General features: G+C 47.0%; 14 protein-coding genes and 4 pseudogenes across 60 annotated transcripts; 7 read left to right on the plus strand and 11 right to left on the minus strand.

Moving 5' to 3' along the window:
* Positions 1–51569: 51569 nt before the first annotated feature.
* IARS1 (isoleucyl-tRNA synthetase 1) lies at positions 51570–161288 on the minus strand. Of its 2 annotated transcripts, none has more exons than XM_080670826.1 (34): positions 161199–161288; positions 154199–154270; positions 149070–149226; positions 147310–147429; positions 144639–144721; positions 140196–140313; positions 125442–125589; positions 116159–116246; positions 115797–115857; positions 112401–112496; positions 106455–106577; positions 105838–105929; positions 103932–104030; positions 101886–102012; positions 99925–99998; positions 99137–99331; positions 97481–97567; positions 95804–95887; positions 94767–94911; positions 93227–93347; positions 85751–85842; positions 84822–84899; positions 77559–77680; positions 76865–76967; positions 76528–76611; positions 72525–72699; positions 68892–69004; positions 67326–67421; positions 66335–66511; positions 65539–65644; positions 57983–58108; positions 56431–56574; positions 55646–55798; positions 51570–52025 (listed from the first exon to the last, which is right to left on the minus strand). In XM_080670826.1, the coding sequence occupies exons 4-34, from the start codon at positions 147373–147375 to the stop codon at positions 51943–51945; spliced, it is 3459 nt and encodes a 1152-aa protein (XP_080526952.1). In that variant the 5' UTR covers positions 147376–147429; positions 149070–149226; positions 154199–154270; positions 161199–161288; the 3' UTR covers positions 51570–51942. The 2 variants fall into 2 exon arrangements, with proteins under 2 accessions (XP_080526952.1, XP_080526953.1); XM_080670827.1 differs by having other exon boundaries at positions 154145–154270; positions 161199–161279.
* LOC308249539 (small ribosomal subunit protein eS8-like) lies at positions 62419–63849 on the plus strand (annotated as a pseudogene). Its single transcript has 2 exons — positions 62419–63001; positions 63796–63849. The product of its transcript is annotated as a small ribosomal subunit protein eS8-like (transcript).
* An 8511-nt stretch (positions 161289–169799) lies between the features above and the next one.
* On the minus strand, positions 169800–222806 carry NOL8 (nucleolar protein 8). Of its 2 annotated transcripts, none has more exons than XM_080671026.1 (17): positions 222630–222806; positions 221357–221521; positions 220764–220826; positions 218240–218318; positions 216123–216258; positions 203038–203106; positions 199365–201224; positions 197503–197616; positions 195133–195252; positions 194763–194853; positions 191414–191552; positions 190195–190272; positions 184378–184643; positions 181697–181823; positions 180786–180856; positions 171126–171202; positions 169800–170424 (listed from the first exon to the last, which is right to left on the minus strand). In XM_080671026.1, the coding sequence occupies exons 1-17, from the start codon at positions 222652–222654 to the stop codon at positions 170374–170376; spliced, it is 3531 nt and encodes a 1176-aa protein (XP_080527152.1). In that variant the 5' UTR covers positions 222655–222806; the 3' UTR covers positions 169800–170373. The 2 variants fall into 2 exon arrangements, with proteins under 2 accessions (XP_080527152.1, XP_080527153.1); XM_080671027.1 differs by having other exon boundaries at positions 199365–201221; positions 203035–203106.
* Positions 177920–178605, minus strand: LOC308249468 (receptor-binding cancer antigen expressed on SiSo cells-like; annotated as a pseudogene). The gene has a single exon. The product of its transcript is annotated as a receptor-binding cancer antigen expressed on SiSo cells-like (transcript).
* Positions 222807–223144: 338 nt separating the features above from the next.
* Positions 223145–498986, plus strand: CENPP (centromere protein P). The gene is made up of 8 exons (XM_080668820.1): positions 223145–223275; positions 253928–254109; positions 255686–255774; positions 265271–265359; positions 303264–303360; positions 496601–496680; positions 497900–497991; positions 498309–498986. Exons 1-8 carry the CDS (start codon positions 223169–223171, stop codon positions 498479–498481), a joined length of 909 nt encoding a protein of 302 aa, XP_080524946.1. The 5' UTR covers positions 223145–223168; the 3' UTR covers positions 498482–498986.
* Positions 310280–332766, minus strand: OGN (osteoglycin). Of its 3 annotated transcripts, XM_080668821.1 has the most exons (6): positions 332496–332762; positions 330341–330434; positions 317944–318102; positions 315228–315430; positions 311800–311895; positions 310280–311045 (listed from the first exon to the last, which is right to left on the minus strand). In XM_080668821.1, exons 1-6 carry the CDS (start codon positions 332643–332645, stop codon positions 310875–310877), a joined length of 873 nt encoding a protein of 290 aa, XP_080524947.1. In that variant the 5' UTR covers positions 332646–332762; the 3' UTR covers positions 310280–310874. The 3 variants fall into 3 exon arrangements, with proteins under 3 accessions (XP_080524947.1, XP_080524949.1, XP_080524948.1); XM_080668823.1 differs by lacking the exon at positions 317944–318102 and having other exon boundaries at positions 332496–332766; XM_080668822.1 differs by lacking the exon at positions 311800–311895.
* OMD (osteomodulin) lies at positions 340696–352341 on the minus strand. Of its 2 annotated transcripts, none has more exons than XM_080668818.1 (4): positions 352042–352341; positions 344967–345920; positions 343991–344319; positions 340696–341188 (listed from the first exon to the last, which is right to left on the minus strand). In XM_080668818.1, the coding sequence occupies exons 2-3, from the start codon at positions 345904–345906 to the stop codon at positions 343991–343993; spliced, it is 1269 nt and encodes a 422-aa protein (XP_080524944.1). In that variant the 5' UTR covers positions 345907–345920; positions 352042–352341; the 3' UTR covers positions 340696–341188. The 2 variants fall into 2 exon arrangements, with proteins under 2 accessions (XP_080524944.1, XP_080524943.1); XM_080668817.1 differs by having other exon boundaries at positions 340696–341170; positions 352042–352329.
* ASPN (asporin) lies at positions 380018–402550 on the minus strand. Its single transcript, XM_080668819.1, has 8 exons — positions 402331–402550; positions 397381–397659; positions 395521–395633; positions 391267–391480; positions 390180–390290; positions 385143–385236; positions 383439–383577; positions 380018–381351 (listed from the first exon to the last, which is right to left on the minus strand). The coding sequence occupies exons 2-8, from the start codon at positions 397628–397630 to the stop codon at positions 381154–381156; spliced, it is 1119 nt and encodes a 372-aa protein (XP_080524945.1). The 5' UTR covers positions 397631–397659; positions 402331–402550; the 3' UTR covers positions 380018–381153.
* ECM2 (extracellular matrix protein 2) lies at positions 416375–472916 on the minus strand. Of its 2 annotated transcripts, none has more exons than XM_080668816.1 (10): positions 472873–472916; positions 456183–456480; positions 447920–448108; positions 445741–446247; positions 443160–443275; positions 441417–441552; positions 426825–426982; positions 424826–424965; positions 423541–423867; positions 416375–417345 (listed from the first exon to the last, which is right to left on the minus strand). In XM_080668816.1, exons 2-10 carry the CDS (start codon positions 456454–456456, stop codon positions 417177–417179), a joined length of 2016 nt encoding a protein of 671 aa, XP_080524942.1. In that variant the 5' UTR covers positions 456457–456480; positions 472873–472916; the 3' UTR covers positions 416375–417176. The 2 variants fall into 2 exon arrangements, with proteins under 2 accessions (XP_080524942.1, XP_080524941.1); XM_080668815.1 differs by lacking the exon at positions 472873–472916 and having other exon boundaries at positions 456183–456316; positions 456444–456479.
* Positions 498981–642335, minus strand: BICD2 (BICD cargo adaptor 2). 5 transcript variants are annotated; one of them, XM_080668809.1, is made up of 19 exons: positions 641836–642192; positions 597582–597794; positions 586969–587121; positions 585147–585581; positions 583399–584394; positions 582988–583139; positions 581600–581810; positions 560181–560228; positions 558500–558595; positions 554901–554967; positions 552768–552889; positions 551345–551434; positions 532462–532520; positions 532084–532156; positions 528690–528969; positions 527527–527677; positions 526804–526906; positions 502317–502396; positions 498981–500134 (listed from the first exon to the last, which is right to left on the minus strand). In XM_080668809.1, the coding sequence occupies exons 1-19, from the start codon at positions 642073–642075 to the stop codon at positions 499909–499911; spliced, it is 3795 nt and encodes a 1264-aa protein (XP_080524935.1). In that variant the 5' UTR covers positions 642076–642192; the 3' UTR covers positions 498981–499908. The 5 variants fall into 5 exon arrangements, with proteins under 5 accessions (XP_080524935.1, XP_080524937.1, XP_080524936.1 ...); XM_080668811.1 differs by lacking the exon at positions 502317–502396; XM_080668810.1 differs by lacking the exons at positions 532084–532156; positions 532462–532520.
* Positions 572245–573512, minus strand: LOC308248922 (ras-related protein Rab-15-like; annotated as a pseudogene). Its single transcript has one exon. The product of its transcript is annotated as a ras-related protein Rab-15-like (transcript).
* A 91417-nt stretch (positions 642336–733752) lies between the features above and the next one.
* Positions 733753–788257, plus strand: FGD3 (FYVE, RhoGEF and PH domain containing 3). Its single transcript, XM_080668727.1, has 16 exons — positions 733753–733795; positions 736758–737269; positions 757849–757938; positions 758842–758978; positions 760384–760540; positions 764056–764194; positions 764689–764747; positions 768519–768665; positions 768761–768853; positions 769951–770030; positions 771116–771146; positions 772145–772252; positions 772538–772600; positions 778967–779089; positions 784440–784580; positions 787426–788257. Exons 2-16 carry the CDS (start codon positions 736811–736813, stop codon positions 787468–787470), a joined length of 1872 nt encoding a protein of 623 aa, XP_080524853.1. The 5' UTR covers positions 733753–733795; positions 736758–736810; the 3' UTR covers positions 787471–788257.
* Positions 788258–798872: 10615 nt separating this feature from the next.
* On the minus strand, positions 798873–799678 carry LOC308248009 (small ribosomal subunit protein eS6-like; annotated as a pseudogene). Its single transcript has one exon. The product of its transcript is annotated as a small ribosomal subunit protein eS6-like (transcript).
* Positions 799679–802506: 2828 nt separating this feature from the next.
* Positions 802507–823490, plus strand: SUSD3 (sushi domain containing 3). Of its 2 annotated transcripts, none has more exons than XM_080671428.1 (5): positions 802507–802634; positions 815475–815663; positions 816730–816877; positions 818547–818696; positions 822920–823490. In XM_080671428.1, exons 1-5 carry the CDS (start codon positions 802547–802549, stop codon positions 823185–823187), a joined length of 843 nt encoding a protein of 280 aa, XP_080527554.1. In that variant the 5' UTR covers positions 802507–802546; the 3' UTR covers positions 823188–823490. The 2 variants fall into 2 exon arrangements, with proteins under 2 accessions (XP_080527554.1, XP_080527555.1); XM_080671429.1 differs by having other exon boundaries at positions 802540–802634; positions 816730–816841; positions 822920–823289.
* Positions 823491–833056: 9566 nt separating this feature from the next.
* On the plus strand, positions 833057–833755 carry LOC308248583 (ectodysplasin-A receptor-associated adapter protein-like; the record flags this gene model as incomplete). Its single annotated transcript, XM_080668701.1, is given in 3 exon segments — positions 833057–833291; positions 833374–833676; positions 833679–833755. Coding segments are annotated over 3 exon segments (615 nt in total).
* An 11076-nt stretch (positions 833756–844831) lies between these two features.
* Positions 844832–864163, plus strand: CARD19 (caspase recruitment domain family member 19). 13 transcript variants are annotated; one of them, XM_080670765.1, is made up of 7 exons: positions 844832–845021; positions 853090–853149; positions 853868–854010; positions 855580–855733; positions 856661–856720; positions 856947–857018; positions 857533–859079. In XM_080670765.1, the coding sequence occupies exons 1-7, from the start codon at positions 845015–845017 to the stop codon at positions 857646–857648; spliced, it is 612 nt and encodes a 203-aa protein (XP_080526891.1). In that variant the 5' UTR covers positions 844832–845014; the 3' UTR covers positions 857649–859079. The 13 variants fall into 13 exon arrangements, with proteins under 13 accessions (XP_080526891.1, XP_080526896.1, XP_080526894.1 ...); XM_080670767.1 differs by lacking the exon at positions 857533–859079 and adding an exon at positions 860756–860980 and having other exon boundaries at positions 844892–845021; XM_080670769.1 differs by having other exon boundaries at positions 844917–845021; positions 853090–853145; positions 857533–859076.
* Positions 864164–867980: 3817 nt separating this feature from the next.
* NINJ1 (ninjurin 1) lies at positions 867981–876767 on the minus strand. Its single transcript, XM_080667794.1, has 4 exons — positions 876590–876767; positions 870592–870817; positions 869813–869973; positions 867981–869018 (listed from the first exon to the last, which is right to left on the minus strand). The coding sequence occupies exons 1-3, from the start codon at positions 876662–876664 to the stop codon at positions 869819–869821; spliced, it is 456 nt and encodes a 151-aa protein (XP_080523920.1). The 5' UTR covers positions 876665–876767; the 3' UTR covers positions 867981–869018; positions 869813–869818.
* Positions 876768–934280: 57513 nt separating this feature from the next.
* Positions 934281–1051180, plus strand: WNK2 (WNK lysine deficient protein kinase 2). 20 transcript variants are annotated; one of them, XM_080669838.1, is made up of 31 exons: positions 934281–934444; positions 934825–935477; positions 975402–975574; positions 975797–976017; positions 977815–977972; positions 980210–980298; positions 982060–982279; positions 989328–989610; positions 992084–992292; positions 994372–994503; positions 994848–995033; positions 996256–996804; positions 998480–998770; positions 999191–999237; positions 999992–1000160; positions 1001468–1001584; positions 1001957–1002127; positions 1002386–1002431; positions 1002870–1002989; positions 1021204–1022027; positions 1022384–1022453; positions 1024202–1024281; positions 1024384–1025036; positions 1026463–1026677; positions 1027521–1027709; positions 1028382–1028480; positions 1033430–1033474; positions 1034798–1035057; positions 1048365–1048476; positions 1049050–1049107; positions 1050976–1051180. In XM_080669838.1, exons 2-30 carry the CDS (start codon positions 934827–934829, stop codon positions 1049100–1049102), a joined length of 6432 nt encoding a protein of 2143 aa, XP_080525964.1. In that variant the 5' UTR covers positions 934281–934444; positions 934825–934826; the 3' UTR covers positions 1049103–1049107; positions 1050976–1051180. The 20 variants fall into 20 exon arrangements, with proteins under 20 accessions (XP_080525964.1, XP_080525966.1, XP_080525949.1 ...); XM_080669840.1 differs by having other exon boundaries at positions 1024205–1024281; XM_080669823.1 differs by lacking the exon at positions 1049050–1049107.
* Positions 1051181–1153433: the final 102253 nt, after the last annotated feature.

The following is a 1153433-nucleotide window of genomic DNA, read 5'->3' on the forward strand; positions in this document are numbered from 1 at the left end:
TTTTCTTTGGTGCGAAAAACAAGTAGAACGGAGAACTGGGAAGGGGAGGGCCAGAAGAGACTACAACAAGCCCTCCAGCACTGTTTGCAGCGGCCCTGCATGTTCCCAGGTAAGCCATATGCTAGACACCTGTATTATCAAGGAAATTACTCAGCAGTGGATGTAAAGCCCTAGGCTTGGCTAAAGTAAAGTTCCATCCTCCCTACATGGGTCCCTCATTACTCACAGACTAGGGAGATCAGAATGAAGAAGATAGATCATTTGATAGCAAGGGTACACATAGGAATGAGGCCAGAGCTGTTGTACTCGCCCCGGGTCTCTGGGTGGTGGCCAGTCCAGAGCTCTGGGTATTGGCTGAACTCTTGGAGCCCTCGGCCTAGAGTCACTTCCCTTTAAACTCCCCTAGGAAACTTGATGGGAACTTCAGAAACATTGGAACCATCTCAGACACTTTCAATCAGGGACACTGGTTAGCCCAGGCTTCCCCACATCTGGAGCAGGATGGGTGCTTGGTAGGCCCACGCGGGTTCGTGCGCACAGCCCAGGGGGTCAGGGGCGCACACTGACAGGCTTCCTCGCCCTGGATCTCGCTGGGAAGTGCGACTAGTCCAGCAGATCCTCTTCTGTGGTTGCACACAAAGAGGCACTCATCTCACGTCACTTACCCAGGAGGGGGACACCCCAAACAGAGAAGGGAAGATCACTGAGGATGCTGGACAACCTCTCGTGTGCTTGCTTACAGATGAGACGCGCTTCCTCCACACCCCGCGCAGACAGCCCTTCGGGCTGTATTCTTAAACGTTGGGATGCTTTCGATCCTCAGACCCTAATGAAGAAACGCCTGATTTTCTTTTGTACCCAAACCTGGCCTCAATATCAACTGGTAGATAGAGAGACATAGCCCCTGGAGGGAAGTATTAACTACAATACCATCTTACAATTAATTTTTTTTCTATATGAGGGAAGGGAAGTAGTAATGCTCTCATATATCCAGGCTTTCTTTAAGTAACAATAAAAAATTATGTCAGCAATGCAATATTGAACCCTAACTCTTGACAGCCTTTGACCCAGAGAGTCAAAAACCCCTAAGCAGGAGCTGGGACCTAGTGGCCCACAGAATACACCTAAGCCATCTTGTCCTCCTTATTATACAAAATCCTGGAAGGGCAAGTCCCACCAAGGGTCTCAGCCATCCAGGCCCCAACTACTACCTGCCCTCTCCAGGCAATGGCAGGGGGTAGTTTTGCCCACCCAGGTCCAGGTATCTTTTTCCATACAGGACTTAAAACAAATTAAAGAAATAACCCCATCCCTAAGAGGCTGATTGGTCCTTCTTATCAGCCCTTTGTTTAGCTATTTCTGTTGCTTATCTTTGGCCTTTGCTTATTAAATCTCCTAATACATTTTATTCAACCTAGTCCTGGAAGTCCACTTAATACATTTTGTTTCTTCTCCCATAGAGGCTATAAAACTCCAAATGCAGCCCCAGATGGAGGTGACTGCCTTTTCCCCTGGACCCCTAGACCGGCCTCCTCCAATGGGACCCAACGACTGCTCCCCATTACGCCACTGTCAGCAGGAAGTAGCCAGAGTGGTTGTCGCCCCTGCTCCCAGTAGCAGTTGGGGTCTCCTAATCGGAGGGGGGACTGAAAGGATTAACTTGAAATGCAGGCAGATAGTGCAGGGGTCGAGTGGGAAACAAAGGCGGGTGGAACATAGGCAGGGCAGACATGGCAGGTTGAGCAGCCTAATCACAGGAACTAACCAAGCAGAAATACCCATGTTTCCCCGAAAATAAGACAGTGTCTTATATTAATCTTTGCCCTCAAAGACACGCTAGGTCTTATTTTCAGGGGATGTCTTATTTTTCCATGAAGAAGAATACAGTACACATTTATTGTTAAATGAAAATAAAGGAAATTTATTACCTGTATACGGTACGGTAGTACGGTAGTTGTCAACACAAACCAGACAAACTGTGAATCCTACAGTATCAAGAATTTACTCATTTATTCAATGACAATCATGTCATCATCTTCTGGAACATCATCATAACAATCCAATTCCTGAATTTCCTGGTGAATTTCTTGTGACTCCATTTCTTTCAGAATCAGTGGACCAAATCTCTCATGTTTAGCAATAGCACTGTCTTTAAATGAGTACTTCTTGTCAAGGTAGCCTGCTCACAGTGCATTTGCAATGCAACTGTCAGTGATTTTCTCCCATGAATTCTTCACCCAAGTCACAACTTCTTGCAGTTTAGGTTTCACAAAGTTTCCACGCTGATTTCTCTCCATTCTATTTTCAATGTAGTCATTAATTTCCATGCGCAAATTGTCTTTGAATGGCTTGTTTATTGCAATGTCAAGAGTCTGGAGATAGGCCATCATTCCTGCGGGAATCATTATCTGATCTATTTTTCTTTCTTGAAGAAATGTCTTCATGTCTTTAGCGCGGTGAGTGCTGGCTGCATCCCAGACTAGCAGACCTCTTTGGATCCCTCGCATAACAAGTGGCAGCATTAAATTGACCCACTTCCTTATAACTGCTTGTGTGGCCCAGGCTTTTTCAGTTTCAGGAATAAAAACGCCCAAAACACGTTCAATCTTTTCCTTCTTGCCCTTAGAAATGATTAAAGGTGGGATTTTAGTGCCATCCAGATGAATTGCCAAAATACAGGAAACACGTGCACTTTCATAAGCAGTGGAGGGAATGTACGCCAAGGAGGCACCCCGCTGTTCAATTATTGTTTGAGATGATTGGCCCATAAACACTGCAGTTTCATCCATAGCAATCATGTTGGAAAGATTGTATTTAGAGAAGTCAGCATCATCAATAAAGGACTTGAATGCAAGTGCTCGCTTAATAACTTGAGTATCTTCCAACCTAAACAATGTTGTAGATCTTCTTCAAGACAGTTCACTTCACTGAAGGAAATTATCCAGCCAGTGTTGTGATGCTTTGAAGTCTTCGGGGGCTATGTCAAACTGTGGTGCCATTGCAAGGGCAAATTCTTGAATCTGAGCCCTATTCACAACCAAAGCCTTTGCTCTCCTGTCAACAACCCATTCACAGATCAGGTCTTCCAGCTCGGAAAATAATGGTTGCCGACCTGATACACACTTGCGCTTTTTAGCATTTCCCTTGTCCACTTGTTCAATGAGGTTACCATACTCTGCTCGCCATTTTCGGACCAATCGGATACTCAACATCTTCTCTTTGCAGAAAGCAGTAAGATTTTGGCCCCAAGAGTCTTCCACGATTCCTTTCTTGTACTCCATGGAGTAACTTTTCCTTTTTGCACTCATTTCTACTGTAGAGGTAAAAAAAAAAAAAAGGAATTGGGGTATCAAGGTTAGGGGAGGGGGATCACTCAAAATGACACAGGGGGGATCAGAAGGGGGAATCAAAATGGCACAGGAGAATCAGAGGGGGGATTACCATTTTAGTAACCCCTTTTGATCCTCCTGTGTCATTTTGATTGCCCCCTCTGATCCTCCTGTGTCATTTTAAGTGATTCCCCTCCCCCCACCCCTGTGCCACTGAACACCTTCACCAGACATCCCCCCTACCCCTTTATCAGACATTTACCCCCTGGGGCCTGCCTGGGGACTGTCACTTGGCTTGCTGGGGCCTGGATCTGGGCTGGAGAAGGGTCTGCCACTGACTGAGAACCTTCAGTCATCATGAAGGCGGCTGCAAGCATCAGGTAGTGTCACCAGAGACAGACCAGCACTCACCACCTTTGCCGCGTCCCGTCCGCTCTAATCCTCCTGTTCTTCTACACGCATCTGCAAAAGTCTCCTCCTCTCTCCCGCCCCACGCTCACCGCTCACTCCGACCTCCACTCTGCCTCCACACAGCAGTGACGTCAGGACTCCGTGTAATGTCACTGGTTGCTAGACACCAGTCGGGGCGGCCCTAGCGACTAGTTTACAGTAAATTAATTTTCATTCTGAGACAGAGCCTGGGGTCTTATTTTCGGGAAAACACGGTAGTAAAATGTTTCTGGACTCAGAGCGGGAGGCATGGGAAACCAAGGAAGGGCCTACAGCAACAAGGTGTAATGACACATAGAAACAGAAAAAGTTCAGCATAGGAACAGAGAAAGAACAGGTGAGGACATGGGTAGATATAGAAGCAGGCTTGTAGCAAATATATATCCCTGGACTACAAGGCTTCATAGGGCAGCCCATTATTGGGCCCCCTTCCCTGTGAGGGGAGTCTAAATCTGCTTATAATAAAATTTCCACACTTTTCCTTAAATCTTCTGGTCTGTGGAGCTTATTCCCACTACCCTGGGGAAAAAAACCTTGGCTCGCTGTCACATGGACAATGCATATCTACACTAATAAAAGCCTAGGTGGCCCTCACGCCCTTGCGCGATGCCCTCATGTCATCACAAGATGGCCACCACAAGATGGCTGCCACCAGATGGCTACCACAAGATGGCTGGCAGGGGAGGGCAGTTGGGAGTGACCAGGCCTGCAGGGGAGGGTAGTTAGGGGCGACCAGGCCTGCAGGGGAGGGCAGGTGGGGGCAATTGGGCCGGCAAGGGAGCAGTTAGGCATCAATCAGGCCAACATGGGAGCGGTTAGGGGGCAATCAGGCAGGCAGGCAGGCGAGTGGTTAGGAGCCAGCAGTCCTATGTTGTGAGAGGGATGTCCACTGACAGTTTAGGCCCTGAGGGGTCCCAGATTGGAGAGGCTGCAGGCTGGGCTGAGGGACACTCCCCCTCCCTGCCCCCACCCCCCCATGCACCAATTTCATGCACTGGGACACTGATATTTGTACACCCATGTTGATTAGCAGCATTATTCACACTAGACAAAAGATGGAAGCAACCCAAGTATCCATTGTTGGGTGAATGAATCAAGAAAATGTCCAATGTGGAATTTACTCGGCCTTAGAAAGGAAGGGAATCTGATACATGCTACATACAACATGAATGAACATGGAAGACATTATGCTAAAGGAACTAAGCCAGTCACAAGAGGACAAGTACTGTATGATTCCACTCTTATGAAATATCTAATCAAATTCATGGAGACACAAAGTAGAAGAGTGGTTGCCAGGACTAGGAGGAGTGGGAAGTTATTTAATAGGCAGAGTTTCAGTTTTGTAAGATGAGAAAAGTTCTGAAAATGGATGGTGAGGATGGTTGCACAATATTGTGAATGTATTTAATACCACAGAACTACTTAAAAATAATTAAAATGTATAGTTTTCCAGTATTTTTAAAATACTCTCATAACATCATTTTTCTTTACCACTGTTTATCAAAATTGGAGTTTCTTTACCCAGTATAACAAACGGCATTTTTTGGTGTACACAATTAGGTAGGTTCTTAAAATTGAGATAAAATTCACCATTTTAACCATTTCAAAGTGTACTATTCATTAGTTTTTTAGCTTATCCATATGGTTGTGCATCTAATATCACTATCTGACTCCAGAACATTTCTATCATTTCAAAAAAGGAACCCCATAACCATTAGCAATCACTATTAATTCCTCCTTTCCCTATCCCCTGGCAATCAATAATATACTTTCTGTCTGTGTATTTGCCTATTTTGGACATTTCATATAAATGGAATCATTTAGTGTGTGACCTTTTTTATCTAGCTTCTTTCAACATAGTGTGTTTTCAAGGCTCATCTATGTTGCAGCATGTGTCAAATTTTCTGCCCTTTAAAATTTATTTTTAATCCTGACCTGAAGATATTTTTTTCCATTGCTTTTTCAGAGATAATGGAGGGAGTGAGGGAGAGAGAGAGAGAAACATTGATGTGAGAGAACCATATCGAACCACATGGACTGTTTGCCTCCCACACATGCCCTGACAAGAGTGGGGGGAACAAACGCACAACCCAGGTACGTGCCCTTGACCAGGAATTGAACCTGTGACCATTTGGTGCACAAGCTGACACTGTAACCATTGAGCCACGCTGGCCAGGGCACATTTTTTTCCTTTTTAAAGTTGAATAATATTCCATTGTATGTATACACCACACATTTTCTTTATTCATTTATCAATTGATAACTTATCGTTCAAATGTCAGTGGACATTTGAGCTGTTTCCACTTTTAGACTATCATTAATAATGCTGCTGTGAACCTTCTTGTCCTGAGTCTTTGCGGGAACATCTTTTTAGGTCTTCCTCGGTGTGTACCTGTGACTGGAAATGCTGGGTTAGTGTGAACTCTGTGTTTAACCATTTGAGGGACTGTCAACTACTTTCTCACAGTGACTGCACATTTTACATTCCATCGATAATGTAGAAGGGCTTCAGTTTCTCCATCTCCTTGCCAACACTTTGTTATTTCTGTTTTGTTGTTGATGTTTATAGACAGTCCAGTAGGTTTAAAGTGATATATCATTGTGGTTTTGACTTGCATTTTCCTAGTGACTAATGATGTTGAGTATTTTTTAATGTGCTTGTTTGCCATTTGTATATTTTCTTTGAAAAAAAAAAGTCTCTTTAAGTCTTTAGCCCATTTTTGATTAGGATGTTTGTTGTTGAGTTGTAAGAGTTTTTTATTCAGAATACTAGACTCTTATCAGATATATGGTTTGCAAATATTTTCTCTCCATTCTATAGCTTGTCTTTCTACTTTCTTGATAGTGTTTTTTTGTGAACAAAAGTTTTAATTTTTATGAAATAAGTTTAATTTTTTTAATTATTTGTGCATTTGATGTCATATCTAAGAATCCATTACCAAATTCAAAGTTTGAAGATTTACCCATATCTTTTCTTCTAATAGTTTTATAATTTTACCTTTTACATTTAGGTTTTTGACCCAGTTTTTTTTTTTAAATATATTTTATTGGTTTCTACAGAGAAGAAGGGAGAGGGATAGAGAGTCAGAAACATCGATGGGAGAGAAACATCGATCAGCTGCTTCCTGCACACCTCCCACTAGGGATGTGCCCGTAACCAAGGTACATGCCCTTGACCAGAATCGAACCTGGGACCCTTGAGTCCACAGGCTGACGCTCTATCCACTGAGCCAAACCGGTTAGGGCTTGACCCAGCTTTCATTAATTTTTATATATAGTGTCAGGTAGAATTGCAATGTCATTCTTTTGCATGTGAATATGTATTTAGTGATTTCAGCACCACTTGTTGAAGAGATTATTTTCCCCCATTGGCACCCCTGTCAAAATCTGGTTATCAGTCATTGTGTGGGTTTATTTCTGTACTTAAAATTTTTTTTAAATATATTTTTATTGATTTCAGAGAGGAATGGAGAGGAAGAGATAGAAACATCGATGATGAGAGAGAATCATTGGTAGGCTGCCTACTGGCGATCGAACCCGCAACCCGAGCATGTGCCCTTGACTGGAATCAAACCCCGGATCCTTCAGTCTGAGGGGCCAACGCTCTATCCACTGAGCCAAACCAGCTTGGTCTATTTCTGTACTTTTAATGTATTTTATTGGTCTACATGTCTATGCTTAGGCCAGTAACACATGGTTTTTATTACTGTAGCTTTGCAATACTAAGATTTCAGAAATCAGAAGATGTTTTAAAGATTGTTTTGACTGTTTCCTAGTGACTATATAAATTGATATTCCATATAAATTTTAATATCAGCTTTCTCATTTTGGTAGGTATAGCACTGAATCTGTAGATCACTTTGGTTGGTACTACCATCTTAACAATATTAAGCTCTCCTATCCATGAATGTGGAATGTCTTTTATTTTATTTTCAGATTGTTCATTCCTAGTGTATGGAAACACTGATTTTTATGTTGGTTTTTTATGTTGATCATGTATCTTGCAACTTTGTTGAATTTATTAGCTCCAGAAATTTGTGTGCGTGTGTGTGTGTGTGTGTGCGTGCGTGTGTGCATGCGTGCATGTGTACTCATTAGGATTTTCTATATATTTTTCTTGCCTAATTTTCTGGCTAGAACTTCCGGTAAAATGTTGAATAGCAGTGGCAAAAGCAAGGAGAGCTTTCAGCTTTTTACCACCGAGCATAATGTGAACTGTAGGTTTTTCATAATAGATGTCCTTTATTATGTGATAGGAAGTCCCCCTATATTTCTGGTTTGTTGAGTGGATTGTTTTAAATCATGAAAGTGTGTTTGATTGTATCAAGTGCTTTTTCTGCATCAATTTAGATGATTGTGGTTTTTTTCCCCTTCATTTTATTAATATGGTGTATAATTCTATCACAATGGTTGATTTTTATATGGTGATTCTCCCTTGCATTTCCGGGGTAAACACTTCTTAGTCATGGTGTATGATCCTCTTAATATGCTGCTGGATTCAGTACACTAATTCTTTTTAGGATTTTTGCATCTGTATTCATAAGGGATACTGGTCTTGTGATGTTTTTCTCTGGCTTTGGTCATGCTGACCTCACAAAGTACATTGGGAAATGTTCCCTTCTCTGTTTTGGGATTGATGTTGATACGTCTTTAAATATTTGATAGAATTCTACTAGATTGGTCAGGTGTCCCACACCAGTAATTTAAAGAAATACTTTAATATAAAGACTTGCGAACTATGCTGTTAACTAGATAACTGAAAGAGTGAAGCGAGAACTCCAAGGCAGTGAGCACTGGGTCTCAAGCCTCAACACGCATCAGGGTCAGCGGGAGGCTAGTTAACACAGCTGCCAGGTCACATGGTCAGAGTTGCTGACTCGGAAGGCTGGGTGGAGCTTGAGTATCTGTATTTCTAACAAGTCCCAGAAGATGCCGATGCTGCTGGTCCTGGTACCACAGCTGAGAACTATTCCAAGGTACCATGAGGCTAAGAAGTCGTTTCCCTGGATGATGGGAACAAAGGGTACAAGTTTAAATCATTATAACATAGAATTTAGGGAAGGGTCATAAAATCTGTGGTTGGGCCTCAGACTTCTGAAGAAGGCCTGCCAGCTGGCCAGTGTGGTGCTTCTAGGCGTGGAGAGAAGGTCCTGGGCATGGTGGCAGGGGCTGGCACAAAGCACCTGGGTGTGCACGTGTTGGAAACACTGCAAGCAGGTTTAGCTGCTGCCATGGTGGGGAACAGGCACCACCAGGGTGAAGAAGTATCGCTGGAATGAAGCTGTGAGAAAAGAGAAGGCAGCCAGGAGTCTGTCAGTCCCTCTCTTCCTCTTCAGCTTGCAGTTCTCTTCTAGCATCCTTTCTGGCAGAGCTCAGACACAGCCAGCTGGCAACGCAGAATGGGTGTGCCAACCAAAGAGCAGGTTGCAACTGAGAGACAATACTGAGTCACTGACACCAGTATTGTGAGCTTCTGTGCAACCAGCAACCAACTCTATTTTTTCTCTAATGAGATGTGAGGCCCGGTGCATGAAATTCATGCACAGGGTGGGGGGTGTCCCTCAGCCCAGCCTGTACCCTCTCCAATCTGGGATATCCCTCTCACAATCCAGGACTGCTGGCTCCCAAATGCTCGCCTGCCTGCCTGCCTGATTGCCCCTAACCACTTCTGCCTGCCAGCCTGATCACCCCCTAACCCAGGGGTGGGCAAACTTTTTGACTCGAGGGCCACAATGAGTTCTTAAACTGGACCGGAGGGCCAGAACAAAAGCACGGATGGAGTGTTTGTGTGAACTAATATAAATTCAAAGTAAAGGAGCGGAGGGGAGAGCAAGAGAACCCTCCGTTCTTTCGGCTCTGCGGGCCGGATAGAACAGCTGAACGGGCCGGATCCGGCCCGTGGGCCGTAGTTTGCCCACGGCTGCCCTAACCCCACCCCTGCCAGACTGATCGATATCTAACTGCTCCCATGCCGGCCCGATTGCCCCTAACTGTTCTCCTGGTCACCCCTAACTGCCCTCCCCTGACAACCTTGTCCCCCCTAACTGTCCTCCCCTGCAGGCCTGGTCCCCCCCAATTGCCCTCTTCTGCCGGCCTGGGTTTCGCCCAACTGCCCTGCCCTGTAGGCCTGGGTCCCTCCCAACTACCCTCCCCTACAGGCCTGGTTTCCCGCAACTTCCCTCCCCTGCTGGCCCAGTCACCCCTAATTGCCCTCTCCTGCTGGCCATCTTGTGGCAGCCATCTCTTGTCCACATGGGGGTGGCCATCTTGTGTGTTGGAGTGATAGTCAGTTTGCATATTACCTCTTTATTATATAGGATGATCCTCCCACTCTCTCTGCAAAATTAGGGGATGCAAAATTTTAGCAGTCAGGTATCTATTACTAGATATTGATTACTCCTCCCAAGTCAGTCATAGTCCCATCGGAAAATTCTCTTACAAACAGGTAAAATTAGTCTCCAGTGAAACTTGTATAAAGCGAGGAAGAAAAAAAGATAAGGCTTAATCTGTACACTTACACACCAACAGCAAGAAGGAGGAGATGCTGCGTGCAACTGGCTGTCCTCTTTCCTGTGACGGTAGCAGCTGGGGTTTTCTGCCTGGTGGGCGATGTAGATCTTCATCCTAATGGCTGAATCCTCAGCAGCCCTGCCCTTTTCTGATAGCTGTAATTTTCCACTAACTGTTCCACTGGGCATAGCACTACTAAGAGGTTCCTCAGAGAATCCAGCGAGCTCCAGGTGCTAGCCCTCCTTCCCCACTGAGGGCAGTGCCCATGTGCCTCCTGCCTTAGTTCCCTAAGGAGCCCAAGTGGAGTGGAACCATGTCTGTTTCTCCGTGTGGCAGCGTTAGCCACACGCCTCCCACTGGAAGCTGTCGAGTTGCAGAGGGGTTAGCAGGTGTGACGGTGGAGGAGCCTCCACTCCTTCCCCTGGAGCCCTGAGCCTTGTGTTCTGGCTCTGAGGCCACGCTATAGATGGCACTGCGCCCTGTTAGAGCCCCTCCTTTAAGGGTTTAGGTTTTCGCTAGTTTTGAATTCTTTACTTTGTCTTGATTAAAATCCTTTGTATTAAATTTATTTTTATTGTATAAAATATCTCAAATAGCTAAACTTTAAAAGCTTATAAAATTTTCAAACAATGAGGTAATGCTTACATTAAGATTCATGAACATCAAGGTGTACAGTTTGAATATATATATGTTTTATGTCAATGACTAGAGGCCCAGTGCACGAAATTTGTGCACTCGGGGTGGGGGAGTCCTCAGCCCGGCCTGCACCCTCTCACAGTCTGGGAGCCCTCGGGGGATGTCCAATTGCCACAGAGGTGGGAGAGGATCCCACCACCGCCGCTGCGCTCGCCAGCACACTGACCACCAGGGGGCAGCTCCTGCATTGAGAAGGATTGGATGAAAACCAGATCTCCAACATCCCCTGAGAGGTCCTGGATTGAGAGAGGGTGCAGGATGAGGGACCCCAGTGATGCATGATCAGAGCTGGGGAGGGATATGGGAGGTTGACCAGCCAGGGAGGAACTGCAGGAGGACTCCAGGGCGTTTCTGGCCCATCTCACTCAGCCCTGATTGGCCGGACCCCAACAGCAAGCTAACCTACCGGTCGGAGCATCTGCCCCCTGGTAGTCAGTGCACGTTATAGCGAGCAGTTGAGCAGCCTTAGCATATCATTAGCATATTACACTTTGATTGGTTAAATGGACAACTGGACACTTAGCATGTTAGGCTTTTATTAGATAGGATAATAAAGCTGTTTTTAAAGACTCATGGCACAGTTGTGTCTTTTCTGTGTATTCTCCACACAGTAACTTGAGGAATCCTCACCGAGTGTCTGATCTTGTTCATCCCCGGCCCAGAGCCTCCAGGTGTCCTCCACACTCTGCTGCCCCTCCACTTTGGCCCCAGTGTCCCACCGGCTAGCTTCTGCACCAGGCATTTCCACGATGCTCTCCTTCCTCCAGATCCCTACCAGGGTGTTTTCTTCATCTTCCGATTTTTATTCATCTTTCATGATGCCTTCCCTAATTATCCTATTGAAAATCACGACCATTCAGTCCCAGCACAACCTCTGCTACTTGGAGCTTTCTGAGCCCAGGACTGTGCTGATCTGAAGAAGACTCCTGTGGAAATGCATTTTGCTCTGCCAGAGGTTAATGTTTTCCTTCTCTCAGTTGCAACACAGAAACAGCAATCAACCTGTCTGTGAAGATTCATCCTGCAAAGGGCTGTGTGTTGTCACCTTCATTTTGTGTTTGTGTAAGTTCAGAGTAGGGTCTGCCCACGTCCCCATGAGACCGGGTGGTTTGATCTCTGCCTTAGCTTCTTCCCTGGAGGGGCTGCAGGGGAGGTCCTTGAAGTGCACTCACTCATGGGCTAAGCTCTGGGTTAAGAGCCAGGAGCAGCCAGAAGCCTGGTCTCTTAGCAATAACGTGGAGGACAGGTCCAGGAGAGCGTCACAGCATAAGACACCAAAGGGGTCAGAGACAAAGATGTTCTTCTTTGTCTCTGACTGAATTTCCCACAATGCAGTTTCAGGCCACTGTCCTTTGCTGGCTGGGACTCATGGCCCCTGGTTCTTTTTAAATGAGAAACATGCCTCTGCACTTAGCACATACTTTTTTGTTGTTTTGTTTTTATTGATTTCGAGAGAGATAGAAACATCAATGATGAGAGAGAATCACCGATCGGCTGCCTCTTGCACGTCCCCTACTGGGAATCGAGCCTGCAACCTGGGCACGTGCCCCTGATCAGAATCAAACCTGGGACCCTTCAGACCATAGTTTGACGCTCTATCCACTGAGCAACACCAGCTTGGGCTTAGCACATTCTTTTTTAAACGATCTGAATATGTGGCTGTTGTATTTACCATGGAGTTTTGTCATATGTTTGTGTCATTTCTGTCTGTGTCCCTGTCTGTGATTTGTAGGGTGTCTGCTGTCCTCCAGCCTCATAGTCTCAGGTCCTCTCTCTCAGTGCACTGTTCTTATTAGAGGTCCAGGCCCAGAGCTGGTTGGGGCTCCTGAGTCAGATGCCCCAACAGGTGGCTGCAGTTTGGGGAGAACCCATTCTGAGTCTTCTACTCCCAAGAACAGTTCCTCCTCTGAGATCCAGTACCTAGCCGGCTTGAGCTCCAGCCTCTTCAGTTTCTGATTCTTCTCTCTCTCATGTCCAGGACAGTTGGCTTCTTTTAACCTAGCTACGAAGTCTGTATTATATTTTCATTTTGATTTTTGTTTTTTTCATTCTGGATTGATGCACAGGGAGTGGGCCTCTTTTTTAAAATATATTTTTACTGATTTCAGAGAGGAAGGGAGAGGAGGATAGAAACATCAATGATGAGAGAGAATCATTGATTGGCTGCCTCTTGCATGCCCCCCACTGGGGCTCAAGCCCGCAACCTGGGCATGTGCCCTTGACTGGAATCAAACTTGAGACCCTTCAGTCCCCAGGCTGATGCTCTATCCAGTGAGCCAAACTGCCTAGGGTGGGAGTGGGCCTCTTGACTAGGTCACCCTTTCTCTCTTTCTGGATTGGTGTGTTCAACAGCTTTCTTTATTCCTTTTTAAATTTTAAGACAAGTGTTTAATAGTTTGCCTGACCTTCCTGATGCCAGGCCCAGAAATCTATTGTACAACTCGTTCCTAACATCAGTGCGGCTCCACTGCAGTGGCTGCCACGGGGCCTCGTGTGCCTCCTGGGAATAAGTGCACTCACAGGTCTTCGTAAGACTAAGAGACATGAATCGCAAATGCTGACTTTTGTTATTTTAGTTCCAACATGATTTCATATCTTTGTCATTAGGGATAAGGATAATAAAAAGCCTTGCATTTTCTAAAATCTGTAAAAAAAGAACATAACTTAAAAAAAAAGTCATGAAAGGTAGATTAAAAAATGCCAGTGGAGTAACTGGAAGCTATACTGACACTCTCCCAGGACCAAACTGGAAATACAACTAAAATACAGGAAAACCACCCTGACAAATCAACTGAGGACTTGCTGGAAACAAACCCAATACCAAGGATGGGAGGTGGAGACCGCATAGAGATTGGTAGAAAGAGCGGAGGCATGAAAGGGGTGGCCAGGGTCCCACAGACAGAAGCTGAAGGTCCAGAGGGGGTTTCCCACTGAGAATTCTGGGGTCTAGACCCAAGCTGGGCCCCCCAGCTTAGAGCATCAGAACTGAGAAGGGTATCCACATAACATCTGGCTGTGAAAAGCAGCAGGGTTGCTGTCTGCCAGCGAGAGACAGCGGGAAACGCAGGCACCTCCTTAAAGGGCCAATGCACAAAATTTTGAGTGCAGCCACTAATCTTGGGCTCCAGCAGAGGGAGGGCAGAGTGGACTGGAGCTTTGTGAGGAGAGTCCAGTGTTGGGGGCCCTGGGTTTAGAGTTCTGAGGGCAGCCACTCCAGTTTCCTTTGCTGAGTCATTTCCTTATGCTGTGGAGAACATCTTTCTCCAATGGACCTTTTGCCATCCAGGCTGTTTTGACCTGGGGGAAAGGCAGTTGCCACACCCTGTGGAAGACCTCTCTCCCCATCCAGTGGTCGATAGCCTGAGGCCATTCAAGGCTGATGACAATCAGACTGCAGGAAGAGGTGAATCTCTGGAGGCTTTGAGTCTTTGCCTGATCTCCTTCTGGGCCCAGGGCATGGAAAAGCAGACCTTGGTGCACACCTTGGTCCTTTCCAAAGGCACCCCGCCGCAGCAGAGGGAGCCACAAGCTGTAGATTGCTGATAGCTCCAAACAGGGGACTCAGGGCCAGTCAGAAACAGCGTCTGACACTGTCTACACTAGAGATTGGGAGGCATAGCAGGTCTACCTAATACATAGTCACAAGCCCAAACAGGCAGCCAAAATGGGGAGACAAAAAAAAGACAACCCTCCCAAACAAAACAAGAGAATTCTCCAGAAGAAGAGCTAATGAAATGGAGATAAGAAATTTATCTGATACAGAGTTCAGAATAATGATGGTAAAGATGCTCAACAGCATGAAAAAAGATGAGTTGGAAATAAAGAATGACATAGCACTAATAAAGAACACATTGGAAGGAATACACATCAGATTAGGAGAAGCCAAAGATCAGATTAGTGAATTAGAAGACAAGGTAGAAAAAAATCACTTAACTAGAGAACCAAAAAGAAAAAACAATTTTAAAAAAGGACAGCGTAAGGGAGCTGTGGGACAACATGAAACATAACAATATTAGAATAATTGGAGTGCCAGAAGGAGAAGAAAGTGAGCAAGGGATAGAGAATGATTTGAAGAAATAATGGCAGAAAACTTCCCTAACCTGGTGAAGGAAAAGGTCACACAAGTCCAGGAGGTACAGAGAATCCCAAGCAAGAAGAACCCAAGCAGGCCCATACCCAGACACATCATAATTAAAATGCCCAAAATTAAAGACAAAGAATCTTAAAGGCAGCAAGAGAAAAGCAATTTGTTACCTACAAAATAGCTCCCATAAGGCTGTCAGCTGATTTCTCATCAGAAACTCTACAGACCAGCTAAAACCGGTTTGGCTCAGTGGATAGAGCGTTGGCCTGCGGACTGAAGGGTCCCAGGTTCGATTCCGGTCAAGGGCATGTACCTTGGTTGCGGGCACATCCCCAGTAGGAGGTGTGCAGGAGGCAGCTGATCGATGTTTCTCTCTCATAGATGTTTCTGACTCTCTATCCCTCTCCCTTCCTCTCTGTAAAATATCAATAAAATATATTAAAAAAAAAAAGAAACTCTACAGCCCAGAAGGGAATGGCATAAAGTATTCAAGGCAACAAAAAGCAAAGATCTGAAACCAAGATTACTATAGCCAGTAAGGCTGTGATTCAAAATTGAATGTGAAATAAAGAGCTTCCCAGACCAAAAAAGAAAAAAAAAAGGCTAAAGGAGTTTATCACCACCAATTAAGCACTGCAAGAAATGCTAAAGGGACTGCTGTAATGAGAAAAAGAAATAGACACAGAGAGAAACATACAGAATTAAAATGACAATAAATAAGTCCCTATCAATAATAACCTTAAATGTAAATGGATTAAATGCTCCAATGAAAAGACATAGCATAGCTGAGTGGATACAAAACATGACCCAACTATATGCTGTCTACAAGATACCCACCTCAGAACAAAAGACTCACACAGGATGAGAATGAAGGGATGGGAAAAATTTTTCCATGCTAATGGAAAATAAAAAAAGCTGGAATAGCAAAATATCTAACAAAATAGACTTCAAAATGAAGACAATCACAAGAGACAACAAAGGTCACAAAATAATATTAAAGGGATCGATCCAACAAGGGTAGGAAACAGTGACTCTAAAGGACACACTGGATCAGATGGGTTTAACTGACATTTATAGAACATTTCACCACAAAGCTGCAGAATATACATTCCTCTCAAGTACACATGGATGATTCTTAAAGATAGATCACAGCTCTAGCCATTTTGGCTCAGTGGATAGAGTATTGGCCTGTGGACCAAAGGGTCCCAGGTTCAATTCCAGTCAAGGGCACGTACCTTGGTTGCAGGCTCCTCCCTGGCCCAGGTCGGGGCACATGCAGAAGGCAATCAATGGATGTATTTTTCTCACATTGATTTTTCTCTCTATCTTTCTCTCTCTCTCTCCCACTCTCCCTAAAAACCAATGGAAAAATATCCTCAGGTGAGGATTAACAACAACAACAACAAAAAGACCACTTGGTTAGGACAGAAAACAAGTCTCTACAAGTTCAAGAAGATTGAAATCACATCGAGCATCATAGGGAGTGACGTCAACATCAAGATGGTGTGAGACATCCCAAGTCGGACAAATGTAATTCAACAAATAATTCCCTGCTCCACGTGCACAGGCCTGAAAGATCCTCACATTTCAACCTCTAGAGCAAGCATGACAAACTCGCAGCCGGCAGGCCACATGTAGCCCACAATGAATATTTTTGCGGCCCAGCTGATATAACGGTATGTAAGAAATGCTTTAATAAAAATTTCATAACTTAATTTTTATAATATCCTGTTATACATAATCCTACATAATAAAAGCCTGATATGTTAAGTGTCTGGTTGTCTGGTCGTCCATTCAACCAATCAAAGTGTAATATGCTAATGATATGCTAAGGCCACTCAACTGCTCACTATGATGTGCACTGACCACCAGGGGGCAGACTCTCTGACCGGTAGGGTAGCTTGATGCTGGGGGACTGAGTGAGATGGGCCGGACATGCCCTGGAGCCCTCCTGCTGTTCTTCCCCAGCTGGCCAACCTCCCCTGTCCCTCCCCACCCTGATCCTGCACCCTCTCGCAATCAGGGCTGAGGGGACCCCCCCCCCCGTGCATGAATTTAGTGCACTGGGCCTCTAGTTATTAATAACGAACTGCAATGTTCGCTAATGACTGATTACTAGAATCAGGTTGCATTCATTTCCCTTATGCGCAGGCGCACTATTTCTCTCCACTAATACTAGCAGTGAATATTTTAGCAGCCAATAGCCACATCATTAATCTTGTGCTGACTTGTGCTGACAACAGAAAATATTTTGCTTTTGGAGAACAAGAAAAATAGGTTTATTTGTGTTACACTTATTAATTTGTGCAGTTATTCAGTGTCTGGTAAGTTAATATTCAAGTAAAATATTAATTTTTATTAAAATGTTCTATTATTTTATGTTCATGATGACTCATGTATTTCAGCCATTTGTATTCAGCATGTCTCTATTGAAATAAACCTACGTTTCTATGAAAATTGAAGCTTTTGCTTTTTGCGGCCCACTTGAACTTAAACCTTGTTTATTTGGCCCGGGTTCTTTTTTAGTTTGACATGCTTGGTCTAGAGGTAGGATATGTGAACAAACAGGGAAGGAGGGGCACAGCCCAGAGCTCAACTGCCCTGGCGCCCCACAGGACTGGGGAGCAGGCACGGAGGCCAGGGAGGCGCACTCCGCAGCCCTCAGGGCAGATGGCAACACCGACACTTCTGCCTGAGGGCAGAGACATGGCAGGAGGGGCTGCCTGTGGCCCAGCCCCGTGCACCGCAGAGGACAAAGGAGAGGCTCGGGGCGCTGTGGCTGCAGCAGCCCCAAGGGCTGAGGGCAGAACTGGGTCTTATTCTTTTTATTTTATTTTATTTTATTGTTTAAAGTATTACAAATAGTAGTACATAGGTCTCCTTTTTTTCCCCATTGACCTTCCCCCAGCCTCCCCTACCCCCTGTCACATGCCCTCATCCCACCGCCCCCCCGCCAGTATCTTGTGTCCATTGGTGTGCTTATATGCATGCATACAAGTCCTTCAGTTGATCTCTTTCCTCCTCTCCCCAACACTCCCCAGCCTTCCTGCTGTAATTTGACAGTGTGTTCGATGCTTCTCTGCCTCTGTATCTTTTTGTTCATCAGGTTATAATGTTCTTTATTTTCCATTAATGAGTGAGATCATGTGGTATTTTTCTTTCATTGCCTGGCTTATTTCACTTAGCATAATGCTCTCCAGGTCCATTCATGCTGCTGCAAATGGTAAGAATTCCTTCTTTTTTATAGCAGCGTAGTATTCCATTGTGTAGATGTACCACAGTTTTCTAATCCACTCATCTGCTGATGGGCATTTAGGCTGTTTCCAAATCTTAGCTATGGTGAATTGTGCTGCTATGAACATAGGGGTGCATATATTCTTTCTGATTGGTGTTTCTAGTTTCTTGGGATATATTCCTAGAAGTGGGATTACTGGGTCAAATGGGAGTTCCATTTTTAGTTTTTAGAGGAAACTCCATACTGTCTTCCACAGTGGCTGCACCAGTCTGCATTCCCACCAGCAGTGCACGAGGGTTCCTTTTTCTCCACATCCTCGCCAACACTTGTCATTTGTTGATTTGTTGATGATAGCCATTCTGACAGGTGTGAGATGGTATCGCATTGTCGTTTTGATTTGCATCTCTGGGATAATTAGTGACTTTGAGCATGTTTTCATATGTACCTTGGCCTTCCTTCTGTCTTCTTTCGAAAAGTATCTATTTAGGTCCGTTGCCCACTTTTTTATTGGATCATTTATCTTCCTTTTATTAAGTTGTGTAAGTTCCCTGTAAATGTTGGAGATTAAACCTTTATCAGTGATACCATTTGCAAATATGTTCTCCCATGCAGTGGGCTTTCTTGTTGTTTTGTTGATGGTTTCTTTTGCTGTGCAAAAGCTTTTTATTTTGATGTAGTCCCTTTGTTTATTTTCTCTTTAGTTTCCATTGCCCTAGGAGTGGTATCGGTGAAGAAATTGATTTGGCATATGTCTAAGATTTTGCTGCCTGTGGATTCCTCTAGTATTTTATGGTTTCCTGTCTTTTTTTTTTAATTTAATAAATCTTTATTGTTCAGATTATTACAGTTGTTCCTCTTTTTCTCCCCCCATAGCTCCCCTCTACCCGGTTCTCACCCCACCCCAGCCTCTGCCCTTACCCCCACGATTTTTGTCCAGACTCTTCCCCCACACCCCTTTCCCCCCCGAGGATTGTCAGTCAACTCCCTTTCCATGCCCTTGATTCTATTATATTCACCAGATGATTCTGTTCATCAGATTTTTTATTCACTTGATTTTTAGATTCACTTGTTGATAGATATGTATTTGTTGTTCATAATTTTTATCTTTACCTTTTTCTTCTTCTTCCTCTTCTTAAAGAATACCTTTCAGCATTTCATATAATACTGGTTTGGTGGTGATGAACTCCTTTAGCTTTTTCTTATCTGTGAAGCTCTTTATCTGACCTTCCATTCTGAATGATAGCTTTGCTGGGTAGAGTAATCTTGGTTGTAGGTTCTTGCTCTTCATCACTTTGAATAGTTCTTGCCAATCCCTCTGGCCTGCATGGTTTCTGTTGAGAAATCAAATGACAGTTGTATGTGTGCTCCTTTGTAGGTAACTAACTGTTTTTGTCTTGCTGCTTTTAATATTCTCTGTCTTTTGCTCTTGGCATTTTAATTATGATGTGTCTTGGTGTGGTCCTCTTTGGATTCCTTTTGTTTGGGGTTCTGTGCACTTCCTAGACTTGTAAGTCTATTTCTTTCACCAGGTGGGGGAAGTTTTCTGTCATTATTTCTTCAAATAGGTTTTCAGTATCTTGCTCTCTCTCTCCTTCTGGCACCCCAATAATTCACATGTTTGTATGCTTGAAGTTCTCCCAGAGGCTCCTTACACTATCTTCAACCTTTTGGATTCTTTTTTCTTTTTGCTTTTCCGGTTGAGTGTTATTTGCTTCTTTGTATTTCAAATCTTTGACTTGATTCTTGCGATCCTCTAGTCTGCTGGTGGATCTCTGTATATTATTTTTTATTTCAGTCAGTGTATGCTTAATTTCTAGTTGGTCCTTTTTCATATCCTCGAGGGTCTCGCTAAATTTATCGCCTTTTCTAGAAAATTCTTGAAAAACCTTATAACCGTGGTTTTGAACTCTATATCCAGTAGTTTGCTTTCCTCCATTTCTTTCATTTGTGATCTGTTTCTTTGTCTCTGCATTTTGGCTGCTTCCCTGAGTTGATAGAGTGGCTTTGTGTGCTAGGTGTCCTGTAGGGCCCAGTGGCTCAGCCTCCCCAGTTACATGTGGTGTACACTCTGGGTGTACCCCTTTGTGGGTTGTGTGCACAGTCTTGTTGTAGTTAAGCCTTGATTGTTGTTGGTATCACTGGGAGAAATTGACCTCCAGGCCAATTGGCTGTGAGGATCAGTTGTGTCTATGATGGGAGAACTTCTGTGCTGGAGACACCCTTATGGGGCAAGACTTGCTTCTGTGGGGCTTTGGTGCTCACTGAGTCTTCCCCCTGAGTGTGTCTCTTATGGATCTGAGGAGTTGTAATCTGGATGGTCCTACTCTGAACCCTGGGTACACTGGCTCTTGGATCTCCAAGGAGGTGCTAATTTAGCCTCTGCCTGAGGCCACCCAACAGGAGCTATGGAGAGATCTGTAGATTCCTCTTCTTTGTTTGGGGTTTGGAGGTGCCCAGATGAGGCCCAGCTGTGAAGCAATGCAAGCTGCTGTGGGGCCTTGAGCCTTCTTTTGGATGTTCTGGGTCTCTCTGACTCAGCTGCAGTTTGATAGGTAAGTTTAGAATTCAAAGGATCAGGCCATTCATATGCAAAAGCCTCTGTGCACAGCTTGGATGGGGCGGAGTCTCAGGGCGGAGCAAACAGCAATGGTTTCCCATCAGCCCTGCCCTAAGAGGACCCCGGGTCTCAGTGTCCTATGGTAATCGCTGCAAGCACCTCTGAGAGATAGCTGTCCTCAAGTTCCACCCACTTCCAGACAGTCCACTTTCTCCCCTTATGAGTCTGGGTCCCCAGAGTCTTGCCTGGAACTGGAGTTTAGAGCAGTCGGGAGCTTGTGTCTCCCTCCGGCTTGAAAAAGCCAGTCGCATACTCAGTTGCCAGCCCTCTTCACACGCACGCCTCCGCACCTCCTCTGAGTCTCAGTGTGCTTTTCTCTTTCCTTCTAGTTGTAGAATTCCACTCAGCCAGCCTTCCTGTGGTTCTGGATGATGTCTGTTTTGTCTTTTAGTTGTAGTTTTGAAGTTGTTGTGTGAGGCAGCAAGTTCAGTTGTTTACCTATGCCCATCTTGGTTTCTCCTGATTAAGTTTTGAGAGATTGTATTTTCCTAGGAATTTGTCCATTTCATCCACGTTGTCCAGCTTATTGGCATTTAATTGTTCATAGTATTTTCTTTTTCTTTTTAAAAAAAATATATTTTATTGATTTTTTACAGAGAGGAAGGGAGAGGGGGAGAGAGATTAGAAACATTGATGAGAGAGAAACATCGATCAGCTGCCTCCTGCACACCCCCTACTGGGGATGTGCCCACAACCAAGGTACATGCCCTCGACCAGAATCAAACCAGGGACCCTTGAGTCTGCAGGCCGACGCTCTATCCACTGAGCAAAACCAGTTAGGGCTCATAGTATTTTCTTACAATCATTTGTATTTCTGTGGTATCAGTTGTTGCTTTTCCACTTTTGTTTCTGTTTTAATATATTTGGGTCCTCTCTCTGTTTCTTGGGAGTCTGGCTGGGGTGCAACAATCTGTTTATCCTTTCAAAGAACCAGCTTTTGGTTTCAATGATTTTTTTTTTTTTTTTAGCCTCTATGTCATTTATTCCTGCTCTAATCTTTATTATTTCCTTCCTTCTACATACTCTGGACTTTTCTTGTTTTTCTCTTTCTAATTTTTAAAGATGTAGCACTAAATAGTTTATTATTAATTTTACTTGTTTTTTTGAGGTAGGCATGTAATGCTATGAACTTCCCTCTCAGGACTGCTTTTGCTGTGTCCCAGAGATTTTGGGTTGTTGTGTGTTCATTTTCATTTGTTTCCAGAAAGTTTTTTTTATTTCTTTCTTGATCTCATTGTGAACTCATTCATTGTTAAATAACATGTTATTTAGTCTCCATGTTTTTGTATTTTTTTCAGTGTTTTTACTGTAGTTGACTTCTAATTTCATTCCATTGTGATCTGAGAAGATGTTTGATATTATTTCAATCTTATTGAACTTGTGACTTGTTTTGTTTCCTAACGTGTGGTCTATCTTTGTGAATGATCCACGTGCACCTGAGAAGAATGTATATTCTTCAGATTTGGGGTGAAATGTTCTATAAAGGTTCATTAAATGCATCTGATTCAGTGTCTTCTTTAGAGTCACTGTTTCCTTGTTAATTTTTTGTCCTGAAGATCTATCCAGTGAAGTCAGCAGGGTGTTAAATTCCACTACTATGACTGTATTGTTGTCAAACTCTCCCTAAAAGTCCTCTAGAAGTTGTTGTTTTTTATATTTAGGTGCTCTTGTATTAGATGTATATATGTTTACCAGTGTTATATCCTCTTGTTAGATGGATCCCCTTTAGTATTATGTAGTGACTTCTGTTGTCTCTCTCTCTCTTTTTTTAAATAAATCTTTATTGTTCAGATTATTACAATTGTTCCTCTTCCCCCCCCCCCAGAGCTCCCCTTCACCCGGTTCCCACCCTACCCTCTGCCCTTACCCCCACCACTGTCCTCATCCATAGGTGTATGATTTTTGTCCAGTCTCTTTCTGCACCCCCCACACCCCTTTCCCCATGAGAATTGTCAGTCCACCCCCTTTCTATGCCCCTGATTCTATTATATTCACCAGTTTATTCTGTTCATCAGATTTTTTATTCACTTGATTTTTATTTATTTATTTTTAATATATTTTATTGATTCTTTACAGAGAGGAAGGGAGAGGGATAGAGAGTCAGAAACATCGATGAGAGAGAAACATCGATCAGCTGCCTCCTGCACACCCCCCACTGGGGATGTGCCTGCAACCAAGGTACATGCCCTTGACCGGAATCGAACCTGGGACCCTTCAGTCCACAGGCCAACGCTCTATCCACTGAGCCAAACCGGTTAGGGCTCACTTGATTTTTAGATTCACTTGTTGATAGATATGTATTTGTTGTTCATAATTTTTATCTTTACCTTTTTCTTCTTCTTCCTCTTCTTAAAGAATACCTTTCAGCATTTCATATAATACTGGTTTGGTGGTGATGAACTCCTTTAGCTTTTTCTTATCTGTGAAGCTCTTTATCTGACCTTCCATTCTGAATGATAGCTTTGTTGGGTAGAGTAATCTTGGTTGTAGGTTCTTGCTTTTCATCACTTTGAATATTTCTTGTCACTCCTGTCTAGTCTGCATAGTTTCTGTTGAGAAATCAGCTGACAGTCGTATGTGTGCTCCCTTGTAGGTAACTAACTGTTTTTGTCTTGCTGCTTTTAATATTCTCTCTTTGTTTTTTGCTCTTGGCATTTTAATTATGATGTGTCTTGGTGTGGTCCTCTTTGGATTCCTTTTGTTTGGGGTTCTGTGCACTTCCTGGACTTGTAAGTCTATTTCTTTCACCAGGTGGGGGAAGTTTTCTGTCATTATTTCTTCAGATAGGTTTTCAGTATCTTGCTCTCTCTCTTCTTCTGGCACCCCAATAATTCACATGTTTGTATGCTTGAAGTTCTCCCAGAGGCTCCTTACACTATCTTCAACCTTTTGGATTCTTTTTTCTTTTTGCTTTTCCGGTTGAGTGTTATTTGCTTCTTTGTATTTCAAATCTTTGACTTGATTCTTGCGATCCTCTAGTCTGCTGGTGGATCTCTGTATATTATTTTTTATTTCAGTCAGTGTATGCTTAATTTCTAGTTGGTCCTTTTTCATATCCTCGAGGGTCTCGCTAAATTTATCGCCTTTTCTAGAAAATTCTTGAAAAACCTTATAACCGTGGTTTTGAACTCTATATCCAGTAGTTTGCTTTCCTCCATTTCTTTCATTTGTGATCTGTTTCTTTGTCTCTGCATTTTGGCTGCTTCCCTGAGTTGATAGAGTGGCTTTGTGTGCTAGGTGTCCTGTAGGGCCCAGTGGCTCAGCCTCGCCAGATTCCTGAGGTGGACACTTGATGCACCCCTTTGTGGGTTGTGTGCACAGTCTTGTTGTAGTTAAGCCTTGATTGTTGTTGATATCACTGGGAGAAATTGACCTCCAGGCCAATTGGCTCTGAGGATCAGTTGTGTCTACGATGGGAGAACTTCTGTGCTGGAGACACTCTTATGAGACAAGACTTGCAAAAGCCTCTGTGCTCAGCTTGGATGAGGCAGAGTCATAGGGCAGAGCAGACAGCAATGGCTTCCCTGTCAGCCCTGCCCTAAGAGGCACCTGGGTCTCAGTATCCTGCGTGAATCGCTGCAAGCACTTCTGAGAGAAAGCAGCCCTCAAGTTTCACCCGTTACCAGACAGTCTAGTTTCTCCCCAAATGAATCTGGGTCCCCAGAGTCTTGCCTGGAACTGGAGTTCAGAGCTGTCAGGAGTTTTTGTCTCCCTCCCAATTGAGAAAACCAGCTGCGTACTCAGTTGCCAGCCCACTCCGCACGTGCGCCTCTGTACCTCTGCCTTCCGCACCTCCTCTGAGTCTCAGTGTGCTTTTCTCTTTCCTTCTAGTTGTAGAATTTCCACTCAGTCAGCCTTCCTGTGGTTCTGGATGATGTCCATTTTGTCTTTTAGTTGTAATTTTGAAATTGTTGTGTGATGCTGCAGTTTAGGAGTTTACCTATGCCACCATCTTGGTTTCTCTCCATCCATTCATTTTAATTCCTCTGTTGTCTCTTTTGATGGTCTTCATTTTGAAGCCTATTTTGTCAGATATGAGTATAGCTACCCCAGCTTTTTGTTTCATTTCCATTTGCATGAATATTTTTTCCATCCTTTCACTCTCATCCTGTGTGAGTCTTTTGTTCTGAGGTGGGTCTCTTGTAGACAGCATATAGTTGGTCATGTTTTTGTATCATTCAGCTACCTTATGCCTTTTTATTGAAGTATTTAATCCATTTACATTTAAGGTTATTATTGATAGATACTTAGTTTTTGCCATTTTAAGTCTGTATGCCTATGTCTCTATCTCTCTGTTTCTTCTTCTCATTGCATAGACCCTTTAGCATTTCTTGCAGTGCTGATTTGGTAGTGACCAACTCCATTAGCCTTTTATTTTGGTCTGGGAAGCTCTTTATTTCACCATCTATTTTGAATGATAGTGTTGCTATTGAGTACCTTTGTCATCATTATTCTGTACTCTACGTCTGATAAATTTCTTATCTCCCTTTCATTTATCTCTTCTTCTGGAGAATTCTCTTGTTTTTTCATTTGGGGGTTGTTTCTTTGCCTTCTCATTTTGGCTGCCTATTTGGGTTTGTGACTATGTATTAGGTATATCTGCTATGCCTCCCAATCTCTCTCCCTTACTCTCTCTCTTCCACAGGCCAGGCCGAGGGACCCCACTGGTGCATGAATCCATGCACTGGGCCTCCAGTTGGTGTATAAAAATGCAACTGGTTTCTAAATATTTATTTTGTATTCCGCTATTTTACTGAATTGATCAGACCTATTAGTTTTTTGGTAAAATCTTTAGGGTTCTCTATATACAGTACCATGTCATCTGCAAATAATGACAATTTTACTTATTTCTTTCCAATTTGGATGCCTTTTATTTCTTCCTCTTGTATAATTTCTGTGACTAGGACTTCCATTCTATGTTGAATAAGAGTGGTGACAGTGGACAACCCTGTCTTGTTCCTGATGTTAAGGAAAATTTTTAATTATTCCCCAAGGAATATGATGTTAGCTGTGGGTTTGTCATATATGGCCTTCATTATATTGACATGTGTTCCATCTATTCTCACATTGTAGAGAGGTTTATTTTTTGTTGTTTTTTTTTAGAGAAAGGGTGAGAGGGAGAGAGTGAGGGGGGTAGCGAGAGAGAGAGAGAAAGAAAGAGAAAAAGAGAGAGATTGATGTGAGAGAGACACATGGATTGGTTGCCTCCTGCATAAGCCCCAACTTGGGCCAGGGATCAAACCTGAAATTCAGGTAAGTGCCCTTGACCAAAAATCATACCCAAGACCCTTCTGTGCACTGGCTGATGCTCTAACCACTGAAGAACATTGGTCAGGACACATTGTAGAGTTTTTACCATAAAAAGGTACTGAGTTTTTTCTGCATCTATTGATTTTTATATTTTATTTTGTTTATGTGGTGTATCATGTTAATTATTTTGCAAATATAATTGCAACTTGGCATCCCAGGAATAAATTCCACTTTCTGGCTGAACCTCCTTGACAGCCTTAGCTTGGCGGGCAGGGACACCTAGAGTCAGGGTGAAGGGCCTGGTGGATCTCCCACTGAGTGGCATCTTCAGTCATGCTTTTCGGAAAGGGGAAGAATGGGCCCTGTTTCAGAATCACACAACTCAGTCTCCACACAGGGACCCCGGCAGCTGACTCTTCTGCAGACTATGACCTTGGCAGGGCAGGGCCACAGTGAATCAGGAGGGTGGGGCAATTGCATTTCCCCAGAGTGATGCCCTATGGAGGAGAGTGCTCAGCACAGTAAGGGCAAGGGACTCAGCACAGGGATCCTGGTCAGTTGTTTCTTCAGCTCTCTCTCTGGAGCCACATCATCCAGTTCCTCCTCGCACAACTCTAGTCCACCTTGAGCTGCCCTCCCTCTGTTGGATCCCAAGGTGAGTGTCTGAGAACAAAATTTTGTGCATTGGCCCCCTAAGAGGATGCCTGGGTTTTTAGCAGACTTTTGTCTATCATTTGTGGACAGAATCCCAACTGATTATTAGTCAGATGTCATTCAGGCTCCTCTTTTTGGCTCTGGTGCTCTGGGCTGGGAGCCTGGTATGGGGTTGAGACCCTATACTACTCAGGGGGATATTTTGCAGCTGAGGTATCCCTCTGGATTCCCAACCACTACACATAGGGGTGGGGCCAGTCTTCTTCATGACCTACCCTTTCTACCCGTCTCCATGTGGCTTCTTCTGTAAATCCTGGGTTATAAGACTTCTGCTTAGCTAATCTTCATTAGGTTATTCAAGTTCATTGTTGTATATTTTAGTTGTAATTCCAGCTTGGTCCTGGAAGCAGGTGAGTGTAACTTCCACCTACTTTGCTGCTACATCTTGGATCCTCGCGAGATGTCAACTGCTATATGAATTCGTGTATGGGAATTGTGTTACATTATTTCCCATGTGGAGCTGAATGAGTTATGAGCATTCAGAAGCCACATGGCAGCTTCACTTAAGACAATGGACAAAAATACCTGCCTGCCTTGTATTCCTTCCCCAAACTCCTTTATTCAGACAATATTTGTTGTGCACCTACATGTACCAGGGAAAGATATTCATGTTATGGTGGAAGTGACAGGCAGTATGTAAAAATACAAAGAGTTGAGGAAGGTTATTTCATGTAATGTTAAATGCAGTGAGGAAAATGGTCTAACAGAGTGTGACTGAGAGCAGCCACTAGAGAATATTAAAGTAGGGGAGTAAAGAGATCTCTTTCAGTTTTAAAGTCTACTCTGGGTGCCAGGGAGGGGGGAGTGTAAAAAAGTCATGAGGGGGTGGACCAAGATGGCTGCATAAGTAAACACCTGTACTTGCTGCCTCCCACAACCACATCAAAAATACAAGTAAAATACAGAACAATTACCATTCAGAACCATGGGAAAGCTGGCTGAATGGAAGTACTATAACTAGATAGGTAAAGAAGAAAGCACACTGAGACTGGTACGAGGTGCGGAGGCGCAGAATAGACTGGTTCAGCACCCCGGTGAGCTGCTTTTTTAATCGGGAGGGAGATCGCCTCTTTGGAGGGCCACCTGGAGGAGCAAGGAGTCCCAGTCCCATACCAGACCCCCAGCCCAGGCTCCCAGAGCTGAGAAAGAAGTCCCTACAGGCAGTAAGAACTACGGACTGTAAAAACCAGTGTGGATTGGGGCTGAGTGACACGCAGGCTGCTGGAAACCCAGGTGCTCCTCTTAAAAGGCCAGCACCACAAACTGAATTTATAAGCTCCCACTTCCTCTCAGCTCCAGTGCTGAGCGAGGCTCTGGGGGACCCAGGCAGATACAGGGAGAAACTGGACTATCTGGCATAGGGGCAGGACTCAGCGGTGGCTTTCTTCCAGATGGAGGTGCTCGCAGTGGTCATTGTTCCCATGCTGGGACCTCCCCGGTTGCAGGGCTGACTGGCAGCCATTTCTGTTTGCTCTGCCCTGGAGATTTCCTAAGACCCCCACCCCACCCAATTTACCATCCCACCCAAGCTGTGCACAGTGGCTTTTGCATATGAATGGCCTGTCTTTTCTCAGCCTAAAACCTGTCAAACAAGCTGCAGCTGGCTCAGGGAGCCCCAAAGCTATCAATAAAAGGCTCAAGGCTGGCACCAGCACCAGCCTGCCTTGCTTCACAGCTGGGCCTTGTCTGGACACTTCCAAACCTGATACAAAGAGGAGGAATCTAGAGATCTCTCTGTAGCTCCTGCTGGGTGGCCCCAAGCAGTGGCTGACTTTGCACCTCCTTGGAGATCCAAGAGCCACTGTACCCAGTGGTCAATGTGAGACCATACCAGATTACAACTCTATACATCCACAAGCAACACAATCAAGGGGCAGACTCAGTGAGCACCAAAGCCCCTCTAAAGCAAGTCCTGCCCCATAAGGGTGTCTCCTTCACAGCAACTCTCCCACTGTAGTCACAGCTCGTCCTCAGAGCCAATTGGCCTGGAGGTTGATTTGTCCCAGTGACACCAACAGCAATCAAGGCTCAACTACAACAAGACTGTGCACACAGCCCACAAAGGGGTGCACCAAGAGTGTCCACCTCAGGTGATTGCGAAGGCTGAGCCACTGGGCCCTATAGGACACCTACCACACAAGGCCACTCTATCAACTCAAGTAGACTTAGCAGCTACCTAATACATAGAAATAAACACAGGGAAGCAGCCAAAATTCAGAGACAAATAAACGTGTCACAAATGAAAGAAATGGAAGAAAGCAAACTACTGGATATAGAGTTCAAAACCACAGTTATAATGTTACTCAAGAATCTTCTAGAAACCTCCAAGTAACTTAGGGAGACTTTCAAAAATCTTAGTTAGCATGCCAAACACATGGAAAAGGACCAATCATAAATTAAGCATATACTGACTAAAATAAAGAATAATATACAGGGATTCAATAGTAGACTAGAGGATCCCAAGAATCAAGTCAATGATTTGAAATACGAGATAGCAAAAAACACCCAACCAGAATAGCGAAGAGAAAAAAGAATAAAAAAATATGAAGATAGTGTAAGGAGCCTCTGGGACAACTTCAAGCATACCAACATTTGAATTATGGTGTGCCAGAAAAAGAGAGAGAGCAAGATATTGAAAACCTATTTGAAGAAATAATGACAGAAAACTTCTCCTACCTGGTGAAAGAAATAGACTTACAAGTCCAGGAAGCCCACAGAACCCCAAACAAAAGGAATCCAAAGAGGACCATACCAAGATACATCATAATTAAAATGCTAAGGGTAAAAGACAAAGAGAGAATCTGAAAAGCAGCAAGAGAAAAGCAGTTAGTTACCTACAAGGGAGCTCCCACACGACTGTCATCTGATTTCTCTACAGAAACTATGCAGGCCAAAGGGAGTGGCAAGAAATTTTCAAAGTGATGAATAGCAAGAACCTACAACCAAGATTACTCTACCCAGCAAAGTTATTATTCAGAATGGAAGGTCAGATAAAGAGCTTCACAGATAAGAAAAAGCTAAAGGAGTTCATCACGACCAAACCAGTATTATATGAAACTAGTGGCCCGGTGCATGAAATTCGTGCACATTAAAAGGAGATTAATTAGAGGAAATATTTTTTTAAAAAATATATTTTATTGATATTTCACAGAGAGGAAGGGAGAGGGATAGAGAGCTAGAAACATCGATGAGATAGAAACATCGATCAGCTGCCTCCTGCACACCTCCCACTGAGGATGTGCCCGCAACCAAGGTACATGCCCTTGACCGGAATCGAACCTGGGACCCTTCAGTCCCCAGGCTGATGCTCTATCCACTGAGCCAAACCGGCTTCGGCTAATAGAAGTGTTGGAGATGAAAGAAAATTAGTAAAATATATATGAAAATCTCCCTCCTGTCAGAGTCTGGGGTGCATCACGGGACCCAGAGTCAAGTCCCCTCCCACCCATGTGTGCCTCAAAATCGTGCGAGACCCAGACCCGGCTGACTCTCCCCTATTGGGCTAAATCCAGTCCCGGCCAGTCCCACCCTTGTCAAGCCCCTCCAGGTGGGGGGACGCAGCCTCAGGTCCCTGCTGATGGCTCTTTAAGGCTCGTTACAGGAACTGGGCCTCCGCTGTGGGTGCCGCCATCTTTGTGGCAGAGTGATGGTCAATTTGCATATTCCCTCTTTATTATATAGGATGCTGAGGTGTATTCTTTAAGAAGAGGAAGAAGAAGAAAAAGGTAAAGAAAAAAAAATTATGAACAACAAATACATATCTATCAACAAGTGAATCTAAAAATCAAATGAATAAAAAATCTGATGAACAGAATAAACTGGTAAATATAATAGAATCAGGGGCATGGAAATGGAACAGACTGACGATTCTCAGAGGGAAGGGAGTGGAGGGGGTTCAGGAAGAGATTAGACAAAGATCTTATATGCATGTATGCAGTACCTATGGACACAGACAATAGGGTGGCGAGGGTCTGGGGTGGGGTGGGAACCAAGTGGTGGGAGCTATTGGCGGGGGGGGGGGGGAGGGACATCTGTAATAATCTCAACAATAAAGATTTTAAAAAAAGTCATGGCCTATGTGTAAAACCAGTTTTAAAGAATAACATGAGCCGAAACCGGTTTGGCTCAGTGGAAAGAGCGTCGGCCTGCGGACTGAAGGGTCCCGGGTTCGATTCCGGTCAAGGGCATGTACCTTGGTTGTGGGCACATCTCCAGTGGGAGGTGTGCAGGAGGCAGCTGATCGATGTTTCTCTCTCATCGATGTTTCTAGCTCTCTATCCCTCTCCCTTCCTCTCTGTAAAATATCAATAAAATATATTTTAGAAAAAAAAAAGAATAACATGAAGGTCATTGTAGGGGGAAATGCATAAGAGCTAAAGCAGGAAAACCTTGCTGGGGTCATGGGGTAGAATGTCTACAAAGTTACCAGGGCAGTTTCACCTCCTATCTGGGTGTGGTTGTTGTTTTAACTGGGGAAGCGGCATGGAATCATAGCAGGCGGCTTCAGGGCACAGAGCCCTGTATCTTCAGGGCTCCAAACCCCAGGAGTTTACTGAGGTTTGGGAGCCCCTGGGGTTTGGTAAAGTAGAATTCTGGGCCAGGTCATTGTTTCTTTTTCTGAGTCTGGAGACATGTTTCAACAGTAAAAATGTGCGTTTCATTGGGTCCCCTACATGCCCCACTTGTGGGAAGCTGGGTTCATGTGTATGCCCTGCACATGCGGTGGCAGTGTGGGCAGGCCCACCTGGGGCAGGGCGGGATTTTGTTTTCATTGGAAGAGGCTGCAGTTGCTTAAATAGGAGCGTGGAGTGTCGAGGAGTACTGATTGCATGTGAAGTTATGTGAGTTACCCGTGACACTGACAATTTCTAAGTCAGGCTGTTTTGGGATTAAATAAGGTGCATCAGACCCCAGTGGGAAGTGGCTGCACTGGGGGCCTCACAAACTCTTATTCCTGTCCTCCTGGCCAGTAGGTCCATGCCTTCTGTCCTGTCTTAAATTCCATCTGCCTGAGTCAAGAGTTGTTTTAGTGGTGCTTTTCCTGGGCAGTGACCTGCAGCCTCCCTGCCTCCCTGTCTCTGCTCTGCCTCTGCTCCTGCAGAGCCCCACCAGCATCTTCTTAGATTCCCAGGGTCTCAAATTTGTCTCAGGGTCCATGGGAGAGAATCAGATATGATCCAGACCAAGAACTCAGGAAGGCTCCTGCGTCCATAGGTCAGGACAGCGAGGCCAGGATGCCTACCATCCTTTCAGATTGCAGAGCGTGACACAGGCCCGGGTGAGTGAGGCTTTGTGTTTACATGTGCACAGCTACCATGCAATGCTGGCCAAAAGATTGCAGGAAGTTTTTGCAATTCTATGCAATGAAACACACACAAAAAACAGGAGGCCTTGAGATGAGGTAGTAAGTGGTACAAAAAGAGTATTTAGAGGACATTCACTCAAGGGAAAGATCAAAATCTAGGAAATTGCTTGGCCAGGTGATTCAGTTGGTTGGAGCATCCTCCCATACACCTCCCGCCTTGGACTCAAACTACAACCTTTTGTTGTGCAGGAGGCAGTGGATCCAAGTTTCTCTCTCACATCATGTTCTCTCTCTCTCTCTCTCTCTCTCTCTCTCTCTCTCTCTCTCTCTCTCTCTCTCTTCTCTCATCTATCTCTCCTCTCCCTCTTTCTAAAATCAATAAGCATGTCCTCAATAAGCATAAGGAATAAAAATATATAAAAAATCTAGGAAATTATGAGGGAAAATGTCTTTTGAGACATGATTTAAAAAAATCAACTGGAGATAATGAAACTAAGTTTACCTTTCAGAATAAAATCTGATTGCATTTGGCACCAATTCTTGGAAAGGGCAGAGAATGTTGAGACCTGACTGCTCTTGATCTTTGTAATAAAACATTTGAAACATACAAAAGTGCAACAATAACAGAAACTTCCAGGCATAATCATACAGCTTTAACCACTGACAATTTGTGTAATTGTTCTTTTTTTAAAATATATTTTATTGAGCCGAAACCGGTTTGGCTCAGTGGATAGAGCGTCGGCCTGCGGACTGAGGGGTCCCAGGTTCGATTCCGGTCGAGGGCATGTACCTTGGTTGCGGGCAAATCCCCAGCGGGGGTTGTGCAGGAGGCGGCTGATCGATGTTTCTCTCTCATCGATGTTTCTAACTCTCTGTCCCTCTCCCTTCCTCTCTGTAAAATATCAATAAAATATATTTAAAAATATATATATATATTTTATTGATTTTTTACAGAGAGGAAGGGAGAGGATAAAGAGTTAGAAACATTGATGAGAGAGAAACATCGATCAGCTGCCTCCTGCACACCCCCTGCTGGGAATGTGCCCGCAACCAAGGTACATGCCCTTGACCAGAATCAAACCTGGGACCGCAGGCTGACGCTCTATTCACTAAGCCAAACTGGTCAGGGCTGTAATTGTTCTTTATTGGAAACAATTTTTACAACAAAATTAGATAACTAGTGTCTGCAGAAGGCACACTCAATGGTGTACATTGTTGGCACTTTCAAGCAGTGAACTTCACATACATGGTCAGGGAGCAACTGGATGTTAGGGTTGGTGCTGGCTGTAGGATTACTGGATTGAAGTGTTTTCAACATGCTGATAGATATAGCTGTTAGGACAAGAAAAAGGCCTCTTTTTCCTTACTGTAACCTTTCATAAGCTATGAGAAGTACCTGGCAATTAAACCCCATGGTTGTTAGCTCCTCTGATTCAAACGGCCCCTCTGTTCAAACTGCAAGACACCATAAGCTACTTTCAAGGTAACATTCTCACATCCACCTCCTTCCTGCTGTTTTTACAACTCTGGGGTAATTTGCACCAAGGAGTCTCTAGTTAGTAGAAAGTCCCCCCCAACCCCCACCCCTTCAAACAAGCCTCTTTAGACTTCTTCATAATTTTTGCTCTAAGCACGTTTTACATGCTTTGGAAAAAATACTTGACAAGACACCTCCTCAGGACATCTGCCTGGACTGTCTCCTGAAAAATAAACTCAACTTGAGCCCGAAATCCACTCACCCTTTCAAAGGAGAAGCTGCTTTTTTTTTTTTTTTTCCTTGCCTTTGTATTCTTTAGCCCTTTCTCTTCGGGAAAGTAAAATAAATTCCTTCTCTCTGCAGCTACCTCTTCTCTAGTTGTGAATTCTTTCACAGCCCACATCACCGGCCAAACTCTAACAATAGCCAACCCGATTTCCATGAACAGTCTGAGAAACTGTGCCTCGGATGCTAGCCATCATGCTGAAAGGAGTCTATTCACACATCCTTCTATATACTTGGGTTGTCCCTGTCAGGACACATATGAGTTAACCTAAAAGTAAAAGACCAAAGACAGGCAACAAGCATTTATTTGAGATTGAAAACAAAACAACTAAAACAGCTGTTTGGGAAGCACTGATTCAGGCAGAGCCCAAAGCACAAACTGTTCCAAACAGAAGACAAAGGGAAAAGGAGCGATTATATTACCAGAATGAGGGTGTGACTAAGGTCCAGATAGATAACATAATGATTACTAATTCTAAAAAGTGTTTGTAATTTTCAATTTGGAATCATCAAACCAGTAGTCACAATACCTGCTCTTGTAAATAGTTCTTTGGAACACAATGTTGCTTTAGGCCCAGTGCAAAGGGTATTTTGCTCTTTTCACATTCTCCTGGTTACTGACGAAGTTGAGCATCACGTGATGAGCCTATTGGACATTTGTATATTTTTATACGTGAGTCCATTCAAATCTTTTATACATTTTTTTGGATTGTCATTTATATTATTTCTGACTTAAAGCTATCCATTCTAGTCTGGATACAAATTCTTTGTCAAATGTATGCATTGAAAATATTTTCCTCCAGTCTGCAATTTTCATTTTTATTTAATTAACATTGTATTTTGATGAACAAAAGCTTTTAATTTTGAGGAAGGCCTTTATCCAAGCCTCTTTATCCAATCATTTATCGAAGGACACTTTGGTTGTTTCCATGTGTTGGCCACAGAGAATAATGCTGCAATAAACATAGGGGTGCATATATCTTTGCAAAAAAATGTTTTCAAAATTTTCAGGTCATATGGTAGCCCTATTCTTAACTTTTTAAAGAGCCTCCATACTGCTTTCCATAGTGGCTGCACCAGTTTACACTTCCACAAGCAGAGAATGAGAATGAGGGTCTCTTTTTCCCCACAACCTCTCCAATACTTGTCATTACCTATCGTATTGATAATAGCATTCTAACAGGTGTGAGGGGATATCCCATTATAGTTTTGATTTGCATTTTCTAATAGATAGTGAAGTTAAGCATCTGTTCATACATCTGTTGGCCATTTGTATGTCTTCTTGGGAGAAGTGTCTGTTCAGGTCCTCTGCCCACTTTTAAATTGGATTGTTTGTTTGGTGTTGAGTTGTATGAGTTCTTTATATATTTTAGATATTAACCCCTTGTCGGAGCTGTTATTTGCAAATATCTTTTCCCATTTGGTTTTTTGTTGTTGTTGGTTTGTTTGTTTGTTTTGACAGTTTCTTTAACTGTGCAGAAGCTTTTTAGTTTTATATATAATAGTTCCATTCACGCCCCGACCAGTTTGGCTAAGTGGATAGAGCGTCAGCCTGCGGACTGAAAGGTCCCGGGTTCGATTCCGGTCAAGGGCATGTACCTTGGTTGCGGGCACATCCCCAGTAGGGGGTGTGCAGGAGGCAGCTGATCGATGTTTCTCTCTCATCGATGTTTCTAACTCTCTATCCCTCTCCCTTCCTCTCTGTAAAAAATCAATAAAATATATTTAAAAAAATAGTTCCATTCATTTATTTTTGCTTTTACTTCTCTTGCCTTTGGGGTCAAATTCTCTAAGACCAAGGTTCAGAAGTTTAGTATCTATGATTTCTTTTATGTAATTTATTGTTTCAGATCTTATATTTAGGTCTTTGATCCATTTTGAGTTTATTTTTGTACCTGGGGACAAACATTAATCTAGTTTCATTCTTTTGCATTTGTCTTTTAAATTTCCCCAGCACCATTTATCAAAGAGGTTTTATTTTCTCCATTATATGGTTTTGGTTCCTTTGTCAAAAATTATTTTCACATATACATGTGGGTTTATTTCTGGGCTCTCAATTCTGTTCCATTGGTCTGTGTGTCCGTTTTTCATGCTGTTTTTTAAAAAAATATATTTTTATTGATTACAGAGAGGAAGGGAAAGAGAGAGAGAGATAGAAACATCAATGATGAGAGAGAATCATTGATCGGCTGACTCCTGCACTCCCCCTACTGGGGATTGAGCCCACAACCTGGGCATGTGCTCTTGACTGGAATCAAACCTCCAGGCCAACGCTCTATCCACTGAGCCAAACCGGCCAGGGCACCATGCTGTTTTGATTATCGTGGCTTTGTAATGTATTTTGAAGTAAAGGAGTGTGAAACCTCTGGCTTCATTTTTTCCGCTCAGGATTGCTTTAGCTATTCAGGGTCTTTTGTGGTTCTATCCATACAAATCTGATTATTTTTGTGCTATTTCTTTAAAAAATGTCATTGGAATTTTGCTGGGGATTGTATTAAATCTGTATACTGCTTTGAGTATTATGGACGTTGATTCTTCCAACCACTTAGGCTCTACAGCAGTGGTTCTCAACCTGTGGGTCACAATCCACAGGTTGAGAACCGCTAGCAGGGTCGCCTAAGACCATCGGAAAACACAGATATTTACATTACGATTTATAACAGTAGCAAAATTACAGTTATGAAGTAGCATCGAAAATAATTTATTTTTATTTTTATTTTTTTTATTTTTTTAAATAAATCTTTATTCAGATTATTACAATTATTTCTCCCTTTTCCCCCCATAGCTCCCCTCCACCCAGTTCCCACCCCACCTTCTGCCCTTACCACCCCCCCACTGTCCTCATCCATAGGTGTATGATTTTTGTCCATTCTCTTCATGAACCCCCCATACCCCTTTCCCCCTGAGAATTATCAGTCCACTCCCTTTCTATGCCCCTGATTCTATTATATTCACCAGATTATTCTGTTCCTCAGGTTTTTTAATTCATTTGATTTTTAGGTTCGCTTGTTGATAGATATGTATTTGTTGTTCATAATTTTTCTCTTTACTTTTTTCTTCTTCCTCTTCTTTAAGAATACCTTTCAGCATTTCATATAATACTGGTTTGGTGGTGATGAACTCCTTCAGCTTTTTCTTATCTGTGAAGCTCTTTATCTGCCCTTCAATTCTGAATGATAGCTTTGCTGGGTAGAGTAATCTTGGTTGTAGGTTCTTGCTATTCATCACATTGAAAATTTCTTGCCACTCCCGTCTGGCCTGCATAGTTTCTGTTGAGAAGTCAGCTGACAGTCGTATGGGTGCTCCCTTGTAGGTAATTAACTGTTTTTCTCTTGCTGCTTTTAATATTCTCTCTTTGTCTTTTGCTCTTGGCATTTTAATTATGATGTGTCTTGGTGTGGTCCTCTTTGGATTCCTTTTGTTTGGGGTTCTGTGGGCTTCCTGGACTTGTAAGTCTATTTCTTTCACCAGGTGGGGGAAGTTTTCGGTCATTATTTCTTCAAATAGGTTTTCAGTATCTTGCTCTCTCTCTCTTCTTCTGGCACCCCCATAATTCTGATGTTGGTACGCTTGAAGTTGTCCCAGAGTCTTCTTACATTATCTTCAACTTTTTGGATTTTTTTTTTTTTTTTTTTGCTTTTTGCTTTTTCGGTTGAGTGTTTTTTGCTTCTTTGTATTTCAATTCTTTGACTTGATTCTTGTGTTCCTCTATTCTGTTTCTGGGTCTCTGTATAATATTTTTTATTTCAGTCAGTGTATGTTTAATTTCTAGTTGGTCCTTTTTCATATCTTCGAGGGTCTCGTTATATTTATCGGCCTTTTCTAGGATATTCTTAAAAAGTCTTATAATCGTGGTTTTGAATTCTATATCCAGTCGTTTGTTTTCCTCCATTTCTTTTGTTTGTGATCTGATTCTTTGACCCCGCATTTTCATTGATTCCCTGAGTTGGTAAGGTAGATATTTGTGCTAGGTTTCCAATATGGCCCAGTGGGTCTGCTTCCCCAGTTAACCTGAGGTGGACACTCTTGGTGCACCCCTTTGTGGACTGTGTGTACAGCCTTGTTGTAATTAAGTCTTTATTGTTGTTGGTATCACTGGGAAGAATTGACCTCCGGGCCAGTTGGCTGTAAGGATCAGCTGTGTCTATGCTGGGAGAAGTTCGGTGCTGGAGACAGCCTTATAGGATTAGACTTGCCAAATTGCAATAGCCTCTGTGCTCAGCTTGGATGGGGTGGAGTCTCAGTCTTGGCTTCCTGTCAGCCTTGCCCTTGCGCACATGTGCGCTTTCAGTCCTCCGCCTTCCCCAGCTCGAGTCTCCGCCTGAGAGTCCAGACTCCCCCCACAAGAGTGTGGGTCCCCAGGGGCTCGCCTGGAACTGGGGTTCACTGCAGTCAGAACTGGGGCTCAGTGCTGTCAGGAGCCTCTGACTCCCTTCCACTAGGGAAAGCCTGTGGCAACCTCCGCAGCCTTTGTGCGCACTGGCACGCGCGCACGTGCGCACTTTCAGTCCTCCGCCTTCCCCAGCTCCCGAGTCCCCACCCAAGAGTCCAGACTCCCCCCACAAGAGCGTGGGTCCCCAGGGGCTCGCCTGGAACTGGGGTTCACTGCAGTCAGAACTGGGGCTCAGTGCAGTCAGGATCCTCTGACTCCCTTCCACTAGGGAAAGCCTGTGGCAACCTCCGCAGCCTTTGTGCGCACTGGCCCGCGTGCGCCTTCAGACTTCTGCCTTTCCCAGCTCGAGTCTCCGCCCGAGAGTCCAGACTCCCCCCGTAAGAGCGTGGGTCCCCAGGGGTTCGCCCGGAACTGGGGTTCAGTGCAGTCAGAACTGGGGTTCAGTGCGGTCGGAGGCTTCCTTCCCCCTTCCGCCAGAGAAAGTCAGCCAGGCTCTCAGCCACCCTTCCTCTCTGCGCGCACAAAGCCCCTTTGCCGTACCTCCAATTCTCTGTGAGCTTTTCTCTTTCCTTCTAGTTGTAGAATTTTCACTCAGCCAGCTTTCCTGTGGTTCTGGATGGTGTCCGTTCTGTCTTTTAGTTGTAGTTTTGAAATTGTTGTGCGAGGCAGCAGTTTAGGTGTTTACCTATGCCACCATCTTGGTTTCTCCATCGAAAATAATTTTATGGTTGGGGGTCACCACAACATGAGGAACTGTATTAAAGGGTCACGGCATTAAAAAGGTTGAGAACCACTGCCCTAGAGGGAATTTTGAGAGCCAGTTTCAGCCCACTCCCTGCAGGCCAGGTTGACGGACCCCACCAGTGCATGAATCCATGCACCGGGCCTCTAGTCTTGAATAAGAGTGGTGAGAGTGGACATCCTTGTCTTGTTCCTCTGAGCTTAATGGAAAAGCTTTCAGTTTTTCACCATTGACTATGATATTATTTGAGGGCTTGTCATATATGGCCTTTATTATGCTGAGGTGTTGTAACTTATAAATGGTTGTTGTAACTTATCAAATGGTTTTCTGCATCTACACTAATAAGAGAAATATGCAAATTGACCGTCACTTTATGACACCCACCAGCCAATCAGGAGCGAGTATGCAAATTAACCCAACAAATATGGCAGCGGCCCCGCCCCCCCCCCAGCCGCTCCGGGCCTCTGGGCAGCACGCATGTAGGCGCAGAGCGGCTGGGCAGGGTGGGACACCTGCTATAAGGTGGAGGGCGGGGGACGGAGGGAGCTATAGGAGCGGCGCTCTGGCCGGAGCGAAGATTGAAGGCTCTGGCTGGCCTGGGTTCCAGGTGCCAGAGGAAAACTGGTGCTGGCAGCCAGGGGAAGGAAGGCCTATTGCACGAATCTTTGTGCAACGGGCCTCTAATCTATTAATAAAATCATATGATTTTATCCTTTGTTTTAATATGGTATATTACAGTGATTGATTTGCAAATGTTGAACCTCCTTGTTCCCCTGGAATGAGCCCCATTTGATTGTGATGTATTATTTTTTTAATGTGCTGTTGTATTTGATTTCCTAGTATTTTGTTTATGATTTTTGCATCTCTATTCATCAAAGATATTGGTTTGCAATTTTCCTTTTTGTATGTTAATCTTGCCAGGTTTTGGTATCAGGGTTATGTTGGCCTCATAAAATGTATTAGAAAGTATTCTCTCTTATTCAATTTTTTTGTAAGAGTTTGATAAGGTTAAGTACCACATTTTTTTGTATGTTTAGTAGAATTCACTAGTGAAGACTCTGGTCCTGGATTTTTACTGTTTGGGAGTTTTTTTATGGATATTTCAATTTCTTCATTGTTGATTGATCTATTTAGGTTTTTCAGTTCTTCATGATTCAGTCTAGAAAGGTTATATATTTCTAGGAACTTATCCACTTCTTCTAGGTGGCATAGATTCTTGATGAAATTTGATGGCATATTCTTGGTAGAATTTGATGACATATAATCTTTCATGGCATTCTAGTATGGTACTGTGATGTCTATGGTGACTTCTCTTTTTTTCTGATTTTGTCAACTTAATTTTTTTTTAAAAAAAGACTCTTTGTTGTATTTTTTTGTATACTTTTTCTCTAATTCAATTCAGCTCTAACATTTATTATTTCCTTTCTTCTACTGCTTTTCTTTTTTTTTTTAGTTCAAGATATAATGTTAGATTATTTACTTGAGATTTTTTTCGAGATAGGTTTGTAATGTAAACTCCCCCTCATTACTACTTTAGCTGCATCCCAGAAGTTTTGATATGTCATATTCTCATTCTCATTAGTCTCTCCATATCTTTTGATCTCACCTTTTATTTCTCATTTGACCCGGTCATTTTTTTAGTAGTTGTGTAATATATGTATTTTATTATTTTTGAGTTCAAATTTCAAAGCACTGGTCGGAGAATATACTTGATATAATTTTAATCTTCTTAAATTTGTTGAGATTAGTTTTGAGTCCCAACGTATGGTCTTTTCTTGAAAATGTTCCAAGTGCACTGGAGAAGTATATACAATCTGATATTTTGGGATGTCAATAATGTCTATTTGGTCTAATGTGTCATTTAAGGCCAATATTTCTTTATTGATTTTCTGTTTCAATGATTCATCTAAATCTGTCAATAGAATATTTAGGTACTGTACTATGATTATTTTTGTCTGTTTTTTCTCTTTACTTCTGTTAGCAATTGCTATATATATTTTGGTTCTCTATGATTGGGTGCATATATATTGAGAAGTGTTATATCTTCTTGATGTAGTTTTCCTTTTATCGTTATAAAATGTCCATCTTTGTCTCTTGTTACCTTTGTTCTCTTTACTATTTTGTTAGATATACATATGGCTATACCTGCTTTTCTTTTTTTTTTAATATATTTTATTGATTTTTTACAGAGAGGAAGGGAGAGGGATAGAGAGTTAGAAACATCGATGAGAGAGAAACATCGATCAGCTGCCTCCTGCACACCTCCCACTGGGGATGTGCCCGCAACCAAGGTACATGCCCTTGACCAGAATCGAACCTGGGACTCTTCAGTCTGCAGGCCGACGCTCTATCCACTGAGCCAAACCAGCTAGGGCTATACCTGCTTTTCTATGGATATTATTTTCTTGGAGAATCATCTTGCACCCTTTCACTTTGAGTCCATATATGTCTTTGCAGCTTAGATGTGTCATCAGAAGACAGCATATGGTTGATTTTTAAAATATATATTTTTGTATTGATTTCAGAGAGGAAGGGAGAGGGAGAGATAGAAACATCTATGAGGAGAGAGAATCATTGACCAGCTGCCTCATACACACCCCCTAGTAGGGATCAAGCTTGCAACCTGGGCATGTGCCCTGACCAGGAATAAGATAATCATTTCCTGATTCATAGGCTGGCTTTCAACCACTGAGTGACACTGGCCAAGCTTGGGTTTTACTTTTTTATCATATCTGCTACTGTGCCATTCCATTGGTGAATTTAGTCCACTTACAATTGTGTTAATTCATGTATAATGATCCCCTATAGCCACTTTATCTCTTCCATCCTTTCTTTCTTTTTCTTTCTTTTTCCCTTCCTTCCTTCCTTCCTTCCTTCCTTCCTTCCTTCCTTCCTTCCTTCCTTCCTTCCTTCCTTCCTTCCTTCCTTCCTTCCTTTTCTTCTTTCTTTCTTTCTTTCTTTCTTTCTTTCTTTCTTTCTTTCTTTCTTTCTTTTCTTATTCTTTAAAAATATTTTAATTAAATCTTTATTATTGAAATTATTACATATGTCCCCTTTTTTCCTCCATTGACCCCTTCTAGCCCACCACCATCCCCAGTCCCAGGCCTTCACCACCTAATTGTCTGTGTCCATGGGTTATGCACATATGCATACAAGTTCTTTGATTGATCACTTCCCACACTTCCCCACCTTCTCCACCTTCCCACTGAGATTCTGCAGTCTGTTCGATGCTTCTATGTCTCTGGATCTATTTTTATCAGTTTATTTGTACATTAGATTCCACATATGAGCGAGATCATGAGATACTTGCCTTTCTCTGATTGGATTATTTCATTTAGCATAATACTCTCCAGGTCCCTCCATGCTGTCTCAAAGGGTTATAAGTCCTTTTTTTGCTGCTGTATAGTATTCCATGGTATAAATGTACAAGAGCTTTTTTATTCACACATCTACTGATGGGCACTTGGGCTGTTTCCAGATCTTAGCTATTGTAAAGTGTGCTGGTATGAACATAGGGGTGCATACATTCTTTCTGATTGGTGTTTGGATTTCTTATGATATATTGCAAGATGTGGAATTGCGGGATGAAATGGGAGTTCCATATTTAATTTTTTGAGGAAGCTCCATACTGTTTTCCATAATGGCTGTACCAGTCTGCATTCCCACCAGCAGTGCACTAGGGTTCCCTTTCCCCACATCCTCACCAGCACTTGTCATTTGTTGATTTGTTGATGGTAGCCATTCTGACAGGTGTGAGGTGATACCTCATTGTTGTTTTAATTTGCATCTCTCTTATGATCAGTAGCTTTGAGCATTTTTTCATCTGTCCAGTGGTCATCTTTAGGTCCACTTAGGAGAAGTGTCTATTTAGGTCCTTTGCCCATTTTTTAATTGAATTGTGTGGCTTCCTTTTGTTAAGTTGTGTGAGTTTCTTATATATTTAAGATATTAACCCTTTATCAGATGTATCATTGCCAAATATGTTTTCCCATACAGGGGGCTCCCTTTTCATTTTGTTGATGGTTTCTTTTTCTGTGTAGCTTGTTATTTTGATGTAGTCCCATTTGTTTATTTTCTCCTTAATTTCCTTTGCCCTAGGAGATGTATCTGTAACCATATTGCTATGAGAGATGTCTGAGATTTTGTTACCTATAGTTTTTTGTAGGATTTTTATGGTTTTATTGCATACATTTAAGTCTTTTATCCATTTTGAGTTTACTCTTGTATGTGGTCTAAGTTTGTGGTCTAGTTTCATTCTTTTATATGTGTCTGCCCAATTTTCCCAACACCATTTATTGAAGAGACTGTCTTGACTCCATTGTATGCTCTTGCCTCCTTTGTCAAATATTAATTGAGCGTAATGGCTTGGGGTCTCTGTTCTGTTTCATTGATCTATATGCCTGTTTTTGTGCCAGTACCAGGTTGTTTTGATTATGGTGGCTTTGTAGTATAACTTGATATCTGGTATTGTGATTCCTCAAATTTTGTTCTTCTTTCTCAAGATTGCTGCAGATATTAGGGGTCTTTTGGTACCATATAAATTTTTGGAGTATTTGTTCTAGATCTGTGAAATATGCAGTTAGTATTTTAATAGGGATTGCATGGAATCTGCAGATTATCTTGGGTAGTATGGACATTTTGATGATGAATATGGAATACTCTTCCACTTGTTTATATCTTCCTTTACCATTTTTTTTTCAATGTACTGTATCTTCCCAAGTACAAGTCTTTTACTTCCTTGGTTTATTCTTAGTATCTTAATTTTTTTTTTGTTGCAATGATAAATAGGATTGTCTCCGTTTCTCTCTCTTTTTTTTTTAAATAAATCTTTATTCAGATTATTATAATTATTTCTCCTTTTCCCCCCCATAGCTCCCCTCCACCCATTTCCCACCCCACCTTCTACCCTTACCACCCCCCCACTGTCCTCATCCATAGGTGTATGATTTTTGTCCATTCTCTTCATGAACCCCCCATACCCCTTTCCCCCTGAGAATTATCAGTCCACTCCCTTTCTATGCCCCTGATTCTATTATATTCACCAGATTATTCTGTTCCTCAGGTTTTTAATTCACTTGATTTTTAGGTTCGCTTGTTGATAGATATGTATTTGTTGTTCATAATTTTTCTCTTTACTTTTTTCTTTTTCCTCTTCTTTAAGAATACCTTTCAGCATTTCATATAATACTGGTTTGGTGGTGATGAACTCCTTCAGCTTTTTCTTATCTGTGAAGCTCTTTATCTGCCCTTCAATTCTGAATGATAGCTTTGCTGGGTAGAGTAATCTTGGTTGTAGGTTCTTGCTATTCATCACATTGAAAATTTCTTGCCACTCCCGTCTGGCCTGCATAGTTTCTGTTGAGAAGTCAGCTGACAGTCGTATGGGTGCTCCCTTGTAGGTAATTAACTGTTTTTCTCTTGCTGCTTTTAATATTCTCTCTTTGTCTTTTGCTCTTGGCATTTTAATTATGATGTGTCTTGGTGTGGTCCTCTTTGGATTCCTTTTGTTTGGGGTTCTGTGGGCTTCCTGGACTTGTAAGTCTATTTCTTTCACCAGGTGGGGGAAGTTTTCGGTCATTATTTCTTCAAATAGGTTTTCAGTATCTTGCTCTCTCTCTTCTTCTGGCACCCCCATAATTCTGATGTTGGTACGCTTGAAGTTGTCCCAGAGTCTTCTTACATTATCTTCAACTTTTTGGATTTTTTTTTTTTTTTGCTTTTTGCTTTTTTGGTTGAGTGTTTTTTGCTTCTTTGTATTTCAATTCTTTGACTTGATTCTTGTGTTCCTCTATTCTGTTTCTGGGTCTCTGTATAATATTTTTTATTTCAGTCAGTGTATGTTTAATTTCTAGTTGGTCCTTTTTCATATCTTCGAGGGTCTCGTTATATTTATCGGCCTTTTCTAGGATATTCTTAAAAAGTCTTATAATCGTGGTTTTGAATTCTATATCCAGTCGTTTGTTTTCCTCCATTTCTTTTGTTTGTGATCTGATTCTTTGACCCCGCATTTTCACTGATTCCCTGAGTTGGTAAGGTAGATATTTGTGCTAGGTTTCCAATATGGCCCAGTGGGTCTGCTTCCCCAGTTAACCTGAGGTGGACACTCTTGGTGCACCCCTTTGTGGACTGTGTGTACAGCCTTGTTGTAATTAAGTCTTTATTGTTGTTGGTATCACTGGGAAGAATTGACCTCCGGGCCAGTTGGCTGTAAGGATCAGCTGTGTCTATGCTGGGAGAAGTTCGGTGCTGGAGACAGCCTTATAGGATTAGACTTGCCAAATTGCAATAGCCTCTGTGCTCAGCTTGGATGGGGTGGAGTCTCAGTCTTGGCTTCCTGTCAGCCTTGCCCTTGCGCACATGTGCGCTTTCAGTCCTCCGCCTTCCCCAGCTCGAGTCTCCGCCTGAGAGTCCAGACTCCCCCCACAAGAGTGTGGGTCCCCAGGGGCTCGCCTGGAACTGGGGTTCACTGCAGTCAGAACTGGGGCTCAGTGCAGTCAGGATCCTCTGACTCCCTTCCACTAGGGAAAGCCTGTGGCAACCTCCGCAGCCTTTGTGCGCACTGGCCCGCGTGCGCCTTCAGACTTCTGCCTTTCCCAGCTCGAGTTTCCGCCCGAGAGTCCAGACTCCCCCCGTAAGAGCATGGGTCCCCAGGGGTTCGCCCGGAACTGGGGTTCAGTGCAGTCAGAACTGGGGTTCAGTGCGGTCGGAGGCTTCCTTCCCCCTTCCGCCAGAGAAAGTCAGCCAGGCTCTCAGCCGCCCTTCCTCTCTGCGCGCACAAAGCCCCTTTGCCGTACCTCCAATTCTCTGTGAGCTTTTCTCCTTCCTTCTAGTTGTAGAATTTTCACTCAGCCAGCTTTCCTGTGGTTCTGGATGGTGTCCGTTCTGTCTTTTAGTTGTAGTTTTGAAATTGTTGTGCGAGGCAGCAGTTTAGGTGTTTACCTATGCTGCCATCTTGGTTTTTCTCCTCCGTTTCTCTTTTTGAGAATTCATTATTTATGTATAAAAAAGCTACTGATGCCTGTCTGGTGTGGCTTAGTGGTTGAGGGAGGTCATGGTTCAATTCCCAGTCACGGCACATGCCCAAGTTTTGGGGTTGATTCCCAGTATGGGGTATGCAAGAGGCAGCCAATCAATGATTCTCCCTCATCATTGATGTTTTTATCTCTCTCTTCCTCTCTGAAATTAATAAAAATATATTATAAAAAGAGCCATTCATTTCTGGGTGTTAGTTTGTTATCCTGCTATATTGTTGAAATCTAGTTTTTTGATGGAGTCTGTAGGGTTTTCTAAGTGCAATATCATATCATTTGCTAATAATGACAGTTTTATTTCCTCCTTTCCAATTTGGATGCCTTTTACTTCTTCTTTTTGTCTGATCGCTGTGGCCAGGACTTCCAGGACTAGGTTGAATAAAAGTGGTGAAAATAGCCCTGACCAGTTTGGCTCAGTGGATAGAGCGTCAGCCTGCAGACTGAAGGGTCCCGGGTTTGATTCCAGTTAGGGGCATGTACCTTGGTTGTGGGCATATCCGCAGTAGGAGGTGTGCAGGAGGCAGCTGATCTGTGTTTCTCTCTGTCCCTCTCTCTTCCTCTCTGTAAAAAATCAATAAAAAAAAAAGTGGTGAAAATATTCCTGTCTTGTTCCTGTTCTTGGGTGAAATGGTTTTAGTTTTGCCCACTGAGTATGATGTTCACTATAGGTTTGTCATATATGGCCTTTATCACGTTGAGATATGCTCTCTCTCTTCCCACTATGCTGAGAGTTTTTATCAAAAATGGGTGTTGGATTTTGTCAAATGCTTTTTCTGCATTTATTGATATGATTATGTGCTTTTTGTCTTTAAATTTCTTTTTTTAAAAAAATATATTTTATTGATTTTTACAGAGAGGAAGGGAGAGGGACAGAGAGTCAGAAACATCGATCAGCCGCCTCCTGCATACCCCCTAATGGGGATGTGCCCACAACCAAGGTACATGCCCTTGACCAGATTCGATCCTTGGACCTTTCAGTCCACAGGCCGACGCTCTATCCACTGAGCTAAACCAGTTAGGGCTGTCTTTAAATTTCTTTATGTGATGTGTCATATTTGTTGATTTGCAAATATTGTATCAACCTTGCATCCATGGAATACCACTTGGTCATGGTGTGTAATTTTTAAATATATTGCTGGATCCAATTTGCGAATCCTTACCCCCATGCAAAAACTCACTGGATGGCAGTTTTTGCCTGAGAAAGATAACCTCCACAGCGTGAGGGAATGGCTCAACATAGGAAACCGGTGTGTCTGCTTCTGAGCTCTAACCTCAGAGCCTCTAACCCTGGCTTCTACTTACACAGCTCCAGTCCACTCTGCCCTCCCTCTGCCGGAGCACAATATAAGTGGCTGCACACATGATGTTCGCATTGGCCCTTTAAGAGGGTGTCTAAATTTTCTGCCGTCCCTCCCTGACAGACAGCAGCCTTGCTGCTTTTCACAGCCAGAGGTTATGTGGGCACCTTTCTCAGTTCTGGTGGTCTCTGCTGGGGTGGGTGGGGGAGCAGCTTAGGGTTTAGATCTGAGTTCTCAGTGGTACCCCGACCCCAGCTGAAATCTCTCTCCAGAACTTCAGGTGCTGTGTGTGGGAGCTTGGCCAGCCCTTTTGCACCTCCACCCCTCCAACCAGTCTCTGTGTGGTCTCCACTTCCCGTGCTTGGTTATCAGGGTTCTCTCCAGCTGGTCTTCAGTTGATTACTCAGGATGTTTTTTTGTATTTTAGTTGTAATTCCAGTTTAGTCCTGGAAGCATATCAGTATAGCATCCCCTTACTCCATTGCCACTTGTAATCTCTAAAAATGTATTTTTATTGATTTCAGAGAGGGATAGGGAGATAGAAATATCAATGATGAGAATCATTGATCAGTTGATTCCTATAAAACCCACACTGGAGATCAAGCCCATGACCTGAGCATGTGCTCTTACTAGAAGTTGAACCGTGACCTCCTGGTTCATAGATTCTCAACCACTGAACCACACTTCCTGGGCTAGCCACTCTCTTTTGTTTTCTCTTGGCTCTGTGCCTCCATTGATTTTTTTCCCTTAGTGTTTCTATTAAGTGGTATTCCATACATTTTCCGATTCATTATGTGTCTCTCCTTTGGGGTTGTGTGTGGTTACCATTAGGTTTATGCAAAAAAAGTTTGATATATAGTGGTATTTTTTAAATGCATGTAATCTTCACTTTTGCAAGCTCAGAACTTTATCTCCCCCTTTTGTTTTGTCAGAAATTAACCCTAATTATGCTGTATGTTTGTAAACCTCCTTGAAAGCATTCCCTGAAATGGAGGTCTTCTGGTGGTGAATTCCCTAAGTGTCTGTATGTCTAGAGAAGTCTTTATTTCTCCTTAATATCTAAAGTATAACTTTGCTGGATATCTTATTCCTAGTTGGTAATCTTTCAGTAGTTTGAATATTTGGTCCCACTCTCTTCTAGCTTGTAGGGTTTCTGCTGAGAAGTCTAGAGATAACCTAATGGGATTTATTTTATAGGTTACTTCTTTTTCCTGGCAGCCTTGAGAATTTTTGTCATGAATCTATTTTAAGTTTATTTGATTTGAGAGAGGAAGGGGGGGGGAGAAGGAGATATCGATTTGTTGTTCCACTTATCTATGCACTTACTGGTATGTGCCCTGATTGGAGATCAAACCCACAAACTTGGTATATCAGGACAACTCTCTAACCAACTGAACAACCTGGCCAGGGGCCTCATCATTGGTGCAGTATTAATACAATGTGCCTTGGAGAAGGCCTTTTAAACTGAGGTAACTAGGTGTTCTGTTTGCTTCTCGGATTCAAGGACCTAGCTCTTTCCATAGGGTTGGGAAGTTCTCAACTGTTTCAAAATCTCCATTCCCTTCTCCCTCTCTTCTGCTGGTATGACTATTCTTACATTGCTTTCTGACAGAGTCATGGTTCTTGTAGTTATTTTATGCCCATTCCTCTCCCTTCTTCCCTCTGCATCAATTCTAGATTTCCAACTTTGATATGACTAATTCATTTCTGCATTGGTCAGCTCTATTTCCTATGCCTACTAGTTCATTTTTCTCTTTTATTTAACCCTTCATCTCCAGAATCTGTTTGGTAAAGTACTAATTTAGTTGACTTTGAGTTCATTAAATTGCCTGTTTTCTTGTATCTTGTTTCTGAGAACTGAAATCTTGAATTCTGTCATTTAAATCAGTGGTCGCCAACCAGTGGTCTATGAGGTCCGAAAGGTTGTCGACCACTGACTTAAATCACATAATTCCATTTTATTTTTGGGATAATTTTTGTTTTCTTTCTGGGCTGCCATGTTACCTTGGTCTCAGAAAACAAATCCCCCAGGGGAATGTAGTGGCCACTGGGGTTCCAAATCTGTGAAATGCCAGTGCTGTCCACTTCAGCCAGACACTGTTGACAGAGAAGCTGTGATGCTGGTGTGGGGTGAACTGGGAGCATTTGGTCACTTCCTTTGTTGCTTTGCTTTCCCAGTAATGTTGACTGGCAGACATCTGTGGCATCACCTCCATGTCTCCACCCTTCCCTGGGATTAGTCACATTGTGCCTGTCACTCAGGGAAAAAATTTTAGATAATGTGCCAACCCTCACTGCTACAGCTTCTTCTGGGGCCTGCTGATGGCTCTGGGAGGGTGAGGAGAGGCAGTCAGGCTCCATTGCTTTCTCTGGAATGCTGTCAAAATACTGGCCACACCTCTGTCCTTCATCCCTGCCTAGGCCACTGGGCTCAAGAACCAGCAACCTCTCAGTGCACAGGCCAATGCCCAATCACACTCACCAGGGCTAAGTCCATGCTTTTAAGTATCATTGATTGGAATATCAGATGTTATAAATCGAAGAAAAGGGTAATCCATTGTATTTGCCATATTTCTGCTCTTTCTGTTGGTATTTCAAGGTTTTTTTCCTTTTGTATTTCAATAACTTCCTCTAGCCAATTTTTAACAGTAGGTCTTCCAGTGACAAATTATTTTAGTTCCAACTGTCTGAAAATATATTTTTTTACTCCTTATTGAAGTACAGGGAATTTATAGTTCATAGTTTTGTTTTGTTTTTTTTTTCCCCTTACAAAATATTGTGCCACTAGTTTCTGGCCTCTAATGGGCAGGTAGCGTCTAACACGTGGATGGATATTCCGAACAAAGGGATGATTCACATACCAGCAAGGATGGAGAACAGCTCAAGATTCATCACCTACTCAGACTATGTGCAATTTACAACTGATTTTTTAAAAAAAAATTTTTTTTAATTACAGCTGACATACAATATTATATTAGTTTCAGGTGTACAACACAGTGATTAGACATTTATGTAAGTTAAAAAGTGATCCCCGTAAGTCTAGTACCCATCTGGCACGTTATTGCATTATTGACTATTCCCTATGCTGTACTTTACATCCCTGTGACTCTTCTGTAACTACCGAATTATACTTTTTACCCACTCCTGTCCCCCTCCCAAAGGGCAACCATCAAAATGTCCTATTTCTGATTATTTTAGATTCCATATACAAGTGAAATCATATACCTGTCTCGCTCTGATTTCACTTAGCACAGTGTGTGGTAGGGCCATCCATGGTGTAGCAGATGGCAAGATCTGATCAGAACCTATGGCCCTGGTCCATGTGGCTCAGCCTCATGTCTGTGCATCATCACACATTGCGGGTCACTGATTGGATTACAGGTTGCAGACTCAATCCCCAGTAGGGGCATGCAGAAGGCAGTTGATCGATGTTTTCCTCTCCCTTAGTTCAATAAAAAGGTATTTTAAAAACAAAAATCTTATGAATTATTTTTGAACCACTGTTGACTGTGTAACTGAGACCATAAACAAACAAACCCGTAGATAAGGCAGACAGGGGGAGAATAGCTACCCAAATCTGGACTCTTTATTTTGGAATCTTTGCCTACGTACTCTTGATTAGCCTGATCAAGGTTTTCTGAGAGTTGCAATGCAGTCTCAACTTTCTCTAATCAATCTTCCTTCTTTCTTCTTAAATCTTCATAGGTGTCAAACCTAAATTGTAGCCTGAAGGTTCCCTCTACCTATGTTTTACCCACTCCCCCTTTATCCTTTATGTATGTTTCCCCCAATAAATCTTACACATCTAATTCTGTCTGGGTATCTGTAAACATAGGGTTTGGGGAAGATGTAAAGTGAGATATTTATTTAGTACATTATTTTTTTAAAAAAATCTTTTAGAAAAGACTTTTAAGAGAGAGAGGAAAGGAAGGAGAGACTTGTTGTTCCACTTATCTATGCATTTATTGGTTGATTCTTTTATGTGCCCTGATGAGGAATCAAACTTGCAACCTTGGCCTACTGGGATGATGCTCTAACCAACTGATTTAATGGCCAGGGCTTAGTCCACGTCTTAATACAGAAGTCACTATTAAGCTTTTGTGTTTTTTGAAGGTTATAAATTTCAAGTTTCAATAAACAATGGGAGAATGAATTACTTTTAACATATTTATTATCTGAGAAAGCTTGTTTATTTTTCTTGCTTTAATGGAACATATTCCATCAAATTATCCAAGGAAATCCAGATAATTATCAATGTCTTCAAGGTTTTAAATATGTTTTAAAAGACCATAAAAGGATAAACATTATGCCACTTTAATAACTTTCTCCCTCTATACGTAAAGAATTCAAGTACAGAAATAAACTCTAGTGCTGAGGTAACATTGCAATCTTCTCCCAACATGATTACATAGGTGCTTAAGGTTATGTGAGGATTTAAGCTACTAGATGAACCAATACCACGTATAAGAGTGTGTGTGTGTGTGTGTGTGTGTAAAGGTTGACTGAACCACACTGGTAACAGGAAGTTAGAAGTCAGCTGTTGTTGGAAATACAGAAACATACACAGTCTTCGTGTTCAAAGTCTTCAGGGGAATTTCTTCTGTAATTTCTAGAGCGAAAAGAGATGAAAATAATAAATTTTCTTCCTATTCTGCATACCACAAAAATGTCAGCAGCCTGAGTAAGCAATAAATTTGGCCTCACCCCAAGAGAGGTTTGACCTTTCACCTGATAATTTATGCAAGGGAGACAGCTAACTCGGGGGGAGGAAGCCACACCAGAAAGACCAACCATATAATTCAAGGTAAAAGTTAAGTTCAACCATGTGGGCAAGGACTCAATCATGCCTATGTAATAAAGCCTCAATACAAGGCACCAAGGGTGAGCTTCTGTGTGGGAACCCTGTACACTGGCATACACCAGGGTCAGGAGAAGGAAACCCTGTCCATGACTCCTGGGAGAGGGCAGCTTAAGCTCTGCGTCTGCACAGCTCTCATATTTGGCCCTACACATTTATTTATTCCTTTCCCTGGAGTAAATGTAGTCATGAATGCAAACGCTTCCAGTGAGTCCTGTGAAACCTGCTAACATATTATCAAACCCGAGAATAGTTGCAGTTGGTGCCAGAAGTGACAGAGGCCTTGTATGAAGCCCTCCCTCCACGTTTGTAGTTGGACCCTGACTGCTTATAGCTGAGGGTACATTCTTTGTTTAACTTATGAAGGACTGTGCTTCAACTAAAGTAATGCTGGCCATTGCCCCAAATGTCCTCATACCACTCCCTCCATATCACACCACAGGCAATTCCTATATACACAGAAAAGGCCTAGAACAAAACCAAGCCAGTAGCCCAGATTTGTGGTTTCTAAATATTAACTTCCAGTAATGGGAAGAACAGCTATTTCCAGGTCTGGGGGAATAAGAGTATGTGGTAAACCTAGGAAATGCCAGAAAACAAGAACTGGTTTTGTTGAATCACACTGATAACAGGAACTTTTCTAAAACTGAAGGGCTCATGTCAAAGAATATAGGACCCAATATGCCCAAAGATAAAAAATTCCAGTATCCAAAGTATAACACAAATGCAATTAACACCGAATATATAAAAACTCAGAGTGACAAAAGAAAAATTTACAAAGCTCATTGCCTATTCTGGTGCATTTTGCTTCTACCCAGATCTGAATTCAAAGAAATCAACTTTCTCTAAAAATGGCTCTTGTCATTAAAAATGGCTCTGTCCAAGCAGGAATCCTGAATGTAAAAATACTTTCAAAGCTGCCTCCTTAAAAGACAGTAACTCCAGGATCTGGAGATGACATTTAGAATCTAGTGGAACAAGCAAGAAGGCATCAGTGAGTTTTTAAAACTGTGAGCATTACGAGATCCTTCTACTTACCAAATGAACAATTATAGCTTTCAAAATCAGAAATAGCCCTAGCCAATTTGGCTCAGTGGATAGAGTGTCAGCCTGTGGACTGAAGGGTCTCAGGTTTGACCCTGGTCAAGGGTACACGCCTGGTTGCAAGCTCGATCCCCAGTAGGGGGCGTGTAGGAGGCAGCCAATCAAGGATTCTCTCTCATTACTGATGTTTCGATCCTCTCTCCTCGCCCTTCTTTAACCTGAAATCAAGTAAAAAACAAAACAAAACAGAAATAGCACACCCTGGGAAGGGGGAGAGCCTAATATTCAAATGTCCAATTTTCAATATCAAAAATATCACAAGGCATACAAAGAAGCAGAAAAGTTATGGCACAGTCAGAGGAAAAGCTAAATTGACAGAATCTGTCCTTTAGGAAGCGCAAATATTTGAACTTACACTCTATAGTAACTCTCTTAAATGGAAAACCACAAACCAATGGAAAGGCCAATGGAAGCCACAAATAATTAAATCCAAGAAAGCAATGTATCAACAAATTAAGAATATCAATAGAGAAAGTATAAAAGAAACCAAGTAGAGATTATGGGGCGGAAAAGGAAAACAACTGAAATAAGTTCACAAGAGGGGCTACTAGTAAATAGCCTATTTGAGCAGGCAGAAAAATCAGTGATCTTGAAATAGAACATTTGAAATAATACAGTTCAAATGGACTAACATATACATTATGAGAGTTTTGCAAGGAGAAGAAAAGGTAGAAAGAACATTTGAAGAAATAGTGACCAAATCTTGAAAGCAACAAAAGAGAAGCCATATGACAGGGATATAATGAATAGCCAATTTCCAATCAGAAGCCATGGAAGCCAAAGGTAGTGTGGAATAACATATTTAAAATACTGAAAAACTATCAACATGAAATCTCTATCTGGCAAAACTGTTCTTCAAAATTAAGAAGTTATTAAAGCACTAGAGGCCCGATGCATGAAGATTTGTGCAAGAATGGGCCTTCCTTACCCTGGCTGTGGCACCACCTTCGCTCAGGCCGCCTTTCCGCCTTCCCACACTGCCCAGAGGCCTGGAGCGGCTAAGGTGGTGCAGAACGCCTGCGTCCTGCCCCGCCCCCTTGACGCCTGCATATGCAAATTAACCCACCATCTTTGTTGGGTTAATTTGCATACTCGCTCCTGATTGGCTGGTGGGCATTGCAAAGGTACAGTCAATTTGCATCTTACTCTTTTATTAGTGTAGATTCCCCAAAAAAGAAAAGTTAAGGGAGTTCATTTCCACTAAACGTGGTAAAGGGAGTCCTTCAGGTTGAAAAGCAAGTGTGCTAGGCAGTCACTCACAGTTATGTCAGTTATATAACTTTCCACTGTTATTTTACAACTAGAGGCCAGGTGCACGAAATTCATGCACTGGGGGGAGGGAACTGGAGGGGGAGGGTGTGTCCCTCAGCCCAGATTGCGAGAGGGCGCAGGTCAGGCTGAGGGACCCCACCGGTGCAAGACTGGGGCCAGGGAGGGACGCGGGACGTTGGCCAGCCAGGGAGGGACCGCGGGAGTGCTCCAGGGCGTGTCCGGCCCATCTCAGTCCCAATTGGCCAAACCCCAGCAGCAAGCTAACCTACCAGTCGGAGCATCTGCCCCCTGGTGGTCAGTGCATGTCATAGCAAGCAGTTGAGCAGCTTTAGCATATCATTAGCATATTACGCTTTGATTGGTTGAATGGCCGACTGGATGACCGGACATTTAGCATATTAGGCTTTTTAAAAAATATGTATTTTATTGGTTTTTTACAGAGAGGAAGGGAGAGGGATAGAGAGTTAGAAACATCGATAGAGGGATAGAGAGAGAAACATCGATCAGCTGCCTCCTGCACACCCCCTACTGGGGATGTGCCTGCAACCAAGGTACATGCCCTTGACCAGAATCGAACCTGGGAACCTCCAGTCTGCAGGACGACGTTCTATCCACTGAGCCAAACCAGTCAGGGCAGCATATTAGGCTTTTATTATATAAGACTAGAGGCCCAGTGCACGAAATTCATGCATGGGGTAGGTTGGCTGGTGATCAGGGCCTTCCTTTGTTTTGCACCACCCCCTGATGGTCAATGCACGTCATAGTAAGCGATCGAACTTCCAAGGGAACATTTTGCATATTAGTCTTTTATATATATAGATACTGGGATCATTTTGATCCTGGGGAAGAGAACAATTTAGAATCAGCAAATTTAGAACATGCTAATTTTTCTAGAAGCATATTCAGGGTGGGGCAAAAGTAGGTCTACAGTTGTTCATATAGAAAATAATGCAACAAAAGAAAAAACAAAAATTTAGCATGTTCTACAATCTCACCATCCATTTGAGACTCATTCAGAAACAGCTTTAGCTTCCTGCTGCGAAGGCCAAACATCTTAGCTGCTTCACACAGAAGACCTTCATAGGTGAGTCCATTCTGCCCAAGTGGATTTTCCAGCAGGAGGGTGCCCACTGTTCCCATTAAACACTCTACAGAAGAAAGAACAGACTAGATTAAACCCTGAGAGTCCACACCATCAAGGTACAGCCTCCCTAAGGAGGGGGAGACTACTGCAAGCTTGGAAAGGCAGCCGTGAGTGCAGGGCACCAGTGGGACAGCTGTATAGTTTGCAGAAAAGTCTCAAACATCTCCCAGAGGGAAAGGGAAAGAAGAAAAGGAAAACCGATCAGTATAAAAAGCCCTGCAGCTTGGAGAAGAGGCATTTAGCAAAACCATCATGAAGAGCCTAAAGGCTTCAGTAATAAATGTGCACAATGAGAATGCCAAACAACTGGAAAAACTAAGTTTTCAAAACATTTCCCAAGAAGAAAAAATAAGGCTGAATTAAAATGTGTTGGCATTGAAACAATTCAGCTTCATTTAGCTGTAACTTTTACCTATTCAATTTATCTCATTTCCTTTCCGTATCAGATGGATGAGTGTGTTTCTACATAAATAAAGCAAAAGAAACAAGCCTGTGTGTGTTCACTTAAATTACTACATTAAAGCCAATGTGAAAAATCCACAGAAGTCACAGAGGTTGAATATTAAAGGAAACCTTACCATCCAACACCCCACCACTCACCTGCTGAAGATGTTTACAACTAGGGAAGGCAAGTACCTTGTGGGTTTGCATTCAGGAGCTGTAAGTTGATATACTGACAGAGAAGAGTACTAGGACTGTCAATCACAGAGGGAGCTGGTCCTGCAGTCACACCCAGCATCTTTCCACTAAGACTCAGTAAGTTGGTTTGGTTTTGTATTTCTACAAATAACAAAAAATAGTAATAAGACATCATTCTTTCAGGGGCAGATAGTTTATAGACCCAAAGTCATTCACTTTTCCATATTTATTAAACTACCATATGTATATCTTTACAGTGATACTTTCAACTTGTTTATGAAAGGACATTGCCTTTTCTATAAAATCACATGCAATTAGTAGGAAATGTTATTGGTGCAAAATAAATGGCATAATATTCACAACCTAAAATGCAAACTATTTTGTTTCCCTTTAGTTTTTTCCCTGTATAGTTGACTCTTGAAAATGGGTAGGACTGCAGATTTTTTCAATAAACACAGTTGGCCCTTTCTATACACAGGTTTTGCATCCAAGGATCAGAAACAGTATTTTCGCATTCTCAACTTCAGATGGAAAATACTGCTTTATCTGGAAGTCAGATGTGGTTTACAGAGCCATGTATAGATGCCTAAATCACAGGGGGTGAATGGTGGAAATTTAACTCTGCTTACTTAGCTAAGCTAAAGTTTCCCAGAACTTTCTGACTGTCCTGGATTGGGTTAGGGCTGACCAGAGAAAGGTGCATAGGATTTTATTTACAGCCACTGTTTCCAAAAGTCAATGGCCTCACCCCAAGATGCCTTTAGGACAGCCGTGGGCAAACTACGGCCCGCGGGCCGGATCCGGCTGTTCTATCCGGTTCTCTTGCTCTCCCCTCTGCTCCTTTACTTTGAATTTATATTAGTTCACACAAACACTCCATCCATGCTTGTGTTCCGGCCCTCCGGTCCAGTTTAAGAACCCATTGTGGCCCTCGAGTCAAAAAGTTTGCCCACCCCTGCTTTAGGGGAACCCTTCCCTTTCTCCCAGCTTTACAAGTCCCTAGCAATCCTTGCTGTTTCGTGGCTTGGACCTGCACAATTCCAATCTAGGCCTGACATCACACAAGGTCTGTGTCTTCACCGTCTTCCCACAAGGACACCAGTCATATGTAATAGGGCCCACCGCACCTCATCCAACTACCTCTGCAACGACCCTATTTGCAAAGAAGGCCCATGGTACTGTGGGTAAAGACTTCAATGTATCTTTTTACTTTCTTTTTTGGTGGATTGGTCTCACATTTCAACCTGTGACAGTGGGAGAGAATGTACATACATCTTTTAAAAATTCTATTTAGGCTTATCTTACCGAAAATCTGGATTTAGCAAGATGCAGACACTATGTTTAAGAAAGTTCAAACACCCCAGCGAAGTCTGTGAAGCTCAGAATCCTGCACCTGGCTAAGAAGTGAGAGAATAGGGGGAGTTTCATCTCCTGATAAGGATGGTGTTCTTTTTGCTATAGGCACAGGCAGGCACTGCTGAAGAGGCGGACTGATTCACACACTCCACCTGTGTCAAAAGCCATGGATAGCTTTCCCCTTTCTGCACACCTGTTTCCCCAAGGAAGAACGCCAGCTCTGAATTCTTCACACCAAAAATGCTAGTAACAACACTCTTCAGCTTTAGGAGGTCTAACTGATTATCGCCTTTTGGATTTTCCAGAAGCAGTACTCCACCTAAAAAGCCAAAAATATAAGTAAATCTGAAGAAAAAGGTAAATTTGAATGTAAAGTGAAGGGCACAGTGTTCAGCTGGCCTTTCTTTTTGAGCACGTACACCATGCGCTCTCAGGATGTCCTGGGTGGGTCTGTTCCGGGGTTGTGGGGGGAACTCCTTCAAGAAATCCTTTTCTAGATACAAACTTTTGTCTTTATGACCCTATTTGATGTTGCAGCATTTATGAATCCCTAGGGCTCAGAGTGGTAAAAATACTATCTAATTTAAACACAATAGCCTCAAATGGTCCTTCATATTGATTAATCTATACCTGAAATTTAACTACTTACTTTATTGACCTGTTTTATGTATTTTGAGATAATTAAAGAATAATTAAACTGGGCCCTTTAACCAGTCAGTTTATCACCGTTAACATAAAACTATCATACAATATCATACTCAGGGACTGACATTAACACAGTCAAAACACAACAGTTCAGCCCAACCGGTGTGGCTCAGTGGTTGAGCATTGACCTATGAACCAGGAGGTCACGGTTTGATTCCCAGTCAGGTCAGGGCACATGCCCGGGTTTCGCGCTTGATCCCCAGTGTGGGGTGTGCAGGAGGCAGCCAATCAATGATTCTCTCTCGTCATTGATGTTTCTATCTCCCGCTCACTCCCTTCCTCTCTGAAATCAATAAAACTATATTTAAAAAAGCAACACCCAAAAACACAGAACAGTTCAATCACCACGAGAACCCATTGTATTGCCCTTTAAAATCTACATCTGCCCTGGCCAAGTGGCTCAGTGGGTTGGAGCTTTGTCCTGTACACCAAAATGTGAGGGTTTGATTTCCAGTCAGGGCACACACCCAAGTTGCAAATTCAATCCCTGATCAGGGCCCATGTAGGAGGCACCAACAGCAGTTTCTCTCTCAAAAGTCCATTAAAAAAAGTCTACCCCTAGTTCCCTCAACTCCCTATCTAATAACTGCTAGTAAACAATCTACTGTCTATTTCTGTAATTGTATCATTTCAGGAATGCAGTATAAATAGAATCACACAGTATGTACTCTTTTGCGATGGACTTTTTACACTCGGCACAGATCTCTGAAGATTTACCCAGATTGTTGTGCTGATCAATAGTTTACTCCTTTTTGTTGCTGAGTCAAATGCCATGGTGTGAATGCACCAGTTTGTTCAGCCAGCACCTGTGAAGAACATCTGGGCTGCTGCCAGTTTGGGCTATTATGAATGCAGCCCCTATAAAATATTTGGGCAGTGGTTTTCTGGCCAAAAACTTTCATTCCTTTGGACTGAATATCCAAGAGTGCAGCCGCTGGATCACTGTGGAAAGCACATGCTAAATGTCTCCCATTTTACATTTATAATGGCACTACAGGAGAGCCCAGTTGCTCTACAGCTTAACCAGCATTTGGCATTGTTACTATTTTTTATTTTAGCCATTTGATATGTGTGTAGTGATAACTCATTGTAATTTAAATTTGTCTTTCCCTATTGATGCTACACATCTTCACCTGTCATCTGTAGTCTCCTTGGTAAATGTCTATTCATGTGTTTTCTGATTTTCTAACTGGATACTTTTTAAACTGTTGAGTTTTAAGAGTTCTTTATATATTCTAGATCAGCCGTGGGCAAACTACGGCCTGCGGGCCGGATACGGCCCGCTCGGCTGTTCTATCCGGCCCACGGAGCCGAAAGAGCGGAGGGTTCTCTTGCTCTCCCCTCCGCTCCTTTACTTTGAATTTATATTAGTTCACACAAACACTCCATCCATGCTTTTGTTCCGGCCCTCCGGTCCAGTTTAAGAACCCATTGTGGCCCTCGAGTCAAAAAGTTTGCCCACCCCTGTTCTAGATGCTTCCTTTGTTGAATGTGTGATTTGGGAAAATATTCTTCCTGTCTGTAACTTGTTTCTTTCATCCTTTACAGGATTTTTAATTTTGGTGAAGTTCAATTTATCAATTTTTCCTTTTATGAAACGGGCTTTTGGTGTCAAGTCCTAAAAATTCTTTGCCTAGCCCTAAATCCAAAAGACAGTTTAACATTTTGCATCTTAAGTCTGTCTGTGATCGATTTTGAGCTAATTTCTGTGTAAGATGTAAGACTGAGGTCAGGATGTTTTTTTGTGTAGGAAGAGCTCATTGCATGAAAAGATTCAATTGAATTGCTTTTTCTTCTTTCTCAAGAAGCCTTTGGCCATCTGCCGTCTTTGGAGAAGTGTTTATTCATTTATTCAGGTCCTTTGCCCAATTTTAAATTGGACTGTTTGACATATAAAAAAATGCTCCATGTCACTATCATCAGAGAAATGCAACTTGTGTAAGGGTCCTGACCAGGAATCAAGCTGCCACCTTTTGGCGTACGGGAAGGTGCCCAGGACTGCCAGGTGTTTCTGTATGGATCTCCTGGGATAGGCTTTTTTAGTGGATGCACTAGGTGGTACATAATACATAGCAACAAATTATTTTCCTTTTCCTTCATTTGAGAATGTCTTGATTTACTCTTCTTCGTTAAAGATATTTTTGCTTGATATACATCCTGGGTAGAAAGTATACATCTTTTAACATTTGAGAAATGTCCTTAAACCTTCGGGCCTTCATGGGTTCTGATGAAAACTCCAGTATTATTCAAATCCCCCCACTCTAAGTTAGGTGTTGCATATCCCTCTGCTTTTAAGATGTTTTCTTAACCATAAATTCTCTTAAGTTTGACTACACTCTCTTGATGAAGATTCTTTTGGGTTTTTCGTATATGAAGTTTCCTCAACTTCTTGAATTTGTAGCTTATGAGTTTTACCAAATTTAGGAAGTTTTTCGCCATGTCTTTTAAGTATTTTCTTAGTCTTGTCCTTTCTTCACTTTCTCCCAGAATTCATGGACAAGAAGATTGAACTTTTACTACCCTACAGGTGCTTGAGGCTCTGTTCGTGAAGCACTGTCCCACACCCCAAAAGGCTGCAGGTTCAATTCCCGGTACGGCACACACCTAGGTGGTGGGCTCCATCCCCAGTCAGAGTGTCATAGATGTTTCCCCTCTCTCCCCCCGCTTACTCTAAAAAGTGGATCTATTCTCTGGTGAGGATTACACAAACAAACTTGCATTCTGGGGTTTATAATCCACTCTCCTTCCAGAGACCATGGTGTGATGTATTTAACATAAGTGGGATGAGCCAGAGGCAGCACAGGGGCATTTCCTCACATGTCCTGTGGGAATTATGGAATAACAGAGTGCCACACAGCCGGAGACAGAATCTCTTTCTTACAATGTCTTTTTAAAAAGCCTTTTAAATTTATTATTGTATCATTTTTAATCCTCACCTGAGGATGATTTTTATTTAAAAAGAGAGAAAATGGAAAGAGAAATATTGATCTGTTGCCTCCCATAGGCACCCAAACTGGGGATTGAACCCATAACCTGGGTTATATGGCCTGACTGGGAATTGAACCCGGGACCCTTTGGTGCACGGGATAACACTAACCAACTGAGCCACATGGCCAGGGCTGCATTTTTTTTTTAAACATTCACTGATTTCAGAGAGGAAGGGATAGGGAGAGACAGACAGAAACATCAATGAGAGGGAATCATGGATCGGCTCCTCCTGCACGCCCCCTACTGGGGATTGAGCCCACATGTGCCCTTGACCAGAATCGAAAGGACCCTTCAGTCTGCAGGCTGACGCTCTATCCACTGAGCCAAACTGGCTAGGGCCATTTAAAAAATATATATATATTTTATTGATTTTTTTACAAGGAGAAAGGATAGAGAGTTAGAAACATCAATGACAAAGAAACATCAATCAGCTGCCTCCTGCACACCACCTACTGGGTATGTGCCCGCAACCAAGGTACATGCCCTTGACCGAAATCAAACCTGGGACCCTTGAGTCCACAGGCCGACGCTCTATCCACTGAGCCAAACGGGTTAGGGAGCCATTTTTTTTTTTAAAACCAAATTTTACTGTCTGTGGGTCAGAATAGGTAATTTCTATTAGTCTATCCTCCAGTCCACGGATTCTTTCCCATCTCCTTTAAACTTTTGTTTAGCTCATCCACTGACTTTTTGTACTTTAGTAATATTTTTCAGTTCTAAAGTTTTCGTTTGATTTTTCATTTCTTTGCTGAGACTCTACTTTCATTTTTTCCTATTGTGTTTGTAATTATTTTGGGAAGCATTTTTATTATGGCTGCTTTATATTGTTGAATAATTTTAACATTTCTGTTATCTTAATGTTCATTCACATATATTGCTTTTTTTCATTTAGTTTGAGATCTTCTTGATTCTTCTCTTTCCAGCTGGCAACAAGCCATGGGTATCTCTCGGGACAACTGGCACAAGCGCTGCAAGACCGGGGGCAAGAGAAAGCCCTACCACAAGAAGCGAAAATATGAGCTGGGACACCCTGCTGCCAACACTAAGATTGGACCCCGCCGCATACACAGTCCGAGTGCTGGGAGGCTGGATGTGGGCAACTTCTCCTGGGGCTCGCAAAACAAGGGTTACTGATGTTGTCCACAATGCACCCAACAGCAAACTGGTCCATACCAAACCCCTGGTAAAGAACTGCACCGTGCTTCTTGACAGCACACCGTACCGACAGTGGTACGAATCCCACTGGGCACTGCCCCTGGGCCGTAAGAAGGGGGCCAAGCTGACTCCTGAAGAGGAAGAGTTTTTAAACCAAAAATGATCACAGAAAATTCAGAAGAAATATGATGGAAAGAAAAAGAATCCACAAGCAGCAGTTTTCTCGAGGAGCATTGCTCGCAGGCGAGCTTCTTGCCTGCATTGCTCCAGACCAGGCAGGTGTGGCCGCGCAAAGGGCTGTGTGCTCGAGGGCAGGGAGCTGCAGTTCTACCAGGAAAATCACTTCCCACCCATCTTAGCTCAGGTAATCAAAGTGTTTATTCTAAAAAAAAAAAAAAAAAAAAAGATCTTCTCAGTTCTTGGTATGATGCATAAATTTCAGTTAAAACCTGGACATGGTAGGTTTTGAGACCGGCTCTTAATTAAATCCATTTTAGCTGACCTTGTCTGACATAGCAATGTCAGGGGAAAGGTGATACTGCTTCATTGCTGCTTAGTGACAGGATAAGTCCAGGTTTCCGATCACTGACACTCCTTGTCACTGCTGGGGTACCGGCACAGTGACGGTGACAAGGGAGTTCCCACTTTTCTCTTGGCATTCAGTGATAAGCCTTCCTGGCTACAAAGAATTGAATGGCCTCCTCACTGCTCCCCAAATGGCCTTCAATGATAGCTTGTCAGGATGTATGTGGCCTCATTACCACTGGGGAAGAGATGCCTTAGTACACATGCGTGGGCAGAGGGCTAGCTGGCAATCAGGTAGGATGGAAGTCTGAGCTGCCCACTTGGTCTTCTCTGACACCACCATGGCGGTGGGGCTGGGAGCTCCTCAGCTTGGCAGAGGCAGGAGTCTAGGCTCCCCACTTGGCCTTCGTTAGTATGAGTAGTAAGGTTACAAAATGTTCCATTATGTTCGTGGTAAGAGAACAATTGTCTAAAAGTTTTCTGACTCGCTGGGTTGCAGGATTTTGCCGGTGTTTCTGTTCGTGCTCACTGGAAATTCCAGACTGCTGGCTTCTTCCACTCCAAGTCTGGAATACACACGAGGCAAAAAGAAAACCCAGAGAATACAGCGCTATTTTGTTGCTTGGTCCCTAGGTCCTTGGCTGGTGTGCCTTCTTCCCTGCACTTGTAAGGGTCTTGGAAATGTAAGCTGCACTTTTTCTTGTTTGTAATGCAAGTGCCTGACTTAAGCTTTGTTTGCCTAGGAGTCTATTTCAAAGACAGCTGCGTCCAACACACACATCGCCAGCCACTTGACTGGACAAAGCCAGACTGAGTTCCTGCACTGCGGGTCCCTTGTTTTAGGGACCATGGTTGATTTCAAAAACTGACATTTGAGCTACTTGTTTTCTTTCCCAATGCTTTACATCCCCACTCTTATGTTTTAAGTTCACCAATAACCCAGGCCCGTGCATGTGTGTGCTTGCCCCAGCCCCCACAACCTTACCGGGCAGTCCCATGTGTGCCATGTAATTTCTAGGTTTTGTTAGTGAGAAATCTGTATATTCCCAGTTTCCTGATGGTTATTGCTGAAGGGTGTCTTAATCATAGTAAGAATCAAAAGGCTGGTCTACCAATATCTTTGGTTACTGATAGGCTGAGACAGTACAAAACAGTCTTATCATGTTGATTTTTATATGTGATGTGTGTTTATAGCTGTCCTTTGTTGGAGGAATAGGGAAAAGTACATCTACTCCAGCATCCTAGTGGTGCAAGTCTAAAAATTTACTCTTGTGGGTTCATTTTTAAAAAATGTTTTTATTGATATTTTAGAGACAGGAAGGGAGAGGGAGATAGAAACATGGATCAACTGCATCCTGTACATTCCCTACTGGGGACCAAGCCTGCAAACTGGGCATGTGCCCTGATGGGGAATTGAACCAGTGACCTGTTGGTGCATGGGACAAAGTTCAACTAACTGAGCTACATCACCGGGCTTTTATGAGTTCATATATATATTTTTATTGATTTCAGAGAGGAAAGGAGAGGTAGAAACATCAAAATCATGAGAGAGAATCATTGATTGGCTGCCTCCTGCCCACCCCACACTGAAAATCCAGCCTGCAACTGGGGCATGTGCCCTGACTGGGAATCAAACTGTGACCTCCTGGTTCATAGGTCAATGCTCAACCACTGAGCCACACTGGCCAGGCTGTGGGTTCATTTTGATGATTAAAAAGAAAAAATTATAGTTTTACCAACCCTATTTAATAAAGAGCTAATATGCAAATGGTCACGCCCTCGCGCCAGAACTGCTCAGACACTCAACAATGGGAAGAGAGGAATGGGGACCAGCCAGGCACAAATGAGCTCATGAGAGAGGAATGGGGACCAGCCAGGCACAAATGAGCTCACTAGAGAGGAATGAGGACAAGTCAGGCTGTGCTCCAGGAGAGGGACAAGCTGTCCACTCCGCCATCCGGGGTGCAGCTTCCCGCCCACGGTCCCCTGCAGCTGCAGCCTGCCCGGGTCCTGGGTGCCTGCAGCCGGCCGGAAGGAATCCTGGGTCCCGAGTGCAGGGCAAGGCAGAGGCAATTAGGGGCAATGAAGCCAGCAGGGGAGCAATTAGGCAGGCAGGCAGAGGTGGTTAGTGGCGATCAGGCAGGCAGGCAGGCAGGCAGCGAGCAGTTAGGAGGCAGTGGTCCTGGATTGTGAAAGGCAGTCGGACATCCCCTGAGGGGTCCAGGATTGGAGAGGGTGGCCGGGCTGAGGGACCCCCCCCCACCCCCGTGCACAAATTTCATGCACCGGGCCTCTAGTTCTATTATAATAGCTTCAAAGATATTCATATGTTTAAGTAAAAAATAAAATACAAACCATGGAATTATTTACTCTTACCTTGCTCACTGCCATTTGCACAAATGTGAAGATTGACATATGCGCAAGCAGGGCTAGGTATGGAGGATCCCCTGGTGAGTGTAATTTCCAGGTCTGACCCCTTTAACTGAACAACAAAGAGGTGATTGCATAACTGCAGCATCTGTCCACGGGGTCACAAATAACGCAGCAACCATTTCTTTTAAGAGCAAGAACTTTCTACAATTCTGAGAGCATATTCAATGTCATCAATAAAACAGTCAAGGGCTACATTCCCCCCTTTTTCTTTTTACCTTGTTTAAAATATACAAAACAGACAATGAAACCATCTTGTAAACTGCCCCCACTGAAAAGACAGTCATTTTCAGCCCATACCTGTCTATCTTATTTGTCCTATACCACGTAGGAACAAGATAGGAAACAAACGATTAAATAAATTACTGATAGATTTTCTTCCCCTGTTATAAACGACCAACTTCTGGCCGTGCCTTGTTATCAGATTTCCATAGTCACCTCTAAAATGTACCAACAGGAAATTAAATTTTAGTTTTATGTATAAGCTACTACCTTAAAAGTTAATTGCAGTTTAACAATAATTCTCAAAACCCACGACACTGACTTCTGTAGTTTTAGACACAACTGTAACTCCTGGCTGCCTTCCTTCCCCTCTCCTGTTCTGGATGGACATCATCTCTCTGACCCTCCTGACTTTTGGCCAGAGCCATTGCTACTGGGAAGACTGAATTATCAAGATGTGAGCACATAAACGTAACATAAAATTTAAAACTAAATCTCTTAATAGTTTCACAGAACTCACCTGCATTTTTTCTTGAATAAGGATTTTATCTGATGTAGGGACTGGATACGGTTTCAAGGGAGCCTTTATGGTGGCAAATATGAACTCCATGTGGCTTTCAATAATGGTGCTCAGATAATTTCCTTCAGACTTTGCTGTGTAATAAACTGTTATTTCGTCAGTGGGAACCAGATTGCACTGAAAGCACATACAGAAAAAGTAAAACGAGAAGCACTTGATTAGTCAGCAGGTAAGGTGCTGTTGAACAAGGGCTGACAATTCCATGCTGAGTCATCATGGGAGGGCCCAGTCTCTGTCCTGCCCTCCTCGGAAACTAAGGCGAAGGCGTGGCGCAGTGAGAGCCACTCCCAGAGCTCTGCGCTAGCCCAGAGTTCCAAGCGCCTGTTTCTCTGCTGGAAGTGGCCCCCTCACACCCTGAACTACAGATTTCAAACCTGACCTCACGAGGAGGGCCCGTGGGTGCCCTCCTAGGGATAGCAGCTCCCTGGCTCTCTCACCTGGTGAGGGCAGACAATGGGCTCGGCCCCCCTGTCCTGGCTCCCAGCTCCTGAATAAGGAAGAATCAATCCTTCTGTCCAGATACAACACTATCTCCCCTGAACCAGAAACCATTTGACGCTGACTTGACTGCATCTCTCCCCTTCTCAGACACTAACAGTCCTCTGACGGCCTTCTGTACCCGTCGGGAGGGCTATGAATCCAGAAGATGATTTTGTAGAAGCCCAGGGAAGTGGAAATGGAAGGAAAAGGGGCACAGGCTGTCTGAAAGTTCCTAGTCAGAGAAACAAAACACCCGCATCCAGCTTGGGAGTGAATAAGCAGGGGTCCCACTATCCTGTGCGATCTGAACGAACTAATTTTCATTAATTCATTACCTACCTCTGGTAATATTGGTTTATATTACCTACCTCTCCCATCTTCCCCAACAAATTAAGACAAAAAAAACCCAAAAACACCTCCAAATCAGCAGCTTACTCTCAATGTAACAAACCTTTTTGCGAAGTTTCTGGATGCGATTGATGACTTCCCGAGCCACCCCTTGATCCACCATCGCCTGGTCAGGGGAGACATCTAAGAGAACCAAAGCCTGCAGGAATTAACAGAGCATACCATGACAATCAAATAGAGAAAGACAGTTCTTTCAAACTCAGCAAAATGCGATTTCAAACTAAATTCTGGGAAGTCTAATACGCAGCACTATTTATTCACAAAACTAAGCAAAGGACACAATCTAGTTTCTTTCTAGTTCGGTTCCTGTTTGTAACCAGTGATCCTTCAGATCTGGAGAGAGGGCAGCTTTCCCTTTTTCTTCTGCAGGGTGTGCTCACAGGAGACCATGAGACTGGTCTGCTAGTCTCTCAACTCTGCTTTTCTGGCCTGTTTAATAAATAGTGTCAACTCTTCTAATAAAAATATCAGTAGTCATAAAGCCTATAGAACAGCTTTTCAAATGGATTTACCACAAACAAATGAATTAAAGGCCGTACCTGCTACTTTCTTAAGCCATGACCCCTTTTTATCCTTTGGTTGATTAGTGGGATTCAAGAAACAAGTTCTACAATGGACACAGTTGTTTTTATATGAGTTTAAATTGCCACCTTCTTGTCAACTTTTCTCTCTCATCTATTCTGAAGGCTGTCGATGATGTACCAATGTAAGTATCACTTCTATTAGAGGGGAATATACTTGTAAAGTAGGTAAGATCACCATTCACCAATCAGAGAAGTTAAACTTTGTAAAGGTGCAGAAACCAGTACTGGAAATGGATGAGGAGTTGGGCAGGGCGCTGGGCCCACACTGACCACTTCAGGCCCTCCCTCCCACTGGCTGGAGCCCAGAAGGACTGCGCCCACTGTGTTCACAATCCTTCCTGCCCTTCCGGGTCCCTCGCCTTTGGCTCTGTACCAGTCTGCCTACATGTTGTCTACATCTAGCTTAAGCCCGGTGCAAAGGCTTGAGGAGACTGGCCAACGTACTCCTCCCCTACCTTCATCTGGCATGTTAGCCACAGAGGACCTCCATCAAGCCCCCACTCTCACAGTGGAGCCCCAACAACCTATCGACCCCAAGAAGTCTGATCAGGAGTGAAAGGAGATGCTGTGCTCCATCACAATAAAAATGTCGACCTCAGAATCCAAAACTGCCCGCACTCCCTAGCCATCTTCCCACACTGGCTAGGAGCTCTTCCCTGTACTTATTTCTACCAAATCATTTATCAGGCAGAATAACATGTGGCTCACTCTTCTGTCTCCATGACTGGCTTATTCATTAAAGAGTGGGATAACATCTGACTCATTTTAGTATGACCCAACACTTAGGACAAGTACTCCCATGTAGAAGTCACAAAATATTTATTTATGCACTGGTTAAAAGGCATCAATTTCCCCAACAGAGCATATCATAGAGGAGTTTAATAAGCCAATTTAAAATGAATAATTTGTTTATTTAACACCACCACAAACTGTGAACACTTTCAGGAAAGGCACAGGTACAGTATAATTTCTCCACTGTGGTCTTATCCTTTGATCGCGAAATGCTCTAGGGAACAGAAAAATACCTGAGCATCCGAGTGTGCTTCAAACTGCGCTGTCTCAACTGTTGCTTGATCAAAAGTGTACAAGAGGCGAATGTCATCTTCATGCAATTCATGGCCTTCCACAACAATGGTCCCTAGTAGAGATGCAATTGCCACTGTTAATCAGTCCCTCTTCCTCCACAAAATGCCCTGCTACAAGTACATTGTGCCACTTTTTGATAAAATATTCGTAGCAGCCCTAAACGGTTTGGCTCAGTGGATAGACGTCGGCCCTGCGGACTGAAAGGTCCCAGGTTCGATTCCGGTCAAGGGCATGTACCTTGTTTGCAGGCACATCCCCAGTAGGAGGTGTGCAGGAGGCAGCTGATCGATGTTTCTCATCGATGTTTCTAACTCTCTATCCCTCTCCCTGTAAAAAAATCAATAAAATATATTAAAAAAGTATTCGTAGCATTAATCTATAGAGGCTTCATAATAACAACTCCTCCTAACCCAATGTCTACAGCTGTATATAAACTCCCAGGTCCAAAGACATGCCAGGAGGCCATGAATCCCCACCATAAATACAGACTTCAGAATGTAATTAAGGATGCAGTCTTTAGAGTCAAATCAAACTTAGGCCCAGCCCTCAATGATGGGAGGGCCTCGGTCCCATTGTGTGCCGAGCAGTGTGCCATCAGGTAGGTTACATGAGGTGAACAGTGTGATATTCTCAGTGTCATCCCTGCCAGCCCAAGCAGAGGAACCACCACGGCTGGCAATGCCTATCTTCAGGAAGCCGTGTGGTTACCATCATGATCTTGGTCTCTGAGCACTGGGCTACCATTCTCACTTCCTGTCACTGGGATCTCCAAACTATTTTGCTTCCCATCAGTGCAGATCAGTCTATTCAGAAACTACAGTTTAAAAATGGCTGCCTTTTGGTTTCAAATACGATGTATTTCAAAAATTTTTGACATTTTGGCTATCTACAACTTAGATCTGTAACTGGAAAGTTGATCAAAGATTTTATTAATTTAACTAGAGGCCTGGTGCATGAAATTTGTGCAAGGGGGGGGGTGTCCCTCAGCCCAGCCTGTACCCTCTCCAATATGGGATATCCCTCTCACAATCCAGAACTGCTGGCTCCCAACTGCTCGCCTGCCTGCCTTCCTGATTGCCCCTAACCGCTTCTGCCTGCCAGCCTGATCACCCCCTAACCACTCCCCTGCCAGCGGGATTGATGCCTAACTGCTCCCCTGCCAGCCTGATTGCCCCTAACTGCCCTCCCCTGCAGGCCTGGTCACCCCCAACTGCCCTCCCTTGCAGGCCTGGTCCCTCCCAACTACCATTCCCTGCTGGCCTGATTGCCCCCAACTGCCCTCCCTTGCAGACCTGGTTCCTCCCAACTGCCCTCCCCTGCTGGCCATCTTGTGTCCACATGGGGGCAGGATCTTTGACCACATGGGGGCAGCCATCTTGTGTGTTGGAGTGATGGTCAATCTGCATATTACTCTTTTATTAGATAGGATAGAGGCCTGGTGCACGGGTGGGGGCCAGCTGGTTTGCCCTGAAGGGTGTACCGGATCAGGGTGGGGGTTCCCTTGGGGTGTGGGGCAGCCCGGGAAAGTGGCCTGTGGTGGTTTGCAGGCCAGCCATGCCCCCCGGCGACCCAAGCAGAGACCCTGGGATCTGGGATTTATTTATCTTCTACAATTGAAACTTTGTAGCCTGGAGTGGAGCCAAGCCTTCTGCTCGCTCTGTGGCAGCAGCCATTTCTGTTGGGATTTATGTATCTTTTATAATTGAAACTTTGTAGCCTTAAGCTGAGGCCAAAGCAGGCCAGGGCTGCAGAAGCTTGGCTTCCTCCATCGCCGCAGGCAACCGTAGCCTCCTGCTCTCTTCAGCTCCGTGGCTGCCGCCATTTCTGTTTGGGTTTATGTATCTTCTATCATTGAAACTTTGTAGCATTCAGTGGAGGCCTGGGCTGGTAAGGGCAGGCGGAAAGCTTGGCTTCCTCCATTGTCAGGGAAACCCAAGCCTCCCTCCTGCTCTCCGTGGCTGCAGCCATCTTGGTTGGGTTTATTTGCATATTCCCTCCTGACTGGCTGCTGGGCGTGGCTTGTGGGTGTAGCAGAGGTACAGTCAATTTGCCTATTACTCTTTTATTATATACTAGAGGCCCGGTGCATGAAATTCATGCACAGGAAGGGCGGGGGGTGTCCCTCAGCCCAGCCTGTACTCTCTCCAATCGGGCCTAAATGGGCAGTCGGACATCCCTCTCACAATCCAGGACTGCTGGCTCCCTTCCTGATTGCCCCTAACCGCTTCTGCCTGCCAGCCTGATCACCCCCTCACCACTCCCCTGCCAGCGGGATTGATGCCTAACTGCTCCCCTGCCAGCCTGTATGCTCCCAACTTCCCTCCTCTGCCAGCCTGGTCACCCCTAACATCCCTCCCCTGCAGGATTGATCGCCCCCATCTGCCCTCCCTTGCAGGCCTGGTCCCTCCCAACTGCCCTCCCCTGCTGGCCATCTTGTAGTGGCCATCTTGTGTCCACATGGGGGCAGCCACATTTGACCACATGGGGGCAGCCATCTTGTGTGTTGGAGTGATGGTCAATTTCCATATTATTCTTTTATTAGATAGGATTAGATAGGATATAGCAAGTTAAATTAGTTATGACTCAACTTTTAGTTCCTACCTTCTCATGTAAGATCTCCAGATAAATTTTATCAAACAATTTGAGGAATCCTAAGGACACTTCCATCAATTTCCATAATCACTCATTTGAGCTGAGTCTAAATATCTTTTCATGTCACTTCTGTGCTTATGATTTTCAACTTTCGAGGGAGCCCTTAACTTCCAACACCTTGCGTCCCAGGACAGCTGCTGATGCTAAGCAGCTGTAAGAAGGCCAGTCATGATTCTAATCACGGCAGAGCCAATAACTTCTGAACCCATGGATAGGAGAGGAGACAGAGCTGACTCCTTTCCTAACCTCCTCACAATGTCCCACAGGTTTCTATCCCAGCACTTATCAGAACAACTATTACCTCCATAAGTCTTCCACGTCCACCAGCACGATGAGGGTGAGGACAACGTCTGTCTTATTATTATTAAACTCTATGCTGCCAGTGCTACCCAAACAGAAGGGCTTTAAAAAATATTTGCTGAGTATAAACAAGGGGGGGACACCCCCCCCCCTTGCACAAATAGCCTTGAGTATAAACAGCCTTGGCCAATTAAGAGACCAGTATGTGGATTCTAGAAATTTTAGAGAAACTGTGACAGGTTTTGACTTAAGTCATCATCTTCCCCCACTCCTCCCAACAGCACCCTCAAGGGTTCTGCTTTCTCTTCGACGAGGGCAGATTATCTGGGCCCACATTAACATTTGTAGAATTCAATGGTAACCATCTGATTCTGTAATTTCTATCTAGAAATTTAGTCCAAAGAAATCAATTTAATATTCACATGAAAACATTCATTGAAATATAACAAAGTATTAAAAAGAATGAAAAAAAACCATAAGGCACCCATAATAAAAGACTAATTAAAACCATTATCAGGTATCCATATGAAGGCAAATTAGAAGGTATTGAAATAGCATTTTATGACAGTGAATGCCAACTAGAAGCCTCCCTGAGCCGAGGCTCCATCAGCGACACTCACCACGCTTCTGGAACTGCTCCAGCTCCTCACTGCTCAGCTGCTTGATGGATGTCATCACTGCCTTGAAGGCTCCCTTCAGCCGCTTCCCCAGGATCATGTGATCTGGCTCTGCCCTTAGGCGAATACCATACTTGTTTTTATCTGTAGACAGTGTAACCTTTCGAACATTCAACTCCTATAGTTGGTAGACAAGATGAAAAAACAAGTGAAATAACACAAATGTTGACAAAAAAGTGCGCACAAATGTTGATAGTAACATTATTCACAATAAACAAAAAGTGGACAACCTCAAATGTCCATCAACTGTGAACACAGCGTAGAAAATGTCTATCCAGTCTGAGCTGGTGGATAGAACATCAAACTGCAAACTGAAGGGTCCCGGGTTCGATTATGGTCAAGGGTATGTACCTTAATTGCAGGTTCCCCGGCCCTGGTCAGAGTATGTGCAGGAGGCAACCAGTCGATGTGTCTCTCTCACATCGATGTTTCTCTCTCTCTCTCTCTCTCTCTCTCTCTCTCTCTCTCTCTCTCGCACGCGCTCTCTCTCCCTCCCTACCTCTCCCTTCTACTCTCCCTAAAAATCAATGGAAAAATATCCTCAGATGAGGATTAACAACAACAAAAAAGACAAAGAAACAAATGTTCACAGCAATAAAATTGTTCACTAAACAAAAAGCGGACAACCTCAAATGTCCATCAACTGTGAACACAGATAAAAAATGTCATCTATCCAGCCTGAGCTGGTTTGGCTCAGTGGATAGAGTGTCAACCTGCAGACTAAAGGGCTCTGGGTTCAATTCTGGTCAAGGGCACATGCCCGGTTGTACGCACAATCCCCAATAGGGGACATGCAAGAAGCAGCCAATCAATGATTCTCTCTCATCACTGATGCTTCTATCTCTCTCTCCATTACCTTCTCTTTCTGAAATCAATAAAGATATATATATATATATTTAATGTGGTCTATCCATATAATGGATTCTTATTAAACAATATAAAGAAATGAAGCAAATTCATGCTAAACATGAATAAAGTGGAAGATGTCAGATACAAAAGACATCTTCATATGATTCTATTTATAGGGTATGTCCAGGGACAAAAAACAGGTGTGTGGTTGACAGGGATGGTGGGATATTGAGGAGAAATGGTGCATTAATATAAAGGATACAGGACTTCTCTATGTGGTGATGAAAATGTTATAAAATTGTGGTGATTAGTTGCACAACTCTTAAATTCATACTAGAAACCATTGAAATGAAAGGTATGAAAAAACGTTTCCTGTCCTGCTCAGTCAAAATAGTTTAGCATAAAATCAACTAAAAACAACTCTAGAAAAAGGTTCTATCTCTCAAGGGTAGGTAATCTTTGCTCAAGCCATTTCAGAGAACCACAGGTTAACCAACAAGAAAAATCAGTTAACCAAAACATTTCATGCCTCCATCATGCAATTAAACATCACTAATGAAACAGGAGCTGATGACAGCACAGGAAATGTGACCAAAGCAAATTGTAAGGAAGTGTCTAGTTTTCCCATTACACATAACTGTGTTACATGACCTTATTATAGTGATTAAGATGTTCTATTTAAATATATTCTATTTTTATCCACATCTGCAAGCATTACTTACAAAATTTATAAATCTTCACTTTCTAATATTTTCTGTAATTCTCTAGCAATTAAAAACCTATCTTATCTAATAAGAGTAATATGCAAATTAACCATCACTCCACGACAAAATGGCGGCACCTATAGCCACAAGATGGTGGCGCCCAGTCCTCTCAGCCCCACCAGAGTCCTCCAGTCTCAGGGAGGGCTGCCTCTGAGAGCCTGCAGAGTAAGCGGCCTGGCGGAATGCTGCGCAGAGGCCCTCCTGACCCTTTATAAAAAAACAAAGACAAATTCACTGCCCACGGCCCGATCCCTTGCCAGCAGCAGCAGCCTGGCTGGGGTCTCAGCCTGGCAGGGTGTGCACCCCCATGGCGTGATCCCGTGCAAGCAGCGGCAGCCTGGGCTGGGGTCTCAGCCTGGCAGGGACGCGCACCCCCACGGTGCGATCCCCTGCCAGCAGCGGCAGCCTGGGCTGGGGTCTCAGCCTGGCAGGGTGTGCACCCCCATGGCGTGATCCCGTGCAAGCAGCGGCAGCCTGGGCTGGGGTCTCAGCCTGGCAGGGACGCGCACCCCCACGGTGCGATCCCCTGCCAGCAGCGGCAGCCTGGGCTGGGGTCTCAGCCTGGCAGGGGCGTGCACCCCCATGGTGGGATCCACTGCCAGCGGCGGCAGCCTGGAGTCTCAACCACTGAGTCACACCAGCCAGGCAGATATGGAGGAATCTTAAATGTTTCTTTTTTTAAAAAATATATTTTATTGATTTTTTACAGAAAGGAAGGGAAAGGGATAGAGAGCTTAGAAACATCTATGAGAGAGAAACATCGATCAGCTGCCTCATGCACACTCCCCACTGGGTATGTGCCCCCAACCAAGGTACATGCCCTTGACTGGAATCGAACCTGGGACCCTTGAGTCTGCAGGCCGATACTCCATCCACCTAGCCAAACCTTTTAGGGCTGTCCAATATGTTAAAAGAAAAAACCCTATCTAATAAAGAGGGAATATCCAGGGGAGGGCATTTGGGGGTGACCGGGTTGTCAGGGGAGGGCAGTTGGGGACGATCTGGCTGGAAGGGGAGCAGTTAGGCATCGATCAGGCTGTCAGGGCAGTGGTTACGGGGTGATCAGGCTGGCAGGCAGAAGCGGTTAGGGGCAATGAGGCAGGCAGGCAAGCAGTTGAGAGCCAGCAGTCCTGGATTGTGAAAGGGATGGCCGACTGCCTGTTTAGGCCCGATCCTTGGGCCTAAACAGGTAGTCGGACATCCCCCAAGGGGTCTCCAATTGGAGAGGGTGCAGGTTGGGCTGAGGGACAACCCCCCCCCCCGTGCACGAATTTTGTGCACTGGGCCTCTAGTAAATGTTGTATTTTCTACAATATGATATATATTTTTTAAATCATCATGGAATAAAACTTTTTTGTAGGATAACTGACACCATTTTAAACACTTGACCTCAAATCTTCCCTTCCAGGAATCTATCCAAGGTCCATACTCTGACACAGGCACAAAGATATACACAAACCTTTTGTTTGTAATGAGAAACCTAAATTTACAACAATAGGAGAGAAAGTAATTATGATACAGCCAGAAAGTGAACATGATGCAGCTGTAAAAAGAAGAAAGTACATCTGTATGTTTTAACCTGAGATGCACTTTAATGTGTGAATAGGTGTATAAAATGCTAGGAACAACCTGGGCAGAAGACAGCCTAGCGAGCATGCTTAGGAGGGGGTGAGATTCCAGGGAGCAAATGGGATGGGAAGGACTATGCTAGAGCTTGAACTGTTTACAACTAACATGTTCACTTGTACATATATAATCTGAAGGAACAAAGTTTTTTTGTTAATCAGAAAGTACGTTCCGGAAGAGAAGTGGCTAAAGTATAAATGATCCAATTAAGGCAAGGAAATTAATTGACCTTGAAATCTTTTTGTGTGTCTGTGAATCCTTACCTAGGAAATTTTTTTCCATTGCTTTTCAGAGACGTGGAGGGAGGGAGAGAGGGAATGAGAGAAACATCGATGCAAGAGACACATTAACTAGTTGCCTCCCATATACAACCTGACCAGGAGTGGGGCGTGAACCCACAATCCAGGTATGTGCCCTTGACCTGGAATGGGGATTTGAACCCACAACCATTCAGTGCGAGGGCTGATGCTCTAATCACTGAACTGCCAGGACAACCTTGAAATAATGTATAGAGAATTAAAATAACAGTATGAAAATTGATGATGATTCTTAGCAGCAAGGAAAATTTCAGAGTTAAGTTATGTATATAAAAAATAAATAAGGATAAATTATACACTCAAAGTGTAGTTTATTGGAGAGTCCTAATCAAAATAATCTTCTCAATGAAAGAAGTCTGTTTAGACCCAGAGACAAATCACATGCCTTACCTCAATAATATACTTCTCCAAAGATCTGATACTATCAAGGGCTTCCGGATCTTGATGGATAACAACTATTTCTTTCAAAGGATACTAGGAGGAAAAGATAAGAACGAGTTCACTAAGCAGCCAGTCCTCACAACCAGAGAAAAATGGAACATTAAGTATTTTAACCTAATGTCAGGTTCCAAGAATAACTAGGCTCAACTTGTATTAAGTCATTAATACCCTTACTGTAGAAATGAATAAACACTTACGCCATTGCTGGAAGCTCTCTATACAAAGAAAATACTCAAAGACATAATTATTTAGGTCTGTGCAATGTAAAGTAAATAAAATTTCAAACCTTTATTGGAATAGTTTTGCGGTCACGAATCACTCGCCCAAGTTCAATCACAGACTGCATTCTAGATACTGCACTCTCGGTTTTCTTGTCAATCAATTCCTCTCTGATTAGAAGAAGCAGGGAAATAAAAGGTATTAAATTTAAAGGGAAAAATCCCAAACAATAGGCATGCCTACATAAGAAAGAAGCTAGAGTCTCCTGGTCAGTACCCAGCAGCTCCCCAAGGTGACTCCAACAACCTGCTCACAGCACACATGCTGCAGCGCTGTAAGTGGTTTCACGCTGAGCATCCACACTTCTACCTATTCTGTACCCTTAGGAGCAGCTCAGGCAGGGAACCAAGGGGCCAGCTAGGGCCCCCACACCAGTGTATCTTTGGCAACTTCCCTTCCCATGGTCCTGGTGAGGTTTACATATATTTGATTCTTCTGTTTTTTTCTTGTTAATCTTCAACCGAGGATATTTTTCACTTTGCTTTTTAGAGAGTGTGAGGAAGGGAGAGGCAGTGGAGAGAGGGAGAGAGAAACAGATACAGAGAGAAACATCACAACGTGAGAGATGTTGCCTCCTGCACGTACCCCAACAGGGGCCGGGAATCAAACCTGGAATCCAGGAATTAAACCCATGACCCTTTGGTGTGTCAACTTATGCTCTGACCACTGAGTAACTGGCCAGGGCTATATTAGATTCTTACCGAACACGGGGCAGCATGAGGTAGTGGATGCTGAGTGTGTCCTTGTCCTGGACAGAAACAGGGTCAATCAGCATCTTAAGATTCTGGTACATCAATTCAGTGAGAAAAGGTGTATAAGGGGCCTATGTAAGGACAGAGAACATCATGTCATTCATATGCAACCATCATTAGCTGACCTCAGTGGAAAATGGGAACTAAACATTTTCGAGAAAGACAGATATCTGCACAGAAGTGGACATGAGGTAAATAAACATGTACTATGCAACAGAAAGGACCTCATTTTGACTTTGGAGAGAGGAACTTCCTGTGAAGCACAGTGGAGTACAGCCAGGACACAAAGCATCCTGGAGGATTTCTGCAATAAAAAGAAGAGTGACTGTCCTATGTCTAGACAGGAAAGAAAAATCCCAAGTAAACAACACTAGTCCTAAAGATCTAGAAAAAACAAAAAACAAAAGTAGCCCAAGTTCCAGAAGAAAATAAAAATTAGAGCAGAATAAAATGAAGTGGAGATTAGTTCACTACACAAAAAAAATTAATGCAACAAAGAGCTGCCTCTTATATAAAAAGATTAACAAAATTGACAAATTCTGGCTACGACTCATTACAGAAAAAAAAGAGAAATAAGCAAGATGAGAAATGAAAGAGAAGTTACTACAAACATCACAGAGGATCACACTAAAATAGACCACCAAATTCAATAACTTGAAAGAAATGAACAAGTTCCTAGAGATATAAAAGCTTCTTAGACTGAATCTCAAAGAACTGGAAAAATCTAAATAGACTAACTGTGAGGAAATGGAAAGAACCATCAAAAATCTCCTAGTGTCAGGTAGTTGTGGCTCAGTGGTTGAGCACTGACTCATGAACCAAGAGGTCCCTGGTTTGATTCCTGATCAGGAGACATGCCTGGGTTGCGCGGGCTCTAACCCCAGTAGGGGGCGTGCAGAAGGCAGCCAATTGTTGCTTCTCTCTCAGCAATGTTTCTATCTATCTAAAAATCAATAAAAAACAGAATATTCGAAGAGTGAACCAAGATGGTGACGCAGGTAAATGCCAGTACTTGTTGCCTCCCACAACCACATCAAAATTATAACTAAAGCCCTAGCCGGTTTTGCTCAATGGTTAGAGCATTGGCCTGGGGACTGAAGGATCCCGGGTTCGATTCCAGTCAAGGGCATATGCCTGGGTTGCGGGCTCGATCCCCAGTAGGGGGTGTGCAGGAGGCAGCCGATCAATGATTCTCTCTCATCATTGATGTTTCTATTTCCCTCTCCCTTCTATGAAATCAATAAAAAAAAATTTAAAAAAAGGGATAATAAAAATGATTTTACACACACACACACACACACACACACACACACACACACACACACATATATAAAATACAGAACAACCATCATTCAGACCCAGTTGAGATCTGGCTGAATGGAAGTCCTACAACTAGAGAAGTAAATAAGAAAGCACATGCCACACACCAGACCCCTCAGTCCAGGTTTCCAGTACTGGGAAGAGAAGTCCCCACAACTTCAGGCTATAAAAACCAGCAGAGATTGAGGTTGAGTGACATGGAGTCCCAGCAGTTCCTCTTAAAGGTATGATACACAGACTTACTCCCTCTTAGCTCCAGTGCTGGGGCAGTGGCCTGGGGGGACATACGGGAAGGAACTGGATTGTCTGGCAGCAGAGCAAGAAATAGAATGTGGCTTTCTTCCAGAAAGGGGTGCTCACAGGATTCATCGTTCCTATGCTGAGACCTCCCCTCGAACCCCTCCCGTCCCAGAGCTGACTGACAGGTGTCATATCTGAGTCTCCATCAACCTTGCTCACACTGCTCCATCCTGGTGATTCTAAAACTCCGCCCCACCCAAGCTGTAGTGGCTTTTCCGTATGAATGGCCTGTCCTTGCTCAGGCTTCAGTCTTTCCTAAAATAGCTAAAACAAGCAGAAGCTGGCATCAGCATGCTCCATACCTCTTAATAAGAAGCCTAACACCCAGCACTAGCAGCAGCCTGCCTTGCTTCACAGCTGGGCCTCGCCCGGGCACCTCCAAGCCCAATACAAATAGCAGCCATCTGCAGATCACTCTGTAGCTCCTGCCAGTGCACTCAGTGGACAGCTTCAGACCACACCGTATTACAACTCTACACATACACAAGTAACACATGCAAGGAATCTAATGAACAAAATAAACTAATGAATAAAATAGAACCAGAGGCATGGAATCATGAAACAGACTGATGAATCTCAGAGGGAGGAGGGGAGAGGGTGGTTGGGACATCTGTAATACTCTCAACAATAAAGATTAAAAAATAATTAAGTAAATAAACAACAGGTTTGAATATTTTTTTAAAAAAAATCAATGAAAACATAAAAAACAAACAAGTCATAGCCAGTATGGCTCATAGGGTAGAGCACCGGCCCACAGATTGAAGGGTCCTGGGTTTGATTCTGGCAAAGGGCAAGTACTTCAGTTGCAGGCTCAATCCAGGGCTCTGACTGGGACATGTTTAGGAGGCAACCAATTGATGTGTCTCTCTCACATTGATGTTTCTCACTCTCTCCCACTCCCTTCCACTATCTCTAAAAATATAAAAATCAATGTAAAAAAAAAATCTTGGGTGAAGATTAACAAAAACAAAACAAAAATGAACCAAACTAAACAACTCCCCACAACAACAAAATAAACCTCCTAAAAGCCAAAAGTGCAGGACCAGAAGGCTTCACCAGTGAATTCTACCAAAAATTCAAAGATCCTGCTCAAACTCTTCTAAAAAACTGAAAAGCCAATACTTCCTAATACATCTTATGAGGCCAACATAACCCTGATACCAAAACCTGGCACAGATAACACAGAAAAATAAAATTACAGACCAATACCTCTGATGAATACAGATGCAAAAACCCTAAATAAAATACTAGCAAATTGAATACAATAGTACATTAAAAAATAATACACCATGATCAAGGGTTCATTCCAGGGGTACAAGGATGGTTCAACATACACAAATCAACTTAGCCTTTTATATATACAGAATAAACTTAATTAGACCTCTTTCTGATGTAGCTAAACTTTTTCCAGCCCAGTGAAGCACCCCAACTTCTCTTTCAGGTAATTGTCAACAACACAGCAGTAAATATAAACACAAAGCAGATTATTATCGTAGATCACACAGGGAGAACAAAGGGTAAAATATTTAACTGCAGCAGTGTTTGACTATATTCTACACAGTGAAAAAACCTGAAATCATTTTCAAGATCCACCATTTCTTCCTTCTCTTCAGTCGGGTTTCTAAACATTCTAAATCTTTGTTTTCCGGCTAATGAAAAGAAAATAGAATCCCACCAAGTCTACTATTTACCTACTCCAGGACTTCTGTGAAGATCAAATAAGATGAGGCATGGGAAAACGCTTCACAGACATTCAGTTAAAGTGTGAAATGTTTGCACCAGGCTATAAAGCAAGCCGTGTTCCTGAGCTGAAGAAACTGCAAGGAGGCTAGTCATCACTAGGGAGAGAAGCCAGGCGTTGCTACGTGATGTCATTACCCAGTGCCCACATCAACCATTTCTGGGCTGGGCTGGGCTGTGGGCTGCATTTTGCACCATGGAGTCTCGGCGGCATCAGTGTGATTTGGTGGGCTGTTGCTCTGAGGTGGTGGTGTGGCCTGTGTCCCACTTGGGAGAAGCCAAGTGTTGCTTTGTGGGCACCAGGTCCACAGTGCCATTTCTCTGTAAATGGCCAGTGCATTGAGCATCTGCCCTCTGGTGGTCAGTGCGCTTCATAGCGACCGGTCAGACACTTAGCATAAAAGCTTAATATGCTAAGTGTCCAGTCGTCCATTTAACCAATTAAAGAAGGCCGCTCAACTGCTCGCTATGACATGCACTGATCACCAGGGGGGCAGACAGTCAACTGGTCGACCAGTCGCTATGATGTGCACTGACCACCAGAGGTCAGACACTCTGACCGGTAGGTTAGTTTGCTGCTGGGGTCTAGCTGATCGGGACTGAGCAAGACGGCCGGAAATGCCCTGGAGCCCTTCCATGATCCCTCCCTGGCTGGCCAACCTCCCACGTCCCTACCCAGCCCTGATCGTGCACCAGTGGGGTCCCTCGGCCTGGCCTGCACCCTCTCGTAATCCGGGGCCCCTAGGGGGATGTCGAAGAGTCAGTTACAGCATGATTCCTCAGGCATAAAAGGCTAATATGCAAACTGACCAGTCGCTATGATGCACACTGACCACCAGGGAGCAGACACTCAATGCAGGAGCTGTTCCCTGGTGGTCAGTGCACTCCCACAGGGGGAGAACTGCTTGGCCAGAAGCTGGGCTCATGGCTGGCGAGTGAAACAGCAGTGGTGGGAGCCTCTCCCACCTCTGTGGCAATTGGACATCCCCGAGGGCACCCGGATTGCAAAGAGGGCACAGGCCAGGCTGAGGGAACCCAAGTGCATGAATTTCGTGCACTAGACCTCTAGTATAAAATAGTAATGGAAGTCCTAGCCAGAGTAATCAGGCAAGAGAAAGAAATAAAAGGCATCCAATTTGGGAATGAAGAAGTAAAAGTGCCACCGTTTGCAGATGACATGATTCTTTATACAGAAAACTCTAAAGACACCACCAAAAAAACTATTAGAAACAATGAACAAATACAGTAAGTGGCAGGATACAAAATTAATATACAAAAATACACTGCTCTGCTTTCCTATATACTAACAATGAAATTTCAAAAACAAACTAAAAAAAGAACAAAAAATCCTTTTGCAATTGCAACAAAAATGGTAAAATACCTGGGACTAAACTGAACAAAGGATGTGAAGAACCTGTATACTGAAAATTGCAAGATATTATTAAAAGAGTTTGAAAAAGACACAATAAATTGGAAAGGTATTCCATATTTATGAATTGGAAGAATCACAATAGTTACAATAGATATATTATTCAAAGCAATATACAGATTTAATGCAATCACTCATCAAAATCCCAATGGCACTTAAAAAAGAAATAGAACGCAATATCATCACATTTGTATTGAACCACAAAAGACCCCGAACACCCAAAACAATCCTGAGGAAAAAGAACAAAACTGAAGGTATCACACTCCCTGACTTCAAATTATGCAAAGCAACAATAATGAAAACAGCATGGTATCAGCAGAAAAACAGACACAAAATTCAAGGAAACAGAATTAAGAGCTGAGCCCAGAAACAAACCTACATGTATGTGGGCAAATGTTTTTTGACAAAGGAGCCCAAAACATACAATGGAAAAAAGGAAAACTTTTTAATAAATGGTGCTGGGGACATTAGAAAGCCACATGCAAAAGAAGCAAACTAGTGTTTATCCATATATATTAGAACTTAAGTACTAAATTTTATGAACCTTGGTCTTACAGAGAATTCTATGAATTTGATCCCAAAGGTAAGGGAAGTAAAAGCAAAAATAAATGAATAGGACTGTATCAAACTAAAAAACTTCTGAACAGCAAGACACCATGAACAACAAAAACAAACAAACAAACAAACAAAAAACCAAACGAATGGGAGAAAATATTTGCAAACAATAGCTCTGACAAGCAGTTAATATCCAAAATAGATCAGGAACACAACACTGAAGAAATAATCCAATTACAAAAGGGGCAGAAAACCTGGACACTTCTCCCAAGAAGACATAGAAATGGCCAACAGATCTATGAAAAGATGCTCAACTGCATCAGCTATTAGGAAAATGCGAATCAAAACTAGAATGAGATACCACCTCACACTTCTTAGAATGTTATTATCAATAAGAAAGCAGTAATAACAAGTGTTGGAGAGGTTATGAAAAAACAAAAGATTCATCATTCATTGTTGATGGGAATGTAAACTGTTACAGCAAATATGAAAAACAGAAACAGTATGGAGGTTCTTCAAATTTGTTAGGAATAGTTACTATATAATCAACAACCCCTCTTCTGGTATCCAGTGGAAAAATTTGAAAACATTTATTTGCAAAGATATATGTATCCCTAGTTCTGTGTAGCAGATTCATGGTGGACAAGACATTAAAACAACCAAAGTGTCCTTCGATCGATGACTGGATCAAGAAGATGTGGTACATATATAAAATGGAATACTACTCAGCTAGAAGATGAAACACCGTCATTTGCAACAACATGGATGGACCTTGAGAATATCATGGAAGCAAAATTAAGTCAGACAGAAAAATCTAAGAACCATATGATTTCACTCATATGTGGGATATAAAATTGAAAACAACAAATGAACAAACAAGAAAAACAAACAAACAAAAACTCACAGACACAGGTAACTACATAGTTGTTACTGGAGGGAAGGGGGTGAGAAGGGAGGTATCAAATAAATGGTGACAGAAGATTTGACTGGGTGGTGGGCACACAGTGCATTATACAGATAGGATGTGTCAGAATTATACACTTGAAATCTACATGATTTTAATAATCAATGTCACCCCCGTAAATTAACCAAAGAAAAAAGGAGTCACTGACCAGGTGTCAGCAAAGGCAATATAAAAAGGACTCAATGTCCCCAAAAGTTAGAACCTCATCTTCAACCTGGGGAATACAACCTGCTTCATAGGGTAAAAATGAATGAGAACAGAGGCGAGGAACCAGGCAGGAGACCTCACACAAAGCAGGCTCTCATTCTGTGTATGTTTAGGAAATATACAGAAGGCTTATAATTGACAATGGAGTAGCTGAAATAAGATATGAGGAATTAAAACAAGTACAAGTATACTGTATATTATTTAATTAATATTTTAATTGGTAGGAATATGTTTGGCGAGATATTAGTTCAAGAACTTCACTGTTACAATGATAGTGAAGAAGAGGTCTGATGTTTAGGGGAACTTTGGCAATTCAATCTAGATGCAAGAACCATGACCTGAAACATACTGCCAGTGGTGAAAAGAAAAAAGAAAAATCCAAATTGTTTTATAGTATTAACTTTTCACCACCTTTACTTTATTTAATTTTCCCATCACCATTTATCCCCCTTATATCCTTCTTCCACCTTCCCATCACTCTCCCCCTGTAATCACCACAAAAATCCAACTTTTGAAACTTGCTTAGTCCTTACTTGACACGAAAGATTTCTGAAAAGGAACTAGAGATTTAAGTTGCTTTAAAACTCCATTTCTATTTCCGGTGGACCAAATACAGAATACAGACAGAGGACACTGAAGCAACAGGGCGCAGTGAGCAGCCCCCAGGACCAGTATAGAATGGGGCCAAGAATCTTACCATCAGTCTGCACAGAGAAAGCAGAACACTGAACAAGGTTTCCAGGGCCCTAACACAATCCTCCATCCCGTTTTCGCCCTAGTGAATAAAAAAGAAACACATACTGAACTGTTAAAACCAAGTAAGAAATTTATTAAAAAGAGACAATCCAGCCCTAGCTGCTTTGGCTCAGTGGATAGAGCATCGGTCTGTGGACTGAAGGGTCCTGGATTCACTTTGGTCAAGGGCACATATACACTTATCGAAATCCGGGACCCCTCAGGGGATGTCAGAGAGCCGGTTTTGGCCTGATCCCTACAGGCCAGGTCTAGGGACCCTACCAGTGCATGAATCCATGCACTGGGCCTCTAGTATGCATATAAAATATTTGGTTAATCTCTTCCCACCCTCCTCCTCCTCCCCTCTGAGATTCATCAGTCTGTTCCATGTTTCCATGCCTGTGCATTGAGCGTCTGCCCCTAGTGGTCAGTGCATGTCATAGCTACCGGGTGAACAGTCACTTACGCTTTTATATATATAGATAGAAGATTGTTTATGAATGGCTTAAGTCTTGAGACAGGACTTATTCTTCACTCATTAAAAGTCCCCAACATGCTCAAGGAAGTTTTATCAATCACTGACCCTCTGAAGATCACAGTTGTATATGACATTTGAAAATATTGGCAAAACTTGCTTTGGGTTTTAAGAGGTATGCTTAGTTTACTCCTCCATGGCCCTGAGCCTCCCTCCAATACGGCATGTCCATAACTGTGTTCTGAAAATATGCACCATGGCTTTTAAAATTTATAGGTCCCTATCCATCAAATGGCGATGGAGTTAATATGCAATGTAAAAAGAAAAAAATTGCTTCAAAACATTACGGCATTGGGCTGTACTCATTTTCACACTTCCTACAATTTCTGCTCTTCTGAAGAACAGCCTGGACTTACCTTTAATCTTCGGCGGTTCATCCTGACATACCAATTGGTCAGAACATCGACAAACTTGACCAGGCGGGGCACCACAGTATAGAGCCTATAAGCTAAAAGTAAGACCAATCAATCAGGAACTGAGAATAGACTAAGCATTTGGGGTACTTGGGGAACACAAGAAAAGAACGAGTAGCTCTGTCATCCAAGGGTCCCATGCTTGTTGAGACAGAAAGAACCAAAGGGAAGCAATCACACTGGCTCATGCACTGAGGACATATTCAATGACCATAAAGTGTCTTGTGGTGCACAAAACTGCCCTGTGAGCCACTGTCAGTGAGAGAAATGGATATCCTGTATGTGTGGCCAAGAGGCCAACACTGCCCATCACACGACGCCAGGAGGCAGGTTTACCTGGAGCTGTGCTGCTCTGTACATCAACTAAGACTGACACACAGAAAGTCCTAATTAGATGTTAAAGGGCACAGCATAAGTCAGCATTTCTCAACCAGAGCAACTCTGTCCCACAGGGGACACTGGCAATGCCTGGAGACATCCTTGTCATAACTGAACATGTGGGTGCTCCATGCATCTGGCAAAGGGACCCCAGTGAAACCTGCTGCTCAACATCATATAACACACAGCCCAGCCCCACCAGAGAACCCACAAGTCCAAGCTATCCTTCATGAGGCCACTGAGAAATTTAGCAAGAACCATGAATAAAATAGAATAGGCTTTCTGAAGACCAAAATATGAACATACCTCATTTTACTGTACTTGTTTTATTGCATTTCAGAATTTTTAAAATACAAACCGAAGGATTCTGGCAATCCTGCAAGTTAATTAGCACCATTTTTTCCAATATCATTTGCTTGCTTTGTGTCTGGCCTGATTCTTTCAATATTTCAAACTATTTCATTACTATATTTGTTATGATGATCTTTGGTCAGTGGTCGCTGATGTTATTATTACAAGTGTTTTGGGGTATCACGAACTATCCCCACAAAGCATTTCAAACTTAATCGATATGTGTTGTGTGTTCCAATTGCTCTACTGACTGGCCATTCCCTTATCTCTCTCCCGCTCCTCAGGCCTCTCCACTCCCTGAGATACAACAACATTGAAATTAGGGCAATTAATAAAACTACAATGGCTTCCAAGTGCTCAAGTGAAAGAAGAGCTGCACAATTACTCCTGGTGAAGATACTGTGAAGCCTGTTGAAATGACAACAAAGGATTTAGAATATTACATAAACTTAGTTGGTGAAGTAGAAACAGGGTCTGAAACTGACTCTAATTTTGAAAGAATGTCTACTGTGGGTAAAATACTATCAAACAGCATCCCATGCTATAGAGAAACTGTTCATGAAAGGAAAAGTCAACTGATGCAGCAAACTTCATTGTTGGCCAATTAAAAAAAAAAATTGACACAGCCACCACCACCTTGATCACTGAACAGGCATCAAGATGAAGGAAAGAAACCTGGCCGGGTAGCTCATTTGGCTTGAGTGTCGTCCCAATATGCCAAGGTTGAGGGTTCGATCCCCGGTCAGGGCATATACAAGAATCAAACAAATGCATAAATAAGTGGAACAACAAATCAATTTCTTTCACTCTCTCCCCCATCCTCTCTCTCTAAAATCAATCAATAAATCCTATATAATAAAAGCCTAATATGCTAAGTGTCCGGTCATCTGGTGACTGGTTGACCGTTCAACCAATCAAAGTGTAATATGCTAATGATATGCTAAGGCCACTCAAACACTTGCTATGATGTGCATTGACCACCAGGGGGCGATGCTCTAGGTTAGCTTGCTGCTGGGGTCTGGCCAGAGTGAGACAGTTTGGACATGCCCTAGGGTCCTCCTGCAGTCCCTCCCCAGCCCTGATCGTGCACTGGTGGGGTCCCTTGGCCTGGCCTTGCGCCCTCTTGCAATCTGGGACCCCTCAGGGGATGTCAGAGGGACAGTTTTGGCTCAATCCTGCAGGCCACTTCCCTTGGGAGGGCGCCAGACACAGGGCTCACGACTGGCGAGTGCCGTGGTGGTGGCCTGAGCCTCTTCCGATTGCGCGTGATTGGGCGCGAGCCCGTGGCAGGCGCAGTGGGGTCAGGATGCCCAGGAGCGACAGGTAGGAGTTGTAGGTGGTGTTGGACTGTGGGTTTCGGCAAGATCCTCATAGGCCACCCAGAGGGACCCCATCCATGCACAAATTTGTGCACTGGGCCTCTAGTAAATAAATAAAAGGAGGACAGAACCCACACCATCAAAAAGGTTCCTACTGAAGGCTCAGATGATGGCTAACATTTCTTAGCAGCATTTTTTGTTGTTGTTAATCCTCACCCAAGTATATTTTTTCCCATTGCTTTTTAGAGGGTGGAAGGGAGGCGGGAGGAAGAGGAGGAGAGAGAGACATCAACTGGATACCTGCCACACGTGCCCCAACCAGGGGCAGGGAGTAAAGCTCAAACCAGGTACATGTCCTTAACTGAAATTTGAACCAGTGACCATTCTGTGTACAGGTCTATGCTCTAACCACTGAACACATCAGCCACGACAAGCAGTAAACTATTTTTTTTTTAATAAACTTTTTTAAATTAAGGTGTGTACATTGTTTTTGACACAATGCTATTACACACTTAATACTATAAGCACAACTTATATATTCACTGGGAATCAAAAAACTTCACATCACTTGCTTTACTGCATATTCTCTTTATTGGATACTAGTGGCCTGGTGCACAAAATTCATGCATGGGTGGGGGGGGGGTTCCCTCAGCCCAGCCTGCACCCTCTCTAATCAGGGACCCTTTTGGGGATGTCCGACCGCCAGTTTAGGTCCCTAAACCGGCAGTCGGACATCCCTCTCGCAATCTGGGACCGCTGGCTACTAACCGCTCACCTGCCTGATCGCCCCTAACTGCCCTCCCCTGCTGGCCTGATCTTGTCCGCAATTGCTCTCCCTTGCCGTCCTGGTTGCCCGCAACTGCCCTCCCCTACCGGCCTGGTTGCCCCCAACTGCCCTCCCCTGCTAGCCTGATCTCGCCCCTAACTGTTCTCCCCTGCTGACCTGATCGCCACTAACTGCCTCTGCCCGCCTGCCTGATCATCCCTAACTGCCCTCTCTTCCTCGGCCCCCACCACCATGACTTTGTCCGGAAGGGAGTTGGATGTACAGAAGATGGCGGGTCGACCTGGTCTAATTAGCATATTACCCTTTTATTAGTATAGATTACATAGGATAGGATTCCTTAAATGGGGGGGGGGGGAGGGGAATCCTTTTTCAGCAGGAGGAGTTGCTCTTGGCAGACAAAAATACATAATCCCACCCTAACCGGTTTGGCTCAGTGGATAGAGCGTCGGCCTGTGGACTGAAAAGGTCCCAGGTTCGATTCCAGTCAAGAGCATGTACCTTGGCTGTGGTCACATCCCCAGTAGGATGTGTGCAGGAGGCAGCTGATCGATGTTTCTAACTCTCTGTCCCTCTCCCTTCCTCTCTGTAAAAAATCAATAAAATATATTTAAAAAAATACATAATCCCTATATCTGGACTGATAGCCAGCCATATGCACTATGCTGTCTAACCAGTCATTAAAAAATTGAACCGCTTTCTTACACCTTACAACAGCTATTGCCCTTAAAAGCCCTCCTCAGCCCCCACCTTAGGTTCTGCCTTCACAGTTCACCCAGATTAGGTTCTGACTGGTCAGTTCCTATGCCAGTCAGCGTCAAAAGCTTCACCTCCTAGACAGCCATTGGCTCCTCACACTTGACCCAGATTTGTTTCTGATTGGCAATTTCTATGCCAGTCAGTGACAAAAACTCTGCCTCCTAGGCAGCCATTGGCTCCTGACAGTTTACCCAGATTTGGTTCTGATTGGTCCGTTTCTATACCAATCAGCATCTCCGGTCCTATCTCTGGGCCTGATCAGAGAGGTGGGGCTGATCAGCAGCCCCTGCGGCTGCTGACGAGGCCGAGAGAGAAAGAAAAGCAAGGGTTGATCAACAGCTGCCACGGAGGCTGCGGATCAGACCCTGCTTCTCTTTCTAGGCCTCTCTCCAGGCCTGATCTGCAGCCCCCTCGGCAGTCAGTCCTGGGTCGTCACAGCAACCTAGCACTGACTGCAATACTGACTTCCCGTTGGTCGAGCCTTCGGTCATTACAGACCCTGGATTTTTATATATTAGGATTTGCTTCATTGTGGTGGTCTGAAACTGAACCCACAATATCTCTATGCCATGCCTACAGTCAAAGAAGGAAAGCTAAAGGGGGTAGTGAAAGGCAAGAAAATCTGTAAAGCATTAGAAAGACTGGAAGTCTCCTGTGAGGAACTCGAGGGCCAGCAAGAAAGTAAGGGTGTCTAGCCCATCTTGTTTGAGGCACAGGCTTATTTTAGGGATTTTCCCACTCATGTCCCCTTTCTCTGTCGTTCAAACAACACAATTTATTTTAATGTTCAGTGACTGTTAATAATGCTGCTAGTCTAAGCCAACATGGTGAGAAATTGCCAAGGGCAGAGCTGCTCTCTGCTGTGGTTCACAAAGAGCAGAAAGAGGTGCTGCAGGCCTACCCCCTGGCCAGTCCCTGGCTGTTTGCACATTCCCAGACAGGTGATGTCTGTGATTAGAGGCCTACTCTGTAAAGCAAGCATGTCAAACTCTCGGCCCGTGGTCTGCATGCAGCCCACAAAGAATGTATTTGCAGCCCAGCCAATTTAACCGTATATAAGAAACGTTTTAATGAAAATTTCATAACTTAATTTTTACAATATCCTATGTAATTATTAATAACGAACTACAACGTTCGCTAATGGCTGATTACTATATGGTGTTGCATTCATTTCCCTTACATGCCTACGTGTACCATTTCTCTACACTAATACCAGCAGTGAATATTTTAGCAGCTGATAGTTCACATTAGTCTTGAACTGACTTGTTTGGTGTGCGCAACAGTAAATATTTCACTTTCAGAGAACAAGAAAAATAGGTTTATTTGTGTTATGCTAATTAATTTGTGGAGTTATTCAGTGTCTGGTACGTTAATGTTCAAGAAAAAATACTATTAAAATGTTCAGTTATTTTATAATAACGAAGACTCATTTATTTCAGCCCTTTGTATTCAGCATGTCTCTATCAAAATAAATCTATGTTTCTATGAAAATTGAAGCTTTTGTTTTTTTGCGGCCTACATACACTTAAACCTTGTTTATTTGGTCCATGGTAGCCTTTGAGTTTGACATGCTTGCTGTAAAGAAAGAGGCCTGCCCTAGATGGTTTGGCTCAGTGGATAGAGTGTCAGCCTGTGGCCTGAAGGATCCTGAGTTCGATTCTGGTTAGGGGCACATGTCCAGGTTGTGGGCTCAATCCCCAGTAGGGGGCATGCAGGAGGCAGCCAATCAATGATTTTCTCTCATCACAGATGTCTCTCTCTCTCTCCCCCTTTCCCTTCCTCTCTAAAGTCAATAAAAATATATTAAAAAAAGAAAAGAAGGAGGCCTAAGTTATTCTTAGTGTTCATTACACTTTTCATCTTCTAGGAAGCCATCATAACCTACTTCCTATATTCAGGTTTCAGTTTAGAGAGACGAAGCCCATGGGTAATGAGCACACAATAAACAGAAGCAGTAGCAAATATCGCTGAGATCACTATAAAAGTGTCACGCTTCAAGGAAGCTACTTCAAACTCTGTTGACAAGGGAGCTGAGGGCACAAGCTGTATCACGCAGCCTGTGTGGAGCACACCTGGCCTCTCACATCTGGCTCTTCCTTACCACTAAGCTGATGTGCATAAGCTGCCTAACCTCTAGCACCCAGTCAGACTGGGCACACTCTTCAGGAGGGCACAGCTGCCTAAAGATGCAGGAGCCCCAAGCAATAAGCCCCAGCATGGTTTTCCTCCCATTCACATCACTCAGGAGGAAGTGAGCATGGCTGTGAGCCCGTGTCCTGGGAGCCTGGTGAAATCCCACTCAGTAGTCTGCTTCCCACACTCATTTCCATCATCACTTCTGTCCAACAGATTGGCAGCCATATGATCCTTATGTTTAAAGGGGTGGACATAGTCCGTCAGGATGACTGGTGAGCATGTGGAAATTCCTGGGCTCACTGTCCTTTGTGCCAGGATCAAAGGCACCTACTCCAGTAGAAGCCATGCACCACCTGAGGACGGCAGGCCCCTGTCTGCACCAAAGGGTGGCTCTGCTCCTCGAATGCACGAGCACTGCACCTGCACGGCAGCCCCTGGCACCCACAGGTGCTGAGGGAGGCAGGTCAACCTTGCTAAGGTGTGCAGCACTGGGAAGCCCACCTACTTTATCAGACCCACCCATCTCAAGTATCTGAGTTAATGCTTTCTAGAATTTTCCACCCTGACTTCTGGTTGCTCCATCTCCAACCTCGAGGAAACCATCATAACCTACTTTCCAACCTCTGTATAAACCAAATTCATTGCTGTAGGTAACAGAAATATAGGAAAATGTCTACTTCATTACTGCTTTTCTGTATTTCCTAATTTTTCTAGACTGAATAAGGACACTTATTTAATAAAGTAGACTTGACAATAAATAAAAATTTTAAAAATCTATATAAAAGGCTGAGCAACCATCCAACCGGTAGCTATGATGCAGATGCACAGTGAACACCAGGGGCAGACACTCCGACCGGTAGCTATGACGGGCACTGACCACCAGCAGGTAGCCGCTCAACACAGGAGCTGCTGAGCCGCAGTGACTTGGCAGCGGGGTTCTCGGGTGATGCACCCTGGAACCAGAGAGGAGGTAGCCCGATTCTGGGGTGCATCATCTGAGAACCGCTCTCTTGCAATCTTGGATCCCTCAGGGGATGTCTGAGAGCTGGTTTTGGCTCAATCCCCACAGGCCAGACTGAGGGACCCTACCTGCCAGAGAAACCCCACTCACTACGCAGACTCCCTCTGAGCCACGGGTGCCACCCCAAGTGTGGTCGGCCAAGGAGGGACTGCTGGAGGTTGGCTCCAAGGCGTATCCAGCCTGTTTAGCCCAGTCCTGCCTTGCCGGCCATCTTCTAATTAATTTCCTTTCAATGTGCATGAATCTGTGCACCGGAGCACTAGTAACAAAATAAAGGACCTACTAACAAGTACTACTTAGTGAGTACCTACTACCTACCAGCTACTTGATGTACACAATCTCTATCAGAGCCTTAGAATAACTCTAACCAGGTGTTTTTCACAGAAAGAAACTGAGGTTCCCAGACTAGGGAACAGCACTGAGTCTGTGAAGGGATGAAGCCACTGGGCATCCTTGGAGACGATTCCCCAGGCCTTGGAACAGCATCTTCTATAACTAGCCTTGACAAAATTATATTTGAGTGCTGAAAGAAATAACTATTTATCTACTATTTATCTCTTAAAATTTTTATAAAATCTCCTTTGTTTATAAATAAAAAGTTAAATATATAAAGAGCAATCATGAAGATTAAGAGTCCTTAGTCCTGGGAGGAGGGCCAAAGAGAGACACACCTGCCATTTCGGTCTCAAAGAATGCAATGAGCGACTGCATGAAGGACAGGATCCACCGGTCTGTGATGTTGGCACTTTCTTTAACCATGTTCTCATTGTAGAGGAATTCCATTTCTTCCTCCTAGGAATGAATTGACAATTATTGAAATATTCTGTTTGCTTGGGGAAATTGATGTGAAGAAATGAGCTGTTTAAAGCACTTAAACTGAAATAGCCAATACCATGTCCCGCCTCCCCCGATCCAGGCCCACTGGCAATCTAAATTTCTAATTTTCAGTAATATTTTCAGGATAAGCTTATGCTTGGGATATTAAGTCCTCAATTAGTGAATTACGTTTTTGAGAGGAGAATTTAGGGAAAAAATTATTCTTCTGCACCAAAGTATGATTATGAATTGAGAAACATTCTAAAATATTGTCAATAACTATAGGGTATAGTTACTTTAAATCTGAGGGAGGAAAGACAGTCTGGATGACTGTCTACAAATTGAAAATGAGCACTAGGAATTAATGTCTCAGCTTATATTATTCATTTTACCCAGAATGCTTTATTTCACCTGTTCTCCCTTTGCAAAATCTTCCTCAATTGTGAAGGGCCACCTCATCTGTCCCTGCACACACAGCATCACCACCAGTGGCAGAACAGTGGTCATGCTAATCCTTGCCCAAATTCATGGGCCTGATGGTAGAGCCAGTGTCTTGCTGCCATGCCCAGACCAGGCTCCACACTGGCAGAGGCTGCAACGTGGCCCTGCCTAAGAACTGTGGGCCCAAAAAAGTGGTTAGAATAATAAGCCAGGAGCACTAGGGACCTGTGGAAAATGCCCCCTGGGAAGCTTTATTCAGACCTAGACAAGCCAGAGGCAGAAGTTACAAGTGACCGGACTGCTGGAGTGTGATGTTCAAAGCTCAGCTTTCCAACCCATTTCTCAGGAAGGAATAACATCCCATGTTTAGTCAACAGTAATTTACTAAGCAATTCTACTTGTAAGATGCTGGAGGTAAAAAGATCAGTGGTACCAGGCCCTAACCCCAATGGAGTCCTGAAAGCACAGACATGAGCCTACTTCATGGAGCAGGAGAGGCAGCTTCTCAAGAATGCTCATGGGCAGCAGGGCACTGCTCGGAAGGCACTTTCATATACATCACAATCATTAATTTAGGTCCTAAGACCCCAATGAGAATTTCTCTCAATCACAACGAGTATCAGCCCAAAGGCACCCAATGCGGGCCTTGACTCTGAGACAGTATATGACCCTTCACTGGCTCTGCCATGCCCCACCCCCACTGGTTCCATGAAGAGAGGGGAACTGGCTGACTAAATGAATATCCAATGCAACTCTTCTACAGGTGAGGCTGCTGTCTGCACAGGTGAGCTTGCCGAGGAGCCCCGGTCCCATGCTACTGGCCCAACAAGGGCCCCAGATAACTTCACCAATGGCCTCCCAAGTGTCTCTGACCCTCCACATCACAGGGACTGTGCAAACCCAGCTCAACACAGCTGGGAAGGCAGAGTTCAACCACAGCACCACAGTCCACACCTTCTGCAGCCTCAGGACATTCTGGATGAAGAAGCGATAGGCATTGTACCAAGGGAGTAGCACGTCCTTCAGAACATCACGAACACCTTCCTCCTTAAAGCGGAGGTTTTCTGCTCTCACCACAGGGGAGTTAATCAGATACAATCTGGAAGAGAAAAATCACACCGAAAAGGAACGTAGACAGTCAACAATGATTACGTGACATTTGACAGGGCAACACCAAAATTATCATTTCTTCTACAAAAGGGATAATTATGAATACTCTTCTCATGGTCTATTTTAAACTGACAAAGCTCTTACTGTTACATGCATGAGGCCAAGCACATTATAAAAGGAGATGTAAGCCCAGTGCAGGCCACTGGTGGTGGGTACATCAGAACCCAAAGGCGGCAGCCAGGCCCTCCTCCCAGAATGCAGGCACCAAAGACTCACCAGGAGCAGCTGTGTGTGCTCTGCTAGGGCAGAGGGCTGGGGGGCTTTTAATTTGAACACTCTATGATCTCTAGATTTGAAAATGTCATCATTATTTTAAAAACCACTTTGGGGGGTTTGAGTCAAAATCATACAAATTTAGCTCCCCCTGTAGCAAAGATACATTTTTTGAAAAGCAAATTCTAAACCACATCTAAGGAACATGACTAACAGAATGAGAAATGCTTACATAAAAACAACAAACACACCCTAGCCGGTCTGGCTCAGTGAATAGAGAGCATCAGCCTGTGGACCAAAGGGTCCCGGGTTTGATTCCGGTCAAGGGCATGTACCTTGGTTGCAGGCTCCTCCCTGGCCCCGACCCTGGTCAGGGCTCCTGCAGGAGGCAACCAATCGATGGTTTCTCTCACATCGATGTTTCTCTCAGTCTCTCCCTCTCTCTTCCATTCTCTCTAAAAAATCAATGGAAATATATCCGCAGGTGAGGACTAACAAAAACAAACAAACAAAAATAAATAAAGGTGATTAAATGTAAAAAAAAAAAAAAAAAAAAGAAAGAAAGAAAAAGACGACAAACACACACAGGGCAAATCATGGGCGTTTACCTGAGGGCGTCAGCACCATACTTATGGATGATGGAAAGTGGATCTGGATAATTCTTTTTTCGTTTGCTCATTTTCTGGCCATCACTTGAAAAACAAAAGTCAATGTCACAGTTTATCTTTATATATGGTTACAGCTATTTTCAACTGGAACACATAAATGCAAAGGGCATACAGCCAATGTTAAAGTACAACAATAAAGCTGTCTGTCAGTATCTGTAAGCTTCTTTTTAAATACTGTGTTGAGTCAACAGAGAAGTTTCAGAAGAGATGAAGGAAGACATTATAGTGTAACAGTTAAAAATACAGATGAGGCATTTACCTTACAGAAATGAAAATCTATAGTGACACAAACCTTACAACAAAGTTGACAGCTTTATTCATTGTCAGCAAACACTGGAAACAGCTCACTTGAGCAGGTGAAGAGTCAAACTCTGGGTCACCCATATGCTCATCAAAGAAAAGGAAGGAACCACAGATACACAAGCCCCCCAGGACCCTCCAGGGAGTAATACTGAGCAAGAAAAGCCAATCTCAAAAAGTTACACATGGTAGAATTCTATTTACATAACAGACTTGAAATGACACCATTTCAGAGATGGAGAACTGATCAGTGGTTGAGGAGGAGGCTGAAAGGGCAGAAGGATGTGGGTGTAGTTATAAAAAGGCAACAGAGGGACCTGAGATGTTCTAAGGGTTGAATATCTTGACTGTGCTGGTGGATATAGGAATCTACATGTGATAAAGCTATATGCAACTAAACACACACACAAATCAGTACACATAAAACGGGGAAACCTGACTAGGATTGGTGTATTGATTGCATCAACATCCTGGATGTGATCATGTATTATAGTTTTGAAAAATGTGACCACTAGGGGAAGGAAACTGGGAAAACTCAAAAGGGGCCTCTGTTATTTTTCACAATTGCATGCAAATCTACAATTCAATAAAATTTCAATTTAAAATGTGAAAAAGCAGAGCCAGTACAGCCAGACTGCCTGAGTACTTGAATTTACCACTTATTTATTGTGTGTCTTTGGGCAAGTTACTTACTTTTCCTGAACTTCAGTTCCTCAAATGTCAAAAGAACTCTGGGGATTAAGTGTGTGAAGATGTGTAATAACTCACAACAGGGCCTACTGCCATTCCCCTCACTGCACATAAAGCTGGGTACCTATGTGAACATGCTTAGTTTCTTATTTTTATTTATGTTTTACTTTTAATAACTTGAGGAAGTACAGGGAAAAGAAGAATAAGACTCCTATGCAATACTAGAAACCTCTATAACCCATTAATTTCCTCATGTTAAAAAGAAGACAACAAAAATCTATATTAAAGGACCAGTATACAGATTAAATATGAGCTATAAGCAAAAGAACTTCATGGAATTCTAAAAACACACACACGTTATCACTAGACGATCCCAGAAAAGACCTCCCATTCCATTAGGTTGAGCTCTCAACCCAGCCCTGCTTCCTAAGACAAAGGGGAGTGGGTGGGAGACAGAACGCAAAAGATGGACAAGTACACAGGACAGGAGTTGGATGAAAAGTGCAGAAAAATATAAAAAACAGAGAAGAAATAGTAGGAACAGAGTTGGGGCATTCCTGAATTCCTCTATTCACAAAGGATGGTTAAGGAACGGAGAACCTTGTCATTACACAGGAGTGCACCTGCCTTGCAAGGACGAGCCCATTCACAATCACATTCCTGAAAGGTGGTTGTCCAAAGAGAGCTGTGGCCAGCACCAGCAGTGTGTAAAACCTAGAAAAAATATCACAAAGAAAGAGTTAAGAAACAAAGCAAGAACCAGAAAAGAAATCAGCATAGAGAAAAGCTATGTTTACTTGTTGAACTGAATTTCTGTTTTGGATCTGTTACACTTCTTGATAACCACATAAAGCAAAGGTTCTTAATTTTGGTGACTTATTAAATCATGTCAGGATCACTGAAAAAAATTATACCCAGGACCCACTGCAGAACAGCTCCTGATCAGAAAATGAACTGTGTTACTGAAAGCGAATAAAGGCCTGGAGCCAGGTGCTGGCCCAGTTGAGGACACACCATCACTCTCCTCAGGAAGCCAGCTGGACAGCTAAAAAGCAGAGAAGGTCAGAGAGGAGCGGTCTCTCAGGACCTCCCCAAAATACAAAACTGAAAATCAAGAGATATCACCTTTAGCACAGGGCCATATGAGACAGTCTTATGACAAAAAACCAACAAACCAACCCTAAAACAACATATCTCTCATTCAAAAGTCAAAAGATAGACGACAGGAGCAGAGGCAGTTTTTATTCTGTCAGTCAGATATCAAATATGTTGTTTATTTTGCTTGCTAGCTTGTTTCCTAAAAGGACTGCATCACATCCCTGTAAGCTGTCCCAATAAGTGAGGCTCTTGTCACCTCTAACCTGATTTGCACTCCAAGAAGATCCCAGGACATGAGCAGATGAGGTTGGAGACCAGACCCCATGGCTACATGAGCACCTGAAAAGACATCCCATTCCCTAAGGACTGCTAATAGTTGCCAGATGGCACCACTCCTCTGAGAAACTCCCTGGGAAGAGGAGTTTGTGCCTGGTACAGTTTCTACAGGTAAATGGATTGGAAGCTGAAAATAGCACATCTCGAATCATTAGGCTGGAATTTAATCAATTTGTGATGACTACTGCAATTTGTAAAAGCAGAAAACACCACCAAAATAACTTAAACACTCCTGTAAAAACATTATTAATGAAAATATAATTAGAACCTCGACCAACCAAGATCATCCACAAAAAGTAGGTAACTTAACTTTTTTATAATTAAGAGGGCAAGGGTATGGCTTTAAATAAGGCACCAGGTAAAACCAATAGCCAAATCCTCTCCCCATGATCTTTTAAAATCTAGATGTTTTAGAATGTTAATTTTTGTAAAGCTAGTCTAACATCTAAGCACATTTCCAAGCACCCCTTTTTGCATTTGTAGTACCCCACTCTTTATCCTGTATTTACTAGAAAATACTCATTACACATTTGAGTAAATGATTTGAAGTACACAAGCTATGATCATCACACATTAAGTGTTTCTTATCATTTACATTTCCAGTGAAACAAATCTCTATACTCCAAGATATCAGTGAAATAACTGAAACTCTAAAACTACAGCCTACCATAGGAAGAGACACCTACTTAAGACACTAACGAGTTACTTGGTATAAGGAGCAGTGGGCAGAAGAGCCTATCTCCCTGACACAGTCTTCCATGCACACAGCTGATAAAGACCACATGCTAAGTAAAGTAGCTGCTAAATAAAATGAAATCAACAAAACACTTAAAAGAACAAAAAACATACCATCCTCTGGTTTGATCAATGCCTTCAGCAATGAAGTCTGCAGGAAATGCATCTTCAAACTCCTTCTTATTTTCAAATGGGTAATGAACTTGAGCATAGGGCATGCTGCCACTCTCAAACCAACAGTCAAACACTTCAGAGATGCGACGCAGCAATCCCTTCCCACAGCGTGAAGGAATGGTCAGATGGTCAACGCTAATAAACAAAAATGTGTTAAGCACAATAGAACTTGCAGTTTAATTGCCAGTAGGAAACACAATCTCCTGAAAGCTCTTCATATGAACAGAAATACCGGCAATTCTCACAGGCTTTCAGAGAGCACCAAGAGTGCTCGACCTAGGTTATATACCAGAGGCCCCTGCCATCTACCTCAAGGACAGAAGCCACCCTTCCTCATTATGACACAAGTTATCAACAATGTAATTCAGCAAACTAGTTTGATTTCTATATGCAGCTCCAGGATCTGCTAGAGACCCCACATCTTAACACATTGCGGACAGATCACGAGAATTCTCGCTTCATATTACACAGTGCTTTACAAAGTATCATACTTTAAAAAGATATTAGCTTGTAAGAATATGTGATAAGTAACTTCAAAATGCAATGGGCATTTAATTTTAAAGTGTGCCTTCATTTATGTAAAATGTTTTTTGTACTCGTTCAATAGAAACTTATCTGGCCATGAAGCTAGCAATAAAATTACTGGTCTGCAATGTGTTAATAGGCTAAACCTAGGCCAAAAGCTCTGAATGACAGAACTGACATGAATCACACACTTAGAAACTGACCTCTCTCTGTGGAGATCTGAGATCTTTGTTCCCGACAGTTCTTCAAGTTCTGCCATTGACCCAATGCATACTATCTGTCAAAACAAAGTTAAAAAGCAAGAGTGCCACAGAAGCAAGGATCACAGAGTTTATTTCTGTAACATTCATGTTTAGTTTTAGAGACCACTGATCTTCAGGACAGTTACCACCAACATGGCTAACCCTCAGAAAAGACAGGTCACCGTCTGAAGAAGCGAGATTTCCCTTCCTTGCTACTGACCCCATATCAGAGGAGGCTCTACATAGAGATTTTAAACATTCACGGCCATCATCTCAACAAGCATTTTTTTTTTAAAGGGGAGGCCTAGATTTAAATATATATTTTTTATTGATATTGTACAGAGAGGAAGGGAGGGGGATAGAAAGCTAGAAACAGCGATGAGAAACATCGATCAGCTGCCTCCTACACACCTCCCACTGGGGATGTGCCCGCAACCAAGGTACGTGCCCTTGACCGGAATCGAACCCAGGACCCTTCAGTCCGCAAGCCGACGTTCTATCCACTGAGCCAAACCGGTTTTGGCACAACAAGCATTTTTTGAGGGTTTACTGTGTCCAAATCTCTGCAAAAATGACCAGCAGACTTGAAATGCCTAGACCAGTGGTCAGCAAACTCATTAGTCAACAGAGCCAAATATCAACAGTACAACGTTTGAAATTTCTTTTGAGAGCCAAATTTTTTAAACTTAAACTTCTTCTAATGCCACTTCTTTAAAATAGACTCGCCCAGGCCATGGTATTTTTTTTAAAAAATATATTTTATTGATTTTTTACAGAGAGGAAGGGAGAGGGATAGAGAGTTAGAAACATCGATGAGAGAGAAACATCGATCAGCTGCCTCCTGCACACTCCCTACTAGGTATGTGCCTGCAACCACAGTACATGCCCTTGACCGGAATCGAACCTGGGACCCTTGAGTCCGCAGGCCGACGCTCTATCCACTGAGCCAAACTGGTTAGGGCCAGGCCATGGTATTTTGTGGAAGAGCCACACTCAAGGGGCCAAAGAGCCGCATGTGGCTCGCGAGCTGCGGTTTGCCGACCACGAGCCTAGACTGTTCTCTAAGGCATCGTAGTTTCTTCCTGGCACTTGAATTTGACTCTTTAAAGCTGGAATCTTCTGAAGTGAACGCTAGAAGTAAATTACTGTGCTGAGTCAAAAATAGTCCTATTGCAAGAGGTTAGAATTATGTCTGGGTAAGGAGGCTGAGATGGGCCCTCCGAGGCACTCCCAAAGGAAGCCATCTGACAGGGGCTGCTGGGGCTTCTCCGCTACCTGGAAGCACCCTGGTCTCTTTCCCCGCCCATCCTGACTGGTCCTGAAAGCCTTGACTCAGCCACACTGGAAATTTACTGAGGTCCCTGGACTGCTGTGGTTCATGACGGCTCTAATGCTCTCAGCTTTCAGTGATGGACAGAAAGCCCCATCAAGGGAATACATCTAAAGTCCTACATATAACATTTACATAGACCTACACCCATATACAATAACTTGGTTTTGTAGGTTAAAGGTCTGCAATGCTTGGGTAATTTTTTTTCAGTCTTCCTTTTCCATCACTATACGTTGGGCTTAACATGCTATGACTTAGTGCAGAGGTTCTGTTCATAAATAACTCACAAGAAGAAATAGAGATATGAGCAACACAAACAATTTAATGTGTGGCTTCCCTGAGAAAAATGCAAATTACATTCACTTTTACACAAAGGGAAATTGTTAAAAACTGCATTAGAATCAAAATAAAGTTAAAGCTCTAAAAACATTCTTATTTACGTCATTATTATAGGAAGAAATGAGAAAAAGATGAAATAAGGGGCAAAAAAGGAAAAGGAGGAAGCCATATTCTTTTACCCCATATTCAGATGGAACGAATGCATAAAGGGACTCAATAAAAAATCAACACATGAAAACACCACCAGCCTCACCTCCTCGAAGTCCTCGCTGACCCACAGTGGGATGGGGGTGCCCCAGTATCTGTTTCTGGAAATTGCCCAGTCACGCGCATCTTTCAGCCAATTTCCAAACCGCTTTTCTCTCACAAACTCCGGGACCCTGGATGAGCAGGTCAGATACCAGATCACCTGAGAACATTACTGAGTAAATCTGTGAAGGACACCTGCATAGGCCTTGGCATAGGCTTTGTGGACCAGACACCCTGGAAATGCTGAGCTCCCTCCTGAGAGGTGGTTTTCCACATGGGCAGCATCTGCTATGAATTCATCCCAGTGAAGATGCTCTTTAGTGGGAAATATCACCGCACCCAGGCCTCCCTACCCTGGTTTCCCTTGGGGGACGGCCACAGTCCTCTGAACAGTCACCACGTGCTGGCTAGCCTGGCCCCGCTCCTATTTAGTTTCTGGGTCATCTACACAACAGCACTTTAATTGTAACTCACTGGCGTGGGCTCCCAATCACCTAAATGACAGTGGTCGGCAAACTCATTAGTCAACAGAGCCAAATATCAACAGTACGATTGAAATTTCTTTTGAGAGCCAAATTTTTTAAACTTAAACTTCTTCTAATGCCACTTCTTCAAAATAGACTCGCCCAGGCTGTGGTATTTTGTGGAAGAGCCACACTCAAGGGGCCAAAGAGCTGCACGTGGCTCGCGAGCTGCAGTTTGCCGACCACGGACCTAGAAAATAAGAGTCCGAACAGGTAGGGTATTGGTAGCTGGATGGTAGATGCCTCCCCAGGCTCACCGGCACATTGTACATTAGGCTCCAGCAATGAGGCAAGTTCCTTAAATGCGTTTCTCACCTCAATGCCTTCGCTAGTACTAGCCCTCCTCTGTGATAACCTTCACCTGGCAGAACTTAGATCAGCAACTCCTCCCCCCAATTTTTCTTGTCTCAGATTGATAAATGGCACCTATCCTTTGAGGTTCAGCTTTGCAGAAAAACTTAACAAGTTTAAGACCAACTTAGGGTCCCCTAGTCCTGTATCATAAATGGCAGTTTATCGGCCAGCACCTCCCACAGGACTACGAATATTCCATACCCAGCACATTACACATTAGGAGAACTAGAACGTTCTAGGTATAAAAATGAAAGAACAGCTTTTACTTGAGAAATCAGAGTCACTTTGCTGGAAAAAAATAGAGAGCTATAGCCACTTCCTTTTACTGCCCTGAGATGCTCCCATTCTTCCAAAATCAAATGCAGTCTTTAAGTTCTTATTGGGAGTAAAAATAGTGATTATCTTCTAAACTCTCAGTGAAAAACATACTTTTGCAATACATAGATCCAGTCTTACTTCATTCTTGTAACAAGTCGAGTAACACTTCTTTACAATCAGATATTAGCTAAGAGTTTTTGTCCCCTCAGTGCAGCCAGCCTGAACAAGACCATCACAGTCTGGGAACTCAACAACTATCAATAGTAGTACAGCTAATCCTTGAACATGTGTGTGAACTACAAGAGTCCAATTATATGCCAATTTTCTCAAGTGACCCACGCAGTTCAAACCTGGGTTGTTTAGGGTAAATGCCAAGGCTGGGAAATCACAGATGTGGAGAGCCGACTGTTATACATGGATTTTTGACTAGGTAGAGATTCGTGCCTCTAACTCCACTGTTTTCTAAGGGCCAACTGTCATCATAAATGGCTTTTGTGGATATATCCAAAAACAAATGTTTACCCTGAAAATGACTATTATTTAAGGCTAATTAACACTGAGAGTACAGCCAGATGTTTTTCAGTCATCCAATTCTGTAAAATGAACAAACAGCAGTTTCTCATTTCCATTTGGCTTTTTTAAAAAAGGTAAAAATACTCTATATGCCTTATAATAAAAAAATGGTACTTTGTTATATCTTAAATTGTTTTGTGTTCCTAAAAAGAAATAAAAATAGATGTTACTACAATATATAACAAATGATGGCTATTAAAATTATTATGATTTGGGGGAGTGTAAACCAATACTAACTATATGACAAAGAACATTCTGAAGATAAGTATCTTACTGCTCACCAGTAACACAGGTCATTGTTCCTCATTAGCTGGTCCACCATGTGCTCAACCCGCACAAACCAGCTGGGCACCGCTTTGTAAATGAGGGGAGTATCTGACCTAGGAAAGCAGAAATGGAGGTGCGGCTGGTCAGAAGGTGTGCAGGCACCCAGGACAACCACCTTTAGTATCTCACTGATGTCACCACCACCTACTTGGCCTTCTGCAAAACTAATGTCTACATCCTCAGTATTGGTCACCACCCTCCACAAAACCCAGAAAGGCAAGCTAGTAAAAGAATACAAGAAAAATATATAGTTCTCCTGGTTTGGGACAGCTGTCCAGAAAAGATATCATATTCATCCAGTTTGTGTGGCTCAGTGGGTGAGCATCAATCCATGTACTAAGAGGTTACGAATTCAATTCCTGGTTTTGGGCTTGATCCCCAGTGGAGCCTAGAGGAGCAGCTGATCCGATGTTTCTCTCATCAATGTCTCTCTCTCTCTCTCTCTCTCTCTCTCCTTTCCTCTCTCAAATTTATAAAAACATTAAAAAACAGATATCACACTCAGCAAAAATGAGGACTGAGAACATTAACATACCACGGAAGATTCCATTTCACCCAAATCTTTATAATCTTGTATTAAAACTTATTATCACATACATCTCACTTGATTCCGTTAGAAAATTTTAGAGATGTTTCTCACCCTAAACAAATGTGACCCCCACCACAAAATTTATTTGTCCCTGTAGGATGATAGAAAATATGCACATGTCTTTGCCCCTGGATCCTGGCACAGAGCTCCTGAAACCCTTCTAATTTCCTGGGTGACAGGAGTGTCTTTTGTTCTAATGAGGTGGTTCTGTGTGGGCCCCTGGATGGGGGTTGGTCACTGGAAAGACGAAGCCATGATAGCTTGAAATTCCAGCCCTGTCTCCATCCTGCTGAGGAGGAGAAGGGCTGACAACAGAGCTAATGGTTGATCATGCCTTTGTGGTGAAGCCTAAAATCTTACAGTACAGGGGTTGAGCGGTTTCCAGGTTGATGAATGCATCCATGGGAGGGTGACACACCTCAACTCCATGTGACACATGCTAATGCCCACAGGACCCTCCCAGACCTCTCCATAAGGCTGTTCACCTGCATCCTTCAATAAATGTGTTTCCTGGAATTCTGAGCCTGACTAGCAAATGAATTGAACCGACCCATAGAGGGGACAGAGGGAACCTCTGAACTGAAGCCGATCTATCTATCAGGGATTAATCCTTGGGACCTGATGATACCTCTAGGTAGATGGTGTCGAATTGAATTAAACTGTAGGACACCCAGCTAGTGTCACAGAGAATTGATTGGTGTGGGGAAAAACATCTACAATACTGGGGACTGAAAAATGTCAGAAGTGAAGTGTTTTATGTAAGTTGTAAAGAAGATCACAGGATAAAGAAACAAGTAGGGCCCGGTCAGCATGGCTCAGTGGTTGAGTGTTGACCTATGAACCAGGAGATCACGGTTTGATTCCTGCTCAGGGCACATGCCGGGTTGCGGGCTCGATCCCCAGTGTGTGGTGTGCAGAAGGCAGCTGATCAATGATTCTTTCTCATCATCAATGTTTCTATCTCTCTCTCCCTCTTCCTTCCTCTCTGAAATAAATAAAAATATATTTTAAAAACAAACAAAAAAACCCCAAGAAACAAAATAGGGAAGAACTAGTTTTTTTCTTTACAGTCTGTGTCTGTATTTCTAACACAACTCCTGAGAAAAGAAATAATTGTATGCATTCATAACATTCTCCTTGGAGCAAGAAGGTAGTATCCAAACACAAGCTCTAAGAATACAAATGAGATGGAAACCACCAACTGATGGAGTGGCACAAAAATAAGTGTACGCACAAATCGAAAGCTCTGGCTAAAACAGTCCCCTCCTCACCTCCAGCAGAAAGGGTAGCTATGAGTGAAGGTGCTGGCAACAAGAAGTCGGCCTTGTTCCTTCAGCATCCTGATGATATTTTTGTCAGCATCCTGTTAAAAAATTAAAATGTAGCTACTGAAATATCCTCCAGTATTTAGTAACATAATATAATTGAGTATTTATTACTAAAATCTGGTATTTGGATACCTTTACTATGAGTAAAAGGCACAAATAACAAATGTATTATAAATGATGCATCTGTATTTTAGCCACCGTGTAACTGCACGCACTTTTAAAATACGTGCCATATCATTAAGGTAGTGCAGTTTTCAATCAGCAATGACTACCCCAAGGTCACAACATTGCTACATGAGTCACCAGTCAGAGTCCATTTTTCCCAACTCCTTGAAACTACAGCCTGCTTCCTCTGAAGATACTAGACCCTAGAATGCAGCTGATAATAACTGTCTACCTTTACTGATTTTATGTGCTGAAGCCAAACAAAACAGAAGCAGCTTCCTAAAAAAAAAAAAAAAAAAAAAAAAAATCCCAGATGTGGAAGCTTTTTGATAAAAACTGATGAATAAAAACAGCCGGATGAAACCGACACCTTTCTATGCCTTACAGTCACAGACCTTCACATACTGTCCCATGAAATCTGTCACTTCCGCTGTGAAACAGCCTGAAGCATCCACAGGGCACACAGGGACAGAATCTTTCTGAATGATGCTGAAGTCCATACAGACCCGATAGTCATCCTGGGGGGAAAGGGGATAAGAATAAAACAGTTCAAGTATATGAGGAGGCAGTGCAGTTTTCAATCAGCAATGACTCCCCCAAGGTCACCAAGTTGCTTCATGAGTCACCAGTCAGAGCCCAGTATGAGAAGGGAGGTGTACAGGAATAATTTTCTGTATTCTGATACAAACCTCTCATCACTGTAATTATCTCCCAACTAAAGTTAATTCAAAGACTGCACAGAGAATAACAGAGCATCATAGTTGTAGAGGATTATCATCTCGCCTCATCTAACCAGCCATTATTTCACAGACCCCTAAATATATGAGAGTATCTATCACTAAGTGAGAAGATGACATACAAGTATATTAAAACAAATTAGATTTATAACACCAACATGTATGCACATACAAGTATCACCAAAACAGAAGCACATACAGGTGTAAGGCATGACCTATTCAGTCCTGCATGATACTTGATATGCATATGGATTTGCACCCTGTTGAGGGGCAACTGAGAGGTTGCAACACTGAGTATCGCTCACCTAGATTACCCACAATGCTTCAGGAATACATTTTGAGCAGTGAGAATTACAGCAAACTTCTATATAATGCTGGGTCACACAGTGCTCTGACATTTTACTACTTAGCTCATTTAAGTTTCACCTCTGTGAAGAGGACTGACTGGCGCAGTTTAACCAGATGTTCCCCTTGCAAAAACCAGCAACTATCTCCACTCAACAGAGGAGGAAGCTGTGGCAATGCTCCCATTCAAAACCAAACAGCCTGGCTCCAGAGTCCAAAGTCTTTATTGTGCTTTGTTGCCCAAATCTAAAAGAGATTGTCTTAGGGTTAGATGGAGAAACCATACTGTTTGAATCCAAAACAAGATGGAAAGCCAGCGTGTTCCCACCTGGCCCTGTGTTCTGAGGGTTCCCTAGTGATGAAACATGTGGGTACCTGCCCATAAAGGGAAGACCTGAAGCCCGGCAATTTGAAATATTTAACATCTACTTTGAGTAGCGAAGAGCACCATTCCCGAGTGGAGCCACAAAGACAGGTCATGGTCATGCAGAAGTATGACTCTGCAGAAGTCACACAGTTTATCACCTGGCAAAATGCCACAAGGGAGGGCTCTCAGAAAATCTCTACCAAAAGGGGTTTAGAGGCTGCAGTTCAGAGATCTGATAGTCTATAACATTAATCTGCCTGGCATTCAGGGCAGATATATAAGGCACAGTATTACTACAGTAAATAACAAACAGTCATATGTACAGTTAATGTAGATTATTATATTAATATCAGGTGTACACTCAGTGATGAGACATGACATAACTAAGACCTGATAAATCTCCCACCCATCTGACACCATACACAGTTATTCAAGTATTGTGGACTACATATTCCCTATGCTGTACATTGCACGCCCAGGACTATTCTGTAATGACCAATTTGTACATTATTTAAAAAATATATTTTTATTGATTTCAGAGAGGAAGGGAGAGGGAGAGATAGAAACATCGATGAGAGAAACATATCGATCAGCTGCCTCCTGCACGCCCAACACAGGATCAAGCTTGCAATTTGGGCTATGCCCTGACCAGGAATCGAACCTGGGACCTCTTGGTCCATGGGATGATGCTCAATCCACTGAGCCACTGCAGCCGGGCCAATTTGTACTTAATCCTTTCACCTTTTCCACCCATTCCCCCAACCTTCTCCCATCTGGCAACCAACAAAATGTTCTCTGTATTTATGAGACTGTTTCTGTTCTGCCTGTTGGGTTTTTTAGATTCAATTGTTGATATGGATTTATTGCCATTTTATTGTTCATAGTTTTTTATCTTTTATTTCCTTAATTTTCTTAAAGACCCTTTAACATTTCATGTAATACTGATTTTGGTGGTGATGAACTCCTTTAGCTTTTTCTTGTCTATTAAGCTCTTTTATCTATCCTTCAATTGTAAATGACAGCTTTGCTGGGTAGAGTAATCTTGGTTGTAGGTTCTTGCTATTCATGACTTTGAATATTTCTTGCCACTCTTTCTGGCCTGCCAAATTTCTGTAGAGAAATCAGATGACAGTTGTGTGGGAGCTCCCTTGTAGTTAACCAACTGCTTTTCTCTTGCTGGTTTTCAGATTCTGTCTTTGACCTTTCGTGTTTTAATTATGATGTATCTTGGTGAGGGCCTCTTGTGTTCATCTTGTCTGAGACTGCACTTCCTGGACTTGTATGTGTATTTCCTTCACCAGATTAGGGAAGTTTCCTGTCATTTTTTTTTTAAATAAGTTTTCAATTTGTTGCTCTCTCTCTTCTTCCGGCACCCCAATGAAGCGAACATTTGATACACTTGAAGTTGTCCCACTCTCCTTACACTATCTTCATAATTTTGCATTTTTTTCTTTTTGCTGTTCTGATTGGGAGTTTTTTGCTTCCTTCTATTCCAAATCACTGATTTGATTCTGGGCTTCATCTACTTTACTTTTGATCCCATTACTTATTCTTTTTTTAAAAATATATTTTTATTTTTTCATTTGTTTCAGAGAGGGAGAGGGAGAGAGAGATAGAAACATCAATGATGAGAGAGAATCACTGATCAGCTGCCTCCTGCACGCTAACTGTGGATGGAGCCCACAACCCGGGCATGCGCCCCTGACTGGAATCGAACCCGGGACCCTTCAGTCCACAGGCCAACGCTCTATCCATTGAGCCAAACTGGTTAGGGCATGTTACTTATTCTTCATTTCAGTTGGTGTTGTCTTCTGACTGGTCCTTTTTTATGCTGATGAGGTTCTTACTAAGTTCACGAAATATCCTTATAGCCAGTGTTAGAACTCTGCATCTAGATTGCTTGTCACTCCTTTGTCTACTACTTTTTCTGAAGTTTTGTTCTGATCTTTCCTTTGGGACATGTTTGTCTCCTCTTTTTGGCTGTCTCCCTGTGTTTGTTTTTATGTGTTAAACAGGGCTGCTATGTCTCTCAAGCTTGGCAGAGTGGCCTCATGTAGTAGGGGTTTTGCAGGATCCAGCAACACAGCTTCCCCCATCACCCAGGCTGGGCCCACGAGGTGTACCCTGCCCCTGCTGTGGGGATGTGCCACCATCCTCTTGTAGTTGAACCTTGATTGCTGTTGGCATGTCAATGGGAAGGATTTATCCCCAGGCTGATCAGCTGCAAAGACTGGCTGTGACCACAGACCAACAACCTCCAACTACTGCAGGATCAGCTGTGTAGGATACCACCCCAAAGAGCAGGACTTACTTCAGTGTGGCTCTGGTGTATGCTGAGTCTACCCCTTGAGTGTTGCTTGTGGAGGTGGTTGGGTGATGGTGCTTCGACATGGTCTGAAGGTGACCACTGGGTGTGCTGGCTCTGAGGCCTCCCAGGAGGTACAGGCTAAGGTCAGCCATTGCCTGTGTTCTACTTGGGACCACCCCGTATGAGGTATAAGGTTATCTGCAGTTGGCTGCTACTTGTGCTGGGCTTAGACATGCCCAGGTGAAGTTAAGCTGCTGGAAATCAAGGCTGACTACTGCTAGTGCTGGGGCTTGGGGCCACTTCGTGAAAGGTATGGGGCACACTGAAGTAAGATGCTGCTTGAGAAATCTTAGGAAATTCTTAAGCATGAGCCAACATAGGCTTTTGGTATGAATAAGCCACTGGAAACCACTTGGGTAGGCCTGGAAAATCACCAGGTCTGGGGAAACGGTGATAGCCAGGTTGATGGAGTCTCAGATATGATGCCTGCAAGGCTCTGTGCCGGGAAGGCTCATCAAAGGAGCACTGGCCTCCGCCAGCGCTTCTGTCTTGAAAAAAGCTGCCCCCACAGCTCTCACACTGATGCCAGGCCCATGTGTTTCTGCTGTCTTTTAAACTGCTGCCTCAGTGCTGGAGATCACAGAGAGTGAATCTGAGTAGGTCCACGCATGGGCCCTTTAAGAGTAATAGCTGGGGGTCTAGCTGCCTTAGTCTCCCTTAATTCCAGCTGGTTTTCAGAGCCAGAAGTTATGAGGACTGGCACTAGAACCCTAGGCTGTGAAGTCTGGTGAGTGGTTGAGAACTCCTCAAGGCAGGACCTCTGCAGATGAGATATCCTTCCGAATTTTTATCTGACACATGGGGAATGGGACCAGCTGGCCTGCAGCTCCACCCCTCCTACTATCTGGGTGTAGCTTCTACTCTAGTTGTAGGACTCCCATACAGCTAGACTTCAGGTGGTTCTGAAGTTTAGTTGTAATTTTGGTGTGATTGTGGCAGGAGATGAATAGAGCTCCCACCCATTTTGAATAGTGAACAGGTTGTAGGTGATTTAAAAAATCATTCATTTTATTGGGTTCAACATTGGCATGGTGGTTATAATAAAAATAAAACGTCTTGTGCTGGAGTGTATACCAAAGGTTGTGGGTTCAATTCCCAATCAGGATGTATGCAGGAGGCAATTGATCGGTTTTTCTCTTTCCCTTCCCCTCTCTCTAAAAAATCAATAAAAACATGTCTTTGGGTGAGGTTTAGAAAAAATAAATAAATAAAAATAGAAAAATAAAATTTCTTATCAATCAGAGATGTGTACAGAAGTATTTGTAGACAAAGACATGATATTCAGGATCTGCTCCAAAACTGTCTAAATTAAAAGCATGAGGGAAGGTGAGGGATTAAGATAGATAAAACAGAATTCCCAAAATGTTGATAATCTAGCTGGGTGATGTAAACATAAGGACTTATTATATTATCTTTACTTTTCTCACCCCATCACAGACAAAATAATCAAGCTGAGAGGAGTCTATAGGGCCCAGTGCGTGTGGCATTCGCAGCAGTGCGTACACTCTTCGAACGTCACAAACTATAGAAACATTCTCTATAGAAAGATTCCATTTAATCCTTCCAAGTCTCCAGACAGGCAGGTAGTAACACCCTGTTACAGTAAAGGAAAAGAAAATCTAGACAGGTCAACTAATTTATTGCAGAGCTTTGACTTAACATGAGGTCTGATTTGCTCTAAAACATGTGCCCTTAATCCCTATACTCTTTTATCCATATACAAATTACATTAAAAGAATTACATTTTGAAAAAAGAAAAAAAAAAGGAAAGAAAAAGAAGGAAAAGAAAAAGAAAAAGAAAAATTAAAGAAAAAAGGATTACATTTTCATAAAAATTACTTTGGGCAAAATTTAAAATTCAGCACACTCTCCCACCTTAAAAAGAGAGGTCAAATTATCCCTTCTGAACATGCAGCATTTAGCGAACAGCACAGCAGAGGTGATGGGAACCTTGATTTATCAAGTGACTGTGTGACTGCATTCCCTCATCAAAACTCAAAGAATTGCACATCATAAAGAGCAAAGTGTCGCCCTAGCCAGTTTGGCTCGGTTTGGCTCAAGTGGACAGAGCGTCGGCCTGCGGACTCAAGGGTCCCAGGTTCGATTCTGGTCAAGGGCATGTACCTTGGTTGCGGGCACATACCCAGTAGGGGGTGTGCAGGAGGCAGATGATTGATGTTTCTCTCTCATCAGTGTTTCTAACTCTCTATCCCTCTCCCTCTCTGTAAAAAAATCAATAAAATATATTTTTTAAAAAATAGAGCAAAGTGTCATGTAAATCAAATATGAATGAATCAAAACACAGCATGCCTTTGAAGACCAAATGTCCTTAGCCCACCATTTTCAGAAATCAGCTCAGGGTGAAAAGACATTGCAGATACAAGTTTTATAAGCTTGAAAAGATGTTGACTCCATGGCTTAACCAAGAGTGGTGAGCAACACAAAAAATGCACACACACAGGCAAACACACATACACAAGACATTTCTTTTTTATAACATTGGTAAGATATATATACTACTCACAGCACCAAAGTAAGGAGCTTGATGCACCACCCCAGTGCCTTCTTCCTCCCTCACGTAGCAGTCAACAAGCACTGTAAAAGCGCCATGCTCTTTCCACTGGAAAAGAAATGATGGCAGGATTAAAAGATGAAACAATATCATATCATAATATAATTTGATAACCATTTTTAGAGCCCGAAAAAACTTTTGACATGAAATTATTTTCAGCGATGGAAATGACAATAATTCAGACTGGAAAGAAACATGCTAATTCTATACATCACGTCATGAATAATGCATCCCTAATAAATGAAATAATTATCTGAAGTGGCAGGAAAAAATATCCAACTTTTTAGTGCAAAAACTGGGGCTTTTCATTATTTCTCCTGGACTGAATCCCTCCCCCCACAGCATGCTGTTTATCATAGTCTCAGAAAACATACTCCTCAAATTATTCCCTTCCTGGTACATAGTTAACCCTTGAACAATGGAGGGCTTAGGGGCACCGATCCCCATACAGTGGAAACTTGAGTGTAACTTTTGACGCTAAAGTTGGCCCTTCCCATCCTTGAATTCAACCAACCATAAATTGAAAACTGTTATCTATACATGGTTGGTTAAATAAAATCCATGTATAAGTGAACCGGGGCCTTATTGAAGAGTCAAGTGTATTTTCAATCACTGCATCCACTTTGCTTCTCTTTCTCCTTCCAGTCCAGCTCAAGTGATTCAGCAGTAAAAGGCAAACCTTGAAAGAAATGGGGGGAGGGCTGAGAGCCACAAGTTCTATGTTCTATTTGCAGACATTGTAACCTCAGAGGGGAAATGTTTCCAATGTGACTTCATTTCTAACAACAATAAAACATGTGCCCTTAATCCCTATAGGTTAGTACATATAAAGCTACAGACTTACTTCTCCTACTTGCATCTCTTAATATTTCTTTTCTGATGCCCTTTGTTTTAGCCCAACTAAAACCCCTTTGTTTTCTTACCTTTCTGCGTTTGCAAAAAGTATGTTCAGAAATGATTTTCACAATTAAACCTACACTGTGAAAAATGTATTAGTATTTCCATGTTTTAAAAATATTCTGGTTGCATTTGCATTTCACGGTGAACCCAGAACAAAGTTGATGAAATGGTTTGCCTAAATCACACACCAGCAATGATAAAGCCGGGTCCTGAAACGAGGCCTTCTGGTTCAAAATACAGCACAAAGACCTCACAGCTCTTAAACTGTTGGCACTTGCTTAAAAATAAACATGACAAATAACTATAGATTTTCAACTGCTGTAACCTGAATCACCTGGAAATGTTTATGGTGTGGTGTGACAGGTACTGAGAGGTGTGTCTTCAATGATTTAAACATGGAGAGAACATGTTTGTCCTCAGAATCAGATGTAGGAATAGGAAACACAAAGGTATCTTGCTACTTATAACTGTATACCAAGAAACCCCACAATGCATTCCCATCTCTCCGGGTGCAGCTCTGGATCAAGCCCTGCTGCGGCTGGCCAGCAGTCAGCACAGAGCACTAGAGTGCTGCCCCCACATACTCTCACAGCTCCCAATTAATATTTCAGAGCATGTGTATTTTAGATATACATCAGATGATTTTGTCCTAAGTCAAGGAATTTGTAGTTTTGTCTAAAATTCACAGAAGGTCCCAGAAATTTCAGGAAGCTAACTGAATGAATGGGATAGATCTTATTTATCATCTATGTAATGAGTGCATATTTCACTGACTTAACCCAAAGCTCCTATCTAGAGTGTCCATGTGCATTTTCTGAGAGGGCTCAGCTTTCCACAGGCTCTCAATAGGGCCTGTAGTTCAGAAAGTTGACAAGTCATTGACCTAGTGGCAGATTTTTAAGACAAACAAAAACACACGAAATATGTTAAGATACATGAGAAAAGAATGCAATAATGGCATTATTCCGAGGAAGACAACTAAGAGACACTTCAGAAAACACAGAGGGCATCCAATACAGGCCATTTCAGAAAGGTGAAGCAAATTTAAAAAGAAGGAGAATGTAATGAAAAGAAAGGCAGAAAGCGGGGGGGGGGGGGGGGGGAAGGGGCAGTTTGAGGCAAAAGATAGGTTAGGGGATGTGACTAGGAAGCAGGTCTGCCTCATGCCAAGTGGAGAGCACCTGGTGAGGAATGTGTTGGCAAACAAAACGACTACAGGCTCACAGGAAGGGACCAGACCAGGCAAAGTGTAGGGATAACCACCAGCTGCAACATGTAATGAGGAAAAGGGCCCCTAGTTAGGAGACAAAAAACATGGGGAAGCACACAAGGAAAGAACATGTGAGCAATATTGTGGAAAGAGTCCACATGGCTGAGGTCATCTAACTAACCAAACTCAACCCCTAAATTGAAAACAGAGATAAGCAAATGTTTTATCCTGGGCTGCAATGCAAGTTTTTTTATGGCTAATGCTATGCCAAGATGAATATATTTCTTACATAATATACAAAGCTAGGTCAGTTCTGAGGGTGTTGCTCATCATTTTATTCTAAGACAAGCATGTCAAATCATTTATTGGATGACCAGTAGCCAGTGGGCCGCATGCCTCGTTTAAATAAAAGACATGCTTGCTCTAAGACCTATGAATAAGTATCAATTCCTGCTGACCCTGTTGTTTTGTTGGTGGTTAGGTTTGCAACTATAGCTGCAAATTCTCTGTTGTCAGAAAATGAAAACCACATAAAACAGCTTTATGAGCCCTAACCAGTTTGGCTCAGTGGATAGAGCGTCAGCCTGTGGACTGAAAGGTCCCAGGTTTGATTCCGGTCAAGGGCATGTACCTTGGTTGCGGGCACATCCCCAGTGGGAGGTGTGCAGGAGGCAGCTGATAGATGTTTCTAACTCTCTATCCCTCTCCCTTCCTCTCGGTAAAAAATCAATAAAATGTATTAAAAACAAAACAAACAAACAAACAAAAAAACAGCTTTATGATTCCTAAGAGAACTAAGTTCCTAATTGTGTGAGGTTTGCTGTGGTGCCTAGATTTAAAGGACTCACCTAATCCATTTATTGGAAATAAATTGTTTACTTTTACACACAGTTTTATTCTGAGCACTATCCTAAATTTGTAAAATAGCCAGAAACAATCCCTCATATTCCTTGGCAATATGCAGACCATAAACAATAAATATATACACAATGAATCTTATGAAATGTGACTTCTTACGCAATTTGAGAAAAGTCTTTTTAAAATTATTAGTACACGAAGGCAATACAAACAAAATTGAATCCTGTTAACACTAAAGTAGACTTTGCTTCAGGCACATTCATGGAAACAGCAGAACAATCAGGCCATGTGAAGCCCACACCGGCTACCATTACATTGGTCCAGTGATCAATACTACAGAGGGTGGTGGAGAGCACTGTGGTAGAGCTCCCTAAGCTCACCTTCACAAAATAGTCAAACAGGGGCCTGTATTTCTTGCCTTGGAGAGAGGAACCTGGAAATCTAGGGAAAAAAGGAGGAACGCAAACTCACAATTAGATTCAAATTATCAATGAAATTAGGTTGCACCCACATGAAGTCACCACTGCCTTCTAGTTTACTTGTTCCTTAGTCATTAATGCTGGCACAGGTTGCTAAACATACTAGTACTTAAAATAGTACTTATGTACTTAGTATTTAAAATGGTAATATACTTAAAGCTAAACTTGAATAATATAACTTTTGGGTAATAAAGTGTCTTTTTTTTTTTTTTTTTTTTATAACTAAAGACACACACGCATAAATCAGTGATTTGTATATTTACCTTTCAAGGATCTCATAGTCACTGTCCAATTTGTAGAGGGCCGGTAATCTGGCTTCCATTAAAATGAATGATTTTCCTCTGACAACATCTACAAGAGCAACAGAAAAAGAGGACTTCAGTGACAGCCAGATTGTGGCTTACTCTAAAGGCTCACCTCAGCTCTACCGCAGGCCACCCGGGCCAGCGTGCCCAGCACTCAGAGCAGCACTGCCAATAGGGCTAGGACACACTGCCTTCTACATACATGACAAAGCATAAAAAGCAGCAGGCAGCTCAATTGTCGTTAATTGCACCTCTATCCATTTAAAGTGAATTAATCTTTATTTTCTCCTACCAAAGTTAATATATGTGAATGATTCAAAGTCCTAACATTAACAAACTGAGAAGCTCACAAATACAAGTCCCCATAATCATATCTATCCTCAGGCACTATCATTTGAGTGCCTATTCCTCCAGGGACTTTCCTATGCATATAGTAATGTATATATAGTGTGAATGGGTATTTTTTTAAAATATCCTCATCCAAGGATATGTTAATTGATTTTAGAGAGAGAGAGTAATGGAGAGAAACATTTATGTGAGAAACATCTATTGGTTGCCTCCCGCTTGTCCCTCCTACTGGGGATTGAACCCAAAATCTAGGGATGTGCCCTGACCAGGAATGGAACCCAAATCTACTGGTGTACAGGATGAAACTCCAGCCAACTGATCAACCCAGCCAGGCTGAATGAAAATATTTTTTTAAATTGTGGGATAAGACTAATATAGTTTTACATTTGTGTTCACATAATACATTGTGAACATCTCAGATATTAGCATACATATCTTTCTTACTCTTTAAGATAGCTCAATAGTACTTCATTTTACTGGAGTACAAGTTATTTTTACCACATCAACTAATAAGAGACTAGAAGTTGATTTCAAATCATTGCTACTATGAACATTGAGGAAATAGTATCCTGTTCACACCTTTGCACCCTTATTGAAAATGAATTATATAACCCGAGAAATAGAAAAGCTGAACAATTACGTAAACATTTAAAATCTGATACTGGCAAATTGCCTTACAAAAACTTAGGCTAACTTAAACTCCCATCTATGAAGTATGACATATCCAAGAATTTTACTAGAGCCGTGGTCGGCAAACTGCGGCTCGCGAGCCACATGCGGCTCTTTGGCCCCTTGAGTGTGGCTCTTCCACAAAATACCATGGCCTGGGCGAGTCTATTTTGAAGAAGTGGCGTTAGAAGTTTAAAAAATTTGGCTCTCAAAAGAAATTTCAATTGTCGTACTGTTGATATTTGACTCTGTTGACTAATGAGTTTGCCAACTATGTTATATACTAGAGCATATAACATACATACAGTACAGTTCACTGTAAGAAAAATGAGAATCTATGAATCATTGTGAAGGCCCCTGCAATTCATTAAAAACTGCTATAATTAGCCCCCAGTGGTCGGCAAACCGCGACTCGCGAGCCACATGCGGCACTTTGGCCCCTTGAGTGTTCTAACGCCACTTCTTCAAAATAGACTCGCCCCAGGCCGAAAACTGACTTCTGCGCATGGGCCACGAAGTTTCAATCGCAATGTACTTGTGTGCCCACACATGGTACGTTGTGGAAGAGCCATACTTAAGGGGCCAAAGAGCCGCATGTGGCTCGCGAGCCGCGGTTTGCCTACCACTGCCCTAGCCGGTTTGGCTCAGAGGATAGAGCATCAGCCTGCAGACTGAAGAGTCCTGGTTTGATTCTGGTCAAGGGCATAACCCCGGGGGTGTGGGCTTGATCCAGTGTGGGACGTGCAGAAAACAACCAATCAATGATTCTCATCATCGATGTTTCTATCTCTCTCTTCCTCTCTCTAAAACCAATAATATATGTATATTCAAAAACTGCTGTAATTAATTCTGATACTCACCAACTCTGATATCACAGGAATTTCAATATAAGTGGAGTATACATTTCTGAAAAAAACTCAGGACACATGTTCTACCAAGTACAAGAGGCGTATAAAGGCAGAGGAGTGACATGATTGAACTCTCGGCCAGATGGCCCCTAAGGTTGTCAGGCTCACTACAGAATGGCCATTATCACAGGCGACACCGGAGAAGCATCTCCTTACACCTGAGCCAGGCTCTGCACGAAAAACAGCTCTTTTCCAGCAGGTATCCTAGGAAACAACACTAGGTCCTATCCACTCCCAAGGCACAGCTAAATAATAATAAAAAACTACCTGTTTTCTGACCAACAACCTCTCCCATTCCTTTATCAAAATACTGCTCTTGCCAGCAAAAGCTATTTAAAAAAATTTTTATTGTTATTAGTGATGATCCCTTTCCTCCTCACTGCTCCCAACTCAACACCACACCACCCTCCTGTCTGTTGCCATAGGTAATGCATATCTATATATATAAAAGGCTAATATGGAGTGACCCCTCGGAAGTTCAATTGCTCACTATGACGTGCGCCTACGACCAGGGGGGCAGTGCGGAATGAAGGAAGGCCCCAGCAGCTGGGGAAGGGAGGCCCCGGCTGACAGCCAGAAGGCCCCGATCAGCCCTGATCACCAGCCAAGCCTACAGACCCAAATAAGATCTTTGGTTAATCTCTCTCCGCCCCCTCTCCCCACTTCCCTAAGATTCATCAGTCTGTTCCATAACTATGGTTCTAATGTATTCATTAGTTTATTTTGTTCATTAGATTCCTTGTTCATTTATTTTGATTTTTAGATTCAATTTTCAAGAGATAAGTATTCATTACCATTATTCATGTTTTTTTATTTTTTCCCCCTTCTTTTTCCTCTTCTTAAAGAATACTCCAACATTTCATGTACCCGTGCTTCCCCCAAAATAAGACAGTGTCTTATATTAATTTTTGCTCCCAAAGATGCGCTAGGTCTTATTTTCAGGGGATGTCTTATTTTTCCATGAAGAAGAATACGGTACACATTTATTGTTAAATGAAAATAAAGGAAATTTATTACCTCTATACAGTACGGTAGTATGGTAGTTGTCAACACAAACCAGACAAACTGTGAATCCTACAGTATCAAGAATTTACTCATTTATTCAATGACAATCATGTCATCATCTTCTGGAACATCATCATAACAATCCAATTCCTGAATTTCCTGGTGAATTTCTTGTGACTCCCATTTCTTTCAGAATCAGTGGACCAAATCTCTGATGTTTAGCAATAGCACTGTCTTTAAATGAGTACTTCTTGTCAAGGTAGCCTGCTCACAGTGCGTTTGCAATGCAACTGTCAGTGATTTTCTCCCATGAATTCTTCACCCAAGTCACAACTTCTTGCAGTTTAGGTTTCACAAAGTTTCCACGCTGATTTCTCTCCATTCTATTTTCAATGTAGTCATTAATTTCCATGCGCAAATTGTCTTTGAATGCCTTGTTTATTGCAATGTCAAGAGTCTGGAGATAGGCCGTCATTCCTACGGGAATCATTATCTGATCTATTTTTCTTTCGTGAAGAAATGCCTTCATGTCTTTAGCGCGGTGAGTGCTGGCTGCATCCCAGACTAGCAGACCTCTCTGGCTCCCTCGCATAACAAGCGGCAGCATTAAATTGACCCACTTCCTTATAACTGCTTGTGTGGCCCAGGCTTTTTCAGTTTCAGGAATAAAAACGCCCAAAACACGTTCAATCTTTTCCTTCTTGCCCTTAGAAATGATTAAAGATGGGATTTTAGTGCCATCCAGACGAATTGCCAAAATACAGGAAACACGTGCACTTTCATAAGCAGTGGAGGGAATGTACGCCAAGGAGGCACCCCGCTGTTCTATTATTGTTTGAGATGATTGGCCCATAAACACTGCAGTTTCATCCATAGCAATCATGTGGGAAAGATTGTATTTAGAGAAGTCAGCATCATCAATAAAGGACTTGAATGCAAGTGCTCGCTTAATAACTTGAGTATCTTCCAACCTAAACAATGTTGTAGATCTTCTTAAAGACAGTTCACTTCGCTGAAGGAAATTATCCAGCCAGTGTTGTGATGCTTTGAAGTCTTTGGGGGCTATGTCAAACTGTGGTGCCATTGCAAGGGCAAATTCTTGAATCTGAGCCCTATTCACAACCAAAGCCTTTGCTCTCCTGTCAACAACCCATTCACAGATCAGGTCTTCCAGCTCGGAAAATAATGGTTGCCGACCTGATCCACACTTGCGCTTTTTAGCATTTCCCTTGTCCACTTGTTCAATGAGGTTACCATACTCTGCTCGCCATTTTTGGACCAATCGGATACTCAACATCTTCTCTTTGCAGAAAGCAGTTAGGTTTTGGCCCCAAGAGTCTTCCACTATTCCCTTTTTTTTTTTTTTTTTAAATATATTTTATTGGTATTTTACAGAGAGGGATAGAGAGTTAGAAACATTGATGAGAGAGAAACATCGATCAGCTGCCTCCTGCACACCCCCTCTACTGGGGATGTGCCCGCAACCAAGGTACATGCCCTTGACCGGAATCGAACCCGGGACCCTTCAGTCCGCAGGCCGACGCTCTATCCACTGAGCCAAACCGGTTTTGGCAACTATTCCTTTCTTGTACTCCACGGAGTAGCTTTTTCTTTTTGCGCTCATTTCTACCGTAGGGGTAAAAAAAAAGGAATTGGGGTATCAAGGTGGGGGGAGGGGGATCACTCAAAATGACACAGGGGGGATCAAAGGGGGGAATCAAAATGGCACAGGAGAATCAGAGGGGGGATTACCATTTTAGTAACCCCGTTTGATCCTCCTGTGTCATTTTGATTGTCCCCTCTGATCCTCCTGTGTCATTTTGATTGTCCCCTCTGATCCTCCTGTGTCATTTTAAGTGATCCCCCTCCCCCCACCCCTGTGCCACTGAACACCTTCACCAGACATCCCCCCTACCCCTTTATCAGACATTTACCCCCTGGGGCCTGCCTGGGGACTGTCACTGGGCTTGCTGGGGCCTGGATCTGGGCTGGAGAAGGGTCTGCCACTGACTGAGAACCTTCAGTCATCATGAAGGTGGCAGCGAGCATCAGGTAGTGTCACCAGAGACAGACCAGCACTCACCACCTTCACTGCGTCCTGTCCGCTCTAATCCTCCTGTTCTTCTACACGCATATGCGAAAGTCTCCTCCTCTCTCCCGCCCCTCGCTCACCGCTCACTCCGAACTCTGCTCCGCCTCCACACAGCAGTGACGTCAGGACTCCGCGTAACGTCACTGGTTGCTAGACGCCAGTCGGGGCAGCCCTAGTGACCAGTTTACGGTACATTAATTTTCATTCTGAGACAGAGCCTGGGGCCTTATTTTCGGGGGGTGCCTTATATTTCACTCAGAAGGAAACCTGTAAGTAGGTCTTATTTTCGGAGGATGTTTTATTTTCGGGAAAACACGGTAACAGTGGTTTGGCTTTTTCTTGTCTGTGAAGCTCTTTATCTGACCTTCAATTCTAAATGATAGTTTTGCTGGGTAGAGTAATCTTGGTTGTAGGTTCTTGCTATTCATCACTTTGAATATTTCTTGCCACTCCCTCCTGGCCTGCGAAGTTGCTGTTGAGAAATCAGCTGACAGTCATATGGGCACTCCCTTGTAGGTAATTAACCTATTTTCTCTTGCTGCTTTTAAGATTCTGTCTTTAACCCTTGGCATTTTAATTATGATGTGTCTTGGTGTGGGCCTCTTTGGGTTCCTCTTGTTTGTGACTTTGTGCTTCCTGGATTTGTAAGTCTACTTCTTTCACCAGGTAGGGGACGTTTTGTCATTATTTTTATTTTTTAAAATATATTTTATTGATTTTTCTAGAAGAAGGGAGAGGGATAGAGAGTTAGAAACATTGATCAGCCCTAACCGCTTTGGCTCAGTGGATAGAGCATCGGCCTGAGAACTGAAAGGTCCCAGGTTCGATTCCGGTCAAGGGCATGTACCTTGGTTGCGGGCACATCCCCAGTAGGAGGTGTGCAGGAGGCAGCTGATGGTTGTTTCTCTCTCATCGATGTTTCTAACTCTCTATCCCTTCCCCTTTCTCTCTGTAAAAAAACCAATAAAATATATTTAAAAAGAAAGAAAGAAAGAAAGAAAGAAAGAAAGAAACATTGATCAGCTGCCTCCTGTGCACACCCCTTACTGGGGATGTGCCCACAACCAAAGTACATGCCCTTGACCGGAATCAAACTTGGGACCCTTCAGTCCACAGGCTGATGCTCTATCCACTGAGCCAAACCAGTTAGGGCTTGTTGTTATTTTTTCAAATAGGTTTTCAGTATCTTACTCGCTCTCTTCTCCTTCTGGTACCCACATGCGAATGTTGGTACGCTTGAAGTTGTCCCACAGGCTCCTTACATTTTCTTCATATTTTTGGATTCTTTTTTCTTTTTGCTCTTCTAATTGGGTCTTTTTGCTTCCTCATATTCTAAATCGCTGATTTGATTCTAGGCATCCTCTATTCTACTGTTGAATCCCTGTAAATTATTCTTTACTTCAGTGAGTGTATGCTTCATTTCTGACTGGTCTTTCATGTCTTTGAAATTCTCACCAAGATCCTTGAAAGTCTCACTAAGTCCCTTGAAGCTTAATATTCTTGAACAACCTTATATCCATTGTTTTGAACTTTGTATCCAGTAGTTTATTTGCTTCCATTTCACTTAGGTGTTTTTCTGGAGACTTTTTTTTTCTTTTCTTTCATTTGTGACATGTTTCTTTGTCTCCACATTTTGGCTGCTTCCCTGTGTTTGTTTCTATGTATTGGGTAGAGCTGCTGTGTCTCCTGGAATTGGTAGAGTGGCCTTGTGTACTAGGTTTCCTGTAGGGCCCAGTGGCTCAGCCTCCCCAGTCACCTGAGCTGGACACCCTAGCTGTGCCCCTGTGTGAGTTGTGTGCACAGTCTTGTAGCTGAGCCTTAATTGTTGTTGGCATCACTGGCAGGAGTTGACTTCCAAGCCTGTGAGGACCAGCTGGGACTACTGAAGGAGAGCTGCTGTACAGGAGACACCCCTATGGAGCAGGATTTGCTTCAATGGGGCTTTGGTGTTCACTGAGTCTTACCCTTGAGTGTGTAGCTCATGGATGTGTAGGGCTTTAATCTGGTGTGGTGTGAAGCTGGCCACTGGGCACATTGGCTCTGGGGCCACCTGGCAGGATCTACAGATGGCTGCTACTTGTATTGGGCTTGGAAGTGCCCAGGAGAGGCCCAGTGTGAAGCAAAGCAGGCTGATAGTGGCAGGTCTCACTATGGCTTATTTGAGAGATTTTGGGAAAGTCTGAAGTGTGAGCCAGGACAGGCCATTCATATGAAAAAGCCGCTGCAAACAGTTTGAGTGGGGCTGCAAATTGGAATGGGTGGTGTCTTAGGAAATCACCAGGGCTGAGCCAGGAAATAACAGTGTGAGCAGGGCTGAGGGAAACTTTGATATGGCTGCCAGCTCTGAGATAGGAGAATTCTCAGCATAGGAACAACGACCCCTGCCAGTATGTCTGTCTGGGAAAGCTGCCCCCAAGTTCTGGCTCTGAGGACAGACAATTCAATTCCTCCCTGTATGTCCCTGGGTACCCCCAAGCCGCTGCCCCAAGGGCTTGGATTTGGAGGAAGCGGGACCATGTAAGTTCATATGCCGGCCCTTTAAGAGGGACTGCCGGGGTCTGCAGCAGCCTCCAGGTCACCCAGCCACAGTCCCCACTAGTTTTTAAAGCCCAAAGTTATGGGGACACATCTTCCCAGCTCTGAAACCCTGGGCTGGAGTTCTGGGACCCCTTGCTCCTCATGGGAGGCCTCCACAGCCAAGATTTCCCTTCCAGTTATAAAAACAGCACATGTGAGTATTGGACCTGCCCGAGTAAAAGCTATTCTGGACCAAGTTGACTGTCATAAAATGTGGAATTTTTTTTTTCTGGCCTTGAGTTTTTCTTTTCTTTCCCTGTCTTCTTCCTTCCACTCTTAGAATTTCCTAAGTGTTGAGAGCCATGTAGCCCACCCAAGTTCCATGGGAAAAGAAGCTGTGCTTGGGACTCTTGTAGACATCACCCTATGAACTTCTTTATCTGGCTGTTTATGTGTAGCCTTTACAATACCCTTTTGTAACAAACTGGTAATCTAGTATGTACAATGTTTCTCTGCATTCTGTGAGCTGCTTCAGCAAATTAATAGCATCTGAGGAGGAGGTCCTGGGTTAGCCAGAAATCTATGTGACAACCTGGACTTGCAATTGGAGTCTAAAGTGGGGGCTGGTGGTGGGGGCAGTCTTATCCAATTGAGCCCTTAACCTTCAAGATCTGACGCTAACTCCAGACAGCTAGTATATGAATTGGGTAAACTGCTTGGTGGTGTTTAAAAAACACACATCAGAGCCCTAGCTGAGTGGCTCATTTGGGGGAGCGTAGTCCCTTACATCAAAAGGTTGTTGGTTCCATCCCCAGTTGGGTGCATATGGGAGGCAACTGATCAATTTCTCTCTATTTCTCTCTCTCTCTTCTGATCTCTAACACATCCTCAGTGGAGATTAAAAAGCAAACAACCCACACACATCAGAGATTCCTACGAATGATGAGATGCCAGCTCTCTGAACCTTCAATACTTCATCTATAATGGGGGCATGATGTGCAAAGTATGCTAAAATCGAAAAATTATAAAGGAATATTTACTTTTATATCTGCACTATTTTACTTTTTGGTATGCTATATTTTTAATCTGCCAAAGAGAAAAGCACAGAGCCAAAATGGCCTCATTCATGCTAAAAGCCCATGATACCAAACCCAGGTTTATTATTTGATCTAATTGTTGTCTCAACCTCTCCCAAAAACAATCTTAATCAACAAGTCTGGAATTTTCTGGTCAACCCAATGAGGTAATCTGTGGCATAGACTCTGACCATATCCACCCCAAAGGAAAAGGAAGCAATCTGAATAACAAAAAAACAAACAAACAAAAACCTTTGCTATTAGCTTCCTCAAAAAATACACACATACCAAACAGATGTCCCAGTCTAAAAATAATCCTTTCTTTTCTTTCCCTAATAGCTCTCCTTGCCCCACCCCTCTTCCTATAAAAATGCATCATTTTGTACTATCCTTAGCAGCAACCTTCTACTTACTAGATGGGATGTTGCCCACTTATCAAAGCCAATTTAGACCTTCAAATTTAGTTGGCTGAATATTGTTCTTTAACAGATTAGAAATGAAAACAAAACAAAACTCTTTTACAGATTATTGTTTACTCCACACAAAAAATTTAATGTTTACTCTTTCCCAAAATGTTAACAATTACCATATCAATATTAATCATAAGTCATCAGGCTCACACTTACCTTTAATCTTTACATACTGCATATCTGGATTAACACAGAGGGCAAGGTTACTAGGCAGAGTCCAGGGAGTAGTTGTCCAAGCAACCAAAGATATATTTTCATCTTCCTCCAAAGGAAAGGTAACAAATATTGAAGGATCTTGAACATCCTCAAATAAAATGAGACAAAGTATTTTTTTACAAAATCCATAACAGACATTGAAGAAAAAGAAAATAATCCTAAAGAAGAAATAGATTTTCAGAGTAAACTGAGCTTTTAAAAAACCATATGCCACATTTATAAAAAAAAATACAAATCAAGAAATTCCAAATATATTTTTTAGTATACTTTAAAAGTTTTAACAATTATACATTGTATAATGACATTATGGTCAATGGACTATAGATATGGTGGTGATCCCTTAAGATTACAATGGAGCTGAAAAATTGCTATAGACTAGGCTAATGATGCCATAGGTTTCCTAAGGTCACAAGGCAATGTATTACACAAGCACTTATGTTAGGGGCAAAAATAGAATATTGGGGACTAGCTCTGGTTATGGAAAATATTAATCATGCTCTGTTAACCATGACTGCCTTGTGTTGGTTAAAGAAAGGACTTTCAGACCTGGCTGGGAGTTGTATGCCCCTAGGCCCAGGGAGTCAACCTTGGAACCATTCTCATTCAAGAACTGCCTATCATCATGGAAAGATTAACAAGATAACGGCCTTGTTGCCCAAACAATGGAGTCCCACCCCAGCCTCCTACTTCCCCAGGCCTGTAATCCCTACTTCCCCATGTAATCCTTGTCCTACCCTATATAAGCAGCAGGCATATGGGGGAGAGGGGGCTGCAGAACAGATTTTTGTGGATGACCTGCTGCTCTCCCTTACTGCTGGCAGTATTGGAATAAATGCTCATATATGATTCAACCCTGTCTCTGCTTAATTGGCTCAAGTAGTGACAGGCAGCATGGACCCACTGATTGCCCGGTTATACTTAGTAGCATTGCCTTACAATTGTCTACAATGTTCAGTATAGTAACATGCAGTGTATACAGCATGTAGCCTAGGAATTGTAGGGAAACAGAATTTGTCAATTAACAAAGGAAACAGCAGATATGGGAGAAGCTCTGAAAACCAAGAAGTTAGCCTTTTTTAAAAGACATTTACATTTGTAAGAGAAAACATCACTTGCAAGGGTGTCTCTACTCCATATACCAGGAAGAGGAAGAACTTATCATTGGAAACTTTTATCAATGCAGAAAACTATGTAAATCCACTTAGCAACCTTACTTTGTTTGCTGTGATTTTCCTGGTAACCTCCCACAACTGATTACCCCACCCCCCCACCCCACAACATCTCTTGCCTTCAGCTGAAAACAGTTACTCAGTTTTCCTAGGTATCTACCATGTATATAGGAGGTATACATGCTATTTAACTCTTTTGTTTTTCTCCTGTTAATCTGTCTTTTATTACAGAGTATTTGAGCCAAGAACCCAGGAGGGTAGAGGGAAATTATTTTCCTACCCCCAAAGAGCAATAAGCTATACCATGTAGCCTAGGTGTGTAGTAGGTTGTACTGAAAGGGCGGGGAGACTCCATGTTCCTTTTGTTCCATGACTTCCACCTCGTGGAGTCAGGTTCCTGCCCTAGAACCTCTCCAAGAGCCCAACCCACACCTTTGAATTAGCCAATAGAAATGCAAGGGAAAGTAAGCCTCGCCCTGCCCCCATGTGCAACCTGACCCCGACCAATCAGCGGAGGCCACACTACCTCACCCCTCCTACCTCTCCCAGGCCCCCTATAAATCAGCGCGTTTGGGGTCTGGGGCCTCTCTCTCTCTCTCTCCACCTCGCTGCTGCGCTGGGTTGTGTGTGTGTGTGTGTGTGGGGGGGGGACTGGGCTCGAGCTAGCTCGATTAAAGGCTCTTTGCTTTTGCATCGGACTTGGCTCCCTCGTGGTCTTTGGGAATCACGAAATCTGGGCATAACAGTACCATCTAGGTCTGTGTGCATGCACCCTGATCTTCTTGCAAGGACAAATGGACCTAATGGAACCTTAAGCAGCCATGCCTGTAGTCACAGATCAAACATTTTAAGTGTATCAATATGGATATATAATGCAGGTTTCACTATTACAATGATCTATCATAAAGTGGTACACAACAAAATAACTGTTTAGGAAAAGTTATTCTTTATTCAAAAATCTAAGTATGAGTCATTATGAAACACCATATACATGAACTTATAACACACCAAAATTTTAACAGAGTGAAATGCTTGGTCTCTCTGACTCCATCTTGTTTAAGCCTGCTTTGTTCCCAGGGCCTTACAGCTTCTACTTAGTTTTGCAAATAGACATGCTAGTCATTGGGAAATTCTGCTCCGGGCTCCCAAGGAGATAAAGGAAGTATATACAAAAGTGATTATCTACGATTTGAATGGACTCACATAAATTAGAGTAAACACATCAGAACAAGGAAGTTTTACAAGTTTCCTTGGACCCCTGCTGGCGTTGGAATGCCTGCAGCTTTAATCACCTCTTTGCCTCCTGTCTTCCTCTTCCCTTGACACAAAAGGCTGAATTCTATACTTTCTGGAGATGGTTTTTTAGGATGCTAGCGGCTAGCTAGCCTGTCATCTTGTTGGCTGCTGGCTATCTGAATAAAGTCACTTTCCTTGCTCTATTACCTTATCACTCAACTCACTGGCTGTAGTGCAGTAAGGAGTAGGAACTTGAACTCATTAACAATAATTCAGTTCATCCAAGAAAAACAATACAAAACAAACCTAGAGGCAACCAACACACAATCATAGAATGGCGAAAGTGAAAAAATAAAATGCTAAGTGTTGGCAGGATGCAGAGTAATCAGAACTGTCTAGTGGGAGTATACATCAGTATAACCACTTTGAAGCACTCTATTCAAGTATCAATTAGAATGGAAGGCAGCAAACCAGAGCTCACAAGCCAAATTTGGTGTGTCCTGTTTTCATACAGCCCAAGAGCTAAGAATGGTTTTGACAGAGTTGAGTACTTGATTCAGAAACCATTTGGCTCACAAAGCCTAAAATATTATGTGGCCCTTTACAGAGTTTGCCAACTTGTATATTGGAGCTAAATGTAACAACTGACTCAACCATTCCAGTCCAACAGAAATGTGTACAGTATATGCCCCAAGACAAGTTCTAGAAAGTTCACAGAAGCACTACTGATAAGAAACAAACTGAAAATTAGTGAAATGCCCATCAACAGTAGTATAAATAAATTAAATATCAGGTAGTAATGAAAATAGTGACCTACAGACACACAAAATGGACGACTTTAAACGTAATCTTGAGCAAGAGAAGTCAGACACAAAAAAGAACACATTGTACAATTCCATTTATACGTAATTTAGAATCAGCAAACAACTCAATGCAGTTGAAAGTAGGGGTGAGGTGTGTTTAACCTGAAGGGACCATTAGATGGGAGAGCTACTGACAGGCTGATAAGGTTCTTTAATCTGGCTGCTGGCTTCAGAGATGTATTCATTTTGTGTAACTACATGGAGTAGAGCAAGAAAAGGAGCAAAAAAAGTCTTATCATTAAAACAGGGAATAGGCACTAAGATGTAAACATTAATTTAGTATGTATAGAAATGACAGTTCAAAAATAAGCTTAAAAAACCCCTTTAATTGGAATCCTAAATAAAACACTAACTAGTATTGTTTTGCTCCTTCTATATATCTTCTAATGGTTTCCATATATTTCACAATGAAGATGAAGTTCCTAACAAGTATTTTTCTATACCCAAAGCTGGCCTTCCCTTTGAAACAGTTGGAGGGACTTTCTCCTGAAACTCAATTTACTTCTGCACAGCTTGCTCTTTCCAAAAAATAAAAGGTATTTGTTTACTTATGGAAGAGAATAACCTTTGAAAATTCTAGGCACTCACAAGCTATTATGGAGATCTAACATGTAAAAATTTAGTTGCCAAAGGAAACCCAGCATTTACATTTTCATAGTAACATTGTTACGATGAAAAAGGAAGTTACACCTTTCAAAACCACTCAAATATCTATTAAAAGAATGACATTGACCCTGACTGGTTTGGCTCAGTGGATAGAGCGTCGGCCTGCGGACTCAAGGGTCCCAGGTTCAATTCCGGTCAACGGCATGTACCTTGGTTGCGGGCATATGCCCAGTAGGGGGGTGTGAAGAGGCAGCTGATTGATATTTCTCTCTCATCGATGTTTCTAACTCTCTCTCCTTCTCCCTTCCTCTCTGTAAAAAAATCAATAAAATATATTAAAAAAAGAAAAGAAAAGAATGACATTGTAACCTATTTGCTGTACGAAACACTATATAACAGTTAAAAATAAATTTAGCCCGGCCAGCGTGACCCAGTGGTTGTGTGTTGAACCAGGAGGTCACGGTTTAATTCACAGTCGGGGCACATGCCTAGGTTGCAGGCTCAATCCCAGCGTGGGGCGTGCAGGAGGCAGGTGATCAACGATTCTCTGGCATCATTGATGTTTCTCTCTCTCTCTCTCCATCTCCCTTCCTCACTGAAACCAATTAAAAAATTTTTTTTAAATAAACAAACTTAGAAAATTCCAGGATGGCTGCAGAGTAGCTGGAAGCTGTAGTTCCCACCCCCAAAATAGGTTTACAGCTAAATTATAGAACAATCAACCTGAAAATCTAATTGGACCCTAGCTGTTCTGAAATACTATAACCAAGGAGTACAGAATAAACCACTTAAGAGACTGGTAAGAAGGGTGGAGAAGAGGCAAACCAGAGGGATACTGCGATTGTGGAACTTCCTCCTCCTAGGATTGTGGGTTATCAATCCCAAGTGGGGATCCCAAAACCAGGGAAAAAGAGTGGGGAAGAGGAGCCCCAATGATGTCTGGTGGGAGTGTGTGGGGATTCCGTCTACCTGCGAGGCTTGGACAGCACCATCTCAGGGCAAGAGCACTCTTTAAAGTTACAGCACCAGTCTGTGGAGTTTACTAGACTCCTACTGCTGGAGAGGCTGTGGAGGGTTCTGCCGACCACACCCATCAGAGACTTAGTGGCAGCGGGGGGTAGATGGGTGGGTGTCCAGGAAGCCATGCAGAGCTGGGATTTCTGGACTGTATCGCCCAGGGGCCAGATGGGCGAGGGCTGGGCTGGGCATTGCAGGGAGACAAGCCCAGGCTCCCCTGCAGGTTCAGCACTATATTAGCCTGGGAAGGATAAGTGCCCACCCCCAAATGGAGACTGATTGGATCAGCCCTGCCAAGTCCTAGATAACCTTGTTGGGTGCAGGCTCTATGGGGGAGGGGAGAGTAGCTCAGAGCAGAGACATTCAAAGCATGAGACCCTCGGAGGCTATTGGCTAGGGTGGGATGAAGTGCTTAGCCACGTGTGAGCTGGACCAACATCCTCCTCAATGAAGACTCTTGATCTATCCTCCTGACCCCAATGGAGCTGAGCTTAGTCTCACAGTGGAGATGGCTGGTTGTACCCAACCTGAACCTGCAACAAGCCCCCTTAGGGGGAACTAGAGTTGAAGACTCTGGCAGAGAAAGGGGTTTGGCTTTGAAGAAGGGGCTAATTTCCCCTCATTGAGTGCCTTACAGTGTGGTCCCCCAGTAGGGGACCTACTAGCCCTATCTTGGTTAGCCTGGACTCATCCTACAGTCTCTCCGAGGCAGACCTTGGAATCTGATGGGGCAGCAGAATAGCTGACAAGTGAAGGTGGACCTTGGGGAGCCTTAGTACTTTTACAGATCTGTGATCAACTCTGAGCTGGAAGAAGCCAGCCCTTTTACATGGATTGGCCCCTCCCATGCACACTCAGGTCCAGTAGACACATACACAAAAATTGATCCGCGTGGTAGCTACAGACAGGTAGCCCAAAGCTGTTTACACACAATGTCTGAAAGCAACCTGCAACTGAATCCCACCCAAGTGGACCCAAGAACCAACACAACCAATGGTAGGCTTCAGACCTCACCAGAACTCAACCCTATTAGCCACAGGGAGATGATACGGGCAGGCACCAGACCCTGCCAGAAAAATCCCACCTTGGACACAATGTCTCAAGGTGATTGAGGTTTATCCTTATACTAGAGGCCTGGTGTACGATATAAGTGCACAGGTAGGGTCCCTAGGCCCGGCCGGCGATCAGGGCCTTCCGGCTGCTGGCCAGGGTCTTCCTTCGTTCCACGCTGCCCCTTGTGGTTAGCGCATGTCATAGCGAGAAATCGGTCTCCTGGTCAAACTCCTGTGGGGACAATTTACATATTAAGCATATATATATATATATATATATATATATATATATTCGTCCAACCTGAAGGGTTAACTCCACCCACAAAAGGGCATTCACCCCCAACTAAAATAGGGGGTGCACATAACTCACAGAAACATTTCTGGAACATGGAGCTCAGGTGATCTGGGAGATTGTGCTATTGAGCTCAACAAGACATCTCAATATGACACCTGCACAGCAGTTTGCACACTATAGTCTGGATTTATCCCCAGCCAGCCAGCCCTGGGTTTACCAAACCCACAAACAGTCCAATAGCAATCAAGACCCAAGTAAAACAGGAGGGCCCCACAAGGGACATTCGTAAAACAGAGATTGCACCGGTGGGTCTGGCAGAGAAAGTTCACAAGTTCAGGAAGCACAGAGACCCATCAAGATGAACCCAATAACTTTACATAAGGTCACCATACCAAGGCTGGGTGTTATAACAGATCTATTTATATATGCAAAGTGTCCCCTTGGGAGTTCAACCAGCAGACCAGGAGTTCAATCGCTCACTATGACGTGCACTGACCACCAGGGGGTGGCGCGGAACGAAGGAAGGCTCCAGCCGGAAGCTAGGAAAGGAAGGCCCTGGCCAGTAGCCAGCAGCCAGGGAAGGCAGGCCGCAGTGGGCAGCTGGAAGGAAGGCTCCGGCTGTCAGCCAGAAGGCCCCCACTGGCCCTTATCACTGGGCAGGCCTAGGGACCCTACCTGTGCATGTGTTTTGTGTACCGGGCCTCTAGTTTAATACATAGAAACAATCACAAACAGCGAAAATGGGGAGACAAAGAAAGAGACCTCAAATGAAGGAACAGGAGGAATATAGAGAAAAAAGGTAAACAATAGGGAGGCAAGCAATGTACTGGTTATAGGGATGCTCAACTAACTTAGTGAGAACTACAACAGCATGAAAAATGACATAATAAAAACCACGAGAAAGAACCAGTCAGAAACAAAGAATATGATGTCCAGCATCAAGAATACACTGAAAAAGCTCTAGCTGGTTTGGCTCAGTGGATAGAGCATGAGCCTGTGGACTGAAGGGTCCCGGGTTCAATTTCACTCAAGGGCACATACCCATGTTGCAGGCTCTTCAAGGGCACATACCCATGATGCAGGCTCGATCCCCAGGAGGGGGCATGCAGGAAGAAGCCGATCAATGATTCTTTCTCATCATTGTTGTTTCTATCTCTCTCTCCCTCTCCCTTCCTCTCTGAAAAAAAACAACAAAGAATACACTGAAAGAGAAAACGGTAAGTTGGATAAAGCTGAGAATTGAATCAGCAATTTTGCAAACAAGGTAGAAAAGAATACCCAATGCCGAAACCGGTTTGGCTCAGTGGATAGAGCGTTGGCCTGCAGACTGAAAGGTCCCAGGTTCGATTCCAGTCAAGGGCATGTACCTTGGTTGCGGGTACATCCTCACTGGGAGGTGTGCAGGAGGCAGCTGATCGATGTTTCTCTCTCATTGATGTTTCTAGCTCTCTATCCCTTTCCCTTCCTCTCTGTAAAAAATCAATAAATGTTTAAAAAAAGAAAAAAAGAATACCCAATTAGAACTGCAAAAAGAAAAAAGTATTAAAAAGCATGAAGACAACCCAGCCAGTATGGCTCAGTGGTTGAGTGTCAACCTATGAACCAGGTCACTGTTGGATTCTTGGTCAGGGCATATGCCCAGGTGGTGGGCTTGATCTCCAATGTGGGTCATGCAGAAGGCAGCCGATCAATGATTCTCTCTCATCATTGATGTTTCTATCGTTCTCTCCCTCTCCCTTCCTCTCTGAAATCAATAAAAATATATTGGAGAAAAAAAAAAAAAAAAGCATGAGGATAGTTTAACACATTAAGCGCCATGTCAGTCACCGGTGACTGACACTATACTTTCTGTTTGGATCTCATTAGTCTCCGGCCGCCAGCATATGAGTGAAATCAGATATCGTGGGCTAAACAGAAAGGTAGACAAAACAGGCTTGGCGCTTAACGTGTTAAGGGCACTTTGGGACAACATGAAATGTAAGGACATGCACACCATAGAGGCCGCATAAGGAGAAGAATGTGAGCAAGGGATGGAGAACCTGTTTGAAGAAATCAAGAAAGAAAACTTCCTTAACCCAGTGAAGAAAAAAATTACACAAGTTCAGGAAGCACAGAAACCCATCAAGATGAATTCAAAGACACATCATAATTAAAAATGGAATAGGTTAAAGAAAAAGAAAGAATGATAAAGGCAGCGAGAGAAAGACAGTGACCTTATAAGGAAGTTCTCATAAGGCTATCAATTGATTTGGCACCAGAAACATTACAGGCCAGAAGGGAATAGCATGAAGTATTCAAAATAATGAAAAGCAAAGACCTCCAACCAAGACCATTTTGCCCAGCAAGGGCTATAATCTAAAATAGAAGGTGAGAGACACAGACACACACATACTGAGTTCATTACCACCAAACCAGCATTGCAAGAAATGTTAAAGGGACTGCTTTAAAAAGATTAGAGAGGACATAAGTATAAAGAAAAAATGGCAATAAATAACTACCTATGAACAATAACCTCAAATGTAAATGAATTAAATGCTCGATTCAAAAGCTGAACAGATAAGAAAAACATGACCCATATATATGATGTATACAAGATTCCCACCTCAGGAAAAAAGATTTATGGAGGCTGAAAGTGAAGGGATGCAAAAAAAATATTCTCCGTAAATTAAAAAACAAAAAGCAGGAGTAGTAATACTTATATCTGACAATAGACTTCAAAACAAAGGCCATAAAATGAGACCCAAAAAGGTAACTACATAATACTAAGAGGAAATAACCCTTGTAAACATATATGCACTCAATATAGGAGCACCTAAATATAACAAGAAAATCTTGGCGTATTTTAAGAAAGAGATTGACAGCCCTAGCTGGTTTGGCTCAGTGGATAGAGCGTCGGCCTGGGGACTGAAGGGTCCCAGGTTCGATTCCGGTCAAGGGCATGTACCTTGGTTGCGGGCACATCCCCAGTGGGAGGTGTGCAGGAGGCAGCTGATCGATGCTTCTCTCTCATCGATATTTCTAGCTCTCTATCCCTCTCCTTTCCGCTCTGTAAAAAATCAATAAAATATATTTAAAAAAAAAAAAAAAAAAAAAAGAGATTGACAGCAACCTAGTTATAGTGATTGCAACACCACACTGGCATTACTGGATAGATCTTCCAGACAAAATATCAACAAGGAAAGAGCCACCTTAAATGACACACTAGATCAGATAGATTTAATTGATATTTACAGAATAATATAAACAAAGATTTGAACATTCTCAAAGATAGACCACGTGCTAGGACACAAAATTAAGTCGTAACAAATTTAAGAGTGAAATCATATCAAGCATCTTCTCAGGTCACAATGGCATGATACTAAATATAAACTATAATTAAAAAAAATTAAAAATTTTGAAATACATGGGAGGCCATATAGCATATTATTCAGCAATGAATGGGCTACATTGAGGCCAAGGAAGAAATGAAAAATTGCCAGGAAAAAAAGAAAATGAACACACAATCTGTGGGACAGAACGAAAGCAGTCCTGAGAAGGAAGTTCATAGCAATACAAAAGATCTATGAACCAAGAGTTGGTTCTTTGAAAAGATTAACAAGATTGATGAACCTTCAGCCACACTATTCAAGACACAAAGAGTAAAATCGGAAATGAAAGAGGTGAAGTATAAACCAACATCAGAAATACAATGGAGTGTAAGAAAATACTATAAACAACTTGGACAACATGGACAAAATGGACAAATACCTAGAAACATACAATCTTCCAAAACTGAATCAGGAAGAATCAGAGAACCTGAATAGACCAATTGCAACTAATGACACTGGAAAGTAATTTTTTAAAATCTCAGAAAACAGAGAGGAGAAACCAAGATAAACATAGGTAAACACCTAAACTGCTGCCTCGCACAACAATTTCAAAACTACAACTAAAAGACAAAACGGACATCATCCAGAACCACAGGAAGGCTGGCTGAATGGAAATTCTACAACTAGAAGAAAAGAGAAAAGCACACTGAGATTCATAGGAACTGCGGAAGGCAGAGGTACGGAGACTCACGTGTGGAGAGGGCTGGCAACTGAGTACGCGGCTGACTGGCTTTCTCAATCAGGAGGGAGACAAAAGCTCCAGACTACTCTGAACTCCACTTCCGGGCGAGAGTCTGGGGACCCAGACTCTTTTGGGGAGAAACTGCACTGTCTGGCAGTGGGTGAAACTAAAGGGCGGCTTTCTCTCAGAGTTGCTTGCAGCGATTACCGTGGCACACTGAGAACCAGGGGCCTCTTAGGGCAGGGCTGATGGGAAGCCATCGCTGTTTGCTCTGCCCTGAGATCCCGCCCCACGAAGCCATGGCTGATTGTTCCGCCCCATCCATGCTGAGCACAGAAGCTTTTGCAAGTCTTATCTCATAAGGGTGTCTCCAACACAGAAGTTCTCCCAGCGTAGACACAGCTGATCCTCACAGCCAATTGGCCTGGTGGTCAATTCCTCCCAGTGATACCAACAACAATCAAGGCTTAACTACAACAGAACTGTGCACACAGCCCACAAAGGAGTGCACCAAGAGTGTCCACCTCAGGTTAACTGGGGAGGCTGAGCCACTGGGCCCTATAGGACACCTAGCACACAAAGCCACTCTATCAACACAGGGAAGCAACCAAAATGCAGAGACAAAGAAACAGGTCACAAATGAAAGAAATGGAGGAAAGCAAACGACTGGATATAGAGTTCAATATAAGGTTTTTTAAGAATTTTCTAGAAAAGGCCGATAAATTTAGTGAGACCCTCGAGGATATGAAAAAGGACCAACTAGAAATTAAGCATACACTGACTGAAATAAAAAATAATATACAGAGATCCACCAGCAGACTAGAGGGTCACAAGAATCAAGTCAAAGATTTGAAATACAAAGAAGCAAAAAACACTCAACCGGAAAAGCAAAAAGAAAAAAAAATCCAAAAAGTTGAAGATAGTGTAAGGAGCCTCTGGGACAACTTCAAGTGTACCAACATCAGAATTATGGGGGTGCCAGAAGAAGAGAGAGAGCAAGATACTGAAAACCTATTTGAAGAAATAATGACAGAAAACTTCCCCCACCTGGTGAAAGAAATAGATTTACAAGTCCAGGAAGCACACAGAACCCCAAACAAAAGGAATCCAAAGAGGACCACACCAAGACACATCATAATTAAAATGCCAAGAGCAAAAGACAAAGAGAGAATATTAAAAGCAGCAAGACAAAAACAGTTAGTTACCTACAAGGGAGCACACATACGACTGTCAGCTGATTTCTCAACAGAAACTGTGCAGGCCAGATGGGAGTGGCAAGAAATATTCAAAGTGATGAAAAGCAAGAACCTACAACCAAGATTACTCTACCCTGCAAAGCTATCATTCAGAATTGAACGTCAGATAAAGAAGTTCACAGATAAGAAAAAGCTAAAGGAGTTCATCACCACCAAACCAGTATTATATGAAATGCTGAAAGGTATTCTTTAAGAAGAGGAAGAAGAAGAAAAAGGTAAAGATAAAAATTATGAACAACAAATACGTATCTATCAACAAGTGAATCTAAAAATCAAGTGAATAAAAAAATCTGATGGACAGAATAAACTGATGAATATAACAGAATCAGCGGCATAGAAAGGGAGTGGACTGACAATTCTCGGGGGGAAAGGGGTATGGGGGGTGCGGGAAGAGTCTGGACAAAAATCGTATACCTATGGATGAGGACAGTGGGGGGGGGTAAGGGCAGAGGTGGGGTGGGAACCAGGTAAAGGGGAGCTATGGGGGGAAAAAAAGAGGGACAACTGTAATAATCTGAACAATAAAGACTTATTTTAAAAAAATCTCAGAAAACAAAACTCCAGGAACAGGTGGCTCCACAAGCAAATTATTTTTAAATCTTTGTATTGGTTTCAGAGAGGAAAGAAGATAGAGAGATAGGAACATCAATGAGAGAGAATCATTGATTGGCTGCCTCCTCCATGCCCCACCCTGGGCACTGAGCCCGCAACTGGGGCATGTGCCCTGACTGGGAATAGAACCACAACCACTGAACCATGCTGGCCAGGCTCCACAGAAAAATTTTACCAAACATTCAAAGAAGAACTAACACCTATCTTCCACAAACTATTGCAAAAAAAATTAAAGAGGAGGGAAGACTTCTAAGCTCTTTTTACAAGGGCAGCATTGTCCTAAATACAAATGCAGATAAACATCACATAAAAGGAAAATTATAGGCCAACATATTAATACAGATGGTAAAATCCTCAACAAAATATTAGCATATTGGATCCAGCAATACATTAAAAAAAATTATACACCATGATCAAGTGGGATTTATTCTTAGGGTAAAAGCCTGGTACAATATTCACAATTCAATAAATGTGATATATCACATAAATAAAAGAAAATATAAAGCTCACATGATCATATCAATAGATATAGAAAATAATTCAAGCCTGGTTGTTGTGGCTCAGTGGTTGAGCATGGACCTATGAACCAGGAGGTCACGGATTGATCCCCAGTGTGAGGCATGCAGGGAGCAGCCAATCAACAATACTTTCTTCCTTTTTCAAATATTTTATTGATTTTTTAGAGAGGAAGGGAAAGGGATAGAGATTTAGAAACATTGATGAGAGAGAAACATCGATCAGCTGCCTCCTGCACACCTCCTACTGGGGATGTGCCCGCAACCAAGGTATATGCCCTTGACTGGAGTCGAACCCTTCAGTCTGCAGGCCGATGCTCTTATCCACTGAGCCAAACTGTTCAGGGCCTCAATGATTCTTTCTAATCACTGATCTCTCTCTCTGAGATCAATAAAAACATATTTTAAAAAAATTAAATAGAACCCAGCACCCAGTTATGATAAAAACTCTTAGCAAAGAGGGATTAGGGAGATCATTCCTCAACATAATAACGGCCTTTTATGAAAAACCTAAAGCCAACATTATACGTGACACGCAAAAATTAAAAGCATTTCCCTTAAGATCAGGAACAGGATGGCGATGTCAGTCTTTACCACTCTTAAGGAATCAGACAAAAAAAAGAAATGAAAGGATTCCAAATTGGAAAAGAAATAAAACTATTATTATTCACAGATAACATGATATTGTACATAGAAATCCCTAAACACTCCATCAAAAAACTATTAGGTCTAATAAATGAATTTGTCAAAGTAGCAGGATACAAAATTAATATTAAAAAATCAATGGCATTTTTATATACCAATAATAAACTCTCAGGAAAGGAAAGTAAGAAAACAATCCCATTTACTATTGTCATTGCAGCATATTTTGGAGACAACAGAAATCATGTCCATCTCAGTAGAATTTGCAAGGATTAAATTGAATGTATGAAAAGCATTCTATAAGATGCCAAGTGCTTTCAGAATGCAAGTTTTAATATTTTCAAATTTGAGCTATGAAGTAAGAATTCCCCCCTAAAATCAATGTCCTTTAAAAACAAAGAGGGTTAGATAAATTTTTAGAAATGAAGTCACCTCTTAGATATACACACATGAGAACATATAGGTCACAGATAGTTTCAGAAGACTTACTGCTTTTACTATCTGTCTAGATAAGGTAAAGGAGTATCCTATAGAATAAGAGCATAATTGCTATGCAACCAATCAAAGAATAATATGTTAATGATATGCTAAGGCTACTCAACCACTCGCTATGACATGCACTGACCACCAGGGGGCAGACAGTTGACTGGTCGACCAGTCCCTATGACATGCACTAACCATCGGGGGCAGACAGTCGACCAGTTGCTATGATATGCACTGACCACCAGGGGACAGATGCTCCAACTTGTAGGTTAGCTTGCTGCTAGGGTCCAACCGATTGGGACTGAGCGAGACGGGCTGGACATGCCCTGGAGCCCTCCCACAGTTCCTCCATGGTTGGTCAACCTCCCGCGGCCCTCCCCGACGCCGATCGTGCACCGGGCCTCTAGTACTTTATAAACGCCAGGCATGTCTAAACTCTTCTATCATACCGACAGGAAATTCCATTCATTACAGAAAAGCTCATAATTCTATGCACCAATCCCTAATCAGAATTTTTCCCAAATAAATGAACTATGAGATCCCAGATGAGGGATAAAAATCACCAAAACCAACAACCCTTGTGAAACAGTGATTGGAGGGAAACAGGGCAGAGATGAACTTGTAAACCTAAGAGAAGCACGAACATGGTCAAAACAAGCAAAACCTATCACAGTAAGACACATCATTAACAAATCTCATGGGGTGCGGGGGGAGATCCCTTGTTTTTAAATTTCGAAGAGCCTTGGTTCAGTGACTGACAACATTACCAACATGAAGGATGAATGATCAAATTAACAAGCCTCCCTAGGCTGACACTCTACATTGGGACTATTACTTTGGTCACCACACCATTTACCTTCCATGTATGTAACTTAATGCCCAAGGATCTTTTACATACCTTGTAATTCTGGTGAGATTCAAAGTTGGAAAGCGGAGTGTTGCATGCAGTGGAAAAAGGCATGACTTTCATTCCTCTATAAACAAGGCCTTTATCATAAAGTTGTTTGAAGACCCACCTATCAAGTAAAGAGACATTTTAGAATCCTATCTAATAAAGAGGGAATGTGCAAATTGACGGTCACACTGTCACAAAGATGGTGGTGGCCAGTTCCCTCAGCCCCACCAGAGTCCTCCAATTCTTTCAGCCCTGCCAGGGGGGTGGCAGGCACCCAGTGTGGCCGGACACACCACTCCTTGCGCATGCCGCGGAGTCCCACAGTCCTTTCAGCCCAGCCGGAGGGGGGCGGGAGGGGGGGAAAGTGGCAGGCACATGGTGTGGCCAGACCCGCCCTCAGCCCCCCAGCCACCCAGGGCCGGCCTGAGGCACAGGCAAGCCTTGGATGTCAGCTGCCCAGCTGACGCCTGAGGTGCAAGCAAGCCTTGGATGTTGGATGCCCAGCCACCTAGGGCCGGCCCAAGGCACAGGCAAGCCTCAGATGGTGGCTGCCCAGCCGCCCAGGTTCGCCCGAGGCTTGCACTGCCGGCAGTGGTAGCAGCAGAAGTGTGACGGGGACATGGCCTTCCTCTGATTGCCAGGTCGCCTCCCGCCCAAGGGCTCCCGGACTGTGAGAGGGGGCAGGCCGGGCTGAGGGCCCCTCCATCCCCCAGTGCATGAATGTTGTGCACCGGGCCTCTAGTAATTATATAACCAAAATTCTGTTTCCCCAAAGACAAATATTTATGCCAGGTTTTATTTATACACTTTGTGTTAACCAAAGACATGAAAACACAATGTCTCTCAACTGAAGATTCACTGGTAAATTACAACAGATCAGAATGAGACTTTATGTAGACATGAAAGTGCTAATATCTGTTGACATGGAAACATGTGCATAACTTAATGTTGACTGAAAAAAGTTACTGGCACCATAATGTACAGTAAGGTACCAATTATGCAAAACTGCACATTTCAGTACAGGCAGTCCTTGGGTTACATCAGACTCAACGGATGTCGTTTCATGGTTACGTCGCCATCTCCCATTTAAAAAAAAAGTTCCGTCATTTCGACATATGTATACATGTGCTTCATGTTTTTTATTATTTATTTACCACAAGTAAACGTCAGGAATTGTTATCTTTTTTAAAATTTTTTTTTCTTTTTTACTGTTTCACTTCATTACTGCTGTGTATGTGTTCCATGTGAGTGATGTCGGTGCTTATGTAGGTGGGTTCTGACTTACAGCAAAAATCACGTTATGCCACACTGTAGGAAAGGATCTCTGACGTAACCTGAGGACCTACTGTATACATATTTACATTTTTCAGGAGTGCTGAAAAAATAGATTTCCAATAATATCTTAACTATGGCTGGCATTTCATTTTTTGTTTTTCAATAGTTTTCTGGTATATTGCTTAAATTTCACTATAATGGGCAGTTTTATTCCACTGGGATTAAAATTACTATCTCTCCTACAACTAGACAAAAACTTTTATTGAACACTTAATCATGTTGTTTTAAGTTAAATGTACTAATAGGACTGCAAACATCCATAAGAGTCATCCTAGATTTTCCTGTGGCCTGGGGTTATCGGGCCAAAACCAGCAGGCCAACATCCCCTGAGGGATGTAGTAGTGCGCGAAGTGTCAGGTGGCCAGGGAGGAGCCCAAGCCCGCCAGGATGCTGCTCCTGCTCATCCCAGCCCCGCTGCGTCTGCCGCCACCACTACTTGGTAGGCTTGTTGCCGCTCTGCAGAGGTCTCTGCACACCCGTCCTAGGGTGACACTGGCACGCCCATGACCGAGAAGCAGCTGCGGGCTCGCGCCCAGTCAGTCCTGACACGAATCCCGATCCAAATGGGGGAGGGGCGCGCAGGGGGAGTGTCCGCGGGAGAGACACACGCTGTCACAGCAGCGCTTGCCAGCCAGGCCATCTGAGTGGCACTGGGTCCCAACAGTCAGCTGGAGCCCTCCCACAGTTCACTGTGGGAATGCACTGACCACCAGGGGGCAGCTCCTATGTTGAGCGCCTGCCTCCTGGTGGCCAGTGAGCATAATAGCGACCAGCTTAGGCTTTTATATAGAGATAGATAAGTAAAACCCAGCTTAGGCTTTTATATAGAGATAGATAAGTTATGGCATAGAACTACACTTAACTTTTCTCCCAGTATAAAACTCAAGTATATAGTCTCTTAGACTTAATTCCTCAAAAAAACAAACTTCAGAAGCTAGTTTCCCTAAATGTTATACCAATAAATTTGGCAAATATCTTTAACTGATATTTCTTTTAAATTTATTTTCAATTACAGTTGACATATTATTTTATTAGTTTCAGGTGTACAGCATGGTGATAAGACATTTCTATAATTTATGAAGTGATCTCCCAACCTAAGTCTAGTGCCCATTCTGCACTAGTTGTTGTAATATTATTGACTATATTCCCTATACTGTACTTTACACTGCTATTTTGTTAACTAACAAATAATCTCTTCACCCTTTCACCCAGCCTCCTATTCACCTTCCCATCTAGCAACCACCGGTTTGTTCTGTTTATCTATGAGTTTGTTGACTTATTTTGTCCTTTAAATTCCACATATAAGTGAAATCATATGGTAAATTTCTTTCTCTGATTTATTTCACTTAGCATAATGTCTTCTAGTTCCATCCATGTTGTCAAAATGGTAAGATCTTATTTGTTTTTCTCAATGGCTGAGAAATGTCATTGTACATAAGGATCAAATCTTCTATGCCCACTTGTCTATTAATGGACAGTCAGGTTGCTTCTATACTTTCGCTATCCTACATAATAAAACCCTAATATGCAAATTGACTGAACGGTGGAATGACCGTCGCTATGACATGCACTGACTACTAGTGAGCAGATGCTCAATGCAAGAGCTGTGTCCTGGTGGTCAGTGCGCTCCCAAAGGGGGAGCGTCGCTCAGCCAGAAGCTGGGCTCATGGCTGGCAAGTGCAGCGGCGGTGGCAGGAGACCTGCCTCTGAGGCAGCGCTAAGGAGCAAGCTCAGCTTCTGGCTGAGCTGTGCTACACTCAGCCAGAAACCGGGCTCACAGCTGGCGAGTGCAGCGGTGGTGGCAGGAGCCTCTCCCACCTCTGCTGCAGGTGGGTGGTAAGGAGAGAGGGGTCCCGGACTACAAGAGGGCGCAGGCCGGGCTGAGGGAACCCCCACTCCCCAGTGCACAAAATTTCATGCACCAGGCCTCTAGTTGCAAATAATGCTGTAATGAATAGAGGCATGCATGTATTTTCTAAAATTAGTGTTTTGGATTTCTTCGGCTAAATATCCACAAGGGGAATTGCTGGGTCATTAAGATAGTTCTATCTTCAATTTTTTAGGAACCTCCATACTGCTTTCCACAGTGGCTGCACCAATTTCCAATCCCACCAACAATACATAAGGCTTCCCTTTCTCTACATCTTTACCCAAAGTCCATAGTTTACTTTAGCATTCACTCTTTTTGAATATTCTATGCTTTGGAGTAAATGTATAATGACATGCATCTATCATTCTAGTGTCCCTTAGAGGTTAGTTTTGAATTTAGTTAATTTTGGATTCTTGATAGTAAGATACCTATGTATTTTGTCATATACAGTGGCCACAGAAGATTGTGCAGCAAGCAGTAATCAAATACACTGGTATTTCTGCATCAGTGCATACAACTGCTTACACTAAGTGAAATAAAAAATATAAATGGTCTGTTATCAAACTGGGGCTCAAAGACAAATCTCTATAGGATACTAAAATGATACATATATGTCATTACACATTTACACCAAACCATAGAATGTTCAAATAGAGTGAAAGCTAAAGTACATTATGGACTTTGGGTGATTATTATGTCAATGAAGGTTCAATTGTAACAAACATACTGTTCTATATTAACAAACATAATAATGGGAAGGCAATGTGTGTGGGGGCACAGGGCATACGGGAAATGTCTGTACCGTGCTCTTAGTTTTGCTCTGAACCTAAAAATGTCATAAAAAAATTAAAAGTTTTAAATCTTTAAACACCAAAACAAACCCATCATTACTCTACTATGTAATACAGGGGTGGGCAAAAGTAGGTTTATAGTTACAAGTATGTCAAAATACAGTTCATACTTGTATTATTTAATTATTGTATTTTCTTTTTTCCTATTTTCTAAAATTTATTGAATTGAGAAAGATTGATCAATCCGTTGCTTCACTCATTCAGGCATTCATTGGTTAATACTTGTATGTGCTCTGACCAAGATCAAACCTGATAGGACACCGCTCTAACCAACTAACCTACACAGCCAAGGCTAATTATTATATTCTATATGAAAAACTGTAGAGCTATTTTTGTCCACTCTGGAATGACAAGAATATTCATTATATTTACAATTTCAAATAAACTTACCAGACAGATTCCATGAATTCTGGATAGAGTGTTTTATAGTCATTGTCAAAGTCAATCCATCGGCCAAGTCTGGTAACAGTAGACTTAAAAATATAAATATTAGTTGTTAGAGAATATTTGTTATTGTAAATCAATGTGTTTTACTTCTTTATCAGCCCATGCAATGATTTTGGGAAAACAGAACAATCAATGATTGAGGTAAATCTATATTGCTATCAACATACTATGTAAGATTAAGCACCAGATTCTTCTGGCATTCATCCCATTAAAAAAAATTATTTGCAAGTTATTAATATGCCCTTAAAGTCTACCAAAGTTACCATTCGACAAAAGCTATAGCTATAACTGTTGCTGGCAAGAATCATTAATGGATACTAAAACTACTGAGTTAAAGTATGAGAAACAGGATATTTGCAAAGAATCTCCCCACAGAATATTAATGAGAAAGGAAAAACTACAACTTTACAATAAAGAAACCTGACACAGATCACCTTAGTAACCAAAGTTAACATACTTAACGAGACTTATCAGTATCACAGGCCTCCTGATGACAGACTAAGGGTATGATGTCACTTTTGAGACATTTTTTCCAAAAATGTAAATCCTAAACTGAATCATGAAAAAACAGTAGATATTGAGGGAATTTTTAAAAAATAACTGGTTTGTACTATTTAAAAGTGATAAGGGCCCCAGCCGGTTTGGCTCAGTGGATAGAGCATCGGCCTGCAGACTGAAGGGTCCCAGGTTCGATTCCGGCCGGGGGCACGTGCCTTGGTTGCGGGCACATCCCCAGAATGGGGTGTGCAGGAGGCAGCTGATCGATGTTTCTCTCTCATCGATGTTTCTAACTCTCTATCCCTCTCCCTTCCTCTCTGTAAAAAATCAATAAAATATATTAAAAAAAAAAAAAAGTGATAAGGGCAAGCCCTAGGTGGATAGTTCATTTGGTTAGAGCATCATCATCGGATACACAAAGGCTTTGGGTTCAGAACACATTCAAAAACCAACCAATGAATGCATGAATAAATGGTTAAGAAAATTGCTGTTCTCCGCTTTCTAAAATATAAATTTAAAAATTTTTAAAAGATTTAAAAAAAGTGACAAGGTCATAAATGACAAAAAAGATTGAGGTCATGTTCCAGATTAAAGGAGACTACGGAGGTATGAAACTAAATGCAGTGTCTGCTTCTAAACTGTATTTTGGATCAGAAATAAAAATTAGTGGAATTTGTTAAATTTGAAAAAGGTCTAATGTATCAATGTTCATTTCATTTTGATAATTTGCTTTTGTTAATTGTTCTATAGTTATTGAAGGTGTTAGCTAATAAGTAAAGGATAAAAGAAAACGCTTGATACAACTCTGCAATTTTTAATAATCTGAAATTATTTCACAATGAACAATTTAAAAATAAGGGGGGTGGGGGAAGACCTACATACATATTATAATCAGGATTTTTCCCTACTGGTAACCAGGCAAGGAATGTTAAATTAAAGAAAGTTAGGAGAAAATTTAGAAGCTTTGATATTTTAGGTCCATAAAATAAAATTTTATTCACCAATGAAGAGAAGTTACTCAATGCTTTGAGCAGAGAAGAGCAAGATGAGCAGAGTCCTGTGGGAGAGGAGAGAGAACTTCACAGGCTAAGGTGAAAAAGCATGAGCAAGAGACCAATTAGGAGATTGTTACCGAAATGAAGAGGCAAGAAACCAGGGAAAGGTTGTTGGAATGAAAATAAATGACTAGCCCTAACCGGATTGGCTCAGTGGATAGAGCGTCGGCCTGCGGACTGAAGGGTCCCAGGTTCGATTCTGGTCAAGGACATGTACCTTGGTTGTAGGCACATCTCCAGTAGCGGGTGTGCAAGAGGCAGCTGATCAATGTTTCTCTCTCATTGATATTTCTAACTCTCTACCCCTCTCTCTTCCACTCTGTAAAAAACGCAATAAAATTTTTTTTAAAAAGGAAAGAAAATAAATGACTAAATAAGAGATGGTAAGACTTGATAGAATTTGACAGTAGATTTGATTAATGTTTAAAGCCTGAGTCCACTGGCAGAATAGTGAGTTCTGAAGAAAAGCAAATTTAGGAAACCAAAGTAGTAAGATGGAGAAGATAAAAAAATAAAATAAAACAAAGCTGTTAAGTGGCACAAGCTAACTAATCAAAAGGCCAGGGAGAAAATAAGGAGCTGAGAACCTGTGTTCCTAAGCCCTTAAGAAAGAGAGGGCAGAGCTCTGACAGCACTGGAGAGTTAGGTACAGGTACCAGCTGTGGGAGCACCACTTCTAGTTCATGTAACAATGAGTCCAAATTAGAACTGATTTTAACATTTGATTTTCTTTTTCTTTTTTACAATATTCAAGTTAACCTATTTGCTAGGTCTGCCTGATTCCTGTCATATACTGTAGGCAGGTAAAAGATTAAATATAAAAGATTAACCAAGCACATAGAAATAACAGAGGCTTCAGTTTAAGCTAGTCTATGCACTAAGGTTGGAGGTGGAAGCAAAACACTCCTTTAAAAAGGAATGGCTGACACCTTAAGTTACAACTTTACATGGACAGCCATACTTTGGGGAGCATCATAAAATGCACAAAGGACCATAAGCCACTTCAACATCCACTTAAACTAGAAGTTTTTGTCAAGTCTACTGAAAATAACTGAACCTACCTTCCATTCAGTAGAATATCTCATCACAATTGCTCGGCACTGATTGTTGTACTCCACAATCCCCATTTTGGCTACATCTTCTGGTCCTCTGATTCCTAGTATCTTATCTATTTCATATTCCTGAAAATTTATAATAACATTGTTAACAACCCTGCCCTATAAAATAAAATGCAATTGAACTCTAGAAAATAAAACATTTAAAAATAAGTTCTTAAAAAATCTAGAGAAAATGAACTATAAATGTTATAGAAATGAAGAAAAAGTCTGATTATCCTATCTAATAAAAGAGTAATTTGCAAATTAACCCTCACTCTGTCATACCCACAAGCCACGCCCACAAGCCAAGCAGGAGAGAATATGCAAATAAACCAAACCAAGATGGCTATGGCCACAGAGAGCAGGAAGGCTTGGGTTGCCCTGGCAATGTAGGAAGCCAAGCTTTCCACCTGCCCTTGCCGGCCTAGGCCTCCACTCAAGGCTACAAAGTTTCAATGATAGAAGCTACATAAAACCCAAACAGAAATGGCGGCAGCCACGGAGCTGGAAAGAGCAGGAGGCTAGGGTTGCCCGCGGCAATGGAGGAAGCCAAGATTCTGCAGCCCTGACTGACCCAGGCCTCCGATAAAGGCTACAAAGTTTCAATTATAGAAGACACATAAATCCCAACAGAAATGGTTGCTGCCACAGAGCAAGCAGAAGGCTTGGCTCTGCTCCAGGCTACAAAGTTTCAATTGTATAAGATAAATAAACCCCAGATACCAGGGCCTCCACTTGGGTCACCAGGGGGCGTGGCTGGCCTGCAAACCACCATAGGTCCCTCCCCCAGGACACCCCACGCCCCAAGGGAACCCCCACCCTGATCCGGGACACCCTTCAGGGCAAACCAGCTGGCCCCCACCCGTGCACCAGGCCTCTATCCTAACAATAAAAGAGTAATATACGGATTGACCATCACTCCAACACACAAGATGGCTGCCCCATGTGGTCAAAGATCCTGCCCCCATGTGGACACAAGATGGCCACCACAAGATGGCCAGCAAGGGAGGGTAGTTGGGAGGGACCCGGTCTGCAAGGGAGGGCACTTGTGGGCGATCAAGCCTGCAGAGGAGGGCAGTTAGGAGTGACCAAGCCGGCAGAGGAGGGAAGTTGGGGGCGACCAGGCCTGCAGGGGAGGGCAGTTAGGGGTGACCAGGCCTGCAGGGGAGGGCAGTTGGGGGGGAACCAGGCCTGCAGGGGAGAGCAGTTGGGGGTGACCAGGCCTGCAGGGGAGGGCAGTTAGGGGTGACCATGCCTGCAGGGGAGGGCAGTTAGGGGTGACCAGGCCTGCAGGGGAGGGCAGTTAGAGGAAAACAGGCTGGCAGGGGAGCAGTTAGACATGAATCAGGCTGGCAGAGGAGTGGTTAGGGGGTGATCAGGCTGGCAGGCAGAAGTGGTTAGGGGCAATCAGGAAGGCAGGCAGGCGAGCAGTTGGGAGCCAGCAGTCCTGGATTGGGAGAGGGATGTCCGACTTCCCATGTAGGCCCTGTTCCCGGTGGTGGGATCGGGCCTAAATGGGCAGTCGTACATCCCTCGAGGGGTCCCAGATTGGAGAGGGTGCATGCTGGGCTGAGAGACCCCCAACCCCCACCCCCCCACCCCCGTGCACAAATTTCGTGCACCGGGCCTCTAGTAGTAAATATTCATCATACTAATATAGATTATATGATGAAATCTAATGCTTATTAAAAAATCAAAACATAAGCCTGGTGAATCAAACATACCACTGGTAAGCCATGACAATCCCATCCAAATCTTCTGTCAACACGAAACCCACTCTGGTGAGCATATCTTGTAACTATATCTTTAATTGTCCCTGCAAGTATATGTCCATAGTGAGGCAGTCCAGTTGCAAAAGGAGGTCCATCATAGAAAGTAAATCTAACAAAAAGAATACAAATATGTGATTACTTTAAAATAAAAATGTAGGACACTGTTTAATAGATGGCAACTGTCTCAGTGGAGTATTCAGAAAGAAAAGCGGGTAATGCCTGGCTGGTGTGGCTCAGCTGTTGAGCGTGGACCTATGAATCAGGAGGGCACGGTTTAATTCCCGGTCAGGGCACATGACCAGGTTGCGGGCTCCATACCCCGGGTGGGGCATGCACGAGGCAGCCCATCGAAGATTCTCTCTCATCACTGATGTTTCTATCTATCTATCCCTCACCTTTTCTCTCTGAAATCAATAAAAATATATTTAAATATATATATTAAAAAAATAAAAAGTGTGACTAAAATCTGTTTTATTTTTTTAAAATTTTTATTGATTTCAGATAAATACATGAAATTGGCAATGTAGCAGAATACAAAATCAAAACCAAACATCTGCCCTGACTGGTTTGGCTCAGTGGATAGAGCGTCGGCCTACGGACTGAAGGGTCCCGGGTTCGATTCCAGTCAAAGGCATGTACCTGGGTTGCGGGCACATCCCCAGTAGGAGGTGTGCAGAAGGCAGCTGATCGATGTTTCTCTCTCATCGATGTTTCTAACTCTCTATCCCTCTCCCTTCCTCTCTGTAAAAAATCAATAAAATATATTAAAAAAAAAAAAAAAACAAAAACCAAACGTCTATGGCTTTTTTATACACCAATAATGAATTCTCAGAAAGAGGAACTAAACAAAACATTCCCATTTACCACTACAACAAAAAAATTAAGATAACTAAAGAATAAACCAAGGAGGCAAAAGACTTGTACTTGGAAAGATACAGAACATTGAAAAAAAAAGATAAAGAGAAATATAAACAAGTGGAAGAGTATTCCATGTTCATGGATTGGTAGAATTAACATTAAAATGTCCATATTACCCCAGGCAATCTACAGATTCAATGCAATTCCAATTAAAACACAAAATGCATATTTCACAGATCTAGAACAAATACTCCAAAAATTTATATGGAACCAAAAAGACTCCAAATATTCGCAGCAATCTTGAGAAAGAAGAACAAAGTTGGAGGAATCACAATACCAGATATCAAGTTATACTGCAAAGTCACCATATTCAAAACAGGCAGATACTGGCACAAGAACAGGCATATAGATCAATGGAACAGAAAAGAGACCCCAGAAACCAACCCAAGCCATTACGCTCAATTAATATTTGACAAAGGAGTCAAGAGAATACAATGGAGTCAAGACAGTCTTTTCGATAAATGGTGTTGGGAAAATTATAAAGATACATGCAAAAAAATGAAACTAGACCACCAAGTAACACCATACTCGAGAGTAAACTCAAAATGGATAAAAGACTTAAATGTATTTAGTGAAACCATAAAAATCCTATAAGAAAACATAGGCAGCAAAATCTCTAACATCTCTCGTAGCAATATGGTTATGGATACATCTCTCGGGCAAAGGAAACTAGGAGAAAATAAACAAATGGGACTACATCAAAATAAAAAGCTTATGCACAGCAAAAGAAACCACTGATAAAATGAAAAGGGAGCCCACTGTATGGGAGAACATATTTGGCAATGATACATCTGATAATGGGTTAATATCTAAAATATATAAGGAACTCACAAAACTAACAAAAGGAAGACAAACAATGCAATTAAAAAATGGACAAAGGACCTAAATAGACATTTCTCCAAAGTGGACATACAGATGGCCAAAGAGATATATGAAAAAATGCTCTAAATCTGATCATCAGAGAGATGCAAATTAAAATGACAATGAGGTATCACCTCACACCTGTGAGAATGGCTACCATCAACAAATGACAAGTGCTGGTGAGGATGTGGAGAAAAGGGAACCCTTGTGCACTGCTGATGGGAATGCAGACTAGTGCAGCCATTATGGAAAACAGTATGGAGTTTCCTCAAAAAATTAAATATGGAACTCCCATTTGACCCAGTGACCCACTTCTAGGAATATATCGTAAGAAACCTGAAGCACCAATCAGAAAGAATGGATGCACCCCTATGTTCATAGCAGCACAACAGCTAAGATCTGGAAACTGGCTAAGTGCCCATCAGTAGATGAGTGGATAAATTCAGATAAATGATTAGATATTTATTGCAGGTCCTGCCTTCCAAAAAGCTAGTTATGGGTAGCTGAAGAGGCCTCCATTGGGCCACCCATTCTTCACTGGTTATTCATCCTGATGCTAAAAGATAAAGCTATTCATCGGTGAAATAGGACACCAAATGCCTATCTCATAAAGGTTTTGAGCAGCAGACACATGGTTAAAAACAAAACAAAACTGGTCATTAGGTGAAGGGAGACTATAGGCAGGAGGCACCCTAACAGAAGGCTAGTGTAATTAATGAGGTCGTAATAAGAAAAGTGGAAAGAGGAGAGAAACTAAGATGGTGGCATAGGTAAGCACCTAAACTGCTGCCTCGCACAACAATTTCAAAACTACAACTAAAAGACAGAACGGACATCATTCATAACCACAGGAAGGCTGGCTGAGTGGAAATTCTACAATTAGAAGGAAAGAGGAAAGCTCATGGAGAATCAGAGGAGGGGCAAAGGGCTGAGATACGGAGACGCACTCAGAGAGAAAGGGCGGCTGAGTGCCTGGCTGACTTTCTCTGGCGGGAGGGGGAAGGAAGCCCCCGACGGCACTGAACCCAGTTCCGACTGCACTGAAACCCAGTTCCAGGCGAAAACCTGTGGACCCAGGCTCATACAGGGGGAGACTGGACTGTCAGGTAGAGAGAAAGGCACACCAAGACTCGGAGACCCGGGGGAGCCGCAGTGGGTCTGGTTGCCCGCGCGCGCATGCGAGTGCTCGCAGAGAAAGCTGAATGTGGACGTTGCCGCAGGCATTCCCTAGCAGAAGGGAGTCAGAATCTCCTGACTGCACTGAACCCTAGTTCCGACTGCACTGAACCCCAGTTCCGGGCGAGCCCCTGGGGACCCACGCTCTTACAGGGTGAATCTGGACTGTCAGGCGGAAACTCAGCGGAGTCGCGGAAGGCAGAGGTCTGGAAGCGCGCGTGCAAGGGCAGGGCTGACGGGAAGCTAAGACTGTCTGATCCGCCCTGAGACTCCGCCCCATCCAAGCTGAGCACAGAGGCTTTTACAATCTGGCAAGTCTAATCCTATAAAGCTGTTTCCAGCACCGAACTTCTCCCAGCGTAGACACAGCTGATCCTTACAACCAACTGGCCTGGAGGTCTATTCCTCCCAGTGATACCAACAACAATCAAGACTTAACTACAACAAGGCTGTACACACAGTCCACAAAAGGGTGCACCAAGAGTGTCCACCTCAGGTTAACTGGGGAGGCTGAGCCACTGGGCCATACAGGAAACCTAGCACACAAAGCTACCCTACCAACCCAGGGAAGCAACAAAAATGCGGAGAAAAAGAAACAGATCACAAACGAAAGAAATGGAGGAAAGCAAACGACTGGATATAGAATTCAAAACCACGGTTATAAGGTTTTTCAAGAATATCCTAAAAAAGGCCGAGAAATTTAGTGAGACTCTCCAAGATAAAAGGACCAACTAGAAATTAAACATAAACTGACTGAAATAAAAAATATTATACAGAGACCCAACAGCAGCCTAGAGGAATGCAAGAATCAAGTCAAAGATTTGAAATACAAAGAAGCAAAAAACACTCAACCGGAAAAGCAAAAAGAAAAAAGAATCCAAAAAAAAGTTGAAGATAGTGTAAGAAGCCTCTGGGACAACTTCAAGGGTACCAACATCAGAATTATGGGGGTGCCAGAAGAAGACAAGAGAGCAAGATACTGAAAACCTATATGAAGAAATAATGACCGAAAACTTACCCCACCTGGTGAAAGAAATAGACTTACAAGTCCAGGAGGCGCACAGAACCCCAAACAAGAGGAATCCAAAGAGGACCACACCAAGACACATCATAATTAAAATGCCAAGAGCAAAAGACAAAGAGATATTATTAAAAGCAGCAAGAGAAAAACAGTTAATTACTACAAGGGAGCACCCATATGATTGTCAGCTGATTTCTCAACAGAAACTATGCAGGCCAGATGGGAGTGGCAAGAAATATTCAAAGAGATGAAATGCAAGAACCTACAACCAAGATTACTCTACCCAGCAAAGTTATCATTCAGAATGGAAGGTCAGATAAAGAGCTTCACAGATAAGAAAAAGCTAAAGGAGTTCATCACCACCAAACCAGTATTATATGAAATGCTGAAAGGTACTCTTTAAGAAGAGGAAGAAGAAAAAAGTAAAGATAAAAATTATGAACAACAAATACATTATCTATCAACAAGTTAACCTAAAAATCAAGTGAATTAAAAATCTGAGGAACAGAATAAACTGGTGAATATAATAGAATTAGGGGCATAGAAAGGGACTGGACTGATAATTCTCAGGGGGAAAAGGGTGTGGGGGGTGCAGGAAGAGACTGGACAAAAATGGTACACCTATGGATGAGGACAGTGGTGGGAGGTAAGGGCAGAGGGTGAGGTGGGAACCGGGGGAGGGGAACTATGGGGAGGGGGGGAAAGGACAAACCATTGTAATAATCTGAACAATAAAGATTTATTAAAAAAAAAGTGGAAAGAAGAGTGTGATATATAAACTCTATTCAATAGTGGTCCAAATTTAAATAGCGTTTCACATCTGAATTTCATTAGACCATTCAAGATAATCTATTCAGAACTCTTAAACTGATTCTAATATAATCATTAAGAATTCATTCATTCAATGTATAGTTACAACTGAGAGTACCTACTATACAGAGCTAGGAGACTCTGGTACTACAAGGTGAATAAAAAGTTCCTGCCTTAATTGAACACAGTTTAAGAAATGACTAGTCTTAAGGACTCTATCTTTTCCAAGAAATCGACATACTTTGGCCTATGTTTTGACTGCTTTAGGCATTCTTGAAAACAATTAAATTCGGACCAGAATTGCAAGATTTTCTCTTCTTCAGCAGGAAAATTGATGTTTTCTGGAACTTGTTGAACCATTTTGTTGCTGCAAGAGAAATCAAAATTATTATCCTCAAAGAGAAGTCTACTCTAGAAATAATTACCATACATTAACATGAGTATACATATTACTACCCATGACACTACGTTACTTTAAAAATAATTATGTTTTTTAGGTAAATTTCACACAGTACCAAGTTCATCCTTTGAAACTGTACAATTCAGTGACTTTTAGTATATTCACAAAGTTGTGCAACTGTCACTATGCTAATTCCAGAACTTTTTCATCAATGCTCCCTCCCCATCCTCTAAAAGCCTGTACACATTAGCAGTCACTCCCCATTCCCTTTTTTCCAGCCCCCTGACAACCATAATTCTACTGCTCCTATAGATTTTCCTGATCTGGACATTTCATATAAATGGAATCATGTATGTACAGCCCATTTTGTCTGGCTTCTTTTATTTAGAATTGTGTGTTCAAGGTTCATCAATGTTGTAATATATATATCACTAGAGGCCCGGTGCACGAAATTTGTGCACGGGGGCTGGGGGTCTCTCAGCCCAGCCTGCACCCTCTCCAATCTGGGACCCCTCGAGGGATGTACGACTGCTCGTTTAGGCCCGATCCCACCACCGGGAACAGGGCCTACATGGGAAGTCGGACATCCCTCTCCCAATCCAGGACTGCTGGCTCCCAACTGCTCGCCTGCCTGCCTTCCTGATTGCCCCTAACCACTTCTGCCTGCCAGCCTGATCACCCCCTAACCACTCCTCTGCCAGCCTGATTCATGTCTAACTGCTCCCCTGCCAGCCTGTTTTCCTCTAACTGCCCTCCCCTGCAGGCCTGGTCACCCCCAACTGCTCTCCCCTGCAGGCATGGTCACCCCTAACTGCCCTCCCCTGCAGGCCTGGTCACCCCTAACTGCCCTCCCCTGCAGGCCTGAGTCCCTCCCAACTGCCTTTCCCTGCAGGCCTGGTCACCCCCAACTTCCCTCCTCTGCCGGCTTGGTCACCCCTAACTGCCCTCCCCTGCAGGCTTGATCGCCCACAAGTGCCCTCCCTTGCAGACCTGGTCCCTCCCAACTACCCTCCCTTGCTGGCCATCTTGTGGTGGCCATCTTGTGTCCACATGGGTGCAGGATCTTTGACCACATGGGGCAGCCATCTTGTGTGTTGGAGTGATGGTCAATCCGCATATTACTCTTTTATTGTTAGGATAGAGGCCTGGTGCACGGGTGGGGTCAGCTGGTTTGCCCTGAAGGGTGTCCCGGATCAAGGTGGGGGTTCCCTTGGGGCATGGGGCGGCCTGGGGGAGGGGCCTGTGGTGGTTTGCAGAGCGGCCACGCCCCCTGGTGACCCAAGTGGAGGCCTTGGTATCTGGGGTCTATTTATCTTCTACAATTGAAACTTTGTAGCCTGGAGTGGAGCCAAGCCTTCTGCTTGGTCTGTGACAGCAGCCTTTTTTTTTTTGGATTTATGTATCTTCTATAATTGAAACTTTGTAGCTTTAAGCTGAGGCCTGGGCCGGCCAGGGCGTGCAGAAAGTTTGGCTTCCTCCATTGCCGCGGGCAACCCTAGCCTCCTGCTCTTTCCAGCTCTGTGGCTGCCACCATTTCTGTTTGTTTTTATGTATCTTCTATCATTGAAACTTTGTAGCCTTCAGTGGAGGCCTGGGCCGGCAAGGGCAGGTGGAAAGCTTGGCTTCCTCCATTGCCAGGGCAACCCAAGCCTCCCTCCTGCTCTCTGTGGCTATAACCATCTTGGTTGGGTTTATTTGCATACCCGCTCCTGATTGGCTGGTGGGCGTGGCCCGTGGGTGTAGCAGAGTGAGGGTTAACTTGCATATTACTGTTTTATTAGATACGATTATTTTTTACCAGTGGCCTGGTGCATGAAATTCGTGCACATTAAAAGGGGATTAATTAGAGGAAATAATTTAATATTGATATTTGCCATTTGTTTATAATAGAAGTGTCAGAGATAAAAGAAAATTAGTAAAATGTATATGAAAACCTTTCTCCTGTCAGAGTCTGGGCGCACCACGGGACCCAGAGTCAAGTCCCTGCCCACCCACATGTGCCTCAAAACCGCTTGAGACCCAGACCCAGCCGGCCACCGCCCACATTGGCTCGATCCAGACCTGGCCAGTCCCACCCTTTTCAATCCCTGCCGGGCAGGGGACATAGCCTCAGGTCCCCTGTCCCAGCTCCAGGATGGGGGCCGTGGCCTGAGGCCCCCAGCCCAGACCAGGGCGCGTGCCTTGAGGTCCCCCGTCAAGCCCTGCCAGGTGGGGGACATGGCCTGAGATCCCGTCAAGCACCGCGGGGTGGAGGGCATGGCCTGAGGTCCCTGTCAAATCCTGCTGGGCAGGGGGCGTGGCCTGAGTTCCCCCGACCCAGCACTGGGGGTGCACCTTAAGGTCCCCCATCAATCCCCGCTGGGTGGGGAGCACAGCCTGAGGTACCCTGTCAAGCTCCGCTAGGCAGCCTCAGGTCCTGTGGTCTGATGCTGGGGCGGGGGGGTGTGGACTGAGGTCCCCCGGCCTGGTGCCAGGATGGGGAGCGCGGCCTGAGGTCCCCCAGCCTGGCACTGGGGCAGGGGGAGCAGCTTGAGGTCCCCTAGCCCAGCATCAGGACAGGAAGCACACCTTGAGGTCCCCCGTCAAGCCCTGCCGGGCGGGGGGCATGGCCTGAGATCCCCTGTGAAGCCCTGCCGGGTGGGGGATGCAGTCTGAGGTCCCCTGTTAAGCCCCATGGGTGGCGGGGGAGGGCATAGCCTCAGTTCCCTGCTGATTGCTCGTTAAGGCTCCTTATGGGAACTTGGCTTCAGCTGTGGGTGCAACCATCTTTGTGATGGAGTGATGGTCAATTAGCATATTCCCTCTTTATTAGATAGGAAGGATACTGAATATTTCATTGTATCAACATGCCATGTTTTGGTTACCCACTCATTAGGACTCTTTCCACTTTCTGGCTATTATGAAGAATGCTATGAATATGAATGTATGTTCTTGTGTGGACCTAATGTTTTCAGTTGTCTTGGGTATATATCTAGGAGTGAAACTGCCAGGTCATATCGTAATTGTGTTTAACTTTTTGAGAAACTGCCTAAATTTTTTCCATAGCTGTTGCCTCATTTTCTATTATTCTAGCAGTGAATGAGGATTCCAGTTTCTCTAAGCCCTCAATCCTTATTACTATTATTGAATTATAGGAAATGCTAGTGAACAGGAAGTAGTAACTCATTGTGGTTTAATTTGCATTTTCCTAATTATTAGTTATGTGAAGCATGTGTTTAATGGGCATTTTTTATATTTCCTTAGAAAGCTGTCTATTCATCTTTTGCCCAATGTATAATTGTCTTTTTTATTGTTGAGTTGAAAGATATATATTTTTTTTAATATATTTTATTGATTTTTTACAGAGAGGAAGGGAGAGGGATAGAGAGCCAGAAACATCGATGAGAGAGAAACATCCATCAGCTGCCTCCTGCACACCTCCCACTGGGGATGTGCCCGCAACCACGGTACATGCCCTTGACCGGAATCGAACCCGGGACCCTTCAGTCCGCAGGCCGACGCTCTATCCACTGAGCCAAACCGGTTTCGGCGAAAGATATTCTTTATATATTCCACATACAAGCTCCTTCTATTATATAATTTGCAAAGATTTCTCCCATTCTGTGGACTTTTTATTTTCTTCATGTTATCCGAAACACATACTTTTAATTCTAGTGAAGTCCAGTTTATCCATTTTTTGTTATGTTACTTGAGCTTTAGATGTCATGTCTAAGAAACCACTACCTTCCCGCCAGTGTGGTCCAGTAGTTGAGCATCTATCCATGCACCCAGAGGTCCCAGGTTCAATTCCCAGTAGGGGGGGCATGGAGGAGGCAGCCCATAGGTGTTTCTGTCTCATCAATATTCCTATCTCTCTCTCCATCTCCCTTCCTCTTTGAAAATCAATAAAAACATATTAATAGAAAAATAAAAAAAGAAAAAAACCACTACCTTAAATAAAGTTGTGAATTTTTAGCTCCTATATTTAGGTCATTGATCCAGTTCAGTTATTTGTATATACAGTGTAGAATAGGGATACATGGTCTTTTTATTTTTATTTATTTATTAGAGGCCCAGTCCACAAAATTCATGCCCTCTCACAGTCCGGGAGCCCTCAGGGGATGTCCGACTGATGGCTTAGGCCCGCTCCCCCCAGTTGGACATCCTTAGTGCAGATGTGGAGGTGGGGAGGCTCCCGCCATGGCTGCTGTGCTCACCAACCCCGCTCCTGCAGCGAGCATCTGGCCCCTGGTGGTCAGTGTGCATCTTAGCAACCAGTCATTAAGCCATTTAGTCAATTTGCATATTAGCCTTTTATTATATAGGACTTTTTAAAACAAGTTAGAGTCAAGTTTTATTTCGGAGAAGAAATAAATATGACTGGGGGTAGGATAAGAATGTTGAGTTTGTTGTTTTCATTTCTTGGGGATGGTGATATATGGTATTTTTAAATTATTGCAAAACTTGTGTCCAAATCACATTCTTTACCAGCTTTTCATCTACAATGTAACATTTAGTAACTGTAGACAATATGCTTCTAAAAGTAAACAAAAAAATCTTGGGAATTCTATCTAATGATAATATAAATTCAATAATAATTTTTAAAATCTCAAAATAGGTAAGAATTAGCCTTAGCAGGTTTGGCTCAGGGATAGAGCATCAGCCTGTGGACTGAAGGGTTCCAGGTTTGAATCTGTTCAAGGGCACATGTCTGGATTGCGGTCCCCAGCAGGCGGAGCCGATCAATGATTCTCTCTCATTGATGTTTCATTCTCTCTCTTCCTTCCTCTCTAAAATCAATAAAAATATATTTAAAAAAAAATAGTAAGAATTAGTACCTACAATCACAAGACAGAAAGCACCTCTTTTGAAATAACCTCATCTCTTTAACCTCATTTGTTAAACTTCAATCACAGTAACTTGCTATTGAGGAATGAGACCTAAAAATTTTTAAAGCTAAAAAGATGAGAATCTCACATTCAAATAATTACCAGCTCATTCCAATTTTCTATTTTATCCTTTTTATTGCTTATTTGTGGCTTTCAGATAGGACAAACCTTATAATTACTGATTCAGTCTCTAGTGAGAGGTCTTAAAAGTGTTCTTATAAGAATTTTGCTGCCGAAACCGGTTTGGCTCAGCGGATAGAGCGTCGGGCTGTGGACTGAAGGGTCCCAGGTTCGATTCCGGTCAAGGGCATGTACCTTGGTTGCGGGCACATCCCCAGTTGGGGGTGTGCAGGAGGCAGCTGATCGTTGTTTCTCTCTCATAGATGTTTCTAGCTCTCTATCCCTCTCACTTCCTCTCTGTAAAAAATCAATAAAATATATTTTTTAAAAAAACCAAAAAACACAAGAATTTTGCTAATAATCTCATGCAGAAACACTTGACCATCCCAGGGCTTAACTATCTGGTTGAGTATCCTCACGTCCATTACCCCACAAGGCCCATGTAGTCTTACTTTATAATCCTAACTAGGTTGGTGACCAGATTTCCAAGCCAATAGCAGATTAGAAGGGGACAGGATAGCTGATAATGAGAAAACAACAGAGAAGATGGAAAACCTTAACAACTCAATAACTATAAGTCTGGGGTTTCTGACTAGAAATTCTGAAAACATCAAAGCCTAATCACAGAGATTGAGCCATGTAATCAAAACAAAAAGTTTTTTACAAGGGATTTTTTTCTTTCCATTATTTTTGAGATGCAACAGTTTTATATAGGGAAAAAAGAAGTACAAGTGGCTTTTAACTTACTATCCATTTCTGAGTAGAGTGTGCCATTAAACGGTTTTAAACAGAAGTTAATGGCATTTTGGATCTCCCGCTCTTGTTCCAACCTCCAGTCTTTCAGGGCTCTACTAGTTCAGTACCTTATTTCAGTATAAGTTAAGGGATCGCATTGGAAGACAAGATCTTTAGCTATCAACACATTTATTTCAGTCACTTCCAATGCCCCCAAGGCTGGTCCTGATTGCCTGGTCTGTGGGAGCTATTAGAGTAGCCTGGCCAGCCCCGCCCCACTCTGAATGGGGAGTCAGCACCTACATTAACAAGACCTCAGGGGATTAGCATGTACATGAAAGTGTGAGCGCCAATGCTCTGCAGATGTTCTACCACAGTCAGGAATATGTAGCTGAACTTTTTTTTTTTTCTTAAATCCTCGCCCGAGGATATTTTTCCACTGATTTCTAGAGAAAGTGGAAGGGAGGGAAAGAGAGAGGGAAACATGGGCACCCCAGCCGGGGCGGGGTAGGAACTGCAACCGAGGTAAGAGCCCTTGAACACGAGTGTCAACGCGCAACCCTTAGGTCCCCGGGCCGATGCTGTAACCATTGGCCCACCGGCCAGGGCTTATCTTTTTTTTTTTTTTTTCCTTTTTTTTTGAGAAAACGAGACTTATGTTAACACTTTTCAGGGAGCTACTACTGCCCAAAAGATTAAAAATCACTGCATTATTATGCCAAATACCAAGACCTCAACTCCTATCGATTAGTTCAAGGCCGCCGCCTCCTCCCACCTCCAACCCCAGGGAAGGTCCGCCCGCGCAGGGCGCCGTCAGAGCCGAGGAGAAGCGGGGTTCACTTCCCGCTCCCCGGCCCCGCCCGCACGCCGCTCGAGGTGCTTATGGAGACCTCGATTTCCCAGTAATTTCTAACCTCGCCGCCTCCTGCTCCTCTGCGGCAAGCTCCATCCCACCAAGGCGGCCCCCCATCCCGCGTTACGGGTTACCGCCACGCGGCTTTGAAGGGGAGCTCCCAGGGCTGCAACCTCGGCCCGGTTCCCAGTTCTTCAGCCCCGCTGACCCCTTCCAATCTTCTCCTTGGAACTAGATATGCGCGCAACTAAGCGGCAGCCCAGGAAACATTTAAAAATCCCCACCAAACCGTGTTCATTATGTTCCCGACGCGCCATACCTGAGAGCCCGCCGGGAGCCTGGGAAAAACCGCACACTAAGCGCCCGGCATCCGAGGTGATGCAAGGCGGGATCGCGAGCTGAGGACGTCACCGCACCGGCCAACCAGCGCGTGACGGCGGGCACCAGCCAATAAACCCAACGCCGATTGGATGCTCTGGGCGCTGTTCAGGCCCCGCGGTGCGTGCTGGGAAGACAGCTGGGCGATTCCGGACTGGGGACTGGCTGTGACAGTCATGCAGTGGAGTTCAAGTGCTGCATCCAGCCTGGGAGTCGTCGCTCAGGTCTTCGCGGTTGTCAGTGCTCACCTCCCCGTGCAGGGGACCAGTTAAGCCCCCCGACAGTAGCCTCGGTAATTGTACTGTGGGGCTGTGAGCACCAATCCCCAAAGCAGCCTGAGCTCCAGGGCTGTTTTTCAGTATAGTGCAGACCTTCACCAAATTACCCAGGAGTTGGCGAAAATGCAGAGGCCCGGAATACATAGTAGGCCTGCTGGAACTGTCTCTGGAGGTGGCTTACAAAAAGCAGCATTTTTGCCCTGTCCGGGTACTCAGTTTGATTAGAGTCTCATCCCCATAAACCAACATTACAGGTTTCATCCCTGGTCAGGGCACAGACAAGAATCAACCAATAAATGCATAGATAAGTGGAATAATAAATCAATGTTTCTGTCTCTAAAATGAGTAATTTAAAAATCGACCTTTAAAAAAAGCTGCACTTTAACAGGCACCTGGACAATTCTGGTGCACACTACAATTCCTGACTCGCGGATCTGAAGAGACCCTGCTGTTTCTCAGAAAAAGGTGGAGGCCACTTGTGCAGTGCCAGCACAGCCAAGGGTTTGGCAAGCCTGAGGGAGGGCGGCGAAGGATTAAAGAAAAGACGGACAGAATAAGATGGGTCTAGCCTAGGTGGATCTCCTGTGCCTGGATGAGGCCACAGACACAGATCCAGAAGGCAAGCTGAGCCTTTATTTTATAGTCAGAGGTAAACAAGGTAGTGGTCACCATAGTTACAATGTCCTTGTGAGTTTCACTTTTGGCAGCACTTGCTGCACCTCCCACAGCCCATTAGCTACCCAGGAAGGATCTAGGGAGGTCATAAAGGGCTCTACCCTCCAAGCTGGGACTTGTTTGTGGCTCTGCCACAGGTCAGTCCCAGGCTTAGCCCTATAGCCGCTCCCTACAGCCACTATGCTATGTCTGGAAAGAGCCGGAGTAGGGTGGTCAGTGGTGTTCCAGGGAAGCTTCCCCTTTTGTGTTCTTCAGTGCCACCTCCAGAGTGTTAGCTTTGATCAAATAATTAAATGGATACCCCCTCCCCTGACCTTTACACCAACATTCTCTTTTGCTCAGCACTTGATAAGACCACATTCCACTTGCTAAGACCAATATTTTTCCCCTTAGGACCCTCCCAGAGAATTTTCTGCCCAGAAAAAGCCTGCCTAGAGTCCTTTAAAACCTTGGAATCCTCGCCCCTGGGGGCTGGCACCATTTTGGGGCTTAGCCCATCTGGGTTTCCAGATGACCTAATAAATTCATAATTCTTTACCCCTTTTGGCCTCGTGTGTTCCTCCTTCGGCGACCCTAACATTTGGTGCCAAAACCCAGGAGAGTTCCATGGGGAAGAGGAGCCATCGCCCCAGCTTGGATCACCCTGAGTTTACTCAAAGAGCAATAGGCAGTGGCAGCTCAGCCTGGGCTTACCTCCAAATCCGACTTGGGTGACATGATTGCCAGCCTCAATTAGGCCTCCCTCCCCTATGGGCCCTCCCCAACCAGCCAAGGAAGATGCCAGATTGGGGACCACTCCTTCCCATTGCTGACCCCCCCACTCAACACTGCTCCATTTCATCTCTGGGAGGTGATAATTGGATCACACCTCCGGATTTCTGATTTGCTGTCATCTCAGACAAAAGACCTAGCTCTAGGCCAGAAATCCTCTTCAGTTTGGCTTCGCCCTGGGACCAGGTCCCACTGTCTTCCTTGTCACAAGGGATGTCTGCCACATGGATTAGACTGTCCTCCTCTCTCCGGAGCCTGACAAGATGGTGGGGATGCCCTCCCTCTAGTCTTGCTCCCCGGATCTCCCTTTGTTGCTTACCTCCTCTTCCTAATTTACACCACAGGGAATTTTTTTCCATTCCCCAAAAAACACTCCTCTGGGATGTCTCCTCCATAATCTGAACACACTCAGCCTTTCCATGGAGGTCCAGACAAAGCACCTTATCCAAAAGATAAGTTAGACCATGATTCACACTGGCCAGAGATTTTTAACATTCTCCAGGACTTAATTTCTGTCACTGCAATGGGAAGTTGTCAGAGATCCCCTACACCCAGGCCTTCTTTAAACTCTGCAATTACCCGTCTCTCTCCTCCTTACCAAGCCCCCTCTTACTTGTTCCTAGACAGCCCAGTCTCCCGCCCCCCGTCCTGCCCTTCTGAGAGGTGACCAGGGCCGAGAGTATTGTCCAAGTACACATCCCATTTTCCATGTCCAACCTCTCACAGATTGAGAGGCATCTTAGGTATTTTTCCACCGACCCCACCACCTTTACTAAGGAATCTGAGTACATGACCCAGTACATGACCTAATCTGGCATGACATCTGTGTCATCCTGTCCTCTCTCACCCCAGAGGAGAAGGAGCACATCTGGCTAGCAGCTCATGACCATGCCAATGCCCTCCATAGAGATGATGCTGACATGGTCTCCCAAACTGACATGAGATTGGACTATTAGGTTAATTCTTCAGGGCACTGGCTCTGTACCCATAGAATCACCTGCCTCATTGCCAGACCCCACCTCCCCAGAGAAAATCCTTCTTCTGAACACCCATTTTATATCCCAATAAGCCCCCAACATATGCCGCAAATTTCAAACATAGACACAGGTCCATCCACAAAACCCTCAAAAAGACCTTGTTAACCTGCCCTTTAAGGTCTTTAATAATAGAGAGGAGGAGACCCAAATCCAAAAACAAAAGCAAGATCAGGCCAAAGCTAAAGTCCAAAAGGAGGCCACAGAGAGCATTTGTGGAAGTTGTAAGAAGGTTTGCGAAAGTTATAGAAGGTTTGTAGGGAGAAATGTTAAAAAGTTATGTAAATGACACGGGCCAGTAAGCCAGGACAAGCAGAACAGGGAAACTGAGATAGTAAAAGGCAGTTTGCAACCATCTAGAAAATCCAGATGCTAAGCAGTCTGCACCCATATAGTAAAGTCTATCTTCCTAAACCAAGGATAATTGAAACTAAGAGAATAAACCTCATTTTGGTATATTAGACTACAACCCTTCTAAACTAATGTTTCTTTCCTTCCACCAAACCATAATTCTTGTTCTTCTAGCTTTTGTCTCAATAATACTAAAATTTATAAAACAATTTGTCTCTACCAGGTTAGGCAGCTTAGACCCCTGATCTTTTTCCTCCCTAAAGATAACATCTAGGCCTCAGTTGTATTTCAGCTCCAGGCCCAGAAAAGCAGCAAAACCAGACAAGTGACGCTGTGGCAGCCTCAGAACCAGCTTTTACTACCCAGTCACTCAACAGGACACTCTCCAGCCTTCACCAACCAGTCTCTTGGGGAAATCATGCTACTGCAACCCGTCGTCCAGCCGACTACTATTAAAGTCCATACCCCTGCCCTAGCCGGTTTGGCTTGGTGGATAGAGTGTTGGTCTGTGGACTGAAGGGTCCCAGGTTTGATTCCGGTGAAGGGCACATGCTTGGTTGCAGGCTCATTTCCCGTTTCCCAGTAAGGGGCTTGCAGGAGGCAGCCAATCAGTGATTCTCATCATTGATGTTTCTATCTCTTTCTCCCTTCCTCTCTGAAATCAATAAAAATATATTTTAAACAAGTCCATCCCCCTGTGATCTTAACATCCCCACTCAGCAGGAAATAATTATGAAAAGGCTAGAGGCCCAGTGCACGAAACTTATGCACCGGGGCGGGGGGCCGTCCCTCAGCCCAGCCTGCCCCCTCTCACAGACTGGGAGCCTTCAGGCGATGTCCTACTGGTGGCTTAGGCCCGCTCCCCAGGGGGAGCGGGCCTAAGCAACATTCTGGCCTCCCTCTGCAGGAGGTGACCGGGCTGATTGGGGGAAGCCGCTGGCCCCATCACCCCGCTGCTGCTGCCACTGCCGCAGCCACCAAGGTGTTTTCATCAACATGGACTCCAGTCCCTTCACCACGAAAAAATGACAACTTTCTTTAGTCATTTTCAAGATGTGTCTTTCATAGGATATGACATTTCTTTTTTTTTTTTATCCTCACCTGAGGATATGTTTCCATTGATTTTTAGAGTGTGTGGAAGAGAGAGGGAGAGACAGAGAGAAACATCAATGTGAGAGGGACACTTCAATTGGCTGCCTCCTGCATGAGCCCTGACCTGGGCCCTGGCCAAGGAGGAGCCTGTAAACTAGGTACATGCCCTTGATCAGAATCGAACCTGGACCCTGCGGTCGGCAGGCTTAGGCTCTATCCACTGAGCCAAACTGGCTGGGGCAGGATATGACATTTCTTAGCCCCTCAAGCAGCGGACCTTCGTTTTTTCTTCCAGGAGTGAGGTGGAAAACCCTAGATCACCTTCCTGGATTCTTATTACCCAAGTTACCAAGAACAGTGTGAGTGGCGGCGTACAGGGAGCTTAGCCAATAAGCTGTCAGAAAAGGTGTTTTTCCTCTGAAGCTCATGCGCAGAGGAACCCCTGCGTTGTGTCCGCTGGGCTTCTGTCCCCTGGGCTGGGGGTGTGCCTCAAGCTGTGCGGTGTTGCCTCAGAGCATGCCCCAGCCCGTGTTCTGTCAGCCGGGCTGGGGGTGTGCCCCGAGCCGCGTGGCAACAGCCCAGGGTACACCCCAGGATGGCAGCCTCACATAGTGTCCGCCAGGCTGGGGGAGTGCCACGAGCTGCGCAGCGGCGGCCCAGGGCACGCCCACAGCCCTGCAGCCCCGCGATGTGTCTACTGGGCTTCTGTCCACTGGGCTGGGGCAGCCCCGCGTTGTGTCCACAGCCCTCCCTCTCTCCGCGGCCGGGGCACTATGGGCGCTGCCATCTTTGTTGAGGAGTGGACACAACGCGGGGCTGCCCCAGCCCAGTGGACAGAAGATTAGATATGCCTTTTGACCCTATTCCATAAAACAAAAAACCTGGAATGTTAGGTTTGATCAAATAATTGAATGGATACCCCTACCCTGGCAACTAACCTTCACAACCAACATTCCCTTTTGCTCAGCACTTGGCTAAGACCACAGTCCACTTGCTAAGACCATTATCTTTCTCCTTAGTACTCGCACAGAGAATTCTCTTCCCAGAAAAAGACACCTAGAATCCTTTAAAATCTCTGACTCCCTGTCCCTGGGTGCTAGCACCACTTTGGGGCTCAACCAATTTGGTTTCCAGATGACCTAATATAGTCATAATTCTTTACCCCTTTTGGCCTAGGGCATTCCTCCTTTAGCGACCCTAACACAGAGTGCATAAATTATGGCAAATGGCCATATGGAGAGATAAAAAGAAATGTCTGATAACCAGCCTTAAAATATTTCCCATTATGAAAAAATTTTTTTTTGCTTATTTATCTGCTCACTTATTGGTTGTGCTGCATGTCTCCCTGGCACCTTTAGATCTGCTGGTTTGCATTGTGGGTTCAACCTCCAATAGAAGGCATGCAGGAGGTAGCCAATCTCCCTTTCTCTAAAATCAATAAAACATACATTTAAAAAAATAGGAGAGAATCTGGATCCATGCAAAGGTTAGTAGACCTCAGGCTTTGGCACCAGAGACTATAAAGGAAATTCTAGGCCTCGACAAATTGAGAATAATTTTGCAAGTAACTGCTTACTGTACACATTAACAGTGACAAAAAACAAATTGATCTGGCCAAGAATATGTAGAAAGCACAACCTTCAGTTTAAGAACATTTTGATAATCTGTGTAACATTCATTCAAGTCAATTAGGGTCTAAGAAAACCCTACGAAGTATCAGGGATTAGAATAAGGCAGGATTCATGTCCTTCCTCAAAGGGGTAACTTGCGACTCAATAACTTAACTTGCTTGAAAACACACATTTAGTAGTTGTGTGTCTTCAGCTTATTAACTAGAAGAACTTGGGAGTGTATTTTAAGTCTTTGCATTCCTTAAGTTGCTACCTTGTCCAGTTCATTTTTATCATCCGGACAGTCCAGATTAGAACAGGGCAGAGGGCTCTTAGACTGATGAGACCAGGGAAAAAGGGGGAGGTGGATGAGTCTGATTACTTAAAAATTATACTCAGACACATTTTATGGTATTGTTGGGAAACATGGGAGGACTAAATATAGAAAAAGTTGAGCAAGTGAAAAAAAGATTCTAGGACAAGGTTAAATGTGGTCAAAATATACTACTTGGATTACAGTTAAATCCTTATTAAACTTTTTTCTTTTATAGTAATCTTTTAAAAAAATATTTTATTGATTTTTTACAGAGAGGAAAGGAGAGGGAGAGAGAGCTAGAAACATCAATGAGAGAGAAACATCTATCAGCTACCTCCTGCACACTCCCTACTGGGTATGTGTCCGCAACTAAGGTACATGCCCTTGACTGGAATCAAACCTGGGACCCCTGAGTCTGCAGGCCGACGCTCTATCTACTGAGCCAAACTGGTTAGGGTTAAACTTTTTTTTCTTATTTAAAAAATTGATTTTAGAGATAGGAAGGGAGAGGAAGAGAAACATCAAGAGGCTGCCTCCTTCACGCTCCCTACTGGGGATTGAGCCCACAACCTGGGTATGTGCCCTGACTAGGAAATGAAACGGCAACTTTTGTTGCACAGGACAATGCTCAAGAAACTGAGGCACACCGGCCAGAGGTAAATCTTCATTTTTCAAAGTAGGACGTCAATAGGTAATGTCTAAAATGGAAAAATCACAGCATACGCATATTAGGTAGAAATATAAAGATAAATTCAGAGGAAACATTAAACTGTTTAAGGTGGTTGTATTTGGGGAGCAGGAATTGGGGGTGGGCAAAGCTAGATATCACTTTTGCTTTGGATACTTAAACATGGTCACAAATGAAAACTCCTCCCACTGGGTGTATGTCCACAGCCATTGAGCCCAGGTGGGTTTAGTGTTCTGTTCCTAGTGGAAATGACTGAGGCATTTCTAAGCGAGGCCTTAAGAGACCGCTGGCAGGAAACTCATGATAGGCACTGAGTGGGCCATCCTAGAAATGGACTCATTGGTTGCAGCAGAGCCACGCCAATGACACCATAAGGAGATGAACAGTCCCCAAGGAGTCTGACCAAATTGGTTTTTGTAAGAATAAATGATTGTTAGGGAGATAGCTTGTTATGCAGCAATAGATAAGAATGTGTAAATGAAATATACATCAACACAAGGTGGACATTTGGATTATTTATCCTGCTGAGTGGTTGTTTCCATTCTTTGTGAATTTTGAAGTTTTGGAAACACAGGATTGACTCTTAGGCTACTTAGTTCCTTGGACCCTGCTTATTAAAAAATTATGTGCTGAGCCCTAACTGGTTTGGCTCAGTGGATAGAGCGTCGGCCTGCGGACTGAAGGGTCCCAGGTTCGATTCCGGTCAAGGGCATGTACCTGGGTTGCGGGCACATCCCCAGAAGGGGGCGTGCAGGAGGCAGCTGATCGATGTCTCTCTCATCGATGTTTCTAACTTTCTATCCCTCTCTCTTCCTCTCTGTAAAAAATCAATAAAAAAATATATTTAAAAAAAATACATTAAAAAAAAAAATTATGTGCTGAGCACCCACTATGTGCTAGACATGATTCTAGTCTAGGCAGTGGGGCCATAACGAACAAAGACAACATTTCATCCCTCATTAAGTTTATATTCAATCAAGATGTAAATCAATAAATGCTTAATTTCAGATATACACATTATATTTCAATGATAACCCCTTGGGATTTATACAACACAATTTTTTAATGTTTTATTTTTAATTGATTTTTAGAGACAGAAAGGGAGAGGGAGAAACATTGGTGTGAGGGAGACATCAATTGGTTGCCTCCTTCATAGATCCTGACCGAGGATCGAACCTATAATGTGGGTATGTGCCCTGACAGGGAATCAAATGGAGACCTTTTGGTGCATGAGACCACGTTCAAGCAACTAAGCCACACAGGCCAAGGCTAACATACTTTTGTACAGAGCCAAGTTTGATAGGATTGTCTTCATTCTAGCCCAGTTGATTTAATAAGGTATTAAATCTGCCTCCCTATAGGGATTTAGGGTCCTGACTCCTGTGATTACATACCTTTCGAACACTTGGATTTTCCATAAGCCTCTCCTCTAACTAGAATTGTGGGATTGATGGGCTTGCCTCTATCAATTCCTGGAGGCAAAGGATAGGAAAACTCTATTTGCTGTCCTTTTCTGGTCTTAGAATTCTCCTAGAACGTTGGTCTGGAATGTCCTGCATTTCAGTTCACTACTTACTAGAAAGCAAGTACAAAACTCAAGTTTGACTCATGTTCAATCTCGTAAAACAAAAAACATAGAATGGAGGTAAAGTGTACTTGGTACAATCAGAAATAAATAATCAAGTAGCCAAAATTCACACAAAACCTAACGTGAAAAACACAAGTGCCCTGATCCATATATTTTATCATTAAAAAAATTTTTTTTTATTTTATTTCAGAGAGGAAGGGAGAGGGAGAGACAGACAGAAACATCAATGATGAGAGGGAATCATTGATTGGCCACCTCCTGCACACCCCACACTGGGGATCGAGCTCGCATGTGCCCTTACCGGGAATCCAAACCGTGACCTCCTGGTTCATAGGTTGACGCTCAACCACTGAGCCACACTGGCCAGGCTGACCCATATATATTATAAAAGGCTTTATGTAAACCTTGCATCAGAAGATGCCCATTTGTCATTTGAGGATGGAGGGCAACGAGATTACATACAAAAACTTTTCTTCTTTTTGAGGGACTATCTTGTGCTTCATTAAAAAAAAGTTCAGTTGAATTTTTTTGAAGTACTTAGGTAGAAAGAGAGAAAATCCACAGAAAAACATAGCAATAACAAACAGAAGGGAATCCATTAGCCAGATTTTGAATATTCCTTCACTCTTGTTAGCTAAAATTATTTTCTAGTTCACCCAATTTCCACAGGTGAATCTTGTTCACAATCAGTATCAAAGCCATAATGACACTTTTTATTTTGGTTTCACTCTCCTTTTAGCATCTTTATGTTTCTTCCGACAATCCTATAAAAACATAAAAACATAAAAGCCTTTGTTAAAAGTAAATGTAAGTTATTTTCAGGGAGTTCAGTAACCATAAAGTAAAAGTTAGGGTCATGGTTGTGGAGACCACTGTGGAAGTGCTCACCTGGAATGAACAAGGACGATTCAAATTGTGGGTGCTAAGTGTTTATAACGGAAACTCACTCGGTCTTTCAGAAGTCTCTTGACTTCCTGTTACTTAATGAAGCATGCCTGGAACTCGGACCAGTGACTGGATTAGGACGGTCTTGTCTCTTCACTTGTACCATGTGTGTTGCATCAAAAAACCTCAAAGTTCCCTTCCAACATTGTAATTCTAAGTGTTTAAATCATGTTCTCAGTTGTCATTCTTTCTGTCTTAAGTTTCATACCTTATGCCATTATTCTTTTTTTTTAAAAAAATATATATTTTATTGATTTTTTACAGAGAGGAAGGGATAGGGATGTAGAGTTAGAAACATCAATCAGCTGCCTCCTGCACACCACCTATTGGGGATGTGTTCGCAACCAAGGCACATGCCCTTGACTGCAATCGAACCTGGAACCTTCAGTCCGCAGGCCGAAGCTCTATCCACTGAGCCAAACCGGTTATGGCATGCCAGTATTCTTACAAAAGGCATATATTAATACAAAGATAACAAAGTATCTATTTATGGAGACAATACGAACATACAAATACTCACCATACGCAGGTTGTTTGTTCTGGCCTCCCAAGAATTCCTACTATTACTTCCCATTCCTCTCCAGAATAAGTCAGAACCTACTCGGGGAAGATGAAACAAGATAAGAAAACAAATTACTATAAAAAAGGATACTATTCTACTGCTGACATTATTAAGGTCTTTAATTCTAGTTAGACCTACAGAAACAACCATCAATTTATGCTAATTTTTAAAGTTTTGTTATTATTTTTAAGTCATTTTTAATTTTTCAATTACACTTCACATACATTATATTAGTTTCAAGTGTATACACCAGTGATTAGACCAGCCGTGGGCAAACTACGGCCCGCGGGCCGGATCCGGCCTTTCTATCCGGTTCTCTTGCTCTCCCCTCCGCTCCTTTACTTTGAATTTATATTAGTTCACACAAACACTCCATCCATGCTTTTGTTCCGGCCCTCCGGTCCAGTTTAAGAACCCATTGTGGCCCTCGAGTCAAAAAGTTTGCCCACCCCTGGATTAGACCTATAACTTCTTAAGTGACCATCCTGATAAAACTAGTACCCATTTGACACCAACGTTATTAGTGTCAAATACATTACATCCCAGTGACTATTTTGTAACACATATTTCACCCATCGCCCCAACATCCATCCCATCTAGCAACTATCAAAATGTTTTCTGCATCTATGAGTCTGTTTCTTTTTTTTCTTTCTTTCTCTTTCTTTCTTTCTTTCTTTCTTTCTTTCTTTCTTTCTTTCTTTCTTTCTTTCTTTCTTTTTCTTCCTTCCTTCCTTTCTTTCTCCTTCCTTCCTTCCTTCCTTCCTTCCTTCCTTCCTTCCTTCCTTCCTTCTTTTTTTTTTGCCTCTGGTAAAAGCGGGAAGACCTGCTGGACAAATTGAAAGAGTTGTAAGCACTTATGAGTCTGTTTCTGTTCTGCTTGTTCGTTTGTTTTTCAGATTCAATTAATTGTTGGTATTTTATTGTTCATATTTTTATTTTTAAATTTTCTCTTCTTAAAGAAGCCCTTTAACATTTTATGTAATACTGGTCTTGTTTGGGAAGCTCTTTATCTGTCCTTCAAGTCTAAATGATAGTTTTGCTGGATAGAGTATCTTGGTTGTAGGATCTTTTTGGTGTTATGGAGCATATTACAGATGTCCCCCTTTTTCTCAACTTTCCCCCCTCAAACCTGCCCCAGCCCCATTCCAGGCAATCACCACACTACTAAATGTGTCCGTGGGCCATCTATATAGTCATATACATTATTTGGTTAAACTCTTCCCTTACCTCTGAGATTCATCACTCTGTTCGATGCTTCCATGTCTCTGGACCTATTTTGTTTGTTAGTATATTTTGTTCATTACATTCCACATATAAGTGAGATCACATACTTGTCTTTCTCTGACTGGCTTATTTCGCTTAGCATAATACTCTCCAGGTCCATTCATGTTATTGCAAAGGATAGGAGATTTGTGTTTATTTACAACTGCTTAATATTCCATTGTGTAAATGTACCATAGCTATTTTGTCCACTCATCTACTGATGGGCACTTGGGCTGTTTCCAGATTTTAGCTATTGTAAATAACACTGCTATGAACATAGGGATGCATATATTCATTGATTCCTGTTTCAGGATTCTTAAGACATAGTCCCAGCAGTGGTTTGCTGGATCAAATGTCTGTTCCATTTTTTTTTTAAAGGAAATTTCATACTGTTTTCCACTACGGCTGTCCCAGTCTGCATTCCCACCAGCAATGGACTAAGTTTCGCTTTTCCCCACATCCTCCCCAGTACTTGTTACTTTTTGCAACCTGTTGCAAGTGTGAGGTGATACCTCACTGTCATTTTCATTTGCATCTCTCTGTTGACTAGTGATGTTGAGCATTTTCTCACATTTCTTGGCCATCCATATGTCCACTTTGGAGAGTTTATATTCAGATTCTTTACCATTTTTTAACCGTTCCACCTTCCTTTTGTTGAATTGTATAAGTTCTTTATGTATTTTGGGAATTAATCTACTATCAGCTGTATCATTGACAAATATGTTCTCCCATACATTTGGTTCCCTTTGCATTTTGAGGATGGTTTCTTTTGCCAGGCAGCAGTTTTGTTTGATATAGTCTATTACTTTTTTCCTTTGTTTCTCTTGCCTTAGGAGATGTATCAGTGAAAATTCTGGTACATGAGATGTCTGAGATTTTACTGCCTATGTTTGCTTCTAAGATTTTTATGGTTTTGTGTCTTACATTTCAGTGTTTCACCCATTATGAGTTTATATTCTTGTGTATGGTTTAAGTTGGTGGTGCCTTATTTTTTTGTTGTTGTTACATGTACCTGTCCGATTTTCCAACACCATTTATTAAACAGATAATCTTTACTCCATTGTATGCTCTTGCCTCCTTTGTACAATATAACTAGACCAAAAAGACATGGGTTTAGACCTAGCCATGTTGGCCTATGGACTGAATGGTCCTGGGTTTGATTCCAGCCAAGGGCACATGCCAGGGTTGCAGGCTCAATCCCCAGTAGGGGGCTTTGCAAGAGGCAGCTGATCAGTGAATCAGTAATTCTCCCACATCATTAATATTTCTCTCTTCCTCTCTGAAATCAATAAAAAAAAATATATATATAAAAGACATGGGTTTATTTCTAGGCTCTCTGTTCGGCTTCATTGATCTGTGTTTGTTCTTGTGCCAGTACCAGCTGTTTTGATCACAATGACTCTGTAGTATAGTTTGATTGCTGCGGCTATTCTGGGTCTTCTTTGGTTCCATATAAATTTTTGGAATACTTGTTCCATATCTGAGATATACGCCAATGGTATTTCAATAGGAATTGCATTGAATCTAGATTCCTTTGGGTAATATGGACATTTTAACGTTCATTCTTCCAATTCATGAACACAGTGTATGCTTCAATTCATTTGTATCTTCCTCTATTTCTTTAATGTTCTTTAGTTTTCCAAGTATAGGTCTTTTGCCTCCTTGGTTAAGTTTATTCCTAGGTATCTTATTTTTGTTGTTGCAATAATAAATGGGATTTAAAAAATATATATATTTTATTGATTTTTTTACAGAGAGGAAGGTATAGGGATAGAGAGTTAGAAACATCAATCAGCTGCCTCCTATACACCCCCTACTGGGGATGTGTCCGCAACCAAGGTACATGCCCTTGACTGAAATTGAACCTGAGACCCTTCAGTCCACAGGCTGACGCTCTATCTATTGAGCCAAACCATTTAGGGCTGGGATTTTTTTTAGTTTATATTTTTTGTTAGTTCATTATTGGTGTGTAAAAATGCCCTAGACACCAGCCATTGTGTCTAGTGGTTGAGTGTGAACCTAGGAACTAGAAGTCATGGTTCGATTCCTGGTCAGGGCACGTGCCTGGGTTTCGCCACGCAGTGGTGGTGGTGGTGGTGGTGGTGGTGGGGGAGGGGCGCAAGGAAGGAGACTTGTAGGAAGCAGCCAATCAATAATCCTCTCTGATCATTGTTTCTCTCTATCCCTCTCCCTTCCTCTTTTCCCAAAATCAACAAAATCAATAAAAGCAAAATTTAAAAATGACATAGATTTTCAGATGTTTATTTTATACCCGGCCACTTTGTCAAACATTTGGAAAAGCTCGTTGTTTTATCATGGTTGTGTGTTTTCTATGTACCAGGTGTATCAGTTAATGTGGATTTTTTTCAATAGATGGATTTATACATATATTCATAAATATGCAATTTGATATGTATGCTATTTTGTTGTATTGACAGCAAGCTTCAAAACTTCGTATGTCAAATTTTCTGAAGGTGTTAACATCATAGATATTTTTACACTTAAAAATGTTGAATTTCGTGCCAAAAAAAGAGCATTTGCAGGAAGTTTTAATTCATTATTTTGAAGAAAAGTACTGCTGAATACTTTGGGAAGCTTATGGTGAATATGCTCCATCTCAAGATACGTGTGAATGCTGGTTTAAACGCTTTAAGAGTGATGATTTTGATGTGAAAGACAAAGAACATCCAGGTCAATGGAAAAAGCTTGAAGACCAACAATTACAAGTATTATTGGATGAATATGCGTGTCAAACTCAAAAACAGCTTGCAGAAAGATTAAACGTTGCTCAGCAAACAATTTTTGATAGTTTACAAGCAATGGGAAAGATTTTAAAGGAAGGAAAATGGGTGCCACATCAACGGAATGAAAGACAAATGGAAAACCGAAAAGTCATCAGTAAAATGTTGCTTCAACGGCACAGAAAGACTTTTTTTGCATTGAGCTGTGACTAGCAATGAAAAGTGGATTTATTTTGAGAATCTCAAACGCACAAAATCATGGGTTGATCCAGGTTAACCATCAACATCGATGCAAGGCCAAATTGCTTTGGAAAGAAGACAATGCTCTGTTTTTGGTGGGATCAGGAAGGTGTGGTGTATTATGAGCTTCTAAAACCAGGCGAAACCGTTAATACTGATCGCTACCAACAACAAATAATCAATATGAACCATGCTTTGATTGTGACATGACCAGAATGAGCCAGAAGACATATCAAAGTAATTTTGCTTCATGATAACACACCATCATACACTTCATAACCAGTTAAAGACACTTTAAAAGATCATGCCTGGGAAGTATTAATCCACCTGCTGTATTCACCAGACCTTGCTCCTTCAGATTACCACTTGTCCCGATCGATGGCACACGCACTTTCTGAGCAGCACTTCAAAATGTACTAAGAAGTGGAAAATTTGGTCTCTGAATGGTTTGACTCAAAACAAGAAAAGTTCTATTGGGACAGTATCCACAAATTACCTGAAAGATGGGGGAAATGTGCAACTAGCAATGGACATTACTTTGAATAAAGCATTTTGAAGTTTCTCTTAAAATTATCGTGTTTTGATTACAAAATCCGCATTATTAGCCGGTACACCTGGTACAATATTACGTCATCTGTGAATAATGAGTTTTACTTCCTCCTTTCCAATTCAGGTGCCTTTTTATTTTTTTGTCTGATCACTGTCTAGGACTTCCAGTACAACGTTGAATAAGAGTGGTGAAAGCAAAAATCCCTGTGTTGTTCCTGACCTTAAGGGAAATGGTTTTAGTTTTTACCCATTGAGTATGTTGGCTGTAGGTCTGTCATATACATGGCCTTTATTATATTGAGATATGCTCCCTCTATTTCCACTTTGCTGAGTTTTTATCAAAAATGGGTGTTGGATTTTGTCAAATGCTTTTTCTGCATCTATTGATATTATTATGTGGTTTTTATTTCTTTATGTGATGTATTACATTTATTGATTTGTGAATATTGTACCAACCTTGCATCCCTGGAATGAAACAAATTTGGTCATGATATATGGTTATTGTTGTATCTGATTTGCTAATATTTTATTGATGATTTTAGCATTTATGTTCATCAGGGATACTGGACTGTAATTCTCTTTCTTTGTAGTGTCTTTATCTGGTTTTGAAATTAGGGTAATATTAGTCTCATAAAAAGAGGTTGGAAGTGTTCCTTACACTTGGATTTTTGTAATAGTTTTGGAGGATAGGTGTTAATTCTTCTTTGAATGTTTGGTAAACTCCTTTGTGAAGCAATCTGTTCCCGGACTTGGGTTTGCTGGGAGTTTTTTTGGAAATGGTTCAATTTCATTAGTTGTCATTTATCTATTCAGGTTTTCTGATTCTTCATGGTTGAGTTTTGATAGATTGTATGCTTCTAGGAAGTTGTCCATTTTGCCTAGGTTTTCTGGTTTGCAAAACTTCTGTGGAGAAAACAGCTGATAGTCTTATGGGCGCTCCCTTGTAGGTAGCTAAGTGTTTTTCTCTTGCTCTTTAAAAAAAATATATTTTATTGCTTTTTTTACAATAAAAAAAAGAGGGAGAGGGATAGAGAGTTAGAAACATTGATCAGCTGCCTCCTGCACACCTCCTACTGGGGATGTGCCCACAATCAAGGTACATGCCCTTGACCGGAATTAAACCTGGGACCTTTCAGTCCACAGGCCAATGCTCTATCCACTGAGCCAAACTGGTTAGGGCTCTCTTGCTGCTTTTAAGATTCTCTCTTGTCCTCACTTTGGCAGCACATATACTAAAAGTGGAATGATACAGAGATTAGCATGGCCCCTGCGCAAGGATGATACACAAATTCGTGAAGCGTTCCATATTTTAAAAAGATTCTTTCTCTCTGATCTTTTGCATTTTAATTATGTCTTGGTGTGGGCCACTTTGGGTTCATCTTGTTTGGAACTCTCTGCACTTCATGGACTTCTATTTCCTTCTCCAGGTGAGGCAAGTTTTCTGTCATTTTTTAAAATAGTTTTTCAATTTCTTTCTCTCCTTCTGGCACCTCCATGATGCCAATGTTGGTGGACTTGAAATTGTCTTTGAGGCTTATACTATGCTCATTTTTAAAATTTGTTTTCTTTAAATTATTTATTATGCACAATGAAGAATATTATAGACAACAGAGTTCTTCCCACCACAAAATTATTTATACTCATTTATTCAGCTAAAAACACCAGTATGAAGAGGTAGTGGTATATTCCATATGTAATAATTTGCTTACAGCAAACAACTATCTTATAACGGAACATATTGAAGAAAATATTGTCTCATAAGTCTTTTTTGTTCTTTTTAGTCTCAATCACTACAAGTTCAAGGTACTTTGACAGAATCAGTGTCCTAAATGGCCTGATGAATGCATTAAATCAAACAGAGTTTGTATTTGGGAAATACTCTTAGATCCATACAAATGTTGCTTGGGTTGTGGATTTCATATTTCTCCCACTGACACGATGACATTTGAAGAACATTTATTATGGAAGTTTCACACCAATTTGGTTTTGCTCCTTTTTCATTAGCCGCTGTGCCTCCTTTTCCCTTTTTTCTGCAGTTCCACTGCTCTCTTTTCTCTGCCTGCTATCTTCTGCTGCCTCAGAACTTCTGCTTGCCAGGCTGCATCTTCCTCTTCTTCCCATGCATTGGTATTTTTCTGCCAGGTATCCAAGTCACCTAATTCAGGTGATTGATGAATAAATGGTATATCTTATGTAGATGCTAATCTACTCGAGAAACCTGTACTACCATCTGGGATGCCAAAATTTAATGGTTCTCTCCTCTTCATAATGATTTTCTGAGTTTTCCTTATAGTTGGTGTCATGTCCTTAAAATAGTTAGGTTCCAGTTATTCCAAAGCATTTTGTTGTGTTGCCACATTCCCATTCACTTCTTCAATCTTTATACTTGTGGCAGCATCTTCTAAAGTCCCAGGAAGTCCACTCTTCAACATCTGTCTGTTTTGGAACTGATGAATAATCAACTGTAGTTGGCAAGGTTATTTGGTCTCTACTTAATTTCCAATCTCTGTCAGATCTGCATATTAATCTCTTTAGCAATGAGAATAATGTCACTAAGCAGGTACAAACTTTAAATAACCGAAACTGTGTGATAGCCATGATGGAAATCAAAACCTGCCCCTTCTCCCACCCGGTGGAGGCTCTGAGCTGCTGTGGGCACTGCTGGTCACCTCTTCACTTGAGCTTGTGCTCTGCCGGTTCAGTCTCAGCCTCGCTCATGCTCATTCAAAACCAGGCGTCGTTGCTACCACGCAGCTGCCATGGCCACCGCCTCCTCCCTCTACCTACATTTGTTTCTTTTGCTGTTTTGATTGGATATTTTTTGCTCCTTTTACAGTACAAATTGCTGTTTTGATTCTCAGCTTCATATACTTTACTGTTATTATTGTTATTTCAGTTAATGTATCCTTCATCTCTGGCTGGTTCCTTTTTATGTTTGGTATTTTTTGTTTTATGCTGTTGAAGTTCTAAGTTGATCTACTCTTCCACTTAGTTCAAGGAGTATCCTTATAACCAGTGTTTTGAACTTAACATTTCATAGTCCCAGTGGCACTGCCCCCCATGTGGGCTGTGTACACTCTTCTATTGTAGTTGACCCTCGATTGCTGTTGGCACGTCAATGGGAGGGATTTATTGCCAGGCCAATCAGCTGCAATGTGTGGCTGTAACCAACATGGGGGATAGGTTGTGAAGGGCCCACTCCATGGAGCAGGACTTAACTTCACCAGGGCTCTGGTGCCTGCTGCATCCACCCCTTGAGTGTGTTACTTGTGGATGGTGGTTGAGTAGTGCTTCCATGTGGTCTGAAGCTGTCCACTGAGTGTGCTGGCTCTGGGGCCTCCTGTGGCATCCAGGCCAAGGTCAATTGCTGCCTGTGCGAGGGATTAGCTCATACTTCAGAATTTCCTAAAATTTGTGGAAATTTCCTAAAATTTCCTCATTTAGGCGATCTGCAGATGGCTGCTCTTTGTGCTGGTGCCCAGGTGCGGTCAAGCTGTGAACCAAGGCCAGTTGCGGCTAGTGCCAGGACAGGGGCTACTTAACAAGAGGTCCAGGGCACCCTGGGGCCAGATGCTGTTTGTTTGAGGGATTTTAGGAAATTCTGAAGCATGAGCTAAGACAGGCCATTGGTATGCAAAAGCCACTGGAGTTATGTTGTGTGGGATTTCAGAGAATTACCAGGCTGGGCAAACAGTGATAGCCAACTTGATGGAAACTCAAATGTAGTGCCAGCTTTTGGTCTGTGTGTGGGAGGGCTCATCAAAGGAACAATGGCCTCTGCCAGCACTTCTGTTTGCAAGAAAGGTGCCCCTCCAGGTCTTGCCCTGATGCCAGCAGTCTAGTTCCTCCACATATGTCCCTGGTACCTTTCAAGCTGCAGCCTAAGAGGAGGATTAGTAAGTCTGAGTATGGGCCTATCTGGAACTCCAGCAGCCTCTGTCTCCCTCAGCCTCAATCCCCACTGGTTCTTAAAGGCTGAAGTTATGGGGACTTCTTTTTCGAGCACTGGAACCCTGGGCTGAGGGGTCTGATGCAGGCCTGTGACCCCTCGCTCCAAAGGGAGGACCTCCACAGCTACAATATTCCTCTAGATTTTTATCCACAAGTGGGTGTGGGACCAGCCAATTCTATGTCTCCACCCCTCCCACCAGTATTGATGTGGCTTCTTTATATCCTTAGTTGTAGGACTTCTGTTCAGCTAAATTTCAGGTGGTTCTGAATGATGGCTATTCTGTAGTACAGTTGTATTTTTGATGTGGCTATCAGAAGATGTGAGTACCTATGCCACTAACTTGGATCAAAATAATAGGTGTGATTCGGGTCTCCCTTCAGGGCAGCTACTGCACTCCCAGAGGTGCCTGGAATCCCTGGGCACAGACTTCCCCGCTGTAGCTGGAAGAATTTGAGCTATTTAAAAAAAATATTTTGTTCTTTTTTTACAAAATGAAAATGTAGAATTGTAAGGATTTTATTGTTTGTATACCATTTACTATTATGTAACTTTTATGGTTTATATTTGTGCTAGGCTTTAAGAAATGAGGTTTCACATGAACTTTTAGGTAATAAAATCATAGGAGTGCTGTGTCTAGCATCTTCCCAAGTCCTTGAAACTAAAAAAGCTCTTGTTGATGATAATAAATGAGGGAGGTGGTGAAAGGAAACTCTCAGCCCTGTAGAACTTTAATGTCAACATGCATCAGTCTAACAAGAGAGGGCTAAGCCACATGACACTGCAAAGGGTCAAGATTTTTGCCGAAGAGTTCTTGCCTGGATGCATGTTATTGTATCAGAATGTGCAGTGGTGATTTTAAAAAAATTGACTTACCGAGAAGTCTTTCATCACTATTAGAGAAAAAAAAAAATCTAGTGGTCTCTTTTGCAGGTAATGATACTTCTCTGGAGAGAGAGAGAGAGAGAGAGAGAGAGAGAGAGAGAGAGAGACAGACATAGACATATATTGGTTAATTTCTATATTTAAGAAGAAATATTTACACTGAAAACATAAATTAACTGTTCCTTAAATATATTTGCTTTGTGTTTTGCTTGTTTTGCTGAGGTAAAGTAACCCAGTGCTCTTTCTAGTCAACATTCTTCTCTTCTACTGAAAGCTTTGATGATGAAGACTGTGTAAGCATACCATGCTCTACCTTCCCCACACTGGATGCTGATCCTTTCACCCTACCATTGCTACCTCATTTATCAATGTTTCCCATGCGTTGGCAGCCAGCCAGCTGTAATATCTTCTTTCCAGACTAGGGACATCAGTGTTAGGCTCCCTTGCCTGTGCATAGCATAATCCCCACACAGTACTATCCATATTTCAAGAAAAGAAAATATGCTCATTACAAAAAGGCTACAGACGCCAAAACCGGTTTGGCTCAGTGGATAGAGCGTCGGCCTGCGGACTGGGGGGGTCCCGGGTTCGATTCCGGTCAAGGGCACGTAACTTGGTAGCGGGCGCATCCCCAGTGGGGGGTGTGCAGGAGGCAGCTGATGGATGTTTCTCTCTCATCGATGTTTCTAGCTCTCTATCCCTCTTCCTTCCTCTCTGTAAAAAATCAATAAAATATATTAAAAAAAAAAAAAAAGGCTACAGAGCTCTCTAAATAAGCTGAGAGGAGAAAATTAAGTTGTCTTGAAAAAATAAGCTTCTATTTTTCTAAAATATTTCTAAAGCATGTCAAACACATGTTTTATGAATTATGAAATATACCTGTTCAGAAACAATTTGCTTACCTGGGGCTGGACTTCCTGTCATCTGTTTCTTCAGTAACATCTTCTTCTTCAGAACTGCTGTCTTGGAAACGAGGGGCTACATGCCAGGCAGTCTTACCAGGTTTCACTGTCTCAACTCTATAGGTCTCTATATCGTCATGACCATAAAAGATAACAGGACTGTAATGAATAACCAAGTATTTCTGAACATATTCATTTCATTATTTTCACCATGTTAGCATATGTCTACACTTATAATATCTTAATCATTAAGAATAGGTAGTATCTTTTGAGATATTTAAATAGTAACAGAGAAGGTACTATCATTTTTTTGGCATTGCTAGGGTAAATTGATAATGAACATAGCACTATTATAAAAAGATATAAAAACTAAAAGTTTATGAATGGGCATCATAGTTTAAAAAACAAACAAGGTAAGTGTGGTGCCTGTGCTAGCATGAGAAGCCTTAAATAGAATGCACTGTAGTGAAACCAGATTTCCTTCCTGGTTATTCATAAACTAGAGGCCCGGTACATGAAATTCGTGCATGGGGGTGGGGGGACCCCTCAGCCCAGCCTGCACCCTCTCCAATCTGGGACCCCTTGGGGTATGTCCGACTGCCGGTTTGGGCCCAATCCCGGGGATTGGGCCTAAACTGGCATCGGACATCCCTCTCACAATCCTGGACTGCTGGCTCCAAATCGCTCACCTACCTGCCTGTCTTGTCCCCCTTACTGCCCCCCCCCTGCTGGCCTAGTCACCCCTATTGTCCCCCCCCCCTGACAGCCTGGTCACCCCCAACTGCCCCCCCTGCCAGCCTAGTCGCCCCCAACTGCACCCCCTGCCAGCCTGGTTGCCCCTCCCTGCGTCCCCACCGGCCCGGTCACCACATGCAGCCTGCTGTTCAGTCGTTTGGTCGTTCCTCACTAACCCCCCTGCCGGCCTGGTTGCCCCACGCAGCCTGCTGTTCAGTTGTTTGGTCGTCCCTCACTAACCCCCGCTGCCAGCCTGGTCACCCCACACAGCCTGCTGTTCAGTCGCTTGGTTGTCCCTCACTAACCCCCCTGCAAGTCACCCCACACTGCCTGCTTGTTCAGTCGTTTAGTTGTCCCTCACTAACCCCTCTGATGGCCTGGTTGTAGGCAGCCATCTTGTGAGGGTGTGAGGGTTAATTTGCATATTACTTCTTTATTATATAGGATGAGGAAAGAGACATATGTGTACACTTTCAATTTCCGAAACCTCTTTCTAGAACTGCTGAAAAAGCTACTGCTATAAGCTGTGAACATTCACTGCATGACCCCAAAACATTCCAAGTACTTAAAGCACATCTCCCAGGTTGCTGAGGTGTCTTAGTACTTATTTTAAGACCTTTTTCTCACAATTGGCTCTCATAATTAGAATGAGATATGCAGGACATATACAATATTGTGTCTTATTTAAAACAATATTTGAAAAACTACTAGATTGTATCTCCTGTTTGAATACCACAGAGCTGGCATTTAATATTTAACAGCTAAATACATGGATGCTATTTTAACTGCTGATCTTTTAAGTAGAATCCATTGTAGTTAGGTGTGGATGGATTCTCCTCTATCCTACTTTTCACAATGAAGTTCCAGAAAAGCTGCACTTCCAATCTGAACACTAGGTAAAGAGCAGCCGTAAGGAACAGGGTTGTTTTATTGTATTTTATTTATATATATTTTTTATACATTTCAGATAGGGAGGAAGAAGGAGAAAGAGACTGAAACATCAATGATGAGAGAGAATCACTGATTGGCTGCCTCCTGCACACATCCCACTGGGGATCGAGCCTGCAACCCAAGCATGTGCCCTTGACCAGAATCGAACCTGGGACCCTTTAGTTCCAAGGTGGACAGTCTAAACACTAAGCCAAACCGGCTAGGGCAAAGTAATAGGGGTTTTAACTTTTTTACCATGTTGGCCTTCAGCAGTAACCTCCTGAAGTGGAATATCAATACTGGTACTGGTATTTTTCTCTAGGTTCTGGCAAATCTTCAAGGATAAAGTTTGAAACAACTGGGATATCCATGAAATAGCACATTTGCATAAAGCCAAGGTTACCTATTTCTTCCTTTCTCCTACCATATAGTACTGAATTCTGTAAATAAGTCATGGCTTCTCCAACTGCATTTAAGATATGAAACTATTTATTTATTAAAAATTTTTTTAAAATTGATTTCAGGGAGGAAGGGAGAAGGAGATAAAAACATTGATGATGAGAGAGGATCATTGATCCACTGCCTTCTGCATGCCCCACACTGGGGATCGAACTCACAACCCGGGCACGTGCCCTTAACAGGAATTGAACCTGGGACCCTTCAGTATACAGGCCGATGCTCTATCCATTGAGCCAAACCGGCTAGGTCAAGATATGAAATTATTTAAATATATGACTTAGTATACCTCTTCAACAGAAGGTATGCTGCACATTATTCTTTAGTTTCCCTTCATATGCTAGAAGTTTGCTCTCTTAAAGCAGAAACAATGTTCTACTGTGTTAAACACAGCTCCAGGAACATTGCATTTATGGTCATGTGATATAGAACCTATTGTTTATCTAGGTGCAAGAAAGAATAGTTTCTTCAGCTAATGTTAAATCATTACACTTAATGTAGACTCAGTCAGTTAAATTTAAACTGCCTAGAATGAAATAGTAAAAAAAGAAAAAAAATACCTTCTTTTACATCTTTTGTGTCTGAATCAAAAAAGGAAAATGTGAACCCGCTGGGATGCTCGGCCCCCGTCATTGGAGCTGCAGGGTCATGGACTTCCTTTTCTTTCTCTTCATCACAGTCCACGTAGGGCATGTCTTTCTTTTCATTGTTATCTTTTGTGGTTTGGAATATTTCTTTTAAGTCCATAGTGATGTTATAATACATCTCTTTCGACACTGTAGGTAGCTTCTCAGCTTCCTCTCTTTTCTTCTTTCGCTTTGCTTTACTGCATTGACATAGACATGTGCACCACAATGAAACAGTCAGTTTTTGGACAGTCTCCAGGAGTCAAGAAAGTAAAACAACATGGATTACTTTATTTCCATCCTTTCAAAAACCAGTAGGACCCACATAAAGCTGCTGTAACATAAAACTCTACTTATAACAGCACAGTCATAGTCTACCTCTTAAACTGTGAACTACGATTTAGAAATTACACCTAAGATTAGCTTTGAGTAAGAAAACTCATTTAATGTGCCTCAGTTATCTCATCTGTAAAATGAACATGTTAAATCAGGTGACTTCTAAGGCTTTTCCCAGTTCTAAAATTCTGTAACTTTTACAAAACTGGTGTAAAACAATTTAGGTATAATTCTGTTTTAAAAATGAATTATAAATATGCTAAGTCTAGTTTGTTTCAGGATGAAATTTGTATATTACATAGACCTGCTCTATACTTAGGAATGTGTTTTTCTCTTTGATCTTAGATAAAAAGTTACATGGCAGTTTCCAATATCAACTTCTTAGCTAATAATAAGATTAAAATCGCTGAAACCAGCCGAAACCGGTTTGGCTCAGTGGGTAGTGCGTCAGCCTGCGGACTGAAGGGTCCTGGGTTCGATTACGGTCAAGGGCATGTACCTTGGCTGTGGGCACATCCCCAGTGGGGGGTGTGCAGGAGGCAGCTGATCGATGTTTCTCTCTCATCGATGTTTCTAGCTTTCTATCCCTCTCCCTTCCTCTCTGCAAAAATATCAATAAAATATATTTTAAAAAAAAGATTAAAATCCTTCTTCCTATTAGAGCTGACTCTATATAAAAGGAGTAATATAGAGCCAAAAATTTTATTATATTACTAAAATAGTAAGTGAACAAGATGTCTTAAATGATCATCTTATTGGTGGATTATCTCATAGTAAGAAATTTTTAATACTTCCAATCTAGCTACAATTTAAGACAGCTATGCCTCCTATGAAAGCAAACTCTATAAAAAATGGCATCCTTAAGACAGTCCTAAGTGATTATCATTGAGCTATGATGGAGTGGTTTTCAAGTGTTCCAAAGATCCTTTGTTACTTCTTTCTCTAAGAGGTGGGATGAATTCCCCCATTCCTTGAGTGTGGGCTGTACTCCACCTCTTTACCTAATGGAATAAGGCGGATGTGATGGTGTGTGACTACTGATACTAGGGTCATAGAAGGCTCTTTGATTTCCTCCTTGCTCTTTCCCTTTTCTGGTCACTGCATTTGGGGAACAGCTGCCATGTTGTGAGGGAACTCAAATAGCTAAGTAGAGAGGCCAGCGAGGCAAAGAAGTGAGGCTTCCTGCCAACAGCCATGTGCCTGATCCATCTTGCAAGGAGATCTCAAGCCTTCAGATACTATAGCCCTAGCTGACATCTTGACTCCAACCTCTTGAGAACCCTGAGCCAGAACTACGTAGTGAAGCACTCTCAAATTCCTGACCCAGAGAAATTAGAACCTAATATATGCTTGAGGTTTCAAGCTGTTGAGTTTTGAGGTAATTTTTTAAAAAATATATATTTTATTGATTTTTTACAGAGAGGAAGGGAGAGGGATAGAAAGTTAGAAACATCGATGAGAGAGACACCGATTCAGCCGCCCTCTGTACACCTCCTACTGGGGATGTACCTGCAACCAAGGTACATGCCCTTGACCGGAATCGAACCTGGGACCCTTCAGTCTGCAGGCCAACGCTCTATCCACTGAGCCAAACCAGTTAGGGCATTGAGGCAATTTTTAATACAGCAATACATAACTGATACAATTTGGGGACCTAGAAATAGGATGCTGCTGTAACATAAAGCTAAAACGTAGAAGTGGCTTCAGAGCCCAAGTAATGGGCAGAAATTGGTAGGTCAGTGAGGGTGTTATCAAAAGCCTGAAGAGCCTTAAGAAGACTGTTACTAGGAACTACATGGGCACTGAAGGTCGTGCTGAAAAGTGAGTTTATTGGAAATGCAGGAAAGGGGATCCTCCTATGCAACAGAAAGGTTAGTAACACTGTCACCTTTATTAACACGGGAAGTAGAAATGTATTTAATGAACAGGTAATCTAGCTAAGGAGATATCCAGGAAGGTGATGAAGTCATTTGCTGGTTTCTGCTTGCTGTTTACCATAAAATCTGAGCAGAGACAGTGAAACTAGAGGAAAAAAAAATTGTCAGGAACCAGGATCTCATGTTTTTGAAGACTCTTGATCTCAAGAAAATGACATGAAATTTAATAAATGGCTTCTAAGCAAAGATCAGAAAAAGATAGTCTAAAGCAGGTGTTGGCAAACTATGGCACACGGGCTAAATCCAGGTTGCTGTCTATTTATATAAGTACCACAAGTTAAGAATATTTTTTATAGTTTAAAATGGTTGGAAAAAGAACTAAAAGATGATTTTGTGACATTCATAAATTATATGTAACAGATGTGTCTTTCTCATTGTTTTACTGAAACACAGGCTCCCTCATTTGCTACAAAGGCAGAGTGAATTTACTGCAGCAGACCATTTGACCCTTAGCAGAAAAGTATGCACACTCCATTCTACATATAAGACATTTGTCTTATAGCCCACAAACTTCAACTTCACATAGCCCAGAAACTTCAACTGTACCGATAATAAGCCTTGAAAGGAGTTTAAAGATGATGTCTCTTAGCAGAAGGCCACAGTAAAGAAAAAAAAGCTGACCTCAAAATGATTTCTCATGTGGCTTTTATCCAACGGGATGAACCCCAAGAATATTCACAGGATACTCACGAATATTTTAAGAGGATTATATTAAAATAAACACTTCTAGCTAGAACGGCTAAGTACAAAGACAGTCAACAACATAGAGGCTTTCAGACTCCCATATTTCTGCAAGCACCATGAAGGCTGAGACAATTACTCAGCCCTGGCCATGTAGTTCTGTTGGTTAGGATATTGTCTGGATATGCCAAGGTTGCGGGTTCAATGTCCAGTCAGGGCACATACAAAAATCAACCAATGAAAGCATAATTAAGTGGAACAATAAATTGATGTCTCTCTCAAATCAATATATATAAAAGGATGACACAAAAGGCAGAGTCAAGAACTATGGAGAATTATTCTAATAAAAGATCTCGCAACATTTGGCTGCCTAGATTTCAGAGCTCCTATGGACCAGTGACTCTTTCTGCCTCCTGTTTTCTCCGCTGAATAGTAGTGCTTACATTAGACTGGTTAATCTATGCTCATCCCACCATGACATGTTCCCAGGTCTTCTAATCAAAAGGCCTCACTCAAGGTGTTGTACTAATAACAGGTAAGCCTGATCTGCACTTAGATCTTATTTGGAGGACAACATCCTGGATTTTAAACTAATAATGTAAAGAGCTGAGACTTCTGGGGGAGTCTAGAGAGAAGGAGAAAATATTCCGCATGTGGTAGGAATGTAAACAATTTGTGGCCAGAGGGTGGATTGTCCTGGTTTTAAATATGTCCACAAATTCCTCAATACTTCTCTCTTCAAGAGATGGCACTTAAACTCCCCATGAAAGTATCGGTTGACAGTGATTTCGTTCAAGAAGATTAAATAAGCCCTAGCCGGTTTGGCTCAGTGGATAGAGCGTCAATCTGCAGACTGAAGGGTCCCAGGTTCGATTTCGATAAAGGGCATATGCCCAGGTTGCGGGCTTGATCCCAAGTGTAGGGTTTGCAGGAGGCAGCCGATCAATGATTCTCATCATCAATGTTTCTATCTCTCTCTCCTTCTCCCTCCCTCTCTGAAATCAATAAATATATATATGTATGTATGTATGTTAAAAAAAAGAAGATGTGTCAGTGTGTGACTTCTAAGACTAGGTAATAAAATACACTATGGCTTCCTCCTTCTCTGTTTTCAGTCACGTGGTCTGGGGAAGCCAGCTGTCATGTTACGAGGGCACTTAAGCTGTCTAATAAAAAGAGCAACGAAGTAAGGAATTGGCAAACAGCCATGTGAATGAGCCATCTTGGAAGCAGACCCCCTAAGACTTTCAGAGACCGAGGCCTCAGGCAATGTTTTGATTGTAACCTCCTTTTAAAAACGTTTTTATTAATTTTTAGAGCAAGAGGAAGGGAAAAGGAGAGAAATATCGATGTGAGAAAAAAATGTCGATTGGCTGCTTCGCACACGTACCCCGACCAGAGATTAAGCCTGCAACCTGGACATGTGCCCTGACCAGAAACCGAACTGGCAACCTTTGGTGTATGGGATGACGCTAAAACAACTGAGTGACACCAGCCAGGGTTTGACTGCAACCTCTTGAGAAACCCTGGCCAGAACCACTTAAAGAAGCTGCTCCCAAATTCTGGACATAGAGAAACTTTGAGATAATAAATGTTTCTGGTGTAAAGGTGCTAAGTTTTGGCCAATTTGTTATGCATCAATAGATAAGCCTATATGTAAATAAAAACTAATATATTATACAAAATATCCCCTACTTATATACCATTGTGATAACCTTAAATAACATACCAAATTTTTATATTGCAGGGAATATTTATGTTGGTTCTACTTTGATCTGATATGTGATTCTTTTTATAAGTAACCTTTAATTTTAGAACAATTTCGGATTTACAAAACATTTGAAAAGAAAGTAGTGTTCACCTAGTTTCTTCTCAGAGTATCACCTTATATAACTATAGTATAATTACCAAAACTAAAAGGTTAACGTTGTTGCATTATTATCATTTCACCAGTTTCTCTACAAATGCCATTTTTGTTCCAGGATTTAATTCAGGATACCACATGTCTTTAGTGGTAAGGCAGGGGAAGTTACTGTTTGCCTCATGTATTTGGCACATTTAACAAACTGAAAGCATATTTATAGGAAAGCGAAGCTCCTACCACACTAGAGTAGTGGACTGAATGGTTGTTCCCCAGAAGACATGTCCAGGCCCTAAACCCTGGAAACTGTATTATCTTCATTGGAAAAAGGACTTGGTAGAGTAGTTAAGGACCATGTAACAAAGAGACTACCTAGGATTATCCAGGTCAGCCCTAAATGCAATCACAAGCATCTGTATAATAAGGCACAAAGATGACATACACACAGAAAAGAGGAGGAGGCAATGTGAGGGTGGAGGCAAAGGATGAAGCAATGTAACCATAAGCCAAGGCATACCATGGACTGCTGGCAGGCACCTGAGGCTGAGAAAGAGATGTGAAACGATTTTACCCTGAATCTTCAGAAGGAATGCAGCCCTGCCAATAACCGTGACTTCAGAATCCTAGCCTTCAGAACTGTGAGGAAACAATTTCAGTGGTTGTAAGCTACCAAGTTTGCGGTAATCTGTTATAGCAGCTACAAGAAACTAACGTGCATAGGAAGCACCATGCTAGAGCAGGAGACACTTTATCCTTCACATGCATGACATTCCTGTGTCCAAGGTAAGGCTCTTTCCACCACACCTATAACTCCACTCCTTTTTCTCCCCTGGTGGAGACCAAAGGGTGGAATATTGATTACTATTGACTTTTCTCATTGTTTGCAGTGAGATTAATTCACCTAATCCTGCTACTAAAAGAAGGAGCTTGACTTACCTTTCTTTTGGTTTATCATCTCTCTTTTTTTCATAATTGGCATGGTCATGCCTTGTTGGATCATAGTGTATGATATCCCTATGTAAAAAAAAAGGAGTGATAAATTGGAAGAGATAAATCAGAAAACAAACACAAAAAGTTAATAGCAAATTATAATTCAACATCAGAGCCATTCCAATTGTTGAGCAAGACAATGCTATACAATATCAAAGAAAAATCTCATTAGAAATAATATTTTAAATTATCTACTTTTAAGTTTCCCTGGACCTTTTTGTTAATATTAAAAATTATTTTATTTTATGTTTATTTTTTATATATTTTATTGATTTTTTACAGAAAGGAAGGGAGAGGGAGAGAGAGTTAGAAACGTCGATGAGAGAGAAACATCGATCAGCTACCTCCTGCACACCTCCTGTTGGGGATGTGCCCGCAACCAAGGTACATGCCCTTGACCAGAATCGAACCTGGGAACTTTCAGTCCGCAGGCCGACGCTCTAGCCACTGAGCCAAACTGGTTAGGGCTTAAAAATTATTTTAAACATACTAAAATATATAGAGATAAAATGATACACTATTGGAGTCTGCATAAAGTATTTCAGTGGGTAAAGCAAGGGAAAGTGAGTAAAGGTAGAGAAAAGAAAGCTGGTCATATGTTGGTAATATAGAGGCTGGTGTACAAGGATTTCATTACACTAGTTTCTCTAAATTACATGTTTAAAATTGTCCATAATAAAGAATTGTATTGATAACACTTAATGGAAGCAATGCTGCCATGATATCTAAGAGCATAGGCTATAAATTATTTTAGATTAATTTCTTAAAATTGAATCACTGGTCAAAGGCAGGTATACATACATACATATATATATATTTTTTTAATATTTTTACAGCAAGGAAGGGAGAGGGATAGAGAATTAGAAACATTGATGAGAGAGAAACATCAATCAGCTGCCTCCTGCACGCCCCCCACTGGGGATCAAGCCTGCAACCAAGGTACATGCCCTTGACCGGAATCGAACCTGGGACCTTTCAGTCCATAGCCCGATGCTCTATCCAGTGAGCCAAATGGGTCAGGGCAGGCAGGTATATTTTTAAGAGTCTGATACATACTGCCATAGGCCACCGCAGCAAGTTTAAAATGGCCCAATTTTAACCTGAGTTCAGGAAGGCATTTATGGCAAAGAAAAAAATGTGGAATGGGACAGGACATAAACCATACTTAAATTTCTTAGCAGCTACTGATCCTTTGCTTGCAGAATTGCTTAAGTTGGTTTGCAAAATACTCTGCACAATATTCAAGGCTTTAAACTTTTCTGCAGCGAGCTCTTCTTTCTCAGTAGTTTTCTTTTTGTTTACCTCTTAAAGGGAAAACGATAATTAGTGATCTCTTGGCAAATATAACTTGAGGCGTCTCAATCATCAAATACTTATCAATCACCTAAACACATTAAGATAGGCAGAAAAAAAGTGAAACCTCATTTTGCTAATGATCTCCCTATCCCCAAGACCCTCAACACCACAGTGTACCCTGAGATGCATGGCCAACAAACAAAAATTCTCATTTTTATTTGTAATTATAAAAATTAAATCTGGATTTAATAGTTTTCATTGGCACATTTAACAGTTTTTAAGGTAAAAACTGACAAATGTATAGAAAGATAGCAATTACAAAACTAAAGTTATTCCAGACTGAGTTATTAACATTTTAAAATGTAATGTAAATTACATCTAGAAGTGAAATATGGCCATTCTACTGATGAATATATGTTAGTAGACAGCGGTGTCAGCTTTTGATACAGTCATCAATATTGCAAGAAGAGAGCACAGGGCATCATGGAAGGAGATAGCTGTTACCCTCCATTATAGAAAAAGACAAGTACCAGGGAGGAAAGATAAACAGCTACTTTGGATTACAGATATAAGCCTTAAAGACCCTTTCAACTTTTTACAGGATATAAACCAAAAAACAGAATCTAAAACAAAACACAGATTTGAAAAAGTTATCAACAGAGATGTCCCAAAACTTTCTAAGGGTTCCACGGAGGTATAGATCATGTTAAAATAAATCAATAAATGCTTTATAAACCAGGCAAAGTGTAAGGACAGACACAGTGATGGGAGGAGCACGTGGCAGGTAGGTGAAGACAAAATAAACACATATTTTTAAAAGTACAAAGAATTTTATGCTGCATTAGATTGAACCATATGAAACTACTAATTCAACCACTTTTTTTTTTCCCAATATATTTTTATTTATTTTAGAGAGGAAGGAACAGGGAGAGAGAGAGAGATAGAAACATCAATGATGAGAGAGAATTATTGATTGGCTGCCTCCTGCATGCCCCCCACTGGGGATAGAGCCCACAACCAGGGCATATGCCCTTCACCGGAATCGAACCTGTGACCCTTCAGTCTGCAGGCTGACGCTCTATCCACTGAGCCAAGCCAGCTAGGACTTCAACAACTTTTGACTTGGAAAATGGCAATTTCAATTTTAACCTAATAATGACCACTAGACAGTAGAACACAAAAGAGTGTTTGTAGGCTGGCCGTGCTGCCTACTTGCAAACAGTATTTGCAATTCACTTGAAATGAGCCTCAAGAGCAGGGAAGAAAAAAAAACAAGGACATGAGAACATTATGCTAAGTGAAATAAGCCAGTCAATGAAAGAAAAATACCACATGATCTCACTCATTTGGGGATAATGAAAAACATTATAAACTGATGAACAAAAAGATAGATACAGAGGCAGTAAAGCATCAAACAGACTGTCAAATTACAGCGGTAAGGTTAGGGAGAGGTGAGGGAAATAAGAGATCAACTGAAGGACTTATATGCATGCATATAAGAGTAACCAACGGATGCAAAACATTGGGGGGTGAGGGCATGTATGGGAGTGGGGTGGGGGGGCAATGGTAAGATATGTACACATATAATACCTTAATAAAAAAACAACATAAAATAATAAAAAAAATCAAGGACATGTGTCTGCATGCCTTAAGAATGGAATTGCCATCAACAGAAACAGAAGGGTTTGGAGGAGCTGAGAGAGAAACTGAAGTTGGGCCTTTAATTTTAACATGGGCCCAGGAATGCCTGTGAGAATTATCCATCAGGCACCGAGAAAAGAAGGAATAGGACTCCGTTGAGCAGTCAGAATCAAAGATGACCTAAATTTGGAAATTACCCGTATAAGAGAAGGCTAAAGCAACAAGAACTTACAGAAACCTGGGAAGAGCCTACACCTGGAGGTGAAGGGAAAATTAGACACCAAGGAAAGAAGAACACCAGAAGTTGTGGTATAATGGAGAGCAAAGCAAAGAGAACATTTCACCAGTGACAAATGCTGTAGGTCGGCTGAAGAGGCTGAAGCTAGAGAAAATGCCACTACATTTGGTGAACTGGTAATTCACAGCGTTTGAGGGAGCACTTAACAGAAGAGCTGTAAAGAGACAGACCAAAGTGGCGGGAGTTAAGGAAGTAACCTCTCTGTGCAGCTTCTAAATGTAGGCTACTCCCAAGGTTCTGTCCATTCCTGTGTTCAACATGGGATTTTGAGTGAGAAGCTCTGAAGCATAACTTGTGTGGACCCTGGAGAATTTAATCTTTGAACTCTGGTTCCTGGTAATGTACATCACATAACAATCACCTCAAAGAATTGAAGTGTTACTCAAATCAGACTGTTTTTTCACTAATCAACTGGTTCTACATCAGATGTAATTTTTTTCAAGTTTAGAACTAAAATCTTGGGAGTGGCAGCTCGAAAATTGGCAGGGTTGAAGGAATGGCTTCTTGGACCTATGAGAGCTTTTTCTGTAGAAAGAGGAATGGAGCTACAAGAAAGGGAAGATGAAGAAGTCTGTGAGGAAGGGGGTGGCGGGATGTATGAATGAGGGATTAAGATGCAGTTTAGGTTAACTCAAGAAGGAAAGAAAAGGGAAGGTGTAAAGAAAGAAGTTCTGTGACTACAGAGGGAGCAGGGAGCTCACTCGAGAACAGGAGTAGGTCTAGAGAAAGCTTAGAACCACTGCTATGGAAGATGCTAAAGAAGTAAAAGAGTAGAATTTGGGTGCTTCTGATAGCATCATTATGGTTAGATATACCCAAATAAAGACACATCCAAATATAATGGCATTCAATAGCACGTTCCTTTTTAAAATACCAGCACCCAGCATACACACAGCAGGGAAGATGAATACTTTCTTTCAGAGTCAAGTGTGACTTAACTGTCTTTCATGGCCTCCCCTGGACCTCCAATTCTACTGCCAGACAGGGACCTCACCTCTTCTCTTGTGCCAGAGATGGCACAGAGAGAGACGGTGCCTCTGGTGGATGCCATCTATTCCTCTCTTTTCTGTCAGCTTCAAGTAATTTAAATTTTCTAAATAAACTAATATGTGCAAATGAACTCAAGGACCACTGAACAAGCTGTGCATTGGATAATAAGCTTCATAAGTCACTGTCTTGGGATGTAGAGCTTCTCCAGTGTTAAGCAAAAGCTAGACTGGATGACTTCTCAGGGGGCCCAACTCTGACATCAGCACGGTTTGGACAATGAGGCATTTACCTTCCTGTTCCTCTTCACTGTCACTTTCTAGAAATCGGGAGTCCATGCGGAATCTGTCATCAGTGCCAAAGTGAGACTGCAAATTCATGAGCTACCAAGACAAAACACATACACAACTATGGCCATAGTCCCAAGAAATCGCTTCTAAAGAAGACTTTGCAGGTGCCCTCCCCCACCCTGAAATGACACTGTATGTTTCATAGCCTCACCTACCCATGAGCCAGTTGGAATGGCTGTAGGGGATTTACTCCCAAAACAAAGCTAAAAACTGGAGTGTGGGTCAAAGTCTTCTTGCATTTGCCTAGATTTAAGGACTATGTCAAAAAATAAGGACATGTTGCAAGTTTTAGCATTTTCATTCTTTACTAACCTTCTGCCCAGCTCTGCCCTCGAACTGAGGCTTAATTCTGAAACTATTCCTGTCCTCTTCAGGGTCTGACTCCTCCTCACTGCTGCCAAACAGTGTCCCGGATGCTCGGCTCAGGAACTCCTGTGACATGGATGACGGCAGAAACATGCATTAAAAGCGAAGGCAGAGACACAGCTGATCCTCATAGTCAACTGGCCTGGACGTCAATTCCTCCCAGTGATACCAACAACAATCAAGACTTAACTACAACAAGGCTGTACACACAGTCCACAAAGGGGTGCACCAAGAGTGTCCACCTCAGGTTAACTGGGGAGGCCGACCCACTGGGCCATATAGGAAACCTAGCACAAAACTCAGGGAAGCAGTGAAAAATGGGGAGACGAAGAAACAGATCATAAACGAGAGAAATGGAGGAAAACAAACGACTGGATATAGAATTCAAAACCACGGTTATAAGGTTTTTCAAGAATATCCTAGAAAAGGCCGAGAAATTTAGTGAGACCCTCGAGGATATGAAAAAGGACCAACTAGAAATTAAGCATACACTGACTGAAATAAAAAATATTATACAGAGACCCAACAGCAGCCTAGAGGAACGCAAGAATCAAGTCAAAGATTTGAAATACAAAGAAGCAAAAAACAACCGGAAAAGCAAAAAGAAAAAAGAATCCAAAAAGTTGAAGATAGTGTAAGAAGCCTCTGGGACAACTTCAAGCGTACCAACATCAGAATTATGGGGGTGCCAGAAGAAGAGAGAGAGCAAGATACTGAAAACCTATTTGAAGAAATAATGACTGAAAACTTCCTCCACCTGGTGAAAGAAAGAGACTTACAAGTCCAGGAAGCGCACAGAACTCCAAGCAAAAGGAATCCAAAGAGGACCACACCAAGACACATCATAATTAAAATGCCAAGAGCAAAAGACAAAGAGAGAATATTAAAAGCAGCAAGAGAAAAACAGTTAATTACCTACAAGGGAGCACCCATATGATTGTCAGCTGATTTCTCAACAGAAACTATGCAGGCCAGATGGGAGTCGCAAGAAATATTCAAAGAGATGAATAGCAAGAAACTACAACCAAGATTACTCTACCCAGCGAAGTTATCATTCAGAATGGAAGGTCAGACAAAGAGCTTCACAGATAAGAAAAAGCTAAAGGAGTTCATCACCACCAAACCAGTATTATATGAAATGCTGAAAGGTACTCTTTAAGATGATGAAGAAGAAGAAAGTAAAGATAAAAATTATGAACAACAAATACATATCTATCAACAAGTGAACCTAAAAATCAAGTGAATTAAAAATCTGAGGAACAGAATAAACTGGTGAATATAATAGAATCAGGGGCATAGAAAGGGAGTGGACTGATAATACTCAGGGGGAAAGGGGTACGGGGTGGGGGTGGGCAGGAAGAGACTGGACAAAAATCGTACACCTATGGATGAGGACAGTGGTGGAGAGGTAAGGGCAGAGGGTGGGGTGGGAACCAGGTGGAGGGGAGCTATGGGGGGGAAAAAGGAGAAACAATTGTAATAATCTGAACAATAAAAATTTATTAAAAAAAATAAAAAGGCGAAGGCAATCAGTGCTTCCTTCATTATGCAATCGTCCCTCACATTTAAGAACCAACAACCCAGATGGCTCTCCCAGGAAAGGGTGGTGATGGTTAGAATGGGAACTCCTGACTCAGGCCAAGCAGAGGCTCCCCATGCAGCCCAAATGGAGGGTGAGGGCAGGGAAGGGGGGAGGATCCAGTTGTTATAAATGCAAGAATAATTTCTATGGGGTTTCACTAATATTGATGCCACTGTGGAGGTAACATGAAGGTGAGGTTCACGGGAGAAAATCACCAAGGTTCCTGTAGTCCAGTGGTTCTCAACCTTTCTAATGCCGCGACCCTTTAATACAGTTCCTCATGTTGTGGTGACCCCCAACCATAAAATTATTTTCGTTGCTACTTCATAACTAATTTTCCTACTGTTATGAATCGTAATGTAAATATCTGTGTTTTCCGATGGTCTTAGGTGACCCTGCTAGTGGTTCTCAACCTGTGGGTCGCCTAAGACCATTGGAAAACACAGATATTTACATTACGATTCATAACAGTAGCAAAATTAGTTATGAAGTAGCAACGAAAATAATTTTATGGTTGGGGGTCACCACAACATGAGGAACTGTATTAAAGGGTCGCGGCATTAGAAAGGTTGAGAACCACTGCTGTAGTCTGTGTGTGGTGACTAGGGAGCCCTGGCTTTCACTGTGGCTCCCAGAGGACTTTATGTTGAGCCTGGCAGTTGTTTGAAGGTCTTGGTGTGCAAATGGATCTGCAGAAATAGAGGAGTGCCCACAACGACACCCTAAACTCTTACTTTTATTGGTTTCTCTACCAGCTGGCTCTGCTCCCGAATGGACGTCTCCTCTGTTTCAATCTCACTGTCAGAACCAAAGATGATGTGTGTTGGCTTGTCCTCTGGAGGACCATCCTAGAGTGGTCATCAAAGGCATTATAAGACAAGCTCTCATCTCCATTCCCGGCCAAGTCTACCTCCCATCCCTTTTTCTTGTCTAGTGAATGCCATCATCCAATTATTTTCCCAAGATGGACACTTACGACTTCTCTTTGCATATCCAGCTGATCCAAGTCCCATCAATTGGACCTTCTTGGTATCTTTTAAATCTATTCCCATTGTTACTGCCTTGGTTCTGGCTCACGACCTTCCCAAGGGCTGTCCCTGGTTCCAGATGTGCCATTTGATTTCTTGATCATCATGGCCTAAATAACTTTCCCCAAACTGAGTTTGGCAAACTATTTCTGTAAAGGGGCACAAAGGATCTGTGGTCTGTCCTTTAATCTTTCTTAAAAAAAGTTTGAAAAATGTAAAAACCTTTCTTAGCTTGGAGGCTGTATCAAGATAGGCTGTGGGCTGCATAGCCTGTGAGCTATAGTTTGCCAATTCCTGTTCCAATATAAACACAATGAATCTTCATCCCTTTGTTTAAAGTTATTCAGTCTTTTCACAGCCTTAAGAATAAAGTCCAGCCCTAACCCGTTTGGCTCAGTGGATAGAGCGTTGGTCTGTAGACTCAAGGGTCCCAGGTTCGATTCCGGTCAAGGGCATGTACCTTGGTTGCAGGCACATCCCCAGTAGGAGGTGTGCAGGAGGCAGCAGATTGATGTTTCTCTCTCATCGATGTTTCTAACTCTCTATCCCTCTCCCTTCCTCTCTGTAAAAAATCAATAAAATAATATAAAATAAATAAAAAGAATAAAGTCCAGCCCGGCCGGTCAGTGGTCAAGCGTTGACCTATGAACCAGGAGGTCACTGTTGATTCCCGGTCAGGGCACATGCCCGGATTGCAGGATTGATCCCCAGTGTGGGGGTGTGCAGGAGGCAGCCGATCCATGATTCTCTCTCATCATTGATGTTTCTACCTCTCTCCCCCTTCCTCTCTGAAATAAAATTTAAAAAAAGTCCAAGCCCTGTAGACTCTTCACTGTCCCTATTTACCTCTCTGGTCTTTCTTCTTGCCACCTCATACTTTAAACATTTCAGTCACACATATTCCCTTTTGTATAAATTGCTCCCTCTTCATGAAATGCCTTTCCTCTCTCTTCCCACCTTTACCTCTGCCCAATTAGTGTATACTGTTCTCACTAGCCTGTTAAGGCTGAGGAAACCCCCTATTCCCATTCCCCTGACCCACTTGGTGCCTCCCAGTGCTGCCAGGGCACATGGGCATCCTCTCTCTGGACTGTGAAGTTCAAATGTCACCTTCTGCATACCACACTAAGAGCCAATACCTGAGGCAGGAACCATGTTTCTTGACCTCATTCTATAAATCTAGTACTTACAGTGAAGGCCTAGAACTTCATAGGTACTTAACACATGTTGGAAGAATGAATATAGGTTAATTACAGTAAATCTTGGCAAGATATAAATCACTTGGGAGGTGATTTATATGTAAATTGGAATATTACTTAACTATACCAGTTCTAATTTAATAGGAAACTATGAAAAAAATAGATAAAAACAAATTAAAAGGGGTTTTCATAAATATTAACCTCACTTCTGTTGGAATATACTAAATATACATGGTGATAAAAGCTTCCAACTCAAGGACAAAAAAAATGAAACTGGTGAGTGTCAAGACACTGACCTCTAAAGGGGCATGCCTACCTTCATGGGAAGAAAAGGATGCAATTTTAGAGTTCTTGTTAAACCAGACTCACCAAATTGGCCAGGGCATTATGAACCAGCTTCTTTTGTACTTCTTTTGCTTTCTGCCTTGCCTCTAAGGCTGACAAACGCTTCTGATTATCTTCAGCATGCTTATCCTTAGCAAAAACATCGGGTGAACTATTAAGAGAAAGTGGGAAGTCAGTTTTGCTTCCCTGAGTGTTCATCCTGGAGACCTCTGGGGAATTCTTAGGAACCATGTGGCTGGTTAGGTCAGGCCTCTTTTCAGAGTCCTCTCCTGTCTTTGTGGTCTCATGGCAACAGTCTTCATCAAAGCCTCTCAGGGAGGTTTCTGCACCAAGCCTTACTGCATTATCTTTTAATGGCAACAGACTAGAAATAGGATTTCTACTTCCCTTTTCTGAACTGCTAGGGGACCGCACTTTGTGATTCTGGGTCTTAAAAGTAAACTGTCTCTTTTGAGGTTGGATACAGTTTGGGTCATCTGCTTTCTTTGAACCTTGGAAAGGAGTCAGTTTGCCTGACGAGCCATTCGAATATGGGAAGCCCTTTTCCATGGACATGCTAGTGGGATCCTCAAGTTTCAAGGAGTGCTCATTTTTATGAACATTGCTAGAGGCAACATTTTCTTTCAAGGATTTTTTCACTGGCTGCTTTCCATAGAGACAGCCTATTCCCTTGAATGCCTGGAATTTTAGCTTTAAGTTGTTTTCCTTTGGTTTCTGCTTTCCAGGAGTATTCTCTTCTTCTTCTAAAAGGGAAGCCACAATCTCTTCAGGATAAATACACTGTCGACTTCTGTGGAGGCCACCAGAAGTCCCATGGTTCTTGGAGGCTCTGTCACACTTGGAGGTGGTTTCCCAGCCATGGCTCTCGGAATCTTCTTTTGGAGCCTTCAGGTCACTGCCAGCCAAATGTCCCAAATCAGCTAAAGAGAGAGTCACCTGGAAACAGTTTTCCATCATGGCATTATACTCACCTTCCTCAGACTCGGCTGATTCCGACCGAGAAGCAGCATCTTCACTGCTACTGGAGTTAGACAGAGACTTAGAGCTAAGATGCTTAACTCCATGACTTATGGATAGCTCCACATTGGTTTTGCTTTTTTGTACTTTGGTACAATGATCAGAAAGCTCACACTCTTTTCTATTTTTCGAAGAACTTTTCTTGTATACAGACTTTTCCATTTGTGAAAATTCTGTACTCTTTTTTACCTTACCAACATTTTTATTCACTGCAGTGTCATCTGCATCTCCTGAATCATCGTTGCAATCACCTCCCACATTATCTTCACTATCAAAACAAGAGACATTATTTTTGTTGCCTAAACCTGTTAAAGAACAAAGTTTGTGAACATCTGATTTGAAATCATCCCTTACAATTTCAAAGGAATCATATTCATTTATTGAGGACCATGTAGTTTTCTCTAAGTTTTCCTCTCTTGCGATCATTAGTCTTAATTCATCTTCAGAATCGATATCATCCTTAGACATGCTATTTTTGTTCCCAGTGTTTTCCAAGCCAGAAGTCTGAAAAAACACACTTTTAAGTTTCTGACTATCAGAATCAGGTACATGGGGTGATTTAAGAGTAACAGGATCATTAGGTATTTCTTGTGTGATCTGTTGCTGTGGTAAGTGTGGATTCTCCATTATTACCCTGCTGGGTCTTGGTCTCATAGTCAGAGACAAAGTGGAACTCTGATTCTTCTGCACTTTTATTATCTTCTTGGGAGGGCTGAAAAAGTCAGAAAATTTTCCTTGCCGTTTCTTACTCATAGGCTCATTCCCTCCTTCCAATTCCCAAGTGAGATTGGATATAGGAATGGCATTTGTAAAATCCTCCCCTATTTTTTTTAAGTTGTGGCAGTATTTTGATGGATCATACTTTATGTTTCCATAAGTCAAGGAACAAAACAAAGGCCTAGGTTTTAGGAAAACCTGTCAATCTGGTGAAGCAAAAGGAATAATGTTTAATCTTTTTTAAAAATTATTTTTATTGTTGAGGATATTACAGATGTCCCCCATTTCTCCCCCACCCTTTGATCCTCTCCACCCGGCTCCTGCCCCATCCCTGGCCTTCACCACACAATACTGTTTAATCTTACCCTCAGTTTCCTATCCAAAAAAATGAGGATTTCACTAGGCAACCTCAGGTTCCCTGAAATTGAGAGTTCTATCCAGAATTATAAAAAGCACCATTAATATTAATCAGCAGAATATATACTTGTATGTAGACACCATAGCAAAGTCATTCAAATTAGATTCTAGATAGAGTCCCAAAGACTGTTTTCTGTAAATCCGAGATGCCCATCTACGGAGCTGATGCTATAAAGCAGAGAACAGAGGAGCATCCCAAGGGGCACAGCTAGACACCATGTGTCCTCGGGTCTCAAATCCCTTTGGCTCTCCTGCCTCCTCAGGACTAGCTCTGATTCTAGCTATCCGAGCTCTGACCCTCTCAACTCAATAATCTCCACTTATATCTTTTTTCTCTGCAGGGCATTTTGTAGGTCTTTATCAGAAAGATAACTCTTTACCAGGATGTGTTTTGTGGCTAACATTATCAAGAAGGATTCTAGTTAATGTCAACATGCTATGATGACACTTGGCATTTGCCAACTTCCTAAAACATATGAACAGGCAATAATAAGTTGCTTTAAGTTATTACCCCTGAAAAGTTTCTTTGTTCATTTAGTAACTACTGAACACATACCAAGTATGTGAGGCCTTCTATAAAGTGTCCATGGTCTCTCAGCTTCACAGTTCCCTTTAAGATCTTCCTCTTTGCTGTTAGTGGCTACCATTGGTAGGAAGCAAGAAGGGAAAGAGGAAGGAAGGACCCACCATTTCTCTGAGTTTAGTGCCACTGGCAGGGAAGGCTCCAGAGGCCTCAGTAGCACAGTAGCCTCAAACAATAAGGACATGCCTTGCTGTTCTCTAACCCCAGGGTGGCAGCGGTTTCTTAGTAATCTCTGGGCAACCTGACTGTTAGTTCCCAGCTCCTCCAGCACGTTTTAAGGCACTGGATGAATTACATCCCCTATGAATGAAAGACATGGAACTGCTTCTGCTTCTCTGACTCACATTATAACAGGTAAGGATACACAAGTGCACCTCTGCCCAGCAGTTCTTAACACTAGAAATTCAAAGTCTTAACAATCTGACCTCATTTCCTCAAAGGAACAGGCGCATCCGAATTTTTGCATTCTGGGCCCCACACTACTTCTCCACCCACCATTCTTACTTATCTACGCATTTCCATAAACTATTTTCCTCTTTCCTGGACTCTCCTTGCCATCACGTTTCCAGGATGTGAAACCGCCTGCACTTCCTCTAAAGCCTTCTTTCACAATGGCCCCATGTCTACTGCCCCACTTTAGATCTTTCAGCAATGGTTCTGAATCCATGTCAAGTGAGAGAAAGGCATATAAATTAATAAGTGAAAAGGCTTCTTTGACAATCATCATTTGTATCACTTACTCATATAAAACCTCATTATATTCTCTAATTATTATCTTAATTATTTTATTCATGCAGGTAGTAAGCTCTTACCTTGCCTAGAAGTTGGGAACATAAAACTGTTAAACATCTAAAGATTTCTTGACAGAGGTAGTGAAATTCTAAAGATAGGAAGTAAACTTTGGTAATTAGCCAAAACTGTGCTAAATAATAATTACTGTGGAAACCCAATTGCAAAGGATATTTTACGTTTATGTTGATTCTTTAGATGAAGAACAGGTAAGACTCTTCCAAATTTACTTACAACCCAATTCTGAAAAACAAAACAAAACATGTATTTATTATATATGTCACAAATGAAAAAGATTAACCACATTTCACAAATATAACTTTTTTTAAATTTTGTTTTATTGTTTAAAGTATTACACATAGTAGTACATATATCTCCTTTTTTCCCCCCATTGACCTACCCGGAGTCTCCCCTACCCCGTCGCATGCCCTCATCCCACCCCCCAGTGTCTTGTGTCCATTGGTTGTGCTTATATGCATGCATACAAGTCCTTCGGTTGACAAATTTAACTTTTTAAAAATCCTCACATGAAGATATGTTTATTGATTTTAGAGAGAGGGGGAGGGAGGAAGGAAAAGAACGAGAAAGAGGGGGAAAGAGAAACATGGATCGGTTGTCTCCGGTATGTGCCCTGACTAGGAATCAAACCTGCAACCTTTTGATGTATGGGATGACACTCCAACCGAGCCACCCAACTAGGGCCACAAATATAACTTTTAAAAAAAATTAAAGTCACGGTCTGCCATGATTACAGTTGGGTTTAGTTTTCTGATAATGAAACGAATTCACACACACAAAAAAAGTATGTGAAGAGAGAAAAACGAAAGGACAATTGGGGTATGTAGGATGCTACACAAAATACACCAGTTGTTAGTGACACCAGCAGCATGGCAACATGAGAGGACTTCTTGAAGTTACAAGAAGTTGGACAGCTATAATTCAAAACAGGATTCCCTGTTTAACACACAAACAGCTCCCAGGGATCCACGCACTGAGACATCTAAAGGTGGGCATGTCAGAGTGAGTAGGGAGAGGGAAGAGGGGTGAAGGACAGCACAATGGACATGACAGCCGTGAAGGGTTGGGGTAAATATAGAGGCATGGGAGAAGGTAGGAAAACAACTTTGAGATCATTATATAGCTGAAGGTCCAGAGGAAATGCCTGACTCTACTTTCAGTCTGTGGTCCCTGATTCGGGACTGCCTAGAGCCCGCTCCAGAAAGGGAGTGGATGAATGTGGCAGGGGAATCAAGACAGATGGGAGAAGGCTGCCAGAGACTTCCAACTCCACCACTGGCGACTCCGCTGCCTCCTCCAGTCCCTGGGGCTACAGATCCTGTGGGAGAGAGCCCTCCGGACGATGTGCTTCCTCCTAAATATGAGAGAGGATTGGAGGAACCAAGGGAACAGCGCCGGCGGGTCTGGGATGATGGGGGTCTGATGCAAACATTTGGAGAGTTTACTATTGCTCATAAGCCTCTCCTTTTACCCCCTAAACAAGCAGAAAAAAGAATGGTGCCTTTGTCTCTACTCCAGCAGACTCTGTATGAGGCCAGGCAGGCTGGGGAAGATACATCAGGATTCAGTTTATATCCTAAATTTGAGCAGCCTGATCCTCAGAATCCAGGTCAGATGCTCCGTGGTCATCAGTCTATACCTTTTAAAACTTTGAAGGAGTTGAAGACTTCTTGTTCTATGTATGGACCAACTTCCCCCTTTGTGCTGGGGTTACTAGATACAATATCTGAGGAAGCTATGGCTCCTAGTGACTGGAATACTGTCTCGAAGGCTTTTCTACCACCTGGAGATTACTTATTATGGAAATCTAATTGGGCAGAGCTTAGTGCGGAGCAGGATAACAGAAACCAAGCTCATGGGGTACCCATTACAATTAATATGCTCATGGGCACCGGACCTCATGGGGCTTTGCAGGCTCAGTTAGCATACCCCATGCAAGCTTATCAGCAAATAAATGTATGTGCCACCAAAGCCTGGAGGCAGCTGCCAACAAAAGGGGGAAGTCTTTAGACATAAGCAAAATTAGGCAAGGCCCTGAGGAGCCATATCAGGATGTTATGGCTTGCTTGCTGTAGGCAGGGTTGTGGCTGACCCTGAGGTTGGAATGATACTCGAGAAACAATTAGCTGTTGAAAATGCAAATGGAGTATGTCAAGAGGCTTTAGTCCCTACAGGAAGAATGGTACTGTACATGATTTCATCCGTTTGTGCTGACATTGGACCAGCCTATGTTCAAGGAGCAGTATTAGCTGCCACATTAAAGAAGATGTTGTTCGCTGATCAGCAGAAAAGGAAAGGGGGCTGCTTTAACTGTGGCAGACTAGGGTATTTTGTTAAATACTGTAATGCTACAAATAGAAGTCAAAGGGCTACCGGGAGTGGAAACAAGCAGTCCAGACTATGTCCAAGATGCATTGGGTAAGTGAATGCCACTCCAAGACTGATGTTGATGGTAATTTAATACCCCCTAGGCAGGGAAACTTCAAGAGGGGCCAGCCCCGGCCCCACCAAACAGTAGGGGCCTTATCCTTAACCCCACCGCAATCTTTCAAGCCTGCTCGGTCCCAAAACCAACCATTCGAAACCTCTACCATGCCACCCCGGGAAGCCCAGGATTGGACCTCAGTCCCACCTCCTGATAGGTACTAACCCCAGAGATGGGGCCTCAGGCCATTGCAACGGAGTGTATGGCGGAGTGTATGGCCCCCTTCCCGCAGGCATGATGGGACTAATTTTAGGGAGGAGCAGTTTAACATTGAAAGGGTTTCAAGTTTTGCCTGGGGTAATAGATCAGGACTATACTGGAGAAATTAAAGTAATGGCACAAACAATTAATACTATAATTCAGGTCTTACCAGAAACAAAAATAGCACAAATTCTTCTGCCCTACTATCCAGAAGGGCGGCCTTTAACCGGACAGCCACATGGTGCAGCAGGCTTTGGGTCCAGCGACGCAGTATACTGGGCAAGAATAGTTAAGCAGGGCCGCCTGAGTTAGAACTAAGGGTTAATTGGAAGCCTTTTAAAGGGGTTATAGATACTGGAGCTGATGTGTCAATCATTGCTTTCAGACACTGGCTGCAGGAATGGCCTTTAAACCCCACGGCTTCTGAATTGCAAGGAGTGGGGCATGTTACTCAACCCTAGCAGAGTGCGCAACTCCTTCGATGGGAAGATCCAGATGGAAATACAGGCTATTTTCAACCTTATGTATTGCAACATTTGCCTGTTAACTTGTGGGGTTGAGATATGCTAGAGCAGATGGGGGTTTTAATAACAAGTCCCAGTTCCATTGTGATGTCTCAAATGCTTACTCAAGGATTTCACCCCCTAAGAGGAGCAGGAAAGAATCAGCAAGGGAGGCATTTATCTATCCCAATGTCCACTCAAAAGGAGAGGCATGGATTAGGTTACCAGAATTTCCAACAGGGGCCTTGTCTCTCCGACCCAGCGTACAGCAGCTACAATTACCTGGCTTGCAGATACCCGTCTGGGTTGATCAATGGCCCCATTAGAAGAGAAGTTAAAAGCTGCACAAGAATTGGTTAGAGTACAGCTTGAGGCAGGGTATATTGAGCCCACTCACAATTCATGGAACACGCCCATATTTGTAATAAAGAAAAAGTCTGGTAAATGGAGACTATTGCAAGACCTAAGAGCAATTAATAAAACCATGGAGATTATGGGGCCCCTTCAGTAGTGGTTACCATCCCCAACAGGTATCCTATTGAAATATCATTTATTGGTCTTAGATCTTAAGGACTGTTTTTTTACTATTCCTCTCCATCCTGAGGATTGCAAAAGATTTGCATTTAGTGTCCCTGCAATAAATTTTAAGGAACCCATAAAGAGGTATCAATGTAAAGTATTGCCTCAGGGCATGGCCAATAGTCCTACCTTATGTCAGGATTTTGTGGCTGCAGCCATACATCCTATAAGGAAAAAATATCCCGAGGCTTATATTATTCATTATATGCATGACATTCTCTTAGCTCATGAAAATGAAACACATCTAAATAATAATATCTATATAGATTTGCAGGATTCCCTGCATTGTGCTGGATTATGCATAGCACCCGAAAAAGTTCAAAGGACATTTCCTTTTTCTTATCTTGGCAGCATTATTGAGGGAAAAATAAGACCTCAGAAAATTCAAATTCGGACTGACACTTTACTTACATTAAATGACTTCCAAAAATTATTAGGAGATAATAACTGGGTTTGACCTGATTAAAATTAACCACTGCTTACTTAAGCCCTTTATTTCATAAACTAAGGGGAGATTCATCTCCGTCATCCCCATGCTGCTTGACAGAGGAAGCCAGGACAGCCTTACATAAAGTTAAGGATGCCTTAACTTCAGCACAAATTGCTAGAATTGATTACACCCTTCCCTTACAGGTTTTAATTTTCCCTACGACACATACACCCACTGGGGTCATTTGGCAAGCTCCTGGAGTTGTTGAATGGCTATATTTGGCTCATTCTCCAACTAAGGTATTAATTCCTTTCCATGATTCGGTTTCCCAGCTAATAGCTCAAGCCTGCCTTCGAAGAGGCCAGTTAGTGGGCCAAGACCCTGGACTTACTGTAGTACCATTTACAGCTATTCAGCAAGACTGGCTCTGGCAATGATCAACAAGTTGGCAAGTTGCACTTGCTAATTTCTCCGGACAGGCTGGTAACCATTATCCAGCAAATAAGGATTTACAATTTCTCTGTTACTACCTTTACCTTCCCAAAGACAGTGAAGTCACAACCTATACCTCAGGCACTAACCATTTTTACAGATGGATCCAGTTCTGGAAAGGCTGGATGTACTGCAGCAGAGGAGCAAAGGTCTTTCAAACCCCTTATATTTCAGCACAACGGGTAGAAATATAAGCTCTTATTTATGCCTTGACAGACCTTGCTACAGAGCCCATCAACCTATATAGTGATAGTGCCTATGTGGTAAGTATGGCCAAACTAATTGAAACGGCTACTATAGGGCACACTAATTCGGAGGAACTCTTTCGTTTATTTTTCAACCTTCAAAAAGACATTAGAGAACGGCAATTTCCCTGCTTTATTGGTCATATCCGATCTCATTCAGGTCTCCCTGGTCCGTTAGCCTTAGGCAATGATGCTACTGATCGACTCATTGCTGTAATGCAAGAGGCTACCCCATTTTCTCTTGCTCAGTCTTCCCATGCTTTGCATCCTCAAAATGGTGCTGCCTTACCCAAACAATTCCGTATTTCTTGGGAGCAAGCTCGTCAAATTGTTAAGCAGTGCCCTCAGTGTGTAATTCATTGCCCTGTGCAATCGTTGGGGGTTAATCCTAGGGGTCTTAAACCTAATCAAATCTGGCAAATGGATGTCACCCATGTCCCGGAGTTTAGTAAGCATAGATGGGTATATGTTAATATAGAAAGCTGCTCCCGCTTTATCTTTGCGACTCCCCAAACGGGAGTAATTAATCATTGCCTAGCTGCCTTTGCGGTACTAGGTCCTCTTTTAGAGCTAAAGACAGACAATGGACCCACATACACTACTTCTGCTTTTCAACATTTTTCTCAGCAATATCAAATTTGTCATAAAACTGGTATCCCTTACAACCCTCAAGGTCAAGCAATAGTGGAAAGAGCAAATCGTACTCTTAAAATGCAATTACTAAAACAGAAAGGAGGAGATGGATGCTATGTGTCACCTCAAAACAAACTCAGTCATGCTCTTTATACTTTAAATTTTTTAATTGCGATGCAGAGGGTCATACAGCAGCCGAAAGGCTTCGGATCTCCTGTACAATAGCCTCCACGAGGTTAGCCTGGTGGAAGGATGCACAAACTGGACAATAGTTTGGACCAGATCCAGTAATGATGTGGGGAAGAGGTTGTGTTTGTATCTTTCCAGAAGGAGCAGCGTAGCCAGTTTGGGTGCCAGAGCGTTATGTGCATCACCACAATGGACCCAGAGAAGCTCCTTGTCCCATTGTTCAAAAGACTGAGAGTTGCCCCGATGACAGTAAAGCGGAAAAGGAAGATGACGAAGGCTACGCAAGAGACCGAGGTGCCAACATGGGGTCAGCTGAAGAAGTTAACAACTGAGGCCCAGCAGATGGTAGAAAAGCAGGAAGTGGAAGCTACTTTCAACCATGTTTCTGGCCATGCTAGCATTGGTTAGCTGCCAGTCTTCTATAAAGTCTTGCGCAGCCAAGTCTGAGGATTCTTGAGTAAATCAGCAAAAGAAACTTTCATTTAGTAGAAAAATGTTATTGTAGTTTGATTTCTCTATTATTGTGTTGCATTGGCATTGTTTTGTCAATAGCCAGAGTTTTGTTCTTGATGTTTAAGTTTTAAAATGTTAACATGTCTATAGTTTGGGTTTTGCATTGGGATTGTTTTGTTACTGTTTTAATAGCCAGAGTTTTGTTCCTGATGCTTAAGTTTTACTTTCATTATGGTAGCTTAAAAATAAAAAAAGGGTGAGATGTAGGGAGCGGCTATAGGGTTCGCCTCGGACTGACCTGTTGGCAAAGCCACAAACAAGTCCCAGCTTGGAGGGCACAGTCCTCTAAGCATAATTAAGCTTGATCTTGTGACTGCTCCCTAGATCTTTCCTGGGTAGCTAATGGGCTGTGGGAGGTACAGCAAGTGCTGCCAAAACAAGTGAAACTTACAAGAACTTTGTAAATTACCTTGTTTACCTCTGATTGTAAAATAAAGGCTCAGCATACAGTCTGGATCTTTTCTGTGGTCTCAGCCAGGCACAGAAGATCCACTGACCCAGCTTATTTTCTTTGTCTTTTCTTAATCCTTCACTGGCCCCCCTCAGGCTTGCCAAACCCTTGGCTGTGCTGGCGCAGCACAAAAAGTATTCACTCAGATATATGCAAATTCAAAAAAAAAAATGCAACTAGCATAGGAATAGAATCAATGAATAAAAGGAGTACTTTATCAAAAAAATTGAAACTTTAAACAAGAACCAAACAGAAATTTTGGATTTGAAGAATAGAAGAGATGAAGAATGAACTAGCAAACATAGGAAAGAGAGCAGACTAGATGGTAGAAAGAATTAGTGATACCGAAGACAGAAATTTAGAAATGACTCTGGTGGAAGAAGAGAGAATTGAGAGTAGAAAGATTAAAGACTCCATGAAAACTGACTCCACTAGAGCAATGTAAGAATAATGGGTTTGCCTGGCTGGTGTTGCTCAGTGGTTGAACCAGGAGGTTATAGTTTGATTCCCAGTCAGGGCACTTGCCCAGATTGCAGGCTTGATCCCCAATGCAGGACGTGCAGGAGGAAGTTGATCAATGATTCTCTCACATCATTGATGTTTCTATTTCTCCCTGTCCCTTCCATTCTAAAATCAATTAAAAAAAAAAAGAGAGAGAAGGGGAGAAGGTAACAGAGAGTTTATTCAAACAAAATGTTGATGAGAAGTTTTCATACATAAGGAAAGAGCTGGATACTTGATCTAAGAAGCTTACACCTAGAGATAGCACCTACTTATATCAACCCAAAAAGTTCTTCTGAAAGGCACATTATATTAAAGCTGTCAAAAATTGCCCTGGCTGGTGTGGAGTGTTGTCCCGTACACTCCGAAAAGTGGTGGGTTCGATTCCAAGTCAGGGCACATGCCCAGGCTGTGGCTTTGATGCTGTTGGGGTATGTACAGGAGACAACCAATTGATGTTTCGCTCTCATGTCAACGTTTCTCTCTTTCTCTTTCTCTCTCTCTCTCTCCCCCTCTCTCTCAAATCAATAAAAAAAAAAAACCCTCAAAAATTAATGAAAAAGGAAAAATCCTCAAGGTTGTCAGGGAAAAGAAGACAGTAATTTATGAAATAAAGCCCATTAGATTACCATCATATTTTTCAGCAGGAACACTATAAGCTAGGAGAGAGTGGAATCCAATATTCAAAAAATGTAAAAAGAGACATCACTATTAAGAACAATATATTCAGCTTATTATAGTGTTGCTGCTGAAAAAATCAATCAAAACATGTCCTTGTGTGAGGATTAAAAAGGAAGTAAATAAACAAGTCAAATTGGAAATTGCAATTGGAAATGAACACACAGCATAAAATGGGATAATGTGAGACAACAAAAATGTAAAGCAGGAGGGGGGAAGGACCGAACTTGTACAGGTGAATGAAGATAAGGTGCAATCACAAGGAAAAAAAACACGAAAAATGACTTTTTTTGCATAAACCTAATGGTACCCACAAAACAAAAATCTAGAAGAGACACACACACACACACACACACACACAACCAAAGGAAAAATATAGAATACCAACAATGTAAAATAACAGACAGAAACACAGAGGAAAAGCAACAGCGAAGACACAGAGCTACAAAAAACCCCCCAAAAACAAAAACACAAAAAAGCTATAGGAAATCCTCATACATCAATAATCATCCTAACTGAACTCACCAATAAAATGACAGAGAGGAACTAGATAGATTAATAAACAAAACCCAACTATTCGCTGCCTTCAGCAGACAAACACAGTGAAGGAGTGAAAGTAGCATCTCCAAGCAAGAGGCATCCAGAGAAAAGCCAGGCAGGCATAGTTAAAAAATAGATTTCAAGATAAAAAAGGTAACAAGAGATAATGATGGACATTTTACAGTGATAAAGGAGGCAATACATCACGAAGACATAACACTTATCAACATATATGCATCCAACCTAGGAGCATCAAAATGTATACAGCAATAGCTAGGCAGGCATGGCTCAATGGTTGAGCGTTGACCTATGAACCAGGAGGTCATGGTTTGATTCCCCGTCAGGGCACATGCCTGGTATATGGGCTTGATCCCTAGTGCGGTGTGTGTAGGAGCAACTGATCAATGATTCTCATTACTGATGTTTCTTTCTCTCTCTCTCTCTCTCTCTCTCTCTCTCTCTCTCTCTCTCTCTCTCTCTCTCTCCCCTCCTTCCTCTCTGAAATAAATATATATTAAAAATATACATATTTGGCAATTATTAACAGAAATAAAGGGAGACACTGACAAAAATACAATTATAGTAGAGAACATAAATACCCATTGGCAGCAATGCATAGATCATCCAAAAAGAAAATCAGGAATGAAATATCAGCCTTAAATGACACATTAGATCAAATGGACATGATCAGTATTTACAGAGCTGTCACATTAAATACCAGATTATACATTCTTTTCTAGTGCACATGGAACATTCTCAAGGATAGTCCATATGATGGGGCACAAACCAGCCTCAACAAATCAACTTTATAGCATTACGCCCACTTCAATATACAAGAAAAATCTCAGATAGATTACCTAACATTTCTCCTTAAAGAACTAGGAAAAAAAAAAAAAGGTCAGCAGAAGAAAGGAAATAATAAAATTGTAGCAGAATTAAATAAAATAGAGAACAATAACAACAAACAAAAACCAGAAAAAATTAATACAAGAAAGAGCTGGTTGTTAGAAAAGATAAATAAAGTTGACAAACCTCTTGCCAGATGCACTAAAATAAACACAGAGAAAACTCAAACAAAATCAGAAATGAAAGTGGTAAGTTACAATGCACACAAAGTACAATGGATAAGTTATGTCACCAAATTCGATAACCTAGAAGAAATTAACAAGTTCTTAGAAATATATATAACCATCCTAGACTGAACAAGAAGGATTGGAAGAAACCTAAATAGCGAGATCAATAGAAAGGAAATTGAAAACCTCCCAAAAAATAAACAGTCCAGGACCAGATGTCTTCATTAGTGAATTCTACCAAATATTCAAATATTTAATACCTATCCTTCTCAAACTCTTCCAAAAAACTGAGGAAGAGGCAATACTTCCTAACACATTTTCTGTGACCATCATAACTGATACCAAAACCTGGCATGGATAACACAAGAAAAGAAAACTACAGACCAATATCTCTGATGAATAGAGATGCAAAAGTCCTAAACAAGATACCAGAAAACAAGATAGAATACAACAATACAATAAAAAGATATCACAATCAAATGGGATTCATTGCAGGGGCACAAGGATGGTTCAACATATGCAAATTGATCAATGTACTACACCACATTAACAAAATGAAGGATAAAAAAATCATATGATCATATCAATAAATGCAAAAAAAGCATTTGACAAGTTACAACATCCATTTATGAGTAATACACTATAGAAGGAAAGTAACTCAATAAAATAAAGGCCAAAACCCTTAGCTAATATCATACTGAAGAGTGAAAAACTGAAAGCTTTTCATGTAAGATCAAGAACAAGACCTAGCTGGTTTGGCTCAGTGGATAGAGCATTGGCCTGTGGACTGAGGGGTCCTAGGTTCGATTCCAGTCAAGGGCACATGCCCAGGTTGCAGGCTCAATCCCCAGTAGGGTACATGCAGGAGGCAACTAATTAGTGATTCTCTCTCATCTCTCTCTTTTTCCTCTGAAATCAATTAAAAAAAAAAAAAAAAAAAAGAAAGAACAAGGTAAGGATGCCCACTCTTATTCAACATATGACTGAGAATCCAAGCCAGAGCAATTGGGCAAGAGAAAGTCATGATTACATATATAGATAACTCTAAAAACTCCACTGAAAGATATTAAAAACTGTAAACAAATACTGTAAAGTTGCAGGATATGAAATCAGTGTAGGAAAATCCACTGTGTTCCTATATACTACGGTAACAATGAAATATCCTACATAATAAAAGCCTAGGTGGCATCACGCCCTCGCATGACGTTGCCACTGGCAGTGAGACATCCCCCGAGGGGTCCCAGATTGGAGAGAGTGCAGGCTGGGCTGAGGGACAACCCCCTCCTGTGCACGAATTTCATGCACCAGGCCTCTAGTCATTAAAATAAATGAAAAACAAAAACCAAAAACACGAGAAAAAGAAAACAATTTCATTTGAATTTACAAAACGATAGAATAAAACACTTAGAAATAAACTCAACAAAAGAAATGAAGGAACTATTCACTGAAAACTATAAAACATTGGTGAAAGAAATTAAAGACAAATGCTTGAACTAGCCCTATAAAGCATTATACAAATTTAATGCAATCCCCATCAAAATCCCAAAGTCATTTTTCAAATGGAACAAAAAAATCATCGAGGTGTGTTCTCCCTTCTGTCTCTTCTTCCCCCACAGGCATCTCTTAAAAGTCGAAGGGACTGCACAAGACTTGCAACCAGGGGAGCAATGAGCAGTGGCAGGTCTTCCAAAGCTAACCTCCTGAACTTGTTTCTAAGGGCCCCTCTTCTCCAAATCCCAGTGAGCTAATGCAGCCCTGCCCTGGCTCATTTTTGTTATAACATTTCTAGGAAGCCACAGCCGTCCCACCTAGGCTCTCTCTTGTTGCTTCTTCTATCCTAAGCTCTGCTTTGCTTCCCTGTCCCCAGCTTTCATAATCGTAATCTCAAAAAACAAACAAACAAACACATAAACAAAAAACATCAAATATTTATGGAACCACAAAAAAAATGGGAATAGCGAAAGCAATCCTGAGAAAAAAGAACAAAGCTGGCCCAAACTGGTTTGGCTCAGTGGATAGAGTGTCGGCTTGCGGACTGAAAGGTCCCAGGTTTGATTCTGATCAAGGGCATGCACCTTGGTTGTGGGCACATCCCCAGTAGGAGGTGTGCAGGAGGCAGCTGATCGATGTTTCTCTCTCATTGATGTTTCTAACTCTCTATCCCTCTCCCTTACTCTCTGTAACAAATAAATAAAAAAATGTTAAAAAACAAAAAAAGAACAAAGCTGGCTGTATCATTCTCACTGACTTCAAATTATACTGTGAAGCTGCTATCATCAAAACAATATGGTATTGGCAAAACCCAGACACACAAGCTAATGGAACAGAATTGAGAACCCAGAAATTAACCCACATATTTATGGGTAAATAGTTTTGAAAAAACAGCCAAAAACACACAAGGAGAAAAGAAAGTGTCTTGAGTAAATGGTGCTGGGAAAATTGGAATGTCATATGCAAATGAATGAAACTAGATTGCTGTTTGTCCCCATACACAAACACTGACTCAAAATGGCTCAAAGGCCTAAATGTAAGATCTGAAAAAATAAATTACATTAAAAAAAACCCCCAAAACAAAAAAAACCGATAGATATTAAACTTATCGACTTGGTCTCAGAATTTGACCCCAAAGGCAAGGGAAGTAAAGTAAAAGCAAAAAGGAATGAATTGGACTATATCATACTTAAACACTTCTGCACAGCAGAAAAACCATCAACAAAAGGCAACCAACAGAATGAGGGAAAATATTTGCAACAATATATAGAGATAAGGAGTTCATATTTAAAATATAAATGAACTCATACAACTCAACAAAAAACTAACAAACAATCCAATTAAAAAATGGGCAGAGGATCTAAATAGGCACTGTTTTTAAGGCATACAAATGGCCAACGGATTTATGAAAAGATGCTCACCTTCACCAGCTATTAGGGAAATACAAATCACAGCTACAATGAGTTACAACTCCACGCCTGTTAGAATGACTATTATCAACAAAACAAATAAGTGTTGGAGAGGTTGTGGAGAGAATGTAAACTGGTACAGCCACTATAAAAAACAGTATCACAGTTCCTCAAAACATTAGAAATAGAGCTATCTTATGACTCTACAATCCCACTTCTGGGTACTTCCCGGAAAAAATGGAAAATGTGTTTATAAATATGTATGTACCCTTATGTTCACTGCAGTATTATTCATGGTTGCCAAGACATGGAAACGATCTAAGTATCCTTCGATGGTTGACTAGATAAAGATGATGTATATACATACAATGGAATACTGTTCAGCCAAAAGAAAGAATGAAATACTGCCATTTGGAACAACATGGATACATCAAGAACTGTATGATTTCATTCATATACAGGGCATAAAAAGCAACAAACAGATAAACTCATAGGTTATCAGAGGGGAAGAAGGGTGGTGGAGGGTGAAGAGGGAAAAGGGGGTCAAATATATGGTGATAGAGGGAGACTAGACTTTGGGTGGTGAGCACAGAATGCCATGTATGGATAGTGGAGACCTGTGTCCACTTGTTTCGATTTTTGTCTCTATAAAATGGAGGAGAAATGTGCTTGCCCAAGAGTTGTATAAGCACTTTGAAACCATAAAGGACTATGTTCAAAGTACTATCTACTAGTATGTTAAAAAGCAACTGCTTTAGACATGATACCCAGGTCAAGTGGTCCCAGGATTAGATTCTTGGGCTAGTCAGGCTACAAGAAAAGACTTACTTTGTGCCCTGGTACTTCTGTCCCTGGCACAGCTTTCATATGGAAATCCACCATTCCAATCTTTTCTAACAAGTTGGTGTTGCCTATTATTGATTTTTTGTTCTTTGATTGTGCTTCTTCTCTCTCTCGGGCCAATCTGAATCAAAGAGAAAATATAAATAAATCAACCATGCTATTAATGGCGCTTCTGTTTTATTTTATTTTTAAAATATAATGCTGTTTAACTTTATAGTAATCATTTAGAGTCTCTCAATTTTCCCTTTCAACTTAAGCACTTTTGCATTTTGTCCCTTCTCAATGCCATCTTCCTCACGAGGAAGAGGTGTCTTTCAGAGCCCAGTCAGCCAAGTCGTGATTATTCCTATCCTCATAATGAAGAGAATGCTGATTCAAACTCCTCATCTTATTTAGGCCTGAACTACTGTGCTAACCATCATTGCTGGACTCTCTGCCTCTGGCCTGTTTTCTAACATCCCACCTTCAAGAGCAACTGTCAGATTTATGCTCCTGAGGCACATCTGCAGGCACTTCAGGGCAGCGGGCACTGAGTGCTTGCCTTGCTCAGGACTGGGGCATCAGTTCCTGTACACAGTAAGCACTAAAATGCTACTGAATAAAAGTCTCACCACTACCCTGTTCACAGCTGAAGATATTCCCAGCTGAAGAACAAAATCAAATTCTCACCTGTCCCTTCAGACCACTCCCTCAAAACATGTCTCCTGCCTGCCACTTGCCTTAGTCCAGGGGTGGGCAAACTTTTTGACTCGAGGGCCACAATGGGTTCTTAAACTGGACCAGAGGGCCGGAACAAAGGCATGGATGGAGTGTTTGTGTGAACTAATATAAATTCAAAGTAAAGGAGCGGAGGGGAGAGCAAGAGAACCCTCCGCTCTTTCGGCTCCGCGGGCCGGATAGAATAGCCGAACGGGCCGGATCCGGCCTGCGGGCCGTAGTTTGCCCACGGCTGCCTTAGACCTATTTTTCCTTGATCAAGAACAAGCTTATCAATAACATTGGTTGCTCCATCTGTATATTACTAAAATGTTTTCTTTTTTGAAAGTTCCCAAACTTACACAATCTTTCCTCCCTGAGAATACCTTCGAAATCATAAAATACTCAAATAGCTGTTACAATGCCTTGTACTTAATCACTTACCAAACTAATCTTATGCCTTTCACACAGGAATTTCCTATTACCTTTATGACACTAGCATTAACAGTCAAAAATAACATAAGCAACTTAGTACCGTCTATTCAAATTTTAAATGTATATAACTCCAGCAACTCTTCTGGCTGACACAAACTCCAGAGGAAGCCTTGCATTATGCAGGAGCCATCCATACAGGGTCTAAATGTCCATCAGTGAGGTATAGCCAAATACACTGTGGGTCAGCTATTTGCCGAAATGGTACTAAACAGAAGTTACAGAAAACTAGGAAGATCTACATCACTGCAGAAGGTTGTATTAAAAAGATAACATAGGCATATATTTTGATAGCTTAAAATATGCACATGTAAATGCATTGCATTATCTTTACTGGTGGAGTTGGGGTTGTGAGGAGAAAGAGTTGAGAGTGAATTTGCTAATACCATCTATAATAATGAAAGTATAACATGCAAATTGACCGAACAGCTGACAGCGGAACGATGGGACCACCTTCTGGATGAAGCCGGGGCTGCGAGGGCTGAGATCCTTGCACAAATTTCGTGCATCAGGCCTCTAGTCTATATAAATAAAAGCCTAAGCCACCAGCCAACTGTCCATTAGCTATGATGTGCAAAGACCACCAGGGGGCAGATGCTTAACGCAGGAGCTGTCCAGCTGTGGTGACTTGGCAGCTGTGGTTCTTGGGTTATGCATCCGGAACCAGAGAGGATGGAGCCAGATTCTGGGGTGTGTCACCTGAGAACCATCCTCTCGTAATCCGGGACCCCTTGGGGGATGTCAGAGAGCCAGTTTCGGCCCAATCCCCGCAGGCCAGGCTGAGGGACCCCACCGGTGGGTCTCTAGTAATAAATATAATTACTCAATAGTTTTAAATCAATTAAGTGAATATACAAAATCATTTACAAAATAAAAAATACTGTTTAAATTCACATAGAACAAATCTTACCTACCTGTGCAAAAAACTTTCTTTTGCTATTTGAATTTGTAGTGTTCCACCTTTCCATTTTGTGTTATTTAAAACAGACATACCTATAGAGTAAAGAATTATTACCCAATTACATCACAATGCAAAAATACATTTCAGAATGTGCCTCTTCTAATTATTTAATAACAAGAAAAGTAGACTTGTTAATCATGAAGAGATACAGAGAAAACAGAACAAGGAATTTTATTTTTATTTTTATCTTTTCTTTTTTGAGCCACACTGGCCGGGCCCCAACACACTTTCAATTCCTTATTAAGACAAGTTGTTTCTGAAATTCGGGATCCGATCCCTGGTAATTTTTTAAAATCACGCAAATAAAAGTTAATGCCTTAAACAAAAATAAATTCACAAGAGCATATTTTAAGGCTGACACTTCCGAGGGTACGATCTGTCTACCTTTATACAACTATGAGCAAGCAACCCCAGCTCATCAACTTTTTGGAGCAGTAACCGAAAACTGACCACAAAATTGGTCTTTACCATCCAATGCCACGAAGGCTTATCAACTTTCCAGGTTCCCCAATACTTTTTTTTAAAAAAAAATATTTTATTGATTTTTTACAGAGAAGAAGGGAGAGGGATAGAGTTAGAAACATCGATCAGCTGCCTCCTGCACACTCCCTACTGGGTATGGGCCTGCAACCAAGGTACATGCCCTTGACCGGAATCGAACCTGGGATCCTTGAGTCCGCAGGCCAACGCTCTATCCACTGAGCCAAACAGGTTAGGGCTCCCCAATACTTTCTTAAGAGCCTCAGTCTCCCTACAAAGCCCTTGATGGGAAGTCACACTGGGCTTCCGAGCTCGGTCACTGCTCAGCACGCATGTGCGCAGCCCTGGTGCCGGGCTCCACCAGGCTGTGATCCTGAGCCGCCCAACACACCTGAAGACCAGGTCCCCAATGAGCTGCCTGGAGAGCCCTAAGAGAACAAGGAGTGAAAGGGCTTAGATCAGGGGTGGGCAAACTTTTTGACTCGAGAGCCACAATGGGTTCTTAAACTGGACCGGAGGGCCAGAACAAAAGCATGGATGGAGTGTTTGTGTGAACTAATATAAATTCAAAGTAAAGGAGCGGAGGGGAGAGCAAGAGAACAGGATAGAACAGCCGGATCCGACCCGCGGGCCGTAGTTTACCCACGGCTGGCTTAGATCCTGGTCTTACCTAGACCACTTACCAGTGCAGCCCTTACATTCCCTACCTCCCAGTGTGACTGGAAGATACGAATGAGGCAAATGTGTAAACTATAAAGCAACACTTGTTTGCTATTTGTTTATAAAGTAATGCCAGAAATCTCTGGTGAATGAGTGACATTTCTTTACTTCCCACACTAAAACTATAAAATGTCAATGTGATTTTCCCAAGGCGAACCAGAGGACACTGGAATTATGTAGCTCCTCACTTTCATTTTTCACTTCATGCTAGTTACCTCTGTGTAACTTCCAAACAAATTAGCTGCAAGTGACTGAACTATACTATGCCCTAATAGTTGCTTTTTCTCAATATTTGCTATCAGATTCCTTAATAATAACCATTAACAGAGGGAAGACTGTATTGGTAGATACTATTTTAAATACAAAGATCCTATTCAATTTAATCTTCGCAGTAAATTGTAAGGCAAACAATATCTTTGCTATACATTGGATAAGCAAACTGGAGCTTAGAAGTTTAAGTAACATGCCACAGGTTACATGTTAGAGCTGCTGTGTTCTTAACCACAACTCGACAAGGGTCATGGCCCCCTTTCCCTATTAACAATAAGAACCTCTTGACTTTTCAGCTTCTAAATAACTAGAATTCATTACCGCATCAGTGGCAACATGGATTATCTTCCCTTTCTTCTTCAATGAAGAACACAGTTTTACTAATTTCCCTCTCTCTCTCTATATATATACACATACGTATATGTTTTTTTAATTAACTTTTTAAAGTGAGAGAGGAAGGGAGAGGGATAAAGAAATGGAAACATCAGTGAGAAACATAATCTATCGCCTGCCTCCTGTATGCCCCCCACAACCCAGACATGTGCTCTGACCAGGAAATGAACTTGTGACCTCCTGGTTTCTTGGTTGATGCTCAACCACTGAGCCGCACTAGCCGAGTGTGGTGTTTTGTTTTTTTTTTTAAATATATACTAAACTTCTTATTGAGATTCTATAATTTTAAGAATACAGTCTTACCTCCCTAAGAAATGAACTCACAAGGAAAGGGGTATGGCATAGTGGGATATGTGTAACAGGCAATTTCTATGAAAGTTTTGTTTCTTGTCCAAAATATTTTAGAATACCATTGTTGAGCAATACCATTAGCAATGTGCTACCACATGTCTGCTGACGCCAAATGGTATGAAACCTGCTGAGTTACAGGATATTGGAATTCTCTTGATCATAGTTGTCCCTCTGGATGACTTAAAAATTGGCTGTTAAGATTTAGAACGAAGTTATTCCTAGTTACACAGACATAAACTGGCAAGTCATATGGAATATCTTACATTTTTTCAGGTCTGATTCTGCTACTCTGATGTTGATATATGCAAAGACTTTCTGTGGGTTTCCTAAAAAACAGAAAAATACATTTATTTAAACTCTTATCTAAGAAACAATATAAAATGATTACATTTATAAATTTAAAAAATGAGCTCTTGGAAACAAGCTCTTTCAAAGAAAAAACTTGTATATTTTTCACTGGACTCAAAGATTGAAATTTTCTAAGTATGATTATTAAAATATTAAAAAAACAAATAAAAAATGTCAAATGGTCAGTTGATTATGTTATGACGTTATGTTGTTATATGATTTTATGTTAGTGACATTCTTCTTAATAGGACACTTAATGAGTATTAGAATTTTAGCTCTAAAAACTGAAAGTTACATGTTTCAGAAATCAGGTGTTTTAGAATGTAGAATATTTTTGAACTCAGGAATGTAATTCTGGGCAAGTTCCACATCATGAATTACACCTCCAGGGCATGGCGTGGGTATACAATGATACACAGGGGCTAACATTAATCTCTGCGGTTCCTTTATTTTGTGATAACTAACTTGAGTTAGACCTGCCTTTTCCCATGAAAGACTATAAACTTACCTCGGTCATCTTTCCGAGTGATGATCTCCACATCAGAAACTTCTCCAAATCTGCTGAACTGGTTTTGTAGGTCCACCTCAGAAATGCTCTGGCCAAGGCCACCCACAAAAAGGCGCTTTGTTCCTCGGTTGGCTTCCATAAAGGCTGGGGTACACTCAGTGTGTTCTGGTAGGGAAAATAATTTGAGTTCTTTCCATTAGTTCTTCTCAAACCTAAAAAAACAACCAAAACAACCCCAACTCACCTTGAACCTCTGATGCCAAATTGGTTGCCTAAACTTTCACTATTATATTGTTTCTAAATTTTATCCCTGGAGATTCTGGTCAAACCCTACACCCACTTCCTCTATGAACCCACTTTGGAACAGCACCTCTGCACATAGACAGAGGCACAGGGAGATGCTTTCCCACAGATGAGCACCAAAGTGTGCTCCATTCCTCCTCAGTTACTTATCCACCTCATCAGGCATTTTGCTTTCATTCATTTATACATTCCTTTATTCACTTTTAACGAATGCTGACAGAAATGAGGTGTGGCAGGTCAACATGCTAAAGGATAAAAGAGACAGCTCCTGTCACAAGAGATGACTGTAAGGCGAAGACAGCAATGATACCATACTAATACAGGCTTGTTCTGCTTTTGTTTTTAATTTAAGTATGTGTCAGCTTTGTATGGCATTGTTTGCGTGCATCTCATTTTTCAGATGAGCAAGAGAGATATTAAGTCTCTTTCCCAATGTCATTCAGAGAATTAATGAGGCCAGAATTATAAACCAGGTCTAATTTCAGAACCTGTAATGCATAATTATACTAGGAAAGTTGTTATATTTGAAGGGGCTCGGGAAAACTCTCGGAGGTACTAGGCTGAGGCCCTCTGTGAGCTCTCTAATCCCGGTAGTACCCAGGGGCTCGGCGGCCACACTCGCCTTTTCCCAAGAGCTGACACACCCCTCCCACTTTAGTCTCCAAAGCAGCGTCAGAACCCAACCTATGGCTCGTGTTCTGGGCGTGAGGCACGACCTACGTCTTCCCGGTAGACTCCCTGCCCCCATCTGCGCACCCAGGTTTTTTGCCCCTGAAGACCCAAGACCCAAGAGAAGGGACAGTGGAGGCAAAATGGCCCGGTCTCTTTCCACGGCACAGACCCACTCCTACCGCGTTGTCTCCACAGCCAGCGCCGCGGAGGTCCCTAACTCCTAGTCACGTGTTCCACGAGGCAGAGTCGCTATTCCTTCCTACTCGACTTCCCAACCAGCCTCCTAAGGTTTCGTTACCATACTCAGTTCTCGTGCTCTGCATTTCGTTCCCCGTCGTCTGGGATACCGCGATGCCTCCGCCACCCGTCCCTCAACGTCCTCAAAACTCTCGAATCGTAATTATATGATTCTTACTTAGGAGGGTTATCGCCTCGTGTTTATCCACGCCTGGATTAGCTATCGGCGGAAGTGAGAGCGGAAGGAAAATAAGGAGACGCTCCCTTTCACAACGTCCGGAAGCTACTCTTCAGTGACGCACGCATCTGGTTGCTCCAAACTCCGCTAGCGCGGGTGGGATAGCTCGGTCCTGGGGCTTCGGGTTGGAGCGAACCAACTCTCTCCAAGCGTGCGGACCGTTAGGGAGCAGCGAATGCAGCATGCCCGAGCGACAGAGCGCCCGGGGCTGCGTGCCAGCGCGGGCGTCCCGCAGGGCGTCGCGCAATGCTCTCGCCACCCCCCTGCGAGTAGCCCCGGATGGTCCGCGCCAGGAGCGCGCGAGGCTTGAATCGCCGGGCGAGGCGCGGGTCCGTCTGGCTGCTTTCCGCGAGCGCCGCGCTATGGACGCGGAGCAGGCCGAGGTCCGCGTCTTGGAAGCCGAGGTCAAGGCCCTGAAACGGGCGTTGGAAGAGCTGCCGGCGCCCGGAGAAGACACCGCCCGAGTCCAGTAGGTGGCCCTCCTCGGGCCCCGTGGGGCGGCCGGAAGTGTCTCCTCTCGGCTGTGCGCACCTCCCCGAGGACGTTGCTGAAGCACCGAACGTGCGCGGGACGCAGAGAGTGCTGTCAGCCGCTCTAGGAGGAGGAGTGGGCGCGCGGAGGGAAGGAAGGGGGAACTGGCCGCCTCGGTCCGTGCAGCCGTGCGCACTGACCCGCAGCCTCGCGGGGTAGCGCTGTCTGCCGCGGAGCGGCGGCGCGTTCCAGTCTCTGTTACTAGTAATTGGCGTAGTCTGTCGAGGACTTACTAAGTGCCAGACCTTTCTTCATGGGCGTCATCTCTTTTAGTACCTGTGACACTTTGGAGAAGTAGGTGCTGTTTTTAACACGGTTTTGAAGTTAAGGAACCTGAGGCTCGGAAAGTTGAGTTGCTTGCCCAAGGTCTCAAGTGTCAGGTCTGGATTGGAGCCCTAGAGGCTAACGGTAAAGCCAGGCACTTTGCTGAGGGAGGAAGGGGAGAAAGGGTCTATGCGGTGTGTAATAGTGTGTACCTATCGTCTCAAACTGGTAAGCTGCTCGGAAGCGGAAACTATCTTCATTTTTTCAGTCGAGACTATTTGACACGGGTGCAGAGAGAATGAGGTTCTCCTGAGCTGACATGGTCAAGAAAACAGGGAGGAGGTGACAGCTGATGTTTGCATGCATGTTGGGATCATGAAGGCAGAGGAAGCTGTGAATGATGGAAGGGAGAGGGGAAGCAGGCCACGGGGAGCAAGTGCCCCCCAACACTGCAGGCGCTACTCCAGGTATCCACAGATGGGAAACAATAGCATTACTCGGAGTTGGATAGAAATACAGATGTTGGCCTCACCCTGACCTACTGTGTCAGAATCTGCTCTTTATAACAAGACCCTACACTATTCTATGCACACTTGAAAGTTTGAGAAGTGCCAGATCATTCTGTGGAGGAAAATCATTTCTCTACTGTCCACAGGATGTTATTGTTGGCCAGGATAGTATGCAGACTATTAATGCAGTCAGGCCCTCAGTGATCAAGTTGGGGAAGTCAGAAGAGTCCTGGGTGTTTGGTTTAATGTGAACTTTCTTTTCACTATGGTGGAGAAGGAAGATTGGGATCTGTGTACCAAAATTTTTGGTGTATGTGTTTTTTGTTTTCATTCCAGTTATAAAGTACACAGAAGCCAATTTATTATATTCCAAAAATTAATATTCATTTTAAAAACTATAGAATCCAGCATGAAAATTGGTATGCTAGTCTACCTACTTCATGAATATAAAGCAATGTGTTTGCCAAATTCTGATGTTAGTTATAGCATTAGTAACATTCCAAACGACTGAACAGAAGCTACAGGGGCCTGAAGGGCTGACCTGGGAGAGGAAGAGGGTTAGATGCATTGCTATAACACAGAGAAGAAAAGTGAGGGAGCGATGCCGAAACCGGTTTGGCTCAGTGGATAGAGCGTCGGCCTGCGGACTGAAGGGTCCCGGGTTTGATTCTGGTCAAGGGCATGTACCTTGGTTGCAGGAACATCCCCAGTGGGAGGTGTGCAGGAGGCAGCTGATCGATGTTTCTCTCTCATCAATGTATCTAGCTCTCTATCCCTCTCCCTTCCTCTCTGTAAAAATATCAATAAAATATATTAAAAAAAAAAAAAAAGAGAGAGGGAGCGATGAAAACAGTGATGAGAGGTCAGCCAGGTGCTTTCTCACATTTTCTGCAGTGTAAAGCTTCCCACCACTATAAAAGCCTCTGATATTCAGTAAATTTTGAGCTGTGGGTACAGGCTCTTGCGCATGCTATAAATTTGTAAGGTTTCTCTTCAGAATGAAGTCTCATTACAGTAATACAAGAATGGCTTTTAAGGGCTTTTCTACATTTTTCACGTTCATAAGGCTTCTTCCCAGTCAGAATTCTGTGATGTTCAGTAAGTTCTCACTGCTGGTCAAGGACTTATGACACTCATATCTGTAATATTTCTCTCAAGTATGAACTCTCTGCTGTACAATTCAGCAGGAACACTGATTAAAGGCTTTGTTACTTTTTCTACATTTATAAGGCTCCTCTCCAGTATGACCTCTCTGACGTGCAGTAAGGTTGAGGAGCTGCCAACTCATGTGGCTTCTCTTCAGAGTTCTGATGCTCAGTCAAGTTTGAGGACTTGCTAAAGGCTTTGCCACATTCTCTACATCAGTGGTCGGCAAACTGCGGCTTGTGAGCCACATGCGGCTCTTTGGCCCCTTGAGTGTGGCTCTTCCACAAAATACCACGGCCTGGGCAAGTCTATTTTGAAGAAGTGGCGTTAGAAGAAGTTTAAGTTTAAAAAATTTGGCTCTCAAAAGAAATTTCAATTGTTTTACTCTTGATATTTGGCTCTGTTGACTAATGAGTTTGCTGACCACTGCTCTACATTCATGAGGATTCTCTCTAGTATGAGTTATCTGATGGAAAGTAAGGCCTGTGGCTTTGCCACATTCTCTTGATTTATAGGGCTTCTCTCAGTCTGAATTTTCTGTTGATGAGTTAGGGTTGATAATGCACTGAAGAGTGTGTGTGTGTGTGTGTGTCTGTGTGTGTGTGTGTGTGTTATTTTATTGTGGTGAAATACCATAAATTTTACCATCTTAACCATTTTTAAGTATGCAGATCAGTGATACATACATTCATAATGTTGTGCAATTGTCATCACCATCCATCTCTATAATTTTTCATCTTGTAAAACTGAAACTCTACACCCAACTATATATATAAAAAGCCAGCCACCAGAAAGCTGTAACAGCCCTAACTGGTTTGGCTCAGTGGATAGTGTCGGCCTGCGGACTGAAAGGTCCCAGGTTCGATTCTGGTCAAGAGCATGTACCTTGGTTGTGGGCACATTCCCCATTAGGAGGTGTGCAGAAGGCAGCTGATCGGTGTTTCTCATCGTTTCTTTTTTTTTTTTAATTTAAAGTATTACATATAGCAGTACATATATCTCCTTTTTTTCCCCCATTGACCTTCCCCCAGCCTCCCCTACCCCCTGTCACATGCCCTCATCCTACCGCCCCCCGAGTGTCTTGTGTCCATTGGTTGTGCTTATATGCATGCATACAAGTCCTTCAGTTGATCTCTTTCCCCCTCTCCCCAACACTCCCCAGCCTTCCCGCTGTAATTTGATAGTCTGTTCGGTGCTTTACTGCCTCTGTATCTATCTTTTTGTTCATCAGGTTATAATGTTCTTTATTTTCCGTAAATGAGTGAGATCATGTGGTATTTTTCTTTCATTGCCTGGCTTATTTCACTTAGCATAATGCTCTCCAGGTCCATCCATGCTGCTGCAAATGGTAAGAGTTCCTTCTTTTTTATAGCAGTGTAGTATTCCATTGTGTAGGTCAGGGGTCCTCAAACTATGGCCCGCGGGCCACATGTGGCCCGCCAAGGACATTTATCCGGCCTGCCGGGTGCCGCTGCCTGTCCTGCTTAGCAGCCGACTCGTCCTGGGTCCGCAGTGTGCATAGGAATTTGTTCATAGTTTGTTTTTTTTAAACTACAGTCCGGCCCTCCAACGGTCTGAGGGACAGTGAGCTGGCACCCTGTTTAAAAAGTTTGAGGACCTCTGGTGTAGATGTACCTCAGTTTTCTAATCCATTCATCTGCTGATGGGCATTTAGGCTGTTTCCAAATCTTAGCTATGGTGAATTGTGCTGCTATGAACATAGGGGTGCATATATCCTTTCTGATTGGTGTTTTTAGTTTCTTGGGATATATTCCTAGAAGTGGGATCACTGGGTCAAATGGGAGTTCCATTTTTAGTTTTTTAAGGAAACTCCATACTGTTCTCCACAGTGGCTGCACCAGTCTGCATTCCCACCAGCAGTGCACGAGGGTTCCTTTTTCTCTGCATCCTCGCCAGCACTTGTCATTTATTGATTTGTTGATGATTGCCATTCTGACAGGTGTGAGTTGGTACTGCATTGTCGTTTTGATTTGCATCTCTCGGATAATTAGTGACTTTGAGCATGTTCATATGTCTCTTGGCCTTCCTTCTGTCTTCTTTCGAAACAATTCTATTTAGGTCCGTTGCCCATTTTTTTATTGGATCATTTATCTTCCTTTTATTAAGTTGTATAAGTTCCCTGTAGATGTTGAAGATTAAACCTTTATCACTAATAACATTTACAATTATGTTCTCCCACACAGTGGGCTTTCTTGTTGTTTTGTTGATGGTTTCTTTTGCTGTGCAAAAGCTTTTTATTTTGATGTACTACCATTTGTTTATTTTCTCTTTAGTTTCCATTGCCCTAGGAGCGGTATCGGTGAAGAAATTGCTTAGGCATATGTCTGAGATTTCTCTGCCTGTGGATTCCTCTAGTATTTTGATGGTTTCCCATCTTATGTTTAAGTCCTTTATCCATTTTGAGTTTATTTTTGTGTATGGTGTAAGTTGGTGATCTAGTTTCATATTTTTGCATGTATCTGTCCAATTTTTCCAACACCATTTATTGAAGAGACTGTCTTGACTCCATTGTATGTTCATGCCTTCTTTGTCAAATATTAATTGAGCATAGTGGCTTGGGTCAATTTCTGGGTTCTCTATTCTATTCCATTGGTCTATATGTCTGTTCTTGTGGTAGTACCAGGCTGTTTTGAGAACAGTGGCCTTGTAATACAGCTTGAAATCTGGTATTGTTATTTTTCCTCAGGATTGCTGTGGCTCTTCGGGGTCTTTTTTTATTCCAGATGAATTTTTGGAGAGTTCTTTCTAGGTCTGTGAAATATGCCGTTGGTATTTTAATGGGAAGTGCATTGAATTTATAGATTGCTTTGGGTAGTATGGACATTTTGATGATGTTGATTCTACCAATCTATGAACACGGTATATTCTTCCATCTGTTTATGTCTTCCTCTATCTCTTTTTTCAGTGTGGTGTAGTTTTCCGCATATAGGTCTTTTACCTCCTTAGTTAAGTTTATTCCTAGGTATCTTAATTTTTTTGGTGCGATGGATTGCTTTTTTAGTCTCTCTTTCTGTAAGTTCACTATTGGTGTATAGAAATGCCATAGATTTCTTGGCATTAATTTTGTATCCTGCTACATTGCCAAATTCATTTATTAAGTCTAATAATTTTTTGATGGAGTCTTTCGGTTTTTTATGTAGAATATCATGACATCTGCAAATAAGGAGAGCTTCACTTCTTCTTTTCCAATTTGGATGCCTTTTATTTCTTCTACTAGTCTAATTGCAATGGCTAGTACTTCAGCACTATGTCGAACAGGAGTGGTGAGAGTGGGCATCCCTGTCTTGTTCCTGTTCTTAGGGGAAATGGTTTTAGTTTTTGCACATTGAGTACGATGTTGACTGTGTGTTTATCATATATGGCTTTTATTATGTTGAGGTATGATCCTTCTATTCCTACCTTGTTGAGAGTTTTTATCAAGAAAGGGTGTTGGATTTTGTCAAATGCTTTTTCTGCATCAATTGATATGACTATGTGATTTTTATCTCTCAATTTGTTTATGTGATGTATCACGTTTATTGATTTGCGGATATTGTACCATCCTTGCATCCCTGTGATAAATCCTACTTGGTCGTGGTGTATGATCTTTCTGATGTACTGCTGGATCCGATTTGCTAGAATTTTGTTGAGGATTTTGGCATCTATGTTCATGAGTGATATTGGCCTACAATTCTCTTTCATTGTTTTGTCTTTATCTGGTTTTGGTATTAGGGTGATGCTGGCTTCATAGAATGAGCTTGGAAGTGTTCCTTCCTCTAGAATTTTTTGGAATACTCTGAGGAGGATAGGTTTTAGTTCTTCCTTGAATGTTTGGTAAAACTCCCCTGTGAAGCTGTCTGGCCCTGGGCTTTTGTTTGCTGGAAGCTTTTTGATGACTGCTTCAATTTCTTCCATAGTTATTGGCCTATTGAGATTTCTAGATTCCTCCTGATTGAGTTTTGGAAGGTTGTATTTTTCTAGGAATATGTCCATTTTCTCTAGGTTGTCCAGTTTGTTGGAATAGTTCATAGTATTTTTGAACAATCCTTTGTATTTCTTTGGGATCTGTTGTTATTTCTCCTCTTTCATTTCTGATTTTGTTTATTTGGGTCCTCTCTCTTTGCTTCTTGGTGGGCCTGGCTAGAGGTTCATCAATCTTGTTTATCCTTTCAAAGAACCAGCTCTTGGTTTTGTTGATCTTTTGTATTGTTTTTTTGGTCTCTATGTCATTCATTTCTGCTCATGACCAATGTGCACTTGAGAAGAATGTATATTCTGTGGCTTTGTGTGAAATGTTCTGAAGATGTCAATTAATTCCATCTGGTCTAGTGAGTCATTTAGGATTAATGTTTCTTTGCTGATTTTTTGTTTAGAGGATTTATCCAATGGTGATAGTTGAGTATTAAAGTCTCCCACTATAATTGTATTGCTGTCAATCTCTCCCTTGATATCTTCTAGGAGTTTTTTGTTTTTTTTTTTAATGTATTTGGATGCTTCTGTATTGGGTGTGTATATGTTTACCAGAGTTATTTCTTCTTGTTGGATTGCTCCCTTTAGTATTATGAAGTGGCCTTCCTTATCTCTTTTTATGTCCTTCACTTTGAGATCTAATTTGTCAGATATAAGAATTGCTACCCCCTCTTTTTTTTCATTTCCATTCGCCTGAAAAACCTTTTTCCATCCCTTCACCCTCAGTCTGTGTGCGTCTTTTTTTGTGAGGTGGGTTTCTTGCAGACAGCAGATATATTGGTAATGTTTTCTTATCCAATCCATTACCCTATGTCTTTTGATTGGGACATTTAAACCATTTACATTTAAACTTATTATTGATAGATACTTGTTTGTCGCCATTTTTATTCTTTACCCCTCTGTCCCTTCTTTGCTTCCTATTTCTTTTTTTATAGCGGACCCTTTAGCATTTCTTGCATTGCTGGTTTGGTGGTAATAAACTCCCTTAGTCCTTTCTTGTCTGTGAAGCTCCTGATTTCGCCTTCAATTTTGATTGATAGCCTTGCTGGGTACAGTATTCTTGGATTCAGACCCTTCATTTGCATGACTTTGTATATTTCATTCCATTCTCTTCTGGCCTGATGTGTTTCTGTTGAAAAATCAGTCACTAGTCTGATGAGTGATCCTTTGTAGGTAACTTTCTGTCTCTCTCTGCCTGCTTTTAAGATTCTTACTTTGTTGTTGGTGTTTGCCATTTTAATTATAATGTGCCTTGGCATCTGTCTTTTCGGGTTCATTTTGCTTGGGACTCTGTGAGCTTCTTGGATTTGTGTTGGTTTTTTCTTCCCTATATCAGGGAAGTTCTCTGTTATTATTTCTTCAAACAGGTTTTCTATTCCTTGTTCAGTTTCCTCTCCATCTGGCACCCCTATTATGCGGATGTTTTTTTGTTTTGTGTTGTCCCAAAGTTCCCTTAGGCTCTCCTCCTGCTTTTTAATTTTTTTTTCTAGAAGCTGCTCTACTTGGGTGCGATCCTACCTTTTTTCTAGCTCACTGATGTGGTCCTCTGCTTCTTCTAGTCTACTGTTGATGCTTTCTATTGAGTTTTTTACAGCAGCGATGTCATTTTTCATTTCTTCTTGATTCTTCTTCATTTCCTCTTGGTTCTTACACATATTGTTGAATTTGTCTTACATTCTTTTTATCCACCTTAGGACCATTTCTGTGAATTCTTTCTCTGACAGGTTGCTTGCCTCCATTTCGTTTACTTCCTTTTCTGGTGATGCCTGCTTTTCTTTCATATGCGGGCTGTTTCTTTGTCTCCCCATGGTCTCTCTTCTCCGGGTGTCTGGTTATGTAGTTCTCTGTCTCCTGCATTGATTTAAAGGCACAAAATACAACACAACAAGGCACAACGCACAAGGTACTGAACACAAATGTATTCACGATGTTAATAACCCCAAATAAAGGTGACCACCAGAGAAAGGCGAATTACAGGATAAGAAAGAAAGAAGAAGAGAAAAAAAAAAAGGAGTGCAAAGATGAAATTGGGAAAAGGAAAAAAAATAAGAGAGAATAAGAAAGAAGAGGGGAAAAAACTATATATATGGGGAAGAAAAAGCGAAACATTTCACAAACAAGCATAAAAAAATCGATATAATCAACAATCAAGCAAACTACAACAAAAGGACAGAGAGAAAAAAACATTTGTATAGTGAAGAAAGAGAAGAGAGAGGTGTATATGGACTTGGAGCAGGGGAATGGAAATTAGATATATAAGTAGGGTGAAATTTTAACAGGGTTAAAAGAAGGAATAGGGGAAATCTAAAGCAGGAATAGGGTAAGAGAAACAGGACAACAAAAGCGGAAAAGTTAGGAAGAGAGTGATGGCATAAAGGTAAAGTTGAGATAGAGTAAAATGATGCTAAAGGAAAGATGAAAATAAAATGTAGAACACTAATCCCAAAGTAAAATGAAGAGAAAATAAAATGACACTTTTTTTTAAAAAAAAAAGGTCAAATAGTAGTAGTAATAATACTGGTTGAAAATAAAAATGTAGTAATTAAAAAGGTAAAATCAAGCGAGGAAAAAAGAAAAAAAAACTTAGTTACTGAAGTAAAAGATGAAAAAAATAAAAATAAAATGTGCAGTAGTGAAGGTCATTCACTTCCTCTACTGTTCTGTTTGGCATGCCTGTTTCCCAGACAGGACAGTATTACAGTTCCCTGCGTTCCACTGCTCCTCAGTGTTGTAAGCCAGTCCTGATTTTTAAGCAGGCAGTGTGTCTTAATTTCTTGTATTCCTTTATTTGTGATTACACACGAGTCAATTTGTGATTCAATCCCTGGGTAGCAGTGTTTTTGGTTTGACCTCCAGCTCTATAGTTCCTCTATAGCTAGTGTTTAGAATTTGTTTTCCCTGTGGCACTTAATACCAGTTTGGGGTTGTGGGTTGCCCCAGAGCTGGTTTTCTGATAGTTATTCCCCACTCTGATCTCCAGGTTCCAGAAAAACATCTTTCCCTTGCAGTCTCTTAGAGTGTCCCCAATTGGGTGATCCTATTTATTGAGCTTAGTAATCAGAAGCAAGGATTTAAAGAGGAAAAAAAAAAAAGAGCCAGAGTTAACTGTGCGAACTCCGGGGCTGCACGCAAGTCTGTGCAGTCTTTTTCCCCCTTGGGTCTAAGCAGCTGGCACACTTTAAAAATTTTTAGGCTGTCCTTTTGCGCCCAGATCAAAATGGGTTGCTTTTTAGATTTCCCCTCTGTTAGCAGCTCTGTGGATCCCTTTCCACATTCACGGATCACGCCAGCCCCAACAGCCACGGATTTTTTAGGCACAGACTTCCCCAGGTCTCCAGCTCCCGTGTGCGTGTTTCTATCTCCTGCCGGGACCACAGACCTCACTATCCCAGGCGAAATCTGTTCTTTCCGTGGTGGAGTGTAGAGCTCCTCTGAATCTGCGTGCTTGCGCCAATTGGGGACCGGTGTTCTAGGGTTCACAGCTGTTTGGTGGGTGCCGTAGTTGTAGATTCCCTGGGCTTTTCAGGCTCCCGATAACATCTGTTTTCCCCTTCAAGATGGCGCGGTCTCCGTGTCCGAGCCAGTTGCTCCGTGAGGGAACCCAGTAGCAGTGGGGGCTGCCCAGTCAGGGGAGCCCCGTCCGACAGTCCCCCATAGTCTCCTGGAGTATAGCTGTCCCTCAACTCACCAACAAACACTGCCTGTGTGACTACACATTCTCCCTTTGTTTTCTCACTCACACACTATCTTGCAGTCTGCCTTCCAGTTGGCAGCCATCTGCCGTCTAGGTCTCATCAATGTTTCTAACTCTCTATCCCTCTCTCTTCCTCTCTGTAAAAAATCAATAAAATATATTAAAAACAAAACAAAAAAAACCAATAAAATATATTAAAAACAAAACAAAAAAAAAACCTAGAAAGCTGTAACAACCAGAATGACTGGTCGCTATGACGCCCACTGCAACCAGCCAACTGGCCAGATCTGGAGGTGTGGAGCCCCTCCCCCCACCCAGCCCCACCCAGATTGGCCCCCCACCCTGATCGGGGCATGGTTGGCAGGCCAACTGCCTGTGGCCCCTCCCCCCAGCCAGCTCCGCCCCCTATAGCCCCCCGCCCCCCGCAACAGTCGGGGGTGGGGCTGGCCGGCCAACCTCCCACCGCCCCTCTCCCGGCCGCTGACCCCCAATCAGCTCCCCCACCCCAATCGGGGGCGGGGCCCACCGGCCAATCACCTGCAGCCCCTCTCCTCAGCCAGCCTGGCCCTGATTGGCCCTGAACAGGGTGGACTGCCTGACAAACTTTCAGTTAAATCATAACTTTCCATTCCCCATTTCCCTTAGCCTCTGGTAACCATGATTCTCCTTTCTCTGAATTTGACTTCTCTATGTAGCTCATATAATGGTATCACATGGCTTTTTATACTTAGATTATCCTCTAGGATCAACCATATTGTAGCATATTGCAGAATTTCCTCCCCTTTTCAAGCTGAACAACTCATTGTATGTATATACATTTTGCTTATCCATTAATCTGTCGATGAATTCTTGGGTTGCTCTCATGTTGTTATTGTGAATAGTGTTGGAATGAATGTGGTATACAAATATCTCTGAGACCCTGCTTTTAATTCTTTTTTGTTATACACCAAGAAGTGGAATTGCTGGATCATATGGTAATTCTAGTCTGAACTTTTTGAGGAATGCTTCTCCCCCATACTGTTTTCCAAGGTGGTGTCCCATGTTACAGTCTCATCAGCAGTCCAAAAAGGTTATAGATTCTCCACATCCTCCCCAACACTTGTTTCCTGTTGCGCGTGTGTGTGTTTTATAGCAGTTTTAATGGGTGTGGGGTTGTAGCTTACTGTAGGTTTTTTTCACGTCCCTAATGTTTATTGATGTTGAGCATTTTTTCATGCGCTTATCAGCCACTCTTATATCTTCTTTGGAGAAATGTCTATTCAAATCCTTTGCCTATTTCTGAGTCAGGTTGTTGGTTTTTTGTTGTTGAGTTTTGGAATTCTCTATATATTTTCAGTATTAATCACTTAACAGATATGTGGTTAGCAAACATTTCTTCCTTTCTGTGGGTTGCCTTTTTATTCTGTTCATATTGTCTTTTGATGTGTGATTTTTTTTCTTGAAGCCCCATTTTTTTGTTCATTTTTTCTTTTTCTTTTAAAAATATTTATACTTTTATTGATTATTGAGAGAGAGGGTAACATTGATCAGCTACCACCTGTAAGCCCCCTACTGGGATTGAGCTTGCAACCCCGGCATATGCCCTGACTCAGAATCGAACGGAGACCTCTTGGCTCATGGGTCAACACTCAACCACTGAGTCCACCAGCTGGGCTGTTCATTTTTTCCTTTTGTTACCTGTGCATTTTGTCTCACATCCAAGAAATTGTTGTCAAATCCAACATTACAAAGTTTTTGTCCTGTGTTTTAATCCAAGAATTTTATCGTTTTAGTCTTACATTTAGACCTTTGATCCAGTTTGCATTTACATTCATTAGAGATATTAGCATGTAATTTTCATTTTTTGTAATGCCCATGTCTGTTTTTGCGTTCATTTTCTGTTTTGGAAGTTTGAGAAGGTTTAGTATTAATTCTTATTCAAATGTTTGGTGGAATTCACCATTTAAGCCATTTAGTTATGGACTTCTGTTTGTAGGTAGGTTTTTGTTTAGTGTTTTAATGTAATGTCATTACTAGTAATTGGTTCAGTCATATATTTTACTTCTTTATTTTTTAGTCTTGGTAGTTGTATCTAGGAATTTTTCCATTTCTTCTAGTTTGTCCAAATTTTTGGCATATAATTTTTTAGAGTAGTTTCTGATGACTTGTATTTCTTTGGTGTTAGTGGTAACATTTCCTCTTTAAGTTCTGATTTTATTTGAATTCTCCCTTTTTTTCTTGGTGAGTCTAAAGTTTAGTTTGTTTTGTTTATCTTTTCAAATAGCCAGTTCTCTGTTTCATTGAAATTTTTTTTTTATTACCTTTTTAGTTTGTATTTCATTTTCTCCCCCACTCTGATCTTTGTTATTTCCCTCCTCTTACTAACTTTGGGCTTCATTTGTTCTTCTTCTTCTGGTTCCTTGAGGTATAAATTTAGGGAAATGCAAATCAAAACTATAATGAGATACTACCTTACACCTGTTATGGTGGCCCTTATCAACAACTTTTATTTGCAATATCTCCTGGTTCTTAAGGTAGGCAATTATTACAATCAACTGCTCTCTTTTAACAACATTTCTGCTGCAGCCAATAAGTTTGATATACTACATAGTAAAGAGGTAACATGCAAATTGACCACCACGCCATAACGCCATCACAAGATGGCAGTGCACACAGCAGGGGCGGGGCTGGTGGCCGCTCTGCGCAGCTTCCACTGGGGTACCTGCAGCCCCGTGGGGACGCGGGGGTCCCGGCATCCGCTTCACACTACTTCTGCCGGGGTTTCTGCGGCCCAGCGCGCTCCCGCTGCAGGGGGCCCGGTGGCCGCTCCACACAGCCCGGAGGTGGGGCATTGGGGTGGCACTCCAGGACTCGGGACTGTCCCGTGGCGCGCCAGCCACGTGGGCAAGACTTCAGGACTCAGAGCGGTCCCGTGGCACGGAGGGGGGCAGGAGGGGAGCTCGGGGGGGTCCCAGGTCTCGCGCAATTTCACGCGATGGGTCACTAGTATAGTATATTTTCATTTGTTACAAAGTATTGTTTGATTTCTCTTTTGATATCTTCTTTGATCCATTGACTGTTTAGTAGCAAATTGTTTACCCTTTACATATTTGTGAATTTTTCAATTTTCTTCTTGTAATTGATTTCTAGTTTCATACTATAGTGGTTGTGTAAAAGGTACTTAATATTACTTTAATCTTCTTAAATTTGGTAAGACTTGTTTTGTAGCCCAGCATGTATTCCATGTGCTCATGTGAAGAATGTATATTCTGTTGCTTTTCATCTAGTCTAAAGTGTCCTTTAAGACCAATGTTTCCTATTGATTTTCTCTTTTTATGGTCTATCCATTGATGATAGTGTTGTATTAAAATTCCCTACCATTATTGTGATATATGGTTTTACTCCTTTTAGGTTTGTTAATATTTGCTTTGTGTATTTTGGTGCTCTTATATTGGGTGTATAAATATTGTATTTTCTTATTGGATTGACCCCTTTATCATTATATAATGATGTATTTATTCTAATAAAATCTTTGTCTTAAAGTCTATTTTTGATATAAGTATAGGTATCCCACCTTACCTTTGGTACTCATTTGCATGAAATATCTTTTTCCATGCCTTCACTTTCAGTGTTTATGTATCCTTATGTCTTAAATGAGTCTCTTCTAAGCAGCATATACATGGGTCTTGTGTTATCCCCATTCAACCAATCTGTGTATTTTGAGTGGAAAATTACTTGATTTACATTAAAAGTATTGATAGGTATATACTTATTGCCATTTGATTGTTTTCTAGTTATTTTGTAATTCCCTGTTCCTTTCTTTCCTGTGCTCTTCTTTTGTGATTTCATGATTTTTTTGTGGTGATATGTTTGGATTCCTTTCTCTTTCTCTTTTGTATATCTACTATAGATTTTTGCTCTGCTGTTGTCATGAGGGTTACATAAGATATATTTATAATCATCTACTTTAAATTTATAACAATTTAACATTTGAATACATTGTAAAGCTTTACATTTTTACAGCCCCACCCCACATTTTATGTTTTATATGTCATAGTTTATATCTTTTTATCTTGTGTATTCCATAACAAATTATATCATACAGATTCTGCCAGTATAATTGTTGTCTTGGTAGGCAGACAGATTCCTGGTGCTTCCTTACTACACCATCTTCCCAGAATGCTAACTCATTAACTTTTTTTTTTTTTTAAATATATTTTGTTGATTTTTTACAGAGAGGAAGGGAGAGGGATAGAGAGTTAGAAACATCGATCAGCTGCCTCCTGTACACCCCCTATTGGGGATGTGCCCGCAACCAAGGTACATGCCCTTGACTGGAATCGAACCTGGGACCCTTCAGTCTGCAGGCCGACACTCCATCCACTGAGCCAAACCGGTTAGGGCCTCATTAACTTTTAAAAATAAATATTTATTACATTGATTGGGGTGTCATTTGTCAACATGAACATACAGGTTTCAGGTGTTGGTTTCTATGTTACAAGATCTGTATATTGTGCCGTGTGCCCAACCCCCAAAGTCAAATTTTTTCCTGTCACCTTGTATTAGGACTCACTTCTCCTTCTATCCCTTCCCTCTGGCAACCACCACACTGCTGTTTATGTATATGAGTTTTACTTCTATATCCCGCATATGAGTGAAATCATACAGTTCTTAGCTTTTCCTGACTGATTTATTTCACTCAGCATAAGGTTGTCATGGTTCAATCCATGTTGTTGCGAACGACACTATTTCATCTTTTCTTATGGCTGAGTAGTATTCCATTGTGTATATGTACTATATCTTGTCCTCTTTCGTGGGAAATTTTGGATGTTTCTAAGTCTTGGCCACCGTGAATAATGCTACAATGAACATAGGGATGCATACTGTGTATCTTTGCAAATAAATACATGGCTTCGTATTTTTTGGGTATATACCCAGGAGAGGAATTGCTGGGTTGTATGTTCTTAAGTTTTTGATGAATCACCAGATTGCTTTTTATAGTGGTTGTACCAGTCTACATTCCCATCAGCAGTGAATGAGGGTTCCCTTTTTTCCACAACCTCTCCAACACTTGTAATTGCTTGTCTTGTTGATAAGGGCCATGCTAGAGGTGTAAGGTAGTTTCTCATCGTAGTTTTGATTTGCATTTCCTAATTGCCAATGAGGTTGAATATCTTTTCATGTATCTACTAGAGGCCCGATGCACGAAATTTGAGCAAGAGTAGGCCTTCCTTACCCAGCTGCCAGCACTGGCTTTCCTCTGGCACCAGGACCCAGGCTTCTCTCTCCGGCCACCAGCAGGCACCCAGGATCTGGGCTTCCCTCACAGCCCTGGCTTTGTCCAGAAGGTCGTCCGGAAGGATGTCCCATCTAATTAGTATATTACGCTATTATTATTATAGATTGGCTGTTCATATGCCTTCTTGGGATAGGTGTATTTTCAGGACCTCAGCCCACTTTTTGATTGAGTGGGTTGTTTGGTGTTCAGTTTTATGAGTTCTTTATTTATTTTGGAAATTAAACCTTTGTCAGAGCTAATGTTTGCAAATATCATCTCCCATCTGGTTGGCTGCCTCCTTGTTTTGTTGGCAGTTTCTTGTGTGAAATGTTCTTTTTAAAAATATATTTTGTTGATTTTTTACAGAGAGGAAGAGAGAGGGAGAGAGAGTTAGAAACATCGATGAGAGAGAAACATCAATCAGCTGCCTCCTCCATCCCCTATTGGGGATGTGCCCACAACCAAGGTACATGCCCTTGACCGAAATCGAACCCGGGATCCTTGAGTTCGCAGGCCGACGCTCTATCCACTGAGCAAAAACATTTTTGGTTTGATATAGTCCCATTCATTTATTTTTGTCTTTACTTCCCTTGCCTTTGGGATCAAGTTTATAAAATGTTCTTTATAACCAAAGTCCCTAAGTTTGGTACCTATATTTCCTTATATGTGATTTATTGTTTTGGTCTTCGATCCATTTTGAATTAATTATTGATGTAATGTTTCATTTATCATTATAAAGTGTCTGTCTTTGTCTTGTTATCTTGAAATCCATTTTGTCATATATAAGTATACCTAAACATGCTTTTCTGTGGATGTTATTTGCTTGGACACACTGTAATCCAATTTCATTCATTTGCATGTGGCTTTCCAGTTTTCCCAGCACCATCTATTGAAGAGACTATCATTACTCCATTGTGTGTTTCTGACTCGTTTGCCGAAAATTATCTGTCCATATACATTTAGTTTTATAATGGTTGGGTTCTCTATTATGTTTAATTGATATGTATGTCTGTTTCTTTGCCAGCACTAAGCTGTTTTGATTATTGTAGCTCTGCAGTATAATTTAAAGTCAGGTAGTGTGATACCTCCAGATTCATTTCTCAGGATTGCTTTGGCTATTTGGGGTCTTTTGTGGTTCCATACAAATCTGGTTTCTCGTTCTATTTCTTTAAAAAATGACATTGGAATTTGATGGGGATTGCATTAAATCTGTATCTTGCTTTGGGTAATTTGGTCATTTTAACTATGTTGATTCTTCCAATTCATGAACATGGGATAATTTTCCATTTTGTTGTCTTTTTCAATCTTTTTTAGTAATGGTTTATAATTTTCAGTATATAGGTCTTTAATGTTCTGTGTTAAATTTATTCCCAGGTATTTTATTCTTTTGGTTGTATTGAAAAAGGAATTGTGTTTTTGTTTTTTTTTCCATTTCTTTTTCTTAAGTTTTATTGTTAGAATACAGGAAGGCAATGGATTTTCGCACATTGATTTTGTATCCTGCAAATTGACCATATTTGCTTATCATTTCTAATAATTTTTTGGTGGAATGTTTAGGGTTTTCTATAACAGAACCATGTCATCTGCAAAAAGTGACAGATTGACTTCTTCCTTCCCTATTTGGATGCCTTTTATTTATTTTATTTATTTTTTAAATTTCTTTATTGATTAAGGTATTACATATGTGTCCTTATTCCCCCATTACCCCCCACCTCCCATTCATGCCCACCCACCTGTTGTCTGTGTCCATAGATTAGGCTTATATGCATGCATATAAGTCCTTTGGTTGATCTCTCCCCTTACCCCCACCGTCCCCTACCTTCCCTGATGTTTGACGTTCTGATAGATGTTTCTTTGTCTCTGGATCTATTTTTATTCATCGGATTATGTTGTTCATTATATTACACAAATGAGTGAGATCATGTGATATTTATCCTTCTCTGCCTGGCTTATTTCACTTAGCATAATGCTCTCCATCTCCATCCATGTTGTTGCAAATGGTAAGAACTCCTTTTTTACCGCAGCGTAGTATTCCATTGATGTACAACAGTTTTTTAATCCACTCATCTGCTGATGGACACTTAGGCTGTTTCTAAATCTTAGCTATGGTGAATTGTGCTGCTATGAACATAGGGGTGCATATATCCTTTCTGATTCGTGTTTCGAGTTTCTTGGGATATATTCAAAGAAGTGGGATCACTGGGTCAAATGGGAGTTCCATTTTTAGTTTTTTGAGGAAACTCCATACTGTTCTCCATAGTGGCTGCACCAGTCTGCATTCCCGCCAGCAGTGCACGAGGGTTCCTTTTTCTCCGCATCCTCGCCAGCACTTGTCATTTGTTGACTTGTTGATAATAGCCATTCTGACAGGTGTGAGATGGTACCTCATTGTTGTTTTGATTTGAATCTCTCTGATGATTAGTGACTTTGAGCATGTTTTCATATTCTCTTGGCCTTCCTTTTGTCTTCTTTGGAAAAGTGTCTATTTAGATCAGTTGCCTATTTTTTGATTGGGTTGTTTATCTTCTTTTTGTTAAGCTGCATGAGTTCCCTGTAGATGTTGGAGATTAAACCCTTATCCTTGATATCATTGGCAAATATGTTCACCCATGCAGTGGGCTTTCTTGTTGTTTTATTGATGGTTTCCTTTGCTGTGCAAAAGCTTTTTATTTTGATGTACTACTATTTGTTTATTTTCTCTTTAGATTCCATTGCCCTAGGAGCAGTATCAGTGAAGAAATTGCTTTGGCATATGTCTGAGATTTTTCTGCCTATGCATTCCTTTAGTATTTTTATGGTTTCCCATCGTATGTTTAAGTCCTTTATCCATTTTGAGTTTATTTTTGTGTATGGTGTAAGTTGGTGGTCTAGTTTCATTTTTTTGCATGTATCTGTCCAATTTTCCCAACACTATTTATTGAAGAGACTGTCTTGACTCTGTTGTATGTTCATGCCTCCTTTGTCAAATATTAATTGAGCATAGTGATTTGGGTCTATTCTGGGTTCTCTATTCTATTCCATTGATCTATATGTCTGTTCTTGTGCCAGTACCAGGCTGTTTTTAGAACAGTGGCTTTGTAATACAGCTTGATATCTGGTATTGAGATCCCACCTACTTTGTTCTTCTTTCTCAGGATTGCTGTGGCTATTCGGGGTCTTTTTTATTCCAGATGAATTTTTGGAAAGTTCGTTCTAGGTCTGTGAAATATGCCGTTGGTATTTTAATGGGAAGTGCATTGAATTTATAGATTGCTTTGGGTAGTATGGACATTTTGATGATGTTCATTCTACCAATCCATGAACATGGTATGTTCTTCCATCTGTTTATGTCTTCCTCTGTCTCTTTTTTCAGTGTGGTGTAGTTTTCTGCATATAGGTCTTTTACCTCCTTAGTTAAGTTTATTCCTAGGTATCTTAATTTTTTTGGTGCGATGGTAAATGGGATTGCTTTTATAGTCTCTGTTTCTGTAAGTTCACTATTGGTGTATAGAAATGCCATAGATTTCTTGGCATTAATTTTGTATCCTGCTACATTGCCGAATTCATTTATTAAGTCTAATAATTTTTTGATGGAGTCTTTAGGGTTTTCTATGTACAATATCATGTCATCTGCAAATAAGGACTTTTTTACTTCTTCTTTTCCAATTTGGATGCGTTTTATTTCTTTTTCTTGTCTGATTGCAATGGCTAGTACTTCAGCACTATGTCGAACAGGAGTGATGAGAGTGGGCATCCCTGTCTTGTTCCTGTTCTTAGGGGAAATGGTTTTAGTTTTTGCACATTGAGTATGATGTTGTCTGTGTGTTTATCATATATGGCTTTTATTATGTTGAGGTATGATCCTTCTATTCCGACCTTGCTGAGTTTCATCAAGAAAGGGTGTTGGATTTTGTCAAATGCTTTTTCTGCATCAATTGATATGACTATGTGATTTTTATCTCTCAGTTTGTTTATGTGATGTATCACGTTTATTGATTTGCGAATATCGTACCATCCTTGCATCCCCAGGATAAATCCTACTTGGTCATGGTGTATGATCTTTTTGATGTACTGCTGGATCCGATTTGCTAGAATTTTGTTGAGGATTTTGGCATCTATGTTTATCAAGGATATTGGTCTGTAATTCTCTTTCATTATGTTATCTTTATCTGGTTTTGGTATTAGGGTGATGCTGGCTTCATAGAATGAGCTTGGAAGTGTTCCTTCCTCTTGAATTTTCTGGAATAGTCTGAGGAGGATAGGTTTTAGTTCTTCCTTGAATGTTTGGTAAAACTCCCTTGTGGAGCCATCTGGCCCCGGGCTTTTGTTTGCTGGAAGCTTTTTGATGACTGCTTCAATTTCTTCCATAGTTATCAGCCTGTTAAGATTTTTAGTATCTTCCTGAGTAAGTTTTGGAAAGTTGTATTTTTCTAGGAATGTGTCCATTTCCTCCAGGTTGCCTAGTTTGTTAGAATAGAGTTGTTAATAGTATTTTTTAATAATCATTTGTATTTCTGCAGGGTCTGTTGTTATTTCTCCTCTTTCATTTCTGATTTTGTTTATTTGGGTCCTCTCTCTTTGTTTCTTGGTTAGCCTGGCTAGAGGTTCATCAATCTTTTGGTTTATCCTTTCAAAGAACCAGCTCTTGGTTTTGTTGATCTTTTGTATTGTTTTTTTGGTCTCTATGTCATTCATTTCTGCTCTGATCTTTAATATTTCCTTCCTTCTGCTCACTGTGGGCTTTTCTTGTTGCTCTCTTTCTAATTCTTTGAGTTATTGAGTTAGATGATTTATTACCATTTTTTCTTGTTTTTTGAGGTAGGCCTGTAGAGTCATAAACTTCTCTCTCAGGACTGCATTCATTGTGTCCCATAGTATTTCCATTGTTGTGTTTTTATTGTCATTAGTCTCCAGGATGTTTTTAATTTCTTCTTTGATCTCATTGATAACCCAATCATTGTTTAATAGCATGCTATTCAACTTCCAAGTGTTTGAATTTTTTGGAATTTTTTATTGTAGTTTATTTCTAATATTATGCCATTGTGGTCTGAGAAAATGCTTGATATGATTTCAATCTTTTTGAATTTGGGGAGACTTGGTTTGTGACCCAATATGTGGTCTATTTTTGAAAATGTCCCATGTGCACTTGAGAAGAGCGTATATTCCGTGGCTTTGGGGTGAAATGCTCTGAAGATGTCAATTAGGTCCATCTGGTCTAGTGAGTCATTTAGAATTGCTCTTTCTTTGCTGATTTTTTGTCTAGAGGACTTATCCAGTGATGTCAGTGGTGTATTAGAGTCCCCTTCTATGATTGTATTGTTGTCGACCTCTCCCTTGATATCTTCCAGGAATTTTTTTTATGTATTTGGGTGCTCCTGCTTTGGGTGCATATATCTTTATCAGGGTTATATCCTCTTGTTGTATCGATCCCTTTATTATTATGAAGTGGCCTTCCTGATCTCTTGTTATGGCATTTACATTGAGGTCTATTTTGTCAGAAATAAGTACTGCTACCCCAGTTTTTTTTCATTTCCATTTCCCTGAAAGATGTTTTTCCATCCCTTCACTTTCAGTCTGAATGAGTCCCTTTTTCTGAGGTGAGTCTCTTGTAGACAGCATATATATAAGTCGTGTTTTTTTATCCATTCAGCCACTTGATGTCTTTTGATTGGAGCATTTAGTCCATTTACGATTAAAGTTATTATTGAAAGGAACTTATTTGTAGCCATTTTTATTTTTTGTGTCTCTGTTCCTTCTTACCTTTTTATTTCTTCTTTTTACACCATTCTCTTTGGCATTTCTTGCATTTCTGGCTTGGTAGTGATAAACTCCCTTAGCATTTTTTTTTTGTCTGTGAAGCTCCTTATTTCCCCTTAAATTTTGAATGATAACCTTGCTGGATAGAGTATTCTTGGATTCAGTCTCTTGGTTTGCATCACTTTGTAAATTTCCTTCCATTCTTTTCTGGCCTGATGCGTTTCTGTTGAGAAATCATTTGGTAATCTAATGGGAGCTCCCTTGTATGTAACTTTCTGTCTCTCTCTTGCAGCCTTTAAGATTCTCTGTCCTGATTATTTGCCATCGCAATTATGATGTGTCTTGGTGTGGATCTTTTCGGGTTCATCCTGTTTGGGACTCTCTGTGCTTGTGTGACTTTTTCTTTGGCACATCAGGTAAGTTTTCTGACATTATTTCTTCAAATAGGTCTTCTGACCCTTGGTCCTCTTCCTGTTGTTCTGGCACCCCTATTATTCGTATGTTGCTTCGTTTCATGTTGTCCCATAGTTCCCTTAGGCTCTCCTCCTGTCTTTTAATTTTTTTCTCCAGTTGCAATTCAGTTGGGCTCGGTTTTGCTTCCTTGTCTTCTAGTTCACTAATTCGGTCCTCTACTTCTACAAGTCTACTGTTGAAACTTTCCATGCTGTTTTTTATTGCAGCTATATGACTCTTCATTTCTTCTTGATTCTTACATAAGTTGTTGATTTTTTTTCATCCATTTCTTCTTGATTTTTAATAAGGTGTTGATTTTTTCTTCCATCTGGTTTATGAACTCTATGATCCTTAGTCTTAATTCTTTTTCTAACATATTGCATGCCTCTGTTTCACTTAGCTGCTTTTCTGGTGATTCCTCCTTTTCTTTCCTTTGGGGGTATCTTTTATACCCATTTTTGGTCTCACCGACTGATCTAGATGTCGAGCTGTGCAGGGGCTGCTCTTTGGGTGGCAGTGGCTTCTCTGGTGTGGTTGCTCCTCGGATGGTCATGGTAGCAGCTGCTTCTCAGTTGGCAGCGGCTCCTCTGGTGGGTGCTGTTTGCAGCAGTGGTGCTTTCTCTGCCTGGTTGGGGAGGCTGCTCGTATAGCTGCTGTTCCTTGGTTGGGGGTGGGCTGATTATGAGGTTGCTCCTCCTCAGATGGGGATGGGTTGCTCGTGCCTGCTGCTCCTTGGACAGGGGCCAGCTGCTCACGTGGCTGCTGCTCCTCGGACAGGGGCGGACTGCTCGTGTGGCTGCTGTTTTTCATATGGGGGCTGGCTGCATGCTGCTGCTGTACCTCATATGGGATGGGCTACTCGTGATGCCGCCGCTTCTTGGACAGGGGCAGGTTGCTTGCATGGCTGCTGCTCCTTGTATGGGTGTGGGTTGCTCGTGCAGCTGCTTCTCGGGCGGGCGGCGGTCTGTTCATGGGGCTGCTGCTCCTCACGTGGGAGTGAGCTGTTCGTGCTGTTGATGCTCCTCGGACAGGGACGGGCCGCTCACCCGGCTCCTTCTCATCAGACAGGTGCAGGCTGCGTGTGGGTGCTGTACCTCGGACCAGTGCTGACTGCACAGGGCAGCTGCTCCTTCGACGTGGGTGGTCTGCTTATGTGGCTGCTGCTTCTCAGATGAGGGGAGGCTGCTCGTGTGGCTGCTGCTCCTCAGAATGGGGTGGGCTGCTCACACAGGTGCTGCTTCTCGGATGGTGGTAGGCGGCTCACACAACTGCTTCTCCTAGGATGGGGGCAGGTGGTTCGTGGGGCTGCTGCTCCTCAGAAAGGGATGGTGTACTCACACAGCTGCTGTTCCTTGGAATGGGGTGGGCTGCTTGCACAGCTGCTGCTCCTTGGAAGGCGGCTGGCCGCTTGTGCGGCACAGCTGCTGCTCTTTGGACAAGTGCAGGGTATGGGCTGCGTGCAGCTGCTGCTCCTCAGATGGGGGCCGGCTGCGTGGAGCTGCCTCTCCTCAGTAGTTGGTGGGCTGCTCAAGTGGCTGCTGTTCCTCGGTTGGGGCGAGCTGCTTGTTTGGTTGCTGCTCCTCAGATGGGGGAACTTGCTGCTCACACAGCTGCTGCTCCTTGGACAGGGGCAGGCCACGTGAAGCTGAGTCCCAGGTGTTAACTGAGGGCACTCTGGGTGGAGTTGAGGCTGGGAACCCAGTTACAGCAGCTCTCTCCTTCAAAAAGGCTAGGCCTCTAAGGACAAGCTGGCCTCCTGGTACTGTTTGCAGTGGTAGCAGAAGCTGTCTGGTTGGTGAGCCTGATTAGCCTGCCCCTGAAGGTACTCCCTCACCCACTCATGCTCTTTCCCTCACTGCCGCATTCTTCCCGCCTCTATAGTTGGGTCTGGGGTGTTACTGACCCGTTCACGGATGGAGTTTCCTCTCTAGGTGTTTGGTTATGTGGCTTGCTCTCAAGCCCCTTGACCAGACAGGATAAAATTCACCTCAACAAGACACAACACAGAGGGAACTAAGCACAAATGTACACACAACACCAATAACCCCAATATAAGTGACCACCTGAGTAAAGAGAGTTAGGGCAGAGAAAAGAGCACAAATGCTATCAAAGAGAGAGAAAAAGATAATGGATAAAAGACAAAGGAATAAAAAGGAGAATATATATATGTATGTGGGGGTAAGACACCACCCTGAATCAATAGATAAACCAAAAAAAACCCCAAAAAACAAAATACAAACACCACACACCCAGGAAAGAAGATTGGGGCAGAATCTGTAGAGGCTGAACTTATATAGTGAAAAGAAGATTAAGAATTGGATGAATATGGGGAGGACCTCAATTTAGTATTGAGGAAGTAGAAAGGGAATAAGTGGATGAGAAGAAAGAGAATGAGAAGAAAAAATAATAAATTTACCAACAAAAATTGATTTCAAAAATGGCATAAAAAATTAAAAATAGCAAATAAAAAGTAGTGATGGAAAAATAATGTGAAAAGAAATGGAAAAAAAAGCAACAAACAAAAACAGGAAAACAAAACAAAAAAAAAAAAGAGAGGTTAAAAAAAATAATAAAAGTGAAAAAAGTGGAGTGTGGTTTCTTTGGCTGGCTTATGATTCCAGTCTCTGTACTGTACTGTTTCTCAGTTTCCGGTTGCTGGGGCTAAAGATTTCTCTTTAGGCCATTTCCTATGACCTCAGGGAGTATTCAGTCTTTTGTATTATTCAGGGTGGGCTCTGGGTGTGGCTATATTGGTTGCCTGGCGACTGGAGGGAGGGTCTATCTCTCAGGAGAAAATGGCAACTGGGGCTTAGATATGACTCAGCACCAGACTTGCTACCACCTCTCCTGGACCGCTGCCTACTCTCCCCAGATTCCACAAGTCCACACCTTCTCTCGCACCTCAGCCATGGTTAAGTGTCTGTATCCAAAAGGTCCTACGTATTAGGTTCAGCGGAGAAAGGCACAGGCCCCAGCGCAATGCTGAGATCCGCTCCTGTGCCCACTGCAGCCTCGTGGCCCACAGTTCCTTTCAAGGTGCATGAATTCATGCACTGAGCCCCTGGTCTATATATATATAAAAGCCTAAGCTACTGTTCGACCATTCCACTGGTAGATATGACGTTCACTGACCACCAGGGGTCAGATTCTGAATGCAAGGCATGGAAACATGGAACAGACTGATGAATCTCAGAGGGAAGGGAAAAAGGGAGAGGGCGGGAAGAGAGTAACCAATGATGTTGTATGCATACTACAGGCCCGGTGCACAGATTTGTGCACCGGTAGGGTCACTCGGCCTGGCCTGTGGAGATCGGGCCAAAACCTGCCCAGTGCACGGATTCTTGCACTGGTGGGGTCCCTTGGCCTGGTCTGCGGGGATTGGGCTGAAACTGGCTCAGTGCGTGTGCATCAGTGGGGTCCCTTGGCCTGGCCTGGGGGGATCAGGTCAAAACTGGCAGTCCAACATCCCCTGAGGGGTCTGGGTTGTGAGAGGGCACAGGTCAGGCTGAGGGACCCCACTGGTGCATGAATCTGTTCACCAGGCCTATAGTGTTGAATAAAAGTGGTGAGAGTGGACATCCCTGTCTTGTTCCTGATCTTAGAAGCAAAGCTTTTAGTTTTTCACCATTGAGAATATTAGCTGAGGGTTTATGATTTATCACATGTGGCCTTTATTATGTTGAGGTACTTTCCTTTTTCTATTTTATTGAGTGTTTTTATCATAAATTGATGTTTTGTCTTATCAAGTGCTTTTTATGCATCTGTTGATAGGATCATATGATTTTTATCCTCTTGTTAATGTGGTGTATTGCATTGATTGATTTGCATATTTTGGACCTTCTTTGTGCTCCTGGAATGAACCCCACTTGATTGTGGTGTATTATTTTTGTGATGTACTGTTGTATTTGATTTGCTAGTATTTTGTTTAAGATTTTTGCATCTGTGTTCATTAGAGATATTTCTGTAGTTTTCTCTTTATTATCTTTGCCAGGTTTTGGTATCAGAGTTATATTGATCTCATAGAATGTGTTAGGAAGTATTTAAAGGGACTTGATAGAACTCTGTCCTTTCCATTGAATTTAAAAATCTTAAAACATACATTCTTGTTTAATTTAAAAAATCAAAAAAGGTGAGATGCCAGGAACCAATTCCAGCATGTAATAATTACAAGAGTTTTACCAAAAGGTTGGTGAAGCTTGGGCGGCTCAACAAGGGTGAGCCACACATGTAATTACCTGTTGGAAATGGCTAAACAGTACTTCCCCCAAACCTGAATAGGATAATTGTCTGCTGCCAGACAGCTCAGGGCATTTTATTGCCTCCTGTTGGCCAAACACCTGAACAGCTGTAGGCTATTCCCCAAACTGATAATCTTCTGTATTCTACCCTTTGATACCTTACCCTTTGAAGTGTATATCTCCACCTTGCCTTAAGGACAAATTGTGTTATAATAAAAGCACGGGGTCCTAGACAAGAAAACAGTCTTTAGCTCCTTCAGCTGAAGATCCTCTGACCCCCCAATGCCTTTCAAAATTATCTTTCGTCTCCGGACTCCTTCTTTAATATATGCGCAGCCCCTTTCTCCAGAATGCTGAACCCTTTGTAAGGCTGGGAAAAGAACCCCGGCAGTTATTATTTTAAAATATATTTTTATTGATTTCAGAGAGGAAGGGAGAGGGAGAGAGAGATAGAAACATCAATGGTTAGAGAGAATCATTGATTGGCTGCCTCTTGCACATCCCACACTGGGGATCAAGCCCTCAACCTGGGCATGTGCCCTGATCGGGAATCGAACTGTGAATTCCTGATTCACAGATTGACGCTCAACAACTGAGCCACACCAGCCGGGCTAGATTTGTTTTAAAAGAGACAAGTTTCTTCTGAACCTCTACTTTTGGCCAAAAATTTATGCCAAGGAGACAAATTTATGAGCAATAAATTAACTATAAAACTAATAAAATACATAACCCAGCATCATTCCAACCAATGTCAGTAATTGAAATGGACCAATAATATTTTGTTTAAAGTATGTCACTGCTATGAATGAGAAAATTTAGGTTGTCTTTGTGATAAAATATACATAACATAAAATTTACCATTTTAACTTTTTCAAAGTCTGCAGTTCAGTGGCATCAGTACTTTTACATTTTCACGCAGTCATCACCACTGTCCTTCTCTAATCCGTTTTCATTGCCCCTGAGTGAAACTCTGTAACCTTTAAACAATAACTCCTCATTCTCCCTGTTCCAAGTTACAGGTTCTTTGTGTTCTGCATAGCTATCCTTTAATTGATGACAGTATTGGAAATACCTTGACATTTTCATTCATAGTTTGATGTGACATTATTTGATACTAGAGGCCTGGTGCATGAAATTCGTGCACAGGGGTTGGGGGAGGGTCCCTTAGCCCAGTCTGCACCCTCTCGCAATCTGGGACTGCTGGGTCCTAACCACTCGCCTGCCTGCCTGCCTGCCTGCTCACCCCAAACCACTCACCTGCCTGCCTGATTGCCCCTAATCACTCGCCTGCCCTTAACCACTTGCCTGCCTGCCTGATCACCCCCAACCACCTCTTCCTGCCTGCCTGATCACCCCTAACCACTTGCCTGCCTGATCGCCCCTAACCGCCTCTCCCTGCCTGCCTGCCTGATTGCCCCTAACCACTCACCTGCTTGCTTGATCGCCTCTAATCATCTCTGCCTTGGCCCCTGCTGCTGCGGCTTTGTCTGGAAGGATGTCTGGAATGACGTCCGGAAGGTCATTCGACTGTCTGGTCTAATTAGCATATTACGCTTTTATTATTATAGATTCATTTGGCAGCAACTCATCGTTTATATATGAAGATTGCCTCCCTGTTTTCATTAGCTTTATTTATTTATTTATTTATTTATTTATTTATTTATTTTGTGTTTAAAATATATATATATATTTATTGATTTCAGAGAGGAAGGGAGAGAGAGAAATTAGAAACATCAATGATGAAAAAGAATCGATTGGCTGCCTCTCACACAACCCATACCGGGATCCCCGCAACCTGGGCATGTGCCCTGATTTTTTGATTTTTTTATTTTTTAAATAAATCTTCATTGTTCAGATTATTACAGGTGTTCCTCTTTTTTTTCCCCCATAGCTCCCCTCCACCTGATTCCCCACCCCACCCCATGCCCTTACCCCCGCCCCCCCGCCACTGTCTTCATCCATAGTTGTAAGATTTTTGTCCAATCCCTTCCTGAACCCCTCAAACCCCCTTCCCCCTGAGAATTGTCAGTCCACTCCCTTTCTATGTCCCTGATTCTATTATATTCACCAGTCCATTCTGTTCTTCAGATTTTTTATTCACTTGATTTTTAGATTCACTTGTTGGTAGGTATGTATTTGATGTCATTTTGTTGTTCATAATTTTTATCTTTACCTTTTCCTTCTTCTTCCTCTTCTTAAAGAATACCCTTCAGCATTTCATGTAATCCTGGTTTGGTGGTGATGAACTCCTTTAGCTTTTTCTTGTCTGTGAAGCTCTTTATCTGACCTTCAACTCTGAATGATAGCTTTGCTGGGTAGAGTAATCTTGGTTGTAGGTTCTTGCTGTTCATCACTTTGAATATTTCTTGCCACTCCCTTCTGGCCTGCATAGTTTCTGTTGAGAAATCAGCTGACAGTCGTATGGGTGCTCCCTTGTAGGTAACTAACCGTTTTTCTCTTGTTGCTTTCAAGATTCTCTCTTTGTCTTTTGCCCTTGGCATTTTAATTATGATGTGTCTTGGTGTGGTCCTCTTTGGATTCCTCTTGTACGGGGTTCTGTGCGCTTCCTGAACTTGTAAGTCTATTTCTTTCACCAGGTAGGGAAAGTTTTCTGTCATTATTTCTTCTAATAGGTTTTCAATATTTTGCTCTCTGTCTTCTTCTGGCACCCCAAAAATTCGGATGTTGGTACGCTTAAAGTTGTCTCAGAGGCTCCTTACACTATCTTTTTATTTTTGGATTATTTTTTCTTTTTGTTTTTCTGGTTGGGTGTTTTTTGTTTTCTCATATTTCAGATCTTTGGTTTGATTCTTGGGGTACGTTGATCTACAGTTGAGTTTCTGTATATTCTTTATTTCAGACAGTGTATGCTTAATTTCTGACGGGTCCTTTTCCATTTTTTTGGCATTCTCATTAAGGTCCTTGAAGTTTCTCGGCGGTTTTTAGAAGATTGTTGAGTAACCTTATAAATGTGGTTCTGAACTCTATGTCGTCCAGTAGTTTGCTTTCCTCCACTTCTTTCATTCGTGACATGTTTCTTTGTCTCCGCATTTTGTTGCTTCCCTGTGTTGATGGAGTGGCTTTGTGTGGTAGGTGACCTATAGGGGCCAGTAGCTCAGCTTCCCCAATAACCTGAGGTGGATGCTCTTGGTACACCCCTTTGTGGGCTGGGTGCAAAGTCTTGGTGTAGTTAAGCCTTGATTGCTGTTGGTACACTGGGAGGAATTGACCTCCAGGCCAATTGGCTGTGAGGACCCGCTGTGTCTATAATGGAAGAACTGCTGCGCTGGAGACATGCTTATGGTGCAGGACTTGTTTCAGTGGGGCTTTGGTGCTCACTGAGTCTGCCTCTTGAATGTGTCACTTATGGATGTGAGGAGTTGAAATCTGGTGTCTCACACTGACCACTAGGTACACTGGCTTCTGGATCTCCAATGGGGTGCAGGTAAGCTACTGTCTGAGGCCACCCAGCAGGCGCTACAGCGAGAACTACAGTTTTCTCCTCTTTGCTTGGGGTTTGGAGGTTTTGGAGCTGTCTGACCCGGGCTGCAAGTTTGCTAGGTTAAGCTGCAATAGGGCAGGCCATTCATATGCTAAAGCCGCTGCTTGGAGCTTGGGTGGGTTTGTAGATTGTGCGGGGTGGGGTCTCAGGGCGTCACTAGGCTAGGGCGTGGCAAACAGCGATGGTTGCCAGTAAGCTGGCTCTGCGTCTCCGACTGCATCTCCGACCGCGTCTCTGACCGCGTCTCCGTGTCCCGTGCCCCAGCACAGTAAACAATTATTCCCGCGCGCAGCCCTGCAAGCAAGCCTCACTCACTTTCCGACCCGTTGGCAGACAGTCCAGCTTCTCCTTGTAGGAGTTTGGGTCCCCCGCGTCTCCCCAGAAACTGGAGTTCGGAGTAATCGGGAGCTTGTCTCCCTTCCGTTTGAAAAAAAGCAGCGCTCCCAGTCGCCCCTCGCCAGCCCGATTCACGCGCCTCTGTACCTCAGCTTTTCAGCGCTTGTGCACCTCTCAATGCTGTTTTCTCTTTCCTTCTAGTTGTCAAACTTCCACTCAGCCAGCTTTCCCGTGGTTCTGGGTGATAGACGTTTTGTCTTTTATTTATTTATTTATTATTATTTTTTTAAAAATATATTTTATTGATTTTTTTTTACAGAGAGGAAGGGAGAGGGATAGAGAGTTAGAAACATCGATGAGAGAGAAACATCGATCAGCTGCCTCCTGCACACCTCCTACTGGGGATGTGCCCGCAACCAAGGTACATGCCCTTGACCAGAATCGAACCTGGGACCCTTCAGTCCACAGGCCGACGCTCTATCCACTGAGCCAAACCGGTTAGGGCAGATGTTTTGTCTTTTAGTTGTAGTTTTTAAGTGGTTGTGCGAGGCAGCAGTTTAGGTATTTACCCACGCCGCCATCTTGGGTCCTCCAACTTTCTATATTTAAAGTAACGTTTTTCATCAGTCAGTGATGGCAAGTACAAAAGAGCATGTGACAATCTCTCAATATATTTGTTAATATTTCAAATTATAATTAAAGCAACATTTAAAAAAGTCACTACAGACTTTGTACAAGTTTTTGACCTCTATTGTGAACAATACATATTTGGAGGACCCACGATGTAAACTGGGAAGTAGGACAATCATGCTCCAGAATGGAAGGAACGTGTTTCTTACAATGGCAAAAGTCAGCAGCATAGAATGGTGCTGAGTATGAGGGCAATATATTATGGCAAAGAGTAAAGTACCATTCAATGTGAATATTAGCTGAAATGTTAGTGTTTTTCCAGGAAAATAGAGTTACATGTTCTCAGTGCAGAATATCTGATTGCAGTGTTAAGGAAATTATGTTATGTTTTATTCTTTTGCAATTTTTACCCCCTCTATTCTCAAATTTCCTGAGACTCTCTTTCTTAATATAATGTTCTCTGATACTTTACTTGTTTTGGAAGTTAAAGCTAGCTAATATATTTTGTTTTTAATTTTGTGACATCTTTTAACATAATTTGAGATGTCTTGATATATCAGACATTTAGATGGGAACATTTTAAACATTTTGATCTAAATGGACATTTTGATTCTGTAAAATACTCCTTTGATCATTTTTTACAGTTGCTTCAAATATGTAGAAATATGGTAAAATAATTTGGTTAGGTTTATTTTATGTTGCGATTAAAGGTGGCAGTGTCAATGAGCCACATTGGTTTTGAGTTGGTTTTAATGGGAAGAAAATAAGAAACACAAAATGGGAATGGTTTGAAGAAATTTGTACGTATTAGATGGTTTCTTCTTTGGAGTAATTATTTCCAATATTTGCTTTTTAGAAAATCATTTCAAGAAATATACCAATCAGATTCTGAAGGATGGGAAACTTCAAAAGATCTGAGAAGTAATCTTGGAAATTTAGAATCAGAACTTCTATTTCTAAATACGCTTACTGGTATCAATATCAGAAAGTACTCCAAGAAGACAGAGAACTTAATGAATGCTGAGATGACAGAAAGGCGTAAGTGTTAATTTTAATCTAGAAGTGGTGTTGAAGCTTTTCTTGTTATGCATAGGAATTGGGTGGGGTGTCGTTGAATTAAAATTTTACAAGGTAACTATTTGAATGTGTGGTTGTGGTAAAGTTGTTTTGTAGGGTGTCTTGCATATCACAGTGTACATAATACTCCTAAAAGCTGCCTGAGATAGATATTAAAGGAAACACCATGAAAGGATAGATATTTAAGCAGCTTAATAGTCAAGTAGCAGAGATAAGTGATTATAAGAACACCACCACCACACTGACCCGAAAGATGCTTCATCTACAGAACTGTACTCCTATTGAACATAGTCTTTGGCCAAGATAAAAGTATCAGCAGCTGGACTGTTTACCCAAGGAGGGTCTTTCTGGTCTCAATAAGTTTTATTGCTGAGGATCTGTGATGCACTAACACCATGGTCGGCAAACTGCGGCTTGCGAGCCACATGCGGCTCTTTGGCCCCTTGAGTGTGGCTCTTCCACGAAATACCATGGCCTGGGCGAGTCTGTTTTGAAGAAGTGACGTTAGAAGAAGATTAAGTTTAAAAAATTTGGCTCTCAAAAGAAATTTCAATCGTACTGTTGATATTTGGCTCTGTTGACTAATGAGTTTGCTCACCACTGCACTAACAGGAAAGGGGAAGCTAATTCAGCTGTGCAATTGGATGTCAGGAACTTTGAACAAAGTAGCATTCCCTAAAGAAAGAATCACTTTTGGAAATGCTTCCTGACTTCCATCAAAATAACCCTCAAGACTGGGAAGGAAGGAGAGTGACTCTCAGTCTTGGGCAGCTAGCCTTGGGAAGATTGAATTGCATGTGGAAGTGAGTGATGGAATTTAGACACTTCAGGTACTTGGAACGAAGAGATGGAATACAGAGGATGGAGAGTGATGTCAGGCCAGGTGTCTATTAGCACAGAAGTCTCAGTCTTCTTATTTTGAGCCCCAAGTTCACCTCCATCTATTGATGTACTTGATGCTGCAGATTCAGAATGCCTTTCCTGGTATTCTGTGCGTAGATGGATTTGACTCTAAGGTTTCCCCATTGCTGGCTGAGGTTTTAGTTTTCCTGGGTTTGCCAGTTCAGTTCTTTTCCATGTGATATTAGCTCATCCATATGATTTTTAGCCTCTAAAATTAGGTTCCTCTCATCTCTTTCTCTTTCTCCTTGTAGAATTGTGCCGTTCTAAAAATACCGTTACTAGCAAATCTAGATGTTGATAAACTCAGAATAGTGGTTATTTCTTGGGTGGGAGTAGAATATAGCCTGGGAAAGGGCATGAGGTAGTTTCATGGGGTCCTTTAAAATTGATGTATCTTGATTCAGTGCTGGTTACATGGGAATTTCTATTCTTTACCTTAATCTTTTGGTATAATTGAGAGCTAGAAAGTATAAGTTGATTTAATTCTGTTTCACACAAAGGTAATCAATTTGGTGCAGAGTATTCTAGATATTTGCAATGCAAATACTAACACGCTCTTCACACCATATAACCACATGGATATTTGAAGAAAATTGTTATTTGCAAATAAAATATTTGTTTTTCTGATTGATAGGTATAAAGAAAGTTCTACAAAGACACAAATTATCAGGAAATTGCCACATGATTACATTTCAAGTTGAATTTCAGATTCTGGAAGTCCAGGTAAACGAAAGATTATGTTGTGATAACAGAGATTCTATTGCTATGAAATAAAAATCCCCCTTCCCTTAGCCTCCAGCAGTGGCTGAACTGAAGAGCAGTTCATGAACCAGGATCCCCTTGTTGCATATTTGTGCAAAGTGGTACCACTTCAGAAATTTTTAAAGTATAAACACAGTACCCCAACAACTGCACGTGGGAGGGTTGTTGCTGGGGGATAGGTACTTTATTGGCGGGCAGGTTGCAAGATGCACCTGGGCTCCCAGTGCAAGCCCTGAGGTGCTGGGAGCAGTCTTGGGATGCCTCCAGTAGTTCGCTGATATGCCAGCCATTTGTAAGCTTTTATCTATTGCTGCTTAACAAATTTCCCCAAAATTTAATGGCTTAAAGCAACAACAAAAAGAAACCACATTTATTATATCACTCGTTTCTTGTGGGTCAGGAATTTGGGGGCAGCTCAGTTGGGTGTTCTTGCTTAGGGACTCTCATGAAGTTATGGTCATCTGGGACCACAGCTATCCAAACACTGCTCTGGGCTGGAGGGTTAGACTCCAAGGTAGTTTATGGTTATGCCAGCAAGTTGTACTGGACTGCTGAGACACAGCACAGGAGGAAGATACTTTTGACTAAGATTTTCACATAAAATTAGGAAGCAGACAGAATGGTAATGTACAACACACGGCAAGGGTGGAGTGAAAGAATAAGGCTTTGTCTGACACTTTCAAAGGCTGGCTCTCAGGAGAGTGGGATCCAGGCATAATTTTGTGAACTAACTGGTGCTTTGATAGCAGAAAGCTCTTTCAACCCGTTGGTTTCCCAGCTGGATCTACCAAGAGAGTATGTATAAGAGGACAGGAGCAAGGAGGGCAGGAAGACTGCGTTGGCTTCAGCGCATCAGATCACCAAAGTGGATACAGACTAGTCTACACCAGGTCCTAAGTCCTATGGGCAGGATGCTTACTTGCATTTATGGCCATGTGCTAGGATTCCTTATCCTTATTCTCAGCCATAAAACAGCCCCAAGTTGTCCCTTTTTATATGGGACAGGGGTGGATGTCTGTAATCAGGACCCTGTCTCCTTAGGAACTAGTCAAGATTGCCTGGGTCCAGTTATCTGGGCTAGAGGAGTTGCTTCTTGAGAACTCTTTGTAGTCCATGTCTCGACTGCCACCACTGTCCCAGGCAGGCTGCGTGAGAATGAGCTGAGGGATTTCCAGGCTCCTCATCTGATGTCAGAGTTCCCAGCTTGCTCTCACCTCAGAGTGCCCCCTCTCAAGGCTGCCATGGTGATCAAGAACATCCACAGTGTGGTATTGCCAAGGTCAGTTGAGCAGAATATGACATAGTCAGGGACATAGGTGATGAGTGGCCCTAGGGGGGAGGTATATTGTTCCCAGGTTGGCACCAGGCCTTGGGTCCATGTAAGGTCACCAAAATAATATTGTTCTGCATGATCACCTGCTGGAAATTGAGGCAGAACATGGACCCAAATGGATTAGTCTTGTTTGGTATGGTGGTCTGTTCCAGGACCCCAGGCTTCTCCTTACTGCGGCTAAGGAACTCGTGGATGTTGTCCCATTGCAGAAGGTTGCATTACAAAAGGACCAACTGCATTTTCTTTCTTTGTGGGTAATGCAATCCTAAACTCAGAGTGGTGATATACCAGTGCCCACCTGCATCCTGGCCTCCATTAATGGGCCAGGCCTACAGTCCATGTCAGGTGGAGGAGTCATAGACTTGAGGTCCAAATCCATGTCGAAGCACATCGGCACTGTCAGTGTGTATGTTGCCCAGGAAAGTGCTCAGGGGTGTCCTAGTTTTCCTGGGGTCTTGTAGGCTTTTTCTGCTATAGGTGTTCATCTTTTTCCACAGTCATTCCATGGGTTATCTGTGGAGAAACTAGACTATGGGCAAAATCAGGTTTGCCCTGGGGAGGTTTGTCCACAAATCCAATTGGAAAGAGACTGTCCTCTGCAGTTGAGGTGAACGAGCTGCTCAGTGGAGCTGGACATTCCAGGATAGGTTGTGCCCAAAGATTGGTGTGCTCATTAGTAGGACTGTGGCCTGAGGGGTCAAATAGACTGCTTTTTTGGTGGTGGTGGTTTTTTAAACTGCATATTTTACAGAGGCAGTCCCAGGGTGAACTGGCCTTGGGCTCTGCAGCTCCCGCTGTGGTTTGGTTTGCTGTCCTAGGTGGCTGTTGTGAGCACAGACAGGAAGACAAGACCAGAGCCACGTGGACCCTGCCACACAGGTGCTGCTCTCCTGGCTTCAGTGGCCATGTTTCCTGCCTCCTACTAGGGAGTAGCTGCACCAGCCCAGCCCTTACTTCCCTGTCTAAAGTATTTTTAAAAATATATATATTTTATTTATTTATTTATTTTAAATATATTTTCTTGATATTTCACAGAGAGGAAGGGAGAGGGATAGAGAGCTAGAAACATCGATGAGAGAGAAACATCGATCAGCTGCCTCCTGCACACCCCCTACTGGGGATGTGCCCGCAACCAAGGTACATGCCCTTGACCGGAATCGAACCTGGGACCCTTGAGTCCCCAGGCCGACGCTCTATCCACGGAGCCAAACCGGTTTCGGCTATTTTATTTATTTTTTACAGAGAGGAAGGGAGAGGGATAGAGAGTTAGAAACATTGATGAGAGAGAAACATCAATCAGCTGCCTCCTGCACACCTCCTACTGGGGATGTGCCCACAACCAAGGTACATGCTCTTGACTGGAATTGAACCTGGGACCTTTCAGTCCGTAGGCCAACGCTCTATCCACTGAGCCAAACTGGTTAGGGCTGTGCAAAGTATTTAAAAAAAAATATTTTTTATTGATTTTTAGAAAGAGAGGAAGGGAGAGGGAGAGAGAAAGTGAAACAGTGATGTGAGAGCAGAACATTGATGGCTTACTCTTGCATGTCCCTTACTAGGGATCCAGCCTGTACTCTGAGCATGTGCCCTGACTGGGAATGGAACTAGAAAACTGTTGGTGCATGGGAAGATGCCCAGCCAATTGAGCCACATCTGCCAGGGCCTGTCTATAGCATTTTAAGCTAATATTTGAATCCCATGCCACTGAAGCATGACTGAAAACTTTATGACCATTTCGTTATGGCCTAAGATAACATGCTGAATGAATTAGAATTAGTTGAGCTGCACTTGACAGAAAACTTAAAAATAAAAGGTGGTTTCAGGTACTAGAAATTTACTTCTCTGTTGCTTCAACAAAATGTAGGGTAAGTTTTCAGGGACTGCATGATCATTGAGCTCTGCCATCACCCACGTGGCTTCCAAATCATGTGGTGAATCACTTTAGCATTTGAGGCATCAGGAAGAGGGGTTGGCAAACAAGGCCTCACCTTTTCTGTCGAAGGACACTTTTTAGAAATTGCAACACCCATAATTTTCACCTACATTCTCTTGGCCAATAAGTTACTTTGAGGGATGCTGGAAATTTAGTCTTTATTATATATGGCATGTGGCTAATGAAAATTTGGGGCAAGAGTGAAATGAAGAATTGGGGAATAATAGCAGTTTCTGTCCCATATGCAGGGGTGGGGAACATCCAGCCAGCAGGCCATATAAGCCCTCGAAATCATTTGGTCTGGCCCTGCCATGGCACCCGCAAGTGGGACTTGAAATTCAATAAATCTAGGAGCTTTTTTCATAACAACATAAATTTAGATTATGTGAATCCTATGTAATAAAAGAGTAATATGCAAATTGACTATCACTCCAACACACAAGATGGCCACCCCCATGTGGTCAAAGATGGCTGTCCCCATGTGGACACAAGATGGCCACCACAAGATGGCCTGCAAGGGAGGGCAGTTCGGGGGTGACCAGGCCTGCAGGGGAGGACAGTTGGGGGGGACCCAGGTCAGCAGGGGAGGGCAGTTGGGAGGGACTAGGCTTGCGGGGGCGGGCAGTTGGGGGCAACCAGGCCTGCAGGGGAGGGCAGTTGGGGCTAACCAGGCCTGCAAGGGAGGGCAGTTGGGGACGACCAGGCCATTAGTGGGGGCAGTTAGGGGCAACCAGACTGGCAAGGGAGGGCAGTTAGGGGTCACCAGGCCGGCAGGGGAGGGCAGTTGGGGGCGACTAGGCCTGCAGGGGAGGACATTTAGGGGCGACCACGCTGGCAGGGGAAGGTAGTTAGGGGTGACCAGACTGGCAGGGGAGGGCAGTTAGGGTCAATTAGGCCAGCAGGGAGCAGTTAGGTGTCGATCAGGCTGCCACGGGAGTGGTTAGGGGGTTATCAGGCTGGCAGGCAGGCCGGTGAGCGGTTGGGAGCCAGCAGTCCTGGATTGTGAGAGGGATGTCGGATTGCTCCTTTAGGCCTGATCCCAGTGGGGCTTTGGTGCTCACTGAGTCTGCCTCTTGAGTGTGTCGCTTATGGATGTGAAGAGCTGAAATCTGGTGTCTCACACTGACCACTAGGTACACTGGCTCCTGGATCTTCAAGGAGGTGCAAGTCAGCTACTGTCTGAGGCCACCTGGCAGGAACTACAATGAGATCTGCAGATTTCTCCTCTTTGTTTGGAGTTTGGCTGCTGGCACCGGCTTCCCTCTGGCCGAGGGAAAATTAAATGAGAATTTTAATTAAAATTCTGTATCACAAGGTTACAAACAAAATGTACCTGATGACATTTGTGAGTGAAAGAAAACACTGAAATCCAATATAGGACACCTCAAGAACAGATGTAAATCTTGCAAAGTTAACAGGACCCTTTTCTTGAATGTATATATCCACAATTCTTTGTATTTTTTTTATTTTACATTTTAATTTTCACCTGAGGATATTTTTTCATTGATTTTTAGAGACAGTAGGAAGGAGGGGGAGAAACATTGATGTAAGAGAGACACATCAGTTGGTTGCCTCCTGCACGCACCCTGACCAGGACCGGGGATGGAGCCCTCGACTGAGGTACGTGCCCTTGACCTAACCCGGGACTCTTCAGACCGTAGGCTGACACTCTGTTCACTGAGCCAAACCAGCTAGGGTTCTTTTTTTTTTTTTTAAACCCTCACTGGAAGATATGTTTATTGATTTGAGAGAGAGAGGGAAGGAGAGAAAAAGAGAGAGACATCAATGTGAGAGAAACATTTACTGGTTGTCTCTCGTACGTGCCCTGATCAGGGATTGAACCCAAAACCCAGGAATGTGCCCCAACCAGGAATTGACGCTCCAACCAACTGAGCAACCGGCCAGGGCACACCCGCAATTCTCAGATTGTAGGGAAGAATGAGAACTTGGGACTGAAGTTAAATGGACCTTGGTAGAAGTGAATGTGCTGCTGAGACTCAGACACTGTGTTTGAAGTAGCTTATCAGCTACCTTTCCTCGTTTACCAACTGGGGTGGATTGACCTGGTTAGCAGTAGGACAGACCAGAGAGAGATGGGAAAGAGTATCTTGAAGTCAGCTTTTCAGTGGCTGAACAGAATCCAGACCTTCCCCCGCCCCCACACCACCAAAAAAAAAATAGAGGGGCCAGTAAATCCTACACTTTCTGCTGACAGGATTATTTGCCTGTACTGATGTGTGAAAGCCCACATCTACACACCCACACACACTCCAACAACAGACATGCACATCTCTGGGGTTTCTTTCTTTTTTTTTGTAACAGATCCATTGAGATATAATTCACATGCCATATAATTCATCCATTTAAAGAATACATTCAGTAGTTTTTAGCATGTTCACAGAGTTGTACAACCATCAGTACATTAATTTTAGGAAATTATCACCTGAAAAAGAAACTTCGTACTTAACACCCCTCAATCCCCCTCCTTCTGCCTAGACCTAAGCATCAGCTAATTTGTTTACTATCTTTATGGATTTGCTTATTCCAGATATTTCATATAAATGGAATGATATGTGTCTTATTTGATTGGCTTCTTTAACTAAACCTAATGTTTTCAAGGTTCATTCATGTGTTATCATGTATCCTTACTTCATTCTGTTTTTGGATGAATAATATTCCAGTGTGAGGCTATCTCATATTTTGTTTACTCATTTATCAGTTGATGGATATTGGAGTTGCTCTCACCTTTTGGCTGTTATGAATAATGTTGCTGTAAACATTTATGTATAAGTTTTTAAGTAGACATATTTTTAGTTTTCTTGGATATACACTGAGTGGCCAGATTATTATGATCTCTGAATGCATAATAATCTGGCCACTCAGTGTATATCCTATGTAATAAAAGGCTAATATTCAAATTGTCCCCTTGACCAGGAATTCGACCAGCAGGCAGGCCAGCCAACCGCCCATGTCCCCTCCCCCTGGCCAGGCTGGCTGGACCCCACCCATGCATGAATTCATGCACTGGGCCTATAATAATAATAATAATAATAATAATAATAATTATATATATGTATATATATACGTATATATATATATATATATATATATTCTATCTAATAAAGAGGGAATATGCTAATTGACCATCACTCCGTCACAAAGATGGCTGCACCCACAGCTGAAGCAAAGTTCCCATAAGGAGCCTTAATGAGCAATCAGCAGAGACCTGAGGCTATGCCCTCCCCTGCCCCCGTAGGGCTTGACAGGGGACCTCAGGCCGCGCCGCCTGCCCCAGCACCAGGCCAGGGGACCAGAGGCTGTGCCCCCCTGCCTGGCTGGGCTTGACAGGGGACCTCAGACTGCATCCCCCACCTGGCGGGGCTTTGTAGGACCTCAGGCTGCACCTCCTGCCTTGGAACCAGGCCAGGGGACCTGAGGCCCGCCCCCCGCCCGGCGGGGCTTGATGGGGGACCTCAAGGTGCGCTTCCTGTCCTGGTGCTGGGCTAGGGGACCTCAGGCTGCTCCCCGCACCCCAGCGCCAGGCTGGGGGACCTCAGGCTGCGCCCGCCACCAGGTGGGGCTTGACAGGGGACTTCAGGCCGCACCCCCCACCCTGGCACCAGGCCAGGGGACCTCAGGCCGCACCCCCGCCCCAGCATCGGGCCAGGGGACCTGAGGCTGCGCCCCCCTGCCTGGCGGGGCTTGACAGGGGACCTCAGACCGTGCTCCCCACCCAGCGGGGCTTGACAGGGGACCTCAAGGTACACCCCCAGTGCTGGGTTGGGGGAACTCAGGCCGTGCCCCCTGCCCAGCGGGGCTTGATGGGGGACCTGAGGATGTGCCCCACCCCCGCCTGGCGAAGCTTGACGGGGGACCTCAGGCCATGCCCCCCACCCAGCGGGGCTTGACAGGGGATCTCAGGCCATGACCCCCATTTGGCGGGGCTTGATGGGAGACCCCAAGGCATGCCCCTTGCCCTGGTCTGGGCTGGGGGACCTCAGGCCACGCCCCCTGTCCTGGCGCCGGGCCAGGGGACCTGAGGCTACGTCCCCTGCCTGGCGGGGCTTGACAAGGGTGGGACTGGCTAGGTTTGGATCTAGCCCAATGGGGGCCGGGTCTGGGTCTCACACGATTTTGAGGTGCATATGAGTGGGCGGGGACTTGACTCTGGGTCCCGTGGTGCACCCCACACTCTGACAGGAGAAAGGTTTTCATATATATTTTACTAGTTTTCTTTCATCTCTGACACTTCTACTATAGAGAAGGGGCAAATAGCAATATTAAATTATTTCCTCTAATTAATCCCCTTTTAATGTGCACGAATTTCGTGCACCAGGCCACTAGTGTGTGTGTGTGTGTGTGTGTGTGTGTGTGTGTGTGTGTGTGTGTGTACTGAGAGGCCAGATTATTATGCGTTCAGAAATCATAATAATCTGGCCACTCAGTGTATATCTAGGAGGAAAATTACTAAGTCAAATTGAACTATCAGATAACGAATAGTAATGTTGAGCATTGTTTCATATGCTATTGGCCACTTATATATCATCTTTGAAGAAATGTCTGTTGAGATTCTTTGCTCAGTTTTTAATTGAATTGTGTTTTTATTACTGAGGTGTAAGAGTTCCTCTGACGTATGTTTTTTATTAGATATCGTGATAGAGGCCCACAGATAGCCTACTTCAACTGTAGCTGACCCTAATAATTTTCACTCTGCACTGGAGTAGCTAAAAAACTGAATGAAGCGTATAAATCATCAATATTCATTTCTCCAGCAACTCAAGATACAAAGAAACAAGTCAGATAATACTCAGACAAATGGGGAAAAGTCAAGAAGTATCCACCCACTCTGTTACTCAGAAAATTTCTAGACCTACTCCTATTACTAAATGGGAACCACAGAGTTTAAAGCACAAAGAGGGTGCAGAGTTCTTTCACCATCATTTAGGGCCTATGCAAAAATACTACCATGAAGAAAATTAATAAGAAAATGGAGATAAATTCACTTGGAAAAAATGGATCCAGGAAATACAAGAACATGCTATATAAAATTGCTCTGTTGCTCTGACTCTCAAATGAAAGAATTTAAAGAAAAATGAATAAGATTAACAGAGAGCTGAGAGAAAGAAAAGGAGAAAGGGAGGAAGGCAAGGAAAGAGGGAGAGAGGGAGGGAGGGAGGGAGGGCAAAGGAGGAAGGGAGAAAGGGAGAGTAGGATGGATATAATGATTATAGTGCTTCAAACTACATTAGAAGTAGCCAGGAGTAGAAATTGGAGGATAGGCTTGAGAAAAATTGCTCATGAGAGCAAGTGAAAAGAAGAAAAATCTGGAAGATAGACAGTAGAAAGTCAATAAATGATTTTTTCAAAAACAAGAATAAAAAAAAAGGGAACAAATTTTAGGAAAATACATAATAAGAGAAAGTTTACTAGCGTGAAGAAGAAAACCTGAATTTGCAGTTCAAAGTATGTGAGTTTATTTAGCAATCCCCATTATTGAATATTGGGTTGCTTTTTGCTTTTTGTAATAAATAGCCAGAAGGCTTTGTCTTCATTTCTTATTATTTGAGGATAGATTCTTCAGAGTCAGATTATTGAGACAGAGGCTGTGAATATTATAAGTTATGCATTGTCCAAAAGATTTTACAGACAAAAAATGTCATCCCCTTGTTTTAATTGCACTTACTTTATTAGTAGTGAGAGTGAACGTGGTTTTTCATGTGAATTGTCTTTTACCTTCGAGTTTTTAGTTAATGTGCTTTGCCTTTTTCTTTTTGGTTTTCCTATCTGTTATGTTTATGGTAAAATTTTTCTTCAGTTTGTTGCTTTTCTTTTATAAAATTATTTTTATACAGGTATTTTTGAGTGTTTTATCTAATTTATTTACTTTTTCTATTAGCATTTTGTGGATAGTTCTTCCTTGCTGAGTAACCAGTTAAATATTTCCTCCTAGTATTTTATGGTTCACATTTAAGTAAGTAATTCATTTGTAGTTCATTTTGTTTTTTTGTATGTAGCACAAGTCTGAGTTTTATTCTTTTTACAACTACGCAATATTTTCAGAAACTTCTGTAGATTACATTTCCCTATTAGGTGACAACATTACATTTTTCATAAATTTTAAAATTATTTTTGTCTTTATTTTATTTAAAAGTTGACTGTGTTCTGATACATTAACTTTTCTTAAATTTTAGAACAAGGAAAATTTATCTTCCGTTATTACTGACCTCAACATAATAATGGAGTCCACTGCATATTCAGAATTAAGTGAATTTGTATCTAGGTAAGATAATTTACAAATTTTTTTTTTAGGGATTGTTTTCACTCTATAGTTTTGAGTTTACCTTTTCTCCCTTCTTGATAAATAAATATCAAAATATATCTGAAAGTATGACACCATTTTTATGGGTTATATTTAAGCCTATATTCTTTATATCTATTATTCTTTCATTCAGTAAAAATTTATTATGCATTTACTCTGTGCTAGGCATTAAAATTAAATTCTGAGCAAAATTAGATGTAAGCCTTAATCCTCATGGAATTTGTAGCCTAGTGGAAAAGTTGAGTATTAAGTAGTCACAAAAATAAATCTAAAATTGTGTCTGTGCTAAATGTTATAATGAAGAGTTGCATAGTGCTGTTGAAGCATACATCATTAATTTAACTTCCAGGGAGAACATGGCATGATTTTCTGAAACTTGAGCTGACATCTGAAAACTGAATAGGCATAAACAGGTGTTCAGCAGAATAGCTTGTGCATAGGCACTGTATTAGGAGGGACAATGGCATCTGTGAGCAGGTGGCAGGAGGCCCGAGTGATTAGAGCAGGGAAGGCAAGGGAGTTTGATCACAAGTCCCCCTCAATGTGAAGCTTTAAAAAAAAAAAATATATATATATATATTTTATTGATTTCAGAGAGGAAGGGAGGGAGAGAGAGATAGAAACATCAATGATGAGAGAGAATCATTGACCAGCTGCCTACTGCATACCCCCCACGGGGGATAGGGCCCACAACCTGGGCATGTGCCCCTGACTGGAATCGAACCTGGGATCCTTCATTTGGCAGGCCAGTGCTCAATCCACTGAGCCAAACCAGCCAGGGCAATGTGAAGCTTTTGAAAGGTTTTAAGCAGAGCCTAAGGAAGGCAGAAGTGCGACACCCTTTCTGTAAAGAATTACTAGAGGCCCAGTGCGCACGAAATGTGCGCAGGTAGCTCACTTGCACTTGCCTCACCTGGCCGCCCTGCCCATTGCCGCTCATAGCGCGTAGTCCTCTGCTGCTCGTAGCTCGCTGCCGCTGCTCGTAGCTCTCACCTTGCCCTCCACTGCTCATAGCTCTCCTGCCGCTTGTAGCTCATGCCCCGCCCTTCACTGTCCTCCACAGCTCTTAACTCTCTACCACTAGTACCGTGTTTCCCCGAAAATAAGACAGTGTCTTACATTAATTTTTGCCCCCAAAGACACGCTAGGTCTTATTTTCAGGGGATGTCTTATTTTTCCATGAAGAAGAATACGGTACACATTTATTGTTAAATGAAAATAAAGGAAATTTATTACCTGTATACGGTACGGTGGTACGGTAGTTGTCAACACAAACCAGACAAACTGTGAATCCTACAGTATCAAGAATTTACTCATTTATTCAATGACAAACATGTCATCATCTTCTGGAACATCATCATAACAATCCAATTCCTGAATTTCCTGGTGAATTTCTTGTGACTCCATTTCTTTCAGAATCAGTGGACCAAATCTCTCATGTTTAGCAATAGCACTGTCTTTAAATGAGTACTTCTTGTCAAGGTAGCCTGCTTGCAGTGCATTTGCAATGCAACTGTCAGTGATTTTCTCCCATGAATTCTTCACCCAAGTCACAACTTCTTGCAGTTTAGGTTTCACAAAGTTTCCACGCTGATTTCTCTCCATTCTATTTTCTTTTTTTTTTTTTTTTAATATATTTTATTGATTTTTCACAGAGAGGAAGAGAGAGGGATAGAAAGTTAGAAACATCGATGAGAGAGAGACATCGATCAGCTGCCTCCTGCACGCCCCCTATGGGGATGTGCCCGCAACCCAGGTACATGCCCTTGACCGGAATCGAACCTGGGACCCTTCAGTCCACAGGCCGACGCTCTATCCACTGAGCCAAACCGGTTAGGGCTCTCCATTCTATTTTCAATGCAGTCATTAATTTCCATGCGCAAATTGTCTTTGAATGGCTTGTTCATTGCAATATCAAGAGTCTGGAGATAGGCCGTCATTCCTGTGGGAATCATTATCTGATCTATTTTTCTTTCATGAAGAAATGTCTTCATGTCTTTAGCGCGGTGAGTGCTGGCTGCATCCCAGACTAGCAGACCTCTTTGGCTCCCTCGCATAACAAGCGGCAGCATTAAATCGACCCACTTCCTTATAAATGCTTGTGTGGCCCAGGCTTTTTCAGTTTCAAGAATAAAAACGCCCAAAACACGTTCAATCTTTTCCTTCTTGCCCTTAGAAATGATTAAAGGTGGGATTTTAGTGCCATCCAGACGAATTGCCAAAATACAGGAAACACATGCACTTTCGTAAGCAGTGGAGGGAATGTACGCCAAGGAGGCACCCCGCTGTTCAATTGTTGTTTGAGATGATTGGCCCATAAACACTGCAGTTTCATCCATAGCAATCATGTTGGAAAGATTGTATTTAGAGAAGTCAGCATCATCAATAAAGGACTTGAATGCAAGTGCTCGCTTAATAACTTGAGTATCTTCCAACCTAAACAATGTTGCAGATCTTCTTAAAGACAGTTCACTTCGCTGAAGGAAATTATCCAGCCAGTGTTGTGATGCTTTGAAGTCTTTGGGGGCTATGTCAAACTGTGGTGCCATTGCAAGGGCAAATTCTTGAATCTGAGCCCTATTCACAACCAAAGCCTTTGCTCTCCTGTCAACAACCCATTCACAGATCAGGTCTTCCAGCTCAGAAAATAACGGTTGCCGACCTGATACACACTTGCGCTTTTTAGCATTTCCCTTGTCCACTTGTTCAATGAGGTTACCATACTCTGCTCGCCATTTTCGGACCAATAGGATACTCAACATCTTCTCTTTGCAGAAAGCAGTAAGATTTTGGCCCCAAGAGTCTTCCACGATTCCTTTCTTGTACTCCACGGAGTAGCTTTTTCTTTTTGCGCTCATTTCTACCGTAGGGGTAAAAAAAAAGGAATTGGGGTATCAAGGTGGGGGGAGGGGGATCACCCAAAATGACACAGGGGGGATCAGAGGGGGGAATCAAAATGGCACAGGAGAATCAGAGGGGGGATTACCATTTTAGTAACCCCTTTTGATCCTCCTGTGTCATTTTGATTGCCCCCTCTGATCCTCCTGTGTCATTTTAAGTGATCCCCCTCCCCCCACCCCTGTGCCACTGAATACCTTCACCAGACATCCCCCCTACCCCTTTATCAGACATTTACCCCCTGGGGCCTGCCTGGGGACTGTCACTGGGCTTGCTGGGGCCTGGATCTGGGCTGGAGCAGGGTCTGCCACTGACTGAGAACCTTCAGTCATCATGAAGGCGGCCACGAGCATCAGGTAGTGTCACCAGAGACAGACCACCTTCGCCGCGTCCCGTCCGCTCTAATCCTCCTGTTCTTCTACACGCATCTGTGAAAGTCTCCTCCTCTCTCCCACCCCGCGCTCACCGCTCACTCCGACCTCTGCTCCACCTCCACACAGCAGTGACGTCAGGACTCCACGTAACGTCACTGGTTGCTAGACGCCAGTCGGGGCGGCCCTAGTGACCAGTTTACGGTAAATTAATTTTCATTCTGAGACAGAGCCTGGGGCCTTATTTTCAGGGGATGCCTTATATTTCACTCAGAAGGAAACCTGTAAGTAGGTCTTATTTTCGGAGGATGTTTTATTTTCGGGGAAACAGGGTAGCTCGCGCCTGGCCCTGTCTGCCGCAAGAGCTGCTGCTTGTTTGGTCGTGATGGCGTTCTGGCATTAGGGCCACTGGCTTTTTATATATATAGATTATTCTGGGTGCTGCAGGGAGAATGGACTGAAGGGGTGCAATAGTAGATGCAGGAGGGTAAATGACTGTCCAGTAAGACATTCATGCAACAGAGGTTTGTAGTTTGGACTAGAATGATGGTACTTGAGGTAGAGAGCTGGATGGATTGGGAGATATTTAGGAAGCACAATTAAATGGGCGTGGTGTTGTTGAATAAGAGGGGTCAGGAGTCACTGACAGGGAATAACTTCTTGATGCTGATTGCATTTGTTGAGATAGGGAGAGTTGGAAGAAGACCAAGTCAGGTGAGACTGTAACTTCAGTTTGGACATGTTGGACTTGAGTGCCTGTGAAACACTGAAGTAAAACATGACATAGGCAGCTCAGAAACTGTAGAGGTCGGAGATAGAACACTGGAGTTATCTGCCAATCAGTATAAATTAAAGCCTTGAGAAGGAATGAGATTGCCTATGAAAAAATGTAAAGTGAAACTAGGAAAAGGGCTGGAACTGAACCATGAGGAATTCTAAAATGTACTGCTGAATGACAGAGAAGGATCTTGCAAAGGATTAGAAAAGGAACTATTTGAGAGGTGAGAGGAAAACCAGGAACATGTTGTTGAACATTGACAACTAGGTTGGCAATTTTTCTTTCACATCTTTAAAGATGTCCTTCCAATGTCCTCTGGATTGTATAGGTTGTGTCAAGATGTCTATTATATTGTTATTTTGTGCATGTGTTTTTTGGGCTGCCTTTAAACTTTTCTCTTAATTTTTCTCTTCTATAGCTTGTGCTATATCTAGGGTATAATTGTGTGAAAATCTCTCACCACATTTTTGCAAATACTTCTTCCTCATGTTCTCTATTCTTCAACTTCACTTACATGTTAGACAATTTGAGATATTGTCTCACTGTTTGGATGTTCTGTTCTATCTCTCTTTTTTTCCCTTTACATTACAGTTTGGATAATTTCTGTTACCCTATCTTCAAATGTACAGTCTTTCCTCATTTAATCAGTTAACTGCCACGCCTCGAAAACGGGTCCACTACTCGCGTGTATAGATGCTTATGGCGTACAGAGGGTTAAAGTCGAGTCTATCAATAAGCCCATTGAAAGAATTCTTCAGCTCTAATGTAATTTTTTTTTATTTCTGCCATTTTCTTTTTTTAAATATGTTTTTATTGATTTCAGGGAGGAAGGGGGAGCGGGAGAGAGAGAAACATCAATGATGAGAGAGAATCATTGAGAGAGAATCATAGCTGCCCCCTACTGGCAATTGAGCCCACAACCCTGGCATGTGCCCTGACTGGGAATTGAACCCTGATCTCGTGGTTCATAGGTCGACACTCAACCACTGAGCCATGCCAGTTGGGCTCTAGCATTTTTATTTGATTATTAATTTCTCTCTCTGCTGAAATTCCCCATTTGTTCATGGATGCTGTCCAACTATTCTACCAGATCTCGTAACATTAATTATCACTAGAGGCCCGGTGCATGAAATTTGTGCATGGGAGGGGGGCGTCCCTCAGCCTGGCCTGCACCCTCTCCAGTCTGGGACCCCTTGTGGGATGTCGAACTGGCAGTTTCGGGATCGGGCCTAAACCTGCAGTCAGACATCCCTCTCACAATCTGGGACTAGGTTCCTAACTGCTCACCTGCCTAATTGCCCCTAACCGTTTCTGCCTGCCATCCCGATTGCCCCCTAACCGCTCCCCTGCCGGCCTGATTGCCGCCTAACTGCTCCCCTGCCGTCCTAATTGACCCCAATTGCCTTCCCCTGCTGGCCTGATTGCCCACAACTGCCCTCCCCTGCCGGACTGGTCACCTCCTCTGCTGGAACCTGCTTCTTTTTTTTTTTTTTTTTAATACATTTTATTGATATTTTAAAGATAGGAAGGGAGAGGGATAGAGAGTTAGAAACATCGATGAGAGAGAAACATCGATCAGCTGCCTCCTGCACACCTCCCACTGGGTATGTGCCCGCAACCAAGGTACATGCCCTTGACTGGAATCGAACCTGGGACCCTTCAGTCCGCAGGCCAACGCTCTATCCACTGAGCCAAACCGGTTTTTGCTGGGACCTGCCTCTTCTGTGCGAGGCGGCGGAGACTCCGGGACTGGCCTCCTCCGCACCACACGGAGCCCTGGATCCCCCAGGCCCAGCAGCCGGACCCCACCTCCGCTGTGTGTGTGGCCATCTTGTGGCAGCCATCTTGTGGCGACACCCGCGAGGGCGCAAGGACCACCTAGGCTTTTATTAGTATAGATTACAGACAGAGCTCAGTTCTTGAATGTCTCCCCTCTTGAACAATTTAATTCTCGACCAACTTGTTCATGGAAAAAATGTCTTAATTTCAGTTCTTGACCTGACAATGCTTTCATGCTGATACAGCTTATCAAAAAGTGTCTCTCAGGCCACAAAGGAGAGAATGCACAAATGTGACCTCAGCTTGTTAACATCTCAGGAAATTGTGATGTGAGTCTTTTATGTGTGTTTCTTCCTTTGTTGCTGGCAAAATGGATGATTAGCACAATTTTAAAACATAATGAGGCCATGAAGAATGGTGATTTTGTTAAAGGTGTGAAAGTGTTTATGAAACAATGATAACAGGCCATTGAAGAGGTAGAAAAATTGTTGATTTGGATAATGGAAAACAAGTTAGCCTGTGACAGCATTTCAGCAGCAGTGATATGTGAGAAATCAAAGATGCTGCATGCTGACCTAAAAGAACCGCTGGACTGAGTGCTGGAAGGGGTTTGTTTTGTTGCAATGGCACCAGGGAGCAAGCCAAACCTGAGTTCAGCAACCTCAGTACTTGGGTTCCGGCTAGGAAAGAATTCAGAGCTGGGGAAAGATGGGTATGCTACAGAGAGGGGCCACTTCCTGAGGGTTTTAAGGGTGGAGATTTTAGGGAATTCCCAGGCGAAGATCTTAATAGAATATTCAGTGGCATTACAAGTGTGTCCTTTCAGGGTTGTGGTCTCCACTGATTGATTGGTGGGCAGCGCCTGGGCCAGGGGTCATTATTCAATGCAGCTGGTCCTGAGGTCAGCCATGGGGTCACTGGTCTGGTTTTTCTGCTTTTCTGGACCTGGAGCTGAAATACAACTGAGGCCTAAATGTTATGTCTAGGGAGGAAAGGTCAGGGGGTCCAAACCTCATGACCAGCGATACGCTAAGGGAGGAAAGGTCACCCTGGGGTGACCTTCTGTAACTGACCCATCTTCCTTGCTCTGCTCATGTCTTTCTAACAGCCTGCCACAATTTAAGGCCAGAAGTTTTTGCCTATGTCCCTCTTCTCGAAGCAGTGCATCTTTGTCTTGGTAGCAGTACTTGACTGCCCCTCTCCCATAGTCACATGGGTTTGACTTCTGTTCCTCCCTGAGAAGTAATGGGCTTTTCCCCCATTGCTTTACTGCCTTTTCCTCAATGGGTTAGGGCAGTGGTCGGCAAACTAATTAGTCAACAGAGCCAAATATCAACAGTACAATGATTGAAATTTCTTTTGAGAGCTGAAAACTGACTTTTGCACATGGGCCACGAAGTTTCAATCGCACAGTATGTGCATTCCCGCACGGGTATTTTGTGGAAGAGCCACACTAAAGGGGCCAAAGAGCCGCATGTGGCTCGCGAGCCGCAGTTTGCTGACCACTGGTTAGGGTTTTTGCTTTCCACTATAGAAGAGTTCTTGCTTCATCTTGTACTCTAGCAGCAGCTCTTCGCCTCTTCATGCCTGTGCGATTAGGGGGACCTCTCTCCCGGTTGCTGCCATGACCCCAGTCTTTCTGATGGAGTCCTGCTGTGTTTTGGGTTCCCATCTGTTCTAAATGGTACTCTACTTCACATTTGTCCTTTAAGAATTTGTCGAAATTTTAGCTGATTTCTTGTTACCCACTTGTGTGGTGGCTGCTTCCCTCCTCTATGTTTAATCAAAGGTGAACAATTTCTGTGTCTGTCCTCCTTTGAGGGAGAAAAATGTTCATTTACTTGTTTGTCATGTGACTTCAGGTCTGTGATGAACTCAACAAAGACTATGATTTTATAGATTCAAATTTTATAAATTACTAGTATTCAGATTATTTTATGAGTAATTTAGTAAAAGATTTTACTACAGGTTTTACACAATATACAGCTCATTGAAACACTAAAGCTACACTGTTCTAGAAAAAGTTTGCCAGTAGCATTTACAAATATTCTATATAATAAAGAGGGAATATGCAAATTGACAATCACTGCCACAAAGATGGTGGCGCCTGCAGCGGAGGCCAAGTTCCTGTAATGAGTCTTAACGAGCAATCAGCAGGGACCTGAGGCTGTGCTCCCTCTGCCCCCCCCCCCCCCACCCAACAGGGCTTGACGGGGGACCTCAGGCTGCGCCTCCCTGCCCTGGCACCGGGCCAGGAAACCTGAGGCTGCGCCCCCCCCGCCGGGGGGGCTTGACAAGGGTGGTACCAGCCAGGTCTGGATCTAGCCCAGCCGTGAGCAAACTACGGCCCGCGGGCCGGATCTGGCTTGTTCGGCTGTTCTATCCGGCCCGCGGAGCAAAAAGAGCGAAGGGGTTTTCTTGCTCTCCCCTCCGCTCCTTCACCAGCAGCAGTGTTAACATGGCAACGTCGGGAAACACGGATCTGCAGCTCCTTCTTCTGAGTGGGCGGATTTATATCCGCCCATTCAGTAGAAGGAACAACCTCTCAATCTTCCAGAGGCTCCTTGTAATGCCCGCGGATGCGTCCCCCGACACATCAGAGCATTAGCTAAAAAGGAGACCAGCAACACTGTTCCCACTGAAGTTGATGTTTTAAAGACCAAAAACCTTTCAACCCAGTCCACATTGCCATCTACATCCACGTCCCAGGCATAATTTGGAAGTTGCACTAAAGAAAATGTTTAATTTACTGTTTACACATTTTGTTCTTTTCTATTTGTTTTAGTTTTAAATTATTTTATTATATTTAAGTTTAATTTGAAAGGCTTTTGTACCTTTCCTTTGTTAGGCAATTTTATTTTGCCTTTGCCGTCTTTAATATAAGGTATGTTATTGTGCTATGATTCCTCCATTTTTTGAAGTTTCAAATTATAATAATTAGTGTTTACATTCTTCTTGTTAAAATGTTTGAAATGAATAAAACCATTGAAATAATAAAAAAAAAAAAAGACCGTACCCTTTTATGTAATGATGTTTACTTTGAATTTATATTAGTTCACACAAACACTCCATCCATGCTTTTGTTCCGGCCCTCCGGTCCAGTTTAAGAACCCATTGTGGCCCTCAAGTCAAAAAGTTTGCCCACCCCTGATCTAGCCCATTGTGGAAGGCCGGCCAGGTCTGGGTCTTGCACGATTTTGAGGTGCACGTGTGTGGGCGGGGACTTGACTCTGGATCCCATGGTGCACCCCAGACTCTTGACAGGAGGAAGATTTTCATATACATTTTACTAATTTTCTTTAATCTCTGACATTCCATTATAGAGAAAGGGCAAATAGCAATATTAAAATATTTCCTCCAATTAATCCCCTTTTAATGTGCACGAATTTCATGCCCCGGGCCACTAGTATTGATTATAACTCTTGTCCTTTTTACCCACACTCCCACTCCTAGGCCCTAGCAACTTTTGGACTGTTCTTCTTCAGTAAGGTTTTGCCTTTTCCAGATGGAGTCATACAATAGGTAAATTCTTGGGACTGCCTTATTTCACTCAAGATAATGCCTTTGGGATTCATACATGTTGTTGCATGTATCGATCCGTTTTCCTCTTCATTGCTGAGTAGTATTCTGTTGTATGGATATGCGACAGTTTATTCATCCATTTACCTGTTGAAAGACATTTGGGTTGTTTCCAGGTTTTTACTATTATGAATAGTAGTGCTATAAAGGGTTGTGTAGAAGATTTTGAGTGAATGTAAGTTTTCATTTCTCATAGTTGGGGATGGATAAACTTTGATTCACAGACCAACAGACTATTTTTATAAAAGTTTTATTAAGACACAGTCATACTCACTCCTTTGCCTGTTGTCTGTAGTTGCTTTCATGAGGTAATTGTAATAGAGACCTTATGGCCTACAAGCCTGAAATATGTACTGTTTGCTTTTTAAGGAAAGTTTACTGACCTGTTCTAGGGTGAATACCTGGGAGTTGGACTGGTGGGGCATATGGTAAGTGTAGGTTTTATTTATAAGAAACTGCCAGGCCGTTTCCAGCAAGTGGCACCTGCTGCATTGGACCAGCAGTGCACGAGGGTCCTGGTAGGTGCACATCTCTCCAGCACTTGGTATTTAAGTGTTTTTTAATTTACCCATTCTAGTGGGAGTGCAGATTAAATCGCTTTCCTAATGGTTAGTAATGTCAACATTTTACATGTGCGTACTTGCCTTCTGTGCATTCCCTTTAGTGATGTTTATGTTTAAGTTTTTTGCACATCACTTCATTGGATTGTTTGTTTTCTTACTGTTTTGAGAGTTTTTTGTTTTTTTTAAAATATATTTTATTGATATTTTACAGAGAGGAAGGGAGAGGGATAGAGAGCTAGAAACATTGATGAGAGAGAAACATCGATCAGTTGCCTCCTGCACATCTCCCACTGGGGATGTGCCCGCAACCAAGGTACATGCCCTTAACCGGAATCGAACCCGGGACCCTTCAGTCCGCAGGCCGACGCTCTATCCACTGAGCCAAACCTGTTTCGTCAAGAGAGTTTTTTTTAATACATTCTGCGTATTAGTCCTTTGTCATATATGCAATTTCCAAATATTTTCTTACTATGTAGCTTGCCTTTTTATTTTATAAAACATATCTTTGAAAGGACAAAGTTTTTTTGGTTCTAGAAGATACTATGTTTTTTTGTATAATGTCAGAACTTTTTGCTTAACCCCTGGCCGTGAAGATTTTCTTCAAAAATTTTAGAAATTTTTGCAGTTCTCTCTCTTACATTTAGATCTATGACTCATTTACATTTAATATAATGGTTTATATGTTCAGATTCAGGTCTACCCATTCAGTAGTTGTTCTTTTTTCCCTTTCCTGGATTATTTGAATACTAGAGGCCCAGTGCACAGACTTGTGCACATTGAAAGGAAATTAATTAGCCACACCTGGGGTGACACCGGGGCTCAAAGGGTGTTTGTGGAGTGAGCAGGGTCCCTCTGGCAGGTGGGGTCCCACGGCCTGGCCTGAGGGAATTGGGCTGCATCCGGCAGTCCAACATCCCCAAAAGGGTCCTGGAGTGCAAGAGGGCACTCTGCAAAGTTGCTGTTGCTTGGGAGCTGCTATGTTGAGCGTCTGCTTCCTGGTGGTCAGTGTGCATCATAGCTACCGGCTGGTTGGCTGGTCAGCTGGCCGCTTAGCCTTTTATATATATAAATTTTGAATATTCCATTTTAATATGATTTGCTGTCTCTCTTATCTATAACATATATTGTAATAATACTAGAGGCCTGATGCATGAAGATTCGTGCAAGAATGGGCCTTCCTTCCCCTGTCTGCCAGCACTGCCTTCACTCTGGCCAGAGCCGCCTTTCCACCTTTGCTCCGGCCCGGAGCTGCCTTTCCGCCTTCCCATGCTGCCCAGAGCAGCTGGGGCGGTGCGGAACACCTGCATCGTTGCCATGGTGATGACGCAAGCGTCCCACCCCAAGCCACTAGACAACTGTGTATGCAAATTAACCCGCCATCTTTGTTGGGTTAATTTGCATACTCCTAATTGGCTGGTGGGCATTGCGAAGGTATGGTCAATTTGAATCTTGCTATTTTATTAGTGTAGATATGTAAATATATATATTACTAGAGGCCTGGTGCACGAAATTCATGCACAGGTGTGTGTGTCCCTTAGCCCAGCCTGCACCCTCTCCAATCTGGGACCCCTTGAGGGATGTCCAACTGCCCTCACATAATCCAGGACTGCTGGCTCCCAACTGCTCGCCTGCCTACCTTCCTGATTGCCCCTAACCGCTTCTGCCTGCCAGCCTGATCACCCCCTAACCACTCCCCTGCCATCCTGATTGATGCCTAACTGCTCCCCTGCCAGCCTCTTTGCCCCTAACTGCCCTCCCCTACAGGCCTGGTCACCCCTAACTGCCCTCCCTTGCAGGCCTGGTCCCCCCCAAACTGCTCTCCCCTGCAGGCCTGGGTCCCCCCCAACTGCCCTTCCCTGCAGGCCCAGTCGCCCCCAACTTCCCTCCTCTGCCGGCCTGGTCACCCCTAACTGCCCTCCCCTGCAGGCTTGATCGCCCCCAACTGTCCTCCCTTGCAGGCCTGGTCCCTCCCAACTGCCCTCCCCTGCTGGCCTGATCGCCCCAACTGCCCTCCCTTGAAGACCTGGTCCTTCCCATCTGCCCTCCCCTGCTAGCCATCTTGTGGCGGCTATCTTGTGTCCACATGGGGGCAGCCATGTTTGACCACATGGGTGCGGCCATCGTGTGTGTTGGAGTGATGGTCAATTTGCATATTACTTTTTTATTAGATAGGATGTGTATTATATATTATTGGTTGCTACAGAGATCACAGTCTACTTGGAATTAATATTTTGTCACTTCAAGTGGAATATAGGAACCCTTTTCTAAATAGATCCTTTTACTCTCATCTCTGTATATTGTAGTTTTCATGTGTATTTCTTCTACATACATTGAAACCCTCATCAGATAATGTTATACTTCTTATTTTCTGATTTTTTACATATTTTAAGGAATTTAAAATACATTTATGCAGATTTTTACCATTTTTCATTTCTCTTCCTTCACTTCTGATATTCCAGATTTCCCTCCAGTATCATTTCATTTTCATCTGAAGAATTCTTTTTAGTATTTCTACTGAGTAAGTTCACTTTGGACAAATTCTTTTTTTTTTTTTTTTAATCATCATCTGAAGATATGTTTTTATTGATTTTAGAGAGAAAGGAAGGGAGAGAGAAAGAGAAGCATCCATCAGTTGCCTCCTATACACACCCTGATCAGGGATTGAACCCAAAACCTAGGTATGTACCCTGATTAGGAATTGAACCCACAACCTTTTGGTGTGAGGGACAACTGAGCCACCCAGCTAGGGCAACACATTTTTTTAGTTTTCTTTCATCTGAGACTATCATTATTAAACCTACTAGTGGCCCCTTTCACGAAATTCATGCACGGGTGGGGTGTCCCTCAGCCCAAACCCAACTGTCTCCTTCTCAGTAATATAGCAAAACAGAGAACTTTAGAATAAAAATTCTAAACTTTTATTTCAAAAACAAACTCCTAGAAATATTAGGCCTAATTCAGGTGATTAACAGAAGATAATACACTCAAATATTAGCAGTCACTTTAACATATTGCTGGTGGGAAAGGACTGTAAAATAGTATGGTTGCTCTGATAGTTTGTCGGTTTATCATAAATTTAAACATATCATTATCACATGACCCAGCAATCCCACTTTTGGTTCTTTTCTCTAGAGAAAGAAACCTTACACACACAAAAACCTCAATGAATGTTTACAGCAGCTCTGTTCATAATCACCAAAACTGGCGAGAATCCAAATGTTGTCCAAGGGTAAGTGAATAAACAAACTAGTGTCCAAACCATGGACCTTACTTGGAGTTGAGAACATGGATGAATCTCAAAGGCACTGTGCTAAGTAAAGAAGCTAGTCTCAAAAAGTTACACACTGGGATTTCATTTACTTGACATTTTGTAAAAGACAAAACTCGACTGATGAAGATCAGAGCAGGTTTTGCCAGGCACTAAGTGTTAGGGGAGGGTGTGACTATAAAGGGAGAACCTGAGAGGTTTGTTGTGTTGATGGAACTGTGAAATATCTTTATTGTGTGGTGAGTACACAGAAACCAGCCAATCTGAAGAAAAAGAAAAGGAACACGTGGGACAATACCAAGAAGTTTTACATTTATGTCATCAGAGACCAAGAAGAAGAGAAGAAATAAAGACTAGTATGGTAATAAAGTATCTGTCCCTAACTGTCCTCCATAGACTGAGCAAGAAATACCCTATATAATAAAAGCCTAATATGCAAATTGACTGTCACTCCAATGCACAAGGTGGCTGCCCCCATGTGGTCAAAGATGGCCACCACAAGATGGCCAGCAGGGGACGGCAGTTGGGAGTAACCAGGCCTGCAAAGGAAGGCAGTTAGGGGGGAGCAGGCCTGCAGGGGAGGGCAGTTGGGGGTTACCAGGCCTGCAGGGGAGGGCAGTTGGGGGTGACAAGGCCAGCAGGGGAGGGCAGTTAGGGGCGACCAGGCTGGCAAGGGAGGGCAATTAGAGGTGACCAGGCCAGCGGGGGGGGCAGGTGGGGGCGACCCCGCAGCCCCACCTGGCACCCCACCTTGGCCTGGCGCCGCCCCCTCCTTGGCGTACATTCCCTCCACTGCTTACGAAAGTGCATGTGTTTCCTGTATTTTGGCAATTCGTCTGGATGGCACTAAAATCCCACCTTTAATCATTTCTAAGGGCAAGAAGGAAAAGATTGAACGTGTTTTGGGCGTTTTTATTCTTGAAACTGAAAAAGCCTGGGCCACACAAGCATTTATAAGGAAGTGGGTCGATTTAATGCTGCCGCTTGTTATGCGAGGGAGCCAAAGAGGTCTGCTAGTCTGGGATGCAGCCAGCACTCACCGCGCTAAAGACATGAAGACATTTCTTCATGAAAGAAAAATAGATCAGATAATGATTCCCGCAGGAATGACGGCCTATCTCCAGACTCTTGATATTGCAATGAACAAGCCATTCAAAGACAATTTGCGCATGGAAATTAATGACTGCATTGAAAATAGAATGGAGAGAAATCAGCGTGGAAACTTTGTGAAACCTAAACTGCAAGAAGTTGTGACTTGGGTGAAGAATTCATGGGTGAAAATCACTGACAGTTGCATTGCAAATGCACTGCGAGCAGGCTACCTTGACAAGAAGTACTCATTTAAAGACAGTGCTATTGCTAAACATGAGAGATTTGGTCCACTGATTCTGAAAGAAATGGAGTCACAAGAAATTCACCAGGAAATTCAGGAATTGGATTGTTATGATGATGATCCAGAAGATGATGACATGATTGTCATTGAATAAATGAGTAAATTCTTGATACTGTAGGATGTCTGGTTTGTGTTGACAACTACCGTACCACCGTACCGTATACAGGTAATAAATTTCCTTTATTTTCGTTTAACAATAAATGTGTACTGTATTCTTCTTCATGGAAAAATAAGACATCCCCTGAAAATAAGACCTAGCGTGTCTTTGGGGGCAAAAATTAATATAAGACACTGTCTTATTTTCGGGGAAACACAGTAGTTGCTGACTTTATGACGCTGACAAACTAGTGAATGAGCAAAACCGGTAATGCGTAGTAAATGATAATGAATAAGTGTTATAAGAATGAAAGTATATACCTACTATGTAGCAAGCGTTGTATGAGCTTAATATGTAGCATTGAACAAAACAAACGTCTTTGCCCTCATAAACTTATTTTCTAATAGGAAAACAGTAAACAAAACTTATATGTGGCCGAAACCGGTTTGGCTCAGTGGATAGAGCGTCGGCCTGTGGACTGAAAGGTCCCAGGTTCAATTCCGGTCAAGGGCACGTACCTTGGTTGCGGGCACATCCGCAGTAGGAGGTGTGCAGGAGGCAGCTGATCGATGTTTCTCTCTCATCGATGTTTCTAACTCTCTATCCCTGTCCTCTCTCTTCCTCTCTGTAAAAAATTAATAAAATATATTTTTAAAAAAACAAAAAAAAAACTTATATGTGAAGTTAATAATACATTAGCTAGAGATAAATAGTATATAGAACAATTAGGATTGGAGATGGGAATGTACAGGGCAAAGGAAAGGTATTTTTATTTATTAATCTTTTAATTATAGTTGACAAAATATTATATTAATTTTAGGTGTACAAAAAAGTTATTCGACATTTATACAATGTACGAAGTGATCACACCGGTAAGTTTAGTACCCACCTGGCAGCATACTTAGTTATTACAAGCACTATAGGCCCGGTGCACAAAATTTGTGCATTCAGGGAAGTCCTTCAGCCCAGCCTGTGCCATCTCGCAGTCTGGGAGCCCTAGGGGATATCGGACTGCCATGGAGGCGGGAGAGGCTCCCACCACCGCCACTGTGCTCGCCAGCCTTGAGCCCGGTTTCTGGCTGAGCGGTGCTCCCCCTGTGGAAGTGCGCTGACCACCAGGGGGCAGCTCCTGTGTTGAGCACCTGCCCCCTGGTGGTCAGTGCATGTCATAGCGACTGGTCATTCCGCTGTTTGGTCAATTTGCATATTAGCCTTTTATTATATAGTATTATTGACTATATTCCCTATGCTGCACTTTACATCCCTGTGACTGTATATAACTAGCAATTTGTACTTTTTTTAATTTGTTTAAAGTATTACATGTAGTAGTACATATATCTCATTTTTTCTCCATTGACCTTCCCCCGCCTCCCCTACCCCCTGTCCCGTGCCCTCATTCCCCCCCCGCCCAGTGTCTTGTGTCCATTGGTTGTGCTTATATGCATGCATACAAGTCCTTTGGTTGATCTCTTTCTCCCCCTCCCCAACATTCCCCTGCCTTCCCACTGTAATTTGACAGTCTGTTTGGTGCTTTACTGTATCTGTATCTTTTGGTTCATCCTATCTAATAAAAGAGTAATAAGCAAATTGACCATACCTCCGCTATACCCACAAGCCTCACCCACCAGCCAATCAGGAGCGAGTATTCAAATTAACCCAACCAAGATGGCTGCGGCCAAGGAGCGAGCAGGAGGCTTGGGTTTCCCCAGTAATAGAGGAAGCCAAGCTTTCCCCACACCCTGGCTGGCCCAGGACTCCACTCAAGCTACAAAGTTTTAATTATAGAAGATAAATAAATCCCAGATACAAGGGCCTCTACTTGGGTCCCTGGGGGGCGTGGCCAGCCTGCAAACCACCACAGGCCCCTCACTCAGGCCACCCCACACCCCAAGGGAACCCCCACCCTGATCTGGGACACCCTTCAGGGCAAACCAGCTGGCCCCCACCCGTGCACCAGGCCTCTATCCTATCTAATAAAAGAGTAATATGCAATTTGACCATCACTCCCAACACACAAGATTGCTGCCCCCATGTGGACACAAGATGGCCACGACAAGATGGCCCGCAGGGGAGGGCAGTTGGGAGGACCCGGCCTGCAAGGGAGGGAAGTTGGGGATGACCGGGCCTGCAGGGAAGGGCAGTTGGGGGGGACCCAGGCCTGCAGGGGAGGGCAGTTAGGGGTGACCAGGCATGCAAGGGAGGGCAGTTAGGAGCAAACAGGCTGGCAGGGGAGCAGTTAGGCATCCAATCAGGCTGGCAGGGGAGTGGTTAGGGGGTGATCACGCTGGCAGGCAGAAGCGGTTAGGGGCAATTAGGAAGGCTGGCAGGCGAGCAATTGGGAGCCAGCAGTCCTGGATTGTGAGAGGGATGTCAGACATCCCTTGAGAGTTCCCAGATTGGTGAGGGTGCAGGCTGGGCTGAGGGACAACACCCCCCACCCCCCGTGCACAAATTTCGTGCACCGAGCCTTTAGTCAGGTTATAATGTTATTTATTTTCCATAAATGAGTGAGATTATATGGTATTTTTCTTTCATTGCCTGGCTTATTTCACTTAACATAATGCTCTCCAGGTCCATCCATGCTGCTGCAAATGGTAAAAATTCCTTCTTTTTTATAGCAGCGTAGTATTCCATTGTGTAGATGTACCATAGTTTTCTAATCCACTCATCTGCTGACGGACGTTTGGGCTGTTTCCAAATCTTAGTTATGGTGAATTGTGCTGCTATGAACATAGAGGTGCATATATCCTTTCTGATTGGTGTTTCTGGTTTCTTGGGATATATTCCTATAAGTGGGATTACTGGGTCAAATGGGAGTTCCATTTTTAGTTTTTTAAATTCTCTCCCGAGGACATGCTTATAGAGAGAAAGGGAAAAAGGCAGAGAGAAACATCAATGTGAAAGAGAATCATTGATCCGTTTCCTTCTGTATGTGATCTTTCTAATATAATGCTGGATCCGATTTGCTAGCAATTTGTTGAGGATTTTCACATCTGTGTTCATCAGGGATATTGGCCTATAATTCTCTTTCTTTGTAGTGTCTTTTTCTGGTTTTGGAATTTGGATAATGCTGGCCTTAAAAGAAAGAGTTTGGAAGTGTTCCTTCTTCTTGGATTTTCTGAAATAGTTTGAGGAGTATAGGTGTTCTTCTTTGAACATTAGGTAAATCTCCCCTGTGAAGTCATCTGGACCCGGGCTTTTGTTTGCTGGGAGTCTTTTTGATTACTGCTTCTATTTCATCAGTTGTTATTGGCTTATTCAGGTTTTCTGATTCATCCTGATTCACTTTTGGGATATTGTATTTTTCTAGTAATTTGTCCATTTCATCCACATTGTCCAGCTTGTTGGAATATAGTTGTTCATAGTATTTTCTTACAATCCTTTGTATTTCTGTGGTGTCAATGGTTACTTCTCCAGTTTAGTTTCTGATTTTATTTATTTGCGTCCTCTCTCTGTTTCTTGATGAGTCTGGCTAAGGGTTCATCAATTTTGTTTATCCTTTCAAAGAACCAGCTCTTGGTTTCACTGATTTTTTGTATTGTTTTTTAGTCTCTATGTAATTTATTTCTGCTCTATTTCCTTCATTCTTGCTCTGGGATTTTCTTGTTGTTCTCTTTCAAGTTCTGTAAGTGTGGGATTAAGTAGTTTATTGCTGATTGTTCTTGTTTTTTTGAGGTATGCCTGTAGTGCTATGAACTTCTCTCTCAGGACTGCTTTTGCTGTGTCCAGAGATTTGGGGTTGTTGTGTGTTCATTTTCATTTGTTTCCAGGAAGTTTTTATTTTCTTTCTTGATCTCATTGATAATCCATTCATCCTATATAATAAAAGAGTAATATGCAAATTAACCACCACTCCGCTATACCCACCAGCCACGCCCACCAGCCAATCAGGAGCGAATATGCAAATAAACCCAACCAAGATGGCTACAGCCACAGAGAGCAGGAGGGAGGCTTGGGTTTCCCCGGCAATGGAGGAAGCCAAGCTTTACGCCTGCCCTTGCCGGCCTAGGCCTCCACTCAAGGCTACAAAGTTTCAATGATAGAAGATACATAAATCCAAACAGAAATGGCGGCAGCCATGGAGCTGGAAAGAGCAGGAGGCTAGGGTTGCCCCCGGTGATGGAGGAAGCCAAGCTTTCCCCACACCCTGGCCGGCCCAGGCCTCCGCTTAAGGCTACAAAGTTTCAATTGTAGAAGATACATAAATCCAAAAACAAATTGCTGCCCCCACGGAGCAAGCAAGGAAGGCTTGGCTCCGCTCCAGGCTATGAAATTTCAATTGTAGAACACAAATAATCCCCAGATACCAGGGCCTCCGTTTGGGTCGCCGGGGGGCGTGGCCGGCCTGCAAACCACCATAGGCCCCTCACCCAGGCCGTCCCACGCCCCAAGGGAACCCCCACCCTGATTCGGGACACCCTTCAGGGCAAACCAGCTGGCCCCCACCTGTGCACCAGGCCTCTATCCTATCTAATAAAAGAGTAATATGCAGATTGACCATCACTCCAACACACAAGATTGCTGCCCCTGTGTGGTCAAAGATCCTGCCCCCATGTGGACACAAGATGGCTACCACAAGATGGCCAGCAAGGGAGGGCAGTTGGGAGGGACCAGGCCTGCAAGGGAGGGCAGTTGTGGGCAATCAGGCCAGCAGGGGAGGGCAGTTGGGAGGGACCAGGCCTGCATGGAGGGCAGTTGGGGGCAATCAAGCCTGCAGGGGAGGGCAGTTAGGGGTGACCAGGCCTGCAGGGGAGGGCAGTTAGGGGTGACCAGGCCTGCAGGGGAGGGCAGCTAGGGGCAAACAGGCTGGCAGGGGAGCAGTTAGACATCAATCAGGCTGGTAGGGGAGTGGTTAGGGGGTGATCAGGCTGGAAGGCAGAAGCGGTTAGGGGCAATCAGGAAGGCAGGCAGGCGAGCAGTTGGGAGCCAGCAGTCCTGGATTGTGAGAGGGTTGTCTGACTGCCCGTTTAAACGGGCAGTCGGACATTCGTCTAGGGCAGGGGTCCTCAAACTACGGCCCACGGGCCCCATTTGGCCTGCTGAGGACATTTATCTGGCCCACCGGTTGCCGCTGCCTGTCCTGCTTAGCAGCCAACTCGTCCCGGGCCCACCGTGCGCATAGGAATTTGTTCATAGTTTTTTTAAAAACTATAAACTGGCCCTCCAACGGTCTGAGGGACAGTGAACTGGCCCCCTGTTTAAAAAGTTTGAGGACCCCTGCTCTAGGGGTCCCAGATTGGAGAGGGTGCAGGCTGGGCTGAGGGACACCCCCTCCCCCAGGCACGAATTTCATGCACCGGGCCTCTAGTTGTTTAATAACATGCTATTTAGCCTCCATGTGTTTGAGTGTTTTGGGGCGTTTTTACTGTAGTTGATTTCTTTTAATTCCACTGTGATCTGAGAAGATGCTTGATATAATTATAATCTTCTTGAACTTGTAGAGACTTGTTTTGTTTCCTAACATGTGGTCTATCTTTGTGAATGATCCATGTGCACTTGAGAAGAATGTATATTCTTCTGCGTTGGGGTGAAATTTTCTATCAATGTGAGTTTAATCCATCTGATTCTATGTGTCCTTTAGAGTCACTGTTTTTGTCTCTTCCAGTGATTTTAGAGAGAACAGAAAGGAGCGAGGGAGAGAGATACTTCAATGTGAGAGAGAGACATCGATTGCTTGCCTCCTGCACGCTCCTCAAACAGGGCTGGGGATTGAACCTACTTTCCAGTCATCTGCCCTTGAGTGGTATCTGACCTGAGACCCTTCTGTGCCTGGGCCAACACTCTAACCACTGATAGCACCAGCCAGGTCCAATTCGTACATCTTGATCCCTTCCCCTTTTTATTTTATTTATTTATTTATTTATTATATTTTATTGATTTTTTACAGAGAGGAAGGGAGAGGGATGGAGAGTTAGAAACATCGATGAGAGAGAAACATTGATCAGCTGCCTCCTGTACACCCCCTACTGGGGATGTCCCTGCAACCAAGGTACATGCCCTTGACTGGAATAGAAACTTGGACCCTTTAGTCTGCCGGCCGACGCTCCATCCACTGACCCAAATCGGTCAGGGCCCCTTCTTCTTTTTTACTTATTTTCCCCAAACCCCTTCTATCTGGCAACCATCTAAATGTTCTCAGTATCTATGAGCCTGTTTCTTTGTTATTTACTGGTTAATTTTTTTATTTTTACATATAAATGAAATCATGTTATTTGCCTTTTTCTGTCTACCTTATTTCACTTCGCATGGTACCCTCTAGGCCCATCCCTGTTGTTGCAAAAGGTAAAATTTTATTCTTTTTTATATTAGAGTAACAGTCCATTGTATCTATGTACCACATCTTTATCTAATCCTCTATTGATGAACACTAAGGTTTTTTTTCACATACCGGCTATAGTAAATAATGCTGCAGTGAACATAAGGGTGCATATATCTTTGTAAATAAATTTTTTCAAAATTTTCAGGTAGATACCCAGAAGAGGGGTTGCTGGGTCATATGGTAACTGCTCTTAATTATCTGAGGAACCTCCATACTGTTTTCCATAGTGGCTTGTACCAGTTTACATTCCCTCCAGCAGTGAATGAGGGTTCCCTTTTCTTCACATCCTCTCTAACACTTTATATTGCTTGCCTTTCTGACAGGAGAGTGGTCACTTCTCATTGTAGTTTTAATTTACATTTCCCTAATAACTAGTGAAGTTGTACATCGTCATATATCTGTTGGCCATTTGTATGTTTTCTTGGGAGAACTATCTTTTAGGCCCTCTACCTAGTTTTTTACCGTGTGTGTGTGTGTGTGTGTGTGTGTGTGTGTGTGTGTGTGTGTGTGTTCAGTTGTATGAGTTCTTTACTTGCTTTGGATGTTAGATATATAATATCCGCTTATTGGAGTTGTTATTTGCAAATATTTTCTCCAATTTGATTAGTTGCCTTAGTGTTTTGTTGACAGTTTCTTTTGCTGTGCCCAAGCTTTTCAGTTTGATATAGTCCCTTTTATTTATTTTTGCTTTTGCCTTCCTTCACTCTAATGTCAAATTTATATAATCCTCACAAGTCAAGGCAGTAAAAGCAAAAATATTTAAGACCAAGTTCCATGATTTTAGTACCAATTTTTTTAAAATGCAATTCATTGTTTCGGGTGTTATATTTAGGTCTTTGATTCATTTTGAGTTAATTTTTATATGTGGGTACAAAGTGTAGCTAGGTTTCATTCCTTTTTATGCGGCTTTCCAATTTTTCCAGCACCATTTATTAAAGAGGCTTTCTGTTTTTCATTGTATGTTTTTGGTTCCTATGTCAAAAAATTATTTTCCCAGGCTAAGTTGGTGTGGTTTAGTGGTTGAGCATATAGACCTGTGCACCAAGAGGTCTCCAGTTCGATTCCTGGTCAGGGCACATGTCTGGGTTGCAGGCTGGATCCCCAGCAAGGGACATGCAGGATGCCTCCTAATTGATGTTGATGTTTGTCTTTCATCAGTGTTTCTATCTCTCTCTCCCTCTCCCTACCTCTCTCTAAAAATCAATAAAAACATACTTAAAAATTATTTTCCCATATACAAGTGGGTTTGTTTCTGGTCTCTCAGTTCTGTTCCATTGGTCTGTGTATCTGTTTTTCTGTCAATACCATGCTTTTTTATGATTGTTGCTTTGTATTATAGCATGAAGAAAGGGAGTGTGACACCTCCATCTTCATTCTTTTTTCTTGGGGTTACTTTGGCAATTTGGGATCTTTTGTGTTTCTATCAAAATCTGATGATTTTTGTTCTATTTCTTTTAAAAAACGACATTGGGATTTTGATGGTGATTGTATTGAGTCTGTATATTGCTTTGGGTAATAAAGCTATTTAAACAATGTTGGTTATCCCAATTTGTAAACATGGAATATCTTCCCATTTCTTTTTTTAAAAAATATATTTTTATTGATTTCAGAGAGAGGAAGAGAGGGATAGAAACATCAGTGATGTAAGAATCATGGATCAGCTGCCTCCTGCACGCCCCACACTGGGGATCGAGCCCGCAACCCAGGCATGTGCCCTGACCTCCAGGGAATTGAACCGTGACCTCCCGGGTCATAGGTGGACGCTCAACCACCAAGCCACGTGGCCGGGCATTCTTTCCATTTCTTTGTGTCTTTTTAAATCTCTTTTAATAATGCCTTGTAGTTGTCAGTATATAGTTCCTTTACATTCTTTGTTAACTTTATTCCTAGGTATTTTATACTTTTTGTTGTAATTACAAATAGAATTATTTTTTTCATTCCCTCTCTCCCCCCTGAAATTTCATTGTTAGTAAGTGGAAATGTAATGGATTTTTGTACATTGGGTTTTTTTTAATCCTGCTACTTTATTGTATTTCTTTATTGTTTCTAATAGTTTTTTGGTGGAGTCTAGGGTTTTATATATACAGAATCATGCCATTTGCAAAAAGTGACACTTTTACTTCTTCTTTCCCAGTTTGGATGCCTTTTATTTCTCTTGCCTGATTGCTCTGGCTAGGACTTCCAGAACTATCTATACTAATTAATAAAAGGGTAATATGTTAATTAGAATAGATAGACCGGATGTCTTCCGGACGTCATTCCGGGTGTCCTTCCTGATAAAGCCAGGGCCCCGGCCGCGCGGTCCCGGATTGCGAGAGGGATTGGGCCTAAACCGGCAGTCGGACATCCCCTGAGGGGTCCTGGATTGCTAGAGGGTGCAGGTCAGGCTGAGGGATTCCCCCTCCCCCATGCATGAATTTCGTTCACCAGGCCTCTAGTGTTAAATAAGAATAGTGAAAATGGGCACCCTTTTCTTGTTCCTGATTTTAGAGCAGGGGTGGGGAAGCTTTTTTCTGCCAGGGACTATTTGGATGTTTCTAACATCATTTATGGCCATATAAAAATATCAACTTAAAAATTTGGCTGCTATATTTGGTCAAACATTTAATGAACTCACCTCTCATGCCTAGGCAGGACCAGACCAAATGATTTCACGAGCCTTATATGGCCTGCAGGCTGGATGTTCCCCAGTCCTGTGTTAGAGGATAAGCTTCCATGTTTTCACTATCGACTATGATATTAGCTGAGACTTTGTTGTACATGGTCTTTATTTTATTGAAGTACTGTTATCCTATACCCATTTTACTGAGTATTTTGATCATAAACGGATGTTGTATCTTGTCAAATAATTTTCATCCTTCGTTTTATTAATGTGGTGTATTACATTGATAGATTTGCATATGTTGAACTATGCTGTGCCCCTGGAACGATCTCCAGTTAATTGTGGTGTATTATCTTGAAAGAATATTGTTTTATTTGATTTGCCTAGTATCTTATTTAGGATACTTTCATTTGTGTTTATCACAGATATTGGTCTGAGTTTTGAGTGTGTGTGTGTGTGTTACCTTGACAAGTTTTGGTATTAGGGTTATGTTGAATTCTTAAAATATGTTAGGAAGTATTGGCTCTTCTTCAAATTTTTGGAAGAGTTTGAGAAGGATAGGTGTCAAATCTTTGAATGTTTGGTAGAATTCGCTAGTGAAACCCTCTGGTCCTGGACTTTTATTTTTTGGAAGATTTTTGATGGTTGTTTCAATTTCCTTGCTGTTGATCAGCCTATTTAGATTTAACAGTTCTTTGTGATTCAGTCTAGGAAAGTTACAGCTTTCTAGGAACTTATCTGTTTCTTTTAGAATTGGTAGCATATGATCTTGCTATTATTTCTTGGTTCATTGTATTTCTGTGGTGTTTGTAGTAACTTCTCTTTCATTTCTGGTTTTGTTTGAGTATTTTCTCTTTTTCGTTAGTGAGTCTAGATAGATGTTTGTCAATTTTATTAATGTTTTCAAAGAACTAGCTCTTTGTAGCATAAAATTTTGACATAGTCTTTTTGTTCTCTATTTTATTACTTCTGCTGACTTTGGGTTGGTTTTGTTCTTTTTCTAGTTCTTCCACATATAAAGTTATGCTGTTTCTTTGGGATTTTTCTTGTTTTTGAGCTAGTCCTGTAGTAGTATAAACTTTTGTCTTAGTACGAAACTTTTGGAATGCTTTACTTGCATTCCAGAAGTTTTGACATGTCATAGTACCCTTCTCATTTGTCTATTTGTATCTTTTGATCTCTACTTTTATTTCTTCTTTGACCTCATTTTTTTTTCTTAAATATTATTTTACTGATTTCAGAGAGGAAGGGAGAGGGAGAGAGAGAAAGAAACATCAGTGATGAGAGAGAATCATCGATCAGCTGCCTCCTGCACACCCCCTACTGAGGACCAAGCCTGCAACCTGGGCGTGTGCCCTGACTGGGAATCTAACCATGACCTCCTCGTTCACAGGTTGATGCTCAACCACTGAGCAACACTGGCTGGACCCTTGGTTTTTTAGTAGCATGATGTTTAATCTCCAGATATTTCTGTGTTTTTTTTCCCCCTTTTTCTTTTTGAAGTTGATTTCTAATTTCAAATCATTGTGGTCAGAGAATATGCTTGGTATGATTTCAATCTTTTAAAATTTGTTATTAAGACTAGTTTCATGTCCCAACCGATGGTCTATCCTTGAGAATGTGCTATGTACACTAGAGAATAATATATAATCTGGTTTTCTGGGATGTAAATGTCAATTATATTCATTTGGTCTGTTGTGTTATTTAGAACTGATATTTCTTTATTGATTTTCTGTTTGGATGATCTAGCCATAGTTCTCAATGGGGTATTTAGGTCCCCTACTATGATTGTTTTTTTGTGAGTTTTTCCCTTTAGTTCTGTTATATATTTTGTTGCTTCCTGCCTAGGTACATATACTATATTGATAATTGTTATGTCTTCGTGATGTAATGTCCCCTTTATCATTATAAAATGATCATCTTTGTCTCTTGTGACCTTTATTATTTTGTCAGATATAAGCGTGGCTATACCTGCTTTTCTCTAGATACCATTTGCTTGGAGAATCATTTTCTACCCTTTCACATTGAGTATATATTTGTCTCTGCAGCTTATATGTGTCTCCTGAAGGCAGCATATGGTTGGGTTTTGTTTATGGATCCAATCTGCTCCTCTCTTTTTATTACTGAATTTAGTCCATTTATGTTTAGGGTGATTATTATTATTATTTTTTAAAATACATATTTATTGATTTCAGAGAGGAAGGAAGAGGAAGAGAGAGAGATAGAAACATCCATGATGAGTGAGAAACATGGATCGGCTGCCTCCTGCAAGTCCCTCACTGGGAATTGAGCCCACAACCCGGGCATGTGCCCTTGACCGGTATCGAACCTGGGAACTTTCAGTTCACAGGCTGACGCTCTATCCACTGAGCCAAACCAGCTAGGGCTAGGGTGATTATTGATCAGGATTTCCTATAGTTATTTTATCTTTTAATGTGTGGTAGCTCTATAGCTCTGTGTCTCTATTGTTTCTTTTCCCTTGTGTTTATCTCTGTTGTAGTTTGGTAGTATCCTCCTATATAATAAGATAGAAATATGCAAATTAGGCCAGGACATAATGACCAGCTCAGGAGGCTGCGACAGGACCAGCTCAGAGCACGCCCCCAGCCCCAGTGAACACACACTACACACCAGGGCTGGGGGTGGTCTCCGAGTGGCCACGGTGCGGGTCGGAGGGCCCCCCCCACCCCCAGCCCCAGCACCGCCCAGTTCCCAGACCACTTCCGCCAGCGGGTTCATGGGCAGGCACACTGCATAGCCTGCCCTGGGAACAAGGCCCTGGCGGGAGTGCGGCGCCACCCAGCTCCGAGGCCACTCCTGCAGGGGGTTCGCGGGCAGGCACGCTGCACTGCCTGCTCTGGGAGCCTTCCTGCCTTGGAAGCAAGGCCCCCGGTGGACCTGCCCATGCGGGCATGCTCTGAGCTGCGCTGCCGCCAGGACCGAGGCCCTCAGTGGATCCGCAGACCTGCCCAGGGGGCCGTGCTCTGAGCCGCCACGGCCAGACTGTGGCTTAGGTCCACTCCCCGTGGGGAGCAAACCTAAGCCGTCAGTAGGACATACCCTAAGGGCTCCCAGACTGTGAGAGGGGGCAGGCTGGTCTGAGGGACACCCACCCAGTGCACAAATTTCGTGTACCGGGCCCCTAGTTCTATATTTTTCTCTATTTTTTTTAAGTTATGTCTCAGTTTTCGGATTGTGTGTGTGTGTGTGTGGTGATCATAAGTTTTATTAAAAAGACACACACACACACACGCATGGGGCCTGGTGCACCAAAATCATGAATGGGGGGGGTGTCCCTCAGCCCAGCCTGCACCCTCCTGCAATTCAGGACTCCTCGGGTATGGTCGCTAGACCTGGCCAGCGATCAGGGCCTATTGGGGCTTTCTTTCTCCTGGCTGCTGGCAGCTGGCCCTGCCCACGCTGCTGCCACTGCTTGCCATCTGTGCAGCACTGCCCCCTTCCTCTCCCACCACCGGTTGCCTCCCTCTGCGGGAGACAGGTGTGGGGTGTGATTGCCTGGCTGGCCTGGGCCTCCCCCTGTGGGGCATTTGTTGGCCGGCCCTGCACACCCACCACAGTGTCACTGGTCAGTGTTCTGGATCTCCCTCTGTGGGGCGATCGATCGCGGGGCCCCCAGATTGATCAACCCCGCAGGGGGAGGCCTCACCCACCCACCACAGCACCACTATCTGGGTGGTCTGGACCTCCCTCTGTGGCTGCTGGCCGGGTGGCCCTGCCTACCTGCTGTATCGCCGCCGGCTGGGTAGCCTGGGCCTTCCTCTTTGGGGCGATTGCACATCCTCCCCCCCAATGATGGATCACCCCACCAGCCAGTGGCCTGGGCCTCCCTCTGCGGGGCGATCATGGGGCAATGGCGGGGTCCCCTGACCAATTGCATCACACCCACCTTGGCTGGCCTGGTGCTAGTACGTGTCATAGCGTGGTTATCCAGAAGGTCGTCCGGATGGTCGTTCTGCTGTTCGGTCATTCGGTCGATTTGCATATTATGCTTTTATTATTATAGACTAGAGGCCCGGTGCAGGAATTCGTGCATGGTTGGGTGGCCTGCAGGGATTGGGTCCCAGCTTGCGTCCCCAGCCTTGCAGCCCTAGCTCGCCCTCCTACCCCGCAGCCCCACCTGGCACCCCACCTTGGCCTGGCGCCGCCCCCTCATCTGCTCCACCATCCCTCCTGCAGGGTGATTGATCGGGGCTGGGCCCCCTGCCCAGCTCCCTCAGTGCCTGGGAGCCGGGTGGTGGCCCCACCCCTGGTCGCCACCGCTGGTCACCATCTTTGGGATGATCGGTTGGGGCTGGGCCCTCCGCCCAGTTCTCTCAGCGCCCGGGAGCCAGGCAGTGGCCCCACCCCTGGCCATCATCGTTGGTCACCATCTGTGGGGCGATTGGCAGGGTGATCCGGCCCCTGCTTGCACCCGCCTTGGCCTGGTGTCGCCCGCCATCTGCTTCACAATCCCTCTGCCGTCCCACTCTTGTCGGGGCTCATAGAGGCCGGCATCACCTCCACTGCTGCCTGCTGCCAGCGTCACGTCGCTGACGCCTGTGATGGTTCTGTGCCGCCCCCTGGTAGTCAGTGCATGTCATAGCGAGTGGTCAAACTCCCGGTCTCCCAGTCAAAAGACCGCCCGAAGGGACAATTTGCATATTAGACTTATTATATAAGATGTAGGTTTTTTTTTTTTCTGAAAGCAGTTTATCTTTATTCACCTTTGCAAATTCAGATTTCTATCCTCTCCTTTTATTTTTTTTTGTTGTCACAAATTTTCCTACTTATGTTGTGAGTTCCTTCCCAAATTGCAGTAACTATTGTATTATTCTTTCTCTTTTTAAATATTTTTACCTTTAACTTTTAAGTGATACTTAAGTGTATAGTATGTTATTCTGAAAAAACTAGAGGCCCAGTGCACGAATTCGTGCATGAGTGGGTTCGGGCCAACCTCGCCCCAATTGAGGTGGATTGGGGCTGGACCTTTTGGGAGGAGGAGATGGTGGGAGGTTGGCCATCTGGCCCACCCTGATCGGGGCCAATCAGGGCCGGGCCAGCTAAGGGGAGGGGCCGTGGGCGATTGGCCGGCGGGGGGTCTGATTGGGGGTGGGTCTGGAAATGGGGAGAAGCTGTGGGTGGTGCCGGCCCTGCCCCCTATTGGGGTGAGGGGTGCAATCAGGGGGCGGGGCAGCTGGGGGAAGGTCTGCAGGAGGTTGGCCAGCCAGCTCCTCCCCCTATTGGGGTGGGGTGCAATCAGGGGTAGGGCCAGCTGCGGGGAGGGGCTGCTGGCCTATCATGGTGGGGCAGGCTGATTGGGGGCAGGGCTGGTGGGGAAGGGTGGAAGGCGGGGGGGGGGGAGGGCGGGGGGTTTTGGCTGGCCCGCCCCACCCTTGATGGGGTGGGAGAGTCCGATCAGGGGTAGGCCAGCTGATCGGGCAGGTTTGCTGGCCACAGTGGACGTCATAGTGACTGGTCATTATAGTTGTTATAGCATTACGGTCACTGGCTTTTTATATATATATAGATGGTTGTAATACTCGGCTTCTATCTGTCTCTTGATAATCTTTGTCATTGTTTTGTGTCCTTTTGTTCTTTGTTTCAGATAGAATAACCCCATTGAACATTTCCTGTAATGGAGGTCTTCTGGTAAATTTCCTCAGCTTCTGTCTGTCTAGGAAAGTCTATTTCTTTTTCATATCTAAAGGATAACTTTGCTGGATATATTATTTTTGGTGATAATTTCTCTTTTTCAGTAGCTTAAATATATAATTCTACTCTCTCCTAGCTTGTAGGGTTTCTTCTGAGAAAGCTGGTGATAATTAATGGGATTTTCTATATCAGTTATTTTCTTCTTTTCCCTGGTTGCATTGAGAATTATTTATGTGCCATTAATTTTTGACAGTTTTAATACAATTTGCCTTTAAGAAGACCTTTGTTAGATAATTAGGTGTTCTGTTTGCCTTTTGGCTTCAAGGATCTAGCCCTTTCCATAGGTTTGGGAAGGTCTCCTCTACTATTTGTTTGGATAGACTCTGAATTCCCTCCTTTCCCTCTTGTCTTCTAGTATGCCCATTGCTCTTATACAGTATTACTCTTTCTGATGGAGTCAGATTGCTCTCGTAGAGGGTTTTTTTGAACTCTGAAGACTCTCTTCTTCCCTCTGCATCATATCTTTGATATCACTAATTCTTTCCTCCATCTGGTCAGCTCTTTATCCTAAGCTTGCTAGTTAAATTTTTTTTTTATCTCTTTTATTGAGTTCTTTCTCTTCAGAATTTCTATTTGGTTCTTTTTTAGCTTCTAGCTCTTTGGTAAAAAACTCCTTTTGTTTGTTGATTTTATTTGAGTCTATTAAACTGCCTAAGTGTGTTTTCTTGTATCTCATTGAGTTTTTTAGAATTGCAGTCTTGAAATTTCTGTCATTTAAATTACATATTTGCATGTCTTTAAGTTTATTTTCTGAAGATTTTTTATTTTCTTTCTAAGCCTCCTCTGGAGCAAGGTATTCTGTGCTTTCTGGGGAGGTGGGCGTCTTTTCTGTGACCCGTCCCCTAGATCCTAGGGCATCAATGCCTCAGCGGAATGTGGGGGGCAATAGGATTCCAGGTCCATGAAATCCAGCAAGGCCTCCTGATGCGGGGAGGGATGAGCTGGCAGTGGCTGGCTAATACCTTTGTGGCTTTGTTCTCCCCATAATGGTGAGTGGCAGACATCGACAGCCTCACCTCTGTATCTCCATTTCTGGAATTAGCCACAGAGTACACCTTTCACTCAGGAAAAAACTTTCTGTGGTTCCATTTCTCAAAAATCCAGACATTACAGTCTGCAGCCCAACACCAATACAGCTTCTTCTGTGGTCCACTGCCATGCTGGGAGGTGGCATGTGGCAGCCAGTCTCTGTGGCTTTGTTTTTCTGCCTGGTGATATTGGCCTTCAGACCACCTCACTTCTGTTCTTTGTCCGTGCCCAAATCACTGGGCTCATCCACAGCACATACTGACCAGGAATGCTCACTGTACCTGTATGTGCCTCCTGGCTAAAGGGAGTGTCATTGCAACCTTATTCCTTCTCCTGAGACCGACAGTGAGCTCTGGGCTGTGTCCAGGGCACCATCTCAGCTCTTCCCTCCTCTTGGTTTACTCCACTTGCCCACCTTCAGATGTTTCAATGCACGGATATCTCATATGTGTTTATGTGTTGAGGATTGAATCCTTTGTTGAATGATAGCTATTCAAATTGTTGTAATATCAGTGGGAGAGACCAAGGGGACCTCTCACATTGCCATTTCTCTGAGGTCCTTATGTTGGATTTTATCCAATGCTCTTTCTGCTTCTATTGATATGATGGTATGATTTTTATTTTTTATTTTGTGTGGTGTATTGATTTGCAGATGAACCAACCTTGCATCCCTGGATGAAATCCCAATTGATTATGGTATATGGTTGTTTTAATATATTGCTGAATTTGTTTTGCTAGTATTTTTTTAAATTAAACTTATTTGGGTGACATTGGTTGATAGGGTCATATAGGTTTCAGGTGTACATTTCTATGATACATGATTGGTATATTGCATTGTGTGCCCATTACCCAAAGTCAAATCATCTTCCATTACCACATATTTGGTCCCCTCTACCCTTTACTACTCCTGCACCCATGTCCCTCTTGTAACCACCATGCTGTTGTCTATGTCTATGAGTTTCAGTTTTAGATCCCACTTACGAGAAAAATCATATGGTTCTTAGCTTATCCTGACTGAACATAATATTCTCAAAACTAATCCATGTTGTCACAAATGGCAGTATTTCATTTTTTCTTATGCCTGAGTAGTATTCCATTGTATATATGTACCATATCTTTATTGAATCCTAAATTAAAGAACGCTTTTGTTCTTTCCATGTCTTGGCCACTGTGATTAATGCTGCAGTGAACATAGTGGTGCATATATCTTTGTGAATAAATAATATTCCATGTGTGAGCATGCATTTTTGTTATCCATTCACTCATTGATAGACACGTTATTTGCATGTCTTTGCTACAGTAAATAATGTTGCAGTAAGCATGAGAGTGCATATATTTTTTCAAGTTAATGTTTTTGTTTCTTTTAGATAAATACCCAGAAGTGGAGTTGGTGGATCATATATGCTCATTGTAGTTGCAGTTTTTTTGAGGAACCTCCATACAGTTTTTATATGCCTCTACCAGTTTACATTTTCACCAGCAGTGCACAATGGTTCACTTTTCTCCACATTCTGGTCAACACTTGTTATTTCTTATCCTATATAATAAAAGCTTAATATGCAAATTGTCCCCTGGACTGGGAGTTCAACCAGGGGCGGGGCCAACCAACCGCAGGAAGGGAGGCCCCGGCAGGAGGTGGCAGCAGGCAGCCAGGGGAAGGGAGGTCCTGGCCAGCAGCTGGCAGCTGCTAGGGACCCTATCCATGCACAAATTCCGTGCACTAGGCCTCTAGTACTATATAATAAAAGGCTAATATGCAAATTTTCCCCTCGACTGGGAGTTTGACTGGGAGTTCAACCAGGGAGTGGGGCCAGCCAGCCAACCACCCTCGGCCCCGCCCCCGATTGGCCTCCCCACCCCGATTTGGGGCTGGGCCAGCCGGGGAACCTCCACAGCCCCTCCACCCCAGCCGGCCCGGCCCGATTGGCCCCAATAGAGGTGGGCCGGCTGGATCCCACTCATGCACAAATTTGTGCACCAGGCCTCTAGTCTCTTTTATAATAGTCACTAGAGGCCCGGTGCACGAAATTCATGCATGGGTGGGGTGTCCCTCAGCCCAGCCTACATCCTCTCCAATCTGGGACCCCTCGAGGGATGTCCAACTGCCCGTTTAGGCCCGATCCCAGTAGGATTGGGCCTAAACTGGCAGTTGGACATCCCTCTCACAATCCAGGACTGCTGGCTCCCAGCTGCTTGCCTGCCTGCCTTCCTGATTGCCCCTAACCGCTTCTGCCTGCCAGCCTGATCACCCCCTAACCACTCCCCTGCCAGTCTGATTGATGCCTACCTGCTCCCCTGCCAGCCTGTTTGCCCCTAACTGCCCTCCCTGCAGGCCTGGTCACCCCTAACTGCCCTTCCCTGCAGGCTTGATCGCCCCCAACTGCCCTCCCTTGCAGGCCTAGTCCCTCCCAACTGCCCTCCCCTGCTGGCCATCTTGTGGTGGCCATCTTGTGTCCACTTGGGGGCAGTCATCTTTGACCACATGGGGGCAGCCATCTTGTGTGTTAGAGTGACAGTCAATTTGCATATTATTCTTTTATTAGATAGGATTAGATAGGATAGAGGCCTGGTGCATGGGTGGGGGCTGGCTGGTTTTCCCTGAAGGGTGTCCCAGTTCAGGGTGGGGGTTCCTTTGGGGCGTGGGGTGGCCTGGGCCAGGGGCCTGTGATGGTTTGTAGGCCAGCCACGCCCCCCGGTGACCCAAGCAGAGGCCCTGGTATCTGGGATTTATTTATCTTCTATAATTGAAACTTTTTAGCCTTGAGCTGAGCCAAGCCTCCTGCTCGCTCCATGGCCGCAGCCATTTTTGTTGGGATTTATTTATCTTCTATAATTGAAACTTTGTAGCCTTAAACAGAGGCCAAGGCAGGCCAGGCCTGCGGGAGCTTGGCTTCCTCCATTGCCAGGGCCAACTCAAGCCTCCTTCTCTCTCCAGCTCCTTGGCTGCTGCCATTTCTGTTTGGGTTTATGTATCTTCTATCATTGAAACTTCGTAGCCTTGAGTGGAGGCTTAGGCCGGCCAGGGTGTGCAGAAAGCTTGACTTCCTCCATTGCTGGGGAAACTCAAGCCTCCTGCTCGCTCTGTGGCTACAGCCATCTTGGTTGGGTTAATTTGCATACTCGCTCCTGATTGGCTGGTGGGCATGGCTTGTGGGTGTAGCGGAGGTGTGGTCAATTTGCTTATTACTCTTTTATTAGATAGGATTCTGACAGGCATGAGGTAATATTTCATTGTGGTTTTGGTTTTCATTTCCCTGAGATTAGTGATGTTAAGCACTTTTTATGTACCTGTTGTCCATCTGTATTCCTTCCTCCCCCCTCCCTCCTTCCCTCCCTCCATCCCTTCCTCCTTTCCTTGCTTCCTTTCTTTCTCCCTTCTCTCTCTTCCTTCCTTCCTCTCTTTCTTCCTTTCTCCCTTCCTTCCTTTCTCCCTCCCTCCCTTCTTTCCTTCCTTCCTTCCTTCCTTCCTTCCTTCCTTCCTTCCTTCCTCCCTCTCTCCCTCCCTCCCTCCCTCCCTTTCTTCTTTCCTTTCTCCCTTCTCTCTCTTCCTTCCTTCCACCCTTCCTTTCTCCCTCCCTTCCTTTCTCCCTCCCTCCCTTCTTCCCTCCCTCCCTCCCTCCCTCCCTCCTTCCCTCACTCCCTTCCTTCCTTCCTTTTATTGTTGAAAGTATTGCATATGTCTCCTTTTTCCCCCATTGACCCCTCCCCAGCCGCTCCCACCCCCCAGGACAAGCCCCCACTGCCCCAGTGTTCGTGTCCATTGGTTATGCTAATATGCATGCATATAAGTCCTTTGTATGTCTTCTTTGGAAAAACGTTTCTTGCCTTAACCAGTTTGGCTCAGTGGATAGAGCATCAGCCTGCAGACTGAGGGGTCCCAGGTTCGATTCCGGTCAAGGGCATGTACCTTGGTTGCGGGCACATCCCCAGTAGGAGGCATGCAGGAGGTAGCTAATTGATGTTTCTCTCTCATTGATGTTTCTAACTCTCTATCCCTCTCCCTTCTTCTCTGTAAAAATCAATAAAATATATTTTTTTAAAAAAAGAAAGAAAAATGTTTCTTTAGGTTCTCTGCCCATTTTCTAATGGGGTTGTTTTTTGTTTGTTTTTGTTATTTCTTGCTATTGTATTATATAAGTTCTTTATATATTTATGATATTCATATCAGATACTTGCTTTGGAAATATATTTTTCCATTTGGTACATTCCCTTTTTATTCTGTTGATGGTTTTGCTTACTCTGCAGAAATTTTTTAGTTTGATGTCATCCCTTGTTTATTTTGCTTTTGTTGCCTTAGCTTTTGGTGTCAAATTAAGACCAGAGTGTTGGTGTCAGCCCCAAGGGTGTGCTTAGGTTCTCTTATATAGGGTAGATGTAGCAAAATAGGGTCAGGGTTTGGGTGGACGAGTCAGTCAAGCAGAGGGGAGGGAAGAGAATGCACAGGTCAGTCAGGCGGAGAGGAGTTCTTATCTTGCTTCTGCAGGCATAGGTGGTCTTCCCCAAGCCATGGGAAAGGCTTATAACAATATATATTTCAGAAAACATGTCCAATCAGGAGAGATTAGGGGTAGTTCATCCTAACAATTACCAAGACCAATGTCCTCCCTTTTATCTTACACTAGAGGCCCTGCACACAATTGAAATCGTGGAAGGAGGTGCCCCGCGGGAGTCCGGGACCCGCGCCTGACCCGCATAGTGCCGGCTGCCATGTTGTGTCCGCTGAGGTGGGGGCATGCCCCGAGCTGCGCCCCAGGCTGCCGAATTGTGTCCTGTCTGCTGGGGTGGGGGCAGGCGCTCCTGTGTGTTGTGTCTCTGCTTCAGCTCGCCCCCAGCCCCAGCCTTGCCGCGGCCGCTGGGGCTGGGGCAGCACGCAGTCCCCTCCCGCCCATCTGCGTGCGCAGCTCCTCCTGAGCAGTGGTGATGCAGCCTCCTCCTCCTGAGCGGTCGTGATGCCTGGCTAATTAGCATATTCCTTGTTTATATATATATAGATGATCTCTGCTGCTAGAGGGGAGCAATGTTTCCCTGGGCCTTTTTTTTTTTAACTCTACCCTATGGCACTTCTGGGTGCAGTCTCCTCTAGTGTGCATTTGGGATATACAGGAGGCAAAAATAAACCTCTAGAAACTGAACACCTGATCCTCCCTTAATTCCTGAAGTCTCAACCCATTCTGCCTTCTTCTGTCCGCATTTCAGAATCTTTCATTACTTATTATATGCATTATATCAATGGTTCTAAATTATAATTAATGGGAGTCTGGGATGAATGTGCTTTTAAATCTATCATGATTAGGATGGGAACTTTACTCCAACACTTATTGAATGAATGATTAAATGAATACACACATCTTACCTACAAGTTGCTTATGTTTGTGGATGTCAGTATAACAATAGTTATAGTAGTAACAGAATTAAGATAAGTTCCTATGGGAACTTGTTAACATAAAAAACATTCAAAGCTGTAAAGAATTTTTGTGAGTTTATCTGAGCAAAATTGTCGACAAGTGCTGGAAAGCAGAATCTCAAAGAATTAATATAATGCTTCAGAGAATGGCGGTGCTCCGGAGTATGGTGGGTTTTAACCTATTTTTATACATTACAATAAAAGGAGGAGACATAAGTGGGTTACATGAAATCCATTGGTGATAGATTAGGGAGGCAGGAAAAAACAAAGCGGGGAGACCCCTGGGATTGGATAAAAATTAAAATGATAGACTCATGTTTCTTTTACTTAGGATAGTTAACAGTCAAAACATGAGACCATCCTTTGTGGTCTGACTTTAGATCTCTTAGTTTGTAAGATCTCCACACAGGCCTTCCCTGAGTTAGTCAGGTTAGTATGTGGCCCCTTTTTGTCCACAAACTCATAGGCACAGAAATTATTTCTAGTGATTTTGGAATAGAACACGTGGTATGGTGGTAAGATCATTGTCCAGACAATGATTTTCTGACACCAAGTGGGTGTCCTTCAATTCAATTTAATCCTGACCCACAGGTTAAGGGCACAATCTTCCACAAGACTGGTCCATTTCATATGTCAGCACAAGTCTCAGGGGCCCCTGCATGTCTGACCTACTTAGCAATCATTTGAGTGTTCCCACAGCCCCCTCAGATATTTTTAAAATACATTTTTATTGATTTCAGAGAGGAAGAAAGACAGAGAGAGAGAGAGAGAGAGAGAGAGAGAGCGAGAGAGAGAGAGAGAGAGAGAGAGAGAGATGGAAACATCAATGATGAGAGAGAATCATTGATCAGCTGCCTCCTGCACGCCACCTAGTGGGGATGGAGCCTGCAACCCTGGCATGTGCCCTTGACTAAAATCGAACCCAGGACCCTTTAGTCCGCAGGCTGATGCTTTATCCACTAAGCCAAATCAGCTAGGGCAAGCCCCCTCAGATTTGATAATTTCCTAAGACTCAAGAAACTCTCTTAAAAATGCTATACTAAAAACTGTGATTTTATTATTATTATTTTTAAATATATTTTTATTGATTTCAGAGAGGAAGGGAGAGGAGAGAGAGAGAGAGAGAGAGAGAGAGAGAGAGAGAGAGAAACATCAATGATGAAAGAGAATCGTTGATTGGCTGCCTTCTGCACTGGGGATTGAGCTGGCAACCCCAGGCATGTGCTCTTGGCCGGAATTGAACCTGGGACCCTTCAGTCCACAGGCTGACAACGCTCTATCTACTGAGCCAAACCAGCTAGGGCTGTGATTTTATTATTAAAGGTACAACCTAGAAACAGTTAAATGAAAACAATGACTAGGCCATGGTCTGGGGCAGGGGCAGGGTGGGGGTACGAGGAGATATGTAGACTTTTGCACCCTTTCTTGTGGAATCCATGCACATTAGCCTCCAGCACATCAATGTGTTCACCAACTAGGAAGCTCCACTGAGCTTTGTTGTCCAGATTTTTTATTGGTGTTTCCTTACCTATTGATAATTGATTAAATGATTGCCCACGTGATTGAGCTCCTCCCACCCGCCTCTCTTTCCTGGAGATCTGATTGGCCCAAAGTTTCAATCTCTTTAATCAAGTGGTTGGTGATTCTGGTGACCAGTCCCTATCTGGAGGCTATCTAGGGGTCACCTTGAGTCATTCACATCACAAAGGCACTCCTGTCACTCGGGACTTTTAAGGGTTTTTGAAGCTCTGTGCCAGCAACTAGGGACAAAGCAAGATATAGTCTTTATTCTACCACAGTTATCAAGTAAAATTCCAAGGAGAATGTGGCATCTGAGTGGTGCCTTGAAAGATGGGTAGGATTTAAACATTTGGAGATGGGGAAAAGGGCATTCCAGGCTGAAAAAGTTGCATTAGCAGGCACACACTCAAAAGTGCAGAGTTCAGTATGTAGAAATATATCTAATATTTTCTTTAGCTTTAGTGAAGGATCTATAAAAAAGAATATTGAATAAAGCCAGGTTGGACCTCTCATTTAACAATACTTATTAATCAAACTTTTTTATTCCTACAGAGCAGAAGAAAGAAGAGATCTGTTTATGTTTTTCCGAAGCCTGCACTTTTTTGTAGAATGGTGTGAATATCGGAAGCGCACATTTAAACATTTCAAGGTAGTGTCTAAAGTCTTCAAATTTAAACATATGATAAAAAAGTGAAACTCATTTTAATTTGGAGATTTAACATAACATTCTTTCCTTAAAGTTTTTAATCAAGAAAAATGTAATTGACTTCTGGAATTTGCAATTATTTGTAATAAATGAAGGAGGAATGCTTTTGTACAAATCAGTGAATCTTTATGATGGAATATCTTGAGAGAAGTGTAGTTATAGTCATATGTTTTATAATACACATTTTGAAAAATTAATCTATCAAGGGTACTTGAAGTAAAATGACAAACGCTAATAAAGAGCCCCAGCTGGAATGGCTCAGTTGGTTGAGCACCGCATCCTGTGCACCAAAAGGTTGCCTGTTCGATTCCCGTTGAGGGCACATGCCTGCCTGGGCAGGAGGCAGCTGATGAATGTCTCTCTCTCCCCCTCTCCCTTCTTCTCTCTCTAAGAGTCAATTTAAAAAGTCTTTTTAAAAAAGGATAAAATTATAGCATGCTTATCACATAGCAGTATGATCTTTATTTCCTGAGTTAGCCTTTGTATTTTAAGCTTCTTAATTAACATATATTTCAAGTTTAAATACTGAACCCTGATTTTTATAAAGTAATGCTTCTTAAGTCTGATCCTGATATATTAAAAATCTCCTTTTTATTTTGTTTGTTTGTTTTCTGGCATAACTAGAATTATGTTTGGCTGCATTGTAATCCCCCAGGTTCTACCTATCTGGATAGCATCAAATTATTAACAGCAGTGATCCACACAAAAACCAGCTCTGAAAGAGTCAGCATAAGTAGGATCTCAAGGTTCAGGTTTCCCCAAGAGCCATGAACTCTGCTTTGTTTTCTATTATTATTATTATTATTATTATTACTAGAGGCCTGGTGCATGAAAATTTGTGCACTGCGGGGGGGGGGGGGGTCCCCTCAGCCCGGCCTGCCCCCCTCATAGTCTGGAAGCCTTCAGGGGATGTCCTACTGATGGCATAGGCCCTCTCAGAGGGGGTCTAAGCCGCAGTCTAGCCTCCCTCTGTGGGAGGTGACCAGGCTGATCATGGGAAGGCGCCACCCCCATCACCCTGCTGCTGCTGCCACTGCCAGCTGGCCGCTGCGACAGACTGCTGGCCAACTGACTGCTGGCCACCCGCTGGTCCTTGTTTCTTAGCGCTGGCCCTGCCCCCTGCCCACTGGTGGGTGGGGGGCAATCTGGGGCCAGGTCGGCTTGGGGAGGGTCTGTGGGAGGTTGAGGCACAGCAGGTTACACCTCGTCCAGCCTCTGTGGAGGTGTGGTGCCAGGCCGAGGCCCGCGCCGTTGCCTCTGTGGCTGCCTCTGCAGAAGGGGCAGCACTGGGACCAGGACTGCGCAGCCCACTGTCCCACTGCCTCTGCGGAAGGGGCCGTGGCGCTGGACTGGCCCACACTGCCGCCTTTCCCACGCCACCACCTCTCCCACGCTGCCAGCCCTTGGCCCTCGCAGCCACTGTGGCTTTGTCCGGATGGACGTCTGGAAGATGTCCTGTCTAATTAGTGTATTAGCCTTTTTTTTTTTTTTTTTAAATATATTTTATTGATTTTTTACAGAGAGGAAGGAAGAGGGATAGATAGTCAGAAACATCGATGAGAGAGAAACATCGATCAGCTGCCTCTTGCACACCTCCTACTGGGGATGTGCCCGCAACCAAGTTACATGCCCTTGACCGGAATCGAACCTGGGACCTTTCAGTCCGCAGGCTGACGCTCTATCCACTGAGCCAAACCGGTTTTGGCAGTGTATTAGCCTTTTATTAGTATAGATTATTTGCATTCAGTTTGGTTGAACTAATAAAACCTGTCAGGCATAGGGTTTTCTTTAGAATGAAACATGCTAATACCTATACCTATACTGTGATCCCTTGAGGAGTTCTCTCGATTACTTGCAGGTGCTCTTGGCACCAGAACAATTAAATAGTTCTTCTTCACAAACGATTGAGGAATATGCTGGCAGTTATAGGTATGAATCACCTAATGTGGTTGTTTACTTATACATTTGAATGGGTTGTGGGGAATGTGAGCACTAGTCCCATTTCCAAAGCCAGTTCACCTCTAGGTGCTTTCCATGCAGGTGTGAAGTATAATTGTGTGTTTTTCCTGTAGAGGCAAAGCACTTCTATGAGCTGGTGATAAGGTTACTAGAATGGAAAGAAACAGTCACATTGTTGTACAATCATGTTAATATCTAGCTCCAGAAGTTTTTCAGTGTTCCAAACTGAAACTCTGTCCCCATTAAATGGTAACTTGCTATTTCCTTCTCCCCCAGCTTCCGGGAACTAGCATTCTAGCTTCTGTTTCTATGAATTTGACTGCTCTGGTTCCTCACTGAAGCAGAATCCTAAAATTAGCCCTTTGCCTGGCTTATTTCACATAACATAATGTCCTCAAGGTTCATCTGTGTTGTTGCGTATGTCATGATTTCATTCCTTTTTAAGGCTGAATAATATTCCATTTTATGTGCTTTATCACATTTTGGTGATCCATCCATCTGTTGATGGACAGTTGGGTTGTTTCTATCTTTTGGCTATTGCGAATAATGCTTCTATGAAGCATAGTATACAATAACCATTATATCTGTTCGAATCCCTGCTTTCAGTTCTCTTAAGTATAACCTGCGAGTGAAATTCCTGGATTATATGGCAAGTCTGTCTTTAATATTTTTTAAGAACTGCATGTTTGTTTCCATAGTAGCTATACCATTTTACATTTCCAACATCAGTGTACAAGGCTTCCAATTCCTTCGTATTCAGTTGTTAATTTGGGGTGGGTTTTTTTCTTTTTTTGTCATAGCCAGCCTAATGGGTGTGTAATGGTATTCTCATTGTGTGTGTGTGTGTGTGTGTGTGTGTGTGTGTGTTTTAATATTTTTATTGATTTCAGAGAGAAAGGGAGAGGGAGAGATAGAAACATCAGTGATGAGAGAGAATCATTGATCGGCTGCCTCCTGCACGCCCTTTACTGGGGATCGAGCCTGCAACCCGAGCATGTGCCCTTGGCTGGAATCGAACTCGGGACCCCTTGACTGGAATCAAACTTGGGACTCTCCAGTCCACAAGCTGACGCTCTATCCACTGAGCAAATCAGCTAGGGCCTCATTGTGGTTTTGATTTGCATTTTCTCAATAACCAGCAATGTTGAGCATCTCTTCGTGTACTTATGGGCCATTTGTATGTCTTCTTTGGAGAAGTATCTATGCAAGGCCTTTCCGCACTGAATCAGATTGTTGGAGTTTTTATTGTTGAGTTGTAGTTCTTTATATATTCTAGATATTGATCCCTTATCTGATACATAATTGGTGAATACTTTCTCCCATCCCCTGGATTATCTTTTCATTCTCTTGAGAATGTCTTTTGATGCACGAAAGTTTTTAATTTTAAAGAAGCCAAATTACCTATTTTTAATGCCATATCCAAAATATTATTGTCAGATTTAATGTTATAAAGATTTTTCTCTTAAGAGTTTTATAGTTTAGCCCTTAAGTTTAAGTGTTTAGTTTGTAAGCTAAGGATCCAACTTCATTCTTTTGCATGTGCTTATTCAGTTTTCCAGCACTGTTTGTGGAAGAGACTGTCCTTTTCCTATTGAGTGGTCTTGGCGCCTTTGTTGAAAATCATTTGAATATATATATATATATATATATATACACACACATATATATATATATATTTTTATATATATATATATATATATATGCATATATATATATATATATGCATATATATATATATATGCAAAGGTTTGTTTCTGGGCTCTCTATAATATTTCATTGGTCACTATGTCTGTCCTTACACCAGTACCACACTTTGATTAGTGTATCTTTGTAGTTATATTCTGAAAGGAGCACGTGTGAATCCTCCAGTTTTGTTCTTTTTAAGTTTGAGTACTTGGAGTCTTTTGAGATCACATGAATTTTAGGATGGGTGTTTCTGTTTCTTCAAAAACATGTCATTGGGACTTTGAAAGGTATTGCATTGAATCTGCCGATTGCTTTGGGTAATATTGACATATTAACTATTCACTCTTCAATCCATGAACACAGACTGTCTTTCCATTTATGCACGACCTCCTTGGTTTCTTTCAGGAATGTTAGTAAGAGTAAAATATTTTTAATTTTAAGCCTCAATTTCTTTAACTATTAATGTCAAGAATGAAGCAATCTATTTGAGACAATGGGACCACATGTTTTTACTGTCATTCCTTTATTTGTGACTTACGGTGTACAGAAGGTTGTCAGGTGCCCAATGTTCGTGTCTTCTTTCTGTTTAGAGCCCCAACATTATTATTATCTTTTAAAATATATTTTTATTGATTTTTTTACAGAGAGGAAGGGAGAGGGATAGAGAGTCAGAAACATCAATGGGAGAGAAACATTGATCAGCTGCCTCCTGCACACCTCCTACTGCGGATGTGCCTGCAACCAAGGTACATGCCCTTGCCTGGAATCGAACCTGGGACCTTTCAGTCTGCAGGCCAACGCTCTATCTACTGAGCCAAAACAGTTAGGGCCCAACATTATTTTTTAATGATTATTCTATAACTCAGAGTTTGTTTTTGTTTTGTTTTTTTAAAAAATATATTTTATTGATTTTTTACAGAGAGGAAGGGAGAGGGATAGAGAGTTAGAAACATCGATGAGAGAGAAACATCGATCAGCTGCCTCCTGCACACTCCCTACTGGGGATGTGCCCACAACCAAGGTTCATGCCCTTGACCAGAATCGAACCTGGGACTCCTGAGTCCGCAGGCTGACGCTCTATCCACTGAGCCAAACCGGTCAGGGCTATAACTCAGAGTTTTTACCAGTGCTCTTTCCTAATTATTTTACCTAAGCCACTGGCTTTTAAATTCTGTAAAATTTGAGAGTTATTTTATGATTTTTTTTCTAGCTAAGTTTAGTTATCTTAAGTACCTAGGGATATATTATTTTTCTGACATCTGGAAATGTAAGAGAACTCTTCTTTGACCATTTTCCCCAGTTTTTTGTTTTTTTTGGTTGTTTCTTTTAATCCTTACTCTAGGATATATTTTCCATTGATTTTTAGACAGAGTGGAAAGGAGGAGAAGTGGGGGGAGAGAGAGAGAATGAGAGAGAAATATCAACATGAGAGAGACACACTGACTGAGGCTGGGGATTGAACCTGCAACTGAGGTACGTGTCCTTGACCAGGAATTGAACCCGTGATTCTCTGGTTCACAGGCCCACACTCTAAACACTGAGCAAAACCTTCCAGAGCATCCAGTTTTGTGCGTTTTTAAAAATATGTTTTTATTGATTTTCAAGAGGAAATGAGAGCAAAAGAGAAACATCAATGTGAAAGAGAAACATGGATCTGCTACCTCCTGCATGCCCCCTACTGGGGATCGAGTCCTGCCCTGATCAGGAATCGAACTGTTGACCTTCTGGGCCATGCCCGCCACCCAGGGCCATTTTCTCCACTTTTGACCCCATCAGTCAGCTCTCATCAAGTTTATTTTTCCAGATAAATTTACAATTTATTTCCTTTAATTTAGTCAGGATTGTGATAACATAAAGATTCTATTTTTTTTTTCAAATACAACAGAGCCCTTCTGTTTAAATGGATTTTATTTTGCACTGTTTATTTTATCTTCAATTAAATGTACTCACTATCATGCTAGGACTTTGAAAGTATAAAGGGAATATTTATGTGCTCAGTGAGTTTCAGTTATTGAGAAATGAGGCATGCACACAAAATAATGAGAAAGCAGTATAATAGTCATGATTATCAGTTACGAAAATAAAATACATGAATGAGTTAATAAATGTTATGATGTAATTATTATGGCCTTAAGAGATCACAGATTGTTTAATGGAAAAGTTTTATTTTGGGGTCAACCTTGACAAATTGGGAAAAAATTGAAAAACAGGAGGTCGTTCTAGGTAGGGAAAACATGGAAGCAAATGCTTAAAAATAGGAATAAGTATTTGTTCTGGGAATAATATACAGAGACCAACTTGATTCTAAGTATAGTTTATATTGGAAACAATTGTCAGTAATTTTGTTGTTGTTGTTCAGCCTCACCTGGGGATATTTTCCCATTGATTTTTAGAGAGTGGAAGGAAGGCAGAGAGAGAGAGAAACATGGACATCAATTGCTTGCCTCCCGCACAGGGCCGGGGGAGTCCAGCCTGCAACCAAGGCACATGCCCTGCCGGAATCCTTCAGTCCACAGCCAATGGTCTATCCAAACTGGGCTGGGCCAATGTCGGTAATTTTTTTTTTTTTTCGGTAATTTTTATATACACAGTTCAGTCATGTTTCTGAAGCACTGATAATTTTGTATGTAACCCCAAAATAATGTGGAGATAAAGACTTTTGAATGGGGTTTGGACAAATGTGAAGTTATGTTAGAAACTAATCTGACAGCATTGTGTCATCATAAGTCTTCACTATTAGATTGAAGATGAATTCTCACCATTAAATGTATTAGTTGCTTATGGACTTTTAGAAAATGTTCCTCAGAAGCTTTCTTGTGAATATAAGGTGTGTTTGGGTGAACGGGGATGTGTATGGGGTGGGTGGGAGGGTGGTGTGTAATGACACCGTGGAACTCATTTTGTTTTTATGTCTTACTTTTGGACAAATTTATTGATAAGATTCTCATTCATATAGTGTAAAAAGAAAATGTTTTGCAGTATTTATCATGTTTGTAAGCCTTTACAATAGATTTCTTTATAGCTATTTTCTGAGAAATGGGATAGATTTTTTTTTTTTTCCTCAAGCATACTGATTTTTATCTGCTTGGCTTCTTAAAATACTTTACACTAGATTTAGAATGTTAATATTGAAGAAAGAGAATTTATACTGTTTTACTGAAACCTTTAACTGTGTGACTACAAAGCAGAATAACATTTAACATTACTATGTTAGCTCTTTATCACAGTAAAATTATACTTTATTTGTAAAGTTTTACGAAGGTATGAGACTATACACTATTTCTCAGGCTAAGTAAAAAGATAACAGCTGCCTTAATAGAAAGAAAAGAGTTTCTCCTTCATAATGAATAATGTCTGAATCATAAAAGAAAAATGGGATATCACTGGAAATTTTTAGCTTTTCAGAGTTTTTGAAATGTCAGCCTTAACTACTTTTAGGGATCCAGTAAAGGCCAGAAAAGACAAACAGTTGAAAGTTTCTTGGACTTATCCTCTTACTTCATTAGTATTAGAAATAATGCTTCTTAATTTTGGGTATTTGCATAAAGATACACCTTTTAAATGGCTCTCTAATATAGACTACAAAGATTTTGTAGTACTGTTTAAATATTTTCTCATTGCCTTGTTTTGAACTTAGAGATTCAGTCTTCTTACTTATATGTAAGCTTTTGAACATACTTGCTTAAAACATAAAATTCCTTCATAGTGGGATACAAAGTTAATATTAAACAGGTATTTATGCTCCTTTAGACATTGTTGAGATAGATTATAAGTATGTGTGTGCTTTAGTTTATATGCTGCACTGATAGTGGTTAAAAGTATGAGCCTATAGGTAATCTTTTTAAGCAGATAAAACTGTTGGGATGCTTTCCAAGGGCGATGGGATTTCCCTCCAAGCGTATCTCTTCAATGCGGTTCCGAATATAATGGGTGTCATTAGCCTTGCAGAATGTATCATCCGTAATTGAAGTTATGTTGTTGAACTGGAAAAAAAAAAAAAAAAGGAAAAGGTGTTCAGATAGCTGAAATCAATCTTTTGTATGCCATGTAATGGGATCTTGGGATATTTTATCTAAAAAGTGATTTTTAAACTACTGTATTGTACATACTGGGTATTTATCATCATGGTAATAAAACCCTCTCTGTGAAAGCTCAGCCTTTATTTTTAAGTCTACAGCATGACTTTGGAAGAACAGACAACTTGCTATTATACTAGCTGGAAAAATGTATCCTATTCTAGTGTCGGCGTAAAATGCATACTGTGTCCTTAAATAACCTTTGAATAAGTAAAAAGAACAAACAGGAATTCTTATGATGCTGAAAGATCAATTTTAGTTTATTTTTATACCCTCTTCACTTTTCTTTACCTTAAGTTGATGTTGTACAATAAAGTCAGTTGGAAAGGCTTCAAAAGCAAAGATTTATTGCTATTTAGAGAAAGAAACTTAAGCCCAAGGTTTTAGTGTCCCCCAACTTCAAATTCATGTGCCAGGTTAACTAGGAGACACTATGTGCACAACTCAGGGCTAACACCCTCTGAGAACAGGCCTCAGACCTGGTGTTGCTGGTCCTTTCAAGTGCTCTGGACAGAGCCTGAGTTGGTGGGCAGAGAGTGCATTGGGCTCATAGTGATACTTTTGATAAAATTTACCTGTGAATGTGCGTTTCATAATGAGTCATAAGACTGATCCTTAGTAATTTAAATTAAAGTCAGGTATTTGAAAGGAGCAGTCCTACCTGAAGATGAATTACACGTAGGCTTTCTGGTAAATTAAGAGGCACAGATTCCAGCGCGTTGTGGTCCAAATAGAGGAAGGACAGGTTACTTAGTTTCTGCAAGGAAAGGCACTTTTACTTCAGTGAGGTCAGTGCATTTCTTTACAGGGTTCCAATTTTCCACACTCATGTATGTCCACATGGATATACATATTGATACTGACAGAGACTTGTCTGTACTATTTATCATTGCTATCAGAGTGTTTTGGCTTTGGGGGTATTTTTGGCCTCATAAATGGTGTAGTTTGACTCTTAGGAAGGGCAGTAGACCCCTGCTGCATTCCCAGCTCTATCCACTCATCCAGCCTCTGAAGACCCAGCGGTGCCCGGCCTCAGCCCTCATACCAGTGTCTGGGGCCCTTTGAGTTTGTCTTAGGAGCAGCCAATGGGACAGTCCCTATACAGGATTACAGTTGGATCCTGGTGCTGTCATAACTTGTCTTGAACCTCCAGAACTTCCCATTTTAGCTCCAATTTATGGCAAAACGAATATTCCTAAAAGGTGTATATGCTTACTAGTAAGATGTTTCTCAAAGCTATTTATTAAATACTTTTTTGTAAAAAAATCCCCCCCAAGGGTTTGATACTGTATTACTGTTAATGATCAGTAACCCAGTTATCTATACTAATAATAAAGGAATATGCAAATTGTCCAGGATGCCATTACAGTAATAGTAACGACCGAACAGCAGGCTGCGTGGGGCGACCTGGCCTGCAGGGGAGGGCAGTTGGGGGCAAACCAGGCTGGGCAGGGAGTGCATTTGGGGGCAACTAGGCCAGCAGGGGGGGGGGGCAGTTAGGGGCAACCAGGCCAGCGGGGGGGAGCAATTAGGGGCGACCAGGCCAGCGGGGGGGGGGGGGGCAGTTAGGGGCGACCAGGCCAGCAGGGGGGCAGTTAGGGGCGATCAGGCTGGCAGGCAGGTGAGCAGTTAGGAGCCAGCAGTCCTGGATTGTGAGAGGGTGCAGGCTGGGCTGAGGGGACCCCCCCACCCCATGCACAAATTTTATGCACTGGGCCTCTAGTTGAGTATAACTTTATAATGATTTCAAGATGTAGTTTCCCCTGACATTAATCTTTTACCTTATCTCTGATGTGCATCCTGTAGCAGAATTTTCCAATTTTATTTTTTAGAACTAATTTGCTGTTACTGCTACTTTGTTAGCATTTTATCATTCACCATATGGACCCCAGGCTCCTATCTTCCCCAGGGGCCCACTTCACTTGAGCTAGAGCAGGGGTGTGTACCTCTGGCCTGAGGGCCTTATACAGCCTGAGAAATCATTTGGTCTGGCCCTGCCAAAGCATTAGGGGTGAGTTAATTAAATGTTTGACCAAACATAGCAGGCTAATTTTTAAGTTGATAATTTTGTGTGGCCTGCAAATGATGTTATAAATATCCAAATGGCCCTGGGCAGAAAGAAGATTCCCCACCCTGGGTTAGAGTAACCTGATTTACCAGTGGCTTTTGAAGCCTAGGTTGTTAAGTCAAACTGTAAGGTAGCTGAGTTTATCATTTCCATGTCAGCTTGTCATGAATCCCTACTGTAATGCATGTGTAAAATGCAAAATATTCAAACATTCCTTTTGTGAAATGTTGATCAGTTCCTGTAGGTCTTTAAAATGCTAGATAGAATTATTTATCTTCAACTTACAGGGGGTATTTATTTATTTATTTATTTATTTATTTATTTATTTATTCTTTCAAACATTTTTATTGATTTCAGAGAGTAAGGGAGAGGGAAGAGAGATAGAAACATCAACGATGAGAGGGAATTATTGTTCAGCTGCCTCCTGCACGCCCCCTACTGGGAATCGAGCCCATAACCCAGGCATGTGCCCTTGACTGGAATTGAACCCGGGATCCTTCAGTCCGCAGGCCAATGCTATATTCACTAAGCCAAACCAGCTAGGGCAGTTTTGTTTGCTTTTAAAGTTAGTTTAGTTTTTTAAAAGTCCCCTAAGTCCATTAAATTCTGTGAAACTTTGATGTATCTCTAGAATGCCCCTAAAGTAGAAAGAGGGTTCCTTAATTGTAGACAGAAATAGGAGAAAAGTGGAATATTTTTACATTTTCTGACACATATGTTTGTGGACAGATTGTACATTGTATGATCATCATAAATTTATGATAATGAATATTTGATAGTTTTAGGTGCTTATCATTACAAGCTACAAACCTTCTTTTTGAATGAGGTTTTCTCTTGTCAACAGTAGCATGATCCTTTATCTGGGGTTCCTTCCTGGGTTGAGATTATTACTTCTCCATAGACCATGCATTTCAAGACAATCTGGCTACCAAAGTCACACACCTTCCCCTTTTCCTGTACATACATTTCCTTGAAATACTAAATTAAGAAAAGTATTCAATTTTTAGTACATAGATAATTTTGTTTTGGTGCCATCATGGGATTCAAAAGGAAGGCTATCTATAAAATTTTATAAAATTAAAATTTAGTGTTTACTTCTAGAACTTTATTTTTTCTAGCATTAGTAAATTACTAATATTGTAAGGAAAAAGACAGGAAAACTCCCTTTTGGAGGTTTTGGTGCCCATATGGCTGTGAACCATCTATACTAATAAAAGGGTAATATGCTAATTAGACCAGGCATCTTCTGGACGACCTTTGGACGTCCTTCCTGACAAAGCCAGGCCTGGGCAAAGCCATCCACGGTTCCAGGCGCCTGCAGCTGGCCTGAGCGAAGCTGGCCCGGGTCCCAGGTGCTTTTGACCAGCCAGAGGCAGGGAAGCCCAGGTCCCAGGTTCCTGCGGTCTACCGGAGGAGGGAAGCCTGGGTCCTGGGTATGGGGGCCGAGGCAGAGGCGGTTAGGGGCAATCAGGCCGGCAGGGGAGCAGTTAGGGGCGATCAGGCCAGCAGAGGAGCAGTTAGGGGCGATCAGGCAGGCAGGCAGGCAGAGGTGGTTAGTGGCAATCAGGCAGGCAGGGGAGCAGTTAGGGGCAATCAGGCTGGCAGGGGAGCAGTTAGGAGCCAGCGGTCCTGTATTGTGAGAGGGATCCTGGGTTGCAAGAGGACACAGGCCGAGCTAAGGGACCCCCCCCCTCCGCCCCTGTGCACGAATGTCGTGCACCCAGCCTCTAGTGTCTGTATAAATAAATATTTGCTTTGTAAGCAAGTGAAAAACATCAGACACAAAGTAGTCCATGAAATAAGATAAAGATTATATAATTTTGTGAGGTATAGGCATAAACTACACAGAATGAGCCTAATGGTGTGGCTATTTGTTATGTAAATAATGTCTTCATTTATTAAATTAAAATTATCTTAAAACATAAAACCAAATTCTAGACCACAACTTCTCTTTCTTTTATCATATCATCACTGGCTGTATAAAACTGATACTGTGTTCAGTCGTACTATAAAATACTTACTTTGAATGTATTTGCTTTGATTCCTCTACTCTTGATTTTGTTGTATTTTGCATTAAATAAAGTAAGCTTGGGAGGAAGAACTGGAAGTTTCAATAGTTGATTTTCAGCTAGTGTCAGTTCTTCTAACAGAGAAAGTTTTGAAAAAGTAGTGTCTTCTATATCTTCAATCAAATTTCCCGTAAAATCGAGTCTTCTTAAATTAGCTTGAAGGGGAAATATACAGAACATATACAAAAATAAGAAGTTAAATTTTCATTTGTATGTACTGAAGAAAAGTATTTAACAGGTCATTCAGCCATATTTTGTTTTTAGTGTCTAATAGAGTATCTACTATTAGTAGCTTGGGAAATTTTGTTGAATTAATGCTGAGCATCTATTCTATGCTTACACTGATGGCCTTTCTAACTGAGTCTAGAATGACAGGTTCAGAAGAGAATTTTGTAAAGTCCTTCTGTCTTCTGAATTCTCAGGATGCTCAGGCAGTTTGAAAGAAATTCTTGTTGCAAATCTTGGAAAATAAGCATTACACTTGATTGAATAGAATCACAAACTATTTTATGCTGGCATGTTGCATTGTCATTGTGGGTATGTTATCTGAATTGTTCTATGCCTTATTGGTTGACAACAAACAAAAATGCTTCTCATTATATGGGATGGTCATGTGTATAAAATTGCCACAAACACGGAATTAGTAAATATGGAACATTATGGCTCCTGGGGAAATGCAGGGCTAGGTTCCTTCTAGCCTTTGATCACACATTTTCATCAGCAATCAATACATAATTTTATGTGTGTTTCTTCTTATAGGTTTCTTTTTTTAAAAATTGACTTCGGAGAAGAAGGGAGAGGGAGAGATAGATAGAAACATTAATGATGAGAGAGAATCATTGATTGGCTGCCTCCTGCACACCCGTTACTAGGGATCGAGCCCGCAACCTGGGCATGTGCCCTTCACTGGATTCGTACCCAGGAGAGAGATATAGAAACATCAATCTGCAGGTCAACGCTCTACCCACTGAGCCAAACCAGGTAGGGCTATAGCCTTCTTTAGTATATACTGTTGATACATTAACATTGAACTCAGCAGCCATCAGCACTTGAAGGAAGATTGCTAACACATGTATTTTCTCCACAAGGCGTATCACAGCCAGCCTTTTTGCATTTAGGAACACTAGACAGCACTTTAGCACTACTCTCAGGGACCATTTTAAACAGCAAACATCACAAAAAAGTGAAAAATGTGGCACTAAGTAGACTGAACAGGACTCGTTTACAGTATGAAAGCAGAAACAAAAGGTCAGAGCATCGCCTTCGACCTCGACTGGCTAACTCAGTTGTTTTTGCCACTGTGCACATGTCTGCAAATGACTGTGAAAGTGCTGCAAATATTTTTTTTTTAATATATTTTATTGATTTTTTACAGAGAGGAAGGGAGAGGGACAGAGAGCCAGAAACATCGATGAGAGAGAAACATCCATCAGCTGCCTCCTGCACACCCCCCACTGGGGATGTGCCCGCAACCAAGGTACATGCCCTTGACCGGAATCGAACCCGGGACCCTTGAGTCCGCAGGCCGACGCTCTATCCACTGAGCCAAACCGGTTTCGGCTGCAAATATTGATTTTGGGATTACAACTAAATTTTAGCAAGTCGGTGAGTTTGAAAATGTGGAAACCACAAATAGTGAGGAACAACTGTACTTCAGCCAGTGGGAGTCACCAGAGCGGCATGAATCCAGTTATTGTTAATCTTGTAAATGTGTAGTTTGGCAGGGCCAGTGTACATTTTTTGTTGTGATTTTCCTCAGAAGCATTTGAGGACATAGTAATCTAGAAAATTTATGAGGGATTAGTGATCCAGGACTGGGAATAGGCTCTGCAGAAGGGAGAGGATTGGTTTGATAGGACACCAGAAGTCAAGATTGCAAATGACTCAAGGACACCAACTCTATACTAGAATCATCTGAGGAGTTTGGTTGTGTTTGATGATGCCTGGGCCTCTCCCCAGACCTCAACCTCTGGGGACTTAGGGCCTGCCTGGTATTTTAAATATATTTTTATTGATTTCAGAGAGGAAGTGAGAGGGAGAAAGAGATAGAAACATCAGTGATGAGATAGAATCCTTGATTGGCTGCCTCCTGCACCCCCCACCCCCCACTGGGGATTGTGCCCACCACTGGAGCATGTGCCCTGACCAGGAATCGGACCATGATCTCCTGGTTCATAGGTCAACACTCAACCACTGATCCACACCGACCAGGCCCTGCCTGGTAATTTTTAAATGCTTCCCCAGATATTTTAAATCATGCAGTCAGATTTAAGAACCATGAGTTAAAGGAAGGAAAAGCAGTTTCTGTGCTTTTACAGTGAAGGTAGAAAATAAAACATTGTAATTGGAGAAGCATCCTGATTATATTGGTGCTGCTGACTAGCAAGTGGATCTTCAAGTATTGGGGTTGAGAAGACATAGTTTGCCTATATGGTAAATGGGCTGTCAACACAGACACCAAAGTCACCAGTGAAGAAAGATGGCAGAGGATATCTGAATGGAAAGGAGATTCATCAACAAATCAGTGGATTTTTGTGAAACGTGGTAGATACTTAAAATACACCTATATACCTAGATGTGATAGGCCACGAGTACCTAGAATCTTGTGTTTATATGAGTTAAATACTAGCATGAGTTAATACTAATATCTTATTTAAAACTAACTTACGTATTTCTGCAAAATCTTTGGCAGTCAGCTTTTTAATTTTGTTGAATCGTGCATAAAGATAGGCTGATTCCTTTGGCAAGGGTGGTACAGTTTCAATGTCAACTTCTTCACAGTATACAGAGCCACTTAAACACACACACAGCAGGCACGTGGGCATTTCTAATTGGGAAAAGTCATAAAAGTATAAACAGTAAGAACATTTGGCCTCTACTGGCAAAATTATTGCTATTATGAATGTTATTACTGATTTGAAAAGGTATTTTACAGAAGTGCAGGTGATAGGAAAGATTCCATGATTATGATTGCTAAAGACCTGTATTATAACTGATAATTCACCAGAATTTATTTTAGATTAGAGGCCAAGGGCATGAAATTAGTGCACTGGTAGGGTCCCTAGGCATGGCCAGCGATCAGGGCCGATCTGTGTGGCAACTGGCGGGTGATCAAGGGGCCCCCACTGGCACCTGCTTTGGCCGGCCTGGTGCCGCCTGCTCACTGGCCAGCCCTGCCTCCCAGTCGCCCCACTGTCGCTGCTGGTCGCCTCCCTCTGCAGGATGTGACTGGTGGGGTGATCGGGAGATGGTGCTGTGCCCCGCCGCCACCGCTGGTTGCCTCCCTCTGCGGGGTGACTGGCGGGACAATGGAGGGCGGGGCACTGGCACCTGCTGTGGCTGACCTGGGGCCTGCGGTCTAGGGGCAGCTCCTGTGTTGAGCGTCTGCCCCCAGTGGTCATTGCGCATCATAGCAACCCATTGTTCCACTGGTTGTTCCACTGTTTGGTCGATTTGCATATTAGGCTTTTATTATATAGGATTTTGTAATTCAGTCTTTTTTATTCTCTGCTTTTGCATTGATTCTTTAATTGCTGAATTGATCAACAGTTATATTTCCTCATTTGAATACCAGAAAAAAAATTGTAAAGTAGGACTTAAGGTAAACAGGAGCTTTATTTATTCCTTGGTGTGGCACAAACGCATTTTAGATTGGTGACAGCTAAGGAGTTTAGAAACTACTGGTTAGATAAGCAAACTGTTAACTTGAAAATTAGAGTTAGCGTAGACACTGTTGAGATTCCATTTCACTCTGCTGTCATTCATTGCATTTATTTGTCATGCCTTTTTTTGTCTCTTTTAACCTGAAACAGTTTTATTAGTCTTTATTTTTCACCTCTTTTTTGAAAATGTTTTAATTCTTAAAAAAAGTTTATGTTTTATGGTATATATTTTGCAAAATGTCTTTTAATTAGGATTTGTCTGAGGTTCCCCATTTGGGTCAGTAATACCATGGAAATGGTGTAGGGTTCTCAGTGCCATGTACCAAGGAGCACAAGGTATCTATTTGTCCCATTCCTGACAATGCTGTCTTTGGTCACTTGGTTCATTTGGTATCCACCATGTTTCTCACTCTGTAAAGTAAATATTTTTCACTTTGTAATTAATAAGTATTTTTCAGAGAAGTACTTTGAGATCTTAAATATCTGATTTGCTATTAAACTCTCACCTACTAGTTTTATCATCCATTGATTCTTAACCTGAATTGTTTATCAGTAGGATAGTTGCCAAATAATGATTTTCTAAATCCATCATTCTTTCTATACTTGTTCATTGGCATTCTGGTGTAAGGTGGAACATTCCCTTCTTATTTGTTTGTTTATTTATTTCTGTCAGTATGAACTTATGAATTCCTAATCCTATAGGTCATAATACATTATCATAACATTTATTTTTATAATAAAACTAGAGGCCTGGTGCATGAATTCGTGCATTTGGGGTGGAGGTCGCTCAGTTAGGCGTGGGCCCTCTCGCAGTCCAGGAGGTGGGGCAACTGCGCTCGCCAGCTGTGAGCCTGGCTCAGGGCTTCTGGCTGGGCAACGCTCCCCCTGTGGGAGCACACTGACCACCAGGGTACAGCTCCTGCATTTAGTGTCTGCCACCTGGTGGTCAGTGCGCGTCATTGCAACCAGTCGTCCCGCCATTCGGCCGATTTGCATATTAGCCTTTTATTATATAGGACTAGAGGCCTGGTGGACAAAATTTGTGCACTGGGGGGGGGAGTGTCCCTCAGCCCAGCCTGCACCCTCTCCAATCAGGTTCCTCTTGGGGGATGTCCGACTGCTAGTTTAAGCCGGTTTAGGTCCAACTGCCTGCCAGCCTGATCACCCCCTAACCACTCCCCTGCCGGCCCAATTGCCCCCAACTGCCCTCCCCTGCAAGCCTGGTCCCCCCCAAGTGCCCTCCCCTGCCGGCCTGGTTGCCCCCAACTGCCCTACCCTGCCGACCTAATCTCGCCCCCAATGGCCCTCCCCTGCCGGCCTGATCTTGCCCCCAACTGCTCTCCCCTGCCGGACTGATCGCCCCTAACTGCCCTCCTCTGCTCTCCTGATCTCACGCCCAACTGCCGTTCCCTGCTGGCCTGATCACCCCTAACTGCCCTCCCCTGCTGGCCTAATCTCACTCCCAACTGCCCTCCTCTGCCGGCCAATTTGGTTCTGATTGGTTGGTCTCTATGCCAGTCAGTGTTAAAAGCTTCATCTCCTCGGCAGCCATTGGCGCCTCACAGTTGACCCAGATTTGGTTCTGATTGGTCATTTTCTATGCCAGTCAGTGTCAAAAGCGCCACCTCCTCGGCAGCCATTGGCTCCTCACAGTTGACCCAGATTTGGTTCTGATTGGTCGGTTTCTATGCCAGTCAATGTCTCTGGGCCTGTCAATGGGGCCTGATCAGAAAGGCGGGGCTGATCAGCAGCCCTGGTGGAGGCCTGGAGAGAAATGGAGGCATGGCTGCTGGCCAGGCCCGGAGAGAAAGAGTGAGGCAAGTGCTGATCAACAGCTGCCACAGAGGCTATGGATCAGACCCTGCTTCTCTCTCAGGGCCTGATTCGCAGCCCCCTCAGCAGTCAGTGCTGGGTCAGTGCCTGTTGCCATAGCAGCTGACTACAGGACTGATTCCGGTTGGTCGAGCCTCCTGGTTGTTGTGGATGTGATGGATATATTAGGATTTTCACAGATTAGCCAGTGAGAACTCTTTTAAGCTTTTTTATCTTGCCACAGCTTTTCTGTGGTTAACACGTTAAACGCCATGTCAGTCACTGGTGACTGCAACGGAAAGGAAGACAAAACATGCTTACCGTGTTAAATGACATACAGTAAATTGCACATATTTAACTTGTATAATGTATACGTTTTTGACATTTTTATATACCTATAAAACCATTACCACAATTGAGATAATTAACACACCCATTACCCCCAAATCTTTCTCACACACCTTGGTAATCATTCCCTCCCTCCCAATCTTGTATCGAAAGAATCATGTGGTATATAATCTTGTCTGACTTTTTTCACTCTGCAAAGTTACTGTGAGATTCATCTGTTGTTGCTTGTATCCATAGTGCATTCTTTTTTATTACTGAGTAGTATTCCCTTGTTATAGTTATATTTTGTGGACATTTCAGTTTCCAGTTTTGGGGTATTTTAAAGAAAGCTGCTAAAAACATTCATGTACAAGTTGCGTGGACTTAATGCATTTGTTTTCTGGGGTAAGTACCTAAGAGTAGAATGGCTAGGTAGGTGTATGTTTATATTTTGAAGAAAGTCCCAAACTATTTTCCAAAGTGGTTGTGTCATTTTATATTCCCATCAACACTTCATGAGCATTCCAGTTGCTCCATATCCTCGCCAACGTTTTGGTATGATTGGAGTTTTTAATTTTAGCCATTCAGGTAAGGTGGGTTGTGGTATCTCATGTTTTAATTTGCATTTTCCTAATGACTAATGATGCCAACCAAGCATCTGTTTATATTTGCTATCCATGTATTTTCTTTGGTGAAGTGTCTATTCATCTTGCTTATTTTTTTAAATTCGATTTTTTGGTATTATTATTGAAGTATAAGAGTATATATTATAGATATGTCATTTGTCAGATTTATGTTTTGGGAATATTTTCCTCCAGTCTGTGGCTTGTCTTTTTATTTTATTTTAGTTTTATAAATATTTATTGATTTCAGAGAGGAAGGGAGAGGGAGATAGAAACATCAATGATGAAAGAGAATCATTGATTGGCTGCCTCCTGCACACCCCCTACTAGGGATGAGCCCATAACCAGGGCATGTGCCCTTGACCGGAATTGAACTTGAGACCCTTCAGACCACAGGCCGATGCTCTATCCACTGAGCCAAACCAGCTAGGGCTCTTTTTATTTTCTTATCATTGTCTTTTGAATAGCAAACATTTTTAATTTTAATGAAGAACAGTTGATTCATTTGTGTTTTATTTAAGAAATCTTTGCCAACCACTAAGTTTCCATCCTATGTTTTCTTTTAAAGGTTGTATAGCTTACACTCTTTATATTTAAGCATAGGGTCCATTTTGAGTTAATTTTTATATATGGTATATGGAAGGGTCAAAGTTTATTTTTTATTTTCCTATAACCAACTGCTTCTTTCAGCACCATTTTTTAAATAAATTGTCTTTTTCCAGTTGTGTTGGTACCATCCTATCTAATAAAAGAGTAATATGAAAATTGACCGTACCTCTGCTACACCCACAAGCCACGCCCACCAGCCAACCAGGAGCGAATATGCAAATAAACCCAACCAAGATGGCTGCAGCCACAGAGAGCAGGAGGGAGGCTTGCATTTCCCTGGCAATGGAGGAAGCCAAGCTTTCCGCCTGCCCTTGCCGGCCCAGGCCTCCACTCAATGCTACATATTTCAATTATAGAAGATAAATAAATCCCAACAGAAATGGTGGCAGCCACAGAACTGGAGAGAGCAGGAGGCTAGGGTTGCCTGTGGCGATGGAGGAAGGCAAGCTTCTGCAGCCCTGGCCTGCTTTGGCCTCCGCTTAAGGCTACAAAAGTTTCAATTATAGAAGATACATAAATCCCAATAGAAATGGCTGCCGCCACGGAGAGAGCAGAAGGCTTGGCTCCACTCCAGGCCATAAAGTTTCAATTGTAGAAGATAAATAAATCCCAGATCCCAGGGCTTCTGCTTGGGACGCCGGGGGGCGTGGCCGGCCTGCCAACCACCACAGGCCCCTCGCCCAGGCCGCCCCACACCCCAAGGGAACCCCCACCCTGATCCGGGACTCCCTTCAGGGCAAACCAGCTGGCCCCCACCCATGCACCAGGCCTCTATCCTATCTAATAAAAGAGTAATATGCAGATTGACCATCACTCCAACACACAAGATGGCTGCCCCCATATGGTCAAAGATCCTGTCCCCATGTGGACACAAGATGGCCACCACAAGATGGTCAGCAGGGGAGGGCAGTTGGAAGGGACCAGGCCTGCAAGGGAGGGCAGTTGGGGGCGATCAAGCCTACAGGGGAGGGCAGTTAGGGGTGATCCGGCCTGCAGAGGAGGGAAATTGGGGGTGACTGGGTCTGCAGGGAAGAGCAGTTGGGGGGGACCCAGGCCTGCAAGGGAGAGCAGTTGGGGGGTACCAGGCCTGCAGGGGAGGGCAGTTAGGGGTGACCAGGCCAGCAGGGGAAGGCAGTTAGGGGCAATCAGGCTGGCAGGGGAGTGGTTAAGGGGTGATCAGGCTGGCAAGCAGAAGCAGTTAGGGGCATTCAGGAAGACAAGCAGGCAAGCAGTTGGGAGCCAGCAGTCCTGGATTGTGAGAGAGATGTCCGACTGCCCATTTAGGCCCTATCCCAGTGGACAGTCGGACATCCCTCAAGGGGTCCCAGATTGAAGAGGGTGCAGGCTGGGCTTAGGGACACCCACCCCCCATGTACGAATTTCATGCATCGAGCCTCTAGTTGTAAATAATCATATTGTGTAAGTCTGTTTCTAGACTCTGTTGTTTCATTGATCTGTTTATTTTTGTGTTCATATAACTTTATAATAAGTGCTGATAATAGGTTGTATAAATCCTCCAATTTAATTCTTCAGTGTTGTTATGACTATTCTAGGTTCTTTGCATTTCCACATAAATCTTACAATAAGCTTCTTAATTTAAAATACAGGAAAGCCTGCTAGGTTTTTAATTGGGAATGCATTGAATCTCCAGAAAAATTTGAGAAAAATTGACATCTTAATGACTTTTGAGTTTTCTCATCATTGAACACACTGTATCTATTTATAAGTTTAAATCTTCTTAAATTTCTCTCAGTATTGTTGTCTATATTTTAGTATACAGGTGCTTGTATATCTTTTGCAAATTTATACTTAGGTATATTTTATATTTTGATTAATTCTTTAAAAGTTAAATGTTGCCATTATTATTTGAATACTTCCTTATTTTCTGGCTTGGTAAGATGTCCCAGACCAATCTTGCCTTTTCCCTATCCCAAGCCTGAAATTAGCTATTTCTTCAAGGAGTACTGGTTACTTTTAATGGAAAATAGTATTTAGAAACCAAGATTTGGGTGTCGATATGCACCTTGCTACTGAAATCTCATTGCTTCTAGGCTTTTCCATCAGAGAGAGCTAGGAAATACTGTATATGCATGCATATTTGTCTCTCTCAATATGTAATAATACACATACATACACACATGATACATATGTCCTATCTATATATATAAAAGCCTAAGTGACGGTTACGACGGCATGACCGGTCAACCAGTTGCTATGATGCGCACTGACCACTAGGGGGTAGATTCTCAAGGCAGGAGCTTCCCCCTGGTGTTCAGTGCACTCCCACAGGGGGAGTGCTGCTCAGCCAGAAGCCGGGCTCATGGTTGGCAAGCGCAGCTGCGGCAGTAGGAGCCTCTCATATCTCTGTGGCAGCACTACCAAGTGGTGGCAGCAGTCATAGTGGGCTGGGATGAGCGCGAGTGGTGCAGCACCTGGCCCCACTTCTGGCTTCTCCCTGGCCACCTGCCATTTGGTGCACTGCTGCATCCCTCCAGAGATGTCCGACTGCTGGTTTAGGCCCGATCACCGCAGGCCAGTCAGACATCCCCCGCGCGGTCCCGGATGCAAGAGGGTGCAGGCCAGGCTGAGGGACACCTTTCCCCGCCTCCCCCCAGTGCATGAATTTCATGCACCGGGCCTCTACTATACATATGTATATACACATAGACATACATGCATGTATACATACATCATATACTCATCTATATATATAAAAGCCTAATATGCAATTTGGTACCGTGGGAGTTTGAATGGGAGACTGCTCGCTTGCTATGATGTGTGCTGACCACCAGGGGTGGTGCGGAACAAAGGAAGACCCTGGCTGGCAACTGGGGAAGGGAGGCCCCAGCTCACAGCCGGGGAAGGGAGGCCCCAGCCGGCAGCCAGAAGGCCCGGATTGGCTCTGATCGCCAGCCAGGCCTAGGGACCCTTCCTGTGCATGAATTTCATGCACCGGGCATCTAGTATATACATAAACACACCATATGCATATATACACAACACATGCTTGCTCACACAAAGACCTTTATCTGTTTTTGTATCTCTGTTTACAAGCCATGAGTTGGTGGTGATAATAGTTTAGCTCCACAGTGTTCATTCTAGCCTTTCCCCTTTCCATATTTCTAACACCCTTCTCTGACAGTGAGGAACCTAGCTCTCATTATTCACAGTGTGTTTACTTTACATTACCCAGTCTTAGAACAAGCATTAAGTAGTTTCATTATTGCCACAAACCCACTCACTGGAATTTTAGTATGTTTGTATTTATTTATTTGCTTGAAGGAATGCAGTCAAAATACTGTGTTGAAGGGTTACTTGGATTAGAATTTTCCCATTTAGTGTTTTACGTTATTCATTTGAAATGTAATTAAGTTTCTATTTTTCTATTTGTATTTCACTTTGGTTTTTTATCTTATCCTTGTTGATTTTATTTATCATTGTATTTGTTTGTTCATTTGCTTATGTGAAGCGTAACCTTTTTCTAAAATAAAATCTACACGATAAGGTGTACACAGAGAAGTGTTACTACCCTCCCAAAGAATCCCTCATTTCCCATCCCTGCACCTTTCCACTGCTGGCCCATCTGTGACCTGTAGGTAACCTGTAGTCTCAGTTTTTTGTGTTGTTTTTTTTTTTTTTAAATATATTTTATTGATTTTAGAGAGGAAGGGAGAGGGAGAGAGAGATAGAAACATCAACGATGAGAGAATCATTGATTGGCTGCTTCCTGCACGCCCCCTACTGGGGATTGAGTCCGCAACCCAGGCATGTGCTCTTGGCAGGCTTTGAACCTGGGACCCTTCAGTCTGCAGGCCTGCACTCTATCCATTGAACCAAACCAGCTAGGGTTAGTCTCAGTTTTTTAATACCCCTCTTGGGTTTCTTCAGAAACAAGTGAACTGATGCCTGTACTTATATCCCCTTCTTTGTGAGATGAAAGGCAGCATACTGTAGATAGACTGTTAGACTTTGGTTTTTTCACATATGTTTTCTGGAAATCATTCCATGTTAGTTCAACAGAGATAATTTATTTTCACAACTGCATAGTATTCCCTTCTGTGAATATACAATACTTTATATGTACACTCTCCAATGTATGGGCAATTAGATTGTTTCCAATATTTTGCCATTGGAAGCAGTGCTTCAATGATTTTGCATATGCATTTTCTTTCGGATTTGGTTTTATTGTATACTAAAGGCCCGGTGCATGAAATTCATGCACGGGGGCGGGGTGTGTCCCTCAGCCCAGCCTGCACCCTCTCCAATCTGGGACATCACTCTCACAATCCAGACTGCTGGCTCCCAACTGCTCGCCTGCCTGCCTACCTGATCACCCCCTAACCACTCCCCTGCCAGCCTGTTTGACGCCTAACTGCTCCCCTCCTGGCCTGATTGCCCCTAACTGCCCTCCCCTGTTGGCCTGGTCACCCCACCCCTAACTGCCCTCCCCTGCTGGTCTGATCGCCTCTAACTGCCCTCCCCTGCAGGCCTGGTCACCCCCAACTGCCCTTCCCTGCTGCCCTGGTCACCCCTAACTTCCCTGCCTTGCCAGCCTGGTCGCCCCTTAACTGCCCTCCCTTGCCAGCCTGGCTGCCCCTAACTGCCCTCCCCTGCAGGCCTGGTCCCCCCAACTGCCCACCCCTGCAGGCCTGGTTCCCCCCAACTGTCCTCCCCTGCAGGCCTGATCTCCTCCAATTGCCCACCTTTTCAGGCATGATCACCCCCAGCTGCCCTCACTTTCAGGCCTGGGTTCCCCCCAACTGCCCTCCCCTGCTGGCCATCTTGTGGCAACCATCTTGTGTCCACATGGGGGCAGCCATCTTGTGTTTTGGAGTGATGGTCAATTTGCATATTACCTTTTTATTATATAGGATTGCCAAATTTTGGTCCAAATTGTTGTATCAGTTTACATTTCCACCAACAATGTATGAGATTGTCTGATACCCTATAGCCTTGCCAATGGAATATAGTAATATGTTTTCACACTTTTAATTTTTGTCAGTCAGGTTGAAACATGGCATTTCAGTGTAATTTTAAGTTGCATTGCTCTGTGTGAGATATAACATATTTTTGTATGTTTGAGGATCATTTTTTATATCAGTTGGTGAATTATCTGTACATCTCTTTTGGCTGTTTTTCCAATGTCTTTTTCAGTCAAATTTTTTCCTAGATCTTTACTTTAAAAAAAAAAATAATTTAGAGGTATTAATTCTTTGTCTGTGCTATAAGTTGCAAATATTTTTCTCAATTTTCAGTTGTCTTTGACTTCACTTATGATGTATTTGCCATGCAAATTTCAATTTATAGCATCGAATTCATTGATATTTTTTATTATTGCCTCTGGATTTGGAGGTACCTCACACCCAATTTATTTTCTAGGATTTATATGGTTTCACTTTTTACATTTAGATCTGAATTTATTTGGAGTTTATTTTTCAGTGTAAGGTATAGATCTAATTGTAGTTCCTTTCAGTTGACTACTCAGTTGTCCAAGCACCATTAAAAAAAAAATCATCTTTGATTCTGGCTGGTGTTTCTCAGTGGTTAGAGCCTTGGCCTGTGCACTGAAGGGTCTCAGGTTTGATATCTGGTCAAGAGCATGTGCAGGTTCGATTCCCGGCCCAGTCGGGACACGTGTGCGGGAGGCAAACAATATATGTTCCTCTCTCCCCCTTCCTCCCTCCTTCTCTAAAAATCAATAGAAAAAATACCCTCGGGTGAGGATTGACAAAAAATAAATAAATAAATAAATAAATAAATAAATAAATAAATAAAATAATCTTTACTTCAGTGGTTTTAGATGCTGGCTTTATTATATACTAAATTTGTATATGTATTTCTGCCTGATTCTGGACTTTCTATTCTATTCATGCACCAGTATCACACCTTTTAAAAGTATAGAGTTTTTAAAGTATGTTCTAATGTGTGTGGTGCTTCTGTTTCCTGCAGTTATCTGTCATTTTTCAGTATTTCCCTTGCTGTTTGTACAGCTTTTTTTTTTTTTAAATGTATTTTATTGATTTTTTACAGAGAGGAAGAGAGAGGGATACAGAGTTAGAAACATCGATGAGAGAGAAACATCGATTAGCTGCCTTCTGAACACTCCCTACTGGGGATGTGCCTGCAACCAAGGTACATGCCCTTGTCCGGAATCGAACCTGGGACCTTTCAGTCCGCAGGCCGACGCTTTATCCACTGAGCCAAACCAGTTAGGGCTGTTTGTACAGCTTTGATTTTTCCATGTGAACTTGAGTATCAGCCTTATCAGATCTTTAAAGGAGTTTATTGTTACAAAGTTAGAGAGCTGACATTTTTATGATATTGAATCACCTTAGCCAAGCACAAGGAATATCTTCCCATTTGTCCAAGTCTATTTTTACTTTGATACTTTCAGGTTTCTTAAGATATATTATCTATTTTGGTTCATTTTAATTTATTGTAGCAATATAGAAATTAGTATGTGATTTTTTTACTGTCATGTGAAATAATGTTCTATGATAGAATAAGAATAAATCAAATAGATAGGAACTATTAAATAGGACTTCGTAGTTTGTTATAAGTTTTCTGTTGATTTAATTGAAATGTGCATTATAATTATTTATGTACAGTCATGCACTACCTATTGATGTTTTGGTCATTGACAAACCACATATACGATGAGAGTCCGTAAGATTATAATGGAACTGAAAAATGTCTATCACCTAAAGAAGTTGTATCTTTCATAGCGTCGTAGTACAATATATTACTCATGTATTTGTGGTGATGCAAACCTATTGAGCTACCAGCACGGAAGTGTAACTAACACATAGAATTATGTCCACAATAAATGAGTATGTCACTGACTTACGTATTTACTACAGTATAATTTTTAACATTATTTTAGCTTGTGCGTACTCCTACTTAATGAACAAATGTTTACTGTAAAACTACATGCTGTGTCACACTGACAGCAGCCTCAACCATCTTGTGTTTACGGTGTCTCGATTGCTTCATTTTCTTTTCTGGTTGATTTAATGTTGTATTGTTTTATACAGTAGCATACTTTACAGGCTTGTAACCTAGGAGCAATAGGCTATATGCACCACAGGTGTTTAGTAAGCTATACCATATAGGTTTGTGTAAGTACACTCTGCAACATTTGCATGACAGCATCGCCCAATGATGCCTTTCTCAGCATGTATCTCCATCATTAAGCAGCACATGACTATATGCAGATGCTCCTCAACTTACTGGTGGAGTTATATACTGATAAACTGAAACTTGAAAATATCCTAAGTCGGAAATGCATTTATTACGCCTAATCTATTGAACATCTTAGCTTAAGCCTAGATAGTTTCTACTGAATGTGTATTGCTTTTGCATCATCATAAAGTAAAAAAATGTAAGTCGAACTATCATAAGTTGGTGACAATCTGTATAGCCATCTCTCCGTCTTCTGTGACTTTCTTGATGGAAAGAGTTACATTTTATTTACCTTACCCTCGGGCTATCCATAGGACATAGGCTCCTCGACTTATGATGGGGTTACTTCCGGACATCATAGCACAGCCTAGCCTACCTGAAATGTGCTCCAAACACTTAGATTAGCTTACAATTGGGCAAAGTGCCCAACACAAAATAAAGTGTTGAGCATCTCGTGTAATTTATTATGAGTATCACTTTGGGGCCATTATAAAGTTGAAAAATTAAGTCTAAATGTAAGTTGAGGACTAAGTTTGAAATGAATCGGTGTTTAATAACTGTTTCTTGAATTGATTTTACATAGACAGAAAGGCATACTTTGTAGGGGCTACACTGCATTAGCTTTGGTTGTTCTTGCATGTTCCTATCCCACGATTCTCACTCCTAACATGGGGTGGGAAATGATGTGCACTCCTAACATGCCTATTTGACTTCATTGTTGGAGATAGAATTCTATTATTTGGGGTTACTTTATTCAGAGACCATTTTTGATTACTATGAAGACTAAAATTCCATTATAAGCTGTTTTTTAAAGCTTTTAAAAAATAGATAATAGAGTGTTCATACTTACCATCATTTTCTTTTTTGAGGGGTAATGATGTTGAACTCTCATCTTTTTGTAATTGAAGACTTTTCTCATCAGATGTCATCATAGATTCTTTTTTCTATTAGAAAAATAAAAATTTATTATCATGTGTGAGAAATCTAATTTTCACCATATAAGCTGAGGGATTATGGACAATATCTGTCTTCTCATAGTCACATATGGCATTTACTTTATGTTTTATTAGGATTTTATACACTTATTCCAATGTAAATATTTGTTTAGCTTGTTTTTACTTATACTGTGGGCTCCTTGAGTAAAAGAACCAGGTCTTTTTAAAATTTTTTTATATCTTCAAAGGCCAAACTCCGTGCTTTCTAAATGTCAAATTTATTGAAATTCCAAATGGGAACTAGGGGAGAATTCTATGCCTTGAAATTAAAGATTTTCTGAGGTGGAACCTAAAATGAAAATAGTGTCTTGAAATTATTTTTATGTAAAGTAGCTCTTTTAATTATTCATACTCTGCCATGTTGGCCTGTACTAAGCACCAGTCATGTCCTACCTGGACAGCCCTGAGTAGGGTCTCTTTGTTGCTTCTGGAAGTGACCCTTAAGTATATATGTGCGTGCATTAAGGCCTTGGAGTCCTTTCTTTCTAGCCTACCCTCCACACTCAGACCACCAGTCCAGGCTGTTAGCTCTAGGAGAATTGGGGTCTTTATCATTTACTCTCTTTTGTATTCTGGGAGGGAACATGTTCTGCCATTAGACTAGACTATACTGTGTGGTGCCTTAGTTTTTGTACCCATCAGGAGCATTTTCCACTTTCAGTCTCGCTCTCGACTCCTTCATTCTCTCGTGTGTTCTGGTTGAACAGTCCCCTCCCACTCTCTTTGTATATTAAGTGCCATTGAACTCTGCTCCACTTTGTTTATATTAAGATAGACTTCTAAAGCAGCATAAAGAAATAAAACTGAGCTTCTTTTACTTATGACATGTTTTGGGACCAGGGAGTTTTGAAAGCATTCTTTTAACTGATCGATAGATTCAGATCATACATGTGAGCCAATAGTTTATTATTGTGATGGGCCTTTTTAAAAAAAAATCTGAAGCTATAACTAGTTATACTTATCTTTTTTGTCTTCTTGTTAGCAAGAATAAGACTAGCATATTAACTAACTTTGTTGACAGAAAATGTGGTGTGTTAACATTTACTCGTGTATGTGAGAGAGACAATGAGAGGAAAGAAGGGAAGAGAGATCGAGAGTGAGAGAAAGAAAAAGGAAGGAAGGAAAGATGGAAAGAAGGGAGGGAGGGAGGGAGGGAGGGAGGAAGGAAGGAAGGAAAGAAAGAAGGACGGACTTATAACTGGTCACTTTAAAAATCTTTGCCATCTTATTTATACTGGAGGAGAACTTTGAAGAGACCTACATTGTTAAATGTTTGGCTGCCTTTCTCATTTTTCAGTGTGTGTGTCACACTATAGGCAGGCAAAAGATACTTCTGTGATGTGTTTACTTTCTCCTTACCCAGTTGTGTGACAGGAAAACCACAATAATCACTTAGCCCATATAAGTGGAGTATGAAAGATATGGTAGAGTAGTAACTCAACTTGGTACAAACTGATAGTCTAAGTTGTTGAAGCTGTTAAACAGAAAGCCCCATATTAAGTAGTTTTTCATTTCTGGTACTGTATATAGTTGACATTTATAAATTTTGTGAAATATTATATGTACCAAAATGACAGTACTCTTCTATTTATTTTCTTGAACCGCTTCTTCCTAAAATAATAAACCTTAAGCTGGTAATCCATCTTTATTTCTTCTAATACACATCTCCTATTTTATTTTGAAATAATATAATATCCAAATATAGGGCTTTGTTTCACACTACTTAATACTATAAATTTCAGCTGGTCAGGTATTATCTTAAAGTTTAGTTTTCCTTAAATGTTATGTGTTGGTTACTATAGGTACTGTTTGGTTATAATATGTATGATTTATTGAGGCATGCATTCTTTAAAAATATAATCTTAGGGATACTTATTTTTAATTAATTTGAATCACTTAAAGTACTTTTTCTTTCCTCTTACCTTATCAGACACATTCAAAAAAACAAAAGCATGCAGTTAAATAGGCTAGACTATTTTAGAAGTTAAATTTAGAGTGGAAATAAGGTACCTTAATATTTTTTCCATCCAGGTATTGATCCTCATAATCTCGAGTAAATAAAATTTCTTCAAAATTATCGGTGTTCTGCTGAGTTGGTGGTGCTGGCTTTATCAGAGACACAAACAGTAACAGGAGAAGTGTAGACTGCAGAATCTTCATTTTAACAAAAATTAAGGTGACTGGAAGTTAATAAGCAAGTGGCCTGCTGACTGTAAGACAATACTCCTTTTTCCATGGAAGTAAAATCCAGACCATCGAAGCAATATTTAAAAGCTTAGAGGAGTTTTTGGCAGAGTGCATGCAGTAGGGGCCAGAGAACAAGTATTTAACCCTTAGTGATCTTAAATTACATGCTGAAAGTTTTTATGTATCAGTGATATTCTGAAAAACAGTTTCAGAAAATGATTTTATTTCTTTTCTATCAAAAAAATCCAAACAATGTTGATAATTTTAGTTTCTTAATAATTAAGTTCCTTGAACACAGTACTTTTATGAACTTGAAGTCGTAGAATACCTGTAGTATAAATGGTTAACATGAAGGCCCAAGATCCTGTCTCATGTGAGCTTAAAATATCGTATTTCAACTTTGCTACTTTATAAGAACTCTTGATTTGTATTGGTATGAACAAAAATAAGTTTTAAGAAAAGTTTTAAAGTTTAAACTTTAAATTTAACATTATAAAAAGTAGTCATTAACACTTTTAAAAGTAGTACAAAATATAGGGAAAGCCATAATTTTAATTTTCTTAGTTTTTTCATTGTCATAGGTATCACTGTTTTTAGTTAGTAGGATTGCTTTATAAATTTAAACTATGAAAAGTAAAAAAATAGTATTGTAGACTAGAAAAAGATAGAAGTTTTAATCAAGGGTTAGAGAAAGTAATCATTGTAAGTTTGTATTATTTTTACCTTGTAAAATGAATACTAATGTTTTGTGAATATTAGTTTATGAAGATGACATAGTTATTAAAGCATGCTTTTCATTTTAATGTTTTCACAGGAGATAAAACATCTGTTTTTGAATGAAATAAAATAGCAAACTAAAGCATAGTGTATAATCTTAATTTTATGAGAAGTAAAAATATTGTTCCAGACTATAGTTAGTTTAGAAACAAGAAATTTCCATTGTAAATGGAAATAGAAATTTCCATTGAGTTATATAAAATAACTCAAGTGCCAATAGTCAGCTTTTAAAAAGTAGATTTGATTTATAATTTGGGGTTTGATAACAAAATACATTTTTGTTTGCTAAATGAGGGAAACTGTATAAATATTTAATATTAAATTTAAGGTTAAAGAGTCAAGTGATATTTTAGATAACCATATGCCTATCTTTAAAGGTTCACTTTTATTTTTATCATTCTTTGGTGCATTTAGCAATCAAGGTAACATTTCTTTCTCCTCTAGGCCAAAAATTTAGTAAATGTGGATGTGGATAAATATTAAAAAATAGAAAATGAAAGAATATTTATTTGTTCTCTTTTTCTATTCAAAACTGGTCTAAGGTCCTTTCAAATTAAAACTTGGTTAAACTAAAACTTGATATTTATGTTTTTATTTGAATGTGAATTATTTTAAATTTAGTTGTGATATTTTCTGGGTTTGGTTAATAAAAATTGTCAATTTCATGGCTTGTAGGGTACAAAAAATTTTTAAAGTCTTTGAAAATATCTAATGAAACAAGATAATGATTTGTTTTCACATTGTGTTGCAGGTTTAATAGAATGTAGAGAAGTGAATTGGATATATATTAAGTGTCAGATTTAGGGAATCTTAGAGATTCATAGTTTTACTAATGGTATACACAATTTGATACTTTGTGCTACAAAATATTTGTGGATTATATCTTTCCTTGAAAAGTTATGACCAGGACTACACTTTGGCATTTATTCGTTTAGTAATAGTTTAGGGAGCAGCTGTTTTCTGCCAGAACTACAGATGAGAAAAACTCCCCTCAAGCAACTTGTAGTCTGTCAGTCAGCAGGAAAGTCAGCACACAAACCATAGAATGCACAGTGGGACCTGCTACCCAGAAATGTGCAGAGTTCTGTGATAGCCTGAGAGGGCGAGGCCACAGGGGCTGCACCAGCCTGACTTATGGAGAGAAAATGGGTGATGAGTGGGGATGGTGACAGAGGGTGATGTTCTAGGAAGGGGAGCATCGCATAGGTGGGGAGAGTAAATGCTTGAGAAAATTTGTTTGTTGTAAATGGCTGGAGCTTGGAGGGAGGGAGAGAAGTGGTGAGTGGGTGGCACATATTAAGAGATCACATAAGGGACTAGAGGTCAGATTAAGGAGAGTTTTATACTTTGCTAAGGTGTTTGGGCTTTATTCTATAGCCAGTGAGAGACCACTGAGAGATTTTTTTTTTTAGCCAATGAGTAATATGATCCTATTTTCATTTTAGAAATATCCCACTAATTTTGCATATCTGACGAATACCACTACTTGTCTATTGTATTGGTTATATATTACAACTTTAGTGGTTTAAAATAACACATATTTATTATCTCAGAGTTTCTGTGGGTCAGGAGTCCAGGCATGGCTTTGCTTGGTTCTCTACTTCAGGATCTAACCCAGCCGTGGGCAAACTACGGCCCGCGGGCCAGATCCGGCCCATTCGGCTGTTCTGTCCGGCCTGCGGAGCCGAAAGAGCGGAGGGTTCTCTTGCTCTCCCCTCCGCTCCTTTACTTTGAATTTATATTAGTTCACACAAACACTCCATCCATGCTTTTGTTCCGGCCCTCCGGTCCAGTTTAAGAACCCATTGTGGCCCTCGAGTCAAAAAGTTTGCCCACCCCTGAACCTGAAAGCTGCAATTAAGGTGTTGGCTGGGGCTGTACCCTCACGTCAAGAGTTGGTTACAGTAAAGGATTTGCGTGTGAGCCCATGTGGTTGTTGGCTGAAGCTTCACGCAGATGTGGAATTAAGAGCTTCAAGTTTCTTGCTGGATGTTGGCTGAGGGCCACCCTTAGTTCCTTGCCACATCACCTCCTCCATCAGGCCACTCCTAACATGGCAGGTTGCTTCTTCATAGCTAAAAAGGAAGACAGTCTTGCAGTAAGATGGATATGGCAGTCTTTTTAGCAATCATGCTTACATAATCTCATATATGCCCTCACCTTTGCCATGTTCTGTTGGTTAGAAGCAAGTCAGAGGTCACAGCCACACAGAAGGGGAAATGACTACACAAGGCAAACTTCCCGAGATATTCAGACTTGCACTGGTAAATAATGTACCTTCTTGCTCAGAGTTAGAGTCAGCCCCCTCCCCAAGACCATCCTCACTTACACCAAGTACAAGATTAGGGGGTTCCCAAAACCACCCTCACATATGATAATTTGCCAGAAGCTAGATTTATGGAGCTCACTGAAAGCCATTATAGTTGTGGTTTATATACATAAACTAGAGGCCCGGTGCACGAAATTCATGCACTGGGGGGGGGGGGAGGGGTGTCCCTCAGCCTAGCCTGCACCCTCTCCAATCTGGGACCCCTTGGGGGATATCCAACTGACGGTTTAGGCCCCCTCTCACAATCCGGGACTGCTGGCTCCTAACCGCTCGCCTGCCTGATTGCCCCTAACCACTTCTGCCTGCCAGCCTGATTAACACCTAACTGCTCCCCTGTCAGCCCGATTGCCCCCAACTGCCCTCCCCTGCCGGCTTGGTTGCTCCCAACTGCCCTCCCCTGCCGGCCTGATCTTGCCCCCAACTGCCCTCCCCTGCTGGCCTGGTTGCCCTCAACTGCCCTTCCCTGCTGGCCTGATGGCCCCCAACTGCCCTCCCCTGCAGGTCTGGTTGCCCCCAGCTGCCCTTCCCTGCCGGCCTGATCGCCCCTAACTGCCTCTGCCTGCCTGATCACCCCCAACTGCCCTCCCCTGCAGGCCTGATCTTGCCCCAACTGCCCTCCTCTGCCAGCCAATTTGGTTCTGATTGTTCGGTTTCTATGCCAGTTAGTGTCAAAAGCTCCACCTCCTAGGCAGCCATTGGCTGCTCACACTTTACCCAGATTTGGTTCTGATTGGTCGGTTTCTATGCCAGTCAGCGTCTCTGGGCCTGTCAATGGGGCCTGATCAGAAAGGCGGGGCTGATCAGCAGCCCTGGTGGAGGCCTAGAGAGAAATGGAGGCACGGCTGCTGGCCAGGCCCAGAGAGAAAGAGAGAGGCAAGTGCTGATCAACAGCTGCCACAGAGGCTACGTGTCAGACCCTGCCTCTCTCTTCGGGCCTCTCCTCAGACCTGATTCGTAGCCCCCTCGGCAGTCAGTGCTGGGTCACCGTGCCTGCTGACTGCAGGACTGACTTCCGGTTGGTCGAGCCTTCAGTCATGATGGACCCAGGGTTTTTATATATTGGGATATTATCCAAGAAGAGATACATTAGGCATAACATGGGAGGGTTCCAAAGTGCAGAGCTTCCATTATTCTCAGGATGCATTACCCTCCTGGCTTTGATGCGAAACAACACACTTTGCCAACCAGAGAAGTGCTCCCAAGCCCCATTCAGAGTTTTATTGGGGCTTTATTACATTGTCATGATCGATTGAGTGTCCATGTGGTTGAACTCAGCATCCAGGTTGACAGATTGCATGACCCAAAGTCCCCATCCTGAATCACATGATCTTTCGGTCTCTTTCTGACATGGCCAACCCAATATTGGGTATGACTAGCTCACCCTAAGATGTAATGTGATGACCCCAACTCTAAACAAGGATATTGGTTACCTCCTAAAAGCTAACAGCTAAGCCCACACCTTTCATGGGTGTAAAGTTCTTTACTGTGCAGTTCCCAGAATAAAACATGTTTGAAATTTATATTGTTTTCTGTTCTACAAAGAACTATTATATCCTAGTAGAAAGCTTTTAGTTTTCACTGCACCGTAATAAAAGATGGACGTTGTCTAAGACTGAAGAGCAGGCATTTATCCAAAACTGAGTACGTCTTCTCTGTGGAGCTCTTTTTGGTGCCCCTGTTGCATTTCCCTTGGTGTCTTTGTGGGTTATATTGTTGAAGGTGAGCGGTTGGGCAGTTGGTTCTAGCTCCTCATTGTTTCTCAGCAGCAGGCACGTATTGAATATAATTGAGTTTTGGAAACAAGGGTTTTCTAGGAGTTGTTTGTTTTTGGAGGAGGCTTAGTTCTACTGACAAAGAACGTGTAACTAACAAGTGGATTGCATTTCAAAAACTACAAGCTCGAAGAATCTTTTCTCTATTTTCTTCATCCTCTAACTTTATTTAATTTAGGAGTCAGATCACATAAGCATTAGTTTTGTTCTATTTTTAACCTTCCCTTCATCTTGGTTAATTCTTTGTGCTTTATCTTCTTTATCTGGTGGTCTAGAATCTAGCCCCTATGGTTTCTCAGCCTCAGCACTGTTGAAATTGTGGGCCAGAGCAGTAGTCGCCAACGGGTGGTCTGCAAACCACTGGTGGTTCGTAAGGTTCGAACGGTTGGCGACCGCTGGGCCAGATAATTCTTTTGGGAGGGACTGTCATGTGCTTTACTGGACCGTTAGCAGCTTCCCTGCCTTCTGCTCACTAGATGCCAATAACTCTCCTCCATTCACTTCGGTGGCAGGACAGCAGAATTGTCTCAAGGCATTGCCAAGTGTCCCCTGGAGGGCAAAATCACCCCTGTTGAGAATCACCAAGTGGCCAGGAATATTCCAAGATTTTATGGGAAATCTATGGTTTGAATCTCCATCTCAGATCTCATGCTTATGCCTGAAGTCCAGTCAGTTGGTTAACCCAGAACTTCTCAAACTAAAGGGTGACATTTAAAAGGAGGGAAGTATGACTCAATATAAGGAAGAGTTCATGTCAAAAATGTATCATATTTGTGAGTGTAATTTCTCTCAGTAGTACATAAATCTTTATATGGTGAATTTGCAACATATTTAGGTTTTAATGTCAGGCATGTCCATGATTACGTGATATTTATTTGCTAGCCATAGTTATATTTATTTAGGCAATTGGAACATATAAAAAAACTTTGGATTTTTAGCTGTTATGATTAATTTTGTTTCCAGCTGCAAGTATGCTTTATTTCTGAGGTTTAGACAAAACCTTAGATTGGGAATCAGGAAATGAGTTTGGTTTAGGGGTCATATGAATTCTCTGCAATAGTGAAAGAATGTAGAAGAGACAGGTTTATTTCTTCCATTTTGTTCCCATGGAGGTGGTTAGTGTGTTACATGGTATGCATACGTCTCCATTTTAGTTTAGTGGCTCCCCTTAAGAAATAAAGGCAAAATGTATAGTGTTTCAGGTAATATTTAAACACACGCTAAACATTCTCAACTGGTATTATTGTGAGCAAATTTATGAAATACTCTTTATTTTTATTTCCTTTCTATAAGGATGTTGGGCTTTTATGTTTATTAATTAAGCTTGGATTCATGGTATGATTGGATTTGTTGATAGTTCAGCCTAGTAGCTTATATAACTAATACTTTGAGGTGTAATGAGGAAATAGATGAATTTTTATCTTTTTCTTTCCTGTTATGAATATCAGATCAACTGGGTTTATGTAGCTCTGGTAGGTATCTGCAGTTTTGATGTGCAAGTTGAAGAATTCCTTTATTCTTCACTTTCTCCTAAAGAAAGCATTGGGTGCTATTTGTCCTTTTTGTTTAGTTTTGTTTTTAATGAGAAATAGTTGGGGTGGGCTCCTTAGAGTATATTCTTAGAGTAAAAAAGAAGGGTGTGAACTTGTCTTCTCCAGGGCCCTGTGGCTGGAAGCCCTCTGTGCTGTGTCTGTGTGTGCAGGCCTTGGGAGGGAGCCGAGCAGAGTGCAACTCTTCCTCCTAATGCACTGGAAGGGCTTAACCTTGCTTGCCTCCCTGGCGGGCTGTCCGGGTGCTCTGCAAGGTTGAACAAGTAGATGGCTATTGGAATATGTTTGTTGCCTGTATATGATGTAAGCACCCTCCTGTCTCCCTAATGAAACTTTAGTCAAGTCTCTCTTGTTCACTAATCTTTTGTATGAGTAGAATCTTGGAAGGAACCCGAAGAGTGCTGATCCATTCTAGGGGCTCGGAGAGAGCACCTACATGTGCGAAAGGCAGCTGACTTTTGGGGAGCAGCTAGATGCAGCAGGTGCTGGACGGACATGCTGAAATCCTGGTTCTGGCTTGCTGGCTACCTGTGACTGGCATGGGCTTGTTACAGTTTTTGTTATGTACACTATTTCTCTTTATTCTTATAGCAATTAGGAAATGAGGAAAGGGAAGCTTCTAGAATAAGTAACTTTCTGAAGTTAGTTAGCTCAGAACTATGAAGTCAGGCTTCTACCCAGGTGCATCTGATTTCAAATTCCTTGTTATAAATTGCTATATTGTGCAGTTTTATTCTTCGCTAAGGTTGTTCTTTGAAGATGAAAATGTATTTTTTATCAGTTTATGAGATAAAAATAGAAGCTCAAAATTCTGAAAATTGTAGGGTTTTGTTTTTTAAGAGTGAAGAGGTAAAATAAGGAATTCCCCATCTCTATACTAATCTTTCCCTGGGAGTGTGTTTTCTCCACTCTAACCAGTCAGTTCCTACTCACTTGAAGCCTTCTGCTTTTCCACCGCATCCTGGTCATCCTCCGGTGGCAACATCACTTTTCATAGTTTCTGCCACTTTAGCATTTGATTTCTTTCCTCCTTGTATTAGAATTAGTTGTTTTAGCTTCATTAAAAATGTTAATAACAGCTTTATTTAGATAATTCACATCTCATACATTTCACCCTTTTAAAGTGTATAATTCAGTAGTGTTTTAGTATCTTCAGACTTGTACAACCATCATCACAATCAATTTTAGAATATTTTATCACCTCATAAAGAAACCTTCTACCCATTATCTGTCACTCCCCACTTTCCCTCTATTCCTTTTCCTCCTAGCCCAGGCAGCCAGTAATCTCTCTCTGTCTCTATAGATTTGCCTATTCTGGACATTTCCTATAAAAGGAATGATAGAATATGTGGTCTTTTTCTGACTAATTTTTCACTAGCATAATCTTTTCATGGTTTATCTATGTTATAGTGTGTATTATTACTTTATTTCTTATTTTGGCTGAATAATATTTCATTGTGTGCATATACCACATTTTGTTCATCTATTTGTTACCAAAAAGGGGACCTGGCCCTTGATGGGTCTGCCTAGGGCCAGCTGGTAGTGTGTAGGTTCTTGAATTTGTGCAGGAAAAAATTCACAACACGAGTCCAGGTAACCATGAGGGAATGTTTATTAAAGGTGGGACAGTAAAACAAGAAAGGACGTAGTATAGAAAAAAACAAGAGGAGAGCTAGGCTGGGAAGCCAGAGAAAAGGGGGCCTTGGGAAGGGGTTCAGGGTGAGCCTGGGAAGAGCTGTCACTGCCCATTGCTCCCCAGGTTGCAAGTCTCCTGGGATCCCTTAGCGTTTAGGAGGTGCATGCCTGTGGGGGAAGAAAAGGGGGCAGGGAATTTTGGGGGCTGCTCCTAGAGGAGACAATCTGGGTCCTTTGTCTCATAGGGGGATCCTTAGGGGAGGTCTCAGGGGAGGGTTCCAGCAGAATATTCATCAGCTTTCCAGGTGGGCTCCTCCAGGGCCATGGTCTCCCCGATTGGTCAGTGCCAGAGCCGGGGGTTGTCAGTCATCGCAGCTGGTCCTGGTGTCGCCCACCTGGTTTTGATGCTTTTCTGGGCCTGGAGCTGAAATACAACTGAAGCCTAGATGTTACCTGTGGGGAGGAGACCTTGTGTATCTGCTGTAAATCGCTGTCAGTGTGTTCAGTTCTCTGCCTCAGTTTCCCTGTTCCACCTGTCCTGGCTTTACCAATTGATGGACATGATGGTGTGCTTTCTGTCTCTTAATGGTTAATACTGCTATGAACATTTCTGTGCATGTTTTTGTATGAACCTGTGCTCATTTTTCTTAGGTATGCACCTAGGAAATAGAGTTTTACATGTCTGGTCTTTTCATATTGTCCAAATTGCTATGTCATGGTGATGGACTTTTTAAGGATCTGCCAGACTGCTTTCTAAAGCAGCTTTACCATTTGCTATCCCTACCAGTGCTGCATGAGGGTTACCCTTTTTCTACCTCCTTGCTAATACTTGGTATTTTGTCTTTTTATTATAGCTATCCTGTGACTGTGAAAGGGTATCTCATTGTGGTTCCCGTTTATAGTTCTGTGATGGCTCTTAGTAATTTTTAAATTAGTCTAGGTAAGAAACACTTTATTAATAATTTCTTGTGTCTTAAAACACCCATAGTATTTTCCACATATTAACTCATAATAAATTGTTACATTTATAATCCTATTTTTAAAAATTTCAATAAAGGGGTAGGTGGTCCTTAAATTTCTTTTTAACCTTTATTGAAAGTGGGCTTTCCCCACATCACTAGCATTTTGCTCTGACTTTTACCCTCGCACCTGTACCTTACGTGTCTCAGTCCCACATAGGTACTCCATTTCTTTTTTTTTTTTTTAATATATTTTATTGATTTTTTACAGAGAAGAAGGGAGAGGGATAGAGAGTTAGAAACATCGATGAGAGAGAAACATCGATCAGCTGCCTCCTGCACACCTCCTACTGGGGATGTGCCCGCAACCAAGGTACATGCCCTTGACCGGAATCGAACCTGGGACCCTTCAGTCCGCAGACCGACGCTCTATCCACTGAGCCAAACCGGTTTCGGCAGGTACTCCATTTCTTGACCTCTCATTGCTAAGCCCTACACACCAAATGACTTGATGAATGTTAATTAAAGAAAAGAATGGAATGCTGTCTGTTCATTTTGGATTGTGGGGCTTGTTCCTGGGGACAGGTGGGCACTATTTCTGCTAAATGCTAATAACTTAAAGATATAAAGAGCATTAGAGGCTTCATTTAAACTGGCACTTCCAAAAAAAAAAAAAGACAACTTGAAAACTGCTTCTAAAATAGAGTGTTACATGTCTGGTCTTTGCATATTGTCCTAATTGTTCTTTATTCTTTGGATTTTCTGTATAGGTAGCCCCACATTTGTGTGTTTATTCCTTATTTGAGGAATTCTATGAAATGTTAGCCTAATAAATCAAGAAAGTTCATCACAGCAGGTAGATCATCTCTATCATAAGGTATAGTTAAAATACTATAGGGAATAGGTAATTTTTAAGGTTTTAACGAGACCGTCAAAATCATCTGTTTAAATTTTAAAGGAATTTTATTCAACTTTAACATTATGTAAATAAACATTGGCTAGTACACATATAAGTTCCTAGTTAATTGTACTAGAAAAATAGAAGTGTTTAATAATGTTGATATACTTTCTTGTGCTAATATTAACTTTGTGAACAAAGTAGTTATTTATTAGCAAATCTTTATGTAATTAAAACAAAGAAATCTTTCTTGAGTGAATCCTCCTATATAATAAAAGCCTAATATGCTAAGTGTCTGGTTGTCAGGTCGTCCGTTCAACTAATTAAAGCGTAATATGCTAATGATATGCTAAGGCCACTCAACCACTCACTATGATGTGCACTGACCACCAGGGGCCAGACAGTCAACCAGTTGACCAGTTTATATGATGTGCACTGACCACCAGGGGGCAGATGCTTCAACTGGTAGGTTACCTTGCTATTGGGGTCTGGCTGATCGGGACTGAGTGAGATGGGCCGGTGCCCTGAAGCCCTCCTGCGGTCCCTCTCTGGCTGGCCAACCTCCTGTGTCCCTCCCCGGCCCCGATCGTGCACCGGTGGGGTCCCTTGCCCTGGCCTGCGCCCTCTCACAGTCCGGGCTGAGGGGACCCCCCCCCCACCCCCGAGTGCATGAATTTCGTGCATCAGGCACCTAGTTTACTATAAAACATTTATTCCAGTTAAAATGAACACAGTAAAGACTGTTTTGGAATTTTCTAAAATTGGCTAAATACAGATTCTAATGAGATAATTTGGTGTTTTTTAGTTATTCAAACACAGAGTTTAAAATTTTGTTGCTTTGAAGCTCTGAGGGAAAAACAGGATTCATTTATTTCATGAATCTCCATGCCTGGGGTCCTTAGTAGGATGGCATCTTTTGAAAATCAAAAGTATCATCTTAAGCACTAAGTGGTAGGGCCAAGGGGTGGATTCGGTGATGGTAATAAGATCCAAGAACACCTTTCTGGAGATCAGGTAAAAAAATATATATATTCCTTAAGTGAATAGCTGCCTATTACAGGAATGTAACCTGTTTGCATTTAAATAGTCCTCCTAGTAAATTAAAAGCTTTTGATGCTACTTCTTTCATCATTCTTAGAAAAATTACTGTTAATAGAAAGGACATACTCACTTTTTCTCAATATAAAATTTTTATGTTTAAAGTTTAGTTTTTGATTTCCACTTGTTATTCTAATTTATATTTTTTAAGACTTGTATCATTTTGAGTAAATTCTAATCCTGTGTAATTATGCAGATGGTATACCAATACCTTAAATTCAAGTATTTGATTTTATACTAACACATAATTCTTCATCTATTATCATGAGCTATAAGTTTTATGAAGCCATAAATGTATACCTATATAGTTTCTTGCCATTCTTGACTTCCATAATAGTGAGGGTCAACATTTTCTTCTGTTCCTTCTTGTTCTGAGTCTTCTTGGTGATCATCATGTTCTTCACTATCAGGGTCATCTTGAAATCTCCCTAAAACTTGGGTCTTCAGTTGTATTGTTTGACCATTAGTGCTTCTTTGTTCACCATAATAAATACTATGTATATGAGGGAAGCAGAGGGAAATGTATGAGCTTATTGGCTCTTTTAACTTGTTTTGGTCCACACGAATGTATGTTAAATGGTGGTAATATAGTGGGTCAACAGATGGACACATCACTGTAACATTGATATCTGAAAATACAAATTAAAAATTAGTCTTGCTATATTACATTCATCATCCTGTATCGGATTTTGTTAAAATGTTATATAGATCTAGTTTTATTAATTAGAATACTTATAAGTGGAATTAGGTTTAATTATTTTTACAGTTACTCAAGTAATAAAATGAAAATAAGTCTATAAATGAATTTATATTAAAATAAATGACTTCATTAGAAACTTAGTAATTTAAATAATAAATTATTAAAGTAATAAATTCTTAGTAGAAACAGTCTCAAAAAGAAAAAAATGAAAACCTTCTATAGTCCCACTACTCAGAATACACATATTTCTTTATATATTCTACAGTATTGTTTCTCAATGTTTAAGGTGATAAACTTTAATAGATAAAACTATAAACTTTACACCTTTCTCTGGGGCCAATTTCTGCCATTTTTCTAGACACACTACTCAAGATACTCATTTTTCTTTTTATGCTCCACAGTACTATTTCTTAGTGTTCAAGGTGATGACATTTAATAGAAAAGACTATAAACTTTATAGCACACCTTTCTCTGGGACCAGTTTCTCCCATTTTCCTAGCCAATTTTAAAGCAACCATTTTCAACAAGGTATAAAGCATAGATTATGTCTTTAAAAAATAACGAAATTTTACATACTTTCAATTTCATTATTTTCTATGTATAGATGTTCTAAATTTCTTGGAATATAGAATGCTTGCTTCAGTTTGTTGTGTCCAACATTGAGCTCTATAAGGTTGGAAAGATTAAAAATATTATATGGGATGTCTTGTAGTTTGTTGTGGGACATTCTTAGAGCATGAAGTTTTGGAAGTTCATTGAAGTAACCTTCTGGTATAGAAGAAATTGAATTATTTTCTAAAGACAGGTACATAAGTGAAGAAGGCAAACCAGGAGGCATTGATTCTAATCTATTATGACATAGGTTGAGCTGCATTAATTTTTCCATTTTGGCTAGGTGTTTTTCTTGTAACATAGAATCATCAAGATGATTATAGCAGAGATCAAGCATGGTCAAGTTTTCTAGTCCATTCACGGCATTTGTCTGCAGTCTGGAGATCACATTGTAACCAAGAAGAAGTCTTTCCAAAGATTTAGGAAGAGGAAATGGAAATTCTTCTAAGTTGTTATGCTGTAGTTGAAGTTGTAGTAGATTTGACAATTTAGCAAACACTCCGTGATCAATCTTTTGAAATTTAATTTTGTTGTGGCTGAGATTGATTTCTTTAAGATGAGTTGCATTGATAAATGAGTCTGCAGTCACAGCCTCAATTTCATTGAACTGAAGATAGACTTGCTGAATGTGTGCTGGAATATTTGGGATACGCTGGAGTTTGCGATGATCACAGTACATGGATAATGGAAAGTTAGGTGGACAGAAGCATTCACTGGCACAGCCTAAAGCATGCAGATTAAAAGGCACTCGATAGTCCACATTTTGATGAAAATGGAATTCTGGTTGGTAAACATCATCTGTCTCTTGGTCATAATCTTCATCCCATTGATAACTTTCATATTGACAATATACTTTGCCTCCAAGAAAGAAGAAAAGGATACACACCAGACTTAAAAAGCCCATAGTTTCTTTTTGTCCTATTGCAAGGAAAAAAAGGAAATATATTGTGGGAAAAGTAAGTGAAATTTAGAAAAATTTTTGTATAAGTTGAGAGATGCACATATATATATATATATATATCTATTGAAATACTAGAGGCCTGGTACATGAAATTCGTGCATGGAGGAGTGGGTTTCCTCACCTAGCCTGCACCCGCTCTAATCCGGGACCCCTCGGGGGATGTCCGACTGCCGGTTTAGGCCTGATCCCACAGGGATTGGGTCTAAACCCGCAGTCGGACATCTCTCTCGCAATCCGGGAGCACTAGTTCCTAACCGCTCGCCTGCCTGCCTGCCTGATTGCCCCGAACAGTCTCTGCCTGCCAGCCTGATGCCCCTAACTGCTCCCTTGCCTGCCTGATCACCCCTAACCACCTCTGCCTGCTGGCCTGATTGCCCCCTCACTGCTCCCCTGCCGGCCTGATCAGCCCCTAACTGCTCCCCTGCTGGCCTGATGGCCCCCTAACTGCCCTCCTCTGCCGGCCTGATCACCCCTAACCACCTCTGCCTCAGCCCCCGCCACCGTGGCTTTGTCTGCAAGGACGTCCAGAAGATGTCAGGTCTAATTAGCATATTACCCTTTTATTAGTATAGATATAAAAGAATGTCCAGAATGAATAGACAATACTCAAGCCAAAATTAAAATAGCCTAAGTGCCCATCAGTAGGTGAGTGTATAAAAAAGCTGTACATTTACACAATGGAATACTACGAGGCTGTAAAAAAGAAGGAATTCTTACCTTTTGCAATAGCATACATGGACCTAGAAGGTATTATGCTAAGTGAAATAAGCCAGTCAGAGAAAGGCAAAGACCATGTGATCTCACTTATATGGGAATCTAATGAATAAAATAAACTGATGAACAAAATAAGTCTAGAGGCATGGAAGCATGGAACAGACTGACAACTGTCAGAGGGGAGGAGATTGGGGGCTGGGTGGAGAAAAATGATGTTTAAGTAGCAGTAAGGATGTTTTGTCTTTTTTAAAGTCACATATTGCATCGAACCAGACTAAATAACCATCTTTTAAGAGAATCTTAGTTTGTCCTGCTAGTTTACTAGACTATAGATTTGCAATGACAACATGATGTTTCTCAACTCCAAAGTCAGTGTTTCCTTCACTGTAAATGCTGGGTGTTCTTATGGCTATTTGGTCTCTTGATGAAACCCTATGTTTTAATCAGAGAGCTTTTATCTAAGGGATTCTTTCTTAATATTAACCAAAATTTCCCACTGCAACTTGTTTGCTGATACTCTTTTCTGCCCTTCGGGAGGACATGGAACACTTCCTTTTATGTGAGAGTTTTAGATATTAAAAATAGCTATCATGTTTTCTCTTTGTGTGTTTTTTTTTTTACCCAAGCCTAACCATGACTTCAGATTTTCCCCATGAAACAGTTTTCAAAATCCAATTATTTAATCTCTGAGGCACATGCAACCCTGAGCAGGAATCAAACCGTGACCTCCTGGTTCATAGGTTGACACTCAGTCACTGAGCCACACAGGCCGGGCAAGTTCTATCACTTCTGATGATCAATTCACTTGACATATCTGCCTCTTACCTCACCAATAAAGTAAGAATAATTGCTTAGCTGCTTATCTCATCTGGTAGTTGTTAGGGTCATATGAGATGCGCTCTGCCCGCTTACCGTGATTCAGAAGTAATAAGTATGTTAAAAAAAAAAAAGAATCATACCTTTTATTTTGAATCCATTTTTCTCTGTCCTTGTCATCCAGGGTTTTATGAGAGAATTAATGTCCTAACATGTTATTATATGAATTAAATTACGTTATCACCTATTCATGTAGAATGGTACTAGCCATTTTTCATCATTGGGATAATTGAAAAAATAGTTACTTAGATAATTTTCTCTGGTAGAACCTCATTTTAGAAAGGCTGCTGTAGACCCTGATATCTTTTCTTATTAGAAACTAAAACTTTTAAAAAAAAATATATATATATATATATATATATATATACATATATTATTGAGGTTAGAGAGGAAGGGAGAAGGAGAGAGAGATAGAAACATCATTGATGAGAGAGAATCATTGATCGGCTGCCTCCTGCATGCCCCACACTGGGGATCAAGCCCACAACCCAGGCATGTGCCCCTGGCTGGAATCAAACCCGGGACCCCTCAGTCCACAGGCCAACGCTCTATCCATTGAGCCAAACCAGCGAGGGCTAGAAACAAAAACTTGGTAGAATTAAACGTTGTGTGTATTTGGGAATTGAAGTAGTTAATCAAGTAGATCAGGGACCCTTGATCTCTTTGCTTTCAGTTATATTCTCTCCAATCTTCCCCACCATTTCATTTCTTTCCATGCATCCATCCCAAGGGCCTTGCCATTACTAGGCTGCAACCCCTTCATACTCTGATCGCTATCTCCTGTCTTTTTAACTTATTCTACATAGTAACTCTGAACTGCAATAATTCTCCAATTTCAGTGTGACCTAAAATATATTGAGCCTCCTATTGTTTTCATTGCCCCTTACCCATACCTCCCAGCACACTCAATTCCTTCTGACCAGCCTAGACTCCATAGTGCATCACTGCCATCACTCCTTTGCACATGCCATGCGCGTTCTGGCCCCTTACAGCTCCATACTCCTCTGGTTATTTCAGTTCTCCAGTTACTTTCAGCCTGACTCAGGCAGTGAATGTGACAAGAAAAACCAGGACCATGCCAACTGGTAGAACTTTAAATTCATGAGTGTTCAAATGCTGCCCAGCAGCATCTGCTTAGGCAATTCTCTTCTCTCTCCTGGACAAGCCTCCAAAGCCTCAGGTGATTTTCGATGGTGACCTTGCTGCTTTTTATCGAGAAAATAGGCTCAACCAATTGTTTAATATATTTTTCATTATATACTAACCTTATCCCTATCTACAGAAAATGTCAAAATAGTAATGGTTTGGTATTTTAAACTGATTTTGAAACGCATAAAGTTTCTTATTGTAAATCTAATTAGACTTGATTCATTGTTCCTTCTTATCTGTGGGATTCATAAGGATGTGGCAGTTTGAATAAGACTTTGAAAGAATGTTAGGTTGCTTATAGAGGGAGATAGGGAAGATTTTCAGATATAAGAGATGAGCAAAAATAGAGAAGTAGCCAAGGCTGGGGTGTTGGGAAACTGGTGGTTAACTGTTGAAGGAGTTATAAACTGTTGAAGGAGCAAAATAAAACTGTTACATTCAATCTGGACCAAAATCAGTAAATTCCTTAGGACCTGAGTTCTGACTTGAAGAATTGACACTCTGGGCCCACACATCATTTAATGTGAACTTGAGCCATGACCCTCACATAGCAGTGCTCATGTGTGCAGGAGTGTGGTCTTCTTCCAGAGGGCAGTTCTGTGCTGGCTGCCCTGGCGGGGGAGGGGAGGGGGGTCCCTCACCTGCTGTCCTTAGTGACTTATGCTTGATGCGGTGTGTGAACATGGTTAGGAAGCATCTTACAACTATTAGTAGTTATTTGGTTTGGTTAACTGAAGTTAATGAATGTCTTGAATTCCTAGGGATTAGGCACTGTACTTGGTGGGGAACACAGAGATGATGCTGTGAAGGCATGGTCCCTTCCATAAAGAGTATATAGTTTAGTGGATGGGAGAGACTCGGCACAACACATCATATTCTCAGGCAGAGGAAAATGTGGCTCAAAATAGAGACACGAGTGCTGTGGCAGTTGGTGGCTTACCCCTGCTTGGTAGAGACAGGGAGGTCTTTAATATAAATATTCATTTGGTCCAGGCATTTGGATGTTAACAAGAATGGATATAGAACAACTTAAACATTTTATTCAGTAGCTGATAAGTTATGTATTAAAACTTACCATATTTTATTATACTCATTATAGTATAGTATATTAACGTTTTAAAGTACTTCCCATACTTCATGTCAATCTCACTGTACCATGGAGTTGGGGTTCTGTAAGATTGCTGTGTCCCATAAAGATGAAGATAGAAGTAGATGCAAAGAACTATGCAGCTGCGTGGCCTCATGGCATACAGGCATCTCGGAAGCTTACTGTTACATAGCTGAACTTTGAAAAGAGTGTTGCTCATCAGAACTCTGAATTTTGTGTTAAGGGGGTGGAGGGATAGAACAAAAAAGAGAGAAAAAGTCATGGACAAGGAAAACAATGTGATTGTGGGGAGCAGGGATGGGGAGAGGAAGAGGAGGTAATGGGAGGATAAATGGTGATGGGCGGAGACTTGACTTGGGTGGTGAACCACAATGCAGTGTACAGATGGTGTGTTGTAGACTTGTGCACCTGAAACCTATATAATTTTGTTAACTACTGTCACCCCAATAAATTCAATGAAATGGGGAAAAAATTAGCAATCATCAATTAGTAACCTTACATTTGAGGATTAAAGTCAGAACTCTGTTTTCCAATAATTATGATAATGAAGATCTTATGATGATGGGGTCTCTCTAGAAATGAAGCGATTCTTAGTGCATCTGCTTTGGGTCTCCTTGGCCACCTAAGAAGACCTAGGTTTCTCTTCTAAATCTGAGCTTGTCATCATTGTCCTTACTTCTTGAGAAGCGGGGCCCCAGATCTTAGCCTTGTGACTATCAGTAACTTCCTGGTGTGAAATCCATCCTATCTCCATCTATATGCCCATTATCTTCTATTCCTCTTACTTCTATTCCTTTTCAACTTCACCCATAATAATTGTCCATTACAATGATCTCTTATTTTAATGAATCTCTTCTCAGTCAGTTACTAAGCATATTTTTATTACTTTTGACCTTTTATGTTCTATAATTTATGCCTTGTTTTCTATAGGATAATTCATAGCAAAACATTATAACTCACTGTCAAGCATCTCATTTCCTGATCTCTAATTTTTGACAGAATCTACTACAGTTCACGCTGTATAAATGCTCAACATTTTGTTGAATGAATGATTGGATTAATAAATCAATATATTTCATCTCATTAACGATGCTCATTAACTACTGTTGATTGAGAACATTAATGTTCTTAATGTTGATTATTTCTGGGCATTTATTTCATCACAGATATTTCTTTAAATGAACATGGTCATAGAGAACGTGGCTGTCCTCTTGTCTATTGAATGTGTCTCCATCACAGTATACTGTATTCTTCACTTTCCTCTTACATTATGTGGTAGAAAAATCACAAATGTGAAAAGGAAAGTAAAATACAAGTTACCAGTTTTAAAAACTATCTATTGTGAATTTTCCATATTATAGCAATAAAAGTTTCAATGTTATAACATTTCTCTAACTTGGAAAAAGGCACTCCTGCTTTCATCAGGAACATTCTAATTAAGACGAGATAGACTTTGTTCTTGAAAGTTTAAAGTTGTTGGAAAGCCTCATAGCATTTTATTATTTTAAAATAGACTTAATTGCTTTCTTGGTATGCCACAGAAACTAGAATATAAGAAACTAAGTATTAGTGTATGATTCAGAATTTTTTTAAAGCAGATTTAAATTTAACTCTGTAGAATTAGTATGTCATCACTGTTACACCCAAAGGCATAAGGAAATAAGGCTCTTTTACTATTAAAAACACAAAAGTTTCAAAATTCTTTTTAGCCATAACACACTTAAATCTTAAATAACCAAAACTCAAGAAACTAGATCCTTCAGCACTAGATAGAGCACTCATATCTTTGAGAAAGGCAAAGGAAAACAAAAACATTCTTATACCAGGGATTTGTTGGTGGAGAGTGAAACTTGTACCAACATCCATCTCCCTGCCACCTGCCTCACTGCTCAGATCTATGGCTCACAGGCACTTGTCAGGTGTTTGTCATTTACATTGAGAGACAGAAAATTATTCCATTAATCTAAAACCTTTCATTCAAAACAAAAATATATATAAACAAAGATTAAATTGTGGGTAGATCTTAAGTTAGAAAATTCACTATAATACTTCTTTCCCTGAATAATTTGGCTAATCAGAGTTTTAATGTAGCATTTACCAGATATTGCTTCCAAAAGTTGTGCTTTTATGATGGTTACAATCTATTTTAACATCAAACAAATCAAATATACTTTCTATTTTAAACAGTAGGAATACTTTCTTAAAAATGGAAAATTATTTTATCATCATACCTGTTGAGTTTGCTTTAGTTTTCAGGGGTTGATGAATTTGCAAATCCTGTAAATGAATCAGAAATTCCTAAAGTCTTTAACTCAGTCTCTTAAAAATCCACAGTAACTGTATGCTCAAATAGGGCTGTCTCTTGAATCACTGTTGCAATTTAAGCAAATATAATCTGCCTGGAAAACACTTGGGTTGAATTAAAATTATGTACTTCTTTTCATTATCCAAAACTTTGTGGATTCGAATTAAGATGCTTGTGTTCTTGGTCAGATTTATGTGGCTTACTTCTTTCTTTTCCCCTTAAGTTTGGTTTGAGGTGTGGCAAGAATTTCCTCTAATATGAAGGGCAAACATAGCTAAATGAAACAGCATGTACTGATTACTGTTTTTATTTTCATTTTCATGCCAAAGAATTCTTCAAATTAAGGCCCACTGTAACCTAGAGCACAGTGTCTCAGCAATTTAAGGTGGAACTCAGAATTATTTGGAGACCTTGCTTGTCTGATACCCTAATGTTCATACCAGTGCTTTCTTTCATTAAGACTCAAACTAGGATTAGAAACATAGTATTTCACATCTAGTTAATTTTTTAAATGAAATAGATTGTCATTGGTGATGCAGATTAAATATATAACTTTTTCATACAAAGAATTATATCTTCTTTTCTATTAGCTATCACCTTCCTCCCAAATATACTCATTAGAATGGCTTCTAATAACTTTCAAAATAAAAATTAACCTCTAAGTTTATAGAATTCAGTATTTTGCCTTCAGAAAGTATATCTCTAGTTTGCCTGTTATTAGTAGTATAAAAAACACGTTCATAGTATTGAATAAGATGGAATTAGAAGCTTCTGCTGACCAATTACCACTGCCTTTATTTTGCAAATGTAGGACATTTTCTGATTTGCTGAATTGTCTCTCCTGCCTAAATGATATGTTTTTATACTAATGTTTTCATATTTTAAAAAGATAGTTAATTTGTATCTCTTGGCAGTGAATTTTTTGAGTTCACTCGTTGGGAGATTCTTTCAAGATTATGCAAAGTAATAAGGTAGAGTAAATTCTGGAATTCATTTTGCTTTTGCTTTCCATTCAAAATAATGTTTGTCATTGGGTTTTTACAAAGAATTCACACTATTTTGTTATACTTCAGATTTTTAAAAAGCGTACAATAAGTCAAGTGATACTTTGGCAATATTGAAAAATCTCATTTATTATTTGAGACACTGGTATGTAAAACATGGCTGACCGAATTTGGGCCAAATTTCATCTTGTTACTGATCTTTTCCATATGTTTCCTATTAGTCTTTGTTCTTAAACCTCAGGCTTCCACACTAAGGAACAGAGAGCAAATATGTGTACTTTTTTCAAAAATTATTTTACAGCCGAAACCGGTTTGGCTCAGTGGATAGAGCGTTTTCAGGCCTGCGGACTGAAAGGTCCCGGGTTCGATTCCGGTCAAGGGCATGTACCTTGGTTGCGGGCACATCCTCAGTGGGAGGTGTGCAGGAGGCAGCTGATCGATGTTTCTCTCTCATCGATGTTTCTAACTCTCTATCCCTCTTCCTTCCTCTCTGTGAAATACCAATAAAATATATTTTTTAATAAAAAAAAATTATTTTACATGCTCTCACAGTTCTTTGGAGATTAATTTACAATCAGTTGTTTAATTTTTTCTGTAATTCCTCATTTAACTCTGTGATTTGAATTTATGATAATGATTATGATGTTCAAGTTCCTAACAAATGTGAAAAAATATTTATCAATAGATAGCTTGAATCAAAAGCGTCTAGGAAATTTAAATGAATTTGTCCGTGTCCAAGAGGTTTGGGTTTGGGGGAGGGAGGAAGAGTGGTGAACGTACAAAATAGATCCAGAGACATAGAAACATGGGACAGCGGAATATCAGAGGGAAGAACTTATATGCATATATGCATAACCCATGGACACAATGATGTGGTGAAGGCCTAGGGTGGGAGGTGGGGGGGTGTGAATGCAGGCTGGAAGGGATCAATGGGAAAAAAGGGGGGCATCGCTTATACTTTCAACAATAAAGATAGATTTAAAAAAGTGGTGGGGAAGGTGGTTCAAGTAAAGTCTTAGAGGAAAAGTAGAAGCTGTGATTGTGATAGTTCGCTGTTTCAGTTAGGTGGTTATAATTGAAGCAATTAAGGAGAGAAGTCAGTTGAATTGGTGAAAAGTTTAAATTATATTCTACAATTATAAATTTTTAAATCCTCACCCAAAGTTGTTTTTATTGTTTTGTTTTCCTTTTTTTTTTTTTAAATAGAAAAAGAAGGACGAACATTGATTGTCTCCTTCCCATACATGCCCTGACTGGGGATGGAACCCACAACGTAGGTGTGTGCCCTGACTTGCAACTTTTTGGTGCACAGGACGATGCTCCAACTGAGCCACGTGGCCAGGGCTCCTCAATTATAATTTCATTGAAGTAGATACAGTCTCTCAAGTCTAAATAACCAATTGCTGGATAAGAAAGGCCTGACTGAGACTTGCTTAGTTATGGTAATAAGCATAAAGATTTTTCATTTGTTTAATAATTCAGCTAATATTTATTGAGCCCCTTCTTTGTTCAAGGCAGTTTTAGGGGTTGGGGACCCAGCAGTGAAAGTCCCTATTGTCATGGAGGAGGGAATTAGAAAATAAACATTGCAAGTGGTATGAAGTGCAATGGAGAAGAGTAAAGCAAAGTAGAGGGGTAAAAACAGATGAGCACAGGGGTTGGGGAAACAGTGTGGACACCACGGTGGGGTGTGCAGGAGCAGAAGGTTACATAAGTATGGCCAGTGAGAGACCCTGCATTTCACTGCTGGCGGACGTGACAGATAAGCAAGGGGAGGCAGTGGACATGATCCACGTGGTGATGGGTCAGAGCTGGAGACATCAGTATGAACTCAGGGTCAGCTTCATACACATGCAGGTGGCTACATCTAGAAGTGTTTATAGATGTGTGTGCATACAGGGGCCAGAGTACACACATCTACCCTCCAGGCTGTGGGCTGAGAGGGCTAGGAAGCAATGACACTCTATCAGCAACAAACACCCAGCACCGAAATCTTGGCTTCTAATACCATCCTCGAATAAGAGACCAGGGATCCTTGGTAAAACGGCTGATCCCAGGATGGGGGCAGGGAACATTAAGGCTGAGCCTGGAGCATCTTGCTGTGCTGAAAAGTAAGGAGGTGCTAAGAAAGGAAGCGATACAGGAAATCTGTGTAACTTCTTCTCGATTTGCTGTGAACCTAAAACTGCTCTAAAAGATGAAGTCTATTAATAAGTTTTCAAAAGGGAAGTTACTATTTTAAATAGTTTAACAAATACCTGCATACAGTGAGGGAGTAAGCCAAGGTGGTATAAGAAGGGCAAAAGATGCCATAGGAGAACCAAGATGGTGGCACAGGTAAATGCCAGTACTCACGGCCTCCCACAGCCATATCAAAATTACAATTAAAATACAGAACAACCATCATTCAGAACCACCTGAGAGCTGACTGAATGGAAGCCCTACAACTAGAGAGGCAAAGAAGAAAGCACACTGAGGCTGGTAGGAGGGGCAGAGACATGAATGGGGTATTCCGAAACCCACATTTGTTTTTTTATTCAGGAGGGATATCTCCACTGGTGATTTCCTGAGACCCCGCCCCATCCAATTTGTAGCCCCACCCAAGCTCTTTGCAGCGGCTTTTTCATATGAATGACCTGTCCTGGCTCAGGCTTCAGACTTTCCAAAAATCTCAAGCAGTAGCTTGCATCAGCAAGACCCAGCACTAGCAGCACTCTGCCTTGCTTCACAGCTTGGCCTCGCCTGGGCACTTCCAAGCCCAACACAAGTAGTAAACCATCTGCCCATTGCTCCATAGCTCCTGCTGGGAGGCCCCAGGCAATGGCTGACTTTGTACCTCCCTGGAGGCCCCAGAGCCAGTGCGCCCAGTGCACAGCTTCAGACCACATCGATGGGTATTCTTTAAGAATGGCAAGAAGGAGAAGAATAAATATGTATCTATTGACAATTGAATCTAAAAATAAACTAACAAAGAATCTAAAGAACAAAATAAACTGATGAATAAAGTAGAACCAGAGTCATGGAAACATGGAACAGACTGACAAATCTCAGAGGAAAGTGAGGTGGTGGGGACAGGGAGAGATTAACCAAAGAACTTACATGCATGTATGCATTACCCATGGACACAGACAATGGGGTAGTGAAGCGCTGAGGTAGGGTGGGAACTAGGTCGGGGGGGGGGCAATGGGGGGAAAGGGGGACATCTGTAATACTCTGAACAATAAAGGTATTTTTAAAAATAAAAAAATCAATTAAAAATTATTTTTTAAAAGATGCCATGGCCAGGGCCAAGTGATCCAGGAGTAGATATGGGGGTATCCTCATAGAGTCAGCCAGGGCTAGCAAGAACTGTATGTTTCTGATAGCTTGGACATCTCCCAGCATTCTAAATCCAGTCACGTTAGGAGGCAATATAACTTAGCTGGTGAGCTGCTTCTGTCAGAAAAACCGTTTAGGCAACCCTACAGAAATAGTCCAGATCCGACTGTCACATGTGCCCCGTAGACCCAGCCCACATTTGTCAGTTGCCTCCACAGGGCTTGAAGAGCGCGCACTCCAGAATGCATGACTAACTTCTGTGTATTTCCCTCATCCTTTACTCTTCCCATATTCCAAATTAACTGATTCTTTATGTAAGGCAGAATTTTGGGAGTCCTCAAAATCAGTGCATCCCAAAATGTGGTGGGAGATTCATCAGTATGCGAATTGCTAGGGTTGCTGGTTTAAAAATCCAGGCTCCAGCGTCTCTACACCCTAGACCTATAAAATCAGAACCTCTGAGTGTAGGCCCAGGAACTTATATTTTTAACAAGTGTTCCAGGTTCCATGAAACTTGAGAACTACTGATCTAAATTACCTTCTGTTATTTACTGCTTATTTTTAATTATTATTTTTTAATCTTCACCTGAGGATATGTGTGTTTTTTAAAAAACTGATTTTAGAGAGAGAGGATGGGGGAGAGAGAGAGAAACATTGATCATTTGCCTCTCTTATGTGCCCCAACTGGGGATCAAACCCACAACCTAGGTATGTGCCCTGACCCAGAATTGAACCTGCAACCTTTTGGTGTGGGGGACGACTCTCCAACCAACTGAGCCACCCAGCCAGGTCTGTCCTCACTTTCAAATTGGATCTGTTACTGGGTCTTCACTGTCACAGTCTTCTTCCCAGAGATCAGTGTCTTGTCACCCAGATGTTTTTAGTAGTCTCTTAACTGGTTTCCCATTGTTCACACATCTCCTTTTCCAAACCATTTTTCATCATTTTCAATCTAAAAATAAATCTTGCCCTGGCCAGTATGGTTCAGAGGTCAGAGTGTTGACCCACACACCAAAGGTTCACAGGTTTGATTCTCTGTCAAGGGCACGTGTACCTGGTTTGCACGTTCGATTCCCCGGCCATGGTCAGGGTGTGTGTGGGAGGCAACCAATTGATGTGTCTCCTCTCTCTCTCCCTCTTCCTCTCCCTCCCCCTCCACCTTAAGACACCAGTCGTAAGCAGTAGGGCTCCAGGTTGCCCACAACTTCTGTCCGAGTTGGCTACAAATCAGAGGTTCCCATGAGCCCCTCCTCAGATTGGGTAATTTGCTATAACAGAACTTGGAGAAACACTTGATATGTTTACCAAGTTGATCATCTAATAAAGCATAGTATAAAGTGTACAGGAGTACAGCCAGATGGACATAAGGTGAGGGCTGGAAAGATCCTGCATGCAGGAGCTTCTCTGCCTGCGAACTGGGTGCAGTGTCCTGGATCGGAGATGTGTTCTGTAACCTGGAAGCAGCGGGTGATGTGGTTCAGTGGTGGAGTGTCGGCTATGAACCAGAGGTCATGGTTCGATTCCTGGGCTACCAGCTTGGTCCCCAGTAGGGAATGTGCAGGAGGCAACGGATGGATGTTTCTCTCTCTCCATTGATGTTTTTATCTCTCTCTCTCCCGCCCTCTCCCTTCCTGTCTGAAATCAGTAAAAATATATTAAAGGACAACAACAACCTGGAAGGTCTCTGAACCCTGTATATTAGGGCCTTTATGGAGGCTTCATCATGTAGGCATGATGGATCATTAACTCTATCTCCATCCCCTCTACTTCCTTGGAGGATTGTGAGTGTGGTTGAAAGTTCCAATATCCTAATTGTGATTTAGTCTTTCCAGTGATCAGCCCCTATCTTGAAGTTATCCATGAAGCCACAAAAAGTCTTTTTAGAACAAAAGATTCTATCACCCAGGAAATTCCAAAAGATTTAGGATCTCTATGTCAAAAACGGGGTCCAAGACCAAATAATTAGGATAAAAGAAGCTCCTACTGCTTCTATCACTTCAGGAATTATAAGATTTTAGGAATTCTGTGTCAGGAATAGGGGCAGAGACTTAATATATAGTATATTTCTTATGTCACAAAGGTACACTATGCAAACTCACCCTGCAGCTTCTGACCCCCAGCCACCAGGTCCCATACCAGGAGCCCCTGCTAAGGGCTACCACTTTGCATGACTCCTGGGTACACATTCACTGCTGTTGGGACCTTCAGTGTGTGAATCCTTCCAGAGATACTTTATACATCTAGAAGCAAATATGAGTATTTAAAAATTATAATTTTTGGTTTTCTTTTTTTTAAATATTTTTTTATTCAGTAAAAGTTGTGATACAGTATAGTTTCAGGTGCACCACCCAGTAATGAGGCATTTATCTAACTTACAAAGTGATCATCCCGATAAATCTAATACCATCTAACACCATTACATGGTTATTATAATATTGCTGACTATATTTCTTATGCTGTACTTTATATCCCCATGACTATTCTGTACCTGCTAATTTGTACTTTCTGAAAACATTTTTATTTTTGAAAGTATTACATATGTCCCCCCCTTAATCCCCATTGTCCTCTCCCAGCCTGCAGCCTGGATGGATCTGGAGAACATTATGCTAAGCGAAATAAGCCAGTCAGAGAAAAATAACTATCACATGATCTCACTTATTTGTGGAATATAATGAACAACATCCTATATAATAAAAGCCTAATATGCAAATCGACCAAATGGCGGAATGACCGTTGGAACGACCAGTCGCTATGATGTGCACTGACCATCAGGGGGTAGATGCTCAACGCAGGAGCTGCCCCCAACCTGCAGGCCCCAGGCCAGCCAAGGCGGGTGCCAGCAGGACCCCCCGATCGCCCCACTGGTCACACCACAGATCGGCCCTGAGTGCCGGCCAGGCCTAGGGACCCTACCCATGCACGAATTTTGTGCATCGGGCCTCTAGTAAACTGATGAACAAAAATAGATGTAGAGATATAGAAGCATTGGACAGTCTGTCAAACCTCAGAGGGAAGGCAGGGGAGGATGGACAGGGGTGGGGGAAGGTAATAGGTCAACCAAAAAATCATTATTTTTGGAAAGCTTTTTATTTTTTTTAAGGAAAGATTTTTTATTGGGGTGAACACTGAGCACGCACCAGTCCATGATAAAATGACTTAAGAGAATTATCCAAAAGGGTTGACTTCCTCCTGTGGCGTACTCTCAGAGCAGGGTTTGGCCGGAATAGATCCTGGTGGGACGGGCATCAACACCAAGTCTGTAAGGCCAGATCAGGGGATGGAAGCGGGAAGAAGGGCCCCACCCCTGTCACCCAGCTGCAGCAGGGCTTATCTCTAGACACTCAAAGACACACTCTGGTTCTCCAGAGAAGGACTGGGGAGCAGGAGGAGGGGATTAGGGGTGGGGTGGGATAATGAAAAACTGTTGTTTTTCAAGAAGCATTTACCAGCACCACACTACTGGGTCTGACATCCCCTTTAACCATCGCTCGGTACATTTTACAGCATAAATAAAGACTTGAGGAAAATAAATACATTGGCTCCTATGAGGTTGAAAGGGGTGTGGGGAGAGTGGGCAGGATGCTTACACACAGTAGGCTGGTGAGGAGCAGACAAGACAGGAGGCACCTATGGGGGACCATCAGTCTTAAGTGTCCTCATGCATGCACTGAGCTCTCGCCCTTGAGGTCCACTTGCTCCTGGTCTCTCTTCTTGGCAGCGTTCTTTTTGTCCCATTGCTGATATAGGTAGCATGAAAGGATGTTTGTTTTTTTCTGTCACAGTGATCTGTTCAGATGGGTACTCACACATGGGCAGGTAGACTGAGGGGCATTGATTCGAGGCTTTACACACTGAGTCGGCATGAAATGGACTAAAATTGCTTTTGTTGTAGACTGGCAATCCTTTCAAAAAATCTGCCATCTTCTGCTTCCTCTGCCACCACCACAGCCGCCCCCATAGCCGCTGCCCGGAAAGAATTCTTAGATGAAATTTGAGGGATCTGAACTGCTCTCCACAGAGGATCCAAGGGCACCAGTTACATCTTCCTCTATAGTCTATACAGTAATCAAGTTTTTATTCGTGACCATCTGCTAGGTCAAATGGTATTATAGTTTGAGTTTTCATTTCTCTGTGAACCTGTTTGATTTTCTTATATTTTGCAGCCATGTACACTTCTTTTTCTTAAGATATCTATAACTTTTACTTTTTTGCCTGTTGTGTAGGTCTCTTTCTGGTTGACTTTTAAGAGTTCTTCATATATTAGGGAAATAAGGCCTATGTGTTATGACTCATAACTGTTGTTTTCCAGCTTGTCATTTGTCCTTTGACTTTGCTTTTAGCAGTTTTGCTGTGAAAACTTTTAAGTTGTTTACACATTTCTATTTAAGGTCCTCCTGGCATTTGCTACCTTTCCTACTTCCACAATATCAGAAAAAATGCTCCCATGGTATCCACAGTTTCTTCTAGAACTGTTATGGTTACATTTAAAGTTCTAATTTGTGCCGAAACCGGTTTGGCTCAGTGGATAGAGTGTCGGCCTGCGGACTGAAGGGTCCCGGGTTCGATTCCGGTCAAAGGCATGTACCTTGGTTGCGGGCACATCCCCAGTGGGGGGTGTGCAGGAGGCAGCTGATCGATGTTTCTCTCTCATCGATGTTTCTAGCTCTCTATCCCTCTCCCTTCCTCTCTGTAAAATATCAATAAAATATATTTTTAAAAAATGAAGTTCTAATTTGTTAGAATTTTAGAATATCTATTGTGAGGTGTTATCCCCCTGAATGTTTTGCTGGGTGGCTCTCCAGGTGGGCCAGTAGCCTTAACTGAATACCTGCGTATCTCTATCCCATCTGACATGCTATCAGCATACACTTATAAATTGTTACTCAGTATTACATTATTTCCCCTTGAGCTGTCTGTCAACTCTTTTTAAAAAAATGTTTTTATTAATTTTGAGAGAGAGGGGAAAGGAGAGGAAGAGATAGAAACATCAATGATGAGAGAGAATCACTGATTGGCTGCCTCCTGCACGCCCCCTCCTGGGGATTAAGCCCGCCACCCTGGCATGTGCCCTGACCAGGAATCAAACCTGTGATCTCTTGGTTCTTGGGTCAGCGCTTAACCACTGAGCCACACCAGCTGGGCTATTTGTCAACTCTTGCACAAGTACTGTGTAATTTTAATTGTAGCTTTTTTAATGTCTGGTATTAGGACTTGCTCACCTCACACTTTTTCAGGATTTGCCTGACTATTCCCACTTGCTGCTGCTGCTACTGCTGCCTGTTTGATTTCACTGGACCTGCATATTTCCTTTTTTTAAAATATTTTCCAATATTAAAGTTGTCCATCTGTGTTATAGTGTGGTTAATTTCCTTACTTATATTCTTCATCTTATTAAGTATTTTTATGTGTGGTAGACTCATTAATTATATACTTCATATGAAGAATAAATATGAGGCCCTAACCAGTTTGGCTCAGTGGATAGAGCGTCGGCCTGCGGACTGAAGGGTCCCAGGTTCGATTCTGGTCAAGGGCATGTACCTTGGTTGCGGGCACATCCCCAGTGGGGAGTGTGCAGAAGGCAGCTGATCGATGTTTCTCTCTCATCGATGTTTCTAACTCTCTATCCCTCTCCCTTCCTCTCTGTAAAAAATCAATAAAATATATTAAAGAAAAAAAGAATAAATATGAGTACCTATAAGACACCAAGATTAATGAAGCAAGCACATACTTACCATCCAGCTGAAGAAATAGGTCATTATTAATAACTTTCTTTTTTTTAACTTAAATTCTTTATTGTTTAAAGTATTATATATGTCTCCTTTTTTCCCCAGTGACCACTCCCCGCTGCTCCCACCCCCCAGTTCATGCTCTCACCCCCCTACTGTCTGTGTCCATGGGTTATGCTTATATGCATGCATACAAGTCCTTTGGCTGATCTCGCCCCCCCCTGCCACCCCCAACCCTTCTCTGCTTTCCCCCTGAGGTTTGACATCTGTTCGATGCTTCTGTGTCTCTGAATCTATTGTTGTTCATTACATTCCATAAATGAGTGAGATCATGTGATATTTAAATGGCTTATTTCGCTTAGCATAATGCTCTCCAGTCCATCCATGCTCTTGTGAATGGTAAAAATTCTTTCTTTTTTACAGCAGCGTACTGTAGATGTACCATAGTTTTCTAATCCACTCATCTGCTGATGGGCACTTAGGCTGTCCAAATCTTAGCTATGGTGAATTGTGCTGCTATGAACACAGGGGTGCATATACCCTTTCTACCTATAGAAAGGATATGTTTCTGATTTCTTGGGATATATTTCTAGAAGTGGGATTACTGGGTCAAATGGGAGTTTCATTTTGTGAGGAAACGCCATACTGTTCTCCACATCCTCACCAGCACTAGTCATTTGTTGATTTGTTGATAATAGCCATTCTGACAGGTGTGAAATGGTACCTCATTGTTGTTTTGATTTGCATCTCGGATGATTAGTGACTTTGAGCATGTTTGCATATGTCTCTTGGCATCTATATGTCCTCTTTTGAAAAGTGTCTATTTAGGTCCTTTGCTCATTTTTTGATTGGATTATCTTCCTTTTGTTAAGTTGTATGAGTTCCCTGTAAATGTTGGAGATTAACCCCTTATCAGATATAACATTGGCAAATATGTTCTCCCATGCAGGGGCCTCTCTTGTGGTTTTGTTGATCATTTCTTTTGCTGTGCAGAAGCTTTTTATTTTGATGTAGTCCCATTTGTTTATTTTCTCCTTAGTTTCCATTACCTTAGGAGCTGTATCAGTAAACATATTGCTATGACATATGTCTGATATTTTGCTGCCTATGGATTTTTCTAAGATTTTTTTTTTTGTAGTTTCCCATCTTACTTTTAAGTCCCTTATCCATTTTGAGTTTATTCTTGTGTATGGTGTAAGTTGGTGGTCTATTTTCATTTTTTTGCATGCATCTGTTCAATTTTTCCAACACCATTTATTGAAGAGACTTATCTTGACTCCATTGTATGCTCTTGCCTCCTTTGTCAAATATTAATTGAGCAAAATGGCTTGGGTTGATTTCTGGGTTCTCTGTTCTATTCCACTGGTCTATATGTCTGTTCTTGTGCCAGTACCAGGCTGTTTTGAGAACAGTGGCTTATAATATAGCTTGATATCTGGTATTGTGATCCCTGCTACTTTGTTCTTCTTTCTCAGGATTACTGTGGCTATTTGGGGTCTTTTCTTAATCTATAAGAATTTTTGGAGAGTTTGTTCTAGGTCTTTGAAATATACCATTGATATCTTAATGAGGATTGCATTGACTCTATAGATTGCTTTGGGTAGGTAATATGGACATTTTAATGATGTTGGTTTTACCAATCCATGAATGCGGTATATTCTTCCATTTGTTCCAGTCTTCCTCTATCTCTTTTTTCAGCATCCTGTAGTTTTCCGAGTACAGGTCTTTTACCTCCTTAGTTAAGTTTATTACTAGGTATCTTAATTTTGTTGTTGTGATGGTAAATGGGACTTTTTTTGTTCGTTTGTTTTAGTTTCTCTTTCTGTGAGTTCATTATTGGTGTATAAAAGAGCCATAGATTTCTGGGTGTTAATTTTGTATCCTGCTATATTACCAAATTCATTTATTAAGTCTAGTAGTTTTTTTATGAAGTCTTTAGAATTTTCTATGTACAATATCATGTCATCTGTGAATAATGACAGTTTTACTTCTTCTTTTCCAATTTGGATGCCTTTTATTTCTTCTTGTCTGATCACTATGGCTAGCACTTCCAGTACTATGTCGAACAGGAGTGGTGAAAGTGGGCATCCCTCTCTTGTTCCTGTTCTTAGGGGAAATGTTTTTAGTTTTTGCCCATTGAGTATGCTGTTGGCTGTAGGTTTGTCACATATGCCTTTTATTATGTTGAGGTATGATGCCTCTATTCCCACTTTGCTGAGAGTTTTTATCAAGAAAGGGTGTTGGATTTTGTCAATGCCTTTTCTGCATCAATTGATATGATTATGTGATTTTTGTCTCTTATTTTGTTTATGTGAAGTATAATGTTTACTGATTTGCGGACATTGTACCAGCCTTGCATCCCCGGAATAAATCCAACTTGGTCGTGGTGAATGACCTTTTTAATATATTGCTAGATCCCATTTGCTAATATTTTGTGGAGGATTTTAGTATCTATGTTCATGAGTGATATTGGCCTATAATTCTCTTTCTTTGTAGTGTCTTTATCTGGTTTTGGAATTAAGATAATATTGACCTCATAAAAAGAACTTGGAAGTGTTTCTTTTCTCCTGGATTTTGTTTGAGGAGTATAGGTGTTGTTCTTTAAATGCTTGCTTGGCGTTTTTTAATTACTGCTTCCATTTTTATTTTTAATTTATATTTTTATTGATTTCAGACAGCATGGGGGAGAGAGAGAGAAAGAGAAATCTCAATGATGAGAGAGGATCATTGATCGGCTGCCTCCTGCATACTCCACACTGGAGATGTAGCCCGCAACTTTGGCATGTGCCCTGACTGGTAATATTCTTGTGACCTTATGGTTCATAAATCGACACTCAACCATTGAGTCACACTGGCCGGGTGATTACTGCTTCCATTTCATCAATTGTTACTGGCCTCTTCAGGTTTTCTAATTCTTCCTGATTGAATTTTAGAAGTTTGTATTTTTCTAGGAATATGTCCATTTCATCCAGGTAGTCCAGCTTGTTGGAATATGGTTGTTCATATATATATATATATATTTTTTTACAATCCTTTGTATTTCTGTGGGGTCAGTTATTACTTCGCCTCTTTCGTTTATGATTTAGTTTATTTGGGTCTTCTCTCTCTGTTTCTTGATGAGTGTGGCTAAAGGTTGACCAATCTTGTTTATCTTTTCAAAGAATCAGCTCTTAGTTGTATTGATCTTTTGTGTTGTTTTTTAGTTTCTGTGTCCTCTATTCTCACTCTGATCTTTATTATTTCCTTTTTTCTACTTACTCTGGACTTGTTTTCTTTCTAATTCTCTCAGTTGTTTTGTTTATTAGACATTTTTCTTGTGTCTTGAGGTAGGCCTGTAATTGTATGTATGAATTTCCCTCTCAGGACTGTTTTCACTATGTCCCATAGATTTTGGATTGTTGTGTGTACATTTAAAAAATATATATATTTTATTGATTTTTTTACAGAGAGGAAGGGAGAGGGATAGAGAGTTAGAAACATCGATGAGCTGCCTCCTGCACACCCCCTACTGGGGATGTGCTTGCAACCAAGGTACATGCCCTTGACCGGAATCGAACCCGGGACCCTTCAGTCCGCAGGCCGACACTCTATCCACTGAGCCAAACCGGTTAGGTCTGTGTGTTCATTTTTATTTGTTTCCAGGAAGTTCTTTACTTCTTTATTGATCTTTTTGGTAACCCATCCATTGTTTAATAAAATGCTATGCAGCCTTCATGTGTTTGAATGTTTCTGAGTGTTTTTATTGTTGTTGGTTTCTAATTTCATTCCATTGTGATCTGAGAAGATGCTTGCTATGATTTCAGTCTTCTTGAACTTGTAGTTTTAGTTTGTGTCCTAATGTGTGGTTTTTCTTTGAGAATGTCACATGTGTATTTGAGAAGAATGTATATGGAGTGAAATGTTCTATAAATGTCAATTAATTCCATCTGATCTTGTGTGTTGTGTAGCATCACTGTTTCCATGTTGATTTTTTTTTTTTTTTGTCTAGAAGATTTATTTAGTGATGGCAGTTGGGTGTTAAAGTCCCCTACTATGATTCTATTGCTGTCCATTTGTCCCTTAAAATCCTCCAGAAGTGTGCGGTTTTTTAAAAATAACTTGGATGCTTCTGTATTGGGTGCATCTGTAGTAACAAGCTTTATATCCTCTTGTTGTATTGACATTATTATTATTATTATTATTATTATTATTACTACTACTTTTAAACCCTCACCCAAGTATATTTTCCCATTGATTTTTAGAGAGAGTGGAAGAGAGAGGGAAAGACAGAGAGAAATATTGATGTGAGAGAAACACATCAATTGGTTGCCTCCTGTATGAGCCAGGGAGTTGCCTGCAATCGAGGTACGTGTCCTTGACTGGAATTGAACCTGGGATCCTTTGGTCCACAGGCAAATGCTCTATCCACTAAGCCAAACTGGCTAGGGCGACTCCTTTATTATTATGAAGTGGCTTTCATTGTCTCTTGTAATGGCCTTCACTTTGAAGTCTGTTTTGTCAGATATGAGTATTGCTACTCCAGCTTTGTTTTCATTTCCTTTTTCCTGGAAAAAATATTTTTCCATCCCTTCACTTTCATTCTGTGTGAGTCTTTTGTTCTGAAGTGAGTTTTTTGTAGACAACATATATATGGGTCATGTTTTCTTATCTCTTCAGCTACCCTATGTCTTTTGTTTGGAGCATTTAAGCCATTTACATTTAAGGTGGTTATTGGCAGGTACTGATTTATTGCCATTTTTTCTTTGTGCCTATGTGTTGTTTTTTCCCCTCTATGTTTCTCCTCTTTAAAGCAGTCTGTTTAGCATTTCTTGCAATGCTGGTTTGATGGTCCTGAACTCCGTAAGCCTTCTTTTATCTAGGAAGCTCATTATTTCACCTTCAAATTTAAATGATAGCTGGATATAGCAGTATTTGTTTCAGGTTTTGCTTTTCCTTAGTTTGAATACTTCCTGCCAGTCCCTTCTTGATTGATATGCTTCTGTTGAGAAATCTTCTGACAGCCTTATGAGAGCTCCCTTGTAGGTAACTGTCTTATTCTTGTTGCCCTTTAGATTCTCTCTTTGTCTTAAGCCTTAACCATTTTAATTATGATGTATCTTGGTGTGGGTCTCTTTGGGTTCATCGAGATTTGACTCTGCTTCTTGAAATGTGTGCCTTTTTCTTTCACCACTTTTGGGAAGTTTTCTGTAATTATATCTTCAAATAAGTTCTCTCTCCCTGGCTTGCTTTTTTCTCCTTCTGTTACCCCTATGATCCGGATGTTGTTACATTTCATGTTGTTTCAGTATTCCCTTAAACTCTTCTTTTTCTTCTTAATTATTTTTCCTGTTTGTTGTTCTGAGTACATGTTTTTTTCTACCTTGTCTTCCAAATCACTCATTTGATCCTTCACTTCAGGCGGCTTTTAAGGTACTACCAGGGTACCTTAATGTCAGATATGGTGTTCTTCATTTCCAATTAGTTCTTATTCAATGTTTCTATGTCCATTTCCATGCTGATGTAATTCACATTGTGTTCTTTTTAGTTCTCGCTAAGTTGTTTCAGCAACCGTATAGCCATGACTTTGAACTGTATAGCTGATAAATTTCTTGCACCGTTTTACTCTGTTGTTTTTCTGGAGAATTTTATTTTCTTTCATTTGGGTGTTTCTTTGTTTCCCCATTTACCTGTCTCTTTGTGTTTGTTTCTGTGAAGGTGATAGGACTGCTATACCCCAGTCTTCATGGGGTGGCCTTGTTTCATAAGTGGGACCCAGTGGTGCAGTCTCCTTGATATCCTGAGCTGGATGCCCTTGGGATAACCGTTGTGTGGGTTCTGTGGCCCCCCTGTTGCTATTTGGTCTTTTTTTAAATTTTTTTTTTACTTATAGTAGTACATATATCTCCTTTTTTTTCCCATTGACTTTCCCCCAGCCTCCCGTACCCCTGTCACATGCCCTCATCCTACCCCTGCGCCAGTGTCTTGTGTCCATTGGTTGTGCTTATATGCATGCATACAAGTCCTTTGGTTGCTCTCTTTCCCCCCCCCCCCGAACCCCATCACTCCCCAGCCTTCCCGCTGTAATTTGACAGTCTGTTCGATGCTTTACTGCCTCTGTATCTATCTTTTTGTTCATCAGGTTATAATGTTCTTTATTTTCCGTAAATGAGTGAGATCATGTGGTATTTTCTTTCATTGCCTGGCTTATTTCACTTAGCATAATGCTCTCCAGGTCCATCCATGCTGCTGCAAATGGTAAGAATTTCTTCTTTTTTTATAGCAGTGTAGAATTCCATTGTGTAGATGTACCACAGTTTTCTAATCCACTCATCTGCTGATGGGTATTTAGGCTGTTTCCAAATCTTAGCTATGGTGAATTGTGCTGCTATGAACATAGGGGTGCATATATCCTTTCTGATTGGTGTTTTTAGTTTCTTGGGATATATTCCTAGAAGCAGGATTACTGGGTCAAATGGGAGTTCCATTTTTAGTTTTTTGAAGAAACTCCATACTGTTCTCCACAGTGGCTGCACCAGTCTGCATTCCCACCAGCAGTGCACGAGGGTTCCTTTTTCTCTGCATCCTTGCAAGCACTTGTCATTTGTTGATTTGTTGATGATAGCCATTCTGACAGGTGTGAGATGGTACCGAATTGTCGTTTTGATTTGCATCTCTTGGATAATCAGTGACTTTGAGCATGTTTTCATATGTCTCTTGGCCTTCCTCTGTCTTCTTTTGAAAAGATTCTATTTAGGTCTGTTGCCCTTTTTTTTTTTTTTTTTTTTTTGCCCATTTTTTTATTGGATCATTTATCTTCCTTTTATTAAGTTGTGTGATTTCCCTGTAAATGTTGGAAATTAAACCTTTATCAGTGATAACATTTGCAAATATATTCTCCCATACAGGGGGCTTTCTTGTTATTTTGTTGGTGGTTTCTTTTGCTGTGCAAAAGCTTTTTATTTTGATGCAGTCCCATTTGATTATTTTCTCTTTGGCTTCCATTGCCCTGGAGCGGTATCTGTGAAGAAATTGCTTAGGCATATGTCTGAGATTTTTCTATCTGTGGATTCCTCTAGTATTTTTATGGTTTCCTGTCTTAAGTTTAAGTCCTTTATCCATTTTGAGTTTATTTTTGTGTATGGTGTAAGTTGGTGGTCTAGTTTCATTTTTTTGCATGTATCTCTCCAATTTTCCCAACACCATTTATTGAAGAAACTGTCTTGACTCCATTGTATGTTCATGCCTCCTTTGTCAAATATTAATTGAGCATAGTGGTTTGGGTCGATATCTGGGTTCTCTATTCTGTTCCATTGATCTATATGTCTGTTCTTGTGCCAGTACCAGGCTGTTTTGAGAACAGTGGCTTTGTAATACAGCTTGAAATCTGGTATTGAAATACCACCTACTTTGTTCTTCTTTCGCGGGATTGCTGTGGCTATTCGGGGTCTTTTTTTTTATTCCAGACGAATTTTTGGAGAGTTCTTTCTATGTCTGTGAAATACGCCGTTGTATTTTAATGGGGGGTGCATTGAATCTATAGATTGCTTTGGGTAGTATGGACATTTTAATGATGTTGATTCTACCAATCCATGAACATGGTATGTTCTTCCATCTGTTTATGTCTTCCTCTATCTCTTTTTTCAGTGTCCTGTAGTTTTCGGCGTATATGTCTTTTACCTCCTTAGTTAAGTTTATTCCTAGGTATCTTACTTTTTTAGGTGCGATGGTAAATGGGATTGCTTTTTTAGTCTCTCTTTCTGTAAGTTCACTATTGGTGTATAGAAATTCCATAGATTTCTTGGCATTAATTTTGTATCCTGGTACATTGCTGAATTCATTTATTAAGTCTAATAGTTTTTTGATGGAGTCTTAAGGGTTTTTTTATGTACAATATCATGTCATCTGCAAATAAGGACAGCTTTCCTCCTTTTTTTCCAATTTGGATGCCTTTTATTTCTTCTTCTTGTCTAATCGCAATGGGTAATACTTCTAGTACTATGTTGAACAGGAGTGGTGAGAGTGGGCATCCCTGTCTTGTTCCTGTTCTTAGGGGAAATGGTTTTAGTTTTTGCCCATTGAGTATGATGTTGGCTGTGGGTTTATTATATATGGCTTTTATTATGTTGAGGTATGATCCTTCTATTCCCACCTTGCTGGGAGTTTTTATTAAGAAAGGGTGTTGGATTTTGTCAAATGCTTTTTCTGCATCAATTGATAACACTGTGATTTTTATCTCTCAATTTGTTTATGTGATGTATCACGTTTATTGATTTTCGGACATTGTACCATCCTTGCATCCCTGGGATAAATCCTACTTGGTCATGGTGTATGATCTTTCTGATGTACTGCTGGATCCGATTTGCTAGAATTTTGTTGAGGATTTTGGCATCTATGTTTATGAGTGATATTGGCTGTAATTCTCTTTCATTGTATTGTCTTTATCTGGTTTTGGTATTAGGGTGATGCTGGCTTAATAGAATGAGCTTGGAAGTGTTCCTTTCTCTTGAAATCTTTGGAATAGTCTGAGGAGGATAGGTTGTAGTTCTTCCTTGAATGTTTGGTAAAACTCCCCTGTGAAGCCGTCTGGACCCGGGCTTTTGTTTGCTGGAAGCTTTTTGATGACTGCTTCAATTTCTTCCATAGTTATCAGCCTATTAAGATTTTTAGAATCTTTCTGAGTAAGTTTTGGAAGGTTGTATTTTTCTAGGAATGTGTTTACTTCCTCCAGGTTGTCTAGTTTGTTAGAATAGAGTTGTTCATAGTATTTTTAAACAATCCTTTGTATTTCGGTTGGGTCTGTTGTTATTTCTCCTTTTTCATTTCTGATTTTGTTTATTTGGGTCCTCTCTCTTTGCTTCTTGGTGAGCATGGCTAGAGGTTCATCAATCTTGTTTATCCTTTCAAAGAACCAGCTCTTGGTTTTGTTGATCTTTTGTATTGTTTCTTTGGTCTCTACGTTGTTTATCTCTGCCCTGATCTTTATTATTTCCTTCCTTCTGCTTACACTGGGCTTTTCTTGTTGCTCTCTTTCTAACACTTGAGTTGTAGGGTTAGGTAATTTATTTCCATTGTTTCTTGTTTTTTGCAGTAGGCTTGTAGAGCTATGAAATTCCCTCTCAAGATTGCTTTCGCTGTGTCCCATAGATTTTGGATTGTTGTGTTTTCATTGTCGTTTGTTGCCATGATGTTTTTTATTTCTTCTTTGATCTGTCTGGTAACCTAGTCATTGTTTAATAGCATGATATTTAGTCTCCATGTATTTGATTTCTTTGGATTGTTTTTATTGTGGTTAATTTCCAGTTTTATGCCATTGTGATCTGAGAAGATGCTTGATATGATTTCTATCTCCTTGAATTTGAAGAGACTTTGCCTGTGACCCACTATATGGTTTATGTTTGAAAATGACCCATGTGCACTTGAGAAGAATGTATATTCTGTGGCTTTGTGGTGAAATGTTCTGAAGATGTCGATTCCATCTGGTCTAGAGAGTCATTTAGGATTGATGTTTCGTTGCTGATTTTTTGTTTAGAGGATTTGTCCAGTGGTGATAGTGGGGTGTTAAAGTCTCCTACTATGGTTGTATTGCTGTCAATCTCTCCCGGGATATCCTCCTTGAGTTTTTTTTATGTATTTGGGTGCTCCTGTATTGGGTGCGTATATGTTTACCAGAGTTATTTCTTTCTGTTGGATTGCTCCCTTTAGTATTATGAAGTGGCCTTTCATATCTCCTTTTATGTCCTTCACTTTGAGATCTAATTTGTCAGATATAAGTATTACTATCCCAGCTTATTTTTCATCTATTCGCCTGAAAAACCTTTTTCCATCCCTTCACCCTCAGTCTGTGTGTATGCTTTTTTCTGAGGTGGGTTTCCTGTAGACAGCAGATATATGGGCCATGTTTTCTTATCCACTCAGTTACCCTATGTCTTTTGATTGGGGCATTTAATACATTTACATTAAAAGTTATTATTGATAGGTGCTTGTTTGTTGCCATTTTTATTCTTTACCCTTGTTTTTCTTCTTTGCTTTCTATTTCTTCTTTTTACAGCAGACCTTTAGCATTTCTTGCATTGCTGGTTTGGTGGTAATAAACTCCCTTAGTCCTTTTTTGTCTGTGAAGCTCCTGATTTCACCCTCAATTTTGATTGATAGCCTTGCTGGATACAGTATTCTTGGATTCAGACCCTTCCTTTGCATGACTTTGTATATTTCATTCCATTCCCTTCTGGCCTGATGTGCTTCTGTTGAGAAATCAGTCGGTAGTCTGATGGGGGATCCTTTGTAGGTAACTTTCTGTCTCTATCTGGCCGCTTTTAAGATTCTTACTTTGTCGTTAGTGTTTGCCAGTTTAATTATATGTTTCTTGGCATCGGTCTTTTGGTGTTCATTTTGTTTGGGACTCTGTGAGCTTCTTGGATTTGTGTGGGTTTTTCTTGCCAATATCAGGGAAGTTTTCTGTCATTAATTCTTCAAACAGGTTTTCTATTCCTTGCTCAGTTTCCTCTCTGTCTGGCACCCCTATTATGTGGATGTTGTTTCATTTCGTGTTGTCCCAAAGTTCCCTTATGCTCTCCTCCTGCTTTTTAATTTTTTTTTCTAGAAGCTGCTTTACTTGGGTATTTTTTCCTACCTTGTTTCTAGCTCAGTGATGTGGTCCTCTTGTTCTTCTAGTCTACTGTTGATGCTTTCTATTGAGTTTTTTTACAGTAGCTATGTCATTTTTCATTTCTTCTTGATTCTTCTTTTTTTACTCCTGGTTCTTACACATATTGTTGAATTTGTCTTTCATTGTTTTCATCCACCTTATGACCATTTCTCTGAATTCTTTCTCTTACAGGTTACTTGCCTCCATTTCGTTTATTTTCTTTTCTGGTGATACCTGCTTTTCTTTCATATGCGGGCTGTTTCTTTGTCTCCCCATGTTCTCTCTTCTTTGCATGTCTGGTTATGTAGTTCTCTCCTGCGTTGATTTAAAGGCACAAAATACAACACAACAAAGCACAGTGCACAAGGTACTGAATACAAATGTATTCACGATGTTAATAACCCCAAATAAAGGTGACCACCAGAAAAAGGCGAATTAGAGGATAAGAAAGAAAGAAGAGACAAAAAAAAGGAGTGCAGAATGTAATTGGGAATAGGAAAAAAAATAAGAGAGAAAGGAGAGAGAATAAGAAAGAAGAGGGGAGAAAACTATTTATATGGGAAGAAAACTCCAATAGAACAGCCACTAATCCCAACAAATGCCAGTAACAAATAGCTAGAGATGAATGCAAACTACAAACAACAACTAATATCAAGCAAGGTGAGGGAAAACAGAAACAAAAAACAAAGAAAAACAAAACCAAAAAACAAAATGAAAAAACGAAACAATCTCACAAACAAGCATTAAAAAACTGATATAATCAATAATCAAGCAAACAACAACAAAGGACAGAGAGAAAAACAATTTTTGGATAGTGAAGACAGAGAAGAGAGAGTTGTGTATGGACTTGGAGCAGGGGATTGGAAATTAGATATATAAGTAGGGTGAAATTTTAACTGAGTAAAAAGAAGGAATAGGGAAAATCTAAAGCAGGAATAGGGTAAGAGAACAGGACAACAAAAGGGGAAAAGTGAGGAAGAGAGTATTGGAATAAAGGTAAAGTTGAGATAGAGTAAAATGATGCTAAGGGAAAGATGAAAATAGAATGTAGAACACTAATCCCAAAGTAAAATAAAAAGAAAATAAAATGGCACTTTAAAAAAAAAAAAAAGCTAAAATAGTAGTAGTAATAATACTGATTGAAAATAAAAATGTAATAATTAAAAAGGTATAATCAAGAGAGGAAAAAAGAAAAAAAATAGTTTCTTAAGTAAAAGATGAAAAAATAAAAAAAATAAAATGTTCTGTTTGTCACGCCTGTTTCCTAGTCAGAACAGTATTGAAGTTCCCTGCGTTCCACTGCTCCTCAGTGTTGTAGGCCACAGTCCTGATTTTCAAGCAGGCAGTACGTCTTTATTTCTTATACTCCTTTATTTGTGTTTACACAAGAGTCAATTTGTGATTCAACCCCTTGGTGGCAGTGTTTCTGGATTGACCTCCGGGTCTATAGGTCCTCTCTAGCTAGTGTTTAGATTTTGTTTTCCCCATCCACTTAATATCAGTTTGGGGGAAAGGGCTGCCCCAGAGCTGGTTCTCTGATCACCACTCCCTGCTCTGATCCCCAAGTTCCACAAAAACAACTTTCCCCTGCAGTCTCTTAGGGTGTCCCCAATTGTGTGATCCTATGTATTGGGCTCAGCAATCAAAAGCAAGGATCCAAACAGAAAAAAAAAGAGAGAGATAAAAAAGAGCCAGAGCAAGCGTGCGAACCCCGGCGCTGCGCGCAAGTCTGCACCGTCTCCTTTCCCCTTGGGTCCACGCAGCCGGCACACCCCCAAAATTTCTTGGCTGTCCTTGTGCGCCCAGTTCAGCTATGGGTTGCTTTTTAGAGTTCCCTTCTGGTAGCAGCTCTGCGGACCCCCTTCCACATTCGCAGATCACGCCAGCCCCAATGGTCACGGATTTTTCTGGTCGCAGACTCTCCCAGGTCCTCCCGCTCCCGCAGTGCACGTTCCTCTCTCCTGCTGGGACCACAGACCTCACCTTATCCCAGGCAAAATCTGACCTTTCGTGAGGGGGTGCAGAGCTCCTCTTAATCCTTGTGCTCGTTTCACTTGGGAACCGGTGTTCTTGGGTTCGCAGCTGTTTGCTGGGTGCCGTAGTTGTAGATTTTCAGGCTTCCGATAATATCCACTTTCCTCTTCAAGATGACGCGTTCTCCGTGTCAGAGCTGGTCGCTCCGGGAGGGAACCCAGCAGCAGTGGGGGCTGTCCAGTCAGGGGAACCCCGTACGGCCATCTCCCACAGTCTCCTGGAGTATAGCTGTCTCTCAACTCACTAACAAACACTCCCCGTGCGACCACACACTCTCCCTTTGTTCTCTCACTCACTCATTATCTTGCCATCTGCCTTCCCATTGGCAGCCACCTTTCCTTCTCCGCTATTTGGTCTAGATTGCTGTTGGACCATTGTAGGTAGGATTGACTCCCCAGAGATGCTAAAGTGAGGTCCCAAGGGGGCTTTGGTGAGCAAGCTGCTATACAGGTGCATTCTTGTTGGACTCAGTGACACAAACTTCCAGATCACCTGAGCTCCATCCTCCAGGAATGTTCTTGTGGGTTATGTGCACCTACTGTTGTAGTGTGTCTTGATGAATGCTCTTGGCCCTTTTGTGAGTGTAATTAACCCTTCAGACTGGGTGGCTCTAAGGGTAAACTTTGATCATTGTGTATGAGATGTTGTACAGGGCCTGCCCCCAAAGTGTAATTGATCTTACCAAGACCTGTTGCCTGTCGGATTTTTCTTTGCTTGTGTGGCTGATTACGTCATACTTTGGTGGTGTGTGAGTTCCATCACTGGTTTTGTTGGTTCTGTGTTCACTTGGGTGGGTTTCAGGTACAGGTTGTTTTCAGACATTGTGTGTGACCAGTTTTCGTCTATCTATCTGGAGCTTCCACACTGTTCACTGTTTGCGTCTGCATCTACTGGACCTGGGTGTGCAATGGGAGGGCTAATCTGTGTAGATGGGTTGGGTTCTTGGAGCTCTGAGTTGGGGTCAGATCGATAAGAGACCAAGGCTCCCTCATGTTGGTATCCACCTTTCAGCTACTCTGCTCATCCTTGATGTTGCCTGGGCTTCCTCCTGCCTCTTATACAGGAAGGCTGTAGAGTGGGCCCATGCTGGCCATACCCCACTAACCATCCCACAGGGCTCCGGCTTGGTGGTTTGGGGCGACCATGTTGGGCAAACAGGGTTAGTAGGTCTCCTGTTTGGGCCACCATGGTCTGACACTCAACAGAGAGAATGTGGCTCCTATTGTGAAGCCATACCAATCAGACTATGCCTGAGTCTCCAACTCTATCCACCAGGAGGAACACACCACAGGTTCAGTAAGGTTGGTTGTAACCTGCTGTCCTCACTGTGGGAGAAAGCTCAACAGGGCAGGACTGATTCACTGGGACTTGGGCAAACAGATCAAGAAAGCCTTCTTTTGGGGGTGGCACCAGCTGTGCCACCGGAGGTGCCCTTCTCCTTTTAGCTCTGTGGCCTCTCCTGCTCAAGCACTGGCCTGGAGCCTGTGAGGTTGATGTGCTCTGAATGTTGGCCTTGAGCAGAGCCTCCTTCCACTCAAAACTGAGCCTAGCCAGACGGGGCCAGCTGGGCTTTCGTGGAGGTATAGGTCAGAGCAGCCCTCTACTTGGGATGGCTCCAGCCATTTTGAGGGAAGAGAGCTGCTTGCCCCCTCCATTTTGAGGGAAGAGAGCTGCTTGCCCCCTCCATTTCGAGGGAAGAGAGCTGCTTGCCCCCTCCTATCTCTGCAGTGCACTGCCAGAGAACCTGCTGGAGGGCTCGAGATGGCCCTGTCAAATGTCCAAACTGAATTGTGCTCCCTTTCCCCATGGTTGTGAGTTTAACAGGATGAGGCCAGCAGGACTTGAAAATGCAAAATCAGGAAGCCTTTTGTTGGGGTGGCACAGAGTCACGCCTTTCCCTAGCTCCCCAGCTGCCTGAGACCATAACCAGGGAGCCTTCCATTGGGGGTGCTGCCTGCCTAACCTGCGGGAGGGAGGAAGATTGGCCCTTGTTCCGAAGCCACTCAGTTCTGTGAATGTCTAAGAGTCTGTCTATAGTTTCTCCAGGGATAAACGCACACCTCTGGTCCCTTTTGAGTGCAACCAACCATCCTTTATGCCGGACTTGAGCAGGGCAGGGTAGTGTCGCCAGTGTTTGGAGGACGGGGTTAGTGCCCTTTCTCTAGCTGGTGCTGTAAGAACAGAAGTGCTGGGCCCTGGGAGATGGCATTGAGGGCGTGTGGGATGTTAGCTCAGGACCAGGACCTCAGGAGCCACCTTGCAGATCTCCAGTGCGATGCCACCCAGATCTTCTCCTGTGCTTCCATAGCCCTGAGTCTCCTTCCCTCCAGCAGAGCCCAGCTGAGTGCCCAAGCGCCAGTCCCTGTGCGTTAGCCTTAAGGAGAGCACCCGGGACTCAAGCAGACTCCCTCCTGTTTCCAGTGGACGAAGTCCCTGCTTATTTTCACTGCCAGATGCTATGCAGGCCCTTCTTTCCTGGCCCTGGTGCTCTGGTTTGGGTTCCCGGTGTGAGATTGAGACCCCACTTTCCTCCAGGGAGTGCTTTTGCAGCCCCAATATTTCTCTGGCTTCACAGCCTCTCCCCTGGGTGCAGGGACCAGCCCTCTCCACGTCTCCACCCTTCTTACCAGTCTCTGTGTAGCTTCTTTTCCCAGGCCTTTGACACACTCCTGTTCAGGCCTCTCTGTTGTTTATTTAGGTTGATTGCTCTAAACTTTAGCTGCAACTCAGGTTTGGCACCGGGAGGAGGTGTGTATTGCTTTCAACTACTCCGCAGCCATGTTGGAATACCCCCAAATTGATTTTTTAATAATGTTAGTTTTATTGACTTCAAGTGATTTTCTAAAAGAATAATGTTTGGGTTATGAATTCAATGATCATTTTTTATTGTATTCAGAGGAAATAGGGATAGATGGTCACTGCGATTTTTTTCTATTTTGAATTCCTTAATAAACCAAGTAAGTTGTAAAAGTTTGCTTTCAAACTTTAATTCTTTTCAAGTGGGTGGTAGTTTGTATTTATCATAAAATGGATTTATAACAGAAAACTTTAGTGCAGTTTTGGTTATTTATGATTTTTATTAGTGATTTATTTTTTGTAAAATTATAACCAAAAAGGTTAACAGCTGCAGAAAGAAAAACAGAAACATTACCTACAGGAAATAATTGCGGTGATTTCAGGAATAATTTCCAGTATTTAAAAAGTTTTTTTGTCTTTTCTTTTTAGAAAAAGACTAACTTAGCCATTCTAAACTCTACAACTCCAATCCGTTTAGATGATTTTAACCTTAGCATTAATCTTATTAATTTAATTATTAATTTTAAGAACTATATCCTTTCTTTTTATTGTCTAAAGTTTTACATATGTCTCCTTTTTCCCTATTGACCACCCCCCCCCCCCCCGTCCCCCCAGCCATTCCCCCCTGGGCAAGCCCCCACCACCCCAGTGTCTGTGTCCATTGGTTATGCTAATATGCATGCGTACAAGTCCTTTGGTTGCTCTCTAACCCCCTCCCCTGCCATTTGTCTCCTGATCTATTCTTGTTCATCAAATTATGTTGATCATTATATCCCACAAATGAGTGAGATCATGTGATATTTATCTTTATCCGACTAGCTTATTTCGCTTAGCATAATGCTCTCCAGTTCTATCCATGCTGTTGCAAATGGTAAAAGTTCCTTCTTTTTTATAGTGGTGTAATATTCCATTGTGTAGATGTACCACAGTTTTTTAATCCACTCATCTGCTGATGGGCACTTAGGTTGTTTAAGAACTATATTCTTAATTTCAGTGAACATTTATTTTACTTATGTTCTTATAAGTGCCATAATATCACAATTTTATTTTTATGGTATATTGCAGAAAACTATTGGAACTTTAGAATATTTGAATTTTAGAATGATTGTTATTGTAATGTATTCTTTTTTTTTTTTTAAGAATTTCATAGTCTACCATTTTTATTGTCAGTCAGTAATTGTCCAGTATAATAATTACTCATGTTTTAGGGATCTTTTATGGTTTACAAAGCATTTTCACATGTATTTTTATTATTCAGTTCTCATAGCAACAGAATCGCTCAGTGTTGTCATCCTCCCCTTTACAAATGAGGCAGCAGTTTCAAAGAGATTGAGATTTGCCTAAGACTTAAATGGTATGTTCTTCCAGCTCAGAGCTCTGTATCTTTGGATTGTTTCTGTTATATCACAATAATTTACCAAATAAACATAGCTGTTTTTAGAAATTAAGTAAATTTCCTTTAAAGCAGTTGTTCTCACATTGACAAATGTATGGAGAAATTGTTGGTTGTTGCACAGTGGGTTGGGGTTGCAGGTGCTACTGGCATCCTGATGAGTAGAGACCAGTGAACTTCCAGACATTCTGCAAAGGACAGGTGCCCACTCCCCCCAGGGTGTGATCCAGCCCAGAGTGTCAGCATTGCCAAAGTTGGGGGCCTCATGAGCAAGAACAAGGCCTGTTTGCCCGTTCTTGACCAGGCACCTTCTTACATATTTGTGATGTTTTCTACTCCCCCTGAATTACTTAAAACCTAATTTTTGAGGTAGTTTAACATAAAGGTGATTATATTTCATATATTTTGTAAATTGGGATATTTCAGTACTGTTATTAAGAATAAGCATTGCTAACAGAATAGTCATGGGGGGATGAAAAATACATCATAGGGAATATAGTCAATAGTATTGTAGTAACTATGTATAGTGTCAGGTGGGTATTAGAAATAATTGGGGGTTTACTTTATAAATTATATGATTGTCTAACCACTATGCTGTACACCTGAAACTAATACAAAATAATCCTCCTATATAATAAGAGAGGAATATGCTAATTATCCGTTACACCCTGAGGCGTAGCAACCGGATCACAGATCTGCAGGAGGGTGGGGCAGTGAACTACAAGCTACAAGTGGGCAGCAGAGAGCTACAGGAGGGTGCAGGGCAGCAAGCTGTGAGGGGGTAGGGGGGCAGGGAGGCGGGGGGAGCTCCAGGAGGGCGGGGCAGCAGGTGGAGAGCTCCAGGAGGGCGAGGCAGTGAGCTACCAGCAGCGGTGGGCGGGTGGCCAGCTGAGGCAAGGGGCAGCAAGCTACTCGTGCACGGATTCATGCACAGGACTACTAGTATTGGATATAAACTGTAATTGAAAAATAAAATTTAAGTAAAAACAAAAGAATAAGCATTGATAACTGTGTTAAATATATTATATATAAACGAGTTTTCTGACAAATATTTCCTGGGTAGGAGAATAAAAATTAAACCAAAGCACAAATGTTTTATTTTAAACCAAAATTGTAATGTTTATCTGATTTTCTAGTTTTACTTAACTTAGGTTGAATGCCAATGAAAACTACATAAAGTACTCTTAAGTTTTATTGAGAGTGTTTAGTTTATGTGTTTCATTTAATGCTCTGCCTGTTTAGTTATACCAGGTGTGTTTTTCAGAATCATCCAATCTGTGCAGAATTTAGAGTGACTAGGCTCTCCCAACCATGGCCTTACAGAGGGACTTCTCAGAAGTATTCCTTCGTGTTGAGGTGACAATGCTGTGCAACCTAACCATTGACATACTGTAACAGCTTAGAATAACTGTGATAATAGAAAACCTGAGTTTCAGAGTTTACATAAACACTACACATTTCATAGAGGTTTCATAATTAAATAATAATAATTAAAAAAGAAAAGCATGTGCTGTAGCTCAAAAACCAGCTTAACATCGGTCGAGTTGATCATATGCATTTACCAACAATTTTATTAGAAAAGATTAGTTTTAAACATAAAGACAGTAAGACTCTAAGACATGAGAAATTGAATACATGATATCAACCCATACTTTACCATTATTGGAAATATTACAGTACTACCCAAGTTATTAAAGAAAGAATGGGAATAGTATACTGTATCCTTCATATCACTGTGCTTGTTAATTTTGTTTTTTTTAACAACAAATGAAAGAGTACAGATTTTGCTATGTCAGGCATTGCATGTATAATACAGTTCTTTTTAAAATATACTTGATAATAAAGTGTTAAATACTGAATGTTTCATTTTTTGAGAAAGAATATTCAAGCATGAGATTTATGCAAAATCATTTGTGTGCATAAGAAAACTGCAATTGATGCTGTTTCTCTTAATTTAGATGTATCAATAGTTTTGCAAAATTCTGATGAAATTTTTTGTCCTAAAGTCAAATCACTGGATGTACCACATGAGAATAAATTTTTGCTTCTGAGCATAATACTACCATTATTAATAGAGCTCAAGTATCCTAAATGTAACAGCTTTTAAATTTTATATTAAATGGACATTATTCATTGCTAATTACTACTTTCTGAAGTTCCCAAGCTGAACACTCATTCTACTCAAAACACAGCGAAATGTTGCTGGTTGTACTTCCCAGTACTTCATCGGGTTCTTGAATAAACTTATTGCACTGTATAAAGATTTCTTCATCTTTGGCACTGTTGGGCAGAAATCATTCACTCCCACTTTCGTAATTGAATTTGAATGAAGGAAGATTATCTGTTGTAGTAGGAATAAGGATGGATTTAAAATACACAGTAAATGTGAAAAGAAGATACTCTATTTTTAGTTCATGGGTTTATTTTATGCTGACTTGAATGTATTTCACCTAAAATACATGTACTTGTTTATGCTTGTTAAATACTTAATTTAACAGCTCAGGTCCATGCGTCATATACAGAAGTGCTCTATGTGTGAAGTGTGGTGTCAGACTCGCCGAGGCGGGAGCACTCGCCTGCTCGGCACCACTCTTCTCTGCACAGCTGCCAGGGTGTGCGGGTCGTCTCAATGCCATCTGTGCAGCAATGTGCTTAAAGTGTTAGACACCAACAAAGAATGGAGTTTAACGCTTTAAGAATTAGGCTTGCAATATGAGTGTGAAGAATTGTTAGCATTTTATGTGATCAAGGGAAAGAATTATAGAGCCGCTTTTTTGTAAGTTTGTTTTATAGAAAAAACATGTCTGTTGACATCTTAAATACATATCCGCAATACATTATCAATAGTTGAATCTTTGCACCAGTGGACAAAATACAATTTTATAGGCTGTGTATATGTCTTTAACTTAAATTATTACTCTGAGTGCACAATATAGAAACTTTCCTTCATTCCCTTAACATCCCTTTAAATTCCTTCTTTGGTCTTTTTGGGGAACTGAGATTTCTGGGATGTAAAAACAATCTACTTAACTGACAGCGTTTGGCATATAAAAAATGTAGGAGCCTTCTGCTGGACAAGCTAAGTATTGGTTCTGGCTGTTAGGCATGAGAACTCAAGGCATTACTAAAGCCGTTCAGTTTGGCGTTGGAGTCCCTGTGCCCTGTGTCTCAGGGATTTTGTGACGATGCTTTCTGAGCTGTGCAGTTCTCGCAGCTCAGTGTCAGTGCAAGGGGTAGTTTCCTCAGCCCTGGTCTCACTGGGAATGGGAAGAAGTACTGGACATGGGTCTGTTAGCTTTGTGGACATTCACTGAATTGTACCATTATGACTTGTGTTCTTCTCTGTTTGTGTTATAATTTTATTCAATTTTTAAAATGCTAGCAAGAGTATGGGTAGATTTAAGAGCTTCCAGAAGCTGGGACCAGAGTTATGGAATAAGTAGGCAAAGATGGGACAGCTTAAGAGAGGAAAGACTCAGGTCATGCTCGCTGGTTAACAGTAGACATTGAAATGGAGTATTGAAAAATTCAAAGCAAAAGTGGTAACCTTGAGATGAACACCTTCATATAGCACTTCCATATTGATGGCTTGTATCTGACAGGAGTGTAGTTAACAAAACTTGTCTAAAGATAAATAGGAAAGAAATCTAGAGGCAAGTAGCTCAAAGCTTAGTTTTGGTCTCCACATGTTTTTGCTTCTTGGAAAGTGAGAACATTGTATATTATAGCAAGGAAAGCATATGAAGAAAATGGGCTAAAGTGAAATGGGGTTAAATAGGGATTCTTAATTTGAGGTCCATAGGTGAGAATCAGGGAGATCTGTGAAACTTTTAAAATTCCATGCAAAATATTGTCTTCATTTTTGTTCTTGGGAATATCTTTATTCGATTCTCCAAGGACTCTATGGCCCCTCCCTCATAAGTTAGGAGTTGCCAAATTAGAGGGAAAAGATTTCTAATAATGAAGAACAAGAAATGTGAACCTATGATGTTCCAAATACGGACTTTTGATTTTATATTCTAGCCTTAATTTTTAAGAAGCATACACTTCTAATCTAACACTGCATTGATAGTGGAAATACATAGGACCTTGTCCCCAGGGTCTGCCTTCATGAAATGTTTCCAGAGTGAAAGGATATGTGATTCTACCCAGTTTCCTCCCGCCCAGTCCTGCCTTTACAGAGCCACTGCCATCCCATAACCCTGAAATTTGCTATCCCTCTGCCACTGGGCCTTAGTTTCCATGGGAGAACAGGCAGGATGGAAATGGGTACCTGCGTGTATTAGTGATGTTTCTGTGGAAACCATTCTCCTAATGCTCTCTTCCTTTACCCTTGCTACTTGCTTGGTCTGTGCTGTAGGTACTAATAGGCTTCATAAAAACAAAGAAAAGTACTCATATCTACAAAACATAAGTAGAATGTTTTACCTGGAGGTATTTCAACTCCTGTAATCCTGAAGGGATTTTTTTTAGTTTATTGTGTTCCAAATGTATTTCTCTTATGCGTGGTATGTTAGCAAGACTCCCATTTTCAATATCTGTGATTTTGTTGTTTCCTAGGCCCAGCCTAAAAATGATATAAAATTCATCAACTTTTAAGCAGATAGTGTGATAAATTCAGCTCAAAACAAAACTGAGTTAAAAATATAAACCTTTCCTAGCCTATCTAATAAAGAGGGAATATGCTAATTGACCATCACACCCTCACAAAGATGGCGGTGCCCACAGCCAATAAGGAGGGAATATGCTAATTGACTGTCACACCCTCAAAGATGGTGGCGCCCACAGCCACAAGATGGCGGCGCCCAGTCCCCTCATCCCCGCGGGGGCGGCAGGCGTGCGGCACAGCCAGGCCTGCCCCCAGGTGGGTCCGGCTGCTCCGTGTGCCTGCCTCCGGAGTCCCCCCAGTCCCCTCAGCCCCCCAGCCGCCCAGGGCCGGCCCAAGGCTGGTGGCTGCTCAGCCACCCAGGGCCGCCTGAAGCTCAGGTAACCAGGGCCGGCTGAGGCTTGTTCTCCCGGAGTGGCAGCAGCAGAGGTGTGATGGGGTGTCGCCTTCCCCTGATCACTGGCTCGCCTCCCGCCCCTGAGGGCTCCTGGACTGTGAGAGGAGGCAGGCTGGGCTGAAGGACCCCTCTCCAGTTTATGAATTTTCATGCACCAGGCCTCTATATTTATATTTGTGTTCAGAGAAAGGTATTTCATGATTTTATTTAACAGCCCTCTCCTCCACTGTCAGAAAATTATTTATGTAACTTACTAGAGGCCCGGTGCACGAAATTCCTGCATGGGGGGGGTCCCCTCAGCCCAGCCTGCACCCTCTCCAATCCGGGACCCCTCAGGGGATGTCCAACTGCTGGTTTAGGATCGGGCCTAAACCTGCAGTCGGACATCCCTCTCACAATCCGGGACCACTGGCTCCTAACTGCTCACCTGCTTGCCTGCCTGATTGCCCCTAACTGCCCCCCCTGCTGGCCTGGTTACCCCCAACTACCCCCCTGTGCGCCTGGTTGCCCCACGCGGCCCGCTGCTTGGTCATTTGGTCGCCCCTCACTAACCCCCCTGCTGGCCTGGTCACCCCACGCAGCCTGTTCGGTTGTCCGTTCAGTTGCGATGGTCACTTAGGCTTTTATATATATAGATACTTTTAAAAAGGAACATTTGAAAAGTGTCATCTGCCCTGGCCAGCTTTGCTTAATGGTTAGAGCATCGGTCTGCACACTAGAGAATCAAGGGTTCAGTGCCTGGTAAAGGGCACGTACATAGTTGCAGGTTTGATCCCTGACCCTAGTCAGGGAATGTGCAGGAGGCAACCAATCGATGTATCTCTCTCACATTGATGCTTCTCTCTCTTTCCTCCTCCCCTCTCCCTTCCACTTTCCCACTCCCTCTAAAAATCAGAAAAATATCCTCACTCATTGGGCAAGGATTTAAAAAAACAACAAGTGAAGTGTCTTGGTGCCCTCTTTCATCACCACGACAGAATAGTAGCAGTTCCTTCCAGCTTTCCCTTCACACTTTCCAGTAGCAACAACAATAATCTTCATTAGGTCCCTATAGACATTCTCCAGGAAATTTCATTCATATTCATCATATAGACTACCACTTGCAAGTAAGGATTTGGGGAACTTTTACCTTTGCAGATCTTTGTATCGTTTAAAATCCTCGAGTTCCACTTTTGAAATTTTATTATAATCTAAATGAAGCTCTAATAAAGTTGATGGTAGCTCTAATGATAAGGAAAGAAATGTATGTTAGATCAAGTAAAATCAAGCCCCATTGATTATTTACTTGTTGAGAATCACATTATAGACAGGTAACTTTTTAGGGATCTGTTTTTTTTACCTTTTATTATGGAAAATTTCAAACATACACAAAAATGGAAGCTAGTATTATGAACCACCATGCTGTTGCCAAGTTTCAACAATTATCTTATTTTTTCCAATCTTGTTTTATCTACCCCATTAGTTATTGATTATTTCTAATTGAATTTTTGTGTGACATTGGTTAATAAAATATCAGTTTCAACTGTACAATTCTATAATACAACATCCGTGTATTGTATTGTATTGTATTGTATTGTATTGTATTGTATTGTATTGTATTGTGTGTTCACCACTCAAAGTCATGTCTCCTTCTGTCACCCTCTTTTACCTTCCCCCTCTTTTCCTGGTAATCACCATACTGTTGTCTGTGTCTATTAGTGTTTGTTTGTTTGTTTTGCTTAATCCCTTCACCTTTTTCATACAGCCCCCCAGCCTCCCTTCCTTAATTATTGATTATTAAAAACAGTTTATTTGTTTTTATTCCTTTCCCTAATAATCTCAAATATATTGTTGATTTGTTCAAGTCTGTATCCTAATAAAGTTTACCGAGTACATTTATTTGGTTCTTAAATCTGTTCTCCTATTATATTCTCTCTCTTCTATTGATTAGTTTCAGATATTGATTTGTTTGAGATACACATTTGTGGGTTGGGCTAACAACTTCCACAAGGTAGTTTATCATGGTCCTCTAGCCCCCTTACTTCTTAGGATCTAGTAGTTAGATTTAGAGACAACCAGATTAGACTCAGAAGGAGCCCTTTCACCTGATGGTCTTAGCATTCATTGGTGACTCCTAGGTCCATTACTTCTTTAAGAATGGGAACATGGGCTGGCCATTGTTTCTCAGTGGTAGAGCATTAATGTAGGAACCAAGAAGTCATTGTTTGATTCCCGGTCAGGGCACATGCCCAGGTTTTCCGCTCGATCCCCACTGGGGGGTGTGCAGGAGGCAGCAGATGTTTCTCTCTCATAATGTTTCTATCTCTCTATCCTCCTTTCCTCTCGCTCTAAAATCAATAAAAACATTTTTTTAAAAAGAATGGGAACATGATGATTTTCCTGATTTTGTCATTCTTTAAGCATTTATTAGGTGGAATTCTTCTCTAAAGAATTTTCCTTATTTATTTACTATGTGATACAGTTTTACAAAAAGGCAGCATAAATGCTCGATTCTTTTTTTTTTAAATATATTTTATTGATATTTCACAGAGAGGAAGGGAGAGGGATAGAGAGCTAGAAACATCGATGAGAGAGAAACATCGATCAGCTGCCTCCTGCACACCTCCCACTGGGTATGTGCCCGCAACCAAGGTACATGCCCTTGACCGGAATCGAACCCGGGACCTTTCAGTCCGCAGGCCGACGCTCTATCCACTGAGCCAAACCAGTTTCGGCAAATGCTCAATTCTTTCAAGAAATGAATTAGTACAATGCCCAGAGGTGACCAGTGAATTTTTTTATATCACTATGAACACGTGGTTTTTTACTCTATTTGATATATTTGGTCCATTACAATATTAATTCTTTTCAATTAGCAGTAGTTTCTGCATAAATCAAGAGAAGCATCTCTCTCTTTTTTAAATTCTCACCTGAGGATATTTTTCCATTGATTTTTAAAGAGAGTGGAAGGAGGGGGAGAGACAGAGAGAAACATCAATGTGAGAGAGACACCCTATTGGTTGCCTCCCACATGTGCCCTGACCAGGGCTGGGGATTGAGCCTGCAACTGAGGTACATGTCTTTGACCTGCATTGAACTTGGGACCCTTCAGTCCGCAGGCCAATGCTCTTTGCACTGAGCCAAACTGGCCAGGGCAAGAGAAGTGTCTCATAATGCTTACTCTGCCAAGTGCCACCTGGCACATGGCAGCTACTCTGTGAATGCTTGCCCCTTCTCTTCTTCAATCTGTGTGTTCTGACCCCAGGCCTCTTTAGATTAATTGAAGCTGGAATATAAGATAGTAACCGGAAAATTAAGTTAGATTTTATTTTATTCTATGTTGGACCTAGTATTAAAAATGTAAAGTATTATTTGTCAACCAAAGGTTCTAGTTAACTAGCTGAGAAAGATGTTCTCTTTTTCAACTCTTCCTGAAACATTTCCTTCCTATATTGGTGGCAAAGACTGATGAAGGTAATTAAAACATCCTTATAAATATCAATATTCTTCATGGCTGAGTTTATGTTGATTCCAGAATTCTGAATTTTAAAAGTAAATAAACTAGAGAGCAGGAAAATAATTCTAAACCGAGAGTGTTCTAATTTCTTGAATTCTGATTAGTTGAACCTAATTACTTTATGGAACTACTATATACTCACTTCAATATGTAAGAGAAAAGGTTCTCTTTTTAAAGACCTTATATATTAGTTAAGCAAATGCATACAAAAATCACTAGAAAAAGTTCACAGAGTGTGCTAGCCTACTCTAGAATATTTTATAGCAAGTCAAAGAAGAGAAATATCTGCTCATGTGGAGGAGGCAGGGAAACGTCTTGGGTTTGTAGAATTTAAGGGGACTTCTCCCTAGGCCTGGAGAAGGTAGGTAACCAAAATGAAAAGTGTAGGCTCTGTAGGATAAGTGAGCAAAAGTATGAATTTGGGTAGAAGCTCATTGACTGCCAACAAATACCAGCATACTTTTATACAGGTATTTCTATTCCTATCCTATCTTCAAACAAGCCTCTCCTCCCCTCCACACAATACCATTTATTATAAAGTAGGATTTTCCAAATGAATAGGAAGAAAACATTTTTCACTATCTTTATGTTAACTTGTCAGGTATGGTAAGGACTTGTTGGTCCTAGTTCATCCTGCCACAAGGGGCATTGATGGTTGAAATATAACATTTAGGCAGTCAGCCTTAACATTTTGTTGTTGTTAATCCTCACCTGAGGATATTTTTCCATTGATTTTTAGAGAGAGTGGAAGGGGGGTGGGGGGAGAGACACACAGAGAGAAACATCGATGTGAGACACATCCATTGGCAGCCTTAACATTTTAATTTTTTAAAATTGATTTTAGAGAGAGAGGAAGGGGGAGAGAGAAATATTGACCTGCTGTCATCGTGCATTCATTGGTTGCTTCTTATGTGTATCCTTACCAGAGATCGTATCTACAATCTTGGCCTATCAGGACAAGGCTCTAACCAACTGAGCTACCCGCCAGGGCTAACCTTAGCATTTTAACAAATAAGTTATAAAACAAAAAACTTAACTGGAGTATTAATGTCCTAGGGATCTCGAAGGAGTAGTTATGTAAGTTGAGAGATTTTATTCCAATTTAAATTCCTAAGACATAAAACCTTCCTTTAGGCTTTGGAAGAATCTTGAGAAGTTAAAGCTTCCTTTTAAAGAGACAGTGCACTGTGAAAAGACTTGCAGTCCGTATGGTTTGCAGTGTCCCCATGTCTGAGCCACACCCTCCCACAGCACTGGCTGTCCGCAGAGCCTCAGGGTCAGCCTGTCCTGCCTGACCTGCTCCCCACCCCCACCCCCGTGCTAGCCCAGCACCTGGAAGGAATTGGGTGCATTTGACTTGTTCAGTGGAGTTTGTACTTTTGTTGTTCTAAAGATGAGAAAGTAAATATGTGTAACATTTTAGAAAAACAGCCACTTCCTTGAATGCTAAATTAAGGTGGTTTTTAAATTGTGTAGTTCTGAATTAAACTGATTTTCCTGTATTAAAACATTTTCTCCTTTTACTTTAGATGATTTTTCTTCTAAGCAAAAGATCATTACTTTAATAATAGCATTTGCTGTATCTTTCAAATGATAAGCTTATATGTGTTTTATTTTCTGGGTGAGATGGGTGGTACAAAAGGGTTTATGATGAAGCTGCTGCTTTTACTGTGGATGCTGAAAGGCAGAGCCGTGTGAAAGCAAAATATTATTAACCGTAGGGGTAGTTATCATAGCAGAAAGGGAGAATACCCATGTCAGGGTAAGAAAAGCAAGAATGAGAATGGGTCCTGAGGAAGGCAGTCCTGTCCAGGTAATCATCAGACGAGTAATGCATTAGCAAATTGGCCCAGTAACAAACTTAAGTATTTTACTGCCTGGGCAGCGTGGCTCAGTGGTTGAGCATGGACCTAGGAACCAGGAGGTCATGGTTCAATTCCTAGTCAGGGCACATGCCTGGGTGCAGCTCCATCCCAGTATAGTGCGCGCAGGAGGCAGCCAATTAGTGATTCTCTCTTATCATGATGTTTCTCTCTCTCCCTCTCCCTTCCTCTCTGAATCAATAAGAATATGTATTTTTAAAAAGAAGTATTTTACTTTGAGGTGTCAGCTTCAGATCACATACATGGTAAAGTATGGTACTCATTCTGGTAAGTTATGTCACAAGAGGGCGTGTCCCGGGTCCTCAGCATTGTCCGGGGCCTTTCTGCATTGACTCATTATTCTGACAGCAGACCTCTCACCCCTGCCAGGGCCAGTGTCTGCCCCAGCCTGGCCGCACAGCGCCACCCCAGGACAAGAGTCTGTGGCCCCGTGCATTGTCCTCGGTTTTCTTTACAGAATTCTTACCTGAAACAGGTACTTCACAGAATGACAAAGTATATATAGCAAATATCAGGAAAGGAAAGGAAAACTAGGCATTTATTTCTTAATGTTTGTTCTCATTGTGGTGGGGTGGAGATTCTGGTTTCATACTACATACGGCTTTTCCTGGTGTTCATGAGAAAACACTTGATTTCATACTACACTGACCAGATATACTGGTAGAAAGGATTCTAATTACAGTGCAGTGGTTTCAGTATATACAGTTTACAACATTACATTTAATGGTCATTTAAAAAATAGGATGACATTAAAAAATACATTATTTTACACAAAGTGAGCACAAACCTTTAGGAATTGAGGTCAGTTTTGCTTCTGCGATTCTGACATGGAACACTGTCACCCCTTCAAACGCCCCCGGCTCAATCCCATTGCTGTCGAGAGGGTTTGCACTCATTTCTGTGGGGGAATGACATGGCTTAGCGGGTGTGTGGAAGGAGGCCACCTAGCATGCACATCCCAGGAAGCATTGCATGCTAGGCTATTCACTCAGTGTGTCTGCTTCTGTTTCCTTCCTTTATGGTCAGTCTCAGAAAAAGACTGCTTTGTAGGTTGGAATATAATAACACATTTACCATTTTGCTTTCAATTACTAAATCAATAATTTATCATTCTCTTCCAATCATAAACATGGTCAAGGATTCATTGCAGTAATATTACAGTAGAAAAAAGATCAGCCTTCATATAATCCAAAATATTTGTTTGCCAGTGCATATTAATTTGTTACCTAAACTTATTAGTCAGTACGAAATTGTTACTTGATTAACAGAAATATAGCCGAGGAAATGCCAGTAAGTGAGGCTATGGTAAGGGCAGGTACTTGGCTGAATTAAAGGGCATAAATGAAGGAGAACATTGGTTGGGAATTTTGAATGGGTGTTGAATGGGGAGATGGCATGGTTACTCCATGGGTGTTAGAAGAAAAGCAGAGTGGAATTTAAAATGTACAACAAAAACAATCCTTAGCTCAGTAAACTTAAAGCAGTTTATGAAAAGTTAGATGTACATTCCAGACAGTATCCGAATGAACTTTCTATACTATATTTGAGTAGTTTGTACATACACTTAGAATACTACCTTTAAATTTAATGATAACAGATTTTACCGATTAGGGAGCAGTCAGAAAACAAAAACCATACTACGTATTTAAGAGCAGAGTCTGAGAGTTCATATGTGTGTGTATTACAAAAGGCATCTTTCAGTACTATACAGTTTTACATTTTATTTGATTTGTAAGTGGCTTATATAGGTAAAGAATATTAGATTCAAAAAATTTTTAGAAATTATCAGTCTTAAAGGTTAATAATGATAAAAATGTCTGTCTCTGTGTATTACTTATAATTTCTAAATGCCTCATTTATTTGCAAAAACTTACCCAGAACATGTAAAGCATTCATTCCTTTGAATGTTTCCTTTTGTATTTTCTTAACCTTATTATCATGAATTCTTAGTTCTGCTAATGATTTAGGAAGGTTAAGTGGTATTTCATTTAGTTGATTGTGGGACAAATATAATCTTCTCAACTTCTTTGTGGTTTGAAAGGCTTTGGGGTGTATCTTTGTTAGCTTGTTGTTGTTCAGGATCAAAGCCTAGATGAAAGATAGAAAGTGGCACCATATTAGGAAGCAGATTGACCTGCCAGGATTCCACAGTGGCCAGTCACTCTGGAAGTCAATGCAAATTGCATCATTTTCTATACTTGATTAACAATGTCAATAATTCCTCAGCCCAATCTAAACTAAATATGTATATATTTACATTGAGTTGGAACAGTGCAAAGCTTTAATGAGTGGTTTTGTGTCTTTGGTTTATTTTGAGGAGGTGATGTGTTCACATGGTTGAGGCCCCTCTAGTTTCCACTTCTCATTAGGGCTGTGGTTGGTAGTATTATCTTTATCTTACCTTAGAATTGGTTAACTCTGCAAAATTAAGTTTAACCTCACTTTTTTGTGTGTTTCCTACTCTTTACCATTTTCCCCAGAATATAGACCTGTCAGAATAAGCTCCTACCAAGTGCCCTCGGACATATTTCAGATACTGGGGACAGTGGGGGATCCTGAGGAATGCCTTAACCCTTTCTCAGTTCTGTGGAATGTCTCCTTGTGACAAGGCAGCATCCTTTAGAGGAGACAACAACCTGAGAGTAAAAACACTTGGTGACCCAGCCAATCAGGAGTGAGTATGCAAATTAACCCAACCAAGAAAAAAAACAAACAACCACTTGGTGACTCTGCCTTCTCTACCACAGGCCCCTTGTGCCAGCCCATTGTGTCCTGTGGAGGGTGTTGGCTGCTATGATCGGGGTCCCCTGGGACATGGGAACTTCAGAACCCAAACTGGGAAGTCTTTGGCAGCCAGAACTTGTCAGTCACCCTAGTAATTATTTTCACTTCAAAATGAACGTTGCCTAATCCTTCTTTTACTGCCAGGTTTTGCAAGGGTGTAGCTTCCTTAGGACTTTTACCCCTCTCTGCTGTCCAGATCCCCCATTCTTTCAGGGGGCAGCTCTAGATGCACTCCTCTTGTGAATGTTGTCCCTAGTCCCATTCTACAACAACCTTCCTGTGGTTTCCAGACTGAGTTAATATGCCTTTCTGGTGTTATTCATGTTATTGGTATTGCACAGAAGAAATACAAATAAATGCTTTGACAGTTAAATTATCTTTATTATTATAGACACTTTGCTTCTCCCTTTTCTTGCTCTTCTTTCAGACATCACCAGTGCTGTTACAATTTTTACCTGAGAAAAGGTAGGGCTAGGAGAACAAATGAAATTACAGTTGTTACCAAATGGTAACATGTACTCCTTTCTGAATGCATGAAGCCAGTTATAACTTTGTTCTCTTTTCATTTGGTTACATTGCAGTGTGCGGTCAGGTGAGGGTAGGAGGGACGGGAGGACGTAACAACTTGATGAACCTTCACTCAACCCTTTGAGGTCAATTTAGCAAAAATTATGTCTCCTTATGGTGGTCAGGAAATGGGCACAATGCAGACAAGTGACTTGCCTGCTCTCCTTTCTGGCCCGCCTGCCTGCCCTCCAGTCTCCCTTCCTGTCTGTGCACTTCCTGTGCCTGCACTGCTAAGAGCCCACAGGGAACGTGTGCCTCAGGCAGGTCCTCCATCACGTCTGGGTTTGTTCCCTTCCCTGGTAAGACATGCCTTTGTCAGAGCTTCATAAAAGGAGGTATAAGTAGTACAAATGGGGTAAGAGTTTTTGTGGCATGCCATCAAATGCTGCCCCAGCAAGTCAGGTGAGCAGGTTGTCTCTAGGTGATTTGTACTTTCAGTGTTGGCTTTCATATAATAACTAGAGGCCCGATGCACGAAATTCATGCAAGAGTAGGCCTTTCCTTCCCCCGGTTGCTGGCACCAGCTTCCCTCTGGCACCCGGGACCCTCCGGCCGCCTGCAGGCCCCCGGGACCCAGGCTTCCCTCCAGCCACCAGCAGGCACCTGGGACCTGGGCTTCCCTTGCAGCCACAGCTTCATCTGGAAGGACGTCCGGTCTAATTAGCATATTATACTTTTATTATTATAGATTCCAAAAGGGGCAGTTATAGAGCCCTACCCAGTGTAGCTCTAGGGAAGGCCAGACAATGAGAAAAATACAGCCTTTTAGAAATAGCCACTATGATGAGTGTGGCTGTGACAATGGGCTGGAGGTGACCTGGGAGCACGCGCACACGTGTGTGTGTGTGTGTGTGTGTGTGTGTGTGTGTAAGGATCTCACTCTAATGCTGTGTTGTTCTTATGTAAGAACCACGATGCTAAACAAGTCGCTGAAGCATAATATGGAGAATTCACAGAATATCTAAAAACATTTTTATTCTCTTTAAAGACAGGTACTGATGACACTGTAATTCAATAAATGTTTTGAGATATGTAATATACTTACAGTTCAAGTATAAAGTACGCGCTTTACATCAGTACTTTGGCCAGTTTAGAAACACTACGCTGGTGGCAACAATAGTGAATAGCTGCATGCTGGTCATTTAACATAGATTCACTCATATGGTCTAAGTAACTATTCTGAATTTCACCCCTTTTACAACAGGGTGGGCTCAGAAGGTAAGCTCCCTTCCCAGTGTGCACGTGTGAGGGTGCCGAGATGTGAGCCCAGTTGTGCCTGACTGGAGAGCACTCACCCTCCAATATAGTGCCCCCTCGAAACTGCGCCTAAGAGACCATCAAGGCGGCCTGAGATGGCTTTGCCATCTTCTTATGCTGCCTTCCCACTGATTGACAGGACTACATGTGGAGGAAGTCCCTGGAACGCTCCTAAAATGCAATAATGTTATGACAAATTAAGTTGAAAACTTTTTATGGTTTTGGTATTAAATATGACATTAAATATTCTTGTGGCCGTATAGCTGAAAATAGGTTAAGAAGTGGTAGAAGCATTCATAGGCTCTATTTCCAACTTATGAGGGTAGAATGATGGCCTTGCCACCTCCACTGTTCCTGTGGTCTGTCCTGAATAGGCAGACTGGATGGATCCTGGGTGGAATCCATTGTGCCATTTCTGTTTCTGATTGTCTTAATATTTAAGTGAGACCTCGGTTATAAGACAAATATATGCTCTTCCAGTTTCTCTCTCTTTCTCTCTCTCTCTCTCGGAAACTATGCTATGTATGGGCTTAACCAAATCTGAGCTGTCTGCATGGTACATTTGAAAGGCCCCAGGAGCCTAGATGTTGCAAGTGCAGAGAAGAGAGTGACTTTGCAGGGGGCTGACCTGGCTCCATTCCAGACAGGTTTGGGGTGAGGACTGAGCAAGAGAGCCTAGTAGAGAGCATCCCTCTTGGTGCCTAGGACATGACCAGCCTGATCTTTTAGCTGAAGGAGGGCACAGGCCTACTTGGATGGCAGCAAGAGACATGTGGGCGTGGTGTTCTACCTTCTCCTCTGTAATTTCACTGCAGTCGCCACGCTTTGAATGTCTTCGCTCCAACACAGCAGGAGGATGTGGACAGTGGCCTGGAAGAGCAGTGCTGGCTGAGCACCGTGCTCAGGGGAGAGGGACACCCTGTGACAGTGCGGAGTCAGGCTCTCCCCAAACTTAATTGCAAATTAAATTAGAAATTTTACTTGCTAAAACCTAGAGTCTCAAAATGTTAAAATTAGAAATAAAAATCTTTTAAATCTTAGAAAATTAAAATGTTAATAAATACAGTAAAGAATTTTTTTTTTAATCTTTCAAGGTCTGAAAAAAGCCATGAAAATATATATTGTCATTTAGATATATTGCATGTGGCACTGTTAGACTTAAATCAATAGGTTTGGGTACCCATTTCCTTAACACTATATGCTAGTAAGTTCCTGTAAATACTCAATGTTATTCATTTTAGTGTATAGTGACTGTGACTACCTAAATAGGTCATAAGCTCATTTAAGGACCATTTAGTTAATTCTTAGCCCACTGCCTGTCACCTGATTGTTGTCAGTAAACACCACTTGAATTAAATCTATAGTTTTTCATTAACCAGAATACCACTGCATAGCCAAGTTTCTGTCCTCCTTCACACAGAAAAGTAAGACTGACTTACACAAACACAATATGCGTGATTATTTTAGCAGTGATAGAGATTTTCACTTAAATATTTGAAAATATGAGCATATATTCTTACATAAAGTGAAGTGAGTCCTTTAAAATCATTTTCTTTGATTTCCTTAATTTTATTGTTTTGAAGGTCAACCATTCGAGTATCCAATGGAATGTTGCTCGGGACAGAGGACAAGCCTGAGAAATAAACAAACGTTAGATGTACACTCTTTGCTTAGAGGAGATAGCTGATATGTTAGGCTGTGCACTTGTTAAAGTCCATGGTTACCGTTAATAACAGATGACTTAACATGTAACGTATGACAAAAACATTGTTCTTTGGAAAGGCCTAGACCATTTCCAGTCATTTATCTTTACAAGATGTCTGGCTGGTCCGGCTGTCACCGCTGGACTGCTGCCTGGGGCCTGGCGTGGAGGAAGCTCCGGCGAGGCCAGCTTCTGTGGGTGCACTTTGAGGAACATTCAAGTTCTTTGCAAATTTTTGGTCTGTTGTGCATTTTAGAATTCCATTTTCTGAGGGAGAAGAGTTACAGATACTCAAACGCTTTTCATTGTCAGTGTCATGGGGAGGTGCAGTGTCTGTTGCTAATGGTGAGGTGTCATGTTAAGGTCTGTGCCAGTGCAGATTTCGTTCAGTAGATTTTATTTTATAAGCTAAATGTTCAGGGGAACACTATTTGCAAATAGTTGTCTGTCTGGAGGCAGGTGGTTTGCAGCTCTCTGATGACAGGTGTGTCCTGGAGCAGAGCTGGGGAGCAGCTAGGAAGGCCTTGGCCTAAGGATGCTGTGCTGACGACGCGCATTCTCTTAGTCACAGCCACGGTGAACCAACCCAGTTTACACCCACCAGTGTCAATGTTGCTTGCCTGGGATGCAGCTTAGAAATGACAGTACATTTTGATATTTCCTAACTATAGCCGTTTCTCACGACAGGGTCTGTCTCAGCCTCTGAGTTTCTCCTTTCTGCTGCTCATCCCACACTCTTGCTGCTGTGCTTCCAGATTAGCTTTTCTCAAACATTACTTCATCTTATCATCCCCATCACAGCAATGCCAAAGGTAGAGCTTAAAAGCCATTTTTTCTAACCTATGTATTCCATTAAGATTTTCCCACTGATTCCAGTTCATAATCTTAACAAATGCTTTTTGTTCACCTCTCTCGTATTGTCCCTTAATAGCACACTTTGTAAAGTCTCTGGAGTGGATTGTAACAAGCTTTGACTAGTGCCCAAGTGCCATAGCCGCAGGACGAGACACCGAGTGCTCAGACACACTCTGCAGCGGCCCTGATGGCCCCAGCCCCCCGGGGAGGGGTGCCAGACCTTGGCTTCCTGCAGTGTGACACATTTGAGTCACCTCTCTTTTGGAAATAGCTGAATACAGCAACTCTTCATATAAATCCCATCACATCCTCTTTCTGAGCAGGGTCTGAGTGTGCCCCTCTATTTGAGAACACATTCATTAAAGTATTAAAAAAATAAAATAGAGAATTACACATTTTTAACAGACTTTAAAAAGTAATTTAGTTCAGCCACTTCTTGTATAGACACTTCTATACTCAAATCACTAAAAACAAATAGGGAATTGTCTTTAAATGAGACTTCACAACTCTGTAACCTGTTTATTGTCCTGGACAGTTGATTAGTTTTTTTAGTGTAGAGTTTTACTAGAAAGCACAATCTCAACTTTCTGGTACCCTATGGTGAAGAAACTGCAGTAACATCCATTCCTTCTGAAGGAAATGAAATCGAAGCACTTTGATTCAAATTTGGGAAGAGAAGGAAATGTTCTATATATGAAATTCTCATGGTTTTCCTCTGATTTTCAAAATAAGTTTGCATGTACTTTGTGGTTTGTTATACTTTTCAAAAATTAAATTTTGTCAGAATAGGATTATTCTCCAAAACAAGTTGACGTGTTCTTACCTAGATCAGAACAGTGTACAACTCTTGAGTAGCACTGGCATCCAAACGGACATGTTGGAAACAGATCGAATGGGAAGAAGGGGTTAATTGGCTCTCTTGTTGGAAAAAGAGAGTTGTCAACATCAGCATCACCATCACCTTCATCTTCCATGTCCTTCAGCATCACATTCTTCAGCATCATGTATGAAGGGCGAAATAAGGGTTTGGCAGAGCACAAAGCCAAGAAAACTAGGAGCACACACTCCTTCATGTTGTCTTGTATACAGGGCCAGTCTAAGACTAAGTAGACATTGAAGATTAAGTTAACAGTTAAACACAATTCTGCAACTGAACTTTGCTCAGAAGTGTCATTCTTGTCCATTGTGAGAGTAAATTTTGCAACCTTTTAGAAAGCAGTTCAGCAGTATGAATTCAAAACTTTAAAAAGATCTTTGTTTTTAATCCAGTATTTATGCTTTTGGAATCTAATCTCAGGAAGCAATGCTAATGTGCATAAAGATGTTCATTATAGAATTACTAGAGGCCCGAAATTCGTTCACTGGGGTTGGGGGGGTGTCCCTCAGCCCAGCCTGCACCCTCTCCAATCTGGAACATCCCTCTCACAATCCGGGACTGCTGGCTCCCATCCACTCACCTGCCTGCCTGCCTGATTGCCCCTAACCACTTCTGCCTGCCAGCCTGATCACCTCCTAACCACTCCCCTGCCAGCCTGATGGATGACTAACTGCTCCCCTGCTGGCCTGATCGCCCCCAACTGCCCTCCCCTGTCAGCCCAATCTCCCCCAACTGCCCTCCCCTGTGGGCCTGATAGCACACAATTGCCCTCTCCTGCTGGCCATCTCGTGGTGGCCATCTTGTGACCACATGGGGGCGGCCATCTTGTGTGGGGCGTGATGGTCAATTTGCATATTACCTCTTTATTACATAGGATATATGACTAGAGGCCTGGTGCACAAAATTTGTACACTGGGGGGTGGTGGTCCCCTCAGCCCAGCCTGCAGCCTCTTGCAGTCCGGGAGCCCTCAGGGAATGTCTGACGGCTTAGGCCCGCTCCCCGCTAAGTGGGCAGTCGGACATCTGTAGTGTTGCCGCAGAGGTGGGAGAGGCTCCCGCCACCGCTGCTGTGCTCACCAGCTGTGAGCCCAGCTTCTGGCTGAGCAGCGCTCCCCTTGTGGGAGTGCAATGACCACCAGGGGGCAGCTCCTGCATTGAGCGTCTGCCCCCTGGTGGTCAGTGTGTGTCATAGAGATCAGTCATTTCTCCATCGGGCCGAAACCGACTCTCTGACATCCCCTGAGGGGTCCCGGATTGCGAGAGTGCGCAGGCCAGGCCAAGGGATCCCACTGGTGCACGATTGGGGCTGGGGAGGGACGCAGGAGGTTGGCCAGCCAGGGAAGGACCGCAGGAGGGCTCTAGTGCATGTCTGGCCCATCTCACTCAGTCCCTATCAGCTGGACCCCAGCAGCAAGCTAACCTACCGGTCAGAGTGTCTGCCCCCTGGTGGTCAGTGCATGTCATAGCAACTGGTCCACTGGTCGACTGTCTGCCCCTTGGTGGTCAGTGCACATCATAGTGAGCTGTTGAGTGGCCTTAGCATATCATTAGCATATTACACTTTGATTACTTGAATGGCTGACCAGACAATCAGACATTTAGCATATTAGGCTTTTATTATATAGGATAGCAAAAAATTAAAAATGGCTAAAGGGAAATAGTAATGTGAAATATGGTATATTCTTGAAATACTTTGTAACCTACAAGATATTTGCACAGATGTTTAAAATTATGAAATATTTTTTAAGGAAAAACAAATATAAAAATCTATACATAGCAAACAAACAAAAACCCTGACACAAATATACCTAATTGATGATAATCTCTGGGTGGTAGAATGATGAATGACTTCTTGTGTCTTTTTCTTTTTTAACTTTTATAATGAACAGTAAGTGCAACTTTAAAAAAAAAATTGACTTTGAGAGACAGGAAGGGAGAGGGAGAGAGAAAAGCATCAATGTGATGGTGACACAGAGGTCAGCTGCCTCCTGCACCCCCCCCACTGGGGGTCAGGAATGGAACCAGCTACCTTTCAGTGCACAGGACAATGCCCAGACAACTGAGCCACACATCTGGGGTTGATAGGAAATTCTTTATGTTGAAACCAAGAATGTTTTCCGGCACATTTTTCTCTCTTTACTAAGTTTGCCTTCTATTAGCCATGTAAAATTAATCTTATATTTTTGTATTCTCATATTTTGGTTACTTCAAAAGAGAAGTCAGGCGAACCTTGATTCCACAAGGAACTCACCATTTACAGCAGGGGTGGGGAACCTTCTTTCTTCCAGGAGCCATTTGGATATATGAAACATCATTTGTGGCCATCCAAAATTATCAACTTAAAACTAACCTGCTATGTTTGGTCCAACATTTAATTAACTCACCCCTAATGCCTTGGCAGGGCCAGACCAAATGATTTCTTGGGCCTATGGCCCTCGGACAGAACGTTCCCTACCCATGATTTACACCCTATCTGATATTACACTTTGATTAGTTGAATGGCTGACCAGACGATCAGACATTTAGCATATTAGGCTTTTATTATATAGGCTTTTAGCATATTAGGCTTTTATTATATATTTATGAGATGATACAGACTTGATAAAGTACAAGTGATTGTGGACCCCAAACCTTAAGTCTATTTATCAGTAGAAAAATATGGAATGTCCAGGAGGGAATACGGCATAGTAATGTCCCGCTGCCCCCCCTCCCAATTATTCAGAAAGAATATAAGAGAATATTCTCATTTAATATGATGTAACTTTTAGTTATTTGTTCTTATTTTAAATTTTAAGTTTATTAATATGGCTTAGGCTCTTGCTTGATTAGTTTTGGAGGTATTTATATTGTGTTATTTATAAACTAAAATTTGTCTTGTTCTCAGGAAGACTCAGTATTTTCCTAATATAGACCAGTTTTGCCAGAGTTTCTTACTTATGGAGAGCTCTGGATTTTGGTTTCAAGTTTCCCTAGATCGGAATAGTATTTGGAATGTGATTTCTGTGCTGATAATTGGTATTAACGGAGCCGTGGCACATAGAGGCTCCTCCCCTGGCCCTCTTTGCGTCTGAAGAAGCTGAGGCCAGCCTTCTCACTCCTGCACTGTCCACCTACTGCATGGCTTCCGCCAAGTCCCAGGCCCAGTGACTTCCAGACAGTAACCCAACTGTCCGAGGAGAGGCCGGGCTGAGAAGTTCGCCCAGATTCCCAGGGTTGGCAACAGACCTGAGAAATGTCTTTCTGAAATTGCAAAGGCTCCTGTTTTCCACTTCAATGTTCCACAAACTTGGAATGGAAAATTTGTCTAAGTGAAATGGTATTTCCTGTCAGACACTATTATTAGGGAAACACGTTATTGCCTTTAAATCTCATGCTTGGCAACTTTTCCCTTTGGCTGAAATATTTATATCAGTTCACAAGTGCCAGTATATCTGTGTTACATAACATATTCTGCACATTCAGAGGTGGAATCCAGACTAAATTCAAGTGTAAACAACGTCAGTTAAACATCCAAATATGCATTTGGAATCTTATTCACAGCACCTTTTGGTCATGGAAACTGATACTTTTATAGACTAGACTTTCCTTAAAGAAACAGTAATGTTACCTTAGAAGTATAAGTAACATCTGATAAAAGAACTTGGCTGCTTTTCCAATTTTTGTCCATCAGTTTTTCAGTGCCTTCTAGCAACCTAGTTGCTGTCTTAAAAAGCAAAAGCTTCTTCATTTTTCTGCTGTTTCCTATAGTTCCTTAAGACTTGTGCTTATAAATCAATCTGTTTTGTCTCAAATCTCAGATCAAGTATAAAATATTCTGTTTTAATATTTTTAATATGCAGTCGCTAGTTGTAATAGAGGCTTGCACATCCCCTCATCTTCCCAGCACTACACAATGTGTGAAATATGGAAAACAAAATATCAAGATGCTTTTGCATATGTGTGGGCAATTTACTTTTTTAAACAATTCAACGATTCTTGGTGGGATTAAGTTGTACAAGTACTTTATATTTTTTAGAGAGATCCAGACCCCTCAGGTTTCTCTGTGACTTATCCTACACATCTGGCCACGGTTCCTGGTTGTCACCCCTCTGAGTAGGTTAACAAGAAAGAATGCTCTGTTCTATTTAAATTATGAGGAAGTAGAATACCAAACACATTGTTTGATTTTCTTAAATCTAAGATTTAATACAAAATTTACTTTGGGATGGAACAAAAGAAAACTTTGTTTTAAATTCTGACTTTATGGATTTTTGTGAAAAGAAGTTCCTAATTTTTTATGTTGAATATAGATCTAGTTAAACTGTTGCTGATCATTATTCTTTCTTGAAATTATATGGATTTCTGTTTTTATTGTACAGTGCCATTTCATCACCTAAGAATAAGGAAGACATTTATCAAGGGAAAATATGAACATTCAAATGTGTAACTAAAAATGAAATTTGAATAATTCATATATTTTTAAATACATTAGAAAATATAGTTTTACATTTCAAAAGAAATATTTACTATTTCATTTAATGTATTTGTGATATTCTCAAACTTCTTTATCATTAATTATTAAGGTAATATTATTTTCCTAAAAGAAGATATAGATGTTTGTTTAAATGATTTTTTACAATTAACTATGCTAGCATTTATGGTAAAGCACAATGATGGGTTTTCACTTAGCTGTAAAAAAGTCACAATTATATTGAAATAAATTCATTATATGTAAAACAAAAGAGTTATTTTAGGTTGCTATATAATTAAGTACTGATTTTTAAGAAATTATACAAACTTTAAACTTTATCCTATAATTTACAAGCATTTATGTTAATAATATTAATGTCCCCTTAGTATTGACTATAAGGTAATTGTCTACTGGTACATGAAAAAAAAAAACACATGAAAACATACCTTGTAAGAAGAGAGCAAGTCCTCATGAAAGTCGAGTTTCCCAGCATGTACTGCTTCTCTGCAGGGATGTCCTCATGTACTCTGCAAGGAGGAGAGGAGGTGTCACATGTACAGAGGACTGTGGGGCTGCCCCTGGGGTGAGCTGCTTCCACAGATTAGCCCAAGTGAGTGCCGAGAAGCAAGATTAAAGCTTGTTACTGCTCATGTGTTTTCCATCACTGTTTGTATTATAGCCAAGACTTCTAGCTAAACTCTAGATGTCTAATGGAAGATTCTGAAGAAAAAGAGTGCTTACTAATACATGGCAGCTGGCCACTGAAGTACATGAAGTCATTAAGAAATCCTGATTTGAAAAAATACTTTATGAAATTCTTAAATGAATGAATACTTACAAATTACAAATTTAAAAATTACCCTATATAGTCTATAACAAAATATTTACCAATCTTAGTAAAGAATACGAACATTATTGAAGTATAAACCCAAACTCCGAGTGTATATGAGACAGGAGCCATGCTGCTGTTTCCTTCTGTTGATAGAAGCTGCTGCAGAGAGCATACTTCTCAAGCTTTCCTTTCAAGGCGTTGAACCCTGCTGCAGGCGTGTTGGGAACTGCAGAGCGGGCCCCTTGAGTACCCCAGGTCCCAGCCTGTGTGTTCTGATATGGCATAGACACCTGGATCCAGGTAACACCTGCTGGGATTTTCCCTTTTCAAGAGAATATCAGCTGTGACAACACAGTTTTTAGGGAGGACTCTGGAGCAGAAAGACGTCATTCTTGGAGAAGAAAGGCACTGTTAGCATACCTTTCCCACTTACCCTGAGAGAATGCCCCATTCCTACATCAAGCAAGGCTGCATCCTTCCAGAGAGGACATTGTCCTGCATCTGCTGAGAAAGCCCTCCATGCTGAGATGCCGGGGTCCTGGCGCTACGCGGGGTCCTGGTGTGCAGGCCTGTTCTCACAGCGCGCCTCCAGTCAGCAGTTTGTTTTCTGCCATAAAGATCTGACCATCCTCTCCCTCCCAGAGAAATGGCAGCTCCAGCCAGAGAGAAAGAGAGAGAACTGTGGCTCAAGTGTGTCGGGTGGCCAGCCCCATCCAAATAAACTACCCTTTCTTGGGCCTGGAGGTGGACCATCCCACGCGCTGGCCCCAGGAGCTGTGGGCCTGCAGTACCTGAGGGTGGCGGCTTCTGGTTTGGTGAGAATGCTTATATCCTGTTTATTCAGTTATGTTTAGTTCAGACATGGCTTTGTTTTTTAACTAAACATGGTACCTTGATGAACTGTGACATCTTGAAAGTTGATGGGATTTTATTAACCTGAGTTACATGAGAGCAGCAGCTCTGATGGGAGGCCCTTGGGCATAATCATAATTGTTAGCACAATGTCTTATTTTTTAACTTTTAGCTGAAGTATATATGACAAAAATATAAACACATTATAATGGTATAGCTCAACTTCACACACTGCACCCTGAGCAAAACCGCTGCGCTGCCAGAGCCTCCCCAGTCTCCAAGGCCCTCCTGGCTCTGCACACAGCCCTTCTGGCATCACAGGAGCAGGGCAGCCAGGCCGTGCTTTCTCTTCTGGGTCTGCTTGCTTCATTCAGCATTAGGGTTTTGAGACCTTGCCGGGTCCTTTTGGTTAGCAATTATTTGTTCATTGTCATTATTGTATGGTGTTCTATTGTGTGAATATGCCACAAATTACATACTTTATATATAGTCAACTGGGTTCTTTCCCATTTGTAGCGCAGCTATGGACATTCGAACATTCTTTGTCTGAGGCTCGTGTGTATGAAGTTTTGTTATATGCAATGGCTGTACTTAAAAGCTTCAGCTTCTCTTGCAAAGTAAAGCTTTGTCAGTGTGCGCCCCTCCTTTTACGAGGCACTGTTGGGCTGGGCGGAGGGGCAGCTCTTCCTCTCGGTGCAGCGTGTGCCCCACTCTCTGCCTTGGCCTTTGCTCACCCGAGTGCCCATGCCACTCTCCTTTCAGGCCTGTCCTCTGCACAGCTCTTCCAGGTGGGTTCTGCCTCTGCCTGCGGAGCTAGGAGGCACTGGGGGAGGTGGTTTTGTAAAGGTGTGTGACAGCCATTTTCTCTCTCCTCTCGTGAGCTCTAAGCTTATCTTCCTCCAGCATCTTGCTTTGATCTGGGCAAAGGGCTAGAGCAGGGGTCCTCAAACTTTTTAAACAGGGGGCCAGTTCACTGTCCCTCAGACCGTTGGAGGGCCGGACTATAGTTTAAAAAAAAAAAACTATGAACAAATTCCTATGCGCACTGTGGGCCCGGGACGAGTCGGCTGCTAAGCAGGACAGGCAGCGGCACCCGGCGGGCCGGATAAATGTCCTCGGCGGGCCGCATGTGGCCCGCGGGCCGTAATTTGAGGACGCCTGGCCGCTAGAGCATCATGCTGGTGGCGTTGCAGATGGTTTATTCCCTCTAATCTGCAGAGAGTGTGGCTAGGGACCCCTCCAGGGCACAAACCCTCCATAGTCTTGGGACTGCACCTCACAGCTATGGAGATGGCCCAGCAGGCGTGGACTCCATTTGGAAAGACCTGAAGTTTCCCCCACAGCTTCGCAGGTGTTCCAGACACTACAGTGTTCCTCCTCTTCCCTAACAGAGTGTGAGAAGCTAATGTCCTGCTCGGGTTTCTGTCAGGGTTCTGTGGAAGGGACTCGATCCTTCCCACATGTTTGTTATTTGTATTGTTTGGTTTTGCTTCATCAGGCTTTGCTCTAAATATCACAGAGTCACTTTTACTATATCAAACAATATTGTTAGGAATCATGAATAACCAGCACGTTATTACATGGTAAACAGGAAAATAAATTACAAAACTGAAAATGTAATAATCTTTGTACTAATATTTTATGAACACAGACATGGATTGCTATAAAAGGAACTTCAAACACAAATTTCTTGCATGACCTGATATATTTCAGCTATCCTATATAATAAAGAGGTAATATGCAAATTGACCCTCACACCCTCACAAGATGGCTGCCTACAACCAGGCCGGTTTGGGGGGGGGGTTAGTGAGGGACAACCAAACGACTGAACAGCAGGCTGCGTGGGGCGGCCAGGCCAGCGGGGGGGGGGGGGCAGTTGGGGGCAACCAGGCTGGCGGAGCTGTTGGGGGCAATCAGGCCAGCGGGGGGGGGGCAATTGGGGGCAACCAGGCTGACGGGGGAGCAGTTGGGGGTGACCAGGCCGGCAGGGGCTCAGTTGGGGGCAACCAGGACGGCGGGGGGGTAGTTGGGGGAGACCAGGCCGGCAGGGGGGGCAGTTGGGGGTGACCAGGCCAGCAGAGGGGCAGTAAGGGGCAACCAGATTGGCAGGGAGGGGGGGAGCAGTAAGGGGAAACCAGGCCAGCAGGCAGAGGTGGTTAGAGGTAATCAGGCTGGCAGGGGGGGGCCAGTTAGGGGCCATCAGGCAGGCAGGCAGGTGAGCAGTTAGGAGCCAGAGGTCCCAGATTGTGAGAGGGATGTCCCAGATTGGAGAGGGTGCAGGCTGGGCTGAGGGGACGCCTCCCCCCCATGCACGGATTTTGTGCACCGGGCCTCTAGCCAAGCACATTTATAATTTCTAAGACCCTTTCCTGACCACCTCCTGCTGTGGAAATGGAGTGGTCCAAGCCCAAAATGAGCTGGAAAAGACCTGAGAAACCATCTCATTCAAATTAAGAGTCCAATGCATGTGGATTAGAGGTGCGCCTTCGGAGCTCAGTGTCACTCAGGGGTTGACTTTGTGGTGTTCAGCAGCCAGTATCTGGTGTCTCCTCTTCTGTGCTTGCCTTCTAAGCATGTTGGAGTAGATTGTGTCACTCTCATGTGGTCAGAGCTACCAGGAAGTCGGCCTGTTCCTTCTTTGTGAGTGATGTGAGTGCTGTGGAGAAAAGCAAAATGGGACTGGCAGGGTGGTCAGTCAAAGAGAAGCCCTGAGGGCTGTGTGGGAGTGCCTTGCAAATAAATACATAGTTTAAGAATGTCTAGACCAGTGGTTCTCAACCTTTCTAATGCCGCGACCCTTTAATACAGTTCCTCATGTTGTGGTGACCCCCAACCATAAAATTATTTTCGTTGCTACTTCATAACTGTAATTTTGCTACTGTTATGAATCGTAATGTAAATATCTGTGTTTTCCGATGGTCTTAGGCGACCCCTGTGAAAGGGGTCACGACCCACAGGTTGAGAACTGCTAGCAGGGTCACCTAAGACCACCGGAAAACACAGATATTTACATTACGATTCATAACAGTAGCAAAATTACAGTTATGAAGTAGCAACGAAAATAATTTTATGGTTGGGGGTCACCACAACATGAGGAACTGTATTAAAGGGTCGCGGCATTAGAAAGGTTGAGAACCACTGGTCTAGGCCATTGACTCCTGTGATATGCCATATTTTTCTGTGTATAAGACACTAATTTTTCCTAAAATCATTAGACTGAAAATCGAGGGGCGTCTTATACACGGAAGTCAGCTAAGGAGGGAGCCTCAAAGGTGCATATCTGCCCATACCTTGTCTAACAGGCTTCCTCCAATCACGAGCCTTATTGTTACTGATGTCAGCTGATGCTGTAATTGGAGGTGGAGGTGGAGATTGTGCAGATGCAACAGGGACCTGAGCATTCTGAGCCTGTAAAAATGTCAAAAAATAAAAAGGTAAATACCAGTAAGCAATTGTCTTACTCTGCAAAATTCAAACTGAATGTAATCAGCTCTGCAAAAGAGCATGGGAATAGAGCTGCAGAGAGACAATTTGGACCTCCTCTCACTGAGAGTATGATCAGACAGTGGAGAAAAGAGGAAGAACAACTCCTGAAGATACCAAAAAAGAAGTCCTTAAGAGCAAAACCAGCAAAATGGGCAAATGTGGAGCAGAGGCTTAAGGCTTGGATTATGGAGCAGTGCCAGAGTGGCTTGTGTGTGTCAACCAAGCTTATTCAGTGTCAGGCAAGGATGTTTGCAAGCGAAATGAACATTGTTGATTTTACAGGAAAGGCAAAATGGTGCTTCAATTTCATGAGGAGAGAAGAGTTGGCCATGAGAACATGAACAAAGTTAGCTCAGGAAATGCCACCAGTTTATGAGGATGATCTCACATATAGAGACAGGGACTCAGAAGACAGCAGTGATGCAATAGAAGTTGGAGAAAGTGTTATGTCTGTAACTAACAGTGATGAAGAAGAGAGCAGTGATGCAGTAGAGGCTGTATAAAGTGATATGCTGCATGATATCATAGTACCGGTATGTAAACATTACCTGTGGTAATTACTAAATAAAAATGTGTTCTGTTTTATTTTTCAAATATTGATTTCTTTTTTTATATATATATTTTATTGATTTTTAACAGAGAGGAAGGGAGAGGGATAGAGAGCTAGAAACATCGATGAGAGACAAACATCGATCAGCTGCCTCCTGCACACCCCCTACTGGGTATGTGCCTGCAACCAAGGTACATGCCCTTGGCCGGAATCGAACCTGGGACCCTTGAGTCCGCAGGCCGACGCTCTATCCACCGAGCCAAACCGGTTAGGGCTCAAATATTGATTTCTTAATTTTGGTTGGAAAAGTGTGGGGCATCTTATACATAAGGGCATCTTATACACGGAAGAATATGGTAAAGAATGTGTGTTCTTTATCCATAACATAAAGGTTGTATATAGCACACATTCACAGATTTCTGAAAGGAATGGCTTTGATTTTCTGGATGGTGTTTTCTGGGTGGGGTGGAATGCTCAGGTATCCTTCAGGGTGGACCAGGCGGCTTTGTGGTTCATAATGAATTGATGATATACTGCAGGTCATGGCCCACGGGCAGGATGGAGGCTATAGATGTGTTTTGTTTGGAGCATATGGTGTTTTTTAAAATGAGGAAATTTTCTATCAAATCCAAATTTACAGAATATCTTCAAAAATCAATCTGACAAAGTCAGCTCTTAATTCCTGTGCGATTCCAACTCAGGGCAGTGACCTCCCTCACATGGGCCTCCCTCCCTCTGTCCCCTGTGCCGTTGAGCACTCACTTCTGTGATGCGCAGTTGAGGGAGATTTCCCTTGAAAACAAATTTATGCCATAAATTGTCATTTAGAATGAAGTAAGTTTATGAAGAATGAAGGACTTATACAATTTAGTTTAAAATGTTATGTGGATTTATAATATTTTAAAATGATGCCTGAAAAGTCAGTTTGTTTTGAAGAATGGTTACAAGTAAAGGTTTTGTTTTAAATAAATTGCCCAGTTTGTTCCACTGTTAGGGACTGTTTCCCACTAGAAGGACCAGGTGGGGCCAGGAAAGTATGAGTCATGCTTAAAGCATCTCGGCATGCCAGCAGGCATGAAAGTGAACAGAGATTACTGTAGTTGTGTAAACAGAACATAGAAACTGGGAAAGGAGTTTGAACACCCACAGACGAATAAGGATGGCAATGGGTTATAACATGTCAGATGCAAAATCTTTTGTATAATAACAAGAGAAAAGAATCAGAGCTCCTGGAGAAGTATGCTGACTGGTGAACACAGGAGGACAAAGTCCCCGCTGTGGCTCCATCCCGGGCAGGCACATGCACAAGCCAGCCAGTGAGTGCATGAGTAAGTGTTACACAAGATCGATGGTTTTCTCTCTCTAAAATCAGTAAATAAAAATTTGAAAAAGGAAAAATCGCCTCCATGTACCCTCCAGTATAGTAATTAAGGCAAAGGTAATAAATGGAAGCTGAAACCACTGAGTGAAAGGATATGGATGGCAAGATATTCACAGAGATCCAAAGTCTTACCTTGCAGATTATCTCTTAGAGGCCTGGTGCATGAAATTCGTGCACTTGGGGGGGGGTGGTCCCTCAGCCCAGCCTGCGCCCTCTCACAGTCCAGGACCCCCTCGCTCCTTACCACCCACCTACAGCGGAGGCAGGAGAGGCTCCCCCACTGCTGTTGTGCTCATCAGCCGTGAGCCTGGCTTCTGGCTGAGTGGTGCTCCCCCTATGGGAGCGCACTGACCACCAAGGGACAGCTCCTGCGCTGAGCGTCTGCCCCCTGGTGGTCAGTATGTGTCATAGCAACTGGTCGTTCTGCCATTCGGTCAATTTGCATATTAGGGTTTAATGTATAGGATTACAAGGTGATAAAGATCCCACCTTACCTTAACGTCTCAGCATCGCCACTAACAGGCCAGCCTGGCATTTTGAGCCTCCTGTTAGGATGCAAAAAGAAGCATGTGACATCACCTATGTAGGATTCTTTCCAAAAATGTTTTGACTAAATTTAATCTTGAGGAAACAATTGGGCAAATGCAGATTAAGTGACATTCTACAATATAGCTGACTTGGACCCTTAAACAAAATTAAGAAATTGCTACTCTAGAGAAGATGAAAGGGTCAGGATGTGAGCTCAGTTAGATCTTGAACTATACACACACATATACAGGAAATTAGGAAATTTTTGGGATATTTTGGGGAATCTGAATATAGACTGTATGTTAGGTGATAGTTAATGTTAAATTTCTTGGGTTTCATAATGTGAGAGGATGTGATCATTGTCTCATGGTTATGTAAGAAAATGTTCTTAAAAGATTCATAGGGAAGTGATATGTTATAATATCTACAACTTACATTCAAATGGTCCAGACCCTGTCCCCTGCAAGTACATACATATATATGTGTAGATGTATAGATATATGGATATGCAAAGAGATAAAATGAATGTGAAAAAATACTATTAATTGGTGAATGTAGGTGAAGAGTATAAAGATGTTCATTATATAATTCTTTTAACTTTTATGTGGCCTTAGAAATATTCCTAAATAAAGGAGGAATAAATGCTAAATAATTGTTGGAAATAAGGCAGTTTGCCTTAAAAGTAATTTTAACTCTTTGTTGTGTCCTTACCTCTAATTAAATATTTACATGTAAAACTTACTTTAAGTTAATTAAGGAGTTACCCTAGAAGGGATTCTTAATCTGGAGTACATGAATCCTTAGAGAATTTGTGAAAGGTTATATAAATCTTTTGATAACATGCAAAGTATTTTTCTGTATAGAGGGCTCATTATAGTTTTCATGATATTGTCAAAGGTGTCCATCCTTCAAATAGTTAGGAACTATTGCCCTATAATAGATTTACAATTTATAGTGCAATCTTTATTCTGAGTACCACAGTAGTAGTTAAATTTGTCTTTCAGACAGTGCACGTATACATTTGGTAATTGTGAACGTAATTTTCAACTTACTCAAAACAAATGAACCTTCATCAGAATCTTACTTACAAAAAGATTTGCTTATGTTGGCACACAATGCAATATACAAATCATGTATCATAGAAATGTACACTTGAAACCTATATGATCCTATTAACCAATATCACCCAAATAAATTTAATAAAATTTTTTTTAAAAGATTTGCTTACATCAGCTGATAGTTTAATGTAAGTTTATTTGCCCACAGAGATCCTGTTACTTAGGAACACACAATGACATTTTAATAATATGATGTATTTCTCTTCCAAACTAATGTGTGTTTAGTGCAATCGCGTGTTATGTTTAAAGCAGTCTGTTTTCCCTTGTGTGTACTCACATTCCTCACATTTTGTGCAAAGGAAAAAATATGCTAGATAGTAAGGCTTGATTTTATCTCCATGTTAATGTAGAAAAAGAAACATAACTTCAAAGAAGAAATAGTCATGCTTTTTTTTTTAGTTCAGTGATCACTAAGCTCTTCATCAAGTGAGAAACATTCCCTTCTCTGTAAACAGCTGGGGGCAGAGCAAATGTCACCCGGCGTACAGTCTCCGCTGCTTCTGTGCAGCACGAGGCCGCTCGAACCTGGGTCATGAGTTAGAACGTGCTGACGTGTTGTTTGGATGTATAGGACTGAGCATGTCTGTTTTAGTTTTGCTAAAATTTTTTTATAAATGCCTCTGGATCTGTTGGATTAGGTTCAGTCACAGGGGCAGTAATGAAATAATTAAACTCCCCAGTAAAAAAAAATCTGCTCCTAAACTTTTCCCAAGTGTATGACAAGGAGTAGTTCAGACTCGGCATTTACGGAGGGGAGGCCCCTGCTCGCGAGCGCTGCCCTGGGCCACCTGCACTGGGAGATGGATGTGGGCGGGCGTGACTCAGGACAGGCCCTCACGCCTGGGTCGCTGTGTGCACCGCTGTGGGTCCCACTGGAGCCTGGCCCTTGTCCGAGAGTGCACGCTGACTCCGTCCTGGTGTGATAGGCCCGCCATTCTCCCACTATATTTCACACTGTAAGGAATGAAGTTCCTTGAATAATTAGTATCTACCATGTTAGAGGCCTGGCAGCCTTGAACAAGTCACTGAACCTTCCTGCCTGCTGGTTTCCCAGCCCCTGACCTGACATTCACCGAGTGCCTGGCACTCTCATGGACGTCACCTCGTTCAACCTTCCCCCGCAGCCTTGGGAGATAGATGTTGTTCCCCCAATTGAAGGGATGTGGCAAACTAGAAATCAGAGTATGACTTGGCCAAGTCCACAGCTAAAGGCATTCCAGTTCAGAACCATGATGCTCATTCCTATTTAGTTACAAAAGATGAACCACATGTTCCGTTGACTTCTAGGATGTAGGGGCCCCGAGTCATCTGGCATAAGTTAGAGCTGGCCGGAACTTCTGACTCTTCACGGGTACTTTTAATGTTTTTGAATTTTAAGCTTACCTCATTCAACTGCAGACAGGAACAGTTATCGTCGTCAGTCTGTAAATACTTCTCCTATGAGGACACTGTTTCCTAAATAAGGGAATGTGGTGGAATAGATATCGTAGAGGGTTTTACCCCAGCCCTTGGAGTTTTCACTTAAACAGCAGAATTTGAGTATTTCATTCTTTTATGTCAGCATCTAAGAACCGAGTGATCCATGGTGTGCTTAAATGATGGCTTTGGGGACTTAGGCAATGTTGCTGTTATGCAGAGCAGCCAGTTGATTCCTAAGTATTACCAGTTGTCAGAATGTGACTTGTTTATACAGTATGCTCTAGGCTTTCTGATGTTCTTACCAGGAAATATTAATAAGAGAAATCATTCTTTATTATTTTTATGAATATATAAATCTTTTCCAGTTCAGTTTATCACTTTTTCTGTACAGATCCTTAAAATGTACAGATTCCTTTCCGTTGTTTAGGAGTAGTGTTAACATCAGCTAGGTCCTGGGTGGAAATGAGTCTAACTTCACTTAATCCTCTGCCATCTTGGATCTTTAGTCAAAATCTGTTATCTTAAGAAGTAATTGACTTTGTCTTAATGAGGCCAACTCCTAAATGATGGAGTCATTTGACAATGGGAGCCAAAGGAGCGGTTCTTGCATCTTCCTCACCCTTTTTGGCAGCACCCAATACACCAGGTACCTGTGCCCTCAAATTCAGAAGTGCACTACGCCCATTCTCAGGCACCCAGACTTTCTGCTTTGTGGACTTCAATCAGCAGATGCAGGTTAAGGCCAAAGTCAGACAGAGATGGAGGATGCATGAGCCTAGTCTGTGCCACGCTCTAGCCATCCTGCAGAACTTGCGCTCCGCTGACTGCCTTTCAGGGTTTTCAGGGTCAAAGGTCAGCAGTCTTTGGTTGTTGCAGATCTGCTCAGGCTCTGTGGTGCTGGAGCTCGAAGGAACAGACACACCAACTAAACTTTCTTGCCCAGATACACCGAGTTTGACTGCATCCAGGCACCTGTGACCTGGCCGCTGAGAAGCGTTTGCTCAGGTCACACTCTGCAGCCTGGTTGTTGGGCAGAAGGTGAGAGGAGGGCCAGGGACTTTGGCTGCATGTTCTTTGTGAATCTTAAAACTTGGCATGTTATTTAGATAGTACCTTTCCATTTGTTTTAAGGAACAAAGGAGGAGCAGTGGCAGCTAGCTCTTTCCAATGGTAGCAAAGCTGCTTCGTCCAAAGGAAGAATCTTAAGGAATACATCCTCCTCAGGCCCATGACCCCTGCTGGGCCACACTTAGCACTGGCCTGTCCACACAGCTGCTCTGTGGTTGAGCTAATTGAGTCCCAGGAAAGGGAAACGACTGCCCAATTCATCATCAGGACCAAGGTGGGCACTAGGTATCCCCATCCTGGGGCAGTTACTTCCTTATGATTCCAGGATATACATGCCTTCACCATATCATGTCTTTAGTGCTTTTTGAAATAGTATCTATAATAATAAAAGTGTAATATGCTAATTAGACCAGACAGCCGAACGACCTTCCACACGTCATTCTGGACGTCCTTCTGGACGAAGCCACGGCAGCGGGGGCTGAGACAGAGGCGGTTAGGGGTGATCAGGCAGGCATGCTAGCAGTTAGGGGTGATCAGGCAGGCAGGCGAGTGGTTAGGGGCAATCAGGCAGGCAGGAAGAGTGGTTAGGGGCTATCAGGCAGGCAGGCAGGCCAGCAGTTAGGGGGCTAGTGGTCCCGGATTGCAAGAGGGATGTCCGACTGCCGTCCCCCTAGGGGTCCCGGATTGTGAGAAGGTGCAGGCCGGGCCTCTAGTTATCTATAATAAGCCAAGTCTCAAAATTAAAAATGTAGTTCCTTGTATATATGTGCAAAGATGACACCATTAATATTTTCAGACCATGACTAGATCAGCAGTTCCTTTGTATACATATGTGTTAGTAATTATAGCATACTTCTGAAGCCAAACAGGACATCTACAATACAATGGTTTTTTTAAACATTGTATTGTGAAGAATGTTTTCTATAAGGACACTGATCACTTTTTTAAAAACGTATTTAAAACTTCCTATGCAAAGCATGATGAAATTTCAAGGCTGCAAAAGTTCAGTGCCAGACATTTCATATTTTAATTATAGTAAAATCAGTTGAAATAACTGATTTTTTCTTCTGACTTAAGAACAAAGCTTCCATCAGTAATTCTGATTTTCAGCCTTCCTAGAGATTCTGCTCCCCACAGGGTGTCCCTGAGTGCACAGTAGGGTCTCACTGTGCTCCTGGGCTCTTGTCCTCCAAGGCTGCTGGGAATGGCTCAGTCTTCCTGGGCCTCATGAGGCTTGGACACCCTTAAATCTTGGGGCCAGGGAGACACAGGAAGAGGGGGCTCAGGACCCACCATGCTTCATTGCTTCGCCACCCTGTTCTGCCTGCCTATTGGTTTGCTTGTCTTTTTGATTTCCTACTTATTGCTCCTACCACACTGGGTGCTCCAAGAGCAGCTCATCTAATCTTCTTATCTCTGTTCCTTTCAAGAATAGCATCTGGAACACAGCTGATTAAAGTTGAATGAAAAAGTAGTGTAGGAAAGGCTCAGTATCCATCTATGTTGTCCCAGGATGCTAAATCTGTTGAATCACTTTATTCAGGTTGAGTCCCTTCCAACAGTGATTTTGTTTACTGCTTAGATTGCCTTTAACCAGCGATTTTAACATTTTTCATCTCATTGCACACACTAATTACTAAAATTTTGTGGTATACCAAAAAATATGTGTTTTTTTGCCGATCTGACAAAAAAAAATAGGTATAATTTTGATTCATTCACACAGGATGGCTATTGGTTTGATGGCTGTTATCATTTTATTAAAGTATATTTTTATTTATTTCAGAGAGAAAGGGAGAGGGAGAGAGATATAGAACCATCCATGATGAGAGAGAATCATGGATTGGCTGCCTCCTGCGTGCCCCCTACTGGGGATCGAGCCCACAACTTGGGCATGTGCCCTGACCAAGAATTGAACCGTGACCTCCTGGTTCTCAGGTCGACACTCAACCACTGAGCCACACCAGCTGGGCTGCTGTTGTCACTTTTTGACAATGTAAGAGAAAAGGAGGTCAGTGTCCCTGACTAGTCAGGTATTGCATCTTTCTAAGATACTTGAGGCATACCAGTTGAAAATCGCTGTAGGTCTATGCAGTTATATTCACATAGCAAGAAGCACTGCACAAGGTTTCTTGTTAAATGAATGGATAGCCATATCTTCTTATTTTTACGTGTCTCTTACATTCAACTTGGCCAGTTTAAATTAGTTAATGCTCCTACATTCTGAAACTAGTTATATATCTCAACTTTTTGTTCCATAAGATTATTTTTCTGTTTTTAACCACCTAGTTTAAGGCTTGTCTTTTGATTCTAACAGTCTCCATCACATTATTATTCTTATTTATGTTATAATCTCAAAATAGCTATTAAGACAAGGGGACTTAGAAAGAAGGGCTTAGAAATTATATGCTCAAATGGGTAAACTGAACTTTTCACAAGTTGGCTAGGATGACCAAGATTGGCACTCAGGTACCTGATTCCTGGTATAATTATACCTGATTCCTAGTATAATTTGGAATAGTTTTATCTGTAATAATCAACTTTGGTGAATATGCTAGTTGCTCTCAATTTTATATGAAACGTACACACATGCATATATACTTCCCAGATGCTTTTCATGTTGTGCTTCTCATAACAGCCTTGTGAGGTGAGGTTGGGAGGTTCTGACGGTGGTGAGAGAACTATTAAAAGATTAAATAACTGCAGTTCAAGATTAGCATAGCCTCTGCAAGGGTGCCAAGACTGGAACTTTCAAGACACAAAACTGATAGTAACAAAGAAGTTAACAAAGTTTCTATATGTGTCTATTATAAATTATTTTAGAATAAAGATAAAAGGTCATTTCATACTGAAAATTTTAATATATGGTTTTGATAGTGTCTGGTATATAGTGACTATTGATAGTTTTATGTTAAATTGAACTGAGTGAAAGGATACATACACTTGAGCAAATCAGGGCAAGGACGATGGGTGCTAAGTGTGACCAATAGAGCAAAGATTCCAAAATCTCATGCGTTAGGTTACATTTGTAAGTGTATAGTCAAGGATAAAGAACATCTATTTTAAGCAAATTCCACTGCTTTTCATAAAATCTTTTGATCTTGAATAAAGAAATATGGTAATCTTAATATACTATTACACTTCTTAGACTTGCAGAAAACTTTCAAAATAGTATGGACATGTGTATCCTTCTCCCAGCTTCCCTAATATTAATAATCACATTAATAACCATAGTACAATTATCAACACCAGGAAATTAACATTACAATAGTGTTTTAATTTCACACATATAATTAATAGAAGAAACTAAAGCTAACCCAGTAATTAAGTGTACTTATACAAATAATTGTATCATCGGTTCTTTAAGAAAAAAAATTTTAAAATATTTTATTGATTTCTTAGAGAGGAAGGGAGAGGGAGAGATGGAAACATCAATGATGAGAGAGAATCATTGATCAGCTGCCTCCTGCCTGCCCCCTAGTGAGGATCGAGCCCACAACCCGGGCATGTGCCCTTGACCAGAATCGAGCCCGGGACCCTTCAGTCCACAGGCTGACGCTCTATCCACTGAGCCAAACCAGCTAGGGTAGAAAATTAATACATTATTGTTTTAATGTTGGAGTAATAAACAGAACACTCATTCATAACTTCCACCTGTAATTTTTTTCTGTGCACTTCCTGGTTTTGAACCAGAACATACACGATTTGTGAATGGCCTTCAGGTGTCTGCTGATAGCGCTGGTCACAGGCTGCTGGTCAAGGACACGCATACTTTGTCCCAGATTCTCGCAGTCTGCTCAGCAGTGCACAGCCTCCTGCTTCCTGAGGGAGCCCTGCAGGGGGATGGCTTCATTCTCAAGCATGAAACTGAAGCCTTCGCTAAAAGTTCTAGAAGACTAAATCTTCTAGATATATTTTTGGTTGTTCATCTCTAGATTAATGAATCAAGTAGACTAACGTAATAATACTGAATGTAACATAACATGATGTCTTTCTTGATGATAAATGCTGCTATAGTAAATATATAAATACAGGTTTTAATTGACAAAGGAAATGTGGAATTACTTTATATTCTGTGGCTTAAGAACAATACTTGAATATAATCTTATGCATGAAAATGCATAGGATGATATTTCTCTTTTTTTAATATAATTGTTTTCAAGATGAAGATGTTCCAGTGTTGAACCATCATCTTCTTTGGCATTGCAGATTTGTTCTGGGAGAATATGCCTAAGGAAAAGTAGACATGAAAGTCAAAATGGTCCAAGTAATATACTGCCTTCATAATTTAGGAGTTAAGTTTTATATTTATTTTTAAATTTTATTTTTTCATTTAATAAAGTTAGATCCCTTTTTTATATTATATACCAGAAAAGATTCAGAATACATCAAAGATCTAAATGTGAGTAAATGAAGACATAAATGTATTAGAATAACAAAAGCATGGTTGTGCCCTGGGTTCGGGGAAGATCTTCCTACTTGTGACGTAAAATAGAAGCACTGAAAGATGAGGTTAATAAATTGACTACTGGGTGTTAAAGAATGCACTTAAAAGACAAATGGAAAACTAGGAGCAGATATTTGCAACTTTTATCACAGATAAAGGGCTTATATACAAAGACCTAAAAATCTAGAAGGAAAGGGGAAAAGAGAAAAAAAAAAGAAGGTAACTAGTTCACAAAAGAAACAATGAAATTTGTAAATGTGAAAAGATGCTCGGTTTCATTCATGATGAGAGAACTGTAAATTGAAAGTATGCTGGCATATCACTCTCACCAGACTTGCTACCCAAACGTCCAAAAGCTCATCCACATGTCCTGACAATGAGGCTGTGGAGGACCAAACTCCACTGAAAGGAATTCACTGCTCCATCAAAAGGGTTTTTGCATTATCTAGCAAAATTACGTGTGTATTTTATCACCCTGCAATCCCAGTTTTAGGAATTGATCCCGAAGTTAGACTGAAAAATAAAAAACAATTGAACAAAATTGTGCATTTTGGCATTTGTAATAAGTAGTAAAAGAATGGAAACAATAAAATGTTTATCAATAAGGAACTGGTTGTATAACATATCTGCAAAGTGCAATGCTATTCAGTTATAAAATGGAATGAGGAAATTTTTTATATACTGACATGGAATGATAGCCTTGACATAATGATAATTTTTAAAAAGTAAAGAGTGAAAGTAAGCACATTCTCTAGAGAGGGAAACGAAGTCTTCTGTGGAATATTTGTATGGTAATTATGGGGAAGATGGGGGAATATTAATATGCATGTATGCATTTACATACTGGAAATACTGGAAAATGCTTCCAGTATTTTCCAAAAGAAATACTGGAAGGATAGCCCTAACCGGTTTGGCTCAGTGGATAGAGCGTTGGCCTGGGGACTGAAGGGTCCCGGGTTCGATTCCGGTCAGGGGCATGTACCTTGGTTGTGGGCACATCCCCAGTAGGAGGCGTGCAGGAGGCAGCTGATCGATGTTTCTCTCTCATCGATGTTTCTAACTCTCTATCCCTCTCCCTTCCTCTCTGCAAAAAAATCAATAAAATATATTTAAAAAAAAAAAAAGAAATACTGGAAGGATAAACTAGAAGTTAATTTACAAATTTAACCTATGGGGAAGGATGGATTACAGTGTAAGGGACAAACATAGGAGAAAGACTTCTTTGTTATACAGTTTTGATGTTGGACTCATATAAATGTTTAACTTAGGAAAAATAATATTAAATAGAAAAATAACAATTTCTAAAAACCAAAAATAAAGACCATTTCTGAGTATGTATTAAGTTGTTGACACATTGTTACAGATAAAACGACTGTATTTTAGGTATGCATTCTTTGTGGAGCATACTTTTAAAGACAAATAGAGCTACCAAAAATATCATAAATTCTCTTGTGTTACTCATAATAATGGTATTATCATTTTCATACTAATGTTTACATATTTTAATATAATAAATGTAAATTGATATTGTTGGAAACCTAGATTTTCAATGTAAGATAAGTTTAAAACAAAAGGAATACTCTGTAATGTTAGATTTGAATTGGGAATGTCAGTATAAATTCATTCTTTTTCTTTACAAAATGCATGTTTTCAAAAAAAAATGCATGTTTTCTGGCAGTCCACTTAAATTCCTCAAAACACAACACACTTGGGAGGAACATGCGTGGAGTGCAGATTGGATCCTCTGGGTACTGCTCCCATGAGAGGAGCTTGGGCTCTGGAGCAAGGCAGGCACAGGTGTGCAGTAGGAAATGTACTAGTTAACTGTCCAGGGGCAATGAGGACAGTCCAAGGACATAGGAGCCAGCTTGAACGGCTACCATTGGCAAAAGACAGGACAGTGTAAGAGCAATAATTGCAATTGATTGAAACATTCCGAATGTGTAAAACCGTAAGTCCATGTTGATTCTCCAGAGAGAGAGAGAGCCAAAAATAATAAAACAAAAACAATCACCAATTAATTTTTCCCTGAGATAGCCACTATTAACATTTTAATATATTTTATAGTCTTTTTATTCATATACTAGAGGCCTGGTGCATGAAATTCGTGCACAGGGGAGGGGGGTGTCCCTCAGCCCAGCCTGCAGCCTCTCCAATCTGGGACTCCTCCCAACTGCCCTTCCCTGCTGGCCTGATCTCCCACAACTGCCCTCCCCTGCAGGCCTGGTCACCCCTAACTACTCTCCCCTGCAGGCCTGGGTCCCTCCCAACCGCCTTCCCCTGCAGGCCTGGTCGCCCCCAACTTCCCTCCTCTGCCGGCTTGGTCACCCCTAACTGCCCTCGCCTGCAGGCTTGATCACCCCAAATGCCCTCCCTTTAAGGCCTGGTCCCTCCCAACTGCCCTCCCTTGCTGGCCATCTTGTGGCGGCCATCTTGTGTCCACATGGGGGCAGGATCTTTGATCACATGGGGGCAGCCATCTTGTGTGTTGGAGTGATGGTCAATCTGCATATTACTCTTTTATTAGATAGGATAGAGGCCTGGTGCCCGGGTGGGGGCCAGCTGGTTTGCCCTGAAGGGTGTCCGGGATCAGGGTGGCGGTTCCCTTGGGGCGTGAGGCGGCCTGGGCGAGGGGCCTGTGGTGGTTTGCAGGCCGGCCACGCCCCCTGGCGACCCAAGCGGAGGCCCTGGGATCTGGGGTTTATTTATCTTCTACAATTGAAACTTTGTAGCCTTGAGCGGAGCCAAGCCTTCTGCTCTCTCCGTAGTGGCAGCCTTTTTTGGGGGGATTTATGTATCTTCTATAATTGAAACTTTGTAGCCTTAAGCGGAGGCCTGGGCCGGCCAGGGTGTGCGGAAAGTTTGGCTTCCTCCATCACCGGGGGCAACCCTAGCCTCCTGCTCTTTCCATCTCCGTGGCTGCCGCCATTTCTGTTTGGGTTTATGTATCTTCTATCATTGAAACTTTGTAGCCTTGAGTGGAGGCCTAGGCCGGCAAGGGCATGCGGAAAGCTTGGCTTTCTCCATTGCCAGGGAAACCCAAGCCTGCCTCCTGCTCTCTGTGGCCGTAGCCATCTTGGTTGGGATTATTTGATATTTGCTCCTGATTGGCTGGTGGGCGTGGCTTGTGGGTGTAGCAGAGTGATGGTTAATTTGCGTATTACTCTTTTATTATATACTAGAGGCCTGGTGCACGAAATTCGTGCACGGGCGGTGGGGTGTCCCTCAGCCCAGCCTGCACCCTCTCCAATCTGGGACCCCCTCAAGGGATGTCTGACTGCCCGTTTAAGCGCAATCCTGGTGGGATCAGGCCTAAATGAGCAGTCGGACATCCCTCTCACAATCCAGGACTGCTGGCTCCCAACTGCTCGCCTGCCTGCCTTCCTGATTGCCCCTAACCGCTTCTGCCTGCCAGCCTGATCACCCCCTAACCACTCCCCTGCCAGCCTGATTGATGCCTAACTGCTCCCCTGCCAGCCTGTTTGCCCCTAACGGCCCTCCCCTGCAGGCCTGGTCACCCCTAACTGCCCTCCCCTGCAGGCTTGATTGCCCCCAACTGCCCTCCCTTGCGGGCCTGATCCTTCCCAACTGCCCTCCCTTGCAGGCCTGGTCCCTCCCAACTGCCCTCCCTTGCTGGCCATCTTGTGTCCACATGGGGACAGGATCTTTGACCACATGGGGGCAGCCATCTTGTGTGTTGGAGTGATGGTCAATCTGGATATTACTCTTTTATTAGATAGGATAGAGGCCTGGTGCCCAGGTGGGGGCCAGCTGGTTTGCCCTGAAGGGTGTCCTGGATCAGGGTGGGGGTTCCCTTGGGGTGTGGGGCGGCCTGGGCGAGGAGCCTGTGGTTTGCAGGCCGGCCATGCCCCCTGGAGACCCAAGCGGAGGCCTTGGTATCTGGGGTTTATTTATCTTCTACAATTGAAACTTTGTAGCCTGGAGTGGAGCCAAGCCTTCTGCTTGCTCAGTGGCGGCAGCCATTTCTGTTGGGATGTGTGTATCTTCTATAATTGAAACTTTGTAGCCTTAAGCGGAGGCCTGGGCCGGCCAGGGTGTGTGGAAAGCTTGGCTTCCTCCATCACCGCGGGCAACCCCAGCCTCCTGCTCTTTCCAGCTCCATGGCTGACGCCATTTCTGTTTGGATTTATGTATCTTCTATCATTGAAACTTTGTAGCCTTGAGTGGAGGCCTAGGCCGGCAAGGGCATGCGGAAAGCTTGGCTTCCTCCATTGCCAGGGAAACCCAAGCCTGCCTCCTGCTCTCTGTGGCCGTAGCCATCTTGGTTGGGTTTATTTGCATATTCGCTCCTGATTGGCTGGTGGGCGTGGCTTGTGGGTGTAGCGGGGTGATGGTTAATTTGCATATTACTCTTTCATTAGATAGGAGGATAATATGTCTATAATTTTCCAGTTTTATAAGGATGTAATTGACATATAATATTGTATTATTTGAGATGTACAACATAATGATTTGATGTGTGTATATATTGGGAAATGGTTGACACAGTAAGTTTAGTTAACATCTGTCACCTTTCATATTTCCAGATATGTAACCAGCTTTTTCTTCTGTCAGTTTAAAAAGAGAATTGATCATTTATCCCACCTTTCAGAGTAACAAAGTGGCCCTAGTTGATAAGAAAAATTTCTTTACAGAAGAATTCCAGCTAGCAAATATGGAAAGAATGACAAAAACAAAAATTCACCATTACCCCTAAGGAAATAACAGGCTTAAGCAACAGTCATCTGTGCGTGAGGCCATTGGCTTGGGTGTGGAGGAGAAGGTTATAATGGAGGCTGTGGCCACCTAAATCCCCCCAAAGCGGTACAAACAGGCCGATGCCTCCTGAGGCAGTGGAATAGGAAGCAAGCATATAGCCTGACCTCAGAAGGGTTTTAGCCAAATATTGTGAAACAAAATCTTACAAAGTCTACGCCACCTCACCTCTTCCACAGGCTTTTAGAAACTCTTGATCCTTTCCCTGTCTAGTTTTCTGGGGGAGTTTAAATGTGTTTGGAATTTGAGAACTATGGAAAAGAGTCGGGGTATTCTTCAGGGACAAGGTCAGTGACCTGCCTCCCTTATTAATGCACTAACCAAGGTTCCAGGTGAACCCTGGCTTTCATGCACCCTGGGCAGAGGGACACATGTAGAAAGTGTGTCTCCACAGATGAGGGATACGGGGTCTCCATAAATGTATTTAGAATTTTGCCTTGAGAAGAATCTAGATAGAAGTGATCTTAATTTTAGCATATATTTAGATTTTGTGTTCCACAAGCTAGTGTTTATAATTATATGTGAAGGTGGAAGCAGCACTATAATCTAATGCCTGATGCCCCATTTCAACCTGTTTTTAATGTTCTAAGTATCTATCTATCTATATAAAAGCTGAATATGCTAAGTGTCCCACCGTTCGTTCAACCGTTTGTACAGTTGCTATGACGCATACTGATCACCAGCGGGGTAGACGCTCTGGCCAGTAGGTTAGCTTGCTGCTGGAGTCCGGCCAGTCGGGATGGGGCGAGTTGGGCCCAACATGCCCTGGAGCCCTCCCACGGTTCCTCCCTGGCCTCAATCTTGCACTGGTGGGGTCCCTCAGCCTGGCCTGCGTCCTCTCGCAACCTGGGCCCCCTCAGGGGATGTCAAAGAGCCGGTTTTGGCCCGATCCCCACAGGCCAGGCCGAGGAACCCCCCTGGTACATGAATCCGTGCACCAGGCCTCTAGTTACATAATATTACTTTGAAAAATTTTACTCTGAAAGTTTGCAAATATATAACATTAGAAGAAAACAATGAATTCTTATGTACGTATTATCTTCTGGCTTCAACAGTTATTAACATTTACCAATCTGGTTTAATGTAACTCTCATCACTTTTTTTCTTAAAGTAAATCCCAGACATCATGTCATGGTAGTTTAATCATATATTTTGTCAGTCGCAACAATTTAAATGGGTACTTGAAAAAGCCAAAATTTTACCGTATCTTGTTGTTGTTCAGCCTCAGAAAATGTAGTGCTTTCATTTCTTGTACTCCTGGTGGTATAGACTTTAAGTTATTGTGATCCAGAAATAACTCTCTCAGAGAATGGTAAGCCCCATAGAAGGAGACTCGGTCCACGCCGTCATCAGTGAGGTTGTTAAATGATAGGTACAGGTATTCTAGGCCTGGCTCCATGTGGCCAAACACGTAGCCAGGAATGCGCTCAATCCTGTTCCCCAGGAGCACAAGGTGCAGCAGTGACTTGGGGAGGTAAGAGGGGACTTGGTAGAGCCTGTTGTAGGAAAGGTCGATGGATTCGAGATTTCTGCAGCAAAGTAAAAGCAGTGGTACATCAGGGCAGTGACTGTGAGCTCTAGGTTTAGACAAGGTCAGTCAGGATGCTTACAGGTTTTCCTGCCAGCACTCGGTGCAGGGATACCACCGAGTGCCACCGTGGCTGTGCATGTGCTTACCTGGGCACAGCCAATTGGTTTCCAACAGAGAGGAGCACCAGGATTCAGAGGGGTAACCATGAGGCTCAAGGAAGTCCCCAAATATCCCTAAGGTCAGACTTGACTCAGAAGTGAAATCCAGGGAGTTCTGGCCAACATCAAATTGCCTATCCCTAAAGTCTTCAATGGTTCCCACAAAGAAATGGCAGTGATGTGGGGACTTTCTCTTCTTATTCCACATCTGATCAGGGCTCAACCTGCTTTCCCACATGGCTTACTCCCCGTCCTGAATGGCAAGGCCTCCACGCTGGCCCCTTCAGTGAGGGCTGTGGCTGGGGCCACATTTCTCTCCGGGCAGATGGGCTCTGCTGTTTGCCTAGGCTGTCGGGCCAAGCATTCTCATCTATTTTGTAAGACTGGAGGTAGAGATAGTTTGGAGGGTGTGGGACAGTGCAGCCCAACACTTTCACCTGAGGGGAGAGAGGAGAAGGGCAGGTTCCTTCCTCACTCTGTGCAGGGGTCACTCCTGAAGGACCGCCCAGTGAGGTCCACAGAGTGCATGTCATGGTGGTCAGACCTCGTGTCCCTGCGCAGGCTCCGTGTGGCTGGTGCAGCACTTGCATGTGGCAAGTGTCCACAGCCTTAGTGACCGTAGTCAGTCATCATCATACCAGTCATATCAAGGATTTGAACCCTATGAAGGTGGCCATGTTCTGGGGTTCACTAAGAAAGGATGCTGCCACCTCCTTCGTGTCTCCATGTTCAGACCCTCATTAATAATGGCAGAAGGAAGGAATTGTCTCAAAAAGTCTAATTATAACATATACTTACTCTTGGTTTATCCAGGCTAAAGGAGCAATCCTATTTTCTTCAATTTTATTGTAACATAGTATAATGACATTGATATTTCTGGTATGATTAAAACAGATTTCAGTTATTTCTTCAATTTGATTATTTTCTAGGTATAATTCCTGTAATTAAGAGAAAAGACTTGTATTTCTTCCTGTTGGTTGATAAATACATTCAATTTTATAGAAATTAAAATAGCATTGTAGGCTATTCTCATTAGTATTATCTAAAGCCTTTACTGCCCCCTCAAGGGAATTCATGCTCAAAGCTGTCAAATTTTCTAATTAGGAAAATGTACTGTCTATCATTTTATTTAATTACTAGAGGCCCGGTGCATGAAATTCGTGCACTGGGGCGGGGGGGTCCCTCAGCCCAGCCTGCACCCTCTCCAATCTGGGATCCCTCTCACAATCCAGGACTGCTGGCTCCCAACCGCTTGCCTGCCTGCCAGCCTGATCACCCTCTAACCACTCCCCTGCCAGCCTGATTGACACCTAACTGCTCCCCCGCTGGCCCAATTGCCCCCAACTGCCCTCCCCTGCTGGCCCAATCGCCCCCAACTGCCCTCCTCTGCCGGCCTGGTCCCCCTCAACTGCCCTACCCTGCCAGCCTGGTCATTCCCAACTGCCCTCCCCTGCCAGCCATCTTGTGATGGCCACGTTGTGACCACATGGGGGTGGCCATCTTGTGTGAGGGCATGACAATCAATTTGCATATTACCTCTTTGTTATAGAGAGTTTTTAACCATAAAATGTTGCAAGATATCATATGCCATAATAATTGGATAAAGCTTTCCTAATTTATAAAACTTTATTCACATAAATTATTTCATTTGATGAGAAAATAGGTAGAAAGTATCATCCCACTTAGCACTAGAGAGAATCAGGCCTAGGACATGAGCAGCCATGCCCAGTGTCACATGCTCATCGAACATGATGAGAACTCGTCCTAGCTTGGCCTCACTTCGCAAGTGCTGTCTGTAATATTTTTAGGCTCATGTTTTCTGGACTTGCTTTTGTATTGAAAATAAATGAAAGCTCACCAAGAGCTTTCATTTAATGTCAGGGTGAAGCTTACTAGAACTTTAATGTTCAGCAGCTAGCTGTCTTCACATGTGATTTCATTTGGCATTAGAGAAAGTTTTCACACAACAAGGATATTGGAATTCAGAAGTAGAATTCGTATGTATCTTCAGTGTAACTTTTTGTTCCTTTTGTAGAAATTTCCCTCTCTTTGTCACTTAATTTTGCTATTTATCAGAAATTGGTAGAGACTTTTAGCTGTTTGCTTTTACCTTCATGTGCATTTGGGTGTAAACTAGATCAGTGGCTCCCAAACTGTGTAAAATGCAATCACTGTGCACTTTTTTAAAGTGTGAAAGGAGCCCCAGTCAGGGCACAGCCATCCAAGGCTGTGCCAGGCAGCTCTGCAGTGGGCTCCCAGCCCATGCCCTGGTGGCCACACCTCTGCAGCAGGGGCATCTCCTGAGAGGGTGAGATGGGGCAGCCTTGGGCCAGGGTGGGAGTGTCAGAACTGGGAAGGTGGGGGCTGCCGGCAGAGGAAGTGGATGGCTTCCATCCATGCAGGGTCACTGCTAGTTCAGGAGGGGCTCTGGACCGAGCAGGCTGGGGATGGGCGCCACAGTCCTGTTGGGACAGTTAAAACTATCTTGCAAGTCAGGGTATTTTTGGAGGTTGGAGTTTCTGTTTAAGTTGAAAACTCATTTCCCAGCCTCTCCTGACGAGCTGTCATCAGGACCATTTCTTACTTTTTTAAGGGTCTCTACTCATAATTGTAACTTTGATTCATAATTTCATATAATTTGAAGAGAAAACAGTGTTCAAATTATAATAAGTTATGTACACAGCATCAAAACTACCAAGTTCAATATGCATCACAATAATCTCTTAAAATGTATGGTTTGGGGGTTTTGTAGCATACTGTATTTAAAGTATAAAACATTAGAAAAAAATATTGGTACCTCGATAGAAGCAGGAAGACCTTGTGGTATAATTCTAAATCTGTTCCGTCCCAGACGCAGGTAGGACAGGCTCTTCAAAGGTCTGAAAGCTAAAGGATTGACATTGGTTTCACTGAGATTGTTTCCTTCCAGTTCTAAGGTAACCAATCGACTTAAGCCTATAAAAAATAAAATTATTGTAATATTAGGATAATTGGAAAACCATGCAATTTCTATAACATTTCAAAAGGTCATGTGAGCCCAGCTGGTGAAGTTCAGTGGTTGAGCATTGGCCCATGAACCAGAGTCAGGGTTCCGATCCCTGTCAGGGTGTACACGCCCAGGTTGCAGGTTTGATTCCCAGTAGGGGGTGTGCAAGGAGGCAGCTGACCCATGATTCTCTCTCATCACTGATGTTTCTCTCTTCCTCTCCCTTCCTCACTGAATTCAATGAAAATACGTTTTTACAATGTCATGTGAAATTTTCAGTTTATTTGGAGGGCAAATGTTGTAGCTGAGTTCAGCCAAGATTAAACGCTGAATGCATGGTCCAGTGGGGAGGCAGGCTTGTAGAAAAACCACTGCTGTGCTATCTGATCAAAGTGTGTACTATAAGGGCACTGGCTGGTTGCTCGCTCAGTGGTTAGAGCTTCGACCTGCCAACCAAAGGGTCTCCTCAGGTTCAAGGGGATGTACTTGTGTTGCAGGTTCTATCCCTGGCCCCAGTCGGGGCACGTGCTGGAGGCAAACGGTTGATGTGTCTCTCCCACATAGATGTTTCTCTCTGTCTCTTCGCACCTCCTCCCTCCCTATCACTCTCTCTAAAAAACAGTGGACAAAATATCCTCGGGTGAGGATTTAAAAGAATGAAAATAAAAAGTATGTACTATAAGGGGTGGGGGTGGGAATGGGGGTGGTTTGGTGATAGGCAGGGTGCCCCACGGAGGCAGCAATAGCCAAGCAGGGACTTGAAACACAGCTGGGTAAAGGAGAAGGTTGTGGGTCATTTGAAGCATTTGTAGGGACAGGTAGCTGTAAAATGGCAGCATAATTGGGGATGGATGAGGAGTACAGTGCAATGAGGGATTCTTTTTCTGGCACAAAAAGGAGCATCTTTGCCTGCAACCCTCAATTGATGAACATGCAGCACTAAATTTCCATCACAGTGTTCACTTCCTGGCAGACAATGCAGCCAAGTGGACGTTTTGAAAGGGAAATAATCAAAAACTCTTTATGCAATCAAATTGCACTACCAAGAAAGGCCTTTATACAAACAAGTTTTATCTCAATTATTTTTACTGGCCTCAGGAGTGGTATGATGCAAATTAATTGGAAGCTTAAAGAAGAATGGGCAGCTAGATGAGAACATAGCACAAGACCCGTGTGAGGGTGAGAGTGTGTGTGTGAAGAGTATGTAGGAGTGTGAGTGAGTGTGTGTGTGTGTGTGTGTGTGTGTGTGTGCACGTCCCCCTCTGCGCCCCACTGCTGCCCTGCTGCCCGGGGTGCTTCTACCTCCGCAGGTGTGGAACAGGTTTGGGGATATTGCAGAATCCTCCTTGTGAGCAGGATGCCAGGAGCAGACGCGGGTCAGTGTTGAGCCCGCACACCCCGCACCAGAAGTCGGCAGGGACTGCTGTGTGTGTGGGGTGGGGGGCTTGCACCTCCCCTGCCCTGGGTGCTCCTGGGCCATGGAGCTGAGCTCCGGGCAGAGGGAGAGGCCAGGACTTGCTAGAAAGAGCAGCACCATCATCCAGCTGCATTCCTGCCAGGGAAGTTAGCCCTGACCTTGCCTGTGGGAAGGGCCACACAGCAGAGCTTGGCGCCAGCAGAGGGGTCTAACAGGCAGACCCAGCAGTAAATCTGAGGGACCCTTTATTCTCTGGAGGAAGTTTTGGAGGAGACCCAGTGGGGACTGGGCAGTGGGGCTCAAGCAGGTGGGAGCTCCTCTTCCGTGACCTGCAAAACAGCTGGTTCTGCACTGCCCTGCAGTGACCTGAATGAGGGAGACGGCTCGGGGTGCACAGTTGCGCCAGTGCAGCTGGGTCCGGCGGCAAGGGGACTTAGACATCTGGCTGGTCGGATTCTGGGCGGAGGCCCCACCCAGCAGGAGCCCATGGCATTGAAAGATTGGAGTACTAAGTCGGGCTGATTTTCTTATCTCCTCCTGTTTGAGGTGCCCAAGGGGTGCCAGCAAGCCAGGCAGAGCTGAGGCATTGGAAGGAGAGGTAGTGCCGCCTCACCTGCCCCCAAACTATGGAATCACCCCCAATGCAAGTCTGTTCAAACCATCTGGGCCAAGACCAGAATTCCCCCTCAAAGCCCAATTCCACGGGTGAAGGGAGAGCATCTCAGACCTGAAGCAGACCCAGCATCTCTGCTACTAGCTTTGCCGAAGGACTACTTGGGGCCCTGCCTGCTTCAGTCAGGTGTCCAAGGCCACACAGGGTAACCACTCATATTGACCTTCATAGGAGAACCTTCCGGGAGTCCTGGGACAGACACATCAAGGGGCCAGACTCAATAGCATAGCAAAATCCAGTGAGCTCCACAAACTCCAGATCCAAAGTTCTTTTTTCTTCCTTCCATATTCTCTTCTATGTTTCCCTCCCACCCCCACCCCCTCTAGTTCTTTAGGTCTCATATCTCTTAGTATTTTTCTTTTTCTTTTTCAGTCTTTCTTGTTGTTGGTTCTTTTTCATGTTATTTTCTGTTCAGTCTTACTTTGTTCTATGAGCACATGTATAACTGCTGGCAACATGTAGTTCTGGTTGAGCTTCACAATTAGCAAGCCTGAGGGCTGATCCCACCCATGAATGGGGCAAAAGCAATCAAGACCCAAATACAACAGAAGGGCCATAAAACCCAAACAAGGGTCATTATTAGAGCACCCACCTCAGAAGATTAAGGAGACTACACCACTGGGTCCCACAAAAAGGCCACTTCATCAAGACTGGAAGGCATAGCTGTCTTATTCAACACAAGGAAACAAATATTTTTTTTTAAATGTGGGGGGTGGGGGAGCACAAAGAAATAGGCCTCAAATGAAAGAACAGGAGGAATCTCCAAAAAGAGAACTAAATGAAATGAAGGCAATTAAAAAAACAGGAGACAGTTTAAGGGAGTTGTGGGACACCATGAAAAGTAGCAATATCCACAACATAGGAGTATCAAAAGAGAAAAATGTGCAAGGGCTAGAGAACCTGTTTGAATAAATATGGCAGAAAATGTCCCTAAACTGGTGAAGGAAAAAGTCACACATGTTCAGCCCTGGCCAGCATTGCTCAGTGGGTAAAGCATCAGCCCTGTACTAAAGAGTCACAGGTTCCATTCCCATTCAAAGTCATGTATCTAGGTTGCAGGTTTGATCCCAGGCCCTGGTCAATACTTGTGGGAGGCAACCAATCGATGTGTCTCTCTCATATCAGTTTCTCTCTCTCTTTCTCCCTCCCTTGCACTCTCTCTGAAAAACAATGGAAAAAATATAATTGGACAAGGAAATAACATTCAGGAAGCACAGAGAGTCCCAAGCACAAAGAACCCAAAGTGGCCCATCCATGCCTAGACACATCAATATATATATATATATATATATATATATATAGAGAGAGAGAGAGAGAGAGAGAGAGAGAGAGAGAGAGAGAGAGAGAGAGAGAAAATGAGGCCCGGTGCATGAATTTGTGCATGGGTGGTCCGGCCAGCCTGTTCAGGGGGAGGGGACATGGGTGGTTGGCCAGCCTGCCTACTGGTCGAACTCCTGGTCGAGGGGACAATTTGCATATTAGCCTTTTATTATATAGGATATACATGGAGTGGCCAGATTATTATGTGTTCAGAGATCAGAATAATCTGGCCACTCAGTGTATATGCTGTCTATACAGACCCATCTGAGAAATAAAAGACTGAAAGTGAAGTGATTGAAAAAAATTTCCCATGCAAATGGAAACAAAACAAAACAAAAAAATACAGCAAGGGTAGCAATACTTATATCTGACACAACAGATTTCAAAACAAAACAAAGACAAAGAAGATCACTAAATAATACTAAATGGATCAATCCAACAAGAGGATAACATTGGTAAACATATATGTACCCAATATAGGAGCACCTAAATTTTGTGTGTGTGTGTGTGTGTGTGTGTGTGTGTGTGCGCGCAAACTCTCAGAAGACTTTAGGGCAGAGATTGAAAGCAGTACATTCATGTTAGGGAACTTTAACATTCCACTGACTTCACTCAATAAATCTTCCAGACAAAAAATCAACAAGGAGCCCTGACCGGTTTGGCTCAGTGGATAGAGCGTCGGCCTGCGGACTCAAGGGTCCCGGGTTCGATTCCAGTCAAGGGCATGTACCTTGGTTGTGGGCACATACCCAGTAGGGGTGTGCAAGAGGCAGCTGATCGATGTTTCTCTCTCATCGATGTTTCTGACTCTCTATCCTCTCCCTTCCTCTCTGTAGAAAATCAATAAAAAAAATATATTAAAAAAAATCAAGGAAACAGCAACCTTAAATGATACGCTAGATCAGATGGACCTGACTGACATTCACCACATATTTCATCAAAAACCTGAAGAATATACATTCTTCTCACGTGGGACATTCTGAAAGTAGACCACATTCTAGGACACAAAATAAGGCTCTACAAGTACAAGAAGATTGAAATCATATCAAGCCTTTTCTCAGATCACAATGGCATGAAATGAAATCAACTACACTAAAAACAAATACATTCAAACATGGAGGCTAAATAGCATGTTATTAAACAATGAATGGGTTGCCAGAGAGATTAAGAAAGAGAGAAGGAAGGAAGGGCTTCCTGGAAACAAATGAAAATGAACACAGAACAACCCAAAATCTATTGGACACAGTGAAACCAGGAAGGGAGGGAGGGAGGGAAGAAAGACGGAAGGAAGGGAGGGAGGGAGGGAGGGAAGGAGGGGGAGGGAGGGAAGGAAAGAAGGAAGGAAGGAAGGAAGGAAGGAAGGAAGGAAGGAAGGACTTCTTGGAAACAAATGAAAATGAACACAGAACAACCCAAAATCTATTGGACACAGTGAAACCAGTCCTGAGAGGGAAGTTCATAGCATTACAGGCCTACTTCAAGAAACAAACAAAAAAGCTCAAAGTATATAACCCTACAACTAAAAGAACTAGAAAGAGAACAACAAGAAAAGCCCAGAGAAAGTAGAAGGAAGGAAATAATGATCAGGGCAGAATTAATTAATATAGGGACTAAAAAAAATACAAAACACCAATGAAACCAAGAGCTGCTTCTTTGAAAACATAAACAAGATTGACCATTAGCCAGACTCAACAAGAAATGGAGAGGGCTGAAATAAATAAATCAAGAAATAAAAAAGACTAATAATTGATACCACAGAAAGACAAAGGATTGTAAGAAAATACTATAAACAACTACATGCCAACAACTGGACAACCTGAGCGAAATGGAAACATTTCTGGAAACATACAATCTTCCAAAACTCAATCAGGAAGAATCAGAAAAACAATAGGCTAGTAACAACTAAGGAAATTGAAGCAGTAATAAAAAAAAAAAATCTCACAGCAAACAAAAGCATGGCCCAGAAGGCTTCACAGGGGAGTTTTATCTAACATTCTAAGAAAAATTAACACCTATCATCCTCAAACTATTTCAAAAAACTCAAGAGGAAGGAATATTTCCAAGCTCTTTTTATAAGGCCAGCATTATCCTAATTTAAAAACCTGATAAAGGCTCTACAAAGAGAAAATTACAGGCCAATATCCCTGATAATCTCAGATACTAAAATCCTCAATGATATATTACCAAATCAGTCCCAGCAATACTTTATAAAGATCATACACCATGACCAAGTGGGATTTATTCTGGAGATGCAAAGCTGTACAATATTTGCAAATCAATAAATGTGATACCTCACATTAACAAAATGAAGTCCAAAAAATCACATGATCATATCAATCAATAAATATAGAAAGAAACATTAGAGTCCTGACTGGTTTGGCTCAGTGGATGGAGCGTCGACCTGTGGACTGAGGGGTCCCGGGTTCGATTCCGGTCAGGGGCATGTGCTTTGGTTGCGGGCACATCCCCATTGGGAGGTGTGCAGGAGGCAGCTGATCGATGCTTCTCTCCCATCAATGTTTCTGACTCTCTATCCCTCTCCCTTCCTCTCTGTGAAAAATCAATAAAATGTTTTTTAAAAAAAGAAAGAAAAAGCATTAGACAAAATTCAACATCCATTTTTTGTTTAGAAAACTTTCAGCAAAGTGAGAATAGAGGATCCACCTCCAACATAATAAGGGCCATATATGACAAACCTATAGCCAACATTATACGCAACTGGACAAAAACTAAAACCATTTCCCCTAAGAACAGGGACAAGACAGAGGTCTCCACTTTTGCCACTCTTATTTAACATCGTACTGTAAGTCCTAGCTACAGAAATCAGACAAGAAGAAATAAAAGGTATCAAAATTGGAAAGGAGGAGCTAAAACTGTCATTATTTGCAGGTGACATGACATTGAAAATAGAAAATCCTAAAGACTCCACTAAAAATCTACTAGATTTAATAAAAGAAATTGGGCAAAGTAGCAGGATACAAAATTAACATCAAGAAATCAGTGGCATTTTTATATACCACTAATGAACTAGCAGAAATAGAAACTTAAAAAAGAATCCCATTTATGGGGGAGAAACCAAGAAGGCAGCATAGGTAAACACCTAAACTGCTGCCTCGCACAACAATTTCAAAACTACAACTAAAAGACAAAAAGGACATCATCCAGAACCACAGGAAGGCTGGCTGAGTGGAAATTCTACAACTAGAAGGAAAGAGAAAAGCACACTGAGACTCAGAGGAGCTGCAGGAGGCAGAGGTACTGAGACACGCACACGCAGAGAGGACTGGCAACTGAGTGTGCAGCTGGCTTTCTGAAGCAGGAGGGAGACAAAAGATCCCGACTGCGCTGAACTCCAGTTCCGGGCGAGACTCTGGGGACCCAGACTCATACGGGGTGAAACTGGACTGTCAGAAAGGAGAAAAGCACACTGAGACTCAGAGGAACTGCGGAAGGCAGAGGTACTGAGACGTGTGTGCGGAGAGGGCGGGCAACTGAGTACGTGGCTGGCTTTCTCAAGTAGGAGGGAGACAAAAGCTCCCGACTTCACTGAACTCCAGTTCTGGGCGAGACTCTGGGGACCCAGACTCATTCAGGGAGAAACTGGACTGTCTGGCAGTGGGTGGAACTCGAGGGTGGCTTTCTCTCAGAGGTGCTTGCAGCGATTACCACGGGACACTGAGACACAGGGGCCTATTAGGGCAGGGCTGACGGAAAACCAATACTGTCTGCTCCACTCTGAGACTCCGCCCCATCCAAGCTGAGCACAGAGGCTTTTGCAAGTCTTGTCTCATAAGGGTATTTCCAGCACAGAAGAAGTTCTCCCAGTGTAGACACAGCTGATCCTCACAGCCAGTTGGCCTGGAGGTCAATTCCTCCCAGTGATACCAACAACAATCAAGGCTTAACTACAACAAGACTGTGCAGACAGCCCACAAAGGGGTGCACCAAGAGTGTCCACCTCAGGTAACTGGGGAGGCTGAGCCTCTGGGCCCTATAGGACACCTAGCCACAAAGCCACTCTATCAACTCAGGGAAGCAGCCAAAATGCGGAGACAAAGAAACAGATCACAAATGAAAGAAATGGAGGAAAGCAAATGACTGGATATAGAGTTCAAAACCATGGTTATAAGGTTTTTCAAGAATTTTCTAGAAAAAGCCGATAAATTTAGCAAGACCCTCAAGGATATGAAAAAGGACCAACTAGAAATTAAGCATAAACTGATTGAAATAAAAAATATTATATAGAGATCTAACAGCAGACTAGAGGATTGCAAGAATCAAGTCAAAGTTTTGAAATACAAAGAGGCAAAAAACATTCAACCGGAAAAGCAAAAAGAAAAAAGAATCCAAAAATATGGAGATAGTGTAAGGAGCCTCTGGGACAACTTCAAGCGTACCAACATCCAAATTATGGGGGTGCCAGAAGAAGAGAGAGAGCAAGATATTGAAAACCTATTTGAAGTAATAATGACAGAAAACTTCCCCCACCTGGTGAAAAGAAATAGACTTACAAGTCCAGGAAGCGCACAGAACCCCAAACAAAAGGAATCCAAAGAGGACCACACCAAGACACATCATAATTAAAATGCCAAGAGCAAAAGACGGAGAATATTATAAGCAGCAAGAGAAAAACAGTTACCTACAAGGGAGTGCCCATACAACTGTCAGCTGATTTCTCAACAGAAACTATGCAGGCCAGACGGGAGTGGCAAGAAATATTTAAAGTGATGAATAGCAAGAATCTACAACCAAGATTACTCTACCCAGCAAAGCTATTCAGAATTGAAGGTCAGATAAAGAGCTTCACAGATAAGAAAAAGCTAAAGGAGTTCATCACTACCAAACCAGTATTATATGAAATGTTGAAAGGTAAGAGGAAGAAGAAGAAAAAGGTAAAGATAAAAATTATGAACAACAAATACATATCTATCAACAAGTGAATCTAAAAATCAAGTGAAAAAAATCTGATGAACAGAATAAACTTGTGAATATAATAGAATCAGGGGCATAGAAAGGGAGTGGACTGACAATTCTTGGGGAGAAAGGGGTGTGGGGGGTGCGGGAAGAGACTGGACAAAAATCGTACACCTATGGATGAGGACAGTGGTGGGGGGGGGGGGTAAGGGGAGAGGATGGGGTAGGAACTGGGTGGAGGGGAGCTATGGGGGAAAAAAGAGGAACAATTGTAATAATCTGAACAATAAAAATTTATTAAATTTAAAAAAAGAAAAAAAAAAGAATCCCATTTACTATTGCAACAACAATAGTAAGATACCTTGGGATAAACAACCAAAGAGGTAAAAGACCTATACTTGGAAATCTATAGGACACTGAAAAAAAGAAATGAAGATACAAAAAAGTGTAAGTATATACAGTGTACATGTATTGGATGCATTGATATCATTAAAATGTCCATACTACCCAAAGTAATCTCTAGATTCAATACAATCCCTATTAAAATACCAATGGCATATTTCACAGATCTACAACAAATAATCCAAAAAGTTACATGGAACCAAGAAAGACCCCCAAAGTTGCAGCAATACTGAGAAAGAAGAACAAAGTTGGAGAGATCACAACTATACTATAAAGCCATTATAATCAAAACAGCCTGGTCCTGGCACAAGAAGCGGCATAAAGACCATTGGAACAGAAAAGAGATCCCAGAAATTGACCCAAGCCATTACAGTCAATTAATATTTGACAAAAGAGGCAAGAGCATACCATGAAGTAAAGAGTTTCTTCAATAAATGGTGCTGGAATCATTGGACAGGTACATTAAAAAATGTAGCTACTCCACCTACTTATCCCATCCACAAGAATAAACTCAAGATTGATAAAAGACAAATGCAAGTCATCCTATATAATAAAGAGTTAATATGCTAATTAGACTGGACGGCAGAATGACCTTCCAGAATGACCAGTGGGAAGGGGGCGGGGCTGCCTCAGCCCCAGCTGCCTCGTCCCTCACAGCCCCGGCTACCACCATCACCCTCTGCGGAGTGATCTATGGTGGAGGAGGGCTCCGAAATCGATTGCCCCGCAGCGGGTGGCGGCAGCCAGGGATGCGAGGGCTGAGCCCCTTGCATGAATTTTGTGCATTGGGCCTCTAGTGAAACCATAAAAATCGTAGAAGAAACCATAGGCAGCAAATTCTCAGGCATCTCGCATGGCAGAATTGTCACCAATACGTCTCCTATGGTAAGAGAAACAAAGGAAAATATAAACAAATGGGAATCATCAAACTAAAAAGCTTCTGCATAGCAAAAAACAAACAAACAAAAACAAACAAACAAACAAACACACTCACCATCAAATTGAAAAGGGAACCCACTGCATAAGAGAACATATCTCAAAAATATATAAAGAACTCATACAACTTAACAAAAGGAAGACAAATAATCCAATTTAAAAATGGGCAAAGGACCTGAATAGACACTTCTCCAAAGGGGACATACAGATGGCCAAGAGACATGTGAAAATATGCTCAAAGTCACTGATCATCCGAGAGATGCAAATCAAAACAACGATGAGATATCACCTCACACCTGTCAGAATGGCTACCATCAATAAATCAACAAATAACAAGTGCTGGTGAGGTTGTAGAGAAAAGGGAACCCTCATGCACTGCTGGTGGGAATGCAGACTGGTGCAGTCACTGTGGAAAACAGTATGGAGCTTCCTCAGAAAACTGAATATGGAACTGCCATTTGACCCCCTAATCCCACTTCTGGGATCACATCCTATGAATCCAGAAACACCAATCAGAAATATATGCACCCCTATGTTCATAGCAACACAATTTACAATAGCTAAGATCTGAAAATAGTCCACGTGCCCATCAATAGATGGGTGGATTAAAAAACAAACAAACAGCCCTGACTGGTTTGGCTCAGTGGATAGAACGTTGGCCTGCGGACTGGAGGATCCCAGGTTCAATTCTGGTCAGGGGCATGTGCCTTGGTTGCGGGCGCATCCCCAGTGGGAGGTGTGCAGGAGGCAGCTGATCGATGTTTCTCTCTCATCAATGTTTCTGACTCTCTATTCCTCTCCCTTCCTCTCTGTAAAAAAACAATAAAATATATTTTTCAAAAAACCAAACAAACAAAAAAATGGGTACATTTACACAATGGAATACTATCCTATGTAATAAAAGCCTAATATGCAAATTGACCGAACTGGCGCAATGACTGGTCGCCATGACTCACACTGACCACCAGGGGGCAGACGCTCAATGCAGGAGCTGCCCCCAGCCTGCAGGCCCCAGGCCAGCCAATGCAAGTGCGAGTGGGGCCCCCCATTCACCCCGCTGGTCGCCCCGCAGATCAGCCCCAATCGCTGGCCCGGCCTAAGGACCCTACCTGAACACGAATTTCGTGCACCGGGCCTCTAGTGCAGCTATAAAAACAGGTAGGATCTCTTACCTTTGAAACGGCATGGAGGGACCTGGAGAGTATGCTAAGCAAAATAAGCCAATCAGAAAAAGACAAGTATCACATGATCTCACTTATATGTGGAATCTAATGAACAAAATAAACTGACGAGCAAAATAGATCCAGACTGACAGATCTCAGGGATGGAAGAAGCAGGAAGAGATTAACCAAAAATGTAATATGCATATATGCATATATGCATAGCCCTAGGACTCAGACAATAGTATAATGACTCTGGGGTAGGGCCAGGGACTGGATGGGAGGGGGGTACCGGGTGCAAAATGGGGGCCATCTGTTATGCTGTTTATAATTTTTTTTTAATTATAAAAAAAAGAATGAGCAGCTCAGGAGTAATGATTGCCAGAGGCGTCTGAGTCAGATATTCAGGGTGTAACTTGGGAGTTTGTTCAGTGGTTAAGATTTCCAGAATAGGGGATGTTTTCATATTCAACTCAAGTCACAGCCATCACCCTAAATGCTCTGTGCAACCCATTTCCTACCTGTAGGCCTATCAGAGAAGCAAGACAGTGCTCTCTGGAGTAGACCATAGGATACCCTGAGGAGACAGCAGTGTAGATGTGGTTGGATGGTGGTGTTCAGGATCCGTTGAAGGGCTGAGAGACGGGAATTTGTGAGGCCAACCAGTAAACTTAATAAGTGATTGTAGTTCCTTATCTTTTCTTTAATTTTTAAAACTGAAGATCCTGAGAATCCAGCATATTTATCAGGCTTGGGTTTTTAATAGAAGTTTTCCAGTCAAAAACAGGTAACAGAAGTAGACTAGTGGTTATTTCATTATCTCAGAAGAGAGAAACCTTACACGATGCAAACTTATGGTACTATGAATCATTTTGCAATAATTATCTCATTTGTGCATATAATGTATATATAGGAAACAGTATGTGTGTTACTGTTTGTAACAGGAAACTGGATAGAGTTAGAAAAGATTAAAACGTGTAGGTTAGATGCGGTAGAAAGGGGATTTGTTAGCAGGACATTGGCAGGAAGTCACTCCTGTTGCAGGGGACAGCATGACGTTATAGGTGTCATGGTTATAGGTGTGGACAGACATGTTTTCAACCCACCGGTTTTCCCTTGCTGTTCCTCTCTGCCCTTCTACTCCTGCTCCTCATTTGTAGAGGTAACTCTCTCCCATGTGGGCATGCAGATCTCAGCGTCCCGTCCAGGGAGCTCTCAGGGCCAGCACAGGCTGCAGCTCCTAGTTGTCCAGTTCCTGCGCCTCCTCAGGCCCACCACCCCTGCATCCCAGCTGACAGGCAGGCCCTGCGGTGCAGCCTGTGGTGTCTAGGTTCTTCCTTTCCTCCACGCTTTTGCTCATGCTACGTCTCTCTGAAGTGTCTGTCTCCCTGCTTCCCTGGAACTCGTAACCTGGACGGTCCTGGTGACACCCCACCTCGGGAGAGAATGGAAGACAGCAGGCCCTGATGGCCCAGCTGAGGCTTCCCCTAGAGCGAGGCCCACCCAGCTCTCTGCCTGTCAGCCCGACCTGCAGGGGCAGCAGGACTCACAGGAGCTGAGCAATCTCCAGGGCTGCAGCACTGAGGAGAGAACCCAGGCCCGGCCGGCCTGTCTCTCATCATTGATGTTTCTATCTCTCGCTCCCTCTCCCTTCCTCTCTGAAATCAATTCAAAGAAATGTTTGAGAGAGAGAGAGCGGGAGAAAGAGAGAGAACCCAGCCCGAGTGGTTAGCACTGGCCAGGGCTCAGAACACAGCCAACACAGAAGGGCAGTCCCCAGCGCGGGGCCTGGGGGGTGGCAGAGAGCGCCTCATCGCGCCCCTATACAGTTGGCAGCTCGCTGGACCGGTCCCTCCTAGGGAGGAGGGAGCATCTGTTCATGAGGGAGAGGACGTGAAAAACAGTTGCAGGAATGTACGATAGCATTTTCTAAATGTGGACTTAGATTTTATAACATGTCATGTGACAACACAATTACATGATTTCACATGTAATTCACATACAGCCCTTAGTACACTTCTAAATTAAGTGTTACTTTGGTCTGTTTTAATTTCTAGCAGCTAGAAATTGAATTTTCTAATATCTTTTCCATATTAAAAAGCCCATCAAAATTTGTGGTTATTTATGTTTTTCTTGTGTACCCTGAAACCCATCTGGAAATAGAGTATTTCCATAACTCTGGAATCCTCAGATTTGGCAATTCTCATTATTGTTTTCCCATCGTCAGAACTGTTTTCTTCCTATGAAGTTTTTTGGGAATGAAAGGAGATAATTGAATTGTTTTCTTCCTTTAAAATCTTGGCTTATCAAGATATATAAACATAATAAATATATTTCAAATAAAAAGTGTTGAGCACTATACCTCAAGAGCTACATTATACTGTTAGGAAGATAAAACAAAAAACTTGCCAGTTAGTCTTAAAGTAAACCATAATCTAATCAAAGACATTAGCTAGAGTTCCTAAAAAGCTAAATATAATCCTGCCTCTTTTATAGAGTTCACTAGTGGCCCAGTGCACGGATCTGTGCACATTGAAAGGAAAATAATTAGTCCTGCAGGGCGGCACTGGCAAGATGGCGGGCTGGACATGTCCTGGAGCCAACCTCCTACGGTCCCTCCCTGCTGGCAGGCCGGCTGTACCTGGGGTGGCACCATGGCTCAAAGGGCGTCTGTGGAGTGAGGGGGGGACTCTGGCAGGTGGGGTCCAGCCTGGCCTGCAGGGATTGGGCCAAAACCGGCTCTCCGACATCCCCCAAGGGGTCCCTGAAGTGCAAGAGGGCACTCTGCAAAGTTGCTGTCGCTGGACAGCTCCGGCATTGAGCATCTGCCCCCTGGTGGTCAGTGCGCGTCATACCTACCATACGGTCGGCGGTCGGAGGGTCGCTTAGCCTTTTACATATATATGGATCATATGACAACTTTAGCTCTCAGCTTAGTCCAGAAACAACCACAAGCATAGTCAGTTCTAGGTGTATCAGATGCATGGACCGCGGGCCCTTCCCTAACACCCACCCATAGGAGAGCCGGGCTGCCCCGCAGCCACACACCTGGCATCCTCCACCATGTGTTTGGGCCAGAGAGACTGCATGGACTGCCTGTGTCCACTTGCTCATGTGATAGAGTCTATATGCCAACATATGACAGATTACAGTAGCAAAATGTGTGCAGGCAGTAGGCTGAGGCGTGTGCACTACGCATGCAGGAGCGATAAGGAGACGGTCCCAGCCCTGGTGCCGCATCACCACCACCACACAGGCCTCTGTCCCGCCAGCACCACACGTGGCCGCGTGGGAAGTTAGTGTCGCTCAGGGTGTTACAGGTCTGGAGCTCAGTCACTGTAGATGAGAGGACCTGAAGTCACTGAGGTTTTATTTCCACGTAGAGGACTTGTTAAGACAATGGGCAGTTTAAAATACATTTTAAGAGGTTACACCAATCAATATTAAAACAAGGTGTCTCTACTTAAATAGTAAAGTGACCTAAAAAACCTTGCCACCTATTCATCTGGCAATACCGCACATAAAATGCCCCCACGACGACAGAAGGTTCCACAAACACGTGACAAGCGCATGCTCGGTACCTGACAAGCGCTCTCCGTCCATAGCGTGGAGCTTGTTCTCACTGACTTTGAGTTCTTCCAGTGTTGGTGGCAGCTCCAAAGGAAGCTCTGCCAGGCTGTTTCCATCCATATTCAGGTGCACCAACTTCTTCAAATGCTTAAGAAGCAATCTCAGATTACGATTTCGTCTGGCACAGGTGTCCAGTACATCCCACTTAATGGTCAGTTAGCTGCAGTTATGCCTCTAAGCCTGCACTTACTGGGGTTTAGATGGGGGTTCCCATCTTCTCTCTGCCACGCAGATGTCGGTCCTGTGAGTGTTTATTCTGGGTACTTTTAGCCACACTAGGCAGTCATGTTCCACTCACTATAGAGATCGGCCACACATTACTGTGGCCACAGAACTGAGAGAAAGCTCCTATCACACTGAGTTGGTTATAATTTGCTAGATCTTGGGTTTTCACCTTCTCAGCAGCAGACACACAGTTATTAAAGCTCTCCGTGTGAGAGTTTTCTCTGTATGATGTACTAGTGCAGTGGCCTGAGTCCCTCATGGGTGGTGGTGTTAGCACAGCAATTTGAACCCCGTGAACGTATTTGTAAAACTCAGTTTTCTGTTCATTAACTAGAAGCAGATTATAACATAGCACTAATGATGGAGCATGTCTTCAACATGGGGTGGTCAGGCATCACAAGCACTGGTGGCACCCTCACGGTTTTGATGGGGTGAGGGGGGCATCTCCGCCCCAGCTGCTGGTTGGCGGCACTGCCTGGCTGCCCGTGCTGAGCACTGCAGCTGGCGGGTTTGAGTGGGGCCACGTGGGCGACTCACGTCAGTGGGTTCAGAGCAATTTGGGACAGAAACCCCCAAACGAGAAGAGAAGGTGATTTCCTACAATGTCTTCCTTTTTATCAAATACCGGGAGTGCATGGGTGCCCAGGTTTTGATCAGGACAGCTGCCTGAGGGGCACCTCAGTCTGTGAGGCAAGTTTGGGCCTTCTCCCCTGCCAGCCCGAATGGGGGTGAGCCAGGACTGTGTGCCTCAGAGGGAGTTGTGCAAGGAGGGGACAGGCCTGCCGGATGGGGCAGTTTGACCCAGTGGCTGTGGTATTTGTGCTGGGGCTTCTGAACACACATATTTGTGAGTATTGTGTACACACAGCCATCTCCTTTCCTGCCCCTGCATTTGTTTCTCAGAAAGTCCTTGATCCTCTCTTTTCTCCTTTTTAGAGAAAAAAAACGTCAAATCTGAGTCTTCCAGAAATTTATCCTGTGCTGTTTCCCATCTTCTTCCCTCTTCTTTTCCTAACCTGAACACTGAGTCCATTTGGGTTTCCAGACACCCTCTTGTTAACGTGTCCCTTCATCAGTGCTGCCTGGCCCAGAGCAGGGGGCTCACTCGAGCTGCCACCCAGCGTTCGGGAAGCTTCCAGATTCTGCCCTTCCTCCCTGGAGCACCTCATGACATGTTTTCAGCTACATGGGGGAAACTAGTCTGTAAATTTAACACATTTATGTTGTTATTGGTGCGGTGTCTGGTGCTCTAAGGGTGTGGCAGCCAGACACATGTGACATAACAGGCTCCATTCAAGAGAAAGCTTCAGTACAGTTTAGGGACATCAGGGAAGAAAGTTTCTCCCCTTAGGAGAATGCTACCAGGTAAACATTCAGCTTTTCCTCTCGTCCCCATCTCCACCCACTGCCAGTACCAGTCACGGGAAAGCGATCCAAATAGATCATGACAAATCAGAATGTGGGTTTACCTTGAATGCTTCTGGACTTATGCCTGAAGAGGTGATGTTATTGTTGCTCAAATCAAGCCTTTCCAAATTCGGTAGTCCATTAAATGCTTCCTCTGGAATGGAGGTGATGGAATTGCCTAGGACAGGGCAATTGTGTTTTAGACCGATGTGCCAATACCTACACACATGTGCACTTGCACAGATAGCAATCGAGAGTTTTCTCTGTATGAAAAAGCAATCCGCACAGCATGGGCGGGATGTATATTACATAAGCAAATGTACATTTAGAGAAATAAAAGACTGGGACTAAACTGTTCCACAGTCAAAACGTTCACTCTAAGGACTTGCCATGCTCTAGTACTGTGGTCGGCAAACTGCGGCTTGCGAGCCAAATGCGGCTCTTTGGCCCCTTGAGTGTGGCTCTTCCATAAAATACTATGGCCTGGGCGAGTCTATTTTGAAGAAGTGGCATTAGAAGAAGTTTAAGTTTAAAAAATTTGGCTCTCAAAAGAAATTTCAGTCGTTGTACTGTTGATATTTGGCTCTGTTGACTAATGAGTTTGCTGACCATTGCTCTAGTACATCATGTTTTAGACAGAGCTGCTTAAAACGTGCAGAGTGTGGTTGCTGGACAATTCTGTTAGCGTTGGGCATGGTATAACAGATGGTTTCTAGATGGTTTCTAGTTCCTCATCTTTTGCCATTGGCATTTCTTAGGCCCTGCTCACAACGATAACCCTGCTATTAATCAGTGACATTGTGGGCGTGTCGATTCCCTTTCTGGAGCACCAGGCTCAGTCCCTAAATCAACCACTTGGGGAGATAATCTCATCACCTCCAGATCCAAGGTTCTACTCGCATGACTGTGATCTGCAGAAGTTCCTACATGCCTTAACTTTATGGGGTTTTGTTTTGACATTTAGTTAAGTACAGTAGTCAATGGTTTTAAACTCAGAAAATGAGCTTCCCAGAAAGAGCAAACACAACATAAACCACATGTGACCTTCCTGCAAATCCAAGCCCCTGTGTGCTCCGGCATAGGACTCTAGACCAGCCGTGGGCAAACTACGTCCCGCGGGCCAGATCCGGCTGTTCTATCCAGTTCTCTTGCTCTCCCCTCCGCTCCTTTACTTTGAATTTATATTAGTTCACACAAACACTCCATCCATGCTTTTGTTCCGGCCCTCCGGTCCAGTTTAAGAACCCATTGTGGCCCTCGAGTCAAAAAGTTTGCCCACCCCTGCTCTAGACTTTCGCGAACCAAGCTTTCTTATGGGTCATCTGGCACACGGGCGCAGGAGGGGCTTTGCTGGAGTCACAAGAGCGTGGTGTCGGGAAGCCATGATGCAGGGGGGTCTGTCACAGACTGGCCATCCTGAGCAAAGGTGTCAGACTTTTTCTGTTGAGTAGTTATATCATCATTTATTATTTTGATGGTAGTTCATTGCTGTGATTTCCCCCAAGATGCCTGAAACCCCATTCAGTCTCTGTGGCCTCTGCATCTACAGGGCCACCCCTCATGGGCCGTGTCACCGTTGTCCATTGGCCCAGCCTCCCAGCCAGCCAGCCACACCCACACCTGGTCATGCTGTTCCTGCACTCAGGACCTTTTCAGGTGGCCCTATAAACACACGAGTAGAAGGTCGGGGCCATCCATGTCCACCAGAATTGCTAGCATGAGGGGGAACGGCCAACGGGACACAGAATGCAAGTTAAACGCGTCTGTGTCACTTAATGGTCCTACTCCTGGCACGTACTCCAGGGAGAAGGAAACTGGGGTCTCCACAGACATTTGCCTGTGGGTGTTCATAACTACAGTACACAGAACTGCCCAAACTGGAAACACTCCAGATGCCTCAGCTGGTACCAGCGGTTCATCCAGACGGCACTCAGCAGTAGGGAGGGCAAGATGCTGACCAAATGCAGCAGCCTGGATGACCCCGAAAGCAGTGTAATGGGGAAGCCAGCTAAGGAGGCCGTGTGCCTAGTGACCCCGTTCTCATGTTGTCTGGAAACGTCTAAACTATAGACACAGATACATCCTGGTGGCCAGGGCTTGTGAACGGAGGGACATGAAGAATTGGGCAGAGGTTACCTGACTATATGCATGTCTCAAAACTCAGTTCCATGCTAAAAATGAGTTTTACTCCTTGAAAGTTACCTCAGAAAAGCTGACTTTAAGAATGGCTTAGTTGTTGAGTGTTGACCCATGAACCAGGAGGTCACAGTTTGATTCCAGGTCAGGGCACATGCCTGGTTTGCGGGCTCAATCCCTAGTAGGAGCCAGGCAGGAGGCAGCAGATCAGTGAATTCTCTCTCATCATTGTTTCTATCTCCCTCTCCCTTCCACTCTCTGAAAAAAACATTTTTTTAAAGAAGTCCATGAGAAATCATGGTTGGATTTGGAGGACTCTGCTTTACATCCAATTATGCTATAATGTAGTAAAAGACCTACCTCTTCTGCAGTGTTTATGTGTTTAAAGATTGTGAAAATAGTCTGTTTAGAATCCATTTATATTACGAGGTTAAAATACAACATTCATAGGGGAATGTGTTATTTACTTTCAAAGCTCAAAACGAAATGGACATTGACATCTCTTACCAGCAAGCTCCAGGCTTGTCACCTCGGGTGCTGCCAGCGGTGGAATCTGGGCGAGGTCTGCACCGTTGCAGCTGATGGTCCTGTAGGACAGAGAGCACCCGCTGGGCAGAGCTGGCCTGCGTCTGGGAGGAGCACCAGCTGGGAGTCCGGACAGCACCTGTAACACACCTCTGGTCTCCTCCTCCTCCTCCTCCTCCTCCTCCTCCTCCTCCTCCTCCTCCTCCTCCTCCTCCTCCTCCTCCTCCTCCTCCCTGGCTGTGTTTCCGTGGGGACGAGCCTGCCTGCCCTGCTCTCCAGGCCTCTGTTCGGCCCCACTGCGCTGCCTCTGGCCAGCAAGTCTTCCTCGGTCCCCAGGCTCCAGGCTCGTTTTCCTTTGCTCCCTGTCTTCATTTTCTTTCATTCCTTCAGCCTCCTCAGACGGAAGCTTCTCTTTTCTCAGTGCTTGGTCCAGTTCCACCCAAGGAGGTGGCCGTTGCCGATGAACTGAATTAGGAGGTTCTCTTTGTTCTGAAGAATCACCAGAAAATTCAGTTGTGTCATTAATGCTCTAGCACTGAGTAGCAAGTAGGAGGCTCCGACCATGCACGGAGGAGGCAGCAGGGGCACATTGTGATAGGAATAAAAGAAGAGTCAGAGCAAAAGGGAGGCTAGTGAGTATTCCCTCCAGGTATTTGAGTGCAGTTTAAAAATGAAATGCATCTTAAAATTTTTGCTTGAATAGTTTTAATAGTAACTATTTCTATGCTGTAAGATCTATTATAGACAATTTTAGTTTTGCCCAAGGTTTTACTATTTTTTTTACTCAAGTGTCATTCTACCTGGTAACTAAAGGGGGGTGCAAAATGATAAGTAGCCCCATTGTTTATTAGTAGGGTTGTTGATAAGGCAAGAATGTGTGCACTCTCAGGCTTATGGTAGAGAAATTGGCTTTTGTTTATAGATTTATTATTTTTGTCCAATTTCCTTTCAGCTTCATGAGTCTAAAAGCACCCTTTGCTAGAAAGGTTGTTTTTTTCTCCTAGTCTCTACTGAAATCATTTTGCTTCTTGAGACTTACAGAAAACATCTGGCTTAACTAACGGAGAGAGCCCTGTGTACCACTACATGGCGATAAGAGCAGGAACAGAGTGCAGTGCACAGATCGCCCCTAGAAGTACTCAAAGTATAATTATTTTAAGGATATCTTAAGATTTCCATTCAGTATGTAATATAAAGTGTTTGAGTTATTTTTTCACATCTTTAGCAGAAAATACAAAAGGAGAATAGAAAAAAAAATTAGCAGAAGGAAGCTAAAGCTATCATATTAAAACATTTAAAATCCTTCCTGTATACCCAAGTTTATTTTTCCAAAATAACTACAGCATTTTAAGAATAATTCAGCTCCTTTGAAAAATGAGAATTTCTGAATCTTTATAAGCCTTAGATTTCACTCTCCAAGGAGTCAATTTCATTAACACTTATTTTCTAACACTTCAAAAGTCATAATACCTTAGTAAAATAATTGGTAGTACCCACCAAAGTACAGTTTCTAAATATTCTGAAGTTCTTCCTGGCAGAAGACCTGCCCTGTGATCATCCTTGATCACAGACTAGGAAAAGAGCACCCCCATGCCTCTCATACATGATTTCCCCTGGGTTTGCGTTTCAAAAGGCTGAGCTTGGCTTTGCTTGGGGAGATCTGGCCTCTCTCCTGAGAGGCCTCTCCTCCCTCAGGGATGAGCCTCTGGGGACCCTGGGACAGTGAGCAGCCAACAAAGCCGCCAGGTGACCCTGGGCCCAGCAGCCCCGAGTGGGACACGCTGCTCACCGAGTCTTCCTCTGCGTTCGGGCTAATCATTGTATCCCAGTGAGTGAGCGGGGAAGTGCAATATGCTGCAAGGAGCAGGCAGGCCTCACGCACACTGGGCGCGGGATTGCTGGCGGCCTGCACCTTTCACTCCCTTCCAGGGCTGAGTCAGCGTGGCTGCGGTGGGCCCACCGCCTCCGTCCCGGAGACGCCTCTATCGGTTATTCCTGCCCCTCCCGTACTGCTTCCCAATTAACTTCCGTGCCTGTCATCCTTATGCCAGTAGTGTAAGTATTCTGACGACTAGGTTATACATTAGAGCAAGTGCAAGGGAAAGTGGGAGGGCAAGGACTGAACCCCAGATTACATTTTGTTTGGGCTAAACGTTTATACCGGAGTCCGAGCAGACCGGGCAGCACTCGCCCTCCGGGGTGGCCGCGCGCTGGCACTGCAGGGGCGGGCACCTGGTCCTGTCGCAGAGCACCCTTCCGTTGGCGCACAGGCAGGTGGTGCAGGGCTCTGGCGACCACGCGGCCCCGTTGTACATGGTCATCCCGTTCACCGCGCAGCGGCCCTTCCGCCCTAGGAGAGAGCAGTGGACACTGAGCTCCGGGTGCGGTCACGCCTGGGCGGGAGCTGGAACCACACAAGGTGGCCTCTGTGTGGCTCCCGCGGGTGATGTCTCCCACGGAGCCCTGTGAGACGCCGCCCTGCTCTCTGCTACTTTCCTGGGAATTGACTGGATGCGCTTCCATCCTCTCCAGCAGAATGGCTGTCATACAGGCATAGACACGGGGATGACTGTCAGCTGGCCAGGCTGCACAGATTTGAATAGTAGAGAGATTGGTTTTCTCCTGGCCCTAGTGCCCTTCCTAATCACTCTCGACCTAATAACTCACATTGTCCCCAAATTGCACTCCCAAGTGAGTCTCACATGTGTCCCGTCCTTCCCTCGCTACTGTCAGTCCAGTTCAAGCCCTGCCCAGCTTTCCTGGAGACACTTTCCCTTTCCTCCCGTGGAAGAAAATAGATCCACATGATGTTTTTCCTGATTATAAAAGTTCTATATTCTATCAAAATTCCAACAGCTTTTTTTTTGGCAAAAATGCAAAAGTTTACCCTCAAATTCACATAGAATTACAAAGGGCCCTGGATATCCAAAAAATCTTGAAGAAAAATAACAAGAACAAAATTGGAGAACTCACACTTAGATATTTCAAGTTACTACAAACCTGCAATGGTCAGCGTTGGCATCAGGATAAACATATAGGCCAATGGAATATTGAGAGTCCCTTACTATGGTCAAATGATTTTTTTCACTTGAACTACAAAGATTTGCTTGCTTCTATTTATTTTTAAAAAATAATTCTTTATTGTTGCAAGTATTACATGTGCCTCCCTTTTTCTCCCATTGACCCCCTCCTGTCCTTCCCTGATCCCCCGCCCCAGGCCTTCAGCACACCACTGTCTGTGTCCATGGGCCATGCATAGATGCACACAAGCTCTTTGGTTGATTATCTCCCACCCAGCCACCTTCCCCCTCTGAGATTCTGCACTCTGTTCCCTGCTTCCATGTCTCTGGATCCACTCTATTCACTTTATTTTGTTCATTAGATTCCACATATGAGGGAGATTATGGGATACTTGTCTTTCTCTGACAGACCTATTTCTCTTAGCATGATACTCTCCAGGTCCCTCCATGCTGTCTCAAAGGGTAAGAGATTCTTCTTTTTTACAGCTGCATAGTATTCCATGGTATAAATGCACCATAGCTTTTTATTTACTCGTCTACTGATGGGCACTTGGGCTGTTTCCAGATCTTAGCTATTGTAAACTGTGCTGCTATGAACATAGGGTTGCATACATCCTTTCTGATTGGTGTTTCGGGTTTGTTTCTTAGAATATGTTCCTAGAAGTGAAATCACTGGGTCAAATGGCAGTTCCATTTTTATTTTTTTTGAGGAAACTCCATACTGTTTTCCATAATGGCTGCATCAGTCTGCATTCCCACCAGCAGTTCACAAAGGTTCCCTTTTCTCCACTTCCTCAGCAGCACATGTCATTTGTTGATTTGTTGAAGATAACCATTCTGACAGGTGTGAGATGGTACCTCATTGTCGTTTTGATTTGTATCTCTTGTATGATTAGTGACTTTGAGCATTTTTTCATGTCTCTTGGCCATCTGTATGTCCTCTTTAGAAAAGTGTCTATTTAGATCCTTTGCCCATTTAATTGGATTGTTTATCTTCCTTTTGTTAAGTTGTATGAGTTCCTTATATTTTGGATGTATCATTGCCAAATATGTTCTCCCATGCAGTGTGCTCCTTTTTTATTTTGTTGATGGTTTCTTTTGCTGTGCAAAAGCTTTTTATTTTGATGTAGTCCCATTGTTTATTTTCTCCTTAGTTTCCATTGTCCTAGGAGATGTATCCATAACCATGTTGCTACGAGAGATGTCTGAGATTTTGCTGCCTATGGGTTCTTCTAGGATTTTTATGGTTTCATGTCTTACATTTAAGTCTTTTATCCATTTTGAGTTTATTCTTGTATATAAGTTCATTCTAGTTCAATTTTTTTTGCATGTATCTGTCCAATTTTCCTAACACCATTTATTGGAGACTCTCTTGACTCCATTGTATGCTCTTGCCTCATTTGTCAAATATTAATTGAGCATAATGTCTTGGGTCAATTTCTGGGGTCTCTGTTCTGTTCCATTGGTCTATATGTCTATTCTTGTGCCAGTACCACATGGCTTTGTAGTATTACTTGAAATCTGGTATTGTGATTCCTCCAACATTGTTTTTCTTTCTCAAAATTGCTGCAGCTATTCAGGAGTCTTTTTTGATTCCATATAAATTTTTGGAGCATATGCCGTTGGTGTTTTAATAATAGATTGCTTGCTTGCATTGTATGGACATTTAAATTATGTTAATTCTATGAAGCCATGAACCATGGTATAGTCTTCCACTTGTTTATATCTTCTTCTATCTCTTTTTTCAACATCCTATAGTTTTCCAAGTACAGGTCTTTTGCCTCCTTGGTTAAATTTATTCCTAAGTATCTTAATTTATTTGTTGCAGTGGTAAATGGGATTGGTTGTTTAGTTTCTCTTTCTGAGAATTTATTATTGGTGTATTAAAAAAAGCCATCAATTTTTGGATATTGATTTCGTATCTTACTACATTGCCAAATTCATTTTTTAAATCTAGTAGTTTTTTGGTGAGAGACTTTAGGGTTTTCTATATACAACATCATGTCATCTTGCGAATGAGTTTTACTTCTTTCTTTCCAATTTGAATGCCTTTTATTTCTTCTTCTTGTCTGATAGCTGTGGCTAGGACTTCAGTACTGTGTTGAATAAGAGTGGTGAAAACGGACATGCCTTTCTTGTTGAAGCTCTTTATTTGACTGTCTATTTTGAATGATAGCCTTGCTGGATCTCAGATCCAGCTTTCCATCTTGGTCTCAGATCCTTGCTTTCCATCACCTTGAGTACTTCATGCCATTCCCTTCTGGCCTGTAGAGTTTCTGATTACAAGTTAGATGTCAGCCTTATGGGAGCTCCTTTGTAAGTAAGTACTTTTCTCTTGCTGCCTTTAAGATTCTCTCTTTGTCTTTAATTTTTGGCATTTTACTTATGACGTGTCTGAGGTGTCTGAGCGTGGGCCTGTTAGGGTTATTCTTGCTTGGGGTTCTCTGTGCCTCCTGAACTCGTTTGACTTTTTCCTTTATCAGGTCAGGGACGTTTTCTGCATTATTTCTTTAAACATGTTCTCTATCCCTTTCTGCCTCTTCTAGCACACCTGCTATCCTAATATTGTTATGTTTCACGTTGTTCCAAAGCTCCCTTAAGCTGTCCTCCTGTTTTTTTAATTGTGTTTTCTTTTTGGTTCTCTGATTGAGTGATTTTTTTCAACCTTGTCTTCTAATTCACTGATTCGATCCTCAGCTTCCCCCTAATCAGTTGTGTGTTCCTTCCAATGTGTTCTTTATTTGTGCTATGTCATTCTTTATTTCTGACTGTTCTTTTTTCATAGTTACTATACCTTTTTTCATGTTGTTGAGCATCTTTACCATCATTACTCTAAACTCTGTTTCATATAAATTTCTTATCCCTGCTTCATTTATCTCTTCTTCTGGAGAATTCTGTTGTTCTTTCATTTAGAGTTGTTTCTGTCTCCTCATTTGGCTGTCTCTTTGGATTTGTGGCTACGTATTAGGTAGATCCGTTATGCCTCCCAATCTCCAGTGCAGGACAGTGTCAAACACTGCTTCTAATTATATCAGGCAAAGACTTTAAGCCTCCAGAGTCTACCTCTTTCTACAGATTGATAGGATTCCACTTGAATGGCTGGCAACAGGGTGGGACAGTTGTTTCTACCTGGAGGCTAATTGTTAGTTTTAGTCTTTTACATGGCCTCATGGCAAGGTGTTTTCCAATAGGGTGTGTCAACTGTTTTCCTCTCAGGCAAGGCAAATGTTTGCATGAGAAAGATGACCTCTGCAGTGTGAGGGAATGACTCAGCACAGGAAACGGGTGTCTGCATTCTGAGCTGTAATCCCAGAGCCCCCTGGCTTCTGCTCACACAGCTCCAGTCCACTCTGCCCTCCCTCTGGCGGAGCACATGGTGAATGACTCCACAGGGAATTTTGTGCTTCAGCCCTTTAAGAGGGTGCCTGAATTTTCAGCCATCACTCCCTGGCAGACAGCAACCCTGCTGCTTTTCACAGCCAGATGTTATGTGGGTACCCTTCTTAGTTCTGGTGCTCTCTACTGGGGGGCCCAGGTTGGGTATTAGACCCCAGAGTTCTCAGTGGCACCCCCCCCCCCACACACACACACACATACACACACAGCTGGGATATCTCTGCAGAACTTCAGCTGCTGTTTCTGGGCACCCGGCCCAGCCCTTTCGTGCCTCCACCCCTCCTACCATTCTCTATGTGGTCTCCACTTTCAGTCCTTGGGTATCAGGGTTCTCTCCTGTGAGTCTTCCATTGATTATTCAAGAAGTTTTTCTGTAGTTTAGTTGTAATTCCAGTTTGTTCCTGGGATCGTGTCTATGCAGCATCCACTTACTCTGCCACCATTTTTAATCTCTGGTCAAATGATTTTTTACAAGAGGGCCAAGACCATTCAGTAGCGGGGAAGATAGTCTTTTCAACGAATGGTGCTGGGATAGCTGGACATCCATGTGCAAAAGCTGGACCTCACTCCAAATAGAATTAACTCAAAATGGATCAAAGACATACATTTAAGGGCTAAAACTACAATACTCATAGAAGAACACATAAGTGTAAATTTTCATGACTGTGGGTTTTTAGATATTACTCCAAAAGCCCAGCAACAAAAAACAGATAAATTGGACTTTAACAAAATTAAAATGTTGATGCGTCAAAGGACATGATCAAGAAAGTAAAAGAATAGCATACACAATGGCAGAGAATATTTGCAAATAATTCTCTGTTAAAGGCCTAATAGCCACACAGCATACATAAGGAACTCTCATAACAACAGAAAGACAACCCAATTAAAAAATGGAGCAATGGACTTGAGTAGACATTTCTCAGAAGTTGTACAATGGACAATAAGCACATAAAAAGATGGTCAACATCATTAGTCATTAGGGAAATATACAGTAAGATAAAACTTCATATCCACAAAATGGCTATATTTTTAAAAAAATGAAAAATAACATGTTGGTAAGGGTACAGAGAAAATGGAATCTTTGAACATTGCTTGTAGGTATTTAAAATGGTGTCTGTCACCTTTGTTGAAAACATTTGGTGGTTCCTCAATAACTTAATCATAGAATTTCCATATGGCCCAGCTCCTAGGTACCCCATGTTCCACTTCTAGGTATATACCCAAGAAAATTGAACACAGGAGTTCAAATAGAAACTTGTTCACAGGCATTTATAGCATGCTGTTCACAGTAGCCAAAAGTTAGGAACAACCAAAATGTCAATCAACAGATGAATGGGGAAACAAAATGTGCTCTATCTATATAATGGAATATTATTCAGCCATAATAAAGGATGAAGTATTGACACATGCTACAACATGGATGAACTTTGAAATCATTATACTAAAGTGGAAGAAGCTAGACACAAATGGCTGCAGATGACTCCTTTCATATGAAGTATCCAGAGTTTGAAAACTTTAGAGACAGTTCAGTAGTTGCCAAGGTTAGGTTAGGGGGAGTGACTGCTTAATATTTTGGAGTTTCCTTTTAGTCAGGAACTAGATAGTGATCACTGTTACACAGCATTGTGAGTTTATTAAGTGCCACTGAATTGTACACTTTATAATGTTAAAATGGTAAGTTTTATATTATTTCATTTAGCTGCAATTTTTTAAAAAGTGCTATAAAACCACTGCAAAGCATTTTAGGACAGTTGAGAAATGTTTATATACATCTATGCATTTTTATGCAAACTTGCCTCCATTACGTATTTGTAAGCAGCTTTGAGATCACATCACGCACACTGCTCTCCACCACTGCGCTGCCTGTCGCAGAGCAGGTGTCCGTCCGCTTCGCTAGGGATGCGGGGCTCCTCACGCTTGAGCAGCTGGGGACAGTGTCAGCATCATGCCTCTGACTTGCCTCCAGTCATGCTGTAAATGTGATCTAAGTTGTATATTTCCATGGACATTTTCTTATTTCTGTTAACTTTGTAGAAATACCATCCATCATGTAGAAGCATTTGGTTTCCTTGAGACAATATATGAAGTGTTGGCCACAGAATATTATGTGATGTTATTTTCTTATGTCTTTTGAAATTTTATGTAAAGGTAATATGTACAATATAATTACTTTTTTCCCAAATCTGCAAAAATGTGTACTTTGAAATCATTATACTAAAGTGCTCTTAAAAATGACTAGTTGAAATATTTGGCAGAATTTCCAATCTTTTCAACCTTTAAAAATTCAGTAATTTAGCCCTGCTGGCATGGCTTAGTGGTTGAGCATTGACCTATGAACCAGGAGGTCACGATTTGATTCCCAGTCAGGGCACATGCCTGGGTTGTGGGCTCAAATTCCCAGTGTTGGGCCTGCAGAAACATCAGTGATTCTCCCTCATTGTTGATGTTTCTATCTCTCTCTCCTTCTCCCTTCCTTTCTGAAATAAATGAAAATAATTTTTAATGAAATTATAAAAAACTTCAGTAATTTAGTCCATATAAAATAAAATAGCTTAATTCTATCTTTTGTTGAAAAAATTTGATTTAAAATTAATATCCATTTTTATAGAACCATCTGAATCATTTACTTCTTTTTTTTAAATATATTTTATTGATTTTTCACAGAGTGGAAGGGAGAAGGAGAGTTAGAAACATCGATGGGAGAGAAACATCAATCAGCTGCCTCCTGCACACCCCCTACTGGGGATGTGCCTGCAACCAAGGTACATGCCCTTGACCGGAATTGAACTTGGGACCCTTGAGTCCACAGGCTGACACTTTATCCACTGAGCCAAACCGGTTAGGGCTGAATCATTTATTTCTATATCTTAGGTAATATAGAAAGTTAAAAAGCAGTTTACAAATTTATATGTATGTTAACTTTATGATTACAACTAAAATACATTGCATAGTAAACAGGATAGAAAGAAATAAAACAAAAGAGTAACTATCCTATCCAATAAAGAGGGAATATGCTAATTGACCCTCACACCGTCGCAAAGATGGCAGAGCCCACAGCCAATAAGGAGGGAATATGCTAATTGACTGCCCCACCCTCAAAGATGGCGGTGCCGCCCTGGCCAGTTTGGCTCAGTGGATAGAGCGTCGGCCTGCGGACTGAATGGTCCCAGTTTTCAATTCCGGTCAAGGGCATGTACCTTGGTTGCAGGCACATCCCCAGCAGGAGGTGTGTAGGAGGCAGCTGATTGATGTTTCTCTCCCATCAATGTTTCTAGCTCTCTATCCCTCTCCCTTCCTCTCTGTAAAGAATCAATAAAATATATTTAAAAAAAAAAGATGTCGGTGCCCACAGCCAATAAGGAGGGAATATGCTAATTGTCACACCTTCTAAGATGGTGGCACCCACAGCCAATAAGGAGGGAATATGCTAATTGACTGTCACGCCCTCAAAGATGGTGGTGCCCACAGCCACAAGATGGCGGCACCCAGTCCCCTCAGTTCCGCTGTGGCGCCTGCCTTTGGAGTGCCCCTGTCCCCTCAGCACCCCTGCTGCCCAGGGCTGGCCCGAGTCGCAGGCAAGCCTTGGATGGCGGCTGCCCAGCCGCCCAGGGCCACCCAAAGCTCAGGTAACCAGGGCCAGCCAAGGCTTGCGCTGCCAGCAGTGGCAGCAGCAGAAGTGTGATGGGGCGTGGCCTTCCCCTGATTGCTGGCTCACCTCCTGCCCCTGAGGGTTCCTGGACTGTGAGAGGGGGCAGGCTGGGCTGAGGGACCCCCCCTCCAATGCATGAATTTTCATGCACTGGACCTCTAGTGGTTTTATAAATATAGTTGTAGGACAACTAATTACTTTATCTATTTTCCAATACTTTTATAAATGGATTCTATGCATGATTTTTAAAATTAATTCAAAATATCTTCATAGATTAAACCAAAAGATAAGTTTAATTTTTAAAAATTATCTTCATGGAGGTTCTCTCTCTCGTTCTCTCTCTAGTACTGTTTTCTTACCTGGTAGCACACTGTAGCTTGATTCTACTCCAAGAAAACTTAAAAAGGATTCAAACTTCTCCTCAGTACTAGAATCCAAGTTAACCATGGGAAGTGCCGCCGTTGTTTGCTGAATTCTAGGCTGTCTGCTGGACCTGTGGTTAGGTGAAGAACTTTTCTTCAGTCTTTTGTAGTACATCTTCCTCCTTTGCTTCCTAGGACTTCCATCATTTTGTCCAAAGTCAGTTTGAAAAATGATAAGCAAAAAAACACAAGACAAACCTGCAAACTTCATGGTTGCGTTTTCACCATCTAGTTTCTAGAATGAGAATGAAACAATTTCCGAGTTAATGGTGACCAAATTTTTACATCTGAAAACTGACTAATAATTGCCTCTATGCCTCAGCAGCAGTCTTTTGAGAAATATCATATATGATATATGGAATCTGTGCTTCAGTATTACTGCCAAGTCAGAATTCAGAATTTTTCCATCAGAATCAGACTTCTAATATCTTTGTCTCCTGACCAGGCATGAGCAGATTTTTTCTATAAAGGACCAGACAGTAAATATTTTAGGTTTCACGAGTCATATGTTCTCTGTCATAACTGCTCCCCACAGCCATTGTAGCAGGAAAGCAGACAGTCCATGCACAGATGAGTGTGACTGTATGCCAGTAAGCTTCTGTTTATCAAAACAGGCGGCGGGTCAGATGTGGTGCTTGGGCCAGTTCCCAACCCTTCTCTGGAGCGCTGAGTTGTAGGATTTCTTTGCACCTGTCTGCCAAGTCATTTTGTTACTGACATTATCTAAAATCCATTTTCTCTGCTCTACTTTGTTGTTCTTTTATTGTCTAACTAGTGGCCCCGTGCATGAAATTCGTGTATATTAAAAGGGGATTAATTAGAGGAAATAATTTAATATTGCTATTTAACCTTTCTCTATAATAGAAGTGTCAGAGATGAAAGGAAATTAGTAAAATGTATATGAAAACCTTCCTCCTGTCAGAGCCTGGGGCACACCATGGGACCCAGAGTCAAGTCCCCACCCACCCACATGTGCCTTAAAATTGTGTGAGACCCAGACCTGGCCGCGCCCCCTCGCCCCACATTGGGCTAGATCCAGACCCGGCCAGTCCCACCCTTGTCAAGCCCCGCCGGGCAGGGGGCGTAGCCTCAGGTCCCCTGGCCCAGCGCCAGGACAGGGGGCGTAGCCTGAGGTCCCCTAGCCCAGACTGGGGCAGGGGGCGTGCCTTGAGGTCCCCCGTCAAGCCCCGCTGGGTGGGGGGCACGGCCTGAGGTCCCCTGTCAAGCCAAGCCAGGCAGGGGGGCGCAGTCTCAGGTCCCCTGGCCCGGTGCTGGGGTGGGGGCACAGCCTGAGCCCCCCTGTCAAGCCTGGCTGGGCGGGGGGTGCGGTCTGAGGTCCCCGGCCTGGTGCCGGGGGGGGGGGGGTCGCAGCCTGGGTACCCTAGCCCAGCACCAGGATGGGAAGTGCACCTTGAGGTACACCGTCAAGCCCTGCCGGGCGGGGGGCATGGCCTCAGGTCCCCTAGCCTAGTGCTGGGGAGGGGGGCTCAGCCTGAGGTCCCCTATCAAGTCCTGCCGGGTGAGGGGCATGACCTGAGGTCCCCTGTCAAGCCCCATGGGGGCAGGGAAGGGCATAGCCTCAGGCCCCTGCTGATTGCTTGTTAAGGCTCCTTATGGGAACTTGACCTCAGCTGTGGGTTCAGCCATCTTTGTGACAGAGTGATGGTCAATTAGCATATTCCCTCTTTATTAGATAGGATAGCTTTATAATTTTATTTGTTGAGGAAGGGGACATGATCGCACTATATAAAAATAATGGGAGCCTGGCCTCATGGCTTCGTGGATGAGCGTCAACCTATGAACCAGGAGGTCACGGTTTGATTCTTGGTCAGGGCACATGCCCGGGTTTCAGGCTCGATCCCGAAGTGTGGGGCGTGTAGGAGGCAGCTGGTCAATGATTCTCTCTCATCATTGATGTTTCTCTCTCTCTCTCCCTCTCCTTTCCTCTCTGAAATCAATAAAAAATATATTTAAAAAAATAATAATAAGGGGAAGTAGCATCAATTATAAAGAGGTAAGAGGGACAAAAAGTAACTCTTAATTAGCTGGTCTCAAGAGCAGCACAGGGCCCTGCAAGTGGGGAAGCTGAGAAGCATAGTTGAGAAACACCTCAGTGCTCTGGGTGAGAGACTGTGACAGTAGTGTTGTCGTCAGGCAGGATGCCCCAGGTTCTGTAAAGTCAGGTGCAGGGACAGGTAAAGAGAAACCCTTCAAAGGTGATTACAGGGGCTTTGCTGGAGGATCACCCAGCCATACACTCTGACCTGCAGAGGGCTTGTGCAGTGTCCATTTCCTGTCTGAGCTTCAAGCTAGCACCCCACCCTCACCTCCGCTGGCAGTTCCTCCCTTGCACTCTTCCCCAGGTTCCCTCACTGTCAGTACTCTGATCAACTGCCCTCTGCACACAGCCAAGGTATGTGGAGGAGAACCTGAAACCCCAGCGATCCCTAAGGACCCAGGATCCTCAAAGTGTATCCCACTCCTCACAGACCTCCTTGATCATCTTTGTCAACCCGAACAAACCTGTTATATTTCAGAAAACATCACTCTGGCTGGTGAAGGGCAGAGATGGGAAAGGCTCCAGGTGGTGCTGCTACAAAAATTAAAACTTCAAACTGCCCTGGAGGGACTTTGAGAGCTCAAAGGGCCAACAGTGGCACAGAGCCTGTCAGCCAGCAACCGTGTTGGGACCTTAGGAAATAACAAGTGACCCTCCAAGCATGTGACTCAGCCTTTCTGGGTGAGAGTGGCCTGCTGACATCCAGACGCTCCTATCTTACAGGTCTGCTTCCAAACCTCGGGAAGGTTGTGGGGATCCCAAGGGCATCTGAAGAGAAGATTGTGTACTGGAGGCAAAGAAGGCCTTCCCTGTCACAGTGCCTAGCACCCAAATGTATATAAAATGGAGATGATCAGTGTCAAGTCCAGCCAAATATTGTGATCTTCTCTGTAAAAACCTATAATGGTTATAGCTAAAACAGAGTTGCCACCCTGGGTTCTTTGCCTCTGTACAGATGTCATTCACTGACATTTCCCCCCACTGACATCTTTTTTCCATTCTGCCATATGGTACATCACCTAGAGGTTAAGAATAAGAGTACTCTTTTGTGGGGGTTTCCATTCCTGCATTACCAGCACTCCTGCCAGTTGGACATCTAGTGATCAGAGTGGATCAATGAAGGGGCGGCTCCCAGAGAAGCTGAAAGTTGGGTAATAGTCACTTCTGAGAGAACTATCAGCCATTACCAATTTGGTAACAAGACTTATCAAGTCTGACTTTTACTGCCAACCAAGATGGAGTAACAGACCACATGTACCTTCCCACCTAAAACAACTGAAAATTTGACAAAAAACTTGAAACACCATTTTCAAATATTAGACATGGAACAGCACAAGACAGGGATCCTGGGGCAGGGTGAGGGGCACAAAATCCAAGGTGAGCCCCTACTTATTGCCTAGAGGGAGTTCAGGGAGGGGACCCAGGCTGAGCCCCATAGTCTGCCTCAGTTGAAAAGACAGACCTGGAGGTCTGGAGACACCAGAGAGGCAAGACTCTGCAGGTCAGAGTACAGAAAGGTGAGAGCTACCCAGAAAGCCACCAGAGACCTCATGTCTTCCACTGAGTACTGACTAGCATCTCTGTCTGAATAAACTCCTCAACACTGGAGAAACAACTATCAGGAAGGAAAAATCGCTGGGGCTTGAAAAAGCCTGGGCTGCAGTGTTGGTATGCCCACCGATCAGAGTGGGAAACCTGTACTTCATAGAGCATCAAGCAGCGTTCTCAGGACACGGGCACAGCAGATGGGAAACAATTCACCCTAAACTAATAGCTGCATTGATCCCACTTAACAAAACTGAACAAGTGTTTCCAAAAGAATCAATACTATCTGCAATAATTTACTATTTCCCAGAACACCTAATGGTGCTTGAGAATTTTTACCAGGCACCCAAGCAGGAAGAGTTGACTCATAATGATGAGAAAAATCAGTCTATTGAGACGAATGCAAAAATGGTTCAACTGACATGATTACTAAGTAAGTTATTAAAAGTTACTATAAATATATTCATGTGTTTAAAAAGGTAGAAGAAATATACTAAAGAGATTGAAATCAAACTTTTAAAGATGAAAATTACAATGTGAAAGATAAAAAATTACATCATAAGGGATGAATAGCACACTAGACATTACAGAAAAAATGAATGATCTTGAAAACACAGTCATAGAAATTATCCAAAATGAAACACATGCACATACAAAAGACTAATAAAAATGTCAAGCAGATCAGTATGTGTCCAAGGAAGCACAGACACATTTATATATAAAGAAATAAAGAGCAATCACTTTTTAGGCTTGATGAAAATCGGTTAAATAGGTTAAAGTTAAGAGGATGGAAAATGTATACTACGGAAGCAAGGTAGTGAAAACCACCCAATCAGAACAGCAAAAGGAATTTTAAAAGAGGATAGTTTAAGGGATATTAAGAATAAAATCATTCACTTCATAGGGATACCAGAAAGAGAAGAGAGATAGTAAGGGCTTTGAAAACTTACTTGAAGAAATAGTGACTGAAAACTTCCCTAACCTGGCAAAAAAATATAGATATACAAGTCCAGAAGCACAGATGGACCCAAAGAGGCCCACACCATGACACATCATAATTAAAATACCAAATGTTAAAGATAGAGAATTTTAAAAACATAAAAAGAAAAGCAGTTAGTTAAATACAACAGAGCTCCCATAAGACTGTCAGCTGATTTCTCAACAGTTTTGCCGGCCATATGGATTGGGAGGAAATATTCAAAGTGATAAAAAGCAAGGACCTACAACCAAGACTATTCTATCCAGAAAGGTTGTCACTTAAAATTGAAGGCAAGATAAAGAGCTTGCCAGATAAGAAAAAGTTAGAGGAGTTTATTACCACCAAACCCATGCTACAAGAGATGTTAAATGGGCTTGTCTAAGAAGAATAAGGCAAAAAAGGACATAAATATGAATAATAAAATGGCTATATACCTATCTGTGCCAGGCCAGCTCAGTCAAGGGTTCAGTGAGCCTGAGTGAGGGCGGTGAAGGATTGAAGAAAAGACAGACAAAGAGAATATGCTGGGGCTTGGTGGATCTCCTGTGCCTGGCTGAGGCCACAGAGAGAGTTCCAGCCAGCAAGCTGAGGCTTTATTTTATAGTTGGAGAAAAACAAGGTAGTGGTCAACATAGTTACAATGTTCTTGTGAGTTTCACTTGTTTTGGCAGCACTTGCTGTACCTCACACAGCCCATTAGCTACCCAGATAGGATCTAGGGAACGTCATAAGGTTGAGCTTAATTATGCTTAGAGGGCTGTGCCCTCTAAACTAGGACTTGTTTGTGGCTTTGCCAACAGGTCAGTCTGAGGCTTAACCCTACAGCCACTCCCTACACCTATCAATAAACACTTTAAGTATAAATGGATTAAATGTTCCAGTCAAATCTATAGCATGGCCGAATAGATAAGAAAACAAGACCTATACAAATGCTTATCCACAAGAGTCCCATTTCAGTTCGAAAATCACACTCAGACTGAAAGTAAAGGGATGGAAAAAGATATTTTATGGAAATAGAAATGGAAATGAAAAAAAAATGAGCTAAGCTAGCAATACTTAATATTAGACAAAATAGTTTTAAAACAGGATATAATAGGAGACAAAGAAGGACTTTTCATAATGATCAAGGTATCAATCCAACAAGAGGATATAACCCTTATAAATATTTGTTTATCCAATACAGGAGCACCTAAAACTAGGTATACCAGTTAATAATGTGGATTTTTTTCAATAGATGGAGTTACACATATGTTGATATATATAAGCATTTGATATGTATGCTATTTTGTTGTATTGACAGCAAGCTTCAAAACTTCAAAAGTCAAATTTTCTGAAGGTGTTAACATCATAGATATTTTTACACTTAAAAATGTTGAATTTCCTGCCAAAAAAGAGCATTTGCGGGAAGTTTTAATTCATTATTTTGAAGAAAAGTGCTGCTGAAAGTTATTGTATACTTCGGGAACATGCTCACTTTGGTGAACATGCTCCATCTCAACTCGCCCCCAGCCGCCCCCCCCCCCCCTGCTGGCCTGGTCGCCTCACGCAGCCTGCTGTTCAGTCGTTTTGTCGTCCGTCACCAACCCCCCTGCTGCCTGGTTGCCCCATGCAGCCTGCTGTTCAGTCATTTGGTCGTCCCTCACCAACTCCGCTGCTGGCATGGTTGCTCCACGCAGCCTGCTGTTCGGTTGTCCATTTGGTTGTTTCAGTTGTGATGGCCCCTGGCTTTTTATATATTTCTAGAGGACTTTAAAGGAGAGATAGACAGCAATACTGTCATAGTAGGGTACTTTACCACCCACTGACTTCACTGGATAGATCTTTCAGACAAAAAATTAACAAGGAAACAGTGACTCTAAATGACACACTGGATCAGATGGGTTTAACTGACATTTTTAGAACATGTCACCCCAAAGCTGCAGAATATACATTCTTCTCAAGTACTCATGGGTCATTCACAAAGATAGACCACATCTTAGGACACAAAACAAGTCTCTACAAGTTCGAGAAGATTGCACTCATATTAAGCATCTTCGCAGACCACAATGGAATCACATTAGAAACCAACTACAATAAAAACGCCCCAAAACATTCAAACACATGGAGGCTAATCGCATGTTATTAAGCAATAAAAGAGTTCCCAGGGAGACCAAGAAAGAAATAAAAAACTTCCTGGAAATGAATGAAAACACACAACAATCCCAATTCTCTGGGACACAACAAAAAATCAGTTCTGAGAGGGAGGTTCATAGCACTACAGGCCTTCCTCAAAAAACAAACAAACAAACAAACAAAAAAAAAACACAAGAAAAATGAATAATAAACTAACCCTACAACTTAAAAAAATTAGAAAGAGAACAACAAGTAAAGCCCAGAGTAAGTGGACGGAAGGAAATACTAAATATTAGAGCACAAATAAATGACACAGATGCTAAAAAATGATACAAAAGATCAATGAAATGAAGATTTGGCTTTTTGAGAAGTTAAAAAGGATTGATGAACCATTAACTAGACTCATGAAGAATCTGAGATTGAGGAACCAAGTAAGTAAAATCAGATATGAAAGTGTTGAAGTAACAACTGACACCACAGAAATTCAAAGGATTTTAAGAAAATAATGTGAACAACTATATGCCAACAAGCTAGACAATGTGGATGAAATTGACAAATTCCTACAAAAATATGGTCTTCCAAAACTGAATCAGGAAGAATCAGAAAAACTGAATAGGCCAATAACAACTGATGAAATAGAAGCAAAAGCCCGGGTCCGGATGACTTCACAGGGGAGTTTTACCTAATGTTCAAAGAAGAACACCTATACTCCTCAAACTATTTCAGAAAATCCAAGAGGAAGGAACACTTCCAAACTCTTTTTTTGAGGCCAGCATTACCTAATTCCAAAATCAGATAAAGAAAGAGAATTACAGTCCAATATTCCTGATGAACATAGATACTAAAATCCTCAATAAAATATTAGCAAATTGGATCAAGCAATATATTAAAAAGACCATACACCATGACCAAATGAGATTTATTCCAGGGATGTGAGGCTGTTACTGTATTCGCAAATCAATAAATGTGATACATCACTTAAATAAATTGAAAGACAAAAATCACATGATCATATCATTAGATTTAGAAAAAACATGTGACAAAATCCAACACAGATTTTTGATAAAAACTATCAGCAAAGTGGGAACAGAGGAATCATATCTCAGCATAATCTATATATATATAAAAGCGTAAGCGACTGTACAACTGGTTGACCAAACAACCGGTCACTATGACGCACACTGACCACCAAGGTGCAGATGCTTAATGCTTCTGGTGGTCAGTGCACTCCCATAGCCAACCTCCTGCGGTCCCTTCCCCCAGCCAGCCGCTCTGATCGCTGGCCAGGCCGAGGGACCCCTCCCATGCATGAATTCGTGCACTGGACCTCTAGTAAAGGACATATGTGATAAACCTATAGCGAACATCATACTCAGTGGGCCAAAACTAAAACCATTTCCCCTAAGAACAGGAACAAGACAGGGATGTCTGCTTTTGCCACTCTTACTCAACATAGTACTGGAAGTCTAAGCCACAGCTATCAGACAAGAAGAAGAGCTAAAAGGCATTCAGTTTGTAAAGGAGGAAGTAAAACTTTCATTATTCACAAGTGACATGATATTGTACATAGAAAACCCTAAAGATTCCACCAAATAACTACTAGATTTAATAAAGGAATTCAGCAATGTAGCAGGATACAAAATTAACACCCAGAATTCTATGGCATTTTTATATACCAATGGTGAATTCTCAGGAAGATAAACTAAACAAACAATCTCATTTACCATTGCAACAAAAAAATTAAGATACTTAGGAATAACCTTAACCAAGGAAGTAAAAGACTGATACTCAGAAAACTACAAGACATTGAAAAAAGAGATAAAGATATAAACGAAGTGGAAGAATATACCATGTTCATGGAATGGTAGAATCAACATCATTAAAATGTCCATACTACACAAAGTAATCTACAGATTCAATGCAATCCCTATTAAAATACCAATGGCATATTTCACAGATCTAGAACAAATACTCCAAAAATGTATATGGAACCACAAAAAACCCCAAATAGCCTCAGCAATCTTAAAAAAAAGAACAAAGTTGGAGGGATCATAATACCAGATATCAAGCTATACTACAAAGCCACTGTAATTAAACCAGCTTGGTACTGGCACAAAAACAGGCATATAGATCAATGGAACAGAAAGGAGACCCCAGAAATCGACCCAAGACGCTATGCTCAATTAATATTTGACAAAGTTGGCAAGAGCATACAGTGGAGTCAGGACAGTCTCTTCTATAAATGGTGTTGGGAAAATTGGACAGATACATGCAAAAATATATAATTAAACCACCAACTTACACCATACATAAGAATAAACTCAAAATGGATAAAATGTAAGATGTGAAAACCATAAAAATCCTAGAAGAAACCATAGGCAGCGAAATCTCAGCTATCTCTCGTAGCAATGTTTACAGATACATCTCTAAGGGCAAAGGAAATTAATGAAAAAAACAAATGAGACTACATCAAAATAAAAGGCTTCTGCAGAGCAAAAGAAACTGTCAACAAAATGAAAAAGGAGCCTGCTGTATGGGAAAACTTATTTGGCAATGATACATCTGATAAAGGGTTACTGTCCTAAATTCATACAACTTAGCAATAGGAAGACAAACAATCTAATTAAAAATGGACAAAGAACCTAAATAGACACTTCTCCAAAGTGGACATATAGAAGGCCAAGAGACATATGAAAAAATGCTCAATGTCACTGATCATCAGAGAGGTGCAAATTAAAATGACAATGAGGTATCACCTCCATCTGTCAGAATGGCTACCATCTACAAATCAACAAATGACAAGTGCTGGTAAGGATGTGGAGAAAAGGGAACCCTAGTGCACTGCTGGTGGAAATGCAGACTGGTGCAGTCATTATGGAAAACAGTATGGAGTTTCCTCAAAAAATTAAATATGGAACAGCCATTTGACCCAGTGACCCCACTTCTAGGAATATATCCTAAGAAACCTGAAGCACCAATTATAAAGAATGTATGCACCCCTATGTTTATAGCAGCACAATTTACAATAGTTAAGATCTGGAAACAGCCCAAGTGCCCATCGGTAGATGAATGGATAAAAAACTGTGGTACATTTACACCATGGAATACTATGCAGCAGTAAAAAGAAGGATCTCTTACCCTTTGAGATACCATGGAGGCACCTGGAGAGCATCATGCTAAGTGAAATTAGTCAGTCAGAGAAAGATAAGCATCACATAAGTATTAAATAAGTAGAACTGAATGAACCAAATAAATTGATGAACAGAATTGATCCAGAGTCATAGAAGCATAGAACAGACTGCAGAGTGTTAGAAGGAAGGTAGGGAGCAGGGTGGGTGGGAAGAGAACAACCAAAGAACTTTTATGCATATATGTATAACCCATGGACACGGACGGTAGTTTGGTTTAGTCCTCAGTTGAGGTGTGGGGACAGGCTAGAAAGGGTCAATGAGCAAAAAAAAGGGGACGTATGTCAGACTTTCAACAGTAAAGATTTAATTTAAAAAAAAAAAAATAGAACCATCTTATTACCCAGCATTTCCACTCTCAGATATTTGAAGAAACCCAAAATACTAATTCAAAAAGATATATGCACCCTTTTGTTCATTTGCAGTGTTATTTAAAATAGTCAAGATATGGAAGCAACTCATCAATAGAATGGTAAATATGTCATACGTACTAGTAAATAAAATGGAATATTACTCAGCTGTTAAAAAGAATAAAATCTTACCATTTGTGACAACATGAATGGAACTAGAGGGTACTATGCTAACTGGAATAAGTCAGACAGAAAGACAAATACCATACGATTTTACTTATATGTGGAATCAAAATAAATGAACAAACCAAACAGAAACAGACTCATAGATACAGAGAACAAACTCCTGGTTGCCAGATAGTACCGTGGTTTGGCCTTGGTGAAATGATGACAAAATTAAGAAAAACAAATTAGGCCTAGCCAGTGTTGCTCAGTGATTGAGTGTCGACCCATGAACCAAGAGGTCAAGGATTCGATTCCTGGTCAGGGCATATGCCTGGTTTCAGGCTCAATTCCCAGTAGGGAGCTTTCAGAAGACAGCCAATTGGTGATGTTTCTCTCTCATTGATGTTTCTATCTATATCACTTCCTCTCTCTCTGAAAATCAATAAAAACATATTTTGTAAAAAAGAAAGAAATACAAATTGGTATTTACAAAATAGTCATGGAGATTTGAAGTACAGCATAGGGAATAAATATAGTCAATAATATATTATAATAATGATGCATGGCACCAGGTGGGTACTTGGCTTATCCAGGAGATCACTTCATAAAATATATAACTGTCTCTTCACTATGCTGTACACCTGAAAGTAATATAAAATAATATGGAGTATTCACTGTAATTGAAAAATAAAGAAAGAAATAAGTAAAAACCTTAGCCGGTTTGGCTCAGTGGGTAGAGTGTCGATATGTGGACTGAAGGTCCTGGGTTCGATTCTGGTCAGGGGCATGTACCTCAGTTGCAGGCTCCTCCCTGGCCTGGGCCCCGGGGCACATGCAGAAGGCAACCAAGTGATGTGTTTTTCTCACATCGATATTTCTCTCTGTCTTTTCCTCTCTCTTCACTCTCTCTAAAAATCAGTGGGATACACAGTGGCCAAGTTATTATGATCTCTGAACGCATAATAATCTGGCCATTCAGTGTGTGTGTGTGTGTGTGTGTGTGTGTGTGTGTGTGTGTGTGTAAATATATATATATATATACACACACACATATATGTATATATATATGTATGTTTGTTTATTTATTTATTTATTTATTTATTTATTAGAGGCCTGGTGTATGAATTCGTGCATGGGTGGGGTCTGGCCAGCCTGGCCAGGGGGAAGGAACATGGGCGGTTGGCCGACCTGCCTGCTGGTCGAACTCCTGGTCAAGGGGACAATTTGCATATTAGCCTTTTATTATATAGGATATACACTGAGTGGCCAGATTATTATGCGTTCAGAGAACATAATAATCTGGCCACTCAGTGTATTTTTGTTTAAATCTGTTTTCTATTTGCTTCCTACTTATCCTGCCTGGGCTTTGGTTGTGTTTTGTTTTGTTTTTTCTATTCTTGCTTGCTCTTTAAAAAATTGATTACTTATTTTTTATTATTACATTAGCAACTATACACCTTTTCTATTCTGTTTTTTTATACAGGTTACCACACACATCCTTGAGTTATCAAGTCTAATACAAATCAGTACCTTTGCCATTTCCTGTACAATGCAAGGATCAGGAACCTTCCACTGCATCCTGGCATGTGTGCTGCTTCTGTCATATATTTTACTTCTTTACATATGTTAAACCCTTAAAAGATTAGTATTATTGTTGTTGTTTTATACTCCACATTTTATTTATATCAGGCTCTCTCAGGCTTAGCACTATTAACATTTGTGTTGGATAGTTCTTTTTGTTGGGGGATGGCCTTTCTATACTTAGTAGCATCTCTTGCCTCAAGCCAGTAGATGCCCCTACTACCTTCTCTTCATTTACGACAATCATAAATGTCTCTAGACATCACCAAATATATTCTATTTATAGAGGGAATTATCCTGTTCCCAGAGGAGAACCACTAATGTAGATCTACCTAAACTTTTATCCTTTTTGATTATCTTTATTCTTTCCAGCATCATCAGTTTTCTATAGAATTATTTTATTTCTGATTGACATTTTTAATTCTTTTAGTGCAGGACAACTGGTGACCAGTTCTCTTTTTGTTTATCTGAAAATATTTATGTTTACTCTGAAAGGCTATATTCTCTAGATATGAAATTATAGGTTGACAAGTGTTTTTGTTCAGCATTTTGAAGATTTCATTCCAATGTCTTCTTTTTTCCATAGTTTCTATTAAGTGGTCATGTGTCAACCTAATTATTTCTCCTTTAAAAGTTACTTTTTTCCTGGTTGCTTTTAAGATGTTCTCTTGGCTTTGGTTTTCAGCTGTTTTACTCTGTTTACATATGATTTTCTTTTTTTTTTTATAGCACTTTTGAACCTGTAGCCTCATATTCATCAGATTTCGAAACGTCTAAGCCCTTGTCTCTTCAAATACTTTCTTGCTTCTCTCTCCTCTTTCTTTTTAGAACTACAATTGCACGTATGATAGTCTTATTCTGATGTCATTTTTATTTTGAATGTTTGGGTTTTTAATTTTTTTATTTTTCAATTACAGTTGACACTCAATATTATATTTGTTTCAGGCATACAGCATAGTTAAACATTTCTATAACTTATGATCACTCTGATAAGTCTAGCATCCACCTCACACTATACATAGTTATTACAATGTGACTATATTCTGTGCTGTACTTGACATCCCCTGGACTATTTCATAACTGCCATTTGTACTATGTAACCCTTTCACCTTTTCACTCAGACCCCAAACCTCCAAAAGCCCCTCCCATCTGACAACCATCAGTTTGTTTTCTGTACCTATGAGGTGTTTCTGTTTGTTTCTTATTATGTCTTTAATGTCTCTCTTCCTGCCTTGTATTTTTTCAACCTTCTGAGATTCACTGGTTCATCCTAGTTATTCTTTTAATCTGTCTTTCAGCTCACTAATTATCTTTTCAATTGTGGTTTATCTGCTATTAAATCCACTCACTGACTTCCTTATTTCTGTTATGTAGTTTGTTTGTTTTGTAGTTTTTTGAGTTGTCAATGGGTTCTTCTGACTCTACTGAAAATTTTAATCATAATTTTTACTTTTTTGTACATACTTATCACTTTTTTTTTTCAAGTATAATTCGCTTTTTAATGAGAACAATGTGTGTAATGACAGAACACCCTGCCATGTGCAGATGGCAGTAGTGAATACCCATGGAATGTATTCTACCCAAGGAGGGAGGTAGGGAGGGAAGTGCCGGAGCTGTGAGCCAGCAGCCTGCCCTCTGGCCAGTGGACACAAGGCTGGGCCGCTGACCTGGGGGCCTGCACGTGCCTCCTGAATGGTAAGTGACTTATCACATTTTTTTAAGTTTGTGTCTGAAGACTCCATTTTCAAGATCCTCTGTAATCTATATTTCTTTAAGTAGTCATTTCTCTATTCTGTATTTCTTTAAGTATTGAGCCATGTTGTTCCGTTTGAATGATTAGTGGCTTTAGATTGCATGACATTGTGTATAAAAATTTATGAAAATACGTTGAAGGCCTAGGATGATGTGTTCTTAAATAGTATCCTTTTATTATTATATTTATTTATTTATTTATTTATTTATTTATTTATTTATTTAATCCCCACCTGAGGATATTTTTCCAGTGATTTTTAGAGAGAGGGAAAGACAGAGAGAAATACCAATGTGAGAGAAACACATCAATTGGTTGTGCCCTGCGTGAGCCCCGACTAGGGCCTGGGCAGGGGAGGAGCCTGCAACCGAGGTACGTGCCCTTGACTGGAATCGAACCCGGGACCCTTTTGTCTGCAGGCCTAAGCTCTATCTACTGAGCTAAACCGGCTAGGGTGGATGATGTATTCTTTATCCCAAAATGATTGATATCTACTTTGGGCATGAAGCTAAGGGCACTACCAATTATAGATTGAGTGATGGAAGCACTTTGTGCCCCAAATCAAGCCTGGAGATTTTTCCAGCATCACCTTCCCCACCATCTCTGATGCTTGCTTAGTCCTTTTCCTTGATTTTTGTTTCTTTTGCCTAATGAGGCTATTGTTGAGCCGTATACTAAGCTTCTCTCCATCTCTTCTGGACCCACAGATGCCTCCAAAGGAAAGTTTCCCAAACCTCTTTGGGTTTCAGTCCTGTCCCATATGTGGGCCTGTTATTGTCCTATCTTGTCTAATTATTCTCAGTATATCAGTCAATCTGATGGCCTGGCCTGCCATTATTAGAAGCAGAAGTTCCCTGAGATTCATTTTATTTCCTGCTGAAATATATCCATGTCCTAAAAGAGAATGTTGTGAGTTGTAAAAATTTTGAATTTTCATGTTCAGAAAATATTCTGTTTAGTTAAAAATAGAATTATTTCAAAATCATTTGCCATCAATACTTCACAGATATTATTCCATTAGTTTCTTATATCTAGTGTTATCAGTGAAAACTTTAAATTTAATCTGATTTTCATCTCTTTTTAAGAAATCTATTTTTCTCTCTATAGAAACTTTTCCATATTTTCAATTAATCTTTAATATTCAGAAGTTTTACTACAATGTATAGGGTTGGGTGGTTGTTTTTAATTCATCCTTCTTGGGATCTTTTCATCTAACACCTTTTTCCCCTGCAGGCTCTCTTCTGCTTAGTTTTCTCCCACATCCCCATGTTCTCCGGTCTTCAAGGCTTCCTCCCAGCTTCTGTCTTGGCAGTTCTTATTTTCCAGTGGAGCTACATACTCATGTGTGTATTTGTTGATCATACATCTTCTCTTATTTCTAGGGATCTGGTGAGAGGAGAAGAGGGTGTGCAATCTGCTCAGTTTGCCCTCTTGAATCTCAGTAGTTCTTTTTATAACTTTATCGAAAAACATCATCTTCCCCTAGCCACGTTGTCCTTGGGTCATATTCTGACTTGCTGCCACTAAGGTATTATGTCAGCGAGCCCAGCCCTGCAAACTTTGTTCAATGTATCTGCACATTAGTTACTGCAGTCATTCTGAAATCTTTACTGTAAAGTTATTGAAAGAAAACAGTATTAGAACAACTTTTTGTAACTTACTTTTAAAAAAACTAACATGCAAAATGTAAGGAAGGAGCAAATCCCTTAGCTGATTGACTGCAAAAATTGTAAACGTGAGTTCAGAGAGCAAGCCAGCCCTGGAAAGGAGTAACAAAAGCAGCAGGGAAGCATAGGGAACGTGGACTGGAAGGTAGGCTGGGGGAGAATGCGGTGGCAGGGCAACCAGGCACTGCTGGAGAGCATCAGCCCTGGGCTGGCCTGGGAGCTCTGGCCTTGCCGCCCTGTGTGCGGGCTCCCCTGTAGTGGGTCAGGTTTGGAGGGATGTCTGGGGGCCTATTGTCCCTGGGCCGCCTGCAAACACTCACCAGCTGCCTGAGCTCACCCCATCCTGGAAACCAGCTGCCTTCATCTTTCTCTCTATTTCCCCCCAAGTTGGCCTACTTTTACTAATCCAGAAATCTAAATAGGCATGTACAGAAATAACTTTGCAGAGCTCCCTTAACTTTAACAAAATTAGAAACTAAATAATCTCATTGAAATGTTCAAGTAATTTTTATGAAATGGCCTCTCAATACTCATGTTACCCTTCATGCCTGTGCCTTTGTGATTTTCAGTAATTATAGAGTTCCGCACTGCGTTTAATATTTAATAAGCAACTTTGCAATTGAGTTAATGTTTCCCGAGGTAAAGATTGTATGGCACTCTAATCACAGCAAGTATTATTTTAATCAAGTGAATTCTTTTTTTAGCGCTCATTGTGTTCATCCCAACACAAATATCATCTGTAAACCTTGGTTCACTTACTGTTTATTTCCTTAAAGTTTTTTTTTTTTTATCAGAACTCTTAAGTAAGCTTTTAAAATATTAAATTTAGTATTTTAAACTTCTACATGAAGCTGAGAGATGTTTGTTATCCCTTTCACCTCACTCAGCAGGCTTAAAATGAAAAAAAGTTTTCATTAACCCTTTATGTTCTTTTAGGACTTAAAAATAGAGAAAGCAAAAATTTCAAACTAACTTACACTACCACTGAGCGCGTAATTCTATTTAAACATATAAAAATATATTTAATTCCAACTCCATAAAGTTTGAAATACTTGAGAAGTTTTTACCCTGAGAAAAACAAGTAAACAGAATAATGCACATTTTAAACTTTAAACATCTATTAGTAAGAGCTAATTTCCTGAAATGTTAACATATTTACAACATAAAACACCCAAATATTAGAACCATTCCACATGCTGTAGCACAAACTTAAAGCAGAAAACTTTTTTACCTGGAAATCTAAACTAAGGAGGCTTTGCTTGGTGTCATTAAGTCTCCAGCTGAAAGTGAAACAAAACCAGAGCTTTCTGTAAAACAAAGCACAGAGGGGAGTGTGGAAATGCCCCTGCCTCCATGGTAACGGCTAATGCTTCCCTGGGGATAAAAGCCTTTCAGTGCTTGCCCAGAAAATCAGCCAACAGAGTAACTAGGAGCACGGTTTCCCAGGGAGATGTTTGTCTGACTCACAGGAGCAGCGGGGACATGCTGCAGTCTGAGGAGGTGGAGTTGGAAGGACAGAAGTGAAGCTTGGTTAAGAAATCTGGTTTTCATAGATATTCGCCTAAAAACCCTTCCCATGCCCGTGCCTCTGTGACCCCGCTGGTTGCGCCCTGCTCCCAGTGGCCCATGTGGCCACGTGAGAGAAGCCACGCTTCTGGGTGCCCTGAGTTGGGTGGTGTTAGTGACTCTCCTCGTCTCTCTGCCCACGGGGACTGCACACGCAGTGTTGTGAACAAGACCAAAAGCTGTCCCATGTGCATGTCATTGCAATGGTCACTTTCCACCTGGAAGCAGTGAAGAGGGCTGAGCAGCACGACCTGTCTCCTCGGCGAGCAGCAGGTCGGAGGGCCTTCGGCGTTCCTGGGTTCCTGTCCAAAGCTTATTCCTTTGTAAGCAGGGATGGTAATAACTACTTTCAAATTTCTGTGCAAATAAATGAATAACATATATAAGTGCCCGTCATGGGCTAGGTAATCTACTTTTTACTTCTTTTATTATTTTCCATCTTTCTTGTTGAAAGTATTATATATGTCCCCTCTTTTCCCCACTGACTCACTCCAGCCCGCCCCCACCCCCCACGCCAGACCTCACCAGCCAATCAATGATTCTCTCTCATCATTGGTGTTTCTATCTCTCTCTCCCTCTTCCTTCCTCTCTGAAATCAACAAAAAATAAAAAAGATCCAAGTTTGCTAGGGTTTGGGGAGAGGGAGGGATGAACAGGTGGGCACAGAGGACTTTTGGGGCAGTGAAAACTTCGGTGTGGTGTTAGGAAGACGGATACATGTCATTATGAGTTGTCTAACCCACATGGCATATGAAACCCGAGTGCTCCCAGTGTACCTGTGGACGGGGTGCTTGTGAGGTGTCAGTGTGGTTCATCAGTTGGAACAATTGCGCCATTATAGTGGGGGATGTTGATAATGAGGGAGGCTAGAGGGGGACGGGATATATGGGAAACCGCTGCACCTTCTTCTCAATTTTGCCGTGAATCTGAAGTTGCTCTTTATTCTTCTTTTTTTTAAAAATATATTTTACTGATTTTTTACAGAGAGGAAGGGAGAGGGATAGAGAGTTAGAAACATCAGTGAGAGAGAAACATTGATCAGCTGCCTCCTGCACACCCCCTACTGGGGATGTGCCCGCAACCAAGGTACATGCTCTTGACCGGAATCGAACCTGGGACCCCTCAGTCCACAGGCTGACGCTATATCCACTGAGCCAAACTGGTAAGGGCTGAAGTTGCTCTTTAATAAAATCGCCTTTGGCAGGACCAGAGGAGGCCAGCGGGAGCCATGGTCTAAGGATGGGGCTGCGTCAGTGGTGACCACAGTTTCCAGGGGAGAAATCTGTAGCAACATGGCGAGGACTTGGGTGCAGGTCTCGTTGTGCGGCACATAGTTCCTGGTGATGCCGTGTGTTTCTAAATACACTCAGCTCTCGAGATCAGGGCAGTGCTAGCATCAGTACAACACAAAGCAAGGAAACTGCTGAAGCCATCTATTGGGGGTAACTCTCAAAAGTACAGGAAGTGAATGCGAAGCATGTGGTTCTCACATGTGAACGAAGAGAGCACCTTCCTGAGCTTGTCGGGGCCAGGTGGAGACCCTTCCATTGACCAGTCCGGTCTGGGGTGGCCATCCGTTTGGACTCATTACCTACCTGAATGACGACTGTATCCAGAGTGACCTTGTAGACCAGGTGTGAAATGACGAGTGACCGTGGCCTGGAGAGACCCCATGGAGCCTGCACCCTTGAAGCAGGAGCCTGGCTGTGTGCATGGTAATCAGCTCCTCTTCGCCTGGGAATACTCTCACCTCTATCAGCCCAGAGGACCTCCTGTCTGGGTGTCCTCAGCCTCTGGCCCTCCTGCCCACGCCCACGCGTGCCTCCTCCTGCAGCATTTGGTCAGCAAGCGCCTCAGACAGCCCACGCCTGCGCCTGCAGTCCGCCTTCCTCCCTCTTGTCCTTTTCTGACGGATGGCCATACTCTTGGAAGCAGCCTGCTCTTCCTCCTCCTCCTCTCCATCTCTCCCCCCAATCCCTTCGCTGTACATGCTGATGCTCCTGGCCTTTCTCATTAAGCAAAAGCAGAGGAGCACTGATCACAGGCTGTAGCCTGTCCACGAGCACAGACCTTCTATTTTAAGCTGCAAACTCTTTCCTGAGCTTTATGCTCTGATTGCCAACTTCCATCGGTTGCTTTGGCTTGGATCTCCCCCAGGCCCTGCACTCCCCCGGGCCCTCCACTCCCCCAGGCCCTGCACTCCCCCAGGCCCTGCACTCCCCGGGCCTGCATCAGCACTATCTATGAGGACAAGGCGTCCTGTCCCTCAGGGTCCTTATTCCTCTCTGTTCCTCACGTGGGTCCTTCAGGAACCACAGACATGCAGGACCCACCCATGCACTGCCTTTACTGGCTCATTTTTAAATGTAGTTTCATCTCTGCTTTTTAGAGCTGTTACTTAAGTTTAGGCTTGGATGGAGAAGTGAATTTATATCATGGCCATATAGCCAAGACATTGTTTTGCTTACCCAAACCAACCTGTTTTAACACTTGGAACATTCTGACAGTTCAAGAGTGCTTACATTAAAAAAGAAATTTTGTACAAAGAAAACGACATTTGATATTTAGTTTCCATTATTAAAAACTACAGTAAGTCATTTTTGCCTTAAGAGTGTGCAAAGTTAAAAATGTATGTTATTAAACATTTAAATAATTTTGTAGAGTTTAAAATAACCTAGGAATGGGCTTTTTCAATATGTTTATTGGCAGAATTAAGACTCACCTCTCCCTGCACACCCTGCGTGTGTCTGGGTGTGAGAGGGCGGCCTGTGTCCCTGAGCTCTGTTGTGAGCTGGGGCCTGGGGCAGGTGCTGGGCAGCCCCATCTGAAGGGGCCCAGGGTGAGCCACACCCCCGCGGATGCAACGCTTCCTTCCAAGACACTGGACGCCCAGGGGTTCCAGCCTCCCCGCTGCGGGTGCACGGGTGCACGGTCACAGCACAGCCTCCAGACCTGGTCTTTCCTGCTCTGTGTGTCCTGCCAACCTTGAGCCAGGATTGGCGTGAGGTCTGTGGGGGCTGCACATCTGGTCGGTCAGCATTTGCTGAGATGGGGATTCTTTTCTGATGACATACTGAGAAGGCTGTGCACCAGCCAGCGCAGTGTTGCCTGAGGGACTTGGGGAGAAGGGTGCTGGCTGCTAGTGGGACCTCCGCCCCTGGGGAATGAGGGACCTCCGCCCCTGGGGAGTGAAGCAGGAGGGTTCACACATTCAAACAGTGTGTTTGTCACTGCTTCGTTTTTCCTCATTGCCGGGGGTGGGGGTGGGGAGGGGGTGGGGGATGGGGGGTGGGGAGTGGGAAGGGTGAGGTCACCGTTTTCATTACCATTAGAATCTCTTAGCATCCAAGAGTAGGGAAAAACATCAATGCTAACTTCATTTATTATGCTGTATTTCCATTTTTAAAGAGAAATTTAATTTTAATTCTGCCACATATGTGAATGAAATTTTCAAACTGTTCTCAGGGATTTATGGAATTTTTATAAGAATAGTATCTGGAAATTGCTGACTTTTTTGTATATGCGCAAGGATAGTTTTTGAGTTATGTTTTTTTTTTCTCATTTTGCCCAAATGAAACTAATTATCTTTAAAAGAACAAATCTAAAACTACTCCCATACTGCCAAATTATAGCAGAATTGAAAATTTAGACATTAAAAAAAATTTAGAAATTCTAACATCATCCATAATCATACCACTGTTCAGATGAGTCAGCATAAACAGTAGTATTTTTTTTTTTTTAAAGAAACAGTACTTCCTCCACCCATTTATTTTTAGGGAGAGAGAAACATTTATCTGTTGCCTCCTGCAAGCTCCCCCACCAGGAATCAAACCTGTCACCTTTTTGTATACAGACAACGCTCCAACCAACTGAGCCACAAGGGTCAGGGCTAAACAATATTTTTGTTGTTGTTTTTTATTTTTATTTTTAATCTTTATTGTTGAAAGTATTACATATGTCCCCCTTTTTCCCCACTGACCCCTTATAGCCCGCCCCGCCCCCGTCCCAGGCCTTCAGCACCCTATTGTCTGTGTCCATGGGTTATGCATACATGCACACAAGGTCTTTGGTTGATTATCTCCCAACCACCTTCCCTCTGAGATTCAACAGTCTGGTCCATGCTTCCATGTCTCTGGATTTATTTTGTTCAACAATTTATTTTGTTTATTAGATTCCACATATGAGTGAGATCATGGGATAGTTGTCTTTCTCTGACTGGCTTATTTTGCTTAGCATAATGTTCTCTCGGTCCCTCCATGCTGTCTCAAAGGGTAAAAGATCCTTCTTTTTACTGCTGCATAGTATTCCATGGTGTAAATGTACCACAGCTTTTTACCCACTCATCTTGGGCTGTTTCCAAATCTTAGCTATTGTAAATTGTGCTGCTATAAGAACATAGGGGTGCATACAATGTTAGGGTCACTGAAGGAGGAACACATGAGGCCAAAAGTGGTAAAGAATTATAAATGTATTAGGTCATCTGGAAAATCAGATGGGCTGATCCCCAAAATGGCACTAGCACTCAGGGATGGGGAATCAGAAGTTCTAAAGGACTCTGGTGGGTCCAGTTCCTGGGAAAGTCTGGAGGGGAGAGATAATGGTCCTAGTAAGTGGAATGTGGTCTAAGCGAAAGGGAATGCCAGATGTGAAGTGGCCTAAAGGTCAGTTCTCAGGGGAGGGGGTGTTGATTCAATTATTTGATCAGACCTAACATTCCATTCTGTTTGTTTTATGGAATAGGGACAAAGGTCATATCTTCTGTAGTCACTTCCTGCTGAGGGGGGATGGTGAGATCACAGGGGGATGGACTCTGATTGTCGTCGGCTGGAACACTGTATAGATTCCTCCTGGTTGGAGCGAGGGGTCCAACAGGATGATTTCCCTGAAAGACTAGTTGGTGAAGGCTCAAGAGCATCCTGTTGAGAGACTGGGAGATAAAGGCTGGTCCTGAGGCTGCCACAGCATCACATGTCTGGTTTTGCTGCTTTTCTGGGCCTGGAGCTAAAATACAACTGAGGCCTAGATATTGTCTTTAGGGAGGAAAAGATCAGGGGTCTAAGCTGCCTGACTAGTGATATGAAAGGAGAGGATAGATTATTCTGGGGGCGAGGTTCTTGTTTTCCATGTTTTGCCCCTTGCTGGGCATCCAGAGCTTTCTGTCCCAGTGAGTTTCTGTACCTGTACCTGGCCCATCTTCTTTGCTCTGGGAGTCTCAGGGTTTACATCCCCCCCTTTAGGATTTTTGGCACTGAATTCTTTCAGGGGAAAAGGGTGCAGGGTATCTTAGCTACTTCCTGCTGAAAGGGAACGATGTTTTCCTTCAGAGCCAAAACCCTTGCTCTGTCAGAGGGACGATGAGGCCTGGGCACAAAGGAGGTTGTGATGGTGTCTAGGGGTGGTATTTCCTGAGTACAAGTAGGGCTTGTAATCTGGTGGAGACAAACTGTTTCATAAATTTTAGTTACTGGGGCAAAAGCTAAAACAATAAGAATTATGACAAATGGTCTGGTGGAAGGAAAGAGACATTAGTTTGGAACGTTGTAGTCAAATATACTAAAATGAGGTTTATTCTCTTAGTTTCATTTGTTCTTGGGTATAGTCTGCAAATGTCACTAATTGGATTTTTGCTGTCTCCCTGAGTAAGGTGATTTAAGCTATTTACCCTCTGGTTGGGGAGAAAAAATCCAAACCATTTACTCTTAAGTATCATTGGTTTAGGAAAGATAGGACTTACTAGATGGCTTTGGACTGCTGTTTATCTCAGTTTCCCTGTTCTGCTTGTCCTGGCTTACTGGCCTGTGTCCTTTATATAACTTCCTTTTAACATTTCTCCCTACTAACCTTTTGTAACTTTCACAAACCTTCTTACAACTTGAACTTACTTACTTTTTCCTTCAAAATGCATATCTATGCCTCATGCCTTCTATTACCAAAACCACAATTTCTTTCCAATATATCTTAACTCTTAGAAACCATAATTTTCCAACAACAATCAAAAAGTAAACAGCCAGCATTTCTTAGATTGACATTTATGAACACACTTAAACACACTCTTACTTTCAAGAAAATATGCCTTCAACAAAGTACAAGAGGTCTTCTGTAATAAAAGTTAGAGCAGGCGAATTTAAAACGTGTCTAACAATCAGTGTTTCAGTATTTTATGTTATTTAAAAATAGTTAGATGTTTATGATTTAACCCAGCAATGCTCCAAAGCCTTTGAGTTACCAAAGACTTTGGAAAATTATGCATAGGCACATGGGGCTGGAGAAAAGGCGGGGGGAGGAGGGAGCAGGCCCAGCAGCCTGTTCTAGGACTGCAGTTCCCAGGCCTCCAGCCGCTTGGATTCAAAACTGCCACATTTTTCCTTAGGGATAACATGCTAAGGTTTGGGTGAGAATGAGTTCAGCTTCTGATAGTAGCAGGACTGTTAAGTAAGTGGAAGGAGGGGTGAGAAGGCGCTGAGATGAGAGCAGTTTTCAGAGCATTAAAGGGGGTGCGAATTGCCTTGGGATCTAAAGCCTCAGTGAGGGGTCCCTTCACTTATCATAGAGGGGCTTTGCGAGGAGTCTAAAGCTGGGAACCAGAGGCGAAAGTACCCAGCGAGCCTGAGAAAGGAGAGGATTTCCTGTCTAGAGGAGGGCACAGCCATGGAGGAAACAATGCGTTTACAGTCCAAGGAATGGCTCGGCCTCGTGGGGTGAGAGTGACACTGAGGAGGTCCCTGTGATTCAGGACAGCTGGGCTTTCTGAGGGGATGCACTGCAGCCCTGGTCGGGCACTGAGGTAGAACGAGAAAAGGGTGGATAAAGGGGGGTGTCTAGTAAGATGCAGTGTAAAGGTGAGGTGGTTAATGGCTGTGAGACTAGTCTGTCAACCCCCAAAACAGAGACTGAGGAAGGGACAAGGGTCCCCGTGAATTCGGGGAGGGCAGAACAAGTGGCCCCAGTGTCTGGGAGCTCCAAACCGGATCCAGAGGGTGGCCTTTCTGGACCGGCTGAGGTCCGACCTGGAGGGGACAGACTACAGCCTGATTTCTAGTGGCCTTCCCTTCCACACCTTGGGCAGGGCCCAGGCGCAGGTCTCGGGTTTGGGCAGGACTGGACCCAGTGTCCTTCCTTGTTGCATTTGAAGCAGAGCCTGGAGGAGGCTTAGCCCCTGACTTACCCTTGTTGGAGGACCGGCACTTCGTTTGGGGTTTGTGAGAGCGGTGGCTAGGAGCTGAAAGGCCTTCTGGGCCTCAGCCTTGGCCTGATCTTGCCTTGTTGTTGGATTTGAGTCTCCTGGTCTCTATTATTAAAGACCTTAGAGGCCAGATTAATGAGGTCTTTTTGAGGTGTTTGTGGACCTGTGTCTATTTTTTGAAGCTTGCGGCATATGTCGGGGGCTGATTGGGCTATAAAATGGGTGTTCAGAAGAAGGGTTCCCTCTGGGGAGGTGGGGTCTAAGGTGGTCAATTTCCATAAGGCCTCCTTGAGGTGGGGGAGGAGAGCTGGGTTTCCATCAGGACCCCTGAGTGATTTTATTGTGTCATAGCTAACCGCCTTATGGACAGCCTTTTTGAGTCGGGCAATGAGACAGGGGATTATATGGGTTCGGAGCTGGTGTCCTGGAGAAGTAACCTGATAGTCCCATCTCGGGTCAGTTTGGGGGACCATGTCAGTGTCGTGTCTATGGGCATAGGCATGGTCCTGAGCTGCTAGCCAGATGTGCTCCTTCTCCTCTGGGGTGAGAGAGGAGGACATAGATGTCATGTCAGGTCATAGGACTGGGTCAGGTACTCAGATTCCTTGGTAAAGGTGGTCAGGTCAGTGGAAAAATATCTGAGACACCTCTCAATCTGTGTGAGAACGGACATGGAAAATGGAATGTATACCCAGACAACATCCTCAATTCCTACCACCTCCCTCAGGGATAGAAGAGGCGCGGGAATAGAAGTGGCTGTTGAGGAAGGTGGCCTTTGGGTGGCCCACGAGTAAGTGTTAGGTGGGGAAAGTCTGTATTGGAGCTCGAGTTCTCGGGATTTGGGCTCTCAGGGGTCGGGGAGAAGGTGATGGTTGGTTAGAAGGGTCTGGGTTTTGGGAGGGGGTGCACAGGGGGGTAGCGGTTGGTGATCTGCTGGGTCAAGAGTAGATTCAGAATCAGAAGTGTTAGGGTATGATGTTTTGTGTGAAGGAGAAGGATCTGATGGGTAGAGCAGGACTGACAGAGAGGGTTGGGACGGAAGGGTGAAAAGGCCTGGACGTAGGGAATCTCTGACAATTTTCCATTGCGGACCACAAATCCAAAGGTGACTGTTTAGGGCAGGCGTCCCCACTGCTAAACAAATCACCACGAGAGACAAGGGGTGACCCTCCAAATTGAGCGCCTTCCTGAGCTTGTCGGGGCCAGGTGGAGACCCTTCCATTGACCAGTCCGGTCTGGGGTGGCCATCCGTTTGGACTCATTACCTACCTGAATGACGACTGTATCCAGAGTGACCTTGTAGACCAGGTGTGAAATGACGAGTGACCGTGGCCTGGAGAGACCCCATGGAGCCTGCACCCTTGAAGCAGGAGCCTGGCTGTGTGCATGGTAATCAGCTCCTCTTCGCCTGGGAATACTCTCACCTCTATCAGCCCAGAGGACCTCCTGTCTGGGTGTCCTCAGCCTCTGGCCCTCCTGCCCACGCCCACGCGTGCCTCCTCCTGCAGCATTTGGTCAGCAAGCGCCTCAGACAGCCCACGCCTGCGCCTGCAGTCCGCCTTCCTCCCTCTTGTCCTTTTCTGACGGATGGCCATACTCTTGGAAGCAGCCTGCTCTTCCTCCTCCTCCTCTCCATCTCTCCCCCCAATCCCTTCGCTGTACATGCTGATGCTCCTGGCCTTTCTCATTAAGCAAAAGCAGAGGAGCACTGATCACAGGCTGTAGCCTGTCCACGAGCACAGACCTTCTATTTTAAGCTGCAAACTCTTTCCTGAGCTTTATGCTCTGATTGCCAACTTCCATCGGTTGCTTTGGCTTGGATCTCCCCCAGGCCCTGTACTCCCCCGGGCCCTCCACTCCCCCAGGCCCTGCACTCCCCCAGGCCCTGCACTCCCCCGGGCCCTCCACTCCCCCAGGCCCTGCACTCCCCCAGGCCCTGCACTCCCCGGGCCTGCATCAGCACTATCTATGAGGACAAGGCGTCCTGTCCCTCAGGGTCCTTATTCCTCTCTGTTCCTCACGTGGGAATGGCTGAGGAGTCTTCTGGCCTAGCGAAGAGAGTCCTCAAAAAGAGAGGACTTTTGATAATCAGTGAGAGAGAGTGGACAGAAGACTCCAGATGAGGGAAATTGTGGATCATCACTCACCTAGAGAAGACTGGCCGGTGTGGGATGAGGGTCAGCAATGGAGAAGGAGAGGTTCCCCATCCAGCATCCTCCTTGGCTGGTTCTGGAGGGCACGTAAGGGAGGGAGGCCTAATCGAGGCTGGTGATCACGTCACTGAGTAGGATTCAGAGGCAAGCCCAGGACGAGCTGCCGCTGCCTACTGCTCTCCGAGTAGTAAACTCGGGGTGATCGGAGCTGGGGTGATGGCTCCCCTTCCCCATAGCACCCTCCCGATTTCAGCACCAAATGTTAGAAATGCACGAGGCTAAAAGGGGTAAAGAATTATGAATTTATTAAGTCATCTGAAAGCCAGGTGGACTGAGCCCCAAGATAGCACCAGCCCCCAGGGACAGGAGTCAGAGGTTTTAAAGGACTCTGGGCGGGTCTGGATCCTGGGAAAGTCTGGAGGGAAGGAATATGGTCTTGGCAAGTGGTATGTGGTCTTAGCGAAAAGGAATGTTGGTTGTGAAGTGGCCTAAAGTTCAGTTTCCAGGGGAGGGGTATTGATTCAATATTTTTTATCAGACCTAACAAAATTCCCTGCAACCCAAGCATGTGCCCTGACCAGGAATCGAACCATGACCTCCTGGTTCATAGGTGGACACTCAACCACTGAGCCATGCTGGCAGTTGCATATTTAATTTTTTTGAGGAAACTCCATACTGTTTTCCATAATGGTTGCACCAGGCTGCATTCCCACCAGCAGTGCACTAGGGTTCCCTTTGCTCCACATCCTCACCAGCACTTGTCGTTTCTTGGTTTATTGTTGCTTTAATTTGCATCTCTCTGATGATCAGTGATTTTGAGCATTTTTTCATCTGTCTCTTGGCATCTCTATGCTCACTTTGGTGAAGTGTCTATTTAGGTCCTTTGTCCATTTTTTGATTGGATTGTTTGTCTTCCTTTTGTTAGTTGTGTGAGTTCCTTATATATTTTGGATATTAACCCTTTATCAGATGTATCATTGCCAGATATCTTCTCCCATGCAGTGGGCTTTCTTGTTGTTTTGTCGATGGTTTCTTTTGCTGTGCAGAAGCTTTTTATTTTGATGTAGTCCCATTTGTTTATTTTCTCCTTAGTTTCCTTTGCCCAAGGAGATGTATTCATAACCGTATTGCTACAAGAGATGTTAGAGATTTTGCTGCCTATCATTTCTTTAGGATTTTTATGGTTTCATGACTTACATTTAAGTCTTTTATCCATTTTTAAAAATATATTTTTATTAATTTCAGAGAGGAAGGGAGAGGGAGAGGGAGAAAGAAACATCAATGATGAGAGCAAATCATTGATCGGCTGCCTTCTGCATGCCCTCTACTGGGGATCAAGCCTGCAACCTGGGCATATGCCCTTGACCGGAATCGAACCCAGGACCCTTCAGTCCTCAGGCCAATGCTCTATCTACTGAGCCAAACCGGCTAGGGCCTTTTATCCATTTTGAGTTTATTCTTGTGTATGGTGTAAGTTGGTGGTCTAGTTTCATTTTTTTGCATGTATCTGTGTGCCCTGACCAGGAATCAAACCGTGACCTCCAAGTTCTTAGGTCGATGCTCAAGCACTGAGCCACACCAGCAGAGCAAATTCTCAATCTCTTAATTGGCCTCAGAAATGATGGGGTGGGGCAAGGTGGGGCAACTGTCTTCCCCCCAAGCAAAAATCGCCTGGATAGCAATGGTCTGCCAGAGAAAGATGACCTCCGCAGCATGACGGGATGACTCAGCACAGGAAACTGGGGTGGCTGCCCTCCTAGCTCCAACCCCAGAGCCCCCAACCCTGGCTTCTGCTCACTCAGCTCCAGTCCACTCTGCCCTCCCTCTGCCAGAGCCCAAGGTGAGTGGCTGCACACAGGATTTTGTGTGTTGGCCCTTTAAGGGGGTGCCTGCATTTCTAGCCGCCTCTCCCTGCAGACAGCAACTCTGCTGCTTTTCACAATCAGATGTCATGTGGGCCCCCTTCTGAGTTGTGGTGCTCTGCGCAGGGGAGCCCAGCTTAGGGTTTAGATCCCAGAGTTCTCAGTGGCAACCCCTCTCCCCCAGCTGAGATCTCTCTCCAGATCTTCAGCTGCTGTCTGTGGGAGCCCGGCCAGCCTCCGCTGCTCCTGCCTGTCTCTGTGTGGTCTCCACTTTCCATCCTTGGCGATCAGGGTTCTCTCCAGCTGGTCTTCAGTTGATTATTCAGGAAGTTTTTCTGTATTTGAGTTGTAATTCCAGTTTGGTCCTGGGAGCATGTCTGTGAGCTTCTTCCATTTTGGAATCCTAAACAATAGTATTTTATTTAACAAAAATATTTTTATTGATTTTTATTAGAGAGGAAGGGCGAGGGAGAGAGAGAGAGAAACATCGATGAGAGCGAATCATTGATCGACTGCCTCCTGCACACCCCACACTGGAGATTGATTGAAATGGTAACCCAGGTATATGCCCTGACCGGGAATCGAACTGTGACCTCCTGGTTCATAGGTAGATGCTCAATCTCTGAGCCACACCGGCCAGGCTAACCAATAGTATTTTAACTACGACACTCATCTTTACACGTTCCATCAGAGTGAGGAGCTTGAGTGCTGCACTTAGAGGCACAAATGTGTGTAACTTCTGTCCTGCCACAGTGGGCACTTGCACAGCATTAAAGCAAATAGCACAGCCCGCACCTGGTGTTACCAAGATAGTGTCCCTCCGCTGGGAGCCCTCCTCTCTCAGGCACCGCATGCCTGGCTCCGCTCTGCCCAGTGACGGGTCCTGCAGAAGAGGCTTCCTCCTCCCACGCCCATTAGTGGCCTGAGCGGTGACGCCCCACTGCAGACACTCGAATTCATCCTGAGGAAGTGAGCGTGTCAGCCCACATTCACATGCGTGAGAGGATGGACTTGAACACTTTCAGTGAGGGGCCCCTGGGAAATAAAGCAGTTCCTGGACAGCAAATAAGACGGCCCGCCTTCGCTCCCCTGACTCCTGCTGAAGCTGACTCGGGAAGAGATCCCTTTGCTGTTCTCGGTGGCCTGTACAGAAATGAGTAGTTGCAGGCCTTTCCAGTGTTTGCTCCGTCCATTATCTGCAGGAGTCTTGTGTGAAGCCGCAATCAGCTGGCCCGCAGGGAGGCCTGTAGTGGCGGGCATGGTCAGCTGGTTGTGCCATTTGTGGCCGGACAACATGTGTGCTATTCTAGGACCCAAAGAACAACTATGTGTTTTCTCTTAAGATTCTTGACATGACCCCTGGCCAGTTTGGTTCATTGGTTACAGTGTCGGTCCATGCACCCAGGGGTCTGGGGTCCAATTCTCCGGCAAGGGCATGTACCTTGGTTGCAGATTCAATCCTCAGCTGGTTCAAGAGGCAACTAATTGATGTGTCTCTTTCACATCAATGTTTCTCTCTCCCCCTCCCTCCTTCTCTTCCACTCTCTCTCTCTGAAAAGCAACGGAAAGGGCATTTTCGGGTGAGGATTAACAACAAAAAAGATTCTTTACGTGAAAAACGGGAGTCCCTCATTGAAACACTTGAGCATAGTATTTCAGCCGGAGGCAGGACCTAGAGGAAAATGTATACAGTAAGCATCCAGGTAAATTTCCTAAAAGGTCATTAAGTAAAAATTAAAGAAAGCTGAATAAAGTATAAACTTTAGCTATAAAAGTGATGCACCGATATTGGTTCATTAATTATAACAAACACACCACCCAGGGTCAGGTGTCAGGAGAATCGTATGGGAGCTCTGGACTGTCTTCCCAATTTTCCTGTCAATCTACAAATGAAGTCTTTCTGCACATTTAATAGGGGCCTTGCAGGGGCCAGCGGGGGGTCTCTGGGGCATGAGCTGTCTTGGTTCCAGGGTGAGTTCCCTCTGATCTCCTCCACTCTGAGCAGCACTGAGCTGGGCCAGGGGTCACCCGAAATCTGCTTCAAGAAGGCGTTAGGGTCACTTTGGGTTCAGTTGCAGTTTACATTCAATATTATTCTAGAATAGCTGCAGGTGTGTGTTTTTTTCTTATTTTTAAAATGGACCTAATTTTCTATTCCCAATTCACGAAGGTGCCCAGAGTTCCGTGTGTGAAGATCTGGAGGAGCTGGGGCTACTATGCAAATCGCATAAGTTACTATCGTCCTCTTCCTCAGGACGATTTCACTAAGGCTTGGTTTTTAGAGAGTGAAGAGGGGGGAGGGGCAGGAGGCCCATCGATTGGTTGCCTCCTGACTGGACTGGGGCCAGAATGGAACCTGTAGCTGAGGTACGTTCCCTTGACCAGGAATCAAACCCCTGACCCTTCAGTGCTGGGGCTGACCCGCTAACCACTGAGCCAGATCGGCAAAGGCTTACCCACCGACTCGTGATGTAGTAAGAAATTTTAACTATTTAAAATTTAATTTGCATGTTATTTATGCCCTATTTTATTTTGCCCCAGAGGTGGGGGTTTGCTCTGTTACTAAGAACATAAGTTGACTCGGTTCATTTTTTTGCTTCCCACTCCTAAAAACCATAGGCATTTAACATAGGATTCTAGAGTACGAGATTGGATATATATCATTAGCTCGCTATATAAAATTAATTTAAATATTATTTAAACCTTAACTTCTATAGCCAAACTATTCACCCAGTATGAGGAAAAGTTAAAAATATTATTAAACATGAAAGGTCTCAAAAATGGGATACTGACAGGCGGCCTTACTGAGAGCCCTGCCCAAAACGTCCTGAAATGACAGCGGAGGGGTTGTAAAAAAGAGGCGGGAGGAGGGCGGGAAGCCCCAAGAGTGCGGTGGGCGCTGGGAGCGCCCCCGAGGCTGCTGGGCCTCTGCAAGGAGTGGGGTCTCCAGAAAGGGCTGCACCGGGGCGCCCGGGAGAGAACCCCAGGGGCGGCTGATTTTAAATAGGAACAGGCCCAGCAGCCCTGCGGGCCAGGAGCCCTGCCCTGGACGCTGGGCTGAGGTCAGACGCATGTCTGGCCCAGGGTGTGGAATGCATGAACCAACTTTTAGGGGCAATTATGCTTCCCAACAAAAATGTTTTTGTTGCTGCCATCAACGCCAGTTGCCAACATGAATTAGGCTGCGAGTTGGCTGTAATGACACTGGTGGTGGGTTTCCACTGCATCTGCGTGTAGAGATGCTGGGTGGGCTGTGAGCCCCGGGGTGTGGTAGCCAAGCTTTCCCTGCACTGTGCGGCCTGGAGCCTCAGGGCCATTGGAAGGGACCTCGCTCAGCTGCGGAGAGGAGGGGGGCGGGGCGCGAGTGTGCAGAGTGTCTCTTAGGAAAGAAACGTAAGGCCTTAAAAGTCAGTCAGTGACCCCATGGAAGACTTCTAAATGAGACCATAGTAACTTTACCTTGTCACCGGTTTCAGTGTTTTGGACACATTACTTTGAGATTTGTGAACTAGGAGAGAACGTAACCCTTAGCGCGCATGTTGGAATATGACTTTCATGATTTGCTGTTTTCCTGCATAATTACATGCAAGTAATTGTATGAAGAGAGCTGTGAAGTTACCTCTGAAGGGTTTCTGGTATTTATTATGTTTATATGTCTGTGTGTATTCAGCTTCTTCAACATTTTAGACTCTTTAACTAGAACAGGAGGGAACAAGGGCTTCTGCAAGCGCACAGCTGCGCCCGCGATGTGGGCATGAACTTACCGCAGGACGGACGCTGTGTACTGTCTGGTCATCTGATTTAAGGTCGGCTGCGGGGCGGGGCCTGGCTGTGCGCACCCTGATCGCCCCTTTTTTCCTGAAGCGGGAATGTGTGGAAACTGCATTCCTCTGGGCCCCACACCCTCCCTCCTGCGCCTGTAGGACCAGCACTCCTTGAATCCCCAAGTCCCCCTCTGGGGGCTTCTACAGGAGCTGCAGAGGAGCGCCGGGTAGCGTCTGGGCTGGGCTGGGCTGGCAGCTTCCGCCCCGCCCCATGCAGCCCTCCCGCCCCTAGGGCTGCCGGAGGCCCTGGGTTTCCGGCCTTGTGGAGCGATGGTGCTGGGAGGGGCAGGTAGGGGGAGGTAACATCCTCACTGGGTTTGGGGGCCCCGGGTGCCATGCTGCCTGACGTCGGGAAAGGCAGCCTCTTGGCCTCGTGGTGAAAACAGGTTCCGGCGCATGGAGTCGGGACATGAGCCTTCTCACGGCGGGCGCGCGCTCGGCTGTGTCTCCTAGACAGGGGTTGCTCTTAATGACCTGGCCAGTGTCGCTCACTGGTTGGCGTGTCAGCCCCTGGACTGAAGGGTCGTGGGTTCCATTCCCAGTCACAGGTGGATACTTGGGCTGCAGGTTCCATCCCCACCTCCTGTCCGGTGCGTGCAGGAGGCATCCAATCCTTGTCTCACATGGAGTTTTCTCTCCCTCCTCTCTCCCCCCCACCATCACCCCATCACCCCTCTCTCATTCTCCTCCTCCCACCTCTCCCTCCATCACCCCTCTCTCCTTCTCCTCCCTCCCCCCTCCCACCATCACCCCTTTCTCCTCCTCCCTCCATCACCCCTCTCCTTCTCCTTCCTCCCACCATCACCCCTCCCTCCCTCCCTCCCTCCCTCCCTCCCCCTCTCTCTCTCTGTAAATCATTGGGGGAAATATCCTCAGGTGAGGATTTTAAAAAAAGGAAAATAGACGAAAAAAAGTACATTTCAGTCTGAGGGAACAGGAGGACAGGGTCCTGTAAAATGGCAACGTGGGGGGGTCTTGCCGAGCAGAAAGCCCTGCCACGTGTCCTGTTCATCCCGGGCCACATGGTCGGCCGCCGCTGGGCTGAAGCCACTCGCCCACCCGTGGGATCTGGTCTTGTTTCTCGTGTGTGTAACCTGTTAGCTTCTGTCTCCTCCTCCCACACGGAAACACCACAGGAACGTGGCGTGGTCCCTGCGGCTCTGGCTGCGCCCCAGGCCGCGCCCCGCCCCTGCCTCTGGGCGCCAGTTCCACCGCAGCGAGGCCGCCTTGCCGGCGCCGCCGGAGCCCGTCCCCCAGCGGGGCGTGGCGCTCGGTGTGAGTTTCCTGTAATTTCAGCGGCGGCAGCTCTTTAGGTTTTTTTTCCTTCGCAAAGGCAAGGTCCTGGGAGCTGGCCGCTGGGGCAGCAGGCTTTGCAGTCACTGTTTCTGCTGGCCCGCGCTTCCCTCGTCCTGGTGGCCACGCGTGACCTGATGGCCACGTCTTCCCTTTAGAAAGGCTATTAGGGCCCGGCCACTGTTGCCGAGTGGTTAGCGCGCCACCCCTCGCATGGGAGGGTGGCAGGTTCCATTCCAGTCAAGGGCACACACCTGGGTTGCAGGGTCAAACCCCGCCCAGTCGGAGTGCATGTGGGAGGCAACCAGTCCACGTGTCCCTCACATGGATGTTTCTCTCGCCCCTTCCCCTCCACCCGCTCTAAAAACCAATGGGAAAAACAGCCTCATCCGTGCGGGAGGGTTTTTTAAAAAGCAAACGCGATTAGAATATATTCCAATAAAGTGGGTCCCTGAAACCCTCTGGCTCTTCCACGTCTCACAAAACAGGAAAGGGGGTGACGGACTCTGCTGGGCTGCCCTGGAGCGCACAGCCCACGCAGGGGGCGGGGGGGGGGGTCCAGGCAGGGCTGCGGGCTCTGGTGAGGAGCCTAGGGCTGGGGGGGTTAGTGTTGGTTGTTTAAGCACCCTCAGGACACGTTTTCACCCCCCTCCCCCGTCACACACACCCAAGCCAGCACTGAGCATCTCCCAGGGTTTCTTGGGCAGTTCCCGTGGCCCGGCTCTGAGGGGGCACTGCTCCCCGCGTCTGTCTGCCGCCCCGGCAGCCGGGGGCCTAGTCCCAACGGGGCTCACGGGTGGGGCCGGGTCTGTCTGGGCCACGTGGTTCCCCAGAGGCAGTTCAGCCAGCAGCCCGACCTCCCTTAAGCCATGGGGCCGAGGAAAAGGGAACAAAGTGAGTCTCACCCTCTGTGATGGGGTTGAGAGAAGGGCGCCTGCTGTCAAGCCTGTGCTGGGGTCTCTGTGGCGGGGGAGGGGGGGGGACGGGAGGGGGGCTGGGCTGCAGGGGGAGCCTCACCTCTCTGGTTGCTGCACTAATCTGGGGGAGGGGGAGGGGTGAAGGGCACGTGCGCGGAGGGTGAAGGGCTGGCCCTGCTGCTGCCACAGGCGGGCCTGGGCACGTCCGGAGGTGATGGAGGGGATGTGGGCGCTGTGCGCGGGAGGAGCCGCCGGAAGCAGGCCAGGCGGTGGGCGTGGGCGTGGGCATAGGGGCTGAGCGCGGCCGCTTGAGGGCACAGGGCTTCATGGGCGGTGGAAACCCTCTGGAGTGGAAAGCGGTGATGGTTACGGAACCTTTTGACTATGCTGAAACCTACTGCAGTGCACAGTTTAAGGAGTGAATTCTGTAATGTGAATTACATCCCAATTTTTTTTTTAAATCATTGAGTCAGCCAGACATAATCTCTGGGAAAAACATTAAAATGAAGATGAATTAACATTTCTGCGGACGCGCGGTCCCCTGTGTTAGAGAAAGGCGGCGGCGGCGGGTGGGTACTGGTAATGGACAGTGAAGCTGTTAAAGCCGCGCCCCGCAGCCCCCAGGGGAACATGGGTCTCAGGGCCACACTGAGCCTGGATGGAAGCGCCACATTCTTGGCCCCGTTGCTCGCTCCTAAGCACCTGGAGAGTTTGTGGATGCAAACTCCAGGCATGTGACAAGCAGCTAAATAAACGCCCATTTTTAATCACTGCTGTGCCGGGCGTCCTGCGGGAGCCGAGGTGGTGTGGGGTAGGAGGGGCAGAGAGCCCGCGGCATCCCAGCGCACCTGACCCCGCGCACAGGCCCTGGGCGCCCACTCTGCCCGCAGCTCTGTCCCAGGGGAAGGTCCTAACGCTGAGCAGGCCTCTGCCTCAGCAAAACCTGCACCTTCGCCCTTTCTCGGGGGATCAGGTACCTGTCCTGAGCGTCAGAACAGCCGGAGGGGAAGTTCCCGCTGCTGTTGAGCATGCTCGCCAAGGTCGAGCGGTATCATTTGTACTTCTCTGTCTCCTCCCTCCAAGCCCTCCGCCCTTCTGTTGCTGGGACCCTCTTTGCCGCCGCCCTCCTCTCTTACGTTGTCTCGGGACAGATCAGAGGCCACCAGGCACTCGAGTGAGGCTGGGTGCCCGGGGTGATATCATTGATCCTGCAGGGAGCTTTGCCCACGACCCCAGAGCTCTCCAGAGACACAGGGATGCTTGACTTCTTCCTAGTGTCTGCATTTCCTTTTTGATGTTTTAAACAGAACTAAACTAAAGGGAATACCATTTATTTTTTAGTGAAAGCTTCTAATCTAAACCCTCCTTTTGCTCATGAGAAGGCCTGGCGAGACCTGGAGGCCTGCGTGGAGGCCATGCCTGCAGCCCTTGCGCTGCCCACCCCGCGCTGGCACTGGCTCAGGCCACAGGCCACAGCAGCTCAGCCTGGAGCTGTGGCCTTACCCCACCCGTTCTCCCGGCATTCCTCATGCAGTTGTTACTCACTTAGAAGAGCTTGAGGTTTAAAAGCCAGCCAGCACTTTCCACTTAGAACACTTAGGTATAAACTTTCCTGTGAAACTATTCCACTGAGATTAGAAATTGTCTGTAACATAAACCAGGCCCGCCCAGCATATGGTCAGACAGCTTGGTGTTTGCACATGTTCTGCCCACATGTTCTGCACGTCAGCGTCTTTTACACACGGGCTGGGAGGGCTGGGAGCACTGGCCTCCCGCTGGAGCAGCTCCATCTTTGTCCCCACAGGACCTGTCCCCAGATCCCTGGGCCTCAGGAAGGCCCCATCCTTTCCCTCCCCCCCACACCTGTCCCTGTCCCTGCCCCTGTCTTGGGTCCTCAGGCTTCGAGACCAAGTGCCTCCCTGTCCCTTCAGGAGGCTCAGAGTGGCCCCATGGCTGGGCCTGGGTCTGGGCACAGCTCAGGTGCCCATTTCTGCACCAGGAGGTGTCTTTCCAAAGCGGGGCCTGCTCACCACACCCGACTGCAGTCTGTCCCCGCAGACACCCAGGCAGTCCCTCCGCGGGGACAGCACAGCCCTATTGTGCTGGTGGCCAGAGAGTCAGCCTCACCATGGTGTTAATTCCAACACAGTCACAGGAAGCAGGGATACAGGATGCTCTTCCCACTCACAGCTGCTGCCTCCTTGGTCCGCCCTGTCCTGAAGGGCCCGGGCCAGCTGCAAACGACAGGCAGCAGCCACTGCCAGGCTAAGAAATGACAGGAGAGACTGTGAGCCTGGAAGTGGGGGAGGCCCCATGCCACCTTCCCGTTTGAGGGAGAGCACTTTTCACTTTAAAATGGGACACAGCCTCATTGGGAAGCTGCTAACCTGCAGACAATACTTCCCGCAACCTTCTTACCCAGAACAGCCGGCCCGGTGCCTGGGGAGATAGACAGGCCAATGGGAGACCAGGTGGCTCTGCCTCGAAGGAGCCTTGTGCCCACGGTCATTGCCATGCGGGCGGGGCAAGGTGGTAGCCAGTGTGAGGATGGACAGGGTAGGGGTGTCTACTGTGTGGACGGCCAGCCCATAGGCCTTAGTTTGAAAGGCTTTTAAAGCTGAGAGAAAAGCAGTTGCCTTACAGTGAGGAAGCCGGCAAGGAACACTCCCCTCTGGTGTCAGGGGCAGAGTCATGTGGGGAGTTGGGTGCTACTGTCAGGGTACCCCAGGGCAGCCTGCCCGGCCTCTGCAGGACAGGAGGAGAGGCTGCCTCTGCTCTGAGGGCGGGAGGAATCGGAATGAAATTTCTGTAACATGTTCACCTTCGGGGGTTGATGGTGAGGCAGCTTGAAGGTCTCGTGGCGAACACAGTGCCAGTGAGCACAGAAGGCAGGAGTGCGGGCACTGTGGCCAGGGCATCTAGATGCCGCATGCTGGACGAGGAGCTGGCACGTCAGAAACTTAGGCTTTCGGAGCAGGGTTTCTCACTTCTTTCCAGTCCCCTGGATCAGCATCCCTGTGCCCCACAGATTGCTCTGTGGGAAAGTATAAGGGGGCTTCTAAACCACAGAACCACCATCATTCAGAACTGCCTGAAATCTGGCTGAATGGAAGTCCTACAACTAGGGATTTAAAGAAGCAGCCACATTAAGACTAGTAGGAGGGGCCGAGACACTGCAGAATGAGCTGGTCCCACACCCAAGTGTGGCTGATAAAATTGGGAGGGGTATCTTGGCTGAGAGGTCCCCCTGAGGAACAAGGTGTCCCAGCCCCATACCAGACCCAGTATCCCAGGGATCCAGTGCTGGGAAGATTAATCCCTGTAACTGGGCTGTAAAAACCAGCAGGGTTTATGGCTGAGTGACATGGAGGCTGCTGGAGACCCAGGCAGCTCCTCTTAAAGGGCCAGCACACAGACTTACTCAGACTCATTCCCTCTGAGCTCCAGCACTGGGGCAGCAGCTTGAAAGGCTGCAGGGCCATACAGGAGCAACTACACTGTCTGGCATCAGAGAAGGAACTGGGGGAGGGGAGGCAGTTTTTTCCCAGACAGAAGTGCTGGCAGAGGTCACTGTTCCTTTTCTGAGCCCTCCTCCCACAGAGCCAGCAGGTGGGTGCCATATCTGAGATTCCATCAATTCCATCAGCCTGGCTCACACTGTTTGCTTCACCATGGAGGATTCCCTAAGGCCCACACAAGCTGTTTGCAGTGCCTCTTCCATACCAATGAACTCTGTCCTGGCTCAGGCTTCAGACTCAACTAAAATCCCTCAAACAAGCAGCATTTGATCTCAGCATGCCACGGACTTCTTGCTACGAGGCCTGGCACTAGCAGCAGCCAGCTTTGGCTCACAGCTTGGCTTCTCCTGGGCACGTCCAAGCCCAGCACAAGGAGCAGCCATCTGCAGATCGCTTTGTAGCTCATGCCACATGGCCCCGGACAGAACACAGATGGTGTTGATCTTGGCCTGGATGCCCTAGGAGGCCCCAAAGTCAGCACACTCAGTGGACAGCTTCAGACCACATTAAAACACCGCTCAACCACCTCCACACGCAACACACTCAAAGGGCAGACTCAGCGGGCACCAGAGCCCTGCTGAAATAAGTCCTGCTCTGAGGTGGGGGAGGCCCTGCACAGTTGATCCTGTGGTCTGTGATCACTGGTAGCAGCCAGTCCTTGCAGCCCATTGGCCTGAAGGTAAATCCCTGCCATTAATGTGCCAACAGCAATCCAGGTTCGACTACAACAGGAGGGTGTACACAGCCCATTGGGTTGGAGGGAGGGTCAGGGTGCACCTGGAGTGCCCAGTTTGGATGATTGGGGAGGCTGTGCTGCTGGACCCTACATTAGGTCACTCTACCAAGCCTGGGAGAGGTAGCAGCTCTACCTAATACATAGAAACAAACACAAGGAGGCTGCCAAAATGAGGACACAAAGAAACATGTCCCGAATAAAACAGAACAAAACTCCAGGAAAAAAACTAGACAAAATCAAGACAAGTAATCTACTAGATGCAGAGTTCAAAACACTGGTTATAAGGATGCTCAATGAACTTACAAGTTTAACAGTATTTTTTAAAAAAGGACATGGAAACCATAAAAAAACAACAACACAGAAATGAAGGAGGCACTAACTGAAATAAAGAATAACTTACAGGGAGTCAACTGTAAAGCAGAAAAAGCTGAGAATCAAATCAGCAATTTGGAATATAAGGAAGCAAAAAACTCCCAATCAGAAGAGCAAAAAGAAAAAAATCCAAAAACATGAAGATAGTGTAAGAAGCCTCTGGGACAACTTCAAGTGTACCAACATTCGCTTGAAGAGGGTGCTTGAAGGAGAGGAGAGGGAGCAAGAAATTGAAAACCTATTTGAAAAAAATAATGACAGAAAACGTACCCTACCTGGTGAAGGAAATAAGACATACAAATCCAGGAAGCAGAGTCCCAAACAAGAGAACCCAAAGAGACCCACACCAAGACACATCAGAATTTAAAGGCCAAAGTTAAAGAGAATCTTAAAAGCAGCAAGAGAAAAGCATTTAGTTACCTACAAGGGAGCTCCCATAACACTGTCAGCTGATATCTCAACAGAAATTTTGTGGTCAGAAGGGAATGGCAGGAAATATTCAAGTGATGAATAGCAAGGATCTACAACCAAGATTACTCTACCCAGCAAAGCTATCATTTAGAATCAAAGGAAAGATAAAGAGCTTCACAGACAAGAAAAAGCTAGCCCTAACCGGTTTGGCTCAGAGTGTCGGCCTGCGGACTGAAGGGTCCCAGGTTCGATTCTGGTCAAGGGCATGTACCTTGGTTGTGGGCACATCCCCAGTAGGGGGTGTGCAGGAGGCAGCTGATTGATGTTTCTCTCTCATCGATGTTTCTAACTATCTCCCTTCTTCTCTGTAAAAAATCAATAAAATATGTATATTTTTTTAAAAGAAAAAGCTAGCCCTAACCGGTTTGGCTCAGTGGATAGAGCGTCGGCCTGCGGACTGAAGGGTCCCGGGTTCGATTCCGGTCAAGGGCATGTACCTGGGTTGCGGGCACATCCCCAGTAGGGGGCGTGCAGGAGGCAGCTGATCGATGTCTCTCTCTCATCGATGTTTCTAACTCTCTATCCCCCTCTCTTCCTCTCTGTAAAAAATCAATAAAATATATTTTAAAAAAAATAAAAAAAAAAGAAAAAGCTAAAGGAGTTCATCACCACCAAACCAGTATAATGTGAAATGTTAAAAGCGTCTTGAAGAAGAAGAAAAAAAGATTTAAAAAATATGGACAATAAAATGGCAATAAGTACATATCTATCAACAATTGAATCTAAAAAAACACACAACAAAATAAATGAACAAGCAGAACAGAAACATAATGACAGATACAGAGAACAGTTTGTTGCAATGGGCTGGGGGCCTGGTGAAAAAGGTGAAAGGATTAAGGTGTACAAATGGGCTGTTACAGAATAGTCCCTGGAATGTAACGTTCACATAGGGAATATAGTCAATAATATAGTAATAACTGTGTGTGGTGTCAAATGGGTATGTGATTTATCGAGATGATCACTTAGTTATGTGATGTCTAATCACTGGGGTGTACACTGAAAACTAATATAATATTACCAACTGTAATTGAAAAATAAAAATAGTGATTTTTCTTCTCCCCCAGGAGAAGTATCCAGTGGCTGTGCAGCTCCCTGAGGGGGCCTCCTCCAGCTGCATGAGCATCCGGAGCACCAGCCAGCCAGGGTGAGTGCACAGCCCGTGGGCTCGGGCTTCCTTGCTCGCCAAGTCCCTTTCCAGCAACCAGATGGTTATTTCCTGGTGAAAATGAGAATTACAAATGTAGAGGACAGATGTAAGCTGCCTGACACCTTGAGAAATGTCTGTGGCACCCTAACAGGTGCACACCCACTGATGGCGGCCGAAGAGGAGGGGCAGGCCGGGTGAAGAGGGACCGGGGACAAGGAATGTCTACACTTGCTGGGGCCCTTAGGGGACCAAGGGAGAAGGTCAGGGGTCAGCAAGCTCTGAGGGAGGGAGGACCACCTGGCCTCCACTCCACTGGGCGCCTGGGGGCGCAGATCTGCCAGGGTGGGAGGGCCTGGTGACCAGCATTGGGGCCTGCCGAGGTTTGGGTTTGTTTTCAAGCCTTAAAATGGCGCCACAATTATGCAGGCTTCTGGGACTCACCCTGAAGTAAGGAAATGTGTCCATCCCTCAGGTCTGGTAGTGCCTGTGGCTGTAGACCATTTCAGCTTGTACTCTGCTGGGTGAATGTATGCATTCCTGTATCCCTTAGAGCAGTGGTCGGCAAACTCATTAGTCAACAGAGCCAAATATCAACAGTACAACGATTGAAATTTCTTTTGAGAGCCAAATTTTTTAAACTTAAACTTCTTCTAACGCCACTTCTTCAAAATAGACTCGCCCGGGCCGTGGTATTTTGTGGAAGAGCCACACTCAAGGGGCCAAAGAGCCGCATGTGGCTCGCAAGCCGCATTTTGCCAACCACGGCCTTAGAGCATTTGGGTTATTCACCGCTTTCCACCCTGTCTAACCTCCTGTCCATGTCCCGGGCCCAGGAGGACACAGCTTCTCTGGGCATATGCCTAGACGTGCAATCCTTGGGCCATAGCGTAGACGCAGTTTTCTGTTACCACCAGATTCTTTTCAAAGTAGTTTACCAACTTATTTCCCACAGGAAATTGTAAGTTCCTGTTGCTCTACGTCCTGTACTTCACTTGTACTGTCATCCTAGTATTAGTGGTACAAGAGCACCGCCCTGAGGCCTTCCTGGCCACAGCCCTGCATGTCCAGGACTGACCCTGTGGGGGGTTGGGTGTCTAAGAGGGGGGCCAGCTGAGCTCAGCTGGGGCAGCACCTGCGGTGGGCGGGGCCTTCCCCCCCCCCCCCCCCCCGCCAGTCATGCTTCAAGGCACCTGGGGGCGGCTCTGACCTCTTTCAGGTTTGAGCTAGTCATCGTTTGGAGGATGCACATAGATGAAGAAGGGAAGGTTTTGCCGAAGCTGGATCTTCTCACCCAAGCGCCACAGCGAGGTAGGCAGGCCAGTGGGCTCTGCAATCTTAGTGCCCAACAGGGACGTCCACTTATTTCACCTGGTTCACGTGGCAACAATCAAAAGCTGGAAATCTCAGTGTACTTTTTATGTCATCTTAAAAAATATTCTGATCAATAATCACTCCAAAAGCACCTGTGGAGGGACTGCGCCCCAGGCCTTCTGGGCTGCGTGCACAGTGCGGGGAGGGGGGTGTGTCTGCGGGGCGGGCTGCATTCACAGCTGATGCAGCAGCAACGGGGGAGGCGGGCAGGATCTCAGCCGGTGTATTTCTGACCCAGTGTGTTCTCCTCACAGCCCTGGAGCTGGACCAGAAGGGAGCAGTCGCAGCTGCTCCTCGCAGCTTCCGGGCCCTGCTGGGTGTGCTGGGCATCGAAGCGGCTCTGGAGAGCCTGCTGAGGCTGCTCTGCACGGAGGGAAGCCCCGGTGCCCACTCAGCAACGCCAGGGGCCAGGGAGGTTACTGAATAGAAACATTGGCTACTGCTGACGTAGAAACCACACCTTTAGCACATGTCTATGCAGTTATGACACATGATCTATCAACTGTCAGGACATGAGAAACACATACAGCTGTTTAAACACAAAATGCAAAGATGGACACACCAGGAGCAGCTGTGCCCCTCCCACCCCCGGAGGCTCCCCCTCCCCGCGGCCTCGCGCGCTGGAAAGCCTCTCCTCGCAGCCAGTCCTGACATGCACTCTTCTTGACCCAAAACAGTGAGTCTGCGCTTCAACCTGCAGTGGGACAGCAAGACCCACTGTCCCCCACAGGCCTGGGGCCGCCCCCGCCCAGCTCTGTCCCACCCGAGCCCCAGCTCCACGCGCGTCCAGCAGGTGGAGTCTAAAGCCTCCTGCCCCCACACTAACAGAAGAGGGGCAGCACTTGAGTCTCTTTCCTACCCTGAGTACAGAAGTAAGATGTAAATGTTATGACAGAATTAAAGAATAAATTCTAGAAAAACTGGCGTAATTCAAACAAGTGTAATTCTCAAGTTACCACAAAATTTCCCCACAAAAATTTACAATCAGCAAAATATTCTCCTTATTTTTCATGTAGCATTTTCATATAATTCCACAGTTTCACTAACATTACAATATATTACAATAAGCCTTCATTAATCCCTCAAAACGATGATATAAATAATCAATCTGTACAAACGACCATGGAGTGAACCTGCCACCAGGACTCGCATGTTCATAGCAGCCTGGCGCCTGGGGAGCCCCACCAAGAGCCTGGGGTGCCAGCAGGGCCACTCCTCGCACCAGCGGGCGGCAGCACTGCAGAGGCGCCCAGCACCACTTGAGGCTGCAGGCAGCACAGCCTCGGGGAGGCCCAGGGCTGGCGCCTCCCTGCAGTGCAGGGCGGCATCACTCAGGAAAGGAAAGAAAAGGAGTTGGTGCACGATGGTGTTTGCTTGACCTGAGTCCCGTGGCCCCTGCTGATCCCGCGCAGAATGGTGGCCATCTGCGGTGTGCCCTCACCTGCAGGAGCCACAGGCCTGTGCTGGTTGGCGTGTGGCTGGCCACTCAGCTGGGGAAGTTCCAGTAGGATCCCTGTTTTCTTAAAAGGCCAAATTGTAAGATCCACATGACAGTCCGTGTTCCTTGTGCTAGGAGTGTGGTGGTAGGAGACCCACGCTGTGGGTCTTACGATCAGGTGTTTGCATTAGAGATTAGACATGAGCTTGGGTAGGGAGGAAGCTGCCCGAGGCGCCAGGACACAGTGCACAGCCCCCCAGCCCTCCTGCCCTGGGAGGGTCCTCCACCCCTGTCCCAGCAGCAGCCCCGAACAGTGGTTAGAAAGCAACAAGTCACAGCCAGGCACCCACCACAAAGCGCTATCGTCCAACCTTCACATCCCATGTCCAAGTTTCAAAGACACCACAGGAGAAAAATTAGACCTTATGGAGAACTAACGTGCAGTCTTCGCTCTCCTTGAACCTGGCCGACACCGTGGCGGCGTCTTGGGCACGCACAGCCTTTGAGTAGTAGTTGACAATCTTGCCATCCAGTCTGTACTGATGTGGGATGCTCTCGTAGGGCTTGAGGTCAAGGTCCAGCACAGACACGGAGAAGGCAAACCTGGATCGCGATGCAGGGACCACAGGCCTCTGATCAGAGCTGAAAATAAAAAAGTAATTTCAGCACTCCCAACCCTCTCCTTGCTCACAGAGAGCACCCCTTCTTGCGCCTACATGCATCCCGTCTGTCCATGGTGTGCACAGCGCTCGAAGCTTCTGTGAGACCCGCTAGTGCTCAGGTAAGAAAGGGTTAATGTGCAGAAAGATGGAAAACAAATTACTAGGATATCTGTGACATTCCCTCTATCCCAGTGGTAGAAGTGAATGCTGGGCCAACTATGACAAAACCTAAGAAAGAGCAGGAAGATCTGGCCACTCAACAGCCAAGTGGATGAGAACATGCTGGGAGCAGACTCCAGACACGTCCCCCCCGGGTCTGGGGAGCCAGGCTCCTTTCTGCTGCTCATGCACATTTATTCTCGACTCAACCTGCAGGTTTTTGTGTTTTGTCTCTTAGTGCTTAGTTTTTCGGTTTTTCTAAATATCAGCAGTCACAGGCTGTGAACGCTGTGGACAATAACTTGTACTTGACCCCAAGGCCAAGTCTGAACTTGGTGCTCAGGCTGCTGTGGAGCACGCGCAGGGCACAGTCGGCAGCAAGGTGACTGGCGATGGGCGTGAGACGAGTTCATGCGGCTGCAGGGAATCAGCCAGGAGCCGTGCTCTCCCCAGGCTGAACTACTAGTTAGAAATCATCAAAACACAAGTCAGCCTATGAACCAGGAGGTCCCTGGCTGCAGGCTAGATCCCCAGTGGGGGGCATGCAGGAAGCAACCAATCAATGATTCTCATCACTGATGTTTCTATCTCTCCCTCTCTGAAATCAATAAATATATATTTTTAAAAAATTACATATATTGAAAAATGATAAAAGTAGCATCTTAAAAAAAAAACAATTCAAACAAACAAAACAGCCATTTCAAAAGCTCTGCCTGAGCAGGAAGCAGCGAGCAGGCTCCTGTGCAACCAATGCTGATGGGCCTGAACTCGGACTCATTCCTGCTCGAGAGCCAGATGACAGGACAGCGACCTGGGCTCATGCGGGTTCTTAGCAACCCCCCACAACCCACAACAGCAGAGAACACGTCTGCACGTTAAGGCTTGCTTCCGTCTCCTCTCAGGGCCTCAATCCCGAGCTCAGTGCAGCTGGGCCTGGACAGAGCTACACAATTTCAAGGACACCTCCATTTCTCCCTTCAGAACCAGCACCAAGATGGGCGAGCCCATCACCAGCCGCTGGGAGCATGGGAGCAGGGCCACCTCATGAAAACTTGGACCCTTTGTCGGCCAGAAGGTCCCCAGGAGTCCAGGGCATGGCTCCTAACACCTAACCCTAGCCACCCTGGGCTAAAACTGGTGCCCACGTTTCAGGACTTTCTGGACACATGACCTGGCTCCTGTCTGTGAGTTCTTATGAGGGTAATTTCTGTTCCCGACTGCGTCAGGCAGGTGGGAGAGCATAGCATCTCTGTGGTTTCCTCTCATGCAGCACCAGCTAATCCAGCCAATGGAGTCCTCGTAGCTAAGCACTGCAGCCTCTTCTTTGGGGACAATGGTAGTTTTCAACCGAACAGAACCCCCTTTTTCTGTATTTCAGTTTTACCCTATAAATGTCCCTCCATGTTTCCTGATCAGGAAATGGACAGCTCAGTGCCTGTCCGGCAGCAGGCCTCCTGGGGATGTTAGGTCAAAAGCAGAAAACCAGGCGGCGGCAGCCAGTGCCAGGGCGCCTGGATCCAGGGCGGCCAGAACGAGGATGTTCTGCAGACGGGGGAATGGCGCCCGAGAGCAATGCCAATGGTGCCATCTGTCACTAAGAGAAGGTTGATCCTGAATTCCTAAAAGAGGCTGGGAGGAGACAGGGTGACCATGGGGTCTCAGGACGATGCTACAGACAGGAAGCAGACTGCCCCACTTGCAGGCGTTGCCTGACGGAGGCCAGACTACACCAGGGCAATAGCTCTCAGGCCTTTGGCAGTGGCAGCAGCGCTGGGCTTGTTTTGAGAAAAGGAATTTGCACACAGTATCCAAACTGCTTCTAAGTCCTTAGAGTATTTTCTTAGAAAATAGTATAATAACTTTCAGTTTAACAGAACAATCTTTTAAAATTATTCTCCATGTCTTTTTTACAACCTTCTGTGATCTCTAAATGTGGGAAAACCAACTCTTCTCAAACCACAAAATCCCGTTAGGCCAAAGCGTCAGGCGGCCTGGCCCCTCACCTGGCGTCCTGCAGACAGGGCGAAAGCGCGATCATGATGGAGCAGTCCTTCGCCGTCATGGCCACCCGGTACTGCTGCACCTGCGGGCAAGGGGAGGTCAGCTCCGCACGCACCTCCTCCCGGGAGTCTGGGAGCCAGCCCCAAAGCGTGGGGGTGAGGAAGCTGTCGGGGTGATGTGGAGGAGTGGCAGCGTGAGGGTACACCTTGTTCTTCCCTTGAAATTTCAACAAGTTAACCAACTGCAAGTCAGCAAGGAAATCCCTGCTCCACAGACACACGCCCACGGAAACAGCCAAAGGTGGGCAGCCGGGAGGAAAGCCCAGCCAGCCAGGCCAGGCTGGGGAGGAAGCCCGGGTGGAGGCGCTTCCTTCTTCAGGAGGAACAGAGCTGCTGGGGCTGGGGAAGGGCAGCCCAGCAGGGCGAGTGGCGAGGAAACAAACAGTGACGGGGCCAGCAGACACCTGATAGAGCAAGGCTTCTGCCCTGCGTTCCCCACTGTCCGGCCAGCAGTGGTGTTTCAGACAAAGAAACAGAACCACAGAGCCCTGCCGCCGCTTGGATCCCCAAAACTCGCCTCCCGTGGCCCTTAGCGTCAGGTCCAGGAGCATATCATCTGTAAGCCAAGAGCTACTGTAGAAAAACTGATTTCCATCTGTGACTGATTCCCAAGAGGGGTACTTGGGGTGGGACCCCACGGAGGTCAGGGGTTGCCATTAAGTGAGGGCAAAACAAACCCTACCCCCACCCAAGTAGCATAACTGTACAATCTTACGGAAGCCTCAGAGGTTCACATTTGGGAGACTACAGGTAAAAAAAAAAAAAAAAAAAAAAATATCTAGCGATGCAGCGCCATCTACTGGGAAACAGTAGAAAGACCTCTTCAGAGGCAACTGCTTAAGCAAAGGACGCAAACATCATGGAGAACCACAGCAACAAGAGTGACCAGGTTCGGTCGCCCGATTGCGTTGCGGGGAACAGATTTGTAGGGGAGGGTTGGTGCGGGGGGTGGGTGGGGGTGGGTAAGAGATCAACCAAAGGACTTGTATGCATGCATATAAGCACAACCAACAGACGAAAGATACTGGGGCGGGGCGGGGGGGGGGGGATGGACGAGGACAAGTGCCGTGGAGTAGGGGAGGCGGGGATGTCAGTGGGAAAAAAAAGAGAGACATATGTACTACTATTTGTAATGCCTTAAACAAAAAAATTTTTTTTAAAAAAAGAGAGTGACCAGAAAGAAAAGGAAGCTGCAGGCCAAGCACGCCTCAGAGCAAGCCCTGCCCTCCGCCCCTCCTGCCAGCAGTGACCCTGATTCCGAACCCCGGGATTCCTCTTTAGCGAGGCAGCCACAGCAGCCTTAGAAGAAAAGGAAGTAGGTAGCCTCAGCTCCTGCTGTGCCGACCACACTGACATCACTCCCTCAGGAGGGAGTGCAGCGCCCCCCACGGTCAGTCTGGCAGCAGGACACGCCTCGGGTCCTCTTCCCGGCAGGCTGTGCAGACACCTGGCAGGATGCTGCACACAGGATCTCCAAACTGTCACACCAGCCAGCCCCACAGGAGGCAGGCTCAGGTCCTGGATGGATGCAGACACGATACCCGGCTGGGCGATGACAGGGCCAGACCACACCAGGGCCTCGGCTTTGAAGCTTGAGCTCAACACCGACTGCAGCACACGTGAATGTCTGCGCACCGGCCAGGAACGCACCTGCAGGGCTGCCACGCAGACAACACGCAGGGAGGTTTGCGGGGTCTGACTTGTAAAGCCGTGTGTGCTTAAAGACACAGAGATCCCCAGAGAGGGTTGCCTCCAGGTGGACATGGGACATTCTTTCCCTTTTGGACTTTACTATATCATTTGAATGTTTAGTTTGAATAGCTCTCACTTTACAAAAAATGAAGTGGGCCTTCCATGTTCTCACAGGTTTGTGGTGACAGACCTGTCCCTTTAGCCACTCCCCTCTGTCACTCGCCCAGAGGACCCACCCTGAGAAAACCTCCCAGGTCTACCTGCCCAAGCCAGGCTGCGGGAGCAGCGGGGAGAGCCCAGCTGCGGGCACTCAGGCCTACTGACTGCTGGTCAGGGCCTGCGGAAACCTAGAGTTTACAAGTAGAATGGAAAAGAAGCTCCTTTCTGGCACTATTCAGTTCGCTAAGAAATGGGTATTTCACAAAGTACATAACAAATGCCGTCCAAAGTCTTCCTAAGAGATACGTATAAAAAACAAAGTATAAAATATTAACATCTCCTGATCTGCAAGACATAAAACGCAGAAGCCATAAAAGACTAAAAGATTGGAATACCTAAAAATTAAAATATTTTATATGATCTAGTCATAATGAATGTAAAAGACCCGTGAAAGAATGGGAGAAAATATTTGTAACATATAACAGGTGATCAACATCAAGAATATAAAAAGTGCAAGTTCAATATGGAAAAAGAAAAGAACCCCAAAAAGATAGGGACCAAATAAATTGAAAAAGAAATATAGCCAAAAAACCCCCCCTGAAAACTTGCTAAATCTTATTAATAATCAAGGAAATGCAAATTATAACAGTGAAATATTTTTCACTCATCAGTTGGACAAAACTATAAATATCCTATCTAATAAAGAGGGAATATGCTAATTAACCCTCATGCTGTCACAAAGATGGCGGCGCCCACAGCCACAAGATGGCGGCACTCAGTCCCCTCAGCCCAGCTGGCACGCCTGCCTCCGGAGTCCCTCAGTCCCTTCAGCCTCCCAGCTGCCCAGGGCCGGGCCCGAGGCACAGGCAAGCCTTGGCTGTAGGCTTCCCAGCCACCCAGGGCCGCCCAAGGCTCAGGTAACCAGGGCCGGCCAAGGCTTGCATTGCCGGCAGTGGCAGCAGCAGAGGTGTGATGGGGGCGTTGCCTTCCCCTGATCGCCGGGTTGCCTCCCGCCCCTGAGGGCTCCTGGACTGTGAGAGGGGGTGGGCCAGGCTGAGGGACCCCCCTCCAGTGCATGAATTTTCATGCACCGGGCCTCTAGTGTATGTATATCTGACATAGAACGAAAGGGCTGGACTTACACTTCGCGTACTACTGGACTGTAACTGGGGCCAACTGCTGAGGTCAACTAGAAAAAGCTGGACAAAATATCAAAAACATCTGCTGGAAAGACCAGGGAGGGAGAAGTGCTAGACCAGGGGACACAAAGACATCTGGGTCTTTTCTGCCCAGGAAGGGGGGCAGGGACAATTTTGGAAGATTGGCCAACAGGCACTTTTAACCAACCTCCAGAGCTCTGTGGACAATAAGCATGATGTAACTCTTTGAGTTAGTTCCCAAAATGCTGCATCTTTAAAAAAAAAAAAATAAATATATATATATATATATTTAATTGTTTAAGGTATTACAAATAGTAGTACATATGTCTCCTTTTTTCCCCCCATTGACCTCCCCCCGGCCTCCCCCGACCCAGTGTCTTACGTCTGTTGGTTGTGTTTATAATGCATGCATACAAGTCCTTCGGTTTATCTCTTACCCACGCCCGCCCCCAACCTTCCCCCTATAGTTTGACAGTCTGTTCAATGCTTCTTTGCCTCTATCTATTTTTGTTCAACAGTTTATAATGTTCTTTATATTCCACAAATAAGTGAGATCAGGTGGTATTTATCTTTCATTGACTGGCTTATTTCACTTAGCATAATGCTCTCCAGTTTCATCCATGCTGTTGCAAATGGTAAGAATGCCTTCTTTTTTACAGGAGCATAGTATTCCATTGTGTAGATGTACCACAGTTTTCTAATCCATTCATCTGCTGATGGACATTTAGGCTGTTTCCAAATCTTAGCTATTGTAAATTGTGCTGCTATGAACATATGGGTGCATATATCCTTTCTGATTGGTGTTTCGGGTTTCTTGGGATATATTCCCAGAAGTGGGATTACTGGGTCAAATGGCAGTTCCATTTTTAATTTTTTGAGGAAACGCCATACTATTTTCCACAGTGGCCGCACCACTCTGCATTCTCACCAGCAGTACATAAGGGTTCCTTTTTCTCCACATCCTAACCACCACTTGTCATTTGTTGATTTGTTGATGATAGCCATTCTGACAGGTGTGAGATGGTACCTCATTGTTGTTTTGATTTGCATCTCTCAGATGATTAGTAACTTTGAGCCTGCTTCATATGTCTCTTGGCTTTCTGAATGTCCTCTTTCGAAAAGTGTCTATTTAGGTCCTTTGCCCGTTTTTGATTAGGTTGTTTATCTTCCTTTTGTTAAGTTGTATGAGTTCCCTGTAAATGTTGGAGATTAAACCCTTATCAAATATAACATTGGCAAATATGTTCTCCCATGCAGTGGGCTTTCATGTTTTGTCGATGGTTTCTTTAGCTGTGCAGAAGCTTTTTATTTTGATGCAGTCCCATTTATTTATTTTCTCTTTAGTTTGCATTGTCCTAGGAGCTGTATCAGTAAAGATATTGCTATGACAAATGTCTGCTATTTTGCTGCCTATGGCTTCTTCTAAGGTTTTTATGGTTTCCCATCTAACATTTAAGTCCTTTATCCATTTTGAGTTTATTTTTGTATATGGTGTAAGTTGGTGGTCTAGTTTTATTTTTTTGCAAGTATCTGTCCAGTTTTCCCAACACTATTTATTGAAGAGACTTATCTTGTCTCCATTGTATGCTCTTGCCTCTTTTGTCAAATGTTAATTGAGCATACTGGCTTGTGTTGATTTCTGGGTTCTCTGTTATGTTCCACTGGTCTATATGTCTGTTCTTGTGCCAGTACCAGGCAGTTTTGAGAACAGTGGCTTTGTAGTATAGCTTGATATCTGGTATTGTGACCCCTCCAACATTGCTCTTCTTTCTCAAGATTGCTGCAGCTATTCGAGGTATTTTTTTATTCCAGATAAATTTTTGGAGAATTTGTTCTAGGTCTTTGAAGTATGCTGTTGGTATTTTAATGGGGATTGCGTTGAATTTATAGATTGCTTTGGGTAGTATGGACATTCTAATGATGTTGATTCTACCAATCCATGAACATGGTATATTCTTCCATTTGTTCATGTCTTCCTCTAACTCTTTTTTTAGTGTCCTAAAATTTTCTAAGTACAGGTCCTTTGTCTCCTTGGTAAAGTTTATTCCTAGGTATCTTAATTTTTTTTTGCAATGGCAAATGGGATTGCTTTTTAAATTTCTCTTTCTGTGAGTTCATTATTGGTGTATAGAAAAGCCATAGACTTCTGGGTGTTAATATTGTATTCTGCTACATTGCCGAATTCATTTATTAAGTCTAATAGTTTTTTTGATTGAGTTTTTGGGGTTTTGTATATACAATATCATGTCATCTGTGAATAAGGACAGTTTTACTTCTTTTCCAATTTGGATGCCTTTTATTTCTTCTTGTCTGACCACAATGGCTAGTACTTCCAGTACTATGTCAAACAAGAGTGGTAAGAGTGGGCATCTCTGTCTTGTTCCTGTTCTTAGGGGAAATGTTTTTAGTTTTTGCCCATTGAGTATGATGTTGGCTGTAGGTTTGTCAAATATGGCTTTTATTATGTTGAGGTATGATGCCTCTATTCCCACTTGGCTGTGAGTTTTTATCAAGAAAGGGTGTTGGATTTTGTCAAATGCTTTTTCTACAACAATGGATATGCTTATATGGGTTTTATCTCTAAATTTGTTTATGTGGTGTATCACATTTCTTGATTTGCAGATATTGTACCATCCTTGCATGCCCGGAATAAATCCCATTTGGTTATGGTGTATGATCTTTCTAATGTAATTCTGGATTCAATTTGCTAGAATTTTGTTGAGGATTTTGGCGTCTATGTTCATGAGGGATATTGGCCTGTAATTCTTTGTATTGTCTTTATCTGGTTTTGGGATTATGGTAATGCTAGCTTCGTAGAAAGAGCTTGGAAGTGCTCCTTCCTCTTGAATTTTTTGGAATAGTCTGAGGAAGATAGGTTTTATTTCTTCTTTGAATGTTTGATAAAACTTGCTTGTGAAGCCGTCTGGTCCAGGGCTTTTGTTTGTTTGATTACTGGAAGTTTTTTGATTACTGCTTCAATTTCCTCCATAATTATCAGCCTATTCAGATTTTTTGATTCCTCCTGGTTGAGTTTTAGAAGTTTGTATTTTTCTAGGAATGTGTCCATTTCTTCTAGGTTGACCAGTTTGTTGGAGTAGAGTTGCTCATAGTATTATTTTTACAATTCTACATATTTCTGTGGGGTCTGTTGTTATTTCACCTCTTTCATTTCTGATTTTATTTGGGTCATCTCTCTTTGCTTCTTGGTGAGCCTGGCTAGAGAGAGGTTCATCAATCTTGTTTATCCTTTCAAAGAACCAGCTCTTGGTTTTGCTGATCTTTTGTGTTGTTTTTTTGGTCTCTATGTCACTTATTTCTACTCTGATCTTTATTATTTCCTTCCTTCTACTCACACTGGGCTTTTTCTTGTTGCTCTCTTTCTAATTCTTCAAGTTGCAAAGTTAGATGGTTTACTACCAGTTTTTCTTGTTTTTTTTTTTTTTTTTTTTTTTTTTTTTAGGTAGGCTTGTAATGCTATGAACTTCCCTCTCAAGACTGCTTTCACTGTGTGATTTTGGGTTGTTGTATTTTCATTGTCGTTTGTTTCCAGGATGTTTTTTTTTTAATTTCTTCTTTGATCTTTGGTTACCCACTCATTGTTTAATAGCATGCTATTCAGCCTCCAAGTGTTTGAATTTTTGTGATTGTTTTTAACTGCAGTTGATTTCTAATTTTATGCCATTGTGATCCGAGAAAATGCTGGATATTATTTCAATCCTCTTGAATTTGGAGATACTTTGCCTGTGTCCCAATATGTGGTCTATCTTTGAAAATGTCCCATGTGCACTTGAGAAGAATGTATATTCTGTAGTTTTGCGGTAGAATGTTCTAAAGATGTTGATTAAGTGCATCTGATCTAGTGAGTCTTTTAGAATTGATGTTTCTTTGCTAATTTTTTGACTAAAGGATTTATCCAGTGATGTTAATGGGGTATTAAAGTCTCCTACTATGATTGTGTTGTTGTCAATCTCTCCCCTGATATCTTCCAGGAGTTTTGTTTTGTTTTGTTTTATGTATTTGGGTACTCCTGTATTGGATGCATATATGTTTACCAGAGTTATATCTTCTTGTTGTATCGATCCCTTTAGAATTATGAAGTGGCCTTTCTTGTCTCTTGTTACGGTCTTTACTTTGAGGTCTATTTTGTCAGATGTAAGTATTGCTACCCGAGCTTTTTTTTCACTTCCATTTGCCTGATAGATATTTTTCCATCCCTTCATTTTCAGTCTGTGTGAGTCCCTTGTTCTGAGGTGGGTCTCCTGTAGACAGCATATATATGGGTCATGTTTTCTTATCCATTCAGTCACTTGATTTATTTTGATTGGAGCATTTAATCCATTTACGTTTAATGTTATTATTGATAGGTACTTGTTTGTAGCCATTTCTGTGCTTTAAGCCTGTGTTCCTTCCACCCTTTCTATTTCTCCTTTTTACAGCATTCCCTTTAGCATTTCTTGCATTGCTGGCTTAGTAGTAATAAATTCCCTAAGTCTTTTTTTTTTGTCTGCGAAGCTCCTAATTTCCCCTTCAATTTTGATTGATAGTCTTGCTGGATAGAGTATTCTTGCATTCAGTCCTTTGCTTTGCATCACTTTGTATACTTCCTTCCATTCCCTTTCTAGCTTGATGTGTTTCTGTTGAGAAATCATTTGATAATCTGATGGGGTATCCTTTGTAGGTAACTCTCTGTCTCTCTCTTGCAGCCTTTAAGATTCTCTCTTTGTCGTTAACATTTGCCATTGTAATTATGACATGTCTTGGTGTGGGTCTTCTGGGATTCATCTTGCTTGGGACTCTCTGTATTTGTGTAACTTTTTTCTTCCCCATGTCAGGGAAGTTTTCTGTCATTATTTCTTCAAATAGATTTTCTAATCCTTACTGCTCTTCTTGTCCTTCTGGCAGCCCTATTATACTATATTACTTCATTTCATGTTATCCCAAAGCTCCCTTAGGCTCTCCTCCTGCTTCTTAATTTTTTTCTCCAGTTGCTATTCAGATTGGGCTTGTTTCTCTACCTTATCTTCTAACTCACTAATTCGGTCCTCTGCTTCTTCTAGTCTACTGTTGAAACCTTCCATGGTGTTTTTGATTGTAACTATATCACTTTTGATTTCTTACTGATTTTTGCATAGGTTGTTGATTTTCTCATCCATCTGGTGCATGTAATGTACAACCATTACACTGAATTATTTTTCTGTCATGTTGCATGCTTCCGTTTCACTTATTTCCTTTCTTGGCGATTCCTCTTTTTCTTTCCTTCGGGCATTGTTTCATTGTCTCCCCATTCTAACTATCACCAGAAGGTTAAAATGCCAAGTTGCTGGGGCCTGGGCCGTATGCAGTGGGAGCTTTGCACCACCCGAGTGTCACTGAAGAGCTCTGACACCAAGATGTGTGGCTGCTGTGGGTTAGTGGGAGCCATGTTCGCCCAGGATCCAAGTCATCGGCGCTCAGTGCAGCCTCGTGCATGCACCTAGTGTCAGGGACCCCACCTGCGCTGCGCTGATAAAGAGACCCCACTGGTGTGTGCTGAAAATCAGGGTCCCCTAGCGCGTGCCAGAGTCCCTGTGTCTGTGCAGTGAATTGAATATCAGAGTCTCTGTTGCTTGGTGCAGCCTCGCGCCAAGAATCGGGGTCCCTGTGTGTGCATGCACCGAGAATTGGAGTCACTGGCTCTTAGTGTGCGTGCATTGGGAATCAGGGATCCCAGGTGCGCCATGAGAAAGAGAGTCAAGTCACTGGTGCTCAGTTCTGCCTCTTGTGCAGAGAATCAGGGTCCCTGGTCTGCTTGGGGGACCGGGTTGCACAGCCGCCCTGTGTCAGCAGGAGGTCCACTCTTGCGCTGCAGAGAACAGACTTCCCTGTGTGCTTGCCCAGAATCAATGTCAGGTGGCACTGCAGCCCTGCAAGGCCGTGGGGCCTTGTCACACAATTGCGCACTGCGGGGGACAGATTCCCAGTGTCCACGTGCACGGCCAAGCTCAAATTCCGGTAATAGAGCTGCAGGCCTGTGTGAGGGGCGGGTCCAGCAGTTCCTATGGCGCTGCAGTGAGCCTGTGGGGAGGGGGATGGGCTCTGTGACTCACAGAAATCTGCAGCTGGGATGTCTGAATTCTTGGTGTCTGTGGGTCTGCAGCTGTGGTCGCAGATCTTTGTCCCTAGTGGCTGTAGGGTCCCGGTTTGCGTCTGAGACCAGATTGGGTGGTGGTGAGGCTAGGATCCTAGTCTCAAGCAGTTCTGTTTTTCAAGATGGCATGATCTCTGTGCCTGCACTGGCTACCCCCAGAGTGTCCGCGGTGGCAGCAGGGTTTTGCCATCTAAGAATGCCCGGTTTGGCAGCCCCTTTGTAGACCTGCAGGATCTAACTGTCCCTATTTCACTCACACACACACACACACTCACATCCACACACTCCTCTATCGCTCCCTCACTCTCTCACACACTCTCCCTCCCTACTTTCTTGCCAGTTGCCATCTTCAAAATGCTGCATCTTATAACACATTGCAGACCAGCAGTTTTATTGCTAGCTTTACCCAGTGGCCAGATAAGTTTCTATTGAACAGGTACAAAAAACATTTTTTTTAATATATTTTATTGATTTTTTACAGAGAGGAAGGAAGAGTGATAGATAGTCAGAAACATCGATGAGAGAGAAACATCGATCAGCTGCCTCTTGCACACCTCCTACTGGGGATGTGCCCGCAACCAAGTTACATGCCCTTAACTGGAATCGAACCTGGGACCTTTCAGTCCACAGGCTGACGCTCTATCCATTGAGCCAAACCGGTTTTGGCTACAAAAAACATTTTACATAAATGTTAAGGGCACGCTTTAAAATTAAATACCCATTGCATTGTGAAGTTATTTATTACATGTTCTTACAAGATAATATTTTTTTAAAGAAGTCTCGTGATTGGCCACAAGCCTTAGAACAGAAAACACGGGAATTCTCGTGATCTGCATGCAATGTATTAGGAATGAACGAGCCAGAAGCTGCAGCTCTGCTTCACAGAGATCAGTCACCAGAACTGGATTGAGATCCCCCCGCTGGCTGGTGCTTCCTAGGCCCCTGGCGAAGCAAACCTAACATCCTCTCTGAAAGCAGATGCCATCTTCGGCTTCAAACTATTTCTAAAATAATTGTACAAATAGAATTTCTTACACAAGCAAAAATATTCAAACACAAGACAAGACAACATGAATGAACACACACAATAGCAGAAATAGACGCACATGGACTCCGGCTTCTGGAGGCCCGAGAGACGTACGCCTCTGCACAGGGAGAACATCGAAGGAGCCATGGAGCCTATAAACATGACCATTTGGAAATTCCAGAACTAAAAACTATAGAAATCAGTATTAACACTTTAACAGGCAATTCTAATAGCAGATTAGAGAAAACCAATGAGACTTCTAACTGGGAAGTAGTGTGTGCACAGATGTATGTGCACGTGTATCCACATGGAGCATGGAATGGGAAACGTTAAGAAAAGTGCCTGAGACAGAAAGTAAAGAGAATCTGTTTAATGTACATGTAATTGGGATGAGGGAATGGTAGAAACAAAATTTGAAAGAGTTGAGGCCAAAAATATTTCAAAATTGTGGAAAGACAGCAAGCCACAGACTCTGGAGGAGGAACCAAAATGGCAGCATAGGCCCTAACCAGTTTGGCTCAGTGGATAGAGCGTCGGCCTGCGGACTGAAAGGTCCCAGGTTCGATTCTGGTCAAGGGCATGTACCTTGGTTGCGGGCACATCCCCAGTAGGGGGTGTGCAGGAGGCAGCTGATCCATGTGTCTCTCTCATCGATGTTTCTAGCTATCTATCCCTCTCCCTTCTTCTCTGTAAAAAATCAATAAAATATATATATTTAAAAAAAAAAACAAAAAACAAAAACAAAATGGCAGCATAGGCCAATGCAGACCTCACCTCCTCCCACAACCACATCAAAACTGCAACTACACCACAGAGCCACCATCATCCAGAACCACCTGAAAACTGGTGAATGGCAGTACTACAACTAGGGAATTAAAGAAGCAGCACATTGAGACTGGTAGGAGGGGTGGAGACACGGGATGGGCTGGTCCCACACCCACGTGTGGCAGATAAAAATCAGGAGGGATTTTTTTTTTTCAGGAGGGATTTTTATCTGCAGAAGCCCCCCTGAGGGGCAAGGGGTCCCAGACCCACACTAGATGCCTCAGTCCAGGGATCCAGTGCTGGGAAGAGAAGTTCCCATAACTCTGGGCTGTGAAAACCAGCAGGGATTGTGGCTGAGTTTTATGGAGGCTGCTGGAGACCCAGGCAGCTCCACTTAAAGGGCTGACACACAGACTTACTCAGACTCATTCCCTCTGAGCTCCAGCACTGGGGCAGCAGCTTGAAAGGCTGCAGGGCCATACAGGAGCAACTACACTGTCTGGCATCAGAGAAGGAACTGGGGGAGGGGAGGCAGTTTTTTCCCAGACAGAAGTGCTGGCAGAGGTCACTGTTCCACAAAGAGCTGACTGGCAGTCATATCTGAGTCTCTATCATCCTGGCTCACAATGTTCACCCCACCCTGGTGAGTCCATAAGACCCCACCCCACCCAATTTGCAGACTGGATATTTGTCCTTTCTTTCATTTGGAACTTCTTTGTCTCCTCAATCTGGCTGCCTCTCTGTGTTTTTCTACATATTAGGTAGATCTGCTACGTCTCCGGTTTTGGTAGAGTGGCATTGTATAGTAGGTATTCTGCAGGACCCAGTGTCTCCATAGTCACTTAGCCAGGTACTCCAGGTGTCCCTTGTGTGGGTTGTATGTACCCTCCTGTCGCAGTTGAACCCTGACTGCTGTTAGGACATCAACGGGATGGATTGACCTTCAGGATGACTGACTGTGAGGACTGGCCATGACTACAATGGAGGAGCTGCTATGCAGGGGCTGACCCACAAAGTAGGATATGCTGTAGTGGGGATCCAGTGCCTGCCAAGTCTGCCCTTTGGGAGTGTCATTTGTGGAGATGGTTGTGTGGTACTCTGGTGTGGTCTGACACTGTCCACTGAGTGTGTTGGTTCTGAGGCCTCTTGGGAGACACTCTGGCATGGCCAAGATCAGCCGTGCCTTGCCTGCGCCACCTGGCATGACCTACAACGTGATCTGCAGGTGGTTGCCACTTGTGCTGTGCTCAGAGGCACCTGGGAGAGACTAAGATGTGAACAGAGGCCGGCTGCTACTAGTGCCAGGCTTGAGGTATGGGGCCAATCGAGGCCAGATACTCTTTGTTTGGGGTTTGTGAACCTTTTATAGATTTTAGGGAATTCCACAGTGAGAGCAGAGATCAAGCTGTTTGTATGGAAAAGCCAAGGGAAGCTGCTTGTGTGGGCCTGAAAGTTGGGTGGGGTGCTGTCACAATGAATCACCAGGGCTGGGTGAACAGTGTGAGCCAGGGTGATGGAGACTCAGATACGGTGTCGCCTGCTCTGTGCGGGGAGGGCTCAGCAAAGGAACAGTGGCCTCTGCCAGCAGCTCTGTCCTAGGTGGGTAGGAGGGAGGGAAGCTGCCCTCCAGCCCTGGCCCTGAAGCCAGACACTTCAGTTCCTCCTGGTATGTCCCTGGTGCTTTTCAAGCTGCTGCCCTAGCACTGGAGCTCAGAGGGAAGACAATATGACAGAATCTATCAAAAGTAAACCTAGCCCTGGCTGGGCACCTCAGCTGGTTGCAGCATCAGACTGTATACCAAAAGGGTGCAGGTTCAATTCCTGGTCAGGGCGCATACCTAGGTTCCAGGTTCAGTTCCTGGCAGGGAGCATATGGGAGGCAACCAATCAATGTTCTCTCTCACTTCCAGATACCTCTCTCTCTCTCTCTCTCTCTCTCTCTCTCTCAAATCAATAAAAACATATCCTTAGGTGAGGATTAAAAATAAATACATACAAGAAAAATAAATCCAGAAATTTTATTTCTAAGAATCTATCTTACACGAGATTATTAAAGTACAAAAATGTGAATGTCAACATTATCTTTAACAGCAACAAATTAAGACAACATCCAAATAAATGACATTGATATGCCCATACTAAAGAGAAAAACATAAATCCACACATAGAGGAAGCACAACATGCACTTAGCCATATATATAAAAAGCATACCACACCTAATCACACTGCACTAAAATGTCAGTAACAACAGAAAGAGGCCTTAAAAGCAGCCATGGAGAAAAAATGAACCTCCTGAGACAGGACAGCCAGACTGAGAGAAGACATCTCAGAAGCAACATGCAGTCAGAAGGTGTAGCATGAGATAGTTACATGCTAGAACACAATCAATCTTTCTTTGTACCTGGGGAAAAACTACCTTTTACATCTGTGGAGAAATTATAAACATATCCAGATAAACAGAGAACTTATCAAGAACTTGCACTGATGTAACTTAAAGGATATACACTGAGTGGCCAGATTATTATGATCTCTGAACGCATAATAATCTGGCCACTCAGTATATATCCTATATAATAAAAGGCTAATATGCAAATTGTCCCCTTGACCAGGAGTTCGACCAGCAGGCAGGTTGGCCAACCGCCCACGTCCCCTCCCCCTGGCCAGGCTGGCCAGACCCCACCCATGCACGAATTCATACACCAGGCCTCTAAAATATATATACTGAGTGGCCAGATTATTATGCATTCAGAGACCATAATAATCTGGCCACTCTGTATATATTTCAAGAAGGAAAGAACTAGAAACAATTGTAGGCCAATTAATTAGACAACTTAGATGAAACAGGTGAATTCCTAAAGACACAAATTACCAAAACTGACTCAAGAAGAAATAGATAATATAATTAGACCTACAATAACTAAAGAGACTGAGTTGGGCATCAAAACACTACATACAAAGAACAGGCCACACTCAGATGGCTTTAGTGAATTCCATCAAATATTTAAAGAAGAATTAACATCACTCCTTCTCAAACCCTTCCAAAAATAAGAGGCTGGATACTTCCCAACTCATTTGATAAGGCCAGTATTACCTAATGCTAAGGACAAAAAAGACATTATAAAAAAATGAAAGCTACAGAACAATATCTCTTATAAATATAGACACAAAAATTCTCAATGAAATAGCAAATCGCATCCAGCAACATAAAAGAAGGATTATATGCATGACCAAATGGGATTTATCCCAGGAATACAAAGTTGGCTGTAATATCCAAGAATAAATTAATGTAACATACCATATCTATAGAATAAAAACCAAAAAACCACATAATCTCAACTGATGCAGAAAAGACATTTGACAAAATCCAATATCCATTCATGATAAATACACCCAACAAATAAGAAGGCGAAGGGAGCTTCTTTACTCTGACAAAGGATATCTGTGAAAACCCCACCGCTAACACCATACATAATGACAAAGACTGAACACTGTCCCCATAAGTCCAGGAACAAATCAGGAATGCCTGTTCTTGCCAATTCCATTCAACACTGTACTAAAGGTTCTAGCCAGGGCACTTATGCAAGAAAAAAACATAAAAGGCATGTGAACTGGAAAAGAAGAAATAAAACTATATCTATTCACAGATTATCTTATATAGAAAGAATCCTAAAGAGGCCACTGAAAAACTATTAGAACTAATAAATTTAGCGAGGTTGCAAGTAACAAGATCAATATACAAAAACAAATCGTATTTCTATACATTTTCAATGATCAATCTGAAAACAGAATTTAGGGAAAAAACTCCATTTACAACAGAATCAAAAAGACTAAAGCATCAGGAATAAACTTAAAATACAAAATGTATGCTCTGAAAACTGTAAAAGATTGTCGAAAGAAAGAAAAAGATCTAAATAAATGAAAAAGCATCTCAGGTTAAAAAATTGGAAGACTTCAACAGTAAATCAAGACAAGGTATGGGTATAAATATAGACATGGAGCAATGGAACACAATGGAGCTAAGACCATTCAATGGGTAAAAATAATCTCTTCAACAAATGATACAGGGACAACTGGATATCCACATGCAAAGGATGATACTGGATCTCTACCTCAACTCAAATACAAAAATTAACTCAAAATGAATCAAAGAACCAAATGTTAAGAGCTAAAACTATAAAACTATTAGAAAACCAGGGAAACATATTCAGTACCTTAGATTTAGCAATAGATTGTTAGATATGACAACCAAAAGCATAAACAAAAAAAAGATAAATTGGACTTCATCAAAATTAAAAATATTTTTGCATCAAGACATTATCAAAAAAGTGAAAAGACAACTGACAGGATGGAAGAAAATATTTGCAGATCATATATCTGATAAGGACCTCCTATCCACAAAATACAAAATTTTTACAACTCAACAAGACAAATAATATAATGTTAAAAGTAGGCAAAGGATCTGAAAAGATTTCTCCAAAGAAGACATACATTTTAAAAATGCTCTTAGTCTTCAGGGAAATGAAAAATCAAAACCACAACGAGATACTACTTCACACCCAAAAGAATGGTTAAAATCAGAAGGACAGATAACGAGTGTTGTCAAAGATATGGACAAACTGGAACTCTCCTACACTGCTGGTGGGAGAGCAAGTTACCATTTGACCCACCAATTCCACTCCTATGCATACACCCAAGAAAAGTAAAAACATAAGTCCACACAAAAATGTGTACACAATTATTTATAGCAGCATTGTTCACAGTAGCCAAAAAGTGAAAACAAGCCAATGCCACCAACTGATGAATGAATAAACAAAATTTATGTTTTGTATATCTTATAAAATAGAATATTACTTGGCCACAAAGTATTGGTATAGACCAGTGGTCGGCAAACTCATTAGTCAACAGAGCCAAATATCAACAGTACAACGATTGAAATTTCTTTTGAGAGCCGAAAACCAACTTCTGCGCATGGACCACGAAGTTTCAATCGCACTGTATGTGCGCGCCCGCACGTGGTATTTTGTGGAAGAGCCACACTCAAGGGGCCAAAGAGCCGTATGTGGCTGGTGAGCCGCAGTTTGCCGACCACTGGTATAGAGGAACCTTGAAAACATTAAGCTAAGTGAAAGAAGCCAGGCATAAAGGACCACAAGCTGAATGACACCTTTATATGCACTATCTAGAACAGGCAGAGAAGAAGCAGCAGTGGTTGCTTAGGGCTAGGGGTGGGAGGGATGGAGAAACAGGGGATGGTAGCTAAAGGGTAGGAATTTGTTTTGGAGTTGAAGAAATGTTCTAAAACTGATTATGGTGATGTTTGCCTTTGTGAATCTAGTAAATACTACTGAATTGTACTTTAAGCAGGTAAATTGTATGGTATGTAAGTTATACCTCAACAAAGCTGTTATAGAGAAAAAGGAAAAAGAAGAAAGATCTGAGATGTAAGAATGTTGGATAAGATATGGGCAAACATGTGATAGGTCTAAACAAACATCTGTGTAAAATAAGACTATAAATTGTGATTTTAAAAAAGAATAACACAAACAGAATCGCAGACAATAACTGCATGTATGTTGGGAGAGATCATGGAATTAAAGTATCCCAATTCCTTCCCTTGCCTGTGTAGCCGCGGTTTGGGGTTGGTTAAGTCATTAATTAACTTTAGACTTTAAATATCAAAACACTACATAATTGAATAAGTAATCACTAAAATAATAAAAACATTGTGTAACTTCCAAATTTATAAAAAAAAAAAAAAGGAATATAAAAACTAAAAGCAAAAGTGAACAGAGATGAGCAGCACTCTATGGGCTGGGCGCCAAATCCCGCCCGCCACCTGTTTCGTAAAGCAAGTTTTATACTGGAACACACTGTGCTTGTTTATGTTTGTCTCTGGCTCCTTCTAAGTGACAATGGCAGCGTCCAGATGGCCTACAAAGTCTAAGCACTTCCTATCCGGCCCTCTGTAGAAAAACTCTGCCAACTCCTGCTACAGAATACTACACACTCTGGGCTGTTTCCTGAGCATGGCAATAAAGACAGTATCTCCTCCTCTCTCACTTCATCAGAGATACATTAGATAAACAGCTTTCAAGAAAGAACTTCAACATCTCTGGCCAATGGACGTTCTCCACCTGCTCCCCAGCTCTCTCCTGATTCAGCCTCCAGACCCTAGCTCCCTAAGACAAACAGCAGAGAGCTCTTAGCCGTGTGTCATTCAACTCAAGCTAGCAAGCAGCACTGTAATGTGGGCAATCCCCAAATGGTGGGAGCGTGTATGTGTGTGCATGTGTGTGAAGTTCTGAAAAGACACTGACATGCTGTTAGCCATGGATATCGACTGCTTGAGCAGGAATACAGCCACATGTTATACAATGTGCTCACTGCTTGATCTTTTCATTAAACCGTTTGTCTAGAGATAAGTGTAGGTTCACATGCAGCCGTGAGAAACAAGGCAGAGAGCCTGAGTGCCCTTTACCCAACCCCATGGTGCCATCTTGCAGAAATGACTGAATACAGTCTCACAGCCAGGAGAGTGACCCTGAACACTGCTCCATCTCCTTCCCATCTCCAGAGTTCTGTGTACCATTGTGCATGTGTGATCAAACATGCAGGTTCGTGCACCCACCAACTCTGTCAAGTTAGAGAGCAGTCCTGCACCACAAGGATCCCTCGAGTAGGCCTTTTATACTCACAACCACTCCCTCATCCCTCCTCCCCAACCCACAGCAATGACCCATCTTTGTCATTGCAAACATGTCACCTATGCCTGGCTGGTGTTGCTCAGTGGTTACAAGTCAACCCAGGAACCTCGAGGTCATGGTTCGAATCCCAGTCAGGGTACATGCCCGGGTTGCGGGCTTGATCCCAGGTTGTAGGGGATGTAGAGGAGGCAGCTGACCAATGATTCTCTCTCATCATTGATGCTTCTATCTCTCTCTACCTCTCCCTTCCTCTCTTGGAAATCAATAAAAACATATGTATATATTTTTAAAGTCACCTAAACAGAATCACAGTGTATGACTGGCTGTGGTTGGCTTTTGTCAGTCAGCAGGATTCCCAGGGTTCCCCAGGTGCTGTGTGTGTCCGGAGCTCATTCCTTTTCACTGCTCAGCAATGCATTCAGGCAATCTGTTGTAGGTCACCTGCTGACACTGGGGCTGAATCCAGATTCTAGCCTGGATTTTGGGAGTGCATGAGTCTTCTGTCCTCAGAGAAGTGCCCAGTGGGGTCACAGGCTGCCTACATGTGTAGTTTTGTATGAAGCTGCAATAGTGTTTCCCGAGGGGCTAGTATGTGTGAGTGACCCTGCTTCTCCGTGTCACACTCAGTGTCCCCAGCAATGTGCTGACTTTAGCCATTCTCATCGCTGTGGAAGATTATGTTTACATGAGGTTAAAGAACTGAAATAAAATTAGAAAGTAATCCATGCTTATTTAGTAGGCATTTTGAAATTATAGAAATGTATAAAAATGGAAGTAAAGTCCTGTTTCCTCTTGAAGAAAGAAGCAATGCTGTTATTTATCCCACAATCAAGGAACAGGGCAGATTCTGTCACTTGATGCCGAGGCTGCGGCCCACTGTGGTCTCTCGGCTTGACAGTGTGGCCTTCGCAGGGCCCTCCTCAGCCAGACAACAGTGAGGCCTCACAGTAGGAACCGCACACACAGCACGGGCACCAGGACAGGCTGTCCTGGGCGCCAGGGCCGCCGCCAGTGCACACAGGAGGCCAGCACTTTGCTCCTGCCTCTGTCACCTCCCATTTCAGCATCTATACCACCTGACAGCCCAGTGCAGCCCATGGATCCCTCTCAGAATAACATCTTTCAATGCAGAAAATAAAGGACAGAGGAGACCCTATCAGATACAATTTTTAAAACAAATGTGTTACACAGAACTACATAACCAAACCTCAGAATGAGGACTGCACAGTCTCCGTGAAGCTTCGGCAGCGACTGCAGTGTGAAATGAAAGGTCTGATTTCTCGGGTACAGTTGGGATCCTGTTCACCCCATAGATGTCATTGCCATATTCATATGGAAGAAAATGCTAACTTAGTAAAAGATGTAATTTTTTTCTAACCAGTTCCATGAAGGTTCTGAATTCCCTGGTTTGACAGAACCAGAAAGAACAGGACCAGGCCTCTTCCCTAAAAGTTTCTCCCACGTTCCCCTGGGCCTGAGTTCTGGAGGGAGAAAGCCCCCCCGGCCCCGCCACCCATCCGAACCCAGGAAAGCCACAAGAGGGTGGCTGGTGCCAGCCAGTCCCCCAGCTTATCAGAAGGAAGCGCAGAGAGGTGGGAAGGAAATCAAAACAACATCCATATAACAGGGGTTCCAGAAGGAGAGGAAACTGAGCAAGGAATAGAAAACCTGTTTGAAGAAATAATGACAGAAAACTTCCCTGATAAAGGGAAGAAAAAACCAACACAAATCCATGAAGTTCACAGAGTCCCTAGCAAAATGAACCCAAAAAGACCAATGCCAAGGCACATTATAATTAAATCGGCAAACACCAACGACAAAGTAAGAATCTTAAAAGCGGCGAGAGAGAGAGACAGAAAGTTACATACAAAGGATCCCCTATCAGACTAGAGACTGATTTCTCAACAGAAACACATCAGGCCAGAAGGAAATGATATGAAATATACAAAATCATGCAAAGGAAGGGTCTGAATCCAAGAATACTGTACCCAGCAAGGCTATCAATCAAAATTGAGGGTGAAATCAGGAGCTTCACAGACAAAAAAGGACTAAGGGAGTTTATTACCACCAAACCAGCAATGCAAGAAATGCTAAAGGGTCTGCTGTAAAAAAAAAAAAAAGAAAGAAATAGGAAGCAAAGAAGGAACACAGGGGTAAAGAATAAAAATGGCGACAAACAAGTACCTATCAATAATAACTTTAAATGTAAATGGATTAAATGCCCCAATCAAAAGACATAGGGTAACGGGTTGGATAAGAAAACATGACCCATATATCTGCTGTCTACAAGAAACCCACCTCAGAAAAAAAGACGCACACAGACTGAGGGTGAAGGGATGGAAAAAGGCTTTTCAGACGAATGGAAATGAAAAGAAAGCTGGGGTAGCATTACTTATATCTGACAAATTAGATCTCAAAGTGAAGGACATAACAAGAGATAAGGAAGGCCACTTCATAATACTAAAGGGAGCAATCCAACAAGAAGAAATAACTCTGGTAAACATATACACACCCAATACAGGAGCACCCAAATACATAAAAAAAAAAAAAAAACTTCTGGAGGATATCAAGGGAAAGATTGTCAGCAATCATAGCAGGAGACTTTAATACCCCACTATCACCACTGGACAAATCCTCTAAACAAAAAATCAGCAAAGAAATATCAATCCTAAATGACTCACCAGACCAGATGGAATTAATTGACATCTTCAGAACATTTCACCCCAAAGCCACAGAATATACATTCTTCTCAAGTGCACATGGGTCATTTTCAAAGATAGACCTTATATTGGGTCACAGGCAAAGTCTCTTGAAATCCAAGAAGATAGAAATCATATCAAGCATCTTCTCAGATCACAGTGACATAAAACTGGAAATCAACTACAATAAAAACAATCCAAAAACAGCAAATACATGGAGACTAAACAGCATGCTATTAAACAATGACTGGGTTACCAGAGAGATCAAAGAAGAAATAAGAAACATCATGGCAACAAACGACAATGAAAACACAACAATCCAAAATCTATGGGACACAGCGAAAGCAGTCTTGAGAGGGAAGTTCATAGCTCTACAAGCCTACTGCAAAAAAAAAGAAAAAATGGTAATAAATTACCTAACCCAGTGGTCGGCAAACTCATTAGTCAACAGAGCCAAATATCAACAGTACAACGATTGAAATTTCTTTTGAGAGCCGAAAACCGACTTCTGCGCATGGGCCACGAAGTTTCAATCGCACTGTACGTGCGCGCCCGCACGTGGTATTTTGTGGAAGAGCCACACTCAAGGGGCCAAAGAGCCGCATGTGGCTCACGAGCCGCAGTTTACCGACCACTGACCTAACCCTACAACTCAAAGAGTTAGAAAGAGAGCAACAAGAAAAGCCAAGTGTAAGCAGAAGGAAGGAAATAATAAAGATCAGAGTGGAGATAAACGACTTAGAGACCAAAAAAACAATATAAAAGATCAACAAAACCAAGAGCTGGTTCTTTGAAAGGATAAACAAGATTGATGAACCTCTAGCCAGGCTCACCAAGAAGCAAAGAGAGAGGACCCAAATAAACAAAATCAGAAATGAAAGAGGTGAAATAACAACAGACCCCACTGAAATACAAAGGATTGTTAAAAAATACTATGAACAACTCTATTCCAACAAACTGGACAACCTGCAGGAAATGGACATATTCCTAGAAAAATATAACCTTCCAAAACTCAATCAGGAAGAATCTAAACATCTCAATAGGCCAATAACTATGGAAGAAATTGAAGCAGTCATCAAAAAGCTTCCAGCAAACAAAAGCCCCAGGCCAGATGGCTCCACAGCGGAATTTTACCAAACATTCAAGGAAGAACTAAAACCTATCCTCCTCAGACTATTCCAAAAAATTCAAGAGGAAGGAACACTTCCAAGCTCCTTCTATGAAGCCAGCATCACCCTAATACCAAAACCAGATAAAGACAATACAATGAAAGAGAATTACAGCCCAATTTCCTTGATGAACATAGATGCCAAAATCCTCAACAAAATTCTAGCAAATCGGATCCAGCAGTACATCAGAAAGATCATACACCATGACGAACTAGGATTTATCCCAGGAATGCAAGGAAGGTACAATATCCACAAATCAATAAACGTGATACATCACATAAACAAATTGAGATATAAAAATCACATAGTCATATCAATTGATGCAGAAAAAGCATTTGACAAAATCCAACACCCTTTATTGATAAAAACTCTCAGCAAGGTGGGAATAGAAGGATCATACCTCAACATAATAAAAGCCATATATGATACACCCACAGCCAACATCATACTCAATGGGCAAAAACTAAAACCATTTCCCCTAAGAACAGGAACAAGACAGGGATGCCCACTCTCACCACTCCTGTTTGACATAGTACTGGAAGTATTAGCCATTGCAATTAGATAAGAAGAAGAAATAAAAGGCATCCAAATTGGAAAAGAAGAAGTAAAGCTGTCCTTATTTGCAGATGACATGATATTGTACATAAAAAAACCAGAAGACTCCATCAAAAAACTATTAGACTTAATAAATGAATTCGGCAATGTATCAGGATACAAAATTAACGCCAAGAAATCTATGGCATTTCTATACACCAATAGTGAACTTACAGAAAGAGAGACTAAAAAAGCAATCCCATTTACCATCGCACCAAAAAAAGTAAGATACCTAGGAATAAACTTAACTAAGGAGGTAAGAGACATATACGCCGAAAACTACAGGACACTGAAAAAAGAGATAGAGGAAGACATAAACAGATGGAAGAACATACCGTTTTCATGGATTGGTAGAATCAACATCATCAAAATGTCCATACTACCCAAAGCAATCTATAGATTCAATGCACTCCCCATTAAAATACCAATGGCATATTTCACAGACATAGAAAGAACTCTCCAAAAATTCATCTGGAATAAAAAAGACCCCAAATAGCCACAGCTATCCTGAGAAAGAAGAACAAAGTAGGTGGGATCTCAATACCAGATTTCAAGCTGTATTACAAAGCCACTGTTCTCAAAACAGCCTGGTACTGGCACAAGAACAGACATATAGACCAATGGAATAGAATAGAGAACCCAGATATCGACTCAAACCGCTATGCTCAATTAATATTTGACAAAGGAGGCATTAGCATACAATGAAGTCAAGACAGTCTCTTCAATAAATGGTGTTGGGAAAATTGGACAGATGCATGCAAAAAAAATGAAACTAGATCACCAATTTACACCATACACAAAAATAAACTCAAAATGGATACAGGACTTAAACTTAAGACAGGAAACCATAAAAATACTAGAGGAATCCACCGCAAAAGAAACAGCAAAAGAAACCATCAACAAAACAACAAGAAAGCCCACTGTATGGGAGAACACATTGGCAAATGTTATCACTGATAAAGGTTTAATCTCCAACATTTACAGTGAACTTATACAACTCAATAAAAGGGAGATAAATGATCCAATAAAAAAATGGGCAACAGACCTAAATAGAATCTTTTCGAAAGAAGACAGAAGGAAGGCCAAGAAACATATGAAAACATGCTCAAAGTCACTAATCATCCGAGAGATGCAAATCAAAACGACAATTCAGTACCATCTCACACCTGTCAGAATGGCTATCATCAACAAATCAACAAGTAAGTTCTGGCGAGGATGTGGAGAAAAAGGAACCCTCGTGCACTGCTGGTGGGAATGCAGACTGGTGCAGCCACCACTGTGGAGAACAGTATGGAGTTTCCTCAAAAAACTAAAAATGAGCTGAAACCAGTTTCGCTCAGTGGATAGAGCGTCGGGCTGCGGACTGAGGGGTCCCAGGTTCGGTTCCGGTCAAGGGCATGTAACTTGGTTGCGGGCACATCCCCGGTGGGAGGTGTGCGGGAGGCAGCTGATCGATGTTTCTCTCTCATCAATGTTTCTGACTCTCTATCCCTCTCCCTTCCTCTCTGTAAAATATCAATAAAATATATTTTAAAAAAAACCAAAAAACTAAAAATGGAACTCCCATTTGACCCAGTAATCCCACTTCTAGGAATATATCCCAAGAAACTAGAAACACCAATCAGAAAGGATATATGCACCCCTATGTTCCTATACAATAGCTAAGATTTGGAAACAGCCCAAATGCCCATCAGCAGATGAGTGGATTAGAAAACTATGGTACATCTAGACACTACGCTGCTGTAAAAAAGAAAGAATTCTTACCATTTGCAGCAGCATGGATGGACCTGGAGAGCATTATGCTAAGTGAAATAAGCCAGGCAGTGAAAGAAAAATACCTTATGATCTCACTCATTTATGGAAAATAAAGAACATTATAACCTGATGAACAAAAAGATAGATACAGAGGCAGTAAAGCACCAAACAGACTGTCAAATTACAGCGGGAAGGCAGGGGAGAGGGGGAAAGAGATCAACTGAAGGACTTGTATGCATGCATGTAAGCACACCAATGGACTCAAGACACTGCGGGGGTGGGATGAGGGCATGTGACAAGGGGTAGGGGAGGCTGGGGGAAGGCCAATGGGGAAAAAAAATGGAGATATATTTACTACTATATGTAATACTTTAAACAATAAAAAAAATGTAAAAAAATAAAATCGTTCACCTTTTAAAATATTTGGATATATGTATCTCAATATAATTGGTTTCTTTGGAAAAAAAAACAACACACCCTGATTCATGCTTCAACCATCAGGAAACATTTCTCAGGAAAGCCCAGCTCAGTGTGAGAGCCTAAGGAGCATCCGGTGCGCTTCCGGAAAGGCCTGCTCACCTTGGTCAGCGCAAAGGCCACTGTCCCGTCATCCTCCGTGGAAAGGTCGAGCAGCTTCTGGTAAAACGCTTCATCATAAGGCCCATCGATCTGCAATGCTTTCCTGAAGGAAAGGGACAGAAATAAGATGCCACAGGTACAGGGATTGTTTCTTAAACTGCTAAGAACTCAGCAACCACACCTCTGGCTCACAGGCTCCTCCTCCTCCAATTCTACACTTTGCCCTGAAGACCCTGCAAGACCAGAGTCTGGGAGCTGAGCTGAACACGTCCTGATTCTGACACACGGCATCCAGTCTTAGCCCGCGTGAAAGGACAGTGGGAGGGAGGTGCCGCCCGCCGCCCACCTGTGTGGGCCCAGCCACCCCGACTGGAGGGCACAGCGAGGCCCTAGGCAGAGGCTGCCAGGCAGACAGGCTGCTGGCTGTGGAGCAGCACTGTCCCCTGCAGCTCAGCCCCGACTCAGGACCCAGAGCTGCCGCCGTGGACTGTCCAACTCCCAGGACGTGCTGCTTTTCCAGAAACGGACCACACAGCACTGTCCCGGGCGGGCCTGGCACCAGAAGGGACAGAGGGAAGGCGGCTGGGGTGGTTCAGCCTCCTGGGAGCCCTGTGCTGTCCTCCACTGGAGAACCCTAACCCTCACACCCCATCTCACCCTCAGAGCTGCTTGGGGGCCCCACCTGGGCCCAGAGGGGCAGGGGTACAACAGGCCAAGCCTCACCTCTGCTCAGGAAACTCCTCCAGGTACCGCTCAACCCGTCGGTACAGAGGGTAGAGGCCTTCGATGTCCAGCAGGTCCAACATCTGCACCTGAAGGGTTTGGTACAGAAGACAGCCCTTCGGCAACCCCGAGTACTCCAGGCTGCTTTTTCCTACCAAGAACATCCGGGGAAAAGGAGGGTCAAGGACTGATGTCGGCGGCAGGCACAGGCTGCCCTGCCTCACAGAGGTGCTGGAGCTGCGGGCACATGCACAGGGCCAGGCACAAAGCAAAGGGCAGGTGACCCACGTCTCGCTCTGTGCCTCTCTTCCCTTGCAATATCCATCAACTCCATCACACCAACCCAGAGCTTTTTAGAGAGATGTTTCTCAGATTAGGCACAACATTTAAAGTAACCATGTTAACAGCCCCAAATCTGAGAGAGCATGTCTGTGGAGCCCCGATCCATAGCCCACGTGGAGAAGAGGTGGCACCCGGAGGGTGGTGGTTTAGTTTGTGCCTGGGTGACCTCACTTCTAACAGTCACCCACAGCCCCACCAGAGCTCAGACCACAGAGCTCTTAGCAGCAAACGGCACAGTTTCCTCCTCCTAGTCAGCTCCTCACGCCACAGACCTGAGCATGTGGTGGAGCTGCTGGCGGATGACACAGGGGCAAACGAGGAGCGCGGGGACACGCAGGACAAAAATCCAAGCTAGCCACCTGGAAGCCCAGAGGCCACCGAGTCACAGCCAGCTCCGGGTGAGTCTGTGAGGAACAGGCCTTCGAGCAGGGAGTGCCCAGAGCCAGGAGCCCTGCACCTGCTGGCCCTGCACCCTCCCCTCCCCCTGCAAAGGGCCTGCACTGTGGGACTCCAACTTCTGTGCCTGAGAACAGGCCGAGGAAGCCTGCCCCAGGTGCACCAAGAGGATGGACCAGGAGGGCGTGGAGAAAGCACTCAGCAAACACTGACACAGTGGACAGGGATGTAGGGAAGATCTAGGCTGCAAGGACACACCCACATCGGGACGAGAAAGGAGCCTCCCCACCTAGGCTCAGAGGCAGGGAGGCTGGCTCTGAAAAGGCCTGTGGGGCCCAGGCTGCTCCTGCAGAAGCTCCGTGAGGCCAGGCAGGACCCCAGCAGGCAATGCCTGGGCTGTGCCCACCCGCCAGCCACCAGCCTACCTTGGTGACGCAGGCTCCTGCCGAAGGGGCTGGCTTCACAGACACAAGGGCCTGGCGACCCGGGCCCCAACTTCAGGGCACTTGCCCGGCCCTTGTCTGAGCCACTGAGCAGCACCCGCGTGATGACGCGCACCAGCTCCCGGATCACGGCCCTCGCGCAGTGGGGCCCGCTGGCCAGGCCGTTGGACGGGTAGAAGAACGGCTTCAGATGATGTGCCAGCTCACGCCAGTCAACTGCGGGGCTGCGGGCGTCCTTGCAGCCATAAATCAGCTCTCCATTCTGCAGGAAAGAAACAGGACAGGCAGGCAAAGGGACCGAACATCAACCATTGTCCAACGGGGCCTACACACAGTGCTGCGGCGTTGGGGAGCCCACTCTCATGCACCATCACGGACCAAAAGGCAAGTCCCACTGGAAGGTGGGAAAGAAGAAAAGCTCTAAAAACAGGAGACCGGAGTCCTGAACTGAAGTACAAACCCTCAGGCCAGACACAGAGCGCACTAGCCGCCAGGACTGCAGAGGCAGGGACGCTGTCTTCTGCGACACTGTCCGTCAGGCCTGAGCAGAGGCACCGCGAGGCAGCGTGGACGCTGTGGATGGCCAGTTCTGCAGAGCTCTGTCTTCTGCGAAAGGCTGGGCCAGGTCCCGCCAGGGTGGGTGTGAAATCCTTGCCTTTGAAGCCACCCTGCCTTCTAAACCAAGTCCAGCAAAGAAACCCTTTGCGGTACCGGTGTTCACAGGCTGCAGGCAGGAACCCCCCGTGGGCCCAGCCCGTGACTTTTACGGGGTCTACACCAAGCATGTCAAACTCATGGCCCATGGGCTGCATGTGGCCCACAACGAATATATTTGCGGCCCAGCCAATAGAATGGTAAGGAACGTTTTAATAAAAATTTTGTGACTTAATTTTTACAATATCCTGTTTTACATAATTATTAATAACGAACTGCAACGTTCGCTAATGGCTGATTACTATAATCATGTTGCATTCATTTCCCTTACACAACTTATGCGCAGGCACACCATTTCTCTCCACTAATACCAGCTGCGAATATTTTAGCAGCCGACGGCCATGTCCTTAGTCTTGGACTGACTTGTTTGGTATGCGCAACAGGAAACATTTCACTTTTGGAGAGCAAGAAAAATAGGTCTATTTGCATTACACTTATTAATTTGTGCAGTTATTCAGTGTCTGGTAAGTTAATGTTCAAGAAAAATATTAATTATTATTAAAATGTTCAGTTATTTTATGTTCACGATGACTCATTTATTTCAGCCCTTTGTATTCAGCATGTCTCTATCAAAATAGACCTACGTTTCTATGAAAACGAAAGCTTCTGGTTTTGCGCCCACTTACACGTAGCCCTTGCTTGTCTGGCCCATGGTGACCTGGGAGTGTGACATACGTGGCCTCTGGTGTCTGGTGAAAAGGCCCTAAGAGAACCTGGTTCCTGCCCCGAGCAGCAGCCCACCCCAGGAGAATGGCACCTCTCGCCTCACTCCCTTGCCTGCGAGAAGGTGTGGCTAACAGCCTGAAGGACGTGCCCAATGGCCCATCTCCCTTGACAGTCACACCCTGAGGTTCTCTCTACTTCACAGAGGTTCGGTCCATGTGCCCAACAGCACAAAGGCAGAGTGGCAGCGCGTCCAGCTATAGTCTTTCATAGATTAGGGGTGAAAGGTGCCTGGCTTGCACTGTGGCTCTCTTCTTGGATCACAGCAGCGTGGTCGAAGCCCCGGGAGCTCAGACTGGCTCAGCCAGGGTTTCGTTGGGAGCAGCCTCAGGAGAGACCCCGAGCCAGAGCCGCCCCCGCTGCTCTCCCCAGCAGAGCTGAGGTGTGAGTGCCTTGTCGCGCAGCAGCAGGCCATATTACAGGACATTCCTGCTCCGCCTTAGGTGGCCGAGGGGAGGCAAGTCAACCCACAGGCGTGCCTCCCTCGGCAAAGTCCTGGGAACCAACAGGATGAGGCTTCTCCGGGAGGCCCTGCTGGCACTGCCAGAGCTCAGTGGGTGTCCAGGGTGATGGGTACACAACGAAGGCCACTACCAGCCAAGGCCAGGGAAGCCATGAGACACCCTTGAGATGGGCCTTTTGTGGAGCCAGGTATGCCAGGCCAAGGGCAGGCAGTAGTTCCCAGGAGGAAAACAGGCCGAGAGGACATGCTGAGCTGGCACCAGGGGGCTGGGACTGAGCCCAAGGCCCCGTGCGGTGGCAGCACTGGCCCGCGAGGCTGGTCCTGCTCCCAGCACAGGAGGGCTGAGAAAGCCCGGAGGTGGAAGACCTCTTCTCCCCAGTGTCTTAAGTCGGAGGGCACAGAGTTTCACCCCCACAGATACAGCTGCTCAAGGACCTCAGGTGACTTTTGGAGGAGAGCCATCAACTCAGGCTCCATGTCACTCCACATGTCCCCCCAAAGTTTCACAACTGACCAGTGTTGGGGTAGACAGAGCCACAGGCATGGAGTATATGAACAACACGTGGATGAACAGTAGAATGGTGGTGCCGACTGTGGCCCAGGAAACTGCTCCACACCAGGAGCGGCGCAGCACAGAATGCGAGAGCTGCAGCACCTCAGCTTGCCCAGCAGAAGTGACGGCACCTGGGCCGGGTCAGGGTGGCTCACTGGTTGAGCACTGACCCAAGAGCAAGAGGTCACAGGATCCATTCCCCATCAGGGCACACGTCTGGGTTGCGGGCTCGATCCCCAGGAGGGAGCGTGCAGGAGGCAGCCGATCAATGTTTCTCTCTCATCCATGTTTCTCTCTCTCTAAAGTCAATAAAAACATACATTTTTAAAAAAGTGACAGCACTTGAGAAAATGGACTGCAATGCTCCAGATGTTATTTTAAAAAGCCAAGGTGTGTACCTTCTCTTAATCCATCCCTTTTGAGACAATTCTCCCAAACTCTGGATTTTTGCCGGGCTGATGGCAACAGAAGCAGCAGATGGCCCAGGTCTGAGGCCCAGCCCCAGGCACAGGGCAGAACAAGCTTTCTGGGGCCCAGCCGGCAGGGCAGCCAGAAAGGCCACCTCAGACAGAATGCCAGCCTGACCACAGGTTCCAGATAAGTCCCCCAAGGAAAGAAATCTATCTTCTAATTCAAACAGAGTTCCTCAAGTCCTTACAAGAATTAAACACACACACTGACTTTGGGTGTCTCCCTCAGAGGCACCCAGGCCTGTCCTCACCCCAGACCCAGGTTGGGGCAGATCAGAGCCCAGGCACCCAGGGGGTCAGGGAGCCCACCCCCCGGGGTGAGGCGGCGCCTGGGATGCTCTCGGAAGGCCCACCCTGAGCGTCCGCCCGGCCAGGAGCAGAGCAGGATGCACCGCTCAGCCCGGCACGGCGGGCTCCACTGCGGGAGAGCCACAGCACAGAAGCACCTCTTACCTTAAATATCTTCAAGTTGTTCTGTGCCTCCTGCAACAAGCTTTTCAAGGCAAAGTACATTCTCTGCTTATTTCTAAAATGGAAAGGATGATGCACAGGGTCAGCAGCAGGCCTTGCAGTCCCTGCCTGTGGCCGAGCTGTGGCTGGGGCACCTGGGGCACAGGCTGCAGGTCTCCACTCTCAGGGGAGGAGCACCTTGTCTCCACCCACCTGACAAGGCACCCCCATGACCCCTCACAGGAGGGGACACTCCCATGACCCCTCACAGGACACCCCCTACTGATACCCTCACAGGACACCCTGATGACCCCTCACAGGACACCCCCAACCACCCCACCTGCAAGGAAGATGGCACTAAGGACAAAGATTGTCTCTTACCCTGAGTAGAGATCGAGGGGACAGTATTTACTGATCTGCTTCCACTTCCCAGTTGCCACCTGTGAAGAAACCACCACACGTGTCCGTGATGGGACTGGGAGCAGCACTGCGGTGACCTTAGCACAAGCCCAAGTGGATGAGATGATGTGAGTCCCAGCAGGTATCACCGCTCCGGGGACACACCCTCACTAGCTGGGGTGGGTGCTTGGCCCTTCTCTGAGGTTCCCACATGGCTGCCGGCCCAGCCTCTACATGAGCAGGAAGCAGCAGCAAGCACCTTTTTAAAGTGACATGGCCAAATCTGGTAACCAGATAAACAAATCTTTAAAATTATAATATCCAGGAAGGAGAAGGTGTAGCTCATAGTAATTTCATGTTGTCAATGAGAAGGAAAATTGGCGCAACAAAGGCCACTTGCTGGTTTCCATCAAAATTTAAAAGGTGGGCCCGGCTGGTGCGGCTCAGTGATTGAGTGTCCACCCATGAACCAAGAGGTCATCAGATCGATTCCCAGTCAGGGCACATGCCTGGGTTTCGGGCTTGATTCTCAGGAGGGAGCGTGTAGGAGGCAGCCGATCAATGATTCTCTCTCATCATTGATGTTTCTATCTCTCTCCTCCTTCTCCCTTCCTTTCTCTAAAATCAATAAAAACATATTTTTAAAAAATTAAAAGGTGGGTATCCCAACTTGGCAAATCTACAAGGAATCACAGGTTCAAGGATGTTCACTGCTATCTGACTAAGAGCAAGACCTAGAAACAACTAAGTAAATCATAGTACATGTGCTCTCATGGGCCAGGACACGGCAGGACATATATTCAGTGAAGGAATGAATAAATGATATGCAGTCACCAACAGAAAGAGGTAGAACTAAAAATCACCAAAATTTATTCAAGGCAAAAAGCAACTTGCAGAACAAACCATAGGATATCACTTAAATAATAATAATAATAATAATAATAATAATAATAATAATAATAAAGAGCCCTAACTGGTCTGGCTCAGTGGATAAAGCATCAGCCTGCAGACAGAAGGCTCCAGGGTTCAATTTTGGTCAAGGGCACGTGCCCAGGTTGCCAGATCAATCCCCACTAAGGGGTGTGTAGGAGGCAGCCAATCGATGATTCTCTCGTTTCTCTCTCTCTCTCCCTCTCCCTTCCTCTCTGAAATCAATAAAAATATATTTTAAAAAAGAGAGAATAAAAAGGATATTTGTAGGGATTAAAAATGGCGGTGGATTAAGTAGAAGCTCACAGACACACTCCCAGGACCAAACTGGAATTACAACTAAAATACAGGAAAAGCTTCCTGAATAATCAACTGAGGACCAGCTGGAGAGAACCCTGATCACCAAGGATGGAAAGTGGAGACCACACAGAGACAGGCAGGAGCAGCAGAGGCTGGCCGGGCTCCCACAGACAGCAGCTGAAGATCTGGAGAGATCTCAGCTGGGGGAGAGGGGTTGCCACTGAGAACTCTGGGGTCTAAACCCTAAGCTGGGCTCCCCTGCGCAGAGCACCACAACTCAGAAGGGGGCCCACATGACATCTGATTGTGAAAAGCAGCAGGGTTGCTGTCTGCAGGAAGAGGCAGCTAGAAATGCAGGCACTCTCTTAAAGGGCCAACACACAAAATCCTGTGTGCAGCTACTCACCTTGGGCTCTGGCAGAGGGAGGGCAGAGTGGACTGGAGCTGAGTGAGCAGAAGCCAGGGTTGGGGGCTATGTGGCTAGACCAGCCGTGGGCAAACTACAGCCCACGGGCCGGATCCGGCCCGTTCGGCTGGTCTATCCGGACCGCGGAGCCGAAAGAGCGGAAGGTTCTCTTGCTCTCCCCTCCGCTCCTTTACCTTGAATTTATATTAGTTCACACAAACACTCCATCCATGCTTTTGTTCCAGCCCTCCGGTCCAGTTTAAGAACCCATTGTGGCCCTCGAGTCAAAAAGTTTGCCCACCCCTGGGCTAGACCTAAGAAGGTAGACACCCCGGTTTCCTGTGCTGAGTCTCATTTCCTCATGCTGCAGAGGTCATCTTTCTCACATAGACATTTGCTACCCAGGTGTTTTGTGGGTAGCAAATGGAGGGGGGAGACAGTTGGCTCACCCTATTGGAAAGCCCCTTGCCCCACCCTGTGGAGTTTCTGAGGCTCATTAAGACACTGAGAATAACAATTAGCCTCCAGGCAGAAGCAGTTGTCCCACTCTGTTGGAAAACCTCTCACCCAAACTGTGGACAATTGCCTGAGGCTACTCAAGACTAAATCTAATCAGTTTGCAGACAGAGGTGGTTTTCTAGAGGCTTTGAGTCTTTGAATGATCTAATTAGTCAAAACAGCAGTTTGGGTCTCCACCACAGACACCATCCCAGACTGCTCAGGAAAGCAAAAGCCAGCAGGTCCCCAAGTGCCTGCAGGTGACATCTGCAGGACCAGCTCCGTGGGGAAGGAAGTACAGCCCAGAACAGAGTCAACCAAGGTGTGTGGTTCAAGGTAGACCCAGCCTCTGGGCTAAGGAGTCCCTGACCACTGGACAGCTGGCAGGAAGACACTGGGGTTGAAACTGGCAGCTAGTCGGAGGGGAGATACCCCCCACAAACAGGACATCAACAATCAAGTCCCAATTACAGGAGAGTCCAAACAATGCACACAAGGAGCATTCCTAGAGCATCCAGCTCCGTTGAACAAAGAGACTACACCACTGGACCCCTCAAGACATTTTCTACATAAGGCTATCCCACAGACTGAGAGGCACAGCAGGTCTATCTAGTACATAGGAGCAAATATAAAGAGACAGCTAAAATGAGGAGACAAGGAAACAACCCCAAGTGAAAGAAAAGAAGGAATCACCAGAAAAAGAACTAAGCAAGATGGAGGCAAGAAACCTATCAGAAATAGAGTTCAAAGCAATGGTTATAAAGACTCTTAAGGAACTTAGTGAAAATTACAACAACATGAGAAGGGAAATAGAACCAGACAGAAAGGAAGAATGATATATCTGACATGAAGAACACACTGGAAGGGATTAAAAGCAGACTGGATGAAGCAGGGGAAGGAATCAGCAACTTGGAATGCAAGGTAGAAATAAATACCCATTAGAGCAGCAAATAGAAAAAAGAATTAAAAAGCAGGATGATAGCTTAAGGGAGCTCTGGGACACCATGAAACATAAAAGCATCCACATTATAGGAATGCAAGAAGGGGGAGAATGCGAGCAAGGACAGAGAACCTGTTTAAAGAAATAATAACAGAAAATTTCCCCTGCATGGTGAAGGAAAATGTCATACAAGTTCAGGAAGAACGGAGAGTCCCAATTAAGATGAACCCAAAGAGACCCACACCAAGACACATCATAATTAAAATGGCAAATGTTAGCCCATCCTGTGAACTGAAGGGTCCCTAGTTCAATTCTGGTCAAGGGCACATACCTCATTGCAGGCTCCACCCTGGCCTGGGCCCTGGTTGGGGCACATGCAGGAGGCAACCAATTAATGTGTTTATCTAACATCAATATTCCTCTCTGTCTTTCCCTCTCTCTTCCACGCTCTCTAAAAATCAATGAAAAAATATCCTCAGATAAGGACTAAAAAAAAAATAATAGTAAAATGGCAAATGTTAAAGACAAAGGAAGAATCTTAAAGGCAGCAAGAGAGAGAGAAAATTACATACAAAGGAGATCCCATTAGAACTGACTTCTCAAGAGAAACACTTCAGGCCAGAAGGGAGTGGCATGAAGTACTCGAAGTAATGAAAAGCAATGACCTAAATCCAAGACAACTGTATCCAGCAAGGCTATCATATAAAATTGAAGGTGAGCCCTGGCCGGTGTGGCTCAGTGGATAGAGCGTCAGCCTGCAGACTGAGGGGTCCCGGGTTCGATTCCAGTCAAGGGCATGTACCTGGGTTGCGGGTACATCCCCAGTAGGGGGCGTGCAGGAGGCAGCTGATCGATGCTTCTCTCTCATCGATGTTTCTAACTCTCCCTCTCCCTTCCTCTCTGTAAAAAATCAATAAAATATATTTAAAAAAAAATAAATAAAATTGAAGGTGAAATAAAAAGCTTTCCAGACGATAAAAGGTCAAAGAAGTATACTACCATCAAACCAGCAATGCAAGAAATGTTAAAGGGACTGCTTTAAGAAGAAGAAAAGGAGAGAGAGGGTCATAAGCATAAAGAAAATAAAAATGGCAATAAATAAATACTTACCAATAATAACCTTAAATGTAAATGGATTAAATGCTCAACTCAAAAAACATAGGGTGACTGAATGGGTAAGAAAACATGACCTATATACGTGCTGTCTATAAGAGACTCACCTCAGAACAAGATATACACAGACTGAAAGTGAAGGGCTAGAAAAATATATTCCATGCAAATGGAAAGGGGAAAAAAGCTGGAGTAGCAATACTCCTATCAGACAAAGCAGGCCACTTCATTATACTAAACAGAATGATTCAATAAGAAAATAGAACCCTTATAAACATATATGCACCCAATATGGGAGCACTGAAGTACATTAAAAAACTCTTGATGGACCTTAAGGGAGAGATTGACAGCAATACATTCATAATTTGGGATCTACCACCATACTGACTTCACTGAATAGATCTTCAAGACAAAAAATTAACAAGCAAACAGAGGCCTTAAATGACACACTAGATCACAGGGATCTAAACAATATTTACAGAACATTTCACCCCAAAGCAACAGAATATACATTCTTCTTAAGCTCACATGGACCATTCTCAAAGACAGGCCACATGTTAGGGCACAAAACAAGTTTATACAAATTCAAGAAAATTGATATAATACCAAGCATCTTCTCAGATCACAGTGACATGAAGTTAGAAATTAACTACAAAAACAAAACTCAAAAACACTCAAACACATAGAAGCTAAATAGCATGTTATTAAACAATGAATGGGTTACCAATGAGATCAAGCAAGAAATTAAAAACTTCCTGGAAATAAATGAAAATGAACACACAACCACTCAAAACCTATGGGACACAGCAAAAGCAGTGCTGAAACGGAAGTTCATAGAACTACAGGCCTACCTCAAGAAACAAAACGGACTAATAAACTATCTAGCCTGACAACTAAATGAAGTAGAAAGAGAACAGCAAGAAAAGCCCAGGGGAAGTAGAAGGAAGGAAATAAAGATCAGAGCATAAATAAAGGACATAGAGACTAAAAAAAAAAAGTCCAAAAGATCAATAAATCCAAGAGCTGGTTGTTTAAAAAGATAAACAAGATTGATGAACCCCTAGCCAGACTCATCAAGAAACAAAGAGAGTGGAACCAAATAAATAAAGTCAGAGATGAAAGAGGTGATATAACAACGGACCCCACAGAAATACTACGGATTGAAAGAAAATACTATGAACAACTATATGCCAACAAACTGGACAACCTGGGTGAAATGGACAAATTCCTAGAAACATACCATCTTCCAAAACTCAATTAGAAGAATCAGAAAACCTGAGTAGGCCAATAACAACGGATGAAATTGAAGCAGTAATTTAAAAACTTCCAGCAAACAAAAGTCACGGACCGGATGGATTTACAGGAGAATTTATGAAACATCCAAAGAAGAACACCTATGCTCCTCAAACTACCCCAAAAATCCAAAAGAAAGCAACACTTCCAATCTCTCTCTCTCTCTTTTTTAAAAATATATTTTTATTGATTTCAGAGAGAAGGGGAGAGATAGAGATAGAAACATCCATGATGAGAGAGAATCATGGTGGATCGGATGCCTCCTGCAAGTCCCCCACTGGGGATCGAGCCCACACCCGGGCATGTGCCCTTGACCGGAATCGAACCTGGGACCTTTCAGTTCACAGACTGACACTCTATTCACTGAGCCAAACTGGAGAGCAAAAAAATCGAAGCTCTTTTTACAAAGCCAGCATTATCCTAATTCCAAAACCAGATAAAGATACTACAAAGAAAGAAAATTACAGGTCAATATCCCTGATGAACACAGATGCTAAAATCCTAAACAAAATATTAGCAAATTGGATCCAGCAATATTTTAAAAAGATCATACACCATGACCAAGTGGGATTTATTCCAGGGATGCAAGGCTAGTACAATATTTGCAAATAACTGTGATATATCATATAACAAATTGAAAGATAAAAACCACATGATCATATCAATAGATGCAGAAAAAACATACAACAAAATACATCGCCTTTTTTTTTTTTGATAAAAACTCTCAATAAAGTGGAAATAGAGGAATCATACTTCAATATAATAAAGGCCATAAATGACAAACATACAGTCAACATAATACTAAAATGAGTAAAAAAACTAAAACCATTTCCCCTAAGAACAGGAACAAGACAGAGATGCCCGCTTCCACCACTTTCATTCAACATAGTACTGGAAGTCCTAGTCACAGCAATCAGACAAGGAGATGAGATCAAAGGTATCCAAATTGCAAAGGAGGAAATAAAACTCATTATTCGCAAGATGACATGATGTTGTATATAGAAAACCCTAAAGACTCCACTAAGAGACTAATAGACTTAATAAATGAACTTGGCAAGGTAGCAGGATACAAAATCAATATCCACAAATCGATGGCATTTTTATATACCAATATGAACTCTCAGAAAGAGAAACTAAAAAAGCAATCCCATTTACCATTGCTACAAAAAAGGTACCTATGAATAAACTTAACCAAGAAGGTAAAAGACCTGTACTTGGAAAACTACAGGACACTGAAAAAAAGAGGAAAATATAAACAAGTGGAAGAATATACCATGTTCATGGATTGGAAGAATTAACACTATTAAAATGTCTATACTACCCAAGAAATCTACAGATTCAACACAATCCTTATTAAAATACCAATGGCATACTTCATAGAACATATACTCCAAACATTTATATGGAACTAGAAAAGACCCCAAATAACTGCAGCAATTTTGAGAAAGAAGAACAAAGTAGGAGGGATCACAATACTGGATATCAAACTATACTACAAAGCCATTATAACCAAAACAGCCTGGTACTGGCACAAGAACAGGCATATAGACTAATGGATCAGACCTCAGAAATTGACCCATGCCATTACAATCAATTAATATTTGACAAAGGAGACAAGAACATACAATGGAGTAAAAAGACATTCTCTTCAACAAATGTGCTGGGAAAACTGGACAAACACATGCAAAAAGATGAAACTAGCCCACCAACTTACACCATACACAAGAATAAACTCAAGGTGGATAAAAGACTTAAATGTAAGGCATGAAACCATAAAAATCTTAGAGAACATAGGCAGTAAAATCCCAGACATCTGATGCAATAATATGTTTATGGATACATCTCCTAGGGCAGTGGTCGGCAAACTCATTAGTCAACAGAGCCAAATATCAACAGTACAATGATTGAAATTTTTTTTGAGAGCCCAATTTTTTAAACTTAAACTTCTTCTAACGCCACTTCTTCAAAATAGACTCGCCCTGGCCGTGGTATTTTGTGGAAGAGCCACACTCAAGGGGCCAAAGAGCCGCATGTGGCGCGCGAGCCGCAGTTTGCCGACCACAGTCCTAGGGCAAAGTAAACTAAGGAAAAAAATAAACAAATGGGACTACATCAAAATAAAAAGCTTCTGCACAGCAAAAGAAACCACCATGATATTGAAAAGGAAACCCACTGAATGTGAGAACATATTTGCCAATGATACATATGATAAGGGGTTAAGAGCCAAAATATATAAAGTACCCATACAACTCAACAAAAAGAAGAAAAACAATCCAATTTTAAAAATGGGCAAAAGACTTGAATAGACATTTCTCCAAAGAGGACATACAAATGGCCAAGAGACACATGTAAAAATGCTCAGTCACTAAAATCATCAGACAAATGCAAATTAAAACTACAATGAGATATCACCTCACACACGTCAGAATGGCTATTATAAAAAATCCAACAAACAACAAGTGCTGGTGAGGATGTGGAAAAAAGGGAACCCTAGTACATTGCTGGTGGGAATGCAGACTGGTGCAGCCACTATGGTAAACAGTATGGAGTTTCCTCAAAAAAATTAAAAATGGTACTTCTGTTTGACCCAGTGATCCCATTTCTGGGAATATATCCTAAAAACCCCAAAACACCAATCGGAAAGAATATATGCACCCCTATGTTCATAGCAGCATTATTTACAATGGCTAAGATTTGAAAACAGCCTAAGTGCCCATCAGTAGATGAATGGATAAAAAAACTCTGGGACATTTACACTATGGAATACTATGCAGCTGTAAAAAAGAGGGATCTCTTACCCTTTGGGACAGCATGGATGGAACTGGAAAATATTATGCTAAGTGAAATAAGTCAAACAGAGAAAGACAAATATCATATGATCTCACTTATCTGTGGAATCTAATGAACAAAATGAACTGACGAACAAAATAAGACCCAAAGCAGGGAGGCATGGAACAGACTGACATACCTCAATGTGGGGCTGAAGGGACGAGAAGAGATAAACCAAAGAACTTATATACTTATTAGTGTCCCAGTGCACGGATTCGTGCACACTGAAAGGAAATTAATTAGAAGAAATATTTTAATATTGCTATTCACCCTTTCTCTATAATAGAAGTGTCAACCAAATTCAAGACCAACAATGACAGATGGAAACACACGTGTGTAAATGGTGCCAGCGAGAGCTTTGTATGTACCGCGCATGCACAAGTCAGTTTAGCCTTTTAAATATATATAGATAAACTTGCTTAATTAAACCTGCTTTCTGATGTAGCTAAACTTTTTCCAGCCCACTGAAGCACCCCAACTTCTCTTTCAGATAATTGTCAGCAACACAGCAGTAAATATCAACATGAAGCAGATTATTATTATAGATCACGCAGGGAGAACAAGGTGTGAAATATTTAACTGCAGCGTTTGATTATATTCTGCGCAGTGACAAAACCTGAAGTCATTTTCAAGTTCCACCATTTCTTACTTCTTTTCAGTTGGGTCACGTTTCTAAATCTCTATCTTCTGGCTAATGAAAAGAAAATAGGATTCTACCGAGTCTCCTATTTACCTACTCCAGGACTTCTGTGAGGACCAAATGAGATGAGGCACAGGAAAATGCTTCACAGACATTTGGTTAAACTGTAAAATGTTTGCACCTGGCTATAAAGCAAGTCATGTTCCTGAGCTGAAGAAACTCCAAGAAGGCTAGTTGCTAGGGAGAGGAAGCCTGGCATTGCTATGTGACATCATTGTCCGGTGCCCATAGCAACCGTTTCTGGGCTGGGTTGTGGGTCGCATTTTGTGCCATGGGGTCTTGGCAGCATTGGCTGTGATTTGGTGGGGTGTCGCTCCGGGGTGGTGGCGGGGCCTGTGTCCCTTGGGGGAAGCCGAGTGTTGGTTTGTTGGCGCCGGGTCCATGGTGCCATTTATTTTTAAATGGCCAGTGTGCATGATGGCAGCTCCTGCGTAGAACGTCTGTCCCCTGGTGGTTAGTGCGTGTCATAGCGACCAGTTGGAGGGAAGGACAGACACTTAGACTTTATATATACAAGTATGCATAGCCCATGGACACAGGCAATAGGGTGGTGAAGACCTGGTGTTGGGTAGGGGCTGGGAGGAAGGGATGGGGGGGGGGGGGATGGGAAATATCTGTAATACTATCAACAAGATAAAATACATTTAAAAATGAAAAAAATGGAGTATGTGTATCACATACTTATACAATATGCAAAGAAAAGCCCTTGAAGGCTGCACAACAAACAATCCTTAAGGATTATTTAAGTGAAAAAAAGCAATTAGCAGAACAATTACACATGGCAAGAACCTGTATTTACATTAGAAATGAGTATACATGCACATGTGGACACAGATATGTATAAAGATGGCATCACCTCACTTCCACTGTATAACGTTTATTTTTGTCAGCACAGGAAGAAGTCAGGAAGGATGTACAAACTGATAACATGAGTTACCTCTGGGAAAGCAGGTGACCTAATTCATACAATTCCATATTTTATCAGTTAAATGAGCAGGTATTAAGTTAGCAGGAACAGTGGAATAAGAACCTCTGGAAATTCTCTCCCCGATATGAGCAATGAGAAAACTGCAAAACTGCCAGAATCAATTAAAATTTTCATAACTCTGAAAATTAACCAAAGTCTTGCAATTTAGGAAGCATTTACTCAAGAAATACAACCAAATCTAAGTTAAGAACTGTGAGCTTTGTGGCACTTTAATGTCCTATTCCCACCCCCTGTCTAGTTCCAAGGGAACCCTGGAAACCAGCAGTCCTGGTGAAAACAGAAGCCTGGCAGCCTGCAGAGGGCGGGACAGGGCGGGACTACTCCAAAGCCTCATTGCCAGAGAATGCGCATTATATTACCTCCCCACTCTCTTGGTTTCCTGTGTTAACTGGCCTGTCTCAGAGCTTACCAGGTACCAAAGGAGCATTGTTTCCTAGGGGCACTTATGACACCTATTCAGAGGCAATTGTTTCAACTTCATAGCTGCCTGCATGGGGAATAACAGTTGTGGCAAACAACAGGCTAAACCTGAAGCTCAACAGAAAAGGCTGAGGGGTGAAATGTGCACAAGGTGTAGAAACTCCAGCATATCCTGGGGGATCTAGATGGCCAGGCACAAGCTCTGCAAAGACCTGCAAAGGCCCTCACCTCCTGCCGATCAGAGGCTCTGAAAGTGAAGGCGAAGGCAAAGTTGCAGCTCTCCTGCTGAGGGTTGAAAGCAGCCCTCAGCACACACACAGAGCCTCTTGCCAAAAACTGAGAATCTTACTGGTTCCAGGCATTTAAGAAACTATTTCCAAACCATTAGCTGCCCGCTAAGCTAATTGAGCAGAGACTTCAGAAGCTACACATAAGAAAAATGCAGACTTCTCAGAATCTACATACAGACAGTTCTCGGGTTATGTCGGACTCAACGTACGTCGTTTCGTGGTTACCTCGCCATCTCCTACTTATTTATAAAAAAAAAAAGTTCCGTCATTTCGATGTATGTACATAGGTGTTTTATGTTTTTTATTATTTATTTACCACAAGGTCAGGAATTGTTATCTTTCTTTTAAATTTTTTTCACTGTTTCACTTCATTACTGCTGTGTATGTGCTCCATGTGAGTGACATAGGTGCTTATGTAGGTGGGTTCCAACTTATGGCGAAAATTGCATTATGTCGCGCCGTAGGAATGGATCTCTGATGTAACCCAAGGACCTACTGTATATAAAAGCCTAAGCAAACGTTTGTTCGACCAGTTGACCGGTTGCTATGACACGCACTGACCACCAGGGGGCAGACGCTCAATGCAGGAGCTGCTCCTTGGTGGTCAGTGTGCTCCCACAGCGGGATCACCGCTCAGCCGACCGATGGGCGCCAGACACAGGGCTCACAGCTGGCCACCATGGCCCAGAGACTGCAGCAGAGCAGCAGCGAGCCTACCTAGCGGTGGTGGCAGGCACAGCAGGGCTGGGATGAGCAGGAGTGGCAGGAAGGAGGGGCAGGCAGCGTTGGACTGCTGGTTTGGGCCCGATTCCAACAGGCCGCACCGAGGGACCCCACCAGTGCATGAACCCATGCACCGGGCCTTTAGTTAGCATAGAAAAGTCACTGAAAAAGCAATAACAATTACAACAAGCAGCAATAAGAAATCCTAGAGAGGTTGTAGAATTTGATTTCTAGAGTGACTACATTATATTACTTAAAATGCCCATTGTCAGCAAATCATTACAAGATATACAAAGAAACAAGAAAGTATGATCCATACCTTCAGGGCATAAAGCAATCCATGGGTGGTCCCTGAGGAAGCTCAGACATTGGACTGAGACAACAACTTTAAATCAGCTACCTTAACTGTGCTACAGCTAAAGAAAACAAGGAAAACAACCTCTGCTCTATCTTATAACAACAGAGACAGAATTTTAAAAAGGAACCAGACAGAAATTCTGTAGTTGAAAAGAACAAAAATGAGTAAGTCATTAGAGGGGCTTAATAACAGATCTGAGTAGGGAAAAGATAAAATCCCAGAGATGCACACCTAGACCCTTCATAAAAAACTGTCCAGTGACCAATAACAAGAGACTGGATCAGTAATCAAAAACCTACCAATAAAGGAAACCTCAGGACCAGATGACTTCACTAGTGATTCTACCACGTGTTTAACCCCAACACTCAAACTCTTCCAAAAACGTAGAAGTGGAGAGAAGGGAACACTTCCTAACCCACGTCCATGGAACCAGTTATTACCCTGGTACCAAAACTAGACAAAAACATCATTAAAAAAAATAAAAACTATAGACCAATATTCCTTAAGAAAAAATCCTTAACCAAAACAGACAAATCAAGTTCAGCAACATATTAAAGGGATTATCCACCTACAGTCATGTGGAATTTATCCAAGACATACAAGAGTGGTTCAACATGTGAAAAGCAATGTGATTCACTATGTTAACAGAAGAAAACACCTCATTATCATTTCAATATAGGACAAGTACTTGACAAAATTCACCATCCTTTCATGATTAAAAAAACAAACAGCACTCAAAATCAACATCTGTACCAAACTCACAGTGAACATTACACAGAATGTGTAAAAGTGAAAGTGTCCCCCCGAAGTTCAGGAACAAGGTAAGGGTGTCCACTCTTGCTACTTCTACACAATATTGTACTGCAAGTTCTAACCAGGGCAATTAGGGAAGAAAAACAAAAAGCATCAGGTTGGGAAGAAAGAACCAGAACTATCTTTATTTGCAAGTGATCTGATCATGTACACAGAAAATCCTAAGAAACCATCAAAAAAAATGTTAGAGCAAATAAATAAGTTCATCAAAGGGTGACAGGATAAAAGGTCACTACGAAGCACACAGAGGGCTCTCATTCTGGGTGGGCTTTTCCTCCCAGGGTCCAATCTTGAGTTCTGTGGTGCTCCGAAGGCAGCTGAGCCGGGGCCTCCCTGCCTGGACGCAGCTCTGCAGGGACTCTCCATCACCTCCCTGAGGCAGCAGGTATGTGGTGCTCCGGAGGCAGCTGAGCCAGGGTCTCCCTGCCTGGACGCAGCTCTGCAGGAACTCTCCATCACCTCCCTGAGGCGGCAGGTCTCCAATGTCCTCATTCCCGGAGAACAACCTATGGCTCACTCCTCCAGCTTTCCAATGAGTCTGCAAACACTTAATGTCCTGTATTAAACTTTTCTACTTAGAATTGTTTCTATTTTCTACTTAGAATTGTTCCTTTTTCCACTGAACACTAAAAAATATACAAGAGAAGGCTGTCGGGCAGTGATGATCAAGACTGAATTTTTTTCTGACTGACTGGGTCTTAAGTGTAAATAAGCCAAACAGAAGAAAGTCCAACCTCTGCCTTGGCTTTGGGGGAGTTGGACCAGGAATTGCTCCAATGGAAGGGAACAGCAGAAAGGCTTCAGAAGAGGGAGTCAGAAGCTGGCCACACCAAGGGGTCACTAGCCTTGGCGTCCTATCTCCATTCTTTCAGTGACACTCCTGAGACCCAGCTGCACTCCGTTCCCTCCCTCCATCAGAACTTGGGCAGCTGCTGCAGTCTAAGAGCTGTGAACATCACATCGGCCACCAGCTGTGATGTTAACAGGGAAGAGGGGAAATGCCAGTTACAACAGTGCCCTGCACCAGCCAGGATTGGGGGCACAGGATGAACAGGTGGTGGATACCACTCTTGTCATTGTGCACAAAAGAAGTAAGCCTCTTTTCCTTAAAAAATATCAATATGCAAAAACCAATTGCATTTCTCACTTCACACTCATTAAGATGTCTAATATCAAAAATAGAAAATAGCAGGTTTTGGTGAGGATGTGGGGAAACGTGCTGTGGTGGAATGTGAACTGGAACAGCTCTATGAACCACAGAATGTGGTTCCTCATCATTAAAAACAGAGTTTACCATATGACCTAGCAATTCTTACTTCTGGGTATTTAATCAAAAAACGGAAAGCAGGGTCTCAAAGAGCTACTTGTGCACTCTTATTCATAGCAGCATCATTGACAAATGCCAAAAGGGGGAAGCAACCCAAGTTCAGTGGATTACTCAGCTTCAAAAGGAAGGAAACTCTGAGACATGCTACAGCATGGATGAACCTCGAGGACATTATGCTGAGTTAAAGTGAACCAGTTACAAAGACAAAGACTGTATCATTCCACACGTATGAGGTGCCAACAGCAGTCAAATTCATAAAGATAACAACTGCAATGGCGGTTCAAGGGGCTGAGAAGAGGACATGTGGGGCTGTTTAATGGGTATAGTTTCAGTTTTGCAGGATGAATAAAGGTCTAGAGATGGCTGCACGACAATGTGGATGTACTTAATGCTAGCAAACTGTAATGGTTAAGATGGCAATACTACCCAAATGATCCACAGATTCCCACAATTTCTGTCAAAATTCCGAGTCATGTTTTGAAAAAATAAAAAATCCAATCCTCAAATTCATACATAATTGTAAAGGGCACCAAATAACCAAAACAATCTTGAAAAAGAACAAAGCCGGAGGATTAACACTTCCTCATTTCAAAACCTACTACAAAGCTACAGCAATCAAAGAGTGGTACTGGCATAAGGACAGACATATAAACCAATAAAGTAGACTAGAGAGCCAGAAATAATCTGTCACATATATGGCCAAAAGATCTTCGATAAGGGTGCCAAGTCCATTCAATGCAAAAAGAAGAACAGTCTTTTCAATAAAGGGTGCTGGGAAAACTGGACATCCACATGCAAAACAATGAAGTTGGATCCTTACCTAACACCATATACAAAAATTAACTCAAAGTGCTCTTCCTCTGAGGAGCAGCCCCCCTCACTCTCTTCCCCCTCTCCTTCCCCCACAGGCATGCATCTCCTAAACCTAAAGGACCCCATGAGGCTTGCAACCTGGGGAGCAATGGGCAGCAGCCCCTCATCCCAGGCTCACCCCTGAACCTGCTCCCAAGGCCTGCTTTTCTCTGACTTCCCAGGGACCTAAGGCAGACCAGCCTGGCTCTCCTGTTGCTTCTTCTATGCTAAGTCCTTTCTTTCTCCTTTTTTAAAAATTATTTTTATTTTTATTTCTTTATTGATTAAGGTGTTACATATGTGTCCTTATTCCCCCATTATCCCCCCCCATCCCTCCCACTCATGCCCTCACCCCCATTGTCTGTATCCATTGGTTAGGCTTATATGCATGCATACAAGTCCTTTGGTTGATCTCTCTCCTTTTTTAAAAAATATATTTTTATTGATTTCAGAGAGGAAAGGGGAGAGCTAAAACTGTTTTACTGTTCTCAGCTTTAATAAATGCTCCCTCATAGTAAAAAAAAAAAAATTAACTCATAATGGATCAAAGATCTAATCATAAGAGCTAAAACTGCATGAGTGGGGGTGGGGGGTGGGGGAGTAATGGGGGGGAAACGGACACATATGTAAAACCTTAATCAATAAAGAAATTAAAAAAAAAAAAAACACAGGATAAAAGGTATATTCCTTGGCATGGCCTATCAGAATCTCAATGATCCAACCCCCAACCCTTTTGGTAAAGTATATAGTATTAAGTTTGCCATCCATGTTACACTTAGGCACACTTTTTTTCTGACTTCATCTTCTGGAATTCTCCAACTTGAACTTTTACTAAAGCAATTCTGAAAAAAAACTTGTATTCCATCAACACACTATGCTCTAATACCTATATCTTGGTAAATGCATTCCCTTTACCTAAAAGGTTCTCCTTCCATTTGTCTACTTAGAAAATTATTTCTCATTCTTCATATCTCAGCTCAGTTGTGGCCTCTTCTGTGAAAGCTCCCCTGGTTTCCCGATGTTTCCACTGGATTTTGTACATACATCCATTATTGTATTTATCATATTGGGTTCTATCATCGGCATGTCTGCTCCCCACTAACCAGTAAAATCCAGGGTAGGGACCATGGTTTTTCTGCTTTGTATGTTTAATAATTAATGGTTTCTGGCATGTAACAGAAGCTCAATAAATGTTAGTTAAATTTTTTTAAAAAAGCTAAAACTATAAAACTCTTAGAAGAAAACAGGAGAAAAGCTTCATGACCTTGGGTTAGGCAATGATTTTTTGGATATGACACCAAGAGCACAGGCAACAAAAGAAAAAGTAGACAAAATAGACTTTATCAAAATTTAAAACTTCGTGCATCAAAGGATACTATCAACAGAGTAGCACTGGCTGTTTTGGCTCAGTGGATAGAGCGTCAGCCTGTGGACTGATGGGTCCCAGGTTCGATTCCAGTCAAGGGCACATGCCCAGGTTGTAGGCTCGGTCCCCAGTAGGGGGTGTGCAGGAGGCAGCCGATCAATGATTCTCTCTCATCACTGATGTTTCTATCTCTCCCTCTTCCTTCCTCTCTGAAATCAATAAAAACAATATTAAAAAGAAAAACAAAAGTAAAAGGCAACGACAGAAGAGGAAAAGTATTTGCAAATCACATCCTATATAATAAAGAGGTAATATGCAAATTGACCATCACTCCAACACACAAGATGGCCGCCCCCATGTGGTCAAAGATGGCCACCCCCATGTGGAGACAAGATGGCCACCACAAGATGGCCAGCAGGGGAGGGCAGTTGGGGGTGACCAGGCCAGCAGGGGAGGACAGTTGAGGGTGACCCAGGCCTGCAGGGGAGAGCATTTGGGAGTGACCAGGCCTGAAGGGGAGGGCAGTTAGGGGCGACCAGGCCAGCAGGGGAGGGCAGTTAGGGGCAACTGGGCTGGCAGGGGAGGGCAGTTGGAAGCGATCAGGCCTGCAGGGGAGGGCAATTGGGATGGGGGGACCAGGCCTGCAAGGGAGGACAGTTAGGGTTGACCAGGCCAGCAGGGGAGGGCAGATGGGGGGGACCAGGCCTGCAGGGGAGGACAGTTAGGGTTGACCAGGCCAGCAGGGGAGGGCAGATGGGGGGGGACCAGGCCTGCAGGGGAGGACAGTTAGGGGTGACCAGGCTGGCAGCGGAGGGCAGATGGGGGGGACCAGGCCTGCAGGGGAGGGCAGTTGGGGGCGACCAGGCCAGCAGGGGAGAGCAGTTAGGGACAATCAGGCCAGCAGGGGAGAAGTTAGGCGTTGATCAGGCTGGCAGGGGAGTGGTTAGGGGCAAGCAGGCAGGCAGGCAGGCGAGCAGTTGGGAGCCAGCAGTCCTGGATTGTGAGAGGGATCCCAGATTAGAGAGGGTGCAGGCTGGGCTGAGGGACACCCCCCCCCCCCGCCCCCGTGCACGAATTTCATGCACCAGGCCTCTAGTCTATAATAATAAAAGCATAATATGCTAATTAGACCAAACAGCTGAACAACCTTCCGGACGTCCTTCCAGATGTCCTTCCGGATGACCATAGATGAAGCTGGGGCTGCGAGGGCTGAAGCCCTTACATGAATTTCATGCATTGGGCCTCTATATAATATATAAAGAACATGTAAACTCTACAACAGAAAAACCCAATTCAAAATGGGCAAAGAACTTAAATAGACATTTCTCCAAAGAAGGTATTCAAATGACACAATAAGCACATGAAAAGATGCTGACCATCAATGTTAGAGAAACGCAAATGAGAACTACAATGAGCTACCACTGCACACTCACCACAAACAAGAACAACCAGGGCTGGCAAGGATGTAGAGAAATTAGAACACTCATACATTGCTGATGGGAATACCACATAGTGTAACGGCTGGGGAAAGCAGTGTGGTGTTTTCTCAAAAGGTTAAACATAGAACTTTCCTAAGACCCAGTAATTCCACTCCAAGGAATCTACCCTGTGGGAGCAGCTACAGCGTTTGGACAGGTTCAAGCCTGGGACTAATGAGAGGGCACAATCCTCTTGTGGCAAAGCCACGTGCAAGCCCCAGCACAATTATAGCCAAAGGCTATAGTTGTAAGCTTGAACCTAAGGTCTGAACCTGTGGTCCCACGTGGCTGAGTGATGTGGGCTTGATAGAGTTCAGGTGCATATAATTGAGTAGATTCAAAACCCACACGAACGTTGTAAACATCTTGACCATGTCCTTACTTTGCCTCGTGGAATCTGGCTATAAAATAAAGACTCGGCTTGCAGGTTGTGGCGCTGTTACTAGCTCTCCATCAGAGAGGAAAGTGTCCCACCCAGACCCAGCTTTTTTCTCTTATCTGTCTTTTCTCAATCCTTCATCGCCCCCTCTCAGGCTCCGGGAACCTGGCTGTGCTGGCATGGCACATATGGTGCCCAATGTGGGGCTGAGTATGGGGAACAGGGGCCTGAGTTCAGCCTCACCCATGGCCATGCTGGAAGAAAACTGAAAACAGGGATTCAAAGAAACACATGTACATGCATGTTCATAGCAACATTATTCACAATAACCAAAAGATGGAAAGAAGTCACATGTTCATCAACAGATGAGTGGATGGACAAAACGTTCCCAGACAATGGACTATTAATCAGCCACAAGAGGAATGAAGTGCTGATACATGCTACTACATGGATGGACTCAATATAATTATACTAAGTGGAAAAAGACAGTCGCAAAAGGCCACACATTGTATGACTGTCCAGAACAGGCAAATCCAGACACACAGGAGGTTGACAGTGGTTGGCAGCCCAGGGACTGCTCCTGGGGACAGAATTTCCTTTTGAAGTGATGAAAATGTTCTGGAATTAGATAGTGGTGATGGTTGTACAACTTTGTGAATATACTAAAATATACTCAATGTATACACTTTAAAAGCGTGAATCTTAGGGCAAAAAAAATTTATCTCAATTTAAAACAAACAACAAAAAGGTGAGGTAAATAATAAGCATCCACAATTTCTTTCACTCTTTTGAAAACTCTGGGTGGTCACTGCAGGCCAGTGCCTTCCCCATGGCGCTGCAGGTGGGCGGGCTGGCCAGCGCTCACCTTGAGGTGCTGGTGCATGCAGTAGCGACACACCTTGTGCTTCATCTCGTGCGTCACAGCACTGGAGGAAGGAATAAACCCACATTTTGGCTGCAAAATAAATAAGAAAATCTGCTTAGGGAGAAACTGCATACCTTTAAGCAGACATAGATCTAAAAGGCAACTTTGGGAGCAGCAGCAGTGTTGGACAGAACTGTCCCCAAAGCTGCTTTTCTCTCCAACCCCTGATGCTTCTCTTGTCGCATCATCTAAACATCTCTTTGCTGCTCGAGTCAGAACTCTCATTGGTCCTCAGTTGCTGGATTGAAAAGCACAACACAGAGTCACTTTGTGTTTTCAAGACAAACGAGACTGGAAAGATGCTGGGAGTGCTCCCAGCTCCAAGAAGCAGGACCTCATTCTCTCTGACAAGAAGTCATGAACAGGAAGGGCCCATCTGATGGTTGCTAGGCTCCCAAAACGTCTGGAACCCCAGGTGCCTTTTGAAACCCCTGGTTTCTGGGCACGTACAACATGTAAGACCTGCACTTAGCATGTGGCCCTGGAGAGCTGCCGCGTCTCTGTGAGGCCAAGGCACTCACCCTCTGGCTTGGGAAGCAGGTCCGCAGTCCCCACTAAGCACAGGGGTTGTGAGTGCTCAGGGCCAAGGGTATGACCTGAAAATCACCACCAAAGAGGTTTGGAAAAAGGAGACAAACCATGGCCTGGGACATCCGGGAAGCTTCCTGAGGAAGACCTGAGCAGCCCCCTGGACACTGGGCAGCAGAATGAAGCCAGGGGCCTGGCCCTTTATCTGGCAATCATTTCCTCCAATAGACGAGTAATACCTCTTGTCCCCCCCTCTCAGGACTCCTGGCCACGACAAACCTAGGCCTTGAGAGTCATGTATGTGACTGTGCCTCCGGGGAGGTTTCCCTTGAGCAGCACAGAAGCAAAGGAACAGAGTGCCCCCCGGTCCGAAGGGCAAACCTCAAGCTGACCTCCTGGAACACAGCATGTAGTGTCACCATGGGGCCCACAGGGCATGGCAGAAGGGGTGGTCAGGGGGCCTAGCGAGCTGCACCTTCCAGAGCAAATGGGGAGGGTGGAACCCAAAGCACTTGTGCTGGTAGCTGTCGGCCAGGGCCTGTCCACTGTCTCTCCATTGCAGCACCTGGAAACAGGCCTAAATCTGGGGCCAGGGGAGCCATGTCCCTTGGGTCTGGCCGGTAGGAGAAACCAGAGCAGGATGGAGCAGGTGGCACTATGGGAGGAGCAGGAAGCAGATGGAGTCTCTAGGAGGTGCTGGTCCTGAGAAGGGCTGCGGGGCCGTGGAGACAGCAGGAGCTTCTGCGGGAAGGTGTGCTCTGGCAGGTACCCTGGACTCACAATTTGAAACCACCTTTCCCTTCTCCCCACACCAGTCCCCTTTACAAAACTTCACCTTGATCTCTACACACAGAATCGGCCGGTGCTCGGCAAAATGGTAGGTCTGAAGTCTGGCTAAATTGGGAAGGCACAGAGCGTAACCACTGAGAGTGTCCAGGTCCTTGTCACAGCGAGATTCTAGAAAACAGAGGTGGAACATACCTGAGGATCAGGGCCAGAGATACAAGATGATGCTGCAGCAACTTGGCAAATTCCCTGGAGGAAAGGCTAGCCCTGGCCTCCAGCCCCTGGCGGCTGTCTCCAGCTGGAGCGTGCTGCCTGTCAGGGCCTTTGAGTCACATGAGTGCAACTGTGACTCGGGGTGGGGGCTGGGTCTCACAGTATCAGCTCGACCTCCGGAAGGCTGGAGGCTGAGGGCAACTAGCTAGTCCGCTGTGTCTAATGCCCATCCCTCCAAAAACCCTCCCACCACAGCGGGGCAGCCTCCGTGCGTGGCACTCCTCCATGCGCTCACACATTGCTGCTGCAAGCAGGGCATGCACCCCAAATGACTCCAGGGGGAAGGACACTTGGAAGCACCTGCCCCCAGAGCCCCTTCATTCTGCTGGTCTTACCTGTGTCCCTGAGCTGCGACAAGTCATAACATGACGATGACAATGAGTTCTATAGGCCCTTCTAGTAAATTATCAGATCCTGAGGTTGGTCTTGGGGACCCCCAAATGTTCAATTGTCATCAGAAGTGAGGTGGTCTTGGGGACTGCCCCCAAATTCTGTGAGCCCCTTAACCCAGGAGCTCAGAGGAAGGAGAGCTCCTGCGGGCTCCCCGGGAGGCTCATGCTCACAGCTCTGTGGCCTCCAGACCCCACGTGAGGTTGGCTTTCCTCCTTTCACAGAACAAGGCTGATTATGAGTCATTATTACAATGGGGCACAGTCCTTATTACTGTTAAGTAGCATAAATTTAATTACTAATCCTAAAATAAAATAATGGCACTGAGCAGCATTGCAGCTGCATGACAGAACCTAGAGCAAGTCTCAGTCTGTCTTCGTCTAGTCTAGAGGAGGAAACAGCTACGACGCTGTCCTGGCTTCAACATGGCTATGACCTCCTTCCCCCTTCAGCCCTCTCCACGCGGAGCCCACTCCTCTAGGCCTCCTCCACCAGAGGCTTCAGGCATGGTGCTCTGGGGCTTGCCTGCTCCTGTCAAATAAGGGAGACTTCTCCACCGGCCACTGCACACCGTGGCTGCCGGGCTGTGTTTTGGGCAGAGGCATGTCCACCTCAATCACAGGGGCTTTACCTCTTTGTCTCTGAACCTGAAAGGCAAGGCTTTGTTTGACATGGCTTCTGTCACTAAGCCATGACCAAGTTCAAGAAGGTACGTGAAGTGACGAGGAGGCATGTGAGGTGATGGGGGAGGCATGTGAGGTGATGGGGCAGGTATGGGAGGGATGGGGAGGCATGTGAGGTGATGGGGCAGGTACGGGAGGTGATGGGGAGGCATGTGAGGTGATGGGTGAGGCATGTGAGGTGATGGGGCAGGTATGGGAGGTGATGGGGAGGCATGTGAGGTGATGGGTGAGGCATGTGAGGTGATGGGGCAGGTATGGGAGGTGATGGGGAGGCATGTGAGGTGATGGGGGAGGCATGTGAGGTGATGGGGCAGGCATGGGAGGTGATGGGGCAGGTATGGGAGGTGATGGGGCAGGTATGGGAGGTGATGGGGCAGGTATGGGAGGTGATGGGGGAGATACTGCCCACAGAACTCACGTCTCCTGGTCCCCCAGGAGGACAAGCAGGCTGGGTGGCTCCAGCTCTGGGGCTGGTCCTCCGGCTGCAGACTCTGTGGGCCTGGCCCTCCTCTGCGGTGTGGGTCTACCTGGTTTCCTTTTGACTCCTCCAGCCTCCCTTTCCTTCCTGAGTCTCCCCTAACTCCCTTGGCTCCCTCTCGCTCCCAAATGCATGTTTATTAGTATTAATTAGTTCCTGGTCATACATTCTCTGCAGTGGCCTGGGGATCTGATGCCAGAATTGTCTTTGTAAGCTCCTGGGATCTCTACCCTGATGATCAAGTTTCTGGCAAAAGAAATGCTGAAAGCTGCATCTACCTAACATGAAGAAAAATGTCACACACTTCACATCGGGAATCTTAAATGACAAAGGAAATGTGTAAGTTAGAAGCCCTTACCTGGTCGTTCAGACTGTATCTTTAAGCAGAGCTGCTTCACAAAATCTAGAGGCAGCTGGACCACCTCCTGTAAGGACAAACAGCAGCAGTGTGGGCGCACAGCACTGAGAAAGTACTGGATGCCGCGAAACTGCACACGAACAGTGGTGCAAACGGTACATTTATGTGACTTATATTTCAGCACATTAAAAAGTCCTCAGTACTAGTATGTGGGCCTCATGTCCCGATTCAACAGAAGCACTGGGAGCGCCGGCCCTCCTCAGAGCGGCTGGGTGCCGGGTGGTGACCAGCAGTGGTCTATCACCCAGTCAGTGTCCTCACGAGCCCTGGCCTCTCCTTGTGGTGTCCCTGTGGCAAAGCAGGGCCGGAGGGGCTTGCTGCTGGCACAAACGCTCCCAGCAGCTGTCTCCACAGACACACTGAGCCTCTCCCACTCCCCAAGGAACAGCTCAAGGAAAGGGTCTGATGGAATACTAATCTCCGGTGAGACCCCTGAGGGCCCTCCACCACAGGACTCAGAGGCCCGCAGGCTGTGCATCTGGGCGAAAAACAGAGTAACTTCTCTCCACATTGCTGCTCCTTGCAATTTCCTGAGGAAGGAGCTTTAATTCGTGCCCTCACCATTGTCCCGGTGCTGCCTGGGTGGCAGAGCTCTCCCTCTGGAGAAGCCCCACAGGACACAGGAGCCCAGCTTAGGAAGTGAACGCCCAGGCCTGCCTGGGCTTCCTGGTGCACAGACGTGCTCCTGCAGTGGGCCCTGGCTGTCAATCGTCCACTTCCCAGCCTGCTGTGCGAGCTGACCTCATGAATTTTGGCATTTACCTACACATGCTATAAACTGATAAAAGGCGAGTTGCTAAAAATTCAGTTCTGAATTAGGTAAGGTGTGACTGGTTTGGCTCAGTGAATTAGGTAAGGTGAAACAATGGAAGAGGGGGGATTATAAACATTTGAAAATTCAAAACTTAGACATTCACAAAAGCCCAAGGTCTCACTCCACTTTAAACAGGAAGTGAGCAGATGGCACTCGAGGGACACTGTGCAGGAAAGATGAAGAACTGCCTCCAGACCCTCCCTCAGAGAAACACCTCAGCCCCGCCCCCCGGGGCAAGGCTGGGGCAGGGCCAGCACAGCAGCTCAGGCCTGCGCAGGTGTCCTGATGCCTCGGCTGGGAAAGGCAGACAGGCCCTGCTGGAATCCTCAAGTGACAGACACGTGCAGAGGACCAAGGGGGTCGAGTCCAGAGCTCAAAGTGGCTCAGCTACTCTTGAAACGCATCTGTGACTGCCCCACCTAAGTCCACAGTCACCAAGGTAAAAAGTAGAATTTATTTCTTTAAGCAACTTTAAATTCCTGCTTTTATAATGAGTTCTATTTGTGTTTTAAGTCAGAATAAAATGTTGGTAGTAGACACCCTTCCTAGCATTTGGTTACATTAACCAACCCTTGCTTCAGACTCATGACCCTGTGAACCGTGCCATCACCTGCCAGATGGACGAATGGCGCTTCAGAGCCCTGGGAGGCAATGGGCATCAGCAGGGCATGTGGTATTAACTTAGGGAAACTGGAAGAGCACAGAACCCTCCCAGGAAGTGTACCTGGAAGATGTGGCCACACCAGCTTCCCTGCTGACAGGTATTTCCCTCAAAGGGATGTCGGGAGGCTGCGGAGGAGAAGGGCCGCCCACACTGGAGGCCAACAGGGGAGCGGCACATCCGCAGCCTCCCAGGAGCTCCCTCAGGAGAATGGCACCCTCACTCGCCACACGTACTGGCCTGGCCCGTGCCCCCATCGTGTTAGGGTAAAGGTGAAGTCCAGGCCGCCCAGGGGCACCCAAACTTGGAGGCCGAAACCCACAAAAGTGAGGCAAAACTTCTAAAATTCGCCAGGGTCTCCACTACCCCCAGGATTTAAGATGCAGACATCTGTAGGCATAAAGGGACAGCCTCGTCCCCATTGCCTAACCGCCAGTTCACATGGAAACCGGCCCAGACCAGTCCGCAAACAGCTGAGCAGGCCCGGAGGCAGCACAGGCACGAGCAGGGTGCTGTTGGGCCTCATGCTCTCACCATGGGGCTGGTTGTATCTTGTCCCAGGACACAGAGGAGGGGAACGCTCACCGGCTGCATCTGGCCCACTTCCTGTCAGGTGGCATCTACACAGGCTGACTCTGCCTGTATGTGCCGTGTGCAGATCAGAGACGTGCTCTGGATGCCGCCGTCCAGTGGGGCCAGGCCTCAGTGGCAGTCCCCTGGGGACATCGCGTCTGCCTGGGGGCAAGACAGGCTGTGCTCACTCAGGTGCTGTCTCCATGCCAAGGTGTCAATGGGATGCATGTTCCCAGATAGCGACCTGTGGTCTCACCTCATGCACCCAGGGACCCATCCACTGTGGATGGCGGAGCATGTGTGCCCTGGGCCAGGGGACATCCTGACGCTGCTCCCACTTATCCGGCTGCTCTCAGCTGCCCTCACCTCCCACCACCCTCCTCACTGGCCCTGCCAGGAGAAAGGTCTGGAGCCTCAACGCTGTGATACAGAGAAAGGCTCCGCAGGGGCCAGGTGCGCCCGCTCCCTGGGACTCCGCACACAGACTGCAGCTCCCTGCGGGCCCTCCACTCTGCGTGGGCTGACCTGCAAGGCCACAGGATGCTGTGGAAAGGACAGACACAACTTTGGGCCAGATCATCTCTCAGATCAAGTACTGGGGAGCCCGGGCTGAGTCTCAAGGACCCTCAGAGCCCTGCAGTAAACCCATGTGGGGAGGTGCTGAGAAACCCAGCCAAAAGCCGCACCACCCTGCCAGCTCCCTGGTTGGCCCACCCTGGAAAAGGGTCTGATGTCTTCAGTCAAGGCTGCAGCCTGAGGGACACCCGCAGCCAGCCCCACATCCTAAGCTTGTCTAGGGACCTTCTTGGAGGATGCTTTACTGTTAGAGCCATTGATAACCTACTTTGCCCGGCAACCCTTCAGCTTCACAGGTGCCCTCAACCTCCTAGGATCATTTTTCCCAGGACAGACGCAAGGCATATGATCTGCAAAAAGGAGCAGTGCTCTCTGGGTGCAAAGTGATAAACCTGTTAGTCTGTTCAGGGCCCTGATCTAAAACAGGCAGCAGGGCCAACAGATACTAAGACAGCTGTCCCCGGCGTGGACCAAAGCCACTGTGGCTTCCTATACTGTCTCCTCCCCAAGTGTCCAAACTACAGACCTTGTCAGTGACAGGCACCCCTCTCAGTTACCAAGACCAACAAGAGCCAGCAGTGCAGACCAGCCACATGCACTGGACGCAGCAGGCTGTCTGGACCTCGCTCAGGCCCTCGCCATGCTGCACGTCTCCAAGGCGGGGGGAGGAGACTGGTACCCTGGCAAGCAGGGGTCTCACGTGGTCTCTCTGAACCTCAGGCTTTTCAGCTAGAAAATGGGAATAATACTATCTGCTCTGCTACCTCACAACACAGCAAGTGCGAAAAACAAACCGCTCGGAAACTCTAACATGAGGAAATATCAAGCTCAGAGTTCCAAACTGTAATTGAGAAGCTGGTATTATTAATACAGATCTTGCCCATGAACTTAGACTCCATAAATGAAACCACTTACCCCACAATGAACATAGTTCTCCCCCAAAAACTCTTTCATGACATTTTTGCCAAAGTCGACTATGTTTTGTAGGTGCTGGAATACTTCTTCTGAGGCCTGCAACAAAGAAGCACAGGAAGGCCTTACTGACGCGGCACAGGGCGCCCCGTCTGCCGTCACAAACAGGAGACGGCGGTCCTGACCGCGGAGGAAGGGGAGCCTCGCCACAGACACTGCCAGACCCACTGGAGCTTCTGTCCTCTCAGCTCCCAGGCCCACCTCTGCCTTCTACCCAGGGCCCCACGTGACCCACACCTGTGCCAGGAACACCGGTGGATTCCACCAGCAGCTCATGCACCGCTTGTGATGAATTGGACTTTGAAAATCTCTCTTGTCCAAAAATCACTAGGTATTTACATTTTATTCTTCAGCCTCTAAATAGAGAATAAAATATTTTCTCCCAAGTCAGATGTTCTTAAGGAGCCAATAAGCTATGAGATTTGGGTAAGACAGCAAATCAGCTCTGTGTCCCTCCCCCTGACAGAGGCGAGAACTCCGCAGGGTCCATCCCAGGTCTAAGGAACGAGAGAGCTGTCCTCAAGGGCAGTCCAGGTGGTGCTGACACAGGGCTTGAGCTCCAGGGAAGGCCTGGGCTGGGCTGCCATTTGCACTGTAGCATCCGCAGACCCAGCCTGCATCCCAGGGCACGTGCAGTGTGACGTGTGAGAATGAAGCCCAACAGAAAAGCCCAGAGCACACGCAGTGGCTCCACACAGCTTGGTCCAGGGCTCCTGACAAAAAGCTCCTCTTATGGACAGCATGACCACAGGATTCCCACTGGTAACGCCACTGACATAATAAGTAAACGTAAATTGTTGGTTTCCTGGGAAGACAATGCCTCAATAAACTGACACAGGAAAAGCTGACCAGAGCTGTGGGTCTGGGCTCATGCTGAGTGGAGAAGGGGGGCTGGAGGCAGCCTCCCAGATGGCTCTGGTCTCCACTTGGATTCCACAGAAACACAACGGCCATTCTGCCCAATTCCCACTCCCCACCCCCACCCCCGCCGTCCCCACTGTGAGGGCCGTGCCCACAGCTCCTGCCTTTGCTTTGGAGCAGGGCTCACACCAGCTCCTTTGCCTCCCCCGCTTCCCCCAGGGCCACAAAGAGGAAGGGCTCTGCAGAGCTCCCTTACTGAGCCCCGTGCCCACTGAGATCTGGATGAATACCACAGCGACACCCCACTTCCAGGGTCACTGCCTCCCAGAGGTCAGCAGGGCTACAGAGCAGCAACAGCTCCAAGGGTGTCCACAGTCCTGGGCTTGGGTGACTCAGCAAATAGAAACCAAGGCTCCATCTGAACTGCCTGTTGGGACTTGCAATGCTGCCTACCTGCCAGCATCCCAGACTTCATGTTCAGAGATGGGGAAACGCAAAGCTGAGACCTGGCCCTCGGGGTCCCCACCAACCACAGGGCTCTCTAACTTGAACGGGCGACTCCTAGCTCAGCATCCAGGGACTCCCCACAGTGACCCCACCAAGCACTCGGTCCTGCAGGAATCAGACCCACCACGTTCTGACTGAATGCTGTGTCACAGTTAAGTTTCTATAATGAGCATTAAGACTTCTCCATCAGAAATAAAATCAAAGTGTTCCTAAGTCATTGTTTCAATGACTGGGTGGCAAACTCAACAGATCTTACCTTCTTCCTATTGGGAGGAAACTTCAGAAAACGCAGTACCACACAACGCTATTGGAAAAGAAAGCAAAGGGTGATTAGTGCCGCCTACAGTCTGGGGGGTGGGGTGTGCAGGAGGGGTTGGGCAGCTTGGGGGCTGTCCTCAGCAGTTTGGAGGTGGCAACCTCAGAGGCAGCCCACTGGCCTGAACATGCAGTGCCCCCATCAGAGGACACACTGGGGTCACAGGGCAACCAGGAATACCTGTGCCTTCTGATCTAGCCAGCCCACTCTCAGGAATTTATCTTAAGGAAATAAGAATGTACAAAAGATTTTACTACTCATATAAAAGTATTGCTAATTCTAAATAAAATGGAAACGATCTCAATGTTACCAGCCCACCCTAGGGAGCTACAGTGTCCTCCTGAGAGCCAGTCCCCACAAACAACCACACTCAGTGGTGCACCTGTTCTGCAAGGCCAGCACCGCTGCCCTGTGGGGGCCGGGCTGTGGGGGCTGGGCTGTGAGGGCTGCCCTGTGGGGGCCGGGCTGTGAGGGCTGCCCTGTGAGGGCCAGGCTGTGAGGGCTGGGCTGGGCCGGTGGCCACAGGTCATGCCAAGAGGCCAGCTGTGGAGCCAGCAACACCCATTCAGATGGACAGCAGAGAAAGGTGAGAAATCAACCTCACCAGCCCTCATTGGCAGAAAGACACCTAATCCTAGGGCTACCATGGCTGAAGGGCAGGCTGCCTCGGCTGCCCTCAGGGAGGTGCCCAGGGGGGAGTGGGCACTGCTGCCACCAGTGAGCGCCAGGGCTGCCACTGCACCAGGTCTAACCAGCTGTGAAGGAAACTTTCTCTCTACACAGACATCGGAACGCAGGTGTCTGAAATGTGCCTTCTTCTCAACATCTAGGACATGATGCCAAGAAAGAGAGGGGTCAGATTAAGAAGACAGTCTGGGCCGGGCAGCTCTGCCCACAGCAGGACAGGGAGCGAGACACACTCACTTACACCTTGGCACCCCAGATGAGAATCAGTGATTTCAAAAAGCTAAAAAAGTCACTGAGTGCAGAAATGACACATACAAACAACCTCAAAACGTACAGAGTTAAGGGTACAACTTGTCACTTATCAAAGCAGCAGGAAGCTTTCTGTGTTGCGAGGGTCCCAGGGGTGACGGGTGGCGGGGGAGTGGGCCTGGCAAAGGTGCCTCCGATCCACTCTGAGAACATCAAGTCATTGAAACATCAGGATGCCCGGCAAAGCAAGGCTCGGAATAGCTCTAAAAGCACAGCCTCACAAATGCCTGGCAGCACGGGACCAGGCACTGGCCGCCAGAGTGCTCTGCAGCCCCGGAGATGTGCGTGAAGGGTATTCTACATAGTTAGGCTGCAAGGTTGAGTGAAAAGGCAGGAAAACAGAAACAAATAATTCTTTTTTAAAAATATTTTTTTATTGATTTTTTTTAGAGTGAGAGAAACATCAATGAGAATCATCGTTCAGCTACCTCCTACACTCCCCCTACACTGCCCTGACTGGGAATCAAACCAGTAACCTCTTGGTTCATGGGTTGATGCTCACTGAGCCACACTGGGCAGGCCAAAGGATTCTTAAGTACCCAATAAAACCATATAATGGAGGGAAGTGCATCAGAGTATTAACAAAAGTTATTTTCTTAGTGTGGAAATATTGGGTGCTTTCATGTACTGGGGGGCAGGGGGGGACCCCTCAGCCTGGCCTGTGTGCTCTCGCAGTCCAGGACCCCTTGCTCCTTACCTCCCGCCTGCAGCGGAGGTGCCAGCCCTGAGCCTGGCTTCTGGCTGAGCGGTGCTCCCCCTGTGTGTGTCATAGCGACCGGTCTTTACGCTGTTTGGTCAATTTGCATACTAGAGCTTTATTATATAGAAATTTTCTGGAACTGAGGAGGAAGCAATAGTCGATATTGAACACGAATAAAAGACCATAAAAACCAATATATTAAAAAGGAGACCAGCCCAACTGAAGCCAGAGAGAGTGAACCTATGGGTGGAATTAAAGGGTTAGGGCCCCAGGCAAACACACAGGGGAGGCTGGTGTGGCCTGCAGGCACCCTCACTGGTGTCTCAGGCTGCAGCCTTGCTGTCGCAGGACAGCCTAGCCTTCCACTGGATGACGGCCCAGAATCGGGCCTCCCGAAGACCCCCAGGAGTCAAAGACCAGGCAGCGGTTACGGGAGAGGGAGACTGACACACCACAGCAGAGGATGACACCCTCGAGGGGCTGCCCTGGGTGTCCAATGGCTCAGGTGCTTCTCAGTGAGGCTGCCTTTTGCAGTTGCCCTGCCAGCCCCAACCTGGGTGGCCTCTCAGAGCATCTGTGACAACCTGGCCAGGTCAACGCCTGTGGTGACCCAACGAGTAACACACCACAGGACCCACAGTGGGGTTGGGAGACAGGGGGTGGGATATGGTGCTGGGTGGACAGCCTCAGACAAAACAGAGAGACGAGACATCTCGCCGAGGGGAGTCCATCGAGGTCAGAAGGAGGACCTGTTCCTTCCCAGGCTGGCAGCCCCATCTGGACCCACCACTACTGCATAGCTGACGCAGGCACAGATGACCGTGAGATGGGGAGGGGATAGTGGAGTTACACATCCACGTGACAGGCAGGGAAGGGCACTCAGGGGCTGAAACAGAGGAGACTCGATGGTCCCTGAAGGGATGGCCGGTGTGACAGCCAGAGGAGAAGGAGAACAATTTGGAATGACAAACACTGCATGGGTGACAGTGAGTCTTGGAGGAGCTATCAAGGTCCCATCCTCCCAGGCCACACGAGGGCTATGGAGCAGGAGCACAATGCATGCGTGTGGGGGCGGGGCATGCCGTGTGGAGGCGGGGCAGCCAGCGTGCAGTCGTCCTGCTGCTGCACACGCAGAAACCTTCCTTACCTCACAGGTACACGGGGCCACTGCTCCCTAAGTGCTGACTGAGGAGGAGGCTGGGGAGCCATGCCACCTTGTGAGACCAGGCCTAGCTGGGCAGACCTCGATGCTAGGAAAACAGGGCTCAGCGCTCGCCAAGGCCAGGGCTGGAAACCACCAAAGGAAACACAATTGGGAAATAACTAATCCTAATCATTCAACTACAGGTGCAAACAGATGGGAGCCACATGCAGAGTCTCCAATGAGTTCTTACCAAGAAAGAAGTCACATCTACTGTATCAACCTGTATGGATAGAATTAAAAATCTCAAATACAGAATCAGTTACTTATTTTAAAAAATCTAGAGGCAACTCTTTCAACTAGATTCGGAAAAAAAATTAAAGAAGGGAGTGGCCCAGGAGTTGGGAAAAGTCATTTTTAAAAAAACAATACAACAGAACAATTCTTATTTGATTCTGACACATACATTAAGTATGACCTACAAACCAGAAATCCTAAAATGCAAGACAGGAAGGGCGCAGTCAGATGGCCCGACTGCAGGAACTTCACATCTTCAGGACCCAGACGAACGCCAGAGGGCTTCACCCGTCCCCTCACCCCTACCCCCCTACCCCCGCTCCCCAGAATCTTAGGAAGGCTGCAAAACCTGAAAGATCAGACATGAGCAGCTTCCTACATGCTTCTGATAAATGGCCTTTGTTGGCAGGTCTTTCATTTTGCTTCTGTCACAACAGCCTAGTGTGATGAAGGGAGTGGGCCACTGTCTGCCCTGCACCCCATAGGTGAGGGCAGCCGGAGGGCAGCTCAAGGCCTGGGGGCAGCTCTCTGCCTGGCCTGCCCCGGCTGACTCCCACCACCATTGGAGACATTTAAGAGATCAAATTATAAACCAGACTTACAGTGACCTTCACAGGACAGGACACCGAGCCAAGCCAACAAGACAAAGGTGAAGAAGGGTAAGTGCAGATGTGAAAGCCACACAGACAGAAATCCCAGCAGCACACGAGGGCAGCCTGGGCTTCGCTACCCACAGCTCAGAGTGAGCAGAAGTGTGGCATGGTCACCAGGACAAGTGACAGCACCCTCACTGCCCACAAGGAAAATGCCCTTGCCCAAGACCTTGCATGAGGTCAGTGCATGGGCCTCCAGGCACCCACTGGGACACAGTGCCAAGTTGTGGGCCAACGGGGCTGGCACCAGGGCCAAGGGCCAAGGGCCAGGGCCTGGGAAAGGGTTAAACTGCACAGCTGGACCCAAGGGTGCTGAGCACCAGGTTGAGTGTGACAGACACAGGATGCCTGAAGGGGCCACGAGGAAGGTGACAGCAATCTGCCAGGGAACTGGTCTGCCATTAGGGTCTTGCACTGTCCTTTCTTCACGCTCAGCCCTGAGACCTCCCCCATGCCACGGTCCTCCTGTGGCCTGCACTTAGCTCTTCCATCTCCAGGCCCCATTTTACAAGCCCCATGCTCCTCACAGCTCCCGACCCCTGGAAGGCTGTCTGTGTTTCGCCTCATGTTCCTTCAGTGCAGATGCCTGGCTGTAGGACTGGCTGCCTGAAGGCACGCAGTGTTCTGAGCTGGCGAGTAGAGAACAGATAGCTCATTTTATAGGGACCTTTCAATCAGAAGTAAATGATGCCCTCTCCAAGGAAGTGACTATCTCCTGATCTAGAAAAAAGTGGGGCCTGCCGGTGTGGCTCAATGGTTGAGTGTCGACCTACGGACTGGGAGGTCGCGGTTCAATTCCCGGTCGGGGAACATGCCCGGGTTGTGGGCTCGATCCCCAGTTTGGGGCGTGCAGGAGGCAGCCGATCAATGATTCTCTCTCATCATTGATGTTTCTATTTCTCCCTCTCCCTTCCTCTCTGAAAGCAATAAAAATACATTAAAAACAAAAAGTGGGGAAGGCAGCTCTCTGCCTTGGAATGAATGAGGGGGTCTGGGGAGTCCACTTGCAGGTGAGGGAATCCTGTGCTCAGTTGTCCATCTTCTCTCCCACTTGCACACACCCTCTCCTCGGGCACAGCACAAACCTGAAAGGCTGCCTTCTAGGGCTGTCTCCCCCCGCCCCCCCCCCCCCCCCCGGTCCTTAAGGCCCAGGCAACGCACAAAGCTTCTTCACATCCAAGGAGCACAGTCCTCCCTTTACTCAGTGCCTTCACTTGGTAGGAACACTTTCTTACAAGACTACTTACAAAGATCATCTTCAAGTTCAAATGATGAGCTACTTAACAGCCAGGCAGGCATGAGCATAGCAGAGCAAATTTAGATTTAAAATACAGAATGAAAACCACGGGTCCAGGGCAGCCTGGTGACTGAGTTTAAAAGGGAAAAAGAAACAAAATACCCACCACCCCAACAACAGGCATGCAACAAGGTGCGGGGGTGGGGAGGTAACCACCCTGGAGGTGAACAAGCTCTTGTCAGGGGTCGCGAAGGTGTGTGAGTACCTGATGCCTCTGATCTTCCACCTTGGAAGGTAGTTGGTGTAATCTAGTCCCTAAATGTTGCGTAGAATTGACCAGTGACCCATCTTAGCCCAGTGCTTTCTATTTCTGGAAGGTGATTAATTTTGTGGGCATAGTTTATAGTATTCCAAGTCTGGAACTTGCTCTTTTGTTCAACAGTATTCTTGAAACTCAGTACATTAGCCCCCACTAAAAAAGCTTAGCTTTACACAAGATGAAGATACACTATACAGTCTTACTAAGGAATTGGAAGATGAGTATTTGTTTTGTGAGAGGCTTTTGCGTCACCACAGTAACCCAACAACAAAAGGGGCTCATGCTGGAATACCTCATGCTTTGCCTGACCTTGAAACACAACGGGGCCCAGCTGACTGCACAGAGAACAGATTCAGGTGAGCCTGGTCCATTATTAATTCATTTAAAGATCTTGAGCAAAGCGTGGTCTCAGTTCTTACATTTCCAGACTGTGGCAGTACATAGGGGTCGCCGGGGTGACTGCAACTTACCCTACAGCTGACCCAGCGCACCCAGCACTGGAATGGCAGAGCCAGGCATCATCCCATAGGAGCTCGTGGACTGGGTCAGGTATCTTAGCCTCACTTGCCAGGTGTAACTTGTCCAGCTCCTGCTCCCTCATCTTTCTAGCAATTACACAAAGGGGGTTCTGTTACTAGTTCACTTTGCAAATGCAGAAATGGAGACTGGGCCAGGCCGTGGTAGAACTGGGATTCTGCCCAGTTCTGTGTGACTCCAACTCGCATGCTCTTGACCCCTCCCCCAGCCACTGCATTCCTGCCACTGGTGTCAGCGGCAGCAGGTCAGGGAGACCTGGGCCTTCGCGCAAGTCCACAACTTCTCTTCCTGGAGTCACCTCCCTGGAAGTTCTTACAGCACTTTCTGAAACTCTCACCCTAAGAAAGGGAGGAGTAAGGACGGGAGGTTTTAAAAAGGGGAAACTCTCAATTCTAAAGGATTCTGCAAAAAGCGTATGGGCAATGCTCCACGATTAGCAGCTGCAGCAGAGCAGCAACTCTGGAGTCCCAGAGACTGCGCGCCCGCCCCCGCCACCCCCCGTGCGGGAGGTCCACAGCCTCCCTGGACTTCTTCCCACCCGCAACACGCACCCTCTGCCCACAGCAGCCAGGAGTCCGGGAGGCCACGGGAAACTGACCAGGGGATGGCGACACTGGAGCAACAGGGAACTCACCCCGGGAGAGGGGATGACACTGCGGGGACGCGGAAGCTACCCGAAAGGGGTGCTGGGGGGACGCGGAACGGACTCGAGGGAGAGGAGGTGACCTGGAGGAACACGGCACCGACCTGGCGGGGGTGACACTGGGGGATGCTGCACCGACCTGGGGGAGGGGGTGACGAAGTGGGGACGCAAACTGACGCGAGGGGGAAGGTGTGACTCTGTGGGGACGCGGAACTGACCTGGGGTGACAGGGGAAGGGGTTTGGGAGGAGCGGAACCGACCCACACCGCGGGTTGCTGGGGGGACGCGGAAACGGTCGGGCAAGGTGAGGGTCCCGGCCGCGCCGACGTCTGTCGCTCACCTGCGCGTGGGCCACAACCAGGCTCTTGTTGCCCTCGCCGTGGTACCCCCATTCATTCTCGTCCATCTTCCCCTTGTCCATCCCCCAGAGCGGCCCTGGCGCCTTGCAGGGCCGCGAGCTGGGGGTCGACAGTCCGCCTGGGCACGAGCCGCGCCGTCGGAAAAGGAGGAGAACGAGAAGGGAGAGGAGGAGGAGGAGCCGCCTGTCACCCGCCACCTGCGCCGAACCGGCCACCCCGACTCGCGGGCGCGGGCCGCCGGAAGCCACGCCCCCGGCTGCCATGGCGGAGCCGGGCAACTCCGGGTTCGTGCCTGCTTCTCCTCCATTGGCCACTGCGGTGGATGGGCCAGCGACCATCTTAGGTACTGGCACAGTGACTCACCTCGGAACCGCCGTCTGGAAAAGACCGGAAGTGACGTTTACGTCTGGGCGCCGGAAGCAGGAGCTGCAGCGCGCCGGGGGCGGGGCCCAGGCGCCCGGGGGGCGGGACCCGGGGGCAGGAAGCAGGGGCTGCCGCGCGCCGGGGGCGGGGGCGGGGGCGGGGGCGGGGGCGAGGGCGGGGCCGAGACTGGGGGGGCCGGAAGCAGGGACTGTAGCTCGCCAAGGGGCGGAGAGCCGGTGGGGAGCTGGAGCGCAGGCTCCTCGGGAGGTGGAGAGAAGGTCTGTGTCTGTATTCACGGTTTTACCTGTAGAGTCCAGTGCTTACAGGACCGTTCTCTGTCCTCCATTGATAGGTAGTTGTTGCCAATCCCCACCGTCTGGATTCCTGTCGCTATATAGTGGTCTTTAAGTCTGTTCTATCTGCTTTTGTCTTCTAAAGATCTGCAGATAATTGGTGTAATCTATTCCCTAAATGTTGCGTAGCATTGACCAGTGAACCCATCTTAGCACAGTGCTTTCTATTTCTGGAAGGTGATTAATTTTGTGGGCGTAGTTTATAGTATTCCTCTATTAGCCTTTTGATGTTCATGGGATCTGTGGTGATATCCCCTTTTATTTCTTTTTTTTTTTTAAATATATTTTATTGATTTTTTACAGAGAGGAAGGGAGAGGGATAGAGTCAGAAACATCAATGAGAGAGAAACATCATCCATCAGCTGCCTCCTGCACACCCCCTACTGGGGATGTGCCTGCAACCAAGATACATGCCCTTCACCGGAATCGAACCTGGGACCTTTCAGTCCGCAGGCTGACGCTCTATCCACTGAGCCAAACCGGTTAGGGCTCCCCTTTTATTTCTTAACAACTTTTTTTAAACCTGCTTAGAAGCTTATACATTTTATTGATCTTTTCAAAGAGCCAGCTTTTAGTTTTGATTTTTCTCTATTGATTTATTTAAACTGTCATTGATTCTGCTCTATTTTTTTTTATTGCCCTCCTCTGCTTACTTTTGATTTAATGTGCTCTTCTTTCCTAGTTTCCTAAAGGGGAACCTTGTATTACTGGTTTAGATTATTTTTTCTAATATGTGTTCAATGATATAAATTTCCCTCAAATCACTGCTTTAACGCATAACACTAATTTTGGTTTTATTTTTATTTACTTCAAATTATTTTTAAATTTCTGTTGAGATTTTTTTTTCTTTGACCCATGTGTTATTTAGAAGTGTATTACTTAATGTACAAGTATTTCGGGATTTTGTCTTTCTGTTACTGATTTCTAGTTAAATTCCACTGTGGTCTGAGAGCAGACATTGTATGATTTCTATTTTTTTACATTTGTTAACGTGTACTTTAGGGCCCAAAATGTGGTCCATCTTGGGAAATGTTCCATGTGAGCTTGAGAACTGTACTCTGCAGTCTGCAATTGTCTGTTGTGTCCAATTGATCAATGGTGCTGTTGAGTTCAAATATGTCCTTGCTGATTTTTTACTTTTGGATCTGTTTCTGATAAGAGGGGTGTTCAAGTATCCAACCAAAATAGTGGATTCATCTATTTCTCTTTGCAGTTCGATCAGCTTTTGCCTCAGTGTGATACTCTGCTATTAGTGCAGCCACATTAAAGAGTGTTATGTCTTCTTGGAGAATCAACCCCTTTATCATTATGTAATACCCCTCTTTATCCCTGATAACTTTCTTGCTCTGTTCCTTCTGAAATATAGCTACACCCACTTTCTTTTGATTGGTGTTAGCATGGTATAGCCTTACTTTTAAGTTATATGTCTTTTATTTAAAATGGGTGTGTTTTTTTGAGACAACATATATTTGGATCTTGCTTATTGGTCCACTCTGACAGTATGTCTTTTAATTGATGTATTTAAACCATTGATGTTTAGTGATTATTGCCCTGTTCTTTGTTCCTAATTTTATCTTCTGCCTTTCTTCGAATATCAATTATACGTCTTTTTCTTTTTTAGTGGTTGCCATAGAGTCTGTAGAATACATTCACAACTAACGAAGTCCATTTTCAAATAACACTATCCCACTTCACAGGTAATGCAGTACCCTAAAACAAAATATTCTTAATCCTCCCCTCTATTCCTTGTATCATTGCTGTCATTCATTTCAGTTGTACATAATCTATAATTATTTTTTTAAAATACATTTTTATTGATTTTTACAGAGAGGAAGGGAGAGGGATAGAGAGTTAGAAACATCGATCAGCTGCCTCCTACACACCTCCTATTGGGGATGTGGCTGCAACCAAGGTACATGCCCTTGACCGGAATCGAACCTGGGACCCTTCAGTCCACAGGCCAACGCTCTATCCACCGAGCCAAACCAGTTAGGGCCATAATCTATAATTATTAAATGCATTATAGGTATTATTATTTTAAAGAAACTGTTATCTATTAGATTAAGAAACAAAAGTTTTTTCTTTACCTTTATTCCTTCTCTAATGTTCTTCCTTCCTTTATATTGATCTGAGTTTCTGATCTATATTACTTTCCTTCTCTCTGAAAAACTATTTTGACATTTATTGCAAGGAAGGTCTACTGGCAACAGATTCCCTCCATTTTTGTTTGTCTGAGCAAGTCTATTCTTTACCTTTCAAGAATAACTTCACAGGCTACAGAATTCTAGGGGTTGTTTTTGTCTCTCACCAGTTTAAATATTTCACTCCACTTTCTTCTTGCTTGCATGGCTTCGAGAAGTCAGATGTCATTCTTTGCTTTGCTATAAGCAAGGCTTTGTCTCCCCCTCTGGCTTCAAGATTCATTGTCTGCAGTTTGAATATCATCTGCCAAGGTGTAGTTTTATTTTGGTGTTTATCCTGCTTGTTCTCTGAGCTTCTTAGATCTGACAATTTTGGTAAATTCTCAGTCACTGTTGTTTCAAATATTCTTCTCTTCCTTCACCTCCTGGTATTTCCCATTGTCTGTTACACCTTTTGTAGTTGTCCCACAGTTCTTGGATAGTCTTTTCCATTTTTCAGTCTTTTTTATTTTCAGTTTTGGAAGTCTCTCAGTTTTGGAAGTCTCTATTGACATACCCTCAAGCTTAGCCGCTTCCCTCAACTGTGTCCAGTCTACTCATGAGCCAACCAAAGGCTTTATTTCTTAGTTTTTTAATTTCGTTTTTGATTTTCTTAGATTCCATCTTTCTGCTTATAGTATGCATGTGTGCTTACATGTTGTCTATCTTTTCCATTACTGCCCTCAGTATGTTAATCTGTTATTTTAAATTTCTGGTCTGGTACTTCCAACATTCTTGCCATATTTAAGGCTGGTTCTAATGCTTGTCTCCGTTTGTTTGTTTTTTCTTTTCTTCCATTTTATTATGCCTAAGTTTTTGTTGAAAGCCAGACGTGATGTACTGGGGAAAGGGAACTTTTATTAATATAACTAGAGGACTGGTGCAGTAGGGGGGTGTCCCTCAGCCCAGCCTGCACCCTCTCCAATCTGGGACCCCTCGAGGGATGTCCGACTGCCTGTTTAGACCCAATCCCCGTGGGATAGGGCCTAAATCGGCAATCGGATCCTTCTCACAATCCAGGACTGCTGGCTCCCAACTGCTCGCCTGCCTGCCTGCCTGCCTGATTGTCCCTAACCGCTTCTGCTTGCCAGCCTGATCACCCCCTAACCACTCCCCTGCCAGCCTGATTGATGTCTAACTGCTCCCCTGCCAGCCTGTTTGCCCCCAACTTCCCTCCTCTGCCTGCCTGGTTACCCCTAACTGCCCTCCCTTGCAGGCCTGATCGCCCACAACTGCCCTCCCTTGCAGGCCTGGTCCCTCCCAACTGGCCATCTTATGGCAGCCATCTTGTGTTCACATGGGGGCAGGATCTTTGACCACATGGGGGCAGCCATCTTGTGTGTTGGAGTGATGGTCAATCTGCATATTACTCTTTTATTAGACAGGATGGTAGTGTGGGGGAGAGGAAGCACTCTATGGGTGCTGTTATTAGTGCCCCGTGCTTCAGTTTTTTCTTCTTTTCATCTGTTAGGTGGTGAAGTATGGCCAGAGGGGACTTGGAGTGAGGTATTTTTCTTCCCCCAGATTAGTCTGTGGGAAGTAGTTTGTCCTGAGGGAGGACCTCGTTAAGAAAGCAAGGCTGTAGGGTTTTCCAAATGGCTCCTTTCCTTCTGTTGCTGGAGGGGAAGCTGTAGGGTTTTTCCAAATGGCTCCTTTCCTTCTGTTGCTGGAAGATTTCCCTCCAGTCTTTGCTGTGGGACCTGGTAGGGGTCCTGGGGGAAAACTCAGGTGTGAAGTGTGAGGGTTTCCAGGAGTTTTTACCATTCACACTTGTGTGCACTGAGCCTGCAGAAGTTTGTCCTCCCCAGGCACTGGTTACACCTACTCTGGTAAGTTGTATTCTCTGTACCTGTCTCTACAGTGTTGGGAGGGATGGGCAGTGGTGCACCGTGTCCTCACTTCTGTGACAGGTCTAGGAAGAGTTGCTCGTTTTCCAGTTCACTCAGCACTTGACTTATTGTTATGACAAACTCATGAGTTCCAAGCTCCTTACAGGTTGGCCCAGAAACCAGAAGTCCTGTCGGAAGAGTTTTGATTCAGTTTCTTGTTACAGAGCTATTAAGACTATTTATTTCCTTTGGAGTCACTTTTTTTTTTCCCCCTGACACTCCTCGCCATTTATTTTCTCCTCTGAAGCACCTGCCTCTGAGCTCAGTTCCCCAAGAGGCAGGTGGGCAGGCAACCAAGCAAGGCCAAAGGTGGGAGAGGTAGGGCAGCCCCAGCCTGAGGACCACGGTCCTCCCCACCTGATGTTTCACTTTCCCAGGTCAGTGGTGAGGGCCTGTGGCACAAGAAGGATGTGGGGAGGGGAGGTGGGAAGAAGCACCCCACCTTTGGTCCACCCACAAAGCAGGGTGGGGGTTCTCCCAGGAGCAGAGATGGAACATCCCCAGGAGCTACAGTCCATCCCCTCGGACAGGGTTAGGAAGAAAGGAAAGAAAGAAGCTGCACCAGCAGCCACAAAGCAGGATGCACAGGGCTCGTTGGGGGGACAGAGAGAGAAGTGGGAAGAAGAGAGAAAAGCGGACAGGAGACAAGATGCACTGAGGAGACTTGAAGTGGCCTCGACTCCGGACGCCGCTGTCTGGGGAGCTCGGGGTGAGCGTGCTCCAGCTCATCGGGGCTCATAGCAGGCTGCGGCGGGAATCAGGCTGAAGCATACCACTCTGGGGGAGGAGCTGGGGGCTGCTCAGAGGTGACAGCGGAGTCACCCTCAAGGCCAGGCTGAGGGAGTAGCAGCTACTGATGTTCCATGGGGTCACCCAGATGAGAGGAGAAGCAGCACAAAGCCCAGACTCCCTGTCTGCCACAGGCCTCCTGAGGGGAGGGGGGACTTGTGGGTGCTCCACGCAGGGCCCTCAGCACCAGCAGGTTTTTGAAGAGTTCACTGGGCCCTCAGGTTTGCTCTCATCCTCCTTGAGCTCTGACAACGCCAGCTCGTTGCTGGCACCCATCCGGACACCATCCAGCTCCTTCCTTTGGGCCTGCAGCACCAGCTCCATCAGACGGGTGAAACACTCTTTAATGTTGAGGTTGTGCAGGCACTTGTTTCGTACAAGTCCATGCCGTACTCCTTGGCCAGCTGCTGCCCTTGCTCTCCTACCACCTGCCGCTTCTGCTCTTCATCGGCCTTATTCCCTATAAGGATCTTCTGGACCCTTCTGGTGTGTACTCATCCACATCATTGATCCACTTCATGATGTGCTGGTATGAGTGCTCGCTGCTAATATCGTAGACTAAAAATATTCCCTGGGCCCGTCGATAGTACTGCTTTGTGTTGGTTTGATCTCTCTCCTGCCCCGCTGTGTCCCAAATCTGTATGCGCACTTTGATGCCATCCACCTCTATGGTTTTCATCTTGAAGTCAACACTGATGGTGGAGATGTGCGAGGAATGGAACTCGTTGTCGGTGAAGCGGCACAGCAGGCAGGTCTTGCCCACCCCAGAGTCCCCGATCAGCAGCAGCCGAACAGCACATCGTACTGCTTCGCCATCGCAGCACGCGCCTGCCGGGGACGCCACGGGCGAGGAGGAAATGGAGTCACTTTTGGTAGTTGGTGTGATTCTAGTGATTTGTCACTTTATTAGTTATCTAATTTGTTGGCATTGTTATAATATTGTGTTATAATCTTTTCATGTCAAGTTATTAGTAGTGTCCCATTCTCATTGCTGCTTACAGTAATTTGAGTCATCTGTTGTTTTATTAAAATATATTTTTATTGATTTCAGGGAGGAAGGGAAAGGGAGAGAAACATCAATGATGAGAATCATTGATCAGCTGCCTCCTGCACGCCCCCCATTGGGAATCGAGCCCCCAACCCGGGCATGTGCCCATGACCAGAATCGAACCCGGGACCCTTCAGTCCCCAGGCCAATGCTCTATCCACTGAGCCAAACCAGCCAGGGCAAGTCATCTGTTTTTGTCTAGCTAAAGGTTTGTCACTTTCCTAGGAAACTACTTTTGGTTGTTGATTTTCTCTATTGAGTTTTCTATTTCATTTAACTCTGCTCTAGTATTTTCTATTTTCTTCTCAGCTTGTGTTTAGGTTATCCAATTTTTTGGTATGTGATTATTCACAGTATTCTTTTGTAATCCTTCATATTTTTCCAAATTCGGTAATAATTTCTCCATTTTCATTTCTGATTTTTGTAGGTGTGTGTGTAAAGGACTTAGCATTTTTGCTCATCTTTTCAAAGATATAACTTTTGGTTTTGTTGATTTTTATTTCTCTCCCACTCCCATTTCCTATTTCATTTTCTTCTTGCTAATCTTTGATTTGAGAGCTCCTTGTCCTTCCTCTTGCTATCTTCTTTGGTCCATTATGAAGAAGTGTATTATTTCATTTACATATGTTCATGACTTTCCTACATTTCATTATTCCTAATTTTATTCCATTGTCATTGGACAATAATGTTTAACTTCAGCTTTAATTCCTTGAGATTTGTCTTGTGGTTTAACATATAGTCTATCCTGGAAAATGTTCTGTATGCACTTAAGAATATGTATTCTATTGTCAATTGGAGTGTTCTATAAATGTATTAGGCTTGGCTTACAGTTCTGTTCAAGTAATCTTGGCTTATAGTTCTGTTCATGTATTCTATTGATATTTTGTCTTGTTCTGTAATTAAAGATGGGGTATTAAAGACTCTATTGTTGAACTATTTCTTCAATTTTGGCAGTTTTGCTTATTGTATTTTTGGGCTCCGTTGTTTGGTGCATACATGTTTATAATTATTAAATCTCCTTGGTGAATTGACTTTTTTATCATTATACAGTGTCCTTTGTCTCTCTTAACAACTTTGTCTTAATGTCTATTAGTATAGCCATTCCTGTTGTTTTGGCTACTGTTTGCAGGGAATATATATTTCCATTCTTTTGCATCCAACTGATTTATATTAATACTAGAGGCCTGGTGCACGAATTCGTGCTCCAGTGGGGTCCCTTGGCCTGGCCTGCAAGATTGGGCCAAAACTGGCTCTCCAACATCCCCCAAGGGGTCCCAGATTATGGGGGTTCAGGCCAGGCCAAGGAACCCCACCGATCTGCAGGACCCCAGCAGCAAGCTAACCTACTGGTCGGAGCGTCTGCCCCCTGGTGGTCAGTACATGTCATAGTGAGCGGTTGAGTGGCCTTAGCCTATCATTAGCATATTACGCTTTGATTGGCGAACGGCCTAGTGGCTGACCAGACACTTAGCATATTAGGCTTTTATTATATAGGATATCATTGAATCTATGAGTCATCTCTAAATGCATTGTTCAATCATGGGGAGAGCAATGAACAGGTTTTGGTAAGCTATCAAAGCTCTAGGTCAGTGGTTCTCAACCTTTTTAATGCCACGACCCTTTAATACAGTTCCTCATGTTGTGGTGACCCCCAACCATAAAATTATTTTCGTTGCTACTTCATAACTGTAATTTTGCTACTGTTATGAATCGTAATGTAAATATCTGTGTTTTCCGATGGTCTTAGGCTCTACAGCAGTGGTTCTCAACCTGTGGGTCGTGACCCACAGGTTGAGAACCGCGACCCACAGGTTGAGAACCACTGCTGTAGAGCCTAAGACCATCGGAAAACAGATATTTACATTACGATTCATAACAGTAGCAAAATTACAGTTATGAAGTAGCAACGAAAATAATTTTATGGTTGGGGATCACCACAACATGAGGAACTGTATTAAAGGGTCGCGGCATTAAAAAGGTTGAGAACCACTGCTCTTGGTCTCTATTTTATGCTTCTATTTATATAAAGTACAGAAATAGGCACAGGTGACCTGAGTTAACAGATTCAGGGAGGAAGAGTGGGTGCAGAGTATGAAGACTTGGGTGGGGGGGCTGCCCTCATTTGCTTCTCATTTGGATGCTGGCTGCAGTGTATTCAGTTTGCAAAAATCCAGCCAAGAGAAACTCGTTGGCACTCTTATGTATGTGCTGTACTTTACAAACACTTTAAGGCAAACAGAACAAATCCTGATCCTTTACTTGAGAGTGAGGGGAACAAAAAGGAGCCTGGTATATGTGCTAAGTTAGTACTGTTCTCACTTCCTAGGAGGCCCACGTCAGGGTGTGTTCACAGTACCTGTGGGTGAGGTACTGTGGAGATGCCGCTTCCTGATTAGGGGGAGGAGCTCCACTGGAGTGGGCAGGGCTTCACCCCAGGGTCCTGGTCTTACAGGCTCATGGATGAACAAGGTGAACTCCCAAGAGCCAATGTGCTTGTCCACAAGAAATCTGACAAAATGACAATACACGGACCTTATAGCTCAACTGTGTTTGGACACAGCTGAATGTTGAGCAGAGGCAAACCTGATGGCAGCCCATCCCTAACAAAACCCATGCCAGGTGATAGGATGTTGGCGTGCCTCTTCTCCCAGCACTCCACCAGGGCCAGCAGAGGCCTTCCTAGGAACTTGGTGGCTGTTGGTCACACAGCTGTTGCTTTGGTGCATATCTGGTCTGTACATCAGGATGTGCACTTTCCTAAATGCAAACTATGCTTTGGTAAAAAGCTGAGTTAAAATAACATTCCCCAATGGACAAAGGCCCAGCTGCATGGCCTGGCATCCCAGATCTTGGTAATGATGATGATGGCACCAAGAACCATATGAGCAACACCCATCCATTGAGCATCTGCTGCATGCCTAGGGCTTGAAACCTCACAACCTCTGAGCAAAGAACTACAGTCCATAACCTCTAGAGGAGAAACTGAGGCTCCCAGAGGTTGTCTGCCAGAGTAAGTCAGCTACTAAAAGGGGATAACGCAACCAAAGGTCTGGCTCCAAACTGGCACTGTTGTCTCCAGCTCTGGGAACCTGCTGTGGGAGGTGGGGCGGAGCACTGCACAGGGAGAGGGAGGAGGTGGTGGGAATGGAGACATTCCCTATTGGAAGGGAAGGCTGAGCAGACCTTTCAGCACCGAATGCCCCTCCCACAGGCTCCTGAGATGCTGCCCACTTGGGAGGCTGCCTCTCCAACCCTGCAATGCGCAAGGACCCAGAGCACACCGGGGGCAGGGAAGGTCTTGGCATCTGTGCTTGTGCAAATCACTCCAAAGCCCGGAAAGGACTGCTCCGCCTGGTCCAGGGCAGAGGGCTCCTCCTCAGGGGGCTCCTTCAGATCTGCCTCTCAGGGGCCCTGTTGGGGAACACCAGCCAGCAGAGGGCAATCCCAGAGTTAGAAAAACAAGTCTCTTTTGAAAGAAAGTTTCAAATTGAAGATAGTTTCAAGCTATAGCTACTAAAGAGGGATGGGACTCATCAGAGGCAGGGGCCCTAGTGACCAGGAGGCCCAGGGAGATCCCAGGGGGAGGGAAAGGTCCTGGGAGATGCCAGGGCAGAAAGACGCTGCCTCGGATGCACTTCCCGAGGCATGGACAGAGTTACTCAGGTGTGGACAGAGTTGCTCAGAGGCTGTCGGAAGCGGGGTGGCAGAGTATCCTAGGGACTTCCTGTTCCCTCTGCCAAGACGTGTCCCCCGCCCTCACACAGCAGTCCTGGATGGAGACAACATGCCTTATGCACATTTCTGTAGAGGAATAGGGTTTTGTGATGACAAACAGGTGAGTCTTGTTGTCAACATCTAGTCATTCTTGGGCTCAGTGAGCAAGAGTCTGGCCAGCAAAGGGTCCTGTGTTATGCAGATCTCTCTGCTTTCTGGTCAGGAGAGTTTGAAGGCAATGTGCTCTCCTACCACAGTTCGGGATGCTCACACAGTCACCCATAGTGGGAAGCACCCCACTCCACAATTTATGGAAGGTTGCTCCCAGCTCCGACCACCAGGGCTTCCGAGAGGCTGGTTTCATTGTTTTGGGTGCTGGAATAACAGTGCATGGCCGGGCCAGTCATCTAGGGCAGGGGTCAAAGCAGCACAGAGGACGCCTGGCTTTGTCTTTGTCTTACTCTTTATTGACTGGTCCCACCAACAGGATCCTTCACCCAGGCCACTGTTCCCATGTGCACTGGCTTTGAGGGCTTCACACCATGCCTGTGTCCCACATCACGACTGACTTATCCTCCCCTTCCTTTTCCATTCTCTGCCTCACTTTCTCAGAATCTGAAGCCATTGTTGTTTTGTCTGTGTGGGTCTGTGTAAAGGTTCCTTGGCAGGTGGACATGCATACGATCTTAATAAAGACAACACCACTCTGACACTAGGCAATGCATAGAAAAAAATACAGTACTCAGACATTGCAAATAAATACCCCATGTAGATGAAGTTATCATAAATGTAACATTTCTTATGAATCAGCACTGTAACAGAAGGTACAAAGGGGGTCCCTACAACTAGGAATAAGAAATGCTCATTCCAGGAAACAGAACTCTTTCTATTCTTACTACTTACTATAATTTGTCCTGTATTTTGGAGGAGAAAGGACATTTGTTCTTCCTCTTTGAGTACCAATATGACCATACAGCCTCACTCAGCAAACTGGGCAGACTAGTTTGCTAAGAAGTTTTATTTAGCAAGTTCTGTTTCCTGAAACTAACAGTGATTAGGTACACCAAGCAAGAGAATATATGACATCTTTTTCTCACGTTTGCGAAGAATACTATGGCTAGTCCCTCTTCCCCTGCACGAAACCGACAGCACCCGCTTCCTTGCTGCCCGTGGCTCTTCACAAACACGGCATGTTCCTCACACCGTCTGCTTAGCTTGTCCCATAAAGTCCGTTTGGTTCCCAAAGCACTCAAGGCTTGTGTCCACTTTCATGCTCAGCCCCTAAATTTGCAAGGACCTGCACAGTAAAGAATCACTGACTAACAGAATTTTGTACAATTGCTGTTTTCTTTCCCTCAACGAAGATGCCCAGGTTCAGGTGTGAAGTATACCCCTTTCACACCTATTAGTCCACACTGGCCTTCAACATTCCCAACTAGCTCTTCACTGTCCATTTTAGAGAATAAACTAGGCTGGGACACCTCCCTTAACTGATGAAGGCACTACTGGCAATGATTACTAAGAAAAAGGTGTTGAAATAGAACACCCTAAAATTTGACGACTGTAGAATTTTCTAAGTGTACCACAATTTGGCACAAAACCAGAGTAACAAAACAATTCCAATTTGGAATTTTACTGGTACAGTTGTATAAAATTCTGTTAATCAGTCATGCTTCACGACATCCTAAAACCCAGAAAATTCTGGAATTTGTAGGTAATACTACTCATTCAATAATTTATCTTTTTTTTTGTTTTTCAAGTGCCTATAACTGTTTAACCAGAGCAAAGGTCAAGTTTTCTTCTTGTTACATTGAACTATTCCTAAGAATAATAATAATACAATATGAAAAACCCCAGAATCAGAACACCCTGGATTTCTTAACGAACATGGCATTTGAAACCTGTTAATTTCAAACATGAGCCACAATGCCACATAAGCTAAAAGGCTGCTGGCCTGCAGTGTGGGTGTTCAGCCGAGCTCCCTGCCGGGTCGAAGCCTTTGAGCAGTCTAGAGCTGCACACTAGGACACCTCTGTGCCACACGCTGATGTCCAACAGCACGTCAGGTGCTAAGACCGCACCCCAGGACAAGGCGACCACAGCATGAGACCATCTCTATGCAAGGGACTAAGGAAGCAAATGTAGTATCAAAATATCAAAAGTGCACAGGTTGATCAAATGAGAAGGAGCTTCTGTAACAGGGAGCCCCAGTGTGAGCGTTTCTAGCGGGTTCCTAAGTGAGCCTGGTGGCCGCTGTCCCAGCAGGTTCTTCAAGCGCTTGTACAAGAGCCTTTCCAAGCAGCGGCTGCAGCTTTCTGAACTTTAAAGCTTTTTTCCTCTGCCATTAAACACTCAGCAATGCTATCTGCAGTGGCATATCCAAAAACGTTTCTAAGTGGACTTTTAGGCTGCCCTTCCTTCCTCTGCGTGGGCCCATGGGAGGGGAGGGAAGGGGTTGCAGAGTGACAGGGCCGGCGGCCGAGTTCTCCCGGCTGCCAATCTACAGCTGAAAATGGGAGAAAACAAGACAGCATTAGAACCAGTCACTTGTCGGACAACTGAAGCTCTTGCCGAGCTGAGTGCGCAGGTGCGTTAGCAGCAGAGAAGACCTGCATGTGTTAGGGAAGCCGCCAGCTCCAAGTGCTTCGTGAAGATTCCTTACAAGTATGGAGGGAAGCTGTGTGCTGGGCTCAGCGAGGGGGCAGCAGCAGCTGTGGAGCCCTAGCCTCAGCAGTCCTGCTTGCACAAGGTGGAGGGCCTGACCCTTTCTAGTGGGAGGGAAATCCAAAACCGCCATCCCCTCAGCAAAGCAACCCAGAACCAGGGACAGGCACACAGAGGGGTCAGGTGCCCAGCCCACATCTCTCCACTCCCATGGTTGGCAAAGCCCAGCGTGGTCTGTGCAGCATCTGGAGTCGGGTAGGAACTGAGACACACGAGGGACCAAGGGGAAGAGTAGAGTTGGGGCAGGCAGCTTGTGAGCGGGCAATGCCAACTCCCCCTCTGAGCCACAGAGCGCCCTTCAGGGAGAGGCCCCCATGGGGTAAAAGGGAGAAAAATACTGAGAAAAATTCTGCTTCCGAACGTGGCCAAGCTCTGGTGTGGAAGCAGCTCCCTCTCCTGCCCGCCGCCACCGGCAATGACAGTAACCCAGGAGAACCATCCCTCCTCAGCGAGTCCTCGGACCAGCTGGCCCGGGGCCCACCCAGTCTCCTTTCCCACACTGGGCTGGGCTGGGAGTTTCTAGAACACTGTTTCTTAGGGTCTAAAGCCCCCTGGGAGGAAGGCCTGATTATGGAAAGCTGGGGACCCCTGATATAAAAGGATGGGCTTCCCCCAAGGAAGGGACTCTGGTCAGGCACTTGGGAAGATTTTCTCATGGGAAAACCCCAGGCTTCAGGCCTGCTAATGTGTTACCTCGCAGGCCACCAGACCAGTGTGCCAATCTCAGAAAGAGGAGCTGAGGTTTTGAGCTGATCTCGGTGTGGCCAGATGTGCCTCTGCTGCGCGTGGCTGGTGCTCGGCATGCACACATGCCTGGGCTGGAGGACTCGGGGCTCAGGGCTGCGCTTTCTCTGGGGGAGAAAGTCGGTCCTTTAGTCCCGAATAGGATTTGCAGTGAGATGGTGCACAGGCTACGAAGTAATTCTGTTCAGAGGCAGCAGCTGGAACTCTCAGAACCTCTAACATGCTCCCAGGTGCCGGGCAGCACAGCTGCCCTAGACATATGCACATTTCATCGCAGCCGATGGCACCCAGGCCCTGGAAAGCCACCGTTTTTCAAGGACTCCTGGCTCTGACCCCACCTTGACCCTTACCCCTTCCCACAGGACAGCTGCTGCCATGAAGGGGGTCGTAGGGCGAGCTGCAGACGCCCAGCTGCACTGTCCAGGTGGAAGGAAGCACCATCTCAGCTAAACCCTTCCCTCCGCGTTAGTCCCGGGAAGACCAGCCTAGCGTGCGGTCCCACTGCTGCTGGGTTAGTGGAGATGAAGCAGACAGGTGGCGGCGACAGGTGAGCTGCAGTGGGTGGCACGGAGGCCTAATCGCAGCAAACGTTATACTTCTCGCCGCAGAGCACCTGGGCAGTGAGCCCGGCGCCCTCGGTCCTGTCGCTGGCACTGGCACAGGTGTGACTTACGCTTGGGGTGCTGGACTTGACTTTGGGGGTGGCCTTGGTACGGCCCCGCCGGGTCTGCTCGTGGTCCAGCTCCAGCAGCTCCAACCGCTGGGTCAGCGCCAGCTTCTGCTGGATGGCCATGCGCAGCAGGGAGTTGAGCGTCTTCTTCTCATCCTCAGCGGCCGCCAGCTGCCGCTGCATCTCGTCCAGCTGTGTGATGTATTCATCACACCTGTGGGGACATCGAGATGCGAGTGACTGAAGGCCCCGGGAGGGACATGGGCACTGCTCATCAGGCTGGGAGAAGAGGACCTGCCCTCAGTAGTTGGCTTCCTTTGGGAGGGACTCCATGAAGCTGGTCTTCACTGACAGGGCAAGGGTGCCTTTCAAGGCCTTCAGGTAACCCGCGGGAAGTTGTTTAGAGGCAAGATCTCACCTGGCTCTCCGTGTGGGAGTAAAGCCAAGGAAGGGACGTGGCTTGTTCCCAGGTTAGCACATGCACACAGGAGGTGCTCGGGAAATCTGCACCAAATGGCCAACCCGAGCATGAGAGAGCACATGTGGGTGAGCGAGCAGCCCCTCTGGGTCTGCCCACCTGCACATGGAGCTGGGGGAGGTGCACACTCGGGTCTGTCCCCAAGGAGAAAGTGGCCTGGGCAGAAGGGCAACCTCCACTCTCTCCTTTGCCAGAGCCCAAGGCCACCAGTGATTGTAGCTCTCGCCCAGGGGGACATGTGCCATCTCAGCTCCAATAAGGCAGGCTTGTGAACAAGGTGAGGAAGCAAGCGTCCACATGCCAGTGCTGTGACTCCCATCCTTCCCACACTCTGCCCAAGAGACGACGCTTCCCAAAGAGCCTGGTAATTTCTTTCCTTGTCTTCACCCTCCCCTCTGGACAGCGGGGGGTCACCCAGCACCCCAGGGGGAGGAAAAACAGGCCCTGAGCTCACTGACAACCCCTAACACAGGGAGCCTCCGCCTCCCCCTGAGGAAGCGCCTGGACCATCTAGGGGCTCCGGCCACTGCCCAGGGCCTCCTGAAACTGGCAGCAGATGGCGCCATGCCGCTCCGGATGACAGCAACAACAGGAAGCCGTGAACTTCCCAAGACCCTCCCCCACCCCAAATCTCTGATGGTCAGGGTCAGACAGGGGGCATTGGAAGGGGGGGTTATGGGCTGAGAAAGGCCTTGCTTCTCAATCCACAAACTTCCAGCCAAATTTTGGGGGGCCAACTCCTCGTTTGTCATTTACTTGCCCCAATCTACCTTGCGTAACCAGCAGCCCCGCCACTAGGGACCTGTCCTCTTTAGCCTCTGCCTTCAGCTTCCTCATCGGCATGTGAACACACACTATGCCCTCTGGGTGTTCGCAAACCCAGGAATGGCACATCCCCAGGGAGCAGTGTTACCTGGTGGCGAACATGGCACGCAATGAAGAGAAGGTGGCTGCGTCCTCCTTAAGGGCCTTGAGTTCGTTGCGCAGCTTCATCATAGTCTCGGTCACCATGGCTTTCTCGTTCTCGTACTTGCTCTTCAGGTTGGCAAGGGCCACCTCGGCTGTCTGGGGGTCAGAGAGACACAGGTGGGTGAGTGAGGCGTCCGCTATTTCATGGAGTACCACAGCCAAGACCCCAACCTGTCTGGCCCCTCAGCACCCAGGTTCTCCCCATGGCACTGAGTCGAGGCTCTCCCACCTTCAGTAGCACAACCAACACAATCATAGCCTGAGGCCTGAGCTGACATGTGAGATGCAGGCCTGGGGGGCAGGGAGGGTAAGGAGCCTGCCAACCGGCCTGCCAGCGGCCGAGCGCAGCACGCACCTGCTTGTTGGCCTTGAGCACGGTGCGCAGGGTGGTGATCTGCTCCCGCTTGGTGCTGAGCAGAGACTTGAGCTTGAGGATCTCCTCCATGAGCGCCTCCCGGTCCTTGTCTGTGCCAGGGCCCAGCTCCTGGGAGGCCAGGCGCTGCCGCGAAAGCTCTGTGGTGCGGTCCACGGCCGCCTGCAGGTGCCTGATCTGGTCACGGATGATGGCAATCAGGTTGTAGATATTCATGGGCTCCCGGCGAGGGTCACTCAGGGGTGAGGGCAGTGAGAGGCTGCTATCCCCAGCCCCGCCCTCTGCAGCCAGTGGCCCCTTGGGCAGGACTGGTGAGCGGTGTCCGTGGGCTTCAGGACTGCAGTGGCCTGCACCAGCTGGGCCCTCACGGTAGTAGTCCAGCACGACACGGGTGGGCGTCTCGTTGTTGCACATGCACACGTGGTGGTAGAGGCTGGCCAGCTCCTCGCTAAAGGTCACCAGCTCATCCTGGGCCACACTCAGGCTGCCCTGAGTCTCACCTGCAACGTCACTGACCTTCTTCAGCTCTGTCTGCAGCCGGGCCAGCAGCTCGTGGTCCTGGCCGCTGGCCTTCTCCAGCAGAGACACCTTCTTGGCAAGCACCTGGCTCTCGGCCTCGTGGCGGCCCTTCTCCTCAGCATGCCGAGCCTCGCTGGCCTCGTGTGCACTGCGTAGGGCCTTCAGCTGCTCCCGGAGCTCACCAGCCTCTGCCAGGGCCACACGGTACTTGCAGGCCAGGATCTCAGGCCCATTGATGTCCACCTCATAGTAGTCGCCATCCTCATGGCTGTCGCGCTCCTTCTCACTGTCCAGGGCCGTGCGTCGCTCCTTGCCAGCCTGCAGGCGCTGCAGAGCACTCAGGCTCTCAGTGAGGCGGCTCACCTCCTCCCGCTGCTCCGATAGGGCCCCTCGAGCCTGCTCCAGCTGCTTCTGTGCATCCTGCAGGGTCGCTAGCAGGCCCGCCTTCTCCCGCTCCATCTGCAAAGGCACAGAGAGGGCCCGTCAACAGCCCCACCTGTCACGCTGCTGGCCTGGGACTGTGAGATAGGACAAGGGTCTCCAGGCCTGGGCAGTCTTACTAAATGCTGTTGTGCTAAGTGTTAAATGTAGCACAGTATTTTGCAGAAGCACCTGTGAACAGGATGAGCTTGATAGGCACTCAACCTGACAAATATCTGCGAAGAAAATACCAAGGTGTACTTGACAAATAGTGTGCATAAGCAATGGCTAAGCCTCCTTCCCGCAGGCAGAGCTGTGGCTATGAATCCCCTTTACTTGCTGCAAATAAAACTACCTTGTAACAACCACATCTCATTTTAGAGCACCCCAAGTGTAGACCCCTTGAGTTCAGTAACATGCCTAGATGGGGTGCCATGTGTGGGGCCACTGTTAGTCCTCTCTTGCCGAGGCTTGGGGGGCCACGCGGGTCCCTCAGAGACATGGGCAAACTGCAGGATACAGACACTGGGGTTCTGTTCAGTCCGGGAGGAAACCTTATGAGACATGTCCACAGGAGAGAGGAAGACTGCACGTGCACTGCAGGGGGACACGAGAATACCTTGGCCAGCACGCAGAATTCAACCTCATAACCAGGAACCCACTGCTCTGGGTACCTTTCACCCGTAATGCTGCAGTTCCACTTATGCCAAGGTGAAATAAGGGGGGGGGGGGGCAGAGGGAGGTGGACCCTCACCTGCGCCACCTGTCCACCTGCCCGCCCACCTGCTCACCTGCACCAGCTGCTGCGTCAGCTTCTGGACCTCCGAGAGGTTGAGCTCACTGAGGAGGTCAGACACGAGGCCGGGGCAGGGTGGGGACAGGCCGTCCTTGGTGGGCGTGGAGGTCTTGTTGTCCAGGGGCAGCTTGGCCAGGCAGCCGTGCTCAAAGCCATTAGTCAGGGCCTCGGCGTCATCACTGAGCTTGAGGCCATCCAGAGAAACGTGCAGGTGGCTGGTGTAGAGGGAATCGTTGATGCTCATGTAGTGCGACAGCTCCTTGCGCAGGCTGTTCTTCTGCTCCCGCTCCGTCTTCAGCGTCTCTAGCGACTCCTCCAGCTGCCGCTCCGAGATCTCCTTGAGCCGGATGGCGTCCTCCAGCTGGCTGTTGAGGTACTCAGTCTCCTCCTCCAGACGCTTGATCTCATGCTTGAGGCCCTCAAACTCCACCTGGGAAAGAAGCCAACACTTGTTTCAGCCCAGTGATGAGGAGGAAGCACCCAGGACAGTGTGCACACGGTGTGTGCAGAGCACCAGCCAGGGCTCGGAGCAGAGACCCCATGAGAATCTAAACACACGCACCAGGCCAATGTGTTAGATGACGTAATGGTTACCAAGTGTCTACTGACGTTGAGTGCTATGCAGCTACTGAACATGAATAGTTTAAGGTACATAAAATACATGTCTGGATGTGTGCTGCGACCATTAATCCCAATGATACTTCAAAAACAAAGAGCCCGCAGTTCCCATGGAGGCAGGATGTGCACAGCTGCTCAACACACCCGCAGATAGCCCGGGAAGGAGGAGGCAGGATCCTACTGAAACTGTATGTGCAGATGGACAAGGAAGGAGCAGGCAGAAACCTGTGCTTGACATGGGGGGTGGGAGATCAGGGTCTATGCGGTAATTTAACAAAACACTGCTAGTTATTCTGCAAGATTTGTGAGAAATAGAAGGAACCCACTGAGAGGCAGTAGTGGGCGCATCTCGGATGGCCGAAACCCAGAGGACAGTTCCTAGGATGGAGCTGGACTCCACCACATGCCGCCCAGGCCAGAGGCGAGGTCTCCCTCTCCTCGGGGCCCTTGTGCGACTGGAGGCAGAGCTCTGTGCTGCATTCTTGGGGAGAAGTGTGCTCTCTGCTGGCTTTTGCAAACACGGAGGTTCTGTTGTTGGGATAAGCACATGGCCCACACTCCCTCTGCAGAATTCCTACTGGGGGAGGAGGCCCCTCAGTGCCCACTGTGGAGCTGTGGCTGTGAGAGAAGCAGGTGCTAGGGATAGCACCGAGACCCTCGGGCCAGGACCACCTGGTTGGCTGGTCACAGGGGAAGATGAGCCTCCTCACCTCACTCATTGCTGAGTTACCGAGGACAGATGATGGCTTGAACATCCCCACTGCTCCTCAAGGCAGGCCCTGGCTTCACCCAGAGGGTCCCTCGAGGCCGGGACCACAAAGGATCACAGGGCTGGCACCTGAGACAGCAGGAGGGATGCGCAGGCCAACACCTCCCGGGCACCCCAAGGCATGGGAACATCGGGTTTCCTGCCAGCGCCTCCGAGGGGACTGACTAAGCTAGATGCCCAGCCTCTGAGGATTTTTGGTGTCACCTCTTCATCAGCGCCTGCACCCCCCATTTGTGCTGGCCAGGAGGCCGCGGCCAGGCCGTGCTCAGCCAACACTGAAGCCAGAGGCCCTGTTCTTATGGTCATGGGGGGGCCAGACCCTGCCCCACACTTCCTGTCAGCATTAGTGTGTGGCCTTCCGACAACGCAAAATGGCAGAGTGAGGGGGTGTGAGGGTCGCGGCCCAGAGCTAACCCGGCCAGCCACTTGCCTGGTTCTGCCTAAGCACAGACACCTGCTTCTGCAGGCTGATGTTCTCCTCCTCCAGCTCAGAGTAGTCCTGCAGCAGGCGGGCCTCCCGGAACTTGTACTCCTTGATGTCATCCCGGAGGCGGCCCCGCTGAAGCTCCACGTTCTGATTGATCTGCCGGGAGGAAGGCAGGTGTGACCAGCCTGACCAGCTGGCCCTGCCACCCCTGGGGCTTGGGGGGCTCAGCGCAGTCAGGCCAAGCGCGGCTGCTTGCAGGGGAGCAGGGGCCCCAGGCAGGATGAGGGGTGAACAGGGAAGGGCTCTGACCCTTGATTTCTTCATCTGTAAAATGGATTACAGTGGTGTAGCCTGTGGGAACAGCTTAGCAATTACACCACCTGCCCTGGCAATGCTGCTCCTTGGCTGCACCCCGAGAAAACGAGAGCACAGACTGAAGAACAGATAAGCATATGTGGGCCCGGGCCAGTGAGGCTCAGGTGGTTAAACGTCATCCTGTGCAGTTTGATTTCAGGTCAGGGCACAGGCCAAGACTCGGGTTCAAACCCCAGTAGGGATGCGTGCAGGAGCCAACCGATCAATCTTTCTCTCTCTCTCCCCCTGCCTCTCTCTAAAATCAATAAAAACATTTTAAAACATTCATACAACTGACACAATGCCGCAACCCAAATGAAAACATTATCATGAGGGAAAGAATCCAGACACAAGAGGTCATGTATTGTATGATTCCGCATAAATGAAATGTCCAGAAGAGGCAAATCCAGAGATGGGAAGTAGATGAATGGTTGTAGGGGGTAGGGGGAGACCGGTCTGGGGCGGTGGACAGTGTCTGCTAATGGGGCTTCTTTCTGGAATGATGAAATGTTCTAAAGCTGATTTGTGATGGTGCATAATCTGTGAATATACTAAAGCCCACTGACTTGTACACTTTAAGTGGGTGAGTTGTAAGGATGTAAATTATCTCGATGAACCTGTTAAAAAATAGTTCCTGCCTCCAGATTGCCTTGGGGATTCAGATGTCCTGCAGGGAAAGGCTGCGTGTGCGCCACATAACAGAACCTGGTCCCTTGGCCCCAGACTCTGCGACATTCTGGGGTCACCTTTACGCTGAAGGATGCTTAGTAGTTCCCTGACCCCTGCCCACCAAATGCAGCCCCTCCCCTGTGGCAGCAACGGAAACTGTCTCCAGACAGAGCCAATGTCCCCTGGGAACGTAACTGGCCCCTAGACACACTATCTCCCCTCACCTCCCCTGTCGCTCCAAGTGGCCTCCCTGTAGATCTGCAAAGATCTGGTGCCCCAGCCAATGCCACCGCACCTGGGCCCAGGCACTGCTGGGCCCCCAGCTTGCTCGGTCCTCTCCCAGTGCACGGGCCTCTCCGCGGGAACGGAGGGGCCTTGTGATGGCATCCATGCACCCAGTGCAGACCCGATTCCAAGATCCATGCAGGCACACACAGAGCAATGTGCACTATTAAATGAAGGGGATTAAAGCAGAGCAAAGAAAAGCCACAGATGGGGGGTCATCACGTACAGCTCCCATTGACAAAGGCTTTCCACCACGACCTCTAGCAAGTGGAAGGGCGCAGGCTCCACAGAAGAGCCCGGGAGGTGGATGCTGGGAGTCAGCACCAGGGAGCTGCTGGAGAACAGGCCAGGCCCCACAGAGCACAACTCCTGGCAAACAGGCAAAACTAAGCATGATGGCAGTGTGAGGGCCACCTCCATGAGGAAACCACACTGACTCGCTTCCATTTACCTGGAGAGGCAGCTGGAAGTCTCCATACGCATGCAACCTCGCCTCTGTGCATCGCACTGACACCCGACGACGGGGCGGTGGGTTTCAGTGCCAACTGAGCGGGGCCCCAGCATCCAGATATTTGCTCAAACACCAGCCTAGATGTCCGAGATCTTTCGATGAGACTGACACTTAAATTAGCCAACTGTGAGTAAAGCAGAGGACCCTCCACTGTGTGAGTGGGCCTCACCCATCAGTCGATGGTCTTAAAAAAACAAAAACGAACAAAAAAAACCCCCAGAACTCTCAGAAAGAGAATTCTACCCCCAGGTGGCCTTTGGACTAGAGCTATAACATGGACTATCCCCTGAGTGCCCACCAGCTGCCCCCCTGCAGAGCTGGGGCTGCGAGACCCTACAGTCCTGGAAACCAATTCCTTATGTGATTCTCTGCATGCACGCACACACACAAGCACACACTCACCATCTCATGCACACACCCTCCATGACATACATGTGTACCCCCTCCATCTCACACGCACACCCTCCATGACACATACATGCACACCCGTCATCTCACACACTCACCCTCTCTCACACTCATACTTTCCATGACATACACCCTGTCTCATGAGCACACTTTCCGCATCACTCACATACACACTGTCTCACGCACACACCGTCTCACACGCATACCTTCCATGATACACACCCTCCAGCTCACATGCACATCCTCCATCTCACACACACACCCTCCATGACACACACGTGCACACCCTCCATCTCACACGCACACCCTCCGTCTCTCACACACACCATGACACACACGTGCACATCCTCCACCTCACACACACACCCTCCATGACACACATGTGCACACCCTGTCTCACACGCACACCCTCCGTCTCACATGCACACCCTCCCCATCACTCACACACACATCCCTCTCCCACACACACCCCATCCGTCTGCTTCTCTACGAGCCCTCACCACTAATATCAGAATGTGGGCTACGGCACAAACTTTGTGAAGAGGACTGGGTGCTCCTCCCCTGCAGTTCAGCGTTCCCTGGGCAGACACATGTGCGTGGGCACCTGCCCGTTCAGTGTGAGGAGACTGGGGCGAGGGAAGGGTTGGCCATGAGCAAATTCTGTCCCTGTCCCTGTCAATGGGCTTTATTTAAAACTGAGCAACTCCCCTCAAGCGGACACCTGTACTGAGCTGAATCAGCACAGACTTCCTTTACAGGGTCACCTGTTCTTCATGGAGGTGACATTCACACACCCAAAGGATTGCCCACAGAAAGTGTACGAATCAGCAGTCCACTGACTCAGAGCTGCACACCACTACCCAGTGACAGGGCGTTTTATTGCCCTAACAGGAACCACACGGCCATTAGCAACGCCTGCTTTCAGTCTCCATGGGCCTGGACGATGTGTGGCACCTGCCTGGCTCAGGGACCTTCACTGGCCCCGTCTCCACAGGCACTGGGCTGGGGCTTGGCCAGCGAGGGGCTCATTGCAGCTGAAGCATCCCCAGGCGACCCTCAAAGAAGGCCGTGGGTGGGGGAGGGGCGGGGAGGGTGTCGTGCTGCCACAGAAGCTGTCCCCGCACGGCCTGGGTGCCGCCAGGGTGCCACCTGTGCGGGAGTCCCACAGCACGAGTCCCAGCCCTGAGCCATGGGGTGCGCACAGGAGAAGTGACCGCTGAGGCAGAGACGGAAACAGTGTGGCCACAGGACAGGCATGCCAAGGTGGCCACCACCAGGCGGGAGGCTCCGCAGGAGCAGAGCCCTGCTGGCACCTTCATTTCAGACAGGAAATCGAAGAGCATAGCTTCTGTCTTTTAAGCTAGTGTTTTGTGCCAACTTGTCTGAGAAAGCGAATACAGGCTTGCTACCAGGAGAGCAGCGCTGCTGTAACAAACACCTGGACATGGAAGTGGCCATGGAGTCGGGATCTAAGGCTGGGCGTTCTGAGCATGACAGGAAAAGGCCAGGCTGCCCGAGGCTTGGCAGAACTACAATCATGTGGGATTCTGGGGAGGCGTGGAAAAAGCTCCGTGGTCTCAGGAAGTGCATGTAGAGAGGTGTGTGATGGGGTCAAAGGGGTCCTGGGGTGGGGATTGGGGGGGGGGGACGAGGGCCCTGGAGAAGCAGCGAGCCTGGCTGAGCCGTGTGCATGTGCTGCGTGGAAAGCTAGAAAGCTAAGCAAGAAACATGACACTTGGCTGAGGAAGTCTAAACAGTGCCTACTGAAGGTTCAGCTTGGTTTCTCCTGGTAAAAGGAAAGAGGAATTAAGAACTGGTAAGCAAAACTCACCCAGAATCTGAAGATTTAGAAAATTACCAGCCTGTCCTTACTGCAAAAGGTATTAAAGAGTGTTCTGGAGAGAGCACAAGGGTATGGCCCCACCCACAGCGGGCCTGGAGCCACAGAGCACCGAGCGCAGGCCTGTTCTCGGGCCTTGAAGCCCAGTGCGCCTTCCCCCACAGGACAGGGCCTGCTGGGACCCGGGGGCTTATTCCTTCTACGCCTTTCCTCTTGGAGTGAGTGTCTCTCTGCCCGTCCTGGACTTCTGGAAGGCGGCAGTGTGCACTGGGAATTTTACCCCAGGATGGACCGTTGAGTCTCTCCATCCCTGACACAGAGGGGTTAGCTTCGATCTGGGACTTCGAGTTGAAGCTGGAACAGGTTAACACTTTAGGTTAGGATGGGGTGAATAAATTTCGTATGTGGGAAGAATATGAATTTTGAAGACCAGAGGGTTTAAATGTGTTCAAAATATGCTGAGAAGCTAACCCCTAGAACCTGTGAATTTGCAGACATAATCAAGTGAATAGGAGGAGGCTGTGGGGACCAGTGTCCTCATGAAAGCTGGAGGTGCAGACACCCAGGGGGAGGCCACAGACAGCTGCGTCCACACCACCAGGATGGCCAAGGAGCTGGCGGAGGCGCGGGATGGATGCCCACAGTGCCTGCAACCAGAGCAGGCCAACCCTGCTGACACCTCGACTTGTGGCCTCTGACCTTCTGGACTAAGAGAATAAACTTCTGTTGTCATAAGCCCCGTTGTTAATTTCTATGATAACCATGGGAAATGAACACAGATTTTGGTCTTGTGCCCGTTAAGTTGGTGTCAGATAAGAGAGAACCCTGATGACCTGGACAGTTACATGGGAGTGTGGGCAGTAATGCTGGGTAAGCTAAAGGCCAGAGGACCCCAGTGCTGTCTGCACCTCTTTAGACACCCCACCTCTCATGGACAGGGTGGTATGTTGTCCCCACTTGAAAGCTGCCAAGGAGCCAGGGACGTGACCCCAGGAGTCCTACTTGGCACCTCCCACCCTTGCAGGGCAGCCTCCCCCACACAGCTACCACGCACTCAAGGAGCCTCAGCCATCTTTACTGACAATGGCTGCCACCGCAAGGACCCACACCTGGAGAAGCAGGAGGAACTAGCTGTGGAGACAACCCAGTCTGATTCAGGTGGGTGTGAGGTGAAGGGGCCGGGCGGGCTGCCAGGACACAGGAGGCCGCTGCCCCCGCCTGGCTGCCACGCCTTGGGGCGCCTCTCAGAGCCTCGTCTCCATTCTGAAGGCTGTGGCAGGGAAGCGGTGGCTTTGCACACATCCATCCAAAGCACCTCCCACCCGCCACAGCCACACCACAGGCCACACCAGCGTCTGCAAAACCAGTCTTCCCACCTCATCCGCCGAGGGGACGCCATGCACTGGCTCTGCTCTCCCTTCTCTCCTCCCTGGTCCCCCTGCTCTCTGCAGGCTGTGGCTGTGCGCCTCGCCTCCTGCGCACACTGCCTCCCGCGCGCATTTGTAAGCACACAAGCAGGGTTTGCTTATTCTCTGCCAAAAAGGTCTGATCAAATTCTCCCTTTCCTTGCTCAGTCATGCACTTGGCATGCAGGAGTGCCCAAACACGGGCAGCACCCCCGCCAGGGCCACTGCAGAGGGGAAGAGAGGGGCATGTCGGAACCCCACCAGCTCCCTACAGATCTCTGCACCAGGACTGACAACACATATGGACCCCAAGGCTGTGGAGAGAAACTTGGAGAAGCTGCCCATGTGGTGGGGCAGACTTGACTTTCCCAACTCAGAACTGGAGTAGGTGCACCTGGGGCAGGGCCTGTGCGGGTCCCCAGGACCAGGCGCCTTGTCCTGCCTTGCTCCATGGCCAGACCTGCAGGTGAGCCTGTGAACAGTGAGGCGAGGCACCCCCAGGGCACCAGCTGGCCCGGGACACCACATGGCAGGGGATGGTACCATTTGCTGAAACTGCAGGACTCACAGGCCCACACGCGGTTCCCACAGCGACGGGGCTTCCTCCCTCCACCATATGTGTGGGCACCTCCACCTGACACACACCCCAAATTCGTGGGTTCCAACAAGCTACGCCTGGCCACATGGAATGTGGTGCTCCGCCGCAGGTGGGCACCTTCTCCCAACTGGCCTATCAATGGCAGCCCTGATGGAGAAATAAGGTGGGCAAGTAGGGTCCCATCTCCACATCTTTCCAAGGGACCGCTGACCTCAGGTTACTTGTTGGTAAAGAAAAAAAAAATGTTGACCTCAGGGGCCAAGCAGGCACCTGATGGTGTCAGCCACCCCACCCTGTGCCCCTCAGAGCCCCTACCGTATCCATCCAGCACACTCACACTGTGGCTCCTCAGGTCCTCTGGGGGGAGGGGCGCAGACACTCCCCTTCAATGAAGACACCACAGAGGAACATGCACAGGGGATGCTCACCAGAGGGCACGGCCATCCTGGGACCATCAGGGAAGTGGCTTCAGGGTGAGAGGCACCAGCAGGCCATGAGGGCAGGAACCGACCAAGCCCAGGCCTTTGTCCTCTGGCCAGGCCCACAACCTTAGGAGGGCCTGAGGACCATGATGGGGTGCCAGGCCCTGGAACAGATAAGGTGGGGGTTGGGGGAAGCAAGGAGACAAGGAAAGGAGGGAGCATCAGAGAAGGGAGCATCAGAGAGGGGAGCAGGGGACGAGCCGCACACAGGGCCTGTGATGGCCACGTATCCAGAGTGGCAGATGATGCAGGCTATGCACTGATCAACACCAGGATCAGGGAGGTGAGGAGTGGCAGCCCACGCTACACCGAGGGTCCTGAGGTGACACTGATGCCAATCTGACCAGAGTCCCAGGATAGGCCAAGGAATGTGGTTCCACAGGGATAGGGAAGATTCCAGAGCTCTGCTGTATACACCGCAGCCACAAGGCATGCATGGCCAGGTGCACTTCATAAAAAGTAAATGTAATCTATATATATAAAAGCCTAAGCAACCATCCGACCATTCAACCGTTAGCTATGACATGCACTGAACACCAGGGGGCAGACACTCAACACACAGGCATGGAAACATGGAACAGATTGATGGATCTCAGAGGGAAGTGGGGAGTGGGGAGGGCGGGAAGAGGGTAACCAAAGATCTTATATGCATATTAGAGGCCTGCCGGTGGGATCCCTTGGGATGGCCTGCAGGGATCGGGCCAAAATGGGTAGTCCGACATCCCCTGAGGGGTCCTGGATTGCAAGAGGGCACAGCCCAGGCCGAGGGACCCCATCGGTGCATTTGGCCTCTAGTAAACTAGAATTCAGCTCCTAGGAAGTTCCAGTGCCCACAGCTGCAGTGCCAGGCTCTGAGGGAGCAGGATGGGGGAGCAGGCACATCTGCCTGGCGCTGGGGGCACTGTTTCCTGGACATCTGGGAAGGCGCATGTTTTTCACAGGCAATTTTAGAGCCTGGGAGTGCAGCAAGCTTATCCCATGCAGGCTGCCTAGGCAGGGGCATCCCCCGCCCCTGCGGACCCTCTCTCACCAACTCCCCCGATCTCCTGGGGGCTGCTGGATGGCGCACCAGAGCACTTCAGGTCCAGCCTGCTTCCTGGAGGAATGTGTACTTCCTCATGGGATTCATTCCCTCAGGAATCATCAGAGCCCACAGCTCCTCCACCCCTGCAGGGCCCTACTCCTGCTAGCTCCTCCATACCCAGGTCTCCCCCTCTTGCCCCGGGCTGTCTGCTGACATGACAGCCCCCCAACTTCTGTCCTCTGGTTTTGGACCTAGGCATCTACCCCACACTGCAGTGTTCACCTGGTGCCCGGCGCTGCTGCTCCTGACCCACCACACACCTCAGCTTGTGACCAAATGCCCTGCTTCCTTCCAGCTGCTCCTGGGTCGCAAAGGCCACCACAGAAGGAAACAAGCCCGTTCCTGGCCTGGAGTGGAGGGGACTGCTGCTGGGACATCCCTGCCACTCACTCCTGGAGCTGAACTGGACCCAAGACACAAAGGGCCCATCAGAACAGCAACACCAGGGGGTAACGGCCCACCAGGACAGGAAGACCAAGGGGTAAGGACCCTCCAGGACAGGAAGACCAGGGGGTAAGGACCCACCAGGACAGCAAGACAAAGGGGTAAGGGCCCACCAAGGACAGGAAGACCAAGGGATAAGGACCCACCAGGACAGGAAGGTCAGGGGGTAAGGGCCCACCAGGACAGGAAGACCAAGGAGTAAGGGCCCATCAGGACAGGAAGACCAGGGGGTAAGGGCCCACCAGGACAGGAAGGCCAGGGGGTAAAAGGACCCACCAGGATAGGAAGGCCAGAGGGTAAGGGCCCATCAGGACAGGAAGGCCAGGGGGTAAGGGCCCATCAGGGCAGGAAGGCCAGGGGGTAAGGACCCACCAGGACAGGAAGGCCAGGGGGTAAGAACCCATCAGGACAGGAAGACCAAGGAGTAAGGGCCCATCAGGATAGGAAGGCCAGGAGGTAAGGGCCCCGGGGGTAAGGACCCACCAGGACAGGAAGGCCAGGGGGTAAGGGCCCACCAGGACAGGAAGACCAAGGGGTAAGGGCCCATCAGGATAGGAAGGCCAGGGGGTAAGGGACCCCACTTGGTAGATGAGGCTGTCCCCTCTCCCAACAGCAGTCCTGCTTCTCAAGGGCCATCCCCAGCATATGCACAGGGCCTGGCTCTGCCTCCAGCGGCTGCAGACCTGATCCTAGGCGTCTATAACCACACTGCAGTGTTCACCTGGTGCCTGGCGCTGGCCTCCTGGGACTCTACTCTACCTACAAAATGGAGCTCAAGGCCACGTCCCAGGACAGAAGCTAGCTGGCCTGTCTAAATATAGTTCAGAGGTCAAGATCCTAGGCTACAGGGTCCCCTGGGTTAGCGGGACATGCGGGGCACAAACACCTAAGCCAGTTGTCACAAGGAGGATGGACAGGCTGGCTCATCAGGCACTGGACATAGGTCAGGACTGGGCACCAGGGAACACAGATACCCTCCTCATGAAAGGGGCATCACATGGGGTGACCCGCAAGGTCTGTGCAACTGGGTTATCCTGAAGCAGCTGCAGGTTGGTATTCATTGGGGACAGTGCTTGGTGCTGTGTCCTCATGATCCAGGCTCCTTAGCCAGGCCTGAGCCTTGGCACAAGCCTTGTGCAAGAGGGGGTTGGCCATGCCAGAGGCACAGAGGAGCTCGGAACAGCAGCTCGGGCAGCAGCGACAGGGCCAGGACTGGTAGAAGAGCCACAGGAGAGGGCTGGGAGCAGGAGAGGGCTGGGAGCAGGAGAGGGCTGGGAGCAGGATATGAATGGAGCCAGCAATGGAAGGAACTGACCAGGACTCGGTCCAATCTGGTGGCAGGAGGGAGCTTCCTCCCCAACCAGGAACCAGAACGGCTCCACATGGCCTGCACCACAGAGACTTCGGGGATACAGGATGTGCCTCAGGAGAAAGAGGCGGCTGAAGGTGTATGGGGAGTGGCAGGCTTTCTCCTGAAGCACTGACAGGAATAGCAGGGATCCCGGCCCAACCAGACCTGTTCTTTTAACAGCCTGTGGGACTGGCTGAGCTCACTTCCTGGCATCCAAAGCCAGGAGTCAGCAGGTCCCAGCGCTCTCCGCACAGCCCAGGAGAGGCGCCTCTGGAAGAGGGAAGAGGCAGAATGAACCCGGCCGGGCCGTAAGGAGGTCCATTTCTCACCCTAACAGCCCCTCCTCCCCACCTGGACCAGGGCAATCCTGTGGGAGGAAATGGGATCACACATTCCAGCTCCAGGCCGACAGGGCTGCCCACCTCCAGGTCTAAGCCAAGCTCCTCCTGGGCTCACAGGCCGCAAAGCCCTCAGACCCAAATGAACCAGAGGGGGAAGGGCTGGTTCATTTGGGTCAGAGGTCATTGAGGCTGGCCCTGGGCTCTGTCCCAAACTTTGCCAGTGTCCCCTCCCAATCCTGTGGGACCATCATGTCTAAGGTGTGAACCCTTGAGTTGGCCAGCACTCAGAGCCGTATGCCTGCCTGTCACTACCCTCCCAGGAAACAGAGGGTGGGCCTATCGGCAGCCCAGACAAGCCCTTTGCTCTTCCTGAGCACCTGGGGCTCTGAGGAGAGGCCCACGGCCACAGGTAGGGCTGCAGCTCACAGACTCCCAGCTGACCTGCGTCCCTGTCCAGCTCTGTTTAGAAGTCAGTGGCCTGCCTTGCCACTTCCCTCGGAGGCCACTGGCCACTTGCCCTCTGCTTTCCATTCAGCCAGGCCTCTCACGGCCAGGTCCTATCAGGGTCGAGCTTGGTCCTGGGTGCCATCTGCAGTGACCCCTTCTGACTTCTTCGTCACAAGATGGCAGGGACGCTCTATCCCACTTTCATCTGAGGAAGTCAGCTGCCCTGAGACCAGGATGCACAGCTCAAGCAGAGCCAGGACACTTACTGGCTGGACCACATGCGGCTGGGGCTAAGCAAGTGGGACAACTGGTGGTGTGGCCGCACCCCCACCCCCGTGCACACCGGGGTTGCCTCCTCACGCAGGGAGCAGCCTGCCCGTGCCCAGCCCGAGATACCTCCTTCAGCTCCTGTGCCACTGAGGCCAGGCGCTCGCCCTCCGACTGAGCGTTGGCGAGCACGTTGCGCAGCTGCTTCAGCTCCGTCTGCAGCTCTAGCACCTTGCGTTCGTAGTATTGCTCCTTGGAGGCCGACTCCTGGATCAGACTCTCCTCCCGGCTCTCACCATCCGCGGCCACCTTCCTGTGGTTCGTGTGCACCTGTCCAAATGCCTGCGGGGAAAGAGACACTGAGAGTAGGCCAGGCCAGCACTCCTGCAAGTGCACATGGAACCAGATACCGGATGGAGAGTGGGGAGCGGGGGGTACTGACTGTAGATCTGTCCACTCATCCTGGGTAGACACCTATGCCCAAGGGGGCCAGGCCTGCATGAAGGGACCAGAGCATGAACCAGGACACTCAAAAGCAGCCAACAGGCCACCATGTGTGCCTAATTTGAGAATCCACCTGCCTGCCCAGGACCTGGGCACAGAGCTGAAATTGTCTGACGGGAGAGGATGCCGCCACCCCAGACCCAGGGAAGAGCCCCCATGGGTGAGAGGAACTAGGCCAGAGTCCTGTGCCGGCAGGCACCTCCCATAGTGCCTTGTCCTCCAGGCAAGGGGCAGGCCCCAGGAAGTACCTCTACTTCTCCTTCCCTCCCACCCTGTACATCCCAGCAGCCAAAATGGAACCCCACAGGCCAACGCTGTGTGCCCTCCCCGTAACCCTAACCCTAACCCTATGCAAACCTCAGGAGAGGGGGACCCTGTCTCTTTACAGGGCTTCTGAGTAGCAAGAAAATTAACGCCTTTATTTCTTGAGAGAAACAAGAACATTTCCACTCGTTTACTACGGTATAATCCAGGTCTAGGCTAACATGCCAGTATGACCAGACAAATTATAATACTAAGTCCAGGAATTTAGTCCAAGAAGACAGTTGGGGAAACCGTGCAAAGCTATGTATAAGATGCTACTAGCAGGAGTGTTTCTAAGAGAACAAATTAAAACATAGAAAGTGACTGGCCAGCCCTAGCTGGTTTGGCTCAGTGGCTAGGCTCTAGCCCAGCCGTGGGCAAACTACGGCCTGCGGGCCGGATACGGCCCGTTCGGCTGTTCTATCCGGCCCGCGGAGCCGAAAGAGCGGAGGGTTCTCTTGCTCTCCCCTCTGCTCCTTCACCAGCAGCAGTGTTAACATGGCAACATCGGGAAACACGGCCGCAGCTCCTTCTTCTGAGTGGGCGGATTTATATCCGCCCACTCAGTAGAAGGAACAACCTCTCAATCTCCCAGAGGCTCCTTGTAATGCCCGCGGACGCGTCCCCCGACATCACCCTGGGAATGTGTAGACACGTTATCGTGGTGATGTAGGGAGACACGCCCCTGGAGAGCACAGTATCAGAGCATTAGCTAAAAAGGAGACCAACAACACTGTTCCCACTGAAGTTGATGTTTTAAAGACCAAAAACCTTTCAACCCAGTCTACATTGCCATCTACATCTACGTCCCGGGCATAATTTGGAAGTTGCACTAAAGAAAATGTTTAATTTACTGTTTACACATTTTGTTCTTTTCTATTTGTTTTAGTTTTAAATTATTTTATTATATTTAAGTTTAATTTGAAAGGCTTTTGTACCTTTCCTTTGTTAGGCAATTTTATTTTGCCTTTGCCATCTTCAATATAAGGTATGTTATTGTGCTATGATTCCTCCATTTTTTGAAGTTTCAAATTATAATAATTAGTGTTTACATTCTTCCTATTAAAATGTTTGAAATGAATAAAACTATTGAAATAAAAAAAAAGACCGTACCCTTTTATGTAATGATGTTTACTTTGAATTTATATTAGTTCACACAAACACTCCATCCAGGCTTTTGTTCCGGCCCTCCGGTCCAGTTTAAGAACCCATTGTGGCCCTCCAGTCAAAAAGTTTGCCCACCCCTGCTCTAGCCGCTAGAGCGTCGACCTGTGGACTGAAGGGTACCAGGTTCGATTCTAGTCAAGGGCACATGCCCAGGTTGTGGGCTTGATCCCCAGTAGGGGGCATGCAGGAGGCAGCCGATCAATGATTCTCTCACATCATTGATGTTTCTATCTCTCTCTCCATCTCACGTCCTCTCTGAAATCAATAAAAAAAATATATTTAAAGAATAAAAGTTAAAAAAAAGAAAAAGAAAAAGTGACTGGCCAAATGAAGGAGGGTCTGGCTAGGGTTCCAGCTCGCCCTCCGAGGGCAGGTCTTGCTTATTGCCCCCAGCACTGGCACAGCCGTTCGGTGAAGATACTGGTTTATTTTCAAACCAAGTTAGCTCAGCCCGGTGATTTCTGTCGTCGTCGTCCTCCCCCCTCCCCCTCCCCCTCCTCCATCCTGGTCAGGGAAAGCCCAGAGCACAAATCTCGTCTATGTGGATCTGCCCCTTCCTGGGTGGTTGCCACGACCCTGGGCTGCACACCAGCCCAGGCCTGCCAGAGCCTTGGGCTCCAAGAAGTGCAGGGAAGTATCAGCCAGCTCATGGTGTCTCTCCAAACCTCCAGACAAGTCTACTTGGGCGAACAGAGCAGAACACATTCATGAACCTTATGACAAAATGCCAACATCTCACGAGGCATGGAGTCACCCCAGAGGTGCTCCAGAGGGGAAGAGGCACACACATCTGCAGCGTCCAGGCCTGCCAGCTGCAGTCTGAACCTCAGCCTCAGCCCAGCTCCCGCTCCCACTCCCAGCCGGGGCCTCCGGAGTACCCAGGCAGCCTTTCAAAGGCCATGGAGATGGAGACTTGTACCACCTGCCAGGACGAGGCTGTAGCAGGGACTGATCTACTTCCTGTGTGGAGAAACTAAAACTAACTGGGAAGGTGATGTGACTGAGCAATGGTTTTCAAGTCACTGGACCCCAGGAAATGAGAGGCAGGCACAGGTGAGCTCCATGACAGTCCCAGCCCCTCCCAGAAGGAACTCCAGCCACAGAACAGAACGAGAGCAGGAGGCATCGCGGGAAGACGGTGGCCAGGCAAGGATGGCAGTAGGCCTGCGGACAGAGGGCCTCAGCAGGGGATGGCAAACCTGTGAGTGAGCCACCAGAGCCAGAAAGGTACCACCAGCAGGACAGGGGGAACCATCCCATCACACACAGGCCCTGGCCAAAGTGGAGCCAGCAAATCCTCTTGGTCCTGACCAACAACACTTAGGCAAAGCCTGGAAGGATCCAGCTACATCCCAGAACAAAGCACAGTAACATCCACAGGAAGAACAGCACCGGCTCCCAGTCAGAGCCCAGCCCACCACAGGTCACAGGGCTCACAAAGGGCAGGGGTGGTCCAGCAGCACCTGGAGACCTGAGCGCGGTGACAGATCAGGAGCCCACCTGTGGGCAGGACAGACTCCACAGGCTCAGGAGGCCCAAGTACAGAAGACGAAAGACAACATGAGGATGAAAGGGGCACTGGGTGGGATTAACGGCAAACGACGTAACAGAGGGAAAGGTGAGGAAACCTGAAGAAACAGTAATCAAGGCCACCCAAATGAAACACAGAAAGAAGACTAAATGCCAAGCAACGGGAATGAGCTGTGGGCCTTCAAGGAGCCCGATGCTTCCGAGGGGAGGGATGAAGATAGAAAAATACTTGAAGAAATAATGGCTGAAAAACTTGCAAATTTGATGGAAACTACAAATCCACAAACACTAGCATCTCACCAACCCCCAAGCACAAAAAAACATGCAGAAAACTACACCAAGGATACCACAAAACTGTTTAAAACAAGTAATGCAGAGAAAACACTAAGACCAGCCTGAGGAAAAAGACCACTCCCTTAGAGAAGCCAGCACAGAAGGGCAGCGGGGCTTGGCCAGCCTCCTGACAGTGGAGCGGCATCTTGGAAAACAAAACAAAAAGCCAGTTTACGCGCAGTGACAATGGCTCACAAACAGGTGAGATACACATTTCAAATACACAAAAGCAGACCTGCGTACAAGATGTTAAATAAAATCCTTCAAGCAAAACAAACAAGGAAACATGCCAAGATGGAAATCTAGATTTACAAGGAGTCTGTGTGGGTAAATATAAAAGACTTACTTTTCTTATTCTTTAAATCCCTTTAAAAGATAATTAGCAGGAGATGCAATGCAACCCCTATCAAAACTCCAATGGCCTTTTCTGCACAAATGGAAGTTCATATGCAACTGCAAGGGCAGAACACCTAAAACAATTTTGAAAAATAACAAAGTCGGAGGCCTCGAATTCTCAATTTCAAAACTTACACGAGGCTCCAGTGATCAAAACAGTACGGTGCTGGCATAAGAAAAGACAACAGAGACCAATGGAACAAAGAGAACAGAAATAAACCCTCACATATGTGGTCAATTGATTTTGGCAAGGACACAAAAAATTAAGTGGTGAATTTTTCAACAAATGGTGCTGGGACGAATGGACATCCATGTGCAAAATTATGAACTCAAAATGGATCAAAGATCTAAATGTGAGCTCTAAAACTACAATACTCAGAAAATAGAGATAAAATCTTCATGACCTTGCCCTAGCCGGTTTGGCTCAGTGGATAGAGCGTTGGCCTGCGAACTCAAGGGTCCCAGGTTTGATTCCGGTCAAGGGAATGTACCTTGGTTGCAGGCACATACCCAGTAGGGGGTGTGCAGGAAGCAGCTGATCAATGTTTGTCTCTCATCAATGTTTATAACTCTCTATCCCTCTCCCTTCCTCTCTGTAAAAAAATCAATTAAATATATTGAAAAACAAAGAACTGACAACAGCCAACACAATAGCTGTCCGGTGTGAATGAATTAAAATTAAAAAAAAAAATTCTTCATGACCTTGTTCACAATGGGCTCTCACAGGTGACACTATAAGCATGAGCAACAAAAGAAAAAAATAAATTGGGCTGCATCAGAATTTTTAAAACGTATGTATCAAAGGACACTATCAAGTGAAAAGATAACATACACAATAGAAGAAAAGATTGTAAATCAGCCCTGGCTGGTTTGGCTCAGTGGATAGAGCGTCGGCCTGCAGACTGAGGGTCCCAGGTTTGATTCCCGTCAAGGGCACATGCCCAGGTTGTGGGCTCGATCCCCAGTAGGAGGCATGCAGGGGGCAGCTGATCAATGATTCTCTCTCATCATTGATGCTTCTTTCTCTGTCTCCCTCTCCCTTCCTCTCTGAAACCAATAAAATATATATTAAAAAAAAGATTGTAAATCATATTTTTATAAGGGTCTAGTATTTAGAACATATAAAGAACTCCTATTACTCAATAATAAAAAGATAACCCAATTAAAAAATGGACAAGAACTTGAATAGATATTTCTAAAAAAAGATGAACAAATGGCCAGAAAGCACATGAAAAGACGCTCGATATCAGTAGACATTAGGAAAATGCAAGTCAAAACCAAAATGAGACAGCACTTCACACTCACTAGAATAGCTACAATTTTTAAAAATGGAAAATGCTGGCCAAGATCTGGAAAACTTGGACCTCGTACACTGGTGCTGCTGCTGTGGAAAACAGCACGACAGTTTTTCACCATGTCAAACACACAGTCACCATGTGAGCCTCAATTCCACTCCTAGGCAGAGCTCCGAGAGAAATAACAGACGTCCACACAAACACCTACTGTACAAAGCTGTTTATCACAGCCCCAAAGCGGAAGCAACCCAAATGCCCACCAACTGATTAATGGATAAATGTAGTCTACCCATAAAATGGGAGTACTGGTTGTTTATAAAAAGAAATGAAGCACTGATACATGGTACAACATATAGGAACTTTGACAATATTTTTCTAAGTGAAAAAGACCAATCACAAGGAACCATATATTGTATGATTCCATTTACCTGACATGTCCAAAACAGGCAAACCTACAGACAGAAAATGTGACCAGCAGTTGCCCTGGGCTGGGGATGGAGTTGGGAGATTGGAACAGGTGAAAGCTAAGGGGTGCAGGGTATCTAACATGGGTTGGGGGGATGGTTGCAAAGCTCTGTGACTGTACCACTGAATTGCATTATGTGGATTATAGAAATAAGTAAAGCTGTTAAAATACAGCTGTTCAAAAAATTTAAAGGATGAAAAAAGAAAACCATGTTAACACTCATCAAAAGAAAGCTAGCCCTGGCCAGTGTGGCTCAGTTCATTGGGTGTCATTCAGTGCATCTAAAGGGTACCAACTTGATTCATAGTCAGGGCACATGCCTGGGTTGTGGCTCGATGCCCAGTAGGGGGCATGCAGGAGGCAGCTGATCAGTGTTTTGCTTTCGTATCAGTGTTTCTCTCTCTTTCTCTCTCTCTCTCTCTCTCTCTCTCTCTCTCTCTCTCTCTCTCTCTCACAAAATCAATAAAAATATTTTTTAAAAAGGTAGGGTGCTCTGAGCCCCAGGTTGGTCCTGAGGACACTAGTTCCAGGCTGGTGCTATTGCCAACGAGCTTGGTGACTGGCAGATTACTTACCTTCTCTGGACTGCTGTTCCTCATCAACAAAAATGGAGATAGACTACAATAGGGATTATCAAACTCTAATGTGTGTGAGAACCCCCTGCTTTAGATGACTGTTCAGCTTCCCTTACATAAGGGTCACTGGCTCAGAATAAAGCACTTGGTAACAATGTCTTTGTGGAAGACCCTATAACATTTCCCTTTAGCACATAAAAATAATGTGACCCCCCCCCCACTCCAAAAAAGAAGATGAAGTGTTTAATTGGTATATAAATTGTCCTCAACCAATATTAGATGACCTAAAGCCTTCTCTTTCCTTCAACCCTAAGCAAATGTTAAGCATTACACTGGACTAGGAATTACATTTCTATTACAAAAAAAAAAAAAAAAAAGGGTAGAATGGTTCTATTAATATCAAATAAAGATTTCACAGCAAAAAATACTACCAGAGATAGAGGGTCATTTCATAATAAGAGGTTAATTCACAAAGAGAACATAACAATTCTAAATGTTTGTATATCTAATAACAGAGCTTCAAAATACATGAGCAAAAACTGATAAAACTGCAAGAAAAAAATAGACAGTCACTAACTAACTTGTAAATAGCAGCAGCACATACATTCTTTTCAGGGGCACATGGTACATTTACCCAAATAGACCAAATTCTGAGCCATTAAGACATGTCTCAAACTTAAGAGAATTCAAGCCATAAAGAGTATGCACTCTGACCAAAGAGAATTAAATGAGAAATCAATACTAAAAGATACCTAGAAAATTCCAAAATATTTGGCAATTAAATAATAGACTTCTAAGTAACTCATGGGTCAAAGAAGAAATAAAAAGGGAAACTAGAAAGTATTTGTAACTGAATGAAAATGAAGTGATATGGGAATCTGTGGGATGCCACTAAAGCCAAGAACTCAGAAGGGTCTTCACAGCACTAAATGACTATATCAGAACAAAAGAACAATCCGAGCAACAACCTCAGCTTCCATCTTAAAAACTACACCAGGAACTATGTGCAAAGCTCAAGGCACAGCTAACAACCCTGTGGGGATGAGCCCTTTCAACAGATGAGAAGACTGAGGCTTACAAGGCCGCGAGCCTGGGCCCTGTTCACAGCTGGTAAGAGCCTGGTGTTCACCCCAACTCACTGCACTTGGTTTTCCCCAGACAACACTCCTCCAGGCCTTTGCCCAAATGGCTTCTGGGCCTCCTGCAGACCAAGGGATGAAGGCCTCAAGTCCTGCCTGCCGGCTGCCATGTTCCTCACCTCTGTGTCCCAGACACCACAAGCTCACTTGTTCCGAACAGAAAACCCCAAGCCTCGCTGAAGCACGGTGTTAAACACTCCATACAGCTCTAAGTTCCCAGGAAAGGGGCTCTTCCCTGTTTTGGCTGGTCTTTGGGCCCAGATGGTGTCTTATGAGAGTTCAGCCAGCCCCAGTCAGACTGTCTCTCTTTTCACGCACTCAACAAACACTGAATAGCATCATGGACAAGGCCTACCGAAAACCCTCATGAAATCTCATCTTCTGGTGGTGGGAGTGTAACTGCAACAACCACACAGGGAAACTGTCTACTAATGCTAAGGACACACCTGTGCTCCAGGACGCTTGCACATGTGCATGGGAGAATACATTTATAGGAGCATTATCTACAGAAACCTCAAACCACAACTTCCCAAGTGTCTGTCAACAGAAGAAAAGATATAATATAATCACATGACAGAATACTACACAGAAATAGTAAATTACTGTTATACAGACAACAAAGAAGACTCCTATCCTATCTAATAAAAGAGTAATATGAAAATTGACCGTCACTCCAACACACAAGATGCCGTCCCCATGTGGACACAAGATGGCTGCCACAAGATGGCCTGCAGGGGAGGGCAGTTAGGGGTGACCAGGCCAGCAGGGGAGGGCAGTTGGGGGGGACCAGGACTGCAGGGGAGGGCAGTTGGGAGGGACCAGGCCAGCAGGGGAGGGTAGTTGGGGGGGGAACAGGCCAGCAGGGGAGGGCAGTTGGGAGGGCAGTTGGGCGCGACCAGACCTGCAGGGGAGGGCAGTTAGGGGTTACCGGACCAGCGGAGGAGGGCAGTTAGGAGCAATCAGGCCAGCAGGGGAGCAGTTAGGTGTCAATCAGTCTGGCAGGAGAGTAATTAGGGGGTGATCATGCTGGCAGGCAGAAGCCGTTAGGGGCAATCAGGCAGCCAGGCAGGTAAGCGGTTGGGAGCCAGCAGTCCTGGATTGTGAGAGGGATCCCAGATTGGAGAGAGTGCAGGCTGGGCTGAGGGACACACCTCCCCCCACCACCACCACCCCCGTGCACGAATTTCATGCACTGGGCCTCTAGTCTCTCTCTATATAAAAGCCTAAGTGACTATTACGACTGGTTGACCAGACGACTGGTCGCTATGACACACACTGACCACCAGGGGGCAGACGCTCAATGCAGGAGCTGCCCCCTGGTGGTTAGTGCACTCCCACAGCGGGAGCGCAGCTCAGCCAGAAGCTGGGCTCATGGCTGGCGAGCACAGCTGCGGTGGTGGCAGGCAGTGTTGGCAGTGGGCAGCAGGCAGTGGTGGGCCGTAAGCAGCGGCAGCCGGCGCAGCGGGGAGCGGAAGCAGTGGGGCGCCCAGCCCCGGCCTAGGTTCCTCCCCAGCCGCCTGCCACTTTGGCACTGCTACATCCCTCAGGGGATGTCGGACTGCCAGTTTTGGCCTGATCTCTGCAGGCCAGCAGTCCAATATCCCCTGAGGGGTCCCGGATTGTGAGAGGGCACAGGCCAGGCTGAGGGACCCCACCCGTGCACGAATCCATGCACCAGGCCTCTAGTCCTATATAATAAAAGAGTAATATGCAAATTAACCATCACTCTGCTACGCCCACAAGCCACGCCCACCAGCCAATCAGGAGCAAATATGCAAATAAACCCAACCAAGATGGCTACGGCCACAGAGAGCAGGAGGGAGGTTTGGGTTTCCTCAGCAATGGAGGAAGCCAAACTTTCCGCCTGCCCTTGCCGGCCTAGGCCTCCACTCAAGGCTACACAGTTTCAATGATAGAAGATACATAAACCCAAACAGAAATGGTGGCAGCCACGGAGATGGAAAGAGCAGGAGGCTAGGGCTGCCCCCAGTGATGGGGGAAGCCAACCTTTCCGCACGCCCTGGCTGGCCCAGGCCTCCGCTTAAGGCTACAAAGTTTCAATTATAGAAGATACATAAATCCCCCCAAAAAATGGCTGCTGCCACAGAGCGAGCAGAAGGCTTGGCTCCGCTCAAGGCTACAAAGTTTCAATTGCAGAAGATAAATAAACCCCAGATACCAGGGCCTCCGCTTGGGTCGCCACCACAGGCCCCTTGCCCAGGCTGCCTCACGCCCCAAGGGAACCGCTACCCTGATCCCGGACACCCTTCAGGGCAAACCAGCTGGCCCCCACGCGGGCACCAGGCCTCTATCCTATCTAATAAAAGAGTAATATGCAGATTGACCATCACTCCAACACACAAGATGACTGCCCCCATGTGGTCAAAGATCCTGCCCCCATGTGGACACAAGATGGCCACCACAAGATGGCCAGCAAGGGAGGGCAGTTGGGAGGGACCAGGCCAGCAAGGGAGGGCAGTTGGGGGTGATCAAGCCTGCAGGGTAGGGCAGTTAGGGGTGACCAAGCCAGCAGAGGAGGGAAGTTGGGGGCGACCAGGCCTGCAGGGAAAGGCAGTTGGGAGGGACCCAGGCCTGCAAGGGAGGGCAGTTGTGGGAGATCAGGCCAGCAGGGGAGGGCAGTTGGGAGGGGTCCCAGATTGGAGAGGGTGCAGGCTGGGCTAAGGAACACTCCCCCACCCCCGTGCACGAATTTCATGCACTGGGCCTCTAGTACATAATAAAAGGCTAATATGCAAATCCACCAAACGATGGAACTACTGGTCGCTATGACGCGCACTGACCACCAGGGGGTAGACACTCAATGCAGGAGCTGCCCCCTGGTGGTCAGTGCGCTCCCACAGGGAGTGCTGCTCAGCCAAAGCCGGGCTCACAGCTGGCAAGTGCAGTGGTGGTGGTGGGAGTGGGCCTAAGCCATCAGTTGGACATCCCCCAAAGGCTCTGGGACTGTGAGAGAGCACAAGCTGGGCTGAGGGACCCCCTCTGTCCCTGAGTGCATGTTTTTCATGCACCAGGTCTCTAGTCTCACATAATGTTGAATGAAAGAAGCCAGACATAGAAGTGTGATTCTGTTTATATATACAGTTCCAAGAATAAGTAAAACTAACCTATGCTAGCAGAAGTCAGGGCAGTGTGAGCCCTGGATTGAGGGAGGGTCAGTTCTTGAGAGGGCTCTTGAGAGGACTTCTAGGGCTAGAGACGGTCTGATTCTTGAACTGGGTGCTATGTGTGTGTGTTCAGCTACTGAAAGTTCACACTTACGATTTGTACTCTATAAGCTTTTTCTCAATAAAAAGTAAAATAAAATAAACTAGAATAAGAGCAAATGAAAGCCAGTAAAAACTAATCAGAGTAGAAGTCAATGAAAGAAAAAGTACAGAGAAAAATCAATTAAATCAAAAGCAAGTTCTTTGAAAAGATCAAATCAATAAACCTTTAGCCAGCCCTAGCCGGTTTGGCTCAGTGGATAGAACTTCGGCCTGTGGACTGAAGGGTTCCGGGTTCGATTTGGTCAAGGGCATATGCTTGGGTTGTGGGCTCAATCCCCAGTGTGGGGAGTGCAGGAGGCAGCTGATCAATGATTCTCTCTCATCATTGATGTTTCTATCTCTCACTCCCTCCCCCTTGCTCTCTGAAATCAACAAAAATATATTAAAAAAATAAAAAATATATAAAATAAATAAATAAACCTTCAGCCACACTAATGGGAGGAGGAGCACAAATTACCACTATCAGGAATGAAAAGTAATAGCAGTACAAATATTAAAAAGAATAATAAGGAAATATCACAAACAGCTTTATGCCAATAAATCTGATAACTTAGATAAAATGAACAAATTCCTTGAAAGACAAACTACCAAAGTCCACTCAAGAAGAAACAGAAAACCTGGATAGTCCTGTATCTGTTAAAGCAATTAAATGTGTAATTGTTAACCCACAGAAAACATGCTGGGCCCAGATGGCTTCACTGCTCTAGTCTACCAAACATTTAAGAAAGAAATCCAATTGTACACAAACTCTTCCAGAAAACTGAAAAGGAAAAAATACTTCCCAACTAATTTTATGATGCCATCATTACCCTGTAAACCAAAACCAAAGACAGTACAAAAAAAGAATACAGATGCAAACAATTCTTCAAAAAAGTTTGTCAAATAAAACCCACCAACATATAAAAAGGATGAGGAATCATGACACAGTGGGACTTATCCAAGGAATGTAGGGCTGATTAACATTAGGGGAAAAAGCAATGTAATTCAGTATATTTACAGACAAAAAGGAAAGGCTACATGATCTCGAAAGATGCAGGAAAACAATCTGACAAAATTCAACATCTATCACTGATAAATACCTTCAGCAAACAGAAAGAGGCTTGCTCAACCTGATTCGGTAAAGGCGTCTTCCAAACACCTCACAGCTAACGTTAATGGTGAAATACTGAGCCTTCCCACTTCTGCTCAACATTGTACTGGAATTCCCCGCCTGCAATGCAATTAAGTGAGAAAAAACAAAGATTTCCAGATTGGAAAGGAAGAGGTAAAACTGTTGTGTGTGTGTTTTAATCACGTGTCACATGAGAGTCTATACATAGAAAATCCAAAGGAATCTACAAAGGAGCCACTAGACCGAATAAGTGACTTTAGCTAGTTTGCAAGATAAAGGGTAAATATGCAAAAATCAAACTTATTTCAATATACTAGGAATGAACAATCAGAAAGTGAAAACAATTTTAATGCTATTTACCAGAACATCAAAAATATTAAATGCTTATAGACCTGACAGAAGATATACAAGACCCACACATTAAAAGCCACAAAACACTGTCAGATCTAAACATAAGTATTTAATATTTTTGATGCTCTGGTAAATAGCATTAAAATTGTTTTCACTTTCTGACTGTTCATTCCTAGTATATTGAAATAACACACTAAACACCACAAAACATTGCTGGGAGAAATTAAGTAAATGGAAAAATATACCTTTTCATACCTTGTTCATGGGCCAGAAGACTCAATGGTGTTAAGATGTAGATTCCTCACAAATTGATTTTTCAATTCACCACAATGCCAGTCAATCCCCCACCATTTTTTTTTTTGGTAGAATTAGACGACCTGCTTTTAAAATTCATATGAAAATGAACATTACCTGATTTCAATATTTATAAAGCTTTAGTAATTAAGACAGTACGACACTGGAATAAAGATAGACAAATAGATCTGATCAGAATAGAGAATCCAGAAATAGATCTGTACTTAATAAGTATTTATTTACGCATATAGCCAACTGATTTGACAGAGGCACAAGGCAAATTGATGGAAAAGGATACCTACCCATACCTCTGACCCATAAAAGAAAAAATTGTTAATTTGGACTTTAAAACTAAGAATTTATGCTGTTTGAAAGAAAGTTATAGACTAGGATAAAATCTTTGCAAATCACACATCTGATAAAAGACTTGTATCCAGAATATAAGGACTCTCAAAACTCTACAAAGATATATCTATGGGAAAGGATGACATGAAAAGATGCTCAACAACAGAAAATGACAACCACAATGAGATCCTACTACACATCTACTCGAACGTTGACAATTAAAATGCTTGACTCTACCACGTGTAGACACAAAGGGGAGCAATGGGAACTCTCCTAAGCTGCTGCTGCTGGGGAATGTAAAATGGTGCAGCACCTGGGAAAAGAATTTGGCAGACTATTTTTTTCTTTTTTTAATCCTCACCCAAAGATATGTTCCCATTGGTTTTTTAGAGAGAGAGAGAGAAACATCCACATGAAAGAAAAACATCAATCAGTTGCCTCCCCAAGTTGGTAATGAATCTGCACAACCTATCCTATATAATAAAGAGATAATATGCAAATGGTCATCATGCCCTCGCGCCAGAACCGCTCAGACACTCACCACTGGGGAGAGAGGAATAGGGACCAGCCAGGTACAAATGAGCTCGTGAGAGAGGAATGGGGACCAGCCAGGCTGCGGCCCGGGAGAGGGACAAGCCGCCCGCCCCACAGTCCCAGGCGCTAGCAGCTGTGCCTGTGCCTGCGGCCCGGAAGAGGAACAAGTCACCCGCCCTGCGGTCCTGGGTGCCAGCGGCTGGGGCTGTGGCCCAGGAGGAGAGGGACAAGCCGCCTGCCCACGGTCCCCTGCAGCTGAGGCCAGCCTGGGCAAAGCTGGCCTGGGTCCCAGGTGCCTGCAACCGGCCAGAGGAGGGAATCCTGGGTCCCAGGTGTGAGGCGAGGCAGAGGCAGTTAGGGGCAATCAGGCCAGTAGGGGAGCAGTTAGGGGCAATCAGGCAGGCAGGCAGAGGGGTTAGGGGCGATCAGGCAGGCAGGCGAGCAGTTATGAGCCAGCAGTTCCAGATTGCGAGAGGCAGATGGACATCCCCCGAGGGGTCCCAGATTGGAGAGGGTGCAGGCCGGGCTGAGAGACCCCCCCACCACCTGTGCACAATGAATTTTGTGCACCGGGTCTCTAGTATAAGGATATGCCCTGACCAGGAATCAAAACCCGCAACCTTTTGGTGTATGGGACAATGCCCCACCTGACTGAGCCACCAAGCCAGAACTGGCAGATTCTTGAAATTTAAGAATGTATCTGACATATGGCATAGCAACCCAAGAGAAATAAAAGCACATATCCATACAAAGACTCAGAGAGAAATATTTCTAATAGCCAAAACAAACTGAAAACAACCCAATGTCCATCACTAGGAAAATGGACTTTTTAAAAACTGTGGTGCAGCCACACAACAGACCACCACAGGCACACCTCATTTTATTGCACTTCGCTTTATTGTGCTTCACAGATGTGTGTGTTTTTACAAATTGAAGGCAAGCCCCTCCACCAGCTGAAGGATGACAACTGACTTTATATACTCACTTTATGTGAATGGTCTGTAACCCCACCCCTAATGCCTCTGAGGTACTCAGCAATCCAAAGGGAGCAGCTATTAATAAGCACAACACAGATTCATCTCAAATTATGCTTAGTGGAAAGCCAGACCAAAAAAACAGTACTTGTAGTATGCTTTCGTTTATATAAAAACTAGAAAATGTGAGTAAGTGTATACCGAGCTCGCCTGGAGAGGAGGGGAGGGATTACAAATGGGTCCAGAAAACACATGGGCAGTGAATACTTTCATCATCTCCACTATGTTGTTGATCTCCTGAGTATACACGCGCATGAAAACTGACCAAACTGAATACTTTCAATATATGCAATTTACTGTTTTTTCAATTATGCCTCAATAAAGTTGTTCAAGACAACATCTTGGATGTTTCTGAAGCATTCTACCCCCAACCTGCAGGCTGTGAACCTAGGAGCCCCATCCCTGTGCTCACTGCTCCAGTCACAGGCCAGGAGGCTGAGGGTCACAGAGGTGGAGACCCTGGTCACTCGGTCGACCTGTCTAAACAACTCCTGACTGAAGCACCCTCACTCCCACCTTGCACCGTCCTGTGTGACCTTGAATCCATCTCAAACCTGCCTCCCCATCCTGGGAAGTGCTCAGAGCAATGACATTCACCATCTGCCTGGCCTCAACCTCCAGAGGGGGTCCCGCCTGGACCCCCACCCCAGCCCTGCCTGCACACTTGGGAAGAAGGGCAATGCCTCCTTGACTGCCGGACACTTGTTTGGGCTTCAAGGAGGTGGTGGCAGTGTCTCTGGGATGTCCCCCAGGGCATGCACTGGCTGTGGACAGCTGACTGCTGCTCCTGACCCACCCCTTACCCACTGCTCTGAAGCTGCCCAGACTGGGCAAGCCCCGACACAGCCCAGTGAGCCCAGGTATGAGGTCGCAACTGGCCTCCCTTCAAGTTCATCCACACAAAGGGGCACTGCCCAGACGTCCGGGCTTTCCCAAGTCTAGGGGAAGGTGCCGCTGATGCAGTGAGGCGTAGCAGAAGCAGCTGCCTCTGAGAGCCCAGGGGTGACACAGATTAGACACAGTGCCAAGAGCATGAGGCCAGTGCTTGAGGGGCCCACAGAGGAGTGGAGTGAGCACAGGGCCCTGGGCTCCTGCTGAGATGTGCTGAGCTAGAGACCACAGAGTCGGCCACTGAGACCACAGAAGAGGGCGGGGCTTGATGTGGATAGGGTTCTCATGAGGATATTCTTTTATATATATGTGTGTGTGTATATATATATATATTTCTTTATTGATTTCAGAGAGTAAGGGAGAAGGAGAGAGAGACAGAAACATCAAGGATGAGAGAGAATCATTGACAGGCTGCCTTCTGCACACCCCCCACTGGGGATTGGGCCCGCAACCCAGGCATGTGCCCTTGGCCGGAATTGAACCTGGGGCCCTTCAGTCCGCAAGTTGATGCTCTATCCACTGAGCCAAGCCGACTAGGGCTCATAAGGATATTCTTGCAATACACCAAACCTCTGCTCTCCTCTCTGGCGGGAACCCACCAGTGGATGGGCAATCCCCCTTCTGCCTCCAGAGGAACCAACACCTCCACAGCCAACATGTCTGACCACCGTCAACATGATCCAGAGACAGAAGCAGACATAACAACAATATGACCACCTGAGGAGAGGCACTCCTAGACTGGGGGTCGGCACACTGCAGCCCCATGGGCCACGTCTGGCTCAAGCCTGGTTCTGCAGGCCCGCGTGATGCTGGGACCCCTGCCTTGAGTTCATGGGCACAAGGCCTGGGGCTCAAAAAGGGGTGCTGGGTCCAGACCCACATAGGGACAGTCAGTAACCCAGCAAACCTCTGGGGATTGAGAGCCTTATGTCCTTGGGAATGTGTGGACTTTCCAGGCAAAAGGCCCCGCTCACCTCTCCCTAACATGCCCGGCTCAGGGCACAGGCTTCCTGCTGAGAGAAGGTCTCTTGGGAGTGGTCCTGGCCCTAGACCCCATCCCAACACCAAGGGGAAAGCAGAAAGTCCCTCTGGGTGGGGTGCCCAGGGCAGGGACAAGAATGGGAGGGTGGAAACAGGAAGGAAAACAGGAAGAGACCCCAAGAAGCTCCACACGCTTGTTATCAAAATCTGTAATAGTCATGGTTCCCCAGAGAAACAGAATCAAGAGGACATGGAGATACATGTATATATACATGTATACATATATACATACACATATATACATATACATGAGCTCCAATGCCCAAGGGCAGGAGATGGATGCCCCAGATCAAGAAGGGACAGAACTCTGCCTTTTGTTCCATTTGGGACCCAACAGACTGGATCATGCCACCCACATTGGGACGCATCCACTGAATCAAATGCTGGTGTCTTCCAGAACCAGCCTCAGACACGCCCAGAAATGATGCTTCACCAGCTGTGCTCCCTCAGTCCACAGACGTAACCACCACGCAGGCATGGGCTCCGCTGCAGCAACGCTCCACTCCACTGCTGTGGTCGAAAGCATCCATTAACATGTGCAATCTGAGTAAAATGTTCTTCACAAGACCAGGCTGAGGGCCGGATGTGACGCGTAGGGGCCAGTACCTCGTCATCACCTGGCACCCACCTAACAGACCTTAGCACCCAGCAGCCAGGAGAGCAGTATGAGCACTATGGTGCCTGCAGCCCAGGACCCATCCTGGCTGAGTCAGGCAGTTCCCTCCTGCTCACTGGGCCTGGCTGTAAACTGGGCCATCTGTGTGGCTTGCCCAGCCCAGTGCTGAGGCAGCTGAAAGGAGCCAGTCCACAGGTGAGACAAGCCATGTCAAGCCCAGTTATGAGGTGTGCCACGGTTGGAAAAGCAACCTGCGAGTTCTGCCCCTGAACCCATGTGGGCAGTGGCCTCACTGTCTGACCAGCAAGAGAACAGTGTGGGCATCTCTACAACGAGCACTGGTCTCTGCTCACAGAGGCTGACTGATCTGACAGCTGCCGGCCTGGAAGCAGTGCTGCACAAGGCTGAGGGTTTCCTCCTGGCCCCACCAGGGAGCCAGGCCTGCAGTCTGGCATCTGAAGCAGCAGGCACGCCACAGGCCAAGCCAGGAGCGCTGACTTCAGCATTCCCACAGCAAAGACAGGGATCCTTACAGAAAGCAGAACCCAAGAAGGAAGTTGGCATTTGGCATTCTCAGCTCCTTTGTTGCTCTCAGCCCCTTCCTGGGCTGACCCAGCCCCTCTCACCACCAGCAGGTCCCACCTCTCCCTTAAAGAGCCACTAGCCTACGCCTGGTAAGGGCAGCCCAGAAATTCCTGAGCTCTGCCAACTGCCCATCTTACCCTTCTGCTGAGCTCCTTACCTGATCTTCAACGGCTCCTGGCACCAGGGGCCAGGAGGCTCATGACATCTTTCTGTGCACATATATCCTCCCATGCAGGCCTGACAGGGCTTCACCCAGACCTTACCAGGTGGCCTGCAGCACCTTTCGCCCCTTACCAGTAGCACCGACTGCATGCCTGGCCCCAGATGGATGCCGCTGGTGCAAAGACACCGGACACTGTCAGGCCCCAGGACCCAACTCTGTCCCAGCTGAGACCCCAAAGCCTGAGATCCTGGGGAATCAAATGACCAGAATTACTGTGTTAATATAAGAAACATTCAAACCTGTGAGGAAGTTTTGTGAGTTTACTTGAGTCAAACTGTCAACAAACGCCGGGAACCCAGCGGACTGAGATAATGCTCCGGAGAATAGCATTTTTGCACCTTGTTTTATACATTGCAATCAAAAGAGAAGACTGACGTAAATGGGTGACATGAAATCCATTGGTGATAGGTTAGGGAGGCGGGAGAAAGCAGAGTAGGGAAACCTCTGGGACTGTATAAAAAGCAAAATGATAAGACACATACTTCTCTTACGTAGGTGGGTGCAGGATAGTTAACAGACAACAATTAACTAAGTAACAATGAGAGGATTTGTGTCTGCTTTGAGGGGTCTGGAAAGAAAAATGACTGACATTCCAACAATATGTTATCATAGATGAAAAAGACAATAGGCTCAGTTAAGATAAAGACTGACCTTTGTCAGAGAAGATACTGGACTAGGACATGACTACCCACCATAAACTCCTTTTAGTTCAAAAATTTTAATTTCAGACCACGCTTTGTGGTTACCTTAGGTCTCTGAGTTTGCAAGGCCACCACACAGGCCTTCCCTGAGCTCATCAGGTTAGCAGGTGGCCCCTTTTCTCCATCACTGCCACCTTGGCTCACCAATGGTATTGATTATTGGTCAAAGACCATCAGAACCACAGCCTCTCTATCTGCAACCAAAGTGAGGAGCCCCTGAATTGTGTGGTCCCCTTTCCCAGTTCTCAGAGCAAGTGTGCACCACCTTGGGCAGACGCTGGCCTTGGGCAGAGCTGGGCCATCGGGCAGCTGATGCTCAGGGAGAGAGGGCAGTCACCATCTGCTGGCACACTGTGCCCCCTGGCCCTGCTGCCAGCCCTACCTAACCAGCTGAAGATATAATTCACTGCTTCTGCCCGGAGGGAGGGAAAACTCAAGCTCCATGCTGGCCCGCCACACTCTGTGCTCAAGAGATACTGGTGGACTAACAGATTTCCCACAAAGCCACAGGGCTTCATTACTCACCAGAGTCAGAGGGGGATCTGGCAATTCTGAGGACATGGTATGTGGGGGCCACACTCATACGTTTCTGTGTGGCCATCTCCCTCGGCCAGGGCCCGTCAGCCTTGCAAAACCCCTTTTCCACTCACCAAACTCAGAAAGGGGGCTCAGTCCGGTGAAGGTTAATGACATTACTATTAGAGAAAGATTTTATAGCATCAGGAGATTAAAGTCTTTGTCAAAAGTCGATTAAGGAGAAACCAAGATGGTGGCATAGGTAAACACCTAAACTGCTGCCTCGCACAACAATTTCAAAACTACAACTAAAAGACAGAACGGACACCATCCAGAACCACAGGAAAGCTGGCTGAGTGAAAATTCTACAACTAGAAGGAAAGAGGAAAGCTCACAGAGAATTGGAGGTACGGCAAAGGGGCTTTGTGCGCGCAGAGAGGAAGGGCGGCTGAGAGCCTGGCTGACTTTCTCTGGCGGAAGGGGGAAGGAAGCTTCCGACCGCACTGAACCCCAGTTCTGACAGCACTGAACCCCAGTTCCGGGCGAACCCCTGGGGACCCACGCTCTTACGGGGGGAGTCTGGACTCTCGGGCGGAGACTCGGGAGCCGGGGAAGGCGGAGGACTGAAAGTGCCCGTGCGCGCGCGCCAGTGCGCACAAAGGCTGCGGAAGTTGCCACAGGCTTTCCCTAGTGTAAGGGAGTCAGAGGATTCTGACTGCACTGAGCCCCAGTTCTGACTGCAGTGAACCCCAGTTCCAGGCGAGCCCCTGGGGACCCACGCTCTTGTGGGGGAGTCTGGACTCTCGGGCGGAGACTCGGGAGCCGGGGAAGGCGGAGGACTGAAAGCGCACGTGCGCGTGCCAGTGCGCACAAAGGCTGCGGAGGTTGCCACAGGCTTTCCCTAGTGAAAGGGAGTCAGAGGCTCCTGACGGCACTGAGCCCCAGTTCTGACTGCAGTGAACCCCAGTTCCAGGCGAGCCCCTGGGGACCCACGCTCTTGTGGGGGGAGTCTGGACTCTCAGGCGGAGACTCGAGCTGGGGAAGGCGGAGGACTGAAAGCGCACATGCGTGCAAGGGCAAGGCTGACAGGAAGCCAAAACTGAGACTCCACCCCATCCAAGCTGAGCACAGAGGCTATTGCAATTTGGCAAGTCTAATCCTATAAGGGTGTCTCTAGCACCGAACTTCTCCCAGCATAGACACAGCTGATCCTTACAGCCAACTGGCCCGGAGGTCAATTCTTCCCAGTGATACCAACAACAATAAAGACTTAATTACAACAAGGCTGTACACACAGTCCACAAAGGGGTGCACCAAGAGTGTCAACCTCAGGTTAACTGGAGAAGCAGACCCACTGGGCCATATTGGAAACCTAGCACAAATATCTACCTTACCAACTCAGGGAATCAGTGAAAATGCGGGGTCAAAGAATCAGATCACAAACGAAAGAAATGGAGGAAAACAAACGACTGGATATAGAATTCAAAACCACGGTTATAAGACTTTTTAAGAATATCCTAGAAAAGGCCGATAAATATAACGAGACCCTCGAAGATATGAAAAAGGACCAACTAGAAATTAAACATACACTGACTGAAATAAAAAATATTATACAGAGACCCAGAAACAGAATAGAGGAACCCAAGAATCAAGTCAAAGAATTGAAATACAAAGAAGCAAAAAACAATCAACCGAAAAAGCAAAAAGCAAAAAAAAAAATACAAAAAGTTGAAGATAATGTAAGAAGACTCTGGGACAACTTCAAGCGTACCAACATCAGAATTATGGGGGTGCCAGAAGAAGAGAGAGAGCAAGATACTGAAAACCTATTTGAAGAAATAATGACCGAAAACTTCCCCCACCTGGTGAAAGAAATAGACTTACAAGTCCAGGAAGCCCACAGAACCCCAAACAAAAGGAATCCAAAGAGGACCACACCAAGACACATCATAATTAAAATGCCAAGAGCAAAAGACAAAGAGAGAATATTAAAAGCAGCAAGAGAAAAACAGTTAATTACCTACAAGGGAGCACCCATACGACTGTCAGCTGACTTCTCAACAGAAACTATGCAGGCCAGACGGGAGTGGCAAGAAATTTTCAATGTGATGAATAGCGAGAACCTACAACCAAGATTACTCTACCCAGCAAAGCTATCATTCAGAATTGAAGGGCAGATAAAGAGCTTCACAGATAAGAAAAAGCTGAAGGAGTTCATCACCACCAAACCAGTATTATATGAAATGCTGAAAGGTATTCTTAAAGAAGAGGAAGAAGAAGAAAGTAAAGAGAAAAATTATGAACAACAAATACATATCTATCAACAAGCGAACCTAAAAATCAAGTGAATTAAAAACCTGAGGAACAGAATAATGTGGTGAATATAATAGAATCAGGGGCATAGAAAGGGAGTGGACTGATAACTCTCAGGGGGAAAGGGGTATGGGGGGTTCATGAAGAGAATGGACAAAAATCATACACCTATGGATGAGGACAGTGGGGGGGAGGTAAGGGCAGAAGGTGGGGTGGGAAATGGGTGGAGGGGAGCTATGGGGGGAAAAAGGAGTAATAAGTGTAATAATCTGAATAAAGATTTATTTTAAAAAAAAAATGCATGCAAAAAAAAAAAAAAAAGTCGATTAAACCTATCAACACTGCATTTGCTGGCCCAAACAGCTTAGTGAAAAATACGTAGTAATGGCAGACATGCAAAAATGTTCGACTAGGGATCTGGCATTTAGCAATCGCAATCATTCCCCAACACAACACAGAGAAGACAACAGCAGGATGAAGGACACAACCTTCTTCTCAAGGCAGCTTTCCCCTAAGGAAATGGAATCACAATGGGCAGAAACAACATCACAGCAACGTAAAAAGGGAAGAAAGTACACACTGCTGTGCACCCACCAGAGAACAAGATAAAAGTATGTATTTAAAAGTTTTCTGTACACCTAAAACTGCCCTATAAGAAAGCCAAAAAGATATATTAGCAAGCACCTAAACACATGAAAATTGATCTCATCAATACTGTCTATATCAGAGAGGGCGGACAGAACAACACAACAGGAAACTAAATAAAAAAATAGAAACATCGCATTATCAGAACTGAGGAAATCACTCCAAAGAGGTGCTGAGGGTGGGGCTGCACTAAAAATACACATTAAAGGTAAAGAAATGCAGACACTGAACAAAGAAGTGAGGCGCACGCCCCCCAAAGGGAAAGTGACACAATATAAAAGAAAAAAAGAAAAAGCAACCAAGCTAGTCTATTTTCTCAACCCAGCAATGATTTTATCCAGCACCCATCACTAAGCAAGGACCAGCAGGCCCGCCTTCCTCCCACATCCTGGGCTGGCAGGCACTGGCTGTGGCAGGACCGGGGCTGGGACTCAGGGCTCTGGGCCTCCTGTCACATCCCCTCCCAGCAGAAGACAGGAGGGGAGGGGCTGGAGGAAGTCCCGGTCAGCACAGGCTCAATCCAGCTGGACCTGGCACAAGAGCTCCACACACCCTCCCTTCAAAGGAAGGCTCCTCAACGCCATGCTGACTAAGCAGGCAAGACCGCAGCAAACAGAAGCAATGTCCATCTTGAGCATCATGATCGTGCCCCAGGAGCACAAAACCAGTGGCACCCATTCAATTCAACTTAAAAAGTATCGATTAGGCACTGGCTAGGGATCAGGCTAGGCCAAGCATAGTAAGTACCCCGTGCGCGAGGGGCAGAGGGGGGCCCCAACAGCAATGTGCAGAACGGCAGAGAGATGCCCTCTGCACTGGGATGGATTCCCTGGGACCTGGCTGCACTCCTCCACTGAAGCTTCAGAAAGCGTATGCCATAAAAAGAGCGTTTAATAGCTATCGCAAATCTACCCACACAGATTTAAAATGACAGCAAATAGTAACAACGAACAGAATGCATTAATAAACAATGGACAAGCACTGGTGTCACTCCCCTCAAAAGGTGGAGGCAAGAAAACCTCCCACCACACTGTATAGAGACCAGAAGAAAGGATAAATTAATTCCAAATTGTTTACAGGTGATGATTTCAACTTCAAAAAGATCATTTAGAGACCTCCAATCCCCCCAAATTAAATTTGGTTAGGAATACATAATAAAAAAACAACAATTACGTTTATAATATCAAAATCATTACCACTTGAATATCACTTTAACTAGAAACATGGACTCAGTCAAAGAAAATGATAAATATTCTAATAAGAAAGGCTGAACCCAGTCATTACATGGAACTCACGTGACATGGGCAACACGGCTGTAAGGCTGAAGAAAACTGCCCAAATCCTCTGGAACTACTTCAGAGTAACAGTAAAGTTTAACTAGTCCATTTAGCAAGCAAAAAGACTCTCTCCATCATCTCCACTAAAAAAATTTAAAGATATAATTCACATACTCTAACATTCATCCTTTTAAAAAATACTTTTATTGATTTCAGAGAGGAAGGGAGAGTACATCAATGATGAGAGAGAATTATTGATCAGCTGCCTCCTGCACGCCCCCTACTGGAGATCGAGCCCGCAACCCAGCCATGTGCCCTGACCAGGAATTGAACCATGACCTCCTGGTTCATAGGTCAACACTCAACCACGAGCCACGCGGCTGGGCTAACATTCATCCTTTTAATATGTATAATTCAGTGGGTTTTGGTAAATTCATAAGTTTGTGTAACCATCACCACTATCCAATTGCACGTTTTCTTTACCCCACAAAGACCTGACCCATTACCAGTCACTCCTAGCTCCCCTCCCACAGATCCTAAGAACCACCAATGTATTTTCTGTTTCTATGGCTTCACCCACTGAACATGATTTCAAGGTTCACCCATGTGTACCACTGAGACAGGCTGAGCTTTTCTTAAACGATGGGAATGCCCTTCAGTTATTTTTTTAAGCATCTCCTCAATATGCTTAAAGTTCTCTTCAAGCACTCACTCCCCAAAGAGCTGCACGCCCACCTGCGCCCGCTGAGACCAGCCCATGGCGGGAACCGGAAAGCAAAGAAATCTGTTCTGCACCTGCGTGAAGAACCCAGGCCAGAATAAGTTAGATCCAGCAGCAGTTCAGGGAGCCATTTTCTTTTAAATTTTTATTTATTGATTTGTTTGTTTGTTTTAGAGAGAGTGGAAGGGGAATGGCAGGGGGGCGAGAGAGAGAGAGAGAGAGAGAGAGAGAGAGAGAGAGAGAGAGAAGAGAGAGAGAGAGGAGAGAGGTACTGTTCCGCTTATGTATGCATTCATAGGTTGATTCTAGTATGTACCCTGACTAGAGATTGAACCTGCAACCTTAGCGTATTGGAGACGATGCTCTAACTAACCAAGCTACTGGGCCAGGGCGCCACTAGTGACTGCTCCCTTGATGCATCAAGTTCCCTTCCTCCTTCCCTCTACCTTGTTTTCAGTAAACCTCTTCTTTTGAATCTGTTTCATCTCCTCTTGATTTCTATCTTGAGGGGGCAAGAACCCCTTCACTAGTGAAACCAGCACTTCTCTTATTGCCAAACACTATCCCGCTATAAGAATGGACCACACTGCATTTATTCATTCATGTTAATGGACATACAAGTGGTTTCCACTTTGGGGCAGTTATGAATAATTCTGTTGTAACTTTACATATGTATATGTTTTTGTGTAGACACATGCTTTTAATTCCTTTGGGCATATACACAGGAGTAAATAGATGGGACTTGTTAACTCTAAGTTTAACAATTTGAGGAACTGCCTGACTATTTGCCAAAGCAGCTGCACCATTTTTCATCCCACCAGCAAAGTGTGAGTTTTGATTTCTCTACATCCTCACCAACACTTGATATTGTCTGTCTTTTGATTTTAGCCATCCTAATGGGTGTGAGATCTCCTCCCATTAAAAATCTCTATATATAAAAGCCTAAACGACCAAACAACCGGTCGACCAGTCACCATGACGTGCACTGACGACCAGGGGGCAGATGCTCAATGCAGGAGCTGCCCCCTGGTGGTCAGTGCGCTCCCACAGCCAACTTCCCATGGCCAGCCAACCTCCCACAGCGCCCCCGCCCCGGCCGGTCGGCCCCGATCGCTGGCCAGGCCGAGGGACCCCACCCATGCATGAATTCATGCACCAGGCCTCTAGTAAATTAATATTAGTAACAATAATAGCTACTACTCTCATAATTCTCTGTAAGTATATTATTTCACTTAATGCCTACTAGTTTTTCAGGAGAAATGACATTCCCATTTTATGAACAAAGAAATGAAGGCTCCAAGAGGCCAAGGCCTCAGCTATTTTGGGCAGAGGGACATCTGGAACTCTGGGCAATACAGATCCCTCACGCCAGCTCCTACCACGGCACTAGTGTCAGAAATACTGCCAGAGAGCAGGAGGATCTATACCCAGAGTAAACGAAGAACTCTGACATGTCAATAAGGAAAAGGCAGACACCCCATAGAAAAAGTGGCCAAGGTCCTGAACAGGCTCTTCACAAGAGTCTCTAAATGGGGAAATGCAAATCAGCACCAGGCCAGCAAGGAAAACAAGATCAGAAAGGCTGGAATTTAACACAGAAAGTGCCCCTTTGGATGGGGAGGATGGTAAGAGCCAGGAATACCCACACTGCTAGTGCAACTACCCTGGAAATTACCTATCCTCCACTCAGACAGCCCAGCCCGTGCCATCCACACACATGCGTACAGCGGTACAGAGGCCAACAGCTCAAACCTGGGGAGGGAAGCATGGTGAGTGCACAAGAGCCCTACCAGCAACGAATGTCGACAATCTGCAAATTAAGGCAACAGCACCTCATGACACAAAATGCTGAGTGAACACACAAAACCTGTGGATGGGACTGCTGTGCAGGGGCGGGGAACCTTCTTTCTGCCAGGGACCATTTGGATATTTGTAACATCATTTCCTGGCCATAAAAAATTACCAACTTAAACATTAGCCTGCTATATTTGGTCAAACATTTAATTAACTCTCCCCTAATGCCTTGGGAGGGCCAGACCAAATGATTTCACGGGCCAGACGTACCCCAACCCTGGCCTACTGTAACTCAAAAATAGGAAAATTCAGAGCCAGAATCATTACCCCTGGACAAACTCAGAGACCAGTCCCTGGGATGCTGACAACATGCCACTATTCCATCTGTAGAGCTATGTGGGGCCATCAAGCTGTACAATTATGATTTGTGTACTTTCTGTATCTTATGCTACTGAAATAGAAGCAAACCATTAAAAAGGAAGCAGCATCTGAAATGTTACCCAAATGCACAATGCTAGGAGACAGAAGTCTGAGACGCCTGGGCCTGGCAGAGAGACAGCACAGGCAGCAGAAGGGCAAGCGTGCCCAGGGACATGAGCTAAGACCAATGAAACCCAAGCCAACGTGCCCCCAGGCTGGATATACTCCAGGGAGCCAATCCCTCCTTACTGAGGAGACAGAGGCATAAGAGACCAGATGAAAGGTCAACTTCCCATAAATGCACTCAGCAAAAACCTGCTGCAAGAATGCAAGGTCCCACCAGGAAGGGGGACAAGAAACAAAATGCAGGTCCCCCGGGCCACTGCTCCAGCACTCAGTCACACAGCCTTGCTGGCAGCTGGAGAGGAACAAGGGAAGCCCCCACACTAGGCATGTCAAACTCTTGGCCCATGGGCTGCATGCGGCCCACAACAAATATATTTTTTTTAATATATTTTATTGATATTTCACAGAGAGGAAGGGAGAGGGATAGAGAGCTAGAAACATCGATGAGAGAGAAACATCGATCAGCTGCCTCCTGCACACTCCCCACTGGGGATGTGCCCGCAACCAAGGTACATGCCCTTGACCGGAATCGAATCTGGGACCTTTCAGTCCGCAGGCCGACGCTCTATCCACTGAGCCAAACCGGTTTTGGCACAACAAATATTTTTGTGGCCCAGCCAATATAACAGTATGTAAGAAACATTTTAATAAAAATTTCTGTAACTTAATTTTTACAATATCCTGTTTTACATAATTATTAATAACAAACTACAACGTTCGCTAATGGCTGATTACTATAATCATGTTGCATTCATTTCCCTTACGCGCAGGCACACCATTTCTCTCCACTAACACCAGCAGCAAATATTTTATTTTTATTTTTTATTTATTTTATTTTAATAAATCTTTATTCAGATTATTACAATTGTTTCTCCTTTTTCCCCCCATAGCTCCCCTCCACCCGGTTCCCACCCCACCTTCTGCCCTTACCTCCCCCCCACTGTCCTCATCCATAGGTGTATGATTTTTGTCCAGTCTTCATGAACCCCCCATACCCCTTTCCCCCTGAGAGTTATCAGTCCACTCCCTTTCTATGCCCCTGATTCTATTATATTCACCACATTATTCTGTTCCTCAGGTTTTTAATTCACTTGATTTTTAGGTTCGCTTGTTGATAGATATGTATTTGTTGTTCATAATTTTTCTCTTTACTTTCTTCTTCTTCCTCTTCTTTAAGAATACCTTTCAGCATTTCATATAATACTGGTTTGGTGGTGATGAACTCCTTCAGCTTTTTCTTATCTGTGAAGCTCTTTATCTGCCCTTCAATTCTGAATGATAGCTTTGTTGGGTAGAGTAATCTTGGTTGTAGGTTCTTGCTATTCATCACATTGAAAATTTCTTGCCACTCCCGTCTGGCCTGCATAGTTTCTGTTGAGAAATCAGCTGACAGTCGTATGGGTGCTCCCTTGTAGGTAACTAACTGTTTTTCTCTTGCTGCTTTTAATATTCTCTCTTTGTCTTTTGCTCTTGGCATTTTAATTATGATGTGTCTTGGTGTGGTCCTCTTTGGATTCCTTTTGTTTGGGGTTCTGTGCGCTTCCTGGACTTGTAAGTCTATTTCTTTCACCAGGTGGGGGAAGTTTTCGGTCATTATTTCTTCAAATAGGTTTTCAGTATCTTGCTCTCTCTCTTCTTCTGGCACCCCCATAATTCTGATATTGGTACGCTTGAAGTTGTCCCAGAGTCTTCTTACACTATCTTCAACTTTTTGGATTTTTTTTTTTTTTTTTTTGCTTTTTGCTTTTTCGGTTGAGTGTTTTTTGCTTCTTTGTATTTCAATTCTTTGACTTGATTTTTGTGTTCCTCTATTCTGTTTCTGGGTCTCTGTATAATATTTTTTATTTCAGTCAGTGTATGTTTAATTTCTAGTTGGTCCTTTTTCATATTTTCGAGGGTCTCGTTATATTTATCGGCCTTTTCTAGGATATTCTTGAAAAGCCTTATAACCGTGGTTTTGAATTCTATATCCAGTCGTTTGTTTTCCTCCATTTCTTTCGTTTGTGATCTGATTCTTTGACGCCGCATTTTCACTGCTTCCCTGAGTTGGTAAGGTAGATTTGTGTGCTAGGTTTCCAATATGGCCCAGTGGGTCTGCCTCCCCAGTTAACCTGAGGTGGACACTCTTGGTGCACCCCTTTGTGAACTGTGTGTACAGCCTTGTTGTAATTAAGTCTTGATTGTTGTTGGTATCACTGAGGGGAGTTGACCACCAGGCCAGTTGGCTGTAAGGATCAGCTGTGTCTATGCTGGGAGAAGTTAGGTGCTGGAGACAGCCTTATAGGATTAGACTTGCCAAATTGCAATAGCCTCTGTGCTCAGCTTGGATGGGGTGGAGTCTCAGTCTTGGCTTCCCGTCAGCCTTGCCCTTGCGCGCACGTGCGCGCCTTCAGACCTCTGCCTTCCCCGGCTCCCGAGTCTCCGCCCGAGAGTCCAGACTCCCCCCACAAGAGCGTGGGTCCCCAGGGGCTCGCCTGGAACTGGGGTCCAGTGCAGTCAGAACTGGGGCTCAGTGCAGTCAGGAGCCTCTGACTCCCTTCCACTAGGGAAAGCCTGTGGCAACCTCTGCAGCCTTTGTGCGCACTGGCACGCGCGCGCCTTCAGACTTCTGCCTTCTTCAGCTCCCGAGTCTCCGCCCGAGAGTCCAGACTCCCCCCACAAGAGCGTGGGTCCCCAGGGGCTCGCCGGAACTGGGGTTTAGTGCAGTCAGAACTGGGGTTCAGCCGAAACCGGTTTGGCTCAGTGGATAGAGCGTCGGCCTGCGGACTGAAGGGTCCCAGGTTCGATTCCGGTCAAGGGCATGTACCTTGGCTGCGGGCACATCCCCAGTGGGAGGTGTGCAAGAGGCAGCTGATCGATGTTTCTCTCATCGATGTTTCTAGCTCTCTATCCCTCTCTCTTCCTCTCTGTGAAATAGCAATAAAATATATTTAAAAAAAAAAAAAAGAACTGGGGTTCAGTGCAGTTGGGGGCTTCCTTCCCCCTTCCGCCAGAGAAAGTCAGCCAGGCTCTCAGCCGCCCTTCCTCTCTGCGCGCACAAAGACCCTTTGCCGTACCTCCAATTCTCTGTGAGCTTTTCTCTTTCCTTCTAGTTGTAGAATTTTCACTCAGCCAGCTTTCCTGTGGTTCTGGATGGTGTCCGTTCTGTCTTTTAGTTGTAGTTTTGAAATTGTTGTGCGAGGCAGCAGTTTAGGTGCTTACCTATGCCGCCATCTTGGTTTCTCTCCCAGCAGCGAATATTTTAACAGCCGATGGCCACGTCCTTAGTCTTGGACTGACTTGTTTGGTGTGCACAACAGGAAACATTTCACTTTTGGAGAGCAAGAAAAATAGGTTTATTTGCGTTACACTTATTAATTTGTGCAGTTATTCAGTGTCTGGTAAGTGAATGTTCAAGAAAAAATTTTAATTTTTATTAAAATGTTCTATTATTTTATGTTAATGATGATTCATTTATTTCAGCCCTTTGTATTCAGCATGTCTCTATTGAAATAAACCTACGTTTCTATGAAAATGGAAGCTTTTGTTTTTTTGCAGCCACATACACTTACACCTGGTTTATTTGGCCCATGGTAGCCTTTGAGTTTGACATGCTTGCCCTACAGACACCTGAGCAGACAACCAGGTCAGGGGAGAGGGCATGAGAGGAGCTGGCCACCCTAAGGTCCCATGGGAAGTTCCGAGGCACCCAGAAACAAAGTGGCTCAGCAGTGCCAGCTCAGCTCTCTGCCCCCAGGTTCCCGCCAGGCCCTCTGCACCCTCCCAGCTCTGAGGGGTCAAGGGAAGAGATGGAATAGCTGGGAGAGGCCGTGGAGGGCGGGCAATAGTCCAGGCCTATGCACTTCAGTCTGTGCTAACGGGAGCCTATTAGCTTCTCTCTTGGGAGGGATCTCCTTTCACAAGTAAGAAACTGAACTCTGAGAACAAACAACTCCATATCATTTCCCAACGGAACTACCACAAAGACAGGAAAGAGGCAGAAGAGGCTGAAAGGCAAAACCAGGATCAGGACCCACAGCCCCACTGCTCAGCTGCCTGAGCCTCAGAATCACCCAGGGAGTCAGAAACACCCATTCCCAGGTGCAGGCACACCTGCCAGTCGGCCCTTCTCAGCCTTGGGGTCTGGGCCTGGAGTCTGGACTGTGCTGGCTTACTGGGACAGTGCCTGGTAGTCCCAGAGCTGGCTAAGCCAGGCCTGCTTCCCGCAGATTTATGGAGATGATCTCCCTCCTGGCACGCAGCCCCTCCCCAGGTGCTGGGTAACTGAGAAGAGGCTGGTCTTTTTGCCAGGGAACCGGGTGTGTGTGTGTGTGTGTGTGTGTGTGTGTTCAGGTCCACACATGCCTGGGTGTTCATGTAGCTGTGATCCTGAGAGCCAGACACGGGCAACCCTGAAGTCCCCAGAGGGAGTTGGTAGTGACTCATGCCCGTGCTCACAGAAAACCAATCACCAACATGGGCAGCTCGATGCCTCTCAGAGGAGCCAGATACAAAAGCACCTGGGAACAGCCGTCAGCACAGACACCTAGAACAGAGCCTGACCACCGGCGAGGCTGCAGGGCCCCTGGGCAGGGAGGGGGCTGGAAGGCACATGAGGATGACCCTCACCAAGGGGCACCCACAGGAACGCAACAATTCTGTCTTCTTCTTGGTAAATTATTCCCCAATTTTAAAATGAGAGCTGCTGACAAGACAGCATCATCTGGGCAGCAGCCAGAGTCGCTCCAGAAGCATCTATCCCTGGAGGTGAGAGGCCCTGACAGTGAAGCCCACACTGGAAAAGGTGCTCACTCCACCTCACAGGGAGTCCCCCACATCCCGACAGGCAGTGGCTGGGTCTCCTGGACAAATAGGGACGGGCCAGCAGGGGCTGCAGGAGCAGCTTCCTGGAGCCTCCGGGAGGGAAACCACTGGGGGCGGGAGGGGTGTCCAAGCTCCCAAATAAGACACAACCTTCTGGAGGGCTGATAGACTGACTGTGTGAGTCCCCCTTGAGTCCCCATCAGGTCACACCTCAGAGCCAGGGGGTCTGCCCCGGGGGCAGCAGGGGCAGGCAGGAAAAGTGCCGAGGGCTACCCAAGGGACCTTCCCTGCAGAACTCTCTCAGTCCGATGCCTCCTGAGGGCTGGAACTCTACCATTTCAGTTCACAAACACAGACTGGGGCCTGGGGGAGGCAAGGCCCGACACCCAGATACACAGTGCAGGTCGGGATGGCCTCTTACACCGAGGGAACACAAGCACCGGCGCACCTGGGCACCCCATTCCAGGCACTGAGAGCCCACACCTGGCAAGTAACAGGTACTCAACAAATACCTGTAGATGAACTGGGGGTCAGGGAGGACATTGGGACACTGCAGGGGGGACAGGCCCACACCACAAGTGGGTGGACGGGAACACCAGGTCCAGTGAATGGACAGTGCCTCCCCAGGACTGCTGGGAAGGCTGAGGGGCTGCAAGGTCTGGGGGAGGTGCTGCAGGTGTCCTCTTTACTGCTCCCCCTAGCCAGCAGGGACAAAGCCCCAGTGACTCAGAGGCAGAACGGCCCCCAGTCTCACCCCTCTACCTGGGTGTATCCTCGGCTCACACACACCTCCAGAGAGGAGACCTCTCCAGGTCCAGCCCCAGGCAGCTGGTGGTCGTGACCTCGCAGGGAGATGCAGACACAGAGGTGGGCCCTCCCAACAGCACGTATTCAGGGACGGGGCGGAGTCGGGGGGAAGGGGGGCCTTCCTGGGCCCCAATGCAGACAAATGCAGAGCGACATTCCACCACATGGGCAGGAAGCCTTCAGATCCCGAAGTAAGCTGCAAGGACAGGATGTGGCTCCCAAACTCATCTGCCCCCTGGGGTCCCTTCGGAAGCACCACACTGGCTTTGCAGGTGCTTCCACTGGAACCCAAGTCAGCCGAGAACCAGACAGAGCCAGGTGCTCATGGACCTGCCAACCCACCGAAAGGGACCCCCATGGCCACCCAACAAGAGACTTCAGCTCACCACCCTCAGCCTTCTCACCCCATCCCCTCCCACCTGGCTGAGAAGCTCCAAGAAGGACCGCCAGACCAACTCCCTCCTCCCGTGCTCTGAGGGCATGTCCTGAGCAGGCAGGTGATGGTGGGTATGGCACCAAGCCCTGGGTATGTTTGGAGGCACCTTGGGAAGGCTTGGCTACCTCCCCAAAGAGACAGTGCAATCTCACTTCATCATTACAACAGCAGGCAAAGTAGAAACTTTCACCACTCCCATTTCACAGGGGAACAAACTGAGGCTCAATGAGGTCAGATGATTTGCCTGGTTGGCACCACAGGGCTTCTCACTCCAAAAAGTTTTCCTCTTCCCAGAGCTGGGGTGTCCCAGGAGGGGTGGAATGTGCGGGAGAAAGAGTGGGTCAAGGATGGAGCTGGACCCCAAGAAGGCTCAAAAGGCTCACCTAGCAGGTGGGCAGGGAGGAACCTGGGAAGGCTGCTCCAGCCCTTGCAGGAGAGGGCAAGTTCCTCCTGGAAATGGGGAGCAGGATAGCGGCTGGCTCACCTACACACCCTACCTGGCGGACAGCCCTCACCCATCAGACCAGTGTGCCGAGAATCACACCCATTCCAGTCCTAACAGGATCACGTGTATGATGTCTATCCTCTCCATTGGCCTGCCCTGCCCACTGTGTGGCTTCCAGCCTCAGTTTCCCTTCAGAGCACTTACATGCTGGCTGAGGGAATCAAAGAATGGGCTGTGATAGTCATCACACACCGCTCGCCATGTTTGTCCCATCTGCCCACATCCATCCCATCGCCTACTGCTCACCCCAGCTGCCCTGGGCAGCGTCCAAACACTAAGCTGCTTTTAGAAAACTGGCATCACTCATGAGCAGGAGAGATTTAGGCAGAATTGGGTGCTATTCAGAGAAGATTACACCCTAATTGCCTCAGTGGCGGCAGACAGGCTTCTGGCCAGCTGAGCCTCCATGGCTGTGGCAGCCTCCACAGACCCTGGCACTTCCACCCAGGGACACAGAGGCCAATCCTGGGGCTTCGGGACAAGCCACCATCTTCCTCAGCAGCTGGCTGCCTGACAAAACCTCCATTCAATGGCCTGCAGTCAGGGCAGGAGGGACAGCTGTCCAGCTCCATGTGTCCCAGGCCCGAGGACTGCTAGGACAGGGCAGCTGGGACTGTGCGGGCTGGAAGCCCCAGGACAGCAGCCCAGTTGGAGTGGCCGGGCCTTTTCACTTCATCTCTAATCTCAGTGCATTTCAGGAAGGGACACTCAGCAAGCTTCAAGGTTAGCGAGTGCCCAGAGACTGTAATTCAGGCCATGGCCCTGTAATGAGAGTTCTGCGGCGGGCCTCGGGGTGGGGCAAGCGTGGAGCCCAGGGGGAAGTGCTCATGGGCGAGCACCAGAGCCAGGTGCTTATGGACCTGCCAACCCACCGAAAGGGTCACATCAAGCATACACAAGCCTAAGTTGGAGGCTTTAGGCTTGGGAAGGGGCCGAGCCTGCCATTGGAGGGGAGGGGTTTGCCCGCTTCCCTAGCCTAAAGCCTGGGGCGGAGGCTTTAGGCTTGGGAAGGGGCCGAGCCTGTGATCGGAGGGAAGGGGGAAAAAAATCAATGGAAACATATCCTCAGGTGAGGATAAAAAGAAAAATAAAGAAAGATCATATCCTATGAAAGACACATCTTGAAAATGCCTAAAGCAAGTTGTCATTTTTTCATGGTGAAGGGACTGGAGTCCGTGTTGATGAAAATACCTTGGCGGCTGCAGTGACAGGCAGTGGCTGCAGCAGCGGGGTGATGGGGCTGGCGCCTCCCCCTGATCAGCCCAGTGGCCTCCTGCAAAGGGAGGCCAGACTGCGGCTTAGGTCCTCTCCTAATGGGGAGCGGGCCTAAGCCATGAGTAGGACATCCCTGAGGGCTCCCAGTAGTATGTGAGAGGGGGTAGGCTGGGCTGAGGGACCCCTCCCCAGTGCACGAATTTTGTGCACCAGGCCCCTAGTGTCTAAATAAAAACATAGGAAAAAATCTATTGACCTTGGGTTTGGTAATGAAAATCATACCACTGGAAGCATGATCTGCAAAATGGCATTAAATTAAAAACTACTCTGTGAACAATACTGTTAAAAGAATGAAAAGACAAGCCAAGAATTACTTGCAAAGTAAAACTTATGCCCTAACAAACATGTGCACTGGATGCTTACAGCAATTTTCTTAATAATGCCCCACACTGGAGGCCACCAAGATGCCCAGTCTGAATGGATAAACAAACTATGGTACATCTAGACCAGGGCTGGGGAACGTCCAGCCCCGAAATCCTTTGGTCTGGCCCTGCCAAGGCATTAGGGGTGAGTTAATTAAATGTTTGACCAAATATAGCAGGTTAATTTTTAAGTTGATAATTTTATATGGCCAGGATATATTAAAAATATCCAAATGGCCCTTGATAGAAAAAAGGGCCCCCAGTCCTGATCAAGACAATGAAATATTATTCTGTGATTTTTTTTTTTTAAAAAAGGCTATCAAATCACACAACAACACAGATGAATCTTAAACACATATTGCTAAGTGAAAGAAGCCAGTCTGAAAAGGCTACGTACTGGATGATTCCAATGATGTGATATTCTGGAAAAAGCAAAACTATGGAGACAGTAAAAGATCAGCAGCTGTCAGGGGTTTGTGGAGGGAGGGTGTTGCACAGGTGAAGCATAGGAGATTCACACACACACACACACACATATATATATATATATATATATATATATATATATATATTGATTGATTTCAGAGAGGAAGGGAGAAGGAGAGAGAGAGATAGAAACATCAATGATGAGAGAGAATCACTGATCGGCTGCCTCCTGCATGCCTTCTACGGGGGGGGGGGGGGGGGGTCAAGCCCGCAACCCAGGCATGTGCCCTTGACCAGAAATGAACCCGGGACCCTTCAGTCCACAGGCCAACACTCTATCCACTGAACCAACTGGCCAGGGTAGAAGATTTTCTTAAAGTAACAAAACAATTCTGTGCGATAATTTAATGGTAGACAAATGACACTGCATCTGTCAAAACCCAGATGATGTTAACAGCCCAAAGAGCAGATGCAACATTCTTAAGTCACTTAGGAGGTCAGTGGGTGCCAGGATGAAATGTTGAATGTGGTAAAATAACCTCACTGTATTACAGATGGATAAAACCACTTCACTGAAGGGAATGGGGCACAGAGTGCTGCCTAAGTAACTTATTGGGAAATAAGCAGAGTGTGTAAGATCAAAGCAAAGGGAACTGCACATATGACTATAGTCTAGTTCAGCCTTGGGCAAACTACAGCCCGCGGGCCAGATCCGGCTGTTCTATCCGGTTCTCTTGCTCTCCCCTCCACTCCTTTACTTTGAATTTATATTAGTTCACACAAACACTCCATCCAGGCTTTTGTTCCGGCCCTCCGGTCCAGTTTAAGAACCCATTGTGGCCCTCGAGTCAAAAAGTTTGCCCACCCCTGGTCTAGTTGGTAAACTGTTCCCCAAGGGGGTTCAGGTCAGCAGTTGGGACCGCACTGTGAGGTGTGCAGGAAGAGAATGGTTGCATCACTATGGCAGGGGGAGACTCAGGGCTGGAGATTATAGACGTGTGTGCAGAGTACACATCTACCCCCAGGCTTTCGGCTGAGAGGGCCGGGAAGCAGTGACACTCCCGGCTACTTGGAGCTGATCCAGGATGGGGCAGGGATGTAAAGAAGGAGTCTGGAGCACCATGTAGTGCTGGAAAGTAAGGAGGTGCTGAGCAAGGAAGGGAGAGAGGGAGGAAGGGGGGAGGGAGGAAGGTGGGAAAATCACCCCAGGCATCTCCAAGGGGCACAGGAGCCAAAGGAAAGAGCTTCCAGGGACCAAATCAGGAACAAGTTGAGCAACAAAGTAAAGCAGCATTGGATTTTAACAAATATAAACATCCATGAGTCCACACTGATGTAAATGAATGGATGAATAAAGAAAGAGACAGGGCTCCTATGCAGGAAAATTCCACATAATGTCCGAGGGCGCCCCTCCAGGAGGAGTGGCCGGCACACAGTGTGGAATGGGGAAGTGGCCTTTCCAGTGCAGACGCTGACCAACACCTCAGCCAGGCATCCAGCCACCCTCGCTGGAAGTCACGGACCCTGATCGGATGTGGGGAGCTGGCACTGCACCTCTGTGGTCTTCCTCCCCTAACCCATAACCCTATTCCAATTACAAGAAAAATATCAGACAAATCCTAAATGAGAAACATTCAACACAATACCCGACCAGTACTCCTCAAAACTGTCTAAGTCACTGGTCGGCAAACTGCGGCTCGCGAGCCACATGCGGCTCTTTGGCCCCTTGAGTGTGGCTCTTCCACAAAATACCACATGCGGGCGCGCAGGTACAGTGTGATTGAAACTTCGTGGCCCATGCGCAGAAGTCGGTTTTCGGCTCTCAAAAGAAATTTTAATCGTTGTACTGTTGATATTTGGCTCTGTTGACTAGTAATTTTGCCGACCACTGGTCTAAGTCACCAAAAACAACAAGTCTGAGAAACTTTCACAACCAAGAAGAACCTGAGGAGATATGACAACTGTCATGTGGGATCACGGAAAGGGTCCTGGAGTAGGAAAAGAACAGCAGAAAAAACTAAGAATATCTGAACAAATCTGAACTCTAGTTAAGAAAGACGCATGGATGCTGGCTAGCCACGCTCATATAAGATGCTGGTGGCAGGAGGACCTCTCTAATAGCTTCACAATTGCTCTGTAAGTCTAAAAGTTTTCTAAAGTAGCTTAATTTTAAAAATTAACTGAAAAAGGCAGCACAGTGTAACGTGTGTTAGAGAATTTAAAAAGACACAAATGCTGCAACACACATGGCACTTTATCCTGACAATGCGGTGAGGGTGGTGCCGGGCGTCTCTGGTGGGGAAAGTGGGCCTTCTGAAATGGGATGGAAAGTTGCACCAGATCTGGGTGGGTGGGTCACTGGGTCAGGTTCTATGCTCATCTGGTGTGTTCTGGGGACAAAAATCACACATAAGCAAATGCTAAAATCTCATTATGCTCAAATTGTTCCCTCAAATATCATCTGAAACAAATTGGCACTTTTCCTTTTTTTAAATCCTCACCGGAGGATATTTTTTCCATTGATTTTTAGAGAGAGTTGGAGAGGGAAAGACAGAGAGAAACATCGATGTGAGAGAAACACATCGATTGGTTGCCTCCTGCACAAGTCCTGACCAGGGCCCAGGCCGGGGATGAGCTTGCAACCGAGGTCCGTGCCCCTGACCGGAATCGAACCACAGGCTGATGCCTATCCACTGGGCAAACTGGCTAGGATACAATTGGCACTTTCTAAACAAGTGTTACAGCAGAACTGAGTGATTCACAGAAGATAGAAATCAACCCCCCAAAACACCATTTCTCCCTAAGAACACTGGGCACAAGGATAATGGCCACAACAGGTGCTGGTGAGAATACAGACTGGCTCCGAGGCTGCTCAGGAGCTTGCCCTCCCAGAAGGGGTGGAACATGCGCAACCCCAGCATCTGCACCAGGTGACATGGTGACTGATGGCAGGCGAGGCTTTGGGTTCAGGACTGTAGACAGTCTTTCCGGCGCACCCCCTTCCAGGGGGCAGTGTCCCTCTGACCACTCAGGTCACATTTTATAGCTCTCAGGGAATCACTCCAGCTGGTGGGACAATTTGGACCCTACAGCAAGTGTAGGATAGGGTGTGAGGGGCGAGGAGGGAGGAGAGAGCCCAGCCAATCCCAGGCAGCAAACCACAGGAGCCTGCAGAATGAGGTCCTGGTCCCCCTACGCCATCATTTGAGAGGGAAGCTGGTCCACTCCCAGGGCTTCAGGGATGCACTGGCCGAAACCGAGGCCCAGGGAGGGGACTGCTCAGGGTCACATCAAGCATTGCTAGCACACAGCATGGGCTGTCACCCTCACTCTTCGGGCCCCAACATCCCCTCCTGTGGAACGAAGACAAGAGCCTCCCTCCTGGTTCAGAGAGAGCTGGCAGTTCTCAGCATTACAGTCAGAAAAAACTCAATGGGTGACCAAGAGCCCCTGCAGGCACAAATAGGTGCCATAAAGGCTGGTATCATGACTAGATGGGGGACAACAACCCAGCAACCCAAGAATCAGGCCACATATCAACTGAAGGCATCATTCTGGCCAATTTTTCAAAAAAGAGAAAGTTAAGAAAAGATAAGAGTGTGTGTCAGTCCTGAATGGAGCTGGGAGAGCAGCTCTAGGTTTCCAACAGGGAGGCAGGAGGGGCAACTGCCAGACAGGCTCCGAGGTTCTGTCTATAAAGCATCAAGGCCTTCTGCATGGAGTAGACCCTGCCTGGCTCCAGATGCAAACAGAGCAACTGCAAAGCTGCCTTTATGAGCCAAAAATGGGGAATCCAAACGATGACTGGATAGGAGACAGCATTAAGGAATCATTGTTAATTCTGTTAGGTGTGAAAATTCACCTACGGTTATCCTATATAATAAAAGAGTAATATGCAAATTGACCCTAACAGTGCAATGACCAGTTGCTATGATGCGCAATGACCACCAGAGGACAGACACTCAATGCAGGAGCTGCCCCCTGGTGGTCAGTGCGCTCCCACAGGGGGAGCACCACTCAGCCACAAGCCGGGCTGACGGCTGCAGGCGCAGCACCTCCTCAGCAGCGCTAACGATGTCCAACTACCTAAGCCCCAGTCAGAAACCCCCCAAGGGTTTCCAGGTTGCCAGAGGGATGTCTGACTGCCAGCTTAGGCCTGATCCCCCGGGAAGTGGGCCTAAGCTGGCAGGTGGACATCCCCCCCCCGGGGGTGGGGGTCCCAGACTGCGAGAGGGTACAGGCCGCACTGAGGGACAACCCCCCCCCCCCAGAGTGCACAAATTTTCATGCACCGGGCCTCTAGTGTTTTATAAAAGAGTTACTTTCTCAGCACAACACACCAATGTACTTAAAAAGAAAGTGAGGCAAAGAGAAAGAAGGCTGCCGGAGCAGGCGGAGAGACACATTCCCTCTGCTCTGGTTATACTTACAACTTCCCCTAAAGAAGGTGGAAGCCATTATGAGGGAAGCAATGCAGAAAACTGTCTTTAAAAAAGCAAATCTGTGAAATACAAACAACACAATTATTTCGCATGATACAACAGACTCAAAGTGCACGGCGCCTTCCTAACTATGGAAACTCCTGTCTTTATCCACTTGAATGAAACCTGCTTTTCTGCAGCTCAGAGAGTAACACCCAACTCTGTCTTTTTAAAAACGACTGTTACAAATGCCCAGTCCACCTCCCATGGCAGAGCCCAGCGGGCTGGCAGGATTTAATGCCCAGGACAGCAGCTGGACAGCCACACAGGGCCTGGGAGGAGCCTGCAGGGTCCGGGCCAGCCCCTGCCATGGGCCCTCTTCACCTCACTAAGAAGAAACCAAATCTTTCTTTACCCCCAATATGTGTAGTGGCCCTTCACCCAGTGTCCTGATATGGCGAAGGTCTAAGCAGGGGTCCTCAAACTTTTTAAACAGGGGCCAGTTCACTGTCCCTCAGACCGTTGGAGGGCCAGACTATAGTTTAAAAATAAAACTATGAACAAATTCCTATGCGCACTGTGGGCCTGGGATGAGTCGGCTGCTAAGCAGGACAGGCAACGGCACCCGGTGGGCTGGATAAATGTCCTCGGCGGGTCGCATGTGGCCCGCGGGCCATAGTTTGAGGGCCCCTGGTCTAAGAGATGACTGCCCCAAACTGATGAGGGGAAGCTGACCTCCTTCGCAGGAAGTGATGGGGGGTGGGAGAGAGGCGCAGCAGGAGCCCATGCTGGTCTGGCCATGGCTCTGTCCCAGGCAGCTGCTCAGGCCCAGGGAGCCTCAGCCACTAACCCCCTACCCCCCACCGCCACAGGCTCAGGTGGACCAACCCATGCAGTGACCTGCACTCTTGCAATCTATCCTGCCTCCAGTGGGCAATGCTGCTTGTCGAGGGCCACACAGCTGAGGGCCCAGCAGGATCAAACCCTCCCTGGAGCCAGTGTGAAAACCACAGCCCCGTGCAGCACAGGCAGCACCTCCTCGCCTCCCAGGCAAAAGCCACCTTTGGGCCACAGGCTCCTGGTCCCGGGCCTGGCCACCCTGCTGCCCTACTTGTAGGAAAGCAGCTCTGTCAGTGTACCAGTCTTGAGTCCAAGGCCACACCTGGGGATGTTGAGGCGCACAGCTGCTCCCCCAAGGCCAGCAGATGGCAACAGCCCAGGTGCCATGGCAGTCAGTCTCGGCACTTTTAAAAGGGAGGGATCCCATAAGAGGGATTCACAAACCCCTGCCAGACACACCCTCTGCTTGTGGGCCGCAGGGAGTGTCCAGCAGTACAGCCACAGTGAACCCTGGAGTCACAGCCTTTGGACATCTGTAGCTGCCTCTCCTGGCTGTGGACCAGCAGGGCCATATCAACACCTCAGGGTTCCCCAGCCCTCCCAAGTCGTGCCTCTTCATGCCGACAGCAGAACACACACCCAGCTCTAGCTCCAAAAGGGCCTGGCCTCTCCCCACTCCTCAGCCCCAACGACTCTGCTCCAAGTTCTAGGGCACGCTCAGAGGGCGGGAGAACCCCTCCAGGCTTCAGCTGAAGTAGCGCTCTTCCTGCCCTGAAGCAGACACTGAGGAGGCCGGGCCCCACGCAGAGGCCTCCAATTGCCCTGCCCTCCTCAGCAGGTGCCTGCCCTTTCGAGACAGGCTGCCTGGGCTCATAGCCTTGAGCAAAACACGCCTTCTCTACACCTGTCTCAGTTTCCCCATCTGTACAATGGCTATAAGAAGGTGGTAACCCAAGGGCTGGTATGGGACTGCAGGAGTCAGGGGGGCCTAGGGAGGCTACGACAGGAGCAGCTCAGCTGCAGGGTGAGACCAGGTGGCAGTGCTCACCCATCCCATCTGTGACTTCTGCAAACACACGGCTGGGGAATCGGTGCCAAGGACCCCTTCCCACGTTGTTTGAGCTGCTGAGCCTTCCTGAGTCGCTCCCACCCATTCTACCTCAGTCTCCCCATCCTCTGCGAGAGGAGATTATAAGAGGGAGGGAAGGGAGTGCTCTCATCAGTTCTGCCCCAACCCTCCTGGCTGCTGAGCCTGCAGGACAGGAGGGATGACGGATGAGTGTTAGGAGCTGGGCTCAGGCAAGTCCAGAGGGGGTGGCAGAGGGGCTTACAAGCATCCGCAGTAAGGGCAGTACAGGCTGGGCCAGCTGGAGGCCCTGGGCAGCAGACTTGGGCTGCCCCTGGGAGATGCAGTGGGGAGGCTACAGATCACAGCAAGCCAAGGAACAGAGCTGGTGGCTATGGGAACAGCAGGGAGGGATCCAGGCCTGAGAGGTGGAGGGAAGGAGCTGAGGCCACTAACCAGCAAGTGTAAGCACTTCCTGCGTGCCAGGCAGGCACTATGCCCAACCCATGGGATGCCAGAGCTCACCAAACTGCACCCACTGCTTCCCCAAGATGTATGTACACCACACAGTCAAGATCCTGAGGTGGCAGAGAGGGCGTCCAGACCTGTCTTCTCACTCTCTCTGGGAGCCAAGAGATGGTAGGGCTGACACTGCATCAGGAACCTGCCCCTGGCCTGAGGCATGCCCTCTCACCCCCCGTGAGGACCACCTACATCTGGCACTTACATAACCCTACCAGACAGGAGCTCCCACCCAACACACCTGCACCCTTAAAGCTGCAGCTGAGGACACAGTGCCTGCACCCTGCCAGACAGCTTCCCTCCCTCAAACATGGTATTACCTACAAATGTTGGACAGGAGTACAGGCAATTCTGTTTGCAGCATAATTTGTTAGTAACTGAATCCACTTTAGTTCAATAAAGTTTTAAAAGAATTAAGATAGTTCACTTCTCTACAGGAGAAAAAAAATGGACCCAACAAATTCAGGGTGAGGCAAAAATAGGTTTATAGCTGTTCACATGAAAAATAATACAATAATAATAATACAAGATTAAACTGTTTCACGTACTCACAACTGTAGACCTACTTTTGCCCCACTCTGTATTATCTACTTAAATCTTGATTTTTAAAATAAGAGTCAGTGTTTCCAAGTATGAAATGGGCACAAAATAGGTTGACAAGAGCCTGTGCTGGTACAGGTATGAGTGAACTGGTACAAGCTTTCTGGCAACACCTACTGAACGGATTCATCTTCCTCTAGCTTCTGCCAGAACTTCCCACCTACCATGGGGAAAAGTGAATTCAGGACAGAGGGCAACATGTCCAGGGCCATGTGGTCAGTGCATGCAGGAGCCAGGAGGTGACAGCAAGCTAAGCAAGCAGGCACCTGAAGGACACTGTGGAGATGGACCCACCTCCCAGACACACCCACTAAATGGAGCCAAGATGCTTGCATTGGCCACAATGGAAAAGGGCTAGCGAATAAAAGGTCCCTGAGTGGAAAGCAGTTTCCTCTTCAATCATGGGTCCAGTCCTTTCTTACAGGGTCACAAAGGCAAGTTTGTGAGCACAAGAGGGGGGCTGTGAGTGCTGTGGGGGGTGAGCCCCATGCAGGGAGACCCTGGGTCCATCCCTCCCACACCAAAATGGAACCCTTGTTGGAGGGGCCACATGTTACTCCTCTTGCAGATCTAGTGCCAGCCAAGCCTGGCTCAAAGGAGGCCCCAATACTCGCTGACAGATGTCAGGACCTGGGGTTAGTGAGCTGCCACCTGCCTTCCCACCCGCCCATGTCAGTTGTTTACTGATGCTAACGCTCAGCACCTGCTCTGCCAGGCATGGATTCCTTTATTCTCTCCTCCCCACCTTCAAAAGAGGACTCTACTGGACTCCCCAGTGAGGCAGGGAGGCTCTGACCAGTCCAGGCACCCATCCCAGGCCACTAGGTGTGTTGGTGCCAGGAGGTGAGAGGTGGGGGAAGCAGCTAGCACGGTGGATCCCAAGATCAAGGGCCAAGAGCCCACCAGGACAAGGGGAGAGTCAGATGGGGAAGGGGCACTCTGTCAGGGAAACTGACACCATGCCCCGCCTTTTCAAATATAAGACCCTCCTAACAAGCCTTATGGGTGGGCCATGTTGCAGAGGAGGAAGCCAAGGCCCCTGTCCACAGCCACATAATTCGCAAGGGCAGGGCCTGGGTCCACACCGGGTTCCAGCCAGAAGGCAAGGCCTCCTCCTCACTCCCGCACAGGGTTGGGGAGAAGCTGGCGTTCAAGTCACTGAGAAGACTTCCTGGAAGGCTGCCGAGGACCTGACCTCCTCATCCTGGAGTGAAAATCCGTGACACACACCCAGAGAGGCCGACCCCAGTCTGCAGGGGAGAGCCTGGAGGGCGCCAATACAGGAAGTGGGCGGAAGAAGCTCGCTTCCCAGAGCAGTAATGGGGAGAATGGTCGGAGAGCTGACTACGGAGACAGGCCCCCAGAGACAGGCCGCGACGGCCGCAGCCACGCGACCTGCCCCAGCCCTGTCCTGGCCGACACTAAACCGGCTGAAGGCACCTGCACCGCCTGGGGAAGTGTCCGCCCGGAGGTGATGCAGGACCAGGCCGGGCTTTTCTCGGCGTTCATCCTACGCCCACGCCCACACTCTCTCCCAACCCGGGAAGCCAAATGCCGCAGGAAAACACACCCCGCCGTCCCCGAGGCCTGCCACCAAGAGCAGGAAGGCTGGCGACGCGGGCCCACCCAGCCTCGGCCCGCAGCGGCAGGCCGGCCGCGCATGCACCCCTGGGCGCCCTGGGGCTACCCGGCCAGTTGGTCGGCCCGGCGAGGGGTCAGCTCAGGGTGGGGTGCGGAGCCGGGTGGGGACGCCCGAGGGCGGGGCGGCGGCCGCCCCCGCGCCTCACCTCCTTGAGCTGCTCCATCTCGCCGCGGATGGACTCGTAATCCACCTCGAGCTCCTCGAACTGCAGCTTCAGTTGGTGTTTCTCCTCGAGCACCGCCAGCCCATACTCGGCCGCCTGGATCTTCTCGCGCGTGGTCTCGGCCAGCTCGTGCGACAGCCGCTTCACCTCGGCGCGCAGCCACTCGGGCTGCGCCTCCATCACCAGCCGCGCGTACTCCTCCTCCTCAGACGGCGCCGACATGGTGGCCGCGGACCGGTTCACGTTGCTTCCACCGGGCTCACACCCGGCTCCCGTCCGCTTGGCCACCGCCCAGCCCGACGGCGCCCGGGCCGCTGCACAGCCGCAGTGCGCTCCCCGCCGCGCGGGGCGATGTGGGTGCCGTAGTCCCGCCCGCGCGACCGCAGAGCCCGTGTGGACACGAGCCCTCCCGACCCGGTCCTTGATTGGCCGGCCGGCGCCGAGCGGCCCCTCCCAACCCCATCGCCGCGGGCGCCGCCGCCCGGGATATTCTGGGTGCCGTAGTCCCGCCTGCACACCGACTACCAGGACCGTCATGCCCGCGCCTGCCCGCCCCCGGCCGTGATTGGCCCGCGAGGCCGCCGTCGTAGAGCCGGAAGTATGCTGTTTTCTTGCCCGCGACCTAGGCCCGCGAAGCTGGCGGCAGACGGTGGCGCGCTTGGAGCCGAGACCTGGCCTCGGGCCCCCTCTATCTGGGGGACCTAGTCGCCGAGGCGGCAGGACGTGTGCGCCCCGACGTACCCGCGGTTAGCCTGGGACGCCAGGGAGGTGCGCACGTTCTGGCCGCGCAGCCTGTCCTTCGTGTCACGGCTGGTGTCCCTTCGTGATCACCACCTGCGGAGAGACCTGCAGACACCCTCCTCCGAGAACTAACCACAGTTTTCATTGCTGTGTCTGGTTCAGACTAACGATTCCACACTGTTTCTTCACTATTGCCACCATTTCTTCACCTATGGCTTTGTATTCTAGAGAAGAGATTTCATTCATTAGCATTATATTCTTACTAGAGGCTTGGTGCACGAAATGCATGCACTGGGAGGGGGTCTCTCAGCCTGGATTGCAAGAGGGCACAGGCCAGGCCGAGGGACCCCACCAATGCATGATCTGGGCAGGGAGGACTGAGGAGGGCCCCAGGGCAAGTCCAGCCCATCTCACTCAGTCCTGATGGGCAGCAAGCTAACCTACCCCCTGGTGGTCAGTGCATTCCATAGCATATCAGCCTTAGCATATCAACAGCATATTATGCTTTGATTGAACGGGCAACCAGACACTTAGCATATTAGGCTTTTATTATAGAGGAGGATTTTACTCAGTGAGGTGTTTTTTTTCTGTTACTCTCCTTATTTCCTTAGATGCTCAACTGGCAGGTTTAGCCAGTGGGGGCTCCTCCTAACTGCCTCCCGTGTTCTTGGAATACATCATAATATTTGGGCATTTTCTTACTTTCTAGCACAAATTGTTCCAGAATCTTGTATTCTGTCCCAAACTGGAATCTGCTATTTCTCCAAGGAGCTCTAATTCTTTTTAATGGTTTAATGTTTCATTTGTTTGAGAGGAATGTCATAATTTTACTTGTGAATTTTTTTAAAAAAATTAGGGCATTCAACCACAGTAAAAGCAGGACGCCCAAGGGGCCTCATTTCCCTAGTGTAGTGGTCGGCAAACTCATTAGTCAACAGAGCCAAATATCAACAGTACAACGATGGAAATTTCTTTTGAGAGCCAAATTTTTTAAACTTAAACTTCTTCTAACGCCACTTCTTTAAAATAGACTCGCCCAGGCCGTGGTATTTTGTGGAAGAGCCACACTCAAGGGGCCAAAGAGCCGCATGTGGCTTGCGAGCCGCAGTTTGCCGACCACGGCCCTAGGGCCACACTGGTTTTAGCCCTGAGAGTCCCAAGTCCTGGGAAACCCTCAGGCCCGGGCACACCTTTCAGCCTAAGGGAAAGATCCCAGGGAAAAGAAGGGATATGGAATAAGCCTTGTTTGAGGGAATGTAGCATAGGTCACACAGCCTCAGGGAAACATCCCCTTCTGACCCAGGATGGCCAAACTCAGAATCCCCACCCCATTCCTCACCTTCAAGTAGAGCTAGCCTGAGGAGGGGAGGGAGAAGGCATTGACCACTGAGCTTTGAAGTTGGATAGGCTGCTGGTAGAAGGGGGACAGGTAGGGACTTCCAGGTGCTGGGTACAGGACCTCTCATGGCTACTGTGGGCTTCCTGCAGGAGGGACATCAGGGTTAGAGCCATGAGGGAGGAGACATGATGTGCGAATGTTGGGGGTAGGGGCATCAGGGAAGGATGTCTTGAGGTGAGACCTGTGTGGAGACCCAAAGTATGCTCAGGAGGTGGCCGTCAGGCTACCACAATAGGGGATTGGCAAGAATGAGAAAAACAGGGCCATCCCTTGTTGAGTTCCAACTCCCCAACATGGATAGGTATCTGACCTACATCATCTCATTGAGTCCTCACAACACCCCAAGAGATGGGAAGTATGCAATTTTCTTTGACAAGTGAGGAAACAGGCTCGGCAAAATGCTCAGTGTGATCTCCAACTTCGTAAACCTCTCATCCGATTTCTCAGTCTGACAGCTAAGGACAGAGCCAGCCTCAGCCTTCTGCCATCCTGACTGCCCTTTTGTGGCTTGAGCCCCATTGCCCAAGAAGGGGCCACAGGAGAACAGAGGCAGCCTTGGCATAGTGGGATGCCAGGGAACACCCTCCTTGTCCCCTCAAGAATGACTGGGTGATCTCTATCCTGGGAGCAAAGGGATAGGACATCCTCCCAGGAATTCGCCCTTCCTTTGTGAGGGAGGACTCCAGTCTCCCACTCCTCCCAACCTGGGTGAAGGGACAGGATGCTCATGTGCAGTGTCCAGGCTGGCCTGGGTGTGGGCACTTTGGCTGCCTTGCAGTTCCTTCCTTCCTATTCCCTCAAGAGCTCTGTGTGTAGGAAATGGGCCTCTGTGATCCATCTCTAGCATAGCCAACTTTTAATGGAAACAGTTACTGAATTTTCCCAGGGCAAACAGAATGTAAGGAGGAGGGAAGAGGATGTAATAACAAAGAACTGTGCACCTGGGCCAGCACCATGTGGAAACCCCCGGGGCACCTGCCTCAGCTAGACAGGGGAAGGTGGAGGCAATGAGAAAAGGCCTCTGCCCATTTTTTTTTTTTTAATAGCCCAATGGGAGACAGCAAGACCTGGGCGACATATGAGGAAACAGGTGACCCCATAGTATTCAACCAATGAGGAACTGGAGAAGGGACTGAATAAATAGGCTGTGTTCACTGCCCCAGGTGTGCCTGTACAATGGGACAGATACCTACTCTTGAGAACGTATTAAAAGTCTCATTTTCACCATACTTCATACTTCTCTGAGTCCATTATTTGAATTCGGACAGGTGAGAATTTCTCACAATTTGGGGACTCACTCAGGATTTCTATGCCCATATAGAGGGGTGCCATGGTTGAAGGGGAGACACATCCCACCCAATTTTGAGTGGCCCTTTGCCTGAGCCCCATCTCTTCACGGAGGCCATAGAACAGGCCTGAGACTGTTCCCCCCCACCACCCCCAGAAGATGGCAAAACCAACACAGGGGACAACAAACAAAAAAAGCAGGCACACATATGACAACCAAGCAAACCTCGTGCATGAGCCAAGGTAAGAAAATTGGACTATAACGTACTGCCTTGGTAGTTGGATATCCTTGGGTATATGTGACTGAGAAGTGTCTTGGACACAAAGCAAGTGCAGAGTTCTGATCTGCAGTTCCATTCTCCAGCAAGGAAAACGACCAGATATAGATGAAGTGGATCCCGGGGAGTGCGAGAAATCTCCTGCATGGGGGATTGAGCACAGTGCAAGAAACCTCCATGGGGGATGAGCACATAGAATAGTCACAAGGGATTTGATGAAACAAAAATTCTAGGCCTAGGAAGACATTCCCTTGGATAGTCCATTGGTTGAGGTTCTGGGGGGCTGTCCCCAAATCAGGGACAGGAGACATTGCTTTGCTTCAGTGTTTTTTTTATGCAGGGCATTCTGTGATGTCTGTGGCTGGACAGACAAGGAACATGGTGTGAAGCTTTTGTCTGTGCATTGTGCACACCTGTAAATATTGTATGTGAGTGTTTCTGTTGATGTTTGTGTCTCTGTTTTTTGGTTTAATTTATTTAAAGATAGGGCATGTCCCGCTTTGGGGAGCCCAGCTGTTTGTGGAGGGCCTGAACACGTGGCAAAGACTGCAGGACTTCCTAGTAGATGCCAAGAATTCTTATTCTTGAGGACCCTTCCTGCTCTCCCTCTCAGGGCAGTAATCCAGGAATAGGGAAACTAAGATGGGTAAACAGCAATTTGGAGCCATCTAGTAAATCCTATCTTCCTTAAACCAAGGACACTTAAGAATGATGATTTGCATTTTGCCAGAGGGTAAGTGGCTTGCATCAGCCTACTCAGAGAAGATGGATGGCAGAAATCCAATTAGTGTCATTGCTGGCCACAAATGAAGTTAAAGAATAAACCTCATTTTGGTTAGTCCTTTTCTAGTCTGTTATAAAGGAAAAGGTCTTTCCTGTTTTTTGCCCAGGAAGCTGGAGTATTGTGTTTTGCAGGAAGAACAAAATTGCATGTCATTTGCATTATAATCAAATCCATAACTGTGTCATTCTAGAGACAGTCACTGTTTTGTTATAATGCATTTGAAAAAAGAAAAGTTACATCTTCTGAAGGATCTATGGAAAGGACTCTGACATTTTCAGATCATCCCCTTTGAACTGAATGAAAATTATTAGAACTTTTAGGGTATCTAGATTTATAGAAGTACTAGCAGGGAAAATCAGGAGAAACAAATTGATGATTCTTATTTGTTTGTTTTTTTGTTTTCAGACATACGGAAACTTTGTTTTCTTAAAGCAATTTGGTAAATTGTGTATTTTTTTTCTCCCTACCTTGTACCTCCAGAATTTGGCAATTCTTAATGAGTGAATCATGGTAATACGTTTCTTTGTATGAATTCAATAAGATCAGTTTCCAATGATGGTTTTATTAATCAAGATTTTGACTGGAGTGTCATGTTTAAGAGAGTCATGTCTGGACTCTGGATGTCACCAGAAGATTTGAAGCCAATAAGAGTACTTTGGAGAAAGCCTGGTACCTTGCTTGGTCACCTGGTAGCCCTGAAAATGGATGGCACTGGAGCATTGGGCCATACCTGGCTATTACTGGTGGTCAGTTAAAGAGGGATGGGAGCAGCGAGGGCACCTCTGTGTCCCTGCCCACCCCCTTGCACAAGTTATGCTGTGACAAGTAGGAAGGCTGCTGCAGTGAGCCTTGAAGCCTAGGGCGCGGGCGTGGGTGGAGCCAGGTGCAGATCTTGGTGAGGAATTTGCCCAAGTCTGAAGGTATTTTAACATGCAGGACTGATGGCAGCTGGATGGCTTGGCTTCTCTGCTCTGAGGGGCTCATTGAGACTCATCATGAAATTCCAGCAAAGCAGATTTTAAAGAGCCTGTGCAGTCAATTGCTATTCTTATTGTGTTTATGCAAACAATCAGGCCAAATTGAAACTAGACGTAATGCAATAGATAAATTGATCTTAATTTGGCTCTTTAATAAAAATAAGGGTGATTTTAGGGAGAAAAATTATATTTCAATAGGGAATGATTAGAACTGAAATGTTTTTTGTTTTGTTTTCTTCCACCAGACCATTTTTCATACTTCTTGCTGTTCTAACTTGTGAAATTTTATAACACAGTTTGTCTCCACCAGGTTACAAGCCCTACTCACACTTAGAGATTACCATCTCTAGACACCATTGCCACCTCCTTCCATGCCCAGGCCGCATGGTCCCTCTGACAGAGAGCAAGGATCTCTTGGCTCTGAAAGAAAACTCCATCCCTCTTCAGCATGAAGCGGTTTCAGAAGAGACTCTATGGCCCCTTTCCCTAAAAGAATTCAGAGCCAACATCCTTGAGGGGATGGGTAGACAGTTAAACAGACATGAGCAGAGCAAGGATGATGGGTCAACTGGAGGAGAAATGGACAGGACCCTGAGACATGCTCTCACACTCCAACTGCTCTGAAGTTGGCAATAGAGGAACCTGTGTAGACGCTCTCTCCCTCACCCTCTAAGAAATCCAACAGGTTTTAGAACAGCCAATGAAGATAGGATCAATTAGTGTAAAAAGGAAGAGGAGGGAATTTGTAGGATCCATCTCCAGCATAGTCAACGTTTAATGGGAACGGTTACTGAATTTTCCCAGGGCAAACAGAATGTAGGGAGGAGGGAAGAGGATGTAGGAACAAAGAACTGTGGACGTGAGCTAGCATCATGGTGGGAACCCCTGGGGCACCTGCCTCAACTAGACAGGGGGAGGTGGAGGCAACTAGAAAAGGCTTCAGGCCAATTTTTTTTAAATGGCCCAATGGGAGACAATAAGATCTGGGCGACATATGAGGAAACAGGTGACTCCATAGTACTCAGCCAATGAGGAACCACTTGAGGGACTGGATAAATAGGCTGTGCTCAGTACTACAGGTGTGCTTATACAACCGGATGGACACCGGTCTCAAGAGCGTATTAAAAGTCTCATTTTCACCATACTTCTGTCTCCGAGTCATTTATTTTAATTCAGACAGGTGAGCTTTTCTCACCTGTGTGCCCATGTGATTCCTCCTGGAATTCTGTCTCCTCTCTGCCCAATACTATCTAGTTGTGGACTGAGTTCCAAAACATCTTCTCTTAGGTGATAGGTGTACTTAGCTCAGTTGCCAGCACAATGAATGTTGTGGTGTCCCTCACATATTCATTTTCTACGCCCTAGGCTGAGTCTTTGGCCCAAATGTTCTTTATTCAATAAACTCCTCTGTACCAAAGCTTGGGCATTCAGACACAGTAATTATGGAGGTGAAGAACGCAGCATACTTACTGAGCATTTACCCTGCTCCAAGCCTGATGGTAAGAATTCCCCATCTCATAAGCCTCGCTAATTACAAGGTAGGTATCACTGTTCTCATTATATAGATGAGGAAACTGAGGCACAAAGAGGTCATATATCTTATATGGGAGAAACCCAGAATCTGAACCCAGGTCTTCGTAAATCCAGAGCCTAGCTCTCAGCCTTCCCAGGGGAATAGGACACAGGCCTCAGGTGTTCACATTGCAGGGGAAACAGACTTAACCAGCTAAATGGGCAGTGTCCAGTCTGGAGGACCCACAACACGTAATGGAGTGGGTGGTAGTGGGTTGGGTTTTGAAGGATGCTCAGGTGTTTTTCAGGCACAGAAGGTAGAGAAGAGCATCCCAGCGAGGCAGAGGGAATCATGAAGGAGCATGGTCCACAGGTGGGTGAGGACAGGAGTTGAATTAAGAGCATGATGGAGTATGCATGTGTCTGTGTGTATACAGGAAGTGATGAGGGAAACTTGTAGGCATCAAATTGTAAAACTCTGTCCTAGCCAAATATCTGCATCATCAATTTCAAGCTGGTGTTGACCAGATCCACTTGAGGTATGTTAGCATTTGAGTTCTCTGGATGTAGGAAGCAACTGCTGAGATACAATTTGAGGTGAAAGATGTTCATTAGGGATCAAGGTCAGTCAATGGAAAGAGGAGGCAGCAAGATGATGGGATGTCCAAAGAAGCTGAATTTTACTGTAGCCTTGACCAAGTCTTGCCAGACCTATTCAGAGTTCACATCTGCCATGTGGGGCTGCAGTCAGCTTGGCTGGGACAGGTTCTGGAGAGTGATTGTTACTTCTTAGCACAATGACTTCAAGGTATAGCATGTACCAGAACTCTGTTCCATTTTATGGTTAAACTAGAGGCCCGGTGCACAAATTCGTGCACGGGAGGGGGTGTCTCTCAGCCTGGCCTGCACCCTCTCGCAGTCTGGGACCCCTCGGGGGATGTCCGCCTGCCAGCTTAGGCCCACACAGGGAGCAGGCCTAAGCCAGCAAACGGACATCCCTCTCACAATCTGGGACCCCTTGCTCCTTACAGCCCGCCTGTTCACTGCTCCTTACTGCTTGGTTTGCTGCTCCTTAGCACTGCTGCAGAGGTGGGAGAGGCTCCCACTACCGCTGCTGTGCTCGCCAGCTATTAGCCCAGCTGCTGGCTGAGCAGCACTCCCTCTGTGGGAGCTCACTGACCACCAGGGGGCAGTTCCTGCATTGAGCATCTGCCCCCTGGTGGTCAGTGAGCATCATAGTGACCGGTCGTTCTGGTCATTCCGCCATAACAGTTGCTTAGGCTTTTATTATATAGACTAAGTGGCCCGGTGCACGAAATTCGTGCACATTGAAAGGGAATTAATTAGAGGAAATATTTTAATATTGTTATTTGCCCTTTCTCTATAATAAAAGTGTGAGAGATAAAAGGAAATGAGTACAATGCATATGAAAATAATACATAATTTTATTAATAAATAAACAATAACAAAATGATATAATAACAAACTCATGATATAAAAACAACATTGATGCAAATAATGACTGATAAAGTGATTAAACTTATTCTAATATCTCCCTGTATACCACATTAAGAGTGAAAACACTTTCAGAGTGCTTGACTAATTTCCCTTGGGAAAAAGTATTTACAACTTTAACGTCACATGCTCTTCGAACTCGAGAGAAAGCAACATATAACTGACCATGTGTGAAAACGGGTTCAGGTAGGAATATTCCTACTCTGTCTAGAGTTTGTCCTTGTGATTTATTAATAGTCATCGCAAATGCTGGCATCACGGGAAACTGTCATCAAATTAATTTAAATGGGAGGCCAGTGTCAGATGGGGACAAATCAATTCTTAGAATCAGAACAACCTCTCCCTCTGCAGATCCTGTTAATACTTCAGCTTCGATAATGTTAGGTCACAATCTTTTGATAATAAATCTGGTACCATTACAAAGACTCCATTTACTATTAAGATTTCTCAGTAGCATGATGATTGTACCCACTTTCAATTTTAATTTATGACACGGCATTCCTGAAGGAGTAATACTATTAAGAAATTCGATGGGAAAATTTTCCTTTTCAGCAGCATCTGTTGAGTCAATGGAATCATCACTCAAATAGGTGTGAAAATCTCCATCAAGTATATCCAAAATTTCTTCATTTAATTTTTGAACATGCTCATTTTTTGAACAAAGAATCGCATGTTTAGATATATTTTTTAATATTATCTATAGATATACTATTTCCAAAGGTGGCTTCAATAATAGATCCATTACAAATCATTTCATGGGGGATTTCAATAATATCCATTCCTAAATGAAAACTGCTATCAAGTTTGCCATCTCCAAGTTTTACTAACCATTTGCTATAAGCAGAATCCTCTGACCTCATATTTGTTTTAAGAGACAACTTTCTGAAACATCCCCAAACATCACAGTACTTTAAACTCGTTTGTACTATGGCCAATCGCATAGCATGCGGCACAATACTGAGACATTGTCGAAAACCCCCTCCAAGAAGGAGAACTTTCCCACCAAATGCAACATTCAAATTCATAATTTCTCTTAGTAATCTGTCTATGGTGTTTATAGCATGACTGGATGCCATGATGCATTCATCAATAATAAGAAGTTGGGCCTTTTTAATGGTTTTAGCAACTTCGCTCTTTATATCGAGTCTAGAAATTGAAGTTTTATTTAATGGAATTGGTAATTTATATTGGGAATGAAAGGTTCTTCCACCAAGAAGTAAATTTGCAGCAATTCCTGTGGATGCTATGGGTAAAACAGTACCACCACAACCTCTAATATATTAAAACTTTATACAGATACGTTTTTCCACTACCACCTGGACCATCCAAGAAAAAGCATTTGGGGTGTACAGTTTGATCTTCAATGGCTGAAGTTATAGTCTGAAAGGCTGCCAACTGTTCATCACTCAGAGAATTGATCAAAACCTCTGCCTGTTGTTGCTCGTACAATTCATCACATGTATTTGCATTCACTAATAAAGGGTAGTTCGGAAGTTTGAAATGTGAACATTTCATTCCATGCAATGTGAATACCTCCTGAATTTCGTTAAGGGCATGCATTTCACAGTTCACATAGGCACCTTCTCTTCGGTGCAATTTCCAACAGAAATCTTCAATAAAATGAGATTTATTCTCATCCCATAATTTGTCTGCAGCAGAAGGACATCCAAACACACGTATGCAAAAAGTTGCCGTAGTTGTTTGGGCATATTAAGGATGATTGCATCGTCAATAATATCTTTCCAGATAATATCATCAAGTAATAATCCTCGGTGTTTAGCAGCTTCATGAAATGTATCATATATTACACCTCCTACAGCTCGCAGATCCTCAAAACTTATCGCACCTTTCACATGCAGAAGCAAAAGTCTAAGGTAATATCGTTCTGGTTCTCTAAACCTCATAGTGAACAGTCTACCTAATACTTTATTCCCACCCTTTCGGCGTTTTGTCCACAAAGAATTATTAAACATAATGCTGTGGAATCTCCCAATAATAATAATTACGTGCATCAGAGTCTTCTCTATTCAATAAGAACCAAGCCATCAAAGTTGAGTTATGCCCTTTAGCCCTATCTAAAACTTCAGCAAAATTATTGGCATGAAAATACAAATTCTGATCATTTGGCAAATGAATAGCTAATCTTATGATTGCATGAGATTGGTCATGCATTCGCATTCCAAAAAGTCTCCAAACAGCCTCAGGAGCACTCACATACCTGGAGTCAATGAAGTCCTGTGCTTCATCATGACTGATAATATTTTTTTCAGAAATTTGAATATTTGCACAATCATGCCCTTTATAGACGTATTTAAATAAATATTTGACACTTCTAATAGATGCACAGACTTCAACATTTATATGACAGTTATATTTGAGGCACAAATACGGGTTATAAGGGACAATCCAAGTGTTATCGACAACTTTATTTCCAATAGACATGGTACTACCAGATCTTCGTTTGTATTTGGGATATCCATCAATATTTCCAATGGTCACATTTTGAAATTCTTTTGGATATCCCTTTGGACATTTTCCATTTTCCATACATGGACTATTTGGATTTTGTATTCCACTTGGTCCATGTACCATATTTGATTTTACAATTTGAAAAAATCGAGGACACTGGTCCTCATCTGGAATTTCTGCCTTAACTATACGGTCAGTGTCATCTTCTGAATGTAATTTGGATTTACTATCTAATATCAATAATATGTGAGCATGAGGCAGTCCGCGTTTCTGAAATTCAATGACATGAATCTTAGCTATTACTTTGCCAAATAAATGGAATTTACATACATCATTTAAAAGAGCGTTCAGAAGAGGAAACCAAGATGGCGGCATAGGTAAACACCTAAAATGCTGCCTCGCACAACAATTTCAAAACTACAACTAAAAGACAGAACGGACACCATCCAGAACCACAGGAAAGCTGGCTGAGTGAAAATTCTACAACTAGAAGGAAAGAGAAAAGCTCACAGAGAATTGGAGGTACGGCAAAGGGGCTTTGTGCGCGCAGAGAGGAAGGGCGGCTGAGAGCCTGGCTGACTTTCTCTGGCGGAAGGGGGAAGGAAGCCTCTGACCGCACTGAACCCCAGTTCTGACTGCAGTGAACCCCAGTTCCAGGCGAGTCCCTGGGGACCCACGCTCTTGTGGGGGGAGTCTGGACTCTCAGGCGGAGACTCGAGCTGGGGAAGGCGGAGGACTGAAAGCGCACATGCGCGCAAGGGCAAGGCTGACAGGAAGCCAAGACTGAGACTCCACCCCATCCAAGCTGAGCACAGAGGCTATTGCAATTTGGCAAGTCTAATCCTATAAGGCTGTCTCCAGCACCGAACTTCTCCCAGCATAGACACAGCTGATCCTTACAGCCAACTGGCCCGGAGGTCAATTCTTCCCAGTGATACCAACAACAATAAAGACTTAATTACAACAAGGCTGTACACACAGTCCACAAAGGGGTGCACCAAGAGTGTCAACCTCAGGTTAACTGGAGAAGCAGACCCACTGGGCCATATTGGAAACCTAGCACAAATATCTACCTTACCAACTCAGGGAATCAGTGAAAATGCGGGGTCAAAGAATCAGATCACAAACGAAAGAAATGGAGGAAAACAAACGACTGGATATAGAATTCAAAACCACGGTTATAAGACTTTTTAAGAATATCCTAGAAAAGGCCGATAAATATAACGAGACCCTCGAAGATATGAAAAAGGACCAACTAGAAATTAAACATACACTGACTGAAATAAAAAATATTATACAGAGACCCAGAAACAGAATAGAGGAACCCAAGAATCAAGTCAAAGAATTGAAATACAAAGAAGCAAAAAACAATCAACCGAAAAAGCAAAAAGCAAAAAAAAAAATCCAAAAAGTTGAAGATAATGTAAGAAGACTCTGGGACAACTTCAAGCGTACCAACATCAGAATTATGGGGGTGCCAGAAGAAGAGAGAGAGCAAGATACTGAAAACCTATTTGAAGAAATAATGACCGAAAACTTCCCCCACCTGGTGAAAGAAATAGACTTACAAGTCCAGGAAGCCCACAGAACCCCAAACAAAAGGAATCCAAAGAGGACCACACCAAGACACATCATAATTAAAATGCCAAGAGCAAAAGACAAAGAGAGAATATTAAAAGCAGCAAGAGAAAAACAGTTAATTACCTACAAGGGAGCACCCATACGACTGTCAGCTGACTTCTCAACAGAAACTATGCAGGCCAGACGGGAGTGGCAAGAAATTTTCAATGTGATGAATAGCGAGAACCTACAACCAAGATTACTCTACCCAGCAAAGCTATCATTCAGAATTGAAGGGCAGATAAAGAGCTTCACAGATAAGAAAAAGCTGAAGGAGTTCATCACCACCAAACCAGTATTATATGAAATGCTGAAAGGTATTCTTAAAGAAGAGGAAGAAGAAAAAAGTAAAGAGAAAAATTATGAACAACAAATACATATCTATCAACAAGCGAACCTAAAAATCAAGTGAATTAAAAACCTGAGGAACAGAATAATCTGGTGAATATAATAGAATCAGGGGCATAGAAAGGGAGTGGACTGATAATTCTCAGGGGGAAAGGGGTATGGGGGGTTCATGAAGAGAATGGACAAAAATCATACACCTATGGATGAGGACAGTGGGGGGGAGGTAAGGGCAGAAGGTGGGGTGGGAAATGGGTGGAGGGGAGCTATGGGGGGAAAAAGGAGAAATAATTGTAATAATCTGAATAAAGATTTATTTAAAAAAAAAGATAAAAGAGCGTTCAGCTTAATATTAAAAACTCTGGCTACCAAGTCAGGTCTGTTTTCAACTTTTTGCCAGCGTTGTAAATTATTTGTAAAATCTGCCCATTTGGGGTTGCATGTCATGGTTATAAATAAATCGGACTTGCCATACTTCGTTACAATTGCCAGAGCATCCTGATATCACTGCTGCATATTTCTGGGACTACCCTCAAAAGATGATGGGCCCTAGCCGGTTTGGCTCAGTGGATAGAGCGTCAGCGTGTGGACTCAAGGGTCCCAGGTTCGATTCCGGTCAAGGGCATGTGCCTTGGTTGCAGGCACGTCCCCAGTGGGGGGTGTGCAGGAGGCAGCTGATTGATCTTTCTCTCTCATCGATGTTTCTGGCTCTCTCTCCCTCTCCCTTCCTCTCTGTAAAAAATCAATAAAATATATTTTAAAAAAAGATGATGGAAGTATTATCATTTTACCAATCAGCACATTGTCATTTTCAGATCTAGATTTGAGATAATCCATCAAACCAATATATTTTTCAACAATAAACTTAGATTGGTTTACTTTAATGAAATTTATCCGATTGGCTTCCATTTTTGAATATGAATCCACAATAAACTGTTGAGTGTCCCTCACAGAGAGATGAAATCCATAATACTGCATTTGTGTGACTCGTCTCCTTACATTTTGTCTAGTATTATTGTTGAGTACACTGTTGTCTCTGAGTCTTAATGCAGTATCTGTTCCCCAGCCTTTTTCACCATGTGGAAAAAGAATAGGATATGTCATTGCATCTAATGTAGGAAACAGGATACTGATTTGTTTCATTTTAGTGGCATTTGGATTATTGGGATGTGGTTTACAATGAATGAGCAAGTCCCTTTCAAAAGAGGGTTCTCCATCTTCGTTTCTGAATATGACAGCAACCTCGATTACACGGGGAGAATTATATCTACCTGGGTCACTTTGCGATCGTATTTAATCGTCATTGTTACTTCTGTGGGAGCAATACCTTTTGCTGCTGCTTCAGATTGGGCTTCCTTTTCTACCTCATGTAACATCTTGTACGATTTTGTTAATTCATTTATTTCATGCATGAGGTTGTTGATGTTGATCATGAGCTGTTCTGAGCAGCCCTGGTTTTCTGGCATTGCTAATCTTTTACTTGTCGCTTCGGCTGTATCCAAAATATAGAGTTGAGCAAACTTCCGAGAAACACCATCCAAAGGATGTAAAGTTCCAGTACAGTGATAAACTTGTCCATGTATTCCAAAACAGTATGGCCCATACCCTGATGGCGATGCAATATTTGCACCCATGGAAGCAAAAGCAAAAGAACTATTTATGGAACGAATATTTTCCATGAAATTTTTACTGTCAGAATCTTTGTTTGTCATTAATCTTTTTAAATATGACGGGTAATCTGGAAAATGTATATCATTTGGACAGACTTTACCTTTGCTACATCGAGTAAATTTTCCATCGGATGGTTTTTCATCAGAGAAATTTAGTGATAGGCAAAATTCACATCTGACAGTCATTCCACCACAACTATGTTCGAGAATTGCATCCTCATGTACTCCATTTTCGATGAGCAGACAGTTTCTACCAGTATTGCTAGTACTTGTTGATGACTGTTTTCTAGACATATTCTGTCTTCGCCACCGCCTTCTTTCAACTTCAAAGGCACGTTGGTCTTTAGACATTTTCTGTCGATGATGCTGGTGTTTTTCGGCTTCAGAGCGACGTTTTTCCAATAGCTGCTCTTCAGATACATTCTGTCGCAGGCGTCGCCTTCTTTCAAGATCAGAGGCACGTTGCTCTTCAGACATTTTCTGTCGATAACATCGGCTTCTTTCTGCTACAGAGCTACTTTGTATCAACAGTTTTTCTTTGGACATAGTCCCACCTCTCTACTGCCACGTCTGAGATACAGGTGAATGAGAGTCCTGGCTGTCAGGCCTTTGAGAGCTGTGTGACCAACGGCTGATTCGGTGGGGGTGGGACTTCCTCCTACCTGTTGTCAGTTTCCACAGCTGGGATGAGGAAGCTGGGGCTCCAGAGGGAGCAATGCCCTCTAAGCCGCCAGCTTTCTCGCTCTGCTGGACCCCACGGGCAGGCCTTGGCAGGGGCTGCCCGGGTCCCCGCAGCCTGGACCCCGCTGCCTGCCCAGTCCCCCATCTTGGCTTGGATCCGGCCGCCTGCCCGGTCCGCGATTGCGGCTTGGACCCCACTGGCGGCGGCAGGTAGGGCACTGCCTGCACCGCCTGCATATGCAAATTTACCCGCCATCTTTGTTGGGTTAATTTGCATGGCACTCCTGATTGGCTGTGGGTGTAGCGGAGGTATGGTAAATTAGCATCTTTCTCTTTTATTAGTGTAGACTAGAGGCCTGGTGCACAAATTTGTGCACAGGTGGGGTCCCTCGGCCTGGCCAGTGATCAGGGCCATCTAGCCCATTCCCAATCAGGGCCATCGGGGCCGGCCAGCCAGGGGGAGGGATCGCGGGAGGTTGGCCAGCCGCAGGAAGTTGACTGTGGGAACACACTGACCATCAGGGGGCAGCTCCTGTGTTGAGCATCTGCCCCCTGGTGGTCAGTGCACGTCATAGCGACCAGTCATTTGGTTGACTGGTCGTAATGGTCACTTAGGCTTTTATATATATATATATATATACACACTAGAGGTCCGGTGTACGATATTTGTGCATAGGTACGGTCCCTAGGCCTGGCCAGCGATCAAACAGCCAATGAAGAGCCTTTGCGGCATGGAAGGGCAGGTCTCAGCTGACCTCTAGGCCCTGGGCAGCACCTGGACCCCCAGGCTCCCATGCGCCCCCCTCTGCCTGAGTCATTGGGCCCCTACCCAGCTCCCTCAGTGCTTGGGAGCCAGGCAGCGGCCCTGCCCCCTGCCACTGTGGCTGGTCACCGTCTGTGGGGTGATTGGCAGGGCAATCAGGCCCTGCTCACACCCACCTTGCCTGGCGCCGCCCGCTCACCTGTTCCACCATCCCACTGTGGTCCTGCTCTCATCAGGGCCCATCAGGGCCAGCAGCACCTCCACAGCCACCCGCTGCCAGTGCTGTGTCACCTGATGCCCACCATGTTCCGCGCCCCCCCCTCGTGGTCAGCACACATCATAGTGAGCAGTTGAATTCCTGGTCGAACTCCTGGTTGAGGGGACAATTTGCATATTAGGCTTTTATTATCCTATATATTAAAGAGCTAATATTCTAATTAGACCGGATGGCAGAACAACTGTCCAGACGACCTTGCGGATGAAACCAGGGCTGCGAGGGCCAAGGCAGCCAGGGCTGCAAGGGCCGAGCCCCTTGCATGAATTTCATGCATTGGGCCTCTAGTATAGGATAATATCCCATTGTATGGCTATACCACATTTTGTTTATTCATTCATCTGCTGATGGACACAGGTTGTTTGCACCTTTTGGTTATTATGAATAATGCTGCTATATATGTTGTTGTACAAATATCTGAGTCCCTGCTTTCAATTCCCTTGAGTGTAAACTAGGAGGGAATAGGTGGATCATATGGTAACTCTAGGTTTAACCTTTTGAGGAACTGCCAAACTGTTTTGCAAAGTAGCTGCACCATTTTATACTTCCACCAGTAATGTGCGAGGGTTTCCATTATCTCCACATCCTCACCAACACTTGTTATGTTCCATGTTTAAAAATATAGCCATACAAATGGGTGTGACATGGTATATTATTATGATTTTGATTACATTTCCCTAATGACTACTGATGTTAATCACCTTTTTATGTGCTTACTAGACATTTGTATATCATCTTTAGAGAAATGCTTATTTAAGTCCTTTGCCAGTTTTTGAATTGAGTTGTTATGTTGTTGAGTTGTAGGAGTTATTTCTGTATTCCAAATATTTATTGCTTATTAGATGTATGCTTTACAAATATCTTCTCCCATTCTGTGGAGTCTCTTTTCACTTTTTGAACGTCATTTTATACACAAAATTTTTAACTTTGAGAAAGTTCTATTTGTCTATTTTTTTGTTTGTTTGTTGCCTGTGTTTTTGGTGTCATATCAGAGAAATCATTGCCAAATCCAATGTCATGAAGATTTTCCCCTAGGTTTTCTCCTAAGAGTTTCGTAGTTTTAGCTCTTACATTTAGGCCTTTGAACCATTTTGAGCTAATTTTTGTATATAGAATAAGGTAAGAATCCAACTTTATTCTTTTGTATATGTTGTATATCCCGTTTTTTCCAGTGCCATTTGTTTGAAAGGCTGTCCTTTCCCCATAAATGGTCTTGGCACCCTTGTCAAAAATCAAAAACCTTATATGTGAAGGTTTATTTCTGGGCTCTCTCTCCTGTTCCATTAGTCTCTAGGTCTGTGTGTATGCCAGCACCACACTGTTTTGTTTATAGTAGCATTGTCATAAGTTTTGAAATAGAGAAGTGTGAGTCCTCCAAATTTGTTCTTCTTTTTCAAGATTGCTTTGACTCCCTTAAGGTTCCAAACGAGTTTTAGCAAAGGTTTTTCTATTTTGTAAAAAATGTTGTTTGGATTTTGGGAGGGATTGGAGTGAATCTTTAGAATGCTTGGAATAGTAGTGTCTTCTTAACCATATTGTCTCCCAGTTCGTGAACACAGAATGTCCTTCCATATTTATGTCTCCTTTAATTTCTTTTAGTGTTGTTTTACAATTTCCAGTTTACAGGTCTTTTGCCTCCTTAATTAAATCAGTTCCTAAGTATTTTTATGCTATTTGAATGGAATTGTTTTCTTAATTTTCTTTATAAAATGTTCATTGTTAGTTAGAGAAATGCAACTGACTTTTGTATGTTAATTTTGTATCTTACAACTTTGCTGAATTTGTTTATTAGCTCTCATAGGCTGTCTTGTGTGTGGGCAGTTGGTGTGAAATCTTTAGAGTTTTCTACATGTAAGATTGTGTCATCTATGGACAAAGATAATTTTACTTTTTCCTTTTCAGTTTGGATGCTTTTATTTTTCTTGCCTAACTGTTCTGACTAGGACTGCTAAGACTATGTTGAACAAAAAGGGCAAAAGTGGGAATGCTTGTCTTGTTTCTGATCTTAAGAGTGGAGCTTTCTGTCTTCCACCACTGAGTATGGTATTTACTGTGGGTTTTTCATATATGGCCTTTATCATGTTGAGAAAGTTTCCTTCCATTTTTAGTTTGTTGAGTGTTTTTATCATAAAAGGGTGTTAGACTTGGTCAAATGTGTTTCTGCATCAATTGAGATGATCATGTGGCTGTTTCCCCTCTTCACTCGTTAATGTGGCATATTACATTGGTCAATATTCCCATCCAACTTTGCATTCTGGGAATAAATCCCATTTTGTTGTGGTGTGTGATCCTTTTAATATGCAGCTCATATTTTGTGGAGGATTTTTGTAACAATATTCATAAAGGATAAATGGTCTGTAAGGAACATGTGTTTAAAGGTATCTTTAAGGCATTTTAGACTCTTTTCTCACACCAACTGACCCAGAATATATATATATATATATATATATATATATATATATATATATATATATATATATATATATATTAATGCTCACTGGAGGACATTTTTTTCCATTGCTTTTCAGGGAGAATGGAAGGAAGGGGACTAGGGGGAGAGAGAGAGGAAAAAACAACACATTGACGTGAGAGAGACACATTGATTGATTGCCTCCTGCACAGGCCCAACCAGGGACAGGGAGCAAACCTGCTGCAACCCAGGTACGTGCCCTTGACCAGGAATCAAACCTGGGACCCAGGATGCATGGGCTGACTCTCTAACCACTGAGTGAGCAACACTGGCCAGAATGTATTTTAAGAAATGTTTATTTTCTATGCACATTTCTTTTAAAATAAATTCCTGAGCCCCCTTTCTTCTTCCTCCTCATCACTGTCAGTGACCTTGGCTTGCTGGATGCTGGAGGGAGTTGATACAGGGATGTTCAGACTTGCTCCAAGTCTCTAAGTCCAGCTGAGGCCTGGGATTTGGGCATTCTTCCCCTGTGGCGATGGCAATTATAGTAAGAGGTCCCACCCATGCACTCACGACTCCGAGAATCTTCTCTGTGTGCGTTCATTCGGAAAGTCTCTGAAAGAATGGCCTCACCTAGCCGGTTTGGCTCGGTGGATAGAGCGTCGGCCTGCGGACTCAAGGGTCCCAGGTTCGATTCTGGTCAAGGGCATGTACCCTGGTTGCAGGCACATCCTCAGTAGGAGGTGTGCAGGAGGCAGCTGATCGATGTTTCTCTCTCGTTGATGTTTCTGGCTCTCTCTCCCTCTCCCTTCCTCTCTGTAAAAAATCAATTAAAAAAAATATATATATAAAAGAATGGCCTCTATATTTAAAGCTGAAAACATAGCCTCATGTTTTTGTTACCTGTCTTCATAATCACCAAGGCATCCTGGCATTGAACTTGGAAAATTTCCATAGCCAAAGGGGGCCGACTATAGGGCATTTGCTTATGAATAAAGCTGCTATAAGCATTCATATACAGGTTTTTATGTAGACTTATATTTTCTGTTCATTTGGATGAATACCCAGATGTGTGATTGCTGGATCACATGGTAAGACAGTTTTAGTTTTGTAAGAAACCTCCAAGCTGTCTTCCCAAGTGGCTTCCATTGTGCACTCCCCCCAGCAGTGATTACGGTTGCCTTGGTTCCACCCTCACCAGCATTCAGTGTTGTCAGTGTTTCGGATTTTGGCAATTCTGATACATGTGTAGTCGTATCTCATTGTTGTTTAAATTTGCAATTCCCTAATGATATATGATGTGGAGCATCTTTTCATATGCTTAATTGCCCTCTATAAATCTTCTTCAGTAAGGTGTCTGTTCAGCTCTTTTATCCAATTTTAATCAGGTTGTTCATTTTCTTATTGTTGAGCATGTAATATTCTTGAAATAATAAGTGAACAGATTGGTGGTTTCCAGTGGGTAACGGTCGGGAAGGGTGTGTGAGGGTATAAAAGGCAACATGAGAGACCCTGAGGTCATGGAAATGTTCTGTATCCTGCTGTAATGTGTGGATGAATATACATGTGATAAAGTTGCACAGAACTAACACATAGTGAGTACATGTAAACCTAGTGGGATCTGAGTTAAACGAGTGGCTTCAATCAAAACTAGCTTCTTGGTTGTGATATTGTACTATAGTTATGAGAAATACAACACCCCTAGCTGGTTTGGCTCATGGATAGCGTGTCGGCCTGTGGACTGAAGGGTCCTGGGTTCGATTCCAATCTTGGGGCATGCAGGAGGCAGCCAATCAATGATTCTCTCTCATCATTGATCTTTCTATCTCTCTCTCCCTCTCTGAAATAATTTTTTTTAAAAGAAGAAGAAATACAACATCAATATAAATTGAGAAAATATGATGTGGCTTTAATTTGATGAGTAAGGCCTTAACCCAAAGTGCTCATTTCTGTCAGAGATAAAAGAAACTTACAATATTAAAATACATATTTGAACATGAAAAACATTATACAGATAAAAGTAACTCCCAACAACAAAATATACAAGCATATATTTCTTTTCATTTTAAAAAATGATAATTTATGATACACATGGTTTCTCTTTTTTTAATTTTTAAATTGACTTTAGATTGTGAGAGAGAGAGAAATGTGAGAGAGAAACATCAATTGGTTGTTCCGAAACACACTCTGACCCGGGATTGAATCCACAACCTGACATGTGCCACGTGCCCTGACCAGGAACCGAACCTGCCACCCTTTGGTGCACAGGATGACACCCAACCAACTGAGCCACTCGAACCAGGGCTACACCTGGTTTCTTATCAGCATACTAGAAGCCCGGTGTATGAAATTCGTGCACTAGGGGGGTGTCCCTCAGCCCAGCCTGCACCCTTTCCAATCTGGGACCCCTCGGACATCCCTCTCACAATCCGGGACTGCTAGCTCCTAACAACTCCCCCGCCTGCCTGCCTGCCTGATTGCCCCTAACCACTTCTGCCTGCCAGCCTGATCACCCCCTAACCGCTCCCCTGCCAGCCTGATTGACGCCTAACTGCTCCCCTGCCAGCCTGATAGATGCCTAACTGCTCCCTTGCTGGCATGATTGACACCTAACTGCTCCCCTGCCAGCCCGATCGCCCCCAACTGCCCTCCCCTGCAGGACTGGTCCCCCACAACTGCTCTCCCCTGCCGGCCATCTTCTAACAATGTGGGGGCAACCATCTTGTGGTGGCCATCTTGTGACAACGTGGGGGCAGCCATCTTGTGAAGACATGGGGGTGGCCATCTTGTGATGCAAGAGCGTGAGGGTCGATTTGCATATTACCTCCTTATTATATAGGATACCAGGACAGCAATAAATAGTCCTGTTCATCCTCTTTGAGGCCAGCATAGTTTTGTTCCTAGAAAGGAGACTTTCAGTTGGTAGAAGACTCTGAATTAATATTGCGTGGCTGTTCAACAATGTAGCTGCTGGGATGGGAGTTGTTTGGGTGCCTCTCCCAGTTCAGCTTCTGACTAATGAATGGACACTGCCACCCCTTGGATGCTCCTGCCAAGACCTCACTTCTGTCCTGAGGTGCCCAGTGGCAGGAGGTCCTCCTACTTGAGCCAGAACTGTTCTGGAGGGGGCATCCCATTAGGGTGATCATCCAACATTGAGATTGTCTGCAAAATCTCTCCTCCTCCACGTGGCTTCTTTTGCCCTTCAAAGCGCTGACGTATTCCCCAAATTGAATTTTAAAAAATTCCATCTGGCTTTTTTTTTTTTGAAGAAACTGATAAGTGTAGTAGAATCAAGAGTCCAGAAATTAACATACACCTTGTGGTAAGGTGATTTTCAGCAAATGCTCCTGGGACAATGGGAAGTCCACACACAGAAGAATAAAATTGTAACCCAGCCTCACACCACAGAGGTAACACAAAATACATCAAACACCTAAATGAAGGAACTCTTAGAAGAAAACATATGTGCAAATCTTTGTGACCTTGGATTAAGTATGGTTTCTTAGATATGATACCAAAAGCAAAAACAAAAACAAAAAGAGGTCAATAGGATTTCATCAAATTTAAAATCTCTGCTTCCAAGAACAATATTAAGAATAGAATGGGAGAAAAAAATGTCAAAGTAATATCTGATAAGGGTCAAGAATCCAGAATCCCTTGAGCACAGGTTAACTTGGAATCAACCATCGAGACCTGATGTCAGCCCAGGGCTGGGGTTGGCATCCTGGCGCCCTCTGCTGGCCCCTCACAGGTCTCTGCACCAGAGGACCACAACTGGGGCAGGGCTGTGGAGGGAAAGGTTTTCACTGGAGACAGGAAGAGGAAAGGTTTAGGAGGCAGGAGAAGGAGGAGGAGAATAGGAAGGAGAGATGAAGGGCCTGGGAGGGAAGAGGGAAGGAGAAGAAAGGGAAAATTTTCCATGCACAAACATGCACTTTAATAATGATACTGTGAGAAATGGCTCACCTGTCCAAATTTCAAATGACTGACTAAGAAACAGAAGTGTGGTGAAAATGAGACTTTTAACAACACTCTCGAGAGTGGGCACCCATTGTACAGGATCACACTTGGGCTAGGGGACATAGCCTATTTATTTAGACCCTCCTGCAGTTCCTCATTGACTGAGGACTATTTGGTCACCTGTTTCCTAATAGGTTGCCTAGGTCTCCCATTGGGTTATTTAAAAAAAAAATGGGCTGGGGCCTTTTCTAGTTGCCTCCACCTCCCTTTGTCTAGGGCAGTGGTCGGCAAACCGCGGCTCGTGAGCCACATGCGGCTCTTTGGCCCCTCTTCCACAAAATACCACGTGCTGGTGTGCATGTACAGTGCCATTGAAACTTCGTGGCCCATGTGCAGAAGTCGGTTTTCGGCTCTCAAAAGAAATTTCAATAGTTGTACTGTTGATATTTGGCTCTATTGACTAATGAGTTTGTCTACCACTGGTCTAGGGGAATCTTCCTGGAACATGTGCTACCAGCCACGTGCACAGCTCTCACCCTCTCCCCACCCCCACATCCTGTTTGCTCTGGGAAAATTCAGGAACCGCCTGGCCACATGCTGTTTCTTTTCTATGAAGATGAATCATAGAGGCATGCTTCTTATAATACCATCAACACCACCAAGTGTCTAAGCTTGGGCTCTCATAATGAAAACCAGAGACTGGGTGATTTAAACCAGCGGTCGCCAACCTTTCGGACCTCACGGACCACCAGTTGGCGACCGCTGATTTAAACAACAGACATTTATTTTTCACCATCCAAGAGGCTGGAATGCCAAAAGCAGAGTGCCAACATGGTGTGTTCTGCTGAGAACTCTTCCTACCTTGTAGACAGCTGCCTTCTCCCTGTGTCTTCATATTGCAGGGAGAGAGAGGCAGCCTGGTGTCTCTTCCTCTTCTTAGGAAGGGACTATCACTTTTGGTTTAGGGCCCCACCCTAATAACCTTATTAACTTTTATCACCTCTGCACAGGTCCTATCTCTAAGTAGAGTCCTATTGGAGGATAGGGCTTCAATTGTTAATTTCAGGGGACACTATCCAGCCCATAGCAAGAAGACTAATAGATATTAGGAAGTATGCTTTTAGATATTTAACAATATGCTCTCCTGTTTTTGTTTTTTTAAAAGCCTTGATTTGCAGGATTTTAAGATTTCTCCACTCTTAATTCCCCCACAGCTAATTTCAAGTTGCCAATGGCAACTATACTGAATGGCCTTGGAAACTGATGTTCAGTAACAACCATTTTATAGTACTGACCCACAAAGATAAATATGCTTAAATAACCTTTAGAGCACAGTTATAGCAAGATGTAGCAAAGCAGTTAGGAAGCAAAGGATCTTGCAGCTCTACTATAATCTATTATTTGTGAGTGTATGTGACTGAGTGTTCAGTAGAGGCAGAGTTTAACAATGGGCTCTGGCATGCCTGCAGATTTCATAGGTTTCTGGGAGCTAGTGTTGAGGAGGCTAAAACGCTAATTCCAATGTAACCCTGATATTTGTGCAGGGGTGGGGGGATAGCAATCTGAATCCATGCAGCAAGCTCAATGTACATTCTTGATAACCTATAATTAAGTCACTGGCTCTTTCCCAGAAACTGGTCTTGCAGAACCTGTTACAGAGGCCATAAAACTGTGAACAGTGCACTGCCCCAGAGGGAGGGTTATTAATGCTGGCGCAAAGCCCGCGAAAAGGGACCGGAAGCATAATCCATATTTGAGGGACAAAGACCCCAGAAAGATATAAAAGAGAAGCCCCCTGCATGTTACTTTACTCAGATTTGGAAAGTTATTCCCTGAGTCTGCTGGCGTAAATAAACAGTGTCACTCCTTTTGGCTAAAGCGTTGCTTGGTTTTTCTTTGGTCTTCTGCAACAACTGGTACCTGACTGAGAAGCCAACTGTGCTTGGCTTTTTGGCCTCTGGTGAGTGGACTGGGCTTGGAGCCCGGGGTTGTGGGATAGGCCTCCAGAAGGCACGCCCTGCTAATTTTAGCAGAATTGAACTGGGGGACTCCGGACCCTCCCGGACCTCAGCCTAGGACCCGGCTGGCATTTGGAGAAAGTGGACAGACACCTGTGGACCTGTCGACAGAAACAGTAAGGTAGAGGCCCCAGTCAGTCAGGCCCACTCCGAGAAAGTGGAAGGGGAGCATGATTACCTCCCCAGAAGACATAGGACTTCATCAGTTAAATTGGTCAGGAATCGGGTGGACTGTTTTTGGTTTTTTTTGTATTTTATTTATTTATTTTTATTTATTGTTTAAAGTATTACATACATTAGTACATATATCTCCTTCCCCCGCCCCCCAACCCCATTGACCTTCTCCCAGCCTCCCCTACCCCCTGTCACATGCCCTCATTTCCCCACCCCCCCCCCCAATGTCTTGTGTCCATTGGTGTGCTTATATGCATGCATACAGGTCCTTTGGTTGATCTATTTCCCTCCCTCCCCAACACTCCTCAGCCTTCCTGCTGTAATTAGACAGTCTTTTCAATGCTTCACTGCCTCTGTATCTATCTTTTTATTCATCAGGTTATAATGTTCTTTATTTTCCATAAATGAGTGAGATCATGTGGTATTTTTCTTTCATTGCCTGGCTTATTTCACTTAACATAATGCTCTTCAGTTCCATCCATGCTGCTGGAAATGGTAAGAATTCCTTCTTTTTTATAGCAGCGTAGTATTCCATTGTGTAGATGTACCATAGTTTTCTAATCCACTCATCTGCTGATGGGCATTTAGGCTGTTTCCAAATCTTAGCTATGGTGAATTGTGCTGCTATAAACATAGGGGTGCATATATCCTTTCTGATTGGTGTTTCTAGTTTCTTGGGATATATTCCTAGAAGTGGGATTACTGGGTCAAATGGGAGTTCCATTTTTAGTTTTTTGAGGAAACTCCATACTGTTCTCCACAGTGGCTGCACCAGTCTGCATTTCCACCAGCAGTGCACGAGGGTTCCTTTTTCTCTGCATCCTCACCAACACTTGTCATTTGTTGATTTGTTGATGATTGCCATTCTGACAGGTGTGAGATGGTACCGCATTGTCGTTTTGATATGTATCTCTCGGATAATTAGTGACTTTGAGCATGTTTTCATGTGTCTCTTGTCCTTCCTTCTGTCTTCTTTCAAAAAGATTCTATTCAGGTCCGTTGCCCATTTTTTTTATTGGATCATTTATCTGCCTTTTATTAAGTTGTATAAGTTCCCTGTAGATGTTGGAGATTAAACCTTTATCAGTGATAACATTTGCAAATATGTTCTCCCATACAGTGGGCTTTCTTGTTGTTTTGTTGATGGTTTCTTTTGCTGTGCAAAGCTTTTTATTTTGATGTAGTCCCATTTGATTATTTTCTCTTTAGCTTCCATTGTCCTAGGAGCAGTATTGGTGAAGAAATTGTTTTGGCATATGTCTGAGATTTCTCTGCCAGTGGATTCCTCTAGTATTTTTACAGTTTCCTGTCTTATGTTTAAGTCCTGTATCCATTTTGAGTTTATTTTTGTGTATGGTGTAAGTTGGTGGTCTAGTTTCATTTTTTTACATGTATCTGTCCAATTTTCCCAACACCATTTATTGAAGAGACTGTCTTGACTCCATTGTATGTTCATGCCTCTTTTGTCAAATATTAATTGTGCATAGTGGTTTGGGTCGATATCTGGATTCTCTATTCTATTCCATTGGTCTATATGTCTGTTCTTGTGCCAGTACCAGGCTGTTTTGAGAACAGTGGCTTTGTAATACAGCTTGAAATCTGGTATTGAGATCCCACCTACTTTGTTCTTCTTTCTCAGGATTGCTGTGGCTATTCGGGGTCTTTTTTTATTCCAGATGAATTTTTGGAGAGTTCTTTCTAGGTCTGTGAAATATGCCGTTGGTATTTTAATGGGGGGTGCATTGAATCTATAGATTGCTTTGGGTAGTATGGACATTTTAATAATGTTGATTCTACCAATCCATGAACATGGTATGTTCTTCCATCTGTTTACGTCTTCCTCTATCTCTTTTTTCAGTGTCCTGTAGTTTTCTGCTTATAAGTCTTTTACCTCCTTAGTTAAGCTTATTCCTAGGTATCTTAATTTTTTTGGTGCGATGGTAAATGGGATTGCTTTTTTAGTCTCTCTTTCTGTAAGTTCACTATTGGTGTATAGAAATGCCATAGATTTCTTGGCATTAATTTATATCCTGCTACATTGCCAAATTCATTTATTAAGTCTATTAGTTTTTTTATGGAGTCTTTCGGGTTTTTTATGTACAATATCATGTCATCTGCAAATAAGGACAGCTTTACTTCTTCTTTTCCAATTTGGATGCCTTTAATTTCTTCTTCTTGTCTAATTGCAATGGCTAATACTTCCAGTACTATGTCAAACAGGAGTGGTGAGAGTGGGCATCCCTGTCTTGTTCCTGTTCTTAGGGGACATGGTTTTAGTTTTTGCCCATTGAGTATGATGTTAGCTGTGGGTTTATCATATATAGCTTTTATTATGTTGAGGTATGATCCTTCTATTCCCACCTTGTTGAGAGTTTTTATCAAGAAAGGGTGTTGGATTTTGTCAAATGCTTTTTCTGCATCAATTGATATGACTATGTGATTTTTATCTCTCAATTTGTTTATGTGATGTATCACATTTACTGATTTGTGGATATTGTACCATCCTTGTATCCCTGGGATAAATCCTACTTGGTCATGGTGTATGATCTTTCTGATGTACTGCTGGATCCGATTTGCTAGAATTTTGTTGAGGATTTTGGCATCTATGTTCATGAGGGATATTGGCCTGTAATTCTCTTTCATTGTGTTGTCTTTATCTGGTTTTGGTATTAGGTTGATGCTGGCTTCATAGAAGGATCTTGGAAGTGATCCTTTCTCTTGAATTTTTTGGAATACTCCGAGGAGGATAGGTTTATTTCTTCCTTGAATGTTTGGTAAAACTCCCTTGTGAAGCCGTCTGGCCCTGGGCTTTTGTTTGCTGGAAGCTTTTTGATGACTGCTTCAATTTCGCCCATAGTTATTGGCCTATTGAGATGTTTAGATTCTTCCTGATTGAGTTTTGGAAGGTTGTATTTTTCTAGGAATATGTCCATTTCCTCCAGGTTGTCCAGTTTGTTGGAATAGAGTTGTTCATAGTATTTTTTAACAATCCTTTGTATTTCTGTGGGGTCTGTTGTTATTTCTCCTCTTTCATTTCTGATTTTGTTTATTTGGGTCCTCTCTCTTTACTTCTTGGTGAGCCTGGCTAGAGGTTCATCAATCTTGTTTATCCTTTCAAAGAACCAGCTCTTGGTTTTGTTGATCTTTTATATTGTTTTTTTGGTCTCTATGTCGTTTATCTCCACTCTGATCTTTATTATTTCCTTCCTTCTTCTTACACTGGGCTTTTCTTGTTGCTCTCTTTCTAACTCTTTGAGTTGTAGGGTTAGGTAATTTATTACCATAGTGTCTTGTTTTTTGCAGTAGGCTTGTAGAGCTATGAACTTCCCCCTCAAGACTGCTTTCGCTGTGTCCCATAGATTTTGGATTGTTGTGTTTTCATTGTCGTTTGTTTACATGATGTTTTTTTATTTCTTTCTTGATCTCTCTGGTAACCCAGTCATTGTTTAATAGCATGCTATTTAGTCTCCATGTATTTGATTTTTTTGGATTGTTTTTATTGTATTTGATTTCTAGTTTTATGCCACTGTGATCTGAGAAGATGCTTGATATGATTTCTATCTTCTTGAATTTGAAGACACTTTGCCTATGACCCAACATATGGTCTATCTTTGAAAATGACCCATGTGCACTTGAGAAGAATGTATATTCTGTGGCTTTGGGGTGAAATGTTCTGAAGATGTCAATTAATTCCATCTGGTCTAGTGAGTCATTTAGGATTGATGTTTCTTTGCTGATTTTTTGTTTAGAGGATTTGTCCAATGGTGATAGTGGGGTATTGAAGTCCCCTACTATAATTGTATTGCTGTCAATCTCTCCCTTGATATCCTCCAGGAGTTTTTTTTTTTATGTATTTTGGTGCTCCTGTATTGGGTGCATATATGTTTAGCAGAGTTATTTCTTCTTGTTGGATTGCTCCCTTTAGTATTATGAAGTGGCCTTCCTTATCTCTTGTTATGTCCTTCACTTTGAGATCTAATTTGTCAGATATAAGTATTGCTACCCCAGCTTTTTTTTCATTTCCATTCGCCTGAAAAACCTTTTTCCATCCCTTCACCTTCAGTCTGTGTGTGTCTTTTTTTCTGAGGTGGGTTCCTTGTAGACAGCAGATACATGAGTCAGGTTTTCTTATCCAATCCATTACCCTATGTCTTTTGATTGGGGCATTTAATCCATTTACATTTAAAGTTATTATTGATAGGTACTTATTTGTCACCATTGTTCATTCTTTACTCCTGTGTTCCTTCTTCGCTTGCTATTTCTATTTTTTTTTTTTTAACAGCAGACCCTTTAGCATTTCTTGCATTGCTGTTTTGGTGGTAATAAATTCCCTTAGTCCTTTTTTGTCTGTGAAGCTCCTGATTTCACCTTCAATTTTGATTGATAGCCTTGCTGGGTACAGTATTCTTGGATTCAGACCCTTCCTTTGCATGATTTTGTATATTTCATTTCATTCCCTTCCAGCCTGATGAGTTTCTGTTGAGAAATCAGTCGCTAGTCTGATGGGGTTTCCTTTGTAAGTAACTTTCTGTCTCTCTCTGGCCGCTTTTAAGATTCTTACTTTGTTGTTGGTGTTTGCCAATTTAATTATAATGTGCCTTGGCTTCGGTCTTTTGGGGTTCATTTTGCTTGGGACTCTGTGAACTTCATGGATTTGTGTGGGTTTTTTCTTCCCTATATCAGGGAAGTTTTCTGTCATTATTTCTTCAAACAGGTTTTCTATTCCTTGCTCAGTTTCCTCTCCTTCTGGAACCCCTATTATGTGGATGTTGTTTCGTTTCCTATTGTCCCAAAATTCCCTTAGGCTCTCCTCCTGCTTTTTAATTTTTTTTTCCTAGAAGCTGCTCTACTTGTGTATTTTTTCCTACCTTGTCTTCTAGCTCACTAATGCGGTCCTCTGCTTCTTCTAGTCTACCCTTGATGCTTGCTATTGAGTTCTTTACAGCAGCGATGTCATTTTTCATTTCTTCTTGGTTCTTCTTCATTTCCTCTTGGTTCTTACTCATATTGTCGAATTTGTCTTCCATTCTTTTCAGCCACCTTAGGACCATTTCTCTGAATTCTTTCTCTGACAGGTTGCTTGCCTCCATTTTGTTTACTTCCTTTTCTGGTGATGCCTGCTTTTCTTTCATATGTGGGCTGTGTCTTTGTCTCCCCATGGTCTCTCTTCTCCGGATGTCTGGTTATGTAGTTCTCTCTCTCCTGCGTTGATTTAAAGGCACAAAATACAACACAACCAGGTACAACACACAAAGCACTTAACAGAAATGTATTCATGGTATTAATAACCCCAAATAAAGGTGACCAACATAGAAAGGCAAATTAGTGGATAGGAGAGAAAGAAGAAGAGAAAAGAAAAAAAAAAGAAAGGAGTGCAAAAATCAAATTGGGAAAAGGGGGGAAAAAGTAAGAGAGAAAAGAAAAAGAATAAGAAAGAAGAGGGGAACAAACTATATATATGGGGAGAAAACTCCAATAGAACAGCCACTAATCCCAACAAATGTCAGCAACAAGTACCTGCAGATGAATACAAACTACAAACAACAACTAATATCAAGCGAGGTGAGGGAAAAGAGAAGCAAAAAACAAACAAAAACAGAACAAACAAAAAAAACAAAACAAAAAAAGAATAAGAAAAATAATCTCACAAACAAGCATAAAAAATTGATATAATCAACATTCGAGCAAACAACAACAAAAGGACAGAGAACAAAACAATTTTTTGGATAGTGAAGACAGAGAAGAGAGTGGTGTGTATGGACTTGGAGCAGGGGATTTGAAATTAGATATATTAGTAGGGTGAAATTTTAATAGGGGGTAAAAAGAAAGAATAGGGAAAATCTAAAGCAGTAAAAAGGTAAGAGAAAAAGGACAACAAAAGGGGAAAAGTTAGGAAGAGAGTGATGGCATAAAGGTAGAATTGAGATAGAGTAAAACGATGCTAAAGGAAAGATAAAAATAGAATGTAGAACACTAATCACAAAGTAAAATAAAGAGAAAATAAAATGACACTTTTTTAAAAGAAAGGTAAAATAGTAGTAATAATAATACTGATTGAAAATAAAAATGTAGTAATTAAAAGGGTAAAATCAAGTGAGGAAAAGAGAAAAAAATCAGTTTCTTAAGTAAAAGATGAAAAAAAATGATTAAAAAAATGTGCAGTAGTGAAGGTCATTCACTTTCTCTACTGTTCTGTTTGGCATACTGTTTCCCAGTCAGGACAGTATTGCAGTTCCCTGCGTTCCACTGCTCCTCAGTGTTGTAAGTCAGTCCTGATTTTTAAGCAGGCAATGTGTCTTAATTTCTTGTATTCCTTTATTTGTGATTACACAATAGTCAATTTGTGATTCAACCCCCTTTGTGGCAGTGTTTCTGGATTGACCTCCGGGTCTATAGGTCCTCTCTAGTCAGTGCTTAAATCCTGCTTTCCCTGTGGCACTTAATACCAGTTTGTGGGAGTGGGCTGCCCCAGAGCTGGTTCTCTGATGGTTATTCCCTGCGCTGATCCCCAGGTTCCAGAAAAACAATTTTCCCCTGCAGTCTCTTAGGGTGTCCTCAATTGGGTGGTCCTATGTATTGGGCTTAGTAATCAGAAGCAAGGATTTAAAGAGGAAAAAGCGTAAGTGTGCGAACTCGGGGTCTGTGCGCAAGTCTGTGCAGTCTTTTTTCCCCCTTGTGTCTAAGCAGCTGGCATACTTTAAAATGTTTAGGCTGTCCTTTTGCGTCAGATCAAAATGGGTTGCTTTTTAGAGATCCCTTCTGTTAGTAGCTCTGAGGACCCCCTTCCACATTCACGGCTCATGCCAGCCCCAACAGCCACGGATTTTCCTAGGCCCAGACTTCCCCCAGTCCTCCAGTTCCCACAGTGCGTGCATTTCTCAATCCTGCCTGGACCAGAGACCTCACCTTATCCCAGGTGAAATCTGACCTTTTCGTGGTGGAGTGTAGAGCTCCTCTGAACCCGAGTGTTTGCGCCAACTGGGGACCGGTGTTCTGGGGTTCGCAGCTGTTCGGTGGGTGCCGTAGTTATAGATTTTCAGGCTTCCGATAACATCCACTTTCTCCTTCAAGATGGTGTGGTCTCCGTGTCGGAGCCGGTCGGACTGTTTTTTAAAACTCAGAATGAATGTCTGGTGAAAGTGTGTGAGTGTGGAAGGAGAGGGCCTACCCTCTCCTATCCTTTGTGTGGCTCCACGACCTTGGTTACGGAGTCCGAGTGGGCCCCAACCTGCATTTCTGTGATTTGTCATATGGCATAATGGTGACTCACCCCCACGTGAGGTGACCAGGCCCGGGGTTTATATGGGTGCACCTTAGCTAAGACAAATCTAAGCTCCCAGGGGACGCAGCCAGGCAGGCATCTGAGTGAGGATCTGTGAAAACAGGTCACCTCCTCGCTTGTCTTTTACCACTGATCATCATGGGGTCAGCGGGACAAAGTATTGCATGTTGAAAATTTTTAAAAAGGGTTTTATTGGTGACTATGGTATTGAAATGAGCTCCAAAATACTGAAGAAATTCTTTGAATTAGAATGGCCAGCCTTTGGGGTCGGCTGGCCCTCGGAAGGCTCTTTATATGAAGGAGTGGTCAGGGTGTTCTGGAATGTAGTCACGAAGGACCCCAGACACCCAGATCAGTTTCCCTACATAGACAGCTGGTTAGAAATTGCTCAAACCTTGCTGCTTGGGTCCAGTTCTGTGTGTGTAAGAAGGGACAGAGTAAGGTTTTAGTAGCAGGAGAAAAGGAGCAGGCAGGACAGGAGAAAGCAGAAAAGAAGCAGGCAGGAGAAAAGAAACAGGTCCCTCAGAAGGGAACCCAACCCCCTGTTCTGCCAGGACCCCCTGAGGAAGTCCCGCCAGTTTTACCACCTCCATATGTGCCACATGCAGCACCAAGTGCTCCCCCCGCTGGTCTAGAAGGTCCGGAAAGTCTGGAAACACTGCCCTCCTCCATCTCTCCTCAACCGGGCTCTCCAGAGCCAGTTGGGCGGCATTTGCGTTCAGCTGATCAAGGGCCCAAGCCACAACTGGCAAGTCAGATGCCTCTCAGGGAGATTCGGGGTGCCCAAGTGCTTGGTGAAGATGGGACCTTGCAGGAGGGAAGGCCAGTCTAGTATTATCAGCCTTTTACCACAAGTGACATCCTGAATTGGAAACATCACACCCCAGCTTATTCTGAAAAACCTCAGGCCATGGTAGATCTCCTAGAAACGATCTTCCAGACCCAGAAGCCCACCTGGGTGGACTGCAAGCAACTCTTTTTTGCATTCTTTAACACTGAGGAGCACATGAGAGTAGTATCAGAGGCTCAGAAGTGGCTCCAGACCCAGGCCCCGGCAGGATATTAGATACAGACAAATGGGCCAGGGAGGCCTTCCCAGATGAGGAACCCGAACTCAGAAGACGGAAAGACCAGGCTAGAAAGATATCAGCTGGCCTTCCTCCAGGGGGTCAGGGCTGGAGCCAAGAAGCCCAACCAATATGACTGAAATCTCTGAGGTTTTCCAGAAGCCTGATGCAAGTCCAGCAGCTTTCTATGAGAGACTATGTGAGGCATATCGGATCTACACCCCCTATAAACCTGAGGCCCCAGAAAATCAAACCATGGTAAATGCCGCTTTTGTAGGCCAAGCCCAGCCTGATATCAGGAGAAAATTACAGAAGCTGGAAGGGTTTGCAGAAAAAATTGCTACCGAACTGCTGGAGATAGCCAACAAGGTTTTCATCAACCGAGACAGTGTGGCAAGGAGTGGGGAAGAAAAGAAAATACAAAGAAGGGCCAATATAGTAGCAGCGGCTTTTAGAGGCTCAGGCTCCCAGACAGATCAGAAAGGGAAGCATGAATACAGACCAGGAGGGAAAGGAAGAGTGAGCCTGAGACGAGACCAGTGTGCCTATTGTAAGGAGACAGGACACTGGAAGAATGAATGTCCCAAACGACAAAGTAAGAAAACTGGACCCCCTTTTCCACCCAGTCGCTATCAACCAGAACCACTCGAAGCAGATCTCATTGGGCTAGCAATGGCTGATTCCGACTAGGACAGACCGGGCTCTTTTCAACTAGGCCCCCGCGAGCCCATGGTCAGAATGAAAATTGGGGGCCAGACTGTGGACTTTATGGTTGATACGGGAGCTGAGCACTCAGTAGTCACACAAAGTAGCGCCTCAGGAAAGGAGGACATCATTATTGGAGCTACTGGGTACCAGACCTGTAGACCATTCTGCCGCCCTCGCCGATGCCAACTTGGTGGTCATCAAGTAATTCATGAATTCCTGTACTTGCCAGACTGTCCAGTGCCTCTAATGGGTAGAGACCTTTTAGCCAAAACGGGGACAGAAATCACTTTTGCTCCAGATGGCTCAGCACAGCTTTGCCTAGGTGAGGAGACCTCCCCAATGATCCTGTCCCTAGCAGTGCGAAGGGAGGAAGAATGGAGACTTTATTCCCCCCAGTCAAAGGCCTCACCATTAGAACCTGAATTAGAGAAAGAATTCCCGCTGGTCTGGGCAGAAGGGAATCCTCCAGGCCTGGCTAAGGACCACGCGCCGGTGCTAATCAACTTAAAGCCTGGGGCACAGCCTGTTAAAATCCACCAATATCCAAACCCAAGGGAAACGAAGGCTAGGGACGGAAAGAAAGCAGGCAGTATGTGCCATCCCAGTCCCTAGCACCCAGCGGCAGATTCGCGAATTCCTGGGAGCAGCAGGATTCTGTCGAATTTGGATCTGAGGGTTTTCAGACTTGGCTAAACGTCTCTATGAAGCTTTAAAAGGAGAAGAGAAGGCACCCATCAACTGGGGTCCCGAACAGGAGAAAGCCTTTATCACCATAAAGGCAAAGCTCACTGAGGCCCTAGCACTAGGGCTACCAGATGTGACTCGAGACTTTAATCTTTTTGTTCACGAGAACAGCGGGGTAGCCCTAGGAGTTCTAACCCAGGAGTTTGGACCCTGGCAAAGACCAGTAGCCTATCTCTCCAAGCAGATTGACCCAGTTGCCTCTGGTAGCCCCCGTGTCTCAGGGCCCTTGCAGCCACGGCATGGTTAGTCAAGGAAGCGGATAAGCTTACCTTAGGACAAAACGTAAATGTAAAAGTACCTCATGCTGTTGTCACCCTGATGGCAGCAAGAAGGGGGCTCCTGACGGCCGGAGGAAAAGGAATTTAAAAATCAGAATGAGATTTTAAAGTTACTAGAAGCAGTCTGGGAGCCCAAGGAAATAGCCGTCATTCATTGCAAAGGTCACCAGAAAGGGAAAGACTCAGTATCAGAAGGAAACCAACGTGCTGATGCCGCAGCCAAGCTGGCTGCTAAAGAACAAGTGGCACCATCACGGATCATGTTGGCCCCCGAATTACCTGAACCTCCAAAGTACACTCCTCAGGAAGAGGAATGGGCCCAGCAAGAAGGGGGCAAGAGAACAAAGGAAGGCTGGTGGATACTCCCAGATCATAGGGTCTATGTCCCAGAACAGTTAGCCCATAAGGTAGTCCTCTAGCAGCATGAACTCACTCATTTAGGGAAGACTGCCCTAGAAGCTTTGTTAGGCAGGTATTACCTAATTGCCTGTCTACCCTCCTTGTGTGCCTCAGTCTCTCAGCGTTGCCTCCTCTGTGCTCAGAACAATGCCAAACAGGGTCCTGTGGGACCGATAGGAGTTCAGCGCTGTGGGCAAGCTCCTTTTGAGGACTTAGAAGTAGATTTTACAGAAATAGGGCCTAGCAGAGGAAATAAATACCTACTAGTCTTTGCACCTTTTCAGGCTGGGTCGAGGCATATCCCACTCACACGGAAAAGGCAAGAGAAGTCACTAAGGCATTGCTGAAGGATATAATTCCACGGTATGGAATGCCTCTGACCATAGGGTTTGATAATGGCCCAGCCTTTGTAGCAGAAATAGTACAACAGGTAGCTAAGGCTTTAGGAATTAAATGGAACCTACATACAGCTTACAGGCCTCAGAGTTCAGGGAAAGTAGAGCGTGTGAACTGGACTCTAAAGCAGGCTATGGCTAAGCTATGCCAAGAGACAACCTTACCCTGGACAGATATCTTGCCTCTTGTACTTCTGCGGGTACACTGTGCCCCAAGGGCCAGGGTAGGTTTCTCTCCCTTTGAAATTCTATATGGTAGACCCCCTCCCTTAATTAGGCCAAAGGGAGATTTGGGGGAAATAGGGAACTTAGAAATCCAGAAACAACTACAAGGACTTGGAAAAACTGTCTTTGAGGTCCACAGATGGGTTATTGAACAATCACTCATCTCTTTAGGAACAGCTGTACATCCTTATAAACCTGGAGACCAGGTTTGGATAAAAGACTGGAAAAAGGAGCCCTCAAGACTACCTGGAAGGGACCCTATCCGTCATATTAACCACCCCCACAGCTCTCAAGGTTGCAGGACTGAACACCTGGGTCCACCACTCCCAGGTAAAGGCAGCCCACCAGCCGAGTGACGCCCAACCTGAGTGGAAGGTGACCTCTGACCAGAAACACCCCCTGCAGATCACCCTCAAGAGGATGGCGGACCTGGCTCATCATCAACCTGCTCCAAGGAATTCAGAAACGCCCTGTTGAATTCTTCCTTACACTAATCTTTCTTTCTTATCTCCTCCTAAAGGTAATATGCTCTGGTATTTCTGGATAATAATTTGTTTTATCTTTCTAATAATTCTTATTTTGTCTTTTTATGAGTGCCGCCAGAACCCGAGACTAGTACTGGGAGGAGAACTTATCGGGTCTTGCTGGGACACAGACGCACCATAAAATTACTGCTTCCCACACAGCAAGGAAACAAAGGCCTCTGAGAGAAACCAAGATAGCGGCATAGGTAATCACCTATACTTGTTGCCTCTCACAACCACATCAAAACCACAACTAAATGGCATAACAACTACCACCCAGGACCGCGGGAAAGCTGGCTGAGTGGAAGTCCCACAACTAGAGAGGTGAAGAAAGCGCATTGAGACTGGTAAGAGGTGCGGAGGCGCAGAAAGTGCTGCACCTGGATGTGCTGCATTTTAAACCAGGAGGGAGATACAAGCTCCCGCTTGCTCTGAACTACAGTTCCGGGCAAGACTCTGGGGGACCCAGGCACATATGGGGAGAAACTGGACTGTCTGGCATTGGGACAGGAACACGAGGGCTGCTTACTCTTAGAGGTGCTCGAAGCGATCATTGTTCCTGCACGGGAGCGCGGGATGCGGAGAACCAGGGACTTCTCCGGTTCAGGGCAGCCATTGCTGTTTGCTCCACCCTGGTGGTTCCCAGAGACCCCTCCCCACCCAATTTACAACCCCACCCAAGCTATGTGCATCGGCTTTTGCATATGAATGGCCTGTCCTTTCACCTAAAATAAACTGCAGCTGGGTCAGAGAGCCCCAGAGATTCCAAAAGAAGGCCCACTGCCTGGCAGCAGCAGCAGCCTTGCTTCACAGCTGGACTGCATCTGGGCACTTCCAAACCCCATACAAAGAGGAGGAATCTGCAGATGTCTCTGTAGCTCCTGCTGGGAAGCCACAGACAGTGGCTGACCTTGCACCTCCTTGGAGATCCAAGAGCCAGTGTACCCAGTGGTCAGAGTAAGACCATACCAGATTACAACTCTTCACATCCATAAGAGACACACTCAAGGGTCAGACTCAGTGAGCACCAAAGCCCTACTGAAGCAAGTCCTGCCCCATAAGGGTGTCACCTGAGCAACAGATCTTCCAGTGTAGACACAGCTCGTCATCTCAGCCAGTTGGCCTGGAGGTCAATTCCCCCCAGTGATACCAACAGCAATCAAGGGTTAACTACAACAAGACTGTGCAAATAGCCCACCAAGAGGTGCACCAAGAGCGTCCACCTCAAGTGACTGGGGAGGCTGAGACACTGGGCCCTATAGGACACCAACCACACAAGGCCACTCTATCAACTCAAGGAGACTTAGCAGCTACCCAGTACATAGAAACAAACACAGGGAAGCAGACAAAATGTGGAGACAAAGAAACAAGTCACAAATGAAAGAAATAGATGAAAGCAAAATAGTGGATATAGAGTTCAAAACCACTGTTATAAGGTTACTCAAGAATCTTCTAGAAACCTCTGAGAAATTTAGTGAGACCCTCAAAGATATGAAAAAAGACCAATCAGAAATTAAGCATACACTGACTAAAATAAAGAATAATATACAGAGATCCAACAGCAGACTAGAGGATCCAAGAATCAAGTCAATGATTTGAAATACAAAGAAGCAAAAAACACCCAGCCAGAAAAGCAAAAAGAAAAAAGAATTCAAAAGTATGAAGATAGTGTAAGGAGCCTCTGGGACAACTTCAAGCGTACCAACATCCGAATTGTGGGGGTGCCAGAAGAAGAGAGAGAGCAAGATATTGAAAACACATTTGAAGAAATAATGACAGAAAACTTCCCCTACTTGGTGAAAGAAATAGACTTACAAGTCCAGGAAGATCAGAGAACCCCAAACAAGAGGAATCTAAAGAGGACCACACCAAGACACATCATAATAAAATGCCAAGGGCAAAAGACAAAGAGAGAATATTAAAAGCAGCAAGAGAAAAACAGGTAATTACCTACAAGGGAGTACCCATACGACTGTCAGCTGATTTCTCAACAGAAACTATACAGGCCAGAAGGGATTGGAAAGAAATATACAAAGTGATTAATAGCAAGAACCTACAACCAAGGTTACTCTACCCAGCAAAGCTATCATTCAGAATTGAAGGTCAATAAAGAGCTTCACAGACAAGAAAAAAACTAAAGGAGTTAATTACCACCAAACCAGTATTATATGAAATGATGAAGGGTACTCTCTAAGAAGAGGAAGAAAAAGGTAAAGATAAAAATTATGAACAACAAAGTGACAACAAATACATATCAATCAACAAGTGAGTCTAAAACTCAAGTGAATAAAAAATCTGATGAACAGAATAAACTGGTGAATATAATAGAATCAGGGGCATAGAAAGGGAGTGGAATGACAATTCTCAGGGGGAAGGGGGTGTGGAGGGTGCGGGAAGAGATTGGACAAAAATCTTACACCTATGGATGAGAACAGTGGGGCGGGGGTAAGGACAGAGGGTGGGGTGGGAACCGGGTGGAGGGGAGCTATGGGGGAGAAAAAAGAGGAACAACTGTAATAATCTGAACAATAAAGATTTATTAAAAAAGTAAAATAAAATGCAACATAAAAGAAACAAAGGCCTCAACATGAATTGTTGGACTGCACCTTGTCATGCTATCCTTGGCTACATCTGCCTTGCAGGAATAGCCATAATACTGCTCTTTGTCCTAGTGGTTCACTGTTGTGGAGCCCCACTGAAAAGAAATAGAGGGAATAACATGCTCCCACTAATAATATTAGCTAGCACATACTTGCCTCCCATAGGGTCCACTGCCACGTGTCCTTGCTTAGAAACTAGCTACCCAAATATGCTAGACTGGGTAGTCTACGGGAGAACCCAATCAAGCCAGATTTTTTTTAGCTATATTTATCAGCCTGTGGCATGTTACAACTCTGGTACCAAATGCACATTGGAGGGGAGGGGGTAAATTGTATTGGACGGAAAAAATAATAGGACCTGTCATGGCCAATGTGCAGCTAACTATTTGTTTCAGCAGTACCCAGGGCCAACATCCAACAGATCGCCTCCCAGAGGAACTATGCAACTCTACCCTCAAAGCTGAAAACACCTGGTGCCCCCCTGCAGGAACATTCTATGTGTGTGGGACTGCTGCTTACCTCTGCCTGCCTGCAAACTGGACGGAAATGCCTTTAAACTTCAGATGGTCCTACAAACCAGAAGAATTCCCCACAAACCCCTCCGAGAGGAAGAAAAGAGATGCTAACTGCTTGGTCATTGCCCCTTTTCAGCAGGAAGCAGTTAAGAGCGTTTTTCATCACTATTCACCATAACATCCTATAGTCATTGTACCACAAGGCTAAGAGAAGCTTGTGGGACTGGGGGTGGGGGAGATGAGGAGGTTAAAAGACTAATTCCAATGTAACCCTGATATTTTTTTTGGGGGGGGGTGGCGCTGGCAATCTGAATCCATGCCAGCAAGCTCAGTGTACATTCCTTTTTTAAAAAAATTTTTTATAGCACCACATTTATTTATTTTTTTAATTTAATAAATCTTTATTGTTCAGATTATTACAATTGTTCCTCTTTTTTCCTCCCATAGCTCCCCTCCACCAGGTTCCCACCCCACTCTCTGCCCTTACCTCCCCCTCACTGCCCTCATCCATAGGTGTACACTTTTTGTCCAGTCTCTTCCTGCACCCCCACTCCCCTTTTCCCCCAAGAATTGTCAGTCCACTCCCTTTCTATGCCCCTGATTCTATTATATCCACCATTTAATACTGTTCATCAATTTTTTTATTCCCTTGGTTTTTAGATTCACTTGTTGATAGATACGTATTTCTTGTTCATAATTTTTATCTTTATCTTTTTCTTCTTCTTCCTCTTCTTAAAGAATACCTTTCAGCATTTCATATAATTCTGGTTTGGTGGTGATGAACTCCTTTAGCTTTTTCTTATCTGTGAAGCTCTTTATCTGACCTTCAATTCTGAATGATAGCTTTGCTGGGTAGAGTAATCTTGGTTGTAGGTTCTCGCTATTCATCACATTGAAAATTTCTTGCCACTCCTGTCTGGCCTGCATAGTTTCTGTTGAGAAATCAGCTGACAGTCGTATGGGTGCTCCCTTGTAGGTAACTAAGTGTTTTTCTCTTGCTGCTTTTAATATTCTCTCTTTGTCTTTTGCTCTTGGCATTTTAATTATGATGTGTCTTGGTGTGGTCCTCTTTAGATTCCTTTTGTTTGGGATTCTGTGCGCTTCCTGGACTTGTAAGTCTATTTCTTTCACCAGGTGGAGGAAGTTTTCAGTCACTATTTCTTCAAATGTGTTTTCAGTATCTTGTTCTCTTTCTTCTTCTGGGACCCCCATAATTCTGATGTTGGTACGCTTGAAGTTATCCCGGAGGCTTCTTACACTATCTTCAACTTTTTAGATTCTTTTTTCTTTTTGCTTTTCCGGTTGAGTGTTTTTTGCTTCTTTGTATTCCAAATCTTTGACTTGGTTCTTGCAATCCTCTAGTCTGCTTTTAGGTCTCTGTATAATATTTTTTATTTCAGTCAGTGTATGCTTAATTTCTAGTTGATCCTTTTTCATATCCTCGAGGGTCTCGTTAAATTTATCGGCCTTTCCTAGGAAATTCTTGAAAAACCTTATAACCGTGGTTTTGAACTCTATATCCAGTCGTTTACTTTCCTTCATTTCCTTCAATTGTGACCTGCCTCTTTGTCTCCGCATTTTGGCTGCTTCCCTGAGTTGATGGAGTGGCTTTCTGTGCTAGGTGTCCTAGCAGGGCCCAGTGGCTCAGCCTCCCCAGTTACCTGAGGTGGACACTCTTGGTGTGCCCCTTTGTGGGCTGGGTGTGCAGTCTTGTTGTAGTTAAGCCTAGATTGTTGTTAGTATCACTGAGGGGAGTTGACCTCCAGGCCAATTGGCTGTGAGGATCAGCTGTGTCTCTGCTGGGAGAGCTTCTGTGCTCAGCTTGGATGCGGTGGAGTCTCAGGGTAGAGCAGACAGCCTTCGTTTCCCATCAGCCCCTCCCTGTGAAGCCCCTGGGTCTCAGTGTCCTGCAGCAATGGCTGCACACACCTCTGAGAGAAGGCTGCCCTCGAGTTTTGCCCGCTGCCAGACAGTTCAGTTTCTCCCCGAATGAGTCTGGGTACCCAAAAGTCTCACCCGGAACTGGATTTCAGTGCAGTTGGGAGGTTTTGTTTCCCTCCCGAACGAGACAGCTAGTTGCGCGCTTGCTGCCTGCCCTCTCCGCACACAGCGAGTAAGCCAGCCTTGTATTCAGCCGCCCACCCGCCCTTTCCGTGCGTGCGAGGATCTCCGCACCTCTGTCCTCCACAGCTCCTCTGGGTCTCAGTGTCCTTTTATCTTTCCTTCTAGTTGTAGAATTTCCACTCAGCTAGCTTTCCGGTGGTTCTGGATGATGTCCGCTCTGTCTTCCAGTTGCAGTTTTGAAATTGTTGTGCGAGGCAGCAGTATAGGTGTTTACCTATGTGGCCATCTTGGTTTCTCCTCAGTGTACATTCTTGATAACCTATAATTAAGTCACTACCTCTTTCCCAGAAACTGGTCTTGCAGAACCTGCTACAGAGGCCATAAAACTGTGAACAGTATACTGCCCTGGAGGGAGGGTTATTAACCCTGGCACCAGGCCAAACCATCAGATATGGCCTGGAGACCCCCAACACCTGGGGCCTTCTTGCAAGGCCCTCGAAAAGGACTGGAAACGTAATCCATATTTGAGGGAGAAAGACCCCAGAAAGATATAAAAGAGAAGCCCCTCGCATGTTACTTTACTCAGATTTGGAAAGTTATTCCCTGAGTCTGCTGGCATAAATAAATAGTGTCACTCCTTTTCTCTAAAAGCATTGCTTGGTTTTTCTTTGGTCTTCTGCAACAGTGTGGCTCACCTCCAACTCGCACCAGTGCTATACTTTATTACTATTGTTATTTTCATAATAATTAGCTATCATTTGTTGAGCGCCTCCTTTGTTCTAGATTATGTTTGTTACTAGCATTTATCTCATTTAATTCCTACAAAAGCCTTGTGGGCTAGCTATTATCCCCATTTTTCAGACAAGGAAACCAAGGTACAGAGTTGGAGTAATTCAGCCATGAATTTGAACTCCTAAACTCCAGGAGGTGGGGAGGGGAGCACTCCCTCCCACTCATCATCACCCTATTGCCCCTAAACTGTTCCTCATGTCTTTCCTCACCTGTGACTCCTTCTGGGTCCCCAGCCACCACGACTATTCTGGCTGGATCTCCAAGGCTGTGCTAAATTCTCCCCGTGTGCGCTCCCCATCTTTCAGGCTCTTATCCAAACTGCCGCTGTGAAGAACTGTGGTGTTTCAGGGCCCGCAGGTGGGAGCCTTTTCCCATGTTGGGAGGCTTCTGCATTGTGTGAGTCTTGATGGAAGGCAGTCAACTTCCCATGTTGAAACCCAACGAAGGGGCAGATGCTCACGCCCAGGCTCTGTGCCGCTGGGTCTGGGCAGCTGAGCTGAAATGTTTGAGATTTCAACAACAAACCATCCTTCTCACAACCCCTTTCCCATATATGCACTTTAAGTAATGCACATGCCTACATAAAACACACATCAACCCTGCCCCGTGGAGACAACTCAAGCTCATCCATTTGCCACATCCCAGTTCAGGAGTTATGGGTGATTTGTGACCTCAGTCAGGTCTGGACACAGCTTCTCAAAGTACAGTGACTGTTGGTAAAAGAAAAGTTTAATTACCTCAACATTTCCAAAGTATAATTGTCTAAATGAGACTGTAGTGCAGGACATAGGAATCACTCTAGAAGTTTTAAACAAAAAGGAGTTTGATACTGAGAATTATTGCTTGCAAAATAATGGAAAGGGCTGAAAAAATCAAGGTCAGTGGGGCTATATGACTGGACCTCAAAGTCATGCCGCAGCAGCTCTAATCCAGAGAACAAAAAAGCTGCAGAAAAACATTGTTGAAGTCACAGCTCCCCAGACCTATGAAACTGGGTGAAAACTGGAAAAAATTTACAACAGCCAGAGCCTGCACATCACACACCACCGCTACCAAAAGAATGGTACCCTCCTCCTGTCTGCCTTCCATATGTCAAGCAATCAATCTCATTGGCAGACCCCAAGTCAATCCAGGACCCTAAGAGCAAAGGTCTCTGAGAAATGTAGTGTTTACCCTTCAAGATCTTGCAACACAGGGTAGAAGAATAGATGTTGTGAAATATATGGTGAGTGAAAATAGACAATATCTAGCATTGTAATGATAAAAGACAATTCTTGCAACACAAATGCTATTTGTATTTTTTTAAATATATTTTTATTGATTTCAGAGTGGAAGGGAGAGGGAGATAGAAGTATCAGTGATGAGAGGGAATCATTGATTGGCTGCCTTCTGCAGGCCCCCTATTGGGGATGGAGCCCACAACCCGGGCATGTGCCCTTGACCGGAATTGAACCCAAAACCCTTCAGTCCACAGGCCGATGCTCTATCCACTGAGCCAAATCGGCTAGGGCAATGCTATTTGTATTTTTGACATGAAAAAGTAAGCAGGTTTACAAATCCTCTTCCCCAAAATCATCTATAAAAGCTGGGGAAAACAAAACAGTCCAAAACAACTATTTCAGTGCTTAGAAATTCACCAAATGCATATATAAAACTAAGATGTGTTTATTCAGTTACAAACAGCAAAAGTCTGTGATGTTCTTGCTTGAAGAAGCTGCCATCACTTCCCATCACTGTAGTTTAGTAATTTGATTTCACTGCCAGAGTGATCTCACTTGACTTGGAGTTTTGTCACTTAAAGTACCTCACATTAGCAAGTAGTCAGGGAAGGCCAGCAGCTCTTCTAACAGTTCAGGGCTGTTTTGAGCAATCAGTGCACCAAAAGAAAAGTTGGGGTTTACTAGGGAGTTCCAGGAGGTGAGACAGCAGTGGGGGCCTTGATAAACTTGCTACATATCCCAGATTGAGCAGAGGGCATTAATGAACAGGGGAAAGACTAAAGCAGGCTGAAGACATATGCACAGCCAACAGAATTAGCTATATGAAGAGAAGATGCAAGAGATCCTAACGGGATGTGCAAGTCACCTGAGGTTAGAAGGTGCTACCCTGCCCTGCCCACACATAGACCATCAGCAGAAGGTGGAAGTCTCGTTGGCTCTGAACATAATCTGACTAACCCTTGGCCGAATGCTAAGCTATGCAGTCACAAGTACAAACCTGGGATGCAATGCTTAAGCATAAAAATAAACACAAAAACTGAGCAGATACACCAGCAGCCATATACTGCTGGGGAGACGGAGTTCACAGACAAAAGAAAGGCAACAATAATGCATGATGGAGGGGAAATGAATTCAGAGTTGCTATATTATCTCTTTAACAAAACATTTCAAGACATGCAAAGGCACAAGAAAGTCTGGCTCATACTCAGGAAAAGGGGAATCAATAGCAATTGGCTCTGACATCCCCAGATACTGGATTTAGCAGGCAAAACCTTCAAAGAAGCTATTATCAAAAAGTTTAAAGAGCTAAAGGAATCCATATTTAAATAACCAAACGAATGCAATACAGCACTGACTCAACAAATAGAACATTTTAATAATGGCATAGAAGTTACACAAAAGAACCAAATGGAAATTTTGTAATAAAAAGTAAAATAATTGAAATGAAATTTTTACAGAATTAACAATGCAAAATAAAGGAACAGCAAACTTAATAGATCAATAAAAAATGTCCAATCTGAAAACAAAGAGAAAGAAAACTGAAGAAAAATGAAGACAGCCTCAGGCATCTCTGAGACAAGAGCAAGTGTACCAACAGAAGATAATGGGAGTCACAGAGGAGCAGAGAAAGAGAAAGGGGCAGGAAAATATTCCAACACATAATGGGCCAAATTTCTGAAATTTAATGAAAAACCATCTACCACTACAAGAAGGATAAATACAAAAAAGTCCACATCTAGACACTTCATAGCTGAAATGTTGAAGCCAAATACAAAATGAGAATATTGAAAGCAAGAGGAAAAAGACATACACTTAAATAATAATACAATTAACAGATAACTTCTCATCAGCAACAATGGAGAGCATAAAGTGTAAAACGGCATATTTAAAGCGCTGAAGGAAAAGATTGCTGAACAAGATTTGGATATCCAGCAAAAACTATCTTTTAAAAATAAAGACTAATTAAAACTTTTTCAAGATAAATAAAGCTCAAGAGATGCTAGCATATAGGTCTAATAAAAATTACTAAAAGAAGTCCTTCAGGCCAAAAGACAATGCTACCAGAGAATAACTTGAATACACATGAATAAATGAAGAAATACATAAGTAAATATCAAACACTCTATAGGTATGTTTTTTCTCATTTATTTTCTTAACTTAATTAAAATGCATAACATTGCATGAAGCATTTGTTATAACACTATTTATAAGGTATATATGAAATATATAATACATGAAACATATATGACAATAATAGTAATGAAAGGGTTAAAGTTGCAGGATACAAAATTGATGTACAAAAATCTATTGTATATGTGTATACTAGCAATTAACACACTGAAATCAAAACTTAAAAAGAATGTAATAGTTCAACATATGATAAAGTATTTAGGTATAAATCTAAGAAAACATGCACAGAATTTCAATGCTCAAAATGAAAAAATTCTGAGAAAAAATCAAACAAGATCTAAATAAATGATGATATACTGTGTTCATGTTTGGAAAACTTAATATAATAAAGCTGCCAATTGTGTCCAAAGTGATATACAGATTTAGTGCAATTTCTATAAAAATCTCAGCAAGATTTTTTTATATGGGTAAGATTATTCTAATTTATTTAGAAAGGCAAAGGAACTAGAATAGCTAATGTTGAAAAAGAAGAATAAATTAGGAACCATTCCTAATAATTTTTACAAAAATAGTATTTGTCTCTGAAAACAGAAAAAAGAAGAAATTTTACGTAGCCGTGGAAATCAGGACTATGTGGTGCGGGAGGGACAGAAGAGGTCATCAAGAAACAGTCCCACATGTGAGAAGCTGAGTGCTGACATGGTTGCAAAGGCAATTCATTGAAAGAAAGACAGTCTTTCCAACAGGTGGTGCTGGAGCAGTGGATATCATAGAGGGGGAAAAACCTTGACCTAAACTCACAAAGCTAACACAAAAAGCGTTCCAGATTTAAATGTAAAAGTATTAAGATTTTAGAATAAAACAAAGGATAGGGTCTTTGGGACCTAGGACTTGCTTAAGAGTTCTTAGATATGACACCAAAAACATGATCTGTAGCTCTAGCCAGTTTGGCTCAGTGGATGGAGCATCAGTCTGAGGACTGAAGAGTCCCAGGTCCGATTCCAGTCAAGGGCATCATGTACCTCAGTTGCAGGTGGTCCTTGCAGGCGCAATGTGTGCGATCCCTGGCCCTGGTTGGGGCACGTGTGGGAGGCCACCAATCCCTCTCTCTCTCTCTCTCTATCTCTCTATCTCTCTCTCTCTCTCTCTCTCCCTCCCTCTTCCAATCTCTCTAAATATCAATGGAAAAGATATCCTTGGGTGAGGATTAACAAAAATAAATAATAAAAAATTTTAAAACATGTGCTCTATGAAAGTTATTCTTAAGAGGATGGAGGAGGAAAATACAAACTAAAGATTGAGAGAAAATATTCACAAAACACATATCTCACAAAGGGCATATCTAGAATATAAAAAAACTCCCAAAACTCAATAGTAAAAAACAGTCCATTTAGAATTGGGCAAAAGACTTGAAGAGATATGTTTATCCAATGGGATAAACATATGGCAAATAAGTACAGGTAGTTCATTTGACTAGTCATTAGGAAAATGCAAATTAAGACTACAATGTACACATTAATTAGTACCACCAATTTACCAGCTAAAATAAAAACGAGTGATAATACCAAATACAAGAATGCAGAGAAACAAAATCTCTCTTCCATTTTTAAAGCGATTTTTAAATTGTACAACCACTCTGGAAAATAGCTAAGCAGTTTCTTTAAAAACAAACAAACAAAAAACTCTAGCTATGCACTTTATCAGGTCGAGAAACTCCCCTTTTATTCCTAGTTTGCTGAAAATTTTTAATTTTCAGAAATGGATTTTCCAAATGCGTTTTCTGCACCTACTGAGATGATCATATAGTTTTTATTTCCTAGTCTGTTAGTATGGGGAATTACATTGATTGATTTTTGAACATTTAACCAACCCTGCATTTTTGGAAGAAATCTTACTTGGTCCTGATATATTATCTTTATTTAATATATTATTTAATTCTCTAAAAGTTTGACACAAATTTTTGCAAATTGATCTGTAGTTTCTTCTTTTGTAATGTTTCCATATGGTTTTGGTGTCAGAATAAGAAGGCCTTGTGGAATGCACTGGCCGCCTGTCTGGAAGAGCTTGAGAAGGCATTTGGGCCTGCTGTTTTTACAGTGGGAAAGTTTTTAAATAATCATCCCACTTCTTTAATACCTACAGGGCTATTCCAGTTATATATTCCTTCTTGAGTAATCTTTGGTCGTTTTATTTCATATAAGTTGTCAAATATATTGATACTAGAAGCCTGGTGCATGAAATTCCTGCACTTCATGGGAGGAGTGGTCCCTCAACCCAGATTGTGAGAGGGTGCAGGCCAGGCCAAAGGACTCCACCAGTGCATGATTGGGGCTGGGGAAGGACGCGGGAGGTTGGCCAGCCAGGGAGGGCTCCGGGGTGTATCTGGCCCATCTCGCTCAGTCCCAATTGGAGGGGCCCCAGCAGCAAGCTAACCTACTAGTCGGAGCATCTGCCCCCTGGTGGTCAGTGCACGTCATAGCAAGCGGTTGAGTGGCCTTAGCATATCATTAGCATATTATGCTTTGATTGGTTGAACGGCCAATCGGCTGACCGGACACTTAGCATATTAGGCTTTTATTATATAGGACTAGAGGCCCAGTGCACAAAATTTGTGCACAGTGGGTGGGGGAATCCCTCAGTCCGGCCTGCACCCTCTCGCAATCCGGGACCCCTCAGGGGATGTCCAACTGTGAGTTTAGGCTCAATCCCCATGCGGTTGGGCCTAAACTGGCAGTTGTACATCCCTTTCACAATCAGGGACCGCTGGCTTCTAACTGCTTGCCTGCCTGCCTGATCACCCCTAACTGCTCACCTGCCTGCCTAATTGCCCCTAACCACCTCTGCCTTGGCCTCTGCCACTGCGGCTTCATCTGGAAGGACGTCCAGAAGGTTGTTCAGCTGTCCGGTCTAATTAGCATATTATGCTTTTATTATTGTAGGTAGGTGTTTTATACAATTCTCTATTTCAAAGTATTTGTCAAATCTATAAGAATATCACCTCTTTCATTCTTATATTGGTAATTTGTCTTTACTTTTTTCCCCCATTAGTGTGGCCAGAAGTTTTTCAATTTTATTCTCAGAGAACCAGTTTTTTATTTCTTTTATTTTTCTATTGTTTTACATCTTGTAAGTTTCTTCTTTTTATGGTTTCCCTTCTTCTGCACAATGAGTGCTTAATTTACTCTTATTCTATTTCTATTTTTAAGGTAAAAGATGAGTAGGTCATCCACTTGAATCTGTTCTACTTTTTCTTATAAGAGTAGTACCATAAATTATTCTATGAGAGCTGCTGAATAGTGCACCCCCAAATTTGAATATAATGAGGGAGTTTTTCCATTCAGTTCTATTTTATACTCTCCTTTTTTATTTTTTCTCGAGCCTCAGGTTGTTTAGAAGTGCATTATTTAGTTTCCAATAATTTGGTTATTTTGTAGATATCTTCTAATATTTATTTCTAATGTAATTTTATCACCAGAGAACATACTTTGTATGATTTAAATTATTTTAAATTTATCGAGACTTGTTTTACAGCCCAGAATATGGACTATCTTGGTAAATTTTCCACAGGCACTTGAAAGAAATGTATATTCTGCTGTTGTTGGAGCTTTTATAAATGTCAAGTAGGTCAAACTGATTGAGACTATTGTTCCAGTCCTCTGTGTCCTTCCTGCTTTTCTGTTTATTCATTCTTTCAGTTGTTGAGAGAGGGATGTTGGAATCTCTGATTACTATTGTGATTATTGTCTATGTCTCACAGATTTCAATCTGGTGTGATTTTCTTCTGCCTGAAGAACTTTAAAAAATAGCAATATGTCCTACACTCCAGGCTTGCTGGATGTGGTCTCTCAGTTTCACCAAGTCTGCAAAGATTTTGCCTTTGTTTTTGAAATACAGATGCTTCTCCACTTACTATGGGGTTATCCTATATAATAAAGAGGTAATATGCAAATTGACCATCACACCCTCACAAGATGGCTGCCTACGACCAGGCCAGCAGGGGGGTTAGTGAGGGACGACCAAACGACTGAACAGCAGGCTGCATGGGGTGACAAGGCCAGCAGGAGGGTTAGTGAGGGGTGACCAAATGACTGAACAGCAGGCTGTGTGGGGTGACCAGGCCGGCAGGGGGGGTTAGTGAGGGATGACCAAACGCCTGAACAGCAGGCTGTGTGGGGCGACCAGGCCGGTGCGGGGGGGGGGGGGGGTGTGAGGGGCAACCAGGTTGGCAGAGGGGGGCAGTTGGGGGGACCAGGTTGGCAGAGGGGGCAGTTGGGGGCAACCAGGCTGGTGGGGGGGGCAGTTAGGAGCAACCAGGCTGGCAGTGGGGCAGTAAGAGGTGACTAGGCCAGTGGGGGGGACAGTTGGGGGTGACTAGGCCAGCAGGGGGGCAGTTAGGGGTGACTAGGTCAACAGAGGGGGGCAGTTGGGGGCAACCAGGCTGGTGGGGGGGGGCAGTTAGGAGCAACCAAGTTGGCAGTGGGGCAGTAAGAGGGGACTAGGCCAGTGGGGGGGGGCAGTTGGGGCAACCAGGCTGGTGGGGGGGCAGTTAGGGGTGACCAGGCCAGCAGAGGGGGGCAGTAAGGGGTGACCAGGCCAGCAGAGGGGGCAGGCGGGGCAGTTAGGAGTGACCAGGCCAGCAGGGGGGAGCAGTTAGGGGCAACCAGGCAGGCAGGCAGGCAGGTGAGCGATTAGGAGCCAGCGATCCAGGACTGTGAGAGGGATGTCCAACTGCCGGTTTAGGCCCGATCCCCTAAACTGGGATCAGGCCTAAACCGGCCATCGGACATCCTCCAAGGAGTCCCAGGTTGGAGAGGGTGCAGGCTGGGCTGAGGGGAACCTCTCCCCTCCCCCCCCCCCACGCCCCCCGTGCATGAATTTTGTGCACCAGGCCTCTAGTGTTCTGATAAACCCATTGTAAGTTGAAAATATTATAAGCTCAAAATGCATAGTACACCTAGCTTATCAAATATCATAGCTTAGCCTACCCGACCTTAAATGTGCTCAGAACACAATATCTAAACATGCTGGCAGCACAGTGCAGCGTAGAGTATTGGCTGGTACCCTAGTGGTCCTGTGGCTGACCGCCTGGGCACTCTGCCTCTGCCAGCTTCCCGGGAGAGATCCGACCACATACTGCTGGCCCAGAAAAAGATCTAGGTTTAAAATCTGAAGTGTGGTTTCTACTGAATGTGTATTGCTTTCACACCATCGCAAAGCTGAAAAATCCTAACTCAAACCATCATAAGTCAGGTGCCTCTTTACTTTTGCTCGTTACAGAAATATAGGTTGACAGCCCCACCCTCAGCCCCCAGTACTTTAAGAATTTTGCTGCATTGTTTTGGAAGAGAAGTTCATTGTCATTTTTATCTTTGTTGTTGTATACATATGTGCCTTTTTCTTCTGGCTCCTTTTTTTTTTTTTTAATTCTCACCTGAGGATATTTTTCCACTGATTTTTAGAGAGAGTGGAAGAGAGAGGGAAAGACAGAGAGAAATATTGTTGTGAGAGAAACACATCGATTGGTTGCCTCCTGCATGCATCTGACCAGGGTCCCTGCTGGAGAGGAGCCTGCAACCGAGGTACAAGTCCTTAACCAGAATTGAACCTGAGACCCTTCAGTCCGCAGGCTGACACTCTACCCCCTGAGCCAAACCAGCTGGGGCCTTCTGGCTCCTTTTAAGATTTCTCTTTATCACTGATTTAAGCAGCCTGATGTAGTGTTATCTTACTCTCTCCCCACCCCTGCTGGGAGCTGACTGAACTTCTTGGGTCTGGGTTTACAGCAGAGTCCCTCAGTCTCAGCCCTGGGAGGCATGGCAGGGGCTGTCATCACATTTTAATCACATTTTAGAATGTTTGGTGGCATCCCTGGCCTTGAGCCCCGAGATTCGTGCCCTTTGGTGTTACCGGCAGCAGTCACCAGGCATTCATGGCTAACACCTTGAGGACACAACTGCCCCCAAGTTGAGAACCACTGGCTTAAAGTTTTTATCTGATTTGGAAAATTTGGGGATGTTGTTTTTTTACTAATGCCCCCTTCTCTCTCCTCCCTGCAGGGACTCCAGCTCGATGTGCACTGGTCTAAGGATCCCCATAGCTCGTTCACGCGGCATTAATGTTTCTCAGTCTTTTTGCTTGTGCTTCACTTTGTTTTTGTTTTTTTATACTTTTTTATTGTTTAAAGTATTACATGTAATAGTACATATATCTTTTTTTTTCCCCCCATTGTTGTGTTTCACTTTGGATCAGTTCTGTTACCATTTCTAAAACTTCACCCACCTTTTCTTCTGTGTCTTTTAATCTGCTGTTAATTGAATCCAGGATAATATTCATCTCAGACATTGTCTTTGCATCTTCAATAGCCCCATGTGGTTCTTTTCTATTTCCCCTATCTCTACTAACATGTTCAAATTTTCTTGAACACATGGAATACAGTTATGATAATTCTTTCAGTGTCGATGTCTACTAATCCTAATGCCGGTGTGTTTCTGGGTCTATTTTCATTAATTGATTTTTTTCTTCTTGTGGGTCACATTGGTCTGTCCCTGTGGCCAGACACTGTGCGTTTCACCTCAGGGGTGCCGGCTGCTTAGGGTCCCACGCACATTAGTGAGCGCTGCTCAGGAGGCGTTCCTCCACATGGAACCGTGTGGCCTTCCTAGGCTTGCTCTTAGTGAGGTTATGTGGGGCCAGTCCACCTTTTTCTAAGTCTGATTTCACCACCTCTCTGGGGGACTGCTACCCTCAGCTCCATCTGCTGTCCAGGAACTGCCCTACCCCTGCCCCCCCAGCCCCCCTCTGATGCCCAGGGACTGTCCCTCCCCCCAGCTCCCCTCTGATGCCCAGGGACTGTCCCTCCCCCCAGCTCCCCTCTGATGCCCAGGGACTGTCCCCCCTCCCCCCCCAGCTCCCCTCTGATGCCCAGGGACTGTCCCCCCTCCCCCCCAGCTCCCCTCTGATGCCCAGGGACTGTCCCCCCTCCCCCCCAGCTCCCCTCTGATGCCCAGGGACTGTCCCTCCCCCCAGCTCCCCTCTGATGCCCAGGGACTGTCCCCCCTCCCCCCCCCAGCTCCCCTCTGATGCCCAGGGACTGTCCCCCCTCCCCCCCAGCTCCCCTCTGATGCCCAGGGACTGCCCTACCCCGCCCCCCAGCTCCCTTCTGATGCCCAAGGACTGCCCTACCCCCGCCCCTCCAGCTCCCCTCTGATGCCCAGGGACTGCCCTACCCCCCCCCCCCAGCTCCCCTCTGATGCCCAAGGACTGCCTTACCCCTGCCTGCCCAGCTCCCCTCAGATGCCCAGGGACTGCCCTACCCTGCCCCCCCCCAGCTCCCCTCTGATGCCCAAGGACTGCCCTACCCCCGCCCCCCCCCAGCTCCTCTCTGATGCCCAGGGACTGCCCTACCCCGCCCCCCCCCCCCCAGCTCCCCTCTGATGCCCAGGGACTGCCTTACCCCACCTCCCACTCCAGCTCTATCTGACGCCCCGGGTTTCTCCTCTCACTGGTGGAGCAGGCCCTGTTCTTGGCCTGCAGGGTTTGGTGACTTCTCACTCCTGGCAGGTTCTTCCCCAGCCTTGGGTAGCCTCCCTCCTGCTCTCATCCTGCTCAGAGCTCTGCCTGCGGGGGGAGCCTCTGGGGTTCTCAGAGTGCTCTCTGGCTCTGGCTCCCTGCCCTGTGAGCATCTGTGACCTGGGTCTCCCCGACTCCCAGCTCTTCCTCAGCCCCGATGGGCCACCTGCTTCTCCCAGAGGTGTCTCACCCTCTGCCTGGGCTCCCAGGCAGTGAGCTGTGGGCTGCCATCGCTTTCCTCTCACTTGCTCCGCTCTCTCAGGGGCACTGCCCATCCTGGCTCTGGATGAATCCAACCCTACATGAATCATGAAGGGAGAGAGTAAGACTGTATTACTCTCAACTCCAAACTGCATGTTTACTCTTAAGCTAAAATAAAATGTAGTGTCTTTGTGTGGGTCTTAATATGTGCAGCTAAAGTATGACTCATGACTCATTTTTGAAGACCACAGATATTATAAAGAAACATACATCAAAGAAGCAGTCTTTGTCATACCATTTTAGGGTGGTAGATAGTGTTTCTCTCTCTCTCTCTCTCTCTCCCAATTACTTTTTACATTTTACAAATTACATTTTCTGCCTAGATTTTGGGAAGTAGAGAGAAGGGTGAAGCTTCTTGTTGGGAAGTCGTTCTCAAGGTATCCCACTTGCTCTGGCTGGTGTGACTCAGTGGTTAGAGCGTCGGCCTACGTACTGAAGGATTGTGGGTTTGATTCCCGGTCAAGGGTACATACCTGGGTTGTGGGATTTGCTCCCTGCCCCTTGGCCAGGGCATGTGCTCGAGGCAACCAGTCAATGTGTCTCTCTCACATCGATATTTCTCTCTCTCCCTCTCATTCTCTCTCTCTCTCTCTCTCTCTCTCTCTTTCTCTCTCTCTCTCTCTCCCCCTTCCTCCCTTCCACTGTCTCTGAAAAGCAATGGGGGAAGAGGATTAACAACCACAAAAAAGATATCCCACTTGCTGAATATTGATAACAATAATAATGCATTATTAGGTCAAAACAAAATATAATTCAGATGCTGGATGTTCAGTTTAATAAGAACTATTGACAGAACTAACTAGAAAAACAATCTCCTGCACACTCCCTACTGGGGATCGAGCCCGCAACCCAGGCATATGCTCCTGGTTCACAGGTTAACACATAACCACTGAGTACACTGGCCAGGCTCAGATCTGTGTTTTAGTTCAGTAATTATTCCTTCATTTTGTGACTAATCTGCTAATATTTTACTGACAGTTCCTTGTCATTTGTAAAAGTTCTATGTATCTCTTTTTCTAATATAACTCTTGTCCTTTTTACCCTCACTCCCACTCTTAGGCCCTAGCAACAATTGGTCTGTTCTTCATCAGTAGGATTTTGCCTTTTCCAGATGGAGTCATACAATAGGTAAATTCTTGGGACTGCCTTATTTCACTCAAGATAATGCCTTTGGGATTCATACATGTTGTTGCATGTATCAATCCATTTTCCTTTTCATTACTGAGTAGTATTCTGTTGTATGGATATGCCACAATTCATTCATTCATTTGGGTTGTTTCCAGTTTTTTACTATTATGAATAGATAGTAGTGCTATAAAGGGTTGTGTAGAGGATTTTGAGTGAATGTAAGTTTTCATTTCTTGTAGTTGGGATGGACAAACTTTGATTCACAGACCAACTGCCTATTTTTTTTATTGTTTAAAGTATTACAAATAATAGTACATATCTCTTCTTTTTCCTCCCCATTTACCTTCCCCTGGCCTCCCCTCCTTACCCCCCCCCCCCCAGCACATGCCCTCACAGCCCCTGACCAGTGTCTTACGTCCATTGGTTATGCTTATATGCATGCATACAAGTCCTTTGGTTGATCTCTTACCTTCCCACCCCCGCCCCCCAGCCTTCCCACTGTAATTTGACAGTCTGTTTGATGCTTCTCTGCCTCTGTATCTATCTTTTTGTTCATCAGGTTACAATGTTCTTTATTATCAATAAATGAGTGAAATCATGTGGTATTTACCTTTCTCTGACTGTCTTATTACACTTAGTATAATGCTCTCCAGTTCCATCCATTTGCTGCAAATGGTAAGAATTCCTTCTTTTTTATAGCAGCGTAGTATTCCATTGTGTAGATGTACTACAGTTTTCTAATGCACTCATCTGCTGATGGGCATTTAGACTGTTTCCAAATCTTAGCTATGGTGAATTATACTGCTATGAACATAGGGGTGCATATATCCTTTCTGATTGGTGTTTCTGTTTTCTTGGGATATATTCCTAGAAGTGGGATTACTGGGTCAAGTGTCAGTTCCATTTTTAATTTTTTTAAGAAATGCCATACTGTTCTCCACAGTGGCTGCACCAGTCTGCATTCCCACCAGCAGCGAAGGAGGGTTCCTATTTCTCTGCATCCTCGCCAGCACTTGTCGTTTGTTGATTTGTTGATGATAGCCATTCTGACAGGTGTGAGGTGGTACCTCATTGTTGTTTTGATTTGCATCTCTCGGATGATTAGTGACTTTGAGCATGTTTTCATATGTCTCTTGGCTTTCTGGATGTCCTCTTTCGAAAAGTGTCTATTTAGGTCCTTTGCCCATTTTTTGATTGGATTGTTTATCTTCCTTTTGTTAAGTTGTATGAGTTCCCTGTAAGTGTTGGAGATTAAACCCCTATCGGTGATAACATTGGCAAATATGTTCTCCCATGCAGTGGGCTTTCTTGTTGTTTTGTTGATGGTTTCTTTTGCTGAGCAAAAGCTTTTTATTTTGATGTAGTCCCATTTGTTTATTTTCTCCTTAGTCTCTCTTGCCCTAGGATCTGTGTCTGTAAAGATATTGCTATGACATATGTCTGCAATTTTGCTGCTTATGGAGTTTTGTAGGATTTTTATGGTTTCCCATCTTATATTCAAGCCCTTTAGCCATTTTGAGTTTGTTTTTGTGTATGGTATCTAAGTTGGTGATCTAGTTTCATTTTTTTGCATGTATCTGTCCAATTTTCCCAACACCATTTATTGAAGAGACTGTCTTTACTCCATTGTACGCTCTCGCCTCCTTTGTCAAATATCAATTGAGCATAATGGCTTGGGTTGATTTCTGGGTTCTCTATTCTGTTCAATTGGTCTATATGTCTGTTCTTGTGCCAGTACCAGGCAGTTTTGAGAACCGGGGCTTGGTAATATAGCTTGATGTCTGGTATTGTGATCCCTCCAACTTTGTTCTTCTTTCTCAGGATAGTTGTGGCTATTCGGGGTCTTTTTTTTTTTATTCCAGATTAATTTTTGTAGAGTTTGTTCTTGATCTTTGAAATATGCCATTGGTATTTTAATAGGTATTGCATTGAATCTATAGATTGCTTTAGGTAGTATGGACATTTTAATGATGTTGATTCTACCAATCCATGAACATGGTATGTTCTTCCATTTGTTTATGTCTTCCTCTATCTCTTTTTTCAATGTCCTGTAGTTTTCTGAGTACAGGTCTTTTACATCCTTAGTTAAGTTTATTCCTAAATATCTTAATTTTTTTGGTGCAACTGTAAATGGGATTTTTTTTCATTTCTCTTTCTGTGAGTTCATTATTATGTATAAAAAGGCCATAGATTTCTGGGTGTTAATTTTGTATCCTGCTACATTGCCAAATTCATTTATGAGGTCTAGTAGTTTTTGTTTTTTTTTAATACATTTTATTGATTTTTTTACAGAGAGGAAGGGAAAGAGACAGAGAGCTAGAAACATCGATGAGAGAGAAACATCGATCAGCTGCCTCCTGCACACCTCCCACTGGGGATGTGCCCACAACCCAGGTACATGCCCTTGACCGGAATCGAACCTGGGACCTTTCAGTCCGCAGGCCAACGCTCTATCCACTGAGCCAAACCGGTCAGGGCGAGGTCTAGTAGTTTTTTGATGGAATCTTTGGGGTTTTCTATGTATAGTATCATGTCATCTGTAATAAGGACAGCTTTACTTCTTCTTTTCCAATTTGGATGCCTTTTATTTCTTCTTCTTGTCTGATCACTATTGCTAGTACTTCTAGTACTATGTTGAACAGGAGTGGTGAAAATGGGCATCCTTGTCTTGATCCTGTTCTTAGGGGAAATGGGTTTAGTTTTTGCCCATTGAGCATGATGTTGGCTGTAGGTCTGCCATATAGGGCTTTTATTATGTTGAGGTATGATCCCTCCATTCCCACTTTGCTGAGAGTTTTTATCAAGAAGGGGTGTTGGATTTTGTCAAATGCTTTTTCTGCATCAATTGAGATGATTATGTGATTTTTGTCTCTCAGTTTGTTTATGTGATGTATCACATTTATTGATTTGCAGATATTGTACCATCCTTGCATCCCCGGAATAAATCCCACTTGGTCATGGTGTATGATCTTTCTAATGTATTGATGAATCCAATTTGCTAGAATTTTGTTGAGGATTTTAGCATCTATGTTCATCAAGGATATTTGCCTGTAGTTCTCTTTTTTTGTGGTGTCTTTATCTGGTTTTGGGATTAGGTTGATGCTGGCTTCATAGAACGAGCTTGGAAGTGTGCCTTCCTCTTGAATTTTTTGAAATACTCTGAGGAGGATAGGTTTTAGTTTTCTTTGAATGCTCGGTAGAAATCCCCTGTAAATCTGTCCAGACAGGGCTATTGTTTGCTGGAAGATTTTTGATCGATGTTTCAATTTCTTGGGTAGTTATCGGCCTATTCATATTTTTTTATTCTTCTTGGTTGAGTTTTGGGAGCTTGTATTTTTCTAAGAACATGTCCATTTCATCTAGGTTGTCCATTTTGTTGGAATAGAGTTGTTCATAGTATTTTTTTCATAATCGTTTGTATTTCTGTGGGATTGGTTGTTACTTTACCTCTTTCATTTCTGATTTTGTTTATTTGGATCCTCTCTCTTTGCTTCTTGGTGAGTCTGGCTAGAGGTTCATCAATCTTGTTTATCCTTTCAAAGAACCAGCTCTTGGTTTTGTTGATCTTTTGTATTGTTTTTTTGGTCTCTATGTCATTTATCTCCGCTCTGATCTTTATTACTTCCTTCTGCTTACACTGGGCTTTTCTTGTTGCTCTCTTTCTAACTCTTTCAGTTGTAGGCTTAGATAATTTACTACCATTGTTTCTTGTTTTTTTTGAGGTAGGCCTGTAGAGCTATGAACTTCCCTCTTAAGACTACTTACACTGTGTCCCATAGATTTTGGATTGTTGTGTTTTCATTGTTGTTTGTTGCCATGATTTTTTTTATTTCTTCTTTGATCTCTCTGGTAACCCAGTCATTGTTTAATAGCATGCTATTTAGCCTCCAGGTGTTTTATTTTTTTATTGTTTTTATTGTAGTTGATTTCTAGTTTTATGCCATTGTGATATGAGAAGATGCTTGATATGATTTCTATCTTTTTGAATTTGAAGAAACTTTGCCTATGACCCAACATATGGTCTATCTTTGAAAATGACCCATGTGCACTTGAGAAGAATTTATATTCTGTGGCTTTGGGGTGAAATGTTCTGAATATGTCAATTAATTCCATCTGATCTAGTGTGTCATTTAGGATTGATATTTCTTTGCTGATTTTTTGTTTAGAGGATTTGTCCAGTGATATTAGTGGGGTATTAAAGTCCCCTACTATGATTGTATTGCTGTCAATCTCTCCCTTGATATCCTCCAAAAGTTTTTTTTATGTATTTGGGTACTCCTGCATTGGGTGCGTATATGTTTACCAGAGTTATATCTTCTTGTTGGATTGCTCCCTTTAGTATTATGAAGTGGCCTTCCTTATCTCTTGGTATGTCCTTCACTTTGAAATCTAATTTATCAGATATAAATATTGCTACCGCAGCTTTTTTTTTTCATTTCCATTCGCTTGAAATACCTTTTTCCATCCCTTCACCATCAGTCTGTGTGAGTCCTTTTTTTCTGAGGTGGGTTTCCTGTAGACAGCAGATATATGGGTCATGTTTTCTTATCCAATCCCTATGTCTTTGGATGGGGGCATAGAATCCATTTGCATTTAAAGTTATTATTGATAGGTACTTATTTGTCACCATTTTTATTTTTTATGCTTGTGTTCCTCCTTCGCTTCCTATTTTTTCTTTTTACAGCAGACCCTTTAGCATTTCTTGCATTGCTGGTTTGGTGGTGATAAACTCCCTTAGTTCTTTTCTGTCTGTGAAGCTCCTGATTTCACCCTCAATTTTGATTGATAGTCTTGTTGGGTATAGTATTCTTGTGTTCAGACCCTTCCTTTGTATATTTAATTCCATTCCCTTCTGGCCTGATGAGTTTCTGTTGAGAAATCAGTCACTAGTCTGATGGGGGATCCTTTGTAAGTAACTTTTTGTCTCTTTCTGGCTGCTTTTTAGACTTTGTCTTTGGTGTTTGCCAATTTAATTATAATGTGCCTTGCGTCAGTGTTTGGGGTTCATTTTGTTTGGGACTCTGTGAGCTTCTTGGACTTGTGTGAGTTTTTTCTTCCCTATATCAGGGAAGTTTTCTGTCATTATTTCTTCAAACAGGTTTTCTATTCCTTACTCAGTTTCCTCTCCTTCTGGCACCCCTATTATGTGCATGTTGTTTTGTTTCGTGTTGTCCCAAAGTTCCCTTAGGCTCTCCTCTTGTTTTTCAAGCTTTTTTTCTAGATGCTGCTCTGCTTGGGTATTTTTTCCTACCTTGTCTTCTAGTTCACTGATGCGGTCCTCCACTTCTTCTAGTCTACTGTTGATGCTTTCTGTTGAGTTCTTTATTGCAGTGATGTCATTTTTCATTTTTTCTTGGTTCTTCTTCATTTCCTCTTGGTTCTTACACATATTGTTGAATTTATCTTCCAACCTTTTCAGTGACCTTATGACGATTTCTCTGAATTCTTTCTCTGACATATTGCTTGCCTCCATTTTGTTTACTTCCTTTTCTGGTGATGCCCCCTTTTCTTTCATATGCGGGCTGTTTCTTTGTCTCCCCATGATCTCTCCTCTCCGGTTGTCTGGTTATGTAGCTCTCTCTCTGCTGCATTGACTTAAAAGCACAAAATACAACACAACAAGGCACTGAACACAATGTATTCACGCTACTAATAATCCCAAATAAAGGTGACCACCAGAAAAAAGAGAATTAGGGGATAAAAAAAAAGAGTGCAAAAATGATATTGAGAAAAGGAAAAAAAAAACAGAGAAAAAAGAAGGAGAATAAAAAAGAAGGGGGAAAAACTTTTTATATGGGGGGAAAACTGCAATAGAACAACAACTAATCCATAAAAAAATGCAAACAACTAACAGCCAGATATGAATGCAAACTACAAACAAGAACTAATAACAAGCGAGGAGAGGAAAAACAGAAGCAAAAAAAAAAAAAAGAGGAATAATCATACAAACAAACAAACAAACCAAAAAACCAATCTCATGAGTAATCAAACTAACAACAACAATAGGACAGAGAGTAAGAAGGGCAAAACAAAACAAAATAAAACAAAAAACATAAATAAAAAAAGGGAAGAGAGAAAAAAATTTGGATAGTGAAGAAAGAGAAGAGAGAAGTGTGTATGGACTTGGAGCAGGGGATTGGAAATTAAATATATAAGTAGAATGAATTTTTAATGGGGGTAAAAAGAAGGAATAGGGAAAATCTAAAGCAGGAATAGGGTAAGAGAAATAGGACAACAAAAGGGGAAAAGTGAGGAAGAGAGTGATGGCATAAAGGTAAAGTTGAGATAGAGTAAACTGATGCTAAAGGAAAAATGAAAATAGAATGTAGAACAGTAATCCCAAAATAATATAAAATAAAGAGAAAAGAAAATGAAACTTTAAAAAAAGGTAAAATAGTAGTAATAATACTGATTAAAAACAAAAATATAATAATTAAAAAGGTAAAATGAAGTGAGAAAAAACAGAAAAAAATTTAGTTTTTTAAGTAAAAGATAAAAAATAAAAATGTGCTGTAGTGAAGGTCATTCATTTCCTCTAATGTTCTGTTTGGCAAGCCTGTTTCCTGTCAGGTAGTCAGGACAGTATTGAAGTTCCCTGCATTCCACAGCTCCTCTGTCATAAGCCAGAATCTTATTTTCAAGCAGGCAGTATTTCTTTGTTTCTCAGCCTGCCTGTGGTTGTATTTACACAAGAGTCAGTTTGTGATTCAACCCCTGGGTGGCAGTGTTTCTGTATTGACATCCAGGGCTATAAGTCCTCTCTAGCCAGTATTTAGAATTTGTTTTCCCTGCTGCACTTAATACTGGTTTGGGGGAATGGACTGCCCCAGAGCTGGTTTTTTGATGGTTTCTCCCCGCTTTGATCCCCAGGTTCCACAAAAACAACTTTCCCCTGCATTCTCTGAGAGTGTTTTTAATTGGGTGATCCTATGTGCTGGGCTCAGTAATCAAAACCAAGGATTTAAAGAGAAAAAAGAGCCAGAATAAGTGCACGAACTTGCAACTTTTTCGCCCCGGCACTGCGCGTGACTCTGCTCACGTCTCTGCGCACACCTTTTCCCCCTGGCACAGTGCAGCCGGTTTCCTGGTAAAGCTTCAGGCTGCCTTTTTGTGCCCAGTCCAGCTATGGGTTGATTGCTAGAGTTCCCTTCTGTCAGCAGCCCTGTGGAACCCCTTCCACATTCGCAGACTATGCTGGCCCCAATGTCTGCGGATTTTGTGGGGTGCAGACTTCCTCTGAACCTCTAGATCCTGCTGCATGCATTTCTCCCTTCAGCCTGGATCTCAGACCTCACCTTTCTCTGGGCGAAATCTGACTTTTCCGTAAGAAGGTGCAGAGCTCGTCTGAGTCCACGTATTCACACTGCTTGAGACCCGGTGTTTGTGGGTTCACAGCTGGTCCCTGGGTGTTGTGGTTGTAGGATCCCAGGAGGTATCTGATTCTTCCCGATTGAAGGTAAGGCTGGGCTTCCAATCACAGCCACTCTCTTCTTCAAGATGGTGTTTTCTCTGTGGCAGAGCTGGTCGCTCCAGGAGAGATTTCAGTAGCAGTGGAGGCTGCCCGGTCAGGGAAGCCCGGTCTGGCAGTCCCCAAGAGTCCCTTGGAATATAGCTGTCCCTCACTCACAAATAGACACTCCCCGTATGTCCACACACTCTCCTTTCATTTTCTCACTCACACACTATCTTGCAGCCTGCCTTCCCATTGGCAGCCATCTCTTCCAACTGCCTATTTTTATAAAAGTTTTATTAAGACACAGTCATACTCACTCCTTTGCCTGTTGTCTGTAGTTGCTTTTATGAGGTAATTGTAATAGAGACCTTATGGCCTACAAGCCTGAAATATGTACTGTTTGCCTTTTAAGGAAAGTTTACTGACCTGTTCTAGGGTGAATACCTGGGAGTTGGACTGGTGGGGCATATGGTAAGTGTAGGTTTTATTTATAAGAAACTGCCAGGCCGTTTCCAGCAGGTGGCACCTGCTGCATTGGACCAGCAGTGCACGAGGGTCCTGGTAGCTGCACATCTCTCCAGCACTTGGTATTTAAGTGTTTTTTAATTTAGCCATTCTAGTGGGAGTGCAGATTAAATCGCTTTCCTAATGGTTAGTAATGTCAACATTTTACATGTGCTTACTTGCCTTCTGTGTATTCCCTTTAGTGACGTTTACGTCTTTTGCACATCACTTCATTGGGTTATTTGTTTTCTTATGGCTTTGAGAGTTGTTTTTTTTTTAATACATTCTGCATATAAGTCCTTTGTCATACATGCAATTTCCAAATATTTTCTTATTCTGTAGCTTGCCTTTTCATTTTCTAAAACATATCTTTCAAAGGGCAAAGTTTTTTTCATTTCAAGAAGATACCATGTTGTTTTTTTTTTGTATAATGTCAGAACTTTTTGCTTAACCCCTGGCCATGAAGATTTTCTTCAAAAAAAAATTTTTTTTAATGTATTTTATTGATATTTTATGGAGAGGAAGGGAGAGGGATAGAGAGTTAGAAACATCGATGAGAGAGAAACATCGATCAGCTGCCTCCTGCACACCTCCTACTGGGGATGTGCCCGCAACCAAGGTATGTGCCCTTGACCGGAATCGAACCTGGGACCTTTCAGTCCGCAGGCTGACGCTCTATCCATTGAGCCAAACCAGTTTCGGCATTTTCTTCAAAATTTTTAGAAATGTTTATAATTCTCTCTTTTATATTTGGATCTATGACTCATTTACATTTAATATAATTGTTTATATGTTCAGATTCAGGTCTACCCATTCAGTAGTTGTTCTTTTTTCCTTTTTCTGGATTATTTGAATATTAGAGGCCCGGTGCATGGATTCATGCACACTGAAAGGAAATTAATTAGCCACACCTGGGGCTGCGCCGGGGCTGGAGGGTGTCTGCAGAGTGAGCAGGGTCCCTCCAGCAGGTGGGGTCCCTCAGCCTGGCCTGTGGGGACCGGGCCAAAACCAGCAGTCTGACATCCCCAAAGGGGTCCTGAGTGCAAGAGGGCACTCTGCAAAGTTGCCATTGCTTGGCAGCTCCTGCGTTAAGCATCTGCCCCATGGTGGTCAGCATGAGTCATACCTATATAGATTTTTAGTATTCCATTTTAATATGATTTGCTGTCTCTCTTATCAATAACATATATATTATAATAATACTAAAGGCCCAGTGCATGAATTCGTGCATGGGTGGGGTCCGGATGGCTGCCCTGACCCCAATCAGCAGATTGGGGCTGGGCCTGTCAGGAGGAAGAGACTGCAGGAGGTTGGCCAGCAGGCCCGCCCTGATCGGGGCCCTGATCAGGGCCGGGGCCAGCTTGGGGGAGAAGCTGCAGGTGATTGGCTGGGGGGCCCCGCCCCTGATTGGGGTGGGGGGACCAATTGGGGGTAGAGTCGGCCCTGGGGAGGGGCTGTGGGTGGTGGGCCAGCTGGCCATGCCCCAGAGTGGGGCCGGGGGAGGCACCAGGGGAGGTTGGCTGGCCAGGCCCACCCCCGATTGGTGTAGGGGGCTGATTGGGGCAGAGCTGGATGGGAGGAGGGGCCATGGCCAATGGGGTGGTGTGGGTCTATCAGGGGCGGAGCTGACTGGGGGGAGGGGCCGCAGGCAGTTGGCCAGCCGGCCCTGCCCCTGATCGGGGTGGTGGGGCCCATCTGAGGTGGAGCTGGCTGCAGGTAGGAGCTGCAGGAGGTTGGCTGGCTGACCTTGCCCCCTATTGGGGTACGGGGGGTGATCAGGAGCGGGGCCAGCTGGGGGGAGGAGCTGCAGGCTGATTGGGGTGGGGTGGACTGATCAGGGGCGGGGCTGGCACAGGGGAGGGGTCGAGGGAGGTTGGCCGCCGACCCGCCCCCAATCAGGGTGGGAGAGGCCAATCAGGGGTGGGGCCAGCTGGGGGTGTGTCCCGCGGGAGATTGGCCGGCCAGCTCCATGAGCCAATCGGGCCACTTCACTGGCCACAGTGGGCGTCATAGCGACCAGTCGTTACAGTGTTATAGTCACTGGCTTTTTATATATATAGACTAGAGGCCCATTGCATGAAATTCGTGCATGGAGGGAGGGGTTCCCTCAGCCCAGCCTGCACCCTCTCCAATTGGGGACCCCCTGGGGGATGTCCAACTGCCGATTTGGGATCGGGCCTAAACAGGCAGTTGGACATCGCTCTTGCAATCTGAGACTGCTGGCTTCTAACTGCTCACCTGCCTGCCTGCCTGATCACCCCTAACTGCCCTCCCCTGCCGGCCTGGTTGCCCCCAACTGCCCTCCTCTGCTGGCCAATTTGGTTCTGATTGGTCAGTTTCTATGCTAGTCAGTGTCAAAAGCTCCACCTCCTAAAGGTAGCCATTGGCTCCCCACAGCACCCAGATTTGGTTCTGATTGGTCAGTGTCTATGCCAGTCAGCGTCACAAGCTCCGCCTCCTAGGCAGCCATTGTTTCTTCACAGCACCCACATTTGGTTCTGATTGGTCGGTTCCTATGCCACTCAGTGTCTCTGGGCCTATTAACGAGGTCTGATCAGAAAGGCGGGGCTGATCAGCAGCCCTGGTGGAGGCCTGGAGAGAAATGGAGGCACGGCTACTGGCCAAACTGGGAGAGAAAGAGAGAAGCGAGTGCTGATCAAAAGCTACCACAAAGGCAACGGATCAGTCCCTGCTTCTCTCTTCAGGCCTCTCTCTGGCCCTGATTTTCAGCCCCCTCAGCAGTCAGTGCTGGGGCACTGCGCCTGCAGCAGAAGCAGTCAGCGCTGACTGGGTTGCCACAGCAACCCAGTGCTGACTGCAGGACTGACTTCTGGTTGGTCGAGCCTTGGTCCTTACTGGTTGTTACGACCCAGGGTTTTTATATATTAGGATATGTAAATATATATTATGTGTATTATATATTATTGCTTGCTACAGAGATCACAGTCTACTTAGAATTAATATTTTGTCACTTCAAATGGAATATAGGAACCTTATTCTAAATAGATCCCTTTACTCTCATCTCTGTATATTGTAGTTTTCATATGTATTACTTCTACATACATTGAAACCCTCATCAGATAATGTTATAATTCTTATTTCTGATTTTTGCATATTTTAAGGAATTTAAGAGAACGATAGTCTGATACATTTATGCAGATTTTTACCATTTTTCGTTTCTCTTCCTTCATTTCTGATATTCGTTTCCCTCCAGTATCATTTCCTTTTCATCTGAAGAATTCTTTTTAGTATTTCTTCTGAGTAGGTTCAGTTTGGACAAATTCTTTTTTTAAAAAAATCGTCACCTGAAGATATGTTTTTATTGATTTTAGAGAGAGAGGAAGGGAGCGAGAGAGAATCATCCATCAGTTGCCTCCTATACACACCCTGATTAGGAACTGAACCTACAACTTTTTGGCGTGTGGGACAACACTCCAACAATTGAGCCACCCAGCCAGGGCAACACATTTTTTTAGTTTTCTTTCATCTGAGACTATCATTATTAAACCTATGCTCCTGAAGGATATGTTCACTGGATATTAATTCTGGGTTGACAGGTCTTTTCTTTCATTATTTAAAAAAAGTGTTTCACTTCTTTCTGATCTCCATGGTTTCTGTTGAGAAATCTACCATCTTGAATCCATGTTTCTTTGTATGAAATCTGTCTGCTTTTCTCTAATTGATTTCAGGATTTTTTTTCTTTAATTTTCAGTAATTTGATTATGATGTATTTAGGCATGGATTTCTTTGTGTTTATCCTCTCTGGGGTATCTGAGCTTCTTGAATTTGTAAGTTTATGTCTTTTTTACCAAATTTGGCAAGTTTTTCTTCAAATATAGATATATATTTCTTGCTCAGTATGTTGTCTCCTCTGCTTCTTGGTCTCTGATGACATAAATGTAAAACTTCTTGGTATTGTCCCACATGTTCCTTTTCTTTTTCTTCAGATTGGCTGGTTTCTGTGTACTCACCACACAATAAAGATATTTCACAGTTCCATCAACACAACAAGCCTCTCAGGTTCTCCCTTTATAGTCACACCCTCCCCTAATGCTTAGTGCTTGGCAAAACCTGCTCTGATCTTCATCAGTCGAGTTTTGCCTTTTACAAAATGTCAAGTAAATGAAATCCCAGTGTGTAACTTTTTGAGACTGGCTTCTTTACTTAGCACAGTGCCTTTAACATTCATCCATGTTTTCACCTCCAAGTAAGGTCCATTGTTTGGACACTTGTTTGTTTATTCACTTACCCTTGGAGAACATTTGGATTCTCGCCAGTTTTGGTGATTATGAACAGAGCTGCTGTAAACATTCATTGAGGTTTTTGTGTGTGTAAGGTTTCTTTCTCTAGAGAAAAGAACCAAAAGTGGGATTGCTGGGTCATGTGATAATGATATGTTTAAATTTATGATAAACCGACAAACTATCAGAGCAACCATACTATTTTACAGTCCTTTCCCACCAGCAATATGTGAAAGTGACTGCTAATATTTGAGTGCATTATCTTCTGTTAATCACCTGAATTAGGCCTAATATTTCTAGGAGTTTGTTTTTGAAATAAAAGTTTAGAATTTTTATTCTAAAGTTCTCTGTTTTGCTATATTACTGAGAAGGAGACAGTTGGGTTTATTTTAGGTTTCTGGCTAGTGGAAATTGAAATGTGTCACTGCCAACATTTTGTGAAAGAAACCCCTATCATCTGTTTTGCATTAGTAAAGTTTGGACTGTGCTTCGGAAGAATAGATAAATTACAATCATTCTTTACAGCTATAACACACACACACACACACACACACTTCTTTCTTAAATGGGAAGCTACCGGTATATATGCCATAATGGAGTACCCTTTATGGAGATGCTAATGGGTTGAAGGAATTGTGACTTAGTCCACTTTAAATAAAGTTCTTTTAAAAAATTTATGTCACAGAACAGTCTCTTTTCTCTTTCCTTCTCTCAGAGTGCCTGTAGTGTGTATGTATTTACGCTTTGGCCATTGTAATGTTTATCAGATGTTTTTCTCTGCTCACTCCCTCACTGCTTGATCAGGTGCTTAATTGGCTACCTTGTTTGATGGAGATTAAAATATCATGTCACTTTTACCAGCAAGCTCCAATGAAGTAACTGCTGCTCATTATAGGCCTGTATTCTTTGGAGAGTCATTTGTTCACTAAGATGTTAAAAGGGTTTTTGTACTACTCTCCAGATCCTAAGCGAAATAAGCCATTCAGAGAAAGACAAATATCACATGATCTCACTCATATATGGAATCTAAAGAACAAAATAAACTGATGAACAAAATAGATCCAGAGACATAAAAGCATAGAACAGACTGTGGAATCTCAGAGTGAAGGCTGGGGTGGGTGGAGAGAGATTTATTGGGGAACTTGTATGCATACATGCAAAACCCTTGGACACAGACAATAGTGCGATGAAGGCCTGGGAGGGGTGGGAGTGGGCAGGAGGGGCGAGGGGGGAACAAGGGGATGACATCTGTAAAACTTTCAACAAAAAAGATAAATTTAAAAAAAGTACAAAGCTCTACTTCTTCATTGATGAAAGTGAAACACTTATTATGTGGGGAAAGCTGGTTGAGATTTGCAGCAATGAAACTGAAGGACATTATGCTAAGGCAGTGGTCGGCAAACTCATTAGTCAACAAAGCCAAATATCAACAGTACAAAGATTGAAATTTCTTTTGAGAGCCGAAAACCGACTTCTGCACATGGGCCACGAAGTTTTAATTGCCCTGTACGTGCACACCCGCACATGGTATTTTGTGGGAGAGCCACACTCAAGGGGCCAAAGAGCCTCAGGTGGCTCGCGAGCCGCAGTTTGCCGACCACTGTGCTAAGGGAAGTGAGCCAGACAGAGAAAGAGTCCTGCATATTGTCACCTACGTGGGGTTCTCAAAAACCACAGGTGAGCTCACAGAGGGAGCACAAAGCGCGTGCCCGCGGCTGCGTTGGCGGAAGTGGTGGAGAGAGGCCCACAACAGGGACAAGCTTCCTGCGAATCTACAGCTGATAGCACTGTATTGTATCTGCTGGAGTAGAACTGAAATGTTCTCACAGGAAACAGGAAAAAAAAGTAAACATGTGAGGTGAAAAATAATGGAGTTGAGGACAGAGGAGATTCTGAGAGGATCAATCCCTGTGAAATCACCGAAATCACCGAGAGCACTTCAGGCTTTCAACAGCGATGACACTGGAGATTGGTGGACTCCAGCCCAGATCTCCAGGAGAGGCGGGAGCCAGCCACTACCTGGCTTCCGAGTGGAATAAGTAGAACATTGACGAAGGTAGAGCAGGGGTGGGAACATCCAGCCCACGGGCCGCACACGGCCTGTGAAATCATTTGATCTGGCCCTGCCGAGGCATTAGGGGTGAGTTAAACATTTGACCAAATATGCAGGCTAATTTTTAAATATATATACACTATCTAATAAAGAGGGAATATGCAAATTGACCATCATGCCATCACCAAGATGGCGGCGCCCATAGCCACAAGATGGTGGAGCCCAGTCTCCTCAGCCCTGCCAGAGTCCCCCAGTCCTTTTAGCCCCACTGGGGGGTGGCAGGGGCGTGGTGCCGCCAGACCCGCCCTCAGCCCCCAGCCACCCAAGGCCGGCCCGAGGTGCAGGCAAGCCTCGGATGGCGGGTGCCCAGCCGCCCAGGATGGGCCTGAAGCACAGGCCAGCCTCAGATGGCAGCTGCCCAAGGGTCAGATAACCAGAGCTGGCCAAGGCTTGCGCTTCTGGCAGTGGCAGCAGCAGAGGTGTGATGGGGGCATCACCTTCCCCTGATCACTGGGTCACCTCCCGCCCCTGAGGGCTCCCGGACTGTGAAAGGGGGCAGGTGAGGCTGAGGGACCCCCCTACCAGTGCATGAATTTTCATGCACCGGGCCTCTAGTGTGTATAAATGTAAATGTTCGTTTGTTCAAAATCTTAAATCTCTGAAAGTTCTTCACCGATTGCTTTGAAATTTTGACACAACGTTGCATTCGAATACACGCGTATTTTTATGTACCTTATGCCTACTATTATATAGATGTCACACCTGTGACAGGTAAAAACATGCTTTTTTTGAAAAACAGCGCCATCTGTTGGACGTAAAAGCAACACACGCTATACTAAATATTTTACGATTCCATTTCAATGTTTCTGATTGCATTGTTAAATTGAATTTTCATAGATTTCAATTTATTTTCATTTAGATTTAATTATTTCGTGTGACATTGCGTTGGAATTGAGCTGTGTCGTTCACCATAGTGTTCATTTCGTGAGTATCCAAATAATGCCTCGCAGAAGATCAAACCTAGGTCGTTGTACTCACGGAGCGGAAGCAGTGCGAGAGTAATTGCAAATCAAACTGAGGGAGAAAGGGCATCAGTGAACAAGCGAAACAGACAAAGAATGGCTCAAATACGTGCCGAGGAAGCAGCAGAGCGAAGTGCAGCCAGACTTGAGGATGCATGGTTGCGAGCACGGCGATTGCGTTCTGCAGCTTCAGATCTGCTTCGTTCTCAACAGAATGAACGTGACAGGCTGAGAGTGACTGAAAGATGTCAACGAGAAACAGCAAATCAGCGTCAAACACGACTCAGTGCTCAGCAATCACGCGATTACAATTGCCTTGCATTCTGGTACAACCCAGCTGATGATTATAGTTTGAGCCGGCATGTTCTCATCGGCACTATGACTGAAATGTGTCCTTGTTGCAAGGCTCTGAAATTTAATGGAGAAACGAAAGGAATGTGTTGCGCCTCCGGAAAAATTAAACTGCCTCCAACTTGGAGAACCGCCAGAGCCATTAAAAACTTTGCTTGCTGGATATACCGCCGAATCAAAGCATTTCCTATCTAACATCAGGAAATACACATCAATTGCTGGAAATTGGGAACGGAAAGGTGCCGGTTGATCTGACCTCAGGACAAATTACATTGCCTCATAACTTCTGCAATTTAGTGACGTCAAAAGAAGAATTGGTTGAAAAAGTATTTCCCAATATTCAAACCAATTATAAGAATCACGATTGGCTGAGTGAATGAGCTATTCTTGCGGCCAAGAACAAAGACGTCTATGAACTTAACAATATTATTCAGTCTAACATTCAAAGCGAGGCAGTCACATACAAGTCCGTCGACACTGTTGTGGAAGCAGATGAAGCGGTTAATTATCCAACAGAATTTTTGAATTCACTCGATCTGCCAGGGATGCCACCGCACATACTGCAATTGAAAATCAGCGTGCCAGTTATCATGTTGTGAAATATCAACCAGCCAAAGCTTTGCAACGGCACGCAGCTTGCAGTAAAAAAATTAATGAGCAATGTCGTAGAAGCAACAATCTTGACAGGACCTTTCAAAGGTGAAGATGTCCTCATTCCTCGCATTCCTATGATTCCATTTCAATTTAAGAGATATGCCATTTCAATTTAAGAGATTGCAATTCCCAATTTGATTGGCATTTGCAATCAACATCAACAAAGCTCAGGGCCAGTCTTTAGAATTGTGCGGTTTAGATCTAGACACGGATTGCTTCTCACATGGACAATTATATGTTGCGTGTTCTAGAGTCAGCAAACCAGACAATCTCTATATCTGCACAATGGAACAACAAAAAATATCGTATACCCACAAGCATTGTGAAATTAAACATATTAGAAATGTGTGCTTTCTCTTTTCTTTCTTTTCCATTTAACCAGACTGAGCCACAGCAACGCGTGGCCGGGTACAGCTAGTGTGTGTGTGTGTGTATATATATCGATTTCAGAGAGGAAGGGAGATGGTGAGGGATAGAAACATCAGTTATGAGAGAGAATCATTGATCAGCTGCCTCCTGCACGCCCCCTACTGGGGATGGAGCTCACAACCTGGGCCTGTGCCCTGAATGGGAATCAAACCATGACCTCCTGATCCATGCCGGCTAGGCAGCAGGCTAATGTTTAAGCTGATAATTTTGTATGGCCCGAGAATGATTTTATAAATATCCAAGTGGCCCTTGGCAGAAAGAAGGTTCCCAGGCACTGGTCTACGTCCAGGAGAGCACAGGGATGGGGCCTGCTGGGCGGGGAGGGAGGGGCAGTGTTCAGCCTCCCCTCTCATTGCCCTCTCTTTGCCTCAGGAGCCCTTTGTGACCTAGCACAGCTGTGATGTGAGCCTGGGCCTCTAGGCCTCCATGGCTGCCAGTGCTCCGTTGCCTGAGGACAGCAGCAGTGCGATTCAGATGATGGAGAACCCTCTCTTTCCTCTGAAAAGCGCTATTGCTCCCTGGCAGTGCTCCAGTCCTTGCTGGGTGATCAATGCCATCGTGGGCATCGTGTGTGGGGCGCCGCTCTTCCTTGTGTTTGTCTACTGCTCCGAGAGTGTTGGACCCTCACCACCACCGAGGGAGCATAGAAACACCAGGAAGGTAAGGATCCATTGGCGCAGACCCAACAGAGATGATCCTTTTTCTATTCTTATTCCCACTTCCCTGAATGACCTAGGGAGACTCCTGCGATGGGAGGAGAGAGCAGCTGCTCTCAGGAAAGGATAGAACCTCATCCTGCTGGGAACCAGCCAGGCGGGGAGGGGTTAGAGCAGGTGGTGGATTTCTATGCAGAGCTCTCTCACCAGGAGGCCAGGTGTGGTGGGGCTCTAGGGCACAGCCCCAAACACAGTGACCAGTGGCCAAGGACGGAATGCTAAGGGCTGGGCCTCTGTGGGGGACAGGCCCAGAGCCCCGGTTCCCCACCGCCTTCCACGGCAGGGGTCTTGGCAGGCCTCCCCTCTGAGAGCGAGGGTGGCAGAGGGCTCAGGCCGCTTGCATCGTTACCCAACATGCTTCTTCAAAGGGGATAGTGATGGGAAAAATAAAACTAATAAAAAATTAAATTAAAAAAATTGTCTCCTCTGGTCAATTGCAATGTGCTTCTCACGCTTTTCCTGATAGAAGAATTTTTCAAAAATTTCAGTTCATAGAACCAGCTTTTCCCCATAAACTATGCCCTAATGCCTTCCTCCCAGCACGAATTTGTTTCCAAATGTGTGATTTTTCTCCTGGGAGCTGGGGAGGGGGGGGGGAAGGGAGAGGGGGGCTGGCCTTCCCCAGTGCCTGCTTTGGCTTCCAGAAGGAAGGGGGCGCGCTCACCGCACCCATGCGCTGGCCCACCTCGTCTCACTGTCCATCCTCACAGAGGCAGAGGGGAGCACCCGGGGTTGCCAAGAGGAGCACGACTGCAGGAGCACTCAGCGCCCTTCCCGCTCCCCCCCCCCCCGCCCCCACCTCGCGGGCTGGGGGGCAGGGGCCGCAGAGGCTGAGGGAGGAGTGCGGCGGGCGGCCCTGAGTCCAGAGGTGGGTGGGCGTCTGACCCTGGATCTTGTGAGAATAAACAAGTCATCTTTTGCCAGAGAAGGGAGTCTCTTACCTTAAGCGCAGCCATTTTGGCTCCATAACTTGCTCTCCCCTGGGGCCGCCCTCTTACGTTTCAGTTTCCACCAAGGTCCACCCCTCCTGTCCTCTAACCCTTCAGAATGAGGGGTGAGGGGCGTGGGCGTCAGGGACCCACGGGGGCGCTGCCAGCCCTGTGTGGGCTGCGTGCCCTGTTGCAGAAGAGACCATATGTCTTGCTGACTGGCTCCCGGGCGTCCTTCACCAGGACCCCTGGTTCTGGGGCTCCCCTTCTTTCTAATAATTTTGGGGGCTCATCTGGGATTTTGTTGGTTGCCACGGGGATCACTGGACACCTCTCCTGAGGAGAAGCCTCCCGCTGCCAAGTTGCGGCCTCGTGAGGAGGGGCTCTGAGCTGAGTTGGCCAGCAGGGCGAGCGCGCCAGGCAGCCCGTGGCTCGGTGCGCGGCCAGGTGGCTCCGTGCGTGGAGACCGAAGTCAGCAAAAGCGAGCACTTCCTTGGCGGACAGGACCTTTAGGTAGGCTGAGTCTGTGTGTGTGTCTGAGACGTGTCCTCAAGACGCAAAGCGAGTGTGGACTCCCAGTCCAGGTTCCAGTTTCCCAAGAGGGCCCAGCCCGAGGCGGAGGAAGTGATGGGGATGGGGTGCAAGAAACCCCAGAAAAAGGTGTGTGTGGGGGGAGGGGAGAACCTCTGATGGGGGAAAGCTCAGTCAGTTATCTGAAATGGGGAACAAAATTTCACAAACAGAAAAGAATGATGGGGAAAATTCGACAGAAATAAAATTCCTCTAGATAGCCCCCTTAGGCCTAATGATAAAATATTGGGAGGCTAATCCTTGAACTAAAGACAAAAAGAAACAAAAAATGATAACATACTACTGTTTTATCCGGGCCCAGGAGCCAGTGCTCCATCCTGTGGTCTTTTGGCCCGCACTCGGCCAGATGCAGATGGGTGTGCCAGCTACTGGAACAGGTGCAGGAGAAGCCTGCCCTCGGGGAGCCTGCGCTCTGATGGAGGAAGGGCCAGCTCTGGGCCCCAGGAAACCAGGGAAGCCTCAGGGAGAACAAGCCGAGCAGACAGATGGGACCCTTGTCTTGCCTTCCTCTTCCTCACCCAACGGGGAACCACCGGAGGAATGAGCTCAGATGGCCGACCTCCAGCCTCGCCTCCCCCTCAGGGAGAATCTCGTCCTGCTGAGGCCTGAAGCCTCGCACCCACAGAGCCCCCTCCTTGGTGGCCAAAGGCAGTGGAACAGTGCCAACAGCCTGCCCTTCCTGTCTTCTCTGGCTCCTCCTCAGAGATGATGCCCCTTGAGGGGACCCTTCGGAGGAGGGGACAGGCTTTGTGAATGCCCCGCTCACCAGCTCAGAGGGGAGGGAATGCAAGAAAGAGCCAAAGCCTCTGCTGGAAGACCCACACGGCGTGGCTGACCCATTAGATCAGTTTCTAGGCCCCCAAGTATAGATGTGGGCCAACCTAATGTCCATTTGGGGAATCCTATTCTCGGGGGAAGGGAGAGGAAGGATTCCAAAATCGGCTATGGCGGTCTGGGAACAGAACCCCTGGCTGGCCCTGGGGCACTTCCAGCAGACAGTAAATTCCCAAACCAGGAGCCCAGTTGGGACCATAATAACATGGCCCATCAGAGGGCACATGAGAGACCTTAGGGAATTAGCCATAAAAGAAATTAGGGAAGCACTAATAAAGTGCTTCCTCGGAACCTAAATAAATCCTTTAATATTCAGCAAGGCAAAGAAGGGCCTTCGAGTTCTAATCAAGACTAAAAGGCCAAATGAGAAAGTACTCTGGGCTAGACCCCGAGGACCCATTGGGTCGAGGAATGTTGAAATTGCATTTTGTTACCAATAGTTGGCCCAACATTTCAAGAAAATTACAGAAATTGAAAAATTGGAAAGACAAGACTTAGGGAATTATTACGAGAAGCTCAGGAAGTATATGTGAAGAGTGGTGAGGAAAAGCATAAGCAGAAAGCGAAATTGCCGCTGTCCACCATGGAGCAGGCAACTCAGGGAAAGGCTGGTCTCCGACTCTCAGGGCAAAGAACAGTGAGAGGTGGAATGCAAAGGGTTAAAAACCCTGGAACCACGCAGGGACAGAGGGAGTCATAGGTGCTCTGTGTGGGGAAGAGCGGGCATTTCCAAAGAGAGTGTCCTGGCTGGGGAGGAAGCGTAAGGCAATCCTGCTCACGACTTCTGACCAGGACTAGGGAAGTCAGGGGCTCTTACTACTCGGGTCCTGCCCTCTCTAGAGAAGCCCTTCCACTTCGCCCTCCCAGAGCATCCAGGTGGCTTATACAGAAGTGCCCAAAGCAGGAAGACAGAAACCCTACTGGTGACAGGAGATCAGCTAACACATTGGGTTGAAGCTATTCCACTCCCTAGTCCTATGGCCGGAAACGTAACCTAGGTGATTTTAGAACACATTATCCCCAGATTTGGTCTTGTTGAAAACATAGATTCTGACAATGGGAACCATTTTACTGCCACCATTATTAAGGATGTTATGGAAGGGCTGGGCATAAGATGGGAATATCATACCCACTTGCACCCCCTTCCTCTGGAGAGGTAGAAAGCATGAACCAAACTTTAAAGAGACAGATTACCAAATTGATACTGCATCAGAGCACTTATTCCTTGACCCTGCTTGAGTATGCCAATTGTGGTAGCAAGTTCCTCCTTGATCCTGCTCGACTATGCCAACTGTGGGGGTACAGGGCCTCCTCCGATGCCAGGTATTAAATGGAGAAGATAGGAGAAGTTGTAGCATATAAGAGAGACCTTATTACAGACCAAGTAGCCATTGCTAACAAGGAGCCATCAGACAAAACAGTTCTTCAAAGTAACCCTATAAAGCAGCCGCCAACAAAGCCATCAGATAAAGCAGTCTAGCAAACAGGAGCCAGCCACCTGCTGGCTAGTAACACTCTTCCACCAACTTCAGACAAAAGAGGCTTCTTGCCAAATAGTGACATCAGTATTTGGGTCATAGGAAAGTATGCCTGCATGGTGCATATAGTAATATCGCTGTGTCCTTGCTTTTGTACCTGCGTATGGCAACCTGGCCCTGAACATCTGGCGTACTCTGATTAGGTTTCCCACATACTGCAAACCAAGCTTCCTTGGACTAAATGTCTCCCTATTGCACTTCTCAGGATTAGAACAGCCCCGAGGAAGGATTGGCTATCCCCTTATGAGATGCTATATGGCCTTCCTTACTTAGGAAGGCCCCAAGATCTTCCTACAGTGGAAACTAAAGGTCCATTTCTTTAGAACTATGTACTGGGTGTCTCTTCTACTCTAAACGCTCTCAGGTTAGAAGGCCTCTAAGCCCAAGGCCCTCCCTGAGTTTTTGGCTCATCGCCATCGGCCAGGAGACTACGTTCTAATCAAGATCTGGAAAGGAAACAAGTTGGAACCCTCCTGGGAAGGACCCCACCTTGTCCTGCTCACCACTGAGGCTGCTGTTCAGACTGCAGAGCAAGGTTGGACCCATCACACATGGGTTAAGGGCAGACCACCAGCCTCTCTGGGTGGGGACACCTCAACTTGGACGGCCATACCAGGACTTGGCCCCTTGGAATTAACGCTGAAGAAACTGTAAACTGCCTTAACGGTTATCATGGGCTGGGTCAGTTTATTTTGGCTTGGGTGCTTTGTGACCCAGGTGTGAGCTTTCATCAACCAGTTAGATTAGTGATGACTATAACCAGAACCCATCACCTCAACCTGTCAGGCTTGGCGCCTGTCAGGTCTTACCCTGTGGGAATTTAGAAAGTCAAAGCAACACTCGGCAGAGGGCAGCATCTCTGTCCTGAGCCAGGCCGGGCCCTGCCCCAGCTGGAATGACGTGAGGTGGTTGACTAAATACGGGGCGTGGGCCTTGAGAGGCAAGAAGAAAGATGGCCCCTGTTGTTGCCTCTCAGAGGCCAGGCTCTCAGAGGCCAGGGAGCCTCGGAGAAGGAAGGTGGACTCTCCACACTGTCTCATCAGCTTCCCCAGGGCAGGGACCTCTGGACAGCCAGTGACCTCTATTACACATCTGGCCCAAGGGGACCAGGATTGGGTGGAGGCATGGGGAGGGCACAGGCCTCCTCTTGCCTAGGCTTCTCTCTGGAGCCAGGCCTGGCCTTTGGGCCCCGATGCAGAGTTGCCTCCAGGTGGGCACAGCAGTGGCAGCCCAGCCAGGACCTGGGGGAGCTGGGACCCATGGCAGAGGGTGCCCCGGCCCTCAGCTCAGGCAGCTGTGGCACAGGGCAAGGACCCTGAGCCTGGCTGCTGCTGGTTCCTCCCAGGGACCAAGAGGGGAGTTCTGGGAGTGGGGGGCCTGGCCGAGGACCCTGTGCTCCTGTCTGAAGCGCCACAGACAGACTGGGATGCTGAGGGAACAGCAAGAAACAGGAGGGAGCAAGTTCTTCTGCTCCCGCTCTGTCATAAGAGTGCAGTAGGACCAGCTGAGGAGAGCCCACACAGAGCCCCGCACAGAGACCCCACAGAGACCTCTCACACAGCCTATAAGAGAGACCCCACAGAGATCCCACAGAGACCTTTCACAGAGACCTCCACACAGCCTATAAGAGAGACCCCACAGAGACCTCTCACACAGCCTATAAGAGAGACTCTACAGAGATCCCACAGAGAACTCTCACACAGCCTATAAGAGAGACCCCACAGAGATCCCACAGAGACCTTTCACAGAGACCTCCACACAGCCTATAAGAGAGACCCCACAGAGACGTCTCACACAGCCTATAAGAGAGACCCCACAGAGACCCCACAGAGACCTTTCACAGAGACCTCTCACACAGCCTATAAGAGAGACCCCACAGATACCTCTCACAGAGACCTCTCACAGAGACCTCTCACACAGTCTACACAGAGACCCCACAGAGACCTCCAACACAGAGGACACAGTTGTGCTATATCTAGCGTATATTTGTGTGAAAATCTCCCACCATATTTTTGCAAATACCTCTTCCATCCTGTTCTCTATCCTTTGTCTTCACTTACACACGGTGGACAGAGTGAGCTGCCTCACTGCTTGGCTGTTGTTCTCTCTTCTTTCTTTACGTGTCCGTCTGGGTGATTTCTATCACTCTGCCTTCAAGTGTGCAGGCTCTTTCCTCATTTGAAGTCAAGTCTACCAATGAGCCCATTGAAGGAATCTCCAGCTCGAATGTCATGTTTTTATTTGTAGCATTTCATTTGATGATTAATTTCTCTGCTGAAATTCCCATTTTGTTCATGGATGCTGTCTATCTTTTCTACCAGATCTTGTAAACATTAATTATCATTATAGACCTCGGTTCTCAAACATCTCCCATCTTGAACGAGTTGGTTCTCAATCAACTTGTTCAGAGAAAAAATGCCTCAAGTTCGATTCTTGACCTGACAACCCTTTCATGAGCTACATTGGCATGACAAAAAGTGTCTCTCAGGCCACAAACAAAGGAGAATGCGACCTCAGCTTGTTAACATCTCAGGAAATTGTGCTGTGAATCTTTTTGTTTTGTTTTTTCCTTTTGTTGCTGGTGAAATGGATGATTAGCACAATTTTAAAACATAAAGAAGCCATCAAGAATGGTGATGTTGCTAAAGGTGTGAGAGTGCTCAGGAAACATTGATCACAGGCCATCGAAGAGGTAGAAGAATGGTTGATGTGGATGAAGGAAAGCAGCTAGCCTGTGACAGCATTCCCAAGACCAGGGCCGTGCTCCCTCCTGAGGGCACCCGGGAGTGTGGCTGCAAGTGATGCTTCTAAGGCAAGTAGGGGGCTCCACAAACTTAAGAAAAGGAATGTTTACAGGTTAAACAGTCCATTAGACATGGACTGTATGTAGTAAAGGTTAAAACAGGGAATCATTTGGGGGTCTGGAACAATTTAATCCAATTTACATTTTTTCTAACGGTTTTCGAACAAATCGAACAAATTGCTTCTTGAACATCTGCAATGAATTCAGTTTGAGGACAGAGGTTCCACTGCACCCCTCCCTTCTGCCTCCGAGGCCTCCACCCGCCTCCCTGGGACCTGAGGCTCAGGTCCTGGGAGAGAGGCCTGGCCACATGGGTCAGCTCAGCTGCGACCCTTCCCTCTGGCCGTCTCCTCCGCACTTGCCCCGCAGGCAGGCCCTGGAGAGGGACCTGGAAGGTGAGGGCAGTGTTTGAGGGGCCGGGCCTGGAGGGGCTAGTCATCCATTGTCTGGGGCTGGGCCACGACTCCCGCCCCCCAGGGGAGGCTTTCTCTTCAGAAGAAAGGGGTGGGGGCGGGAGGACTGTCCTGTACTCCTCACGCTCAACAAGCGCAGGCAAAAACAACCAATATTCTACCTCATAAAAGACTCGGGGTTTTTTTGTTTGTTTTGTTTGTTTTTTCTTTACTGATTAACGTATTACATATGTGTCCAAAAGACTTGTTTTTGACAAAGGGTGCTGTCATGTCCCTGTGGGTTAGACCATCTGTTGTGCTGACAGTCACAAGGCTTGTCCACATGCACCAGCCTCTTCCCGCCTCTGCCGGTGAGAGAGTGCGCAGCCCTGAGGGTGGGCAGGGGTGCTGCCTGAGGCTGACACCCTCAAATGGCAGTGTCGTTGCAGGAAACAGCCCCTGTGATCCATCTCCAGCACAGTACTACATTCCCCAGGGCAAACAGGATGGCGGGTGGGGGGGGGGGGTGCGGCGGGGAGGCGGTATGAGAGCTGTGCGCGGGACTAGTAGCACGTGTTCCAGGAAGGTTCCCCCAGACAGGAGGTGGAGGCAACTACAAGGCCCCAGCATGAGGAGACAGGTGACCCCACAGTACTCAGCCCTGAGGAGCCAGAGGAGGTGTTAGGTCTGACCAAACAATTGAATCAATACCCCCTCCCCTGGGAACTGACCTTCAGGCCACTTCACAATGGACATCCCACTTGCTTAGACCACATTCCACCTGCTAAGACCATTATCTCTCCCATCCAGAGTTTCCCAGAATCTGGACCTGCAGAGAATTCTCCACCCAAAAAAAGCCCACCTAGAGTCCTTTAAAAACCTCTGACTCCCCGTCTTTGGGGGCTGGTGCCATTTTGGGGCTCAGCCCATCTGGTATCCAGATGACCTAATAAATTCATAATTCTTTACCCCTTTTGGCCACGTGTGTTCCTCCTTCAGTGACCCTAACATTTGGTGCTGAAACCTGGGAGTGTTTCATGGGGAAGGGGAGCCATCGTCCCGGCTCCAGTCACCCTGAGTTTACTATTGAGAGAGCAGTAGGCAGCGGCAGCTCGTCCTGGGCTTACTTCCCAATCCTACTCGGTGACATGATTGCCGGCCTCGATTAGGCCTCTCTCCCTTCTAGACCCTCCCGAACCAGCCAAGGAGGACGCTGGATGGGGAACCTCTCCTTCTCCATTGCCGACCGTCCATCCCACACCGGCCAGTCTTCTCTAGGTGAGTGACGTTCCACAATTTCCCTCGTCTGGAGTTTTCTGCCCACTCTCTCTCACTGACTTCTCAAAAGTCTCTCTTCTTGAAAGTCCTAGCGCTAGGCCAGAAGACTCCTCAGCCATTCAGTCTCGGGTTCTTCTGGACTGGGGATGCCCAGTCTGGAGGGTCACCCCTCATTTCTCATGGTGATTTGTTTAGCAGTGGGGACGCCTGCCCTAAACAGTCACCTTTGGATTTGTGGTCTGTCACTCACCCTTCCTCTCTCATGGGCCACGCTACACTCCCTCTGCACACTCACAGGGGAGATCAGGCCCAAGGCCCTCATTTTCTTTTGTAACACTGTTTGGCCACAATATAAACTAGATAATAAGTCTCAATGGCCTGAAAATGGCACTTTCCATTTTAACACATTGCGCAATTTAGATAATTGCTGTCACTGCAATGGAAAATGGTCAGAGATTCCCTACGTCCAGGCCTTTCCACCCTCTGGTCCCAAGCCTCTCTGTCAGTCCTGCTCTACCCATAAGATCCTTCTACTTCAAGCGAAACATCATACCCTAACACTTCTGATTCTGAATCTACTCTTGACCCAGCAGACCACCAACCTCCACCTCCTTACACACCCCCTCCCTCACCTGCAGTAGATTCCCAAAACCCTGACCCTCCTAACCAGCAGCCACCTTCTCCCCAACCCCTGAGAGCCCAAATCCTGAGAACTCCAGCTCCAATACAGACTTTCCCCACCTAACACTCGCCCCTAGGCCACCCAAAGACCACCCTCCTCAACAGCCTCTTTTATTCCCATTTGACCCCCGTGGGAGGTACCAGGAACTGAGAGATTGTCATCAGTTATGACAAACTTAATGAAGGGCCCTGACAGAAACCCAACTCTCCTCCTCCCCCACCTCACAGAGGCCTTATGGAAATTTACCACCTTAGACCCCACCTCCCCAGAGGGAACCCTTCTTCTGAACACCCATTTTATAGCCCAATCAGCCCCCGACATATGCCATAAACTTTGAAAAATAGACACAGGTCCACAAACATCTAAAAAAGACCTCATTAATCTGGCCTCTAAGGTCTTTAATAATAGAGACCAGGAGACTCAAATCCAACAAGGCAAGATCAGGCCAAGGCTGAGGCCCAGAAGGCCTTTCAGCTCCTAGCCACCACTCTCACAAACCCCAAACGAAGAGCCGGTCCTCCAACAAGGGTAAGTCAGGGGCTAAACCTCCTCCAGGCTCTGCTTCAAATGCAACAAGGAAGGACACTGGGTCCAGTCCTGCCCAAACCCGAGACCTGCGCCTGGGCCCTGCCCAAGGTGTGGAAGGGAAGGCCACTGGATATTAGGCTGTAGTCTGTCCCCTCCAGGTCGGACCTCAGCCAGTCCAGAAAAACTGCCCTCTGGATCTGGTTTGGAGCTCCCAGACCTCCTGGGACTGGCCACCGAAGAAGCTGTCCAGGCTCTGACAGGGCCCCACAGATTTACATCACCAGGGCGGAGCCTCGGGTAACGACTATGGTGGCAGGTAAGCCCATCTCCTTTTTCATTGACACTGGGGCCACTTGTTCTTCCCTCACCGAATTCTCTGGGACCCTTGTCCCCTCCTCAGTCTCTATTATGAGGGTTGACAGACTAGCCTCACAGCCATTAGGCACCTCACCTCTATAATGCATCTTACTAGACACCCCCATTCATTCTTTTCTCGTTCTACTTCGGTGCCTGACCAGGGCTGCAGTGCATCCCCTCATAAAGCCCAGCTGTCCCAAACCACAGTCACCTACCTCAGTTTCACTCTCTCACCCCACAAGGCTAAGCCATTCCTTGGACTGTAAACACCTTATCTCCTTATCTCCTCCATTATTGTCCCTTCCTCTGAACAAAAAATAGTCTCCTTTCTTGGGCTCACTGGATGCTTTCACCCCTGGGTGCCCAACTTTAGTCTTCTCCCACTAAGCAAAGGGACCACTCACTGAGCCTTTAGATCCCAAGGCCACATTCTCACCCCCTTTAATGCTCTGAAAACTGCTCTTAGCACCTTCTCACCGCCCTTAACAGTCCTGCTACTATCAGAAGCTGAACTCATTATCACCCAAACCAGAGCATGTTATCTCTAAGGAAAAATGTGGCAGTTTTGAATCCAAGTGGCTGGAGGCCTGGAAACAGGCTGCAGGGCCTGCTCTCTTCAACCCCCCTGACCCCTCGCCTTTTCTCCAGCCCCATGTGCCTATACATAATTTTTCAAAGTCTTTGGTAACTTTAAGGCTTTGGAGCATTGCTGGGTTAAATAATAAACATCCAAATATTTTTAAATAACATAAAATACTGAAACATTGATTGTTAGACAAGTTTTAAATTCGCCTGCTCTTTGCTTTTAGTACAGAAGGTCTCTTGTACATTGTTGAATGTATAGTTTCTTGAAAGTAAGTGTGTGCTTAAAATGTGTTCATAAATGTAAATGCTGGTTGTTTACTTTTTTGCTAAAGCTGGTTATTTGTGAATGGGTAGAAAGATTTGTGAAAGTTGTAGAAAAGTCTGTCCAGAGAATCAGGATCTGATCACCCCTGACGTCCAAAGGGACCCCTTCTCTCTGAGTAAGCTAAAGCAACCTGCCCAGGCTCTCTCCTATTTCTTAGGTCTTTAAGTTGGAGTCTAGACTTTCTTTATTTCCACTGCTCATTCACAGTCCTTGACACTATCATTGCAAGCCTCACAGGTCTTCCTGCTTGGTATTTACGCACACCTCTCCCCTTTTCTAGCCTTCTTAAAGTCATACACTGCGAAAGACACCAAGTCAGGAATGATCCCATAACACAGGGAGATAACAAAGCACACCAGGAGGCCAAGGTGGTGGCTCAGAGGAAGCCCCAGTCTCCCCAACTCTTAGCTATACCCCATATAACACCCTAATACACTCCAGAGGAACTTAGTCCCTGTTAGCTCTTGGGGCCACTCAGGAAGATCCATGGTTAAAATTTCAGGGAAAGTAGATATTAAAAATGGCAGCAGAGTAGGTGGATGCTCCCAGGAACAAGCTGGAATTACAACTGAAATGCGGAAAGGCTTCCTGAATAATCAATGGAAAACTCACAGAAGAGAACCCTGATACCCAAGGACCAAAGGTGGGGACCTCATAGAGACTGGTAGGAGGGGCAGAGGTGCAAAAGGGCTGGCTGAGCACCCACAGATGGCAACTGAAGTCCCGGAGAGATATCTCAGCTGTGTGTTTGCGGGGGGGGGGGGGGGGTGCCATTGAGAACTCTGTGATCTAATCCTGAAGCTGGGCTCCCCAGCAGAGAGCACCAAACTGAGGAGGGTACCCACATAACATTTGCTGTGAAAAGCAGTGGGGTGCTGTCTGCCAGGGAGTAGTCTGGCCCCTCTTGAAGGGCCAATGCACAAAAATTCCCTGTGGAGCCACCCACCTTGTGCTCTGGCAGAGGGAGGGTGAGGTGAACTGGAGCTGTGAGAGCAGAACCCAGGACTGGGGACTTGGGGGATAGAGCTCAGAAGGCAGACACCCCAAGTTTCCTGGGTTGAGTCATTCCCTCACGGAGCAGGGGACATCTTTTCCACATAGACATTTGCCTTGCCTGTGGGGAAGACAGTGGACACACCCTATTGGACAACACCTTGCCCTGAGGCCACTTAAGAGATTAAAAGTAACAATTAGCCTCCAGGCAGAAGCAACTGCCCCATCCTGTTAAATAAAAATTCTCACTACACCTGAGGACCATTGCTGGGGGGCAATTCAAGACAGAATCCTATTAGCCTGTAGACAGAGGTGGTCTCTGGAGGCTTTGAGTCTTTGCCTGATCCAATTAGTCAGAAACAGCCTTTAACACTGTCCTGCACTGGAGATTGAGAGGTGTAGAGGATCTACCTAAAACATAGTCGCAAACACAAACAGACAGCCAAAATGAAGAAACAAAGAAACACCCCCCAAATGAAAGAATTAGAGAATTCTCCAGAAGAAGAGATAAATGAAGGAGAGATAAAAAATTTATCTGAAACAGAGTTCAGAGTAATGATGGTAAAAATGCTCAACAGTATGAAAAAAGATATAGTAACTGTGAAAAAAGAACAGTCCACGATAAAGTATGACATAACACAAACAAAGAACACATTGGAAGGAATACACAGCAGATTAGGGGAAGCTGGGGATCGAATCAGTGAATTAGAAGACAGAGTTGAAAATATCACTCAATTAGAGAACAAAAAAGAAAAAACAAAAGACAGGAGGACAGCTTAAAGGAGCTGTGGGACAATGTGAAACATAACAATATTAGAATAGCAGATGTGCCAGAAGAGGCAGAAAGGGAGAAAGGAATAGAGAAGTTATTTGAAAAAATAATGCTAGAAAACTTCCCTAACCTAATAAAGGAAAAAGTCACACAAGTTCAGGAGGCACAGAGAACCCCAAATAAGGAGAACCCAAACAGACCCATGCCCAGACACATCATAATTAAAATGCCAAAAATTAAAGACAAAAAGAGAATCTTAAAGGCAGTAAGAGAAAAGAAAACTGTTACCTACAAAGGAGTTCCCATAAGGCTGACACCTGATTTCCCATCAGAAACTCTACAGGCCAGAAGGGAATGGCATGAAGTACTCAAGTTAGTAGAAAGCAAGGATCTAAGACCAAAATTACTATATCCAGCAAGGCTATCATTCAAAATAGACAGTCAAATAAAGAGCTTCCCAGACAAAAAGGCTAAAGGAGTTCATCACCACCAAGCCAGCATTACAAGAAATACTTAAGGGATTGGTGAGAAGAAGAAACAGAGAGAGAAACCTAGCCATACAGAATTAAAATGGCTATAAATAAGTACCTCTCAATAATAACCATAAATGTAAATGGGTTAAATGCTCTAATCAAAAGGTCTAGGGTAGCTGAATGGATACAAAATCATGACCCAACTATATGCTGTCTACAAGAGACCCACCTCAAAACAAAAGACACACACAGTATGAAAGTGAAGGGATGGAAAAAATTTTCCATGCAAATGAAAAGAAAAAAAAAAAGCTGGAGTAGCATACTCATATCTGACAAAATAGACTTTAAAATGAAGTCCATCACAAGAGACAACAAAGGTCACTACATAATACTAAAGGGATCTATCCAACAAGAGGCTATAACCCTGGTAAACATTATGTACCCAATATAGGAGCTGTCTATAAATAAATAAAACCCAAATAAATAAAATCAGAAATGAAAGTGGAGAAGTAACTATGGACACCACAGAAATACAAAGGATTGTAAAAAAATACTATGAACAACTATATGCTAACAAGCAGGACAATGTGGATTAAATAGACAAATATATATATATATATATATATATATATATATATATATATATATATATATATATATGAAAACTTCTAGAGGACTTTAATGGAGAGATTGACAACAATACAGTCATAGTAGGGGACTTTATCATCCCTCTGACTTCACTGGATAGATCTTCCAGATAAAAACTTAATAAGGAAACAGAGACTCTATAGGACACACTAGATCTGATGGGTTTAATAGACATTTATAGAACATTTCACCCCAACGCAGAAGAATATACATTCTTCTCAAGTGCACATGGATCATTCACAAAGATAGACCACATGTTAGGACACAAAACAAGTCTCTATAATTTCAACAAGATTGAAATCATATCAAGCATCTTCTCAGATCACAGTGGAATGAAATTAGAAATCAACTACAGTAAAAACACCCTAAAACATTCAAATACATGGAGGCTAATTAACATGTTATTAAGCAATGAATGGGTTACCAATGAGATCAAGAAAGAAATCAAAAACTTCCTGGAAACAAATGAAAATGAACACACAACAACCCAAAATCTCTGGACATAGCAAAAGCAGTCCTGAGAGGGAAGTTCATAGCACTACTCATACACCATGATCAAGTGGGATTTATTTCAGGCATGCAAGGCTGGTACAAGAACAATCAGCAATAAACTACTTAATCCCACATTTACAGAACTAGAAAGAGAACAACAAGAAAATCCCAGAGTAAGAAGGAAGGAAATAATAAAGATTAGAGCAGAAATAAATAACATAGAGACTAAAAAAACAAAACAAAAACAAAAAATCAATGAAACCAAGAGCTGGTTCTTTGAAAGGATAAACAAAATTAATAAACCATTAGCCAGACTCATAAAAAAAACAAAAAGAGAGACCCAAATAAATAAAATCAGAAATGAAAGTGGAGAAGTAACCACGGACACCAGAGAAATACAAAGGATTGTAAGAAAATACTACGAACAACTATTTGCCAACAAGCTGGACAATGTGGATGAAATGGACAAATTCCTAGAAAAATGCAATCTCCCAAAACTGAATCAGGAGGAATAACAAAACCTGAATAGGTCAATAACAACCAATGAAATAGAAGAAGTAATAATAATTTTAAAAAAACCTCCCACCAAACAAAAGCCCAGGTCTAGATGGCTTCACAGGGGAGTTTTTCCAAACATTCAAAGAGGAACTAACACCTATCCTCCTCAAACTATTTCAGAAAGTTCAAGAGAAAGGAACACTTCCAAACTCTTTTTATGAGGCCAGATAATTCCAAAACCAGATAACGACACTACAAACAAAGAGAATTACAGGCCAATATTCCTGATGAACACAGATGCTAAAATCCTCAACAAAATATTAGCAAATCGCATCCAGCAATATATTAAAAAGATCATACACCATGATCAAGTGGGATTTATTTCAGGCATGCAAGGCTGGTACAATATTCGCAAATCAATAAACATGCTACATCACATAAACAAATTGAAAGACAAAAATTACATGATCATATCAATAGACACAGAAAAAGCATTCAACAAAATCCAACACCCATTTTTGATAAAAACTCTCAGCAAAGTGGGAATATAGGGATCATATCTCAACATGATAAAGGCCATATATGACAAGCCTACAGCCAACAGCATACTCAATGGGCAAAAACTAAAAACTTTCCCTCTAAGAACAGGAACAAGACAGGGATGCCCACTTTCACCACTCGTGTTCAACATAGTACTAGAAGTGCTAGCCATAGTGATCAGACAAGAAGAAAAAATAAAAGGCATCCAAATTGGAAAAGAAGAAGTATAATTATCCTTATTTGCAGATGACATGATATTATACATAGAAAATCCCAAAGACTCCATCAAAAAACTACAAGACTTAATCAATGAATTTGGCAATGTATCAGGATACAAAATTAACACCCAGAAATCCATGGCTTTTTTTATACACCAATAATGAACTCACAGAAAAAGAAACTAAAAAAAAGAATTTCAGGGAAAGTATATCCTTCCCCAGGGACAGGCCCACAATATCTTTGGGTTATTTACAATTCCCTACAGATAGGGTACAGACCGCTTCTACAACTCCTAAACCCTCTCATCACATGTCCTAGCCTAGCCTCCCTACTGCAAGATACCCCCAAACCTGTTCTACTTGGTACTCAGTATCTCCCCAAGGACAGGTTAGACCTCCTTCTTTCCCCACTCACCAGGCAAGGGGCCAAACCCCTGGACAAGACTGGCAGATTAATTGCACTCACTTGTCCCCTATTAGAAGGACCAAGTATCTCTTAACCCTCGTAGACACCTTCTCGCAGGTTAAGAGAAGCATTCCCCACTGCGTCTGAAAGTCCTCCAAGGTCACACAGCTCCCATTCAGCATATCATCCCCAGATCTGGCCTCCCCACCTCACTGCAATCAGATAATAGACCTGCTTTCACATCTCAAATGACTCAACATGTCTTCTCCACTCTGAACATCCAGTGGAACTCACATCCCCCTACCGGCCCCAATCTTCAGGCAAGGTAGAAAAGGCAAATTCCTTAATTCAGTCTCACCTAACTAAATTAACTCACAAAACTAAAGAACCTTAAACTACTCTCCTACCTCTAGCCCTTATGCGCATCAAGGCAACCCCCGTGCACCCTCCTTTCTTAGTCCCTTTGAACTCAAGTATGGAAGATTCCTCATATTAGGAAACTTCCCTTCCACAGGGACCCCTCTAGGAGGCTATGCCCCCATTTTCAACCTCATCATACAATTACTGAAGGACATGCTGGTCGGGTCTTCCTTCGGCGACCCTACCAGAGGGACTCGCACCCTGGGGGGAAGTAGGCTGTGCCCCCTGCCGGGCGTCTGCACAGATGAACACCTGCGCTCCAGAGCATATTAAAAGTCTCGTTCTCACCACACTTCTGCCTCTGAGTCTGTTATTTGAATTCGGACAGGTGAGCATTTCTCACAGTCATAGAGCATTGCATGAACTTGAACCTGAGTTCAGCTGAGGCGTCCCCTGTGTCTGTTTCTCTGGTTTTAGCCAATGGTGCAGAGAAATTACAGATCCTACCTCGAGAGGACCCCAAAGCTGACAGCGTGGCCAGGGGTGGAGTAGAGCAGGGTTGTAAGGGCACTGGTATCCAAGGGATGGGCATCTACAATGGGGTGCGGGTGACCACTGCACCTGGTTGGGTGTGGTGCCACACGCTGGCTATTTGGCTCAGATATGCTGGCTAATCCTGGTCACTGGGTGAAATTAGGGTTGCTCAGTACAATACAGGGTTAATTTTGTTAACGTAAGAATGCCCCAAATATTGCCCTGGCCAGGGCGCTCAGTGGTTGGGCGTGATCCTATGCATGGAAAGGTCACATTTCATTCCCGGTCAGGGCACATGCCTGGGTTTTGGGCTCAGTCCCCTGGAGGGGACGTGCAGGAGGCAGCCGATAGACATTTCCCTCTATCATTGGTGTTTCCCTCTCTCTCCCTCTCCCACGTCCTCCTCTGTGAGGCTGAGCTGGGGAGGAGCCTCCCCTCGGGATGTGGGCTCCCCCTGGCTCAGCCTTCTCCTTCCCAGGGTTTCTTACCTGGCCCGGGCCCTCCCCTTGGGTCAGTGCTAAGTGGAACGATGGGCACCCCTGATGGAAGGGCCTCTGTGCACCTGCTCTTCCAGCTCTGGCCCCACACAGGTCCCCGAAGCCTGCAGGAGGGGGCTGGCCAGGCCACTGCCACCCGTGGGAGGTCCCTCTCTAGCAGAGCTGCCTCTGTGCAGCAGGCTGTGGAGGAGGAAGCAGCCCCTGCCCCTGGCACTGAGCAGGCGGGGCAGAACAGGAGGGAGGCCTTATCGAGAGTGAACAGCATAAATGGACCTTCACCATTGTCACCAGGAAACCCTTCAGGGTTGAGGACCCAGTTTGGACCAGTGAGTCAGTAGTGAAATAATTGGACAGAGAAATAGGAATGTGTGCCATTAATTCCCTGTGGACACTTTCCACTGTGGGCTGATGCTCCCCCATCCTTAGATCACCCCTTGCTCCTTTTTTCTGATAACCATGTTATATCACCTTCCACTGCATAACAAATTACCCAAGATTTAGTAAACACTTATCAACTCAGTTAGTTTGGGCAGGTCAGGAATTTGGGTGCAGAGTGGCTCTAACTCGAGGTCTCCCTTAGGCTGGGGTCCAATGTTGGCCGGGGCTGAGAGCTCATCTGAAGGTTTGACTGAGGCCGGGAATCCACTTCCACATGATTCACTCCCTCATGGCCAGTGGGTGCAGGCTGGGGCCTCCTCCCCACACAGGGCTCTCCTCACAACAAGGTAGCTGGCTCCTTAGAGTGAGTGACTCAGGAGAGAAAGGTTGAAGCTGCAATGTGGTGCAGGACCTGGTCTCAGAGGTCACCACTCATTTCTGCAGTGTCCTACTGGCTCCATCACAGGTCGGCGCTATTTGAGGTCGGCATGGCTTCACAGGTTCGGGTCACCAGGAAGTACCTGCCACAAGCACGCTTTTCTTGGAAAGCATCGCCTCCCTGGTGGAGACACCCCGCAGGCTGAGAGGACTCTGGAGTCCAGTTCTACTTTCCAGCCACACCCCTCACTTTACTCCACCTTCTGTAGTCACCTGACAAGACCCCTCACCTTTCAGGTCATTACACCAGGCCTGCTTCCATGCTGCCAACATTCACATCTGCCTTCTTAGGCCATTTTTAAAAGTATTTTACTTTTTAAAATTGTTATTGATTTTAAAGAGAGGGGGAGGGAGAGAGAGAAACGTCAATTTGTTGTTCCGCTTACTTATGCCTTCATTGGTTGATTCTAGTATGTGTCCTGACCAGGGATGGAACCCGCAACCTTGGTCTATCAGGACGACGCTCTAATCAACTGTGCTGCCTGGCCAGGGCCTCTTAGGCCGGTTCTGATCAGCAGGTCCCGCTGCCAGTCCCCGACTCAGCTATGTTCGTGGGGACCTTGCTGGGGATGGCTGCGGTGCTGTGCTTCCCACAGGCTGGCCTCCCGCGTTCTCTCCATTTTACAGAGTGACCGGGCCAAGAGGCTCAGAGCTGTGCATGTTGAAAGCTCTGGAAGGTGGACTCATGGGCCTCTGAGATGCGGCCACCGCCTCTGCCGCCCGCTGGGGGATGGTCTGAGTCTCCAGCAATGTCCTCACTCTGTCCTGCGGATTCCTGGGCGGAGTCCCACCGAGACCTGGGCCGGGTGGGTGGTGGGGCTCTCACTGACCTTCACGGAGGGGAGCGTGTGCTCACAGTGACCTGTTTGCAGAACCCTTCAAGTCTTGGGTTGGAGGGAAGTCTGTCTGGAGGGGAGTGGGCCGCATCCCCCAGCACACAGCCTTGGCACACCATTGGTCAATATTGGGAGGAGCTGAGGGAGGGAGCCATCCAGTCCAGCTGCTGTGAGCCTCACTCAGGATGTGGGGGTACAGGGGCCCCAGGGAGTCGGCAGCGGGTGAAGGAACCGGTGAGGCCCTTGTGGACTTCAGCTGTCACTCAGTTCCCTGTGTTCGGCGCTGTCCCCGGGGAACCTCCACGTGACCCGTGTGACAGTGAGGAAACCAATGCCCAGGAAATGACTGTTTTGTAAAAAGTTGGTAAGGTTGGGTGAAGAAACCACCATTTAAACTGTTCGGAGTGGAGTTTGTGACCTAAGCCTCGCAGGACCCGTGTCGTTATGTACGCATTCACTTTTTCCGGAAGGTCAGGGCGCCCTCCCAGTGGGGGTAGGTGGGGGAGTCTGGCTGGAGGGCTGGCGTCAGCCCTGGAAATAACCCATTTTCAGGGGCCTCTCAATTTCCCACCCCTCTGTGCCCTTTTCACTGTTCCTGCCCAAGAGGGCCCTGAGGCCTGGAGCGGAGTGCCTGCGGGTTTGCTAGGAAATGCCTCCGAGGGGGAGGTGGGGCCTCCAGCCTGGAAGCTCTCTGCTGGGAGGCCTGGGTGTGACAGTGCGGAAATGCACCCCTTGTCCCTGTGACAGCACCGGAACCACAAGAGGAAGTGCGCTCCGTCCACCCGAGGCCAGAGAAGCCGCGTGAAGCCGGTGAGTGGTGGGGCTCCGGGGCCTGCGAGGGCGCTTTCAGAGCAGGAGGGGGGACACTCCTCGAGGTGGGCGAGGCCCCTGATGAAATGTGTCCATAGTGGAAGCTTTGTCTGGCCAGGTTTGGGGGCTGACTTCCTCCTCCTGGGCCACACTGCTGCTCTGAGAAATGTCCCGTCTCAACCATTTACCAAACTCCCAGCTCCACCTGCACTGGGGCTCTGCCAGGGAGGCACCGTGGTGCCTGGTTGTGTTGTCTCCCCAGGGCCTCTGCGCTTGTTGACAGTCCGGTCGCTGTGCAGAGGCAAGTGTGCGGTCCCTGGTGAACGCCGAGAGCGGGGACAGCACTGGGTCGTCGGGGTGTCTCTGTCTCCAGGAAAGATGACCCTGAGCCCAGGAGTGGCCGGTCCTGGCAGCCGACCAGTGGAGGGGGACCCCACTCCAGCTGGGCTACTGGACTCTTCCAGGCCTGAGCCGGGTGGTCCTAGACACAGTCCGGGGCCTGGGCCCTCTAACACCCCTGGCCCGGAGCCTGCAGCTCTGACCCGGCCGCCAGGCCTTGTCTAGGTGGTGCCTTGGGAAGAGGGTGAGCCCGCAGGCCTCCGGGGGACCCACGGTGTGTGGACATGGAGACATGGAGCGGGCAGCAGGCCCGGTGAGCAGCCGGCTCCGGGGAGGGGCCGCGGGGTCAGACTTGCTGTGAGCCAGGGCGAGGCCAGCGCTCAGACTTGGTGTCTGCAGCGCCAGGGCCCCCCAGCCCTGCGGTTCTTGCAGGAGAGAACGCGCACACACAGCACCCCACTGCCTGCACCTGATCCCCCACTCCAAACCTCCGGAGCCTGACAGCTTGGGGGGCTGGGTGGGGCGGGCGCAGAGGAAGTGGTTTGTCCCCAGCTGGGGAGTTGCAGGGGCCCAAGTCCCTGGTTCCGCTCCTGAGGGGGACAGGGCCGGGGTGGGGCGGGGGAGGGAAAGGGGCAGGGCTGATGCATCTCTGACCACAACCTGCCCCTCCTTATGTATGCAGTGGCTCCTCAAGCTGCCAGGCTGCACCCACACCCACACCCGCAGAGCGGAGAGGCAGAGCTCCATGAGTCCGCAGGGCCAGGCGGGCCTGGCTGCCCTGCGCCCATTGTGAGCCCAGGCCCCAGCGTCCCCACGTGCAGAATAGTGACCACAGCGCGGGAGCAGCTGCCTCACTGCAGCCTCTCCACCTGCCCCCGGTGGGCTCTGGCGGCCAGCACATGGCATTTGAAGAAACAGATTCCGACATAAGGAGGATGAGCTTGGGGCAGCCCTGACCACAGGGCAGATGCCAGACCCAAATCTGCCTCTGCCGGTCTGAATGAAATGTCACTCAGCTCACGTCCTGTCTGCCTGGGATGCCATTCCCTCTCCTGGGACAGGGTCCCTTGGGCGCTGTGTATGTGTGCACACACGTGTGCTGTGGAGGGGTGTGTGTATGTGGGAGCTCATGTCCACATGTGTGTGCCCTTCCCAAAGCCCACTGCCCCCCGGAGCTGTTGGGGGGAGGCTGGGTCAGCCTGTCCTGCCCTGGTGCTCACTTTGACCTGGGGAAAGCCGCTGGGAAGTCAACCCTTAGTTGAGTGAGGCCATGGCTGCATCCCTCAGCTTCCTGATTGGATCAGGTGGTCTCGCTGTTCCACACCAGGACCTCGCCCTGCCCTCCCCCCCCTGCCCCCCGTTTGGCCCAGCATCGTGGCTGCCCTTGCATTCAAGTCCTGGAAGATGAAATGATGGTGGCGCCAGGCTCCACTGGAAGGGCACACGCCTGACCTAGGGACGGGGACGTCCACACACCTGCCCTGGGGACAGGGACATCCATACGCCTCACGTCTGCTCTGGACGTGACCGCCCTCTGTAACGTGGACGCTGACACCAAGGATGCCGGCAGCTTGCCAGGCCCCCACCCCCAGAAGCATCCTCTGCTCTGAGTTATAACCGACACGTCATTCATGGTGAAGTGGACACTGCAGTGTTTTGACTACATGTAGCCATGAAGTCGTCCACCCGGGCCCCGCCCCCGCGCCGCCAATTCCGCCCCCCCCCGCCCCCGCCCCCGCCAGGTAGTCCGGCTGCCAGACACGCAGCTCAGCGGGCTTTTTCTAAAACCCCATGTGAAGACAGGACGCTGGGTGGGTGGGAGGCAGGACGCTGGGTGGGTGGGAGGCAGGACCCTGGGTGGGAGGCAGGATGCTGGGTGGGTGTGGGTCAATCTGTATTACACTCATTGACTTTCATCTAGGCTGCGGGTGCGAGGCCTGCCTCCGTGGGTGCCCTCCACCGTGAGGGGCGGAGTGTGAGCGCAGGGAGCGCGGGGTGGGTCCGAGGGGGCAGTGAGGTGCTCAGGTGCCAGCTGCAGGGGGTACCTGCCAGCGCCCGCACCTTGGGTGAGCTCTGCACCCTCCAGGGGACCCGGCCTCCCTGGCAGGCGCCTCCTGTGGCCAGGGACCAGCTCAGTTCTGGCCTGAGAGTGTCAAGCTGGCTCCAGGGGCTGCCCCACACCAGGGGACACTGCTTCGGGCTTGGGGCTGGGAAAGCAGCCTGCCCACCCTCCCTGCAGGCCTCTGGGACCTGCCGGGTGGGTCCCGCCCTGAGCTGCCCTGGAGCTGCCCTCCCCCTCTCCTCTGACCCGTGCGTGCTCCACCCGCATCGCTATTGTCTTGCGCATATGTTTTGACTTCATTGAGCAGCAGGTAGCTTCTACTGTAGGATTTCTTCCTCCCCACCTCCTTCCTTTCTCCCCCACTGTCTCCCTCCTCTCTTCCTTTCTTCCGTGTTTTGTAGAAGAGATTTATTTTCTATTTGCCATTGCCCTAAAGCCCTAGGCAGCGAGCGGAGGCCACGGAGGCTGACCCCGGGGAGGCATGCTGGGTGCTGCATTTGGGGCCCACAGGGGCTGGTCCAGGGCCCAGCTGGCATTGACCACACTCATTTCTCCTGACAGGAAGCCCCCGCCCCGCCAGCACCCCCATTCACTCAGAGAGCTCAGCCTTGAGGATGGAGCCAGGAGGAGGGGTCTCAACAGCCTCAGCCCTCTGTGCCAGCCCCGAGGGGCAGGAAGATGGGCCTGGCGGCTCCTCCCCGGAGCTGCCCAGCACAGATCCAGAGAAACTGCAGGCGCTGCCCGTCTGGCCTGGAGCCCACTGCGGGGCCCCTGCCCCGAGGAGCCCTGGCAGCCAGGCTGCTGCGAGTCATGCCGGGGAGCAGTGCTGCACCGTCAAGATCCCTAACCGGGACAGCGGGATCGACAGCCCAACCTGTAGCGCGCCCACCGGGCCCTTCTCCTGCCAGGGGGACAGCGAGGCGGGGGGTCCCACTCTCCTGGGACTGCACCCAGAGGCAGCCCCAGGCAGCAAGACCACCGAGAAGGAGGCCAACAGTGATGTGGGCCAGGGCAGCAGTGAGGAGCCCGAGCCAGAGAACAGCCCCCCTGGGGCCCCTGCGGACCTGGCCAAGGTGGGTCGCCTTCCTGCCCAGGATGGGGCTCCTCCAGGGGGTCTGAGGTGGCAGTGGCCTCACTCGCGCTTGGTGCCAGTAGGTGGGTGCCTGCTCAGACACCACATTCACAGAGGCCCCTGTACGGGCTGGGGAGCACACCCCTAGCCGGCCCTGCTCTGGAGCCTGGCTGCCTGCCTCAGTGGGCAGTGCCACTGCCAGCGCTCTGGGCTTGCTGCCCACCTTGCAGAGCCCGCGTGAGGAAGGCACACCCACACGGGTCACCAGGATGGGGCAGGGGCTGGAAGGGAGCTGGTGGGGCGGGTGGAGCACCGAGCAGTGGCCTGGGGAGCCTTTGTGTCCATGGCAGGGAGCCCGGGGCTGGCCTCACAGAAAGCATCCCGGGCTCTGCACCGTGTGGGACGCGTGAGGACAGAAACAGAGCAAACAGCCGAAACCGGTTTGGCTCAGTGGATAGAGCGTCGGCCTGCGGACTGAAGGGTCCCGGGTTCGGTTCCGGTCGGGGGCATGTACCTTGGTTGCGGGCACGTCCCCAGTGGGAGGTGTGCAGGAGGCGGCTGGTCGATGTTTCTCTCTCGTCGATGTTTCTGGCTCTCTGTCCCTCTCCCTTCCTCTCTGTGAAATATCAATAAAATATATTTAAAAAAAAAAAAAAAGAAAAAAAAAAAGAAACAGAGCAGACACCCTGCGAGGGAGGCCTGTGCTGGGAGGAGGGCCAGCGGCTGCTCCCTAGAGAAGCGGGGTGTCTGATGGGCAAGGCCGGGCCCCTGGCTGTGTGCTGGCTGCTGTGGCAGCGCCAGGAGACAGGCCTGGGGCCAAGGGCAGCTGCCAGCCTGACCGCCCAGAGCCAGCCTCTGGGGGCTGCTGGCCGGGCTGTAATGCAGGTCTCATTATCCTTTGAGTGTGATGAGGCCACAGGTCAGGAGATGACAGCCACTGAGAAACAGTGCGACTCCCAGTTCCCAGGACAGCGCCACCCAGAGGCCACAGGGGAAGCTGCAGGGCTGCTGGAGGAGGCAGGGTGAGGGGCGAGGGCAAGAGGCTTTCCTGTAGTTTCTGAGGGAAGGAACAGGTGAGGCGACTGAGCACATTGAGGACTGGCCAGTGTGAGTGATCCCAGCGGGCTGAGGGCACAGCTGTCCCTGGATGTTGGTACGGCCCTGGGTGATTGGTGGAGGGGGGGGAGGGCCAGCAAACAGGGTGAGCAAGGCCCACAAATGCCAAAGCATCGTAAAATGAAAATAAAGAAATGCTGTTTACTATGGCCCTACCACCTGGGCCTCTCCAGGGGAGCTGCCTGCCTGTCCCAGGTCCTGGGCAAGTGCAGGCCTCAGGGTGGCCCTTCTGCCCACCCAGCCTCCGGGTGCTCCCAGGGCAGAGCTTTGTGTCTGTGACATGAAAATGGCATGTTACATTGCCACGGTGGGGAACGGGTGTATGTTCTTCATCACGGGATTCTGATTTGTCGCTCGTCGGCCCATTTATTGCACATGGGCCCAACCCTCAGGCCAGGGCTCTGGACCAGGGACCGGGACCCTGTGCCCCAAGTTCCCATCTGGGGGGAAAAAGGGGTGCTGGCCTGGGGAGGCCGCCCAGGTGTGCATACATGTCTAATTGGCCTGTGTTGTGTGAAATTAGATTCCTTCTTCTAATCCTAATTTGTTGATTGTTCTTGTCACAAAAGGATGTTGCATCTTGTCAAATGGTTTTTCTGTGTCAATTTTCCCGTCACTGTGTATTACACTGATTGACTTTCATCTAGTGAACCATTCTTGTATTCCAGAAATAAATTCCACTTGCTCATGGTATATGAGCCTTTCATTTTTTATTTTTTTTAAAACCTGTTTTTACTGATTTTAGAGAGGAAGGGAGAGAAAAAGAGGGATAGAAACATCAACAATGAGAGAATCATCAATCGGCTGCCTCCTGCAGGCCCCACACTGGTGATCGAGCCCACAACCTGGGCTTGTTCTCTGACTGGGAATCGAACCATGACCTCCTGGTTCATGGGTTGACGGTCAACCATTGAGCCACACTGGCCAGGCTGATCCTTTTAATATGATACTGAGTTCAATTTGCTAATATTTTGTTGAGGATTTTTGCATCAATATTCATCAGGGATATTGACGGATAGTTTTCTTGTAACATCTGTGGCTTTGGTATAAGGGTAGTGCTTGTCTCACAGAATAAACTTGGAAGTGTCTCTTCAACTTTTTGGAAGTATCTGAGACAGATGATTCTGCAGTGTTATTAATTCTCTAGTGAAGCTACTTGGGTTTTTTTCTGTTGGAAAGTCTTTAATTGATTATTCAATCTCTTTACTCATTACTGGTCTGTTCAGATTTTCAGTTTCTTTGTGATTCAGTCTTGGTAGGTTTTATGTTTCAAAGAATTTTTCCATTTCTTCTATGGTATCCAATTATTCGTAGTATTCTCTTATAGTCCTTTTTATTTCGGTGGCATCAATGGTCATGTTTTCTCTTTCAATTTCTGATATTAGTTATTTGAGTCTTCTCTTTTCTTCTTAATTAATTTAAGGGTTTGTCAATTTAATTGATTCTTAAAAAAAAAAACCTTAATTTTGTTGATTTGTTTCATAGTTTTTCTATTCTGTTTCCCTTATATTCTAATCTCTACTGTTTTCTTCTTTGGAGCTGCTTTGGGTTTAGTTCTCATTCTTCCAGCTTCTTGAGGTGTTGGACGGGCTGTTGGCTGAGATCTCTCTCCTTCTGCACATGTGCACTTGCAGCTTTACACGGTCCTCTGGGCACTGCTCAGCGGCCGCCCACACATGTGGGATGCTGTGCTCTTACTCTCACTTTCCTCAGGTATTTTCTAGTTTTCTTTGTGACTTTTTGTTTGTTTGTTTGTTAATCCTAACCTGAGGATATTTTTTCCATTGACTTTTTAGAGAGAGTGGAAAGAAGGAAGAGAGCGAGAGAGACAGAAAAAGAGAGAGAGAGAGACACTGATGTGAGAGAGACACATCGATTGGTTGCCTCCCACATGTGCCCCGACTGGGACTGGGGATCGAACTACAACCCAGGAATGTGCCCTTGACTGGGACCCGAACCTGTGACCCTGTGGTGGGCCAACACTCTAACCACTGATCCACACCAGCCAGGGCTATTGATTTCATTTTATTTTATTATGATTAACAAAGATATTTTATTTTTAAAATTCATTATTATTATATTTTTTTCAATTATAGTTGACAGACAATATTATATTAGTTTCATGTTTATCCCCCAGTGATTAGACATAAAATTTTTAAAATATATATATATTTTATTGATTTCAGAGAGGAAGAGAGAGGGAGAGAGAGATAGAAACATCAATGATGTGACAGAATCATTGATTGGCTGCCTCTTGCACACCCCCTACTGGGGATCGAGCTCGCGACCCAGGCATGTGCCCTTGGCCGGAATCGAACCTGGGACCTTTCAGTCCCCAGGCTGACGCTCTATCCATTGAGCCAACCCAGCTAGGGCTAGACATAAAATTTATGAAATGATCATTCCTATAAATATCATACCCTTCTAACATCATCCACAGTGATTTGGAACTAGAGGATGGTGCATGAATTCATGCACAGGTGGGGTCCAGCTGTCCTGCCTTGGGGCCAATCCGGCTGGGCGGTCTGGGGAGAGGGGCCATGGGCAGTTGGCAAGCTGGTCAAGGGGGCCATTTGCATATTAGCCTTTTATTATATAGGATTGCCATTTTATTGTTTATATATACATACATATATTTAAATCTTTATTGTTGAAAGTATTACATGTCCCCTTTTTCCCCCATTGACCCCCTCCTGTCCACCCCCTGATCCCCCGCCCCAGGCCTTCAGCACCCCACTGTCTGTGTCCATGGGCCATGCATAGATGCACACAAGCTCTTTGGTTGATTATCTCCCACTCAGCCACCCTCCCCCTCTGAGATTCTGCACTCTGTTCCCTGCTTCCATGTCTCTGGATCCACTCTATTCACTTTATTTTGTTCATTAGATTCCACATATGAGTGGGATTATGTGATACTTGTCTTTCTCTGACTGGCTTATTTCACTTAGTGTGATACTCTCCAGGTCCCTCCATGCTGTCTCAAAGGGTAAGAAATTCTTCTTTTTACTGCTGCAGAGTATTCCATGGTGTAAATGCACCACAGCTTTTTATCCACTCATCTACTGATGGGCACTTGGGCTGTTTCCAGATCTTAGCTATTTGTAAATTGTGCTGCTATGAACATAGGGGTGTATATATTCTTATGATTGGTGTTTTAGGATTCTTAGGATATATTCCTAGAAGTGGAGTCACTGGGTCAAATGGCAGTTCCATATTTAATTTTTTGAGAAAACTTCATACTGTCTTCCACAGTGGCTGCACCAGTCTGCATTCCCACCAGCAGTGCACAAGGGTTCCCTTTTCTCCACATCCTCACCAGCACTTGTCATTTGTTGATTTGTTGATGGTAGGCATTTTGACAGGTGTGAGGTGATACCTCATTATTGCTTTAATTTGCATCTCTCTGATGATCAGTGACTTTGACCATGTTTTCATCGTCTCTTGGCTGTTTGTATGTCTGCTTTGGAGAAGTGTCTATTTAGGTTCTTTGCCCATCTATTTTTATTTTTATTTTTTTATTGTTTAAAGTATTACATATAGTAGTACATATATCTTCTTTTTTTCCCCATTGACCTTCCCCCAGCCTCCCCTACCCCCTGTTGCATGTCCTCATCCCACCCCCCCCCCACCCCCCAGTGTCTTGTGTCCATTGGTTGTGCTTATATGCATGCATACAAGTCCTTTGGCTGATTTCTTTCTCCCCACTCCCCAACACACCCCAGCCTTCCCGGTGTAATTTGACAGTCTGTTCGATGCTTCTCTGCCTCTGTATCTATCTTTTTGTTCATCAGGTTATAATGTTCTTTATTTTCCATAAATGAGTGAGATCATGTGGTATTTTTCTTTCATTGCCTGGCTTATTTCACTTAACATAATGCTCTCCAGGTCAATCCATGCTGCTGGAAATGGTAAGAGTTCCTTCTTTTTTATAGCAGCGTAGTATTCCATTGTGTAGATGTACCATAGTTTTCTAATCCACTCATCTGCTGATGGGCATTTAGGCTGTTTCCAAATCTTAGCTATTGTATAGGAACATAGGGGTGCATATATCCTTTCTGATTGGTGTTTCTAGTTTCTTGGGATATATTCCTAGAAGTGGGATTACTGGGTCAAATGGGAGTTCCATTTTTAGTTTTCTGAGGAAACTCCATACTGTTCTCCACAGTGGCTGCACCAGTCTGCATTCCCACCAGCAGTGCACGAGGGTTCCTTTTTCTCTGCATCCTTGCCGACACTTGTCCTTTGTTGATTTGTTGATGATAGCCATTCTGACAGGTGTGAGATGGTACCTCATTGTCGTTTTGATTTGCATCTCTTGGATAATTAGTGACTTTGAGCATGTTTTCATGTGTCTCTTGTCCTTCCTTCTGTCTTCTTTTGAAAAATTTCTATTTAGGTCCGTTGCCCATTTTATTATTAGATCATTTATCTTCCTTTTATTAAGTTGTACGATTTCCCTGTAAATGTTGGAAATTAAACCTTTATCAGTGATAACATTTGCAAATATGTTCTTCCATACAGTGGGCTTTCTTGTTGTTTTGTTGATGGTTTCTTTTGCTGTGCAAAAGCTTTTTATTTTGATGCAGTCCCATTTGATTATTTTCTCTTTGGCTTCCATTGCCCTAGCAGCAGTATTTGTGAAGAAATTGCTTTGGCATATGTCTGAGATTTTGCTGCCTGTGGATTCCTCTAGTATTTTTATGGTTTCCCATCTTATGTTTAAGTCCTGTATCCATTTTGAGTTTATTTTTGTGTATGGTGTAAGTTGTTGGTCTAGTTTCATTTTTTTGCATGTATCTGTCCAATTTTCCCAACACCATTTATTGAAGAGACTGTCTTGACTCCATTGTATGTTCATGCCTCCTTTGTCAAATATTAATTGAGCATAGTGGTTTGGATTAATATGTGGGTTCTCTATTCTATTCCATTGATCTATGTCTGTTCTTGTGGCAGTACCAGGCTGTTCTGAGAACAGTGGCCTTGTAATACAGCTGAATCTGGTATTGAGATCCCACCTACTTTGTTCTTCTTTCTCATGATTGCTGTGGCTATTCGGGGTCTTTTTTTATTCCAGATGAATTTTTGGAGAGTTCTTTCTAGGTCTGTGAAATATGCCATTGGTATTTTAATGGGGAGTGCATTGAATCTATAGATTGCTTTGGGTAGTATGGACATTTTCATGATGTTGATTCTACCAATCCATGAACATGGTATGTTCTTCCATCTGTTTACGTCTTCCTCTATCTCTTTTTTCAGTGTCCTGTAGTTTTCCGCGTATAGGTCTTTTACCTCCTTGGTTAAGTTTATTCCTAGGTATCTTAATTTTTTTTGGTGTGATGGTAAATGGGATTGCTTTTTTAGTCTCTCTTTCTGTAAGTTCACTATTGGTGTATAGAAATGCCATAGATTTCTTGGCGTTAATTTTGTATCCTGCTACATTGCCGAATTCATTTATTAAATCTGTTAGTTTTTTGATGGAGTCTTTCGGTTATTTTATGTACAATATCATGTCATTTGCAAATAAGGACAGCTTTACTTCTTCTTTTCCAATTTGGATGCATTTTATTTCTTCTTCTGGTGTAATCGCAATGGCTAATACTTCCAGTACTATGTTGAACAGGAGTGGTGAGAGTGGGCATCTCTATCTTGTTCCTATTCTTAGGGAAAATGATTTTAGTTTTTGCCCATTGAGTATGATGTTAGCTGTGGGTTTATCATATATAGCTTTTATTATGTTGAGGTATGATCCTTCTATTCCCACCTTGTTGAGAGTTTTTATCAAGAAAGGGTGTTGGATTTTGTCAAATGCTTTTTCTGCATCAATTGATATGACTATGTGATTTTTATCTCTCAATTTGTTTATGTGATGTATCACGTTTATTGATTTGCGGATATTGTACCATCCTTGCATTCCTGGGGTAAATCCTACTTGGTCATGGTATATGATCTTTCTGATGTACTGCTGGATCCAATTTGCTAGAATTTTGTTGAGGATTTTGGCATCTATGTTCATGAGGGATATTGGCCTGTAATTCTCTTTCATTGTGTTGTCTTTATCTGGTTTTGGTATTAGGTTGATGCTGGCTTCATAGAAGGATCTTGGAAGTGATCCTTCCTCTTGAATTTTTTGGAATAGTCTGAGGAGGATAGGTTTATTTCTTCCTTGAATGTTTGGTAAAACTCTCCTGTGAAGCCATCTGGCCCTGGGCTTTTGTTTGCCGGAAGCTTTTGGATGACTGATTCAATTTCTTCCATAGTTACTGGCCTATTGAGCTGTTTAGATTCTTCCTGATTGAGTTTTGAAAGGTTATATTTTCCTAGGAATATGTCCGTTTCCTCCAGGTTGTCCAGTTTTTTGGAATAGAGTTGTTCGTAGTATTTTTTAACAATCCTTTGTATTTTGGCGAGATCTGTTGTTATTTCACCTCTTTCATTTCTGATTTTGTTTATTTGGGTCCTCTCTCTTTGCTTCTTGGTGATCCTGGCTAGTGGTTCATCAATCTTGTTTATCCTTTCAAAGAACCAGCTCTTGGTTTTCTTGATCTTTTGTATTGTTTCTTTGGTTTCTATGTCATTTATCTCTGCTCTGATCTTTATTATTTCCTTCCTTCTGCTTACACTGGGCTTTTCTTGTTGCTCTCTTTCTAACTCTTTGAGTTGTAGGGTTAGGTAATTTATTACCACTGTTTCTTGTTTTCTGCAGTATGCTTGTAGAGCTATGAACTTCCCCCTCAAGACTTCTTTCGCTGTGTCCCATAGATTTTAGGTTGTTGTGTTTTCATTGTCATTTGTTGCCATGATGTTTTTTTTATTTCTTTCTTGATCTCTCTGGTAACCCAGTCATTGTTTAATAGCATGCTGTTTAGTCTCCATGTGTGTGATTTCTTTGGATTGTTTTTATTGCAGTTGATTTCCAGTTTTATGCCACTGTGGTCTGAGAAGATGCTTGATATGATTTCTATCTTCTTGAATTTGAAGAGACTTTGCCTATGTCCCAACATATGGTCTATCTTTGAAAATGACCCATGTGCACTTGAGAAGAATGTATATTCTGTGGCTTTGGGGTGAAATGTTCTGAAGATGTCAATTAATTCCATCTGGTCTAGCAAGTCATTTAGGATTGATGTTTCTTTGCTGATTTTTTATTTAGAGGATTTGTCCAATGTTGATAGTGGGGTATTAAAGTCTCCTACTATGATTGTATTGCTGTTGATCTCTCCCTTGATATCCTCCAGGAGATTTTTTATGTATTTTGGTGCTCCTGTATTGGGTGCATATATGTTTACCAGAGTTATTTCTTCTTGTTGGATTGCTCTCTTTAGTATTATGAAGTGGCCTTCCTTATCTCTTGTTATGTCCTTCACTTTGAGATCTAATTTGTCAGATATAAGTATTGCTACCCCAGCTTTTTTTTTTCATTTCCATTCACCTGGAAAACCTTTTTCCATCGCTTCACCCTCAGTCTGTGTGCGTCTTTTTTTCTGAGGTTGGTTTCTTGTAGACAGCAGATATATGGGTCTTGCTTTCTTATCCAATCCGTTACCATATGTATTTTGATTGGGGCATTTAGTCCATTTACATTTAAAGTTATTATTGGTAGGTACTTATTTGTCGCCATTTTTATTCTTTACCCCTGTGTTCCTTCTTCGCTTCCTATTTCTTTTTTTTACAGCAGACCCTTTAGCATTTCTTGCATTGCTGGTTTGGTGGTAATAAATTCCCTTAGTCCTTTTTTGTCTTTGAAGCTCCTGATTTCACCCTCAATTTTTATTGATAGCCTTGCTGGGTACAGTATTCTTGGATTCAGACCCTTCCTTTGCATGACTTTGTATATTTCATTCCATTCCCTTCCGGCCTGATGAGTTTCTGTTGAGAAATCAGTTGCTATTCTGATGGGGGTTCCTTTGTAGGTAACTTTCTGTTTCTCTCTTGCCGCTTTTAAGATTCTTACTTTGTCGTTGGTGTTTGCCAATTTAATTATAATGTGCCTTGGCGTCAGTCTTTTGGGGTTCATTTTGCTTGGGACTATGTGAGCTTCTTGGGTATGTCTGGGTTTTTTCTTCCCTATATCAGGGAAGTTTTCTGTCATTATTTCTTCAATCAGGTTTTCATTCCTTGCTCAGTTTCCTTTCCTTCTGGAACCCCTATAATGCAGATGTTGTTTTGTTTTGTGTTGTCCCAAAGTTCCCTTAGGCTCTCCTCCTGCTTTTTAATTTTTTTTTCTAGAAGCTGCTCTACTTGGGTATTTTTTCCCCATCTTGTTTTCTAGCTCACTGATGCGGTCCTTTGCTTCTTTCAGTCTACTCTTGATGCTTTCTATTCAGTTCTTTACAGCAGCGATGTCATTTTTCATTTCTTCTTGGTTCTTCTTCATTTCCTCTTGGTTCTTACTCATATTGTCGAATTTGTCTTCCATTCTTTTCAGCCACCTTAGAACCATTTCTCTGAATTCTTTCTCTGGAAGGTTGCTTGCCTCCATTTCGTTTACTTCCTTTTCTGGTGATGCCTGCTTTTCTTTCATATGTGGGCTGTTTCTTTGTCTCCCCATGGTCTCAGCTTCTCTGGGTGTCTGGTTATGTGGTTCTCTCTCTCCTGCGTTGATTTAAAGGCACAAAATACAACACAACGAGGTACAACACACAAGGCACTGAACAGAAATGTATTCATGATATTAATAACCTCCAATAAAGGTGACCACCAGAGAAAGGCAAATTAGGGAATAGGAGAGAAAGATGAAGAGGAAAAAGAAAGAAAGAAAAAAAGGACTGTCAAAATGAAATTGGGAAAAGGAAAAAGAAAAGTAAGAGAGACAAGAAAGAGACTAAGAGAGAAAGGGGAACAAACTATATATATGGGGAGAAAACTCCAATAGAACAACCACTAATCCCAGCAAATGTCAGCAACAAGTACCTGGGGATTAATACAAACTACAACACCAACTAATATCAAGCGAGGCAAGGGAAAACAGAAACAAAAAATAAACAAAAACAAAGCAAACAAACAAAGAGAATAAGCAAAACAATCTCACAAAAAAGCATAAAAATTCGATATAATCAACATTCAAGCAAACAACAACAAAAGGACAGAGAGAAAGACAATTTTTTGGATAGTTAAGACAGCAAAGAGAGAGGTGTGTATGGACTTGGAGCAGGGGATTGTAGATTAGATATATAAGTAGGGTGAAATTTTATCAGGGTGTAAAGAGAAAGAATAGGGAAAATCTAAAGCAGGAAAGGGGTAAGATAAATAAGACACCAAAAGGGGAAAGGTTAGGAAAAGAGTGATGGCATAAAGGTAGAGTTGAGATAGAGTAAAATGATGCTAAAGGAAAGATAAAAATAGAATGTAGAACACTAATCACAAAGTAAAATAAAGAGAAAATAAAATGATACTTTAAAAAAAAGGTAAAATAGTAGTAGTAATGATACTGATTGAAAATAAAAATGTAATAATTACAAAGGTAAAATCAAGTGAGGAAAAAAGAAAAAAAATTAGTGTCTTGAGTAAAAGATGAAAAAAATGAAAAAAATAAAATAAAAAAATGTGCAATAGTGAAGGTCATTCACTTCCTCTATTGTTCTGTTTGGCACGCCTGTTTCTCAGTCAGGACAGTATTGCAGTTCCCTGCATTCCACTGCTCCTCAGTGTTGTAAGCCAGTCCTGATTTTTAAGCAGGCGGTGTGTCTTAATTTCTCGTATTCCTTTATTTTTGATTACACAAGAGTCAATTTGTGATTCAGCCACTGGGTGGCAGTGTTTCTGGATTGACTTCTGGATCTCTTTGGCCTCTCTAGCCTGTATTTAGATCCTTCTTTCCCTGTGGCACTCAATACCGGTTTGTGCAAGTGGGCTGCCTCAGAGCTGGCTCTCCGATGGTCACTCCCAGCTCCGATCCCCAGGTTCCAGAAAAACAACTTTCCCCTGCAGTCTCCCAGTGTGTCCCCAACGGGGTGATCCTTTGTATTGGGCTTAGTAATCAGAAGCAAGGATTTGAAGAGGAAAAAGCCCAAGTGTGCGAACAATGGGTCTGCGCGCAAGGCTAAGCAGCTGGCACACCTTTGAAATTCTTAGGCTGTCCCTGCCTGTCAGATCAAAATGGGTTGCTTTTTAGAGAGCCCTTCTGTTAGCACCTCTGAGGACCCCCTTCCACATTCATGGATCACACCAGCCCCAACACCACGGATTTTTCTAGGCACAGTCTTCCCTGGTCCTTCAGCTCCCGCAAAACACGCGTTTCTCTCTCCTGCTGGGACCAGAGACCTCACCTTATCCCAGGAGAAATCTGACCTTTCTGTGGTGGTGTGTAGAGCTCCCCTGAATCCGCGTGTTTGTGCCAATTGGGTACCAGTGTTCTGGGGCTCGCAGCTGTTCCGTGAGTGCCGCAGTTGTGGATTTTCAGGCTTCCGATAAGCTCCACTTTCCCTTTCAAGATGGTGCAGTCTCTGCGTTTGAGCCAGTAACTCCTGGGGGGACCCAGCCGCAGTGGGGACTGCCCAGTCAGGGGAACCCCATCTAGCAGTCCCCCACCTTCTCCTGGAGTTTAGCTGTCCCTTAACTTGCCAACAAACACTCCTCGTGCGACCCTCAGCTGTTCTTTCTTTCTGCTCTGGGACAAGGCTCGGAACATGTCTGTCTATTCTGCCACCATTTTTCCCCCCTCTAGCTAGTGTTTAGATTTTGTTTTCCCCGTGGCACTTAATATCGGTTTGGGGGAAAGGGTTGCCCCAGAGCTGGTTCTCTGATTGTTATTCCCCGCTCTGATCCCTAGGTTCCTCAAAAACAACTTTCCCCTGCAATTTCTTCAAGTGTCCCCAATTGGGTGATCCTATGTATTGGGCTTAGTAATCAAAAGCAAGGATTGAGAGAGAGAGAGAGAGAGAGAGAGAGAGAGAGAGAGAGAGAGAGAGAGAGAAGGGCCAGAGTAAGTGTGTGAACTCTGGCGCTGTGCACAAGTCTGGGCAGTCTTTTTTCTCCTTGGTTCTAAGCAGCTGGCACACTTTAAAAATTTTTAGGCTGTCCTTTTGCACCCAGTTCAGCTATGGGTTGCTTTTTAGAGTTCCCTTCTGTTAGCAGCTCTGTGGACCCCCTTCCGCATTCGTGGATCACGCCAGCCCCAAGGGCCGTGGATTTTTCTGGTCACAGATTTCCCCAGGTCCTCCAGCTCCCGCAGTGCGTGTTTCTCTCTCCTTCCCGGACCAGAGACCTCACCTTATCCCAGGCAAAATCTGACCTTTCGTGAGGGGGTGCAGAGCTCCTCTGAATCCTTGTGCTCGTTTCACTTGGGAACCGGTGTTCTCGGGTTCACAGCTGTTCGCTGGGTGCTGTAGTTGTAGATTTTCAGGCTTCCGATAACATCCACTTTCCCCTTCAAGATGGCACAGTCTCTATGTCAGAGCTGGTTGCTCCGGGAGGGAACCCAGCAGCAGTGGGGGCTGCCCGGTCAGGGGAACCCCGTCCGGCTGTCCCCCACAGTCTCCTGGAGTACAGCTGTCCCTCAACTCACTAACAAACACTCCCTGTGCGACCACACACTCTCCCTTTGTTCTCTCACTCACACAGTATCTTGCAGTCTGCCTTCCCATCAGCAGCCATCTTCCTGAAGCTCCATTTTTTAATTGGATTGTTAAGTTGTATAAGTGCCTTATATATTTTGCATATTAACCCTTGTGTATCATTGCCAAATATGTTCTTCCGTACAGTGGGCTCCCTTTTCGTTTTGTTGATGGTTTCTTTTGCTGTGCAGAAGCTTTTATTTTGATATAGTCCCATTTGTTTATTTTCTCCTTAGTTTCCTTTGCCCTAGGACAGCAGTCATCAACTGGTGGTCTGTGGGCCACTGGTGATCTGTGAGGTCTGAAAGGTTGGCAACTGCTGTCCAAGGAGATTATCTGTAAACATATTGCTACAAAAGGTGTTTGAGATTTTTCTGCGTATGGTTTCTTCTAGGATTTTTAAGGTTTCATGACTTACATTTAAGTCCTTTATCCATTTTGAGTTTATTTTTATATATAGTATAACTTGATCTATTTTCATTTTTTTTGCATTTATCTGTCTAATTATTCCAACACCATTTATTGAAGAGACTATCTTTACTCCATTGTATGCTCTTGCCTCCTTTGTCAAATATTAATTGAGCGTAATGGCTTGGGTCGATTTCTGGGGTCTCTTTTCTGTTCCATTAATCTATATGCCTGTTCTGTGCCAGTACCCAGCTGTCTTGATTACAATGGCTTTGTAGTATAACTTAATATCTGGCATTGTTATCCCTCCAATTTTGTTCTTCTTTCTCAAGATTGCTGTGGCTATTTGGGGTCTTTTTCGGTTCCATATAAATTTTTGGAGTATTTGTTCTAGATCTGTGAAATATGCTGTTGGTATTTTAATAGGGATTGCATTGAATCTATAGATCTGTGAAATATGCTGTTGGTATTTTAATAGGGATTGCATTGAATCTATAGATTGCCTTATATATAGTATGGACATTTTAATGATGTTGATTCTACCAATCAATGAACATGGAATATTATTCCACTTGTTTATATCTCCTTCTATCTCTCTTTTTTTTCAACGTCCTGTAGTTTTTCGAGATTTCTTTTACCTTCTTGGTTAAGTTTATTCCTAGTTATCTTAATTTTTTGTTGCAATGGCAAATGGGATTGTTTGTTTAGTTTCTCTTTCTGAGAATTCATTATTGGTGTATAAAAAAACCATTCATTTTTGGGTGTTGATTTTGTATACTGCTACATTGCTAAATTCATTTATTAAATGTAGTAGTTTTTTGGTGGAGTATTTAGGGTTTTCTATGTATAATATCATGCCATCTTTGAATAATAAGAGTTTTACTTCCCCTTTCCAATCTGGATGCCTTTTATTTCTTCTTCTTTTCTGGTCTCTGTGGCTAGGACTTCCAGTACTATGTTGAATAAGACATCCCTGTCTTGTTCCTATTCTTAGGGGAAATGGTTTTAGTTTTTGCCTGTTGAGTAGGCTGTGTGCTGTAGGTTAGTCATATATGGCCTTCATCATGTTGAGATATGCTCCCTTTATTCCCACTTTGCTGAGAGTTTTTTTTATCAAAAATGGGTATGGGATTTTGTCAAATGCTTTTTCTGCATCTATTGATATGATCATGTGATTTTTGTCTTTCAATTTGTTTATGTGATGTACCACATTTATTGATTTGTGAATATTGTACCAGCCTTGCATGTCTGGAATAAATCCCACACAATCATGGTGTATGATCTTTATAATATATTGCTGGATGCGATTTGCTAGCATTTTGTTGAGAATTTTAGCACCTGTGTTCATCAGGGATATTGGCCTGTAATTCTCTTTCTTTGTAGTGTCTTTATCTGGTTTTGGAATTAGGATGATGCTGACCTCATAAAAAGAGCTTGGAAGTGTTCCTTCCTCTTGGAGTTTTTGGAACAATTTGAGGAGGATGGGTGTTAGTTCTTCTTTGAATGTTTTCTTCCTTCTACTTTTCTTGTTGTTCTCTTTCTGCTCTTTAAGTAGTAGGGTTAAATGGTTTATTAATTTTTCTTGTTTTTTGAGGTATGCCTGTAATGCTATGAAATTCTCTCTCAGCACTGCTTTTGCTGTGTCCCAGAGGTTGTTTGTTTTGTGTTCACTTTCATATGTTTCTAGTAAGTTTTTTATTTCTTTCTTGATCTCATAAGTAACTGATTCATTGTTTAATAACATGCTATTTAGCCTCCATGTGTTTGAATGTTTATGAGTGTTTTTACTGTAAGTGATTTCTAATTTCATTCCATTGTGATCTGAGAAGATGCTTGATATGATTTCAATCTTCTTGATTTTGTAGAGACTTGTTTTGTGTCCTAACATGTGGCTTATCTTTGTGAATGATCCCTGTGCCCTTAAGAAGAATGTATATTCTGCAGCTTTGGAGAGAAAAGGTCTATACATTGCAATTAAATCCATCTGATCCAGTGTGTCCTTTAAGGACACGGTTTCCTTGTTAATTTTTTGTCTGGAAGATCTATCCGGTGAAGTCAGCGGGTGTTAAAGTTCCCTACTATGATTGTATTGTTTTTGATCTCTCCCTTAAAGTCCTCTAGAAGTTTTTTTATATATTTAGGTGCTCCTATATTGGGTGCATGTATGTTTACCAAGGTTATAGCCTCCTATTGGATCGGTCCCTTTAGTATTATGTAATGACCTTTGTTGTCTCTTGTGATGGCCTTTATTTTGAAGTTTATTTTGTCAGATGTGAATATTGCTACCCCAGCTTTTTTTTTCTTTTCCATTGCATGGAAATTTTTTTTCCATCCCTTTACTCCCTTCCTGTGTGTGTCTTTTGTTCTAAGGTGGATCTCTTGTAGACAGCATATAGTTAGATCATGTTTTCATATCCATTCAACTACCCTATGCCTTTTGATTGGAGAATTTAATCCATTTACATTTAAGGTTATTATTTATTGCCATTTTAATTCTGTATGTCTAGATTTCTCTCTCTGTTTCTTCTTCTCATTACAGCAGTCACTTTAGCATTTCTTGTAATGCTGGCTTGGTGGTGATGAACTCCTTTAGCCTTTTTTTGTCTGAGAAGCTCTTTATTTCACCATCTATTTTGAATGATAGTCTTGCTGGATATAGTAATTTTGGTTTCAGATTTTTGCTTTCCATTACCTTGAGTACTTCATGCCATTCCCTTCTGGCCTGTAGAGTTTCTGATGAGAAATCAGGTGTCAGCCTTATGGGAGCTCCTTTGTAGGGAACAAATTGCTTTTCTCTTGCTGCCTTTAAGATTCTCTTTTTGTCTTTAATTTTTGGCATTTTAATTACCATGTGTCTGGGTGTGGGCCTGTTTGGGTTCTTCCTGCTTGGGACTCTCTGTGCTGCCCTAATTTGTGTGACTTTTTCCTTCACCAGGTGAGGGAAGTTTTCTGCCATTATTTCATCAAACACATTCTCTATCCCCTTTTCCCTTTCTGCCTCTTCTGGCACACCTGCTATGTGAATATTGTTACATTTCACATCATCCCACAGCTTCCTTAAGCTGTCCTCCTGTTGGTTTGTTTGTTTTGTTTTGTTTTGTTTTGTTTTGTTTTGTTTTGTTTTGTTTTGTTTTTAATCCTCACCGGAGGATATTTTTTCATTGATTTTTTTAGAGAGAGTGGAAGAGAGAGGGAAAGACAGAAATATTGATGTGAGAGAAGCACATCAATTGGTTGCCTCCTGCACGAGCCCCGACCAGAGCCCAGGCCAGGGAGGAGCCTGCAACCAAGTTACATGCTTTTGACTGGAATTGAACCTGGGACCTTTTGGTCCAGAGGCTGATGTTCTATCCACTGAGCTAAAGTGGCTAGGGCTGTCCTCCTGTTTTTTAATTATTTTTTCTTTTTGGTTCTCTAATTGAATTATTTTTTTCAACTCGGTCTTCTATTTCACTATCCTGCTTCTATTTTACTGATCTGATCCTCAGCTTCCCATAATCTGCTGTGTATTCTTTCCAATTTGTTCTTTATTTGTGCTATGTCATTCTTTATTTGTGTTTTCCTAGTTACTATATCTTTTCTCATGCTGTTGAGCATCTTTACCATCATTATTCTGAATGCTGTATCAGATAAATTTCTTATCTCTGTTTCATTTATCTCTTCTTCTGGAGAATTCTCTTGTTCTTTCATTTAGGGGTTGTTTCTTTGTCTCCTTGTTTTGGCTGCCTGTTTGGGTTTGTGACTATGTAATAGGTAGATCTAACACGCCTCTCAATCTCTAGTGCAGGACAGTATCAGATGCTGTTTCTGACTAATTAGATCAGGCAAAGACTCAAAGCTTCCAGTGTCCACCTATGTTTGCAGACTGATTTGATTTAGTATTGACTAGTCCTCCATCAATTGTCCACAGGTGTGAAGAGTTTTTTTCCTAACAGGGTTGGGTGATTGCTTCTGCCTGGAGACTAATTGTTATTCTTAGTCTTTTAATGGGACTCAGCAACTCCATACCAAGGTGTTTTCCAATAGGGTGGGTCAGCTGTCTCCCCCCGCCCCGCCAGCAACACAGCCTGGATAGCAATTGTCAGTCTCTATGGCAGTGGTTCTCAACCTTTCTAATGCCGCGACCCTTTAATACAGTTCCTCATGTTGTGGTGACCCCCAACCATAACATTATTTTCATTGCTACTTCATAACTGTAATTTTGCTACTGTTATGAATTGTAATGTAAATGTCTGTGTTTTCCGATGGTCTTAGGCTCTACAGCAGCGGTTCTGAACCTGTGGGTTGCGACCCACAGGTTGAGAACCGCTAGCAGGGTCGCCTAAGACCATCGGAAAACTCAGATATTTACATTACGATTCATAACAGTAGCAAAATTACAGTTATGAAGTAGCAACGAAAATAATTTTATGGTTGGGGGTCACCACAACATGAGGAACTGTATTAAAGGGTCGCGGCATTAGAAAGGTTGAGAACCACTGCTCTATGGGATCTCCACTTTTGGTTCTCAGTTATCAGGGTTCTCTCCAGCAAGTCTTCAGTTGATTATTTAGGAAGTTTTTCTGTATTTTAGCTGTAATTTCAGTTTGGTCCTGGAGCATCCACTTACTCTGTCACCATTTTTGATCCTTCCTGGATGCTACTTTTTCAATCCATTCAGCCAATTCATGTCTTTTGATTTAGGAGTATAATCCATTTTCAAGTAATTACTGATAAGAAAGGAGTTATGGTTGCTTTTTGTCCCTCTCTCACTGCCTTCCTTTTGTTTCACTGAATTTTGTCCTGATGTGCTTTGATTTCTTTCTCATTTCTTTTTGTGTACATTTTATAGTTATTTTCTTTATGGTTACTATTGCAATTATATAAAATATATTAAAGTTATACATTTGATTTTGAACTGATAACCTCAATTGCATATAAAAATTCTACTCCTTTACAGCTCCCCTCTACTCCACTCTGTTATTGATATCAGAAATGACATAGTTATACATTGTATACTCATTAACAAATGTTTATAATTTTAAAATATTCTTTTTTAAAATATATTTTATTGATTTTTTACAGAGAGAAAGGGAGAGAGATAGAGAGTCAGAAACATCGATGAGAGAGAAACATCGATCAGCTGCCTCCTGCACACCTCCCACTGGGGATGTGCCCGCAACCAAGGCACATGCCCTTGACCGGAATCGAACCTGGGACCCTTCAGTCTGCAGGCTGACGCTCTATCCACTGAGCCAAACCAGTTTCGGCTAAAATATTCTTATCATTTAAATTTTATGTACAAAAATTACAATAGTGCATGTTACTATATTTGTCCATGCATTTACCTTTACTGAGAACCTTGTATTTTTGTACAGCTTATATTGCTCTCTACCATCTTCACAATTTCAAGGACTCCTTTAAACATTTCTTGTAGAGCAGCTCTAGTGGTAATGAACTCTTCATCTTTAGTTTACTTGGGAAGGTCATAATTTCTTCATTTTAAGGCAGCTTTCCTGGATACAATATTCTTGGTTGACAGTTTTTTTCTCTTAGCATATTAAGTATATCATCTCATTATTTTATTATTATTACTAGAGGCCCATTGCACGAATTCGTGCATGGGTAGGGTCCCTCGCTCTGGCCAGCGATCGGGGCCAATCAGGGCTGGCTGGCTGTGGGGAGGGACTGCGGGAGGTTGGCCGGCCGCAGGGCTGGCTGTGGGAGCGCACTGACTACCAGGGGTCAGCTCCTGTGTTGAGCATCTGCCTCCTGGTGGTCAGTGCGCGTCATAGCTACTGGCCAGTCATCCAGTCATAATGGTCACTTAGGTTTTTATATATAGAGACTAGAGGCCCAGTGCACGAATTCATGCATGGGTGGGATTCAGCTGGCCCGGCCCCAATCGGGGTGGATCGGGGCTGGGCCTGTCAGGAGGAGGAGATGGTGGGAGGTTGGCCGGCCGGCCTGCCCTGATCGGGGCACAATCAGGGCCAAACCAGCTGGGGGTAGGGGCCACATGCGATTGGCCAATGGGCCCCGCTCCCAATTGGGGTGAGTGGGCCAATTGGGGGCAGGGCTGGCCATGAGGAGGGGCTGTGGGTGGTGGGATGGCTGGCCCTGTCCCCAAATAGGGGGGCCAATTGGGGGTCAGCAGCTGGGGGAGGGGCCATGGGAGGTTGGCCAGCCAGTCCCACTCCCAATTGGTGTGGGGGGTGCGATTGGGGGCAGAGCTGGCTGGGGGAGGGGCCATGGGCCGATCAGGGTGGTGGGGGCTGATTGGGGGTGGGGCCGGCTGTGGGAAGGGGCTGTGAGCAAGCTGGCCCCACCCCAGAATGGGGTGGGGGGGCCAATTGGGAGCCAGTGGCCAGAGGAGGGGCCATGGGAGCTTGGCTGGCCAACCCCACCCCTGATTGGTGTTGGGGGGCCAATTGGGGGTGAAGCTGGCTGGGGGAAGGAGCTATGGCAGGAGTGGGCAAACTTTTTGACTCAAGGGCCACAATGGGTTCTTAAACTGGACCGGAGGGCCGGAACAAAAGCATGGATGGAGTGTTTGTGTGAACTAATATAAATTCAAAGTAAAGGAGCGGAGGGGAGAGCAAGAGAACCCCTCCGCTCTTTCGGCTCCGCGGGCCGTAGTTTGCCCATGGCTGGGCTATGGGCTGATCAGGGTGGTGGGGGCTCATTGGGGGTGGGGCCGACTCGGGGGAGGGGCTGCAAGAGGTTGGCTGGCCGGCCCTACCCCCTGATCAGGCTGGTTCGCTGGCCACAGTGGGCATCATAGTGACTGGTCGTTCCAGTCGTTCTGGCATTCTGGTCTCTGGCTTTTTATATATATAGATAATGGATCTCAGTGCGGTTCTTTTGTTTTTGTTTTTTAATCCTCACCCAATGATATGTTTTAGAGGAGAGGAAATGAGAGAGAGGGAGAGAGAGAGAAACAGCAATGTGAGAGAGAAACATTGATCAGTACACACCCTGACAGAGGATCAAACCTGCAACCTTTTTGGTGTAGAGGACGATGCTCCAACCAGCTGTACTACCTGGCCAGGGCTCGTTCATTTTAGATATAGCCTAGTTGAAGTTTCTTGAGCTTCTCAAATTTGTATGTCCATTTCTTTACTCAGATTTAGGGAGTTTTCAGCCATTATTTCCTCAAATAAGCTCTGTTCTCCTGTTAGGACTTTCATCATGAATATATTAGTCTTTTTGTTAGTGTCCCATAAGTTCCTTAGGTTCTCTTTGTTTTTATTCATTCTTTTTTCTTTTTGCTCCTGTGACTTGATGATTTCAAATGACCTATCTTCATTTGCTGAATCTTCTGCCTGATAAAATTTGATATTAAACTCCTCTTTTTTTTTATAGTTTCTATGTCCTTGTTAATCTTTTCCATGTTCCAAGCCCAGCAGCCTCCTTTGGCCTCACAGCACCCCTAGTCTTCCCTGGTGCAGAGAAGGCGGCCCTTGTCAGATCTGCTCTCCAAGGCTCACCTTCCCCCGGTCAGCTCTGGCTCTTCTCTCCCCAGCGCTCCAGGTCCCAGGAGCTGCTCTACATTGCCCAGGAGCTCCTGCACACCGAGGAGACCTACGTGAGGCGGCTGCACCTGCTCGACCAGGTAGCCTCTGACTGGGGCATGCCTTTGTCTGTGTTCAGAGTTTCATGGGCAGTTTCACAGGCAAACTCCCCATCTTCACAGTGGCTAAGCCTTATATTTGGAATACAAATGACTATACTAAAACTCAGACAAATTTAAGTACCCTCCAGAAACTTATACTTCTTGCTTTTAGAGCTTGTGGCTGTGGGACAAAGGTCTTGCCTGGTCCCCTTGCGGGTTTTTACTCCTTATTCTTGGCAGTCACATTATATGAGCATGTGAACGGCCTCTGGACATCTTTCTGAATAAATAGTGTGGACTGTGGGTGGCGCTTTCTCTGTCCATGTGACAACATGGGATTTATTAGCTCAGGCAGTAACTCCAAAGAAAGCACAGGGTGTTACAGGTGTAGCTTCTGTTTGTAGCTCACAAGTGGAGAAAGGAAATTGGGACCTGCCATTTCCCATGAAGGTAGTTGGAGGAAGGATGGTCTATTGCAGGGGTGGGCAAACTTTTTGACTCGAGGGCCACAATGGGTTCTTAAACTGGACCAGAGGGCTGGAACAAAAGCATGGATGGAGTGTTTGTGTGAACTAATATAAATTCAAAGTAAAGGAGCAGAGGGGAGAGCAAGAGAACCCTCCGCTCTTTCGGCTCCGCGGGCCGGATAGAACAGCCGAATGGGCCGGATCCGGCCCGCGGGCCGTAGTTTGCCCACGGCTGGTCTATTGCCATCTGCCTCATCCCCGTCCTTAGCCATAAGTAAGCTTGCTGTAAGACCTAAAGGTTATTGGAGCCACTTTGCAGAAATGGGAGGTTTATTAAGGAAAGAAGAGGCATTACAGCCTCTCCTGAGCACCCACACCCACAGAAGAAGCGTGACTGCACCACGGTGACCACTCTCAGTGACCATTGTGTGCCCAGGTCTTCTGCACCCAGCTGACAGAAGCAGGGATCCCTCTGGAGGTCACCACAGGCGTCTTCTCTAACATCTCCTCCATCTATCGCTTCCACGGGCAGTTCCTCCTGCCCGCGCTGCAGACGAGGATCACAGAGGAGTGGTGAGTGCGGCTCACGGCGCCTGGAAAATGGGGCCAGCCTCTCCAGGGAGTTGGCTGTACCCAGCTGACAGCTGATTGTCCTGGTGATTGTGTCATGGTGCTGCTGTTTCTTAATTCTCTTTGCCAAGTGGCTTCTAAATCTGGACTTTTTATGTCTTAAAAAGCCAGGAGGCACTTGGGCCTGCTTCCCAGCCCTGACCTCAGCGACCCACGTTGAGAGTGTCTCCCAGCCTTCGGGTCTTCATCTGAAAATCAAAGGGACCTGCTTAGGGCTTCACGGGATTAAGTGGGGTTAGACATCTGCAAGCACCAAACAGCCAGCAAACCGAGCCTTTTTCCTTCTGGGCAACTCCTCCTCTGGGGTGCGGTTCTTTCCCTCTGCCACTTGTGTTCATTCTCAGCGCGGCTGCAAGTCACACTCACAAAAAATCCCGGGCACGGCTCCGCCTGCCCCCGCCGTCCCGGCTTTCTGCTGTTCTGGGGCCACGGCCCCTCTGCTTTGGTCTGTGGTCTACCAGTACTCCCCTTTGCTGGCCTGCAGAGCCACTGTGCCGGGCGCACCAGGGGCCTGGCCCCTCTGGCTGCAGCCAGGCCAGGGCCCTCCCCACCAGGACCAGCTGGACATTGGGTCAATGTGTCAATCTTCAGAGGGACAGATGCACCTATGGAGCAGGCGCCCAGGCCTTTGTGTTCAAGCTCAGGGCTGGGCTGGCGTTCTGGCTGACATGGTCCTTCTGGCGAGAAAGGGGTTTTCTCCTCCAGGCCGGGAGAGCTGTCCATCAGCCAGGCGCCGCAGCTGCTGGGCAATAGCAGTGCAGGGGGCAGTGCCCGCCCGCCTGCCCCGGCTGGGCCTTGCCTGAAGCCCCGGGCACATTTCCGGCAAGGCCACAGTGGCTGGCTTTGTCTGCGTGCCTTTTTCCTTCTTTTCGATGGTTTATTTAGGACCAATTCCCTCACAGTTCTAAGATCAAAGAATATTCATTTACATTTGTACTTTTTGTGGCTTATTTCTAACCCCTGACCCTGACCCAATCATTGTCAGGGTGCGCAGTTCCGCGCGGCGTCCGGTGCTCACTGTTGCTCATTGGAAGGGTGCAGTGGAGTTCCTCGCTTCTCTTTGATGCCGTGGCTCCCTCACTCGGCCTGGATGTGAGCCACGGCTCTGTGCCTGCCCTGGTGATGCGTCGCAGGCGCCTGCGTTTGCCATCCGGCATCTGCTATTTGCTCCTCCCTGTGAGTCGGGGAAGCAGACAGAGGCTTCCCGACGGTGAAAGTTTGCTTCCTGCCACACAGAGAGGGTCAGGGCGCCCCCCTTCCCCTCCCCCCCCCCCCCCCCCCCCGTGAAGTCCCTCTCACCTGACCCCTCGCCCAGTAGTTTCTCTGATGATCTCACTCCCCCACAAAGGGACGTGAACCCTCGGTTCGGGGACATCCTGCAGAAGCTGGCCCCATTCCTCAAGATGTACGGCGAGTACGTCAAGAACTTCGACCGGGCGGTGGAGCTGGTGAGCGCCTGGACCCAGCGCTCGCCCCTCTTCCGGGATGTGGTGCACAGCATCCAGGTAGGGCCTGCGAGGCTGGGGGCTGGTCTCCACTTGGAGAACTTGGGGCCATGCAGGACGTGTCCAGATGTGCTGTGGACGCTTTGATTCATAAACTAACTCCCAGAGACAAATCATCCTTCTTATGCCACCAGTGAGGAAACTGTGGCTCAGAGCTGTGTGATCTGTCTTGTCACCGGCTGCTGGGGACAGAATCTGATCCCAGGGCTGTGGGGCCTCGGGCCCGGCTAGCGCAGGCGGCTAGGAAGATGTTACTGAGCGCTTCCTGTTTCTGCAAAGTCCGTTGGCATCTGGCTGCTGTTGTCTCCTGCTGTGTCGCCTTTTTTTTTGGTTGATTCGTGAGGTTTATATGTTAAGAATGTTAACTGCCATCTGTCATGTGTGTTACAAATGATTTTTTCCTATTGATTTTTAAAATTTTTTAGCTTTTTGATGTTTTCTATACAAAATTTTTGGTTTTTAATTAGCCATATTTGCCAATTTTTAAAAATAAAGTAATGCTTTAAAAAGTCTTTAAAGTAAAGCTTATAAATGCATTTCTAACCTCCCAAGGTTATAGAAATTGTTTTCTTCCAATGTATGGCTTCATTTTAAAAATTAAAAATGCTATTTCAGAACAATTTCCTGGTGGACTGTGGGATGAGGTAAGAACCTAGTTTTATTTTCGTGAATAGTTAGCTGCTTACCCTAACATCACTAACGTGAGTGCACGCGCGCGCGCGCGCGCACACACACACACACACACACACACACACACACATTCTTCAGTATGTCCTAGAGGGTTAATGGGCCCAGAGACCCTTCGTGCAAGGGCTTGGAGACCAGGCTCAGGTCTGGCCTGGCTCCTCCACGACTTTCTCCGTTTTCCCAGACCCTCTGTCAGTGTGACTTCCTAGTGTGGAGTCTCGGATCCTCCCGTGTCCCTCAGCACCCTGGCCCTCTCCAGAGAGGAGGCTCAGACCCCGACTCCTTCCTTCTCCTTTCCACCCACCCCTGCCCCCTCCCCTCACTAGTCTGGGCGCTCCCAGCTTTCCCCACGGAGCGGTTTCTCTGCCTCCCTGAGCTGTGCCCGGGCTGGCCCACAGCCCCGAGGGTCTTGTGCTGCCCAGGCCTGCAGGTCCCGTCACCCTGTGGCAGGGCGGGTTGGGGTTGGCCCAAGCAGGGTACCCCAAGGATGAAGGTCTAGGTGGTGTGAGTGCCGTGGCTCTGCACCTGTCGAGGCCGACAGACCGAGAACAAACCCCATTTCCTGGGACACAAATCACAGCATGCGTTCCTTTCCGGGAAGCGTGTGCCTGTGCGGCCTTGCCAGAGGTCACTGACAGGCTGCCTGCTGCCCAGTGGCATCGCAGTTGCCAGAAGAGCTGTGGGCTCACCCCCAGCCTCACAGACCCAAACCCCCGGGACCCCAGTGCCCTCCCAGCCCAGCTGCTGTGTTTGTTAGTTTTCTTTTCTCTTCCTACATCTCTTGTTGTTGTTGTTGTTGTTCTTCTTCTTCTTCATAATAATAATAATAATCCTACATAATAAAAGGGTAATATACAAATTGACCCTAACAGCAGAATGACCAGTTGCTATGATGTGCACTGACCACCAGGAGGCAGACGCTCAATGCAGGAGCTGTCCCCTGGTGGTCAGTGCACTTCCACAGGGGGAGCACCGCTCAGCCAGAAGCTGGCTCATGGCTGGCCAGCACAGCAGCAGTGGTGGGATCCTCTCTTGCCTCCGTGGCAGTGCTAAGGATGTCTGACTAACGGCTTAGGCCTGCTCCCCACAGGGATCGGGCCTAAGGCAGCAGGTGGACATCCCCTGAGGGCTCCCGGACTGCGAGAGGGCACAGGCAGGGTTGAGGGACCCCCCCAAGTGCACACATTTTTTGTGCACCGGGCCTCTAGTCATAATAATAGTAAAGCTGTAATTGAGGAAGTTGAAATCTGTCTAATTTGCATTGGGCAGTTGGTATCTGATTGGTTATCCTGAGGAAGAAGAGAAGAAAAGGCAACATGGGGTTCCATCTGGTGCAGCTCTCCGCTAAGACCAGCCAGCGCTGCCTCTAGACTCTGGGCTGTGGAGGCCAGGCCCTGGGCAATGCCAAGGGTGCCTCCTGGCGGGGGCAGCCGTCTTCTTTGTTGCTCACCCCGCAGGCCAGGCCCTGGGTCTGCAGCCCCTGAGTGGCCGCACACTCGGGGGTGGGATGACCAATGTGTTGTCACAGGCAGACATGGTCCGGGTCACAGCCGGGCTGGACACTGCTTCCCCACACCCTGGACAGACCTGGGCCGTGGGTGGTGCATGGGGGGAGCTCTGTCCCAGGGCAGCACGGTCTGCGGCCGTCAGAGGCTACCCACCCCCAGGCCCTGTGCGTGGCACCTTCGTGGGTAAGGCTGGGGTGTTCTGGATGCCTGGGCACAGGGCCCCCTCCCCCGCTAGCTGAGAACCCCAGTGTGGACAAACCAGGATGGTGTGGCCTTTGGAGGGCCCCTTGGTTCCATCCAAAGCATAGTCTAAATTTTTGGAATTTTTATTTTGAAATAATTTCAAATCTTTACAAGAAGGTTGCATAAATGGGGAACTGTTCACATTTTGTCTTGTTTACTTTATAGCCTTTCCAACCACACACATGGGGTCATTAGTTTTGAACCTTTAGACTAAGTAGCAGCTGTGTAGCCACTGCGTGTGAGCACGGCGTGTCCTGCTCCCCAGCCTGCGGCGCAGCCATGCTGTCCCCCAGCCCTGCAGACGTCACATGTTGCCCAGTGTGCTTCATTCTCTGGTCCACATGCCAACCCAGGACCACGTCTCCGTCTCCATCTCTGTCTCCGTCTCCATCTCCATCTCCGTCTCCATCTCTGTCTCTGTCTTGGCCTCGCCCCTGACACTTGTGCAGGAGACAGCAGCCACCATCTGTGTTTGTCCGTGGGTTTTCCACGCAATGAGCACCCTGTCCTGCCTGGGGGACAATTTCCGACTGCCCACTGTTGGGGTGCTCCTGCAATTCAGGGTGCCGCCAGCCCCCCCCCCCCCAGGTGCCGGCCTCCGAGCTCCTTTCCACGTGCAAGTGTGTGTGCGTGGGGGCGGGGGGGTGCCCGGGACAGCGAGAGGACAGCACTCGGCACACGTGGTTGGTCTGGACGAGGTGCTGAGGGCCCGAGGGAGGGTTGTGTTGAGGAAAGAGTGTGGGAGCCTGGGAGCGCCTCGCCCCACCCACATGGTTGTCCATGGGTAGGAGGCCAGGCAGCACCCAGGGATTCCCTTAGGGAGGGGGGGGAAGCTTCTGACTTCCTGGGGGGGGGGTGCGGGGGCAGGGCTCAGTCAGGCGAATGTGGTGGGGACGGCACCCATGAGAGAAGGTGGAGGTCTCTGTCCAAGCATCTACCCCCAGGGAAAGTGTGCAAGAGCCAGCAGGCTGGTCTGGGTCGTCCTGGTGCCACTGCTCCGCCTTTCCAGGCCTCTGGGCAGCTCCTGGAGGCGGTTGGGCGCTCCCTGCCCCATGTGCCATGCCGTCTGTCCCACAGAAGCAGGAGGTGTGCGGGAGCCTGACGCTGCAGCACCACATGCTGGAGCCCGTGCAGAGGGTCCCCCGCTATGAGCTGCTGCTCAAGGACTATCTGAAGCGGCTCCCGGAAGATGCCCCAGACCGGCAGGACGCGGAGAGTGAGCAAGCCCCGAGGCCATGGCTCCTGGGCGGCGAGGAGAGACAGCCACAGGGACACAGACTGACTGGGAGGGAGAGACAGACAAACAGGGAGGGAGAGAGCTCCAAGTGCCCCCAGAACATTTGGGAGGCGACCAAGGGTCTTTGAGATGGAGGAGGCCCTGCTGCGCGCAGTGTGGGGGAGACACAGTCCTGGGAGGCGCTAAGTGCCTGGGCCTCAGGGAGGGCCTCGCTGGGGGCCGGGGTCACTCCTGGCTCGAGCACAATGGCCAGCACACAACACAGGGCAGGGCATGCCCATGGAATGAGGTGCGAGCCCCCCAGGCCCAGCAAGCCAGGTATGTCTGCAGGGCCGCATCCCTGCCTCCCAGCAAGCCAGGCCTCTAGAGCAGCCCACACACATGGGACAGGCAGAGCAGGGCAGGTCTCGCAGCCTCGCAGGTCCAGGGGGTGTGGAGGCGCTGGCGCCCTGAGCCACGCCTTCCTCCTGCAGAGTCCTTGGAACTCATCTCCACGGCCGCCAGCCACTCCAACACTGCCATCCGGAAAACGGTGAGTGGGAGGCGACCCCTGGAGGGTGAGAGGGCCCCTCAATGTGAGGCAGGAAGAAGTGGGGGGGCAGGTGCCATCAGCGAGCACACACACACCTGTCCCCTGGTGGGCTCCATCAGTGAGCACACACACACCTGTCCCCAGGTGGGCTCCATCAGTGAGCACACACACACACACACACACACCTGTCCCCAGGTGGGCTCCATCAGTGAGCACACACACACCTGTCCCCAGGTGGGCTCCATCAGTGAGCACACACACACCTGTCCCCAGGTGGGCTCCATCAGTGAGCACACACACACACACACACACCTGTCCCCAGGTGGGCTCCATCAGTGAGCACACACACACACACCTGTCCCCTGGTGGGCTCCATCAGTGAGCACACACACACACACACACCTGTCCCCTGGTGGGCTCCATCAGTGAGCACACACACACACACACACACACACACATACACCTGTCCCCAGGTGGGCTCCATCAGTGAGCACACACACACCTGTCCCCAGGTGGGCTCCATCAGTGAGCACACACACACCTGTCCCCAGGTGGGCTCCATCAGTGAGCACACACACACACACACACACCTGTCCCCAGGTGGGCTCCATCAGTGAGCACACACACATACACCTGTCCCTAGGTGGGCTCCATCAGTGAGCACACACACACACACACCTGTCCTCTGGTGGGCTCCATCAGTGAGCACACACACACACACACACACACACACACACCTGTCCCCAGGTGGGCTCCATCAGTGAGCACACACACACCTGTCCCCAGGTGGGCTCCATCAGTGAGCACACACACACCTGTCCCCAGGTGGGCTCCATCAGTGAGCACACACACACACACACACACACACACCTGTCCTCTGGTGGGCTCCATCAGTGAGCACACACACACACACACACACACACACACACACCTGTCCCCAGGTGGGCTCCATCAGTGAGCACACACACACCTGTCCCCAGGTGGGCTCCATCAGTGAGCACACACACACACACACATACACCTGTCCCTAGGTGGGCTCCATCAGTGAGCACACACACACACACCTGTCCTCTGGTGGGCTCCATCAGTGAGCACACACACACACACACACCTGTCCTCTGGTGGGCTCCATCAGTGAGCACACACACACACACACATACACCTGTCCCTAGGTGGGCTCCATCAGTGAGCACACACGCACACACCTGTCCTCTGGTGGGCTCCATCAGTGAGCACACACACACACACACACCTGTCCCTAGGTGGGCTCCATCAGTGAGCACACACACACACACACACACACACGCCTGTTTCCAGGGGGTTTCATCAGCATGCACATGTTCCCACATGTCCCTTAGGGCAGACAGGCCCTGTGAGCACTAGACAGGCCTGCTGTACGAGCTCGGTGACCATTGGTAGGTGTTCAGTGCTCTGTGCCTTCATCTATAAAATACAGTCACTGGCAGACCTGTCTCATGGGGCCATTCCGGGACTACATCACGGTGGGAAGGAGAACAGGACCGGCACAGGACTAGCTCTCAGGGTTCCCTCAATTCCATTCATGCACTCGTCTACTCACCTGCCGACCAGGTCAGGTGCTGTGACAAACCCCACAGCTGGGGCAGCTCACAGCACACGTCTCACATTCTGGAGGTTGGCAGGCCCAGATCCAGGTGCCAGGGCTCAGCCTGGCCCCCAGGTGCTGCCTCAGCATGGTGTCCTCCTTGCAGAGGGAGCCGCCAGCGCTCTGGGGTCTCTTCTCAGGCTCCAAGCCCGTCCCGGGGCTCTGCCCCCAGGATGACCTTTCCTCCACGTGCAGCCCAAAGGTGGAGGAGACTTGTCTCCTTGTTGATCGAATGCCTCTGGGTAACGAGCTTGCGGGTCATGGAGCCCGTGCTGAGCCTGGGACTTGGCTCTGTCCCATTTGGCCTGCATACTGCCGGCTCTCCGGCCCCACAGTTCCCACCCAGCCCTGGTGCCTGTCTTCCAACCCTGAGGCCTGGTTGCATGCACGGCTGCTGTGTTTGTTTCTTAGCGACAGTTAAATTCCATGTTATTCTGAAGGGCACTGTTATTTTTTGAGAGAAAAAAGAAAGTGAAATACTTTTTTAAATCCCAGTTTTCTCAAAGGTGAGATTGAGGGTGGGCGCCTTGTGTTTGGACAGCTCTGTGTGTGGTCTATTTCCTGCGTCCTCATTACCCATATGCTCCCAGGTCTGGGTCTGCAGCCAGGTCCATGTAGGGTGCCCATGACAACCACCTGCAGGCCATATTTCACTTTGGGTCTTTTAAAATCTAACCCCCCTTTTCCTACCCAAATTGAGTCTAGGGAAGGGGGAAGCTCCTCTGCAGAATGGCCTGGGCATGAGCCCACCTGGACTGTGGACAGCAGGCAGCTTCCTGGGCCTATATCTCTGAGGGGGATGGACAAGCCCTCCCCTTTGGATGGACACCTGTCCCCCCTGCTGTGGGGACTCCATCCCACCTGTAGCATGCCTGCTGCATGGCATTTCTCTCCCCAAGTCCAGGAAGGCTGCCGCCTACCAGGTGTGAGCAGCGGGAGGCTCTGGTGGAGGCCCCGTGAGCACCCAGGGGTGGCGCTGGGGAATGATCAGTGTGTGCTCACTGGGCTCTTCATGCTTTCATCCCTCCCCACCTACCCTCAACCTCAGCCCACAGACCTCCCCACGCCGCCCCAAGCCACCAGCCAGCCCCTAGCCTCTGACCCACCCTTCTCCACTCAGAGATTTCCCATGGGCACCTATGTTGTCATTCGTTGTTCAGAACCCTCCTGGCCTGCAACTGCCTCCCAAGTGCAAGCCAGCTCTCCCACACACCAGGTGTCTGCCTAGCCCAGTGGTCAGCAAACTGCGGCTCGCGAGCCACATGCGGCTCTTTGGCCCCTTGAGTTTTTAGCAAAGGCCAGCTTAGGAGTACCCTAATTAAGTTAATAACAATGTACCTACCTATATAGTTTAAGTTTAAAAAATTTGGCTCTCAAAAGAAATTTCAATCGTTGTACTGTTGATATTTGGTTCTGTTGACTAATGAGTTTGCTGATCACTGGCCTAGCCCATCGGTACACCCCAGGTGCACACCCAGCCCCCAGTACACCCAGGTGCACACCCAGCCCCCAGTACACCCAGGTGCACACCCAGCACCCCGGTCCATACAAAGCCCTTCAGCCCTACCCTCCTGGTCCTCCTCGCTCTCAATGCCAGTTCCCTTCTTGTCCCCCCACCCACATGTACCATCTGTTTCTGTACCAAAAGCACAAGAGCCGGCCAACCAGTCTGCTCCTGAAGTTTGCAGGCTGAGATGGCTCAGGCCCAAGGGCAGAGGCTGCTGCAGCGTGTGGGTCAGCACTGTGCGTGTGGGTCAGTGTCCCAAGGGTGCCGCTGCCTCCACTTCGCTCCCCCCTCACGCCTGGCTCAGGCCCCATGGGAATGACAGGCCAGGGCCCCTCATGCCTGGCTCAGGCCCCATGGGAGTGACAGGCCAGAGCCCTCACGCCTGGCTTAGGCCTCGTGGGAGTGACAGGTCAGGCCCCGGGCATCTTGGCTCAGAGCTGGGGCCACAGTTGCCGACTCTCCCATCGCTCCCCTGGGGCACTGGTTGGTCATGCTGCCATCCAGCCAGTCCTGAGGCCAGAGGGAGATGAGCGGCAGACAGATGGCGGTCTGGGTTTCGATGGGCTTGTGGAGCGGGAATAAGGCCTGAGGCCCCGCAGCCTTGCTGCGGGCCGCATAGCCCCGGGCCTCTGTCCTGCAGGAGAAAATGCACAAGCTCCTGGAAGTGTACGAGCAGCTGGGCGGGGAGGAGGCGGTGGTCAACCCGGCCAATGAGCTGATCAAGGAGGGCCACATCCAGAAGCTGTCGGCCAAGACAGGCGCTGCCCAGGACCGCCACCTCTTCCTGGTGAGCCCCGCCCCGCCTTGCCAGCCCCGCCCTGCCCAGCCTTCTCTGAGGGCCCTGGCAGCAGCCTGCCCCTCACCCCGCTGTCCCTGTGAAAGTTCAACAGCACGGTCCTCTACTGCGTGCCCAAACCACGGCTCCTGGGCCAGAAGTTCAGTGTCCGGGAAAAGATGGACATTTCCGACCTCCAGGTGGGTGAGCCCCCGCCTCCCCCTCCCAGGGAGGCACAGAGCAGGCTTGAGACACGCTCTGGCCCCCACTGTGCAGCCAGCACTGGCCCACTTCTGTGAGCCTCTGCTCTGTCAGTGACTCAGGCATAGCAGGGCTGCCGCGAGGCTGCCTGTGCCTGACGTCCTGAGCCAGTGGGCAGGCTCCCCGTCCCTTTGCTTGTCCCACCTGCCAGGTAGGTACTGTGGGGCTCACGCTCACAGGTGAAGGGTGGCCCGGGACCTTGGCTGGCCCCTGGCCCCTGTGTGGTCAGTGCTCAGGGCCCCCTGACAGACCTGCAGGCGAAGTCAAGGTGGGTGCCTGACCCGTCCATGCTCCCGTCTCCTGCCACACCTCACGGCCCGTGAGGCTCCAGGGCCTGCACCTGAGCTGGGGTGGCAGTGCAAGGCTGTGGATCGATAGGAGCTTAAACATAATGACCAAACCAAAGTATTTGGTCCGTTCTAGAAAGTGAAGTTTTGCCCTAGTGATACAAAAAAATTCTTACTTTGAAATTCTCTGTATCCAGGTTTAAGAAATAGCATTAAAAGTAACGACTAACTAACAACCATAGTTAGGAGAAACTAGTTTTCTAGTGTTTCCCTGTAAAAAAAGAAAAGAAAAAAATCACTGTGTGATCCACTGGGTGTGTTAGAGCAGCGGTCCTCTGCCTGGGGCTGCTTGGGGAGGCCCCTGTGAGGCCCACTGAGCAGCCCAGCCCTGCCCCGTGCGGGCCCTGGACTGCGGGTCACGCTGAGGGCCGCCCGCCTGGAGCCAGGCATCCTGCTAGCATGTGCACTTCCACTCTCCCATCTGTCAGGTGTCCTGCTGTGGGTTCCTTGGTGGGGACGGGCTCAGCTGGTCCAGGGCGTGGCGCAGGGCAGGCAGGCTGGTGGGGGAGAGGTCCTGGATCGACCTCCGCAGACCTGCCAGCGGCAGCCGTCCCTCCTGGGCCCCAAGCGGGGCTCTCCCCAGGGCACGGGAGCCCGCGCCCCTCAGAAGGCCTCCATGGGGGAGGGCAGGACTGCAGTGCAGGCCGCTTGGGGACTGTTCCCTTCTATCCTTGGCCGTGTGCCCATAGGTGCAGGACACCAGCAAGCCGCCGGCCGCCCCCACGTTCATCCTCACGGGAAGGAGCCGGGCCCTGGAGCTACGCGCCCGGTAGGCTCAGCTGCGCAGCCTTCGCTGCTGTGTGAACTCAGTCTTTGGCTGGGAATTTCAGCCCGCGACTTCTTTCTAAACCAGACGACCTTGCTGTGTGTTTTTATGTATTCATTTATTTGTGGTTTAAACTGTAACTGAATGAGGGGAGTCCATGAAGGCTAAGCCCCCCTCCCCAACCCCCCTCCGCAGGGGGCACCCTTCCCGCCCATCACACGCCTGCAGGGTCTCTGTGCTCACACATGTGTATCTACTTTTAAAGTCACAGATGGCTGTTTACTGTTCTGCATCTTGCCTTTTTCACTTAATATATCAGAAATCATCTTACTCAGAGAACCTTTCCTAAAGCAATGTAATTATTCACGAGGGTCACTGACTGGCTCTCTGGCGGCCCCAGGCTCCGCGGGGTCTGGCCACAGCACCTGCCCCAGGTGTGGTGCAGGTGCACTAGGTCTGCCAGGTGGGCTCCTGATGTAGAACTGCGTGCTATAGGGCAGCACATCTGCTTTAAGGGCCGGTAGCCATTGTCACACCATCGTGGAGGGCCATGCCAGGCCTGTGCTCAGACTGGTGACAGCATGTGGGAGACCCTTCCTCCCACCCAGGGCCTTGGTGATAGCCCACTGTTGCCAGGAGGCATTGCCTTACCTCCCCTGCAGAGGCCTCTGCATACAACACCTGCCCACACCAAGCCACACCTGACCCCATCTGACCCATGTGACTACACCTGACCCCTCTGGCCACACCTGACCCCATCTGACCCATGTGACTACACCTGACCCCTCTGGCCACACCTGACCCCATCTGACCCATGTGACTACACCTGACCCCTCTGGCCACACCTGACCCCATCTGACCCATGTGACTACACCTGACCCCTCTGGCCACACCTGACCCCATCTGACCCATGTGACTACACCTGACCACTCTGGCCAGTGTCCTGGAGCCCTATGGGCCGTCTTCTGGGTCTGAAACTGCCCTTGGAGACAGTGCGCGGCTTGGGCATGGCGGCAGGGCGGGGAGGAGTAGGGCGGTTACTCAGGATCTGAGGCTGATGTCATAAAACCTGTTTCTGTTTCTCCGAGGACGGAAGAGGAGAAGAAAGAATGGATTCAGGTGAAGCTCCTAAAGCTTTAAAGTAACCAAATCACCTAATTCTTGAGCAGTGTGACCATTCCCTGTTGGAACAAAGGCTTGAGTAGCCCCAGGCAATGCCCTACCTGTTTGTTTGCCTGGAAGTGGTGGAGTGGCCAAGTTCATAAGCACCTTAGACACCAGGAGCCTTTCAATTTGCTTGCTTGCCGCCCCCCCCCCCCCCCCCCCCCGGTAAATAAAGAAACATAAAGAGCTGGCCAGCATGGCTCAGTGGTTGAGCATCGACCTAGGAACCAGGAGGTTACGGTTCGATTCCCGGTCAGGGCACATCCCGGGTTGTTGGCTCCATCCCCAGTGGGGGGAGTGCAGGAGGCAGTTGACCAATGATTCTCTCTCATCATGAATGTTTCTATCTCTCCCTCTCCCTTCCTCTCTGAAATCAATTAACGCACATATACAGGGCCTGGAGGTGGGCAGACAGGGAGGTGCCCTCCCCTGGGGGTGGACCTCTGCTGTCTGCTGGCTCAGGGTGGGCCACACTGCCCCCTCCACGGCCCGGCAGGCAGGGCAGGACGAGGGGTGGGACTCACAGGATGGAGCCTGTGCTTCCAGGGGCGACGGGCGGGGAGGTGGGCAGCACCCGGGATAGCACAGGGAGCCTGGAGAGGCCAGGCTGGGCCACACACTAATTGTTAGAGACTGTGGCTTCCAACATGCTTAGAACAGGTATCTGGGTGGGAGAGAAAAAAGAAATTCAGAGATCAAGTGGAAATGTGATGCAGGAAAGGGAGACAGGCCTCAAACCCACAGAGAACATCCATGGCCTGGAGCACCACGCGGGGGAGCCCGCTCTGCAGTGTGGCACTGGACCTGGAGGGGGTGAAGGCCTGGCTGCTGTCGGTCATGTCCCAGGACATCACTTCCTCCTGTCAGGGGGCGCTTCCCGTGTGCAGGGTCAGGGGATGTGGGCGCGCAGGACCCTGTGAGCACCGCTGAGGCCTGTGCCTTGCCTGCTCCAGGTCATCGAGGCCACCATCTCGAAGCACAAACAGAACAGCCAGACCTTCAAGGCCTTCAGCACCGTCTACAGCCAGGACGAGGACCCCTCCCGGACTCTAGAGCCCCCTGTGAGTGCCAGAGCCGGGGGCTGTGTGGGAGGTGCCTGGGTGGGCATGTAGCTGCTGGATGCCCGGCCCGGATTGGCAGATTTTGTCTGCTTTCAGGATTATTTTGAAAGAAAATGGGCAGGGGCAGAGCTCTCTACAGGGACACCTGAGGGAGGAGTTGGAAGCAGGGCTGCTCACTGCGGGCTGCGATGGTCAGGGGCAGGTCTGGGCTGATCCCAACGCTGCCCTGGACTTTGGCATGGGGCCGGAGCCTCCACTCATGCCAACTGTCTCCGTCCCTTTCAGATGACGAGCACCAGCTCCAAGGAGCCTGCGGTGGCCGCCGACGGCAGAGGGGGTGCTGCAGGGGTGAGTGACCACCAGCAGAGGCAGGAGGTGGACACTGGGTCAAACGAGGGTGGCTTGGAGGGTGAGTTCAGACCACAGTGACCTGTGTGTGAGAAGGTCCCCACAGTGATGACCCTGGCCTGTTGGTGGAGGGTGGGTGCCACTGGGACCTGAACGTGTGCCCTCAGTGGTGGAGGGCCCAGCTGAGCTCTGGAGACCTGAGCTGGTCGCCTCGTGTGCTATGTGCTGAATGAGTATGAATCGAGGCAGTCCCGGCCCTGAAGGGCTCCACCGTCCAGAGAGGAAAGGCCATCCGTGGACTGGGAGTTCTGGCAGGCAGGGGCCCTGTCAGGAGGGCCGGAGGGGTGCTATCAGGTAAGGCTTCTTCGAGGTGGCATCTGACCAGTCTGTTGGGCCCAGGATGATGGGTCCAGGAAGGCATGTGCCCAAGACCCCTATCCTGAGCCTGCTCACCTTCCTTAGCCCGGGCAGTGCAGGCGGGAGGCACTGCCAGGCTCCTTTCTGGAACAGCTAGAACATCAGAGAAGCAGCTCACACACCCAAGCATCAAGCATGTAGCGGCCCAAACAAACAACAGAGGGGGCCTCACACCTCAGGAGCAGCCCTCCCCTACTTGCTCCTCTGTCCTTTGCAAGGGCAGGCATCCCCGACAGCCTCCATGACACCCTGCAAAGAGTGCTTGGGGCCCTGGCACGGCCCTCCCCACCTGCCCTCAGGGGCCATGGGACCCATTCTCTGTGGGTGCAGACTTCTCAGGGCGAGTTCACAGGCGGCTGCACAGGGGCTGAGCCCTGGACGCGGTCCAGTGCAGCCCATGGGCTGCGTGTCAGGGGGACCCGGCCCCAAGGCATGGAGAGAGGAGCAAGAGGTGGGCGGGGTGTGTGGGGCCCCCCAGAGAATGTTCTAGGTGGAAGGGACCCCTCCCATGGGGGGGAACCCTCCCTTCCTTTTTGCCACCCCCAAGTTCCTGCCCTGATGTCACCTGGAGAAGGTGGGATCTGCCCGTGCCAGGCTTTGACCAGTAGAGCTGTGGGGCGATGGCCATGCTGGGCCAGGCGGTCCACAGGCTCTGCCTCCTCCTGTCCTGGGCTCAGCCTTCCAGGGGCTCCAGGTTCCAGTTTGGGTCTCCTTGTTCCAGGCCCTTTACCCACCCAGGTTGGGGCTGGGCCCAGTATGAACAAAGAAGCGGCAGCAGACGGCCTGCGGGGCCAGCTGCGTGGGCCTGGCCATGGTGTGCAGCTCTGTGCCTCGCGGCAAGACTCAGTGACGTTGTAGGAGGCACTCGAAAGTGGGTCTTAATTCTGACACCCCAAAAAGAATGATCTTTGCTACAAGATGCCAGGCATAAGCTTTTACTTAGCATATTTGGAGAGGAAGAGTAAGCTCATTTGTGGGGTGCTGGTCTGATCCTGGGGTTCTCAGACACAGTTCCTGCAAGCTCCTCTCTCCCAGGAGAAGTTAAGCCCCGCAAGTGGCCCCGCCAGGAAGCTCCCCAGGCGGCCCTCAGGTGGTCCCGCAGGGCAGGCAGCCTGAGCCCAGAGCCTTCTTGCGCTGCGCTCCGTGCAGGTGCAGGAGCATAGAAATGTCCCCTCCTGGGCCAGACCCTCCGTGGGACGCAGGGCCTCCTTCCTGTGCTGCCGAGTGAGCCCCTCCCCTCGCATCCCAAACAGGCTGGCTGCCTCCATCCCACGCCTACCCACTGGGTGGGGCTGCCTGCGGGGCAGAGGGTGGGCGCCTGGAGGACCCGAGGATCCTGAGTGACCCCGTCCTCAGCGCTGGCTGCCCAGGCTGCCCGTGGGGACCTGGTGCTTCCTGGATGTTCCTCCCACCTCCCTGCTTCGTGACTGAGTCTGCTGAAGAGGAAGGCTGAGTGAAACAGGGACCTCCTCCAGCCCACACTGGCTTCCTCCAGGTGGTGTGCAGTGGCCTGGAGGGAGGGGAGGTGGCAGGAGAGGGGGGCGCTGAGACCCAGGAGCTGGTGCTGCTGCACTTCCCTGAGAAGACGTGCCCAGGCCTGGCCCTATCTGACACCCAAACAGAAAATATGAGCGGCTCCCTTGACCAGCTGCTCAGATAGCCTTGTCCACAACAGTGTGGCTGACCAGGAAGGCCCGTGCGGAGACACTGGGGGGATCCCTGCCCACAGCCATGTGGTCGCCAGCCGGCCACCAATCCTGCCTGACCTCGTGTCGGAAGCTGCCTTCAGGAAGTGCCTCCAGGTCTGCAGCACGGTTAGCAGGTGCTTGGCAGCACACAGCCGGCTCCGGTCAGGACCCTGTCCCAGCGCCTGGCTAGCTCTGCTGCTGCCGTCAGTCTGTGGCAAAGGACAGCAGTGGGACCTCCTCCAAGGCCTGCCCAGCCACTCTGCGCCAGGAGCTGGCCCCTGTGCTTCCAGCCAGGATGGGCCTCTGCTGGCCATCAGGGGCCATGCTGCTGGCTGCACATCCCAGCCCCACCACTGCTTCTCCATCTGGTGGGTTGGCCCTACACCCCGTCCATCCCCTTGGGGACACCCTGCTGGCCCGCTGGCCTCTCCATTCTCAGCAGTCGTGCGTGCTGCCCACCAGGCCGAGCGCTGTGATTCTGCCTTTGGACCAAGGCGTATGTCTGAGCTCACAGGCAATACGGTGGGTCTGGCCACCTGCTGCCAACCTCGCCCACCTCCCGGGCCCTTCGTGTTCTCACCTGGAAAACAGGGACAGTAGAGTCATTCTAAAGCTCTAGCCACTGCAGATCCCCTGGGCGTCTCTGCTCCCCTTCCTTTCCCTGGGGTCCATCCCTCCCTGCCCCTCCTCACCTCAGGCCCCAGCAGTCCTGAGAGACGGTCTCCAGGGAAGGAGCCCTGATGGGGGAAGGCTCAGTGTGGCTGGCGGCCAAGGCCATAGGTGGCCTCGGGGAGGACACCTGGCTGTGGGAAGCTTAGTTGTTTTTTGTTGCTGTTGTTTTATTTTATTTTTTTAATCTTTATTGTTGAGAGTATTACAGATGTCCCTTTTTTCTCCTATTGCCCCCCTCTACCTGGTTCCCATCCCAGGCCTTCACCACCCTATTGTCTGTGTCTGTAGGTAATGCATATATGCATATAAAATCTTTGTTTAATCTCTTCCTGCCCCCACCCCACCCTCTTCCCTTTGAGAATCATCAGTCTGTTCTGTTTCCATGCCTCTGATTCTATTTTATTCACCAGTTTATTCTGTTCATTAGATTTCTTATTTGTTTATTTTGATTTTTAGATTCAATTATTGATAGATAACTATCAATATTACCTTTTTATTGTTCATATTTTTTATCTTTTTCTTCTCCTTCTTCCTTTTCTTAAAGAATACCCATCCGCATTTCATGTAATACTGGTTTGGTGGTGATGAACTGCTTTAGCTTTTTCTTGTCTGTGAAGCTCTTTATCTAACCCTCAATTCTAAATAGGAGCTTTGCCGGGTATAGCAATCTTGGTTGTAGGTCCTTGCTATTCATCACTTTGAATACTTCTTGCCACTCCCTTCTGGCCTGCATAGTTTCTGTTGAGAAATCAGCTGACAGTCGTATGGGCACTCCCTTGTAGGTAGCTAACTGCTTTTCTCTTGCTGCTTTTAAGATTCTCTCTTTGTCTTTAGCCCTTGGCATTTTAATTATGATGTGTCTTGGTGTGGGCCTCTTGTGGGTTCCTCTTGTTTTGGACTCTCTGTGCTTTCACCAGGTAGGGGACATTTTCTGTCATTATTTCTTCAAATGGATTTTCAATATCTTGCTCTCTCTCTTCTCCTTCTGGTACCCCCATAATGTGAATGTTGGTACACTTGAAGTTGTCCCAGAAGCTCCTTACATTTTCTTCATATTTTTGAATTCTTTTTTCTTTTTGCTCTTCTGATTGGATGTTTTTTGCTTCCTCATATTTCAAATTGTTGATTTCATTCTCAGAATCCTCTACTCTACTGTTGAATCTCTGTATATTATTCTTTATTTCAGTCAGTGTATGCTTAATTTCTGACTGGTCCTTTTCCTTTTTTTTTTTTTTTTTTTTTTGCATTCTCACTAAGATCCTTGAAAGTCTCACTAAGTCCCTTGAAACTCTCATTAAGATCCTTGAAACCTTATAACTGTGGTTTTTGAACTCTATATCTAGTAGTTTGCTTTCTTCCATTTCTTTTATTTGTGACATCTTTCTTTGTCTCCGCATTTTGGTTGCTTCCCCGTGTTTGTTTCTATGTATTAGGTAGAGCTGCTATCTCTCCTGGAGTTGGTAGAGTGTCCTTGTGTAGTAGGTGTCCTATAGGGCTCAGTGGCTCAGCCTCCACTATCACCTGAGGTGGGCACTCTAGGTGTGCCCCTTTGTGGGTTGTGTGCACAGTCTTGTTGTAGTTGAGCCTTGATTGTTGTTGGTGTCACTGGTAGGAATTGACCTCTAGGCCAATTGGCTGTGAGGACCAACTGTGACTACAGTGGGAGAGCTGCTTGGCAGGGAACACCCCTATGGAGCAGGACTTGCTTCAGTGGGTCTTTGGTGCTCACTGAGTCTGGCCCTTGAGTGTGTCACTTATGGATGTGTAGAGTTATAATCTGGTGTGGTCTGAAACTGACCACTGGGTGCACTGGCTCTTGAGTCTCCAGGGAGGTGCAAAGTCAGCCACTGCCTGGGGCCAGCTGGCAGGAGCTGCAGAGGGATCTGCAGACGGCTGCTATTTGCTATTTGTATTGGGCTTGGAGGTGCCCAGGTGAGGCCTGGCTGTGAAGCAACACAGGCTGGTGCTAATGCCAGGTCTTGGACCTTTTATTGTTAAGTTTGGGGCACGCTGTCACCAGCTGCAGCTTGTTTGAGAGATTTTAGCAAAGTCTGAAGCATGAGCAAGGACAGACCATTAATATGCAAAAGCCACTGCAAACAGCTTGGATGGGGCTGCAAATTGGATGGGGCAGGGTCTCAGGGAATCCCCAGGATGGAGCAAACAGTGTGCTCCAGGCTGATGGAGACTCAGATATGACTGCCAGTCAGCTCTGTGACACAGGAGGTCCCAGCACAGGAACAATGACCCCTGTGAGCACCCTTGTCTGGGAGAAAGCCACCCCCAAGTTTCTGCCCTGATGTCACCTCATATGTATCTGGGTCCCCCCAGAGCTTTGCCCTGGTGCTGGAGCTCAGAAGAAGAGCTATCTTGTCAGTTCAGTTCATGCGCTATCCCTTTAAGAGGAACACCTGGGTCTCCAGCAGCCTCTGTGTCACTGAGCCTCAATCCCCATTGGTTTTTACAGTCTGAAGTTATGGGGGCTTCTCTTCTCAGCTCTGGAACCCTGGGCTAGGGTCTGGGACCCCTTGCTCCTCATGGGGGCGGGGGAGCTCTGCAGACATGATCTCCCTCCCAATTAAAAAAGTGGCACACGTGGGTGCCAGACCAGCTTGTTCCACGCCCCACCACTCCTACCAGCCTCAATGTGCTTTCTTCTTTACTTCTCTAGTTGTAGGACTTCCACTCAGCCAGCTTTCAGGCAGTTCTGAATGATGGTTTTCTGTATTTTAGTTGTAATTTTGATGTGGTTGTGAGAGGTGGTGAGTACCAGTGTTTACCTACGCCGCCATCTTGGTTGTTCTGAGAAGCATTGGTTTTGCTTACAGTGTTTGTGATGCCCATTCTCCCCTTAGCAGGGCCTCTGTGGGATAAAGTGAGGGGGGCCCAGGGCTGTCTGACACCCAGTGTCTGTGGGGCAGAGGGTCATGACATGGAGGGGAGCTGAGCCTAGGAGGAGCCAGCCTGCCCCTGGGCGCCTTGTGCTAGGCTGTGCAGGCATAACATGGTGGGGCCCACAGGGGCTGGGGGGATGGTGAGTAGGGACCACACAGCTGGGAAGTAGTCAAAATTTGCACCCAGATCTCAGTAGTAGTCAGCTTGAGCTTCTGTAACAAAATACCACAGACCTGTGACCTAGACAGGCATTCATTCTCTCGGCTCTGGAGGCTGGAAGTCCGCTTGTTGGCCCCAGGGGTAGCACCGCCACGCTTGTGCCGTGAGGAGTGTGTGCCAAGGTCCAGGGCCTAGTGACAGATAGAGCGGGGGAGTGAGGGCCGCATAGCCGATGCTCAGTACAGACACCCAGTCCTTGACTCGGACCTCTGTGCAGACAGCCACCATCTCTCTCAACACGGCCTCCAGTGGCTGAATCCCTGGCCCTCATGCAGGGCCAGCATCCCAGCATGGAATCCGGATCCCTGAGAGCCTCACTGTGTGACAGGGGAGAGGCGGGGCAGCCATGGCCACGGGCTCCTGCTTCCTTCCCTTGTTTACATCGGGGTTTTTCCCTGTGGGTGCTGCCCATGCATCATCCAGCCACCCCCCACGAGTGCCGGGGGCTGACTGCACCACCGTCTGTCTCCCATAGCTCGAGCCCAGGAGGGGGTCCTCCAAGACCAGGCGGGACAAGGAGAAGCAGAGCTGCAGGGGCTGCGGCGAGACCTTCAACTCCATCACCAAGAGGAGGCACCACTGCAAGCTGTGTGGGGCGGTGAGCTGGGTAGTGGGGCTAGGCAGCCATTCTCACACCTCCTCCCAGTCCTCCTCCCAGCCCTCCTCCTAGCCCTCCTCTGTGACACCTCCTCCCAGCCCTCCTCCTAGCCCTCCTCCTAGCCCTCCTCTGTGACACCTCCTCCCAGCCCTCCTCCTAGCCCTCCTCCTAGCCCTCCACTGTGACACCTCCTCCCAGCCCTCCTCCTAGCCCTCCTCCTAGCCCTCCTCTGTGACACCTCCTCCCAGCCCTCCTCCTAGCCCTCCTCCTAGCCCTCCTCTGTGACACCTCCTCCCAGCCCTCCTCCCAGCCCTCCCCTGTGACACCTCCTCCCAGCCCTCCTCTGTGACACCTCCTCCCAGCCCTCCTCCCAGCCCTCCTCTGTGACACCTCCTCCCAGCCCTCCTCTGTGACACCTCCTCCCAGCCCTCCTCTGTGACACCTCCTCCCAGCCCTCCTCCCAGCCCTCCTCTGTGACACCTCCTCCCAGCCCTCCTCCCAGCCCTCTTCTGTGACACCTCCTTCCAGCCCTCCTCCCAGCTCTCCTCCCAGCCCTCCTCTGTGACACCTCCTCCCAGCCCTCCTCCCAGCCCTCCTCTGTGACACCTCCTCCCAGCCCTCCTCTGTGACACCTCCTCCCAGCCCTCCTCCCAGCCCTCTTCTGTGACACCTCCTCCCAGCCCTCCTCTGTGACACCTCCTCCCAGCCCTCCTCTGTGACACCTCCTCCCAGCCCTCCTCCCAGCCCTCCTCTGTGACACCTCCTCCCAGCCCTCCTCCCAGCCCTCCTCTGGGACACCTCCTCCCAGCCCTCCTCTGTGACACCTCCTCCCAGCCCTCCTCCCAGCCCTCCTCTGTGACACCTCCTCCCAGCCCTCCTCCCAGCCCTCCTCTGTGACACCTCCTCCCAGCCCTCCTCTGTGACACCTCCTCCCATCCCTCCTCCTAGCCCTCCTCTGTGACACCTCCTCCCAGCCCTCCTCCTAGCCCTCCTCTGTGACACCTCTTCCCAGCCCTCCTCCCAGCCCTCCTCCCAGCCCTCCTCTGTGACACCTCCTCCCAGCCCTCCTCTGTGACACCTCCTCCCAGCCCTCCTCCCAGCCCTCCTCTGTGACACCTCCTCCCAGCCCTCCTCCCAGCCCTCCTCTGTGACACCTCCTCCCAGCCCTCCTCCCAGCCCTCCTCCCAGCCCTCCTTTGTGACACCTCCTCCCAGCCCTCCTCTGTGACACCTCCTCCCAGCCCTCCTCCCAGCCCTCCTCTGTGACACCTCCTCCCAGCCCTCCTCCCAGCCCTCCTCTGTGACACCTCCTCCCAGCCCTCCTCTGTGACACCTCCTCCCATCCCTCCTCCTAGCCCTCCTCTGTGACACCTCCTCCCAGCCCTCCTCTGTGACACCTCTTCCCAGCCCTCCTCCCAGCCCTCCTCCCAGCCCTCCTCTGTGACACCTCCTCCCAGCCCTCCTCTGTGACACCTCCTCCCAGCCCTCCTCCCAGCCCTCCTCTGGGACACCTCCTCCCAGCCCTCCTATGTGACACCTCCTCCCAGCCCTCCTCCCAGCCCTCCTCTGTGACACCTCCTCCCAGCCCTCCTCCCAGCCCTCCTCTGTGACACCTCCTCCCAGCCCTCCTCTGTGACACCTCCTCCCAGCCCTCCTCTGTGACACCTCCTCCCATCCCTCCTCCTAGCCCTCCTCTGTGACACCTCCTCCCAGCCCTCCTCCCAGCCCTCCTCTGTGACACCTCCTCCCAGCCCTCCTCCCAGCCCTCCTCTGTGACACCTCCTCCCAGCCCTCCTCTGGGACACCTCCTCCCATCCCTCCTCACAGCCCTCCTCCCAGCCCTCTCTGTGACACCTCCTTCCAGCCCTCCTCTGTGACACCTCCTCCCAGCCCTCCTCCCAGCCCTCCTCCTAGCCCTCCTCTGTGACACCTCCTCCCATCCCTCCTCCCAGCCCTCCTCTGTGACACCTCCTCCCAGCCCTCCTCTGTGACACCTCCTCCCAGCCCTCCTCCTAGCCCTCCTCTGTGACACCTCCTCCCAGCCCTCCTCTGTGACACCTCCTCCCAGCCCTCCTCCCAGCCCTCCTCTGTGACACCTCCTCCCAGCCCTCCTCCCAGCCCTCCTCTGTGACACCTCCTCCCAGCCCTCCTCTGTGACACCTCCTCCCAGCCCTCCTCTGTGACACCTCCTCCCAGCCCTCCTCCCAGCCCTCCTCTGTGACACCTCCTCCCAGCCCTCCTCCCAGCCCTCCTCTGTGACACCTCCTCCCAGCCCTCCTCTGTGACACCTCCTCCCAGCCCTCCTCCCAGCCCTCTTCTGTGACACCTCCTTCCAGCCCTCCTCCCAGCTCTCCTCCCAGCCCTCCTCTGTGACACCTCCTCCCAGCCCTCCTCCCAGCCCTCCTCTGTGACACCTCCTCCCAGCCCTCCTCTGTGACACCTCCTCCCAGCCCTCCTCCCAGCCCTCTTCTGTGACACCTCCTCCCAGCCCTCCTCTGAGACACCTCCTCCCAGCCCTCCTCTGTGACACCTCCTCCCAGCCCTCCTCCCAGCCCTCCTCTGTGACACCTCCTCCCAGCCCTCCTCCCAGCCCTCCTCTGGGACACCTCCTCCCAGCCCTCCTCTGTGACACCTCCTCCCAGCCCTCCTCCCAGCCCTCCTCTGTGACACCTCCTCCCAGCCCTCCTCCCAGCCCTCCTCTGTGACACCTCCTCCCAGCCCTCCTCTGTGACACCTCCTCCCATCCCTCCTCCTAGCCCTCCTCTGTGACACCTCCTCCCAGCCCTCCTCCTAGCCCTCCTCTGTGACACCTCTTCCCAGCCCTCCTCCCAGCCCTCCTCCCAGCCCTCCTCTGTGACACCTCCTCCCAGCCCTCCTCTGTGACACCTCCTCCCAGCCCTCCTCTGTGACACCTCCTCCCAGCCCTCCTCCCAGCCCTCCTCTGTGACACCTCCTCCCAGCCCTCCTTCCAGCCCTCCTCCCAGCCCTCCTTTGTGACACCTCCTCCCAGCCCTCCTCTGTGACACCTCCTCCCAGCCCTCCTCCCAGCCCTCCTCTGTGACACCTCCTCCCAGCCCTCCTCCCAGCCCTCCTCTGTGACACCTCCTCCCAGCCCTCCTCTGTGACACCTCCTCCCAGCCCTCCTCTGTGACACCTCCTCCCATCCCTCCTCCTAGCCCTCCTCTGTGACACCTCCTCCCAGCCCTCCTCTGTGACACCTCTTCCCAGCCCTCCTCCCAGCCCTCCTCCCAGCCCTCCTCTGTGACACCTCCTCCCAGCCCTCCTCTGTGACACCTCCTCCCAGCCCTCCTCCCAGCCCTCCTCTGGGACACCTCCTCCCAGCCCTCCTCTGTGACACCTCCTCCCAGCCCTCCTCCCAGCCCTCCTCTGTGACACCTCCTCCCAGCCCTCCTCCCAGCCCTCCTCTGTGACACCTCCTCCCAGCCCTCCTCTGTGACACCTCCTCCCAGCCCTCCTCTGTGACACCTCCTCCCATCCCTCCTCCTAGCCCTCCTCTGTGACACCTCCTCCCAGCCCTCCTCCCAGCCCTCCTCTGTGACACCTCCTCCCAGCCCTCCTCCCAGCCCTCCTCTGTGACACCTCCTCCCAGCCCTCCTCTGTGACACCTCCTCCCAGCCCTCCTCTGGGACACCTCCTCCCATCCCTCCTCACAGCCCTCCTCCCAGCCCTCTCTGTGACACCTCCTTCCAGCCCTCCTCTGTGACACCTCCTCCCAGCCCTCCTCCCAGCCCTCCTCCTAGCCCTCCTCTGTGACACCTCCTCCCATCCCTCCTCCCAGCCCTCCTCTGTGACACCTCCTCCCAGCCCTCCTCTGTGACACCTCCTCCCAGCCCTCCTCCTAGCCCTCCTCTGTGACACCTCCTCCCAGCCCTCCTCTGTGACACCTCCTCCCAGCCCTCCTCCCAGCCCTCCTCTGTGACACCTCCTCCCAGCCCTCCTCCCAGCCCTCCTCTGTGACACCTCCTCCCAGCCCTCCTCTGTGACACCTCCTCCCAGCCCTCCTCTGTGACACCTCCTCCCAGCCCTCCTCCCAGCCCTCCTCTGTGACACCTCCTCCCAGCCCTCCTCCCAGCCCTCCTCTGTGACACCTCCTCCCAGCCCTCCTCTGTGACACCTCCTCCCATCCCTCCTCACAGCCCTCCTCCCAGCCCTCTTCTGTGACACCTCCTTCCAGCCCTCCTCCCAGCTCTCCTCCCAGCCCTCCTCTGTGACATCTCCTCCCAGCCCTCCTCCCAGCCCTCCTCTGTGACACCTCCTCCCAGCCCTCCTCCCAGCCCTCCTCTGTGACACCTCCTCCCAGCCCTCCTCTGTGACACCTCCTCCCAGCCCTCCTCCTAGCCCTCCTCTGTGACACCTCCTCCCAGCCCTCCTCCCAGCCCTCCTCTGTGACACCTCCTCCCATCCCTCCTCCCAGCCCTGCTCTTTAACACCTCCTCCCAGCCCTCCTCTGTGACACCTCCTCCCAGCCCTCCTCTGTGACACCTCCTCCCAGCCCTCCTCTGTGACACCTCCTCCCAGCCCTCCTCCCAGCCCTCCTCTGTGACACCTCCTCCCATCCCTCCTCCCAGCCCTCCTCTGTGACACCTCCTCCCAGCCCTCCTCTGTGACACCTCCTCCCAGCCCTCCTCTGTGACACCTCCTCCCAGCCCTCCTCCCAGCCCTCCTCTGTGACACTTCCTCCCAGCCCTCCTCCCAGCCCTCTTCTGTGACACCTCCTCTCAGCCCTCCTCCTAGCCCTCCTCTGTGACACCTCCTCCCAGCCCTCCTCCTAGCCCTTCTCTGTGACACCTCCTCCCAGCCCTCCTCCCAGCCCTCCTCTGTGACACCTCCTCCCAGCCCTCCTCCTAGCCCTTCTCTGTGACACCTCCTCCCAGCCCTCCTCCCAGCCCTCCTTTGTGACACCTCCTCCCAGCCCTCCTCCCAGCCCTCCTCTGTGACACCTCCTCCCAGCCCTCCTCCCAGCCCTCCTCTGTGACACCTCCTCCCAGCCCTCCTCTGTGACACCTCCTCCCAGCCCTCCTCTCAGCCCTCCTCTGTGACACCTCCTCCCAGCCCTCCTCTGTGACACCTCCTCCCAGCCCTCCTCTGTGACACCTCCTCCCAGCCCTCCTCCCAGCCTTCCTCTGTGACACCTCCTCCCAGCCCTCCTCTGTGATGCAGACGCCCAGGTCCCCAGCCTTGATATCTGCCCTCCCCAGGCCCTTGGCCCCCAGGGCCCGCAGAGGACCCACCTCACCCACTGTGTCTGTCTCCCGGCTGTGACTTTTCCTGCCTCTCCCAGGGCAGGCTTCTGCCCGCGGGAAGGAGGGTCACAGTCCTCTGTCTGGCAGGTCATCTGTGGGAAGTGCTCCAAGTTCAAGGCAGAGAGCGGCCGGCAGAGCCGAGTCTGTGGAGAGTGTTTCCTGACACAGCCAGTGACCCCCATGAGCTCCAGCCCTGGTGTGCCTGCCGAGCCCCAGCAGAGCGTGGAGGTGGGTGTCCCTGAGCCTGCACACGAGCTGCCACCTGGCAGCCTGGGCAGCCAGCTTCCCCGGGACCAGGACTGACTCCGAGGCTGCAGGAGGCTGAGCAGCAGCACTGGAAGGTCGGCATCCTGCCTATGTGCCAGGTTCCCGGGGTCCTCCCAGCTGCGTGCAGGAGCCATTGGCACCCACAGTCAGGCGCTGTGAGGCAGCCCAGCTGTGACAGACCCTCCAGGTCTAGGCTGGAAGTCCAAGGCCCAGGTGTGGGTGGGGCGGTCTCCTGCGGCCTCGCCACAGCTTGCAGACGCCATCTTCTCTGTCCTTATCTCCGCGTAAGAACACCAGTCACATTGGCGAGGGGCCATTACCTCCCTAAAGGCCCATTTCCAAGTATAGTCGCACAGAGGGGTCTCGGGGTGCAACACATGGATTTGGGGGCACACAATTCAGCTGAAGCAGATGGGAGCCAGTGGCATCTTCATTCATGACACCGTGATTGGAGACCTGGAGGGGAGATCTGCTGTGGCCCCCAAAGCCGTTGAGGGCCCCACCGTCCTCCCCTGCGCCCTCCTGAGGGTGCCACGCCCCTGCGGCTCCCCTTCAAGGACAGGCCTGAGTTTATGGAGTGCAGGGAAGATGGAAAAGAGAAATGGGGCTTTCTCTAAAAGTGCGTTTTCCGGTTCTCTGCACATAACAGCCTATGGCTCTAAAGCCAGATTCCTGTTGGAGCCTCCTAGAAAGCTATTTATGATATTGGGGTCCCTCCCTAGATATTGCAGGCGTGGTCGAGTGGGCCCCAATGTGGCAGGGCCCCTTAGTGTCTATCACGGACGTCAAATGGTACATATATCAGAACCAAGTGTAGAAGGCGTGAGCACGGCCCTGCGCTCTCAACACCAGTACCTGGAAGGCCCAGGTCTGAGCAGGGACCAGCCCCTCCAGGGGGGTCTGAGGGGCTTCCAAATGGCACTGAGCTTGTGTCCATGGCTGCTCTAAGCATGCCAGAGCGAGGAGGAGGTGTGGTATGTGTGGTGGATGGTGCATGTGTGTGTGCGTGTGTGTGTGTGTGTGTGTGTGTATGAGCATGTGAGTGTGTGAATGTGTGTGTTTATGTGAGTAAATGTGTATGAGTGTTCATGTGAGTGTATGTGTATATATGAGTGTGAGTGGGTATGTATGTGCACATGTGTAAGTGTGTATATGTGCATATCTGTTAATGTGTATGTGGGTATGTATGTAAGTGTGTGTGTAAATGTGTATGTGTATGTGAGTGGGTATGTATGCGTGTGAGCATGTGTTTGTAAGTGTATGCAGGTACATGTGTATATGTGTGTGACTATGTATGTGGATGTGTATATGTCAGTGTGTGTATGTGTGTGTGCCTGTGTGTGTATGTTAATGTGTGGGGAGGTATGTATGTGTGTATGCATCTGTATGTGGGTATTAATGTGTATGTGCGTGCATGTATGTGCAGGAGTGTGTGTATGGGTGAGTTTGTATGTGCATATTGTGTGTGCATGTATGAGTATGTGTGCATGTATGTGGGGGGTGCACTTGAGTGTGAGTGTGTGTGGTCAACCAATGGTCATTGTAACCAATTCAATGCCAACAGGAATCCCCAATTTGGGGTTCAGTGAAGAAGGAAACTCTTGAGTGCAAACAGCTCAATTGTGACACCACAGGGCTGTAACACAGTGTGAGCATGAAAACAGCACTGGCTGCATAAGAGGTCAGCTGTGATTCGGCCCAGCTGTGGGCTCAGCTCAGGGGCTCTGCCTTGGTGGGAAAGCAAAGTGCACTCCCAGAACCCCAGGGGAGCTGCTTATATATACAGACGGCCGGCTGACCTGGTCCCTGATTGGTCTGTCCTCAGGCAAATGAATCCTCAGGCAAATCCTTGCAGTTTGACTGGTCCAAAAGCCACTGTCCTGATTGGTCAGAATAGAGCCACTCTGGTGGGTCAGAGCTGTGCAGCTCTGATTGGATGGGGAAAGCCTCAATCCTATTGGTTGAAATAGGATTCTAGGACCTCCTTTATAAGGGCCAGCTCAGGCAGCAGAAACACAGCACAGGCTGGGGAGGTGGTTCAGTGCAGCTTCTCCCTGTGCAGAAATGGCTGCTAGGCTCTGTTTTGTTTTTGTTTTTTAATTTTAGCCCAGTTAGCCACCAGGAGCCCTTCTTAGATGTCTTGTTTCTCAGGTTCCACAGTGTGAGTGTGTGAGTGTGTGTGAGTGTGTGTGAGTGTGTGTGTGTGAGTGTGTGTGTGTATGAATGTGTGTGTGAGTGTGTGTGTAAGTGTGTGTGTGTGTGAGTGTGTTTGTGTGTGAGTGTGTGTGAGTGTGTGTGTGTGTGTTTGTGTGTCTGTGTGTGTGTGAGTGTGTGTGTGTGAGTGTGTGTTTGTGTGTATGAGTGTGTGTGTTTGTGTGTGTGTGTGAGTGTGAGTGTGTGAGTGTGTGTGAGTGTCTGTGAGTGTGTGTGTGTATGGGAGTGTGTGTGTGTGTGTGTGAGTGTGTGTGTGTGTGAGTGCGAGTGTGTGTGTGTGAGTGTGTGTGTGTGTGAGTGTGTGTGTGTATATGTGTGAGTGAGCGTGGACCCCACCCGCCTGCCCATGTGGTCCTCTGTGGGTATCAGATGGTGGCATGGCCTGGAGTAAGGTACCTGCTGCTACTCCCACATCGACCCTCTCAAATGTGGTGTGCCAAGAGTCTGCCGCATGGCAGCCCAAGCCTCAGGCCACACCCCTTGCAGCCCAGAGTCACTCCTCTGCTCCCTGCTGTGGGCGATGGCAGGTGGTGACTCTCCCCTCCTCTTCCCTCCCCTCCCCTTCCCTCTCCTATCCTCTCCTCTGTTGCAGGACAGTGGGCCACCACCCGCCTGGCCCCCTCTGGCTGCACAGTGAGTGCCGGACCTGTGGAGACGCTGCTGCTGGCACCTGGACTGGTGGCAGGCCTGGCAGGCCTGTGCCTGAGCACACCAGCCACTGAGCTGCAGCCGAGGTGGCTGAGAGCCCTAAGCGTGGTTGCCATGGGGACCTGGCCAGGCCAGCCCGTGGCCTGAAGCCCAGGCCTGTGGACCGCGAGCTGAGTCTTGGCTGTGGCCCCTGTTCTGTAGCCGCCACAGCAGGGCCTGTGCTCGCCTGAAGGTGGCCCTGGAGATGAAGTGTGCCCACTGCTGAGGGGCTGGCAGGCCACAGGAGGGTGGCCACCTGTCCAGAGTCACCTGGCACATCTCAGGAAAGAGCCCGGCCTCCGCCCTCAGGCCAGCAGCGAGGCCCAGAGAGGGACACAGGGCAACTGTGTGCAAGGGCTCTCGCAGGAGAAGGACGGTCTGGACAGGGCCTGGTGACACCTGGTGGACGTGCAGTTGTGCATCCCTCTGGCCACTGCCCGCCTGTCTACACCATCTACACATGGGAACTGAGCTGCCACCAGTCCCGACTCCACCTCCTCCTCTGTGCACCCCCGGCTCCCAGGTGCCCTCGCCCCACCGCCCCATGTGGAGTCGCTCGTGGGGCAGGGCAGGGTAGGCCGGGCCGGGCCAGCCAGGAGGGGTGTGCTCCTGAGCAGCCTCACTGAGAAACTCGACGGGGGCCCACCTGTGCCACACGGCCGCCTGTGAGTGGTTCCTGGAGGGGTGGGCAGAGCTTGTCTGCGTGAATAAATGCTGGCAGCCAGCAGGTGAGCAGTCTTGGTTTAGAGTCCCCTAGGTGGGCCTCTGGTGGTTGAGTGGGCGACGAGGGTGACAGAAGGGTGCAGTGACCCAGGCCTGTGGGGCATAAGCTCTCTGTCCCTGCCCAGGCAGGTGAGGTGGACAGGTCCATGTCCCGTGGGGGGCAGGAGCGCAGATGCGGGGTTCACAAAGAAGTGAGGGAGCTCACGGTTGGGAGGTCCTGTTTATGCTAGAGCTCCAAGGGCCTTAGGAGAGAGAGAGGAAGGAGTTAGGGGCCAATGACCAAAGGGACCCCCATCTCTAATGTCCTTGTGGCAGCCTGAGGGCATGCCACCACTGCCAGCCTGGGCACACTCTCAGGTGCCTATCTGAGGTACTGATAGGGCAGTGTAGGGGCCAGAAGGGCATCTGATCATGGGTGAGGTGGGAGCAGGGCACAGGTGAGGGCACACACGTGATGGGGCCAGCTGAAGTGGGAGTGGGTCCAGGGGGGAGGTGGGTGGGGCCCAGATGAAGGAGACAGGGTACGAGTGAGGTAGGCACAAAGAGACACCACTCAGGTGAGGCAGGTGGGCACACAGGAGGTGGGTGAAGGCTCAGGTTCGGTGAGACACAGCGAAGTAGGGGCCCAGGTGCAGCTGGCCGGGCATAGGTGAGCTTAGGCATGAGCCAGTGCCCCCCACATGGGCCCACCCAGCTGTCTAGATGCTGCTGCCTCGGTCCCGAGTCCCTGGGAGGCGAGGCCGCCTCTCCCAGCCCTGGCCAGGCCCCTGCAAATGCAGATAGAAGCCCCTCAGCCCCAGGCAGGGGCAACAGAGGCCCCCACTAGGCCAGTCTCATCACAACCCCAGGATGCTCCCCCTTGACAGCTGCGAAAACTGAGTCAGAGTCCCACAGCTTCAGACTGAGTGGGAAGCTGGAATTGACATGCTGGGCCCGCAGCACAATGAGGGGTCTTCGAGGAAAGACTGGGCACCCACCGAGGCCCACAACTGGGCTCCCCGGGGCTCTGGACCATGGGGGCCCCAGCCTTTCCTGTCTTCCCAGCCCCCGCCCCCCGCACACGTGCCCACAGTGCTCGCGGGGCCCTTTTCTCCCGCAGGGAGGGCCATAGCGAGGGGCCCTGCCCAGCCGGCCTCCGGGGGGTAGGGATGGGAGGCCCCCTGACTGTGGGGCAGCAGGATAAGGAAAGACACCTTCCAGCTGGTTTCGGACAGTCTGGGCCCCAGGCTGCCCCTTCTCCTGTGGAAACACAGAAAACTCGCTGAGCGTCCTCAGGAATAGTGCCTAGGCTGGGGAGGAACAGAAATGGGGGGTGGGGTGGGCATGCAAGGGACAGGTCTCTGGGAGCCCCTCCTAGGAGGCCAGCCAGGGGGCACCAAGGCCTAGAAGGGCAGTGGGAGGAGCACTGTGGCCTGACTGGCGTTGCTTTGGCGTTGGGTGGGGGAGCAGGGGAGACTGTGAGCACTGGGGTGGCCTTGGGCTGCAGTGAGTAGAGATGGAGACAGGGCCCCACATCCTCAACAGGGTGGACGCAGACCCCTCAACAGACACCCAGAGGCCGGCTAACAAGTCAATGTGGGGACCCCTCCCCTCCCCGCTGCAACTGTCCCACAGGCAGGGACCTGTGTGGCTGGAGCTTCAGAGATAAAAGAGCCCTGGCCAGAGCTGCTCAGTGGTTAGAGTGCCGGCCTGTGGACTGGAGGGTCTGGGTTTGATTCCAGTCAAGGGCACTTACCTCGGTTGCAGGCTTGATCTCTGGCTCTGGTCTGGGCACTTGCGGGAGGCAACCAATTGATGTGTCTCTTTCACATTGATGTTTCTCTCTCTGTCTTTCCCCCTCCCATAAAAAAAAAAGAAAGAAAGAAGTCAATGGGAAAAATATCCTTGCGTGAGGTTTAACAGAGAGAGAGAGAGAGAGAGAGAGAGAGAGAGAGAGAGAGAGAGAGAGAGAGAGAGAAAAGAAACTCAGTTGTTCTTATGAAATATCCTGAAGATATTAGCAACTATTGCAGAGTCTGAAACCTTGAGGTGGACATCTGCTGGGCAGGGCATGCCCCCCAGGTGGACACTGGGCCCAAGGGTCCCTGCCCATGGACAGCCAAGATCTGAGCTCATTTTGGCCGCAGACTGTTGTCCCCACTTTCCCAGAAGTGGAAGCAGAGGCTCAGAGGCCGTGAGGGCAGCGGCCACGCACAGCCTGTGCTGCTGCCCTTCCTAAGGCTGCCCCCAGGGACCTCTCTCCCGAGACCTCTGCCCTTCCCACCCCTTCCTGCCCAGGCTCCACACCGCCCGCCTCATCAGCTCTCACTCATCCTGCACCCCCAGGAGTCCGGGGCACGAGGCAGGGGTCTTCTCACCCCGGGAGCGGAGGTTGGAGCGAGGTAGAGATGAGAGAAAGGAGAGAGCGAGGTGGTGAAGTCCCTGTTGGGGTTGGAGCCCAGCCTCCCGTCATGGGCTCCAGGGGGGCTGCTGACCACCCTGCCAGGGGAACACATCCCCACTAGGCCCAGAGAGGGTGCTGGTTGTACCCTCTACAACCCTAGGAAGAGGAAGGAGGCAGCATCCAAGTGGGCCTCCTGCAGCCAGGTGCCTGGCCCAGCCACCTGCGGGCAAGAATTATGACCCAGAGAGCATCCTAGCCGTGGTGATACTGAGGCCCAGAGAGGGAAATACACTTGCCTGAGATCACACAGCAACTTAGGGACCAGCAGGAGTCACTTGTCTCTCTTCATCCATTTGTCACTCGGCAGGCACTGCTAGCACACCTTCCATGTGCTAGGCACTGGGGGGCCAGCCCTGGATTTCTGGGACTGGGGGTCAGGTGATGCCCAGTGGCCTCTGGCCCTGCCACCCTTCCTACTGTGTTTTCTCCTGCTCTGTCTCCGCCCAGGTCACCGGCTCGGGCCACCAGCTCCTTGCACCGCAGGGCCCTTGCCTATGCTGTTCTTGGCTCTTCCTGTAGGTCTTTGCAAGACTGCTTGGTGCCATCTCTACAGAGAGCCCTGCCACCTCTCAGCTCTGTGCTGGGCATTTGCCCTCTTGTTTAACCTCTCCCCACCTTGAGGGCAGCAGCAGCACCTGCAACAGGCCTGGCATAGAGGAGGTGCTCAGTTAACACCTATCAGCAGCCTTGTGCACCCCTGAGCACGCCAGATCTGGAACCCTCATGTTGCAGATGGGAAATGAAGGCACCCTTGACTCCCTGTGGTTACCAGGTCTCAGGGACCCAGAGCCACTTCCCCTTAGATGCCTGTTCCATTGCAGAGATCAGCACAATGAGACCCAGGGGAGCCACCCCCCAGAACAGGAGCAGAGGGGCGCTGGGACCCAGGTAGGCTTGACATGCAGCTGTGCCCACCCACCACCCTCCCAGGGCACAGCAGGCCACCCCTGTGCACAAGGTGGTGGGTCAGCCCCCTAAAGTCCCAACTTACCCCAAGCCCCAGAACCCAGGCCTGGGGGACTTGAGCCCTTGTCCCTCCCCAACTGCTTGAAGGGCCACCCTGCTCCTTGGGTCTGACTGGGTCTGGGAATCCCAGTTCCTCTGAGCAAACAGTCCTGGTGCTGGGCCTCCAGGGAGGCGGAGGGCTCACCGTGCCCCAGGGTGCCTGGAAGGTGTCTGCAGGCATGCTTCCCCTGATGACCCCTCTGGAGGCCACTGCTGCCCGAGTCCTGAGGGGCTCCGGGTGGACCCGAGGGGTTCTGGGTGATCCCCACCCTGAGGGGTTCCAGTTGGTCCCCAAGGGGCTCTGGTGATCCCCAAGAGCTCCAGGTGGACCCAAGAGGCTCTGGGTGGTACCTGAGGGGTTCCAGGTGATCCCCCAGGGGTTCCGGGTGGACCCGAGGGGCTCCGGGTGATCCCCGAGGGGCTCCAGGTGATCCCTGAGGGGCTCTGGGTGATCCCCAGGGGTTCCGGGTGGACCCGAGGGGTTCTGGGTGATCTCCGAGGGGCTCCAGGTGATCCCCAAGGGCTCCGGGTGGACCCAAGGGGCTCCGGGTGATCCCCCTGGGGTTCTGGGTGGTCCCCCAAGGGTTCTGGGTGGACCCGAGGAAGCTGCTACTCCCTTTCCACACGCTCTCTCCCACCAGCACCGCTTCCCCATTTACAAGGAGAAACCTGAAGGCCGGGGTGAAGCATGGTGTCAAGGAGGTGGGCAGCCCCACCTCACATTCTGCATGTGCCCTCCTGGCCACCCACCTTCTTCCCTAACGGGACGGATTTGTGGCCTCAGTGCCCCGCTCATAGGTGCAAAGCCCTGAGGGAGGCCCCGGCCTGGGAAGGCTGCCCCCTGCCCCCCGCCACCTGCTGACTTGTGGGCCCCTTTCCTCGAAGCCCAGTGTGCTCAGGCCCCTGGGCCTTGCTGGCACCCCTGGTGGGAGCGTCCCGAGGGTCCCTGAGATGTGGCATACCTATGCTTTTCCCTCAGCCTGTCCCACACTCCTAATGCCCACCCACCCACTCCACCCCGTGCAATGCTGGCCCCACGCAGACTTTGGCCCTCTCTGGCCAGCAGGGCCAAAGGCTCTGCCCGGGAATTTCCTGCAGAGGAGCTGGCGCTAGTGGGCCACCTGGAGAGGAAGTCATGCAGCCTCCACGTCCCAGCTCGCTGGCCCTCCCACTCCTGCCCCAGGTGGTCCAGGTGCCCCTGTGACCAAGGCAGCCCAGCCACAGGGAGGGAGCTACACGCTGTGCCCTGGGAGCCAGAGCAAAGTTTCTCTGGGGTCAGATTTCCTGGTCCCTGCGGTCCTGCCACCCCGACGCCCCACAATCAGCCTGCACCTCCACAAACGATCTGCTTTGGCGCTAGCTCCCCACCCTGGATCCAGGCTGGCAGTACCTCTGAGAGAACAACACCCTCCCCTCTACTGTCAGGGCCAGGCTGGTCTGGGAGCCCAATCTTCAGGGTTCCCCTAAAACCTCAGAGGAAGGGGCCATCGTCCTCCCCTGTCACAGGGGGGAGCACTACAGGACACAGAGGGGCTACCGGAGGTGATCCCTAACACCTTAGAATGGGGAGTTCGTGTCTGAGGTGGGTCCCCAGTAGCTAAGAGTGGGCAACTTTTATCAGTATGTCCACAGTATTCAAAAAGGGGGCCTGCATCTCAGTTAGGTCCTCATAGTGCAGGGCAAGCATGTCACACTCACAGGCTACCACGGGCCAAATAAAAAAGGTGTAAGTGTATGTGGCCGCAAAAAAACAAGAGCTTCCATTTTCATAGAAACATAGGTTTATTTCGATAGAGACATGCTGAATACAAAGGGCTGAAATAAATGTCATTGTTAACATAAAATAATAGGACATTTTAATAAAAATTAATATTTTTTTCTTGAACATTAACTTACCAGACACTGAATAACTTCACAAATTAGTAAGTGTAACACAAATCTATTTTTCTTGCTCTCCAAAAGTGAAATATTTCCTGTTGTGCACACCAAACAAGTCAGTACAAGACTAATGACGTGGCAATCGGCTGCTAAAATATTCGCTGCTAGTATTAGTGGAGAGAAATGGTGCGCCTGCGCGTAAGGTGCATAGGGGAAATGAATGCAACACAATTCTAGTAATCAGTCATTAGTGAACGTTGTAGTTCGTTATTAATAACTAGAGGCCCGTTGCACGAATTCGTGCATGGGTGGGGTCTGGCCGGCCAGCCCCAATCGGCTGATCAGGGGCAGGGCTGGCCGGGGGTGGGGGGGAAGAGGGGTAAGGGCCACAGGTCAAAATCCCAGTTGAACTCCTGGTTGAGGGGACAATTTACATATTAGCTTTTTATTATATAGGATTATGTATAACAGGATATTATAAAAATTAAGTTACGAAATTTTTATTAAAATGTTTCTTACATACTGTTATATTGGCTGGTCCACAAAAATATTCATTCTGGGCGGCATGTGGCCCGCGGGCCGTAAGTTTGATATGCTTGGTGTAGAGGGAAGGGCTCATGTCTTAATTAGGGCTCAGAACATGGGCCATTTCTTATGTGGATCCCCAGTGGCTCAGAGCAGAGGTGTGTGTCTTAGGTGGGTCCCCAGATACAGAGAGTAGGGGAGTGTCTGGGATTTGGGGGGAACACTATTCAACCCCCATCACATGGGACCAAAGTGACTTTTGAGGTGGTCAGAGGGAAGATGGAGGTTGAATAGTGTTCCCCCCAAATCCACGTTTCCCTAGTAGCCAGAGCAGGAAGTCTATGTCTGAGGTGGGTCCCAGTAGTTCTGAGGGGAGGCCCTGTGTCCAGGGGGGTGGGCTTTGGCAGCTGCGTGCAGGGGTCTGTGCTCAGGGGGCTCTCCTTGCTTCGGGAGCTCAGCGTGGTGGCTGTGTTCAGGTGTTGAATGTAAGAAGGTGAACGGGAAAACAGCAGCATAGTGGAGAGCGAGGCAAAGAAGGGCAGAATGCCAACGCTGGTGTCCTGGGTTGAATGGTGTCACCCCAATGCTCATGTCTACCCGGAACCTCAGAATGTGACGTTATTTGGAAATAAGGTCTTTGCAGAGGAAGTTAGTTAAACTGAGGAGAGTGTAGGTCCTAAAACCACTGAGTAGGAAAGGATGCATGGGAAAGGCCACGTGATGGTGGAGGCGGAGACTGGCACGGTCCGCCACGAGCCAAGAACACCCAAGGTCATCGAGAGTGTCAGCCGCTGGAGCGGCACAGAGGAGTGCTCCCCTAGGGCTCGCAGAGGGAGCACCGCCTGCTGACACCTTGACTTTGGCCTCCTGGCCTCCAGAGCAATAAGAGAATAAGTCCCGTTATTTTATGAAGCCATTGAGCGTGTGGCTGTTGTTCAGCAGCCTTAGCAAAGCAGCTCAGCGTTTGTACGAGGAAGAGATGCTGCTGCGCCCAATACCTGAAGCTGGCAATGCCATGACCTGGGTGTGCAGGTGCTGGAAGAGCTCCGAGGCTTCTGATGGAAATGCCTAGATTTCCTTGAAGAGACTGATGGAAACAGAAGCCTGGAGGCGAGCCTGCGAGAGCACAGGAAGGAATGAGGAGAAGGCAGAGGAAGTGTCTGCTTCCGAGCGCGCCCGGCCCAGCAGCAGATGCGGTGGGGGTGTGACAGCCATGAGGGACAGGCTCTGGGAAACGGGATGCAGACCATCCTAGTAAAGAGGCAGAAACGTGGCTGCACTGGGGTCCAGTGTTGAGCAGGAAGTAGACATTTTAGGGATGAATGTTTTGCTGAGGAGCAGTCGACGCCATTGTGGGCCGTGGAGCCGGGCTCTCCCGCTGCAGGTAGTACGTCTGAGAAAAGCAAGGTCAATTGGGGAAGAAACTGTTAAGCAGAAAGGAACCAGCGCTCGATGATTTGGGAAGGAAGTTCTTAGCCCGTCCAGACAGTTAAAATTAGAAAGTTCACTGTTTAGCCTCAGCTGGTTTGGCTCAGTGGATGGAGCGTCAGACTGCAGACTGAGGGGTCCCAGGTTCGATTCTGGTCGAGGACACATGCCCGGGGTTGTGCGCTCAGTCCCCAGTTGGGGGCGTGCAGGAGGCAGCCAATCAATGATTCTCATCATTGATGTTTCTCTCCCTCTCCCTTCCTCTCTGAGATCAATGAAGGTATATTTAAAAAAAGAAAAAGGAAAGTTCACTGTTTAGAAAGTGTGGTCCGAAGAGAACACCGCAGAGAACATGCTGAGGAGATTCAGTAGGGACCTGGGTGTCCAGCGCACAGTGGGGTGCGGGACCGAGGTGGGCATACCAGGGAGGATCTGGAGCCTCCTGTCTGATGGTGTGGACCCCTGTGAATCACACAGGAGACCAACATGGCGTTTGAGAATGTTTCACGAGCAGAAACCCCGCCAGCCTGGACCGAGAGCAGAGAGCGACAGAGTGAAGGAAGAACTTGGAGGGCAAAGCCATGAATGAAGACAGAGACCAGAGAGGGTGGGGCTGAAGCGGCTGCCCAGGCCCCAAGGAGCAGGGGCTACCAGGAACCAGCAGCGCAGCGTCTGGCCACCGGAGGCTCTGCGCAGGCCTGGGGCTAAGGAATGTGCACTGGCTTTCAGGCTTGCTGGGAACAGCGATCCCTTCATCCACCCATTGTCTCCCTTTCGGACTGAGTTAAGACTGAGAGATGCTGAGATGAGGAGGGTGTATTTTAAACATGGGACCAAAGTGACTTTTGAGGGGGTCAGAGGGAAGATGGGGGTTGAATAGTGTTCCCCCCAAATCCACGTCCCCCTGGAATGTTAGAATGTGACGTTATTTGGAAAGAAGAGCTTGGCAGGTGTGGTTAGCTGAGGTCACACTGTACGGGGGTGGTCCCTAAGCCCCTGGTGAGGGGAGGATGCACAGATGAGGTGGAGGCAGGCAGGGCGGCGGGCAGCACAGCGAGGAGCCAGGCGTCCGCTGCTGTTGAAAGCCCCTGGCTTGTGGTCCAGTGTGGTGCCCAGGACACCGGTACCCGGACGCTGCTGTCAAGCAACTGAGGTCTGGAGGCAACGGAGCTCAGCTGCGGGGAAGGCCCCAGGCACCACTGCTCCCAGCAGAGGCCGGAGCATGCCTAGGCAAGCCACGCTGGGTCCCCCTCCCCGGGAAAGCCCCTGGTGTGTCCGGGAGGACTGGCGGGGGGTGGGGGGGGAGAATGCAGGGCTGGATGGGATGCGGTTAGGAAGTGGGGCTTGTTCTATGCTTGAGAACCAATACATTTAGTAGAAAGTGTGTGGGGGGGCCGGGGGGGGGGGGCGCGAGCAGAGGCCGCAGTTGGTAAGGAGGCAGCAGCCACTCAGATTCCCAGGACGAGGACGCTCGTGGGCTCCCTCGGCCATCATCACTCCCCCTTGTGCCGACAAGGTGATGGATGGTGGTGACCTTGTCTCCGAGTGACCTTGTCTGATCTGCGATGGTTTCTCTTTAACAAGAGGCCCATGGCCCAGCTTCCACCCGTACAGAGCACTCTACCCCCAGGAGAGGGAGCGGCATGCAGCCGCAGGGGCTCCAGGCTCTGGTCTGGTGGGCCGCTGGTGGGGGCCTCAGATGCCCAGGAAGAGGGTGGGTAGAAAACAGATAACAGAAGTGAGCGTGGCCACAGCCTGGAGCTGCGGCAGCTTCCCCTCCTGCCTTCTGTCTTTCGGATGTTTGCTCCCAGAAGCCAGCCACTGCGTGGTAAGGAGGCTCAAACCCCTCCACCATGGGGGGGGCCGTCTAGCCCGGGAGAGCCTCCCCAGGGCTCCTCCGAGACCAGGAGGCTGAGCGGTGCTGTTGCTATGCGGCTCTCTCTGTCGCCGCTCCTGGAGGGGTCAGATGCACGTGGCCCCTGGCCTCCTGCTCTGGGACCCATTGGCACAGGGCCTCCCTCAGAACTCAAGCTGCCAGCAGCCATCGCCCCGGTTGCAGCTGCCTGAGGCAGCCCCTCGGAAGCAGGCCTGAGCCTGTCTCAGGTGTGAAAGGAGGCTCCCTGGGCTCCTGGTTATTAGGAAAGCATAGCTGCCAGTGCAGGATGGAGGGGCCAGCGGCAAGGGGTATGTGCTGGGCAGGTGGGAGGCCAGCAGGGAGCACCGAGGGAGGGGAGTGTGGAGAGCAGGCTCGCACACTTGTGGGGGGGGGGGGTGTCGCGTGCCCCCTCCCTCCCCTGTGCATGCTGGCTGGGCAGGTGCACTAAGCCTCTGGATGCCTGACCAGCAGGCACTACTTCCTGCTGCTTCCCCGAGCAGCTGGGCTGTGGGCACACTCCCTGCCCCCAGCGGGCCCAAGCCCTATCATTACAAGGGAGCCCTCAGCCCACAGCCAGGTGTCAGGCTCCCAGCACATGAGTGCCTTGGCCAGGACAGTCCCTGCTCTCCCAGCCTCGGGCTCCCACTCTCTGAGGGAGGCGTCAGGACACGTGTTTCCTGCAGGTGGGATTCAGAACTGTCCTGTTCGTGTGTACAATGCACCCCGCCCTTAAACCTTTATTATTTCTTGCTTTCTGCTTAGATAACAGGTCCAAGCTCACAGACAAGAAGTCAAGTGGCAGGAAGGCATAACCACGGTCTGGCTGCCCAGAAGGGGTGGAGGAGTCCCAGGTGCACCGTCCCAGCTCGGGGAGGCTGTAACGCACAGGGCTGCATGTCTACAAGGAGTCATTTTGAACCTGTGGCCAGTGGCTCGATGGCATCTGAAGTGACTCGACGGTCTCCTCCAGAAAGCCCAGGCGAGCCTGGCGTGTGTGGGAGCCTGGCAGGGAGCACCGGTGAGTGGGCTCCAGGCAAGGGCACCAGCTTTTCCTGTGGAACGCCGGGGCCTGTGCATGGAGGGTAGCAAGTAGCCTGGCAGAAAACGTTGGGGTGGGGGGGGGGGGGGGGGAGAGATTCTATTTTTAATTTTTATTTATTTATTTTTAATTGATTTCAGAGAGAAAGGGAGAGGGAGGGAGAGAGAGACATCAATGATGAGAGAGAATCATTGATCGGCTGCCTCCTGTACACCCTCTACTGGGGATCAAGCCTGAACCCAGGCATGTGCCCTTGACCGGAATTGAACCCGGGACCCCTCAGTCCACAGGCTGATGCTCTGAAGGAAATTCTTGTCTCCCAAAATACCTAGCTCTTTGGAGCTACAAGCTCAGATTACTTTTATTTTTTAAATGCTTTTAATTTTATTTATTTATTTATTTATTTATTTATTTATTTATTTATTTATTTTTGACATTTGCTCTCCTTTATTTGTTAGTTACAAAATCTCATTTTTGACTGGACTCCGACTTAGAAGTAGAAGCTCTCAGAGAGGACAGGCTACGTCTCTTCGCAATCTGCTCCTGGCGTTTTTCTTTGGCCTCCTTCATTCTCTTAGCCAAAAGTTTAGCATATTCTGCGGCCTCTTCCTTGTTCTTCTTAGTACATTGTTTTTTCAGAGCAATACGCCTGCGTTTGTGCTGCAGGACACGTGGAGTAACAAGATGCTGAATCTTGGGTGCTTTAGTCCTAGGTTTCTTACCTTTTTGTTTAGAGGCTTTCTCACAACATATTTTCGGATATCATCTTCTTTAGAGAGATTGAAAAGTTTGCGGATTCTGCTGGCTCTTTTGGGCCCCAGGCGATGAGGCACAGTGGTATCAGTGAGACCAGGAATATCTTTCTCCCCTTTTTTTACAATGACCAAGTTGAGAACACTGAGATTGGCATCCACAATGCAACCCTGAACAGATTTGCGTTTTCTCTATCCAGTCCTCCTCGGTCTGTAACAGGAGTGCCCCTTACTCAGCAGCAGGCGGACTCGGCCATGGGTCAAGACACCCTGCTTCATGGGGAAACCTTGTTTGTCGTTCCCACCACTGATTCGAACCACATAACCCTTCCATTCTTCACCCAGAGCGTCGGCAGCAACTTCTGTGGCCATACACTTCTCATAAAAGGTATGAAGTTTGCGTTCATCGTCCACTTCAATGAGTTTCTGGCAGCCAGTGGCTGGGAAAGAGATGTTGAGCTTCATCCTGAAGCTGCCAACAGCCTCGGAGGCGCCACAAAAAAAGAGCAATGCTTTTAATTTTAAAAGCTTAAAAGAAAAAGAGGCAAAGCCCACGAGGCCACCTGCTTATGTGACTCTTACTTTGCAATGGAACTCCTTGGACTTGGAGTTGAAGTAAAAATGAAGAATATTCATTGAGAGAAAAACAAGAGGCATTTTACAATTCTAGTTATTATTGAATTTGAGGGAAACACACCAATAACCACTTCCCCTACCAGGCTGATGCCCGGCTCCCTTAGGCCACCAGTGCTGTGGGTGCTGTGCCAGGGGCTGGGGGCTGAGACAGGAAGAAGAGACCGCCAGACTAGACCCTAACCATCCCCCCAATAACTCTGGCAGCATGTGGAAGCCCATTTTACAGAGCACAACACTGAGGCCCCCGGCTTTCAGACTCCTCCCTCTGCACCAGCCTCCTTGGTTCCTTACCCCAGACTGTGTGCTCCCAGCTGCAAACCTAGATGGGGGAGTAAGTAATGGGGTGGGAGCTGGACCCCCATATGCAGAGAGGTCAAGGTTATTGTCAATTCCTCGGCATCTGTGCTGGGCTCTCCTTGCCTCCCTGCCAGCTGCCCACATGTTCTCTCCAACTCGCAGACATGGCACAGGCTTTAAGGTCAGAGAATGCCTGTGCTGGGGCAGGCATCCAGGAAGGCTCCCTGAGGAGGTGGTTGAGCCTGAGGGCAAGGAGATCCCAGCCCAGCACCGCCCAGGCACTTCTCCGTTCTGGGCTGGGACGCAGAGAGCCTGGGGAGCTGGAGAGCCAGGAGCAGCGGCAGGTGCCCAAGTGCCAGCTCCATCTTGGAGCGGGTCACCGCCTCCCTTGCCTCAGGAGGTGACAGAACCTTCTCTATCCCGCAGATGAGAATATTAAGGCCCTGGCACGGGGAGGCCTGCCAGGTGGGGAGAGGTGTGTGGAGGGCCCAGCTGGTCTATTGTTTGTGATGGGCTAGTACCTGGCCTCAGTTTCTCTCCCTGTGCAGTCAGCGTTGCTGGCACCCCCCAGAAGGCCCTGGAAAAGGTGCATGGGGCAGCCAGGCCAAGGCGCATCCTGGCCGGGCTTCCACCTCCAGAACCAACCCCAGTGCCTCCCGTGCGTCTGGAGATGGCCTTGGCAGTGGGTGGGGTCCTGAGGTGTGGCAACACGCATGGCTTCCTTGGCACAGGAAGGAGGTCTCGGGCCACCCAGCTCCCAGCTGGTACAGACGGAAGCTGGCCCACATGCTTGAACACCAGAACATGTATCTAAGCCACAGATGGCCGAGAAAACATGTCTATTATGGACTGAACTGTGCTTAAGTCTTAACCCCCATCCCTCCGAACACGCCCTCTCTTAGAGATAGATGCAGTCAAGTCAGAGCGAGGTTACTGGGGCCCTAACCTGACAGTGCTGTGTCCTGCAGAGGGGGCATTTGGACAGACACTCCTGTGGGACAGAGTAGCCCTGTGAAGCCCGCATTGCTGCTGCCACAGCCGAGGAACCACTGGAGGCTGGAAGGGCCTGGGACCGACCCTTCCGAGTGTGGCCCACGTGGGTGCGGCTGCTGACACCTTGATCTCAGACTTCTGGCCTCCAGAACCCCCAACAATACATTCTGTGGTGCTCAGGCGCCCCAGTGGCAGCACTCGCTACAGCAGCCCAGGAGGCGGCCCACCCTCCAGGCCAGACTGGGATTCAGCATGTGAGGCTCCTAGAGGCCTGGGCCAGAGTATGGTGCTGTGGGCAGCCTGCGGGCAGCTCCCACCAGCTCCAGCCTGCAATTCAAGGGCCATTGAGCTTCCCCCAGCCTGTCCCCGGCCTACAGGTAGCTGTCCTCCACACAGCCCTGTGCACGGGGTCAGATCCAGTAAGGGCACAAGGCCCAGAGGTTGGCTCTGGCCATTCAGCAGGGAATTCTGGGTTCCAAGTCCCCAAGTATGGTCTGGGGTGGGGGGATTAAGAGGTCACTGGGGGCCCTGTAGACTCACTGGCTTCCCAATGTGGCAGATGGAGCTTGGTTTCACATGGAGGGAATTGAAGAATGTCTTCAGGTGTGGTCCACAAGTCTGAAATGGGAATGGGAATCAGGCTGAAACCAACCTGACTCACTGTCATCTGAACCTCAGCTTCCACTGGGCTCAAAGAGCAGGTGCCTGCTCCACACTGCTCCGGGCCCAGAGAACACTCTCCTATCGCCGCCACTGGCCAGGCCTCCAGAGCCAGTCCTGTCCACGGGCCACCTTCCCACACCTCCTGTGCCAGCCACACTTGCCTGTCCCTCAAACTTCCAATGTGCTCACACCGTCCGGGCCTTTGTTAGGGCTGCAAGGACCGCCTACGTCACTCCCACTCCGCACCGCAGGTCTCCGGCTCAAAAGCCGCCCTGAGCCGGACTGGGCGGGGATGGGAACTTGGCAGGCCTCTTCAGAGGGACCAGGGCAGGATGGGCGGAGTCAGGAGAGGGCAGGTCGGCGGGTGTGCGCACGTGGGCGCGCTGCGCCAGACCCCAGGGTCTGAATCCTGCCCCCACAACCCAGGCGTCCCTGATGAGGCCCACAGTACCTACACCTGCCTCCGAGGGCCCGACCCACAGGGACACAGTGGGGTCCACCTGACACCTGGCCTAGGGAGACCCGCTCCATCTGAGAGGCGGGGGCAGAGGTCACCACCAACGCCAGGCCCTGGAGCGAGACTTCCTGCTCCTGGGCTTCGCCCCCCTCGGGCGTTGGGCTCCCTTGGGGCTGGCCCCGCCCCCGGGCCCACGGGGAGAAGGCGGGACTCTGGGAGGGCGTGGCCGGGTGCCCAGCTCCGTCCCCAGGCCGAGTCGGGGAGCGGGGGGGGGGGGGGGCAGTCGGGCGGACCGCCGGGAGCGCGCAGGGATGCGTCTGGCGTCCGCGACCCTCCGTGGCAGGGCGAGGCCTAGGGGCCATTCGGGGGACGCCACGACCGCCCCCGGGAACAGTACAGGTGAGGCCAGGACCGCGCGGCGCGATCCAGTCTCTGCTCCCTTTCCCCAGACGGGGGGCACCGCACACCCCGGGAGGCGAGGGTTGATTTACCGCCGGGGAGACGCCGCACAGCTGGCGGGGGCGGGTGGCGGTGTGCACTGCCTAAGGGGGCGCACTGCCTAGGGGGGCGCACTGCCTAGGAGGAGCACTGCCTGGGGGGGGGGCGCATTGCCTAGGAGGAGCACTGTCTAAGGGAGTGCTCTGCCTAGGGAGGTAGCACTGCCTAGGGGGCGCTCTGCCTAGGGGGGGTGCACTGCCTAGGGGGCGCTCTGCCTAGTTGGGCGCACAGGGGACGCACAGCGGGGCGTGGGGGGGCAGGATAGGGGGGAGGCACAGAGAGGGAGACTAGCCGAGGGCGCACCTCCCCAACCCTCTCCATCCCGTGGGCGTCCCTGGGGACCGAAGGCTGGTGGCGGGCTACTTGAAATCCGGTGGAGGCCAGTCTCCTAGGTGCCCAGGTGCGCGCCCTTTCCTGTGGGGCCGTGGGCGCCCCCACCTTGGTGCTGGGGAAGTCAGCAGACGCGAGGAAATCGGAACTGGCCTCGCCTTGCGGGGAGGTGCCCTGGTTCCTGTCCAGCTCCCAGCCCCACTTCACTGTGGGGACCCGAGCCTGGGAGGGAGCGACAGCCGGGGTCCCGCAGACGCTGGCCGGGCTTGAGGCTCAGGGTATCCTGAAGGACTGGAGTGCTGGCCGTTTTACTTGGTGTTTGGTTTGGAGAATGATCTGAAGAGGGTTCACCTTCGTGCCCTGGTTCTGGGGTAGGAACGCATCTGAGGCTCCAATGCCGACTTTGTCCCATGAATGCACCTAAAATCTAACCCTTTTAGAAACAGAATCAAGCCCGGACCATGCGCCCTCGATGCCCCAGAGGCTCACTTTAGTGGACACTGAGGGGTGTCGGCACCTGTGCTGGGCAGGACTGGGCCAGGTGGAAGCTGGCGCAGGTCTGCCTGGTGCAGCTGGTCCCACTTAAACAATGACACCTGCCATCAGGAGGCGGCGGGGGTGGGGGGGGGGTTCCTCTCAGATGGGGAAACTGAGGCCCAGGGAGTTAAGTCACCAATAGGAACTAAGACCTGCCCTGGCCTGGTGGCTGGGTTTATTTTGTTTGTTTGATGTCTCAGGGCAGCTTGATGCCCAGTCCTGGCCTGGGTGCTTTGCCCAGTGTGGGAGAAACACAGTGTGTATGCTAGCATGCTGGGAGGAGGGTGTGGACAGAGCTTCAGGGACTTGCCCAAGGTCAGCCAGGACAGGGAGAGGGGCCTTCGAAGGTTTGCATACAAAAGGCTGTTTGCAGAGGACTCTCCTGGGGGAGAGAGGCACCGTGTCCTGTCCCTGCCCTCTGGCCGCCAGCCCAGCCCCAGCCCTGCTTCTGGCCTAATGCAGCGCCTGCCGATGGAAGCCCTGGGGTCCCAACCTATGACCCTCCCCTGAAATTGGAAGCCCCCCTTTAACTTGGGGTGCGTCTCAGCCTCTGTGCCTCAGTTTCCGGGTGTGCTAAGTGGTGGGCACTATCCCCCTGCCCCCAGGCTGTTCTGCTCTGGGGTAACACTGTCCTTCCAATCGCACCCCGACCCTGCCCTATGCACCCGGTCTCTTGGGCTGTGAAATGGGCACCCTTCTCTCTGTGGGGCTGTGAAGGGAGGGGGTCTTTTGGAGATAGCTTGGCACTGCTAAAACAGCAATGGGCGGTGTGTTTTCCCTGCAATCTGTGAAGGGGGTGCATTACTCTGCTCTTCCTGGAAGTGCAACCAGATGGATTCGGTGTCCTGGGATCTGTGTCCTTCCCTCGTCCCCCTGTGAGGCTGGTGAGGAGTGGTGGGACGGGGGAGCCTGGCTCAGAGCAGGGCTTTAAATGTTTGTTGACTGGCTGACTGGGTGCCCAGCCCTTGTAGAGACCACCCTCCCACTGCCCCCAGGCCCAGGCCTGCTCCCCGCTGCTCCAGCACTCCCTGAGAGGCACCCTGTCCAGGAGTGGGCCCTATGGGAGGAGGAACACAGGGTTCCAGCAGCAGGGAGGGTCCCCTCACCCTGCACCTGGAGGGCCCGTGGCGGGAGGGCCCGGAAAGGAGGCAGCCACAAGATGCAGGAAGGTGAGGGATGCTCTGGGCTCCCCTTGGCTTCTCTCCGGCAGCCCTGCCACACAGCTGGCCTGGCCCGTTTCTCAGACTCGGGCTCAGGGGGAGCATTGGGAATCCAGAGAAGGCACATGTGCCTGAGGCTGCCTGGGCCTCCTGCCCAATGAAGGCAGCTGCCGGAGCTTTGGCGCTCTCCCCGGAGGTGGGGTGTTCTCCCCGGAGGTGTGGGGCGCTCTCCCTGGAGGTGGGGGGTGCTCTCCCTGGAGGTGGGGGGCGCTCTCCCTGGAGAATTGGTCTAGTTCTGTTCTTGTGAGGCCCAGGTCTGGGCTCTGGCCTCTGTGCAGGCCTGTGGTGGCTCTGAGCCCCATGCCCACCCTGCACGGGAGAGGAGCCAGCTCGGGGTGGGGGGGCAGTCTCCGCGGGCCGGATCCGGCCCGTTCGGCTGTTCTATCCAGCCCGCGGAGCCGAAAGAGCAGAGGGTTCTCTTGCTCTCCCCTCCGCTCCTTCACCAGCAGCCGTGTTAACATGGCAACGTTGGGAAACACGGCCGAAGCTCCTTCTTCTGAGTGGGCGGATTTATATCCGCCCATTCAGTAGAAGGAACAACCTCTCAATCTTCCAGAGGCTCCTTGTAATGCCCACGGACGCGTCCCCCGACATCACCCTGGGAATGCGTAGACACGTTATCGTGGTGATGTAGGGAGACACGCCCCTGGAGAGCACAGTATCAGAGCCTTTCTGAGGTAAGATTAAGAGCTCTACTCAAACACAATTTTTTCCTGTTCCCACATTCTGTACGTCACAATGACTTGTTAATAAAACAACAAAGACTTTCAGCTTTTAGGGCTTGTATCCACTGCAGTTTTTTTTCCCACTGTGGACGCGCGCAGCAGGGAAAAAGACACACAGAGGACATGTCATACTAGCCATGCTGCGGCTGCATTTTTTTGCTGATACGGATGCGGTATCAGTAACACTACCGTGGCCACTAACTGCATGTGTTAGCGGCAAAACAAATGCATTGTGTGCTGCGTTTGCTTCTCCCCCTTGCGCCTGTAAATATGCGTGCTACAGGGCATTTGTGTTAACATGCACCACTGCACATTAGCATCAACGCTGGTGTTAAAATGTTTGAAATGTATAAAACTTTTGAAATAAAAAAAAAAAAGACCGTACCCTTTTATGTAATGATGTTTACTTTGAATTTATATTAGTTCACACAAACACTCCATCCATGCTTTTGTTCCGGCCCTCCGGTTCAGTTTAAGAACCCATTGTGGCCCTTGAGTCAAAAAGTTTGCCCACCCCTGCTCTAGGGCACAGTTAGGGCTGTGGGCCTCCTGCTGTGGCTGTCCCCTGCAGTGGCCTGGCCACCCGCTCTCTATAGAGCACCTGTGTGTGCACGTCTCACACTTTCCAGGTCGGAAGCTCCTCCTGAGGGCTCTCCTCTCCATGTGGGAAACAGACTCAGAGGGAGGAAGTGGCTCTCCTGTGGCACAGCACAAGGTGAGGCACCAGGTCCTGGGGGGCTGGCCAGGCCTCTCTCCCACCATGGCCAATGTAAAAGGTAACTTATTGACCTGGTCCCCAGCTGGTAAGGTCAAGGTCTGGGACTGTGTGGGCTCCAGGAGGGAGGACGAGAGGAGCAGGACTCTGGCCCAGATTTCCAGGTAAAAGACTAACAGGCAAGATTGGTACTGACTCCACTGGCCAGGCTGGCAGGGAGGCTGGGCTGGGAGCAGGAGTGGGGGAGGGGGAGGGCTGGGAGGGAGATGGGGTCCTGGCAGTGGGCGGCCCTGATGGGCAAGTCTGCTCTCTTCACTATTCGGTGAACCCATATGGTTGCTTTTGGTTTGTCTCTTGTTTGTATCAAATTCATTCCCTTTGTCTTGTCTGTTTCCTCACTTGAGTTTTATTTTCACATAGTAAAAAAAGGGGTCACAAAGGGCCCAGGACAAATACAGCAAGGCTGAGGGTGCGCTGCTCCAGCCCGGGGGGGCTGGGGATGGAGACCTTGCGTCCTGCTGCCTGGGGTGCAGGTGGATGGCCTGACGCCAGCAGGTGAGGCTGGGGCGGGGAACAAGGGGTGTCCTGGGACAACCGATATCTGTGAGGGTCTAAAGCAGGGAAGGGAGGAGATGGGATTTGCTTCTTAGGTACCAAGTGTGGGAGGAGCTGTTGGGGTCAGTGAGGGTGTCTAGGGGTCCAGGGGTCCCCAGGCTGAGGAGGCAGTACAGTGAGGGGTTTGGGGGTTCAGCAAGCAATGGGCTGGGATCCTTGGGCTGGGGCGCCAACAAGGGGACTCCAGTACTGCAGGCTGGGGAGGGGGAGCAGTGAGGGTGTCATGAGGTCTCCAGGAAGCCCCCGGAGGCCCCTGGCACTAGGCCACCTCCTCGCCCGTCCTGGTGTGGCTTGTAAGTCCTGCAGAAAGGTGTGGTGGGGTGCTGTCAGGGCACATCCAAGGCCTCAGGCAGGTCTGTGGGTCTGAATCTCTTATTTGGAAAATGGGCTCAGCCCAGAGGAGTGCTTGCTGAGCTTCCAGGCCTAGGGAGGGGGTGCAGGAGATCCCATGGTGCCTGGGTGGGGGGAGCAGGTGGAGGGAGGTCTGGGTGCCGTGGACTGGGGGGTTGTGGTGTGGCCTTAAGCGCCCTCCTGGGGAGCATTTCTGTGCTCCTGACTCTGCTCTAAGTTCTCCATGGGGTGGTCCCACTCGTTCCATGACCCTGAGGGTCACCCCATTTTGCAGATTGGAAAATCGAGTCTGAGCAAGGTGAGGGCTGGGTCCTGGACTTCCGGCCAGGAGGTGGTCGAACAAGAGTCAGACTCTGAGTGGAGAGGGACTGGGGGTGGGGGCTTTCTGAGCAGACGCACCACCACACGGTTCAGCCTGGCCTCCCAGGAGGGAAGGTTCCAGGAGGTGACCCTCATGGGGTGGCCCTGGTTGAGGGCTCCCCTCCCTCCCCCTCCTCACAGGGTCCTTTCCTTTTTCTGGGAAGACTGGTTCAAACAACACACTTCTCCTAGGAGCAGGGCTGCCCCCTCTGGTGGAAGCGCAGAGAAGGGGAGGGGGCCACCCTGAAGTGCCCTCCCCCCAACACCTCTGAGAGGCCCCACCCCAGCTCCTGAAGGGGCTCAGCTGAGGGACTCTGTGGGTGGGAACCGCCTGCAGGCCATCCCCGTGGCGCCAGCCCTCTCCCCATGCCTGCACACTCCAGGCCCCCTTCTAAGACGACGGTGTCCTCGCTGGGCTGGGTCAGCTCCCATCCCACCTGCTCACTGCAGCCCCCACAGTGGGGTCACAGGTCACCCAGCAGGCAGGCCTGGGCTCCTGCCTCTGCTGCCATTTGTGACTTAGGTGGTGAAGGGGAGGGAGGGCCCTGTGCCATGGACTAGGGCAGGGGTGGGCAAACTTTTTGACTCGAGGGCCACAATGCGTTCTTAAACTGGACCGGAGGGCCGGAACAAAAGCATGGATGGAGTGTTTGTGTGAACTAATATAAATTCAAAGTAAAGGAGCGGAGGGGAGAGCAAGAGAACCGGATAGAACAGCCAGATCCGGCCAACGGGCCGTAGTTTGCCCAAGGCTGATCTAGAGGGTATTATGCTAAATGAAATAAGTCAGAAAGACAAATATCATGGGAAAACTTATATGTGGAATCTAAAAACCAAACAGAAACAGACGGAAGGGGTGGAAGGAAGGGAGAGGGGACTATAGTCAATCATATTGTGATAAGTTTGCACAGTGACGTGATTACTAGAATTAGTGGGGTGATCAATTGTAAGGTATCAAAATGCTAAATCACCATACCATCCATCTGGAACTAATATAACCAATATAAGGGTGTACCAACTATACTTAAATTTTTTTAAATGTACACCAAAGGGGGAATAGGTACTTAGTTACGGAAAAATAGAGAAGTTGCAGCTCTAAATAGAGGACTGGAAAGTATCCTGGGGAAGGGCCATGTGGCCCGCCTGTGGCCGCCCTGCCCACCTACCCTGCCCCAAAGCCCATGTCCACCTTCCTGGCCGGAAGAAAAACGCATGTCCAAGCCCACAGATCCTGGGAAAGAAAGGAGGGTGTCCTGCCTGAGGTCGCTCACCGCCCCCGCCCCCGCGCACCACACATGTGCTTGCCCCACTTTGGCCCTTGTGGAGACACTGTGGTCAACTAAGAGCCCAGACACTGGACTCCGCCATGGCCATTGCACCTCTCAGTGCGGGGCCATGGCCAGCGAGGGTCCGTGGGAGGGTCCTGGACATGTCTAGAGGGGGGCCCCCTGCCCTCCACCCCAGGAGTACCCCTCCCCCTAAGCCAGCACCAATCTGGTGAGCTGTTTGTCTTTTTAATCTTAACCAAGCTAAGAGGCCAAAAACTGTATTTTAGGTTTCAAATTTGCATTTCTTTGACATCTATATTTCCCCTGAGTTTTTGTAATAACTTTATGGAGGTATAAATTACATACCATATGATTCACCCATTTAAATTGTACATTTAATTTGTACAACTCAATGGCTTTTAGAATATTCACAATTTTAGGACATTGTCATCACCCCAGAAAGAAGACCCACATCCCTTAGCACAGTCAGTCGCACCCCCACCCTCCACCCCCGGGCCCCAGCAACTGCTAATCTACTTCCTGTCTGTGGATTTGCCTTTTCTGGACATTTCACAGAAACGGATCGTACAATTTTGTGACTGGCTTCATGCGCTGATCATAATGTTTTGAAGGTTCCTCCACATTGTAGCATGTCAGTGCTTCATTCCTTTTTATTGTCAAATAATATTCCATTGTATGATGGTCGTACTTTAGTTGGTGGACATTTGGGTTATTTCTCCTCTTGGCTACTGGGAACAGTGCTGCTGTGAGCCTTGTGTACAGGTGTGTGTGTTTCTTCTGCTTATGTTTCTAGGAGGGCGTCACTGTGACCTGTGGTGATGCTCCGTGCAACTGCTGGAGAAATTGTCCGGGCAGCCCCCAGCCCTGCCCTCTGCAGCCCCACCCTCTGCAGCCATGCCCTCTGCAGCCCCACCCCTGCAGCCCCGCCCTCTGCAGCCCCGCCCTCTACAGCCCCACCCTCTGCAGCCCTGCCCTCTGCAGTCCCACCCTCTGCAGACCCGCCCTCTGCAGACCCACCCCTGCAGCACTCCTGCTCTGGGCTCCGCATGTCCCTGGTACACCTGTCTTCTGTGTGCAGCCAATGACGGGGCTCCCTGGGGTTTCGGTTTGCATGTTTCTGAAGCTAACAATGTTGAGCTTTTTTTATGTGGGTATTGGTGGTCATCAGTAAACCTTTAGAGAAATGTCTATTCAGAGCTTTGGCCATTTTAAAATTGGGTGATTTGTGTTTTTATAATTCGGTTGTAATGATTTATACATTCCAGAGACAAGTCCTTTATCAGATACATGATTTGCAAATATTTTGTGCCACTCTGTAAACCTTTTCATTTTCTTGGTCATGTCCTTTGAAGTACAAATATTTTTAACTTTGCTGAAGTCCAGTTTATTTTTTCTTTTGTTGTTTGGCTATTGTTATCATATCTAAGAAACCATTGCCTAATCCAAGGTCAAGAAGACTTACCCTATCCTTTCGTCTAAGAGTTTTAAAGTTTTGGCTTTTATATTTATGTCTTTGATTCATTTTCAGTTAATTTCTGTATAGGATCTGAGGACAGGCCCAACTTTATTCTTTTGCATGTGGGTATTGTCCCAGCACGATTGTTGGAGACCGACCCCTGCCCATTGCATGGTCTTGGCACCCCTGTCAGAGGCTGAGGGCCTGGAGGTGGTGTCTGTCCCATCCACCATGAGTCTATCTCTATGCAGGACTTCTGTTTCCAGCCCCATAGCTCTGTGGTAAGTTCTGAAACAGGGAAGTGTGAGTCTTCCAACTTTGTTCTTCTTTTTCGGTCTGGTTTTGTTTGGCTATTTGGAGGCTTTGCGTTTCCTTGTGAATTTTAGGAGCAGCTTGTCAATTTCTGCAGAGGCAGCTTGTGGGGCCTCTGCTCCGGGGTGTGGACTCAGCAGAGCCAGCCTCTGCCCTCTTCACAGTGAAGGCTTCCGACCCCGAGCACGTGGCAGTTCCCATTTATTTAGGTCTTTAATTTCCTTAACAATGTTTTGTAGTTTTCAGAGTTTATGTTTTGTGCTGCTTTTCTTAAATTTTTTTCTACAAATATAAGTAATACTAGAGGCCCGTTGCACGAAGATTCGTGCAATAGGCCTTCCTTCCCTTGGCTTCCAGCACCAGTTTTCCTCCGGCACCTGGGACCCAGGCCTTCGCTCTTGCTGGAGTCTGCCTTCTTTGTCTTCGCTGCAGACTCTGGCTGGAGTCTATTGTCTTCGTGTTTGCTGCTTCGCTGCAGACTCCGGCCGGAGTCTGCCATCTTTGCTGCAGACTGCCGTCTTCGTCTTCGCTGCAGACTCCAGAGTCTGCCGTCTTCGTCTTCGCTGCGGACGAGTGCCGCTCCTGTAGATCTCTTTGCCCCCCGCCCTCCCTCTCATAGCAGGCGTCCTGCCCTGCCCAGCCACTCGGTGCCTGGAGCAGCTGGGCGGCTGCCATCTTTGTCCTTTTAATTTGCATATTTCCTCCTAATTGGCTGGTGGGCATAGCAGAGTGATGGTCAATTTGCATGTTTCTCTTTTATTAGTGTAGATCTTTTTCTTGATGCTCTTGTAAATGGAATTGTTTTCTTAATTTCGTTTTCAGTGTGTTCCTGGCCACTGAAATGCCTTGGGTTTCATATATTGATCTTGTATCCTGTCACCTTGCTGGGCTCATTTATTAGTTCCCATAGATTTTTAGCAGATTCCTGGGGATTTTTCTGGACACAAGACCATGTTATCTAATAGAGAAGTTTTGCTTCTTTCTGATTTGGATGCTATTCATTTAATTTTCTTAACTATCCTACACCCCTGTTTGGGGCTCTTTGTCTTTTTTTTTTTTTTTTTTTCTAACTTAACCTTTTTTGTTGCTGTGATTATTTTTTATCCTCACCTAAAGATGTGCTTATTGTTTTAGAGAGAGAGGGATGGGGAGAGAGGGAGAAACATTGATGTGAGAGAGGAACATCTATCAGTTGCCTCCTGTGAACATCCTGACTGAGGGTCGAGCCTGTGGCCTAGGCATGTGCCCCAATAGGGACGAACCCACAGCCTTGTGGTGCACAGGGTGAGCTCCACCTGCGGAGTGCCGGCCAGGCTGTTGTGACTGTTGTCACGTCTTATGAAGTGACATGCTGTTTATGTCGCAAGTGCCACACTCTGTGGTAGGCTGCATGCCCTGAGTCTGCCCTTGCTCTGTTGTAGGAACCTTAGATGCTACACCGCCTGGTGCTGCTCTCTCTGTCTCGGGTATCGGGCATGCCAGCCCCCTCTGCGTTTGGCCTTCCCGTGTTAAAGCAGGGAGAGTGCTGCTCCCCAGGGCCTCGTGAGGCTAGGTATGCGGGCCATGTGTGTACTGCAGCCGGACTGCTGATGTGTGAGCACTGCAGAGGAGGCGTGCTGCCCCCCACCTTCTGCTGGTGCCTCCGCCTATCATCCAGCTTTGCCGTGGCTCAGTTTCCCTGTCTTAAGGTGGAGATGGCCACCTTCCTCATAAGCTGCAACCCATCAGACACCCATTAGGTTCCTAGTGCTGTTTGTGCGGATCCAGAAGTCAGCCCCCAGCTCACACTGAGCCCGGTTACTGGTGGGGCAGAGGCAGGGTGGGCTCAGGCAGCTGGCCAAGCACGGCCAAGCCCGGCTTCCTTGTCACCCGCGAGGGGCGAGGGCAGCCCAGCCTCCCTGAGCCCTGGGCCTGCGTGTGAGCTGGCCACATGTGTGGTCCCCACACCTGTGCGAAAGGGGGCTTTGTTTCACAGTGGAGCCTCCATGGCTGCTGCCAGGTAGACCTGATTTTGGGGGCACTCCAGCCCAGTACAGATGGCCGGTGTGCACTATATCGGGGAAGCAAGTTTGCTGATAGGTTGGTGGTAGATTGAGAAAGAGTCCAATTAAATTCTTAAGATTTGGGGGCAAAGCCAGTAGAGAATAGAGGGTTTGGTAACTAACCTCAAAGTGAACATGGGGCGGCCACAGGGCAAGCTGGGAGGGAGCACAAGAGCGTGGCTGGGTGTGTCAGGCCTAGCAGGCAGCAGGATCTGTGCCTGGTGTGCAGGGCGGCCCAGGCCAAGCATCACCAGGGGGCGGGGGAGGGTGTAGCCTCAGGTCCCTACTGATTGCTGGTTAAGGCTCCTTATGGGAACTTGGCCTCAGCTGTGGGTGCAGCCATCTTTGTGATGGAGTGATGGTCAATTAGCATATTCCCTCTTTATTAGAAAGGATGTTGAGATTGCCACTCCATCGGGGGTGTCTCTGTCCTTCTGTAAGGACCGCCTTGCTAACATCATCAGATGTACCTCTCCTTGTGGTACTGACCCCACAGCTGGGGACCGGGTGGCTTCCCTGGCTCAGCGTTGTGAGGAGAACATCCTGGTGCAGATTCTGGCAGCGGATTAATTGTATGTCCTTTGGCGACGTCCTCAGCTGCATATACAACATAAGGCCCTTAATACGTTTGCCAGAACTCCGTCCAGAGGTTTGGATCTGTACCCTTCAGCAAGGTCCCAGAGGAGTTGCCCAGGCCCTTTCTAACTGCATGTGGCCTTTTCCTGTTGCCGAGTTGAGGAGTAAAAGATTAGCACTCATTTAAATTAGTTTCTTCGGTTCCTGTAAAGCAAGCTTTCTGCATGCGTGTTGGCCAGTTATCTCTTTTGTGAAGTGCTTGCCCACATGTCAAGCACTTTTTTACTTGGATGTTCAACTTTCATCGATGTGTGAGATCGCTTTATGAATAAGGGTGTTGAACCTTTGTCCTGTATTCTCCAAATACCTTTTCCTAATTTTTATTTATTTTTTATTTTTTTAAAATATATTTTATTAATTTTTTACAGAGAGAAAGGGAGAGAGATAGAGAATTAGAAACATAGATGAGAGAGAAACATTGATCAGCTGCCTCCTGCACACCCCCTACTGGGGATGTGCCCACAACCAAGGTACATGCCCTTGACCAGAATCAAACCTGGGACCCTTGAGTCCGCAGGCCAATGCTCTATCTACCGAGCCAAACTGGCTAGGGCTTTCCCTAATTTTTAAATCCGAGTTTATGTTTGTTTTTCAATTATTAGGGAGTAACAAAAGCATTTGCTCTTCATGCAGCCCCCTCCTCCCCACCCAGCCTGTCTTTGGAGCTGTGCTTGTGCTGAGACTCTGAGGCGCGGACCAGCTATCTGTCTCAAGGTTGTTTCTACTCAGAGAGTGAAGGAGCCAGATCCACTCCCAAAGCTGTTTGCAGGAAGAAAGGCTTAGTCGCCATTGCTAACATATACTGTTTGGTTAATTACACTCTTATTTCTTTTTTTTTTTAAATACATTTTATTGATTTTTTTATAGAGAGGAAGGGAGAGGGATAGAGAGTTGGAAAACATTGATGAGAGAGAAACATCGATCAGCTGCCTCCTGCACACTTACTACTGGGGATGTGCCCGCAACCAAGGTACATGCCCTTGACTGGAATCGAACCTGGGACCCTTCAGACTGAAGGCTGACGCTCTATCCACTGAGCCAAACCAGTTAGGGCCACTCTTATTTCTTTGCAGTTGGCTACACTTATCTGGTTGGGTTCCTGTCAAGGTCATCCTGTTTACAGCTGGTCTGCAAAATACTGTGCTACATTTTAACGTGTAGCAAGAATAGCATTCAGTGAGGAACGCCCAGACCCTGGGAACCTTGGCCTATAATACTTGAATGATCCTTGTATCATTGCTTTCATTGTCTTCTGATGCATGTTTTTTCTTTTTCTTTTTTCTGTGTGTCAAGCTTTGCACATGCGTTTTATTTTTTAATTTTTCCCTATAACTATAAAATCTACCTTTTTTTATTCGCAGGTATGTATTACATCTCTCTTTTTAAAGAACACCCCTGCTCAGAATTTTTTTTTTAACATCGGATTGTCTCCTTTAAAAAAAAAAAAAATGTTTTACCCATCCCCCATTCCCGTCCCACATGACCACCACCAGCCTGTATGTAAAGGTCTGTTTCTGGTTTTTGTTTATTAATTTGTTTTATTTTTTATCTTTTAAAAAGTAGATTTTATTGATTTTTTTACAGAGAGGAAGGGAGAGGGATAGAGAGCTAGAAACATCGACGAGAGAGAAACATCGATCAGCTGCCTTCTGCACACACCCTACTGTGGATGTACCCGCAACCAAGGTACATGCCCTTGACTGGAATCGAACCTGGGACCCTTCTGTCTGCAGGCCGACACTCTATCCACTGAGCCAAACCATCTAGGGCAATTTGTTTCATTTTTTAAATTCCACATATAAGTGAAATCACATGGTATTTACCTTTCTCTATCTGCCATATCACTTAGCATAATCCTCTCTAAATCTATCTGTGTTGTTGCAAGTGGCAAGATTTTATTGTTTCTATTGCTGAGCAATATCCCAGCATGCGTCTTTTCCCAGCACTGGGCCCTCAGAACATGGAGAGTTTGCCTCAGGTCGGGTCAGCTCTGTGTCGGTTCCCAGCCCCTGGCTCTGCCTGCCACTCCTATCTGGGGGCTGGATGACCCAGGGCTTCACATGACCATCGGGCAGCCATACCCATCCCAGCTGAGGCTCCTGCAGAGCCCCTGCCTCCGGAATGGGGGCTTATGCTGTCACCTCTCTCCCTAGGCATGTGCACCCAAGTGCAGCCACCCCAGAGGGGTACCCTCCAAGTGCTTCGTGGTGATGGGGCCTCTGTGGGGACTGTCATCGTGTTCCACTGCCCCTCAGGACACCAGATGGTGGGGTCTGGTCTCCTCACCTGCACCTGGAAGGGAAGCGTCGCTGAGTGGTCTTCAGGGACCCCTGTGTGCAAAGGTGAGGCCCACTTCCCTCAGCTGCCCCCAGATCCGCTGGCACCCTGGGAGGGGCCTGGTGCTGTCATGTGGACAGCGTGGTATCCACAAAGAAGGTGCCATGGATGCCACATCCCAGCTGGGCCTCTGTGTGGGCTCCGGCTCCTGGTGCTGGTGACTCTGGTGGCTTTACGTCCATAGTGTGGATTCAAGTCCCAGGAGCTGCTCCAGGTCCTAGGCCTGCCACTGACGTGGCCGCCACTTCCCCGAGGTCACCTTGCTGTCTGAGTGAGAGCTTACTGTTCTGCATTTGTTCATTGATTCAGGCTCTAAGCATGCACATGGCAAGCCCTAATAGAAGATTCCATGTGCCAAGAATTCTAGAACTGGACACAGAGGGCCAGGATGCATCTGGTCCTGGAGCCCCGTCAGGGGGAGGTTTTCTATTTGTATTTGTCGTGCAGGGTAATACCCACACAGCAGTTTTCAAAGGGAGGCCGCGTGTATTGTGTGATATAAAGGGCTCAGTAGTCAAGACAGTTTGGAAAAGGCCAAGTTAACTTAAAGGCTGCAGGATTTTTCAGAGCCTTTAAAATGCTCCTGTGTTGGGTGAATTTCGAGAAGGAGGGTATCTGTTAGGATTAGATTCCTAGAGTTACAAAACCCAAGATAATGGGAGTCAGCCAACAGGGACTATGGGAGATTTCTCTTGCCATAGCCCTCAGATTGGGCAGTCCTAGGCTCATATGGTGCCCCACAGTGGGGACCCTTCCGTATTGTGGCTCTGTTGGGTTTGGCCTTGAGCCCAGGCTGCAGTGGGTGAGAGCCAGAAGGGCCTCCTGGCACCCGTCAGAGCTTTTCCCGTGTGCCCCCACGAACTCTTACACGCACTCCAAAGCCCTGCTCCACCACCCCCTTCTTGCGAGCAGTCTTCCCTGATAGCCTTACTCCTACAAGGGTTTGCACAGACCTTCACCTTAGCAGCCAGCTGCCCTACCTCCCTATGGCATGGGCTCCTGAGGGCAGGGTGGGCGCCACTGCTGGGCCTCAGCGGACCATGACAGGAGCTGATCTTGTCTCTCTTACAGCTGTGACACCCCACGAGACCTTCGGCTTCAGGGTGGCTGTGATCGCCTCCATCGTCAGCTGCGCCGTCATCCTGCTCATGTCCATGGCCTTCCTCACCTGCTGCCTCTTGAAGTGCGTGAAGAGGACAGAGCAGCGGCGCTTTGAAAGGCATGGTGGCCCCAGCATCCTCGTGAGAGGGAGACTATGGCCTTGAGCCCTGACCACTCCCTGGAGCCAGGAGCCGGCCCGGCGCTGCGCCAGGGATTCCAGCACCCACAGCCATCTGGGCCTCCTAAGGGTGCCCAGAGGCATGAGGAGCGGGGTCACCCTACCACAGCTGCCCTCACAGCCCATGACAGTTGCAGACACGGTCGGTCAGGGTCTGCACTGCGGCTGGGGCGTGGCATTGTGGTCATGAGCGCCATGGCCCTGGCGGGCGTGTGGGCTGCGGCGACAGGCTGTGTGGTCCTGTGGTGCTTGCAGCACGAGCAGTGTGTGCTCCGCGTGGGGGGTGTGGGCTGAAGGCTGAGGCCTGTGGTGTCTGTAGCTCCAGGCGGACTCTGCTCACCGCTGGCTGCTGCTTCCCTGTAATTCGTCCTTTTTAAGAGTCCAGGGGAACCTCGGCTCTCAGAAGGCTGTTCAGGAAGCGATGTGTTTGTAAATGGAATCGTTTTTCCCATTAGAATAATGTCCAGTGAATTAATCTGCTCCAGACTCCCAACGATTCGTCTCAGCCTTCCTCAATTGTCTGTGATCATTGCTTCTTTCACACCCTTTGCTACATCAGCTTTTCTGATGGCCGCTTTATGTTTTAAAATTGTGCTAATCATTGATTTCACCATGACATACTCAGTAGCCAGATCAGACATGCAAACACTTCTATCCTACTTTGCAATTATTTCTTTTTTAAGCTCTAATGTTTTTCTCACAACTTGCCTTTTCACTTTGCTGCTATCACTAACCTTAGGACCCGTGGTGACTTACTGTACATATTTAATAATAATAAGTAGCAACAAAAGCAGAAAAACATGGAAATATTCACAGCACAATTTCCTGAGATGTTAATAATGCGAGGGTTAGCAGTAAACTGACTCATACTTGAGTATTTTCTTTGTTTGTCACTTGAGAGTCATGTGACTGGTCATACAGGTTTCAGTATGAAAAGGTTGTCACATCGAGAACTGAAGTATTGTTCAACAACAGAGATTTTTTAAAATATATTTTTAATTGATTTCAGAGAGGAAGGGAGAGGGAGAGAGATAGAAACATCAATGATGAGAGAGAATCATCAATCAACTGCCTCCTGCACACCCCCTACTGGGGGTCAAGCCCTCAATCCAGATATATGCCTTGACCGGAATTGAACCCAGGACCCTTCAATCCGCAGGCTGATGCTCCATCCACTGAGCCAAACCAGCTAGGGCGACAACTGAGATATTTTTCTGTGAACAACAGGGCTGAGAACTGAATTGTTTGAGGTGGGAGATGTATGAGAACTGAGGTTTGACTGTAGTTTTCAACATGGTGATAAAATGTTTATAACATAAAAGTTGCCATTTAACCGCCTTTGTGAGTAGAATTCAGGGCGCTAGTTCCATTCACTACACTGTGCCTCAGTCCTTGATGACTTGTCTCTAGAACGTCCCTCGCCTGCCTGGCAGGTAGAGTGGTCTGGCATGTTCCCATGGCCCGTGACCACGTCCCTGACCCCTCCCCCCCCACCCCCGCAGAGCTGAGGAGGCAACAGGGCCTCCAGTGCGCCCAGCCCAGCTTGCAGAGGCTCAGGGTGGCGGCCTGGGCCCTCATGCACTGACTGCCTCGCATCTCTTCTCCACAGAGCTGCCCAACTGTGGCTCCAGCTGCGAGGTGAAGACTTGGAGACGCTGCAGGCCACCTACCTGGGCCTCCCGGGCTTGAAGAACAGCAGCGGCAGTGCGGGGCCCAGAGGCCAGCCTGGCCAGGAGCGTGACCACCACAGCTTCACCACGTGGGCCCCGGCCTGGGCAGTGGGGCAGGGATAAGGGCGGGGGGCCAGGGTGGGTCAGGACAGGGCTGGAGAACCAGGACCCTGCGGGTGCTGGCTGCCCCCTCACACTGTGCCGCTTACCTGGGTCTCACATCCTGGCCCAGAGACAGGCTGTGGTCCTGCTGGCGCCTGTGCTGAGCCGGCACCCTGGCTGCGGGACCTCCCACCCCCATGGCTTTATCTCGAGAACCCACACTTACGGAGAAGGGAAGCTCCTGAGCCTGAGTGTCCAGTTCGCCCAGCCCCGCAGGAATCGCAGTGTCCTGTGGGCTCGCTCTGTCCTCCCCGCTCTCCCTCTGTCGCCCTTTCAGTGCGCACGTACGCACACGCACGCACACGTGCACACACACACGCACACACACAGGGTTCAGGGTTCTCTTACTCACCCTCTTCTGACTCCAGGAGTCTGGTCTGGCTGAATGTGGTCACCTGCTCTGCGCACCCTCTCAGGACCCACGTGGCACCAGCAGCTGGGTCTCTCGGCTTTTCGTCTTGGTGGCCAGCGGTCCCTGCAGAGCCTGAGCTCTGGACTGTCAGACGCTGGCCCTTGGGCTGTGCTGTGTTTCCCACGCAGGTGCCTGGGGTGCTGGGACAGGTCGGGCACCCCACACACATGCAGACGGGGCTCTGTGGGCCCAGGTGAGGCCCTGCCAGCTGATGAGAAAGGGGCTCTGCAAGGGGTCATTGCTGGCTGGGACCTCTTCCCTGGCCTCTGCTTCTCCCCTCGGCCTTACAAAAGTGTGATTTTAGTTCTGTTATTCTTTTTTTTCCTACAAGGAATGAGGATGGGTTCTGTTTTTCCCTTTTCATTTTATCTTGTTGTATCACCATGAACTTGAGGCTATTCTCTCTAAAGCTTTATTTTGGGGAAATGTCACAAATGCAGAGGCGGAGACAATGTGTGGGTCTCCTGTCCCGCCTGCGGTCCTCAGCAGTCACTGTCCCCATCACGCAAGGCCGTGGGCTCCGCCCCTTCCCTGGGAGCCCCGCCCCCTACTGTGCCCTGCGGGGGGCGGGGCCCAGGCTCCCTTCTCCCATCTGGCGCTTTCCCGGGCCCAGGTGGCGCCCCTCCTGTGCTGGGTGGAGGCAGCGCTCAGGACCAGGCCCGCCTCACAGAGCAGGCTGTCCTCCCGGCAGAACCCCAGGCGCCCGAGGCTGCTCCCGGTAGGACGGCTCCCGCCATGGTCGCCTCCCTGCACAGTGAGGTCCTGGCAGTGTTCGCCCGCACTGCTGAGGCACCTGGAGTGGGCGAGGCTGAGGGCGTGCGGCGCCACTGTCAGTGCCACTCTTGGTGCTGCTCTTGTCCCACCGCACAGATGAGAAAGCAGGCACGGGGTGGGCCGGGCCAGCTGCCCAGGGTTGCGGGGACTCTGGGCCTGCCCCATGGATGATGTTGATCCCCTCTCCCGCCCTCGGGCCCCAGACCTGGGCCTGCCTGCTGGTGGCCATGCCACTGGGCTGCCTCTGCGGCTGTGGTTGCACGGCTGGTGGGCCCCGAGCTCCGCTCCGATGGTCAGTGTTCGCAAGACCCCCTGACCGCTCAGGTTTGGGTAAATGTTGGTGCTTAGAGCTGTTTCTCTTTCTTGAGATGACATTTTGGGGTGATCCTAGAAATAGACTGTTTAGGCCAAAGAGTCTCAATATTTTTATTACCAAACTAGAGGCCCAGTGCATGAAATTCATGTGTGGGGGGGTCCCTCAGTCCAGTCTGCACCCTCTCCAATCTGGGACCCCTCCGGGGATGTCCTAAACTGGTAGCCGGACATCCCTCTCACAATCTGGGACTGCTGGCTCCTAATCACTCACCTGCCTGCCTGCCTGATTGATACCTAACTGCTCCCCTCCTGGCATGATCGTCCCCAATTGCCTTCCCCTGCCAGCCTGAAAGCCCCCAACTGCCTCCCCCTGCAGGGCTGAGGGGACTGGGGGACTGAGGCTGGATGAGGCGGGGCTGAGGGGACTGGGCGCCTCCATCTTGTGGCTGTGGGCACCGCCATCTTGTGAGGGTGTGGCAGTCGATTAGCATATTCCCTCTTTATTGGCTGTGGGTGTCGCCATTTTGTGAGGGTGTGACAGTCAATTAGCATATTCCTGCTTTATTAGCTGTGGGTGCCACCATTTGTGAGCACATGATGGTCAATTAGCATATTCCCTCTTTGTTGGCTGTGGGTGCTGCCATCTTGTGAGGGCATGATGGTCAATTAGCATATTCCCTCTTTATTAGATAGGATTCTTCAGGGACCCAGCACAGGTGAGTGGAGACATTTTCCCCTGGCGGACTGGCAGGGCCACCTCGCGGGAGCCCCTCCACATGCCGTCACATTTCTTCATTGACCACGAGGAAGGGGTTTCCTCTGGCCCTTGCTTGCTGGCTGCATCCCCGGTGTGGTCATCTTCTTTTGCTTTGCTGACGGTTCTGCTGGTGTTTTCCCGTGCATGCTGGGAGCTCTGTGCATGCATGCTGGGAGCTCTGTGCGTGCGTGCTGGGAGCTCTGTGCACCGGGTGGAAGTGAGCCTTACTCCAGAGTTGGCGCAGGTCCTTTCCTTTTCATGCTGGTTAAGTTGGGGTGGTCCTGCTCATGCCTTTCCTTTCCGTGAGTCAGATTCCTTTCAGGCCCCGCCCGTGCGGCCCCTCGGGGTTCACCCTTACAGGTTGTCCTGGCTCAGCTGGGAAAGCCCGACGGAGCCAGGCCGGTTGTTTCCTCCCCGGCCCCAGGTGGCACACATCCTGGGCAGCCAGCGCTGCTACAGGCTGCATGGGTCTCCCTGGGTGGGTGCTGCGGGGTCGGGGCCTGCCCACGGACGCCTGTCCTCAGACCTGGGCCTTGTTCTCTCTCCTCTGATGCTAGCTCAGAGCCATGCAGGGGACTGCGTGACTGCTTGCCCTGAGGGCGACGTGGGGGCCACTCAGAGTCAGCTCTAGTCAGGGCAGCTCAGGCAGGAAGTAGGCGAGGCTGGGGGAGCATTGGGGTCAGAGCCCCTCCCCGAGCTCTCCCACGTCCCCCAGGGCTCTGCTCTGAGCCCAGCTCGTGGGGAATCAGGGAAGGCAGCGCCTGCCAGGACTGCACAGCCTGATGGAGGAGGCAAGGCCCTCCAGCCCCGGCCTCTGGGTCCCCAGGAGGGACCCTGACTGCAGCCCAGGGTCTGGGCCATCCTAGCCAAGGCCAAGGTGCCCTTCTCGGTTCTCGCACTAATTGGTGGTGCTTGTCATCAGCAAGGCGAGGTTTGCCCTTGACCTGCTTTTACTTCATAAAGACGCCCCAGGGTGCTGCACGGCCGGCACTGTTCTCAGCTCCCTCAGATCTCCCCGGTTCTAACCGCAGGGGTAAGCACTGCTCTGATTCCATTTCAAGGAACTTGTCCAGAATCACGTACAGCTACTAAGCATGAAGCTGTTTTAATTCAGACTTTCTGGCTCCAAAGTCCACGGATTTGCCCCTAAGCTGTCTTTCCTCTCCACTAATTCATTAATTGATTCATTCACGTATCCACGAAGCCAACAGATAATTTTGTAATTCCTACTACTTCCAAGAGCTTTTCTGAGAATTAGTTGTGGGTGGGAACAGAGAGCCAGGAAGGCTTCTTGGAGGAGGTGGTACATGAAGTGAGCAGATGGGGAGAGCCTGGATTTCAGGGAAGGAGGGAGACAGCCCCTGCGGGAGGGAGCAGCCTGCAGAGGCTGGAGGTGGAGCAGAGGCCAGTGTCGGGGGAGAAAGGAGCCAGGTAACATCTCAGGCCCAGGGCTCAGGCCTGATCAGCCTGGGGACTGGTTGGTTTGTGGGTTGGGGAGTAGGGGCTACAAGGGAACAGAAGCTGGAGAAGGCAGGTGGCCTAGCCCCCAAACCCCCGGCCTGGGGAGGCAGTCTCACACACTGAATAGGTCCCTTCCTGACACAGCCTTGGGACCCCCGCCCGACACCTTGGAAAAGCTCGGGAGGCAAGGTCCCTGAGACCTGGGTTTCTCCTTGGGTCACTCCCCTCATACAGCTGAGGGGCCTGAGGCTCAAGGCAGGGCACTAATGGCAGGGCCTCTCCAGGAGGAGAAATGGGGCTCCCCAACCTTGGGGTGATGGTCGGCTCCAGGCCCACTGAAGGCCATGGCAGGGGACTGGGAGCCCAGCAGGGGGCAGTGTTGGGCCCATGGAGTCCTGGCTCGCTCTGCAGCTTACTCCTCCTCTCTGCAGAGACCTCCGTGAGCGCACCAGAGTGCTGGCTGCTGTGGCCTGCTGCGTGGACAAGGACCCCTGGGCCCCCAGCAGTGCCGCCTGCTCACCCTGGGCCCCGGTGACAGTGCACAGTGAACCCCGGGCAGACCCCGCCTGCCCCCAGGCCCACCGCTGCAATGCCCAGGCAGCCCAGGCCCGAGCCACCCTCCACACCGGGGCGACCCGGCCAACCCATCAGCTGGCCACCTATGTTTCGACATGTGTCCAGCTCGAGGCGGGCCAGTGAAGGAAGCGTCTGGTTTCGGGATCATCAGGCCTGGTGCTGAGCTAGGAGTGCCCTGTGCCTGCAGCTCAGCGGCAGCCCCTGTTCCAGCCGGGCTCCTGGGAATCGCCCTGAGGCGGGCAGAGCAGCTGCAGCCCCAGCCAGGGACCTCAGAGGCTGGACATGAGAACATCTGCTCCGCACAGCCAAGAGGGAGAGGACAGCCACGTCTCGGCAGTCCCAGCGGCGAAGCTGCCCCACAGGGAGTGCTCCTTCCAGGGTCTGTAAGGCTGCGGTGAGCGTGTGAAGTAAACAGTTCTCATACTGAAATCGCCCAGGGAACCCACTGCTCAGTTCTGTCTCTGCAAACCACTCAAGGAACGTGCCTAGATGCAGCCTTCATTCCCCCCCGGGCTCTGGGCAGCGTGCTCAGCAGGGCGGGTCTCAGGGGCCTCTCCTGAGGAGCCCTCTGCTCCCCCCCGCGTGTGGGCCCGTCAGCGGGAGGAAGGCTCTGGGTCATGAAGGCTGGCTGGCGGCTCCGGGTGCTGCTGGGTGTCAGCAGTTCCTGGGGCGGTGGCACCTCCAGTGCTGGGGCGCCTCACACGGGGCAGTGGGCTTTCACGGTGAGAGCCTGCCAAGGCCCAGGAGTCCTGCTTGGTCACGGCTGGTCAGCACAGAGGCAGACCCCACTTTTGGGGAGAGGGAGCAGGAACTCCCTCAGGCCCAATAGAACCATCACAGTCCCTGACCCATCCTTGTCAAAGCGATTAGATACAGAGATGTCATGTCTCTTGCCCCCCAGCCCTGCTCCCAAAGGGGATGGTTGGAGGGAGCCCCATCATAGATGACCTGCCTCAACCAGAGCAGCACAGGATCTGTCCTAGGGTCCCCACAGGCTCCGCTCTCCGGCTTGTCCCGGAGTGGCCAGCAAGGCCCCTCAGCCACGTGCAACGGGTCCTGTGGGCAGACAGAGGTGGACACCCCCCCGTTCTTGGCCCTGTAGAGGGTGATGTGAACGGCGGGGGGGGGGGGGGGTGGTCGCAGCTCCTTACAGCTCAGCAACAGCCAAGGTCAGCACCGCTAGAAAGGCTCTCAGTTGCCTCGTCCTTAGTGCTCAGGGAGAGCAAGCCCAGCTGTTCCTCCTCCCCCCGCCCAGCCCTCATGGGGAGGAAGTGGTGGAACCTGGGGGCAGGAGGCCTGCCATGGGGGCTGGTGAGGGCTCGGGGAGGCCTGCAAGGGGAGGCCGGTGTTTTGTCCCTGGGTGCCTGCCTGACCCTGGGCAGCTGGTCAGAGGACAGGAGGAGTGGGGTGAAGTGGCAAAAGAGGGAGGCCCCATTCCCCTCAAGCTCCCAGGAGCTGAGAGGCCTCCAGCCGCCCACAAGGGCTGCAGGGACAGAGGCGGGGGAGGCGGTGGTGCCCCGCTGACAGGGTGCCGCCTGGATGCAGCCATTGCCAGGAGGCCTGGGGATAGGCGGCCTCAGCAGTGCAGTGCGTGGGCCCTGCGTCCCTGTGGTCTGGGGGTCTCAGCTGGGTTGGGAGGTGCCCCCACCAAGCAGAGGGAGAGCTGTCTTCCTACAAGCATTCCCAAGCACAGCAACCTCACCAGCCATGGATGCAGGTGGTGGTGGGGGGGGCAGGCAGCTGGCCCCAAATCACAGCTTGTCCTGGGAAGAGAGAAACCCCTTCTCTTCTGTTTCTTACCCCCCCCCACCTCACCGTGGGGCTGCGCACCTGCTGCCCCCCTTCCTGCAGCACTGCCCTTGCCAGCCACAGGGCTCCCCTGCACCCCCCTTATCAGCTGAGAAATGGGGACTGTGCTGCTGACAACACTAGGCTCAGTGAAGTCAGGCTGTGAGACAGCCCCTCGGGCAGCTCGGGTGCCACCACAAAGCCACAGCCCCTCATCGCCTGGCCCTAAAGGCTGGACGCTCTGCCTCGAGGTGCGGGCGAATTGGCTTCTGGGAGGCCCTTGGCTGTCCTATGGACGGCTTCTTCCTGGGTCCTCATGGGCCTTTTCTTGGTTCATGTGCAGAGAGACGGAGAGGAGGATGGAAGTGAGCTCTGGTATCTCTTCTTATGAGAACACTAACCCTGTGGGACCAGGGCCCCACCCTTAAGACCTCATCCCCTAATTACTTCTTTAGAGGCCCATCTCCAAATGCAACCACGTGGGAAGGTAGGGCTTCGATTGTGTGGATTTGGGGGCACACAAACATTCAGTCCATGACAACCCCCATCTCCCTACCGTCTCAAAGGCTCAGACAACCTCATCTGCTCCTGCAGGTCCAGTGTGATGGGCGGGGCTCTGCCCCGTGGAGGCAGGGGCAGCGTCCGCTCCAGCACACGCCTTGTTATAGACGTCTGCCTGCGCTTCAGACCCCAGTAAGACACACGCAGGAGTTCGCAGCACAGACAGCAAGGGCTTATTTTTAGGAAATGGCCCAGCCTAGAGACGGGGCTACTGCCAAAGACCTGGCTCCCGATGGCTTCCAGGGAAATCATTAGTCATGGTGACTCAGGCATCAGGGCCGGGCCTCTCCTAATGGGTCAGTGCCGGGGGGCGGGGGGCATGATCAGAGCCGCTGGTGCTGCTTTTCTGAGCCTGGAGCTGAAACAACTGAGGTCTCGCTGTGATCTCTGGTTTGACTGAAACTGGGTCTCTGGAATCAACAGACCCCAGGTGTTGTTCCCAAGATGAGTCCATGCTGATCGGAACCTCCTTGTCTGGGGCTAAGGCCTATGGGAGTGACCACAGGGAGGAGGAGACAGGTGAGGCAGGTGCTGGATGAGGCCATCTGAATCAAAAGGAAAGAAAGGTTGCATCAAAGAAACGAAGGTCTACACGGATACACCTCCAGGTCTCTGGGAGGGGAGGGAGCCTTGCATGGCGAGCCCCAGTAGATCAGGGTCTGGTCTGGAGGGACACAGCTCCCTGGTGGCTGCCTGGCGGCACTGGCCACGGCAGGAGGAACCGCTCGGGGGCAGGCAGGGTGGGCACAGCAGGCAGAGCAGCGCCACTGGGCACTGGCCAGCGGCATCCTCAGGCCTGGGTGCTGGTGAGCCCACGGTGTGCAGTGGCTGTGCCAGCTGAGCAGTCGGAGAAGCCAGTCAGCCATCGCTGCTGGGGCGTGTCCTCATCCCCCAGAGGGCCGAGCAGGTCAGGCCAGGCGTCACGGCGGGCCCTCATGCCAGGCAACAAGCCTCAGCTGGCACAGGCTTCGGAAAGGCGCCGCCTCAGGCCTCCTTCACAGCTGGTACCTAGGTGTCTCCTGACCCGCTGCCATGGAGAGAGCCAGACAGTGACAACTCAGTGGCTACACCACAGCTGCCATGTTGTCCCATCCCTGCCGTTCCTGTCCGTTCTGCGGGGACCCCCTCCCCCACCCGCCCCAGCGCACAGGCTGGGACTGGACTCACCCCGGACGCCTCCACGCATCTGGAGCTCAGCTGGGTGCTCAGCAGGAAACCAGTGCCTTGAGCATCCCTCCCACGTGGGGCGGGTGCAAGGGTGTGTCCCAAGAATCAGGAAGCGGGTGTTATGGGCTCCTAAGGCCCGAGCCCAGACTGTGCCCATGGGCTGAGCAGTTAGAGGGGTGGCTGTGCTAAGCCTGCCAGAGAAGGTCTAGGGATGCCCCCTGCCCGCCTCCCCTGGCAAAACACCCTGATGCACTTGCTCTCAGACCCCACATCCAATCCTGCAGCAAGTCCTTTAGCTCAACTTCAGAATCCATCTGGGAACCCGTCTCCCCACCCCACAGCCGCCACTCTGGCCCCGGCCTCAGCCTCCTCTGCCTGGACCAGGGTAGGAGCCACCTCCTGGCCTCCCTGCCTCCAATCCGGTCCCCATCCCAGATTCAGTTTCCACACAGCTATCAAAGGGTTGCTTTTCTTTATTGTGGTAAAATATATCTAACATAAAATTTTAGCATATTAATTATTTCCTTGTGTACAGTTCAGTGGCATTAAGTACATTCTCACTATTGTACAACCATCCCCACCATCCATTTCCAGAACTTGCTCAGCTTCTCAAACCAAAACTGTTCATTAAGCAATACCGCACACACCCTCTCCCCCCCCACCACCCCACCCCCGCCCCCGTCCCAGCTCCTTCAACCACCATCTACTGTCTGCCCATGAACCTGACTGCTCCGGGAGCCTCGTAGGACTGAAGCACACAGTCTTTGTCCTTTTCTGGCTGCATGATGTCACTGGGTGTAATGTCCCTAAGGTGATCCTTGTTGTGGTGTGTGTCAGAATTTCCTTCCTTTTTAAAGGCTGAAAAATATTTCACTGCATGGATATACCATGGTGTGGGGACCTGTTCAAGGCTGCGCTAAGCACGGGTCTCATCAGAGTGCTCAAGGCCAAGATGCTTTTATGTAGGTGCAAGGTTGCCGCAAGCCTTACACTGCAAAGACGTGCCCTTCTGTAGCCAAAATATGATTGGTGTAACTATTGGCACGAAGCCTTCTTTGTCTAAGGAGCAATATACAGGCTACTGACCAGCTAGTCTAAAGAGGAGTGTGAAGGAGACTAAGCTGGAGAGACGGAGCTGAGAGCTGGGACTGCTCTGATGTGAAGCCAAGAGCTCACAGAGAGCTCAGAGAAGTGGAGGCTTAGGAGGTAGGATGTAGCTCCTATGTGTGCAGGAGAGACTAAGAGCTCACAGAGAGCTCAGCTATAGCTGCCATGTGGACCAGCCAGTGTGCTGGGCAGGGGAGACAGGAGAAGCTGCTGAGCCAGAGACTCAGGTACTGCGACGACGTGAGGTGTGAGTCTAGGGGGCAGCGTGCGGCTGCTCAGATACTAGCTGTGGGACAGAGATTAACGCTACTGTGTCAGAAGGATATCTATTCACCAGCCGGTGTCCTGCTGCCTGCCTGTATGGGCTTTGCTGTAATGAATTGTCCTTGTCTGATGGCTGTGTGGCCACTGGCTTCTGCAATAAGACTCATCCTTACACACCCTCAACTTCTCATGGCTTCTCCATTTAAGACCTGGCGTCCAAGGAGGTCCAGCCCCAGACAGAGGGGCTCAGACCCAATACCTATAACTAGTGAGCAGAGGATAAAGGAGGAACTTGGACTAAGTTCCCACAGTCAGCACAGTGGGCAGGATTCAGGCAGGAGCCAGCCCTGGCGCAATCAGGAAGAATTGAGAATACATGGACTCAGAGCCACTCAGAGCTGAGCAGGGCTCCAGCTGGCTCTGACACATGGATTATCCATTCGTTATTGATGGACGCTTGGGCTGTTTCCACCTCGGCTGCTCTGAATAGTGCTGCTATAAACATGGGTGGCAAATATATTTTTGAGACTGTGCTTTCAACTCTTGTGTAGACAGAGGTTGTTTTAAAAACATAAATCAGAGCAGATCATCAGACCCTCCCTCGACTCCTAACTCTCAGACTATGGGCTCCTGACTGCCTGGCCTGCATGATCCACCCCTCACTGCCTGACTTTACTGTTGCAACCTGTTTCAATAAAATGAGGGATGATGAAATGACAGACAACATACACACAGACAAGACAGACGCTGAGCTCGGTGAAGACTGCAGCAAGTTTGTTAACTGCGTAATGCCTTTTATACACAAAACACTGAATAGGAGGTCTGTCAAGAGGAATGTATTCTTTGTTCCTCTTAATCTCTAAGGGAGAGACAGAGCAGAAGGACAAATTCTCAGTACAGCAAATCTCAGTAAATAGTTACAGACTTCTTGGTAAGCTATGAAAGGTTGCTCTCATTCTACTGATAACAGCCATCCAAACAAGTCTGGGAAAACTGTGTGGGTAGGGGACCCATAACTTTAAAGAATAGCTTTAAAGGTCATTCCCTTGTGGCCAAACCCACCCTCCCTGTTTTCAGGCAAGAGGGAGCACATCTGTTTGCAGAATGTGCTTCTTTGGCACGTACACAGTTGGGAATGTTTCCAAGTTATGCTGTTTGCAGCTTTTCCTCAGCTGATCTCTTCACTTTACCCCCCATCGCTCCCCTCCATTCCCCTGCTGTCCCACATGCACAGAAAAGTCATCCATGCCTGGGCTCTTGTATGCGTGTTTCCTCTGGAATACTTTCCCAACTATCATGTGACTTGATCCCTCACTCAGCTAGGCCTCTGCCCCCAAATGTAGTGGCTCAAAAACAATAATCATTTATCATCTCACAGTTTTCAGTGAGGCCTGGCAGAGTGACTGTGGCTCCGGGGTCTCTTGTGAGGCTGAGGTCAGACCGGCCAGGGCTATGGTTTCATCTGAAGGTTTGACTGGGGCCAAGGATCCACTTCCACATGATTTACTCCCTCATGGCCAGTGCTGGCCGGTGGCTGGGGGCCTCCTCCCCACATGGGACTCTCCTTATGACATGGGTAGGTGGCTGGCTCCCTAGAGCAAGTGGAGAGAAAGGCCGAAGCCACATTGCGCTTTGTGACCCAGCCTCCGAAGTCCCGACCATAACCTTTGCCCCATTTCACCAGTTGCACAGACCAGCCCAATTTGCCATAAGAGGAGTTTGCAGAAAAGTGTGACCCAGGATGTGACGATTGTGGAGCCATCTCAGAGTCTGACTGAGGCCCACATGGCCCCTATCCTTGGGAGCTGATGTTCCAGTGGGGAGAGGGACAGCAAGAAGTGCCAATGAGCCCTGACCCATTTGGCTCAGTGGATAGAGTGTTGGCCTTTGGACTCAAGGGTCCCAGGTTCGATTCTGGTCAAGGGCATGTACCTTGGTTGCGGGCACATACCCAGTAGGGAGTGTGCAGGAGGCAGCTGATTGATGTTTCTCTCTCATCGATGTTTCTAACTCTCTCTCCCTCTCCCTCCTCTTTGTAAAAATTCAATAAAAATATATATTTTTTAAAAAAGTGCCAGCAATAGAACCAGGGGATTGGGGAGGAGCCCTGTGGCAGGTGTCCCCCAGGATGGACCAGACCCTTGGGTTTGTGCTGGATGGATCTGTGAAACATGCAGTTCTTATGATGAATGGAGTTGAGCAGCCTGGCATGCTGTGTTTTCTCTTCCTCTGAACATAGCAGTGTTGACCTCGTTCTTCCTGGCTTCTAGGAGCTCTTTGTTAATTTGGGAGATGAGCTGCCAACATTTCCCAGGTTTCTTGTTGGCTATTTGACTTTGATGGCCTGTTGGAGTGGAAGCTGGAGACAGGCCTGAACAGGGGAGCGGGCCCTGAGAAATTCAGGGAATGGCAAGTGCAGACACCACGTTGCATGAGCTTTCCCTGGTGGTTTAAAGTTGTATTTCCCTTCTGATCAGATAAAGACGCCATGACGACAAAGTCTGAAGGAAGCAAAGGAAGATGGAAGCTGTCAGGCTGAGGGTCAGGGCAGTGCATCCATGACATCAGGGACAGGTGGGAGCAGCCTCAGTTTGCATAGCCACAGGCTATCTGGTCCCCTCCAGGTGTGAGACCCAGGATCCCTCCCCTCCCACTGCATGGCTGGGCCTCCAGCCTAAGCACTCACTTCTGTGGCAGTGGGAGAGGTGGGGAACAAGTGAGGGGGAGGGCTCTGTGCCCCTCAGCCAGAGGGCAGTGCTTGGGGACCGCCCTCTGACCCTGGGGAGCTGCATATGCCCACTGGCCACCTGGAGTAGGGATCCAGACTGGCAGCCCGGCCGGTGCCACTGCTGGCTCTGCGTGCCCGTATGGGGGCACTGGCCTCTGCTGTGAGCTCTGGGCCCTGGGGGCGACTCTGCACCTGGGAGGCCCAGTCCCCTCCACCACACCACGACCCTTCCCCCCCATCTCGAGCCGCTGGGAAGGTGGGATGCTGGTTGCCTGGGCGGGGCCCGGGAGCCCCCACCCTCACTGTTCACACTGTGTCCCCTGTCCATCCAGACCCCACTTATGGCACTGACAGTACTTCTAAGCAGGGGTGGGGAACGTCTGGCCCACGGCCATATAAGGCCCAAGAAATCGTTTGGTCTGGTCCTACCCAGGCAACCGCAGGCGGGACTCAAAATTCAATAAATCAAGGAGCTTTCTTCATAGCAACACACATTTATAATAAGTGAATCATAATAACAATGTAAATTTTGAGGGACAAGCAAGGAACGTTAATTACAAGGTAGACAGGACACATACGTGTACATGACAGGACAGACACATATGCCTATCGCTGGCTGCCCATGGCCGTCTGCCTAGTGCATGACTCAGAGGGCAGTCAGCGCCAGGCAGGCTGGGAGAGTGCACGCTGGGAAAGTGCTAACAACTGTGGCAAAGCCACGGTGGTTGGTGATGATGAGATGCGATGCAATGCGGTGATTCCTCAAGACGTGGATGACCTTGCCTCTGATGACTGACAGTGATGTTGTCGACTTCTTTATTGACACCTCTATCCACTTGCCCGTGATCAACAATCCTTGCAAAAACTGACTCTCAGATGAAGATGACGGAAATTACGGTACCCAAAAAAGACCTCAAGAGTAGATGATACTGAAATATGTGGTTTGGGGTGCAGAGTCTTCCTTGCTCTACAAAGTTTGAAGAATAAACTTGTGGATTAGCAGATTTCTTTTAATAAAAATGTAGTTTATTGGAAGCATATACAAATTCCATCTGGGCAAGGGTGTCCCCAAAGGGAACTCCTGAGGAGGAGCCCTCAAATGGGAAAGCCTACTCTCTCTCTCTCTCTCTCTAATGGGAAAAAATTAACCTAAAACAATCTGAAATCTACTGGGTCTCCTTGTCTCTGGGTTTATAAAGGCTGTAGCTCTTTGTCTGAACATGACCCTTTATAATTGGACTCTTCCTTAATCTAGGACCACATGCTTTCCTCATTGGTCACTCTGCTACATAGTATCCATTTCAAAGTCTAAAGCCCACCTGGTCCCCCCTCCACACACACACTTATCTTGTAACATTTCTTTGTCCTCTGTGAAAGCATTCTGGCCTCTTGGAGCTAGTTCTGCCCTTCACATATCCATCTTACCTGTTCAGGTTGGAGTTGCTTTTGACCTCCCTATGGCTCTCTCAGTTGTCCTGGCTGGAGATGTTTTATTACCCCTTGTGGCTCTCCCTGCTGCTTTTGATCTGCCTTATGGATGGTCAGGGCTGCTTTTGATCTGCCTTATGGATGTTGTGATTGCTCAGGCCAGAGGTACTTCTGTCCTTGGTTTATGGCTGTTTTAATTGCTCAAGCCAGCAATGTCTCCATCCTCCCTGGACCCCACTCCTGTCTGCCTAATTAAGCTAGCTAGCTAACCCTTAACACGAATGTTGGATATGTTTCAAATGCAAAATGCAGGATTAGCCCAGCCACAATGGCTCAGTGGCTGACTATCAACCTATGAACCAGGAGGTCACGGTTTGATTTCCAATCAGGGCATATGCCCAGGTTGCGGGCTTAATCCCCAATAGGAGGCATGTGGGAGGCAGCCAATCAATGATTCTCCCTCATCATTGATGTTTCTATCTCTCCCTCTCCTTTCCTCTCTGAAATCAATAAAAATGTATACTTTTTAAAATAAAAAACAAAAAACACCAAAATGCAGAATTAGAACAGCCCTGGCTGGTTTGACTCAGTGGTTAGGGTGCTGGCCTGCGGACCAAAGGGTCATGGGTTCGATTCCCTGTCAAGTTGCAGGTTCCCCAACCCCAGTAGGGGTGCATGAGGTGGCAACCAATCGGTGTGTCTCTCACATCCATATTTCTCTCTCTCTCCCCCTTCTCTTTCCCTTCCACTCTTTCTAGAAATCAATGGAGAGAATATCCTTGGGTGAGGATTTTTTTAAAGTACAGTTATCAAAGCAAAATAATCGTGTCACAAGGCCGGAGTGTGCTCCGCGCTTCTTGACCACAGGCTCCCCATCCCCATCATGCGTTCCCTCCCGTCCGGAGGCTGCGGGCCCCGCTTGGGCGCCATCTCCCCACCCGCCCGCCCCATGGCTTCACCGGAGGACCCTCTGTGCGCAGCTCGCATGGCCGAGGAACCCGTGGAAGACATGGATCCCAGCACTCTGTCCTTCCACGTGTCAGACAAATATCCCATTCAAGACACGGGACTCCCTAAAGTTGAAGAATGTGATCCAGTTCCTTTGAACGGCCCAACAAATTCTGACGTGCATCATCAGGGAGAAGAAAATGGCTTTGCGGACAGTCCTGGAGATCCCCTCGCAGGTAAATGTGTTGAGGACTAACCCCCCACACACTAACGTGTGAAATGTCAGCTGACATGAACACGAATCAAACGTAAGCAAGGTCGTCCACAAGGCTGAGTCCTGCGGGGACAACTGCACCTGCTCCACCTGCTTGCTCCAGGCCCCCACCATCAGCGACCTCCTCAACGATCAGGACTTGCTCGATGTGATCAGGATCAAGCTGGACCCCTGCCACCCCACCATCAAGAACTGGAGGAATTTTGCCAGCAGGTGGGGCATGCGCTACGACGAGCTGTACTTCCTGGAGCAGCGGCCCCAGAGCCCCACCCTGGAGTTCCTGCTCCGGAACAGCCAGCGCCTGGTGGGCCAGCTCATGGAGCTCTGCCAGCTCTACCACCGTGCCGACGGGAGCGCATGCTGCGCAGGTGGGTGGACGAGGAGTGGCCCAAGAGGGCACGCAGCGACCACCCTAGGAACTTCTAGGCCTCTGCTCCTCGCCTTGGACAATTCGGACAGCCCCAGACCAGGGAGCAATGTGAATCTGTTCCTTTATTTTTAAAATAATATATTTTTATTGATTTCAGAGAGGGAGAGATAGAAACATCCATGATGAAAGAGAACCATGGATCGGCTGCCTCCTGCACGCCCCCTTCTGGGGATGGAGCCTGCAACCCAGGCATGTGCCCTGACCGGGAATTGAACTGTGACCTCCTGGTTCATAGGTTGACGCACAACCACTGAGTCACGCCAGCTGGGCTGTGTTGCTCATTTTGGAGCCATTCACTCATTTCTCGAGTCAAATTGCCTCTGTATGCCCACGGCCTTCTCTCTCCCAGCCTCAGGCTAACAACTGCTTCCATTTTTCACCGACAGATGCAGAGTCAATGTGTGGGGTTGTCTTTCATATTTAACTAGAGTCCCGGTGCACGAAATTCGTGCACGGGGGAGGGGGTGTCCCTTAGCCCAGCCTGCACCCTCTCCAATCCAGGACTGCTGGCTCCCAACTGCTCGCCTGCCTGCCTTCCTGATTGCCCCTAACCGCTTCTGCCTGCCAGCCTGATCACCCCCTAACCACTCCCCTGCCAGCCTGATTGATGCCTAACTGCTCCCCTGCCAGCCTGTTTTCCCCTAACTGCCCTCCCCTGCAGGCCTGGTCACCCCTAACTGCCCTCCCCTGCAGGCCTGGTCACCCCTAACTGCCCTCCCCTGCAGGCCTGGTCCCTCCCAACTGCCCTCCCCTGCAGGCCTGGTCCCTCCCAACTGCCCTCCCCTGCAGGCCTGGGTCCCCCCCAACTGCCCTTCCCTGCAGGTCTGGTCGCCCCCAACTTCCCTCCTCTGCCGGCTTGGTCACCCCTAACTACCCTCCCCTGCAGGTTTGATCACCCCAATTGTCCAAGGCGAGGAGCAGAGGCCTAGAAGTTCCTAGGGTGGTCACTTGCAGGCCTGGTCCCTCCCAACTACCCTCCCCTGCTGGCCTGATTGCCCACAACTGCCCTCCCTTGCAGGCCTGGTCCCTCCCAACTGCCCTCCCTTGCAGGCCTGGTCCCTCCCAACTGCCCTCCCTTGCTGGCCATCTTGTGGCAGCCATCTTGTGTCCACATGGGGGAAGCCATCTTGTGTGTTGGAGTGATGGTCAATCTGCATATTACTCTTTTATTAGATAGGATAGAGGCCTGGTGCATGGGTGGGGGCCAGCTGGTTTGCCCTGAAGGGTGTCCCGGATCAGGGTGGGGATTCCCTTGGGGCATGGGGCGGCCTGGGCGAGGGGCCTGTGGTGGTTTGCAGGCTGGCCACGCCCCCTGGCTACCCAAGTGGAGGCCCTGGTATCTGGGGTTTATTTATCTTCTACAATTGAAACTTTGTAGCCTGGAGCAGAGCCAAGCCTTCTGCTTGCTCGTGGTGGCAGCCATTTCTATTGGGATTTATGTATCTTCTATAATTGAAACTTTGTAGCCTTAAGCGAGGACTGGGCCGGCCAGGGTGTGCGGAAAGCTTGGCTTCCTCCATTGCCGGAGACGACCCTAGCCTCCTGCTCTTTCCAGCTCCGTGGCTGCCGCCATTTCTGTTTGGGTTTATGGATCTTCTATCATTGAAACTTTGTAGCCTTGAGTGGAGGCCTAGGCCGGCAAGGGCGGTCAGAAAGCTTGGCTTCCTCCATCGCCAGGAAAACCCAAGCCTCCCTCCTGCTCTCTGTGGCCGTAGCCATTGTGGGTGTAGCGGAGTGATGGTTAATTTGCATATTACTCTTTTATTAGATAGGATAACACTTTGGTTTTCTACCCTTGTCACTCAAACTACACAATGACACAGGCCCAAAGAATTGATGAGATTGTTCTCTTTACTTTGTGGGGTTTCGAGCTCCCCCCCAACCCTGTGCATGCCCTATAAACGCAGGGAGGCAGGTCTCTCTCCCCTTGTGTTTAGTGAGCGTTGTGGCAGAGATGCTAAGCCACTTACTGGGTCTACAGGAGCTCCAGGTGAGTGGGTGCTGCACCTGGTGGTACCACTAGGGGGAGCGCCTGGAGGGACTCACCACTAAAGGAAGATGGCCTAGATACCTCCTAGAAATCAACCCTATATTTGCATTGAGGGGCAGCCTGATATGGCTGTTTCCTACCCCTTTTGGAAATGGAAAAGAAGGTGACTTCCCACGACTTCCTAAGCCGAGCCATGTTCTTCTGTTGTCTGTGACACCCAGCGACCATCCTCCTTGGAGGCGTGACCTCCGAAGCCTTACGGGTGATGTGTCTTCAACCATCAAAGGCAATGCTTTGAAACGACTGGATTTTTGTGATACTTGGTGTTGATGTATCTGAAGGGTGTACTTGTTAAGCGCCTTCACTTTGATCTCCTGTTTCAACATGAGTTTATATGTTTCTTAGAAATAAAGATTATTTTTATCTAGGATAAAAAAAATAATCGTGTCACTGGCGACACACACACTGGATAGTTATTAAAACTTGCATGGTGTGACATCCTACAAATGGTGACTACAAAGAAAAGAAAAGTTGATGCAGAGCGTCGATCTTTCCAAGAGAAATGGACAAATGATTACTTTTGTTGTTGAAGTCAAAAGCAAGCCTGTGTGCCTTGTTTGTGATGATGCGTTAGCAGCAATGCAAAAGCCAATCCGGAGCCGCATCACAGCTCAAAACATGCTGAACTCAACGAACTGGGCGCCAAATGCGCTGGATAACGCTTTCGGCGGAGTTTGGAATCACAACGAGCCGCTCTCACGAGCCTCCCTCGTGTGACAGACGTTATTCAAGCGAGTTATGCTGTGAGGAGCCCACTGCAGAGCGAGCGGAGGCCGCAGTGGCGGGAGAGTGCGGGTGAAGGAAGAGTGCGCGCTCGGCTGCGGCTGCCTTGGAGCGGAGCTGCCAGCCCGCGGAGGGAATTGTTACCGCGTCCTCTCCTCTCCGAGAACTGTATCACCTCGGATCACCGACTCAGCGCAGGATACTGGACAAACGCTGAAGGGTTCTGCAGGGGATTTCCCATTTGCTCTCTGGCAAGACCAGGGACCTAACAAATGCTGCCCAGCTGGCGGTTTTCGATCCTGGGATAACTGCAGAGTTTGACAGGCGAGAGGAGCCGCTGTCACTGGCAGCCACGCATGGGCAAGAGGTTAGGGCTTGTTTGAGAGACTTGTCTTATGAAAATTTGAGCTAACATTTGAAAAGATTAAGTGGCCTTTAAAGATGGAGCTCCAGCCATGGACGCCGCGCAAAAAGGGTCCATTGCATTTGTCCAGAAGGAACTGAATGGTCTCTGTCGGGATCTAAGTGGTTTCATTGTGGCCACCGTGGCACACGCCAGAAGCCTCTGCACAGTCTTTGCACTCAACAGTGGGTGACAACAGTGGTGTCATGCATGCCCTTTGTCAAAAGCAGAGGATTTAACAGCCGCCAGTTTAAGGAGTTACTGAACGACCTTGACTGAGTACGGTGACCCCGTTTACCACTGTGAAGTGCGTGGCTGAGTCGCAGAGCATGCTCTGGAGGGTTTGTGACCTGTGGGGTGAAGCCGAGCAGCTGGCAGAGCTGAAGGGAAACCTGTCGGCTGTCAGCGATGGGCGCTGTGTGACCTAGAGCAGGACGGCACGACCAGGACCTCTCAGAGCCATGCAGGCTGCTGGGCCCAACAGGCTTCTCGGCTCCCTGCTGTCAACGGTGAAACCACGTGAGGCTGGACTGAGACTGAGGAGAGTGCAGCTCGAAAGGAATAACTCGGTGCTCGTCCACTCTGGGAGGACAGAGCCTTCTAGGACGCATGAGCATGCTGGGGATGTGGGACTCACCGAGGCCTTTCACAAAAGATTCAGGACGTGGAAAGTAAACAAATGGAACCGAGCATCTTTGCCACACCATTCAATGTGGAACCCTTGATGTGCACGAAATCACTCAGCTGCAAAGCAATGATGAGCTGAGAGCTAAGTACAACAGCCCCCCACTGCTTGAGTTCTATAAATGTCACCTAAGCAACGAGGAATTTCCCACTTTGAGGAGACATGCATTGAAACATGCATCTGTGTCCCCAACCTACTGCTGTGAGCAGTTCTTTCCTTTTTTAAAATTAACTCTTTATTGTTGAAAGTATTACATATGTCCCCCTTCCCCCAATGACCCCTTCTAGCCTGCCCCCATCCCACCCCAGGCCTTCACCACTCTATTTTGTCTGTGTCCATGGCATATGCAGATATGTATACAAGTTATTTGGTTGATCACTTCCCACCCACCCACCCTGCCCTGCCTTTCCATTGAACAGATTCCTCAGTCTGTTCCCTGCTTCCATGTCTCTGGATCTATTTGGTTCATCAGTTTATTTTGTTCATTAGATTCCACATGTGAGTGAGATCATGTGATACTTGTCTTTCTCTGACTGACTTATTTCACTTAGCATGATACTCTCCAGGTGCCTCCATGCTGTCTCAAAGGGTAAGAGAGCCTTCTTTTTACTGCTGCATAGTATTCCATGGTGTAAATGTACCACAGCTTTTTATCCACTCATCTACTGATGGGCACTTGGGCTGTTTCCAGATCTTAGCTATTGTTAATTGTGCTGCTATGAACATAGGGGTGCATACATTCTTTACGATTGGTGTTTTGGGTTTCTTAGGATATATTCCTAGGAGTGGAATCGCTGTGTCAAACGGCAGTTCCATTTTTAATTTTTTGATGAAACGCCATACTGTTTTCTTCCTTCCTTCCTTCCTTCCTTCCTTCCTTCCTTCCTTCCTTCTTCCTTCCTTCTTTCCTTCCTTAGTTCAGCAGCAGGGAGACTAAAAGTTTGACAAGTACTTTATAAAAGATATATTTTTATTGATTTTAGAAAGGAAGGGAGAGGGAGACAGAGATAGAAACATCAATGATGAGAATCATTAATTGGCCGCCTCCTGCACGCCCCCTACTGGCAATCAAGCCCGCAACACAGGCATGTGTCCTTGACCAGAATCAAACCTAGGACCCTTCAGTCCCCAGGCTGACACTCTATCTACTGAGCCAAACTGGCTGCACCAGTCTGCATGCCCACCAGCAGTGCACTAGGGTTCCCTTTTCTCCACAGCCTCACCAGCACTTGTCATTTGTTGATTTGTTGATGGTAGCCATTCTGACAGGTGTGAGGTGATACCTCATTATCATTTTAATTTGCATCTCTCTGATGATCACTGACTCTGAGCATCTATATATATAAAAGGCTAATATGCAAAGTGTCCCCTTGGAAGTTCGACCAGGAGTTCAATTGCTAGTTATGATGTGTGCTGACCACCAGGGGGGCGGTGTGGAACAAAGGAAGGCCCCGGCCGGCAGCTGGAAGGAAGGCCCCGGTCAGCCCTGATCACCGGCCAGGCCTAGGGACCCTACCTGTGCACCGGGCCTCTAGTTTTTTCATATGCCTCTTGGCCACCTGTATGTCCAATTTGGAGAAATGTCTATTTAGATCGTTTGCCCATTTTTTAATTGAATTGTTTGTCTTCCTTTTGTTAAAGTGTATGAGTTCTTTATATATTTTGGATATTAACCCTTTATCAGATGTATCATTGCCAAATATGTTCTCCCATACAGGGGGCTCCCTTTTCATTCTGTTGATTGTTTCTTTTGCTGTGTAGAAGCTTTTTATTTTGATGTAGTCCCATTTGTTTATTTTCTCCTTAGTTTCCATTGCCCTGGGAGCTGTATCAGTGAAGATATTGTTTCGGCATATGTCTGAGATTTTGCTGCCTGTGGTTTCTTCTAGGATTTTTATGGTTTCACGATTTATGTTTAAGTCTTTTATCCATTTTGAGTTTATTCTTGTGTATGGTGTAAGTTGGTGGTCTAGTTTCCTTTTTTTGCATGTATCTGTCCAATTATTCCCAACACCATTTATTGAAGAGACTGTCTTGACTCCATTGTATGTTCTTGCCTCCTTTGTCAGGTATTAATTGAGCATAATGGCTTGGGTTGGTTTCTGGGGTCTCTGTTCTGTTCCATTGATCTATATGCCTGTTCTTGTGCCAGTACCAGGCTGTTTTGAGTACAGTGGCTTTGTAGGATAACTTGATATCTGGTATTGTGATCTCTCCAACTTTGTTCTTATTTCTCAAGATTGTTTCAGCTTTTCGGGGTCTTTCTTAGTTCCCTATAAATTTTTGGAGTATTTGTTCTAGATTTGTTTAATATGCCATTGGTAGTTTAATAGGGATTGCATTGAATCTATAGGTTACTTTGGATAGTATGGACATATTAATGATGTTAATTCTACCAATCCATGAACATGGTATATTTTCCCACTTGTTTATAACTTCCTCTATCTCTTTTTTCAATGTCCTGTGGTTTTCTGAGTACAAGTCTTTTACCTCCTTGGTTAAGTTTATTCCTAACTATCTTAATTTTTTTGTTGCAATGGTAAATGGTCTTGTTCCTATTCTTAAGGGAAACCTTTTTAATTTTTGGACATTGAGTATGAGGTTGGCTGTCAGTTTGTCATATATGGCCTTTATTATGTTGAGGTATGATCCCTCTATTCTCACTTTTCTGAGAGTTTTAATTTAAAAAAATGGGTGATGAATTTTATCAAATGCGATTTCTGCATCTATTGGATGATGATGTGATTTTTTTTCTATTTTGTTTATGTGATGTATCACACTTATTGATTTGTGAATATTGTACCAGCCTTGCATCCCTGAAATAAATCCTGCATGGTCATCATATATGACCTTTTTAATATATCTGTGGGAGCCTGGCCAGTCCTTTCGCTCTTCTGCCCTTCCTCCCAGTCTCTGTGTGGTCTCCACTTTCCTTGTTTATCAGGGTTCTCTCTAGCTAGTCTTCAGTTGATTATTCAGGATGTTGGGGTTTTTTGTATTTTAATTTTAATTTCAGTTTGTTCCTGGGAGTGTGTCTGTGTAGCATCCACTTACTCCACTGCCATTTTTAATCTGTGCAAGCAGTTCTTTCCAAAACTTACCATCGCAGAGTCCACTGCATTCCAGACTGAGAGGCACAAACCCGGAAAAGCAGTTGCGAGTAGCAATATCATCAATACCAGCTAACATCACAGGCCTCATCAAAGAGAAGCAGTTCTAGCCATCACATTAGGGGTGATTTCATTAAATGTTTGACCAAATATAGCAAGCTATTTTTTTTTAAATAAATCTTTATTCAGATTATTACAATTATTTCTCCTTTTTCCCCCCATAGCTCCCCTCCACCCATTTCCCACCCCACCTTCTGCCCTTACCTCCCCCCCACTGTCCTCATCCATAGGTGTATGATTTTTGTCCATTCTCTTCATGAACCCCCCATACTCCTTTCCCCCTGAGAATTATCAGTCCACTCCCTTTCTATGCCCCTGATTCTATTATATTCACCAGATTATTCTGTTCCTCAGGTTTTTAATTCACTTGATTTTTAGGTTCACTTGTTGATAGATATGTATTTGTTGTTCATAATTTTTCTCTTTACTTTTTTCTTCTTCCTCTTCTTTAAGAATACCTTTCAGCATTTCATATAATACTGGTTTGGTGGTGATGAACTCCTTGAGCTTTTTCTTATCTGTGAAGCTCTTTATCTGCCCTTCAATTCTGAATGATAGCTTTGCTGGGTAGAGTAATCTTGGTTGTAGGTTCTTGCTATTCATCACATTGAAAATTTCTTGCCACTCCCATCTGGCCTGCATAGTTTCTGTTGAGAAGTCAGCTGACAGTCGTATGGGTGCTCCCTTGTAGGTAATTAACTGTTTTTCTCTTGCTGCTTTTAATATTCTCTCTTTTTCTTTTGCTCTTGGCATTTTAATTATGATGTGTCTTGGTGTGGTCCTCTTTGGGTTCCTTTTGTTTGGGGTTCTGTGGGCTTCCTGGACTTGTAAGTCTATTTCTTTCACCAGGTGGGGTAAGTTTTTGGTCATTATTTCTTCAAATAGGTTTTCAGTATCTTGCTCTCTCTCTTCTTCTGGCACACCCATAATTCTGATGTTGGTACGCTTGAAGTTGTCCCAGAGTCTTCTTACATTATCTTCAACTTTTTGGATTTTTTTTTTTTGCTTTTTCGGTTGAGTGTTTTTTGCTTCTTTGTATTTCAATTCTTTGACTTGATTCTTGTGTTCCTCTATTCTGTTTCTGGGTCTCTGTATAATATTTTTTATTTCAGTCAGTGTATGTTTAATTTCTAGTTGGTCCTTTTTCATATCTTCGAGGGTCTCGTTATATTTATCGGCCTTTTCTAGGATATTCTTAAAAAGTCTTATAACCGTGGTTTTGAATTCTATATCCAGTCGTTTGTTTTCCTCCATTTCTTTCGTTTGTGATCTGATTCTTTGACCCCGCATTTTCACTGAATCCCTGAGTTGGTAAGGTAGATATTTGTGCTAGGTTTCCAATATGGCCCAGTGGGTCTGCTTCCCCAGTTAACCTGAGGTGGACACTCTTGGTGCACCCCTTTGTGGACTGTGTGTACAGCCTTGTTGTAATTAAGTCTTTATTGTTGTTGGTATCACTGGGAAGAATTGACCTCCAGGCCAGTTGGCTGTAAGGATCAGCTGTGTCTATGCTGGGAGAAGTTCGGTGCTGGAGACAGACTTATAGGATTAGACTTGCCAAATTGCAATAGCCTCTGTGCTCAGCTTGGATGGGGTGGAGTCTCAGTCTTGGCTTCCTGTCAGCCTTGCCCTTGCGCGCATGTGCGCTTTCAGTCCTCCGCCTTCCCCGGCTCCCGAGTCTCCGCCCGAGAGTCCAGACTCCCCCCACAAGAGCGTGGGTCCCCAGGGGCTCGCCTGGAACTGGGGTTCACTGCAGTCAGAACTGGGGCTCAGTGCAGTCAGGATCCTCTGACTCCCTTCCACTAGGGAAAGCCTGTGGCAACCTCCGCAGCCTTTGTGCGCACTGGCCCGCGTGTGCCTTCAGACTTCTGCCTTTCCCAGCTCGAGTCTCCGCCCGAGAGTCCAGACTCCCCCCGTAACAGCGTGGGTCCCCAGGGGTTCGCCCGGAACTGGGGTTCAGTGCAGTCAGAACTGGGGTTCAGTGCGGTCGGAGGCTTCCTTCCCCCTTCCGCCAGAGAAAGTCAGCCAGGCTCTCAGCCGCCCTTCCCCTCTGCGCGCACAAAGCCCCTTTGCCGTACCTCCAATTCTCTGTGAGCTTTTCTCTTTCTTTCTAGTTGTAGAATTTTCACTCAGCCAGCTTTCCTGTGGTTCTGGATGGTGTCCGTTCTGTCTTTTAGTTGTAGTTTTGAAATTGTTGTGCGAGGCAGCAGTTTAGGTGTTTACCTATGCCGCCATCTTGGTTTCTCTCGCAAGCTAATTTTTAAGTTGATAATTTTGTATGGCCCATGATGATGCTATAAATATCCAAATGGCCCTTGGCAGAAAAAGGATTGCCCAACCCTGTTCTAAAGGGTGAAATGAACTAAATGGTAAATGCTAGGAGCCATGACACAGGGTGACAGATATGGGTAACAGAGTTCAGGCTGGGTTCTACTGTGCTCCAGAGGACCGCTCCAGAGGTCCCTGCCAGGACTGTGTAGGGCTTTCCAAGGAGACCAGACTCAGGCTGGGCCTTTCGTGGAAGCCGGGCCAGGTGCACCCTCAGTATTTGGAGAGTGGGTGGCTCCCAGGTAGTGACCACCACGACTTGGCCCAAGGGTTTGGGGTGTCCAGGAGATAATTGCACCCATTCTCTGGATACCCCAACTGCACAAACCTTTGATGGTCAGTTCTAGTCCTGTTTTACAGAGGACAAGTGAGGCACAGACATGGAAGGGGGGCACATGGACTTGGGAACCTGAGCATCCTGTGCTGTCCAAGAAGTAAATACTGAGCTTGGGCCCCCACTCCAAGTCCAGCCCCATCATCTCAAATTAGAGCATGCTAATGGGGGAACAGCCAGCACAGGCAGAGAAGGAACCAGGTATAAAACCAAATGGCTGCTGGGAGGCCCTGCTTTCCCTTTCCGCCACAGCTCTCCATTTTGTGGTGGGAGCCCTGTGCGTTCGCATTCTGTGGGCCTGGAGGCTTCCTGGAGTGGGCACCAGAGCTGGAAAAGCCAGGCCTGTGACAGAAAGGGAGTGGACTCTGGGGAAGGAGATATTTGTCCAAGGTCACCCATTTTACAGACTGGAAAACTGAGGTTCAGGCAACTTAAATGACCTCCTAGTCAGGGTCACACTGATAGACTGGTGGCCCCCTTTTGCAGATGGGGGTCCCAGAGAGGGGAGTACCCCACTCAAGTCACACGGTTGAGTCCAACTTCTACCTCGGATGGGGCATGGTCACTGTGCAGGCCCTGCCCTCTGGCTGATCCCTTTAGGGCGCTAGATGTTCACCGACCTTTTGCTTCCAGTTTGTACCCCCATGACCTGACCTTCTACATGACCTTAAGTCACTTCCTCCCTCAAAGCCTCAGTTTTAAAAAAATATTGGTTTAAATTGATTTTTAGAGAGAGAGGGAGAGAGAAGGAGGAAAACATTGAGGTGAGAGAGTAACATCCATCAGCTGCCTCCTGCACGTCCCTACTGCCTTGGAGCTTGCAGCCTGGGCGTGTGCTCTGACCAGAAATCCCACAGCGGCCAAGCGGGGTAGGCCCGGGGAGGGACCAATACAGGGAGGGAGCCATAGGAGGGTGCTGCGGAGCCAGGAAGGGGCGCCTGGGCGCTCACAGAGGCTGCCTCGGGCTGGGGGCGTGGCTAGAGTAAGGGGCGGGGCAAAGGGCTTCTGAGAATACCGTGCCCTGCGGGCGGGGCTGAGGCTCCTGTTCCTGAGGCTTCAGGCTGGCGAGGGCGGGGTTCCGTGAAAGGCAGGATGCGAGAGCCCAGGTCCGCGGGGGCGGGGCTCAGTGAGGGACGGCTTCAGGGCTTGGGCGGCGACATCGTCGTCCTCGTCGTCGGGGGCGGGGCTTAGAGGGAAGGGCCGGGCTGAGAAGAGCGGGGCCTGGAGCTTTGGGCGGGGACGCGGTCCAGGACCGCGCCCTGGGGGCGGAGCTAAGGGCTCCGGCGGCCTCTTAGCTGACGCTAAGGAGCGAAGGCTGGGTGAGGGGCGGGGTTTAGGGGGTCAGGGGCGTGGCCTAACGGGAATGCGGGGCCTCACGAGGGCGGTGTTAGGGTTGTGCGAGCGACGTCGCGACGCTAGGGACGGGGCCTTCCGGGAAGGGGCGGGCCTCCTCGGGCGGTGGGCGGAGGTCAGCGGGGGCTAGCGGGCAGCAGCGGCAGCGAAAGGACGGGCGGCTGCAGGGGGACAGGTCGGTGCCCGCCGGGGGCACCTGTGCGGCCAGCATGACAGGTGAGCGTGGGCTGCGGTCATGCCTGCAATCCCGGGACGGGCACGCGACCCCGGTGGTCTCCAGGGCCCGGCTGCCCCCATGTCGCCCTGGGAGCCGCTCCTCACGCCTTGCCCCAGTGACCTTGTCCGTGTCCGTGACCGTGACCGCGTGCCTGTGACCACCTTCTCGCTCGGCGGGACTACGGGGACCGAGGGCGTGGTCAGGCCCTGGGGGGCTAGGCGGACCAAGGCCTATGCTCATCTGTGGCTAGGGCGGTGCTGGGTGAGGACGCCCCTGACCGAGTGGGAGGTGAAGTTCTGGGTCCTGCTGTGCTTTCAATGGGAGTAACAGACACTGTCCTCCCAGCCTCCTGACCTGGGCCACACAGGCGCTGCGCTCTTGGGCTGTGTGTGGGACCCAGACTCTGGCACCCCCTGCGCTGCACACCTAGCACAGGGACAGGTTGGGGAAATTGGGGGCTAAGCCTCCAGCAACTACCCCCTTCCACCCCCTTACCTGTATGAATTGGAGCTCTCAACTCACTCCTGACCTAGCCAAGTAGGGCCACATTGCTCTGTGGACCCTCCCCAGTTAGAGAAGCCCCAAGAGTGATGGGCCATTGCAGACCCATGCAGAGTGGTCAGGGAATGTGGGGGATCCCAGAAGTCACACCTCATCCCTGAGGGGCCCACTCTTCTGCCTCATGGGACAGGAGTCACCTGGGGGTGCACCAGGGGATCAGGTAGGCCCAGAAGTCCCTGTCTTTTTCCCCCATAACTCAACGGAGTCTCAGAATGGATCCTGCACACACAGGATTTCATGGGCTGGAACCTGGTGACTTCCAGGACACCAGGTCCTAGTCTATGCCAGAAGGGACCCAGCTGTCGCCTGCTCCTCCCCTGTCATTCCTCTGAACCCTTTTTACTTGTGGCTGCCGTTTCTGAGCACCCAACATGCTCTTGACCCTGCAGTGGCCACTTGCCATCCAGCAGCACCTGTGGGGACATGTGGAGACACTATGTATGTGTGGATAAGGAAACAAGCTCAGATTAGGCAGAGGCCAAGTGCCCGTGGCAGAACCGGTACTAGAGCCATGTCCTCCCCTGAACCCCTCTCTCCCTGACATCTCTGTGTGCTGGACTTGTAGGACCCCTCTCCACACAGCTCTTCTCTTTGGGGATGGGGAACAGAGGCCCAGTGAGCACAAGCCTGGAGCATCAAATGGGCAGCCCTGCAAGTCAGTGGCCTGTCATCCGTGGCTCATTGCCCCTGTGCACTGACAGGCCTGCCCATGCTGGTTCTGGGCCTCTGTGAGGGGCTGTGGAGTGAGTGTGTGGGGCCCGCTGTGTCTGCACAGGGTGGGACTGGCGAATGTGCCTCAGCTGTTACTGTTGCAGTACTGTGGCTGTGGGATCAGTCCCTGCCATATGGTGTGCTAGAGAGTGAGCAATCTCAGCTCAGCTCTTTCATGCCCAAGGCCAGGTTGGACTCTGAGACAGGAGGGAATCCTGTGAGATTCCATTCAGAAGGGGAGGCTGAAGCCCAAGCATCTGAAGTGCGTGGGGCAAGGCATGGGGGAGGAGGACAGAGGTGGGGGACAGTGCATTGGGTATTAGCCAGGTGGAAACCACAGGGATAGTGTTCTTGCCTGGGGCAGGGTTCCTGGGCAGTGTGGTGCAGCTGGGGGCTGCCATGTGGGAAGGCTCAGGGGCCTGGGGGCCAGGTGAGAGCAGGTGGGGCCGGCTCCCACCAGGCCACTAGTGCAGGCGGATGTAATGAGTCTGTAGTCCTAGCACCAGCTGGGCATGGAGGTGGGGCTTGGCAGAGGGAGCTGGCAAAATCCTGTGGGTTTTGTGCCAGAGCATTTTTCTTCCTTTATCCTGTAAAAACCATCTGGGGCTGTGTATCAGGACCTAGACCAAAGTGGTTTCTTTTTCCGGTGCCTTTTCGTGCCTCCGAGTGGCCACCTGGGTGTGGTTTGCGTGCACAGTTTACAGCGACCACAGGGAGCAGCAGAGCTACAGCCTCATCCCATGGGCGGTGCCACTGTGCAGGTGGTTCACAGCGGGGGGGCAGCAGGAGCCCCGCCTGGCTGTTGGCCCGCAGGGCTGGAGGAGCTGCTGCAGGGCTCTGGCCTAGGTGCACCAACCTATGTCCGTTCATCCCAGAGTTCTATTTGACTGCCTACTCTGTGCTGGCCGGTGCACAGATGCACATACTGGACAGGATGGCCTTGGGCCTGCCCTTGTGGGCCTGCTGAGGAGCAGACATGACGCAGCTAAGTGCACAGTTAATTAGTACGTCACTTAATGGGGCAGAGATTCTGGATGTCAAGAGATGGTGGATCCACTCCCTAGCTGGCTGAGTTGTCCTTGCTGTACCTCAGTTTCTCTATCTGAAATCAGGGGAAGGGGGGTGTGCTTGCACTGCTCCAAGGATGCAGATGACCTGTTCCATAGAATGCACACTCTGGCTGAGGTCCTTAACGAAGGAGTAATGGGAGAGTGCCGAAGCCGGATGGCTGGAGGGGCCTGCTCATGTGGCTGTGGCAGGTCCCTGGGCATCCTGTGTGCCGCTTGCTCACTGCGATGAGGCTGCTGACTAGTCTGTATTCCAGGTAGGTTTCGGGGGCTGGGAGAATTTAGAAGTTAGAAATTTGTTCTCTAGGTTAAAAAGACCCTAGTGTAAGGGGGCATTGGGAGAACGAGATGAGGAAGACAAATGGTCTGTTTAGTCAGCCCCACAGAGGAAATTGGGGAGGAGACCCACTTGTTCCAACGTGATGACCCCATTTTAAAAAATCACCTTTACTGAGTATAAATTTCTTACAAGTAAATGAGTCAATTTTAGTGAATAATTAGATAAGTTTGGACAAGTGTATGCACCATGGAACGATGGTGCAGGCCCAATCAGCCAGAACATCATCACGCCACCAGGTGTCCCTGTGCTCCTTCCCAGGCAGCCCACCCACCTGAGGGGGCATCTGCTTGCTTTAAAATTCAGCAGTGGCATTTTCAACTAGTGTTTCTTTTTAATTAATAGGTTTATTTTAGAGCAATTTTAGTTTATAGAAAATTGAGCAAATAGTACAGAGGATCCGCCCCCACCCCCACTTCAGTTCCCAGTATTGTTGACATCTTGCATTAGTATGTGCATTTTTGGCACTTGATAAGCCAATTTCATAGATTAGTACTAACTATAGTTTACGTTATGGTTCAGTACTTGTGTTGTACATTCTACGAGTTTTGAAAAATGTAAGATGTCTTGTATTCACCATTATTGTCATACCGAGTAGTGTCACTGCCCTAAAACCCTTTGCTCCATCCATTCGCCACTCCCTTTCCCTAACCTCTGGCAACCACTGATTGTTTTGCATTTTCTGTTGGAATCATGCAGTGTGTGGTCTTTTCACATTAGCGTCTTTCACTTTTAGAAATATGCATTTGTTCCTCCATATCTTTTCATGACTTCATAGGTATTTTTTTAAATGTATTTCTTTATTGATTTCAGAGAGGAAGGAAGAGGTAGAGAGAGAGAGAAACATCAATGATGAGAGAGAATCATTGTTTGGCTGCCTCCTGCACGCCCTCCACTGGGGATCAAGCCCGCAACCCAGGCATGTGCCCCCGGCCAGAATTGAACCTGAGACCCTTCAGTCCACAGGCCGACACTCTATCCACTGAGCCAAACTGGCGAGGGCTTCATAGGTATTTTTATCACTGAATTATATTTCATTGTATGGATGAACCACAGTTTAAATAACCATTCACTTTTTTTTGGTTGTACCACTTTAACAGCATTTCAGTGGCATTAAATACATTCACAATGTTGTGAAACCATCACCACTATCCATTTCTAGAACTTTTTTATCAAGCAGTAACTCTATCCCCAATTAACAATAACGCCCCTTTCTTCCATGCTCCGGCTCCTGATGTTACTTTCTCTTTCTAGAATTTGCCTGTTCTGGATATATCATATACATGGAGTCACACAATGTTTGCCCTTTGGTGTCTGACTTATTTAAACTTAGCATAATGTTTTCAGTGTCCACCCATAGCATATGTCAGCATCTCCTTCCTTCTTAAGGCTAAATTATATAGACCACATTCTGTTTACTCATTCATCCATCAGTTGCTGCACCTTTTGGCTATTGTGAATAATGCTACTCTGAACATTGATGTTTGTTCAAGTATCTGTTTGAGTTTTCTGCTTTTAATTATTTTTTTCCTTTTTATTTATTTGTTGATTTTAGAGAGGGAAAGAGAGAGAGAAACATTCATTGGTGGTTCCACTTTTTTATGTAATCATTGGTTGACTCTTGTGTGTGCCTGATTCGGGATCAGACCTGCAACCTTGGTGTATCGAGATGGCACTCTAACCAATTGAGCTACCTGGCCAGGGCTAAATTCTTTTTAGTATATACCTAGAAGTGGAATTGCTCAATTATATGACAATTCTATGTTTAGCTTTTTGAGGAACTATCATACCCTTTTTCCACAGTGGCTGCACCATTTTACATGCCCACCAGCAATTCATGAGAATTCCAATTTTTATATCTTCATTCTCTATGTATATATACCACACTGAATTCAGCAGCACATTAAAGGAGAATGCAAGGATAGTTCACCCTAATAAGTATGAACTGATATCTCATTGTGGTTTGATTTGCATTTCCCTAATGACTAATGATATGAGCAACTTTTCATGTGCTAAGTAGCCACTTGTAGATATATCTTTGGAGAAATTCCTATTCAAATACTATGCCCATTTTTTAATTGTATTGTTTGTGGTTTTTTGTTGTTGGGTTTTAGAAGTTCTTTATATGTTCTGAATATTATTCCCTTATTAGATATATGCTTCACAGATATTTTCTCCCATTCTGTGGGTTATCTTTTTCACTCTCTGTTTTTTTTCCACTCAAAATACTATTTATTTCTGGACTCTTTATTCTAGTCCATTGATCCATATGTCTGTCTTTATGCCACCATCATGCTGTTTTGACTTTTGTAGCTTTTAAGTAAGTTTTGAAATGAGGAAGTGTGAGTCCTCCAACTTTGTTATTTTTCAGGATTGTTTTTGCTATGAAGACTCCTTGATATACGAATTTTAGGATGCTTTTTCTGTTTCTGCAAAAATCATCATTGGGATTTAGATTGGGATTATATTGAATTTGCAGATCACTTTGGGTAGTATCGTCATCTTCACAATATTAAGTCTTCCAATCTCTGAACATGGGATATCTTTTCATTTATTTATGTCTTATTTCATTTCATTCAGCAATTCTTTTTGTAGTTTTCAGTGTACCAGTCTTTCACCTCATTGGTTAAACTTATTCCTTAGTATTTTATTCTTTTTTATGCTACTATAAATTGAATTGTGTTATTTTTTTATTTTTCACTGTTAGAGTATAAAAAAGCAACTGGTTTTGTGTGTGTTGATTTTGTATCTTGCAACTTTGCTGTGAATATATTAGTTCTAACAGGTGTTTTTTTAAAAAACATTGGGGTTTTCTATATATAAGATCATGTCATCTGCAAACAGAGATAATTTTACTTCTTCCTTTCCAAATGAATGCCTTTTTCCCCCTTTTCTTGCCTAATTGCTCTGATGAGGACTTCTAGTACTACATTGAATAAAAAATAGTGAGAATGGGTATCCTTGTCTTATTTCTTATCTTAGAGGAAAAGCTTTAGTCTTTCACTATTGAATACGATGTTTGCTGTAGACTTTTCCTATATGACCTTTATTATGTTGAGAAACTTCTTCTATTACTAATGTATTGATTTTTTTAAATCAAGAAAGTGTATTAAATTTTATCAAATTGTTTTTTGCATCACTTGAGATGATCTTTTGTTTTTCTTCTATTAATGTGATCTATTATAGTAATGATTTTCATATGTTGAACCATCCTTGCATTCTTGGAATACATTTTTTTTTCAAATATATATATATTTATTGATTTCAGAGAGGATGGGAAAGGGAGAGAGAGATAGGAACATCAATGATGAGAGAGAATCATTGATTGGCTGCCCCCTGCACACCCCCTACTGGGGATCGAGCCCACAACCTGGGCACATGGCCTGACCAGGAATGGAATCATGACCTTCTGGTTCATAGATTGATGCTCAACCACCGAGTCATGCCACCGAGCCTGGAATAAATTCTTTAATATGCTGCTGAATTCAATTGGCTAGTATTTTGTTGAGGATTTTACATCAGTATTCATAAGCAATATTGGTCTATAGCTTCCTTGTAGTGTCTTTGTCTGGCTTTGGTATCAGAGTAATGTTGGACTTTGCTACCAAAGCCAGAGTGGAGTGTTCCTTCCTCTCCAGTTGTTTGGAAGAGTTTGAGAGGGATTGGTGTTAGTTCTTTAAATGTTGGTAGAATTCACCCGTGAAGCTGTCTGGTCCTGGGCTTTTACTTGCTGGAACAATTTAGATTACTGATTTAGTCCCCTTACTAGTTATACATCTATTCAGATTTTCTATTTTTTCATGAGTCAGCTTTGGTAGATTGTGTGTTTTTAGGAATTTGTTCATTTAATCTAGGTTGTCCAATTTGTTGTCATTCAAATGTTTATAGTGCTCTATAATAAGCCGTTTCCCCGCCCCACCCCCTGTAAAATTGGTAGTAATATCCCCACTTTAAATTCGGATGTTAGTAATTTGAGTCTTTTTGTTGTTGTTGTTAGTTTGGCTAAAGGTCTATAAATTTTGTTGATTTTTTCAATGAACGAACTTATGGTTTTATTGATTTTTTTTACTATTTTTTTCTCTATTTAATTTACCCGCACTCTAATATTTTTAAAAAATATGTTTTTATTGATTTCAGAGAGAGGAAGGGAGAGGGAGAGAGAGAAAGAAACATCACAAGAGAGAATCATTGATTGGCTACCTCCTGCACACCCCCTATTTGGGGATTGAGTCCGAAACCAGGATGAGCCCTGACTAGAATTGAACTGTGATCTCCTGGTTCATAGGTCGATGCTCAACCAACTGACCTGCACCAGCTGGCTGCACTCTAATCTTCATTATTTCCTTCCTTCTGCCTCTTTGGGTTTAGTTTGCTCTTTTTTTAGTTCATTGAAGCATTAGGTTATTGAGTTAAGATAGTTCTATAAATTCCCCTCTCAACACTGCTTTCACTGCATCCCTTAAGTTCTGATATGCTGTGGGGTTTTTTCATTTGTTTCAAGGTATTTTCTAATTTCCCTTGAGACTTCTTTGATCTGTTGGTTATTTAATTTTCACATACTTGTGAATTTTTCAGTGTTCCTTCTATTATTGATTTCTAGCTTTATTCCATGTGATCAAAAAAGATCCTTTGTATAATTTCAATATTTTTAAATCAATTAAGATTTGTTTTGTGGCCAAACTTGTTTTGACGTCTGCCTTGGAGAATGTTCCATATGCACTCGAGGAGAATGTATATTCTGTTATTGTTTGTTGGAGTACTGTTTATATATGTAAGAAATTTCTGCCCTGGACGGTTTTGCTCAGTAGTCAGAGCAAAAGGGTCGTGGGTTTGGTCAGGGGCACGTACTTCGGTTGCAGGTTCTCCAGCCCTGGAGGCAACCAATCCATGTGTCTCTCTCATGTCTATGTTTCTCTCTCTCTCTCCCCCCTGCCTCCTCCCTGCCTTCCACTCTCTCTAGAAATCAATGGAAAAAAATATCGTTGGGTGATGATTAAAAAAATGAAAAATTCCAGGGTTTCAGGAACTGTGTGCCAGGAAGCGGGACAAAGACCAAATATATATTTCTTATAAATTATAACATCACAGATCCACTTTGCCAGTCTCTGCCTTTGATTGGACAATTTAATTTATTTGGATATAAAGCAATTACTGATATAAATAACTTGTTTCTGCCTTTGCTATTTCTTTTCTGTATGTCTTATAGCTTTTTTGTCCTTCAGCTACTGCCATCTTTTGTGTTTAGTTGATTTTTTGTAGTAACGATATAGTGTGGCTATTTTCTTTGTGGTTACCATGAGATAATACATAGTCTCCTAAACTTATAACAATCTAATTTGAATTGATACCAACTTAACTCCAATCACATACAAAAACTCTTCTCCTATACAGCTCTGCCCGCCCCCCCAGCCCCTGTGTCCACCGGGAAATGGGACAAGCTGGCACAGGTAGGTAAGTAAAGTGGTGCGTCTGTTCAGGCATCTGGTGCTCAGGGATTCAGCATCCTCCCTTGGAGACCCTGTGTCCCCACTTACCAGCCTTTACCCCACCCTTCATCTTTAAAGGCTTGTCGTTCAGAAGAATGTTCTTAAGAAGGTGCAGCAATGATGTTTTAATGGTGATTCTGAAAGAAAAGACAAAAGAGGAAGCCTTCCCTAGCACCCTGGGCAGGCACGCGGTCTGCTGAGGCAGGCTGAGGGCGATGCTGTCTTCCTGTGACTCACGGTCCTGAGGCCCTGCCACCACCGCCCCGAGTCTGTGCTCTGCTCCAGGACATGGAGCCTGTGAAGCTGTGGGTCGGGCCTTGCCCAGGCTGCCTGTGCCCTTCCCAGGCCTGGGTATCTCCAGCGGGCTTGGTGGGCCTGTGAGCAGCAGACTCTTAGCCCCTGAGTTTGTTTTCATAGAAGAGAGGGCCAGAGGCACCGTCCTGCACTCTGGACAGTTCTCACTGCACCCACCGCCCATCTTCAGGCCAAGGTGTTGGCAGGACATGGAGGGCTCTTGGCTGTGCATGAGGCCCATGCAGGCTGGTTGTCAGCAGTGTCCCGGTGCTTACAGCTGGTGTGCCTCCCTGGCCTGGGGGCCTTGCTGGGGCGTTCGTGCCGAGGCTGCATCTCGGTGGTGGGGCCCGCTGACTGAGGCCCTTTCTGCTCTCCTCTGCCTGTTTCAGAGCAGACCTACTGTGACCGGCTGATGCAGGACACGCCTTTCCTGCTGGGCCCTGGGCGCCTGAGCGAGCAGCAGGTGGACAGGATCATCCTGCAGCTGAACCGCTACTGCCCCCAGATCCTCAGCAACAAGGATGCGGAAAAGGTGAGGGGCGGGCCTGGCATGTCCTTCCTGGGGCAGGACGGGGTTGGGGTGGGGAGGGAGGAGATCTCGAAAGAGAAAACCTGTCTCTTTGGGGTGACCTTGGACCCGGGACTGGAAGTATCGTAGGAGACATGTGACAACACGCTACAACATGACATACCTGGGAGCGGGGAATGGGGGTAGCAGGGGTGCTGGCTAGGCCCCACCCTGGCGTCACAGGGCTCTTCCGAAAGGTCATATGGGAAGCATGTTAGATGTCATCTGGCCCAGATGTTTGTGGACACTGGGTAAGAGTGGGTGACCTTGCCTGCTATCCCTGCTTCTCTGGCTCCCCCATGGGTCTGAGGTGGGTGCCAGGGATCAGCCAGGGCTTTGGGGTACAGAGCCTGCTGCCCCACTGGGTGACTGGGCTGCAGCTCCCTGCCTTGGCACAGGCAAATGGGGCCTCTCCTGGGCAAGGGTGGGTCCCGACAGATTGGAGTGTGCAGGGACTGGTACTGGCTGCTTCCTCAAGTCATGGAAGTAGCACAGGAAGTGAAAAAGGAACAGCCCAAATTTGTATTGTACTGTTGAAATTAAAACTCTAATACACATTCATTGTAAAAACCATTTGAACAGTTTCCCATGTTTGTACAGGAAAAAGGACACTCAGGCCTGCACTTACCTCCCCATTGTGTCCATGTAGAATGGTATTTCGCCACTAGGTGGCAGCACCAGGCCACGTCCTCCAGCTCCTGGAGGTCAATGCCACGTGTCCTGTCCAATGACCTTTAGAACCACACATTTCTCCATCAGACACATTAAAGGAGCCAATTCTTTTCTCCTTAACCCTTTTTAAATGCTTGCATCACATTCCTGTAGACCAGTGGTTCTCAACCTTTCTAATGCCACGACCCTTTAATACAGTTCCTCATGTTGTGGTAACCCCCAATCATAAAATTATTATTATTTTTTTTTAAATTATTTTTTTTTCTCAACCTGTTGCGACTCACAGGTTGAGAACCGCTGCTGTAGAGCTTAAGACCATCGGAAAACACAGATATTTACATTACGGTTCATTAACAGTAGCAAAATTACAGTTATGAAGTAGCAACGAAAATAATTTTATGGTTGGGGGTCACCACAACATGAGGAACTGTATTAAAGGGTCGCGGCATTAGGAAGGTTGAGAGCCACTGCTGTAGACGATAAACTACTGGAAGTTATCAGGCTATCACCTCATCGATTCCCTCAACAGCCCTGCAGGGGGCTCCGCACTCCCTTTTCACGAGGAGCAAAGCGAGTCTTCAATTTGCTGAAGTCACACGCAGGCCACTGAGTTCCCACACGGGTAATGTTCCTGCCGCCTTCCTTGGTGAATGGGTTCCATGTCACGGGAGTGCGAGGACTAGCCGTGCTGTGACCAGCACAGTCTTGGCACCATGGGCCGTGGTTCAGTCACTGTCTCCGCCGGGGTGTTCGGAGCCCCTGGTCAGAGGCACCTCTCATGAGGGAGCTGGAGCCAGCGGGGGTGGAGCGGTGGGCGCAGCCCCTTGGGCCTGACTGTCCTTTGTGTGCCTCATGCCCCAGTTCCGGAACCCCAGGGCATCCCTGCGCGTCCGGCTCTGTGACCTGCTGGGCCACCTGCAGCGGAGCAGCGAGCGGGACTGCCAGGAGTTCTACCGCGCCCTCTACATCCACGCGCAGCCCCTGCACAGCCGCCTGCCCAGCAGGCACACCGGGCGTAAGTGCACGCCAGCACCAGGCCTCGGCATCTGCCTGCTCGCCCTCGCCAGAACCCTCCCGCCGCCCCATCTCCTCTCTGTGGTCCCAGCGCCGAGGGAGGGTGTCTGGCCACACAGATATCTCTGTCTTCCTGTCTCTGTTTCTTTCTTTTGTGCCAGTTTTTACACAAAAGGTAGCATCTGCCTCTTCACCTGTAACCCAGTGCATTGTGGGCACCCTCCCCTTTCTGACCACATGCCTTGGTTGGGCCAGCCTCCGTGAACTGGCCCGTGGGTGCTGCGCTGGGCCCCTGAGGCCTGCTGGGCCCAGGCCGGGGAGCGCAGGCCCGACGCCACTCAGTCCTGAGGCGTCTGCACCAGGCCCAGGAGGAGGGGCTGCTCCATCAACTCTTAGGAGTCAGAGGCCCCCAGGGATGGGGTGGCTCACCCGGGCCCCTCAGCCGTGATGCGGGCTGGCGTCTGCCCCACAGCGGGCCTGCAGCACTGGCTCTGGGCTCTGGCACCAACAGTGCTGTCACGCCAGCCGTGGCGCCCTCCGGCCCTGCGCGGCCCGGCTCACGGGTGCCCTCAAGGGTGTCTGGCAGGTGGCCACTTGGGGTGGCCCGGGAGAAAGCACCTGCTGATGTGGGCATCGTCAGACCTTTGACAGGCACCTCACGGTCACAAGGGAACAGTGCCCCCCCTTCATGACTCCCAGGGTCCCAGGAAGTGGACAAAAGGAGACCCCCAACTATGCAGGGTCCCTTCCCCAGCGCCAACTCCACTAAGCGGGCCGGAGGCTCAGTGGCAGCACAGCCTGGTCCAGCTCTGCCAGGGGCTGGGGGGCCCGGGGGCGAGGGACCTCGGCAGCCCCCTTGGCTTCCTGAGGCCGGCGACCACTTTCCTCTCTGGCCCCCACCAACTGCGCCCTCTGCTTCTGTTTCCAGAGAACTCCAAGTGCGCAGACCTGGACTCGGGCACCGCCAGCCACGCGCTCAGCAACAGGGGTAACCGCCGCCCCCACCCAGGGCTCCCCTCCACCCGGGGCTCCCCTCCACCTGGGGCTCCCCTCCACGGTGGGCTCTGGCCATGTTGAGATTGCTCCCCATGGACAGATCCCCGGGTGCCCTCACCCAGCTGACCCCAGCGTGGGTACTAGCCTGTCCCTCGTGGCCCAAGGACTGCACCCACCCTTAGAGGTGCGAGAGCCGCTCACCCTTGCTTCCCCCCCAGGACCCATGGCCTTCCTGGCCTGCCTCGGCCTGGCCGCGGGGCTGGCCCTCCTCGTCTACTGCTGCCCTCCAGGTGGGTGCCGCTCGGTGCGGCCTGGCTCCGAGCCCAGGGCAGAGGCTCCAGCCCCCCGGGCACAGTGCCCGCTCAGCTCTGCAGGAAGGCCCGGCCCAGCCCTCCGTGCCTCTTTGTTCCCACCGCAGTGGGACAGTCGCTGGCTGAGGGGAATGGGGTATGGGGCCCAGTGGTGGTGGCCCCAGTTCCTACACTTGGCCCTCAGTGACCCCTCCAGGGTCAGAGAATGAAGCCCCTTTGGGAGGAGGGGTGCATGAAGCAGGGCTCAGGGGTTAGAAAGCCCTGCCTTCCTGGGGCCTGGGGTCCTCTCCAGTGTCATGGCCGTGACGGGTGGGCCAGAGGCCCAGGGTTGAGGCCCCCAGGCCCAGCATGACATCCCTGCCGCTCCTTTCTGGCATGTTGAGATTGCCGAGGTCATGGGGTCAGTGCCTGGACGGCCTCTCGGCGGTGCGACCAGTATCCCCCGGGTGTGGGCTGGCGGTGCCGAGAGGCCCTGAGACCCTGTGTGCTCCAGACCCCAAGGTGCCTCCTGGGGCCCGGCGCGTCCTGGGCTTCTCGCCGCTCATCATGGACAGACACGTCAGCCGCTTCCTGCTGGCCTTCCTGGCAGCTGAGCAGGGGGGCCTCTGACGACCAGCCCCCTCCAGACCCTCCTCCCGCCGTGCACCAAAGAGCCCGCCTCCCCCGCCCGGGCCTCCGCTTTCCTGAAGGCTAGCATCTCACTCTCCAGTGACTGTGAAAGCACCTCCTTCTCTTGCCAAGGTGCTCGGTGAATTAAACATGGGAGTCTCCTCCTTTCTCAGGAGTGCTTCTGGGTGATCCTGACCTGAGGCTCCACACGCTTCAGGCAGAGGCTGACCCCCCTGGTTCCTCGCCCGCCTGCCCGCCGGCAGGTCAGGCTCAGGCCGCACTCCCCAGCACAGGCCCCCTGCTCTGTCCCGCCCAGACATCCCCCACTGCCCTGCCATGTCCCCTGCTGCAGTTCCCCGCCCTCCACGGCCTCCTTCCACTGCTCTCCTGAGCTCCCACCTCCCACACCCACTGCCTCTCACCTCCACCTCTACCTCCCCCAGGCCTGGGGGGTAGGAGAGCACTCACTACCAGCCTCTGCACCAAGCCTGGGCTGTGGGCCCTGCCTTCCTGTGCCACCCAGTGAGGAGCAAGGCCAAGGTGGAGGTTGGTCAGCCACGAAAGAGGACCCTGCACGAGGCGTGCAGGCTGAGCCACATTTCCTCCCCCCACCCGCCGGGGCCTATCCCCAGGAGACCTGCTTCCGGGGCCTGCTGGCCCCACAGGCACCCGTGGGACAGCGCCCTTCATCCCCACCCACATGTGAGGGGATGGCAGGTAGCAGTGGTTCAGAGCCTGGAAACAAACACCAAGTCTTGTCCGAGATCCCAGGAGAAAGGGAATCCAGACTGCAAACAGCCCAAGGAACATTCTAGAAGTTTTAGAGATGAAAAACACCATTGTGCTTCTCCAGGTCCTGAGCTCTGGCTCCTTAAGCCCTCGATCAGCTGCTGCGGTTTGGCACTGCTGTTCCTCTTCCTCCTCAGTGCATGGCCCCTGCCCAGGTGCTGCCGCGCTACCCCCCTCCCTCCCTTCCCCCCTTCCCTCTCACCCCGTCTCCTCTGGCTCACGCTGTGGGAGTAGCTCATGCATGAGGGTGAGCAGCACTTGTGGGGCCCAGCACTGCTCCTGGTACTCACTGCTACGGCTCTGCTGCGGACACGCTGGCTCCCCGCGGGCCTTGGGCGCCACCCTCCCCTTGTTGGGCCTGGCGCCACCCTCTGACAGGTGGGGGATCCAAGGCTTGGAGTCCAGGACCACACAGAAGCCCAGAGTGGGGCTCTACTGCCCTCCCCAACATGCAGGGCACAGGCACTGGCAGTCATACATGCAGGCACACATGCAAACACATGCACAGCTCTTCTGTACACGTGCACACACATGGAGAGCAGGCTGCGGGACTTGGCCTTGCCCGACGGGTCCTCCTGTGATTGTCTCCCTCTTGCCAGCCCCGCCCCCTTGGGGAAACAGAAACATGTTTGTCAACCCAGGGATCATGAGTTTGTGTTTTCCACGGACGTTTCCGGAGGCACGAGGCACAGAGGAACCAGCTCCAGGACACGGGGGCTGCCCTCGGGGAAGTAGGTGCAGGAGCCCTCCCCCTGCCAGGCGGCAGGACAGTGGCTGGCCACTCTCTCCACCACTCAGGGCTGCAGGCTGGGGCATCTGTGCGTGGGCACCTGGCTGCGAGCTGCTTCTCGGGCACACTGGGTAGCACTGCCCAGCAAAGCTGTCCCTGTGCGTCCCCCACCCATTGACTGTCTTGCTGGGCACGTGGCCCAGGCAGGTTTCTGGGGCAGTGAGAGCAGTTATTGCCCCCAGTGGGCAGGTGAGTGAGGGGACGCCTCTGGGCCTGGCTTAGGGTCAGGGGTGAAGGCTGTGGTGAGCCTGCCGACCCCTCCCCAATAGGAAGATGTGTGGCGCTCCAGTCCCATGTGAGCCATCTCCCATCTCCCCAGAGGCCCAGAGCGAGACAGGACTAGTGCCTGTGCCACTTCCAGGGTGAGCTCGGCGGGGGCTGAGCAGGTCCTCAGGCCAGCAGACCCCTGCACTCAGCCTGGCACAGCCTGTCCATCTGCAGCTTCTCCCACCATGGCCCGCCAAGGTCCTGGTTCCTGGGTGAAGGTCTGCAGGCAGAAGCTGGGGGTGTCCTGCGCCCTGAGACATAGCTGGGAAAGGTGACAGGCAGACAGCTGGGAAAGGTGACAGACAGTGCTTGGTGAATGTGACAGCTGGGAAAGGTGACTGGCAGACAGCTGGGAAAGGTGACAGGCAGACAGCTGGAAAAGGTTGACAGGCAGACAGCTGGGAAAGGTGACAGGCAGACAGCTGGGAAAGGTGACAGACAATGATTGGTGAATGTGACAGCTGGAAAAGGTGACAGCCAGCTGGGAAAGGTGATAGATAGACAGCTGGGAAAGGTGACAGGCAGACAGCTGGGTGAATGTGACAGGGATGCGATGTCCATGTGAAGGTGACTGACAGAGATGCCAGGGGGCAGGGGGGCAGAGGCCCCAGGGGGCAGGGGGCTGGGGTGAGGGGACAGAGGCCCCAGGAGGGCAGGGGGCAAAGGCCCCAGGGGGCAGGGGGCAGACACCCATCTGCAGGCTGCAGACTGAGAAATGAGAGCCTGGGTCTAAGCTGCCCAGGCTGCAGACTCCATCACAGCAGCCTGGACGGACTGAGGCAGGTCCGACAGACAAGGGGCCCAGCTGCCCCTCACCTCAGGCCCATGGGTTCCACGTGAGGTGTGCTCAGTGCTGTCCTAGGGCTGGACTGCCTGGGAGCTGTGAGGCCAGGGTGCTTGTCTCTGGCTGGGGCTGGACCACTTCCTGTGACTCCTGACTTTTTCTTTTATCCACGACCCCCCAAGCCCTGCCCTCAAGGCCCCAAGCCCACCCTTGAGCCCAGGCCGCCTTGGAGCTTCCTCAGTTCTCAGCCCCGACGGCCCTTCCCCAACGGTGCCTGCACACTGCCTGGAGCTGGTGGAGCCGGCAAGGCCTCCCCTGGGCTGGAACTCAGGGAGGGAGAAGCGGGGCAGCTGTGTCTAGGCCCAGCCAGGGCCCAGCTGCCCGCCCCCTTGTCAGGCAGCGCTCGTGACCAGGGGTGAGTGACGCCCATCCGGCACGGAAACCACAGGCCAGCCTTTCCTGTTGACCTGCCCGCAGGACCTCACTGTCTGTCCCCAGCTTCCCACCGCCACACCCTGGTGACGGACAGGCTCGTGACCACACCTCTGCGCCTGTGAATGAGCTACCCCCTTGCCTGGAGCACTCCCTACTGTTCCCCAGTGCCTCCTACTCCTACTCCGACCCCGGGCAAAGTGTCACCTCCTCCAGGAAGCCCTGCCCAACAGTCCACGTGCCGCATGGCGTTCGCTGCACATCAGACCACATGTGCAACAGGGCTATAGATCTGACTGGAGCCTCAAAATTCCTCTCACCTAGCACCCCCATGGCCCTGGAACGTTGTAGGCAGGCATCACTCATGGGCTCGTGGCGAGGCTGCTGACACAAGCCTGCGACTGCTGGTCATAGAACACGTGCAGCACATGCAATTGTGCACAGGACATAGTCTCTGATAATAACGTAACTGTTACTGTTTATATGTTTACTATTTATACTTCTTACTAGAGGCCCGGCACACAAAATTCGTGTGCGGGTACGGTCCCTAGGCCTGGCCTGCTATCAGGCCCATCTTTCCCTGCTGCCTGCAGCCGGCCCCACCCCCCCCCCCCCCCCACTGCCACCCACCCCTGATTCCCCATTCGCCATTGGGCGATTGGAGCCTGCTGGCCAGGGAAAGGGACCGAGAGGTGGTCAGTGCGCCTCATAGTGACTGGTCAAGTGGTCATTCTGCCGTTAGGGTCAATTTGTATATTACCCTTTTATTATATAGGACTAGAGGCCCAGTGCACGAAATTCGTGCACGGGGGTCCCTCAGCCCAACCTGCACCCTCCACAATCCAGGAGCTCTCAGGGGCTATCCTACTGATGGCTTAGGCCCACTCCTGTGGTTCTTTGCTCTCTGTGGGGCCTGGGGGTTTCACTGCAGCCATGGAGATGAAGCCCCCATGCCCTGCTGTCCGCTCTCTGCCTGCCGCCGCCATGTGCCATGCGAAGGAAGCCCCAGTGCCCTGCAGTGTGCTCTGTCTGCCAGGCCTGGGGGCTTCGCCGACACCGACACACTAAGGAAGCCCCCATGCCCTGCTGTCCGGGCTCTGTCTGCTGGGCCTAGGGGTGTTCCCGCCGCCTCTGCACTAAGGAAGCCCCCAAGCCCTGCTATCTGGGCTCTGTCTGCCATGTCTGGGGGCAGATCTAGCCTTGCTACTTGGTCCCCGTGAACCCCGGTGGGGCTGACAGGCCCAGATACTGCAGCAGCGGTGGAGCGGGGAGGCTGGATCGGGCGGATCCAGCCTCACTGCTCCAGCGGACAGGCCCGGACACTCCAGCAGCAGGGCTGAGGGGTCTGGGTGCCGCCATCTTGTGGCTATGGGGGCCGCCATTTTTGTCGTTATTAGATAGGATTGTTATGGTAGAGTATACTCTTTCTACTTATAAAATAAAAAGTTTGCTGTAAAACAATAAGCCAAGCTAAGCCAGCAGCAGCCTCATGCATCTCTTTTACCGTGTCTCGAGCGCATCATTTTCTCTGGCGCTCCATTTATTCTCATGTTTTGTTCATTGTGGCCGCTCAGCAAGCAAGTCCACCACCGATGCCAGTGAGGGACACACTGAGTGACGCCTGGGGAGGAAGGTAGAGATGACGAACAAGGTTGCAAAGGTCGAGAGCCAGGCCACCGCTCGCCAGGCGGGCGTCACCTCAGCCACGATCTGGAACAAGAGCAGCGAGACGGGAGCTGTCGAAGCATCTGCTCCCCCGACGTGTTGGGAGCCACTCGGGACTCGGCACTCACTCCCCGTGAGCGTGAGCGAGGCTGCGAGTGCTGCTGCGAGGCGCTGGGCGTCGGGGAAGCTCCAGAGAAGCTGATGGTGAAGAGAAGGACGCAGGGAGCTCTGCCTTGTGGATGGAGCCGCCCTTCCTGGAGGTGCCGTGGGAAGTACCTGGATGCGGGGAGGCCGCAGCACCAGGGCCCGGCTTCTAGGAGCAGAGAACAGTATTGCTCGGGGCCATGGCGGGGCCCCAATGGAGACCCATGTGTCTGGCACCGTGAGACCCGCCTTCACGCGTGTCAGTGACACGCCCGCCCGTGACCCGCAGAGCAGTGAGCACCCTGGCTGGCTGGCTCCTCTCCCAGAGGCCGCACCTCCAGGCGGCACCATGGGGAGGGCTGTGTGGAGGACAACACCTTCAGGATGTGCTCACTGTGGACACGCGCCCTTGTCGGTGCTCTTCATCCCGGTACCCACGTGGTGGGCATCCTTTCAGCCTCCTTTACCGCCAGGAACGGCCGGGAGGTGCAGCCTTAGCGTGTCCCTGGGCCGCCCTGTGCCCTGGCTGCCGCGTAGCTGAGGGAGGACGGGTGCCATTCCGAAGGGTGACCGCATCCACGCTGCACCCAGAGCCTCGCTGTGAGTCCCCAGCGAGTCGATGACTGTCACTCAGGGAAGATACTCACGAGGTTCGCCCATGACGTCAATGGACTTGCCAAGCACCAGGGGCTGCCAGCTCAGCAGCTGGAGAGAGGCCAAGGTCTCTCTCCTGGGCGTGGAGGGGGTGGCCCTAAAGACCTCCTGGTGGGGGTCCTGGGGAGTTGACGAAGGAGGAGCTGTTGGACCTGGAGCAGGAACGCAGGGCTGAGAAGAGACGGGGAAACGGAAACTGCAGGGGAAGGAAAAGAAGATCCCCAAGAAAACACCCAGTGAAGCGTTTAGCAGGAGCTTTAGCAGACCTCCGCAAGCTCCTGGAAAGTTTGCAAGCACCTTGCAGGAGAGGGTGGGGCCTGCTAGTTTCCATCATGGAACTGGGAGTCTCCTGACTCCCTCCTGGCCCCTTCCCATCTTGGGGCTCCTTGAGGGCTGACAGCCGACGACTGAGCCTCCTTTGCTCAAACCTCTGACATCTAAAAAGCTTTGGAGGCTGGAGGAGCCAAAGTAAGTGGCTTTCCACGGGTTTGTGATGGGCTGGGGAGCACCATCCCTTCCAAAGCGCCCTGTCTCCCATTTCCTGGCAGCTTTGTTGCAACCTCAGAACAGACAAATCATGAATGAGCTAGAATGTTGCAAGAACGTAGTAACCGTCTATCTCGAGATGGAAGTACACATATTGAGAGAGCTTTCACAGCAGCAGCGCCTTGTGCAGGGCCTGGGCACCACCCTCGGCCAAAGGAGGGTCCTGAGGTTGGAGAAGGCACTCAGCAGTGAACCTTGACGGGGTGAGCGTCACCCTGCTGAGCGGCTGCTGGGGCTCTGGACGGGCACCCCTGCCGCCCTCCATCCTGAGGCGGGTACAGGCACAGGGCCAGCAGAAGAGGGCCCCTTTGTGCGGGCAGCTCACCACCCAGGCCCTGGGAGCTCTGCTTCATGTAACACAAGGGCGGAGAGCACCTGGTTTTCATGGCAAAGCCCCACCCCAGAGCTCCTTTAACATGTTAAGTGCAATAAATTTTTCTAGAAAATGGCAACAAAAAAAAAAGTTTGAAAGCATGGACCCCAACACCAAAAGGTTTTCATTGATAGAGAGGAATGTTCATGGAGCATTATATGCTTGCAACATAATCTAGATTCGAAAAGGAAATAAATTGCCCTGGAGGTTGCTCAGTGGTTAGAGCATTGGCCTGTGGACTAAAGGGTCTTGGGTTTGATTCCCAGTCAAGGGCACACACCTTGGTTGCAGGCTCCCCCCGCACCTGCCCCGCCCTGCCCTGCCCCAGCCCGGGTCACGGTGCGTGTGTCTTTCTCACATCCATGTTTCTCTCCTCTCTCCCTCCCTCCCTTCCACCATTTCTAAAAATCAATGGAGAAATATCCTCGGGCTTAAAATAATAATAACAACTAAAAGAAACTGAGCAAACTGCCACTGGCAGTTCTGAACCGAGGGGCAGAGTTGGGTCCCAGTGGCTCTGGCTCAAGCTGGTACAAGCTGTATGACAAGCACTTGTTTTCAGAGCCCGAAATGCAGCTGCATCTTGCACAACACGGGGTTCCCCTTGGCGAGGGGGACAGAGACTGCGGGCACTGGCCTCGCAGGGCGCTGACGCTGCTGGAATGACTTGTTTATGCTCCCACTGACTCAGCTCAGAGGCAGCGCTCCAAGGGAGCCCCGCCCGCCATGCTCCCCTGTATCCCCCCAAACTTTTGCATGAACCCCAGGCCATACTAGGCTCTGGGTCAGGCCCCTGCCAGACGGGCCCTGGACCCACAGTCTCACAGACAGGGCCTGGCTTGCAGGGCTCAGGAGATGAAGAGCGGGTGGGCCTGTCCTGCCCTAGGCCTGCCCCTGGAGCCTGGGTTGGCTCCCCTGTATATCAGGGGTAAGAAGGGGACCCCTTTCGGGACTGGGGCCCTCCGTCAGCACTGGCCAGGGGGCAGCTGGGACCCTCATCTCCTGCTGAGAGGACCCCAGGGGCAGGCGCTGCTAGGCCAGGGAGGTCCCTTCTTGGTCCCCTAGCCCCACCCTGTCCGCTATCACCTCCTGGGGGCGAGAGGGCCTGCCCTGGCCTCCCTCTCCCTCTCTCCTTCAAGTGGGCTGGTGTCTTGAGTGTGGAGGTGAGGGTGAAGAGCCAGGAGAGGGAGGCCTGCAGTGGGAGCCAGGCCTATACACCGCGGGTCAGGAGGCCGTGAGTGGATACGGTGCGCTGGGGTGCACGAGGACACCCTCGGGCCCCCCCTGAGCGCGAGGAGATGCCTGCAGGGCACCTGGGCGGCAGAGGCCCGCCTATCTCTCTCTAGTACAGAGCTGCTCCCTCACCCCACCCCGTCTGTCCGTCTTCTCCTGTCTGGCATTTATGTCTGTTGATCTTTCACCTATCACCTATCACTTATGTACCCACTTCTCTTTTCTCTGTTGATCAAGTATTCAATTATCTTCCTGTATCTATCCATCTATCACCTACCAATCAGTTCATCTATCATCTCTTGGTCCATTCATCCATCATTGCCCATCTTTTACAGAAAGAAGGTTAAGCATACAGTCCCCTGCCCTGTCCCACTCAGAACCCTACTCAGGCTCCACATGCGGCTCCCTCCCCTGCAACCACTCCAGGCTCCCCAAGGCCAGTGCAGGCCACAGGCAGGGCTCGTTCCTCTGCAAGGCTCCCTCTTGAGCCCTCCCCAACCCCCCTTCTCTCTGTTGTCCCTCCAGGACACCCCCACACACGTGTGTGCATCTGCTTGCTCCTTAGACCCTCACTCATTCTTGGGGTCTGTCATGTCCCCTGGGAGGACAGAGCTGAGCTTCAGGGAGAGGTGGGTAGGAGTGGAGTGTGAATGTCCAGGAGGAGCCCAGAGAGTTGGCTCTGCTCTGCCCCCTCTCTGGGCCTCAGCACACATGGATGAGTGAGCATGCTGTAGACACCTACTGAGGACCTACTGTGTGCCAGACACAGTCCATGGATGGTGGCACCCCTGGGGAGACCCAGACCGACCAAGGTCCCATAAGTAGAAGCACAGGCATGAATGGGGCCACTTTACCCCTCTGGCAGAACTCCTCTGCGTGGGGACGGGTGGGCAGGATGGGTTGCAGCCTGGTCTTAGGCTGGCATGGCGAGGGTGGGCAGGGCTCAGACAATGGCCAGGGGGACATGGTGGTCAGTGAGGCCAGCCTATAGCTCTAAAGGCCAAGTAAACCCAATGGCCCCCTGTGATAGTGACCAGTAGAGGGTCAACGGCCTTGGGAGGACTGCAGGGCTGGACAATGTCCCAGGAGGTGGTGGCACATTCCAAGGCCCAAGATGGGGACATGTCTAGAGTGAGGGTCAGGGCTGGCGTGGCTGTTGAGGTTTGAACCGGGGAGCTAGTGTGTTGGGAGGTGGGGGCCATCATTGCCTGGCGGGGCACCTTGGGATGGGGCTGTTCCCAATGCCCCTAGCACCCATGCAGGCAGCCTGGCTTGGTGGCCCAGCCCCCCCATTTGGGGTTGCCCCCCAGCTGTGTCCACGCAGACTTCCCGGTCCTGGCCAAAGAAGGAAACAAGCCATGTGCTGGCCACGTCTGAGGCACTGCCATGGCTTCCCGTGGCTGCGGGCCACAGGCCACGCAGGAACAAGGTGCAGGTGACGTTTGCCTGGACACTGGATGGCCAGGAGTGGGGGTGAGGGGATGCCACAGGGCACATCATTGGCTGGCACAGGGCCAGGTCGGGGAATAGGCCACAGCGGGGAGCCTGAGAGGGGAAGGTAAGATGTGCTCAGTGCAGAGCAGGCGAGACGGTGTGTGGGGGGACCCTCTGCCCACCCAGGCCCGCCCTCCCCCCGCCCCCCGCCCCCCTCTACGCTGTCCCCACCGCCCAGCCACTGCCCACTCTGCCCTCTTGCTTTTCCTGGACCTCATCCACAGGGGCCTCCTTTAGAAGTCGTCTCCACGGGACCCCAGGCCCCCGAGCAGGGCCGCCCGGCGCCACCGAGTCCCAACACTCTCGGAACCGCTTCAGCATTTCCTGTGCTCATGCCTGGATGTCTTGCCCACAGGCACTTCCTGTGATCATCCCTTTGTGCCAAGCTGACCTTCCCGCCCCACAGACCAGATGGCAGGGTCACCTGACCGTCTTCAGGGAACTGGGTTGGTGTGGGAGAGAAGTGATGGGGAGAGGAGGAGGAGTGAAGACCACAGGGGTTCCCAGGGACCCCAGTCCCCACCAGGAGATAGGGGGAGCAGGGGTCCTGGTGGGGGGGGGGGGGGGGGGGGGGGGGAGGGGGGGGGAGGGAGGGGGGCAGAGTGGGGGCTCAGGCCCTGGTGGCCTTAGGGGTGAATGGAGGGAGCTGGGGGTTCCAGCCAGGTGAAGTGAGAGCCCTCAAGACAGGCCAGACCCCAGAGAGCACCAGGCCCTTGTTGGGGGTCTCAGCCCACTGGCGCAGCCCTGCTCCCCTTGCCCTCCTGACAGGAGGGCAGTGCTGGGCACCACGTTGGATGGGTCACAAGGGAGAGGAGGAGGGAAGACGGTCAGGGGCCCAGGCGGAGTGCCCAGGAGGAGGCCCCCTGCAGCTGCCTGCCACTCTTCCCCCAACCTGAGGAGGCTCCAGTCTAGGCTTCTGACCCCAAATGCCCCCAAAGTTGATGTGGGGACCAGCCACGCCTCCCCAATCCTGACACAGGCACCCCAGGCCGGTCACCTTACAAATATGCCATGGGCCCTGAGCCTGAGAAGTGCTGGGCGGCCCTAAGCTGGGCAGGGCAGGGCAGGTGGGTCGCTCTGCCGTGAACAGCAGCCAGTGCAGGGCCCGGCCGGCCGCGGGCTGCCAGCCATCAGGCGCAGTCAGGCCGGGAGCCCACTTCTGGGAGGTTGCAACTGAAGCTTCTTTTATTTTTTTCAGTCCTCACCAGAGGATACGTGTTTATTGATTTCAGAGAGAGGAAGAGAGAGAGAGAGAAAACATCAATCAGTTGCCTCCCGTACTCGCCCCAACTGGGGATTGAATCTGCAACCTGGGCATGTGCCCTGACCGAATCCAGCTGCAACCTTGGTGTATCGGGACCACGCTCCCGCCACCCGAGCCCCGGCCGGCTGCAGTGAAGCTGTGGAGTCAGCACTGTGCGCTTCACTCCCGGCCCCGCCAGCTGGGCAACACCTTTGGAGGCTCCCAATAGAGCGGACGATGACCGCAGTGACCCTGGCCACGGCCTTGGGCCTGGGCTGCGGGGGCTCTTCACCCATTCTGTGACAATAAGACACTGGGCACTGGGGACCTGAGACTCTGGTCTCCGCCTGGAAACCGCCTGGAGATGCCAGGCACCAAGGAGCTGCCCAAGCTCCCGGCCTGGAGAAGGCACCGGAGGTGTGAGCCAAGCCCAGGCCGCCTGGCGGAGGAGCGGCCAGCACAGGCCGGCTGGGCAGGGTGGGAGATGGCGCTGGGAGCCGCACGGGAGGAGCAATCGTTTTATTGGTCATTTGTGCTTAGAAAAGCGGGGCTGATGGGAGGTGGGCGTAGAGTGGGGCCTCGGGGGAAGCTGCTGGTCCAGGGTCCCAGACAGGAAGGGCAGGGGACAGGGGCCCCCAGCGATGTGTTGGCTGAGAGGGGCATCGTCTTGTCCTTTTGGAAATGTCCCAAGACTAGGGCTGGCCCTGGCCCCTCGCCACCCTCCTCTGGCCTGCTGCGTGTCTGTTGGCCATGGCCCTCCTTGGGGTCTAGTTCCGCCTCTGGCCTCGCTGCCCCTGCTTCAGGGGGAGGAGCCATGGATAGAGCAGGACTCACTGGCGAGTGTCTTCCAGCTCAGTCCTGGCTCTGGCGTTCTCAGGGGTGTAGCGCCCAGGCTGGGGCCCACGGCCGAGGCAGCTCCTGGGGTCTGTGTGGCTGTGGCGGCATAGGCCGGGCATCTGCAAAGGGCAGCAGAGTGGTGAGGGCTGCCAGGCCAGGGGCCCCGGGCCATCCTGTGACCCTGCCTTAGTGGTGTCCACAGTGTCGGGGCCACTCCGACTCCAGAAAGGCCCCATTCTGACCTGGGCAAGCCTCAGTTTCCCCTCCGGAGTCACTGAGGCCTGGAGGGCCTGGCCCCAGCACACACTGACGGGACCCGGAGAACAGGGCTGGGAGGGGCCCCAGGCCCTGGGACTGAGGCTTAGGGAAAGTCAGGGTCATGTCTGAGGACACACTGGGCCACTAATCCCTGGCCTGGTCATCATGCCATGAACAAGGGAGCACGCTGGTGTCCAGGTGCTCTGTGGGGTTCCCACGCTGCCATGGGTGTCCCTGCTGGACAGACAGCTGCCCGTCAGCAGTCCACCCTTCCTCTGGGCAGCCAGGCCCTACCACCCTGTGGTGTGCAGCCCTGGCCAGGGTCCCGAGTGCAGGACCCTTGCGCCCCGTGTCCCATTGCTGCCGTCAAGCTTGGCAGAGTGACCTCCTGAGTCTGCCCTGGCGACACTCAGGGTGCTCTGCACAGTAGGAAGGCCACTGGCCTCCCTCGGCACCTGCCCAGCAGGGTGCCTGGCAGCTGCTCAGCCTCTGAGCAAGGACAGGGCTGCATGTGGGGTGGGAACGCTCAGCTGCAGGCATCAGCCATGAGGCCCGGGCAGAGGAGGATGGGAGGTTGGGGGCCCAGCTCACGGTCAGGGGCCAGAGGGCCTGGGCAGGCTGTGACGGGGGAGTGCCCGCCAGTCCTCACACTCACCGGGGCCTACTGCCGGGGCGCCAGGTCCACCACAGGCTTCTGGACGCCGAAGGCCGTGATGAAAATGTTGACCACGACAATGATGAAGACGAGGCCGGTGGCCAGGTTGTTGAGGAAGTCCAGCTTGGCGTGCTTGGCTGGGTTGTTGAGGTCGTACCTAACTGTGGGCGAAAGGGTGTGGACACTGCCCAGGCCGTCCGCCGGGCCCAGCACGGCCGAGCATCAGGGCCACCTCCGTCCATCAGAGACATGCCTGCTTCATGCACTACTAACCAGGGGCCTGGCCGGCTGGAAGCCCAGAGGGGCCTGGCGCCTGCGGTCACACGGCCAGCACCTTTCAGAGTGTCCCGTGAGGGGTCTTCCCGCGAGCCTCACCTTCCCGTGACAGGCAGGGCAACTGAGGCAGGAGGTCAAGTAACCGCAGGAGGTCACACAACAGCAAGGAGGCGGGGAGGCACCCCCGGAGCCCTGCTGCTCCCAGGCCTGACCGCACCTGGGGACGGGGTGCTGGGGGAAAGGACCCCCTCTAGCCCCGTGAGAGTTAGGGGCCCGGGGCAACTCTTCGTGTGCTTGTGACCTTCTCCTGTGCCCTCCGCGTGTGTGGGTGGAAGGACAGAGCCACGAGGGGCTCCCTGGGGCACACCCTGGACTGTGGGGCGAAGTGAGGTGCCCCTTGTCCCCGGGCAGCTCTGAGGGCTCCCTGCTCACAGGGTATCCGATGGTGAGTGCCCCTCCCAGGAGGTGCCCGCGGGCCAGCAGGCACGGCCGCCAGCTCATACCCAGGAAGATGAGCAGCACGCCCACGCTGATCTGCAGCACCAGGGAGATGGTGATGAGGGCCACCAGGGGCACGAAGAAGCCGAAGCCGGGGCCCTGGTCGATGACGGCCTTCAGCTGCGAGGCGTTGGCCATCAGCAGGGCGATGTCCAGCATGCTCTCGGCGGCGCTCTTCTTGTTGGCGTAGTGGTTCACGTTGATGGGCCTGTTCCTGCCCCAGCGCGTGGGCTGTGGGGAGGGGCGGTCAGTGGGCTGGCCACTGGGCAGCAGGGGCTGCAGGCCCGCCCGGGGCTCCTCCCGGAACTGGCAAGGAAGTGGGGGCCCAGGTGAGGCTTGAGAAGGAAGCGCTTAACAGAACAAGAGGCCCAAGAGGGTGAGTAGCCCCTCAAGACCCTCCCTAGGAACCGAGTCCTGGAAGAGAAAGGAAACACACCGCCTCAGCACACACTCCGGCTGGAGGCTGCCACAGGGACTGCCTGCACGGGGGTCTGCTTCCCTGGCCCCTGCCCACGGCACCCCTGCATCCTCTCCTCCAGGTCTGGGGGTGGGGGTGCCAGGGCAGAGGTGGCTTTTGGGGTGGGAGCCAGATCCCTTCACTTGCCCAGCCGGGAACTGCCTACCTGGACCCCGCCCCGCCCAGAGCACCCCCATCCCTCCACCCCCATTGAGCAGGGCGCGCAGCAGACTCCAGAGCCGCCTGGGCATTCTATGCTGCAGTTGAGCTTAGATCTTCCTTAAGTTTCATTTAAAAAGTTTAAGCCACGTAATTGTGATATGGTTGACATGCCAAAAGCTGCGCACATTTAACGCAGACGTTGCAGGGCCGGAAGCGAGTCCCCACCCAGGCCTCCACACGCCGGCCCTGCCTGTGTGCACAGAGTTTGTGAGGACACGGCTGAGGCCACCCGCAGGCGGCACTGTGACCCGCCGCACAGGAGTCCTGCCCCTCGCCCCCTCCAGGCAGACCCCCTGGCCTCTGCTGAGAACAGCCCGCTCCAAGCAGGGCCCCTGCCACTCCTGGCGTCTCCACCTCCAGGTGACCTCAAACTGCCCCCGACTGGCCCTTCCCGCCCTGGCCCTTTGTCCTCAGGGGCCGCTGTGCTGACAAGCTGGAACTGTGGCCTCCTGGGGGACCGGTCAAAAGGGGGCCGCCTGAGGCCACAGGAGATCCTGTTTCTAGACTCAGGAAAGCGGGGAATGGGAGGCGGGTACGGGAGGGGCCACACGGGGCTCAGCCCACTCCACTCTTGCGCCTGCAGGAGGGAGGGCCTCACTTCCATAGCATCTTTACGTTTAAATTTAGTATAGAATGACATGCCTGGAGGAAGGAAGGATGGGCACACAGAACAGGTGGCTCTGCTACCTGCCCCACTTTCCCTCACGTGAGTGGCTCTAAAGTAGTGAATCCACTTGGTTTAAAATTCCAGACCCAAAGGCACCAGGAAGGCGGCCTCTGCAGCCCTGCCTGCCAGCCGGGATGCTCCACACGGCCAGCGGCTGGGCCTCCCTCACAGCCCCCTGTGGGGTCTCCCTCTGCCTCCCACGCCAGGTCTCCAGCTGCACTCACAGCGGGTGGCCATGCCTCACGCCTGCGCCTTCAGGGCTGCTCCCTCTCCAGGGTCTGGAGCCGGCTGCCACTGCCCACGGCCTGTGCCCCCACAGCATGAGGCCATCCCCTCGCCCCACACCCAGTCACGTGTGCCCCTAAGTTTCATAAACCAAGAGGGCCAGAGTGCTCTCACTCAAAGCCACCCCAATGCTCATCCCAGTCTCCACACCCAGAGGAAAAGCCAGGTGCAGACTTACAAAGGGCTCCACCTTCTGTGGGCCACATCCGTACACACGAGTTTATGCACACACATCCACACATATACACACACAAATAAACACAAACATGCATACACACATAAAACCAAGCCTATACATAAACATAACACGCACACATGTGGACACACGTGTATTAACATACATATACTAACATGCACACATACATACACAATATAGGCATATGTACATATGCATAAACACTCACACATATGTACACGCCCATATGAACTGCTGCTTGCCTCCCCAGCTGCCAGGAGCTACCCTGGGAACCTCCTACCAAGACCTGGGCAGTGCAGGGGACAAACACCCTGTTAATGTGCTCCTGGGCCAACAGGACTTCCCCAAACCTCACCTGTGGCCCAGGAGCTGGGTGACTCAGGGCTGTCAGACTGTTTCCCCTAAAAGCCAGGAAGGGGCCTGTGGGCAGGGAACTGACTGTGTGCAGGGCTGCCCACCCACTGTGGACAGAGGGTCTCGTGGCACCTCTCCAAAGGTAGCTCACAGTTACCCAGGCCACTTGGCCCAGAACACACTGCTGTGCATCCTCTGTCTAGCAGGAGGGGGATTGGGACTTGATTCGAACACAGGATTTGAACCCAGGTCTGAGGCACCCTGGGTGCCCAATTCTGGTCACAGTATAAGGGATACTCCAGCCCACTCAGGCTTGAATGGGAAGAGACAGAGGGGGCTTCCCAAGCTTCCAGCCCCCATCCCTGCTCTCCCGGGAGACCAGGAAGGATGGGCTGAGGCCCACTGAGGCCCTGCAGAACCTGAGGGGTTGGTTACTGACCCCCTCCCATTGGGCCTGACTCCACTCTGCCATGGATCCTAATCCTGAGAACAGTGCAGAGCAAGGAGCCGCATGGGAGTACCGCCTGTCCACCCAGAGCCCATTTTCACATTAGCTGGGTGACAGACCGAGGACCCCAACAAATCTATGAGGTTCATCACCTGGCCCTCCCTGCAGGCATCCCTGCCTTGTGCCCGGTTCTCTCCCGTCTGTAAACTGGGCTGGCGATAAGGGGCCCGAGTGGTGGCCGACAGCGGAGGAGGTCTCTGTCCAGGAACAGAGACCTAACTGGCCTGGCAGGACCCGGGTGTCCCTCATCGGAGCTGCCATTGAGACCACTGCACAGGCTGTGTAGGCACCGCCTGGGGCCACATAGGCCCACACCATCCCCAAACGGTCCCACTCAGCCAGTAAGAGGTCTTGACCTGCTCCAGGCAGGAAGTTTGGTGGAGGACGGAGGGGGTGTTTCCAGTGGCAGTTGGGCTGTGGGCTGGGCACACCCACTTCCTGTGGGCTCAGCACTGGCCTCCAGTGACCCTGCGGCCACATCCACGTCACCTTTTAGAACTTGGCTAGGACCCTGTCAGCCTTGGAATTTGCCAGGAAAGCAGAAAGGAGGGGAGCGAAGTCCACCAGCACCTCGGGCTGCGCGTGGCCCAGAGGGGCCCGGAGCCTTGCCCATCCTGTCCATCCTCCTGCCCAAGCCCCCAGGCAAGACACAGCTGCAGGCCACTTTCACAATAACATGGACACTCACCATTCCTCCTGCCATTAGCAGAGACGAGCTGGCTTAAAGAAAACATTTCCTCGAGGGCCGGGCAGATGGGCCTACATGCTCGAGCACAGGGCGAGGGCCGTCTCGGATCTCCCACTGCCCTGGCCCAGTGGGGCTTGTCTGCCCACAGGTTACATGTCTGACTCCTCCGCAGGCCTGGCCACCTGGGGGTGAGCCATACCACCCCACTTCACAGACAAGAAAACTGAGGCTGAGTCGACTCTGCACCTGCCCACGGTTGCATGGTACAGCCAGGCTTCCCCGTTTGTTCTCCTGTGGCCAGGGGCACACTGGGGACACAGCCCACCCACCCCTGAAGAGCCCCTGAAGATGCCCTGGTTTATCCCTCTTCCCAGCAAACCTTTCTTCCCACCCTCAGCAGATGCCTGAGGCTCAGATTCTGGCAGGGACGTGAAGGGAAGGCCTAAGACGAGCCAGGAGAGTGTAGGGGAAAGTCATGCATGTCCGGCATCCGCCCGGGGAACACGCGGCCTGCATCCCCACCAGGAGAGGGGTGTGTGGCAGGCGGAGATGCGGCACTTCACACATTAGCTCCTTTAGTCCTCACAATGACCTCGAGGAATGCACTGCTACCACCCCATTTCACAGATGAGAAACTGAGGCACAGAGTGATGTGCCTTGAATACAACAAGGCAGGTCCTGAGGGTGGGAAGGGGAGGGAAGAGGCTGGGGTGCAGTGTCGGGTGGAAGTGGGCAAGCTGAGTGGCCCTGGGGCTGCCACCCCTCCAGGAGCTCCCCACTTGTGACCAAAGGAGCCAGACCAGTGTGTTGGCTCATGCAGGCTCCCAGCAAGGCCTGACCTCTCATCACACCTTCTCCCCAGCGCCCACGTGCTTGGTGGCCCAGCCTGAGGGCCTTTCTCTCCCTATTCCCTCTGCCTTGGGTGCCCTTCTCCACATCGCGGAGTAGGGGGCACACCTGTACCCACTCCAGTCCTCCAGGGCCCACTGTCATCACACCAGCCCCTGGGGCTTCTGTCTGCTCTGCTTACTGGATGCAGAGCCACCCCTTCCAGAGCCAATGCAGTGTCCCCTCCAGAGCCAATGCAGTGTCCCCTCCAGAGCCAATGCAGTGTCCCCTCCAGAGCCAATGCAGTGTCCCCTCCAGAGCCAATGCAGTGTCCCCTCCAGAGCCAATGCAGTGTCCCCTCCCCCTCCAGAGCCAATGCAATGTCCCCTCCCCCTCCAGAGCCAATGCAATGTCCCCTCCCCCTCCAGAGCCAAGGCAGTGCCCCCTCCCCCTCCAGAGCCAATGCAATGTCCCCTCCCCCTCCAGAGCCAATGCAATGTCCCCACCCCCTCCAGAGCCAATGCAATGTCCCCTCCCCCTCCAGAGCCAATGAAGTGTCCCCTCCCCCTCCAGAGCCAAGGCAGTGCCCCCTCCCCCTCCAGAGCCAATGAAGTGTCCCCTCCCCCTCCAGGCCAAGGCAGTGCCCCGCCCTCTCCAGAGCCAAGGCAGTGCCCCCTTCCCCCTCCAGGCCAAGGCAGTGCCCCCTTCCCCCAGACAGCAGGTCTGCAGCCAAGTGTGCAGCCAAGGCTGGGAGGTGAGCAGGACCCCTCCCTTCAAAAGGACTTCCACCCGCTTGGCCTGGTGTTACCTGCTGTGCTCCCCACACAGCCCCAGACCAGAACAGAACCCAGCGGGGGGAGCAGCTTCCCCCGCATACAGCCTACGGCTCCATGGTTCCCGCCAGGGCAGGGCCACTGAGCGCCCTCCTCACCTTGCTTCCTCACCTCTAACCAGGACAGACACCCTGGGCCCCAGGCTGCCGGGTTTTAGGAAGGGCGGTAAGGGGCTGGGCCCGGGAGGTTTGCTGTGGGAGGAGGGAAATGATGGTTGTGTGGGACCCGGGCTCCACCCAGGGCATCCACGACACCTGGGGCCTCGCTTGCACTCACACCTGGGCCCTATCATCCCCCCCTCCCCCAACCCCACCCCCTTCCAGGCCCTACCCCAGGGGGGCAGAAAGGGAAAGAATGTCAACCAGTCCTGGAGGCTATGCCCAGGGCAGCTTCACACCCAGGCTGGGGAGTGCTGGGCCCCCCAAGTGGCCCAGACCACCGCTTGGGCCCTGCCCAGCAGCAGAGGGGACCCAGGGCAGGAGGGCACCAGCTCTGATGTGGGGGGCACCACTGCCCTTGCTTGCCCCGCGCCCCTGGCCTGGCAGGGCAGACGCTGCACAGGCCGCGGGGTGGGGGTGCGGGAGGAGAGCGGGCCATAGTGGCCCCAGGTTCCCTGTCAAGGCAACTCGGACTCTGCGGTCGGTCGTGGCCGCCGCGGGTGCTGTAACTGTGTGCCCGCCACTGGCCCGGGGCCCGGAGGCTGGGTACCCCTCCCGCCAGGGCGCACGACAGCAGATAAGGCGGCTGGAAGTTAGAGGCTGTAGGGAGGGGGAGGCCGGCCGAAGGGAGGCTCGGGCACCCCTGGCGCGCCCGATGGCAGCCAGCCCCGCGCCCCCGCTCACCTGCGGGGCGGCGAGACGGGTGGGGGGTGGGGGTGGCGCCTCGGGGCTCACGGTGCCCGAGTCGCGGCGCGAAGCCCAGGGAGGCGGTCCTTGGAGGCCGCGCGGGGGGCGGGGAGGGCTTACCGAGGCATCCGGGGCGCTGGGCAAGTCCGATCGCAGGTCACCGTTGAGCTCGTACCCCTCGGGGACCGAGTCCATGGTGCGCACGGCCGCCGCCGCTTCGCTCCGAGCCTGAGGCCGCCCGCTCCCCGCTGCGGGTGTCCCAGCGCGCGCCGCCCACCCGGGACCGGACCGCCAAGTCCCGCCCGCCCCAGGCCCCGCCCTCCCCGCCTGGCGCCCCACCCTCAGCTCCGGGGATTCCGGTGGCTCCACCCTTTCCGAAAGAGGACCCCGCGCTGCGTCCCGCTCCTCCGGCCCGGCCGCCAGTGGTGTCGGGGGAGGTCCGTCCTCCTCTGCTCCCTCGTCGTGGACAATTTTAATCCGTAAAACGAGGCCAAGAGCCTGGCCATCCGCACACTGCCGGGAGCCCACGAAGGCCGGCGCGCCCCGCACACTGTGCGCCCCCGAGTCCTTTCGCGCCCCCAGTCTAGCCTCCACCCTCTGAGCCTTAGCCTTCCGCCTGGGGAAACGGGACGCGAGGGCCTCCCACGCACTCGCCCGCTACCCCACGGGACAGCCTCGGCGTCCCCGGGCGGGAGGCAGGGCCCCTTGCCCCGGGGTGGCACCTGGCGCCTGTCCAGTGGGTGGGGCCGGTCAGAGCCCTGGGCTCCTGCAGTCCTAACTGGTCCCAGAACGCCGGAGCCGGAGCGCCAGGGCGTTATCGCCAAGGTAGCGGCTGCTGTGCCCTCCTATCGTGACCCTGACGGGCTCCCAGGCACGGCTGCTTTCACCCCTTCCAGGTGGGGACCCCGGACTCTGCCTTTCCCCACGCGTCTGTTGATTTCCGCTCTGAAGCCCCCCTCTCCCCCCCAGTGCCCTGAGCAGAGCTACCAACCCATCCCCATGCTCCTCCCGGCCACCTGGGGAGGAGCTGGTCCCTCTCCGGCGGGTGCCAGGCTGCGTTGTGCCAGGCTGCGGGACTACATGACCCTGAGTCACTGGCAGCAACTGTATGGGCTTAGGCAGGCGGCTTGGCCTCTCCATGGGTCAGCTTCCTGTGAGGGGAAAGGGATCCTCTTAGCACACGGCCGGGGCATGGTCCCCCATAAACTGCAGCTCAGAAAGGGTTAGCGGCAGTGCCTGGGCAGCGGGGTGGGCCCCTGAGCCCCGCCTGGCTGCAGGGAGGCGCAGGCATTCCTGGTGGTCAGAGCCGTGCTGTGTGCCAGGCCCACGGTCGCTGGAGCTGTGCTCGTGGGGCGGCACTGCTGGATCCAGGGGCACCGCTTCTCTCTCCCTGGGAGCAGGGGTTCCCCGAACCTGCGGGAGGAAACTGAGGCACAGCTGGGGAGAGGCCCCGCAGGCCAAGCCCAGAACTCCTGGGGAGGTGGTGAAGCTGTCTGAGTGGTGGGCCCCCTGTGGTCTGCCTGCCTGAAGGTGGGCACCTGTGGGGGCTGGAACCCCATGGGGCCTTGCCCAGCACTGCTCTCCACGCACCCCCCTCCTCCCCCTGCTGGCCGGCTGGTGTTTTGTGTGTGAAACTGAAGTCATGGAAAATGCAAGTCACCCTGGGGATTTACCAGGAGAGGAAATCATCCACTCAGCCCTGGTCAGGCCGCCCTGTGAACCATGGCACATGCGTGCCACCGCGGTGGCCACCCAGTTGGGCCCCTGCTGCTGTAGGATCTGACAGGTTTCCATCTGCTCATGGAGGCATTTGGATCTGGCCCCTCAGGGCTCTGCTCATCTGGGGTCTGAGGTGAGGGTGTGTGAGCTGCCCCAGGAGCTCACCCAACTGCAGCCCCCAGTCTCCCCGCCCTCAGCGCAGACTGCCAGCTCGGGCGGGTGGGGCAGGGTCCCCTCCGTGGCAGCATTCCCACGGCTGTCCCAGGCAGGAGGAGCTGCTGTCAGCCTACTTCACAGCTAAGGAAACAGGCTCAGAGCTGCTCATTTCTGCACTCCTGCCTCCCCGGCTACAGGAACAGGAGCAAGGGGTGCCTGGGGGTCAGTCAGGCCTGGGCACGCGGCCCTCGCAGAGGCGGTTGCCGTTATGCTCACATAACCCAACCTGCTGCTCACAAGCCTCTGGAAGTCCAGAGGTTTAGATGTTGGCACCATTCGCACAGAAAGCACATGCCCCTGCCCCAGCCACATGACTAACACCCCCCAACCTCCCGGGGGCAGCACTGGTTCTGGGACGGGCCAGGGAGAGGTGGCCAGGAAAGAGGTCCCTGTGGCGAGTGGAGGGGTTGGGGGAGGAGAGGGGCTGAGGAGCCTGCCCCTGCCTGTCCTGCACCATGAGTGTCTCGGTGGCTCAGTGGGGAGTTTGGGGTGCCTGGCCTCCCACCCTGAAGATGCTGTCCTGTGGGGCTCCCGACAGCTCTGCTCTGGGGTCCCGTGTCCCTGCGTGTAGGAGGCAAGAGCCAGGAAAAGTCACGGTGGGCAGTGGGCCGCCGGGCATTTAGATCTGGGTATGTCACCCTACTCTGTAGGGAGACATGTGTGCAACTAGCGCACACATGCAGACATGCACAAACAGGCTGCACACGCAGCGTTGGGCTGATGCACTTGCCCCTCTGAGCGGTGTGACTGGGCTGTGCCTCCTGTTTGTAAAATGGGGGTGCCGTGACGAGGTGCCCCTCCGCACTCTGTTGCTTTGAGCAGGTAGCCTCGACCCGTGGGCGGGCCCAGAGGTGCAACCTCGCTCTGCTCAAGGCACCCTCACCGCCCCTCTCAGCCCCTGGAGAAGCGTGGGTGTAGGGAGGAGGTGTGCTGAGACACCCTGTTTGTGAAAGTGGTGAGTTCCTGTCCCTCTCCATCTCTGAGAGGCGGGAGTGGGGCGGGGATGAGACAACGCTGAAGGTGGCGAGGACTGCCCTGGCATCCTGGGTGGAGGGAGGCAGGCCTGGCATCCTGGGTGGAGGGAGGCAGGCCTGTGCAAGGTCCTGGCCAGGAGGCTGGCTCTGCAGCTGCAGCTCTGCCCTCCTGGGCCGGGGCCCGGGCCCACCCACGCATGCCCACCGCCAGGGAGCAACATGCCTGGGGCAGCGGGCACTCCCTAGGAGCTGGTGGCTGCCCACGGGGCGCCCCAGGCACCGTTATATGGCAGTGGGTGGGGCTCAGTGCTCTTAGCTCTGTCAGGTACTTTCAGAAACCACAGCCCCCACCAGGTGGTGACAGAGTGAGAGGGGGAGGGCAGCCACCAGAGGAAGGTGCCGTGCCATCACCACCACTTGGAAGACAGGAGAGGAAGTGCCACCGTGTCACACAGGTGGCCCGGGCCGAGCCTGGTAACAGGCCGGTAACGTGCGGTGGGTACCATGCAGGCGCATAGCCCCTTCGGCCCTTGCAGGACTTGACATGCCAGGGCCACATGGAAAGGAGCAGCTGGCCCTCGAAGGCTCTGAACCCCAGAAACAAAGTGGGTGCTGAACTGCTTTGCAGCCATCAACAGAGCAGGCAAGGCAGCAGCTGGCTCCGGCAAGGGGTCCCGATTCACAGGCCGTCTGCTCGCCTGTGCGTCCATCTCTCCCAGGCGTGGGTAGGCCTGACTCCACTGTCAGCTACTGGCACCTGTGCCAGCAGAGCCCCTTTCCCAGCAGTCAGGGCAAAGGCGGCGGGGACAGCGCTCAGCCCATATGACCCCTGACTTCGATCCTCTTAGCACACGGCCGGGGCATGGTCCCCCATAAACTGTAGCTCAGAAAGGGTTAGCGGCAGTGCCTGGGCCGCGGGGTGGGCCCCTGAGCCCCGCCTGGCTGCAGGGAGGCGCAGGCATTCCTGGTGGTCAGAGCCGTGCTGTGTGCCAGGCCCACGGTCGCTGGAGCTGTGCTCGTGGGGCGGCACTGCTGGATCCAGGGGCACCGCTTCTCTCTCCCTGGGAGCAGGGGTTCCCCGAACCTGTGGGAGGAAACTGAGGCACCACTGGGGAGAGGCCCCGCAGGCCAAGCTCAGAACTCCTGGGGAGGTGATGTCCCGTTTACCTGCAGCTTCGTGTGCCTGTGGCTGCATCCGGGGGGAGGGAGGGGTTGTGCCGTCCTCATGACTCACTCTTTCCTGCTGCCTGGAATACGGTGCAATGGCCAAAATTCCCGCAGCCACTGGCCCAGGAGGAGAGCGTGGGCATGGGGGTCTCGCACAGCACAGCGAAGACAGAGAGCCTGTCTCTCCAATGGGGCACTGAGCCCAGACCCTCCCCGGTGCCCCCAACCCGTCTCGGTGGGAGTAAGAAAGAAATCTGTCTTGTTTTGAAGGTGCTGTAATTTTTTTCCTGATATCCACAGCTGATCTCAATCCTATTTTTCATACATTATATTTTCATTAATAAATCATTGTTTTAAGCACAGAACATACAACAGATTAAACACTTCCCCTACCCCTCAATCCTGTGTTGAAAAGTACATCCCACTGGCCAGCTTGAGTCCCTCCGAAGTCTCTTTCAAAAGTCCTCACTGCTGGATGCTCCCCTCCCCTCCCACTGCCCTTCTCTTGCTCCACGGACTCCTGTTTACCTCGTTCTTTGCATGGTCCCTGCCCCCAGCCTCTGCCTTGTCCCCTGACTGCAGACCCCTGTCTGCTGCGGCCCCTGGCCCTCACCATGCCCTGGGTCAGGCCTGAAAACACTGGTCTTGTTCGTGTGGGGCTGACTGTGCCCTCCTGGGGCCCGGACACAAAGCCCAGGCACTGCTGACCCGTGGCCCACCCGGCCCTCTGCCTGGGGCACGCCTGGCCATGTCTCTTTGCTCAGCCTCCAGGCATCCCTCAGCGGGTAGCGGGTGCGGCCTGTGCTCCACAGACACTGACGACATAGCCACGCCGGAGCCACCTGGCCCCGGGTCTCGGCCTGACACCGAGAGCGGCGTCAGTGGCCGCGGGTGAGTGTGGAACCCTTGGGGGCAAGTGGGCTGTGGTTTGGCGGAGAGCGGGCGCTGGCAGGCCAGGTCTAGTCTGGGTGCCCCTTCCTCTTTCCAAGGCCACTGCTGGCTGTGGCCTGTGTGGGGCGTCCTTGTCCTGGGCTGTGGGGAAGCCTGGGCTGGCCTCGGCTGCTCCCTAGTAAGTTGGGTCTGAAAGCTTCACATCTGACCCAGGTGCTCAGCGGACAGCTGCTGAGTGAGCAATGGATGAGCACACCCAGCTGACTCACCTCCTGCCTTCCCTGTCCAGGGCCAAAGCCTCTTTATTCCCCAAGTCTGGGTGCTGCCTCCTCCAGGGAGTCCCAGGTGCCCCTGGGCGTCCTCTCTGTATCCCGAGGTTTCCTGCCCCCCTGTGAGACCCCCGCTCACTGGGGCTCAGGGGAGTGGCCTGAAGGCTCTGAGGGTGACATGACCTCATGGTTGTAGCCGAGTGGAGACACTGCCACCCAGAGGCCCGCTGGGGCCTGACGTGCTGCTCACTGGGGAGTGTCGTGCTCCTGCTGCAGTGGGGAACAGGCTCCCAGAGCTGAGATCGAACACAGGCCTCCTGAGCCCACCCACCCTCCCGAAATGGGTGCCGAGAGCCACCTGGAGGCCATGGTGAGGCTCGAGGGAGCCCGGCTTTTCCCTGGAGTGTGGCCACCTCAGACCCCAGGCCAGCACGCTCCAGGGCTTGCCGGAGCGAGGCTTCAGGCTTGGTGTGTATCCGAGTGGGGAGGGGACGGCGGGAGGCCTCACCCAGAGAGGTGTCCTTGTCCTGGTCTGGTTGGCCAGTCTCAGCACCAGGGGGGACGCTCACCAGCCCTCCACTTCCATTTCTGCCAGGCCCCAGGAGGGGGTTGCTCTGGGGACCTCACTCTGCGCCCTGAGGTGGGGACTAGGGTTAAGTCATGGGTTTGACTGGGGACCCACTTCTGGGCACGTGCCATGTGCTCCTTCCCATGCTGCTCTCCCTGTCCCCTCGCCTGTGCCCTCTGCTGTGGCAGGTCTGGGCCTGTCCGCGTGGCTCACGGAAATGGCCGCCCTCAGAGGCACCGTTTGCAGTTGTTTCACTGGCATAACTCCAGGGAGGGCAGAGCTCCCAATGACCTGGGTTCCTGCCGCCTGTCCCAGCTCACAGTTGAAGAGCAAATGCAGCAGCAGATGCACGCACTGCCCGCCCCAGGAAAGGCAGAGGCAGAAAAGCAGTGCCCGCACCTTGTTTGCTGAGACCTGCGGCGGGTCGGCGGGCCGCGAGCAGGCAGCTGCTGGCTTCTGCCTCTCCGTTTGAAATGCTGGCTTCAACCTCCTCGGCTTCCATGATCCTTCCCCTCCCTCCCTCCATCCTCCTTCCTCCCTCCCTCCCTCCCTCCCTCCCTCCCTCCCTCCCTTCGTTCCTTCCTTCCTTTCTTCCTTCCTTCCTTCCATCAGCTAAGGCTGATCAAACAATCTGGGAGCTGAGTAGCCTACGGACTAGGGAGCGGGCATGGCCGACTGCAGGGGCTCAGGGGCCGAGCCCCAGGCTTCAGCCGCAGAGTCAAGGCAGGCCTGAACACCGGCCTCTCTGTGGGACCAGCTGCCTGTGTCGCTCCTGGGCGGTGTCTGCAGTCTCTGGGGCGCTCCCCGAGCTCCACATCTCTGTCTGTGGCTCCAATGGCACCTGGGTCGGCAAGCCTGGTGCTGGGCAGAGCCCAGAGCAGCATGCAGCGGCTCTCACTGAGGGCATCTCTCAAGCCGATGGAAACCCAGGCAACACAAAGGGGCTTTTATCCACTGGACAGCGGGTCCCCCCTCTGCGTACAGGGAGGACAGGTAGCATTTCAGGAGGCCCCGCAGGCTGGCCCTCCTGCTTGGCAGGGTTTTCCAGCTCCTTCTCCAAGCCATTACTCACTCTGTCCTGGCAGGGCCTCCCTGGTCCCTTTCCTGCAGAAACCGTGAGAGAGGAGAAAGCGGATAGGGGAAGAGAGAGATGGATGAAGAGTGGGAGGTGGTGGAGGGACAAAGAGGGAGAGAGATGGGGGCTGGGAGAGAGAGGGGAGGGGGAGGGACTGAGGGGTTGGAGAGAGCTAGAGAACAGAAACTTGGAAACATAGGTTAGTCTTTGTCTCCCTGGGGTGCTCTGCCTCAGCGGTTCCCCGGGTGTGAACAGGTGAGTTTATGTCTCCCCTGACACCCTCTAGGTAAGGTGAGAGCAGGCTTCACACTCCATTACATGACTTCCTGTCCCTGAAAATGCCTGTCCTTCCCTCCCAGCCAGTACAGCGTGGCTGTGCTGCTCCATCTGCCCATAACGTCCCTCCAAAACGCACGATTAAGCAATGTTAACTCCTACTTGACACCTATAGTAGCTAAACCTTTTGATGTGTTCAAACCAATGTTACTAGTGCTTTGGGAAGGTTAACAAGTAGCTTGATTGCTAGTAATAGAGACCTTCGCTTTCACATCTATACCTTTGTCTGGCCTCCCTCAGTCACTGGACCTGTCTCTGTGCCCAATCAATTACAGCCAGGTGGCATGTGGGATGTCAGAGGCTGGGTCACAAAGGACATGGTGGCTTCAGCCTTTCTCTCCTCAGTCACTCGCTCTGGGGAGCCAGCCACCTTGTCCTGAGGAGACCTGGTGTAGGGAGGAGCTGAGGCCCCTGGCCGATGGCCAGCACCTGCTGGCCATGAGGGAGAAGTGAATCACAGAAAGTGGATCCCCAGCCCCAGTCAAGCCTTCAGATAAGACCTCAGCTTCACAGAGACACCCACTTAGAGTTACCCTGCAGAGTCACTGATAAACTGACCCATAGAAACTGACAGAGACAGTAAATTGTTTCTTTTTAAAGCCACTAAGTCTTAGGGTAAGTTGTTTCACAGCCATAGGTAACTAAAACAGTGAAGATTTTGGTCAAGAGGTCAAATTCTGCTGTGGTGTCAGATAACCCCAACACGGTGGTGGCTATCACACTGAGGGATATTTCTCACTCATGCATGTCTGCTGTGGACCCAGGTGGCATCCAGGCACCAGTATATTTCACTCTAGTAGCAGATCACTTCCTGTCACATTCAGAGGGTGAGATGGGTCATATGATCATACCAGATGTATGGAACCAAGAAAGTAATTGATTAAACTCTGAGCATTGTTTCTGCCATAGGAATCAAAATCACTATAAATGGCTACTACCTATTTTTAAAAATGACCTCAGATCTAAAGACATTCATTTCGAAATTATGATTCATACTTTTCACTTCCTATGGGATAAACGAAAACTTTTTCATTTTAAACCTGAGAGTATCCAAACTTCCACAGTTGTTACAAGTCACACACTTGAAAACAAAGCAACTCTTCTTCACAAATATTTGATAACTAGAGGCCCGGTGCACGAATTCGTGCACAGGTGGGGTCCCTCGGGGTAGCCTGTGGAGATTGGGCCCCAGCTTGCACCCCCAGCCTCACAGCCCTGCAGCCCCACCTAGCACCCTGCCTTGGGCTGGCACCACACCCTCACCTGCTCCACCATCCCACCTGCGGGGGGATTGATTGGGGCCAGGCCCCCCTGCCCAGCTCCCTCAGTGCCTGGAAGCCAGGCGGCGGCCCCACCCCCTGCCGCTGGTCACCATCTATGGGATGATTGGTGGGGCAATTGGGCCCCGCTCACACTCACCTTGGCCTGGCACTGCCCGCTCACCTGTTCCATCATCTCGCCGTTGTCCTGCCACGGTCCTGCTCTCATTGGGGCCCATTGGGGCCAGCAGTGCCTCCACTGCTGCCCGCTGCCAGCACCGTGTCACTGACGCCTGCCATGTTCCACACCACCCCCTGGTGGACAGCACACATCATAGTGAGCAGCTGAACTCCCAGTCTCCCGGTTGAACAACCGCCCGAGGGGACAATTTGCATATTAGGCTTTTATTATCTACTAGAGGCCCAGCGCACAAAATCATGCGAGTAGGGTCCCTAGGCCTAGCCTATAGTCAGGGCCGTCTTCTGCCCGTTCGCCAGTCCCCAGGCCGAATGCTGCCTCCGCCGCCGGGGCGGGTAGATCATGGGCACGCCCCACAGCTTCCATCAGCACTGCAAGCCCCAGCAGCAGTGGCAGCAGCAGCAGCAGTAGCAGTGGCAGCTGTGGCAGTGACAGTGGTGTCGCCCGTGTGAGTGGCCCCAAGCAGGCAGCACGTTCCACCAGCGGCTGGCCTGGCATATGCGCATGGAGGTGAAGTCACCAGTGCCCACTTTCCTGCCAGCCTGAGCCCCCAAGAAGCTGGGGATGTGCTGGGGATCCCAATGGCCTGACTGCCAGCTCGGTCCTCCCGCCACCCACCCTGGTTCCCCCATTCACCATCACTGATCCATTGGAGCCTGCGGGCCGGGGGAGGGACCAAGAGGTCAGCCGTTCCACCCGCTTGCCAGTCCCCAGTTCCACCCCACCGCCACCCACCCACTTCCTCGTGGTTCCCCGTTTGCCTGTGGGTGAGGGTGAGAGGATGGGGAGGTGGGGGAGGGGAGGGACTGAGAGGTGATCAATGCACCTCATGTCGACTGGTTGAGCAGTCGTTCTGGTCGTTACGCCTATGGTCCCTGGCCTTTTATTATATAGGACTAGAGGCCCGGTGCACGAAATTCGTGCACGGGGGGAGGGGGGTGAACCTCAGCCCAGCCTGCACCCTCTCCAATCTGGGACCCACAATCCAGGACTGCTGGCTCCCAACTGCTCGCCTACCTGTCTTCCTGATTTCCCCTAACCACTTCTGCCTGCCAGCCTGATCACCCCCTAACCACTCCCCTGCCAGCCTGATTGATGCCTAACTGCTCCCCTGCCTTCCTGTTTTCCCCTAACTGCCCTCCCCTGCAGGCCTGGTCACCCCTAACTGCCCTCCCCTGCAGGCCTGGTCCCCCCCAACTGCTCTCCCCTGAAGGCCTGGGTCCCCCCCAGCTGCCCTCCCCTGCAGGCCTGGTCACCCCTAACTGCCCTCCCCTGCAGACCTGGTCTCCCCCAACTGCTTTCCCCTGCAGGCCTGGGTCCCTCCCAACTGCCTTTCCCTGCAGGCCCGGTCGCCCCCAACTTCCCTCCTCTGCCGGCTTGGTCACCCCTAACTGCCCGCCCCTGCAGGCTTGATCGCCCACAACTGCCCTCCTTTGCAGGCCATCTTGTGGTGGCCATCTTATGTGTTGGAGTGATGGTCAATCTGCATATTACTCTTTTATTAGATAGGATAGAGGCCTGATGCACGGGTGGGGACCAGCTGGTTTGCCCTGAAGGGTGTCCCGGATCAGGGTGGGGGTTCCCTTGGGGCATGAGGCAGCCTGGGTGACGGGCCTGTGGTGGTTTGCAGGCCGGCCACGCCCCCTGACAACCCAATAGGAGGCCTTGGTATCTGGGGTATATTTATCTTCTACAATTGAAACTTTGTAGCCTGGAACGGAGCCAAGCCTTCTGCTTGCTCCGTGGCAGCAGCCATTTTTGGGGGGATTTATGTATCTTCTATCATTGAAACTCTGTAGCCTTAAGCGGAGGCCTGGGCTGGCCAGGGTGTGCGGAAAGCTTGGCTTCCTCCATCACCGGGGGCAACCCTAGCCTCCTGCTCTTTCCAGCTCTGTGGCTGCCGCCATTTCTGTTTGGGTTTATTTATCTTCTATCATGAAACTTTGTAGCCTTGAGTGGAGGCCTGGGCCGGCAAGGACAGGCGGAAAGCTTGGCTTCCTCCATTGCCGGGGAAACCCAAGCCTCCCTCCTGCTCTCTGTAGCCATCTTGGTTGGGTTTATTTGCATATTCGCTCCTGATTGGCTGGTGGGCGTGGCCTGTGGGCGTGGCTTGTGGATGTAGCAGAGTGATGGTTAATTTGCATATCACTCTTTTATTATATAGGATAATAATAAAAGCATAATATGACAGCAGAATGACCATCCGGACGACCACGCTATGAGACCCACTGGCACCAGGCCAGCCAAGGTGGATGTGATGCGATTGGTTGGGAGCCGATGATTGCCCCACAGAGGGAGGCCCAGGTCACTGACTGGCAGGTGGGCGGGGCCTCCCTCTGTGGGGCAATTGATCATGCGGCTCCCAGACTGTGAGAGGGCGCAGGCCAGGCTGAGAGACCCTCCCCCAGTGTAAGAATTTCATGCACTGGGCCTCTAGTATAGAATAAGTATCAAAAGGCTAAATTATCTATTTTTTCTGATCCAAATAATTTTGCTTCTGGGAATCTAAAGAAGCATTCTTTACTGTCATAAAGCTTTACGTATAATTCACCATAGTGTTGTATGAAGTAATGAAAAGTCCTAGGCAACTTAAATACAGACTGCAGCACCTCCCTGTGAGAGTGCCATGTGACCCATCTGAGCAGTGCTTGAGTAGAGTGCCTCCCGGCAAAGGGCGAAGGTCGCAAAGGGAATGAATGCAATGATGCACACACACTTCATAGAACAGGAGCACTGAAATGCTATGTTTCTCCTCTGGGCGATGGAAGGGGGTCATTGCTGACTTGAGAAGCTTCCTCCAGTGGCACCTTTAAGCCTGCTGGCCTCCTCTCCATACATCTGTGTGTATAACTTCATGCGTTATTTCATACCAAGACAAAAAAGGAAAAGGAAGAGACTTAAACAGAGATGCTGGCATGTTGGGTCCCTAATCAGAGGTGAATGTACTGGCTTCCTGTCTTCTCAAGGCAGCAGCTCTCCGCACTCTTGGGAGCTTCCCCAGGAGCAGAGACAGGGAGGGTGCAGGTGGGCAGCACAGAGGATGCTCTGGAGCAGCACCAGGATGCTGGTCTTGTATCCTAAGGAACCAGGTGGGTGCTGCCACTCAGGTCCAAGTGACAGCCAGGCCTCCCACTCACTGGCCCCCTATGCCTCCCTGATTCATACCGCATGATACCAATGATCCTCCAGGTGCCCACACCTCCTACACGCCAACCCATACAATGCCCACCCTCCATAATGCCCACACCCCCATGATGCCCACACCCCCATGATGCCCACCCTCCATAATGCCACTATTTCTCATGATGCTAACCCCATAATGCCCACCCCCATAATGCCCACACCCCCATGATGCCCCTGTTTCTCATGATGCCCTCACCCCCCATAATGACCACCCCCCAATGTCCACACCCCCATAATTTCCACCCCCATAATGCCCACACCCCCATGAAGCCCACCCTCCATAATGCCACTATTTCTCATGATGCTAACCCCATAATGCCCACCCCCATAATGCCCACTGTCCCATAATGCCCATATCCCCATGATGCCCACAGCCCCATGATGTCCACCCTCCATAATGCCCCTCTTTCTCATGATGCCCATCCCTATAATGCCCACCCCCATAATGCCCACTGTCCCATAATGCCCACCCCATAATTCCCACACCCCCCATGATGCCCACCCTTTATAATGCCCCTATTTTTCATGATGCCCACAATCCCATAATGCCTACACCCTCCATAATGCCCACACCCCCATGATGCCCACCCTCCATAAAGCCCCTATTTCTCATGATACCCACCATCCCATAATGCCCACCACCATAATGCCCAACCCCCATAATACCCACCCCCATAATGCCCAACCCCCATAATACCCACCCCCATAATGCCCACCCCCCATAACTCCTACCCCCATAATGCCCAACCCCATAATGCCCACCCCCCATAATGCCCACCCCCATAATGCCCACACCCCCATAATGCCCACACCCCCATAATACCCACACCCCCCATGATGCCCACCCTCCATAAAGCCCCTATTTCTCATGATGCCCACCATCCCATAATGCCCACCCCCATAATGCCCAACCCCCATAATACCCACCCCCATAATGCCCAACCCCCATAATACCCACCCCCATAATGCCCACCCCCCATAACTCCTACCCCCATAATGCCCACCCCCATAATGCCCACACCCCCATAATGCCCACACCCCCATAATACCCACACCCCCCATGATGCCCACCCTCCATAAAGCACCTATTTCTCATGATGCCCACCATCCCATAATGCCCACCCCCATAATGCCCAACCCCCATAATACCCACCCCCATAATGCCCACCCCCCATAACTCCTACCCCCATAATGCCCACACCCCCATAATTCCCACCCCCATAATGCACATCTCAATAATGCCCACCCCACATAATGCCCACACTCCCATAATGCCCACCCCCATAATGCCCACATCTCCCATGATGCCCAGATCTCCCATGATGCCCACACCCTCATAATGCCCACCCCCTATAATGCCCACACCTCCCATAATGCCTACATCCCCTATAATGCCCACATCCCCCATAATGCTCACCCCCCATAATGCCCCTATTTCTCATGATGCCCACATCCCCCATGATGTCCATATCCCCCATGATGCCCACATCTCCCATGGTGTCCCAGTTCCTATGCGCTGTTGGCACCAGGATCCCGAGTGGGCTTCTAGCGGTGGCCTCTGTTCTCGCCCCCCTCCCATTGCGTGCCTGCCCTGTCACCTCCCTCAGGAGACCTCCTCACGGGGCAGCCTGGGCTGAGCCTTGTGGGATGGACAGGCTGGCCTTTAAAGCGAAGGAATGCCACCCGTTGGGAAGTTTGTGGTTGGAGTTCCCCCTCCACCGAATGAGAGAACCAAGGAGGAACCCTATCTACACGGCAGCGCCTGGGCCTAAGGCCCCCCACTTTCGCTTCCTTCTACCAGTGCCCTCCATGCAGGCACTGGGTTTCAAACCTTTCTTTTCCCCCAAATAAACCCTTTCTGTTGATGAAACACCCAGTCGATAACATTTTCAGGCGACGGGAGCCTCCTGGATCCATGGGCTGGAACCGGACTCCACCCTCCTGCTCATGGGCTTGAGAGCTCAGAGGCCCCGTCCAGTGCTTTCACCTGATGGCTGTGAGGGGTGGCCCTGCTGTAGTGGGCGGTGCCCAGCTCCATGCTGGCACAGGCCAGGCTCAGGCTCTAACCAAGATCAATGCCACCATCGGAGCTCAGAGTGGGTGGCAGCCAGGGGCACTGCTCCATGCTGGGGCTGGGACTGGGAGGAGGAGGAGGTTGTGGTGGTGGCTGATTTGCCGGAAAGAGGAGTGAGGGCTGAGAGGGCCACGGCATCAACGGGGGCTGTGGAGGCCTGAGTGGGAGAGGAGGAGGGTGGCAGCCATGGTGTGCCTGATGTTCCCTGGGGCCCTGGGCCTGGGCTCGGGGCCTGGGGAAAACCAGGTGCTGCAAGACAAAGAGAGACAGGATGACAGGGGCAGGAACAGAATTCTGGGGGCCAGCCATAACCGTGAGAAATATTAGTCCTGCTCTGTTAACCGTGATTGCTTTGTTCTGATTACAGAAGGCACATTCTAACCTGGCTGGGAGTTGCACCTGGGACCAGGGAGCTCACCTGGAAATGTGGCCCAACCTCCCCATCTGGGAGCTGCCTATTATCCTGGAAAGATGACCAACTTTGTTGCAGAAACCAGAGGTGCCAGCCCTTGGAAGACCCCCAGCCTTTGCATACCCGCAGGCCTTTGCAAGTCTCCAGCCCCCATGACCTGTAAACTGCCCATTTAACATCCCATTTGCCTACTTCCCCATGTAATCCTTGTCCTACCCTATATAAGCAGTTGGCAATTGGGAAGGGGGGGGCGGGTGCAGAGCAAGTTTCTGTGGATGACCTGCTGCTCTCCCATGCTGCCGGCAGGATTGGAGTAAACGCTCAACCCCGTCTCTGCTGAATTGGCTCACGTAGTGACAGGCAGCACGAACCCATTGATTGTCCGGCTACAAGATGGCTGCTGGGAGCCCAACACTGTGCTGTGACCAGCGAGAACCCAGCCCTGCAGGCACCACATGAGGGTCCATCTGGTTCCGGTTCACAGATGGGACCCAAGGCTGAGGAGGGTCCTTCCAACACAGATCACAGCTCTCAGCCTAGCATGCCTCACCTCACCGATGGAAGAGAGAGAGAGAAAGAGAGGGAAGGGGAGATAGGGGGAAAGAGGTGGAGAGGGAAGGAGGAAGAACAAACTTAGAGAGTAGGAGTAGGATGAGACTCCCCATTGTCCCCCCAGACTCATGTCCAAGGCCTGGCTGCCCCTGGAAGCTGCTGCCACTGCCTCTGACTTCGCTGAGGTGCACGGGGGCCCTGAGCCTCCAGAGAGCACGGCCTGCAGCGACTGCTTGGGGGCATCTGCAATGTGACCCTGACCCCAGACATGAGGGACTCCTGAGCGGTCCTGTGACTAGATGGGTTTCCCTGACCTGGGTGCCCCGCCACACTGGGCCCACGCCCAAGGCAGCATGGGTCCTGACAGCTGCTCTCACTCCCGTGGCTCCTGCTGCCCTGGCTGTGGGGAGGGGCAGGAAGCAGCTAAGGCTCCAGTCTGCTGTGGTGTCAGTCTTGGCCCCTTGTGGGACTGAGGACTCAGAAGCGCTTTTAAAAATTCCAGCCATATTTGGAAATGACAGCATTTATTTTTCTGCCTTATTTCTTCTTACGTTTTCCAGAAATTGCTTAAAAAACACCTGCCCATTAGATGACCTCTCTCTCCTGGCCTCCACCCTGGGCCCAGCCCAGCCCAGATGGGGAGGCCCCTGGAGATGGCCTTCCTGGAGCAGCCCAAGCCTGTGGTCATGGACATCAGGCCGAGCAGTGCTCCCCCTTCACTCCAAGGCCAGGGCAGCAGGGAAACAATTAAGGCAGCAAGAGATGGTTTTAAGGCAATGTGGCAAGTTGCAGCAGCATATGAGTGTCTCCCACTCCACTCTGCAGCCTGGCCTGGGAGACGGCGGCCAGAGCATGCACCGAACCCTCAGAACTCACCCTGGGGGCATGGTCAGAGTGGCTTATAACCTAAACATGTCCACTGTTAGGAATGGATGGGCTTCACATGAGAGAACAGCCCCATCACTAGATCAGACCCGGGCAGCTGCTGCCTCACTTAGAGGCTTGATGTTTTCTGAGCAGCAGCTCAGGGATGCTCTTATCTCCTCAGGGTTGCTGCCTCTGCATCACAGCATGGCTGCCACAGTGCCAGGCATCATGTCTGTGCAGCCAGGAGAGACAGGGAGGAACCCAGTAGCCATATCAGCTGCCTCTCAACCTGGAGGCAAAGTCCAGAATTTCCTCAGCAGACTGCCCCTTAGGTTTGAGCCACCCTCGCTGCAAGGAAGGCTGAGACTATGGAACAGAATTGAGTCAGTCTTGACCTGTTACTTTGTCCCCTAGCTATGTTCCCGAGCGACAGTCTTAACCTATTACTCGGTCTGTCCCCTGGGGCAGAGATTGCCACCCAATATCCATTCTTTCCTTCTTGATTTTTAATAACTGAACCACCAAGTTTTATTTGGATTACTCCAGATAAAGACCACATCTCCCTGCCCTCTACAGCCAGGTGCTCCCAGGTGACGGGATGCTGTCCGGTGAGATGTAAATGACATGGCGTGCACAGCTATTGGGACAAGTGCAGGCATGAGGGTGCCAGTCCTGCCCCTGCTGGCTGCACAGAGGGCCCTGCGGGCCGAGTGCCCGAGGACAGGTGGAAGAGCCCAAGGACAGGTGGAAGCACCTGATGACAGTTGGAAGCTGTGATGGAGGAAGCAGAGCCACAGGAGGAGTGAGCCTGGCCTCTGAAGATCACACTAGTCAAACATCTTCTCTGTTGTTTAATTCTGTTACTTGGGGACCTTCAGACTGATATTTGTTGACTTAAAAATAAAAAGTCCTTTTAAAGTGAGAGGCAGCCCTGGCTGGTTTGGCTCAGTGGATAGAGTGTCAGCCTGTGGACTGAAGGGTCCCAGGTTTGAATCCAGTTGGGGGCACACACCTAGGTTGGGGGCTCGATCCCCAGAGTGTGCAGGAGACAGCTGATCGATGACTCTCTCTCATCATTGATGTTTCTATTTCTCTCTCCCTTCCTCTATGAAATCAATAAAAGTATATATAAAAATAATAAAGTGAGAGGCAGACAAGCATGGGAGATTTATAAGAATAGCTATTCAGAAGTCATTGATCCAGGCAGAAACCAAATAGTGTCAGGAGACCAGGCAGGGTGCTTATGAGAAAGGGAAAGGTCAGGGCAGCACCAGGAGGAAGAAGGCCTCTCTGTCGCTGCAGGTAACATAGCATAGTGATGCTGATTCTAAACACTTTAAATTTTTTAAAATATATTTTATTGATTTCAGAGAAGAAGGGAAAGGGAGAGAGAGATAGAAACATCAATGATGAGAGAGAATCATTGACCAGCTATCTCCTGCACGCCCTCTACTGGGGATCAAGCCCACAACCCGGGCATGTACCCTTGACTGGAATCGAACCCAGGACCCTTCAGTCCACAGGCTGACTCTCTAGCCCAGGGGTGGGCAAACTTTTTGACTCGAGGGCCACAATGGGTTCTTAAACTGGACCGGAGGGCTGGAACAAAAGCATGGATGGAGTGTTTGTGTGAACTAATATAAATTCAAAGTAAAGGAGTGGAGGGGAGAGCAAGAGAACCCTCCGCTCTTTCGGCTCCGCGGGCAGGATAGAACAGCCGAACGGGCAGGATCCGGCCCGCAGGCCGTAGTTTGCCCACGGCTGCAGCCACTGAACCAAACCAGCTAGGGCCCATCTTTAATTTTGAATCCAGTGTCATAATATCCACCCTCTTGTTTTCTTTGAAAAACAAACAACCCCTCCTTCCCCGCCCCCCCCCCCCAAAAAAAAACACAAAAAACAAAAACCTGTCCTTAGGTTATTTTGCACTGTTTTAACATCCTAAAGGGTTGAGGAGTAAGACGTGCCAGGCAGTTCCTCTGGAATGGCAGCTCCGGCTCCATTTTAAAGTGGCTCCATTTATTATTTTTGACACATTTCAATCCATCACCTCAACACACTAGAGTTTTGTTTTTCAGCAAGGAGGGAGCGGGGGTGCGGGTGCAGAAGGCCCAACACCTGCGTGGAACCCTATCCCATTGTCATGTGGGGCTTTCACCAGATTAAACCTTCCCGCCCTCATCCGCATCCTCTTTGTGTGGTGTGAGTCCCACTCTGAGTGGGGTGGGTCTCCCTCTAATGGGCCCAGGGATCCCTCAAACAGATCCCGGGATGTGGCGTCTTGTGGGGCAGGTGGGGCTGAACAGGGTGAGACCTGATGTCAAGGTTAGTGCTGAGTTGTACTCACACACATCAAGAAAGTACTCATCCCGGAGGACCAATCGCTGCGCCTTGACAACTGTATGCGCGAGCCATCATGCATGTCAAGACGGAGAGCCCCCTCAGGCCCTCTGGCCACACCCTCCCCCAGGCAGAGGCCACGCTGTCTGCTTTCTTCCCCCACAGACTCCTGTGCCTATTCTAGAACCACGAATAATTTATTCATTCAGAAATCACTTGCTAAGTCTGGCTTCTCTACTCACCAAACAGTTTTGAGATTCACTGCTCGAAACCGCGGGCAGCGGCAGCCCTGCTCGGGGCTGTGGGAAGTGAAGTTACCCCAGCCGTCAGGACTATGCGAGCAGAAGTGCTGATACCTCCTGGGCTAATACAGTAGATTTCTGGTTAGTGTGCCTGTAGTTCTAAAGAACCCGGCAGGCCATTTTCAAAGATGCTGTGCCACTTGTAACAGCAAAGTATGGCTCCAGCTGCTCCATTCCTCCCTGACACTGGGCACTTTGTGTTTTAAATTTCAGCCAGTATCAGGCCGCTGGCTGGCTGGCAGGCTGGCCCCGTGCACAGAGGCAAGGAGAGGGGAGAGGAAGGCAGGCCACTCTCGGTTGCTGGGTGTCAGGTTTGACATCCCGTGTGCCGTCAGGATGGTCTCCGCAGCCCAGTGGGGCTCCAGCTGGTCCCGGAAAGCAGCTCCTGCTAGGGACCAGTGGGCAGTGTGTGCCCTTCGAGGACAGGGAGGGAGGGGGGAGCTTTTGATGGCCAAGGTCCAGCTCGTGGGTCAAACAGCAGCTGTGTTCCCTCAATCCCTTCCCCACCCCACCCCTGGGGGCCAGTTCCTCGAACCCGTGTCCCTTCTGCAGCCTGAGGCTCGCCTGGCAGCTCCCGCAGCCCTGGAAGCAGAGCCCCCACACAGTCGGGCACAAGTGAGATTAAGGCAGTGACTCCCCACACCATCCCTGTTTCACGGATTCCCTAAGCCCCTAGGCTTGGGTTGGGTCCCACAGACATTCACTTGAGTCCTCCCGTGATTTAATAAAGACGATGCACAGCAGACGGGTGGGTCTGAATGCACAGCACTCTCTGGGTTGGGTGCTGGCCAAGGCCGCTCTATTTGGGAGGACAGCTCTCTGCAGGGAGGGACAGCCATTGCGGGTGGATCTGGTCAGGGCTCCTATGTGTGTTCTGACATCCTCCAGGCCAAGGGAGGGGACAGAGGTGTGGCCAAAGGTCTACCAGGGGAAATAGAACGTGCCCACCTGGCCCTGAGGAGAGGGAGGCTGCTGCCTTCGCAACCCAAGCGCCTTGTGCAAACATTATCATTTTAATTTGCTGGGGAAAGGAGCCCGTCAGGCGTGAGGAGGTGGACTGGTGCAGGACGCGCTAGACTAGGCTCTCCCTTCTCCCCTCTTTATTGCTGTTATTGTTGACGCTATTACAAATGTTCCCCATCTTCCCCTCTTTTGCCTCCCTCCCCCCCGCCCTCCCCCCCCCTGCCAGGCCTTCACCACCCTATTGTCTGTGTCCATGGGCTATGCATATTTGCATACAAATTCTTTGGTTGATCTCCTCCCGCTTCCTCCCCCTTCTCCCCGCTGAGATCTGTCAGTCTGTTGTATGTATCCATGCCTCTGGACCTATTTTGTTTGTCAGTTTATTTTGTTACTAGAGGCCCAGTGCACAAATTTGTGCACCAGTGGGGTCCCTTGGCCTGGCCTGCAGGATCGGGCCAAAACCAGCTCTCTGACATTCCCATCCCCCAAGGGGTCCCAGATTGTGAGAGGACGCAGGCCAGGTGAGGGACCCCCAGTGCACGATTGGGGCCAGGGAGGGATGTGGGAGGTTAGCCAGCCGGGGAAGGACCATGGGAGTTGCTCCAGGGTATGTCCAGCCCATCTAGCTCAGTCCCGATCGGCTGGTCCCCAGCAGCAAACTAATCTACCGGTCGGAGCATCTGCCCCCTGCTGGGCAGTGCATGTCATAGCGAGCGGTTGAGCGGCCTTAGCATATCATTAGCATATTACGCTTTGATTGGTTGAACGGATGACTGGATGACCGGACACTTAGCATTTTAGGCTTTAATTATATAGAATTTAGATTCCACATATGAGTGAGATCATGTGATACTTGTCTTTCTCTAACTGACTTCTTTCACTTAGCATGAAATTCTCCAGGTCCCTTCATGCTGTCTCAAAGGGTAAGAGAGCCTTCTTTTTTACAGCTGCATAGTATTCCATGGTGTAAAGTACCATAGCTTTTTATCCACTCATCTACTGATGGGCACTTGGGCTGTTTCCAGATCTTACCTATTGTGAATTGTGTTGCTATGAACATAGGGGTGCATACATTCTTTCTGATTGGTGCTTCAGGTTTCTTAGGATATATTCCTAGAAGTGGGATCACTGGTCAAATGGCAGTTCCATTTTTTATTTTTTGAGGAAACTCCATACTGTTTTCCATAATGGCTGCACCAGTCTGCATTCCCACCAGCAGTGAGAAAGGATTCCCTTTTCTCCACATCCTCACCAGCACTTGTCATTTGTTGATTTGTTGATGGTAGCCATTCTGACAGGTGTGAGGTGATACCTCATTGTCATTTTAATTTGCATCTCTAGGGTGATCAGTGACTTTCAGCATTTTTTCATATGTCTCTTGGCCTTCTGTATGCCCTCTTTGGAGAAGTGTCTATTTAGGTCTTTTACCCACTTTTAAATTGGACTGTTTGTCTTTCTGGTGTTGACTTGCAAGAGTTCTCTACATATTTTGGAGATTAACCCTTTATCAGATGAATCATTGGTGAATACCTTCTTCTACATGGTGGGTTTCCTTTTCCTTTTGCTGATGGTTTCTTTTGCTGTGCAGAATCTATATTTATATATCTATATATCTGTATATCTGTATATCTGTATATCTATCTATCTATCTATCTACATATACATATATATATATACATATACATATAATTTTTTTGGTTAATCCTCACCTGAGGATATTTTTCCTATTGATATTTTTTTTTTAGAGAGAGTAGAGGGAGGCAAAAAGAGGACAAAAAGAGAGAGAGAGAAACATCCCCCTCTCTCTAGCTCCCCCTCCATTCAAGTATGTACTCTTGACCCAGAATCAAACCATGACCCTCTGGTGTGCAGGCTGATGCTCTAATCACTTAGCACACCAGCCAGGGCATGCAGAAGCGTTTTAGTCTGATGAAATCCCATTTGTTCATTTTATCCTGTTTACCTTTCCCTCGGAGACATATCGGCAAAAACATTACTCTAAGACAGCAGTCGCCAACCAGTGGACCATGAGGTCCAAAAGGTTGGTGACCGCTGCTCTAAGAGCTTTCTGAGACTTTGCTGTCTATGTTTGCTTCTAGGATTTTAATGGTTTCACAACTTACATTTAAATTTTCATCCATTTTGAGTTTATTCTTGCATATGGTATAAGTTGATGGTCTAGTTTCATTTTTTTGGATGTAACTGTCCAATTTTCTGAAAACCATTTAATGAAGAGACTGTTTTTACTCCATTGTATGGTCTTTCCTCCTTTGTCAAATATTAATTTGATCATAAAGGTGTGGCTTGATTTCTGAACTTTCTGTTCTACTCCATTGATCTATATGCCTGTTCTTGTGCCAGTACCAGGCTATTTTGAGTACAATGGCTTTGTAGTATAGTTTGATATCCAATATTGTGATTCCTTCTACTTTGTTCTTCTTTCTCAAGATTGCTGAGGCTATTTGGAATCATTTTTGGTTCCATATAAATTTTTGGAGTATTTGTTCTAGATCTGTGAAGTATGCTGTTGGTATTTTAATAGGAATTGCATTAAATCTATAGATTGCTTTGGGTAGTATGGACATTTTAATGATGTTGATTCTCTCAATCCATGAACACAGTATATGCTTCCACTTTTTTGTATATTCCTCTATCTCTTTTTTTAGTGACCTATAGTTTTCCAAGCACAGGTCTTTTACCTCCATGGTTAAGTTTATTTCTAAGTACCCTATTTTATGTTTTGTAGCAATAGTAAATGGAATTGTTTTCTTGGGTTCTCTTTCTGAGAGTTCATTATTAGTGTATAAAAATGCCACCGTATCTGGATATTAATTTTGTATCCTGCTGCTTTGCTAAATTCATGTATAAATCCAGTAGTTTTTTGGTGGGTTCCTTAGAGTTTTTTATATTTAGTATCATGTCATCTGCAAATAATGAATTTTACTTCCTCCTTTCCAATTTGGATGCCTTTTATCTCTTTTTCTTGTCTGATTGCTGTGGCTAGGAATTCCAGCACTATGTTGAATAAGAGTGGTGAAAGTGGACATCCCTGTCTTGTTCCTGATCTTAATGGAAACACTTTTAATTTTTGCCCATTGAGTATGATGTTGGCTGTAGGTTTTTCATACATGGCTTTTATTATATTGAGGTATTACCCCTCTAACCCCACTTTGCCAAGAATTTTTATCATAAATGGGTGCTGGATTTTGTAGAATGCTTTTTCTGCATCTATTGATATGATCATGTGATTTTTATCCTTCAGTTTGTTTATGTGATGTATCACATTTATTTATTTACAAATATGGATGCAAGTACCAACTTTGCATCCCCCAAATAAATCCCACTTGGTCCTGGTGTATGGTATTTTTTAATTTATTGCTGGGTATGATTTGCTAATATTTTGTTGAGGATTTTAGCATGTATGTTCATCAGGGATATTGGCCTACAACTTTCTTTTTGAGTAGTGTTTTTGTCTGGTTTTGGGATTAGGATCATGCTGGCCTCGTAAAAAAAGCTTGGAAGTCATCCTGTCTCTTGAATTTTTTGGAAAAGTTTGAGGAGGATAGGTGTTCGTTCTTTCTTGAGTGTTTGATAAAATTAACCTGTGAAGCCATCCAGGACTTTTATTTGCTGGGAGTTTTTCGATTACTACTTCAATTTCATTAGTTGTTATTGGAATATTCAGGTTCTCTGATTCTTCCTGATTGTATGTTTCTAAGAATTTGTCCATTTCACCCAGGTTGTCCAATTTGTTGGCATATATTGTTCATACTATTTTCTTGCAGTCCTTTGTATTTCTGTGATGTTAGTTGTTACTTCACTTCTTTTATTTCTGATTTTATTTCTTTGGGTCCTCTCTCTTTGTTTCTTGATGAGTCTGGCTAAAGTTTCATCAGTCTTGTTTATCTTTTCAAAGAACCAGCTCTTGGTTTCATTGATCTTTTGTATTTTTTTTTTTAGACTCTATGTCATTTATTTCCACACTGATCTTTATTAGTTTCCTTTCTTTTACTTACTCTGGGCTTTGTTTGTTGTTCTTTTTCTAGTTCTTTTAGATATAGGGTCAGATATTTTATTTAAGCTTTTTCTTGCTTCTTAAAGTAGGCTTGTAGTGCTATGAACTTCCCTCTCAGGATGGCTTTTGCTGTGTCCTATAGATTTTGGGTGGTTGTGTGTACATTTTCAGTTATTTCCAGGAAGTTTTTTATTTCTTCCTTGATCTCATTGGTAGCTCATTCATTGCTTAATAACATACAATTTAGCCTCCATGTGTTTGAATATTTTTTATTTTTTTTATTGTAGTTGATTTCTAGTTTCATGCCATTTTAATCTGAGAAGATGCTTGATATGATTTAAATTTGCTTGAACTTGTAGAGATTTGTTCTGTGTCCTAACATGTGGTCTATCTTTGTGAATGACCCATGTGCACTTGAGAAGAATGTATATTCTGCAGCTTTGGGGTGAAATGTTCTATAAATGTCAATTAAATCCATCTGATCCAGTGTGTCATTTAGAGTCACTGTTCCCTTGTTACTTTTTTTTCTGGAAGACCTATCCAGTGAAGTCAGAGGGGTGTTAAAGTCCCCTACTATGACAGTGCTGTTGTTGATCTCTCTGTTAAAGTCCTCCAATAGTTTTTTAAAAATATATTTAGGTGCTCCAATATTGGGTGCATATATGTTTACCAGGGTTATATCCTCTTGTTGGATGAATCCCTATAGTATTATGCAGTGGCCTTCTTTGTCTCTTCTATGGCCTTTGTTTTGAAGTCCATTTTGTCAGGTATGAGTACTGCTACCCCAGCTTTTTTTGTTTGTTTGTTTCCTTTTTGCATGGAATATTTTTTCCACCCCTTCACTTTCATCCTGTGTGAGTCTTTTGTTTTGAGGTGGGTCTTTGTAGACAGCATATATATGGGTCATGTTTTTGTTTCCATTTAACTAACTTCTGTCTTTTGATTGGAGCATTTAAACCATTTATATTTAAGGTTATTATTGATAAGTATTTATTTATTGCCATTTTAATTCTTTGTGTCTATGTTCCTCTCACTTTCTATTTCTTCTTATTATAAAACAGACCCTTTAACAGTTCTTGTATTGCTGGTTTGCTGGTAACAAACTCCTTTCTTCTTCTTCTTCTTCTTCTTTTTCTTCTCCTTCTTCTTCTTCTTCTTCTTCTTCTTCTTCTTCTTCTTCTTCTTCTTCTTCTTCTTCAATCTGGGAAGCTCTTTAATTCACCTTCAATTTGAAATGATTGCCTTGCTGAATAGAGTAGTTTTGGTTTCAGGTCCTAGCTTTTTATTACGTTGAATACTTCATTCCAATCTCTTCTGGCCTGTAGTGTTTCTGTTGAGAAACCAGCTGACAGCCTTATGGGAGCTCCTTTGTAGGTAATGAATTGCTTTTCTCTTGCTGCCTTTATGATTCTCTCTTTTTGAACTTATATTCATATATGCATAAGCCATGGACACAGACATTGATGTAGTGAAGGCCTGGAGTGGATGGTGGGTGTGGGCTAGGATGGAAAACACGGGGACATTTAGAGAGGGGGGGATTTTAAAAGGTAATAATAATGAATAAAATAATGTATAGAATAGGAAGAGAAGAATGGAAAATTTAAAAAAAAAAAACAAAGAAAGAAAAAACTAGTTGGAGAAAAGGAAAGAGAGAAATAAGGGATATGAGAGAGAAAAAGAGAGACAGAAATGAAGTGAAATCTAAAAAAAAAAAATAAAAAAAAATAAAGAGGTTATGTACAAAATAATAATAAAGAAATAAAAAGAAAATGAAAAAAAGTGGAGTTGGGCTCCCAGATCCTGGTGCCTCTGATTCCCTTTGGATCTGCTGTTCGTGGCAGTTACTGGACTTTGCTCCAATGCTGTGCTGTCACAGGCCTCCCAGGTGCTGTCCCTGACTGGTTTTTGGCACCGGTTTAAGGGGGTCCTGCTTGTAATCTGTAGGGCAGGGCCGGCTGCGCTGGCTATACTCCTTGGGGAGCTCCCATCTGCTTCCCTGTAATGCCCTCAGGGGCCCATTGCACACCCCTCTGTCTCCCAGAGACCCACCGGGAGAGAAACCCAGGAAGACGGTGCAGCACCTCAGCTCCCCTGGCTCTGCCACTGCCTTGCCACCACTCAAGTAGGAGGGGACAAAAAACAAACAAAATTCAGCCCTCTGGCACTTCAGTCTTTCTGCGCAGCCGGCTGCCCTTGGGCAAGGCCTCCACCCAGGCTCAACTGGCCAAATGCCGGAGCCCTTGTGGCCAGCCAGCCCAGCCCACCCCCTTCCTTTGGCTCGGATCCCAGCAGCATGGGCAGCTGCAACAGATTCACGGGCTCACGGAGGGCACTGCAAGCACACCTGAGGTGGAAGTGAAGTAGGAAAGTTCAATCTCTCTCTTTTTAAAAAAAAAGTTTTTATTGATTTTTAGAGAGAGAGGAAGGGAGAGGGAGAGAGAGATAGAAACATCGATGAGAGGGAGACATCATCGATCGGCTGCCTCCTGCATGCCCCCCACGGGGGATCGAGGCCACAACCCAGGCAAGTGGAATGTAGCCGGTGAATTCTTGGTTCCTGGGTCGATGCTCAACCACTGAGCCACACTGGTGGGCACTGTATCTCTTTTGTCTTCCTAGGCACACAGCCTCTGCCCAGCTCTCTGCCCAGTGTCCTCCCGGGCGGAGGCCCTCTTGTCACTGCTGTGGGGTGGGGGAGGGGGGCAGCAGCACCTCCACAATGGAGCGGGGCGTGGGGAGCTTCCTGCAGGTCCGGCTTCGCAGCGGGGCCGTGGACCAGTGGAGACTGAGAATCTCCCTCACTCTGCGTTGCCCAGTCACTCACCATCCAGTGGAATGTTTTGTTGCAAATTGCAGAGATGACACCTGTGCCAGGTGCGGTGGGGCCTCGTGCTCTCAGCAGCCTCACGGACCTGCAGAGGGAGCCAGGCCATAGGTCTCCTGACTCTCGTCTCTGGTGTGGGGTGTCTCAGCAGGGAGCTCCGTCTGGCATATGTGGCAACACGCCCTCCTGGCTAGTCATTCGGATGGAGAAAGCGGGCGTCCTTGGGTCCACCTTACCTGCTATAGCTTCACCTGCCCTTCCCTGCTCCCTGCCTCCTTCCTTCAGCCCCAGGCCTGCGGCCACAGGAGACGGAACTCCACCACTCAGGGTCATGCTCTTTTGCCTGGTCTTGCAGGTCATGAACTCTAAACTATAACCTCTGGTCGCTGTCTATTTGATGAAGGTGTCCACACATGACACTCAGCTTTGCTAGTCCCCGAATGATGCAGCCTGGGTGGCAAGGGACAGGGGCAAGCTTGGGCTGGGCCAGGACACTGTGTCACACTAACCATATCATCTGTGTGCACCCTCACTGGCTTGCGGGGGGTGCGGGGGGCGGGGACGCCTTTGGCGGTTGCCTGGGGCCTTGCTCACAGACAAGGAATAAGCCCCCACTGCACGGACAAGTCGCTATGCTTCCAGGGCAGTCCTTGTCCTTGACACAATGCTGTCCCACAGGCACCGCGGAAGCTGCTCTCCCCACACCCGTCTACTGCGGTGAGGAAGTCAGTGCTGGGGGCCGAGCCCAGGCGCCTGCGGGAAGGCGGGTACCAGTGCTCCTGAGCCAGCACGTGCAGCACAGCGAGAGCTGCTGCAGGCCCTGGCAGGCAAACCCGAATGCCCCCCATCTTACCCCACAGGTCACACGCATGGTCACCTACGCCCAGCTCCTCATTGCCCAAGCCCAGGGCTAATCCCTCTAGGGCAGCCCAGCTGGGGGGTGCAGGGCTGCCTGCCAGGACCCAGGTAGTCCCGCCAATAGTCCAAGAACACTTTGTCCTTCCCCAGATGAGAGAACTCAGCTTCAATTTTATGTAAGTACTACTGATGTTAGAGCTTACTTTCCTTTAAGCCAACTAAATGGAGCTCTTTTACAAATTAATTTTGGCAATACCCTCTGGAGGCAGAAAAACACCACATACACATAGCATATATTCATAGACATACATAAACATACAACCAGACACAGAGACCCCATAGCTTTATTCCATGGCAGTTGCCTTGGATGAGTGGCCTGATGAGGCTGTGGACTATATTTTGGGTAAGGGAGCTTCCATAATGGCCTATGCTTTATTTTATTACTAGAGGCCCGGAGCACGAAATTAATGCATGGGGCGGGTGGTGTCCCTCAGCCCAGCCTGCACCCTCTCCAACCTGGGACCCCTCAGGGGATGTCTGACTGCCTAAACCGACAGTCGGACATCCCTCTCACAATCCAGGACTGCTGGCTCCTAACCACTAGTCTGTCTGCCTGCCTGATTGCCCCTAACCACTTCTGCCTGCCAGCCTGATCACCCCCTAGCTGCTCCCCTGCAGGCCTGATTGACACATAACTGCTCCCCTGCTGGCCTGATCGCCCCCAACTGCCCTCCCCTGCAGGCCTGGTCGCCCCCAACTCCCTTCCCCTGCCGGACTGGTCTCCCCCAACTGCCCTCCCCTGCTGGCCTGGTCACCCACAACTGCCCTCCCCTGCCAACCATCTTGTGGCAGCCATCTTGTGATGGCCATCTTGTGGTGGCCATCTTGTGATGACATGAGGGCGTTGTGCAAGGGTGCGAGGGCATGAGGGCCACCTAGGCTTTTATTAGTATAGATTCTTTTTTTTTTTTTTTTAACTAATGGCCCAGTGCATGGAATTGTGCAAATTGAAAGGAAATTAATTAGAAGAAATATTTTAATATTGCTATTCACCCTTTCTCTATAATAGAAGTGTCAACCAAATTCACGATTGACAATGATATATCGAAATACACCCATGCAATCGGTGTCAGTGAGAGCTTTATATGTATCGCGCATGCATGAGTCAACTTAGCCTCTTATATATATAGAATAAACTTGCTTAATTAGACCTGCTTTCTGATGTAGCTAAACTTTTTCCTGCCCAGTGAAACACCCCAACTTCTCTTTCAGGTAATTGTCAGCAACACAGCAGTAAAAATCAACATTAAGCAGATTATTATTGTAGATCACGCAGGGAAAACAAAGGGTGAAATATTTAACTGTAGCAGTGTTTGACTATATTCTGCACAGTGAGAAAACCTGAAGTCATTTTCAAGGTCCACCATTTCTTACTTCTTTTCAGTAGGGTCAAGTTTCTAAGCTTTCTAAATCTCCATTTTCTGGCTAATGAAAAAATAGGATTCCACCAAGTCTCCTGTCTGCCTACTCCAGGACTTCTGTGAGGATCAAATGAGATGAGGCACGGGAAAACGCTTCACAGACATTTGGCTATAAAGCAAGTCATGCTCCTGGGCTAAAGAAACTCCAAGGGGGCTAGTCGCTGGGGAGAGGAAGCCAGGCGTTGTTACGTGACATCATTACCTGGTGCCCACAGCCACCATTTTCGGGCTGGGCTGGGCTGTGGGCCGCATTTTGCACCAGGGGGTCTTGGCAGCATTGGCTGCAATTTGGTGGGCTGTCGCTCCAGGGTGGTGGCGGGGCCTGTGTCCCACTTGGGGGAAGCCGAGTGTTGCTTTGTGGGTGCCAGGTCCGCGGTGCTGTTTCTTTGTAAATGGTCAGTGTGTGTCACAGCAGCTCCTGCGTTGAGCATCTTCCCCCTGGTGGTCAGTGCGTGTCATAGTGACTGTCGGACGGTTGGAAGGACACTTAGCATATTAGCATTTTATATCTATAGATATGTTGTAAAATTTATTTTAGAGGTAGAGGAAGGGAGAGAGAGAGAAACATCGATGTGAGAGAAACCTCGTCAGGTTGCAGCAGCCTGTGCTCTAAAGCCTCTCTCCCTTTCTTCTCTTCAGCCGCAGGTATTCGGGGGCAGTATTTTTGTTATCTCCTGGGATGTTGCCATTTCAAAAACATGATAAGATTTACAACTTCAAGGGACAGAGAAAGCATGCACGTTTTCTCCTAGGAGTTTTGGAGTATATTTCTCTACTATCAGAAGTCTAGTAAGTGCTATTTAACATTTCCCTTTGTATTGGGGGCTGAATGGCACGGACGCTCCATGCGTTTTACTGTCAGGCACACCACACGGCCTTTGCTCTCCTTACTTTCCCAGGGATTTCCTCTCCTTGTGTCCTGGTCCCGCTCTGTCTCGGCACCTGGACCTCCGTGGGCAGCAGGTGTGCTCTGGCTTTGTAACCCGCACGCTCTGCCACCTTCCCTGCCGGTCCTGGAGCTGACAGAGGGGGGACCCCCTCATGTCTGTCTCTACTCTCAGATCTTCGTTCAACTTTCTCATTTGAGTTTTAGCCACAGCGGCAGCCACTGCGTGCAGCCCTTCAAGTTCGAGCACCAGTGTTCTGGGGGTATCCTTGTACTCACACAGAGCCCACAGCATCTAACCCGGGGCCGCGCCCCCACACAGAGGGCCATGGCTAGCCGCGGTTCCGAGGCGCTTCTTTCCCAGGCTCATATCTTCAATCTCCTGGTCGGATTGCCAATTGTTGGTTCATAAAGTGGCTCCTGTACCCAGAGGGTAAGGGGACTGAGCAGGCCACTCCACATGGGCAGATGGCAGGAACCTCCCAGGCTGTCTTGACCACAGGGCCAGTGGGTCTCTGCTCCTGCCACTGGGACCTTCGAGCTTGTAGAGGGCCTGCCCGGCTTCAGCCCGTTGCCGTCCAGCTGGTCTCAACAGCCAGCTGTCTCCAGGCTGGTCCCGGAAAGCAGCGCGCTGGGGCCCGTGGGCAGAGCGTGCCCTCGAGGGTTGGCCAGGGCCACCCCCCTTGTTGACACTTCTTCCTGCAGAAGTGTCTCACCCAGGCTTTAAGGAGCACTTCCGTGATGGCTGACGGCTCAGCCACTTGCATATCTTCTTTAGTGAAGTGTCCCATCCAAGTCTTTGGCTCATTTAGAAATTTATTCATCATTTTAGCCTTGATTTTTTTAAGGACTTCCTTTTTAATTTTCAAAAATTTTATTTCTCCCATCCCCCATGTCTGGCAGCGACCAAATCTGTTCTCTGCATCTATGGGCATTTTGTGTTGTTGTTTAACATTCCACTTATAAGAGAGCGCACATGGTATTTATCCAAGGAGCTCTTCCTTATGCATCCTTTTTCGGCTGTCGGTGCTGTAACTATTTCCCCAGGCTGCCTTGTCATTGTTTTCTCAATGGCATCTTCTGATAAGCAGAGGTTTTAAATGCGATGATGTTCAATGGACCAGATTTCACGGTTGTTTCTTTTGGTGTCCTGCCCGGAGGCCTCTGCTCTCCGGAGATCACGGCACCGCTCATTGCCTCTGAGCTCCAAGCCCTTCAATACTTTGTCTGTGGTGACATCCTCTGTCCTCCCTCCTGGTGAGGGCAGTGCCAGGCTCTTCCAGCACAGGGCATGGGGCAGCGCTCAGGGGGAAGGGCCTCTGTGGTGGGTGAGGGCATCAGATGCCCAGCCACATGCCCTGAGTGCTGTTCCCATGCCACCTTGTGCCCCACCCTGGCCTGGTGATTATCTTCCACGTACCTTCCTTTTTTTAAAAAAATATATAAATTTATTGATTTCAGAGAGGAAGGAAGAGAAAGAATGACGAGAATCATTGATTGGCTGCCTCCTGCACACCCCACACTGGAGACCGAGCCTGCAACCTGGGCATGTGCCCTGACCAGGAATCGAACCTCGACCTCCTGGTTCATAGGTCAATGCTCAACCACTGAGCCACACTGGCTGGGCTCCATGTACCTTCTTGATACAGGTTTTGAGCTGTAGACCTGTGCCTACATCTTGATGCCCTGAGCTCGCCCACCGTGTGCCTGACTACCAGGCCCACAGAGCCTGCACCCTGGTGGCTGCAGACCAGCCTGGCCCGCGGGAACCAGCAGACTTCCCTGGTGGCTAGTAGACACTGGCACACCCTCTCAATGGATGCCTCGGCCCTCCCAAGCCAGTCCTCTCAGTACCGGGGCCCTGGGGCTTCCTCACAGCTCACTGCACCAAATGCCCTGCTCAGGTCCCCACCTCAAACTGGACACAGACAGTCCATCCACAGAGATGCCCTCTGAGAAGGTCTGTGACAAACCAGCGATGACATATATGTACATACTTTACCATCTTAACCATTTTTAGTGCAAAGCTCAGCAGTGTTAAGTGTATTCAAATGCTGTGCAACAGGCCTCTAGAGCTTTTGCACCCTCCCAACAGAAACTCTGTTCGCTTTAAACACTAACTCCCCAGCCCTGTCCCCCAGCCCCTGGCACCCACATCCTAATTTCTGTCTCTATGAATTTTCCCAGGTCCTCAAGGTTCCCCCATGTTGTAGCATGTGTCAGAATGTCCTTTTTTTCTAAGTCTGAATCATATTGTTGTTTGTATGCATAGACCACACTTCTTTATCCACCACTGATGGGCACGGGGGCTGCTGCCACCTGGGACTGTGGTGAATAGTGCTGCTGTGGGTGTGCAAGCATGAGCCGCACATGCTGATGACTGCGGCCGGGGTGGCAATGGCAGCTGCTTAATGGTGTGTGCTCTGTGCTAAGACAAGGGAGGGGAAGGTCAGGAAGGCCATGTGGGAAGGCTTGGGTGGAACCCCAAAGCTGCACCCAGCCCTTGGAGCTTAGAAGACAGACTACCTGAGCCACACCTGTGCTGCACTGTCTTGCACACACTCTCACTCATACACACACACACATGCTCACATTCACTCACTTATACATGCATGCACATGCTCACACTCACACACACACGCACATGCTTGTACACACTCACTCACACATGCACATACTCACACACTCTCACTCGTATACACATGCACATGCACATGCACACACTCTCATTCATACATATACACACACATGCACATACTCACACACACACTTGCACATACACACTCTTGCTCATACACACATGCACGCACTCTCACTCATACACATGTACATGCTCACACACTCTCACTCATGCACACATGCACATGCTTGCGCACACTATCATTTATACATACATGCACATGCTCACGCATGCTCTCCCTCACACCTCTTCGCTCTAAGTTGACCTTCATCTACTTTTACAAGGGCTCAGACCTATGCTGGCCACCCTGATGCTCTGTGCGTGCCCATCGGGGCCTCCGGGGACACCACACCAATCCCTCTGCTCCTGGACGTCCCTGGAACACTCCCATCCCTGGGCTGCTCCTCCTCTGGCACCAGGAGGACTTCCTGCCACCCAAAGAGCAGCTGCTCAGGAAAGGAAGATTCACTCTAATATGAACCGGAGGAAACTCTAATTCCGTTGACAGAATGTATGGTCAGAAAAGCATGTGGCTTGACACGTTGACGTAGTAGATGGTGTCAGCATTCGCTGGTAGAGAGTCAAGGCCTGGAGCTGGGCAGGGCTGAGGCAGGGAGCGGGCTTTTGCGTTCTCCTGGGCCAGTCCTTTCCCAGGCTCACAGTCCTAGCTCATTTCCACCCCACCTCAGCCAGAGCTGCATGATTGGGAGCTATGACAGGTACTTTATTTCTGTTTATTTTTAAATTAATTTTCTTTTTAAATGTAAGTATAGTTGGCATACAATATTATATTAGCTTCAGGTGTATAGTATGGTGATTTTGCATTTTGATACCTTACAACTGATCACCCTACTAATTCTAGTGATCACCCATCACTGTGCAAACTTATCACAATACTAGAGGCCCGGTGCATGAAATTCATGCACGGGGCAGGTGTCCCTCAGCCCAGCCTGCACCATCTCCAATCTGGGACCCTTCGAGGGATGTCCGACTGCCCTCTCACAATCCAGGACTGCTGGCTCTCAACCGCTCGCCTGCCTGCCTGCCTGCCTGATTGCCCCTAACTGCCTCTGCCTGTTAGCCTGAACACCCCCTAACCACTCCCCTGCCAGCCTGATCGACACCTAACTGCTCCCCTGCAGGCCCGATTGCCCCTAATTGCCCTCCCCTGCTGGCCTGGTCACCCCTAACTGCCCTCCCTTGCCAGCCTGGTCACCCCTAACTGCCCTCCCCTGCTGGCCCGGTCACCCCTAACTGCCCTCCCTTGCCAGCCTGGTCACCCCTAACTGCCCACCCCTGCAGGTCTTGTCCCTCCCAACTGCCCTCCCCTGCAGGCCTGGTCGCTCCCAACTGCCCTCCCCTGCAGGCCTGGTTGCCCCTAACTGCCCTCCCCTGCCAGCCTAGTCACCCTTATTTGCTCTCCCCTGCTGGCCTGGTCGCCCCTAACTGCCCTCCTCTGCTGGCCCAGTCACCCCTAACTGCCCTCCCCTGCAGGCCTGATCACCCCAACCGCCCTCCCTTGCAGGCCTGGTCCCTCCCAACTGCCCTCCACTGCTGACCTGATTGCCCACAACTGCCCTCCCCTGCTGGCCATCTTGTGGTGGCCATATTGTGTCCACATGGGGGTGACCATCTTTGACCACATGGGGGCAGCCATCTTGTGTGTTGGAGTGATGGTCAATTTGCATATTACCTCTTTATTATATAGGATGATTGACTATAGTCCCCTCCCCCTCCCCCATCCTTCTGCCCCTCCCTTTTGGTAACCATCCCTTTGGTCTGTTTCTATGAGCCTGTTTTTGTTTTGCTTTTAGATTCCACATATAAGTGAAATCATATGGCATTTGTCTTTCTGACTTATTTCACTTAGCATGATACCCTCTAGGCCCATTCATGTTGCTGCAGGTGGCAAGGTTTCGTTCTTTTTATCGCTGATAATACTCCTTGAATGTATGTAGCATGTATATTCATTCATCTATTGATGGACACCAGGTTGCTTCCGTATCTTGGCTGTTTTTAATAATCCTGCAGTGAACATAGGGGTGTACATATGTTTTTTCCCAAAATATATTTTTATTGATTTCAGAGAGGAAGGGAGAGAGAGAAATAGAAACATCAATGATGAGTGAGAATCATTGATCAGCTGCCTCCTGCACACTCCCTACTGGAGATGGAACTTGCAACCTGGGCATGTGCCTTGACTGGGAATGGAACCATGACCTCCTGGTTCATAGGTTGACGCCCAACTACTGAGCCACACGGGCCAGGCCATATATCTTTTAAAATTTGTGTTTTGTGTTCCTTTGGATATATATACCCAGGAGTGGAATTGCTGGGCCATAAGGTAGTTCTATTTTTCATTTGTGAGGAACCTCCATACTGGTTTCCACAGTGGCTGCACCAGTCTGCATTCCCACCAACAGTGCTTTCCCACCATCTGCTCTCCCTTTTCTCTACATCCTCACCAGCACATGTTGTTTATTGACCTTTTATAGTAGCCATTCTGACTGGTGTGAGGTGGTATCTCATTGTGTTTTGTTTGTTTGTTTTTTAAATTTATCTTTATTGTTGAAAGTTCATTGTGGTTTTAATTAGCATCTCTGATGATTAGTAATGTTGAGCATCTTTTCATGTCTCTTGTCCATCTGTTTGTCCTTTTTGGAGAAATGTTTATTCATGTCCTCTGCCCATTTTTTGATCAGATTGTTTATTTTTTTGCTATTGAGCTGTATGATTTCCTTATATATTTTGATATTAACTTCTTATTGGATGTATTATTAATGAATATCTTCTCCCATTCAGCAGGTTGTCTTTTGTTTTGTTGATGGTTTCCTTCACTGTGTAGAAGCTTTTTAATTTGATAAAGTCTCATATCTTTATTTTTACTCTTGTTTCCCTTGCTTGAGAGGACATATCCAAAAAGATATTGCTCAGGATAATATGAAATAGTTTACTACCTATGTTTTCTTCCAGGGGTTTTAGGGTTTCAGCTCTTAAATTTAAGTCTTTAATTCATTTTGAGTTTATTTTTGTGTATGATGTAAGCAAGTGGTCCAGTTTAATTTTTTTTGCATGTATCTGTCCAGTTTTCCTAACAACACTGTTGAATAGACTATCTTTTCCCCATTTATGTTCTTGCCTTCTTTCTCATAGATTAATTGACCATATAAGGGTGAGTTTATTTCTGGGATTTCTATTCTGTTCCATTGAATTAGGTGTCTGCTTTTGTGCTAGTACCATGCTGTTTTGATTATTATAGTTTTACAGTATAGTTTTGCAGGGACCATGATAACTCTCACTTTGTTCTTTCTCAAAATTGTTTTGTCTATTTGTGATCTTTTGTAATTCCATATAAATTTTACTATTATTTGTCTTAATTCTGAGAAGAATATCATTGGTATTTTGATAGGGATTGCATCGAATTTGTAAGTTTATTTGGGTAATATGGTCATCTTATATCATAAAAGGCTAATATGCAAATTGACTGAACAGCAGAATGACTGGTTGCTATGACATGCACTGACCACCAGGGGGCAGACACTCAATGCAGGAGCTACCCCCTGGTGGTCAGTGCACTCCCACAGGGGGAGCACCACTCAGCCAGAAGCTGGGCTCACGGCTGGTGAGTGCAGTAGCAGTGGTGGGAGCCTCTTCCGCCTCCGCGCCAGCGCTAAGGACCCCTTGGAGGATGTCCGACTGTGGGCCTAAGCTGGCAGTCAGACATCCCCCAAGGGGTCCTGGACTGCGAGAGGGTGCAGAGACCCCCCCCTGCCCCAGTGCACAAATATCGTGCACTGGGCCTCTAGTTTAACAATATTAGCTGTTCCAGTCCATGAGTCAATTACTTTATATGCTTTGTCACATATGACAAGTGTGACTGTGAGTGACACAAACTTCAAAGCACCAGTGGCTTAAGCAAGAAGATGTTTCTTTCTTACACATCAGGATGCCTGAGCCAAGCAGGAGGGTTGTGGTGGCATCATGAGGCCAGAACCCAGGCTCCTCCTATCTTCCTGCTCTGCCATTCTCCACACCACTCCACCTCGTGCTCTCAGACAGCTCCGTGAACTCTAGCATCGTGCTTGCATCCCAGCCAGTGGGAAAAAGGAAGAGAAAAAGGAGTGCACCCCACACTCTAAGACACTTCTCAGAAGTTCCTGGACACGTTCACACACAACTATGGCCAGAGCTCATCCACGTGGCCATGTCTAGATGAGAGGGAAGTGGGGAGGTGGACTTTCTATTCTAGGCACCCATGTTCCCCAATAAAGTCCAGGGCTTCTATGATGGAGGAAGAAGGGAATGGACAGTGGAGGGTACTTAGCCATCTCTGTTACACATAGCTCATTCTAATAAGTTATAATGAGCCCTAAAGTTTGCTCTGGCCAGTGCGGCTCAGATGGTTGAGCATCAACCTATGCATTAAAGGGTCTCAGGTTCGATTCCTGGTGAGGGCACATGCCCAGTTGTGGGCTCCATCGCTGGTAGGGATTATGCAGGAGGCAGCCGATTGATGTTTCTCTTTCCCCATCTCCCTTCCTCTCTTTCTAAAAATAAATAATAAAAATAATTTCTGAAGTTTAAATCTCATTTACATACTAGAGGCCCGGTGCACGAAATTCGTGCACAGGGGCAGGAGGGGAGAGGTCCCCTCAGCCCAGCCTGCACCCTCTCCAATCTGGGACCCCTCGGGGGATGTCCAACTCCCAGTTTAGGCCCAATACCGGGGATCGGGCCTAAACCGGCAGTTGCGTATCCCTCTCACAATCCTGGACCACTGGCTCCTAATTGCTCACCTGCCTGCCTGCCTGGTCACCCTCCCCTGCCAGCCTGGTCACCCCATGCAGCCTGTTGTTCAGTCGTTTGATCATCCCTCACTAACCCCCTTGTCGACCTGGTTGCCCCACACAGCCTGCTGTTCAGTCATTTGGTTGCCCCTCACTAACCCACCTGCCAGCCTGGTCATAGGTAGCCATCTTGTGAGGGCGTGAGGGTCAATTTGCATATTACCTCTTTATTATGTAGGATTTTTGTTAAGTAGCCTGATCACAGTATGAAATTCAAAATGGCATGTGGTGAAACCTGTCCCTCCCTCTTTCTGCCCCCAGAGGGCAGCAGAGGTCATCTGGGCTAGCAGTTTTCAAAGTGGGTCCTTGGACTGAACCAGCATCCTAGGGGATTTTTAAAATGCAGATTCCTAGGTCATGGTCCTTTCTGTGGGTGAGGCCAGGCATCCATATTTCAACTTGCCCTGGGAGTTTCTGAGTCAGCTACAGTCTGAGGGCCAATCCGTGGGGCCTCCTGCCTCTGGAAGCATTGCTGATACTCATGGGCTTGCTGCTGTGTCACTCAGGATCACAGACAGCTCTTCCTAGCCGAGGGGGTGGGGTGGGGAGGAACGGGTGCAGTCACCTGCCTCTCACTCACTGAGTGTGCTCTGACCTTGACTTGGGCGCCCATCCCCATAGCCAGTGCTGACACTCTGTTCATTCTTTTCATATTTAACCTAATTTTTGAACAGTCTTATTTAAGTGACTCAAACATTTTAAGAAAGCCTCTCCTGCATGCCTGCCCCCATCAGCTCGGTGGCCTCACACCCAGGACACCACTGCCTTTGGGGTTTGTGTTTCCTTCCGGAACCTCTTGCTGTTGTGCGGCAGGCGGACACAGACACGCTGTCTCCACATGTGGACGAGGCAGGCTGTGTTCTCACAAGGCTGCACTCTGCACCTTGGTGAGGGGCCCACCTGGCCAGCCTGGGGTCACAGAGGTCCTCTGGGTGACAGCTCACTCACAGCACAAGAAGGACCAGTGAGGCTTTGGACATCCCCTCCCTGGGTTTCTTTGGTCAGTGGTCAGCGCTGGTTGCCAGCTAGGTGAGGGGTATTCCTTCTCCCATGCTCCCGTCCCCCAAATCCTGAGCCCAGGCATGTGGAGAGCGGACCTGCTGCCGCGGCGGGTCTCGAAGGCTGCAGGGCGGAGGGCAGTCTGCTCGGCTGCGATGGCTAACAGTGACCAGTGGCCCAACCCCACATGCACACAAAAATGTGCACATGAAGTTCATCGCAGCCCAAAGTGGAAGCAGCTCAAATGTCCATCATCAGCTTGTCCTCAGCCGTCAAAGGGGTGGAGCTCACGCCCAGGCTCCTGCCCAGAGGAACGAGGAAGCACTGTGAGTGAGGAAGCCAGACACATGGCCACCTCGGGATGATCCTGTTTATACGAAATGTCTTCAGTGGCACATCTGGAGACAGAGGTGGACAAGTGGCTGTCAGGGTCGGGGAGGATGGGAAGTGGGGTGTGACTGCTTGATAAGGGCTTTCCACCAACTTTCCCAAACTTTATTTTAAAACATGTTTTTTCAATTCTCACCTGAGGATGTGTTTGTTTGTTTTAAAGAGAGGAACGGAGAGAGAGAAACATCCATCGGTTGCCTCCCATACACACCCTGTCCAGAATTGAACCTGCAACCTTTTGGTGCATGGGACGATGCTCCGACCAAGTGAGCCACCCGGCCAGGGCCCTAACTTTATTAAATAAAGAAGCAATGATGGAAATCTCTAGGAGATAGTCAATTTTGGGGACTGCACCCTTGAAAACATGGCCTTTGATTTCCAGACACATGCCGGAGCGCACTGAGTAGGCGGAGCCCTGACCTGCCCCCTGCCTCTCCCTCTGCGTCCTGTGGGCACTGTGGCTTCCTTCCCTTTTGTCTGTAGCTCTCCGAGTACAGCAGTTACAGCACTGGAGCTGCTATATTGAGCTGTGGCTCCTGTGTCACAGCCAAGACCCCGCGGTGTCCAGCAGCGGGCCAGCCCACCCGCGCCCATCTCCTCAGCGCCCTCACGGGGACTGGCTCCTTGGCTCCCGCGCCTCCAGTTGGGCTCCTGAGAGCTGTGCTGACGATGAGGGAGCAAGAGGAACATCAGATTCAAGCCCAGGATTATGCACATCCCAGCCCACCAGGACCCTGCGTTTGCAGCTGCATTGCCAGCATGTCTGTGTTGTCAGGTGCGCCTCCTGTTTCCAGCATTTTCTCCACATTCTGGTCTAACGGCTACAGCGACTGGGCCCAGAGAGGACAGCGGGGCTCTGAGTCTTCCCAAGGAGCGTGGCCTGTCACTGCTGTGGATGTTTCTTAAATCACCTCTGTCTTCCTCTACTTGTCTGGCCGTCAAGTTGAACCATAACGTTTCTAAATTCTGCTTCAACCTGGAGCGGCCTTGGGTTCCCTCGGAGCGTCTTCTGGGTGCTGCAATGCTGGAGGGGGGTGGTTACGCAAGCCCGCAAATGTGCTAACACCCCTCGGCGCGTGTGCTTACACAGGACTCACAAAAGGCTTTGTCAGTCAGTGTGAACATGTGCTGCACGTTCAAGAAATGCCGGCCCTGCGCATCCCTCCCCCCATTGCTAAACAGTCCCACCCATTTCCATACATTTTCCCTTTCTGTTGAATTCATGTTCTTGTTAACGTCTTCCTGTGATTCTTGGGGGGGGGGGGCATGATGAAAAATTGCAATGTTGCAAACAAGAGAGTGTCTGGTGTCTGGTCTGGGGGCGTGCAGGCGGAGGTGGGTGCTCACTGCTCTCTGACCCTGCTGTGTGGTCCTGTTATTGGACGGGGTCCCGGCCCTTGGCGGGTCTACCTGGGGCCGCCAGTAGTGTGTGGGTTCTTGAGTTCATGGAGGAAAGATTTCACAACAGGAGTTCAGGTGACCATGAGGGACATTTATTAAAGCTGGGACAGTAAGACAAGAAAGGGCTTAGCATAGACGCAGCAACAGGAGAGCCAGGCTGGGCTGTCGCTGCCCATTGCTCCCCAGGTTGCAAGTCTCCTGGGATTCCTTAGAGTTTAGGCCAGCCATGGGCAAACTACGGCCCGCGGGCCAGATCCGGCCCGTTCGGCTGTTCTATCTGGCCCACGGAGCCGAAAGAGCGGAGGGTTCTCTTGCTCTCCCCTCCGCTCCTTTACTTTGAATTTATATTAGTTCACACAAACACTCCATCCATGCTTTTGTTCTGGCCCTCCAGTCCAGTTTAAGAACCCATTGTGGCTCTCGAGTCAAAAAGTTTGCCCACCCCTGGTTTAGGAGGTGCATGCCTGTGGGGGAAGGAGAGGGGGCAGGGAATTTTGGGGGCTGCTCCTAGAGGAGACCATCTAGGTCCTTTGTCTCACAGGGGGAACCTTAGGGGAGGTCTCAGGGGACGGTTCCAGCAGAATATTCATCAGCTTTCCAGGTGGGCTCCTCCAGGGCCGTGGTCTCCCCGATCGGTCAGTGCCAGGGCTGGGGGTTGTCAGTCATCGCAGCTGGTCCTGGTGTCGCCCACCTGGTTTTGCTGCTTTTCTGGGCCTGGAGCTGAAATACAACTGAAGCCTAGATGTTACCTGTGGGGAGGGGACCTTGTGTATCTGCTGTAAATCGCTGTCAGTGTGTTCAGCTCTCTGCCTCAGTTTCCCTATTCCACCTGTCCTGGCTCACTGGCCTGTCAGTCCAGGGCCCTGACACCGTGACACAGGAGGGGTGCAGGACTAGTCTGAGTATCTGGAAGGCTTTGTGCTCCCAGCAATCAGTGCTCAGGCCCTGCTGAGACCAACGCAGAGCCGTCTGCTTGAATCTTCCCTCAGCCCTGGGAGTGAGCTCACAGCTTGTTCCTGATGCACCCAGGAGGTGGCACCCACACTGTCCCGTGCTAGGTAGGTTCAGCACTTGGTCACGTGGTCAGAGGCTGGGGGGCCCGTCCAGGCAGGGAGGGCTGGGAGGCTGAGCTCAGGCCTAGTAAGAGGCAGGGAAATTAACCCTGGCTGGTGTGAGAAATGCTCGCCTGTCCGAATTCAAATAACAGACTCAGAGGCAGAAGTGTGGCAAAACCAAGACTCTTAATACATTTTGGAGAGTGGGTGTCCGCTTGTACAGGCACACCCAGGGCAGCAATCACAGCCTATTTATCTCTAAGGTGAGAGAGTCCCTCCTCGGGTTCCTCAATGGCTGAGAACTATGGGTTCACCTGTTTGCTGTCTCCCATGGGCCATTTAGAATTGGGCAGAGGCCTTTCTAGTTGCCTCCACCTTCCCCTGTCCAGCTGAGGCAGGTGCCCCGGGGGTTCCCACATGGTGCTGGCCCAGGTGCACAGTTCTTTGTTCCTACATCCTCTTCCCTCCTCCCTCCATTCTGTTTGCCCTGGGACATTCAGCAACCGCTTCCATTAAATGTTGACTATGCTGGAGATGGATTGCAGAGGCCCACTTCTTGCAGTGGGAGACCACTCTTGTCCTGGGTAAAGCCAGGTACCTTACTCTGGGCAAGGCTGCCTGGCTCGGGGGTCAATTGGTACAACCTCTCCTGAGGACCATTTGACAAAATCTGCCACAATTACAAATGCATAAACCCCGCCCCACAGCTGGCTGCCCTGTGAACGGATGCACCAGAAAAGCACAGGAGAGATGCAGTTCCCCCAAACAGACAGAGCGCTGCTGATACTCAGTGTATGTTGTGCAGTACTTTTTTCTGAGGTCATTCTTTTTTTGTAATCCTCACTGGAGGATATGTTTTCCATTGATTTCTCCTCCCCCGCCCCTTTTTTAAAGAAAATGATGGGAGAGAGACACATCAATTAGTTGCCTCCCCGCGCAGTAACAGGTCTCTGGGCATGGCCTGGCCAGGGGAAGCGAGGGGCTACCCAGGTCCTCCTGCTGAATTTGATTGTTCCACCTTTTGCATTTTTCATAACTCTGAGGGAAACAACACTAGGCCTAATATTTGCTTTTCTCAGGGTGGATTCCAAAAAGGGGTCTGAGAGTAAAAGTAAGCATGACCCTCCCTGCCTGTGCCTGCACCCTCTGTGGCTCCAGCCTCACAGTAAAGCAAGGCCGGCTAATCACACATGGAGATGGCTGATCTCCGCATGGAGATGCCCTAGAATGTCGCGACCCACAGGTTGAGAACCGCTAGCAGGGTCACCTAAGACCATCGGAAAACACAGATATTTACATTACGATTCATAACAGTAGCAAAATTACAGTTATGAAGTAGCAACGAAAATAATTTTATGGTTGGGGGTCACCACAACATGAGGAACTGTATTAAAGGGTCGAGGCATTAGAAAAGTTGAGAACCACTGGGTTAATGGCACAGATTCAGATTGCTAGCCCCCCAAAATGTCTCATTTTCCCCATCAGGATGAATGTTCACAGAACGCTCCCAGGCTGGACAGGCCTCCTTAGCACCCGCAGCCCTGGTGCGGTGCCCTGCCATGCGTGCCTGCGGCCAGCTCCCTTCCCACTCCAGGACTGGTTTCTCCATCAGTTAAAAGACCTGTTTTGCTGGCCAGTGTCTGCGCTGGCCTCCACCCTCAGCTTTAGGCCCCAGACCCCTGCCACCTCACCCCAGCCCCTCATCCTCAGGAACCTGGGCCAGAGCTACCTCACACCCCATGCAGCACATGAGCCCCCCCACCGCGCAACTTCCTTATCTTGTGAATGGCCAGGCTCTGCTCTGGCCTGGCCATTCCTGCAGGGCAGGTGTGGACAATGCCCCCAGCCCCAGGCTGCCTGCAGCACCCTGCTGGTGCCCTTTGGGGGCCAGTCATATTGTAAGCCTTGATTTAAAGCACAGGGCACTCTGGTCATTGGTTACCAACTTGCAAGAGGGCAACTCTGATATGTTCATCGAGTGGTCACTGCTGAGACTTCATCCCTGGATGTGTATCTCATGTAAAACCTAGAAAAACGGAAGTTGCGGCCTGACCGCCCCAGGAGAGTGCCACCTGCTCCCTTGGCAGGAACCTCCTCTGTGCCAGGACATCTGGGACACGCCCATGCCACTCGCACAGCACAATGAGGATATGCCCTCGGAGGCTATGGGGGCGAGGCATGCCTGAGCCCTGGGAGGTGGTGCATCCCTGCAAGGCACCCCAGCCTGCACCCCCAGGTCAAGGGGCCCCAGACTGCACCCCCAGGTCAAGGGGCCCCAGACTGTACCCCCAGGTCAAGAGGCACCAGACTGCACCCCCAGGTCAAGGGGCCCCAGCCTGAACCCCCAGGTCAAGGGCCACCAGCCTGCACCCCCAGGTCAAGGCCAGGAATGCTTTCCCATTAGTTTGGAGAAACCCTCCTGCACCCAGCCCTCAATCCTGGGAGGCAGGTTCTCCAGGTGGGGCGTTGGAGTGTTCACAGGACGGTGGGGGGGGGGGGGAGGGGAGGGGCGCAGCACTTTTCCTAGGGCTGCTGTTGGATGGGAGCGGCAGAGGCTGGCGCTGCCTCTAGGAAGAAGCAAGCTGCACAGCAGGAGCCACGGGAGGAAGGAGCTGAGAGGGCAGGGAGGGCCTGGGCACAGCACCGAGGGCCTGGGTCCAGCCATGTTTGAAATGGTGCTGCTCGCCAGATTCTCCACCAAACAAGTCAATGAGTTCCCTTTCTGGTTTGGGCCAGTTTGAGCTTGAGTTTTGTCACTTACAAGAAAAGTGTCCTGAGTGATGTGCACCGTTAGAGTGGGGTGCAAATCCAAGGTGTCCCCACGTCTAAGCCCAAGTCTATGAGCAGGAAGGGGAGCCACATCTGGTCTTTTCCCACCAGGCGGCTGGCCCAGGATCCCCGCAGGGCACCGAGAGGAACACAGCTGGACCAGCGAGCGCATGCAGAAAGAATAAAAACAACGGTAGCAAAACCTCACACCTTTTCTTGTGAGTTTCAAATTCTTCATAATCTAGTTGAGAAAAACAAAAGAAGCCTGTGCCACACCCATTTCAGCCAGCTCTGAGCTGTGGGGAGGGGCTGCTGTGCCCACCTGGAGCCCGTGGGGCACCTGGTGGGGCAGTAGGGCCTCTGCCTGGGTTGCATCTGCCCCTTAGGGACCTGCCACGTGACTGTGGCCTTGGGCGGCTGGTTAACAGTGTCCCAGAGCCTGGCTTCTCTGTGGATAAAATTCAGTTGCAGTTCCTGCTTTGTCAGGTGGCCTTGGGGCCTGAAGTCAGGACGTGTGTGCTGGGCCTGGACCAGCCCGGCCCGGGGAGTGACTGTCAGTGTTTGCGGGTGTGGGGACACGTCTATGATAGCAAGAGAGGCTATCTGCGTGTCTGCGTGGCACAGGGGGTCCCCAATCTGCTGGTCCTGTGTCGGAGGGGGTCTTTGCCCTGCGGGGGGTGGGGCAGTGTGGGGTGTCGGAGGGGTCTTTGCCCTGCGGGGGTGGGGCAGTGTGGGGGTGGCCTCAATGGGAATGAACTGAGAAACCTCAAATCTGGGCCTGGCCCCTCAGAGGCACCTCGGCCCATAGGCCAAGACACAGCACCACCCCCCAGGCGCGCCTGAGGTTGGCACATGTGTTCTGTGAACAGGCCTCCCCCCAACGAAGGGCCTCACTCCCAGACACTGGAGGGAGTGAGATGTGGAGACAACGCAAGCTTCACATGCGTGACGAGGAGCCCAGCGGAGCCCCACGCAATAGGGGAGGGTCTGTCACAAGGCCCTGCTCTCCTGGGTGTGAAGGGCTCAGTGCGCTCCTGGGAGGGTCAGGAGGAGTGAAGAGGGATGTGCTGGACTCGGCACCATGCTGGTGGGCTGTTCACACTGCGAAGGCCGAGTCAGGAGGACTGCTCCGTTCTAACTAGCCGTGGCACGTCAACTCTAAACGCCCCGTCCTGGCCAGTTCCTGGATGCACCTCTGGACTCCCCTGCAGGACTCCCGGATCCAGCCACTTGACTCCAGCAGGACTCACATGTGCCTCCACTCGACATCCATTATTCCGAGCACCCGTTGGCGCCCACCACCCGGCCTCCTGGCGCCCACCACCCCGGCCTCCTGGCGCCCACCACCCCGGCCTCCTGGTGCCCACCACCCCGGCCTCCTGACACTTGACCGATAAGCATCCTGGGCTGATCCTGAGGTTAAGGATGTAGAACTGATCATTCTCTGGAAGATACTTTTTACTATAAGAACTTTAACCTTCCTTTCTTCATTGAAACACTGCTGCATTTTTTTTTTGTCCAGCTGTGTTCCCTGTTTGCAAACTCTAGACCTCCAAAACTATTCACCATTTATTTCTAGCAAAGCCTGCAGCCCTTCCTGGGTTGTTGGGCAGAGGGCGTGTGCATCGTGCTGGGGCCCACGGCACAGGACCGCCCCTGCGGCGCACACTGCGCTCTCAGACTTTCTCGTTTGCTAACCTGATAGTGGAACGTGGTATCAGGAGGGTTTGATTGGAAATTTTATTATGAGCAAAGTTGAGCTTTTCTTGTATTTACAAGGCAGTTGTATTTTTTCCTCTTAGTTCTCTCCTTCCATGACTTGTCTGTGTTTCTATTATGTTGTTGGTCTTTACTTACTGATTTGTGGGAGCAATTTATGAAGTAAGAAAACTGTCCTTTGTCTTTCTACTTTATGGTACTTTGCTAGGCGGTCTTACATAATTAAGTTCATCCATCTCTTATCTAGGTGTGTATGTGGTTGATGCCCATTACTTGTGGATTCTGTATTTGTGAATTCACCTACTTGCTAAAGTTTATTTGTGACCCCATAATCCATAGTTGCTGCCCTTCCAAGGTTTTTGGTGGACGTGCCAGAGCGAGGAAAGCCCGAGTCCCCGTGAGCACGGCCCCGCGGTGAATGCGGGCGCTCCCTGCCTCACGGTCCCAGCTCTCATCTCAGACGGGAAACAAGTGCTCTTTTCACAATCTCTTTGTATCGCAGTTTTTGCATCTTTCTGCCTTTTTGTGAGTGGTTTTGCAGTTTATAATGGTCCCAACTGCAGACCTGGAGTCCTGTCCACCAGGAAGTGTGCGGGGCCTCGTGGAGCAAATACACAGGAGACTCACGAGGCAAGAGTCACAGCGCTGCGCTCGGAGTTCAGTAGCAATGAACTGACAGTACAGTGACCACACTGTCCCTAACTGGGAACATACAGAAACAGCTTGTACTAGTTGGGTGAGGAAAAGCGCTGTGGCCAGAGGCTTACAGGCCCACCCCTGCATCACCCCGCGTGGTTCAGGGCCACCTGGTGTGCGGTCCCTTTCAGACGGCACCCTGTGAGTAATGAGCGCATGCAGCGGACCTGCTTCCCTGGTCTCTGTGCCTCCCTTGAGCAGTAACACCTTCGTCTCCCTCCCCGGGGCCTGCCTGCAATGTGCCCGCTGGGCCAGCGCACCGGAGGCCTGGCAGTGTTTGGTGCTGTGCCATGTCACGTGGGCACCTCTTCAGCCTGAACCAGCAGGTGCTGCCAGGGGCAGGCACGCTGCACTGAGCAGCTAGGGCCTCCCACAGGCAGGAGAGCTGCAGGTCAGTGGAGAAAGCCCTCTGCGGGCAGTGACTCGGAGAGGGCGCTGCACCCGGAGCTGCACAGAACCCACTGAGTACAACGCGGAAACGGGTGGGGAGAGGCCCTACGAACCCCAGCCCCCAGCTGGTCAGACCCTACCTGGGCTGTGGTTGGGCTCTGCTTCCAGGACCCCAGCCACATCCACTGGTTGGCTGCCAAGATTTGTGGCCACCCAGCTCCTCATGCGTCTTCCATCTGCTGTCCACACAAGCCCGCACCCCTCCCGGGGGCTCTGCGGTGCCAAACACACGGCCATGACTTCCAAAGCTCCGGCCTGGGAAATGAGGGTTGGACAGCTCTCCTGAGTCAGGGGCCATTCTTCTCTTATGGCGGGTCCCACCAGCAAGGGGACAGACACTGAGGCCGGAGCTGGCCGGAGCCCAGGAGGCACGCGCTCAGTCCTGCTGTGCTGCTGGAACCTGGGAATTTCAGATCCTCTAAGCCAGGGGTCCTCAAACTTTTTAAACAGGGGGCCAGTTCACTGTCTCTCAGACCGTTGGAGGGCCGGACTATAGTTTAAAAAAAAACCTATGAACAAATTCCTATGCTCACTGCGGGCCCGGGACAAGTTGGCTACTAAGCAGGACAGGCAGGGGTACCCGGCGGGCCGGATAAATGTCCTCGGTGGGCCGCATGTGGCCCGCGGGCCGTAGTTTGAGGACCCCTGCAGGCTAAGCCCTTGGGAGGTGGATTCCACTGCTATGCAGTGACTGATCAGATACAGAAGTTCAGAAAAAGGAAAAGTAACAGGTCAAAGGTGGCACCAGGATGTGAATCAGACCCGTGCCTCCAGACACACCCTGCACTCCACTGACCCTCTATTATCTCATCGCTATCCCCTTTCCCAAGGACATGGGCCAGAAGTTAGGAGCAGCTGCCTCTTGCCCAAAGTGCAGAAAAATGCACAAAAGTAGGAGCACCCATGCTGACATTTCGGTGTATCTCTTTCTGTTCCTTCTCCTGTGCACTTTGCACTGTCTCTCATTATAAAACTCCACACACAGCCTTTGAAGGGCTTCACCACACGTGATTATGTAGGAACTAGAAGCCTGGTGCACGACATTTGTGTACTGAGGGAGGAGTCCCTCAGCCCGGCCTGCGTCCTCTCGCAGTCCGGGACTCCTTGGTGGACATCCCCCGAGGAGTCCTTAGTGCTACCGTGGAGGTGGGAGAGGCTCCCGCCGCCGCCACTGCGCTCGCCAGCTGTGAGCCTGGCTTCTGGCTGAGTGGCGCTCCCCCTGTGGGAGTGCACTGACCATCAGGGGGCAGCTCCTGTGTTAAGCGTCTGCCCCCTGGTGGTCAGTACGCATCATAGTGACCGGTCATTCCGCTGTTCAGTCGATTTGCATATTAGGGTTTTATTATATAGGATAGCATAATTTACTGAGCCATTTTCTAATTATTGAATGTTTACGCCATTCATACTTATTACAAACAACCTTTCAGTGAACATCTGTAGGCACCACAGGCTGCAGAGCTGGTCCCTTCCTTGTATAAATCTCCAAAAGGAGATCGCTGACGTCAAGGGTAGGAACATTATTTGGACTTTGCTCCAACCCTGAACTACTTTCCAGGAAGCTGGTGCTTGTCTGCCCAGGGAATTGCTCGAAGGCAGCAGACAAGACAGGGGTGGTGACATGAACTGTCAGGGCCAAGAAGAGAACATCGCCTAGAGTCCAGGGCCTTGGAGGTGGTGGCCGCCCTGGAGAGCAGGGGATGGGCATGTTGGGCCTGAGATCAAACTAGAATTAAGGGAGGTCCTGACCCCATGGCCTACCCATTAAGATGGAGCCCCAAAGAGGAAGCAGTTTAGAAGCACAGAAGAGAGCTAAGCTGATACTGGGCACAGCAAAGAGAGGGGTTCTTCTAATAGAGGGTTCCACACCATGGCAGTGCCAGGGGCCGGCATGAGTGAGCACATGGGGACCTCTGGGGCCCAGAAAGCAGCATGCACTTGGGCTGGGGGCACAGAGGAGCCTGAGGTGTAAAAGGGCGGCCCAGTGGATGGGGGTGCTGCCATGCACTCACTACTCGCTCAGACGGGCACAGTGTGACCAGCGTGGGGCCAGAGGACGCTGGGTGCTGTGTGGCCTGCGCCCAGTGGGGCTGATGTAATCGAAAACAGGAAGAGACACCTTCCTTCTACTCAGACTCCTCCCAGCACCTCCACGGCCACCATGGCTGCATGGTCGCAGAGCTGTTGTGGAGGGCACATACCAGCCTGGCCAAGGACCTGCCCTGGAGTTAACGAAGGCCAAGAGGCAGGGACTGGCCATGGAGGCCTGAAGAAGGTTGTCAGCAGTGGCCTGAGGTTGAGTGGCAGCTCGTGGTCAGCTGTGGGGGAGCTGGCCTATCACGTCCAGGCTGCAGGTTGAGCTCGTGTCAGTCTGGTGGCCTTTCTGCTACTTCCTACCTGATTGCAGGGCCACCTCTAAGACATTGTGGGGTGAGTGAGAGAATTCCTACAAAGACACAGCTAGGTGCTGGGCACGTACCACATACCTAGTAGTGCTGGCATCATCATTATTATTTTTATTTTAGCTGTTCAACTTACTTGGGGATCCAAACCACCCATTGGGATCAGCAACCTGTTCCCACTTTGGAAGGCTAGCAGTTTCTCAAGATCCTTGGGCCAAATTCCTGGGGCTTTAAGGAGAAATAAAAATGTGAAAAATGCGAACCAAGATGGCAGCATAGGTAAACACAAGTACTCGCTGCCTCCCACAACCACATCAAAATTACAACTAAGCCGAAACTGGTTTGGCTCAGTGGATAGAGCGTCGGCCTGCGGACTGAAGGGTCCCGGGTTCGATTCCGGTCAAGGGCATGTACCTTGGTTGTGGGCACATCCCCAGTGGGAGATGTGCAGGAGGCAGCTGATCGATGTTTCTCTCTCATCGATGTTTCTAGCTCTCTATCCCTCTCCCTTCCTCTCTGTAAAATATCAATAAAATATATTAAAAAAAATTACAACTAAAATACAGAACCACCATCATCCAGAACTGCCTGAAAGCTGGCTGAATGGAAGTCCTACAACTAGAGAAGTAAAGAAAAAGCACATTGAGGCTAGTAGGAGGGATGGAGAGGCGGAATAGGCTGGTCTGACACACACCTGTGCAATTTTTTAATCAGGGAGGATAGGGGGGATATCTCCAAGGCCTCCCATGAGAAGCAGGGGGTCCCAGCCCCACACCAAACCCCCAGCCCAAGGTTCCAGAGCTGGAAAGAGAAGTCCCCATAACTTTGGGCTGTAAAAACCAGTGGGGAGTGTGGCTAAGTGACAGGGAGACTGCTGAAGACCCAGTTGCTCCTCTTAAAGGGCCTGAACATGGTCTCGCTTCCTCTGAGCTCCAACACTGGGCAGCGGCTTTGGGGGAATCCAGGGACATATGGAAAGGAACCGGACTATCTGGTATTAGGGCAGGAAATTGGGGGAGGCTTTCTCTCAGACAGGGGTGCTCACAGGGGTCATTGTTCCTGTACTGAGACCTTCCCCATCCTAGAGCTGACTGGCAGCCATATCTGAGTTCCCATCAGTGTGGCCCACACCACACCGTTCACTCCACCCTGGTGATTCCCTGAGACCCCATCCCATCCAATTTTCAGCCCCACCCATGCTGTTGTCAGCAGCTTTTCCATATGAATGGCCTGTCCTGGCTCAGGCTTCAGACTTCACTAAAATCTCTTAAACAAGCAGCATCTGTAGTCAGGATGCCCCAAGCCTATCAGTAAGAAGCCCAAGACCTGGCACTAGCTTTCCTTACTTCACAGCTGAACACTTCCAAGCCCAAAACAAATAGCAGCCATCTTCAGATCTCTGTGTAGCTCCCACCAGGTGGCCCCAGGCAGTGGCTGAGTTTGCACCTCCCAGGAGGCCCCAAACCCAGTGCACCTGGTGGACAGTTTCAAACCACACCAGATTACAACTCTACACATCCACAAGTGAGACACTCAAGAAGCAGACTCCAGGACCAAAGTCCCACTGAAGGAGGTCCTGCTCCATAGGAGTGTCTCTTGCCCAGCAGCTCTCACACTGTGGTCTCAGCTGGTCCTCACAGCCAATTGGCCTGGAGGTCAATTCCTCCCAGTGACACCAACAGCAATCAAGGTTCAACTACAACAAGATCTATAGTGTCCAGTTGAGGTGACTGGGGAGGCTGAACCACTGGGCCCTACAGGACACCTACTACACAAGGCCACTCTATCAATTCCAGGAGACTAGAAGCTCTACCTAATACATAGAAACAAACACAGGGAAGCAGCCAAAATGCAGAGACAAAGAAACATGTCACAAATGAAAGAAATGGAAGCAAGCATACTACTGGATACAGAGTTCAAAAACAATGTTTATAAGATTACTTAAGGATCTTCAGGAGAGCTTCAAGAGATTCAAAGAGAGCTTCAAGGGACTTAGTGAGACTTTCAAGGATCCTACTGAGAATGTCAAAGATACAAAAAAGACCAGTTATAAATTAAGCATACAGTAACTGAAATAAAGAATAATTTACAGGGATTCAACAGTAGAATAGATGATTCTGAGAATCAAATCAACAATTTGGAATATGTGGAAGCAAAAATCACCCAATCAGAAGAGCAAAAAGAAAAAAAAAACCCCAAAATATGAAGATAGTGTAAAAAGCCTCTGGGACAACTTCAAGCATACCAACATTCGCATCATGGGGGTACCAGAAGGAGACTAGAGAGAGCAAGATATTGAGAACCTACATGAAGAAATGACAGAAAACTTTCCCTACCTGGTGAAAGAAATAGACTTACAAGTCCAGGAAGCACTGAGAGTCCCAAATAAGAGGATCCCAAAGAGGCCCACACCAAGACACATCATAATTAAAATGCCAAGGGTTAAGGACAAAGAGAGAATCTTAAAAGCAGCAAGAGAAAAACAGTTAGTTACCTACAAGGGAGTACCCATACAACTGTCAGCTGATTTCTCAACAGAAACTATGCAGGCCAGACGGGAGTGGCAAGAAATTTTCAAAGTGATGAATAGCAAGAACCTACAAACGAGACTACTCTACCCAGCAAAGCTATTCAGAATTGAAGGTCAGATAAAGAGCTTCACAGATAAGAAAAAGCTAAAGGAGTTCATCACCACCAAACCAATATTATATGAAATGTTGAAAGGTATTCATTAAGAAGAGGAAGAAGAAAAAAAAGATAAAAAATATGAACAATAAAATGGCAATAAATACATACCTATCAGCAATTGAATCTATAAATCAAAATAAACGAACAAGAAATCTAATGAATAAGATAAACTAATTAATAAAATAGAATCAGAGGCATGAAAACATGGAACAGACTGATGAATTTCAGAGGGAAGGGGAATAGGGGTGGGAAGAGATTAACCAAAGATCTTATTTGCATGCTAGAGGCCTGGTGCACAGATTTGTGCACTGGTGGGGTCCTTCGGACTGGTCTGCAGGGATCGGGCTGAAACTGGCTCTCCGACATCCCCCGAGAGGTCCCGGATTGCGAGAGGGTGGTTCTCAGGTGACACATCCTGGAATCAGGCTCCCTCCTCTCTGGTTCCAGGTGCGTCATCCGAGAACCGCAGCTGCCAAGTCACCACAGCTCAGCAGCTCCTGCGTAGAGCATCTGCCCCCTGGTGGTCATTGCGTGTCATAGCTACTGGTCGGACAGTTGAACAGTCAGATGTTTGTTTAGGCTTTTGTAAATATAGAATAGAGGCCTGGTGCATGAAATTCATGCATGGGGGGGGGGGAATTGTCCCTCAGCCCAGCCTACACCCTCTTTAATCTGGGACCCCTCAGGGGATGTCCAACTGCCGGTTTAGGCCCGATCATAGGCAATCCAAGACCACTGGCTCCTAACCATTCACCTGCCTGCCTACCTAATGCCCCCAACAGCCCTCCCCTGCTGGCATGGTCACCCCCAACGGACCTCCCCTGCTGGCCTGACCACCCCAACTGTCCTCACCTGCCGGCCTGATCTCGCCCCCAATTGCCCTCCCCTGCTGGCCTGGTCACGCCCCCAACTGCCCTCCCCTGAGGGCCTGGTTGCCCCTAACAGCCCTCCCCTGCCAGCCTGGTTGCCCCCATTGGCCCTCCCTTGCAGGCCTGGTCGCCCCTAACTGCCCTCCCCTGCCGGCCTGATCTTGCCCCTAACTGTTCTCCCCTGTCAGCCTGATCTCGCCCCTAACTGCCTCTGCCTCAGCCCCCACCACCATGGCTTTGTCTGGAAGGAAGTCGGACATTCAGAAGATGGCCGGTTGACCTGGTCTAATTAGCATATTACCCTTTTATTAGTATAGATATACATTACCTATGGACACAGACAATAAAGTGCTGAAGGCCTGGGTGGGTAGGGGGGCCAGAGAGAGGGGTAAAGGCTGGGTGAAGGTGACAATGGGGGGAAAAAGAGGGACATCTGTAATATTCTCAACAATAAAGATTAAAAAATAAATAAAAATGAAAAATTTGAAAAATGGTCTTTGTTTTCTTCTGCTCATACCCATAATTCATGATCCACATAAGCCCGTTGGGCTTCATGGCCCTCTGTTTGCAGAACAACTTGAGTCTGGCTTTAGGATGCTGAAAAGGGGATTGCCCAGCAGATTACTGGCACTTTCTCCTGTGAGCACCCAGAGGTCACATCTGATTTCTTTTATCAAGTCCAGAAGAGACTGAGACACTAGGGCACAGAGGGAATCGGGGTGAAGGCATCACTCCAGTTCCCGAACTGGCTGCTGCTGCCCCCGGGTCTCAGGCATACAGGTGACCGTGGTGCCCATGTAGCAGTTCCCAGTGGAGAATGGGCTGCAGCCCGCACTACTCAGGCCACTGACCGGGTTGGAATTACCACTGAGTGGTCTTAGCTGTTCTTCCTAAAATTCTCCAGCAGAAAATGAAAATAAACAATTTCTAAGGGTTGTGTCCATTAAAAAACATTCCTGAGGCCTACAGTTGAACCTCAGGGAAGGCTGTGCGCTGATGGCAACCCCCTCCCCGCCGCGCGCGCCCCCCCCCCTCTGCTCCCCCCCTCCCTCAGGCCCTGGCTGCCTCAGCAGGATGTGGGAGGAGATGTCAAACACCTGCGCATCACAGGGCTGCTGAGGGCTAAAGCCCTGTGCTCTGGACCACACAAAACAGGAGGTATGACTTTGCATCTGGTGCGAATCTAATTGAGTAAAATTAAATAATAACTATGCATAAAAGGAAAGGTTCAAACTGCAGTTCACTTATTTGATTGGAGCATGCTAAGAATCTCCTAAGGAGATAGCTGCCACCAACACACACATGCAGCTGCAGGGGGTGCCCTGGGCATCACACTTAGATAGCAACACAAGGACCACTGAAAAATTTTTATTTCCACTTTTTCTGTCTTATAAATTTTCTACAATGTGGACATGCTTTTAAAAAATCAGTATGTATATCCATTCGATGAATATTTTTTAAAAATATGTTCTTCTTGATTTCAGAGAGAGGAAGAAAGAGGGAGAGAGAGATAGAAACATCAATGATGAGAGAGAATCCTTGATTGGCTGCCTCCTACTTGCCCCCTACTGGGGATCGAGCCCACAACCCAGGCATGTGCCCTGACCAGGAATTGAACTGTGACCTTCCGGTTCATGGGTGAACACTCAACCACTGAGCCACACTGGCCAGGCCCATTCGATGAATATTATTCAGCCATAAAAAGAAACAAAGTACTGCCACCTGCTGCCACCTGGATGAGCTGTCAGTCACGCTGAGTGGGAGAGCCAGTCACCAAGGGGCACGATGGCAAGGCCCCCCTCATGAGAGGCCAGCAGAGGTGGGCCCACAGAGACAGGACGCACCTGCTGGGTGCCTGGGCTGAGAGGGTGCAAGTGGGAGCGACTGGGAATGGGGACAGGTTTTCTGGGGAGTGATGAAAATGTTCTGGAATTAGAGAGTGGTGATGGGGATACAACTCAGTGAAGATACTAAAAATCATTGAATTGTACACTTGACAACAGTGAATTCTGTGGAATGTGAATTATGCCTCAATAAAGCTGTTATGTTAAAAAATCAACATGTTTTTAAACTTGGGAATAAAGAAAATGTTACATCAGCGTATTAATTATGAAGAAGAATAAAATAAAGACTGTGCTATAGAACAGCGGTCGCCAACCGGTGGTCCACGGACCACTGGTGGTCTGTGAGGGCCCATCCGGTGGGGTCAGAGTGGAAGGGCCAGATGCCCTCCCAGCCATACAGGACTCTTTAGAGGCCACACAACCCCACGCATGTGCTTTCCCTGACTGCACCCTTCCCTTGGGTCCCTGAGAGGCCTCCTCTGTGGGTCCCTGTCCTCCCAGGGCACTCCTGCCACCCCCCACTCTGCTCTCCAGAGCTCCCTGCTGTCCTGCCTGGCACTGGGCGGCTCCACATGGTGGTCCAGTGGCCCCTGCTGGCGAGGGGCTGCCTCCCTGTGCTGTGGCCTGTGCGGACTCCAGGAGGCTGCACTTGGTCTGCCCACTAGACTGTCCTGGCTGCCTGAGCTCACTCAGAGGCAGTGCCTGACACTGGGCTCCAACCTCATGCTGCTGGGGTGCCTTCCGGGGCGGAGTGAGCAGAGGCGGACGGTGGGGTCTGTCCTCTTCCCTCCCTGTCTCCGTGAGTGAACTTGTGTAGAACACTGCACCTCTGCATCGTTGATCATGGCCATTATGTCCATCTCACAGATGACCAAACTGTTGACATGGTTCTGTTGCCTGCTGGGTTCTGGCCCTGGAAGTGCCCATCTTACTGACTAGGCTGGGCACCAGGGCAGCCTGGACTTGGGGCTCCCTGATACTGGAGTCTTAGGTAGCTGGCTGAAAGCTCTTGGTGGTGGGAGGGTCACTGTGGCTAGCTCTGTGGCCTTGAGCAAGCTACTTAAAATCGAAAGGTCTCTGGGCTGGGCCTCAACATATTCATCTGTGACATGGAGAGAATCCATGTCTGACATTTGGCCCGACAGCCACTGAGATGGCTGCTCCAGGCAGCAGAGAGAGGTGCTGTCACCACCAGCCGGGGCGGACCCTTTGCGGAGTGTTTTCCACTGGTTTGGCTCATACCAGCCTAAGTCAACCAGTAAAGCAGACAGGCAGTGCTTGCTCTCCCCGTCAGAGCCAGGGATAGAGGCTCAGAGGTGTCAAGAGACTTGGCTAAGGACACACAGTGATCCTGGCAAAGTCCTGGTCCCAAGGTCTGCCCAAGGATACCTCAGGCTTCCCCTTCCCGGATCCTAGGATCCGTACAGAGCCCAGCCCAAGGTTTCTTGCAAAGGGAACTGTGACTTCTCCACTAGCTGCTTAGCCATGGACTCTGTGGTCATGGGTCAGCAGAGGAGGCAAGCTCCCTGTCACGGAGGCGTGTGAGCAGGGGGCCTGAAGCCAGCCTATGGCCGAGAGTACACAGAGTACACACCGCACTCAGGCAGGGCAGGCTCTCCCCCTCTCCCAGGCCCTGAGCTGCTCTGTGATGTGTGGGAACACTGCTGCCATACTTTGCACACCTGCCAGCTGTGAGTGGGCAGCGGCCCACAGGCCATAATGTGAATGGCCAGCCATCTCCTCCACCACCAGGCAGGCATGATGGCCACATGCCACCAGTGGGGCCAGGGAGGCAGAGTGGAGGCCGGTCTGGTGGGCATCTGTCCGGGACATGCAGAGATCCACCTCTGCTGAGTTTTCCCTTGGGAAGGCGAGGCCCGCCTACCCCAGGTTGGGACTCCCGGTGCCTCGAGGACTTACTGAGTCTTGGAGAAACTGGCAGTCTTCCAAATGGAAGAAACCAGGAGGTCAGGCAGGTTCTTCAGGGGGATCCTGGGCTCTGCATGGCAGGACGGCCCAGGGCCGTGCGAATGGCAGGGCCAGGCTGGGTCGGTAGCCCCACAGGGAAGACCTTCACCCACCCTCCTCTTCCTGGAAGGCCCCCACTCTGGGGGAGGACCTGCTCAGGTCCCCATATCAGAGGGTTTCTTCGGGGGCAGAGCTGGGTCTGCTGTTGGCCCTTCCTCATGTGGACTCTGAGCTTGATGCCTGTCCCACAAATAGACGTGAGGACTGAAGCCTGTATTTAGCAGGTATGAGCCAAATGCCCAGCCCAGTGCCAGTACTCCATGGAACCATAGCTCTCTGGGGGGAGTCCTGATCCGTGGCATCTGCCCATTTCCATGGTGTAATTTCTCCCAGTTTTGCCACATGTCACTGAACAGAGTTGGAAAGAGATGCCAGCCCTCACCAGGTGGTCTCTGGCTCCAGCCCCACTGGCACCTGCAGGACCTCAGGAAGTCCTGCTGCTCTGGAAAGCAGCTGGCACCCCACCCCACTCTGAGGGTTGCTGTTGCTGAGTGCCTTTGTGCCATGGGCTCCAGGCCCAGCAGCCCACAGGTACACCAGCTGTTTGAAAGTTTGTGTGCTTGACAGTGTGCCAGGCCAGGGGGCAGGGACCAACATGAGAACAGCCTGGCATCTCCCCTGGCAGCTGCCTCCCCTTGCCTCCCTTTCCTGCTCAGGAAGTGGGCCAATGGCTACACACCACAGGCTTATGGAGGACAGGGCAGAGGTGTGAGCTCAGGGCCTGCACGGAGTGGGGCTGGGGAACTAGCAGTGTAATCTTTGTGGTAGGCCATTTCCCTGAAGCAAGGTTCAAGGTGCTCCAGAGAAGGACATGTCTGTGGGAGTCCAGAGGAGGAAAGGTGAGGGAGGATCTGAAAAGAGGGGACGGTGCCATTCAAAAGAGGGGGTGAGGAGACGCTGGGCCGGGGCCTCTGCAAGGTTCTCCTGCCCTACCCACCGACAGGGCAGTTCAGCCTGTTTAGGAGCTCTGGGGTTTAGAGCAGATTATTTCTGCCTTTGGGGTCTCGTTTGTTCAATTGCAAAAGGGGAATTATGAGGACAGCACTGACTCTCCTGGTGAGGTGGTGAGGTCCTGGAGGGTCCTAGTGAAGTGAGAGAGGGGCCCCCCCCACCCCTCCACCAGGCTGAGGCCCCGTTGGGGTAGGGTGGGGCATAGGCATCTACTTGAGGTCTTCCTAAGAGCGGGGACCCCTGGCGCTGTTCCGTTGCCTTCTGGCCTGCTCATGCTGCCCTGGCACAGGGCTCAGAGGCCTGGCACACCTGCTACGCTAGATGAGGAGGTGAGCCTGTGCCTCTTCTCGGGGACACACGGGCTCTCCGCGGCCTGCAGCCGCGCGAGACAGTCCAAAGGCCCTCGGGTCCGGGGTCGCCAGGGTGGGAGCTGAGGGTACTACAGCTGCCCGGGCGGGCGGAGGCCTGGGGGCCCGGGGGCCCGGGAGCCCGCCCGCCCGCCCGCAGGTGGCGGCCAGCCCCGCGGCCAGGTGGGCGTGCCAGCCCCGCCCCGCGCCGCCGCTGACGCCCCGCCCTCCCGCGCGCCGGGTCTGAGCCGGAGCCGGTGCGGAGCGCAGCCGCGCGGACCCGAGCCGCACGCGGGAGCGCGGTCCGCAGCTGAAGGCTCCAGGGAGCGCGTCACGACCGAACCCGAAAACGACCGGCCCGAAGCGCGGCCTTGCCCGCCCCGGCCGCGGCATGGACGGCGCCCGCTCGCTCTGTGAGTGCGGAGTCCCCCGCCGCCTCCTTTGTGCGCGCGCCGCGCCGCGCAGCCCCCTCCCCGCGCGCCTCTCCTGCGCCCCGGGCCAGGCCCTTTGTGGAGCCGCTGTGCGCCAGTCCCTCCCTCCTCACCCCTTACCTCCCGGCCCCCAAGCTATCAGCCCGGGGCCCCGGGGACAGCCCATCAGGCCTCTTCCCCCGGCCTTGCGGGCACGGCCTCCTCCCCCACCCGGGCCCGCTCACGCTGCAGCCCCTCCGCGGGGACAGCGCCGAGCCCCTCCGCGGCCGGGCGCGCAGGGCGGGCGGGCCCCGCGCGGCGCTGTCTCACCGCGGCCGGGACAGGTGCGGGCCCGCTGACGCGGCCTGTGTCCTTGCCCGCAGAGATGGACGGTGATGGTCGCCTAGACACCCGCGGAGCGCCAGGGGAAGCCGGGCGCGGCGCGGGGCCCGCGGGCATGGCGGAGCCGACGGCTGTGCCCAGGGCGAGGGCGGCGCGGCCCGGGCCGCAGCGCTTCCTGCGACGCAGCGTGGTGGAGTCGGACCAGGAGGAGCCGCCGGGCCTGGAGGCCACCGAGGCGCCCGGCGCGCAGCCCCTGCAGCGCCGGGTGCTGCTGCTCTGCAAGACGCGCCGCCTCATCGCCGAGCGCGCCCGCGGCCGCCCCGCCGCCCCCGCGCCCGCCGCGCCCGCCGCGCCGCCCTGCGCCCCCAGCGCCCCTGGCCCCGAGCCCGCGGGTGCGCAGGATCCTGGCCTGGACGTGGTGTCTGCGCCCGCCCCAGACGGGCCTCGAGAGGAGGCGGCAGCGGCGAGGAAGGAGGACGCGGGGCCGCCTGAGGCCAGGCCGGAGCCCGGGCCTGTCCGCCGGGATGAGCCCGAGGAGGAGGAGGACGATGAGGATGACCTCAAGGCCGTGGCCACCTCCCTGGACGGCCGCTTCCTCAAGTTTGACATCGAGCTGGGCCGCGGCTCCTTCAAGACGGTGTACAAGGGGCTGGACACGGAGACCTGGGTGGAGGTGGCCTGGTGCGAGCTGCAGGTGCGTGGTGGGCCCTGCATGTCCTCCTTCAGTACCTGGCCTTAAGCAGCTCTCACCTTTGTGTGTGACCGGCGCGTGGGGCGGGGGGTGGGATGGCTCTGTGTGGTACCAATTGGGGGATGGAGGTGGGATCTCCTGGTGTGTGGCATCCGAGTCTGGCCCACACGAGAGTGGGCAGAGTGAGCACTTGGAGGGTGTGTCTCTCACTGCCTCCTTCCTCGGAACTCAGGGCTGTACTGACCCAGGCGCTGTGTGGATCCTGTGTCCTTGCAGAAGTAGTGTTGTGGCTACCGGGCTGTCCTGGGCTTGGGAACTCTGAGCTGCTCTTTAATGAGCACTTTCCATGTCTTGCAAGGTGTAGGTGCCCTGGCCTAGGTTCCTAAGGGGCTGCTTCTGACCCAGGCCTGTTTAGGGTGGGGCCTGGTGGTCCCAGGGCTGCTGGACAAGGTCTGGAATTGCTGTGAGTGGCTACTCGGAGCTCCCAAAGCCCATTTGTTCACAAAGTGAGGTCTTAAAACTAAGTCATGCTAAAGGCAGATGGGTGGCTTTTTTTTTTTTTTTTTTTTTTTTTTTTTGCAAAGGCTCTGGGCATGCATTTTTCATAACCTTGCCCTTGCGCTGGCTGTGTCAGTCCCAGCCCTGGAAGATTATATAAACCGTAATCCGAGCTGCCCTGGGCGCTGTGGAAGCCTGGGCCATGCCTGTCACAGTGGGTGTTTACTGGCCCTCTGTCTTGTGGGGGCAGCTGTCCAGCATGAGGCCGGCCTCAGTGGTGTAAGCCTACCCCAGTGCCCGTAAAGCTAGCCGGGCCTTCCAGGTTTGACGCAGGCCACTGCCACACTGCAGGCTGCCTGCCTTTTGGCTCAGGAAAGGGATTTGGTTGCTCTGTCCTCCAGGCTCTGGCTGGATGTGTGTGTGTGTGTGTGTGTGTGTGTGTGTGTGTAAGAGAGGGGGGGGGAGAGCACACACACGCTGGGCTAGGTTGATGGTGCTGACTTGTCCTCAGCCTTTTTCCTGAGACAAAGGATCCAGAGTTGACCTCCTGAGGGAAGCCCCTTGGTCCTGCTGTGGAAATGCAGGCGTGTCCCAGGGAGTCCTCGGGCGAAAGAGCTGCCCCTCTCCTTCATGGCCCTGCTGAGAGGTGGCCGGGGCCTGTGCTGTGCTGGAGATGGCACGGGAGTGAGTGGGCATCACTGCTCATGAGAATGCAGAGAGGAGCAAAGATCTGAGAGGGAAGATCAGGGATGAGAGGTGGGAGAGAGGGGGAGGAGGCTTCCTGGTTCTAGAGCGTAGCTGTGCAGTCCCACTGCCAAGTGATCTGGCCTCTGGCGTGGCAGTGGGCACCCCGGTGCTCCACAGGTAATGCCCAGGCAGGAGGTGGCAGGCCTGGGGCTGCTGCAGCAGGCAGCCCTGGGAGGCCACAGCAGTGGAGCACAGGGGGTCTGGCCGAGGCATTGTAGGTGCTGTGACCCCAGGCGGGAGGAGGAGGCTGTCCCCCTCATTTCATTTAGGGCAAGGCAAGTGGTTCTGCCTCTGGCCTGAGCAGAGCTCAGAGGTGGAGCCTGCCTTGTCCAGGGCCCTGGACTTGGGTGGTAGAGGAAAGGCTGGAGATGGCCTCCATGTGCCTGGTGCATGCCTTGGCCTGGCGTTACAGGGAGCCCCGGGCCAGCAGGGAACCGTGTGTCTCTCCCATTAAGGGTTCTGCTGATGTTTGCCTCGGGCCATGGCAGCGTTGGGCAGCGCTACCTTCTGCTGGGGGAGAGGGATCAGCTGAGGGCAGCTGAGAACCTGCTCCTCACTGCCCAGAGGCTGCTGTCCCCCACTTTGTTGAGGACCCCCACTCAGGCCAGCGGTGAGGGCATAGGTGGGGAGGGAGCTGGCAGCATCATGGGAGGAGGCCCAGCCTGGTGCTGTCCACTTAGGGCTGGAGATGAGTGTGGAGGGTAGGGTGCCAGGTGAGGCCTCGAGGACCGCTGTGCATGGGGAGCGCAGTGGGGGGCGTTCTGGCTTTGTGCCTGGAGAGGGGCTCACAGTGTGGATGCTTGGTGTCAGGCTCCCTCCCCGTGGAGGGTGGGTCACCTGGGGCACCGCCTTCAGCGCAGGGAGCTTTATCCAGGAGGCTTCCTTGCCCCCAGGGCCTTGCCTTGTCTCAGGATGCCTGGCCAGCAGCATCGGAATACCCGAAGTCCCACCCTCAGAGTCTGTTTAATTCTCTCACCCTCTGCATGAGGGGGCGTTGGCACCTCTTGGCGCCTGTGGGGAACCCAGGACTGAGATAGTGTCACCTGCTTGCTTTTTCTGGGTTTCCTGCCCAGGGAAGGCCGTGCGCATTTCTGGATCTCACAGTGTGACTTGGAGGACATCAGATCCCCTTGGCGTCGTTAGTATTGGAAGTGCTTTGCAGAGGGAGCAGTGCGGCGTCACCTGAACTCTCCACATGTCCAGAGAAGACACTGGTTTCTCGGGGAAGCCATTTTAAAGTATCACTCCTATCTCTTTTCTTTCAAATGAACGTTTATTCCTGGCCTCAGACCATATTACGCTAGTGATGTAGGAAGTGCAAGCATGCCCAGAATCGCTGCCCTCGCTCTGGCTCAGGTTCCCACATCTCCTTTGGCCACCGCCGGCCCGCACAGACCCCTCTTACCAGACAGTGCTCGGGTAGGCGGGCTGGTCCTGCTCTGTGCTGCTGGGTGGGGGCAGTCTGGAGCACTGGGCCCAGCTGCTCAGGTTACTGCACTTCTGAGCCGAGCCGGTGGGAGACCTGAGGAGAGGAAATGAAGCCAGCCTAGACCGGCTGAGGTGAGAGCCTAGCTGGAGGTGCCCCACCTGCTTCTCCCAGGTCTTCCTCGGGGACCTGGCGACCGTTCTCTCAGAGTCCTAGGCCCCTGTGCACCTCTTCCCCATGGAGGCTCTGAGCTGCTGTTGCAGGACTGGGCACAGCCTCCTGTGCGGTCCCACCTGGAGCCTTTGCTTCCCACCGTGTGTCCCGGTTCACGCCCAGCATGGGGTCATTCTGCCTCATGGGGGCATCAGTCCTTGACCTTCACCCAAGCACTGTAGCGCCCCTTCAGGGTAACCCAGAGGCCGAGCCCCACTCCTCAGGCCCTGGGTCTCCCCTGTTCTATCATGAAGCCATCCTGCAACACTCTGCTGCCTGGAGGTGGCTGGCTCCTGGGGGTGGGATGGCCTGGGCTCAGGCTAGGGAGCAGCCTGCGAATGTGGGGACCATAGGACCTGATAATGTGTGACCTGCTGGTCTCCCCTTGATGCAGCCACAGAGGCACCGTGTTCCCCACCTCCTGTGCCAGGCAGACGGCTGTGTCCTGTTCACCTGTCTGTGCCTCAGATGTGGGAGATGCGCCTGGGGACGTGCTGCATGTGGCCATGCTGACGGCGCCGGTCCACCCCCTGGCCTCAGAGGATGGCCAGCTGCCTCTCCTGTGGCCATGGCTTCTGCACTGTGCTAGCCCTGAGCTCAGGCGCCTCCTGCCTGTGCACCCTCCCCTTTCATAGACAGGCTGCGCCCACCCCACCTCACCAGCAGCCTGGCCAAGGTGGAGAGGTCCCTCCCCCCAGTCCCTCCTGCTTTCCTAGGAGCCCTCAGCAGCTGATGGGAGGGGGATGTTCTGAGGGGATGGTACACGCCCGTGTAGCAGGACCTGAGAAGGGCTGCAGTCAATTTGCAGGTGGTTGCCCTGCTTTGGTATTTTTATTAAACGCCTAAGAGCTTAGTTTTGTTGAGAGAGCTGTGTTTGGAAGTCAGTTGGATGCCAACACTGAGCTTGTTTTTTCCAAGTGAAGTCACATACCACGGTTCTGGTTTGGTTGGTGAGACAGGTTGGTACCAGCCACCTGGAGGCCTGTGAAGACCGCTCCCGCCCGCCAGGGCAGGCCGTGGGTGCCCCTGCCCGGGTGGTGCTGGAGAGAGGGATGTGGTCTGTGAAGATGGACAGGCTGGGGTCACCATCGTGGGCACATCGGGCACTCTTGGCTCCTTCCCTGTTGGAAGTAAGCACTCCTGAGACCGGCTGTGTGCCCTCTGGGCAACCTTGGAGGCCCTGCTGTGTGGGCATCAGCTGAGCCTTATTCAGGGCCAAATCGCTGAAGGACTTGGGCCCAGACAGCCTCACGCCTTGGGAGGGCTGGCGGGTACCTCCCCACCCTGTGCCGTTTCTGGGTGGTGGCTGGGGGCTTACTCTGAGGTGGGTGAGCGTTGCTGGTGGGTTGTGGGTCCGGACATGATGGTGGTGAGAAAAAGAATTGCTAAGAGGAGAGGGAGCAGATGTTCCAGAAGTTTGTAGCACCAGGCCCCGTGCTCAGAGCTCCACAGTACAGTATGGTTTATTGGCTCAGATGTATGGCATTGTTGAGTGTGTGCTCTGGTTTCATCTGGGGTACCACCATGAGCAGGGCCCATCACGAGAGGCGTCTGTGAGAAGCTGCAGGAATGGGGTGGGGCCCGTGTGGGGGGAGTCTGCCCTGTGGCCAAGGGCCAGCGGGCTTGCTGGTGGGCTTGCCTGCGTCTGCTGCTCATCTTGCATGGCGGCCTGGACTGGCGGTCTCTGTGACCATGAGCATCTTGTGGGGCCAGTGGCTCGGGCCAGCTTCAGGCCAGAGCTGGTGATGCCCAAGGTGATGACACAAGCTCCAGTGTCACTGGTGGGAGAGAGCTTGACCTGGCCCAGCAGAGGGGTGGGCCACCTGCCTGGTCTCCTTTGTGGTCCCCCTCGGCTGAGTGGCAGACAGGTGCTGGCATCTGCCTGCGGGGGCTGTAGGGGTGTTCAGGAGCTCTGTAACCAGGCACACAAACACCCTAGAAGCAGGAGGCCTGCTACATGCAGACCCCAGCCCCACAGCTTCCCTTGGGGCACCTCAGTTTACCTGTCTGCAGTGAGGGCAGTGCCAGCCAGGCTTCAGGGCGTGGAGATTGGAGAGTGTGCTGAGCACAGGCAGGCACTTGCAGGGCAGCTGTCCTCGCCCGCCCTGTGCTCCCCTCGAGGACACAGTTTTGAAAAGCACAGGTGGAAGGGAGAGGAAGCTGATCTGGAGGGGCCAGGCCTGCCTGTCACTCCCCGCTGGTGCGGGCCTCTGTGCAGGCCTACGGGGCACCCGCCCATTCAGCGCTGCAGATGAGGAAAGTGTGTGGAGGCAGCAACTGGGATCCCCAGGAAGCAGGTGAAGATCTGCCTCGACCACAGACGGTGGAAGTGGAGGTGCTGTGGGTCGGTAGAGAGGCCCCAGCGAGATCAGTTCAGAACAGAAGCACAGCCCATGGGACATGGGCGATCTGAGTGTTTTCCTGCTTCAAAAAGTTTTCAAATCTGGCTCTGTTCCTGGGAGGGTTGAATTCTAAGATTGCCCAGAAGACTATTTCTACACCTAATTATGCCAGCATTTTAATAATATAAAGATTTTTGGAAAAGAATAAAATAAAAGCTCAAGACTGTGTATTGGTGACAGAATAGTAAATAGATCCATTGGGACAGACTAGAGAGCCCAGAAACGGACCCACATCATAGAGTCAGCTGCCCTTTGGGGAGGCATGGAGGGCGGGAGCAGCTGGCCACCCACGTGCAGAAAGGGGGTATGTATGCAGAACTTCCTCCCTTCACAAAAATTAGCTCGTAATGGATCAGACCTCCCTGTAAAACGCAGAACTCTAAAACTCTTAGAAGATAGCAGGAGAAAACTTAGGTGGCCTTTGGCATGGAGATGACTTTTTTTTTTTTTTAAATATATTTTATTGATATTTTACAGAGAGGAAGGGAGAGGGATAGAGAGCTAGAAACATCGATGAGAGAGAAACATCGATCAGCTGCCTCCTGCACACCTCCCACTGGGGATGTGCCCGCAACCAAGGTACATGCCCTTGACCGGAATCGAACCCGGGACCCTTCAGTCCGCAGGCCGACGCTCTATCCACTGAACCAAACCGGTTTTGGCTGGAGATGACTTTTTAGATACAACACCAGAAGTAAAATGCGAGAAAGAAAAACTGTAAGGTGAACTTGATTAAAATGGAAAACTGCTCTGCAGAGCCACTAAGGGAGAATAGAAAGACAAAACACAGACTAGGAGAAGGTCTTTGCCAAACACAGACCTGATAATGGACTGCTACCCAGAATATACAAAGAACTCTTAAAACGCAACAATAAGAACGCACAGTTTGATTAAAAAATGGGCCAAAGACCTTACTAGACACCTCATTAAACAAGATACTCAGACAGCAAATGGACATATGAAAAGGTGTGCAATGCCACATGCTGTCAGGAAAATGCAAGTTGAAACAACAGGCCTATTAGGACGTGAAAACCAGAGCCCTGGCAGCCCGTGCTGGCCGACGTGAGCCCGGAGCTCCGTGCTGATGGGAACGCAGATGGCGCAGCCACTGTGGGAGGCAGTGTGGAAGTTCCTTATATAACACACACCGCACGATCCAGCAGTCACGTTCCCTGGCGTTTACCCAACGGACCTGGAAACTTTGTCCACACAAAAAGCCCGCACAGGATGTTTACAGCACTTGATTCACAGCTGCCAGAACTTGGACGCGACCAGGGCGTCCTCGGCAGTGACGGATACACAGACTGCGGTCCCCGCAGACCGGGGATATTCTGTGATTTTTAAAAAGCTGTCAAACCACGGAAAGACACGGATGAACCTCCCGTGCACGTGCTGAGTGAGAGAAGCAAGTCTGAAAGGCCACCTGCTATACAGTGGTTCTCAACCTTTCTAATGCCGCGACCCTTTAATACAGTTCCTCATGTTGTGGTGACCCCCAACCATAAAATTATTTTCGTTGCTACTTCATAGCTGTAATTTTGCTACTGTTAGGAATCGTAATGTAAATATCTGTGTTTTCCGATGGTCTTAGGTGACCCTGCTAGCGGTTCTCAACCTGTGGGTCACGACCCACAGGTTGAGAACCGCTGCTGTAGAGCCTAAGACCATCGGAAAATACAGATATTTACATTACGATTCCTAACAGTTGGGGGTCACCACACCCACCTCACCTCCAGCAGGGTGAATGTCCCAAGGTTTAGGAGTGAGGTCTCCACAGTGGCTCTGGAAATGAAAGGAAGCCATGAGCCCTGCCAAGACACATGGGCAGAGGAGCCAGTGGGGTGATGGGGGCGCTGGGTGAGGGATTTGGTGCCCCCGAGTCCTGGTAGTCTGTCAACGGCTATGCTCCTCGGCAGAAGGTCTGAGCCTGGACATCATTCGGCTGTGGGTGAGACACCGGTGGAGAGCACGAGAAGGAAGCTCTGAGCACATCGGGTCCTCAGAGCCACCTTGCAAGGCTCCAGGCCTCTCCCAGGTGAGGGGTGCTGGGGAGGTGGGTCATATTTAAGCTCATAGAGCAAGAGGCAGCTGGCAGCACACTAGGATTCCCCTGGCTGTCACCTTTCAGCGGTTCACAGGGTTGCTACAGAAAGACGTGGGAGTGTGGGGCCGGGCAGGATGCTGTGGTGGACTTTTCAGAGTCTGTACGCTGGCCATGTTGTGAGGCCGTGAAGGGGTGGGTGTGGGAGGCGCCCTTCCACCTTGTCCTTTGTGCTCCCATGGGATAGGACGGGCCCTGGGGAGAGGTGTGCCTTTGGGAGGCAGATGCCCCCAGGGCTTGTCTTGACCCTGTTGCGTGCTGGGGTTGGAGTGCCTGGAGCTAGACGTGGAAATCGGCCCTGCCCTGGACCCTTGCTTGACTCCGACGGAGGACCGTCCTCCCTCCCACGCCCACTCTTGCCTCTGTCCCGCTTCCCTGGCTGTGTGTCTGCTCAGCAGCCAGTGTGCTGGGAACAGTCTCAGCTACAAGCCGCGTGACCAAGCAGTGCAGAACTTTGGTCGCCCCAGAATGTGAAACTTGGAGATGGCCGCTGGAGGGCCCTGGCGCTGGCAGTGTCCGCAGGGACAGACGGCTCCCTGCTCTCAGCCTGGCTGGTTTGTCCCCTCTCTCAGGCCTCAGGCAGCGCACGGCTGCCACATGAGGAATCCCAACCGCATCTTAAAGCAGGAAGTAAGGGCCTGGTTAGGTGTAGGTGTCATACTTTAACCTGCAAAGGAGAATGTTGGCTGTAATCCTCAGTCTCTCTGGCTAGAAGGGGGTTGCAGGGGGCTCTGGGAAAGGCTCAAAGGCCCAGGCAGGTTCTGTTCCGTTCCCTGGGGCTGGGCACAGTGGGTTTTGCTGGGAGGGTGGGCTGACCTGCCGTCTGTTTTGGGTACCTCATCCCCCCCAGGTCTTGCAGGTGCCAGCGCTCCCTGAGGCTGAGGCATCTGCTTCTGGGTCCTCCCCGCCCTGCCCCTCCATCTCCAGGCTGTGCAGGTGACTCCCTCCCATCCTGGGACCCCATCTCCCGCTCTCCTCTTCCCTCCTCAGAGCTTTCTTCTCTCCAGCAATCCAGTTTTTATTTCTCAACCAACTTTTTGTTTTGAAAAATGTAGGAAAGTTGTGTTACCAGTTTTTAAGAGCTTGCCACACCTGCTTTTTCTCTCTCTCTGCATATGCTTTATTCTGGCCCATTTACACCTCGCCCTGAACACCCCAGCAGCAGCTCCTATAGGAACAGGGCGTTTGCCCACAAACACAGCTGTGCGCATCGAAGCGAAGGGGGCGGCAGCAGCGTCTGACATGGACTGTGCCCGTGCGCTTGGCATTTCTGCCTGGATCCAGGACAGTCAGTAATGGGGTGTTGCTTCTGGCTCTCATGTCAGTTTTTTAAACAAAAGATATTTTAATTGATTTCAGAGAGGAATGGAGAGGGAGAGAGATAGAAACATCAATGATGAGAATTGTCAATTGGCTGCTTCCTGCATGCCCCCTCCTGGGGATTGAGCCTGCAACCCAGGCACATTCCCTGACCGGGAATCCAACCATGCCCTCCTGGTTCATAGGTTGACGCTCAACCACTGAGTCAGGCCAGCCGAGCTCATGGCAGTTTTAATCTAGAACAGCACCCCCCACTTTAATCATTATTTTTGTATCTTTTGCCGCCTTGCCTTCTTCTTGGCCCCACAACCTCTGACTTGGGCCTCCATCTGGGATGATCCTGTTGGAATCATCCAGGATTTTGGGAAGACAGATCAGATCATGCTGGTCTCTCCTAATGGGCAGTCTGGTGGAGCTGGGACCTGACCTAGCCGAGGAGGGTGCTGCTAGGAGGCTGCTGCAGATGTGGGCCTCCTGGGACGCCTGCCTCCTGCCTGCCTGCGCCAGCGCACCTGCACAGGATGCCACCTGCATTAAGCTGCACGTGGTGCTGGTTGTACCCTGAGCTCCTGGTGCTGGTGGCATGGACTTCTGCAGGAGAAGGGGTCCTGCCCTGAGACTGCTGTCAGGGGACCCCGACCTCTAGGGGCCATCCTCAGGCCTTGCTCCCGCAAAGGGCTTTTGTCCACCCACACCCCTGTTCATCCTGGAAGGGGACAGAAGGAGGAGTGGGCCAGGTCCCCCAGGTGCCAGCGCTGGACCCCCCAGTGAGCGGGGACTGTCGGGGTGGTGGCGGGCAGTGGGTGGGGAGGCCACTTCACGGGGGGATGTTTCCAGCTACTTAAGTTCTTCGGAATGTGACAGACGTGACAGATGCTGAAACCTGAAAAGGAAGCTGCCCCCGAAAACCTTTCATTTTGTGCGACCCCTGGGAGTTCCCTTCTTGTTGCTAGAAGGGATGCTGCCTAATTCATGCATTGTTTGGTAAAGCCAATTAAATCTTATAAAAAGCTGCCCGAATCTCCTGAGACAGCCTCTTCACTTGGTACCAGCCTGTGCCTGTTTTTATGTTCTTGGTTTTCTTGCAAAGTCTTAATGTGGCCCCACCTTCATTGTGAGCCCACTGCAGGGGTGAGTGAGGCCACCAGCCTCCCTTGTCCCTGGTGGAGGGTGGAGGGTGGGGGGGGGTGAATTCAGGGTGGGCTCAGCACTAGCCCCGCCCCTGCAGCTGGGCCCAGCCTCCAGCACTGTGGAGGCCTGACTCCTTTAGCAAGACGTGGGTGTGTCTCCTCAGCGGCCTGTGGCCAGGGCCCTGGGCCCCCAGGGGAGCAGGGCCGCTGTGCTGTGTCTTCAAGCCAGAAAGTCATCTGCCAAATTGGCCGGAGCAAACCACTGACACCTGCCCACACAGGTTCAGAGGGATTTCTCCTTTTTAATTAAGGGGCTCAAGCAGGAGAGTGAGTTCATTTTTGGAAGAATCATTGCAAACTTGAAGGGCAAAGGAGAGAGGATGGGGAGCAGAGTGGGTGCAATGCTGGGATGTCTCCTTGGGTTTTGGGAAAACCTTTGTATACAACACCAGGACTGACCTGCTGGGACTTAAGAGGGTTGGGGGTCAGTGCAGGGTCCCCTCTACGCCTGAATGACCCTTGGAGGAGCCCCTTTCTCCATCCTCCAGGGTGTCATGGGCCAACCTGTGCTCCTGCTCCGGGAGCAGGCAACTGGGGTCTGGGGTGGGGTGGCCACAGGCATAAGCAGAGAGACCAGGTCTAGGGGCCCCATGGAATGATCTGGCGGCGGCATGTCCTTGGGCCCTGGGGAACACACAGCACCCCTGACCCTGGCTACACACTGTGACCTGCTTGTTAGCTGTGCTAGCTAGCATTTGCTTCAGGATGGTTTGACCCCCTGACAGGATGCAGGGCTTGGCTTGTCATTTGGGCTCTTTTGGGGTAAAGGCTGCCTCGTGGGGCTGTCTTCCTGTGTCCGGCTCGCAGGTGTGTTCTGAGCAGAGGGGTCTCCTTGGGACAGCCCCTGAGCTGGTGCTTGAGGGCTCAGGAGGACTCCGGGTGAAGGCATGGAGGCTGGACTGTGGGCCTCATGTGGGCATCGAGCAGACCCAAACCTGCACCCCACTTGGGGGAGGGACTGCTCATGCTGGGAGGGGTTTGTCCCCTGGGGAGGGCAGGCTGGGCAGCTGAGGGTTCTGTTTTGACCACAGGGTGATGGAGAACCTCGTGGCTTCTCTGTTCGTGCATGGTAGTGCCACCAGTGATCTGGAATCATGCAGAGTAGGGCAGAGATTCTGGGGCACCCCGGGCCCTGCTCCTCTGGCTCCCGGCTGTGGGTGGGGTTTTCTGCCTGGAGATGCCAGTGGACCCACTGACCCCACTTGGGGTCAAGCCCCCAAGCCCATCTCTCTCTCCCCCTCTCCCTTGTCTCTGAAATCAATAAAAAGACTCTGAAGGACAGAGGCATGCACTTTATTGTTTTAGAGCGAAGCTGCTGGAGCCTCGGTGGTGGGTGTGCTGCGCCCTCGCAGGGAGGCGGGCTGCCCAGCCCGGCCGCAGGCACGCTGCTTTCAGCCTGTGGATCCCTGGAGCTCCTGTTTCCTGCACGTGGGTCTCATGAGTGTGTAGTCTTTCCTGCTGCCATGCACGTCGAGGTGTTCTTTGGGACTCAGCCCCAGCTGAGCAGTGGGCAGTTGGTCCCTTGGCCACCATGTGGACCTCCACAGTCTGTTGTCCATCCACCTGTTGTTGGATTCTTGGCAGTTTCCACTCTGGCATCCCTGGCGGAGGGGCGGGTGCGGAGGTGCATGGGCTCGGGGCGCCCCTTCCCTGCTCTCGGCACCCCAGAGCTGTTTTCGGTGTCTGTGTCCTAGTAGCGAGGTGGGTGGCAGCAGCCTGCAGGGCTCATGTCTAGGTGACAAGGACGCAGACCCGCCCCACAGGCCCCGCCGGTCCACCTGCCCCTCACGGTGCCGGGAAGCAGGTGTTGGCTGGTGTCCGACTCAGGTCTGGTAGGCCTGGAGTGGCGCCCGCCTTTGTGAGTATGCGATGAAGTGACGATAAGACACAAAGGCTGCTCTGTTCTGGAGGGCGAGCTGGGGCCTCTGGAGCCCTTTCCAGCCATTTCTGAGACAGGCCTTTTGTGTGGAGCAGGGCCGGGCCTTCCAGGCCTGGCAAGGTGGAGCAGTCAGCCCCGCCTGCTGCCCCTTGTTCCTGGGCTGGGCCAGAGGTCGCAGTGGGGTGCACCCTTCAGGCTCACATTGGGACAAACCCTCGGCCCCGGATCTTGGGAGGCCTCAGAGGAGCCAGGGGTCTAGATCTGGTTTGGGCGCCTGACAGTACAGTAGAGGGGTCAGTGCCCAGTGGACTGGTGGGCCGTGGTGGGCCCTGGTGGGCTCGGTTGGGCTGCTACAGGCGCGCTGTGTGGTCTTGCTCCTGTGGCCTGTGTGTGGCAGCCGTGGTGCCTGACCCTGGCTTCCCCACCCACTGGCTGCTGCATGGACAGGCTGTGTGTGCCATGGTGTCCCGGGTTGCTTGTCAGTTTAGAGGCCTGCCTGCCCAGGGGTGCTGCGGTGGGAACGGTGAGCCCTTGGAGGCCCGGGGTGCTGGCGGCATGGCCCGGGCCCTGCCGGACAGCAGAGGCTTCCTCCCACGACAGGTCAGGAACCGGGAAGGCGGATGTTCTATGGCTGATGGTCTTTCAACAAAAGGTTTCTGTTGTGTTTTCTCTTTGGGAAGGGAACGTGCAGTGGGCGGGGCGGGGCAGGTACTATTTGGCGGAGGCTGATCAAGCCAGTTTTGAAAGACTGAGTATAATTAGGAATGGCCCTGCTGACAGCCACAGATCTCTGGAAGCTCTCCAGGTCCTTGCCAGCCCGTGCAGACCTCCTCTTGTTGAGTTCTGCTGCAGCCCTGGGCTGTGGGGCCTGGGGCCCTGCCGCTGCGCTGGCTGGAGTCAGTCGGCTGCCTTGGCTGGTGCCCCTGGAGCTCAGAGCCCCGATCATGGTGGAGGCACTGGTGGAGGCCCGGTGGAGGCACTGTCTGAGCTGTGAGCATCTTTGTGGATGTGTCCGCTGGGGCGTGAAAGCTGGACTGGGGTACCAGCCGGGGGTTGGGGTGTGGCCCAGGGAAAGGTGTGGCAGCCAGGAGGGGACGCAGGCCTGGCCCACTGGACAAGGGCCTGGGTGGGCAGTGGCAGAGGGCTGTGGTAGCTGGGGATGCAGACAGTGTGGCCACTCAGACCTTCCTTCTTCACTTACAGAAGGAAAAGAAAAAATAAAAGAGATGGCGGCACTGCCTAGACATATGGCGTGAAGCCTGGTGCTGCCTGGCCCTGGGGAGGCTGGCAGGGAGCCTGGGGGCAGCTGCCGTGGCCACATGCCCAGGGCCCAGTGGACGGCCAGGTTCAGGGCTCGGTGATAGAGGTGCCTGTGGCCAGGCCCAGGGCCCAGTGGACGCCAGGTGCAGCGCTGGGTGATAGAGGCGCCCGTGGCCAGGCCCAGGGCCCAGTGGACGCCAGGTTCAGGGCTGGGTGATAGAGGCGCCCATGGCCAGGCCCAGGGCCCGGGGGATGGCCAGGTGCAGGACTGGGTGATAGAGGCGCCCGTGGCCAGGCCCAGGGCCCGGGGGATAGCCAGGTGCAGGGCTGGGTGATAGAGGTGCCCGTGGCCCCATGCCCAGGGCCTGGGGGATGGCCAGGTGCAGGGCTGCGTGATGGAGGCGCCCGTGGCCAGGCCCAGGGCCCAGGGTATGGCCAGGTGCAGGGCTGGGTGATAGAGGCACCCGTGGCCACATGCCCAGGGCCCAGGGGATGGCCAGGTGCATGGCTGGGTGATGGAGGCGCCCGTGGCCACGTGCCCCACTGGGGGGACTGCAGGCACAGTTGACTCGAGGACCTTGAGGTGGAAGATGACCCTGGGTTGCACGGTGGGCCTGGTCTTTATAGGAGGGCACGGGGTCTTGGGGAGATGTAGTGGCGGAAGATGCCAAGGAACTTGGTACTGTCTAGAAACTGGACAAGGGGCCCACTCCCCACAAAGCCCTAGGAGGCAGCCACACCTGAGACATGCCTCCTCAGGATGCTCTGGCCACAGTGATAGGGGCTGCGGGAGTGACAGGGGCTGAGAAGCTGCCTGTGCTGGAGCGCTGGGGACCATGGACAAGGCTAGCTTTGAGCCAGCCATTGGTGGCAACTGGCATGGTCTCAAGGTCAGGTTTCTGGGACAGCTGGCTGAGTGGAGGTGTGTCCGGGTAAGTGCTGGAGAGGAGGGCACACCTGAGGCTACACGGGGGTGTATTAACCTTCGGGCCTGGTCAGTGGTACCAGGGCCATTGCAGGCCTTGGTGGGTGATATGAAAACAGCAGCAGAGGCCTGGGCACTGTGTGGAAGGTGCCAGGAGCATTAACCCAGAGGTGGCCATGATCCCTGCGGGGACCCCTCCGTCAGGAGCCTCCTGGTCCGGGCTCACTGGCCTGGCAGGGGTGGTGGAAGGAAGTGAGGCCTCTGAAGGCTATATGTGCTGAAGAACACACCAGGGCTCCCGGGGAGGGGCGGCTTCCCAGGGAAGGGAGGGGCCTGAGCACTCTGCGCAGAGCCCCTGGCAGGTGTGGCTGGACCGGGACTGGGTGCAGGAGGACTCAGGGTTCTGTCCTGAAAGTTCCTGCCTGAGGCCTGGCCTCTGGGCTTGGGGACGAGGGGCACACCTACCCTGTCCACCGTCACAGAGCCCTGTGTGCCAGGGCTAGGGGCGTGGCGGCAGGGAGCGGGGAGGGGGGCCTGCATCCGCGTGGCTCTTCCTCGGCACCATCGCCCTGCCTGGTGGTGTCCAGGGGCAGGCCGGGCTGAGGGTGGTCCAGCTACCCCCACAGCAGAGAGAAGCCTGCGGCGGTGATGGTGTTAGTGAGGGGAGCTGGAGTATTGGAACATGTCTGACCCGTGGCGCTCACATCAGAATGTGTTCATGTTTGTGGGAGATGCTGTTTCCTCCTGGTACAAACGTTAGTACTCAGCACTTGCCCCGCTCCAGAATCTATGTGTAGGTCAGCGTTACCTGGTCAAAGGTACCAGTGACCGGGCAGAGGGCCAGGCACCTTTCCTATTCACTGACAGTCTCTCCTGCTCCTGCCAGCACTTCTCTGTGCCGCCATCTCTGTCCTTCTTCCCCATCACTGCTTTGTCCCCCGCCCCATCTGTGCCCCTCCCCCACCACCAGTGTACATATCTCTGCCCACACCTCAGCCATCCTCCCCATCTTTGTTCCCCTCTCCCCATATCTACCCCATCCCTGTCCCCCTTCCCCAGTCTCTGCCTCAGTGTCTGTCCTTCTCCCCTGTCTCTGCCTCTCCCTCCACCTTTGGTCTGTGCATCTCTATTTCCTTCCCCATTTCTGTCCCCTCTCCCTCACCTGTCTCTGCAGTCCCCAACCTCCTGCTGGCTAGAGCCCGTATCCATAGCAACCACTGCTGTTGTGGAGGCTGGCATTGCTCCTCACCCCATGGGGAGGTATTTTTGGCACCGCAGATTTTATTTTACTTTATCTTTGGTGTTGACTTCTACTTTTTGAGTGAGCACAGGAAGAGCTCAGGGCAGTGTGCAAGGAAGCCTTTGCTCTGGGAGTACCTTGCCTGCGGGTCTCCCCTCTTCTCTGTGAGTTCCTTAGATGTGGCCCCTCCCCCAGGGTCCGTGGACAGGACAGAGGCACCGACTACTTTGTGCAGCATCTGGGGCAGCAGATAATGTGGGTCACTGATTGCATTGGGGTTTTGGTCAGTGACAGGATCCCAAGCGGGGAGTCTGGAATGGGGGCCCTGATAAGCCACTGAGCCCAAGCTGGTGGCCAGAATACAGCTCACCGGCAGCACCCAGGCCCCACGGAGACCCGCGTGGAGCTTCACATGCGCTGGGCAGTCACGCCCCTGCTTGTGGTGTGACTAAGGACACAGAGGGTCCTGCCTCCGCGGCCCACGGGGCATGGTGTCCATCACTCCTTCCCCTACTGTGTGGGCCCCCTTTTTTTGGATGCCAGGGCTGCTTCCCCAACTCATTCTTGTCCTGGCAGCTAGGAGCAGCCATGTTAGCCAGTGTTTGCACCTGCTGTGACCCGCCTCACCCCTTGCAAGGATGCCACCAGGATGCCCAGAAGACGCTGTCTGGCTCGGCACACCTGGGTGTTGGCTGGGAGCGGGTGAATTCCTAGGTGTCCTTCATTGGAGCACCAGGGAGGTGGCAACTACTAGGCAGGGGCCAGGGGGTGGTTATCCTGTGAGCCAGCGTTGTGGCCGAGGCCGTCCCTCGAGGAGTGGGTGCCGGGGACGGTCCTCAGGGCGCCTGCCGCCTGCCGCCAGCAGGAGGGGAACAGGAAGTTCAGCTAGTGCAGCTCTGGTCTCTCACAGCCCTCCCCTCGTTTTCTTGGGGAAGGTTGTGAAGGCAGCTGAGTGCCAGTCCCTAGAGGTTGCCAAGCGCCACTCCCTGCCCGTCTCTTCACCTGCTGGGGTGATGGCCTCTCGTAGGAGTCCATAGGGCTGCCCATAGTGCCTGTGCCTGGCGTGGCCGCCCCATAGGGTCATGCCTGGTGCGTCCACATTGGGGCCAGGTGAGCTGCGCCAGAAGTGGGCTGAGGGCCAGAACCCCAGCGTTGTTATTTCTGACGTCAGCTTGGCCCTTCCAATAGGCCAGGAAGTGGAGACAATGACTAACAAACCTCGTCCCACCCTCAGGTACTATCAGGAGTCTCCCATGTTTACCTTTTCTTTTTTAAAAAATTAAAAAAAAAATTTTAAACTAGCGGCCCGATGCACGAAATTTGTGCAAGAGCAGGTCTTCCTTCCCCTGGCTGCTGGTACCAGCTTCCCTCTGGCACCAGGGACCTGGGCTTCCCTCGTAGGACGTCTGGTCTAATTAGCATGTTACGCTTTTTATTTTTATAGATTATTTCAGAGAGGAAGGGAGAGGGAGAGAAAGAGAGAAACATCAATGATGAGAGAGAATCATTGATTGACCGCCTCCTGCACGCCCCTCACTGGGGATCTAGTCTGAAACCTGGCATGTGCCCTGACCGGGAATCGAACCGTGACCTCCTGGTTCATAGGTTGATGTTCATCCGCTGAGCCACGCGGCCGGGCCATGTTTATCTTTTTCTTACGCCCTCAGACGTGGATCACCCCCCATGACCCCTGGGGGTCACCTGCCTGTTCTCAGCAGCTCCTGAGATGGGCTCTGCCACGCAGCACAGTCCAGGGGCCAGGCCACCCTCTCTGACTGCTAGGAGAGCCCCTGGGGCATGTGGTCGGAGGCTTGTGGGTTTTACAGTATTGGGATTCTGTATCCAGTGAGCATGTTTGGTGCAAACCCCGAAGCCACTTACAGAACAGACACCAAAGGTGGCACTTGAGGCAACTGGGGGCTGCCACCCTCTGTCGGGGGAGAGCCTCTGGCCCCACAGTGCTGCCCGGGCACAGCCGGCACGTGGTTGTGCGCTTTCCGCTTTAGTTATGATGGTAAGCAGACTGCAGAGAACTGGAGACACCAGGCAGGAAGAAAAGGTCACCACACACACCCCCTCCGCCCTGAACACAGCCCTTTTCTCGCCCTCACTCTGGCGAGGGTGGCTTACTAGTAAAGCCCAGCCTGGCGTCCCACCTCGCCCGCTCCTAACGGCCCTGTGGCCTGCACAGCCTCGTCATCCCGCAGGTGCCTTGGGATTGTGCTTTTCCTTGTGACGATAACTATGTGTCCAGGGCATCCAGACACCATCAGCGAGGCCTTGGAGGGCTCCCGGGAGCCCGAGGGTGCGGTGCATGCAAGACAGACGAGGGTGCTCCTCTGCTGCTCTCTTGACTTGGCTCCTGAGGAATATTTTGAAAACAGGCGAGGGAGCAGGTGTTTACAGGGCAGAGCGCCCCTTCTGTCCCCACCGTCAGCAGTGCTCCCATGCATCCTCAGGCCCACCCTCAGGCCGGGGCTAAAGGCCGGGGTGTTGCTCAGGAGGAGCCCTCCCAGGACAGAGCTGCGCAGTGACCACAGGCGCCCCCCGCCCCCTGGAAGACAGGATGGCCAGGCGGCTGGGAGAGGCACCTCCTGCCTTGACATTAGCCCACGCCTGCGCCGGCCCCTGAAAGGAGGGTCCCTGTGTCTGGTGAGGAAGCCGATGGGGCCAGCTGTTCAGGTCCTGAGCTGGGGCATCGTGGGTACCTGTGGGTTCAGGGGGCACAGGGGACGGAGGAGGGGCTTTGTGCTCATGGAGGGAAGCGGCTCTGGGGTGAGGTGCCCTGTGAGGGCTGGAGGGGGAGAGGGTACCTCCTGCCTAGGACTGAGCTGGGCACCTGTGAGGGCAAGACTGCTGCCTCCGAGCGGCCCTGCTATGGGTGAGCCAAGGTGGGCACTCTCCTTGTGGGCAGAGGACCCAGGTCCCTTCAAACCTCCTGGGCCAGGGTGATGTGTGCTCCACACTGCCCGAGACCCACTGGCCACCTGAAGTGCTGCTTCACCTGCGCCAGCTTCGCTCCCGGGGATTCTGCAGCCAGGACATAGGTCCATGTCCTTGGGCAGCTGAGCAGGTGACAGGCAGGCAGGCCCTGGGCCTGGGATGGTCCTCCTGTATGGGGGATGCTGAGTGGGGGCAGGCCTCAGGCCTGGGAGGGTCCCTCTGTCTCAGGGATGCTGGTGGGAGCAGGCCTCAGGCCTGGGAGGGTCCCTCTGTCTCAGGGATGCTGAGTCAGGGCAGGCCCTAGGCCTGGGAGGGTCCCTCTGTCTCAGGGATGCTGGGTGGGGGCAGGCCTCAGGCCTGGGAGGGTCCCTCTGTCTCAGGGATGCTGAGTGGGGGCAGGCCTTAGGCCTGGGAGGGTCCCTCTGTCTCAGGGATGCTGGGTGGGGGCAGGCCTCAGGCCTGGGAGGGTCCCTCTGTCTCAGGGATGCTGAGTGGGGGCAGGCCTTAGGCCTGGGAGGGTCCCTCTGTCTCAGGGATGCTGAGTGGGGGCAGGCCTCAGGCCTGGGAGGGTCCCTCTGTCTCAGGGATGCTGGGTGGGGGCAGGCCTCAGGCCTGGGAGGGTCCCTCTGTCTCAGGGATGCTGGGTGGGGGCAGGCCTCAGGCCTGGGAGGGTCCCTCTGTCTCAGGGATGCTGAGTGGGGGCAGGCCTCAGGCCTGGGAGGGTCCCTCTGTCTCAGGGATGCTGGGTGGGGGCAGGCCTCAGGCCTGGGAGGGTCCCTCTGTCTCAGGGATGCTGAGTGGGGGCAGGCCTCAGGCCTGGGAGGGTCCCTCTGTCTCAGGGATGCTGGTGGGAGCAGGCCTCAGGCCTGGGAGGGTCCCTCTGTCTCAGGGATGCTGGGTGGGGGCAGGCCCTAGGCCTGGGAGCCCAGTATACCATTGTATCCCTTTTCTGTTTGTGCAGGGATAGGACAGATATGCCCTGTCCTTCTGTGGTGATTGGTTTAGGGCAGTGGTCGGCAAACAGCGGCTCGCGAGCCGCGGTTTGCCGCTCTGTTGATTAATGAGCTTGCCAACCGCTGGACTAGACTAAATGTTACCGTGTAGTTGGAAGCTGAGAGGATTAGGCAATTGTGGCATATTGTGTGCAAAGAGGTAAAGGGTAGTATATGACAGTGGTCGGCAAACTCATTAGTCAACAGAGCGGAGCCGCGGTTTGCCGACCACTGGTTTAGGGGATACACGGATGCATGAGGGGTGTGATGAGGAATGAGTTCCCTGGGGGACAGATCCCAGGAGGCTATCTTCCTGGGGGGCCTGAGGTGGTGGTGGGGGCTCAGCAGATGCTTGCCCTTCACCTGTCCGGTGGACATGAGGTAAGGTCCTCACTCTGCCATTTGTAAGTCTTCCTTGGTCACTGGTAGGTACTTCTCTACCTCTTCCGGATGTGCTGTTTGGAAGATGTGGACAGGAAAGAATAAATGGAAATCACCCCAATCTTACAGAAAAAAGGGAGAGGCACAACCATAGCTGAGGTGATGCGATGTGCGAGTGACATCATGTACAGCCTGCGTGCTGTGACATGATGTGTGATTGATGTGTGGCATGTGGCACATGGCATGGTGTTCTATGTACTGTGTGACATGGGGCTTTTTTAGGTTGGGCCTTCGCGACATGCTGGTTTCTCCCTGGCTGTTGTGCAGCCTCCAGTCCCTCACTTATCTCAGTTATCTATCTCACTTTTCATTCCTTTATTCACTTGCCCCTTCATTCATTCACTCCTTCATTTGCTAATTTGCTCTCATCCATCAGTTGTGGGGCTTCCCCAGACCCTGCAGGGGCCTACAAAGGAAAGGGATTTCCTTCCCAGCTGAGTCTGCGGGGTTTCAGCAGACCAGCTGCTGGAAGGTGCGATAAGGGGGCACTGGCTGTAGGTGGTAGAGCTGCTTCCGATGCTGTGCTTGGTGCAGCGTACCTGCCTGGTGTGGTCACAGCACGGGCATCAGCAGGCCAGTGTCCAGAGGGGCTGGCCCCTCCCTGTCACTCTGTCTGATAGAGACCTGCTTGCTTCAGTCAGGCCCCCATATCGCCCCCTCCCCTGTTGTCTCCTACAGTTTGGGACACTCAGGCCCCCACACATCTAGAGGCAGAAAGAGCCAGGCTGGCTGGGGGTCACATCTGACCTGCACTTGGGGTTGTTGAGCCTCTCTGAGCCTTAGCTTCCTCTTTGTAAATGGGCAGCATGCATGTGCATGGCTTTTAAGGATGAGCACCAGGGGCAGAGGTCTTGTCTCAGGGTCATCTTTGTGGGCTTGGCATGTGGCTGTTCATAGGTCATGGCCATTATATGTTTGCCTGAGGGAGAGAGAGATGAGGATGTTGAGGAGGGGGCATTCCTCACCCGCCTCCCCACTCCAGCTCTCCCAACCTTGAGTACACATGGTGCCATACCTCAGAGTTGCCCCTGGGCCTTGGGTTGTTCGCATCTGTTGGAGATGAGCCATCACAGGTGGAGGTGGAGAAGCCCCTGTGGGATGCCAGATAGCTTTTGTAGGTCTCAGCCATGAGATGGCGGGAGGCTTTACCATCACCTGGGGAGCAAACACAGCTTCAGGAAGGGAGCCCCACAGCGCACTGGCTCTGAGTTGGATTTGGGCTTCTGTTCTGATTTTAGGGAAGGACAAACATGCCATCTTCCCATGGATGATCAGGGCAGCAAGGGTGGTTGTGCTTCTGCATGGGCATACCCTGGGAGACCTGCCGCTGTAAGGCGGGACAACTGGAGAAGGTAGCATGGAGGATGACAGAGAGCAGGGTCACTGGGTGGCATGCTCATTTCACTGTGTATTTGTAATTTTTGGTCATTATTTCACTGTATACTGTGTATCCACATAGTAGTGATTTTAACAACTGAGGTGTGGTCTCAGATGTGTCTGCCCAGTAATTGGACAAACCATTCTTGGAGCTCCAGGCTTTGGGCAGTTTAGAGCTTGCACTTAGAAAGCTTGTTAGGCATTCTTTTACAATTTTTTTAATGGTTCCACTAGAGATTACAGCATGTATCCTTGATTATTAAAGTCTGATAAAAACTCATAGGTCTTAGAACATTGAACTCTTTCCACCCCTATCCCCTCTGCCTGCCTTTTGTCATACTATGTCCAACACTTTCTTTGCGTTTTCAGTTTTTTAAAAATATATATATTTTATTGATTTTTTACAGAGAGGAAGGGAGAGGGATAGAGAGTTAGAAACATCCATGAGAGAGAAACATCGATCAGCTGCCTCCTGCACACTCCCTACTGGGTATGTGCGGGTAACCAAGGTACGTGCCCTTGACCGGAATTGAACCTGGGACCCTTGAGTCTGCAGGCTGACGCTCTATCCACTGAGCCAAACCGGTTAGGGCTGCGTTTTCAGTTTTCAGGAGGGTTTTTTTTTTTTTTTTTTTTTTTTTAATATATTTTATTGGTTTTTTACAGAGAGGAAGGGAAGGGAAAGGGATAGAGAGCCAGAAACATTGATGTGAGAGAAACATCAATCAGCTGCCTCCTGCACACCCTCCACAGGGGATGTGCCCGCAACCAAGGTACATGCCCTTGACCGGAATCGAACCCGGGACCCCTGAGTCCGCAGGCTGACGCTCTATCCACTGAGCCAAACCAGCCAGGGCTTCAGGAGGTTTTTTGTTTGTTTTTTATTGTAATGTGGCTTGGTGTGGGTGTGGTGTTTTTTGTTGTTGTTGTTTTTTGTATTTAACTTGCTTGGGGTTTATAACACATCTTGAATTTCAGTTTTGCAAAACGTAGGGGCATTATTTTAAATTTTGCATTTGTTCTATTTTTTATGCCCTCTTCTTCCAAAAATCCATTTATACATGGGTTGGACTTTTTCACTGTGTTCTATAAGTTTTTTTTAATCTTCTTTCCCATGTTTTCCATTCATTCGTCTCTCCATGTTTCACTTTGTATATTTTCTACTGACATGTCTTCCAGTTTGCTGATCCTGTCTTCAGCTATGTCTAATCTTCTGTTAAACTCATATATTGAGTTTCATTTCTTAGTTCTAGCTTTCATTTGATTCTTTAAAAAATTAAAAAAAGTTTTTATTGATTTCAGGGAGAGAGAGAGAAACATTAATGATAGAGAAACATTGATCGGCTGCCTCCTGTATGCCCCCTACTGGGGATTGAACCACAACCCGGGCATGTGCCCTGACTGGGAATCGAACCGTGACCTCCTGGTGCATGGGACGATGCTCTACCACTGAGTCACCCTGGCTGGGCTAATTTTATTCTTATTTCACAGATGTCAGTTCTGGTAAACTTGTCCATCTTGCTCTCTATTTTCTTGACCACACTGATCACAGTAATGTACAGTCTGTGTCTGTTAACTACAATATTTGGATCCTCTGGGGGTTTGTTGCTATTGTCTGGTTTTTCCTCTTTGTTTTCTGCTGTTTGGTCTTATCTCCTGGACTAGAGTAAAAGCCTGGGCATTACTCAGGAGGCCCTGTCAGAGTGGGAAGTTTTGTCCAGCATCTCAGCTTCCAGTCCAGTGCCTAGTGCTGACACTGAGACAGCCCTGTCTTGTGAAAGTCGAAGTCTAGTGTGTATCTTCGTGCGGACTAGTGCATGTGAAGTGCTCATAGCTACTGTCTTGGACTACAGAACTCTAGGGGAGAATGTGCTGAGTGCAGAGTCAGACATGGAGCTGGTGTCTCAGCACATGCGTGGGCACTGTGTGACTGCTGTCTGGTTCGGACTGTGGCCCCAAGGCTCTTGCTGCCAACTTGGGGAAGAACCAAGAAGTTAGTTCACACGGTTGGGCCAGATGTGAGCTGCAGAGCCTTACCTCACCTGCCCTGGGCCTCTGTTGCCCTTTGTGGCCCTGACCACATGGGCTGGTTTATCTGTTGATGCCCCAGCCCCTACCACATACTCTGGCACAGTGCCTGGCCCAGGAGACATCGTGGATGTTCAGTTCTGGCAGCATCTCCACTCAGTCGACACTGGCCTGAGGCTCTTTGGTCTCTGAGGTCATCTTAGGTCTGGTGGTAGGGTGGCTCAGGCTGCCCAGGGCCTCTGAACAGAAGAGTGAGTTCTAGGTGACTTCTAGGTGACTTAATGTGGGACTCAGAGGGCTTGGCAGACAAGGCCTTCTGCAGCCAGAGGCACCAGGTCCCCCGCCTCTTTGATCCCGAGCACTGGAGCTGCGGGTCTGAGCTTTCACTGGGGTGGGTTGTGTGCGGGGGAGGGAGGTGTGCTTTCTGGGGGAGGGTCCACAGAATTTAGCAGATTGTCATAAGGACCTTGCTAATTTGAGGTTCCCCAGCCTTTAGGCAGATGCCTTTTGACTGGCCCCACCCCAAAGAGTTGACCTGGGGGTGTGGGGTATTGACTCTCCTGCCCCACCTCTCCCTACAAGCATGATCCTCTGTCCATAGTGTGTCCACATCTGTCTTTAGGGGTCCCCAGGGCCTGGGGTGGCATGGCCCTTCCTGGCAATCAGACACGTGGTGTGGTCAGCTGCAGGAGTGGCCACTGCCCACCCAGCCTTTGTGTGCTGTGCTTCAGGGCCATCTTGGGTGAGTGCTGATGTTCTTGCTGGGGAGACTCGGTGTCCTGGTCATCCCAGGGGGAGTGGCCAGTGCACATGCTCTTGCTGGCTCTCGCCTGCATTTCACACTTGATGGCCTACTGCTCTGGCTCACTGGGGTTAGAGCTGATGTGAGAAAAGCCAAGCCCTCCGTGATGCCCTGGTCCTGTGTGGTGTCTGCTGCCCTGGCCTCGAGGTTTCCCTCATCCCACCCGAGAGGCCTTGAAGAAACTGACTCTGCTGTGACTCTGTCCCTGCCCTGGACTGCCTTTGCATCTGGTTCAGGTCTTCCCATGGCCCGTGTGAGGCCTGCGGTCCCTGGGGCAAGTTTTGTGGGGTGGAGGGCCTGCCCAGTCTGCTCCTGCCCCTCGGGGTGCTCGTGGCCTGTGGCCGTGTCTCTGAACAAATGTTCCCCACCCCCAGACTGCCAGCTCCATAGACTTGGCAGCCTCTCCACCCTACTCTTGGCTCCTCCTTAGCCCATCCCCGCTCTGTGGCTTCCAGCAATGGCCTTGTCTGTGCCCCATGGTGAGGTGTTGGGCAGGCCTGAGATGGGAGGCCTGCAGTTTGACCACGACCCATGGCTCGGGTGGGGGATGGAGAGAGACCTTCATCCTGCGATGTCCAGCACAGAGGGCCTACCTCAAAACTGTCCTGCTGTGCTCATGCCAGGGATGGGGTCTCTCTGGTCACCAGGCAGGGGCACCCCCCACCCACCCTGAATCTCACTTCATGGCCGACCCTGCCCTGACCCCAGTGAAAGCCTGGGGATGGGTCACCGTGGATGGGCTGACAGCCTGCACTATGTTCATGGAGCCTGAGGAGGCCCTGATGGTGCTTCCTTGTGGTTGGGGACACACTCAGATTGAGTCTAGACAGCTCTGCGACGTGGTGTGATTTGCTCCCTCACCCCGCCTATGGGCTGACGTGACGTGAGCCCAGGGTGAGAGGAGCAATGCTGGCCTGGACTCATTCTGATGATGATAAGGTGCACTGTGGGTGGTGTGTGAAGCAGTTGGGAGAGGTGCATGTTCAGTCACATTTGTTATCTGTTTGGTAACTCAATCCAGAAAAAGCTGACCATCAGGGCTGTGTGACCATAGGAAATAAATGGAAATTGCAATAAGCACTGTCTTATAGCAGAGAAGTGTGGCGGGTGGTCAATACGGACTTTCAGGAAAACTGTTCCATTAAGTCTATGGGGTGGAAATGTGGGTCTGGACTGTGGTTTCATTCACTTGTTTGCAAAACGGCCAGAGAGACTATCAGATGCCCTGGAAACTGTTTCAGAGCATTAAAGTAATGTCAACATTTACAGAATGCTGGAGATGACGTCCTTTTTAACTATACAAACTTATGACAGAGCAGTCTAGATCCCAGCTCCCATGTGTACAGTCTCCTATAGAGGGCAGGTGGGCCAGCCCACTGGCTGGCTCAGGGTGACTCTACCTTTTGAGGGAAGAACAGGGGTCCATGACCCATGGCTTTCATTATTTTTAAGAATATTTCTATTTATTAAATATGTTTTTATTGATTTCAGAGAGAGGAAGGGAGAGGGAGATAGAGATAGAAACATCAATGATGAGAATCATTGATTGGCTGCCTCCTGCATGCCCTCTCCTGGGGATTGAGCTTGCAACCTGGGCATGTGCCCTGGTGGGGAATAGAACCGTGACTTCCCAGTTCATGGGCCGATGCTCAACCACTGAGCCACACTGATTGGGCCCAGCATGGCTTTTAAAAGAGCAAAGGCCCCTTAAAGACACTGGTTTGGAGGGATTTGTGCACCTTCCCTCTTTAAAGATAGTGTTTATAAATGCTGTGAGGAGCCGGATAGCAGCGTTCAGCTGTCGTCTGGGAATGATAACTTTCTTGGCTCTGTGACAGGAAAGCTGTGAGTGTTGGAGTGCCTTGCCCTCCCTGAGCTGCCTGTTCACAAGATTTTACCCTCAGCCCCTGCCCAGCGGGCTCTTCCTCAGGCCTGCGGGGGTAAGGGGGAGAAATAGGAGGGGGAAGGGGCATGTCTTGAGTGGTAGCAGTGGCCAGAGGACTCCTAAGGACTACTTGTTTTAATAACAATGCCTTTATTTTAAATGTGAATTAGAAAAAAGAAAAAGCTTGTACCAAAAGAGGGCAAGATGGTGTCCTAGGTTAACCTAGGTGCTTGCCTCCTCCCACAGCCACATTAAAATTACTAGTACAACTCGACTACAGAACCACCATCATTCAGAACCACCTGAAAGCTGGCCGAATGGAAGCCCTACAACTAGAGAATTAAAGAAGAAAGCATATTGAGACTGGTATGAGGGGCGGAGGTGTGGAATGGGTTAGTCCGATACCCACGTGTGCCGTTTTATTTTAATCTGGAAGGATATCTTGGTGGTGGAGTTCCCCCATGAGGAGCAAGGGGTCCCAATCCCACACCAGAATGGATCTGATGGCAGCCCAGAGTTCTAGTACCGGGAAGAGAAGTCCCTGTAACTTGGGGCTGTAAAAACCAGTGGGGATTGTGGCTGAGTGACACGGAGACTGCTGATGGACTTACTCAGACTCACTGCCTCTGAGCTCCACGCTGGGGCAGGAGCTTGGAAAGAACCAGGGACATACGGGAGGAACTAAATTGTTGGCATCAGGGCAAGAGCTGTGGAGGCAGCTTTCTCTGGGACAAAAGTGCTGGCAGAGGTCATTGTTCCTTTGCTGAGCCCTCCCAACCACAAAGCTCACAGGCAGGTGCCATATCTGAGTCTCCATCAACCTGGCTCACACTGTTTGCCCTGCCTTGGTGATTCTGAGACCCTGCCCCACCCAAATTTGCAGGCCACCCACACTGTTTCCAGTGGTTTTTCTATATGAATGGCCTGTCCTGGCTCAAGCTTCAGATTTTCCTAAAATCTCTCCAACAAGCAGCAGCTGGCATCAGCATGCACATACCTCTCAGTAAGTAGCTCTGGGCCCAGCACTAGCAGCAGCCAGCCTGGTTCACAGATTGGCCTCTCCTGGGCACCTCCAAGCCCAACACAAGTAGCAGCCATCTGCAGATTGCTTTGTAGCTCGTGCTGGGTGGTCAGAGCCAGTGCACCCAATGGTCAGCTTCAGAGCATTCCAGATTACAGCTCTATACATCCACAAGCGACACACTCAAGGGGTGAACTCGGTGAGCACCAAAGCCCCACTGAAGCAAGTGCTACTCCATAGAATCAGCTCCTGCATAACAGCTCCTCCTCTGTCACAACCGGTCCTCACAGCCGATTGGACTACAGGTCAATTCCTCCTGGTGATGCCAACAGCAGTTAAGCCCAACTGCAACAAGACTGTGCACACAGCCCACACAGGGGTGTACCTAGAGTGCCCAGCTCAGGTGAATGAGGAGGCTGAGCCACTGGGCCCTACAGGACACCTACTACACACGGCCACTGTACCAATTCCAGGAGACATGGCATTTCTACCTAATACAGAGAAATAAACACAGGGAAACAACCAAAATGTGGAGACAAAGAAACATGTCACCAATGAAAGAAAAGAACAAAACTCTAGAAAAAGAACTAAGTGACATGGAAGCAAGCAAACTATCAGATACAGAGTTTAAAACAATGGTTACTTACTGAGAACTTCAAGAAACTTAGGGAAAACATCAACAACATAAAAAAGGACTGGTCAGAAATGAAGGCGGCACTAACTGAAATGAAGAATAACTTACAGGGAGTCAACAGTAGAGAGAAGATGCCAAGAATCAAATCAGCGATTTGGAATAGGAGGAAGCAAAAATCACCTAATCAGAAGAGCAAAAAGAAAAAAGAATCCAAAATTATAAAGATAGTATAAGGAGCCTCTGGGACAACTTTAAGCGTACCAACATTTGCATCATGGAGGTGCCAGAAGGAGAAGAGAGGGAGCAAGAAATCACTGGGGTGTACACCTGAAACTAGTATAATATTGTATGGCAACTATAATTGAAAAATAAAAAATGATTCAAAAAAACCAAAAAGCATATACCACTTACCTGTGATTTCACATATTTTATTGCTCAGATGAGATAGGAAAGCACTTGGGTTTAAAATAAATGAATTTATTTTTAAAACGGCAGTAAATATTAGAGGGTACAAGTCACAGCCCAAAAGTGTGAGATATCACTCTCTCGAGGTCTCTGCCTTGGTGGCCCTGGGGGGAGCTGGGGCCAGGACAGCCCCACCATTGGGCTGCCAGCCTACTTGCTGGCCCCTGAGGACATAAACCACAGGTGGCCTGCTCTCCCCGACTTCACACCTGCATACAGGATACTTCCTCCCGGGATACCTGCCCTGCCTTTCACCCAGGCCATGGGAACTTATCCCCTGGCCCAGGGGTGTCCCCGGCTGGTGCTGCCACCTTTCCCTCACCCTGTTTTTAGGCATGGTGTAATTGCATGTTTATCTGTTTTCTTGGCTGTTGCCTGCTCCCGTGAGGTTATCCACAGCCCAGAGCTGCAACCCAGAGCCTCAGAGACAATCTGGTAACTGAGTTGGGCCAGTGGACGCCCACTAGGAGCAGGGGCCTTGATGGATCAAGCTGTGCCCTCTCTACCGGGCCAGTCCTGTCCCTGGAACCCTATTTCTGGGCCAGCCAACCCTGCCCCTGCAGCTGCATGATCTGAGCTGACTTGGCACCCGGAGTCCCGTCCTGGGCTGACTTCCCTGTATAAGTGATGGGTCTCTTTAAGCTTTTCTGGTTTGATTTATGATGTAATGGGGCTAGAGAGAGGTCCCAGGCCAGGTTATCATCCCAGACTCTGTGCTCATTCTGGACACTCTCCTTCTAGCTGCTTATTATTCCTCTGCCCTGTGTGTGTGGATCCCACATCCCTGGCTGGACTTGGGGTCCCTGGGAAGTTCTGTCCTCATGGGGTTGATTGGGCTTTGCCTACCTGGAAGGAGATGGCCACAGGACCCGACCACAAGCGGAGGATGGCCTCTGGGTCTGAGGACTCAGCCTCACAGGTGGGAATGTTGGAGCGGGGCTGGCGCTTCCTGAACCACATGGGAAGCCCTTCATACTCAGGGCTGTCATTCCTGGCCAGCTTGGCCTCCTGACCTGAGCACCCCACTCACCTTGCTGCCTGCACTCTGAGGGTGATGCTGGGGACAAAGTGACATTTGCAACTGCCTTGGCTTTTTTCCTGTGGAGACGAGAGCCAGCATTGTCCAGAATGTTTTCTCCTTTGTAATCTGATTGGCTCTCACTATCTTTGGGGGAATAGGAGCCACTAATCCCGGCAGCATCAGGGCCTGTTGGCAGGGAGGCTGGTCTGTGACTGCCCACCTGTCTGGGGGCGTGGACCGTCCCATAGCAAGGCCCTGTGAGCAGCAGAGCACCTTTTACCACTGCACCTGAGGAGCAACCTGACTGGCAGGATCTGAGGGCCCCACAGGGACCAGGAGCTTTCCTCCTGCCCTGGGTTGTGACCATAGCCGTGCCAGAAGCCAGAGAATGCGTTCATCCCACAGCAGTGACAGTGCCAGCTGCCGAGGGGCTCTGCCTCCATGGAGGCACTGATCGCATGGCGATCAGCAGTGTCAAGGACTTGGGCCAGCTCGGAGGGTGAGGGGGAGACACTGAGCAGCACTCTGAGGACCCGCCAACTGACCTTTTAAATTACCAAGCAGTGTGTCACGTAGGTAAAAATAGCCTGGTGGCTTAGAACATACAATAAGGTCTGTTTCTCCTGCTTCTCCCCAACCCAACTCTGAGAGGCATTGTTTAAAGAGCTGGCTTCCACATCATACCCATGTCCTTGTCACCACTGGCCTGTGTCGGTCACAGGGAACGAGCCTAGCATGTCCTGGGCACCTTCCTCCCTCTTCATTGTTGTCAGTTATGCTATTTATATAACACAAATCTTTTGCTCTGAGACTACAATGAAATCTTTTACTTTGCTGCTGGCTAGTGCTGAAATATTGGCAAAAACAATTTCTACAGTAAGCACGTCTGAGTTTCCTGTAGAATCCGTGGGCAGGCCTTTGGAAGGAATTGAAACTGAAATGTCATTTTCCTGAGCCAGCTGCCCTGCGGGTGTGGTGCAGGGGTGCCCCATGGCTACGTTCGGTGGCAGGCACAGCCCCATGGCTACATTCGGTGGCAGGCACAGCCCCATGGCTACGTTCGGTGGCGGGCACCGCCCCATGGCTACGTTTGGTGGCGGGCACCGCCCCATGGCTACGTTCGGTTGCGGGCACTGCCCCATGGCCATGTTCAGTTGCAGGCACAGCTTGCCACACTCACTCATTGTTTTGTGTTGTGTGGAAGGAGAGTTACCTTTGAGTTCTCCAGCATCTGAGAGTCAGATCTGGGGCCATGGGTTTGACATCAGTTTGGCTGGGTATAGAGTTCCACATCAGAGTTAGCACTTTGAGGAGGCTGCCTCATTGGCTGTGCCCTTGATTGCTGATGAGACCCTCCCCCCGCAAAAAAAAAAAAATTAAACCACACCACAACAAACCACACAAACCCTCCTCGGTGGGCAGGGCTTGCTCTCAGCCCTCAGGGGTCTGAATTTCACTGGAACTGGTCTGGTGGTGGGTCATTTTCCCATTTATTCTAAACTAGAGGCCTGGTGCATGAAATTCGTGCATGGGTAGGGTCGCTAGGCCTAGCTGGTGATCAGGGCCAATCGGGCCTTCTGGCCACCGTCTGAGGCCTCCCTTCCCCAGCTGCTGGTCAGGGCCTTCCTTTGTTCCGTGCCACCCCCTGGTAGTCAGCACACGTCATAGCAAGCAATCGAACTCCCGAGGGAACAATTTGCATATTAGGCTTTTATATATATAGACTAGGGGCCCAGTGCATGAATTCGTGCATCTTGAAAGGAACTGTGGGCTGTGAGGCAGTGGTGGGCACAGGGTGGGTCTTGGCCCATCCTCCATGCCCCCACCCGGCCCCTCCCACTGTGGCCCCTTGTCCCCTGTCTGCCAGCAGCCCCACTCCCACCACTGCTCCCATGTGCTGATGGTGCCAGCCCCGCTCGCACCTGCTGATGGTGCAGAGCGATTGGGGCCGGCACCAGCAGCGGGTGCAAGTGGGGCTAGTGCCGGCAGTGGGTGTGAGCGGCAGCTGCTGCTTTGATCGCCCCTCAGGAGCAGGGGGAGGTGGAGAAGCCCTGAGGGGCGATCGGTGCTGACAGCAGGTGCGAGCGGCGGCTCCAGTGTTGGCAGCGGGTGCGAGTGGGGCCAGTGCCAGCAGCAGGTGCAGGCGCCAGGTGTGACTGCAGCACACGGGAGTTTTCAGTAACTACTAGAGGCTCGCCCTGATAACAGTGAATGGTGCTCCGCCTTGGTCTGGTGCCCCCCTCACCTGCTCCACCATCTCACTGCGGCTGATACCCACCATGTTCTGTACTCTGCCGTCTGCTGCCGATGCCCACCATGTTCTGCGTGCACCCCCTGGTGGTCAGTGCACGTCATAGTGACCAGTTGTTCGGTTGTTCCGCCGTTCGGTCTATTTGCATATTAGCCTTTTATTATATAGGACTAGAGGCCCGGTGCACAAAATTCGTGCACGGAAGGAGGGGTGTCCTTCAGCCCATCCTGCACCCTCTCCAATCTGGGACCCCTCGAGGGATGTCTGACTGCCCGTTGGGATCGGGCCTAAACGGGCAGTCGGACATCCCTCTCACAATCCAGGACTGCTGGCTACCAACTGCTCGCCTGCCTGCCTTCCTGATTGCCCCTAACCGCTTCTGCCTGCCAGCCTGATCACCCCCTAACCACCTCCCTGCCAGCCTGATTGATGCCTAACTGCTCCCCTGCAGGCCTGGTCACCCCTAACTGCCCTCCCCTGCAGGTCTGGTCACCCCTAACTGCCCTCCCCTGCAGGCCTGGTCCCCCCCCCAACTGCTCTCCCCTGCAGACCTGAGTCCCTCCCAACTGCCTTTCCCTGCCGGCCTGGTCGTCCCCAACCTCCCTCCTCTGCCGGCTTGGTCACCCCTATCTGCCCTCCCCTGCAGGCCTGGTGCCCCCCAACTGCTCTCCCCTGCAGACCTGAGTCCCTCCCAAATGCCTTTCCCTGCAGGCCTGGTTGTCCCCAACCTCCCTCCCCTGCAGGCTTGATCGCCCCCAACTGCCCTCCCTTGCAGGCCTGGTCCCTCCCAACTGCCCTCCCCTGCTGGCCTGATTGCCCACAACTGCCCTCCCTTGCAGGCCTGGTCCCCCCCAACTGCCCTCCCTTCTGGCCATCTTGTGTCCACATGGGGGCAGGACCTTTGACCACATGGGGGCAGCCATCTTGTGTGTTGGAGTGATGGTCAATCTGCATATTACTCTCTTATTAGATAGGATAGAGGCCTGGTGTACGGGTGGGGGCCAGCTGGTTTGCCCTGAAGGGTGTCCCGGATCAGGGTGGGGGTTCCCTTGGGGTGTGGGGCGGCCTGGGTGAAGGGCCTGTGGTGGTTTGCAGGCCAGCCACGCCCCCCCGGCGACCCAAGCGGAGGCCCTGGTATCTGGGGTTTATTTATCTTCTACAATTGAAACTTTGTAGCCTGGAGTGGAGCCAAGCCTTCTGCTTGCTCCGTGGCGGCAGCCATTTCTGTTGGAATTTTTGTATCTTCTATGATTGAAACTTCGTAGCCTTAAGTGGAGGCCTGCCAGGGTGTGCGGAAAGCTTGGCTTCCTCCATCGCCGTGGGCAACCCTAGCCTCCTGCTCTTTCCAGCTCCGTGGCTTCCACCATTTCTGTTTGGATTTATGTATCTTCTATTATTGAAACTTTGTAGCCTTGAGTGGAGGCCTAGGCCGGCAAGGACAGGCGGAAAGCTTGGCTTCCTCCATTGCCAGGGAAACCCAAGCCTCCCTCCTGCTCTCTGTGGTGGTAGCCATCTTGGTTGGGTTTATTTGCATATTCACTCCTGATTGGCTGGTGGGCATGGCTGGAGGGTGTAGCGGAGTGATAGTTAATTTGCATATTACTCTTTTATTAGATAGGATAGTTCTGCTTTCAGCTCAGGAAAATGCTATTTCTTTATCTCCTTCTTCCTGATTCCTCTCCTTCCCTCTTAACTCCTGGTACATGTTGTCAGGACTTTCAGCTGGGTCTCCATGTTTTGATGTTTCTCTTCTATTTCTCACATTTGGTTTTGGATGTTTTCTTTTTATTTTTTTGACACTTGGAAAGTTGAGCACTGACTGACACATAATAAAACACATCTTAAGTGTACAAGCAGGTGTTCATATTGGGTGACTGCACCCAGTTACCTGCACCTGCCCCCCAGAGGCAAGCACTGCTCTGCTTTCTACCTCACAGTTCTGCCTTTTCTGGAGTTTGGGGTTGTGAGTGGAGCAGCTCTGAACCCTGTGTACCTGTCTTGTGTGGCTGCCTGTTTCTTTTTCTTGTGTGGGTACCTGGTCAGGTGTGACTGGGCCTAGAGCTGGGTGTGAACCTGCCAAAGCTTCTTTGTGGCTTGTGCCACCTGCACTTCCAACAGCCTTGTGCCAGAGGGCTCAGCTTCATAACCATCCAGGGTTGGGATGACCCTTCTTGGAATGACTCTGCAGATGGGTGTGAAGTGGGATCTTGTGATAGTAGTTGGATTTTCCTGATGACTCAGGATGCCAAGCGCCTTTTCATATGCATCTTTTGTGACATATATCCATTCCTCTCTCATTGTTATTGAGTTATAGTGGTACCATTATAAACCTAGTTATTAATAAAGGAAAGAAGCAAAGGGAAGGCTAAATATTATAGCCATTTGTTCAGCTTTGCCAGAAAGCTGCAGTTTAACACTCACCAGGGAGCCACCGGTCAGGGGGAGAATAGACACATGACCAGTAAAGTCTGGGTGGAATAGGGAAGGTACTGGCCGTCAGTCACACCTGGGAACAGGTCATTGGCCAGAATGGGCGTGGCCGCTGCACGAGTGGGAAGATTAGAGAGACTTAATCTCCTAAACAAAGGAGTTGTCCCTCTTGCCTTCCTGTGCTCCTGGTTCCTCAGGGGCTCTCATGGGCCTGTGCTCCTGCATTCACCCCTGTGGTTCACAGCCACGTGGATCCCACACACAATGGACTATTGGGCTGCAACTAGCCTGATGCTAAAGTGGACCCAATTCCAACATGGAACAGGAGCTCTGGACACTGGCTTTGCTTTTAGTTCTGAATCTGCAGCCTCACATCTTCCAGGACTGGATTAAGGGAAATGGGTCTTTAGAAACCCAAGGATTTGATTCCACGCAAATAAAAATCATTCATCCTCCCATGTGAGTCACAGAAAATTATTTTTCTTGAGATATCATAGGACATGACTCCCAGTACTCAATGGGGAAAGGAATACCTCACTTCCACTGCTAACAGCAGGAGTTCATATGAGTCCCATGTCAAATACTTGTTTTGGGAATAGTTTCTCTCAGTCTGTGGCTTGACTTGTATTTTCTTAAATATTTGATGAGTCAAACATGTTTCCATGTTATTATCTAGATTAAAGTTGACTTTTTGACTTGAAGACAATTATGCTAAGTGAAATAAGCCAATTTGAGGAAGACAAATATCACATGATCTCAACTCTTTGTGGAATCTAATGGACAGAATGAATTGGCCAACAAAATAAGACCCGAAGCATGGAAGTATGGAACAGACTGACATACCTCCATATGGGGGGGTGGGAGACAAGGAGAGATAAATCAAAGAACTTATATACTTCCTAGAGGCCCGGTGCATGAAATTCGTGCACAGGGTGTGTGTGTGTGTGTGTGTGTGTGTGTGTCCCTCAGTCCAGCCTGCACCCTCTCCAATCTGGGATCCCTCTCATAATCCAGGACTGCTGGCTTCCAACCGCTCACCTGCCTGTCTGCCTGCCTGATTGCCCCCTAACCACTCCCCTGCCAACCTGATCAACGCCTAACTGCTCTCCTATGGGCCTGATTGCCCCTAACTGCCCTCCCCTGCCAGCCTGGTCGCCCCAAACTGCCCTCCCCTGTAGGCCTGGTTGCCCCTAACTGCCCTCCCTGCCGGCCTGGTTGCCCCCAACTGCCCTCCCCTGTAGGCCTGGTTGCCCCTAACTGTCCTCACCTACAGGCCTGGTCGCCCCAACTGCCCTCCCCTGCTGATCTGGTCACCCCTAACTGCCCTCCCCTGCCGGCCCAATTGCCCCTAACTGCCCTCCCCTGCTGGCCTGGTCACCTCTAACTGCCCTCCCATGCCGGCCGGGTCTCCCCTAACTGTTCTCCTCTGCAGGCCTGGTTTCCCCCAACTGCCCTCCCCTGCTGGCCTAGTCACCCTTATCTGCTCTCCCCTGCAGGCCTGGTCGCCTCCAACTGCCCTCCCCTGCAGGCCTGGTCGCCTCCAACTGCCCTCTCCTGCTGGCCTGGTCCGCCCCAACTGCTCTCCCCTGCTGGCCATCTTGTGGCAGCCATCTTGTGTCCACAAGGGGGTGGCCATCTTTGACCACATGGGGGTGGCCATCTTGTGTGTTGGAGTGATGGTCAATTTGCATATTACCTCTTTATTATATAGGTTATGCATAGGCCATGGACACGGGCAGTAGGGTGGTGAAGACCTGGGGGGTGGGTAGGGGCTGAGCGGAGGTGTGTAAAGGGGAAAGAATGGGAGACATCTGTAGTACTGTCAACAATAAAAGAAAATAAAACTTGACTTTTTGTATTTAATGTTTCATTGGGTTACAGAATATCTTATTTTTAAAACATTGAGCTTTAATTTTCAAGAGCTCTTGATTGTTCCTTTTTTAAAACTGTTTTATTTATCTTTTCTTTTAAAATATATTTTTTATTGATATCAGAGAGGATGGGAGAGGGAGAGAGAGATAGAAAAATCAGTGATGAGAGAGAATCATTGATTGGCTGCCTCCTGCACACTCCCTACTGGGGATCAAGCCCACAACTCAAGCGTGTGCCCTTGACCAGAATCAAACCTGGGACTTTTCAGTACACAGGCTGACACTCTATCCACTGAGCCAAACCTGCTGGGGCTATTTATCTTCACTTTTGAAAAAATCTTTATTGTTGAGGGTATTACAGATGCCCTCCTCCTCTTCCCCGCTTTGTGCCCCTCCACCCAGTTCCCGCTCCTCCCCAGGTGTTCATCACCCCACTGCCTGTGTCCATAGGTAATGCATATATGCCTACTAGAGGCCTGGTGCACGAATTTATGTATGGGTGGGGTTCCTTGTCCTGGCCGGTGATTGGGGCTGATTGGTGGGGAGGGGGAGACAGCTGGCTGGGGGGAGTGACTGCAGGAGGTTGGCTAGCTGGGGGGAGGGAGGGACTGCAGGAGGTTGGCCAGCTGGCCGGGGGGGAAGGACTGCGGGAGGTTGACCGGCCGGGGGGAAGGGAAGGACTGCGGGAGGTTGGCCCGCTGGCTTGTGGGGGGGGGACCTTAGGAGTTTGGCCATCCGTGGCAGGTTGGCTGTGGGAGCGCACTGACCACCAGGGGGCAGCTCCTGCATTGAGCGTCTGCCCCCTGGTGGTCAGTGTGCATCATAGCAACCGGTCCTTCGGTAGCTTAGGCTTTTATATATAGAGAGGCTTTTATATATATAGATAAGATCGTTGGTTAATCTTCCCCGTCCCCCCTTCCCTCTGAGATTCATCAGTCTGTTCCATGTTTCCATGCCTCTGGTTCTATTTTATTCATCAGTTTATTTTGTTTATTAGATTCCTTATTTGTTTGATTTTTAGATTCAATTATTGAGAGCTATGTATTTATTGCCATTTTATTGTTCATATTTTTACCTCTTCCTCCTTCTTTCTTCTTTTTCCTTCCTCCTCCTCCTCCTCCTCCTCCTTCTTCACCCTTTAACATTTTATGTAATACTGGTTTGGTGGTGATGAACTCCTTTAGCTTTTTCTTGTCTGTGAAGCTCTTTATCTGACCTTCAGTTCTAAATGATAGCTTTGCTGGGTGGAATAATCTTGATTGTAGGTTCTTGCTTTTCATCACTTTTAATATTTCTTGCCACTCCCTTCTGGCCTGCAAAGTTTCTGTTGAGAAGTCAGATGACAGTCTTATGGGAGCTCCCTTGTAGGTAACTAACTGCTTTTCTCTTGCTGCTTTTAAGATTCTCTCTTTGTCTTTAACCCTTGGCATTTTAATTACAATGTGTCTTGATGTGGGCCTCTTTGAGTTCCTCTTGTTTGGGACTCTCAGTGCTTCCTGGACTTGTAAGTCTATTTCTTTCACCAGGTAGGGGAGGTTTTCTGTCATTATTTTTTCAAATAGGTTTTCAATATCTTGCTCTCTTCTCCTTCTGGCACCCCCCTATGCAAATGTTGGTATGCTTGAAGTTGTCCTAGAGGCTTCTTACACTACCTTCATATTTTTGAATTCTTTTTTCTCTTTTTGCTCTTCTGAGTGATTTTTGCTTCCTCATATTCCAAATTGTTGATTTGATTCTCAGAATCATCTACTCTATTGTTGAATCCCTGTGCGTTATTCTTTATTTCAGTTAGTGTATGCTTAATTTTTGACTGGTCCTTTCTCATGTCTTTGACATTCTCACTAAGGTCCTTGAAAGTCTCACTAAGTCCCTTGAAGTTCTCTTTGAGTCATTTGAAGCTCTCCTGAAGATCCTTAAGTAACCTTATAATCATGGTTTTGAACTCTGTATCCAATAGTTTGCTTGCTTCCATTGCATTCATTTGTAACACATTTCTTTGTCTCCACATTTTGGCTGCTTCCCTGAGTTTATTTCTATGTATTAGGTGGAGCTTCTAGTCTCCTGGAATTGGTAGGGTGACCTTGTGTAGTAGGTGTCCTGTAGGGCCCAGTGGTTCAGCCTCCACAGTCACCTGAGCTGGTCACTCTAGGTACACCCCTGTGTGGGCTTAGTATACAGGCTTGTAGTTGAACCTCTATTGCTGTTGGCCTGAAGGTCAATTGGCTGAGGACCAGTTGGGGCTACAGTGGAAGAGCGGCTGTATAGGAAGTACCCCTATGGAGTAGGACTTGCTTCAATGGGGCTTTGGTGCTCACTGAGTTTGCCCCTTGAGTGCATTGCTTGTGGATGTGTAGAGTTGTAATCTGGTGTGGTCTGAAGTTGTCCACCCAGTACACTGGCTCTAGGGCCTCCCAGGAAGTGCAAAGTCAGCCACTGCCTGGGGCCACCTGGCAACAGATACAGAGAGGTCTGCCGAGGCTGCTACTTGTATTGGGCTTATAAGTGCCCAGGTGAGGCCCACCTGTGAAGCAAGGCAGCTTGGTGCTAGTGCTGAGTCTTGGGCCTCTTGCTAATATGTTTGGGGCACGCTGACACCAGCTACTGCTTGTTTGAGAGATTTTAGCAAAGTCTGAAGCCTGAGCCAGGACAGGCCATTCATATGGAAAAACCACTGCAAACAGCTTGGGTGGGGCTGCAAATTGGATGGGGCAGGGTCTCAGAATCACCAGGGCAGAGTGAACAGTGTGTTCCATGCTAATGGAAACTCAGATATGTCTGCCAGTCAGCTCTGTGACACAGGAGGTCCCAGCACAGGAACAATGACCCTTGTGAGCTCCCTGATCTGGGAGAAAGCTGCCCCTGAGGTCCTGCTCCAATAACAGACAGTCTAGTTCCTCCCCGTATGTCCCTGGGTCCCCCCAAGCCTCCTGGTGCTGGAGCTCAGAAGGTGTGATTCCATGCAAGTCCATGCGCCTGGCCTTTTAAGAGGAACACCTTGTCTCCAGCAGCCTCTGTGTCACTCAGCTACAATCCCTGCTGGTTTTTACTGTCCAGAGTTACGGGAACTTCTCTTCCCAGCTCTGGAACCCCAGACTGTGTGTCTAGTGTGGGGCTGGGACTCCCTGCTCCTCACGGGAGGCCTTTACAGCTGAGATCTCCCTCCTGATTTAAAAACAGCACAGGTGGTGCTGGACCAGCCCATTCTGAGCCTCTGCCCCTCCTACCAGCCTCAATGTGCTTTCTTTGCTTCTATTGTTGTAGGGCTTCCATTCAGCCCAATTTCAGGCGGTTCTGGATGATGTGGTTCTGTCTTTTAGTTGTAATTTTGATGTGGTTCTCCAGGAATTTCGATTGCTCCTTTTTCAGTAAAGCTTGCTCTCGTTTATGTGTGTCAACCTCTTGGACTTTAGAGGACATGAGCTAGATGTTCTCGAAGTTGTCTTTGTTTTCTCCTGGTATTCCTTTGCTCTGTGGGTGCTCGTGCTGGCTGGTCCCACTTTGCATGGAGAGGCTGATGGGGGTTTGTGGGGAAGGGTGCCTAATGCTCAGAGCACCACTTGGGATAGAATCCCATAACCCGATGACCCCAGCCCCTCCCCACCTCCTCTCTGGATTTGTTGGAATCTTTATGCCGTTGGGCTTTTTTGGAAATATCCCAGGAGTCCAGACCTGTGTTTCCTTTCAGCTCTGATTTCTCCCACCGTCTGTCCACGTGCACCTCTTCTGTCTTCCTGCAACTCCTCAAAGCTCCTCGTTCCACTCACAGCTATGTTTCTGTTTCCCTGGGGCTCCTTCTAGTGAGAGGGCTGGGTGTGTGCTGCCAGGCTCTGTGGCCCGTTGGACTGGGACAGAGGTGACATTGGGGGCCATGTGGGAGAAGCGTGCTGGGGCCCGCGGAGGTGAGGCTAATCTGTGAGGTGAAGTTAGACGCAGAAGGCTGCTGGGACCGACGAGGCAGGGCCTGGGTGGTGGCAGGTGTGGGGTCAGGTGTAGCCTTTGGGTTGGGGTGCTGGAGTGTGTTCCCATGTGCTGAGGGTGTGGGTGCTGATGGCCCCAGGCCCTGCAGTATGTGTGCCTGTCCCAGCACTGACGTGAGTGTGCCTGGGACTCTGGCCTTCCTCCTTTGCCGTTAGCTCTGGTCTCTCCTGGTTTTCTGGTTGTCATTGCTGTGGTCATGAACAGGTCCTCAGAGTCCCATGTCAGTGCTTGCCTTTAGCAGCACTAGATCCCAGGTGTGCCTGGAGGCAGGCCTCAGGTGTGCTTAGGGAGGGGAGCATTGGCACTGCAGTGGCTGGAGGTTAACCAAGCCACACCCACCAGGGTAGAGATCTTTTTGATGAGCTAGGGGCTCCTTCTCAGGGTGGGGCCCCCTCTCCCTCCCCCCTCCCTCTCTCCCTCCCCTCCCCCTTCTATTCCCCTCCCCCTTGCCCCTCTCCCCCTCCCCTCCCTCTCCCTCTCCTTTGTGCTCCCTGAGCAAAAGGAAACAAGGGAGTGACCCCCCTGGGATCACCGGGCTCTGTGAAAGGCCGTGCCCCTGTCCCGCTCAGCTGTGCGTGTCTCTCTAGGACCGGAAGCTCACCAAGCTCGAGCGGCAGCGGTTCAAGGAGGAGGCCGAGATGCTCAAGGGCCTGCAGCACCCCAACATCGTGCGCTTCTATGACTTCTGGGAGTCCAGCGCCAAGGGGAAGCGGTGCATCGTGCTGGTGACCGAGCTGATGACCTCCGGGACACTGAAGACGTGAGTGCGTCGCCCGCCTGGCCTCCTGGCCCGCCAGGGCCTCAGGGTGGGCTTGGCCCTGGGTGCGGGGCCCACAGCAGCTGGTGGTCCTGCCTGGCATTTGGTCAGCACTCCTGTCTCACAGGGTGCCCTGTTGGGTGACAAATGCATGGCCCACCTCAGTGGGAAGCCCTTTCACATACGAGTAGCCGGTGACCTGCAGCCCCACTCCCTCCCTCGCAGGTACCTGAAGCGGTTCAAGGTGATGAAGCCCAAGGTGCTGCGCAGCTGGTGCCGGCAGATCCTGAAGGGGCTGCTGTTCCTACACACCCGGACACCCCCCATCATCCACCGGGACCTCAAGTGTGACAACATCTTCATCACTGGGCCCACCGGCTCCGTCAAGATTGGCGACCTGGGCCTGGCAACCCTCAAGAGAGCATCCTTTGCCAAGAGTGTGATAGGTAAACTCAGCTCTCCAGGGCCTTTTTGTAAGCTGTGGCCTCCCAGGCCTGCGTGGGGCTGTGGGTTGGGTGGTGAGGCTGGCTGGCGCCTGTGGGCTATGGCACTCAGGAGCAGGAAGGGGGAGTGGCCTCTGTAGGTGGGGAGGCGCCCCCTCCCCCCGCCCCCGGCATGTGAGGAGCCGAGGTATTTGGGGCCTGGAGTGAACAAGTGTTTGGGTGGGTGGGGTCTGGGGCTTCACTGTGGAGGCTGGTTTACTGGCTGTGTTTGCCTCTGCCTTTCTCTTCCTCCTCTGAGAGCCACTCTGCAGCCTTTCTGGCAGGAACCCTCAGAGGAAGGGAGAGGGAGAGAAAGAAATATTGGTTGGATGTCCCCTGCTGGGGATCAAGCCCGCAGCCCCAGGCATCGCCCTGACTGGGAATCAAACTTGCTACCTTTTGGTTCATGGGATGATGCTCAACCACTGAGCCACAGCGGCCGGGGCCCCGGCTATAGTCAGGGGGAGACAGGTGCATCTGGTATCTGAGTGTGGCCAGAGTGAGGTCCTGGCAAGCAGGGGGTGCTCTTTGTCCACGGGATCTAGGCCTCAGGCAGTGGGCCCTCCTGGCTTTGCCAAGAGAGAGCTTGGAGGGGCTTTGGGGCAGCTCTTTATGGGGTTCAAGACATCTGGAACACGCTAGCGTGCTGCAGGGCTTGACAGCTCCCAGGGGCCTCCATGCGACACCACAGAAATATCTGTGTAAATCCTCAGTTGAGGACATGTTTCCACTGTTTTGAGAGAGAGGGAGAGATAGAAACATCAATGATGAGAGAGAATCATTTATTGGCTGCCGCTTGCACTCTCCCAACCCAGGCATGTGCCCCGACCGGGAATCGAACCCGTGACCTTTCAATGCACGGGACGATGCCCAACCACTGAGCCACGCAGGCCAGGGCTGCGGTATAAACATTTTAAAGACACTCCCCCTCCCGCCATATGCTTTCTAACACAACAGCTAGTTCATGGTAGTTTGCATCTGCTTTTAAAGAACTTGGACCTTCAGAAAACCTCTGTCATCAGCAGGGAAGTTAAAGATCAGCCTCCCTGAAGAGGATGCCACTTTGTGTTTAGTGTGACAGATGCTCAGTTGGACTTGTTCTCACAAAACGAGTGTGATTATTAGCGCAAAAATTGTTACAGAAAAGTTAAAAACCCTAGACTAGCATCACTAAGGAAAACTGCTGTGATCACAGCTGCCAGGTGAGTCCCGTCTGTGCGCACGGCCGCACACCGTGAGGTCAGCGTGTACTCGCGTGTGTGTTTTGTGTATTTTACTCTGCCTCTGATAAGTCTTCACGGCCTTAAAATTCAGAGTGAACGTTATTTGAAAACCTGTGTGCTTAGAATGCACGAGCAGTCTCCACCTGGTACCTGCCAGCCAGTGGCCTCCGTGCTGCGCCTGTCCTGGTCTGCTGCCCACGCTCTGCTGTGCGACGTGCCTGTGTGGGATGTTTGGGCTTTTCTGGGTTTCTGCCATTTCAGCAGCTCTGTGGTGGCCACGGTTTTGTCTGTTCTGGTTTCCTGGGCCTGTGGAGGGGAGTGCGGGCTGTGCTCTGTCCCTGAGAGGCATCCAGCATTTCTCAGCTCTGTGGGCTGTTTCAGCCAGAATCAGGAGGGTCCTGGGCAGGTTTTCGGGAACCTCTGTCTACAGAACAGTCCTGTTTGAATCAGGATTCCGGGACCTGCTGCACAGCACATGGATAGGGGCGGGGCTCTGGGCTGCTGACCGCTGACCCTGCACCTGTTGCTCCCGGCACAGGCACCCCCGAATTCATGGCACCCGAGATGTATGAGGAGCACTACGACGAGTCAGTGGATGTGTACGCCTTCGGGATGTGCATGCTGGAGATGGCCACCTCGGAGTACCCCTACTCAGAGTGCCAGAACGCCGCTCAGATCTACCGGAAGGTCACCTGTGTGAGTGCCCGCTGGCGAGCGCCTTTGTGAAATCACAGCTGTTGTGAGAGGAAGGGCGCGCCGTGTCACAGATGGGAAGCAAGGAGGTGCCCAGGCCTCCGGGCTGTAGGTGGAAGCCACAGCAGCAGTGATGCGAGTGCTGGCAACAGTGCCCGCGGTTGCCAGGGCCTCAGCGCTGCAAGGCTGGAGCCCCTCCTCTGGGCCGTGCCAGGGGCTGTGGGCGTTTATGTCTTCTGGTGTGTCCCCAGGATTTAATCGGACAGACCACCCCGTTCTCCCTGTGCAGCCGTTCTGCCTGCGGGGAGCACCGGGGGAGTGTCTAAGGCAGCGCAGCGGGGCGTGCCTGTTCCAGGCCCTAGTCTGTCCCTGTCTGCGCCTGCAGCACTGGGCGGGCTCCCCCCCGACAGCACTCCCCTCCGCAGGCTCCTGGCTTCTGCAGAGGAGCCTGATTCTTGCCACCCCAGGCACCAGCTCACTGCACACTCCCGAGCCATCCTGGGAGGTCGCTCGGCTCTCTCCTTTGGTTCTCAGTTCTGAGTTAGTGGTCATGTGTGAGCTCTGAGCCCCTCCTGCGTGCTGCTTGGGTCTCAAGGCAGGAGAGCAGGGCTCGGGTTGGAGGCCCTGGGGTGGGTCAGGACGCACGGCTGGGTGTGCGCTCCCTGTGCTGCTGGCAGGAGAGGGCTGTGGGCAGTTCCTCCAAAATAGCAGGGCTGAGAGAGCAGGTTCCTGGCCAGACCTGGGTGTTGGCTCTGGGTGTAGGAGGAGCCGCCTGGAGACCCTCGTTCTGGCCTACCTGCTGGCCTGGGGCGACAGACTGAGCCCCGAGGGTGTGCCCCTTGGCCACCTGGTTCTCCCAGCAGCCCCACTGCCCTGTTAGGCCCCGGAAACAAGCCTTGGCCTGGGTCCCGAGGCGCCCATGGTACCATGTTGGTTTGGGAAAGCAGGGTGCAGCCAGGCCACACGTCCCCCAGGAAGCAGCCGGGGAGCGAGTTTCCCGACCCTCAGTGTGTCCTCGGGCTAGTGACACCCATGCTCCTGCCACGAGCTCACTCCTGGTGCACCCACACTTGCCCAGGCTCCGGTGGGGTCACTGTGCCCTCGGCTGTCAGCTCCCCTGGCTCCGTGCAACGAGCCTAGACATGGCACCCTCTAGAACCGTGCCTTGTTCTTCTGGCACAGTCTCCACCGGCTTTGGGGGCTCCGGTTCTCAGAGATGTAAGTGACAGTGTGTGCCCCCACCTGCCTGTGAGAGTTCCTCAGACCTGCCCACAGGGGCCTGCCCTTCCTCCTGGCAGTGTGAAGGCTCTTTCTCTGTCTCACCGCCACGGGGAGCCCTCTTTGCTCCTGAAGCCCAGGGTCCCGTATCAGACTCTCGCCCGCGTCAGATACAGCACGACCCCCATTGGCTACGGGTGTGGTCCTGGGGTTCCGGGTTTGGTGGGTGCAGTGGGCCTCACCTGGACTGCGGAGTTGCTGGGGTCCTGCATTTTCTGGTCTGCCCTCCCTCATTGTGGGAAATTTGTGCTCCCCATTCTATACATGAAAAAGGACACCGGGACTGGCCTTCGGAGGTGGGGTCTTGCTGAGGGAGAAAGAACATGATAGCTGAGCCCTCAGTGGTTTAAATGTTTAACCACCAGCTATCCCTCAGGCAACCCCTCGCTCCTGCAGATGACAAATAAACCCTGTGGTCTGGCCCCTCACCTGCAATATTGTCTGCGGTTCTGCCCTCACCGTGGCCAGGCCACATGGTGACTGCCCGCTGGGGCTCTGGTCTGTGTGGCTGCTTGTCCACACCCTGGCACCCCTGCCTTAAGGTCACCTGGCCGGGTCGCTGGCCACAGAACTGGGTGGTGGAACTGCATAGCACAGTCTTTTGCAAAAGCCTGAGCTACGGGCCTGGGAAATCAACCCTCCGGTGGCCACAGTGGGCCAGGTCTCGGCGGCCCTTCGTCAGCTGTCAGCCGCAGTGACTACAGATCTTGCCCTTAGCGCCCTGGAACAAGGGTGTGGGACAAAGGCTGGCCTGTGCGGGGCATTTCCTCCTCCAGACCCTTGGGCAGATCCACCAGCCCCCCACCTCTTCCATGTACCAAAGTGGGCGTGGGTCCCCAGCCTTCCTTCCCCAGCTCACACCCACCGGCCTCCCCACCTGAAGCCCGTGCACTTCCTGCCTGGGCTTCGGGGTCATTGTGAGGAGTGGGACCCCTGTAGAGTGACTCTGCTCCTCTCCGCAGGGCATCAAGCCGGCCAGCTTTGAGAAAGTGCACGATCCCGAAATCAAGGAGATTATTGGGGAGTGCATCTGCAAAAACAAGGAGGAGAGGTGAGTTCCCAGCGGCACTGGGCCTGGGGCACTTCTCCCGCTGAAATCCTTCCAGTGGCCTGCAGAGAGCTTCCGCCATGGACTCTCGGGTGCCAGCCAGTCCGCTGGTAGTCAGTGGGACGCCCTAGAATACACTCCTTGACTTGTCCTGGAGCCCCCTTTCCTCCTTTGCTGGAAGCTTCCTGCCCACCAGGGGGTTCCTAGGGCCTTGCTCTGCTCCTTGCCTTTTCTCTGGTAGATCCGTCTGTTCCTGACTTGCAGGACACCCCCATGCCCAGCCTCCCCGTGCCCAGCCTCCTGTGCCCAGCCTCCCCGTGCCCAGCCTCCCGGTGCCCAGCCTCCCCGTGCCCAGCCTCCCCGTGCCCAGCCTCCCCGTGCCCAGCCTCCCGGTGCCCAGCCTCCCCGTGCCCAGCCTCCCGGTGCCCAGCCTCCCGGTGCCCAGCCTCCCCGTGCCCAGCCTCCCCATGCCCAGCCTCCCGGTGCCCAGCCTCCCCGTGCCCAGCCTCCCGGTGCCCAGCCTCCCCGTGCCCAGCCTCCCCGTGCCCAGCCTCCCGGTGCCCAGCCTCCCCGTGCCCAGCCTCCCCGTGCCCAGCCTCCCCGTGCCCAGCCTCCCCGTGCCCAGCCTCCCGGTGCCCAGCCTCCCCGTGCCCAGCCTCCCGTGCCCAGCCTCTCCGTGCCCAGTCTCCCTGTGCGGCTCGTCTTGCTCTCTCTCCTGAACTCCAGGCTGCACATCTTATGCATATGTGTCTGATCCATCCCAAACCTCCTGCAGCTTATCACATTCAAGTCCAGGAGGCCGCCCAACCCGCCTGCCTCCTCAGGTGGTCTCAGGCCTCTCCCTCAGCTGCTCAGCAGGAAATGAGGCGTGTGATTTGAGCTTTCCTCCTTCCCCTCTTTCTCTTCCCCCTTCCTCCCAGCCCCACATTCAGTCACTGTGCCCAGTGTTGGTCCCTACCTTTTTCCACAGCCATCGTTTCTCGGGCAAGGGCCCTGTCCTGGTCTCTGGACATTTTCTCCTCCCCCTGCAGATTATCATGTAAGGAGAAACACTAAAAAATTGTGAGCTATAATGCCTGTCAGAAAAGCATAGAAACACCACATAGGGTGAGAGACTCCTCCACAAAGACCCTGTGAGACCACCTCCTAGCCAGGACTCCAGCACCCGGCCAGGACCTCGCCCAGTCCCCTGCCGTGTGCCGACCCTCGCAGGGCTGGGCACTGGAGCTCACAGCTGTGGTGACCACAGAGTTGACCCTGGGAGGAGGCTGTGGTGGGACAGTGCACAGATCCATTCCTGCTAGACAGCAGCTAGTGTTTGGAATGCTGGGTGGCAGGGGGGCAAAGTGGTTACCATGGCAACTCCCAGCCGCTGCACCTGCCCTGTCCTGAGGAGCTTCCAGAAAACCCCTGACTATGGTTCCAGACTCCAGGCCCTGTTCAGGTCTATGGAACCAGGTGTCCGACACTGGGTCCCTGCCCGCAGCGGCCGTGTCTGCACCACAGAGCCTGGCTGACCGGCCCTCCCTGGGCTCCTGGAGTCTCTCACCCTGGGCATGCTTTCTTCTCATCATCAGAGAAGAGTCTCAAATGCTGCCCAGTGAGATGTGTTCAGGAGCAATCTTGTCCCCCAGGAGGCAGGGCATGCACTGGTAAGCTGCTCTGTGCCCCTGGAGGCAGAGCAGTCCAGCAGGTGGTACAGACGGTCCAGAGAGCGGGTGGCTTCTGCCCCAGCAGGTGTGCCCTCAGCTGCTCCCTCCCCAGGTACGAGATCAAGGACCTGCTCAGTCACGCCTTCTTCGCGGAGGACACGGGCGTGAGGGTGGAGCTGGCTGAGGAGGACCACGGCAGGAAGTCCACCATTGCCCTGAGGCTCTGGGTAGAGGACCCCAAGAAACTGAAGGGCAAGCCCAAGGACAATGGGGCCATAGAGTTTACCTTCGACCTGGAGAAGGAGACGCCAGACGATGTGGCACAGGAGATGGTAAAGTGTCATTGTGGTGGGCAGTGGGCGGTGGAGGGTGGCGGTGGTGGGCGGTGGGCAGTGGAGGGTGGCGGTGGGTGGTGGAGGGTGGTGGTGGTGGGCGGTGGGCAGTGGAGGGTGGCGGTGGGTGGTGGAGGGTGGTGGTGGGTGGTGGAGGGTGGCAGAGAGTGGCATGGGCGGTGGAGCGTGGCAGTGGAGGGTGGTGGTGGGCGGTGGAGGGTGGCAGTGGAGGGTGGTGGTGGGCGGTGGAGGGCGGCGGTGGGTGGTGGAGGGTGGCAGTGGAGGGTGGTGGTGGGCGGCGGAGGGCGGCGGTGGGCGGCGGAGGGTGGCGGTGGGTGGCGGAGGGTGGCGGGTGGGCTGTGGAATTGGCACAGCCTTGAGAGCCTGTGGTTTTCCAAGGTTAGACAAAACCAAAAGCGTGTTGCCGTGAGAGGCTTAGGGAATGAGGGCGTGTTGCGTGTGTCTGTGAGGGACAGCGTGGGTCGGATACCCGCTGCCCAGATGCGGAACGTGGCTCAGAAACGGGCGTGTCAGGAAAGGCCCTGCTCTGACCGGATTCTTGCTGACTCTGCATAAATGTGGGCCTTTGAGTTTGGATCTGTGTTACATTGTGTTTTGAGCCGCATTTGGCCCAGGAGGCCGGCGGGAGCAGGCAGGGCGTGCTCAGGGTCGCGGAAAGAGGAAAGGTACCGTGAGAAACTGATGAGACCGACTTTTCCTGGAGAAACTGGGCAGAAGTGAGAGCCAGCAGGGTCACTGCAGAGGGCAAGGGCCTGGCCACGCCTTCGTCACGGTAGACCGAGCCCGCCTTCTCTTTAAATAACGTTACTGAATATGGCACATCTGTCGAAAGTGCCCACAAGTCACAAGGGTGCGTCCAGTGGTGGCTGCCCAGCTGGACTCGCCGGCCTGGGTGGTTTTAGGAGGAGGAAGTGGACCGAGTGGGGCTGGCCTGGAAGAGGTGCAGCTTCCCGCTGGGCCCCAGGCCCTGCTCCCAGGAGGAGCCAGGCTGGCCGCGCATGCGAGTGCAGGAGCCATGGCCGAGGATGGTCCAGTGGGCTTGCGGGGCCCAGGCGCGTGGTGAGGTGAGCGTGCTGCAGGCCAGCAGGGGACGGAGTGGGTACCGCATGGCCAGTCACGGCCCCACCTTCCACCGGACAGGGCCTGTGCCCTGCCGCGCCTGCACTTGCAGTGGGTGTGATGTCCTGTTGGTGGCTTGGCTCCCAGGTCAGGACCAGCCCGCCCCTTCCCAGCTGCCAGTCACAAGCAGATACGTGTTGCGCATGGATTGAAGGGTCTCCGCTGTGCCGGGAGGCTAGCCCCTGCAGCGTGTTGGGGACTGCTTTGCATTTACTGAGTGTCACATTTACATAATCCCCTGCACATCATCCTGTGATGCACAGTTCCTCCTCACGCTGCCGGCCCCTTTCCGAGCTCTGCTGAAATTTAAAGCACAAATAAGTGACATGCGAGGTGGGGTGCAGGCCAGCAGCCTGTAGGCGACGCTCGGGCTGGGGACCTGGCCAGCAGCGCACACTGACGGGGGGCAGGAAGAGGGGCCCTTCGAGGAGATGAGGTGCGCCCTGGGACGGCCTTGGGGCACAGGTGCCTCTGGGCTCTGAGGTGGGGCCAGGACCAGGGACTCGGGAGGCACAGGCAGCCAGCAGTGCGCCCTCTCTGCGTCAGCGTGGGCACCAGGGAGCCTTACTGCACCTGGAGGGATTCGCTTCAGGGGAGCCAAGCTGATCCAGTCTGCAGTGACTGGACCGCAGGGACACTGGCACAGAGGGTCCCCCGGGGGCCCTCCCGGTGCTGCCTGCCCCTCAGCCTATAGCCTCCTCCTCCTGCTCAGGGGTCTGGATCCAGCTGCTCTTTCCGGGATCTGCCCACCTCCCTGGAGGACGCTTCCCACCCAGAATGCCTGCCCTCCTGCAGCACAGCCGCCCCCCCCTCCCCAGGCCCCAACTCGCCAGTCCCTGGCACTCGCTGAACTGGCGGCAGGTCCCAGTGGAGGCCCTGGGCCAGTGTTTCTCCTCTCCCTCTGCCCCTCCCCCCATCTCCTTCAGAAGAGCTTTCCATGTGGAGCACTTTCCCTGCAGCGCAGTCCACGCAGCAGGCACGTCCTGTGCTCAGTTCCAGGCAAAACCAGAACAGCGTGTCCCCACTGCTCTGCTTGGAGCGCGGGCCGATTGGGTGGAGCGGCTGTGCTGACCCGAAGCGCTGCCTGCGGGTACTTGCGCCGGGCCCCTGCGGCTCCTGCTGGGCCTTGTGCTGATTCTGGTCCTGTGGCTGTTGGCCCGGTTCTTACCTCCCCACCCACCGTAAACCCCAGAGCTGGCACCACGGTCCGGGCCTCTGCAGCCCCAGGCCTCCCAGCCGGCCCTGGGCCAGCGCCAGGACCTGAGGAGGCTCACTGCCCCACAGCCTTAACTCAGCACAGACTTCTCCGAATGTAGAGTAACAGACGTCATGAATGAGACGTGCCAGTTGTCGTAGATGTAAGGTAACTCTCAAGAAAACTCAGCAAGAGCACAGGGTGACCCCGCACTGGGATGCTGCCTCGTTCTAGGGCCAAGGTCAGTGAGCACTGGGGGCTGAGGTCTGAGGACTGGGGGAGCTGAGGTCAGTGAGCACTGGGGGGCTGACGTCAGTGAGCACTGGGGGCTGAGGTCTGAGGACTGGGGGAGCTGAGGTCAGTGAGCACTGGGGGGCTGACGTCAGTGAGCACTGGGGGCTGAGGTCTGAGGACTGGGGGAGCTGAGGTCAGTGAGCACTGGGGGGCTGACGTCAGTGAGCACTGGGGGCTGAGGTCTGAGGACTGGGGGAGCTGAGGTCAGTGAGCACTGGGGGGCTGACGTCAGTGAGCACTGGGGGCTGAGGTCTGAGGACTGGGGGAGCTGAGGTCAGTGAGCACTGGGGGGCTGACGTCAGTGAGCACTGGGGGCTGAGGTCTGAGGACTGGGGGAGCTGAGGTCAGTGAGCACTGGGGGGCTGACGTCAGTGAGCACTGGGGGCTGAGGTCTGAGGACTGGGGGAGCTGAGGTCAGTGAGCACTGGGGGGCTGACGTCAGTGAGCACTGGGGGCTGAGGTCTGAGGACTGGGGGAGCTGAGGTCAGTGAGCACTGGGGGGCTGACGTCAGTGAGCACTGGGGGCTGAGGTCTGAGGACTGGGGGAGCTGAGGTCAGTGAGCACTGGGGGGCTGACGTCAGTGAGCACTGGGGGCTGAGGTCTGAGGACTGGGGGAGCTGAGGTCAGTGAGCACTGGGGGGCTGACGTCAGTGAGCACTGGGGGCTGAGGTCTGAGGACTAGGGGAGCTGAGGTCAGTGAGCACTTGGGGGCTGACGTCAGTGAGCACTGGGGGCTGAGGTCTGAGGGAGCTGAGGTCAGTGAGCACTGTGGGGCTGAGGTCAGTGAGCACTGGGGGCTGAGCTCAGTGAGCACGGGGGGTGCTGAGCTCAGTGAGCACTGGAGGCTGAGGATTGGGGGTGCTGAGGTCAGTGAGTGTGAGTACCCCACGTTGGGCTGCCAGTTGTGAGTGTCCCCCCCACGTCCCACGTGGTTCAAAGTTCAGGTTCAGGGTTTGGGCTCTGGAGGAGGCCGCACGCAAATGAAAGAGACTAGAAAATATTAATTTGGAAATATTGGGGGCCAGGCGGGAGCCCAACTCAAGGGGAAGGACTCCACCCCACTCTGGCCTTGCTATCCCTTTTATTAAGACTATGGGATGCACCATAGCCTTTAGGCAGGCAATTCCAATAACAGCCAATCAGCAAGGATTTACATAAAACTAAAAGGTGGAAGTTGCTTTAGCTACCATTGTCTCAACTAAACAGTGAGTGCTTGGCTCTGACCTTTCAGAGCTTCAAGGTTGACCAGCCTTCCGGGTTCCTTGTCCACACCTCTCTGTTAGTGAAGGCAATGGGCGGCTTCCAACAAGTGAACACTGGGGGCTGATTCAGTGAGCCGTGGGGGCTGAGGTCAGTGAGCACTGGGGGGCTGAGGTCAGTGAGCACTGGGGGGCTGTGGTCAGTGAGCACTGGGGGCTGAGGTCAGTGAGCACTGGGGGGCTGTGGTCAGTGAGCACTGGGGGGCTGTGGTCAGTGAGCACTGGGGGGCTGTGGTCAGTGAGCACTGGGGGCTGAGGCCAGTGAGCACTGGGGGCTGATTCAGTGAGCACTTGGGGTGCTGAGGTCAGTGAGCACTGGGGGTGCTGAGGTCTGAGCACTGGGGGGCTGCGGTCAGTGAGCACTGGGGGCTGAGGCCAGTGAGCACTGGGGGCTGATTCAGTGAGCACTTGGGGTGCTGAGGTCAGTGAGCACTTGGGGTGCTGAGGTCAGTGAGCACTGGGGGTGCTGAGGTCTGAGCACTGGGGGCTGAGGTCAGTGAGCACTGGGGGCTGATTCAGTGAGCACTGGTGGTGCTGTGCTCACTGAGCACGGGGTGCTGAGCTCAGTGAGCAATGGGGGCTGAGCTCAGCACTGAGGGCTGAGGTCAGTGAGCACTGGGGGCTGAGGTCAGTGAGCACTGGGGGCTGAGGTCAGTGAGCACTGGGGGTGCTGAGGTCTGAGCACTGGGGGCTGAGGTCAGTGAGCACTGGGGGCTGAGGTCAGTGAGCACTGGGGGCTGAGGTCAGTGAGCACTGGGGGCTGATGTCTGAGCACTGGGGGCTGAGGTCAGTGAGCACTGGGGCTGAGGTCTGAGGACTGGGGGAGGAGAGAGATTCCAGCACCTGCTGTGGTTCTGACGAGGCCCCTAAGGGTGGGAGGAGCAGGGAGGACAGCTCTGCTCTCTCTCTAAATTCACCCTTGAGACATGGGGTGGGGGATGTGGATCAGAAAGACGATGCCTGGGGGCTGAGAGAATGCAGGTCTCTGATCTGGAGGTTCCCCTCAGGGGGTTCTCGAGGTTATGTGCCAGCCTTCCTTCTGCCTCAGCCTCTGGATAATGGGACTTTCGGGGTGACATACGATGTGGCTACAATCTTCCCTGGTTGGGAAAAAACAGAAGTGAGGCCTGGAAAGGCTGACTGGTGGGGAGGAAGCGTGGCGTCTGGGCCGTGCAGCTGGAGGAAAGTGGGTCACGGGCAGAAATAGAAGTGGCAGCAGGAGCCAGGGCAGCCTCTTTTCAGGCCTCTGGTCAGGCGGCTGTGCCCTGGGCGGGGCATGCCGACCCCAGCCTGGCCCCTGTTCTCACCCGCTGAGCCTGGCAGGGGTAGGGGTGGGAGGGGGGGTGGGGCACGCTGGGGTCGTGGTTCATCCCGTCAGAGTCGTCTCCTGAATGAGTGAAGTCATCACAGACTTCCCAAAGGGTTGCAGCACTGTGACGACATCGTCGCTGGGCAGCCTGGGGCCTGCTCCCCACGGGCTAGGACAAGGATGTAGCTGCCCAGCTCCCGGCAGTCAGAGCCGGCGTGCAGCCCGCCTCTCGGCCCATCCTTCAGTGCCCCGCCTGCCAGGCTCTGTCTTCAGGAGCCCTGTGCACAGGCTGGGCAGCCCGCTCCTCTAGTGCGCCTGCGGACGCCCTGTGATCACGTGGTGGGGGGTCTGCAAGTGCAGCCCTAATGAATGACTGTTCTGTGGGAGGTACTTTGGAACTATGCAAATGTCTCTTTTGCACCAGGCTTTTAATTTCTATTTCTGTGGGCACACAGCGTGGCTTTATTCAGTAGGTTATATGCTTCGTTGGTGAGTTACCCTCACCGAGCAACAAATGCCCCAACTCCACTGTGCACCCACCTCTCCCCATTCTCCAAGGTCGGGGGTCAAGGTGTGGTTTAGCAGGCGGTTTGGGGTCAAGGCCCCTCGTGAGGTGTGACTGGGTGTGGCCAGGGCTGACCTGGGCTGAGGGCAACCAGGGCTGTGGAGCAGGCCGGCTCACCTGGCTGGGGGAGACTCAGTCTCCAGCCAGGGAGGTTGTTCCACAGGCCCGTTCATGACGTGGCCTCCCGTGAGCAAGTGACCAGGAGGGAGGGAGACAGACACTGAGGCTGAGAGACAACAGGAGAGAGGTAGAGACAGGGATTGAGACGGACGCAGATGAGAGACAGGCAGGAGAGGGACAGGCAGACGGAATGCCCGTATGTGGCCCCCTTTTGTAACCTCGGACCGCAGGGACACTCCCGCTGCTGCCCCGCAGACCTGTGTCCCTTGGGTTTACGCGTGTGGACACACCCTTTAACCCGCCATGGTAGCACAGTGCACTTAGACGCTCAGAATGTCCAGATGTCCAGCACTGGCACCGGCTTCCTGGCGCCCCCATGCCCCCCGCACATCCTCCCTTCTGGCAGAGGTGTCGTCCAGCCCCTGCCCTCTTCCCGCCGACCTGAACCCGCGTGTGGGCTGTCGCCCTGCGCCACACGCCTGTCGACGTTTGCGTGTGTGTCTATTGGGCCTGGAAACTGCGCCGTCACACTTTCCGGCCAGCACCGCAGGCTTCTCCTCTGGTTTTCTCTGTTCCGCATGGGGATCCCGAGTGATGGCCAGGAGCCTGGCTTTCCCTCTTTTGTGAATCTCCTTGGAGAGAGCCGGGGTGTTTCCCAGGAGCCTCGGCTCCTTTACAAATGCTCCCCAACACCCTGTGGGGTGCGCCGGGTCCCTAATGCTGCCAGGCATGGTGCACACCGCCCTGGTCTCCAGCTGCAGTGCCATGCCTTCTGGGAGAATGCCAAGAACAGCGCTGGCCTCGGGTCCTTGTCCCTGCCCCCGAGCACACGCATTCGGCCAGGACATCATCCTGCTCGGACAGCCTGGGGGCGGGGAGGGGAACCAGGCAGCCTCAGGGCTCAGACAATAGGCTGCTTCCCTCCGGCTCACATCAGTGAGGTCCCAAGGGTCACTCCCCCTGTGGGTGTAGTCGGCACAGAGGCTATGTCCTCTTGGGATGAGGAGAGCGTCCCTGAAGGATGGGAGTGGGGCCTGAGGAGGGGCTTTGTGCTGAGACCCCATGACTGGGCAGTGGCAATGCAGGTGGAGGACAGGCTGGGCAGTGGGCTGTGCGGGAGGGGGAGGGGGAAATGGTCCAGTAACAGCAGGGGGTCCCTTTGCAGATCGAGTCTGGGTTCTTCCACGAGAGCGATGTGAAGATTGTGGCCAAGTCCATCCGTGACCGCGTGGCATTGATCCAGTGGCGGCGGGAGAGGATCTGGCCAGTGCTGCAGCCTCAGGAGCAGCAGGACCCGGGCAGCCCCGACACAGCCAGGGCTCCGCACGCGCCCCTGCAGGTCCAGGTGACCTACCACGCACAGGCAGGGCCGCTGGAGCCCGAGGAGCCTGAGGCGGACCAGCACCTCCTGCCCCCCGCACTGCCGGCCAGTGCCACTTCCCTGGCCTGTGAGTGCTGCTCTCCCGTCCCCCGGCTCTCCTGCGGGTGTGGGGTTGGCACCCCTGGCTCTTCCCTGGAGGGCGTGGCAGCATCCCTGGTGCTGCACAGAGCTCTCTGCCAGCTCCCCAGGACAGGTGGGCACAGACATGCAGGTCTCCCAGAGCCTCCGGGCCATTCCGCGGTTGTAGCAGCTCCGGTGGCTCCTCACTCCCTGGAGGCTACGGGCCGGCAGCATGGGGTGCTGGGCTCAACACCGGGTGGGACGTCTGTTCAGGACAGGGCATCCGAGGGCTGCCGGGGCTGAAGGTTGAGTGGCCATGCTGTGTGACCTTTGTCCTTAGGAGTGTCTGTGCCCAGGGTGACCTGCCTTCTAGTGTTGAACCTTGAGACCATGTGTGTTACCAGTGGGGGTGGGGTCCGTTCGTGCCTGGCTCCACCTCAGACCTTTGGACCACAGCAGTGTCTTCTGCAGATCCAGGCAGGAGCGTGCCTGCCTTGCCCTCCGTGCCCATGCCGCCACTGTGGCCAAGGCAGGGGCGGCCTTCCTGTCTGGAGAAGCTCGGAGTTGCAGGGCAGAGCTGTGGGCTGCTGTTAGGTTGTGTGAGTGGGAAGGTGGAATAGTCTGTTTGATGTATTTAATAGGCATACCCTTCACTTACCATTAACACAACGGATGGTTTTCAGAGTAGGCTCTGAGCTAAAAGCAGGGGCTGGTGTCACTTTGAGACAGTTTGCTTACTGTTTGCTTCCTTACCAACCTCCTCAAGTTTGTTTTGGAGAATAAAACTGCTATAGCATCATACTCCATTTTTTTATAAACCCAAACAGTCAATTGACATGCATAATCTTTGAAGGAGAAAGCACACACACTCTACAAATGTAATCGTCAGCTGACCGGTTTCTAGGATGGGAATGAAGAGATTGCCTTTTGTCACATTCGAAGAGGATGCACATAAAGCCATTGAGTGCCCTCCCTGGCCACTGATGCCAGCTAACTCCAGAGATAGCCTGCACATGCAGTTACTCACACGCAACATGCACACGCCTCACCACCCACAGCACCCTGCACACTCAGCACCTCACTTGGTCAGAGCGGGGAGCCCATGCACAGCCGTGCCTCTGGCCACAGTGCCCATGGACAGACGGCTGGACAGACAGGGACCCCAGGCAGCACACCCCGGAGAAAGGACCGCATCCTAGGCAACAAATGGAAGCACATGCACTCACATCGCGGGGAGGTTAGAGCTGCTCTATGTGAGACTTGTCGGTTCTCTTCACGTCCTCCATGCGGCTCTCTCCGTCTCTGTCTTCCTCTGTGTCTCTCTGTCTCTCTTGTGAACTCCTTTTCTGTCAGTTTCTTCGTCTGTCTGTCTCTCTCTCTCTCTCTGTATAAGTGGAATGATTGCCAGTCACCTCAAGAACCAGAGCCACTTGTCTGGCTGCTTTTGCATATTCCCGCCTCAGCACTCTTACGTCTTCCTCAGTTAAAACAAGTCCTAATCAGTCCTGGGAGAAATTATTTTCATACAAAGTTGAAAAGATACCCCTTTATTTGTTTAAATGATATTGCCAATCTGAACAGTGACCTCCCCCTGTAGAAATAGCTTGGTGTACATCAATGACAAATGGTAATGTTTGTATAGCTTTTGGAATCTGGAAGCAATAGACTGGGAGTGCCGTTTTCAATAGTTTTTGTACCTTTGGTCAGATGAGCCCTTGGGCCATGTGGGCCCTGTCTGCTCCCTTCACAAGCCCCGCCCCCAGCTGTGGGAAGCCCCGCCCACTGCCCATGTCGCGGGCCATGTGGGGCTGACTGCAGGAAAGGCCGCAGAACCTCTGGGTCCCCTCTCATGGCCCCTGTGGGGTGAGGGCCTTGTCAGCCCCGTTTTTCAACCAAGTTAGACCCGGCCTGTGACTTGGGGGGCCGGGTTTGGACCCAGATCTCCTGCTTCAGAACCTGTCACTGTAGGTGAAGATGGTCAGGGTCTTGGAACCTCCCCATCATAAGACACAGGTGACAGCTGACCAGAGTCTTCTGACGCGGACATTCCGGCCTCCCGAGACGCTGCGCCCTTGAAAGGCTGGATGAGGGCTCACTTCAAGGCCGGGCTGGCACTGTGTGAGGCCCCGTCTAAGCCAGGGCAGGACCAGCTGCCTGGCCTGTGAGGACTGTGTGAGGTGCCCCTGGGATTTGTGGTGGCCTCAGGCAGCCCCCCAAGTGTCAGGCTGTGTAGTTAGGCTGCCAGGGCCATTTCTGGGTGCAATTAGCCCCGTACAGCTCTGTTGTTGGTTATGTAAAATGATGCACATTCATTACTTACACCACCTGGAAGCACAACAAGTCTGTCTTACAGAAGAAAACGTACGGACGAGCTGAGTGTTCATGTGTGAGCCCACATTGGCCTTCCTGGGGCCTGTGTGGAGTGTCATGGGGGTAACGTTTGGGGGGCCCACTCTGAGCTGTGCTTTTGTTCTCCCCAGCGGACAGCACGTTCGACAGCGGCCAGGGCTCCACCGTGTACTCGGACTCACAGAGCAGCCAGCAGAGCGTGGTGCTGGGCTCGCTGGTAGACGCAGCCCCACTCACCGCCCAGAGCGTGTGCAGCGCCCCCATGAGCATGAGCGTGAGCGAGGGGCTCGTCCTGCCTCACAGCCTGCCCTCGCTGGGGGCCTACCCGCAGCCCACCACGGTGAGTCAGCTTGGCCCTGCCCCAAAGAGCCCCTGCATGCGTCTTGGAGCCGGGGATGGGCCCTCCACTGTGCGGCCGTGTTCAGCTCCACCTGCCGGAGCAAGTCCGCAGGAGGTCCGTCCATGTGGGAAGTGCAGGCTGCAGGCTGGAGGCCTGCCGGGGAGACATACAGAAAACAGCCCGTGACACCCCGTGTGAGGCATGGAGGTGCCTGAATCCTGAGAAACGTTTTCAGTGCCGTTTGGGAAGCGGGATTGAAAGGCTCATGCGTGTGAGGAATCATTTGTAAGCCTCCCCAGTGGATGGAAGTGGCTGGTAAAGGGTCACATTTGGCATTTATTTTTCAACCAGAGACCCAGTGCATGAATTTGTCCATGGGTGGGGTCCCTCGGCCTGGCTGGCAATCGGGGCCAATTGGGGACAGCCGGCCCAGGGGAGGGACCACAGGAGGTTGACCAGCAGCGGAGGTTGGCTGTGGGAGTGCACTGACCACCAGGAGCAGCTCCTGCATTGAGCATCTGCCCCCTGCTGGTCAGTGCGCATCTTAGCGACCTGTCAACTGGTCGTTCGGTTGTTCAGACTTTTATATTCATAGATGTTGATTTTAATGCCAAAGAAAGCAAAGCAGGCAGAGAAGTTGCCCTTGAGGCAGGTGGTGCAGTGGGGTCCAGCAGGAGACTTAGGGCCCCTGGGCTTAGGAGTGGTCAGGGCCAGGCCTGCCTGGAGCACGGTCCTGGGCTCTCCCTCCCTCTCCGCACCCTCCCAGTGGCCCCACCTTGCTTCCCTCCACTGTCCTCTGGGCTTGGAAGCTGCTCTGGACAAGCAGTCAGTGTTTGCTGGGCAGAGCCCAGGCTCCTTGGCCACTTGCATTTATGGTTTGCTTGTTTCATGAAATGAAGTACAATTAGTCATCAACGGCACAAACAGCCGTCGGGGGGCCACAGTTACTTGGAGTGTGTGTCTTGGCTTTGGGCTTGCCCTGCGGGAGCCGAGCCACTTCTCCAGGCGCAGGGTCAGGCCTCTGGCTCCCGGCCGCCCATCCGGGCAGCCCCTGCCTGTCCAGCTCCTGCCTGCAGACGGGGAAGGCCGAGCACCGGAGGTACAGGGCCGGCGGCCAGGACGGAGCTGGATGTGACTAGAGTGCATTCTCCCATGTCCTGCCTGTTTATGCAGAAACAGCTTGGACAGAGGGTGGGAGGGGGTCCCCAGTGTCCGTGGTCTCCTGGGGAGGGTTGTTGTGGTGAAGGAGAGCAGGGCGGAGGGGTTGGGGCCTCCTGAACCTGCGTGGCCGGGCCCGGGCCCCGGTGAGTGCACGGCAGGCTTGTCCACCCGTGCTGCTGTTACAGCCTTCACTGTGGAAGGCAGACACAGCCAAGAACAGGCTGCAGGTCCTGTGACTCACCCAGAAGCCCCAGTGAGAACTGTCCCCGTCGCTGAGAGCAGGCTGCCCTCCTGCTTCTCACTTCCCCACTATTTTGAAGTAAATCCCAAACAGAAAGATATTTTGCCCATAAACATTTCAACCTGTACCTGCCGGATCAAAACTTCTGTAAACAACCCACTCCCATTGTTGTACCTACAAATGAACACATTAGCAGCAGTTTTGACTGGCCCCCCACAGCCGTGCTCATGCTCTGGCTCCCCATCCCCTCTCTGCTGGAGACTCCACTCTGCAGAGGCCCGGGTTGCAGGCCAGTTGTCTGCCTTCACATTTCCGTGTTGTGTGCATGTGTACACATGTGCGTGTTACACAGCCAGGAAGCAAATGCATTTTATCTTTCCCCACTGTTGTCATAACAAGCGTTTCTCTCAATTCTCCAAAGTCCTTATAATGGTCTTTTCTCATGATTGCATCATATTCTGTGGCGCTAATGTTCTAGAACATTCCTTGGTTAGGAGTTGTGACCATTTTTGCCTTAGAGGCTGCCACACCTTACTTCTGTGGAGTCATGTTCCTAGGCAAACCATCCCTAGCAGGTGATGGGCATGGGGAGTGAGTGTGGGCCCCTGCATCTGTCAAGCTCGTGGTGGGGTGGGGTCTTCAGGGAAGCCACTGAGTGTGCCCCACGCTCTCTGCAGCCTGGCCTGCCGGCGGGCTCCATCCCACCCTCCACCCGCGCTTCGCTCCCACCGCAGCATTTCCCGGAGCCAGCCGTGAGCTTTTCCCCTGTGCTGACCGGCCCAGGCCAGCCCATGCCCTCGGGCCACCAGGTGAGTGTGGGCAGCCCCTCCTATGGCTACGGTGGGTGCCTCATTCTCCTCTGACAACCAGCCTTGGCTGTCCTGGGCCCAGGGTGTCATGGGAGTGGGGGAGGGGCGAGGTTTCTCTTGTGTTTGTGGAATTCAAGTTCCATAGCACTGGGAGGGGCCTCATTCACACACAGCAGTTCGCCCAGATCTGCATGTCCTGGGCTCCCTGCTGGGTGTGTAAGTATGTGTGGGGGTATGCATGTGTGTGCATGTGTGTGTGCACACTCACTGATTATCTCTGTCATGTCCGAGCACCTGTGGCATCTCAGTGGGACGCTGTGTAAGAGACGCCCCCCTCCCTCCAGCCTCCGCTGGCCCAGCCAGCGCCCCTGCCACAGGTCCTGGCCCCGCAGCCCATGCGCCCTCTCCAGCCGGTGCCCACTCACCTGCCTCCGTACCTGGCTTCGACCTCCCAGGTGGCCCTGGCGCAGCCGACGCCCATCCAGATGCCACCGGTGCCTCTGCAGCCACTCACTCAAGCCCCCCCACAGGTACTGCACCTCTCCGGCCCCGCCCTCCTGCTGACCGTGGGTGGGGGTGGAGTGGCACATGACTGTGGTCCTTGGCAGCACATGCTTGGTGCGAGGTGCCATCGCCCAGGCTCTTGCCAGTGATGGTCATGGGGTTGCTTTGCCTCATGGGGGCACCGAGCTGTGATGGGACGTGCCACTTCCTGGGGAAGGCATGAGTGTCCCCGAGGCTCCCCCACAACACAGGCTCTTACCTGCCAGCTGTCACTCATCAGCCCTCGTCCTCCTCAGGTGGTCGTTGGTTTCCCTTCCCCGTCTAGTTAACCACCCCTCGCTTGTTGGTGGCCGGGGTGTTGAGTTGCTTTTCAAATGCACAGAGGTCGGCCTGCACCTCGTCGCTGCCTTCGAGCTGCCTGGGCCCACGTGTATGTGACGCCCATGTGCGTGTGACGCTCGTGTGCGTGTGATGCTCATGTGCGTGTGATGCTCATGTGCGTGTGTGTGTGACCCTTGTGTGCATGTGACGCTCATGTGCGTGTGACGCTGTGTGCTGCCACCAGAACGGCTTTCTCTTTAGGGCAGCGGCTGCCAGCCCTTTCACCTCATGGCACACAGACTGGTTCCTAAAACTCGGCAGCACTCGGAAAATGTATTTTTTGCCAACCTGACAAAACAGGTTGAGTTTTGATTCATTCACAGCAGACGTCTGTGGTTGTGTTGGCTGCTATTTCCTTATCTGACAATCTAAGGGAGAGGTCGGCACTGCTGACATACAGTCAGGCGCTGCGTGCTCGGCAGCCTTCATGCACGCCGGACGGCAGCCCTGCTCCTGAGAGAGCTGGCCGAGAAGTGCTGAGTGTGAAGTGCGAACCCAGGGCCAGGTGCTGGGTGCCTCGGACCAGAAGGTTTGGGTGCTCCCACGGTGAGGACACCCATCCTTCCCAGTCCTGGTGGCACAGCCGACGGGGCACTCTGAGATACGCCCGGCCATCCTCAGAACCACCCGCGGCCCCTCCACGGTGGGGCCAAAGGGGGCTCCCCAGGCCACCCCACCCTCTGTCTTTCCTTCCCTGGTGGACAGTGCCATGCACCTGGTTCCACTTGAATTGGGTTTCCTTTTGGGTTCCCTTGGCGGCAGCTGCACAGAAGTGTCTCGGGCAGAACCTGGTTGCGCCGGCGCTGTCCTGGGGGCCGAGCCTCCTGTGGGCCACGCCCCGGGGCACACATGCTCCATCTCTTTCAGATGCCCCCACCTCCTGTCATCCCGCCAGTGGCTCCGCTGGCCACAGTCGACAGCCTCCCCTCGGTGCTCCCCGACCTGCCGGCTGCCAGTGGGCCCGCGGTGCCGCCTCCCTCTCAGTATTTCTCTCCTGCTGTCATCTTGCCAAGCCTCCCGCTCAGTGCTGCCGGCCCCCTGCCCTCATCACCAGCCCTGCCTCTGCAGACAGTCAAACTTCCCCACACCGCTGGGGCACCCCTGGCCATGCCGTGCCAGACCATTGTGCCAAATGTGGCGGCCACCGCCACTGCCATCCCTCTGCTGGCTGTGGCCTCACAGGGCGTGGCCACCCTGTCCATCCACCCAGCCGTGGCCCAGCTCCCGGCCCAGCCCGTGTACCAGGCGGCCTTCCCGCAGATGGTGCCCAGTGACGTCCCACCTTCTCCTCTCCACATGGCACAGACTGTGCAGGCTGCCCCTCTGCAGCCAGCACCCCCTGTGCTGCCGCAGCCCCACCTGCCGAGCGTCACCCACCTTCCTGAGCCGGCTGCTGTCCCCCAGGTGGGGAGCCAGGTAACCGCTTGCCAGGAGGGCCTGCTGTCCCGCACTGGGAGACCCTGTGGTGCCCAAGGTGCAAAAGGCCTGAGGCTCTGCTCCTTCTTGGCCCGTGGCTGGAGGGTGGGACCCCGGCGGGGGTAGGCCAGCAGGCAGCTCTGCCCACAGGCTTGGCTCTCATCCTGGGTCTGCTGCCTCCTCCCACTCCCAGCACCTGTCAGAGCCAAATGTTCCACGGTAGGGGCAGTAGCTGCTTGTGGGGTCCCAGCCTTGCTGTGCCCGGCACCTGCCCTCACCTAGTGGGGCCTGGCAGCCCCCACTGAGGGCGCTGGGGAGGCTTACACTGTCCATCTAGTCACCTGTCAAAACAAGGTAGGTTAATAACCCCCATGTCAGCAGGGAAATGGGGCACCAGGGTTCGGGGGATCTGACAGTTGGGGTCCAGGCAGTGGCTGGGAGCATGTGGCTGCTGGCTCCAGGGTGGGCATGGCAGACAAGGATGATGTCCCAGGGTCAGGAGTGGATCTTGGCCGGTGCACACGGACAGTGAAGGCACGCAGACGCACCGGCTGGCTGGGTGAGCCTCTGAGTGGCTCTGCTACCTGCCCAGCCCTGTGTTTTAGAGTCAGGGTTTGATCCACCCTCTGAGGAGAGGAGTGGGGTGGGGCCTCTTGCCTGGGCACTCTCTCACTTGGTGCCCTCCCACCTGGGTGCCTTCCCACCTGGCCCTAAACCTCAACAGCCTGTGCCATGGACACCGTGCTTTCCTTTTAAAACTTGGGCTCCTCCCCGCTAAGGTGGGCGGATGCCTCCTTTTGATTCTGCCAGCAAGATCCACCGCGCAGCGTGGGTGCCAGGTGCCGGCTCACGGCACTGCTCCAGTCCGGCTGAGAGCCCGTCCTGAGTCGCGCAGACTCCTGGGCGTGCTTCTTGCTGAGTCCCAGAGGGGCTGGCACTTGGAGAAGGAAGGTGGCTTCTGTTGAACACAGGATGGCGTTTGTTTAAACACGCCAGCAGCCGGCGCCCTGGCTGCGCAGGCCCTGGGCAGCTCGTGGCTCAGAGTAGCGTCCACTCACGGGTCAAGGCCGTGTGGGGAAAGCCAGAGCCTGTGGGGAGGCTCGGGGCCTGCGGTGGCAGGGCCTGGCTGGCACACGGTAGCACTGCGCTTGCTCAGTTTTATCGAGGGGCTGGCCAGCTGCCCCACACCTCCCCGTGGCTGAGCAGTCTCATGCTAGCAGGCCCAGTGGGGGTCCTTTCATTTCCGACCATGTCGTTTTTCCACTGAGAGCTTTTAAAGAAGGAACTTTAGTTGGGAGTCAGGCCCAGCTCCCAGGTCACCCCAAGGAAGGCTAAGGTCCAGGGCTTCTCCCTCAGGAGGCAGGGCAGCGTTCGGTCCAAGCCCTGATGTTGGCGCTCAGCCAGACTCACTAGATGTGCAAAAGGGAAGTGTGGTTTTAGGTTAGAGTTTACACAAGTGGGGACTCAGAGTGCCTTCGTTTGTTTCTTCTAAGTCTGTGTACAAGTGTTCTCAGAGGCCAGGGCTCGCCTGGGCAGGAGTGAGTGCCTTAGAGAGGGCACCTTGAGACTCCCAGACCTGCTCACCCGCCCGGACAGGCAGGCGCCTGCTGTGCCCTGGCTGCCGGGCCCCCGGATGGCAGTGGCACTCCAACTTGTGTGCCTTCTGTGCTCACAGATCCTGCTTGGCCACCCGCCTCCATATGCTGTGGATGTCACCGCCCAGGCCCCCACAGGGCCCACTCCTGCTGCCGTCCTCTCCCCGCCTGTGCCGGAAGGGCTGCTCCCCACTGCCCCTGAGTGCCTGCCGCAGCTCCCCAGCTCGCAGGCCCCCGCGCCAATGGCTGCGACTTCGAGCTTGCCTGTCCAGTCCACTGCGCTGCCCCCCGCCAACCTGCCCCTGACCAGTGGGCCTGGTCTCTCCAGCCTCAGCTCAGCCGTCCAGCTGACTGTGGAGTTGGCTCCCGAGGTGTGTGGTCTGGGCCTCCCGCATGGCACCTTGATGCCTGGCCCTGCGCCGGTCTCAGCTCTAGACGTGGGGAGGTGGGATGTGCACGTTGGGACACATGGCGCCTGCTCACCATCCTCTGCTGTCCCCAGATGTCAGTTTCCTCAAATGCATTCCAGGTGGAAGGTGTGGTTTTTTTACAAGCCCCTTGGGCGGTATGCTTCCTTGTAGGGATGACCAGAGTGGGTGAGTGTGCTTGGGAAGGGAAGGGTCCCGGCTTTTAGAGATTAGCTTGGCTCCAACAAGATGAAACCCTCATGCCCGCTGCCCTATGTTGTCTGCTTGCTAACATCAGGAGGGATCGGGCGGCAGCTGGGCTGGGCTGGCTGCTGCGCTGGGCTGCGGGAGGGACGTGACCCTTCCTCCTCATGTTTATTTCAGGAGCAGGCCTCCCAGGACACGCAGCCTGGCCTGCAGAGCTGTGAGAGGTATGGCTGGCTGGCCCGCGGCCATGTCATGGGGACCCGCCTGCCCAGCCCCTCACGTGGCAGGGCTTCTTTTGACATCAGTGGGGCCTCCCTGATCTGCTGGGGCCCCCGGGAGCCTCTGGGTCTTGGCCAGCACGTGCTGGAGTTTGGTTGTCCGATGACCCAGGCTGTGTCCTGGTCCTGGCGCTGGTCTGTGTGCGAGGGTTTCCAGGTGCTGGTGGGGAGGAAACTGGGAGGGCAGGGCCCACACCCCATCCCCTGTGGCTCCCAGGCATGGGCATGTAGAGTTTGGGAGGGAACTGGTTACAGGAAGTTACCGTGTCCCACCCTCTCGGTAGGTCAGCACCAACCTCACTGCTCTGCAAGTTCTCCTCAAACTTGCAGCAAAACATGTGGTTGGCATGTTTCTGTTGCCTTTGCACAGATAGGGAAACTGAGGCACGGGAGAGGATTGTTTCTGAATTTTGCTGTTTACCATGAGGAGGAGGGGCTTGCTTGATAGGGCAGGAGGCTGAGAGGACCAAGGTCCTGGGTCAGAAAGCCCACACGTCCCCCGCCACCTCAGTGCTGCCCAGGGCGGCAGGAGGGCCCCGTGCAGGGGTGCCCCATGGGGCTTGGCTGGCTGCAGCCCTCAGGTGGTCTAGCTGAGCACGCAGATGCTGAAGCTCCTGGCTGCTTCCTGAGGAGCTGAGCTTCCCGCGGGAGGCCAGTGTGCAGTTGTTTTCGGGGATGAGTAACCCTTGTTTTCCAACAGCTACGGAGGGTCTGACGCCCCTTCTGGAAGGGAGCTGAGTGACAGCGGTGACGGCACCTTCGGAGCAGGGAGGCTGGAAGGCAGGCCTGCCCGGAAACACCATCGCAGGTCCACACGCACGCGATCCCGCCCGGAGAGGCTCAGCCGGCCCCGGCTGACCATCCTGAATGTGAGGAGGCAGGGGTGGTGGGCGGCGGGAGCTCCCACCTGGTCTGCAGGTGTGCAACACCTGGTCTCACCACCCTGGGTCTGCAGGTGTGCAACACCTGGTCTCACCTCCCTGGGTCTGCAGGTGTGCAACACCTGGTCTCACAGCCCTGGGTCTGCAGGTGTGCAACACCTGGTCTCACCACCCTGGGTCTGCAGGTGTGCAACACCTGGTCTCACCACCCTGGGTCTGCAGGTGTGCAACACCTGGTCTCACCTCCCTGGGTCTGCAGGTGTGCAACACCTGGTCTCACAGCCCTGGGTCTGCAGGTGTGCAACACCTGGTCTCACTGCCCTGAGCCTGCAGGTGTGCAACACCTGGTCTCACAGCCCTGGATCTGCAGGTGTGCAACACCTGGTCTCACAGCCCTGGGTCTGCAGGTGTGCAACACCTGGTCTCACAGCCCTGGGTCTGCAGGTGTGCAACACCTGGTCTCACCTCCTTGGGTCTGCAGGTGTGCAACACCTGGTCTCACTGCCCTGAGCCTGCAGGTGTGCAACACCTGGTCTCACAGCCCTGGGTCTGCAGGTGTGCAACACCTGGTCTCACAGCCCTGGGTCTGCAGGTGTGCAACACCTGGTCTCACTGCCCTGAGCCTGCAGGTGTGCAACACCTGGTCTCACAGCCCTGGGTCTGCAGGTGTGCAACACCTGGTCTCACAGCCCTGGGTCTGCAGGTGTGCAACACCTGGTCTCACAGCCCTGGGTCTGCAGGTGTACAACACCTGGTCTCACAGCCCTGGGTCTGCAGGTTTGCAACACCTGGTCTCACAGCCCTGGGTCTGCAGGTGTGCAACACCTGGTCTCACAGCCCTGGGTCTGCAGGTGTGCAACACGTGGTCTCACTGCCCTGAGCCTGCAGGTGTGCAACACCTGGTCTCACAGCCCTGGGTCTGCAGGTGTGCAACACCTGGTCTCACAGCCCTGGGTCTGCAGGTGTGCAACACCTGGTCTCACTGCCCTGAGCCTGCAGGTGTGCAACACCTGGTCTCACCTCCCTGGGTCTGCAGGTGTGCAACACCTGGTCTCACAGCCCTGGGTCTGCAGGTGTGCAACACCTGGTCTCACAGCCCTGGGTCTGCAGGTGTACAACACCTGGTCTCACAGCCCTGGGTCTGCAGGTTTGCAACACCTGGTCTCACAGCCCTGGGTCTGCAGGTGTGCAACACCTGGTCTCACAGCCCTGGGTCTGCAGGTGTGCAACACGTGGTCTCACTGCCCTGAGCCTGCAGGTGTGCAACACCTGGTCTCACTGTCCTGGACCTGCAGGTGTGCAACACAGGCGACAAGATGGTGGAGTGCCAGCTGGAGACGCACAACCACAAGATGGTAACGTTCAAGTTCGACCTGGATGGGGACGCACCCGATGAGATCGCCACCTACATGGTACGCGGGTGTCTGCCAGGCAATTGGGTTGGCAGCAATGCCCCTGGGTTGGCCAGGCTGCCTCCACCAGGTCCTTTGGGCACTTGGCTGCCAGCCCCCTTGTTGCCAGCCTTCCCTGTCCTGCAGCTTCAGCAGTGGCTGCCGGGTCTGGGTCCTCGCGGGCTGCTGCTCAAGCCTCGGCTTCTCTTGCTGAACTGTGCAGCCCTGAGCTGAGACCAGGCAGCCGCTGCTTCTGCCCACGGGGGTTTAGTGCAGAGCAGAAGCCAAGCGGATCACTTGGTGGAGATCTGCAGGCCTGTTCTGCGTCCCCACGGGCAGGGCTGCGTGTGCCCCTGTGAGTCCCCACGGGCAGGGCTGCGTTTGCCGTTGCAGGTGGAGCACGACTTCATCCTACAGGCCGAGCGGGAAACGTTCATCGAGCAGATGAAGGATGTCATGGACAAGGCGGAGGACATGCTCAGTGAGGACACGGACGTGGACCGTGGCTCCGACCCGGGGGCAAGCCCACCGCCCCTCAGCACCTGTAGCCTCGGTGCCGGGGAGGTGAGCTGGGCGGCTGTCCTGGGAGGGCGGGGCCTGCATCCCCCACTCCAGGCCCTGAAGGCAGCAGCCACCCGCCTTCCTGCCGGGAGAACCTGCAGGGTGCAGCGTGGGGTGAGGTGCCCGCCCGGAGCGCGCCGTTAGCACAGGTGGAGGTGCCCGGCTCCGAGACCGCAGGGCTTGCGAGGCTGCAGGGCTGCGAGGCCCGGGCTGCGCGTGCTCAGTCCGTGGTTTACTGATTGCCGCCTTCACCTACCTCAGGAGAATCGCCAGTCCCGAGCCAACGCTCCGGTATATCAGCAGAACGGTATGTGCCTCCTGGGACCCCCCAGACACATTGTCCCTTCTTTCTCCCAGCGGCATGTGATTAGAGCCCCACTGAGCATGTTTGAGGGAGCTCAGCCATCACACTGGGGGGTTGTTGGACTGTGTAGTGACCTTGCCCCAATGTCCTCCCTGTCTGGCCCAGTTGTTGACAGGGTGGCATAGATTCCCCACTGCCTGCTGGCCTCCGGCTGGCATTGCCCCTTCAGTGATGGTCCCTTGGGCGTCCTGGGAACTAAGCCGGTGTTGGGAGTGCTTGTTGGAGCCCTGGGCTGCCACCGAGGAGCCGCAAGTGGCTGCATGCCCCTCAGTGGTGTGAGACAGTTCCCCAGAGCGTCTCATGGCAAGTGTGGCCCAGCGGCGAGGGTCCCGCGGGAGAAACATACTTGCTCTCACCAGCTGCTTTTGTCCCGCCCTTTAGTCCTGCACACTGGGAAGAGGTGGTTCATCATCTGTCCAGTGGCCGAACACCCAGCTGCAGAGGCCCCCGAATCTTCGCCCCCACTTCCTCTGAGCTCCATGCAACCAGAAGCCAGCCCAGGTAGGACCAGCCGCCAGGCCACCTGCTGGGGCCAGCGCTCCTCTCCCGGCACTGCTCTGCACTGGCTCCACTCGTGCTCGCGGCTCAGCGCCAGTGCTGTGTGCCCCGCTAAAGGCCAGGAACTGGCCGCACTGTCATCCCAAAGCCCAGAGCCGCCTGCAGGGCTGTGTTCCTCTCCAGAATTTCTACCGAATGGCAGGACCCAGGCTTGGGCTGCTGGTTACCTTGGCTGTGAGGTGTCGCCCAGGGCTGCACAGATGTGTGCTGGAAGCGCTCTGCCTCGTTCTCTCTTACCAGTGTCATCTTGCAACTCCCAACTCCCTGCCCCGTCCCTTAGCGGCCATCGGCAGGGATGCCCTGCTTGCCTGCTGGTTTTGGGGTAGGAAAGTCCCTTGTAGTGCTGAGACTCTGATTTTAAATTGTCACCAAGGAAAATGACACTCGGATATTGATCTTTATCTGGTGGACAGATACCAGCAAGCTTGCCGGTGGGGCTGTCAGTTAAGTCCTGATTTCTGTGGTTCCTTGGGAGAAGAATCACTGAAACAGATTAAAGGTTTAATTCCCTGTAAGCTGGCAGGAAAAGTGCTGAATCTGCAACTTGACAGTCGTCCTTCTCATCCACATTCCCACTCTCTGTTTTTATTTTTTTTTTTTTTTTTTTTTTAATATATTTTTATTGATTTTTTACAGAGAGGAAGGAAGAGGGATAGATAGTCAGAAACATCGATGAGAGAGAAACATCGATCAGTTGCCTCTTGCACACCTCCCACTGGGGATGTGCCCGCAACCAAGTTACATGCCCTTGACCGGAATCGAACCTGGGACCTTTCAGTCCGCAGGCTGACGCTCTATCCACTGAGCCAAACCGGTTTTGGCCCACTCTCTGTTTTTAGTTGCCTGCAGTCATCTGTGGCCCAAAAACATTACATGGAAAAATCCCAGAAATAACAATCCATAAGTTCTTATTTACTTTTTCTAATTTTTAAAAAAATATGTTTTTGTTTATTTCAGAGAGAGGAAGGGAGAGGGAGAGAGAGAGAGAAACATCAATGATGAGAGAGAAACATTGATTGACTGCCTCCTGCTCGCCCTCTACTGGGGATCGAACTATGACCTCCTGGTTCATAGGTTGATGCTCAACCACTGAGCCATGCCAACCGGGCTATTTTTAAATTTTTATTGAATTTATTGGAATAACATTGGTTAATAAAATTATAGGTTTCAAACATACAATTCTATAATACAGTATCTTGACCCAAAGTCAAGTCTCCTTCCGTCAGCATTCATATTCATGCCCCTTTACCTTCTTTCACCTCCCCCCATGGCCCTGCCCTCTGGGAATCACTTCACTGTTATCTGTGTCTGGTCTGTGAGGTATCGTTTTGTTTGTCTAATCCCTTCGCCTTTATTCACCCAGCCCGCCAGCTCCCCTCCCCACTGACAGCGGTCTGTCTGTTCTCTATGAGTCTGTTCCTATTTTGTTTGTTTATTTTGTTCATTAGGTTCCCACACAAGTGAGATCATGTGGTGCTTGTGTTCCTCTGACTGACTTATTTCACTTAGCATGATACTCCCAGGTCCCTCCATGCCGTTGCCAAAGGTGGTAAGGGTTCCTTCTTTTTAAAGGCCGAGTAGTGTTCCATGGTGTAGCTGTACTACACTTCTTTATACACTTACCACTGATGGCACGTGGGCTGCTCCCAGGTCTGGGCTATTGTAAATAACACTGATGAACATAGGGATGCGTACATTCTCTCATCAGTGTTTCTGGTTTCTTTGGATATATTCCCAATATTGAATCACTGGGTCATAAAGCAGTTCCATTTTAAATTTTTTGAGGAAACTCCGTACTGTTTTCCACAGTGGCTGCACCAGTCTGCATTCTCATCAGCAGTGCACGAGGGTTCCCTTTTCTCCACATCCTCGCCAGCACTTGTCATTTGTTCATTTGTTGATGTAGCCATTCTGACAGGTGTGAGGTGATGCCTCATTGTCATTTTAATTTTCATCTCTCTGATGATTAGTGATGTTGAGCATCTTTTCATATGTCTCTTGCTATCTGTATGTATGTCCTCTTTGGAGAAGTGTCTACGCATGTCCTGTGCTGACTTTTAGTTGGATTGTTTGTTTGTTTTTTGGTGTTGAGTTGTATAAGTACTTTATAAATTTTGGATATTAACCTTTCATCAGATTTATTATTGACAAATGTGTTATCTCATTCAGTGGTTGTCTTCGTTTTGTTGCTGGTTTCCTTCACTGTGCAAAAACTTTATTTTTTTAAATGTCACTCTACTTTTAAAAAAAAATATGTTTTTATTGATTTCAGGGAGAGGGAGAGAAAGATACAAACATCAGTGAAGAGAGAGAATCATCCATCGGCTCCCTCATGCTTCCCCCCCTACTGGGAATCGAGCCTGCAGCTCGGGCATGTGCCCTGACCTGGAATTGAACCTTGACCTCCTGGTTCATGGGTCGATGCGCACCCACTAAGCCACACTGGCTGGGCTGCAAAAACTTTTTAAAAGTTTTATGCAGTACCATGTCTACATTTTTTCTTTTGTTTCCCTTACCAAAAGCGATATATCAGAAAATATATTGCTATGAGAAATGTCCAAGATTTTACTGTGTATGTTTTCTTCTAGGATTTTTATGATTTCGAATCTTACATTTAAGTCTTTAATTCATTTTGAGTTTATTCTTGTGTGTGGTGTAAAAAGGTGGTTTAGTTTAATTTTTTTGCATGTATCTGTCCGGTTTTCCCAACACCATTTATTGAAGAGACTGTCTTTACCCCATTGTATGCTCTTGCCTCCTTTGTCAGGTATTAATTGACCATAAGCTGTGGGTTTATTTCTGGGCTCTCTATTCTGTCCCATTGATCTGTATGCTTGTTTTTTATGCCAGTACCAGGCTCTTTTGGCCTTGTAGTGTGGTTAGATATCAGGTAGCATGATTCCTCCAACTTTGTTCTTCTTTTCTCAAGATTTCTGTTGTTATTTGGGCTCTTTTGTGGTTCCATACACACTTGCTATCTTCTGTTTTAAAAATTTATCTTTATTGTTGAAAGTATTACAGATGTCTCCTCTTTTTTCCCTATTGACCTGCCCAGGCCTTCACCATTTGCACTTAGTGTCATGACAGGAATTGTGCTGAATTTGTAGATTGTTTTGGGTAGTATGGACATTTTAATGATGCTAATTCTTTCTATCTGTAAATACTATATGTGCTTACATTTATTTGTATTTTCCTTAATTCCTTTAGTGCCTTAATAGTTTTCTGAGTATAGGGCTTTTACCTCCTTGGTTAAATTTATTTCCTTTTTTTTTTTTAATGCAATTGTAAACACTGTGTTTTCTTAGTTTCCCTTTCTGATAGTTCATTACCTATATATATATATAAAACCCTAATATGCAAATAAACTGAACAGCGGAACAACTGAACAACCAGTCACTATGACATGCGCTGACCACCAGGGGGGTGCACGTGGAACATGGTGGGCGTCGGCCGCAGCGGGATGGTGGAGCAGGTGAGCGGGGGCGCCAGACCAAGACGGGGCACCGGTCGCTGTCATTGGGGCGAGCCTCTGGTGGTTACTGAAAATTCTTTGCTCCTGGTGCTCGCACCTACTGCTGGCGCCCAGCGCTGGTCTCGATCGCTCGATGCTATCACTGGGTTCGAGCAGCGGCTGCCAGCCCAAATCGCCCCGCAGGGCTTCTCCACCTCCCCCTGCTCCTGAGGGGCAATCGAGGCAGCAGCCACCACTTGCACCCACTGACAGCGCCGGCCCCGCTCACACCCACTGCTGGCATTGTCCCCAATGGCCAGTAGGTGCGAGTAGGGCTGGCGCCATCAGCTCGTGGGAGCGGCAGCAGCAGGAGCGGGGCTGCCGGCAGTCAGGGGACTGGGGGACTTGGTGGGAGGGGCTGGCGGGGCGTGGAGGATGGGCTGAGACCCGCCCTTGTGCCCACTGAAGCCTCTTGGCCCACAGTTCCTTTCAAGGCGCATGAATTTGTGCACCGGGCCCCTAGTTGGTGTATAAAAAGGCAACTGATTTCTGAGTATACATTTTGTTTCCTGCTACTTTACTGAATTCATGTATCAGTTCTCATAGTTTTTGGTAGAACCTTTAGGGCTCTCTATATAGTTTCTTGTGTGTCATTTACAGATAGTGACAGTTCCTTTTCCTCCTTTCCAATTTGGATGCCTTTTATTTCTTTTTCTTGTCTGATCACTGTGGCCAGGACTTCCAGTACTATGTTGAATAAGAGGACATCTCTGTCTTGTTCATGATCTTAAGGGAAAAGCTTTTAGTTTTTGCCCATTAAATCTGATTCTGGCTGTCGGTTTGTATATATGGCCTTTATCATGCTGAGGTATGATCCATCTATTCCCACTTTGCTGGGAGTTTTTTTTTGTTTGTTTGTTTGTTTTTTATAAATGGATACTGGATTTTATCAAATGCTTTTTCTGCGTCTATTGATAAAATCATGTGATTTTTATCCTTCAGTTTGTTTATGTGATGTATCACATTTATTTATTTACAAATATGGATGCAAGTACCCACTTTGCATCCCCCAAATAAATCCCACTTGGTCCTAGTGTATGGTATTTTTAATTTATTGCTGGATCCAATTTGCTAATATTTTGTTGAGAATTTTAGCATCTATGCTCATCAGGGAGATTGGTCTATAATTTTCATTCATTGTAGTGTCTTCATCTGCAATGGAATTAGGGTAATGCTGGCCTGGTGAAATAAGGTTGGGAGTCTTCCTTCCTCTTGAATTTTTTTGAATAGTTTGAGAAGGATAGGTGTTAGTTCTTCTTTGAATGTTTGGTAAAATTCACTTATAAAGCCATCCAGTGAAGGACTTTGTTTGTTGGAAGTTTTTTGATTACTGCTTTGATTTCATTATTTGTAGTCAGTCTGTTCAGATTTTCTATTTCTTCTTTTTTAAAAAAAATATAGTTTTATTGATTTCAAAGAGGAAGGGAGAGGGAGAGAGGGATGGAAACACTGATGATGAGAGAGAATCATTGATTGTCTGCCTCCTGCATGCCCCACACTGGGGATGGAGCCCACAACCCGGGCATGTGCCCTGCCCAGGAATCAAACCATGACCTCCTGGTTCATAGGTTGATGCTCAGCCACTAGTCACCACGGCTGGGCTTCTGTTTCTTCTTGATTCAGTTTTGGAAGATTGCATGTTTCTAGGAATTTATTCATTTCATCCAGATTTTTCAGTTTATTGGCTTATAGCCATTTATAATATTTTCTTACAATCTTAATTTTCTTGTTAGTTGTTACTTCTCTTTCATTTCTGATTTTATTTATTTGGGTCCTCTCTCTCTTTTCCTTGATGAGTCTTGTTAAAAATTTGTCGATTTTGTTTATCTTTTCAGAGAGCAGCTTTTGGTTTCATTGTTCTTTGTACTATTTTTTAAGGCTCTATTTTGTTTATTTCTGCTATTATCTTTATTAAAGTCAATTTGGGCTTTATTTCTTCTTTTTATAGTTTATTAAAGTATAAAGTTAGGTTGTTTACTTGAGATTTTTCTTATTTCTTGAGGTAGGCCTATAATCTTCTGAAGGTCCCTCTCAGGACTGCTTTTGCTGTGTCCTATAGATTTTGGGTTGTTGTGTGTTCATTTTCATTTGTTTCAAGGTATCTTTTGATTTCTTTCTTAATAATGGCCTCAGAGTACAAGAGCAGTGATCCTGATGATTCAGATATACTGAATAGAAGCTGTAAATTGCTTTCTTTAAGTGAAAAGGTGAAAGTTCTTGACTTAATAAGGAAAGAATAAAGATCATATGGTTAGGTTGCTAAAGTCTGTAGTAAGAACAAATTTTCTATCTGTGAAGCTGAAGAAGGAAAAAGAAATTAGTGGTAGTTTGCTGGGAGCACATTCATATAACTTTTCTAACTTTTATTACAGTATACTAGAGGCCTGGTGCACAAAATTCGTGCATGGGGGGGGGTGTCCCTCAGCCCAGCCTGCACCCTCTCCAATGTGGGACCCCTTGAGGGATGTCCGACTGCCCGTTTAGGCCCGATCCCAGTAGGATTGGGCCTAAACAGGCAGTCGGACATCCCTCTCACAATCCAGGATTGCTGGCTCCCAACTGCTCACCTGCCTGCCTTCCTGATTGCCCCTAACAGCTTCTACCTGCCAGCCTGATCACCCCCTAACCACTCCCCTGCCAGCCTGATTGATGCCTAACTGCTCCCCTGCCAGCCTGTTTGCCCCTAACTGCCCTCCCCTGCAGGCTTGATTGCCCCCAACTGCCCTCCCTTGTAGGCCTGGTCCCTCCCAACTGCCCTCCCCTGCTGGCCATCTTGTGGCAGCCATCTTGTGTCCACATGGGGGCAGCCATCTTTGACCACATGGGGGCAGCCATCTTGTGTGTTGGAGTGATGGTCAATCTGCATATTACTCTTTTATTAGATAGGATAGAGGCCTGGTGCACAGGTGGGGTCCGGCTGGTTTGCCCTGAAGGGTGTCCCGGATCAGGGTGGGGGTTCCCTTGGGGCGTGGGACGGCCTGGGTGAGGGGCCTGTGGTGGTTTGCAGGCCGGCCACGCCCCCCGGCGACCCAAGCGGAGGCCCTGGTATCTGGGACTTATTTATCTTCTATAATTGAAACTTTGTAGCCTTGAGCGGAGGCCAGGGACAGCCAGGAAGCTTGGCTTCCTCCATCACCAGGGAAACCCCAAGCCTCCTGCTCTCTCCAGCTCCGTGGCTGCTGCCATTTTTGTTGGGATTTATTTATCTTCCATAATTGAAACTTTGTAGCCTTGAGCGGAGGCCAGGGCGGGAAACTTGGCTTCCTCCATTGCCGGGGAAACCCAAGCCTCCTGCTCACTCTGTGGCCGCCTCCATCTTTGTTGGGTTAATTTGTGTACTCGCTCCTGATTGGCTGGTGGGTGTGGCTTGTGGGCATAGAGGAGGTACGGTCAATTTGCATGTTTCTCTTTTATTAGCGTAGACTAGAGGCCCGGTGCACAAAATTTGTGCACGGGGTTTGTCCTTCAGCCCAGCCTGCACCCTCTCCAATCTGGGACCTCTTGAGGGATGTCCAACCACCCGTTTAGGCCCGATCCCAGTGGGTTTGTCCTTCAGCCCAGCCTGCACCCTCTCACAATCCAGGACTGCTGGCTCCCAACTGCTCGCCTGCCTGCCTTCCTGATTGCCCCTAACAGCTTCTACCTGCCAGCCTGATCACCCCCTAACCACTCCCCTGCCAGCCTAATCGATGCCTAACTGCTCTCCGGCCGGCCCAATTGCCCCTAACTGCCCTCCCCTGCTGGCCTGGTCACCCCTAACTGACCTCCCCTGCAGTCCTGGCCCCCCCCAACTGCCCTTCCCTGCAGGCCTGGTCCCCCCCAAACTGCACTCCCTGCTGGCCTGCTCCCCCCCAACTGCTCTCCCCTGCTGGCCCGGTCACCCCTAACTGCTCTCCCTGCTGGCCTGATTGCCCACAACTGCCCTCCGCTGCAGGCCTGGTCCCCCCCAACTGCCCTGCCCTGCAGGCCTTGGTCCCCCCCAACTGCCCTCCCTTGCTGGCATGGTCACCCCCAACTGCCCTCCTCTGCTGGCCTGGTCACCCCCAACTGCCCACCTCTTTTGGCCTGGTCACCCCCAACTGCCCACCTCTTTTGGCCTGGTCACCCCTAACTGCCCACAACTGCCCTCCCCTGCTGGCCATCTTGTGGCAGCCATCTTGTGTCCACATGGGGGCAGCCATCTTGTGTGTTGTAGTGATGGTCAATTTGCATATTACTCTTTTATTAGATAGGATTGGTTTTTTTTTGTTTTTTTTTAAATATATTTTATTGATATTTTACAGAGAGGAAGGGAGAGGGACAGAGAGCTAGAAACATCGATGAGAGAGAAACATCGATCAGCTGCCTCCTGCACACCTCCCACTGGGGATGTGCCCGCAACCAAGGTACATGCCCTTGACCGGAATTGAACCCGGGACCCTTCAGTCCGCAGGCCGACGCTCTATCCACTGAGCCAAACCGGTTTCGGCGATAGGATTGTTTTTGTTAATCCTTACCTGAGGATATTTTTCCACTGATTTTTTTTTCTTTTAGAGCGAGTAGAAGGGAGAGGGAGAGACAGAGAGAAACTGATGTGAGAGACACACATCAACTGATTGCCTCCCACACATGCCCTGACCAGGGCCAGGGATCAAGCCTGCAATTGAGGCACATTTCCTTGACTAGAATCAAACTCAGGACCCTTTAGCCCATGGGCTGATGCTCTATCCACTGAGCCAAACTGGCTAGGACCAGTATATTGTATTAATTGTTCTATTTTATTATCTGTTGTTTTTTATCTCTTGCTGCACCTAATTATAAATTAAGTTTTAACAGGTATGTTACGTATAGGAAAAAACAGAGTATATCTAGGGTTTGGTACTGTTGGCAATTTCAGGCATCCACTGGGGATCTGGCGATTTGTCTCATGCAGTGGAACTACTGTACATTTAAGAAGAATGTCTGTTAATCATTTTAAATGTTTTACCATATGTTTCCAGCGACTTCCATTGTATCTTTGAAGATTTCTTCCCAAAGCGAACAAGTCAGCCTACTAAGCCCTAAAGAAGCCACAAACAGGCCTTGTGAAGGGCCTGGCCCTGCCCGGCAGAGGGACTGAGGGGGAAGCAGCATTGCCTTCAGGGGCTCAGTTTTAAAATAAGAATGTGTTCATGTAGTACTTTTTCATTTTGATATAGCCAGTTAATTGGGGAACAAAAACCCTTACACAATAAATCTAATTTTCAGTATGGTTTAGTGATTAAAGGACATGCCCGCAGTTAAACTCTAGTCCTTCATCTATGCGCCAACCTCAGGAAACCTTCCAGAGCCAGTTTCTTTATCTATAAATAAAAGAAAAAAAAGGTGGCCATCTCCAGGGATGGCAGATCTATTGATTTGGATATACTGTTCACTGAGGATGACCAAGCAAGTTGGATGAAATATAAACCTCACCTGTGAAGGTGTCTGGGAAATCTGCAGACTGTGGAGAATGATCCGGCTGGGGTCCAGAGAGGACGGAGCCCTGGGCTGTGAGACAGTATTGGTCTGTTCCCCTGGGGCGTTTTCCATTCTTGCAGGATGGCTGAGAGGTTGAGCACTGATGCTTCACAAGCCTAGGGGAAAAGGGGCCCAGAACTTGCGGCCAGGAGGCTGGCCCTGCTGGAGCACTGGGCTGGAGAAGCAAGGACCGCCGGAATGAGACAGAGAGAGGGGCTGCTTCCGAGCATGGTACCCTCATGAAGGTGATTTCAGAATGCCATGTGCTCAGGCAGAAGTACAGAGGTTCTTTTTACGCAAAGGTGACACCATTCTGGACCCAGTATTTGGCACATCATAAAAAGTAACAGGGCAGAAAGTTCTGGTTCTGGATTAGATGGTGAATACACATCCCATCACCCCTTTCCTCCGCTGAACCTAACTATACACCTGGGCCCATCGATGTAGGACACAGATCTTTGCAGACTCAGGAAATCCATAGCAGAGGCAGGATGGGGAAGCTCCCAGAATTCCAAGTACCATAGAGCTGATGGCAAGCTTCCCTCTGGTGTCTCCTGACCTTGGCTCAGGGCAACGTGAAGATTCGGGTGAACTCTGAGTGCAGACAGAGAAGCTCCTGGAGATGCCCTCTGGTTTCAGCTCACAGAACAGAAAGGGTACTTTTCAAGCTCTGAGAGAGACGTGTGGATCCCTCTTGTTTCTCATTCCTTCTCCTCTTTTCTCCTCAGCTCACAGAAAGTTCTGAGGGGCAGCAACCGGGAGCAGGAGACAAACCATGGGAGGGGAGAGACTTCCTCTCCATTGGGTGGAGCTGGGGCTCAAGGAATTCATAACCAAAACCCATTACTTTTTTTCTCTCTGACCTCCTGACACTTAGTCCTGCTTCTCACAACTGTGGGAGTAGATGGTTTCTCTCCAGAAGTCTGTAAAGGGAGTTCCAGGGAACTAGGAAGTACCAGGGCAACCATGGAAAGAGGAGCTTGGGAAAGCAGCTTGATAAAGCTGTTTTCACCTGTGCATGCATAGTTCTGATCCGAATTAGCATATACAGAACTTTGAGAACTGAGCTAGTAGATGGACTCTCACCATGTTCCTAAACTGGTCCCTGGATGATACACACGTTTCAGATCAGATTAGTACAGCAGAGACACAGATAATTGAACTGTCTGTGTAGCCACAGCTCATAGAAGGCTGGTTGTAACTTGCAGCTTAAACCTAGCCAGGTCAATTGCCTGCTAAATCAAAAATAACATTTCCGTAGGATTTAAACAGACTTAGAATCTCATAATATTATGCAAAATCCAGTCTAATCCAACCAAATCAATGCAATCCAAAAGTATTTGTCAAGTGAAGAACCATAGAAATGTAAACTTGCATGGAAAAAGACGCCCATCACATGATAATGGCAAAATAACATAGATGTTGGAATGATCTGACTGACAAAGGCTTCAAAGCAACTATTATAAAAATGCTTGAACAAGCAATCATAAACATTCTGGAAACAAATGTAAAATAGAAAGTATCAGCAAAGAAATAAAAGATACGAAGAAGAGACCAATGGAAATTGTAAAACTAGAAATTAGAATACCCAAACCTATCCCATCAGAACTTAGAAAAGGATCCCAAAAAAATGAACAGAACTTGTGGAACAAGAAAAAAGGTGTAACATTTGTGTCATCAAAGCCCCAGAAGGAGAAGAGAAAAGTGCAGTGTTGAAAAAATAATGAAATAATGCTGAAAACTTCCTAAATTTGGTGAAAGACATAAATCTACAGATTTAAGAAGTTGAGTGAATTTTACTAGTAATAGGATTAACCCAATAAATCCATATCTGGACACATTGTAAACTGCTGAAAACGGAAGACAAAGAAAACTTTGTGAAAGCAGCCAGAGAAAAAATTATGCTTTACTTTTAGGGGAATGGTCATTCAGATGACCATGGAACCATGGAGTCCAGGAGGAAGTGGTGCTGTATTTTTAGTGTTGAAAGAATCAACCCAGAATTCTGTATTTAGGGAAAATAGTCTTCAGGACAGCTGGAGTTTGAGGAGTGGAGAACTCTGCCCAGATGGAAAAGACAGAGGGAAAGAGACCCCTGAGAAGATAATGGGGCAGAGTGACACCAGCAAGATGGCAGAGTAGGCGATACCAGCCCTCATCTGCCCATAAAAACAATTAGCCACCTATCTATATAAGGAAACATCCCTGCGAGGGATTAAGAGTCCAATTAAGAACCTGTGGGAACACAGTAAAACAAAAACAATAATTGACAGAAAGGCTTGCTGGGGAGATGGCCTTAGCTGAGCTATCAGGAGACAGCTAGGAACAAAGAGGGCTGGTATCTGTATCAGTCACATGGTCTGCTCTGAGAGGACCCATCATCCTCTGCTGCTGAGGAGCTCTGCAGCCCCCAGAACAGCCCGGGGCTCCATATAGCTTTCAGAGCAGAGGACCCCATATTGTGATGGCCTGGAGCCCACTGGCTGCTTTCGCTGTCAAGGTAAGCAACAGCCATTGCTGCCACGGACCCTCCAGGGAGAGAGATGCTATTGCATTTCCCCCCAAAAGAGCTTCTGCTGTGCTACTCTGGGACCAGGCCTGCCAGTTGCCTTCCCCTCCCCATGCATACCCCAGATCCCAGAGCTCTGGCTGTGTTGGGTGCACACATGCTTTAGTCCCCAGCTCCACGGTAGCTCTGTTCTCGTGTGCCCCAGACACTGGAGGCCCTGCTGCTGTGAACTAGCCAGCACCCAGAATCTGGAGTTGCCATCACTTTGTGAGCATCTGCACTTTTAGACTTCTGCTTTGCTTCTGCACCATGGGGGCCTACACATCAGATACCAGTGCGACCGCTACCATGAGAGTACCCACAGCTGGACCTGGTGCCAAGGGGGATCCCCTTAGCCACAACATCCCCCTGGGAGAAAAAGAGAGCAGAAGGTGCCCTCATGGTAATCACCAAGTGAATACCTGTAGTAGATGCACAAAATATAAACAATGCATACCACTATGGAAAACATCATCTAATACAAAGGTACACCAAGCAAAAGAGGAAGAAAGGAACTACAAAACAGCCAGAAAACAACAAAACAGCAATGTCGTAAGTTCTTACTTTTCAGTAATTACTTTAAATATAAATGGATTAAGTTCTCCAATCAAAAGATATGGAGTGGCTGAATGGATTAAAAACACAAGATAAAACTATATACTCTCACCAAGAGACTCACTTCAACTTTAATGCCACACATGAAAGTGAAGGGTGGAAAAGTATATTCCAGGCTGATGCAAACCAAAGGCCAGGAATAGCTATCCTTATATCAGATAAAAGTAGACTTTAGGCCAAAATTTGTATCAAGAGACAAAGATCATTTTATAATGATAAAGAATCAATTCACCAAGAGGATATAGCAATTGTAAATATATATGCACCCAACATTAAAGCACCGAAATATATTAAGCAAATATTAACAGATTTGCAGCAATGCACCAATAGTAGGGACTTCAATACCTCTTCTTCCAACAATGGATAGATCATCCAGACAGAAAAAGAATAAGGAAATATTGGACTTATACACCACTTTAGAACACATGGACCTAACAAGTGCACATGAAACCTTCTCCCGAGAGGTAATGTATCAGATCACAAAACACGTCTTCACAAACCTGAGAAGGTTAAAGTCACATCAGGTTATCTTTTCCAACCACCTTGGAGATCGGTAACAGGAAGGCTGGAAAATGCACAAATACATAGGAATTAAACAGCACACTTTGGAATAACCAGTGGGTCAAAGGAGAAAAAGAAAGAGAAATAAAAATATATCTTGAGAAATGAAAATGGAAACAGCATACTGAAACTAATAGGATGTAGCAAAAACAGGTTTAAGAGGAAAGTTTAGACCACATTAAGAAACAAGAAAAATCTAAAACAAGCTAACTTTACACCTCAAGAACTAGAAAAAGAAGGACTAACTAAGGCTTATAGCAGAAGAAAGAAAAAAAGATAGGAGCAAAAATGAATGAACTAGACAATAAAAACGTAGAAAAGATCAATGAAACTAAGAGGTAGTTTATTGAAAAGTTAAAATTGACAAATCTCTAACTAGACTAAAAAAATGACAAATAGGATTAGAATTGAAAGAGGAGACATTACAACTGTAATACAAAGAATCATAAGAGACTACTGTGAACAATTATAATCTAACATATTTGGTAACCCAGAAAAAAATGGTGTAAATTCCTAAAAGCATTGCACAATCTACCAAGACTGAATCATGAAGAAACAGAAAATCTGAATGGACCTATACCTTGTAAGGAGATTAAGTCAGTAATCAGTAATGTCTCAACAGTGGAAAGTCCAGGACTAAATGACTTCACTGGTGAATTCTACCAAACATTAAAGAAGAATTAATACTAGTCCTTCTCAACCTCTTTCACAAATAAAATTGAAGAGGAGGGGACACTTCTAAACTCATTTTTCCAGACCAGCATTACCATGATAACAAAGCTAGACGAGGACATGACAAGAAAACAAAACTATAGGCTAGTATCCTTGATGAATATAGATGCAAAAATTCTCAACAAAGTATGAGCATTATAAACTCAACAGCACATTAAAAGAATCATACACTATGATCATGAGATTTATTCTTGAGATGCAAGAATGGTTGAATATAAGCAAAAAAACAAATGTGACACCACATTAACAGAATGAAGGGTAAAACCACAATCATTTCAATAGATTCAGAAAAAAATACTTAACAAAATTCAACATCCTTTCATGATAAAAACTTTAAACAAATAAGGTATAAAAGAAATGTACCTCAACATAATACAGGCCATATACATAAGCCCCACAGCTAACATCATACTCAATGGTGAAAAGCTTAAAGTTTTTCCTCTGAGGTTAAGAACAAGACAAGGATGCCCACTCTTACCACTTCTATTCACCTTTGTGTCAGAAGTCCTAGCCAGAGCAGTTAGGCAAGAAAAAGAACTAAAACGGATTATAATCAGAAAGGAAGAATAAAGTTGTCTCTGTTTGCAGATGACATAATCTTACATATATAAAACCTTAAAGTCTCCACTAACACGGTTAGAATTAATAAATGAACTCAGTGAAGTTGCAGGGTACAAACTCAACATGCAAAAATCAGTTGTACTTCATACACTAACCGTGAACTACCTGACAGATAAATTAAAAAAGCAGCCCCATGTACAGTAGCATAAAAAACTAACTTTGGAATAAATTTCACTAGGGAGATGAAGCCCTGAACACTGAAAACTGTGAGACCTTGCTGAGAAAGATGGAAATAAATGGAACGCTATCTTGTGCTGTTGGATTGGAAGAATTAATATTGGTAAAATGTCCATACTCCCAAACGGTCTACAGAGTCAATGCAATTCCTGTCAAAATTCTAATTGCATTTTTCACAGAAATAGGAAAAACAACCCTAAAATTCATATAGAATCACAAAAGACCCCAAATAGCCAAAGCAATCTTGAGAAAGAACAAAGCTGGAGACATCTCATTTCCTAATTTCAAACTCTATTGCAAAGCCACAGTCATCAAACAGTATTGTACTGGCATAAAAGCAGACACAGAGTCGAATAGAACAGAATAGCGAGCCCATGCACATGTGGTCAATTAACTTATGACAAGGTGCCAGCACACAATGGGGAAAATAGAGTCTTTTCAGTAAATGGTGCTGGGAAAACTGGATATCCACATGCAGAAAAATGAAAGTGGATCCCTACCTCTCCAATTAAGAAAAATCAACTCAAAATGGCTAAAAGACTTAAACATAAGACCTGACACCATAAAATTCCCAGAAGAAAACAGGGAAACCTCCTTGATATTGGTGTGGCAATGATTTTTTGTTTTGCATCTGACAACAAAAGCACAAGCAACAAAAGCAAAAACTGTAAGTGGGACTACATCAGACGGAAAAGCTTTGGCACCGCAGAAGCACCATCAACAAAATGAAAAGGCAGCTGTGGGATGGGAGGACGTATTTGCAAGTCATACATCTGATAAAAGGTTAGTATCTAAAATATGTAAGGGCCTCACAGCTCAAGAAAAAAGAAAAATCAGTAATTTAATTGGAAAACGAGCAGAGCTCATGAAGAGACATTCCTCCCAGAAGACATGCAGACGGCCCCTGGAAAGGCGCTTGGCGTCACTGATCAGCAGGGAAATGCAGTGCAGACGCATGCCGCGTGTCACCTGGCACCTGTGAGGATGGCTCTGTTAAAAAAGACAGTAGATGAGCCCTGGCCGGTTTGGCTCAGTGGATAGAGCATTGTCCTTTGGATCAAAGGGTCCCAGGTTTGATTCCAGTCAAGGGCATGTACCTTGGTTGCAGGCTCCTCCCCGGGCTGGGCCCTGGTCAGGGCTGGTGCAGGAGGCAACCAATTGATGTGTTTCTCTCACATCGATATTTCTCTCCGTCTTTCCCTCTCCCACTCTCCCTAAAAGTCAATGGGAACATATCCTTGGGTGAGGATTTAAAAAAAGGCAGTAGATGACGTGCTGGAGAGGATGTGGGGAAAAGGGAGCCCTGTACACTGTCGATGAGGATGTATATTGGTGCAGCCACTATGGAGGTTCCTCAAAAAATAGCACTATCTTTTAACCCAGCAGTCCACTCCCGGGTGTGCAGCCAAAGGAAATGAAACCCTGTCTCGAAGGGATATCCACACCTACGTGTTTATTGCGGCACCATTCCAACAGCAAGACGTGGAAACAGTGTCAACACTTGAATATGGGGTAAATCTATGTAAGTGGAAAATTCGTCAGCCTTTAGAAGAAGGAAATCCTGCCGTTTGTGACAGTATAGAGCAGTGGTTCTCAACCTTCCTAATGCCGCGACCCTTTAATACAGTTCCTCATGTTGTGGTGACCCCAACCATAAATTATTTTCGTTGCTACTTCATAACTGTAATTTTGCTACTGTTAGGAATCTTAATGTAAATATCTGTGTTTTCCGATGGTCTTAGGTGACCCTGCTAGCGCTTCTCAACCTGTGGGTCACGATCCTCAGGTTGAGAACCGCTGCTGTAGAGCCTAAGACCATCGGAAAATACAGATATTTACATTACGATTCATAACAGTAGCAAAATTACAGTTATGAAGTAGCAACGAAAATAATTTTATGGTTGGGGTCACCACAACATGAGGAACTGTATTAAAGGGTCGCGGCATTAGAAAGGTTGAGAACCACTGGTATAGAGGAACATGGAGGTCATTATCCACAGGAAATAAGCCAGAGAAAGACAAACACTGCATGATCTCAGTTATATGTGGAAGTGGGGGGGGGGCAAAAATAAAGTTGAACTCAGAACCAATGAGAGAAATGGCGGTTGTCAGAGGCACAGTTTGAAGGAGAAGCATTTGACCATCTCAGTAAATGGAGGAAAACATTTAATCAAATTCAACATTCATTCATGGCTTTATTATGTTTTATAGGACAGTACACCTTTATTTAAATATCAAAACAAACTCAAAACAGAATTCTTCTGTATAGCTACAGTAATGCCCACGGAGAGAGGTGAGGCGGGAGGGTAAGAGAATCAGTGTGCAGTTTCACTGGTTTGGTTTGCTGTTTTGCAAATGAGAGTGTCCTCACGTGTCGTGTGTGTGTGTTTAATTGTTTTGGATGGGAACTTTTGGGATGATGATGACTGCAGGAGATAGCAGCGTCTCAACTGGTTTTCCTGGCTGTCATGTAAGGCAAAGCTATTCTTACCCAAAATTCAGCAGTTTTTACCAAATAAATGCTCCTCAGTTTGTTGTATGCCTTCGGTTTATTCCAAAGTCCTGAAATAATTGTTATTTTGCAATAAGTATTTTGTTCAGTTTTATAGTTGTTTTGGGGGGAGAGGATTTGCCAGTCTTTTTACCCACCATTGCTGGAACTCAATCATTTAATTTTTACTTGAGTTGATTTTTTTCTGAGCTAATGTTTTCATGTTTATGGAGTCTGTATTATCTGCCCAGGGTTGCCATGACAAGGTATTCCAAACTAGGCGACTTAACACGACAAAAATGTCTGTCCTCACAGTTCAGAAGCTAGAAGACTGAAATAAGGTGCCAGCGGTGCCGGGCTCCTGAAGGCTGCGGGGCGTCTGCGCGGTGCGCCCCGGCCTGTGGACGCATCCCTGCATCTGCCCCTGTGGTCCCAAGGCTCTCCCTCGTGTCTGTATTTCATCTTCCCTGTGTGTGTCCTTTAGTGACTTTAAGTATTTTTTAAAGGACTTACGTCCTTTAGGGACATAAGTATTTTTATTTTAAAAACAATAGCAAATTCTTCCTTGGTGCTGTGTTGAGTGCTTTCTCTCTGTAAGACCAATATAAGGTTACACATCATCACCACTTACTCTCAGTACCCTCCTGGAGGTCCTTGATAGTCCAGTGCGGAGGTGAGGGGAAAAGGAAGGATGGAGGGAGAGGAGAAGGGGAGAAAGAAGTAGCAAAAGGAAGGAAAAGCCACAGGATTGAAGAAGCCTAGGCCTGCCTCACACAGTGCAATCTGAATTCTGTGGCTGGGACCAGCGTCACCCCGGGGCCTCGCTCTGCAGCCACGTTCAAGAGAGTGCCCTGTCTCCTCTCTGTAAATACCTAAGGAGGTGTCGTGGTGATCAGACAAAAGCTTTATTTTTCGTTTGAAGAAAATGCCATTCATTTCAAAACAAGGTTTTTTAAAGCAAGGTTTTACTTGTTGGAGTTGGTACTAACTTAAGGCATCCATTCTTCTATTATCTGTCCAATATTGACTACTCTTTAAGTGGAAATAAGTGCATAATTCCTGCCATGTAGTAAGATGCTCGGAGCTGAATGGCGATTCTGATTTCTTAATGTAATTCAGTGTTGGTATACATAAAAGGGGATGTTCCTTTTTAACATTACCACTTTTTATTAAAAATTTGGACAGAATAAGGTATCTTATTCTAAGAAGCCCTGGCTATAACATTTATTGTATTGGGGCAAATTATAATTCAAGGAACATGTTTGTTAAAATTTTCCCTATTTTGAAGTTGATGCATCATAGGAAAGGAGAGGAGACCAGTAGGTGAGTGCTGCTGGCGCGTGCAGGGCACGTTTTTGGCAGCAGGTGCCAGGTGACCAGGACCAGCGGGCGGGCACAGAGGCGCCTCTTCTGTTTCTTCCAGACCCAGCTCCCTGCAAAGACCAGTCGTCCTTGAAGGAAAAGCCCGGCGCCCCGGCCAGTGTGCAGCCTCCGAAGCCACCAGTTTCCAGGGACACCACCGGGGGCACACAAGCCCCTTTGGTGCCATCCTCCCCTCCTGTGACTGCTGTGCCCCAGGACATGGCCACACCAACCGCCAGCCCCAGGCCAGAGCCAGCGAGGGGGGCTGCCATGCAGGCAGGGGCCCCAGTGACCTCTCAGGGGATGGCCAACGAGTGTGATGCACCCCAGCCACTGGCAGAGACTCATGATGCCCAGCTTGCTGCAAGGCCCCTGGATGTGGTCCCAGGGCCCTGCACCACCCCTTCAGAGGCCCCCCATCACCCCGCAGGCCTCGGGGAGCCCGCCTCAGCCAAGGAGGCCAACACCCAGATGGATGCCTCGCCAGCTCCAGCCCCTGTGCCCAGTGCCTCCGGCGAGACCCCTCAGCCTGCCCTGGGCCAGTCCCTCCCTCCTCTCCCTAATGCGGTGGGGGCTGTCAGCCTGGCTGCCCCCCAGCTCCCAAGCTCTCCTCTGGGGCCCAGCACCCTCACCCAGCCACTGTCAGCCTTGGAGTCGGATGGGGAAGGGCCGCCTCCCCGGGTGGGCTTTGTGGACAGCACCATCAAGAGCCTGGATGAGAAGCTGCGGACTCTGCTCTACCAGGAGCACGTGCCCACCTCCTCCACCTTGGCCGGGACCCCAGTGGAGACAGGAGACCGAGACTTCACCCTGGAGCCCCCGAGAGGGGATCCGCCCTTCACAGAGCCCTCCATGGGAGACCTGGCCCTGCCACCCCAGCTGGTGGTGAGTGCTGGCCTGGCCAGAGGTGCCATCCTGGGTCAGGGGTCTGTGCGGGTGTAAAGCCAGCTCTGGTCTGGCCATGAAGCACCACCTCCCTCCAGCCGACGCTCCTATTCTGAGACCCACCTCTGAGCCCGACCTGCCCAGTGTGTTTTGCAACAAGTGGCCAGTATGGGGGATGCAGGGTGTGCGTGTGCGAGTTAGGACCCAGCTGGGGCCAGCTGGTGTGTGTGGAGCACCTGGGCTGGCCCGGCTCCAGCCTGGAGGAGACAGCCTGGGTGGGGAGAGCTTCACAGTTTAGCTACAGGGATGGCAGCAAGTGAGGCTCCTGGCTCCTTCCTCTCTATTTCTTCCTGCAGCTGGATCAGCCCGGACTGGCACCTGGGCCAGCAGCTGCGCTGGAGCAGACCAGAGCCTCGCCAGGGACAGGTGATGAGCCCAGTCGCCAGTCTGCCCCAGGGCCCGAGGGCATAGTGCCACCCCACCCTCCCTCCGCAGCGCCTTGCGTGGGGACCAGACAGGGCAGAGCCCGTCATGGTGCCTTAGCGCGTGCTCATGCGCCTGAGAGAAAGTCCACTGTCCGTGGGCACGGCAGACCCTCCCTCCGCCTGGCAGGGTGTCAGCCTGTCAGTGCAGCCGGCTGACACGGCGCCACCTGCATGGGTTTTGTCGCATGTGGGTCTCGGCTCAGGCCAGGCTCCCACACATCAGCTCGCTCTACTCTATCATTCACGCCTCCCAGTAGTTCTGGGAACGCAGCTCAGAAATATCAGGCTATGTTCCCATTCTGTAGTGGGCAAACTGAGGCAGCCTTGGATGACATTCCCTAGACACAAGCAGCAGGGCGAGGCATCAGCCCTGTTGATCTACACCTTCCAGGGCCTCATGAGACCCGTTCATTACCAGACCCTGTCAGGGAGGCAGGTGATACCGATACCATCAGGTGGTAGAGATGGCAGGTGAGACAGGTGACACCATCGGGTGGTAGAGATGGCAGATGAGACAGGTGACACCATCGGGTGGTAGAGATGGCAGATGAGACAGGTGACACCATCGGGTGGTAGAGGCGGCAGGGAGACAGGTGACACCATCGGGTGGTAGAGATGGCAGGTGAGACAGGTGACACCATCGGGTGGTAGAGATGGCAGATGAGACAGGTGACACCATCAGGTGGTAGAGATGGCAGATGAGACAGGTGACACCATCGGGTGGTAGAGATGGCAGATGAGACAGGTGACACCATCGGGTGGTAGAGATGGCAGATGAGACAGGTGACACCATCGGGTGGTAGAGGCGGCAGGGAGACAGGTGACACCATCGGGTGGTAGAGATGGCAGGTGAGACAGGTGACACCATCGGGTGGTAGAGATGGCAGATGAGACAGGTGACACCATCAGGTGGTAGAGATGGCAGATGAGACAGGTGACACCATCGGGTGGTAGAGATGGCAGATGAGACAGGTGACACCATCGGGTGGTAGAGATGGCAGATGAGACAGGTGACACCATCGGGTGGTAGAGGCGGCAGGGAGACAGGTGACACCATCGGGTGGTAGAGATGGCAGGTGAGACAGGTGACACCATCGGGTGGTAGAGATGGCAGATGAGACAGGTGACACCATCAGGTGGTAGAGATGGCAGATGAGACAGGTGACACCATCGGGTGGTAGAGGCGGCAGGGGACAGGTGACACCATCGGGTGGTAGAGGCAGCAGGGAGACAGGTGACACCATTGGGTGGTAGAAGCAGCAGAGACTCATGATGCCCAGCTTGCTGTAAGGCCCGTGGATGTGGCCCCAGGGCCCTGCACCTCCCCTCCAGAGGCCCCCCATCACCCCGCAGGCCTCGGGGAGCCCGCCTCAGCCAAGGAGGCCAACACCCGGATGGATGCCCCGCCAGCTCCAGCCCCTGTGCCCAGTGCCTCCGGCGAGACCCCTCAGCCTGCCCTGGGCCCGTCCCTCCCTCCTCTCCCTAATGCGGGCAGGTGACCATCAGATGTGTCAAGGGCCTGCTAAGACCCGAGTGGATTGGGCTGACACCTGCTCCCTCCCAGGCTCTAGGGCGCCCCCTGTGAAGGCAGGGAGGTTGGGACAGCTGCTCGCTGTGGCCCCTTTCCTCCCACCATGCCCTCCCTGTGATCTCTGGCCTGAGCCCGAATGATCGTGTTCCTGTCCCCAGCAGCACCTGTGAGCAGCACACGGGGCCCCGAGGGAGGCCGGGCAGCCTCGGGCTCACCTGCAGCAACCAGGGCCCCTCAGGTAGGTTGTTCTCTGCGTTGAGACCGTGAGAGGCTTGGCTAGGTGGTGGAGTTTGCTCTCTGCTGGTGTTCGTGTGGAATTGTTTCTTTTCTGTTTCTCAAGGATACCCTCGCGTCCACCATCCCTGCACATCTGGAGCCTGCAGACCAGAGCGGCGGGGCCCCCGGGGTGCTGACCCAGGGTGGCCAGGCCAGCCCCCCCCAACCCCCTGGTGCTCTGGCCTCAGGGTCCCCTCGGACGCAGCCAGGGCAGCGGGACAGCAGCTCTCCAGCCAAAACCGTGGGCCGGTTCTCCGTGGTCAGCACCCAGGACGAGTGGACCCTGGCCTCCCCCCACAGCCTGCGGTACTCAGCCCCGCCCGACGTGTACCTGGAGGAGGGGCTCCGCAGCCCCGATGTGAAGCTGGCCCTGCGGCGGGCACAGACAGCCTCCTCCCTCGAGGTCTGCCAGGAGCCCTTGTCCAGCGACTCTGGGGACGAGCGTGTACCTGGGAGGCCGCCGGCACTGAAGCCGGGCTCCCTGCCCCGCAGCAGTGGCAGCTCGGCTGGCGACTTCGTGAGAAAGGCTGCAGCCCTCCTGCACAGGTCGGCAGGGGCTGGCCCCCCGGGCCCTGAGGCCCCCCGCAGGGCGGGCGTGAAGGTCCCCACCATCAGCGTGACCTCCTTCCACTCCCAGTCGTCCTACATAAGCAGCGACAACGACTCAGAGCCTGAGGACGCGGACATCAGGAAGGAGCTGCAGAGTCTGCGAGAGAAGTAGGTCCCATGGGCGGGGCGCCGAGGACCAGGCTCTGCCATGCACCCTGGGGCCCAGGCCAGGTGCTGGGCAGCGATCGCTGCTGTGCTGCTGGCCTGGCCCCTGGTCTTGAGGCGGTGCCTCTTCACCCCCACAGCCGACCCTCCTGTGGCCTCAGCAAAACAGCAGGTGTCACCCAGACCAGGCCCCTCACGCTGCCTCTGAAGTGCGGCCACCACCTGGTCAGGGCCCCAGCCAGCTGCACCCTGGCCTCCTGGGCAGGAGGACCCCGCGTGGTTGCGACGGTGGGAGAGGCTGGGGTCCTGGAGAGAAGGCTGAGGGCAGAGAGCTCTGGGGTGGACCCAGGAGCTGCCCATAGGCCCAGGAGCCTGGCCAGCCTCTCCTGCTCCTCCCTCTGGGTGGGCGGGCAGGCACCCAGGAGGGGGCAGGAAAGCTTGCCTGCCCGGCCCCCGACCCCCTGCCCCCACCCCTTGAGGGGTGAGCCCCTCTCCCACCCTCTCATCCCAGCCCTGGGCACCCGATACCTGTTGCTCGCTGCCTTGGTGCCTTGTGTCAGACCCCTGGGCACCCTGTGGGGATACAGGTGCCTGCCTCCCCACCTGCATTTGCAGTTCTTAGGACCCCCAGAGCCCCATAATCTGAGAGGCCCACTTTGGGCAGGAGTTTCAGCGTGTGGGTCTCCCCCAAGTCCTGAATCAGACGCTCCCAGCTGACCAGGCATCTCTCCCCCACTCCAGCCAGCTTCCCCCTTGAAACTTCACACTCTGTGAATCTAATCTGATGCAATAGCACTTTTCTGTTTAGAGAATCATTTTTCTAAAATAAATCTGGCAGGCGTTGAAGACGTAATAGGAAAAATTAGAACTTCTTTTCCTTCTGCCTAACCACGAAAACACCTATTTCCCTGTCACACGCCAAGGGGATGGGCGCGGCTGCCCACAGCCAGTGCTGCCACCTCTTAGCAGAGGCTTCCCACCTGTGCGGCCTGCCAGGTCCGCTCTGCCCGTGGCGGGGGCGGGGGGGGGTGCCCGAGCTGGGAGCCCCTGGCAGGGTGGGGCTGGCTGACCACATGTCTCCACTCGCCCCTGCCCCTGCCGGGCCCTCTTGAGATGCCCCTGGCGCTCGCTCCCTTGCGGGGAGGAGAAATCAGCGGGTAAGCGAGGTGCCTCCCAGTTCCGAGTGCTGGCCGTTCTCCTTCTCACCTGTGATTATGAGCATAAACGTGTGACTGTGTCCATACCCAGCCTCCCCCGCAAAAAACAAAAACAAAAACAACCCAGCCGAGTCCAAGCCTGGAGGGAGCGCGGCTCTGAATAAATGCCGGCTCCTTTGAGCAGCCGCACTGCCCGGGTGCCTGCAGGCGGCCTGCCCCACACTCCTGTCCGCCTCCAGGCCCACCCAGCCCTCCTCTGCTCCCCCCTGCAGGCACCTGCGGGAGATCTCAGAGCTGCAGAGCCAGCAGAAGCAAGAGATAGAAGCCCTGTACCGCCGCCTGGGCAGGACCCTGCCCCCCAACCTGGGGCTCTTGCACACGGCCCCACCCGCCGGCCGCCGGAGGAAGGCCAGCAGGAGCAAGCTGAAGGCTGGGAGGCTGCTGACTCCACTGGTGCAGCAGCTCAAGGTCGTGGCCTCCAGCACAGGTCGGCCCTGTGCCTGCTGGGGGCTGGGCAGGTGGAGGCAGGTGCCCAGACCTGGAAGGGTGCTTCTTTACCCCTCATGCGAGCGGGACCACGGGGCTGTGGCCAGAGGAAAGGACCGAGCGGCAGGTCTGCTCTGCCCAGGAGCTGCAGCGAGGGAGAGAGGGAGAGAGGGAGGAGGCTCGGCCTCTCCAGAGCCGGGGCTGCTCTTCCCCATGGGCTCCGCCGCCCTACAGGGTGCTGCCGGGACCAGGCTGTTTCCTGGCATTTCTTAGACATATGTCACCTGCGGACAGGGGTGCTGAGCAGCTGCCTTGGGGGAGGGAAAGGGTGGTGAGGCCCCAGCCCTTGCCCTCAACCCCCAGCACTGAGGGTGCCCGCAGACCCCGAGTCCTTGCACCCCGGGGTAGAGACCCAGTGAGTTGAAATGCTCAGTTGCACCAGGTGGGAAGCTGGCCACAAGCCCTCCCTCTTGGCGTCGCATGGCACCTGCAGGGTGCGGGGCACAGGTGCAAAACCACAGGCCCCATGCCTGCCCTGGAGCTGACGGGACTAAGTAGTGAGGAGGAGGCTTGCCGGCCCCAAGCAGCCAGAGTCTCCGGAGCTGCCGTGTCCTTCCCATGCGTTTGCACGGGGCAAGCCCGACTCGGTGCTGTCGACCAGTGGAGACTGGTCATTTCTTTAATCCTCCCAACATACCCACGTGGGTCACCCAGCCACGTGCCCATGCCTGCAGGGCCTGGGCTTCCCCAAGGTCACCCAGCAACAAGCAGAGAGGACAGCTGCGCACCGTGCGGGCCGGGCTGCCCTTGGTGCCTCATAGTCCTGTCCCTTCTCCCCACCCAGGTCATTTGTCAGACTGCAGCCGCGCCCCTCTTGCCCAGGACCCCGCCAGGGCCGGGGCAGGGCCCGCAGCAGCGGCAGACTCCTGTGGGAAGGCAGTGCAGACCCAGCAGCCTTGCTCCGTGCGGGCCTCCTTGTCTGCAGACATCTGCTCCGGCTTAGCCAGTGACGGGGGCGGAGCCCACAGCCCAGGTGATTCCCAGCTTGCCCGCCTCTGAGCATGTGCTAGCCACGCAGGGCCATGTGGTGTAGCGGGGACGTGAGCTGTGGCCAAGGCTGCCGACAGCTTCTGAAAGAAGTGATCCTAGAGGTAGCCTTTGAATGAAAAGAGTGGGTGGCCACCCATCACAGTCTTGCTTTAAGTGGCTCAGAGGGAGGCGTGCTTGGCTAGAGCAACCTGGGGAAGGACCACTGAGGTTAGACGTGGCGTCTGCTGTGTGGTTTGTGCCGGGTGCCAGGCACTGCCCGCTCTGCCCTGCCCCGTTCCCTGCTAAACATGGGTCCAGAAGGGCTGCGGGGGGCCCAGGGCGCAGCTCTGGAGCTGGGAGTTGGGCCTTGAGGTGGAATGGCCATGGACACAGCAGCTGTGCGATGAGGCACTTCTCCCACGCCATCTCTGCAGAGGCGTGGGGACCTCAGCCACATCCGGTCCCTGCCCTGCCCCGCACGCGCTCCTGGGTCTGCCTCTCTCCACTCCAGCGCTTCCTCCTTTCCATTACGTGGTCAGTGGCTGTGGTCCTCGGGGCTGGGCGAGTGCAGCCGTGGATGCTAAGTGGCGAGGCTGGTGTGGCTGGTGGTGCAGGAGCAGCCCGAGACTGTACTTGATGCCTGTCTCTGTTCTCTTCCCTCTATATTCACTTGCAGGCTGGACGGTTTACCACCCAACGTCTGAGAGAGTGGCCCATAAGTCTAGTAGCAAACCTCGCGCTCGATTCCTCAGTGGACCCGTGTCTGTGTCCATCTGTCTGTATTTGTTCTTTTGTATTTTATCACCTCCTGGCCCTTGGTTCTCCCTCCCTGCTCCCTGTCTCCATCACCTCCATATGCTTTATAGGATGCCTCCCCTACGCCATTGAGCTCATTTATTTAATTTCAAAACAGAGCCTCGTCCACACCCACCCGTCTGGCCCCAGAAAGCACGGTGCATGCTCGCGGCTCTTGCCGGCACCGGCAGCACGTGCAGCGGCCCGCCCGAGCCCACGCAGACCCGCCCCGTCCCCAGGCCGTGCTGCACTTCTCTCGTCACCTTGTATTCTTGTGACGTTGGACATTTATTTCTGTTGAGATTGTGGCAAATACACACATCCACTGTCCCCAGTTCCAGCAACAACAAGACAGCCCGCCTTCTCTCCATGCATGACGTGCTTCACACGTGTCTGGACTTTGAAGACATGCATGTGAGCGAGATAGTGCTGGCAGGTCACCATAAAAGACCCGTGTCACAACATCCAGAACTCCCCCACCCCCCGCATGCGGACATGCTGAGCGCGCACGCCAGCTGGGACACCCAGCCCCTCCCCTCTGCTCGCCCCAGAACCTCCCAGCCCCGGGAGAGCTGGCCCCAGCCCCTCCGGGGTCTCTAGCTCCTGCACTGCACCTGGTGGCTCCCCCTCGCCTCAGGGCTAGCAAGGCAGCCGGCTGTGCAGCCCACAAGCCCCGTGACAGCACTCAGTCCCAGCCGCCCACGCCCCGGTGCCCTCCTGGGACCCGGACGTGCGCCCAGGAATGAGGTACCTGCTCAGGGCTCTCCCAAATTGTTTCTTATCCCTCTGGTGGATTGGCAAGTGAATCAAAAGCTGTGGGCTTCTAGATTTTTGTTTTTAACAGAAAAATTAAGCTTTTTGCCAATTGAATTGGACATGCTGGTTTGGGCATGTGGTCTTTTGCTTATACAATAAAGATACATTGTGCTTGCTGGGACCTGAGGCCATGCCCATGGGAGGCACCCATCCCCCGCAGAGGGCACGGGCTCCTCCCAGGCAGCAGGCCGGTGGCAGGCGGGGACCAGGGAGAAGGGCTCAGGGACTGCCCGGTGCTCCTCGTTCACGGACAGATGCTGGTTCAGCTTGGGGGGCATGGGCTGCTGGGTAGTTGCCGAGTCAGATGGGGGCCAGCTCTCTGTCACTGCTCTGACGTGTGCGTGGCTGCCCTGGGAGCTGTGGTGTGAGCGCATCTGGGTCCCCAGGTGTCTCCTGCGCAGAGGGCAACTTGGTCCCTGCGGGAGGGCCGCTGCCGCAGGTGGGCAGTACATGCGAGCAGGGGTTTCCCCAGGGCACCACGCCAGCCTCAGGCCATCACCACTTTCCCTGCAGAGCCACCTGGTTCTGCTTTTAGGGTTTCCTTTTTTTTCACTATAACTTATTGTTCCAACATAAAAGAAAAATTTGAGGCCTAGCAGGGACAAGGAGATTACGTTTTGCTTCTGCCCTGGCCCGGAGGAACGGAACGTGTGAGGCACAGCTTGGTGCAGACGGGCCTGGCCCGGGTGGTGGGTTTCAGGTGGCACCCGCTGCCGGGTTGGCCTGCTCCCTCGGGTGCTGTGAAGGTGATGATCCTGCTGTTTGCACAGCCCAGCCAGTTCTCAGGCCATGAAGTGGCCCCCCTAGCTCTGAGGCTGCGGTGAGGAGCGTGCGGCCTGCACTGGGCCCTCTGGTCTGGGGCATGAAGCTGTGAGCTCCCCAGCCGCTCTGCTGGGGCTGGAACACCCAGGACCCCTCCCTTCGGTCCTGGTACCGGCCCTTGGCTCCTGGAGCTCCTGTCTGCGGGTGCCTGGTGACCCAGGGGCCCACGACAGGGGAAGGACATTGGTCTGGGAGGGCTGAGAGGTTGGCCACGGGGAGGTGGAGCAGAGCTGGAGTCAGGGTTGCAAGCCCCACCTACGCTGGAGGGAAAGCAGAGTTTTGGTTCTCCCTCCTGAAAGGAACAGGAGACAAGTCTTTAGAAAAGTAGCTCTGTGTAAAGTTTGGAAGCTCCCCTGGAACTCAGAGATGAAGGAGGTGGGGGATGGGTGGTGGCTCCACAGAGATGTGGGCTGTGCCAGGCGCTGGGAGGCGGTGCCTATGGGAGAGGCAGCCAGGCCTGGGCTGAGAGCAAGGTGGGCACAGCCTCAGCAGCTCGGGTGGGCGGGCGTCCAGGGCAGGCAGACCCTGCTGACTTCCTGAGCTGCTGCTCATCCTGCAAGCCCCCTGCCCCGTGAACGGCCTGGGGCCGCCGGGTCGGGTTGCGGAATGATGGTGTCCTAGAGTCCTGTTGTCAGCCCCGTTGGCCTCCTCCCCCTCCCAGAGGCAGGGCTCATGTCATTGCCGAGTCAGGGGACCATCGTGTGCTCCGTGCCTTTGGCCACGTGCCCGGTGTTTTTTTTCCTTTTTTTTCTTTTTTTCAGCAAGGTTGTCTCTGGGACCCCAAGGCCCGCCTTAGCCTGGTGTGTTTCCCTCCCGCCCTCCCTGTGAGGACCCGCTGCGGTGGATGTGGGAGAGGGCCCGGGGGGATGGAGGGGTCCAAGGAGGAGAGCCTCCATGCAGCCCCTGCACCTTCGCTCATGCAGGTCGAATGGGTGAGCGCTGGCCCCGCAGGCTGTCCCAGGGGCCGGCCCCTGTGCTTGGGGCCTGTGCGTCCCAGACAGGGCTGCTGCCCAGTTCCTGCTCCACAAACCAGTTCTGGCACTTTCCTCAGCTTGAGAGGTTGGTGGCTCAGTACATAGACACACAGAGCAGTGCATTGGTGCAACCCCCTGTTTTCCTCTCTGTGCCAGACCGAGTGTGTACTGCCACTGTCAAGGTGTATGACCCCTCGGCGACGTGCCTCATCATGGGGTGGGGAGCCCCACAGGGCCGGCCCTCCTACAGCATTTGAGCACCATGGCAGAGGCAGGTGTGGGTGACTGTGGGCCCAGCCCATTTATAAGCAGCCCCCCTCCTGCACCCTCGAGTTGGAGGCATCGCCTGGCAGGCAGCCAGCCAGAGGCCGGGGGAGGTGGAGGCAGGCGCCCACAGGCTGGCTCTCCACGCCAGGAGCAGCCCCTGTGCCTGTGCCAGGTGCATGTGGGGCAAAGGCGGGCCGCTTGGCACCCCTGACACCACGCGCTGACAGGACGGCTGCACGGCCTCGGTGCTGCCCGCAGGCAGGAGAGCGGCTGTCCCGCCTGCGTGGACCTTCCCGAGTGTTCTGGGGCCTGCAGGCTGGCTCGTCTCTTCCCAGGGCCTTGGCCGAGGACGGAGTCCTGCAGGGACAACCTGCTCTCCACAGGAAACTAGGGGTGGGGCTGGTCTGCTTTTCACCCCTACACCCCCGAGGCGTCCTCGGGTTCCTTGTGAGGCCTGTGTCAGCCCCGTGTGGCTCCTGGCGCCCTCGCTGCTGCCAAAGCCTTGCGGGTGGGAGCCAGGCGCACCGAGCAGCCAGGGCAGGGCGGTTGGGCGCAGACCCGGGGACAGGCTGAGGGGCAGGGCTGTGGGCGCCAGCACACGGTGGCCGCTCTGCCTCAGCCCAGTGGCATGAGCGCAGAGCATGGCGGATGAGCTGATGGTATTTGAAGTCCAGCGGAGGGCCTGGAACGGCTGTGCTCGGCTTCCACGGGCCTGTCAGGTGTGGGGTGGGGGCCTGGATGGCTCTCCACCCTGAGCACAGGGTTCCGGTGGCTGCCCTGGCCCTGGGTTTCCAGTGAGGTCTCTGGGCTTTCACTGCAGGCCCTCCACCTGGCCGCGGGTGGCCGTCACACGGGAGGACGGGAGCCAGCCCTGCCCCAGAACGGCGGCCGCTCAGAACTCGTCCGGCTGTGGAGACCTGGCTGGTGTTTAGTCCCATGTTCTGGGTCACCGGTTGGGGCCTACTGCAGTCTAGGTGCTAAGGCTCACCCCCTCTCCCCCAAGAACATGACGGGGAGTATGTAGACAGGCTCTGGGGTGGCCATGCGCCCTGCGGCCCCGGGACCATCACACAGGCCCTTCAAGGCTCACCCCCTGGCGGTGGGTCTGGGTGCTGCTTGTCCCTTCGCTTTTCTGTGCTCGTTAGAGACGGCAGGATGAATGAGAGCCCAGTGTGCTGTCCTGCCCTCACTCAGGGTGCGTGGCTTGCCTTCCAGGGCTCGTGCTGGGGGGCTGCAGCGCCTCCGGGAGCAGCATGGTTGTGCGCAGGGCCTGCTGCTGTGAGGGCCGTGGGCAGGAACAGACCCTCCGCTGGCGCAGCCTTGCTGAGTGACCTTGGGGATGCCCGAGCCCCCTGCCTGTCCCACCTCAGCTCCTGACTCCCGGAGTCCCTCCCGCTCTCCGCTCTCCGGTTGGGCACAGACTGTCAGGGCCGCCAAAGCTGAGGTCAGCGTGTGCCGTCTGTCGGCACAGACAGGCTCTGGGACCGCAGGGCCGGCAGCCTGTGGCGGGGCCTCGACCTGCCTGCTGGGTAGGAGATACCAGACAAGACCCAGTGGAAGAGAATCATCCCCTGCCTCTCCCACCCTGGACAGGACTGCTGCCTTCCCTCCTGCCGGCCGCTGGCCTCAGCCCGCAAAACAATGTATCTTTTTGCACTTGGAAAACCCCGTGGCCTGAGGGCCAGGACGGCTCCAGAGCCAGCTCACTCCTGGCGCGGCCAGGGGCTCCCAGAGCCCTACCTTAGAGCTGAGTGGTGAGCGCTGCCCTTTTCTTGGTTTGGTTTCTTTTTCTTTTCTTTTTTGGGATGTGTTTCTAGAGATGCACACTCTTCTCTCTGAACGTGGGCTTGGCCTGCACCTCCGCCCTCAGCGAGCTCGCCAGCTGCACCCTGAGCCAGGGGCACCCTGAGCCCGAGCCCGAGGCCGTCCTTCCACTCCGGCCTGCTGGCCCCTGCTCCTCCTCGCACACCGACGACTCGCTTAGAATGGCTTGTCCCGTGCTCCTGTCTGGCCTAACCCTGTGGTCTGTGTCGTTCTCTCTCCCTTGCAGGGTCTGCCTTGAAGCGTCTCTGTCTAGGCAAAGAGCACAGCAGTCGTAATTATCGGTTTTTCACTCGTCTGCTCTCCATCGCATGGGCTTTCTGTGGCTAGTGCCCCTTGGCTTCCGTGGCCGCCTGCAACCACAGGGCCAGCGGGCAGGCAGGCATGGGCCTGCACTGTGCCCGCCCTCCGTGGGCATCGCTCACCACTGCCTGGCGAGGCAGCCCCTGGCGGTGCCCCTTTGCGTCTCTGTGGGTCTGAGTGTGCATTCCGGCCAGTTCACCTCTAACAGGCTGGTCTCCGGAACATCACACGTTACCCATCACTGATTGGCTCCTTTTCTAAAAACTAGGAAGGAGTATTCCCGTGAGGTGCTCAGGACAGTGCCAGAGGAGGATGCGGGGCAGAGCGGGACCACCTACCTGGGCCGCCCGCCGCTCATCTCGTGCCTTTTTATTTTTCTTCCTTTTTTTCTTTTCTAACTGAAACATTCATGTAGATACAGCTCATGTGTTTAGAATCTCATTACTAATGTTCAACTGTTGTGTCTGCTTTTTTGTTGCTAGCCACTAAAGTAGACTACATTTTGCAATAGCTTGTTTGAAGAGATGGTCATTAGGTTATTTTTAAATGCAGAACTTAAAAAAGTGGCCTATTCAAAATTGCCAACCAGAAATTAATATGTTGAAGAAAGGGAGGGCACCATTTTTTTAAAAGTGAAACGTCCTGTTTTGGTCATTTAAAACACACCTTTTAGTGACGTGGGGAGTGCCCAGCTCTCTGAGCCGCGGCTGGGCCTCCACAGCCTTACTCCTGCTCCAGCTATGGGTGGCAGCCTCAGGTGGCGCCCAGATGGTGGGCCCATTGCGGGTGGAAGCCTCTAGGTTTGTGCCCTTTATCACACCTTCCCCAATGCTCTGGCAAGGAGAGTTGCAATTTCTGTGTCTTAAATTCAAGCACCAAGCCATTTAAGTCACAGGAATGCCAGCGATCCACCCACAGCAGCAGCTGTGTGCCCAGAGCAGCCCCTTGGCGTCCTAATGTCAGAGCTGAGCGTGCTGGCCTGGACGGGTTGCCTCCCATCTGCGCCAGGAGTTTCCTTCCTGAGCTCTCCCGGGTCTGCAGGCCGAGCAGCGTGGGCACAGAGTGGATGCTGCTGCAGCGGCCCTGTCCCCTGCCTGATTGATGAGGGGGTGTCGGCCCAAGCCCCTGTGGCCTGTGGAAGTGCTTCACACACCCACAATTGGCATGTGGGTTACTAATGCAGACCATCTCCTGAAGCAAGGTGTTGCCTGGCCTGCGCGAGATCATTGAGTGATGCAGCTGGCCCTGTTGCTGGTGGCGAGGCCATCAACGCTGCCTGTGTGTGCCTCCCCAGGGTCCTCCACCAGCAGTCTGGCCCCAGGCCCTGAGCCGGGCCTCCCCGCTGCCCTGCACGCCCAGGCGCAGGTGAACAACAGCAACAACAAAAAGGGCACGTTCACGGACGACCTGCATAGGCTGGTGGACCAGTGGGCCAGCCAGACAGCGGGGGCTCCGCAGCTGAAGCCGTCACTGAACCAGCTGAAGCAGACGCAGAAGCTGCACAACATGGAGGCAACAGCTGGCTGGCCCCCAGCCTCCAGCGAGGTTCCGGCTGTAAGTGGGGCGTGGCGGGGTCAAAGGGACCGGGCTGTGACCTCAGATTTCAGCAGAGCAGCAGCTCTCAGCCTGGCATGGGTACATCTAGGTGGGCTGCCCCAGATCTGGTGACCTCAGGCTAGAGATGTAGGGGGGCCTGCATACTGCCCTCAGGGGCACCCCTTGTTAGGTTCGGGTGCAGGTGGGCAGAAGCCAGGAGCTGTTGTCTGACCTTGTCACGTGATGTGTTCCTGTGTCGGGGCTGTGCGTCTGCACCCCGCACGGAGGGGTGCTCCCCGTTTTAGTGTTCCAGAGGGGTTTGTGCAAGGTGTGCTCTTTCTGAAGTGTTTAGCGAAGTTCGCTGGTGAGACTGTCTGGTCTCAAAGTTCTTTTTTGAGTGTGGAAGGTCCTCCTGTGACCTTTTATTTTGAAAAATTTCAAACACCTGGGGCAGTTCAAAATTCTGCAAGGAGCTCTCATGTGCCTCCTGCCTGCACGCTGTGGTTGACCTTTTGCTGTTTTTTATCCCAGGCCTCCATCCCATGAGGGTAAGGTTTCGTTAATGGATTCCATTTCTTTTATAGTTTTAGAACCATGTGGAGTTTCTCTTTCTGTTAAACTCTGCTTTTCTAGCAATTGGTACTTCTCTAAATTTATCCAAGTTTTCACATTAATTGGCATTAAAGTTCATAACCTCTCCCATGGTCTGCAGGGAGGCAGCAAGGCAGCTGTGCACCCCCCTTCAGGGCTTGTGAACGGCATTCGCCTTTTCAAGCAACTCTTCTTAGCTCTGATATTCTTTATTGTATGTTTCATGAAGTTCTTCCTCTTAGGCTTTCTTTCCTTCTGTCTGTGGGTTACCGTTTTTTGTACAGAAAGTTTCTTGAGATGTGCAGTTCCTTTTTTCTCTTAGAGCACAGGCTTTAGGCTGCGAAATTCCCTCTCATTATTTTAGCTGCAGCCCCAAGTTTCTGTTATGTAGCATTTTCTTTGACCTTCAGTTCAAAATATTTGCAATTTCCACTATGATTTTAAATACTATAATTATTAATTTCCTCGTGATCTTTGTATAACCATTTGTTTTTTGTTTTGTTTTTTTGTCTAATTGAACTGATGAGAACAAACTTTGAGTGTTTTCAGTTTGTTAAACATTGCGGGACTGGCTGTCTGACCCAGGCTGTCAGTCTTGATCATTGCTGCATGGAGGACGGAGGCCCGCCCCTTTCATTCCCTCAGACGGCCACTCCCAGCCTGAGCCTTACTTACTTCTTTCCTGGTGCTGGCAGCACCTCCTGGCAGGCACACCTCCGTTAGTCTGACTCCTCATGTCCATTCTCCCTTATTCTGCAGCAAAGCTGAGACCCTTACCCTGGCCCCAGGCCCTGTGGAGCCCACACCTGGACAGGCCATCCGCTCCACTGCTGGCCCCACGCTGCTCAGCCTGGGCCACGCCTCATCCTCCCGCAGCTGCTAATCCTGCTGCTCAGATGGCTGAGATTCTCACTAATGGTTTTGTTTGTTTGTTTCTTTATTATTTTTTGTGGTAAATCTAAATAACAAAATTTACCAGTTTAATCATTTTGAGTGTGTGGTTCAGTAGCATTAAGAATATTCACAATGTTGTACAGCCATCACACTGTCCACATCTAGACCATTTTCATTATCCCAGACAGAAGCGGTGCATCAGAACTAGCCCTGCTCCGGGCTCTGGCTGCCCAGCCCGGTAACTCCTCTGCTTCCTGCTCCCATGAGTGTGGCAAGGCTGGCACCTCCTGGAAGTGGAATCACATAGCCTTTGCCCTTTCCTCTGGCTTTCTGCACTTGGAGTTTTCAAGGTGCATTCGTGTTGTAGCATGTTTTAGAACTTCATTCTTTCCCCCCTAATTTTTAAAGATTGTGGTAAATTATATATAACAAAATTTGCCATCCTAATCATTTTAAGTGCCAGTTCATTGGCATTAAATACATTAACATTGTTGTTCAACCATCACCACCATCCATCTCCAGAATTGGTTTATCTTGCACAACTGAAATTCTGTACCCATTGAAAATAACTCCCTATAGAAGCCCCGCCCCTGGCAACCACCATCTGTCTTCTGTCTTTATGAATCTGACTACTCTAGGTCCAGTCCCCATATAAGTGGAATCATACAGTATTTGTCATTTTATAATTGGCTTATTTTATCCTGCATAATGCTCTCACGGTTCATCTGTATTGTAGTATGTGGCAGAATGTCCTTCCTTTTAAGGCTGAATAATATTCCATGTGTATACAACACATTTTGTTTATTCACTGCTCCATCCATGGACACTTGGGTTGCTTCTGCCTTTTAGCTGTTTTGAATAATGCTGCTATGAACATGTTTGAGACCCTGCTTTGAGTTCTTTCAATCCATATACCCAGCAGTGGAATCACTAGATCACATGGTAATTCTATTTTTAATTTTTTGAGGAATTGCCAAATTGTTTTTCATGGTGGTTGAACCATTTTATGTTCCCACCATCAATACACAGAGGTTCCAGTTTCTCCTCATTTTTGTCAATATTTTCTATTGTCTTCTTTTTTAAATAGTAGCCATCCTAATAGGTATGAGGTGTAGTATCTCATTGTAGCTTTAATTTGCATTTCTGTAATGATTAGTGATGTTGAAATGTTTTCATGTGCTTATTGGCCTTTTGTATATCTTCTTTGGAAAAATAACAATTCAAGTCCTTTACCCATTTTAAAATAGCATTGCTTTTTTGTTGTTGAGTTTTAGGAGTTCTGTATTCTGGATATAAATACCTTACCAGACATATGGTTTGCAAATATTTTGTGGCATTGTGTGGGTTGCTTTTTTACTCTGTGGACAGTGCCTTTTGATGCACAAAAGTTTTTAATTTTCATGAAGACCAATTTATCTATTTTTTTCTTTTGTTGCCTCTGTCTTTGGTGTCATATCCAAGAAATCATTGCCAAATCCAATGTCATGAAGATTCCCCTATGATTCCTTCTAGGAGTTTAATAATTTTAGCTCTTATGTTTATCCCTGTAATCCATTCTTTTGCATGTGGATATCCAGTTTTCCTAGCAATATTTGTTGAAAAGACTGTCCTTTCTCCATTGAATGGACTTGGCACCCTTGCTAAAAGTCAATTGACCAAATGTGCAAAGGTTAATTCTGTATTCTCTATTCTATTCCATTGGTCTATATGTCTCTCCTTTTGCTAGTATCATACTATTTTGATTTCTGTAGCTTTATGGTAAGTTTTGAAACCAGGAAGTGTAAGTCCTCCAACTTTGTGTTTCTTTTTCAAGACTGTTTTGGTTATTGGCCATCCCTCGAGGATCCTAATGATGTGTGTGTGTGTGTGTGTGCGCGCGCGCACATGCGCATGCTTTTAGGATGGCTTTTTTATTTTTTGAAAAAATGCCATTGAGACTTTAATAGTGATTGCATTGAATCTGTATATCACTTTGGGTAGTATTAACATATTAACAATACTAAGTCTTTCAATCCATAAACATTGCATGCCTTATTTGTGTCTTTCTTAATTTCTTTTTGCAATGTTTTTTAGTTTTCAGTGTGTTACTCTTTCAACTCCTTATATTTACTCCTAAGTATTCTATTCTTTTTTTTCCTTATTTTTTTAATTTTTTTAATAAATCTTTATTGTTCAGATTATTACAGGTGTTCCTCTTTTTTTTCCCCCATAGCTCCCCTACACCTGATTCCCCACCCCACCCCATGCCCTTTACCCCTGCCACTGTCTTCATCCATAGGTGTAAGATTTTTGTCCAGTCTCTTCCTGCACCCCTCACACCCCCTTCCCCCTGAGAATTGTCATTCCACTCCCTTTCTATGTCCCTGATTCTATTATATTAACCAGTCCATTCTGTTCTTCAGATTTTTTATTCACTTGATTTTTAGATTCACTTGTTGGTAGGTATGTATTTGATGTCATTTTGTTGTTCATAATTTTTATCTTTACCTTTTTCTTCTTCTTAAAGAATACCCTTCAGCATTTCTTATTTATACTATTGTGAATATATTGTTTTCTTAATTTATTTTTTAGATTATTCATCATTCATGCATGGAAATACAACTGATTTTGTACCCTGAAACTTGCTAAATTTATGAATTAGCTCTAACAGTTTTTTTGGTGGATTTTTAGCGTCATCTACATATAAGATCATGTCACCTCTGCATAGAGATAATTTTACTTTTCCTTTCCAATATTGTTGCCTTTTACTTATTTTTTTTCTTGCCTAATTTCTATGGCTAGACCTTCTAATGCTGTATTGAATAGAAGTGGCAAAAGCAAGGATCCTTGTCTTGTTTCTAATTTTAAATCTTTTACCATTGAATATGATATTAGTTATGTGTTTTTTAGATATATATATCTGGCCTTTATGATATTGAGGAAGTGCATTCTATTTCTGGTTTCTTGAGTGCTTTTATCATGAAAGAGTGTTAATTTTGTCAAATACTTTTTCTGCATTAATTATGAATGGTATATCACATTGATTTTCATATGCTAAACCAGCCTTGCATTCCTGGGATAAAACCCACCTAGTATATAAATACTCTGCTCCTCCATATTTCTATCCTACCCTCTTTGTATTAGAAGGAGTGTATACTCCTTCTAATATGCTACTGAATTCATTTTGCTAATATATATTTTTTCTTCTTTTTGCTAATATTTTATTGAAGTTTTTGCCATCAATATTCATCAGGAGTATTAATCTGTAATTTTCTTGTGTTGATTTATCTGGTTTTGGTATCAGGATAATGCTGGCCACATAGATTGAGTTAGGAAGTGTTCCCACCTCTTCAACTTTTTAGAAGAGTTTAAGAAAGATTTGGTGTTCTTTCTCTTTTAAACTGTAGAATTCACCAGTGAAGTCATCTGGTCCTGGGCTTTTCTTTTTTGAGAGGTTTTTGATTACTGATTCAATTTCACTATTGTTATAGGTCTATTCAGATTTTCTGTTTCTTCTTAAGTGAGTTATGGTAAAAGAAATCTTTCTGTTTTATGTGAGTTATCTAGTTTGGTAGGTAAAACTTTGTCAATTTGTTCATATTTTCAAAGAATTAATTTTGGTTTCATTGATTTTTCTCTATTGTTTTTCTATTCTTTATTTTGTTTATTTTTATTATAATATACAATTAGTTTATTAATTTAAGATCTTCCATTTTTTAATGTAGGATTTACAGCTATAAATTTCCCTCTGAGAATTTCTTTCTCTTTATCTGAAATATAGATGTGTTGTCTCTTCATTTGTCCCAAAGTATTTTCTAATTTTCCTATGATTACTTCTTTGACCCTTTGGTTAAGGGTATGTTGTTTAATTTCTGCACATGTGTCAGTCTTCTACTATTTTTTTGTTATTGATTTCTAATTTCATTAATTGTGTTAGAAAATATACTTTGTATGATTTTAATCTTTTAAAATGTATTAAGACTTGTTTCATGGCTTACTATATATCCTGTTTTGGAGAATCATCCATGTGCTATTGGAAAAATATATTCTGGCCCAGCTGGTGTTGCTCAGTGATTGAACATCAACTATGAACCAGGAGGTCATGGTTTAATTCCTGGTCAGGGCATATGGCCACGTGATGGGCTTGATCCCAGTATGGGGTGTGCAGGAAGCAGCCGATCAATGATTCTCTCTCATCATCGATGTTTCTATCTCTCTATTCCTCTCCCTTCCTCTCTTCCGTCAATAAAAATATAAAAAAGAAAGTATATTCTGCTATTGTAGGGTGGAGTATTCTGTAAATATTTGTTAGGGCTAATTGGCTTATGGTGATGTTCAGGTCTTCTCTCTCCTTACTGATTGGTCTGGTTGTTCTATTTATTGGGAGTGAAGTATTGAAGTCTATAACTATTAGTGTAGAATTGTCTAATTCTCTCTTTTTATCATTAAGTTGGAGCTCTGTTGTTAGATATGTATAAATTTATATATCTTGATGGATCCAATGTCATGTCCTTTTTTATCTCTTGTAACCTTTTTTGACTTAAAATTTATTTGGTCTGATAATAAAATAGTCACTCAGCTCTCTTTTTCCTCCTTTTACTTTCAACCTCTTTGTGTCTTTGTATCTAAAAGGAGTCGCTTACAGATAAGCATATAGACTGACAAAGCTTTTTATTCATTCTACCAGTCTCTGCTTATTAATTGGAGAGTTTAATCCACTTACATTTAAAGTAATTATGGATAAGGAAGGACTTCTGCCATTTATTTATTTTCTATATGTCTTACATGTTTTTTTTTTATTTCTCAATTTCTCCATTATTGATTTTAAAAATATATTTGAACTCAGCCAGTGTGTCTCAGTGGTTGAGCATTGACCTATGAACCAGGAGGTCCCGGTTCGATTCCTGGTCAGGGCATTTGCCCAGTTTGCAGCTCATTCCCCAGTAGGGGATGTGCAGGAGGCAGCGTATCAATGATTCTCTCTCATCATTGATGTTTCTATCTCTCTCTACCTCTCCCTTCCTCTCTGAAATAAAAAATATATATATTTTTAAAAGTTTAAAAATATATTTGATTGTTCTTTATAGTGCATAATTTTGATTCCCTTTCTCTTTACCTTTAGGGGATTACAATTAACATGTTAAATTTATAACAACCTAGTTTGAATAATACCAACTCTTTTAAATAGTATATAAATACTCTGCTCCTCCATATTTCCATCCTACCCTCTTTGTATTGTTTTTGTCACAGATTGAATTTTTTAGGGCTCTGAGTTACTGCCTATTATCCCTTCATTTCAGCCTAAAGAACTCCCTTCAGCATTTCTTGTGGGGCAGATTTTTTAGAAGCAACCTCTTTAGTTTTTGTTTATCTGAGAGTCTTAATTTCTCCTTCATTCTTGAAGGATTATGTCATTAGACGTAGAATTCTTGGTTGACAGTCTTTTCTTTCTGTTCTTCAGATATTTCTTCTGCCCATCTCTCTTTCTTCTCCTTCTTAGATGCTCATAATGCATAAGTTGGATCGCTTAACAGTATCCCACAGATACCTTAGGCTCTGTACACTTTTCTTCATTCTTTTTCTCTTTCTACTTCCCACACTCCGTAATTTCAATTGTATGGTTTCAAGTTTGTGATTATGTATTCTGCCTGCTCTGTCTTCTATTGGTTCCCTCCAGTAGAATTTTAAATTTCAGTTCTTGTATTTTAGCTCTAATATTTCTGTTTGGTTCCTTTTATAATTTCTGTCTCTATTGATATTCTCATGTTGTTCATCTGTCATTTTCCTGGTTTCCTGTTTGTCCATGGTTTCCTTTAGCTCTTTCAGCATATTTAAGATAGCTTATTTGCCCTAGCCTGTTTGGTCTGATAATAGAGCGCTGGCCCTCAGACTGAAGGGTCTTGGGTTCGATTCCGGTCAAGAGCACAGAGTTTGGTTGCAGGTTTGATCCTTGGCCCTGGTTGGGATGTGTGCAGGAGGCAATCAATCGATGTGTCTGTCTCACATCAGTATTTCTCTCTGTCTCTCCCCCTCCTTCCACTCTCTCTAAAAATTGGTGGAAAAATTATCCTCGGGTGTGGATTAACAACAACAACAAAGACAGCTGATTTAAAGTCTTTATTTAGTAAGTCCAAAATCTAGACTTCTTCAGGGGTGGTTTCTGCTAATTATTTTCCCCTTTGTATGAGCCATGCTTTTCTTTTCTTTTTTTTCTTTTTTTCTTTTTTACTTCTTTTTTTTTTTTTTTTTTACAGAGCGGAAGGGAGAAGGATAGAGTTAGAAACATCGATGAGAGAGAAACATCGATCAGCTGCCTCCTGCACACCCCGCACTGGGGATGTGCCTGCAACCAAGGTACATGCCCTTGACCGGAATCGAACCTGGGACCCTTCAGTCCGCAGGCCGAGGCTCTACCCACTGAGCCAAACCAGCCAGGGCTGAGCCATGCTTTTCTAATTGTTTGCATGTTTTGTGATTTCGTATTGAAAACAGGACATTTGAATGTTGTAAGCAGTAACTCTGAAAATCATATTCTCATTTCCCCCAGTACTTGCTGGCTGTATTTGTTGAAGACTTAGCTTGTGTTTAGCCATTGTTTTGACTAAGATTTTCTTGAACACCAGGAACTTAATTTGCCTAAGCCAGTGGTCAGCAAACTGCGGCTTGTGAGCCACATGCGGCTCTTTGACCCCTTGAGTGTGGCTCTTCCACAAAATACCACGTCTGGGCGCGCACGTACAGGGCAATTAAAACTTCATGGCCCATGCACAGAAGTCGGTTTTCGGCCCTCAAAAGAAATTTCAATCATTGTACTGTTGATATTTGGCTCTGTTGACTAATGAGTTTGCCGACCACTGGCCTAAGCCTTTACTTCTTACTTCCATTGAGACTAATAGTGAAGACTTAGGGTCTGCTCAGGTCTTTTCTGTACAGTATCTTGCTCTGGGCGTGCACATGGCTTTCTAGATTCCCTGGTACACAACACTTTTGAATGCCCTAATATCCCAAAGAAACTCTTTTGCGTGCTTTCCTGTCCTGGCTTTAGGTAGCCTGTGTATGTCTCAATCATGATCTTTGGCTCTGTGGATGTTTTGATTGTCTTGCAATGTTTTTAACCATACACACCATTTTTCTGCCCTGATAGAGTTCCACATTTGGTCAGACAGAGATATGCGAACCTTGTGTCAGCCCTTCAGGTGGCCTCCAGACAGATTAGGACAGACATACAAAATAATTTGTGAATAAGATCTCTGCCCCATCCAGAACCATGGGCCAGGGTACCACACTGGGAATGTAGCCTACCTTCAAGATAGCTGTAAAGCCAGGGAGGGAATGGGCCAAAGGCCAGTAAAATACCACAGTGCTTTCCTACTTTTAAAATTTTGCCTTTTTATTTGCCTTTTGCTTCTATTTGATTGCTATAAACCTTTAGCTGTTTTCTGAAGTTTTGATGAAGTTAGTTCTGACAGTTTCTGGTCATTCTTTCAGTGCTTCTGTGGAAAGATGCAAGTTTGGAGCTACCTGCTCTTCTATTTTGCTGACATCATTTTTAATGAGTTTCTCTGTGTTTGTGTATATTCTGTCCATTATTGAAAGAGGAAATTTTAAATTTACCATCATGGTCATGGGTTTGTGTATTTCTTATTGTAGTTCTTTTGGTTTTTGCTATATATTTTTTGAAGCTATGTTATTGGGTATATTCAAATTTAGATTTATCATGTCTGACTTGTGAGTTGAACTTTTAATATTACCAAGTATTTCTATTATGATTTTTTAAAAATATATTTTTATTCCCCTAGCTGGTTTGGCTCAGTGAATAGAGCGTCAGCCTGAGGACTAAAGAGTCCCAGGTTCAATTCCGGCCAAGGGCACATGCCCAGGTTGTGGGCTCTATCCCCAGTAGGGAGCATTCAGGAGGCAGCCAATCAATGATTCTTTCTCATCACTGATTTTTCTATCTCTCTCTCCCTCTCCCTTCCTCTCTAAAATCAATAAAAATATTTTAAAAAATAAAATATATTTTTATTGATTTCAGAGAGGAAGGGAGAGGGAGAGAAAGATAGAAAAATCAATGATGAGAGAGAATCATTGATCAGCTGCCTTCAGCATGCCCCCTCCTGGGATTGAGCCACAGCCTGGGCATGTTCCCTGACTGGGAATCGAACTGTCACCTCCTGATTCATGTGTCAGTGCTCAACCACTGAGGCACACCAGCTGTGCTCTATTATGATTTTTGTCTTTAAATGTACTTTGTCTGAAATTGCTTTAACTGTACTAGGTTGTGTTGGATTATTATTTACATGGTGTATGATTTCCCATTTTTTACTTTTAGTTTTCCTATACCCTTATATTTTAGATGTGCTCTTATAAACAGCACATAATTTGGGTCTGTTTATTTTTTCTGTCTTTAAATTATTTTGTTTATTTACATTTAATGGAAATTATGAAAGTCTATCTTTTTCTTACCCATTTTCTAGACATTACAAAGACCATAAAACACTTTAACTGCATTTACTTCCCTCCTGGCATTTATTGTTTACATTATATATGGCCTTTCAATCCCACAACACAGTTTTTTACACAGTTAGTATTCATCTATTTCCATGTTTACCAATTGTGCCATTTCATTCCTTCTTGCCTCTGATCTTCCATCCAGAATCATCCAGAAGATCCTGTATGTGTACCAGTGACTATTTTTTCAGTTTTGGTCTAAAAATATCTTTATTTTCATTAGTGTTCTTGGAGAATATTTTCAATAGTTACACGATTCATGTTGACATTTTCATTCCATTGTTATCTAGCTATACTTGTTTTTGGTGGAAGTAGGCTGCCAATCTGTACGTTGCTCCTTTGAAGATAATAAATTATTTTTCTTCTGGTTTCTAATAGTTTAATTTTCAGAAGATTTATTAATTATGTGGTGCCCAAGAATATAAATTTTTATCCTGCTTAGACTTCATAGGGCTTCATGACTCCAGGGCTTGATTTCTTTATCAAATTTTATTTTCTCCCCATTATCTGTTCCCATGCTGCTCCTGCTGCACTCTCCCACTCCTCATTCTAAGATTCCAGTCCACTTGTCATTTTTTTTTTTTTTTTTTTTTTTTTTTAGAGAGGAAGGGTGAGGGGGAGAGAGAAAGAGAAACATTGGTGTGAGACCAAAACATCAATTGGCTACATTCTGCACTGGCCCTGCCAGAGATCGAACCCACAATCAGGGCATGTACCCTGACCAGGAATTGAACCGGAAACCTTTTGGTGCCACACTAGCCAGGGCCACATGTGAGGTGTTTTACTCTATCCTTGATCTCTTACATGTTTTCTCATCTTTTGTCTCTTGATACTTTATTCTGGAGATATTTACAGTCTCCAGTTCTGTCCAAGTTCTCAGTCTCCTTTCTCCTCCACTTAGTATTTTATAGTTTTCTGCTTCACCTAGTATTGCCTTGTCTTTTCTTGTGACTTTTGTAAAAAGTGTGTGGGGCATAGTATATTTGAAAATTTATCTGTGAAAAGAATTTGAAGCCTTAGAAATAGGTTCCTTATTGTTTTTGTTTGCCTTTGGGCACCTTTACACATTCTTTTTGGCTATCTTGTGTAAAGCTCCTAGTCAGGGAACTTTACTACTTAAAAGTTGAAATAACTCTTTATTATTGACTTATTGGAGTTCTTTGTATGTCCTTCACCATGTACAGTGGACCCTTGAACAATGCCAGGGTTGAGGGTGCCGACCCCCGTGCAGCTGAAAATCCATATATAACTATCGTCAGCCTCTGCATATGTGGGTTCCCCACTGCGCTGGAGACAGCAGCTGGCCTTGAACCACACAGTCTTGAACTGCTCAGTCACTCAGTCGCTGATGTGTGGGTTTTTCTGCTAGTCTGTGGCTTGTCTCTGTTTTCTTAATGGTGAAAGTGAAATGGCAGGCCTTTTAATTTTATTGAGGTCCGGTTTATCAAATTATTTATGTTCAGTAATATTTTTGTTCTATTTAAGGAATCTTTATCTCTTATATTCTCCTATGTTTCAGCGGTTGCAGCCAGGCCTGAAGCACCTCAGATTAGCTGTGTATGATTGGATGTGGGGTCGGGTTTCCCCCATGCACACCTCTGGTTGTACCAGCATGTTCCTTGCCACAGACATTCAGCAGCAGCTGTGCAGGTCCATGTTCCGAAGTCGTTGTCTTGTTCCATGAGCCATTCTTTCATCCAGATGGCAAGTCTACTCCCTCCTAATCACTGTGGCTTCATAGTTAGTTTAATATCTGATTGTGTAAGACCTCCAACATTGATCTCCTTCAAGAATTGCTTGATTTTTTCAGGTTCTTAATATTTCCATATACGTTTTAGAAACAACCCATCAATTTCTACAAAATAGCCTGCTGGGATTTTAACTGGGATTGTATTGGTGGGGTTTTTTTGTTTGTTTAACTGGGTGAGATTTGACATATTAACAGTATTGAGTGTTCCTATGAACTTGACATATCTGTTCATTTATGTCTTTTTTATTTTCTCTCAGCAAAGTTTTGTAGGGTTCAGTGTAAAGTTGTTATACATATGTCATTAAGTGCATCCCTAGGGAGTAGATGGTTTGGAATGCCAGTTGTAAATTGTATTTTTTTAAAGTTTTATTCTGCTGTGTATGTTAGTATAGAAATGCAGTAGAGTTCTATATCTTGTAACCTGCAATCTTGCTAAATTTGCTTGTTAGTTCTAGAAATTGTTCACTCTTTGGGGTGTTCTTCATACACAATCTTGTCATCTGTGAATAAAGCTGGTTCTACTTTTTCTCCAGTCTGTGCCTCCACTTCTTCCCTTGCCTCGGCTGGGACTTCCCACGCATGTGGGCTGGAGCAGAGGGCTCTGTGGGAAGAGCATTTGGCTCTCACATTGGCCCGGGGGGAGGAGGGGGAGGGCTGCAGGTTCTGCAGGTCCCTTCATGGACTCAGCTGCTGGCTCTCCCTGAAGGGATGGGACTCCTCGGCACCTCCCTGCCTCTGCAGGAGCGGAGAGCATTGCGCAGCTGTCCCTCCAGGTGTGGCTGGGGGAACTGCAGCATTGCATTCCCGGGGCAAACCTAGTAGTCGGTGAGACTTTATCTTTTTTAGTTGCTGGATTCGATCTGCCAACACTTTGTCTAGGGCAGGGGTGGGCAAACTTTTTGACTCGAGGGCCATAATGGGTTCTTAAACTGGACCGGAGGGCCGGAACAAAAGCATGGATGGAGTGTTTGTGTGAACTAATATAAATGCAAAGTAAAGGAGCGGAGGGGAGAGCAAGAGAACCGGATAGAACAGCTGGATCCGGCCCGTGGGCCGTAGTTTGCCCAAGGCTGGTCTAGGGGATTTGAAGTTTTCGGCCTCTGTTCTTGCTGCAGCTCCTGAGGTTTCCGCATCAGAGCATGCTGGCCTCAACAACCTCTCTGTTCACTGCTCCCCTACCCCCTGCTCTGGGGTGTGGGGAGCAGGGGGCTGTCCTGCCATTGGCTCGCAGGCTCTGGGCACTGCCCCTCATAGCTCCTGTGGCTCTGTCCACCTTTTAATGCACTGGCCAGTCAAGTAGGAGGCCTTGGGTTGGGGTGCGTGGTCTCGCGTGATGCCCTCAGGGGTGTGGCCTCCGCAGCCGGCTCTGGCCTGTGGACACCTGGGGGTTTGGCCCAGAGGAGACCGGGCTGTAGATTTGAAGAGTGCAGAAAGGTGGGCCTCTGCTTCCTGCCCCTCACTGTCACTCTGGTGTCCGCTGTCAGGAGGCGCCCATGTCAGGTCTTGGGACACTGTCCCCTGAGGATGCAGACACTGTGGGACCCGGGCCGCTGGAGGCCACTGATTCAGCCACATGCACCCTCCCCTTCTTGTCTTGTAGATGAACACACCTCGAGCAGCAGTGGGGACACCATTTTTGGTCCTGGCGTCCGGCCCTCTACCTACCACGGTCATTCCTGGAACTGCCCTGGCCCTGCCCATGCCCATGCCAGGTACTGCCATCTCTGGCCTCTCCTGCCCACCCTGTGCACTGCCTCTGGGCCAGTACAGAAGCCCGCTCCCAGCTCCTGTGTCCTGGGGTCCCTGGGCCACCCCGGCTGGCAGCCGGAGCTCTACCTGGGGGCCGGGCATGGGCACAGCGGGTGGGCCCATGCTTCCCGAGTTCCTGTGGCCACCTGTGGTCAGCATGCCAGGCCCCAGGCCATGGATCCTGTAGCTCTGTCTAGCCACTTGCCAGACAGAACGTGCTGAATTGAATGCCCATAGGAGCCAGGCTGTGGTTTGGCCTGCTGGTCCTGTCCCCCTGCCCGAGGTGCCCAGGGAAGGGCCTGCTGCAACCCCACTTACCCCCAAGGTTCCCATGGGCCACACTCACCGTCTTGCATCCACTTTCTGTGCTTGAATCGATGCTTAGCATGTAGTAATTGCCCTGCAGGATTACAGTGCCTTGGACTCCAGCTTTCCTGTTCACTGACGGAAAGAGATGTTTAAAGAATCATGTATTGGAAAAGGTGTATTTCATTTCCAATGGGCTTGTGTGTTGATTTCTTATTTCCCATTTTAAGTTGCAGAGAGATATCAGTGGTTTACAAATCGGAAGCTGCAGTCTGACCTTTAGTTTCTGTAAGTGGTTTATTTTTTAAAATTGAACTAGTGACCTTGACTAAGAAGAGTTGCAAATGGTGGGGAGCTCTGCTTCCTGTGCGTGGGAGGTCTCTCGGGCTCCACGTCACTGGGCACAGACATGGCACACCCACGCTGCAGGCCAGGCACTGCCCGCTGCCAGGGTTGTGGTCCCTGGGCCGTGCGTTTGTCTCAGTAAGGAACGCTAGCAGCTGTGTTTGGCTGTGTGGAAGCTGCTGGAAAGTGCTAGGTGAGCAGACAAGCCCTCAGGCCCACAGCCAGGCAGGACTGCTGTGATGGGGGGAGGTGAGGGTGTGTCTGCTCCTGGGAGCTGCCTCCTCCCCCAGACACTTGGCTCAGGCAGCCCCTCCTGCTTGCCCTCCTTACTTTCCCCTGAGGCTGCCTGCGCCCCCCTCTGTGGCCTGCTCTACCCCTCCATATCACCCATTTCCAACCCCCATGGCCCCAGACTGCTCTCCAGACTCCATGGCTGCCCAGCCAGGGGCCGGGGATTCCTCCCCAGAGATGTCAGTGGAACTGGCCCAGAGCAGCAGGAGCCTGGCGGAAGCTGGAGGCCCTGCCCCTCACTGGCCACTCCCCGGGGGGCGCTGGGGCCTGCGCAGCTGTGACTGCAGACGCCTGCTCTCCTCGGGGACCTCGCCAGCACTGCTCACTTATTTGGGTTTCAATTTATTACTCCATCAGTTCAGTTAGAATTGACTTGTCGGGGTGGTTACGCAGCATCTTCTGCTGGCCGTGCGGCGAGGCTTCTTTCTCCGCGAGGTGCCCCTTGGTCTCTTGTTGAGTTTTGTGTCTGGAAGCCCCACCTGTGCCCTCCAGCCCCACTGCACCCTTGGGAGTGTTGGCGCTCGGCCTTGTACACACAGGGTCAGTGGCACAGAAACCCCAAGAGACTGTGTACATAAAGGAGACAAATAAACATGTTTGTTTGAAAATAGTGTGAAACAACATTTTCTTACTCTGTGTCCACATGAAAGCTGAACCAGCGGGCCTCAGGGAGGACAGGAGGCAGCAGCCGGGTGGGCGGGTGGCAGTGGCACCATCGCCCGTGGAGTCAGGCTCTGGAGGCGCGAGTGGGTCCTGTGGACTCGGCTTTTGCTCCGCCCACGGGTGCGCCTGGGCCCCGAGGATGGTGGCCTCCTCACTCCCCACCACTCAGCCTGAGCTGCATGCAGATCCGGGGGCTCTGCCCACGGACTAGTGAGCCTCATGGTCAACCCAACGGGGTCCCCACCCCTGTCCACGGTGGCTGTTTCCAGGCAAGCTGGGTTTGCTGGCTCTGCGTACGCGTGTAGGGGGAGGGCCAGACTCTAGGCCTTGTGAGAGGAGGGTTGGGGCGGGGCCACCCAGGTCATGGAAGTGCGTCTGCTGTACCATAGACGCAGGGCCAAGGTGCGGGCTGGGTTTGGGAAGGCTCCTCCTGACCAACCCCCTTTTGCTCCCGCCCCCCCCCCTACCCCCGTGGGACTCAGCGTGTATTGCTGGGATCACATTGCCTTCTGTCCACCCGGCGAGGCGGCCGCCCCGCAGGCCTCACTCCCACTCCCGCTGCCCTGCAGTCAGGTCTGGGGCCTCTGCTCAGGAATGGGGACCCCCAGCTGCTTGGGTGCTTCAGCCCACTGCTGGCCTTGGGCTGAGGCCAGGCAGCTGGTGGTTGTTGTGCTGCTGGAGCCAGAGGCAGCGCTCCCTGCCAGCCCAGGTGTGGGGGGCTGGGGGTCCTGGCTGGTTCAAGCAGCTGCTCCGTGCACAGGGCAGGCTGCAGGCAGGCCTCCCAGGAGTGGAGCCCCGCTCCCCAGGCCGGGCGGCCAGTTGGGCCTGTAATGAGCTGTGGTGGTTTTGTTTTCTAGATTCTGAGAGTGAGAAGCCCAGCTGAGACCAGGCAGGCTGACCAGACCCCGACGCCAGGCCCGGGTCGTCTCGTGCAGAGAAGGCGAGTCTGCGCCTCGTGTCCACGCACACTGTTTTGTAATCACTTTCTAAGCATTTTTTTTTATTCACAATTGGAAACACAAATGTAATGCAAGAATAAAAAATATTTTGGGGGAAAAAGGACTTGGTTTTTCAAACTCTCCTTTTCAGTGGCCCCGAGGAGCAGACGGCCTGAGGTGGCAGCAAGGGGGGCGCTGGGAAGCTTGGGGCCACCCAGAGCATCTGGCCACCTTGGCTGAGGGCTCCGGGTGGTGATGAGCTTTGCAGTGTCGCCCCAGTTAGTTCCAGGTCCTCACACCCAGCAGCAGCCGGAGAGGTCAGAGGGCGACACAGCCGCACGTCTTGGAAGAGCAGCCTCAGCCCTGGGTGGCAGGGGACCTGGCCGTTTGCAGGTGTTTCCTCGGGCCCAGGGCAACGCCCATTCCTTCCGGGTCCCTAGAGGCTGAGCAGCGGTGCCTACCTCAGGGGATGGCCCCAGGCCTGCGGGACTGTGATCTGTGCATGCACAGCTCCATCCATTCCGCCAACCTTGGCTCTCCTGCTCGGGCACTGGGTGTGTGCCCCCCACACTCACACACTGGCACCGGCATCCCAGCGGCCTGAAACGCTCTTCATCCTGAGTCCACAGTGCAGGTCTGCTGTCCCCTATGTGGGCCCTGGGGCATGCTGTGAACAGGGGGTGCCCACGTGTCATCCTACAGGGGACGGGGTAGAACCAGCCTGGCCTGGACAGCTCATGCTGGCGCCAGGCCCTGGGCAGGACGCGGGCCCCATGCTGGGGTGGGAACTGAACCCTTGTTTTCCCTGATTTCCGGGTAGCAACTGAGTGTTTGCTTGGGAAGGAATGGGGGTCAGGATATCCGCACCTGGGGTGTTGCTGCTGTCCCCAGATGTCATTTACATTCCTCACAAAATGCCCGCTGGGCCTCACTCCTGTCCAACTGCTGGTGAAAGGTGAGTGGGTGGTTTCCTGCCTCCCGCAGCTTCCCAGAGCTCACGGGCGCAGCGGGCTGCTCACCCATCTCTCACCAGTGGATCTGCCCATCTGGGCCTGCGCCTGTGTCTGGGCACCGGACCTGCTCTGTCTGTGATAAGCAGAGGCGCACACATGCAGCAGACGTGACGCAGTGCTGGGTTTTCACTGTTTGGTTTGTTCTCCCGTCCTCTGTGACTCATGTTACTGGGTTTCTCTTAGTTTACCTTTTTGGACAGCAAATTTATTTAATTCATTCCTTTTAAGCAAGTAGCATACAGGTGCTAATGGTAAAAATTGGTAAGATAGTAGCTAATGGTAAATGGTAAGAATAGTACAGGAGCTGATGGTAAAAGCTGCATGGGCAGAGGGACCCATCACACCCCACGCCACAGAGAGCATTCCCCAGGCAGCCCTCAGCGCAGCCAGTCTGCCCCGCCCATGCTGGGAGCATTGGCTTCGGTCGCCTCAAACAGACGTGGCCTCTGGAAGCTCAGCTCTGCAGGTTGATCAGCCCAGGCCAGGCCACCACCTGGGGGCAGTGGATCCTGCGCACCCAGCCTCCAAAGCCCCCAGGTAAGCCCAGTCCCTGGTGGTTTTCATCAGGGGTTTCTGAAGGCAGAGACTGAGGGCTGGGGGAGGGTGGGTGATGCTGAATGGTGAGCTGTGCAAGCCTCAGCGTTTTCCTTGGTCTCATTCGTTCAATTTCTGATGTTGCCTTGTCTGGTGCCTTCATCACTGGTCAGTGACCTAACCAGGTTGAGGAACCAAGATTCTGCAAAATATCCCATAATTGTGCATCTTTAAAGCAAAAGGCAAAAATTAAAAGTTGTGTCATCATTGCCGTGGTGTAAGCCGTCATTGTTCTATGCTTAGCTAGCTGCATTGTTCTGTTCTCTCAGCAAAGTTAGCTTTAAACATTTCTCCTGGGACTGGCTTTACAGGCAGGTCTGAGAACATGACGAGCATCGTTCATAAACTTTGACCATAAGCGACTAACATATTTTCTTAATTTCTGACTAAGCTACATCACAGCCAAAGCAATTAAAACACTTAGCCCAGAAGACATGGCTCAGTGGTTGAGCGTCAACCTATGAACCAGGAGGTCATGGTTCGATTCCCGGTCATGGCACATTTGGGAATTAAACTATATGATTTAAAAGTGTACTATGAAGCTACAGAGATCAAGATTGTGTGCTAATGGCATTAAGATAGCTTAGTAAATCAATGGAACACAATAACATTTGGACACCTGATTTTCAACAAAAGCACAAAGGCCATTCAGTGAAGAGAGGATAATCTTTTCAACAGCTGGTGTTGGAACAATTGGCTATGCCTGTGTAAAGACATAAAACTGACCTGTACTTTTCCAGCTACAACAATCAAGTCAAAATAAGCATAGACGCAATTATAAAACAAAAGTGTAAAAATTTTAGAAAAAATTAAAAGATCTTTATGACCTTGAGCTAGGCAAAGATCTAGATACAATACCAAAAGCACAATACATTTAAAAAGAAACCCCCATGAATTATCGAGTTCATCAAAATTAAATACTTCTGTTCAAAATACACTGTTAATAGATGAGAGACAAGCCACAGACTGACACCTGATAGAGAACTTGTATCCAGGCATAAAAAATTCTAAAACTGCCATAACAAGAACATAAACCAATTCTCAAAAATGAGCCAAGGATTTAGAGATACTTCACCAAAGAGAAGACATGAATGGCAGAGGGCAATGAAAAGTCCTCCCTGTCCTCAGCCAGCACAAGCACCTGGCCGTAACAGCAGAGAGACATGGCCTGCTTCCGAAAAGGCCGGAGTGCACAGCACCAGGCGCAGGTGCCTGGTGGTGTGCGGAGCCGGGATTCCCACTGCTGGCGGGAGTGCTAACTGGTTCCAGTCCTTGGGGAAACAATTGGGCGTTTCTTAAGGAGCTAACTGTGTGTTCACCCTGTGACCACTTTCCCACTCCTGGGCATTCACCTACGAAATGAGAGCAGGCCACGCTGAGGCTCGCATGTGAGCGTCACAGCAGCTTTAGCAGAGTCGGGAGCTAAGGAATTGGACCCCAACTGTCCGTCAAAGGCGAGCAGTGGACACATCGTGCTCTCTCCTTACGTCGATGGTCAGCAACGGGGAAGAATGTACCCAACAAAATGGATACATCTCAAGTGTGTGCCACGTGAAGATACCGTCCCAAACAGAAGCGCCGCCTGGATGTGTGATCATAGGTGATGGTGTTACTGGGGCAGGGCTCGTCCTTGCCTGCTGCTCGTGGGAGTGGAATTCTTGTGATATCCCAAGAAAAAGAGTTTCTGAGACTCGCACAGGAGGAGGAGTAATTTTTATTTGTGTGCAATCAAATCCATGAGTGTCCAAGGTCCCCCCTCTCTCAGTCCCGCCATAGAAGAAGCGTAGCTGGGACTTAAGTCAAGCTCTAATCAGAGCCAGTGTCCAGTTTCCTTCCCATGTGGGAGTCGAGTCCAGCCTAGCATGAGGCTGCCTCAGCTTGTGTTTCCTGCTCTAATCCACTGCACGTGGCCATACAGGTGGACACAGAGAGCCAAGAGCCACACGAGCAGCAAGCGAGGCAACAAGCGCATAAGTTCCTTTGTTTAGGGGATTACATAGTCATACATTTCCCTGTGTGTGCAGTGGCCACACCCATTCTGGCTAATGATCTCTGCTCCCAGGTGTGATGGAGAGGCACCTTCCCTCACCCCACCAACTTCACTACACACGCATCGTCTCGGCTTTGTTGACCACTTTCCCCCGTGCTCTGTGGGGAATTGGCTGGTAGTTCCCTGGGGAGTGCAAAATTGCAGCTTCTTGGTGAAGTTGCACAAATGACATGCCTATAATGTGTGCCTTCTCTTTGCTCCTTTCCTATCTATACTAATAAAAGCCTAGGTGGCCCTCGTGCACAGTGTCGTCACAAGATGGCTGCCACAAGATAGCCACACGCACAGTGGAGGTGGAGGCAAGGCCCAGCAGAGGAGGCGGGTTGCAGCAGGGGAGGGCAGTTATGGGCGATCAGGCCAGCAGGGGAGGGCAGTGGGGAGGGACAAGGCCTGCAGGGAAGGGCAGTTGAGGGGGACCAGGCCTGCAGGGGAGGTCAGTTGGGGGTGACCAGGCCAGCAGGGGAGGGCATTAGGGGCAATCGGGCCGGCAGGGGAGTGGTTGGGGGTGATCAGCCTGGCAGGCAGAAGCAGTTAGGGGCAATCAGGCAGGCAGGCGACCGGTTGGGAGCCAGCAGTCCTGGATTGTGAGAGGGATCCCAGATTGGAGCGGGTGCAGGCTGGGCTGAGGGACACCCCTCCCCCGCCCCCGTGCACGAATTTTGTGCACCGGGCCTCTGGTAAAGTATAATAAACTACAAAGTCACATTCAGAAGCAAAACACATGTGGAGACTGTGGGTTGTGAGGAGCCCCCTGGAAGGTGGAGAGCAGTATCTGTGGGATACTGCAGGAGGCAGGTCACTACCAAGGTGGAGGGGCCTGGGGCTGGGCTGTGCAAAGGGACCACAGTAGTGCTGGAGGGATGACCCCTTCCTATCTCGTTTCCTTTGGGGCCCAGTAAAAAGGCAAGAATGCCTACCTCCCCCCAGGTGGGGTGGGTCAGCGCAGAGACCAGGCTGTGGGAAATGCTCTTAGTCCTAAGAGAGGCCCAGAGTAGAGTCCAGCAGGAACGAGCAGCCCTGCTTCTTGCTGTCTCTGAGGACAGTGAGGCTGAAAGCACAGACCCCAGCTTTCCCAAACAGGCTTTCCCAAGAGGTGACAGGCAGCAGATGGGGACTCCCAACCACAAGCCTGAGCGCATGTTCAAATGTCACTTTGCATTTAAGAGAGAGGGAACAATACAAGAACTTGCATCAGAGAAAATCCAGTTACATGAACAAGACCAGGATTTAAAACAAACAATGAAAATTCCCAGTGACATAGAGAAAGGGGCTTCGTCCATGAAATGCAGACAGAAAATAAAACCCACAGAATGAGAACAAGTCGAGTTAGAAGCATTAGAGATAAAAATATATGACTGGTGGAATTTAAAAATAACTTTATAACAAAAGAAGAAAGTGAAAAAAATTTCAGTTCTCTTACAAAAAGATGCATATTTTATCATATTGTTGAATTTTCTCTCAGACACACTTTCTAACAAAAAATCAGGATTAGCCAGATACATATCATGCATACACACACACACACACACACACACACTGAGTGGCCAGATTATTATGATCTCTGAATGCATAATAATCTGGCCACTCAGTGTATATTCTATATAATAAAAGGCTAATATGCAAATTGTCCCCTCGACCAGGAGTTCAACCAGCAGGCAGGCCAGCCAACCGCCCATGTCCCCTCCTCTTGGCCAGCTGGGCAGACCCCACCCATGCACGAATTCATGCACCGGGCCTCTAATATGTCTGTGTGTGTGTATATATATATATATATATATATATATATATATATATATATATGCATAATAATCTGGCCACTCAGTATAGTGTGTGTGTGTGTGTGTGTGTGTGTGTGTGTGTGAATTTTTTAAGATTCCATCTCCCATCTCTTTATGACCTTAGAGTATATTCCATCTTTTTATGACCTTAGAGTTAATTTTGACCTACAAGGAAAAAATCATTGGCTAATTAGAAGTGATAAAAACTGCCAGCAGATTTGATGATGCCATGTGTGTTCATGACCAAGAGAGAGGACACTGGTATCCTCAGATATTCTCTAGATTTAGAAAAACTAATACCAAAAATTTCACAGAAGAGTGCAGATCTAAATCCCTGCCTTGAGAGAGTGAGGATGTCCTTTAAAATAAATTCTGATCCTAATTTACTAATTATTTTAGTGAAGAATAAATCAACATGGCCATACAGAAACTTTTAATCTTCACCTGAGGATATGTATATTGATTTTAGAGAGAGGAAGGGGGGAGAGAGAGAGAGAGACAGAGAAATATTGATCAGTTGCCTTCTGTACAAGCCATGACTGGGGATCAAACCCACAACCTAGGCATGTGCCCTGACCAGGAATCAAACCCGATCTCTTGGTGCTCAGGACGATACCCCAACCAGCTGAGCTACTAGCCAGGGTGAAACACTGTTTTTTAAAGAAGCCAAATGAGATGGAGGTGCTCACAGGGATCATTGTTCCTAGGCTGGGACCTCCCTGGTCACATGGCTGACTGGCAACCATTTAGGTTTGTTCTGTCCTGATGATTCCCTAAGACTCCACCTCATTCAATTTATAACCCCACCCAAGCTGTATGCAGTGGCCTTTGCATACGAATGACCTGTCCTTGCATAGGCTGAAATCTCTCAAACAATCTACACTGGGTCAGGAAGCCCCAAACCTGTCAATAAAAGGCCCAAGACCCAGCACCAGCATCAGCCTGCCTTGCTTCACATCTGGGCCTCACCTGGGCACTTCAAAACCTGATACAAAGAGGAAGAATATGTAGATCCCCCGGTAGCCCCTGCTAGGTGGCCCAAGGCAGTGGCTGACTTTGCACCTCACTGGAGATTCAAGAGCCAGTGCACCCAGTAGTCAGTGTCAGACCATTCCAGATTACAACTCTACACATCCAAAAGCAACACACTCAAGGGGCAGACTCAGTGAGCACCAAAGCCCCACTGAAGCAAATCCTGCTCTATAGGGGTGTCTCCTGCACAGCAGCTCTCCCACTGTAGTTGCAGCTGGTCCTCACAGCCAATTGGTCTGGAGGTCAATTCCTCCCAGTGACACCAACAGAAATCAAGTCTCAACTGCAAGACTATGCACACAGCCCACAAATGGGTGCACCTAGAGTGCCCAGCTCAGGTGACTGTGGAAGGCCGAGCCACTGGGCCCTATAGAACACCTACTACACAAGGCCACTCTACAAACTCAAGGAGACATAGCAGCTCTACCCAATACATAGAAACAAACACATGGAAGCAGCCAAAATGTGGAGACAAAGAAGCATGTCACAAATGAAAAAAAAATGGAAGAAAGCATACTACTGGATATAAAGTTCAAAACCACAGTAATAAGGTTACTCAAGAATCTCCTAGAAACCTCCCCCCAAAATGGAAAAGGACAAGTCAGAAATTAAGCATACACTGCCTGAAATAAAGAATAATATACAGGGATTCAACAGTAGGGGAGAGGATTCTGAGAATCAGATCAATGATTTGGAATTGAGGAAGCAAAAAACACCCAACCAGCAGAGCAAAAAAATATGAAGATAGTGTAAGGAGCCTCTGGGACAACTTCAAGCGTACCAAATCCGAATTATGGGGGTACCAGAAGAAGAGAGAGAGCAAGATATTGAAAAACTATTTGAAGAAATAATGACAGAAAACTTCCCCCACCTGGTGAAAGAAATAGACTTACAAGTCCAGGAAGCACAGAGAACCCCAAACAAGAGGAATCCAAAGAGGACCACACCAAGACACATCACAATTAAAATACCAAGAGCAAAAGACAAAGAATCTTAAAAGTGGCAAGAGAAAAGCAGTTCCCTACAAGGGAGTACCCATATGATTGTCAGCTGATTTCTCAGCAGAAATTATGCAGGCCAGAAGGGAGTGGCAAGAAATATTCAAAGTGGTGAACAGCAAGAACCTACAACCAAGATTACCCAGCAAAACTACCATTTAGAATTGAACATCAGGTAAAGAGCTTCACCGACAAGAAGAAGGTAAAGGAGTTCATCACCACCAAACCAGTATTATAAGAAATGCTGAAGGTTATTCTTAAAGAAGAGGAGGAAGAAGAAAAAGATAAAGATAAAAAATATGAACAACAAAATGGCAACAAATACATACCTATCAACAACTGAATCTAAAAATCAAAATAACTGAATAAGAAATCTAATGAACAGAATATACTGGTGAATAAAATAGAATCAGAGGCATGGAAATGGAACAGACTGATGATTCTCTGAGTGGAGGGGGTTGGGAGAGTAGGAAGAGATTAAACAAAGATCTTATGTGCATATATGCATTACCTATGGACACAGACAATAGGGTGGCAAAGACCTGGGTTGGGGCAGGAACCGGGTGGAGGGGAGCAATGGGAGGAAAAAGAGGGACATCTGTAATAATTTCAACAACAAAGATTAAAAGATAAGAAGATGTGTATCAGACATGGAGGTCAGAAAAATGATGGTAAAGATGCTCAACAGCATGAGAAAAGATATAGTAACTAGGAAGAATGACATAGCACTAATAAAGAACACATTGGAAGGAATGCACAGCAGATTAGGGAAAAACAAGGATAAGATTAGTGAATTAGAAGACATGGTAGATAGTGCACACTCCCTCCCAGGAGCACACTTGTGTCCTCTCCCTGCCCCTCTCAGGCACATTAGCATTAGCTTCTTCACTCCCAAGCTCCAAGGGCCCTTCCTTTATGTCTATAACTTGTTTCCTAAAACCATTGATTCTAGGAATTACTTTATATACCTCTGTGATTTAGCCAATAAATGTTATATTATTTTTAAAAGATAAGATAGAAAAAATAATCAGAGATCCTAAAAGGAAAAAAAAAAAAACAATTAAAAAACAGGAGGCAGCTTAAGGGAGCTGTGGGACAACATGAAACATAACAGTATTCGCATAATAGGTGCGCCAGAAGGAGAAGAAAGTGAGCAAGGGATAGAGAATGATTTGAAGAAATAATGGCAGAAAACTTCCCTAACCTGGTGAAGGAAAAGGTCACACAAGTCCAGGAGGTACAGAGAGTCCCAAGCAAGAAGAACCCAAGCAGGCCCATACCCAGACACATCATAATTAAAATGCCAAAAATTAAAGACAATCTTGAAGACAACAACAGAAAAAGCAAGTTGTTACCTACAAAGGAGCTCCCATAGGCTGTTAGCTGATTCCTCATTAGAAATTCTACAAGCCAGAAGGGAATGGCATGAAGTATCCAAGGTAATGGAAAGCAAGGATCTGAACCCAAGATTACTATACCCGGAAATGCTATCCTTTAAAATAGTTGGTGAAATAAAGAGCTTCCCAGATTTAAAAAAAAAAAAAAAAGGTGGGGGCTAAAGAAGTTTATCACCACAAAACTAGCACTCCAAGAAATTCTAAAGGGACTGCTATAATGAGAAAAAGAAATAGAGAAACATAAGCATACAGAATTAAAATGGCAATAAATAAGTACCTATCAATAATAACCTTAAATATAAATGGTTTAAGTGCTCCAATCAAAAGACATAGGGTAGCTGAATGGATACAAAAACATGACCTAACTATATGCTGTCTGCAAGAAACCCACCTTAGAACAAAAGACTCACACAGGATATGGAAGGGATGGCAAAAAATTTCCATGCAAATGAAAACAAAACAAAACAAAAAGCTGGGATAGCAATACTCATATCTGACAAAATAGACTTCAAAATGAAGGCCATCACAAAAGACAACAAAAAGCATTACATAACACTAAAGGGATTGATCCAACAATAGGATATAACCCTGGTAAACATATATGCACCTGATATAGGAGCATTTAAGTATATAAAAAAACTTTTACAGGACTTTGAGAGATCAACAATGAAACAGGCACAGTATGGGACTTTAACACCTCGCTGACTTCACTGGGTAGATCTTTCAGACAAAAAAAATTACCAAGGAAACAGACTCTAAATAGGACACACTGGATCAGCTGGATTTAATTGACATTTATAGAGCATTTTACCCCAAGTTGAAGAATATACATTCTTTTCAAGTACACATAGATCATTTACAAAGGTAGACCACATGTTAGGACACAAAACAAGTCTCTACAAGTTCCATTAGATTGAAATTATATCAAGCATCTTCTGAGATATCAGTGGAATGAAATTAGAAATCAATTACAGACCTAGCCAGTTTGGCTCAGTGGATAGAGCGTTGGCCTGCAGACTGAAGGGTCCCAGGTTCTATTCTGGTTAAGGTCATGTACCTTGGTTGCGGCACATCCCCAGTAGGCGGTGTGCAAGAGGCAGCTGATCAATGATTCTCTCTCATTGATGTTTCTAACTCTCTATCCCTCTCCCTTCCTCTGTAAAAATCAATAAAATATATATATTTTTTTAAAAAAATAAACTACAGTAAAAACCCTCAAAAATATTCAAACACATGGAGGCTAAATAGCATGTTGTTAAACAATGAATGGGTTACCAATGAGATCAAAACAAAAATCAAAAACTTCCTGGAAACAACTGAAAATGAACACACAACAACCTCAAATCTCTGGGACACAGCAAAAGCAGTCCTGAGAGGGAAGTTCATAGCACTACAGGCCTACCTCTAAAACAAGAAAAAATAATAATAAATGATTTAACACTACAACTTAAAGAATTAGAAAGAGAACAACATGAAAATCCCATAGTAAGAAGAAGGACGACAATAATAAAGATTAGAGCAGAAATTAATGATATAGAGACTAAAAAAAATACAAAAAAATCAATGAACCTAAGAGTTGGTTCTTTGAAAAGATAAACAAGATTGATGAACTGTTAGCCAGATTCATCAAGAAACAAAGAGAAAGGACCCAAATAAATAAAATCAGAAACAAAAGTGGTAAAGTTACAATTGACACCACAGAATTACAAAGAATTTTGAGAAAATACTATGAACAAATATATGCCAACAAGCAGGACAATGTGGATGAAATGGACAAATTTCTAGAAAAATACAATCTTCCAAAACTCAATCAGGAAGAATCAGAAAACCTGAATAGGCCAATAACAACTGGTGAAGTAGAAGCAGTAATCAAAAAACTCCCAGCAAATAAAGCCCTGCTCAGGATGGCTTCACATGGGAATTTAACAAACATTCAAAGAAGAATTAATATCTACCCTCCTCAAACTATTCCCAAAAATTCAGGAGGAAGGAACACTTCCAATCTTTTTTTATGAGACCAGCATTATCCTAATTCCAAAACCAGATAAAGACACTACAAAGAACGAGAATTACAGGCCAATATCCCTGATAAACATAGACTATAAAATCCTCAACAAAATGTTAGCAAATTGGATCTAGTAATATATTAAAAAGATCATACACCAAGTGGGATTTATTCCAGGGTGCAAGGCTGGTACAATGTTTGCAAATCAATAAACTTGATACATCACATAAACAAATTGAAAAACAAAAATCATGATCATATCAATAGACTTAGAAACAGCATTCAACAAAATCAACATCCTTTTTTTGATAAAAAAAAACTCTCAGCAAAGTGGGAATAGAGGGATAATATCTCAACATAATAAAGGCCATATATGACAAACCTATAGTAAACATCATACTCAATGGGCAAAAACTAAAACTACTTCCCCTAAGAACAGAAACAAGATAGGGATGTCCACTTTCACCACTCATATTAGAGGCCCGGTGCATGAAATTCATGCACGGGGGGCTATGGGGGAGGGTGTCCCTCAGCCAGGCCTGCACCCTCTCCAATCTGGGACATACCTCTCACAATCCAGGACTGCTGGCTCCCAACCACTCATTGCCTGCCTGCCTGATTGCCCCTAACTGCTTCTGCCTGCCAGCCTGATCATCCCCTAACCAGTCCCCTGCCAGCCTGATCAATGCCTAACTACTCCCCTGCTGGCCCGATTGCCCCTAACTGCCCTCTCCTGCTGGCCTGGTAACACCTAACTGTCCTCCCCTGCAGGCCTGATCATCCCCAAATGCCCTCCCCTGCAGTCCTAGTCCCCCCCCCCACTACCCTCCCTGCAGGCCTGGTCACCCCTAACTGCCCTCCCCTGCAGACCTGATTATCCGCAACTGCCCTCCCCTGTCAGCCATCTTGTGGTGGTCATCTTGTGTGCACATGGGGGTGGCCATCTTTGCCCACATGGGGGCGGCCATCGTGTGTGTTGGAGTGATGGTCAATTTGCATATTACCTCTTTATTATATAGGATTAGTGTCCCAGTGCATAGATTCATGCACATTAAAAGGAAATTAATTAGAAGAAATATATTAATATCGCTCTTCGCCCTTTCTCTATAATAGAAGTGTCAACCAAATTCACAATTGACAATGACAGATAGAAACACACACATGAAATTGGCACCAGCGAGAGCTTTATATATATATACTAATAGATAAGGTTGCTTAATTACACCTGCTTTCTGATTTAGCTAAACTTTTTCTTGCTCAGTGAAGCACCCCAACTTCTCTTTCAGGTAATTGTCAGCAACAATTAATTGTCAACAACAGTAAATATCAACATGAAGCAGATTATTATTGTAGATCACCCAGGGAGAACAAAGGGTAAAATATTTAACTGTAGCAGTGTTTGACTATATTCTGCACAGTGAGAAAACCTGGTCATTTTCAAGTTCCACCATTTCTTACTTCTTTTCAGTTGGGTCAAGTTTCTAAACTTTCTAAATCTCTGTTTTCTAGGAAAAGAAAATAGGATTCTACTAAGTCTCCTATCTACCTACTCCGGGACTACTTTGAGGATCAAATGAGATGAGGCACGTGAAAACACTTCACAAACATTTGGTTAAATTGTAAAATGTTTGCATTTGGCTATAAGGCCAGTCGGGTTCCTGGGCTGAAGAAACTCCAAGGAGGCTAGTTGCTAGGGAGAGGAAGTTGGGTGTTGCTACATGACATCATTACCTGGTGCCCACAGTGACTGTTTCTGGGCTGTGGGCTGCATTTTGTGCCATGGGATTTTGTCAGCGTTGTCTGTGATTTGGTGGTTTGTTGTTCCAGGATGGTGGCGGGGCCTGTGTCCCACTTGGGGGAAGCTAAGTGTTGGTTTGCCAGTGCCAGGTCTGTGGTGCTGTTTATTTTTAAATGGCCAGTGCATATCATAGCAGCTCCTCTGTCTAGATTCGACATCTAGATCAGTCGGTGAGACCAAAAATGGGTTGACAAAGATACCCCCAAAGAAAAGAAAAGGAGGAATCGCCAGAAAAGCAGCTAAGTGAAACAGAGGCATGCAATATGTCAGAAAAAAGAATTCAGACTAAGGGTCATAGAGTTCATAAACCGGATGGAAGAAAAAATCAACACCTTATGTAAGAATCAAGAAGAAATGGATAAAAAAATCAACAAATTATGTAAGAATCAAAAATCAAGGCTGGCAGGCAGAAGCACGTCATAGCAGCTCCAAGCGTTTGCCCTTTGGTGATCAGTGCATGTCATAGCTACTGGTCAGACAGATGGACACTTACCCTTTTATATATCTAGATAGTACTGGAAGTCCTAGCCACAGCAATCATACAAGAAGGAGAAATAAAAGGCATCCAAATTGGTAAGGATGAAGTAAAACTCTCATTATTCGCAGATGACATGATAGGGTACATAGAAAACCCTAACGACTTCACCAAAAAACTACTAGATTTAATAAATGAATTTGGCAATGTAGCAGGATACAGAAATCAACACCCAAAAATCAATGGCGTTTTTATATACCAATAATGAATTCTCAGAAAGAGAAACTAAACAATCTCATTTATCATTGCAACTGAAAAAGTAAGATACGTAGGAATAAGCTTAATCAAGGAGGTAAAAGACTTGTACTTGGAAAACTACAGGACATTAAAGAAAAGAGATAGAGCCCTAGCTGGTTTGGCTCAGAAGATAGAGTGTCGGCCTGCGGACTGAAGGGTCTTGGGTTCGACTCCAGTCAAGGGCACATGCTGGGGTTGCGGGCTCAATCCCCAGCATGGGGTGTGCAGGAGGCAGCCAATCAATGATTCTCTCTCATCATTGATGTTTCTCTCTCTCTCCCTCTCCCTTCCTCTCTGAAATCAATAAAAATACATTTTTTAAAAGAGACAGAGGAAGATATAAACAAGTGGAAGAATATACTGTGTTCATGGAGTGGTAGAATTAACATTAAAATGTCCATACAACCCAAAGCAATCTATGCATTCAATGCAATCCCTATTAAAATACCAACACCATAGTACCTGACGCACAGCTAGGGGAAGACTACCAGTGGTGGAGGTTTGAGCTTGTGCAGAGAGGGGCATTTAAGGCCAGTGGGAGCGAGGACTGTCAGAGGGGATCTGGGAGCAAGCAAGGGCACCCGTGGTCCTCGGCCACCGCGATGTCAGCACAGTGCTGTGTGGACCAGGGAGACAAAATGGCGGCGGAATAGAAGGACGTGTCCTGAGACTTGTCCTGGAGCAAATAGAGTGAGCGGCTGAAACAAATAGAATTCAGCCCAAATTAGCAAAGGAGAAGAATAAACTCAAAATGGATAAAAGACCTAAATGTAAGTTGGGAAACCATAAAAATCCTAGAAGAAACCACAGGCAGCAAAATCTTGGACAGCTCTCATAGCAATATGGTTATGGATACATCTAGAGCAAAGGACACTAAGGAGAAAATAAACAAATGGGACTACATCAAAATAAAAAGCTTCTGCCCAGCAAAAGAAACCAACAAAATGAAAAGGGAGCCCAGTGTATGGGAGAACATATTTGGCAATGACACATCTGGTAAAGGGTTAATATCCAAAAACTATAAGGAACTCACACAACTTAACAAACGGAAGATAAATAATTCCATCAAAATATGGGCAAAGAACCTAAATAGACATTTCTCCAAAGCGGACATACAAACAGCCAAGAGACATATGAAAAAATGCTCAAGGTCACTGATCATCAGAGAGATGCAAATTAAAATGACAATGAGGTATCACCTCACACCTGTGAGAATGGCTACCATCAACAAATGACAGGTGCTGGCGAGTATGTGAAGAAAAGGGAATCCTAGTACACTTCTGGTGGAAATGCAGACTGGTACAACCATTATGGAAAACTGTATGGAGTTTCCTCAAAAAAAATAAAAATGGAACTGCCATTTGACCCAATGATCCCATTTATAGGAACATATCCTAAGAATCCCAAAACACCAATCAGAAAGAATGTATGCACCCCTATGTTCATAGCAACACAATTCACAATAGCTAAGATCTGGATACAGCCCAAGTGCCCATCAGTAGATGAGTGGATAAAAAGCTGTGGTACATTTAAACCATGGAATGCTATGCAGCAGTAAAAAAGAAGGTTCTCTTACCCTTTGAGACAGCAGGGAGGGACCTGGAGTGTATTATGCTAAGTGAAATAAGTCAGTCAGAGAAAGACAAGTATCACATGGTCTCACTCATATGTGGAATTGAATGAACAAAATAAACTGATGAACAAAATAGATCCAGAGACAAAGAAGGATAGAACAGACTGTGGGGGAGGATGGGTGAGTGGGAAGTGATCCACCAAAGGACTTGTATGCATATATGCATAACCCATGGACACAGACAACAGGGTGGTGAAGGTCTGGAGGGGGGCAGGGGCAGGCTGGAGGGTGTCAATGGGGGAAAATGTGGGCATATGTAATACTTTCAACAATAAAGTTTTAAATAAAAAAACAAGGAGGAGAAAAATTGGAGGCCATTGAATAAGCAGACGTGTCCTGCACCTTGTCCTTGACAGATACAAGGTGCACCTAAATAGAAAAACATCCACCTGGAATTGGTGGATTAGACACAGCTGGTGAGACCATTCATGGCCGGAAAGGACAGAGGACACCTGGAGAATAGTAGGATCAGGGATCTGGGCTGGAGAGAGACTCGGGTCCACTGGGCTGAGAGGGTCAGAAGGAAGCTGCACTGCACCAAGTCCAAGTCCCTTGGGGACAGGCATAACATCCACCTGTGGAAAGGAAGTCCACAGGGCTGCTGGTGGCTGAGGAATCTAGATCTAAGTCCACAGCCACGAGAGGCTGCACCCAGAAAGGCAGCTTGAAGAGCTGCCTGAGCCATGCAGGTCTTGGGGGAGAGAAACTCACAGCTGCATGGTTGTTTTGCCTCTGTTTTGTCTTTGCTCTTATTCACTAAACCCAGTTCATAGGACCTTTCAATTACAAACACTCATGTGAGGCTGCAGTGCAGGTGGAGGTGCAGATTTGGGAGATGCTGTGGAGGAAAGCGGGTCAGGGAGAGGTGACCGGGAATTTGGCAGTGAGACATTCATGATCTTCCCAACCTAAGCATGCATTTTTCTCCTAAAGAGCCATCCTCTCCCAGCAGCATCAAGACAGCTAATTCAGCCACACCCAGACTACACCTGGAGCTGTACAAAGGGAAACAAAGACACTGAATAGCCCCAAAGAAACCTCAGGGACTGGGTTGAAGAGGGGCCATTCAGTCCCGGAAAGCGATACAGCACCACCCCCTCCTAAAGCCCTATCAGAAGCAGACGCTTGAGAAATTAAGATTGACAGCAGGCAGACAGGCAGAGGGGGCAGATTGGTCCCACCTACTTTTACCCAAGGCTGTGGAGACAGACACAGAGGAGCGGTGGATCACTTGGAACTTCAACCCAGTGTTGACTACCTAACAGAAAACTGGGAAGTGGCAGAGAGAACAGAAGAGTAAGGTCTTAAGCCAGCACCCACGGGGCACTAAAACTTGGCTGAAGTGAACAACACTTCACTTTTTTATTTTTTATCTTTTATTAAATTTTTTTCTTTATTTTTAAATTCTTTTTTCTTTTATTTTTTGTATTATTTTTATTAATTCTATTTTTATTTTTTATTGTTATTTTATTTTTCCTTTTTCCCACTCTTTTCTTCCTTACTTCTCCCTTTTTCATCCCGTTTTCTCCTGTTTCTGCTTTAATGTTTCTCTTTCCTTTCTCTTTACCCCATGTTAAATATTGTTCTTCTTTATCTGCTTTATTGTTGTATTATTATTATTGTAGTCTCTGTTGGATTACTCATATAGCTAATTTCCTCTCCCCTGCTCCAAGTCCATACACCCTTCTCTTTTCTTTTTCTTCGCTAGTCAATTTTTTATGCTTTTGTTTTCCTCTCCTCTTTTGCGTTCTTCTTCTCCTAGTTGTTTTATTAATTTCACTCACTAATAGAAACCAAGATGGCGGCATAGGTAAGCACCTAAACTGCTGCCTCGCACATTTCAAAACTACAACTAAAAGACAGAACGGACACCATCCAGAACCACAGGAAAGCTGGCTGAGTGAAAATTCTACAACTAGAAGGAAAGAGAAAAGCTCACAGAGAATTGGAGGTATGGCAAAGGGTCTTAGTGCGTGCAGAGAGGAAGGGCGGCTGAGAGCCTGGCTGACTTTCTCTGGCGGAAGGGGGAAGGAAGCCCCCGACCGCACTAAACCCCAGTTCTGACTGCACTGAACCCCAGTTCCAGGCGAGCCCCTGGGGACCCACGCTCTTACTGGGGGGAATCTGGACTCTCGGGCTGAGACTCGGGAGCCAGGGAAGGCAGAGGTCTGAAGGCGCACGCGTGCCAGTGTGCACAAAGGCTGCAGAGGTTGCCACAGGCTTTCCCTAGTGGAAGGGAGTCAGAAGCTCCTGACTGCACTGAGCCCCAGTTCTGACTGCACTGAACCCCAGTTCCAGGTGAGCCCCTGGGGACCCACGCTCTTGTGGGGGGAATCTGGACTCTCGGGCGGAGACTCGGGAGCCGGGGAAGACAGAGGTCTGAAGGTGCGCGCGTGCGCGCAAGGGCAAGGCTGACGGGAAGCCAAGACTATCTGCTCCACCCTGAGACTCCACCCCATCCAAGCTGAGCACAGAGGCTATTGCAATTTGGCAAGTCTAATCCTATAAGGCTGTCTCCAGCACCGAACTTCTCCCAGCGTAGACACAGCTGATTATTACAGCCAACTGGCCTGGAGGTCAATTCCTCCCAGTGATACCAACAACAATAAAGACTTAATTACAACAAGGCTGTACACACAGTCCACAAAGGGGTGCACCAAGAGTGTCCACCTCAGGTTAACTGGGGAGGCCGACCCACTGGGCCATATAGGAAACCTAGCACACAAATCTACCCTACCAACTCAGGGAAGCAGTGAAAATGCGGCGTCAAAGAAACAGATCACAAACGAAAGAAATGGAGGAAAACAAACGACTGGATATAGAATTCAAAACCACGGTTATAAGGCTTTTCAAGAATATCCTAGAAAAGGCCGATAAATATAACGAGACCCTCGAAGATATGAAAAAGGACCAACTAGAAATTAAACATACACTGACTGAAATAAAAAATATTATACAGAGACCCAAAATCAGACTAGAGGAACACAAGAATCAAGTCAAAGAATTGAAATACAAAGAAGCAAAAAACACTCAACCGAAAAAGCAAAAAAAAAAAATCCAAAAAGTTGAAGATAATGTAAGAAGACTCTGGGACAACTTCAAGCGTACCAACATCAGAATTATGGGGGTGCCAGAAGAAGAGAGAGAGCAAGATACTGAAAACCTATTTGAAGAAATAATGACCGAAAACTTCCCCCATCTGGTGAAAGAAATAGACTTACAAGTCCAGGAAGTGCACAGAACCCCAAACAAAAGGAACACAAAGAGGACCACACCAAGACACATCATAATTAAAATGCCAAGAGCAAAAGACAAAGAGAGAATATTAAAAGCAGCAAGAGAAAAACAGTTAATTACCTACAAGGGAGCACCCATACGACTGTCATCTGATTTCTCAACAGAAACTATGCAGGCCAGACGGGAGTGGCAAGAAATTTTCAATGTGATGAATAGCAAGAACCTACAACCAAGATTACTCTACCCAGCAAAGCTATCATTCAGAATTGAAGGGCAGATAAAGAGCTTCACAGATAAGAAAAAGCTAAAGGAGTTCATCACCACCAAACCAGTATTATATGAAATGCTGAAAGGTATTCTTAAAGAAGAGGAAGAAGAAAAAAGTAAAGATAAAAATTATGAACAACAAATACATATCTATCAACAAGTGAACCTAAAAATCAAGTGAATTAAAAACCCGAGGAACAGAATAATCTGGTGAATATAATAGAATCAGGGGCATAGAAAGGGAGTGGACTGATAATTCTCAGGGGGGAAGGGGTATGGGGGGTTCAGGAAGAGACTGGACAAAAATCATACACCTATGGATGAGGACAGTGCGGGGAGGTAAGGGCAGAAGGTGGGGTAGGAACCGGGTGGAGGGGATCTATGGGGGGAAAAAGGAGAAACAATTGTAATAATCTGAATAAAGATTTATTAAATAAATAAATAAATAAAAAATATATATATATAAATTTCACTCACTAAATTCAATCCTATCTGCTCTCTCCTCTATTCTTCTTTTCCAAAAATAAATGAATAAATAAATAGATAAATTTAAATTTTTTTGTTTTATCTATTTATTTATTTATGTATTTGTCTTTTCTTCTTACCTACTCATTCTCTTTTTACCTCCTCTATACTGAACCATGGTCCTTCACCTATTCATTCAATTCCTTAACCTTACTTTCTGTATATAAGCTCTGCCTCTACAGATTGTGCCCCCCCCCCGCCCCTTTTTTTCTGGGTGTTTGTTGTTTGCATTTTTTTTGTTTATTTGTTTGTTTTGTGGTGTTTTCCCATATGTTTTTTTCTTCTTTTTCTTTTCTCTCTTACCTTTTTTCCTTTTCTTGATATCACTTTTGCTCTCTTCTCTCTCTCCCAATTCACTTTTCTCTGGTGGTCACTTTTATTGGGGTTATCGGTGTCGTGAGTACATTCGTGTTTTGTTTTATTTGTGGAGCAAGTCTTGTCGAGTTGTATTTTGTGCTGTTTGATCAACATGGCAGAGAGCAAGCCACATAACCAGACACCCTGAGAGGAGACTCCATTCACAAATGGGACACTAACACTTAAGACCCAACTACATCAAGAGAACCCAAATATCCCAAGTAGAAGGCATCTCTAGAATACCCAGCCCAGAAGACCAGAGAGATTGCACTCCTGGGTCCCACAAAACATCTACTACAGAAGACAAACAATCGAGGTGGCATAGCAGTTTGAGCTAATACATAGAAACAATCACTGCAAAAATGGGAGACAAAGAAACAACCCCCATATGAAAGAAAAGGAGTAATCACTAGAAAAGTAAATAAATGAAATGGAGGCAAGCAATTCTTTCAGAGAAAGAATTCAGAGCAATGGTTATAAGGATGCTGAAAAGGATGGAAGACAAATTCAAAAACATGTAAGAATCAAGAGAAAATGCAGAAGAACTAAGAGGAAATTAAGAATGACATAGCTGCAATAAAGAACACAATGGAAAGTTTCAACAGTAGACTAGAAGAAGCTGAAGACTGCATCTGCAAGTTAGAAGACAAGGTAGAAAAAAACACCCAAACAGAGCAGCAACTGGGGAAAAAAAAAAAAAACTTAAAAAGCAGGAGGAGAGCCTAAAAAACATTATTTGCATAATAGGGGTACCAGAAGGAGAGGAAGCTGAGCAAGGAATAAAAAACCTGTCTGAAGAAATAATGACAGAAAACTTCCCTGATGTGGGGAGGAGGGGGAGGAATCACACAAGGCCAAGAAGCACACAGAGTCCCAAATAGGATGAATCCAAAAAGACTGACACCAAGACACATCATAATGAAACTGGCAAACATCAACAACAAAGTAAGAATCTTAAAGGCTGCCAGAGAGAGACTGAAAGTTACCTACAAGGGATCTCCCATTAGACTATCAACTGATTTCTCAACAGAAATACATCTGGCCAGAAAGGAATGGAATGAAATATACAAAGTGATGCAAAGCAAGGGACTGAATCCAAGGATACTATACCCAGCAAGGCTATCATTCAAAAATTGAAGGTGAAATCAGGAGCTTCACAGATAAAAAAGGTCTAAGAAAGTTTATTACCACCAAGCCATCAATGTAAGAAATGCTAAAGTGACTGCTATAAAAAGAAGAAATAGGAAGGGAAGAAGGAACACAGGCGTAAAGAATAAAAATGGCAACAAACAAGTACCTATCAATAATAACCTTAAACATAAATAGATTAAATGCTCCAATCAAAAGACATAGGGTAGCTGAATGGATAAGAAAACATGACCCATACACCAGTATTTGCTGTCTACAAGTCCTTAGAATGAAGGACTCACACAGACTGATAGTGAAGGGATAGAAAAAAAATTTTTCAGGCAAATGGAAATGAAAAACAAAAAGCTGGAGTAGCAATACTTATATCTGACTAAATAGACCTCAAAGTGAAGGCCATAACAAGAGATAAGGAAGGCCACTTCATAATATTAAAGGGATCGATACAACAAGAGGATATAACTCTGGTAAACATACATGCACCCAATACAGGAGCACCCAAATACATTTTTAAAAAAACACAGCTTGTGGAAGATATCAAGGGAAGGATCAACAGCAATACAATCATAGTAGGGAACCTTAATACCCATTGACATCACTGGATAAATCCTCTAGACAAAAAATCAGCAAAGAAACAGCAATCCTAAATGACTCACTAGATCAGGTGGACTTAATTGATATCAGATCATTTCACCCCAAAGCTACAGAATATACATTCTTCTCAAGTGCACATGGGACATTTTCAAAGATAGACCACATATTGGACATAGGTAAAGTCTTTTCAAATTCAAGAAGATAGAAATCATATCAAGGGTCTTCTCAGATCACAATGGCATAAAATTAGAAATCAACTACATTAAAAACAATGAAAAAATCAAACACTAAATAGCATGCTATTAATAATGATTGGGTTACCATAGAGATCAAAGGAGAAACAAAAAACATCCAGGAAACAAATGACAATGAAAACACAACAATCCAAAGTCTATGGGACACAGTGAAAGCAGTCCTGAGAGTTCCATCACTCTACAGGTCTATCTCAAAAAACAAGAAAAAATGGTAATAAATTATCTAACCTTACAACTTAAAGAATTAGAAAAAGAGCAACTAGAAAATCCCAGAGTAAGCAGAAGGAAGGAAATAATGAAGATCAGAGTGGAAATAAACGACACAGAGATGAAATAACAAATAAAAAATACAAAAGATCAATAAAACCAAGAGCTGGTTCTTTGAAAGGATAAACAAGATTGATGAACCTCTAGCCAGGCTCATCAAGAAACAAAGAGAGAGGACCCAAATAAATAAACTCAAAAATGAAAGAGGTGAAGTAACAACCAACTCCATAGACATACAAAGGATTGGAAAAACATACTACGAACAACTCTATTCCAACAAACTGGACAACCTAGATGAAATTGACATATTCCTAGAAAAATACAATCTTCCATAACTCATTCAGGACAAATCATAAAACCTGAATAGGCCAATAACTATGGAGGAAATTGAAGCAGTAATCAAAAAACGTCCAGCAAACATATGCCCTGGTCCAGATGGCTTCACATGGGAGTTTTACCAAACATTGAAAGAAGAACTAAAACCTATCCTCCTCAGACTATTCCAAAAAATGCAAGAGGAATGAGTACTTCCAAGCTCTTTCTATGAAGCCAGCATTACCCTAATCTCAAGACCAGATAAAGACACTACAAAGAAAGAGAATTACAGGCCAATATCCCTGATGAACATAGATGCTAAAATCCTCAAAAAAATTCTAGCAAATCAGATCCAGCATTACATTAGAAAGATCATACACCATGACAAAGTGGGTTTTATTCCGGGGATGCAAAGCTGGTACAATATCCACAAATTAATAAACGTTATACATCACATAAACAAATTGAGAGACAAAAATCACATAATCTTATCAATTGATGCAGAAAAAGCATGTGACAATGAAGCATAGGCATTCCATCTTGTTCCCATAACCTCCATGTTGTAAAAACCGCTGTTTGAAATATTCCACTAAATATAGATGGTCCTTTGTTCTATGAATTAACTCTTGCTATTCTTGGCTTCTGTAAACACACTTGCTCGAATAGTAAAGAAAATAAGCTCAATTATCTGGCCTTGCAACCCGCTCTGCTGCCATCCCTGGCTACTCCCATGCCAGGTGTCTTTTAGTTATCTGAATTGTGTTGTGCTCAAGGCTACAAGCTTCCTGCAAAATATCTCCCAGTACATAGGGCTCTTTGTAAAGCCTGCAAAAGGTCCGGAAGCCCCATATTTAGGGGACAAAGAAACCGAGAGGGTATAAAGAGAAAGCTTCCTCCATATTGCTTTGCTCAGACTCTGGAGATGACTCCTCTGAAACCGCCAGCGTAATAAAGACTCCAAATTTGGCTTACTGATTAAGGCGTCCTCTGTTTAGCTCGCTGATTTCCAATATAACAACAAAATCCAACATCCTTTCTTGATAAAAACTCTCAGCAAAGTGGGAATAGAAGGATCATACCTCAACAGCATAAAAGCCTTATATGACAAACCTACAGCCAACATCATACTCAATGGGCAAAAACTAAAACCATTTCCCCTAAGAAAAGGAACAAGACAGGGATTCCCACTTTCACCACTCCTGTTTGACATAGTACTGGAAGTGCTAGCCATAGCAATCAGATAACAAGAAGAAATAAAAGGCATCCAAATTGGAAGAGAAGAAGTAAAACTGTCATTATTCATAGATGACATGATAGTGTACATAGAAAACCCCAAAGACTCCATCAAAAAACTACTAGACTTAATAAATGAATTTGGCAATGTAGCAGGATACAAAATTAACACCCAGAAATCTGTGACTTTTTTATACACCAATAATGAACTCACAGAAAGAGAAACTAAAAAAACAATCCCATTTACCATTGCAACAATAAAATGAATATACTTAGGAATAAACTTAACTAAGGAGGTAAAAGACCTGTATTTGGAAAACTACAGGATGTTGAAAAAAGAGATAGAGGAAGACATAAACAAATGGAAGAATATACCGAGTTCATGGACTGGCAGAATCGACATCATTAAAATGTCCATACCTCCCAAAGCAATCTATAGATTCAATGCACTCCTCATTAAAATACCAACGGCATATTTCACAGTTCTAGAACCAACTTTCCAAAAATTCATCTGGAATAAAAAAAGACCCTGCATAGCTGCAGCAATCCTGAGAAAGAAGAACAAAGTAGGTGGGATCTCAATACCAGATTTCAAGCTGTATTACAAAGCCTCTGTTCTCAAAACAGCCTGGAACTGGCACAAGAACAGACATATAGACCAATGGAATAGAACAGAGAACCCAGAAATCAACCCAAACCACTATGCTCAATTAATATTTGACAAAGGAGCATGAATGGTGTTGGGAAAATTGGACAGATACATGCAAAAAAATGAAACTAGACTACCAACTTACACCATACACAAAAATAAACTCAAAATGGATAAAGGACTTAAATACAAGATGGGAAACCATAAAAATACTAGAGGAATCCACAGGCAGCAAAATCTCAGACATATGTTATAGCAATATCTTTACTGATACAGCTCCTAGGACAATGGAAACTAAGGAGAAAAACAAATGGGACTACATCAAAATAAAAAGCTTCTGCACAGCAAAAGGGACCATCAATAAAACAACAAGAAAGCCCACTGCATGGGAGAACATATTTGCCAATGTTATATCTGAAAATTTACAGAGAACTCATACAACTTAACAAAAGGAAAATAAACAATCCAATCAAAAAAATGGGCAAAGGACCTAAATAGACACTCCAAAGTGGACATACAGAAGGCCAAGAGACATGAAAAAATGCTCAAAGTCACTAATCATCAGAGAGATGCAAATCAAAACAACAGTGAGATACCATCTCACACCTATCAGAATGGCTACCAACAAATCAACAAATGACAAGTGCTGGCGAGGATGCGGAGAAAAAGGAATCCTCGTGTACTGCTGGTGGGAATGCCGACTGGTGCAGCCACTGTGGAGAACAGTATGGAGTTTCCTCAAAAAACTAAAAATGGAACTCCCATTTGACCCAGTAATCCCACTTCTATGAATATATCCCAAGAAACTAGAAACACGAATCAGAAAGGATATATGCACCCCTATGTTCATAGCAGCACAATTCACCATAGCTAAGATTTGGAAACAGCCTAAGTGCCCATCAGCAGATGAGTGGATTAAAAAACTGTGGTATATCTACACAATGGAATACTATGCTGCAATGAAAAAAAAAGGAGTTCTTACTATTTGCAGCAGCCTGGGTGGACCTGGAGAGCATTATGCTAAGTGAAATAAGCTAGTCAGTGAAAGATAAATACCACATGATCTCACTCATATGTGGAATATAATGAACAACATAAACTGATGAATAAAAATAGAACCAGAGGCATAGAAGCATGTAACAGACGTCAAACCTCAGAGGGAAGGCAGGGGACAATTGGAGGGGGTGGCGTAAGAGATCAATCAAAGGACTTGTATGCATGCATATAAGCATAACCCATGGACACAGACAGTAGGGGGCTGCGGGCATGTGCTAGGGGGTGGGAACGGTCAGGGAGAGGTCAATGGGAAAAAGGAGACATATGTAATACTTTCAACAATAAAGAATTTTTTAAAGATGGGATGATGAAAAAGTTTTGGAAATGGATAGTGGTGATAGTTCACAACATTGTAAATGCACTTAATGTCACTGAATTGTACCCTTAAAAATGGTTTAAATGCTACATTTTATGCCATGTATATTTACCACATTTTTTTAAGGTAAAAAAGGAAACAAAATGTCAGACTGGAAAAGGGATTTGTGAGCCTGGGTTACTTGGTGGGTTTGTGAGGGAAGAGACAGTCACCACCGGGTGGAGACAAGTCCAGCAGGTCAGGGGCCATCCAGGCACGGGGCTGCCTCCAGGCGGGCGGCCCCTGTGTCTGTGCTCAGGTGTTTTACGCAGATGCGTCCTGGATGGGAAATCCAGGCGCGCACGCACCGTCTCACCACCCCATCCCAGCTCCAGCACAGAGTAGGCGCGCAGGAGCCATCTGTGGGGTCAATGACGAAAACAGGGCTGCAGCCACCGAGGCGGCGGAGGAGAGCGCAGACCCAGGGACACGCAGGAGACTGTCAGCTCCCGGGAGCCCAGACAGCGAGCAGGGGAGAGAGCGGCAGCCTGGGCACTGCCCACCCTGGCCAAGCCCTGGGCGGTGTGGGCCCACCTCCTGCGGCCCCTCTGTGGGCAGCTTTGCTCGGGGACAGCAGCGCAGTCCCTCAGACCCTGTGTGGGAGGTGTGTCTGCGTCCCAGGGTCATTCAGCGACTTGGGGTGTCCTGGGAGCTCCCTCTGCCCAATGCCGCTTGAAGGACACAGGTCTGACCCGCCAGACAAGAGGACACAACCTGGAGGAGAGAAAATCGCTTGTTTCTCCTGGTGCCGGGCAGCCCTGAGCCCGGAGCCAGTGCTTCCTCTGCTTCAGTTTGTTCATCACTCATCCGCTGATGGGCATTTGGATTTCTAGCTGCTGCCTCTGAACATTTGTGAACGAGGCTTTGTTTGAGCACCTGTTTTAAATACTTTTGGGAATATATCTAGGAGTGAGATTGCTGGGCCATGTGTTCATTCTATGTCTAACCTTTGAGGAAAAGGTAGGCTGTTTTTAACAGTAGCTGAATCATGTTCTATTCCCACCAGTAATGTGTGACGGTTCTAACTTATGAGCATCCTTGCCAACATCCGTTATTTTCTGATTTTAGTTACAGCCATCCCAGTGGATGGGGCGTGAAGTCTCATTGTCGTTTTGATTTGTGTTTGCCTTTTGGCTAATGATTTTGAGAATCTTTCCATATGGCTATTTACTATCATTATAATTTCTTTGGTGATAAGTACTCAATTTTTTGCCCATTTTCTTTTCATGATTAGTTAATAACATTATATAAATTTCAGGTGTATGACATAATAATTCGATATTTGCATGCTCTGTTGTGTGCTCACCCTCCTATGGCACCATCCATTGACCCTCTTCGCCCATTTTGTTCTCCCCTCTGGTAACCACCATTCCATTGTCTATATCCATGAGTTTGTTTTTGTTTTGTTGGTTCATTTGCTTCTTTTGTTTTATGTTTCTAACATGAATGAAAACATACAAATTTTGTCCTTTCACATCAGACTTATTTCACTTAGCATGATACCCTCAAGATCAATCCATGTTGTTGCAAATGACAAGATTTCATTCATTTTTATGACTAATATTTATATACTAGATACATATTTCACATATTCTTTATACATTCATCTGTTGATGAACACTTAAGTTGTTTTCATATTTTGGCTATTGTAAATGATGCTGCAGAATTCCTGTTTTCATAGTCTTCAGATAAATACCCAGATCATATAGTAGTTCTATTTTATTTTAATTTAACATTTAAAAATTTTTTTTAAAATATATTTTATTGATATTTCACAGAGAGGAAGGGAGAGGGACAGAGAGCCAGAAACATCGATGAGAGAGAAACATCGATCAGCTGCCTCCTGCACACCCCCCACTGAGGATGTGCCCGCAACCAAGGTACATGCCCCTGACCGGAATCGAACCCGGGACCCTTCAGTCCGCAGGCCGACGCTCTATCCACTGAGCCAAACCGGTCTCGGCAACATTTTAAAATTTTTAACTTTATTTTTATTGTTTACACTATTACAGATGTCCCCTTTCTCCCACCCCTCTTTTCCACTCACACCAGCCCTCGCCACCCCCTTCCCTCTGGCCAACACCACATTGTTGTCTGTGTCTATGGGTCATGCATATATGTCCTTTGGCTAATCCCTTCACCTCCTTTCGTTCAGCTCCCTACCCCTCCCCTTTGACAGCTGTCAGTCTATTCCATGTATCCATGCCTCTGGGCCTATTTTGTTCGCCAGTTTATTTTGTTGGTTAGATTCCACATATGAGTGTGATCATGTGATACTTGTCTTTCTCTGACTGGCTTATTTCACTTACTATAATAATCTCTAAGTCCATCCGTGCCGTAGCAAAAGGCAAGAGTTCCTTCTTTTTTACAACTGCCTAGTGTTCTGTTGTGTAAATGCACCACAGCTTTTTTATCTACTCACCTACTGGTGGGCACTTGGGCTGTTTCCAGAGCTTAGCTATTGTAATTGTGCTGCTATGAATAAAGGGGGGCATATATTCTTTTGAATTGGTGTTTTGGGATTCTTAGGATATGTTCCTAGAAGTGGGATCACTGGGTCAAATGGCAGTTCCATATTTAATTTTTTGAGGAAACTCCACACTGTTTTCCACAGTGGCTGCATCAGTCTGCATTCCCACCAGCAGTGCATGAGGGTTCCCTTTTCTCCACATCCTCGCCAGCACTTGTCATGTGTTGATTTGTTGATGGTAGCCATTCTGACAGGTGTGAGGTGATACCTCATTATCATTTTAATTTGCATCTCTCTGATGATCAGTGGCATTGAGCATTTTTTTCATGTCTATTGGCCATCTGTATGTCCACTTTGGAGAAGTGTCTATTCAGATCTTATGCTCATTTTTAAAAATATATATTTTTATTGATTTCAGAGAGAGAGAGAGAGGGAGAGAAGGATAGAAACATCAATGATGAAAGAGAATCACTGATCAATTGGCTGCCTCCTGCATGCCCCAGGATATGCCTTTGACCAAAATAGAACCCGGGACCCTTCAGTCCACAGGCCTATGCTCTATCCAGTGAGCCAAACTGGCTAGGACCCTTTGCTCATTTATTAATTGGATTGTTCATCTTCCTGGTGTTGAGTTGTATAAGTTCTTTATAAATTTTGGAAATTAACCCCTTATCAGATGTATCATTGCCAAATATGTTCTCCCATACAGTGGGTTCCCCTTTCATTTTGTTGGTGGTTTCTTTTGCTGTGCAGAGCTTTTTAGTTTGATGTAGTCCCAGGTCATTCTATTTTTAATTTTTAAAGGAACCTCCACACCGTATTCCACACTGACTGCACCAATCTCAAGGATTCCCTTCCTCCACATCCTCGTTATTTTTTGTCTTTTTGATAATAGCCATTCTACAGGTGTGAGTGTTGCTCACTGTGTTTTTGATTTGCATTTCCCTGATATTAGTTATGCTGAGCATCTCCTCATGTGCCTTTGGCTAATTGTATGTCTGTTCAGATCCTCTGCCCATGTTTTAATTGGATGATTGGTTTTTTGTTATTGAGTTGTATGAGTTCTTTATACATTTTGGATATTAACCCCGTATCAGAAGTGTCATTTGCAAATATCTTCTCTCATTTGGTTGATTTCCCTTTTTGTTTTGTTGATGTTTTCCTTTGCTGTGCAGAAGGGTTTTGTTTGATGTAGTTCTATTTGTTTATTTTTGTTTTTGTTTCTCTTCCCTAAATTCGTAAATACACCACTCAGAAAAGGTCAAGAAGCTTAATGCCCATACTTTCTTATATGTATTTTGTTGTTTCAGATCTTACATTCAAATCTTTAATCCATTTTGAGTTCATTTGGTGTATAGTGTAAGATAGTAGTCTAGTTTCATTCTTTTGCATATGGCTGTTCACTTTTCCCAACACTATATATTAAAGAGACCTTCCTCATTCCATTATATATTCGTGGATCCTTTGTTGTGAGTTAGTTGCCCAGATATGTGTGGGTTTATTTCTGGACTCTCAAGTCTGTTCCATTGGTCTCTGTGTATATTTTTCTGCAATACCATATTGTTTTGATTACTATAGCTTGGTAGTATAGTTTGAAATCAGGACATGTGATACCTACTGTTTTGTTAGTTCTCAGGCTTGCTTTGGCTTAATTGGGTCTTTTGTGGTTTCATACAACTTTAGGAGTTTTTGTTCTATTTTGTGAAAAATTACATTGGGATTTTGATAGGGGTTGCTTTGAATCTGTAGGTTGTTTTAGTTAATCTGAACATTTTAACAATGTTCATTTTTCAACTCCATGAGCACAGCATTATCTTTTCATTTGTTTGTGTTTTCTTTCATTTCTTTCAACAATGTCTTGTAATTTTCAGTGTACAGGTCTTCCACCTCCTTTGTTAAGTTTATTCCTAGGTATTTTATTAATTTTGGTATGATTGTAAATGGGATTTTTTTTTATTTCTCTTTCTGATAGTTTGTTGTTAGTATGTAGAAATGCAACATATTTCTGTATATTGATTCTATATCCTGCAATCTTATGATGTTCATTTATTATTTCAAATAGTTTTCTGGTGGAGTCTTTAGGGTTTTCTCTATATAAAATCATGCCATATGCAAATAGTGATAGTTTTACTTCTTCCTTTTTAATTTAGATGCCTTTTTTCTGGCCTAATTGCTCTTGCTCTGTCTCCAGGACAGATGGTGAGAGTAGGCACCCTTGTCTTGTTTCTAATCTTATAGGAAAAGCTTTCCTTTTTTCACCATTGAGCATGATGTTAGTTCTGGGCTTGTCATATGTTGAAGTACTTTCCTTCTATATCCTTTTTATTGATAGGTTTTAAAAACCATAAATAGATATTATATCTTGCCAAATGCATTATGCTCCTGTTGAGATGATCATACAAGTTTATCCTTTATTTTTTTAAAGTGGTGTATCATGTTGATTGATTTGCAGATGCTGAGTCACCCTTGTATCATTGGAATGAATCCCACTTGATTGTGGTGTATGGTCCTTTTAATGTATCGTTGCATTTGATTTGCTAGTATTTTGTTGAAGATTTTTCCATCTATGTCAATCAGAGATAGAGTGTGTATGTGTGTGTGTGTGTATATGTGTGTGTGTGTGTGTGTGTGTGTGTGTGTGTGTGTGTGTGTGTGTGTGTGGTCCTCACCTGGTTTTGGTATCAGAGTAATATTGACCTTGTAAAATGTGTTAGGAAGCATTCCCTCTTTAAGAAGACTTTGAGAGGAATAGGTATTAAATCCTAGAAAGTTTTGTAGAATTCACAATGAAGCCCTCTGGTCCTGGACTTTTGTGTTTGGGAGGTTTTGATGACTGTTTCAACCTCCTCACTAGTGATTGGTCTGTTCAGGTTTTCTATTTTCTCCCTTATTCAGTGTAGGAAGGTTGCATGATTCTAAGAATGTTTCTATTTCTTCTAGATTCTCCAATTTGGTAGCATATATAGTCTTTCATAGTACTCTTTTATGATCCTTTGTATTTTTGTGGTATCTGGTTTTTTAATATATTAAAAAGTATATATTATATATACTAGAGGCCCGATGCATGAAATTCGTGCAAGAGTAGGCCTTCCTTCCTCCGGCTGCAGGCACCAGCTTCCCTCTGGCCGCCAGCAAGCACCTGGAACCCAGGCTTCCCTTGCAGTCCCAGCTTTGTCCAGAAGGATGTCCAGTCTAATTAGCATATTACGCTTTTATTATTATAGATAATATATATTTTTAAAAATATATTTGTGATATTCCTTTCTTTTATTTATGATTTTATTTATTTGAGTCTCCTTCTGATTTTCTTTGTGAGTCTAGCTAAAGATTTGTCAATTTTGTTTATCCTATCAAAAAACTAGCTCTTCATTTCATCAATCTTTCCTATTGTACATAAATGAAATAGTCTCCATTCTTTTTTTTCCCCTTCCCTCTGTTGAATTGAGCTTCATTTGTTCTTCTTTTTCTAGTTCTGTTAGGTATAATATTAGATTGTTTATTTGAGATTTTTCTCATTTCTTGAGGTAGGCCCGTGTTGTTAAATAAAATTCCCTCTTAGTACTGCTTTTGCTACACCCCAAAGATTTTGGTATGTCATATTTTTATTTTCATTTCACTCTATGTGTCTTTAAATTTATTCTTTTATTTCCTCAATGACCTAATATTTAAGTAGCACATTTAATCTCCAAATATTTTTCTAGCTTTCTCCTTGCAGTTTATTTCTAGTTTCATAATGTTGCAGTCAGAAAAGATGCTTGATATAATTGCAATCTTCTTACATTTATTGAGACTTGTTTTGTGTTCTAACATGTCTGTTCTTGAGAATGTGTCATGTGCTCTTGAGAAGAATGTGTATTCTGTTGCTTTGGGATGGAGAGTTCTGTAAATATCTATTAAGTCTACCTGATCTAATGTGTCACTTAAGGTCAGTGTTTCCTTATGACTTGCTGTCTGGACGTTCAGCGTTTCCTTATGACTTGCTATCTGGACGATAACAGTAGGAGACTTCAGCACCTCACCAATAGGTTTCAGTGAGGTGCTGAAGTCTCCTACTGTTATCGTGTTTATATTTACTTCTCCCTTTAGGTCTGTAAATAATGGCTTTGGATAGTTTGGCACTCCTAAGTTGGGTGCATATATATTAATAAATCTTAAGTTTTCTCAATGGGTTGTATCCTTTATCATGATAAAATATCCATCTTTCTTCTTATTTATTTTTGTGTGTTGAAGTCTATTTTGCTGATATAAGTATGACCTCACCGGCTTTTCTCTGGCTACTATTTGCTTGGAGTATCATCTCCCACCCCTCCCCTTTGAACCTGTGTTTGTTTTTGAAGCTGAGATGTGTCTTCTGAAGGCAGCATATAGTTGGTTCTTGTTTTTTATTTACTAAGTTAGTGTGATATTGATATATGAGGACTTGCTACTGCCATTTTATCTTTTTTCCTCCTGATTGCTCTGTACTCCATTTCCCCCTTATGTCTCTGCCTGCTATTTTAGTTTGGTGGTTTTCTATGATTTTTTTCTCCATTTCCTCTTTTTTTAGGGTCGTATATTATTTTATGATTTTCCTAAGCTCTTGTCCTATGTTTTCTTTAACCCTTACATTTGAAACAGTTGTTTGAAGTCTGTTTAGTAAGTCCAGTGCCTGTGCATCTTCAGGGATGACTTCTCCCACCTTATTTTCTTCCTTTAAATAGCCCATGTTCCCTGTTTCTTTGTATGCTTTTAATTTTTGTGAAAAACTAGACATTTGAAAAAACAACCACCCCTTCCATATTTGAAGACTAGCTTGATGTCTGGAAAGTTCTTCACTAATCTGCTGTGTGTGTTCTGAGCCTTATGATCACCCCAAGAACACTGAATTCTACCCAAGTATCTTCTGGGCACACATGAATATATGCACCCTATGTTCATAGCAGCGCAATTTACAATAGCTAAGATCTGGAAGCAGCCCAGTGCCTACAAATAGGTGAGTGGATAAAAAAGCTGTGGGACATTATACAATGGAATACTATTTGGCGGTAAAAAGAAGAAAATTGTACCTTTTGCGACAGCATGGATGGGCCTGGAGAGCATTGTGCTAAGTGAAATAAGCCAGTCAGAGAAAGATGAGTACCGTATGATTTCACTCATATTTGGAATCTAATGAACAAAATAAACTAACAAACAAAATAGACACAGACTCATAGATAGAGAAAAAACCGACAGCTGTCAGAGGGCAGGGGTGTTGCGAAGCTGGGTGAAAAATGTGAAGGGATTAAGCAAAAAAGAGCAACAGACTCATAGCATAGTGATGACCAGAAGGAGGAGGGATGGGGGGAGGTAGAAGAGGGTGTAAGGGGGGATAAATGGTGATGGAAGGAGACTTGACTTGGAGTGGTGAGCACACAATACAGTGTACAGATGATGTGTGAGAGAATTGTATACATTAAACCTATATAATTTTATTAACCAACTAGAGGCCCGATACACGAAATTTGTGCAAGCTGTTCGGCCCTTGCAGCCCCTCGCAGCCCTGGCTTCATCCGAAAGGTTGTCTGGATGGTCATTCTGCTGTTCAGTCTAATTAGCATATTAGCTCTTTATTATATAGGATGTCATCCTAATAAATTCAATTAAAATTTAAAAAAAAAACAAATACACCTACTTTAAATATTTGTTTCAAGTATTTTTATGGACCTAAGTTTTCAAATCATTTAGGTAAATACCTAGGTGCATAAGTGATGGATCCTATGGTAAGCATATGTGAACCTTTGTAAAAAGTTATTCCTACCAGAAATGAGTGTGATTCCTATTGTTCCATACTCTCAATATATTTAGAATTGTCAGTTTCTGGTCATGTCATTTTTTATTAGATTCCAGACATTGTGTTTTTAACCTTGTTAGGTAGTGGATATTTTGTATTTATATATTCACTAGAGGCCCGGTGTACAAAATTTGTGCACGGGGGGGGGGGGGGGTTGTCCCACAGCCCAGCCTGCACCCTCTCCAATCTGGGACCCCTCAAGGTATGTCTGACTGCCGGTTTAGGCCCGATTGGATATCTCTCTCACAATCCAGGACTGCTGGCTCCCATCTGCTCGCCTGCCTGCCTTCCTGATTGCCCCTAACCACTTCTGCCTGCCAGCCTGATCACCCTTAACCACTCCCCTGCCAGCCTGATTGATGCCTAACTGCTCCCCTGCCAGCCTGTTTTCCCCTAACTGCCCTCCCCTGCAGGCCTGGGTCCCTCCCAACTGCCCTCCCCTGCAGGCCTGGTCACCCCTAACTGCCCTCCCCTGCAGGCCTGGTCCCCCCACAACTGCTCTTCCCTGCAGGCCTGGGTCCCTCCCAACTGCCTTTCCCTGCAGGCCTGGTTGCCCCCAACTTCCCTCCTCTGCTGGCTTGGTCATCTCTAACTGTCCTCCCCTGCAGGCTTGATCACCCCCAACTGCCCTCCCTTGAGGCCTGGTCTCTCACAACTGCCCTCCCCTGCTGGCCTTATCACAAACAACTTGCCCTCCCTTGCAGGCCTGGTCCCTCCCAACTGCCCTCCCTTGCTGGCCATCTTGTGGTGGCCATCTGTGTCCACATGGGGGCAGGATCTTTGACCACATGGGGGTAGCCATCTTGTGTGTTAGAGTGATGGTCAATCTGCATATTACTCTTTTATTAGATAGGATTCTTGAGCTTGGTACTGAGATGCATTTGTTACTTGTAAACAGTTTGATCCTTTTGTGTCTGGTCATTAAGATTTGTTAAGAGAGATAAGAGCAGTGCTCAGTTTAGGGTTGCATTGTTCTGACCAACATCTGATCATCACAGAACCCTCAGCCTAAGGGAGCACATCAGTGTGGCCGGCACCCTCTGCCAGCACCCAGCACCCTCTGCCAGCGCCCACACCCTCTGCCAGTGCCCACACCCTCTGCCAGCGCCCAGCACCCTCTGCCAGTGCCCAGCACCCTCTGCCAGCACCCAACACCCTCTGCCAGCACCCGCACCCTCTGCCAGCACCGTGCTTTCTTGTTGGGACTTCAACTAAGGTTCTTCACACCAAGCCTGAGCACAAACCAACATCAGAACACAGGGCTTTCTATTTCTTTTTTCCAGCATCTATTTTACATATAATAGATATTACATGTATAAGTTATATATCTCCATATCAACACTTTGTCTCTAGTCATATCTATGTGAAAGTCTACTATGACATTTAATATAGCAACACTAGCCTATTTGTGCTTATTCTTTTTAATTAATTAAAAAGCAGTATTACTTTGCTAGAGATGCCAGTACAAAATAGCACAGACTATGTGCTTAAGCAACAGAAATTTATTTTCTTGAGTTCTGGAGGCCAGAAGTTTAAGATCAAAGTGTCAGTAAGTTTGGTTTCTTCTGAGACCTAAATCCTTGGCTTGCAGATGGTTGCCTCTTGTTTAAATAGAAATATATTTGGCATATAACATTGTTGATTTAATAATTTATATATCCTATATAATAAAGAGGTGATATGCAAATTGACCCTCACACCCTCACAAGATGGCTGCCTATGACCAGGCTGGCAGGGGGGTTATTGAGGGATGACCAAACAACTGAACAAGCAGGCTGCGTGGAGCGACCAGGCCGGCAGGGGGGTTTGTGAGGGATGACCAAATGACTGAACAGGCAGGTTGCATGGGGTGACCAGGCTGGCAGGGGGGGGCAGTAAAAGGTGACCAGGCCAGCGGGAGTGGGGCAGTTGGGGGCGACCAGGCCAGCAGGGTGGGGCAGTTAGGGGCGATCATGCCAGCAGAGGGGGGCAGTTAGGGATGACCAGGCCAGCAGGGAGGGAAGTAAGGGGTCACCAGGCCGGCGGGGGAGGAGGGGCAGTTAGGAGTGACCATGCTGGCAGGGAGGGGGCAGTTGGGGGTGACCTGGCCAGCAGAGGGGGGCAGTAAAAGGGGGAACCAGGCCGGCAGGGTGGGCAGTTAGGGGCGATCAGGCCAGCATGCAGAGGCAGTGAGGGGTGATCAGGCTGGCGGGGGGGAGGCAGTTAGGGGTGACTAGGCAGGCAGGCAGGTGAGCGATTAGGAGCCAGCAGTCCAGGATTGTCAGACGGATGTCTGACTGCTGGTTTAGGCCCAATCCCTGGGGTCCCGGATTGGAGAGTGTGCAGACTGGGATGAAGGACCCCCCATGCACAAATTTTGTGCACTGGGCCTCTAGTTATAATATAATTGTCATTATAGTGACAATTAGCATCTCTATAATGTCACATAATCATCATTTCTTTTTGGTGGTTGGCATAATTAATATCTAGTTTTTAAACAAGTTTGATAACTATATTGCACTAGAGGCCTGGTGCATGAAAATATGTGCATTGGGCAGGGTGGGGGGTCCCTCAGCCCAGCCTGCCCCCTCTCACAGTCCAAGAGCCCTTGGGGGATGTCCTACTGATGGCTTAGGCCCGCTCCCCGCTAAGCCACAGTCTGGCCTCCCTCTGCAGGAAGCCACCAGGATGATCAGGGGAAGGCACCACCCCCATCACCCCACTGCTGCTGCCACTGCCGGCCACCACAGCTGCCAGCCCTCAACCCTCACAGCCGCCAAGGTGTTTTCATCGACATGGACTCCAGTCCCTTCACCACAAAAAAATGAAAACTTTCATCTCTTTCATTTCTTTCTTTTTTATCCTCCCTGAGGATATTTTCCCATTGATTTTTAGAGAGCATGGAAGAGAGAGGGAAAGACAAAGAGAAACATCAATGTAAGAGGGACACATCAATTGGATGCCTCCTGCATGAGCCCTGACCTGGGCCCATGGCTCAGCAGCTGCAGGGACTGCTGATCAGGCCCTCCCCCAGCGCAGGCACACAGAGGCCCCTGCCGTGGCCCCGCCCACTGACACTGCAAGTCCCCCTCTACCCGCGCCTGCTGTGCGCACAGCCTGCTGATTGGTCGTTACTGTGATGATGTCCTGAACAATTTGCATATTCCTCTATCATTAGTATAGATTATTGCTGTCCATATTTACTATACTGTGTTTTAGGTAACCAGGACTCTATTTTATGGTTTTCTTCTTACTGTGTCTTTCTTTGTTTTTTTCTCTGTGTATGTTCATCCCCTGTCTCCCCCTGTATGTCCAAACCATCTCTTCTTATAAGGACACCAGTTGGATTGGATTAAAGTGGACCCTAAAAGCCTTATTTTAATTTAATTACCTCTGCGAAGGCTCTAAAAGTTGCAGTAAGTTAATTTATTAATAAAAAAGAAAAAAACTTAAAATAAATTTAGTGGGTGTGGCCTGCAACCCGGGACCCGGTTTGGGAAATAACATGGTGCCATTCAGTCCCGCTGTGAAATGAGTTATTAGTAAGGTCCTCTTGGTGGCTCTGTCCTGAGACAATATGCCATTCATAAAGGATTTTGTGAAGTGCCAGCCAGTAGCCACAGAGGAGGTGGTAAGTGCTGCTGTGCTGTCAGGCGCTTGCTCTTTCCCTTGGTGCTTTGTCCAGGCCTCCCCGCAGATCCGTGGGTAGTGTAACCATCCACATGAAACATGCGAGAGCAAAAAAAATCCGAGTCTCAGGTTGGGGAGCTGAGTTGGGAGTGGCGATGCCTTTGCAGACTCACCCAGATTATAAATCAACTAGAGGCCCAGTGCATGAAATTCACGCACAAGTAGGGTCCCCAGCAGCTGCCAGCTGCCGACTGGGGCCTCCCTTCCCCAGCTGGGGCCTTCCTTCATTCTGCACCATCCCCTGGTGGTCAGCACATGTCATAGCGAGCGATCGAACTCCTGGTTGGTTGAACTCCCAAGGGGTCACTTTGCATATTAGGCTTTTATATATATAGATATGCTGTCCTATTGGTGAAAGAGCAGACAAGTGTCAATGAAACAGAGCAGAGAGCCAGAAATAGACCCGTGTAAATAAAGTCAACTAATCTTTGTCAAAGGAACACAGGCACTACAATGGACAAAGATAGTCTCTCAACAAATGGTGCTGGTAGAAGTGGGCATCCACATACAAAAAGTGAATCAAGACACAGACATTACACCCTTCACTAAAGTAACTCAAAATGGATTGAAGACTTAAATGTAAAATGCAAAACTATGAACTCCTAGAAGAAAACATAGGAGAAAACCTAGATGACCTTCACTATTATGATGACTTTTTAGATACAACACCAAAGGCACAATTTATGAAAGAATGGATAAGCTGGGCTTCACTAAAATTAAAAGCTTCTGCAAAAGACACTGTCACAGAATGAAAAGACAAGCCAAAGTCAGTTAGAAAGTATCTTCAAAAATACATCTGATATCTTTGTTATGGCAATGACTTTTTAGATACAACACTAAAAGCATGACCCATGAAAGAAATAATGGATAAGCTGGGCTTCAATAAATTAAAAACTTCAATTCTATGAAAGGCAATGTCAGAGAATAAAGAGACAAATTGTAAAGAAAATATTCTCAAACATGCATCTGATAAAGAATAGCTATCCAAAATATACAAATAATTCTTTTTATTAAAATATAGTTAACATACAATATTATAGTAGTTTCAGGCATAAAACATTGTTATTCAACCTTTATAAACTTAACACAGTGATCAGTATGATAAGTCTAGTAACATTTGCTACCATCGAAGTTATAGTAATGAATAAATTCCCTCTGGTATACATTATATCCCTGAGACTTACCTATAATAATAAAAGCATAATACGCTAATTAGACCAGATAGCTGAATGACCTTCCGGACGAAGCCAGGGCTGCGAGGGCTGAGGCAGCCGCCGCGGCTGCGAGGGCCCTTGCACAAATTTCGTGCATTGGTCCTCTAGTTTATTTTATAACTGGAAATCTGTACCTCTTATTCCCCTTCATCCTCCCCCCCCCCCCCCCCATTTACTCGCTCTGCCCTCTGGGAATCATCATTTTGTTCTCTATATCTATGAGTCTGTTTCTGTTTTGTTTTGTTTTTTTATATTCCACATTTAAATGAAATCATATGGTATTTATCTTTCTCTGTTTGACTTATTTCACTTAGCATAATACCCACTAAGTTCATCCAGGTTGTTACAAATGTTAAGCTTTCATTCTTTTTGTTGGCTGAGTAATATATACCACTTCTTTATCCATTCATCTATTGACAGACATTTAGGTTGCTTTCATAACTTGGCTATTGTAAATAATGCTACAATGAACATATTTGAATTGGTGTTCTCATTTTCTTTTAATAAATACCCAGAAGTGGAATGGGTCATATGGTAGTTCTAGTTTTAATTTTTTGAGGAACCTCCATACTGTTTTCCGTAGTGGCTTCACCAATTCCCACCAATAGTGTATGAGGGCTCCCTTTTCTCCACGTCTTTGCTGACACTTATAATTTGTTGTCTTTTTTATAATAGCCCATCTGAAAGGTGGGAACTAGTATTTCATTGTGGTTTTGATTTGCATTTCTCTAATGACTAGTAAGTTCAGCTTCTTTTCATGTGCTGTTAGCCATCTGTATAACTTCTTTGGAAAAAGTTCTACTCAGGTTTATGCCCATGTTTTAATCAGATTGTTTTTATAATGTTGACCTGTGTGAGTTCTTTATATATTTTGAAATTAACCCCTTATTCTATATAATAAAGAGGTAATATGCAAATTGACCATCATTCCAACACACAAGATGGCTGCCCCCATGTGGACACAAGATGGCTGCCACAAGATGGCTGGCAAGGGAGGGCAGTTGTGGTTGATCAGGCCAGCAGGGGAGGGAAGTTGGGAGGGACCAGGCCTGCAAAGGATGGCAGTTGGGGGCGATCAGGCCTGTAGGGGAGGGCATTTAGGGGTGACCTGGCCGGCAGAGGAGGGCAGTTGGGGGCAACCAGGCCTGCAGGGGAGGACAGTTGGGGGTGACCAGGCCAGAAGGGGAGGGCAGTTGGGGGCAACCAGGCCTGCAGGGGAGGACAGTTGGGGGTGACCAGGCCTGCAGGGGAGGACAGTTGGGGGTGACCAGGCCAGAAGGGGAGGGCAGTTGAGGAGGACCAGGCCTGCAGGGAGGGCAGTTGGGGGTGACCAGGCCAGTAGGGGAGGGCAGTTGGGGGTGACCAGGCCAGCAGGGGAGGGCAGTTGAGGGGGACCAGGCCAGTAGGGGAGGGCAGTTGGGGGTGACCAGGCCAGTAGGGGAGGGCAGTTGGGGACTACCAGGCTGGAAGGGGAGGGCAGTTAGGGGCAATCGGGCTGGCAGGGGAGCAGTTAGGTGTTGATCAGGCTGGCAGGGGAGTGGTTAGGGGTGATCAAGCTGCCAGGCATAAGCGGTTAGGTGCAATCAGTCAGGCAGGCAGGTGAGCAGTTGTGAGCTAGCAGTCCTGGATTGTGAAAGGGATCCCAGATTGGAGAGGGTGCAGTCTGGGCTGAGGGACACACACCCCCCACGTCCCCGTGCATGAATTTCATGCACCGGGCCTCTAGTTAGATACCATTTGCAAATATCTTCTCTCATTCAGTGGGTTGCCTTTTCATATTGTTGACAGTTTCCTTCCCTGTGCAAAAACCTTTTTGGTTTTATGTAATTTTTTAAGTTTATTTTTGCTTTTGCTACTCTTGCCCAAGGAGGCATATCCACCATTTTTTTTTCTAAACCCAATTTCAAAGAGTTTAATGCCTTTTTTCCTCTAGGAGTTCTTAGTTTTATGCTTTTGGATTTTACATTCAAGTCTATAACCCATTTTGAGTTTAATATATAGTATAAGAAAGTGGTCCAGCTTTATTTTTCTTTTTGCATGTAGTGGTCCAGTTTTCCCAACGCCATTTATTAAAGAGATTGTTTTTCCCCATTATACATTCTTGTCTTCTTTATCATAGATTAGTTTACCATAGACATGGGTTTTTTTCTGTGCTCTCTATTTCATTCCATTGATCTATTTGTCTGTTTTTGTGCTAGTACCATACTCTTTTGAATACTATCGCTTTGTAATACAGTTTGGAATCTTTGTTCTACTCTGAAGATTGCTTTGTCTATTCAAGGTCTTTTATGGTTTCTTGTAAATTTTAGGATTATTTGCTCTACTTCTGTGAAAAATGCTCTTGGAATTTTGATAGGGATTGCATTGAATCTGTAGATTGCTTTGGGTAGTATGAACATTTTAACAACATTAATTCTTCTGATGCATGAGCAAAGTTTATCCTTCCATTTATTTGTTTGTCTTCATTTTTTTCCAGCACTGTCTTATAGATTTCAGAGTACATGACTTTTACTTCCTTGGTTAAATATATTTGTAGGTATGTAATTTTTTAATGCAATTGTAAATGTTATTATTATTTTTAAAATATATTTATTTTTATTGATTTCAGAGAGGAAGGGAGAGATAGAAACATCAATGATGAGAGAGAATCATTGACCAGCTGCCTCCTGCACACCCCACACTGGGGATCAAACCCGCAACCCTGGCATGTGCCCTGACTGGGAATTGAACTATGACCTCCTAGTTCATAGGTTGATGCTCAACCACTGAGCCACACCGGCCGGGCGTAAATGTTATTTTTTTAATTTCACTTTCTGATAGTTCATTGTTGGTGTATAAACATGTAATCAATTTCTGAATATTAGTTTTGTATCCTGCAACTTCACTGAATTTATTTATTAGTTCTAATAGGCTTTTGTTAGGGTCTTTAGGGTTTTTTATACATGTCATCTGCAAATAGTGACAGTTTTACTTTTGCCTTTCCACTTTGATTACACTTCATTTTTTTTCTTATTTAATTGAAGTGCCTAGGACTTTGAATAAAAGGGTAAAAACAGACAAACTTGTCTTGTTCCTGATCTTATATGTTGCTAGCTATGGGTTTGTCATATATGGCCTTTATTATATTGAGGTATGTTCCCTCTATGCTCATTTTGCTGAGTTTTATTATAAATGGATTTGGGGTTTTGTCAAATGCTTTTTTCTGCATCTATTAATATGTTATTATGATTTTTATCCTTCACTTTGTTGATGTGGTGTATCATGTTAATTGATTTGTAGATATTGAACCATCCTTGTCCCACTTGATCATGGTATATGATCCTTTTAGTGTATTATTGAATTTAGTTGCTAATATTTTGTTGGGAATTTCTGCATCTATGTTCATTAGGGATATTGGCCTGTAATTTTATTTTGTTGTTGTTGTGTGTTTGTCTGGTTTTAGCATAAGAGTAATGCTGGTCTCATGGAGTGTATTTGAAAGTGTTCCTTTGGAAGAGTGTGTATTCTTTTGGATAGAATGTTCTGGTCATATTTATTAAGTCCATTTAGTCTAAAGTGCCATTTAAAAAATATTTTTATTGATTTCAGAGAGATAGAAACATCAATGATGAGAAACTCATTGATTGACTGCCTCCTGCTCGCCCCTTAGTAGGGATCAAGCCCACACCCTGTACATATACCCTGACGACAAATCAAACTGTGACATCCTGGTTTATAGGTTGATGCTCAACCACTGAGCCACAACGGTCAGGCTTATGTGCCATTTAAGGCCAATGTTTCCTTATTGATATTTTGTCTGAATGATCTATTTATTGATGTAAGTGGGGTGTTAAAGGTCCCTACTAATATTTTATTGTTTTCCATTTCTTCTTTTAAGTCCATTAATATTTGGTTTACATATTTTGTTTCACTTATGTTGGATGCATATATATTTATAAAAGTTATATCTTCTTGTTGGATTGACCTATTTATTATCCTATATAATAAAAGCCTAATATGCTAAGTGTCCTCTCCTCCAGTTGGCCATTCAACCAATCAAAGAGTAATATGCTAATGATATGCTAAGGCTGCTCAACCTCTTGCTATGACATGCACTGACCACCAGGGGGCAGACAGTCAATGGTTTACCAGTCACTGACATGCACTGATCACCAGGGGGCAGACGCTTCGACTGGTAGGTTAGCTTGCTGCTGGGGTCCAGCCAATCATGACTGAGCGAGATGGGCTGGACACACCCTGGAGCCCTCCTGTGGCCCCTGCCTAGCTGGCCAACCTCCTGCGTCCCTCCCCAACCCCAATCATGCACCAGTGGGGTCCATCGGCCTGGCCTGCGCCCTCTCTCAATCCGGGCTGAAGGACCTCCTGAGTTCACAAATTTTGTGCACCAGGCCTCTAGTCTGTAATGATCTTTATCTTTTTATTTTAATAAATCTTTATTGTTCAGATTATTACAGATGTTCCTCTTTTTTCCCCCATAGCTCCCCTCCACCTGATTCCCCACCCCACCCCATGCCCTTAACCCCCGCCACTGTCTTCATCCATAGGTGTAAGATTTTTGTCCAATCTCTTCCTGCACCCCTCACACCCCCATCCCCCTGAGAATTGTCAGTCCACTCCCTTTCTATGCCCCTGATTCTATTATACTCATCAGTTTATTTTGTTGATCAGATTTTTTATTCACTTGATTTTTAGATTCACTTGTTGATAGGCATGTATTTGTTGTCATTTTGTTGTTCATAATTTTTATCTTTACCTTTTTCTTCTTCTTCCTCTTCTTAAAGAATACCTTTCAGCATTTCATATAATACTGGTTTGGTGGTGATGAACTTCTTTAGCTTTTTCTTGTCTGTGAAGCTCTTTATCTGACCTTCAATTCTAAATGATAGCTTTGCTGGGTAGAGTAATCTTGGTTGTAGGTTCTTGCTATTCATCACTTTGAATATTTCTTGCCACTCCCTTCTGGCCTGCATAGATTCTGTTGAGAAATCAGCTGACAGTCGTATGGGTACTCCCTTGTAGGTAACTAACTGTTTTTCTCTTACTGCTTTCAAAATTCTCTCTTTGTCTTTTGCCCTTGGCATTTTAATTATGATGTGTCTTGGTGTGGTCCTCTTTGGATTCCTCTTGTTTGGGGTTCTCTGCACTTCCTGGACTTGTAAGTCTATTTCTTTCACCAGGTAGGGAAAGTTTTCTGTCATTATTTCTTCAAATAGGTTTTCAATATTTTGCTCTCTCTCTTCTTCTGGCACCCCAATAATTCGGATGTTGTTACGTTTAAAGTTGTCCCAGAGGCTCCTTACAATATCTTCATATTTTTGGATTCTTTTTTCTTTTTGTTTTTCTGGTTGAGTGTTTTTTGTTTTCTCATATTTCAAATTTAGTTTGATTCTTGGGGTCCTTTGGTCTACTGTTGAATTCCTGTATATTCTTTATTTCAGACAGTGTATGCTTAATTTCTGACTGGTCCTTTTCCATTTTTTTTTTTTTTGGCATTCTCATTAAGATCCTTAAAGGTCTCACTAAGTTCCTCAGAGGTTTTTAGAAGATTCTTGAGTAACCTTATAAATGTGGTTTTGAACTCTATGTTCAGTAGTTCGCTTTCCTCCATTTCTTTCATTTGTGACATGTTTTTTGTCTCCGTGTTTTGGCTGCTTCCCTGTGTTGATGGGGTGGTTTTCTGAGGTAGGTGACCTATAGGGCCCAGTGGTTCAGCCTACCCTATCACCTGAGGTGGATACTCTTGGTGCACCCCTTTGTGGGCTGAGTGCAAAGTCTTGTTGTAGTTAAGCCTCGATTGCTGTTGGTACACTGGGAGGAATTGACCTCCAGGCAAATTGGCTGTGAGGACCTGCTGTGTCTATAATGGAAGAACTGCTGTGCTGGAGACACCCTTATGGTGCAGGACTTGTTTCAGTGGGGCTTTGGTACTCACTGAGTCTGCCTCTTGAATGTGTCACTTATGGATGTGAGGAGTTGAAATCTGGTGTCATCTCACACTGACCGCTAGGTACACTAGCTTCTGGATCTCCAATGGGGTGCAGGTCAGCTACTGTCTGAGTTCACACAGCAGAAGGTACAGCGAGATCTGCAGATTTCTCCTCTTTGCTTGGGGTTTGGAGGTTTTGGAACTGTCTGACCAGAGCTGCAGTTTGTTAGGTTAAGCTGCAATAGGGCAGGCCATTTCTATGCAAAAACCGCTGCGCAGAGCTTGGGTGGGTTTGTAAATTGTGCGGGGCAGGGTCTCAGGGAATCACTAGGCTAGGGCGTGGCAAACAGCGATGGCTGCCAGTCAGCCGTCTCTGCATCTCCGATTTTCCGCGTCTCCGTGTCCTGCGCCCCAGCGCAGTAAACAATGATTGCTGCACGCACCTCTGCAAGAAAGCCACCCTCACTTTCCGACCCGATGGCAGACAGTCCAGCTTCTCCCCGTAGGAGTCTGGGTCCCCAGAGTCACGCTGGAAACTGGAGTTCAGAGTAATTGGGAGCTTGTGTCTCCCTTTGGGTTGAAAAAAACAGGGCACCCAGTCTCCAGCCGCCAGCTCGATTTGCGCACCTCCATACCTCAGCTTTTCTGCGCTTGTGCACGTCTCAATGCTCTTTTCTCTTTCCTTCTAGTTGTAGAACTTCTACTCATCCAGCTTTCCCATGGTTCTGGGTGATAGACGTTTTGTCTTTTAGTTGTAGTTTTGGTGTGGTTGTAAGAGGCAGCATGTACAGGTGTATACCTAATGCAGCCATCTTGGGTTTTTTTTCCTCTTCTTCATCTTTTATTTATAGTCTTTGTTTTGAAGTTTATTGTTTCTGTTATACAAGTATTGCTCCACCAGCTTTTTTTTGTTTGTTTCCATTTGCATGGAATCTCTTTTTTCATTCCTTCACTTTCAATCCAGGTGTGTCCTTACTTTTGAAGTATGTCTCTTGTAGGCAGCATACAGATAAGTCTTGTTATACTTATCCCTTTAACAACTCTATATTTTTTTTTACTTAAAGATTTAGTCCATTTACATTTAGTGTAATTATTGATAGATAAATAATTATTGCCATTTTGTTAACTTTTTATGGATTTTTAAAAAATATATTTTATTGTTTTTTTACAGAGAGGAAGGGAGAGGGATAGAGAGCCAGAAACATTGATGAGAGAGAAACATCAATCAGCTGCCTCCTGCACACCCCCCACGCGGGATGTGCCCACAACCAAGGTACATGCCCTTGACCGGAATCGAACCCAGGACCCCTGAGTCCGCAGGCCAATGCTCTATCCACTGAGCCAAACCAGCCAGGGCTTTATGGATGTTTTTATAGTTCCTCTCTGTTCCTTTCTTTTCCTCTTTCTCTCTTCAGTGGTTAATGGCTTTCATTAATATGTTTACTACAAGTTTTTCCTTTGTGTTTTCTGTGAAGTTCACATGCATATAATAGTCCATTTTAAGTTTATAGCAACTTAAATTTGAATACTTTCCAAAATTTTGCATTTTTTGTCCATTTCCATGTTTTATATTTTTTCATGACACTTTTTACTTCTTTTCATTTTTTATTTGATATGTCATCTCAACTAATTATTTCAATTTTAGTTAATTTTACTATTTTTTAACTCTTATATGAAAATGTATTTGGAATACAATATTATATTAGCTTAAGGTGCACAACATAGTAATTTGATATTTATATACCTTATGATCTGATCACCACACTAAGTCTAGTTATCACAATATTATTGACTATATTCCCCTTCACATTATTCAAAATCTCCCTCCTGCCTTCCCCAATGCAACAATCAGCTTGTTATTTGTTTCCATAAGTCTGTATTTGTTTTATTTTATTTGTTTGCTTTTTTATTAAATTCCACATGTAGGTGAAATCCTATTGTCTTTCTGACTTATTTTTCTTAGCATAGCACCCTCTACATCCATCCATGTTGTCACAAATGGCAAGATTTCATTCTTTTCTTGTGGCTGAATAATATTTCATTGTATATATGTACCACATCTTCTTTATCCCTTCATCTATCAATGAACACCTAGATTGTTTCCATAATTGTGAGTATAAGAGTACATACTAGTATATTTTTTCAAATTAGTGGTTTTTAAAATTTTCTTCAGATAAATACCCAGGAGTAAAATTATTGGGTCATGTGGTAATTATATTTTTAACTTTTGAGGGACCTTCATCTGTTTTCAATAATGACTGTATCAATTTCAAATCCCACCTGTAGTGTATGAGGATTCCCTGTCTCCCATATCCTCTTCAACACATGTTTGTTGAATTTTTATAATAACCTTCTGACAGGTTTGAGGTGATATCTCACTGTAGTTTTGATTTTTATTTCCCTGATGATTACTGATGTTGAGTATATTTTCATGTGTTTGTCAGCCATCTGTGTATCCTTTTTGGAAAAATCTCTATTTAGGTTATCTGCCCATTTTGTGTGTGTGTGTATGTTTTTAAAAAATATATTTCTATTGATTTCAAAGAAAGGAAGGGATAGGGAGAGATAAAAACATCAATTATGAGAGAGAATCATTGATTGGCCGCCTCCCACACATCCCCCACGAGGGATTGAGCCCGCAACCCAGGTATATGCCCCAACATTGAACTATGACCTCCTGGTTTATAGGTCAATGCTCAACCACTGAGCCATACCAGCCAGGCTCAATAATGGCCTTTAAAGTTTTGTTTTGTTTTCTTTTTGTCCATTTTTTAATGGAATTTTTTTCTTTTAGTGTTAAGTTGGATGAGTTTCTTACCTATTTTGGATACTAACCCCTTATCAAATGTATCATTTTTGCTTTATAATTAATTGTTCTGCTGCCCTTACTACCATATTTTTCCATGTATAAGATGCCCCCTACTTTTTCAACCCCAAATTAAGAATTCAATTATTTTAAACGTTTTGCTGTTTTTCCTCTTAAGGCCTTCTTCTTTTTTGGCATCTTCAGGAGTTGTTCTTCCTGTTTTCTCCACTGTCTGATCATACACTCAGTGGGAGGAGGTCCAAATGGTCTCTCTGAAGCTCTATTTCCATGCTCTTTTGCATAGCTGATTACATTCGGTTTGAATTTTGCAGAGTAAGACAATTGCTTACTGGTATTTATCTTTTTATTTTTTGACATCTTTATGGGTTCAGAATGCTCTGGTCTCTGTTGCATCTGCGCACTCTCCACCTCCACCTCCAATTACAGCATCAGCTGACGTCAGTAACAATAAGGCTCGTGATGGGAGGAAACCTGTTTGACAAGGTATGGGCAGCCATGCACCCGCAAGGATCCCTCCTCAGCTGACTTCCATGTATATAACCTCCTCGATTTTCAGTCTAACGATTTTAGAAAAACATAGTGTCTTATACGTGGAAAAATACGGTATATATTTACCTTTTCTCAGTGGGATTTTTGCTATTCTGTTTTCTTAAATAGTAAATAGTGCCATTTCTTTTCACCATAAAGAAGTCCTTTCAACATTTCTTCCATGACTGGTTTAGTGATAATGAACTCCTTTTAACTGTTGCTTATCTGAAAAATTCTTAATCTCTCATTCTGAATGATAACTTACTGGGTAGAGAATCTTTAGTTATAAGGTCTTTTTTTTTTTTTTTCCCAGCACATTAGTATGTCATGCAATTTCATTCTGTCTTATAAAGTTTCAGAGAGAAATCTGCTAAAAGCCGTATGGAGTTTTCTTTATACATGACAAATGATTTTTCTCTGGATGCTTGTACTCTATTAACTTTTTTTTTTTTTTCAGTTTTTACTTTTTTTTTTTAATATTATTTTGTGACTTTATTTTTTTTTAATAAATCTTTATTCAGATTATTACAATTATTTCTCCTTTTTCCCCCCATAGCTCCCCTCCACCCATTTCCCACCCCACCTTCTGCCCTTACCTCCCCCCCACTGCCCTCATCCATAGGTGTATGATTTTTGTCCATTCTCTTCATGAACCCCCCATACCCCTTTCCCCCTGAGAATTATCAGTCCACTCCCTTTCTATGCCCCTGATTCTATTATATTCCCCAGATTATTCTGTTCCTCAGGTTTTTAATTCACTTGATTTTTAGGTTCGCTTGTTGATAGATATGTATTTGTTGTTCATAATTTTTCTCTTTACTTTTTTCTTCTTCCTCTTCTTTAAGAATACCTTTCAGCATTTCATATAATACTGGTTTGGTGGTGATGAACTCCTTCAGCTTTTTCTTATCTGTGAAGCTCTTTAGCTGCCCTTCAATTCTGAATGATAGCTTTGCTGGGTAGAGTAATCTTGGTTGTAGGTTCTTGCTATTCATCACATTGAAAATTTCTTGCCACTCCCGTCTGGCCTGCATAGTTTCTGTTGAAAAGTCAGCTGACAGTCGTATGGGTGCTCCCTTGTAGGTAATTAACTGTTTTTCTCTTGCTGCTTTTAATATTCTCTCTTTGTCTTTTGCTCTTGGCATTTTAATTATGATGTGTCTTGGTGTGGTCCTCTTTGGATTCCTTTTGTTTGGGGTTCTGTGGGCTTCCTGGACTTGTAAGTCTATTTCTTTCACCAGATGGGGGAAGTTTTCGGTCATTATTTCTTCAAATAGGTTTTCAGTATCTTGCTCTCTCTCTTCTTCTGGCACCCCCATAATTCTGATGTTGGTACGCTTGAAGTTGTCCCAGAGTCTTCTTACATTATCTTCAACTTTTTGGATTTTTTTTTTTCTTTTTGCTTTTTCGGTTGAGTATTTTTTGCTTCTTTGTGTTTCAATTCTTTGACTTGATTCTTGTGTTCCTCTATTCTGTTTCTGGGTCTCTGTATAATATTTTTTATTTCAGTCAGTGTGTTTAATTTCTAGTTGGTCCTTTTTCATATCTTCGAGGGTCTCGTTATATTTATCGGCCTTCTCTAGGATATTCTTAAAAAGTCTTATAACCGTGGTTTTGAATTCTATATCCAGTCGTTTGTTTTCCTCCATTTCTTTCTTTTGTGATCTGATTCTTTGACCCCGCATTTTCACTGAATCCCTGAGTTGGTAAGGTAGATATTTGTGCTAGGTTTCCAATATGGCCCAGTGGGTCTGCTTCCCCAGTTAACCTGAGGTGGACACTCTTGGTGCACCCCTTTGTGGACTGTGTGTACAGCCTTGTTGTAATTAAGTCTTTATTGTTGTTGGTATCACTGGGAAGAATTGACCTCCAGGCCAGTTGGCTGTAAGGATCAGCTGTGTCTATGCTGGGAGAAGTTCGGTGCTGGAGACAGCCTTATAGGATTAGACTTGCCAAATTGCAATAGCCTCTGTGCTCAGCTTGGATGGGGTGGAGTCTCAGTCTTGGCTTCCTGTCAGCCTTGCCCTTGCGTGCGTGTGCGCTTTCAGTCCTCCGCCTTCCCCAGCTCGAGTCTCTGCCTGAGAGTCCAGACTCCCCCCACAAGAGCGTGGGTCCCCAGGGGCTCGCCTGGAACTGGGGTTCACTGCAGTCAGAACTGGGGCTCAGTGCCATCAGGAGCCTCTGACTCCCTTCCACTAGGGAAAGCCTGTGGCAACTTCCGCAGCCTTTGTGTGCACTGGCACGCGCGCGTGCGCACTTTCAGTCCTCAGCCTTCCCCAGCTCCCGAGTCTCCGCCCGAGAGTCCAGACTCCCCCCACAAGAGCGTGGGTCCCCAGGGGCTCGCCTGGAACTGGGGTTCACTGCAGTCAGAACTGGGGCTCAGTGCCGTCAGAATCCTCTGACTCGCTTCCACTAGGGAAAGCCTGTGGCAACTTCCGCAGCCTTTGTGCGCACTGGCCCGCGTGCGCCTTCAGACTTCTGCCTTTCCCAGCTCGAGTCTCCGCCCGAGAGTCCAGACTCCCCCCGTAACAGCGTGGGTCCCCAGGGGTTCGCCCGGAACTGGGGTTCAGTGCAGTCAGAACTGGGGTTCAGTGCGGTCGGAGGCTTCCTTCCCCCTTCCGCCAGAGAAAGTCAGCCAGGCTCTCAGCCGCCCTTCCTCTCTGCGCGCACAAAGCCCCTTTGCCGTACCTCCAATTCTCTGTGAGCTTTTCTCTTTCCTTCTAGTTGTAGAATTTTCACTCAGCCAGCTTTCCTGTGGTTCTGGATGGTGTCCGTTCTGTCTTTTAGTTGTAGTTTTGAAATTGTTGTGCAAGGCAGCAGTTTAGGTGTTTACCTATGCCGCCATCTTGGTTTCTCTTACTCTATTAACTTTTTACCATTTTTATTATAATTTTTCTTGGTGTGGACCTCTGGGTTCATCTTATTTGGAACTCTCCAGTCTTCCTGAACCTGAATATCTGCTTTCTTCCTCATGTTAGGGAAGTTTCAGCCATTATTTCTTCAAAAAAATTTCTGGCCCTTCTCTCTCTTCTTTTTCTTGGACCAATACAATAAAAAGACATAGTAAATATCTATGTAAATATAATAAACTATTTTTCTTTGCTTAAGTTCTTTTAAATATGTGAGACAATTACAATCAGAAATTATAACATTGTTTTATAGGGAGGGTTTTAAATGTATGTAGGTGTAACACATAAGACAATGGCAACGTAAACGGGGAGACTTAAATATGGTGAGAAATTTTAAGTCAATGGACTTAAATATGGTAAAAATTTTTAAGTTAATGGACATAAATATGGTGATAAACTTTAAGTTAATGGATTTAAATATGGTGATAAATTTCAAGTTAATGGACTTAAATATGGTGAGAAATTTTCTACATTTGATTTGAAGTGGTAACATATTAAATCCTAATACAATATGAAATGTTAAATATGCTTTTTATAATAACTATAGTAATCACCAAAAAATACAGAAATATGATTTTTTAAAACTTAATAGATAAATTTAAAAGAAATCTAAAAATAAATTCAAGTACTCCAAAAGAAGCCAAGGAAGAGTACACCAGAAAAGAAAACATTGGGAATAAACAGAAAAGAAGTGTAGGCCTAAGTACAAGCATATCAATGTTATGTTAAATGTTTGTGGTATAAACACACAAATTAAAAAACAGAGATGGTCAGAATGGAATTTAAAAAATGAAAACCTGACTATATGCTGCTTGCAAGAAATAAGCCTTAAATAAAAAGACACTCACAAGTTAAATGTAAAAGAATAAAAAAATAAGCCATACAAACACTATTGAAATCAATAGTAACTACACTAATATCAGACAAAGTAGATTTCTGAGCAAGAAAATTTGCATGGATACAGAACATTACAAAACAATAATGATGATAAAAGTGTCAAAATAATCAATAATACATAACAGTCCTAAATGTGTATGCATCAAAAAACAGAGCTGAAGCAAAAACTGATATAATGTACAAATCTACAGCAATCATTGAAGATTTCAATATTCCATTCTCAATAATGAATATAACAAGTAAACAGAAAATCAGCAAGGATATGGAAGAAATGAACATCCTCAACCTACTGGATCTAATGTTTATACTAGTAGAACTTTCCACCCAACAAAAGCAGAATTCACTTCAAATACACATGGAATATTCATCAAGAGGGATCATACCCGGCTGCTGTGGCTCAGTGGTTGAGCGTCAATCTGTGAACCAGGAGGTCATAGTTCAGGCACATACCCAGGTGGTGGGCTTGATTCCCAGTGTGGAGCGTGCAGGAGGCAGCCAATCAATGATTCTCTCTCATCATTGATGTTTCTATCTCTCCCTCTCTGAAATCAATAAAAATATATTTAAAACAAAAAAAAAGAGGGATCATATCCCAGGTCATAAAACAAACCTAAACAAATATAAAATAATGAAATCATGCAGAGTGTGTTCTCTGACCATAATGAAACTAAACTAAAAATCAATTATAAAAAAATAACTTTGTTTAAATCTCCAAATACTTAGCACCTAAAACCACACTTCTAAATAATCCATGTGCCAAAGAGGAAGTCTCAAGGGAAATTTGAAAATACTTTGAACTGAATGAAAATGACAATGTAGCACATCAAAATTTGTGGAAAACAGCTAAAGCACTAGAGAAATATTTATAGATTTTACTGCTTGTATTAGAAAAGGTGGAAAATCTCAAATCAACAATCTTACATTTTTAATCTTAAAATATGAAAAAGAGAAAAGAAGGTTAAAGCAAGTGGAAAAAAGAACCAGTAAAGATGAAAAAGAGAGCAGTGAAATTGAAGACAGAAAAACAAGAAAATGAATAAAATCTAAAAATGGTTCTCTAAAAAAGATTAATAAATTTGATAAACCAAAGTGACAAAGAAAAAGAGAGTATGCAAATTACCAATATCAGAAGTTAAAAATAGTGACATCATCTCAGACCCCACAGACATTAAAAGGATAATAAGAGAATACTACAAACAATGCTATTCACATAAATTAAACTTAGATAAAATGTTCCAATTCCTTGAAAGCCAAAACTATCCCAAAGCTCACTCAACAAGAAATAGACAAGGCGAAAACTCCTATATATAACAAGGGAATTAAGCTTACTGGTATAGTTAAAAACCTTCCCCAAAAGGAAACTACAGGCCAAGGTAGTTTCACTGGTAAATTCTATCAAGTTTTTAACTAGAAAATAAACCTTTATAAACGAACTAGAGGCTCGGTGCACGAATTCATGCACAGGTGGGGTCCCTTGGGGTGGCCTGCGGAGATTGGGCCCCAGCTCGTGCCCCTGGCCTCGCAACCCTGCAGCCCCACAGCCCCGCAGCCCTCCCTGGTACCATGCCATGGCCTGGCGCCACCCCCTCACCTGCTCCACCATCCCACCTGTGGGTCGATCAATCAGGGCCAGGCCCCCTGCCCAGCTCCCTCAATGCCTGGGAGCCAGGCAGTGGCCCCGCCCCTCGCTGTCACCGCTGGTCACTATCTGCCTTGGCCTGGCACCACCTGCTCACCTGCTCCACCATCCTGCCATGGTCCCACTCTCATTGGGGCCCATCAGGGTCAGCAGTGCCTCTACTGTCACCCGCTGCCAATGCCATATCGCCGACACCCGCCATGTTCCGCACCACCCACTGGTGGTCAGCACACATCATAGCGAGTGGTTGAACTCCTGGTCGAATGACCACCCGAGGGGACAATTTGAATATTAGGCTTTTATTATATAGGATGAATGGTGCTAGAACCATTGGGCAGGCATATGAAATGATTTAAATTTTTATATAAGTACCATGTCCGGAAAAAAATGCAGGATAACTAGAACTCTCATATGTTGTTGGTGAGAATGCAAAAGGATATAATCACTCTGGAAAAAAAAAACTTGGCAAGCTCAAGAAGTTAAATGTACTTGCAATATTTGACCCAACAATTCCAATCCTATGTATTCACTCTAGGCAAATAAAAACATGTTGAAACAAAACCTTTACACAAATATTTATAGCAACTCTTCATGTATCATCAAAAGCTGCCAACTACCCAAATGGCCTTTAATGGGTGATTCAATAAACTCTGATACATCCATACAATTAAATATTACTCAGAAATAAAAGAACAAAGTATTAATACATGCATCCTTGATAAAACTGAAGAACATTATACTGGGGGCAAAAAGCCAATCTCAGAATATTACATACTATATGCTTTCATTTATACAGTAATCTATACATGTATTTAAGCACATACAAATGTATATCCAAAGGAAAGTCAACTTACTGTATGTAAAAATTTTAAGTAACAAAAATTAAAATAAATAATGCAAGTGAAGTGGTAACCAAAAAAACAAACACAAGGATTATTCAAAAACGGTCCAGGTGATACTGTGTCTTTTGTACTGGTGCTTCTCTGAATTCGTATAACTTTTTTTCCCCTACAGCTGTGGGTAAGCTTGGAATCATTGCCCCTTTGGTACATTTCTGGTTTGATGAGTCTCATAAATGGCCACTGGGGGATAAAATTTCTTATTTTCATGTTCCCTTTAGTTCTGTCCCAGTATCCTCTATTTTGACTGCTCTGAAAGATCACCAATTTCAAGAAAAAGAAGAAATATAGTAACCTGTATATACCAGGGTTTTGGCTGGTGACTCAGCTGTGAAAGAATTCACAACTGAGAAAAGAGATAGATCCAGAGAGGAAGATTATTTTACTTTCCCTAAAGGAAAAGGGCCAGTGCACTGATAATCAATACAAGGGCAAAAAACAAAAAGTGGCTTCCCCTTTAAAGGGTAATGGCTGCTGTTGCTAGGTGACAAGGAAGGAAGAGGAATTGGGGGCTAAAGTTGAGTTTGTCTGCTTTTCAGGAGACAGTCCAGGCAGATGTCCTAGGAAGGTGTCTTGTCAGTACCTTTCCCAAGCCTGTAAAACGTGCTTAGAGGAAAAATTATGATGAGTTCAAAAGAGGCCTGTTTGAAAGGGAGTGGAGAAGGGAACTTCCCACCAACTACAGAAGGTGAACCCTTCTTCTGCCAAAGGCCATTTGGATATTTATAACATCATTCACTTAATGTAATTCACTTAATATAAATTTATGTTACTATGAAAAAAGCTCCTAGGTTTATTGAATTTCAAGTCCCGAAATTGTGGTTGCCTTGGCAGGGCCAGATCAAATGATTTTGAGGGCCTTATATGGTCAGCAGTCAGGACATTCCCCTCCCCTTAACTAGAGACTCCTTGGTGTAAATTATCCCTGAGTTCTGAAAACAGCAGGGAGGAGGGGGATGCAAGAATGTAGCCTTGAAAGTAGCTCATTTTGTCTTGCAGTTTGAACAGAGGCACTGTTTGAATAACAATCTTGGAGTTTAATTACCAGGGTGCTTTTCATAAATTGTGGAAGGCCACAACAAATAAAAAGAAAGGCCTCTTTTTAAAAATCCTAACATGGTGAAGCTACCACGTCTTACATAACTATCATCAGCCTACAGAAGGGCTAATCCCTCAGTTAAGGTGTTGAGTTCTCTCAGGGCCTTCTGCTACAGCTGCCTGTGCCAGAAGGTCTGAAGTGAACTGACCCTATATGTAATGGAGGCTCATTTCTCCTGATCAGGCAGGGAATGAAAAGCAAGAGACAGGCGCTATCGGGAGAATTTTTCAGCCAAGTTTCTTTAATTTTCCACTCTATATTAAATACTAATCAGATATTATGTTTGTGGTGTTTCCTTCCTTGACTGGTTTCACAAAAAGAGCCACCACCCACTGCTCCTGAGACAGGCAGACAAAGAGGCAGACATATATCCACACAGCTCCAGGCACCTGGAGGCCATGCCCCTGCCTCCTTCACTCATGACTGAGATGACTGACAGTAATGATGTCTGATTCTAACTCATCCTTTCTCATCTGGGACTGAGAGGGGAACCACTGCTCAGAGAAATATCACAAGTAGGAATCATAAAAATACTCATGGCAAAGAGCAGACACACAGACTTCATGAGGCTTCTTGTGTTTTTATTCCCTCCCTTATAATGTATATAAGTTGCCTCTTGGGAAGAAAATAGTCCCACCTCATGGTATTCCCAAGTGACAGATGATCAGACCTCTCTTTTCCACAATAAACAAAAAATTTTTACAGTACAAATGGCCATAAAATAGTATTTCTGTCCTGAAAAACTGTATTTTCTAAGGGTTCACTTCACACCAGGAAGGCTTGAGTTTCCTTAATAGTATCCCAAACCTTGTCAGTGTAGTGGTGGCCACACTTGGCTACAGCCCTGGTCCTAGTCCCTGAGCATCCAGCAGGCCCCCCATACACACGCCCTTTCTATCTCTCCTACTCCTGAGGCCTTTCCCCAACCTACCCATTTGTTTTCATCTTCCCCTGAATTTATATTTACCCTTGCTTGCGTCCTAGTTTCCTCCAGCTTTCTCCTCCACACCCCCAGTCCTACTAGTCCTCCTTACCCACCCTCTGCTCCCTTTTTTCAGTTTTCCCTCCATCCCTTCTCTTCTCTGATATTCTCTCTTTCTTTGGTCCTTCTCATTCACTTGTTCATTGATCAAAAATATTTATTGAGAGAGATAATAACAAGTGTTGGCACGGATGTGGAGAAATGTAACCCTCATATACTGCTGGTGGTACTATCTAATGGTACAGTTGCTGTGGGAAAAGCTCTTACAGGAGAGAATTCAAGAAGATGGTAAAGTAGGAAGCACCAGGAATCTGTCTTCCCACCTAGACAACAATAGCACTTGCAGAATCTTTCTGATGACAGATTTTGGAAATCTGGTGTCTTGCAACTTCCCTAGAAAGTCAATTTCAGGCAATTTCAGCTGGTAACACAGTAGCAATTACACACACCTCACCCTTATCCATGTGGTATGTAGCTGTGCATGTGTTCCTAGAGCAGCCCACACATAGCTTGCAGGTTAGTTCATCTTTGAGAAAAGAAGCCTGGAAATGAGCAGTTGGGATCCAAGCTCCTTCTGTGTTTCCGTTGCACCAACCTCAATGTGTGGCTCCTAAAGTCCCTCTTGGTTGCAAGATGGTTGCATTGTCTAGTGAGCATAAGCACAGCTCTATTTAGTTTCTCCAAAGAGTTCAAGACTCCTGTGGACACATTTTGCAAATAAGAAAGTGGAGTGAGGTTCAAAGTTGACCAGCCAGTTTGAAGCAGAGCCAGGACAGGAACCCAGGTCTCCAGCTCCCCCATCCAGACCCTTCCACCCATCCACATATGTCTTCCTTGTGTTACTGACAGGGGGTCCTGGCTAGCTCAGCCATAATGGACCCTACACAGGCTTCACTGCAAGTTGAGGGCACACAGAGAGAGGCAACATGGTACCAGGCAGCTCTGTCATGTCTGCACTCACAAGTGGGTTTATTCCTTCACTTGTATAGAAGTGGCGAGGCACTGAGAGAATTCTGGGAGGATGATGGAGTACGAAGCACCAGAAAACCAAATCCTACATACCAATTATACTGGCAGAATCTCTGTGGTATAGCTATTTTGGAAATCTGGGGTCTACTGAAGGGTTGCAATTTCCAGGGGAAGGTTTGGGTGGTAGATTACAGTTGGTTTTGGTCAGTTTCAACTCTTAGCACAATGGAAACTCCCTATTCCTTTACCCCAGGTCCTGTGGTAGGCAGCTGTACATGTGTTCCTGAAGTGCCTTGCACATAGCTTACAGAAAGTAGGTGGGCAAAAGGACCATCCTCCAAATATTATGAATCCCTACTCTGATCACTGATTGCTGCTTCTGATCTCAGGGGTGTAAACAAAGAAGCGGTGGTTATTGTTGTTGCACCTTCTCCCTTTTTCTTTTTTATTAATCATCACCTGAGGATATTTTTTCCATTTTGTGTATGTGTGTGTGTGTGTGTGTGTTGTTGTTGTTGTTGTTGTTGTTGTTTTTAAAGAGAGTATAGAAGGGAAGGAGGGAGGAGGAAGAAAGAGAGAAACATCAATGTAAGAGAGACACATTGACTGGTTGCCTCCTGCACACACATGGACAGGGGCTGAGGATTGAACCTGCAGCCCAGGTATGTGCCCTTGACTGGGAATTGAACCCATGACCCTTTGGTGAGCAGGTCAATGCTCCAACCACTGAGCAATACCTGCCAGGGCCTTTCTCCCATTTTTGCAAGCCCATTCCCCTTAAGCTGAATTCACTTCCAGGAGATTTAAAGGGCCAGGGCCTTTTTTTTCTCTTTTTCCCTTTTTGGGGGCCAGACATTAAAGACTACGACATCCAAAAGCAACTTCATATTTGGGGGAAATTAGAAAATCAGTGTTTATGACCAGGGGAAGTCATAGGCTCAGAAAAGAACAAGAAAATGTTAAGCTCCATAAGGCTGATACTTGGCATGGAGACATTCTATAACACACACACACACACACACACACACACACACACACACACAAGAAAACAAAAGAAAGAAACAGAAAAACCTGTGGAAGAGGGAGAATCTAATTTTTAGGATTACCACATTATTAGATGCAAAAGTCCAGTTTTCAACAAAAAATTACAAGGCATATAAAGAAACAGGAAAGTATGATTCATTCAAAGGGAAAAGATAAGCCAACAGAAACTGTCCCTGAGAAAGACCAGATGGTGGATCAACTAGACAAAAACTTTAAAACAACTGTCTTAAAGATGCTCAAAGAATTCAGGGGAGGTGTGGATAAAATCAAGACAATAATGTATGAACAAAGTGGAAATGTCAATGAAGAGATAGAAAACCTAAAAAATAACCAAAAGGAAAATCTAAAGCTGAAGATTGTAATAATAGACACACAAAAAATTACTAGAGGAATTCAAAGGCAGATTTGAGTAGGCAGAAAAAAGAATCAGTGAATTTGAAGTTAGGACAATTGAGATGACTGAGTTTAAGGAACATAAAGAAAAATAAATAAGCAAACAAAGCCTAAGGACCTGTGGGACACCATCAAGCACACCAACATATCCATTGTGGGAGTCCTAGAAAGGGGAAGGGGAGATTATTTCGAGAAATAGTGGCTAAAAATTTCCCAAGTCTGATGAAAGACATGAATACAAATGAAACTAAAGTTCTGTGACTGGATCCAGTTCATTGTCTCACAAAATGAAGGATGAGTTCTCCGACAAAGAAGATAAGTGAAAGCAAAGTTTATTGAGAGGTAGACAGACTCACTCTAGCAGGTAGGGGATCCAAGTGGGTTGCTGTGGAAGCTCTGCAGGGGTGGGCAAACTTTTTGACTCGAGGGCCACAATGGGTTCTTAAACTGGACCAGAGGGCCGGAACAAAAGCATGGATGGAGTGTTTGTGTGAACTAATATAAATTCAAAGTAAAGGAGCGGAGGGGAGAGCAAGAGAACCTGATAGAACAGCCGGATCCGACCCGCGGGCCGTAGTTTGCCCACGGCTGGTCTAGGGGGTAGATGTGTGCCCTGCTGGCCTCTGATTGGTTCTTTCAAAGAATTCTGCCTTAGCAACATCCTTTGGATTGGTTATTTCATATGTCTCACTGCCTTGTGGTTGGTTATCTGCAAGCTGCCTGCCCTAGCAACATCCATACTTTCTAAAGCTCAAGTTCCCTCTGGCAGGATGGGCCTGATTGAGGTCCATCCTGCCATGTCAGGTCCAAGATGACATCACTGTGTTTTCCCTCTCAACTAGGTTCAGCTTTAGGTCACTTTGTTTGTTTCTGCAGCTGGGTTCAGCTCTTTATTCTGCTTCCCCTTTCATGGTCCCATCCCCAACTATCTAGCCCTCTTCCATCTCCTCACAAGCATCCAAGAAACTCAATGAACTCAAACTAATGATGAATCAAAGAGATCCACATAAAGACATATTATAACCAATTTTTTGAAAGCCAAACTCAAAGAAGTAATCTTGAAAGCAGCAAGAGAGAAGGAATTTGTCACATGCAAGAGATCCTCATTAAGATTATCAAAAGATTTTTTTTATCTGAAGCTTTGAAGGCCATAAGACAATGGGCAGATATATTCAAAGTGCTAAAAGAAAAAACTGTCAATGAAGAATCCTTTATTCAGCAAAACTGTCCATCCTAAGTGAGAGAGAAATTATGATATTCCAGTAAGTAAAATAAAAGATTTTTTGTTACCACTAGATCTTTCCTGTAAAAAATTCTGAAGACAGTCCTGTACATTGAAATGAAAGGACTTGAGACAAAGGTTTAAAGCTGCAAAAAGAAATAAAGTTTCAGTAAAGGTAAATACTCAGGCAATTATAAGAACTGGTATTATTCTAACAACAGTTTCTAACTACACTTTTGTTTCCTACCTGATTTAAGAGATTAATACACTTAAAAGCTAGTATGATTGTAACTTTGGCTTGTAACTCCAATTTTTCACAATTTCAGAGATGAATGAACTTTAAAAACAATTTTTATTTTATATTATTGGACATGCAGTATATAAAGATGTAATTTTGTGATGTCAATAACTGAATGAGGTAGGGACAGAGCTGTAAAGGAGCAGAGTTGTATGTTATTGAAGTTAAGATGGTATAAATTCAAATTGCAGTGTTATATCTTCAGGGTGTTAAATGTAATCCCCATAATAACCACACACACACACAACATCATTAAAACATGGGAGCAATGTAGTGTCCATTGATAGATGAATGGATAAACAAAATATGGTATATGCACACAATGGAATACTGTTCAGACTTAAAAAGGAAAGGAATTCTGACACATGCTACACCATGGATGAATCTTGAGGACACTATGCTGAGTAAATAACCAGTCACAAAAAGACAAACACCATTAGATTCCGCTGCCGTAAGGTAATTGGAGTAGTCAGGTTCATGGAGAGGGAGAGTAGAATGGTGGTTGCTGGGGCTGGGGGAGGGGTAATAGGAGTATTTAATGGGGACAGAGTCTCAGTTCTGCAAGATGAAGTGTTCTGGAGGATGGATGGCGACGGCGACTCAACACTTAATGCCCCTGAACAGTACACGTATTAGTGGTTAAAATGGCAATCTGCTGTGTGTTTTACCCCAATAAAGAATGGGGGGAAGTGGCCGAGGTCCTGACCCAGGTGTGTGGGTGAGGGGACTGTGCAGGGCGTCAGAGTGCAGGCTCGGGGTCAGGCGTCTGCGCCCAGCCCAGGCCCACCACACGCTCCCTAGGCCCCATGTTGAATACTTTGCTGGAGCCTCACTGTCACTTTGTGAAAAACGCCTTTACTTCCCCCATCTCAAAGACCAGGAAACAAAATACCCATCACCTCCACAGTGGTTTTCTTTCTTTCTTTTTTAAAATATATACTTGTATTGATTTCAGAGAGGAAAGGAAAGGGAGAGAGAGATAGAAACATCAGTGATGAGAATTATTGATTGGCTGCCTCGTGCACGCCCCCTACTGGGGATGGAGCCCACAACTCGGGCATGTGCCCTTGACCGGAATCGAACCCGGACCCTTGAGTCCGCAGGTCAACACTCTATCCACAGAGCCAAACCAGCCAGGGCTCCACAGTGGTTTTCACACGGAGGCCAAAGGGACTCAAGGATGTGCCGCGTCCACCAGTGTGACCGTTTTCTGGCACTTGAGTGGTCTCATCCGGCTTTCCTGGGAGACACCCCTAACAGGCCCAGAAGCAGACAGCTGTCAGGACATGACAGCGCAGGGCTGGCTCACAGGCCAGGCATCTGCAGGCCCCGCGGCTTCCAGCACACATGGAGGCCAGGAGACACTTCACAAGGACAGTCCTGGTCTGTCCCCACCACCATCCCCCCACTGCTTCTCAGGGACTGAAAGTTAACTAGCTCACCACATTTGCTCCATGAGAAAGGAGTGGAATCGGGATCTGGGACAACACAGGCCCCCCAGGAACATGCACTCACAGTCTCCACATCGAGTGCCTGCCTGGCACCTGGGACGGGCCTCCCTCAGTGTCAGGAGCTCCAATTTGTCTTGGGTAATGTGGCAGGGAGAGCTGGAGGCCCAGATCCCTGAGCCCCAAAATGTCCTGAGTGTGAACTGCAATTGTAGATAAAGCACGCTGTTATTTCATCTGTATGAAGTTTTTATTTGTATAAATGGTATGTGCTTCAAAAGTTTGTTCTATTTCCTATTTTTATCATCTGGCTCTTAGTTTTGGGGTTTTTAAAGATAATTTTTCTTAATTTTTATTTTTCATTTACAGTTGACATTCAATATTAAATCAGTTTCAAGTGCATGGCATAATGTTTCCACATGTATATAACTTAGAACGTGACCTCTGTCTCTTGGTTTTAAAGCTATGCTCATGTTGATGTGTGTGTGCGCATGTGAGTGTATGTTGCTTTTAGTCTCTATGTGATATGCATCTGTCCTATTCGGGACCCTGAGAGGGAGACCCTGAAATGTGAGTGCGTCTCAGGATGTGGGTACACCTGGCTCACATGGGAGGTGGCCACTAGAAGCCCTAGGAGTGCAGTGGTGAAGTAAGGTGGGGTGACATGGAAGCTTGTGGATGGCGTGCAGTGAAGTTGTGGCACTCCAGCCTGCCCTCAATGCAGGCAAAACTGGCTCCAGCTGACATATGAAGCTCCTGGCAAGGAGGCAGGTGCAGGTGCTGGCTCAGAAATGGCAGGTGCTGCCGTCGTGTGGGGTGGGGAGAGGCACAGGCATCTGCTACAGCAGTGTTCCCCATTGCTTATCTCCCTTTGACAGACCTTAGCTTTCTCCTACACATGTGGTGTGTTGAATAGCCTCGCCTGCGCCCCCTTCTGGCTGTGTGTGGGATGTTTTCCAGAATATGAGCCCAGGAGTGGAATTCTTGGGGGTAAGAGAGACATGTGCTGAGTTTCGCCAGTGCAACCAGACTGCTCTTCTCAAGGGCGAGCCTGACAGACTCAGGGCCAGCAGTGCGTGGGGTCCCAGCCACCACAGGAACTGTTTCCAGCCCTGTCCCCCCATGGGGTCTCACTCATCCACTATACCACCACACATGATCAAGTCCATTTCTCATCCTGTCCCTCAGATAGGTGGAAAGTGGTATCCTATTCTGATTATGAGTTAAATTTTTATATTTATTAACTACTAGAGGCGGGATGCACGAAATTCATGCAAGAGGCTCGGCCCTCACAGCCGCGGTGGCTTGCCTCGGCCCTCGCAGCCCCAGCTTGGTTCAGAAGGTCGTCCGGAAGGACGTCTGGAAGGTCTTTTGGCTGTCCCATCTAATTAGCATATTACGCTTTTATTATTATAGATTCAGATATTTGCAGGGGAAAGAAAATACTGGCTCCTTCCCCCATACCATACACAAAAATAAATTGCAGATAATATAATTAAAATTAAAAATATTAAAATTATGAAAATACTGAAGTGTATATTTGAAAGTTGGTAAGAAAGTAAATCTTAAAAGTTCCCATCATAAAAAACTGACTATTTGAGGTGACAGATGTTAACTAAACTGGCTCTGGTGATCATTTCACAATATATACAAATATCACATCATTATGCTATAGACCTGAAACTAATACAATGTTATGCGTCAATTATATCTCAATAAAACTGAGGGAAAAATATAAGTTGAAAGAAGGCCTTTACACACAAGACACAAAACTCAAGGGGCAAAAACAGGAACTATGGCATGCTTGACTACAATAAATTTGTAATTGTGAAAGGATACCAAAACAAACATTTTTAAAAAGTGATGCAGTACCTGTCTGAGTGGCCATCAACAATAAGTCAACAGCCCTAGCCAGTTTTGCTCAATGGATAGAGCGTTGGCCTGCGTACTGAGGGGTCCCGGGTTCGATTCTGGTCAGGGCACATGCCTGGGTTGCGGGCTTGATCCCCAGTGGGGAGCGTGCAAGAGGCAGCCAATCAATGATTCTCTATCATCTCTCCCCCTTCTACCTCTCTCCCCCTCTCCCTTCCTCTCTAAAATCAATAAAATATTTTTTAAAAATAATAATAATAAGTCAACAAACAACACGTGTTGACGAGGATGTGGAGAAAGGCACACTCATGCACTATTGGGCGGTTGACGGGATCGCATATTGGTGCAGCCACTGTGGAAGACAGCATGGCATTTCCTCAAAAAATTAAAAATGGAACTGCCTTATGACCCACTGGTTCCACTTCTGGGTATACATCCAAAGAAATCCAAAACACCAATTTGAAAAATATACGCACCCCTATGTTCATTGGAGTGTTACTTATAATAGCCAAGATATGGAAGCAACCTAATAGTCCATCAATAGACAAGTGGATTAAAAAAGCAGTGGAAACTATATATAATGGACTATTACTCAGCCACAAAAAAGAATGAAATCTTACTATTTATGACAGCATGGATGGACCTAGAAGGTATTATGCTAACTGAAATGTCAGTCAGAGAAAGATAATACCATAAGATATCACTTACGTGTGGAATCTAAAGAACAATATAACAAACAAGCAGAGACAGACTCAAATACAGAGAACAAACTGACAGTTGCCAGAGAGGAGGGAGGTGGGGAGGGATGGGTGAAAACAGGGAGAGGATTAATAAGTACAAATTGGCCATTACAAAATAGCCAGGGGGACATGAAGCACAGTGCATAGTCAGTAATCCTACAATAACTATGGCGGGACCAGACTTATCCAGGATCACTTCATGAATTATGTAATTGTCTATTCACTATGATGTACACCTTAAACTAATATAAAATATTGAATGTCAACTGTAATTGAAAAGTAAAAAGTGATGAATAGAGGAAAACAATGCAGTGCAACATGTATAAAATGAGATAAATATACAAAAAAAAACATAAAATTATATAAGAACATAACCCTCTGGGGAAATGGGCAAAAGGTATGCACAGACTGTGAGCTGAAGAAGTTCAGATGGAGGGCGAGGGACAGGATGGAGTCAGTCCTTTCAAGACCCATTGTTCAACACCAGTCAGACTGGAGCGGGGCTCACCAATGACTTCACTCTAAGTTGGTTACCTCTTTAAAGGCCTTTCTCCAAATACAATCACATTCCGAGTTACTGGATTTAGGATTTCAACATATGGATTTTGGAGGACATAATTCAGCCCTTCACAATGACCGCATCCAGGATTCTTGGCCAGGTCTTGGATTTTTTTCTACTCGTGTGGCCAGGACTCTTTTCCTTATCCATATTTGGGTTACCAAAAGAAAAATTTCAGAAAGCTTTTGGGAATAGCAGTTAATTCCAACACTACTTATTGTTCTTGACTGTATAATTTATGCCCACACTCATCTTTCTCCCTTCATTGATGTCTCCCACCACCAAAATATAATCTCCACGAAGGCAGCTTCCTTTACTATTGTATTCCCAGGACCTAAAACAGTGCCCGGCATGCAGTGAGTGATCATAAATATATACCAGATAAATGAAGAAATGACTCCCCCTCCCCCAGCATCATCCCAGAAAGGGCATGCTCACCACACACACACACACACACACACACACACACACACACACACACACACACCTCTAATGCATATAATATCTACCCAGTTTTCCAATGTGACTCATTTCTTGAAAAATCTCCTCGTGTAGCTTTTGTCTGTGAAAAGGAAGCTATCCGAATGCTCGTTTGTTCAGATACTGATGAGGAAATGTCCTAAGACATCTTTAACTTTTAAAACAGAAGTCACAGAACCTTTTCTCCCTCGCCTTGTCCCTTGGCCTCTGCGCTGCGCTACTCGTTTCTTCCAACTCCTTGAGCAGCCTTTGCACTCTCTTCCTTCCGTCTGGGCATTTTTTATCCACTCTTTAGGAGCACCTGTCAGAGCTAAAATCTTACAGGCCTGTTGATAACACTAATTATTTGTGAAAGATATATGTGAGTATATTCATAAGTATGACTGTAAATGCTTTAAGACCCAGGAATACAGGAACCAAGATGGTGGCATAGGTAAATAACTGTACTTGCTGCCTCTCACAACCAAATCAAAATTACAACTAAAAGACAGAACAACTATCATCCAGAACCGCGAGAAAGAGGCTGAGTGGAAGTTCTACAACTAAAGAGGTAAAGAAGAAAGTGCATTGAGACTGGTAGGAGGTGTGGAGGTGCGGAACGGGTTGACATCCGGGTGTGCTGCTTTTTTAATCGGGAGGGAGACACATACTCCCGCTTGCTCTGAACTCCAGTTCCGGGCGAGACTAGGGGGGACCAGACACATACGGGGAGAAACTGGACTGCCTGGCATCAGGACAGTAATGCAAGGGCGGCTTTCTTTCAGATGGAGGTTCCTACAGCAGTCGTTGTTCCTGAGCAGGGAACTCTCCAGTGCAGGGCTGACTGGAAGCCATTGCTGTTTGCTCTGCCCTGGTGATTCCCTGAGACCCCACCCAATTTACAACCCCACCAACACTATGTGCAGTGGCTTTTGCATATGAATGGCCTGTCCTTTCTCAGCCTAAAATCTGTCAAACAGGCAGCAGCTGGGTCAGGGAGCCCCAAAGCAATCAATCTGGCAGCAGCAACCTGCCTTGCTACACAGCTGGGCCTCACCTAGGCACTTCCAAACCCAATACAAAGAGGAGGAATCTTAAGATCTCTCTGTAGCTCCTGCTGGGTGAACCCAGGCAGTGGCTGACTTTGCACCTCCTTGGAGATCCAAGAGCCAGTGTACCCAGTGGTCAGTGTGAGATCATACTAGATTACAACTCTTCATATCCATAAGTGACACACTCAAGGGGCAGACTCAGTGAGCACCAAAGCCCCACTGAAGCAAGTCCTGCCCCATAAGGGTGTCTCCTGCACAGCAGTCCTTCCACTGTAGACACAGCTGGTCCTCACAGCCAATTGGCCTGGAGGTCAATTCCTCCCAGTGATACCAACAGCAATCAAGGGTTAAATACAACAAGATTGTGCACACTGCCCACAAAGGGGTGCACCAAGAGTGTCCACCTCAGGTGACTGGGGAGGCTGAGCCACTGGGCCCTATAGGACACCTACCACACAAGGCCACTCTATCAATTCAAGGAGACTTAGCAGCTACCCAATACATAGAAACAAACACAGGGAAGCAGCCAAAATGCGGAGACAAAGAAACATGTCACAAATGAAAGAAATGGATGAAAGCAAAATACTGGATATAGAGTTTAAAACCACAGTTATAAGGTTATTCAAGAATCTTCTAGAAACCTCCAAGAAACTTAGTGAGACCTTCAAGGATCTTAGTGAGAATGCCAAAAAAAAATGGAAAAGGACCAGTCAGAAATTAAGCATGCACTGACTGAAATAAAGAATAATATACAGAGATTCAACAGTAGACTAGAGGATTCCAAGAATCAAGTCAAAGATTTGAAGTATGAGGAAGCAAAAAACACCCAACCAGAAGAGCAAAAAGAGAAAAGAATACAAAAATATGAATATAGTGTAAGGAGCTTCTGGGACAAGTTCAAGCGTACCAACATCCGAATTATGGGGGTGCCAGAAGAAGAGAGAGAGCAAGATACTGAAAACCTATTTGAAGAAATGACAGACAACTTTCCCTACCTGGTGAAAGAAATAGACTTACAAGTCCAGGAAGCGCAGAGAACCCCAAACAAGAGGAATCCAAAGAGGACCACACCAAGACACATCATAATTAAAATGCCAAGGGCAAAAGACAAAGAGAGAATTTTAAAAGCAGTAAGAGAAAAACAGTTAGTTACCTATAAGGGAGTACCCACACGACTGTCAGCTGATTTCTCAACAGAAACTATGCAGGCCAGAAGGGAGTGGCAAGAAATATTCAAAGTGATGAATAGCAAGAACCTACAACCAAGATTACTCTACCCAGCAAAGCTATCATTCAGAATTGAAGGTCAGATAAAGAGCTTCACAGACAAAAAGAAGCTAAAGGAGTTCATCACCACCAAACCAGTATTATATGAAATGCTGAAAGGTATTCTTTAAGAAGAGGAAGAAGAAGAAAAAGGTAAAGATAAAAAAATTATGAACAACAAAGTGACAACGAATACATATCTATCAACAAGTCAAATGAGCCGAAACTGGTTTGGCTCAGTGGATAGAGCGTCAGCCTGTAGACTGAAAGGTCCCGGGTTCGATTCCCGTCAAGGGCACGTACCTTGGTTGCGGGCACATCCCCAGTGGGAGGTGTGCAGGAGGCAGCTGATTGATGTTTCTCTCGTTTCTAACTCTCTATCCCTCTCTTTTCCTCTCTGTAAAAAATCATAAAAAATATATTTAAAAAAATAAAAATAAAAGTCAAATGAATAAAAAACCTGATGAACAGAACAAACTGGTGAATGTAATAGAATCAGGTGCATAGAAAAGGAGTGGCCTGACAATTCTCGGGGGAAAGGGGTGTCGGGGGTGCGGGAAGATATTGGACAAAGAGCTTACACCTATGGACGAGGACAGTGGAGGTGGGGTGAGGGCCTGGGGTGGGGAATCAGGTGGAGGGGAGCTATGGGGAGAAAAAAAAGAGGAACATCTGTAATAATCTGAACAATAAAGATTTAAAAAAAAAAAGACCCAGGAATATACACACCAAATGTTACAGGTTTCCTTGGCCACATAGCTCAGTTGCTTAAAGCTGTGGTCGGCAAACTGCAGCTCGCGAGCCACATGCAGCTCTTTGGCCCCTTGAGCGTGGCTCTTCCACAAAATACCACGTGTAGGCACGCACGTACAGTGCGATTGAAACTTCGTGGCCCATGCGCAGAAGTCGGTTTTCGGCCCGGGCGAGTCTAATATGAAGAAGTGTCGTTAGAACACTCAAGGGGCCAAAGAGCCGCATGTGGCTCGCGAGCCGCGGTTTGCCGACCACTGGCTTAGAGCATCATCCCAGTCCTCTGGAGCAGTGGTCAGCAAACCGCAGCTCGCGAGCCACATGCGGCTCTTTGGCCCCTTGAGTGTGGCTCTTCCACAAAATACCACAGCCTGGGCGAGTCTATTTTGAAGGAGTGGCATTAGAAGAAGTTTAAGTTTAAAAAATTTGGCTCTCAAAAGAAATTTCAATTGTTGTACTAATGAGTTTGCTGACCACTGCTCTGGGGTGTCAGGTTCAATTGCTAGTCAGGGCACACGCAGGAATAGTCAATGAATGCTTAAGTAGATGGAACAACAAGTAAATGTCTCTCTCTCTCTCTCTCTCTCTCTCTCTCTCTCTCTCTCTCTCTCTCAAAATCAATCAATAAAAATGTTTCATGTTCACCTCTGATATGAATGAAAGTGACAATAGGGCCATGGGTAAAAAAGGACTTTCATATTTTTCTCTATCTCCTCAAGAATTCCTTGAGTCTTTTACAATAAAAATCTATTCAGGTATTACTTGTACAGTAAAAACATAACCAGACCTTTGGGGTTTCCAGTCCAGCAAGCAAGGAGCTTAGAAGTCACCACTCCATCCTCACAAGTAAAAGCTGGACAAACTGAAAATCAGCAATTCCTAGACCATCTGAGGAGTAAGGTCACAGAGGCAACCATAGTCCCCCAAATCGGAGAGTCGGAGTCACAGCTCACTGGAGCAGACACCCAGCAGCAGACACCTCTGTGAGGATTGGTGCTTGGTGCTGGGTACAAAAACCTGAACTGAAACTTATGAATCACTAGAGACACCGAGTGGACCAGTCAGAGAGTTAAAAGCTCCAGGAGCTCCAGGCCTGGGGTTGGGCTTGGGAGGGGGGACTTCCATGCTTTTGTGAGTTTTACCTCCACAAACTGCACCAGGTTCTCACAGTAAAGATCAGAGAAAAAGTTCCTCCTGCTTCTGGTAGGAAGAGAAGAAAACAGACAACTATGAAATAAGCCAGAACACTGTTCTTTTTTTATTTTTAATATATTTTTATTGATTTTATAGCGAAAGGGAGAGGGAGAGATAGAAACATCAATGATGAGAAAGAATCATGGATCGGCTGCCTCCTGCCTGCCCCCTACTGGGGATGGAGCCCACAACCCAGGTATGTGCCCTTGACCAGAATCAAATGCGGGACCCTTCAGTCCTCAGGCTGATGCTCTATCCACTGGGCCAAACCGGCTAGGGCACACTCTGTGCTTAAGAAGGCCTCCTCTCGCTCCCGGAGAAACTAACCTGAGCCTAATCTCTGGGGGTTTACAGAGCCTAAGACCCTCTTGGGGAGGTCCATAGCCAGCACCGTACCCAATGGCCCCCTGTGTCATCTAAGAGTCGGGGAGACTGTGAAGAGCTGGTGAAGTCACAGGCCAGGGGCACAGGCTCACCATGCCTGGGGCCTGATCCCAGGACCACAGAAGATTTCCCTTCCCCTGCTCACTACCACAATACTACAGGCCTACTTACTGGAGTTCTATTTACCAAGTACATCATGCCTAGCTATAAAGAAAAAAATGACAACCCACACTAAAGGGCAAAAAAAAGAAAGAAAAGAAAAAGCACACTTTGAAGAGACAGAGCAAGCACCAGAAACAGACTCAGATATAGTGGGAATTTTGTAATTATCTAATTGGAATTTAAAACAACTGTGATTAATATGCTGAGAGATTTAATGGGAAAAGTAGACAACAATAGATTGGCATTGTAAGCAGAGAGATGGAAATTCTAAGAATAAAAAGAAATACCAGAGTTCAAAAACATCCTATATAATAAAAGGGTAATATGCAAATTAACCCTAAAGGCGGAATGACCAGAACAACCGCTGGACCAGTCACTGTTGAGGTGCACCGATCACCTCTTGGTTCCTTTCCCTGGCTGGCAGGCTCGGATCGCCTGATGGCAAATAGGGAATGGGGGTGGGTGGCAGGGGATGTGGGTGGCACCAGGACAAGGCCCCCTCCCTGCTGGTCACCCCACACACAGATGGCGACCCACAGCGGGGGTGGGGCCTGTGAGCGGGCAGGAACAGCTGACCTCTCAGTCCCTTCCCCCAACCGTCAGGCACTGATCTCCTGACGGCAAAAGGGGAACTGGGGGTGGGTGGCGGCGGCGGGGAGGGCCAGCTGTGGGCAGCCAGGGAAGATGGCCGTGATCACAGGCCAGGCCTAGGGACTGTACCCATGCACAAATTTCGTGTGCTGGGCCTCTAGTCTATAATAATCTATATATATAAAAGGCTAATATGCTAAGTATCTGTCTGGGTAATTATATCACATAGCAACCAACACCTGGCTTCCTCTCCCTAGTGACAACTAGCCTCCTTGCAGTTTCTTCAGCCCAGGAACACAGCTTGCTTTATAGGAAACATTTCACACTTTAACCAAATGTCTGTGAAGTGTTTTCCAATGCCTCCTCTCATTTGATCCTCACAGAGGTCCTGGATCAGGTAGACAGGAGACTTGGTGGAATCCTATTTTCTTTTCATTAGCCAGAAAACGGAGATTTAGAAAGTTTAGAAACTTGTCCGAACTGAAAAAAGTAAGAAATGGTGGACCTTGAAAATGACTTCGGGTTTTCTCACTGCGCAGAATATAGTCAAACACTGCTGCAGTTAAATATTTTACCCTTTGTTCTCACTGCATGATCTACAATAATAATCTGCTCTGTGCTGATTTTTACGGCTGTGTTGCTGACAATTACCTGAAAGAGAAGTTGGGGTGCTTCACTGGGCTGGAAAAAGTTTAGCTACATCAGAAAGCAGGTCTAATTAAGCAAGTTTATTCTATATCTACAAAAGACTAAGTTGACGTGAGCATGTGCAATACATATAAAGCTCTCACTGACGCCAATCGCATGGGTGTATTTCGATATGTCATTGTCAATCATGAATTTGGTTGACACTTCTATTATAGAGCAAGGGCGAATAGCGATATTAAAATATTTCTTCTACTTAATTGCCTTCCAATGTGCACGAATCCATGCACTGGACCACTAGTAAAAGCATAATATGCAAATTGACTGAACGGCTGAACAGCAGAACGACTGTCTGCACGACCATCCGGACAACCTTCCAGATGACCACGTTATGACACGCAGTGGCTCCAGGCCAGCCAAGGCCAGTGCAATGTGATTGGTCAGGGGACCCCACCATTGCCCCATGATTGCCCCACAGAGGGAGGCCCAGGCCACCCTCTGTGGGATGATCGATGGGGGGGTCTCTGTGATCAATCGCCCCAAAGAGGGAGGCCCAGGCCACTGGCCGGTGGGGTGATTGATCATGGGGGAGGGTCCATGATCACCCCAAAGAGGGAGGCCCAGGCCACCCAGCTGGCGGCACTGAGGTGGGTGGGTGGGAACTCCCTCTGCATGGTGATCGATCTGTGGGACCTGTGATTGATCACCGCACAGAGGGAGGCTCAGGCCAGCCAAGCAATCGCACCCCACACCTGTTGCCCACAGAGGGAGGCGACCGGTCAGGGGGCAGGGGGAAAGCGGGCAACACCTCACAGATGGCAAGCAGTGGCAGCAGTGGGGGAGGAGCCAGCTGCTGGCAGGCAGCCAGGGGAAGAAAAGCTCCGATAGGCCCTGATCTCCGGCCAGGCCTAGGGACCCTACACAAGGGGTCCCAGATTGCGAGAGGGTGCAGGCCAGGCTGAACCCCTCCCCGCTCCCACATGAATTTTGTGCACCAGGCCTCTAGTCTAACATAAATGAAGAATGCCTTTGATGGGCTCAATAGTACTGGACATGGCTCAGGAAAGAATCTCTGAGCTTGAGGATATCTCAATAGAAACTTCCAAAACCAAAAAGCAAAGAGAAAAGAAGACTGAAAAGAATAGAAAAGAATATTCGCAAGCTACAAAAGGTGTACCATACATGTAATGGGACTACCAGAAGGAGAAGAAGGAGAGAGAGGAACAGAAGCAATGACTGAAATTTCCCCAAATTACTGTTGCCGCCAAACCACAGACTCAGAAATTCAGAGAATACCAAGCAGTATAAATGTCCAAAATAAATTATACTTCAGAAAATCAGATAAACACCTTCCCTGTAGAGGAACAAAGAATTACATTCAACTTCTCAAAAACCAGGCAAGCAAGAAGACCATGGAGGACAATACAGGGTGGGGCAAAAGTAGGTTTACACTTGTGAGTACACGAAACAGAGTTGATTCTTGTATTATTATGTGTTAATTATTGCATTATTTTTCATATGAACAGCTGTAAATGTACTTGTGCCCCACCCTGTATTTAAAGTATTATAATAAAAAACCACCAACCTAGAATTCTTACCCTAAAAATTACCATTCAAAAGTGTCAGAGAAATAAACAAAAATTGAGGAAATGCGTTGCAAGTAGACCTGCCTTGCAGGAAGTGTTAAGGAAATTCTTCAGGAAAAGGAAATTGATATAGTCCAGAAACTTGGATCTACATAAAAAAGGAAGAACCCTGGCTGGTTTGGCTTAGTGGATAGAGTGTTGGCCTATGGACTGAAAGGTCCCAGGTTCGAGTCAGGTCAAGGGAGCCTACCTTAGTCCCAGGCTCCATCCAGTCCGTGCAGGAGGCAACCAATTGATGTCTCTCTCTCACATCTATGTTTCTCTCTCTCTCTGCCTCTCCCCTAGCCTTCCACTCTCTCTAAAAATCAATGGGAAAATATCCTTGGGTGAGGATTAACAAAAATAAAAAAATTAAGGAAGAGCATCAGAGAATGAATAATTTGAAGGTAAAATACAATCTACTGATATCCCACTCCATGCAGTTGAAAATCCATGTATAACTTTTGACTCCTCAGAAACTTAAGTTGTCTCTCTGTACTGCAGGGGATTGGTCCCATGAACCTCCCCACAGATATGAAATCCGAGAATGCCCCAAGTCCCCTACATAAAATAGCATAAATCAAAGCATACAGTCAGCACTCCACATCTATGGATCCCAAATGCAGATCAAAAAGAGTACAGGTATTGATTTTTTTTAATCCATGTATACATGGACCCGTGAAGTTCAAACCCATGTTGTTCAAGGATCAATTGTAGTTTTTATTCTATTTTTTATTTTATTGGGGTGACATTGGTTAATAACACCATATAAGTTTCAATCTATAATTTTATACTACATCATCTGTATACTGCATTTTTATTTGTATTAATCTAACAGATAAGTCTGTTAATAATAATAATAGCAACAATGTATTTGACTATGGATGCTTATGTATGGGTATATATTAAAGATACTCTTACCATACAATCTCAGAATGGAGCTTTTTTCTTTTTACTCGAATGAATTGAAAATATATGACCCTCTAAAATCTGCACAAGGATGTTTGTAGAAGCTTTATTCATAATTGCCAAAACTTGGAAGCAACTAAGTAGGTAAATGGATTAATAAACTGTGGCACATCCAGACAATGCAATATTATTTAGTGCTAAAAAGAAATGAACTTTCAAGTCACGAAAAGACATGGAGGAAACCTAATGCACATTACTAAGTGAAAGAAGCCAATCTGAAAAGGCTACATACTGTATAATTCCAATTCTATGACATTCTGAAAAAGATAAAACTATGGAGACAACTCAAAGATCAGTGGTTGTCAAGGGGAAGAAATGAATAGGCAGACACAGAGGGTTTAGAGCAGTGAGCCTACTCTGCATTCCTACAGCGGTGGAAACAGGCCATCACACAGCTGTCCAAACCCACAGAGTGGCCAACACCAAGCGTGGACCTTCTGTAAATCATGGGGTCTGGGTGATGATACTGTGTCAGTGTAGATTCATCGGTGGTAACAAGCATTCCATTCTGGAGGACTGTTGGCGTGGAGGAGGGGGGGCGGGTGGCTGTGCTTATATAGGGGCAGGGGTACATGTGAAATCTCTGTACTTTCTGCTTAATTTTTCTGTGAACCTAAGACTGCCCAAAAAATGGGTTGTTATTTTTTACAACCCACAAATAACAGAGCCACGAGCAACATTGTTCTGTGATTATTTCTATGGTTGATTACATTGCTCTTTTTCCTTACAATGTTTCAGGCATGTTAGTAAATTTCTAACCACCTGCTCATTCCTTCTGGGATTCTAAAAGGTTTTAGAACTCCTATGTCAACAACACTGGTTTGGATGGGAAAACTTTTTACTCTCCTGGACACGCAGCTCCCGGGTTTAAATCCACAGGAGCACAAAGGGAACAGTGTTAAGATGCGTGGCCTTGTAAACGTCTTAAACGTGCAAACCTGCCATTGAGCAATCCAGCTCCCAGGCACTCAGAAAAGGAGGTCAGGAGGCTGCCTAACTCGTCCTGCTCCCAGTGGGTCCTGAATGTTTGCCTCCAGAAACCCTGCACTTAATTCTAATCAAGTGATTCAAGGAAACACAAGACATTCCTGCTTTCCTTGGCTCCATTTCCCCCTCCAACAAGATGCACTCTGCGTTCAGCATTAGCGCTGCCACACACCTGAACACTCACCTGTTTGGAATGAAGAAGGAGTGGTTGTTCATTTCCTCCAGGCTGTGATGTAAAAATAAAATTAACTCTGTTGGAAAGCTTGAGGTTAAGACCTGAGAGAGTTTCATGTTAAAAATCTGATTGAATCCAACTCACTTTGGGTGAAGGAAGGACTTTGGGGCTCCACCTGGGAGGGGCTGGACCTGCATTTTTAGGGCACTCTGTACAAGATGGAGACCAAGCCAGCTTCCCAAATTAAGTAAATGTCAGATGGGTGGGGAACTGATAGGGCCCCTGAGGGATGTAGAGTCGGTTCCACCGAGCGGTTCCACCCCTGAGCACCTACCAGTTGGACCAACATGCTGCATCATGATGAGCAACAGCTCTGCCCATTTCCCACTGGGCTGTCTAACCTTGTCTCCCTGGCCGACTTAGTTCACTTCAACCCATCCTCAGGCTCCCCCAGGGGACAAGGCGACTGTGGCAGCCACCGAGTGGGTCCGGGGCAGGGAATCTTAGTGAACCCCCTGATGTACAGATCAGGAGAGAACTAAGGTCAAGAGAGGTGGAATGACTCACCTGAGAGCACTGAGCAAAAGAGCAACACACACGGAGGTGGTCAGTAACCAGAGGGTTCCGCTTATTCACTGGGCCAAAGTGAACTGGACAAGCATCGACTCCTTCCTTGAACTCTTCACCCTTGATCCGGGAGGAAGAAGGGAGACAAAATTGTAAGCATGTCCTGAGTCCTCCTGCATTATGCCCTGGTCACATTTCTGTTCAAGGCGCATGCAAATGCTTTCTTCATTCTAGATGACACAGAGGCAGCCATGGCAGGCATGCCTGGTCCCATCTCAGCTGGTCACTCCCTCAACTGGCTCTGGACAAACCCTCCAAAATTCGGCACAGGCTCCCTGCACATCTATCCCCACTGAAAACGGGACTTTTCTAATGACAACTTCCAGTAATTGCTATCTACTTCTGTGCTGGCGCTTCATGGTTATTAAACCATTTTATCTTCGTGATAACCCAGAGCGCATCACCATCCTGTGTTACTGGGAGCAGTGCACTAATTCATCTTATGTAACAGTAGATTAATAGCACATTAATTTCTTCCAGTCTGTGACATAAAAATCAGAGAGAACCAGAAAAGCAGACGGATTTTTAAAAATATACTGAAGCTCTGGCTGGTTTGGCTCAGTGGATAGAGTGTCAGCCTGCCAACTGAAGGGTCCTAGGTTCGATTCCAGTCAAGGGCACATGCCCGGGTTGTGGGCTCCATCTCCAGTGAGGGGCGTGCAGGAGGCAGCCGATCAATGATTCTCTCTCATCATTGATGTTTCTATCTCTCTCTCCCTCTTCCTTCCTCTCTGAAATCAATAAAAATATACTTAAAATATATGTATACTGAAAACCTCAAAACTAGGACTGGAGGCCAGACCCACCCAACTGGGCTTGACTCAGAGGCTGTGGCCTGTCCTCATTCCTGCTCCCAGATAAGGCCCGCGCAGCCCTCCTGAAAGAGTTCAACTTCAGCTTTCTTGATCCTTCCATGCTCATGCCATACCTGGAGCCCAAGCAAGATCCATAGCCTCCAGTCCTTGGGTATCTAACAGGTAAGCCTGACTTGATTTGTTTCAGGACTTTCATCCAACAAGGAAATGGAAAAGGAAAAAGAAGAGGGCGAGGGGAGGGAGAGAGGACCTGCTGGAGCACACACGCCCTGTACAGGGGAGGTATTCTAGCCCTGCACAGTGGTGTGTCAATCCACCCATGCTAGCGCGTGCATATGTGCAGGGGTGTGTGCACATATACACGGATAGGTAATGTCGATATTTCCTCAATGCATGAAACTGGAAAGATTCTGTTGTGCATGGCTGTGAGTACTTCAAAGTTAAAAATCCAGAAGGCATTTGGAAGCAGCTTACTGAATAACAAATACAAGTCATCTATCCTTGCCAGCGGGGCAGGAAGGGGGCCTGTGGGCATCCATGACCACCTGGCAGGGTCTGAGTAGCTCTGGCTTCTCGTCTTCCTGTCACCAGGGAAGATCACTGACTGTGCGGTGGACAGTGCCCCACCCATCCCTGTCTCTGTGCCTTTGCCCAAGCCCCTACTCATCACCTCTCATTCTTCCTCTACCTCCTAAATGGTCCTGTTTCAGTCTTCTGATCCCAGAAGGTTTTCCTGACCCAAACAAGCTCACAATTTTGATCTTGTCTGAAACCCTCCGTGACCTGGAGTCATTCCCTCCCAGGACTGCCAGGCAGATATGGGAAGTTATGAGATGAACGACATAAGAGCTCCCAGCAGTAAGTCTAAAACATGACAGGTCTGTACTCCAAAAGGAAGTCTACTGTGACAGTTCGTCTAGGGCCAGCCGTGGGCAAACTATGGCCCGCGGGCCGGATCCGGCTGTTCTATCCGGTTCTCTTGCTCTCCCCTCCGCTCCTTTACTTTGAATTTATATTAGTTCACACAAACACTCCATCCATGCTTTTGTTCCGGCCCTCCGGTCCAGTTTAAGAACCCATTGTGGCCCTCGAGTCAAAAAGTTTGCCCACCCTTGGTAGGCACTTCTCCTAGTCATATTGGTCTGGACTTTAAACATGTGCAACATAGTTAGTGTAGACTGGAAAGATGACTACGTGTTATTATTATTTTAAATTGCCTATTTGGAGTATCCTGAACTGAAACTTAAAAATGTGTGCATACCGATGTACACAGACAGCAGCGTGGAGCAGGCCTGGGTGGGGTGGTGCCTGGCGGAGGGGGTCAATGGGGAAACAGAGGGGGGACATGTGTAATACTTTCAACAATAAAGATAAATTCTTAAAAGTTTGTGTATTGAATATCTATTAGAAACTTGTAAATACAGTGATGAAAGTATTGACACAGCTTCTGCCTTTCGTCTATGGAGAAGGCAGACATAATCCATACATGTCAACTCCATGCTTAGGCTTTATTAGCAAACCAAGCAGCGCGGAGTGGGGAGAGCGCATGCGGCTCGGGGGAAGAGCTCCCTGCGGTGGAGGTGCTGGAGCTGGGACCTGAAGCACAGAGGCTGGGGTCTGGCTGGAGGGGCCAGGTGCATGCAGGTACATGCACCAAGACGCAGAACAGAGGGACTGGGAAGGACTGGGCACGTCCAGTTCCACGCCCTCCTTCCCGGAACCCGAACCCCATTTTATTAGCGCAGTGGCCAGAGACGCCTCCGTCTCAGTGAGGGCAGGCCCGGCCTTCAGACCCCGAGATGTCAGGACTGGGGGAGGCACGGAGAGAGGCGCCCTCTTCCCTCCGCCCCCCCCCCCCCCCCCCCGCCCTCTCACCCAGCGGGCGAGCGCCCTGTGGCGTCTGGAATCACACAACCCGACACAAAGCCCCCGAGGACTGCGGGCGGGACCGGAGGGCGGTGCTTGACATTGCCGAGCCACTGGCCACCCTGGGACACCGTCCCCGCCCCCACCCCCAGCGTGTCTCGGGTGTAGTGTAGGATCATTAAAGGCCTTGAAGTCGTCGCTGTTCAGGTTCCTCTTACTTGTAGCCAAACGCAACCTAAGCCGAACTCTGTGCAGAGGCATCTGCCCCGCCATCCAGTGCTGTGGTGCCCCTGATCTCAGCCGGTGCGCCGTGCACAGCTGGCAGCTCGCACTTGGGGGGGCACAGACGTGCTCATAGGGGAGCTAGGGCTGCCGCAGTCCGTGAGGTCCGCACTGACCCCTGTGGCTGGGAGCTCAGCGGGGCTGCCAACCACTGTGCCTCCTGCTCACGGGGCCTCTTCATATGGCTTTGGTGTCTCACAGTATCGTGGCTTACTCGAGGGAGTATTCAAAAAAGAAAGAAAGAGAAAGAAAGAGAGAGAGAGAGAGAGAGAGAGAGAGAGAGAGAGAGAGAGAGAGAGAGAGAAAAGAAAGAAAGAAAGAAAGAAAGAAAGAAAGAAAGAAAGAAAGAAAGAAAGAAAGAAGGAAGGAAGGAAGGAAGGAAGGAAAGAAAGAAAGAAAGAAAGAAAGAAAGAAAGAAAGAAAGAAAGAAAGAAAGAAAGAAAGAAAGAAAGAAAGAAAGAAAGAAAGAAAGAAAGAAAAGGAGAAAGAAGAGTGTCCCTGGAGGCTTGGTCAGGTTCCGATGGCCTCCCTTTGGAAGCCACACGGCATCACTGGTCAAACGCAAACAAAGGAGCCCGTCTAGGTTCTGGGGAAGCGGGGTGTGCTTTACTGCGAGGGAAACTGAAGCCTGGCCCCGCCCCGGGAGGATGGCGCGGTGCCGGGCCCAGCGGGCTGGAGGAGAGCCGGTGCCCAGCGGGCTGGAGGAGAGCGAGGCAAAACGGGAGGCTGGCCATGCGCTCCAGGGCTGCGGTTGACTCCCCGGTCCACGTGTCCCTCCCGCTGTGCAGCCAGCCACCCCTTCTCTCCTGTATGGTGCCTGGCTGGCAGAGGGCAGGGCCGCGCCAATTTGGGCTCAGGAGGCTGGAACACAGCTCTGAGGGTTTCTGAGAAAGTTAGTTCCTTGCTCTTAAGGGAAAAACCTCAAGAAACCAATCTCTCTCTTGGCCTAGACATGAACATGGAGCTATGCACAACTGGTTCCCAGCGACTGCTGTCGAAGGTCTTGAGAAGTGCTGGTCTCAAAATAACCTTGACATTGGTCTTAGAAGGACGTTCACACTCCAGGTAGAGGAGCAAAGATCCCGGTGAAACAGTCCTCCACAGCTTTGTTAGCCATAAGATGAGCTGTCAGGGATGACCCAAGCCTCACTCTTTACATTCCTCACAAATGACTCGCATGCTGAGTGTCACTGCGTGTTTTGCACGGCTACAAGTATCCTTAGCATTAGAGTGGATGTGCAGGAAGACATGGACTGGGAATGGGCATGGGGACCTTGGGCAAAAGGGGAAATAAATGGATGGATGAATAAATAGGCTACAAACGGAGTACTCTAAATAACTCAACTTTCAATCCCTATGGTAAAAAATAATAATAATTAATCAAGAGCCTTAAGAAACATTATCTAAGGAAGAGTTGCAGAAATGGGTTCAAAGGTGTGCTATATATACAACTACTGTTGGATATGTTTGTGGAGTTATGGGAGAATTAAGGGATTTTCAGAGTTAATTTTATTATGTCAACAAATACACTTGGTTTTAGATCCAAACAGAAATCTTTCCATATCCCACTGTTTAATACCCATAAATCATTAACAACAGTAACTGACACATAATGCTAAACATGTTAGGGAAAATGTTATTAAGGACAATGAAAGATATAATTTTGGTTTAATTTTTATTTTTCTCCAAGGTGTATGTATTATAGCTTAAGAATTCAAATAAAAACACAAGGTTTATAGGAAAAAAACATTAGTCCTGGCCCAATCTTTATTCTATTTATGTTTTCATTTTACTAGTGTTCATTAACAACTTACTAGAGTAGATAAAGATTTGGCGGACTTAAATTACCTCTCACACATTTTACCAACTCCCATCTTCTCAGTATCGTCTTAATCCACTTTTTGGTTAAGTTCATTCAGAGTGTTTTCATTTTTAGGTGATTTTAAGCCACATATTGATTCCTCTCTGTAACTCCTCTCCCCCCCCCCCCAATTTTTTTTTAAAATATATTTTATTGATATTTCACAGAGAGGAAGGGAGAGGGATAGAGAGCTAGAAACATCGATGAGAGAGAAACATCGATCAGTTGCCTCCTGCACACCTCCCACTGGGGATGTGCCCGCAACCCAGGTACATGCCCTTGACCGGAATCGAACCCGGGACCTTTCAGTCCACAGGCCGATGCTCTATCCACTGAGCCAAACCGGTTTCGGCACCCCCCCCCCAAAAAAAAAAAATTTAATCTGCTTTGTGTTAGACTCCTAGGCCCATTCCTTCTACGCTCCATCCCTTCATCCAAGGCCTGGTCACTTCAGGCCTGTCAAAGCTGTCATCCTTGGACCCTGCCCTCTTTTCTGTGTGAGTGTCTCATGCCATCTTCTTTCTTGTTTTGCTGACCCGTTTGGGAACAGTTTATCTCCCAGGAGTTTCTTGAGAAAGGATATCATGATAGATGAGTGTTCAAGCATATGTGGGTTAGCCATCAGTGCTATTCACCAAATATTTCTGGCTGTTTTCCAGGCCTGGGGTAAGATCACACCTCCTGACCACATGCGTGGAAGTGGCATGTCACCATCATGCCAGAGCATGTCATTGCCAATATGCCCGTGGCGCTAAGGCAATGGTAGGTGGCTGTTGTGTTGACCTGGGTTATGAGAAGGGGAGGCAGGTTGCAGAATCTCCCAAGTTTTCAAAGTGGTGAGCAAGAAATAGACTTTTGTTGTTATGAAGCACAAAAATTTGGGGGATGGTTGTTGCTGCAGCATCACCTAACCTATCCTTACTGATATACACTGTTTGTCTTCATTCTACTTTTATTATAGATTTAGACTCCTTTGTTGGAAATCATCTCCTTCAGGAGTTTGAATGCATTGCCCTGGCTTCCAATAGTGCCAATGAGAAGTCTCAGGCATCCTTACACCTGGTCCCTTTGTATGCTGTCTGTCCTCATTTTCCTTTTACTATATAATGCTATAACTAGGGGTGGGACTTCCAATAATCACTGCGTGGACACCACAGGAGCCCTGGATCTGGAAACTCATGTCCTGGGAACTTTCTCACATTACTAGAGGCCTGGTACACGAATTCGTGCACGGGTGGGGTCCCAAGGGAGGGGGAGGCTGGACTCAATTGGCCCTCCACATGTGCTGTGGGATGCCTTGCTGGCTTGGGATCCGGATCCATCCCACACTCACTCGAGTCGTTTGTGGGGAGTCACCTGGTGGCCACTTTTATGTTGTTTCTTCCTTGTGGAGTGTCTAGGGAGGGGAAGTAGCTGTGGTGCCCTAGGCTGACTTCCACGAGGCCAGCAGCACTGTCGGGATCGTGCCAGCAGCACTGGTCTGTCAGTGCCAGGCCCGTTCTCTGGAGATTGGACCTGCAGGACTACCCCTGTTTCCCCGAAAATAAGACAGTGTTTTATATTAATTTTTGCCCCCAAAGACACGCTAGGTCTTATTTTCAGGGGATGTCTTATTTTTCCATGAAGAAGAATACGGTACACATTTATTGTTAAATGAAAATAAAGGAAATTTATTACCTGTATACGGTACAGTAGTACGGTAGTTGTCAACACAAACCAGACAAACTGTGAATCCTACAGTATCAAGAATTTACTCATTTATTCAATGACAATCATGTCATCATCTTCTGGAACATCATCATAACAATCCAATTCCTGAATTTCCTGGTGAATTTCTTGTCACTCCATTTCTTTCAGAATCAGTGGACCAAATCTCTCATGTTTAGCAATAGCACTGTCTTTAAATGAGTACTTCTTGTCAAGGTAGCCTGCTCACAGTGCATTTGCAATGCAACTGTCAGTGATTTTCTCCCATGAATTCTTCACCCAAGTCACAACTTCTTGCAGTTGAGGTTTCACTAAGTTTCCACGCTGATTTCTCTCCATTCTATTTTCAATGTAGTCATTAATTTCCATGCACAAATTGTCTTTGAATGGCTTGTTTATTGCAATATCAAGAGTCGGGAGATAGGCCGTCATTCCTGCGGGAATCATTATCTGATCTATTTTTCTTTCGTGAAGAAATGTCTTCATGTCTTTAGCGCGGTGAGTGCTGGCTGCATCCCAGACTAGCAGACCTCTTTGGCTCCCTCGCATAACAAGTGGCAGCATTAAATCGACCCACTTCCGTATAACTGCTTGTGTGGCCCAGGCTTTTTCAGTTTCAAGAATAAAAACGCCCAAAACACGTTCAATCTTTTCCTTCTTGCCCTTAGAAATTATTAAAGGTGGGATTTTAGTGCCATCCAGACAAATTGCCAAAATACAGGAAACACGTGCACTTTCGTAAGCAGTGGAGGGAATGTACGCTAAGGAGGCACCCCACTGTTCAATTGTTGTTTGAGATGATTGGCCCATAAACACTGCAGTTTCATCCATAGCAATCATGTAGGAAAGATTGTATTTAGAGAAGTCAGCATCATCAATAAAGGACTTGAATGCAAGTGCTCGCTTAATAACTTGAGTATCTTCCAACCTAAACAATGTTGCAGATCTTCTTAAAGACAGTTCACTTCGCTGAAGGAAATTATCCAGCCAGTGTTGTGATGCTTTGAAGTCTTTGGGGGCTATGTCAAACTGTGGTGCCATTGCAAGGGCAAATTCTTGAATCTGAGCCCTATTCACAACCAAAGCCTTTGCTCTCCTGTCAACAACCCATTCACAGATCAGGTCTTCCAGCTCGGAAAATAATGGTTGCCGACCTGATCCACACTTGCGCTTTTTAGCATTTCCCTTGTCCACTTGTTCAATGAGGTTACCATACTCTGCTCGCCATTTTCGGACCAATCGGATACTCAACATCTTCTCTTTGCAGAAAGCAGTAAGATTTTGGCCCCAAGAGTCTTCCACGATTCCTTTCTTGTACTCCACGGAGTAGCTTTTCCTTTTTGCGCTCATTTCTACCATAGGGGTAAAAAAAAAAGGAATTGGGGTATCAAGGTGGGGGGAGGGGGATCACTCAAAATGACACAGGGGGGATCAGAGGGGGGATTACCATTTTAGTAACCCCTTTTGATCCTCCTGTGTCATTTTGATTGTCCCCTCTGATCCTCCTGTGTCATTTTGATTGCCCCCTCTGATCCTCCTGTGTCATTTTAAGTGATCCCCCTCCTCCCACCCCTGTGCCACTGAACACCTTCACCAGACATCCCCCCTACCCCTTTATCAGACATTTACCCCCTGGGGCCTGCCTGGGGACTGTCACTGGGCTTGCTGGGGCCTGGATCTGGGCTGGAGCAGGGTCTGCTACTGACTGAGAACCTTCAGTCATCATGAAGGCGGCCGCGAGCATCAGGTAGTGTCACCAGAGACAGACCAGCACTCACCACCTTCGCCGTGTCCCGTCCGCTCTAATCCTCCTGTTCTTCTACACGCATCTGCAAAAGTCTCCTCCTCTCTTCCGCCCTGCGCTCACCGCTCACTCCAACCTCCGCTCCGCCTCCACACAGCAGTGACGTCAGGACTCCGCGTAACGTCACTGGTTGCTAGACGCCAGTTGGGGCGGCCCTAGCGACCAGTTTACGGTAAATTAATTTTCATTCTGAGACAGAGCCTGGGGCCTTATTTTCGGGGGATGCCTTATATTTCACTCAGAAGGAAACCTGTAAGTAGGTCTTATTTTCGGAGGATGTTTTATTTTCGGGGAAACACGGTACTGAGGGAGTGAGTGACTGTCACCAGGCTGGTGGGACGCCAGGATGGGTTGGTGAGCTGAGTAACTCCAGCTGTGGGAGTGCACTGACCACCAGGGGGCAGCTCCTGCATTGAGTGTCTGCCCCCTGGTGGTCAGTGTGCATCATAGTGACTGGTGGTTCTGGTGGTTCTGGTTGTTTCGGTTATTCAGTTGTTCGGTCACTTAGGCTTTTATATAAATAGATGTCTTAGGTCGCTTTCTCCCACTTTTTCCTATGTGCTCTTTTTCTGGAACTTAAGTATTTGACTCTTGCAATTCCTAAACTGATTCTCTTATCTCTGTACCTTTGTCCCTATTTTGTATCTCTTTGCTCTTTTGTTCCACTTTCTGAGAGATCCCTTTATGACAATATCTCTTCAGAGAGGTCTTCACTGGATACTCTCTGTAACCCTTTATCTCTAAATGCACTTTCCTTTCTTCATGACATTAAACCACATGTTTAGATACCTATATGGCCACTTCCCTCATTTATAAGGTTGAATAACAGACTAATCATAACTAAAAAGTGAATTATTGAGCATTTCTATATCTGCTGTCCATAAGAAAGGGCTCAATAAATATATGTTGATGGATAAATGAATGAGTGAAATGAATTCCACATGTAGAATTCTCACTAACATTCCTACCAGCCTCGTCCTCTTCCATACCTCAGGTGATCTCCTTGGGTGTGTTTCAACACACACCTTCTTTCTGAGTACAACTGCCCCACTATTTTTTTGGTTTGCATTTTCCTAATGACCTATGATATTGAGCAACTTTTCATGTGTTTGTTGGCCATTTGTATATTTTCTTTGAATAAATGTCTATTTAAATTATTTTCTCCGTTTTAATTGTATTATTTCTGTTGTTATTATTGTATTGTATCTGCTTTGAACTTATAACATGTGTAGTTATAGAACTTTCTTCAGTTTTGGGTTGTTTTTATTTTTTAAGTTGGAGACAGTAGTGGGTGGCCCCACAGGGTGCCAATTCCCTGGAATGTCCTGGTGGCATATGGACAAGTGCCAGGTGGTTCCAGAAAAGTCTATGCATTAGCCCTGTGTCACAAAGGAAGATGCTCCTGAGGCACACCACCTAATAGTCCACCCTTGCACCATGCATATCCCCTCTCCCTTCTTCATTTTTTCTCCAGCACTCATCACCTGAGGTGATGCTGAGAGACTAGGTGCTGGTGTTGCAATGGGGAAGTTGGTTACATCTAGAAGGCTGCACTGAGATGCCAGTACTGTTGAATGAACAGGTGCGGAGCTGAGGGGAAGGGTCTGGGCTGATGATGTCTAATGATGCCTCACCTCACTAACTATGGATGAGAGGTTTCCTTACAGACCCTGGGACCCTGAGGGAGGAACAAGGCTGTAGAAAGATAAGATGCCTCGGTGGGTCCATGACTCAGAAAAGAAATACATTCTGAGAGCAGACCAAGAACAGGACATGCTTTGACTTGGTTGCTTTGCCAGGACCCTGACCTCCTCCTGGAGTTTGCCTCAGGAACGCTGACCATTCTCCGCTCCCGGGAACAGGCTGAGCTGTGTGTGACATCATAGATTAGCCACCTTGTTATTGGACTTGAGCTCCTGAAGGCTGGACGGCAGACCCTCCCCTCCCCTTACCCTGTTACACTTGCAGCTCACAACTGCATGGAGCTATCTTCTCCCTCGTGTGCATATATCCAGCCAACTGGCGAGGGGGGTCAGAGCAGAGTTTCTAGGGTGACCGACTGCTCTCTCACACTGCCAGTATTATTGGAATAAACACTCATATATGATTCAACCCTGCCTCTGCTTAATTCGACAGGTGGCCTAGGACCCATTGTTTCAAACTCACTATGAGATACCATTTTATACCCACATAGAATACTTATAACCAAAAAGAGAGATGGTAACAAATGTTGGTGAGGATGTGGAGAAATTGGAACCAACATACATTGTTTGTAGGGATATAAGATGATGCCACAGCTTTGGAACTTAGTTTGGCAGTTCCTCAAAATACTAAGCATAGAGTTAACCTTTTGACTGAGCACTTGCACTCTTAGATAGGTACCCAAGGGGAAATAAAACAGATGTCCACACAAAGACTGGCACACACAAGGTCATCACAGCATTACTCATTATGCTCAATAACTCACCTGTCTCACTAAACCTTACCTATTACCACCTCTGGAACATGGCTAGGAAAATCAACCGTTTAGGTCTCCTACCTTTATAGTAGAGGAAGACAGGAGGAGTGGTGGTTGAATATGTGTCCGGTGAGCCAAATGAATTGCCACATTCACCAAGAACAAAATACAGTGCTACGGTGTATTTATTTATTTATTTCCCATTGAGTTTTAGAAAGAGTGGAAGGGAGGGGAGAAGGGGAGAGACAGAGAGAGAAACATGGATGTGAGAGACACAGCAATAAGTCGCCTCCTGCACATGCCTCGACCAGTGCCAGGGATCGAGCCTGCAACCAAGGTACTGGAATTGAACCCTAGACAGTTCAGTCCATGGGCCGATGCTCCAACCACTGAGCAAATGGCCAGGGCAGAGCTACAGTGTATTTAAATAATATGGAATAGTACCGAGAATACACAAAGAACTCTCAAAACTAAACAGTAAATAACAAGAAATCCAATTAATAAAGGAGCAAGTGACATGAACAGACATTTCACCAGAGGTGATAGAGAGACCTTGGCTATCTTTATTTGGTAATTCAAATCAAAACCGTGATGCACACAGGCCAGAATGAGCAGCGAGAAACTGTGACAACACCACAGATGCAGGGGAACTGGATCGCTCCTATGTTGTTTGTGAGGGTGCAAAATGGTCACAGCCACTATGGAGCATAGTTTGGCAGTTTCTTGTGAAACTAAACATAAAATTACCATATGACCCACCAGTTGCACTCCTAGGAATGTAACCCAGAGATATGAAAGTTGATATTCACACCAAAAACTACACAAATGTTCATTGCAGCTTTATTCCCAATAGCCTCAAAATGGAAACCACTCAAGTGCCCTTCAACATGGGAGTGGTCTAACAAGCTGTCACACATCCATAGCATGAAATACAACTCGGAAATGAAAAGGAAAATAACTACTGATACATGCAACCTCCAAATTATTGGGGAAATATGCTGAAGTTTTTTTTTTTGTCTATTTCTTTTATCTCATATCTCCTCTCCTCAGGAAAACAGCACTGTTGAGTGTCTGTTACATTTTATGGAGAACATCAATCTTAGGTCACAGTGTTGAGAGCTCCTGGCTTTGGGCTTATAGCTCTTTGACATGACCTATGAATTATGTGGGATTTAAAAAGCCAACGCCTGAGGGGTCTCCTATTGTCTGATTCCATTTATATAACACTAGTGACCCAGTGCATGGATTCATGCACATTGAAGGGAAATTAATTAGAAGGTGGCTGGTGGGGTGGAACTGGGTGGATGGGCCGGATACGCCCTGGAGCCAACCTCCCATGGTCCCTCCCCAGCCGGCCGCACCTGGGGCTGCACTGCTGCTCGAAGGGCGTCTGTGAAGTGAGCGGGGTCCCTCTGGCAGGTGGGGTCCCTTGGCCTGGCATGCAGGAATTGGGCTGAAACTCGAAACTGGCTTTCCGACATCCCCCAAGGGGTTCCAGATTGTGAGAAGGTGGTTCTTGGGTGACGCACCTGGAATTTGGCTCCCTTCTCTCTGGTTCCGGGTGTGTCACCCGAGAACCACAGCTGCCAAGTCACCGCAGCTTGGCAGCTCCTGCGTTTAGCGCCTGGCCCCTGGTGGTCAGTGTGCATCATAGCTACTGGTCCGATGGTCAGATGGTTGCTTAGGCTTTTATATATATAGATTCTGAAAATGCAAAGCTATAGAAATGGGGATTAGTGGGAATCGGGGGCTGGGGACTGAGGGGAAGAAGAGAAGTGGATGTGGCTACAAAAGGCTAGTGAGGGCTCTTGGTGGGGAGGACATGGTTCTGGGTCTTGGAGGTATCAATGTCAATATCCCAGTTGTAATATTGTACTACAGTTTTGCAAGATGTTATCATTGGGGGAAACTGGGCAAAGGGCATATGAGATATCTCTGTATTATTTCTTACAAGTCCATATGAATTTCCATATTTCTCAAAATAAGTAATTTAATATTTAAAAGCCATATTGTATTTTAATAGGCACAAACAAACAGATAAATGGAATAAAATATAGACTCCAGATATGAACTCTATTGGGTTTAGTTCCCAGAAGCAAACCATGAGATAAGAATTTGTGTGAAAGTGGTTTATTAAAGCATTCTCAAGAAAAACAGGAGGGAGAGTAGAGTGGTGGGATCAGGAAGGGAAAGAGGCTGTGGTGGGTTGAATGGTGGCCCCTAAAAAGACATCTCCATGTCCTGGCTCCCAGAACCCATGAGTGTGACCTTATTTGCAAAAGGGGCATAAACAGATGTAATTAAGGATCCCAAGATGAAATTATCCTGGATTATCCAATGACAAGTTTCCTTCTAGGAAACAAACAGGAGAGACACATAAAGAAAGAGGAGGAAGCCATGTAGGTTGAGGTAGAAATTAGTGATGTAGCCGCAAGCCAAGGGATGTCTAGAGCCACCAAACCTGGAAGGAGCGAGGAAAGAGTCTCCCTTAGAGCCCTAGGAAGAAGCACGCCCATTCAGACACCTTGATCTGGATGTCTGACCTCCAGATCTATAAGAGAATAAATTTCTCTGTTCCAAGCTACTGAGTTGGGGTCATTTGTTACAGAAGCCCTAGAAAATTAATACAGATTTTGGTTCTGGAAAGTGGAGTGCTGCTATAATTAAAACTGTGGACGTGGCTTTGGAATTAGGTAATGGGGAGAGGCAGGACGAACTTTGAGATGCATGAGAGAAAAGCCTAGACTTCCTTGAAGAGACTATTAATAGAAATATGGACTTTAGAGGCAATTCTAGTGAGAACACACAGAAGGAGCATGGTAGAGAAAGTTTCTGTTATCTCAGAAAATGCATCTCTCATCGTGAATAGAATGAATAGTGAGTATGGATGTTAAAGGCGTTTCTGCTGAGGGCACAGGAGAAAATGACATGTTATTGGAAATTGCAGGAAAGACAGTCCTTGTGAATATGGTGGAAAAGAACTTGGCTGAATTGTGTCCTATGTTTATATGGAAAGCGGAACTTGCAAGTGATGAACTTAGATAACTAGCTGAGGAAGTTTCTAAGTGAAATGATGAAGTGTGTAGACTGTTATCCTATATAATAAAAGCCTAATGTGCAAATTGTCCCCTCTGGCGGTCATTTGACCTGGAGTTCAACTGGGAGACTGGGAGTTCGACCGTTCGCTATGACGTGTGCTGACCACCAGGGGGCAGTGCGGAACATGGCAGGTGTCAGTGGCATGCTGTGACCTCTTGCGGGCTACCTGGGGGCGGGAGTGATGGGGACGGAGGTTGGGTGAGAATGCGGGGTGTCCTAGCTCGCTCTCACTCTCCTTGCTACCCTCCCCTGGGACCCCAGTGCTTGCACACAGGGGAAGTCCCCATGCTCAGGTGCTGGGCGCCCCATGAGGAGCCTGCCCCGCACCCGCATGGCCTCTTCTGGGTGAGCCCGGCTGCAGCCACTGGGACCGCAGGGGCCGATTGGGCTCCCCATGGGTTCGCACAGGAGCCGGTCTGCAAGGCTGGCCAGGAGAAAGCATGCTGCCTGCCCAGCTTCCATGCTGCACCAATGGCTGGCCCAGAGGCCCACGCTGCGCCCTGGCCCACAGTGACTGGCCACACTCACTGCATCTCCACATGGGGACTCGGGCGAGTGCTGTGACTCAGGCGGAGGCGGGTGTTCTGAGGCCAGGGGGCCCAAGTGCTGCCCAGGGCCAGAAGTCAGCTGGGACCGGCCTTTCCACCCCAGATGCTCACACTTCGATCGCTGGCCAGGCCTAAAGACCACACCCGTGCAGGAATATCATGCACTGGGTCTCTAGTTTATAATAAAGAGGCAAATTGAGGAAGAAACTGTTAAGCAAAAAAGAAACCAGCACTTGAGGATTTGGAAAGATTTACAACCTGTGGCTGAAACAATCTAGTCTGGGAGGCACCTGCTCTTTACAGCCCCAGCCCCTATTGCCTGTAATCTGGTCCCAGGAAGCGCCTGCCCTCTGTGACCCCTCCCCGCCAGCCTGCATGACTGGTAACCTGTAATGATTATCCTGTGCCCACTTCCCCAGGCCTGTAATTCCTACTTTCTCACATAACCTTTGCCATGCTACCCAATATAAGCAGTTGGCTTATGGGGGTGCAGAGCAGATGTTTTGGATGATGTTAGAAATAAGGCAAGCCCCCCAAGTCAGGGGTCCTGGTAGAACACAAAACACTCGGGAGCCAGGCAGCAAGGCAAACATATTTACTTCTACGTAGAAGGGTGCACACACATGGTCTGGAAGCAAGTGCACACCTAGCAGACAGCTGCTTGGGTTTATAATCCCTTACGCATGTGACCTGTCCTTTGCTCTTGATTGGAGCTCAGGCGCACAGTCTTTCACGATTGGCTAATTCAAAGGGAGGGGTTGGCCTTTGCTGTTTCAAGATGGCAGCCCCCAGGGGAGCTGCAAGCCATGCGGCCAACATGACGGCTGTCTAAACCAGGGGTCCTCAAACTTTTTAAACAGGGGGCCAATTCACTGTCCCTCAGACTGTTGGAGGGCCGGACTATAGTTAAAAAACAACAACTATGAACAAATTCCTATGCACACTGCGGGCCCGGGACGAGTCGGGTGCTAAGCAGGACAGGCAGCGGCACCCGGCGGGTCAGAAAAATGTCCTCGGTGGGCCGTATGTGGCCCGCGGGCCATAGTTTGAGGACCTCTGGAACTGTTCTTTGACAGAAAAGATGACTTGCTTATTCTCACAGATGACCTGCTGCTCTCCTGCACTGCCAGCAGGATTGGAATAAACACTCACATATGACTCAACCCTGCCTCTGCTGAACTGGTTCAAGTAGTGACAGGCAGGCTGGACCCCTTGGTTGTCCAATTACATAATCTGGCGACCCCAGAAGGGACACAAGTGAGGAGTCCTCTTGGGTGAGTTCTGGGGATCCTGCTTGCTGCCTGGCCTGGGCATTCCCAGGGCTGAGGCCTGGAGTCTTTTATTTGCAGTGCTTACAGGAATTTTCCTGTTTTGAGTCCCAGCCGCAGCCTCAGCAATCCCCATTGTTCCACCTACTGTGTTTCCCCGAAAATAAAACATCCTCCGAAAATAAGACCTACTTACAGGTTTCCTTCTGAGTGAAATATAAGGCATCCCCCGAAAATAAGGCCCCAGGCTCTGTCTCAGAATGAAAATTAATTTACCGTAAACTGGTCGCTAGGGCCGCCCCAACTGGCGTCTAGCAACCAGTGACGTTACGCGGAGTCCTGACGTCACTGCTGTGTGGAGGCGGAGCGGAGGTTGGAGTGAGCGGTGAGCGCAGGGCGGAAGAGAGGAGGAGACTTTTGCAGATGCGTGTAGAAGAACAGGAGGATTAGAGCGGACGGGACACGGCGAAGGTGGTGAGTGCTGGTCTGTCTCTGGTGACACTACCTGATGCTCGCGGCCGCCTTCATGATGACTGAAGGTTCTCAGTCAGTAGCAGACCCTGCTCCAGCCCAGATCCAGGCCCCAGCAAGCCCAGTGACAGTCCCCAGGCAGGCCCCAGGGGGTAAATGTCTGATAAAGGGGTAGGGGGGATGTCTGGTGAAGGTGTTCAGTGGCACAGGGGTGGGAGGAGGGGGATCACTTAAAATGACACAGGAGGATCAGAGGGGGCAATCAAAATGACACAGGAGGATCAGAGGGGACAATCAAAATGACACAGGAGGATCAAAAGGGGTTACTAAAATGGTAATCCCCCCTCTGATCCCCCCTGTGTCATTTTGAGTGATCCCCCTCCCCCCACCTTGATACCCCAATTCCTTTTTTTTTTACCCCTATGGTAGAAATGAGCGCAAAAAGGAAAAGCTACTCCGTGGAGTACAAGAAAGGAATCGTGGAAGACTCTTGGGGCCAAAATCTTACTGCTTTCTGCAAAGAGAAGATGTTGAGTATCCGATTGGTCCGAAAATGGCGAGCAGAGTATGGTAACCTCATTGAACAAGTGGACAAGGGAAATGCTAAAAAGCGCAAGTGTGGATCAGGTCGGCAACCATTATTTTCCGAGCTGGAAGACCTGATCTGTGAATGGGTTGTTGACAGGAGAGCAAAGGCTTTGGTTGTGAATAGGGCTCAGATTCAAGAATTTGCCCTTGCAATGGCACCACAGTTTGACATAGCCCCCGAAGACTTCAAAGCATCACAACACTGGCTGGATAATTTCCTTCAGCGAAGTGAACTGTCTTTAAGAAGATCTACAACATTGTTTAGGTTGGAAGATACTCAAGTTATTAAGCGAGCACTTGCATTCAAGTCCTTTATTGATGATGCTGACTTCTCTAAATACAATCTTTCCAACATGATTGCTATGGATGAAACTGCAGTGTTTATGGGCCAATCATCTCAAACAACAATTGAACAGCGGGGTCGCCTCCTTAGCGTACATTCCCTCCACTGCTTACGAAAGTGCACGTGTTTCCTGTATTTTGGCAATTTGTCTGGATGGCACTAAAATCCCACCTTTAATAATTTCTAAGGGCAAGAAGGAAAAGATTGAACGTGTTTTGGGCGTTTTTATTCTTGAAACTGAAAAAGCCTGGGCCACACAAGCAGTTATACGGAAGTGGGTCGATTTAATGCTGCCACTTGTTATGCGAGGGAGCCAAAGAGGTCTGCTAGTCTGGGATGCAGCCAGCACTCACCGCGCTAAAGACATGAAGACATTTCTTCACGAAAGAAAAATAGATCAGATAATGATTCCCGCAGGAATGACGGCCTATCTCCCGACTCTTGATATTGCAATAAACAAGCCATTCAAAGACAATTTGTGCATGGAAATTAATGACTACATTGAAAATAGAATGGAGAGAAATCAGCGTGGAAACTTAGTGAAACCTCAACTGCAAGAAGTTGTGACTTGGGTGAAGAATTCATGGGAGAAAATCACTGACAGTTGCATTGCAAATGCACTGTGAGCAGGCTACCTTGACAAGAAGTACTCATTTAAAGACAGTGCTATTGCTAAACATGAGAGATTTGGTCCACTGATTCTGAAAGAAATGGAGTGACAAGAAATTCACCAGGAAATTCAGGAATTGGATTGTTATGATGATGTTCCAGAAGATGATGACATGATTGTCATTGAATAAATGAGTAAATTCTTGATACTGTAGGATTCACAGTTTGTCTGGTTTGTGTTGACAACTACCGTACTACTGTACCGTATACAGGTAATAAATTTCCTTTATTTTCATTTAACAATAAATGTGTACCGTATTCTTCTTCATGGAAAAATAAGACATCCCCTGAAAATAAGACCTAGCGTGTCTTTGGGGACAAAAATTAATATAAGACACTGTCTTATTTTCAGGGAAACACGGGTAATACCTAAATTGAATCCAGCTTCTGTAACTCTGTAACAGGGGAAGTCAGTTGTCGGTTGCCTCCGTCTGGGGTGAGCCTGACCAGCTCCTGGTTGCAAGCAGATCCTCAAGGTCTTTACCTGGTTATTCTGTCTAGCTGTGCAGGGTAAGATCTGGCTGTGCAGGGTAAGGTCTGGCTATGCAGGGTAAGGTCTGGTTGTGCACGGTAAGCCACACACTGTTGTCTGTGTGTTGTGCACACTTGTAAATATTGTATGTTAGGGTGTTTTTTGCCTGGTGTAACTTTGACTGTAATCATGCTTAAATTGTTCAAGGATTGGTGCTGGTGGCTCAATCCCAAAAGATACTCCATTGGGACGGATTTTGGGATGTTGAGCTAATTACCCTTATCCACCAATGAGAAAAAAGGAATAGGGTGTTTTACTGCAATACTACTTGGCCTTACTCTTAAATCTCCTCTTCACTGGGACAAGTGGAGATTAGTGTTTGGGAAAGTATGATGGGAAGCTCTTGTCTATGGGTTTTGTGTGCCTGTAAATATCCTATCTAATAAAGAGGTAATATGCAAATTGACTGTCACTCCAACACACAAGATGGCTGCCCCCATGTGGTCAAAGATGGCCGCATCCATGTGGACACAAGATGGTCGCCACAAGATGGTCAGCAGGGGAGGGCAGTTGTGGCCAATCAGGCCTGTAGGGGAGGGCAATTGGGGGCAACCAGGCTGGCAGGGGAGGGCAGTTAGGGGCAATTGGGCCAGCAGGGGAGCAATTAGGTGTCAATCAGGATAGCAGGGGAGTGGTTAGGGGGTTATCAGGCTGGCAGGCAGAAGCAGGTAGGGGCAATCAGGCAGGCAGGCTGGTGAGTGGTTGGGAGCCAACAGTTCCAGATTGGAGAGGGTGCAGGCTGGGCTGAAGGACACACCCCCCATGCAAGAATTTTGTGTACCAGGCCTCTAGTCTTTATATATAAAAGCCTAATATGCAAATTGTCCCCTTGGGCAATCTCTTGCTATGACATGTGTTGACCACCAGGGGGTGGCACAGAATGAAGGAAGGCCCTGGCTGGCAGCCAGAAGGCCCCAATCGGCCCTGATCACTGGCCAGGCCTAGGGACCCTACCCATGCATGAATTTCATGCACTGGGCCTCTAGTTGTATATAAGAGTGTCTCTGTTGATTGTTGTTTTGTGTCTCTTTGTTGTCTGGCTTAATTTGTTTAAAGATGGGGCATATCCCACTCTGCTTGTGGCAGGCTGACCCCATGGCAGGGATTGCAGGAACTTCCCAGCAGCTGCCGAGACCCTCCCTGCTCTCCTTCTCAAGGCATCAGCTGCCCAAAATGCTTATCTAGTAATAGATTTGCCTGTCTATAATGTAACTATGGTTAAGGATGTTCTGTGCTTGCTTTCTTATCTTTGGGGGACTCAGTTTACCATTGTGCATTTTATGAACACAAAAAAAACCTCTGTCTCTGCTGTTTGGGCTTTGTGCCACTCAGAACCAAAGGTCCTTTGCTGTTCTGGGTTAGTGTGGGATAAGATTCTAGGCTAGTCCCTCCTTTTGGGAGTACTCATCTATTTACCTTAGGGGTTGTATTTGTTTCTGTTTTTAACACATTAAGCATCAAGCCTGTTTTCTCTTCCTTTCCGTTTAGCCCACAATATACGATTTCACCAATATGCTGGCTGCACCAGTGACTGATGAGGTCCAGATGGAAAGTATAATATCTGTCACCGGTGACTGACATGGCGCTTAATGTGTTAATAGGATAAGATCTCTACTTATATGTGAGATTTCATGTTGTTACATTCTACTCAGAAAGAAAATTATCATATACTAGGGGCCCAGTGCATGAATTTGTGCACCTTGAAAGGAACTGTGGGCCGGAGGCTGTGGTAGACACAGGGGCGGGCCTCGGCCCATCCTCCATGCCCCTGCTCGACTCCTCCCACTGCAGCCCCCAGGTCCCTGTCTGCCGGCAGCCCCACTCCTGCTGCTGCCGATTCCACAAGCTGACAGTGCCTGCCCTGCTCGTACCCGCTGAAGGAGTGGAGCAATTGGGGCTGGTGCCAGCAGCAAGTGCCAGTGGGGCTGGTGCCATCAACGGCTACATGCAGCTGCTGCCCTGATCACCCCTCAGGAGCAGGGGGAGGTGGAGAAGCCCTGAGGGGCGATCAGGGCCAGCAGCCACTCACACCTGCTGATGGCACTGAGAGATCAGGGCCAGTGCCGGGTGCTGGAAGTGGGTGCGAGTAGTGGCTCCAGCACTGGCAGTGGGTGCAAGCTGGGCAAGCGCCTGCAGCAGGTGTAAGCGCCAGGCAGGACCGTGGCATGTGGGAGCAAAGAATTTTTAGTAACCACCAGAGGCTCACCCCAATGGTAGCAACTGGTGCCCTGCCTTGGTCTGGTGCCCTGGCTCACCTTCTCCACCATCCTGCCATGGCTGATGCCTACCTTGTTCCACACACGCCCCTGGGTGGTCAGCACACATCATAGCAACTGGTTGTTTGGTTGTTCCGCTGTTTGGTTGATTTGAAAGGCTAATATGCAAATCGACAGAACAGCGGAATGAATAATCGCCATGATGTTCACTGACCACCAGGGGGCAGACACTCAATGCAGGTGCTGCCCCCTGGTGGTCAGTGCACTCCCACAGGGGGAACGTTGCTCAACCAGAAGCCGGGTTCATGGCTGGCGAGTGCAGTGGCAGTGGCGGGAGCCTCTCCCTCTTCCATGGCAGCACTAAGGAGCAGCAAGCTGAGTGGTAAGGAGCAGCAAGCAGTGCTAAGGATGTCTGACTGCTGGCTTAGGCCTGCTCCCCAGGGACATCCCCTGAGGGCTCCTGGACTGTGAGAAGGCGCAGGCCAGGCTGAGGAAAATAATCCTCCTAAACCCCCACATTTTTCTCCTAGAAGGGCCTGAGCTGCAGAAGTGCCCTTGGGCAGGAGCCACTCCCACATTGTGAAGAAGAAAAAAATAGTAAAGTCCATGGTAACTTAAAACTTTTTTGAATTTTGGTGGTTTAAATAGTAGGGATTATTAAATACCTAGGTATTTTGAAATAACAGTATACTGAAATATTAATTAATCTGAGTTTGCCTACTTTTGACCTTTTATTACAGAAAAGATAGAAAATACACCTGAAACTGTTAGTGAATTTTTTTATTAGAAAACTAGAGGCCCAGTGCACAAAATTAGTGCACAGGTAGGGTCCCTAGGCCTGGCCAGCGATCAGGGCCAATCAGGTTTCCCGCCTCCCCACCTACCTCTTCCCTCACCACCCACACGCCGTCACAGCGCAGTTCCCCCTGCCTCCCCGTCTCCTTCCCTCACCATCCATGTGCCACCGCCACTGCTGGTCACCCGCCATGTTCCACGCCACCCCCTAGTGGTCAGTGCATGTCATAGAGAGTGATCGAACTCCCATTCTCCCGGTGGAACTCCCGAGGGGACACTTTGCATATTAGCCTTTTAAAGGCCTGGTGCACAAATTTGTGCATGGTAATTGGGGCCGATCGGGGCCGGACAGCTGGGGAGAGGGACCACAGTAGGTTTGCTGGCTGCAGGAGGTTGGCTGTGGGAGTGCACTGACCACCAAGGGACAGCTCCTGCATTGTGCATCTGCCCCTTGGTGGTCAGTGTGCGTCATAGCAACCAGTCGACCGGTCGTTCGGTCAACCGGTCGTAACGGTCGCTTAGGCTTTTATATATATAGACTAGCGGCCCAGTGCATGAAATTCGTGCATGGGGGGGGGGGGTTTTCCTCAGCCCAGCCTGCACCCTCTCCAATCCAGAACCCCTTGGGGAATGTCCAACTGCTGGTTTAGGCCTGATCCCAGGCTTAGTCACCCATCACTGCCCCCCCTGCCAGCCTAATCACCCCCAAATGCCCCCAACTGCACCCCTCCTGCCAGTCTGGTCACCCCTAACTGCCCCCCCTCCAGCCTGGTCACCTCTTACTGCCCCCCTGCCAGCCTGGTTGCCCCCAACTGCCCTCCCTGCCAGCCTGGTTGCCCCACGCAGCCTGATATTCAGTTGTTTGGTCATCCCTAACTAACCCCCTCTGCTGGCCTGCTTGCCCCATGCAGCCTACTGTTCAGTCAATTGGTCATCCCTCACTAACCCCCCTGCTGGCCTGTTCTCCCCATGCAGCCTGCTTGTTCTGTCATTTGGTCATCCTTCACTAAGCCCCCTGCCAGCCTATTTGCCCCACGCAGCCTGCTTGTTCTGTCGTTTGGTCATCCCTCACTAACCCCCCTGCCAGCCTATTTGCCCCATGCAGCCTGCTTGTTCTGTTGTTTGGTCATCCCTCACTAACCCCCCTGCCGGCCTGGTCATAGGCAGCCATCTTGTGAGGATGTGAGGGTCAATTTACATATTACCTATTTATTATATAGGATATGTCTCTCAAAAGTGTGAATGTATTTGCAAGCCTAAAAAATGGGAACTGCTTACTTTTTGGTGTTCACCTAAAAATTAAGGTTTCTAAGAATTAAGAATTCTAACCAATTGGAAAGAAATTGTATAGTTTTGGTAATAGAAGGCACAAAGCTTTCAGATGCATTTTGAAGGAAAAAGTAAGTGAGTTCTAAAGCTGGTTATTTCTGAATGGGTAAGAAGGGTTGTGAAAGTTATAGAAGGGTTGTGAAAAGAAATCTTAAAAGGAAATTATAGGTAATCTGAATAATAAATTTAATTAGATAAATAAATATAAGTAAGCTAATGAAGAATTTGTTCAGTCTTTTCTAGTCTGTTAAAAGGGAAAAAGTCTTTCCTGTTTTTGCCAAGGAAGCAAAAGTTCTAAAATCATTGAAATGGTTATATATTATGTTATATTAATCAGGCACTTGATTAATAAAAAAGGCCATCTTCTTAATCTCAGGAACTGAAGTTTTGCTAGCCTCTGTTTGTGTTGAATACCCCTTTGTCACTTTGAATGCATAATAGTAATAATGGTATATGATCTTTTGGTAAAATAAGTTTGACAACCTTCCCAGGGTTTGAATTTTAAGACACTTTTTCTTGATCTCGAATTGGCTTTAGGTCATTCCAATAGGCCCTGGAATGGAATGCCTCAAGGATTTGTTTTCTCTCCTTATGAAGGAAAATTTTCTGCTTAAGGTACATGGGAAGCTTTGTCAGATAAAGAAATAATAATTATATTCCACTTATATGCATACTACTAAAATAGATTCCAATATGCTTTCATTTATAACTCTAATTGTTAAGCTGGAATATTCTGTTTTACAGAAAGGACAAGCTTCCATGTAATTTGCATTATCATCAAATCCATAACCATGTCATTTTAAATTTCTTCTTGTCATTTAGAGACAGTTACTGTTTTGTTATAATGCATTTGGAAAAATGTTACATCTTCTGAGGAATCCAGGGAAAGGACTCTGACATTTTCAGATCATGCCCTTCAAACTGGATGAAAATTATTAGAACTCTTTAGAGCAGGGGTGGGCAAACTTTTTGACTTGAGGGCCACAATGGGTTCTTAAACTGGACAGGAGGGCCAGAACAAAAGCATGGATGGAGTGTTTGTGTGAACTAATATAAATTCAAAGTAAACATCATTACATAAAAGGGTACGGTCTTTTTTTTTTATTTCAATAGTTTTATTCATTTCAAACATTTTAACAAGAAGAATGTAAACACTAATTATTATAATTTGAAACTTCAAAAAATGGAGGAATCATAGCACAATAACATACCTTATATTGAAGATGGCAAAGGCAAAATAAAATTGCCTAACAAAGGAAAGGTACAAAAGCCTTTCAAATTAAACTTAAATATAATAAAATAATTTAAAACTAAAACAAATAGAAGAGAACAAAATGTGTAAACAGTAAATTAAACATTTTCTTTAGTGCAACTTCCAAATTATGCCCGGGATGTAGATATAGATGGCAATGTAGACTGGGTTGAAAGGTTTTTGGTCTTTAAAACATCAACTTCAGTGGGAACAGTGTTGTTGGTCTCCTTTTTAGCTAATGCTCTGATACTGTGCTCTCCAGGGGCGTGTCTCCCTACATCACCATGATAACGTGTCTCCGCATTCCCAGGGTGATGTCGGGGGACGCGTCCGCGGGCATTACAAGGAGCCTCTGGAAGATTGAGAAGTTGTTCCTTCTACTGAGTGGGCGGATATAAGTCCGCCCACTCAGAAGAAGGAGCTGCAGCCGTGTTTCCTGACGTTGCCATGTTAACACTGCTGCTGGTGAAGGAGTGGAGGGGAGAGCAAGAGAAGCCTCCACTCTTTCGGCTCTGCGGGCCGGATAGAACAGCCGAACGGGCCGGATCCGGCCCGCGGGCCGTAGTTTGCCCACGGCTGCTTTAGAGTATCTGGATTTATAGAAGTACTGGCAGGAAAAATCTGGAGAAACAAAAAATTGACTGGGACTGAGTGAACTGAAAATAATTATATAGTTTTTGTAACTTTTTTTGTACAAAAAGTATTGCTGATTTTTAATCTTTTTGCTTTTCAGATATAAGGAAACTTGTTTGGTAAATTATGTATTTTTCTCCCTACGATCCCTGTAGAATTTGGCAATTCTTAATAAATGAGTTATGTTAACATGTTTCTTTGCATTAATTCAATAAGACCAGTTTCCAATTGTGGTTTTATTAATCAAGACTTTGTTTTTTGTGTGTTTTTTTTAAATATATTTCATTGATTTTACAGAGAGAGGAAGAGGGAGAGATAGTTAGAACCACTGATGAGAGAGAAACATCAATCAGCTGCCTCCTGCACACCCCCTACTGGGGATGTGCCCGCAACCAAGGTACATGCCCTTGCCCAGAATCGAACCTGGGACCTTTCAGTCCACAGGCCAACGCTCTATCCATTGAGCCAAACCGGTCAGGGCTAATCAAGACTTTGAATGGAATGTCATGTCTGAAAGAGACATGCCTGGACTCTGGATGTCACCAGAAAGCTTTAAGGAATGAAGACTGACTTTGAAGCCAATGAGAGTGCCTTGGAGAAACAGCCAGGTACCTTGCTTGGTCAGTGGTTCATGGCAGTCTTTCCAGGTAAGGAATGAAGGTTGCTTTCCTGAGAGATGGTAAGGAAGGAACCTCAAGACATTTTGGGAACCTCAAGAAGATGAGGAATTCACCTAAGTCTACAAGTATTGCAGAAAAACCTGGTGGCGACTAGGTGTCTCAGCTTCTTTGCCCTGAGGGGCCAACTAAAGATCAATCATGAGATTCGAGCAAAGCAGATTTAAAAACAATTTTTTTTTATTGATTTCAGAGAGGAAGGGAGAGGGAGAGAGAGATGGAAACATCAATGATAAAAGAGAATCATTGATCGGCTGCCTCCTGCATGCCCCCTACTGGGGATCTAGCCCGCAACCCTGGCATGTGCCCTTGACTGGAATCAAACCCAGACCCTTCAGTCTGCAGGGTGATGCTCTATTCCCTGAGCCAAACCAGCTAGGGCAAAGCAGATTTTTTTTTAAAAAGCCTATATAATCAATTGCTATTCTTATTGTATTCATGCAAACAATCAGGCCAAATTGAAACTAGACTTAATACAGTAAATAAATTGGTCTTAATTTGGCACCTTAATAAAAATGAGGGTGATTTCGGGGGGAAATTGTGTTTCAGTAGACTATAACATACAGTGTGAATATTATATTCAAAGCTTTAATTTTTCACCTATGAATTTAATTAGATCCTGAATTTATCTCTGGCTTTTACCCCAATAGTACTAAAATGTATAACACAGTTTGTCTCCACGAGGTTACAAGCCCTACTCCCACTCAGGCAATACCACCTCTAGATACCTCCTTCCATGTCCAGGCATCATTGTCCCTCTGACCTAGAGCAAGGATCTCTTGGCTCTGAAAGAAAACTTCGTCCCTCCTCAGCATGAAGCAGCTATGGAAGTGACCCTAAGCTCCTTTTCTCTAAAAGAATTCAATGCCAAGACCCTTGGGGTGGGGAGTAGGCAGTTAGACAGACATGAGCAGAGCAAGAACAGTGGGCCATCTGGAGGAAAAATGAATGGGACCCTGAAACATGCTTCTCACCACTCCAACTGATTTGAAGCTGGCAGGGGTGAAGCCCTGGCTCCATCACACCAGAGGGAAGAGGGCCCCAGAGGGGAAGAATGGGTGACTGAACCCAAGGAGCACCTCGAGGTCATCTTTTGAAGGAAGCATTCACTATCAGCAGGCTCTTGACCACTGTTGATCTGGCTGAAGAACTAATTCCATCCAAAGAGATAAAAATATTTAGGTGTATTTACCAAAATTGTTCTTAATATCTCTGACTTTTACCTTTCAAGAGTAACTTATGTAGAACAGACCTTTAGATCTTGCCTGGTAGAAGTGGGGACACCCATTCATAATATATAGAATTATACTCATTCTATTCAATTTGGGAGGAAAGTCATTTTGGTTAGGGTTAGGTTTAGGACTAGTGCTAAGGTTAGGGTTTGGTTTAGGGTTGGGTTAGGTTTAGGGTTAGAGCTGGGGTTAGGATTAGGGTTAGGGCTAGGTTTAGGGTTAGCCTCTGGATCTTTGGCTGCACATTGGAATCGCCTGAGAGTTAGGGTTAGGATTAGGATTAGGGCTAGGGCTAGGATTAGGGTTAA

This window comes from Plecotus auritus (genome assembly GCF_963455305.1).
Source record: "Plecotus auritus genome assembly, chromosome: 5".
NCBI classification, from domain to species: Eukaryota; Metazoa; Chordata; class Mammalia; order Chiroptera; family Vespertilionidae; genus Plecotus; species Plecotus auritus.

What these genes read in the sequence shown, in the direction of transcription:
- ASPN (XM_080668819.1), bottom strand. Translation starts at nt 397,630, where the DNA reads ATGAAGGAGTGTGTGCTCCTAGTTTTCTTGGCTTTGTGCTCTGCCAAA. An exon ending in TGTACACTGTTCTGATCTAG is followed by an intron (nt 395,634 to 397,380) that starts GTAAGAACACGT and finishes TTTATTTCTCAG; the next exon opens with GCTTGTCCTCTGTCCCGAGC. An exon ending in CGATACAAAGATCTGCAAAG is followed by an intron (nt 383,578 to 385,142) that starts GTAAAAGTTCCC and finishes TATCATTTTTAG; the next exon opens with GCTGGGCCTAGGAAACAACA.
- WNK2 (XM_080669822.1), top strand. Translation starts at nt 934,827, where the DNA reads ATGGACGGTGATGGTCGCCTAGACACCCGCGGAGCGCCAGGGGAAGCC. An exon ending in GGGCGGAGCCCACAGCCCAG is followed by an intron (nt 1,027,710 to 1,028,381) that starts GTGATTCCCAGC and finishes ATTCACTTGCAG; the next exon opens with GCTGGACGGTTTACCACCCA. An exon ending in ACCCGTGTCTGTGTCCATCT is followed by an intron (nt 1,028,481 to 1,033,429) that starts GTCTGTATTTGT and finishes TCTCCCTTGCAG; the next exon opens with GGTCTGCCTTGAAGCGTCTC.
- SUSD3 (XM_080671428.1), top strand. Translation starts at nt 802,547, where the DNA reads ATGCGTCTGGCGTCCGCGACCCTCCGTGGCAGGGCGAGGCCTAGGGGC. An exon ending in CGCCCCCGGGAACAGTACAG is followed by an intron (nt 802,635 to 815,474) that starts GTGAGGCCAGGA and finishes CTCTCTCCCTAG; the next exon opens with GCATGTGCACCCAAGTGCAG. An exon ending in GAGCAGCGGCGCTTTGAAAG is followed by an intron (nt 816,878 to 818,546) that starts GCATGGTGGCCC and finishes TCTTCTCCACAG; the next exon opens with AGCTGCCCAACTGTGGCTCC.
- ECM2 (XM_080668816.1), bottom strand. Translation starts at nt 456,456, where the DNA reads ATGAAGTTTGCAGGTTTGTCTTGTGTTTTTTTGCTTATCATTTTTCAA. An exon ending in CCCGGTCTGCTCGGACTCCG is followed by an intron (nt 446,248 to 447,919) that starts GTATAAACGTTT and finishes GTGATTCTTCAG; the next exon opens with AACAAAGAGAACCTCCTAAT. An exon ending in CTGAACAACAACAAGATACG is followed by an intron (nt 417,346 to 423,540) that starts GTAAAATTTTGG and finishes ACTTTTCCTTAG; the next exon opens with GCATATTCTCCCAGAACAAA.
- OMD (XM_080668818.1), bottom strand. Translation starts at nt 345,906, where the DNA reads ATGGGCTTTTTAAGTCTGGTGTGTATCCTTTTCTTCTTTCTTGGAGGC. An exon ending in AGAAAATAATGAAATTGAAA is followed by an intron (nt 344,320 to 344,966) that starts GTATGTAAAATT and finishes TTGTATTTTCAG; the next exon opens with ATATCAATGTTACAGTGATG.
- FGD3 (XM_080668727.1), top strand. Translation starts at nt 736,811, where the DNA reads ATGGAGCCAGGAGGAGGGGTCTCAACAGCCTCAGCCCTCTGTGCCAGC. An exon ending in ACGAGGATCACAGAGGAGTG is followed by an intron (nt 758,979 to 760,383) that starts GTGAGTGCGGCT and finishes TCCCCCACAAAG; the next exon opens with GGACGTGAACCCTCGGTTCG. An exon ending in TGGACATTTCCGACCTCCAG is followed by an intron (nt 768,854 to 769,950) that starts GTGGGTGAGCCC and finishes GTGTGCCCATAG; the next exon opens with GTGCAGGACACCAGCAAGCC.
- CENPP (XM_080668820.1), top strand. Translation starts at nt 223,169, where the DNA reads ATGGACGCGGAGCAGGCCGAGGTCCGCGTCTTGGAAGCCGAGGTCAAG. An exon ending in TTCAGATTCTGGAAGTCCAG is followed by an intron (nt 255,775 to 265,270) that starts GTAAACGAAAGA and finishes CTTAAATTTTAG; the next exon opens with AACAAGGAAAATTTATCTTC. An exon ending in GCACATTTAAACATTTCAAG is followed by an intron (nt 303,361 to 496,600) that starts GTAGTGTCTAAA and finishes CTTCTCCCCCAG; the next exon opens with GAGAAGTATCCAGTGGCTGT.
- NOL8 (XM_080671026.1), bottom strand. Translation starts at nt 222,654, where the DNA reads ATGCAGAGCACGAGAACTGAGTATG. An exon ending in TGGTAGAGAAACCAATAAAA is followed by an intron (nt 195,253 to 197,502) that starts GTAAGAGTTTAG and finishes TCCATGTCACAG; the next exon opens with GAGTTCCTGAGCCGAGCATC. An exon ending in CACAAAAGATGTAAAAGAAG is followed by an intron (nt 181,824 to 184,377) that starts GTATTTTTTTTC and finishes ATGACGATATAG; the next exon opens with AGACCTATAGAGTTGAGACA.
- OGN (XM_080668821.1), bottom strand. Translation starts at nt 332,645, where the DNA reads ATGAAGATTCTGCAGTCTACACTTCTCCTGTTACTGTTTGTGTCTCTG. An exon ending in CCTCAAAAAAGAAAATGATG is followed by an intron (nt 318,103 to 330,340) that starts GTAAGTATGAAC and finishes TTTCCCAATTAG; the next exon opens with AAATGCCCACGTGCCTGCTG. An exon ending in TACGTGTAATTCATCTTCAG is followed by an intron (nt 311,046 to 311,799) that starts GTAGGACTGCTC and finishes TTTTTTTTCCAG; the next exon opens with TTCAACAACATAACTTCAAT.
- NINJ1 (XM_080667794.1), bottom strand. Translation starts at nt 876,664, where the DNA reads ATGGACTCGGTCCCCGAGGGGTACGAGCTCAACGGTGACCTGCGATCG. An exon ending in CCAGCGCCCCGGATGCCTCG is followed by an intron (nt 870,818 to 876,589) that starts GTAAGCCCTCCC and finishes CCCTCCCCACAG; the next exon opens with CCCACGCGCTGGGGCAGGAA. An exon ending in CGTGCTGCTCATCTTCCTGG is followed by an intron (nt 869,974 to 870,591) that starts GTATGAGCTGGC and finishes TTTCGCCCACAG; the next exon opens with TTAGGTACGACCTCAACAAC.
- IARS1 (XM_080670827.1), bottom strand. Translation starts at nt 154,263, where the DNA reads ATGGTTCAACAAGTTCCAGAAAACATCAATTTTCCTGCTGAAGAAGAG. An exon ending in TCAGCGAGGACTTCGAGGAG is followed by an intron (nt 99,999 to 101,885) that starts GTGAGGCTGGTG and finishes TTGTTTTGACAG; the next exon opens with ATAGTATGCATTGGGTCAAT. An exon ending in TATGGTGCTGACGCCCTCAG is followed by an intron (nt 94,912 to 95,803) that starts GTAAACGCCCAT and finishes TTTCTCTTCCAG; the next exon opens with ATTGTATCTGATTAACTCCC.
- BICD2 (XM_080668809.1), bottom strand. Translation starts at nt 642,075, where the DNA reads ATGTCGGCGCCGTCTGAGGAGGAGGAGTACGCGCGGCTGGTGATGGAG. An exon ending in GATACAGTCTGAACGACCAG is followed by an intron (nt 552,890 to 554,900) that starts GTAAGGGCTTCT and finishes TCTGTTTTCTAG; the next exon opens with AATCTCGCTGTGACAAGGAC. An exon ending in TGGCCTTTGCGCTGACCAAG is followed by an intron (nt 502,397 to 526,803) that starts GTGAGCAGGCCT and finishes CCTTGCCCGCAG; the next exon opens with GTGCAGCAGTACCGGGTGGC.
- CARD19 (XM_080670759.1), top strand. An exon ending in GGACAAGCTGGCACAGGTAG is followed by an intron (nt 853,150 to 853,867) that starts GTAAGTAAAGTG and finishes TGCCTGTTTCAG; the next exon opens with AGCAGACCTACTGTGACCGG. An exon ending in GCAACAAGGATGCGGAAAAG is followed by an intron (nt 854,011 to 855,579) that starts GTGAGGGGCGGG and finishes CTCATGCCCCAG; the next exon opens with TTCCGGAACCCCAGGGCATC.